Raw genomic sequence first — 1153433 nt, forward strand, 5'->3', positions numbered from 1 at the left:
GCGTCACTCACAGTGAGCACAGTGAGTACCTGGATCCTCATTCTGCCTCCCTCTTGTATCCTGGGAGTGAGGCCAGTGGCCCTACAAAAAGTACTCAACCAAACTGGGGGACCAGGGGACTCTGTACATATATTTTGCTATGATTAAGATGTGGTTTGTGGTGCAGAATTTCGTGTTCTGGAAGCTTGAATCCCAACATGTGGTATTAGAGTAGCAGAAACATTATTAAGTGGAGCATGATGGCAGATGATTAGATCATAAGGTCAATTATCTAGGGTTTTGGGGAGTAGATTTGAGAGGTTTTTTTTCTCTTACATGACTGGATTAGGTTTCTTAGAAGTGAGTTGTTATGAAGCAGGGCTACACAAGCATTGGCCCTTAATGGCCCTTTTTTTGTTTCTCTAACATGTTAGGATGTAGCCAGGGGACCCTTGTCAGCATGTTCATGGACCTCCAGCTACCAGAATTATGTATGTATCAAACATCCACTTTACTTGATAAGCTACTAAGATTATAGTAACAGGAAACAGACTAAGACATATTCTCCAGGAGGCAGCAAGCAGAGCAGAAAGAGTAGTTGTGGGCTGTGAAACAGAAAATGTCTGGCACCAGGGTAGAAATCTCTTCCACAAAAATTCTAAAACTAAAAGTTTGGACCACTGGTTTTAAATGTTATCTCTCATTTGACACCTAAATTAATGTTATTAAGTCCTAAATTTATACCTCAAGCCAGACTTCTCCTTAAAGTATGGATTTGTATCTTAAACTGCCTACTTAATCACTTCATTTGAATGACTGACATTTCGAACATAAAATGTTGAGGACATAATTCTTAATGTTTTTACCCCCAAATGTGTGGCTCCTCAGTCTTTCCATAATTAGCAAGAACTCTGCTGGTTTCCCTACTGTTCCAGTTAAAAGTTAAAAAGTCAGCATTGACTTCTCATTCTCTCACTACACTTATTTATAATAGCCTCAAACTATATCTTAGGTCATTCTTTCTATTTTCTTTTGTTGTGTTTGTGTGTGAGTTTGGGGGTAGGAGAGGAAGATAATAGAGAAACAAAAAATGTTCTAGAGTCCAGGTATCTGCCTCTAGACATGACAACGGATCATATTTGGATTAAGTGTTAAGAATTATACCAGAGTACTGTGAAGGGGGCTTGAGGGCTGGCATGCAGATTGGAAGGATAGAAGAAGGTTGTAGACCTTGGTCCAGCACATTCTTTTGATACTTTGAGTCTGTTGGAAGCAGTCCTTGATACAACTTATCTTAGTTAGGATTTCTTTTGCTATGAAGAGATACCATGACCATGCCAACTCTTACAAAAGAAAATATTTAATTGAGACTGGCTTACAGTTCAGAGATTTAGTTCATTATCATCACAGTGAGACATTTGGCAGCATGAGAAGGAGCTCAGAGTTCTACATCTTGATCTGCAGGCAATAGGAAGTGAACTGTGTGACACTATACATAGCTTGAGCATAGGAGACCTCAAAGCCCACCCTCACAGTGTCACATTTCTTTCAACAAATCTACACCTACTCCAACAAGAGCACACCTCCCTATGAGCTTATGGAGGTCAATCACATTTAAATTACAACATATGCATTTAAGTGCAAACAACATTTTAGAAAGTTAGACATCTTTGATAGAGGCATAGGTGAAGTGAGACAGGGAAGCTACAGTGCCAGTAAAGGGTGCATGAACATGCAACCTCCCACTTGGGTGACTGAAGTGAATCCCATCCAGAAGTTCAGGAAAGTAGACAAAACACACACCTTAATCATGCCAGCCAAGTTCAGCACCATTGTTCAAGGACTGGTCTCAGGGATCAATTAAAAACAAATAAAACATAGGGCCACATTTGAATTCTTTTTACTCACAACAGTGGAAATAAAGGTGTTTTAACATGGAAATCTCATCTGGTTCACATTCAATTTTTAATTTTTTTTTTTCTGACTGTGGTGCAACAAGCCAATGGTAGAAAAACAAGAGCTGACATGGTGGAAATAAGATACTTTAAACGTGTAATTTGTTTAGTAAACTAAGGTGAGCTAGAAATGGGGTGACCTAATAGCCAAATGTAATGACAGACTTTGAAGTCTTATACATGCTTAAGTTTTGTTCAGTGTGACACTGAGTCCACTTCCTGTTGCCTCCTGATCAAGAAAAAGCCAGTACCATGTCAACCTGCATGCTGCCATGCTCCCCACCATGATGATAATGGACCAACCTCTTAACTATAAGCTGCCGCCTCAATTAAATGTTTTCCTTATAAGAGTTGCTGTGATGGGGCTGGAAAGTTGGCTCAGTGGGTAAGAGTGCTGGCTGCTCCCCCAAAGGACCCAGGTTCAATCCCCAGCACCCATGAGGCAACTCACAACTGTCTATAGCTCCTGTTCCAGGGGATCCAACACCCTCACGCAGACATGCATGCAGGCAAAACACCAATGCACATAAAATACAAATAAGTGAATTATTAAAAAATTTTTTTTAAATTACTATGGTCATGGTGTATCTTCCCAGCAATAGAAACCCTAACTAAGACACCCTCTGAGAATCTCTCAAAAAAAGAAAGATATAGATGGTGCCTGAGGAATGACAACCAACATTGACCTGACCTCCACGCATACTTATGTACCCACACAAATACACACACCATGTCTCTGTGTCTGTCTGTCTGTCTGTCTGTCTATCTATCTATCTATGTATGTATCTATCTATCTATCTATCTATCTATCTATCTATCCTTCCATCCTTCTATCTATGTATCTATCTTTGTCTCTCTCTCCATGTGTATCTGATGTCTTTGTTCTAAATCCTTCAATCAAGGCTACATATTGTGGTTAAATAAGGATCAGGATAAACAAATAGGCCAAACAGATGTTTATTCAGGGAAAAATAACTTACAACCTAGACAGATGAATATCAGCAAGTTCCACCGGATGCTCTCCTGTCCAAGTCCCACCAGCAAGAGAGCTTTCCTTGGCTCTTCCTCAGACCTCCTTCCACAGGTCACTTCCACCCATGGCTCCACCCCCCAATGGGCGTGGTCAGTGCCACAGAAGGAGACAAAGTAAATATCTCACTATAATTCCCCTTTTAGTCTAAAGAAAAGATTTAGGCTTGATACAAAACTATATACAAAACAGTGACTAACAAGTGTGCTCTAAGAAAAGGAAAATCAAGAACAAAATGACCTACATATCTAGTCCTAGGGTGAAGGCATAACGGAGTTTACAATAGAGTTGTCCTAAGCTGGAAAACCTAAGTCTAGTACCTAATATATCTAACTAGGAAGAGAGAATAATAGTTGTGATAGTTTAATCTTCAACCTCATCAAGACCTAAGAAGGAAAATAATGATACTAGGGTAGACAGGAATTGCGGATGGGCAACTTCCAAAAGGTGCAGCAAGGACAGAAACAGCAAGCCACCTGGACAGTCACCCTAGGTCTCATAGCAACGTTGGTACACCCAGTTTTGGCTAAGGCCAAGAGAACTTGACAGAACACAAAAACAGCAGGGAGGTAGAATGGCTGTCTTACCCTGACTTGCCAAGGTCCAGCAGTCTTCTATATTTGTCTCCTGCAAGCACATAGGACTGCATGTCCAAATCAGTGGTCAAGGTGGGGGCAGTTCTTTGCCCAACAGGCCATTAGCTGAGGCAAGAATGAACTCCAGCAGGAGCAACAACAGTGTCCAACATATTTTCGGGAAAGTGCACGGTGCTGTCAGGAGCAACAGTGTCTCATGTCAACGGAGTACTAATATTAAAACATTTAAATGTCATGTTCTGCACGTCTATGAAGTGACTGAAGATTAAGCATCTATATCTGACTAATCTCATAGGTACAGGAAAACATGAGTGAAGATAATCTGTAATACTCAGGAACTTAGCTAAAAAACTGAGTGAAAATTCCCTGAGTAAAGCAGGAACAAATACTTAAACAATATAACTATATACATATACATACATATAAATCTAAAATAGAGGTAGAGTAGAAATGTCAAGACAAGAGGTAGAATTATAAAGGGCAGCATGATAAATATCCCAAATTGTATCAATATACAAAATGTCTTGAATACAAGAAAAGTATACATACATAGACTATGGCAAGAATAAATGTGCATAAATTGTATCAATATACGAAATGTCTTGAACATAAGTAAAAGTATACATACATAGAATATGGTAAAAATAATGTGCATAAAACATCATAAGTGGAAAGATTTCACACAATATAACAAAATATAAACTTAATTTTACATAGTTTACCATATATAAGAACATATAACAATGTAAGCTGTAAAATACTATCTTACTCTTACTCAAATTCACAAGAAAATAGGCTAATCTACCTATATCCCATCTAAACCATACCTTTCCCAACCATTCCCTATTCCTGTCTAAAAGATAAACCCGAGTGTAAGCGTCACCTTCCATACCCAACCCTAAATAACTAAAACCAACCCAAAGAAGATGACTATTATCCCAAAATTACAAGGGTAGGGAAAGAGGGCGTCGTTATCTTAAGGTTACTTCCTGCTGAAATGGGATGATGATTGCTCCAATGGATCCTGTAGAAAGAAAATTTTTAGCAACCAAATTTCTCAACAGAATTGGCTGTGACATACGTAGTTAGTCACTGTGTGGCAGAAAATGCTTGACTGTAGTTTTATTTGAAACTCTGGTCAGGGTGTAATAAGAAGGTGCACCATTACAGCTAGCTAGTCATGAGTTGTCTCGAGCAAAACAGTCTCAAACTGGTTTTAGGGTGATGTTTGTAGTCCAGATGCATCAGGTTGAGTCAAGTGGAAACGATGACGTGGGGTCCCATCTTCTTTCTGGAGAGTTTCTGTTGTTAGGAATTGTTACTATTCCTTGTGGAAAACTTAAACATCAATATTAAAGTAAAATTTTCAAGTTTTAAGGTATGCATTAGGGAAAGACAACAATAAGCATTAAAATGTATGTGAGAAAATTAGGATTTCAGAGAGAAAATTGCGTATAAGAAATGAGTCCCCAGATTTTGTTTTCTTCTGCCTTACACCAATTGGCTTCTTGATTTAAGGCAGAAACCATGAATTTAATCTTAACAACATGCTTGAATTTAGAGAAGGAAAGCCAAATCCAACTCCAAAGCCAGCATTGGTTTACATGAATTGGGACTTCAGGAATACTAGATAGTAGAGAGAAATAGATTTCTGTATAGAAATAGTTTACTACAATTAAATATTTTTACCATATATCAGATTCTGCTTTAGCAAGAGAGTGTTCCCTGGCTCTTCCTCAGACCTCCTTCCACAGGTCACTTCCTTCCATGGCTCCACCCCCCAATGGGCGTGGTCAGTGCCACAGAAGGAGACAAAGTGAATATCTCACTACAGCTACATTTAGGCAATAGTGCCATGTCACTGAGTATGGATTTGGGGAAAGATATGCATGTGTGCTTTCCAGACTATGAGGCCCCTCTGGTATATGTTGGAAATTTACAAAAAAAAAAAAAATAAAGCAAGTTTGAAGAACTAACTGCCACAAATCAAATGACAGGGGTCCCGAAGGGAAAGAGACTGGCTGTCTAGTTCCTGGAATATTGGAGTTACTGGTATCAAACCAGGGTCATATATATAATGGGGACTTTGAAGAGAGAGAGAAAACCTCCAATTCCAGAGGACAAAGGGTGTATCTGGATTTTGTACATTCTCAGGTGTGTGGGTGAGCTCCCTACCATCGGATCTAGCTGGCCTACCCTATGTGCCTCGGCACTGGACAAAGTAAGGTTATATTTCACAGTTCTCTGGCTGATCACAGCTGCCAGGGAGAAGGAGATTGCAGGGCTGCAGCTTTATCAACTCCATACTCTTGTTGAGTTTCATCCTTTTTTGCTGTATGTTTCTGAGTGCTAAGACTGAAAGAATGTTATGGTTAAAGATGTAACCCACCATGCCCAGCTGGTTGCATATTCTTACTAATAACAATCCTTTCAGCTTATAGTTGCAAAATATTTGTAGTTAGCTTTTGTACTATGCATATACTACTATGGTCATATACTTTCTCTTGCCATTGGAAACAAAATATCTTTAAGCAAGAGAAACCCATTTGCTCTATTAGCTCGCCACTATCCTCACCTACAACGTGTCACTCAATTTATTCTGGAGGAAAAGGATCAGCCCCACCAACTCCTTGCCTCCTTGTGATTTATTATTAGAATTCAACTCAATCCCTGGCCTCTCTGCAGGAATATCTCAAAGCCTTCACTTCATTTTTTGTGTGGAGTAAAATTAAATAAGGCAATCAGTAAATCCATGTAACTGTTTACATGCAAATTGCAACTTGTCAGAACTCATCCTCATTCTCAATAGAGGGAATGAGAATGGAGGTCAGTGTCAATGCCAGCACATTGGCTTTGAGTACAATTCCTCTCTCCCCAGGATACTGCTGTCAACAAATGTCATGAACCAAGGCAAGCTGTCAGTGTCAATCATATGCTAAATAGTAAAGCCTAGCTCTTTCGTTTTTTAATAGAACTAGATGTTTTATTATTTTTGCTCATATTGTGTGTTTGGGGTGGGGTATTGAAATACATGGTCAGTTTGGGCAGGAGTATATTTAACAAAGTCAAGGAAGCACTCCAAAGAGAGACTGAAGTGAGCTGCCCTATAAGGGTTCCGGGGTTTTCAATATTTATGAGGCAGGTGGAATATTGATGAAGTGAGATCACAGTTTCTCCCTTCCAAATCATGGTAGACCAGATGTCTGTTTTAGGTTGTTAGTTCTCATGCTCCTCTGGAGAAGTCCATGAGCAGAGGAACACATGCCCTGGCAATTTGGTTTTCACTATAACATAAGTGAGACTGAGCTACATCCTCAAATAGGTTTAGCTTTCTGGGTTGCTTCCAGTTAAGTCCTTTTTGAGAATGTTCAAATCCCATGTTCTAATGATTGTCAGCTAAGACATTTTTAGGTTTAGATTGGTTTATATTACTTTTATATGTATGGGTATTTTGCCTGAATGTATGTGTGCACACCTTGTGTACAATGCTTGAGGATGTCTCTAGCTTCTGACAGGGCCTGATCCCCTGGAAATGGAGTTACAAAAGCTTGTGAACCACCATGTGGGTGCTGTCTATGAAACCCACATCTTCAGAAAAAGCAACAAGCATTCATAACCACAGAGCCATTTCTCCAGCCCTGGCATTTTGTCATTTATTTTAAGGATTTATTTATTTTTATTTTATGTGTATAGATGTGTACCACGTGTGCATCTGATGTCCATGGAGGCTAGAAGAAAACATTGGATCTCCTGGAAGAACAGACAATTGTGACCTGCCTGTGGGTGCTGGGAACTGAAGCCAGGTCCTGAATCATCATTCCATCATTCCACCCCTTGGTTTGTTTTGTTTTGTTTTGTTTGTAGCTGAGGTTTTGCAATGCAAACTGAGGCCCAGGATTTTCAATAGACTGGCAGGATAAACAAGCCAGAAATAGTCCTTGGGCTGCCCATAGGACCTCCTGCTTCCTGTTCCCCAACTAATGTCTGTCCTTTACCTAGCATTCATGCATGAATTGAAGATTTTAAACAACCTCTGGTTTTTGTGTGCATCTGTCCAGTCTATAATCTAATCCTTCAATGGCAGCAAATACTGACTGAATTTAGCAACTTTTTAATTTCTGTGACAAAGTAACATGGGCAAAGGCCCCTGAAGGAAGAGTTTATTTTGGCTTATGATTCCAGGATGCTAGATGTCCCTTATGGAAGAAAAGCATGACAGCAGGGAGCAGAGTGTAAACTGGAAATGGAGCAAGGCTATAAACTCACAATCCACCCCAGTGATGGACTTCCTCCAGCAGGCCTCCATGCCTGTAATCCCCCCAAACAGCTCCATCAACTGGTGACCAAACCAAGAGGTCAAATGCATGGGCTTAGGGGGGGACATTTCTCATTCAAGCCGTCACGCTGACACATGGTGCCAAGCAGCCACGAGTGTCCTCCAGCAAGGGCTCCTGAGAGACATATTCTCTTTTATCAGAGCCAGGAGAATTGGTGCATCTTGAGTTTGCAAAACTGGGTGAAATGCAAGGGCTGTAAGAATACAAGTAAGCATGGAATTGGGAGGGAGACAGGGTGAGGGCCCTAGAGCGCATTGGAGGGAAGTAGTGGTGGGTGCATGTGATCCACATGCATTGAAGCCTTCAAATAGTGAAAAGTATTATTACATTTTTTTTAAAGAAACAGATAGGAGAAACAGGAGCTGGGGAGATGAGAGAGAGAGAGAGCAAGCTGAATTCCCTAACACCAAAACAAAGCAAAACACAGCATGAGGTCCTCTGTGATGATGGATGTAGCCATTAAGGTTGTGGTGCTTTGTTAAAAGCAAAAATCCAAAAAGCAAGTAAGGGAAGGAAAGGAGCTTCACAATCCTCTTTGAGTTCCCTAAAGTTCCTTGTCTGGGAAGACTCAGTAAAAGAACAAGGGAGTCACCATCTTCTGCTCGCCACCCAGAAATGTGTCCCCCCCCCTCCACATCTTTCATGAACATCATTCAAATGCATATTTTTTATGCATATTATAAAGTAAGTTGTCACTTCTTTTGTGTTTTGATAGATGTTTCCTGGTGTTTAACTCCCAAGTACTTCTTTTCATACATTTGAAATGTTGTAATTTCCTAGAGACTCAAGGTAGCTTAAAAAAAAAAACAACTCACCAGTTTCTCCTTGATCATCACCTGATTGCTGAAGAAGAGTGACCCCCCCCAGGAACTGAACGGTCCCGTGATTGTGATTGATGCTGGAAGTGACACACGATATGCTTTGCTTAAGCTCCCTTATCACGGTCAACACTTTTGGACCGGTGGCTGAGGTTGAAGTGGTTGGTAAGGAGGGTACATTGACAGTGTTTCTTTGAAAGCGCTCAAAGCCTGTATCTGTTGTGGTTTTGCAAGAGGAAAAGTAATTCCCATAATCACGGCTCTTATCGTTTTATAAAGTATTTTCATATCCTTTTTTTTCATTAGGATTTACTAGCAGCCTTAGGTTGAGATTATGTTTATTTACTCTGGAAAAAAAAAATTGAGGTCAAGTGCCTCACCCAGTTTACACAAAGCTTGCGTCTACAGTAAATATCACAGACACAGCAGGTCCCATATTGTGTGATATATGACAGACAGCAGCAAGTGAGCCAGACTCCCTCCGCCCAACCCTTTTTCTTTCACTTCATGTTTTCTGGGCCTCCCTCCCTCCCTCCCTCCACCTGGTCCAGGCTGTGGTGGGTTAACAGTCCTAATTTACTTTCTGCTTGGGTTGATAAAACTCTTCAACAAAATGAAACCTCAGGGGCCTCATAAGGAAACAGAGAGAGGAAGGCAGGTTCACCAGAGGATGTAAACCGTGGAGATGATCACAAAGTGCGGTGCGTGAGGTTAACCAGAAATCTCTGAGCTATGAAGCCGAAAAGATGGAGGCAGTATAGGAGAGCTGCGAAGAAAGTCACGATAAAGGAAACCCCAGATTTCAGACTATTATTTCACCTGCTTGTTGGGTCTTTGGATAAATGAGCCACTATGTGCCTCAGCATGGTAGATCATATGAACTAGGGGAGAGCCATTGCTTTCTCTCAGCATCAGTCAGTCTCTGTCTCCTCTCTTTCCGTGTGTGTGTGTGTGTGTGTGTGTGTGTGTGTGTGTGTGTGTGTGGAACACACACACACATTTAGGATTGTCCAATAAAATATAAATAAAAGTTGGGCTTCAGAGTTTTTAAAATCTAAGTAACTTGTAAGCAACACATGGGACATACGTATACTAGAAATCTCTTCATTGCTCCGATGTGCAGTTTAATTGAATGCATTGTATTTTATTTGTTGTGTCTATCTACTCTAACCTAATTAGACGTCAGATCAAGCTTCCGATAGTGAATGTGATCCAAATGAAGCGGAGGAGACTGAGAGCATCCTCTACTGTTGTGCTGACCTTTATCGGAATGGCCATCTTCTTGTGTTCAGACCCACATGTTTGTTGCAAATGAGTATTGGTGCTGTAGTTATTCCAAGTTCACACTTCAGGTAATGGTCCCTCCCTATCTGTAGATTCTGGGAAGAGTTTTCAAGCAGATGTATTTTGGAATTTATTCTCCTCTTCCCCAAATTACGGAAATGTTCAACTCCTTCTGCTATCATCAAGATAACTTCCTGTGCTAAGGTAGCAAACATCTCTAGTTAAAACCCAAAGTGAATTCAATGTCCATCTCTTGAAGGACCAAAGAGCACCTGCTTGTGTAGGAAGTCATTATCGTCATTACCAAGGTCTCCCTGTAAATCCTACACTTTGAATTTGTATACTTTCCTTCCTTGCAGTGAGTTTATTTCAGAGAGTCCATATCAAATGGATCGAGTTCAGATTTAATAAATGGCAGGAGGAAAGAAAAAACAGTTCCCTAAACTACATCAGTTACATTTCCATCTGCTTTATTCAATGCTCTCTTCTCTGGAGAGCTATGAAATTAGCCCCACTGAGGCAGTAAACCATCTCAGATAGTGTGTGGAACAAAACTCCTATTCCCACACCCAGTCTCAAACGTGACCCTAATAATAGCCCCCATAGTCCACATTAAAAGCTAAAAGAGTGTGACAGCTTTGTGTGCTATTGAATATAGTTTGTCACACACACCTAGAGGTTTAAAAAATGCCACTGAATGTGTGAAATTTTGATTTCCTAAATCTAATCTTCCTCAAGTTTTTAGTTAAGATGAAATTCACACAGTGTTCAGGGTAGGGGCGGTGAGTGTGTTCCAGATGGGGAGCATCCTTTGTGTCTTCCAGATGTTTCCGTGGCTCCATTCCTGCTACCCACTGAGCTGTTGTCCCCATTCCCTCCTGCTCTGCAGTCACCAATCTGATCCCTATTGCTGTGAACCTACCCAACATGCTATTCCACATAAATGGAAGCCTCTGCCATCTTTTGCCAAGTTCATTTTATGCAGCCTGATGTGCTAGTAGGACATCCATTTTGTAGTACAAATCATCACTAAACACTTCATTGCTTTTTTAGCTGAATAATTCCTTCCTTAAATTTTTTTAAGCTTCCATTTGTAAATCTTATTTTATTTCCAAGACAACCAAAAATGTAATGTTTTTATATTTTATTTTTGAGACAGTATCATATATCCTAGTCTGGACTTGAACTCCTCACTGTATAGCCAAGTATTTCTGTTTGTTTGCTTTCTGAGACAAGGTTTCTCTGTATAAGTCCTGGTTGTCCTGGAACTTGATCTGTAGGCCAGACTGGCCTCGAACTCACAGAGATTGGCCTGCTTCTGGCTCCCAAGTACTGGGATTAAAGGTGTGCACCACCACAACCACCAACTAGTGACCTTGAACAACTTCTTCTTCTTCTTCTTCTTCTTCTTCTTCTTCTTCTTCTTCTTCTTCTTCTTCTTCTTCTTCTTCTTCTTCTTCTCCTTTTTTTGAGATGGCAGGGTTTCTCTGTATTGCTTTGGAGCCAGTCCTGGAACTAACTATAGAGTAGGCTGCCCTTGAATCACAGAGATCTGCCTGCCTTTGCCTCCCAAGTGCTGGGATTAAAGGTGTGTTTCTTGTTTAACAAGATATGTTTCTTGCTTAACAAAAATGGAAGCTGCTGCTAAGGACAAGACTCGGAGAGAAGCCCTTGTGGTATCTGAGGCACCCCACTCCAACCTCCAGAACTTTCCTTCCCCTTATACACACCAGAAGCAGATTCTTCCCTCTGTGCTGAATAGACAGCACACTTTGCTCTTGGTGGGAAAGAGTTGGAAGTGGAAGGAGATGGTACTATGGGTCAGCCATGGCTGAGTTCACTTTGAGGATCAATTGCTGCTACCACCACCTGTATATAAACCGCTGAAGGTAGTTGGGGAGTTAATTCTTTCCTTATGGAAAGCCCTTTAGGTGTATGGACAGACTAGAGCTGGCTGGCGGTGGTAGAGAGATGGTGGGTGGCTAGATGACATTGCTGTCAAGGTTTCCTAGGCCAGACCATGTAAATAGCTCTCCTTAGCAAGGATGCCTTGAGAAGAACAACTACTGATCTAGACTTTAATTGCAGCAGCTAGGTGAACAGAAGGCTCAGAGCCAAGATCAGTGTGGGAATGTAGTTAGGAGTTAAGTGAGGAAAAAACAGCCTGGGCCATACAGTGCGAAGCTCCCAAAGAATGTGCTGGTATCCAACAGAAATCACTGGAGACTCATGAGGCAACCTATCCACCACTCTCCGTCTTCCCTTTCCTCGCACTTTTATTTTCCGAGAGGACTTCTGTTGTCGTTCTTTGCTTTCTATTGCTATGGTAAACATCAGGGCCAAAAGCAACGTGGACAGGAAAACCTTACAGTTCAGCGTCAAGGGAAGGAAGCCAAGGTCGAAGCTCAAGCAAAGACCGCCAAGGAACACTGCTTACTGGATTGTTCCACGTGGCTCATTCTGCCTGTTTCCCCATACCAACAGTGGCACTGTCCACACTAAGCTGGGGCTTCCTGTAACAATCATCAATCAAAAAAAACTGTCCCCACAGAACTGCCTACAGGCCAGTCTGATGGAGGTGCTTTCTAAATTGATTCTCCCTCTTCCCAGATGGCCCTAGCTTGTGTCAACTTGACAAAAACAAATCAAAACAACCCGCATGAATCCCAGGAACCCCTGATTTCTTCCCCCCGCCCCCACTATCCAGAGAGGCCCATTGTCAGCCATCTCAATGCAGAGCCTACCAGGCTTCTGCTCCTGAGCCCTGCGGGCAGTAATCTTCATGGGACCTATAAGGACCTCTGTAGCTAACTGTTTATCCTGTCTGACACTGCCCTGGGTAGTTTTAAATTATTGTGGTCAGCACAGTAGCCTTCAAATGTACCATATCCTGCAGCAATTGGATGGCTCAGTGACTAAGATGGCTTGCTGCCACGCCAGGAGGATCTAAACTCAAAAACTCCTGCCCCCCTGTAACCCTAGAACTAGAACCCCAGAGAAGGAGGGGGAAAGACACAGGATTGTCACTGGGGTTTAGTGGCTGCCAGCCTAGTAAGATAGGTTGCAGTGAGATGCCCTGATTGAAGAAAGTAAGTCAGAGAGTGACATAGAACAGGGTATCATGTTTTCCTCTGACCCCTGCCCATGCACCTACACTACAAACGCAAACTCACATACTCACACTCATACCCACTCACACGCGCTTACAGCCACACCCACTCACGCATTCATGCACACACACTGTCTCATTCAAACACGCATTCTCACACACTCACATTCATACCTCATACTCACCCACCCACTTATACCCACACATACACTCATACACATGCACTCTCACAGTCACACACACACATCAATATGCACACATTCACACCTGTATCACACACCCTCACACACAAGTAAGGACCTAGCCTTACTTTTCCTTTGACAAATGGAAGAACGGAAGCATAGAGCGATCAAGTTGCTCATCAATGTCACCACCAGCCATTATGTGTTGGAAACAAGATTCCCCACAAGACTGCCTGACTTTAGTGTTCTTACTTATGTGGAGTTTTGTTTGCTTGGTACTGGGGGAACTTGGACCTTGAGCCCAACACATGACACACTAGGCAAGATCTCTAACCCTGAACTATAGTCCCATTTCTGGGGCCCAGATTCTTAATTTAGTTCATTTATTCTAGCTCTTAAACTTGAGATTCTTCTTTAAACTTTTTTATTGATCATTTGTGAATTTCACATCATGAACGCCAATCCCACTGATCTCCTCAACCCTCCATATCTTCCCTTTGCCCTTGCAACCTCCCCTCTCCCCTCAAAAATTCTCAAGGTGGAGGCTGTGTCGTGTTACAATGTGTCACACAGCACACCTTTTTGCCCGAACAGCTTTACTTGCAATGCTGGTTGCAATGAGTCATTGAACCGGCTCGAGATGCTTCTGCTGCACCATCAATACTAGACTCTCACTGGGACCCCTCTCAGATAATCCTATTGTCCTGAGTCGTGGAGCTCCTGAATCTTTGGTCCTGTAAGACCTGCCCCTTAACGTACTCCAGTAATTCACACATCAGGTAAATGTTGGGGTGGACCAACTCAAAGCCCTTCATCCGGGCCTGGGTGGTAGCTGAGGTGGTCAGCCTGCCTGCTGTCTTTCACCAGAGTCACCAGGGCCAGCTCTATTGTGCTGCCCAGGCGAGGGGTGGGGACCACTCTCCCAAGTGCTGCAGCCTGCCTGCAAGGGAAACTTGAGACTCTTTACATCAAAGTTGACCTTAATGTTTGTTTGTTTGTTTGTTTGCTGTAGTAGAAATAAAGAACAGGGCAGTATTCATGTTAGGGAAACACTCTACCACTGAACCACAACCCCAGCCCCAAAGTTGCCTGTTTGCACACATCTGCAGAGTTCCATGTTGCTTTTGCAAATCTGAGAAAAGGTGGTTTGTGTGTGTTTGTGTGTGTGTGTGTGTATGCGAGTGTGTGAGTGCGTGCGTGCGCGCGCGCATACCTTATTGGTTAGTATTGGGCAATTCTTAGAGACAATGCTGTCTTTTTCTGCTCTTGATGTTTCTTGTGAATCAGGTAAGAAGCCTGTGTGCTGCTTCTTGTCTGGTGACTCAACAACCACAGGAAAAGCAGGGGAAGGATTTAAGACAGACAAGACTCGCCCCTCCCCCCCCCCCCCCCCACGGGAAGGTCTTAGCTCTCACTTGGATTCAGGCACACTTCCTGGAGAGGAAGATGAACAGGCCAGGAGCACCTGACAAACAGAAACGCCCACTCCAGCCCTGTGTGTGCTGTGTGCTTTATGCTGCACTCTCTCCTGGGATAACTGCGATACCATGGAGCTGATGCCTGCTCGTGTTTGCTTTCCAACCCAGAAAAACAAAACATTTTGCCACAGGATCCTGGGAGGACGCAGTAGAGTAAAAGTGGTTTAAGGTGTAAGGCAAAATAACAGATGCTATTAAGGGCCCTCAAAGCATCCTTTAGCACTACTGCGTATAGACTGCCTTTGCGAAGGAGTGCTTACAATGGGAAATGTTTATTATTATAATGGAGTACTCAATTATTTACTCCGATGAGAGGTGGAGGGGTTTCTAAATTCATTGTATTAATTTAGAGTTGAGAAGAATGATTACAAATATAGGCCACCTATGGATGCTGCATAATATGGATGATATACTGTGGTCATAATGGGGATGTGATGCATCTTATTTATATAGTCTCTAGCTACAAAGAGTATATTAGGTTTTTTTGCAGCCAAGGCTCAGAAGCCTAAAACAAACAAGATTAAAATCAGCAATAAAGCAGATCAGAAGAAGCCAGTGAAACTCAGCAATAAATTTGATGCAAAACCAGTGTGATCTGCCTAAGGCCTTTTAGAATTTGCTTCAGGCTATCGCTTCTGTTTGCTTATTTTAGTGATATGGGGGGAGAGGGGGTGGGGTTGATGCCTGTGAAGGAGAGGGCAAGGCAGACCAATGCTAATATTATCGGGAAGGACAGACTTTCTGTGGCCCAAACATCTTTGTGAAAACTGTACACGTGTGTGTGTGTGTGTGTGTGTGTGTGTGTGTGTGTGTGAGAGAGAGAGAGAGAGAGAGAGAGAGAGAGAGAGAGAGAGAGAGAGAGAAAGAGAGAGAGAGGGCATTTCCCCACAGTCATCTACTCCAGCTCAACTTACAGTCATACTAGAGCTAAGAAATTCTTCCTCTGTGTAACTCCATCTATTTCCCCCTGCTTTCTCCATTGCTGCTTTTTGTTTTCCTAGGCTGGTGGTCCTTATGCACAGATCTCAGGGTCACCCCAAAACCACCACAGAGTCCGTACTCGTATGTAAAAGCAAAGAGCCTTTATTCAAGCTGGAGCTTGGACTCTGTCTGTCCCATGAATCAGTTGAGAACAGAGAGAGCCCAACCCTGGTGGAGTAGGATTTTTATCATAGCAGAGGTTGGAGTGTGGGATTTCTAAGGTTCAGGACCCCTGATTGGCTGACATTTGTCTAGGGATGTCTTGGTGAAAGGGAATAGATGGGTGTATGTTAAGATAAGGGATATCAGGTGATCCTATCTACAATGGTTGGAATGTAAGGAATTTCCCTAGGAACTTTAGGTATTTTTCTCCTTGTATAGTCCCTTTCTGGTGTTATGCCAAGTTCGTGAGACCCCAAAAAGGCCACCAAGGAGCCGATTCACTGATGCAAATACATAAGGTTTATTGTTAAGTTACAAGCCTTGGCATGGACCCTGTCCTGCAACTGGCACAGCAGCTTCAGGAACAGGATGCCTGGCCTCATTTGCAAGGGGTTAATAAAGGAAAAAAAAAATTGCTGGCAGGGTGGTACATGCTTTGGCTGTTCAGGATTGGATAAGAGTAGGTGACTTTTGGATTCACTGACGTGGGGATTAGGGGAATTTCAAAATTGTTCCTAACAGTTGCCCACAAGGACAGTGTGGTGTGAGGATGTTATTTACCAAAATTAGTCATTGTCTGACCACCCGGATGGGGTCACTTTGACTGGGGTGGGGACAGTTCCTGCGCTCCTTGGAACTGCCATGCAGGGAATTTCTCAAGATGGCTTTTTTTTTTTTTTTTTTTTTTTTTTTTGAGGATGGAGTTAACTTTACCTTGCTCTCCCACCTGAGTGGTACCCAGGTGGTTTCTCCTGGAGTCAGGTGTTGCCCCAGGGTAAATGGAAATGTCAGGCCTACTTCCTGGTTGGTCTCCACTGAGCCTTGGCAAGGGAGCATCTCAGCCAACTGGCAGATGTGTACCAAATTGCCCTGGGCCCCACAACTCTCAACTTCCAATTTTCTTTCATGACTCCTCGTAACCCTCAAATTCTGTCATCCTGGACAGAAATAAGCATATTGAGATCCAGTTCTGCTCAAGGCACAGCCTTCTGTCACTGACTCAGGACTGGAGAATCTGTACTTAGGAGGGGTAATGGGGTTCTTTGGGCTCCGTTGTCTCAGTTATCTGCTCAGAACACATGGCCAACCTTACTCTCTTGGGCCCTGTGTTTAGCTTTGGTACAATCCACATTGCGTATATGGTGGCCATTCCAGAGCTATGATCCCTGTAGTGTTGTAGGAATTTAGCAGAGTTGCTGTATCTGGAGTAGTCATTAGAACGAATATGTTTTCTAGAAGTACTTTGACCTTGAAGAATCATTGTGGTAAACAGTAAAGAATCTCTGGGAAAATAGTGATTGTTTTCCGTGGTGTGTATAATTGTTTTTTTTTTTTTTTTTTGAAAGGGCATCGCATGGCTTTGGTTACAAGATGCCTCTGGCACACTGGAGTCTCTTAGACTATTATGTATTGCAAATGATACACAATAAAGGACTAAAGGGCATGTGAAGCTTTCTTTTAGAGACTCATGTAGATTAGATTTGGGACCTTGGCATGAGGAAATGCTTTACACAAAAACAACTTAATGTAACAATCAATAAATAGACCTTCGCACAGCTGTTCAGGATTCAGTCCATCAGGGAGACTGGACCTTCCTGATGCCCCACAGGCCTTAAAATTTCATCTTGGAATGACTTCTTTCTTCAACCAACCCACACAACACAGAACACCCCAACACTCTGGGATCAAACAAAGCCATGCTTAAAGCTCCTGCTTAGAGCTGCACTATGATACTTTCTATTTAACACCACCAGACACCTCCCTTTTCTTTATGTCAGTGACTCTAGCTGTCATTATTTAAACATTTCACATACACAGGGTAGTAGCACCAAAATGCAGTCATGCACAATCCTTGTGATAATTCCCAACTTGCATGGTAGTCAATATCTTCATATTTTCTTATTTTTGTTCAAGGTCTGTGTCATAGGTATATGTTCACCTACCAAAAAATAGACATTTTATATAAACCACAAATTCTTCCTAACTTTCTTGACACCTTATTTTGAAAATGTTCAAACATTGAAATAGACAATGAAAAAAAAATAGTATATTTTCTTCAAGACTTATTTATTTAACAATTTAACAAATATTTGGCCACATTTGCTCTGTATATTTATAAAAACATTAATTTTTAAGATGCTTTAAAAATAAGCTTTAGAAGCCATGACATTTTACCTGTAAATATGTTACAATTTTCATGACAACCAACATGTTTTTCCTATATCATCATAGCACCATGTAACACTTAAGAAAAATAACAATATACATTCTGTATTTAAAACTCCCTGGTGCCAGATGGTCGAGGCACTCACCTTTAATCCCAGGACTCAGGAGGCAGAGACAGGTGCATCTCTGTGAGTTTGAGACCAGCCTGTCTACAAGAGTTAGTTCCAGGATAGGATCCAAAACTACACAGGAAAAACCCTGTCTCAAAAATACCAAAAAAGAAAAACCAAAAATAAAATAAAATAAAATTCCCTGGTTATGCTAAGCAATATCTATTGCCTATCTGGTAGTCACAAAGTCACTGCAAGCCCATGTGGCTGTTCAGACTTGCTCATTTACTATGCCCACCCCATGGCTCATGGAAAAGTCAGGGGAGATCACAGGCCCCAGGGATGAGTCTACTGCTGCTTTTCAATTTTTAATTTTTGAGAATTTCATGCACTAGTACTGTATTCCCCATCATTTCTGCCTGCCCTCCCCTCCATCTCCTCCTGGGTCCTTCTCACTCCTCATATCCATGATCTTGAATTATTTACACACACACACACACACACACACACACACACACACACACCACACTATGAGTCCATTTACTGTTTCTTGAGGACTACAGTGCACCACATCTTGTGGGCATGACAGGACTGTTGCACTCAAGAACTCACAAGAGTTGTGCTTTCCTGCACAAGACATTAACAAGATTATTCCAGCGTGAAGAGAGGAAGGGCTCATAACTCACCCATCCCTAACAGATCTGTTGACAGTTGATGGCTTCTGAGAGGCAGTTGGGTTTTGTTTTTTTTTTTTAAGGGTGTGACCCCACCTCCCGGTAGGTTGAGCACATTTTAGTTTCTAGTGTGTGGCACCACATCCATGAGTATCTAGCCATCACAAATTAGAGTGGATGGGTTCCTTTAAAAAAAAAAAAAAAGATAACACAAATTTGGGAGGGGTGAGAGTTATATCTAGGAAGAGTTGGGAGAAGTGAACAGTGAAATACAACCTGAATATTAATTCTTGAAGAATTAATAGTGTGTGTGTGCGCGCGCCTCCGCACGTGTGACAATTACTTCTACCTGGAAAGAGTTGAGAGGGACTAAAGGTAACTATGTAAAAATACTTAGAACAGGATGTAGCTTGGTGGTAGAGTGCATGGCTCTGGTTTCAATTCCGACTGAAGCCACTGAGCCACAACAAAATCCTCACAACAGGACATAGTAAGGCTACCAGACACTTGTTAGGGGAAGAGCAGGAGTCACCGCCGGGCCATATCCGTAGACCCTGGAATCAGAACTGGACCTACATTTTGTTGCTGCATGTCAGCGGAGCTATAGCTGGAGCAATTGTTAATACTGAAACGCTATTCACTGTCATAACAGCCATTGCCTGAAGCTCCCACAATGCACTGCCCTTCTCACATCCTCATAGGAACACTGCAGCGCCTAAAATCTTCATCCCTGCAATTAGAGATGCCTTTTAAGACTAAAGCTCAAATGCCTGTTATAATTGGCTAGCATTGGTGTCATATCATTCTTAACCTTTACCTCACCCTTAAATTAGAAGAAAGAAAGCCTTGAATAGCACATTCCACATTACTACTCTAGGTCTACTTTAATTGCTTATCTTAACTGGGATTTCCTTAAGCTTTCAAGTCTTCTGATATTTTATGATAGATTTAGGATTAGTCACTTTTACTATTTCAGGTATTATGTCTGGTTATTCTTAAAAGTGTCTGATATTCTGCATTTTATTATATTCATACTTAATCTATCATATCATATCCTATATAAGACTCACGTATGAGTCATATTCATGCTAACCTGGGGCTCCTGAGATAGCTCATTTAGAGAATCTACTACCTAGGTTGATGACTTGAGTGCAAACTCCAGAGCCTACAGCTTAGAAGGAGAGAACCAGCTCCCAGAAATGGTCCTCTGCCATCCACATGTCCATTATAGCACGTGCATACATGAACACTCAGTAAGCAAATACACACATAGATAAAATATAATAAAATATTAAATTATATTAACCTATCATAATGAGTCATGTATGCATATGACTTCATACAAGATAAATGTGTTTATATATGTATCATATTTGCAAATTAGAACATATTTATCACACAAAGAACCCAACTTTCAGTGCTCAGGAAAACCATATTTATTAGTTTATAAATATTGGCATTGAATAGATAACAGGTGTTAGTGACTATTTTTCTTTAGTAGTTTGTAAATTAAGCACACAAATTCCACAAACCTAAAAATAGTAGTGTGTCAGCTATTTTGTATTACTCAGTGTGCATAGGTAAGAAGGGTTGCTTCCTAGAAAAAAATGATAATCAAAGAATATGATGAAATAGTTAGCATTAATTCCATTACATCTGAGAAGTTTTAGACTTTAAAGCAACAGACTCTTGTGTGAATTCTGAGGGACATCATCAGAAATGCCTGCGAAATGCTGGAAGACATTTTTAAGGTTTAATTTACTTTTATGTTTTTCATTATGTGTGTCTGTGTCTGTGTGTATGTGAGTGTGGTTGTCCACAGAGGCCAGTAGAGGGTGCTGCGTCCTCTATAGCTGGAGTTAAAGGCAGCAGTGAACTGTTCAACTGGAGTGCTGAGCACCAAACTCAGATCTTTTGTGACATCAGCAACTACAATGAAATAGGACCAATAAAGGCAAGTCAGTTCTAGGACACTAATCGATGAAACTATCTAAGTAGATATTTTCACCTTTCTGCAGAACCAATTCAACTCAATTAGCTCTGCTCTTGTAAATTCTATTTCTATATCCCCTCCCCACACAAGCAAACAAGTCGTAAGTTCATCGTTAGGATGTTTCACTAAACAATTCTTTCATCTATTCAGATTTATTATATTTAGTTACTGTCTGAAAACAAGAGTAGCAGTAGACTGTTTAATGGGACATATTTTTATTATTTGTCGTTTAAAGTGTATAAAGTAACTAGTTACCATTTATCACATACCTAAACTAAATCTTAGAAAATATGTTAATGGTGGTTATGTCTGAGTGTTGTACACTAGACTTATTTTATTCAATGTGTTGCTCTATATTGCTTTTTCTATAACAAGTATTATTTTTATAATCTTAAATCTTAGTTTAAGACATGGAGACACTCCGTGATCAGTGAGGGGACAATGAGGATTGTTTTTGATTTGCCTCTTTATGCTCATGCCTACCTCCCTCTGTCTGACTCTCCATAATTATTTTCTTGGCATTGACTCTTTTTTCTTTTTCTTTTCTTTTCTTTCTTTTGTGTTTTCCCCTAGGCTTTCACTACATAGTCTGTCCAGTTGGCCTCAAACTCACCATTCCTCAATCTATCTCAGCCTCCCAAGTGCTGATACCACAGGCATTCACTTAGTTTTTGTTTAGTATTCTCCCGTTTTCTCTCCCCCATTTTGCTCCTTGTTTGTTCTGGGTACTAAGGGCATGGAAAGACTCTGAGGGTGCTCAGGGCTAGAGGAGCTATGCTGGATCCACCAGTTCACACAGAGCATTTAATCCACACACGAGCTGGGCTCCCCGGTGCCCCTGCATTCTCTGCATACCCACAGGGCAGTGCCATAGCTAAGAAAAGTATCTCTGTGGTAGGTAAAGACCCTCCTGAGGGAGCTAAAGCTACATGGTACTCCTGTGGTTGGAGTCATTGCAAAAGAAGTGTGATTTTAGGTGCTTGAACTTCTTGAAACATCAAGACTTGAAATCTTGGAACCACCAGCTACATTGTTTCACTGTTTTAGTACAAGCTGATCCTCTACCTACCACCCTATCATCACTGATGAGCCAACTTAGGGACAAACATAAGACTCAAATAAGCAAAGAAAAATGCAACAGACTTTTCTCTACAGTAAACAGAATTTTATAGGCTAAGCAAATGACTTATTGCATTTGACTCATTGTGCTGGTTAGGTGTTTTTTTTTTTTTTTTTTTTTTGTCAGCTTGACACTAATTAAAGGCATTTGGGAAAATCAATTAAGAAAATGCCTCCATCAGATTAGCCTCTAGGCAAGTCAGTGGGAACATTTTCTTAATTAATGATTGGTTTGCAAGGGCCCAGCACACTGTAGGCAGGGTAGGCAATGCCCTCTCTGGGCAGGTGGGACTGGGTGCTATGAGGAAGTAGGCTGAATGTGAGCCTCAGGAACAAGCCAACATGTAGGCTCCTCCACAACCTTTGGTCCTGCTCTTGTCTTGAGATGGACTTCCGGTCACGTGGACTAGAGGCCATTAGGCTAAATAAAGCCTTTCTTCCTCCAGGTGCTCTTGGCCATGGTGTTAACCACAGCAATAGAAACCAAACCAGAACATTCATAAATGTGAGATTTTTTTTTTTTTTTTAAAAAGCTCTGGTTACAGTAATTTGCTGTGTAGACCAATAGACCAGGCTGACCTCGAACTCACATTGATTATGCGCCTCTGCCTGTTGAGTGCTGTGATTGAGTGCTGAGATTAAAAGCACGTGCCACTACCTCCTGACCATTGTTTTATTTATTTATTTTTTTTATTATTATTATGGTTTTGGGGGTTTTAAATGTGAGATTTTAAAACTCAACACAGACTTGTACACAGCAAAGATCATTCCTGATTCTGTTTCATTGTTCCTCTTAATGTTACATACTAAAGTGAGTTATAATCGGTAAATCAATCAAAAATGATATATAGTTTTGCTATGACTCCCAAAGGCGACATAAGTTTGAATTAATTTGTTGAAAGGATGTAGTATTTTTAAAAACTGTTAAAGGAAACACTATGTTTAAAGCATTTATCTTTAGTTTGATGACTGTAGTGACGTTTACCAGCCTCTCTGGTGTAATTTTTCTTAAAATTAAGTGGTTTTGAAAGTGCTCAGGCTTAGCCCCGTAGTTTATTAAAGCAGAATAGAAGATGCTTCGATTCAACAAGTACTGTGTTTGTTTACTGAAAACCTGCTCTGTGCAAAGGATTGGGTATGAAAAAAAAAAACTGTTTTAATACTCATGAGCAAGACCAAAGGGAATGTGCGCATGCTCTTTAACAAGCAGATGTCCGGTTATAGACAGCACTCACTGAAAATTAAGACCGCTGCGGCGTGAGGTGCATGGTGACTGTGAGCATCTACGCCCGGGAGGGCTGACCTTTGGCCTTGAAGAACAAGCAGAAGGAGTGGATTAAAGTCTCACAACAAGCGTGCAGAGTAAGTAGCCACGTTTTAACGGCTGTAGACTCCGTGGTCAGAAACATGTTGAGAGGAGCAGAAGCCCATGAGAAGAAAGGCAGCAGAAGCAAACACAGTTTTCTGAACTTGTTTAGAGAGTTGGGTATAACAAGAGTAATCAGTCAGGAAGCTGGAAAAATAATTTGCAGCTGTTTCTCTGGTGAGCAGTTTGGGAAACAGTGCTGTAGGCAAAGTGGTCCTTGGGGTTCTTAATGCAGGGCAGAAACTTCCCCCGACACTTCAGAAGCGAGGGGAGTATACTGTAATGAAGTTGGTAACAGACACTGGAGGAAGCAATTAGAAGAATCTAGAAAAGATGGCGAGGTCCTGGTCCAGGCATGTGAAGGCCACGGGGAGTGGGGAATGTGGAGAAACACTGTGTGCGAGCAGGGTGTGATGCCGCATATCTACAATTCCAGTACTAGAAAGGCTGAGGCAGAGGTTCGCGCCACCAGTGTCAGCCTGAGCTATGTGGTACGGCTGTTTCAAAACCTCTGTTGTGCTCCCCGAAGAAGTGCGTGTATAGAGATGGGTAAAAGCGAGTGACTAATTGAATTGGATCTTCGTGGAAAGACTCAAGGTTTGTTTTTGACGTAAAGTTCATGACATTCGAAAATATGAGGTTTGATAACTTTCACAATAGTATGCAACCATGAACACCATGTAAGCGATTGTCAGGTCCAAAAGAAACCCAAGCCAAATGGCTAACCATGGAGCCTATTTAACTTACCAAAACGCACATTGGACACCAGGCTCAGCAAGTCCCTGTTACAGAGTCCTGGCTCTTCTCAGCACTGTTTGCCCTCTCTCTGCTTCTACCCTAAATCTCTGCAGCCCCTGAGCATCGCTTCCCTAACCCCAGCTTCTGACTCCTATGTAACACAGCCATTTAGACCATACATTCTCTTCATCTTCTTGGTCTCTTGACCCTCTCTCTTCTCTTCCTCCCTATTACCCACTTTCTCCCTTCTTCTGGCCATGTTCACTCTGGACTCCTGTAAATGCCTCTGGCTGTTTTCTCTTCTGCATCTACAATAAAAACCTTCTCAACCATATGTAGGAGCAGTCATGAGCTCTTTTTTATTCAGCAATCACTCCCATACTCTCTTCATCCTCACCCCTGACAACCACAAATATACTTCATCTCTATTCCCTTCATGGTACTTCATATAAAAGAAATCATATAACAGGTGACCTTTCATATTTAGCTTCTTTCCCTTTCCTTGATGGTTTTGATATTCAACCTGTTTGCACTTGATTTCTTTACATAACAAGATAATATCCCATTGTATGGACATACCACATTTTGTTTATCCATGCATTTATTGTTTATCTATTTATTGACTCTTTTGGCTTTTGTGCTAAGTGCTACTATGAGCATTCACATGCCAATTTTTGTTTGAGCATCAGTTTCTAATTTTTAAGGGAAGATACTAAGCAATGGGATTGCTTGGTTATAAGGTGATTTATATGTATCATTTTGAAAAGTCACCAAATGGTTTTCCACAGTGGCTGTATTGTTTTGTATACTCACCAGTGACTTGCTGAAGTTGCATCTCTCCACATACATGCCCAAGTTTGTTTTCTTTTAAAAGGTGACAGCCAATGCAGGCAGTGTAAAGTATTATCTCAGGCCTGTGGGAGCACTCATCTCATAAAAGCCTGGTAACCCAAGGTCAGTCCTTGGAATTCACATCTGAAGATCCAGATGCAGTTACCACATCCATGATCTCAGCATCTCCATGGTGAGGTGATGGGAGATGTCATTCTGTAAATATGTTTCTCTTATTGGTTAACGAATAAAGTACTGTTGGCCAATAGGAAAGGACGATAGGAGGGACTAGGAGACGAGGAGGAAAGAGGAAGTAGTAGGGAGGAGTCAACATGGAGAGACTGGAGAGAGCAGAACTGCCGGCCCCCTCTCTCCGGTAAGATGAGACCACGTGGAAGTACTTAGATGAATAGAAGTGGGTTAATAATTAAGACAGAGCTAGCCGATAAGAAACTAGTAAGTGGCCAACAGCATTTATATCGAATATAATGTCTCTGTGCATTATTTGGGGCTGGTGCGGCGGTGGGACCAGATCGGCAGGAAAAACCTTACTCGTAACAGTGAGCTGTGAGACAAAGGTGGCAAGATAATCCAGACGTCTGCAGCACAGCAGAAAGAAGAGGGGTCCTGCCTCATGAGTAAGAGGGAAGAGAGAACCCATAGGACTGCCACACTCACACTGTGCATGTGTGCATGTGTGCATGCGTGCATGCACGCATGCACGCACACACAATAGTAGTAATAAAACATAAGATTAAAAATGTTTCTTGTTTTGATTTTCACTTACTAGGTGGATGACACCAAGTATCTTTTCATATGGTTATTTATCATTTATGTATTTATTTTTGAAAAATGAAGATTCAGTTTCATTCATTTTTTAAAATTGGATTACTAATTTTGTTACTGAGTTGTAATAGTTCTTTATATTTTCTGAATATTAGAACATTATGAAGTATGTGATTACAAATAATTCTTTCCCATGCTATAGTTTTCCCATTTCCTTCTATGGATCTTTTTCTTCCTTTTAAAAAATATTTTATTTTTGAGACAGGGCTTTTCTGTGCAGCCCTGGCTGTCCTGAATCTCACTCTGTAGACCAGGCTGCCCTCAAACTCAAAGAGATCTGCCTGCCTTTGCCTCTGCCTCCTGAGTGAAGGGATTAAAGGGTGTACTATCACCTTGCAGAAGTAAATTATTAAGTGTGGTATTGGAGTCCAACCCCATGGCTTTTTGCCTGCATACTATACATTCGAGCTCCCTCATTTGATAGACTTTTGAACCACTTGCTGAAATATGAAACACAATTGAGAAAATGGAGGAGATTCAAGACAAGGGGAAACATAAGTTTACTTTGAGGTATGATTGGGAACACCCAGAGGTATTTGACTCTATGTAGTGCCTGGAGCATGTAATACATTCAGTATTTCTCTCTCTCTCTCTCTCTCTGTGTGTGTGTGTGTGTGTGTGTGTATGCATGTGTGTGTATGCATGTGTATGTATGCATGTGTATGTATATGTAGGGGGTTACATATATGTGTTTATGTGCATGATTACAGATATGCACGTGTCATATTGCATGTGTGGAGGTCATAGGACAACCCTCCATGTCAATCATTTTCTGTACTTTGTTGTTAACTTCTGTGTACATTGCATTGGCTGGCCTGGGAGCTTCCAGGATTCTCGAGTCTCTATCTGTCACTTTAACGGCGTGCCGGGACTTTGGAGATGTGGCACAAAGCCTGGCTTTACATGGGTTCTGGAGGTCGGAATTCTGGTCCTCACACTTATACACCAATCACTTTACTCATCGAGCCATTTCTCCGGCCCGTCAGGACTTCTTGAATGATGAGTCCAGGAGAGGAACTGGGAGAATATTGCTACTTGGATAGCCAGAAGACAGGGTCATGCTCCAGAGAAACCAAGGTTACTCCTCTCTTCTTCAAACAAAATCAAATCAAACATACTATTCCTAACCAATTTCCAGAAACCAAACCATACTCAGAAAACCAGATCAACATGGATTCTAATAGAGGCCACAATGAACCAGGCACTGAGTATGAGCAATACAATTTACTGGTAAGAATTATAGCCTATTGTGATCTACTTATAAAATTTTCCTCTAAATAGACCATAATATGTATATATCTTCAGCTAAGCCACGCTTATGCAAGATTTATTTATGCCACAGTAATTGAAAAAGCTGGTATAAAATTTAAATCCTAAATAAAATAAGACAGTTGCTTTTTTCATGAGGAACATATCATTGACTTTTCCTTTTTAATATAATCTCGATCCTAGACCTTGATTTGCTCAGCATGCCTGAGGTGCATATTTTATATCTTAGCTGACTTGGCTCTCGTACAGAGGCAGTGCTGACTGGGGCACACAATAGCTCCTTTTCTAGAGTTCTGTCCCGTTAGCTGGTATCAAGAGACACGTGTTTTCTAATCTCCCAGGCCTGTGTCTGCTGCTCTGTAGACACCAAGGCCTGGGAAATTTTTATGAATCTCAGGGAAGCCATTCGGCTGCTGAGCTGGCCTCATTCACACATTTCATTTATCTGCAATAATAAGAATATCAATACTCTGGATTTATATGGAGCTGCTCATCCAAAGAGGTCAAAGCATTTTCATTTAATTGGATGTCCCCATGGTTTTAAGAGCCTCTGGGTATATTATAAATGCAATAATAAAACAGTCTGCCCTGGTTTACAAAATAATAGACAACATATAGCAAGACATGGCATGTGTTGTGTTTTTGAACCTCATTGTATAAACTTAGGCAGGGTCTAGCTGTGGGCTTTGGGGTCTTTTCTGAGATTGTTTGTATGCCTGTTCACCTTATGACACCACTTTCACCAATAAATCACTTATTCAAGACCAGTTGTCTCCTTGAACTCTATTCAGTTTCATTTTGTGCCTTAGTTTGTGTGTCTCCTTCTCTTTCCCCTCCTCTTTCCTCCTCTTCCTCTCCTTTTTCTGGAATGTAACTCTCTATTCTACTTTTTAAAATACTTAGTTTTAATTATGTTATGTGGTAGTTTGAAAGAAAATGGCTCCCAAAGGGAGTGGCATTATTAGGAGGCGTGGCCTTGTTGGAGGGACTGTGTCACTGTGGAGACAGACTTTGTTGTTTTCTATGCTCAAGATACTGCCCAATGTCATAGTCCGCTGCCTTCTGATCAAGATGTGGCCAGCAACATCTCTGCCTGTATGCTACCATGCTCCCTGCCATGATGATAGTGGAGTGAACCCCTGAAGCTGTAAGTGATCCACCTCTTAGAAGGGTTGCCATGGTCATGGTGTCTGTTCACAGCAATAGAAACCCTAACTACAGCTCTCTCTCTCTCTCTCTCTCTCTCTCTCTCTCTCTCTCTCTCTCTCTGTGTGTGTGTGTGTGTGTGTGTGTAGGTGCCCATGTTTTCTGGCTATTTTTATGTCAAGTTGACATAAGCTATAGTTAAATGAAAAGAGAAAACCTCAATTAAGAAAATGCTTCCATAAAATTGTGCTGTAGCAAAGCCTGTAGGGCATTTTACTAATTAGCAATTGATGTGGGAGGGTCCAGTCCATTGTTGGTGAGTCTATTCCTGGGCTTGTGGTCCTGGGTTCTTTAAGAAAGTAGGCTGTTTCTGGTGGTATTGGTACACGCCTTTAATCCAAGCACTCAAAAGGCAGAGCAGACCATCTTTTGAGTTTCAGGACATCCTGGTCTACAGAGGGAGTGCCAGGACAGCCAGTGCTACACAAAGAAACCAAACTAAACCAAACCAAATCACCTCAATAAAAGCAAGCAAGCAGGTTGGGAAAGCTATGGGAAGCAAGCCAGTAAGCAGCATTCTTCTATGGCCTCCTGCCTCCATGTTCCTGCCCTGTCTGATTCTTTTTCATTGAAAAATCTGTAGCAGTTTGTGTGTGTGTGTGTGTGTGTGTGTGTGTGTGTGTGTGTGTGTGTGTGTGTTTATTCAGTACATTCTTTGGATTATGTTCATCTCCAAATCCTTACCACATATTCATGTCACCATCCCTACATAGAAGAATCTCTTATATGTTGAGAAATATTATTTGGTTCTAAGCCTGTTGACTTTGGGAGTCTATGTTAAAGGCTGATAGTTATAAGAGAGTAGATCTACTAATCCTTCTAAAAATTGGAAAAAAAATTCCCACATTCTAGTACAAGCTTGGAGTTATCTTCAAGACAACCAAGAATAGAAACAATGTCAAAGACTATATTTATTACTAGAAGATGAAAGGTATATGGGGTTAAGTTTTTCTAAAGTGTGATATGAAACAGGATAATTAGAACACTTTCTTGAGGGTTTAATTTGGTGTGTGATAATTCAATTATCACCTAATTACAGTTCTTGTATGTGATAAAAGCAGTCCATCATTTTTGACACTTATCCAATTCTTGCTTTTTAAAATGCATTTGCTTATTTCCATTTAAAGTTTATAGGACCCATAGGAAAGGAAAAATTATCCAAATAATTGTGTCTTTTTTCTTGTTGTTTGTTTTGAGAGAGGGTTTCTTTGTGTAACTCTGGCTCTCCTGGAACACTGTAGACCAGGCTGGCCTTCAACTCATAGAGATCTACCTGCCTCTGCCTCCAGAGTTCAGGGATTAAAGGCCTGGCTCCATATTATTGTGTCTTTAAATATCCTCACATTGCTGCCCAAGACATACTTTAGGCACTTTGAAGGCATGATTATAAGTAAAGTCGTGTTATTACCTGTCTAACAGATATGAAAACTGAGTCCAGAATGGCTTATGCCTCTTTTCAAAAAAAAAAAAAAAAAAAAAAAAAAAAAAAAAAAAAAGGGTAGAGTCAATTGAGACCTTGGATTAAATCTAGGGAGTCCTACAACACAAATGCATACTTTAAAATACATACCACATAAACTACCTTTTCATCATCTTAAATGTGCTAACAGTGGGCTTAATAGATTCAAAAGTTGTGCAAGGGTAAACACTGAAACTGTGTAGTATTTTATGCTTTCTATTATAAAGTATAGTGTTATATACTTTCTATTATAAAGTCACCCATCCCCCAACTCACTAATTTGCTTTTTGTCTCTGTGAATTTACCCATTCTGGGTGTTTCATTTTATTCCTTTATTTATTTCTTTGTTTGTTCATTCATTCAATCACATTTTTATTTATTATTTTGAGTATGTGTGTGTGTTTGCATACGCATACGTGTGTGTGCACGAATTGCTGTGTGTGCTTGAAACATAGTTTAGCCCTGGCTGTCCTGGAACTCAATCTATAGACTAGGTTGGCCTTGAATTTAGAGATCCACCTGTCTCTGCCTCCCCAGTGCTGGGATTAAAGGCGTGAGCCACCACTGCTTGGCTAAGATATTTCATATAAATGGACTCCTCAGTTTTTGTGTCTGGCTTCTTTCGCTTGGCACAGTGTTTGCAGGAGAATTAATGTTGTAGCATGTGCCAATACTTCACCCCTTTCTGTGGCTTTGGTGTATTCAATGGGCAGTCTGTTTTTGTTTATACCACAATCACACATCTCATATTATACCAAATATATCACTATTGTCAAGAAAGCTTTTATGAATGCTACGTACATGTTATTTTTAAACATGTAATTCTCTTGGGTATTATTTGTGAAAGAAACAGCCACTTCTACACTGACTGAAACAGTTCCTATTCTCAGCAACATTGTTCTGATTTCTTTATGTATTTGCCAGCATTCACTTTTCATTTTTGGGCTGGGTACAGTGGGCCATGCCCTTAATCTCAGCACAAGCCGGTGGATCTGTGTGAGCTTGTGACCAGCAGGGTGCTCGGAAGGAGCTGCTCCCTCAGGTTGTTCTCTGGCTCCCACGTGTGTTCCACCATCAAATATGTGACCTAATGCAAAACATAATTCAAGAAAAGTAGTCAGCTGAGTGAGTCTGAAGTGACAGCTATTACTGTTTTAATTTTCATTTCACTAATAATAATGTTGATCATTTACATGTCCTTTGGAGCTTTTGAAAAGAGCAGATATATAACTTACAAATATCTAATAAATTCCTATTTTTAATATACATCTTCCTTTTATTGCTTTTGCTTTTGTTGTCATATCTAAAAATCTGAGATTATAAAGATTTACCTCCATATTTTCTTCCAAAAGTTTTAAATAATAAATTTAGGACTTTGATACATTTTGAGTTAGTTTTTATGTGAGGTAGGGGTCCACTTCATTTTTTTTTCATGTTTATATCTAGTGTTCTATTGTCATTTACTGAAAACACTACTCTCCCTATCATACTTGAAATATCCATATTTCAAAAATGATAATAAAAATATAAGTTTGAATGATATTGGAAACCTTGTCATGGAGAGATGGCTCAGTGAATAAGAGCATTTGCTATTCTTCAACAGGTCCTGAGTTCAATTCCCAGCAACTACATGGTGGCTCACAGCTATTTATGATGGACTCTGATGCCCTGTCCTGTCATATAGGCATACATGCAAACAGAGCACTCACATGAATAAATAAACAAGTCTTATTAAAAAAAAAAACAAAAGAGCACTTGCTGATTTAGCAGAATACCTGGGTTTGCTTCCTAGTGCTTTCAACCTTGTTTATCTCCAGTTCCAGGCCATTTGACGCCCTCTTCTGGCCTCTGCAAGCGCCAGGCCGTCCCCTGCAAGCGCCAGGGCACACACAAGTATGCATACACATACACATGCATGCAGGCAAACAATTCTACACAAAGGGAAACACATAAATCTTAAAAATAGAAAAAACAGCCTATAGACATGTGGGGTTATGTCTGGATTCTCAGCTGCAGCTCAATTATGTGTCTCCTCTTAGGTTAGCTCTTCTCTTTGATTGCTCTAGCTTTTTGGTGTGGTTTTAAACCAGAAAAAGCAAATACTCTATATCATTCTTGTGTGTTTGTGTGTATGATGTCCTGAGGTTAACCAAGGCGTCTTCCTCAGTTTATCCATCTCGTTGGTTTCAGAGTCAGGGCCTTTTCACTGACCCTGTAGCGTGCCATTTTGGCTAGGCTGACTGGTCAGTGAGCACCTGGGATCCTCCTGTCTCTGCATCCTTAGTCCTGAGGTCGTTGAGCCTATTTCATTGTGTCTGGTCTTGTACTTGAGTTCTGGGTATAAAATTCAGGTCCTTATACTTTCGGGCTACCTGCTTTACTAACCCAGCTATTTCCCCAGCCCTCCATAAATTTATTTTCTTTCCCAAGACTGCTTAGGCTATTCATGGGTTTTTATGTTTACATGAATTTTAGTGTCAACTATTCTATTGCTGAAAAACTTCATGCACATAGAAATTCCTTTATTTTTTCTCCAGTAATATTTTGTACTTCTCACATATACATATTTGAATTTCCTGCTTAAATCCTGTTTTATGCTTTTTGCTTCTGTTGAGTTGTAATTATTCAGCTAATTTCTTTCTTCTTGTCTTTTCCTTCCTGCCTTCCTGCCTTCCTCCCTTCCTGCCTTCCTGCCTTCCTGCCTTCCTTGCCTTTGACAGGGTCTCTCTACATAGTCCTGAATGTCCTGGAACTATATGTAGAGCAGGCTGGTCTGGAACTCATAGACATCTACCCCCTGCTAGTGTAGTTACAGACTGTTGTGAGGTACAATGAAGGTGCTGGGAAATGAACCTGGGTCTGTTACCTTTTTTTTTTTCAGAAAAACATGCATCACGCAAAAGTGAACTTACACATAAGACAAAGTGCTGAAAAATTCAGTCTTAGCAAATACCCAAGAAAAGTCTGTGCCTATAACATTTTGCATTTGGCTGATAAAAGACAGTATTTCAATATATATTTTTCCACACTCAATCTAACTACACGTATCTGCATATCCATTTTGATATCATTAGATACATTAAATTAAAAAATTGTAAAGTTATAAAAGGGAGTAAACTGAAAAACAAATGAGGTCTTAAGAGATCTAAAGAAGTCACCCATTAGGAGACTTGAAGAAGTTGCCATTGGCTTATTGTCAGGGCATGCCCAGGACTCGCAGAACTACGTTTCCCAGAGTGCTCAGAGCGAACAGGCGCCCTGGCCTCCGGCTGAGCATCAGTCCCGCCTTCTCACTCCAGTGATTGGTCCCTTCACTTCCGCGCCTTCTCGGTTCTCTCCTGCCATTGGCGGACGTTCCTCCGCGTCCCCGGTCCTGTCAAGCACCTGCCTCTCGCTCCCGTACCAAGATGGCGGCAGAAGCAGCTGGTGGGAAATTCAGGAGCACAGTCAGCAAAAGCAAAGACCCCTCGGGGCTGCTCATCTCGGTGATCAGGTGAGGGAGGCAGGAGGCAGGGTGAGGACGGGGCAGCGGCTCGCCCTCCGCGGAGGAAGGGAGAGGCGTCGGTCGGGCCCCGCCCGCCGGCCCTTCCCTTCCCTTGCCCCTGGCCTCCCCAGCCCCTCCCCAGGGCCCGTGGTCCGGCGGGGCGGCCGGCCCCCACGATTCAAGGAGAGGAGCCCGCCCTCAGTCTTCTCCCCGGGGCTGGTGCTCGCCCGGGGCCCCGGCTCTGAGGCGGCTCGCAGGCTGCACGCTGAGCGGTCCGCTGTGGCCCGGGCTTCTGGGGGCCAGGGCCAAGTCTGCTGTCACCAGTTGCCAGGTGCCCCACTCTGTGACACAGGTTTCCACCACCTGTGAATAGCCACAGCTATCCCAAGAACCGATCCCAGGTTCCGCAGGGAGCTGGTTAGGACTGGATGTTGAAATGACACATGTGTTCTTATTTGTATTCGCTTTCTTCTTCCAGTTTGTACCCCCTCCCCCAGAGTCATTCCAAAGCAGAATTTTAAAATGCCCTCTATGTTGGCCTCTTCCTGAAATATTAGGGTGAAGAGTGGGGTTGGTAGACAATATACAGGTCTATTTAAACAAACAAACAGTTTAAAACGTTGAATAAACTTAAACCAGCCTCAATAAAATGCATTATGACACACATGTTATTGTCATTCGAATTTCGCCCCACATATTTTCATGGAACAAACATCCCTTGTTTCCCCCACTTATCCTTCACTTTGATTTGAGTTCTTAATCTAATGACTTGATCATTCTCCTTCAATGGTCCTGGTGACTTTTTTTTTTTTTTTAACACCCAGGACCCACCATAATCTGGTAGGTTCCAAGCCCTTGAAAGAAGGGATAAATCAAGCCTTAAATCAAACTTAAGGGACTGACCTGTCTATGGGTTTCATGTCCGACACAGTAGTTTAGGAGAATGGCCTGTTAAATTGCTATCAATTTTATTTTACAAACGAGAGGATAGAACTTCCTGTAAAAATAATACACTTCATAGGTCATGAGGAGAAAAAGCCTTGTAGTCTTTAACAGTAAGCAGCACAGATGTGTACCCTGATATTAAAACCTCAGTCAAATTATTTATAATAGCCCCTCCGGATTTTCTTTAAAATTCTAGTATGAATGGAATCTTTTTCTGAACTCATTTTTTTCCCCTGCCCGGTATTGAACACTCACATAAACAATAGATATTTGCTTGAGTATGGTGCCTGGCATTTATTTAGTACTTAGGAAATATTTGATGAGTGAGTGAATGGATGCCCAGAGGTTTGCAAAGACAATTCAGATACAGTATTACTCCTGAGGAGCATATATTCTACTTGTGAGATAAAGGTGCATAAAGAGTATGAAATGGACTTGGAGAAAGATGGAATGTTACAGAAATTGAGAATTTATGGAGGGAGTGGTCACTTCCAGCAGAAGTGGAGAGAGTTAGGGAAAGTGACAGCTGTAAACAAATGTCCCACCCTCCTTGTGCTTCTGATTCTGTAGGCTTTGCCTGTCAGATTTCTTAAGTGGCAGTTAGATTTGCCCTCAATATGTGACATTTAAAAACTGAAAAAGACTTGAAGCTCTTGACTGATTCTGATGTGGAGACAGATGTACATTTGCTTGGAGGGACAACTCTTTGTCATCTTTGGGGGCATCACCCACTGCTAGGTAGGTAGTGTACTGCCTTGTTTTGTATTGAGTTATGGTCTCATGCAGCCCAGTCTGCTGGCTTCAAACTCATTATGTAAATGGGAGTAACCTTGAACTCTTGCATCTGCCAAGTGCAGGTGTCAAAGGTGTACATCACAACACCTGGACTTAATTGGTTAGCACCCCCTCCCCCCCACAGGGTTTCTCTGTATAACAGCTCTGGCTGTCCTGGGACTCACTTTGTAGACCAGGCTGGCCTTGAACTCACAGAGATCCACCTGCCTCTGCCTCTGCCTCCTGAGTGCTGGGGCTAAAGACGTGTACCACCACCACCCGGCCTGTTATCTATCTCTTCAGCCAATCTATATCTCCTTCACTTTTTCACCATGATTTTTGCCCAGGCATCCTTTCCTTGACTTCTGTTGAGAAGCACTGCTCTAATTTTGATTCCTGACCCAGATTACATGGGTACGCTTGAATGACATGTTTCCTTTACTGTGCTTTTTACACTCATGCGTTAAGGTATCCAGACCTATCATTCTGGGCAAGTTTAGTAAGACTGGGGTTTATGTTCTGAACTAGATGTTTCTGGTGCTGTTTGGGTTTCAGCATTTCTTTGGACACAGAAACATTTGGCTTTGGAATGAGGGAGGATGTTGCCAATCTCTGTTGGTGTTTCCTGCTTTTCTTTTGTGCTTAACTCAGTGGTATACATTTCCTAAACAGTGCACAGGAGGAGAATGGTAGTATAACTTTGGTGTTGGCATTTGGGGTGAGAGACGGGCCCTGACTGGAAAACCAGGACAGGACTGTGCACTTCTTATTAGTGGCTGTGTGTCATTCTGGCTTCTGCTTTTCAGCTCTGTCCCGTTTGTGTCCTTCATGCTGCTCCTCTCGAACATCCTATTCATTATTCTCAGATCTTCCCTTGCTGTCCTTAACATTTTTCAAATTCTCTTGAAAGACTAGACCTTTTCTGGTTGCTTTGGCAACAAGCTTCACAAAGGAAAACCCATTTTGGGTTTGTGTCTATAAAGGCTGAATATTACTGTAAGGGTACTTGGTACATGCTAGCTCTTTCATGTTGCCCAAGACCTGTCATTTTGACACAAAATTAAGTTAGTGACAGAATCCACTGTCTTTTAAACAGTTTGATTGTTTCATCTTTTTTTTTTTTTTTTAAATCACTGAGCAGTTGTTTTTCTTGTTTTGGAATGTTTAAAAATTTCCTTCAGTTCTCTTCCCCGAATGTGTAAAAACACCATTTCTACACTAGGTTATATGGTGTAACATTTCTTTTGCTTTTAATATGATTTTATTTATTTATTTATTTATTTATTTATTTATTTATTTATTTATAGATAAGGTCTTACTATAAAGCTCTGGCTGGTCTGGACTTGCTATGTAGACCAGGTTGGCCTTGAACTCAGAGATCTATTGGCCTCTGCTTCCCAAGTGCTGGGATTAAAGATGTTAGCCACCATACCTTGCTAAAATGGTATTCTTAATAGATGAGAAGAACATTTCTTTTCTTTATTTTTTTTACTATTCATTATTATTTTTCTTACTTTACATATCGATTCCAGTTCCCTCACCCTCCCATTCTCTTATTTCCTCCTCCCATCCCATTCCCTACCCACTCCATAGGGAGGGTGAGGACTTCCAGGAGAGATCATCAAAATCTGTCAAGTTATTTGGAGTGGGGCCTAGGCCCTCCCTCGTGTGTCTAGGTTAGGGGAGTATCCCTCCGTGGGGAATGTGTTCCCAAAGTACTTTCATGCACCAGGGATGCATCCTGGTTCCATTGTCAGAGATCCCTTAGACTGCCCAGGCCTTCTAAATTTGGTTCAGTGTTTAGTTGTAGGTGTCTGCTTCTGTTTCCATCAGCTACTAGATGAAGGCAGTAGGATGGCATATAAGTTAGTTATTAATCTCATTATCAGGGAAGGGCATTTAAGGTAGCCTCTCCACTATTGCTCAGATTGTTAGTTGGGGTCATCCTTGTAGGTCTCTGGACATTTCTCTAGTGTCAGTTTTCCCTTTAAACCTATAATGGCTCCCTCTATTATGGTATCTCTTTTCTTGCTCTTGTCTATTTATCCCTGACTCAGTCCTCCTGGTCTCTCATGTTCTCATCAACCCTCCTCCCCTTCTCTTTCTCCTAACTTCCGCTCCACTCACTGCCCCCACCCACCCAATATGCTCAGGAGACCTTGTCCCTTTCCCCTTCTGTGGGGGACCATGTATGTCTCTCTTAGGGTCCTCCTAATTTCCTAGCTTCTCTGGCATGTGAATTGTAGGCTGGTGATCCTTTGCTCTATGTCTAAAATCCATATATGAGTGAGTACATACCATGTTCCTCTTTTTTGCGACTGGGTTACCTCAGGATGGTTTCTTCAAGTTCCATCCGTTTGCCTTCGAATTTCAAGATGCCATTGTTTGTTGTTTTCTACTGAGTAGTATTACATTGTGTAAATGTGCCACATTTTCTCCATCCATTCTTCAGTTGCTTCCAGGTTCTCATTATTACAAATAATGCTGCTATGAACATAGTAGAACAGATGTCTTTGTTGAATGGATGTGGATCATTTGGGTATATGTCTAAGAGTGGGATTGCTGGGTTCTGTGGTAGACTAATTCCCATTTTCCTGAGGAACCGCCATTCTGATCTCCAAAATGGCTGTACGAGTTTGCACTCCCACCAGCAGTGGAGGAGTGTTCCCCTTTCTCCACATCCTCTCCAGTATAAACTGTCACTTGTGTTTTTGATTTTAGCCATTTTGACAGGAGTAAGATGGTATCTCAGTTGTTTTGAATTTTGCGTTTCCCTGATGGCTAAGGATGTTAAGAACTTTCTTAAGTGTCTTTCAGCCATTTTGGATTCCTCTATTGTGAATTCTCTATTCAGTTTTGTACCCCACTTTTTAATAGGATTATTTGGTGTTTTGGTGACTAGCTTCTTGAGTTCTTTGTGTATTTTGGAGATCAGCCTTCTGTCAGATGTGGGGTTGGTGAAGATCTTTTCCCACTCTGTGGGCTGCCGTTTTGTCTTGTCAACTGTGTCTTTTGCCTTACAGAATCGAGAAGAGCATTTCTTGTCGTGGATTCTTTTTGGTATTGAGTTAAACTGCAGATAAGGTCTAATGTAAGGAATGAGCTAGTGTGCACAAAGGAAATGCCCTGGTCTCATTGCTGTTTACTCTTTTTGTTTCTGTATGAATTTTTGAGACAGGGCTGCATGTAGTTCACACTGGCCTTGAACTTGTTATGTAGGCACAGCTAATCTTGCACTTCTGGTTCTTGTGACTCCACCTCCTGACACTGGGAGTATAGGTCTTCTCTATCATAGCCAGTTCTCATTGCCATTTTCTACCCTGGTAGTCACTGATTAGATAATGACTCAGTGTTTTGCTGGTATCAGAGTTCGTCATTGACAATTTAAAATGAAAAAATAGAAATGTAGTGCAGTTGTGGTCTTTTTTTGTTTGTTTGCTTGCTTGTTTGTTTTTGTTTTTGAGACAGCTTTGGTTTGTATAGCCCTGGCTGTCCTGGAACTCACTGTGTAGATCGGGCTGGCCTTGAATTCACAGAGATCCACCTGCCTCTGCTTCCCGTGTCCTGGGAGTAAAGGAGTGTGCCACCAACAATTTGGCTGTGCAATTGCAATCTTATATTTGATGGAAAGAGACTTAGAAGATATGTAAATTTAAATATTTTAACTGAATAAACACATTTCACGACAGTCAGGTGTGTAATGGTCCACTCTTGTGTCTGTTTAGAAGTCCTCAGGTCTTCGAGGAAGGGTTTTGGTGAGGAGGGATAATGCTTGTGATTTGGTCTTTTGGAGACTGCCACTAACTGTGTAGATTTTGGGTTTAAGTCACCACTGGTCTTTTACAGCAGTGCTAATTGGGTGGACAGAGTTCAGTTTGGACAGTTCAAACACACACACACACACACACACACCCATATCTTCCTTCTTTTTTACTGATTACCCCACTTCAACCTTTTGTTTGGTGTGAAGTTGTAGTTGTGAAATAAGGAAGATGGCATTTCAGAGATGTTATTTTATTTTTGTGAGTTCTTGTCAGATTTTTAATTGGGAAATGTGTCTACCACTTACTGTTAGGTGATTTGCTTTCCAATTAAACATTGACTATGCCTTTTTTGTACATCAGCCTGCGAATAGCCACTTTAATTGGGGAGACAGACTCTGGTTGTGACTTAAGGAGACCTTATTGAAACATTGGAGCGGAGCTTTTGCAGACAGGCTGGTTACAGATGTCAAGGAGTTTGAAGGCAGTTGGAGGCTCACATTTTCATCAACTTTTATGTCTTCACAGAAGTTGGAATTTCAAAAACATAGAAAATCCTTTATTCTGGGCTCCTGTTAAATTCCTTCTTTCCTCTGTAGAGGATATTTTGGTCAGCCCATAGTTAATTCAAAGTAAAGTTTGTTGAGGGGTCCAGGCTTTGATCTGGGCTTTGAACAGAGGCCTTTGAGGTTTGTGACAGTTTGTGGCAGGGAAAGCTTGGCCACTCTGGTTCGAGCTGGGTTGCAAGAGTTGAGTTAGGCATAGATACTGTTCCTAGAACCATCTTTCTTCATCTGAGCTCACCTCAAAAATAGTCTTTAGGTTTCTTACTCTTTGTTTCCCTCAGTGATCTGATGCAGTGCTGTTTGCAAGTCACTATCAGAATAAACAGTGTCAGGACTGGAGCTCAGTTGGTAGAGTGCTTGCCTAGCACAAAGCCCTGGGTTAGAGCCCCAGCATAAGGAATACATGAGACTCCGTTTGGAAACAGAACAAACACTAATCTTTCAGGAGGTTCTGGGACAGCTGATAATGCCATTTTTGATGTATATGCAGAATTAATATATTGAACCGAGTTGTGCTGGCTAGATTTATGTCAACTTGACGTAAACTATAGTCATCTGAGGGAGGAGGAAACCTCGATTGAGGAAATGCCTCTATGAGACTGGGCTGTAGGCAAGCCTGTGGAGTATTTTCTTAATTAGTGATTGATGGGGAAGAGCCCAGCCAATTGTGGTTGGTGCCATCCCTGGGCTGGTGGTTCTCTGTTCTATAAGAAAGCAGGTTGAGCAAGCCACAAGGAACAAGCCAGTAAGCAGCATCCCTCCATGGCCTCTGCATTAACTCTAGACTCTAGGTTTCTGCCCTGTTTGAATTCCTGTACTGACTTCCTTCAGTGATAGATCACAATGTCGAAGTATAAGCCCAATAAACCCTTTCCTCCCCAATGTGCTGTTTGGTCATGGTGTTGCTGAAGTAGCAATCCTAGCTAAGTCGTGAGTCTTTTTCCTAAAGCCTCAGGAGTCATTGTTAATGTCAGAATTTCTTGAAAGCTTCGAGCATTGTAGTTTTATTTTTCTGTGATACCATCAAGTTTTTCAATCCATGCCCTTATAGATATGTCTGGTTACAGTCTTGGACGAGAGGTTCAGTATGTGGCTTAGGGTAGATAAGAAGAACTTAATTAGTTTTGTAACTTGAAATCACTCAGCTTCCCCACTGTCCCCCTTCCCTCCCCATCTTTCTTGCTCATTTATGAAACAGGATGTTTAGAAGACTTGGAATGGTTTTGGGGGAACATGAAATGAGGCAAGACATGAAAGTGCCTTGTACAAGCTGAAACAGGGGCATGCTTAATTCTTCATTTCTAGTGTCGGCAGTGTCTTTGACTAGAAACTCGAGCTTTACTAAATTTGAGAGTATCTGCCTGGTATGCCTTAGGCCATGGGTCCAGTCCATTGCACAACAAACAGATAAATTAATTCACAGCTGGAGACCAAACCCAGGACCTTGTACATGGGACCAACTCATCACACAGCAAAGCAAAGCAAAGCAAACAAACAAACAAACGAATAGATTCAGAGTTGGGGGCCAAACCCAGGACTTTGTGCTTGCTCGACAGGTCCCTATCGTGTATCTCATTAACCCTTTCTTCTGAGACCCTCCCTGAAACTTAAAGATGTATACACTGCTGCCCTTCATTTTACAGACAGAGCTCTCTTATTGTTTTGCTACTTGCAGTAGTAGTGTTGTAAGTTGCCGGTCTGGCGTTTAATGTGGTCAACAGGTTTTCTCTGGGCAGGCTTTACACGCTTTTAGAACTAGTTAGTGAGTTTTTGCCAGTCTTTTGCAGTGGTAAGTTCTGCTTTCTTTTGCAGTCTGAGTCTGATGCTGTTTACATTTTGTTAACTGCTTTCAAGCTCTGAAATGAGTTACAACCTTGATCCTTTTAATTGTAGCCAGTCTTTTTATGTACTAGGGATTCAGCCTTGAAAACAGTTGGAACTTACAATTTAATACAAAGTAATAAAATAATATTTTGTGTTACCGTAGATAGTGTTGATATAAACAGTTACACATTTTCAAGTTTTTTTTATGGAAAGTTTTTCTGAATTGTATGTTACTATAAGCTAGAAAAAGTAAAGTAGGACATAAGTCAAAAGATCTTATTTGTTTTTCATTTAAATTAGTGCCTTTGATAAAAAAAAAAAAAAAAAAAAAAAAAAAAAACACAGCTCTCATCTTAAAGAGAATCCGAAATAGTTTATTCCGCAGTCATTTTGAGGGACCATGGCCAGGGAACACAGATTTAGGTATTCCCAGATTCCATGTTTCAGAGTGGGAGCAGTTTTATAGTTTTATGGAACAAAGTCATAAAATTCAAGAGAAGTTTAAAATACACAGTAGGTGCATCAGAGAGGCAGTTTCAGCAAGATGGGGGAGGCTTTTTTATAAGCCCAACACACTATTTGATGAAGTTCTTAGCTTTTGGTTGGTGGACACTATTGGTCTGCTAAGTCAGTAGATTTCAAAGTTTTTAATTTTTTTTATTATTATTATTAGTTACAGAATGTTAGTTCTTACACAGAGGTGGGCACGGAAGGCCTGTTTTAGGGGCTAATGCTAGCCAGCCCAAGACAAGGTATTTAGTCTCTGGTTGTACAACATTCCAGTCTCTATGTATCATTGCATTTTTAATCAGTCAGTCAGTCTTTGAAGACATAATTTATTTCCAGGAATTGTCATTCACATTATTTTATATCTAAAAATCAACCTTGAAAGCATTAGGAATGCATTGTCTCAGGCACTGCATGACCCCTCTGACATGAATTTGCATTTTTATAATTATACAGATGACCTGAAAAGCATGGTAAAGTTTGAATAGCCCTTCAGTATACTTCATTGGGGAAATAAGATATAAGAAACAAATTCAAATTGTTCCTTTTTTTAAAGTTGAGATAATGATAGAGCTTTCTTTGCTTTTCTTCTTTTCAGTGAATATGCTTTTTCAAAAAGAATATTACTCAAGGTGGAGAGATGACTCAGCAGTCAGGAGTACATATTGGGCAGCTCCGAACTGCCTGTAACTTTAGTGCTGCAGGTATCAGGTGCCTCTGGTCTCCATAGGCAGTGAATTCACGTATATGAGTACACAAACACACACATACACACACACACACACACACACACAGACACACACACAGACATATACACACAGACACACACACACATAGGCACACACACAGACACAGACATACACACACAGACACAGACATACACACACAAACACAGGCATACACAGACACAGACACACACACACAAACACACACATACACACACACACACAGACACATACACACACACACTCTCACACATACACAATTAAAAAGAAAATACATCTTCAGAGTTAAAAAAAAAAAGCATTGCTGTTAAGATGTTCATTTGTATAACGAGATATATACAAGTACAAATCATGCCTGGGATTTTGCTAATGTAGCTGGGGACTACAGGGTTAGAACCAGTTCAGGAATAGGTGAGGCCAGGTTGGAATGTGGCACTATCTCTTAAAGGTAGATTTTTTTTTTTGACAAGTTTAACTTTTGTATGTGGTCAAAAACTTCCATGAAAAATGTATATGTGGGTGCTGGAGACAAAGTGTTTATTTAACAGATCGGTAAGTCACAGTGATGGTGTATGATGTCTTTAAATCAGTGCTTCTCAACCTGTGGGTCTTGTCTCCTTTGGGGTTTACCAACCCTTTCACAAGGGTCACATATGATGATATTTCCCACATATCAGACATTTGTATACATTATGATTCATAGAAGTAGCAAAATTATAATGATAAAGTAGCAATTAAAGTAATTTTATGGTTGGGGGGTCACTACAATACGAGGAACTGTATTAAAGCATTAGGAAGATTGAGAATCTCTAATTTAGATTTTATCATTTCTCCATGATACCTGTATTCTACAGCCTCATGGATGCTTGCATTTAAGAAGCCCCCCACCCCAATTCCCAGTATGTATTTGACGACATAATATCTGTCAGAATCTTTTAAGCTCGCTGTGAGGAACTCACCAGTGAGGATCTCTATAGACAGTGCTTTCCGAGGGATGCTGGACTTTATAAGGAAGTGGGAGAGAGATAGAGTTTTAAGTTGACTTTGTCAGCCTTAAGCTCAGTTTTATTCCTGAATCGGGTGATTGTACTTAATTTTAGATAATGGCCTTCTTTGTTGCCTAAGCAATTTATAGCTTTTGGTCTCCAGTACTGTTGAGCATAACTGAGTTAATTGCACTATTGAAGCACTATAGGCACACGTGTTGGGTGTAGTAATTGGCTCTAAGTGCTGTCTGAAGCCAGACACTAGTGAGTTTTCAACTGATGTTAAAGCAGACATTGTTTACTGTCACTTGAGGCTATACAAGTCTCTCTGTGCTGTTAAGGGATGTTCATATGCATGAGAAAACTTTTTCAGAGGGACTTGTCATTGTGAATTGCTATCAGGATGGGATTATCCTGTATTTTGTAGGCTCTAATAAGCTATAATTAAGAACCAAGGCATCACAATGTATAACTGAATAGAATAAAATCCGATTTGAAAGCGAGGTGTCAATTTGCTTCTACTTTGAGTAAAGTGTATCTTGTGTGATTATGTAGTGATACATATCTCTAGCATTTCTTTAATGTGTGATCCTTTATTCAATCCCAGATTCTTGATGAGGGCCTCTCATTTTGAAGATTCCCTGGAAGCAGTTACAGATGATTCATGTCTAGGAAGGGTAGCGGTGCCCTGCTTTGCATCCTCAGGGTCTTTGCTCCCTCACGGCTTTGGGGTTTTCTCCACTCATGTCTAGAGCTGTTGTCCGTAGTTCCCTTGCTGGCTGTACGTGTATTTTGATGTCAGCCATGTATGGGATTATTTGGGTTCTTTTTTTTTTTTTTTCTGGAAAGAAAACGTGACTGTAGTACTTTGAAACAAGTTCTGGGTAGAACTGATAATATAACGGAGCAGTGTGGGAAGAAGACATGATTGACATTGGAAGGGTCATATCAGCTCTAGACATTTGTGGGATCACTAACAGAAAGGGATATTTTCCTCTGAAAAGACCAGTTATGGAGCAAGTCTTGGAAACTAGTCCACCTTCAAGCCCTTTTCTTGTCTTGTGCTCTGGTGGTGGGGAGAAGGTATTCCTGGTGGTGGGGTTGAGGTTCTTGATGATTAGAGACACAGGGACCTTGCAGCATCTGGCTAATGTCCTAGACCCACATGGACTACTTCTCAGAAAGGGGGTAATGGGGGTTACTTGATTCCTTTTTTGATGGTGCTGAGGAGTAATTTTTGGAGATGTACTTGTAATTAGTTTTCTTAGTTGCTTGAAGGGATTTCTATTAATTGATATATATCTATATATGTATATATAGATATATATATGAATGATTTATTCATTCTATATATATATATATATATATAGCTATTCAGTGTTCTGCCTGCATGCTTGCCTTCATGACACAAGAGGGCATCAGATCCCATTATAGATGGTTGTGAGCCACCATGTGGTTGCTGGGAATTAAACTCAGGACCTCTAGAAGAGCAGCCAGTGTGCTCTTAACCCCTGAGCCATCTCTTCAGCCCTGTTGTTTTCTTAGTCTTTATTATTTTTAGAAGAGAGACCAGTGTAGGCTAACAAGGAATGCCCTTACTAGACAGGTAAGCCCATTATCAGCTTTCAGAAAACATGGCACAGTTCTAACTCATTCTGGAGGAGTCACTGAAATTTAGGTGTATAATGTTGTTTCTTGTAACAAGTGTACTAGCCATCGTGGATTGCATTAGTTGTAGCTAATTCTTTATGTATATTCGTCAAGAACTGTATGTTGTTTATGCAGATTGATAACATTTGCCTTGAGAATTAAACAACCAAGTTGAGTCTGGCGGTGCACATCCTTATTGTGTGGACTTGAGCAGCTAGAGCAGGAAATTAGGAATTCTCTGTGTCACCTGACTATATAGAGAGACCCTTTCTCAGACCAAACCAAATCCAAATCACCAACAACAATCTTCCTCCCCTGCAACTCTACACTCCAAACCCCAGATAAACTAACAGAAACAGAGAGTGAATGAGAATTTAAGCAACTGAAATAATATTTGCCTCTGCCTTCTAAGGCAGTGAGTGTAGCTTTCTGCTTAAGTGGCCATCACAACACACCTGTAGAAATGTTCCTTCTCACCCCTCTGGATACCAAGAGTTCAAGGTTGTTGGCAAAGCCTCTCTTCTTGGCATATAGATGGCCACCTCCTTTCTCTGTCCCCTTGGGGACCTTCCCTCTGATTGTGTGGACAGGATTCCTTCCTGTCTCCCACTAATTCTCATGAGAACAGTACTCCTAGCTGAGGGTTTCCTGATCTTGCTGAACTTCATCATCTCCTTGGTTTGCTTTCTCTAAACCTGGTCCAGGCAGAGAATTGTGATGTCATCATAAAAAGAAAAAAAGCATTTGTGGGGATGTACAGTTCAGTTTATAACTGAGCTAGGTCCCTTCATCACCATGTGGAAGTACTCTAAGCTTGCAGAGCAGGGGTCTGTCATCTGTTGACAGGTAACCTTGAGCCTCACACATGAGTGATTGCTGTTGCATCATTTGGCACTAACTGTCATGCTGTCCTGTGATGTTTACCACCAGTTTGGCATCAATACAGATACCAATATGTGTGCTCTACTGTATTAATGATTTGCTAAATCATTTGCTCAAATGATCTGACTCACCTAGTTCTATAACTTCTCTAAATTCTCTTTAGATTAGAATGAAAAATTCATTGGGAGGCTATATACTTGCATCTTATCCATTGTTTTTCAAAGTATGGAGTTCATTTTTTTTTATTCTGCTCCTGAAGAGATGTTGATGTAGAGCTTGTTACCTTGTTTTCAGAAAATTGTTGAGGACATCTTTCACTATCTTGTAGCATGTCTCCTGTATTGTTTTAAATGAAAATTTGGCTCGTCTAAAGGAGTTTCTTTTAGAAATTGAGAATTAGAATGTTTTAAAAAGATTATTTACTGTGTTCAACCTGTATGTATGCCTGCACCCCAGAAGAGGGCACCAGATCTCATTATAGATGGTTGTGAGCCACCATGTGGTTGCTGGCAATTGAACTTAGGACCTCTGGAAGAGCAGCCAGTGCTCTTAACTGCTGAGCCATCTCTCCAGCCCGAGAATCAGAAATTTTTGCTTTGGCTGCTTGGAAGCGCAAGTGTAGATTAGTGCAGGGGTCTTAGCCCAGCCATGGAAAGTTGAGCTGGGTCTGAGGAAAGACATCTCTGATATTTGTTTTTTGAAAGAGAGGAGATATAATTAAAATGAAACTAGTGTAGATGTGGTTACTGTCTGGTACCACTAATCACTGACTGATAAGTCACCACCACCCCTAAGTAGTGGCTTCAATGATCACCCAGAGAAAAAGTCCACAGATCTGTGTCTGGAATGGCTCCTCACCTCCTCTCCTGTCACAGTGATCTCCTTGCTGGCTCCTTTCCGTAACAGTTTGAATTTGTCCTTCATGGCCCATGCATCTTGTGTCCTCCCTGGAACAGCTTCCCCACAGAGGGTGTCTTCATAGACGTGCTATCCATATGCCTCATTTTTATGCCCTTTGCTAGAGGAGGCCGTTTTCATCTCTGCTGTACCACAGCTCCCGCTTCCCGCACGTGCTTCTCTACCTACCTATTTTAAGGCTTGCCCCTCCACACTGAAGTGTTAGCCTCTTGAGGGAGGGCTGGTTTAGTTACCGCTGTGTGTCTAATCACTTAGAACTGGCTGGTAAGGACGGGCGGGTGCTTAATAAACACAGTTGAATGAATGAGTGAATTGGGCTGGCTTACGGGAGCTATTGCTTTCCTTTCCAGGGTTTTATGAGCATGCATGACCTCCGGTGAGACGATTCCACTGCGCTTGTCCCAGGCAGAGAGCTGTCCTGCATGACCTTCCACCTCTTGCTTCTTGCTGCTGCTCATTATGTCGCTGTCACTAAACATTTAATGTGCCAGGCACTGTGAGACTCTAGAGAGCAGGTCTTACCTAGTTTCATAATAGATCCATAGGAACTTTGGGGTGGGGAGGCTTGAGGGGATGGCCTAACAATGGTGAGGATTCATAGATTTTTTTTTTTTTTGTTTTTAAATTTTGGTTTTAATGCTGTGAGTCTGCATTTCCATTCTACTTTATATTTTGCGCAGCACATCCCCCTCACCCCCCACTTCTTTGGTCCTTAAAACATCCTGGAGAGGCAGGTGTCCTTACTCCTTTGTCTGTTTTACAAGGAAAACACACACCCAGAGAGGTTGAGGACCTCACTGGGGTTATAGAGGTTATTTGTCTTTGTTCACTAAGAATTTCGGTTTCCAAGCCAGGGCCTCACTGTGTAGCTCAGGCTGACCTCAAGACATAATGCTCCGGCCTTAGTTTCGAAGTGTCTGGAATTAGAAGACAATGCTGGCTTGTCCCACTGCAAAGCCCTATTTGCGTTTGCAGATACTTCTTATGGTTTTGTTTTCTTGCTTTGTTTTTGAGATGGCCTCCTATAACCCAGGTTGGCCACAGATTCACTTTGTAGCTGAGGTTGGCTTCAACTCTGATTCTCCTGTCGCCACCTCATTAAGTGTTGAGATTACCCATACCTTGCTCAGTTTATAAACTTGTGTATTCTACATTTCTTTTTTTACTTTTACACCATTTCCCTCTATGGTAGCCCTGGCTGTTGTGGAACTCTGTATGTATACCAGGATAGCCTTGCATTCACAAAGATCCGCCTGCCTCTGCCTTCTGAGTGTTGGTGCTTAAGATGTGCACTGCTACACCCAGATAATATCTTCAATTTCTTTGCACAAGTAAGTATTATGGCGAAAGAAGAGTGAACTTTTCTGTGCACTGTTGTGGACTGAACCCAGGACCCTGCACACGCTGGGCAAGTGCTGTCCCACCGAACTCCTTCTGCAAACTCTGAGTGCCTCTGTGTGACATGCCTGCTGACTGTCCCAAGAAGGGTTTGGTGTGTTTCCATCGGCAGTCTAGATTTGGTTGTTTAGTTCTTTCTCTTTTCCTCTGTCTTTGATTGCAAGTTCTAGCTTCGGTGAGTGATGGGCTGTCTTGTGAGTGACCAGATAGTCGTAGGTATGCTTTCCCTTCTGTTTGCGCTTCCTTTGATCTTTTACAGCAAGAGCATTGACTTTTATGCTCTTGTATCTGTCTGGACTCCATTTCTCTACTAAAGTCCATAGTGAGCAGTATTTCTCCATGGAAGGAGTTGCTGATGGTGAGTGCATATTTTCCTTTCACGGCATTTGTCTGGCAACTGAAAGACTGAAGCTGCTGTTTAAAAGACGAAAAGAAATGAAACCAAGGAATTCCATTTCCAGTCTCTGGATCTTTATTCTATGTTTTAATGCTTGTCTGTGGGACTCAGTGGGAGCTGGTGGCTTGTGAATCCACTGGCATCATCTACCATCCTTGTTCCTGCTAGAAGGATTTGCTGGACCTTTAGCTTGTTAGGTAAACACATCCCTTCCTGGAGATTAATTAGTCTTGGTTAGAGATGTAATTCATCATGTAAAATACCAGAGCTGTCATAGTGAAAAATTCTTAGTGATCCAGTAACGTCTCTGTATCCATTGTCACTGCAGTCTAGCTTACCCTTTTGTGTTCCAGTGTGTAAAATTAGTAGTTTGTAAATTAGAATCAAGATTTACATGAAATAGGGGCAAAATCTAAAGAGTGGTTGTGTAATTGAATGCATTTTGGAGTGTCTTCCTAATTCATTGTCCTTTGCTTCTGCCTTTTTGTATTTAAAAATATTTTTGTCAGGTCCAGCAGCGTTTCTTAAAAAGAAAAAAGCTGGGTGGCTGTGGCACACACCTTTAATCCCAGCATGTAGTGGGCAGAGGCAGGCAGATCTCTGTGAGTTCTGGGTCACTCTGTAGAGAGTGAGTTCCAGAACTGTGTTGAACCCTACCTTTTCCCCTCCTGCCCCTGGTTGGGGGGCAGGGGAAGAAATACTGGTGAGCTGTCACATGATTAGAGTGAAGTCCTCAGTTTGGGTTTGAGGCAGGAAAAATAGCTATTACTATGTATGGTGGAAAGAAGCTGGGCTTTCGTGTCAAGTGTATTCAGCTTTAATTTCAGCTCAAATTCCATTAGCTTCGTGCATGTGTGCAAATACTCCCATCTGTGGGCCTCTGTTCATGTATCAGATAAAGGGTCGTGATACTGTCAAGTTCACTGTACTATGTTAACGCTATCACAGACAGTGCTTACTGTGTGCCCACTGCATTGCTTCTGTTTGTACTCTAGGCCTCACATGCTCAAAACACAGGGCAATGGGTGACGTATACATTTCTGGGCTTAGTATTAACATTTCACACGTGAAATATGTCTCATCAGCAATGACTGCCCTCCAGGTCATAGATCATTTTCTCACTGAAACTTCATTGTGGTGGTGATGCTCGGGTATGAACACTTGGGGGGGGGGCAGAGGCAGGGGGACCATAAAGGTCAGTCTTGGCTACATGGTGATTGGTAGGCTAGCTTGAGCAGGCTAGCAAGCCCCTGTCTTAGAAAATGAAAACAAACAAAGAAAATAACCCTCAAAACAAACAAAGACAAAACCTGAGAAGAACAAAAATGTAGTTTAGAATGATTGTGCCTATATTGTGATACCTGATATCTCTTCGTTTTGAAATAGCCTTCAAAACCTTATACCTTTTGACATTGACATGGTGGCACATGCAGACTTCCATTCTGTGAAACTGGGCAGTAGGTATGTTGGAATATGGAGCTCAATCTGTGTAGAGTTCAGAGATGGATTATAATTACTCTGCAGTTGTTTAAAGCCTAATCCGTAAGCAGACTGACTTGGGTTTTCAGTTCTTCTAGGATCTCTTATTCTAATTGTGTGAGGTGGGCAAATTAATCGCTTCAAAGCTCAGCTGCTTCTAGTGTGGAAAGGAAGATAACAGCAGGCCCCAGAGGAGTGGACACATATTGGACAAAGTGCTAAATAAAGCTGTTTTTTTTTTTTTAAACATGTGTGATTCTCTCTAAAATTTAGAGGTCTTCATTATTTTTATTACCTTTACTGCCTTTCCCTTTGCTAATTAAAAATACTGTAACAATTTGTATTTTTAGAGTTTTATGTATTTGAGTAAAGACTAGCTGTCATTCATCTCAGGTTACTTCAAAAGGAAGAGGATGAACTTTTAGTGTGAGTCAAACTTGGCACAGGATACTTCTTCTATAAATATTTCCTTTGGAAATGAAAATAGGAGAAAAGATCCCCTGTGGACTCCATTTACTTCTAATCTTTGTTTTAGTAACCCTTTCTCTTTCCTAAGTAACTCCTAATGATCCAGTAATGCATTGTGGTGACAGCTCATGCCGGAGAAGGTGTCCTCCCTGGGCCTGACATTTTCCTTAATGGTAATTGTGACTAGTCAAGGTAAACAGTGTGAGATGTTTGGCATGTTTCCTTCCACAAATGGCAGTGTGTATGTATGTGAGGGGGAAGGAGAATGTGGAAGGTACTGTGAAAATGGCAGGCTCATACTGTATAGCACTATAGAAGTGATGGAGTGAACTATCTAGAAACTCTTACCAATGGCTCAGTTGATGAATCGAAGGCTCTTTAGATTGCTCTTTAGATTAACATCCTGGAAGGTTTCAGATTTAAAGAGCAAAGTTATATATCATAAAAACAACAGAGAGACATGCTAAGATACTCAGAACCAAATATTGAGGGTGATTTTTGTGTTTCTCCCTTTGAGATTTACTTTAGTAAATACTTGCCTGTCCTCTACCCGAATCGGAACTCGTCTGGTTTAGGTTTACAGATGAGGGAATAGGGTCTGGCCTGGTACTGCCCTTCATAGCTCCCAGGACTGTTTCATTTCATGCAACACTTGATCTCTTGGCATCCCTAACACATTTACAGAATTCATTTTGGAAGGTACATTGAAGTCACAGACAGGCCTCTTGAATTTCCCTCTAAATTGAAAAAGAAGTTTTATATATTGTGTGGCTCATGAATTAAGACCCCTTGCTTTGAGTGACAGTTTGGAGAAGTATTTTGCTTGAAAGTATCTGGAAGTGGGTACGTGATTGATTTGCTGACAGACCATCTCTGAAAGCAGTTCTAATGATGGACTTATAATTGATTGCATCCATCATTGAGAGCCTAAAATACCCCCCTCCCTAAATTAAAAAAGATAAATGAAATAAACTAGGCTGAATGTATAAGCTGACAAATCCAAGGGAATTTAATGAAACTCTAAATTACCACAGGGAGCAGATAAGAGAAAAAGGTTTCTTTATTATAATACTAAATTAAAAAAAATTATCCAAGAAAGATAATGGAGGAAACAAAGATCCGTGGCCCATGTATCAAACTGAGTTATTGAAAGATTTTTTAATAAGTGTACCTATCTCATTGTCTGGTTATTGTTGATTCCTATCAATCTTGTTGGTGCTGTTTGAAGAATAGTGAATGCAGGCTCTGTCTTGTAGTGCAGCCTTAGGTTATTGCTGTTGTAACAGATTTTAGAATTAATATGACCTTATCCCCAGGCTACTGGGGGCTCTGTTCCTATTTCAGACCATTCACATGAGCTCTTTAGAAGGTGGTTCATTGTTGACAGAATTTTATTTTTTTTTTCTTTTGTTTTTTTGAGACAGGATTTCTCTGTGTAGCTTTGGAGCCTGTCCTGGCACTAGCTCTGTAGACCAGGCTGGCCTCAAACTCACAGAGATCTGCCTACCCCTGCCTCTGTCTCCCGAGTGCTGGGACTAAAGGCGTGCGCCACCACCACCACATGGCTGGTGAGAGAAATTTTATCCCTTAGTACACTTCAGCTATATATGAAAGAAAGCTACCCAGAAGTGACTTAAACAACGATATTTATTATCTTCCTTAGCAAGAAGTCTTGAGGGGTGGGCCACTTCTGGGACGACTCCATGTGTCGGTGTCCTGGGCTGGAGAAGGGACCTCTCTCTAGATGTTCTGTAGGTTTTGTTAGCCAGAGTTGTAAGAAGAATAGACCTGTTAGAAATTACCATAATTCTTACAAATCCAGAGCTGCCCAGCTTCCCTCATATCCATGCTATTTGTGCAGATTATTATAATTTCAGGGTCAAGAGGATAGATGAAGGGTGGATTCTGTGACTAGGCATCCTGTGCATGTACTTAGGTGGGTGGTGGAATCAGCCTTGAAGGTTACTTAGTATCTTCTGGTGCCTCATGTCATTTCCTTGTTTGTAGTATGAATGTGCTGGTGTATTGACTGGATACTGTTCTTCTGATTGTTGCTTTGAAGTTTGACATGATAAACTATCTTCACCAGGACTCTGTCTATTAGTGATGATGTTGAGGATAGAGAAAACGAGAAAGGTCGCCTTGAAGAAGCCTATGAGAAGTGTGACCGTGACCTGGATGAATTGATCGTTCAACACTACACAGAACTGACAACGGCCATTCGCACTTACCAGAGCATCACAGAGCGTATCACTAACTCCCGGAATAAAATCAAGCAGGTGAGCCTCCTTTGCTCCTGTCTGGCAATGGTCACCTTCTTTTGCAGGTGTGGTTTGCAGCTGTGCCACATAGTGCCTAATGGCCCTTGACCAGTGATTCATAAAGAGAGTTTGTAGAATTTTGAAAACCTATTGTGTTGTGAGTACCCTGCCTTTAGTGCCTGAAGGACAAAGTGAATTTATAAGATGTGCTTTTGTATTTGGACAAGGGGATGATCTGCAAGATAAAATAAAACAAAATAAAAGCCTGTATACCATCATATTAAATTTTTATAGTTCTTAGCTATGTATTTTTATATTGTGTATGTAATATGCACATATGTGTGCATTATGTGTGTGTATGTATCTGTGTGTCTGTGTATGGAGGTCAGAGGTCAGAATTGGGTATCTTCTATTATTAGTTTCTACCTGTTTTTTTTTTTTTTTTTTTTTTTTTGAGACAGGATGTCACTGTATCTGAAGCTCCCTGATTCAGCTACACTGGCCTCCCAGCAAACTTTATAGCTTTACTTGTCTTTGTTTATCTGGCATGTGCTACCATGCCTAGCTTTTATGTAGCTGCTAGAGACCTGAACTCAGGTAGCCATGCTTGTGCAATGGTTACTGCCCACTGAGCCATTTCCTGAGCCCCAAACGCTGTGCATTTGGAGAATCACTCCTTTAATACTTTTTTGTACTGTTCTTTAATAAGTAACAGTAATTGTTACCTGTATTGGATACCGACTTTTTGTTGTTGTTGTTGTTGTTGCCAGGGCACGATTGCTTCTGTTATCTCAACAGATTTAGAATGTGAACTCAGGGCTCCCAGACTCTAAAGGCCTTATTGTCAGTCCACCACCCCCCTCCAGTAGATTTTCAAGCAGTGCCTTTCACCCTTAAAAGATAAGTATGAGACATTCAGACATGCTGAATACCAACAGGCCCAGAAATCTCTGCTTATGTAATGTTGGGGTGAGGACTACAGAGCAACATGCTTGGCCTCCTTTTTTTTGGCAGTTGCATCTCAAGCACCTCAGGGAGATCATGTCCTGTGCAGATTGTGGTTTGGAATTTGCTATCTGTGAGATGTGGAGGACTCCCTAGCTTGTTCCAGTCTAGGAATGGCCGTGCTAATGTGTTTCTTTCTTGTCCTTCAGACCTTTTAGTATAATTTTGTAAGCAGTGCATAAATTATACTGATCAGACACTGCGGATGTGAGTTCAGCCTCTTAGAGTCCAGCTCTGGAGCCAGTAAGCTCTTAACCTCTTCTGAAGCATCCTCTTTGTATTTTAAAAATAGCTGGCTGATTTTGAAAGGAATACTATAATTCTTTGCCTTTAGATGTGGTAGTTTCCTCCTATGGATTTATCTGTGATATCTGTAAAATTGGATTAAGCTATAGATGAGTTGCTCTTATGTAAAACAAACTCTAGTCCATTTTGACCCAATATAGTAAGCTCAAGAGAGGCCAGGAAATGAATGTCTGGTACTGCTGACCTTCTCTGGCTTTACTTGTGTAATCACAGGAAGGGTGAGGGACCTCTGATTGTTTTGGCTGACTGGAAGGATTTTGTCCTGATCTCCAGGGAGGTGCCAGCAGTGATTACTCTGGTCCTACCACACAGCATCCATACAATAGCATCATGGTTGGCAACAGAATGAGTCTGCTTGTTTTTGGTGTTGAAAACAGGGCCTTATCTTGAGAGTCTTGCATTTTATAGAAGCCACACACTATTCTATTTACCATTCTTACTTTCTGTATACTGAAGTCAGCGTGAAAGAAAGAAAACAAAAGAAGCCTTTATTATGCCAGTTTGCCAAGAAAGTAAATATCACCTGATTCAATGTTAGGACTTAGTGCCAGTGTTTGAACAAGAAGTACAGGGCAAAAGCTTTGCAAAAAAACACTTTAACAATTGATTAATAAGCAAGGAAAAATGCTGGAAAATGAAAGTAAATTTGTGTTCCATATTTTGATAATTTTGCACCATAAGCATCCATTTTTTTTTTAAATGACCAAAGAAGCAGTGCTGTTTCTTCATTCATCTTTCCATGCCATTTTTGTTTTTAACTGCACTTCAGGCTATATACCAGGGTTAGGTAGATATTTGTCGCTGGTGAAAATGTGAATGAGACAGCCACCATCAGGCTGCATTATTCTAGAGCCACACAGGAAGTTGGGAATACTCAGACCTGACTTGACGTTTTCCTTCTGTTCTCGAGGATTGAGAACATTCATAAGTCTCTTGAGTTCATGCCATGCTGTTGCTTCTGTTTTAGGTACTGGTGGATATAAAAAGTGGAAGACACCAGTCCCTGTCCTCATGGAGTATACATAAAGATAGGATAGAAACAAAAACAACGAGATTATGCCAGTGTTTGTTTAGTCTCTTTATCTCAAGTGTCTGCCTTGTGCAGAGATTGGAATTCTCTGGAGCACAGAAGTGAAAGGTTTCTATCCAGAGATTTTAAGTTTTACACTCCAGTCAGACCACGTGGTAATAAAAGAAAAATACAAGCAAGGAAATGACTAGGGGTTTGCCCTTTTAACAAGGTTGGTCAGGGAAGGCTCGTATCTGAGCAGGAAGAGGAAAAGAGTGTTAGCTGACCCTGAGGAAGGAGGGATAGCAGATGCAGTGACCTTGGGGCAGCAAGATCACTGGCGAGGTGAGAGCCAAGTGAGGGACCAGAGAGCGATCGGAGACAAGCCAGGAGCTGGTGAGTGAGGTGTGGCTAAGGGGACTTGCTGCCGTAGGGTCTGGCAGGTCATTAGAAGGACTCCAATTTTAGTGAATGTACTGATGTACACTTGACTCATATATATGAAGATTTTGCAGTATGTACTATGAATAATTTTAGCCTTTTTGAAGTGGTAAGATTTTGAACATAGTAACAACATAATGTGGCTAACATTTAAAGGCGTACTGTATCTGATGATGTAGGAATATATTTTAAGGTGGAACAAGTCAGCCTTCCAGCATCGCCTTCCACTTTGAGATCACTTCCATATATCCATTTAGGTATATTTTTAGAATCTATGTCCTTCAGAATAAATACATGCTGATCGGTTTGATTTTGATTTTCTTCTCAAGTGGTTTTGAAAATTTTACATTAACCAAGTCCATTTGTTAGTTTTTTATACATTAAAAAAAAAATAATCATTGTAACTTCCAAGAAGCAGCCTTCGGATATTCCTAACATTTTGTTCAGTACATTTAGGTTTACTAATAAGCCCCAAGTAAAATAATGGAAATGTACATAGCACTGTTAGTTCTTACATGACTTAAGTATATCAAAATATATAAATTTAACTTTCATGCAGGCCAACTGTTCATTTGTCCATTTTACTGTTTGTTGAAATCTCTCCTACATATTCTTTACTTGGCTCACATGGCATATTAACCTGAGGTCAAGATGAGGAGAGATGACTGAGCTGAATGTCTTTACTAAAACTATAATAAATATTGTCAAAGTTGAAAAAAATAATCATTGTAAATGAAATACCGTATATGACCAATCAGGTCAAGTCCTGTGGATAATAAACAAAATCCTTGAGTAATCCTGTTATTGTTGAAGACACTGTAAAATTGACCAAAACAAGATGCCTAAGAATCCATGGGTTCTGCTAGTCTCATGGCGACTGTTACAAAGGCATTGACATTGATGGGTATTAATTGATACAGATCAAACTCATACCATGCATGCCATGCTTTGTTGATGTTTCTCCATGGTATGAGGGGGAGATGATGTGAGTTCAGTACAGATTTCTTAAAACAGATTAAGTAGTCAGTCTGATGCCTGTCATAGAAGGAGGGTAGGCTAAGCAGAACATGCACTTGGCTTTCTTGTGTACATAAGACACAACGTTTTACTTTTTATTGGCTGTTTTCTTGGTTTTAGATCCCCTACTAAATATCTGCTTTTCTTGCATATAAACTAGAAATAACTATGAATAATTATTCAAGTGATGTTGCTAGGGGCCCCATTATTCAGGAATGTCACATTCATTACTTAACATTTACCCCAAATGACTTTTGGCTTTTATATGAAACTATACCTTGAAAGGTAGAATTAAGATGAAGAATGGCCTTAATTAATACAAAGAATGTCATAGGAGAACAGCATACTTTTTGTAAGATGTTATTTACAGACTAAATGTTAGTGAAAATTCTTAACTATTTGTATAACAAAGGGATGACAAACCTCAGGTTTCCAGAAATGGACATACTAAACAGTGGCTAGTAGCAAGAGTTGTAACGTAAGTGCAGAACAGTAGTCCTAAGTGCATTATTGTAGTTGTAGGAACCTTGAGGAAGTCTTGCCATAAAGTTCAAGGGTTTCTTGATCTGTGCCTGCATCCAGCAGCTGAAAAGGAAGGTATTGCCCTTGGAATGAATTGAAGGGAGCTTTTCAGAGAATTTTAAGCCTGAGAACGGAAGTTAAAAAAAAAAAAAAAAAAACTAAAGGGGAAGCATGAAAAATAAAAATGTGAGGGTAACTTAAACATGGCTGTTGTTTCTCAAGTTTATTCTTTCAATAAACTTCCTATAAACTCTATAGGACAAACTCAGTTGGACCCTTCTCACGGCCATGTGTGTGTGAGAGCTTAGATGTAGATTTCCTTCTCACAGTCACACGTGTGTGAGAGCTTAGATGTAGATTTCCTTCTCACAGTCACATGTGTGTGAGAGCTTAGATGTAGATTTCCTTCTCACGGTCACATGTGTGTAAGAGCGCTTAGATGTAGATTTCCTTCTCACGGTCACATGTGTGTGAGAGCTTAGATGTAGATTTCCTTCTCACAGTCACATGTGTGTGAGAGCTTAGATGTGGATTTCCTTCTCACAGTCACATGTGTGAGCGCTAGATGTAGATTTCCTCCCCCGGCATGTGTGTGAGAGCTTAGATGTAGATTTCCTTCTCACGGTCACATGTGTGTAAGAGCGCTTAGATGTAGATTTCCTTCTCACAGTCACATGTGTGTGAGAGGGCTTAGATGTAGATTTCCTTCTCACGGTCACATGTGTGTGAGAGGGCTTAGATGTAGATTTCCTTCCACTGCCACAGAAGGGATAGAATAATATTCTGTATTTGTAAACTAAGTGATACTGATATACTGGTGTTTAGTGACCGTTCCTTGCTCAAGAGAGAACTTGTCAGGTTCTCTCTGGCCCATAGGTGCCCTGAGACATTTGCACAGGCACTGTGCTTTATTAGGGTGTTAACACCGTCAGAGGAATTCTTTCTTTATTTCTGTTGGTTTGAATTCATTACTTTTCTGCTTTCGTGTGTTGAAGATTATGGCCTTCCTGTCTTTCTCTGGACAGCTATCTACCAGCCCCTCTTAAGTGTGTTTCTGCTATTTCTCTTACAAAAGCTGAGGCAGGTTTGTATGTTTTTAAAGCCCAAGTTAGTTTTCCTCATTCCTTTGTCCCTAAGTTGGGTTACAAAAATTACTTCTCTGCCACCTGTATCATCTCACATCTCTTTTTTCAGTAGCCTCTTGAGCCCTGTTTTTATTCTCTTCTTTCTTCTGGCCTCTAATCAGAGTGGCTTACAGTTGTGTATAGTGAGCCTGAAGTTCTTGGTGCTGCTGAACACATGATTTAGAGCAAATGTCAAGTTACCTGTAATTCTGAGGAGGCAAAGCATGATACCGTGCTTTTAACAACTCGGCTTTCCATGGGCTTGTTTATGAATGAAGCAGGGTAATATAATTTTTCAATATTAATTATCCCTATAAGTGAGACATAACAGAATGAGAATACTGTCATCACATTTATAAAAATAGATATGGATTTGAGAAATAAATGTTTATGTGAGTTTGGTACCTTCTTGACAGAGTTCCTGTTTCACACCCCCAATTAAAAAGACATTATTTAAACTTACTGATAAATAAAAATTATGTACAATCATGGATGTACCATGGTATTTTGGAATTTGAACACGTTGTGGAATGGTAACATCAAGTTAATATGTACATCACCTTAGATAGATACCATTTCTCTGTAGTAAAACCATTACAGTATTTCTTAGCAATTTTCAAGAAAAAACACATTGCTATTAACTTCAATCAGCGTGTTGTATAACTCATATCTTGAATTTGCTCCTGTTACTAATTAAGAATTTGTATGCTATGGGTAACATCTCTTCAGCCTCATCCTCTGGTAACTGTCATTTTCTTCTCTTCTGAGTTTGGCTTTTGTCACATGTGAGTTCATGTGCTATTTATTCTCTTTGTATGCTTGGCTTCTTTCTCTCAGCATGGTGCCTTCCAGTTTCAACCGTGCTGTTGTAAATGTCAGGATTTCCTTCCCTTTAGAAGATGAGTCATAATTTTTTTTTTTTTTTGGTCATCCTTCCTTCAAGTGTTGCTTTATTTGAAATGATTTGATATTATTTTGGGGGAGAGGATGGGGATGGCCATGCCTCACCCTGTTGACAGTTTGGATCATATAGGTGTACATGGCTGTCAGAATGCACCAAGTCTACACCGGAGTTGTAGTCACCTCAGGGGAAATAGAGACAGAACGAAATAAATGTTGAGCTCCAAATAGAAGCATATGCTAGGGCTGTCACCAGTGTTTGGAAGTACTTATGTGATTTGCAGATGATAGTGAATTTAAAAATGTCCCCATAAAAACTTAAGTGAGGCAGCACGTGCTTGAGTCTTAGTACTTGGGAGAAGGAGGCAGTAGGGTTACCAGGACAAGGCCAGTGAGTTTGAGCCAGCCTGAGCTACATGAGACTGTATTGTTTTTTTAAAAATTCTTTTTCCATGTTTGAAACATTGAGAATTTTATAGGGTAAAAAATAGAAACTTTTGGCTGGGTGGTGGTGGCACATGCCTTTAATCCCAGCCCTCGGGAGGCAGAGGCAGGTGGATTTCTGTGAGTTCAAGGCCAGCCTGGTCTACAAGAGCTAGTTCCAGGACAGCCTCCAAAGCCACAGAGGAACCCTGTCTCGAAAAACCAAAAAAAAAAAAAAAAAAAAAATAGAAACCTTTATGATGTGATTGTGTTTACTGTCAATCTCCAAATCCCCGTTCCCCTTTCTTCCAAAAGTTTGAGATTGCCTATTTAATATCAAATTTACTAGATGATGCTGAAAATGGGAGGCAAAAAAAAAAAAAAAAAAAAAAAAAAAAGCTGTCATGTGTCTTTCAGATTATCTCTACATGTGTTTACTTTTTTTTCAAGACTCAGTCTAATTTTATTGTGGCCTTTTGGGAAGAGCATTGAGATCCTTGGTTGTAAACTGGCTGGAGGTCTGTAGCTGTAAACATGGGTCCTGTGGCCTTCAGCTGCAAGGAGGATGGGGAAGGAATGCTCGTACTAGACTCCCATCCTGATCATTCCCATGTTGAGATGGCCCCACCTTTATATGGTGCTTCATATTTTCAGAGTTCCTAATATCCATTGTAATTACTCGTATGTTCACTCAAAGGTATGCTAGAAGTAGTTTTCTCATTTCATGGGGGAGCAGATAGAAACACAGGGAGGTAGTGAGGCATCCAAGTGACCTGAATCAGGGTTAGAATTTAGCAAGGGGACCAACCAAAGGGAATAAGTGGGAGGGAATTAGGGACTGTTACACCAACAAGACCAATGAGGAATACTCACCAGGGTAGTGGTTTAGGTTGGCAAGACTTTGAATTGACTCAAGGTCCAATATGTTTTATTATAGGTAAAAGAGAATCTACTCTCCTGCAAGATGCTGTTGCACTGCAAACGGGATGAGCTTCGTAAACTGTGGATTGAAGGAATTGAGCATAAGCATGTACTGAACCTGCTGGATGAAATTGAGAACATTAAACAAGTGCCTCAAAAACTGGAACAGTGCATGGCCAGCAAGCACTACCTTAGTGCCACCGACATGCTGGTAAGAGCAGCCTGTGCAAAGGCTCACTCCTGCAAAGATATTGAAGCTCTCTTCTCCCTGCCTTTGGGATTCTCAAGCACTTGCAGGGGAACCCTAGCTAGTTCTCTTCCTGCAGGGTTTGAAATGTTAGATGGTTATTATGTATATATTTTCTGCCCTTTGGAAAGAAATCAGTCCGGGAATTGTGCTGAAATGTAATGAGAGATTGCTTTTTTAGCTTCAGAGGATGATCATGAATCTCATTTTAGAGGATGAAATCTATGTGACATAGACTTGAAGATTTGTAAAGTTAGGTGTTCCATAAAGGTTTGAAGTCATGTTTTGATTGATTATAGCTTTGTTTTGTTTCTTTTACCTGGTGAGGAAGAAAATGACTTCTTTGATACCAATCTTACAAGCACCTTTACAGTGCTGGATGCTCTGTGACCTGGCCTTTACTATCTCAGTCTATGGTGTTCTGAATTAATGGAAGTTCCTAGAGGGTGCAATTCGTGGTGAATGTTAAGCCAGACTTTAATCCCTCTTGGTCCTGACTTTTCTAGGACTGGTGGCTTTTATGGAGGACTGTCCTATCTTCTTGCTCATTTACACACAAATATATCCACTTTCATCTCTGTAGAAGTCTACAGAGGTTCTCAACAGCAGCTATGCTAGATATGAGGATTTTCTCTTACCTACAATGGGGCAAGTTCTTTATCTTTGTTTTACAAATTATATTGGTGATAACACTGATGAACTCGGTGGGACTTTGATGAAATAATTCCATTAAGAATCTTGCTGGGATTAAAGGAGTTTGAGCTCCATCTTGAAAATAAAAACAAACAACCCCCACCCCCACATTTTTTTTTTTTTTTTTTTTTTTTTTTTGCTGGAAAGGACTAAGAGAGACACACATGGATCCACCTAAGAAGGGGAAACAGACAAGATTTTCTTAGTAGCAGCGGAGGGAGGGTAGAGGGAGGGAAGGGAGTCGGGAGAATAGGAGGGAACTGGATGGTTGAGTTGGGGGAAGGACAGAGAGCGAGGGCAAGGAAAGAGTTATCTTGATAGAGGGAGTCATTGTGGCATCATTGAGAAACCAGGCACTCGGGAAATTCCCAGAAACACACACCGATGACCCCAGATAAAACCCTAAGTAATGGTGGAGAGGGTGCCTGAACTGGCCTTTCCCTGTAATCAGATTGAGGACTACTGTGTTGTCATCATAGAATCTTCATCCAGTAACTGATGAAAACAGATGCAGAGATCCACCACTAACCACTGGGTCAAGCTCCCAGAGTCCAGTCAAAGAGAGGGAGGAGCAATAATATGAGCAAAGGGATCAAGACCAGGATGGGGATGCCCGCAGAAACAGCTGACCCAAGCTAGTGGGAGCTCACTGACTTTGGACTTTCAGCTGGGGAACCTGCGTAGGACTGAACTAGGCCCCCTGAATGCAGGTGGCAGTGAGTGGCCTGGCCAGTTTGTGGGGCTACTGGCAGTGGGACCAGGATCTATCCCTAATGAATGCATGAACTGGCTTTTTGGAGCCCATTTCTTATGAAGAGATACCTTGCTCAGCCTAGACACCGGGGAGGGCCTTGGTCCTGCCTCAGTGTGGTGGTGATGGGACAGACTTCGTTGACTCCTTTACCCTCTCTGAGGAACAAATGGGGATGGAGTGGAGTAAGGAGAAAGTGGGGGAGCAGGAGGAGGGGAGGGAGGGGGAACTGGAATTAGTATATTATTATTATTATTATTATTATTATTATTATTATTATTATTATTTTTGCTGGAGTGGGAGGAGGGGAGGGAAGGGAGCTAGGAATTTTGCTGGAAGCTGATCACAAGGCTAAAGCAAGAAGACCACAAATCCAAGCCCACCTAGGCTTCGGAATGAGTGTGGGACAGTCTTGACAAGTTTAAGCATTTGTCTCAAGAAACTGGAATAGATGGCATTCGGTGGTGGCACATGCCTTTAGTCCCAGCACTCTGGAGGCAGAGGCAGACAGATCTCTCTAAGTTCAAAGCTGGTCTGGGCTACAGAGTTAGTTCTATGATAGCCAGGGCTGTCAAGACTGTCTTAAACTCATTCTGTAGCCTTAGTGGTCATTGGACATGTGGTCTTTTTGATTCAGCCTGTGATCAGCCAGGATCGCAGTCCTGCACAACCAGGCCCAGCTTGTTTCCAGCATCTTATCAGAATGACATCTAAGTTCATAATGACTGGGCTGTCCAACAGCAAAACATTACTTTTCAGCATTAGTGTTGATTTATGCATCGTTTTGCTAAATTATCAAGATTTAGCAATTAGAATAAATAAGCTTATATATTTGTGGAACATATACAGTTTTTTTTATCATTGAGTCATTGTTTTGATGTGTGTCTGCTTTTAATTAAATGACATGTATTAGATTGAGTTGTTAGGGTTTATTTAGGTTAATTAAATTCATTTTAGGATTTCAGAATGTTCTTTTATGGCCCTATTACTTATGGGCTAATTTATTTATTTAAAAGCTTAAAATGAGTATTGCCCTTCTCTTCACTAATTTTTGCTTAGGTCTTAATTAAATAAGTTCATCAAATTATTTGTTGTAATTTATAGAAATTAAACTATAGTTTCTCCTTGATGTAACAAACACCTGAGATAAATCAGCTTTTAAGAAGGATTAGGTTTATTTTGGTTTATAGTTTAAGGCATTTCAGTTCATGGTTGTTTGGTATTTCACCATCTTGGGAGTATGTCGTAGAGGAGGTTACTCACTTCATGGCGACTATGAAGCAAAAAGAGACAGAAGGGACTAGGGTCCTTTAAATTTATGCCTCCAATGGCCTATTTTCCTAAGGATGCTACCTCCTCAAGGTTCCACAACTCCCAATAGTGCTGCAGACTGGGGACCACATCCTTAACACATGGCTCTTTGGGAAACATTTGTGTTGAAAACAAAAAAAGTGGACTCATGTAAACAGTCTGCTAAAAGGACAGAGGCATGCTTGGAAAGCCGTCTCTGAGTTCTGTTGTATGTCTTCATTGTTTTCTTCTAGACCCATGTCAACTTGACACATATGTGGAGTGACTGTGTAAGAACCCCAATTGAAGAATGGTCTAGATCAGATTGTCCTGCCTTTATGTTTGGAGGCATATTCTTACTGCTATTTGATGTAGTGGGGCTGTCCCACCATAAGGTGAAATTGAGGTGCTGGCCAGTGAGCCTTCCTCCATTGGTTTCTGTTTCAAGTTTCTGCCTTGGTCTCCCTTGATGGACTATAGCCTACTAGCTACCATGAGTCCTTTTCTCCCCAAGTTATTTTTAGTTGTGGTGTTTGTCATAGCAACAGAAAGCAATCCAGGACAGTTGGGCTAAAGTATATGGGGATAGAGTTAGGTGTTTGTATTTTGGTGGGAGACAGCAAGGGGTATAGGCTGTAGACATCATCTATCCAGTTGCAGAAGGGAACAACCTATTTATTTATTATTGTTTTACTAATTAATATAAGTCTAAGACCTATGCTGAGCCTGATGGTTGTAGTGTTCATCAGTTCTAGCTAAAATCTTTGTGTTTGGGATGATGTAACACGAAAAGTAAAAGTCCTACCACAAGCTTCAAGCTGAAGGGCAAAAAAGCGAAGTAACAGGCCACTAGCTCTTGCTGCTACCTCAGGCTGATCCTGCTGCCTGTCCTTAGCGTAGCTGGAGAATCCTGAAACTTCAGTGTCTTCTTGTCCTCAATGCGGCTGGAGAATGAATCCCTCCTATCCTCAGTGTGCCTGGAGAAAAAATGCTTGATACTGAGATCTTGCTCCTGTATACCCCCCTAATGCTGGGATTAAAGGCGTGCAATCCCAGGTTGTGAGATCATCTTTGTGTGAGTTGTTTCTCTTCAGGACTGGATCAATCTTGTGTAGATCTGAGTGGCCTTGGACTCACAGAGATCCGTCTACATTTTAATGCTTAGTCCTAGGATTAAAGGTGTGTACCACCACCTCCTAGCTTCTGGCTGCTGGGATTAAAGGCATGTTCGGACTTCTATGGCTTGTGGCTGACTTTGCTTTCTGAAACTTCAAGCAAACTTTAATAAATCATAAATAATATATCACCACACCCTCTCCCACAAGGTCAGTGAGTAAGATACATTGTTTCTTTCCCTTCATTTATAGTTGTTTTTGTAGTTTGGATTCTAATCCTTTGTCTGCTATATTAGTTGCAAATAGCGTCTTTGAGTAGGTGTTTATTTTTTACTTTGTTCATGGTAATGTCTCTTAAAACATTTTTAATGCAAAATATCTTAACATTGTTTACTTAAGATAAATGATTTTAAGAAAAATTTCTATTCTGTTGTCTTAAGAGAATTTTAAATTTTGTTCTTTCCTCCATAAGCAGTCCATTCTTACTTACACAGGGTTCTACTTTTACTTTTGCTCTTTGTATCCAGTTGGCTCTGTTTATTGAATCCTTCTACTGATTTATAATGCTATTGTTCACATTCCAAATTTTCACATATGTATGTATTTTCAGGCTTTTTTTTATTTGTTCAGTTGTTCTTGCCTGTACGAAGATAATGGCCTTTTAATTACTGTAACTTTGTAATATAGCTTGAGAGGAGGAGAAAATGGTCCTTCATTTTGTTTAAGATTGCTTATACTCCTTTTGTCCTCTCTTCTTCCATGGTAAATCTGTCAAATTTCACAAAAAGAATGAACAGATTTCATTGACTTTAAGGGATTTGTGTGTTAGCAATCTCATCTTCATATCCGTGAATGTGTGCTTATTCTTTTGATAATGCTTAGCAATATATTCCTTACAAGTATTACATATATCCATTAAACTTAATGTATCACCTATGTTCTGAGGCTTTAAAAATGATAGCTTTTATTAATTATAGTGTCTAATTATTTGATTTATATAAAGGTAAGGTATATATCTCTTTGACATTTATCATTTAAAATATTTTCTGTTTTTTGAAATTAAAATATAATTGTATCATGTGCCTTCCTCCCTTTTCTCCCTGTAGCCCTTTCCATACACACACACACACACACACACACACACACACACACATATATATTCCTTCGTATGGCAGTACCACTTGCTTAATCTTTATAATGTTTCTTGTATGCATATGATTTCAGGGCTGACCACTTGGCATGGGACAACCAAATTGGGGGCTTTTCCCTAGGGAGGATTATTTCTCCCACTCTCTACGTTCCTTAGTTGCCAAGGGTTAAGGGCCCCTGTGAGTTTCCCCTTCTGTTAACATGTCTGTTGGAGTCATCTTTGTTCAGATCCTATTTAGGGAGCCATGTTGGTGAGACTTCATGGGTGTAGCTTTTCTAGCATTTCTAAGAGATATAATCTCTTCCTATTCTTCTGGCTCTTATAATCTTTCTGCCCGCTTACACTATAATCTCTAAGCCTTAGGTACAGAAGTGGTATTGTAGATGTTTCAGTTGGGACTAGTCTCCACATAGTTTTCTACACTTTGATGTTGCAATTTTCTATAAAGATCTCAATCTATTTTTGTGCATCAAAAGATATAAATTACATTAGAATTTACTTCAAAAGTAATTTCTCTTCTTTTACCAAGTGAGTCCAGAGATGGAACATAGGTTTCAGGTTTGCCTTTATCTGTTGAGCCATTTTGTTGGCTTGCTTTTTTTTTTTTTTTAATTGACTATGTATTTTCCTGGAGTGATTCCCAATATTATCTTCTTGGAATTGGCTTAAATTTACTCAGCTTTCTGAGTATCTCAGATACTACAGGCCTGTCTTACTTTTTCATAAGCTACATGATTTCATTCATATAACCGCTTTTATTTATGAAGTTTATCATTGACTGTGGAGTTTATATCTTACCTATCTGTGCTCCATACCTACCACAGCCACATTCATAGAGTCGAGTTAGCAAATCATTAGCCAGCTGGGTAACTATATGAAAGACTTCATTACACAGAGGAAATGACTTTCTTAAAGATATTTCTTTCCCAGGAGCTATGCTTTATTTCCTCTGTTTGGTGAATTTATTTTTAATTTTGACAAGATACTTTGATTTCTTTTGTAATATTTAAATTAGCAAAAACAGTTTTATTAGAGCTAATATGATTATATACATACTTTGTTTAGATATTTTAAGTATGAGAAATGAACCAATTCCTTTCATTCTTACAGCTTGGATAGATGGGTTTCTGGTGTCATTACTATTTTTATATGTGAGGTAATTTGCTTGATTTAGAAAGTTGGTGCACCTAAATGTACAGCTATTTGTCCATTCTGTCCACAAGAGGTTGGACATATTCTTCAATAGTCTTGTGTATATATGTCTGTAGTATAACGTCAGCAACTACTCTTTTACTGGACCTCATATGAAAAACAATTGCATTTCTTTTCTCTGTGGCTATGTGCTGTTACAAGTAAAATCTACTCAAAGACTCTCCAGGGTCCAAATGGAAATTGGCACTAAAATGCATCAGAGGAAAGTAAAGACAAAACCATCCAGTCTTTCAAGCCCCACTGAGTTCCTTGGATTTGTTTGACACAAGACTTTGCATTTTCATTTTAAGGCAGGTGCGGGTATAGATATGTAGTAATTTGATCCCTTCACAGTATAGGTTAATAAACCCAGAGTAAATAAATCTTTGGTGACCGATGACTCTTGCCACCTCCTGCTATTCCTGCTTTAAATTTGACCTGTCTTATAGCTGTAGACTTAGCTTCTAGGTGGAATTGTATTTCTTCTTTTGATATGCTAACCAGAATATTGCATGAAATAATTAAATTGTCATGACAGGTAATGTCTGCAAGTAGGGCCAGCCTTTTGTTTCCTTCTTTAAGGTAAACAGTTGCTGTTGGCTAATGAAAAGCTAAAAATGATCCAACAAGAAGCCACACAGAAATCAGAGGCTTGATTAATATTGTAGCCTGTAGCTTTGTGATATGTATGGTTTAAATTAGACCTTTGCGGTATTGTGCTGGGTTGGTGCAAGCACATTAATGACATAATTTCTGGTTGCTGCATCACATCTCTGCAGTCTGTCCTTTGTATTCCACTCACATTAATTGAAGTAATTTTGCCAGTGAAGCGTGTTTCAAACCTCTGCATTTAAATTGAAATTTTAATTCCCTTATTGTCTTGAAAAGACGGCTGAAGATGCCTTGTTACAGGTTTCATTATCACTCAAAACACTCCAGCTGCTGGTTTTAATGTACAATGACTGATTAATTCTGGAAACAATTATTAATATAAGAATAGCAGCTTCTTCCCAGTGGCATGAGTAACCAGGAAGGTATTTCATGAGAGTTAATATTTTTATAAACTTTTTCTCCCAGGGAGAATTTGTGTGTAGAAGTCTGCATCATATGAAAATTACAGGGAGCACTTTTTAAACCACTTACACAAGTTCTGATTTATCAGCCATAGAAGTCAATTCATAATTGCATTCAATCAGTAGAAACCAAGCCAGTGTGAGTCGTTTAGAAGCACTTTAGCTGACAGTCACACAAGGCTTGTGACTAAAATAAATTTTCATTTCTAAGCCTGTTTGAGATTATAGAGATTTTGAATGTCTTTTTAATCATTTTGTCTTTATTTTTATGCATTTACAAAAAGAAACCATAGCTTCATAGTCAGATGAGGATTATTATGATAATTATAATAACATATTTACATAGTTGTCTTTTCCCCAGAGGATCCTGGGATGCTTTTCCGTGAGCATTGTGTAATGGAGTTATTTTACTGATACTTTGAAAATATGGCCCTATCTGTGTTAAAGAAAGTAAGGCAGCAATTTAATTGAGTAGTTTCTAGAATCCTTTAATACAAGTATTGTAATGTTTTCAGTTCATATGATTCTTTGAAGGTGTTTGCTGCTATTGAGGACTGTGTGTGCCAGCATGGAAGACCTAGACTTGAATCCTAGCTCTGACTCCTAACAGCATCATGACTTGTGGCCAGTCATTTACGTTTATTGAACGCTCGAGTTAAGGATGCTATATAGCTCTGAAGTTTATTGAAAGATAGCACAGTGCACAGTTCTTTAAATGTTGAAAGTTACTCAGTTTTTAAATTGGTAGTATAGGAAAGAGTATGGTACAATCTCAAAATTCATTCTAAAGGTGGACTTATTTTGAGTTGGTAATAAGTTGAAGTAGGGCTAGGTTAAGCATTTTATTCACCTTCTTTTTAGTCAACTTGTATGTTACCTGAATGCAAGACTAGCTTATTATTTTAATTGTATGTTTGTATTGAGTGTGATCATTTGAAACATTTATATAGTGGGGATAATTAACATTTCTATCTCCTTGGACATTTTTTTTGGGGGGGATTTACTAATAGCTGAATGGTTGTACATATCTATGAGATGTAATGTGATTTCAGTACATGCTTACCATATGTACTGAGCAAATAAGGTTCTCTCACTTTCTCTTATTTAGGAAGAAACATTACTTGACTTAGCTCTCATGTCAGCAAATGCTGAAGTGTTTGATTGAGTTAAATTCCCCTTCAAGATGAGGCACTTTGGTGTATTATTTAACTTCTCTCAGCCATCTCCCCCTCCTGCAGTTGGAATGATACTAGCATCCGTCTCTTGGGCCTGCTGTGAGCTTTAGAAGAGAAATCCTCTGTAAATGTGCTTGTCCCATGGCCTTACATCCTAACCGCTAAAGTACAGTACACAGACATGGTAGTGATCATTATTTGCAACCCAGTGTTTTTCTATAAGATACAGACATACTAAAAAAGCAGAAAACTTATTTTAAATTTAATCCTACTTTTCTTACCATGACATTGTTTTTTAGAGCCTTTGGTCCCTGCATGTAGTGGGTTAATTTGAACTTCAGTCGTCTCTTTGTGCTTTAGAAGCACTGTTTACTTCTGACTGTATTCCGATGATGTCCAATTTCCTCTTCCTTCCTTTCTTTCCAGACTCTAGTAATCACAGTTTTATGGTCAGCTTAACATTTTGGCATGTATATGGAGGGAACATGCACTTTTTCTGTATTTGATTCATGTTATCCTCTTGTTCCATCCATTTTCTGTAATGATAGAATATTAGCTTTGAATAATATTTCATTGTGTACATCTAAGCTATCATGAATAGTACAACAATAAACAAGAGTATTTAGCCATCTCCTTTTTGTGTATTGATGCCATTTGCTTTTGATACTCCACAGTGGACTAACCAGATCTGAGGGCAGATTCCTTTCCTTTCCTTTCCTTTCCTTTCCTTTCCTTTCCTTTCCTTTCCTTTCCTTTCCTTTCCTTTCCTTTCCTTTCCTTTCCTTTCCTCCCCTTTCCTCCTCTCTTCTCTCCTCTCCTCCCCTCCCCTCCCCTTCCCTCTCCTCCCTCCCTCCCTCCCTTCCCCCTTCCTTCCTCCCTCCCTCCCTCCCTTCCCCCTTCCTTCCTTCCTTCCTTCCTTCCTTCCCTTCTTTCGAGAGAGGGTTTCACTCATTAGCCCATGGTGCTCAGGAACTCAGTGTGCTGGACTTTGGACAGTTTGACTGTAATATCCCATGGTGTGGACCTGAGGCCATGTCTTTTGGCCTCTTGTTCCGGTGTCCACATCAGGCAATTTTCAGCTGTTACTGCACTCAGTAGCTTTTCTTGCCTTCCCCCATTTCTTTTCTTTCAAGTACTCTAGAAACTTGTTTTGCTTTATTTTTAAAGTTCTATGTTTTTTCTTATGCTTGATATAGTCTACTGTTGAGACTTTCAACTGAATTTATATATATATATATGTATATATATGTATATTTATTATTTTTTCTTATTTTACATATTAATCCCAGTTCCCTCTCCCTCCCTCAACTGAATTTTTAAATCTTGTTTATTATGGTTGTTTTTTCAAAGATTTCTGTTTGATTCTCTGCAAGATTTCTTTCTGATGAATCTGTCACTTACCATGAATTGTTTTTCTAAGTTTGGTCAACTATTTGTATCCTTTTAATTCTCACTGATTTTCTTTATACTCATAAAAAAGTAGGCATTTCCTCAGCATCTGTTCTTTGGGATTTGTTGATAGAGAGTTTTTTTTTTTTTTTTTTTTTTTTTTTTTAAGGGATCTGCTACTTTGTCTTTTCATATTAGCTATGATCCTAAATGGGTATTTTCACATTTGTTAGATCACTTCTGTTTTCTGCTCCTATTGTAAATAGCTTTCTTCAAATTTTATGTTGGGGTATTTGGTTGGCTTTGGTGCTAGTAGGACACCATAATGTAATCTCTGTACAGCTCTTTTGGCTGTAGCTCATGGCTTCAAATGCAGTGAGTGTGCTTAACAGGTTAGACAGACCCACTATCTGGAGAGGCTGTGTTGGGTGGTGCTCTCAGTAGTTGTGGCCACTCCAGTGGTGGAAGTGATGTTTTGTGAGTGTGCTAATGTTTCTTCTGTCACTGCTAGGGCAGCCCCTCTCTTGTCGCCAGTTGGCACAGTAGGGATGGGGCTCTGCAGCACTTTGCTCTCAGATCCAATGATGATGCAGGGCCAAGAGTGGCTGGCTATTGGTGGGGTTGGTGATGGGAGCACAAAGCATTCTGTATCAGCTATAGTGCTGGTGCCAGGGAGTTGGCCACCAGGGATAGGACACCTACCATCGGCGGTGGCATGACTAGCTTCTATTTTCTAGTTTAAGGCATTTTTAAGGAAGCAGTTCTAGTATTCCTTAACACATGCACAGATGGATGTCAAGATCTAAAGTTCTGTGCCACATTTCTGGGATTTGGCGTGGGTGGAATTCAAGTTCTTTATCATTAATTCCTCATTCAGTCTACATCAAATATATGTTCATAGGAGATTCAGTAATTGTGTTATTGTAAGCGGTAGGTAACTAAATATGCCAACCTGTTTGATGTTACGATTACATATAAACTGGTTTCAGGATTGGAAATGGCTTATTAATAGTATTAATTTGAGTGTTAGCTGCTTTTAGCTATTCTTTCTGGTTAAATTTCAGGAGTGATGAACCACAGAGGCTGTTCTTATTTGTGCCAGTGAAACTGTCATTAGCAGGATGTACTTATTTTCTCTTCCTTATGGATTGGAAGGAGGTGGTCATGCATTGACTCTCAGATGATTAATGGACAAATAACAGAACCAGGCAAATGTAAATCCATTTCCCCTGGCTTCAGAGTTTTGTTTCTACTGTCACTCTGGGAAGGCTCTTGATGTGCAAGCATTGTAGATATCAGGAAATGGACATGTAGTGGGCTTATGGGCATCAACCTCAAAGCAGCTCAGTGACTGCACAAACACTCCAAAATTCTTTATGGGTTTATCCACAGCACAATAAAAACATGTCAGTGATAATCATTGCGAAGGCCCAGTGTTTCTAATTTCAATATAAACTTTTGATGCTAACATTCTATATTCATTTGTCAGGAAATAAAGAATATGGCACAAATTGAATAAAAGATTAGAATATTTTAAATTAAAAATTTTATTTTATATGTGTTAGTGTTTTGCCTTCATGTATGTCTTTGTACCTCGTGTGTCTGTGATGCTTGTAGAGGCCAATAAAGGACATCAGATCCCCTGTAACTGGAATTATGGATGGTGATGCTGTTATTGGTCACTTATGTTGTTGGCATGGTTGTTTGTGAAGGTGGCTTTAACCTTGGAAGGCATGTGCTAGCAGGGTGAGAGATGGGAAGCGTGTTCATATTGTGATCAGTACAGTGGGAGACATGCAGAAAGAAAGGAATACTAGGGAGGGTGAGGGCAGGATTAATTTGCCTTGTTATTTTGGGGTAATCTTCAGAGGCTGCTTTTAGCCACGTTTGAAAGTCCTCATTTCCTCAAACATCTGTCTGATAAGTTAGGAAAAGATAAAAACAAAGTTACCAAACTAATGAATAGCTTTGTGGTAGCTGCAGTTTATTTTTTATTATACATTAAAAATGCAGAGCTTTGTAATAACCAATTTTTTTTCCTTCTGCTCAAACATATTTTTATTTCTATTTGGCTTTGATGGCTAGCGTTTATAAAAATTAGATGGTTGCTAGGTATCTTCATCTTTGCTTCTTTTTAAATCTGCCATTCATTTACTTCTTTTATTTTTAAAATCAATAGAAATTCTGTTTCATTGCGTGACCTCTTATGAGGTTTAACAATCTTCATTTATCTTGTCTGGAGTGGTTATTCCTAAATTGTGAATTGGAGGATCTCCCCAGAATTCTAAAGTCTAGGCCACAACCCAGACTGATGAAATTGAAATCTCTGGCAGTAGGCCGCTGGCTTTGGTCATTTTTGACAGTGTCCAAGTAATGACAGTTAATAGCCAAATTTGGATTCTTGATATAGGGTTTAGCTTGTACTGTGGAATGAAGCAGGACTCATTGTCCTTGCCTTTATTTAGTGCCAACTCAAATATTAGTAGTTGTAAATCAAGTATTTGTGTAAGACTATAAGGATGGTTTTACATTTATGTGGAAATGTTTGAAGCTGCTTTGTTGCCATCCCCTATTGTGGATTGGAAATAGCTGATGAGCGTTTGGCTTCTGTTCTGATGTTATAGGCAGATTATATGTTTTAAAAGAGTTTAGTGGAATGGTTAAGCTGGGTGATTTCCTACCTTTGGACTATGTACTCTAGACTCTATTCTTGCTCGAGTACCTCTTGCATCTTTACTGTTGGTCGGACTTACTGCATGGCTTTAATGGATTGAAATTGGGTTACAACTTTGTCAATTGACACATAGTGACAAAGTGATAACAAAAAGGGTTTCAATCTAAGCTGTAAGTCTGCCTCAGCAAGTCACCGGTGCTTTCAGCCTGGAGAGGTGGGTCCCTTTCTGTCCCTGATTGTAGTGCCGTTATCCATAAAATGGTAAATATCATTGAATTGTGGGGATAAAGATGAAACATTGCATGCAAGGTGTGCACTGTCCAACGTAAAGCAGTATAAAGGTTTAAAATGCTATAGGAGCCGCCATTGTCATAATTATTACCAAGTTCAAAGTGAAAACAACAGATAGTAGTCCTGGACTTGCTTACACTGAGCAAGCAGCATTTCTGTTCTGATCCCAGTGTCACTATGTGTCAGTTTAAATGATGGCAACCTGGGTTGTTGACAGACATATGTGTCCCAACTTGATTATGGTCTGAGAATGCTTAGTAATTTTTACTTACCTTGACAGGTTAGAATTAACTTGTTACAAAGTCTGTTTTCTCTGAGGTTCATCCTGCTTCTAATTAGTTGTGTTTCCCTAGCTGTTAATACTAACTGCCCTGTTTCCTTTGTGGAATATTCAGAATGCTTGTTAGTAGTGGGCTGGGGAGACTGCTCAGCATTTCCAGTGGCTTTAGAGGCACATGCAGAATATGCATGAAATGGTCTTTATTAAACGTGAGTTTGAAGAGATGCTTTGAGAACTCATAGGAAAGGTATCTAAAACTTTTTCTTGTCCCACAATAACAAATAAGATGCTAGGTAAGTGACAATGATTGGGACACTTGTTAGAACAGAGTGTCTTTCATAGTGTTCTCCTGCTTGAGTGGAAGCTTACATTGAATACTCTTCAGAGAATGCTGGTGAGAACTGAGAATTGAAAGGAACACGGGATCCCAATGAGGGAGCCCTCTGCCCCCAGCTTTCCTGTAAGTAGTTTACAGTTCTCTTTCCTGTTCTCAAACCCCAGGACAAATGGCTGACTGAAGAGGTATCAAAACATACCAAAGTAGATGCCAAATCGCCCCTGCATCCCCCAGCCTCCCTGCATTTTAGAGCCCTCCTGACTGGCATACCTTGTCCTTACCCTGAGCTTCTCTAGCCCAGGAGCTGGGCTGCCCTCCCCTTAGCTGCAGTTCCCTATATTCTCCAACCAGTTTGGTTTCTGGGTCCTTTTCATCTACTCTCTTGGCCAGTCTCTTAGCCCAAGCCACCTCTCTTGGTGTGTGGCTCCTTTCCTGCTCTCTCCCACCCTCTTTCCTCATGTGGTCCAGCTCTGGTCGTGTTCACTTTGGACTCTCAGATGGATGTCCCTGCCTCTTGATGTGCTCTTCCTTTGTCCACAACGAACTTCTCCATGGAGCATGCGTGTCTTTCTCGTTTCTTCTTTTCCATTCGATAAGGTGTTAAATGTAGTTTAATCAGGAAAGTAAGGCTTTTATATATTTATTTGTGAGGCTTTTTAGAATAAATAAGACTCTTAATTTGGTTTTCTGCCTCAGAACCCCTGGATTGGAATTCTGCTTGTAGAATTGTATGTTAAGGAAGATTTTTCAGCTATTCTGTATCCAGGAGCACCTGCAACTATGTTTACATGAATATAGCTATTTATCACAGTAAGATTTGTGATAGTAAGACATTTTCAGTGAGTTAGAGATAGGAATTTATTTCATTTGTGATATACTCAGTGTGAACTGGTATGATAGCACAACCCATTCCTAGATTTTTATTATGTGCTAGTGTTCCTACATTATTACAAAATGAACAAAAAAGATGCTTAAGAACATCTGATGAAGTTCTCCTTTTGATTTTTTGTGTCTTTCAAGTTCCGTTGATTAAACATTTATTACTTTATGAGTGTGGAAGAAAAATAAAGCTTAAGAAAACAATACCACTCCCTCCCCCGATAAAAGCAAGATAGGCACCTAGTTAACTTTTAAAGATCTCATGTAGTAGACGTTCGTGCGTGCCATCTCTCAGCTAATGTTATTCTGTGAAGTCTGGGCTGATGGAATGTCTTAGGAGACCCAGTTGGCCCTACTTCAAGACAGAATAAAGGAAGAAAACTGTGCTTTAATGAAATGTGGGCATTATCTGTTGCTGAGCACATGATGATAGAGGGACAGAAAGGAAACAATAACTTAGAAGGAGCGCTTGTCTAAACAACGTTTAGGGATAGCTTAATAAGAGTCTTGTTTGTAAGGTAGCGATGTGGCGAGATCTCTGATGAAACTCCATTTCCCATTTGGTCTTTTTGGACTTTTGTTTTCTGACATAGATTTGAAGAGAGTCTAAAGAAGAAATTCACAGATGGCCTTTTATTTGCCCATACATTATCTTACAGGCCCTCCTTCCTTTATTCACTTATCAATAACTTCATGTTATTTGCTTTATTCTGTAAATTCCATTATCTGTCAGGCAGTCTATTGCATTAAGCCCTGAGTACCCAATATCACCTCATTTACTTGAGGTGTGCTTGACCTCAGCCCTTCCTCTCTCTTTGTTAATGCACCAACAAGCTCTGATATCTCTCAGGAGCATTATCATTTGGTTGTTAGCTCAACTAATAACAACCCTTCATTTGAGCTGATGAAGGCTCATTAAATAAACACATGCAATAACTCTGCCAGTAATGAAAGGAGAGTAGAGCTAGACGGCGCCCTGTTTGTAATGGTGAGAGCATGCAGAGTCTGCATCGTAGATACTGGGCTTCCCAGGGAGGTGGGCCCTGAATAGGTCAGATCAATGTGTGCTATCTATCAGGCTGCTTTAAGAATGGGCTGTTTTGATTGTCTGACCTGATCACTGTTGATTAGCATACAGGCTGAGGACTTAGGGGGAAAAGATGTTCTTGCTCCAGGCACTTGGCCTTGCTCTGTGGTGCCTCTATCTTGGGAAGTCTGTCTTAAGTAGCAGACTGTCAATAGCCCTGAGGCCTTCAGACATTGGCAAACTAAAAAAAAAAAAAAAACTAAGGAATCAGACATTGCTTATCCCATAGACTCTAAAACCTCCCAGGAACCTCATTATTGCTCTGTGCCTTGAGTGGACTCCTTTTAGTCTCCTTACATACCCCACACTCTCCTATCCCCACCCCCACCATTTTCTTTATGGAGTAGTTCTTGTGAATAAGATCTGTGTCATGCTATAGACAAAGGTTGAGTGGGTGAGGGCATTGAATTTATATCAGCAACTGGGATTTACTTTTTATACTTCATCTCTCTTACTTATGGTGCTATAGTCTATTAGTAAAGATAGTCCTAATTCATCTGATACAATTAAATACAGAGAGTCATGATGTGTGTATGTGTGTGTGTGTGTGTGTGTGTTTAGTCAAGTGGGACTTATTAAGGAAAGATTTTAGTGCAGATTTTAGGAAGAGGATGCTCCTCAGAGTTATTATAGGACACAGTATTTTATAGTAGTGCTAGGATGTCCAACATACATCAAAGCTTTCAGACTTGCTCCTGAAATTATTAAGTTTATGAGAACAAAATAATAACAGAATGACTTTCTGAACAAATGTATTTACTTAGTTATAAATGGGCTTATTTATTCCTGACTACACATGCTTTGGCAAACACAAGCCTACTCAAGGAGGCCAAAGACTAGACATTTTCAAGGTTATCAAAATTGTTTCAAAACCATTGGTTCACTAACCAGGGAAGTGTCTCTCATGCCTGTAAACAGGTGGTAGCTGGATAGGTGGCTAAGCAAAAGGATCCTTTTTTTGTGTGTAAAGTTGGTATGCTCCTGTGCAAGACCATGGTTTTCAGTGAGTCTTTATAGTCTGTTTTTCAATCTTTGTTCCACATGAGTGAGGTTTCCTCCATTTTGGCCTCTATGCTCTGTTAGAGTCTGGTGTAAATGATTTAATTGTGGGAGAAACTTTTTTAAAAAATTTAATCAAAAGTAGTTAGCGCTGACAAGGACTCCTATTTCCTGAAACTGCTTCTCCCTGGTCATGGACGAGCTACTCACTTCAGATTGTGAAGTCCAGCTCCCACCAGTGGGGTGATCCATGGCCCATTTAGGGCTAATAGACAGAGGACTTCTCGGCCCTTGGTGTGCTTGCTAGACTGGTTTGCGTTCTAGTACACCCCTTTTTCAAAAACAATTGCTTTCCACATTACTTTTGCTTTGTTTGTGTGTATCTTTGTGGAACAGCAAGATTTTTCTTTGTTTCTACCATAAAAAACGTCTGGTGATTTTCACAAGTTGAAACAAGCTAAATAGCTAATATAATATTTGATCATTAGGACTTGTGAAAGCAGTAATATCTGAAACGGTTGTCTTTAGAGCTTTGTTCAGTTGCTTTTCTTAGTTACTGTTTGATTGATATATATTAAGATTTTCAAACTAACAGCAGTAAAATAGAGCATTTGAAAATAGATGTAGGATTCTAGGTCTCATGCTTGCTTAGAGGTCTGAATGGGGCATCTCCACAGGGAGGCCAGGAGGTAGGTGTCTCTGGCCCTCTACAGCTAGATGAACACTGGGGAGTAAGGGTCCACCTAGGGGAGCGAGGGTAAAGTTTCCTGCTGCTTTTCTTCTCTTTTGGCTGGGATCTTCATTTCTTTTCAAAAGAGTGCCTAATAACATTTACCCCTGAGAATCTTCACCCAAATTAAAAAAAAAAAAAAAAAAATTCCTTTCTGGCATTTCTTTAATGAAGTAGTTGCTAAGAATGGCCAACTTCAAAGTGTTCCTTACTATGTTTCTACTGGCTGGGTAGTAGTGGCACACGCCTTAATCCCAGCACTTAGGAGGCAAAGGCAGTTGGGTCTCTGTGAGTTTGAAGCTAGTTTGGTCTACAGAGAAAGTTCCAGGACAGATTCCAAAGCCACACAGAGAAACCCTGTCTCGAAAGGAAGAAAGAAAGAAACAAAAAAAGTAAACCCAAAAAACGAAGTAAATAAATAAAATGTTTCTACTGATACGTTTCCACTGATTTACAACAGAGTACAAAAATTAGATTTTTTTTTTTTTTTGGTAACTTAAAAGTTTAAGGATTACTGAAGTCAGACAATTAACTATGAAGTAATAATCTCTAATTCCTGATGCTAACATCAACTTGAGAAATAAAGATGTAGAAAGAAACAAATGGCCATGGCAGTTCTTGGTTAATGGGTACCTGAAAGGAAAAACTCCCAGAGTCCTGAATAAGTTGAATAGAGTCTTTATTAACTTTCAGCAGGACTGTCCCAAGCAGATTATCAGGAAGGAGCCTCTGCCAGTTGGTGTTAGTTTTTAAGGTCAAACCTACAATTGTGACATACACAGAAAGTTTACAGAAGCAGAGAGATAGCAGAGTCACATTGTATAGGAATTTAGGCCTGATGTAGAGACCAGTTTTACCAAAGATAATTCTAGCATTTAAAGTACTCTTAGTAATATTTTCATGAGATGGCATGACTGTAGTTCAGTAACACTACATCCTCATTGCAAAGATCTTACTTTTTTTTAGACATAGATGTCACCACTAGACAAAAACTTTTGAACCTTTGATTTGGTAATTGTACATTTGGGCTGTGTTAGGTAAGTTGACCATGCTCCTGTGCTAGGCCATGCATCTAAGAACATTTGAGTCATTGATTATGGGGAGGGAATGGAAAGGGTACAGTATTGGGTAGGAAGGGAAACGGGGTATATTTGGGATGAGCTCAAAGAAGAAGGGTGAATGTGATGAAAAATTGTACGAAAATCTCCAGGAAATATTTAAAATGTTTCCTGCTAGTGGTATCCTACAGTATTTATTTAAAAAATATGTATGTTAGAAAAATTCAAGTTTTTTTCATTGACTCTTCTCATTATGTAGTAATCTAACTTTAAGGAATGATGTGGTGTGTTGGAGAATGCTAGGAGTTTATTTAAGATCACTTGATTATGAATATACACGATTGGTCTGTGAAGTGATGCTTAGATATTTGGTAATTATCCACATTCTGAATGTTGTCTGTCTAGTTTTACAATTTTAATATGTATTTGTGACATTATTCAGTGTTGACCTCCATACTTATGGACCTGATTTTAATAATTCTAACCTCCCGAAGCCAGCTTGTTTTTGTATCTTCTAGTATGGAAGTACCTTAAGTCCCTGTTACTGTTTCATTGGTATGTTATTTGATAAGTGATCCGAGTCAACCCACTCCCTCATAGGCCCATATCCTTAAGACCAGCAGCCTGTGGCACACTCTTGGGTAGTAGAAACATCAGTTGGTAGGACTTAAAGAAATACATTAGATGATGGGATGAGATGCTCTGGAAGGGAACATTGGCTTCTTGGCTTTGTAAGGTGAGCCGGTGACTTCTTTCATATGTACCTGCCATGTGTATGGTGCCCAGAGCAATAGGATTTGGTCAAGGACTGAAACCTGAAACCATGAGCCAAAATAAAAATTTACTCCTTGCAGGTTCCTTATTTCAGGTGTTTTATCCCTTTGATGGGAAAATGGACTGACTTACCAAGTGAACTAATCTGTAAAATGACCATTTTCCACATATTACAAAGCTTGCTTGACTTTTATAGAAATAAGAGACTGTCTTAGTTACAGTTGTATTGCTGTGGTGAAACACCATGACCAAGGCTAATTATAATAAAAGGAAGCTTTGACTGGGGGCTTGCTTGTAGTTTCAGACTTCATGATTATCATGACAGGGATTGGGGTGATAGGTAGGTAAGCACTATGTTTGAGCAGTAGCTGAGAGCTCACAACTGAGAGAGAAAGACTGGGTCTGGTGTGCACTTTTGAAACCTCAAAGCCCTAACTAACCCCAATAAATGCATCTTCTCCAACAAGGCCTCACTTTCTAGTCCTTCCCAACAGTCCCACTACCTGGGAACCAAGCATTTAAACATAAGGGCCCATGGGCCATTCTCATTCAAAGTATCACATTCTAATCCCTGGCCCCCATGGGCCAGTAGTGATATAATACAAAAATACATTCAGTTAAACTTCAAAAGTCTCCATGGTCTTTCATTTTCAACACTGTTTCAAAAGTTCAAAGTTTCCTCTGAGACTTAAAGCAATCTCACAGGGCAAGAACAATTTGCATTCTTCCAACATACCATGGCACCTAATGCACATTATCATCCCAACAAAGGAGGAAAGGGGGCATAGAGAAGAGATGCTGCTCAGAAGCAAGGCTGAAATCCAGCAGGACAACCTCCAGATTCTTAGGTGGGTTCCTCCAGGCTCCCACTCCCTCAGGCTTTATTGATGGTAATACTACTATCTTCCCCATTAAGCCCTGCTTAAAGCATCCAGCTGCTTTCCCAGTCCAGAGCCCCCAAACTTCCATATTCCAACAAACAGCAGTATGGTCAGATCTGTCCCAGCCATACCCCAGAATAGCAGGAAGCATGGCAGCAGGCAGTCGTCATGCATGGCATTGCAGACATCATACATCTGCAAGTTTCTGGCAGAGAGTGAGATTGAGCCTGATGTTGACTTTTGGAACCTCAAAGCCCAGCTCCAATAACACACCTCCTTCCACAGAGCCACACCTACTAATCCTTCCTAAGCAGTGTCACTGACACAGGAGACCAAGCATTCAAACATGAGCCTATGGGGACATTCTCATTCAGATCACCACAGAGGCTCTCTATTGTCCTTTATGTCGAGGGTTTTAAAGTTTGAAGTTCTATGACTACCTTTGCTATTGTGTATAAAATTATATTTGGCTTCAAAGAAACAGTCCGAAAGCTTCTTTAAATTACCACAATGGTATGGTAAAGAACCCTTGCTCAAATCCTGTATTATAACACCATGCAAATCTACTCTGAAGTTTCTGTATCCTTTGAATAAGTAGGTACTGTTAAAAATAATTTCTGTGAACACTGTTTACCAGTAATGGTGTTGTTCTACCTGAAGTTTAATTGTTTCTGATTGAGTGTCTTTGGAAGGTGCCATCGTGGTGTAATTTTGTATGTGGGATATTAATTAAATCCCTTTTTCCCAATTCCTACAAGCAAGTCAAGTGTGGATGTGCAGTGGGTAGTTTTTAAGCTTAAATATTTTGGCTGGGTTTAATTACCTTAAGGGATAAGGCTATATGATGGGCCAGTGGTTTTCCAAATCATTTTTTATTTTCTGGATCTAGATGTCACCGAAGGTTAATGCATCCTCTTTTCTTCACTAGAGACTTGAGTTAAAATCCATTTTAGGGCATGAGTATAAATGAATTTGTTGTTGTTTTTCCTCCTTGGGGACACTTTGGTCATTTTACGAGTCTGCCTTTCCATTTGGAATTACTGGCAGCTTGCACAGGGCCCAGGGGCTGTCGGAGCAGGGGTGGTTGCAAGTCTGTGAAAATGAATGGGCAGGCTTCAGAGGGCAGAGCTGGCCCAGGGCTTGTCAATCTTCCACTCCTTGATTCTCTCCTGCTTTAACTTAAGAAAACTTATTTGCTACTGACATTTGATTATAGCACATCACAAAACAAGTGATGTGTTGATGGGTACACCATTGCACTTTATTATTGTTATTTTGGGCTGGTTTGTATTTGACAGCCACTCTCTGGATTTGTTGTTTGCAAACTCCCAGATGACTTCTTAAACCATTTCATGACTTTTATTAACTGTTGCTGTTATATGCATGATGTAGTTTTTAGGGTCGTTTTTACATCCATAATCAGGTTTAATGATGTCACCCAGTTGTAAATGGCGCTATTATTGCCTTTAACTATATCTATCTGAAATATTGAGATGCATAACCCCAGTTGGGAATAGCCATAGACCTTAGTTCCTCAGGAAGCTGGTGTGTTCTTCCTCTTCAGGCTTAGCTTGCAGTTACCATTTTTTTTTTTCCCGTCCTCATCTTCCTCTTCCCCCTTTTAGCCTTGAAGTTCCCTTCTTCGTCTTTTCCCCTACTCCTGCGTAATAATACAGAGTGTGCCCTTCACCTTTTCCCTTTCAAAATATAAAAGAGCATTATCAAATAGAGAAATAATTGAACTTACACAAAGAAATGAGATCATACCACATGTGCTCCTACCCGCCTCACAGATATCACTTCCATTTTCACAGTCAGTCACTTTTGATTCCCTGTCTTTCAGCTTCTCTGTCTATTGTTGGTATTCCTGTATGATTTGACTCACTCAGTTCTTGTCTTTAAAATCTCTTAAGCCATCTCAAGAGCACCTCCTTTGTACGTTATCTTCAGTTCCCCATTTTGGTCCCTTCTTTAATTAGATTGGGTCAGGCTATCAAGAGGTCATGATCGCTACTTCCCACCTGTAGTAAGCATGCTAAAATGCATTTGCCTCCATATGCATGTGAATATGAGAAAAATGAGAGACAGCTTGGTTCTTTATGGATACATAGGTGACCTTGGCCAGTAGAACTTTGTCTGGCTCATGATCACCATGAGAGTAAGCTGATAAAATGTTCATGCAATGTACCTTGACTTAGTCTTAAAGAGTAAGTTTTATTAAAAGTTGATTTAAGCCAGTGTGGTTGTTCAGTGCTAGGGAGCCTGAGGCAAGAGGATTGTGAGTTTGAGGCCACCTAGGGGGTCACATAGTGACATCCTGTCTCAAAGCAAGCAGCCCAAACTAAAACACTCCTTTCAAAAGAAGTTGATCTGAACCATCAGCATTTGAGAGTCTAGTGAAAATATGAATTGATACAGTTATTTTACATATGTCCTTGGACAAGCAATGTGCATGGGAGTATATAGTACCCAGAGCCTACATGCCTTTTGTGTATTCTTTTGTCAGGGTTGGCTTTTATTTTTCTCCTTTGTTCTATTTATCTTAGCCAAACCTTAAGGGCCATACTAGGTTAATCCACACGATATGCTGCAGAGTCAGATACTGCACACAGTTCTCAGTCACTCCCGTGTTTTCTTACGGATGGTGTGGCAGGGCTCTTCAGCTGTACTTACATGGTTTTCTCTGCAGGTGTCAGCGGTAGAGTCTCTGGAGGGCCCACTGCTCCAGGTGGAAGGACTCAGTGACCTCAGGCTGGAGCTTCACAGCAAGAAGATGAACCTGCACTTGGTTCTCATAGAAGAACTGCACCGGCACCTGTACATCAAATCCACTAGTCGAGTCGTGCAGCGTAACAAAGAAAAAGGCAAGATGAGGTAGGTTAAGGAGCCTCTCTACCATGCTGACTTATGGCAGTGACAGCATTTGAACAAATATTCTTTGTATTCCAGAATATTGAGATTCATTTCCCTATCCTGTATTGTACTATCTCTAAACTCATAGATGATTTTATAATAGCAAATATGCTATGTTCAGAGAGGCTAACATCAAAATTTGTTCATTCATCCATTGTATGTTTGTTCCGGTCCTCGTCTGTAAGGGTATGCAAGAAGTATCTCCTGTGGGCCTATTACATATGGATCAGAGACACTCTTGTGCTCTCAGAAGGAGATGAAAGAGAACTTCTTAAATTGAACAGTGAGGTCAGCAATGATAGAACAAATACAGTAATATAGGAACTGAAGTGTCGAGATTTACGAGGATCTCCTCAGCTTTAACAAATTCATTCTGAATAGCTCAAGAGAGGTTTAAAGAAAAAAAATTTGCTTTGATTCCTTGACTGTAGCACAACCCTGCACTTAACAGTTTAGGCATGTGCAAGAAAGCCATTAATTTAGTGTAGACCTGGTGTATAGTAAGGCTGGATCTCAAGATAGTAGATCTTTAGAGTTATATGTGACGGGTGTCCTTCTGGTATTCCTGGAAGGAAATGTAAGATCTTTTCAGAAGGTCTTTCAGGCACTACCTGCTGAAATACAGACATTTTTGCTTTTTCATCCAGCTTTATACTAGGAGAACATTGGAATAGTGCATGCTGGGAATGAAGTCTTTAAAATCCTGTGCTGTTTGAACAACAACAGCAAAAACAGGGCTTTATTCATTAACCAATATGAGAAACATATTTACAGAATGACATCACGGACCCTGTCTCAAGAATGAAATGACATATCCCCTGTCCCACAAAAAGGGGAACTTCCTTATCCCCCCACAAAACTCCATATACCTTTAATCCTCATCACAAAGAGCATGGTTGAATGAATTATGTATTTGTTCCATATAACACAGTGGCTTAAAATGGGCGAGAAAGATCTCTGTATGCTCAATTGAAAACAGCATTGTTATATGAGCATGTGTGTCTTTAACATACTGGCATAAATGTATGTCGTGTATGTAGTTATATAGAAAGCTCCGAGAAGGGTTATGTACAACATTCATTATTGTGGATTATTGTGGGGCGTGAAGAACATTCCCCCCACCCCCGAAACAGGGTTTCTTTTCGTAGCTGTGCCTGTCTTGGAACTCATTCTGTAGACCAGGCAGGCGATGAACTCACAGAGATATGCCTGCCTCTACCTCCTGAGTGCTGGGATTAAAGGTGTGTGCTACCAATGCATGGCTTGACCTTACTTTGTGCATTCTGAGAATGGCTGTACTGGTAAAGGAGGACACTGCAGACCCTGTGGGTTTGGTATCCATGGTTGTGTGCAAGTGTGTGAAGAATGCTTTGTATTCTTTTGTATTATTGGCTTTCTGTCTTGTCCTTTTTTACCTTTTCCTGTTATATATCCATTTATTTTTATCTTTGAGTTCTCTTTTTATTTTCTCTTTTCTTAGACATAAATAGCTTAGCTTCATTCTATTTTATATTACTGTATCTTCACCCTTGACCTGTCATTTGAGGGCATGGCTCTTTTTTACCCCCTCACTATGTTCTGTGTTCTAAACCATTCACTGTTCTTTCTGTATTTTTAGAGAGATTTCAGAACTATATGGAATTATTATGCCAGTGATTCCTGTTTCATTGTTTGGTTAAGATGTTTTACTCAGGGAATGTTATCTTTGAAGGCTGTTTGCACCTTGGTTTGATTTAACCAACTTTTATAAAGATTTGCTCTATGACAGACACTGTATCTGCCATTCTGGTTATAGAAGTGATGCATTAGTTATTAGATTCATAGTGTAATGCTTTATTCATTTCCATCACTCTTTGACAATAAAATCAACCAAATAAGCCGGACCTGTAAAGTTTGTAAATAATTGAACCTGTATATTGCTAATCCAAGGATTAGCAATTACTAATCTATGGAACAGAAATATGTTGTAATTAAAGACAAATATTTTATAAGCTAGAGGATTTCTAACTGTTGTTTTAAGAAAAATGAGAGAACAGTTTTCATGGATTTAAACATCAAATAAGTTGGGTAGTCAGTTGTGGCCAGAAAGTCCTTGGATAAATTATAGTGGCAGTGGGATTTGGGTAAGTTGTGATGGCAGTGGGATTTGGTTGTGGTGTAGCATAAGTTGCTGCACAGTTTTCCCATCTTGCATCATGTTGTTTATTATGTAACCAAACCCACATCACTCACAACACACATTGATATGTAGCAGTTGATGTGTTGTAGATGATTCTGAATGGATTAAAAATAATTTATCATTATTATTTTAAAAATAATTCCATATTTCTTTCAAAATATAACAATTCAGAGCATTCTTGCTAATTTGAAATTTCAAGAGAACAGTCTTGTTTGGTTTTCTAAAGTAACTCTGAGAGAGTCAAAGACCTTTGAGGGAATTAATTAATACCTTTTCAATTTTGTCTCTGATGCATGGTGAGAGGAGTCCTTTTCTCTCTTTTGAAATGAAAGCTAAGGTCCATTTAATGTCATATGCTGTAATAGCATATACCTCTCTGCTCAGCTTCAGTTATGTAGTCAGTAAATGAGTAGGTCTGGAAACTGCCTCTGGATTTCCTGAAACCGAGTCTTTCCGTAGATATGCAAGAGAAAGTTGGAGAGGTGGCACAGAGGTTAGGGGCACTCACTGCCCTTCTAGATGATGCTAAGATCTGACACCCTCACACAACATACACGGCAGTAGAACACCAATGCAGTTAAAATAAAAATTAATTATTAAAAAAATCCAAGAGAACTTGGGCATAGTGGCACACTGTCTCAAATATTAAAGACAGAAAAAGAAAAAAAAAAAAAAATGAAGTCCAAGATAAAATGTAGAAATCCTTTCCAGAGTTCTTTGCTCTTGAGTTAGTGCTCACAGGGGAGAAAATTAAGGCCTAAGGGAAGGTGTGTGTGTGTGTGTGTGTGTGTGTGTGTGTGTGTGTGTTTGTGTGACAGAGGGAAGGGTTGGGGAAGGGAGGGAGAGGGAGAAAACACTATGTCTAAATGGAGTTTTTTAGTAAATTGATTTTCTAAAGTTTGGTTGGCATTTGAGAATCCTTCTGTCTTTGATTTTGAAGTTGGGCAGCTCTGTTTTTAAAGGTAGCAAGTCATTTATGACCCTGTGTTTCTCAGGGGTTGTTAGGTTTATCCTGAGAAAGTAATTGTAAATTATGTTCTAAAGTGAATCCCATGTCAGCTGTGTTGAGAGAGGTAACACAGTAATACTCTCAGTGTGTACATACCAGCATCCATGCACAAAGCACTACCTGTACTATTTATTTTTAGAAATGGCAGGCTGTATTCCAGCTATACATATGCCTCTGTTTTCCTGCTTATTGATATTTTTATTTATCCCACTATATAAATAACTCCCACAGATCTTTAAATATTTATAATGTATGTATATATAATTTTCCTGTCATTTCAAGTTGAAATTAACTTTTTCAAAATTGCTCAGTAGCACTGTATTCCTCAGTGATTTCCCTGTCCTGCGGCCTGCACATCAGGGGACTAGGGAGGGATGCAGACCTCATTTTCTGGTTGGGATTAAAATATGGGTAGACAAGTTAGTTAAGAGTAAAAAATTGGGAATACAAAGAAATGTGGTGATACATGAGTATAATTCAGTGCTTTAGAGGCTAAGCTATAGTAGGACCTTGTTTTAAAAAAAAATCAAAACACTGAAAAACAGATCATTAGATATACAGCCTGCTGGACTTACTCAGGGTGATATTGGGTAATTAGAAACTTGATGTTCTATATTCATAGACAAGAATTAATTTGAAATAACTATGCTAATTCATTTCCTATTACCTATATACCTGAGTTGAGTTGCCCATTAGCTGGGAGTAATGGTGTCTATTAGAATCTGTGATGTTTGGTTTACCTGAGTCACACTGTTATCATCAGTACTCAGCAACCACTAACATATTACAGAAAGTATCCAGGTAATTGTCCCCCCTCACCTTGGTTAGTGGAAAGGGAGAAATTAACGACTGCTGTAATATCTTCAAGTCCTATGTAATGGATTGATCATATGTCATTATCATTGAATAAAACTAGTATTATTAGTTTTGCTCTTTCTTTGATTATTTTACCCTTTAATAAAGCTTTTTTCAAATGTGTCTGAAATATTATTTTCTTTTTCTTAGTTAAAAATGTAGGAGCTCAGAGACAAGATTATTGTATAGTAGGAGATGGTTCCAGAAGGATCATGGGAAGAGAGTGGGGAAATATTACAATGAACAGGGTCTAGATCAGTGATTCTCAACCTGAGTGTTGCGAATTCTGGTGGCATGGGTGGGTGGGGCATCAAATGACCCTTTCCCTTGGGTCACATATCAGATATTCACATTATTCATAACAGCCACCATGAAGTAGCAATGAAAACAATTATATGATTGGGGTACCACATCATGAGAAACTGTATTAAAGGGTTGCAACAGTAGGACGATTGAGAACCACTAGTCTAGATGTTGTTCCCAGTTGGGTTTGTCCCTCCATCCTGTCTGAAGTCTTTCCAGGGGGCTGTGTTGGAACAAAGTGAGAACTGAAGTTTGTATGCTTGGATTGGACTTAGAGAAATTTCTGAAGTCCAGGCTGTGTGGCTATAGGATTGTTTCCTATGACTAGGGTCCAAGCTGCACTTGCCTTGACATTGCCCAGATACTTGTAAATTAAGATGTTAACCTTGAAAATGTAATTGACATTTATAATCTTTATTTTTTTTCTAATTTATTTTATGTGCATTGGAGTTTGCCTGCATGCATGTCTGTGTAAGGGTGTTAAAGCTCCTGGAACTGGAGTTATAGACAGTTGTGAGCTACCAGGTGGGTGCTGGCAATTGAACTTGGGTTCTCTGGAAGGGCATCCAGTGCTCTTAACCCCTGAGCCATCTCTCCAGCCCTCCCCATTATTTATACTCATTATGTCATGTGTGATCAATTTGTTTATTTTAGTGACTTTAAATTATATGATGAGGGCCTAGACTTTAATTGAAACAATAATGTTAAGTCTATTTCAAAAATTATTTGTCAGTCTTTATAATGATTCTTGACTTGTCAAAAGTTATGAGTTTATTTTAAAGAAAACAAAAAGGAGTAAATTCCTGAAAAATAAGTGAAAAAAATGAACATGAATAACACAGTTTAAGTGAGGGTATAGTACTTATCATGCCATGATGTTCCTTGATGTTTATTTACTTGTAAGCGATTTTCACCATAGGTACAAAGGAGGTCAGGGTAATTGCTTGGCATCATTTTATTGTAAGATAGTTGTCTTCCTATTTGTGTCAAACACTTGGGACTCTTGGACATTTTTAAACTTCCAGCTGTGGTGACTGCTGCATTGCCAATGTACATTTGAGGTCTTTGAAGCCACAGTGTAGAGAGGTGGGCACTAAATGGGACTTCAGTTGGTTTTGGAAAAAATGGTTAACTTCTGCTTGCTTTCCCTACAGTTCTCATGGCAAAGATGCCTCTCCTGGACCTCTGATTGATGTTACAAACATCTCTACCCCACGCAAATTCCTTGATGCCACTCAGTATTCTGCTGCTGGCAGTTCCAGTGGTAAGTTATTTTTTATTATGTGCTACAGTCTTAGTATACTAGAAAGCCTAGGCAAAGACCTTTGGGAACCCGTGATGTGCTCTTTGGGACCCTCACAGGAAATAGATATAGAACCATTGGTTGGACCTTTTGCATTATAGAGGGTGAAAGCTGGCAGCCAACTGCCCTGCCTACAGATTCCAGCTGTGAATGCATTTATTTCAGTGGTACTGTTCAGTTTTCTAAACTTGCATTGGCATGCTCTTTGGTAAGATGTGTGCTTTGCTTTTTGGTTATACTCTATATTGCTTCTGTTAATATCAGATGGCAGAAAAATAGAAATGAGACCAAGCCATATATTGTGATCTAGACAGACAAGCTTCCTTTATTGGAACTTGAGTCAAGCTGATCAGCATGAGCCAAAGAGAACTGACATTGATCAGAGGTGACCAGGCCTGTTGTTTGAACAAAGGAAGCATCAGGCTTTTGTTGGCTTCAACGATAGAATAAAGTTCGGTAATTCTCCATGAGCACAGTTTCAAAGATGTTTCCTTTCTTTTACACAAGCATTTTGGCCTCGAGGTTTCCAGGCTGACAGACAGATATTTACTCCACTGCTCAGCCCTCCTGTTGCTGACAATTTCTTTTTTGTTTTTGTTGTGTCTTTTTTAAGGCAGGATTTTTCTGTGTAGTCTAAGCTGGACTCAAACTTAGAATCCTTCTGTATGTGCTACTGTGCCTGTTGATGGTGCCATGGGCTGCCTAAAGAGCACAGAGTTAGGATTAAACACACACTAGCTTCAAGGGCTTATAGGCCAAATAATGTGTAGTGTTGTCTTGGGCAAGACAGCAGCATCAAATATTCCATCACGTACAGAGCTGAGTAGAGTGTGGCTCAAATACTCAGGCAGCGGAAGGGCAAGCACAATATGGAGACACAGTTGCCAGGCTGCAGGCTGTAGTCGGTCATGGTAGTCTTCATGTATCTGCAATGTGACCTCTAACCCACATGTTAGAAGTGAAAGTAATCAGAGGGTTTAATCTCTTTGATGATAACCTCTCCCAACCATTGCTATTTGTATCCATTTGAACCCTTCTAGTTTGAGCTTGGCTGCTGTGTCCTTACTTTTGTTTACTTATGACATGATCTGGTGTTTTGTGGCAAAAATGTTGAATGTATGCTTTTAATGAGAAAGTTAGGGGCTTTGTCTCCTGAGGTGGCTCCTGTCTGCCTCCCTATGGGCTTTTACTCTATTGTTAGATGGGTTACATTTCATCTCTAGTCCAAAAGAGCTTCTGACTATAGAACTGGTGCCTGGCGACATGGCTCCTTCTGTACTTTCCACTGGCCTCACCATTTCCAAATGCACCCATGCCAGTGTTCAGAAGTAATTTATTTATTTATTTTGAGCAACCTAGTATTCTTTGAATAAGATAAAGGAGTGCCATTTCCTTGTATGTTTAAGGTTGGCATGAGAAGACTTAATTTTGATTCTGAATGTAAAGTTTTAGAAGGTTCTTCTGGAGTGGCTCAAAAGGCTTTTTTGTAGAGTTAAGTGGCCCCACAGCTTTGGGGCCACTGTATATGGAGGTTTCTGTGCCTTCATACCATTGGCTGGGCAGAAGAGGAGTGGATGATTTCTGCGGGCTTTGCAGGTACTTTCAGGTGGCAGCCAAAGCCCTCAAAGCCTTTAATTTAAAAGATAGTGATGCGTGTTGTTACCTTTGGATACATATTAGTTTATTGCTATTGAGGGTTAAGCCTAGGGCATGCCCCATGCCAGAGAAGTACTCCATTGCTGTGCTCTAAACTCTCTTTTTACTTTTTTATTTCTGAGACAAGGCCTTGCTAACTTGGATAGACAGGCTTTGAACTCACTCTGCACCTCAGGGTGATTGCTTTTCTGAACCTCTTGCCTGATACAGTGTTTCTTTTCTTTGAGCTTTTGATACTTCTGTAAGGGATTGGAGAGTCCAGAAGTATAAAATAAGTATACACATTTACTTTTGATCTGTATTTTACTTACCTTTTTTTGAAATTGCCAGTTAGTATATGTTTATATTTTTAAGTAAACCATCCTGTTTAGCCTGTTTATATTAATTTATGTCAATGTTGTTGAGTCATTGTCCAATTGAAATAACAAATTTTAATTGTTTATAACAAAATTACAGGTCAGCTTTGTAAAATGAAAGTGCTGTATACATTTGAAATAAGATTTAAGTGCCAACTTGTTACATTTATTATTTTTAATAAGACAGCTTTTACTTTCTAATGGACACTTTAGTCTGTCAGGTCCTGGAATTAACAATGTCATGTAGTGGAATTCATGTTCCCATAGTGACTTTCATTATTATTAGAAAACTCTGGAAGACCCTCATGCTATCTTAAGTAGAGCAAGATCATTGTAGAAACCACATTTAGAGATGTGTGCAAGTCTTCCACTTTAGAAGGGTTTATTTCCTTGACTGTTTTGGATACTGTTGATTTTATGACTTTCCTGGGTGTGATTGAAAAAGACTGTTACCAGTAGGTTTTCCTGCAGGTCTGGTCCCACCGCCACGCCAGCCCCAATTAACGCATTGAGACTCTGTATTTGATATAATGCTGTTGGCCAGTTACTTGTTTCTTATCGGTTAGCACTGTCTTAATTATTAACCCATTTCTATTAATCTAAGTACTTCCATGTGGTCTTATCTTACGAGAGAGTGGCTGGCGTTCTGCTCTCTCAGTCCACCATCTTGGAACTCTACATGCTGACTCTTCCTTACTACTTCCTCGAATCCTCCTTGTCTCCTTGTCCTGCCTATCTTGCTTTCCTATTGGCCATCAGTGCTTTATTCATTAACCAGTATGAGAGACATATATACAGAATGACATCTTCCATCAAAAGACAGTAAAGTTATGTTATAATATTGATTCATGTTAGTAACCACCTAATTTAAGAAGTGTTTATTGCTTTCTAGGTGGGAAGTAATGTTTGAAGTGCTTTACTTGAATTAACTGAGATGGGTATTATTAGTAGCTTCATTTACATGCAGGAAAACTGAGGCACAGCAAGGTTAATGATTGTCTTTAATCTACATAGCTGATTAAGAAGCAACCTGGATTTTGATGCTGGAGCTGAGTTCTAGAGTCTATTTTTTAAATTAGTTTGCTGTTGTTGCAAATAAACAAGCTGTGCATTGTGTGTTCATTTTCTGTTTACAAACATGGCTTACCCAAAATAGATATATTAATTATCTTAAAGTTTTGTAGTTTAGGAGATAATGGTATGGTTCAGCAGGTAAAGCGCCTGCTGTATAAGCATGAAGATCTGAGTTTGGATCCTGAACATCCACGTAAAAGCTGGGTACAGCAGCATGTGCCTGTATCTCCAGAGTGGGAGGAAGGGGTGAGGAGACTGTTAGATGCCAGGGGCCACTAGCTAGTAAGTCTATCCAAAAATAGAAGGCTGCGTGTTTAATTGTAGCCTCTGCCATAAAAAAATAAGGTGGCAAGCCAAAGAAGATGACATCTGATATTCTGATGTCAACCTCTACCTTCCATGTGCACAAGCATGAATGTATGTGAATGCCTGCCTACAACACACACACACACACACACACACACACACACACACACACACACCCTATCATGAAGCTGATTATCATGGTAAATCTTAGCACTCAGGAGGATCAGGAGTTCAAGGTAAGCCCAGGCTACATAAGACTCATAGGAAAATCAAAATCAAAATAATACAAGTCTCGCTGTGCCCAAGTCAAAGTATTTACAGGGCCGTACTTCTTATTGAAGGCTCTGGGGACTCCTTTTCCTCACCCTTACTAGGTTCTGGAGGCTTCCACCTTACATGACCATCTTTTTCTTCTTGCCCAAAAGCAACAGTGTTGCTAGGGGACAGTCTTCCTGTCTGCTCTGACCCATATTCCTGCCTTGACTCTTCCAATAGAACTGAGCCCGTCTGGGTATTCAGGCTAATCTCGATATCTCAAAGTCTTCAACACTACTGATACCTGTCTGAGAGTCTCCTGTGTCATGCAAGGTGATCTACTCACCGGCCTTGTGGCTTAGGCATGGATATTTTGGGAATCTGTCATTCTGCTTACCATACTCTGAAGAGCTGATTTTCTGTCTTAAGTTATCTTTAGAAACCCATGTGTGAAAAATTTGATTTTTTTTGGAATTATATGGTGAAATCTTTTTAACTCATTGCCATTCTAGACCTTAGGACTCTATTAATATGAATCACATTATTAAAAGAGATTGTCCAAGCAAAGAAGATACACATTATGGAGAGAGTACATAACATGTTACTAAGTACATATAAAAGCTTGGGGCTCATGAAATATACCATAATAAAGGACAGAAATTTTGTCTAATTCTTGGTACTGAACAGCAAGTCTTTCACATCTATTTGTGGAGTACTCTGCAAGTCAGCCGAGAAAGTAATAGACATTTTCAGCAGGGAATTTAACATGGGCTCTTAAAGCTCCCCTCTCATCTTGTGAAACAGTAGGATTGAGGGTGTAATCCATTAGAATTGACACTTTTATAGAGGAAGTTCCAGTAGGGAATCCCCAGGCAGAACGGATTTCCCATTGGGGTGCCATAAATTAAGGTTGGAGGTGATTCTTGAGAATGTTCAGGTTATTATTAATTAAATGAGAACTCTGATTGCTTGTGAACGCATTGGTTTGCAGATGCCTTGTTTTAGAGGTGCAATTGTGACTTTCCTCTGAGAAGTTTCCTATCATCGTTTGTAAGTGATGCTGTGCAGACTGAATTTTGTGGCTCTGGATACAACAGTGCTATGAGGTTGTTTGAGAGCAGCTTCTATTGTCATTACTGTTATGATTGTCATCTTTATATTCATTATACTTAAACACATTTAAGAAAAGTTATTTGGAATTATGTGTGTGTGTTAGCTAACTAAAGTACTCATTTATAAATTGCAAATTGAAGCACAGGTTAGTAGAAGCAAGTAACGTTAAAAGATAAATAATTGGAATTTGCATTGCTTTTTTACTAAATATTACTCAGGTTGTAAGTGGCGTAATAAAGAATAGGGTAGATTAATAAGAACTGAATGAAAGAAGAGTTTATACCTAAAACATTGGCACTTGTCTGTTGATCAGTAAATCAGTAAAGGGAAAACATGAGCATGCCTTTTTCTTGAGGGAAATCTCATGCTAGTAATATATAGAAAAACATTATTTAATCAGTTATTATTTAAAAAATGGTTTCACAGATACAGAAAGTGATTCCATTGAGAGCTAATGCTTGGTTCTCGTACATCCAGATTCCATGGCTGGAACTTGGCCTCATTCTGGTTCTAGTCTTGTGTAGGGGGGATGCATTTTGCAAGCCTCTGTCCTGTCATTGCAGTATGTAATATATAGGAAAACTAATGTCTCATTTAGATGTAGTAATTCATGTAAAGACTTAGAAAGTTTGGAAGAACAGCCGGCAATTGTAGTAAAAATGTTGGTTTAACTCTTTTGAACTCCCAGGATGTCTGGGAGCCTTTGGAAGCTTTGACTGGGCAAGCGCTTCCAGGCATTTATTTCATTTTTGGCTTCTTGATTCATTTTATTCATGTCTTGGTGGGCTACTAAGATCATGACTGTAGCAAAAGTGGACTCTTTACTACTTTCTTTTTTGATATAACACAGGTCAAGTAATAAAACTTAAAAAAGAACACAGATTAAATGTTTTTTTCTTATTGCTGCTGTTTTCTTAGTGTACATTTTATTTCATATAATCTTACCTGAGACTTAGTATTTATTTTAAGAATCAGAGAGTTGACATTTAAGTGATTCTCTCAACATGAAGTGGGAATTGTATGTTCCAACATAAGTGTTCTGGCTTACCAAAATAGCTGGACTCTTTTCAAATTACTTCTGACCTTAGTGAATGAAATGAGGAAATGACAGCTCCTAAGTATGGTTGAGGAGCAGGTTTTTATTGTACATGTAAGAGAATAAACGTGACCAGCGTAATGAATGGTGCCATGAAAGGGGGGAGAGAGCGTTAGGGGTGGAGATATTTCACCTCCTTGGGTACATTTATTCATATTTCCCTTCTGCTCTTATTGAATATTGTAACCTTTTCTGATTTCTTTTTTAGTATGTTTATTATTGGTATGTAAGATCTAGAGAAGTTTGTTTGTTGACTTTGCATCCTGCTACTTTGCTGAAAGTTTAAGATATGAGGATTTTCTTGTGGAATCTTAGGCTCTTGTAAGTGTAGGATGGTGTGGTCTGTACCCAGGAATACTTTTGCTTCTTCCTTTCCTCTCTGTATCTGTCCTTCCATCTCTGCCCTTGACTGAAGAGACGAAGCATTGATTCGAGTATGCATGGGACATGTGTTCTTATTTTAGGGGGCTTGTTTTTATTTTTTTCCCCATTTAGTATAATGTTCGCTGTAGGTTTGCCATGTCTTGCTTTTACTGTGATGAGGTATGATTCTTCTATTCCTAGTTTCTTTACAGCTTTCATCATGTAGTGGTGTTACTTTGCCAAAGCTTTTCTTGCATGTTTTGAGGAAATCATGTGATTTCTGTCCTCAGATCTCTTTAAATGCTTATTATACTTACTGGTTTGCACATGTTAAAACCATCTTTTCATCCCTTGGACAAAATCAACTTGGTTATAATATATACTTTTGAATATGTTCTTGATTTTTGATAATGTAAGATTTTCATTGAGAAATGTTGTATCTGTGTTTATCAGAGAAATAGTCCATTTTTTGTTTTTATTTTTATGTTTATCTGATATTGTTGTGGGGTAATACTGACCTTATAGTATGAGTTCCAGGAGTATTCCTTCCCTCTGCTTTTGTAATAGGATACTTTAAAGAACGTTCTCGATAGTTCTTTCACGTCGTTGAGCTGTGAATTCTGAGTTTTTCTTGAAACTATTACTACTGTAATCTCATTGTCAGTTACCAGCCTGTTGTTTTTTCTCCTTTCTTAGTTTTTGCTGGTTGTAATTATCCATGAGTTTATTTATTTCTTCTATGTCCCCTTCCCTTTGCAAATTTGGGTTTCAAAGGATTCCATAATCATTTTCTGGATTTCATTGATATCTGTGGTAATGTCCCCAGTTTGCTGCTAATTATATTCCTTTGAGATCTTTCTTTCTTTGGTTATCTGGCTAAGGGCTTGTTAGTCTTATTTACCTTCTCATGACTAACTCATTGCTTCACTGCTTCTCAGTGCAGCTTCCTTAGCCTCCTTTCCTCATTTTTGCCCTGTTCTTTATTTTTTTCTGTCTGTTTCAGGCTTGGTTTATTCTTGTGTTTCTAAAACTTTGAAGTGTGTTTTTTGGTTTTTGTTTTGTTTTCTATCTTCATTTTTTAAAAAATGTAACATCACATAGATTGTTCTCTTAGAAGTAACTGCCTTTCATGTATCTCAAAGGATTTGAAAAGTTATGGTTTTGTTTTCAGTTGATTCTAGGACTTTAAAAATTTCTTCTCTGATTTTAGTGACTCATGATTTTTCAAGAATGAATTAATTAATCCCCATGTGTTTAGGTAGTTTTTCTTGTAATTAAATTGTAACTTCTTCCACTGTGGTCAGATAAGATACAAGAATTTATTTTGTGTTTGTTCCTAATGCTTTTTGTGACTCATACTGTGTTTTGTGTTGGAAAAATGTCTATAGACTTCTGACTCGAATATGTTTTCCCAAAGCTGTTCAATGGAAAGAACTGTAGATATCTGTTAAGTACATTTGATCTGTGATGGTGTTTAGGGCTGAAATGTCTTTGTATGTTCTACCCAAAGATGATAATTTTGTATTGAATCTCCTGCTATTATTACATATGGATACATCTGATTTCTTATGTCAGTAATATTTATTATGTAAAATTAAGTTCACCAACATTTGGTAACATTGGGTGCTAGAGAAAGTCATGCTTGTGTGGACATGATTCTAATATGTCACTATTAGTAGGATTTTTTAAAATTATTAAGTGTGTGTATGTGGCTTTATAAATGTGTATGTGCACACCTGTTCCTGTGGGCACAGACCATGATGTTGATGTTGCGTTTCCTCTGTTGTTGTATATCTTATTCCCTTGAGACAAGGTTTCTCATGGTGCCTGGCACTCACCATTATTTATTTATTTATTTCCACTAGATCAACCACAGCCCAGGATATCTTCTCCATCCACACACCCACATTCCAGTGCTGGGATTAAAGCACGGCAGCTACTCCTAGCTTTTTGTGGAGATGGTGGGGACCCAAACTCAAGTCTTCATATTGGCTCAGCAAACATTATACCCCTGAGCCATCTCCCCACACCCCTGTTTTAATGACTCATTTCCTATTTATATTGGCTATAAAATTGTATTTTAAAAATTGTGTTATATCTTTAAAAGTCTTTTAGATGTTAAGCTTAATCTTTTCATACCTACTATGTATGCCATAGAGATATATTTACCACCATCCATTTTCTTTATTATTTCAAATACATCATTGATTTCAAGATAATTCTTGACAGCAGCCTTAAAAAGTAATTTGCGAATCCATATTCTAGACAAAGCTAGAAAGCACTCTAAGTATAATGTGTATATGTGTACATATATAAAAATACAAATACATACATGTACAGATATGTATCCATTAATGTCTTTATGGCTACACACACTTATGTTTATGTAAAACATGAGTTCAATTCCAACTGAAGTGAACCCACAGCAATTCTAGCTCTTCCTTTCTTTAAATCTATAACAGTGTGGTACCTAGTTTACATTCTGTTGTTGTTGTTATTGTCTTTAGTTTTTTGAGACAGGGCTTTCTGTGTAACAGCTCTGGCTATCCTAGAACTCACTTAGTACACCAGACTGGCTTTGAATTCTCAGATCCACCTGCCTCTATCTTCCAAGTGCTGGGATTTGAAGGCATGTGCCACCAGCCAGTATCTTTGTTTACATTTTAATTATTTATGTAATAATATTTACATAAATTAAATCCAGAACAATAGTAAAAATCAAGTGAAAAACAGGTTTATTAACTTTAGAATTTTAAGAATTTTTATTTTATATTATATGGCTTAGAATATGTATACTTTTCAATTTTTGTCTTATTTCCTTAATATATTTTTTTTATGTAATATATTTGGATGGTGTTTATCTCACTCCCAACTCCTCCCAGGTCCTCCACTTCCCTATCCACTCAGTTATTATGTTCATTCTTTCCTTTTTTTCCTCTCTCCAAACAAAACTAAAAACCAAGAGCAACCTACAAAAACAAAGACAAAAATCAAAACAATCATAAGACCAATAAGACCAAACAAACAAACAAACAAACAAACAAACAAACAAAAAAACCAAAGCAAAACTAAACAAGAAGTTCACACACACACACACATACACACAAGCATGGAGTTCATTTTGTGTGCTGTGCCCTGGAGTGTGGTTGATATACCCAGTGACACACTGTTAGAGAAAACTGACTTTCCATTTCCTAGAAGGTCTCAGTTGCAGCTAACCTTTTGGTTAGGGTTGGGAGCCTGTATTCACTCGCCTCCTCAGTGCTGGGTCACTGCCTGGCTTGAACCTGTGTAGGTCCTATGCGTGCTGCCGCATTCTCTGAGTCACGTGTGCATCAGATCTGGTTGTGTGTGTAGTACTTACTTTATTTTGAGTCATCTATCACCTCAGATTCTTAAAATCTTTTAGCCTCTTCTGCATAGATCTCTGACCCTTGGAGGCTGGGGTGGGGTGGGGGAGCTTGATTAAAACATTCCATTTAGGACTGAGTGTTCCATAGATTTTCATTCTCTATACATTGCTGTTTCTGTGTTAATTTCGATTGTCTGCATGGTGTTGGTTTAGTGAAGCATGCTGGATATAGCAGCATGTCATATGGAGTCTCTTCTATTGTGTACTATATGGCTTAGAGTATGTATTATTATTCTGTTGGTGTGATAAAACACTATGACTAATGAAACTTACAAAAGTAAGGGTTTTGGGGCTTACAGTTCCAGAGGTACGAGAGTCTATCATTATCACAGTGGGGAAATGTGGCTCAGGTAGGCATGGTGGCTATTATACTGTGAGCTTATATATTGAGCCATAAGCAGGAGACAGCAAACTTGAAATGGCACTAGCCTTGATGCTGTCAAAGCTGGCCTCCAGTGACAGACTTCCTCCAGCTAAGTCAGACCTCCGGAGCCTACTTAATAGCGCCATCAACTGAGCCCAGTGTGCATACTTGAGCCCAGGAGGAGCATTCTCATCCAAACTCCCACATGTGTATTTGCAAAACACCTGAGTTACTTTTCATTTCACTTCTGTTGCTTTAGATCATGGTTACTCGTTACCTTTTGTTTATTTTAGAGTCACATGACCTATATTGTAGACACCACAACTGTACAGAAAGCGCTCAGGCAGGTATGTCTTCTTGATCACTGTCTCTTACGCAGCTGCTAGTCTCTGTTCATTTTCCACCATGTTCATTTCTCATTCATTCTGTGTTTATTTTTGCATAAACAATCAGATAAATTTATCTTTTCTTCCAGAAGGTAGACTTTTCTCTTATAGTTTGATGTTTTCACTTCTTATCTTTTGGAAATTACTCTAAATATGAAGCAAGGAAAATCTGCATGTCTGTTTTCATATTGTTGGTAGTGTTTTGTTCCAGGAAATTTAAAAGGGAAGCTCAATCTCAAGTTAAATCTGTATGCAGGGTGTTTTTGTTTTAAAGCTTTAAATATTTTACATTCTGCTAAAAGTCAAATGAAATTTGCCATCATCACTATCTGTTAGTTCAGTGGTGTTATGTATATTTTCTCTAGAAAAACTTTCAGAACTGAAAGTCTGTACCTATTGAGCAACAGCTCTCTCTTCCTCTCCTCCCCACTTAACTCCCAGCAGCTAGCTAGCCCTAGCAGCGAGTTCGTCGTTGCCGTGAATTTGTCTGTTCTGTACACCGCATACCAGTGGAATCACAGTGCTTGTCCTTTGTCACTAGCTAGTTTTCCTCAGCATGATCTTTTAAGGTAAGCACATGTAACGTGTGTCAGAATATCCATCCTCCTCAGGGCTCAACACTGTTGCATTGCTCAGATGCTGTTTGCTGTTTGTCCTCTCCTCTGTTGATGGACACTTGGGTTGCTTCTACCTCATGGCTGTTGTAGCAGTGTTGTGCTGTAAGTAACTTCTTTACCACACCCCTGTTTAGATCTTTTGGATTTGTGTCCAGAAGTAGACTTGCTGGATCATATGGTGACTCTGTTTTTAGGTCTTTGACGAATAGTCTCACTGATGTCTCTGCAGTTACACTTTCTTATGTTCTTACCAGCAATGCATATGGGCTGTTTCTTCACACTTGTCATTTTCTTTTTTCTTTTCTGATAGTAGACATCTTAATTGGTCTGAGGTTATAGCTGGTTGTAGTTTTAATTGGCATTTCCCTGGTGATTAGTGATGTTGAACATCTTTTTATGTGTATTGCCTATTTCTCTGTTATCTTTGTAAAATGTTTACTCATGTCCTTTGTAATTGGGTTGTTAGTTCTCCTATTGGCAAACTGTAGGGATTTCTTCCTTTAGATATTAACTCTTCTTCAGCTATCTGAATATCAAGTACTCTCTTGTGTTTGAAGAATAGGTTGCCTTGACTATGTTGGTTGTGTCCATTGTAGACCTTCATTCAAGTTTTGATGAACTTACATTTGTTTTTCCTTTTTTTGGCCTGTGCTTTTAGTGTCATGTGTAGAGAATCCTTGTTACATACAGGCTTTTGCTCTGTTTTCATCTATGACTTACATTGTGTTAGATCTTATGCTTAAGGCTCTGGTCTTTTTAGAGTAACTTTCTGTGTGTAGTGTCAGGTAAGGGCTAGTGTCCACCTGTAGTTTAGGAGACATGTGGAATCATGCATTAGCAGAATAGTGCCAGGCTGCCTTCCCATCACCAGTGTGTGGGGCTTGTTTCCCAACAGGTTTTCTAACATAACATCTGCCATGTTTTCCCCTGTTTAATCTAATAGATGGTAAAGAGTAGTTTGAGCATTGGGCCTCAAGTCACCTCCTGCCTCAGCCTTCTGAGTAGCTTGGACCACAGGACCCTGTTGTTGTAATCTGCTAGATTTTCTTTTTAATTTTTAGTTTTAGCTAGGTATGTTTTACAGTTGATTATTTTGGATACATTTTCCCAGATATCCAAAAGTTAAAAAAAGAAAAAAGATTAAAAAAAGAAAAAAATTTGTGGTAAAATCTTGGTTTGTAATTTTATATAATAAGCCCGTTTTAGTGTTTGTTTCTTTCTCATGCTAATATTATTTTTTTTGTGCCTTATTTCCTGTTCCTGTTAATCTATTTTCTCTTTGATCTTTTAAATCTTGCTTTCTTACATTTTACCTACACTTTTCTCTATTTTCTGAATAATTTTTCTGAAATATCTTTTCAATTTTCTCATGGTTTTTTTTTTTTTTGTTTTGTTTTTTTTTTTTTTAATTTTCAAGCCAGAGTTTCTCTGTGGCTTTGGAGCCTGTTCTGGAACTCACTCTGTAGAACAGTCTGGCCTCAAACTCACAGAGATCCACCTGCCTCTGCCTCCCCAGTGCTGGAATTAAAGGCGTGCACCACCATGCCTGGCTCTCATGGATATTTTATACTTAAAAAAAAAAAAAAATGTATGAGATAACTGTATTTTCATTTTACTTTTTCCCTAACTTTGGTCACTTTTTACATCTTCCAATATTTTATTCATGTCTATGTTTAGATTTTAAATTTATGGAAAAAGGTAGCTTTACATATCTTCAAATTTTTATTCAAATATATTGTTTACATCTAGGGTGCTGCCTTCTAGTTTTCTTGTATTTCATGTTTTTTCTTGCATTAATGCGTATTAATGTTTGTTGGGTTTTCTGAATTGTTCATGATGTTTTCCCTGTTGTTTTTGTGGTACAGGAGTTCTTTAAAGACTTGTCAATTTATTCACTCCTCTGTTTTAGTATAACAAAGTCCAGATATGATTATGGATTTAAAACATTGTCTTGGTGGTGGGGAAAGGTTTATACTGTCTGAATGGGTGTGAGAACCCATTAAATTTTTAAAATTATCTCTTAACTGTCCATTATCCAAAAGGCATTTCTCTTTCTTCCCTATTTCCCTTCTCTAATAAGCTGTGTTTTAAAATCTGTTCTTTTGGATTCTTTTGGATTATAGTCAATGCACTAGTCAACTTGGGTAATTTTACAACTGTATGCAGAGGCTGCCTTTTATGATGATGACTGCAATGATGTTGTATCATCTTTAATATCGTGAATTCTTTTCATTATAGTTATTTACCCTCTCGTTTTGCCAGCTCCAAAACCTGTGGCAAGGTCTGTGAGATGGCTCAGGTAAAGCTTTGTACTTGTGGCCAAAGATCACAGCCTGGATGGATTTAGTTCCTGGAGCCCATATTAAAGTGGAAGGAGATAAGAGATTCTACAGAGTTGTTCCCCTGACTTTCACATTGCCATGGAAGGTTTGTGTCCCTAGTGTCACACACCCACATGCATAAACACCGACTGTGGCAATCTGAAGGCAGGGCTCAGCATGAGATGCCACTTTCTAGGAATATTATTTTTAGTAGCAGTTGTTTTGAATTTGGAGCAATTCCTCTTTTCAAGCTATCTATCATCTGTCTATCTATTCTGTGTACTTATTGATGGATTCTGTGTGGGTTGTTTATTCTTATTTTCCTGTAGAGTTATTGTAAAAAATACCAAGGGATGGGGGACCTAACAGACATATTGCTGATCTGGCTGTTCACAAAGCTGCAAGTTTTCAATGTATAACTTTTTAATATTCTTTTTATTGAGTTTTGATATCATACTGTTGTGCCCAGATTATGGAGTTCCCCTCAAAATCAACAAGGAGACCAAGTCCAGTATGTAAGAGCAAAGATCCTTTATTCAAGTTCAAACTCGGACTCTCTGTGTGTTCAAAGAATTGGAACGATCAGCAGTCTGGAGCTCAGTTGTGGTGGGGTTTTTTTTAACCATAGCACAGGTTGGGGTGAGGGATTTCTAAGGTTTGGAACCCCTGACTGGCTGACATTTGTCTAGCAGTGACTTGGTAAAAGGGGATTGGTTGTGTGTTGGGCTAAGGGACATTAGGTGATCCTATCTACAATGGTTGCAATGTTAGGAATTTCCTTTTGACCATTTGTTACTTTACTTTTGGATGGTCCGTTCCTTGGTTGTACCTGTGTGGTCTCAGTTTGTGGTCTTTCCCTGGAGTCAGTTGTTGCTTTAGGGTAAATTGAAAACTCTGGCCTACAAGAGCTTTGGCATGGCAGCATTGTAGGGAAGTGGCAGGTATGTACCAAATTGCCCTGGGCCCTACTGAAGGGACCATACCCTCACCCAGCCCCCTGCTTTAGCAGCCATAATGCTGCAGAAAAGACTCAGCAAGACAAAGGCCCCTGACTCAGCAACATGTGCTGAACTTCGACATTTCCCTTCCTCACTAGGAAGCCAGATACCTTCCATGTAGCAAGGAACCATTTAGTAGTTAGCGGTCAGGCTCTGGATGTGCTTTATGGCAACAGTGACTTGTAGAGCATAGCAACTGCCCTGGGAGGGTCTATAGACCATAGCAACTAGTTGACCAGTCAACACAGGACAGGTTGTCCAATTCTGGAAGTGCACCAATCCCGAAGATGTTGTGGACCTTTCTCCCCCCCCCCCCCCCCCAGCACTCCACTTGCTCTGCCCCAATTAATTTCCTGCCAGTTTCTTGCTTCGGGGCCTTTAGAATTTGGGCACAACACCTACAATACTACTTTATTTAATATTTAATTTATACACAAGTCCATGCAGTTGACAATAAAGTTTGTACTTTACAGATAGAAGCATAGAGTTCATGGAAGATTAAATGACTTGAGCGAGATCACATACCTGGAAAGTATTGAGATAATCAAAACTAGAATATATGGCTATTTGCTCTTATTCTTTTCACTGTGTCCTGCCGTTTGCCCAAATGATTGAACTTAAACTGTATGGGCAATGGATTGCAATCCAGCACATTTTAGTGATTATAACTGTGTACTGTGAGTTATTTCATTCATCTGTCCTTACACCTCCCTTTATCCTGTATGCCAGTTTTATTTTAGCACCCTCTGTGATTGTTATTTCTGGATCTTCAAAGGTCCTTGCTCTAAATGAGTTAATGAATATCAAGCTCTATCCCATGATAAAAGGATTCAGTAGGTATTTTTCTGTTTTGTTTTAAAAATACTTCCTACCATTGCTTTAAACAAATTTGCCATCTTTCCCTCTTGGCCAACACTGCTAGTCCTGTGTGTACACTGTGCACACATAATGCTTTCAGGTCATCAGGGTAGGGCCCTCGTCTGTGAATTGATGCCCTAGTTCTGTCTACCTCCCTTTTTTGGCAGCCTCTTTTCTGGAGTGGGTGTTTTATTGTCTGTAGGTTTCTCTAAGGTAATCTAATGTGCACCTTAGGGGTTCTTAGCTAACATTTTTGAAGTACCTTAATCAGGAATCTACACTCCAGGGGTAGTTAGTTAACATTTGAAAGACCCTAATCAAGATTCTGTTCTCCAGGGGTGACCAGTGCTTCAGTTACTGTCCTCTGCACCAGTGGGGGCATTAATTAGAACCACACACTGAAGAAGTCATTTTTCTACTGGCCAAAGGAATGATATCCAAGATATATATTTCATCAAGAATTTCCACAGAGACAAGAATGAAGGATGAGATTTGGAGGAGAGCCAGTTGCTTTCTAGCTGAAGTAGGAGCTTGGTTTGCTCCCAGGCTTGAGGCACCCCTAGCCAATGGATTTCTCCTGCCAGTTAGCACAGATGGACCAATCCAACTTTCCTGTCTTTTTCCATCAGGAGATCACAGGCTCCACACCCTGCCTCCGTGCTTTCTTCACGCTTCTTGTCTTCAGCAAAGTTACTCTCTGTTTTGAACCAAACTATTTCCTTTCAGTTTCAGGAATTATGTGTAATTATGTAATAAGCAGTAATATGAATTATAGTGTGATTTTGAGGCACATAAATTATTTTTTAGTGATTTTTCTTACTGTTTTCAAGAATATTGTCAGTATTGCCAGGTTCCCATCTGTGCTATAGCGTTGTAGATAGGTAATTTGTTTGATATTTTAGTGGTCTAATTAGGCTTGACAACTTTTTCAAAGGCTCCTTAATTTTCTTACTTGTTTTATTTTTTGAGATGATGTAATTATATCATCTCCCCTTTCCTTCCTCCCCTCCCAACCCTCTTTTTTCTCTTTCTAATCCACTTCTCTCTTTCTAATGGCCACTTTTTAAAATTAATTGTTGTTATAAAGGCTCCTCTTTATATTCAGTTCTGCTCGATACTGGCAAGCAGTTCTTTTCTTACAAAGAGCTAATATTGGTTAAATATAGCATGTAAATCAAATTACGTAGCTTGAACTCATTTACTGTGTATTAACTTTGTACAGTTTGTATATTATGCACAGTATAATGAATGACATCTGTCAAGAGTTCCTAGTAAACACTGCCATTTTACCATACCCTAATTCACATGTATAAACAGTAGTGCTAAATGGTATGATATGGCGTATTCAACAGTGAATTAAAGGCCTTGTCTTCTGCAGTTTTTTGAAGTGTGTGGTAAGCCATGGTACAAACTGCTGATTTTACCTAACAAATACTGAAGAAAGAATGCAGCCATGGGCTGATGGTCTAGATTGTTTTCTACATTCATCTGCAGAGTCATTAAACAAAAAGTTTTTAGCTTCATGAATAGGTTAATCACCTTGTTTACTTGTTAGTTTTTTTGTTCAGTTTCTATGGGAATTTCTAGGTGGTCTTCATTTTGTGTACTGTCATGCCTGGGTCTTACTTTCCATTTTTTAAAAATGTGCTGTCTGTGATACGGGTATGCATATAAGTGGCTCTAAGCCATGTAACTGGAGGCATAGTTTATATGAATGTGGAAGTCTATTGCTTGAAATGGTCTTAGCTATTTTCTCCTTAATCCTTTCATCAGTCCAGTCAGGTGAGATCCTCCTTCCAAGCTTATCCTCAGCTACCTTTGTCTGTGTCCACCATCTGTATAAATAAAAGCAGTGTGTCTAATAATAAATACTTGGAGCCAGCCAGAGTGTAGGACAAATAAGGCAAGAGTCATCCCCATTCTTTTGTTTTGTTTTTCAAGCCAGGCTTTCTCTGTATTTCTTTGGAGCCTGTCCTGGAACTAGCTCTGTATATCAGGCTGGCCTCAGACTCACAGAGATCCTCCTGCTTCTGCCTCCCCAGTGCTGGGATTAAAGGTGTTAATATATTTCTAGCTTTAAAATGTCTAATATCTATATACTGGGTATCCCCTATAGCAATTCAAGTGCTTGGGGATGATGTGGACATCAGGAGTTTGGAAAGATGCCCAGGTATGTTCTGATCGATATGTGAAGCCTTACTGAATTTCAGGTGAATTAGTTTTGAACATTTTTTTTTCTGGTAATGCTATCTGACTGTGTAGATGTTTGTGAATATCACACTCGTCATTTTGATTATATTAGTCTTTTACATTGCCTTTTAGTTTTTAGCTGATGTAAGTGAAATAGATAATACAAATCAATTAATATTGGATCTGTGTGTTTATGCTCTAGGAGATTTTAGGAGACAACAAAAGTTAAGTTTTTAAACAGATGTGCTGTTTGTGGCTGTGGCATTTCATTATTCAAATCTTGTTTATGTGTTGCTTTTTAATGAGTCAGCTCTCATAGTAGTGAGCATATAAGTAGCTCTGTGCCCTGCCATTGCAGGCCATATTTGCCTTAGATTATATTTACCTTATCATCAGTCACCCTGGGCAGGGAGCTGTGATGACTAGGTGGCTCTTTGTATGTGTCCTGTTTGTGACTCATAGGTGTGCTTTAACAAAGAGCATTTGAACAGGAGGATTTCCATTACTTTTCTTCCTGTAGTTCAGCTTCATTCCCCCCCTGCTCCATGTTGGACTGGTGGCTCCCTGCTGCCACTTCTCTTGCCTTGCTGTGGGGTTGGATTTGCTAGATAGAGTATTTCTGTGGCCTGAGGGATCCTACTTCTTCATGTATAAAACAAAACCAGGAACTGAAATGTATAGTTTTCATAATATTACATTTGAAAGTATTGATGGTCTTTAAAAAACTTGTCTTCAGATTTTAATCTTTTGAGTTCTACTTCTAGTTTCATTAGTATTAAACATTATTCTTATTGAGTACTGTGTCATTAAACATATTCTATTGTGCAGAATGCCACATGAATATGGTCTCCCTGTCTGACTTTCTGGGAGCCTAGTGAGTCTATTAAGGCATCATGGATACATATATAGAGGATTTATTAATAGGAAAGATCTCCCATAAGTAATTTGGAAGTATCTTGCATGTTACTAAAAATACCTTTGGTTCATATTTAAGTGTATGTTTTATGTTAAAATATACACATCACTAAGCTTACATTTTAGTCAATTAAAATGTATAGATCAGTAGTTTTAAGTCCATTTACAGTGTGTGTAGACAGTTCTCCCATCCACCTGCATATCTATTTTCATCTTGTAAAACTCAAACTCAGTACTACTCCTTGCCCCCGAAAAACAACTGTCTACTCTGTTTCTAGGAATTTGACCCCCTAAGTAACTCATTGCATTTCGAATCTTAAGCATTTGTCTTTGTGACAGTCTCATTTCACTTAGCGTGGTGTATTCACGATTCATCCCTGTTGCAGTGTGTCAGGCTTCCTTAGTTTTAAATTGGAGTGACATGCTACTGTTTATATAGATCACGTTTTACTATTCTGTTTCATGTGTTGGTGAGTACCTGGGTTGCTTCTAAATGCTGCCACTATAATAATGAATGTGGTGAATAATGAACCATTATGGGTATATAGATACGTAGTTGAGAAATATGTTTCATAATAGGTACTGGTTTGTAGAGTTCTTGTGCTGTCTTTGTCTGGCTTTGGTATCTAGGACTTACAGGCATTTTCAGAGATATCTAACTTGTTACACAAATGCTAGAACACAGACTCCAGTCCTTATGTTTGTTGAGCCATCTCTCCAGCCCTAATACGGCTTTTGCCACATAGTTTTAGTAGAGACAAAAATCTCAGATCATCAGCTAATCCTCCCTACCTACTGACAGGGGTTAAGGACTAATGTTTGAGGCTCTTTCCCCCCTTTTAAGAACAGATGGTTTGGATAAAGGCTATAGTATAAAGACCTATAGGAATATTTGGCATATAATATAACTTGTCAGAAGGTTTTCATTGATATAACAAAGGTCTGTGAAAGATAATAACTCCCACCCCCACACACAAGGCAGCCTCTCTGTCTCACTCACTTTTATAAGCAAGGTATCATTATTTTTGCTAGCCTGGCTGGAATTTGCTATCTAGCCCACACTCACTTTGAAATTTAGTTCCTATGCTTGAGCCCCTCAGTAGCTGGGATTGCATGGTGTGGGTTACCATGCTAAGCACATATATGTTGGAAGGAAAATGGGTTTTCTTGGTAGTTATCCACTACTTCTTCACTATTATATCTTTCCTCTAACTCTTCTCATATGTTTATGTTGTCTTACATATATTTTTTTATTTGTTGTAGTTATGTACTTTGCCCCCTTGTATTCATACCATCTTTTATTCTCTCTGTTTGTTGCTTATAACTAATAGTAGTTGAAACTGGGGTTTGAGTCTTTAGAGTTCTCCGGACACACCATTGTCTGGCATTTTAGAGATCGTGTGTACTTAATTTGTCAATGGACTTGCGTCAAAATATATGTGTAAAACTGGGATTCTCATCTTCCTATATAATTGCTTGTACATTTTATTAGTAACCAATTAGTTTGCTTTAGAGGCTGCTGAATATTACTATGCAACTTAATTTAATAGAAAATTCCTTTGCTTCCTTTAAGGGGATAATCAAAGCAGTGATCTTTATAAGTGTGCCGTGCTGTTGAATTAATGTGGAAACTGGGTTTCATGTCTCTGGTGTGCTTTTCTTTCACAGCGAGGGAGATGAACCTGCAAGACATCAAGGAGGACTTGGAGTGTGATCCGGAGGAGAACAGCACTCTTTTCATGGGAATTCTTATCCAGGGACTGGCCAGGCTGAAGAAGATCCCTGAGACAGTTAAAGCCATCAAAGAGCGCTTGGAACAGGAACTAAAGCAGATTGTGAAGAGGTCAACCACTCAGGTGGCAGACAGTGGCTATCAGAGGGGAGAGAGCCTCACTGTGGACAACCAGCCAAGGTAGTGTGGTGTTAGCTTCTTTTTTTCTTGTATCTAGGGTGGGGAATGCATAACTTATCTTGAGGTGGTATTATTTTATTGAATACTATATTCCGTATATACTCAGGCCAGGCATTGCCTGTCTTGCTTTGATTTGTTGGGAAAATTTAGGCTTATTGTCCATATCTACAGACATTGAATGAGAGATACAAATCTGTTTGTAATGAAGAGTGTTTATTATCACACATGTTAAGTTAGTAAACCAACGGCAAGGAATGGAGCAGTTGTTGAACAAGTGTTAGTTACCAAGCTGTTTTTGAGATAATTTGTGTGTATTATTTCATTTAGTTTTCACTGCAACTCTGTAAGCTAGTTATGAGTGTCTGAATCTTATTACAAGAACTGAGACTCAGAGATGCTATTAGTGAAAGCTTATGTTTGGAGGCTGGCTAGTCTTGGAATTGAGTACATGGCCACTTGATTCCGAAGTCTATGGTCTTTCCCCGTCTGTGTTTTCTTCTTCATCATGTCATGCTGTTTGTGAATAGAAAAATGTCAGAAATTTCTACATTCCCTCAAAACAATAAGTGGGATCTGAATGTGAAAGCTTTTTTTTTTTATATATATATAGGATAACATGGCAATTATATTCAGATCCCAAGAGGTGGCTATTATACCCTGGGCAAACAGGTTTGTCAGGTCATATTTTGGGGAATAGCAGTATTTGAAATTAGGAGTTAGTTAAAATGATCTCTTCATTCTTCTTTCCTTCACCTCTACCCTCCTCCCCGACACACACCAGGACTTAAGGCTACAGTAGCACGGGAGAGAAAAACACCAGTGGATATTTCAGTTTGTTTGGAGCATAGAAGGCAGTGGATAGGAGGTGGTACTTATAATCTCAGTGCTCAGAAGTCTGAGGCAGGAGGGGACAGAGTATCAAGGGAAAAAAAAAAAAAGTCATATGAGAAAAAAGTAATGTTTTCATGTGAATGAATGTACATGGGAGATGGTAATGCATAAAGGTTCTTACTTTTCTTAATATGCTACTAAGGATATTCTGCTGTTTTTACTTTACACACATTTTTAAAAATAGACACTAAGCAGAAATAAGGAGAAAGAATGCTAACTTGCCCTAAACTGTCTCAGACGTATTTTAATATTTTGGAAATGCTAAGTCTTCTATCCATATTTTTGACTTTTTGTACATCTAAACAACACTGATGTTGACTTAAAAATCCTTCAAAAATAATTCTCTCATGAAATTCTTTCAAAAGTACTATAATTGGTAAAGGAACAACAAAAAAGCTTCAAATTACTAACTACTTATCTAGCATTACCAAATGCTTCAAAACAGATGGTTGACCAACGTGGGTTTTGGAAAACAGATGTGACAGTATTGGAGCTCCTTAGATGAGGTTAATGGTTATAATGGTTATAATGCTTAGTAAGAACGTCATGCACATGCATCTGTATAGCAGTGTGTGTGTTTATGATTGATGCCTTCTTCAGTGCTCATGTGGTTCATCACTCATGTCGCCATGCGGAGATTCAGAATTGAACTTTGCTTTTCTTCTTTCTTTGCTGGGTGCCTGGATTTCTGTAAAGACCTTTTGACTCTTTGCTAATGAATACTCTAAAATTCTGCTTTGCTATTTGCTCTGATGTTGCAAGTGCCCAGATGAATAGACTGAACTTTCATAGGGAAATAACATTACTGTAATATATACTGAAAATAAAGCAAAGGGCACAGATCAATAACTTTCCTGCAGCTCTCATTATAGTTGCCCTAAAAGCATAGTGTCTTTCAAAGGATTTTGACCTCTTTCTCTTCTATTGCCTCAGCTGTTTCCAGAATTCAGGAGTGGAGATTACATCAGTAGAAGCAGAAAGTCAGCTCTTTGCCCCAGGAAATTCTAAATGGTTTTCTGTGAAGAATGAGTCAGCAGCAGAGTTTTTGTTTGTTTGTTTGTTTTCTTCTTCTTCTTCTTCTTCTTCTTCTTCTTCTTCTTCTTCTTCTTCTTCTTCTTCTTCTTCTTCTTCTTCTTCTTCTTCTTCTTCTTCTTCTCCTCTCTCTTTTCTTCTATTTTTGTTATTTTAAAGGTTTTTCTTTCTTTTTGTTTTGGTAGGCAGGGCACATTGGGTACTAAGAAGCAAACAAATGATTCATGTTCCACTTTCTTTTTTCCTGTATAACACAGTTCCATGTTATAAAAGCCAGAATCTACATATTTTTGGCCAGAATCCTTTATTATGAAATAAAACATTAAAGAGGAAATAATCGCTTGGGGGTAAACCATATTATTAGATCAAAAACGAAATTCTTGGACTGGTTTTCCAAATAACTGACAATTCTGAGCTGACCTCTGGAAGCTAGTTTTTGATAGTTATACGGTGCCTTAAAACTCCTTAAGAATTAATTCGCTTAAGTTAATCACAGTTATTCAAAAACGATGAGCATTGTTGCTTCCTTTAGAAAGGATATTATCAAGTTACTCCTTGAGGCATGCATGATGCTTATGTGTTGAAACTTTCCAGAGATATTAGTGACATCTGTTTCAGAGGGAAGTAAAACCACAGTGGCATTATTAGTGCCATCATTATTGTTATTTTACTATCTCAAGACTGTTATTGCTGAAGATAGAAGAATCTGTTTTCCTTAAGCAAAATTGGAATATAGGCAAAATCCTCCTCCATTCCCAACATGCATATTCTCTGGCTAACCCTAATGAAATATATTATTCTAAAACATTTATATGCAAATGCACATCTGAGGCAAGGCATCGATACTGTAAGTTTCCCTGGAAGTTTCATTGTTCATCTCCATCTTGTTAAATATACTGTGGTTGTGATGCATTGCAGGCCTGTTTCCATTTGTCTTATGCAAAGCGAGTTAATGTTGTGTGGTATTTTGCTGGAAATGGAGACGGAATGAGGCTGTTAAACTCTATCTTGTTTTAATTTATACAAAGCCAGAGTACTTTCTTCATCAGCTTACAAAAATCATTTTGATGACCTACTTTTTATTTTTTATTTTCTAAATTTTGCATTTATTTATATTCATAGAGAAATATTTTATCTTTTTTGGTTCTTTCATTACCAGTAGTGTTTATAAACTTTTCATTAGTGGCAAAGGGAAATGCTCAGCAACCAGTAGGCTGCTCTTACTGACTTGGTCAGTGTTAACTCATGGTGACAGGTGCCTTGCCAACCTAGTACAGTCATTTGCTGTTTATTGTTCCCCTCAAAGCAAGACAGTGTCTTCAACTTCAGATGACAGTGTGGCCACAGCCTCTATAGTTTAGAACCAACTTCTTCAAGTTTTTCTCCCTTATTGCTGATTATTCCCAAAAATCTAGCCAGTGAAGTTTTCATATCATTACTGTATGGAAGAAGTCAGAAGAAATTCTATAGTATTTCACAAATGCCAAAAGTAAGAGGAAGACATTGAAGGAAAAATGTCCTCATAGGTATTGAATCTTGTTAAGAATAGAGAAGTAAGCTAGAGGATGTAGGTAGTGGTGATTGGATTGTATATGACAGCTACTCTATTTGGTGTCTATCTGAAGGCAAAAGCTCATTGCAGACAGATGAGAAGGCCTGCTACACTGTAAACTTTTGACCTGGAAGAGGACAGGGAGAATTGGATGTGGTTGAAGCTTTTATGGGGTATGGATCATTTATAATATAGATCCAAAAGGCTTTGTTTTTATTTTTATTTTATTTTTAGTTTTGGTTTTTTTGAGGCAGGGATCTGTGTGGTTTTGGAGGCTGTCCTGGAACTATCTATTTTAGACCAGGCTGGTCTTGAACTCACAGAGCTCCGCCTGCCTCTGCCTCTCAAGTGTTGGGATTAAAGGTGTGTACCATCTCCACCCAGCTAAGGCTTTGTTTTCTAAAGAAAATTTTATTATATATATCTTTATGTTTCTATTTGGTTACTTATCTCATTTTTTGATTGCACCTAGAATAAAAGAGAAGAAAAAACTAATTTGCCTCATTTGGTCCATAATTTTATATTCTCATAAAGTACCCACTAGGCTCACAGTAGTGTTGAATGGAAGAATGAATCCTACGTAGAGTGAATATTTGCTGTGGACCAGGCAAACAGTCAGACATGACACTGTCCTCAAGGAGTTTAAGGGGGAAGAAAGGTACCCTAAATCAGTACATTGTTGCAAACTATAATAAAGGTGTATAATAAAGCCTGTGTTTAGGTATGTATCAGGAAATGGCTCGTATCACTGATATTTTTGAAGTCAAGTAAGGCAGCATTTACTGTTATACTTGTTGTAGTTGTCAAGCTCATTCATTTGATAGCACCAGCTAGTTTTTCTAGTTGTGCAATCAGCACGATATTAACATCTCAAATGTGAGAAGGAAAAGAACCAGACCCTTGCCTCACCATTTTCACAGTTTATGCTGACCCCAGTGGCTTATTGCATTTTGATGAATACTGCCAAGTGTACTTTTCTTAGAGATGCACATTTTCATGTTATGGATAATGTTTTAAGGTTGTATATTCCTTTGCCAATTCATTATATTGTCAGATACTTTTATATTTGCCAATCTGAGAGGTGAAAAGTGACGTAACTACTTTGGCTTGGGTTTGTTTTTTCTTATTATGAGTGAGAGTACAACTTTTATTTGTATAACAATGAGTTAATGCTGTCTGGATTATGTCTTGATGTAGTGTCTCAAAATAAGCTGATATGAGAGTAGGTGCACAACACAAAGTCAGATGAAGGAGAATTACTGAATACAGGTCCTGGTTCATTATCTTGTTACTTTCAATTTTTTGATGGTTTTTCTGTACACATACAGAGGGCACACTGATTACACACAGCTAAGCGAGTAAAGATTTTTGTTTATTATTATTATTATTTGGTCTGTCCTGGAACTCGCTTTGTAGGCCAGGCTGGCTGTGAACTCTCATAGAGATCTGCCTGTCTGTGCCTCCCAAGTGGTGGGACTAAGAGTGTGTGCCACCCACCACTGCCCTGCTTGTGACTAACAGTTTTTAAACAGAGTAGATATTCTAGAGACGGGATCTTGCTACTCAGAAATGGTGCCCAGATTTAAAACTCTTGAATCATTTCTCCAATAGTGTAGCTATTATTTTAGACTTGTAGTTGACAGTGTAGCTGACGTCACAGGCAGGGAACCACAGATGTGTGAGGACTACTGTGTGCGCATGGTTCTGAAGGAGGGCCACATACCGTAAATCAGATCTTACTTATTGTGCTGGGTCATAATGTGCCATTCACTTCTTTCAGTTCTTCCCGCTATGTGTCTGTCCTGCAATTGATTGGCAGGGTAGCACTGTGCTTGTTGAATAATTCTAACACTGATCATTACCCACTTTATAGTTACGGTTCTTTTCAAGGTTAATTATCATCTCATTTCCCATCACCTCCCCCATCTCCTGTCTCTCAGACTTTGAAGACTATATAGCATGTCAAAAATGCATTGGATTATAACTATAAAGTTTGAAGTGTATACTTTTACAATATTTTTAAAATCTGGGATCTGGAACTCTGTAGGAGGACCTACTGATTTAAAAGGGCATGTTCATAAAGTGGTTTTATCTATGAGGAAGTCAAAAGGCTCATATCCCAAGGTTAACTTCATAGTACAAGTGCAATATTGTGGAAAGAGAAAAATGGAATTTCTTTTAGACCTGTGGCTGGAATTAGGCACGTGTTTCCTTTCCAAGTAATGCATTTCCTTTTTAGCTCTTCTTTCTTAGTTAGGTGCTCTTTTTCTCGGTGTCTAAAATTCAGGCCTTGGTAGAAATTTGTCACTTTATTTTGCAGAAGATTCATTTGTGAGCAGCTTTGAAGCAAGGTCAGGCATTTGTCCTTGCGGCTTCTTGTAGCCATTCCCAGGCACTGCATGTAGCACCTGGACATGCTTGGAATCAGGAAAGGCCTCGGTGTGATTTAGATGAAGAGTTAATTCAAATCAAAGCAAGCGGGAAGCAAGTAAATTTAACTTCAGTGATTATGATTCCATTTGATTGAATCTCTACTTTTGATTACACGTATCAGTGAGAACACGCTTTAAGTACACCCAGCTATTACATATTGAAGGGTATGAAGAATGAACCAGGGACATAGTGAAGAAACTCCACCATTCTTGAGCGAGCATGTGTCACTCATGACTGTGCTATTTGTTCTTAAACACATGAAAGGAAATAGTTGTTTTGAGTGTGGGACTTATGTTAACTAACATGGCTAATTCATTACCACGGACGATCCTAAGTCTCTGTACTTTTAGTAAGGCTTAAATAAATTACTAGCAGCTCTTTAACAGATGGAGTGAGTTAGTAATGTCATTGTGTTTACAGTTACTTTGTAAGCATGAAGTTGGGTAGCTGTCTTTCTGGTTGTACATTGTCCTTTGCTTTTAGTCTCTAGAAAAATGGCTTGTGATTGATTGGGCTGGAGTTACTTCTCAATAATAAATTTCTTAAAGCTATTCTTGCTATCTCTCTTGTATATCAGGTTTAAATTAGAGATTGGACCAGTTAAGGGAATAATGTTTAATAATAATAATAAAGGAATAAGGCACTTTCTTTCATGGATTGATGATTGTTGTATCTTTACTTCATTGTCACCCTTCATGCTGCATCAAAGCCACCTCACAAACACACACATGGACAGGAACACACTCTTATCAATGGAGAATTTCCTCTTGGTGATGAGTAGGATCAATGCAGGTGTGAACAGAACCCCTCATTTACAGTTCAGACTCTCTGGAGCCCTTTGTCAGGTCTAGTGAGTTTGTAAGGCGGGGGTTCACTTTGTGTTTGTAGTGCGGTTTAGGATCATGTCTAACACGGTGAACATGTAAATAGGTATAATAAAGAGACAAAGAAGAGCATTTTAACAGGAAGTGGGTGTGCGGAAACTGGGATGTGGGTGCAGAGCCATAGGTCTCTGTCTGATGACTCTGAGGTTGTTTGTAAAGCAGGCTGCCTTCTGGCACCCCACCTAAGTGAGCCTCACAACTGGCTTCATCACAGGAGGGATATTATTACTAATCCACTCCAGATTTGTTCAAAGAAATGTAAAATCTGAAGTAATTCGACAGTTCAGAAAGCTCCCTGGTGGTGGTGGATTTAAGATTAGAAGTGGCCTCTTTCAATGAGTATCCCATTCTCTTGCTGCATGCCCCCTGCATTGTGCTCGGTGGCAGGACTCTGAGAGGTCGCTGAACTTGTTCAGGAGTGGGATCAGCAGCCACACAGGGAATGGGTCCTAGGTATCTCAAAAATTCCTCAAGTGACCTTGTACGTTTGTACACTGTGAGTCACATACAAACTCGCACTAAGAAACCTGAAACCTTAAGATATGTTATCACACAGCAGAAGGTTTATATAAGGGTAACAGTTTTTAATGTTCCGCTGTTATGAAATACTGTTTTTGGAATAGGGAGGATGCCTTTAGAAGAGTGATGTTGATATTTCAATCGAAAAGGAAGAAGGACTGGACCTATATTCTAATTTTGGTCACTAACTTGCCACCCGTTAGAGTTAGTTCATTGTAGAAGCCTGATTTGACAAGGAGGGAAGGATAGGAAAGAACTGACTAGAGCCAGGGCCATTCACTGCTACTCTTGACTGTGTGTTGTTAATAGTGTTCTCCCGTTCTTTTCATAGTGCAGATGGAGAATTAGTCAGCATTCTTCAAATAGTGTCTTTTTTTAAAACATGAAATATTAAGTGGCAAAAAAGCAACTGTGCCTCTTCAAAGTCTCTTTTAGATAACCTTGGAGATTAAATGGAGGCTGTGTCCTGTTTAAAATGGAAGATACCAGCTCCCCAGAGCTTATTAAGGAAGTGTTTCTGTGAAGTACAGGCTGGCAAAGCTAAGACCATCTTGATTTGATGCAGTTGATGACTGATTTGTTTTGATGTTCATAGAAAACATTAACCAAGTCTAGTACTTTCTTAACTTCTAGGGTGTAGCAGTAGGGAGTAAATATCCTTTGTCTGCCAGTGGGAAAGTTCAGGACCCTGATATTAAGGTCTCAGCAGATAAGTAGTGGAACAGAACCAATTTTTCTGCATTGTGTATCTACATTGTAACCAAGTAAGGCAGCTTCTTGGCTGCCGACCTGAGTTTTCTAGCCAAATGACTATATCCAAGGTTCCTGGGATGTTAAATTTAGATTCAGATAGTCTTATCTCACCTTAAATATTGAACAGTTTTCACAGCTTGGTGGAATGCCTTTGCACCATGGTTCTTGTTGTCAGGAATAAGCTCCCTGACAGTTCTTCTTAGTCTTTTGCACAGTGATAATTGATGCTGGGAACCACAGGGAAGTTCCAGATAGGAAGTTAGGAGAAACACTGGGAGGGTGAATGTTTTACCTACATGTTTAGAAGAAGGCTGGTTTTTTGTTTGTTTGTATGTTTGTTTGTTTGTTTTTGTAAATATTTTATTTTAGCTTTTTGAGAAAGGGTTTTTCTACATAATCCCAGGTGTCCTGAAACTCAGCATGCAGACTAAGCTGGCCTCAAACTCACAGAGATACTTCTGCCTCTGCCTCTGCCTTCTGAGTTCTGGGATTGAAGGCATGTACTACCACCCAGCAGAAGGCTGCTTTTAAGACCTGCAGGCAGTTGGATATATGTATAAGAGGGAATGCTTGACATTTTTCTGATGTTTTTTGTTTAAAGTACATTGTATTGCAGTATTAGTCAAGTTAGTTTCGAATGCATATCTTTCAGCTTACAGAATTGTATTTCCTATGTTCTCATGTTTTGGTTGATAAAGTTATATTTTGAGAACATGATTTAGTGATGACAACTGTATTATGGGGTTCTAAAGTTAGGAGATCATAACATATAACATTCGTTTCTTTTGTTGTTTTGTGTTTTTTTTCAAGACAGGATTTCTCTGTAGCTTTGGAGCCTGTCTTATAGCCCAGGCTGGCCTTGAATTCACAGAGATCCACCTGCCTCTGCCTCCCGATTGCTGGGATTAAAGGTGTGCACCACCACCTCCTGTCTGTAACACTCATTTTTGTACCAATCATTGTAATCTGCCTCTTCGCACTCCTATTTGGGGGACTTCATTCCTTCATTCAACAATAGCCCTTTACCAACTGCTGGATATTATGACAACTACTCGTTTGCAGCCAAAAATCAGGAGCATTGAGTTAATAGTTTAGAAGACAAGAGCAGGATTGGGGGGAAATATCCTAGTTTGAGAACTGTTCTCATAATTCTGAGATGACACATTTTAGGGGGTGGCAGGGTTAACAGTGACAGTGGACTGAAAAGACTCACCCTTATAGTACTGAAAAGACTACTTAGACATGAAGAAGAGGAAGTGAAGGTTGTCCCTCAGGGCAACTGTGAGTACTGATGTGACAGGGAGAAGCAGGTTTGGGGGAGGATATGATGACTTCCATTTATGCCATATTAAATCATAGATAGGTGCTCCCTCACAAGACTGATCCAGGAAGTATGCCGGCAAGTCCTTGCAGATGCCAGTGAAGTCGCTGTGATGTGTGTGCTTTCTAAGAGAGACCTGAGGGTGGAGGAGAATTCATGGCCGCTATGGAAGAAGCTTTTGGATGGAGAGGAAAGCAGCAGCCTTGGAATGTGAGGCCAGTGGAAGACTGGAGCAGGGAGTGGCCAGTGGAAGCAACCGCTGCAGCTCCTTGAGCCAAGGCGTCTATATACCCTCTGCAGTAACCAGAGCACACAGCCTACTGCTACTCTAGCATGGAGGTCTTTTAGTATCTGAGCTGCAATGAAATCCTTTGTGCAGCAAGGAGGCAGAGGCAGAGCAGGTAGTTCTCATGGCACTCTTGCCAGCCTTGGCTCCCTAGAATTGTAGTTCAAATCTTTCTCTGAGCAGTACTGATAAATTATTTCCCCCCTTTCCCTGGAAAGAAACATTAGAGTAAATAATTTCCTTTGTTCTATGAGCTTTAGACCACTCATAAAGAGGGGGTCAGAGGGTGAAATGAGATAATCAAACAGAACCTTTAATGCCATTTCTGGCATGGCATAAAGAGTAAAGAGAGGCTGTCACCATATTTGTCATGTGTATGTCAGCACCAATATCATCCTTATTTCTCAAGGATTTCATATCTCTGGACAGCATTTGCTGCCTGCCACAAATTGAAGGAAGATCCCAGATTGGTATCTTAAATCTTCCACTTTGGATAGGTCCAGTCCTACATTGTTCATTCTTTTCCTCATTTTCTCATGATTTTAGATGCCCAACACTTTGACTGTTTTCTCCATCCTGGACTTTGGGCCATGTGTTAACAGGGAGGTATGGCTACAAAGAAGCACTAAATAGGGCTCTGTCTTCATTTCTTGCCCAGGGGTTTACCTAGGAGGCTACATATTCTGTGTGTGTGTGAGAGAGAGAGAGAGAGAGAGAGAGAGAGAGAGAGAGAGAGAGAGAGAGAAGAGAGAGAGAGGAGAGAGAGAGAGAGAGAGAGAGAGAGAGAGAGAGAGAGAGAGAGAGATCTTGAACTTCTTTATCATTTTTGTTTGGAAAGACTGCAGGAACACAAAGGAATGAGAGACCTAGCTTTTATTACGTCATTCTTCTTTTGGCCATGTGACAGAGACCAAATTCTACTAACTTAATCATTTTGCAGGTAGGGAATTTTGATTGAGGAACCTGAGTGAAAGTCTCATGGCTGTTCTGTAGTTAGCTGGTATTTAAATCTAGCATTCTCATGTGAGTATTCGACCCTGGTGCTTAGACCCTTTGCCATCCTGCCCCTTCATTCATAATTACTTTCATGATGTTCTACAGACATAGTTGAGTTCTAATTTACATGTCTAGGAAAATAAACTGTGAAGCTTTTTTTTTTTTTTTTTTTTTTTCCTGACTAGGGAAATTGTAGTTAATTGAAATGTAAACCTCCATGCTTCAGTGACCTCTCCTTGAGGAGTTGGGTTTAGTAAGAGGAGTTAACTTAATCATCCTGTCTGCCACATTGTCTATTCTATCTGTGGTGGAGTCTAGAGATCCAAACTGCACTTGTGCAGCTGAGCTCACTGCAATATGTTTTATCTCTTCTAAACGTTTGCAGTCAGAGGGGCGCGGAGAGTGATTTTGTTGGGGCTTTGTTAGTGCTGCTTTCATCCCAAGTATGTTTTTCCAATCTTGTGTGGCTAGTGGAGAGTGCATGTGGGCATTAACAGCGTGTTTATTTCTCGTAGCTTTAAATTGGGCAGACTAGCACAGACTCTTCTTTTGTTCATTGGTGGAAACATCCTCTTATTGTTAAAGTTTCCCTGTTCTAAGGAAAGTGCACGCCGGTGAGAAATGTGCTTTACTTCTGAGCCATGTACTCTGGAGTTCACCTTACCCTGCTGTCCTAAAAGCCAGGGTGGGGTGGGGGTGGGTAGGGGCTGTAGGAAGTTGTAAATTTCTTTTTCCTTTATCTGATTTCTCTATAACCCTTGACTTTGCTGATAATTCTCTCCTCTTTTGTCTTCCAGAAATGTCTGTGGTCTCCTTCCTCTCTGGCATCTTCCCAATCCCCTCTTTTCAAAGTTCCTTTCCCAGAGTGTTGGCGTGTCCCTCCCTTGCTATCTAATCCTCCTAAGTGTCTCTGCCTCATGGCACCTTTCAAATAACCCTCCAAATACTTAAGTTTTTTGATTTTTACATTTCTAGCATGTGCTTGTTTCCTGAGCTCCTGACTAGCATCTCAGGAACCCGTTAAGCTTACTATGTCTAGAGCCAACCCAACAGTTTTCCTTCTAAATGTCTACCTTCATTTTAATCTCCCTACCTCTAGTTCTCTTTCCTCCTTCTCCATCCATCTCCTTTCCTCTCTTCTCTCTCAGAAGAAAATAAAGCATCATTGGTGTTACTCAAGCCACAGCCCCAGACTAAGGAATTGGGAGCCCTTTGCTTTCTTTATTACTGTTCAGTTACCTCAGCTTGCTCTGTCTGTATTCTAATTTGACCATCAAGGCATCTCTCTGAGGCTTCTAGATCAGGTAGCAATTCTTGGCTTTACAGTTGGAGACTTTTGGAGGAGTTGATTTTTTTCATTGTGGATTTATTTTATTCTTATCTGTTTGGTATTCTAGTTACAAGTTCTATGAAGCTGTGGTTTATAGTTTTTGTTTCTAATTTTGTGGGTCGACTTTTCCCTTTCTTGGTGATATCGCTTGAAATACAAAAAACAAACAAAAAGTTGTGTTTTCTCTTGTAGCTGCAGGTCTGTTACTATTTACATATGTAAAGCATAGCTGAACTTCGCTCCACTGAGGGGATTCATAGCTCCAAGTAGGTAGAGCTGCCAGTAGAGCCTTCAGGAGTCTGGTCCATCCCTCCTTCCAGTAATACTCCACCTCTCTTCTTTGGAGCTGTGATGCCCATAATATGACAGCAGTCCTTGAGCCTACAGAAGTGGCTGAAGCTGGCGCTTTGTCAGCATCCATTTTGTTAAAGGCTGCTATTTCCTCAAAGTAAAAAGAGACTGAATCTGATCTTTCACCTCATTTCTCTAGTGGGTCTTTTCTAACAGAGCCCTGCTTCTGCCCATTCATCTGCTCTGGTACCTGGCAGATAAGATGCACAGCTGTGGAGGGCAGTGGTCTTGGAGATTATCCCTCTACTTAGTGTAGCTGGTTCCCTTCCCATGCTTCTGCACCCTTGCTAGTTCATAGTTCTGAACCCAGAACTGGAGTGCTGGACCGGTGTCTTTCAGACTACTGGATGTCATTGGTTAATATGTTTTCAAACGCCATTAAGTTTAACATGGCTATTAAATTTCTTTTTGTCAGAAAGGACATTGGGTGATATAACCCCTATCATAACAGAAACAATAACAGAAATATAACAACCCTGGGTTCATTATTAAGAGAATGGAAAGAAAAACTGTTATTTAAAGTCAATATATTGCTTTAATGTTTCTTATTATGCTATCTCTGAAAAATACATATTGTTTACAGACTCATACTGGAGCCGTAGTCTAATATACTTACCAGCAATTTAAAGTAGAAATTGGCCCACTTCAGTTGGCCTATTATTTTCTGTGTATGATCTCAGTTACAAGCTTTATATCAATTATTTCTTAACACTGAAGTAACTGTTTTGGCCCTTGTGCTTAGTTAGCTAAGTCTTCTTTCTGCTGGTATTTGTATGACTTTCCAAAACAGAAAAATGTGGCATATGTGGATAAAAATCTGAGCTGATGTTGAGAAGATAAAGTTATCTTTCAAAAGGTAACATGGCTCCTTTTTACCTACTCAATGTGTAATTTCTAGATTATGCAAGTCTACTGCAGGCTGGGAGCACTACATAAATTCTATTGATTCTCTCATTGAAATTGCAATGTCAAATAGATATTAGAGTTTTATCATAGTATAGTTATGGGCTGTCACATTGGCTCATTAATTACAACAATTGTGCAATAAAAAAGACACAGGAATAGATAATGCGCTGTGCGTTTTTGTGAGATTATAGTTGTGGCCCCTTCTTATGTCAGTGAAGTCTTGTTAATTGATACTGCCATAATGCACCGTGTCTTTGCTGTTCTCCTTTGAGGTTGGCTTATCAGTCTGTTCAGGATCTTGGAACTGAGAAACATACAATGAGGCTCACATTTCAGGGTTTTTAAATACTCTTTCCTGACATTCAGTTTATTCAGCAAGTATTTGTTAAATGTGTTCTAAGTGCTCTTGAGTATAGAAATAGGTAATGTAGAATCTACTGTGAAAAAGTAATAATATGGAGAGGGGAGGCAGAGCACCTGTGTAAAGGTAAATGTGACCCATACATGTTAGGCTACATATGTAAGCCACATGTGGTAAGTTCCTTAAAACTAGGTTGAACTACTCTTCAAGTTGAGAGGAGGAAGTAATTCTAAGCCTAAGTGATCAGTGAAGGTATAAAGCCTAATGGTAGAGGAATGCCTTTGTATCATGATAGAAAGCTCTGGGCTTTCTTAAACACACATCTGTATTCTAGAATGGCAGTGACAAATACGTAGCTAAATGCACTGGCTTGGAAATCAACTTTTGTTCTCAGACCAGCTGCCTTGCAACCTTATTTTGTGTCCTTGAGTGTATAGTATTGATGTAATAATATGTGTCCAGCATATCGCACTATGGTAAATGAGATAATGTGGATGCATAAGCTGCTCCCTACAGTGAAAGTCAGATTGCTTAGCAGGTGTCTAATTTTTTTTTCCCAGATACCTTAAGCCATGCATTTGAATGATAGCAAGCACAGTTTCCCATGACTAACAGGATTAGTGTCCTTACCAAAGCACTCTGGTTATTGCCAGGGAATAGTATATTTTGTGTGGCGTCTGAACTGCCTTCTAAAAAATTTGCCAGAATACATTGGAGATTACCTATATGAATACAGAGTAGTTGTGATTCTGTAATCTCAAATATGCTAAAAAGGAACTGTGTTTGTTAGGCTGCCAGTGTAGGGACTTTATAATGGATTTATAAATTCTTAAGTCATCTTCATTTAGTGACAGTGATATGGGACTAGATAGATTTGGAAGATTACTTAGATTGTGTAGCTGTTGGAAATCACATCTGTTGGAATATGCTGTGTACACAGTGATGTGCTTTTCACTGAAGTTGGTATTTTTTTTTCTTGCAGGCCAGTGTAAACCATTTGTGTGTGACTGCATGCCTTTCTGTAAATGTTGTTTGTTTTTCCACAGGTTACTTCTAGAACTGCTGGAGCTGTTGTTTGACAAGTTTAATGCTGTAGCCACCGCACACTCTGTGGTGCTGGGGTACCTGCAGGATTCTGTTGGGACCCAACCGACTCAGCAGGAAGACATTAAATTATACGATATGGCAGATGTGTGGGTGAAGATCCAAGATGTGCTGCAGGTGAGGGCTTTGTGCAAAGGCTGCCATCTGATTGGGGACAACAGTGAAGAGTAATAGCAAACACTGTCCTAAATTATTACCTTAGGAAGCACAAATTGGATGAGCAAGCGTTCAGTGAAAGGGGATGCTATCTTTAAAAATATTTCTAATAAACTTTTATTATTGTTATTATTTTTTGTATTAGTATTTGGTCAAACTTTAAAAAAAAAAAAGAGCTGATTCTCAGTGTGTAGCAATCAAAGGTAAGTACTACCAGATTTCTTTACCTGATTGAAATTAGTCATATGTTTAGCTGTCTATTAACCTGGGGGGGTTAATAGAGGAAGATCATGGGTTTGAGGCCATTCTGGGGTTTATAGAGAGTTCATTGCTGGCCATGACTATGGATTGAGATCCTATTTCAAAAGAAAGAGAACAAGGGGTGGGGGAGGAGAGAGAGAGAATACACATTCAACGTTTTAAAGCTTGTTTATGAACACAGCTGAGCTTAATTTTACTGACTGTTTTCTTACCGTCACTTTTTCCATGCATTGGGTGAAATGACAGGACAGGAACTTATTCTGAGAGATGAAAATAAATCTGTGGGATGGAAATGTATCACTTTTTTCATTTGTTGAAGATGGAAGGAATTTCATTACTGTTTGATATGATACTGCTGACATGGCATTTAGAAAGTGCATTATGTTTTTCTCTTTGCCAGCAAGATATATTTGATTTGTCCAGATGAAAATTAGAAGTGAAATTAAGAGTTAGCTGAAACAAGTTTGACATAGCTAAGTAGAAATGGTAATATCTACTTAATATTAAAAGAGGTAAGTACATGTAGAGAATTGAAAAATGTAACTGTTGGAATGAAATCACTTGCACAGAAAATAGGAATGTTTGCAATGATAAATAAATCATGAATGCAAATTGTAGTCATTTTTGAGAATATATGCACGCTTCTGGTAGATTGAATAAGATTGATTCTTAGTAACTCATTTTCTAGACTTATTTTTGGGAGTGAGGTACAATGAATTTGCTCTACTTTTTCTGGATTCCTTTTACTGATATGTCAATTACTGTGTACCTATAGTAAGTACTTGAGAAATGTGTATATTGGATTAAATATCTTTGTGGTTTGGGGCTGGTTATTTAACACTTTCAATCCTGGTTTTGCTTATCTGCCACATAGAAATGAAATGTGGTTTACAAAATAACATGATAAAGCAATTTCAAATATTGTTGGCCTTATAGTTATGGCCATATTGAAATTGTCTTTTATAGTAAACAGCTGTAACCCTGAATGGACTCAGGTAATACAGTTAGTTAGCAGAGAACAGATGAGTTAGTTCCACCTTCTTCTTTCCTTAGGAACATAGCCCTTGTAGTCCCCCCCTGAATAGAGCTGACAGGTTTAAATTCTTTTCTAAAGTAAGATAAGAGAATCCAGATTCTCAACAATGATATATACTCAAAAGGTCTGACATGCACTAATAATACTTGTGTAAAAGTCTGAGAGCATGACTTACAAGCAGGACAAAAATGGACAGAAATTAGTACCTGAAATGAAAACATCACCAGACAGAGGAAGTTTGAATTGTATAATATAGAGAAGATCAGTGAACTTCATCATAGATTAATGTAATTCATCCAAACCAAAGCACAGAGTAACAATAAACCAAAACCAAAAATGGTTAAAGCCACTAGTCTCCCTGGCGTAGTTTCTCCCAGTCTAAGAAATATGTGGTGCAGTGGTAGAGGGCGAAGAGACAAATTAGGGCAGAAGAAAAATTGTTGAAAAGTATAGACCCATAGATGAAGAAGTCCATCTAATTCCAAGCAAGAATAATGCAAAGAAAATCAACACTAGATATGTTATCAGTTTCCTGAAAAACAAAGGACAAAAATCATAAAACAGCCTGAGAGAAAAGGACATATCACCCATAGGGGGACAAGTGATAAATATCATTACTGACTTGCCTCAGAGTCAGCATAAACCAGAAACCAATGAATGTCATTTTGAAATGCTAGGAAAAAAAAACCACTGTCAATCTAGAATATTGTGTCGACTGCATGTGAAGATAAAACAGATGTTTTCAAATGAATTAAAACTGAAATAATTGAGACCTACACTTAAGAAATGTAGAGAGTTTTTAAGCTGAAGGAAAGTGATACCAAATGCTTAACTACAAGAAAAAAATAGGTGGTCAGTGGTGAAGTACCATTTTCCTCATTTGTTGATTTGTTTATTTTTTGATGGAGTTTCATTTATGTCTAAAGCAAAACTAATAACCGTATGTCATTATTTTATAAAATATGGGAGTAATTATATAACAGTAATTTCAGAAAGATTATATTTCTGGTAAACAAATCTGTGTTTGTCATAAGTTTCTTATATTTTTTCTTGTGAGCCTATCCTTTAACATCTGAGCCGTCTCTCTAGCCTTTGGCGTAAGTTTCTTATGGCATATGTGAAGATGTATAATATTTAGGATAAATTATGATAAGTTCAGAATTCATAATTTAATCCCTAGGGCACTAAAACAGTAGAATGAATATACAGATAAAAAACTTGCCAGAGGAGATAAAATTGATCACTGAATAATTGATTATTTAAGTGAAATCAGGAAAGGGAGAAAAAAGAACAAAGGAGAAAGAAAAGATAAAGAACAAAGCCAAGATGATATGGCTTAGACACAAATAGAAAGGAAGATGCTAACTATATAATTATATTAAATATAAATTACTAAACTTCCCAATTAAATAACAGAGATCATACTGGATTAAAGACAAACAAAAACAAGTCTCAGACATTCAAATCTCAATAGATGTATCTTATTTTTATTATGTTTTAAACTTTTAAATATGTTTTAAGTTTTAGGAAAGAATAATAATACTAAAAGATTATCCACATACCTCTTTGTTGAAATTTGCCTTTTGTTAAGCTTTTATTATTTTACTAGTTGTTCTCATGTATAACACACACACATACACGCACTTCTTTGAAAAACATCAATTTATGTAATCTGTATATATTCTAGTTTTATCATGTGAGCCAATAACGTAGCTGTTTAATTTTATTTAGATCAGTTGTTCAGAATAAGACATTTAAATATGACATTTCCATACACAATTACAAGTTTTCTATTCCTGAAGTAGATGATGGGTTCTGTCTTTTCATAGTTCCCAACAATAGTAAAATGATTCTAATTCTGCAGGCCTGGAGAGATGGCTCAGCTGTTAAAGGCAAAGCTCACAACCAAAAAACAAACAGCAACAACAACAACAACAAAATGGTCATAACAAATGAAGTAACTTCAATTCCATTAGACATTAATATATGGAATATATAAATTACTATGATATGAATTCATGGCTTATTAAGTGAGTTAATCCTCCCATATCTTAAAAGGGATGATTTGGAGAATTCTATGATAGTGAGATATTTTAGCAGATTTAATGGAATATAATTGTATGCTGTTATGTTCACTTATTTAAAAATACAGGTTTTATTGCTTCTCAGCCTGTTGGCTAAGGTCAAGTTATGGAAAACCCTTAGCATCTTCTAGGTGATTTGTGAATTATCTAGTTTAATGGTTTATGAATGCCCATCAGATTCACTTAGGATTGACTTACCTTCACCTATACTCTTTGAGTGAGAATCACTGTGGATGATATTGATTCTGTGCCTTTTAGCTGCTGAGTTTATATATTCATTTAATCTGTTTGTGTGATCATTAATTCAGTATATTGACTACCAAAATGCTTTCGAACCAGTAGCACCAGCAATACTCAGAAGTATGTTTTTATGCTTTTGAGTTCCTGAACTAGAGACTTTGAGAAAAGGGTGGGATCTTTGCTTAGGCACTATTGAATCTTTGGGGGTTTTGATTGAATTATAACAAGGTGAAGGAAGGTTAGCCAGGTAGCAGTGAAAAGCGCTGAAATGATTACTGGGAGGCTGTACATAAGGCAGAAAAACTATTTTGGAGGACAGTGACTTATATTACTTAAGATATATTGTATAATACTATATTTGGAGGCCTGTGGCTTATATTGGTTAAGATAAGGCCTAATAGTGAAATAAATATAAGCTTTGATGGTAGACAATGCTAAAAGAATACAAAGATGAAAGAAAGAATATGTAAGCTTTTTGATCCTGACATGGTTGACCTGTCAGTTTCAGTTTCATTGGGTTATTTATTTTAATGGTAGATTAATGGTTAATTGTTGGGACTAACTATCTAATAAATACTAGGATGTAAAGATGATCACATGGTAGTGTATGGAGTCTGGTAAAGTTAGAGACAGCCTCCAATAGTGTACATTGTACAGTATGAATGACCATTTACAAGCATAAGAGAGCCCTGGTTGGGAAATGCCTGGCTGCATGGCAGATTTAGGACAAAGAAGAGTTTTCATGTAGAGTTTTATTCTTGGAAGAGTGATCTTTAGGTTAAAAATTACTGTTGAAGCTGAAATAATTGAAACTAGCAGACATCTGCATTTAAGCATGAATGACAGTAAGATGACATGATGAATTGAGTTATAAGTGTTTAAAGTTCAATTTTCAGTGTTTCTTTGGATGGAAAATACTTCTTGCTAAAATTTTTTTTAAAAATATATATTTAAAAACACTAATTGGAGAAGGTAGTTCTTGGCTTTTGAAGGCATCCATAGTGGCTTTCTGCTGGAACTCAGGTTCCCCTGCATTGTCTCAGCACATGTGTGTCTGGAGACACACACTGAGCAGACAAGGCCATAGCTATCCCAGTGACAAGGTGTGAGCACCGTGACCACACACTGTTGCACTCCTTTGTGGCTTTGCACTCTTTTGAAACTGTGATAATAGAAATACATGTTTTTGTTCTTCTGAGCGGCAGCAGAACCTTCTAAAATGCCACCCACTTGGTGACATGCCTGTCATACCCATGGCTGCACATTGTCAAGTGTGTACGACTGGGGTTCACTAAAAACACAAAAGTATTCAGTTCTTACAAATTTTGTGTAACACAGGAAATAAGAGGTCATTTTGAGTAGTCTCATCCTCCCAGCTGTATGATTCTGGAAAGATGCAATTTTTAAATACTCGATTTCAAAACAAAACTGTCCATTTAGCCGTTGTTGGCTGAAATGTGTAATTTCTTGATGTACTTAGCAGTGTCTACAGATTGAGGCAGAGGATCCCCAGTACTCTGTTTACCATTAACAGTCACTCCTGGAACAAGCCGTTACTTCTCTAATATCTTGTCGCCATTTTCGAGAGAATGTAAAAATCATTTTACTTTGGTAACTGCTGCATTAATGTTTAAATAGTGATAAAATTAACCTCATGGAGAGAAGGAGAGAGAGCTTGGAGTTTGCTGTCAGGGAAAAATACCCATGAAATTATTGGTACTGATCATGACCTAGAGGAAGTTTTCAAGAAGACACACTATTTCTATTTTGAATGTAGGGCTGAAAGTAGGTTATTCTTAGGTTTTGTTGCATTTAGTGTTTTAGTTAACTGAGGATTCCCATCCTTAAAGTGAAACCAGCCTTTGAATGTATTTCAGCCACACAGCTTATGAGCAACATCTTCAGACATAGTGTTTTTTCATTTCCCAGACTTAAAAGTTTTAGCTATTTCAAATAATGGTGTGAGGCTGTCAGCGACTGGTTCCCCAGGAAGGTGCTCCAACCCCCCTCCCCCAGAGTTTTGTTCTCTTTGCAATGGATAAAATGGAGCACTACAAGTAGAATTCAGTTAGCCTTTGAACTGAATTCAGTTCACACACTTTCCTCTGAATTACTCTCACTTTGAATAGCACCAAGCCCCTCCCTATTCTATGTCTTGTTTATCACTAATTATTATAGCAGAAAGGATGAGCAGTCAAGGAGATGACTCAGGACCTAGTGCAGATGTGGCAGATACCCAAGGAAAAGTGCCAGGATATCCAGTGCTCAGTGAAGCCTGGCATAAATGGGGACAGTTAATATACTGAGCCAGACTTCAGAAACTGGCTGGGGGATACCTGGAGGTAGTAGATGGGGTAGTGAATCTGTTCTTGAATTTCTGGATACCTCCGAAGGCCTGATTGTGTGTTGGTTTGTAGGACTACAGGAAGAAATAACATTTTTTGGTGGATACTCCTGCCTTCCTTTTCAGGGGATTTGGTGAAGATATTTCTTCTAACATTTCATATAAAAATAATTTCAGGTTGAGCGGTGGTGGCGCACACCTTTAGTCCCATCAGTCGGAAGGCAGAGACAGGAGGATCTCTGTGAGTTCCAGGCCATCCTGGTCTATTGATTGAGTTCCAAGACAGCCTGCAAAGCTCCATATAGAGAAATCCTGTTTCAACCCCCCCCTAAAAAAAATTCAGGAGATGGGTGGCGGTGTTGCATGCCTTTAATCCCAGCACTAGGGAGGAGGAGACAGGTGGATCTCTTGAGTTTTAGGCCAGCCTGTTCTACAGAGTGTGTTCCAGGACAGGTCTAATGCTATCCAGAGAAACCCTGTCTAGAAAACAAAACAAAACAAAACAATTTTTTTTTTTTTTTTTTTTTTTTTTTTTTTTTTAGAAATAACTGTGATCAAGAATAGTTGAGGACAGTTTCTGATACCATGGAACATTTCTCAGTATGAACACAAATGTTGGAAAGGACCATAGAAGGATGACTTCAGAGTAGGTTAAGGTAGTTGTATTGATCGCTAAGGTGGGAATTGGCACATTTTAACATGGAGGTGAATATATATCTGAATAGACTGTGGGATCTGGGGACATGGTGTATTGTTGTTGTTAGTTTATCCTTAATGAAAGTATTATTACTATTACTACTAACCAACAAAACAAACCGAAGTTAGAACAGAATGATTTTGGATTCCTTGGAGAGCTTTGGACAGTTTTGGATTTGGCTCTTTAAATACTAGTGCTATTATTGGTTCTCTGTTTCTAAATTACGAAAAAAAATTTAAACATGTTCACCATAATATAATAGATTTCCATGCACCCATTATCCAGCTTCACAGTTATCAGTTTATGTTGCTTTCTTTCCTGGCTATATTCTTTCCCCTATTTTGAAACAGTCTTACAGATAATGCTTTTTTTTTTTTTTCTGTTTTCTGTTTTAATATGTATCTCTAAAAGATAGCCATCTTTTTATAAAAATGTAACCATGGGTAAAACCAGAATTTCCTTATTAGGTATTCAGTAATGTTTACATTTTCAGTTGTTGATGTGTGGTAACTATATGCTTTTCCATTTGTGTGATGCTAGATCCAAATGAAGTTGCAATGTTGTAATTTATTGAATTTTTTTTAGACTTTCAGTCTATACATTCTCCTTCTATTCTATTTTATTTATTTATCCCCTTATATTTATCAGTGAAACTTGATCATTCAGTCTGCAGAATTTCAGATATCTTGGCTTTTGTTGATTGATTAGTGTATTTACTATTTTCTTTTGCCTTATAACTTGAAGGTAAAGGCTTGATCAGACTTAAATGGATTTGAGGTATCAGGATTATTTCATAGATGGTGGTAGACACTCTTCTTTTTTTGTTAAAGGACTAATATGCTCAAAGTAATATTTTCTGGATGATTAGTTTGGCAATAATGTTCAGTGTGAATTGGCGGAGAAGGAAATGGATGCAGAGATACCAATTAGAAGGCAGGTTTAGTCAGTGTGTTGTCGAGAAAGGCTGGGCAGTAAAAAGAAAGGAGATAGAGTTTAGAGAGTTTTTTTGAAAAATGAACAGCTTTCCAAAACCTTTTTACATGACTCTTACACATGTAAGAAGCTCTCCAAGTCAGGGTGACTGAGAATTAGGGTGAGAAAGATTGTGGTTTATCCTTGTTAAAGTTGAGGTATTGGAAGATGTACATAAAGAATGGTTACAAGCATCTTGATTGGAGATAGGAAGCTAGGATAAGAGACCAACAGGTCTGTCTACCTGGGGCTAGTAGCTGAGATGAGACAGAAGGACAGGTTAGAATGGAAAGGGTGAGTGTGTCCTACTTGCCTCAAGTAGCTTGTAGATTGAGCTCTCTTTTGGTTTTCATATAGGTACATTCTGAAGTACTCTTTTGTGTTACATGCTTGTTTCATAGGGACTGATATAGAACATGGATGCAAATTCTGCTTAGGTTATGGGTGGTGCCTTTTGGAAACTGGTGTTTTCTTTGGGTATCTAGTCTGACCCCTTTTGGAGGTTGCTGGATTGTTAAGTGAGCCTGGCAGTGCTAACAAGACAGTACTTATGAGACACTGTGTTTGGGGGACTGGTTATCCTTTCCTGGTGCTCTTCATCTTGGAGTTCCTGTGCTCACTTGCCTGACCTTCCTATCTCTGAGTACGTAATGGTGAGAACACAGGTTTCTTGATTTTCCTCTCTTGGTTCATTAAGAACTATAATCATGGGAAATGCCATCATTAAAGGGATTCTAATACATTCTCCCAAAGTCCTTCTTAAATTGCCTGATAGTGTCTGCTCACTTCTCTGTCTTTAAATGTCTTTTGCCATCAAATCTACATATATAATTCAAAGCTTAAAGAAGGGTGATCCTTCTTTATAAATGTGTTCAAATCTGTCTTTATTTTTTATCCTTGCTAAGATTATGTAGAAAATATTATGACATTTAATTTTCTTCTTATGTCACTCTTGGCTTCTCATAATTATTTGTTGTTAATTTCAAAGAATTGTTCATCTAAGAGCATCAAATACAGTCACTGGAAGGTTTTATATGTTTTTGAAAATATGAAGTGAACAGCCACAGAAGCCATGCTTTTGATGATTGGGAAGATCAGGGCTGCGGCAGAAGAAGTACAGCAGATGATGAAGGCTTAGCACCAAGTAGCCAGCCTCATGGGGGTGGGGGGTTGTGATGAACAACATCTCTTAGATAAGTGTTAGCAGCGTGATATGGCAGTGAAAAAGGCCAGCACTATTTCTGGCTGTGAGGCACCAAACAACATGTCATCGCTGAGCTGAGCTGATCATCCCTTCCCTCCAGTCCTCAGGAAGCGGCATCTGGAGGCTGCTTCGAGCACCAGGCACATGTGTCCCAGGAAGATAGGCAAATGGGCGGGAGTCCCAGACTCGCCATCGGTGGTAACTGAGGACTTCAGATGGGGCATGTTTTGCTGCTTTTCAGAAGATGTGGCACATTTGGGGACGAGTTTGGTATTGAAAAGTATTAACCCTTTCAGAGTTTAGGGAGATGCTGGTGGATAGTGTCACTGTAAAGTTGTTCATAGGGAGTTTTGACTTCTCACTAGTTGGAATGTATTTAATATAGTTCACTTATAGAGGGTACACACATACTTTCACAGACAGCAAATTATAAAACAGGGGCTCATTTATGGCCAGCTCTGTTCTGGTCAGGAGATCGTCAGTATTGACCATGATGGGTAGGATGATAAGAGGGGCACAAAATGACAAGTGACATAGGTCTGGCACTTTAAACTTGTGAAATTAGGGAACAAATAGTTCTTTGTAGTAATCTTTACAAATTCAGGTATGAAATGGAGCAATTATTTACTCCTCATAGTAGGGCAAATGTGTACAGCATAAAGGAGTTAAGAACTGCAGAATGAGGTGGAGTGTGGGGTGCATTTCTGCAGTGAAACTCTTGGGCCTTAGGACATCCTCCTGGGAAAGTGCACTTGAATTTTGTTGGCCTTTTGGTTTTTGCACAACTGAATGTGTCATAGGGAAATAGGTTGAATGTTCCTGTAGCCCCTTTCACTTAACTTTTCTCTGAATCTCTGTTACTTCTTTACCTGTTAGGAAGAATTACCACATCTTATTTTCATACATTCAGGCATATCTAGATGGGCTTAAAAACATGAAGGTTCACTGATGTTGGGCTGGCCTGGCAGCTTTTCCTCTGATTTTTATGGAGTGACTCCCCCCATGTAGACATAGCTTAGGTCCCCACTGAAGGTGGCTAAGTTTAGTAGACCGGGTGGTATGTATTAGGCCTGAGTCTTTTTCAAAGATACCTCCTAGCCGAGTGGGGACTACCAGCCAGCCTCCCGGAAGTGCTTTGGGATCCAAAGAACGTTGGAGGTAGGTGATTGGTACCTTTATTTTCTTTCAGGAGAAAAGGTTTTAAGCAGACTGTGTGCCCTTAGACTCTGTGGAAGTGTGGTCTTGTGCCTTCCCGGGCTCCTTCCGTGTGGTGCTGCATGCCATGCATTCCCGCCTGCCTGTAATAATAGTAGTGTCTATCAAAGAAGGAAACCGACAGTGCAAACTCAACTTTAGTTTCACTGCTTGTACTTCGTTTCTTTGTAGTAAACTGATCTAGTTGTTGAACATTGTATTCACAACTCAGTGTTCTGTATCTCCACAGTGCATAGTCAGCTGACAGGCCTACCTGTACTTGACATAGTACAATTGTGTTCCCATCAAATCGTTCCTCCCTCGGTTTCACCAATATAACGCTGCCTTCCTTTTGCTTGTCCTGTGCATGGATCCTACTGTCTTTCCCTCACCCCTAAGCATCTTTTCTCATATGATGCAACCCTCTGCTTTTTATCAGAACCATTCCTTTCCTTTCAGGAACTCTATGAACTTTTGCTGTAAGCAGTGTGCTCATTTGACCTATGTATATTTCCTTTCCTTTAAGCAAATTTAATTAGGTTAAAGGTTGTCTCCTTCACTCAGAACCATGATCGTTTTATATCTTTTAGTCTCTCAGTGCTTATGTTGAATGGTTTCATGTCAACTTGGCACAGGCTAAAGTCATCTGAGAGGAGGGAGCTTTAATTAAGAAAATGCTTCCTTAAGACCAGATTGTAGGCAGGCCTGCAAGGTATTTCCTTATTGAATGTCTGAGGGGAAAGGGCCCTTGTGGGCGGTGCTATCCATCCCTGGGCTAGTTATCCTGGGTTCTATAAGAAAGCAGGCTGAGCAATCCCTGAGAGCAGGCCAGCTCCCCTCCATGACTTCTGTTCAGTTCCTGCCTTTTTTGAGTTCCTTTCCTGATGAACAGTGATTTAGAAGCGTGAGCCAAATAAACCCTTTTCTCCTCAACTTGCCTTTTGGTCATAGTGTCTTTTCACAATAGAAACACTATCTAAGAGAAGTGGTTATCAGGGTAGTCTTGCTATGACAGACTTGACCATTGTTTGTGGTGGAAGGATTGTGGAAGGATTTTAGAAGTTTGGGCGAGAAAAGCTGTTGAGTGTTGAGAGCTTCAGTGAGCTTATTCTTTAGAAACTTGGAAGATAAGCATGTTGAGAGGGTACAGACTGTAGAGGCCTGGCTTGTGAGGTTTCAGAGGGAAGCACACACTCTTACTGCTATTTGTGTGGAGAATTTGTGGGGTCCGGGCAGCTGGGGCCGAAGAATCAGCTGTGATTAACAAAAGACCAGAACCACTAAAGTAAAGGTATAGCTTTGCCAGGACAATGGATGCTGGTCAGCTGTCATTAAAGCAGTTCACCATTTGAGAGAAGAGAATATAATTTTTGATTGTTTCTCCACCTGAGTTTGACATAGGCAGGTTGTTATGTGCAATATGCACCTACTAAGTACTTACGTGGTGAATGAGTAGTAGCTGCTCAACACTTATCTATGATTGGTTTGTTGATTTACTACAAATTGTATTTTTATTTCCCTTAAATCCATGTGATCAGCTCTAGTTTTTAACATGATGGCATTGAGAGGTCGTAGCTTTTGTGAAGGAATTAGGTGTTTGAGAGTAGAGCAGATTCCATACAAGAATGGAATCAGTGCCCTTTCACAGGCCTAAGAGAGCTCCCTCTGCCATGTGGTACCACAGCTAGAATGTGACTGGCTGTGGACCAGAAAGCGGGCCTTCACAAAATACCAGATTTCCTGGTGCTTTGCTCTTAGATTTTCCAGCTTCCAAAACTGTGATGGAATCTATTTCTTTTCGTTTTCTTCTTTTTTAATTTAGGGTTTTTGAGAAAGGGTTTCTTTTTGTGTCCATGGCTATCCTGGATCTCATTCTGTAGCCCAAGCTGGCCTTGAACTCAGAGATTGGCCTGTCTCTGCCTCCCAAGTGCTGGCATTTCTATTGTTTATGAACTACCCAGTATATAGTATTTCGTTATAATATCCCAAAATAAGGATAAGATTGAGTTATAAGTGCATTTCAAATGTGATGAACTTTGTAGATTTAAAAATATGGATCAAAGAATCATAAAACTAAAAGTGTAATGTGCTCTAGGGAACTAGTTCTTTCTGCTTTCTCTAGACTATACTGACTTAAATCCTTCCAAGAAGACCCTGGTGCGGCAGGCAGCCTGACTTTTGGACTGTTATAGGATTGTTACCGTGATACTCACTCTTGGGTAGCATCATTTTCATTATGATTATGACAACATATTTGGAAAGATGGTGAAACATTTGGTAGTAAGTTAGGCTAAAATAACTGTCCAAGATTTTCCTTTATTCTTTAGAGAAAGACATTTAAAATTCTGATTTTCTTACTATAAAAATTTTCTTTAATTCTTGCTGTAAGTGAAATCTCTTGTACTAAATTAAATCCATTTCTTTCAGCTTTTTGTTTACCTTCTCTAGCACTTGCTGTCTCTTTAGAACCCTTGGGGACTCTATTCTTCAGTTCTTTGGAGTAAATGTTAATTACTCAGAGCATGCATTTCACAGGAGTCACAGTTACTGCTGAGTGGTGTGGAAGTGTTCTGAGTATGGTTTGCAAGGGTTTTGTGGTCCTCTGAGTGGTCAGATGCTATTAAAATGTAAGGCTTTTTATTTTAAGTCCTGGCTAACTGTACAGAGCCATGCTAACATCATCAATGGTTCTTTCGCATAGTCACAAGAATTAAACAAAAAGTCATATTAATTTTCAGCTCCATTAGAGATGCTGGAATCAAAAGGATGTTTGCCAAATGGGAAGGGACTAAATTGGTAAGAGAAGGAAATTTTAATTTCAAGCTTCAAGTGAATGTTACAAATGATGTAGCATAAAAATCCTCCGCTGAAGGTGTTCATTCTAACTACTAACACTGCGGAGACAGGCAGAAGAAAACCAAATTGTTAGTGTATGAGACTAAAATTGTGAGAATTGGGTCACTTTATAGTGACTTCTTTCTAAGGCTGCAATTTAAAGCTGTCTGGCTAGCCTTTGGGAATTAGTAATGTTGCCCCTGTTGTTGTGTTATTCAGCGTTTCTTGTTGCTTTGACAAAAGACCTAGCAGAACTAACCTGAGGTGAGGGAGGGCCATTTTGGTTCACAGTTTCAGATGGTGCAGTCTGCTGTGACGAGAAGACATGGCACCCAGCGAAGGCCTAGTTTGTGTCCGTAGAACTTTCAACATGGCTTATTCACATTTTGGTTGTTGGATCAGGAAGCAGAGAGCATGGTTGCAAGTTATTCTGGTATAGCTTTCAGAGGCCTGCCTGATGTGACTCACATCTCCATCCATGCCACTGGGTACCACCACCTACCAAATTCCACAACCTCCCTAGACATTGCCAACAGCTGGGCATCAGGAATTCAAACATGAACCTGTGTGTCTGTTTGAACTGGAATCCTAATAGTCTCTATGTTTGCATTGTTACTGTTCATTCACCTGTTTTCCTTACTTGGCACCTGTTGAAGATGATGAAAATCCCTTATGCTTGTAGATGGACCAAGGGTAAACTTCCTGAACAGCAACAGGGCCATTTAAAGCACTTACATTAGGAAAAGTCTGTGTTTAAAATATAAAAGGGTATTGTAATTTTCTAGCACCCATATGTAAGCATCACCTCATGTATGTAAAGCGGTTCATCAGAGATCATTATCAGGGGCAGGGTGATGAAGAAAGGAATATGCAGTGCAGAGCATGAGAAAAATTCTCATCTTTTGTGTTATTCTCTTGGTTTCCTTTCTTCTGTATCTCCCCTCACTCATGGCTTCTGGAATAGAGATAGGGACAGACATGGCATAACAGGGGATTGGAACCCCAGGACAGGAGCTTTGAAATTACTAAAACCAGATTTGGGTTCTTTGAAACTCTATAGAGATAGCTTAGTGCTTCCATTAGAATAAGAAAAAACAGGAAACCTCCCTCTATATGAAACACACACACACACACACACACACACACACACACACACACACACACACACACACACGCTATTTAGAAACGGAGAGGCCATCTTTTCATTTTGCCTGCATTTCTGTGGGGACTTAATCTCACAGTGAATCATTTGGGATTTTTAAGAAGGAATTTGTATTAATACTGTACTGTGTGGGAAAGAGTAGGACAATTAAAACTTGATCTTTAGGCATTGTTTTTCTCTCCCTCCCTCCTCTGTCCCTCCTCACCTCAGTCCCTCCCTGCTTCCCTCCCTCCCTCCCTGCTGCTTCCCTTCTTCTCTCCCTCCCTCCTTTCCCCTGACTCCCTCCCTCCCTCCCTCCTTCCCCTGACCCACACCTTCTTTTCTATCATACTTGCACATGAACATATGATGCTTTTCCCTTAATTGTTTTTGTTACCCTTCAATGACTATGGGAGAAATTCATTCTTGTGCCTTACTATGAAAAATTGTCAAGGTTCCATCAGGAATGACTTTTGACAGACAGGTGGTTTTCAAAGTGTTAATTCCCAGGCCAGCAGCATCTGCATCATTTGGAAACGAGTTAGAAATGTAAATGTTCACATTCTGTCCCAGACTACTGGCAGAGAATCTTATGGAGGCTGGGGCTCTGCAATCTGTGTTGAACAATCTGTGGCTGGAGGACACAGAATTCAACAGTAGACTGGAGTAAAGAAATGCTAGTGTTATTTCAGAAAATTTCACCCAGGCTTATGGTAGTGAATGTGACCTGATTTATTAAGCTCCACATGCAGTATTTCTTTCCCAACCCTTCTGGGAACTTGCTATTTATTCCTTTGTTCCAATGGTGACAGTGTATCCAAGCACAGATGATTGGTAGGCAGCTGAGCCAGTCTTAGAGTCTTTATACAATTTTGAAGTCAGTTCGATTTACTACTGTTGAACAGGAATATTTGGAGAAGAATGAATGGTTTTAATTGGTTATTCTTGAGACTTTAGAACTCGGTTTCTAACCAAGTAAGAAGGCTTCTTAGAGGTCAAGCCAGAAGATGTTTCGAAGTACAACTCACTTGTTCCCAGCTCTGCCCCAATCTCCTTTTCATCTAGCCAACCTAATAGCTTCTTTCTCTCTGAACCGCCTTCCTTCTGTGGGTCTTGATTCCCCAGATGACTTTATCTTCACAGCAGCATGCCACCTATTCTATAGCCAGGCTGTCTGTGTCACACTGAAAAGCAAGCCCAGAAGAGTGACTTTCAAGGTCATTATCCCCTTCAGTGCAAGAGCTGTAATTTGGCTCTATTATATTGCTACTGCAAGACTGCAGATTTGCTGCCATCCTTTAAATTTATTTTCCTGTTTATTTTCAGGACAGGGTCTCACTATGCAGCTGAGGATGGTCTAGGAATAGCCTGGGATGCAATTCTTCTACTTCCATCCCCTGGTTCTGGGATTATAGGCACTCACCACTACATTCTGCTTGCCATCCCCTTTCAGTGTGAACCAACTGGGATTGCTCACTCTTCCCCCTGTGTTATGTTTAACAATCACTGCAAGCCCAGGCATGAAACACTGTTTTGATTTTCACCTTTCCCCTTAACAGTCCTGGTTCTATCTATCTCAGGACTTAATTCAATCTGGGGCTATCCTAGAGCTCATCTAGCTATTTTTTTTTTTTTTTTTTTTTTTTTTTTTTTTACCAAGTCTGTAGGCAGCAGCCTTCTCTTCCTTCTTCCTTTTCTTCCTCTTCACCCTCCTTCTTTTGTCTTCTTTTAAAAATTTTACAAACAATTTTGTTTTCTTTTCCTTAGCTGAATTACTGTTCCTGTGTGTCTGTGTGTCTGTGTGTGGTGTCTGTGTTTGTAAGTGTGAGTGTCAAGTCTAACGCTCAGTGTTGGGCATCTTCCTCTATGTCTGTCCACCTTGTTTGTTGACACAGTTTCTCACTGAACCTGAAGCTTGTCATTTCTTCTAGACTGGCTGGCTCCTGGGGATCTACTTGTTTGTGTCTCCTCGACACTGGGGTTAAAGATACACAGTGCCATGGCCGGCTTTCACACTTACATAACAAGTACTCGCACCCAGTAAGCCTTCTGTGTCATTTCATAGTAGCTACTCAGCATCCAGTGAAATATTTAGGTTCTTCTCTTTGCAGAAGTCTCCAAGCTTGTTCTATATGTTCATCTATGTTGTGGTATTGATGGTTTTCTCATTTCCTCTGAATATTTGTACTTGTCATTCCGTTGGTGCTGGTGTCATTTCCTGTTTTCTGAATTTGTTTTCATTAATAAAATAATTTTGAAAATAATAGCTAATATTTAATTGTGGTTAATACTTCACATATATTAACCTACATAATCCCCACATCAATAATGCCATTTGTGTTATTCACATTTGATATACATTCTTTAAGTAGTTTTTAGTGACTTGCCAAGCCATTTAGTGTTGATGCTGATATTGAAAATTAGCTCTTGGGGTTCATTTAGATAGTTGACCAGAACACTGTATTGTCTCCCTGGTTTTCTTTTTCTTCTTTCCATGCATATACACATACATACATATATTTTTTTAATTATGCTGATATTTAGACATAGTTTCATTGTATAGATGTAGCTTAAAACATTCTACTGCTTTTATAACTCAGAGTATCGAATTGCAAATTCCTCCAAACAAAAACATGGTCAGACTATCACAGCAGTACCCCAGTCCCGGGTATGAACTTCTGTCTTCATTAGGGTTGCTGTTGCAGTGAAGAGACATCATGACCATGACAACTCATAGAGAAAACATTTCATTGGGTGACTTGTTTACAGTTTCAGAGGTTCAGTCCAGTATCATGATGGGGATCAGAGTGGCTTGGTTGCAGACAGGATGCTAAGGTAGTAGCAGAGATCCAACTTCTTCCAGGCTGCAGGAAGTTGACTGAGACACTGGGCAATATCCTGAGTATAGGAAACCTCAAAGTCCCCCTCCCCCCGTTGACACACTTCCTCCAACAAGGCCATACCCACTTTAACAAAGCCATGCCTTCTAATAGTGCTACTCCCTATGAGAACATAGGGTCCAATTGCATTCAAACTACCACAGTCATTTATCATTATCATTATCATTACCTTTTCTTGGTGTAGTAATTCCTATTGGTCTGTCATCCAAGTAGTAAAGAGGCCCAACACAGCATCTCTTGGGAAAACAGAGGAGACTGAACATGTTGAGGATGGGATGGGCGTGGCTTTCATTTCTTCTGATATATCAAACAACACCTTTTAGTCTAGGATCTTTGCTTTGTTTTCAGTGTTAAATATTGAACCAAGAGCCATGTTCGAATCAGGCAGGTGATGTTTCCCTGAGTTGTGTCTGTGCACTCAGACTGGGATCCTGTGGTCCTTTCTACATATAGTAAATGTTCTTCTTTCATCATGTTCCTCATTGGGTTTTCTTGTTTTTTTTTTTTTTTTTTTTTTTTTTTTTTTCAAGGCTAGACTTTTAGTACAAGTACATGGGGAGGAGAAAATCTTTAATAACATTTCCTTTTCAAATTCTTCCTGATATTCTTTAATTAAGCCAGTTTTACAGAGAGAGCTGAAATCAGAATTTGTCTTGCCCTATTTGGTATATTTTAGTAAATTCCACTTCTCCACTGAATTTTAAAAGATCAAAGAAAACTGGATTTACCTTTAGTTCCTTTCATGAAACCCTAACTAGGTGACTTGATTTCCAATTGGAAATATTTACATATATTTGGGTGGATGTCTTGTGACTTAATTAGTTTCTGGAAATTGATTAGCAAATGTAAAGTGATGTTTAAGTGCTTATTATCTTTTAATTACATTTTATAAATGCTAAGACATAAATAGCTCACCATTATTATCGTTCTTTAGAATTGTATATTACCTACATTTCTAAAGTGCATTATTGATGTAAATTAGCCAGTCCTCCTAGAATTCCTTTAACTTAAAGCAGTATTATCCATGAAATATTTCCATTTTCAACTTATAACTAACATTTTTCTTTCAGTCTAACTTCAGCTTGTTAAAAGGGTGAAGTCATTTTAGAACCATAGAAGGCAAACAAATATTCCTCAGTCCTCTTGAACGTAGAACAGGGTGTTAATCACCCTCTTAATTAGAATACACCGCTATTAGTTTTTTAGTCTTACAAAAGTCTGCATATTCTAGATATTTATTTTCCTGAACTGAGGTTACAAATAAATGAACACATATCTCAGGAAACAACGTAAATACCAGCCTCTTGAAGCTTTTTCCTTTTTCTACATTACAGATATGAATACAGGGATTTTGGTCATGACAAGCTTTTATACTCAGACATTGCTTCCCTTACAGAAGTTACTTCTATACATTTCAAAAAACGTTATCTCAGTATTTTAAAAAGTAGGACTGAATGTTTACATTCAGAGATGCATACAAGTTAATTTTTATTAGTAGTTGTAGGGTTTCTATTGCTGTGAAGAGACACCATGACCATGGCAACTCTTACAAAGGAAAACATTTAATTGTAGAGACTTGCTTAGAGTTTAGAGGTTTAGTCCATTATTGTCATGTTGAGAAGCAAGACATCATTCAGGCATCTGTGGTGCAAGAGAAGGAGTTGAGAGTTCTTATATCTTGATTCACAGGCAACAGCAAGTGGTCTGTCTCACTGGGGTGGCTTGAGCATATATAAGACCTCAAAGCTCACGTCTACCATGGTATTCTCTCTCTAACAGAACCACACCTACCCAACAAGGTCACACCTCCTAATAGTGCCACTCCCTTTGGGTGCCATTTTGTTTCAAACTACCACAGTAGTGATTAGATAAGATATGATGGAGGGCATCATGGGAGAGAAGTTGGGTCCTTTTGCATATACTACATATGGAGTTGGGATTAGAGTTAGACTATCTATTCATAATGGGGGACAGAAACAGAGGACTAGGACTGAGCATAGAGTAGTAATGGAGTAGTGGAGCATGAGAGATGGTAATTTTTTTGATATTATAATATTCTTATACAATTTCTCTTTCAAAATTTCCCATATACCCCTCCTTGTTCTTTTTCAAATTCATGGCCTCATTTTTCATTAGTTGTTATTATATAAATATATGTATATATTTGTACATATATATTCCTAAATATAATCTTCTCATCCCCTATACTGTTACTTAATATATGTATGTTTTCAGTGCTGAACTTTTGGTACTAGGTAATCAATTTGTGTGCTCATCCCTGGAAAGGACTATTTTTACCATTGTTAGCATTCCTTAATTGCCTGTAGTTCTTTGTGTAGGGTTGAGGCATTGTGGCCTTTTTCCTGTCTTCTTTGTATATCAATTTATTTTGTACTTATGCAGTTCTTGTTTATGCGTTTTTGCTGGTGAGACTTTATTTTGTGGTTTCTGAGGTTACTAGGAGTCGCAGTCTCACTGTAATTTATCTGATCATCTGGCTCTTCCATTCTTATGCTCCCTCATCTACAATATTTCCAGAATCTAAAGTTCAGGAGTATTTCTTAGGTGTATCCATTTGGACTAGGCTCCACAACTTTGGATTTTGTTTGGTTGTCCTTTTTGTATACTAGTCTCTGTCTTTTGCAATGAGAAATTTCCTTGGTGAGCCAGGAAGACTACACTTACCTGTGGATATAAGGACAAGTATTTACATTGTTGCCTGTTATAGTAAATTGATGATTGTCAGTTTTCCTTCAAGGTACTTGACTTCACTAGCACTGAATAGTTGGCTCAATTTCCAACACCAGGGGTGGTTTTCATCTTGTTGAGTGGATCTTAAGTCTAAGTAGGAAGCTGTTGGTTGCTACCAAGGTATGTGTGCCATTATTGCATCCTTGGAGTTTTGGACTCCTTTGGAATTAGTTGTTATGATTCATAGACATTGTAGCTTGGTAGGACTGTTGGTTGCTTTACCCCTTTGCAATAAGCTCTATGCTTTGAGAGTCTCTTGTGCAGTTCCGACCAACAATTCAAAAGAGGAATTCTCATGTCTGGCATTGGGGTTTTTTTAGATAATCCTTGGGTATTGGAGGGAACACTGTTAGTCCAGATAAGAAAAGTTCATTTAAATGGACTTGGTTATATAAAATAAATAAAAAAAAAAGAAAGAAAAGTTCATTTAAACTATGTATGTATATTCATGCACAGATTTTTGTATCTTACATGATTTACATATATAGTTAATAGCATGTTAATTATAGTCAAAATTATTCCTAAATATTCCTAATGGCCTTTTTAGACATTCTTATTGTTATTTTACACTTGCCCTTCCTTCCATATCTTCCTCTCCCTTCCTTGATCAGATCACTTGTACCCCACTATTTCTCCTTCTTTATTTAGCTCCCTCCCTTATCCTGAGAGGTACCTGTCCCCCATGGAGATGTTTCAATGGAATAAGGATAGAGGGTTGGTATAAGGCCAGTATTACTATTCAGATGTGTAAGAGGTATGGTAAAGCAACTGTTTAAGGATCTTGGTTGTCAGTTATATAACGATTCATAGGAAATACCTTTTTTTTTTTTTTCACAATTTCTATGTTGGAGACAGTATTCATTACTTTAATATGTATTTTGAGTTTATTCTCAAGACAAGAAGGCCTAGTGCAGAGCTTAGTGACTCTGAATATGTGTTGAGCATGGGGGAAAATGGAGAGGGAGAGCTAGTGTGAGTACATGCAAAAGTGGGGGTGTAGAATGTTGTGGTCTATCAGGTGTAATATGAACATTTAGTGTAGACTTATCTTAATACTTGTATATTTGGGTACTTGAAGGCATTGCCCTAGAGCAGTGGTTTGCAACCTTCCTAATGCTGTGACCCTTTCATACATTTCCTCATGTTATGATGACCTCTAAACCATAAAATTATTTTTGTTGCTCTTCCATAACTGTAATTTTGCTACTGTTATGAATCATAATATTATTATCTGTATGCAACCCCTGTGTAAGGGTCTTTCCATCCCAAGTGGGTAACAACCCATAGGATAGAGAGTTTTAATGGTCTTCATTATTCTGTATATATTCTATTAGAATTCGCAATAATAGTGGCTCATGCTTTTAATCCCATCTCTTGTGAAGCAGAGTCCGGCAGATCTCTGAGTTCAAGGCCACCTGGTCTACAGAGCAAGTTGAAGGACAGCCAGAGCTACACAGAGAAAACCTATCTTGAACAACAAAAAACAAAAAATCACCACCACCACCACCACCAAGAAAATAATTCACAATACTAAAATGAGTATTTAATTAATGTATATTTACTAAGAACCTAAAATGTAACAAAAAACAAAAAACCACCACCACTACCACCATGAAAAGAATTCACAATACTAAAATGAGTATTTAGTTGATATATATTTACTAAGAACCTAGTATTATGTCTGTGGATATGTGCACTTGAGTGTAGGTGTCTAAGGCCAGAGGCATTAAGAAGTTACAGATTGTTTTGAACTGCCACACATGGCTGTTGCAAACCAAACTCTGGTCCTTTGCAAGATCAGTAAGCAATAAGCACTAGTAACTGCAGATCCATCTTTTCATCATCTGAAAGTATTTTCCTCCTCCTCCCTTCTTCTTCCTCCTCCCTCTTCCTTCTTCCTCTTCCTCTTCTTCCTTCTTCTTTTCCTTCTTCTTCCTTCTTTTTCCTCTTCCTTCCTTCTTCTTCCTCTTCTTCTTCCTTCTTCTTTCTTCTTCTTCCTTCTTCTCTCTTGTTCCTCCTTCTTCCTTCTTCTTCTTTCTTCTTCCTCGTCCTTCTGCTTCTTCCTTTCTCCTCTGTCTTTGTCCCTAGAAAGTTTTGCTTTTGATGATAATATGATAATGCCAGATATGTGAGTTTAAATTGTAGTTCCTCTTTGACTCTTTCTCTGTGTTCCAGACTCCTCCACCCATCTCTTCACTTTAGCACTTTAAGCACAAAAGTGAGATTTCTTGAGGAAATCAACTTTGGCTCCTCTCTTCCAGTTTTAGTGTTTCTTGGACATTAATAACTACCCAAGATTCTTCTGGTGTCTCCTTCCCCTATGTACTTTCTCTTAAATGTCTTCTCTTGCTTTGTGCTACCTAGTGGTTTAATAGAATGAATGAGGAGATGGGCATAGAGATACCTGTAATGGATGGATGGGGAGGTTAATTCTGGAAAGTGAATTGTGTAATAAGAGATGGATGTCCAAGAAACAGAAGCAGAGAAATGAAACGTGGAGCCTGAAAGTAGAATAAACAAACACAAAGTACAAGACCTGAAAGTGGTCATAGGACTGTCTATAGCCAGAAATTTCTCCTTGAAGTCAAGTTGCTCAACTCTTAATTAAGTTATGTAGGAGGCAGCAAAAAGAATTGAAATGTCTTTCCAGTTTTGTTTTCCATCAGAAGAGTAGTTGATATAGTTTTTATAAGCACTCTGCTTTGTGACTAGGAATTGTTCACCACCACTGTTCATACACATATTGTTTCTTGATATAATGGGCTATATGCTATTATTTTTTGTCAGTCTAGAGAGATTAAGCTTCTGTATAGCTGTTTCTGTCCCAATATTTCTTCCAATCAGGTGTCGGTTTCCCTTTCCTTTCTATTTAGCCAGGTGTGGTTTCTCTGTGGTTTTAGGGTCTTCTAATAGAGGGTAAAATATCAGCATAAACCTTTGTCTTCGAAGATTCACCATAAAGATACCAGTAATTTTGTACAATGACTCTTGTTGACTTTATTCAGACTTTGAGTTTTGCTTCTTCATCCTTTTAATCTTATTTTTTTAAAATGTGTTTATTTTAATAGATGTGCTATTTTGAAGTTGGAGTATTAATTATCCTTTTAATGCAATTTACTATCCAAAAGCACATTAACTGTGTTTTCTCTTAAGAACTATGGTGACATATTTTCACTTGACAAAGGGAGTGGGCAGAAAAGTAGCTAATAAAATAGTTGTTTTAGATGAGTACATAATTAAGAGCTTTGCAAAGCTCCCTTGGGAAAGTAGGGATGACTTAAAAGTATGTAAGCTGTCAGTTGTGCTAATCATCAAATGTGTAGTGGCATTGATTTTTTTCTTTGTGAAAATATTTAAAGGAAGGATAAACCATAGTTTTAAGTTTTTTTCCTTCTATTTTATCAGATATGGGAGCTCTTGCATTACTTTTTTGGGGCATGCATATTCTCTCTACATAGGTCTTGTTGTGCTGGCACTCACTATATAGACCAGGCTGAGTTGAACTCAGATATCCGCCTGTCTCTTATTTCCTAGTATGTGATTAAATGTGTATGACACCATGCGTGGTTCAGCAGTACTTTTTGATGAACACTAGTTACCACTTAATGCCTGTATGTGTTGCTTTGTTTGTGTTACAATAAGAAACACTGCTGAGTTTCTCTTTTAGTCAAGTATAAGGTCAGGTATGTATGCATTTTTGTTTCATCCACAGAGAGTGGGTTGCTGGCAAGTTCCTTTGGTGGTTCTCAGGACCTCCCAAGTCTATAAATCTCTGGGGTCTTCTTCAAATGTAGATGCTTGTTCAGTATTTTTCAGGTATGGCTAGAGGACTTTATTTCTAACCGGTGATACCAGTGCTTCGACAACATTTCCCCCCACAATTTTAAATTGTTTTATTTAAGGCATTGTACTTCTAGTCATTGTACAATGCTTATAATGCACAGCGTTATTTCCTCTCCCGGTGTGCACGTTCCTGTTCAAGTAGTTAAAATGCTCTGTAGTTTACTGTAGCAGCTCAACTTTACCAGTGCCATTGAACTTGCTAAATTTGGGTCCTTTAAATATTCTAAATCTTTTCCTGTGGAACAATACCACATCTCTCCTTGGACTGACATAATTAACCTTTTCCATGGTGGGCCCTGAAAAAGCACCACCTGAGGGAGGAGATCCACAACCAGGGAAGCCCCCCGGCATTCCTTATGCAATTCCCCAGCACTCTGGTAAAGCTTGATAATGCTGGGGTTGCAATCTTTCTCCAGTTCTTTCTGCTGAAGTTCAAATTCTTTATCTGCAGTGTGATTCTTATCCAGCCAACTGATGATTTCATTACACTTTCTAGAATCTTCACTTCATCCTTATCATTGATCTTGCCTTGAAGTTTATTATTTTCAATTGTTCCTGCAATGTTGAGTGCAGAGGACTCCGGTGAATTCTTGGATGATACTTTTGTTTCCCTTGTCTCATCTTCACCTTTGTACTTCCTAGCATCCTGGACCATGCACGCAGTATTCTGCATGTTCCCGCAGCCCGTCAGTGGTGATGGTGACCTTGTTCTCCTCTCCTGTATCCTTATCTACAGCAGAAACCCTGAGGGTGCCATTGGCATCAGTGTTCAACATGTCTTAAACCCGAGGAACATCTTAGGGTGCTGGAATGTATGCCTGTGAGTTCAAACTTTTCCAGGAGGGTTATCTTTAGTCAAGGGTATTTCACCTTCATTATATGTGAGCGAGCACATTTGGCTGATTGTGAGAGTAAGTAGTGAAGGTCTGTGTCTGCTGGGTCTGAGTGATAGTATTATGCTTGATGAGGACAGAGGTGATTCTGCCAGTGGTTTCAGTATAAAGGGAAGAAAGAGTGATAGTCAAAAGCAGTAAATCCTGAACATGTTCAGACTTGTCTTCAGAGAATGGCTGTGTGGACAGCTGCACCATAAGCCTTGGTTTCATTAAGGTTAATGCTCATATTCAGTTATTTACTATTGAAGAAATTTTGCAGCAATTTTTGAATCTTGGGGCTTCTAGTAGAGCCACACTAGGACAATAATCTCCGATCTATGACTTGTGTAGTTTGACATCTTGAAGGACCTTTTCTACAGGATCTACAGTGCCCTAAAACAGGGTAGCATTCAATTCTTCAAACTGAGCTTGGGTATACTTAGTCCGTTCATAAGCAGGGGCATCTGTCTTGATCTAACTGATGTCTTTTTTTGTGCTGGCATTTAAACTCAGCAATAAAATGGTTAACCATCCACTTGTCAAAGTCTTCTCTATCCAAGTGGGTATCTTCTGCTGTAGATTTGACCTCAAAAATTCTGTCCTCAATAGTAAGGGCTGACATATTAAAATTGCCACTTCCAAATAAAAATTGAGCACATTTCTTTAAGCTCCAACCTTCTTATCTAATCCATAAGCGATAGTAGCAGTGGTGTTTTTATTGATTCTAAGTACATCTTTTGTTGCCTGCTGCAGAGGGTCACTGAAGTAAGCTGCCACTGTGACCACAGCATTGACAATATAGTTTCCTTTATCTTTGTTAGAACCCTAGGGAACACCTTTTCTGGGTAGAAAATTTTGATCATCCTTTTTTATTCTACTTAGACCCTTAGGCTGCTTACATCATTCACTGGTATGAAGGTCCAGTGCTCTATAACAGCACCATCATACCTACACCTGATCAGGCACATGTTCATCATCAGAAATTGTCTTGGTGGTGTTCATCACAACTTGAAACTTTGCAGCATTGCCAATGACTCGTTTTGGTATCAGTAAAAGCAACATGGCTTGGTGTGATTAGGTTACTCTAGTCACTGGCCATTATTTCTTCTTTTCCATGCTGGGAAGACCCCTTTCCCCACTGCCACACACCAATAGATGGTGCCAAGGTCAGTGCCAAATGCAGGTTCTATAGACATGATTATTTGCACATAGGCCTGTCTATGCTGGTGATAAGAACATACATCCCCGACAGCTGCCATTGCATTCAGTGGGCTTGATCACATGTTTAATATGACTAGCAAGATTTTAATGCCTGTTTGTAGAACAATAAGCAAAGTCCTGTTATTCATAGGAAATGTGCATATGTTTTTGTTTCCTATTCCATAGCATGGAGGTTTTGGGACCTGTTTGGGGTCAAGATTCCTACCTCTTTAGTGTCTCAATTTATTTTCCATTGTATTTTAGGAAGAACTATTATTAGCATGCAAATTCTGAGTTTTTCTTGTTATCAGTGCTGGTAGAAATGAATTAGGCTAGGTAGTGTATTAGTAAGTCATTAGAATGATAACCGCTTGTTTAACTTAGTGATGAGTACTAAACCAATTGCAATCTCACGTTGAGCGCCCTATGCTTTTGACAGTTCTGCTCTGAGTCCCAAATGTAGCACATCAGTCACTGAAATCTTACGCTTTTGCTTTCAAACCTCAAAAGACCTTCTTACCTCTTTCTTTCTCCATGGCCACAGCTTAAGTTTAGGTAACCCTTTTCTCTCTACATCACTGATCATCCCATTCATAGATGTAGCCCTTATGACTTATTCTTCAAATTGTATCCAGGGCTATCTTTTAAAATGACAAATCCTTTCTTAACATTGAACCTTTAGGTTGAGTTTAAAATCCTTGGCATGGCAGAAAGACTCTTTTCACATCTCACTTCTTTCCTCAGGTTATCAGATTCTCCCAAGATATGGTACATTCCACTGTAGTACTTTTGTTCAATCTTCTGAGTTAGTTGCTTGTATTACTGTTGTGACCAAATAGCTGACAAACAACAATTTCAGGAAAGAGTGTTTATTTTGGCTTACAGTTAGAGGACCTATGTCTATTCACATCCATTCATGGCAGCAGGAGGCTAGCTGATCTTGTTTCCTCTAGTTGGGAGCAGAGATGGTAAAAGCTGCTGCTCAGCTAGCTCTTTCTTTTTATTCATTTAAGGACCTCAGCCCATGGAGTGGTTCTGCCCACAGTTGGGGGGGGGTCTTCCTTTGTCGGTTACCCTCCCCTAGAAAATCCCTCAGACAAGGTCAGTAGCTTCAAGTCCTTAATGAGTCTTGATCCTATCAAGGTGAGAATCTGGTTATTATCATCACATCCTATTTTCCTGGGCAAGTTTCATTTGTTTTGTCATTTCTCAGCTTTGATATCAAGTTTTCTAGAAAGTATTTCGTAAACACCCTGAGAAGGGATTCGTACCCTTGTTGTGGAGTTCCCTAAATTTTTGTTTGGCACTTTTTACCTCATGTGGTTGTTATCTGTTCTTGGATTGACAGGGAACCTCTGGGTCAAGACTGAGTTCTTGTGCATCCCTTTTGTAGATCCTGGCCTGCAGATATATTGACTGTACCATAGACTGAATGTGGTAGATATGTTTAAAACTTAGGTACTTAACTTTGGGTAAAAAAGTATCAGCAATGTTTCTGAGGCTATAAAAACTTTATGTTAAGTTCATACACCATTTTGCAATCAAGTTTTAATGATGTACAAACAGCAAATGTCAATAAAATAAAATTTGTAAATTTGTTTCAGTATGTAGGCAATGAGCCATATTAAATATGGAGGAGGGAAAAGATCTGTAATAGTAATCATAAGATTAATAATAAATATTTGAGTGAAGATGGAGAGCTTTGCAAATTTTGAAATACAAATTTTTTCTGTTTTCAGATTATAATAAAATTAGATAAGTATATCTCATAAATATTTACATTATAATTTTATAAAATGTTATTTTGTTTGAATTGTATAGCTAGTGCACTATCTCAGGTTTTATCTGGATTATAGTTTAGAGCTGGAAAAATGAACTTGGGACCCCAAATAGACTCTGATTCCAAATCGCTGCTATTTTATAGACTACTTTGTACTGTCTCCATGGGTTGACTATGATATACTTTCTATGGCATTCTTGAGAGCACAGTTTGGAAACCACTTTAAAAGATTTAAGTTCAGAGGGCTAATGTGTGAGTTGTGTGCTTCGATATGAGAATTTATAGTACTTGTTAAGTTACCTATTGTTCCTTAATTCTTAAAAATACTAGAAGCATGACTTTACTCTTAATGTTTCCTAGAATTCTAATTTAAGCTATAGAGAAAGACATTGAAATTTTTTTCTTTGGTACTTTCTCATCACCTCTTATAATTTCACTGTTATATTTTTATAGTGTAAAGTGTGAAGTGTTTATGACAAGAACAACTAGGGAAAGAAATATGTGGGGGACATATCAACTGATAAAATACAATTCTCATAGTTCACTTTACCTGTTTGTGTCTGCTTATATAGAAACTCTTCATTTAGGTCAACAATCACTTGCATTGACAATACCAGTGGATAAGAAATAAACTGTGACTGGAAAACATGAAATGCTATTTAAGTGTAGCTGATATGTTTAGAATGTCCCTGTGCATAGCTTGGATAGAGGGTGATAGATAGCCACCCATATCTTCTAGAACCAGTGTCCAGTGTTTGCAGTGTGTGGAATGACCCTCACACTCAGTAAGAAAAGCTCTCCTTGTCTCTACACAGGACTTGCTTACTCCTGTTCTATTTCCTTGATTGAACTTTAGTAGCCTTCCCTCAGCTCTCTTCCAAGTTGGCTTTGATGTTGGGTGACTTTGATCCTTCATGCCCATCTCTGGTGAGTCTAGTTTAGCAAAAATCTTGCTATGCCAGTTTAGGGAGAGTGACTTCACATTTGACATCTGATCAGATGCCTCATCCTTACCTTTAATGTGTAATAATGTGTAAGTCTTTCACCTTTTTTTTTTTCTTTTTTTGGGCAAGAATTGTGCTGTTTGTTTGATAAACATCCCTTCCCCACCGTTGTGTTTCCTGTGTATGTTTTTCTTATGGCTCATTGGCTGTGAATCACCAGCTTCTTTGGTAGATATGGAATTAGGTCCATTCTCTGATACAGAAGTAGTCTTGAATAAAGATTTCTTTGCTATTTTAACCAGTGTCAGAATACTTTTTTTCTTTTAACAGATTCATATCAGGAAAACGAATTTGAATAATCAAGACTCTTTCGACATGAAGGTTACAGGCATTGTGAGTTAAGGGGTATCAGCCATGTGAAAATATGTCATATTTAATTAAGCTAAAAAAGAACAGCAGTCAGGCTTTGTTCATATTTTACTATTAAATGGCAGAGCTTGGGTTTTAACTCAAATTAGTCTTACAACAAAGTTCATATACTTCATTGGAATATTACATTACTTCCTACATTCTGCCATGTGTAAGTTCAGTATATTTGCATAGTATAGTGATTCGAGCTGTGGGTTATGCCCTGTAGGACTAGTTGAAGATAATTGAATGTGTATCAGTGATTCTTTGCACTTACCTTTGTATATTTCAATATTCACCTGTTTCTGTAAGAAAAAGATCTTTTGGAACCTCTGCAGGTATTCTGTGTTGGGACTGTCTCATGCCAAAGGTTTTCTTGTTAGAGAAATCTGAAGTGATTGTATAAAAAGAGAAATGTAATCAAAATCACATAAAGTTCCCAGTTTATTGTAAAGCTAAATCATCTTACACACATGCTAAGCCTCTGCATTCCTCATAAGGGATTATACCAGAAAGTAGCTGATTTATACATATTTAGCTAAAGTATAGTAACATAATGATCAAGTTTTACCACCACATTATTGATTCCCCCCCACCTCCGAAAACTACCATTTTGTTGACTTACTAAAACGAGAGAAGTTTTAGGCATGTTAGGTTTCCTCTTTAGCTCTAACGCACCTCTACAATTTCCACAACAGAAATGGGAGAAAAGACCCATGTGTAGAGTTTGCCCTGCATACTATGACAGAGCACAGTTTTAAAGCTGCTTTAAATGTGGCGTTGACTGACTGGTGAGGAGAGATGAGCTCAAGGCCTACTTTCTGTGCTGCCCTTCACATGGTTCAAGGTGCTGACCCGCATAGGTTTTCCTCAGTACTTTGGAAATTGCTGCCTCAGAGAGGCGTTGACTTTATGCTCTCCTCATCCTTACCCTTGCCTAACTTTTCCAGCTGTGAGTATGGGAACAATTGGCCTTATTCCGCCAGTTGGCAGGGCGTGGTTGCTCAGTTTCAGCCTTCTTGCTTTTCTCTACCTTTTAATTGCCTCAGGGAGCTGGTATTCTGAAGAAGAGCGTTCCTATTGGATAGCTTGGCAAGTGTTGGAAGTTCTTTCCTTCTCAGTTCTGAGGCAGTCAGCCACCCTTGCAGGGCTGTGCAGGGGGTGTGTGTAGGTGAGGTAAAGGAGTGGAGAGACCGTAGTCTGAGAGAGGCCTGGTGTCGGTGGACATAAAAGACTCATCCATTTACTTGATTCCTTATTGTTAATAACCTTCTCATATGATTCTCTTGAGGCAGTGTTCGGATATTGTATATGATGTGACAAATAAGAAAGAGGCTCGCCATGAAGATTCTCGGGATTTTCTTTGGGGAGGGGAGCCTAAGAAATTCTAGTTAAACATGAGGCAGCTGGTCCCACTGCAGTGCATCAGGAAACTGAAAAGTACTGGTACTGTGCTGCTTCCCTTACTTGTCCCTTTTATTTCCAGTGTAGGACCCAAGTTCATGGGTGCTGTCACCACATTCAGGACCCTCCTTATTTTCCCCTGTCATCAGACAGTCAGTCTGTCCTGCTGAGCCCATACCCAGTGAACGTACTTTTGAAATGGTTTTATGTCTGTGAGCATTACATGGTTAGCCAGTGGGACTAACAATAATGTGCTGGGCATTTGTTTTGTAATATCCCAGAGCCTCCTTTTCAGGAATTACATCTTAAAAGATAAGAAAGAAGGCAGGGAAGAAAGAATAATATTAGAGAAAAAGCATTAGGGGAATTAGCATTGTGCGTAAGGGTGTGAAACGAACTGGGAGACTGAAGTATCTATGTGTATGTACCCCCCCCCCGCACACCCCACAGCCCCCGTGTATATGACTGTAAGGCACACACAGAGAGACATCTCCTACTTAATTTTCTATTGGAGGTGTGATGATCAATTGTCATTGTCAAATTGACTGGATGCTCTAGGGGATAATATTCTCCTGGGCATCTCTTATGAAGGTGTGTTCAGAGAGATTTAACCAAGGAAGGACAGTCCACCCTGAATGTGGTGACACCACCCAGGGACTTGGGTCCTAGACTGGAAATAAAGGAACCAACCCAGTTCCCGTGCTTGTCAGTTTCTGATGCATTGCAGTGGGACCTGCTGCCTCAGGCTTCTGCTACCACACTTGCTGCCGTGTGTCCCCTCCATGATGGAATGCACCCTCAAACTGTGAGCCATACGAATCCTTCCTTCCTAAAGTTGCTTTTGTCACAAAAATGAGGGAAGCAGTTGGTTCACACAGTCCCTAGAAATGATACCAAAATTTATTATTTTGAAAATTTACTAAGAATCAATAAATATAGAGGATTTAAATTGTGCTAGATGCCCCCCCCTCTGATCTTACTGTATTCTGGTTTCAGACATGTGCTGCATTGGATAGAGCTGTGGTCTTAACATGCTAAACTTAACCAACCAGTACCTTTGTCTTAGTTTACTTCTGTTAATTTTTGACAATAATCTGTATTCAGCATTATTGCTAGATGTCATATAAGTACTTTTTTTCCTGTATTGAGCTTTTGATTATATATCCTCTTCGAAACCACTATCTATGTAACGTGTTCTGTTATCATTTTATTGTCTTCAGAAGCAGAGCGAGGATTTTTATCGTGTAGTAGAAGTGCTGTTTGTCATTTGTGTACTCTGTAGGCATTTCCCATTGTGTGTGCGTTTCCTGACTTCTGCCAGCACTTTTAGTTCATCCTTACACCTACAGAATTCTATCCAGATCTTCTCACAGATCGTCTCTATAGATTTAATGCTTCAGGGTTCATCAGCAGCAAAAGCAGAACACTTTCAAGAAAGTATTTTGAATAAAAATCTCAGGACTCAGGGAAGGCTCCCCCAGGTGCACATTATGATCAGATTACGAGGGACTTCTCCTCAAGGTCAGAGAGTGTGCTGGTTTTAGGAAGACTCTGTCACACGGTTAGATCTTACAGTTTATGTGGATCCTATGTTGCTTTGTTTGTACCGAAGTTCTTGAATGCTTGTGCACTCCTGTGTCTTTTCCTTTGTCTTTTAAAAATCATGTAGTATATGAAAGTGATTTTTTCCTTGATTTTTGAGTAACTTTTTTTTTCCTTTTTAATGATGTAATTTAATTCTAAACTTGGTCTTTGAAAGAAAACAGTGGGACCCTGGGCCCTAGAGTGAGTCTTCAGGGTCTGGAGAGATGGCTTAGCAGTTAGGAATGCTTTCTACTCCTGCACAGGACTGCAATCTGTCCCTAGTGTCCATGTCAGGATGCTCACAACTGCTTGTAACTCCAGCTCCAGAAAGATCTGATGCTTCTAGCCTCTAAAGGCACCTAAAGTCACGTGTATATCCCTCACTCACACATAGTTAAAAATATTAAGTCTAAAAATTAAATTAATTAAATAATAACTTGTTAGTGAATTTGTTTGGAGGGTGAGGCTTTTGAGAGGTTGTTACTTGACATCCCTCTCAAGTATTCTTGTTTTTCAGTTGTCTTTTGAAATCTGAGCCTCGGAGAAGGGTTTAGATTATTCAGAATTTCTGGTGTGTATCTACAAACACCTTCAGAATTCAGCCTTAAAATTAGGTCAATATTTTGTTGGCTAGCATTGGATGGTAAAAGTATATTGTATTCTGGGCAGAATGGTTCATGTCTATAATCCCAGAACCTGGTGGTGGAGAAAGGAGGATCAGGAAGGAGTTCAAGGTCATCTTGGCTTGCATATGAAGTTTAGACCTCAATATCTCTGTGTTTGCTTTCTTTTTGTCTTCCTTCCTTCCTTCCTCCCTCCCTTCTTTCCTCCTTCCCTCCCTCCCTCCCTCCCTCCTTCCCTCCCTCCCTCTTCTTTCCTCCCCTCCCTTCTTTCCAAAGTAAAGGAGCATCAACTAGAAAGAATGCTTTCCAGAGTCATCAGCATTTGAGGGGAGAGGTAAATTTTAAGTGTTTTTTCCATGAAAGCTAGATCCCAACTACTTTATGGTTATGCTGCTGCCTTTGGCAAAGAGGTGGCTTGATGGAGAAATAATAGGCAAGGACTCTATCTCATTCTTAGGGGTCCTGAAGACATTGCCGTTACCTTGTATACCTTTAATAATAACGTTATTCAGGGTTGAAGTGTGGCCAGTAGGAGAGGGTTTATGTGTGTGCTCTTAAAAGGAGGGTGATTGGCGTTTTAATCAATGCTAGTGTGCAGAACCTTTGTGTGAGTGCCTGTTTCCAGCCTTTCACTTTCCATGTTCAAAGGTTCAGCACCAATTCAGAGGGGAGAGCTCCACCTACTGAAAACCCCTTTCAAAATGCTCCCTTCTGTTGACTCCAGTGATTTTCCTTTTGCACAGCTCATTGAATTTTCTTCTGATTTATCAGCTTCAATGAAGATTATGCTGAAACTGGTAATTTGATCATTTGAAACACCACTTCCTTGTCATTTTGCTTAGTGTTTAAATCCAAAGGAGTTACCAGTGAGTCATCTTAATTCAGTCTATTAAATAGTGATGTCTTGTTGTGCTCTGTATAAATGAAAAGACTATTAATAGGGAATAGTAGATGTTCTGTCTATGATCATCCTTAGCTCCTCCTTCTAACATATTTACACACTTACATTTTACTTGTAATGTCACAATGAAGATAGTGGGTTTTGTCATATTTGGGCTTGATTTTCAGCTTTCCATCTTGGAAGTCTTGTGTAAGGGAGCCAATTTTGTAAACTTGAGTTTTCCCTGGGGACATGTGGCCTCTGCTTGCCATTTTGGACATGGTTAGAAGGGTAGTAGAGTCTTTGATGAGTTTTAAGTGAGAGATCATTCTTTTAGCTGTGAGTTCCCCAGAGACTGCCAAATCTAGAGAGGACCACATTGCTCTGTTTTGGTTTGCTTGGTATTAGCTAATCAACAGGGGAATAGAAAGCAGGGTACCATAGACAATTCTGTCTGTTGAATGAACTTTCCCTGAAGAGACCAACAAATACCTACTCTTGTCGGATTTGGCACCAGTGACAGATCAAAGAAACAATTCCACTCAAATCTAGCTTAATTGGAGTTATAGTAGCATGGGTGAGATGTTACTTATAGGAGCATGAACAACTTAAACCAGCTATACCGCTGTCTCTGAAGCAAACTTTAACTGTCTATATGTTGTTAGTGAGGAACAGGGCCTTGTGAGCTCCACTCTTCCTTTGTCAACCATTAATGGGCCCAGCCTTCTGCAAGTCTTGTGTGAATAGTCACTGGTGGTGTGAATTAAAGAGCGCATTGGCCATGTCATGCTCAAAGAACAGTGTTGGTTTAACACCGTCCAACTCTGAAGAGCCATAGGTACATGAGAATATGGTAGGAAAGAAATGCATAAGCAATACACAAAAAGTACAGGCACCAAGGAAAAGACTTACACGTTAATACATATTATAAATATCTTCAATGTAACAAAAATAAAAGCTAAATGAAAAGATAGACCATAGACTAAGAGTATATATTTGCAACTCTTGTAAGAAACTGAAGATAAATAAGCAAATCTTGAAAGATGTCATATAAATCAATGACAGAAAGACAAAGTACTTTGTATAAAACAGGTAAAGAATATGACTAGGCAATTCACAAGGGGAAGAAGATTGAATGGCCAATTATGAAAGTTGCTCACCCTCACTAACAGGGAAATGAAAATCTAAACCCCGGTGAGATTCCATTTTACACCTATTGATTGTCATAACTTAATAAGCTTGATAACACCAAGTGTTGGCAAGGATAAGAAGAAACAGGAACTCTTGTATATCACTGTTGGGAATAAATTACTCCAATCTTTAGAGTAGGCGTTCTGAAAATATCTGGTAAAGTTGAAAATGCACAGATTTGGAAATTCCTATTCTGCTTTTATGTGTTAGCCTAGAAAATTGTCAACAAGAATGGAAACAAAGAGAACATGTGCAAGGGTGTTCATTTTTAACAATTCTTCATATAGAAAAAAATTAGAGGAATTGATAAGTGGGGTATAATTTTCTACCATACAATGCAAGAGTTAAAAATAAGATGTTCACATGGGTCAATCTGAGAAACATGAAGTCAGGGAAGTAAAGGATGCTGATGCTGTAGAGCAGTGTATAGTATATGTGAGGTAATTTGACTTGTTTTATTGAGATGTAATTCTTTTATAATTTACCAGTTCAAAAATTCAATGGCTTTTAATATATTTCACAAAATCGTATCTGTGTCACAACACTGTTGTTACTTTTTGCTGTGTAGGGGATTGAACTCAGAATCTATGCATTTGAGGCAAGTACTGCACAAATGGAGATCATTCCCACAATTGGTCTATTTTGAACAATCCCTTTAAGTGAAGTCAAGTACTCTGTAGTCTTCTCTGATTGGTTTCTTTCCAGCAGATAATATTTTCAAGGTACATCAGTGTTGCAGTATGTACACAAGAGCCTAAATTTTCCTTATTGCTAGAGAGAGTCTTGTAAACACACCTACCACTTTGCACTTACCCATTAATCTGTGGTGAATTTTGAGTACTTTTCATTGGCTAACTATGAACAGTAATATTTCTGTCAATGTTCTTATACAAGTTTTGTGTGGGTATAAATTTCTCTCTCTCTTTCTCTCACTCTCACTCTCTCTCCTCTCTCTCTCTCTCTCTCTCTCTCTCTCTCTCTCTCTCACACACACACACACACACACACACACACACACACACACACACACACTTATTCGTAAGTTATTGATACTATGTGTTGGAATAGCCAAGCTACGTGCTTTAACTGCTCCATGAGTAGCATTTGAGGCTTCCTATTTCTTGTGTCCTCTCTGATATTTGCTGTTGAGTACTGTACTGTTTCACTGAGGCTTACATAGCAGTTTCACTGTGGCTAATGGTGTTGGTTGTCATTTTTATATGCTTATTGATTATGTATAGATTTCTAAAGAATAAAAACATTGGTATGTTTTTCTGGGTGTATAATTAGCATATAAAATGAGATAAAGTACTGTTATTTCACTTCTTAGAAAGGTGTGAAGTGAAGCAAAATAATGTAATAGCTTTATTATAATTGTAATGTTAGATACATAGGTGGTGTACTGTTTCCTATTTAAGTGTGTTAAAAGCATACATATACACAGGATGCCAGCTACCTAAATATTTGAAGGTGATATTGTGAGCATAGGAACATCTTTTTCTTTTTCTGGAGAAGGAAAACAGAAGATCTATAAAAATGTCTTGGTACTGGCTTTCATTTTGGTGAGAGATGACATACAAGAAGTAAAATTGTTAAATAATTTTAGTTGGAGGATTATTATTAGCAGCATACCAAATGAAACTATTCTTATTTGGTTCAAGAGGAGGAGAAGATATTTTCTTACTGAATATAAGCCATAAAACTTTGTATTTGGCCAGAAGGTTGTGGCTCATGTCCTTAATCCAAGCATTTGGGAGGCAGAGGCATGTGGGTCTTTGTAAGTTTGAGGCACATTTGTTCTACAGAGTGAGTTCCATGACACACAGATCAACCCCATCTCAAAGAAAGACAAACAAAACAAAAAATAACAACAACCCTAAAGTAAAAACCCAAACAACAAGAACAAAAAGCTTTTGTATTTGATAATGAAGCATTGTTAGCCTTCTGAAGTTATATTTTAGAAGTTAGATTCAAATTCAAATTGTAGAGTATTTGTATTAAATAGGTGGCCTGTGAGAGAATTCAACACTGTGATATAAGACACATTAGTGCCTTGTCAATGAACTGCTGGAGAGAAATAGTGCAGTAGGTTGAAAGGAAATATGGACCCAAGAACCTTGTCTCCTGCATCCAGTGTGGAGATGCACTTGACCATCATCAATAAGAACAAATTGAATTTCAAAGTGGAGCACTGTGACCTGGATGTGATTTAGAACATAGAGCAGTGACTTTCTTACTCACATCTTCTCAAGTGTCCTTTGTTTAAAACATCATATAATTTGCATACATGGCTGCTTCTCTTTCTAGCTCTTATGATTCTTCGAATGAAGCAAATAGCTTATTTAGTCATCTTTGTACCACTGCCAACTGAGGACATTGCATATAGTATATTCATAAATAACAAACTTAATTTAAAAAGAAACTCTATTCAGCAGCCCGATACTCTATGAGGATGAAAACCATGAAGAACATGGAAAGATTAAGTTCAGTAGTGTGCACATTGTCTCTCACAATACCTAATTCATCAAAATTTCCTTATAGTTCCCTTTGCTACCAGTATCTGAGAAGAGGTGATAAGAAAGCATTCCAGTTGACTCAAGGATTGCAGAAAGGAGGCAACTCTATAACTTTTAAAGAGGGAAGGATGACTCTATACTTGCAGCGAGGCATGCTCAAGTGATGTTGGTGTAGAGTGTGAACTGAAGAGATGAGTAGTGAAGGTTCTCATATTGTAATGAGGAGGAGGACAAAGAGAGTTGAAAGAAGGAGGTAGAGAAAGGATGAGGATGAGGACCCAGTGGTGATACAAGTAGCAATTGTTGAAATAAAGGGAAGGGTGTAGAGAACATTTGGCAGTTGTGTGGAGGAATGCAGAAACAAAAGGCCAATGAACCAGTAGCATGGAAAGTTGCTTAATTTAAATGGGAACTTTGTTGAGGCCTTTTGGGAATTTTGTACTTTGGAAGCTATGATTGAAGAAGAGCATGCCAAGTTTATACTCTAGAGAAAGGAACACAAACAGCCACAAAGGGAAGATTTGATGGTTTCATAACTTGTTCCTTTAATCTATTTGAACAGTTCTCAGATGGGTAAATAAATGGTTTTTCTAATTGTTTTCATAGAGGAAAGGACTCTGGCTAAAACTTGAAGTAATATAGAGAGATCCCTAACCAGTATAAAGAACTTGTTAATAACTAGACCAATCTAAAGTTGGTACCTACTGTTTTGAGGGAGGGATGGGGTTTCATGTTAGTGGGAGGATTCAATGAAGAGGCCAGAATGTAGAGGCCAAACCATGTGCTGCCTAAAAGCCTTTAAGTGCTCAAGGTGATATAGAGCTTTATAATCAGAGCACTGATGGGGAATATAGTGACTAGATAAGTCCAGGCAGATTAGACATCATTTGTAGCCAGAAAAGATCCAAGCATTTTGGACAAGGGAATGTTTTACACCACATCCTTTCCTCCTATGTTTCTAGCTTTGTGTGTGCTCTTAGGTTGACAAACAGGTCTCAGAATTGCTGTGATTCTCAACCAGTCTATCTCAACAGTTCCATTAGGCTTCATGTGTTTTTACTCATTTAAAATTTCACTCAGAGCGAATCAGTATAATTGACTTTTAGAAATAGAGTCCTAAATTTATTGGCAGATAAGCATGTGAAACAGTTTTTTTTTTTTTTAAGTGTTTTTGTTCTCTCTGACTTTAGTCATTAGTTGTATTTTGTATAGTAAGTACTGGCTTTATTATAAAAAAAAGTAAGACTGTACTTAATTTTTGTTGAACGATAATTTCTCTGTAACTTTCATCAACTCCCCTCACATTGCTACTTTATTCTTCCAGAAAGAACAAAGAATAGTTTTGAAAGCTTTTCTCATCCTTTGCAGAAAATATCAGACCAGACATATCAAGATGTTTTGGGCAAGGGGCAGCATTGTATATTGTGTTCTTTATTGACCCAGTGCATGAAATACTTAGTTTACAGAGTGTAATCTTTTTTTTTTTTTTTTTAAGACAGTGTTTCTCTGTGTAACAGCTATGGCTGTCCTGGAACTCACTTTGTATACCAGGCTGCCCTTGAACTCACAGTGATCTGCCTCTGCATTCTGAGTGCTCAGATTAAAGGCATGTGCCACACTGCCTGGCTCAGGGACACAGCTCTATAAACTGTAATCTTATACGATTCTGTACATTAATACCCATGAATTTAGTGTTGCTTACTATAGCCTTTCTCTCCTCATTTATATGAGAAAGGTGTGGAACTGTAGCATGGTCCCTGATATTAGTTACTCTTCAACAAAGGCAATTTATTTAAAAAAAAAATCATTTAATTGGGGCTTGCTCACAGTTTCAGAGGGCAAATCTATGACCATCATGGCATGGCAGCCGGCAGGCAGGTATGGTACTGGAGCAATAGCTGGGAACTTTCCTCTGATCCATAAGTATGAGGTAGATACACATATGTATGTATGTATGTAGTATGTATGTAGTATGTATGTATGTATGTAGTATGTATGTATGTAGTATGTATGTATGTATATATGTATGTATGTATGTATGCTTATATATACACACATAGGTATATGTGTGTGCATATATGTGTGTGTATGTATGTGTACATATGAGAGTGAGAGAATGAGCTAACTGGGAATGTCATGGTTTTTTGAAACCTCAGAGACTCCCAGTGACACACTTCTCCAACTAGGCCATAGCTCCTAACCCTTTCCAAACAGTTCCACCAGCTGTCAATCAAGCCTTTTGGGGGTGGGCATTCTCCTTCAAACCACTATTGTTTGTTAAGAGCAGGTTTTCCCAGCAGCCTGGAGCCACCACTGTCTTGTCCCTCTGCAGTGCCAGCCCCAATTAACACACAGAGAGATGCTGTATTAGGTATAATGCTGTTGGTTTGTTACTTGTTTCTTATTGGCTAGCTCTGTCTTAAATATTAACCCATTTTTATTAATGTAATATTTCTACGTGGTCTTATATTACCAGGGAGAGGGCCCGAACCTCTGTTCTCTCAAGTCTGTACATGCTGACTCCTCCCTACTTCTTTCTCTCTCCTTCTAGTCTGCTCGTCCTGCCTATCTTGCTTTCCTTTTGGCCAACAGTGCTTTATTCATTAACCAATAAGAGAAACATATTTACAGAATGACATCTCCCATCAATTGTTTACTAAATTGTCTGCTGATTTTAGAGAACAGGGAATCATTGCTCTCAGAATTACCTTTATCATGTTCTTCTAATATATTACTGTATTAAAAGCATAACCTTCACGAAAAATAATGTGTCAGAACCTACTGGACTGTCTAAATTTTGTTCAGATTGCTGAAGGCTGGAAAAGAAACCAAATGGTGATTACATTGAGTATCTTGGAGTGGGGCCACAGTCTTTAAGGGGCTATGCCAGAGTCTCAGGTTTAAACATTTGTCAATTTATAGGACTCATTTCATGGGGTTTTTTGGCTTTCCTTCCATGGTTTCTGTACTTTCTCTTGTTTTGGTGTATAATATTAAGAATCACATTTGTCATTGATTCTTTAGGGATAAAATCTATTATAATTGACCAGCTATTTTCTAACAAACTTTTTCTTGTATTGAGACAGCATTTCATGTATGTACCTTAGGGTGGCTTCTATTATATAGGGTTAGGTAAAGAACTCATAGATGGTAAATTTGTAGAATTTCACAATGGAGCTCTAAGGATGACAAGTAACTTGAGGAAAGGGTCATCTTTGACTGCTTTGAGATCAGAAAATGGCTCAGTGTAATACTGTAAATAAACTCCAGCAGTGTTGTATAGCAGTGAAAGGGATAGGTTGCTCATGAGCATACTCACTCCTAGAGGCCTGTCTACTCTCCAGTTCCTTGCTTGCTTTTCCTAGTTTTGGCTACTTTTTTTTTTTTTTTTTTTGACATTTTTTTTTTTTTGTTTAAGCTATTTTAAGTTGTTTTTTTACTTTCAACTAGATAGCTGAAATGAAAATCAATACATATAGTACTTAGCATCTTTTTAAAAAAATCTCTTAAATACTCATTAATTTCCCCCCTAATGTCTACTAATTTGTTTTTAAAGGCCAATTATATTCTTTCACTTATTGAACAGTCATAGTGTATATTTTCAGGTTGCTTTGGAGATGCGGAAATGAAGAAATATAGTCCTTGCACCCAAGTTGTTTTACATTTACCCAAGGGAAAGTACATGTAAGTGACCACCTTTAATGTCAGAGTAAAGAAGAAACTAAGTCTGTAATTGATGAGATCTTTAACCTATGCTCAGTATACTTACTCAAGGACATTAAAGTTTTTATTTTCTTTTGTCCTTGACCATTCTTTAGTTCCTCACTTTCTTTTGAAACTAGCACTTTTGCATGTGCTTCTGAACATTGCAAATATACTTGTCAGTTGCATCCTGTAGTTCTTTCCTTATGGAAGTGATTGCAGAGAATTGCAACAATACAGGCAGATTTGAAACAGATAAACAAGCCATGCATGGTGGTGTGCAGCTTTAATCCCAGTACTCAGGATGCAGAGGTATGTGAATTTCTATGAGTTCGAGGCCAGCCCGGCCTATAAAGCAAGTTGCAGGACAGTCAGAGTTGTTATACAGAGAAACCTTGTCTTGAAAACAGAAAACAAGCAAAACCCCAAACAAAAACAAACGAACGAACAATAAAATCCATAGACTTCGATTCATTTTTTTAAAGTTGATCAAGAATTCATATTGAGATGAGTAAGATATCCTTACCTATTCATGATTTGAATGCTTATTTCTGTTTTTAACCCTGACCTTTGAAGAAGTTTGTGTTGTTTCTTACTGTCTAGTGTCATGCACAGAAAGGATGCATACATTCTTTGCATTATATAATAAAAGTCATACCTTCCTATAAGTGTGTTGTGTTTCCTATATCTCACATGACATAGTAAAATAGAATTGTTGCTTAGATGGAAACCAGTCACATCTGTTACCTGGAGAGGATTAATTTTAGGGCCATATTTTCTTAGCCTGGAGGTTATGTAGGTTACAGGTTTTACTGGCTCCTGCAACTCTTCAGAATGACCCAGTTCAGACTGACATTCAACTCTCAGAGAGCTGAGTGAAATGGGCATTTGGTAAAAAATCCCTTGTGGATTTATGGAGCAATTAATTTTTTCCTAGGAATCTCATTCGTTTTAATAATAGAGTATAGTTAGAATTTTTTTGGGGGGGGAAAGTAAAGATTTATGTTACTGCTAAGGAAAATATAGAACATACTTATATTTTATAAAATAATGAAACAGTCTTGATTGTAAAGTATCATTAGAGAAAGTAATAGAATTAAGTACTAATCCATGGGTAGGGCAAATAATTTTGTTTTCTAGAGTTCCTCTAGGCATTAACTTTAGAAACCTTACAATATGGTGAAATTAGCATTGGCATAGCTATTGCATCCCATCATCTTCTCAATCCACGGTCCTAGCTTTCTCCTCTCAGATCTCTGCACATTGGGTGTTTGTTGGGTGTAAGTTATGAACATGCACACATGTGAACATTTTAAGGCCACCATGTCCTGGTTATAAACTCATTGACTCATCTATGAAATTGCATTATCACAATGTGCTCTGTTCTTAGTGCTGTCCTAGGCCATAAAAGATGCCTAGTAATTGTTGAATGAATGAATATTTAATTTAGTCACACTGTCTTCTCTCCTACCAACTCTCCTGAGAAGGCAGGCTGGAAATATAGTCACCTTACTTGTAGGATCTCAGAATCCTTTATGTTGGGTATAACTTTAGGCACTATGATTATAGTAATATAACAACAACAGTAATAATACTATTATTACCTTTAAACTGAAACAAACTGAGGTGTATGTAGGTTGGTGAGCACGCAGAAAACATTAAAGTAGTTCTCAAGGTTTTCATCTAAGTCAGTGGTGACCAAAAGTCCACAAAGGGAGCAATGAATGTTTTCTTGGAGCCTGAGTGCAGGGGAGGGGAGACACTGTGCTGGTGTTCTGTGGGGGAAGGCATATCCGCTACAGGACTGTATGCAGAGGAGACATTGAAGGCAGTGAGTTTAGGAAGACGGGAGCTGCAGGGATGGAGGAAGATGGCAGAGTTACAGGAAGAAGGATTGTGAAATTGGGAGCTGGGATATCAGCATCCTCTGCCCTGCAGCTCTCTCTGTCTTGTTTGTGACACCTTTGGCACTGAGTGTGTCACTGGCACACCATGCCTGACTAGATAGGAGAAGTGTTCACAGAATTCAGCCTTGCCAGCTGCATGTAACCCTTTGATAGGCTGATGTCACTCCTCAGTTGAGTTATGTCCCTGAGTGCCACAGTGAGAGCCTTATGTTTTGTCTGCAGATGGCTCTGAGTCTGCCAAGTGAAGAACAAGATAAATATTTTCTTACAATATGAAAGGAAGAATTAAACAGTTATTGTTTAGAAATCAAGCTGATAAGCATTTTACATTGTCTGAGGCACCAAAAATAAGCAAATTAATTACATGCAAATAACTGTTGCTTGTGAAGTGTGAGATAATAATAGTATCTGTTTAAATGTTTATGGCAAGTTTATTTACATGGCACAGTTTTCTGCTAATTGTCCCATGGAAAATAATAACTATTGGTTTCTTTTTGTCTTCTACTCCTACATAGATTGGAAACTCATTCCGTTTCTCTACCTTTGTCGTGCCAAAAGCAATTGTAAAGATTGTGAATGGCGATGAAAAGATATTTGATGTAGGAATTTTCTGCCTTAAACCCATGGTTGCCATCAGTACCTCTGTATAACACGTGGGTTCATTTTGATGAAGGTTGACACTCATAGTTCATCTGGAGTGACTTTCTGTTGACTTTTTTATGAACATCTTTTGATGTCAGCTTCTCGGAAAGCTGCAGACAGCTCCCTCTCTTAAGGTAAAATAGACAGCTGGAAAGTTTATGTAGCCATTGTGATCCCCAGGTGATGAACAACTGAACTCTGTTTTCAGGGAAGGCCTGGCATTTGTTGAACCCAAGATGACGTAGGCACCAAACACTCTGCTGTGACATTCCCATTTTATTGTGTGTATCTCTTCCTGGAATTATGTTAGAGACAATGAGGTCTTCTGATTTTTGAGATAGTAAGTTCTTCTGGGTCATTAACTTAGATTATATGTCAGATTCTCCAAAGGCTAGGAACCATTGTAGTTGTGAAGGGAAGAAATTGTTTTTATCCACAATTTTCCAACACAAGTTTCTAAGCTGGGTTAACTGTTAGTCTTCCTACATAGGGTGTACACTATTTGATTTATTTGCAGCATTTTGCTAAGGGTAAGGGATTTAGCTTACCTTTATGCTATGCATTTCATCAGTAACCCTGACACTTACAGAATTATTTTGAAAACATTATGGAATGGAGGACACTACGATTAATCATGTTTTATTAACAAATCAAGACTTGGAATGGAAATGGACTTCTGCTTTAATTTTTTTTTTTTTTTTTTTTTTTTTTTTTTTTTGGATATAGCCAGAATTTTAACCCAGAAGAGGAAAACAGGACATTTATGTCTTGGTTTGTTTCATCTCATCTCTAACATAGTGATTTTCTTTAGTTGAATCATCTAACCATAGACATTAATGTTTTGCCTCTGGGTATCTTTTTTGCCAGTCCTCCCCCATTGATTGCCATGTGTAAATTAGTATTCTGGACTCTGGGGGTCAAGTATTTCCTTAATGTATTTTCAAGGAGCAAGTGTAGCTTCTGTTCCATTGTCTTTCCTTTCAGATTGAAGTTCCCAGGTAGAGAAATTCTAATTCCTGCAATAATTCTGTTTAAGAGAAGGAGAAAGTCAGCTGGCAGATTTTGAGGCGAGAATCTATTTTCTTATTATAGAAAAAGATGAGAGACATAACTACCTTGTGTTTTCATTATTTGCTTTCAGTATGTGATGCTTTCAAGAGTTTGAGAAATAGGGTATTTAACTTCTCAACTTATGACTGATAGGATCATAGTAAAAGTGCTCCAGTCTAATGGAAGCTTAAAACGCAGCCCTCAGAATTGCTGGATTGCACTTGACAGTGATTTGTGTGTCTATGGATTATTAAACTTCAGCATAGAGAATGTCCTGATGTAAAAATTCTGTTTTATTCTCTCGGTCTGATGGGAGGAGCAGTCATACTTTCTATTGTCTTATGTGGTAGATTAAGCTCCAGTCAAGGCCAACAAAACTGAGCTCCAAAGAATTCCTCCTTCTGTAGACTTTTCAACCAGAATTTGTAACATGTCCTTTGCCCTTGACCTTGTTCTCTATTGATGGCTAAGTGTTGTTTGTTGCTTCAGCAGGCATAAGCACAAGTTACAGTTGATATGTGTCCCTTGGAATGACCAACGTCAGAGGGTACAGTGATCGCTTTGTGCACTATCTTATTGTATTTATTAACTGAGTCCTGATCATTTCTTTAAATAACGTTGGAGTTTATGCAGCTTTCATTAGTTATGCACAAACTTAGTGGTCAGAAATTCATAGGATTTAGAAATCAGGAAATTTAGATTCCATAGTTAGGGCTTAAAGACTTAACCTAATTTTCAAGTCCCTTTCCTTGGTTTCTATATTAGTATTTGTGTCTTAGTCTCTGTTCTATTGCTATGAAGAGACACCACGAATGTAGCAACTCTTATAAAGAAAACATTGAATTGGGAGCTTGCTTGTAATTTTGGAGGGTTAGTCCATTATCACCCTGGTGGGGAACATGGCAGTATGCAGGCAGACATGATACAGTTTGAGAGCTACATCTTGAACCATAGTCAGCGGACATAGAGAAAATAGCTTGGCTTGGTGTTTTGAAACCTCAGAGTCACACACTTCCTCCAAAAAGGCCAGACCTGTTCCAATAAGGACATACCTCCTAATCCTTTTAATCATTTCAAGTAGTTCCAGTCTCTGGTGACTAAGCATTCAAATATATGAGCATTGGGGGCCATTCTTATTCAGAGCACCACAGTTTGTCTTGTTGTTATTCTCCTTTCTGTTTGTTCCACAAGCACTTATTGGTAATTCTTGTATTTATTTGGTTGTGTTCTAGAGCACAGTTGTACTCAATAGTATTTTCATAAGATTACTTCCAGTGAGTTTTACATAGAGTCCTACATTTTTGTGTTTTATCATTTCTCTTTTCTTGCTTAAAAGCTACATTATGAACATTTCTAGATAGTTATAACTTAATTGCTTTTTTTGTAATGTGTCAAAATATGTCTGAAGGTGGATTTATGCCCTGGAAAAGCTGGAGGAGCAGGGAGAGATGAATGAAGAGTGTGTATTAAGGTGATTAACTGAGTTGGAAAGACACCAACAAAGGAATATTGGGAAGGATAATGACTTAATAAGTGCAAGAGTATTGAAACAATAGAGTCTTAGGTTATTAGGGAAAGAATTGACAGAAACATGGATTTTCATGCTGTGTGGTAATCAATTTAATGATGTTTGCCTTGGACCTAAAAATAATGAACCAAGAATAAGACTTCTTTGCAATAATAACCTGAACATTATTTAAAATATTTTTTTCCAGGTAATCATCTGCTTTCTGTTTCCATGCAACATTTCCTTGTTTTTGCTAAGTTAATTTATTTTATTGTGTATTAGAACCAGTATTTTCTGCAACTTTAAATAATTTCAAATCAAATAATTAAGATACAATTTGCCTTCAATAAAATCTATCCCTTTGGAAGATAGTATTAATATCTTTTAATATGCACATAAAGTTGAACAGTCATCCACACTTTCTGAAAACAGAATGTGTTTGTCATTCAGAAAGGAAGCTGGTCATTAGCTGTCAGTCACCATCATCAGTGTCTCCCATTCCCCTTTTCCTCAACCCGTGGCAACCACCAATTTCCTTTTTTCTCAATGGATCCATCTTTTTTGGACACTTTGTGTAAATGAAATCGTTCATTCCCTGGCCATTGTGTTGTTCTTTCACATAGTATAATGTATTCAAGGGTTCTCATCTTATAGCCTATCTCAGTTCCAATATTCTTACTGCTTCTTATGTCCTCCTTTTTATTAGTTCTTTGAGAATATCATACAATGTGTTTTAATCATCTTTACCCCTCTCCTCACTCTCCCACATTCTTTACCCATCCAAATTGATACTTTCTTTTAATTTTTGAGCATTAAGTATAGTTTGTGCTGTACATACACTCTTGTATGTACAACCTTCACTGGAGGGTACTCTACCCATTAGAACCTGCACCTTTAAACAAACTGACTTTTTCTTCTAGTAACTATTAAGTTCTATTTTCTCTTTATCTGAAGTGAAACTTTATGCTTATCTCCCTTCTCTATGCTCGTATTATGTTTGGCCTGAGCCTGCTCAGGTTTTGTGCGTACTAGATCAATTGCTATGAATTCATTTTTGCATGTGTTCTGTTGTGTTCAGAAACTACTGTTTCCTTGTAGTATCTACTACCTATGGGTCTACAGTCTTTCCATTTCTTCTGCTGCCATGATCTCTGAGCCTTGGGAGAAGGCGATGTGGTAGATGCTTCTTTTGGTGCATGCATTCTCCAGTTCCTTACTCTCTCCACTGTGATTAGTTGTGGGTCTTTGTGTTAATTGCCATCCATTGCAAAAGGAAGTTTCTCTGGTGAGGACTGTCTGATTCATCAGTTTATGGGTATAGCAATAACTCATTAGGAGCTGGGTTACTATGTCCATTTCGCAGTATAATAGTAGTAGGTTCTGACCTAGGGATTGAGACATGTCTAGCCACAGGTTCTTGTCACTGGTAACAATGCCAGGTATGAGTTTCAGTTCATGGAGTAGTTCTTAAGTCCAACTGGAAAATGGTGGTTACTCCAATGATATTTTTGCTACGATTGGACTAGTGGACATATCTTGCCAGGTGTGTTATTCTAACTCATAGGACTCACAGCTGAGTAAGATTGTTGATTCCTTTCATTCTCCTGTATTGTACATAGCATCCCCAGTACTAAAATCTTGGCATTAGTGATGAAGCTTCCATGTCAGTAGCAGCTTGAATTTTCCAGTCTTCTTGGGCTCCAGGAAATGGAATTTTCAGCAATATGGGCTTACTGCCACATTGCGGAGGATAACCGAGAGCCTATAATATTTTGTGGGGTGGGTAGATCTATGGAACCCCACTTGTCAAAAACTCCCAAGGAAGTAACTCTTCTTTATTTGTTGTCCTATGGTGTCTAGTAGGTGCCCTGTTGCCCTGATAGAGGGTAATTCCATTTAAACCCTTTATATGTGCTTAACTTACCCTTTTGTATGTTTTTACTCATTTAGTATGTGTGTGCTTGTGTGCACACGTGCACAGTGTATATGCCATGGTACTTGAGGTCAGAGGACAGCTTGCAGGAATTGGTTCTTTTAGGTCTGGATTCTGGGGTTAAGCTCAGATTGTCAGGCTTGTTGGTGATTGCCTTTACCTACTGAGTTATTTCTTAGAATCTGTATTTAACCTTTTGGAAAAAAATACCTGTTTCTGAAATTAGCCCTAATATTTTACATTCTCTCCATTTTGAGCATGTTAGTTGAAATTGGCCAGACAGACTGCAGAAAAATTAAATTTCTAACTAGTTTCTTTAGACATACATCATCTATGGTAGATGTGTGGTATGTGAAGCTTTGGGAAGAATTTTAGAGCTGATAGATTCTCATGGCTCCATCTTTCTATTGTAATAAAAGATCTGTGGGTCTTGTTCATTTTGTTTACTACTTATCTGTTTAGAGCAGTAGCTTAAATAGGAGATGACTAGTACATGTTTCTCAAGGAATGATTCTAATCACTCTGCCCCCTCCCCTTATAAGGGGAAATTATGCCTAGAGAGTTGAGGTGACAACCCGAAAGTCACACAGGGACTAAAGGGGAAAGCAAAATTCAACAGTGTGCTCCTGACTTCCTTGCGGTTTTCAGTCAATGTCATTCTCCAATTCCCTTCTTGTCCCGAGTACAGTGGCCTTTGCTGACCCTGTACAGGCCTTTCTGGTTGCTTTCGAGCTGTGTTTTGAGGGCTTATTGACATTTAATGAGTGTTTTTGTTCTTGTGAAGTCATTTACATGTTTACTGCTGAGTCCAGAAACATGAAAGGAGAGAAACATTTAAATAACTGCATTTTATCTAAGAAAGATATATTACAGTGGCCATCAATAAATGGATAACCCCCGGAGCTACCAAGATTGTTCGATTGTAGATCACAATAAATTTGTGCCTTCCCTGGTGAGTCACGTGCTTTAAATAATTCTCAACTCATTATCTGAAAGAAAGGCAGGTCAATCCAAGTTTGTTCTTTACTACAGCCCTTTTTCCATACTCTGTTCTTGCAGAGTACCATGTGTGTAAATTAACTGTCGTATAGTATAAGTGAGCATTGCTTATCCTGTTTGAAAGCAGTGTTGCATGTTAAGTCGAGTTTTGTGCTTGAAGGATAGGTTTGTAGACTGGATGTGCAGTGAGGTTCAGATCATTGTGTAAAGGTGGTACTGGAAATCAGGAGCCTTGGCGGACAAGGAGCACATATCTCAGTTACTCTTTTACAAAGGTTTTATAGGATATGAAAGAAATAGGGATTCTTATAACTGTAGTTAAAACTTATTTTGAGGGTATGGAAAATTTCCATTTTGTTTGATAACTTTTGACTAGCCAGTAATATGTGGTATCAAAGTAATAGACTTCAAAGTTTCTTAAATTCTGGTTATATTTTTCCAAATTTGTGGGATACTACTTAAAGAGGATCATAAATCTATTTATATCATAATTGTAGCCTTCATCTATTCCATCTGTGTAATATGTAGGTTGACTGTGGGTGAATATAAGAGAAGTATTATTTTCCTTCAGGTATGAAATAAAGTACCATTGGAAAGTTAGCATGGTGTTATAAGGAAAATATTCCCATGGGCTGTTATTTAGATTTAAGTTCAAAGTCTGCCTCTATGATTTCTTGTCTAAATCACATAAATTACCCTATTTGTAAAATGTAAGTAATCTCTGCTTCTTGGCAATTTTGGTGAGATGATATATGGGACACATAGTGAATATTCAGTAGTTGGCAGCGAACTATGAACACCAAGACTCATTTGAAATCAATCTCTCCCTCTCTCTCTCTCTCTTACACACACACACACACACACACACACACACACACACACACACACATTTCAAATAGTATCTGGTTTTGTGGTTGACAAGTTAAGTCACAATTGTTTGTTGGTAGTCAGAGCATTTAAACGTTATTATAGCTGTTTGTTTGTAGTTGCTGTAAATGTGCTTGTTCAGAGCTGTCTGTGCTCTCCCAGTTTCTGCCAGTGCTACTACTATTGCTTGTATTATCCACGTTGAAAACCTTGGCACAATCTTTCTTACTTCTAATCTCTTTGTAATTTTGCTGCCTAATGGTTATTCCTATGCAGAACTAATATTGCATAAAATATTATATTGATGCTGCTATTGGACAGATAGTTTTGGAAGTCCATGGATCCAAATACTAGCTAATATAATCACTCTGATCATTCTGTTTCTGCAGTTAATTGTCTTTTATTTGTCATGTTTCTGACTTAGAAATTAAGCATACTTATAATTTTACAGTTATTTTTCCTATTTAATGTCTATTTTCTAATGGTACTATAAAGGGAAAACTTATATAGTAAGGTCTTATAGTTTTCTTTCCCCTTCCCTTAACCTAGCTGATACACTGAAGATTGGAAGTCTTTGAATACCAGGGTGTGAGGTGTGACCCACTTGCCATCCCTCTATAGCCCTGTATGTGATGTATTCAGCAGATCATCACCCGTCTTTCACTGTTCTGGGAGCATTACAAGTCCTTGCTCCTGATACTGCTACTGCTTTTTTTTTTTTTTTTTTTTTTTTTTTTTTTGTATTTTGAGACACGTTTCTTTGTTTAGCTTTGTAGACCATGCTAGCCTTGAACTCACAGATCCACCTGCCTCTGCCTCCTGAGTGCTGGGATTAAAGGCATGTGCCACCACCTCCTGACTTGACAATGGGTTTTGACATGTGACTTCCTATGAACAATGACCTGTTAATGGATTTGCCCCAGCAAAAAGCTGGAAATATGCCTTATGCTTTTGGATTTGCCCTTTTGAGCTTCTGTCAGTTGTCACCAGTTAGCATGCTCTGAAGTAGCTGCTAATTGATGGTGATGAAAGACCAGTGCTGGCTCTCTTCTGTAGCTTTATACCAAGTCCCCCTCAGCCCACCTACAGCCAGATCCTAGGTAACCAGTGTATTTATGACCAAGAAGGAAAGGCATATTATTGTATGCTGCTGAACTGTAGTTTTTACTCTGTGTTGTTGTGGCTGTAGCTAAGGGGTACAAGAGGATGCTGTGTTATAGATTTTTCCTTGGGTACTGATTTCAGAGCATTGGCTTTCTGTGTAGAATCAGGCCCTTTACCATTGCATAGCACCAGCCTGTCACACAACCAACTAGCATCAATTTTGCTGTTCAGGATGGAAATCTGTCACAAGGGGTGCAAACAGTACAGATCTGGAAGAAGTTCTGGTTGACACTGGCTGCCTGTCCTTGGAAATTGTTTATAGGATATTATGCTACTGGCTCCCTTTTTTGTTGGATATAATTGTAGTTTCTTAGTGGTAAAAAGGGAATTGAATCCATATAGTCTCTTTAATTATGGAGAGCCTATTAAATTTCCATTTTGTTTTTAGAAGTAAACATAAAGGAAGCTGGAGGAGGTCAAGCACCTTTTTAAAATAATGATTGTCTTGGGCTAATTCCTTCACTGTGCCTATAGCATCATTAGATGCCAACCCAATCAAAACTGATTGGACAGGGAATGCTGGGGTGCCAGGGACCTCCCTAAAGCAAAGGACTCAGAAACCTGGCCTTTGTTTAACCTGCTTACTCTCAGCATTACTTTTATTTATTTTCCTTTAAGCTGGAGGAGGGGTGATGACAATATTTCAGTGGATATTGTAATGCGGTCTTCAAAATAGAACCCTGAAAGGGAGAAACGACACACTGTGAACGCTGGATTTTCGTAGTGCTTCTTTTCTTGCACACATAGTCTTGGTCTTTCCCTTTGCTCTGAGCTCCCCCCTCTGGCATTCACAGCATATTTCCTTTTCTGTACTGGCAAACTTCAAAGCTTTCCCAAGTTATTTTGTAAATGTTCTAGACTGTATAGTGACAGTAGGGTTGCTTTTGTTTTCTGGAGAGCAGGGTAGAATAGACTAGAGAGGCAGAGGAACAGCCCACAGCATTTACTAACTTTGAATCAGTGCGGAGTAAAGTAAAAAACCCAGTGCATCATTTATGTTGCTTAAGAATACTTTGAGCTTGGTGACCATTTTTCTGTCCTTGTGTGCCAAGTCTCTTGTGAGATTATAGACAGATCCATCTGGCTCTTTGCTTTTGTAATTAAATCTTTATCATTATCCTTCTCTCTCTCTCTCTCTCTCTCTCTCTCTCTCTCTCTCTCTCTCTCTCTCCCTTTCCTTCTCCCTCTCTCTGTCTCTTTCCCTCCCTCCCCCACCTCTCTCTCTCTCTCTCTCTCTCTCTCTCTCTCTCTCTCTCTCTCTCTGTGTGTGTGTGTCTTTGTCTCTGCCTGTCTGTTTTACTCTCTGGGGGTTGGATACTTATTTTAAGTAAATTCCTGCTATGTCATATTTTCTTTAAAAAGAAGATGGCTAATGTCCAGTTTTGTTGTTGTGCTTTTTATTAACATTACTGTTTTACATTCTGTGTTTCAGTGTAACTTAAATTTCCAGAAAACAGAATTGTATCTTTTAAGTGTAAACATTATAACAATGAAAAATTGTGTACTATGCATTTGATCCTTTTGTCATAATATACTGAGAACATTCAGATTTTCTTTTTTCTATTTATTTATTATTTTATTGAAGATAAACTTTTTCATTCAATATATTCTGATCACTATTTCCCTTCCCTCATCTCCTCCCAAATCCTCCCACTCCCTATGCATCCAAATTCATGCTTCTCCCTCTCACTATTTAGGAAATAAACAGGTAAATAAAAAAAAAAAAAAAGAAAACCAATTAAGCCAGAATAAAGAAAATACAGTACAAAGAAAAAGCAAGAGAAACACAGATACAGACGTGTACAGACACAGACACACACACATAAAGGTGTGATCAGAAAACATTCCATACTATCAACTACTTGGGTTGCTATCCATGAACTATGTACCACATATAAATTTGCCCATGAGTTGTTCTTTGACTTCTATTATTCTGAATGGTCCAGACTGCAAGGTAAATTAGTACCTGCCAGCGGGAGAACTCATTTCAAAACCATTATTGTAAAGTTCTATTTTTAGTCCTTTCTACCTATATTTGAATTAGTTAAATATTTGGTGCTCCATGTATATCTATTTTTGGGAAACAATACTCTAGTTTCTTATTAATTTCCAGAACTGCCTGGATTATGTATGTAGTTACTGTTCTCGCTTTGTAATGCTATCTCAACTTTGTGGAATGGATAAGCAGATGAGCATACTTAATTTTTCTGTTGCTGTGATAAAATATTCTAACAAATTCAAATTAATGGGAAAAGGTTTTATTTTTTTTTTATGTTTTATATGAGGATATAGTCCACCATGGCAGCAGGAGCTTGAGACAAATGGGTCATAATTGATGCATTGTCAGGAAGCAAAGGAAGATGATTGCTAGTATTCAGCTTACTTTCTTCTTTCTATTCAGTTCAGAAACATAGCTCATGGAATGGTACCATCCATAGTTAGGGTGGGTATTCTGAATTCAATTAATCTAATCTAGATAATCCTTCATAAGCACTTCGAAGCTTTCTCCTAGATAATTCTAGATTGTGTCAAGTCGACAGGTTCAATCATCACAGTGAGCAGTGATGCTTTTGACTCTGAGGCATGTGCTGCCCCCCCCTTCTTTAGTCAGATATTTGGTTACAGTGTTTTATACTTAATTATTTCTTATTGATCTTTTATTACCCTCGTTAGGTACTATGGGGCATTAGAATTATCTTAGTAGGTATAATTCTTTTGTTATTTCGCAGGTAGAATTACCCACAGAAGTGACTCAGGAGACTGTTGCTCTTGTGTCTTTCATTGTGTTTATTCCATGTTTTTCAAGATAGGGTGGCTGGCTGTGCTCGCAATTCTCCCATCTTAGCCTCTCAGATACTGTGATTACAGGTATGTACCACTGCAGTAGGTGTCTTGAGTATTTCTAAAAGAAGTTTGTGCCTCTTCCCCAGCATCTGTTTAAATTGACAGAAGATGTACTGAGTCAACTTTACAATGCCATAGCCTTCATTGTACTTATTTACTGTTTTAGCTGGTTGTCAACCATTCATCCACCTGAGCTTCGGTCTCTAAATGATAAGGTTCTGGAATGTGATTCAAGATGTGTTTTTTTTAGACTAGAGCTGTTATTATTTATACAAATGGTGCTATATATGTCACATGCCTTTCCTTTACATTAGTGGTGTGTGTGTGTGTGTGTGTGTGTGTGCGCGCGTGCGTGCGTGCGCGCGCGCACACATAGCTTTTAGTTTGCTTTGATTGGATGTGTAGTTAGTAATTCATATTATGTTGAACACGCTATGGTCTGTTAAAAAAATGAAATTCCTCTCATGTATACTTAGTAAATTTTCATGTAGAAATGCAACATGTAGTTGTTTCAGCTTATGTTTTATGTTTTTAATTACTTCAGAACTGCTTAGGGTCTTCCCCCACTAGCTTAATGTTAATCTCCTGGCATCATATGCCTCAATGTAAATTAGTCTATTCCCACTGTTTATATAATGAAGATAAATTATTGACAGATATTTGAGTGTTTTGACTGTTAATGGATTGTATTGGAATGTGAGGTGCTTTATTACTTTATTAGGCCAAATAACCATTACAGGAAAGGTACTTCTTAGAGTTCTGTGTCTATAACTTTGCGTGTTCTTTAAATACTCAGTAATTTATTTTAAAACAAAATACTGAAAATACTTGTCCAAGTTTATATTGTATATTGCACTTTTTGCTATTTTTAAAAATACCTTAATTATTCTATTATCAGTGTCTTTAGGTCTTTAGGGGTTTCGTTCTAATTTATTTGTTTTAAAATTATCTATCAGATGTGTAAGAACTTTGCCCTTTGCCATTATGCTATTTATGAAATAAAACAATTCCTCCCTGTGTTGCATTTGTGTCGGCGCTCCCCCCCCCCCCCTGCACGCATGCAGAGAAGCCATAGACGTTTGGTGGCATTCCCATTGCAGTGCCCCGTGTTTTCTGAGTTCTGTCTGGGATCATGGACTCCTTTCTCCGGAGTCTGCTGACGAGTGTAAGAAGCATGCCTCTAGGCTCATGCAGCTCACAGTTTGGGTGAGGGTAACCCTGATTTCACTCCTAACTTCCAGCATTTCTCTTTCTAACTATGTTAAGACCGATAGGCTCTTTCATTTCCCCCCCATCACTCAGATTTTGTTTTCCCATTTTCCTCTGGTATTTCCGTAATGAGTTTAAATGAGTCCTCAAGTGTGTGAGTTGAGTTCTCTTGAGACACTCAGCTTCCCATCACCAGGCCTGCTGATTGGTGTGAGTTCAGTTTTGTCAAATCCTCCACATCTGCTTTTTGTCAGTCGCTATTTTTGCAAAGTCTTCATTCTCTCTAATTATACAAATATGTCGGCTTCATTTTTCTTGTCAAAGACAAATTAGAAAGAATTAGTTTCTGAACTAGTTTAGTCTTCATTAACTCTGTGCCCTACTCTGTTTTTAGCAGCATTTTTCTTTTCCTAGTCCCCCTCCTTGATAATTTTAAAAGCTTGTCTCCTCATGTCTGACTTACTTGAGAAGCATGAATTAATTTGCTACCTCTGACTCTTTTCTCTAAGTTTTAGCTGATTGTGAGAAGATACTTTTTCACTTTTCTCCATATTTAGTTCAGATCTATCTCTGTCTGTGGTATTTGAAGAGTCATTTGTGAAACTACATTAGGTGTTTCTTGTTCATTATCATTTGTCCCAAGAGAAATTTAATCCTGCGTGTGTTAATTATTTAATTATCCTAATGATGTCTCACATGGTACCCTGGCCTCTTGCACAGTGATAGAATTATCCTTCATTCCAATGCTCCTCAGAGTTCTTGATTCTTTAGTGTTTATGCATTTATATTTAAATGCTTTTTACATTTACATAGTTTAGAATTAACTTTCTGCATTTCCCTTTTTTACCTACTACCTAGGTTTTGTGGCTTCTTTCTCCATTTCCCTGGGTTGCGCATATGTCTATTTTTGTTTGTGATATTTACACCTTTTCATTGTATACAGTGCAGTGTCTTTCGCTAATGTGCTCTGGCTTTCAGATTTTAATAATGGCCATGATATGAACCTGGGATAGTGCAAGTCCATGATATTGGGTACTAGCTTCTAGAGATTCACATTCATTTGGTTAGTCAAGAGCCTTGATAGCTTCACTGTTAACCCAAGACATTTGGATAATTATAACACCAACCATACCATGGCATATTGCTACTGCCTGCTCACTGGTTTTCTGCCCAGCCTCCTTTGCTTTCTTTCTGTACAACTGCCTGAGCTTCTTTCTTGTATACTCTTTCATAAATTCCTCTATAATAGGTATATCTGTAAGATATCATATTAGATATTCAGAATATCACATTGTGCAGAGTTTTCAGGGTTTAGGTCTTGCAACACTTCATAATACCTTGAGTTGTCATGTCTTCAACTCAAAAATTCCATTGATTTTTTGGCAAGTACCAGCGACTCAATGGCATTGAGTCAGTGCCTTACTATTTTTCTGTGGTGCTGATGACCCATAAAGGCTGGCACTAGGGGCTTTGACTTTGGTTGTGGTTCTAACCTGCCTTTGTCTGTTTGCTTCCTTTGTTGGAAGAGCACACTTATGCTGTACTATACATGGTGATTTCAGTCAGTGAGTTTAAGTTGCCACCTCTACCACCAAGGCCTTAATGTCAAGTTTAGAAGAAATCTACCATAATTAGTGAAATCTGATATATTAGCTCCTTCACAGCTTTAAGGATGTTAAAATATAAAACAACATGCATTGTATGACCTATGAAACTCAGTGCATACATTTGTGTTTGTGTTATATTTATGTGAATGTTGTACCACACAGAGCTGCCTTCTGATTACTGACACATGGGACTGGGAACAAAATCTCACCTCACGTCTCACAGAAGAGTTTCTTCTCACTCTCTTGCTCCCTCTCCTCTGTATTCAGGAGTGTGCACATGTGTGAGTGTGAGTGTGAATGTGAGTATGCTGATCCGGATGTTAGTGCTTGTGTGGTGTCCAGAGAGTTATTTAGGTTATCTCCCTCACTTGTTCTATTGATTTCCATGTTGGGTTTTTAGACAGGGTCTGTTAGTAAAATGTGAAACCTACTCTGTGGATAAACTGGCTTGCCAGTGAGAATCCCATGGATCACCTTTCTGTAGTTCCCCAACTCTGGGGTTATAGATATTAATTACCCTGATATCCAGCTTATATGTGGGTCTTGAGGATCCAAACTTGAGGTTTATGTGTTTGTATAGCAAGCACTTCACCCATTGAGTCACCTCCCATGCTCTAGTCAGGGTTTATTAAATGATTTAAAAAAAAAAACAAAAAAAAACTAAGATTCAGGAAGGTAGAATATATCAGTCTCTCAGCCTGATAACCCTTCTTGTACTTTCCCTGGACTTCCCACTCACCCTCTGAGTCATGGAATGTGTAAATCTTTGCAACGTCACTGTCACTAGTGGGACCATAATTCAGTGGAACTCCTCATCTACTACTGTATTCTGGCATCTCAGAGAAACAAAGTGTGGATTAGTAAGCAAGTTTAGTGATGAAGTGTCAGGCACCTACTAACACTCCTTAATACCACTACATGCATGTCGACTATTTCCAAATCATTCTAAGCCTTGAATGAGTAACTTCAGCTACATTTTTACCTTTTCAGGAATTATAGCCTCCAAGTCCTATTATTTCTCTTCAGATTTTCATGTGGTTTATGGGAAGAGGATAACATATCTAGAGAGCAGAAAGAAAGCAGTACAACTCTACAAACCAGTATTCTTCCTATTGGCTTTTCCATATCCTTCTACTTTTAACCTTGGAATTACCTTCTCTTGCTACATCTGGTCATCAGTGTTCATGATGCATATTGAGGTTTTACTGGGAGATTTTGGTAGAAATCTTCTATTATAAAAGTTGAAACTTTAACAGCTTGTGTAAATGCCAAATAAATGATATGGACTGTAAACATCAGAGGAATTAAAACAAAGAGTGTTCAAGTTTATGGAAAATACTTCAGAAAGGAGTGGGTTTTGTATACACTGAAGCACGTCAGTTCTGAAGAAGGGGTATTAAAATAGATTGTGGTAAGCAAGAGTACACTAGTGGATGGGGGAGTATCAAAGGGCCAGAAGAGAAGGCATGCATGTGTGCCAGGAAGTCTGTTTGAGACTTATGGAGGACCCAGAATCCCTACCTAAAGTTATTTTCAGTTTTATTTGAAAGAGCAATTGTTTTCCAGCATCTTGAAGAACAGTGGGACCAACACTGGCTAATGTTACTAAATCTTTGTACTTGTTATATGCATGTACAGAAACATGCAAGGACCAATTCAGCATGCCCACTGGTGCTCCTTCACGAGACAGGATCCTTGAGCAGAGGGGAAGAGAAGGGTGTGCTGTTGACCAAATTCTCTTCCACAGGCTATTCATAGATTGCTGTGTGAAAGGAAAAGAATTTGAACTCACATCCCTGTTGATTAATAAGGATTGACCACTGACAAGGCTTGTCCTAGCACTGGGGAAACATGGGAAGTTATTGTTGTTATTGGTGTATGTGTGGTGTGTGTGTGTGTGTGTGTGTGTGTTCCATTCATTTCATTGTCTACTGTTTTTAAACTTCCTTTAAGATAGGAGATTACTATCTTAGAATGGATATACTGGTCATAGTTTTTGTGATGAAGTGGAATGTAATAAAACTGAAAACTTATTTAAAAGCTTTTCTTGAAAATTGTAGTATGAAATGGGGAAGGACAGTTGAAGGACAGTGAAAGGAAGGGCTATTTATTAGAGAGACTATGTCAGGATAATTTATTCATTGCATAAGCTTTTCCTGGAATATATTATACTATGGAGGATTTAAAGTTATAAAACTCCAGTGTTATGTTTTAAGTTGTAGTGGAGGCTTGCAAATAGTGATGGAATATTTTCTTGATGATGACAGTAGGTCAAAGAACCAGGGAAACAGGATGGAAGGATGGAAGGATTCCTTAGTTTAGGGGGAGTGATGAAGTGGTCAGAAGATACTTCAGAGTGTTGTTATTTTTCCTATTTCTAAACTGAAGAAAAGAATCTAGGAGAGTGATTTATTTACAATACAGGAGGAGAGATTATTAAGAAAGTGAGTAGGACAGGAAGAAGTAGTTGAATTTTCCCAAGTAGGAGAAGATGGTGAATTTGAAGATTGTCTTCACATAGAAAGGGGGAAAAAAACAAAACAAAACAAAACAAAACAAAACAAAACAAAACAAAACAAAACATACCTGAGTAATCATGCTGTGTTACTGACAGGGCTTTGTCACAGTTTGGAACAACCACCACCACCACCACCACCACCACAACCACCAAAAAGAGATGGCATTATTTAAAGGCATTGGAGTTTGAGGTAGTGAGAGTCTAGTGGGGTTTGATAATGTTAGCACACACTTTCCATGCCCTTAAACAAAAAGGAATGTATCCATTTCTGTTTATGTTGCTTTGCTCACACAGATGCAAAACAATTTGGGGAGAATAGGGATTATTTTGATTTATAGGTTACAATGGTCATCAGGGGAGGATCGTAAGGTAGGAATCTGGAGGCAGAAAGTGAACCAGAGGTTATAGAGGGAGACTGCTTAGTGGCTGGTTTTCCTATACAACTCAGGACCACCTTCCTGTAGTGGGATGGATCCTCCCACATCAGTCATTTTTCAAGAAATGCCCCACAGACACAACTTGATGGAAGCAATTCCTTGAGGGCCCTTCTTCTCAGGTAACTTTAGTTTGTGTCATGTTAACCAAACCAAACAAAATAATAAAGAAACAATAGCAAGAAACCTGGATCAGTAAGGCCAGTAGTGATAATGCCTGTGTGGTGCACAATACCTATCTTTGGGGCTCCAGGGTTTTGTGACGACATGCATTGAGAAACAAGGAATGGGACATCATTCCATTTAGTTGCCTATGGTATTGACTTGACAGATGCTGTGGACTCACATTTCCTACTGTATTTTTGTGTTTTCTGAGATTTCAGGCATTGATATCACTGTGGAGCCTCTTCCTAGCACACGGGATATATGTAATATTAGAAGCCAAGCTGTTATTTTCAGCTGAGGAGTGAGGAGAACCCAGAAGGGCCCTGAACCATAGGCTAAATGGACAATAGAAACAAGCCTATTAATAAACCTCTAATATATAGCAAACAGTGTGAAAATTTCCCATCTTTGTTAATCAAAGAGCAGCTCAGTTCAGTACCCTTCAATGAACCGGAAAGCAAGCCTAAAAGGTAAAACATGATATGTGAAACTCATAGTAGTTTCCCATGTTTATCATCACTCATTTTATGCTAGAAATTCAAATTTATATGTCACTTCCTGTCTATAGTCAGTAGGATATAGAACCCGGTGGATATTCTCTAACCACCTCTTTGTTTCTGTTGGTCTGTAAATCATGCTGCCTGCTCATTCTGTCCATGGTGATATCAGTAAGTGGTATTAATTAGTGAAGTTTACTCATATTCTTGACTTGATAATGGCATAGATTAAGCATAGTACCTGTAGGGTAAAAGGGCCAAGGAAAGAAACCTTGACCCTGACTTGGCCGTGAAACACGGCCAAGGAAAGAACTCCCTGACCCTGAGTTGACCCTGAGAATAGAGCTGAGGAAAGAACATCCTGAGCCTGATTTGACCCTAAGCCCCAAGATCAGGACCAAGAAACAGAATCCACAAATCCATGAGTTTGCCTCAAGATCAGGTCACAGAATCCCAACAGTCTTTGAGCTTGCCCCAGAGTCTAACCATAGAGTCTTACCAATCCTTAAACTTGCTCTGAGATCGGGCCACAAAAATCCCACTAATCCCAGGCCACGTGGTAAACTCTGCCCCTTACTCTTGAAACCCTTTATAAAGCCTGTCTTCTGCTCAGTTATCTTTTGCTTCTCTCCTGAGCAGAAGTAGCCACCTTCCTGGGGTTTTTCCTCCCCATAAATCCCTTGTATGAGGTTTGTTTTGCCATGTGACTTTGTGGAATTCCTTGGCTCCCAGTACCTGTCAGAGCAGAGCTGTAACACTTCCAGAATAGAAGCTTCCTCTTCAGAGTGTAACTCCTACAGTACCTAAAGCTCCTAAGGCCACGGTCTTATTTCTTTCATATCTCCAGCAAGCTCAGCTACCTGGGTCAGTGACTTGGAGTCTTCCATGAAAAGTACGAACTGTCTAAGGTGATCTTGTAGTCATACGATGCTGCCATAAAGAAAGCTAGGGTGAACCATAACCCTTATTTGTGGACATTGCCTAAATGACAGGCGTGAGCTCCTGTGTGGTTTAGGGAATTATGAAGACCTTGTCTTTTCTTGTGTCTTGAGATCTGGGGCTAAAAGTTGAGCTTTGAGCCCAAGTTGAGCTTTGAACCCAGTCTTCTTAAGAGAATGGTCTTCAGAGCTTAGTCTTGTGTACAACATGGCTATTGGTTCCTCTTGAAGGGTTCTTCAGGAGAAGGCAAAGTGTAAAGTCAGGCTGGCTGACCAAAGGTGTTTTCAGTTCAAGGGATGGGGACCTTACATTAGAGTCAGGAGCCTGAAGATATTCAGGCTTTCTTGTTCTTTACTCTGTTTGCATTTAGACACATACTTAATTATTTGGAGAACAGTATTTTTTAATATCTTACTTTGTACCAGTGATTTTCTATGTTTGGGCCATGGTGATGATATCTTTCATGAAGTTTATATTCTAGTTGAAAGGTGGAGACCGTGAGTTCATACAGAAATTAGTGTGAATTCCCTTTCCCAAATCTATGAAGAAGTTAAATTTGCTGGAGAGCATTGTAGAAGAACAAATGATTGTTTGGTTTGTTTAGGAGATGTCTTTTTAAAACTGGGATGATTATCAGTCTGTCTTTGAAGAGATGTTGTCTGATTTAAGTCCTGAGTGATGAGGAGTAAGACATTACAGCTGGGACAAGGAAGACTGGAGTTGGGGCTGGTAATTTGGTAACAGTGGGGTGTGACCAAAACACAGTTTGGTGTGCTTGTGACAGATGATGAGACACAGAGCTAGGTGAGAGAGGAGAGGTCTGGGTTGACAAAATGAAAAATGTTGTTGGACAGACTGTTTTTTTTTAGTTCTCTGGAGTAGATCATATCTTAAGCTCACACTTTTGGGGTCCTCTTATTAATGATGTCTAGTTGCTGAGAGATCAACTGTATATGGGTTTTTATTAAGAGCTGGGGATCAAACTCAGGGTATAGTGCATGTTAAGTCAGTGCATCATCACCTAGTTCTAAAATGCTTACTTGAATAGAAATGTGACCTACCCCTTTGTATGCCAGTTTATAAATGTAGGTTGAAAGTGAAGAGTTAGAAGGGAGATACTACGCTTGACTTGATAGTGGAGCTTCTAAAACGCTATGGATCCAGTATCAAGTGTGGAGAACTTCTGGTTAGGGAGGCCTAGGTGCTCCCCAAAATGATCATGGTCTTTTCTTTCTTCTCGCTTGCCCACCAGAGTCAATTGATGGCATGACATAGCCATTGCAACTATGATATCATAGTATGTGTGTTTGCCTTTAGTGAGCCTGCACATGATTGGGCCTGTTATCTGCCAGTCTTGTATCAGTGAGGGGCACAGAAGGTCTGTTTCTGCTAAACCATTGGCTCCTGGTGGATTCTGGAGGGATAGCTGTTACTGTCTTTACTTGTAGACCTTCTTTTGAGCTACCCCGCACATAACTGACAAAGAATAAATTCAATAAAAGTTATTTATTTTTTATCAAATAGGCCTTTAGGGGACGTTAGTGTGACTTTGCCTATGTATGTATGTGTATATATATATATTTTTTTTCTTCCATGTTCCTGGACCTTATGTTTATTGATTTATAAATTCCTTCTATCCTATACTTTATGGCTAAAAGACTACGTTTTTCAGCTTATATCCTGTCAAGTTGAAATTTTGTAAACTCATTATAGAATTTACTCAAGTGTATATACATGGATCTTCAGGATCCCCCCCCCCCCATTTCTCTTTCAGTAAATACTGTGTTTGAAAAGATTGCTTCAACATGTGTAATGTGCTCTACAGTTAAGATATGTTTGAACTTCCAAAGCCCTGTGTGGTTGCTCTACTTGTTTTCTTTGCAGGTGTGTGAGAGGAGGCTTGGGCATACAGAGTGATGGTATAGACAATACAACTGAAACTGTTGGTGGTTTTAGAATCCATGGGTTTATTAGCTAGATCTCTTCTATCACCTCAGTGTGTTGTAGCCTTGTTTATACATAAGTTAGAATCATGTTGGCTAACAAACTAAAACAAAAACGAACAAAAATCATGCCGTTGTTCTAGGGATTCAGGCATTATGCTGGTCTGGCCATGTCACCAGGGTCTACCCAGGGTTCCATGATTGTGTGGTCTCCAAACAGGTGCAAAGGTGCCCTTTCAAAGAAAGACAGACCCCCCACCCCCACCCCATGGCTCTTTCTGATCTCTTCTTTTTCTGACTCTTTGCCTGGGGCAGACAGGATCTTCCATCCCCCTCTTCTTTTCTGTCCTATCTGTCTCTGAATCTCTACCTATTTTCTCATTCCTTCCCCTCTCTCCCCTTAACAATAAAACTACTCAACTCACTTAAGTTCTGTCTGGCATGTTTGTCCCTCTGCCTTGGTCAGCCTAGCCTGCAGCATTGAATTTTCCAAGGTCCTCCTCAAGTTTTATCATAACAGTTGTCTCATTCTAGAGGCTTGGAAAATGATATTTACAAACAAAATAAAAATTCTTTCCAGATAATTATGATGTGTGGGGTCATTGTGAGATTCTACCCTCTGCCATGCTACTGTCTATGGAGTTTCATTAATTCTGAGGGATTATTGAGCCAGCTAGACACTGTCCTGGGTAATGAGCTGGGTAAGGAGACCCCCTACCCCATTTTTTGGCAAAGTCTGAAAAGGAGTGTTTATTCAAAAGAATGAACTTTTAACATTTTCAGGAAAATGAATGGACTTGGAGATCATCATGTTAGTCAGATAAGACAGAACAACAAGCATCATGCATGTTCTTTCATGTGAAATCAAGATCCAAGCAATATATGTGTGGGTATGCATACATAGGATACAAAACCAGAAGAGGGACTGTGTACTTATTTTAATAATTTACTCTTTTTGCTTCATAAATGTAGTTAAATGCTTATTATAGAAGTGTTTGGAAAATAGAACTTTGAAAAACATCCAGAACTCTACACTCCTGGGATATTTTTATGGTTTACTTTATTGTTTATTTACTTTAAAATACTGGATTCCTCTCCTACTTACTTTGAAGCACTTTTAATACAGGTCCAGTCACAGAACAGAGAAGAATTAATTAAAATCTAATGATTCAGATAGTTTAGTATGAGATTTGAAGATGTGAAAAATTATTTCTTAAGTTACCAAGGTAAACCAAGAAATACCTAAATTACAACTTCTGCTTACTATGTTACTCTTTTAGAGAAAGAGAAAAAAACATAAAACAAAAAACCTATGCACTTTTCATTTCCTAAGTCAGAACTGCTTCACCAAATGTGTTTAAAATGGCTGAGCTGCTGTCAGTATGTGGTAGAAAGAATGCTAGTGGTGATGTCTAAAGTACTTTGTTGTGGCTCAGCTCCTAAGCAGGGGGACCAGGAAGAGGTGCAGCTCATGGGTTGTAGAGCCCTACTGAGTGCCTCAGCACATGACAACCAGTTTGATCACTAACACCGGGCGGGGGAAAGTCAGCATTGGATCTCATGTTTCATTACTTTTCTCCTTAAAGTTGGAATTTCTACTCCTCCTCAGGAGTCTGGAGGAGTAGAATTGTGCTGCTAACCTCTGAAACTGGTGCCTCTGGCCATAGCTCCTCAGGTCTTTTTCATATTCAATCAGAGTTAAATGAGATTATATGCCTTAGGGTGTGTCACCCTGAATTTAGGTGGATCCTGGTTTAATGATTCCTGTTCTTTTAAGTTGATGGGGATTTGATTATTGAGACAGGAACACTCAAGAAGGATGCTATTTGATAGCAGAGGTGGAATGTGAAATACTATTTCCATAGGTCAAGGGATGCCAAGCATCTCTGGCAATTCCCAGCAACAGGACTATTCACAGACCCGCCCTCCCCAAGAGGGCCAGAGGCCATGGAATAGTCAAGAAGCTGACATCTCCCAGAGCCACTGATAACATGGCTCCACTGATACCTTGATTTCAGATATGCAGCTTCATGGAGTCACTCAGTGGACTTTGTTCTGCCAGTTGGGGGAGTCTAATAGACTGCTCTAAACATGGACTTCTTGTTTTCTGGTCTCTAAAATGTGAGGGTTTATTTTATTTCTAGAGCACCCTCTTTTTCCTTTTAAAACTCTGTACACATTGTTTCAGAGTTTTCTGCCCTTTAGTGTTCTAGAAACCATGCAGCTCTCCAGACTTTTATTTCTTTTTTAAAATAAGGTCTTTATTCTGCTTCTCTTCTACTTCTGCTGTGTGAGGTTGGTTAAAAAAATGTTATTAGCAAAGGGTCATTCATTGACCTGTCTACTCTAAATATCAAATACAGCAAACTCTTCTGTTTTATTCTTAACATTTCCCCTCCAATAAAGATTTTCTCATTCATTTATATTCTCTGTCCTTTTCCTCCCCCTCTTCCTCCCTCTTTTTCTGTTTCTGTAATTTTAGGCTAAAACCCTGTTCTTAAAGTCTTCCTATTTACCGTGCATTTTCAGTCTTATTGTGCTTCCCATGCTCCTTGGAAAGCATGTCTGAAAATTTCCTGTGCCTCTGATTTTATTTCATGTGATATCAGTTATTACCAACCCGTACCTTTATTGTGATTTTTCTTTCCTGTTACAGCGTTTTGTTTTGTTTTCCTGGCAGTCGTTTTTAGCTTGCCCTGGTTCCTTTAATCTTACACCAATGACTTTCTCTCAGGCACTGCTCCCTTGAAAGGCTGCTCTGACTGTTGTAAGAAAGCCACCTGCTTCATGTGCTGCTGTGGCTGTCAGGGTTTGCTGAGCATTTCCTGCTTCTAGTTTGTTGCTGTGCCCCTTTTCTCTTTTCGTGTTCACTCTGTTTCACAGAGTGACGACTCTATCCAGACCCATTGTTTGCCCACTGTTGGAAAAAGAGGACCACTTCTCAGCCTGTTGCCTAAATACCCAGGTGATAATTAAATAATTTATATCCCAAGTTTTATGAGTATACAGAGAAAAACAAGAGTATTCAACTAAAAGTCAGTTTTTATGATTGCTTTGTCTTTATCCATGGTATGTTGTATTGTCAGAGTTCTTCTGTACTCTTCTGCTGTCTAGTAACGTCTTTAGTTTGAACTGATGCTCTAATGGACACGGTGCAATTGTTGCTTGGATGAGGAGGAAAGTGAGCTGAGGGGTGGCAGTGGCCTCTCAAGCCAGCATCAACATTGTCCACAGTGTTGTTCAGCATTGCTTCTTTGGGTACAAAAAAAAAAAAAAAAAAAAAAAAAAAAAAGAGGGGGAGGCGTTCTGTACCTTTTCTACAGAAGCAGGTGGCTTTCCCTTGGAACAGCATCATTAAATCATTACGTTAAGCGTTAAGTCTGTTCCATCAGCCTTGGACTTAGTGGGGATTCATTAAACATTCTGGCAGTGGCTGTGTTTGGATCTAGATTTTGGCATTGTGAGTTGTTTTTATGTCTTTCATTTATAAGTCTTTTAATGGGTGTGTGGGTGAGATTGTGGGGTACTACTCATTAGATTACATCTTAACATTTAAATTTCTCTCATTTCTACTTATAGATTGCCTATTAAGTTGTTAGAGGAATATTGTCTTTTATCTTACTTTATCTACAAATGGGATTTTAAATTTAAGTATATGTGGTAATCTTTTTTGTATTAATGTAAGAGAAATTATATTCTTGAATTATTTTTGTATTTCATAGGCTCATGAAGTTTAATATTTTCACTTTTCTGTTTACTTATTTATATATGGTCTACTCCTTCATTCTAGAAATTAAATATTTAAAATTAAAATTGTGATTTTGCATGTATGTATATATTTATTTTGTCTGCATGTATGGCTGTGCACCATGTGTGTACCTGGTGCCCACAATGGCCAGAAGAGGCCATTAGATTTCCTGAAGCTGGTGTTACATATGGTTGTGAGCAATCAAGTAAGTCCTGAGAGTGAAGCCTGGAACTTTTGGAAGAGCAGCTGAAATATCTCCTCAGCTGGTAGGCATGACTTATACACTGGACCAGATAACAACTTTTAAGGAAAGTTGGAGATTTCAGTGTTAGAATGGTTACTTAGCTCTCATTTGAGTCTCAGCCCACTTTAAAAAAAAGATAAGAATTTAGACTCATCATCTAAACTACTGTCCTAGGAACAGATGAAATGTTCCTCTGACCCTCATGTCTGTTCAGTACGATGCCAGCATGGTGCTAATTTCTAGTTTGTTGTTAGTCTAGACTTGCTCAGTTTATAATTCACTGGTAGATGGATGGATAGAGGTCAGTTGTTTTGAGTGAAATGGCAACAGTATGCTATGACAGATACAGAGATGTACTATTTGGCTATTACCTTTCTTAATAAAATTTTTGATGGGGCAAAAATCCATGCACCTTATGGTCTAAATCACTGCTTAGTAGTGTTGATGTTTTTAATAGTATGGTTGCCTTCTGCCTTCCTCATTGAGAGGAGTTGAGGTTCTGTTCATCATCCTGTTTGCTGATTAGTTTTTCTGATGAAAGGAATGCAGGAGAAGCAAAAGAAAGATGGAAAACATTGGAAGAGTTGTAATACATGATCCTCACATCAGTAATATCTATTAGCATTTATCTCATGTGTATATTTAAGAAGATGATTATTGTTAGGTAGTTTAGGTAGTAAGAGAATTTGTGCCTTAGGATATAGTAATAGGGGGATGGTTCTGTGTTGACAATAAGCAGTAAGTTCGAGTAAAAATCTGATAACTAGACTGGAACAATGTTATAGCCCGGGCTTTCTAGAAAACACCAGAATCTTCCACCTTCAGCATCCTTTGCCATCTTCATATCTCCACTCAACCTTTAGTTTTCTGCCCATCTTTTATGTTCAGAATTACCAGGCTTCTCTATAAGTTATTTTTTACTAAGTTGTTTTGATTCTTCCCTATTGTGGACTGTTGACAACAGTTGACAGTAAGGATTGTACCCTGTGGATACATGCTATTAGTAGTAATGACAAAATGTTACAAAAGTGAACTACTAACCTGTATGTTTACTATGAGAGAATGAGCAATATGTGGACATTTGAAATACACATCCCTTTAAAATTCTGTCATGTGAGGTTAGTTGTTCAGTTCCATGGTCCATTTCTATTTTCCCCTCCGTTAAAGTGTCTTATAATGGCATCACCAATCATTCATCAATCTCCTTTCAGCTATGTAACGTCTGCCTGTGTCCACCCTCTGTCAGTCTGTAGGCTTATCATGACATATATACATGGGAAGGAGCGTTACCTCTTCTGGAAGGAGAATAAGCTATAAATATGAACGAGGCTTTAAAAGAGCCTAGGATAAATCACTAAGAAAAATCTGTAGTCAACCATGAGACTATAAAAATCATTGTGAATTATAAATAATGCACCAAGGTTACAGAAATCATTTTATGTGAAAGCGAATGTATATTTTCACTTGCTACAGTAAGGCTCAGTGAATTTAATATTATTGGTTGACTAGATTATATGTGGAATACCATATAGTAGAAATTTGCATAGTAAAAGTTCTGGGAGATAATTGATAATATGGAGCATGATAATATGATGCTTACTAGCTAGTGGAGATTGCATTTAGTCTGCATTGCTGTGAAGTATCAAAATAAATCTCTGTCACTTGCTGATTGTAACTTTATACATACATATATATATATGTGTGTGTGTATATATACACATATATATATATATTTGTGTGTGTATATATGTAAGTCATATATATATACATACATACACATATACATATATATATATATATGCATATATATACACACACACACACATAATAAATTTTTTTCTGGCAAGGTGTATTTTGTATAGTTTGGGTAGCCTACAAACTTACTGTGTAGCCAGCCTCAAATGTGTGATCTTTCTTCCTCACACTCAAAGTTCTGTGCTTGTAGGTGTATGCAGACATACCTGGGTTCCTCTTTCTTACTTCTCTTGGTTAATAGTATGCAGATTTTAAACTCTTTGAAAATCCGAGTCTGTATTAAAAGTTTCAAACCGTCTTCTTTGATTTAAAGTCATTTCCCCACTCAAATTAGTGATGACTTTATGGCACTTAACATATAAAGAACCCAAATGGTTTCCTTAAGCATTTCTTATCTTTCCCCATTGTATCTATTTAACTAATATTTTCTTGGGAAATTAATCATAAATAGATATTTATCACCTCTTAAGCATGTTGCAAAGAGAATAGTCTTTATATTTGTCTTGGATCACAACCATGCCATTCTTTGCTGAAGAAAGTTTTTCTTGTAGTGTAAAACTTTAATAAAAATAGTTATGTGGTAAGTATTAAGTTTATTTGGAAAGCAAGATGATTTCCCCTATTAAAGTACTTTTTTCATGACATTCAGATTGTACAACTTCAGTTAATACAGGTGATACTGCACACGTTTAGGACACAGTATTTTTTCTTAGGTAGCTTCCCAGCTGAGATCAAACTAATTCCTTTTTAACAGCATTGGCATTTCAAAACAATGTATGATTAAGTTCAGAGTTCTATAATTCAGACTGTTTTAAAATGTCAATTTTAAAGACAACCAGAGTAGGCCACTGTTACACTTCTACTGTTACTCACTTATAATCACTGCAAAGTCTCTGAATATTCAGTTTCTAAGAGATTGGGAAATATTGTTTCAAACTGGAATTTTCCCCACACTTAAACAACCATTTTATTTATTTTTTTATTGCATTTTAAGTTCATGTTTTTTTTAGTACTCCCCCCACCCTGCTTTTTTGGGAAGCTGAATGTTATGAAAGATAAAATCCTTGCTTTAGAGCAGAACATATATGTGATATATAGGAAACTGTAATTTTAGTTTCCAAATATGTACCTGTAGAACATTTTTAAATACAGTGAGTTCTGGGCTATGTTGAGAGCTATTCCAGAGCTGAGGAATCTGAAAATTGCAGTGGTAGATACAGAAGTGAGTTGTTTCTCTTGGCTATGGCTGAATTAGTGGTTGTCTGATTAGATAAGTGCTGACTCTCACTTTCCAATTGCATGTGAGATATATAAAATTGGAAGCTCACAAAAATATCAGTGCTATTTTGACTTAAAAACCAGATGATTTATCTATAGTAATAGTGGTGCGTTAAACATTAAAAGTAACAATTTTATGCAGTGTAAAGTAGTTTAGCTGTTAGCTTGGCCCTCATATACCACTTCATAAGCTGCTATTATTTTTAAATTAGAGACTTGAAGATCTGAATAGATTTAGCCTCTGAGAATATTCTTATAGGAAATAAATTATGGGGCTAGTCTGTTTCATTTTCGTCTTTGTCTAAGTCACAATGTCCTTGGGTTATACATCCTATACCCAATTGAGGAACATTCTGTCTTCATCCATGAGCCCTTATTCAAAGAGAGTTTTACCAAAATAAAGTAAATGTAAAGGAAGTGGGCACTATCCCTAGCTCTGCATTGTCTAACTTATGCTTGTGTTAAGTTATGAAAACCGAATTATAGAATCATCACATTTAAATGGCTTACCAGGCTCTACTGCAACCAACAAAATGTAGTTAGAAAAGTTTTTCATTAATGTTTAATGGATTCAGAAGGAAGAATAATTGTACCAAAGCCAACAAGTTAGCTAATAACTATCTACATAGTGTGACACTATGCCCCCCTTAGATCTGATAAAATGTTGCCTTTTGGAGTACAGAATCATAGTTTACATTCATATGGTCAGATCATCAGGCGGGTTTAGAAGGGGGGAGGGCTTCAAATGAGTACAGGATAGGCACCTGTACTTTAGAATCTGTTGGATGTGTCAGAAAACTCAGGTGGTTGTATGAATGATGCTCCACTAGCTCCTCTAAATGGTATAGGCAGTTGTTTTGAACTGAATAGTAGATGTGACTTTCCAAATTCATATAGCTTACATTTGGGCAACAGCTGGTGCTACTGTGAAGCCAGATAGATTAGAGCCCAAGATGAAGCATGTAATAGGTGGTTTGTAGGTCTTAATCAACTCCACCTAGCATATATGTAGCCAGTCGAAGTGCCTAGCTCTTAGAAAACATCCCTTGAATACTGTTTCTACTAATAAATGGAATTACGGTAATAAACCACAGAAAACAGAGAATAGAGATAAGGTCCGAGACAATGGCTGTAATCAGCTGAAGGATAGTACTTTTGGGTGTGTTGTTGCATGATTAGTTGTGTAAGTGAACAGAGAAACAAAATGCCCTAATTCCTTAGAATAGAAGAGCCCCATAGAGTGGCAAGAACTTCTTCATTTGTGTGAGCTCATGACCTAGTATGCTCCCTTGCATACCTTGCATATATGTTGCACAATGAACAGAAATACAGGGAAAGGTTGATATTTTTGTTGGGCCATGAAAGGAGAGTGAATTTGACTTAGATGAAATGAAATTTGTTGTTGTTGTTGTTGTTATTGTGAACTAACTTGATTGGTGAGACAACAACTTGCCAGTCTGATTACAGGCCTGTTTTACCTATTGTAGTGATGATTGATTATTAAGAGGTTGTTTTAAAAGACCAATTCCTGGAAAACTTATATCCCCTCCTCCTTTATTTCCCTCTCTCCCTTCTTTCCTTAATGGAAAACCTGTCCTGATTATATATTTTGTTGGGTAACCCTGGTTTCATAGAAAAAGGTTCCAGACTTGTAGATTTCATCTACACAAAACTATTGTTAGCATCCCTCCCACCCCTACCCCCCCCCCCCCCGCCGCCACACACACTAGACTTTGATGTATGGGAGAGGAGCAGAGGATCTTTTGGCCTCATGATGCTTCTCTACGGAGAGATTCTGTCTGTAGAGTAATCTCCAACTTTGATCCACTGCTATTCTAGTTGCTGTTGTTTGAAAAGGACCTACTTATGGTTTATGTGGCAGCCTAGAGCATGCGTACATGTTCTTCTACATAGAACTTATATTGAGCTGGGCCCTTCTGTCAGTGAATTGCATCTCAAAGCTGTATTGACATTTGTGGGATTGAATCATCAAACACAAAACTCCTCAAGGCTTTTCTCTGGAAGAGAGACCTTACTATTAAAGTGGGTGCATCTCATTGTTCTTGAGCTGTAACCAAAGACTCTGTTAAGGATACCTCTAGTCTAGTATAGACATTTTGTGAAATGGTAGTCATCGAAGAATTATTCTCTTCCCCAGTTTCTGGTTTCGTTGTTGTTTTATATGTTTGTTTGTTTTTAGATCCTCTCTTAACTATATAATCTTGCCCTTACATAACCATGCCAGTACTTTGTCATTTAGGGATTTCTCTAAAACTTGAGTGCTTTGTTTTGTTCTTGGCAGATTAAATCATAATACCAGAAATAGGGATACCAGAAAGACTTCTAATGGGAGCGATAGCGGTAACTCCAACAACATTGCTAAGAACTCAAACTTTGCAAAAACAAACAAACAAACAAACAAGGCAGTGTTATGGGTGTTTTTGTTGAGCAAATACAGAATTTTTCTCAAAATTTTAGAAATGCAAGGGGAGAATTTGAAGTATAATTAGGGACAGTAGGGGTTCTGAGGCTTGTTTTTTTCTTCATAATGTTTACCTGGATTAAGGAATATTTATTTTTCCTGGCCAGATAGTATAATGCAAATATTTTATGAATGTGTGAGTCCTGTAGTTATTTTGTCTGGAGCAAAATCTTTTCATCTCACTATTGCGTCAGCAGTTGTTATACGTGCTTTCTCTTTAGGTGGAGAATTGAGAACTGGAGAGGAAATATTAGAGATAAGGTGAGCATCTAGCCTGGGGCTTAGGATTCTGTTTATCCTATTGCAGAACATAGGCCCTCAGAAATTCTGTGAAGTACACTCCAAAGACATGGTTTTGCTTTCAACTGAGATGACACTATAATTGATCAAATGTATTCTTTTTAAGAATCATAAATTCTTACTGGAGTTTGAGGGGGTGTCATGTTCATTTGTCAACATGTCACTCCAGGGACACAGGTGCAGTGAATTTATAGGGAAGCACCTCATGTTTCTCCCAAGCCACATAAATATGAAACAGAATTGATTGAAAAACTATGGCTTTGGATTATGTCTCAGATGGAGAGCAATTAAGATCTTTCTAGATGGTATTTCCTTGTGATTCTCAGGTTTCCTTTTAGAATAGGTGAAGATCAGGTGTGAGAGGACAGCACAGAATTTGGAGACTTGCAGATTTCTTCTCAGGAAGGAAAACTACAGCATTTCTTCTCTGGCAGAGAGAATATTCCACATTTTAGTCAAGTGCACGATTAACTTTGACATTTGGAAATAGAACTTCTTACAAAAATAAGCATGGTAGTTTTGCATGTTTAATTAAGATGTTTAGTTCTTGTCAAGGCTGGTATCTCCCTCCCCTTGTGAAGGGCAATATATTCTCAACTTCTGAAATTTCAGAGACCTGTACTTAACCTTTAATCGTCATTCCATTTACATGGAAATCTGATTAACAACTTTTAAAGTTCATGAGCTCCTGGTAAATGCAATTAAGACCTTTTTGGGGTTTGTTATTAAGAGCTGGCATTTAAAGAAGACTAAGATCTGGCTACTGTTGCTGTCTTCTCTATAGCAGGATGTCTTAAGCAATTAGCAGAGAACATGAGGTACATGAATTGTAGTGTATTACTTTCACGTTAACATGGTTGGTATTTAAGTAGTTTGCTATCTTTTCCTTCTTTCTGACTTGCTTTCTAGTATAAGCTTATTACAGAGTGGGAGATCGGTACCAAGGCTAATTAGGGGAGGTGCGGTACTCTGCAGAAGCATGAATGCTGGGCACAGCCCCTCTTCTATGTAGCATTCTTAGCTCCTGTTTACAAACATACCATCTCACACTGTTAGGATCACGTTCATCATCCTCCATCGAGTTTATACCATTTCACCACCGGGCACATCATTGGAAAAGTAATTCAAGTATATAAGTGTCGTCAAAACTCATGTATTTTAGATGTTGCTCTTGAGTTATAGGTTTAGGAGGAAAGATTGGTATAGACGCATGTAACTTATTTATAGCCTGAGATATGCGGTGATGCAAACAGGTTAGGAGGCAAGTAACTCAAAGTTGGAAGGGTTAAATTGGCTCCTGTGTTGTCTATGAAGCACAGTTTATTTTTACTCTCCTTAGTAACAAAGTTTGGCTCCCTTTGATGAATGCATGCAATTAACAAGGTACTTTATGTGTGTGGAGGCACTGGTTTTTTGTATTTAGAGATGATAGGCAAAATAATGAGTTCAGATTTAAAAAGAAGCAAAGTAACAATATATTGCATATAACTACTGTCAAAGAATACTGGAACCTTCATATATTTTTATGAAGTATTTGAGTGAAATAGAGTTAGATGAGAAGACAAATCTAAAATAATCAAATTTTACAGCAGAATTATCAGCTCTCCATTTTGGGATCCTAGAGTTTTTTGTATACTATAAACTAATTTAAACCATCAATGTAGCACATTTGATTAACATTTTAATCATCATCAACTTCACTTGTAGCAGGTAAATGAAATAATTTAGTTTTATGCTTTGAATAAACACACAACTTCAGTAGGAATGGAATACAACTGTAACAGACATATTACAGATGGAAAATTTTATATTAAAGGTCTAATCTTGAAAATGTAAGCAAACATGAAGTTTAGAAGTGAGTGATTCCATTTGGATCATAAGTTATAAAGAATTTAAGAGGGATATTTGAGCTTTATGTGGAATTCTGGTAATACAGGGCTTTGGGCAAAGTACCCTCTCACATCAGGTTATATAAGGAGGTTAAATATCTGGTTGTTCATGGTTAAATGCCAGGTCTGAAAAAACACCTGTGGTGGTTGCTGCCAACCCTGGAAGAGTGTGAAGGTACAGAAGAGGTTTTGTGCACAAGGTGGAACCTGACTGGTTTTTACAGGAGTAGAAGGCTATAGCCACCAGTAAGAAATTCCTTAGCAACTTGATTCTGGATGTGCCAACTGAGGTTTTCTTTGTGGACTGCTTAAAGAAGGGGGTCCCTTTATATATCTCTGTACCAAGGTGCTATATCCTTATTGTCTTCAAACTTCATTACCTTCCAGTCTTTAACAGCATTTCTCTCAAACCCCAATAGGCCATTACTAACCATAGTTTCTAGCATTCCGTAGATACAAAGTAAATGTTAATTGAATCTGGGTCTGTGCCTGTTACTTCTGAGATTTCATTTTGAATGAATTATAAGTAATTTTTAATGTGTATCAATAGTCACATGTTACAGATAACCAATATGAAAGAGTCTTAGTAACTAAACTGCTAATTGAAAATGCTGGGTCTTGGGCACTTAATTGAATAAACTGTCTCTAGAGAGCATTTTGGCTCTTTTCCAAGATGCATTAACTCTTTGGGGTCATTAGGGTAGCACTTATCGCACTGAAGCAGAAATTTAATAAATGGTACTCCCGTGATGTGAGTAAATTAATGTACCTGAGAAAGCCTGAAGTTTCACCATGGGTGCTGTAGCTGTACCCCAGGGAGCTCATCTGTGAATGTGGAACACCAATGAGGAGCTGCCCTTTAGATTATATTACTTTCAATTTAGGTAACCTACTAGCAAGCAGCTACACTGCCTATGATGCCAGGTCTCAAATGAAAACTTTGGCTTGAACTCAGAGGGAAGGCTAAAAAACCCATCAAAATAAAACAAAACTAAACAAACAAGACATAAAAGAAAGGAAACAAGCCCCTGTAGGAAAAAGCTGTGGAGAAACTCCAGCTGCTGCATAGGTTTTAACTGGAGTGAGATAGTTGGGTCCATAGTGAAGATAGACAGTAATGTCCTGGAAGGCAGGACTCATGACTTGTCTATTTAGTCATTTTATTGAGATTTAATATCTCAGGTTATCCATCTATACAATGTAAACACATACATATAAAATATGAATAAGTGTGTACATATATGCCTGAAATAGGAACTAGGTAAATAAAAAGTTTTTTAAACATGCAATTTTCTTGAATATTTCATTTCTTCACCATATGCCATATAGAAAAAGGCCGGATTGCCTCTTTTTGGAACACCTTCCATTTGGCTGTGACGGTATTGTTGTGTATTACTAATCTGACTACTGTCCAACATGCCATGCTTACATTTAATAGCAAGATAGATACAGGTAATTGTCATTGTAAGATCAAGGAGAAGTTAAGTAAAAAGATCACTGCACAAGGAACACTGAAAAGAAAATGGAGATAATACCACCTCAAGAAGCCACACATATGGAAAGGTGTCTTTTCCTTGCATGTGTAGTCATATTAATTCTAAGCTTAAAATTTCCATATTTACTTTTAGAAAATTTCCCATATTTACTTTTAGAAAATTTCCCATAGGCAATATACTAAATAAATAAGATTAAAAAATGACTGAGGAGTTCATTGAGGATGATATTACCAGTGTTTAAGCAAATTTTTATGATAATATTTTTATTTAAATTTGAAACAAACTTGTTTTACACGTCAATCCCTATTCCCTTACCCTCTCCTCCTCCCCTGCCCCACCAACCCCCATCCCATCTCCTTTCTGCTCCCCAGGGAGGGCAAGGCCTTCCATGGGGATCTTCAAAGTCTGTCATATCATTTGGAGCAGGGCCCAAGCCCTCCCCCATGTGTCTAGGCTGAGAGAGTATCCCTCTATGTGGAATGGGCTCCCAAAGTCCATTCCTATACTAATAAATACTGACACACTACCAGAGGCCCCATAGACTGCCCAGTCCTCCTAACTGACACCCACATTCAGGGGGTCTGGGTGGGTCCTATGCTGGTTTTCCGGCTATCAGGCTGGGATCCATGAGCTCCCACTTGTTCAGGTCAGCTGTCTCTGTGGCTTTCTCCAGCCTGGTCTTGACCCGTTTGCTCATCACTCCTCCCTCTCTGCAACTGTATTCCTGGAGTTTGGCTCAGTGTTTAGCTGTAGGTATCTCCTGCTTCCATCAGCTACTGGTAAAATGGAAATTTGGATTTATGGGTACGTGCTTAAAGTAGGTATATGCAATTTAGAATATACAGTTCGTTGCCTACCAAGAATTATCATGTAATTTTATAGTTTTAGTAGTTTATTTTACTTTTTGATGCTTGGGATTGAACACAATGCCAGTGTGTGCTGTACTCCATGCTACTAGTTATATTTTACTTTTAGGCATCTGATATTTATGTGAAGATTTTGAATGAGAAGACTTTACTTACCCACTTCAGTCACATTTCAAGCAGTTTATGAATAGGGACTTTTATAGCTGTTCTTTTTTGAGACATTCAAAAATCTACCTTTCCAGATTTTGTTATCAGAAGAAAATGTTACTTGATTTAAAAGCAATTTAGTTTTTAGCTAGTTAATGTGCAGCACAATGTTTATATTTATTTATGCATATACATACATGCACAAACACAATTGGGCAAACTAATGCCATAGCCATTTAGCCTGTGGTTCAGATCATTCCTGTCCCTTTTACATTTTACTTGTCTTACAGATTTGTGTACACTGTGGATTCCTTCTTCGGAGATTGTTCTCAACTCACAATACCTTTGAGTCTATATATTATCATTTTTTTATAACACCTACATTCAATATATGAACAGTATTTTTGTCCCTGTAGTAGAAATACAGAAATATAATGCTTTAAGAACCATATGAATTAAGGGCTAACAGTATTAGGGAATTTTTGGTGACTACTTACTTAACAATGGTGCTTTTGGGGTTCAGAAAAGGGAACAGCTGTCTGAGAGTGTCTGAACAGAACACACTGGCATTACTCTTGTTTATGAGAGCCAGGGTAGTATACACTAGGGTTCTAGAAATGCTAAGGTACATATATACTCCGGGAAATGCTGAAGTATGTAGATTTGATTGTAACACTTGATTGCTGGGAGGGGGAATAAAGTACAGTTGAAAGGAAATATATTTGGAAGCCTGATTGTTGGATGATCTGTCTGTGATGTTTGGAAGTACTGGGATAATAAGGGGAGCAGAGAATTGAGTGAGGAAAACTACTTGGATGAACTAAGCTGTCCTAGGGACAGGGATGGGTATACACATAAAGAGGTTGGACAGACCCTTTAATAGGTGAGAGCATGTGAGACTGCATCAAAAGACAGTTCTTAAGGGCAGGAATTGTGCTTGTTGATGTATCTATCCAATGGGACTGGGCACCACTAAATCTCTTGTTCCCTACATTTTGATCAGTTATATCAGTTATGGCTTTCTGTAATGATCCACATTTGTTTCAAGGACAAATGTCCATGATTAGAGATTAGATCTATACTTGTGGGGAAAAGGGATACATATTTAGAATGTAGTTAGGGATTTTGCTTGTTTAGTAAAGTAGTGGTTGTAGGTTTTCATCTGAGATCCATGACTTACTAGCTCTGTTTAGTTGGCTGGTTCTCATTACCAGCCCCAAGATCACACACACACACACACACACACACACACACACACACACACACACACACACACACACACACACACGTTCTCATTACCAGCCCCAAGATCACACACATACACACACAAACACACAGGTTCTCATTACCAGCCCCAAGATCTCTCTCTCTCTCTCTTTCTCCCTCTCTCTCTCTCACATACACACACACAGAGAATATGAATATACATTTTTATATATACACACATATATACACACAGCTAATATATTGATTCAAGTGCTTATGTTTTTAGATTAGGAATATATATATTGCTATATCATATTAAAATTCATATAGAGATCAAGGGGGTACCTAGTAGATGTTGGAATAATGTGGACCTTGGGAGTCCAATTTTCCCCTACTCCATGTTACAGTGAAAGCCTCAGTGTAGTGGGAAAGTTTCTTATTTGAGGCTTACTAGACTTTTTTATCCGTGGGGAAAAATAAACAAGCACATGTTTTTCCACTGGCAATCCAAGGACACCTGGAGAAATGACCTTATATATGTGTCTCTTGGCATATCCAGGTATTGTCTCTAGTGCCAACAAGACTGCTTTGAATTTGCTCTGAATTCTAAGGTTAGCCTGGCTGTATAAAAGGCTGTCTTTGTGACTGACAAGTATCTTTGTTAATCAAAATTATGCAGTCTAAGTATCATCTTTTTGATTATCCAGAGTTATATTTGTACCCCACAAGTATAAAACACACAAGCAAAGGACTGTGGAAATAACCCTACAGCTGTTCTTACTAGGACACTAAGTAAAGGCACTCAACAGTGTTATGGACAGAAACAACAAGTCATTCATTGTCAATAACCCTACCTACTTTGGTAAATAGGACTCTCCCAAAATGTCTGGTGACTTGGCTTTGCCAAGTAGCTCCCCCAAAATGTCTAGTGGGTAGACTTAGTAAACACCAGTTGTCACTGCTGGACATTACTACAGCATGCTTCAGTGGAGGAAGGAAATGGAAGGGTGAAAATGATTTAATTACATTTTAATTAAACATTATTAAATCAGCCCTGTATTTAAACCCAGAGGCAGCTAAGGGTTAAAAAAAAATCTGTAAAAATGAAAAGGCAACAGTAGGAATAGCTGTTTGTATCTGAAAATGATTTACGTTTTAGCAAAGTTGATTTTGTCAGTGAAATATGACTGTACTAGTAATGTCAAACATACGCTCATACACATGAGAATATAATTTGTGAGAGACTTCAGCAGTAAACCATATTATAGCAAAGGAAACAATAGATACGTAGGCTACTTTTAAAACTTTGGAACCTAAAGGCAAAAACGAATTAAAGATTATAGATATCACATAATGACCAAAGGTAAATTTTGTTGAGAAGATGGAAGAAGGGTCTGTTTGTAGATAGAGATAACTAGGGGAGAGAAATAGCCCAAGGAACAGAGCTGCAAGGCAATAATTCAGGGGTGTTACTGGTATGGAGAAAAAGAACACCAATCTTAAGATACCTGAGTTTGGGGATGTCTGATAGTTATACCTCCTTGATCAGTGATTTGTCATGCAGGCCAGTTATTGAATCCTGGGACATTAAGGGTCTTACAAGAATTACTTGGTTTAGTGTAGCTTTGTTTTAGCAGGAGACATTCTCTATTACATTGGTATTAAGGGCAAATCCTGATTGACATAGTGAGTTGGTAAAAAACCTTCCTATGCTTGCATCACTTTAAATTATTTTTGAGTTTTCTCTCTTTCTTTTGATCACAGATAGCTGAGTATCTTACTAACAGTTATCTTAACCCACAGCACGATCAAGTTCCTCACTTGAGCTGTTCATAGAGATTCAATCCAGTGTCTTCCTGATAATGATAGTTGAGTGATGTTTATCAGAAGTGAGTTTTTGTTACTATCTTATTTTATGGACTTGCTGGATAATATCCAGTGGTCTCATAGGAAAAGCATTTTCCCTTTCTGCTAGAATATTTTATAGTCTTCCTGTACAATTTTTATCATGAGAAGCTATTACTACCTGTAGGGCTGTTCTTACAAAAAACTTGAATGTGCAGCACTGTGGAGCATCCTGGCCCAGAACACACGGTTTGGAGTCGTTCAAATTAGGTTGAAATTGGGCCATTTGAAATTTTACTTCTTTAAGTACAAAATAGAAATCCAGATTCATAGATTTGAGACTTTAAAGAATGATAATGTTTAAAAAATGGTGGTGCACGCCTTTAATCTCAGGACATGGGAGGCAGAGGCATGTGGATTCAAGGCCAGCTTGGTATACGAAGCTACACAGAGAAACCCTGTTTCAAAAAAACAAACCAAACCAACCAACCAACCAACCAACCAACCAAACAAACAAACAAAAAATTTCTGATGTTTAAGTATTGAGTAGTTTGTATTTATTTATGGAAGAGGTTTAATCACTTTTAGTCTTACTACATAAGGTCCATAGGCTTCAGAAATGCTTTTTTGATGATGATATTTAAAATAGAGTTTAATGTTCAGTGAGTGAGTCAATAGTCAGATGAGACCTTGAGTCTCAGAAAAACAATTCCTTGAGCTCATGAGCAGTTTTTCTATGCTAGAATTGAAAATTAAGTTTAACTGCTTTAGCTTTATTAGGTATTCTTAGGAACTATTGTGCTTTCTGTTCCAAATCAATCTGTCTGTCTGTCTGTCTATCTATCTATCTATCTATCTATCTATCTATCTATCTATCTATCTATCTATCATTTTTGAGGCAGGGTTTCTCTGTGTAACAGCACTGGCTGTCCTGGAACTAGCTTTGTAGACCAGGCTGGTCTCAAGCTCACAGAAATCTACCTGTCTCTGCTTACCAAGTACTAACTACCACTGCCTGGCTAACAAATTTGTATTTTTAAATTCAGTTTAGAATTCAGTTAGCCATAGTTGATGTAGCACAGGCTCCAATCTGTGTGGCTCTCCAGTGAATTTTATAAGGAGTACCTGTTGGAAGTGTTGATCACAAAACCAGTTGCTCTTTTCCTCTTTCAGAAATGCATAGCTGTCCTAGTGAGTTTCTGAAGTTTGGGATCTTCTCCCTTCTTACCCACTTTATAGGCCTTCCTTGATGAGCTTGCTGGCATGCTTGTCTATAGTGCTGGCATTGTGAAGGGTCAATTGTGGACTCTGGCATTAGTCCACCAGGGACTACTTTACAGCTCATGAACCTCTCTGGACCTCACAACCTAATATATTTAATTGATTAGTACCTTGTCTAGAGCACAGTAAGCTCTTAGTAAATATGAGGCCATTGCGGTTTATGCTGCTGTTCTTTGGAATAATGAGGATTAAATGCTGAGTAAAGAGGAATTTTGACTAATTCACTCAGCATGCTACCTGGCATGTTGCAATGCTTACAATGTCCTGTTTCTTGTAAATTGCTAACAAGTATAAGATTTTATAGCTGTAATAAAGCTTTCCTTACATATCTGACTAGAAGAATTAATATCTGTTAATATATTCTGAAAGTCTGGGATGGGGTTTTAGAATTATATTTGTGTAATAGCACATGTGTAAATTCAACTGCTCATCTAATTGTACAGATGCTGTTGACTGAGTACTTGGATATGAAAAACACACGGACTGCATCAGAACCATCAGCTCAACTAAGCTATGCCAGCACTGGACGAGAGTTCGCAGCCTTTTTTGCCAAGAAGAAACCACAAAGGCCAAAGAATTCCCTTTTCAAGTAAGTATCAGGATATCACAGAGAGAGGATAGATAGCAAGCTGTGAATAGTCAGCTTCTATATCATCTACAGACATACATTTTCTAGCAGAAGCTGCCTTGAAGCAGTTTGTAGGAAATGAACATATCCTGTTTTGTTTCCTGTTGCCTTCTGTCAGGTAGAGTGGCTGTTTTGGAATGACTGTTGAACTATATAACTCTGAGTTTATCTTTTAAACTTGTTTCTGGAGAGTTTCATACAAAATTAAGGAAAGTGAAAAGTCCCAGGTGTTTCTGGAGAATTTTATAGGAAATGAAATATGTCATCCCTGAAAAATCCCAAGTGCAATAAATAATTGTTAATAAAGTTATGCAGCTCTCCCTAGCTAAGCAGTACTGGGCCTTATGTGGTTTGGTCCTTAATAAAGCAGCCATCCCCAAGTCCTAACTTTTTCCTCAGTTACCATATTAGTGAACTCTATCTACCATGCTGTGTGTTCAGAGTATGTGTTTCTTGGTAACAAGAATTAGCATGTACAAGTTAGGACTGATGTTGATAATGCTAATGGATGGTGCTGATGGGATGCTTTCTATGTACAGATGCTACACACGAAGTGAGCTTATCAAATGGTTCCGACTAAGCAGTTTCATTTGATAGTAACACAGTTTCAGCAACTGTAGCAGCAGTGCCATGTCTTTGTTCCTTACTTAGTGGTATACATATAAACGTCCTCACAAACAAGAGCTAATATACGAGAGGAATGAAGTAAGCGATGTGAAGTCGCCGCTAGCAAGTGGTAGTGAGGACACAAACAAGAAGGCTGTCACTCTTGAGTTCAGTCCTTGTGGACAATGAAAAGCCGCAACTCACTGTAAATCACTGTAGCCTCTAGAGGCAGCATTTTTTTGTTTTCTTTTGCAGAGATAGATGCTCAAAAAAGGACATTAAAAATAACACTCGGACTGTACTTGCCAAGGGCCAGTGTGCTTGTGGCCTGAGTTTAACCATATCCATATTCTGTCCACATACCTGAATTTGAGTGATGAACTCAAAACACCATTTTATTTGGATAAAGGAAAACAAATGAAAAGAAACAAGCATATTCTACATATTTTATTTATTTCATATTTTACATAGTTTTTAAACTTTTGAAATTTGATTAATCTTTGAACTTGATTATGAACCATAAACATAACTTCAAAAGGCATAAAGTATAGACCTATATTATATGCATACGTGTGTATGTATGAATGTGTGTGTGTGTATGGATTTGTGTGTGTGTGTATGGATATGTGTGTGTATTTGTGTTATGTATGTGTGTATGAATGTGGTGTGTGTGGATGTGTGTGTATGAATGTGTGTGTATATGTGTTATGTATGTGTGTGTAAATGTGTAAGGAGTAACATTTTCCCCCAGCCTGGCTGGTCTTGTCTCGCTGCTGTGCCAGCCCCAATTAACACACCGAGACTCTGTATTTGATATAATGCTGTTGGCCAGGTACTAGTTTCTTATAGGCTAGCTCTGTCCTAAGTATTAACCCATTTCTGTTAAATATAAGTACTTCCACATGCCCTAATCTTACCGGGAAATGGGCAGGCATCTCATCTTCCCAGTCTCTCCATGCTGACTCCTCCTTCCTACTTCCTCTCTCCTCCTTGTCTCCTAGTTCCTCCTATCTTGCTTTCCTGTTGGCCAACAGTGCTTTATTCATTAACCAGTGTGAGAAACATATTTACAGAATGACATAAATGTGTGTGTGTATGAATGTGTGTGGTGTGTGTGTGTTTGTGTGTATGTATGAATGTGTGTGGTGTGTGTATGAATATTTGTGTGTGTATATATGAATGTGTGGTGTGTGTATGAATATTTGTGTGTGTATGCATGAATGTGTGTGGTGTGTCTGTGTGATGTGATGTGTGTGTGTGTGTGTGTGTGTGTGTGTGTGTGTGTGTGTGTGTGTGTACCACCTCCCCATGCTAAAGTCATTTCAGTGCCTTTCTTTCTTTTTGGCCTTGAACTCTTGTTTTGGGTGTATATTGTGTTAGTTTTCTTATGCCATTCAACCTGTTTCTTTCTCTTCCCCTTCCCAGTCCCTCCTTCTTTGAAAGCTACATTTACTCTTTGCTCTATATACCTTTTCTTTTTGCGATAAACAATACCAAAAGCAAATTTGGGAGGAAGGGGATTATTTGGCTTCAACTCCACATTAGTTCATTATTGAGGAAGTTAGGGTAGAAAATGAAGCCGGAACTATGGAAGAACAGGACAACACTGCTTACTGATTTCTTCTCTCCTTCTGGGTTCCTTACACAACTTTTTAATACAGTGCAGGCCTACTTGGCTAGGCATGGTAACACCCACAGTGGGCTTGACCCTCTTACTAATTAGCATTCAAGAAAATGTGCCAAATGCCCATATTTGATCAAGGCTCTTCCCAGGTTTATGTCTTATTGACAATAACATTCTGTCTGCCCAGGTTTATGTCTTATTGATAATGAAAAGTAACCAGTATACTCTTCCTATCTTACTGCAGAAAGCAGGCTTCAGGGTTTTAACATGTCATACTCTTAACCGTCACTGTCTTCAGCCTCAGACCATACAAACACATTCAGTCTTTTAGCATTGGCTAAATTGTGGTATAGGGGTGGAAGGGTGGGAGTGGGTGGGTGGAAAATCCCCTAATTGTAAGAAATGAAAAAGTTAATGTAAATAATTGTTTTACATTTATTATTGTTGGTTAGTAATAAAACTCCTCCTTGTGCCAGAACTGGACAGTTATACACATCTGCTCACTTTTAGAGTGCTTCCACTGTCAATTAGCCATACAGGCCCAAGTAGGTGTCACTTCTGAGCATGCCTCAGTGCCTTTGGCTATAAAATAAGGAGGTGAAACTGAAGAATCTCTCAAGCCTCTTTTAGTATAGAATTATCTCAGTCTGTGACTTGTTGTGAGCATAAAGAGAATTCATGAATAGCAAGTCTATCAAGTCATAAAGGACTCAGATTGTGGAGAGCTGTAATCTGTTTCTAGCGAATCTGTGAAGGACTTTATTACCCTCCTTAATTGCCCTTAGCCAAGGTTAATTGTGTTTAAGTTCCCTCTTACTGTACATCGCATGCTTCTTTATTCTTTGCTTGAGAGTTTGTTTTTTCCTTTGCCATTTTGGATCAATAGCTGTCAGCATGCTTTTTGGAGGTCAGTGGCTTCTTTTCTGCACTTGACTGGCAGGTGGCACTTTTTAAGTACTGTACACTTTGCCTTCCTTCCGGCTCTTTGTGCTTCTCAGTTCCTGGTAGGGTGTAGAAAGTGGATGAAGGAAACGAAGTGTTTCCTTCACAGGCTGATACTCGTCTTGGTATTCATCTTCCTTGTAAGGAGTGGATAAGAGAGATATGATTAAGAAAACGATGCTCCTTTCTTGTTGCCAGTCACTGAGCCCCTGGACCCTGTTGCTCTCTCCCTATGTTATTGACCCTTTAGTGGCTAAATTCTTAGAAGGATTCTTTCTTTTGTCAGCTTCTTATCCTGGCTTTGAAAGTCTAAGATTTAAAAAAGAATCTGTTACTCATCAAAGGATTTGCTATTTGATATAGTCCTAATTTTATTTCATTTTATTCTTACCTGTAAGCTGTTCTTTATGACTAATTTGCTTTGTGTTCCTTATTTTAGCTTTTATAGACCTCTTCTTTTCCACAAGTTTGTTTCCCATCTTTGAATAATTCCTGCAAAATATTTTATATGGTGCAATTGGCTGGCCAAAAACTAGCAGCCATTTGGAAACAGTCTTTTTAGAATATTTAGAAAGAGATCAATAATGCCTTGCTTTTTTTTATCATTTTAAAATTTATTTTACATATCAACCACAATTTCCCTTCCCTCAATTCCTCTTACTTCCTCCCCTCACCACTTCCTGCCCCCCCCACCTCCTCTGTCTCCACTTAGATGGGGTAAGGCCTCCCATGGGAGTCAAGAAAGCATAGCGCACGAAAGGCCTGCTATTTTGATGTCACTGATCATTTGTAGAATATCCCATGCACTCGTCTTTTAACTCAGAACTTGAGGAAGAGAACTGCTCTGAGGAGCCAGTATGTCTGCTGAGGCAGCCGGTACTCAATGATGGCTTTTGATTTGGATAATAGCATAATAAGAATGACTTTTTAGGATGTACTTGTAGCTGTGTATCTAGGTATTCTGGCAACAATGACAACAATGATGGTAATGATGGTCTGAATGTAAAAGGAAGTTGAGATAGTTCAGGATTATTCTTTGTGACATGGGCAGTGAGGACAAGGGTTAAATGCTACTGTAGAGGAACAGTAGCAGGAATATTGCTAATAAACAAAGGATTGGGTAGCTGTCTCTGGTTTTTTTCATGGTGTAGCCAAAAAAAAAAAAGAGCCATAATTATAATTACTATACACCAGGAAATGTTTTGCCTACCAGAATACAATAGAATAGATGGTTTTGGGAATACACAGTTAGATGCCATTTATGTGGTTTAACCATGTGGTACTGTGTGTTGCACTGTAGGTTTGAATCATCCTCCCATGCTATCAGCATGAGTGCCTATCTGCGAGAACAGAGAAGGGAACTCTATAGTCGGAGTGGGGAACTTCAAGGTAAGTGATTGGACTTCTCTAGAAAAGTCAATGTGTGTAGCATGTGAGTTTGTGTTCTACATTCACACAATTCTTCTTAGGTAATAAATTTTAACAGATTGGTAATCCCGTCTCAGTATTATTCCCTAACACTTGCTGTCAAGCTTCTAATACTAATACTGTGCCTACACAGGATGCATTGCCATTGAGGTAGGAATTCTAAACAGATGAGATGAAGCCTCTTTGAGTCCAGTCACAGTTAAGGAGGATGCTAGTTTTTTATGGTGGCCACTGTGGTTTGCATTTGCTTATTGTTTTTGAAGCCTTCTGGAATATGGCAAGTGGAAGGGGACAGCTCAGCCTTTGTCATGTAAAGAGCACATGGATGCTTCTGGATAGCATGGTTTAAGCATTGTAAATTGACACATAGGCTACTTGGATCCTTTTTGTGGTTACTAAAGAGTTTTATTTTGCAGAGAAAAATACTTTGAAAATAAATTATAAGTAAAAGAAAAATAGAGGTGATGACATTTCCTTTAGTGAGCAAAAATAGATACTATCTTAGATTTCTGTTAGCGTTTCTTTTGCTTGGAAGAGATACCATGACCATGGTAACCCTTATAACGGAAAACATTTAATTGGGGCTGGCTTACAGTTCAGAGAGTTAGTTCGTTATCATCATTGTGGAAGCATGGAGGTGCACAGGCAGATATAGTGCTGAGAAGGAGCTGAGGGTTATACATCTGGATCAGCAGGCAGCCAGAAGAGAGCGAGTGATACTGGGCCTGGCTTGAGCATCTGAAACCCCCAGCTCACCCTCAGTGATACACCTATTTCAACAAGGTCACACCTCCTGATTCCTGTAAGGTAGTGCCATTCCCTAATGACCAAGCATGCATATATCAAATATATGATCCTATGGGGAGGCATTTCTATTTGAACTACCAAACTAACCATGGTAAATGTACTCTATGAAGAAAGATTTGTCAGAGTCTCCTAAGCATTTTGGGTATTGGTAGAAACAGAAGTCAAATTCAAAGAAATTTATGATGGAACCTTAATGTCCAGGTAAGATAGTGAGATATGTGTATAAATGCATATATGCACATTCTTCCCACCATATCTGTACATTCTTTATGAAATTGTATCTGTACTGAACATGTACATGGCTCTACTGTCATGGCCTAAATGCTACAATAGGGCAGGTTTTTCTATGATATATTAGGTATTAAAAAATAAAGATGAATAGTCGATATTTGTAAGTCTTGTGTAGGTCTTATATTTTGTTGTAAGAGATTTGAACATCTGTGGGTATTGCTTTCCCTGGGGATGACCATACACATACCCTAAACAGACACCTCAACAACAGCATGGGGACATATGTACTAGGCAGATAACATGAATAGAATTGCTAGAGGAGTTAAGAGAACAGAATGGTTACTTTAGAACTCTGGACTTTAAGAGAGATGGATGGAAGACATTTTCAGTCTTTGATGCATGCACTTAACTACTTTAATTATTCTGCTGTGACTAGCTGCATGGTTACTTAGCTGGTCAGACTCATCATAGGTCTTCCTTAGAACACTAGGTAGTAACCAGTGAACCTTTCTGGGTTTTAAGACTATTGCGTAGTCATCCCACCTTCACCTCTATTTCTAACCTGGTAACTTGTAATTTTTTCAAAAACCTTGCTGTCTTCTACCATATTTCACCACAGTAATTGTTCTGTGTACTAATCGGAAATAAAAGCCTTAAAATATGTTCTCTTTGTTACAATGAGATTGGCATAGCAACATTTACTTATTATTAAGGTGTTATGTATCCTGATATGCTTCTTGGAGTATAAGGTAGGTAGGACTGAGAACAAAAGCAGGGGGTGGAGGACAGTGCTGGCACCATGTCTGGAATGGAGCTGCTTCTCAGGGGAAGCATTGCTACAATGTGGAATGGCATAGTACACATGGGTTTGCAGGGGATGGGATCCTATATAAGGCTGCTCCTTTGGGATACAGCAGGTTATGAGAGCTAGTCTAGCATCCATTCTATAGTCCTACTATTTTGTTGTGTTTACTTAATACTTTAAATTTGCCCCCATACTTTTTCTGCATCTGCCTTACTCTTAGAATAGTAACAAAGTGTCCCTCCAAAGTTAGTTCCCTATCATTTCATTTTTTAAAAGAATGAATAAATATTTCAGAGAATGGTTTTGGGTTACTCCAAAATTGAGTAGAAATTGTAGATCATGTGTGGGATCTCTGTCCTCAGCACAGTCTCCTCTGCAAATACCATCCCTGCTCCTTAACAGTAATCCCTGGGGCAGCAATGCACCTATCTATCATTCAGGTTTAAATGTTATTTGTCAGTATTAGTATTATCAGTGACTTGTGCCACATGCTATTTCTTAGACACTAAGACTAGTGAGACCTCCGTTCCGTGTTAAGGCCTTGTGGAATGCTTTCTCAGTTGCCCTTTGTGGTCCATGATCTCTTGAGAAACAGAATATCTGGCAATGCTTATTAGCTAGTTCTGGGCCTAGATGTCTACATACAAAATCGCGCTCCCCACTACCTCCTTGCTTTTGTTTTTAATTCTTAATGGTGATAGAAATAATACCTGCTGTGAAGAGGCTGTGAAAATTTGGCTTGATTCAGTTCTCTCTTTGCAATACACACAGAGATTCTATTTTTCCTGTGTCACCTTTATTAGGCTAAGTTTGACTTGATTTCTGAGTCAACCTTAGTTGTTTCTTATTCATTCTAGTGAACTTCCTGGCCTTCTGTTCTACTCATCCATGTGCTTCAGACACATACACATTCTCTTCTCAGGTGGTGGCCCTGCTGTTTGATGCTTCTCTGTCACATCTCTCTTTTGTGTTCTCTTTGTCAGCATATCCCATGCTATACCACGAGCCAGTGCTTATTTGCAAGTGTTTACGACAATGCTGTAAGCCCGCGAGTGACATGCCATCTATTTCTGGTGTTTCTTGCAGTGCTTGTTAGGGCAGCTGTACCCTAACCACTGATTGACTGTGGCAGAATGGGCAAGGCCAGGTAAGGTGTGAGCTAGGATAGAGAGGTCACTGTGGTAGGAGAAGAACCCTAGCAGGAGGGGTGGCCATTGACAGTCTTTGTCTTTTGGGTAGGTTTAAATGTCCTCTAAGTTTAAGGGGGAGGGACCAGGCATGAGCTTTTGTTCTCTGTAGTTTACCTTGCACATAAGCTTTATTAAGTAGAAAAGTTGTTCTTGAGCTGCCAGGCCCCGGAGGAAATTTCTGTATGTAAGTAGTGGGGAAAAAAAAAAATAAGTTACAAGATAGGAACTGGAAAAACCACTATAATCTAACTTTCCCATCCTTTAAAACTGAACAGTGTGCAATTGCACCATTCTTGTGTCAAGAAGGAAATTAAAGATTTCCTAGAATTCAATGAGAATGAAGACATGACACACCCGAATTTATGGGACACTTTGAAAGCAGTGCTAGAGGAAAGTTCATTGCACTAAGTGCCCATATGAAGAAAACGGAGAAGAGTCACATTGGAGAATTAGTAGTGCTACTGAAAGCCCAAGAACAAAAAGAAGCAAACATACCCTGGAGGAGTAGACGCCAGGAAATAATCAATTTGAGGACTGAAATCAATAATGTAAAAATTAGGAAAACAATACAAAGAATCAATTGATCAAAGAGTTGGTTTTTTGAGAAAATCAACAAGGTAGACAAACCTTTATCCAATCTAACCAACAAGCAGAGAGAGAACATGCAAATCAACAAAATGAGAAACGAAAAGGGGGATGTAACAATGGACATTGAGGAAATCCAGAGAATTTTCAGGTTATACTTTGAAAACCTATACTCTACAAAATTAAAAAATTCAAAGGAAATGGACAAATTTCTGTATAGCTATCACTTACTAAAATTAAATACAGAACAGATAAGCCACTTAAATAGAACTATAATCCCTAATGAAATAGAAAGAGTCATCAAAAGCCTCCCAGAAAAAAAAAACAAAAACCCAAAAACAAACAAACAAACCCAGGGCCAGATGGCTTCTGTGCAGAATTCTATCAGAAATTCAAAAACGAGCTAATAACAATACTCCTCAAATTGTTCCACACAATAGAAGCAGTAGGTTCATTACCAAACTCTTTACGAGGCTATAATTACCTTGGTACCCAAGCCACACAAATACATAACTAAGAAAGATAACTACAGACAAATATCCCTCATGAACATTGATGCAAAAATACTCAATAAAATATTGGCAAATAGAATCCAAGAAAACATCAGTGAAATCATCCACCATGACCAAGTATGCATCATCCCAGAGATGCAGGGATGCTTCAACATACGGAAATCTATCAATGTGATCCACCATATAAACAACTGAAAAAGAAAAACCACATGATTATCTCCCTAGATGCTGAAAAAGCCTTTGACAAAATTCAAGACCCTTTCATGATAAAGGTCTTGGAGAGATCAGGGATAACAAAACATACGTAACCATAATAAAAGCAATATACAGTAAACCAACAGTCAACAACAAACTGAATGGAGAGAAGCTTAAGGCTATTCCTCTAAAATCAGGAACAAGACAAGGCTGCCCACTCTCTCCATATGTCTTCAGTATTGTGCTTGTAGTTCTAGCTAGAGCAGTAAGACAACAAAAGGAGATCAAGGGGAAAGGAAGAAGTCAGACTGTCTCTATTTGCAGATGATATGATAGTTTACGTAAGTGACCTGAAAAACTCTACCAGGGAGCTCCTACAGCTGATAAACACCTTCAGCAAAGTGGCAGGATACAAGATTAACTCAAATAAATCAATAGCCCTATTATATACAGACAATAAGAGAAAGAAATCAGAGAAACATCACTCTTTACAGTGGCCACAAACAACATAAAGTATCTTGGGGGGTAACTCTTACCAAACAAGTGAAAAACCTATATAGCAAGTACTTTGTGTGTTTAAAGAAAGAAATTAAAGAAAATACTAGAAAATGGAAAGATCTCCCATGCTCTTGGATAGGTAGGATCAACATAATAATAATAATGGCAAATTTCGCAAAAGCAATCTACAGATTCAATGCAATCTTCATCAAAATCCCAGCACAATTCTTCACAGACCTTGAATGAACAATACTCAACTTTATATGGAAAAACAAAAAACCCAAGATAGCCAAAACAAGCCTATACAATAATGGAACTTCAGGAGGCTTCACCGTCCCTGACTTCAAGCTGTACTATAGAGCTATAGTCCTGAAAACAGCTTGGTAATGGCCCAAAAATAGAGAGGTAGACCAATGGAATCAAATAGAAAATCCTGATAATAACCCGCATATCTATGGAAACCTGATTTTTGACAAAACATCTAAAATTATACAATGGAAGGAGGAAGACATCTTCAATAAATGGTGCTGGCATAATTGGATGATGTTGTGTAGAAGACTGCAGATAGACCCATGCCTATTGCCATGCACAAAACTCAAGTCCAAATGGATCAAAGACCTCAGCATAAATCCAGCCACACTGAACCTTTTAGAAGTGGGAGGTACCCTTGAACAAATTGGTACAGGAGACAGTTTCCTGAATATAACACTAGTAGCACAGACACTGAGATCGACAATTAAATGGGACTTCCCGAAACTGAGAAGCTTCTATAAGGCAAAAGACATAGTCAACAAGACAAAATGGCAGCCCACAGATTGGGAAAAGATCTTCACCAGCATCACATCTGACAGAGGACTGATCTCCAAAATATACAAAGAACTCAAGAAACTAGTCACCAAAACACAAAATAACTTTGTTAAATAATGGGGTACAGAACTGAATAGAGAATTTTCCATAGAAGAATCCAAAATGGCTGAAAGACACTTAAGAAAATGTTCAATATCCTTAGCCATCAGGGAAATGCAAATCAAAACAACTCTGAGATACCATCTTACTCCTGTCAGAATGGCTAAAATTAGAAACAGCAATGACAGATTGATAACAAACTTACATTCCATCATAGAGCCCTCATCTAGTAGCTGATGGAAACAGAAGCAGACACCCACAGCTAAACACTGAGCCCAACTCCTGGAATCTAGTTGTAGAGAGGGAGGAGTGCTAAGAAAAGGGGACAAGACCAGGCTACAAAAATCCACAGACAGCTGACCTGAACAAGGAGGAGCTCATGGACCCCAGTATGGACCCTGGAAACCAGCATTGTACTGACTCAGACCCCTCTGAACATGGGTCTCAGTTAGAAGGCCTGGACAGTCTAAGGGACCTCTGACAGTGGAACCTGATGTATCCCTGGTGCATGAAAGGACTTTGGGAGCACATTCGGGCCTAGACCCTACTCCAAATGACTTGACAGATTTTGATGATCCCTCCTGGACAGCCTCATCCTCCCTGTGGAGTGGTGGTCGGGGAGGACTGGGATGGGAGTGTGGTCAGGGGGTATGGGAGGGAGGGAGAGGGAACTGGGATCGATATGTAAAATACAAAAAAATAATAAATATATATGTTAAAAAAGAAAGAAAGAAAGAGAAATCCTAATTGAATAGTTCAGCCAAATCCTAAGAGACTGGCCAAGAGTTCTGTCTCTTCTGTTAAGGCTTTTCCTTCCAGTGGTTTGGTTCATGGGGTCAGCTCCTCATTCTCTTATAGGGGAGCAGCAAAGAAAGCAACTGTAATGGCGGTCAAAGTGACATTAAAAAGCTCAAGTTTTACAAAGTTAAGTTCTTGCCAACATGTTTGATTTATCATGCAATTACAAATGTTACTCAGACTAACAGTGCACTAGGGGGAAAATGAATTTAAAAATGAGATTTCTTTGGTACTATCAGCCCATCTCGTTGGCTCTTACTGTTATGGTACAGATGGTTCATTATATAGCCTGCCGTTGGCAGTCGGGACTGAAGATGTGGAGGTGCTGCTTCATAGTGTGTGCTATACCAGGTGGGCTCTAACTTGCGCATGTCTGTGTGTGCTTCCTGTTGTTCTGAGCCTCTCTATTGCTTCATTGTACTGCTTGTACAGCATTGCTATAGGTAAAGATGGATCTCAGTTTTAGTGAACATTTAACTTGAATATAGCTTTTTTAAAAACATGTTAATGTGCAGGACAGTATAATCGATGAACACATTACCTTTTGAGGGCTGAGAAAATCAAAATACTGCTACTCATGAGCAAATAGAGTAATTTAATCACTTCACCTGTGCCGCATTTTCTGACAGAACCAATACAGCTCTTAAAATTCCGGCTATACATGTAGCTGCTAGGACTATTAAGTTAGAAGTTTATGCTGTGGTCAAGTTAGAATAATATCTGTTTAAATTAAAGTAATGCTTGAGGTATGAGCGCCGAGGGATGGTTGCTTCTGCTTCATGATTCTTATGCTCTCACCTTTAGCCCATTTCAGTGATGTTCCTTCCGGTCACAGGAACTTCTTCTGCATTTTGTAACTTGTTCTTTCAGCTGCTGTTTGCCATTTTGACTCCTCTCGCTTTTATGAGGGTTTTCAAGAACTTGATATCTTAGTGTTTGGACCTGAGATCCCTTCTCTGTGCACTCTATAACTCTCCCGAATTTCTATCAATCCAGTGAAGGCTTTGCCTTTACCTTTGTCTAGGAATGGCAGACCTCTACATCTGTGTTTACAGTTCCCTGGTCTTTATCCTCCTGCCCATCATCCTGTAATTATTGAGCACAACATTAAAACATTTCTGCCAAGATCCTCTTCTTCAGCATGTCTTGTTTACTTTTAACTTGTTAGTTTATACCCACTTCCACCCAGATTTCAAATCTCACTATTTATTGGTACATTTCAATGCCCAGGATAAAGTTGTGGTCAAATTAGGCTTTTTAAAATATAGGATGAGAACTTGTGATATGGAACATGTATTTGCACTGACAAACATACACAATTTTGTGTGTGTGCTTTTTTTTTATATTCTGACTAAAGATATGTACACATTATAATGAAGAAAGTCTTTATTTCCTTGTTAGTAGGCATAAGTTAACCTATCTGAGAAATTCTAATAAAAGGTTTAATAAACCATAGTCAAAATTCTGTGATTTGTCTTCCCTTTGTCTTCAAGGTAATAAGACTCATGAAGGTGGGCCTGAGCAGTGGTGGCAGAAGCCTTTAATCCCAGCACTTGGGAGTCAGAGGCAGGTGGATTTCTGTGAGACCAACCTGGTCTACAGAGCTAGTTCCAGAACAGGTTCCAAAACTACACAGCGATGCTCTGCCTCAGAAAAACAAAAACAAAACACACACACACACACACACACACACACACACACACACACACACACACACACAGAGAGAGAGAGAGAGAGAGAGAGAGAGAGAGAGAGAGAGAGAGAGAGAGAGAGAGAGGGAGGAGGGGGGAGAGAGAGACACATAAATGGGTAGAGTTTACTAATGGCCATTGATTCAAGTAGAAATGTATACTGTTTTGATTATTTTCCTTTCTGTCTTTGGCCTGCTTGGCTTCCTATTTGTGCTCAGTGATCTTACCTTTTGAGTGCCAGCTTTATTCCTGTCAACTTAATGAGTGGCTAAAGCTGTGACATTAAAATACTCTGCAAAGCTCCAATTATTGGAGAGCTGGCTTTCCTACAAAGCTTTGCTCTACATAGTAAATATGGAAGTACTGGCATCAGGGAAAACTGGGGTCTTTGACCTGAACTTCCTTTGTGTGTGTGTGTGAGTGTGTGTGTGTGTGTGTGTGTGTGTGTGTGTGTGTCTGTTTGTTTGTTAATCTCTGAGGGGTTGTTGATAACTGGCATTGTGAATGTTTAATAACATTGTATATTATTTATATGTAATTAATGTATTCTAGTTGCCTTGCTTTCAGGTAAGACAGCCTTGGACATCCCGGTAGTCTCTGAAGCTGCACTGCTCTATTGTGGAGCAGTTAGGAAGATGTCATTTATGTGCACCTTTTCAGGGACATTTGGGATGGAGTGCAGTATGGTAGTTAGTGCAGTGATTTCATACTCATACCACACATTTGTTCTACATTCTTAAACACAAAATGCACTTGTAGAACTTCATATCCTGAAATTTGATTAGGGATTTCTTTGCAGTCTTTTAACTTTTACTTAATGACTTTTCTAATAACAGTAACAATATGCAGAGCACATGAAAAGAAGTACTTCTTCTTTTGAGAATTGCATATAATTATTTAAAAATAACTTTAATCTTTTATATTATCTTTTCTGTTTTACCCTGTAATATACTATAAAATGGATTCCCTTTTGTATATTTATATCTTTGATTTTAAAAAGAATAATTATAACTTACTTATTATGAGATTTGTCAAATAATAAACTTTTAATAGTTTTTATAAATGATAATTTCTTCTAAGAAGTAATAAATATACTTTATGTTATGAATAGAGTTAATGCATTTTGTGAAGTCATTTAAGAAAACATTTTATTCTAAATTTTTATTAGGATTATCTACTGTGTTAACCTCTATGTATGACATAGAAAATTGTTTTATTTAAAAGTGCTTGGCAGTTTTAAATTTAATTCCTGAAATCAATTCTTTTGAGAGACCTTGGTTTCATATGGGAGTGGGATAGGCTGGTTGTTACAAGCAGTTTTCCCACCAGCCTGGCCCCACAGCTGTGCCAGCCCCAAATAACACAGAGACGCTGTATTAGATAGAAAGCTGTTGCCTGTTGCTAGCGTTTCTTATTGGCTAGCTCTGTCTTAAATATTAACCCATTTCTATCTAAGTATTTCCATGTGGTCTTGGCTTACTACAGAGAGGGTCCAGACCTTTTACTCCTCTTGGTCCTACATTTCGAATCTCCTCCTACGTTTCTCTCCCTGAATCCTCTTTATCTCCTAGTCCCACCCATCTTGCTTTCCTGTTTGCCAACAGTGCTTTACCCATTAACCAATAAGAGAAACATATTTACTGAATGACATCTCCCATCAGCTGGTGATCACTGTTAGTTGAACCATGTGTAGGAGATTGTAATTCTTGAGAAATGAATCTAGAAAGTATAAGACAGTCATCACAAAGATAACAACACACTTATTATAAGAACTTGTTATAAAAGCCTAACTTTAAAAACATTCCATTGTATTTATTCTTCATTGAATTATGTGAGAAGTAGAGATAATGTTAATGTATCTGAGTTTAAAGTCATACAAGTGCATTTATACCATACTTCAATGGTCTTTTTTTTTTTTTTTTTTAAAAAGCAATTATATAAAAAAATAATAAATTCTTATGTGATCTTGCAGTATGACTTTTTAAAAGATGACAAAAACAACTACTTTAAGTTTCTTAGGTATTATTTTTGGTGTTGAATGGGCTATATATAGCCCATATTGGCCTTGATTCTCAGATTGTTTTGTTTCTGCTGCCTGCAGCTTGGGTTAGAGGTGTGCACCATCTAATGCCTGCCTTCATCTCCTAGAGTTAACTCGTTTATTTAGTGCTTTTCATGGCAAGGTGAACATTTTTAGAAAACATAAAAGACCATAACCACTATGACAAATTGTGAACACAATATTACTAGAAACTCACAAGACTGGTCAATAGGAAGCTTATGGTTGTCTGATAGGACACAAGCCATAGAACCATTTTACATTTTCAACATGAGGTTTATATAAGGGAGAAGTTATCTTATAAAATAACCTATTTCAACATTCAGAAGAAATTGATGTTAGCATGCAGGTACTTCTGTGTCTAGAAAATAAAATAGGAGAATTTTGTCTTAGAAAGTATTTCAGAAATCACTGGCTAGTGCTTTCCAGGATTAATTTTCGGTGTAGAACCCTTCTCTTGTTTAAGTGTGTTCCCAGCATTTAGAATAGAAAATAAGTTAAAGTGGGCGTAGTCTGATAAGAAGGTCTTGGGTTCCCTAGCACACCTGACTCTGCCCTCACCAGCCCTGCCCTTCCTCTTCCTCGGTCTGGCTTCCTGGAAGACCGTCATCAGCCTTATACTCTTTCAGAAGCAGACAAATCTCCATACCCTTGGAGATTTCATACAACAGAGAAACTACATTATAGTTTGGTAAAAGACAGATGAATCAACAAACGTGGTGAGCTAATTGATTATCTATATTGAAAAAGAGAAAGTAAAATTGCATTTGTTCCCCATTGTGTTTAAAAAATAAAAATTTCCTGGATTGAGAATCCAAATGTGAAAAGTAAAATGTCTTGTGAAGACTGCTCATAGCAGTGTTGTTTGACAGGAAAAACCTAGAAATGGCTGTCATGCTCATAAACGGGAGGGTGGTTACATATAAAGTACAATAGACTTATACATCAGAGTGATGTGTAGTGATGAAAATGAATGAACTATTGTACATTGAATCAGTTAAAATCAACCACATAAGAAAACCTGTCTCTGTTTCTGTCTTTCATACAAATACAAATATCTAAAGAGATACATAATTAAATTTGGATTACATCAGAAGTGGGGAGAACTACAGAGTGGCCTTTTCAAAAGAAAATGTTCAGAGGCTAACCTAAGGAGCAGCATCAGAGAAACTCAGGAAAGTTCTCCACGGAGCAAATGAAGCTTCTCTAATAAGAGTCTTGCTGTTTTCTTATTCTTGTTTAAAATGGTCAAATATCACAGTATACTATTTTATGTTATATTACTCATATAAAGTACAAAAATAAGCAATTAATTAAAAAAGTATCTTTTAAGGCTCCAAAACAGCACCATATATCTAGTTTGATTTTGATTTTCCCATGGAGAAATCTAGACCAAATCTAGAGTTTCCTAAAAATAGGAGGATTTTTTTTTTTTTTTAAATAGCCTGTTTCATCCTATTGAAACCTCATTTCCCCCACACATCCGGGACATTTTCCTGAGTTCTTAGAAGTTAAGTAGACAGTTTGTGTTAGTTCGTGTCTTCCTGACTTTGTCTCCCTGTTGCTCCACTGTGTCACGGTTGCCAAACCTTAGCTGGAGTCATCAGCCAGACTTCGTTTGTCCCTTATGCTTTCTGTACCGATGTCTTTATTGATCTTGTACAACGTTGTGATAAGTTTGCTTGTGTCAGGCACTTCCCTATTCCCTCAAGATACAAAACTGAGTCCAACTAGTTTTGTTTTTGACATGCAAAAGAAAAGAAAGATACTGTAAGGAACAGACCCTGACATTTCACAGCCAGCATTGCTTTCCCTTGGTTCTGTTCTCACACAGTTCCTGAATTTTATGTAATCAAAGGGTTACATAGAATATAAGAATTCCAAACATTGCCTGCAGCCAAGCATGGGCATATGATTTATTTCTTGACAGTAAGGTGTGAGGGAAAGCTACAGGTCATACATGGAAGAGAAGGAACAGCCTCTCTCCCTCTCCCAGCCCAGCATGTATGTGAAAACATATTTACACTGGAATGCGGGGAGGAGCTTCTTAGATAATGCAGTCAAGACAGTACTTGAAGGATCATAGAGCTAAAAAGTAGAAAGAGCCAAGGTCTCTCTCTCATCCCCTGGAGTGCCACACCTTTGAGGATTTACTGGGCCAGAGCTACCATCCCACCCCAGAGAGGATAAATTCTGTCTTAAATCTCTAGTGTTTTTTTTTTTTTTCCTTTATTATTACTTCCCACTTAGACCCTACTCAAGTTCTCATTTGAACAAATACGGGCAGCATTGTGACACACGGGATGGAGTTGTGTGTATGTGCATGCAAGTGCTTGAGAAGGCTGAGAGCCTTTTTTGTGGAAGTCTTTTCAGATGGGAAAGACTGTTGGACACAGCATGAAGGGGTGGCAGGGTTGATGCTGGTCTCTCCTGATCTGGGATGCACAACATGACTCAGTCTTTTCTATAATTAGAGAGTGCTGTTTATATATAGAGATTTATACTCATTCCAGTTTGTTACTCTGGGGAAACATGATGCAGAGGACACCCAAGTAGTTGCCACTGTTGACCCTAATATCCACGAGATTAAGAAACAGTTTTGGAGAGGTGATGATAGGAAGATAAAGGTCATTAGCATATGAACAACTGCTAATTGTAATCACACACTGAATTTTTTGACTATCATTGAAGTTTTGTAGCTATACAAAGTTATAAAGTTCCATATAGGAAAAGTAACACTTATATGCAACTATTATATTGTCTTGTGAGATTGTGTATGATAGATGAGGCTGGGCTGGAAATACTGGGAGGGGCCATATCATGAGATCAGCCCAACCCATTTCTAAAGCACCTTGATGTAAAAACAGAATGTTCAGTTAGGTTGCAAGTAGTGGTGGCAGCTTGGTCCTATGTAGAGATTTCAGAATTCTTTGTGTTCACATCTGATTTCCAGCTTGTGACTGTGTTGTGAATGAAAATATACATCAAGTTACTTTTGGCTTCCCCACAAATTTAAACTCAAAAAGCCATATTACAGTAATATATAATAGTATGTATGAATGGTACATGAATATTGTAATAGTCATAATATAGGATGTTCATTCCTAGAATTGTGATGACATCTACTGAATTGCAGCCAGTTCATTTGCATATTCATGCCCACTTAGCTCAAATAAGTCCCTGTTTGTTTGCACATTAATGCCTGGTTTCTGCATCAGTTAACTAATTTACATATTCCTGTTCAGTTTGTTAGTGATGTTCATGTGTAGAACATTGGCGTACCTCTGTGCTTTGAGTGGCTCGGGGAATGTTATGGCTTAATGGAGGAGCACCTATTTCTTATTATACGTTAGCTGTGTGGGACCAGTTGTTTTATATTTCTAAGGTCTAGACTGCTTACTTATTTTTGATATGATACTAACAACACTTACCTGCCCATTTCTAGGGGTTGTATCAGTTGGCACATTGATAATAACAAGGTAGCATCAATGTCTTTGGCTCCACCCAGGGAGCCGCTACTCCTGCTTGAGGAGGTGTATGTGGGAGGTGCCTGTGGAGGGCACACATGCAAATAGTCACAGTTCTAAGGAGTGTCACAACGTCTTCAGACTTACAGAGGAGAAGGGATGTAATGTATTTTGGGAAGATTGTAGATATTAGAAAGGAAGAACTCTGCTCCTGAATTGGGAAATGAGTTAACCAGCTGACGAAGGGAGTGTAACTAAGTCTAGTTAACCAGCTGCACTGTGGAGAGGATATACCCAAGTGCACAGATGTGGGAGACTCCCCTGCAATTGTAGGTGTTTTGTTATGATTGAAGCAAGTGTGTGCAGAAGGTTGGACCTAGGAAAGGAAACAGACGAGTAGACTTTAAAAGACCTGGTAGAGTATAATAAAACATTTGGATTTCCTTTTCTGTGGGAGGGTAATAGTGTCAATGTGTGGAGACTCAAGTGAGTGCAGTCAAAGTGGCGACCCTGACAAGGTCATGCTTCTACAAGACTGACCTAGCTTCTTAAGACAAGGGGGATGCGGTTCAGAAGCTAATTTGGAAATGCAATCAGTTAGACATGTTATATTTTTTGTTGTGTTTGAGCATAAGATACACATTTTGACTCATTACCAGGTTTCCAATCTGGTGACTTGGTTAGATATGATGTCAGATGTTAAGCAAGGAAATGCAAATAAGGTTGAAGTTCTCCTTAAATTTTTATTTATGGATTTATTTACTAATTGTATGTACGTGTATATGCATTCATTTATGAGTATATGTGTGTATGTATGTCTGTATACACATGTGTCCATACATATGTAAATGTGTGTTTATGCCACAGGATGCATGTAATTGAGTGGACAACTTTTAGGAGTTGGTTTCCCCCTTCCTCCACTTAGGTATTTGTGTCTGGGGAGGTAGGTACAGTGTACTGAGTGCAGGTTCTCAGGTTTGGCAGCAAGTGGCCCTTCCTTATTGAGTCATCTTGTTGGCCTGAGGAGAGAGGGTGTTATGTGGTGTTATGTTAGTGTGAAGATAGCTAATGTTTCTCAGTTTGTTTAGAGCTATCTACTCTGATTACTAGTCTTTTACTCCAGCTTCAAATGTTAGGCTTTTAGCAGTTTGTGTTTACCTACCACCATTTTCACTCCCAAGTCCAAAGTATTGGAGTTTGGCTATAATCTTGCCCTCCTTTTATTTTAAAATTGCAAATACTATTCTATTCTTTGTAAGTTTTAATTGATCCCTTGTTTGCAGGATTGATTTTAATCTCTGAACTATCTATCTTTTCAAATTTGTTCCTAGATATGTTCTTCGTTATTGTTAAAATCTACTAACCAATATCTTTTCAGAAAATCTTGTGCATGTTAGTTATCTAATTTTCTTATTTGAAAAAGAGTAAAATTATTCCTGCAAAGTTTGTTCATCTGAAAAGTTCCAAGTTCTTGGATTTTAAATTATTTGTTGTCTGTCTGCTCCTTAAATCAGCATCTTATAACTAGTCAGAGACCAAGAGAGTAGTTTCTGGATCAGGCTTACTCCATGGGTGATGTGCAAATTATCTTTTCTGTATGTTGCTTCATTTTCTATAAAATCAAGTTAGGGCCATGGAAGAAATATTTTGAAATTGTTTTAAAACAACATAAAATTTCCAAAAAGGATATGTGTATATTATCAAGAGTTTCTCATAAAGTATCATAGATAAATGGGTGGATGGATGGCGGATAGGTAGGATAGATAGGTAGGTAGGTAGATAGATAGATAGATAGATAGATAGATAGATAGATAGATAGATATGGGATGCAGGAGTAGCTTAAGTTCTGGTTGTGATTATAGGAAAAGAATTGGGAGTTCCAGAGACTAGAGCATAAGGGCATGAATGTCCTGGCTCAAGTAGAAATGGCCCCTTGATCCTGTTTCTCACTGTTCTGCTATGGTCTTCTGTAAAATTGATGGCACCTTGGTTAGGAAGTTTTCCTTTTCCTAGTCCAGGGATTCACATTGTAATTTCTTACAAAACTACTCTCAAAGAAACTCATAGAAATAATATTTTAGCAGTCATCTGTCTACATGAGTATTTCTGTACATTAAAGTTATCATTCCTGAGTCAGGCAGGAACCTGAGATAGAAGTTTTATATAGCTAACCTGAGATATAAGTTTGTATTTGGCTTGGAAGGCGAGCAAAATGGACATTATTCCTTTCAACATGGTTGCTGAAGGAAGACTGATAGAAGCAAAATTGTTAATGGGTCAAACCATTCACTGAATTAGGCTATCTATACTGTGTAGACCCTGGAACTCTTGAGGGCCAGTAATTCCAACTGTTCTTAAACAGTTGGAGTAGTAGATGTTTAGTTTTAACAGTTATTTAGGAACTGAAATCACGAGTGATTTCAATCATGTCTAAAACTAATTTGATCAACTTAGTAGATATAGTGTCTGTAATGGAAATGATTTTGGTGTGACTTATGGGATTGATTCCCATCTTTCTCACATGTAAGTCAGTATGGTTTTATTTCTTCTTCTAACTTCCAGAATATGTATGTATGTATATGTATACACACACACACAAACACACACACACACACACACACACACACACACACACACACACACACACATACACTCGCGTGCATGCGCACAAAGCCCAAGGGGAAGAGTTAGCTTAGCTTATTTTAAATACCTTATGTTTTCTATATTTTAAATATTTTCTGAATAGGCTCAAATTATATTTGTAGTATTTTATACTTTCAAATAAATACTTGCAAATAACTTATAAGTAATAATTTAAACAGGGTTTTTGTCTGTAGTAAGTGTACCATTTATATGCTAAATGCTTTCTGTTCTTACTGCTTTCCTCTTAAACTTTTCTTTGTTGCTATCATCATCATCATTATATTTTACTTTATATTGAGAGGAAACTATTCACATTAAAACCTTTAATGTGAACTTATATGTTCAGCTTACTTCCTTGAAACTATCAGCCAGAGAGAGGGATTTCTAGTGCTTCTTCTTGTCAGATCAATCCCAACTATCAAAATATTCCTGAGTTGCTTTTTCTAATGTTGTCTTTTTGTTTTTCCTTTTCCCTTCCTCAGTAGTGAAATAATGTCTCTCTGTACTTCATTTGTAAAAGGTCCTTGGGATTTATTTGTTGTTACATACATTAATTCATTTTATTATAATGTACTTTTTTATTCTATGACTGCAGTAGAATTCATTCTCATTTTAATAATTTTTTTTTTTTAGTACTTCCAACCAGAACTCTCAGCTTATTCTACTAAAGAGAGCTTTGTACATTGTATTTATTTCTCTTCAGTACCTTCAGGGCTAGAACTGCTGAGTCATGAATAGGCATTGTTTAGGTTTAGGTTTAACAGTTACTAACAGGTGTTTTATAGCTGTAGACATTTATCAGACATTGTATGCAAATTCCCATTCTACATTTTCCATGCAGGGTGATTTTATTTGTAGTGAGTGTGCTGTCTCCCTTACTGCTAGGATTTTTTTTTTAAAGGATCTAAGCTCTCTCTTATATTACTCTTTCTCATCCCATTTTGACATAGAGTTATTTACTTTTCAGACTGCATATGAATTCACTGATTTACAGTATATCTTTTTTTTTTGTAGTAAATAATTTTTTGTTCTTAGAGGAAGTCCTAATTGTGTATGTGTAGGTTTTTTTCCCCAGCATTCTTCATTAGTCCCATTTATTGTTGGTGTTTGTCTGTTTGCATTTTTATTTGAGCTAGCATCATGCTATACAGCCCTGCTTGGTTGGACAAACTTTCTTGCTAGTTATCTGTTGCTATTTTTTCTTGTCTTGGCAGGTCCTGATGCCACTTCAGCCCCAAATATATACAGAGGTGCTATATTAGTTATAAACTGTTGGCTGATGGCTAGGGCTTCTTGGTTTAATTGGGTTAAACTCTGGTTTAATTATTAACCCATTTTTATTAATCTATGTAATTCTATGTGGTCTTGGCTTACTGGAGAATGCCTGGACTTGTTGTTACATGGTGACTGTCCCTGCCTACCTTTCCCAGAATTTTCCTTGTCTCCACACCATCTATCTACCTGCCTTTATTTGTCTAATAGTGTTTTATTTATCAACCAATAAGAGAAACATATATATAGAGGGACATCATCCATCAGGTATCACCTGATGTTAAAGTCAATGGCATTTTCTTTCATCTCTCTTTATCATTGCTTGCTCAGTAGCATACAATTTTGAATTTTTTTCTCTAATGCATACATTCCATAAATATCTCTTCTGTTGGTAGGCAAACCCATGCCCTTGTGTGATTCCTCCCCATGTGTCGGTTGGAATCTGTTACTTTGATAAATTGTCAGTCCTGTGATTATCATATATTATATAGTAATAGTTTGTGTGAGGGTTGTAATATGATTCAGAATTAAATATTCAGATATAAATAAATAAATAAAAATTACATGTATGTGACTGGTTTTGATTTCAGAGACAATTGAGATTCCTGTTTTGGATTCATAGTCAGTCTTCTTAATAAAATAATTTTTAAAGGACTTTGAGGGAAGCTCCAGCACATTTCTACTACCATCTAGAAGGAAAACAACAGTGCAAGCAAGCTGTAAATCCCAGTCTCCTCTAGCATGAGGGGGAAATGGATGAAAAGTTATACTTTCATATTGGCTGTGGCATCAAGACAAACAGTAAAAAAAGCCAGTGTGTCAAGGAGAGCATAGCCTATAGTAACTGTTGACATTCCTAGATGAAGTCAAATCATCTACTCTAGGCGTGTGTGACATGCTTCTTTATTTCTGTCTCATGATTTTGACTGTCCCTGGATAATTGCATGACTTAGTGTTTGTTCCTGTCACTGATGAGTAATGCTGTGTTGTGTGGGCATGCCACACACTGTTTAATCCCTTCAGCAGATGCACATTGATTGTGCTCCCAGGGTCTCGACCCTGTGAAGCGTATGTCACAAGGTTTTGTGTGGGACAAGCATGTTTGAATTCATTAGGAACATAGAGAAGTAGGGGTTCTGGGTCATATATGTTACTGCTTTTGCTTAACTGTTTAAGATACTGCCAGTTTTCCAAAGTGAGTGTATTTTTTATTCCCACCTCCAATGTATGCCAAAACTTGATATTGTCAGTCCTTTCAGTTGAGACATTCAAGTGAGCATCTATCTAGTGGAAGCATTGTAGTAGTGTTCCATTTTTAATGTAACGTCTTACTGATGTACAATGCTATAGAAATGTCAGTTTGAGCCTTCTGTTTCCAAATTAAAGTTGACTACTAATTTTTTTTTTGGTCTGTATAATTAGCTCTTTGGAATAAATTGTATATACCTTATTACTTTTTACAAATATAAATCTACGTATCTATAGTATAAGCTCCTAGAAAAGCTACTTGTAAATTTATTTTTACGTTAAAAATCATGTTTATTAAAACACCAAATGTGCAGAGAGTAAAATGCTTTTCAGAAACCACAGAGCATCTCTTTTATATTGCTTAAAAATAATACGATTGTGGGGAAAATGAAAAAGATGTACTACAGGACAATTTAGAAACAGCTGAGGTTGCTGCAATTACATCAACCTAAATTAGAAGTATGCTTATGGATCTAGAATTCATTTTATTTCACCGTTAAATGAAAAATAACAATTATACATATCTATATAGTTATATGGCTCATCATAATATTTTGGTATATTTGTAATGTGTAGTAATTAGTTAAACCAATAAATAAGTATATGAACAAACAGGAAAATAAAACCCAAAACCAAAAACACCTTTTTCTGTGTATTTGTCTAGTTCCAGAATCTTCTGAGGAGGTCCTGTTAGGAAACTAAGATTCCAGTTGTTGCTCTGCAGTAACTATGGGACTCATGAAAATTGTTGCTAATTAAGACTTTCCATATTTGAACACTACCATGGCAGTAACTGGTACCTTACACTGCAAACTGTATATTAAAATTTACAGAATGCAAGCCCCAATTCAAGGAAAAATGAAGTTATGTATAGGTGACTTGTTCCATTTGAATTAATGATTGGGCTGCTGGTGTAGACCAGCTGTGTTCTCTGATGACAAAAACGAGTCTTGACATTTTGGGTAATGAAAATTCAGTTCAGCACCTCAGTTGAGCACCTCCTACAGATATGTATGATAATATATTGTCAGTCAGAAGCAGATGGAAGGGAAGCACAAACCTTGTCTTATTAAAAATCGTGTGACACGTGGCCACTGCCTGATGTGTGCTCTCTAGGGGGAAAGTGTCAGGGGAAACCCTCATAAAATGATAGGAATAACTGTTTTGTGGAAGGAAAGTGGAAAGATTTTACTTTGGTCCATGGCCCTCTTTGACAGTTGCCTTTGTTCCTGAGTTCTAGTGTCAGGATTTGTTTTCCTAGGTCTGGGGTAAGGCATGGACGCCCGGGAAAGGAGACTCCCTCTTTTGGCTTGACAGTATTAATGCAGTCGTCTAGTTCATACCTTGTAAGCCCACTTATTATTTCCTCTGCATGTGTTTCTCTAGTTTAGCGGATTAGCTGCACCGTCTCTTCAAAGGCTATCCAATCAAGGAGGGGTTATTAAAACCAGGGCTATTTATGACTGAGAATTAATTAGAGAAGCATTTTCATGCAAAACATCCAATTTTTTGATTAGCAGTGGAGCAGGGCCGCAATTAGCACTCTAGGAAGCTTAAGTTTCCAGCTTTTTGATTCTCAGGAAATGAGATTATCAAACCAGGGTCAGACACTTGACAGCAAAGCGGGAGGGGTAGGAGTGTGAAATTATATCTAAAAAAGATCTTTGATTTTCATTCTGCGATTGCTGTTCAGGCCATAGAAAATTCCAAGGAGGGCAAAGCGAAGAAAATGTGCAAGTCCAGGGGCTGCAACGTCAGGCTCCTCAGTGGGCTGCTTGCTGTGCAGGCGTCTGCTGTAAATGTCTGTGCAGAGAATGGGCAGATGCAAACCAATGGTTTTTGTTCTTTTGTTATTACTCATTATTTAATCCTCCTTTCATAAGTTTCTTTTGGTATTCAGAACCTGAACAATTATCTAAAATGTTTACGTGCATTGGAGGGAGGCCAGTTTCTTTTTTTTCCTATTAGAAAGTGACACTTGATTTATTTTTAAATGATGGCTTGCTATTTAAGTTTTTTTTTCTTTTCTTTTTTTCCCCTTTTTTTGGGGGGTGTTTTTAATTTCTTCAAATTACTTCTCAAGTGAGTCATAGTTTAAGAGGTGAGCTATGTCAGGCCACACATAGATTACCACTTATTGATTAGTGACCTTTGTCAAGCTAGATGCCTGAGATAGGCCTGCTGAAAACGGGGCACATTCTGTCATTAATGTAACTGGTTTTTCCCAGGGTGGTGCAGCATATTGAAATTGCATTTGTTCTAGAAAATATTTGTCACCCTCTGTCTTCTTAACATAGACTTCTAATTTTAGGTGGGAAATAGAGGAACATTGTATCTTTTGTCATAGCAAAGTGTGCTATATGTCTCTTTAATCATTAGGTTCTGAGCTCTTCAAAGCAGCACAGTTCCTTATTTGCTACTTCGGTACTCAGCCATCTCTTCATTGATGCACATCCTCTGTAAATAGTTGCATGTGCTCTTTTGGATTGCCTGTGTAGTCATCCCAGGGCCTCACTGATATTCGAGTCTAAGTTGGAGCAGCTCTGTAGAGATCCTTCCTGGGTCTGGTGGGGAAGGCGTGGCCCTGTGTCATCCTGGCCTTGTTTTCTATGTGCAAACAAAGGAACTATTGTGAGCCTCTTTAGTTCTTCTTAAAAACTAGCTTTATAAGCACATCCTCGACCATGTTGGCCATGACATACAGATTTTATACAGTCAGAGCTTTCTACTGCTTCAGTTTTCTCCCTCAAACACCTCTGGTTTAGACGCACGATTTGTCGATATAATCTGTCACTTTTGCAGTCCCGCTGTTGACTCTCAGGTGTGTGTGCCATTCCTGCTCACTCAGCTCTTGCCTTTTGTTGATGAAAAGTATCTATCACTGGCTGGGTGGAAACTGGCTGCTATTTAATCTTGTGGAAGAAGAAGAAATGCCAGCCAGAGACCAAAGAGTAGAAATAGATATTGTTGGATTTATAGCTATCGGGTTCAGTGCTCATGTTTGGACATGTTGATGAGTATTTGCTTTTTAGTGTTCCATAATATATTTGTTCAAAGGGTGTACAGTTTTACAGTTACGGCTATTTTCTTTGTTGCATAATGATTGTACATTTCTACTTATGTAACAGAGAGAGGGGAGAATGAAAGAGAGAGCAAGAGAGAGAGAACTTACATGGATGAATTAGAAAGTTTTAATGTTTGTGAATATTGCCAGGGTAAAGATTACCATGTCCACCTTCTGGAAGCCTGTAACATCCTGCCTATCTGTTGGATTGTGGATGAGAGGGAAGCGTATTGCTTTCATTAGGCTTGCAAAATGCTGTCATTATTTGGGGATTGTGAACACACATAAACAAACATATTTAAATTTAATTTTCTACATTGAGTGTTATTATCTATAGAAGAAAATAATAAAATAAATAAAATGTAAGATAAGATCAATTTAAGAACTTACTAACTTTAGATAACATTACTTTTAAAGTAAGCAGAAACAATGGGGTTTATTAAAGTTCCTGAAAATTTAATCAAAATGGTATAATTAATAAATATGAATCATTTGTAAGGAAAGAATAAATTGTTACTTAGTGAAGTAGGAAAGCTTGGGTAGTGTAAGCTTTTTTCCTTAATATGAAGTTTTTAAAAACTACAGGTTGTCATAGCTTATTCTATTAGTTAATTAAGGAACTTGATTTGATTTAAGATGCTTATAGTTAATTCACTGAATATCACATGCTGTTCCCTGTGGTGATGTTGTGGTATTGGCTGCTGCCCTGGCAGCGCTCTGCTTTGTCTGATGCACTGGATGTGTAGGGTATATGGTGATGGATGATTGATGTGCATGAAGACTGCTTCAAAACATAGTAGTGATGAGTATAAAGGAATGTTTTCACTTCCCAGATTCATATAATTAACATTTAATAATGGTAGGTTCACGTATGCTTGTGATTATGTAAATCTGTATAGATTTAGCTATTTTGTCATTAGTTATACAGATATTAATGGGATCTGTTGACTTGGACTCCTGATAGTCTCTTTAGTCTTAACTTGCCGTTGACATCCTAGTATTGACAAGGTGTCCTCCTCTAGTGAAGACAGTGCGAGGATGAAGAAGCTAATTTTCTTAGGGGTATGATCAGTCTAATTGATGGTATTAGACATTTGTTAGCACATAGAGAGTTTATAGGCCAGGGAGGCTGACTCCAGAGTTCCGAGCAATAGGTTGGTAGTGATTTACAGTGTTTAGAATAGATGATCAGTCTGTGCTGATGTGGGTTTGTTGAGCTCTTAAAGGAGGAGTAAGTGGAAAAAGAAACCGTAAAACTAACTAGAGAGAATAATGGAAATGAGCACTATTTGCTTGGAAATGATACAGATCTGAGGAGTGTCCATCATCTTCAGGGTAAGGGCAGGCAGTCAGAACCATCCACCACTGTTTAATAACTTATCTAAGTGTGTTCTTCCTGTTTCCAGAGTTCACAGACACATTTTCCTCTTTCTTTCCTTGCTTAGCTGCCTGTTTTGATAGCTATTCCCTTCTTTTTGCATATCTTATGTACAAAATTTCACTTTATTTTTATGGATTTGAAGTCTATTGTTGGTTGTCAGTTCATGCATTAGAATTATATACTTTTGCAGCTGTTACCAAAATGATAAGAGGAAATATTGTGTGTGGGTTTTTTTTTGTTGTTGTTGTTGTTGTTTTGTTTTGTGTTTTGTTATGAAATGGGCCAGAACTATGGAAACTTTTCTAAAACAACACTAAGAATCTCGGTCTGTATCTTATAAGCTTCTTTAAGCTCCACCCTTCTAATGATAGCACCTAGGAAAAGAATGAGAGCCTATTCTTATTTTGACTTAAGGATTAGCTAAGACTTAGCCTATGGTAGTGTTTTCACATTTCTCTCTAAATGCTTGATGGTATAATATGAAAAGTTTGATGTTCTGTAGCTTGATTCCCTTAAATAATTCATACATACTGCGTACATACATAACCCCCCCAAAAGAAACAAAAACAAGGTTAGTGATACTAAGTAGCCTTTCTGACCCCCCACATTCCTCTGTGGGTGCTTTCATTGCTATGATTTTGTGATTGCGTTCAGAGTAATTGTGTTAACCATTGCTGGGGTCTCTTGATCACTCACTATGTACTTGTTGCCCATCAGCAGCATCTAAAAGAGTATGCAGGAACTATTTCTTTCCAATTGGTAATGTCATCGCAGTATATAAATGTATTCAAATGAACTACTTCACCTACATGTCTTTCAAATGGAACAACGAAACACATGCTCAGCAAGTATTTTATTTTATTTTGTTTTATTTTATTTTTGTTCATTGTTTTTTGAGACAGTGTCTCATTGTGTAGCCCTGGCTGTTCTGAATCTTACTACTCAGACAAGACTTGCCTCAAATCAGAGATTCACCTGCCTCTGCCTTCTGAGAACTGGGATTAAAGGCATGCGCCACCACACCCGGTTTAAGAAAGTTTTTCAAAATTACCATTTCTAGAGTGACTGGCTTATTGAAATGTAATATGTTGTTGATGACAGAGTATTTTAGAATACCTAAATACATTATGGATATATTTCTTGGTACCGATGCCTGATAGATTTATGTTTTAGGTAAAAGGATGTGGTATCAGTAAAGTTAATAGAATGTATCCATATACATTTTTAAAGTTTGAATAAGTCTCAGTGACATAGAATCCCTTCAGAACACTGTGTTCTATATCCTCCCATGGAACTAGGACTGACTGATCTTTTGAGATAGTCTAGTCCAGTGGTTCTAAGACTTTATTCTTTGACTGGACATGATGGTACGTGTCGGTGATATTGTCGCTGGGGAGGTAGAGATAGTCTCAGAAGTCCAGAGCCAGCTTCTGCTACCTAGTGAGTTCAGGGCCACTCTGGGCTATGTGAGATACTGTCTCAAAATGCAACAAAACAACAACAGAAACTACTGTCTGAAGCACTTGCAGCCAAAGTGTAGTATTGCATAAGTGCAGATACAGTGTTTCAGGGCAAATGCTATGAGACTTTGCTTATGAGGATTCCCAGTCTTCTGAAAGCTGTATGTGATGTGGATCAAGGTCTTCATTTTTGTGTTTGGATTCTTCACATACTTCAACTTGTGCTATTTTTATTATGATAGAGTAAGGTCTGGAGAGATGGCCCAGCAGTTAAAAGCACTGACTGCTCTTCCAGAGGACCCAGGTTCAATTTCCAGCAGCCACATGGCTGCTCACTACTATCTGTAGTTCCAAGATCTGATATCCTCACATAGACATACATGTCAGGCAAAACACCAATGCAAATAAGATAAAAATAAACAACTTAAGATGTCACAATGAACTTGTGGGTATTCCTTAACAGTATATATCTAGAAGGGGCTAACATAATCCTATTTGATATTCAGTAGAGTCCTTACTTTCCAAAAAAAACATTTATCAGCCTGCGTTATTTACAAAAGTGTAGGGCTTTGTCTCTTTCCTTTTATCTTTGTCCTTGATTGTGATTGGCATCCTATCAGTTTTACAATTGTAAACACTTAACTTTCAGGATTCCCCTACTTGATAAGAATATCTTTGATTGTTGTCCAGCAAAAAAGGGATGACATTCACAGTATGTACTGAGACAGCGTTCTTTAACATTAGAAGAACTTCAGATACCTATACAGCTCATTAAAGGGCTGGAGAGATGGGTCAGCGGTTAAAACCACTGACTGCTCTTCCAAGGGACCTGGGTCAATTTGCCAGCACTCACATGGCAGCAATCAACTGTCTGAACTCCAAGATCTGACACCCTCACACAGACATATGTCAGACAAAACTCCAATGCACATAAAATGAAAATCATTAAGTTTTTAAAAAGCTCATTAAAACCTGGACTTGTACACCTCATTGCCCATATCCTTTTGCTTTGTAGGTCTGTGTATTAGCATTTCTAACTACTTTGTGAAGTTGCTGCCTTGATTTAGGGAATACACTTTGAGGATCTATATACTACATCTTAGAGTAAAATGAAGGAAGGTGGTAACCGTCAGGATAAGCATGCTGCCTCTAACTATTTTGCTTCCTTCTTAACACTGTAGCACTTAGAAAGTATCCAATATCCCTGGAGAGTATTGACTCTAGTAGAATAATGCATGTGCATTAACAGATTATGAACAGCACACCCTTTCCCCTGGGCCCACAGCAATTTGAAAAGATATGTTCCCAATAAATGACTTAAAACTTGTAGCCATAGTAACAAATTAACAATTACCAGGCTCTGTAATTGAATGTTTGTACAGCTCTCCTTCATTTGAGTTTTATTCATGAATCACAAAAGTGGAGATGAAGAATGTTCAGTATAAGGAGTGAAGGACTAGTTTCTAAACTGTTATTCAACAGAAATTTCAGACTACTTTTAGATCAAGAGCTAGGAGTGAGTTTAGATGCTTACAAAGCATACCTTATTCTTGACAATAAAATCATTTTACAAATATCATCTTTGCAGTAGATGTTTAGTTGAACTTTATTGTCGTTTTTTAAATCCAGGCTTTTTTTTTTTTTTTCTTTGTCTAAGCAATTTTAGCAACCTTTCCCATATGGTCATTTACCAGCATCACTCCAGCATCAAACAAATAGTTCTAGTAGATTCTGAACTGCTGTGAATAAAAGACACTGAATAAAGATTGATGAAGGGTACTAGGGGTTGGAAAGGGAGCAGAGGTAAGAAAATGACTTCTAAGGACTGAATCAGGAAAGAGGTTGGGGTGGATAAGGGGAAAGTGAGTTAGGTTGGTCTGAATGATATCCTTCAGCATTGTCTGGCTAGTCACATGGCTTAGAAGTCACTTTTTTTTTAGGGCTCTAGTACATTGAATTTAATAATTCTCATAGTCAGAGGTAGAAGAAGATAAAAGCTATGAAAAGTTCAGCACATCTTCTTGATGTTATTATATCATCAAAGTTTTTATGTATTTTTCAGAAATGTTTTCTCGATCATTACAAGTTTTAATCTTCTTCAACAGACTATTTCAAACATAACTTTTTATTATTAAGCCCAAGTATTCATTATAAAGTTTAAGCAGCATAATAAACTAAGATTTAAAATAAATTAAGATAGTAACTGTTAAACTGATTGGATAAAAGCAAATCTCTGGGGCCCTCGAGTGAAAGGTGCTGTGAACTGGGCACAGTAATGGGGGTGTCTTGTCTGTAAGAGAAATCGAGGTTGTGTTTGAGCCAACCCTTTTCTTCCTTTGTATATTGCTGTCCTCAATGAATGTATGTGGGTAATTTTCTTTGGTGAACAAAGAACATTCTGATTGCTTCTGTTGCTGCTCCCAGTTCAGTCTTCATTATCAGGATGAAAAGTTAAGATTGTTTATTCCTGTATTAAACTATAACTCAGACTATATTGCTTTTCAAAGAATTAGTTCTTCGGAGGTTTTTGTTTTTGTTTTTGTTTTTTTTTTTTGGACAGTCTTCTGTTACTGGTTTTAAGTTTCATACTGGTGATAGAATAAAACTAGATGAACAGTTCTTCTTTTAGCATTCTTAACTATAATAACTACTGAATTACTTGAGGATGCGCTGTGGCCAGATAGCATTGAAAAAAAAAAAAATCTGTTTTCTAGTCCTGAAAGTTACGTCACCAGTAACTACTCTGTCAGTAACTTGTACAACTGTTAAAAGACAGATGCCCCACCCCCCCACCAGAAATCTCTAAGGAACATGGCAGTTACATCTCTCTCTCTCTCTCTCTCTTTTTTTTTTTTTCCAGTTTTTCACCATTAGCAACGCAATGAATTTACTCCCTTGCACAGAATTATTGACAGTGACTTCGGTCTCACCACTTTGAATAGAAAATTTATTTACTTCTATTTAATTCACTTCCTATGTTAATTCACACCATGTATAGATCTTTGCATTGATCCACTGCTCAGTGGTAGCATACTATCTGTGCATCCCAAGCCTTCAGTATTGGCTCTTTTAATCACTGCAAGTTTCAGCAACTATCTAAACACCACAACGTTTGGAGGGGCTGTTTGTGTTGTTTCCTTACCTTGCTTCATTGTACTCCTTGTCAAGAATCAAATGCATTGAGATTCCGAATACACACCTTATATCATTTAATGTTTTTAAAGATAGTCACTGAGTTGCATCACCATGATCACTACATTTTATTAAATCATTTTTGTTAATCTCCATTTGTTAGTCACCATTTAACAGTAACTCCCTATTTCCTCACAAGTCCTGTAATCCCAGATGGCTACAATCTTCGTAGACTTAGCTTGTCTGGACATTTCACCTAATAGAACCCTTCAGTATGAGATCTTGAGACTTGCATCTTTCACTAACTGCAAGGCTTTTGCTTATGATAGCATTTAATGATACTTTCTTGCCTTTTAATGACAAATAATATTCTATTGTATGGACACATTGTTTATCATTCTACTACTTTGCATGGGGTATGCCCTTATGAGTGGTTTGTATCCTCAGTGAGACTCCCTAATTTTTAATTTTTAGTGGTTATCAGTTGGACATAGCTCCTGAGTTAGTGATGGGGCATGTGTCCACTTCTCTTAGTGTTAAGACTCCATCTAGTGTAGTCCTCTGTGGGCCCTGTGCAAGCTGTCACAGTGTACATCAGTCTAGTGTTTGCATGGCTTTGATTCTTTGGTGTCCTTCAGTCTTTCTGGATCTCACAATCTTTCTATCTTGTTTTTTGCAGAGTTACCTGAGCCCTGAGGGTAGGGGTTTGATGGAGACATCCCACTTAGGACAGAGTATTCCAAGATTTCTTGTTCTCTACACATTGTCTGACTATGTGTCTCTGTATTTATTCATATCTACTATAAGAGGAAGCTTCTCTGATGATGACTGAACAAAGCACTGATCTATGAGTATTGCAGAATGTTGTTAAGAGTCATTTTATTTCTATGTTCCTTAAGCAGAACAGTAATAGTTGGGTTTTCCTCTATGTTCCTGGCTTATCTAGCCTCATGTTCTTGGCGACCTGAGAGGTATCAGGGATGTGTTCCAGTTTATGGAATGAACTTTAAATCCTATCAGATTTGATTTGTTATTACTACAAGGTCTGTTCCACTATTGTACTAGTGCATATTGTAGGCATGTCATCATTGTAGATTAAAGGGCACCTTCCAGCCCCATGAACACTAATCTATAGCAGTGAAGGCTCTAGGTAAGGACTAGCTCAACTTCTTCTGTTTTCAGTGAGTTGTGGAGGTATTTCCTTCAGGTATATCTTTAGCCTTTCCATCCATTTATGGAAAGCAACCAATAGCCTGGGTTGTTTAGGGGTTCCCATGGGGCTACTTTGGCCCACACTGGGTTAGATATAACCCATTCCCAGTGTAGCTATGTTATATTTCCATGGTTGACACATTTCTTTTTTATTTCATAACAGTTGTATCATTTTAAAAATTTGCCTCATTTTGGGTAGTGTGTGTGTGTGTGTGTGTGTGTGTGTGTGTGTGTGTGTACTGTCATTTGCTGAAGCCTTTCACAACTTTTGCGTCCTATACTCATTTATCTTCTTGATTCCCTCTTTTTTTTCCTTCCCCACTAATCTCTTTCCCCTTTGTCCCTTTCGCATATTGTCCCCTCCATACGATCAGGCTCGGCTAGTGTGATGTTCCTGAGCTTCCTTTGTTCTTTGTCTTATTTAGACATGAAAGTCAGTCGGTTGTGTGCTTGAGATTACACTAGAGTGGTGGGAACACACTCTGGATGCAGGCCAGCGGCTGTTGATGATGATGTATAAAATAGAGGTGCTGTGTGGGATATTGATCCTTCAAGGCTTTAAGTGCACATTACATCATCTGCCTGGTGAACCAAGCCAGTGTGAAACTGTCCAGTGAAGATGACAGTGTTTGCACATGCTCAACCTGACATTTAAATGAACCATCCTTCCACTTTTGGGTTGAGCACAGTTCTCTGCTTATTTCAACAGTACTTTCCTGAGAATTTCTGAGATTTTGCTTGATTTATTCCTTTGTGCCAGTTGTAATTAATTTTTTATGTTTGTAATTTCATCTGCCTGTCATGCAGAAGAAGAAAATTTCCTCATTGCAGATAGTGTTGTTATGTTTGTTAAAAACTTTGCTTTAAAAAACAAAGATGTGCTGTGTCACAGTCTGAGTTTGTTTATATACTTTTTTCTATAGATTTTTGAATTCCTTATGCCCATGTGTATTTTAAGTATAATGGGAATAAACATAACACTAGAATCACACCCAAGGACACATCCCAATGTACTTATGATTAGTGATTATTCACATTCTGTATCCTATATACTATTTCTGTAACTTTATAACAATAATGGTGTGGGTTCACTTTAATTAAAACTGGATGTAATTAGTTTATCTCATGACCCTTATTGATTAAAACCAATGTCAGTAAATGTGTTTCCTCAAGGCTAATATTCCCACCCCCTTTTTGTTATTAAGAGGTAAAAATGAAGTTTACTACATTCACAATCATTCTAATGGCTTAATTCTTAATTCATGAAGCTAGTGAAGTTCTTTAAAGTCCTTCTACAGCTAACACAGCAACAAAGCTCTACAGTGCAGGTGTAGGCCACCATTAGTGAGACTTGTGACTTTAGTGTGCACTGAGTCTTGTGGAGGTGCCTAATAATGTGTCATTTGTTTGAATTCCAGTTATAGCTTAGTAGTAATTTTTCTCTATTACAGACATTACCCATAATGAATTTCAGGAAAAACACAAGAATAGCTTCTTCGGCTTGTAGACAAAGACAGTAATATGATGGAGTGATCAAATACAAATGCTTCTTTAATTTATTTTACCAAGACATTTATTCATGTTTTATTTATAAGGCAATTGAAGTCATTTATTTTGTATGGAATTCTTACTCTTCTGAATAACAAATAATATATTACCATATATACCACATTGTATGGGGGAATGATGAAAGCCTTACTTGAAAATAAAAGTTTAATATTTTGGGCTCATTGGGCACAATTATAGTGGTACTATCTTTTTTTCAATGGAATCGTAATTCCATGCGCAGATTTTTCAAAACCAGATGGCATGTAGCACAGAAGAATGTGGAAATAGTAGGTGTTTGTTACAAGAGGGATGGTGTGTGTTGTTTTTGATCTTTTGCTTCTTTTGGCATTTTTGGCCTTTTTGAGGGGCCTACCCCCAGCTCCTAAATAAATCACACACAGAGGCTTATTGTTGGTTACTAATGTCTACCTTTGCTTGGGTTATTTCCAGCCAGCTTTTTTAATTTGAAATTATCCCGACTACTTTTCCCCTTTAGGTTTTTATCTTTCTCTTCTGTAAGTCTTACTTTCCTTCTTACTCCATGTCTGGGTGGCTGCCCCCGATGCCCTTCTCTCCATGTTCTTTAGCTGCGTGTTTCTCCTGTTTATACTCTGCCTATCTGCCTCACCTCTCCTTGCTCCTGCCTCTGTCTTTGGTAGACCTTCAGGTGTTTTATACAAGCAAAGACTCATAGCTTCACTAGTTAAACAAACACAGCATAAACAAAAGTCACACACCTTCAAATGTTGTTCTCCAACAGAGAGAATTGTGCTTTCCTCACCCCGCCCAGCTACAGAACATTTCTAAATATGAAGAATTCTTATTAGACACCCCACTTTCACCCCCATCCCTTGCACCTCTACCGTCTTTAAATATGCATAAGTTGAACTGGTTTTCCTGTGGGGCATTCCTGCCCATGAGTCTTGGATATGGCCATGCAAAGGCTACTAGGTTTGTTCTTTACTCTTTAAGTTCTGATCTATATGAAGGGATTTGGAGGATATCATTAATCTGGCATTTTAGGTTAAGTCAGGGTGAATGTTTGCCTTGTATTTCCTGCTTCCAGAGACTAGAAAGGCATAAGCCAAATCTGGTTACTACCTTAACTTATCTTCAGTTAAAATTCTAGCCAATGGGTGTAATGTTCCACAGTGTCCCATATGCTGTAGAGCAGTTTAAAGAAATCAGATCAGATAGAAAGGTTAAAAGTTCAGAATGTCATGAAATAATGACCTTGGCCTGTTAAAACAGACTCTACACTTTGAAGTTCAGTAAGCATTTGAATATGTTAATAGATAGCTCCATGTATGTTGGTTTTGGTAGACTCATGTAACAGAAACCCTGAGGTCAGAATTTCCTGTCTTGCTTTTTCAGAGAATGTTTGTACATATTTTAGGGGCTCAGTCATGAAGTATAAGCTGAAATCTAAAGGATATACCTTTAGAATCTTCCTGAATGGTTCCATTCAGTAATGAATTCCTTCTTAGCATTTTGCCAGTGAGGTTTACAAACCACTATTTTGAGAATATGTCTTACATATAAGACAAAATTGCCCAAATATGTTTGAAAAATTATAACATACTGGTTTGAAATTGGTTCATTATCCTTTTGGTATTTCACAAAGTTACTTTGTTGTCATTCAAATCCTTTCTGAATACATAAAGACATTTGGACTTTTGACATCTTTGTTGTGACATCAACTGACTTGACCTGTCTTGCATGTGTCATCTCCTAATTCCAGCTACTCACAGTGAAGGCTGTGGTTTTTGACGTGTATCCTGGTGTCCTGTCAGTGGTGCCTTGGTAGGTGTCTAGTCTGAGAATGATGTGACTTCTGACAGTGGCATTGAACTGCCTTCTACTTCTCCTCAACAACTGTCCTGGTCGTCTGTAACATCTAAGGTTAAACCAGTTGTTGGAAATCAATCCCATAGAGACCAAATAGTTCACCTTAGCCTGATGGGAGATGTCATTCTGTAAATATGTTTCTCTCATTGGTTAATGAATAAAGCACTGTTGGCCAATAGGAAAGGAAGATAGGCGGGACTAGGAGACAAGAGGAAAGAGGAAGTAGTAAGGAGGAGTCAGCATGGGGAGACTGGAGAGAGTAGAACCGCTGGCTCCCTCTCTCCGGTAAGATGAGACCACATGTAAGTACTTAGAGTAATAGAAATAGGTTAATAATTAAGAGAGAGCTAGCCAATAAGAAACTAGTAACTGGCCAATAGCATTATATCTAATACAGAGTCTCTGTGTGTTATTTGGGGTTGGCGCCGCAGTGAGACCAAGCTGGCGGAAAACCTACTCGTAACATTAGACCTTCAGTATTACTGGGTTTTTTTTCCTTTTTTTTCTGGGGAGAACAGTAACCTCATGATTCTTCTTAAGTACTCTGTAGTTTCAGCACAATGCGTATCTTGGAAAATACCTCTTTATAATGAGTTTTATGCCTAGTTTTCTGTTAATTTCTTTGTAATCTTTTTATCATTTTTTCTAAAGCAAGATTGTGAGTCATGGAGTACTCCTCAAAATAATGTTGTTAACTGTACTAAGGAATATGTCATACAGCAAGAACTACCTTTATTGAAAAAATTATAATAAATAATAAAATATAACATCAAGACTAATAATCATATAAATGTAAATCATTACAAGTGTAACATTAAGGATATTTCCAACACTGTTATAAATTTTTTTGTGATTTCTATTCAGGACAAAGTTATGGGATGTACTAATTTTTATGGTTGTTTATGATAGAAAAATTGTTTCTTTCCTTTCCTTTTATTTATTTATTTATTTATTTATTTTTTGAGACAGGGTTTCTCTGTGTAGCTTTGTAGAACAGGCTGGCCTTGGTCTTGAACTCACAGAGATTTGTCTGCCTCTGCTTCCCGAGTGCTGGGAATAAAAGCGTGTGCCACCACTGCCCAGCTGTAAAATAATTTTTTCGAAGACCAGTTCTATCCATGTGCCTCAGATGAAAAAGCAGCCTTCCTTAAACAAACAAACAAACAAACAAACAAAAATAAAAACAAAAACAAAAAACCTGTGCCTGTCTGATCCATACTTCCTTTGAGCTGCTCTTCGAGGGTGAGACACTTCCTTAGTTATTGTTCCTGAAGGGCGGGATTCCTGACATTGGCAGAAATGGTTTATGGTGCCTCAGTATCTTTCATGACTTCTTCCTGTAATGACACATAGTTGGTGTATTATTTTTCCATTCCCCTAATAACTGGCTAATTTGCCACTGATGAGACTAGAACATGATTGTCCCCCAGCCTGTTGAGAAGTTCTTATTTCTATGAGATTGGATAGATTAGAGCATAAATGACATGTTCATTAGTAATCCTTAGTCTTCCTTCCAATTTATTTAGTTAAAATGAACACATTTCTAAATGTTGGCCAGTTCTCTCCAAGTTTATGCCATGCTTGGAGTTTGCTTATGATGTAGGATTAGTAATTTGAGATGAGTCAAATCATTAGAGGAGTTAGAAAAAATATGGCTGACAAAGTGTTCGGACTTACTCAAATTCTGAATGACCATTTAATAATTCTAGTCAGATAGGCCTCATAGAATTACTGAAAGTCAGGGGATTCTGGGAACAATATGTACAATTGGATTAGTTGTTCCCAACCTAAACTTGTTACACAATATTTTCAATTAACTGAAAAATAGAGCCAATGCATTTATCTGAACAAAAGATGAGAGGTGAACATGTGCCCAAGTTAGACTGGAAGAAAATTAAATTTTTGATTTTATATATCAAAGCCTCAGCAGATACATGATTTAGTATTTACCCTGCCCCTTTGGCTCTGGAGACCACAAAGTTTTTGTATATATATTTTTTGCTACAGTGAACTCTGTTGTTCTGAATGGCTGGGAATTGAGTGTAGCTCATTAAAAAAGGAGGCCTTATCCAAGCCTCCCCTGGCAACCTGAAGAGTATTGAGTGTGTTCTGCTTCCCAGATCTAAAGTATTCATTTCCTTACCACCTAATGTTCTGAACTTACTGAGAAACTCTGTGGGTCCCATTGCCTCTTTGGATGATGTATACAGTTTATACCAGCTGTTCTGCCTTTACCCTTCTTGCCTTCTCCTTTGGCTTTTTGTTATGTTTATGGCTTATTATTAAAAAAAAAAAAAAGCCCACTGTAATTAGAGCATACCATTTGTTTGGGTAACTCTAGGGTATCAAGAACAGATTTTCACAATAAATCCCCAGCATTGAGATGGTCTGTTCCAGTGCTGCTGTTGTTTAAGGTGGTTCTTGATGCTTGCATTTAAGTTTTTACGTCAGAAGATTATTCATGTTGCTTCATTTGATTGGAATGGTAAACTATCACCCCATTTTGCATGCAAATCACAAATCATCTGAAACATCCAACATGCAATTAGTAGATTGTTGGTCAGCAACTCAAGCTCTGTCATTACAGCTCTATCATCTCTTCCTAGTATATATGCACCCTCTTAGTAGATTGCATAAATTCAGACATCTATACTCTTTTTTTGCGTGGCTTTGCTGTTTATGTGCTTAATTATTTATTCAGAATTTTAAAAAAGACAGAGAGGTCATGCTAATAGCATCACTTCTGGATATTCAGACTTCCACTTAGGCCATCATGTTTGTGTTTAAAACTTGTTCAGTATGTTCACAGGAATTGGGCAAGAATGTCCAGAAAGATTTACCTTGAGCTTCCTTTAGAATTGGGCACAGGAAAGTGTCACACTGAGCTTTCATCCATGCTGAGAATGCAGTACGTGCTGGACTCATGTGCACATTCTTCCATTTAACCCTGCTGGAGGTGTTAGAATGAACATGGAAAATTGTGTTCAGAAGAATTTCCTCAGTGTCACATAGCTCACAAGTACTCAGTTATGCTGGAGATAAGATCTGAGTTCAATGCACAGGTTCTCAGTTACTGCTTCTAAGAACTGAGATGGTGTGCCACAGCAGTATAGCAAAGGAGAATGAAATTATTCTGGACATTTTACTGTCCATAAACCTTTAAAAAAAGGACTTTGTGTAGTATATATTGATCCAAGAATGTACTGTGATTTCTGAATCATTCATTAAGTACAAATGGAAGGACTTGTTAGTTTCAAGAAAGAAAGCAGGAAGTTGAGGTCCAGAAAGGTTGGAGGATCCTTTTGTCTTGTTAAGGGTAGAGGGAGCTTGGGAAATCTGATTTGCTTTGCATTCCAATACCACAGTGCAGAAAGAGCTGTACATTGTTAACTGCATGACCTTGAGTGTGACAGAAGGTGTTACACTTACCCCTCCCCATTAAAGCATTTCTAAGGCATTTGACATTTCTGACATTATAGATGCCAGGTGTAGTAGACACCAATGACATTGAACATGTGAATGGAGTGATAAACACTTCTTGTGGTACACATACATGCAGATTTTCTGAGTGGGTTTTTTTTTTGGGGTGTGTGTGTGTGTCTGTGTGTGTTTGTTTAGCAAAGACAAACTATAGAACAATATTAGGTTTTTAGAGAAGAAACATTTTCAGTAAAAGAAAAAAAAAAAACCCCCCCAAAAAAAATCTAAAACAGGATATCTCCTTCTATTTAATAGCAATAGTAAGTAAGTGTTGATGACAACACAGGAAAAAACACGATATTCACCCCAGTTGCTCCGACCCCCCCAAAACACCCCCCCAACAGTCCCTCATCTGTTCCATCCCCCCTTATTGCTCCGCTCTTGTATACCAAGAGTACATAGGGCCAGGGACGGGGGAGGGGTAGCCAGGAGCAGGCACCAACCAGGACTAACGAAGAAAAATCCCCCCAGCAACCAAGCGCTCAACCCAGGAGGAGGTGGCTTGAGAACTCCTCCCCTTCATGTGGTCAGGGGTACAGCTGTGTCAGTCAGGGCGCCCAGATTTAGTGTTCCCCCTTTTTAGGTTTGCCTTTAAATCTTGTGTATTTCTCTCAGTATGTTCTTTGAACCTGGGAAGGGGCGATGCTGATGCCGTACTTATGTTTGGGCATCACTGATGGTATTTTTTATGAGATGATAACTTTAATCTTATTTTATTGACTAAAAATGTACTTACAAGGTATTTAGTCAATTCTTGGACCATATTTTATAGAATCTAAACATTCAGGTTGAAGATCACCATGCATTTGGTGTTAGTTTTGATATAATGGACGTTTTATTTTTATGTTTTGAATTTATAAAATCGTTCACTTGATTTCTATCAGTAGTTGTATTAACTGAATTTATTGTCTCTTTTTGAATACTGACTAGTAGGTTAAACTGAACAAGGAGACAAACACATATTATAATGAAATTCAGAAAGGTTTAACTATAGTCAGGAACTGTGACACTACCATTTCTTTTAGAGAAATATCAGGTTTGAGAGCAAATGTATCAAACGTGGGATCCAAAGTTTATCAGGAAAAAGGCACTTAACAAACATGTTGTGAGTGACAGCAGTCCTTTTGAGTTGCAGTTGAGAATGTAGTTGTTCTTTTCCTTTGCATTCTTCCTGACTTTTAGTAATAGGAAAGCTGTGAAAGAAGTGAGTTGCTATTGAATTACTTTTAGAAAATAGTTTTGGGGACTAGAGGCCGTGTGTACCCATAAGTAGCAAACACATTTTTATTTCTAGTTTTTGGGAGCACCTAGAATCTTTAGAAAAATATTAAGGACCTTTCCTTTCTCCATCATTCTGTGGCCTGCCATATTTAGTAGTTGTGAAGAATAAAAAAGGATGAGCTGAGAATGGCGTGACTTAGGATCACTTATTTGTGTGTAAACTCTTAGGAAATGCCTGCCCAGTGGCTTTCCCACTGTGCTTAATTTCAGCAGAGAGAGTGTGCCCTGAGAGGTGGTGCTTAGTTTCATAGCTGGTTATTTGATTATTTTACCTCCCTAGTGTTGAGTGCTTTTATATGTGGCCATGTGGTAGTGACTAAATGGCAGAAAACAAATTGTGAGGCATAATGAAAATGCTAGTCTAGGAAAACAGACAGTGACATGGGTTTCTTCTAGAAAGTGGGATTCGGCTCATGTCTAAAATTAGCCACATCTGACCTTCTGTTCGGAAGGCATATTGTGTTTGAAACTTAGCCATAAGCAGGACAAAACCCAAAACTATTTACTCCAATATGAATTTGTTTGTAGACTCCAGCAATTGACTTATTTAGTGGTAATAAGGTAATTCAGATAATTTCAGAAAATTTACTTTCAAGAAGGAACTCTAATAAAGGACAATTTAGACAATTATATTATGCATGAGAAATGGCTATTTGCTAGGAAGGGAGAAAGGTGACTAATGGTGGTTAGAGCATAAAGCTAGAGATCCTTCCTGAATGTAGTTTCTTCTCTGAGATTTAAGGATGAAAATTACATGGATGGAGCATGACCCAGAAACGGGCCTGTCAGTGATTGCCACTGGGAGTAATTGAAGATTTGCCTGTGTTGATTGACTTTTGGTATCTGATTACAGACACTCTGAGAAGCACATCTTGCCCTTTTATCATCTTTGTTACCTCTTCTCAGAACTGCTGAGAAAATGTGTCTTGCTTATCTATAGATTCTTAGATCCTCAGAAAGCCTTATCTATTTCTCTTGAATGTTTGCCAGGAGAATATTTCAGTCAGTGTCATTACTAACATACAACATCTGAATTCAACTTTACTAAAATCTGGAGACAAATTTTTGACACATGTATACTTAACTGTATTCTTTATAAAACCTGACCATGAAATGTTTGAAATCCTTCATGATCGTGGGGCAGACTGTTGTAGCTTTGGGTTGTATGTACATTTACTAATGCCTCTTTGGCACAGATTAGTATTTAGGGAAACCCATCTTTAAGAATACATTTCAATACTATCAACAGAGAGTTTGAAAGCTGTCTTGTTTGTATTTATTTGTCTATTTAGTTTTTATGTGCATATATATGCAGGTGCATGCATTCCACTGTGTACTTGTGGAGGTCAGAGGACAAATTACAGGGGTTGGTTCTCTCTTACTATGTGGGTTCCAGTGACCACACTCAGACAGGCCCTCAAGTTTGGCAGCAAGGCATGAATCCTTACTGAGCCATCTTGTTTTATTTAAGTACTTTATTGGGGAAGGGGGTTTGGGATCTACAGCAATGTGTCAATCATTAATGGCATTGGGTTAGTCACTTATTAACGGTACATAATTGCTTTTGTAGCTTGTGGTTTGTATCACCCAAGTCAGTTGGCTCACAGTTGCATGCAGTTCCAGCTTTAGGGGATATGACATGCACTTTTAACTGCTTTGGTGATGCCCGCATATATCTCCATCTACCTATGCATAATTGAAGTACTACTGAATTTATTTATTTGTGTGTGTGTTTGTGTGCATGTCCACATGCACATATACGTGCTCACTATAGCTCATGAGTGCATTGGCCATTGTCTTCCATTGTGTGGGCTCTGGGGATACTATTCAGGTTCAGTCTCCAGTGGCAGGCATTTTACGCTGCTATAGCTAAGGCTTTAATTTTAATTTTTAGTGCATGTTAGGTAGTGAGAAGTGCATGTGACATTTCAGAGTATCCTTCCTAGATGACTCAGGTTAGAGAATTTTCTTCAGGTCAGACAAGTACATGATTTGTTTCTTGTGTACCCTTTGTTTTCACAATCAAACCACAGTTTCCACCTATGATATTTTGTTTCATTCAGCACTTTGGTTCTGTGTTTTCATGTTTTTAGTACCATTTCTGATTTTGTACAAGATTTGATTTGTGACTACATTCATTTAAATGATGTCACAATGAAATGTATATTTGCTTAGATTCATGTCTTACCAATAAACGTGTGATTTCAGTGTTTGCACCCCATTTCAGACACACATGTTGGCTGCGGTTTGCAAAGCCCTTCCATTTTATCCTAGGTCAGAGAACTTAAGCTAATTTTAATCAACCTCGAGCTGTCATTCTTGCTCATCAATGTCACATTAGCATCATTCCTGTTCATCACTGTCACATTAGCAACAAATCTGAACTTGCTGATTAGCAAAGTGGATGGAAATCACAGCTCCGTGTGTGTCCAAATAACTACTCATCAGCAAGGCTTGTGCTGGGGTCTGATCGTTTAATGCAGACCGTAATCAGGGGCTGAGAAATGTTTCCTTTGCAGTTTAACCTAGTAGTATTGAATTACATTAATATGTACACACACACACACACACACACACACACACACACACACACACACACACTCTGAAGCAGCATTATGTTCAAAGTCAATCAGATCCAATCAAACAAAGGAAGAAAATAAATAGACTTTGAATATGGCTTCTCTTGTATTTTAATTCCATGGATTCAAGTAGCTTATTTGTCTTTGGTCTCATTGAGTCACCCATCTGGCTGAAGAACTACTTGATTAATAATGCATATCTTTGTGCATATGTTCTGAAAAAGTGTGGAGTTAATGGGACAGATTTTATGTCTAGATCTGACAGTATCCCAAATGGTATCAGTTGTTTCTCAGTTTTATGTGTTTAAGTGCATAAGAGTCATTTTTTTTTTTTTGAGAGGTAATAACTGCACCCATTATGCACTGCCTTGCCTGGAGTATACGAACAACTATGTATATTCTTTGGAAACAGTCCTTTTGTGTTTTCACTCAGCCATTAGTTATATAGTGATTGTTCACTAGAAAACCAAATGTCTTTGTGGCTCTTGATCTTTGATAACAGTTCTATAGAACCTCATTTTGGATGGGTTAGATAATTATGATAATATTTCTGTAGTGATTTACTTAGCATGGATGTTTATAGTCATACCAGCATGGTCACAGCCAGTTGAATGACCCCTGACTTGGCGTAGGATAAAAGAAACTTGGCTGTTCTGTAGAACACCTAAATTGGTATCTGCGGTCCCTGAAGGACTTACAGCCTTCCCATTCAGAACAAGTGCATCGTTTGCAATCAGGGTACTGCCGGTATTTATTGCATTTAAAAAGTAGTGTCCATTATTTCATAGGATTTTATTTTTAAAAATTTAAAGTGTAAAATTTCCTTTACACTCATTATTTACTTGTTTTTATTTATCTGTGTATTATTTCTTTGTATGTGTTTGCATTTGCAGATGTGAATGTCAGAGGACAACCTGTGGAAGTCAGTTCTCTCCTGCTACCATATAGGTTCTCAGGATCAAACTCAGGCTTGGCAAGTGCTATTATTTGTAGAGTATGCTTCATTCTATAACAAATAAAGCTTGCTTGAAGTTCAAATTGTATAGCAAATCCACTAGTTAGCTGTAGATGATAGGCAGTGGTGGCCACACCTTTAATCCCGATACTCCAGAGACAGAGGAAGAGAGATCTCTGTGAATTCAAGGCCACCCTGTGATACATGAGATTGAATCTGTCTAAAAGAGAAACAGAGCTCACACAAAGGTGATCCAGGCAGTTGGGATCAAATGCCTTTAATCTTGGTCCTAGGGATGTAGAGACAGGAATGTGTAGATTAAGGAATGTAAGGCTGGAGGAGACAGGAGCTGAGGGCAGTCTGAGCAGCAGTCAGTCTGAGGGTACAGTCTGATTATTCATAGGGACAGGCTCTCCCCTTTAGTCTGAGCATTGGTAGAGGTTAAGAACTCTAGCAGCTGGCTGCTCTGCTTCTCTGATCCTTTAGATTTTATCCCTTGATAAGATGACTCCAAGTTTTTATTATTAAGACCAAAGAGAATTCATGTTACAGTAGAGCCAAGGATACATCTTTTCTTATAGACTTTTAAGATTTTATTTTACATAATTTTAGTCTTGGAATCATTTTTTTCTTTCCTCCATATATGTTCATTTTCTTTTCCAAATCTAACAGTGCACAATCAAGTATTGCCAGCACACTTCTCTGGTGTAAACTCTGAATAAAAATTCATTTTCTTCCAGGATTTTTGGTTACTGTCCTATCATTTCTTTCTTGTATGGCTCAGATTAATACACCACTAACACTTTCTGTTTCTTTTGTGGCTTGTGCTATCTGTCCCTACATCCCTTTTCCTTCTGTCCGGAGGTTAGTGAGGTAATGGGGGCTGGGAACAAAGCCCTTAATTTGGATTCTCACTGTTCCACCTGTGAGCTCTGTTGATGTTTGTTTCCAGTTGTGCTGTACTGGCCTTAGTAAGAGAGTTATCTAGGTTATTGTGGGAACTGTATTGCTGGACAGCCAATTGGTGTGCTCTTCCCTTAGGAAGACTTTTAACATGTGGTTGTGGATTTCTGAGTTTTCCCCTGTCTGTGTTAAGACATCTGTTGGCATCTTTTTCATGTATTACAGTGTGTGTGTGTGTGTATGTGTGTGTGTGCACATGCGTGTGTGTTCCCATGCATTGGTGTTTCCAAGGTATTTTTGTTTGTTTTATTAGGTTTTATGTTCTGTGTTAACATCGTAATAGTTATTGGTACTCCAGAGATCCACTCTACTTGGAAGTTTGCTTTGAGTGCCCTGGTCATTTGCACTAGACAAACAGGCTGTCTGTATTGCTTTCAGCAAAGTGTTACAGATGACCATTTCCATTGCTCCTGTTCCCCTCATAAATGTTATCAACTGCAGTATCTGTTTCACCTAGGCCTTTGTCTCCTTGTGAGTCCAATCTCCAGGAGCCTGCCAGAATTTTTATACTTGTTGAAGGAACTTGTTGAAGGTCGGTGTCGGTGCAAACACCACATCTCCCAATACTTTTCAGTTTTATTTGCCATGTACAGTTGTTCCAGTCAGGTGCTGGTATGGGGGTTTCCAACCGGAAACAAAGACAGTTTCTTTCCTAGTGTTTGACTACGTGTAAGGTCTCCTCCTTGTCTGAGGTGGGTGGGTTGATCTGCCATCAGGTACATACTGGATAGTAGGAAGTGGCAGGACCAATGCTGGGCCGGCCCCTGGGAAAGCTGTGTGCTGTGATTTGCTCTGTTGTTTATCAGCCAGAAATTTGTCACATGGCCAAACCTGTGCACAGGGAACCTTCTTTTGGTCTGCCTCATCCATCCGCATGTGTGAAGAATGGATACTCAGAGAATCACTAGCAGCATGTACCCAGAGAGCTTTTGTGAGGCGTGCTGTGTCCCTGAATCAAGTATCAGGAAGTCAAATGCTTTTCTCTGCCACCTTTTCTGGGATCTCCTTTCCTTATTGTTTCACACTTTACAAACTTTCAGTATTTCTGGGAATGGACAGAGTTCCACTTGTACTCTTTTTTTTTTTTTTTTTTGTTTATTTTCTTGCCAAGAGATGTGTCTCTTGTGTTCAGAGTCATCTGCCGCTGTTTTACTGGGACACACTAGTCAGTGGTTGGGCTCAGCGTGCAGAGTTAGGATGCTATAGAATGTTTTTCTTGAATATTTCTCTGAATCTAGCCCAGCGTATGGGCAGACTTTAATATTGGTCTCACCCAGAAGAGATAGGGTGCAGCTCCCTAGAATATGTTAATCCTGCACCCGTGGAGGGTGCTCCATGGTTTGTGTCAGCCCCTAGAGCCTAGGGTGGATGCTCATCTGACCAGACCTTCCTGAAGTTGTGGACAGTCTTATGTATAAAGCAAAACAACCAATACTCTTGTTTTATTTATGTTTTTTGAATAAATTCGTTACCTCTTCAGTGGTGCCACAGGAGCCTTCCCAGCTTCTTGCATATACTTTTTCATACTGGAAAGATATGTGAGGGCTGCACACTGTTTCCACTGTGAGGGAAAAGGCAGCTAGACCAGACGTTGGGAGGTTGGGCTAAGGCGACTTAATTAATAAGCAGCAGGAGGGTCTTAAACTCAACCCCTTTTTCACTTTGGTAAGCAAGATGGGAAATAGAAGTTTTCTTTTGTTTGTTTGTTTGTTTTTTTTTTTCCCAACCTGTCTTTGATAATGGGTTTTTGAAATTCTCATGCAGTTTTAGTAGGGACCTATCTTTTTCCATGTAAGAGGCTATTTTACCATAATGTTGAACTAGTGTAATGTTTTTGTTTTATTTTCCTGTTTCCTACTTAAGGTTTTTTTCCTTTTAATATCTGAACAAGTATCTTCTCTAGCCTTAAAATCCTTTACGCGTAGTCCATTTTTCTTTACTTCTGTGATTGAATTTGTAACATATAATGTTGTAGCCATCTGTGGTAGTCCCTTTTTGAGGGTTCAGCCTATAGTAACCCATGGGGCTTCAGTGGCATTCAGACACCTTGCCTGATTCCCTCGTTAGGGGGAAGCGTGGATTGAGAAAGGCCAGGTAAAGTTGCTGAGAAGATAGAGACACAGACTAGAGTCAGAAGGGCAATCTGGTGAGTACTGACTGCCTCCAGGTTTATTCTTCAACATTCTTAAATACCCCCACCCCAAAGGGGAAAATGGCAGAAGACTTCTTTATCAAGATACAAGGAAGGAACAGACTTTCTTCTTTAATTCTCCAAACATTTGGTAACCATGCCTTAGACCAGATCTCTTTATCTGGCCTGGAGGGTTAAGAGTAACCACAACTTAGATCAAGCCTCTTGCTATTTAGTTAAAAGAATAAAAATGTAAGAAATAAATTAAAAATAACCAAACATGACCTTTTCTTCATGCAGGTATTATATGATTCTAAAGTAATGTTATATTCCTGAAGACCATGTATAAACATTTATGTAGTCTAGCTAATTCGAAGAATGAATGTTTTAGGGGAAGGTAGACTGTGAAAGTAATGTGTTAGTAGATAAATCTCATGGAATGCTATGTGATTCTTTTAACTATTCTGTAACTTGGTGGTGGTGGTGTGTGTGTGTGTGTGTGTGTGTGTGTGTGTGTGTGTGTGTGTGTCTGTCTGTCTGTCTGTGTCTGTGTGTCTGTGTCTGTGTGTCTCTGTGTATGTACTATCTGCACTAGCAACCTTTAAAACCTGAGAGGAGTGGATAGCTATTTCCTGTTGGTAGTGTTGAGCACTGGGGAAGGAAAGCATTAGGTAAACATTAGGCATTTTTTGTCATTACTATTGCCATTACTTGTTATCATTTATGTAGCGCCTGCTTCACTAATGCAGTTGCTTAGAGAAGCTTCAATTTTACTCCAAATGGCTACTTTTTTGTCATTATATAATCTGTGGTAAACCACATCCCATGTAAACATTGTTACTGGGTTTTTTTTTCCTTGAAATTCCAGCCCTCAGATAGTATTTCTGCTCCAATTGTCCATGAACCCTGTAATGGATGTTTCTTAAGACATACCATAAAGGTATCCAGGAAAAGAAAACAAAACAAAAAAAAAAAAAAAAAAAAAAAAAAAAAAAACTTTATAACTCCAGCTGATTCCCCCTCATAGTTCTCATTACTTGAGAGCACTGTTAAGAGAATATTACCATGTTTTCTATGTGTGGCTTCCTTTTTACACCCAGTTTCTAAGTTGCTGTGTTGCATTTTATTCATGTTCACATTCACAACATATTCTATGCTCTTTGAATTTCTGAATGCATGTTTTTCAGAGTTTTGAGTTTCTTTTTCTGACATTACTAGTAGTTGTCTGTTTGCATGTTACACAGCAATGACTTGGCATGATAGAATTTACTTGTTCATTTGCAAAGCTAATAGCATCCCATAATAAAATAAGGGCATTTTTACCCAGGCATGTTTATTATTTTGGTATTAATTTCTCATAAATAAAAACCCCATGAAATATTTTGTTTTGAAATTTGGACTCTTTTGATGTGAGATATTTTTATAGAAAGAATCAAAGCACTTTGTGCTAGCTAATTCTCTTCTTCTGATATTATTAGCAATTTTATTTTTTAATTCTGGGAACATGAAAGGTTTCACATTAGAAGATAGTAGTAAGCAACATTGGTGGCCATCACCTGAGTGCTCATATCTGTATGAAATAATTCTTGAACCTGGATGTTTTTATTCATTCTCATTTATTATTAAATATTCATATTTTTCTTAGTTCTGATTAATTTTAGTCATAATGTACTTTTTCATATTGTAATTTTTTCTTCCAATTTTTACAATCCATTTAAGAATTTTTGCAGTACATAGATTAGCTATCAGTGCCTGACAATCTGTGTCTATAGAGCCTGTATTAGGGCTCTCTAGTGGGACAGGCCAACAGTGTGAATGCATTTTAAAGGAGGAATTATTATATGGCTTTTATGATATGGTCTGGCTAGTCCAACAGTCACTTATTCACACTGTAGAGGCTGAGAAGCCCTTAGCTGTGCAGTGTATGGCTCTGATTCCCTCAGTAGTTCTGACCTATCATCAAATGCCTGGAGGATTCCTAAGAGCCACTAGTCTTTAGTTCATGATGTAACCTGAAGAGATGGTAGTCTATTAGTGAGGGGACACAGTGACAGCAACAGAAGAGATGACACGGACTTCCCAGTGAGAGTGAAAGCAAGCAGAGAGAATTAAAGTTTCTCTTTTGGACTTCCTTTTACTTGAGCCGCCATTGGAAGGTGCTGCCTACATCTAGGGTGGGCCTTCCCCATTGGGAGTCCCTGATCAAGAAAACCCATTACAGGAGCCCTGCAGCTTTCCTCATAGTTACTTCGTTAGCATTCTCCTGTTAATGGACTTTTAGGCTTGTTTCATTTCCTTCTGATTTACAAGAGTGTAAAAGTATCTCTATGATAGCATATGGAATGGTTTGTTGGCTATATATGTAGTTTTGTTTGTTTGTTTGTATTTTGAGACAGGGTTTCTCAGTGTACCTTTGGAGCCTGCCCTCAAACTCACTCTGTAGGCCAAGCTGGCCTCAAACTCACAGAGACTCAGTCTGCCTCTGCCTCCCAAGTGCTGGGATTAAAGGTGAGGGCCACCAGTGCCATGCTAATGGTGGTTATATTTGTGTATCTTAGGAGCCTGTAAATTAATTTCCACAATAGCTGTATTAGTTTGCACTCCTGAAAGCAGTGAATAAGGGTTCCTTTCCCCTCCTCCATCCACATTGTCACCAGGGATTGTTATCAGAGTTCCTGATGCTAGCCAGTATCACTTTGGTGAGTTAACAATATCTTCAAAGTACTTTTAATAGTGGTGAGTTGACTATGATATTGAGTACTTTAAAAATACCCATTGATCATTTTCTTTTTCTATAAAAATGCATTTTAAAAGTATCTTGAAGATTGGTTTTGACTCCCTGGGGAGAGCTGACCCTGCACCTTGCCCAGGCAGTACAGTAAAGCTGGCCCCGGTGCCGGTGGTGTGTGTGCCAGTGAGCCAGACCCAAGAGCTGAGAGCAGAACTGGCCCTGCCCCTTACTACCTGCTGCAGTGGGCTAGCTGGCTGGAACACTGCTGCAGAGCTGGCCCTGGTGGGGCCAAGGAGGGAAAGCTGGCAGGCTGACCAATCCCGCTACCTACCCAGGCCCAAAACTAGCCCTATGAGTTGGCCCACCCCCACATCCACCTCATCTGTGAACTGCTAGAGCATCTGAAGGGGCTGGTCCTGCAGTTCCAAACCTACAGGATCACTGTGGCACAAGGCAATAATAGGTTATCCAAGTGAGGGTCCATACTGAGGGTGTAGCAGAAGCCAGAGGCCTCAAGACCAGACCAATGACTCTGAGAAGTAAAGATGTGTGGACTAAAGGTATGGCTTGCGCTGTCACACTGAAGCTTCTGTCCTGAGAGTTTTTTTTTTTTTCTTTCTAGTTTTCTATGTTATTTTTAATTTTTTGGTGGGGTGGGGTGGGGAAATTGCAAGGACACAGGGCATATTGTATATGAAGGGAAGGAGATATGAAATCCACAAAGAATCAGTTAAAAAACAATGTTTAAAAAGGGGTTTTTTGTTTGTTTTGTTTTGGTTTTTTTTTTTGGACTCAATATTGGCTGAGCTTGGTGGCTTCTGGTTGCAATACCACAATTCAGAAAGCTAAGGCAAGATGATCATGAGTTTGAGAACAGTATAGGCAACATAATAAGACTTTGTTTCCCCTTTCCCCAAAGTAACAAACTAAACAAAACAAAATCAAAATAAGAAAAGAAGGAAGGGAAAAGAAACAAAAGAAGACAAAAGGAAGGTGTCTTTGGAAAATGCCAATTTAAGCGTTCTAACAAATGCATTGGGGCAGATTTAATGGATGGCATTGAATTCTGTATTTCATAATCAGGGCCAGTTTTATTTTCTTTTATGTACTTAGAAAAAAATATTCCTTACAAAATCCTTGATGGATTCAGAATTAAACTTTGCACATTATGTTACTGTTGTTGAGTGGTTACACTGGAGGGATGGTGGTGATGGAAATAAGATGACCCCTACTCTATGACATAAGTAAACCAGATCGGGGATATCGGTAAATATCAACTTATGGTTGGCTTTGCAATGTGTTTTCTGAAAAGAATGGTAGAGAATTTATATTTTTTGATATGATTTTGAAGGTGATTAGAGATTGTTTTCATTATCCTTCAAAAATTACTTTGTCAGTTGATTATCCTGGCATTGTTTTCATAGTTTAGGATTTCCCTTCAGTGCCACTTTAAAGAAAAAAGCTATTAATGTAAAATTATCTTTGAATTTCAGATTACCTGAAATAGCTATGCTAGTTAAATTAGTTGTGTGCATCCCACCCAATCCATTCTCAGGTGGTATTTCCCCGTACAGAGGTTTGGAGAACTTTCCTGCCTTCTTATGCTGTAGGCACATTCCTTTCCTGGTTTTACCTCACTCTAAATGCCATTTCTGCTTGAGTTGCTTAAACAGCTCCTGTCTTGCAGGCACTAAGCTCATATATTACTTATTAACTGTTCCTTGATTATCCTTACACTATCTTTTCTCCACTCACAATAATCTCAGTTCCTTTAGGCTTTGTTTTTATATTTCTTTGTGTAGGTTTATTGCTTTTAGTGGCTTCTTCTAGATCTTCAGAAGATCATGAATTTAACCTACTGCTAGAATGTGCTTGCCATTATCCTCTGTATCAGTCAAGCTCTGAGACCCTCAAACTGAAGCCTCTTTGGGAACATTTATTACTTGTTCAAATATGGCCATAAAAATCGACTTTGCAATCATCTTGAGTCCTCCTGCCAGGGCTGTGAGTGACAGAAACTAATCTCATCTGCTGGCTAGCATTTTAAAAATGATAAATGGACCCTAAGTCTTTAGTTAGCCTGTAAATGAAATTAAGTTTATTTTATTCCTCAGAGAAATAGCATTACTTAGAAAATTTTGAATTATACCTTTCTGAACAAAGTTAAATAGCAAAGGCTAGGGGCTACATTTTGATGATTATTATATGTGTCTTTTTTTTTTTTTTTGTGACTTGGCTTTTATCAAACCAAATAATGGTTCTTTGAGAAAATCAAAGTGTTAAGAACTCAGCATATATTTCCTGAGTAGAACAAAAGATTCCTCATCATCTGTGCTTGCTCTTCACTTAAAGCTCCTACCCAGGTAGAATGCATAATACATGTTCAAAGTAAATTTTGCCAGATATTTGTGCTTTGATTTGTCTGTTTCAGATCTAAAATAAAATTCAAAATCTTGAAATCACAGCATGTTTTAGATACTGTCTTCATTGTTTTATCTGCCGTCCTTCTAGTTATCTAATCATTTGAAGATCAAGTTAAATTGAAATCCAGTACAATTCCTGCCAGGAAGTGACTTTCCTAGTAACTTCCACCATTCATTTATTTTCTCAGTGGGACACTGATTTACCTTCCTCTCTGTGTGATTTTCATGTCTTTGTTTTGAAATTGTCTTTTCTCTGTCAGTTAGGATCAAGGACATTAGAACCCACTTGAGCAACTGTTACCACAAATTAAATTAGGTCACTTCACACTGGCTAATGTCTTTTTCTTCTGCATTTTAACCGATACAGCAGAACCCCAACTTGGCCACTTTTTTCTGTCCTTTATTGCTGATATCAAGGACCTCATTAACTACTTTGTTAGATGCTGTTTTGTCAAAAGTAAGGTTTCACTAAATCAAGGGTATTAAAGACTAAGTTTTTAGGTTGTGTTTCTAATGGAACAAGTTATTGATGCCCTGGTTTGATTGGCTGTGGGGAAAACATTGTCTTCAGTGTGTAGATTGCTTTCCTTCTAATTCTTAGCATGCTCAAGAACTCTTTGTGTCTTGACCATGAATAATACAGAGGGAAGGCTTCAGTGAATAAGAGTATTTACCTCACTCCCTTCTCTTTCCCTCCCTCTTTCCCTCCCTCCCTCCCTCTCTCCCTCATTCTTGAAATTGCTCGATAGCAGATACTGGTCTTGAATGCTTGACCATCCTGTGTCCAGCTCCCAAGTGCTGGGGTTGCAGGCATGTTCATATGCCCCACATTTTATTTTATTTTGAATTTGTAAAAGTAAAAGTAAAATGTAAATTGTATTTGCCATTGATGAACAGGCTATCTATTTTTTCCCTAAATACTCATATAGGAGCAATTCTTCTCCTCACTCTCTTCATGTTCAAGATTTGATATTTAAAAATATCTGGTAATGGCTGTCTTGCAGTGGCTCTCTAGTAACTGCTCTCCAATTCCTCTTTTTGCATCTACTATAGATAGCCTTGTTTACATTTTCTTCATCACTTATGGCTATTTTTACTATTAAAGAAACTTAGTGATCACTTTATTGGACTTCTTTTTTTTTCTAAGTGCTTGAGTTTTGTTTGCATAATTTCCCTAGGTTATTTTCCTGTTCATGTTTTTATGTTCTTACGTCCCTCTCACTTTCTTCTTCTGATCTTGTATGTACTTTAATTCACCTAACTGTTATCACTGTGTTTCTGTTCACACAGTATTTTAACCGAGGACACCTCAAGGCATCTTGACAGAGGCCTTATTGAATTCTGGAATATGTAGGTTAGGTAGGCATGGATTTCTATTACAGAATGACACAGTAACCTTTTCTGCCTTCTAAAATGGCTTTTAAAAATGTATTTTAATGTTTTACGTGTATGAGTGTTTTTCCAGAAAATTACATTAGGTTTGCTCCAACTGGTGTTAGAAATGGTTGTAAACTGACGTGTGGGTGCTGGGATCTGAACCCAGGTCCTCTGCAAGAACAGCCATTGCTCTTAACCACAGAGCCATCTCTCCAGCCCCCAACATGACATTTAATCTTGGGTTCACTGTTCACATAAAAATATGGTTCAGTGTTAAAATTCATATTTCTCTGTATCATTTCTGTTCTTTGTTATTTATTTGTTTGCTTCTTTTCCCTAGTCACAAAAAATATGAAGTCAGCAGAGTCTGTTTTTCAATTGGCCATTTTTTTTTTTTTTTTTTTTTTTTTTTTTATGAACCAAAACCTCTGTTAAGCGTGGATTTAGGCATTTTCTATTAAATTAAAGCTATACTATTATTGTTATGGAACATTCATTAGATATCAAATAATATTACACCGAGGCAAGAGGTGTTTTTCATAATTTATATTTAATAGATAAGCACTGGAGGATAGACAGCACATCTACTCTGTGTCCTGCTGGGATATCGTAACCAAACAGAATACCAGTGACATAGCAGATGCTCCCTGGAGAAGCATCACTAGTTCTTTCATAATGGTTCCCAAATACAAGGCCCCAGTTTTGCTTGCTTTTTATACATCTATGGCAATTATTCACTGTAACAACTCATTTTTCTATAGGAAGTGATACATTTTAGTTCTGGCTCTTATGTTGAGATTATACAAGTTTTCTCTGAGAATATCTAGACTAATGGTGTCTTGCCTTTCCTCAAGAGAGTCAGCTTTTGTTTATTACTATCAAACAAATATTAGTATAGGCTCATTATATCCCCCCCCTTTTTTTTATTACCAGTTTGCTTCAAGTATGAAGATGATTCTGCATCTTCTGGGTAGGTCTTACCTACTCAGTAAATGTCTCCAACGTGGAGCTGAAGATGAAATTCTGTCTGTGGAGAGAAGCTTTACTCTTGCAGAGTCAGAGCCTCTCTTCCCAACTGCCTTCCTTACAATTCTCTAGTGGCCTAGATAGTGCCCACCCACTCTTAGCCATTGCATGTGATGTATTCTTGTCTTCACTAGTCCTGTCTCTCTGGTTAGTTCCCGACTATGTAGCATGTCAACTGAATGGTGCTCCCTGATGACTTTGTAAGAAGTTGTGTTCTTTCCTTTTCCTCTGCCTCTTACTGCACAAGACCCTCAATGTGGGGTAAAATTGTGTTACCTACTCTACACTTACATAGCTTCCATGAATTGTACCATTGTATTATCACTCATTTGTCATTTGATTTTTGTTTGCTATCGGCAAGGTTTTCCTCCCAAGGGAACTTTCTTCAAGTTGGTTTTTATTTTTTTCCTGGCCTAGAGTATAGAGAAATCATGTTATATAAATTGAGTTGTCTAAAAAATTGTTTATACATTTATTTATTTTTCTATTTTTTAGCCATAAATTATCCTTATTGGCTGACTGTGTCTAGGTGTAGGGTATGTTATACGAGGGTTGAAATGTGTTCTAGAGCACAAAGCTTTGCTCTGAAGTTGCCATCCAGGGTTCTGTCACATGCTGAGGCATTGCCAGAGCATATGGCTCTCCATACGGTATCTCCTTGGGGTAACACCACCTGTAATCTTGCTGGTTTTCATTCATTTTAATTTGTCCAGGAGGTAAGCAAACTAAACCTGGATGTGAAAATAACATGCCTGTGTTAAAATGCTGAAATTTGGGATGAGTTACTGTTATTACAGTAATTACCAAGAAAAAAAAAATCATTAAACGAACATTAGTCAGATAGCAGTGTGTGGTTCTATTGCCCCATTAACAGCGGGGAGCAGTGTATCCATTTCTCACTTGCAGTGAGGAGAGGAAAATTGTTGTATTTTATTGTGTCTTCATGTGAAGGTGGAGTTAGATCATTTTTGACATTTTAAAAAGTAATAATAGTAAGATTTAAATATGTTTTCATGGTTCAGAAGTAATGGTGTTGTGAATGGCATTTGGCATTTTGATTGAATATAAAGAGTAATAAAATGGTAGTATAGTGGCTGCATGATATTGAAGATGTTTTATGTTGTTAAGGAACTTTGATTTCACAAGCAAGAAAGAAAAAGTTAGGGTTCTGTTAACCATGAATTCAGGCCTCATAAAAATGTGTCTGTAAACTTGGTTTATGTGTCAGCTGGCACTCTTTCCCATTGCATCTTAAATGTTTTAGATTCTCTCCAAAGCAGTTGTTTTAATAGACAGGGCAGAAATCATTGATGTTGTCTTTGTGTTACTGCTGTCATGTAAAAACAAAAGAGTACTTCATGCTCACCATCAATGCTGCTTTTACATTTATTTATTGTCTCTCTCTCCTACTGTGTGTGTGTGTGTGTGTGTGTGTGTGTGTGCTCGCGCGCGTGCGTGCATGTGTGTGTGTGGTGTGTGTGTGTGTGTGTGTGTGTGTGTTTGTATGCCATTCACAGTGAGTATGTGGAAGACAGAGGACATCTTGCAGGAGTTATTTCTCTCTCTCCTATCATGTGGGTTCTGGGGATAAAACCCAGGTACTCAGGCTTGACTACAAGAACCTTTACTTATTGCCCATCTCCCAGCCCCATTTGAGACTTTTAACTTGGATGTTTTATTGATACTCAACATACTCAACATGCTGGGGAAATAGAAACAAAATTATTACATTATTGATGCCTGAAACACTTTTGAAGGCCATGTGTTCAATGGTATCTACCCAAAGAAGTAAATGGCAGAGTGGACAATTCATGTAGGCTTCTTATTACTGGGACTCTTTGGAGATTGGAATGAAGGTAACAGAGCAATGGAGAAAGTTTGATCCATGTACACTAAGTTACAATTACATAGTAGAAAGAAGTTCTCTTGCATGGTAGAGTTATTGTAAATAATGTTAATGTAGTGTACTGTTTTGAAAACCTTGAAGAAAACATTTGAATATTTTATTAAGAAATGATAAATATTGAGAAATAGATATGGTTACTCTTAATTGAACATTGTATAATATATATATATATATATACACACATATATATGTATTAAAATCTGTGGGATCATATATGTATATATATCAATCAAAGGAGGTAACAGGGAGGGATGGCCTCCCCAGTGGTTAAAGTAAGGCTATGTGGATGCATCTTCAGCTGTGCTGATAGTACCTGGCACAGGATAGCTCACACTACTGAACATTGTACTGTCTTAACAATAAGAAATTATGTCTGTCATACTTAAAGGTGTTCACAACTAAGGTGCATCCTGCTACTCATATTTATTGTTATGCTCATTACTCAAACTTTTATAAAACCTTTACTTAAAATGCAAGTGAATTAATAAAGAAGCAAAAGATATATTTTTGATGTCTGTTTCACCTTTTTTTTGTGTAGTTGAAAACTCAATTGTGTCTCCATGCACTGAGGTCTGGGTTGACCTTTGTCTTTTGCCAGTGGATCTGTGATATTAGGCAAGTTGTAACATCTCAGGCATTGATTCTATCCTATTATATGCCTTAAATTTAGAAGATGTTCAGGACTCAAACAAGACAATTGACATAGAGTACTTCATGCTATTTACTAGATGTGTTAAGGTAGCATGTCACAGTTTATTTGTATATTATTTTTTTGCTCTCACTGCCCTAACTCAGACCTTGCTCCCTCAAATTGGATTCTGCCTGAGTTATCCTAAATGAATTCTCGTGTCTTTTCCTGAACTTGTTGAATATTCCTGCAATAGCTCAACTTTTCTTTTTCAGACTTGTATGGTGCAACCTATCTGCTTTCCAGCCCTTATTCTCTCCATGTGGTTACTTCCCATGTGGCTCCAGCTACTCCTTGCTTGTCTTTCTCTTTGTTCTTGCCAGTGGCTTGCTTTTATGTGTGCTGTAATATCTATAATCTTCAAGCCCATATAACCTCTCCTTGTCTCTGCTCAATAAAACTTGATGCACCTATCTTTCAAGACTGATGCCAAGCATCACTTTGGCCTTTACTTTTCTTCCATGTGCCAATTTTTCTTGTATAGAATTAGATAGTAAGATCTAGCAATGCAAGGTCTTTTCCAGGAGAGAGACTGTTGCCCACTTTGATTTTCTGGTATGAGGCAATCCAGGTTTTATTTTGCTGCTGAAGTAGTTAACACTCTGGTAGATGTTTACCTCTCAAGTTTTCTGTCACCGCTCATACCATGCATCCAGTTTCTATTTCCTCTCTTCAGTGAGTGTGTTCTGTGGTGTTTGGACATTTTTTTTTTTTTTAAACTTGGAAGTAGATTTTATATAGTCCTTCCAACTCATTATTTTTTATAATATGGTAGCTAACAATTTCAAACATCTTACATAATATCCTTATGAAATAGCTCATTTAGAGGATTGTAGGGATGAACTACCTTAAAAGTGAAGAATTCTGCTTCACACTATTATATAAATTTAACTACTTGCATGATCAACTTTTCATACCTTAATCTGGACTTTCCTCATGTTAGGTGGCTATATCATATAAAAAGGGAATTGAAAATGTTACTTTCCAAGTATATTCTGAAAATAGAAAATTTCCATAGATTATAATTTATAGATTAAAGTTTTCAATACTTTGTTACAATAATTTGGTAATTTTATATTTTCTCTAAAATATTTTATTGATTATATAATTTGAATACCAATTTTGTCATATATCAGGATTCTTACGAGATGTCAACAGAAATGTCTTTTTATATTTTTAGTTTCTGAGCTATGTATACTGAAAATTTCTAGAACTATTCTATCTGTTCTAAAATGCATTGATCTCTGGTGGTGTTTTGCTTGGACCTGACCATCTTCTCGCCAGTACTGACATAATGCCTGTGCCTACATGCTGGATCTGTGCTTTGAAATGCAGCAAAGTTGCCTTTTCTATTTAACAAAAACACTATTAACTACTTTTCTGGTTGCTGTGTCCCAGCACCTGATGGAAGCATCCAAGGGATAGCAGTGATTTGTTTTGCCCTTAGTTTGTGAGGATTCAGTCCATCTTGGTGTGGAGTAGGTCACTGGTGGCAGCTCCATGCAGTAGGAGCATCTGCTGAGGACTGTTCACATCTAAAGTGGCCACACAGCAGGGAGAGTTAATGCCAGAGCACACCTCTTTCCTTCTCTATCCTTGTTTACCCCAAACCATGGTGTGGATTTCCTCTGTCTTCACAGATACATCCAGAAGTATGCCTCATTAATGCCTTAGGCATTTCTCTTGCCAGTCAAATTGTCAATCAAAATAAACCATCACAATTAGAAACTTGACTGCCCGTTATAGGCCTCACTTCAGGGTTTAGGTTTTTGTGGCCATTGCCATTTCTTCCTCAACTTCATACTTGATCCTCTTCTTCTCTAAGCCTGCTGCTGTCAGCTTCTGTTATGGCATTTTCTGCCTGTGCTGCCCCCAGCTTTCCACCCATCTGACCACCAGCTTTAATGCCTTTTCTTTCCTATTCCTGTAGCTTCTAATGTAGCAACCTTCATCACTTAGTATTATAATCATCTGTGCACTATGTCTGTCCTCACCAGTTCTCAAAGGCAAGAGAATTACATCATACTGATTTTGTATAACCCTGTGGTTTGCACATTACATGTAGTAGATGTTTGTCGATTTCAAAGATGGATTAATTATCATACCATTTTTCATTGTTAGCTTCTCTTAGTATAGCAGCATATCATTAAGTCTCTACAAAATTCCAAGATTCCTCTGGAGAGAAAATAGTTGTGTTAGCAGTACATTAGAAATTATTGGAAAAATTGAATCTTGCCTATAATTCCCCTTGGGGTATGGATTAATCCTCTACTACAGATTAGCCTGAGTAAGTAATTTATCTACATTATAATGAACAAGTATTTATTGAGTACCCATCAGCCTAAGGGAGTATACTAGACTTGACTATTCTTTATATAGACTGAGGGATTGCAATGGCACACTAGTGGTAATTAAATTGCTAGTCACTGAGTATATGGACATTAAGGGAATGGTTCTACATTTGCCTGTGTTAACTATTTTACCATATTTCATGGTTCCTCTTCAACAAATTTGATGACTATATTCTAATTTCAGCTGTCCTTTTTAGTGTAATACCTGTATATCTTTGTTTGTATTTTATTCATTCAACACAACTGAAAGGCACTGGCCATCTTTCTCTGTGAGCTTAGGCTTATATTTAGAATCTCTTGGTTATTTGAAATATATAGACATTATAAAAACATAGACTCAGAACCAGCTTGCATGGGCTTACATTTTGACTTTACTCCTCTAGGAATGTGATTAACATGCTTACTTTAGTGTCTCTGCTATTTCATATTGTGCACAATAAAGATGCTGATGCTACCTCCCTCATAGAATATTTAGTATTAAATGATATAATGAGAATCTTACCCATGGTTGTTAGGTTTCTTAATATATTTAATATAGAACTTCATTTGAAACACCAATTACAGTTGGCATATACCTAATAACAAACACAAAGAACTAAATGTTTAATTTTCCCAAAATTTGAATTTTACCCTTATAAGCACATAAAGTTCAGCTTTTTGTGAGAGAAACATCCATCTGTATTGATTTACTTATATATTTGTTTGAAATAGGGCTGTGCATTACTTAGATTGTAATCACTTTAGGTGTGTTTTTACTGGCTTCATTTTTCTGTCAGTTGTTGCTCAGTAGTTAAGTTGTTGCATTGCAGCTTGGTACTGTCCTCTTTAATTTTTCACCAGATATGTTCTTAATGTATTCGTGAACCTTTAATGAAATCCAGTCTTGCTGAATCACTAAACCTGCTTTGTACTAGCAGACTCTTTACTGGGACCTGACGGATCATCTCTCCAGTGCCTCCAGACGTCCTGGCTCTCTAATTCTTCTCCATAACGAGTTTTGTGCTGCATGATAAAATATTCATGTTAAAATAGGTTCTAAACTAATTATCTTCAGCCAGCAGTTGCCACTGCAGCCATTTGCTGTTAGCTTGGCTCAAGTTAATGGCTTGTAGTTCAGTACAAATAGTCCCTGTTGGCTGTTTCCAGATACTGATTCTTATCTTAAATCAAAATTTCCATAGATACTGGTGTTCATTTTTGTTTTAAGAGATTTCTTGTCCTGCTTTTGCCATCCTATTTAGGTTGGTTCTTGTGTTCATATTTTTGTAGCTTGGCTCCATCTTCAAACTCTGTGTCATTTTCTAAATTCATAACTCTGTCACTGTTGAGAGGAAAAACATCAATTTCACCTCTGTATTTCATGGGATATACCTTGACTATCAGGTTTTTAAAGAAACAAAATTAAAGCACCACATTAAAGATAGGACCTGGTATCAATACATTAGAGAAACCTACCTCACTGAATTGTGATAGATATGATAGATATGGAACACTTTAGGAGGGATTATGTATCTGAGCATACCAAGGGAACACTTTCCTGGTGGTGTTAGTAGAAATGTTAAACTAACGACTCAGGGTGGGCGGGCTCAAGAGCGGAGGAATAAAGATTACATCTCAGGAGGAGTGTGTAAGGTCAGAGAGGGCCAGGTGAGGCAAGCTGGAGGCAGGTTAAGGAGACTGCCTGATTGCCAAGGCTCTTGAGATGACCTAAACCCATTCTTGCTTTTTCTTTAACTGGATCACTGAAGGAGAAGAGAGGAAAAGGATGGCTGGGGTGAGAGGGAGGGGAAGAAAGGGGATAAGCAGGGAGTTTGGGAAGAGAATGAGGTAGATGTTGCAGTTGTAGGTAATGGGGGGGGGTTCTTTTAGAATTGACTGTCACCTCTTCTGTGATGAAGCTGAGCTCTTGAGTAAAGAATGACTTCTTGGGATGTTGGCCACAGAGCAAATATCTGGCTCTTCCAAGTGGGAGCTGCAGCTTTATTCAGACAGCTATGTTCAGGATGGTCATTCCTCAGTGTTAAATACCATCTAGTCCACTATCTATAACTGCCATCTCTGCTGAAACACATCTACCAACAATGGGATGTGCGATATACATTCTGTTAATGGCCGAGGAATTTCATTGGTTTAGGGTTAGTGATTTAATTTCAAAATAAGCCTAAAAATAAACCATTATTTTCAATTACTAGAATGATTACATTGAAACTGTGAGGGCTTTTTAGTTTGTTGAGGTACAAGTGTATGGTGAATAAAACACAGGATTTTAGGGAATTCTGAATAGTAAGAAAACTCTCCCTGCCCCCATCTGCCTGAATCCAGTGGTTCTTTCCATTGTGCTTAAAACAGTGTTTTCACTTTAATCATCACTTTTGACCTGTGTCACATGTTTGCTAATTCACCTGCTTCCTTTCCTTGATCAGTGTATAACTTGTTGAAATATTCCTGTTGAAGACCTTCTTTCGAGGACGCTTTCTCCCCTATTTTCAGTTAAAAAACAAAGCAGCTACAAATGTAGATTCTAGGAAATATGTAAAAGGAAAATTTCAAAAAACTGAAAATTGTGGAATCCTATTGTACTTAGAAATTAGAAGATTTTCATGTAGACTGTGTTGTTATTTTCAGGCTGTGTAGCCATAATCAACTTCTTTAATTAAGTGCACAAATAATACTTTAAGTTCATGCATTCCTTTAGGCACTATGGAGACCTATGTACCAAATATTGACTAATGTAATGTAATGGGAAATCAAATTTAAATTGTCCTCTTGATGCAGAACAGTAAATTTGAAAATTACAAATATATATATCCTGCATATTCTGTAAATTTCTTCCTCATTCCCTCTTACACACACACACACACACACACACACACTCATAGGCATACAGGCACACACAACACACACAGTCGAGCACACACACAGGCACATACACACAGAGACACACACAAGCACACACATGCGCACACTCTCAGGCATACAGGCACATACAGTCGAGGACACATATAGACACACACACTGTTTGTTTTGGTTGTTGTCTAGGCTATGATGATGCCCATTGAAGGGTCACAAATTTTATTGACAGAAGATAGGACCCTGATGATCAGCATGTCTGAGAGTGAGCTATTTAAAATACCTAATAGGTTTCAGTTCATTTAGAAGGGGAGCTGATAACTGCCTTTGAGCAGAAAGCCTGGAACCTCAAAGGCAGGACATTTTGTGGCCTGGTTACCTCCCGAGCATCATCCGACAACTACTCCAGTGTCCTTCCTAAGGCTAAGGGACAAAGAAGGGGAAGTACATGGCAATATCAAGTAACTATACACAATACTTTTTGGATCAAGATTTTAAGGATTTAAACCTTAACTCCAGGCTTTAGACTTGCAGTTTAGTTTTCATTTGGCTTATATTTCACCTTCTTTTTTTCTGTTTTTTTATTTTTAATTTTTTTATTTGTTCATCATTTTCATGTACTTTTTGGTTTGCATATAACTATGTATAGTGTGGATGCTCTTTCTTCTGGGTGGCAAAGTGTTTTTAATTCGTGCCTTATTTTTTAAACTTGCTTGACTGTTATTGTGCAAATGTGTGGTATTTTATGTTGTTATTGTGCTTTTACCTTTAGATTTTTAAAGTTTTATTCAGCTAAGCCTCCCCCTATCTATTTTTTAAAATAAAGTTTTTGCTCTAGAATCCATAGTTTAACTCTTCTGTTATTATTCCATTTACATATCTAATCCACACGGAATTTACTTTTGTATAATGGAGGAGCTAGAACTTGAAGTTCACTTTAAAAAAATAATAATCAGTGTCTTAAATTCTATTTGTGGGGAATTAATGCCATTTTCCTGTAATTTGAAATCTGTAGTAAATTTCAACTATGCATATTTACTATGTAGTGTTTGTTAATTTCAGGTGAAATTGAGCTTTGGAGAAACGGGGGTGAGGAGCTTTTCTTCCTCAGCATCACCGAAAGGGAACGTAGTGGCTGGGCCTCTGCAACAGCCACAGACAGGGCTTAGATATGGCGGACCCCTTCTGCTCACACTCCATTTCCTCTCCATCTATCGTGCCTGCCTCCTCTTTTCTCACTGTGGACTGTCCTCTGGACTCTGCTGAGCCTCTCGTCTGCTCTGCCCACCATGGCCACTGGACTAGACCCTCACCTTTGGCCCATTGTACCCTGGCATTGCAGCTATGGGAGGGCATAAGCCAGACCTGAGCAGGGTGCTGTGGGCCAGGGTTAACCACTCCTGTGTGTGGTGATCATGGTTAACTGGGTCTCTTAGTTCAGTGCTGGGCCAGTTACTGTGGAGAGAGGGTTCCTTTTGTTTCTGTTTTACATTCCTTCTTTGTCCCTTGTTTTGTGTTGGAGAGTTTGCAAAACTGTTTGTCAAGGACTTTCTTTTCCTTATTTTTTATATTATTACTATTATTCCTTTAAAACATTATTGCCTGGGCTGTATTCTTTCAGATGAAATTTAGAATGAACATGTCAAGTTCCATTATATGGCCCATGCTTTTTATGGGAATAGATTGAATTCATAGCTTTATAAGTGTTAAATTGGCTTTCATCTTTTGAGACTCATTTTCCAGAATCATGGTATGGTTTTCTTCTTTAAAATACTCTGGTAGCAGATACTAAGGTGGCTGAGTTATTGTCAGTTGTATATCCTTTACTGATCTCTGCTTAATCAAATAGATCTTAATGGAAAATATGGAAAACAGGTGAGCCAAAGACACCACCGAAGACTCTCCACAGTGCTGCCTGCCATTGGTGGGTAACAGTGTAACACAGGGTGCGGTCCTGGTACTTCGTGGACTTGAAACATCAAGGCTACACAAAAATGGCATTTGTGAGTGCGTGCACTTGTGTGTAGCAGCCACGGATAGCAGTTTGCATTGTGTGACTCGTCATTGGGAGTCTTTCTCTGGTGGTGAGATGATGGGTGCTGCAGGGGGGCTAGGTCACTTTTATGTTTGAGCGGAAAGGGTAGGCATGCGTCATGACAGTGGCCTTGGTCACTGAAAGGAAGGCTTTCTTCAGACAGACAGCTTCGCTTCCCTCTGTTCACATGAGCACTTCTCTTGAGGCGCATGTTGACCGGCATCTAGCTTTTTAGTCTGTATTCGGCGAAGTGGGCTCGGGGTGGCCTTTGAGTTTCACCCAGTACCGTCAGCCTTTGCAAAGTGTTCAAGCTGAGTTTCAATTGGCGCTTTTTCTGTGCTTTAATTATTGCTCCATTTTTTCCTACAGAAAGATTCTATTGTTCATATTTACTAGCCATTGTGTTCAGCGCAGAAAAGGGTCCCACAAATTAGAAATAACTTCTTTGATGATGTGGTCATTTTTCTGTTCCACCCCGATAGTGTTGGAGTTTGGTTGCCTTGGCCACCCCTCTTTTCACTGGACTGTTGGCTTTGTATGAGTCTGACATGAGGAAGTAATGGAGCTTCTCTGCAGGTTCTTTTAGTATTTTAGTCAATCCTGTCCTGTATTGTTGCCACTCATGCCAACACTTGGTCCCAGCTCTGAAGATGGGGCTCTCTGGGCCGTAGCCTGACCTCGATTATATTTTGAGGCTGCAATGACTCCTAGATTCTGCATTGCTCTAGTCCTTGCTTTTCCTGCCTCCCTAAATTTCATTCCTCTGGCACTTCCAGACCTGTCATTTTCATTAGGTCTCATTGCTTCAGCAGTTATGGGATACCCTTGACAAATAGAGTTCTTTCATAAGAAAGAATTTTATCCAGAAAAAGTATTCTCGGTATCATAACACTGGCTGTTTTCACAAGTGTTCGAAGAGCTGGAAAATTGCAATTAGTTTCGGCTAAGCACAGCTGAAATATTCTCATTTTGTACTAGGGCAACAAATTCAAAGAAAGATTGAGGGCATTGAGTCATTGTAGTTTCTGATGATACAACTCGTACATTATGGGGTCCATGTATCACTCTGGGACCTTGTTAGGTATGGAATCCAAAGTAAAATACTGTTTAACATCTCCTTAGTAATCTTCATGCCTCTTAATAAGAGCTTTTAATTTGTGGTCCCAAAGTCATCACAATTTTTGTATTGCTATCCCTCCTGTGACCAAACCAAATACTTTCCTAATTAATTTTAATAATGGGAATTCTCATTAGTAATGCAGCTGGATGCTGGGGTAGATTGTGGTGGCACTTAAAATTGTGAAAACTTAATGAAATTGTTTTGAACATTTCAAATTTTACATGGTTATTTCATACTAAGTAGGAACAATGTGGTCAGCATTTGGGCGGTTGTGTGCTAATGTTTACAACATTATATTTCATTTGTTTGATTTGGACTGATATGTTGTCCCAGTCTGGCATTATTGGTCATTTTTAATGGCTACATTTTAATGGCATATTAAATTAAAAGTACTGAAGGTTAGAAGGAAGAGAGTTGGTGTATTTTAATTATTGAAGTATCCTCAATGGAAACAATTAACTCTCAAGAAGTGTATGCTTAAAAATCTGAATCAAAATTAGTCAAATTAGTTTCTCTCATGAACAGCTGTAAAGCATTGAGTTTAATTGACTTGCAGCTGCTAGTGACAGAGATCTTTAGTTTTATCCCTCTCTTTCTCCTCCATCTTCACATTTCACTTAATTTCCTCTTTCCTACTGTTGCTCAGGTCAGATGCAGTTGCTTGTGTCGACCAATTAAGAAATTTGAGATGTTTTTAAGAACCAAAAGTATGCTTATCTATTAAAGTCTTTTTCTCCAAGCACCTGTGAACAGTGGAATTTAATGTGACTCAGCTGCAGCTGAGTTCCAAGTAGCTCTAGCGGGACAGAGCTGATACATTATCTCTTTCTGTTTTGTTTTGATCAAATGTTTCATAAAATTACATGGCATTATTTAGTTGGAAAAATTTAGATGGGTCCCAGAATAGATGAAGTCCTTAGAAAACAAGACCATAAAACACTTTTGACATGAATTTCAAATTGGGTGAAATTAGAAATTTGTTTCTATGAAATTGCTAGGAATTAAATTACACATGGAAGCCAATCTCTTTTGACATTACCACATTGTCTGGCTACAACTTTCTCCTGAGTTATTTGTGTGTGTGTGTGTGTGTGTGTGTGTGTGTGTGTGTGTGTTTGAGCTAGAGTGCATGCGATCACTTGTGCATGCTTTGCTGTTGCTGTTGTTGCCTAATAAGTCACTCTAGTGAAAACTGTATATGATGAGATTGTTTTATGAAACTCTGGATTGAGTTTGTTGGCAAAGAGCAGTTGCTTCAACAGAATTCTTGGATTTGGCTTACCTAGCTGCAGGTCAAAATCAAAATCCAATTTCTTGCTTTGTTTCTGTACTTAATTTTAATAAGAAATTAAGTATATGTACAGATGTATTATTGTAGTTTACTAAATGCAGAGACAACATAAAAATGGTTGTTGGTCTCATAGTTGTTATGAACACATAGCACATGTTTTAGCTTATATTAAACACTTAAATATTGGGTAAAATAGGTTGAGGATTTAATGAAATAACCTCCTCTAAGTGGCTAAGGTCTTAATACATTGTCAGCAAACTTGATGGATTTTTTTTTTTTTTTTTTAGAAAGTATCAGTAACTCCTAGTAGGCTGGAAGATTGGCATATGTCCTTGTTTATTTGATCTGATGTCCACTACTATTATGTTAGCTCCATAATAGCACAGGCTGTTTTAGTTTTGCTGCTTTATCCTTGTCGACAGTAATGGGTCCCTTTCCTGTAATTTACAGACCAAATGAAGGATGCCTGCTGTTGGCAGATACTCCAGTGAACTAAGTTTACATGATTTGTTGGTTATGGATATACTGATATTGTAAAGTTGTGTTCCATCTGGTATAGATAGCATTTTAGAGTTTAATAGGTCACAGACCTAAGTATGAAGAATCATAGAAAACATAGAGGAAAGTGGAAAGGTTTTTATGAATTCATTATTGTCTTTATGAAAGAATAAAGTGATTTAATTCTACCCCCCCTTTGTCTTTTAACCTTTGGTATGCTATACTGCCTAAGATAACTTTATTATTTTTAAAGTCAATTTAAATATGTAATATGTTTACATGCTTCAGAATTAAGAAGTATAAAATGTTTCTATGGTGACAATTTCTTTCCAAGACACTCCCTGTTAATCTTTCTCTCAGGCAACTCCAAGCCTTAGTTTCTAGTAACCTGTAAGATTCTGTGCATATTTAAGCCAATTGTGCATTTTCCATTTAGATGTTGTATTAGCCGTGTTTGGCACTGATATGATAACATCCAGAGAGAGGAGCCATTTAAGTGTGTGTGTGTGTTGGGGGGGGGGAGTCATTTTGGCTTACATCTGGAGAAGACATGCCCCCTCATGCTGCAGAAACGATGGTGGCAGGAACTGGAGGCCCCTTGCATCCTCAATCAGGAAGCAACACTGATTTCAGACTTAACCAACACTAATTCTGTTTTGAAACAATGTTTTAAGCCTGGCAGTTGTGGTACACACCTTTGAGCCTAGCACTCAGGAGGCAGAGTCAGGTGGATCTCTGTGAATTAGAGACTAGTCTGGTCTACAAGAGCTTGTGCCAGGATAGGCTCCAAAGCAATACAGAGAAACCCTGTCTGGAAAAACAAAAAAAACAAACAAACAAAAAAAAATGTTTTATTTCAGTTTGAATTTGTATTTTCCTTTGTTGTGATACTGACCTGTTCATATATCTAAGTGCCCTTTCTCTTACCTCTCTTTTATTTTTATTTTAAATAAATTGAAATGCCTTTTCTCTTGCTGGTTTGTAGAGAATTAAGCACACTGATATCTCTGTCTCCCTTTTCACATTTGTACACTGACCATTTGTTAAAATAATGCAAGTTGATAATGTGTTAAGCAAATTTCTATAAAAGTGGGGTCTTAGCTCTTTAGAGTGCTGAGTATATGGACTGAGAAGATTAACTGACAGTGTAAGCCACATACATAAGGGCTGTCTGATTTTTTTTATTAAATGAATTCATAGGATAGACTATGGAAATTATATTAATAACTAGTTTTTCTTGCATTTTGATCAGTCATTAGTTGGATATATTTATAGACAAAAACACAAAATCTACATAGCTTGGATTACTAAAAAGGTGACAGAAAATTCTCACATGATATTGGTGAAGAAGGTTAATTGTTTGTAGAATAGATAACATGTGCATCAAATCCAGGTAAGTTGAATCCTAAGTTAGTACACAAGACAGTAAAAACAATAGACAGAATGCCTAGAGGAAATAATTCATATGAAAATACTTTGATTTTGGAAAAAAAAGTTGATTGTTTTAGGTTTGAAATATTCAAAAATGAGAGTACTATTCAAGAGTACCAGCAAATAGTTTAATCTTTTTCATCATTCCTGGAGTTTTTAGTTTTGCGGCAGATTTTGAGCACATCTAATGGCCTGTATCTCTGCCTCAACCATATCTCTGTGTGTTGGAATTTCTCATTGACTTTATGCATACGGTTTTCTTCCCCATTCACAAGGGATTTTTATAAAAGAATACCAAGATGCAATAAAATATCAAATACTTGCCTCATTGCTCCTGTGATGGACGTGCTGGTCAAGTTGAGGCATATGCTTGCAGGAAATGCCTCTTTGCATTATCTGGGCATATGTGATAGTATATGGTATAGAAGAATAAATCTAAAAGTGTCATTTTAAAATGTGTAATAGGTATCACTATTTGATTCATGCATTTAGAAAGAGATTTTCTTTGTTAGTGAGTCATTGGATGGTAATAAACAATGATGGGCAGAATCTAATGCACCAGGACTTATGATGGAGACTTCAAGCGACAGTAGGTATTAGAGAGAGCCTGCACTGATGTAAATGTCCCTTTTTGTTACTTAGAGGTATAACAGCCTAACCAGTTTGTTGTTTGTTTTTATGTCTTTTTTACTCATATTCTCATGCGTAATCCTTTCTAAATTTCTTCCCCACATTTTCATCAACTCAAACAGTAAGTGTGAATAACAGCTGTCCATAATTAAGTAGGTTACAACATGAACTTTGCTGGAAAAGAAACCTAGACTTGAGGAATCAATAGTTTAGGGGAAAAAAAAAGCTATAGATTCATTCAATGTAAAAATAGCAATAAATCAAGAATAATAAACATCTGAGTTGCTAGGATAATCACTTTGCTTTGAACGAAGGAATAATAAAAAAAATTATAATTTCTCTGAGCTGTGTGAAATAATTCTAAATTTGGACATGTCCAGAAGAAACAATAAATAAATAAATAAATAAAAATAAATAAATAAATAAAAAGAAGAAATATGTAAGAGAAATTTCTCCTGACACACAAATATCAATTTAGTAAAATAAAAAATTAACCTTTTTGTGGTTAAAGTTATGGATGTTTCTAAGAAATAGAAATTTTATTTTTAAGTAAATTCTAATTTCTTAAGCCTAAGACTGAACTATGTATATGGAAAAGTGAATTGATATTTTCTAAAACCATTATTTTTGATTTTTTTATATAGATGTCTCCCACTTTTTGGCAGCGCTAATAGCTTCTGTGGTTTAGTTATATGATAAAGGTCTTAGGTTATGTAAATATTTGAAACTAAAACAGACAAAAGAAAGTGCCCATATTGAACTGTGATAACACATGAGCAGTGAGTGTGGTCTTGGGTTTAGTTCATACAGTGAGTTTGAAGTTACCAGAATCATAAAGTAACTAGAAACTTAAAAACAACTAGGACATACATGATACTCCAGGTTTTATATATAAATTTTGATATCTTTGAGGGAATTTCTAGAGAAATGCAAGTTCCACCCTGAATGTGGACAGCAGCATCTCATGGGCTAGGGTCCCAGATAGATTAAAAAAAAAAAAAAAAAAGTCAGAACAAGTAAGACACTGGGAAGTCTTCCAGCATCCATCTCTATGCTTCCTTACTGTGGATGCAAAGTAACCAACTACTTCATCTTCCTCCCACTGTGCCTTTCCTGTGATTAGTTAATAAAACCTCCAACACATTAACATAGAGCATTTTGATAATCCTTAGACTCCACCTCTTATTTCTCAGGTACCTCTGTCTACCTTCATGTGGCCCCACCCCCCCACAGTCTTTTTTTCCATGTTCATGTACCGGGACTGTCTCAGTTACCATGGGTATGGAACTGTCCATTGGATCTTGATATCTTGATGGTCTCATCAGCCAAATCCTGTCCTCTTTTTTTTTTTTTTTTTTTTTTTAAGATAGGGTTTCTCCATGTAACAGCCCTGGCTATTCTGGAACTCACTCGGTAGATCAGGCTATCCTTGAAATCACAGAGATCCACCTGCCTCTGCCTCCCGAGTGCTAGGATTAAATGTGTGTACCACCACTGCCCAGCTAAACCATTTCCTCTTTAAATTGCTTTTGAAGATTATTTTGTAGTAATAATGGAAGAAATGCATATAGTGCCCAAACCTCAAATTTGGAGGTATGAAATAATTATTGATAAAGGCACGTGGGAACCGTAGTTTCTGGGTACAAGTCCATAAACCATAGATACACTCAGTAAAGGGAGGAATGGCCAACTCAGTACCACTATATGGATAGGATAGAGTGTTGTGTATACATTATACATGTGCATTTGTTAGTATATGCATAGATAAGCACTTAGTTTTATGTTATCAGTATAGACTTTATGTATGTATAATATCTATATACAGATATTTAAATATATGTCCTTTGCTAGAGCATGCCCTTCTTGTGAGCAGGCATTTCCAGAATTCTAGCTCTGGAATACACATGGATTTTGCTTTTGAGATGGCTATTTTCCCCCAGGAAAAATTAAAATTATGGTGCTTTGCACATGTGCAGAGAGTCTATTTGTCCGGCTATCCATTCTCCTGCCACTGACAGCTGCCTTGATCTGGGGATGGTATGCATTTCATCAGTCAGTAAATGCATGGAAGATGGAACTCAGGCTCAGCATACTCACTGTGTCTCAGTTCCGTCACTCCTTTTTGCTGCTCTCATGCTGGCTACTCTGCTCTCTTGTTATTATCTTTCTCCTCATTATGAATATGCCTTTGCCTTTTGCACCTGTACGTATTGAACACTCGCTACAGAGATGCTCTTTGGTGAAAAGTTGGGCGCCTCATTAGAATTTAAATTACATTTTTTATTTTCAGTGATGGTTACAGATTGGTTATAAAAACACTTGTTGGAAAAGGATATTGGCTTAAAAATGATAGCATTTATGAAATGGATTGCTTTCTCTATATTGAATATATCTGTAATGGTCTGACTATTATCTATATTGAAGAAAGTTCCCCCAAAATCAAACAATTATGATGTATGCATCTGTTAATACAAAAGAAGTGTGCTTACTTTCTATCTAAGTACATCTTAAAATGATTTTTCTTTGCCCAGTGAAGTCGATATGTATGTGTTTTGGTGTTTCTTTTGATTTATGTTTTGTTAGTTCCTAGGTTCACTGCTACTACATTGTTCAAGTAATATCAGTTTTAACTCAGTATATTGTAAACCTAATGCTTCTGTCTCCTAGTGCTGATCCATTCTGTAGACTCCAGTGAACATTTGCATAGTGTGATAGCAACAGTGGCCATGAGTTCTTAGTTGTGGATAGAAAGCAATAGTCAACCATAATGGGCACCTGAGAGACACTGGTTTGTGATTTGTAAATCATTACTTCAGAAGAGTCCCCCTACAATTTAAACATGTCCTGTCACATATATAATACTGCTTCAGATGTTGAAAACACTGATTATTTACTCAATTGAAACAGTTTCCTTGATTTAAAATTTCTGTTTTTGTGGTGGAATGTGGTAATAGAATGCCTGTAGTGAGGGCTAAATTCAATACGTTCCTTGTCCTATGATACCAATTCTGGTAGTAAATAGGCTATTTTGTGGAATGAACCATGTAATAAATACAATGTCATAAAACTGGTATAAATCATAATAGAACATTTCTCCTTTCACGTTGCATTGATATGAATGGTTTCCAATTAAAAATATTTTAGTATATATTTATATCAGTCTTCTGATTTTTTTTTCCTACCTGATTTCCTTTCTTTACTGTCAAGTTTATCTCAAATGAACTTCGCTTGGTCCCATAAGGGCAGTCTGTTTTTCCATTCCTTAGTTCTGATTTATTTTTGGCAGGAGGACTGGATGTGGTTGACAGATCATATCTGAAAGGGGCTTTGGTAATTGCTCGCACTGTTCAGCGACTGTGCTGCTGAACAGATGGGCACAGCAAACACTGAACATGTTCTGGACCTCCGCATCCTTCTTCAGCTCGTGAGCAGGGAGCACAGCCAGAATTTTCCTTATTGTCTATTAGCAAACTTAGAAAGAATCACTTGGATTCTCTTATCATTTTTGACTCATAACTATCTCATGCTTGTGGCTGCGTTCTCTCCTACCTCTTATACTGCCTCCCTTCTTGTATGCTCTTTGGAATAAAGAAAATTCTCAAGATGTTAGTGCATGCTGTCATGAATGGGTGCCAACAGTTCTTACAGACTTGTTAAAAGATTTATTTTTTGCACAAGAATTACACATATGGCCTGGAATGATAATATTAGGATCTGTGTTTGTTGAGATAATTGGCAGATCACACCTCAAGAAAGTGATTGGCTGGCTTGTCTATTTCATTTTAATGTGTTGTTTCCATCACAGTCCTGTTCCCATTATGGACTACACTACTACATGTTAAAAACTGTCATTTAACCCATTTGTTAGGGGGCATCTGTTAGTTGAGTTTGAATTGTTTAAAACATTTTCTTATATTAATGATTTGGCTGGCCAATTTAGTAGCAGCCATCAAAATCAAAATGAACAAAGCTGGGAGATCCCAGATAATGGCAGATCTGCAAAGCTGGCTTTCCATGGGAGAAGCAGCTATCACCCAGGTCAAGCTAAGGGAGTGTGAGCAGAAACATGGGACACCAGATGTGACAAATGGAATTGTGACACCATCTCAGTGAAGATTCACCATCCACATAGTGACAGAGGGCAGTAGACTCTGTTGGATGGTAACTGTGCTATTAGGTCTTTCTAGTCAGTTGCCTTTCAGCATGCAGCTAGTCTGAATAGAAGTACTTGAGATTTAGGGGAAAGGTGTTCATCTCTTCACTTTACTTATGACAGATGAGAAAATGGCAAATAAAACACTCACAGTTTATAAATATTCATTTAATATTTATGTAAATACCAACTTTTATAGTGATATATGTTTATGGTCTAATAAAGCTTGCATGGAGATCAAGATGCAAATCTCGCCACAGCCATTGAGGCCAGACCATGGTGGCACACCCCTTTAGTCCTAGGACTCAGGAGACAAAGGCAGATGGATCTCTGTGAGTTCAAGGGCACCAAGGGCTATATGAGAGTGAATCAGTATAAAAGGGATACTAGAGCTCACGCCTTTAATACCAGCCCTTGAGAGGAATGTAAGACAGGAACATAGTCTCAGAGCTAACTTTCAATCTCAGGGCAATTAGTCTCCAGCCATGTTGAGACAATTAGTTTCCAATCACATTGAGCATAGGATTGTCCCAGCCTTGGTAGAGGTAAGAGCTTTCTGGTAGCTTGGCTGCTTTGTTTCTCTGATCTTCAGCTTGAACCCCAATGTCTGGCTCGGGGGTTTTATTATTCATGCTACATTCTTTTCGGAGACAGGGTCTTTCTACATACCCCTTGCTGTTCAAGAACTAGCTAAGTAGACCATTCTGGCTTTGAACTCACAGAGATTCACTGCTTCTGCTACCCTTGTGCTTGGATTAGAGGTCTGCACCACCAAGTCTTGCAATATCAGCACTTGTAAACAGTTTTTTTTAAACACCCAATTTTTACTGTGATGAATATGGACATTTATTTATGCTTACAGATGATGCTAAGATTAAGTCAGTTGTTTCCCTTTACTTTCAAGTTTGTATGTGAAAGAATATGGCCATGCTTGGATGTGTGCTTTCATGTCTGAATGCAAGGAAGAAGAGGCTTCTGCACTTTGGGCATAAAAGCCTAGATTTGGCAGTCCTTTTCAGGAGGTGGTGTGTGGTCGTGAGTGGGTCACAAAAATGACGGAGCAGGACAGTGTTCCACCTACGTCCCGTGTGGGTCATCTATAACATTAGAGATTAGGGAAAGAGAAAGTGTTGTCTCTACTTCATGTATTCACTAGATATTTTAATGATAGCAAATAAATGATAAAGTGTCTGTATTTTCTCCTTTTCTTAATAACATTCTTTATGGAAAACTCTAAAATTGTCACATTTTGTGTTCCCTGGATCATTCTGTTAGTTATCACAGTCATTATTATTACATTAAAAGATCTCTTAAAATAATGGTTAATTCATTTTCAACAAGAAACAACTGAGGCCCAAGAAGGTTCGGGAATCTGTGCCTCAGTGTCCAGGTCAAGCGAGGCCCTGGAGAAGAAGCAGTTCCTGCTTTCTTCCTGAATAATCTTTGTTGTCCTCATGCTGCCTCCTGAAAGCCCCTCTGTCTGGAAGGGTTGCCTGGGGAGGGTGGTAAGTATGCACTATACAGTGGAATTCAGCATTTGCTATCAATGTTTCCATACATGTTTTAATAGTGTAATTATAGAACTCCATAAACCATATATTTTTACAAGTTCCATACATATTTATTGAATGATTCAATTAACCTGGTAGTTTGGTACTACATATGCAATATTTATGACTTACAACAAGAAAGTTAAAATCAAAAAAGAAACCAAGATGGAGCCATCTGTCTATTTGGAAGGCCCTTGTTGCATAATGAAACACCAACACAGTTGTACAATTGAACACAAGTCAATGTTCATAATCAGAGGCAGATCACTTGGCAGAAGTAAGACATTTTTCAGAATATTATGGGTGCTCATTTTATCATTTTATCAACCCTAATTTGAAGTTGCAGATTTTCCAACTATATATATATATATATATATATACACACACACACACACACACACACACACACACATACACATATATATATGTTTAAAGTTATTATCATTGTTCAAATTATATTTATTTTGTATAATGGGAATAACACCCAAGATTATAAGAAAAGTGGGTTTTTATTTTTGCATTGTCCTTTGGCCTCATATTCCCCCCCCCCCTTTTTTTTTAATGGGTTTCACTTCTTAAATACTAGGAGGATTTTCATTATTTACCTGTAGCTTTATTTTAATAGTTAAAAGGAGAGTCTGTATTCTGTTTGCTGCAGAACTGTGATTTCAGATCTCAGGTTACTGATTATTGATCAGTTATAGATCCACCTTCTTCCTCGTATGCATATATGCATTGAATCTTAGGATATCTATTTTTATATCTCAAATCAGTAATATCTATTTCTTACTGACTTTTCACCATGGCATTTCTTATTGCCATTTCTAACTCGAAATTATAGTCCCTTTTGCCCATTATGAAATATATATAACTTTGACATGGTTATGTTTTTTTGATAGCTCTTTGAATTAGTAGGTTATTTGTCCTATTGCATAAAAACGAGTTGTTTCACCTCAGGGAACTATCAACTTGCTTGCATAAATGTATTTGTGATTGAAAATTGATGTAATACATTATTAGTTTCATAAAACTGTTGGTCTTACTGTCAAAGTTAACATTGTTTGAATTAGATCTGGAATTTCCCATGGCCCTAAAAGAACAAGCAAAGAAACAAATGTTTAATAGCACTACATTTTGCCTGTTCTCTTGGGCTTGCAGTGAAGAACAGGTATTGGGGTGGTGTTGAAATTAGTTTGGGTGCCTGAAAAAATAAAATTCAACTCTTTGAGATATCTAGGCCGAAACGACTTTGCAATACCACAGTTACTTTGCTCCTATCAGAGAAGATGCTGCTTGTGTTCAATAGCTCTTGTTAACCTGAAAAGCTCTAGGATTCCATTAATAATGAATAGACCCCAAAATGTGCCAATGTTTTTATAATGTAGATGAACGTAAGATGTCATGTCAGGACTGGAATTTGCATACCAGAATAATTAAGTTATCTTGTTCTTTAAAGAAATAAATGGCTATGAATATTCATGGTCAATTAAAATATTAATGGTATACTGATACTTCAGTTTTAGGTCTCTAGTCATCCATAAAGAGTTTCATTTAAACTTGATTAACAGTGAAGAGATACTTCAGAACACAGTATAATATATTGGCTTTTTGTCTCTGAAATGAAAATGTAGTACCTGACATGAGTAAATAATTTATTTATGCAGTGCACCATTTCTTTTGTGAAGAAAAGTTTCTTTTTTAGTATAGAGTAAGGTGTGGGTACAGGCCAAATGTCTTTGAATTCTAAAGTACTTCTCTTCAACTGTAGTTGAAGTAGTCATTTTTTTCTAATAGTCTCTTTCTCTACTAGTTTATTTTCATTTCCTTCCTCCTTCCTTCCTTCCTCCTTCCTTCCTTCCTTCCTTCCTTCTTCAGTAACTCCCGGTCTTTCTTCCCTCCCTTCCTCCTTCCCTTATGTTACATCCTCATGTCTAATTTAACTTCGTAAAATTGTGGTAAACTATGTATAATACAAAATATGGCATCTTTCCCATTTTAAGGTGTATTGTAGTGTAATTTAAACTGCATTTATGTTATTGTCCAGCTATTACCATCTCCTGTCTCTGGAATTCTTTATGTCTTTGCTAGTCCAATTGTATGCATTTAGTCTTAACCTACTTCACTCCTCTTTGTAGGCCCTGGCAACCAACATTCTTTCTGTCTCTATGAATTTGTGTTTCTAGGTTTCACATACACAATACAAACAATATATATGTTTCTAGGACTGGCATTATTTTGTCACAATTGAGAGAAAATAGACCTAGCTCATACTGCTGCCTTCCACATCCTGAGGAGTTCCCCTTGAATTTTAGGGACCCAGATTTAGTCTAAACAGTGGTTTGTTGCTTCAAAGTAGACAAGCATTTCAGAACTATCAAGAGTAATGAAGCAGAATCAAATATTTTTATTAAAAATAAGTAGGAGATGCTTAAACATGAGGGTTAAGGAGAAAGGGAGGCATGCATAAAGAAAGACATAGCCAGTATGAATACACTTCTGTTTGTCTGGAGGGGTAAGTTACAACTGTGCTTTCAGTTATAAATGTGGGAGGTTATTCAATATGTAGCAAGCAAAAATAAGAGAACAGATACTAAACAGCAAATAGATAGCAGAACAACTTTAAATTGGATACTTTCAGTATCCAGAAGAAACACTAGAGGAAGCCCCATTGAGACCACCAGCTACAGTTCCTGATTCAGAGTTCTGTGTGGATCATATGTTCCCTTGGGGAGTCTTCTATATAAAGCAAACAGACAGACATAAGAATAAAAAATCATAATAAATAACAGGTAGATAATAAAACATGATCAAATGCATCAGAAATGACTGGAGAAAGAAATGCTGCTAAAACAGTCATGGTCAAGTTCTTGCCAGATTTCCCTGCAGAGTTGAGCTGTCTCAGCTTGGAAAAGTTTTCATGGATTAGGTTCTTTTCTTCCTTCCTTCCCTCCTTCCTTCCTTCCTTCCTTCCTTCCTTCCTTCCTTCCTTCCTTCCTTTCTTCCTTTCTTCCTTTCTTCCTTTCCCTCTTTATTTCTCTCCCTCCTGCTCCAGGTTCCTGCCATGTTTGAGTTGCTGCCTTGACTCCCTTTGATGATGGACGGTGCTTTGGAACTATAAGCTGAAATAAATCATTTCCTCCTCAGATTTCTTTTGATAATGCATTTTGTCACAGCACTAGATGTGGTAACTATGACACATAGAGTCATAGTTACTTGAGTGGTATTGAAGGTTGTGTAGCAGAAGCAATGTGCACTGATTCTCACATAATGGGTAGGGGTTCGCTTGAGACACTGGAAGAGAATCTGAAGAAAAGGGATTCCTGCATATATAGTTTTAAAGGAATGTAAGAGGCTGTTGCTTCTAGAGCAGCCTTCAGTGGTATGTCTTTGAGGAGAAAGAAGGGAAAAGAATTTGGAAGAAATATAGGGGAAAGGTATGATTTTGAAAGGCTCAAGATGTCATAGAAAGAATATTATTACTGTCTTAAAGGCATTGGTAGACTTTGAATAGCGGTGGCAGAGAAAGGGAGACATGAAGAAATGAGTGATTTTATTATTTATTTAGTTAGTTCTGGTGTTTGGAGGCAGGGGTTTCTTTGTACGTTTGGAGCCTGTCCTGGAACTCATTCTGCAGGCCCGACAGGCCTTTAAGTCATAGATCCATCCGCCTGCCTCTGCCTCCCACGTGCTGGGATTAAAGGCGTGCTCCACCAGTGCCCGGCCGGGTGAAGATCTTCAGCAGAGCTTTGTCAGGGTCAGAATTTTGCAAGAGTTTTAAGAATCTGTTTGGAAAGCAAGGGCAATGGGACATGACGCCTGAAGATGATGTTATTGCTCTTGTTTCTCTTGGTCGTGGTAAATGGTGTCTGAACTGCATGGTGGCTGTGCCTGGGAGGAAGTTGTGGGGTGGCAGGGCAGCTGAGTTTAGTATGATCCTGCCTGGATGGTGGAGGGTCTTTCTTTGGAGATGATGGCTGAAATTCAAAGAAGAGGAGTTGACATTGAAACTTGTTATATTTGGGGCCTGTGAGATAATCAGGTAGAATCTAAAGCTAGGGTGAGTGATCTGGACCAAACATGGATTATAGGGTATCATTAGTATTCAGCTGGCACTTGGCAAGCTGCTAGTGAGACCATTCTAGGGAAGTGTGAGAAAAACAAATAATTGAGATTAAAACACCAGGGTCATTAACATGTTGGTGATGCTAGATGAGGAGGAGGCCATGTCTGAAGTCACACCATATCATCTGGGAACTTCTTTTCCACCCTCCTTGTTCTATCACCCCAGGGTCCCTCTGTAGAATCTAACTTCGGAGGTTCTCTTTGGTGGGATCTTTGATGTGTTTGTCAACAATTTTTTCTTATAATAGCTGACAAATATGCTTTCTTGTGTTATCAACTTGTGTCACTGTATTTTAAGCATTTTAAATCATGGGTTATTTTTTTCCAATTTATGTGTTGTCTTAATGTTTTTCCATACTTTTATCTGTTAAATATATCAGTATATATCGGTGTTTCAAATAACTTTACATATGACAAAAGTTGTACACAAAACAAAACAAAACATTTGAAACTGCTCATATATGATGATGCAGCATTCACGATTTCAATATATACTTTTGAATGTAAGTCTCATTATAAATCACAAAATTACTTCTAGCATGAAGCCCAGTTCAAGATTTATATGTTTATGTAACATCTAGAAAGATGACATATATATTAATATTATATATTGAAGTGCCCTAGGTATAGAAATTAAAGGATAAAAGGGAAACTAATTATCAAAAGGAAGAGTAGGAGTTTTAGGTAGATTGTATGGTAATAGTGTCACTGATATCCTTTCTCTTAAGAAACTGAGGGACACAGGAAGTCCTCTTATTTCTCCATCTGACCTACTGTTCTTTTCCTTGTTGTGAATGCTTCACTTGCTTTCCCTTTAGCTCTTTTATGGGCTCCTTGATCTGAGGAACAATTTTTATTAGCTCTGTATTGCTCATTCTGTTTTTTTTTTTTTTTTTTTTTTTTTTTTTTTTTTTTTTTTTTTTTTTTTTTTTTTTTGAAGTAGAAATATATCAATGGCAAGGCATTCAGACTGTATCAAAATACACAGTTGGAAATGGTGGAAAGGTCAAGGCCTTCATATTTAATAGGAAGTTGTTAGAATTCTTTGGGAGCTAAATATTTAGTTCTTGTCTCTTCAAAATCTTATTTGCTCAGAATTTCATGATTTGAAAATGGGACCCTGAAAGACTGTTGGTAGTTGCCAGTGTCAGCTGAAACTAATTGTTCTGTGGTGATTTTGAGTGATCGAAGTCCTGCCGTTGAGTTTCAGGATGGAAAGTCTTCACTAAGTGTGGCATTAGTTAGGGTTCCTGTGCCAGAAGCTGACCCTGCACTAGAGTAGCCTTCGTAGGACAGTGTCATCAGCCACCTTCATTCACATGGTTTGACTTTCTCAGAAGGGGTTTGCATGCTACACTAAACAAATGTAGTGTAGTAAAAGGTGTGAGTTTAACATCGTTTATACCCATCAACAAAATCAGATGGATTCAATACACAGCAGTTCAGTGTGTTGCCTAGATCTTTTGAGATCCCAGCACTCAAATCAGAAACAGCTTAGATATTAAGATCCCATTTACTCTTAAGTTATTTGTCCCCCCCCAAAAAAAAAGAAAAACAAAGAAGTGTTAAATTTTCTGCATTGATGACACAAAAGCTGTGCTCTTGCTATTTCTTTTATATTGAACTTTGAGGAAAGAGAACCTGCACCAAATACTCCACTCTGATTAGTTGTAGCAGTTAGTTCTCGTTCTATCCCCCTAGGAAAGGTTTTAAACTATAATTCCATCACACTAAAATAATGGTGCTTGAGCTCTAACCAAAGTTTGCGTTTGTTTTTCCCTTGGGGATTTGACATTTTCTGTTTCATGACATGTTTGCCTTTGTTAGACTCACTTCTTTGTATTCTTGCCCCATTTTCGTCCCCCAGGGGAAATGGTGTGTTTTATCTACTGGAAAGCAGGAATGTGTCTGTCATGGACAAGCCATTTATTTGTTTAAATAAATAAATCCAACTATAGTGTAAAAGCCCAATATTTGGGAACTGGGCCATGTGGCAGCATTTAGATTCATGACATCAAGGTCCTAAGTTCATTCCAAGAACAAAAAAATTAAATATCATGTACACAAAATGAATGATTACCTTTTCCCCTACCTTCTTCTGTGGCCTTTCCTGTTGTATTGTTTAAAAATCTTAAATGGCATCCTAAAAGTAGATACAGTGTTTGTTTCCATATTTGTGGTTTGCTTGCTTATGGTTTTATATTTGGGGAATAGTAATTTACTGACTATTAGTACACTATTAACATACTATTGTTTTTCTTTATCTCTATGTGAAATCAGTTGACCTTAAAAAAGTGAAGATGTAATAGATTATGACATCATTTTTAGCTATTTTGGTATCACTTAAGTTTAAATATACATACAGGTTTTCCTCAGCAACTCTGCATCTTTCCTTTTGTTTTTAGCCCTGAGAGTCTGTGTGAAAATTTAGTTCTAGTATGAAATTGTTAATGATCCTATCTAACCTTTCTTGGGGGAAGTGAATCATTTTAGTTCTCACACCATGGGCCTAAATATAATGGATCCCACTGGATTATAAAATGTGACCGTGGAGTTTCAGTGTTTGAATGAATACAGGTCTGAGAATTGGCTCATCTAATTTCAAAGGTCCTCTGCTATGGCCGTAAAGCAGAGACAAATAGGCACACAGCAGTGGTAGATTTTGTAATCCTGAAAGTGTACTGGGAGCCCGTTACAGATAACTAGTACTTGAACTTTTGCCTTTCAGAACTCTGATGTTCTCTTCCTATGATTTTTTTTTTTGGATCAAAGCATTACAAGGTCTAGATTTGAGTCTTCAATTGCAGCTTGTAAAGTGTGTTCTTTGAGCCCTGTGGTGCATTCTCAAATGGCTACACTGGGGACCTTCTGGAGATACCTTGCTACTAAATTGGGAGATACTGTTCAAATTAAAGATATTTTAAAAAACAGCAAAATGTTTGTTTTTCTCCTAGTGCTCCTCTCAATCATTGTTTGTTGTAAAGCCCAAGAGAGGAGAAATGCTGTGAGCCCTCATCACTTACAGCTGCAGTCAGCTGTGGACCTGATGTTTGTCTCCTTTCTACAAATGACACAGGAGAATGAATCACATGTGGGCAAGAAGAGATTTGTCAACCTAAGAGTGGCACTGATACTTTATTGTGCTGCTGGTGGACCTTGACATTTCTTCATTCATTTTCAATATCTAGTGTCTCTGATCTGAAATTAATTCTAGTAACCCTTACCCAGCAGGCATAACCTTCAGAGCCTGAGATAATCCAACTATAGATCTATAAGCCATAGGCCATCTTACTCCCTGCATCACTAGGATGTGTAATTATCAGTGGGGATTGGTTTGTTTGGGGGACACTCCACTGAGAACAGCTGAGGGAGTCTGTTGTATCTGTGTGGTTAATGACCATGTTAGGACTTCCTGATGAAACCTCTCAAGCCATTGGAGTCTCCTTGGCATCTAGGCTGCTTTTCCACCCACCTTCACCACACATAGAGAGGTTGCTTGCTATACCCTTTCATGTTGCTCTTTGAGTGTATTTCTGAGTTAGATGGTGATCATATTTTGAGCAAAAATGATGAAATGTCATTTAAAGCAATCCATTACCTATTTTATTAAGCAAATAAAAACATAAGGTTTGTGCAGTGTTTTAATTAAATATTAGAATGATAATATGTGCATTCTAATTTCAAGTCAAAGTCTACATTTTATGTTGTTACATAAGTACATAGTAAAGTTTGATAGCTTAAAAATGTATTTGGTGACACCTAGCTGTACATTAGATAAAAATACTGTTCTCCAAAGAAGAGCTGTAGTATATTAACTTTGAGCTGTAGTATATTAACAATGCAGGTATCTTAGTGTGTGTTGTGGGTGTAACTGAAGCAAACCTATCCCAGCCTCAACTGCGTGGGATTTCAGGATGTGAGTTTTTAGAACTGTTAACAGAGGACCAGCTTGGTGCAGGATATATGCTGCTTCCCTTGAATTTTGACTCTTTTGAGAGGAGAGTCTGAAGTCTTAATGGTTTTTTATGCAAATAATAATTGTGGGCTGAAATGGGTGTAAGAAAGCAACGGCGTGGATGAGAAACAAGGCACAGAAGAGGAATTTAGAGAGCAGTTCCTTTTTTTCCTTTCTGCAATTATTCTTGGATTCTTAGCACATGCCAGACAGCATTTCAGACATGAGGGATAAGCAGCGAGTGAACAGAAGAGTTCTGTTTTGATGCAGCCACCATTTGTTTTTGTAGAATCTGGTAGACACAGAGCAAGTAAGCAGATTGGGTTGTGGGAAGAACAAATGAGAAACATGAGTCAGTGGAAGGGTTTGCTTCTTGGCTTTTTACCAGGGTGCCAAAATGCTTGAGGAAAACCACTTTAAGAAAAATACACTCATGTGGACTGGTGGTTTCAGAGCGTACAGGGACCAACTTTGTCCAGCTCGTCTTGGTCTCTGACTTGCCCTTTTGGTTATTCTCGGCTGGTCTTTGTGCATGCCGGATGTAGCATTAGTGTTGCCCGCTGCCTCCGCTTCCTTGCTTTGCGCTAGCCTTCTCTTCCTGTAGAGTTCTCTTTACACGCCACCCATTTCTTCTTGTTTGTCTTCTGTTTCATTTCTTTCTCACATCCCACACGGTTTTGATTATACATTTGTTGGTTAAATGAATTTGGACTTCTTTTCATTTAATTACAATAGAAAATGGTATTTGATTATTTTATTTTCTATTGTAAAAATAAAATATCCTGAGAAGCATTGGGAGAGATATGGCTGTTTTCTGATGTGAAACGTGACTATGTTTGTTTTCATCTTGTGAAAAAGCAGTAAGTTGCCAACTATTTCTTAAAAAGATGGAAAGTTTGCTTTGAAAAATCTTTATAGTGGAGCTGCTAATACATAAATTAGATTTTTATTTTATTTTTGTATCCATTCTTCAGTATATTCTTTTTCCATAATTCAACTAAATGTTTTGTTAATATTGGTTGTTTTGAGCTTGTTAAGACTGATTCCATGGTAGAATTCATCCCTTTTTCCATCGAGTGGAATAAGAGTCAAAATAAGAGTAATAATTTTCTACAAGTAGGTAAGTTTGTAGTTATCTGCTCTGTTAAGGACTTCCATTTTCCAAGTGCAATGATGATTTTTCACCTTGACTCTCAGATGCTTATCAACATGTAAAGCATGATAGATTTCACCATATGCATTGGAAAGCTCGGTGGCATTAAAGGACCACCTCTTTGGATCTTTTTCCACATCTCATTAGCTTCAGCTGTAGGACTTGGTCTAGGTGTAGCTTTACGTAGGCGAGTGGGGTAGTCTCTCCTTGAGGACTTGTGTTGCTGTCCAGAATCATGACTCTTCAGAGAAGAATGCATGGTAAGCAATCTGAATTTTGGGTAGGTAGGCAGTTTCCCCCTTATGTTTGTGTTCTCTAGTGTATGTGAAATATTCTTTGTTCTATCAGACAAGTCATCTTTATCAAGGTTGCTAGTAGTGCTGTGTCAGTTGGGCTTCTTAGAGTACCCTTTCACCAGTTGGATTAGGTTTTCCTTCAAGAGGTAAACACCAATGGCCTGTGCTGCAGTGGGTTTCCCCATACTTGAAAGAATGATTGTGGTTCAAAGCTCATGTGATGGTCTTGCTATACCACATTCTTATGCATTCAGTCTCTTTCCAACTCATGCCACCTATAGGAATTTGAGGTGGCTGCTTCTATCCATGATTTAAAGTGATGACCATGGATGTCACAGAAGCTTTTGAATGGTAGAAAGGACAAAACAGGAATGGCACGAAGTTACTATTTTCAGGGACATTCTAAAATGGAACCACACTACATTGTTTATGTTCCACTGTCCAATCCCAGGCAGGCCACATATGCAGTTGTGACTCCAGATGTTCAGTCAGCAGTGAAAGGGGAATAATTATTGTTTGCAAGTAACAATCTCTTCTCCACCTTCCCACTTTAATCACTGGCAAATTATGTTACCAGACAGATGATCAGTTACTTAATACTTGAAATTTATTTATCTCCACTTGCTCTTTTGAAAGCTATAACATTAATAACAGAATAATGCCCAGTGTTAAGAGACTCCGTGTGGCTGTCTGCCTCACATTGTAGCCACGTGTCACATGATATTATTGACTTCTTGAAATGTGGCTAATGTAACTGATTAATAGGATTTTAAAATCTGCTTAGCTTACATTAAAACACTTGGTTGAGTCTGAAAGTTTATTATTATTCTTGTTTCTGGATCAATTTTAGCATGTGACTAATTTTTAAACTAAATTTTATGAAATTTAAAACAAATGAGTACTTCTGATGAACATTTAACATCTGAACCTATGTCTGCTTTAAATGTAAAGTGGAAATTGTTTTTAAACGGTAACTATAAGAAAATAAATTCACATTTTTAGTCTGTACCTACACTACATGATTTGATCCTTATATGTTAAAGACGATACTCAGTAATAGAATTAATTTTACTTCATTTTCTGCTTTTATTCAGCTACTGAAAAGTTTAAATTATGTGTAGAGTTTACATTGTAATTTTGCTTAGGAAAGCTTCACTTTTTAACAGAGAACTTGGCCTCTTAGCATCTTTCATTTCTGAGGCAGCAACAGTTTTAAAAATGAATGAAGCTTGCTTTTATGTTTTTGTCACATTGTCTTGTATACTGTTTTCCCTTTTAAATTTCTCTTTCGAGAGACTTTTCTCTTCCTTTGTCATGATACTCTCTCAGACTTCTCCTTAACCTTCACTGGCCTCAAGTAGAGTTGGAGCTTAATTGCTGTTTGAATGGTGATCATATGGTTTAATGTTCATGTTATATATTTCAGTGAATGTGTTACAACCGTCTTTGATGATGAATTTATATTAGACGTTTCGACATTAACTTCTACAGCTGCCATGTATACTGGTTCATTCATTCTATGATTAACAAAAACAAAATCTGTTCTTGAAGCTGTATGGAGTGTGTTGTGTTCAAAACATAAAATGCTTAATTTTTGTTGTTTTTGTGTCTGTGATGAGGAATCCAAGGGAAAGGATAATTTTTATTCTGTATAGTACAAATTCATGTCTAAGTTGACATTATTGCCCTGAATAGCACACAAGTAAATTAGAGAACAGTTATGAGCCCATGACTTTTGTGATCTTCATATAGTACGTGGAGCCTCTACCATTTCCATTATTAGATACTAATTGGATTTTGTTCACAAGCTCCCCTTTTGCCTTCTTGTTTCCATTATGAAGGCACCAGTAGCAGTTGCTTTACTTTGACTCTTGCAGTGCTCCAGGAGGCTGTGACTGTAAAGGCAGTTTGGATGCGCAGTACCAGCGTTCTTGTAAAGGCTTGCGTTTATAGGCTTCTTTCCTCGGTGAACGGAGAGGGTAGTGTTTACCACTTTCCCATGTGCCAGTATGGAAACACATGGTATTAATTTCACTAAGGAAAGCAGCATTAATTTTTGGAGTTTAAAGGGGAGGCAAGTAAATATTAAAATAGTTTAGAAAATATCTCAGCATTTTCCTTCACATATGCATCTCCGATGTTCTAAGACTTGTAACTCAAGAAAATAAAAAGTTCTATCAAAGAAGAAAGAAGAAATGTTAGAATTTTGTGATGATTTTCCCTTCATATTTTCTTGGGCAGAAAAACGTCTTTAAGCACCATTGTCGTAGCTTTCTAACACTAGAAAGTTCTGTCTGAAAGGTATGGTTAGCCATACCCACCCAGCTATGCATACATCGTGATGGAAAATACATAATTAGGTCACGCTTAGAAGCAAGCATTAGAGAGCATGCTTGATGTGGGTCAGTTATCCTGGGAATAACCACCTAAAATTGTTCTGGGTTGAGTTCATAGAAATATAAAAATGTACAGTTCATTGCTTTCCTTTGCCCTGTTTATATATTGTTTTTCTAAAGTTGAAAATTGTAGCCAAGCAGTGGTAGCTCATGCCTTTAATTTTAGAACTGGGGCGACAGAGGCAGGAGGATCTCTGAGTTTGAGGCTAACCTGGTCTACAGAGTAAGTTCCAGAGGGCCAGCGCTACACAGAGAAACTCTGTCTCTAAAAACAATCAAACAAAACAAAACAAATACTATAACAACAGCAGCAACGATCATAAAATGAATTTAATGGGTTATTTTGCACTGTTCTTTTCTCCTCAATCCCTCTGTGGTTGAGGTGGCTCTGTTAGAGGTAAATTGATTCCAAATCCCCCTTTAAACTCCTGGAAGTGCTGAGCTTTATGATTGCTAGTGCCTTGGCTTGGGACACTTATTTAGAGCAGTGGCATTTCCATTAGAAGGAGCTGCTCCATTTTTAGTGGAAAGATGAGGTGAAGTATCTGTCATCTGTGTTCATTTTTGAAGAACCTCTCCTCCATGTTTTCTGTTTTCTTTAAAAATCAAGAGTATTTCCTTTCTAATCCAATTGTTTGTAAATCTCACTGAGCTCTTACACATGGAGCCCCGTGTTCTTTTTATTCCGTGGTAGGAATCCATACAAATGAACAAAGCACCTTCATATAGCCTAGCCTCTCATTTGTCCTCCTGTCTCTTTTGTTCTTGCTAGCTGAGGGGGTAGAAAAGCCCCGTGAGTGTGGAGCCCCACAGTGCTCTTCCCCCTCCTTCATGATGCAGAACTGCTCCACTGTGTTCTCTGTGTTGAAACAGTTGAGGCAGCTGCTTTGTTTTAAGGTGTCGTCATGCCCTGTGCTGTTCTACCAGGACCCTACCTAAAATAGAACTAATGGCGGAGTTAAGTCAAGCTGCCTAGCTTCCTGAACATCTGTGATTTATTTATGTGTACTGCCAGTCAAGACCTGGCACTGAAAATGGTCTGTCCCGAATTTTGGTTTAGAAGAAAGTCTCCATACCATCCTCTGAGGCCCAGGGCAATTCAATCTAGATCCTGCACCTGCCCACACAGCTGGCTACCAGTTTTATGGGTTCTCATTTTCCAGTATGTTTGTTGACAGCATAGCCTTGTTTTTGTGACTCCATGCCTAAATGTGTGTGGGGGGGGTGATGTGTATGTACATGGATATCTATCTGTGTAATTGAATGCAGTCACATTCCTCTATTCAGAGGTGGTATTTGGAATCATAAACAAATTTGTATCTATTGAATGTGTATGTATGTGTACATATAAATGATATGTACAGCTCTTGGAGCTTTGCTAAATTGGATGCAGCATGATGCTGACACACTGACTCTTATGAAATTGGTTTTCATTAAAGTCTGCAGGTTGTTCTTGTACTGGCAATGGCTTTGATTAAGCACTGTATTAGGGTCATATCCTGGAATAACAGCATTTTGAAATCCCTGGCTGTTTGTGAAAGAATTGTGATTAAAGTTCTGGCTGTTTTCCCGTGATTACTGATGTCTGCTGAGGCTTGGGTTTCTGGTTGTTATTGGGATTGAGTTGTGTGGCAGCCCCTTGTGCTTTCTTGCCAATATCAGTGACATTCTCCAGGGGGAAGTGATTTTGCATTGAAATGTGAGAACTAAAAGCTGTAACAAAATTAACACGGGGTCCAGTGTTTCTGATGTGACTACAGAGCTAGAATGGGAATGGTTCCTAAAGCCTAATTCATCTGTGATTGAATTTCAGACCAAACAAAGCTGCCATGATGAGAAGGGAGAGAAATTCATCTCAGAGAGATTATGGATGGACAGGCTGAGGAGTTCGATACATCAGGGCAAAGTCTAGGGGATCATCAATTTCACTTTCAGCTGGGCTTTTCTTCTGGAGAGGCATGGTCTCTCCTGAAACCCTGGTGTCAGGATGTTCCCTTTGCTTGCATTTCCTATGTCTAAGAAAGGAGGGGGTGCGCATGCATGGGTGCCTTTGTGTGTGCGTGCCTTTGTGCATGTGTGCTTTTTTTTGTGTGTGTGTGTGTGTGTGTGTGTGTGTGTGTGTGTGTGTGTGTGTGTTGGAGGGCTTGTTCTGTAAGTTGGGAATTATTATAGAATTAAGACTGCCTTAAGAAATATTGACTATCCACTGGTACTCCACATATATTCCACATCAAATAAAATTGCTGATTTCTAAATAATCTTTTTCCTAGTTGCTACTTAATTAAAAAAACATAATTTTGTTATTTAACTATCTAATCTTATGTATTTGGACTTTTTTTGCAATGATTAGCAATGATTATTTCATTTCTATCCTTGTGTGTTATAAAGTCTTGGGTGTAATACCAGGACTTTGTTATCTCACTGTATCGTGTACAAAATCGATTTGCATGTTTATCTGGAATGATGTAGAGTATACCTTTTGTCCTTTGCAAAAGGTAATTTTAAAATTCAACTGCAGTACTATGTGAACCCTGAAATTATTGAAGTTATTTTTCCTTGGGAGAGTTTTAAATTAAAAATTGAATTCCTAATGCAGTCTGCCTGCTCCAGTACCATGTTTACACTGACATCTGGGATGGTTTTTAAGATGAACAATGGGCTTCTGGTCCTACATCTGAATTTTGTTCATGTCATTAAATTTACTGCAGGAAAAAAAATGCTGAAGAATAGTAGGCACATACACATGTATAGATTTTAGGGATTGATTTGTTAGCTCTGAAGCAGGTGTTTTCTGAGTATCCACAGTTGTCAGGAACTGTTAGATGCTTCCGACATAGAAACAAACATCTTATTATTTTTATTTTATTTTGAATTTTTACTGAGGCAAAATTTACAAACGATGATCTTCACAATCTTATAGACCTGTGCAGCTACCACTACTATCCAATCGTTGGCTGTGTTGTTCCTTATAAAAGACACACCCCTATCCATTAGTAGTGACTTTCTGTCCCTCCCTCCCTTGTCCACAGGAACAACCAATCTATTTTCTGTCTCTGTGGATTTGCCTAATGTGAGCATTAAGTGTAAGTGGGATCATACACTATGTGGCCTCTGTGTCTTTTTTTTTTTTTTTTTTTTTTTTTTTTTGCCACTTAGCATAATGTTTTAAAGATTTGTCCTTACATTAATGTGAATCAAAACTTTAGTGTCCTCCCCCTCTCCCCCCCCCCCCGAGGTAAGTGTGAATGTTGAAGCAGGAAGTAGACAAAGAGGACTATGTTTGAAATTTTTTTTTTTTTTGATGTAGAAAATTACATTAGTAGATTTTTGGATTTCAGTGCAACTTCTAAGTAGGCACTTGGACATGCTGATGTGGGGTTTAAACTGCAAAGTCATTATCATATAGATGGTATTTAAAGTCAACAAGGTTAAAAGAAGTCTTCTATAGAGCACAGATGGAGCAGGGGAGGGTTAAAAGGTTGAGTCTGGAGCACTTAAAACAGAGGACTAGAAAAATGAATGGGGCATAAGAGTCTTGAAAAGGGTTTGCATCTTAGGGATGCTGAAACAACGTAAGGTCCTGGAAGCTAAATGGGGGAAGTGTATCAAGGAGGAATCAGTTAACTGTGACAATTAATGCTACTATTAGTAGCATTGTCCTACCTTTATCAGGAGGGTGAGACCCCAGAGCTGTCCATGTCTATGATTTTTGATTGCTTACATCTTTAACAGACATAGTTCCATAGTCTGTTTCGTCTCGTCAGCCATTTTTTTTTTAATTTATTCCAGTTGCCTGGAACTGCCTACTTGTATTTTTGCTTTCTGTAAGTCTAATACCTGAAATTATTAACTTACAAAGAAGAAATTTCATTTTTTTTCTCATTCTTTTAGCAATTCAAATGCATGGTTAGATGGGCTCAATGCTTTTATTCCTTCAGATAGGGATTTTATATGTTAGTATTAGGGAGCATGTCATAAAACAAACTGATCACTTCATGTCCCAGAAAGAGGGAGTGTCAGGGAGAGGCAGAGTAGATGGAGAGGGGCAGGCAAGCCAGTGTCTCAAGTTCCCTCTGAGAACATGTCTCTAGTTATCTATGGACCTCTCACTAGCTGCCACCTCTTCAAGGTTCTTTTTTTCTCCTATTTGTACCATTTTGTGGCCCAAGTGTTCCATAATGGGCCTCTGGAGGATTGTGGTTTAAGGCTGAAGATACAGCTCAGTGTGGTATGCACCCTACTCTGGGAGGCCATGGATTTCACCTCTGGAACTACTGTATAAACAAGAAAGTAGCCAAATATCTGAGCTATAGTACCATTCACTCAACATTTTCACATCCCTTGTCCATCCCCAGTGTTGCTCTTCATCTATCCTTCATCCCATCCTGCTTATCTTGCATCAGCACTATAAATCCTTTTATTCTAAACATCATCATTGAATAGTCCTTTAAAATTTATGAACAACTGAAAATGACTCCATCCCACCCATGCGATTCTACTGCTCTTGTTCCTGCTTTAAATACATTAATTAGGCTTCCTCTGTTCAAGCCTGGTCTTTTAAAAAACTGTGAATTTTAAGTGCTTTTTGTAGTTGAAAAAATATCAACACCTGTGTCTAACAAGCTGACCAAATGATAAAGTAAAAAAAAATTGGACCTCAGACTTTGTGGGCAGCCAGTGAAAGTAAAAGGCATACTGTAGCTTTCTGAAGTGGTTAAGATGGGAGCAACTAGTGAATCAGGTTTTGAAACATAACTTGTGGCAATTCATGTGGTATTTGGATTTTCAAGAAGATAGTACTGGGAGTTAAAATGGCCTAGGCCTCGTAAAAGGGACACTGTACCCAAGTAATGTCAGCATATCAGAATTTAAATTCATCTGCCAGCATTGAACTTAGAAATTTAGTAAGTAAATAATTATAGTGTGTTCAAAGAAGCTTCCAGATTCCCATGCAGTTGTGCCTGAGTGACCATTGTCCCCACACTAGCATGAGCACTTTTGATGACACTGACAACACTTCCTTTTGGTTCTGCTTTCAGAAGACCAGACACCAATCCTTTTGTAAACTTCTCATAGCAGAATTATTTGTTATAGCCAGAACCTGGAAGCAACCTAGATGTCCCTCAACTGAAGAATGGATGGAGAAAATGTGGGCCATTTACACAATGATCTACTGTCAGCGGAACTCATTCTGTAGTTCAGGCTGGCCTCGAACTCAGAGATATGCATGGATCTGCCTCCCAAGTGCTTGGCTGAAAGACATGGTGGTGTGCCTCTACTACACAGCCTGAAAATTGATTTTATCAAGTCATTTTGTATTGCTGTTTACTGTTTTTTTGAGGTTAGAAAAGAATTTAATCCTCCACAATGATAGTTAAGTGATCTTAATTTTTGAGCTATTTCTTCAGATCCCAATTTTTTCTTAGGGGAAATTAAGAAAATAAACAGTAAGAAAATTTGTTTTTTAAAGACACAATATGATTCCACTTGAAGATGTGCAGAATTTCATGCTAGAATTTCCTGGAGTTTGTTTTTCACTGATCCATGGGTTTTAGTTTGATCTATACACATTTATCTGCATTTGCGACTGACTGGTGAGTGAATTGGGGATGTTATGGAAGAACTTTCCCTTGAGACAACAGGAGGATGTTTTCAATGACTATCATTCCAGTTCCACAGAGGTTCAGAGATTACTAAGAAATGTCTAAATAGATAATGTGTGTGTGTGTGTGTGTTTGAGTGTGTATACATACATACATACATACATACATACATAAATCCTTGAGCACTTAGAAATTTATGCTTTTTCTTGGAAGCTGCAGATAAATAGATTTTGAAATATTTTTATGGTCTGTTGTGAAGAAGGTAACACATTCAATTGCTCTCCAAAACTCTGACAATGAACATGAATTAAATATTAAAATCTGAGATGTGTAACCCTAGCTAGGCTAAGCAATGATTTGTTTTGTGCCCAGCAGTTACATCTTTTTCCATTTATACTAAATGCAAACTTTGTCTTCAGCATGCTGCTTATTTGAGGAGCTTCTGTAGGCATCAGTTAAATCTGGTGTCATCCCCAGGCAACTCTTATTATGCCTCATGCTTCAGAGTACAGACTCTTACGTCACTCTAGCATGGCTTTCTGCTTTGCCTGAGTCATGGCTCAGTGGGTATATGGTGTTGGCCATCCTAAGTCAGGCCTGTACCTGAAGGTTGCTGCTTTTATAGGAGTCCAGTTGATACTGCACATAATGGTGACCTGCGTGTCTGTAGGGTCATTCTCTTTCGGTCTTCGTTTACTCCACATTGAACATTTTCCATGCTTGAATGTGCCCCGCGTCTTCCCACACATCCCTGCCTGCCTAGAGCACTTCCCCCACTATTCTAGCCAAATACTCAGCATCCTTCAGTACTCTGAATAAATCATTTTCAGGGATGAAAGAAAGCATCTCCACTGGCCTCAAAATAAACTCTAGTAAATTACAAAGAACGATTACAGCTTCATGATCTTTTTATTTCCTTGTATCCACCATAGTGTATGGCATACAGCCAGATTTCTAGTAATTGTTAAATAGTTAAACATTTTGCCTATCCCCTATAATTATTGGTTAATTTTACTCATTTTCTTAAAGAGTATTTCATGACACAGGAGAAAACTAAGTATCACTGGGAGGAAAACGGGAACTGACAACTATAAGCACATGCCCTCCGTGTTTTGGATGGTCCTTGAGTTGTGAGGTGGTGTAGTGATGGGATTTGGTAGTTATTCCCTGTGTATCTGGTCCACTCACATACCACGATGGCTATGCTTCTGGAACGTAGGTCTAGGGAATTTAGTTGTTGACATATGGAAATAGTTGTTTAGGAGAAACTGAATTTAATTTTCAATGAAAGTTACCTGTATTGCATTGCTGGCAGATTTGGTAAGAGAATGCATGAAGTATCATAGAAAGCAATGACAAGATTTCAGACACAGCAACAAAATGCTGAATTCCTGTCACCCCAGTGTGCTGCTGTGTAGGGTAAGTCACATTTCACAAGGAATCTTTTGAATGTTAGCTTGTTCTGATGTTTAGTTTGACACTTTCCTTGGCTCTATTTCTAGAGATGTGCATGATTGTTGAGATGAAAATGTTTGCACTAAAGCTGTATCCCATGGACCATTAGCTTCTGGGCTGAAGTTGCCTGTGTGACTCTGCACAGCTTTTTGTTGGTAACCTATGTCCTCCTCAGGCAAATCGACATGTATTTAGTTCTTTTGTGCATTCTCTTTTAATAAAATCCATTTCTGTATTTTAGACTTTTGAAAAACAGCATTTAAAAAGCAGAATAACCAATTTAAAAAGAAATTCAAAGGAAAACTGTTTTCAGGAAGAGATTGTAATTTAATGGGATGTTTTTAGAAGATATTTGTAAGTAGCTCCTCTGTTCTGTGATTGTGACACTATTTTGAACAGACAAATGGAGTATTTCTTGAATAACAATATCTGAAATTCCATATTATATACTATTTGGCCAATCTGTTCTCTTATACTATAGATAATGGCTATATTATGGAGGAGCAATGTCATTTTTTTTTTCCTCTGTGAAACAACTGTATCTTCACATTCCTCCTTTGTCCTTTCTATAAGCCTGTTTTATTTGTTTGCATGTTTTAGAGTGGCTTTGTAATTTCTACAATTTCTATGTTTTGTCTATTTCCTAGTCATAATATGAACTCATTGAAGTCTTTAATCGTCTATATCCCTTGTGGAATTTACCACAGGTACACTCCTAACCACAAAGATGCTGAATTACTGACATAAATGCAATGAAATTGATTTTTTTTCTTATTAAACTTACTTCCTCTGAAATTACTGATTGTAGTGATTATTTTTTAACATCCAGAAGCTTAGTTTAGAATGAATAACTGATAAATATTTTTGGATACATTTATACAAACCTGTCAGCATTTTTGCCTGTTTTGTTTTTCTCTGTCAGGGAATTCTTATAATAAATGTAGGAGGAACTTAAGATATATCCCATAAAGGAAATGGAGTATAGTCATAGTTAATAATCATAAATTGATTTCATAAAATTATCATCTCTAAATGGTAGTGACCTTTTTTCCTGTAGCACCCCAAATATCCTACAACACACACAGATTATTCTCGTATAAACTGTCAACAAAATGACTACATATGGTGTTTCAATGATTATAATATTTGGAATAAGTTTCTTCTGGACAACAATGGTACTTTATTGTTTTATGTAGTTTTAGAAAAAAGCAGTTAACCAACCTAATTATAATGGAAATTCTAAAATCTATGAAATCAAAATTCTGCTAGAAGCTTTTTAAAGAGCACACGGTATTGCTATTTTATTTTATTGTACAGAGATTGAACAACTCAGACTCAGTAAGCAGATTGTCACAGAATTATTTGTTAGAAATGATAAGAGGAGACCTTCATTCTCTTGATGGGTTATATTATAATATCTTAGCTTATATCTTACTATGTGTTGATGTTGTATTTCTGCATATCCCATTAACAAATAATGTTTGAGTCAAATGCTGAATTTTATGCTCTATTTATTTATTATTTTTCTTAAAATGGTCAGAATAATTATTGTAGTTTACTTGGATAATTGGTCAAAACAAGCCCGGCAATAGGACCCTGAGAAGACTGAAGGGGCTTACACAGGGGTAGTTTCATTCTGGGTACAGTTATGTGTAGACTGTGGCAAGGACAGAGTCTTTCACAGCTTCTGTTCCAGCAGGATGACTGGCATTCAGTAATGTCTGAGTGAATGTTCTATTGCTCTGAACAGACACTGATCACAGCATCCCTTTTAAAGGAAAGCATTTTCAGTGGTTTAGTTGATGGTCATCATGGAGGGGAACATTGTGGCATGCAGGAAGACACAGTGTTGGAGAAGTAGCTGAGATTTCTGCATCCAGATGTGCAGGCAGAAAGAAGAAAGAACCACTGGGCCTAGCTTGGGCTTTTGAAACTTCAAAGCACTCCTCCCCTGCAATTGACACACTTCCTCCAACAAGGCCTCACCTCCTAATCCTTCTTGGTATTGCCACTCCCAGATGACTAAGTATTCAAATATATGAGTTTGTGGGACTGTGTTTGTATTCAAACAATTAACTTTGGGGAGGGGGCAAAAAAAAAAAAAAAAACTCAAAAAACCCAGGATCAAACTTTAAATATACATTACATTTACTTGATGAGTTAACAAGGCAGGATTAGTGCAAACACTACTCAGAGAGAAGCTCTGGAAAGGCATGCTGCTGCTGCTTTGTATCTTAGAGTACCCTAGGAGACAGGGAGAGAGAAGCTGATAGAGGGAGGAAGAAAGGGTTGGAGAGGAGATGAGTACCCCACTTAACTTGCAAAGTCAAGAAACCAAGAAAAATGCCCAGAATGTACTTACTTTGGCAATCTCAGGGTAAACAGCATGAAGTATTTCAAGATTCCAGGTCCTCCTACTGTCTTTGCACCTCTCCTGAGATGAGAAAATTATCACTGAGGTGATGAAGAAGAAAAATATTCCCTAGAGTATTTATGATTAAACCTGCCTGCCTGCCTGTCTGTTTGTCCATTTGTCCGTTAGTCTCTTGGTCCATCCATCCATCCCTCTCTCTTTTGCCTTCCCTCTCCCCTCCTTCTTCCCTCCCTTCCCCTTCCCTTCATCCCTCCTTTCTTTCCTTTCCTTCCCTCCCTCTCCCCGTGTGTGTGTGTGTGTGTGTGTCTGTGTGTGTGTGTGTCTGTGTGTCTGTGTGTGTGTGTGTCTGTGTGTGTGTGTGTGTCTGTGTGTGTGTCTGTGTGTGTGTGTGTCTATGTGTCTGTCTGTGTGTGTGTGTGTGTGTGTGTCTGTGTGTGTGTGTCTGTGTGTGTGTGTGTCTATGTGTCTCTGTGTGTGTGTGTGTGTGTGTGTGTGTGTGTGTCTGTGTGTCTGTATCTCTGAGTGATCAGAGAAATCTTTCAAATGTATGTTTAGTTTAAGTGTTTTTTAGGTAGTTATTTCTCTTTGGTGGAGAAGCTGGCATGCCTGGGTGTTTTTGGTACATGTTTTCTGACTGGGGCTTGAAGAATTGCTACCTATAAATTTCTGTGGGAGATATGTACGACCCTCTAAACCTCAAGTACATGACTTGCACACAGGGGAGAATAACCCGATTCAATTGAGGTGAAAGGCAAAAACAAAACTCCAAGGCTCCAAACATCAGGCTTCTTTTTTATTGTGATTTCAATTGATAATCTACCTTCTTATGGGAGAGCATTCTGCCCTCTTGGCTCTTACATTCTTAGTTTTATGTCTTACTCATTTTAATTGTCATATAGTAACCCCAATCTATATGTGTATAATTATCAGTATTTATTTGTATATGTAAGGTCATTTAACCCATTGTTTTATGTTAAAATGTTGAGTTGAACATTTCATTCTGCGATGAATGGCTCTGTTGTCATACCTCAAGTTCTCCTACATTACTAGTTTTTGTTGAGTCTGAGTGCAGATTCCTGGAATAGGCATGTAACCACATGAAAAGTAAAACATTTGAACATTACTATGAGCTTTACAATAACCACAAATAGTCACATGGAAAATAAAAATTTCAGGATAAATATATTGTTTCAGATAAATGCTGACTTGATAACATGGGAAAATTTTCTCAGTGGATGGTAGAACTTAGACTTCATATGTTTATTGTAACACATTGCTCAAAACTTCAAAATTACACACTTTAACCCTCTCTCCATGCTTGTTGTCACTATTAGAATTATATAGATAATGGTATGTGTATGTATGTTGGGGGTTACTGCTGCACTGCACTTTTTCATGGTGAAAGAGTCTGCTTATTTTTCATTTTAATTATGTGTGTTCGTGTTCATCTGTGTGTGGATGCACATGGGGGTATGCACACATGTGTGTGCATAGATGTTTGTATGTGAGCGCCAGTAAAGAACACTACCCCCCCACACACACACACACTGTGCATCTGGCGCCTCATACTTATACAGCAGACATTTTACCAACTGAGTTGTTTCCCTAGGTCCAAGGCTGATTTAATGCCAGGAAATTTCTGAGATTTGCTATCAACAGTGACTAGAATGCTGACTTGCTAATTAAACATAGTAACTGTAGGTTTGCTGGTAAAGTTACTTAAAGCCACCTGTCCCTCTGTGATGCAGATGCTTCCAGTGAGCTGTGAAACAATCCTTTCTGTCCTGGTGCCAGCACTGATTTTCTTTGTCAGGCAGCTCAATGGTGCTGTTGTGCAACTGTATTTTGGCTAAATTTTTCAAAGAGCCCACCATGTACTTTCTTCTCTTAGTCATTTTGGGACACTGTCCTGTTAATTTTTCAAATTAATCCCCTTCCAACTTAGAGAGTAAGCAGTTGTAAGCATGTCTCTGACTATTAAGCCAATAAAAATATTTTCCAGCACAAAATCTTCAAGTGAACTGGAATTCGTGCAGCTCTCATTCCCAATAAACTACACCATAGAGACCTTCAAAGACAGAGTAAGAGTGATGGACACAGTCTGTTTTCAGCTTGTTGGTTCTCAGGATCATAGAACTCCGATCTGGTCTGCAGCCGTCTTTAGCAGACTGCAGTCAGCCAAACATACATGGAGGTTGGCAATGATGACCTTGGCCTGTCAAATCAGGGCACCTCATTGCACTCTGCCCTCTTCACATCTTGCTGTATTTCAGTAAGAATTCCTGAGAAAACAGTAAAATAAACCACAATCCAAAATTTGGAAGACAAGAGAAACCCTGTTTTTGTCATAGCTGACAAAACGGTGTTTATACTTAGTTAAAACACTATAGACAAAACATATAGTTTCTCACTTTTGACAGTTCCAAAATGCTGCTGGGGTTCATCATCATCAGTTGTACTTTATAGTGCTTCAATGGTGACAGGTTGGAGTTGGCTTATGTGGGAAGGGATTCTAGGGGAGAACAAGTTACTGATATTTCCCTTTTCTAACTTTAACTGCTTCCATCTCTTACCACCATGTGCCTGGACCTTTCTGTTACTAGTTGTTTGAAAGCAGGGAAAAAATTAATAATTGAAATATAGTATTAATATACTGGTTCTTTTGAAAATAGTCTGCACATTTCTTTAAAGGTTAAACATACTCTCATAGTTAATCTCATAGTACTTGGGAGGCAGCAGCAGGGGGATCTCTGTGAGTTTGAGGCTAGACTGGTCTACAGAGTGCGTTCCAGGACAGCTGGTAACAATCTAGAACTAATACATTCTAAATAACAAATAAGAGAGTGGGAGGGAAAGGGATCGATGCAACCTCCTTGTGAAGCCTTAAAGTGAATTGGAAGATAATGTTTCTAAGATAGATATGTCCCCCCCAAAGATGGTCAACAAATGCTACTTATTTTTAAGGTCTGTCTTGCATTACAAATCAAAAGAAGAAATGCATGGGCAACAGGGAGGGCAGGGCAAGGGGAGAGATATAGGGAAGAGGAGGGTTAGGGGGAGGGGGTTAAGGGTTATTGTGGGGAGGGTGCTGGAGGGAAGGGGCAAGTTAGAAGGTACACTACACCTTAATTATCTTCCTAACAATCAATTAAGAAATTGGGAAGTATGGAATGCCATGGAAAGGAAAATGAATCAACATATTTTAAAGTTAATGAGCCTACATCCTGACCACCAGTAAAGTGGTCATTGAGAGGCAGGAGAAATGGCTCAGGAATAAACAGTATGTCTTTTGCAGAGGACATAATTGTGATTTCCTGCAACCATATCAAGCAGCTTATAACCGCTTGTAACGCCATCTCAGGGAATCCAGTGGCCTCTTCAGGCTCCATCTCTACTCACATGTGTACCCCCCCCCCAAGCACACAGACTCCTTCACGTCCACATAATTAAAAAGTGTAAACAAGACATTTTTAAAAACAGTCACTCAGGGCTCTTCCAGGAACAATGTCAGGAGGATCTAGATGTGGCAGGTACTGGATGCTTTGGGAATGGAAAATAAAATGACCCTACTCTACAAAAGAGTGAGCCACTTACCAAATGATCTCCAGTCACTGTGTGTCTTTAAGTGTCTCGTCAATAAGGCACAAGGGAACTTCAATTGACCATCTTTGAGGAACACTTTGGTCTTAGTGTCATTATGCACCAACTCACTTGATTTTAAAGCTACATAGGGAGATTGCATTGATCCATTTTCCTCATTCTTTTAACTAATTTTAATGATCTTGAATCTATTAAATACATTTGAGTGGCCAGTAGGGCACAACCAGGTCAGAGGCCTCATGCCTGAAGCTAAATAACTCAGTTGCTAATCAAACATTGGGTTTCATTTACATAGTATGTTCTTAGTGTTGTAGCATACATTGGCACTCCATTGTTATTTATGGCCGAATACCAGTCTATTTTACGTGCATGGTTCATTTAATTTGTGCCAATATTCACCAACTGATCAGCGATCTCCACTTTGCAGCTATTATGAAAGATGAAGATCTGAATATTCCCACACATGTACCTGCACCATTTATAACTTTTCAGACTTTATCTGGTTCTACATTATCTCTTTTCCCTGAGATCTTAAAAGTGCACAACTGTAAGGGATGGCTCGTGAGAGAGGAGCACGGATTCTGTTAGCATGTATGAGGAAGCTGAGACATAAGATGCTCTCTGGGCTTTATTCAGGAAAGTAGAGGTGTGGTGTGCTGAGCCCGAATCAAAGCAATGGAGGGCTATTGAGTTTCTTTATTTTAAAAAGAGAAATAGGAAAAGAAAATAAGCAAACAACAACAACAAAATTTGACCCTTTGAAAGACACTGTTACTTCTTGTCTTCTACCTTTATGCACTTTGCAATCCAGAGAGCCACTTGGGAGGCTGCAGTAAGGGCTTATCACACATATTCCCTGTTGGCTGTCTGGAAAGATGGTCTAGGTCTTGCTTTGGGGGCTGTGTTAGAGAGGAAAACGGTATTTCTAACCTCACTCGGATAATTAAATGTGCTTCTACCAAGTACACTGCCTGTGTGGTCATTTCCTAGAAAGAAAATATGATTTCTCTTGAGTTCATTTGTATCTTTAATCAAAGAGAATTTTTAGTTATTAAAAAATGCATAAGTGTATCATTTCACCACAAAACTGGGCTCAATGCTCTATATTTTGGAATTTTTCTGTATCACCACTGCCTTATTCAACAACTGAGTCCCTGTGAAGAGTAAATGATGGTAATTAAACAGGTTGTGGGATTTATATGTATTTTAAAAAATGCTTAAGATACACCTGACTGAAGATTCAGTCCTGAGCCTAGCATGTGCATCCTTGAGCAGACCCTGTACCTTTGTTTCCCCATCAGAAGGGTACATTTCCTAATTCCTGTGTTCCTAATAATATCTTGTGGATATTTTTAGAGTTAAGAGAGGGGGTTTTTGTGAAGTCTAGCAGACTTTCCTTTTTAAGGTAGCTATTTAATGACTTTGTATCTCTTTTCCATCCCTGTGCCTTCTTTATTTATCCATTCCTAAGGAAACAGTATCTGCCTTGATTGCAACAGGGGAGGAAATCAAGAACTTTTGTATGTGTGCAATGGAATCTTGGCAAGGCTTTTGTTCAACTTGTGCTGGAATAAGTAGCTAATTTCTATTAGGGATGGTGTTTTCTAGGAATATTTTAATTCACTTAACTTTTCAGTTCTTTCTTAAAACCTGAAGTTCTGACTGAGCATATTTCTTCAAAAATACATCTGCCATTTACTCATAGATAGCTCATAGTCATAATTCACTTGTTCTAGAGGTGATGTTCTTTTTATTTTGTTAACAGATGTATTCAGTCAAAAATGTTTATTATGTTCTAGAAACTACTCCATAGAGCCAGTGCCACCCTAATTATTAAAACAGTGTTTGTGTTGAAGCTAATATCCTTAGCTACAAGTTGAGTCCCAATGTAATGCTGTCTTTGATATTTATTTATTTATTTAGCCTAGCTTTTCTTCCCTGTTTGAAACTCACCCTTTAACAGAACAGTACTACTACCAGCCCTCATTCTCTTGCTTTACTGTATAGTAAAGCATTTGTGAGTATGGTAATTTGCTATTATTTTGTCTTTGATTCTTGACCACACCCCATGGCCATGTCCAGGCCAATTTAGAGGTTGAAGTGTGGTAGTCCCACCAGACTGAGTTTTCAGGGCACATCATGCTTTAGAAGTAGATTTATGTAGCCAGGTGGTGGTGGCACCTCTACTCAGAGGCAGAGGCAGACAGATCCTTCTTAAGTTCAAGGCCAGCCTTGTCTACAACTCAAGTTCCAAGATATCCAGGACTGTTGCACAAAGAAACCCCATCTCAAAAACCAAAACCAACCAACCAAACAAAAAAACACCAAAGAATATACCTATGCTGAAGAACTTAGTCTGTAAAACTGCCTCTGCTAAGGTGATATAGAGTTCAGAAAACTCAGGCCACTCAGTTGCCTAGATCCAGTTAAACATGTTCTTTATTGATGCAATTAGAAATTCCATATTTGTTATTCGGTATGACTTTTCTAAAGTCAGGTATTTGTTGTAAAATACTGTGTCTTCACTGCTGTGTTTTGCAAAATTGAAAACCCATTTTATACCCAGGACACATTCAAAATGCTGCTTTCTGTAACCTAATGGAAGTCACTATTTTAATGTAAGTACTAGAACAAGGTGTTTGTTCACAGTACTAGCATGTATACATTTGATAGTGATTATTTTAACTGAAAAATTAGGAGTTGACAGAAGCTATTTCACCTTGTAACACTGTAAGTGTTCCTAACAGTTTCCTTATTCTGTCACTGCAGTGTCACTGTCCCCCAGATGAACTCACAGGGATGTCTTATTCATTGGTTACAAATCTATTTGTTGAACTCATTAATGACATTGACTCTTACTGTTGCCAAAAGTAATACAGAAACACTTTTGAAAAAGTCAAACCTTTTTCTTCATTTATGTTCTAGTGGTGTGTTATGAGATTCTCTGTTTCTCTCTCTCTCTCTCTCTCTCTCTCTCTCTCTCTCTTTCTCTTGCACACACACACACACACACACACACACACACACACACACACACACACTCCTTACCTATTGATAGTCCCAAAACGAAAAGTGGGCTGCTTCATTGGGATGTGTGTCCTGGGTATCAAGCACTGTGCTAAATGCCCTTGTGTATAGTTTCTCACCTAGACAATTAGCACATTATGTTTGAAGGAACTGACCATAGTTCCTATTTTATAAATGGACTAGCTTAAGCACCAATTATTTATTTAATTTATCATATTCACACTATTAATAAACCAGATCTGTGATCTGATTACAGATTTACTGATGCTGCCCATCTTACCATGTTCATCTCAATGAGATTTGTTTGCATTTTTCCCCGAGGTGTTTGTTTTCTCTTTCTGTTTTAGTCATTACGATGACTGCATTCATTATTAGTGACAACAAATCTTAGTTGGAAAGAGTCAAGGAGTGGGTAAATTTAGCAGCCAATTTCTCCACCTGAGTTCTAAAGGTAGGGACTAGTGTGTGAGTGCTAAAATGCTGTCATATGGAAGTTGTTAGGTGGCCTTGGGTTTGTTGGCAGTCATCTAGGGAGAGCTTGTCAAACCGTTCTCCTCCGTGCAAAAAGCGGGAAACATTACTGGGGCATTCTTCCATTTTTTTTGTGCTCTACAGCTTACTTGTAATCCTCCTGTCAATTTCTTTTTCATTCCAACCATCCATCATCATTCGGCATTTTCTCTGGTGCCCATCACCAGGCCTTCCCAGCTGAGATTAGCCTGCAAGCATAATGAATGAAGGCGAGAGTTGTCCCTGTCTGGTCAGTTCATGTTTCAGAGTTTGAGCAGCTTGCTCCTTAATGGTCTTGACAGCAGTTCCCAGGCTGCTGGGCTGAATGGAGGCGCATGTGAAGAAAGGTGAGCTCTATTTCTCACCCGGAATCCTGAAATGCCAAGGGTCCATTGAGAGTACATTTTGGTGGTAGTCACTCTGAGACTGTGGTCTTTGATCCAGGCCTTTCTTCAGCTTCATTTTCAAAATTAGTCCTTCAGGATGCTACTTCTTTTTAATTTTTAAAATGAATAATTCAGTACCTTTGCCAGTTTTGTGCTATTATAACAGAAAAATCACAGACTGAGTTGTCTGTAATGAACGGAAATTCAATGGTATATAGATCTAGAGGGTTGGAAGGTGAAATTGAGGGGGAACAATTGACTATTTTTGTTTATCATACCATTGATAGAAGACAGAGGAAGGGTGAGAGAGAAAAGGGGCTCAAGTTTCTATAGTCATCCCTGTCCTAGGATGTTTGCTTGAATCCATGCATAGACACCCTCATGACAAAATTCCCAGATTCCAATACTGATGGTGTTTGTGGATCACTTTCATACCACAGCGTTTAGTACCTTAGATATAGACGTCTGCTTTATCAGATCCAGTGACGGTCACAGAAGCATGGAGCTGAAGGAACACGTAAGGTTCTTATAGGGAGAATTTTGCTGAGGTTAAAGTAGACAGAACAGAGTCTTTTTCAGTGTTAACAGCAGCACATCACATGAATCCATCATTTCCCCCAGCTTGAGGAGTTTTATGTGGTGGAACTGTGGCTAAGTTTGGAACTTCATGCCCTGTCTTCCTCCCTTCATTGCCACAGCCTCATCTCTCCCACTGACATTTCTAGTGGTTTCTGTTTTCATAGTTGGTATTGTTACTTTTTTTATATATATTGGCTCTATTCATTGCTATAAACATACATTAAATATTCTAACTACCAGTAAGGCTTTGGGAGGACAAAGCAAATTGTTTACTTATGCTAGGCTTTGACAATTGGCAGTATATTTTCACATACACTTTCCCATCTAATTTTAATATTATTTCGTCCGCTTAGGTCTCCATTTTTTTTTTCCCATTCATACAGCAGATGCATGCCTGCTTCATCTCTTTTCATAGTGATAAGTTATGGAAGCTTAAATGAAGTCATATAATGTTGATAAAAGTGACATACGTTAAGGTATATCTGAATTGTTTTATATAAAATTACTTTTAATGGAGTTGTGGGTTTTGGGAAATGGAGTTGGCTATTTTAGGTTGGATATTGTACTTAATGGATTGGCAGAGGAAATGTGTATCCAGAAGTGAGCCCAGTATAGACCAGACACACAGGCCAGGTGGACGCACACTGTATAAAGTGTATGCGAGGAAGTAGCTGACTGCCTCTTGGTTATTCTACTCTAAATTTAACTATGGACTCCTTAAAATCAAAGCACTTGATACTTTGAATAATCATTAAAAGTCACCTATCTTATGTCAGTTTGAGGTAGTACTCACCCTGGATAGAATTGTGGTTTTTTTTTTTTTTTTTTAAATCCATCTCATATAAAGGTTTTTTGTTTTGTTTATGTATGCTGTTCCTGGGGTACAGAATATAACCCTATTTCTCCTGTACATGACCTTGGCGATTCTGCTGTGATTTGGTTTTTTGTTCTTGAAAGGAAAATTGTTGATGAAGAAGATAAATCTATTCTTTGTTTCACTTCTCTCTTTGTAGATGTTCAATATGATCTTTTGAGGAAGAGGTTTGTTAAAGGAGTAGTTTTTTCCAAGCTCTATCTATTTACGTGCTTATCTGCTTTGTTTCTGTGTATTCATTAAACCCAGGGTCTTGCTCATGCAGAGCACATTATTATAGCTGAGCTGTACCCTAGTCGTTGAGTTGGTCTTGATGCTTCCATTTCAGTTGCAAAACTTAACAAGGCGTCAGTAATGTTCATGTCATTGTGTTGGGGTGCAGGCCATTCATTTAAAGGAAGAGCTTTACATGTCATTGCATTTTGTTAGAAATTCAGAACTGTGCTCTGTTGGTTTGGAGGAAACAACAGGTCCAAACAGTATCTGTCTAAATGTCTCTGGGAAGTGTTGATGATTCTGAATGTAGATTGCTGAAGCTTCATATGGTTTTATCAGTTTCTTAGATGCTGTGGAGACTACAAAGGTAGATAATAAAACAGTTTTGTTTGTGTCTGATACATTCAAAGAATTCTAACCATAAGGAGAGAGAAAGATATGTAAATGTAGGATGCTATGGTTTTGAAGAAACTCACCAATATCATTGTTTTCTTTTTTCTTTTCTTTTTTTTTTTTTTTTTTTTGTGCTAGAATTCTAAATCACTTGAGAAATAACATCAGGTAAATGAAAAGTATAGTACCAGTTGTACACTAAAAATACTGACACTGAAGAACATAACCTAGCTTAGGGTAGAGTTGCTAGTTGAACATGGGAGGTGGATATATTTACCCATCTAATAGAAGGTGTTAGACCACTTACTCCTCCCCCTTTTTTGATAGTGAGGACCTTTTTAGGTAAACTTTCCTCCCTCCCTGTATTGAAACAAAGGTCTTGCATGTGTTCCGCAGTTTTTCTATGCTTGAATTATATCCATAGCCTTACCAACATAAACCAAACTACATTTACCACCTGGAGATGCCATGGTTTTTCAAATGGAATACTGGGGCTTCTCAGGCCCATATATGCCCCCTTAATTTTTGCCAGTTAAAAGAATTCATTTCTCTTAGTGTAGATAAAAGTGGAGAGAAGATAGAGATTAAAGCAGTTGAATTATTAAAAACAAAGCAAAAAAAAAAAAAAAAAAACCCTCCCAACTTCTGAAGTTATATGCAGCTTTGTATATTCTAAACTCAGCAACTAAATCTGCAAGATTGTAATGGTAAATTGTTTCTGCTTCAGAGCATGTGAACTTGGCAGTTACTTCCTGCACTTTGACCTTTTGATGTTTCAGCTAATTACCAATTAAGAACCAATTAAGGAAAGAATTTAAGTCCTGGTTTCCATTGCAAAACCTGCTTTAAGTCTTGTGATAGCATCAAGTAAGCAACAATTTTTATATTTTGCCAAATATGTATTAGCAGCTTGAGATAAAATCCTGCATACAATGTGGCACACCCTTTTTATACAATTATATTCTTGATAATGTAAGGTGGCACTTAATTGGAAAACATGTATATTGCCAGCTCTGAACCAGTGATTTCAAGGGTTGGACTGTGTATAGTATATGGTTTTAAGAATTTCTTGATGAGGTTTTTAAAAATTTTGCGTGTGTGAGTATTACTTCCACATATTCTGTAGGCTACCTGTGTTTACTATGTCCTAGATGGCCAGACGAGAACATTGGATCCTTTGGAATTGGAGTTGCAAATGGTTTTGAGTTCTCATGTGTGTAAGGAATACAGTTTTCCTCCTGCCGCTGCGCCAGCCCCAATTAACACACTGAGACTCTGTATTTGATATTATTCTGTTGGCCCATTACTAGTTTTTTATCGGCTAGCTCTGTCTTAGTTATTAACCCATTTCTATGTATTTCCACGTCGTCTCCTTACCGGGGAGTAGGGCAGGTGTCTGGTCTCCCCGGTCTCTCCATGCTAACTGACTCCTTCCTCCTTCCTATTTCCTCCTTGTCTCCTAGTCCCTCCTATCTTCCTTTCCTATTGGCCAACAATGCTTTATTCATTAACCAGTATGAGAAACATATACAGAATGACATCTCCCATCACATGTGGGTGCTAGGGACAGAATCCAGGTCCTAGAAAAGGGTACCAGTGTTCTCAACCACTGAGCCACTTTTTTCCCTAAGTTTATTTTTCTTGTATTTACTTATTAAATATACTCAACGTATTTATGAAACTATGTATTTAAATAGCCAAGTAAGCTTTCTACTATGATAAAATGAAGATCACAATAAATTAATATTTTAATGACTAGGATTCTTTCTCCTAGTGTTACATAAAATGATAACGTGTCTTTCAATCCCTGTGCTTTTTGTCTCAATAGGATTTATGTACATTTTACAATCTGGGGTTCTTTAAGTGTAACTACTTCTTTCTCTGTTTACCCTACTGTCCAAAGAAGACCTTGCTGACTAGTGATAAATGTTTCAGCCTCAACTATACTGTTATCTTGAGTCATTACTTTACATATATCATTGATTCTTCTTGGACTTTCATTTTTCTCTTTGTTGGGTAATTATGCCATAGATTGTTGAACAGAAAGATTGGATCATATCATTTGCAATAACATAAATACTGTGGGTAACTTACATGGCAGCCCTTGTGACAATAGAACATCCACACAGATAAGCTTGGTTGTCTTAACTGTAAAACTTCTAACTAGCTAAATCTCGGTTTTCATTTTTCTGTGAAGGAGGTCCCGATGACAACTTAATTGAAGGTGGAGGAACAAAATTTGTCTGCAAACCTGGAGCCAGAAATATCACTGTTATATTCCATCCATTACTGAGGTAAGTCATCCCCTGTGATGTACTTACCCATGATCATATTCTCATTATTTATGCTGATGTGCTGAGTGCCAATAGTTCAGCCAGCACTGAGTCAAATCATTAGCAATAAGAAACTTGTTTCATTTTGTAAGGTTTCACAGTGAAACTTAGTCAATAGAACAGATAATGTCAGCCAAGCCGCTCCCTGTTCTCAGGAGTAATAGCTCACAGACACATTAATTTGATTTTCTTTACTTTCTTCTTTAGTCCTGCCCATCTTCTTCCTCCCTCTTCTTTTTTGGATTGATCTCAGTGGTTGGCAAGCCAAGGCTCACTGGGGACATGGAGCCTGCCATCTGTTTTCATAAACACACATTTGTTGCCCACAGTCTTGCTCATGTGTCCATGTGTAGCTTTATTCTGCCTCTCACCCACCACAGAGACCGAGCATCACATCGTAACTCGTGGCCTGCAAGCCTGCGAGTTTTTTCTGTAGTTCTCCACAAGAAAAACAAATTACTGACCCAAGCTCTTTCTCACTCATTTACACTAATTACTCCTTCAGTATCTTTTGAGAATTACCAAGTCCCTGAACAGATGTGATTTATAGAAACCTGAAAGATATTAAGAGTAAAATATATGGCTTTTGTTTCTCAGAAGATGATTTGGTGGTGAGCAGAATAAAATCTGTTATATTGTTCACTTCTTGATTATACTATATTGTAGCAAAGAAAAATTCATGATGCTTAAGTACTTTGAAACAGGTACTTTTCTGGAAGGATTAGTAGTTACAAACTTGCTATACAATTAATGATTTCTAGAAATCTGTGTCCATGACAGAGTTAAAACTGTTTATAAAATTATGAAAAGCTGAGATGTTACAGATTCTGTGATTTATTAAATTGTTTTTGAAAATACAGAAAGAACAAACATTGTACATATTAAGAGGTAACGTGATGTTTTCATACATAGAAGAACCTGATACTACCATGGTAAATATCTTAGACATTTATCACTTTTTGGCAAAACCTCCAGGTTCTTACCAGGGAGGGCTGCAAACACATTGTCTGCAGCCCTTCCTACTGCAGAACTGCATCCCAGTGGCCACTCATAGTCTAGCTTTAGCCCATCCCCTCTTTCCCTACTTAACCTGTCCTCTGTTAACCAACATTCCACTCTGAAGCTGTATGAGATGAACGTTTAGATTCCACAACAGTGAGATCGTGCAGTTTGGTTGGTGTTGTCACCAATGACAGCATTGAATAGTATCCCATTGTGTACATGCACACTCCTATAGAGTCATCAACTGAAGGTCACTCGGCTATTTCCACCTTTCTTTTCGGTATGCACCCAGCATGGGATTGCTGGATCATATGAAGATAGTTCTGTTCTTAAGTTAACATTATTTTACTGTATACTTAAAATGCTTGTTAAGGGAAATTTAATATCTTATGTTTACTGCAGTTTATAGAAGGAACTTTGTAATTATACAATACTGCTTTTCCCTGTAAAACCATTATATCCTTACTGTATTTATGTTTGAAGTAACACAAACCCTTTATAAGGTGTAGCTCTGAATAATATTTTAACCCTCTAAAACTTTTGCTGCAAGTAAATTCACTTAGGAATCATGGGGTTAAGAAAAATAAGACAATTTAATTGGTTGATACATATTATATATATTACATATAATAGGTCAATTATGATCTAAACTTCTGTACTTAACAATGTTGTCCATATATGCGGGGACTTTGGTAATTCATTTAGTGCATGTTCTGCAATTACAATTGATTTTTTTCTGAGTGCCATTAATTTCTAAGAAAACAGGAGTGTGCCTGAATCCTTATAGACCTCGTCTAATGTTTCTTAGTTGTTCCACAGTGTGAATTGAGTCCTTGTGTACACATTTATTTCCAGTATGGAAGGAAAAAGCTTTTTAATGCTTTCTAAAAATCATGATTCCCTCTTCTCTTACCCATCCCATTTGTATTTTAATTCCAAACTTTGTTATTGTTGACAAGAACTGAAGGTTTGTCACATGAAATAATTCACCATTAGTTATTTCTTTGTGTATCTCTTAATGTCAGTAACAAGAATATTGTGTGGCTTGCAAGGTGAGTTAATTCTCTGTTAAGCATGTGACAAGGACAAGCTTTACGTTAGCCTTTATCTTGCTCCATAAATGCATGTTGAGTTTCATTACAATCTAATAATGGACGAGTAGACCTTCAAATGGCTAAGCCCATTGGCTGTTACCTTCCACCATTTTCTTAGTGTCCATTATTTCTTCTTAAGTTTGGAAATTAAAATTTGTAGTTGGGAGAACCAACACATGTATAGTTTATTCCACACATTGATTTCCATCATGAGTTAACTCATTACAAGTAGCTATAGTAATAGACTATTATGTTATTATATTATTTGTTATGCTATATTATATCAATATTAATAGACTTCAAACCTATGTTCTTATTAAAAGAAAATATGGCAGGATGAGACAGGCTAAATAGAAGACTGGAAAGATGTCGTGGGGAGTAGGAGACTTGGGATTTAAAGTGAAAACCACAACATGGTATGTAGGCTCATGTCTAGGCTATTCCGTTATGTTTTGTCACCAATTATTTCCTGGACCCTGCTCCTGTGTGAGGTGAAAGGGAACAAGATTAGATCACATTCTTGTCTACAAGGTGCTTACTGGGTAACTTGCTTGATAGGAGACAGAAGTTGGCAAGTCCAGGCACAGCAGTTATTGGGAAGGCTGCGAATCAATGGAATCGTTTAAACCTGTCAGTGAGCATATGCATGTAGGGTCTCTCTTGAACCAGTATGAGAATTCTTAGAATCACATATCCTATTGCCCATGGGTCACCATCTTCCTCCTGCTATTCTGGATAGATTCTCTTTAGATGAAGTATCTCATATTCCTGACTCATCTCAAAATTTTTATTTTTGTTTATAGCTTACATCATAATTATGGGGTACAGAAGTAACTTTCCTCACAATGACATTCATCACGAGTTCATTAAGGACAACTAATATTGGTGGTAATAGACTGTGTGAGCTTCCTTGTATCTTTTACTGAGCTCAGATATTTTCCTTGCCGGGAGACAGATTTTCCTCTGGTATTTCCCCGTGTCCAGCATCAGTGGTGCTCTGTCTTCCAGAAACTTTGCATATAGCTTTGTACACTTCATTTATGAAGAAAGCACTTTGGTAATTTCTGTTGGGCTGGCACTGCATCCTTCTGTGCCTGGGGCTTTTTTATATTGGAAACTGGGTGCCCTTCTGAGAGCACTGCAGAGATGATTCCCGTTATTGTGTTTGATGTATTCCCAGAAGTCATGTGTACTTCCCTCTCATCAAATTATTCTACAAGGTCTTCCATTCTGGTAACCTTGTAGTCTTATTTTCCTCCTCTCCTCATAACCAGGGCAGCCTTATCACTAGGAAATCACATTGGCTGTTGGAGGCAAATGTACTGGCTTCAGTTGTTCACCCCATTAACTCGCTTGGCCCTTTTATGTTTATTTAATATCTTTCCTTACTGTTTTCTTTTGGTCAATCTTGTATCTTAAAAAAGATGGGATAGCATCATCTTGCCCGCTTTACTCTTAGAGTACCAAGGAATTGTAAGCAATTGAAGCCCAGTGAAAGAAAACTTGCAACAAGAACAGCTCATTTCATTGATTTTTCTGCCTGTTGAGCTAAATGAGAAACAGCATATTGAAACAAAATTTGTATTGGCCAAATTACAGTGAGTTTTAGCTCTTCTTTATTTCTGCATTTTAATATTTATGACTGTGATTGGGCAATGCCTTTATATTTCAGGAATCTGAGGGCCTTATACTTGAAAAATTAAAAGTTCAAATGATAAGTGAATTTTACAGTGTGTTATTGGCTGGGTGTTTTTTTTAAGAAAGTCTGAACTGGCAAGGTCTTTGTGAGAGCTGTTAATCAGACATGATGATGTAGTAAGAGAAGCAGCCTGAGTGTCTGAGGGAAGAACCCTGGCCAGGAGAAATGCGATGAGAAGGGAAAGGTGGCTCCAACATAAAAGGGCTTGCTGGAAGCCAGGGTGGGCTCTCCAGTGGCCCCTGTTGGAGCATGTGAATTGGCCACTTCCACTCAAAGTAGTTAGAATATACATGCTTTCCTTTTGCTTGAATAAAGAGGGCAGTATATTTACACACACACACACACACACACACACCCCAAAAAAAAAAAAAAAAAAAAAAAAAAAAGAACACTACCTTTGTAATTCCCCAAAGCATAGGAAGTAAAGAGAAAGCCTGGTAATACTTGGTAATACTGGCATTCAGGAAACATATTAGGCCCCTTACTGGATCTGAAGTGTAGAAGAACCCTTTCTAAGGACAAGATTAGTATAGCTTAGTGTAGTTAGTATAGGTTCATATAGTTTACTGCAGCGGAAATGATACATCCCCCTCCTACCAATGATATGTCTAGAAGTAGAATATGAATTTGATGCAGCTCATTTTTATTATATTCTCTCCAGTGTTGTTTGGCAAATGATGTGTGGTGAAGATCGGAATGTCAGGAAGATTCTTCCTGTGTGCGATTGCTGATTCAGTGTATTGTTTTCCACGGAAGCAATGAATGGTCTGGCGGCCTTCATTACAGAAGTCCTGCCTTGTTTTTGTTTTTTTTGTAGTAGGATTTTCATGCTAATCTTAGAGAATAACCACAGAAGAGTGACTTCACTGGCAAATTACCTGTTAGCCTAAACCTAGTCTAGCACAAAGGATCTGTTTTGGAAATGCTTCCAAGATCATGAGCCTTTCTAATGGAAACCTTGCTTTAAAACCTTCCTTATTCAACTCCTTTCCCTGCTTGCTATTGGAGTTCCCTCTTATGTTCAGAAAGCGTGTAATAACTCCTTCCCCGAGGGGAACAGTACAAAAGAGGGGACAGGCATGGCCTTCTGTAGTCAGGGTAAGAGCACAGTGAGTGCATCCCTACGGTACATGCTCCGGTCCTCGGTGGGAAGCTAGAAAGTGATTTTTGCACCAAACAAAAATGAAAATGACATCATTAGAACGATTGAAAGCGGGGACAAAGGTGGCAGTGGTGGAGCATGCCATTGATCCCAGCACTGCCAGAGTCAGGTGGATCTCAGAGCTCGAGACCAAATAAGTAAATAAGTAATTCTGCATATGAAGACAATCGAAGCTCTTCTTCATGCACTGAACTAGTTTTCCATGTTTGTTAGCTTGTGATATGTCACAGTCACTGTGCCTCCTGAGATTTAGTTCCCTGTGGCCTCTTTTGGTATAGCTCGTATTGCTGTAAGCCATTGATGCTCTCTGGTTGTGTCAGGAATGCTCAGGGTGTGAGTATCTGGGAAGCCTCTTTTCCATTTGTCTCTGTGCAGTATGGTGGGAAAATATTAAAACATAGAAATAAGAATCGTAATGAACATTGCAATAATAGCAGCCCTGGACGCATTCTTCGGAATGTTATTAGAAACCTGAAACCTGCTGGATAGGTTAGATAGAGGCTCCTTGAACCCAGAAATGTATGTGAGTGAGTGAGTTTCTTTCTTATTTCAATCCTTTTAGGAAAATAAAAAGACACCAACATCTTCTTCTGCGCTGCCACTCCCCTGCCATACAAGTGTTAATTTATTACCTTTTCTTTCATATATGATTTGATTAATATGTAAACTCCTCCTTCCCTTTCCCCTTCATCTTTCTTTTGGAGCAGGACCTCCCATATAGCGCATAGTGTCCTCAAATCTGGGTGTCATCTTTCTCTACCTCCTAAGTGCTGCACTTAGAGGCCTTGCATCCCCACTCCTGGCTGACATGTCGATTTTCAGGGTTCATCTCTGCCTTTCAGTGGGACTTGGCTATATTTACAGTGAACTGAATTTAAGCACATTTAAAAATACACACACAGACACACACACGTTATAATAAATTTAAAAATATTAACACGTGTATATGTTGCTTCATTCACTTCTTGCTTAACCCCCCTACTAGAACTTATTGTTTGTCTGGGACTATCCATGACGTTTTCTGGAACTTTCGTTCTTAATTAGAGTATTGTAGTGATTTGAGTACAAAGGACGCCCATAGTGAGGAAGTCCACCTTTTTCATCACTGCTGGATTTCCTCACCTTTAGCAAGTTATTTGCCTTTGACTATTGTGCAGGCAGTTCCTTTTCTAACCCATATCTAGCCTTGACCCTTAGCACTGGTTGTCCATATTTTAGAAATAAAAATCGCACCTTCTTGTTAAATAGAAGCTGGTTGCCTAGAAGACTCTTGTTCCTATTCCCTCATGTATTCAGTGTCAGTGACTTATTCCCTCTGCTTCCCCTTCTGTGTCTGGGCCCCCTCTCCCTCTTGCCATCGCTGTAGTCCTTAGCTTCCCCACCACTTCCCATTACACCAGATCTGACCGTTCTTGCCCATCCCCTTCAGCTCTGAGGGGGACTCATGATGCCTCCCTGCTTCTCCTGACTTCATGTCCTGCCCACTTAGTCTGAGTTGTTGGTGTAAATCATCACTCCTGGCACTCAAACTATACACCGAGCTCTCATACCCATCTCTCGGTCTAGACCCACAACCCATTTCCTTATCTGGGTCCCTCATGCCATAGTCTATTCATTAGTTGAAAATTGACCTTCCTATCAGGAGAAAGTGGAGACGTGTAATTGTGGGTGATATTTGGAAAGACAGCAGAATAGTGATGAAAATAAAGTTGGGTTATATTCAGATGCAAAATTGGAAGTCTGGCTGGGAGATGAAAAGGGGAAAATCAAAGAGTAGAACCTGCACTAAAATAGTGTAAACCAGATAAGCTATCGATAGTCATGACTGAGGTCATAGATTATATGAAGATGAATACATTTTGAATTTTATGATGGCAATGGAAATCCTTCAGAAAAAAAAAATGCTTGATGTCAAACACAAAGATGTTGCCAAGGCAGCAAAAGTAGCAGTTGAGTAGGTAAGGGCATCAAGTAGGAGGAGAGAAGAAAGCACACCATCAGAGAAATCCTGAGGCATGTTTAGCTATAAGCTTTACTCACATAAGGCTATCTCTTTTGAGGGGAGTTGGCGAGACAAATTACAAGACATTACACCACCATTTGTGCTGAAATAGTAATAAATTAACTACTTTCCCTGTTGCTGTCCTAAGAATATTTGACAAACTCAAGGAAAGCAAGGATGGGTTTATTTGGGCTCATAGTCTGAGAGTATAGTCCCTGGCAGGGAGGTCATGGTGGCTGAGAAATTTGAGACAGTTGGACCATTGTATCCACATGTAATGAAGTAAGGGAAATGGATGCTAGAACTTAGCTTACTTCTTTCTTTTTATTCAGTGTAGGACACCAGATGATGATGATAATGATGATGATGGTGATTATTATTATTATTATATTATTATTATTATTAAAAACATATAGACCATTGGGAATTTGAATTTTCCAACCTCAATTGAACTAATATAGATAATTCCTCACTGGCATGTCCAGAAGTTGATCTAATCTAGATAACACCTCCCAGATGGGCCAGGAGTCTTGTCTCCTAGGTGACTCTCTATTATTTTAATTGATATAAATGTTAATGTATTAACATTAATGTTTATGTATTAATAACTGTTAATATTTAATGTATTAATCTTTACAAGTAGATAGGTATGGTTTTATTAACATAAAGTCATGCATTTAACATTTATTAAATAATGATTAAAGGCAGAATGTGTAGCAGATCAAATTTTGCTCACAATATGTAAAACTTCATAAAGGTATGAAATTTATTATTTCATGCATTCTTAAATATCTTTTACACTTGGTAATAAATGTCTGATGATAATCTGTATTTCCTGTTATTCTTTCTCTCCTCCTCCTAATTCCCCTTTCTCTGTGACTGTAAGGATCTGACCATAGGACCTTAAACATGTTAAGCAAACTGTCTACACTGAGATACATCCCAGCTGCTCCCATATTTTTATCATTCATTACAATTAACACATGTTTTTAGAATTAACAAAGACAAAAGGGAGAAGCTTACTTCTAAGGCCATGATTTTCTAGCATTATCACAAGAATGTTGATACTTTAAGATATTTGTAATACCAAAGACTAGCTAATGTATACATAGCATTTTACAGATTACATCCAAGCATTTTGTCATGTTTGGTGATCATATCAATCCTCAGATGTAATTTGACAAGGCCTAATTTCATGGCTGGGGCTGTATATCCAGCATTGGGGTTTTAGTTTTGGAAGCCGAACACCAGTCAGTGGATCTGGTTTTGAAAACTGTTCTTTCTATCATGTGGAGATTTGAGTCCATGGCATTAAGGGTTTTGCTCAGTTATCTGAGCCTCCTGCGTCTTTTTAGGCTCCTGTCTGTAAGTCTGTGGTGTCTTTTTACTCAGTATAGGCGCAGTCATGTCAAAGACAAGATCCCAAGAGTGTTGTCTTTAGCCTCACTTTTCATTTTACTTCCTCGCTTCCTGGAACCACCCTTCGCCACTGGAAGGTCGTCAGCAGCCATCTTTGCCCACCCTCTGTTCCGCTCTCCATCTCATTCCTTTCCCTCTCCTTTTGCCTGGTAAATGAGTTTACTCCCTTAAGCACCATGTTCTCAGGAGAACTTTCTAGTACTTCTTTCCATCTTCGCTTTCTTTCACTGTCCCCTCTCTCTGCCCTCTGTCCCTAACCCAGCACGTGTGTGCAGGTGTGTCTGCTCATGTTCCTCGCTTATGAAGCATTTCTTTGGGCCAGGTGTTAGTAGTTTCTGCATAGCTAGATCTCTGCTGATGTGAAGCAATACTACTTTCTCAATAAATACTTGGGGAATGAGTTTGGTGAATTCAGCAATGTGAATTTTTCCTTAAGAGAAACACTTTAGTTTTCTTCATCAGAACCAGAGTGAAATGGGTGCAGACATTTGTTTCTCTGGTGCCCGCACAGGTCATGGGTCACGGGATCATCCTATGTACCTTCTGGTCAGTCATTGCCTTCTGACACACATTGCCTTGCAGATATCTTCCTGTGATAGCTCTTGATACTTCAATGGATAAACTGCAAGTATATATTTCTAATTGTGCTTTCTGGTGGAGTTACTCAGGGAAGATGAATTCTTACCCAGGTCTTGGAAATAAATATGAGGGTGGGACCAAGGCAGTGAGTCACTTCTTTTGCTGTTGTCCTGCTTTATGTTTGCTGCCAGGCTGCCTGTGTGTGATTTAAGATGATAGTGTGTAAACTCCTTAAGGTAGACTGTTAATTTCCCATGACAGCCTATGAAGCTTCCCTCCCCCTTCCTTTTCTTACACCCAGGCACACATATCAGAGTAACTGCTTGTGCGACATTTGTTTAACGTCATCTGGCAGTAAAAGTGCCCTAGCAAGTCGGTCAGATTTCATGTTTGCAAACAGACTTCCACCTTACTGAAAATCAAAAGGCTCAAGAATTTTATTTAGCTATGTGTTCTCCTCCTGGAGCTAAAACCTTATAGGCGTTGATGGCAAAGGGACTCTGGACCTTCTGCTTGGTGTTTTTTAGCATTTTGAAGAAGGCTTGCCTGACCATTTTTAAATCTGCCAAGCAAGTTATGTGAATTCTGTAGTTTTGTGCAGTACAAGGTTATCTTTGAAATATTAGTTATTATGTGGCATTCTGTTTTGTGTTTCCTTCTTTCTCTGAAAAAGCAAAGTATAAGCTTCTCCAAGTGGCCTGGCCTTGATAGTGATAAAATGTCCTTTCTTTTGATTCCTCCCGTTCTTCTAGACTCCTTTTACTAACACACTCCCACTCTCTGCACAGTGGGACTTGGGTGAAATGTATGTTTGTGGGCCATCCGTATTTCAGATACTGTTTCATGTGGTGGATGACAAAACCGAGGGTGAGACCAGCTGCACTTTCATATGTAATTAATAATCACAGCTCTGAAGACGTTTGCATTCGGTTAGAACATAGCCAGTGGCATGTCCACTGCAGAGAGCAGAAAGGGGAAGTAGATGCATTTATAATGCAATCAGTGTACGCCTCTATAATTTATGGTTATTAGCGTATCCTAAGAGACCCTGATATTCGAATATCTGTAAGATAGCACAAAGTCTTTCCCAAACAAACATGGCAGAATTATTTGAGGGAGCAAATCAAGACAGTAGGCATGGTCCTTAATGGATCAACAATGCATATGCTCATTATCACAGTAAACTCTGGGAAAACCATCACTGAATCCACAGGGAGGCTGGTGGTTATTGATGCAATCCTGGTGATTTGGCTTGTTTTGCTCACATCTAATTTATCATCATGTTTGAAACAATGCAACATTGAATTTCTTCAAGGTTAATATTGTTTCCTACTTGTTGCTAGATGTAGTAATAAGTATTAATTTTGATTATGTTATGCTGTATAAAAGAAAATATATAGAACTTTAGATTTTATACTATACATAAAATAAATAGTTGTCTTCAAACATTGTTAATCTATGGTATTATAATTTGTATTTGTCGTGTTTCAATCACATCACACGAAGAAGATAGCTAAAATACTTGAGCCCTAGGGATATGCCCACTCATGCTGTAAATATATCCAAAGCATCACCTCATTTCACCTTTCTGAATCTCCCTGTGTCCATACTATTATCTTCCCCACCCTGTATCTGAAGGACCGGAATCCAAGAGGGAGGGAATAGACTCGAGATTATACTACTGGAAATGTAGCAGCTGAGATGCCAGTCTTTGTCAAAGGCCCCAGAGCGCTGAGTCCCACATCTTTCTTTGTAGTGCAGTCCTGTACCTCCAACACCATAGACTGAGGAGGCATCTCAGGAGCCTGTACTCTTTGGTGACATAGAAGACGTGTTGGAAATAGTTCATAAATGCAGTTCTGTTGGGTTAGAAAAAGTGATATTTCTATTAAACAACTAAGATGAGAATATATATCATGTCCAGTTCTGAATCACAGGGACAGTGCAAACCAGGTCAAGGTCCTATCTGTAGATATGGTGTTCATGGTACTCCAGGCTATTGATTGTGCCTGCCTCTTCATTTGCCCTCTGAAAGAAAAGAAAATCTACAAATTTTTGAGCCATTTTAGAAGGAAGTGTTATAGTCTAACTGGTTAGTTTGTGTATAATATTTTATATACCTTGAGGATGTTTACTATATAAACTCATTTGTGATAAAAGTTCTAGACAATTAAAAATAAAACTTATTTAAAAGAAAATTTTCTATTCAGATTACAGCTATCTCTATGTCAGAAAAGAGACTTCTAAATATTTTAGAGTGTGGTGTTGAGATGGAGAACTTATAACATGAATAGTAGAAATGCAGAGACAGACATTGGGGTTAAAGCTGAAGACGAGAGAAGCAAAATACCCAGTCCCCTAGAGCATTCTCACCTATACCTCAGAGTGAAAGGGTGACCCTGTCTCCAGGAACCCTCAAATTTCACTGAACGCACTGAGCTCCTGCCTTCCATTCTTCTCTAGTGCTGGGGTTAAAGATGTGAGCTCTGTTTCTCTTTAGACTGATGCACTCTCACATAGCCCAGGGTGGCCTTGAACTCACAGAGATCCATCTGCCTCTGTCTCAGAGTGCTGGGATTAAAGGTGTGCACTACCACCACCCAACTTCTATGGCTAAACAGTGTGGCTGCTGGGATTAAAGGTATGTGCCACCACTGCCTGGCCTCTATGGCTGTGGCTAGCTTTGTATTCTGATCTCCCGGAAAGCTTTATTAGATCATCAACAACATATTACCACAATTGATGGCTCAGTGGTTAAGACAATGTACTTCTCTTTCACAGCTCTGGTTTGATTTCCAACACACACATAAGGTTCTTCGCATCCATCTGTTATGCCAACTCCATAGAAATCCAAATCTTCATACCTCTGTGGGCACCTGCTCTCATGTGCACACACCTACATACACACTCACTCACTCAATCACTCACACACACACACACACACACACACAGAAAAATAATAATAAAATATAATATTTTTATCTAATTTATTTTGTTTCTTAGGATATAGTGAAATGAATATGTTGACAGGTGGATTATTTCCATCTTTAGCCTTATCTTCAGAGGAGCATAAGAATCTATATGTATGCATGTCATGACATTATTATTTTCATTTTGATGGTATTTTGTCTTCTGTGGACATAGCTTCAACAGTGTACTACGTGTTGGACCAGAAGTTGACTGCAATGCAACTTCAGGGAGGAAGAGCGCTGCTTTTAGTGCCAATAATGTGTTTACATTGTTGAAAAGTAGATACTATGTTTTCATAGTCTCTGTTAAGTGTTGTGACTTAATTAGTCAGGAACATTTTTCTCCAAAGACCAATTACCATAATAAAAATACTTCTCTACATGTTTTCCTGTCATTGATAAAAATGTCCCCTGTATCCAGATAGCTGTTTATTTGTGAAATTGTATTTCAGAGGTGCTTTTCTTTAAGGATACTCAAGTTCTGTGCAGTGTTTGTTTCATTATACATCTGTGTACCAGTACCATGGGGTATTTGTCTTCTAGAACTTTTGATGGCCTCTGGCAGGTTGACATCATAAACATCTTTTCTAATCTTTCCTCTCTGTGTCTTCAACTCTGCAAACATCCCCTCACTCCTTCTAAATTCTCCAAAGCTCAGCAAATACCTTTGTCTGCTTAGCTGAATCATCTCTGCTCAATTGCTGAATTTCTTTCCGTTTTGACAGATAAGAGAAAGTAAGCCAGGCTTTATAAACCTTTTTCTGTGTTGACACTTTTCCAAACAACTACCTGGTTCTGAAATGCTCAGTGAACAAAACTGAAATATTTGAGAACTGTGCTGTCTGTCCACAGCTATTTATTGTTCTGTTAAGATGATGTCAGAGTAGAGTCCAGGACAGTGGAAGTCAGTGTTGGAGGCATTTGAGTTCTTTTGGTCCAGGCTGATTAGACCTGAGAAAGTATTAGGCATTAAGAGGTATAAATGGGAAGACTAGAATGGTGGTGCTCATGTATAATGCCAGCACTTGAGATAAAAATGTCAAACTCATTTTCATATATGGTGATGTCAAGGCCAGCTTAGGATGCACAAGACCTTGTCTCAGAAAACAAGCAACATTAACAACAAAAATGTTGAGGAAATAGAGGTAGCCATCCCCCAGATAACATGTTCTCCTGATGCTTTGGATTTAATAGAATAGTTTCTAAGTAATAGGTCCCCTTAGGGTTAAATGAAGAGCTACACTGGGTGGTCACTGTCATTAAAGCACTGACTCTTAGCTTTGTGAATAAATAATTATTTATGAAAATATTGTATGAAGGAGAGAGCACTTAAGCAGGAGGGCGTGGCTCAAATCCCCTAAGTTATCCTAAGTGCCTAGCATTGTTTGAGCTGTCAGATTTAGGAGTTCCACCAATCTTAGCTTTTATTTCGATTTTGTTCACTAGGCTTCTCCAAACCTAGGTTCCTTCATCTGCACTATAGGAATAATATCTGTGTTTGTGTTGTTGGCAGGAGAATCTGAGCCACTTTACTACTCTAATTACATTGAGGCTTGAGATCATGAATAATACTTGCACAGGTTCTATAGACTGAAAGTAGGTGGTTACTGTTATCTGTGCAGGCGTGTGTGTGTGTGTGTGTGTGTGTGTGTGTGCGTGCGCGCGCGCACACATGAGCTTATGCTTATGGATAATGCAACAGGAGAGAAAGGTAGGAAAAATCTGCTCCTCTCCTTTTGCCCCCTCACAGGGCTCAGCCCTTCTCTTCCTTTCTTCTTCTTGTTTCTCTGAGCTTCTTCATGGAAACATAATTGGATTTATTACCTCAACAAGATGCTTATAGGAAATAGAAAAAAGCTTTTGCATGTGAATCACTAAGAACTGAACTTCAAGCTTTTGTGACAAGGAAATATTTGGGGAATTTTTCCATAATAATGCATAAAGCATACTACTTTTCTTTTATTGAAGAAATTATGAAGATCAGATATTGGGGAAAACAGTAAATTACATCTTTAGATTATATCTAATATGTAAATGGTGTAATGTGAATTATTATTTTGAAATCTCAAATGCCAACAAGATATTGTAACCCTCTCAAATAAAGAAAAAGCTCTAGTAGAATAATAAACGACCTTCATTAATTAAAATAGTGTATATAAAATGGTAGCATAACACCCAATGTCGACACTTGTGTTAGATTACTTGTGAGAGCTATAGCAGAGCCCTTTGGGATTAAAATAGGGAAACGAAACAAAGCAGCTATTGTTCAGTCATTTTTGTTTTTGTTTCTGCAGCAGGGTTTCTCTGTGAACTCACTCAGCAGACCAGGCTGGCCTTGAACTCACATAGATCTGCCTGCATCAGCCTCTCAAGTGCTAGGATTAAAAGTGTGCGTCGATACCATCGGGCCACCTGTTCAGTCTTAAACAAAATTTCTTAAAACACACACACACACACACACACACACACACACACACACACACACACACACACACACAGGGCTGGGTTTATGTAGTGAGCCCTGAGTTGCTCTGTATGATTTGTGCTAGGAAATGAGCACCACTGAAGAACAAGAAGGAGAAAAATGAAGTGGCTCATTCAGTAAGTGCTTGCTCCATCACACACATAAACCAGGCAGGGAGGGCTGCAGCCCTAACCTCAGTGCTGAGCAGGCAGAGCCCTGGGGATGCCTGCCCCTCATTGGCCAGTCAGTTTAGGTTCAGTGGAAGGTTGTGACACAAAAGCTGAGATGGAAAATGATAGCAGACATCCAGTGTCAACCTCAGGTCTCCACATGCATGTGCATACATGCTAACATGCACACACACACACGCCTCCCTCAGAAATGGTCAATTACTATAGTGTAGCTTTAGAGCAGTTTATTTATAGATGGCTGTCTGAATTTTATTCTTGGTGGCCAGGTTTAAGAACTAAGTCAAGACTTGAAATGGGAATTAGAAGAGTCTTTCGGGTAGCAGAAGGCATTTGGGGGTGAAACTCTCTCATGTCATTTAACACGTGCCGTGAAGATGTGCAGACAGCCAGGGAGAGCATGGGGTGTGGCAGATAGGGTTTCTGTGTTGCTCTCAATCTCCTAAGGTAAAGTGGCATTTTTTTTCTGCTGAGTGAGATATGATTTTAAAATGGAATGAAGGAAGGGAGAGACAGAAAGGGAGAGAGAGAGAGGGAGGAAGAAAGGAAGGAAGGAAGGAAAGAAGGAAAGAAAGTTACCATAAGTGCCTAGAGGTAGTTACTGGTCCCTCTTGGTTTCTTAGTTTAATGATAATGAATTACAAGGAGCACGGCTTTTCCTGCTTCTAATTAATGCATAACCCAAGCAGAAACTGGCAGTCTCAACTACAGGGAATAATAAAATCTTAATAATAAAATAGCAATAAAATCTTAGAGTCTGCTGCTGGCAAAGAAAATTGAAAACTGAAACAACAAAATCTTAGCACAGAACAGTTTTTAGACATGGGTGTTTAAAGCAGTGGGAGATCAGGTATTGGTAAATATAACCCAATCCCCTTGATGCATGTAACTGAGTACAATACGGTACTCGCATTATACTGAAGGGCATCATTAAGCTTCCATGATAAATTGCAGCTAGGAGTAGGAATGATCTCCAGTTTCCCAAGGACAGCATTTTTGGAAGTTTGCTCTAAGTTTCTTCTAGTGAGAGTTACACTATTATGTTAGGTATCTTTGTGGATTTGGCCTTAATTACATAGGTGTTCACTATTGGAAGATGATCAACTTGGTTATTGAGGGTCTGTGGAAAAATTTGGAACTAAAAGGTATGGATTCTCTATCTGCATATATTAGTTTTGCTTTAATTTGAGGATAACCTAGAATTTAAGAGCCTCCTGCTTTAGCTTCCAGATTGCTGAGATTACGGACATGTTCTAGCACACATGCCTATTTTTTATATATTTTATTTTAATACTCTACATTCATTTGCGCTTTTAGAATACATCAACTCACGGTCTTTGCTTTTAGGAAATTTTACAGTTGCAGGAAAACTGATGCATGCTAAGACTCACACAGAATCAGCGTTACTGTGAACCTGCGGTGTAACCGTGTGCTTTGGAAAGACTTAATTTCCTTGCTTATTTTCTTGTTGCCTTACACACAAATATTTACTGAGCACCCATCAAATACAAATCCTATGCTAGCCAGAAGGAATCCAACAGACAGGAATTACACTTCAAGCTCTCACAGTGCCAACAGATTAGTGGGAGCAAAGCAATTGTGAAGACGACAGTAACACACACAAAGAATGGGAGACTGTAGTGGCCTAATTCAGCCCTTGAGAGAAACCCTTCTATAGTAGGATTCACCTAGGCTGAAATTAGGAAGATCCATACTGAAAAGAGAGAGCCAGAGGCAAGGCCAGGTTTGTTTGGAGTCTCTAAGAATATAAGGTACACTAGCCTTCCAGTTTGGGCACATTGGCCATTAGATTTTTATTTCTTCCCTGTACTTGGAAGGTAGGAGCAAGTGATATATAAGCTTCTTTGCCCATAAATTTGTAGCGTCTTTGAGAATCACACCAGGTTATAATTTAAGTGTGCTGTGACAAGATAAGGGGTTGAGGTCAGCTGTCTTTGACTGCCCCTACTGAGCTTCCTCAGTCTTGTATACTGTTTTCCCCAACTCTCAAAGTAGGGTACCCTCAGCCCTTGGAGTGTTAAACACATACACCCTGGTTGAACCATAATCTTGAGATCATTACTTTGGACTAATCCTGCAAATTTCTACAGATTTGTTACGATAGTAAGACAGCCTACATGCATTTTAGAAGTATTAGCCATGACAGAATTGTAGGAATGTGAGCTGCATACATGATCACCCAGAGGGATTTCCTGAGGGAGGTCAGACTCAAATAAGAAACAGAATACAGGTTGGTCCAAAAGGCATTTTTCTGTTCAAGAAGTGGCAACTATGAAGATAAGGGTTATGTAATTATCCTCAAATGTAGGTTATGTGGAGAGATTTGACCAGTGAAAATAGTACAAATAAAATTATATAGGAAAGGAATGATGGTGTAGCTTACTTTCAGCTAAAAGAAAATAGAATAAAAAGTAGAGTCATCATTGATCCAGTGAGAATGCAAAGGAGCCTTCTTTAGAGTTAGTGTGAGAAGAAAGGGACCTTGGCAGGGTTGCTTTCTCTCAGACATCTCTGTGCTGTCTGTCCTGGCATAGGAAAAGTACCCCAATTCATTGGCTACTGACTAACCCAAGTTTCTAGAGCCATGGGCCATGCTGCACTAACTTTATACTGTTATTTGAATTTTTAATTTCTTTTTAATAAAAGCAAATTATTATTTTAGTTGTCAAAGTGTTTTCCAAGAACCTCTATATCAAAGTCAATATACAAAACTACTTACAAAATGAAATATTAGCCTTTTTGTGTGTGCATTGGTCTCCCGTTGACTGAGAATCCATGGGGAGGGTGTGGGCATTAGCGTTTGGACAGACTCCAGGGAATTCCTGTGCACTTGAAATTAGCCTCAGGTGACTCCTCCCACTGGCCTCTGTGTTGGTCCACCACAAAGAAAGGGTATTCCCTTCTCTTCTTTTCTCCAGTGTTCTATAGCTCTGAATCCAGAATGAGAGTGTTTATTCAGAAAAAGTGTGTGTTGATTTCACAGATAAAGCAAGCCTGGAGATCAGAGTACGGGGCTAGCCACACTAGTCACCTATACACCTTTAATCCCATCACTCAGGAGACAGAGGTAGGTATATCTCTGTTAGTTCAAGGACACCCTAAGCTACATGAGAGTAAATCAGTCTAAAAGAGAAACAGAGCTCACACCTTTAACCCCAGCATTAGGGAGGTGGAGATCAAGTGGTATGGCTGAGCAGATAAAGGAATATAAGGCAGGAGGAGATGGGAAGGCACTGCAGTCTAGGCAGTCTAAGGAGATGCAGAGGACATGATCGACCCTTTGGTCTGAGCATTGGTAGAAGTGAGAACTCTATAGTGAATGGCCGCTTTGCTTCTGTGATCTTCAGCTTTAACCACAATATCTGTCTCTGGGTTTTTATTATTCATGCTACAAAAGTGATTTCCTATTTGGTAGCCTCATTTACATGAATTCTCTTCCTCTATATACTTTTTTTTTCTCAGTAACATCTATTTTTCTGGAACTCAAAAAGTAGGTACTGTCTGCCAGGAGTTTGCTATGATGTGGTTACCAATACAAGTTCCCGTCCGTCTCACAGGCTTTGGTCCTGCCCTTAAGTAGTCTATTTAGGATTCCTAACTAGAATGTTACTAACAAGGAAAACAAACAAACAAACAAACAAAAAAAACAAAACTGAAAGCTCCCTAATGTTTTCACTAATATTATACAGCCTTGAATTGATTGCTTCCCTTCTCCCTAAAAGCATAGCCTGTGTGACCCTGATTTAGAGTGGCTTAATCAATAGACTACAGGATGACTAATTTGTTACCACACATTTCTTATTGAGTATTTTCCAAGTAACTTTGAATAGTGAGAAGCAGCCAGCTCTGATTCTGGATGACTGGAACGTGAGGGCACAGTTGGAGCTGCCTGCCTGTGTGCTACAATACTTTAACAAGAAGGAGGAGGAGGAAAGAGAGGATGCTGAGGAGGATGTGTCTATTATGGAAGCTGTTCCTTGATCTACACTGTTTGTTTTGTTAGTTTTGTTTTTGTATGACAACTCTATAAGACATTAAAAAGGACTTATTTTCTATGACATGGGTAACATGCATGTCTACTCTACATGGGCTGCATGTGGTCAGTGGTTGGTATAAATGTGGATCAATATCAGTTTGTAAATGCAGTTAATTAAAATATTGAGGGTTTTTTTTTTTTTGTTTGTTTGTTTTTTTTTTTTTTTTTTTTTACTTTTTTGGCACTTAATTCCAAGCTTCTTGAGTTTGAACTTCATAGATAACAGTATCTTCACACAACATCAGAAGGTTGGACATGCTTGAGAGTAAAACATTGCAAGTATAAAAATGCATCTAATTGTAAAAATACTGAACCTATATGTCCAGTTTGTCTTTCTCCTTGGCTTTAAAAAACAAAAAACCTTTTACAAATTATTAATTCACATGTATTTTATTCTATAAAATGATGAAATATTTGACCATTTCATTTATGTATGCCATCTACTTTGTTCATATTCATGCTTTCATGGATTATAGACTATATAATAAGTGTTTTATTTACATTAGAGAATAGGGTATAATGAATGTACACAAAAGGAGATACTGCCTTCCTACAAGTCTACTCAGCATGGAGTGAGGAAGCTGGCATTTACTGATTTGCATTTGGTGACAACTCCTTTTCATGAATTGTCCTATTTCATTTTTCATAATGATCACAGATAACAGTGTTTGTACTCTTAGTATGTGCTTTTCTTTGTGTTGCTCCTGATTTTTTTTTAAAGGACAATTAGACAGGTGATATCTGTTTTTTAAATCATTTTAATTTTTAGGTTTTTGAGATACCATCTCATGTAGCCCATGTTGGCTTCTAAGTTATTACATGAACAAGAATGGGCTTGAACTTGTGATCCTATGTCCTCTCTTTTCAAAGTGCTGAGGTTATGGGCTTTCTTGCCATGCCTGGCTTTTTGAGCGTTTTATTTATATCAGTGTGCCACAGGTGGGAGACAGCCCCTGGAAATGCTTTGTCAGTTGCTGTAGGTTACAGAAGCAGTGATTGACAGATTCAAACCCCAATCCTCATGATATTTAAATCAGGTTCTCAGTTCCTGTGGTCGTCTGCAAGGTGTTGCTTCAAACCCTTGAACCAACTCATTCTCAGACCATGGTCGCATGCAGTGAGGTAGCAAAGAGCAGCTGAGGAAAGTAGTTGTGGAAACTAATGCACGGAGAAGGGAGTAATAGCAACTAGGTGGATGTCTAAAAACAATGAGAGAAACACGATAGCAAGGGATGTGTGTCTTTGGAGATTTTGACAGGAGTGATTTTAAAGTGAGAGATTCATTATGCCTGAGTGTACCACACATTTTGAAGCTTTGGATTCATTTACTTACTCCATAATTATTTTTGGCTATCACTTAAGACCAATTTAAGAGCGTACTTTGGTAGTCTAGACTAATAGATCTGAATATGTGTTCCCTCATAAGTTAGAACGCATGTGCATTTCTCCTGGCTTTGTTGTATCTCTCCTCCTCTAAAGCGCGCAGAGTACAGTATGAAATAAAGAGCTATACAGTGTGATATCTGCCTTTCTGAGAGTAGCCTTGCTGAGAATAATGCCAGAAGTAGACAGGCAGTGACAGTGGGTAACCAGGGAAATTTCTTAGTGGGGTACCTTGAAAACATAGTTTTCCACGCTTTATAATGTACTCAAAACATTTCACAGACTTGCTCAACTGGCATAATGATATATGATGATGGGGGATAAACCTGTTAATATCTTACACACACACACACACACACACACACACACACACACACACACACACACACACACACGCGCACACATGCACACACACACACACACACACTTGAAGGGCAAACAGTTACTTAGTTTTGCATTTAACTAAACCCACCTGTGGTTTTTCTCTGCTTCCTCCTTGAAAGACTTTCTTCTCATTGGCTCCCAAAGGAACCTGCCCTTCCAGTTTTCCTCAGACCTCCCTGGCACATCTTGAATCCTCCCCCTCATCTGCCTGGCTTCTCATGATGTGGGGCCTGGCTTCTGTTCTTGGCTACCTGCTCATTTCCTACCCACATTTGTGTCCTTGGTAGCCTCATCCAATCTCAGGGCTTTAAAGGCCATGTCTGTATGACGACTCCCACATTTTTGCCTTTACCTGGAATACTTACTGAACTTTTGGCTTTGATGACCTTTTGCTTTCTTGTCTTTTCTATTGGTTTGTCACCTAGGAGTCTCTAAAGTATCCCAAGGTCAGTTCTGCTCTCTATGTTCGGTATTTGCTGTCCTTTATTCAGTACCCACCCCTGCCGCCACACACACACACACACACACACACACACACACACACACACACACACACACACACACACCGTTTATGTCAGTGACTAAGCCAAGCTTTCTGATGTCACGCCTGTTTACTCAGCTCCGAGGCAGCCCTTTGGAAAATGTGTGCTATGGGCTTTCAAGATTGTCCAGGACTTTCCTGACTACTGCTTAGGTGTAAACTGCCACCCTTGTTTGCATGGGTCTTTTAATTAGACTCTGGTCTTTTGCTATAGTCCTCACTCCTTTTTAGACTGAATGACTTTTTTTGTAAAAAAAAAAAAAAAAAAAATTCAATCCCATTTTAAGAATTTTATGGCTGAATATTCTCCAGTAGCAATTCATGCAGGGTAAAAATTGTTATTTTTTAAAGTGGTTTCCTGTTCTGCCAGGGTATTTTCTACAGCTTTCTCTCTGTAGATCACTCCCCTCCAGCTAATGATGTTCTCTTTAGCTTTTAAGTTCTGTGCATCTACCAGGCATCCACCTAACTTGTTTCCCTTACATCTTCATGGTTTTCTCGAATGTTGCCTTCCTGGTTATCCTGGCCATCCCATTAGTACCCGTCCACATGCTCTGCTTGTCCTCCCACTGTGCTTGTTACTGTCTACACCTCGGTTTTTATTTGCCTTTTCATCGCTCTCTATGAAGAGGTAGGGATTTTAAAGGATTTTGTTTACTCTTATTTTCTAAAACTCGTCATCATGACTGACATGTAATGGGTCATCTGTTTTTGTTTAATGAATGAACTTGCACACCCAAGTTGTCGAGCTGCACTAGATAAGTGCTATTCCTTTAGTCTGCGAATTGATTTTCTCTGTTGATGTCTCTGCTGGGATCGTAAGGTGGAGATTTTTTTCCCCTCCGTACAGAGATGCCTCTGATACCCAGATCTTCATCTCCATGGACAAGCATTTCCTGTCAGAGTAGGACAAGAGAAAAAAGTACATATTACTATCTCCTATTGCGTAGAGTCCCTTTGGACCAGAATGGCTTCAAAATGCTATTCCGCAAAGGTTAAGGAGTCTGAATCCCTTTATAGTATCCCTCTGCTCCTGCTGTATTCGCTGAAGATAGATCTGTGCCTAGTTCACCAAAAAGAACAGACAACTGCATTAATCCTTGTACTGATGAAACTAAAGGCCTGAGACAAATTGGGCATCTATAGGCTGAGGTACCATGCATGGTGGAGATTTTCCTGTTTTTGGTAAGGTAAAGAAAAAAGGTAGAATCGAAACCATTTGGAGATATGTAAAGAAACAACCTCCAGGTGTTTCTTCGTTCAAGGTGGTTTTTATGGTATCTCTTTGGTTTTCCTTTCTTCTTTTCTTTTGGATTTCAAAGTATAAGAATCTTGGTTAAAGCACTGCATGGACACCTGTGATTATCAGGGGTGTGGGAGTTTCTGCTATACTAATTACAAATGCAATGTGGTGTTATTTCTAGTAGCAAGCTAGTTTCATTCCTCTCCCTTCCTGTTTCATAAGGGCTGTCATTCAAATAATTAGAGTTTTCAGTTGCTTGCTGTCTTAGCATTCATACTAGTGGCCCTCAACATTTTCTCTTTTTTTATATTCATTTATTTGGATTTGGACATGTGGCTGCATGGCACATATGTGAAGATCAGAAGACAACTTAAGGGAGTTGCTTTTCTTTTTCTATCATGTGATTTCCAGGGATGTAACTCAAGTTATATGGCAAGTTCCTTTACCCACTGAATTTTCTTGCTGACTTCATTATCACAGTGATGTAGATTTCATAGGGTTACATAAGAGCAAGCAAGAGGTTTGTGTCTAGTGTTATAGCGCCTTTTATTGCTCTCCACTGTATGTGTGTATTATCTATCTATCTTTCTATCATCCATCCATCCATCCATCCATCCATCCATCCATCCAACTATCATCTATAGCATACTAATTGTCTAGGTTGTCTATCCAGTAATTTCCAAAGACTCCCTGCTCACTGCACTAGGACTTCAGACCTGTCTTCTTCCTGACTTTTGCATAGGTGCCTGGAATCTAAAGTCAAGCCAGGTGCTCAGCCAGGGTGCCCTTTACCCATCTGCTATCTCCCCAACCTGTTTTCCTCACTCTCCCGTGAGAAGTCTTTCACTTTCCCATTTGACCCTCATGTTGTTAGTTGGATGGTCTTGGTTTGTCAACATTTTCAATTGCAGATTGTCTGGTGAGAACATAGAGATGCATTTCATACACTGCTTACACATTTAAATTGTCAGTGCTGATACCAATATTAATCTCAGGCCAGCTGATTTCTAAAATTCCTTTCACCTGTAGACCTGAATTATTTTTAGGGCCTTGAGCAGTACGATGTACTAGGTTCTATAAATTTAGAATGTGTGCATTTCTAAAACATGGGGTTCCCAAGAGCTGATTGTGAAATAGTAAGTAATCACAAGTAACTAAGGACTTTAAAAACTCAATTATGGACTCTGGTTTGTCCCCTAGACACTGTTCTTAGTGTTTGCTTCTCACAGTATTCACAGTATTGTGACTTGATATTCACAATATATTTTGCTCTTCAGCAAGATTATTTGGCAGAACATTTCCTTCCTCTCTTTGGAACCTCCCTGGATTATATATAAGAATATGGCCTCTCCCTTTATGAGTATATAAAGTCCTACTCTGATATGTTTCTATAAATCTGATTTTATTGCCATTTTCCACAGTAATGTATGATAATCCTGCCAGAATCCTCACCTTTGTTTATCATGTTCCAGCTCTACCCTTGAGTAAGAAGGCTACCTCTAACACCTGCCCAAGAACAAAGGGTTACATTATCAACTTTAAGTTCACAGCTTTGCTATGTAGTCTCTTAAATTTTATGTTCTAGGGATTCATTTATTTTTAAAAAACAGTTTTATTCCTATTTCCAGTACCAGTGCATTTCCTTCAGTTTCCTACATGCATGACTTTTATAGCCCAGTATAAAGTAGAATGCTCTGCCATATTGATTTAATGGTATGTTTCAATAAATTTTCCCATTACCGGGCTTGCTCTAAACCAGGCAGCCAAAGGGAAAACAGACAGATGTGCTGGTTAACTAATTTTAAGAGAGAAAAATTCCATTTTCCCCATCCTTTAATGTCAGAGCTGTCCTGCCAGTGACCTGATACTGAGATGTATTGGGTTCCCCTGACATCTGTTACAGGAAGCAGTGACCTGACCTTTGAAAAATTTTATTAACATTTATAAATTTGTTTTACTGTATTATGTTACAAGCAATGGTTTTTCTTGAGGATGGATTGAGGTGACTGGTGTGCAGACCTATACGGCTGCCATATATTATCTGATGGACACTTTGTAGCCTGCATAGGCCCTGGCCTCTTCTCCTTCCTCCCCTCCTATTTTTGAGGGTTCTGATACTAGGGATGCAAGCATTTCATCTTTTTCTTTAAAACTGTTTCCAAACAGCAGGAGCCATTAATGTCAGCCTTTGCTTAGCATAGGTCTGGCTGCTGCTTGATAAACACTGGGACATAAGGATTCCTTCATTGTTTCTCTTAGTGCCTGATGTGTCCCAGGAGCCATGGCAGTCCTCAGGGCTGTAAAGGGTTATGGTTGTCTGTAAAGAATGGTGGCTGATTGTCACCATCCTCACTGTCAAGTGCCTTGTCAGTGAGTGGGTTAGGAAACTGTGATATACAATTAAGTCCCTAATCAAAGACAGCTCCCTGCCCAGTTCTAGGTTTACAGCCCATTCTGTTTTCCTTCCTGACTTCCCCTGTTCTTTTACAATTTCTAAAACTGCCTTATATCTTGGCATTTACAGCTACATGATTTATATAACCTTGAAAGTAGAAATTATGACTCAGAGAACATTAGAAAGTCTTTATTAATGCAAATTAGTGGAACTTAACAGTATACAGTTTTGTTGCCTTAGCAGTTTTCATCTTTCTGCTCATACTCAGGAAGTTGAGAAGTCTGTAGTTTTATACATGGGCAACTCTCCTGTGGTAGCACACAGGAGCCAGGACCTGGCTGCCTTTCTGACCTTGTTCTCGCAATAGCAGTTGTGAACTGTGATGATGATTGACACTCCCATCCATCATTTTGCCTTTTTCCAGATGCTTCTTAAATTAAGACTTGCAACTCCTCAGTGAGTATAGACTGCTGTTTTATTCTACAGTCAATATTTGTTTATTTTATAGACAGGGAAATTGAGGCATTGAGAACCTAAGTGGCTAGATAATAAGTTACAGATACTTCTGGGAAATATTAGCTAATGTCTATTGAGCCCCCGTGGAGCAAATTTTCATGAGTTTTGTTCAATATATTTTGTTTTTGGCTTTCCTGTTATTCTTGTAGAATGTATTTCATGGAACTTATTGCTATGAATTTAGTCTTTTGTATTCATGGGAAACTATTGGTTTTTGTTTTGTTTGTTTGTTTTTGGGAATTTCATATACTATTGCAGTTTTTTCATGTATTAAACATTTTGCAGTTACTATGCAAGACTTAACTATATGAACATTGGTCACATTTCCAGGTTTAGCTACTCCATCTAAACGACTCTAACAAAACAAAAATACTGTCATGTATCAATTGTTGTGTCATTACCAGAAAGGACAATTAAGAAGTGGTTCTCATAACTCTATTCGTGGTCATGCTTTTCAGTGATAACAGGAAGAATACATAATGTTTAATTTATGTCCATTATGAAACCAGGGCTTTTTGTGTTGGGGATCTCTGTGGGACCTTGAACACAGCAGGTGCTCTGGGAGTGTCTGTAGTCAGATACAGGGGCAGGTTTTCTGAGCTTGAGCGAGCAGCATCTGCTGGCTTGCTGCTCTCAGTGCACCCTTGGAGGAATGCTGGTATCGCACTGTCACTTGCCAGTCAGTCCTGGAGAAGGGGGGGGCGGACAATGCAGCTTTCCCAGATCTGCTGTTGAAGGTTGCATCTCGTCAGTCTTTGAAGACGCTCTGGTCAGCAGTCTGAAGGAGAAGCAGGCAACCCCCCCCCCCCCCCCGCACCCTTTCATAGCCACTCTGGGGAATATCTGTCTAGAGGCAAGGCAAACTCCTCAGGAATCGATAGTCATCCATTCTGTGCCCTTATATTCATTTCAAGTGTTGTTGGAGACCAAGGGGAAGAGATCTTGTGATTTACTTAGGGTACTAGAACAAGTTAGGGGAGCCTGCCAAACCCAAGTCTCTCGATTCTCCTTCACATCATACTCTTTCTCAGCTGATACCTGCCTAGAAGTTTGCTATTGCAGAACAAGGATTATGGGTGGGACAGCTCTGATAGAAAGGGCCTTTGCAATCAGACAGGACAGAAATGGTCCATATGGTCAAATGGCCTTTGAGATCTTTCAAACCAGTATCAGAATCAGCCATCTTTCCTTGTCTGTAGTTGCTCATTTGATTCCTTACCATGAGGTGTGTGGTGTTTGCACAAGAGCCAAGTTGTGTTTGAAGCACTACTGGGCCTTTTTTCCCACTCTCCCTGACACATACAAAGTGACTTGGGGTTAAAATCTGATATACTCCAGCTTCCCTGTGTAGGGTTTCCTGAATTGTTTTAAATGTCCAGAGAAGTACAATAGATATACTCAGGAAAATAAAAACCATTAAAAGTATGGGTCAAAGGATATAGATGGAGTTTTTTTCCTCATGCTGGTCCTACAGCCATTTAGGCCCAAATAAACACACAGAAGCTTATATTAATTATAAACTGTTTGGCCAATGGTTCAGGCTTATTATTGGCTAGCTCTCTCTTAATTATTAACCAATTTCTACTGACCTATGTATTTCCATTTGGTCTTGGCTTACTGTAGCATGCTCAGTGTCCTATCTTCCCAGTAGCTACATGGCGACTCCTGGCGACTCCTCTCTGCCTTCCTCTTCCCAGCATACTTCTAGTCTGGTAGCCCTGCCTATACCTACTGCCTGGCTACTGGCCAGTCATCATTTATTAAACCAGCAAGAGAAACATATATTCACAAAACACAAAAGGACATTCCCCCATCAATAGGAAGGCCTTGCTTTTTTCTTAATGGTTTCTGTTGTTCCTTTGTTACTGTTATAAGAATAAAGGCTGGAGAAAGGGTGGGGGAGGTGGTGGGGTCCCGGGTGTGGGTCCCAGGTCAGTGGGGTCCCAAGGTAAGGGACCCCATGGGAGAACATAGCAGGTTGCATAGCCAGCCGGCGAGGGTGACCGAGGAGGCGCGAGGGAATAACAGACAGACAGAGCTTAAATGAGGAGTTTATTTAGAAAGAGGAGTGAGGGAGAAGGGAAGAGACATAGAGGCACTGGGAACAGAAGAGGAGAGAGAGGGGGAGAGAAGAAGAGAGGGGTACCTGATGGCCAACAGAAAGCAGGAGAGAGGGGGGGCATGTTTGCTTTAAAAGGGAGTCACATAAGGAGTGACCTGACTGACATAGGGATGCCATGGCCATGCATGCCCTGCCCATCATCAGGGGGTGGGGTCAGCAGAATGCTGGTTTCCAACACTTTCCCCAAAACATGTAAGTCAACGAGAAATACATCCTTAAATTGTAGATTATTCTGGTTGTTCACTGTCTTTACCAAACAGCCTGTTTGGGGAAGCTTTTCTGCAATGGTACCCTGTTCTGTCATTACAATGTGTCTTCATATTGTGACTAGATTATAGAAAACTCATATACCCAGATCATCTGTGAATCAGGTTTTTGGAACTCAGAATGCATTTGCTCATGTAAATAATTTCATTTTGCTTGGTTCAAACCTTCTTAGGGTGACTCTAGTGTTTCTCGCTGTAACTTCCTCAGTCAGTTATAATGAAGTATGTGTCCTAGGAGTGGATTGCCAGTTTGACTTAAGATTCTAGGCACACTTTTCTTCCTAGTGAGACCTGAGGTCAGAAGAGCATTCAGTGTTAGACTGTGGCAAACAGAGGGGCCTTAGCGGTCATCTCATCCAGCCTTCTGCATGTCCGGGAACGTTATCAACAGCTGGTGTAGAAGGTTCTGTGAGGCGGGGAGGTATGGAATCTCCAGGGCCGCAGCAGTGAGAAGATGGTCTGTGGCCTGAGTGTGATGGATTTCTCTGGAGTGGGCTTGGGAAGAAGAGATAGTGACAGGAGCCGGAGGGCAGGCGTGAGTATTCAAGGACATTCTTCCTCGACAAGACATCAGTGTTGGCTCTCATTTTTAAGCCTTTTACCCTCACCTTTCTCCCTCCAACTGTTTGGCTGCAGAGTGTAATGCTGAAAACAGTAATGATGGGGTGTCGCCGTCAGTGGATGAGGAAAGGAGCTTCTGGGGAGTCTGTCTGGGGAGTGTGTAAAGGGGATGAGGTTGCCTGGATGCAGGGTGAGGCATAGAGGGGGGCAGGGCAGTGCCTGGTAGAATATGCCTGCGCCTGTGTGTCTGTAGCAAACAGTGATAATGCCAGAGTTCAGTTGAGTACCCATCTGCATTGCATTTCAGTGAATGGTGGAAGGGAAACTGCTTTTCCAATGAACCCAAATTTGTAATTTAGCGACAATTCCCAGAAAGTTTCATGGAAACTGGACTTGAGAAACAAAACACCATTCAAACCCTGCATTGAATGAAGGGCCTGCCAAGAGCCCATGAGGGGCTGTGGAGCATGCACAAGAAGATGCCTCCACTTACACCGAGTCTTGCAAATCTTTTGCTTCATTGCCAGTGGGATGCGTTTGTGTTGGTTTGGAACAGGGGAGAATGGTTCTAAAGAGGAAGTTGGAGAGCTTAAAGAAGAATCCTTCAGAGTCCTCTGGGAACAATACCTGGAGCCCCCTGTTCACTTAGAGCCTCCGAAGGCTTCATGAGACAATGTATTCATTTCTGAGGAAAACTTTGAAAAGTCTCTGAAGGCCCCCCCTCCCCTGTTTACTTTTTCATGCAAACATTGTATTTTTCACATATTTTCTTTTTTAAAAATTTCATTGTGTGTGCATGCATGCGTGTGTGTGTGTGTATGTGTGTGTGTGTGTGCACGTGTGTGCGTGCATGCATGTGTGTTGTCTGTGATGTGTAGGGCTAGGTTTACACATGTCATAGCATGTGTGTATACAGATGATAGCTTTGTGAGGTTGGCTCTATTCTTGTACCTTAGCGTGTGTTCTAGAGAACAAACTCTTGTCGAGTCTGGCAGAGCAAGCCCCTGTACCCAGTAAGACACATTCCTGGCTCACCGGCCCCTTATTTAGCACTGCACTGTGGTTATATAGGAAGCTTTTTTTGGTAAGACTCAGGTTTCCGGCGAAATGTTTCTAGAATTTCTGGGGAATAGTTATTTTGACTTTTGGTAGTACAAATTCACAATTGGTGCGGTGTGAACCCTGAAGGTGTGAAGTAGCAGATGTGGCCTTGTTTTTCTTGTGAAGTTAAAGTGCTTGGTTCAGAGTCTGACAACTACATTTCTGATGTGAAGATTACCCCTGTTATCTGTGAGCTATATTACGAAGTCTTTGCATCCCCATTTAGGCTAAAATTGTGGCCTTCACAGCTTGCTGACTTCGGGCAAGTACTTTAGTCATGCCAGTGTCCTTCCTCATCTGTATTGAGGGCCAGCTAACTGCAGTGTCCTTAGCATTTAGTCATGTGGTCCATGTTCAAGGTCCTGCCATTTACTAGATGCCCAATCAGTGTTTGCTTTGTTTTAGTTGCTTTGGGTAACACTTTCTTTGCCTGTTGCTAACAAGCAGGCAAAGGTGTTATAGCAGCAGTCTGCCTGGAGGGTATTTGTGATGTTGCAGAGCTATGAAGAATGTCCTGAAGACTTACTTTGCCTGTATGTCAAGATCATGAGCCTTCATAATTTCCTGTTTAGATCCTTTGTTCTATCTTCCTGTCTCACATCTTAGCATTGTATGACAAGAAATTGCCAGGGGTGTTTGCTTCACTCTTTATCTCTGTGGTTGTGCACAGAAGGTCACAGATCAAGGTAGTTCCAGCTGCTATTTTGAGTTTACAGAGCTGGAGAACATTCCTGTATATTCTGTCCAGGCATGTTCATGGACATTTTGTTTCTGTTTGATAGGTACTTACATGGCTATTATTGTGAGCAAGCAATGAAAAGCATAAAGTCTGTTTTTTTCCAAAAGAGAATCTTTTTCTAGTAAGAAACGAAAGTAGTGAACAGATGCCATGTGCTTTCGGTTTTTAAATACTATAAAAGAAGACTGGGTAGGGAGGAGCAAATAGGTGCTGACTTAGGCAGGGTGCTCAGAGCAGGTCGGTGCTCAGAGCAGGTCGGTGCTCAGAGCAGGCCTGTGCTCAAGGAATCCCATCAGTGAAGCTCGGGAGATGTCCTGGCTGTGAGAGAGAGAGGAAGCAGAGGAAGCAGAGGCCTAAAGCTGTGGGACTAGAATTGAGATCAGTGAGAAGGAGGAGTGTGTGTGAAAGATGACATCAGAGAGATGTTAGGGGCAGCGTTGTCCAACATCCTTCATGGTGGTACAGACTTGGTATTTTATCCTGAATTGGAAGGCTCTTTTGAGGGATTTGAGCTATTTCAAAGGAATGTTTCATTCTGCGTTCTTTCTTTCTCATTCTTTTAAAAGATTGCTTTGGCTATCTTATGAGAAATATATCACAGGGAAGTAAAAGTACTAATAAGAAAAGAAAGCCATTGTGATAATGCTACGCGAGGCAGGTCTCAACTTGGTTCTTCTATTCTGGGTGAATTATGAACATTTCTCAGTAGTCCTGACAGGACTGTGAGAAAACCAGAGGTCAGTGTAAGCTTTTCCCTATGAGCAACTGGAAGAATCCAGGTGTGACCAAAAGAGATAAGGAAGACCCTGGAATAATCAGGTCCTGAGTTCAGCTTGGGGCATTTGTAGCTAGTGTACTTGTGGAGTAGTTATTTTGTTTGAATACATAACAGTCATTTGAGTGGTTTCATATATTTGCTGTCTCATAGGACAACCATTTGCCATGTTTTAACTTTGGAACATGGCAGATTTGCTATTGCAACTGAGGAACTGATTTTTTTTTTTAATTTCTTTTTCTTAATTTGAAAACAATCTTATTTTACTTATTAATCCCAGTTCCCTCTCCCTCCTATCCCTTCATGCCCCCCCACCAAAGTCTTCCCTCCTCCCGACCCAACCCTGTCCACTCCCTAAGGAGGGTGAGGCCTTTTATGGGGGATTATCAAAGTCTGTTATCAAAGCCTAAGCCCTCCCCCATGTATCTAGGAAGAGAGTATCCCTCCATGGGGAATGGGCTGCCAAAGTCCATTTGTGCACTGAGGATAAGTACTGGTTCCACTGTCAGAAGTCCCATAGACTTCCCAGGCCTCCTACCTGATACCCACATTCAGAAGGCTTGGTTCTGTCCAATGCTGGGTCCCCAGTTTTACAGCTAGGGTCATGTGCTCCCACTTGGTCAGGTCAGCTGTTGCTGTGGGTGTCTCCAGCATGGTCTTGACCCCTTTGCTCAACATTCCTTGCTCTCTGCAACTGGATTGAGGAACTGATTATATATTTGTGTGTGTGTGTGTGTGTGTGTGTGTGTGTGTGTGTGTGTGTGTGTGTGTGTATTCATTGCTCTGTTCATTTCTCCTTTTATTCCTCTCTTTTGAAAACTCTTTCCTTGGTTTCTTTATGTAACTTGACTCAGCCTCTTACTCAACAGCATGAATACATCCTTGCCTTGTTTGCTCAGGCCCTGATAAGTTTGATTGTATGTTTCTCTTTAGTCCCCATCTCTGACTTCTTTCTTTGCACCAGGTACAGCCTTACCTCTTTTCCATGTCTGGTGGGTTGTTTCTCATGACCCCAGACTTACTACATTTTCCGTGGGGAGCAATGTTAAAGCCAAGGGGACAAGCATGCTTTTACCTTGCCAATTTTAATGCATTGGTTATAATTCCCATGACAATTCATGTTGGTATGATTTTGAGGTAGCTCAGTGACATTCTTTGAACTCCTTTTCTTCGTGTGAGCTATGTACACGTCACGATGGTAAATAGTGCAGCTGACATACAGAACGCCTTCTCATTCCTGTGGTTGACAGTACTGTCAAGTGTCCAGTGTGTTGGTACAGGGAGGTGTGCAGAGGAGCAGCTGCTGGGGTAGGACAGAGCCTGACCCTGAAGACCCATAGTGACTTTCTGTATGGAGTACAAGGGAGGCAGAGAATCAGTGTCACGCTTCAGCTTCCCCGAGCTTAAATCTGCCATGGAAAAAATGCAGTTGTACCTTGCCTCAAATGATTAAAAGGCACATGAAAGCATGGGGAAAGAAAATCCCAATGGGCTGGTGGCCAGAAAATCTCAGACAATCAAAAGCTATAACAAAAGCAATTGCTTATAACTCTAGAAACTACAAATGGAAATGAGTGAGGATTATGTGTAATACAAAAGATGAATGCACACACATTCCCTGCCCAGTGGGCATTTCATATAAGACAAGGCGATTAAGGCAGTATGTACAGTAATTAAGTCTTAGACAGGGGCAGGGCTGCTGGATTCTTCGTGCACTTCATGCATTTAGTTCATTTTGAGTTCTTCTGCAAGGATAATTATATTACTTTAAGATATGAAGTTTTACAACTGAGCTGTATGGATTCACTGATTATTAAATGAATTTTGTGTATTTAACCTTGTAATTCACTTATAAGCCATGTATGTGCCTTGAAGGGAATGTGTGTCTTTTAACGTTTCTCTGTGTTAACCCAGCTGCCTTCCTTTACTGCTGCCATATTACAATGGTTGTTTTCTGCATTTTTATGAAGGGCCTATTAGCAGCTTATGCTTGATTTAAAGACCTTATCCACTGAATGAATATAGTTCATCCCGATGAATGAATTTAGTATTTTAATATTATTTGTTTACTCCACACCATAAAATATAATATAATAATAATTAATGAGTCCCTTGGGCTTATTGTAAAACTTAGTGATCTTCCTCTCAGCGGGAAGATGAATACAATTTGAGTGGAGAAATAATGATCAAAATTCACCACGCACACTGGGATGCCATTTATATACCTGAATCTAATAAAGGCAGAATTATAGTGCTTAATGTCATGCTTAGCACTGGCATCTGAATGTAATGAGACTCAGAGATGGGAAAGACCCAGTCATAGAAGTAGGATCATAGGTTACATCACCTTCAAATTGGCAAGACAAATAAGATAATGTTCTCAATAGTGTGTAATCCTTAATATCCTGTAATGTGTAAGTGTTAGGTTAGTGCTTTTTACCCACAGAAAAACCATCAGCCTTTTGTATTTTGTTTCAGGAACAAAATTACTTCAAAATCCCCTCATTACTAATTCCATTTGGAATTTTCAAGATGACTGCCAGATACCTCTATATACACTGCCTACAAACTAGAGTCTCAGAGTGGCACCCAGAACAGCTCCACTCTCTTAGTACAAACACAGAGTCATTGCTGAGTGTTCAGCATTCTCAGATAATGGGGCTGAAAGGTGGCTCATCAGCTAAGAACACATGCTACTCTTGCAGAGGACCCACGTTTGGTTCTGAGAGGCTGTGACAGATTTTCTCATGTGTCATCTTATGCATACACCAAAAAGAGAACAAAATTGTCACCCACTCCAAGATAAAATAAAGCCCTCAGTGTCACTTTGGTTTGTTTGCACTAGACAACTGCTGTGGCTTTAGCTTCTGCTTTGACTTTTTCCTCATCATAGATCTCAGCTTCCATTGTGTCCTTTAATCGTACAGATATTTTTAAGTTCCCACTGATGGCATACATCTTGATAAACATTCTCAAAGTTAGAGTAATTGGTCATTTCTGCTTTCTTTAAATTCAGTGGCCATCAAACCACAGCTGCTCTTAAATCTTTTGTTTTCTGGTGTACTTAATATGATGGACTCTGTTGGTGTTAAGCAGAAGGATATGATGTAGATAGATATATTTGAGAGCACACACTATCATAGTGTCGCCTAGTGAATTAGGATATTTATGACATTTATAATTATTATTATTATTATTATTATTATTATTATTATTATTATTATTGAGGCAGGGTTTCTCTGTGGCTTCGGAACTTGTCCTGGAACTAGCTCTGTAGTCCAGTCTGGCCTCAAACTCACAGATTCGCCTGCCTCTGCCTCCCCAAGTGCTGGGATCAAAGGTGTGCGCCTCCAACGTCCTGCCATTTATAATTATTTCATATTGTTTTATTTATAATATGATCAGCAGTGTACTATAGTTTAAAAATACATCTTAACTTTTCCTGTTTTATACTGTGTCTCAGTTTCTCTCCTGTATTTGTTGAAGTTAATAGCAAGCTATTAAAACACTTAGAATTTGATGATATGTCATGTATATCTTAGTAAAGCTGTTATGTGTATACATAAATTTAAAAGGCCCTATCAATGCTATATACTGAAGGCACAAGTCCCCTTCTTCAGTTGGACTGAGTCCATGTAGAACAGATCTTTTGGGTCACTTAGCTGCTTCATGGATTGGCTGCCACATACTAATTCCAGTTCTAAAACATGGAGAAATCTTAGTTAACTAATTGAAACACTCATTTGGATAAGAACCGAAGCAGGGTTCAGTAATTCTCAATTTCCCACTCTGCTTGCAAAACACAATGTAAGTATGGAATTACCCTCTTCACAGCTTATTACCCTGTGTGTTCACTCACAAGGAAATAATTTAATGCAATTTACTCCCAACTGTTTTCCTCATGCTGACCCCATTATTAAAGTAACTAAATTCTCAAGGTTATATTTATTTCAAAATTATTTAATTTCCTTACAAGTCATAAATTTTTTCACACCTGAAATCAGTGTGTGTGTGTCTGTGTCTGTGTGTCTATTTGTCTGTCCGTCCACCATCTGTCTGTCCATCTGTCTTTGTTTCATTATGAAATGTCTACATTATGTTACCAATAGATGTCTTTGTAGCTTCTACCTCTGTTTTTGCCTGGTTCTTTCCTGCTTGTTTTGAAATCTGAGGTCATGGAGCACTGTGGAGTAAGGAGGAAATGAATTGTGCTCCAGAGGGGGGAAGGGACATGTACATGCTACATTGTTAATGTAAATGTCTTTGGGAAAGCACCTTATTTTCACACTTACAAGGGCTTCAGCTTTATTCCAATATTTGGGTGGTGGGAGTGCTTGCTGCTTCCAACGTGCTCTGCCTCGGAAGAGCAGGCTCATGTCCATCCACCTGCTTTACCCATAGTCCTCAAGCTTCTTGACTGGAAGTTTTTCTCAGAGAATGAACAATCATGGTGACAGTGAATGACCCATTTTGAAAATTGTTAAACAATTTTATTTTCAGAAATTTACAAAGCTGTTTGATTTATTTTTTCATCTTTATTGCCATCATGCATTTTAAGTTTTCCCCAAAGTACTTTTTAAGAAAATATAGTGCTTTAAGTTTTCCTTTTCAAACTGGTTATGGCCAGCTTCTTTCCCTCCATGCTTTAATGCTCTGGTGGCCTTAGGAAGTTTTGTTCAGTGTTGCAGCTCCACTGCAGCTGCAAGAGCAGAGCCTTGGTGTGATGTCTACTTCTCACCCTGTCCTAGGGTGGCCTGGAGAATACTTGCAGCTGTGGTGATATGTTGCTTGTACAAGTAAAGCCTGTCTGAAGGTCAGAGAATGGAGCTTGCCACTAGCTAACCACAGAGGCCTGGAGGTCTGTACAGGAAGTGAGATGTCTGGGTGGAAACAGGAAGTGAGAGGTCTTCTGTGGTTAGCTAGTGACAAGCTCCATTCTCTGACCTTCAGACAGGTGTTATTTGAATAAGCAAGATATCACCGCATTTAGCTTCACTTAAATCTCACTTTTCCATATAGAATGGTACAGGTGTTACATTAACTATAACCCTTTATAATCAACTGACTGTGGCAGGCACTATATGAGGTAGGCCTTGGTGCACCTAGATTTTTCTTTCCTTTATTGTCCAGGATTGGAAAGATAAAAGGGTTGTTTTGTTGTTGTTGTTTTTAAAATTGGTCATGGAGGTGCATGCTTGCAATCTCTTCAGGTGAGAAGCTAAGCAAGGGTCTGCCATGCATTTGAGGCCAGCCTAGTTCTTTCCTGCTTGTTTTGAAATCTGAGGTCATGGAGCAGTGTGGAGTAAGGAGGAAGTGAATTGTGCCATGCCAACAAGCCACACAGCCCCCCCCCAAAATAAAAAAGCCACTCAGTGATAAAGGTAGGTGATGACATAGGAGAATAAAATTAGCTTTTTTTTTTATCTATCTGTGATCAAAGCATGAAGAGTGAGTAGAGCTAAAATTTCTACCTGGTGGAACTATACCATCTTTGTATTATACATTCCTTTCTTGTGCTTAGATTGATGGAATGTCTTCCATGATTTTTGTTGATTTTATTTGATAAATGTGTAAGCTTTCTTCTTTCCAAGGTGTAACCTCTGTTCTGTATAATCCCAATGCATGTGAATCAGAGGCTAAAACTCTGGTTTTTATGTGGGTAACAAGATGTTTGTGTATCATTCTAGACAAGAGAGTGATGGATGGTTTTGATATCAAATTCTGAACTGAAATAAATTTTGCCTCCAATTGAGAGAAAATAGTATTAACATAAGTCTCTACCAGCCAGTTCACATATATATACCTTTTATTTTCTTGGTCTGTCTTCTCTCTTACATAAGACTGAAAAAAAATCTCATATTTTTTTCCTAATTTGAATTAACAATATAGTTAATTTTCTTTAATACCTAAAATAAATACTATAGACCACACTTTGTAAGTGTTTGGTCTAATGCCTTCCTCACCTTCTGTAAATCTCCAGGAAAGAAGGAAACATCTCCCCCCCCAACACCCCAGGTTGTGGAATGAACATAAGCCGGTTGCTTTTTCAGTTCTCAGAGATGTCCCAGGAATACTCTCTCTTCTGATTTCATTTTCCTACAAGAACTCCTGCCCCTCTTGTAAGAAAGGTGATTCCAGCTGAATTCCTAGTAAGAAACAAATCAGTTTTCAAAGAATAATTTTGCTAGGGCCTAAGGAGCAAATCAGCTTTCAGACACTCCAAAGGTAGTTATTTAAATACATTTAAGCCCCTAATCGCTGATGCCTTTGATGAACTTTCCCCCTTCAGATACATCAAAGGAAGTAAAGAGAGTGGAGAGAGCCATTAGGAAGTCGTTGTGATAAACACCTGCATTGATCTCCTTCTCTCTCCTTGTCCTAAGCTATTTAGGTGGGCTTTTGATGAAAATCAAATTCCTCCATACCATTTAATAGGAATTCAAATAATTTTTAAAAAGGCAAGCACCATACTCTTTATTTAAGATTTCTGGGAACCCAGGCAGTACTGTGCCTGCCCACTTTTGGCTGTGACTTTCAAGTTGAACCTTTTTGATGGTAAATAGCCTCTTGCTTATGCCTGTGTGTTTTGGCTTAAAAAAAAAAAAAAATCAATCTCTGAGAAAATGGGCTTCCATCTTCCTTTCAGCCCTGTCTCCTTTGATGATTGATGTTAATTCAGTAAGTTGCTGACCCAAGAAAAAAAGAATTGTTTGTGCTGTTGTTTTGAATAAATAAACTTACAAAGAATCAATGGCTGTAGCTTAGAGAATTAGGTGGTAGAGAGCCTTAGTCTCTCTTGTCGTGTTTCTCATGTAAATAAAGCAGGTAAAGGGCAGGGAGATTCCTTTTCCAGAGACTCAGAGTTGCTCAAGGGGAATGATTTGTTTTAATTTAAAAAATAAATGTTCTCTCTGTATGTAAGGTGAGAAATATTTGTGTTTATGACAAAACAGATGTATTCTTGCCTAATAATTCAAAACTGGTAGTAAAACTCTAGTTTGTATATTTATTGGACTTCATCTTACATTCCATAGTGTTTGATGAGGATTCAGTTTTCTGTGTCTATAGAAAAGTTATAGCTGTAATCTGCTAAATATAAACATTTACATCAGTAACTGTAAAATTTTTGGATTGCAACAATATTTATTGACTGATAAAAAGAGTAATTTTGCTTTTCTGAGTTGCCATTTTCCTTATGTAAAACCAGTGTTATGATCATGGAGTAAAGGGTTATTCTTAAAGCAAAAAACAAACAAACAGAAAAATCCTAACCAACTATATGTAGTATGTGAATAACTGAGTTCTTGGCCTTGGACATGAAATGTACAGGTCTAATAGAAATCCAAGTTAATTGAAAGTATGAAGGCAGCCTTGATTTTTATTACCTTTTATTTTGGTCCCACTTATTCAGCACTGTCTAATAAAGACTGTGTCTCCCTTTCTTTCCTACTTGATCAACAGTTTAGTCAAACCAGCATGCATTTGTGTTAATAATACATGGAGAGTCAGAATTTAGCATTGACCTTATAGATCATTGTTTTGTAAGTTACAAACAGCCTTACAAAAGTAGGAAATATTAGAGTCAGGATCAGTGTTATGTATCTGTAGTCCCAGCTCCTTGGTAGCTGATGTAATAGTAAGTTCTCTAGACCCCAGAGTCGCAATGAGCCTGGCTAATACCTTCTTTGAATAAAAAAGTAAAGAGATTAAGTAAATTGTGGCATTTCCAGTCACTGAGTCACCTTCCTTTCATTGAAATAGGTATAATAAAACTTCATATGGCAAAGGCAAAGATTAAAGAAGTTTTCTACATATGAAGCCCATGGATATTGAATGGAAATATCACATAGCTTTTTACCATTATTCTGAGTTATGGTTTAATGGGCTAGTATCTATGTAAGTTTTAGTAGCAAGACAAATACATATGCTTTGAGCAAATGTGAGGTGTCAGAAATGACATGATCTCTAGTTCTATGAAATATTTATTAATAAGCAATAATATAGCAAATAATGTAATCTGGGCTTGTTTCAGAATTTTCTACTATTTTTCCATGTTCATCTAAAGAACATTTCTATTAGAATTTGGGGAGAAATTGTGACTAAGGATCAGTGCCTCTAGTGATCTGATACAACTAAGCATGCATGCTCTGGCTGACACAGATATAAAGAGGAGGAATAACACACCAGTTCATACCTATGTAGGCACACTCAAGCTCCCACCAATGCAGGACTATGCCAGCTCATACCAATGTAGTGACACACAAGCTCATACCAATGTCATAACACACCAGCTCATACCAATGTAATAATATACCAGCTCAAATTAATGTAGTAACACACCAACTTACACCAATGTAGTCTCACACCAGTGCAGTAACACACCAGCTCACACCAATGTAGGAACATGCTAGCTCATATGGAACACACCAGCTCATACCACTGTAGTGACATGGCAACTTACGTTATGGAATATTTATGTGAAGGTGTGTTACCTTTGTTTCAGGATCTCTGCAGTACTGATTAGAACACCCAGCATCTAGTTGCTTTTACAGGGAGAGTTAGGTGGTTAGTCTAAGATGCATCAGCAATACCTTTGATTTAGAAATGTAATGGCATCAACACTTGACTGTCTCCTAGCTTTGTCCTTCCACAGTCTACTCTGTAGTTTACATTTTGTCTGTAGTAAAGTGGATTATTAAGAATGGGTAAGTGTTGACCTTTATGTCTCAATTAGTTGTGCATTCAGGGAAATCTCCAAAAACAAGAGAAAAAAAAAAAAATGGAAGTGTTGTGATGGTCAAATGAAATGTTACATATAAAATACTTTTAAAGTAAACCTAAGTTGGAGAAACACTATAAGACTTGTTGTCTTAGGGTTACAATTGTTGTGATGGAATAGCATGACCGAAGGCAACTTGGGGAGGAAAGACTTCGTTTCACTCACAGTTCCATATAACAAACGGCTCATCATCAAACGCAGTGAGGGCAGGAAACCATGCAGGACTTGTATCTGGAGGCAGGAGCTGATGCAGAGATCATGGGGGAGTGCTACTTACGGTCTTGCTCTTCATGGCTTGCTCAGCCTGCCTTCATCAGAGCCAAGACGGTTATTCTATAACTTTCTCTGTTTTCCACTGAAACAGTCTGTAAATCCTAGAATTTTCTAACCTCCCCATGAAGTAGTATATCAAACTTGGATGTGAGTGGTGTGTCCTCTCAGTGCTTAGAAGGAAGGGACATCTTTATTCCCCAAGACAACCACAGCAATATTTGAACAAAAAGGCCTTGCTCAGTCTCCCCACCCCAGTTTTTATTTTGAAGCCATGCCTGCCTTGTCCAGTAAGTACTCCCTGCATCTATCCTTTTCTTGGTCAAATAGTAGAAATATAAGCAGATTTCCCTGTTCCTTGTGTTTTCTCTTTGGATGGTTCTCATGCAACCTAAAACTCATTTGAAATGCATTTGTTTGTTTCATTTGTTGATAATTATTTTGTTATCGAGGCCCCAGGCTCCAACCTAGTTATAGATGAGAACTGTTGACCCTCCTATAACATGGTGAATCACCTCTCACAAATACAATACACTGAGAAAGCAAAGTTAATTTTAAAAAGCAGTAGCAGGAGCTGGGGAGATGGCTTAGGTCTTCCAGAGGACCCGAGTTTAATTCCCAGCACTAAGGATCACAACCACCTGTGACTCCAAGTCTGGGATATCTGATGCCCTCCTCTGGCCTCTGCAAGCACTGCATTTGTGTCGTGCAGACATACATGCAGGCAAAATAGCCAAACATAAAATAAAATTGAATGCTTTCCTTAGGAATTATTAAAAAGAAGCACAAGAGACCCCACTTCACGGGTGTTCTAAGTTCATGCCCATAGTAGTAATGTGTGAATTGATACCATGGATGCCCTCATGTGAATATGAGAGGAAGTCACACCTGTGCAGGTCTTTTCAAAAATTCAGAACTGGGAACATAAGAGAAACCAAATTTTCATTTAAACTCTTCAAAAGCTTCTTATCAATGGAAGATGAAGGACTGTGAGGTGGAAATATATTGGAGGCGACTAAGGAGATGTGACAGCTAAGTGTGGTCTCAAAGATTGTGTCCTGCAACAGAAAGTAAACAATAGTGGAACTGAGTAGTAAAAATAATAGTAATGATACACCCATACTAATTTGAGTTCTTGTAAAGGTATTATGCTTAAATAAGCAAAAGCATCTACAAAGACTTCCACACTTTATTTGCAAGCATGCAATTATTTCAAAATATTTTTAAAAGTTCTCTGTTGTACAAGTATATAACAACATCTTGCAAAAGAAATGGTATGTTGCATATTATATTCAGTTCTATATAATTGTGATCATTATGTATCCTGTGTAGTCAAGGATCTAAGTGAAGGAGCTTTGAGTCCCAACATCAAGTGTGAGCATGTTGTATCATATTTTGCCTTTAATTTGATGTTCTTTTAAAACCACATTTCCATTTACCATGAAGAAATCATATAAGAATGATCAAAGTAGAGGATTAATAAAATACATAAACATGCAGATTTGACAAATGGTAATATTGAAGAAAATCAAATCGGTTTAGAATGATAAAGACATGTGAAAACATCCACACTATGGGACCATGTAATGCTTGTCGACTGATATGTTTTTATCACTCTCTTAAGAATATTCCACATATTAATTTATTGGATCTTTGCAACTATTTACAGCCTCTCAGTCACTGGCCTAGAGAAGAAAGCCTTAACTCTTGCATTATAGAAGCCATCAATTTTTACGTTAGTTTCAAGTACCCACTCTGACAAGTTCCTAGCCCTTGTAGCACTTAGGTGGCTTGTGGTATAGTATCTGAGAGGGGCATACCTGAATAATTTCACAAGCCATATACCTCATGCTTATACAATAATAGTATCATTGCTGGCACTTCTATATCAGGAGTAAATAGTTGCTAAGACCTTTTTACAACAACACAGGGCTTCATGTTCTCAGCTGGGTCCCAGACACATTGTAAATTTTCAAGGTATGAAAGGAAGAAAATTGGTACAAATATGGCAAAAGGATGTATGGATTTTATCTCTTGTGCAGAGAACACCATGAAATGTTTTTCTTTAAACAACTTGATGTTCATAAACAAGTTCATGTAAAAGACCTCATTTCCCATCTGAATGTGGTGAGCAATGTCTTTGAATGTCATCTCTTCTCGCTTATCATTGTCCCTGCCTTTCTTTGTGGGGCCTGGCTGCTCTGTCCTTCCCTGTGTGTTTACATTACATGGCTCATTCCAGCTGACACATTCTGTTAGTGTTATCAGACAGATTAGAAGGAGTAAAATCACTATGACTGTTGTTTCTCATTCTTCCAGGTCAACAAGCTTGCTTTCAAAGATAGAAATCCTTGATTGCTCTGCTTGGGGCAGAATTGATCAATATCATCTGTGGTTTATTCTACATTGAACTTTTTAATTTAACTCACTGTGTACTGATTTCGAATGAGTTCTAGGTCATATCTTGGGCTTGTGTGTGTGTGTGTGTGTGTGTGTGTGTGTGTGTGTGTGTGTATTAAAACAACTGTCAAGAGTCTGGCAATAGCAGAATGAGTGGTGTATAATTCTATTATCTTAGCTATTATAACCAATATTTCTAGTTTTGACACTTGAAAATATGTTGTGATAGTTAATCATTCACTGATCATTAATTTTTAAGTTTAAAATGAAAATAATTTCAGTAAAATTTGCATTTAAAAACACTGCACCAGTGCACTTTATGAAGTCTCCAGGCAGTGCATGATTTCTCCAGTTTTGAGACACTCAGAAAAATGCAAGAAAAGGAACTTTGTGCATTTTATTGAAATAGTTGTCATTTTTATAAGTTATGTTATATATTATGTAAAATATGAAAATAAATATATTCTCAATACATTTAAATATACAATATTATATGGAAACAAAATTCCTAGAAAATAGGAGTTTCCATTTTAAAAGGACTAGCAGGTTGAGCACATGTGTGCACACATTAGTTTATATTTGGTTAGCAATTTATCCTGTATAGATAAGAAAGCCACAGAAGGATATTTACTGCCTACAGATTTATTATTGTTATGACAAAATTACATACAGTGTTACCCACTTAGTTGTGACACTTGTACTTCAACAAGCTCTATCAAGTATTCCTGAGAACACCTGTGAGATTCCTAAGCATGGTCCAGGTGAATCTGGGTGTGATACCATGCATTTTCCAGATGAAAGTTACAATATCTGTCCTTTATAGCTGAAAATAATATTTAAAATATTAGAAAGTCTTTTAGATTCCAGTAGTTTTAACATGCAAACATAGTAATGGTTTGATTCTATAATGTACATTTAAAGACTGAGTCATAATTCAAAATGACCATTCTTAATTTAATTACCAATGATTAGTGAGTTAAAGAGTCCCTAATTACCTTAACTTTAAAAAAAAAATGAATATAGTCATCTCTCATAAAATACATGCCAATCACAGTTTCCTCTCCCGCCAATCTTCCTTGTTCCCTGCCCCCTCTTCCCCAGATCCATGTCCCATCTGTTTTCTCTTCAGGCTCCAAGGCATGGCAGCCAAACAGGACAAAACAAGATACAATAAAACTGGGCAAAAGCCCTCATATTGTGGCTAGACAAGGCAACCGACTAAGAGGATAAGAGTCTCCAGCAGGAAAGAGTCACCGATACACCCCCTCCCACTGTTGAGTCCCATAAAAACACCAAACTGACAGCTTATAACTAAGTGCAGACTGGTGCAGACCCAGGCTAGCCGCATGCTTGCCATCTCAGTCTCTGTGAGTCCATATGAGACCCGCTTAGTTGATTTGGTGTTTCATATTTTCATGCTGTCCTCCATTCCCTCTGCCTCCTGCAGTTTTCCCTCTCCTGCTTCCTCCGTGTTCTCAATGCCTGAGGGGAGGGACCAGATGAAAACCTTCAGTTTAGACTCTGTCTTTGAATAATGTCTGGCTGTGGGTCTGTGTAACCACCCTTCTTCTGCTGAAGAAAGCCTCTCTCATGATGACTGGACAAGCCACTGATGTATGAGAGTAGCAGACTATCTAGCATCAGGAATCATTTCATTGACTTTTGTTGGTGGTGCCCATCATATTTGGTTATGCCCTAGGTCTCTTGGCTATCCAGTCTCTGGTTCCTGGTCATCCAAGCAGAGTAGGACATGTCCTCCATCTAGTGGTATGAGCCTCAAAGTTAAATCACTCTCACAAATTCTGTTGCATCATTGCCCCAGAGCCTCCTAAGGTATCTGGCAGCACCTCCTAAGCCAGCAGCTCAATCAAATATAACCCATTTCTATCACTGGAAGCCTTGCGTGGCTACAAAAGATGGCCAGCTCAGACTGTGTGTCCTCCATTACTGGTAGTCCTCACTAGGGTCATCCTTGGAGATTCCAGGAATCCACACCATGCCTCAAATGCTCCCCCATTCCAGCTGTCTCTCCCCACACTCCCTCCATCTCTCTCCTCCCTCTCATCCCTCCCACTTCTGTCCCTATCAGCCCCCAGTCCACCCACAGAGTCTATTTTATTTCTCTTTCTCAGGGAGATCTGTGCTTTTCCCTATAGCTAAACATATGGAACAGAGAAAAAGAAAACATTAAAAGCTGCAAAGTAAAAAGATAAGTAACATATAAAGACAGACCTATTAGAATCATACCTGATTTCTCAAGGGAGACTCTAAAAGCAAGAAGGACCCTGCACGTTTTTGTTTTTGTTTTTATCATGTGTGATACTTTTGAAAATATTTATGGTCTTAAGATCTTTTCATTGCTGGAATATAGCAATAAATATTCTGCTACATTTTGTCAAGGTGTTATGTTTTATTTGTCAGATCCATGGAAATAAAAGAGAGAAGGAAACCCTCATAAGTTATACTAGTTGACCTTGATTTTTGCTATGACCAAGTAAAGAAAGGAAGGCGCTCTTTGTTTTGGTACACAGCTTGAGGGTGCTCAGCATTGTGTCAGAGAAGTCATGGCAGCTTGGCCTTCACTAAGACTTGAATCCCCAGTTGGAAAGCCGAGAGAGAGGAGCCCTGGTGTTGCCCTTTCCTTTTGTCCTTGTCTGCAGCCCAGGACCCCAGCCAGTTGCTGCTAGTCCCACCCACGTTTATGTGGGTCTTCCCTTCTCAGTTAAGTAGTCTAGAAAATGCCCTGCAGACATGCACAGCGGCTTGTTTCCTAGGTGATCCTTAAAGTCAGTATTCACCATGGTAAGGAGTTGTGAATTAAATAAAGGGTGGTATGGAGACTTGGTAAAGAAAGGTGAGGGACGAAATAGCTGCTGTTTGTAAACATCAGGAAGCAGAGTTTGTTAATTGCTACTATACACATTCTTTCCAGTGGATTTTTTTTTTTTTTTTTAGATGAAGATGGAGTTTTGGAGACTTAACTAGATTTTAGAATCTTGTCAGTGAAGCTTTTTTCAATCTTTTATCGAATATTTTCAAATAGTAGAAACTCATTGAGTTGTATAAAGTGCTAAGATCTGCATGGGACACAGTAAGGACATGTTTAAAATGCAGAGAAACAAAACAGCGATAGTAAATGAAATCTCAGCAGGGAGAGCAGAGTGACTGTTAGGGTGCTCATCCCTCGCCCAGTGCCGATTCCATTCCAGTAGCTCTCCTGCTTCCTGTTCTCTTCCTTGTGGCAACATTCTTCCTCTTTTTAGCAATTAAGTTTTCTTTTAAAAGCGATATACTTATCATGATATTCGTAGCCTTTCTCTATACCATGTTCCTTCAGTCCTTGTCTTAAAACAGTTACTTTATTTCCATCCCAGCTTACTAAGAGTGTAAATAAGACCTCGACTTCTAGCCATTTGGTTGACTGATGCTGGGTGTCTCCTCTCACCTTTCCAGCAGCTTGATGAGATGGAACCATGCTGCTGGAAGCCTTACAACTGATTACCTGTGTACAGACTGTTCATCAAGTATTTTTATAATGTAGCCCTTTGATCTCCTATGCCTAGCATGTCCAGTTAGCAAAGTGACTTCCCTTTCTTGTACTGTGACCAACTGATACACAACTAGGTTCTTGGATTTTTGATAGTCTGCAAGAGGTAAATATGCTGAGTGTGAGGATTGACCTGCGCCTATGTGCTTATTTATCTGCTTGAGTTCTAAAGTTTTGTGTTACTCCCTGTTCCTCTGTTGCCTTTTAGCATCATCATTCGGCAACTTAAGGAAATGATTATCCCTCCGAGAATTGAATCACTTTCACATAAAATATTCACTCTTAAAACATAATGCGTGCAGTTGATCATTATTTTTGCTTGACTAGAACTGTTTATTCCTTGCTAGCAACAGGAAATAACTCTGTTGGCTAGCTGTGTTTACTTAGCCTGTATATTTGCATTGAATCCTACAATGCCATTGCAGAAATATAGTGGAAGGTGTATATACAGGCATGTGCAGAACTTTGTTTTTAAACATAGAATTACAGGACATCTGTTTTTGTCGTCAGACCTTTTAAAAATAGCTGGTCTCAATTGGAACTATTTAGCATCAGTTTATATGCCATTGAACTCTGTAGTGATTCAGGCATCCTGTAATGCACGTATAAATGTCATGAAATTGCTGTGTAACTTTATAGGGAATGTCACCTGGGCCAGGAAGGAGACAGCAGTAAATTTTAAAATAAGATTAATTGAAACAGCTGTCCTTGCTATTAAATCAGTTGAAATGGAATTCTCTGTGTAGGATTACACTGTTCATAACAGTTAACACATTGTGTGCATATCTACCTACATTTTGCTTTTATCAGTCATATGTTTCATTAAACAATAAAAAAAATCTATTTAAAAAAAAGGGGGGGATATAAACACCGAACAAAGGTTGCAGCAAAATTTAGTAGTTAAGGTTTTTACTTCAGTTCCCAGTGGGTTTGTGATTTGACTGTACATTAGGGATGACAGAATGGTTATGATTATTGTTCCTTTGGGATTGATCAGAAAAGACATAGCACCCTTTTGTCTTAGTTATTAGGGTTTCTCTGGTGTCAGTAACGTAGATGCTCAAAGATATAAATATTTTTTAATGTTGCTAAAAAGGTAATTTGTATGTCTTAGAAAAGTAAGGCTATCACCAGATATGTTGGCACCCACCTGTAATTCCAGTACTTGGAAAGCAAAAAAGGATTCAGGGGAGATTGACTCAAATTTGGAGTGAAGATCTCTACTTTAGTTTCCCTGGAAAGAGGAAAGGCCAGTTTTAAAAATGGTGGTTGGTCTGGGGATATTGCTCAGTGCTGGAACGTTTTGCTGGTTCACATGACGTTCTGGCCTCCATCCTCAACCTGCTAAAGTCCGTCCACCCAAAGCTCTGCTGAGCTCTTGTTGAATGTTACTATCCGCAGGAGCTGGTAACATCATACCCACAGGCCCCACATCATCATGCTCTCTCCCTTCTTCTTCTCCTTATGTAGATACAGCTGAGCTCTGTGCACTCAGGATCTTCTCTGCTTTTAGCTTTTTCCTAAGAACACAACCTTTGTTCTCAACAGACAATTGTATTGGTTTGTTATTGCGATTGCACAGAAAATAAGTTAGAAACTCGGTCCTTTATACCATTAAGCAAAGAAAAGAGGGATTGGGCTCAAAGGAGCAATAAGTTTTGAGGAAATTATTAGAAATATGGAGGAAACTAATGGACAATAAGGACTATTTTGGTAGGGTATATTTACTCAAATATCCAAGCTCCTTCCTGGCTGTAAGTTGCGTGTTCTTCTGGCCATATGTAGTACATGCTTATAATTCTACATATTGGAGACAACGGCTAAAAGATGTTGAGTTCAAGGCCACTCCAGGCAACATAGCAAGACCCTATATAAAAAGAAAAATAGTACAAGAGATCCCTTTCACCAAGACAAGTTCCTTTTTGTGCTTTCAGGATTGTAAGAGGAGGGAAGATCTTCTAATTCTTATTTGTCTTGTGCCACAGTCACATGTGTTATCTTCTTCACCCACAAAATAATTATGTTGGCTTATAGTGACATAATTAATTATTTTAATATTTCTGAAATACAAAATTAATGGTAAAGTTAAATGAGGATATTGGTAAAGCCCTTGGTTCAATCTCCAGAACCTTTTTTTTATAATTTAGAGAAGTCAATTTTGATGTTAGTATCACCATTAGAGACTATGTCCTTGAGTTTCCTGGTATCTGCACAAGGTGGATTTAGATAGCTCTGTTATCCCTTTTATCCAGAATACAAAACAAGATATGTTCTAAAAATAGCGGTTATTCCTGAAATTAGAATAGCTTCTAGAGGTTTTATGAAAATGACACTTTGCAGTGTAGTGACGAGCATCTCCAGCACTGCGGCAATGCTGCAGCATAGCAGAGTGTACAGAATACCAATGAAAGTGTTGGCTGACGTCTGCTGTGCATGGAATATACTAGGTGTGCAGGGCATGGGACAGTGGGCCATGCACGCATGATCCATGACTAAACACGATGGGGATGCACACGTAGTGAACAAATTAAACAAATAATAGAGAATGGGAGAACATAATGGATTTGCCAGGGAGTTGTGGAGGAAAGGATGCAAAGTACAGCCACACAGGAGAGTGGAGAGGCAGTCTCCACAACATAGAGGAGAGATAAGGTTGAATTTGGGGAATGACACTTTTAAAATGGTCAGGAACTTGGCACATTTGAGTCAAAGGAAAGCAGCTGGTTGCAGTAAGATATCACAAAATTGGGCTGAAGAGATGGCTCAGCCGTTAAAGGCTAGGCTCACAACCAAAAACATAAGATATCACAAAATCTCCATACCTTTGCATTTGTTCTGCTATTTTGTGGCTTATATTTCAACACCATATTGAGAGAGCATCTCATCTCTGTCGTCAGGCAGATAGAGGGATGTAATGGCAGTTCTAGTTCAAATGTAGACTTTGAAAGCTCTGGACGGCTATAGGGTATGTATGTCTCTATGAGCTTTAACCAAAAAAAAAAAAAAAAGTGACCTTAGAATCCATAAACCAACATATAAAAAAATCTAAATAAAGCTAATACTTAATTACTTAATAAAGTATTTCCACAGAGTCTAGCTGGTAGCAGAATTTACTGCAACACCTCACAAGCATCACCTGCCCTCATCTCCATTTCAGCATTCAACACTGTAAAATTGTGTTTGTACTGGACATGCACAGCACTTTTTCCTCATCATTTCTGTGGTGCCCCTGCTACAATCTGTCTCACTAATCAGGCGAAGGCCTAGAGATAAAAATAAACAAGACAGCAGGTCGTGCAACTGGAATGCAGCTTATTGAGGGGAAGGGGCAGGCTTGTATACTGACTCACAGCTTGGTGGAAAACAATCAAGGGTCAAGCGTGCAAGTTCTTGGGCTTAGTTCCTCCCCAGAAGATGTTGTTAGCAAATGAAGAAGAGTACCAAAAACTACTTTGGGGCAAGATGTTCCAGCCAGCAGCTCAGGCTTGCCCAAGGTGCCTCAGGGGTCCCTGCAGGACAATATAACAGTACAATATAACAATATAATCAGTACAATATAACAATGATTTTCTTAGCATTTATATTAGTTGTATTTAGTATTGGAAGAAATTTATAAAGGGAGAGAATGTGTGTAGGGTATATGCAAATATTATGTAGCATTTAATATAAGATGGTGAATCCATAAATGATAGCATCTTTGGGAAATTCTCAAAACAGATTGCCCTATATACTGAGAGACAACTATAATTTCAAAATATGTACATGATGAGTTGGATCATATCACTGTGTAAAATGGTTTTATTCTGCCTTTTCAAACTATGAACTGAATATTTTCCCTTTCACAGTATCACAGTCTTCCTTTGCATAAACTTGTATTCTTTTTGCCTCTACCCCTTGAGTTCAGATTAATGAGATATGTAATATTTACCTTCTGTCCTTACAGACTCAGTAAAATTCTCATTGAGTGGAAAGATGAAACTAGTTCCTGATTTGTTGGCAAACACTCCCACTCTACATAGACTTGAGTAATCCCACTCCCGACCCCCACCCCATTTGCCAAGTATGAGAAATGGAGAATATGTGTGTTTTTAAAGTCAGCAGTTTTTGTGCATCGCAAATGTGGAATTCAGAGCACTGTGACTCAAGCCCGAGGTGGTGACCATTGTGTGCTCTTGCACTGTTTTGGCCAACAGCATCCCCCCCCCCACTTGTGAGAATGAGCAGTGTCTCTGAACGGTACTGTGTATAAAAGTACAGGCCCATGCCACATGGTAGTGCTGGGCTAGGTGCTTTCAGTGCACCCTTGTATTTGGTTTGAACCACAACCCTGTGGTGCCAGCCTTGCTGATGCTTGTTGTAAGTAGGGAGGTGAGTATTTGGAGAAATTAGACAGCAGTTTCTAATGCACAGAAACTCGACCAGATTTAAAGTGGGACAGTCTGATTCCAGAGCCACTCCTTTCCCTGATCACCATATGAATTTTAATCATGAGAAAGAACTGGTATGATGCTATCTGCATTCTAGGCACTGACGATAGAAAAGAAGCCATTCGTTGTAGGTCTAGAATTCATGTTCCCTCATAGAGTTGAACAAAAAAGGTTTTGTTTTGTCTCTCCTCCCCCCACCCCCCGTAAACAGAAGAGGAATGAGTTTAGAAAGAAACTGATAGGTCCTAAGGGACGACTCGGAGAGAAGGCTGCCTTTGAGCTAGGCTCAGTGAGAATGCCAAGTTTGTGCAAACTTTCCAGGGCTGAAGTAATGATGCTTGGCAGGAAGTGTACAGTGTGTCCCTGGACCAGCCTCCTGGGGGACCTGTAGAAATGTAGGGAACCATCTCACCTGGACCTGTGGAAGCAGCTCCCAGAGTGCCCTTCTCAGCCTTGACAATTGTTCCCCACTGTATTCAAATCAAACAGCTATTATAAATGCCCCAACAGTGGAAAATAATTATTTATTTCAAGAACCAGAATATTATGGTAGTATGTCAATTGCTTTCCCTTTCTCCCAAAGAAACAGAGTTATTTATCATATCTAGGTTGTCTACCACTGCCTAACCATATTTGCAAAGGGAATAGTTAAAAATTAGTTGCGTTGACATTTATTTTCAATAGTGCTGCACTGGCTTCAATGGTCTTATGCACGCTAGTGAAATGCTCTGTACATTGCTCCTCCTCTTTATTCTTAGGAAAAGATTAGACCTTGAGGGCACTGACTCCTCATTTCCCCTCACTCTTTAGCTCTTAGGAATTGAATTCCTTCTGATTATCCTCTCAGTTTGGAGAAACAATATCATTCAATGACGAGTTGTCATAATAAAATCATGCACTGTTTGCCAACAACTTGGTGAGACTATGCCATTAATAGTTTAAATTGGTCGGTGTTGATAATTGTGGCAGAGGTAGCAACCTTACTGGTAATCATCATTAAGTGACGTGTGCTGTGCTCTCAGCATTTTACGAGTTGCAAATGGAATTTGAGAAGCATCTAAGGTATACTCCTCTTAACACTGATATAATAGTAAATTCTATAATAGTAAAAACATCTCCATCCATGTATTACATGTGATATGGCTGTTCTGGGGCATTATATAAAACAATACCGTTACATTACATGATGATTGACATATAAATATGGTCTGCATGTAAGAGACCATTCCTGTGCACATGCATGGACACACATGTGTATGCATGTGGTTCCCTCCACTGAAGGGTAGGAAACCTAGCAGCAGCCACACTCTCAATAAAGGATGATTCTCCCTCACCCCACAACTATGTGCTCTCAATTGCTCCTCAGTAATGAGTGTAGCTTGGAGATCATCTACCTATTGGTGCAAAGATTTTGTCTGGCTTGATCTTGTATAGGCTGTGTGTGGGTAACCACAGATACTATAGACGGATGTATGTAAAATCATATCATGTCCAGAAGACAGCATCTTATATCACTATTCTCCACCCTCTGGCTCTTGTATTCTTTGCACGTCTTTTTTCAGCAATGTTTGCTGAGTCGTGGTGGTGGTGGGTTTAATGTAGATGTCCCATTTAGGGCTCAGGGGCTGTTTTCATTGATTCTCAAGCCGATAAATATATATATATTATGCACATACAGTCCCCCCCCAAACACATTTACTGATCAGTATCATTTAAAGAATAACATTATAAATTTGGAACACTGATTTTTTTTTTTATTTTTCTTTAGGTTTGGGCTTTATTGTTAACATTTAAGTATTACAATGCACTGATTTGTTCAGCTGTCTCAAAACAGCACAGTAATCCCACTATTACTTCTCGATGCTTTCCTTGTTGGGCTTGTTACAGTTTGGTGTGGTTTTGTTCATGTGGCACCCACCCTTATTAAACAGTGGAGCGGCAATGCCTTATTTGTTAGGTATTTGACAAAGCCTCAGCTAAACACAGGACTAGAATTAAATATATCACAATTTTCCAGAACACATTGTTCTTAGACTTAGGCTTCCCTGTGGTGATTATGATACTGTAGGGTAAGGTTTGGGATATATTTACTAAATATTTATTTTGACTTAATAAATAATAAATATATATATTATTTCACCCAGTGGCAGGGAGTGTACCAGAGCAAATGATTTCACATTACATTGCTGAGTGATAGATTTATTGTGACCCTTGGAAAACTGAAGTATGAGGAAGTAAATAGCTTGCTGAAGCCATACAGATTGCTCCTTACATTTCGTCTGACACTGTGGTCATTTGTTTCAATCCTGTATACTTTTCAATAAACTACCATTGCCAAACTGTCTTCCACCGGAGGTTATTATTCTCACAAAATGGAACTGGACTCATGGCCTAGCTAGGGAAGATGGATTTGAGGAAAACATTGACTAATAAAAGTTACAAGGTTGGAGTTTTCTCCAGTTTGTTTTTGTTGCTCAGCTCTAAGACTCCTTAATTAAAGTGTGCTAAAATGCATATTGTCAGGGTGATTAACATAGAGTATTTTTCTGCACTTGTATGTCAACAAAACTCTTCTTTAAATTTACTCTGATTTTTCTCGGAGGATCATCTTTATGTAAATACAAAATTCAGAAAAGACTGTTGTCTGTTTTGTAGGATGTTGACCCAAATTCTTTATGCCAAAGTCATCTTTACCTTGCATGAAAACAAAAGCAATTGAAATAATAGTGCTTGTGGGTTCTCTTTGGAATCTGCCTCTGATTTACTCCATAGGTTTTGACAAATTCCAAAATTTCTTGAATTTGTTCCCACTCATTCATTAGTAAAGGGTACCAGGGGAGATCTATCATCAGTTACACAATTGCCACCTAGATGCAGTGCCTGGGTCAGTTGCATGCAGCCTCCCTGGTTGTTGGTTCAGCCTCTGTGAGCTCCTGTGATCCTCGGTTAGTTGATTCTGTGTGGTTTCTTGTGATGTCCTTGATGACCCCTCTGGCTTCTACAATCCTTTCTCCCTCTTTTCAGCAGGGTTCCTGTTCTCAGCCTAATGTTTAATTGTGTTTCTGCATCTGTTTCTACCAATTGCTTGATGAAGCATCTCTGCTGACTACTAGGCAAGGGACTGTGTATAAGTATAGCAGAATAATCAAAGCTGACTTTGTTCTTGGGTTTTTCAAGACAGAATTATTCCGTGTAGTCCTGGCTGTCCTGGAACTCACAGACCAGACTGGCTTCAAACTCACAGAGATCTGCCTCCCAAGTGCTGGAATTAAAGGGCTGTGCCACCACTGACTGGTGAATGTGATCAAATCTTAAGCTTCCTCTGAATTCAAGTTTAATTATGAAGGGGCATTTTGAACAGTTATGTTTTGTTTGAGATAGGAACTCAGATAACAGGAATGCTTGCTGCTCTTGCAGAGGACCCTGGTTCAGGTCTAGGCATCTATATCTGTCACCTACAACTCCAGTGTCTGGGTATCCACATCCCTTTCTGGTCTCTATGGGTATATGCAGCAGTTAGAGAGGTAATCAGATACACATATGTACATACAAATTTTGAAAGGAATTTTTAAGAAAGGAATCACTTTATAGCATGTTCTTGGGCCTGGTGTAATAAACAGAAGTAGTGGGTTTGAGTATCAGAATACAGAGATTACATCAATGAATGCAACTGTGATCTTGAATTTGTAGGTATTCCACTGTCTTAGTTAGGGTTTCTGTTGCTGTGGCTAAACACCATGACCAAAAGCAAGTTGTGGAGGAAAGGGTTTATTCAGCTCACGCGTCCACAGCACTGTTCACCATAGAAGGAAGACAGGACAGGACCTCTTAACAGGGCGTGATCCCAGAGGCAGGAACTGATGCAGAGGCAATGGAGGGGCGCTGGTTACTGGCTTGCTCAGCTGCCTTCTTGTGGAACCCAGGGCCACCGGTCTAAGGATGGCAATACATACGATGAGCTGGGCCCTCCCCCATTGGTCACTAATTAAGGAAACACCTGACAGCTGGATCTTATTGAAGCATTTTCTTAATTGAGGCTCCTTCTCTGATGACTACAGCTTGTGTCAAGTTGACCTAAAACCAGCCTGTATATTTACCAAAAGGTTAAAAATTCCTAGAGAGGCTTTATTGCCAATTTGCATTTCCTCTTGAGTAATTTAAAGTAAACAGTACTCCTAGACTTTAGAAATTTCAAACAGATGTGGTTAAAACCATAGATTGCATAGTTCAGCATCTGGGACATGATGATCTAAATTAGCTGATTTAATTGGACTTTTGCCATTAAATGCCAATGACCCTTTCCTCCAATAGTTTGAATTAATATCACTTTTATGGCTTCTGTGTACATGTACAAGTCTGACTCTGTGGTACACACTATACTTTTGTACCATTTTCTTAGAGTCAGCATACATTATTAATGTGGGAATCAAGCAGTTAAGCAGTTTGAAGCATGGGCCTGCTTTGACCTTATGGGGACTTATAAACTAGATTTGTCAATGCCATTGCACCCTACAGAGGAAATATACACACCCACATGTGCAGATCTATGTTCATATTTACCTCTTGTACACCAAAACCGCTAAGTCCTCATCAGAAATTGCTTTGGGTTGACTAATATATATTCACATAGGCATTCTCCAATAGAATTTTAATAGGAGCTTCACTTGTCAGTTTTGTTTCCAATGACAATATTTGTGGCACATTTTACAAATTATAGATGAAAGAGATATTTTACTTCATTAAACACTTCTAAAATATTATTCCTTTAACCCATTGCTAATGTAAAAAATTATTTAAGATGGTGTGTTTCTCAATACTAAGCCTCTGAAATCCATTATGTATTATGCACAGAATACAAACATCCCAATTGTGTCTACTCCCATGTGAAGGTATGAGTAATCACTTATGGCTTGTGGTTACTTCTATTGGATGGGGTAAGGTAGATAATTGTCAGTACAGTTGGGAACAGTGTAAGAATTGTTAGAATAATAAAATGGTGATTAAACCATAGAATATTTGGCAGCCTCTCCAATAATTACTGCTTCTTTAGTATAGAAAGTAAAATTGAAACATAAAATAGAAAAATAACACAGCCATTCAAATATTAATGGCATAAGAATATATACCCAAATAATTTCTTAGTTTGTTGACAGAAACTGTAGTTTTCAAATTCAAAATAGGTAGAAGAACTAGAGAATGTTCCAGGATGTGTTGATTCCTTCTTAGACTGGAAACAAATAGCCTGCCTGTCAGGTTCCTGGAAGCCTGCTGGTTAGAAGCCCACCTTAGCCTTATAGATTTTACCCACTTTATAGGCATAGGTTAGAGTGGATGCTGTGACTAAACTTCATCTGAATAGTCAGGATTAATTTGCCCAATTAATATGAATGTGACATAAGATTATGATGTCTTTGTAATTCAGACTGCTATTGCAAACTGCATTAGGCTGAGAAACAAATATTTCCTGAAACTCTGGAGACCTGAAGGCTCAGATCTTGGATCCAGCATAGTTGGTTTCTGGTGAGGGCCCATTTCCTGGGTCACACATTTATTTCTCCTTATGAGTTCCTAGGGAAGGAGGATGAAGAGAAGAAAAAAGATCTAAAGGATGAGAGGAAAATGCTTGCCAGGCTGTCTCCTACGGAATCGCCACGTTGATGACCACCTATACAGGTCTGAAACTTTACCTGATAATACATAAAGTTTGGGGTCAGATGTTCCACCTGTGCATTGACTGAGGAGATGCAAACATGCAGCCTACCAGTGCTCGGATACCTCAGGCTTCACTGTCTCTAGCCCAGTAAATCAGGGTTGTGCCATGTTTGTGTATGCTTACATTGAATCTTTCCTTGTCTCTTTTATTTAAATAAAAAAAAAAAAAGAAAAGAAAAGAAATAGTGTGGATGGTCCATTGGATGCCAAGATTTTCACTGAACACATAGGAATTGCTAGGAGCACTGGAGGATTTGTATGGAAACTTTTTACTGGTAAAAAAGTAAAACCATATAGTTATGATAAGTTGAGAAAATGATGTTATTTTATTTTCCATGTTTTATCATGGGGCATGGGAGGGCACTACAGTACACACAGAGGATGGATTGTGTGAAAAGATTCTCCCCTTCTGCTTTGTGGGTTCTGGGGACCAAACTCTGGTCACTAGGCTTGACTGTAAACACCCTTACCCATAGAGTATCTCATTGGCCCCAATGGAAATGCCTTTTGGGGTCATTTTATACTATCATTTACTTAGTTTACTGGACTGAAGGTTAGAACCAAGGGCCCTAATAGCCATTCTGGATGAGCACTCTGCCTTTGTGAAGGGGCTTTACTAGTCTTATCTGTATTTCAGTTTTATTATCTGTGCTGCTGGTACAAATATAAAGCATGTTAAATAGGAACAAAGAAATCAATATTTCCTGTTTGAAATAGATTTTCCAATTTTTTTAATCTTTTATTTTTACATGTTGTCATGCTGTGGCGCTAACAGATGGCTTCTTCAAACTAGGCAGGGCTCAACCACTGAGCTACTCCTCTATCCCTGGAAGTGCTCATTTCAGAAATACATTTGATAATGATATCAAATTTGCTTCTAATGAATTTGAGATCCTGCCATTTGAAATCCTACACATAGTGGCATGGGCTATAACTTAGATATGCAATAATGCAGGTACCTATTCTTTTATTCTTGGTGGTTTATATTATTTATAAAGTCCCAAAGTGTATCTAGTGAGAGCCATTAGATTTAGAGAAGTTTTAAAGTTGGTCGAGACTCTGATGTTGTGCTGACTGGACTTAGAAGTACTGACATTTTTACAAAGTGGCATAATCTGTGACCACTTAGGATGAGGAGAATAAGACAAGTATGAGGTCAGTGGGGAATAAGTGGATTCTGCATAAGTGACTCTCTCAGTAAACAAAAGTAAATGAAGAGTCAGAGACTTCCATGCCGATAAGGCCTTGTTGCACGTGCACTCTGCATTTTAGGAAAGATCAAACATTCTAGCTGGTGGGTGGGATTTCTAAGTTTCAAATACCCCCTGTGAAACTCACATTGAAGTTAGAGTTGAGGGTCAGTGCAATGGCATAGTGCATGCTTAGCATACATTAAGGTGTACACTAAGTTCATCCACAACAAACAGTAACCAAACATGAAGACTCTGAGTTTTGGCAAGTTGCTTAAAGTTATATAGCTTCAAACTCATCAAGAATATGCATTAAATCTGAGCCATTTTTTTTAAATCTGTCTTTCCCACCTCCATAACATAATTTTTAAAAATACAAAACAAGCAAAATTCTTAGCCAGTTTGACCTTGTGATCCCCCATGGCTCAACTACCTCTTGTGGCCACAAGCTTTATAAAAATACGTTACCAAGGGTAGAGTTTAATGAGGTTGGAAAATGCTGGCTCATTTTTGTCTCTTTGATTTTGTTTTCTAGAGCAGTCATTTTGTAGCATTGGGTTTGGTTGTGCTGACAAAAGAGATTGGATCTGATATGATTATTGTGGTCTCAGTATAAAACTTCTTTCCCTCAATATAAGCATGAGGTGTCGCCATGGATGCCTCTTCAGGGAAGTGACTCTGAGGAACAATTGCCTCTTTAATTGTGCTATCCATGGAGCAGTAGAGCATGGGTGATTATAATCGGGCAGTGTCTGCAAAGGCTGACGTAGGCAGAGATGCTATAGAAATGTATAGATTTTCTGGGAAAGTGCAATACAGGAGCTATTATCAGGAAGGAATAAAAGGTTCTTTTAGGTGGAAATCAGAACGGAATCAAGACAGCTGCATGTATTACCAGTCAGCTGTGGTGAACCATTCTGTAAGCTGATTATTACAGGTTAGGGTTTTAGATACCATACTTTTTTTTTTTTATCAAATTAATGTTTGTGAGACAAACATGGTATGTACTCACTCATATATGGATGCTAGACATAGAGCAAAGGATCACCAGCCTACAATCCATACCTCCAGAGAAGCTAGGAAACAAGCAGGACCCTAAGAGAGACTTCATGGTCCCCTGAAGAAGGAGAAAGAGGCAAGGTCTCCTGAGCACATTGGGAGCACGGGAGGAGGGGAGAGGGAGTTAGGAGAAAGAGAAGGGGAGAAAAGGAGGGGAGAGGAGAACATGAGAGAACAGGAAGATTGAGTCAGGGGATAGAATAGAGGAGACCAAGAAAGCAGATACTTTAATAGAAGGAGCCATTATAAATTTAAAGAGAAATCTGGCACTAGGGTTATGTTCAGAGGTATACTAGGATGACCCCAATTAATAATCTAAGCAATAGGGGAGAGGCTACCTTAATTGCCCTTTCCCTGTGAGATTGATGGCTACCTTATACGCCATCCTAGAGCCTTCATCCAGTACCTGATGGAAACAGAAGCAGAGACACACAGCTAAACACTGAGCTAAACTCTTGGAATCCGTTTGTAGAGAGGGAGGAATGATGAGCAAAGGGGTTAAGACCATGCTGGAGAAACCCACAGAAACTGCTGACCTGAACAAGGGGGAGCTCACTGACCCCAGACTGACAGCTTGGGAACCAGCATAGGACGTAAGCAGCCCCCCTGCACATGGGTGTCTTTTAGGAGACCTGGGCAATCTATGGGACCCCTGGTAATGGAACAACATTTATACCTAGTGCACAATTGGACATTGGGAGCCCATTCCCCACAGAGGGATACTCTGTCAGCCTAGACATATGGGGGAGTGGCTAGGCCCTGCCCCAAATGATGTGACAGACTTTGATGATCCCCCATAGAAGGCCTGACTCTTTCTATGGAACAGACGAGGGATGGGATGGGGGTTGGAGGGGGGCATGGGAGAATGAGAGGGAGAGGAAACTGGTATTGATATAAGACTATTTTTAATTTAAATAAGGTTTATGTTGATCTGGTCCTACAGAAAGTAGCATAGTCATAGTTAAAATGTGTTTGGCCAAACCTCAGACTAAGTAGCTATAGTTTAAATCTCTTCTTCACTGACTGCTGTGAGTTTAGCATTAGGATTTTCTTGACAGACATCGCTTATAATCTATCTTCTATTTATGCTTTGAGTGCTATGTAGTTGGCAATTTTGAAGCCTGTGGCTGAATAAGTACATTTTCAGCTAGCTATGAAATCTTAGTAAAAATAAGTTCTCTCTCACTGTCTCAGCCTTTTTCTCTGTAAAGTAAGAATAGAAAAATAATTTACTTGATAGGATTATCAAGCAAAGTGTGTGTTTTTGGGAGAAAGAAGTATTAGAGCTCAAACCCGAGGTCTTCACATGCCAAATACATGCGGTATCAAGAATGTATCTCCCAGCCCCAAGCATTGCTAAGCTTTTTTTTTGTTTTGTTTTGTTTTTTTGAGTGAGAACATGGTAAGCGTTACATGTCTTAGCTGCACTGCTGTTATTATCATTACTGTTGTCGCTGCTCATGCCATCCCATAGGTATTGATTGATAACTCCATAACAAAGTGCTCACCAATACCCTCTCAGCATCAGACATCTCATAGAAGAGAGCATTTTTTTAGATTCTTCACACTTGCCAATGAATGTTGTATAAATTTTATCAGGCATAAAAGGACTTACACATTTAGTAATATATCCATGGCAATGATTGGACTTTTAGAAGAGAACATTTGGGAGGAATCGGTGGTAGTCTGGGTGGTCTATTGCAGGGTGGATGAGCCTTGAGATGGGTCCCCTCCTCTCCATCTGCATCTGCATTAGACCTTCCAGGATTTTCCCATTATCTTGCCTCTGACTCACAGCCCTGAGGTCGTGCACCATTTGTGACTCATGTTGAATATTTGAGATTCACTGGGAATTCACTATATGATGAAAGGGTTCAGACATGGAAAACAGTTGGGACAGGGACTGCAGATGTCCCAGCTGTTTTTCTTGTGCAGTCCGAGACAAGGCAACTCTTCTGGGCAGCTGCTGCCGGTCTTTTCCCTTTGTTTTGCTTTCATGTGGTCACCGTATCTTTCTTCTCTTTCTCTATGGAGTAACCCTGAACTAGAAAACCATGCCTTGTTATCAGGCTTCCTTCAACAGTGAGCAAAAACAGAGAAAAACGAAGGCAAAGCAAAAGCCATCAGTACCGGCTGCAGGTATTTTCAGGCATTTTAGAAAGCGAATGAGCGGAGAGATAAATTAAAGCTGCTGCTGGTAGTGCGGAGGTCCGGGGTGAGGGGAGACTTATGCCACTCTGCCTGCATGGAAGAAGAGCAATAGTAAATGAACTGTATCATTTTTTACTGACTTGTTCTGTCAGTGATTGAGGCATTTCAGCATACAACCAGGAAAATAATAGGTTACTTTCACAATGGTAGAAGTTTAACAAATGCTCAATCACTCAGCCTGCATCAGCGCTGTCATTGGTGAGAGCTTTGCCGTACGATATTGATGCCTTGCTTCTTTCTTATTGCCGTATTCTTTGCAGATTCAATCTGTCTGCAATGGGCCACTAAACATTTCAATTTGCTACCTGTAGAGCAGGATTGCAATGCTGAGACTGAAATGAGAGAGAAATAGATTTTGTGGAACTCAAGAGAGAGAGAGAGAGAGAGAGAGAGAGAGAGAGTTTCATGGATTTTTATACAAGGATGCACAAACTGAAACCCTCTGATAAGATACACACGATCACTTTTGAGTGTCTCATGAAAGTACATGGTATTAAGCAATTCAGGTATATTTATAGGGAAAATAGACTCAGCTGGATACTGATAAGACCCCCTACATTTAGAGGAACTCAAACTCTGTCAGCCCGGGCACACCTACCTATAGTTAGGGCCATGATAATAGCCTTGCATACTTGTATAACTATGCTTACTTGGGTGTTCTGCAGTGAGCTGAGCTAGCAAAGAATGGGAGAAAGTTAAAATTATTTTCTAGCCATACCCTAGCATTTAGTCTTTGCACAGCAGCAGCCATTTGGGAGATCTCTTAGCTGGAGACGGGATTCATTTCCTATGGGATCCTCTTGTTGTCATTCCCTGACTATAGTTCTGTAACTAACCATAGATCTCACATCCGAACCTTCATCCCTGTTTGCCTGTGTGTGTTCTGTTGGCATGTGTTACCCTGAGACCAGAGGAGGCCTTGATTCCCTTCCACTAAATAGAATATCCTTGGACATGGAGGTCGATCACATTCAGGCTCCATTCACACTTCTAGTACAATGTCAAAACTAGCTAGACTCTTTCTGGAAGTTATATGCTTTCTATTAGTAACCCCCAACTATAAAATTGTTTTGTGACTACTTCATAATTGTAACTTTGCTACTGTTATGAACCATAATGTAAATATCTGTGTTTTCTCATGGTCTTAGGTGACCCCTGTGAAAAGGTCATTCTTCTCCCAAAAGGGTCATGACCCACAGGCATGCCTTAGTGTTTGAGTTTCCTTCTTACCCACAGTGTGGGCTTATTACATATATTCCTAAAGCATTTGCTTAGAACACAGGTATTTATTAACTCCTTACTGTTGTTTGTTTGTTTATAGTTAGGAGCTCATATAGTCCAGGATGGATTTTGAATTCATTATGTAGCCAAAGATGATATTGAGCTCCCTGATCCTCTTGCCTCCACTTGGGGAAATGCTGGAATTATAGGAGTGTGCTATCACAGGTGGCTTTATGCAGTGCTAGGGGTCAAACCCAGGACTATGTACCTGATAGTCAAGCATTCTAACTGAGCTGTCCCCCCCAACTCCCAGCATTTAGTTTCTTCCTATCAGTATACTGCACCCTCAGCAATTACACTGCCCTCTGGTCAGGCACTTTGTTTGTATGAGGGCCATTTGTGTTATCTTAAACACCAGCTTTCCATACCACTTTCTGCTTCGTTGATAGCAGCATTTCAATGTACACCCTGATCTCTACCTTTGATTCCATGGTTCCTCAGATTGACTTGTTGGCTGATTTCTGTTCCCATCTTGTTGACATCACCACTCACTGCTCTCATCCTTGTTTATTCTAATTTCCGGCATCTAGTCCAGCCACTCTCTCCTCCTGTCTGTTTCCATCTCTTGACCTCTGTCTGTGTGTCCTCAACTGCTGTCTCTACCCCCTCAGTAGTTACTGTTTTATGTGTTTGCTTGGTTGTCTTTGCATGTTTTAGAGACAGCATCTTGATGTGTTGCTCAGACTGACAGAATTTACCATGTGATCCAGGCTGGCCTTGAACTTCTGGCAGCCCTCCTGCCCCTTTGTCCAAGCATGAGACCATAAAGTTGACTTCTCATGCTTAATCCCATTCTGACTGCAGAAAGTATATTTCTTCATCATTATTATTCTTGTTCCGATGGGAAAATCATTTATAGGCAGTGCTGAGTCATCAAAGCAATTAGCTTCACCTCAGGAGTGTGACGAGGACACTTTGCCACAATCAAGAAACTGTTTCTACACTCTTTAAAAAGATTAATATCAGTAGTCTTAGCACTCAGGAGACTGGACAAAAGCACTGCAAGGCTGCAGCCACCTGGACTACACAAGAAGATCTTGTCTATGAAACTCAATGAGCATTTTCAATTCTGGGAGATTCTGTTCTACAATGCTAACCTCAAGACACTTGTTACAACCTGGTATGCTTTGAATATTCTTCTGGAGGGTATACTCAATGATGTGGTAATTCGGTGAACAAATATAAGTTTTGTTGTGTGCAGAACACTGTGGAGTGGGGAAGTTGACAGGAAATTCTGTATTCAAAGAGTTTTCAATATTGTAATGGAAACAAACTGAAAAACCTAATGCAAAACTTGTTATGGAGCTCATGGGAGAATGTCTTGGGCAAAAGTAATCTATTCACACATACAGATTTACAAAAAATCTTGAAGGCAAAGAACACTGCTTTTGAATGATCTAGAAAAATCCCTTCTGTTTACAAAGTAACAGCTCTTTCCATTTGACCTCATCAGTTATACTGAAAGACTTAAAATGATTTTATTACAGGTCTGGCCTCCAAAAAAAGAAACATAAATACAAATATACAAAATGGAAGAGCTAACCTGTAAAGGTTCTTGTGTATAAGCCTCACTTGTTATTAGTAGTTAAAAACAAAACAAAACTTCAGAAGTGTTTCTTTGATTGATTATAGTTCACACTAGTGCTGTGTTATTTGAATGTAGATATAAATAAAGAAACATGAGCTTCATTTATCCTTTCTATGTCAAGCTAAAAACTACCTCATTCCCTTTGATGTTTCCCATAGGTTTAAAATTGGCACTTAAGGCCAAAAAACAAACAAACAAACAAACAAACAAACAAAGAGAAATACTAAGAATCCACACAAAGATAAATTGTTAGAAATTTAAAATGTTGCTGTTGTTTCATATGGTTTTTTGGTGGCTTCTAAAAATAGACCAATAATAAAATCATGAAAAACTTCTAAGTATTTCAAGTTTGGTATGTAGTAGGAAAACTTGGAATCTTGGTGAAGTTTACAGTTTTACAAGTAACCAGGATCCTTCCCCCATGAATTACTTAGTAACTGAGGACCTGTGTGATCTCCTTCACTTGGTTGTAGAAAACTCCTTTTTTCTAGTGTTCTACATCAAGACCACACTAAATGTTGATTCCCAGCTTTTCTACTCTCGTTTTCTCTCTTTTTCCCTCCCCTCTCCGCCTGTCTTCCTCCTCTCTCTATCTCTATGTCTGTCTCCCTCTGTCTCTCTTTGTGTATTGTGTATCTCAGTGTTTCTCAACTGCTTGTGAAGTCTCTTGTGATTCACTCCATTTCACTGTGTTTCCACATAATCTTGTTAGAATACATTGTTTATATTCATTCATCTTACCAGCCATTATAAATGCTCAGTCACTAGTTTAAACTTGCCTTCAGCCAGCTCTTACAACTTAAATTAACCCATTTCTATTAATCTGTGTGCTGCCCTGAGGCTCATTTACTCCATGAATGAACTTCTCATGTTGCTACGTTAGCATGTGGCTCTTTACACCTCTGACTCCTTCCCAGCACGCTCTCTGCCCCCAAAATCCTGCCTAGCTCTTGGCCAGTCAAGTTTTAATTAGTGGTGAGAGGAACGCATGTTCTCATTGTACTGAAGGATTATTCCACAACAATTCATCCTATTGAGTGTTTTGAGAGCATTTTATGACAAAGCAATATTTTGTAAATTCAGTGCACAAAAAGGTTCTTGGTATGTTTAGTGTTTATAAGTTTCTAGTGAGTAGACATACACACACCCAGGTGCTTGGGGGATATTAAGGGCCTATTTAAATGGTGACTTTTGTTTACTACATGATAATGGCCTTTAATACATAGTTATATAATTTACCTAGAGAAAATTGAAATTACAATTTCAATGGGATTGGAATATATGTCTGTGAAAACAGTACTTTAATAAGAGAATAGGATATATCTTGGTGGTTTACTTTACTTATAGACTAAGAGTCAGGAACTCCTCTAAAGAGAGAATGATACTTTAGCTTAGTTTTGTATAAAGGGTTAAGACTCATGCTGAACGGCACTGGAGTATATATAGGTAGTGATTGTGTTCGTTGGTATCCATCAAAGTCTCCATTCCCCAAATATTAGCAATAAAACCAATTGTACCATCTTACCCAGAAGGAATTAAGAAATAGGCTATGCTCATGCCAGGAAAAATGTACAGCTAAGTTGTCAAGGAAAGAGAAAACATCATTTCTCTAATTCTCATGTCATCACACATAGAGGTGCAGTGGGCTTGGACTCTGCTGAATCCACCATTTAGACACAGATTCCTTTGCTGTTCTAACCTGCCATAGGGCAAGAATGAGAAAGAATCACTGTCTCTGGGTCCCAGGAGCCTACAGAATGTATCTGAGAATGTTGGCTGACAAGACACCTCTAAAGATTGGGGAGTTGTCTTCCCCCTTCAAAAAGAAGGCGTCACCTCTGGTGGTAGTTGATGGGGAAGGCAGTGGTTCTCGTGCCCCAGCCAATATTTCTGGTGAGCTCTACTGTCACCACCAGATAGCCTTTCTTCTTGTACTAGCAGGGCCAAGAATTTGGACCTGAGAAGTATATATCTCAATTGCGTTACCAGTTTTCCCATCGCTGGTTATGTTACTTTTGGCCCCTTACACTTCCCAAATATAAATTGAAGTAATATTGATTTATTCTCTGCAGAAGTGTAGTGAGGGTTAGATACGCATTTAGCATATTATTAATATTTAGTGAATGTTATCTGAAAAGAAAATTAGCCCCCAAAAATGTAAAGATGAGAAAACTTATGTATGTCTATGTCTCTGAATAGGCTAGCCACATAAGACAAAGGTAAGTTCTGGAGAGAATTGGGTTTAACGTATTATTATATGAGACTTTTACTGTAGCACTATAGATTCATGCTCCAGTCCACTTGGAGTCTTGAAGATTTTCATGTCAAACTGTGATATCTTTTGGACATTTTCATGATAATGTGCTAGTAGGTAAAAGGTAAATCATATACATTTAAGGGCAAAGAAACCAAAAAGTAAGAAGATCTTTTATGCTAAAAGAAGTTTATTTTCCAGGAAGCTGTAGACTTGGGTTGTCTGACCTTGGATGTCATTCAGTCTGTCTTCAGCCTTCAACTCTTCATTTACAGGCTCAGTGTTCATCAGAACTTGTTCATCGGCTTCTCTCCTTTACTGTAGGCATGGTTTGAGGCTGAGCATTGTAAGAACAAAGAAATCAATATAAATTATTTTTAATAGGACATATTGACAAGTACAAACAACAAGTACAACAAGATTTCTCTGAAGTATGTGTGATTTCTCATTTAATTGAATTATAACAACACATCCCCTTTTCAAGATGTAATGATTGCTTTTAAAGTAGGGTGTCAAAGTTCCATAAGTATTAGAAATGTTTTGTTTAGCATTCTATTCTCCTACCCTGTCAAGCATAGTGCTTCCAAGAAACTGATTGCTGCCCAGAAAATGGATGGATGGCTGAGTGGATGGATGGATGGATGGATGGATGGATGGATGGATGGATGGATGACAGGCAGGGGCATAGAGAGCAGTATGGATCAGTGGATGATGGATAGATAGGTATATGGATGAATGGGTGGGTGAATGGATGGATAGAAACATGCAAAGGAGATAAGAATTAGTGGACTTCTAGCCTCTAGTCTTGTAACTAATTAGGTGTGATTGTCTACTATGTCTTTTGCCATCACCACAGTGGACCGAGGAGCACTGGGCAAGGCCTGATTTTTGTTTTGGTTTGTCTTTTTGTATCTTTAATCCTACACTCAGTGCCTAGAATAGTTTTTCCTTAATAGACTTGAGTGAATCTATTCCCACAGTACAGTTAAACACCAGGTTTTACAATAGTCTTTCACTACTACACAAGGAATATACTAGGTTTCCTACTCCTGTCCTATTTACTTTTTGTTTAAATAGCCAAGTGAAAGTACTGTACAAGTAGAATAATATTTTGCTTACATTGTTGATGATACATATGCATTCCACTGTTGGGTTTTGCAACTAGTAATATTCTCATCAGTGGGAAATACAAGACCAATGCAGAAAACGAATATTCTACCAAAGGGATAATACATGACTTTAGACTGGCTTGTCTGTCAATCTTAGCATGGTACCATGAAAGCAATGGATTATTAATCTGGCCCAGATGTAATCTGAGAATTTAAGAAAATTTTTATTTAAAATAGAACTGCTTATCATTTCCCATAGCCAGTGTCGGATAGTAGTGTGATTCTGAGATGGAAGTTTAGTTCTATTTCTTTTGCTTCTGTGTCCAATTAAGGGGAAAGAGAACTTGAAATTCAGAAAACTCATTCTCTCTGTCACTAAATTAATGACTGTTCAGTGAAGATGGGAAAGCATAGAGCTGCATTTCCATTTTTTTCATTAAGACTAAGAAAAACATCAGTATTTTGCACATTTATCAGCAGTAGTGTTTCCTTGCAATATACTCTTTTCCATACTCATAGGAGCTTATTATGATGAAAAATGTGTTGACAAAATCATCAAACATAATTTTGGAGTGTTTTGAGCTTTCCTAGGATCTATGGGGGAAGAACCAAGAATCAAAACTGGTAATTGGAATCATTAATATGATACAGAACCTCTTCTAATTCATAGGCAGTGTGTTATAGCAAGAAAAAGAAGTTGGGACATGAAGGGGTCATGTTCCTCTTACTAATAGTGTTGCTAAGCATTTAAAAAGACAGATTTGATTGTGGTTTAGGCCAAAGTAAGATTTTTGTATGTAAAACACAGATATAGTATGAACTTTTGCAGTCAATCACAGTCATTAGGAATTTCCGTGACCTGCTAGTAAGTTAGGTATCTCTTTTAAATGCAATTGCTGGGTAGATTTAGAGGATTGGTTGTTCAGAGAAAGGTCCCCATGTTTCTCTTGGTTTTCTTCTTGACTCATTAGTATGCTTATATTAAGAGCTGTTTTCACAAGGAGAATTCTCTTGTATTTTTAAGGTCTTGAAAGAAAAAAAAAAGAATCACATACTTTCTATCATAAAACAATATATTCCCTCTGTTGCAGAGGTGGAGCTCGTTTGCTTTTGAAACCCATGATCCATGATAAAAACAAAAAACAAAAAACAAAACAAACAAACAACAACAACAACAACAAAAAACGTAGCTTTTTCAGATCTCAGTTTCTGCCTTTGCAGGACTGCCAGTGCGTGTTCAACCAGGAGCTCATCTTGCAGCTTGGTGGAGACTTCAATGCTGAGAACCAGTACACAGGAGAGATGATGCTGGCTATGACTACTGCTAAAGATGATGTAATGTCTTTAGTCTCCAGCCTTTGTTTGCTGCTTTACTTCTGCCAGCATCTGTGAGCCGATCGATGACTTTTACTATTTGCTTGCAGATAGAGTAAAATTTGAGACTTTCACATTTCCCCCTGTAAGTCAAATTTAACACTCTGACTTTAAATAAAACACAGAGGAAGGTCTATATGGGATGCATCTGGGACATAGAAGAGGAAGTTAAAAACTGAAGGGCCTAAATGAGTTGTTTCTTGTTAAGACCTTATTTGAAGCTAAAATGTCTCAAAATTATTCTTTCATTGTAGCGAAATATTGGAAATCTTTTGATAGTAAGAATTTGAGACATAAAGTGAAGCAAACTGTTTTCTCATGTTCATACAGCTGTTTTGTCCAAGAGTACATTTTTTTAGATGATATGATCTTACAATTTTTTTTTCTGACTACTTATTCTTATCTCTGACTTAGGCAGCACACATCCTAAAAATTGGAAGGATACAGAGCATATTAGCATGGCCCCTGCCCAAGGGTACATTTTTTTTTTTTTTTGTCACCCTTGCATTTGTCTAGAATTCTGGGGCGATCCCAGAGACTCTTTAAAAGGAGAAAGCAGTTCAGGTTTTCCATTAAGAAAACTTGGGGCACAGCAATGTACCCTTTCTACAGGATGCTAAAGAGGATGCTATAAGCTGTGCTGGCTAGTGTGTGTGGCTGTAATCAGTTTGGAAACTGTTGAACCCACAGGCCTTGGGTGTCACGGAACCTATACAGCGAGTCAAAGAGATAGCTGTTCAATACTTCAGCTTGGATTCCAGGCATTTTAAAGGTCACCATTAATTTTTACTCAAGTATTTAAATGTCTTCTGTGAAAATCAATGTAAACTTTTACTACCATTCAAAATGCAAACTGTCCTAAAGTGTTACAGTTTTACATGAGCAGGCCTTTGAATTATATCCTTAGTACATAAATTTAGCTCTTAAGACTGGATTGTTGTCATGTGATTATAGATAGTATCAGACAGGAAAGAGAAAATTTGCGTGAGTCTGAAATTGTCCACATTTCTTATTTCAAGTGTTCTTAATTTTTTCTAGTTTGGTAGGCATCTCACAAATTTTCTTTTATTTATGTGCTTCAGAAAATTACAATTCTTTTATTTATGAGGGTAACTTTTAAGTTGACTGTTTCTGTTTACATTTCTAATTGTAATTACTTACATATTCTTTAAGTCATATGTTAGAGATTTGTTAGATGAACGCTATAAGGTGAGCAACTATATTTGTACCGCTCTCTTGCTCACTAAGTAGCTGTTTTGAGGCTCTTGGCAAAAGTGAGTACTATGGAGGGAAGAAAAGAAAGGAGAAGAGTTCCTGTGATGTCCCTGAAGTGGGTTGTGCGACAGATGGCTCTGGGCCAGTTTCTGCTAGACCTCAAACCATTGTACTCAGTGCTCTTTGTATATTTTGCTTTACTCATTCATGGATAGAATTGATTAGACAAGCTGAGTGACATCATTCCAAACAACAGTGCTAGTATCTTTTTCTGTAGAAGAGATCAGAAAGTATGGTTATACCTCTTATGCTGCACCGAGACCATCTTCTTCGTTTTCTAAGTAGTTTTATCCCCATGGTGACATTCTCTATTCTGAGTGAAACCCTGAGTTACATAAAGAGAAAGAACCTTAGATGAGATTGATAGGCATGGCCATATAAATTATTGGTTTCAAAAATAAGATTGTTAAAAATTTCAGAGGTGATAGATTAAGTTTTGAGTTTCCTTTTTTGCCATCAGGTTTTGGCATTGAGTTGCTGTGTCAGGTCTAATTTTAAAGCACTTATACCCTTTCATATCAGCTAACTCAAGGTATAGGTCATACCTTGAGTGGAGAAGTTGAGAAGCTGCACCTTACCTTTCCAACTCCAGTGTTAACTAAAAAGAGATCTCCATCAAGCCGAGATTTGTGGAAGGAAATGACACAACTTTCAACCCAGGCTTGGCAGCTGGGTCAGTGAGACACACTGCAAGGGAAAACTTACATCTTATTTCTTCTGCTTCCCTTTGTAGGGACTTCCTTTTTAATTATCCATTCATTCGTGTTTCTCATTTGGCAAACATTTTTAAAGTACCTCCTCTGTAAATAATAGTACTCTAGGTGTGGGGGTTTTGCCACTGGACAACACTCAAAAACTACTGCAGTTTTAGAACTTACACTCTACTGAGAAACACATATACTAACAATACCATTATCTCTTATTTAAATAATATGGCCCAAAATACAGAAAATGATATAAAGTGTCATTTCTATAGATGAAGTTTGCTAATGAATTAATGAAAGGATCTCTGGAGATAGAAATAAACACAAGTCAAAGGAAATAGAAGACGGATTGGAGAAGGTATTTGTAGACGGATACTCTAAAAAGAGGTAACCAGTGTAGTGTGCCCTAAGGAATCATGTATTTGGAGGAACTGATAAGATCAGACTAGTAAGTGTAGAGAAAGAAAGTAGGCATGTCAGATCAGTGGTTGGAAGTGGACATGGCTAATGGCCATGTGGTAGGTCACAGCAAAGAAATGGACATTGAATTAAAATAGAAACCTTTAGAGGGTTTAGAGAAATAAAGGAATATGGTCTGGCAGGTTTTAAAGCAATGCTAGATAACAGAATTGCCTGTAGTGATAGAAATATTCTAAAATCAACCATGCCCAATAAGGCAGCCGCTGATACCTTTATGGATCACTGGAAATGTAATTAATGATCCTAAAAGGTAAAGACTTTAACTCAATACAATTTAAATTTAAATAGCATCATTTAGGTAATGACCAGCAGTGGCTGCTTTGTGAAGAATGCATGTAAGGAGATAGAGACACAGGCAGGGACAATGATAATTATTGTAGTCATCCCCATTAAAGCTTAGCAAATATTTTCTTTTTCTTTGCAAAGGTTTAGATGGTAGATTAATTTAGGCTTTGCATGTGTCTAAGTTAGGGTTTCTATTGCTGGGAAGAGGAATCGAAACCACTGCAACTCTTATAAAGAAAAACATTTAACTGGGGCTGGCTTATATTTTCAACGGTTTAGTCCATTATTGTCATGGCAGGAAACATAGCAGCATGCAGACAGACATGCTGGAGAAGGAACTGAGAGTTCTAAGTCTTGATCTTCATACAGCAGGAAGCAAACTGTCACACTGGGCATGGCTTGAGCACATGAGAGCTCAAGCCCACCACAGTGAAACCTTTCCCCCAAAAGGCCATACTTCCTCTTCGTGCCACTCCCTGTGGGCCCCACATTCAAATGCTGAATCTCTGGGGACAACACCTACTTATACCACCACAGCATGTCATGTAGCCTCTCTCAAAGCTTCTCATGTGCATGCAGACAATATTTAAATGAGCTATGGCAGGTGCTTTTCAAGAGAACATTTGTCAATTACAGCACATAGGGACTCGACAGCCTTGCAACTGAATTCTTTGTTCTTGATCTATATCGAATACTCTCTATTTGAAATGTCTTTTCTCTTTCAGCCCCTATTGAAATGCTGCCCATTTATTCTGAGCCTATTCAAACGTCTTTTCTTTTTGATACATTGTCTTTTTTCTAGAAAATTTTTTAACTACCTTGCAACCTTAGATGGCTCCACTGCCATGAATGCCATTTTTATTTGATCCCAGTTGCTAATTCAATGTACATGGTTATTTTATACACTTACTAACATGTGCATACATATTAGTAGACTATTGTGAGCATTGAGGGTGGTATAGAGCAGACTTGTTTTTATATACCTGTTCTTCCAAATACTATTAATTGCTTGTGTTTTTCTAAGTAACTTAAATTTTTGTAGGCTTCATTTCTTTACCTACAATGTCAGGTAAACAAGGTTTCATGAAAATTGGATAACAGAGTTATAATAAGTTTATTTTTTGAGATTGCTGTGGATCAGGTCAAAGCAAAAAAAAATCAGTGTAAACAATTTAACAAGCAACTTGTACAGGAAAACTCAAAGATCATTGCTTTTGTCCATATTTTTGTTTACCGTAATGCTACTTACTTACCTTTGCATGTACTTTTCCTTAAATTATTTAGATTGAGACACATAAGTGCTCAGCCTTATGCCTTCACTACAGCGTTGCGCTCTACATTTCCTGCTGAACTCCCTTTAAAGCATCGCCACTTGGTAACTGCAGGTTAGCTTCTGATTCTTTCTTTGTCCCCAAATGCTACATTATTTTGGCTCAACAGATACAAAATGAGAAGGGACTGCAGCCAAAGTCAATATTTATAACATTTTCATTAGACCTGGAAACGTCATTGAAAAACTTACAGGAGTGCATCAGGTGGGAAAGTTGCCTGGGGTGCTGAGCCTCCTATTAATGGCTTTGTGAAGCTTGGACTGGGAGGGTTACATGGGGTGCTAAACTCCCTGATGTTGGCTTTGTGAACCTCCAGCAAGACACACAGTTGTTCTTTCGTGAAAGGGACTGCTGGGAAGTTGCCTTGAGAAGAATACTTCTGTGACAATATGATTTTATTGAGTCTTTCCATTGATGTTGTCACATAGTGTTTACTGAAGGCAGCCTTTTATTTCAAAACTGTAGATAGCACTGTGAGGTGTAGACTGTCTCAGACCTTTTGTTGAACATAGTAAATCAATCAAAGAATACCTTTCCTTGTTACATTTAGACTGGAATTTCCTGTTTCACTTGGGAAACTTTTGTATTTATTGGTAATTTATCTTGATATTTACTGTAAACATTCCTTGTTTTATTGACATATCATTATTTGTGATATGTGTTATGTTTAGTGGCTGGCTGCTTTGCTTCTCTGATCTTCATCTTGAACCAGTATTTGTCTCTGGGTCTTCATTATCCATGCTATAGAATTCTGTGCATATTTATCAATGGCTCTGGTCTCAGCATGATGGCCTAATATTCAAATCCTGCAAGGTACTTTTTATAAGACTGAGAAAATATTAATACATGGAGGATAACTGCCAGGTAAATGCTTCCGTAGCAGGGAGAGGCAGGACCATGGGATCAGCCTCTTCCTTCAGGGAGCAGTGCAGAGTGCACTGTGTGTTCCTTGTGGCCAGAGGGTATCAAAACAGGAAGGGACTGTTTCCTTGGAATCACATAACTCCTTAGGTCCTGAGGAAGCTAGTAAGACTTCCTTAAGCATTTTGGTATATTTCATTTTTAGTTAGATACACATTTTTCTTGGCATTCTATTTCAGTGAGACTTTTGATAATTTCCATACTCATGTTTTAGATGTCAATATAAAAAAGAATAGCAGTCATAGTCAACATTATGAGTTATTTTCTCAATGTGCCCATGTGTGGAGACAGCTTCCTCCCTCACTATAGAATACTAAGAAAGCTTCATTTGCTAAGTCTAAATTTCTAAATTTCTTGGTCCAAGGAAAAAGATTAATTAAATCTTAATTTGGAAGCCTCCCAAAGCAATATATAAAGTAATTGGCCTTTACAAATGAAATGTTGCAGTGTGGAGACAGTAGCCTTGGATGCAGTGATTACCGCATCCAAGGTGAAGGGAATAAAAGCTGTAGTCTTTGGAGCAAATAACAGCATGGACCTAGTTTTGTTTTATTCTAACATTTGCACAGTTCTAACAATCACAAAGAAAGGTTTGATAAAAACAGGCAAACAAAGACAGCATCTAGCTAGAGAAGCCTCTTGGGTACCCTGCTTCTTAGTGACTGACATAGGTCAGATGAGTGATACTCAATAGTGACAGCATCAGAATCTCATTGGGTGGATTGAAATTATATTTTCTTCTTAAAAGTCCTAGAAGTATTTTGGAGGATCCTTAACTTAGTGGTGTTGGGATGAAATGTCTGTGATTATCCCTTAATGGCATGTCTTGCTTTGCCGCTATCCCTTTTAAATTGATGGGCTGTAGGATGACATTGGTGATGAATCCGGGTATTCACTGAGCATGGGTGCAGAAAAACCAATGGTATTTTGAAAGAATCAGAGTCAACTTGGTGAATAGCAAGCTGCTTCAGACTGAGCACATCCCAAATTTTTTTTATTGGGTTTATGTTTGGATATGTTTATAATGACATTTTTCTTCCATCTCTTTGCTTTCCTCTGCTATTTGCTGAAGTTTTGTTGTACAGCAAAGAAAAATACAAGCCCTGCCCTCATGGACATGTGATATTGTAATGTGTTTTTTAAGTAGCATCTACAGATGCCGCCATGGAAATCTATGATTCTTAGAAATAGGTGTTTTGTTGAGTCATCTCTTCTCCAGTTGTGTGTGGATTAACCTATAGCTACTAGAATGGGGATCTTTATTCATTTTATGGAATTCTATGGGATATATGGGGGTAAGTACTGCAATTTGTTATCCTTCATTTCACTTCATGAGACCACTTAAAAGACCTTATAAACCAGATCTAGATGTGTAGTTGGAAATAAAAGTTTTAGGTTTTCTGATTACTTTAAGTATGAGTCATATTTAAATAGAAAAGCAGCACATTTAATATAGTTCCTCAAGTCCATTAAATATTGTTCTATATAATTTACCATTTGCAGAACAATGTTAATCAGACCTTGTTAAGGTTTAAAACATTTAATGATTTTTTATTATTGTGATAAAAATGGACAAAAACAAAAAACAAAAACCTCTCACACTGACTTATACAAGCATAAAGCTTGCAATATGGTAGAAAATAAGGATAAAACAGTAATCAGGTTCACCACTTTGAAAACTTCCTGGTTCAACCAGGCCGTGGTGGTACACGTCTTTAATCCGAGAACTTGGGAGGCCGAGGCCAGCCTGGTCTACGGAATGAGTTCCAGGGCAGACAGAGCTACACAGAGAAACCTGTCTCGAAAAACAGACAAGCAAAAAAATTCCTGATCAGAGAGTTAGCATGGAATCTAGCAGGAACCCTTAATTTGATTCCTTGCTCAAGCACATACCCTTGTTACTTAGGAAGTTGTTACATTTAGTTGTTGTTGTTACATCTAGTTTAGAAGGGATGTATCAAAAGTCTGTTTTGATTTGTTTTTTAAACTCAAGAGATGTTTTAAGACACCCAAGAATTAAATATGGTATTGTATTCTGTAGACGAAAGTGAACCTTACAGACATTAATATATGTATATATTATTTATGTCAGTTACTAGAATTTTTGTTGTTAATGACTTTCCTTGTTAAGATATTTAAATATAATTCTTAGAATAAAAAAGGAACCAAGTTAACAATGTTTTAACAGGGCTATTTTGCCAACTCCATAATTGACATTCTGTCACAGCTCAGACTTTATTTCATTTCTGCTCAACTCAATATATGGATTTTTATACAAACCATTTACCAAGCACTAGACAATAGTGCCTGTGGCAGATCAAACTTAGACAGTTAAGTTGCTTGTTGTCCACAGGAGAGTCTCATTGTATTCAGGACAGCTTCCCGTTAACAGCCTAGGATAAGAGTCGGTGACACTTAAAAACTCAAATTATTGATGAGAACATCCCAAGTACTAAAAAGACTTTAAAATTAAACCTTTTAAGCTCATGCAGTCATTATCACATTAAGCAGGAGATGGTGATGGGTCATAAATTGGTTTTCCATTTTATTTAAACAGGATCTGGCAGAATATAAATGGAATCATTGAAGTTCACTTATCTCGTGGTAATTCTTCACTTTTTTTCAATATGAGTATGAGGTTGAAATTGGAGATGATCTCTGATTATTTCTGTTAGACTGTTTATTGGAAAATTGCTTATAGAGGGGTTTTCCTGATTTCTCTTCATATTGGGATGTCTTCCAGAAACCCAGGGATTCCTTGACATTCTCATTTTCCTGTAATGGTTTCATGAAACTCTGAAATTTTAGAGATTTAACAAATCATGATTCATACTTTATTGTCAGTATTTCCTAAAGGTCCTAGTTTGGTATTAAACAACTATTTTAAAACCATTCCTACCTCAAACTTCTGATCAAATATTTGGCGTTCTTCAGTCCATGTAGATGCTGTAAAAGTTTGCTTCAAGCAACCCATATCCTTTTTTTGTTGTTGTTGTTGTTAAATAGCTGGCATCTGACTTGGATCCATTTTTCATAAACCTCCTCCGGATCATTCTCAAGTTTCTCCAAGTTGTTTCCATGTGTTTACTTTCTGATCTCTTCTCATAAGGACATCTGCTCAGTTACTTTGGAGTTGTTAACTGGCTTAAGTCAGATGAAATCTTGTGTGGGTCAGTTTTTGGTTTTGTTTTGTTTTCTTACCTATAACGGTGTTTAGAGTTCATAATGGCAGGGACTACATGGGAGCAAGCAGCTGGGTCCTTATATTCAGTCGTATTTGCCATCTTTCACTCTGCTGGGTGGAATGTGCAGTCCTGTCATTGTAGGAAAAGTGTTCTCTACTATGTTGCATTCACAGCTCCTGCTGTTTTCACCCATACGTCATGCTATATTCCATGGGTCTGGTCTATGGGATCCAGATTATGAGCTTGGTTTGCTATTGCATCTTGGTAGTACCCTTCTACATTTTTATTCCCAGCAGAAGGTAATATCACTAAATTTGCCCCCAGATCCAGCAGATGTTTCATTTTGTTTTTTTCCAATTTATTAATTCAGTGTTTGAGACAGAGATTTTGTTGCTTCCTGCTTGTAGTTCTTCTGTTTCTTCTTCTTCTCTCCTGGGTTTTTATAAGACTTACATCGTCTTCCATGGGAAGCTTAAGTTCCCATTTATGCTCTTGATTTCATGCTCTCCCTGCTCTATTATTTCCCTTTTTAAATCCAAACTTCTGTGTTCTCCTATGTTTTTGTTTCCTTTATCTATCATAGCATAGCTTTTTTTCATAGCTATCAGCTTCCTCCTTCTCTACCTCCCCTGAAGAAACTTTCCCTTCACTTGCAGTCTGCTAAGGCAACGCCTTCTTTTACTGTACTGTAAGTTTATCTGAAAAGTACACTGGGCTCCTTCTCCTCATTGTATTACCCAGTGACTCCAATCTCTTTTTGGAACATTCCTGCTTTATTGTCTTGTGTACGCTTTAGCCCTGGCTGCATTTGAATAGAAGTTTCTGTGAAATCTACTGATTCCTTGAAACTGTCATGATAACTTGTGATTTAACTGATGCAATGAGCATGCTTGTTGATCATTTTAAAACTCTTTCAGAGGGTTACGATATGCAGCTTGGGCAGAGAACCATTGCACCATCACTGCAGTTAGCCCCTGGCTGTTAATTCCAACTTTTCTGTGCCCTTCTGCCTGTATTGGTTTTTAGGGAATGTGAAAACCATTTTCAGATTTCCCCACCTTTCTCAATTCCCGTTTTCTCAGTCCTCTCTTAGCTCCCCTTCATTTCCTGTACCTGAGTTACTGTCTGCCCATATGACAGCAGTGTGTCAACGCATATGTATTATCTAGATGGGTGATCTTATTTTCTTGTTTAGATACTAACAGCCTGCTTTCTGTTCACAACCAGCATCACCATTGCTAACTGCCCGTAGACATCCTTCCTTCATGTGCCCTTGAAACTCATGTCAAGATGAGCCTGCTATTTTGCTAAAATTTTCCCTGCTAGCTTCTGCCTTCCCAGTAGTCTACACTGTATCCATCTTACTTACCTTCAACTTTATCTTCGTTTTTATCAACATTAGTTATTACCTAAAAACTATATATCCTCTCTTAGAAATCACTTTTTAATTTGCTACTCTTTTCCTATTTCCATAGTCATTAGTCTTTTTTGACCTGCATATGGACAATTGTAGTAGCTTGCTTGCTGGTCATTACTGGATCCTACACAGTGCTGTCATCTTGGTTTTGACGCACAGCTTCAATCCTTTTACTATCCTTTAAAACATTCCAAGGCTCCTCATTGACCATAACCAATTATAGACATTTAGCATGAAATTGAAGACATGTGATTGAAGACTCCTGCCCAGCATTTCTTCCTCAGAGCTGTCATGTCTCAGTTAAATAGGGCTGCTGCCTGTTGGTCCCCAGCCTCGAGTCTTATGGCCTGTTTTTCCCCTCAAGTTTATAAACAGGGAGGCTTCTGCCATACATGTCCCAGCTTGTATAGACCCCTGTCAAGTTACTTACTTCTGAATTCAGCATGGAACCACCAGCTTGAGGTTTCTACTTTCTTGTATCTCACCTAACCAGTGTGGTATGTACTTCTTAGAAGATGGCTGTAGCTGATTATTATCTGTACACTTTGTGTCTTAAGTTTTCCTTGAAAATACTGAAGGTCTGGCTAGTGTTTCCTTGGTAGTTTTATCTGTACGTGTGTGTGTGTGTGTGTGTGTGTGTGTGTGTGTGTGTGTGTGTGTGTATGCGTGCGCGTGCGCACACACCTGTGTCTGTGCATGGTGATAGTATTCTGCTCTACTCTGTTCTGGTCTGGAACAACTTCCATGTTGTTCTTCTAGGCCCAAGTTTATATGTCTAGCTTGGACCTTCTGTGAAAAATGCCATCTAATCTTTGAATTAATGACAAAATAAATGTCCTAGGAAGTTGAGCCTATTTACTTTTTTTTTTTTCAGTTTTACTTGCTTTCAGTGTCCATCAGTTGTTAATTCCAAATTTTCCTCCTGCTATATTGAAAGAAATAAAAATTTCTCATCAGTAGCAAACACAATGCCAGTCTGTTTGAGACTATTAATGATTTACTTATAATGCCAGCAGACATAAGAAGGCTGGAGAAATTAAATGTACAGCATCATTACCTTTCTGGTAGGCATTGTTGGAAATGGCATTTTCAGAGATGAAGAAAATCCCTTTAGGAGAATGAGCTCTCCACAAGAGTCTGGCTAATATGTAACTATTTGTGCTGCTTTCCACAAGGCATTCTTTGGAGTTCACTATTGTAGTTAGACAGATGCTCTGCTGTATCTCTCATTGTGAATCTTTTACAGAGACAGTTTTAGACTTTGGTTTTTGTTTTTATTTTAGTTAGTTAAACATTATTTTTAGAGAATATGATTTAAAATGTTCATTAAAGTAATAATTATTAGGCATTCTCAGAACTATTTGTTACTGACCACTCCAAGGCTGCTGGGCATAAGAGCCTGAGTACCATGTGACCCAGCATGCCCAGAAATTCCCTCCAATGCCAAAATCCATGCCATTGGAATTGTTCCGTTTTAGAGAAACTAAAATGAATATGCTCTAGATGCATGTTTTATGCAGGAGGCATTTAATAAAATAGTTGGCTTGTTTCGATAGTTTGTAGCTGTGGGAGAGAAGGAAACTAACTGGTCCAACAGAGATTGGAGGAGAACTGAGATCCCAAAGTGTAAAATGAGCTGTGAAGTGTAATATAAATGCAAATCCCTTCCGTGGTCTAAGACCTGACTCTGCACTGCCTTCCCTTCCGCCTGCTATGGTGAAAGACTGTTTTTCCTTTCAGGGCAAGAAAGTCTTCTGCTGAAAAGCCAGGCTCTGCTTTCTCAATACTACTTGGCTTTCCTTCTGTGTCCCTTGAATATTAAATGTAAAGTATTCTACTGCTATCTTGAAAGAAATGGTGTTTCTCGATGTTTTTAAGCAATAGTGTCAATGTATTTGAGCCTGTTAGTGGCTCGTTTATAATGTCAGCTGGTGTATGAAAGCTAGAATCATGTACGTGCACGTTTGTATACAATATGAGGCTGGTTATAGTAGCTTCACCTTAGTCAGCTATGAATCAGGTCAAACACCTTCTGTAAGCTTGTCCATCTCAAAGCAGCCAGAGGCTAGACTGTGTAGGTCATCCCACCAGGAAGGAGAAAATGATAAAAAGCTTAGTGAGAACAAGGTGATGTGGGACTCTGAGCAAGAATTTCTGCCTGTTGTCACTGGATCCTCCCAAATGATACAAGTGCAGCCGAAACTGATGCCACCATTAGAGAGCTAGACATACGTGTGGCAGAGGGGTCACGCCCTGGAAAGTCAGAGCAGATACAAGAGTGACAGCTTCAGCGAAGGCGCTGAAACAGCAATTAGTGACCACATCAAGCTGTCCCACTACCACCGTTCATGTCTCAGAAGCGTTCCCTCCTATCCCATTCTGTCTTAAACACACAGGGAAGGCTCCTGTCCTGGCTGAGTCTGACACGGACAGAGACAGAGAAGAACACACATTAGCCTGACCCAGTTGCACATCACAAGCTACTACAAAAACAGAGCCTTCTATGTCCTTTCTTTTTCTGTTCAAAAAGCTAATAGTGTATAGGCCAAACTTTGTCAGCACCCTCGCAATATAGAAACAGCAATATTGCAGCTGCAGGTAGCATATATAATTGTTTCATTAATACCACTGTACAGCTGACTCATTGTATTTAAGGGTAAAGAAGTCTAATAAGGAGTGGTGATAGTGAATACATGAAGATGTTAGGGAAATTTCTTTCAAAGTTTCATCATCAATTTATTACATTGATTGTATAGTAACACTTCACTTTTTAATGTAGTTGGTCCTCATAAATTATCTCTGGCAATGAGGGAGATTCTGTTGAGTGTATTATTAGGTAACAATCCTTGCTACCCTCATGAATGTGAGAAGTAAATGTTTCTGAGGATATAATTTTAGACCTGACAGCAAGGGATTGGTATGCATTGCCATGTACACCAAGTAGTAAGTGGGCACAGGACCCTTTGAGAACTCTAGGACTTTGAATTTTTCAGTTCTTCATTCATGCTATAGAGGAGGGTCTGTGGTTATTAGCATCTGCATTAATAGCAAACTTTGGCTCTTAAACTTCAGATTCTTGATTCATTATTACCTGACAAAAGAGTGGCCAGCATGGCTATCATACATCATCAGTTTAGTTCACTGCCATCAAGAATAGTGCCACTGTGGTGTGTTGGCTGACCAAAAAAAAAAAACCCTGCAAACTTTGAAGACTTGTTTATTGTCTGTCATCACATATATATCATTTGACTTTCCTATAATAAACAGTAAAAAAAAAAAAAAACAGGTTGGGAAAATGTTTCATCAGGTTGCTTTTTCTCTGACAATTCTTTTCTGTCTTACATAAACCTTATAAACCTTTAAGAAACCTCCTTCCTCATCCTCCTTTATAATTGCTTACATTTCATCTTATCTGCAGAGATTTTACCTATGTGATGTAATAATGTCCCTGTCAGATTGTAGGCACTACTTATCTTAGTTCTGATAACCTTGTTAGCTGAGTAAGTACATACCGTCACCTTTGTATTCAAGTTGAAGGATGAAGACACTCAGACATTCAGTTGAAGGTGCAGGACTTGCCTGGGTCTGTTGGTTGCCCACCTGCATCCATAGGCATCCTTTCTCCTAGCATTCAGATTGTACCATGGTTGAGGTTGTACTCCTTGCATGCTGACGTACTTGGGAAAAGGGCCTGATTTTTACCCCCTCAGGGTTCTTCACGATTCATCTTAAAGGACTGTCAGTGCCAATGCTGCTGAGGGACATGTATAAATGATGTAGTTCTGATCAGCAAATGTGAGTAAGAAGTTTGCTACAGTCCTTACAGAAAGAGCTTTTGTCTGATTAAATGATGACATGAAGAATTAGTACAGTTCATTCCCATTAATAGTGCCATTTGTCCATGTACTGAGTAGAACTGTGCCTTTGATTTTGGGAATCAAAATAGGGCAATCGTGTGATGATAATGAAAAATAGTGAAAGGAACCTGATATGTCGTCCATGAGGTAAGTAAGTCACTCTGAAGCAGCCCTGCCTTTGGAACCCGTCATGTTCAGTCAGCCTGTAGTCCACACCCTGACTTGGTACTGAGGAAGCTTCATGTGTCCCTTTCATGTGTCTTTGTAGATTGTTCCTGTGTCTTCTCTTACAGTGTCTGAGGATAAGTTAGGTTCCTCCTAGTATCTTCACTCTTGAGAGATTTGGGAGACAGTATGGGTGAAGGCAGTCTTTGTGGTTCAGTTGTTTTGTTGGTAAGTATAGGGATGAGAGGTTTGCCATAGCACTGCAGGTCAATCATTAACCTTGTCAAAGAAATCATGATAGTCTTGGCAACCTCCCAGCCCTCGCCTGGCTGACTGTGACAGGGGTGGTAGTTTGTGTCAATAATAGATCACTGTTGACGCTTTCTTTAGAATTATTCCTTAGAAACGCAGCTGACCCCCTTTCCCACCAATGCTTCCTTTATTATTGTGAGGAGCATATTTCCTATATTAAATCACTTCTAAATAAAACAAGTAAAGTGCTTCCTTTTGCCTGCTTAACACTTTTTTGGGGGGGGTGAATTTTACAATACTTCAGGCAGAAATAATCCTAGTTAAGACAATTCTTATTACTTGAACCAAGTTATTTGACAGAAAGCCAAACCTCTCTCCACGATACTATAACTATAAAGTCAATAAGAGCTGAGTATTTTTATTTCAGGAAGATGTCTTTCTACTTGTTATTTTCTTTTCTTTTCCCTTCCCTTTGACTTCTAAATCATTCTGGTACCTCCTTCCCGCCACACACATACTTCTCATCCGCCCCTTGTCTTCTAAGCACAAGTCTATTCTTTTTAACCTTTCTTTCTTCCTTTCTTCCTTTCTTCCTTTCTTCCTTCCTTCCTTCCTTCCTTCCTTCCTTCCTTTCTTTCTTTTTTTTTAGAATTTCATGGATGAGTACTATATTTAGATCATTTATGTCTCTCCCCCTGACCCTTCAATTCCTCCCATGCTCCTTAGCTCCTTCTCAGGATCAGTGCTGCTTGGATATACATGTGTTTCGAGCTGATTCCCACTCTCTTTGCAGCCAGCCATTGATTTCCTGTAAGTATTCATATAGGGGCATGGCCCTGTGAAATCTTTGCTGGCATGTTGTCAACTAGTGGTGGTAATTAGTCAAGCCTTATTTGGGCAACCATATTGTTGATATTTAGTGGGTGTAGCTTTTCTGTCCTGTCTACGAGACACTTTCTACCACAGGTGTCCTGAGCCTCTGGTTCTTTACAGTCTTTCTGCCCTCTGGTCTATGTTCTCTGAGTCTTGGGTGTAGGGGTTGCAGTACAGATGTATCAACTACAGCTGGGTGTCCCAACTCCACAGACACTTATACTCTGCCTTTTCACCAGTTGTAGCTTCCATATGCTGCACAAAGAAGTTTCCTTGTGAAAACAACACTCACCTGTTATTTTAAGTATTTATAATATAATTAGAAATTCTATTAATTTAGGGAAATGGCTATAATAGATTTTTCCTCCAGCCATGAGTAGTTGGCTAGGTTTATGGTACAATGAATAAGTTTACTCCTCTTGAGTGGGTTTTATATTCAATTAGACTGCTGTTAGTTATTTTCCAAGATACTATTGCCACTATTGAACTATTGGGGGTATCTTGCCAATGCTATGAGGAAAGAAATTGGAAAATGGGGAGGGCAGTGCTCTTAATTGGGGTACACAGAGAGAGGGTATTATAGATGGAGAGAGAAGGGATAAATAATATTAAGGATGTGTTTGAAAAAGCAGTAGGGAAACATTTATAAACTTAAAAATTCATACCTACACACATACACATATTTTTTTAGTGAAGTCATACCATATGGGGTGATAATGCTCCCTCAATAACCATAGACCCTCTAAAATATGAGTGCCAGACATTAGAAACCTTCCTTCCAGGTTGTTGGTCAACAAAGGTTAAAAAAAAAAATCCTCAAACAATATAGACTATTGCCATTGCTCTTGGTAGCCTCCCAGAACTTGAAAGTAAATCCCTATTGCTGTAGACACCACACACTGTGGACACAGTATTGGATAGAACGGAACTGGGACTGACCTGGAAGCCTTCTTAGCGTTCCTAATACCAGAAGAAGGTGCTGTGTAAGCTGCAAAGCAAAGGAAGCAATCAGTAGTCATGCACACCTGGGAACCATGGCATATCTACTCTGACCAATACTGGCTTCTATTTCTCCTTCTCTTTCTTTTCCTCTTCCTCTTTTTCTTCCTCTTCCTCTTTCTCTTTCTCTCCCTTTGTGAAGTCTCAGTTGACCTAAACTTCCTAGGGCCTGTCTGTATCCACTGCTAACTTCCTGCTTTCCTAAAAGCCTTTTCAATTATTCATTAAAACACAGCTCCAACATGACTGAAAAGTGATATTCCTTTTTTAGTACATAGCATATTGTACTGACATAATTATTGTCGATATCACCTCATATCATAGTTACTTGTTTTTCTACATTAGGCCTTTGTAGAAAGAAAGCCCAGATTATGCCTGCCTTTGTGCCCACCATCTGGGCCATTGTGGCATACCAGAACAATTTCCTGAATGACCCGGAAGGAACTATTTCTTCAATGCATGCTTGTGTAGAGCATGGTATTATACTTCCAGATCTGGTCATTGAAAATCCTAGGATGTTCTTCAACTTTCATTTCTGAACCTTAAGTATTATACAAGGTACCTCAAACATTATTTCTCTAAATCCTCTTTGAAATCCGTATCATGAACACCCATGGCATTATTTGATTCTGTTCTAATCAGTTGTTCACACTGTAGCATGAGTTTGTTTCTCAGTGCTGCCTAGAGAATTGCAATTGCTGATCTGATGGGTGATAGCCGTATGCCTATGACTAGGGACTTACATTGATTCCTTCAGGGATTGGTGAAGTTATTTTAATATAAATCAGTTTATTTCTCGCTAAATGTCCCACTGTCTGTAGAACTATCACTTTGTAATGGATGCACCTTTGTTATTAATGTAGCTTTGTTGTTATTTTAAGATGCTTGTTGTCCTTCTCCATCTCTGCTGTGGCTGTCTTTAGCCTTCAATTTTTCGTCATGGTTTTGCCTAATGATTCTTTTCATTAGTTTTCTTCTCTTAGTTTTCTTCTCTATCCATTCTCTTAGAGCTTTATCCATGCTTACATTTTGCTTAATTAACAGTTTAGCAGCTGTATTTGAAGCTCATTCAGCATTGCTAATAGTTCCTACTTGATTTCTTCCCACAGTTTCTGAGGAAGATAAAGTAAAACAGAACACAACATGACTGGGGTCATCTTGACTGTGTTTGCTCATAGTGAACAAGATACACTGTAATAGCAATTTAAGATGACTGACAATGTGTTATTTCTGTTAAAGAAAACTTTTTTTTTTTAAATGAGAGTTTACAGTATGTTAGAAATATCATTTGAAAGCAAAATTTATACCCTAAAGCAAGAAACCTATTTTCTCCAAGATTTAAAAAAAAAAATGAAAGAAAGAAAAAAGAAGCAAAGAAAGAAAGAAAAAGCCAAAACCTGTTAAAGCAGTTGTCAGTGATATATGAATATCTATGTAAACACCCACTGTTACACAGTTGTTTAAGTTGAGGCTTTACATAAAGTAGCATTTGAAAAAGGCTCTTTGCCACTCAAAACAGTGGCACCTCATCCCCCTGAAGTTGCAGACCTGGGCGTTCTAGAGTTAGGATGCTGAGAAATATGGGAGTCATTATTTTAAAATCAAAAGAGGAACAAAGAACTTGGAGTAGTTTTCCCTTTTCCCAGCTGCCCTCTGGTGGCAACGCTGCTGAAGAGAGGCCAGCCTGAGCTTTGGCTGTGCATGTGTGTTTCCCTAAAAGAGGCAGAGTATTGGGCATCCTTATTACATTCTGCTTCTCAGCGGCATCTGTTCTTATCATAGCAGCTCCAGGCTCTGCCCGCTCAGTCAATACTTGCATATTAGCAGGAGACAATCGATAGAAAAATTAAAAAGGAAAGTCAAGGTAATTAGGCTAAAGCTGCTGCTTATGAGTTTTCAATAATTGCTTTAGCTTCCTCTTGTTTCCTCTCCTCCAGAAAAATAGGGCCTGATTGAAGGACTGGGTCGCATTTGACTGAGGACATGTCAGAATTACACAAAGGCAGGCAGGAAATAAAATTAAGCTGTATTTGTTTTAGAGCAGTAAAGGGGGCTTTGCGTGATGGCGGGGGAAGAATAGGCGTTGATTTCAGTGTTCCCATTAGCAGCTGTGCGATTGTGGGTACCTGCTTCATGCCATCAGTTTCTGCACCCCAGCAGAAGCCCACTCAAAAGCACCACGGCATGCCATGTATTTCAGCTCCAGAGGAAGACAGGAGATGAATTCCTCCCAGCGGCATCCAGATCCTTCTGGAAATTTAATTCTGTCTTTTACAAAACTGTGAACTATGTAAAAATCTTCTGGTTCCGTGCCGTACTTGAGCATTGTCCTCTGCTGACAATTGACAAGGGTGCTGGCCCACTTAAGAACACATTATGAGTGAATGCTATGTGCTAGAACAGGGAGCCAGGCCTTGGTTTCAACCTGTACCAGCGTTTCTGTGCCCTGTCTGGAAATACACCCTCTGAACAGAGGCACCCAGTGTCTTATTGTTGCGTGTTAGGTTGGCATCTGCCTTCCTGGGGAAGGAAATACCAAAGGAGCCCCTCTTTGGAAGTGATAAATCTAATGAAAAGGGATATTTTGGTTAGAGAGATATTTCATGTTTTATATCCATTTACAGTCTCCATATGCACTATTTCTGTCAGCATAAAGTACTTTCTAAACTTTATAACCAAATTATGTACTTACATCATTTCATTCACTGTTGATACATAGCTGTTAAACATCTGCCAGATACATATTTCTTGAAGGAAAAAAACTGTAGAAGAGAAATAGAACTTGATAAATATACAGTAAAAATTGAGATGGAAAGAATGTTATGTAGAGGTATTTATTGAGCACCTGCTATGTCTAAAGGATGTAGAAGAACCTACTGGCAGAAAAAATAGTGAATTCTCACTACCTTCCCCAAGTCTCCCTTCTCTCCCTCCCACGTTTATCAATCAGAAGTGAGTGTACTACATGTGTTTGGTTTCAAGATCATCTGATTTTAAAGCTCCTAAACCTTTTATAAATTTTATTTAAATTTGAAACAATTCTATCTTACGTATCAATCCCCATTCCCTCTCCTTTCCATCTTCCCATGCCCCCATCCTATTCCCCATCCACTCCTAAGGGAGAGTGAGGCCTTCCTTTAATAAAGGATCATCAAAATCTGTCAAGTCATTTGGGGTCAGGGCCTAGGCCCTCCCCTGTGTATCTAGGCTAAAAGAGTGTCCCTCCATGGGAAATGTGCTCCCAAAGTCCATTCCTGCACTAGGGATACATCCTGGTTCCACTGCCAGAGGTCCTATAGACTGCCCAGACCTCCTAACTGAGACCCAAGTTCAGGGGAGCTGGTTTGGTCCTGTGTTGGTTCCCCAGCTGCCAGACTGGGGTCTATGAGCTCCCACTTGCTCAGGTCAGCTGTTTCTGTGGGTTTTCCCAGCACGGTCTACATTTTTTTTTTTTTTAAACTCAAACTTTTTTTTTTTTTTTTTTAAAGGACTCTAGGGTAGTGGTTCTCAATGTTCTTAATGCTGTGATGCTTGAATAACTGTTCCTCGTGTTGTGGTGATTCCCCAGCCATCAAACTAGTTTTGTTGCTACTTCATAACATAGTGTTGTTACTGTTATAAATTGTAATATAAATGTCTGATACGCAGGATATCTGATGTGTGACCCCCAAAGGGGTCATGACCCAGAGGTTGAGAACCATGGCTCTAGGGTTTGATGTAATGTGTAAAGCCACTCTTCACTCAGCAAGTTCAAATGTAATTGCTGATAGGGATGCACAGTGGGTGTGGAAAGGTAAGAAGAGTTACAAATCGAGCCAGGCTTCTTGAGAGCTGTTATATTTATTTGCCTTCTGTGATTTCACAACTTCTTGAGTCTGTGTCTGTAATTTATTACATGTAGAACTTCTAACATGGGAAATCTGCCATGGTAGGATATATAAGTTTGGTATTAGTGTAGAGCTGTGCCAGGGCTTTCAGAAGACGCCTGCTTCTCATGCAACCTTTGGTTGAGGCCAGGGAATATTCAACTACTTTTATCAGCTTCCTCATTCCCCTTGGCTCCATCTCTTGGTCCTTTTCATCCTTCCAGGGAGTCCCCAGTCATGTCACTCATGTTGCATTACCCTCGTTATGATCTCTTCTTTTGTAGTTACTACTGTTGTTTTTAAACAGGGGCTTCTTGTGTAGCCTCTGCTGGATCTGTAATTAACAATCCCCCCCACCTCAGCCTCCCCTGCCAAGCTCCAAAGAGACAAAAGATTGTTATTTTGGGGGCGGGGGAGTATAAATGTGGAATCCAGAAGAAAACTTTTAAGAGTCTTCATCTTCCACCTTGTTAGTTGAGGGTCTGTCTGTGCTGTGAATTCCAGGCAACCTGGCCTTGAGCCTCTAGCCAACTCTGCTTCCATCATTCATCTGCAGGGGTGGGGGGTCGGGGGCAGAGGGTTAGGATTGCATATGTGAGCTCCCACCTCTGGCTTTTTATGTGGCATGGGACTCAGGTTGTCAGGCATGTTTCACAAGTACTTTTACCTGTGAGCGATCTCTCTGGTAAATGGAAAACTCTGGAAAGCTCTTTTTCTCTCCTGTCTTTGATCCAAAGGAAGATTTAACCCCCCCCCCACCTTTTCCTCCTATATTTATTGCTTCCATCATAGCTCCAAACATTTGTCTTTAGTGTTTCTATATAAACCTGGGTGTACTAAGTACAAAATAACCATGGTGGATTAGTATGCCACCCTTATGTAGATGTAATTATATACTAATAACGTTGACTCAGGTTTAACTGCCTGCTTTGACTTGCAGGATGCTGGATTTTTTTTTTCTTTTCCTTTCTCTCTAACTTAAAATATTTTAGCTATGCTTTTACAATAACTCTATAACCTTCTTTAAGTTATTCAAATTTACTGTTTAGTTTTTATTTAAGAATAAGAGGCATTAAGAAATGTATGTCCATGAAGCATGCATAATGATACAGAAATATGAATGAGAAAGCTTTATATGAAACAAAGATGTATGCAATGACATGTAATTTCAGGTATAAAATGCAGCTAAAATGTCTTTAAAGGCCCAGAATAAAATGACCATTATATTGTGGTTTGTTTAGAAACTTCTCTTGCTGTCTTTTCTTAATATGAGGTACTTACTACAGTGTACAATTATTTTGTTGTTCTTTTTACTTTGACTTTGGTGATCTGTGTCTTTATATCCCATGTCTACTATCAAATGCTTAGCACTGGGGAGCCTTTCAGTAAATATTTGTTGAATGAATATGTTTACTTTGTTGTTTCCTGTGTCTTCCAATGTCGTTAGTAGAACGTGGCTGATATAATAGATGGATGGGGATGCTGTTTTTAGGCACTGCCTTAGTCTTCCTGAAGGCATGTTACTGCTTTTATGTTCAAAGTCAGGCATCAAAAAATAAGGGCTCCTCACATTATACATTTGCTTGACATGTCCCTTTCAACACATAACGTGGTTGTATGTGTATACATGTGTGTGTACGTGCATGTGTGTATGTCTGTGTTTAATCCATTTAGTAAAATGGGTAGGTTAATTTCTCAAGTTTAACTCATGAAAGGCTTCTCTTTTGGTTGTGGGAATTCAAAGTTTCAAGGAACATAGAAAGTTTTAGCTATTTTCTAGTTAAATTTTACTTCCAAGAGTTATTGTACATAACAGTGTATTATTCTGGCACTCAATTCTAAACTGTAGCCTGGTTAATGAATGTACAAGTGTCTTTAGTGATTCATTAACATCAATTTTTAAAATTCCATACTAGTATGTTTTCTGCTTACTAAGCAACAAAGTATCTCATCAGAGACTCGGTTATCTGTCAGTCAGCCATGAAGGCACACACTGGATTCTCTCAGCCAGGCCGGCTTTCCAGGAAGCTTGGCCTTGGCACTCTATATGGAGTTGCACACAATTCTCTGGTAGCTTGAATTTAAAAAGAGGCCTCCGCACATCAGAGTTGTAACAACCCACACAACTCTCCAAGGAGGATTTGAACCGAATGCAGGAGTCTTTGCATCCTCTGCTAGAAAATTTCCAAGTCCAAAAGACAAACCCATCTTTCCACATGGCCCTTCATTCAACTATCACCCTGGCAGCAAGACATTTTGTAATATGATTACAAGTCAGTGCTGAGTTCTTCCTCTTCTGATGAGAGTCTTCCTGAAGTACTTGGAAGAAAGCAAAATCAAGGGAGATGAGAAGAAGTAAGTTAAGAAAAGATAAAGATCAGAAGGGCAGGGTTACCCTGGGGATGTCATGATTGAGGCGTGCGGTACCAGCATCGAGCAGCACTCAGGAAGTGATGTTCCAGTGACAGGCATGCACGAGAGTCTCCCGTGGGCAACTTGTTGCCCCAGAGGCCTGAAACTTCCACTCTTGGAGCCCTTATGTCAGGTTACTGGTGATTCTGTTTTCTGAAACACTGTTATTATTTCATGTTAAGGCCTATTTATTTATTTTTATGTACGATGGGAATGAATTGCAGTGGATACACCTGAAAGCGGTCACTTCTGTAAGTAGAGTCCAGAATAAGGACAACTGCAAGCCTAGTGTACAAAATGGTGTACACTGTGTTGCTCTCATAGCAGGGTGATTAACAGGACTGTGTGATTTCACAAAGGAACCACAATCAGCACATTTGAAGTGTAAGAACTCCGTCAGGGTTAGTAGTTTCATCATTAGAGCACACTAGAGCTATACTCAGGAATTGGCGTGCTGTGGTGGTGAAATAATTTATGAATTGGCTCTGAAATTCACAAACATTGTGGTGTATGTTAGTAAATTCTCATGTGTGCATTACTGGGGTCAAAAGTAAGTGCGATTTGAGCTGTTCAATGTCAGACTGAGCATAACCCTGACTCCCTACAGCTCCCTGCTCTCTCACCCTCCGCCTTAACATAACTGCTCCTACTCCAGGGCAGTGGTTCCAGTCTATATGATTCAGCAAGAAAAGCCAAGAGTAAGGGAAAACACTAATTATGTTCCTGCCTACTAGCCACTACATAATTGCAACATGCACCCTCTGAAAATTGGCTCTTCTGATGTAGAATGACTCATTTACTATTTATTTCTTGTTCTACTGGAAAAGCACAATCTATAGAATCTGGGATAGGAGGCCAGTAGATACTCTCTTGCTGTGGGTGTGTCTTAACCCCTCCTTCCTGTAGTCCAGCCGTCTCTGCAGATCTGGGGAGCGCTGACATGTGTTCCTGGAAGCCCTGCATCACTCACAAATGCTTCTTTCTCACATCAGTTATTGAGCTATCATCTTTTTTTCCTGGCTTTGAATCTCCGCTTAAAGAGTAAACACGGGTTATATAATGAAACCATTGGTATTTTTACCAAAATATTACTACTGAGAATTACATAGGTTTGAAGAAAGATACCACCTTAGGAATTATAACTGCTTTCAATTAATACTTATCAGTCTTCTAGGGAGATATGATGAGATAGGACAGATTTCAGGCAGGGGAAGTGAAGTTTTCCAATGAGTGGGCTCCATGATGTCCCAGGTAAGGAGATAAGGAGGTTGTGTTAGTCAGCGTTCTCTAGAGAAACAGAACTTACAGCATATATATATATATATATTATATATATATATATGTATATATACATATGTAATATATATTATAGATATATGGAATTTATTAGAATGTTTTACAGGCTGTGGTCCAGCTCTTCCAACAATGACTATCAAGTGATGGTAGATCCAAGAATCTAGTAGTTGTCAGTCTTTGTGGCTAGATGTCTCAGCTGGTCTTCAGTATATGCTAGGACCCTGAAAAACTAGCCTCTAATGGCAGTGAAGGGATGGACTTCCCAGTGAGAGCAAGCAGGCAGAGAGAGCAGGCTTCCTTCTCCCAGGTCCTTTATACAGGCTGCCAGCAGAAGGGGCGGCCAGATTGAAGGTGGATCCTCCCACCTCATAGATCCAGATTAGAGGTGGGTCTTCCCACTTCAAATGATTTAATTAAGAAAAAAAAATCCCTCAAAGGTGTGCCCAGCCAGTTGTGCTTTAGTTAATTTTAGATGTAATCTAGTTAACAACCAATAATAGCCATCACAGGAGGCATTTGAGAATTTCATTGGGCATTCCATGGAAGTGCCTTTGGAACCCAACATGTTGTTGTGTCTATAGTTAAAATTTACTATAGTAATAAATATTGTAAGGAATAGTCATACGTCATAAGTAGCATGGGAATAGGTGGCTTCTAAAGAAGCACATGTGCAGGGTTCCTTGTGTGTCCTCTCACCCTTGAGAGGACCACCCAGAGCATATGTATCCCCCAGGGACAAACATTCAATAACATGAATGAGAGATTCATTGTCCAAGGTCAATAACTTGTCACTGGGTCATAAGCACCCTGTGATGAGCATTTACTGAGTTCCAGTCTCCCAGAAGGAAAGCACAAATAACTGACACACCATGGGGCATAAAAAATGGATAATTCACTTCCAATACCCAAGTTGCAAAATCCCAGGCAGAGACAACCCTACAGCCTCTAATTCAGATTCCTCCTCCAGTCTGTCAATCCTTTCTACAGGAAGCTTCTTGGCTTGAGTTACTTACCAGCCCTCTGAAAGGCAGCATGGTAGAACAGGTCTGGAGCCAGACCCAGGGCTTCACCTCAGGTTTCTGTTCTCATTAGATCAATGCTGAGTCTTTGCATTAGTGTCTGCTTCACTGCAGTAGTGAACTTAAGAGAGCATCATTAGCTGGGAAGCTGGATCAGGGGATTCTGGTCCTATGCTGCAGTTTTCGGTGAAAGTCCCTGTTCACACTTTGAGACTACTTTTTCAGTGGAGAACAGAGAGATGGTAGGAAGGGACAGCTCTCCCATTAGTGGACTGCTTTGTGGTGGAATCAAGTCTGTAGACCCTGATGGATGGTGACCTGTGCTTTAAAACTCTGTAAATAATCAGATAGACGCTGAAACTGTGATTTGACTCATTCCGTGTTGTAAGTAAATCCACCCTGGTCAAACCCTGAACATGATTAAATACAATTTGCTGTTTTGATGTGAAACCATGCTTGATTCCTTTTCAAAGCTACACTCCTCCTTTTGTAGGATATTGAGATTCAGTTAGGTTACAAAGAACCTTTCCCTTCTTTGTTGGCCTTCCTAAAGTTTTTTTTTGTTTTTTGTTGTTTTTGTTTTTGTTTTTAATCATTGTATTCGGTGTCATTAGTAGAAGGCAGATAAGTGCCTGAGACTAAGATGAAATTACTGGAAGTATATACAAGTGATGGACAGCTACAGAACTGATGTGATTTTGCAGAGAAGATGCATTATCTACTAACATTACTTGGAGATCCAGATGCCATGCCTTCTGATTTTCCGTGATACCTGCTTCGTATTGTTTCTTCCCCTGTGGCCAAATCCTGGAATTCCTTGCACTAATAGTAGGACATGATCATTGAAACTTTATATTTCAACATATTCAGAGCCTAATATGTTGAAGAATTGTTGGCCAAAAACACTTTTCTAAGAATTATGTTGAACTCAAGGTCTTCAGAAGTAGTAGTCTCCTTCTGGAGTTCCATCACTTCTCCTGGATGAGGACTTAGCAAATCTAGGACTCTGGTGCCTTCTGTACTATGCATCTGTGTTATCTATTACCCAAAATGCTTAGGGCCAGAACTGTTTTTGATTCAGAACTTTTGGGTATACCTATCTTAAAGATAAGACACAAGTTTGAGTGTAGAATTAATGAGCATTTCATATATACCTTCTCCTTACAGAGTTAATATGCAAGATTTTAGGTAATATGTGCTAGAAACTAACTTATGATATATCACTCAGCATTTGTCACTGTAGCAAAACACCTGAGGTTGCTAACTTTATAAAAAGATTCATTTAGTTGAAAAGATGTGGATTCCTTCCAGACTAATGTGGTTTGATCACGCCAGACCGCCTGAAACAGAGTACAAGCTGATCCTACATCCAAAACAGCTGGACAAAACAGCCCTACAGACTACAGCCAGGATATCTGAATCTTCTTCGAATCCCCCAAGACAGCGCCCCTTACCAGCAGGAAGTAGTTTGTAAAGAACGAAGCCCAAATTCCCAAATATTGTGTATAAATGTTTGTTTTCATTTAATTGGACTGTTATATAAAATTAAATAAAATTTTAAAAAAAGATTAATTTAGTTGACAATTTGGAGATATCAAGACACAATGTTTGCATCTCCTATTTGAAAAGACCTTTCTTGATTCTTTCAAATCCTGGTGGATTCCCAAAGTAGGTGCTCCTTTAGGAATGGAGGCTCTCATCTCAAACAAGAAGCTAGTCTCAATTTATTACTAGTCTCTCAGGAAAAATACCATGTAAGATCCATATGAATCCCCAAGGGTCACTAATTGGAACCTACCTATCAAAGGATCACAACAGCACAACACCAACAACCTGGGTAGCAACACATGAACATGAGAGAGAGACTACCAAATGCTTAAACCAGTTCTTGGTATCAAATTTTCCACTTGTGGCATCACATTGGCATGCAGAATTTTGTAATATGGTAATTTTGTGGAGTCATTATAAATCCAGACAATTGGAGCCCTTAGTGCTATGAGGAATCCAGCTTTAAAATCATGATCAAAATGGTACCTGAAGGGTGAGCGTTGATGGTGTATGGAACTCTTCCAATGTCAAGATTTAAGAGGACCCACTTTGAGGGCACACACTTTTCTAAAAAGAAAAATCAGACTATTTGGACAGAAGTTGTTAGTAATTTAGCTTCATGCTTATTTTGGCAGAAAGTACTAATTCTGTGAATTGGTTTATAGAATCTTTTGAATGTCTTGTTTTATAAAAAGCCCTCAAAAATATTTGGAAGTCCAGCATATTTGATGAACACAAAGCCACCTTTAATTGCTTCCATGAAGCTGTGGCCTGTCTGTCTCTGTCCCTGAGACAGTGACATGTATTTGCATTTCTCTCATAGTTACTTGTAATTGCCCTAATGTTTACCATTTCCAGTGTTACAATGAAATCATTTGAGATTCCAGTCACATTTCTAAGCAGATGTACCAAATTATAGCTTAAGACTTCTGCTAGAAATATGAAGTTCCAATTAGTAAATTATCTGGGGTGGGATAGGTTAGCAAGGAAGGACCTGAGAAAACGCATAGCCCAAAATAGTTTGATATGTCCTTGTTACCATTGCACCCACCAAGCTTGTCTCATCAGCATGTATGATGTGGTTTTCCTTGGTTTCTCTGGCTGAATTCAGTCAGGAAAGCAGAAGTTAGATGGAAGATGTGTGTAAGCAGATGAGTTTATGTAGAGCAGTGTTGTGACTTGGGTGTTTGTGACTTGTCTGCTTCTATCTAAACCACAGCTTCATGTGCAGATCTTGCCATATGGGCTTTTACAGGCCTCCTCAAGCAAATCTGTAATAGACTTAGTTTCCACTTCTTCCTAGAGTCCTTGAAACTGTCCTCTTACATACTGTTCCTCTCTCTTAAAGTAACTATTGCATCCTGGGAAGTTTCCAGTTTATTTTAAGACCAACATCTAAAATCTTTCACCAGTTAGACTTCCTTTTCTTAGAGGAACATTTGTGTTTCTTCAACACTCATATATTTAATTTTTAGTTGCTCTATGAGGGAGGCTGTGTGGTCTAAAGGAAATAACATGTGTGGTAAAATATTACCAGGTTTGCTCACTGCTATTCTTGTTGCTAACTAACTTCAGAGATTTGGTGTTCTCAATATAAAGTGAGACCAGTGGAACTCATCTCTCAAGGACATTGTTTTCTTCATTTCCTCATCTCCCCTTCATGTATTGAAGTGTTATCTTAGTTTTAAGCCCAGTGCCACCACCAGGCTATGATAAGAGGCAGAGGCATAGTCTATGCCATCATGAACCCCATACTCCACTAAGGAAAAGGCAAGGTAAATAAGTAATTACAAAATGGCCTCTGTTTAAAATAGGAAGAACATGACGTAGGAGTAAAACAAGCATGACAGATTGAAAGGCAGTACTTCTCAAATAGTCCCATAAGCAGCTTGACCTAGCAAATAAACGTCCTGAATGTCCTCACAGAGGATGTGGACAGACAGGGTGTCCACAAATAGTGTTTACCAGAGTCTCACTTTCTTAGTTCTTTTCAACCTTTAAAAACAAGTTGCCTCCGTCACCTTTTACCCATATAGGTTCCCATATCTCATGTCAGGTTTTGTTTGCTCCATCTACTGTGGTGGAGTCAGACACTTTGTCATCATTTCTGAGATTTGGTCTGGCCAGTTGTCTAACACTGTTACTTTTATGTCTTTCCTGTAGAATAGTCAGGCTGTTTTTCTCTACCATTTTACCCATCTCTTTCAAAAATCAAATACCTTAATCTCTTTAGAATGGGCTTTATTTATCAAATAAATAAATTCATTCTTTATAAATATAGCATACTTTCATCTTTTGGGAATATAAGAGCCATTCTTGCCTAGGACCAACACTTTAGTTCTCATTGTAGTTGTTTGTTCTTTGATTCTACCATCCTACTGTGGTCCCTGAGGTAGGAAATCAAATGTGTTTACTTCTATATCACAAAACATGATTCATAACCAATGCTTGCTAGGATGCTATTTAAGGGAAGGAGTACACAAAAGAACTTCAGGATTAAGCCTGTGCTATTATCTAAGCAACAAACAAAAACTCTGGAAGTGAACTACGTAGCTGTCTAATCCATACAGCCTATTAGAGTTAATGTTAACAGATACAGTTCAGGCACTGAGTGACCTCCAGCTAGGAACAGCTAAGAAAGTCTCCATGAATATTATCCCACAGATGCTAAATCTGAAAGAATGGCAAGAATTTCTCCAGATGAATGGGAAGGAAATATATTGCAGCCTGAGGAGTCAGGATGCAGAAAGCAAAAAGATGGCAAGCTCTAACATGTTTGCAGAATTACAAGTTGCTTGGGGCACCTACTGAATATTTAGCACAATTGAGAGACATGAACATCACTCTGGGGCAGGTCAAAGATTAAGCCTGAAGGTCTATTTTATATAGGGGTGTAACTTGGGCTTTAAATTGGGGAGTATTGCATGGTTTACATCAGAGAGATTTAATAGGATTTGAACTTGAAATGTGTATGGGAAAGAAGAGATGCTTTATCTCTTACAGTGTGCCAGGGAAAAGCTTATGCTGCTTATTGTGGTGACTTGAGTAAGAATGGCTCTCATAAGCTCATATATTTGCATAATTAGTCACCAGATGATGCACTGTTTCTGAAGGATTAAGAGATGTAGCATTGTTAAAGTAAGTTTGCCCTTGTAGCTGGGGGTGGAGGGTTGAGGTTTCAAAAGCCCATGCCTGGCCCAGTGTCTCTGTCTCTCTGTACCTCCTCCCCCTCTCTCTCTGACTGCTGATCAGAATGTAGCTCTTAGTTACTTGTCCAACCCCACACCTGCCTCCCACCATGTTCCCCTCCATAAATGACAGTGGACTAACCCTCTGATGCTGTAAACAAGCCCCAGTTAAAAGCTTGGTTCATGTTGTCTCTTCACAGCAATCGAACAGTAACTATTTACTATTTCATCTTCACAGTAATGTGTTGGTGGTGCAGGGGTTTATTTTAAATAGGATAAAAACCAATGACACAGAGAACAGTTTATTATAACAGTCTGAGAAATGGTAAGGTCTTTAGGCAAGAGTCTGACTAAGTCAGGTGTTAGAATTCTTGCCAGCAGTATTCACAGGTCTTACAAGCTTTTGCCAATGAAGGAGATAGAATATGCCCAGATGAGCCTAAAGTTTTGCCCTGGGCAGAGCCTGCCTTTGAAATAAACAAAGTAAAAACAGGAACAGGTTTAAGGAGAAGGCATTCAGCTCAGGTTTGAACTTCTGGCCTTTGCAATGCTGAAGGAAGTTCCAGAAGGAATGCATGAGCAGATTGGGAATAGCTGTCATGAGCTTAGAAGAGAATCAGTGGAAGTTATAGGTATTTGGGTGCTGGTTGAAACTGGCAGGTATTGTGAGGTAGTTCCTTAGACAATGCAGGGACTCTTAAAGTGGAATAGAAAGTCTTATAGCCAGCCAGCAGCTGCATGAAGACCACACTCAAATCATGCCTCCTGGGCCTTTACCATTTTTTTGTCTTTTAAAGCACAAAACCACAACCTGGGTTGACACACTCAGTTAACAAAAACAGTTAGCCAGGTTTTACTGGTTTCAGCTAACCTCCAGAACCTAACCTTTATAGACATGGGAATGTATTGCCCATGACCACAGGCAGGTTGTAATGGTTTCCTTTCTATGGTGATGAAGGGGTCCGTGTGCCCTCAAGAGAACTTGGTCCTGCAACTTCACCAAACACAATGGTACTTACCTGGCTCCTAGCAACTCCGGGAAACTTCAGCCCGAAAGGCATAGATCAGAGCCCCCTTTCGTGATCAGTGGACCCACAGTCCCAGTTGTATATTCCTAGAAGAGAAGGGAACCATACCCCCATTACCCTCTAGATGCAATATTTTATAGACATCTATCATGGAAGGTGGGTTGCGCCTCAGTGGATAGACTTTCTATGCATACCTCAACCCTGGTCTTTTTAAATTTTCATGGCGTATGAGGCCTTTCCCATGGGGTGACAAAGTAGACAGACTTGGACAACCATAATTATAGGACCTGTATCATTCTTTAGGGGGTTGGAAGACCTGGTGATGACCCATGTGTAATTGTAGCCTTCTTTAGTTGGGGGTGGTGCATCCATGGAGTGGCACCAGCAGCCTTGACAGTCCTGTGAATGGTCAGGAACACAGGGTATGGGCCTTCCCCTATTGGCTCCAGGCTTTAGTCGGAATCCTCAAAGCAACACAAGGTTGCCAGGCTGGAATTGTGGGCACGCTGAGACACATGCAAGGGCAGCCTCTTGAACCATCTGATGACTGTACTCTGGGTCTGTGTAAGGACTTGAGGGGTGGATGATGGTTCTGTTCGAAGTGACCAGTAAGACAGTTATTGAGAATGTTTAAAGGAGTTATAGAAAAATAACAGCATCACCTGTGCTCTGGATTCTCCAAACAGGAACAGTCCGCGTCTTCTTTCTGATCCCATTACTGTGTCTGCAGCCCCTGTGGGCTTCTTATACTGTTGCTCAGATTTTCACATTTTCCCAATAGAGTCTTAACTGTAGCCCTGGCTGGCTTTGACTTCTCAGCAGTCAGCTTGCTTCTGCCCTCCCAGTGCTGGGGTTCCAAGCATGATCCACCAGTGCCCAACCTCAGGTGGTCTTGTTTTTCTTTTTATGTCTTGGATCCAACAGGAATGTTTGCTTTGAGCAGTATGCCCTCCCTTCTCTGAGGTCCTTCTTCGATCTTTGTCATTTAAGAATCTTACTAGATCCATTACCTGTATTTAATTACCTGTCAAATCATTGGTGGAACTGTGCAACACCAGTGGAATTGGGTAAAAACAAAGCATTTTAGCCCAATGGGAAAGCATCTTTTATTTTTATCCTAATTTTCCCCTCAAATATAATTTTATAATTCTTCATGTACTGTTGTGTTCCTTATATCCCTTGTGTGTCATTGTTTTCATATTCTTACTTAATTTTATGATTATATTTTTCATTTAAAATATGGCTACCTATAGAAAATAACCTACTATCAGTATCTTAATAAGCCACAGTATTTTTTACCTGTATATAATTAAAGGCAGAGGGTGGAAATGTTTAAATGACTAGTAAGATAAAGGTTACATTTTCACAAAAATTCCTTCAGATTCACTTAGCCATTCTGAACTTTGACTTTCTTTCCTTGGAGTGAGGGCATTGAGGCTGATTATGAATGTCTCTCAAGGACTTTTAAGCTCTAAAAAGAATGTGACCATGACCTTCTGCATGTAATATATTTAAAAAGTATAGATAGTTCCTTAACTTTTGGTTTTGTACATGCTATTAAGAACATGGAAAGAGCTTTGGATCCTCTCCATTTAAAAATGTCCCCATGCATAAGCATGCAGAGTATTACATTCACTGCAATCGTGGGGTCAAGAGTCCTGCCCTAGCCATAGGGAAGAAACATTATGGAAATCAAGATACAGTTATTTCTTAGATGAGGGTTTATATGGGTTGTACTCTAGTATTGTAATGCCAAGAAAGTGGGAAATGGGAAGCTATCTGAAAAGTATATGTAAAACACACTGGAAAGCTACTTAAAATACTGACTTGGATTTAAAATTTAAATTTAAAGTATTTGTGTCTTGTTTGAGAGCATTTTATTTAGGATCTCTGTGTCACCAAAGATAATGTCTCTTGCAGTTAAGCAGAAATGCTAAACTAGGGTTTCTAGAATGAGAAAGAGAAAATGGACAAGCCCACACCTTGCTGACTGACTCATACAAACGTGTTAAAAGACTAAATAGGCTTGTTGTTCCACTGTCTGTCTTTTATAAATCTGACTTCCCCTTGTTGCAGGTTCCATATGTCAGTAGACAAACAAGTGCTAACATTCTCTTGGTTCTCATGACATCACCACTCTTAAGAACTGTCCCTTTATAGGTAGAGACGGTGGTTCATCTTTTAAAATGCAATCAGAGTGAGGAGATGATAGGAGGTCGAATATAAGTTCCATTTATGGCTCTAGTTAAATTACCCCAATTTTTCCCCCCTGAAGTAAAAAGGAGTAGGTGTGGGACAGCCTGGGAAAAAGTCAAAGGTAAGACTGTGTTTGTCCTGTGGCTAATGAAGTTTAAAGAAGTGTCACGGGGAGCCTTCCGCTCTGGAAAAGTGCAGGTTTATGTAAGAGAAGGCTATCAGCTGGATCCTTTCTGAGGGGATTATTAAGGCAAGACTCCTTGGTAGAGTCTGCTGAGAGAGATGCAGAAATTCCAGGGAACCTTAACTTTGATTGAATTATGTTTAAAAATAAGTAACAATAGCATGAAGTGCCCAATAGCTTTTTTCCTTTTTCATTATCTGTGGAAAATTCTTTTATCTTAACATTCTTGTAATACTTGGACAAACACAGTGCACTTATATATCGGAGTCCAGCTAAATGTTTATTTACTGAGTGACAACTCCAAGTTTGGTTGTGGATGTGTGCCCCTTAAGTCCCAAATCCTATGTGGTTACTAGCATGGCTCTATGTGTCTTCAGGTTGATTAACTTATCCAATCTTCCCAAAAGCCCCATCAAGTTAGGTACTATTATTATCCCCGTCCAGTTTGAAAATAAAGGGGAGACTGAGTCATAAAGTTGGTATTTAACTTGCCTATATTGTCACTGAAAGTAATTGGCTTCCTGGGATTTGTACAGGCTCCAGTGCCTGCTTACTTACCCTAAGGTGAAATAAGGAATTCATTCATGGCTAATGCTATTTTTGCTACATCAAGAGAACTCTGCATTAATAAGTTGTATAGCAGACTTCTTTTTTGATACTTCTAGTAATCTGACCTAATCAGAAAGTCACAACATTAGAATAATCAACAAAAAAATACACAGGTATTTTTCAATGCCTGTGATATACCATGTACAAGGCATCCAAAAGTAACGTTCTAGCCCGTCGTTGGTCTCTGGGAAGCATTCTGTTTGGTGGAAATAGCCACAGAAACCAAGAGGTCTACTCAAGTCATGTGCAGCTGTGCTTATGTGTTAAGGGTGTAGTTCCCAGGTGATGGTGCATTGGGAGCTGGAGAAACCTTTACTGAGGTAAGGATTAATGGAAAGAAATTAGATTATAAAGGGTGTGTCATTGATTGGGATATTGGTTCACTGGAGCCTGCCTTCCACGCTACTCTCTCAGTCTTTAAGTTTTTATTTTATTTTAGAATGTATTGTTTTATGTGAGATATGAAAAGATGTCCTAAGAAGAAGAAGAAAAGTTCTAAAACCAAATGAACATGTTAAACATAGTCAAATCTATAACTGATCTTTTTATAGCTCATGACTTTTTAGGATAATAAATATTATAAGTGACAGACAGACCTTAGGAGTTTTGATTGTTTTGTTTTGTTTTGTTTTTTAATGGGGCACTTCCCAGATTTCTATGAAAGTAGTCTAAAGAGAGAGAAAGAGACAGATAGACACAGAGAGACAAAGACAGAGAGACAGACAGAGTGTAGTAATGAATTAAGTAAGATACTTTCTTTGAAAAATCCTTTAAATTCAAGTGTATCAGGAAAGCTAATAGTGAGATTGTCATGATGTCTGACAAAGACATCTGTATCTGTACTGAGTATTTCCTATGTCTCAGGAATACATCTGGAAGTGTTTGGTATGCATTATCTGATTTAAGTGCTGGACACTTAGAAACTCTCTTGAAGATGGAGTTTTCTCTTCTGCCCAGTCCTGTGGCCCTTTAGTCCCAAATAAATACACTGAGACTCATATTAATTATAAATTGTTTGGCTAATGGCTCAGGCTTCTTATTGGCTCACTGTCTCTTAATTACTAACCATTTCTATTAAACTGTGTATTGCTGCAAGGCTGTGGCTTACCCATAATCCAGCATATTGTTCCTTTGGCAACTCTGCATTTCTTCCTGCAGCATTCACCTAATATAGTAGCCCTGCCTATACTGCCTACCTGGCTACTGGCCAATCAGCATTTATTCATCAACCAATAAAAGAAATACATGCATACAACATAAAGAAGGATATCCCCATCACTCTCATTTTACAAATAAACTGATCTGGGCCGCAGAAGAATTCCTAACTTTATCAGCGACACACTTAGTAAGTGGCAAAGCTCAGTTATGTGACTCCATTGCCACTCACTACCATGTTTGCTATCACTGGATATAAAGCTGTCATCATATACTTACAGTGAAAAATAACTTTCTGAGTCTTACCTGCATCACAGCAAACTGTAGGAGGAGTCCTCGTACCATGCTGCTCAGAAGGAAATTGCAGAAAGGAGAATGACTTATCTGTCCTTGGTGGCTGTGGAATGTACACACCTGTGTGCCTGCACATGTGCAGTGTGTGTGTGTGTGTGTGTGTGTGTGTGTGTGTGTGTGTCCCTGTGCATGTGTGTAGTTTAAGAAAGAACACATAGGAAGAATAAAGTGAGAAGTGCGTAGACTGCTCTATCTGGTTGATCAGCAGTCTTTAGTATAAGAGCTAAGGCATAGGGAAACAGAAAACAGAAGGACCATGGTGCAGGTTAGAATCTTGCTTCTCTAAGTCAGCACGGAATAGCCAACAAAGTGACAGGACCAGTCAAAATCCTTTCCAAGTAAAGCCTACAGCAGGTAAAGTGTGCTTGCAGGGCACTATTAGGACGCACAGTTCTGTGGAGGAGTCTTCTCCATGAAACCCACAGTAAATCTGCACATCACATTTAGGTATCAAAACATGCCTATCTAACAAAGGCAGACAGAATATCTGTCTGTTTTCATTTAGGACGTTGATTGTCAATGTGACAGGATCTAGAATCACGTTGGAAACACATCCCATGAGGGGTTTTTCAGATGAAGTTAACTACTATGGGAACCCTACGTGTGACAAGAGGACAAAAAGGAAGCTACCAGAGCACAGGGTACCCTGTCTCTCTGCTCCCTGAGCCAGCGCAGTCACACTCCTACTGACCATGCCTTTTCCAAGATGGCCTGTGCCCTCAAACTGTGAGCCACAGTAAATCCTTACCTCTTCAAGGTGCTTTGCCAGGTATTTCCTCAAAATAAGAAGGGAATTAACTAATATAGTTCCTCTAGTGAAGAAAGTAACCCTTTAAAACATTTCTACCTACACAGATTGTGCTGTGGTTTTTGTAAAAATTAAATAAATAAATAGATAAATAAATAAATAAATGGAACCACATTTGAGTATAATGTTAAGCTCTTCAACACAGAAATTTTTAAATATTAAATTTTTAAACGATTTCAAAATGTCTTGGCTTAGGGGCTGGGATGTTGATGGACAGAGAATGTTCACTCCTGGAATAAGAAGCAGGTGAGGGAGTGTGCTGTCTTCAGTGCAGGGCTGTCCTGTCACGAAATCTGAGCATTCTTGGGCTCTCCCTCCACCTGACATGACCCTCCCCTGAGTGTCTGGCCCTGTGCTTTTGCTGTCCTGTTAACAGAGTCTCAAGTCACTTCTGCCTGGTTTGAGCGTGTATTATTCTGGGCTGCACTTAGGAAGCGCATTATTAACAAAACCAGGTCCAAGATCTCCAATATTTTTCCTATCCTACAAACTGTTCTTCCCTGAAAATTACAGGTGAATATCCTACAGTGTAGGTAATGTCCTCGGCCAGCTTTATAAAGGCTCTTTATCGCAGTAGCAGGAAATTCTAATGGAAACATCCTCAAAGAAAACGGTCTTACTTCAAGAAATAACAGCAAATGTCCAGCAAAGTAGACACATCATCTGTTGACCTTTTCTGTCATCATAATTTGACCTGTAATGCAAAGCTTTACAATTAAATGTACAAATAGAACAACAGATTCATTACCCTGAACTAAAGCTAGTGTCGATTCAGTCTGTTGATAGTAAGTGAGCAAACAATTACACTAAGAATTTAGCATTAACAGTAAACCTAGTGGGGCTCCAAACCTCCCTAATTAAGAAGTCTTAAAGGGAGATTAACATCCTCTATTGATGTTTACTTCTGAAATTTAGAACAAAACAGTGTAAGTAGAAGATACCCCAAGGAACATTTTGGAGAAATCCCAACAATTGCATACAGCAACACAGATGAAATGATTTAATTAGCAGGGATAACAGTATTCTTCTAAAGCGTGTGAAGCAGACTCATGAAACTCATAAAAAGCTGTGTATTTTCTTTCTTATGTGAGAGTTTAAGAGTGCTTAAGAGCCTACTTTGGAAGATTTGCTGAGTTTCCCTTGACAACACTGTGCTATTGTTAGAGTTACAAGGAAAGGAGAATGTCAGTAGAATTCTCTAATTGTCCTTGTCTTTGTAGAATTTAGAACTGGGAAGATACCACAGAGCCTTCCATCATTACTAGAGAGGGAGCAGATTCAGGGCTGGGCTTTGGCTAGGTAACAGCACTCACGTTCCCCTGGAGCAGCCTGAAAAGGTGGAGAGAGGCGCTGTGGTGCTCTCTGTACACTCCATCCCCATTTGTTGTATGGTCAGGGTTTGTTGTCGTTAAGTGCAGTGGACTTTCCTGATTATTCTAATAGCTAAGGAAAATGGCTTCACCAGGCGACTTTGTTCATTTTTAAGCATGCTCCTAGGTAACTTTCTAACAAAACTAATTATAAGATTATATATATATATATTGGGCCCATATCTCTCCCTGCCCTCATGTGGAGCAAATAGTCAATTTGGGCTGGGTTTGCTATTAAAATACTTCTCCTCTTTCCTCAAGTGAGACTTCCCTGAAGTAGTGTTCCAGAAGGGAATGAGAAAGGGCAGAGAATAGATTTGTGGATGCCCCTTGCTGCTTTGCTGGGCTTTAGCTCTCTAATCATTCCTGTCTATGTACACACTTACTGTTAGGAGCCTAGGGTCATTCACTTATAGGAGAAGTTAAGCTCTGATTGTGACCAGAGACGGCACTCAGACTACTGATGTGTGTTTTGTCCTTTTTTCATATATGTATGTAAAGTGGCTCACATTGACACACTTTCTGAATCCTCAAACTCAATTTAGGCCTTTAAGTTTGAATACTATAAAATTACTAGTTTACAAGTATATTTTACTATAATGCATATAAACTAAAAAATAAACCACATGAGAGTATATATGCTTTTAAATGTCATTGTAACTAATATATAAGAAGTTCAGGAACTGAAGGGGTTACTAAGAACAGAAATTTAAATAAGAAATAATTTCCTTACCTTTGCCAGAGTGTTAACCCATACATAGTCTTTGTACTCTATTGGTAGCAACAATGGTTAATACAGACAGTGAATATGAAAATATTTTAAGTCAGTGTTTTTCATATATAGATATTTATACCAAGGTAATGTGAAATTTGCATGAATATTTTTGTGCAAATATGTTCATCACAGTTTGTTTATAACTGCAGAAAAATTGGAAACAGACTATGTAGCAATAAGGAGATTATCAGTTAATCATAATACATCCATATGTGGCGTTATGTAATAATTATATGTCTACCTAAATTTTTTATGATACTGGAGAATGTCTTTGTGAAAAAAATGAACAGTTTCAGAATATTATGTATTATGATCATAATTGTAATATAAAACTATTTATAATAATAGAAAATATAAAAAATATACCAAAATGTTGACACTGTATTGATTTTGAGCAAGAAAAAAAATTATTTGTAATCCTGCCTCTGCCTCCTTCAGCAATTCCTACAAGCATGCACCCTACATGGGGAAGGGCCTAGGCCCTGCCCCAAATGTGATAGACTTTGATGATCCCCATAGAAGACCGTACCCTCCCTGGGGAGTGGGACAAGGGGGTGGGGCCAGGGGAGGATGGGAGGGTGGGAGGGAGAAGGAACAGGGGGTGATATGTAAGATTAGATTGTTTCTAATTTAAATTTTGAAAATATTTGTATGTTTCATTTGTTATTTTATTAGTATATCTAAACAAACATTACATTACTAATATATATATATATATATTAAGACTTATTAAAGTTTATTATTTATCATGTGGGAGAATATCTTAAATCCTTGTTTGTTGGACACCAGTGTACACATTCAGTTTTCCTCCTGACTAAAATTTGTCTTATTCACAAAGAAGCATGTCCATGTATATCTCTAAGTTCCCAAGTAGTGCTAATGCTTGAGAATATAGAAAAGATTCTCTGTCTCAGAAGAATTACTTGTCCTATGACTTCTCATCTTGACTCATATAAATTGACTTAGGAATTACAGGGAAGACTAAATGCAGTGTTAAAGGAAATGGACTAACAAGGTCCCAGGCAGACAACTTACCTTAATGTTCATTTTATTTTCCCTTCTCTCTCCCTCCCACATCTCTATATAGTTTGCTAATATTTGATGGAAATGAAAATAGTATTTTGACTAGAGTTGGTAAAGTTTTCCATTAGCTACCCAAAATTTCACAATATTTCACAGTATTTCTTGTATCTAAGATGCCAGCCAGTCTATCAAGTCAGAATGTGAAGGCCAGACAGAAAGCCTCAAGGATGTTGCATCAAAGTATCTCTAAGTCAGAGGATACTCTGTCTTTGCCCTTGATAAAGGTTCTAGTCGGTGTGAGATGACAGGAGTTAGCATAGGTCTATAATAGTTTTCTGTGGTGAGTGTGCCATTGGAAATTGTTTGGTGTGAAGCTCCTTTGAAAACTTGCTTGTCATGGCATTGCCGATTTCCTGTAAAATAGTCAGGAAATAAACTTTATATTTCTTGTGTGTACTATGGCCCTTTAATTTTCAACTTAGTAATATTTGTAATTGTGAGAAGGTTAATAATTTCAACTACAGGGTGATTTCTAGATAAGGTGTTTTAGCATTAGCTAATATAGCTAGATGTTCCAAGTACTCATCAAGCTAATGTTAATCTAAAGAGTAACAATGTCTATTATTGCTCAAGTGTACATTCATTTGTTCTTTCTGTGGCATCAGAGAGGTGTCCAGAAGACAAAATTTCAAAAAGACTTGTTTTTAAGCTGTGGTCTGGCCTTTCACTAGCTACATGATTCAAAATAAGCAGGTCATTGAACCTTCCCATTTCTAAGTTCCCCCGGAACGGTGTACAGATGCACATTTGGCAGCAGCTACTATAGGTCTAGCCATCAGCTGAAGTAGAAATGAAATGTGAGGAAGAATTTTAAATAGGACAACTAGGCCTGCATAGCAATCGAATTTTCCTACTATCTTGGTTATATTGTTTGCATTAATATGTTTTCTTCATAATGTGCTAACTTGTTTAGGAAGCATTCATGGTTGTCCATTGGATGCAGATAGCCCCATAGGCTTTTATGCTTGAATACCTGGTCACCAACTTGGTGGAACTGTTTGGAAAGCATGAGGAATTATGGCCCTTGTTGGAGGAGATGTGTCACAGAGGTGGGCTTTGAGATTGCAAAAGACTGGCACCATTCCCAGTATTCTCAATGTCTTTTTCCTGCTTTTAGATCAACATGTAAACTACCAGCTGTTCTGGCATGCATGCCTTTGTGCTGCTATCATAGACTCTAGCCCTCTGATACCACAAGCCCAGTTAAGTGCTTTCACTTGTAAGTTGCCCTGGGCTCAGTCTTAGCACAGCAGTGTAAACCTAACTAACAGTATAACTGAATATTCTTGATTTCAGAGCTTTGACTTAAATGGAATTGGTCTCTGATGCATATGGTCATGGCCCACCTGCCTTTTGATTGAATACTCTGGTTTTGCCGTAATCCATATGACACATTATAAAATTTAAAGAGCCAAATAGTTGCTTTATAAGTGCATATTATATCATATTTTCAAGTAGATTATTCATATTTTCAAAACACAAGTTTAATGAAGTGGTGATAACAGGGATAGATTCAGGAAAACAAATTGAGATGTATTTTAATGCACAAATCCTTCGTTGATTGATCAATGAAACTATCAGTTTTTGCATATATAGACAATATAAATGAAATGTACTTTTTAACATTTTTTTGTGTGGCACATGCCATTTTTATATTAAAATTTATTTTGTTATACTTTAGAAATGACCAAATTATATTTTTGTTTTCTCTACATTAGTCTCCTTCTTTTACATCATAATATCTTCTCTAAGGAAGGTGTCAGATTAACCCATCTTTCTTTCTTTTATATTACAAAGAGACTAGCATCAAATGTGTGACCTCTATTGTCATCTTTCTTTTGGGTCGGGGGTTCAAGACAGGGTTTCTCTGTGGTATAGCTCTCGCTGTCCTGGAACCTGCTTTGAAAATTACACTGGCCTCACACTCACCAAGATCCACCTGCCTCTGCCTCCTGAGGGCTGGGATTAAATGTACTGCCCAGTTTGACTCAACTTTATTTACTTATTTTGTTTGTTTGTTTTGTTTTTTGAGACAGGGTTTCTCTGTGGCTTTGGAAACTGTCCTGGAACTAGCTCTTGTAGACGAGGCTGGCCATCAACTCACAGAGATCTGCCTGCCTCTGCCTCCCGAGTGCTGAGACTAAAGGCATGTACTACCAACCTCCACCTTGACTCAACTTTATACATGGTGGTATTATAAGCATATACCATAATACCTGGATCAAGAGTAGTTATTTTACAGTTTTACCTATGAATTATAATTCTGTCCTTTGGGTAGTCTGCCTATGTCTTAACTCTTTACAGACTCACAATGACATAAGATTTCTGAGTGACTTGTTTTTCTTTACATTGTTTTCTACAAGGAGATTAAGTAAAACCAATCTCTCCAATATAGAGACACAGCCCCTTATACTTGAATTGAGCATGAAGGCCAATGACTTCCAGTTAGGGCTAAACAAACAAATGAGTTCATCACACTTTGACCACGAGTTATTACTGACAAAGCTTAGTGCTGCCTCTGGTACTCCCTGGTCAGTAGGAGTTCATTTACATGATTCCTTTACTTGAATGTGGCTTTTAGAAGGCTTGCATTTAGAATTCCTGTGCTTATTAAAAAAAATAAAAGGAGATATAGCTTTATAATTACTATGTAAGAACTATAAAGTGGGAAAGAATACATTGGCAAGCCATATTACAATTACTTTGTCATGCATCTGGTTATGTTGGCATATTTGTTTAATTAAATTCCCTTCTAATTATAACTGTATGTACTTGTGTTAATTATTATTTGCTTAACATAGGCAATAGCATAATTCTTCAAAATAAAGCAACTCACTTTCTATTTAAATTAAATTCTAATTTAATATGCTTCCTAAAATAATAGTAGTGACATTTCATTAGAACAGTAGTTGAAGAATATTTATCTACCTTAATGAAGTCTGGACTGGTTAAAATTCAACAGAGTTGTTTTAATATCAGGTAGTAAGGGGGAATCTTAAAAACTGAAGAGTAAAACAGTTATTGTTATTATACCATCAGCTACTCCTACACATGGTTCAGTTACCCTTGAAGAAGAACTTACTTTTCCTTTGTAAATATCCTGCTTGCCCACTGCAGAAAAGGGAGGGTGTCAGTGCTTTGGAATGAATTTCTAGACTGGCAAATGGTGTTTACCCCTAATACATTCAGATGCTGTCTATCACATGGTTGTGACCACATCCTTGGTGTGTGCAGGCAATCTCTCGGTTGTAAATACTTCATTAATTTTAAAAGTGAATTTCCAGTGGGGTTGAGTCTTTTCCATTTTTGTGATCTCTGTCCCTTCTCAGATTCAAAATTCTTATACTTCTATATGAACCTCATTCCTCTATCCTTTGTCAGACATTAAGGAGTTAAAACAAACAAAACAATAAACAAAAGTCTTCCACAAATACTGGGAAATTAGGAACTTTTACCACATAACTGCCTTCCATCCTATTTTTGAGACAGAATCATGTGTATAGCCCAGGCTGGCTTCAACCTAAGACCTTTCTGGCTTATCCCCTAGAGTGTCGGGATGTACCACCATACCTAACTAGCTTTCCTTTTTGTGGGACAGGCCTGATTGTCATCTCAGTTTGTTTGATAGTTAGGTTTTGTTTTGTTGTTGTTGTTTCAGCTTAATTAAAAATAGCTTTGTCTTTCTAAAAAGAGCTAAAAAAAAAATGTTTAAGTCACTCTTCCTACCTACTCTCTGTATTTATACTAGAAACTTCCTTTGCCATCTGAAGACCATGATCTTTGGTCCAGAGAGAATTGAGTTTCAAATATACCTCTTGAGGTAAATTGCTAATTACTTAAGCTTCTGAATTCTTATTATGAGGCACATCTGTGATAAAGACAGAGAAATGGTCAAATGTACTAACACATATAAAGTTTCTAGTTCACAACAGCCATCCATTATATGTATAGTGGTAGGACATTTGTCATATTCTAAATGTACTGTGTGTACACAGCTGAATTTCTGTTGTCATATCCTCCCATCTGTTTCAAGAGACAAATATTTTAACAGATAAAACAGGATATGCCAAAATCAGTGCCTTTCAAGCTTTTATAGCAGTAGGAGATATTTTCTATTGTTACATAAATCCATATGAGATTTATGTGAAACAGAGAGATATAATTTCTGTCCTTGAAACATAAGAGCCATTTGTGTCCTTCCGAATCATATAGTCTGAGATCCATAATTTAAAAGCTACTGAAATAATTTTGAATTCGTTCACAGTGGATGTCCATGATATGCCAGGTATAGTGTTGGTACTTGAGATGATAATATATTATGACATAGCCCTCAACCTCAAAGAGTTTCTATCTAGTCAAATAACAAGCTCTTCCAACTCAGAGACTTGGGAACTCTAGATTGAATTAAAGACATCAATAGTTGTACAACAGTATGTTTGGCTAGGTAGGATATATAACTACATAAGAGCTATAGAGCTGTGTTGATCCATAGACCAATCCAGGAAGAATTTCTTTAATGATAGCTTCAACAGTTTGAGTCTTGGTAATTGAGAATGGGAAGGAACTCTTGGTGGACCTATAAAGGATGAAGGAAGAAGACTTGGAGGCTGGATTGAAAACAATAAACATTGCTCAATATATTGATCCTATTAAGAGGGACAGACAGAACTGGGGAGTTGAAAATAGAATGAAAATGAATCAGTTATCAAACATTGTGGAAGCTTAGTGGTAAGATTTGGTTCTGTAGCTTTTAATCAAGAAAAAAATGTATGTATATTAAAACATTATTGTACATCTGGAATATATACCCATGTCAACTGTAATAGGCAAGCTACACACTTTAATGACAGATCCCTAGGGTTTAAAACATACTGCTGAGTCTATTCATCTACAATACCTGCTATAGTCATGGTACCTAAAACAGTTAAGTTCTTGCTTTTACCAAAAATACCTTAATTAGGAAAATGGAGTACTACGGTGTTTTCTGGGGGGAAAAAATCCTTCTTATTAACCAAAAATTATACCTATCTCATAGGAGAATAGTGTCTGTTAGCTGTATAATCACATTTTAATTAAGCTCTTAAAATGTGATACCTGAATTTGGGACACATGTCCAGTTCAGTGGACATGTGCTTGACAACTAACTGTCTAAGATGAAAGAAAAAAGTCACGGCTCTTCTCAGAGAGCCATAGTCTAGTGAAAGTAGGTGGGTAAGAAGGGAACGTGACGGTATTGTAGCAAGTGCTACAAAGAAATATAAAGAGGTTATAGAACCAGAAAGTGAATGTCATAATAGAGGTGATGACACTGGATGCTAATCTGTGAGGATGAGCTGGGAATGGGTAAAATCTTGTGTGTGTGTGTGTGTGTGTGTGTGTGTGTGTGTGTGTGTTTTTCTAGAGTGTCCATCAGATATATTAGAGATATACCATACTCAAGGCTGTGTGAATATGCAGGAGAAAGTTGTTAGACTTCTGAACATTACCTTCCATTTTTTACGTTTAACGATTACCACAAAAGCTTGAGAGAATTTAAATGAAAATACACATGAAAATACTTGGTGTACTGACTGTTTAAAAGTATATTGGTTTCTTTTTTAATGTTGACAACTACTGGAGCCATTTATGAAGGTGGCCATATTTTGGTATTTGGCAGCAGCTGTACTTAGCCATATAAAATGGAAGGTTTTATTCCCTGTTAATGCACCTTTTTCTCCAAGACTTTAAGCAGGACATGCATTTGATCCATCAAATCTCTTTGTCCTCAGGTTGTGTCTGGTTTTTATTACAATTTCCAAGTTTGTCTGCACACATTTATGCCTTGAGCCATGTAGTTCATAGAGGGACCCATGATTTATTCTGATAATCTCCTTTATTAGCAACTGTGAAAGAACTATCATTTATTTAAGGAACAAAACCATTACTGGAGAGAAACTTGTGGTTATTTTTCTAATGAGGAAGCAAATCTCTAAACAAAGGCCACCAATCTTGTTTCCTACACAAGTGAAGATAACAGTATTGAGGTAGGTTGGAACTTTTCTTTTATTCTTTATATCATGAAGATTTTCTATCCAAAGAAGGCAATATTCGTTCAGAATTTCCTTCCGTGGTTGAATAATTATTAGCAGTGGCTACAGGGAGCCTCACACTTTGCTTTTATTTGCTATTCTTTTCCATAACAGAATCATATTTCATGTGGTTACTACAAGGCCCTTTGTTTCACTGGCCTCAGCTTCTATGTTTTAAACATGCTCACCTTTGCCAAGATGAAACATTAACAAAATAACCAAATTATACACCAGAAAAGATTAAGTCACTGCTTTGACAAACAGTTAAATCAGTAAGTGCCACATTCTGTGTGTGTGTGTGGGGGGGGTAGATTCCATCTTCATTTCCCCTTTAGATGTTTCAATCAGGTCACATCATAAATGTTTCTCTAATCCTTTTATAATCAGCGTATTTGTTTGCTATTAATTTTCTCATTTAATTTATGCCAATGCCCCAGGGTAATATCCTATTCGTCTATAAGGAAACTAAGAGTTGAAGAGTCAAATACAGTTCTTGCTATCCTGAACTGACAGGGCAGGAACTCACACCCACGACTGTTGATTCCAAAGTAAATGCTCTGAGCTACCATGGTAAACCCCATCTCTTTGATCCTTCTGTGTTCTTGGAAAGTAGAACTTCCAGTTGGTAGTTCTCACTGTCACAATATTTAGTGACTCATTACTAAATGTTGTAGTAAATATTAAAAGGAAGTTATAAGCAATTCAGAGTTAATGAACATTTATGCAGCAAGTATGGGTTTGTGAATAATTGTTATACATTTACAAATATATGTATATACATATATGTACATACACATACATTCATACACACACACACACACACACGTTTGTAAAGCTGAGAGCAGTTGTTAGAAACCTTACGTCTTGTTGCTAAAGCTTACATAGTTATAAGCCTGTGGGTATAACTGATGGGTAGAATACTTGTATAGCAAAATCAAGACTCTGGGTTGGAACCCTAGCACTGAGGGAAACAAAACAATTATATGTGATCATTTGCCCATAATTTCCTACTCTAAAAATGTAAAGAAATGAACATTGTTAGTGTTTGCAAGACTAGCACTAATAGCTGACCTGAGCTGATAAGCAGCTATATGTAACATGTATTTGTGCTTCCTAAAATATTTATGCATGAATTTGATTATAAGAGACTCCTCCCAATTCATCTCAAGCTGTTACAGAATAGATAGAAAATGCCTTGCATAACATTTTGAAGATTTGAACTTTGAATTTTGAACTATGAATTTCATAAAAGGGATTATGAGCCTGTGGAGTGAGCAGATATAGTTACCCAGAGAAGAAAAAAATATATAGTACCCTTTCTCTCAGTGAGTTCAAGACTCATAGCAGATAGGTGCTGAGTATCCGGTGGAACTGAGGTCAAGGGTCAGGACAGATGGATCTTAAGAAACTGACTTCTAAGACCACCAAGGCAATGTGACTACTCTGCACTCCGTCGTGGAGATCTTCATATGCATCTGGCCAGGTCTTTCTTCAGCCAGGTGCTGAGGGGGACTGGGAAGGTCTTAAGCATCACAGTCACCTAATCCCATTTCTGCTTTAAAGACTTTTCTCTCCTTACAGTAAGCATGTTTAGAAATGACGATTCAGACCGAGGCAGTAGCAATAGGGAAAGGAAGAGAGGAGGAAGGTTCCTGATAAAGAAATCTACAGGACTGGAGATATTGCTCAGGACTTAAGAGGGCCACGCCTCCACTCTTAACACTCATATTAGCACCTGCAAGCACACATGCACATATGTGCACACACACATGAAAATAAAATCATTTCAAAAACAAAGTCTATAAAGTCAACCTCAGGTTTTCTAATATTACAATTTCTACTCTTTAGTGTATTTCTTTTTTATACTTTTATCCCCTTACTGGAAAATCAATGTCTTCATCAGCATATTTAGCATGACGCCCTGATGCATGCTTATTGCTGATTAAATGCTGCTTCAAAGGTGTAGAGACATGAGGGCAAATAAACAAGTTTGTCCACTTTGTTATTCATTTAGCAATTCTATTCACACAACCTGTTAGCTTTTTAACCCTCAAGTCACCTCTCTGTACCACACAAGACATTAGATAAATATGTAAGATCGAATATGCAGCCCAGAGTTTGACTTTCAATGTAGAAATCACTTACCAGTACTCTGACAAACAGATATAAATATTCACTATATAAACAGATAAATAGGTTACTATGAAAGCAAGTAACCATGTTTGACTGTGAAAGTTTAACAGCTTCACTTTCTTTCTGGTAATTGCACAAGGGACCTACCTACCAACATTTTATTTGTGTGCTTGTTTGTTTATTCATAATGCATGCAGTGTTCTGTCTGTATGTATGCCTGCAGGCCAGAAGAGGGCACGAGATCTCATTACAGATAGTTGTAAATCACCATGTGGTTGCTGGGAATTGAACCCAGGACCAATGGAAGAGCAGCCAGTGCTCTTAACCTCTGAGCAATCTCTCCAGTCCCAATATTTTCTAGTCTTCCTAATCAAAGCTAAAGCTTCAATAACAATTGGAACTGACTTTTCCATAAGTCTAGGTTTTTATCTTTAGACCCTCAGTGCTGTGATTGTTCTGTACCCATCTGACTTCTCCTGTGGAGGGAAGATGGGAACAAATATATATATATATATATATCTTGAAGAAAATCTGAATTTCAGTGTCTGACAATTTTATACTTTCTCTGTTTGTTCTAGGGCCTACTATTTTCTTAATGAATACTCATTGGTTAATTACTTTAGTCTGTTAGATGAACAGGCCCATAACCAACAGTGGCCGTATATCTAACTACAAAAATGTACCATGACATTTTCAATTGTGTTCTGTTTAATTCTATCCTTCCACAATGATTGTAGCCCAAGATCTAAAAACATTGCTCCGGTCTTTTTTTTTTTTTTTTTTTACCACTAACACTAATTTGATTGATAATTATTTTTTCCTAATCCCAGAATTCATAAATGGTTATAGATGTCCATTGTACCCACCCTACAGTGGCATGGATAGGAGTTACCATGAATATGCTATTTGTTGCATCTCATACTATTTCTTTCAGCTGACACTCTTTGGTCTTGCTTCATTCAGCCCCATTTGCTAATGTTGCTTGCTTGGTTGCAGAATGCTGTGGATGTATGTGAGAAGTTGATGAGTAATCTTGTGAATGGAAAAGAAGTGAGGAAAATTACTTACTTTCTATGTTGATTCAGGCCCCATTTCATCTTAACCCCCTAGTTAGAGTACATCAGTAATGATACTGTCTCTGCAGCTCATTCCTAAATAAAATTAATTGGAAACTAGATAGCTTCCTAATAACTATGCTTGTTTTTGCATAATAGAAGGAGAAAAGGATTAAATTCTTTGTTCTAATTAATAGGAATGAAAACAGAATTGCAATCTTGTGGTGTGGCAAAATGAGAGAAAATAAGGCTTGTAAGTAATTTTCATGGTTGTTTAGGAATAATTGTTTCATTATTGAGTTAATAGTTTTTACAAACAGCTTCCATTTCCATATCATATTTCTGCAGCCACTCTTTATTGAGATTGCCAAGGCAGAAGATGACAAGAAGTTGTTTTAAATCCATCACTTGTCTAAAAAAAATGAGCTCCCAAATAGTTAGGGGAGGGGATATAGCAGTAAAGAATGAGGTGTAAGAGAAAAATAAGGGTCAGATGGAAATTACTTGATTAATAAGACAACAAAATTCATTCACCAGCTTGTTTCAAAGGAGACTCTTATTATTCTGGAAAGAAATTAGACATCAGATCCCTCATAGGCCCCAGGCTCTGACATGTGTTTTATAATGACAGTTAATTAGATACTGTCTGCAGCAATCATAGGCTGTCATTTCTAATACATTTCTGGGAAGTTGAAGGACAGGAGAAGTCACCCCCTCCCCTCCTTCCCCCTTCCCATAACTAAAATCGGTTGCCAAAATTAACTATGAATATATGAGGCATGAGTTCAACAATTATGCAGCCGTTGTGCACATTTATGTCTTCTATTTAGTATGTGCCCTGCATCCCAGGCTATGCCAGACATGCATTTTGCAGCCTTGGAAATGTTTAGGAAAGTCTCACACAGCAGTCTCTAATACCTGGAGGACACCACTGTTGGTGAAACTTCAGCATTAGACCACAGACCCTTCAGTATTGAAGTCGAGCCACTAGGTCGCTCTCTGTATTAAAACAGAATTTGTAGCACACTAATTGAGGTTAGTTCTTCTTGTGATTAGAACAATCTTAAATTGGGATAGTCCCTGTTGTAGATGTTATCCTAGGTTTTCCATGCCCTCTGTTCCAAACATCATTCTAACAAGACCATAAAGTATAATTTTAAGAAAACTAAGCCATGAAATAAAATTTTTGTTTGTGGGAGCTTAAAATCTTACATTGTCAAAATGGTAAGGGTTCATAGAAATTATCTAGTCCAATTCATTTATTTTACAAAGACATTTGAGATCCAAAGAGCCAATGTTATTGGCTAAGATCCTGCGGTGAGATGAATGTCTATTGTCTTGAGTTGTGAACTAGGTATTCTTTCCCCTAGGAAACACTGCCTCCTGGCTTTTTATTCTGGTAACTGAACTATTCCTGGGGCTGTGCTTCTGAGCTTGAATCAGTCTGTAAAATGGACCTAGGAATAACACAAGACCTCCTAGACCTGCCATGAAGGTTAAGTGGAGAAGCTACTCACAGTCTTCTCCAGGACTCCAAGCAAAGTTGTACTGTCCTCATTGCCTTTATCACTCCATCAGCATTTGTAAGTGCATGACTAAGGGCACATACAGAGGCTCCTGTTCCCCTTCTGGCTGTAAACCATACTCTTTACAGGCTGCTCACTGGCCTTCTATGTTTTAATTTAGAGACATGTTTCATTCAAGATATATGCGGGAATGCAAACTTTTTCTACATAAGATGCCATAAGTGCTTTCTCTGGAGGGGTAGCTTCCAAATAGAGCAAAGAGTTGCCCAGAGTGTGTTTTTGTAGACTCCTGTTCTCCACCCATTTCTGCCTGTGATTCTACCAAACAAGTTAAAATTAAAAAGGCCTCATACAGCATAACTATTTCAGGGTCTGTCAAGCATGCTTGCTGAGTTACCCATTTGCATCGGCTTTATTTTATGGTGGTTCTCTGTGGGGTTTGAAGGAGAGTGGCTCCTTTGATTGAGGGCTTAGTGCTCCACTGGTGGGACTGTTTGGGAAGGATTGGAAGGTGTGGCCATATTTGAGGAGGTATGTCACTGAGTGTGGGCTTTGAGGTGTCAAAAGCCTATGACTTTCCCATCCACCTCTCTGCCTTGTGCTTGTGGATAAATGTAAGCTCTCAGTGATTGCTCTGGTGGCCTGCCAGCCTGCCTGTCTGGTTACCTACTGCCATGCTTTCCACCATGATAGTTATGGGCTCACCCTCTGAAACTGTAAGCCACATTAAATGCTTTCTTCTTTCTATAAGTTTCGATGGTCATGGTACTTTATCACATCAATAGAAGTAACTAAGACATCATCTTCTCATACCTACCACCCATGTTTATATCAGGGTACTTCCTCTTATGTCTGGTGTCCTTGTGATTAAAGGTACATACTTTCAAACATGTATCTAGGATTAAAGATAGAGTATCTAGAATCAAGTGATTAATCACAGGGCAAAAGAGATTGCTATTACAAAGCATGTTAAGTCAGGTACATAGCCGTATTATGTGATTACACAATGAACTAACCAATCAGACCTGTACCAGGAAGGATATTAGATTGTGAACCATTAGCATTCTTGAAATTCCAGCCTGATATCTTGATTAAATCCACAGGCATGGCAGAGAGTTCACATAACAAAGTCCCTGTGTTGCTATAATGATTCTCTTTCTTTCTCATTGAATGCAGCTTTCATACCAATTGTGGACTTAAAATATTTCTGAAGACATTAAAAAAAATGCACCAGTAGAAAGAGAATTATATTTAACAAAATTCTTTGGAATTGACCCAGAAGCATTCCCACTGAGTGCTAGCTCTCACTAGTCCCCAGTAGCACTATGTAAGCTGCCTAGGGGGAGCAATAAATAGGCCTGTGTAGCTATAAAGTCTACGAATGACAACAAGGACTGGCCCAAAGTAGATAAACACAGAGGTGCAATGGCAGCGCTTTTATTTTAGAGGTAACTAATGGCTTTCTAACTGAACTTCAGCCTTACTCAATAGGAGGGAATTCATGTCTTATACTGTAAACCTGACCATCTTCCTATGGCTGGAGAGATCATAGAGCTTACAGGAAAACCTTCTAAACCAGTATCATTTTTAGCTGTGTTCTAAGTTCTCTTTATAAACACAGATAAATTTAGCTGTCATGCCTCTTCAAAGAAGCTTCTTTTGTACTAGATTGATGCTACTGGATAGCCACAGTTGTTGAAAATTCAGAGAGTGAGTGACTGTGTGTTTCCCAGTCCCATTTTAGTTCTTACGCCTAATGCTCAGGTACCACCAGATAAGGGAGTCAAACAGATAGTAAGAAACAGAAGACCAAGACACCTATTGTTAGATAGTATCTTCTAGACATGACTGGAAAGCTGCATCTGTGAAATCTCGACATCATTTCCAGAACAAAGCCTGCATTTGGCCAAATCAGTTGACATGCCAACATAAATGAGAGAAATTTCACAAGGTCCCAACCCTTAGATGAAGAATTATAAGCAATCAGTGGCTTCTGAGAGAAGGTGATAACCAACACTAGAGAGAATCAATAGGGGTGTGTGTGTTACAGTAATGATTAAAGATAAATGAGGTCATGAGTTTGAAAGAGAGTAAGGATGCTACAGAAAGAGTTGGAGTGGGAAAGGATAGGTATAAATGAAAAAAAAAAATGCATGTGCATGGAATTCCCCCCAAATTTAAATTAAACACATGCTTTTAAAAAGAAACCACTCGCAGATAATAAGATAAGTTAAAATTAGTTCAGACAGAATCTGGAACATGATAAATTTCCTACATTATTGATAACCAGTGGCATAGTGACCCTTGATGTTAAGCTAAAAACTTGAGGACATTTAACTTCTTTTTTATTTGTTTTTAGGGGAAAAAAGATAAAATAGCTACTTTGTTCACACTAAACTCTTCTTGCTTTATTTTTGCATAACGTAGTATGTGATTCTTAACTTATAGACATCAGTGAGTTCATATTTCCACTGGGTAAAGAGTTATGTGTTTTTAGGTAAACAGCTAAGCTGTAAGAAGTTCATCCTGGTACCAGTTTCAGAGATCACTGGAGATGATGTAAAAAATTAACAGTGTCAATTCAAAGCCTATGGTCATTTTTCCCCAAGGATCCTCATCATCCACTCAGCTTTCCTCTTATTAGTTGAGTAAATAAAGATAAAACATTAATTAACCTGAAGAAATTCTTTTGCCTCTAATAGTGACCTATATACAAGGCAGTTGAAAGGAGCAATGTCTTTATCCTGGGGATCAAGATCTAGGGGTTCTAAAGTTTTAGAGCCAAAGTTGTGGCAATTTTCAAAAATTGTATGTAAATATTTTGTATGACAATATTATTGGTTTGTCATGTCAGAAATAAGGAATGGTATCTTGCTAATGTATTACTATACAATGCCACACATCAAGGGTTCTTGTGTCTGTGCTCTGTAGTATGCTTGCCTTTCATGTTAAAAGAGTAGAAATCAACATGGAGGAAATACACGTTAGCCATGTAATGGTTGATCATTTGTAGGCTCTAGCATGAAGAATGATTTCAAACCACATGTCAGGCCATTCAGTACAGCAGTCAATTTGATGGTCCCCATAGGGTGATATGCAAATTCAGAGTGTTTTTAATTTAGGTACATAATACAGCATCATCCTTACATTCATGTCTTGTAGCTAATTATCCTTAATAAAGTTAGACAGGAGGTTAAATTAATTTTATTTGCCAAACATGCAGTAGGTGGATCCAGCAGAATATGTAAATTACACTGCTGTTATCTGAATCTTTTTCTCCCTGTAACTTTCCTGTAGGCTTTGTTCAGTAGAAGGGAGTATGGCGTGGCTAGCTTTTATTGTTATTGGTGACATGAGTCATCTGGAAGGAGAAACCTTAGTTGAAAAGATGTTTGTACCAGTGTGTCCTGTAGGCAAGTCTGTAAGGTATTTTCTTGATCAGTGATTGATGTGTGAGGGTCCAGCCATTGTGGGTAGTACTACCACTAGACAGATGGACCACGGTTATAAATTTTTTAAAAAATATCTATGACCCATGGAAGCCATGGAGAGCAAGCCAGTGAGCAGCCTTCCAATATCAAGTCTGCTTCAGTACCTGTCCTATAAAACAAACCCTTTCTTCCCCAAGTTTATTTTGATCGTGGTATTTATCACAGTATTAAAGCACACTAATACGCTATGTTACTATGTGCCACTGTAAGGAAATATCTAAGGCAGATAAAAGAGAATAAGGTTGTTTGGGCTTTCCCTTTTAGAGGTTCCATTCCAGGTCCCAACTGCTCCATTTGCTTTGGGTCTCAAGTACAGTGAAGGTACGCATTGGAGCATTTTACTTGCATTATAAGATGGGGGAACAAAGAGATAAAAGAAAAGACTGGATTCCAGAATCACCTGTGAGCTCATGATACTAGGGACTACCTCCCAGGCTGGAGCACTCTAGACATATGGACAGGAGATTCTCACCCAAACCATAACGCATGTATAAAGCATCAATATGACTATAGACAAATGAAACCTTTCTTTTTTATGTCTTCTGCAAAGTATCCTTAATCCAACAGACCTTTTCCTTCTGTGGTCCTTTGTAGCTCCTCCTCCTCGTGTACATACATGGCAAGATGGATATGATGCCATAATGCCTCAAACATTATCTATTGACCATTTTGAATTTTCTGAAAAGCAGTTGAGGTTTTCTGTTCTTGGAACTAAGACAAGTATTTCTAGGCCATAGAGAGCCAGGCTTGGTGCTAATGGAAAATAAAAGCAGTCAGTTTTTAAGTATATCTACTTTATTTTGGCACCGAGTCTCAGTAGACCAACTATCTTTGGACACCTTTGATTATTTTAATTGAGAAAATATGTTCCCATCATGAAAGTAGGCAAAACAAGGTGAATGTCTATTCCTAGTGGACTTAAAAGTCAAAGCAAGGAAGGAATTCAAGTTACCATATTTAAGAGTGGGTTAGCCACCCAAAATGGAGGAGTTTTGGTTTCTTTTTTCTACTGTGTTTTTCCTAGTAGACAGTCTGTTTTCTACATCTGCCCGTTGGCAAGAAGAATACAAGTGGTAATGTTTCTGCGTTGCTGTTCAATTAAACAGCAGGGCAGTATGTGCTTCAAGGCCTGCCCCTCCTCTCTTCTCACACTGCTGGCTTCAGTGACATGATTTGTACGTTAGTTTCAGTTCTGCATTCATTCACCATGCAGTCTTCTTTCAGCAACTAATTGAACATCTTGTCTCTTGTTGCAGACATTTGGCACATGTTGCCCCAAGCCCAATTGCTTTATGTGGCAAAAGGGACCATCAAAGGAGGCTAATTGACCCTTTTGTGAATGAAGGACTTCAAAATGTGAATGATGAATCAGGGTCCATTATGAATGTGGACATGATTCATTTATTCCTCTCACTAGTTTTTAATGTATGAAAAATTCAACTCATGTTTAATTTGTGTCCTCTTAAATCATCAACATATTATTTTTTAAGAGTTATCAAATGTTCAAGAGCTCACATTTGGCTTGGAACAACCCTATTCATATGCCAAATAATTTGGAACAAGTTCAGGAAACTATTGATTTGGGTGTTCAATGGTGTCCTTTAAAAACGCCAGTTTTCTGTGTTTCTTGATTGGACCCTATGATCTTGTCCCCAGCTTCAATCCTGCCCTGCTGATTCCTTTATGTCTAACAATGCTTACCTATTATTCACTATGATGTTATGAACATGAAACAAAGCTGTCCTATAGCAAAAAGACTCCTGTAGCTTTCTGAAAAGTAGCTACAATAGAAGTAAAATCATAAAACAAAAAAAAGAGGAGCTTAAATCTTTTCTAAATACAAGACTACCCCCAAGGAGCAAGAAAATAACTTTTTAATCGATATTTTCAGATGTTATTTTTTAAGTATTTTTTTGTTGTTTTTATAGTTGAATATTTAGTAAGATGGGATTATAGGTTCTACTTGGTGAGTTTTATCAAGATCTTTAATAATTCTTGTTCTCTATCAAGGAACATTCTTTCAGCTTGATATTTACCAAAATATGTATTGAAATGAAAACCCATATAGACGTCATTTTGTCTGCTACTCTTTTGCTTGTGGTATATGTAAATAACTGAATCATTTGAATTTTAATTCTCTAGATACATTTGCAGAAGGTATTTTCAAGAAACCTTATTGCTGATTCTTCTATTTAGATCCAGTGGAGAGTGACTATGTGTAGTAAACACTTCCTGTTGATGGTCCTGAGAAGTTGTTTTTCAGCTGCTAAAAAGTGATTTCATTCTCAGTGTTTTTCTTCCAAATAGAGAGGTGGCCCCGTATTAAGATTGCTGTCTGGGGCCAGACTGGTGGCATACATAAACAGATTGGTGAATTTGAAGCAAGTCTCATCCTAATTAGTGTGTCCCAGGCCAGCCAGGACTCTACCCTGTCTGAAACAAAAACATAACAAAACCAGAAAAATCCCTGATGGAATCAGGGTCACCTTATTTGGAATTGTAATAGAAGCCAGTGACCAGTGTAGATAAGGTATGATAGCAAGAATTGGGAATACAGTCTTCAAACCAGACTTAGCTGCAGATCATGGTCAGTCACCCATTAGCTGTGTAAGCTCCAGAAGGTTCTGAGACTGATATTCCCTATTTTGTATATGGCTTGATAACATTAGAGCCATATTTTGTAAGGATTAAGTTTATTAGTACATGTGATGTTATTAGAAGAGTCTATGGCATGTGTATAATAAAATATATCATACATATGTACATCTTATTTACACATGACTTATTTCCATAGGCAAGTAAAATGTTTGTTTTGGCATTATACCCAGCCCAAGTAGTATTCTGTTCTTTCTGAATTTCACCATTCCTATAGTTTGGTGCTGTTTGCAGCCTGGGCCTCTAATAGTTTTTACTCTCTAGCATATATTTAATAATTAAAAGTCACTATGAAAGGTGACAAGCTGTACTTGATTGATGGGCATAGCACACACGTTCTCCCAAATATTTACATTTTAGCCTGGATTATAGTGTAATTAAGACAAAATAAAACAGTGAAAATGATAGTTTTGACACTAGTTTCAATCTATGCCACTTTATCTCTTTGTTTTGGTCATAGAGGTAAATTAATAAGCGGTCTAAGGGACCTCAGACAGTGGAACCAGGATGTATTCCTGGTGCACAAAAGGACCTTGCGGACACATCCCCCATGGATGGATACTGCTTTAACCTAGAGACAGAAGAGAAGTCCTAGTCCCTACTTCAAATGACTTGACAGATTTACATGACCCTACCTGGATGGCATCACCCTACATGTGGAATTGGGGTGGGGAGATGGGAGGGGTGCATGAGAGGGGGCAGAGAGGATAAGAGGGAAGGAGGGAAGGAGAGAGAGGGAACTGGGATCGACATGTAAAATAAAATAATAATAATAATGAAACTCAAAAGGAAACTAAGTTCCTCATGAACTCATTATGTTAAATGGGACTTGGCCAGCTCTTTGTGGACCTTGCCTCTTTCCAGAGTGCAAGCAAAGTCATCATGCTGTAACCACTTAGTGTCTCCCCTGTTGTTCATTCAGGTTAGTTATCAGAGCATAGCCAAGGTTTCAGGCAGTTTTCCCATTCGTGATGTCACAAGGCAGAAACAATACTCAAGCAATAACTGTTTTATCTAATCCCTGAGTAACATGGCTTCTTCTAGGTTGGGATGATCTTCTCCTTTAATTGAATTCTACTAAAATGCTATCAGGGTTTCTTTCCCTTCTCATGTAGCCCCATATGGGTGCATCCTAAGTAAGTTGTTACAGTGTTAAATTAAGATTTCATTGTCAGGCTCCATCCTTTAATAAGTATGATAGGATTTGGCCTCCTCTGTATCTTCAAGTAAGCAACCTTTTAACATCTTATGATCTCTCCACTGCTGAGAAGATTTGACGCACTGGACGAGTGAGGAAGCATCACAGTATATTGATATGTCTGAGTGTAATCTACCCATCCAAGCACCTGAGTAGTGGGATGCAGAATGACCATCAGATGGTACGTTTTTACTGTGCAGTTTTATTGAAAAGATAATTTTGTCTAGGTAGGCCACCAGTTTGTTTTCATACACTAAAAGTTAGGCCTACTTGCTCTCTTCATTGTGGAAACGAGAAATTAAATACACTGTATTTCATGTCCTTCTCCGTAAAAAGGAGGTTTGTTTTCTTTTTAATGACTTTCTCAATACTACTAACTCTTATTTATGTTGCATGGTAAATAAAAAATGTGGATTTATGGTACTATAAAATGCAAAGTGCAGAGAAACAGGAGACTGAAGGAACAATCCAATACTCAGGAAACACAACTCTGGAAACTGCCCAGATCAGCCCAGCTTTTGGATCTTCTGGGAAGGTCTAAGTGCTGACTTGTGGATGTTTGGGTCAGAGAACTGATCCCCTGAGTTTGCTGGAGAGAAGTTGGTGTGTTTGGGCAGAAATTGGGAAAGCAGATAATTAAATGATAGGGAAGTGTTAGAACTAGTAGTCACTAACAGTGCTTAACAGCTAGCTGTGTTTTCATTTCCAATGATCAAGGAATACCCTAATACTTACAATTTATACTCAACATACTTTGCAAAGTCACAGGTTTTTCACATTTGAAATGTTTCTTTCCTTATTTACTTTCTAAGAATCTTTTGAAATTCCATTTTGATCATATAATTTGACAGTATCACCACAGCAGTAATATTTTGTTTTGTTGTTTTGAATCTAGAAAGGGAAACACCAACAATATGAGAGGCCCCAGCTATGTGTCAGAGTGAGATCTGGTTATTAAACAGGCTGCACATATTTTAGTTGACTTTATTAATAGAAACAGCCTCTTTACTGAAGCTTGAAAACACCCACAGATTTGCCAGAAGTCTATCAAAATAATTTTTTTGTACAAATAAATCTTGGATATTGTCTCCTTTTGTTTCATGGCATTCTACTGTCATAAGAAATCCCAGATTGGGGGGAGTGCTTCAATTTCTGTATACTTGCCATATGCTGCAGTCCTTGGCGAGGAGCATCTAAGGAAATCATTGCCTGTTAGGAGACCTCTAATGATCTACAGCCAGAGGCAGTCAGTCCTGTACCCCATAGCAGATTCTCTTCTTTGGAGATCTGTGGGGAGCATCCATAGTGACAACAACACACATTAGCATGGTGATTCATTTTTAAACTGAAAGTTAATCTTTCAATGTTGAATATACTAAAGGGAGCTCTTGCTGTAAGCTGAGCTTGGTTTTGACTGTGCCCAGACCTGGGCAGATGACCTTTTATTACTCTAGAAGTGCAGAGCCAAAGCCACCCAGACAATAGTCGAATACCCTTGCTATGATCCCACCGTGCTTTGATTCTAAAACTGTTGTCAATGTTTCAATAGTATACCTTTTTCTATAGTAGAAATATACATCATCAGGAAGCAAGACCCTGAGGACATTTATGGCTTGGTGAGTAAAATGCTTTGCCACAGAAATGGGAGGACCTGAGTTCAGATCTGCAGAGCCCTCACAAAAGGCAGACATGATAACGCATGTCTGTAATCCTAGCCATCCTATGAATGATTGGACTAGGAGGCATGAAAGTTCCCACAAGCTTGCTGGCCACTATGCTGGCTTATTTTATGTTCACATAACACAGGCTAGAGTCATCTGAGAGGAGGGAACTCCATTTGAGAAAGTATCTTCATAAGACTGGGTTGCAGGAATGTCCTTAGGGCTTTTTCTTAATTAGGAATTCATGGGGGAGGACCCAGCCCATTGTGGGTAGGGTGATTCCTGGTCTTGTAGTCCTGTGTTCTATAAGAAAGCAGGCTGAGCATCCATGGGGAGCAAGGAAACTAGTAAGCATCACTCCTCCATGGCCCTTGTATCAGCTCCCGCCTCCAGGTTCCTGCCCTTTTTAAATTCTTGCCCTGACTTTCTTAAGTGATGTACTATGATGCAGAAATATAAGCCAAATAAATCCCTTGCTCCCCAAGTCACTCTTGGCCATGGTGTTTCTTCACAGCATGATGACAGAAATTGGTACCAGACTAGTGGGGTATTGCTGTGGCAGACCTGGCCATGTTGGTTTGGGGAGGATTGTAGAAGGACTTTGGAACTTGTGCTAGAAAAGCCATTGAGTGTTGAGAGTTCCAGTGAGCTTATTCTTTAGAAGCTTGGAAGAATGTTGAGACAGTGTAGATGGTAGAGGCCTGGCGTGTGAAGTTTCAGAGGGATGCACAGACTCTTCTGCCAATTGTGTGCAGAATCTGTAGTATGTGGGTGGCTGAGCTGCAGAATCAGCTGTGAGTAACAAAACCAGAATTGCTTGGACAATTGATTCTGGACATCAGGGGCTGAAGAATCCTGTGATTAAGAGGCCAACATCATTGAGGTGAGGTCTTCTAGAAGTGTTTTCTCACAGTCGGCACATGCAAGCAGTGTTCAGAGGAGGCCACAGTTGTACCTTTTGCTGGCAGCCAAACCTGGTCACATGTAAGGTGGCACTGGTTTTGAAGGCATGAAGGTCACATGTAAGGTGGCACTGGTTTTGAAGGCATGAAGGAGTCATGAAAAGCATCTGAGGCTGTGTGATGTCAGGAGAGGCCTTGGGGAAGGTATAGAATAGTGGAAGCCCCAGGATTAAAGGGGTCATGGTGAAAAGTTGAGGCTTGGCACCATGAAGAGTCCTGGAGTAGCTATTGGTGAAGTGCTGCCCAGTTGCAGTAAGAGACTGCAGCATTTTGGAGATGTCTGTGCCATGGCAGGACCACCAAGCACAGAAGCAGCTGTGGGGTGGAACCAGGCACAGTCTGGAAGACAACTGTGTGTGCTGCAGAGGGCAGAGCTGGGGAATGACCCCAGTCCCCTTAGTAGAATCCAGAAGATTGTCAGTGGATCAATCCCAGGACATTGATACTGAGTTCTTTACACTATTAGAGGTTTGGTTTTGCTTTGTTCACATTGTGACTGTGCCTTCATTCTTCCCTCTTGAAGTAAAGTCTTTGGCTTATTTTTTATTTTACAGGAGCCCACAGTTGAGATACTGAATTTTTTAAAGAAAGATTTTGGAATTTAAAAGAGACTTTGTATTTTTACAGAAACTGAACTTTTGAAAAGTATTTGAATTCATAAACACTGTAAGACTTTCAAGCTTGTAATGTTTTATATTTATGATATTTATTAATCTGAAATCTTGGGGATGAACCAAAGGGAGGTTGTAAAAAATATTGTATGTCAAGTTGACAAGGATACCAGTAAGCAGCATCCTTCCATGGCCTCTGCATCTGCTCCTGAGTCCAGGTTCCTGCCCTGTTGAGTTTCTGCCCTGTTCAGTGATGGACTATGATGTGGAAGTGTAAGTTAAATAAACTCTTTCCTCCCCAGATTGCTTTTGGTCATGGTGTTTCATCATAGCATTAGTAGCCCTAACTAGGACAGCCACCTAGCCTGGCATATGATGAGACACAGAGAGAGACAGAGAAAAAGACAGAGAGACAGAGAGATACAGACACAGACACACAGAGAGAGAAATACACAGAGCCAGAAAGAGACGCAGAGACAAAGAGAGATAGTTAGAGACACATTGACCTTGTCTCAAAACAAGGTATAAGGCTAGGAAAGACACCCAAGGTTGCCACACAGAGACCATAGCAGATGCATCCATTGTATATATGTTGTAGAATATTATTTTAACTAGGCAAAGATATATTGCATTTGTTTTTGCTGTGGAATATTACTTTAACTGTATAAACATGTGCTACTTTTGTTTATGCTGCATTTGTTTAATTGTGAAAAGATACATTACATCTGTTTTATCTTGCCTGCCCAAGGTGCCTAATTGGTCTAATAAAAAGCTAAGTCGCCAATAGCTAGTCTGGGGAGGGATAGGCAAGGCTGGCAGGCAGGGAGAATAAATAGGAGGAGAAATCCAGGCTGGGAAGAGAGAAGAAATGTACAAAAAAAAGAGGAAGAGAGAACAAGGGAAACACATCAGGCCAGAAGCCAGATAGCCATCCGCCAGCCAGTCATAGAGACAGCAAGAAAGTAAAAAAAGGAGAAAAAAGGAGGGAAAAAAAACACAAGGCAAAAAATAAATAAAGAGAAACAGGTTACGTTAAAAGAACTAGCCAGAAATGTGAATACGCTAGGCCAACCACTCAAAACTAATAGTAAGTCTCTGTCATGATTTGGGAGCTGGTTGGTGGCCTAAAAGAAAAAGCTTGTTTCATACATATGAGCACGAATACCCTCACACACACATATACACACAAACATTTCAGCAGGAGGAGAGACAAAGGAGACTTGACATGAAGGTGGAATTCAAAGTCCAGGGATAATGCTGTTGGAGACTAGAACTTTCATGAGCTCCTCCAGATGGTCTGGTTTTGGTGCTATCCTGTTAGTCCATTAAGCATAAGATCACATCAGATCTCAGATCTCATGGTGTTTCTAGATTCCCCATTATTTCAAACTGCCTTTTTTTGATATTCCATACTCTAAAGATAGTCATCATAATATTAATGCAGCTGGAGTTGGTAGATCTGAGCTTAGAGTCTGTCTTTGTCCCATACAACCTCTATCATCTATTTCCTTGAGGATGTCACTTCCTGTCTGTGGGTTTCTTTGTCTGCAGAATGCAAGAACTAGACTAGCAATGGCCATAGATTCTTTTCATTTCAAAACTTCACTGATCAGTATTTAGTCTAAATCTTGATGGTGCAGCACTCAAAATTCATATACTCAAAACTTTCTGGGAACTTAATTTATCTGCAGAGAATCTGCCTTCTTTACCTGAGTTTCCATGAGGCTCATCCTTGATTCATCATGGTCATTGGATTGGAAAGGTGGGGGGGGGGGGGAACCTCTGAGCTGAAATTCCCAACTCTGTTCTTGGCTTGCTCACAGGCCTTATGTCTTTGGGCATGTTGTCTGACTTATCTTTAGTTCCACCAGCTGCAAAACACAAATAACACTTCCTTCCAGACAAGCTGTGTGATGAATGACAGCACAGAAAGCCTTGTTGTGTCAGCAGCAACCTATTCTGATTTTAATTATGACCTTGTGGTTTCTGTTTTCCTATTAAAGCTGTGCTTTTGTGGTCCTAGCTTTAGAGATGTTTTCCTACCTGCTTGTTTTAGGGATGAAGACAGCCACGTTGGCTCAGCAACAGAAGACTGCCCAGTGTCATGACCTGAGTTGTAGTGTTTTCTGCAACCAGTGTCTCTTAAGCTTTTGTTAAAATCACCTTAACTTCTGTAGCTCAGAGGAATTCCATCAATCCCGACTGCTAGTTCTTTGTCAAAATGCTACATTAGGAAATAAAATGTTTCTGCATATCTAGGTTTCCTAAAATAAATGTAACCTCTAAGGGTATGCAAGCATTCTAGAATTCATGCTAGTTAGATGCTTGGGCCTCTGGGCTTACAAGTAAGCAAATATTCTTCCTTGGTTTTATAAAACTGTTGTATTATTTCAGATCACACACATGCACCCATTCTTGGGCCCTTAAGGGCATTAACATTAATCAAAGTGATGCAAAATTCAATTAGAAATTATCTGATGCTCCCTGTATGTTGATTTCACTATGCAAGGAGCCTTTTCTGCAGTAATCTGCCTGAACAGATGAAACTCAGTTCAGGCAGGGAGAAAGATATCAGAGGAGAAGTTTCAAATGAGGACAGAAAAAAATGATCCCAACATAGGAGCCCTCTTCGCAGCATCACCCTTAGCAGAAGTGGAGCCTAGGGCAAGTCACATTATAGTAGTTCTAAAATATTTTAAATGAATGCCAAGGATGACTTCTATCTTAGTTCCTAGAACTAGAGTAAACAACTACAATTGAACATGCAGGGAGAGACTGGTGATATAAAGGCTGATGGTATTATACAGAATATAAAGAGACAAAATAAGGTGTTAGAGACCTATTTCATGGCTTAAAGGTCATAGCGCTAATGGATTCTATCCTGGTCACCAGCCTGAGGCATGGGAAAGAATCATGTCCAAGTGGAAAGGCTTAAATATCAAGACAGGCCAGGGTTTGAATTCAAGCTGGGTCATTCAATTCCCTAGTGGCTTCAACAAATTACTGTACTTCACCTTTAAAATAAGAATAATGTGACTGGGCCTTGTGATACCTGTCTGTAATCCCAACACTGAGAAGGCTAGAATGGGAGGAAACCAAGTTTAAGGGAATCCTGGACTACATACAAATATACAAACAAGTACACATGCATAGAAAACTGATTATCAGTGTCACAGGGGTTTTATGAAGACCAGAAATGACACACATGTATTCATTCTTATGTTACTTAATAGAGCATTCAGTAAATGATTTTTTTACTATTTGTTTGTTTGATTGTTTAGTTAATGTGTATGGGTATATTGTCTGTGTACCTTGTATGTACAGTGCCTGTGGAGGCCAGAAGGGGGTGTTTGATCCTTTAGAACTGAAACTATTGGCAGTGTTGAAGCATCATGTGGGTGCTAGGAATCATGAAGCATCTGTTCATTTGTCATATTATTTGCTTTGCTTTCTTTGAACAACCTCTGTGATAAATTCTTCATTCCTCCATCCTTATGTTCCTACCCAGTGGAAGAGTAGTCAGTTCTCCTAACCACTGAGACACCTCAGCACACACCCCACTGTCCTTAGTGACTTTCAAAAACGTCCTAGAACACATCTTTTACCATGTATATGAAACTTTACTTATCTTGAAAACTTTATCCTTTTGGCTACTTCCTAATATTTGGAACTTTTAGGATATCTATGTGTTCATTGTCTCTTTAAATCTTATTGCTGCATAGAGTATCAGGCCTACTATGATTGGACACATGAGTAGACTAGTATTTGATTGTAATTGATTGATGGCAGGGCATAAACACACGTAGAACGTGGCCCTTATATTTGAAGCACTACTGTGTATGGCAGGCATCATTATCACAAGGCATGGCTCTGGCCTTCAGACTGTTTTTGATTCCTATTGAGGTAACTGCTCTTATGAGCAATGAATGTACTTGATTCCTGGTGACAGAGGGCCCAAAATGTTCATCTCAATCATCATGCCAAATGGTTCATCAATCCTTATGACCTTGTACTCTTGATGTACTCTTGATAGATTGAGGTAGCATTATATATAAAGTGAACATGATCTAGTGAACTGTGAAGAGGTTGCTTTATAAACTATAAAAGTTTTGTAAGAAGGAAGGTGATGGGAGATGTCATTCTGTAAATATGTTTCTCTTATTGGTTAATGAATAAAGCACTGTTGGCCAATAGGAAAGCAAGATAGGTGGGACTAGGAGGCTTCAGGAAGGAGTAGGGAGGAGATTCAAGACGGAGGACAGAGAGAGAACAACGGTCCCTCTCTCCAGTAAGATAAGACCACATGGAAATACTTAGATTAATAGAAATTGGTTAATATTTAAGACAGAGCTAGCCAATAAGAAATGTTAATAACAGGCCAACAGCTTTGTATCTACTACAGTGTCTCGGTGTGTTATTTGGGGCTGGCTCGACGGTGAGACCAGACCTGCAGAAAAACCTACTCTTAACAGGAAGGTTCTGGCTTTGAAAACTTAACAGCTGGCTTTGTTACTTCTTCTCTTATTATAATATGCCAGAAGTACCTGTGTTCAAAATCAGTTAGTAGGCTGGGGCTGAGATACTCTTAGTTTTTGATAGATTATTTTATGTAGTTTAATTTCTCAAGTATTTGCTTGATGACCTAAAAAGGAAATTTGCATAGTACATGAAATATCTATTTGCCATGTTATTTGGTTTGCTTTCTTTGGACAATCTCTGAATGTGATAAATTTTTCACACCTCCATTTTATGTTCCTATATAATAGAAGCCAGTCATTTAAAAGCATTTTATTCCATTTTCTATGATAATTACATATTAATAATTTCAGTCAATACAATGTGTAGTTATGCCACTTAGGTTTTTTTTTTTCCTTAAAGTACTTTCTTATTTGATTAACTCCTAGCCTCCTCTGCTCCCTTCATCTTCCAGTCATCATCACCTCACGAGGCAAAGGTCAAGTGGAAGTACTCATAATAGTGCATGGCAGGCACTGAACTCTAGTGGCTAAGATTTCAAGGGACCACTAAAGGGACATAAAAAATGCACCTTTGATATCTTAATTTGATCACTCTAATTGAGAAAATACACCTTAATAATTACTTAGTGTGTCTGATCATTCATTTGCTTTCCAATTTGGGCCCCTAGTCAATGCCTCTCTGAGTTTTATTTCCACTTAATGAGATGACATATGGAGAATTCCAGTCATCAGTATTCAGGTAATGGGATGGAGGCTTTCACCTGGGTTTTTCCCCCTCCTCCTCCTCTTGTGTAGTCCATTCTTCTTGTGTGTGGCAGTGCTGGCGGCTTCCACCAGGGAGCTGACAACAAGAGTCTAGTTACAATGATGCTTTGAGATTTGTTCTGAGTCTGTAATTAAATGACATCACTGAGTCTCAAATGCATCTGCTGTGAAAGTCAGAAGGCTAAATTATCCCATTAAGGAGAGAAAAGTGTCACTTAGTGTTAAAAGATCCCAAGTTCAGTATGCTGCAGAGTTGCTTCAGGAAAGCTGTTAAGAGCCAGTTGAGCATGGAACATAGTGGGAAGACTGGGAGGCTGGAAGGCCATGTGGTTCAGAGCAAGCTGTGCAAGAATCACAGCTGCACCCAGGCTAACTTCTTAACAAAGAAGCTGGTAAAAAAAAAAAAAAAAAAAAAAAAAAAATGCCTTTTGCTTTTCCAAATGCAGTTAACTGCTTGGCTGCTGGTTTTTATGCTCTCGGCTGTGCTATTTCAGGCATTCCAGAAAATCTCTACAGCACATGACCTCACAATCAGTCTCCATCAGCTGACTAACTTCATTTAGTCACGGGATATTGTGGCACACACCCATTGACACCTCCTGGATTCCTGTTTCAGAGCAAATGGAGTTCTCAAAATTAAGATCTTCGTTGACTATCCCCAAACTGACACCTCTCTTAGAATAATAGCTTCAGATTATTCAGACCAATGTGGCTAAGTGAATAATATCTAGACTTAATGTTACTGTTTATATGTTCTTTCAGTTACCCTTTGAAAAACTGCTTTAAAATATAAAAATAAGACTAATAATGCAACTGTCCTAGCAAGTCTTAGCTGTCTTGGTAATTATTTTCTTTTCACTTCTATATAATTGAGAAATATTTTCTATTGTTTTATTTTTCTTTTTATGTGTGTTTGGCTTACTACACTTCTTCATAGTTACTCTCTCATGACTCTTACAGGGATGGAGTTTGGTTAGACAAGAGGGGCCATGGTTTACTTGTATGCAGATGGCTCCATATTCCCTTTCCTTCTGAAGCCCTTATTCATGTTCTCAAAATTCACTGGCTTCTTGTGTCCTTAGCACTTGAAATGCCATTGTTCTTAGTTGGTAAACTGAGTTTAAAATAATAGGTGGAAAGGGGAAGGAAGTAGGAACCTGTTTTAAACTTCCAGTGTTCCTTTAGAAAAACTTCAAGGTCTTAGTTTATATCCCAAGTTCTTGCTGATGTTCCAGATATGTCAGTAGAGGGTTGTTTTCACTGCACACAAAGGGAATGGTGGGCTGGTAAGTAGCCAGGAAGTAGACTTGTGCCTGGTATGTATGAGGTCCTAGGTTCGGTCCTCAGGACAGAAAGAAAGGAAATATTAAAAGGGGAAACCGATGTTTTAGAAGGATACTGTAATATCTCTTGGACTCTAACCCTTTAAAAGAACAATCTACAACAGCTCCAGGGACCTCATAAGAAGACCCTGTGGCTTTACCAGCCCTAGTTATCAACTCCTAAGCTATGGGCCTCACTTTGGCCAGCTATTTTAAGACACTATACAAATCAATGGAGCAACAGTAAAGCCATGCATCAAAATAAATGGCTTCAAAGAGTGTACTCTTCTGGGGCTAATGGGTCCTCCTTTGAGAAGAGAACTAAGAATATCACCTCAAAAGCATATGCATTGTTGGAACTAGAATTGGGTAAGAACTTAGCAAGAATTTAGTACAATATGTACTGGGTTCAAGTCATTTTTAGTTCAAGTACAACTAGAAATATAACAATTCTCATAGCGTCTTCAGAACATGCGAAGTGTGGAACACTGGTCCTAAACAGCCAGTGACCATTCACAAGGTCTAGACTCTACCAGGTTGCATTTTGCTGGCTTTCATTCAGTATTTATTTGCCACTTTTTCTCTGGTCAACAAAAAGCCACACAGCATTCAGCAGTGATGACGTTAATCAGACTGCCCATTTAAATGGAGTGTGTGTGTGTGTGTGTGTGTGTGTCTGTGTGTCTGTGTGCCTGTGTATATGTGCCTGTGTATATGTGTCTGTGTACATGTGTACACACACATGCACATGTGCATGCAGGAAAGAAATAGAGTTAATGGATTTGACAGTTGGAGTGGATTAGGGGAAGTGATGGAGGAAGGAAAGGGAAGAAGATAGATAATGTAATTATATTTTAAATTCAAAAAGAAGAAAGGGAAAAGGTATTCCCTATATGGGCATGCAACTGGAGAAGAAAATCTAAAGGAAGAGAGACTGACACACATTTTTGTCCCACCAGAAGGTATTACTTGACTAATATGTATTCAGTACCCGTTCTACTTAGAGTATTGAGATAAAATTGTGAAAACTAAAGATGCAGAACCAGATCCTGCATTTTTATAACATAAGCAGACACTGGAGGAGTTATTATACAGTTATACTTTAAGATTGTATGTAAATTCCAGATGATCATGGAATGAATGCAAAGTGTTTTAGGCATAAAAGATAGAGGCTTTTATGAATATCAGCAGTAATGATAAGTGACTCTTGATCACTTTTGGTCTGTTACTATATTGAGCAATTTTTAGGGGTTAAGTCATTTAATCCCTCACCATATAGGTCGTGTAAATTTTTAGATAAAGGCATAAAACTGTTGTCCTTATCATCTTGGACAATTACAGCAAACTAGCATGTATTGAATGGCTTGTACTACATTTCTGGAGTTAGGGAGTTTGAAGTCGGAGATGAGAGTGTCACCTGGTTCTGCTGAATGCTCATCCTGGCACAAAGATTGCTGCTTTTGGTGTGTCTTCCTATGGGGACTCTGGGAGGGAGCAATAACCATCCTCCTGGGGTCTGTTCTTATTAAGACACGTATCCCATCTTTATGACCCCATTAAATTTAATTAGTTCCAAATGATATACCTAATGCCATCAGAATAGGAGTTTGAGTCAGGCATAGTGGTATTGGAAAATCTAACTGGCAGGTTCCAAACAGTTCTGGTTTCTTGTTTGCCTAGATGCACTTGGTCAAGTTAGCAAACTCTATGCCCACTCCTGCATTTGTTCAGATTATATCATCACTAAAACTGCATTCTGATTGCAGGTCTGCTAGTTAGACTAGGTCTGTCCATCTCGGAGATGTGTTATTTTGGTATCAGTGATGTTGTTTTAAACAATGTGTTATTAAAAATAGCAATAAACTGCATGTAAGTTGGGGGCTTTAACTATCACAAATACACAAAGAACTTACTTCTAACTCTTCAGAGATCTTGATGTGATCAACATATTTATCATCTGTTTAAACATTGAAGGACTTCTACTTTGGATGGTGAGGTCTCCATCCAGTGGACCACATAATTAGCTGAAACGTGTATTTCCATGTAACAGTCCTGATGCCATTAGTGTTGGGCAGCTCCCGAGGGAAGCAGAATCTGCATCTAGCCCTGAAAATAATCACCATAACTCAGCCTGATATTCCCTGTGGCATAAAAGTTGGTTCACTTTGAGATGCACAGTGAGCCAGAGGTTGCTGAGTGAACTGCCCTTCCCACAGATGGAGGAGAAACAGGCTTTTAGGAGTGATAGAACATGCAGTAGACTGTAGACAGGACAAGAATTTGATGAATTGATTTTCCCTGGAAATGTCTGAGATGTCTTCACCTGAGATTGCCTAATAGTCCTAAAGCTTTAAGCTGCTAATGAGAGTCTCTGTCCATCCCACTGGGGGCACTTATGTGTTGCTTAGCACTGAGAAGGATAGAGCAAATGATGCAAAAACATGATTCAATTTCCTGGAATTGTGGGGGTGATTCCTGTAATACCTTAAATGGCTCCAAATTGATAGAATTTAGACAGCTGGTAAAAACTGGCTCTGACACAGTTCACATGTTAATCCTATGTTGTACAATTTATGTTTTATGAGTGGCCAAATGAATTAAGTTGGAGATAAATTATCTTTGCAGATTTTTCCTGTAATTCATCTGTCCCAAGGCTAGGCATCTTCTTCTGTGAGATTTACAAGTTTGTAACTAAAAGGAGTATGTCCTGACAAAATCTTTCTTCAGCTCCACAAAGGAAGAAAGGCCTTCCATGTTATGATCTGCAGGTAGCATTTCTGGCTGCAGACTGCCAAAGACACTGGGGAACTTGCCTGTCAAATAAACAGAAAACATTCATTCGCAAACATGTGGTCTCAATAGCTTTCACAAGCATTAAACTCGCTTAGAAAATAATTAGTAATCAAAAAAAAAAAACATTTAAAAGTCAACTCTCTAAAGCAAAGACAGCGATGTACATTACATCAATTGAACTATCAGTTTAAATATCTACTTTAGTTGTAGACATAATTAGGTTTTAGTGAAAGAAGACATTGTGTAGATTGGAGAATGTGGAATGTTTTAATCATTAAAGCATCATTTTTATTAGAGCTGGGAATTACAAACTCTATTGACCTTTGGATCTTCTCTTCACTGTGACCTGTGCCTTGCATCACTGTAGAATTAGTGGGACCCCAACAGCTGATCTCATTCAGCAGTTGCCCACTGAGGACACATAGGTCCTAGAGGTCTGCCAAGGCTTTGGTAAAATGCACAGGTTATTTTCAATATATTGCTAAAAAAGAAATACTCTGAGCATGTTGCTGTCAAATACCAAGAACTGTGTTTATAATTTTCACTGGAGGTCTATCCATTCAGGGTATAATTTGTTGTATGGTCCCGGGTAGACCAGTTTACATATGTATACCTAAGGTCTCACAAATACAGTGTCACTTGGGATTGGAACTTTAATATTTGTTATTGGTTAGTTGGATAAATGGGGACAGGGTAAAACAATTAGCATTTCTTTTGATCTTTATATAAATGAGATAATTTTCTTATTTAATAAATGCAAAACATTTTGAAACAAAGTCTGTATGAGAGTGAAATGGTTAAATAAATGATTGGTTTAAGAACTAGTTTGGGCAGTTGCAAACTATGCTAGGTAAATGCCTAGTTTCAAGAAGACAGTGGGACAGTACTAAAACCAGCATTTGAATCCAGACCTACTGGGTCCATCATCTTCTCACCAAAAGTATATTTTCTAAAATGCGCCTAGTTCTTGAGATGTGTAATCCTTTGTGTGTGTGTGTGTGTGTGTGTGTGTGTGTGTGTGTGTGTGTGTGTGTGTGTGTAGCATGCACATCTTAACTGTTCATGGAGATGCCAGAAGTTGCCCTCCACCAAGTGAAAGAGTGTGTGTGTGTGTGTGTGTGTGTGTGTGTGTGTGTGTGTGTATTTGGGAGAGAGCCATATATGTGCAGGTACAGTCACCTATGTGTGCATATGTGGAGAGGTGCCATATTTTTTGAGACAGAATGTCATCATTAAACTGGAATTCATAGTTTCAGCTAGTCTAGTCATATAAGCTCTGTCGAGTCCCTTGTCTCTGCCTACATTCCCCAGCAGTGGGTTACAGATATATGTTGCCATTTCCCACTTTTTCATGAGAACTACGGGTCTTAACTCAAGTCCTCGGGTTTATACAGCAAGCCCTTTTCTAAAATTCCTAAGATTGAAAAATCAAGCATCCATAGATCTAAATAAAACTAACTTACTTTTATGTCTGCAGGTATAAAAACATGATTCAAAATGAGGATAAGACTCTAAGGGAATTTTATGCTTTAGAGGAAATCATAGGTGAGGATTATAACTACTTTGAGGTCTGATAACAGCTGTGAATGGATCCTGGAGAAATAATTGTGTGCTCAAACCCATGCAGTATGACCACAGCATCCGGCAAGTTGCGGACCCATAGATAAAAGGCCCTAGTGTAGGGGCCTGCCACCCTTCCCTTTGTTTCCCTCCTGGTTTTGCTACCCTGTGAGGAGTGAAACAGTCTGTACTGTTTCATCATGTAGTGTCCCAGAAGGTACTTTCCACATTGGCCATAGAAGCTGATTGTTTGCTTATTTTCCACGAAGATATTTCTTTTTAGAAAATATGGAAAATAAAAATGCCGTTGTAAAAGAAAATTGTTCACAAAGAGCAAAAATCTGAATTACCATGCCATGATGAAGCTGTAAGTGGAGCTGTTGTAAAATATGCATTTTTACCCTCGAATAGAAATGGAACTGTAAAAACCAAGATGATGTTAACATTGTGAAAAGTCTATGAAAGTAGTGCACATTCAGTGTTTTTCTAAAGGAGGCATCAAATAGTAGCAGGGAGCAGTCCGTCAGCCCGCTGTGGATTGTTGGAGAGGATCTGGAGGCTCTGAGTAGAGAACCAGATAGTGAGTCGTCTTCCCAAGTTGCCCTTCTTGCCTCTAGACCATCCATGGGATTATTCTTTACTGCAATTAAGAGCAAAGGAGGTTAGCAAATGACAACACTTGGTGAAAATGGGCCTTAATGTAAAACAAACTTGTTTCAAATTTAAATTTATAAAAAGGGAAAAGAAAATAATATCTTCAAAGGGAAGCCTATGTAGGAAGCTTTGAAGTATTTTCACCTCTTATTTTTCTCTCATGGAGTCTTTAATCCTAGTGATTTGGGGAGAAGACCAGACACAATAATGCTCTGTTTTTCCTGACTATGTTTGTCGAGTGTTTCGTGTAACTTTTAAACTGTAGGTCTCAAATGCGCAACTCCACATGAACTTTCAGCTCCATAACAATGCCAGGTCCACAAGCATTTGGAAAGCTCCCCACCCTGTACCCTCCCTGTGTGGCGAGAAGCTGAGTGAAGGACCCTGAGAAATGGAAAGTGACGCCATCCCCTCCTCATGTGTCTAGCCTATTGTTGTGTTACTTTTTTGTTTCCAATTTCAACATTTGAAATATTTGAATTCTCCATGAGTTTTCTAATGTTTTTGACCCATAGATAAAAAACAAACAAACAAAAAACATGGCTTTAAAGCAGTCTTATCATAGACATTGAGGAGACTTAAGTAATTAGTGTAGTCTTTCTATCTTCGTTGTTCAAATTTAGTCACAACATAAACATTTCTTTCCCTAAAAGATAAAATACTCGCACAGCCCTCTGGCCACCCAGCCCCATGGCCATGAGCAGGGAAGCTCCCTGGTCCCCCCTGTGAGCTGGGAACAGAGCCTGACGCATTGACACATTAACTGAATTTCTGCTCTTTGTGAAACATCAAAATGAAATCACTCTTCAGTTAGTACCTGAAAGGTAGTTCTTTCGATTCCATTATTTTAGGCTGCATTTCTTTCGGCTCAGGTGACTTCCCTCCTTACTATCAGTTCCTTGGAAAGGATGCAGACTGCTTCTGATAGCCCTCGTGAATCTCAACCCAGGGCTCTCGCTCACTTTCTCTTCCATAGCTGTACCCATTGTGTCCAGAGTGGACACCTTGCAATCTAAGCACTCTCTGTCAATGTTTCAACTCTTCACTCTGTGTGTGCTTTCTTAAATGTCAGACTGAAAAGACCATATTCAGAACTCCATTCCTTAAACTTAGATATTTCACAAACAAGTTCATATATAACCATTGATGAATAAACTGTTATCTTCAATGAATAAGGAATAAAGACACTTAGAAAGAAAGGACAATAGTTAATGGGTTTGCTTTTCCCTCTAACTACAGCCATGAAAATGCAATCGTCATTAAAGGGCTATAAAGTTGTCTGCTTTAGTGGTTCAGCACACTAATGGCTCCCTGCTTTTAGTGCTGTTTTAGTATGTTGACCCCCTGTTCCCTGCAGCTGGGAGTTTATTAGTCATTCTGGCCTTTGGGAACGAATATTCATAATAAGATAGTAGTGGTGATTCAGGTCTCCTTCGCAGCCCCAAGGGAATTACTCTTAGCACCTGGGAAAGGTGGAATGAAAAGTTCTAATTGCACCAGTGCCCCGTATTGAACCATGGATGTGAAGCTACACTCAAACTATCTTGTGAGTAAGCTGAGGCTCAGAGCTGCAGTTTTAGGTAGTGCGACTCACAATGGAACATAAGCCATAGTCTACCGATGTCGTACGTTCTTCATATAAGTTTGTTTTTTAATTCTTGAAGTTATATCCTGGAATGATATGAAATGCCATGCATTTAGCTAAAATGTGGTCATGATAATGAGACCTCAGTGACAGAGCTAGGAAGAGTATGTGAGGGGTAGAAGTGTGGCTCTGTTAAAAGTAATTTCCTAACTACATCATACATTTCCGCTCTCAACTCTCACCATCATTATAAACAACTTCTGAGAAACACCCTTAAGTTTATTAACAGGGAATTTGTGGAACACCTGCTTTATGCAGACAGTTCCAGGAGATAGACTGACATATGGAAGACATATGTTGCTTCTCTTCCTAATTGTAAGTATTACGTGATAACCTTATTGAAAATTATAGTGATTATATTTTAATAGACTATAAACATCCAATCATCTAGCTTTAAGAGATTGTAGTTAAATTCCATTTCACCTTTCTCCGTAGGTAGCTTATTTTAGTGAGTGTTTTACTCTTTTCATTTCTTAATGAGATAAGGTATAAAGAGACATTTGTTTTACTTTTCCAAAGGGACATTACTTGAACCTCTAGGTAACTTTCTGGTTTTGTTGTTGTTGTTGTTGTTGTTGTTTGTTTTTTTTTTTTCTGAAATACATAGTAATCAGGCTGGTGAAGGAAAGACTGTAGTAAACCATGGCCAAAGAGCCACCACCCAAGGCTGCTGCAGTGGGTTCTCAGTAGACTCAAGGATGAACTACATGGCTTTGCCCACTGGAGGCATGAGGCTGACCCAACATTGGGTTAACAAGATTATGTTTAGTGATCTATGACTTTGGTTTTATTTCGAAGTCTTCTGATTTTATACATGGACTGTTACCCTAGTTATGTGCCTAGGAAGCTAATTATTCAGTCATAGGGCAATGAAAGACCCTGCCATCTGTCTGCTGATTTAATAGAGTGTCAGAATATCCCAAATAGGACATAATTGCATTGACAGACACAAAAGCAGTTATTTGACTGTTATTATCTTATTGGGGGGGGTGAGCAGGCAAAGAAGCATACACTGTAACAAAACTAATCTGATGTTGTCTGTTATTCCTGGAATACATCACCCTTCACACAGAATACATGGGCCTTGAAACCCCTGAGTGGCATAGGAATATTTGGAGATCTCCATTCTCAGAATTCATTTCTGTATTCTTGTTACAAATCATTATAATGCAATCTAATAAAACACAGTTTGCATAAAGATGGGGCCCATTTATAAAGCTGTCACCCCAGCCACTCTATTAATAGAGCTATTTTAAAGATTTATTGTGAGCATATGTTCCTTTTTGCAGAGGGGCAGATTGAGAGCTGCAGGATTTGAACATGCTAGAATGTGCTACTGTTGATAACTTGGGGGAAACAGAAGATGTTCTGTGCAAGAAATGTCTTTCTTCCTTTTCAGGTGTAACTGAGATAGTCATGGTAAGTCATTAAGGAAGGGTTGACGAGGTCAGTGGTCATGCTCCTTAACTACTTTTTTTTTTTTTCTGTCACATATTGTGCTTTTATTTCTCGATACCACTGAAGATTTAAGGTCACGTGGCTCAGCAAAATGTCAGCCTTAGGAAGCATAGCTGGTTATGAACTTTCTCCTTCAAACATCTGTGGTTAGATCTGCTGACAGCCAAGTAGTAGAGATTTGATGTCTCTGAAGTCAGTAACAGGTTCAAGGGACATTGTGACCCTCCTTGTTACATCATGGAGTTTCTTGCCCTCAGATCACATGAAGGGTCCAGTTAGCTTATATGTATTCAACAAAACTCTAAAGAGCTCCTGGAGCGTGCCAAGTACCTTCCTAGGTCCTAGATATATTGTTGGAAATTGGTCAGAGTTGTCCTCTTGGTGTTTACATTCCACTGAGACAAATGGAAAGGACACAGACAAACTCATGTGTGTGGTATTGGATTGTGACAACTATGAAGAAAAAGAAGGGGAGGTTTGTTTGTTTTGGTTTGTTTGTTTGTTTTTGTTTATTGATGCCACACCTTCTCTAAGCTTCTTAAGAAGCTGACTGTTGTGAGATAGTGAGCCTTGTGACTGTCTGGTAATAGTCCCCATCTTGTCCATTGTTCACAAGTTAGGGGTACTTGATAGTAGGCATGAAAAGCTGTTGTAAGCCACAAACAGTCCATAAGCAGAGCACTGCAGAACTCCACCAGTGTAAATTGAGTCACTGTTTGTTCTTGAAGAAATTCTTCTCTGAGGAAACAAACAACTCAAAGCAGTGGTTCTCAACCTGTGGGCCATGAACACCATGGAGGATGCATATCAGATATTTAAATTACTATTCATAACAGTAGCAAAATTACAGTTATGAAGTAGCAACAAAATAACTTTATGGATGGGATCACCACAATATGAGGAACTTTATTTATTAATTATTAAGAAATTAACTTAGTACTTCATAAATTAAATTGTGACAGCCTTAGGAAGGCTGAGAACCACTTACAGGCATTACTTTTATGTTATAAATAGTCTATTAACTGAATTAGAAGATTTACAAATGAACAAAATTAATTTGTACAAGTATTAATATAATGATTACTGTGATGAGATTTATATGTATTGCATGAATATAAGGCAATGTCATCACACATACATCACTGACAACCTTACAATAATCCCTCAAGGCACATATTATTTCCCCATTTATAGATTAGATCCTGGTCAGGGAGATTATGTCATTAACTATGGGCAGATCTGGAGCCCTAGGTCTGTCTGACCCTAAACCTTATGCTGTTTTATATACTGCATTCCCCCCAAAACGTCTTACCTCTGACTTCTTAATATGAGGGATAGATTGTGTAAGGAACCCTGAGAAATATAAAAATTACAATGCAATTCACAGAACTGAAAATACACTAGGAAGAGATCATTGCATGAGAAATAGCAGAGGATCATGAAAGATGAGGTGTAAACACGTAATTGCATTCCTTGGCCTGTGAAAGCTAGGGGAGAGACAGAGATTAATATAGACTGCAGATAGTAACCCTGAGCCTGAGCATTTGAGACACAGTTAGAAACATCATCTCTGGGTCTTAGGATCTACCCTTGTTATAACCCAGGAAAATGGCTTGGTGAGTTGGAGATAGTAATGCGGCTTGACTTCTCTCCAGCTTCCTCTCCTTTGGTTAAGCCCCAGGTGAAATGTTCACCTTGTGAAAATAGCATCATGTCACATAAAATAAAGGGGCATTTTAAAACACTGCATCACACTGTCACACTCAGAGCACACTCATGATAGTGACATCATGAAAGGCCAGCAGGAGCTGATTCTGACTAGGTGCCTGGGTTTGTGTCTCCTCTCCTCCTGGGACATGTCACAAGCCGAGTGTCTCCCTGCGCTTACATTGTCCCTCCTCAGTCCCTGTATCACTGGAAGGAAATGTCCACTGAATGAGTAGGATCATTAACAAGTCCAGGATGAAACAAATGTAAATTTTCATGAAATAACAACAAAGGAGCATCCTGCTGAAATGTGGGGATAAAGTGGCCCAGATCATTGGTGGAAGGGGGCAGAGATGGGTGGAGGTCAGCAGGAGAGACTTTGAGAGATAGGTGTACTAGAAGTAGAAGCCACTCTGCAATAACATTGATAGAGATCCAGGTAAAGAACATATGTAAAGGAACTGAGGACAGTTCAAGAGATAGGGCTTATGTGGAGGTCAACTCTGTTGTCTTTCCATTAACTTGATCGCTTTTTACATTGGGACCTTTGCACATTCTTTTTCTTCTTTCTTTCTTTCTTTCTTTTTTTTTTTTTTTTTTTTTTTTTTTTTTTTTGCTTCCTTTTGGTTTACACTTACTACTGAATCCATTCATGCCAAATGAAAATTTTGGTGTAGCACTGCCATTTGTTGGCAGGATTAATTTAGGTGACTAAAGTGAAAGGAACTCAAAAACGTTTTAAAAATAAAAGATAGTATTATTTTTATTACCTAGGTGCATCCCTTTTTGATTCTCTCAGATCATACTTGAGTTAGTTAGACTTATATCATGTTAGTATATTTGCAAAAAGTACTGTATAGCATCCCTCGGTGCATTTTAATGGCAGCAGCCTCTAGAGAATTAATTGGCCAAAAGAAAAGAGCCTCTTCCTTCTCAGTACCAAGACCTAGAATAGTCATTGTGTTTTGTGGATTTTTGTTTTGTTTTTGCTTGTTTGTTTGTTTTTTATGATGCTTTTTAGTGAAAGATTTGCAGTCCCAGGAATATAGGTGTCCTTGTTTTGTCTCAGAGATAATCTCTCTGTTGCCCTCACAAGTCTGTGGGGAGTGACAGTCACTTCACCACCATGTTTCAGTACTGACTTCCCAGGCCTCTGCTGATCATGTTTCCTTCCTATTATTTCCAAAATCCAAATAATTTTAGATTTGATAGCCAAAAAGAAGTTCATTCATGGAATCATTTATAAAACTCCCTGGTCATTGTTTTCGAAGTTCAGTGTGACACCTCATTGCAACTTTTTCCCAGTGTTAGGTCATGGCAGGCAAGCAAGCATCTTCTGTTCTCTGATAACAATAGTACAAAGCATCAGTCAGTCATGCATAACTTCACACATCTAAGAGCAACATATGAAAATTTTAAGATCATATTCTGCTTTTGTTCCCTTCTAGCATTTTAACATCCACAAATTGTCATGGGGGAAAGGATGGCTCAGGCATACTGTTGAAGTTGATTAAGCCTATCTTATTCCAGCTGAGTGAAAGGATTGTTGCATGGCAACTGGCCAAGAATCACAGCCTACATGACACATAGTGGACACTTTAGCATGGTGAGGGCAAATGAAGGAGGCATGGCATGGTGGCTAAGGCGATTTGAGGGCATGAAGGCAAGTTTCCTTCCACACATCACTGTTTTCTTAACAACCCTGTTCATTCTGAGCTACCCAAGGGGAGTGATGCGCTCCTATGGGGCATGGAAACGTTAGGAACGTTTTCTCTTCTCACTGGCTATGGGTGAGATGCTGTTCACCCCTCCCCACTACTGTTCTCTTGTTGGTTGGGCACATTATATTTGCTGTTTATGAATAATCAATAAGCCCATTCCACTTCTACACTACTGCAAACCCAGCTAACAAGAAGCAAAAATCTGTTTCAGCAGCCGTATTGTTTATAATTTCCGAAGGCTTTTAGAACATAGAGACTCAGAAATATGAATTAATAAGAGCTTGCACAAATGAATTTAGATCTCATGTCTAAGATGGGTACAGAGATACAAGTATAAAATGCAAAACAGCAAATCACACAACTAATAACAAATAAATGTCTATTTCTTCACATATGTGTATCTAAAGCTAACCCTGAGTAGTTGCTTTACATTGTGTGCATCTTCAGAGGTTGCCTAACTTCTCCCTTTATGTAGGAGGATTTTAGTGAGCTGCTGACACACAGTGCTTGGCTCAGTGGGAAACACAGTGATAAACTGAAGCCACATCCTTCCCTCAAAGAGCCTAGTGTCCAGAAGGGTCAGGACAGACGTGTGCCCATGACTTAGAGAGTGGTCCCAACCATTGAGCCTCTGCTGTGTAATCCGTAGTGCTTTTCCCTGGAGGCTGATGAGGTGAGGGTAGTTTTCCTTCATTACAACCCACAGTAGGAAGTTTTTAAACTCATTAACAGGACACTGGCATATGTGTGTAAAATAAAAATGTATGCGTTTTAAATTACACATAATTGGCACATGGCAATTTGTCCTGGATAACTGCAGTATACTACAGTGCTTCCTGCCCCATTCCAGTACCCTTGTGCTCGCTCCCCTGTTTTGTTCCGTTCCCATACTGTTTACAAGCCTTCAGCTGGATTTTATTTTAATTGTTTGAGTTCTGCACACCTTGAGCCTGAGCTCTCAAAAAGCAGGTTTCCTGTCTGCTCACAGTAAACAAGAGATAAAGGTGCTCTCAAATCTCACAACCGATTTCTGGTCCAACCTGATGGATGGCATTGCTTGCCACAGGTTCCTTCTAACCCTGACCTGGAGAAATAAGAAAAAAAACCCAGCATCTCATTCTGCCTCCTCTACTGAGGTGAATAGAACCCAGATAATGAATTATGTATAATTGAGAAATTATGCACATAGTATAACCATCTACCACCCTCAACTTCCAATACATTTCATCTCACTAATGGCCTCTTTTTATTCAGCGTGCTGAGGATTTTTCTGAAACCCTGACTTAAGGAACGAAATCTACCTTCAATTATTTATGGTTTAAATTAATGCAAATAAGACTCCCTGGCTTGCTGTGCTGATACTCATTAATAAATATTTCACTGGGTATTAGGAAGATTCAGATTAACTAAACGAGGCCCCTTTTCAATATAAACAAAGGCCCTTGTGTTTTTTCACCACTGTGCAGGCCCAGTTCTTTTGTGTGGCTTTCATTATACTAAATGAGTGTTAGGTGGGTGCATCTACAGGGCTGTGGACCCGTGGGAACCAGAGTCAGTGGGGACTCTGCAGTGAAATAATCCTCTAGTTAAACCAAATTTAATCTCATTAGCAGGGTAATTGTGCTGTTAGGGGAAATGGTCGTCCAGGTTAAAGAGAAGCCCACATGTTCTAATTACTCTTTTGCTTCTGCCATTGGAAAATTCAACACTGGGCTGAGGCAAAAGGAGCAGATTCAGAGGCTGGAATGTTAGTGATGTCCACATCCCTCACACTTTGCAGACCTGTGCAAAGCAGTGTTGTCATGCTGTGCATGTCCTTGGATCTTTGCTCTAAAAATCAATGCCAAGAGTACAGGATCTTGATACACTGTACCTTTTATGGATGTATTTTGCCCTCGGAGCAGCAAGGTTTATACATCAGACCTCTAAGGACTTAGTAGTTCAGACAAGAAAAAAAATTTAATATGATCAAAATATCTGTAACTGATGAAAAATGTCATTTCAATTTTTTTAATATTGAGGGATTTTTCTAAAATAACTTAATCAGGGAGCAAGTTTCATAGCCCTCTGTGTTTCTACCTATAGCATGTTTAGGATGTGATAAAGAAGAAACAATCACAGGCTACTTAGACGCTGGAACTGGGTTCAAGACATAATCTTAAAGCGTGATAACCATGTGAACTTCAGAAAATTGCTCATCTTATTTGAACTGCGGCGTGTCATGTGTAAAATGGAAATGATTATCAATGCCAAAATAGCCCTAAAGCAGAATAAGATTAAGTTTTGTAAAAGTCTACAATAAGAACTGATAAACACTGTATATATGGAAGGTAATCATTTCTGCCTGCCTCGGAGGACCTGGCATCTCTTGCTCCTAGAGTACGATGCAGTCATCTCAACAAGTGGTAGTTGAGTTAAATAGTTAGGAGTTGGGGAGTTCTGCCATCAAGCTTGCAATTGTTACCAGGATCTACTATGAGTGATTATTGCCAAGGATTTTTCTAAATCAATGAAATGCTTACTGCTGCATTCTTTTAAAAAGAGAAAGCTTTTAAAAAGAGAAAGATGTATCAACTACTTCTTGTTCAAGAACAGCTTATCCTATCAGTTTTAAAACAAAGTATGTTCTTGGGCAGTGACATAAAAACACTTCATGGTATTAATAAGTACGAATGCCATTATACATATTGTCTGGAAAATGCATGTGGTACAGTAGGATGAGAAGATGATCATGGCTGAGTTGTGATAATCAAATATTCAAATAAAACAGGATAAATGTAGAAGAATTTAAAGCTGCAGACTCAACTCAATCAGTACTGTGTGTTGGCCCATGCTGTAATTGTTTGCTGGGGATCACACATTATTTTGCAGATAATTTTTTCTTAGATTGCTGCACATTCAGATTGGCAGTTAATCAAGTAATAATAAAATGGAATGGATAAGACATAATCTAAACTAAGATCATGGAACAAGGTTAGCTGCCAAATAGGCTCATTAGAGATAATTCAAACTGAGCTTTCCAAGGCGTTTATGTACTAAGCATAATAAAATCCATCCTGTTGAGGAACACTGAACGAGAACCAAGTAGCCCGTCTGCCTCGTCCAGTGATATATTATGTAATTTTTAACTTTAAATTACTTGAGAATTTCAAATGTGTATAGCATGTCTTTCGATCAGATCTAATCCCATTCCCTCCCTTCAGCTGTTCCCATCCCGACTACCACTCTTCCTCCCGAACTTCATATGTCCTCTTCTTTACCCATTGTAGCTGCTTGGTGATGCCAGTACGTGCATGGGAGCAGTATGTGCATAGGTGCAGTGCATGCATAGACGCAGTATGTCCATGGGTATCGTAGAGACAACCACTGCAGCATGAGCATCTTTTGGGGCTACATCCTGGTGACAACTGCCTCTTTCCCCACCAGTAGCCATCCATTGCTAGCAGCTCCTTGGGGAGCCAGGGATAGGACTGTACATACCCTGCCCCACCCTTGATAGAATTTGAGCGGTTTGATCTCATGACTGTCTTGTCTCGTGCATTCAGCCACAGCTGTGAGTTAGTGTGTGCATCAGCCTTGCTGCAACAGGTGCACACATCTTTATTATTATTTTTTTTTTTGACAAGTGACCAATTTCAAGAATTTCTATTACTGGTACCTGAGTGGTATTAAGATCTGGCTAGATTCTCTGAGCTGCACATGAGAGAGCAAGACTAGGTTTTAATATGCCGATAATTTGTCTTTTACTGCCTCATTTTGAAACATTTAACATAATACATGCATCATCTGTTTTACAACCTCCTGTATTTCTTGTACCACCTCAATTCTTTTATCATCTTGTTTATCCAACCATTTTTATCTGTAAAACAGAACATTAAAATAGCTTATGGATAGTGAGCACTTCACAAAGTCATGACCCTTAATAAAGAACACTAAGTATAATAATCATAATAATAATACAATACTATTATTTATTCAAATGTTTATTAACTATGAGTACTACTTAATTAACTTGGATTCTTCAGGTATGACTCAGAGGTGTATAGAACACATTTATGGCTCTGAAGGAGCTTCATTGTGATATCAGGAAGTAAAGAATAGGTAGAAAGATGACTAATGTTGTGAAGTAATGAACTGAAGTAGTTACTTTATGACTGAAGTCAAGGAAATTAGCGGTCACAGGAAATTCCATGCTTTGAATTGGTCCTTAACCAAAGGCTACCTTGAGATAAATGACAGTTTTGTAAATCTCCAGTCTAGCTGCTCTGCCACAGCTTAGTGCACTCAAGGTGCGCTAAAAATGCTACATGAGAAAAGGCACTAGGTTTACTTTTGTGCAGATTATACACGGGATATCTATCTACCAAGTACCAGACGGCCTACAGTGAATAGGAATGCCCCTCTTTATAGAAAGTTCTACCTGGTGAGGTGCAGTCCCCTCGCCGGGAATGGTATGTGGATGTAGTGAGCAACAGAACAGCCAACATAGACATAATAGAGAAATGAAGTCTAAGCTTTGACCGTGTGTGCAGTATTCAGGAAACAGTGAAGGGAGTATGCTCAGGTAAATGGCCAGGCCTGCACAACAGCCTGGGAGCAAGGGAGAACAGGGCTCATTTATAACCTTGTAAGTTCCTCTTATGACAAATTGAAGGAAGCAAGGTTTAGAAAAAAAAAAAAAAAAAAACAGCAAAACCAGTTAGGAGATTGTACCGGGGAAGCCAGGGAAATAAATCCACTTCTGTTAGCTTCTCACCATTTAACTGCATCACCTCATTTAATTAGAACCCGAATTGAGTTGTGAATGTTAGGAATGGAGACACAGGAATGTCTGCCTGAGCTTCAACCTTGATCTAGTTGAGTTAGCTCCCTCAGTGCCAAATGGTATGTAAATGAAACCCATGGAACCTGATTCATTCACTGTGCTTGCTTTAGCACCTTCAGCCATGGGCAGCACGATATGCATGCTCCACATATACTGCCAAATAAATGAAGTGGTGAACCATTGGGTATGTCAGGGTACGGAAAACACGTCCCTAAATCTGGAAGGTTCTTGCATGAATATCAAGGTTAGGTAAAACTGATAGATTATTTTTAGGCTTGACCGAAGGTGATTGTGGTAATAATGGTATAAATATGGGGATCATAGGAGAGAACTGAAAAACAATGGCAACTCTGCAGTGAAGAGTTCCAGGTGAGACATGATTTGAATTATCAGGAGGATATCCAGTTGAAAGTACCTAACAGGTGATTGGAAGTGCAGGTCAGGGACCAACAGTTTAAACTGAAAATAAGATTTTCTTGTCTTAAAAGCTTGGGTGCATGTCTTTAATCCCAGCACTTGGGAGGCAGAGGTAGGAAGAGGCCAGCCTGGTCTACAGAACAGCCAAGACTGTAACACAGAAAAACCCTATCTAAACGCAAAAAAAAAAAAAAAACAAACCAAAAACAAACAAACAAACAAACAAAAAACAAAAACAAAAAACCCAAAAATATGTACTATATTTTAATATATATTCTTGATGTATTAAAATACTTTATTGGGATAATATAATCCTTTCTTTCTACTCATTACCACTCACTTTAGACTTAAGTATGGACTTATGTCTACTGATAGCCCACCTCAAGTATCCGACCTGAGAATTAGTTGTGTTAGAAGAATATGTTAGAATAGGCTTAAGTCTGGCATGGTCTCTGGAACCATGCTGTCCAAGGTCAAATCTAGCCCCATAACTTACCAGCTGTTTGATCTTGAGAAAGTATCCTAATGTGTGATGCCAGTCAGTTCTGCTCCCAAATGGCAGTTGTGCATGTGTTCTCCTTTGCAGCATTGTAAGGACTGTGAGACCCCAAGGACGGTGATCCCACATGGCATGCCTTTGTGTGTGGCATCTCAGTGCCATTCTGTGCAAAATGGAGACTATAACAGTGCAGTCCTCCAAGGATGCCTTTGAAAGTTGCATTGACAAATCCTTTGAGCAAACTATGGTAAGGGTTCTGTGGCTGTGAGCAGTGGTGAATACAGTTCCTACTTTAGCACCAGGAACAGCATGAGCCTATTCTGCATTTATTTGTGTTAGCATATCTGAAGGCCTCACTGCTCTCCAGCCTGGAAGAGAGTGCATCAGCTCTGCCACACTCTCATCTCCAGGCCACACGGTAGGCTGCTTCTCCTAAATTTTTCTTGGAATTTTTTGACAGTTTAATCTTTTATATGATAACATAAAAAGGTATTTAACTGTGAGAAAAGTAAGTTGAAGCAATAAACAGAATTCAACCCAATCAGAATAGGAAAATTGTCATCTTGCCTTTGGGTTTGGTTCAATAGCTCATATTATTGACTTACTTATTTGCATCTTGAGGGTTAAAGAAAGATTGTTTTATATTAAGGGTTAGAGTTTAACTCTCTTCAATTGCTAAATTATACGCTTAAAAGTTTTAACAGCTGTCATTTTAAAGAGGCTTACTTCATTTTTCCTAAAGTGCTTTTCAGTCTGGAGGGAGCACTTAAACATAGTCTCAAATCATTTGCAATACACTCATGGCAAGACTTTTGAAAGTTAAATTTGTTTGTAAGCCTGCAGAGTCCAAATTTCATAGGTAATATTCTTTTCTTTTGTTACTTCATGATTTTTACCTCGTTTCTCCTCAAGTCCCAGGCATGAATGTCACTCATTACAAATAAGAGCACCCAAACCCCTTCTGATTTCATTAGTTCAGCCAATTGTCTCCCGGGGGCACGAACCTGAGGACACAATTGGGCTCTTCAATGATGAGCTTATTTTGTACTTTTCCCCAGAAAGTCCTTCTATACAAAAGGCACAGATCATACTTAGACTCAGCATGAACAATTACAGACTATTGAGGGAGAGTCTCTCCCCGATGTGCCAACAGCTCACTCCCATGAATTAAGAGGCAAATGTGCTCCAATGTGCATTAACCTTTATGGATTTTTCTTCAGTATTCATGTTCCACTGATTTATGCTTTTAAATGTGCCTGTTGCTGCTGTTTCTGAATGAGTCCCTTGTAAATCATTTCGAAACGATCTTTTTTTCAACCCAGATAATACAAGTAAGTTAACTATATCTCAGATCAATTCTGCTAAGGGTTCTTCACTCCTTTGCCTAAGTTGTCTTCCATTTTGCTAGGCCTTAAATGCCAGTGTGAGAAGTATCAAGTAAACTCAAAACAAGTCTTAAAGAAGCCACATGTGCTGTGTCACCTCTTTGTATGGAGCAAGTTGTTTCCAGCACTTCTCATGATGGCCTTACTTGGATTATATTCCAAAGTCTCATCTATCTGTGTATAACTGACTGCTCTCAGTTTTTTGTAAAATGAGTAGCTTGTTTGTGGGAATAGTGTGATAGTGTCTTTGACTTTATACAGATTCTAGGTTGATTTCTTTTTCCCAGACAAATAAGCACACCTGGGGTTTTTGAACAGTGTCCTGAAATAAGTCTACTTCTTGCATCTATTTTCATTCAGATGAATAAAGGTCTTGGTGTAATATCCACAGCAGGTGTAGACCCTCTGTGCTTGATGGTATGTCCCTCAGGTCCCAGCCACAACTCTTAGCTGAACTGGAAGTGAAAATGATGCTTTACAATAAAATGTAACGTGTGATAAGGAGGTTAGGGATTCGGGATGCTTGAGTAAAATTTTAATTAGTTTGTAAGTTCCCTAGATAGGAACCACATCAAGGTAAAAAAAAAAAAAATAATTGAAAATTCTTGGTGAAATGTAAGCTGTGGGTGATCATTTGTGTCTTCTGGAGAACAAATAACTTGCTGCCACAAAATGTCAGTTTAAAAAATATAGGTATTATGTATGCATAGACTTTTAAAATTCCCCTCAATGATGCTATGAAATAAAAATATCCAGTTGAGTATTTACAAATACATAACTATAAATACTACTTTTAAACTCGCTGTGAAAATCAGTATGTGCTCCATTGTCTGCTTTATGGCTTATGCTGTTTTAGAACTTTTGGTTGAAGAGGCTTCTTTGGAGAACAGTCTTCAAACTCCTGTAAGTAGATACTCCACACACCACATCATGCAGATCTGTCCTTTGATCCCCATCATCTCCCTCCCATGCACAGGTGCACCCGTAGTTTGTGCTTGCCTGCCCATCATTCATGGTTCTGGGGAATCCTTAGCTGACAACGCTTCTGGAGATTAGATAATACTGCTTTCACAGGGTTCCATCTGTGGTCTAGCTTAACTCAGAAGAGGTTTCATTCCTAATGGGACTCTGACAGGATCAAATATTCAGGGTTTTCTTGTTCCCATAGTGCTAATGAGGAGCCTCGATGGATAGATCAGCAAAACAAATAAATAAAAAAACAAAAAACAGGCAACACATTGTAGGGAGAACAGGATATAAAATATAAACTTCCCCATGAAAAATATCAGGAGCTCCTTAAACTATTTATACTTGTTAGAATATCTTACCAGAAGCAGAATGAAGATGTTCATGGGGTTTATCTGTAATAAAACCTGGATTAATGTTCCTTAACAGATGTTTGAGTTAATAGCATGCTCATTAGCATGACAGACGGAATTTTTGATTCTCTGTGAATGAGGAAGGGAAGGTGGTATGAGCAGCCATATTGCTCAAAAGGAAGGCAGAGTTAAACTGACAGACTCACTGAAAGTTCTTTCACAAGAGGACCCAATTGACACTGGAGTGGTAGGGATGAGGGATCAAGTTTATTTCTCGTTTTAATCGTTCATTGGGACCTCTAATCCAAACTCTTAGCAGGGGGTATGGTCATGGGAAAACTTTTGCCAGGCAAATAGTATCATAGTTCCAAGAAGTGTGGGTTGATATCAAAATGTGTTCCTTTGTTCTGTGATTTTTTTTTTCAATATATTTTTCCCAAGACTCTGCTCTGTGCCCATGCAGGCACTTGGGAAACGCTTAACACTTTGCTTTTGACCACATGGAGATTTTGGTCGTCCCTGAACCTTTTGTTTGTTTCTTTTTGTTTCTGAAGGATTCGAGTCTAAATCTAGAGATTGCCACTAGAGTCCCACTAGAGATTCTCCATCCTCACTCAGTCTTGCGCTGTGGGAACACTGCTATTAGAGTAGCTGCCACGCTTACTGCACTTGCTGCATGTTATTCTCTGTCCATTTTGTGTGAGTAGGTGGTGTCATCATCACAGTTGTCCTTCCTGTCACAGTTGACAGTGAGCAAAATTCAGCTCTCAAGCAGGTAAAAGCAGTCTTTCTGTGTTATGCACCCATGTATTTGCATATTTTTAATTTTTAAAACATTATGTGTGTTCAATTCTATTAATCAACATACCTGTTTTTTATGCCAATACCATTCAGTTATTATTACTATAGCTCTGTAGCACAGCTTGAAACCAGAGATGGCGATACTTCCGGAAGTTTTTCTTTATTGTACTGGATTGATTTAGCTATCCTGGGATTTTTGTTTTTCCATATGAAGCTGAGACTTGTTCTTTCAAAGTCTGCAAAGAATTATGTTGGAATTTTAATGGGGATCCAACTGAACCTGTTGATTGCTTTAGGTAAAATGGTCCTTTTTACTATGTTAATCCTGCTGATCCATGAGCATGGGAGATCGTTCCGGCTTCTGATACCTTCTTCTTTGAAGTCCACTTTCTTTGAAATTCACTTGCTTGGTTAGGGTTGCTCCACTAGATATTTTTTAGTGTTAGTGGCTACTGTGAAGGGTGTTGTTTTCCTGATTTCTTTCTTGGTCCGTTTGTCATTTGTGTATAGGAGGGCAACTGATGTTTTTGAGTTAGTCTTGTATCCAGCTCCTTCACTGAAGATGTTTCTCAACTGTCAGGATTCCGTGGTAGAATTTTGGGGTTACTTACGTATATTATCATATAATCTGCAAGTAATGATACTTTGACATTTTCCTTTCCAATTTGTGTCCCTTTGATCTTCAGTTGTCTTATTGCTCTATCTAGAACTTCAGGTGCTACATTGAAGAGCTATGGAGAGTGGACAGCCTTGTCTTGTTCCTGATTTTACTGGAATTGCTTTACACAGCTCTGCACGAGGTCCTTGTCGTGTGTGCTATACTTGCTTATCGTGGGGGTTTGTGGGACTCCTAACAATGGGAGTCGGGGTGGTTCTCACTCTTTTGCCTGAATTTGGGAGCCTTTTTCTCCTGTTATGCCTCCGTGGGTTGGTATCCCAAGGAGGCCTGCTCTTTCTGAAGGGAAGTAGAGGAACAGTAGATCTTGAGGGGATGACACCTGGAAGAGTGGAGGGAGGGAGGCTGGAGTGGAGATGGATTGAATGAGAGAAGAATAATAAGAAGAAAAAAGAGGGGAAAATATATGTTAATGTAACATGATGTAGAATAGCTAACCCAAACAATATATGTATGATTACCATTCACACATTTGCTGTATTTTGTGGTAAAATTACTTAAATCTATTTTGTGTGCTTTCCATGTATACATTTATTAACTGAAATATCTACCTTGTACAATAGATCTTAGATTATTTTTCATCTCTAGCTGTACTTGGCGTCCTTTAATGAGAATATTCCTACCACCATCTCCCACCCTGTTAACTACCATCCTTCCCATTTTCTGACTTTAAAACATTCTTAATTTTCCTTTCATTCTCCCATGTTTCATGCTTTCTGTGGAGATCCCTCACAGCTCTGAACGCATATTTGAAAACATGTTGAGTAGATCCCCTCAAGTTAAAGATGACATCATCAACCTGGATGTGTCATTGGAGATGGATGTTGTGTGCTCTAAGGAATGAATGGTTTGTATTCAAACGACATGGCTCACTGAAAGTGATGGGGGCCTCTCCGCCAGTGCTGCTTGAGGCCATCTCATGTTTTAGGGACATCAAAGACAAATAAGTACATGACTAGAGAAAGACAATGTGGATGATTTAATGGTTCTGTCTCTCTGAGAACAGGCTGACGAGTAAAAAAATTTGTTAGATGATAAAGATTTTGATTAGCAAATCTAAGTACTTTTGCTCAGAAAACACTAGTTCCACTAACGGAAACAAATGGGATTCAGGGGAAAGGAGTTTCCACATCTGTTCCATAGAATATAATAACAATAGTTTTCTTTTGGATGCTGACCAAAGGGACCAGGGAGCATCTGAGTAGCCGTACCTCTGCAAGTTCCATGGAATCATAAGGGATCAGAGGGGCAGTGTGTGGAATTGTGAGGTCTTAAAATTATGACTGTAGCTAACTGTTTTGTCTTGCATTTTCCCTGCCTTCTCCCTCTCACCATCTCTGTAAAGTTTGATGATGTTTACTTTGACTTCCTTTCCTATGTTGAAATCAGTTGAGAAGTTTTGTGGAAAGGGAGGAAGGGAGACAGGAAGCAATCAGAGACAAACATTTAGATTTTCTGTAGTATGTTAAGCAACAAAACTTACGAAACTTATTTAAATATGATCTAACTAGAAAATATCTTGTGAAGTGTAGTCTGTTGTATGTAGGCAATTTTTAAATATTCCAATTTAATTTTAATCTAGTAGCTAGCCTTTATGTTTGTAATATTTTTAAACATTTAAAAAAATAAAAATAACCATTGGAAATTCTCATTCCCTCTCCCAGACTTCAGCTCCATTCTGTATCCTTCAGATACCTGTTGGGGTTTTGTGAGACTACAAGTTAAAGCGTGCAGTGAGACTATGCAGTTCTTATATAGAGGCTAATGTGGTAAAACTACCAGATATACATTGATATTCACTCCATTTCTCTTTTTTCTTTACTAACCTTGTAACCATGTAGCCAAAGCTTTCACATCTGGAGGGCATTCCAGTCTGTAGTGTACCACAGTTCGTTTATTTTCTCCTAAATCGTGGTTATTTCCTACCTTTAGCCTTTGGAAATATTTCCCAGAAGTGGGGTTTCTGGGTGGGAAGGAAGTCCAGGCAGAGGTTTGAATAATATTGCCACATGCCCTTCCTTTCTGCTGTGGCCCCTTTCCTCCTGCCAGCGCTCTATAAAGAAGCCTCCTCCACTACACTCACACTAATACATCATCTTTTCACACCTTGCAGTTTGGCCTATAATAGGTTCAAAAATCGGAATGTCAGGGTGCTTTACTCTGCCTTTGTCTTACTATGAAATTGAGATTTTTCTTATATCTTGTAAATATATGTGGAAATGAAAAGCAAGGAAACTAAGGTCTAAAATGTGTTCAGTAGCTAGAACCTTGCGAAATGGTTAAATTGCTTTATTTCCTTTAGAAATATTAAAATGTATTTGGGTGGTGCTTACTGGCTTCATATTGTGTACATTGTGGGTCCATGTGAGTATCTTTCTGTGCTTGGCAAACTTGTCCTTCTGCCTATTAGTCAGTTGTGATCATTTTATCCTTCTTTTCTCATTGCTATAAAATACCTCCAGGAGTTCCCAGCATCACTTCCTGTGACCCATCCCCCTTCATCCTTGCTCTTCCTCCTATTACAGCCAATTTCTAGGGTTATATTAAGAAACTTTTTTGGTTACATGTTTTTGAAATGGCAGTGTCAAAATTGTCACGGTCATTTATTTCTCCCAGAAGATATTTACACTCAGTCCATGTCTCAATTCTGGTACCACCTCATTTACTTTTGTCCCTGTATTTTATCTGTATTAGCCAATTACTTTGGTATCTGCTTTTTATAAAATGCCATGTGCCCTTTACACTTGGTGACAAGGAGACAACATAAGCACATACTTGGTTGTCTGTACATGAACTGAATAGACAAAGCACAATGGCCTGGAAATAGACTGGAAAGGAATATTTGTTCACTGACCACAATGCCCAGCAGCCTCTTATACACATAATTCTGAAGGGATAATATCATAGTTTGACTTTATGTAATTACACTGAATCAATGTTGTTGGGAACTGATGTCATTTAACAAATATATATATATATATATATATATATATATATATATATATATATCCATTGAAAGCAAGGCTACCCCTACAGAAAAGTGCAAAACAATAATATATATTTATCTCCTAGTTAGGACAGCTGTTAATATTCTGGTATATAGACATTGGGTATTTTAATACAAGACATAAAACATTTAACACAAAATATAAAGTTGAAATTCTTTGTCATCCAGCTCCTATTCTCAGTATCATTGTAAATAAAAGAATATCTTTTTTGCCCCACACATTATATATAAGCAACTTCAAAGAGAAATATGCAGTATTTGTGGGTGTCCTCTTATTGTGCCATATAATTTTGTTTTCTATTTATCATACTTTTCCTTTGACTCTTATAGTCTTATTTCTTTTTAGAATTAATCAAAGTATTCTGTTCTACCCCAAATAGAAGTCATGCTTTTCTGTTCCATTCTATTTCATTTAATTAGTGAAATAACTTATTTTTAAAAAATGAAACTTGTATTGAGATGGAATGATGACCTTGCTATCTCCATGGAAACAGCATAAGCACACAGATACTGATGTGTATGAAGTCATATTTATATTTTTCTGATCTGTATAACCACCTTGTTATCTTGTTTATCTTCCAGATTTATTCAGGAGATTGAGTATGCCTTAGGACTTGGCCCTGACAAACAGTGTCCCCTTCGAGAGTTTCTCACCGTGTACATCAAAAACATCTTCCTCAGTCAGGTCTTGACTGAGATCAACAAGGAGATTGAAGGAGTCACCAAAACGGCAGACCCCTTGAAGATCCTAGCCAATGCAGACACCATGAAAGTTCTGGGGGTGCAGAGGCCTCTTCTACAGGTAATAAGAAGACTCCTTCCTAATTTTTAATATGTGTTATGTACGTATATTTGTATGTATGCATGCATGTATATAGATATAGATATAGATAAAGATATAGGTTTGTGTGTGCGTGCATGCGTGCTTGCGTGTGTGTGTGTGTGTGTGTGTGTGTGTGTGTGTGTGTGTGTGTGCCACTTGTGAGCCAGGTACCTGCAGAGACCAGCAGGTCTCAAATGGTTGTGAGCCACATGACGTGGGTGCTAGGAATCCAACCCAGGTCCCCCAGAAAGCCAGCCAGTGTTCTTAATCACTAAGCTGTCTCTCCAGGCCCCAAATTACAGTTCTTAATCACCATTTTCTAATGACTTGGCAAGAGTCATACCTTTAGAAAAGAAGAATTACCATCTGGTTATCTTTTCAACAGAGACAAAACAAAAGGAAATAAATGAAGTAGACACTGGGGAAATTTAGATCTGATACAGTTTGGATAATGAAAATTCCCAAGATCATGAAAGGAATAAAAAAGTTTTGATTTGACTATGGAAGGTGATGGATCTCATTGATATTCATGCTGCTCTTTTTGTTGCTTGTCTAAATTATGTCCTTAAAAGAATTGGTTTTCCATTGGTGACTGCATCCCAGAGTAGGAGGGATCAACAGGAAGGGAAGTAGCAAACTCAGTCACAGGGGAAGCCAGTTCCCCAAACCAATGTTAGGTGGTTAATGTAAATAACGGCTAGCTTAGAGGGTCTGAACCCAGGAAACTGGCTGTTAAAAGTCAGATCATTCAATTCAAGCAATGATCTTGTTAATATTGAACACTTGACCTTTAATTATCCAACAATAGATATTTTTGTTTCATAGCCCTGTAGTAGATATTTTGTATACATTTTAGCTTATGACATGATGATAAATAGAAAATGAAAAAATCATGGGTTTGAGTTATGGATATACCTTATATTAATCTTGCTTTAAGAAGAGCAAAATTGGGGTGTGGTAGCTCACACTATCGATTCCAGCAGACGCAGGTGGATATCTGTGACTTTGAAGCTAGCCTGGTTCACATGATGAGTTTCAGACCATCCAGGGGCTACATAGTATGACTCCATCTCAAGAAAAGAGCAGTGAGCACAAAGCATTGTTCCATAAATTACACAGTATGAAGGGCTCCCGGTGTAGTAGACCTGAGCTCTTCAACAGAACTGTGTATGTCGAAGCGTTATACTTGCTTCAGTTAGCTTTGCAGCTGTGCTACCTAACTTGGTATATCTGTGTACCTAGTTAGAGTTTAGGGATGTGCTAGAAGTTCCTCAGCAGGGTGTCTAGTTTTATACAGACTCTGTATGATAAAGAAGAGATGCGGTTGGGTGTTGGTGGAGTACACCTTTAATCTCAGCACTCAGGAGGCACAGGCAGGTGAATCTCTGTGAGTTCGAGGCCAGCCTGGTCTACCCAGCTAGTTCCAGGACAGGCTCCAAAGCTACATAGAGAACCCCTGTCTGGAAAAACCAAAAACCAAAACAAACAATCCAGCAGAGGTAAACTAGAAGCATCGTAGGGAAAATTGCTCATGTGTACTGTCTGGTATAGCCAGGTATGCTCTTGCTGAGGGGGATGCACTAAGACAGGTGTACAGAGAGGGGGCGCCAAAGCTGTGTGCACACGGTCCACTGTCCCTTTTGGATTACTGTTCCACTGATAATACCTTTTCCCTGAATCTTAGTATGTCACACCACCTGGAAGGAAGGGTTTTATTGCTGCTACCTAACCAGGTCCCCTTTTTCTGATTTTCCCCGTCCTTCCCTTTCTCTTCTCCGTATATTTTCAGTGCTGAGGTCAATCCCTATGTACTGTACCCCTGAGACCATCTTGTCAAGGGACTTTTGACTGTGTCCTTCTGGGTGGGATCCCCATCAGGGCCCCAAAGACCAGAGAAAAAAGAGGCTGAACTGTTTCTTCCTCCCTACTTGAAATGATGAAGCTTCCTCAAATGCTGGGTCTCCTGCTCTCTCTGTGCTCTGACTACAGTTTCTTCTCTTCACTCTCTGAGTGAAACTACTCTATTAGTAGCCTCTATATCCTCAACGCCCCTAGTTCCTATTCTCACCCCGACCATGCTTCTGTAAGTTATCTATTTCTTCATTTGAATTTCCTATATGGCACACTCCCAATATCTCCATTGACCATTCCTTTGGTATTATCTGCATGTGTGCATGTGTGCATGCATGCATGCATGCTTGCTTGCTTGCTTGCTTGCTTGCTTGCTTTAACTTCAAATTGAACTCAGGACCTTATACATGAAAGGCCAACATTCTACCACTGAACTACACTCCTAAGCCCAACACTGGGTTTTTCCTTCTTAGCATTTATTACAGATATAGTTACCACTTTTGCTAACTTGTCTCCTATCATTTCCCACTAGGAGGTAAGTTCCTAAAGCCTAGCACAGTGTTGTCAGCAGGAAGTACTCATACATGTTACCAAATGTGTAAGTGGGTCAGTAGATAAATAAACTCAATGAATAAATTCAAAATGGAAAAAAAAACTAATTCAGTGACTATGATTTGTCTATGAATTTCTTTTCCATATGGAACCCACCCAGTATCTATTGTTCTGAAATGCCATACTATATGATACGAGCAGCTTTATCATATATCATATACTGAGTTTAAGGCAAGGACAGGGAGAGTAGCAAACACAGGTTGAGAGTTAAGTCTGGTCCTTGTTGGGCCATGCACTGCCCACTAAGTGTCACCTCTAGGCAGTCCATGGTGTGCATATCAGATCACTCTAATACTGTGTCTCATCATTTTGTATTAGTAGCTCTCTTTTGTCCTTTAAATCAATACTCCATCTGAGCTAGGTATGAGTTCTTCTCCTTTACCTGTGATCTTTTTTACCTTGTCAAGACATAGTTCCACATAAATGAGTAAATCTTAAGACCAAAACCATTCCAGCAAATAACATCCAACAGTATGCTCACAGCTAAAATACCTGCTTTGTTTTATGGTTATAGCCTTGCCTTCTTTTGTACATTAAAATTGTATCTATGAAGATGCAAAGTTCTGAGGGGTATGGCCATTTAATCTGTCTACTGTTCTCTGATATACAAGGTTTCCATCCTGAAAGATTCTCTCTATACCAATTCTAACACAATTTCCCATGCTAAAATTTCGGTGTTCCTTAAACGCATCTCCATGTCTACCTTATATTTTTATTTCTAGCAAATTGCAGGTGTCTAATCCGAGAAAATGTGGTGGGTAGCTCTTAAAAATATTAACTGAGCACTCGGGAGGCAGAGGCAGGCGGATCTTTGTGAGTTGGAGGCAAGCCTGGTCTACAGAGTGAGTACCAGGACAGGCTCCAAAGCTACACAGAAAAAATCCTGTCTCAAAAAAAAAAAAAAAAAAAAAAAAAAAAAATTAACTGAGAATGTAAGACCCTAAGAAGGGAGCTGGGGGCAGCTTGTAAGGGAGACGCAGGTGGGGAAGGTGCTCAGTTACACGAAGCTTAAAAAACGGTCCCTCGGCTATGCTGTCAGGTCACAGAGCAGAGCAGAGCACATGCTCTTCCCCTGAGGCAGCAACTATGTCATCAGCCCAGATGGGTCCTCCAGGGAGGAGGAAGGAGACGTGACTACTTGCTGTGTTCATTCATTTGATGATGGGAAGATGAAATGTGTGTTGTCCTGTGAGGAGAACCCCGGATCTGTCTTTGCTGCCCACACCCAACATGTCGTCTGAGCAGCCCAGGCACCCTGTCATAGGACACATATCTAGGAATACTAGCGTGCACTTGCACTGATGAGTTTGCTTGTTGTGGCAAATTCCATGGTGAGAAGAAAGGAGGTTAATAGGAAGAAAAAGCAAGCCCCACTTTATGGGCAAAAAATGCTGTGAGAGAAGAGGTCCTCAAATGACAATACAGCAGGGGAAGAAGTAATGACAGAAGTGACGTCAGTAATGATAGCCGCCACATTAGCAGTGCTGACTAGGAGTCAGACGCTCTCCTGAGTGCTTTACGTGGACCGGCTTCTTTGTATGACAAGAACTTCGTTGTCTTATGAAAAGAACTGAAAACAATGGAATTAAATTACCAGCCCAGAGTCTTCTGACTAGCAAAGGGAAGGCTAGTTCACACCCAGCAAGTCTTGTCCTGAGCCCTGTGTTCTACCATAGTTTGCAAATCACCCTCAGAGGATTGTGGTTGTTTGCAAGCTACCTGATAATCTTTGTGACATCAGACACAGATTTGAGAATGAACCTTTAGACACCTTAATTTCTTCTTAGTACTTTGACATTGTCTGTGAATCTAATAAATTGAAACGTATGTCTCATGTATTTCTAGGTCTTGAATTTCTTTTTCTGATAACTCATTTTTATTGTATCTCATAAAAGCATATATTCATAACAGATTGTGGGGATGCTGGGCTATTGCCATAGTTAGAGGAGCATTGCTCCAGATCCTTTCCTGTCCCATACTGCCTCCCAGAGAGTAAAGGAAGGACCATCTGCTTCAGTCCTAACACGTTTACAACAGAGTGTGTATTGGTTACCATTGGTTCTCTCCAAAATCTCTAGTTCCAGTATAGCCCTAGAATAACTAGAACATCTGATAATAGTCATATAAGTACTCTTTATTTTTGTGAATGTGTCTGTGTGTGTGCACGTGCACGTGCATGCCTGTGCACATACCATGGCACCTATGTGGAAATCAGAGGGCAGAGTCCATTCTCCCCTCCTACCATATCTGTCCTGAAGATCAAACGGCTCATGCGACTTGGTAGCAAGTGCCTTTTCCCTCTGAGCCATCTTGCTAGTCCCAGTGTTCAATATCTAAGAAATGGATGAGTCAATGAGTGGATGAAAATACACTTTCCTTACTACATGGACATATGTGACCATGCTTTCCCATCATGGCACACAATTTCTGGTCTTGAGTTGCAAAACCTACACATTGCTAAATTAGAATGTCATGGTTCTTTTACGCCTTGTGATCCACTGTAAGGACAGAATTGGGTGTGACCCACCTAGCCTTCAGAGAGGTTTCCTTTATCACTACTTTTTCTCCAAAATATCCTTAACTCTTGCAATGTCAAATTTGTTAATTCAAGCTAAACTATGGAAGTCTTTTCAGAAAAACTTCTCTTCTGTCCTGAGCCATATTGGATGTGGAGCTTTGAAGCTCTGTGCTCAGCATTTGATGTGGAATTGTTTGAGGTGGACATTGAGGTGGTTCAGAGCTTTTCATTCCATAGTATGGTGGTTTGAATGTAATTGTATCCCATAACCTTCTAGGGGGTAGCATTATCAGGAAGTGTGGCTTTGTTGGATTGGGTGTGGCCTTGTTAGAGGAAGTGTGTCACTGTAGAGGCGGGCTTTGAGGTCTCATATATGCTCAAGTCATACCCAGTGTAGAACCCTCAGCTCCTTCTCCAGCACCATGTCAGCCTGCACACCACCGTGACCCACCATGATTACAATGGACTGAACCTATGAAACTGTAAGCCAGCCCCAGTTCATTGTTTTCCTTTATAGGAGTTGCCATGGTCCTGGTGTCTCTTCATAGCAATAGGAACCCGATTAAGAAGCACAGACATACAGAAAGAAATTGAGCTCTGGTTCACTTTGGTTTTCACATGCATTGTTGTTTGGTAGTTTACATATCCTTTGATGTTTATATGATTGTTTTTTAAATGACAATACCAAAGGTGTATGTTTTTTATTCCTTGCCCATGAAACTGTTGAATGGACAACCATCTGAACAGTGGTCAATTAAGTTTCCTCTCCTTCCCCATTGGTGAATCTTTACCGTTATTGCTAGCTGGAGAGCTGCCTTCAGATGGGGGCATCAGACCTGACTCAGCCTACACTTAGATGGTGTCATCATCTGATATGCCTGTGGACTTGTGTTTGAGAATCAATGCCCTAGACTAGTACAGCACAATTGTGTGACCCATAGCCTGGAGTGTTGCCATCACCTTGGAACTTGTGAGAACTGGTTTCCTGAACTTCATACCTGGATTGAAATAGCCCTGCATATGTCTTTTATATAACCTGAAGTTGAGGAAGCATTCTTTTAGGGTCATCATGCCCAGCTTGAGGGTAAGGAATTCCAAGACCTAGTGCTGTGAGCATTTAACTTTGTGGTGAGCAACAGTAGTCACGTTAAAAAGTATTCTACCTTGTTTCATGCTGCCCCAGACATTGCAAAAACAATATTTGCCATGGTGGTGGAAGCTGTTTCCTAGTCTAGCACATTGCAGAATTTTGCAGAGTGCTTTCCCAAGACAGGAGCCCACGTTTTCTGGCCCAGGCAGGGCAATGTGAGACAGAGGCAGCTTCCTTAATGCTCAGGCTCAGGCTCAAATTTCTTATCACTAGAGGAACAAACATAAGCTGTGTGAGTAAGAGTGAGCCGTCTTGAAACGTTTAAACCATATTCTATTTTCCTCACTGCCCTAGCATTTGCCAGAGTCACTTCTGAGAAGTGACATAGCTACAGTCTGCCTGCAAACACTAAGCTCGCACCTCCTCCTCAGCCAGCCACACTTCCCACTTCCACCTGCTGGCTTAGATGATGGTTCTCAGGAACACGGCCCATTAAAGTCCCCCAAGAATCTCCCAGGAAGCACCGCTGCCCACACTCCATCAGTTGGCCAGGAGTGAGGGACTCCCAGCAAGATACCCAGGCATTCAGCCAGAATTGGTGCACTTCTGTGAAGATTGCTGCTTTGGATCAGTTATGTCTGTGACAGGGAGAACCTGAAGTTATCGCTCAGGGATTAATCATTAATCATGTCAGGTCTGAAACAGGGTGCCTGCTCAGTTTTATATTGGCAATAAGCTTTGGAATCCCATACAAGTGGATTCCAGCCACGTCACTTGATAGCCTCTTCACTGTGACCAAATCATTTAGCCTCTCTATATCCATTTCTTTCTCTGGAAAATAGAAACTATGACTCTTTTGGCCTCGGAACATGATAATGGTTAAGTGGATAGGGACTGTAGAGCACGCCCTCTTCTACTTGCTCCTACCACTGTGGCTGTGTCTCCGCATAGAGAGCTCTAAGGCAGTACCTGCGTGCTCCGAGCTCTCACCTCAAAAGCTGCCTGACCTACATCACTGGCTGTTGAGCATCCTGCCGTCTGTCTGGGTGTCCAGGTTGCTTTCCTCTCCCCACCATCCTGTGTTCACTCTCAACACCCAACTAGCCACTCTTCTAGCTCCCCTCTGCCTGGCCTGACAGCATGCAAGAGCAGGAAGCTGTAGCTGCACCATGTGCCGGTCCATGGAGCCCTGCTGCTGGCCAGAGAAAATCAGTAGCAGGTGTTTCCGACACTTAGAGTCAGTGGATTGCTTTCCTAGGGGAGCCAAAGCAAGTTAACACAATTTCGGTGGCTTAAAACAAAAGAGGTTTATCCTGTGGGGCCAACAAGTTGGCTCAGTGGGTAAAGGTGTTTGCTACCAAGCCTGACACCCTGAGTTCAATCTCTAGGACCCAGAGGAAAGAAGTCATCCTTAGGCCTCTATGTAAGTAAGCACTGTAGTGTACGTATGTGTGCACGTGTGTACATACACACTAAATAAACTTTTTTAATAGTTTCCTCTTTCACTGTTATTGGTGCCAGAAGCTGCAATTCCTCCAAGGCTCTAGACGGGATCCTTTCTAGAGGCTGTTGCTATTCTAGCTCTAAAGGCATAATTCCAGTCTCTGCCTCCCTCTGTCTACCATTTGTCTGATTACCACATGGACACTTTCAGTAGAGTTACAGCCTACCCTAACCTAATGTTATATGTTTCCATTCCAAACTTTAACTTCATCTGCGAAAAACCCGTTTCCAAGTTGAGTCACATTCTGAAGCTGCATGTAGGAGATAACGGGCTGGGAAGCACAGGGTTCACTCCTCTACCTATCCATGGGAACCAGCATGCACCCAGGAGAGTGTGCGTTCTAGGAGTCAACAGGGTTCCAAAGGAAAGTTATTGATAGGGGCGTGATTGCAGGAATCACACTGCAGTGGACACAGCTGCTTACCGTACAGCTATTTGCTGGAGATAATTACTGATGCCCAAACTTATTATCTTCCCAGCTAAGCCAAAACACTGCCAGTAACCTTTTCTGTTTTCCCAAGGAGATAAGCATAGCACCAAGAGCACACTGTTTTCATCAGATCAGATTATGTTAATATGAAGAATGTTGCCTTTGAGTGGCATTCACATCCCAGCCAAGCTTTGCTGTTCTGCTACTCCACTCTGGTTCAGAGCAGACTCAGCTTTATTAGTGTAAATAGATTAGTCCCATTTAAAGTCTGCTGGAAGTCATCATGAAAATCATTAAGTTGAAAAGAGAGCTGATCAATTGATACCCCCTCTCCTCAAACTCTTAGAGATGATGGTTCTAATGCTCTCGTTGTGGAAAACTGGTTTTTACAAACAAAGCTTCTTGGGATCCATTCTCATTCTCTGGAGTGCATCTGTACTTGAACGCTCACCACTCTAAGTTTTTGTTTCCTTTGAATTGTATTCCTAAGTGCTGACTGTCCTTTTCCCAACAAGCAAGAGCCTCAACCAGCAATGTGTGGCTGTTTTAGACTTTCTCCTGGGAGATGGAGTACTGGGAAGTACCTTTGTTCTTGCCTTTGTTTGGATTGTCACTGTAGTACTTGTGTTGGTAATGGAGACTTGCAATCTCATTGCCTTCACCTGTGTCCTCATTTCTTTTTTAATCAAGTTGTGCTTTCTCTATACTGTTGTTCCTATTACTGGTTTAGATCTTTTTAATTTTTATATAATTTCTGTTCTGATTCTTCAGAACTATCTTAGGAAGTAACTGCTGCTACTGAATTTCCTCATGGTAAAGTTGGAAAAGCATGAAAAGTCTGGTGTTCCTATGAATGACAAGTCCCATTGAATACCGTCCCTGGGTTCCCTTCCCTCATCTGTAGGATGAGAAGGACCCTTGCCCAAGACATGGAGGGAAGTACAGTGAGTATGGTGTGTCCAGCAGAGCTCAGAAAGCCTCTACAAACTGAAATATTTCACAATGGGTATTATTGGTTCACTTAACTACATATCCATTCATTCTGCTATGCATCAAAGAGACTTGTGCTTATACTATATCTGCAGAAATATCTCTATTAAATGAAAAGCTTACTTATTGTGCCAATTACTTTTCTCCTCTCTGCTAGTAATACCTGAAGGAAGCAACATGAAGGGGAATAGATGTACTTTGGCTCATGATGAGAGTCCATCATGGTGAAGAACGCATAGTGAGGCTGCTGGCTATATAGTTTTGGCAGTCAGGAAGCAGCAAGACCAGAGGCAAAACCCGCCTCTCACCTTCAAGGCTTACCCCTGCCAAAATGGCAGAAATGTTTCATAACCTCATAGGGGACACTTCCCTTCCAGCATAGTACTAGTCCATTCAAGTGGATTTTTTTTCCATACATGATTAAATCATCAACATGAGAACTTAATATTTAAGAAACTACTGTGTGGATAATTTATGAAAATATTTAATCACCTAAAAGCTCAAAACATGTCCCCTGAACTTGTATATATTCCCCAGTCAAAATTCTACCATTATTATTTTCCTGTACTGGTTTTGTAGCATAGGTGAACCTTCACATTCTAATTTCTCTTCAGCTATTCCAGAAATGCATCCCTAACCACTTAGCGTTGACCTGGTGCTACTCACAGGACTTACTTTAAAAATGGGAATGTCTTGTTGCCATAGTGCGTGAGACCACAGTTGCTTTCTTTGGAGCACTCAGTTGTTAGAAGTACTCATCCAAAAGTTTCCTTTAAATATTGACATATGAAACAGACTGGCCCAGATTAGTTTGTAAGTAGGAACTTTATTAGTATCACACAAGGGAACTTGTTTTTATCAGCATTAATGAAGAAGACTGGCATGAATGGGAAATGATTTTTATGTACAGGCAGACCAAACACACTATATGTCTTAGATATTTGGTCTCATCTCCGAAGGATAAAAGAATACATTATTGTCTGGTTTTCTTAGTGAAGTTTTTGGATAATGGGTCTTCTTTAAGAATCTTCCAGCAAAATGATAAGAAAATATAACTATATTTAAACTAACTTCTAGAGATAGTTAGGTTTTGGGAGTAATACAAAGGGGCTAGGAGTAAACATTAATTTTTGTTTTGTTGTTTTGTTTTTCCTATTGTCTAGCACACAAATATGTATTTAGCCCTATATATTTTATAGGGATCCTTAATTATCTCAAATTTTCGTTTTATGAGACTGGTCCCATAGGTCATAGAATCCTTTAAAAGTAGAAGTAGAAACAGCAAGCTAGAAGGTTTTGTCATGAGGGACTCTGAATGGGAAAGTAATCACAGCCAATGACACCTGCTACCAGCTTTTCTCGATGCTCAGAGCTGAGCATCAAGCTGTTTGAAAATGACATCAATATAGGGGTAAGCCTTAGGCTTTAAGCTGGGGCTCTGAATTTACTTTCTATCACGAGGAACGGTAGGTGTGCTGATGGCCAGCTTAGTTTGTCACCTGGGGGTGACAAACTTACCATGCATCAAGCCACATTTGAGATAAATATTTTGAAACATTGAGTGGCTGCTGTCCATTTTGATCTTTCCTCAACCCACTACTTTGTGGATAAGCAGGAGAGAAGGTAATGACTAACGACAGATCTGCTGACAGGGACTGAGTTACATTAACACTCTGTCACTCAGATCTTTAGAGGGCTGCCTTTGCCTGAAATATATTTGACTTTATGTGTTAACAAAGGCATCTTCAGATTTATTTCTTTTCCTTAAATGTTAGAGAAGAGGAAGAGCATCTCATGAACAGACACTAAGAAGAGAGAAAGGCTGGCTTCACAGCCCAAGCAAATGATAGTTATCATTCTTAGGAGGGAATTGCTGATCTGGAGAGATTACTGGTAGGAGCCAGATGAGTATAGACAGAGAACTGCTGTACTTAGGGAATTTTCGAGGTTCTTATCCTAAGTAATCTTTGCCCTGTCTGTATGTTGCCACTTTGGCTTGGAAAGTTCTAGTGAGAAAGTGAAGAGAAAGACACAAGACTGTCTCGGCCTCTAAGTTAAATGGCCCTTTAAAGATTAACCATTCAAGGAAAGCAGCTGTTTTTCTTCATGCTTCTCAAGGTTCCTGAAGTGCTCAATTCATCTGCACTTAATCTTGGTGTGGGCATCTACAAAGGGCTGGGGAAATCTGGTATACCACCTGTAACAAGAATGACAGGGTTCTGTCCAGTAATTCCCCTATGTTAAAAGCTATTGAAACTAAATAGAGATATTTATTAAACCCTTGCTCTGTGTGAAATGTATGGTCTCATCTCTGAATGGCTTGGGACAAGGTGAATAGGGATAGAAGGAGGAGGTCTGTTAATTAGGCACTCTGAATCTGTCACACTCACAAATCCAGGAAGAATAGAGGACAGTATATAACTGACACCATCTATGCTTGTCCAGAAGCCAGGCACTGTCTGTGGTGAGAAGAGGCACTGGGGCTTTAGGAATCTAGAGAAATGTTGGGTAAGAAGGATCTGGTGTGTGCTGGATGTGCAGGAGCAGACGGGAGAGAGTGTCCCAGTGATGTGAAAGGAAACACTGATTGAGGTGCACAGTGGGAGGAGACTGGGAAACAAGGTTAGACAGACAGACAGACAGACAGGCCAGTGGCCATCTCAGGCTGCCCGCAAGGCCTACTTCCTGTTGTTGTCTGACATGGGAACATGAGAGGTTTTAAAGAACTCAATGGGTGGTCCCTTAGGAAGAATGCCACTTGCCATCTACAGATACAGTGGAGGACAGAGCCCTGGTATCACAGAGGCAACTGATGTAGGGACCTAGTCCTACTGCCTGAACAGGAGACTCTGCTGTAAGTGTTTTGTTTTTTCCTAGGCTAAAGCACTGAGTAATGACCTCACATCTACCATGGGCTGGGGGGGGGGGGGGGGGATCACAGAAAGATGAGATAGGTAAGCCCAGGCTCAGTAGTTGAGGTTATTGTTTTGATTGATTGTCATAATTGGCCAAACAAACCCAACAAACTGATTTCCTGAAATAAACATTAGGCTGGGAATCTGTCAGCTTTTGGATCCCGTGCCACAAAGGCCTCAACAGGCTAGGGATCTCCTCTGTACCCACAGCAGCAGCCATATTTGTTAAAAGATTAAGCTGTACATTTTTCATTCATTCTTTTTAGACACAAGCCCTGGCAATTGGAAGTCTTGCTCTGGGGAATAGACAAACCACAGCTAGCTCATTAACAGGTTATCTATGTCATTGTGTCCTTTTTGAACTATAAATATTAGAAATAGAGTCTTTTGAGAAGAAAAATTCATCTAGGCTTCTATTTGGTTTCTCTTTCTTTGTCTTCCCCATTTTTATCTTCTTTTAACCCTGGTGGTTACAGCTATTCCCATGATGGATGGTCCTATCTCTAGAGTCCAGAATACCATGAGTATTCACTTGCAAATATGTATAAATTCAAATCCAGATAACTGCACTTAAATGAGCCGTTCTCTACCTCTGTTCATTGGGTGCACAGCACCTCTCTTTGCCTGATTTCAACTACAAGAGCTTAATTGCTTTCCTCCCTTTTTTTCCATGAAGCATTTCTGAATTTGCTGTCCTCTTGGCTATTCCAAGGTCAACCCTGCCTATCAGGTACTCGCAGAAGTGCTTTGATGACCTTGTTTGCCGTGTGCCCCAGGCTTCCAATGCTTTACCACAGGAAGCAGCCTGAATAGATTAAGGGCTGGACTGTTTGCTAATTTCTTGCCTCTTGAACTAAAGTACCCGTTTCTTTCATCCTTTCAAATTTTGACATAGACCAGTAGAAACCTTCAACACATAGTAGGAACACGGTTAATGAATAAAATAGAACTGCCAGCAGCTTGGCCAAGTGGTGTACAAAAGCAGACTCACATTGTTTGTCACGAGAAGCAGCATTATGTTTTAAAATAAACTTTCCTTTTTTGGAATTTGTCTCATTTACAGAAAAGTAGCAAGGGCAGTACAACAGCTCTCCTGACGTTCCTTGCTGTCCCCATTTAGTGGCCATGATAGTTTAGTTTTTATTTTTGAATGTTTTATTTTTTCAGTTGTTAGTACTCTAAGCATATTACTCCCACGCTCCTCCCCCTGCTTTTCTTGTCCCCTGGTGGTTCACTTTCATCCCTTAGACACCTCTTTCATGTCATATCTGCACACATGATTACTGTATAGCATCTAGGAACCCCAGATGGGAAAATGAATGCAGTATTTGTCTTTCTGGGACTGGTTTACGTCACTTTAATGTGGTTATCTCCAGTTGCATCTATTTTCCTACAAATGACAATCTTCTTTATGACTGTAAACATTCATTTTTGTGCATATACACCACATCTTACAAACCCATTCCTCTGTTGCTGGGGACCTCCTTTGGTTCCATAACTTAGCTGTTGGGAATCGTGCTGCAGTAAACATTGATTGCAAGCATCTTGGTGCTATGTTGATTTAAAGAAAAGTCTCAGGTATGTCCTGTAACATGACCTGTTACTGTTGATGGGAAACCTTGACTGCTGGTCTGAGGCAGTGTCTGTGAGGTTTTTCTGCTCTCAGGTTTCTATGCCATCCCAGTATTTTCATACTCCACACACTAGCTGAGATCCCATGATTTCCTACCTTAATTTTTTTTTGACCTTACATGCATTAACATTTAATCTTTGTTTTGTAAACTTTTATACATCTAACAAATGCATAGTGGCAGGTATCTACCATTTAGAAAGGAACTAGCCAATTAGAAGGGCAGTAATGAAAGGAGGCAAAGTTATCAGAGAAAAATCATTCATTCTTACCGGCCAGACAAGAGATTCATTAGCAAAAGAGATCAGAAGCTTTGATATACAGAACATAAATAAATTAAGGATTTTATTTTTCATGAGCAAAATATGAAAGATAAGTTGTAATTTGCACAATCATTATTTTGGTCATTGAGATTTTTTTTAATTAGTCCCTATGTTGCTATTTTTTTAATCCTGTATGTGTGAATATAAAGCTCATATACTTGCTTAAAATGTATTTTTAAATATTTATGTGATCAGTTATGTATTTATAATGCCTACTTTTCTGTATTAAATCTAATTGTTGCTTAAAAATTATTTTTAAGTGACTGGCTTGAGAGCTATTTTTATTCTTTTTCAACTAGTTAAATCTAGGTAGAAACTAAGCTAATTGGCTCATGAAACTATTGACTAGATTTACCTCGTGAGTATTAACCAAATCAGGTCTTGTGCCTGTGAAGAAGCAATCAATTTCTCTACAGCCAGCCTAGCAACTGCAGATGTTTCAAGCAATACTGCGGTGGGTTGGGGGCGGGTACCTCTCTCAGTTATTTTATTCTTTCTTTTAAGACCCGGACTTAAGAGTCACAGGCAGACTTACTGCTATGGTAAAAATATAATAGATCAGACAGGCAATGTTGTGACCTCAACCATATACATGAGACAGGCCATTTCCTTTTATAAGTATGTAATATATAATATTCTGTAAATTATTTTTACATATAATTAGTCCGATTTGTGAGTTTCCCCAGCACAGTTTGGTATATACTTATATAAAGACTTGACTTTAGTAGAATGTTTAAGGCTAGAATGTGCCTTAGAAAGTAATTCATCTGCATCACTGGAACCAGGTTCTACAGTGAAGGCCTTGTCTAAAGTGGCATCTAGAAATGACAGCTCTGATAGAGAATCTAGGTTCCCCTCCTTCTGGCTCGGGTGTCTGTGTAGTCTACTTGTAGTACTATCTTAAGACATGTTGCTGTTGTTTGGTGAGTGGGTTGCTTATCGTAGATCTGAACCGTGCTGGAACTTTTCCTGTAAAATTAGTGTTTTCTTCAGTTGCACTTTCCGAAAAGTAACATCTGTGGCTCCCCCCACCTCCATCCCCATTTACAATGACTTTGCCTTTGGATCCTTTCTCTAGGCAGAGCACGTTTCATGCCAAAACCAAATAACAAGCATCTCTCTCCTAATTTATGGTTTTCAAATTTCTACAGTGTGTTTTTTTCCTCCTTGCTGTCCAGAATGCTGTCTGAAAAGTCACAATGATTTAAATAATTGATGGCTACTTTATGAAATTGTCAGAATGGATCCATCCTCCAGCCTCCCCCAACCACAAGTCCTCAAGCTGCTAATCCTTTTATGTTGCATGGGGTTTTTTTTTCTTCCTGGTTTCATTTAGATAATTATATTATTCACCCTGAAATATAATTGCTGTTACACTGTGGGGGAGGAGGGGGCAGAGTAGGGTGGTAGCTGCCTGCTGTTGGCGTCTGCAGGTTATAAAATGTCTGTTACACTCTAGCCTCTAATTTCTTTGCCATCCCACCTTTTAAAGATTTAATTATACCTGTGTAAAAGCATAATTTGAAATCTGACTTCTGATTCTTTTAAAAGATAAAAGAGATATTAATTCATTGTTAAACATGAACAGGCTTAGCACAATAGAAGAAACTTTTAGACTGAAAATCAGGGATTTGTAATACATTGAGTAAACAATTTCTGAATGCCTACTGTGTGCCAAGACTTGGAAGGAGCAGACAGCTGGAAGGGTAGAAAGGCCTCTGTCCTTTAGGAATGTGTTTCCTAAATGGTGATTGGCTGCCAACATGTGGCATGGCATGGAGCAGTGTCCCTGACTTCTCTGAGCCTCAAATCCTTGTCTCCACATAGTAGTGACGTTGCAAGTGCACTCCCACCTGGGAATCACAGTAGATCATAAAGGAGCAACCACTTTCTTCTTTATCAGATTTAATTGAAAAGGTAAGACACTAAAAGGTATAAAGTTGCTGTGACAAGAAGTTGGTTCACCGTGTCTACAATCAAAGACTGTCCAGTCTGAAAACACTCCCTACAATCGAGTCTGGTAGCCAAAAGCAGGGTGAGTCAGGGGACAGAAAATGGCATTGTCTGAACAAGTTATACTTCTTATCAGAGTAGAAATAACCTTCTGTGTCAAATTATTGCATGGCATCTCTTTTGATAGCTCACAAAGCTGTTTTTCCAGTAATAATTGTGGATCTGATGTATGCTTTTCATAAGTCTAACTTTCCACCCATTGGTTAGATTGGAAGATCATAAACTGATTTTTATCCTCCATATATTTATTGTTCTTGTCTCTTTGTGGGGCATTCGACTTCTAGGTGTCCAGATTTAACTCAAAAACAGAAAATATGAAGATGTTAAATGTAAATAAACACAGTGGCAGAGCAGGGTTTATAGCATGGTTCATCCCTGTCGTCCTTATACATTGGCTAATGTAAGCCCCAAATGACAGTAAATCGCCTGTTACAAATGAAATACAAATAGCACATGATAGAATAGAGATTTAAAGTGGATTTTATAGTGTGTTTGTTTTCAAGGAGCGTTTGCCTTATTAGAGAAGCTATTTTCCTGTTACGGAGAAAATGGAGTATTTAAAAAGGAAATGAATATGACAATCAAATGGACTTGGTTGAAATTAGCAAATCTGTCTCTTAGTTGCTTGTTTTTATACTGGAGAAAGTGATGTGGAGCTGAGATCCGATTTCAGTAGTAATAGTTCTTTTATATATATATAAAAAAAATCCACCTGAGTTAATGAAGTTTGCACATACATGCCCCATCTTCCCTGGTGGATGTAAGGAGTCTCTCCCCTACATAACAACACGAGTATTTCCTCTGGCTTGCCATCTCTTTTGCTTTCTATTCAAAGGACCCTGTTCTCTGTTGTCATCTAGTAATAAGCCCCTCTTTTGGTGGAGAATTATCTTCATCTTTAGGACTGTGCTCCTTGGGTCAATACTGTTAAATGTTAAATATCTTGTTCATCACAGAGGGCGGTATCTTCTTAATGTGCCCATCTGATCCATTCAGTCTACATGAGTCATTTTGCTCTTCATCTTGAGTGAAATGTTCAGATGATGCTGATGTATCTGATCTATTAATCTAGTAGCAAGTCTAGATCAGAGCTGAGTACACTTTTTCTACAAAACGCTCAACAGTAAATATGAGCCACGTGATTCTGGCCATCTCTGTTTGAATAACTGAACTATTATGGTATAAAAGCAAGCATAGACAGTGTGCAAATGAATGCATACAGCTGTAAAACTTTATTTACAAAAAAAATAAATAAATACAGCAGCATGATTTGGCTGCAGGTTGTTTTGCCAACCCAGCTTTAGACAGTTTGTTGGAAATGATTCATTTCTGTTGTTTTAATTTAAAAGTTTCCACCCAAGTGCTCACCTAGGGCATTTTTATAATGTTTGCACATGTGTAGAATGAATGGCTAGTGGCTAATTTATGCTTTGCCTAAGTAGTGCAGAGAAAAAAATCTAAAATTAATAAACTATCTCCACCTTCTAGAAGACTTAGAATATGGTGAGAATAATAATATGTTAGCACTCTTGAGTGCCAGCATTTTGAAAAATAATCCATTCTTTTTTTTTTTTTTTTTTTTTTTTTTTTGGCAAACACTGGTTTACGGTTATACACAGTTCTGAGCGTGCCTCTCTCCGATCTCTGACTTCCTCCTGCTTATGTGCAGTTCTTTCTTCACACCCCTCGCCATATCACTTGGCAGTGATCCATATTTGGGTAATGAGATAGTTTGTTGTGCCTGAAGAAAATGATTTAAGATGTTTTTTAATAAGTTAGCAGGAGCAAGTGTTGAAATTGCTATAATGAGATAATGACAGCGCAGCACACTGCTTTGAAGATTGTACTCTGGTGACAACACAGACTCTTAATAAATTTTCCCCTGAAGTTTCCTTGGCAGGCTTATTCAGCACTTGTCTGTTTGCCGCCAATAATAGGAAGTGGTCACTGAGGTGGAGGCCAGTGGAGAAGACCAAGCAGACGTTCACTAGGCAGGGTTACTGAGCTTTAGAATGTCAGCCACAGAATACTTGTGCCAATAGTCAAATCCTATACTGAGAAGTACTTTCTGGAAATTAAAATACAGAATTCTGAATCTCAGACCGGTATACTAAATCTGCCCTTTCAATGTGCCTGTTCCTATAAGTCACATGAACTTTGTTTCTTTGATCTATTTTAAGTGATTTAAAAAAAAAAAAAAACAAAAACAAAAACCTGAGAAACATTTGGCTTTTTAAATATATTTTTACTTACTATTTGAGAATTGTATACAGTATATTTTAATCAACCCCACACCCCACACCCTCTTACTGTCCCCTACCATTCCCGCACCATATTTGGAAGCTATCTAACCCTCTGCACTGTAGCCAATACGTATCTTGTGTGCATACTCAAAATACAATATAGTCAGTGTATGACACTAGAGCAACAGAGATGAAGACAGAATCCTGCCCTCAGCTTTAGTGTTTATCAAAGAGAAGACACACTAGTGAGTCAGCATTATATCCACCATGATGTACATTTATACAAGGCACCTTGGGAGCTTGCAGGTCATTCACAAAAGGTTTTAAATGAGAGATAATTTAATGAATCTAGAAAGGTCGCTGGTATCTAGCATGTTGCTGGTAGAGGAAGAGGCCTTGAGAAAGGTATAGCAGCCTAGCTCATCAAGGATGACAGATGCATTGTCCTTTATACCTAGAGGGGACTGCTATGTAGTGATGAACATGAATGTACAAATGATATACATTTTTGCATTTTTAATGAATATTTTTGTTCTTAGTTCATAAGCTAGGTTCCTGCTAAACTGGTATTAAACTAGCCTGAAATTCATGATCCTTTTACCTCAACCAGAATGCTGGGATTGCAAGCATACTCCATTATAGTCAGCTATTGTGTATGCTCTTCACAAGACAAGACACAAAGAATATGTAATTCAGGGTTTTATTTATGATATGCCAAGTTATCCTTTGGAGTTTGAAGATGTATGTTTTACGGAATAAAGAATAAAACAGGGTTACTGCAGTGGTTATCTTGGGTGGGAGGTGAGACAGTTTTGAATAGAACAGGGAAGTACTTTGGATTCTAGAATTTTTCTTTTCAGGTTTAGTTTCTATTCAATGTCTCCTTCATGATTATTTACTAAGATATTCATTCATAATATAAAAATTTTGCTAACATATACGTTAGTCTCTTTTCTGCTACTGTAACAAAATAATTTATAGAGAGGTTTAGTTGACTCATAGTAGTCCTATGTGTTTGGTCTCTCCTGAGGGCCTCATGGTAGATGGCTTCAGGACGGCAAAAGTGTCTGTTGAAGAAGTCACTGAATAAGACAGAAAAGAGATAGTCAGGGAGTCAGGCTTGCCACATTTTATGACAGTCTGTTCCTGTAGGAATGAACTGGAGTACCACCAGAACTCCATTAATCTATTCCAGGAGAGATGCCTCCAGTAACCCAGGTACTTTCCCCAGCTCCTCCCATAAAAGAGTCCACCCTCTTTGACTGATGCCAAGATTCTAGTTCATAAATTTTGGGGTGACATATTCAGTATGTTTCCAAACCGTACCAGTATGTGTACGTGTGTGTATGCACACGTGTGTGTAAATGTAATAAAAATAGAGTTAAAGAAGAGACATTTTTGAAATAAGTATAAGGAGTGGGGTTTTTATTATTTTACATACCAATCCCAGTTCCTCTCCCCTGCTCCCACTCCTCCCACCCCCCTACACTCCTCAAAGAGGGTAAGGCCTCCCATGGAGAGTCAACAAAGTCTGTCACGTCATCTTTGCATATCTCTCTCCCATTGCCCTTAGCTTCCATTCCTTCTTCCAAGACCCCTTTTAACACTCGTGTCTTTTTGTTTTGTCTGGTGACACACTGAATTTAATCCGGCCTGTCTGTATGACCATGGGTTTGGAACTTTCCACTGGAGCCTGATAGGATCTGTTCTCCAGAATCTACCCATAGCCAATGGCGAGTAAGGTGGTTATGGTTCTGTGAATCCCTCCCAGATCCACTGGTCCAGTATCTGTGATGTTAAGTAGCTTGCAAAGTAGTAGGTTTCCATGTGGCTTTTTCAGACCACTTTCATTTTGATTAGACATTCCCCAAAACATTATCTTGATATTTAATTGAGATGCATGTCTATAAGTAGCCTCTACATCATGGACACTTCAGTTCTGAGTTCTGTTGATGAGGGTTTCTCTGTGTTTGAAATAAAGAAATCCTGTTATCTATTTAGAGAGGTGATATGAAGGCAAGCTCTAACTCGGTAGGTATGCTTTATGACATTTTTGCATAGTAGCTACAGTTGTATGGTCCATGAACCATAGTCTTGTCTTACAACAAATGAACTACTGGGAACATGTTGTGGAGTTGAAATGCTTGAGCATCCAGTGTAGGCCAACTAGAAAAGAGAAAGCCAAATTCAAAGTAAAATTTCTGTCCTCTTCCTGACTTGTGGACTAGTCTGAGCCCAACCAAACTGCCTGGTATCTATTTCTCTTGGAAAATCAAAAATATTGACCCATGGTTCAGTGACAGAAATACTTTATACTTGTCACACTTCCAGTTTATAGCTCCTGCCACGCCCTAATTTTCCTCCTGGAATTATAGAACCATTTAACACCTAGCCATGGTGATTCCTTATCATTGAACCGGTTGCATCTTCCTTGCTCTCAAGCTTCATTTGAATTGAACCCCATACATCATGTGCTTACACTGGGCTAAAGCAATCCATCTGATTACTTTAACAAATCACAGTTTCATCTTACAATCATATCATGAACACTATCATCTGGCTCCGTTACGGTAGTGTTAGAGCCCTGGTAGCATACTCTCCTTTTGGAGGGTTGGGGAATGAAGTGTTTCTGGTTGACTGGTGTAACTTTTCTGTCTTAAAAGGCAATAAATAATATAAAATGCCAGCATTGGTTCTCTCTAATAAACCAACAAGCCTGGCAATGACCGTAATAACTACCATCTCCTCCTGACTCTACAACCATGCACACCCATGTGTGCCCATACCCATACAGGACATCTTTCATTCATACCTCCAAAATGGCAAAATCACATTTACATCTATAAAGTTGGTCTTTAATCAAGCAAAGAAATAGGAGATGATGTGAAAGGGAATTTGAGAAAGGGCAATGCAAGTAGCAAGCGAGGAGTGGGATTTCATAAAATCCATTTCTACCTCTGTCAGTTGCTTGCTTCATCGCCTTGGGCTTTCGTTCAGGCTTTTAAGTCTTTAGCCCAGTCTTTTGGCTCAGTTCCTTTCCTTCAGTTTCTTTAAAACTCTAGGAAAAAAACTAAAAGAAATCACAGGCTAATCTGAAGGTATACAAGTACCTGCTAACCTCAGCCCTTTACCACCCTTAATTCAGCTCTGTGTTGGTAACATGCTTCCCATGCTTGACACCATGCCTTTGAGACTCTCTTTCTGCTAGCCAATAAGTAGTTATCTCACCTGTGTTCTACATAAAAAAAAAAGAGAGTCCATACTTTTATTCCTGAAATCACAGAGATCCAGTCAAGAAAGGCAATGTGGGGTGGTGCACGTGTCAGCAAACTGATTTGCCTTTGTGAACCATAACAGTCTGTCTTGTGCCTACAAGAAATTCTCAACCGAAGTTTGATTGGCTGGTTCGTAAATTTATGGTGCTGTAAAAGGGATACACATTAAGTAGAAACTATACTTCTGATTCTGAATTTTGATCTTTCCTGGGTTAGTACATACACTCCAGGCTTCTGGGGATGGCAGGCTTGAGAGGTGCATCTCAGGTCCCACACTGCCATGCAGTTGTGAGGGTGATCACCTGAAGTCCGTAGGGCTGTGTTCCTAAGTTCTGTTGGACATCAGGTTAGGTGAAACAGTAAATTCATTTTTCACTTACATTGAGTCTATCAGGATACAACCCCACCAGCAACTGGTGGTCATCTGTATAATCAGGTTTGCTCATACCATAAGTAACTAAACTCAGTTGTCCATCAGTTTTCTAGAAAATAAAAATTAGATAATAAGAGTAGGTAGCATGGTCCATTGGTCATAGTTTATTAACTAACACAATGGCAAGAATCTGTATATTGAGCTGGGATTTAATCATCATAACTTGATCTTAAATGGACCTCATCAATTTTATATTTATTTGCAAAGTTTATATATAGAGTTGCTTTGCTTTTGTGTCCTGTATACAGTTTAATAGGATAATTTACGTGAATGAAAAACTTCATGAATATAGCCTTTCTTCCTAGTATTATTAATATTATTCTCCGAAGAACCGAGAGTTAGAATGCATTTATGACTTTCTAAAATTTTGCCAGAATACCTTAGAATTTATGAATTGGGAGCAAGGTCCCCCACAAGCTCTGAGTTAGGCTACACCTGAACATATCCATAGGGATGTGCTTACAGCTGGAAACCTTAGCAGTGTGTTGCTTATCAGAAGGGGGCACTATGGACCCCTTCTGCCTGAGGGCATGGCTTTAGGAAGAGCTCAGGGGAAACATTCCTTACATGGGCATTTAGTTGGCATCTCTTTTATCTAAGCCTTCCCAAGAGTTTAAACTTGCCAAGGATATGGTACACTCAAGTTTTGTACTAACACTCCCCAGTTAACACCAGAGATCTTCCATGCTAACTTGTCCTGTGAGGAAGAACTATGGGTTACAGCTGCACCTGAAAAGCAGTGGTGTACCATGCATAGTGAAGGTCTTCTAATTGCTCTGTCATTGTCCCTAAAGTATATGTGCCAATTTGTTGACAACTTATGCTTTTACAACTCTTCCCACCTACCTGAAATACCCTTTATTCTGCCCCCCGCCTATCATGCCCTACCCACAAACACATCTCAGCTCTCCTCTGGGATCTGATGTATATGTGTTCTTATTCTAACAATACCAGCTTCTGAAATATCTTTTAAAGGTGATGGTTTGATCATTTTATTGTCTCTTATTACACACACACTCTTAACTCCCCAGTGAGATTGTAAATTATCTGAAATCCAAGACTATTTCTAATCCAAATCTGTCTCCATCTCATGTACATCATTCAGTACATGTTGTTACACAAAGGTGTGTTTAAACAAGAGCAAAGATGCTTTTGGTATCAGAAAGTCTCCCTGAAGCCAAGAATACAAGCCTTGTTTGGTGCTTCTGCCTTGTATTTGGAGGTCTCCTATGCCTTAATCTAGAGATTTGAGTATAGTTCATATTCATTCATGTTCTGGTTAATATAAACAACCAACTTTCTAGGAAAGAATTAGAATGAGGGGGGATTTTATTAGGCTCATATCTGTAGTGTTTGCTAATTGCCATGGTATATCTTTTCATACATGGCCAGTTATTAGTGTGATATGATATCTTAGGAACTCAAAGTAGCATCGGTTATGTGGAATTTCCCTCATGTAGGTACAATAGGCATAAATCACCCTCAGAACGCATAAAGTAGGACAATATGAAATAACTGGGAAGTAGCTTTTGAGAGTCACTGTAATTTTCATTAAATGTATCTAATTGTACATTTACATTATACAAATTTTAATGACAGATGACTTACTAAAGACTTTAAAAGTGTAACAGTGAACCCTTATGCACTGATAGGACATATTCCTAGCACATCACTGTTTATTGTCAAGTTTATTATAGTGGGTTATTTGTTTGCCTCCTTCCACAAGTTACAAGCTTTCCAAAGGAAGAGGACTGTCTTTGCTCATCTAGCATTGCATCTTTGAAACCAAACACAGATATTCAAGTATTTATTGACTGAAGAAATCAGCCCATTTTTTTTTCATTCTTACCAAATTAATACAACCAAAAAACAAAGGAAAATGGTTTCTTTTTCTTAAAAAAAAAAAAATCCACCTTATTTTCTTCCTCTTAGTTGCCTTTAACGATATACTAGAATTGTTCATCCCGAAGCACTTCAGTGCATGAAATATTAATGTTTTCAATATCTTGCAACTAAGTACATGTGAGTTATTCATGGGCATAGTGTTCAGAGAAATAACTCTTAATGTAAATATGTTCAGGAACTATTTTTCAGCATAATGTCAATTTTTTGAGCTACTTGTTTTCTTTTAACCCAACAAAGCATTGCCAGTCCCTGTGATATATAGATTATTTGCTTGGATGAAACTGCAGAAAATGTAAGCCCTTTTATGGATACCATATCTCTCATACCTTCAGCCTCAAGCTTTGCCACTGATTGGAATGCAGAAATAGAATTCTCAGCGCTTTTTCACTTTAGGGCATTCTAAGGAAAAAGGAATACTGTTCTCACAGTCTAGGCTAACCTTTCACAGAATGAGTTTCGTGAGCTCCAATCCTGAAGGTTGTTAATGGGCACTGTGTGAAAACTGGTTCCAAGGTCAAAATAAGTTTGGGAAGACATTATTTCCACGTGAAATGGGTTCTTTGCAGTAGCACATAACAGAGGAGATACAGTAAATACTATTTCCCAAATGAAATATTCTTCCATAAGAGATTGCAGACCAAATGTTCCAAGGAGTTCTGTGGGAAATGGTACGTTCATTATGAACTGACTTGTAAAATCATAGAGTGCTTAGGAATGAGAATATGGAGGGTCCCTGCTTACTTTCCCTGCCCACACACCCATGTCATAGTGCATCTCCTGTGGCTCCGGGCAGCTCTGCTGGAAAAAGCTTTGTAGGAAATTGCCTTCCCACCTTCAGACAGCAAGCAAACAAGTAAAAAACCCTTCCAGGTGAACCAGAGTTCTCTTTGCAGTCACTGTCCCTTCCTGTTTCACTGTTTGAAATGTCTGCAAAGTAAGTGGGCTTTCTTTCCAACCAGATTGTTGTTGCCTGTTCCTATTTTCTTCTTTGGGCTAAGTGTAGCTAATTCAGTCCCTCCTCCAAGAAGGAGGTTCCTAAAATTCTCATGATCCTGATTATTCTCCCCTTGAGGGTGTCCAGGGTCTCTCTGAAAATGAGGTACTAGACTTCAATGCAGTGCAATGACCTTTCCATGCTCAGATGTTTAACCTTGTGTTCAACAAACACACTGGAGCCACTGTTTCTATCTAGGGCATGATTCTAGGTGCGGACAATAGAGAAGACAGGTAACACCGAGAACAATAGTTGGGAATAGGTGACTAATTCGGGGTTAGTGGTGAGAGAAGACTTCTTAGAGGTGCAATTTCAGGGTTCCCTGAAACAAGGTGTTAGTGAGGATGTAACGGGTCACAGAGAAGGGGCCAGGACAGGGTCAGTGGTGGAAGCCCTGTCCATATAAAAGGAGCTTAAATAGGAGGTAAAGGGAATGGGAAAGCAACTTGAGAATTCACAGAGGAAGTTGACTACTTGCTACTGGTAACTGTGGCTCCGCTCAGTATGGATTTTAAACATTGTGGATTCTGTTGGAAGATTATTAAGCACAAGACTGGACTGGCATTATTTTCCAAAAAGTAATTCTAGTTAATTTGACTTTCCCATACATCATCATGTTAACACCATACTATTATAAATCTAGATCAGATTATTTGGTTGCTACACTGCTTTTCACAAAAACCTGGTCAAATGTCTAATTCAAACTGATTGTTATTTTTCTTATGATAGTGATTTGAACCTATATCTCTTAAATTTCATAATTCTGGTCTTAATGTCTATTGGGATAGTGTGTAACAAATAGTATGTATCTTTATTCAATGTTACCAACAGAATTTCAGTACCTGTCATCTCTAATGACTTTAGCTTTTAGGAATATTCCTTTAAGTTTAAAAGAATCCATTGAACATACCTGACATCATGGATTGTTACCCATCATGTTTACTTCAAAATAACTAAAGACATATAGAGTACTCAATCTATTAATTCTGAAGGAAAATTAAATGTCACCTATGCTATCATGTAATGGATTTTTAGATGAAATTTCCTTTTCTAAATTCTCATAATACAAGAAACTACCGGAATGTAGTCAGTAATTTCTAGAATGTGTACTTGCCCCATTGTAAAGCTAAGCACTGCTCTCCCTTGTTTTGTGTTTGTGACAGAAATTGGGCTACAAGGAAAAATGAAGAATGTATAAAGCATTCTTTCTCAGGGCAGCATCTTCTGCCTCTTTGTGTACAAGCCTGCATTGGTTCATCCATAGTCAGTTTACTGAGCATTCTTCCAGTGACAGTTAACAAAGATGTGCTAAACACACACGCACACACTCACACATGAAATAAGACAATTGAGTGTCTCTCCTCTTAAGAATCTCTTGGAGAGCGGGTGGAAATGAGATGGGTTTAGTTACTGGAAGCTGGATGTAGTCAATTGTCTGTCCTTTTGCTCCCAATGTTCAAAATCTAGTAAGTGGCTCTAGCCTATGGTGGGAAAATCAGAGTTAAGGTACAATTGGCTGTGGCTTAGAAATGAAGGTCATATAAGGCTTCTTTAAAATAACACCATTCCTTAGCTTGACTCGGGGTAACTAGGAACTTCTTCACAAGCAGGAACACTTGCTTCATTAAGCTAGCTGGGCTCTGCTGCCATCCTCCTTGATTTCGCCCCTTGGTTTACCTGTAACCACCATTGTTCTATACTGAAAGAGAATACCACTTTTCCCTACTCTCTGAGTTGCTCAACACTGGGTTGAGGGATATCTGACCCCAGCCTCAAGCACCTTGTGTGATACCAGTCTCCAGGTATGTTGCTTCAGCTTAGCAAACTCTTGAACCTGGTGTGTATTGTTGTGCCTCCAGTGGCACAGTGATCTTGTTTTAAGGGCAATTGCCACTTCTTCTGGCCAGGTTAAGCATGGGAAGCACAGCTGGTCCATATTAGCTAAACATTGTGTTCCAGGCGTGTCTTTGAGCAGGATTCTAGCAGTTCACAGGCTCTGGTGGGCTCAAGATGTTGACTGTGTTTGCACTCATCTTCCCAGAAGTAGTTCATTTCACTTCTAAGGAAATGGGGTACATGGAGGAAATTGCCTTGACCAGGAGCTAGGTTACTACCTCATCAGAGAGTCAGTGGTCCTAATTGGCTCCAAGAAATGTCCTCATGTAACTTTGTACTGACCACTCAGCTTTCTGTTTCTCGGGATGAAGTAAAGGAAATGCTGTGAAGGCAGGCTCTGGGTACCAGAGGAGGGCAGTGATGTCCAGAGGAGAGCATTGTGTCCACTGCTCACATGCCTGCCCTTTCCAGTTGGCCTTCAGCATCTACGTGTTTGTCTTCAGCATTCTCCTCAACTCAGCTCAACTGTGAAAAGGCATGTACACAAAGAGGTTGGGGGTGGGGGGGGCTAATCCTGTCTCTCACTTGCTGTGAGGCTAAAAGGGGTGTGGGAGGAAGGAAGTTTACATGAGGTCTGACAGTCTTACTGATCATTGCTGATAAAAACTGGCAAAGAGAAAGGTAATCGGAGCCTGGGGAATTCAGTTCACTCCTTTAATCCACTCAGCAGATATTTTATTTTAAAACACAAGTGCAGCCATCAGCAAAATCGAGAGGCTGTATGGGACCCCGAGGCACTTTCAACTTTGGAGCCCTCTAAACTCCCACCCCTATCTCCCTTCAAATGGTCCCTCACAGCCATCTCTTCTACTAGGTGCATCCCCCCTCACTGTCTCTTGCCTTTACTCCCTAGAAACCAATTAAAAGAAGAGGAAGAATTTGCCTTTTGGCATTAATTAAAGAAAGAAGATGCCTTTCTGATCTAGACCCACAGCTAGAGATTTGTGTAGTATATCATCCCTACTACTTACTTAGAATTCTCTTATCCGCTCCACGCCTTTTCTCAGTTGAGGAAGTAGTAGGACAGGGCTTGCTGATTATCATGTCATTCAGGCTTCCTCCTTCCCTAATGTACTGCCAAACAGTACCTACCAGCAAAGAATAGTGGGCAGTTTCTCGTGCATGGCCTAGCCCAGGCATTTGATGCAAACCCTTGTCTGCCTGAAAGTGCTCCCTCAAACTCCCTGTGCCACCAGCCTTCCTAGAATAATCCAGCAAGTTTCAACCAGAAAACTAGCTTAGTTCCACCTGCAAATTCCAGCTGTCCCACACTACAGCAGATACCCTAGAAGACTTCTTTTAATAAGATATGAGAGTAAAATAAACAGCCATGACCACTGCCTGTGTTCCGCTTACACACAAGTAAGATTGATTCTTTACCTCAGTTCCCAAGCAAGAGCACAGCTTCATCTGGAGATGAGTGACTTCCATTGAGGAATCACTTCATTCCTTCATCTTACCCGGAGTGCCCAAGCTACAATGTGAAAGCATTGTTGACTTATTAGAGGATGACACACAACTCTGAAAAGCATAGCGTGTATCCTTTTCTTTGGGACAAGGGTAGAAGCAATTATTGATAGTGCTTTGAATTCACGAAATCACGACCAAATTATAACAGTTATTCATAGCTTTTATGTCGACCTGTGAAGAGTGAATTGGAGAGAAGCATCGATTTAAATCTGGTACCTGCTAGCAAGCTGTTGGCACTGTCACTTCTAACCATGTAAATAAACAGGGTTCTTCCTTCAATTCTAAGCCTCTGTTTTCTTACCTGTAATCTGGCCTCTTTATCTCAAAAGCTGTAAGAAAGATTAAATGACCTGAAATGTGTAAAAGCACTTTGTAAGGTACAATCCTACCTGAATATTAACTTTAAGAAACTAACCCATGCTGTTAAGGAGGCCTGGACTTTGAAATTAAATGTGGGACCACTTCCTAGAAATGGCCCTGTCTTTGTGACCTTTCACAGGAAGCTCAACTCCCTTGAACCTTAATTTCCATATCTGTGAGATGAAAAATTACTACATTGACCCTTAGGGCACCAGTATGGGGATTATTGAATATATATGAAACTGTGTGTGTGTGTGTATGAATATACGTGTGTATATATATATATTCACATATTACATGTATGTGTGTACATTTGTATATTTACATTATTTAACATATGTTTTAAGTTATTAGTACAGTGAAAAGAAAGTATATGCTGTATGCATGCCTTTTTAGGGAGTTGCAAAAGAGCATTCCAGCGGTGTGACTTGGAGGGCAAGCTCCCTGGGCCTCGTTTACTGACAATGTAATAACACCTTTTTTGTGATTGCTCATTTACTTCTTATTTACTCTAGATTCCTTGATTACTTCATGTGCAGCGTCTAGTGACATACTACAAGTAGTAGGCCCTCAGGAAGTCTGTGGAATGAATGCATGCCTTGTTTCTTCTGCCATTATCTTTTTCCTGTGGTACTTCATTTCTATCATTTACATTTATAAAAAGGACAATAAACTGGGAGACAATGGCCAGTGAGGAAAGTCCTCAAAATTACTCTCATTCTGCATCTTTGAGCTTCGTGATGGCTTTCAATTCGATTGACCTTATAGATTCTCACTTAAAGCCAGAAATACTGTGCATGTTTGTGCTATTACACTGGCACTAAGCACATGAGTGGCTCTGAGTAGGGCACCTGAATACCTTTTACAATTACACATATGTGAGCTCCGTGGGGGTATGGTACGTAGCTGGGAAATTGGATTCCTAGGTGGTACTCAACCACTAGCATCAGAAAGTTTCCTAAACTTTCACCATCTTAGGCCAAACTCATAATATTTAGACATTTCCAAATTAGTCAAAATAATGTCTTAGACATCTTTTATGCTTCATCTGTTTTGAACATGAAATGACATTTTCTAACTTGCTCTCCAATCCCAGGATGCATTTCAGATTTGAAACCCTCCTACTCCAGCAGATCTTTGTTGCCATCTCTGGCAACCTCTGGGTACTTGATTTTTTTTTCTTTCCAAAGTTTGTAGAACTCTACCCTGGGGCACCCTTTTTCCCCCTCACTATTCCTTTCTTAACTGAGTTAAATCTGCAGCCATTATGTGTGCAGTCATTTTTTTCCCATGTAGCCGTGAAAGGCAAATGGTACCACAGCTCCTGCTACACTTGAAGTACATGTCCCAGAGCTAGTGAGCCTGAGCATCAATCTTCAGAGCCACCTGGCCTCTGGTAAACTTTTGTTTTATGTGCGGCTGTGTTTGGGGGAGCTTTGCTCCCTCTATTCCTACCATCTCACCCAGAGAGCTTTTCTGAATATGACAGCTATCTAAAGACGAATTATCTCCTTGCAAAGTTAATTTCTGTTTCTCAGCAGGGAGCCATTGGCCCCGCTGGGCTTGAAAGTGCTGCTGTTTGGTTAATGGATGAGCATCTTTTGGATGCTGGTACCCACACTGGAACTGCTTCGGTGCCTGGCTTCCCATTTGTTTTAATTTCCTACATGCAGCTGGTGTTAGGAGACCTAAATGGGTTTATTCACGGGATAGTGGCTTGGAGTCATTAGCACAGGAAAGGAATGAACCTGAAGAAGAGGACCAGTGCGATGCTTTCCTGCCATCCTTGATTGGCTGGGAGCAGTTTGAGCAGTTGCTTAGCTCTTTAAGAAAGTGAAATCACAAAGTCCTTCTAGAACAAATGGCCTAATGTAATAGGCTCATTGCTGACTTCCAGGAATTGGAAAATAATGGCTTTTTTTTTCTTTTATGTTTTCAATATACAAATTTTGAAGAATTAAGATGCTGATTAAAATTGTCCTGGAACTTTTAAATGTAATTAATGATCAGTATCAGGGAGCTATAAAATGCAGAAATGCTGTACAGAAGATAGTTTTCTATGTCCTTGCCAGGATGCAAACTACGAAACTCCTTATGATGCATCTGTAATTTCTCTATTTGATTATGGCATTGCCATTTGATGTTAAACATGGTGATCGTTCCCATGTTCAATACAATTCTGATTTTTTTTTTGAGCGGTTGGGGGTAGAATTCTGAAGGAACAGACCACCATCAGTATGATTTATCGTCATAAAATGTTCAAAGTCTATATGCAAAAGCCCATGTTTCCTTGAGAGGATCCCAACTCTAAGCTGTTGACTGTGTGTCAGAAACATGGCCCAGAGTTTCTGTGCTGGGGGAACATCTGGCTACACAGACTGGCTAATGTTGGACAGCTTGCTTTCTCATTCCAAGCTTCATTTTCCACAGTGTTCCTACACTCAATACAGTCATGCCAAGAGAGCACCAGAGAGCTCCAAACTACAAGTTCCAAGACAGGGAGTGAGAAGGCCAGGACCCCCAGTCCTACAAAGTGCCATGTCACAATGGAAAACTTTGGCATGAGTTCATTTTGCAGTTTGTGGGAGGAAAAAGGGAGCCATGAAAACTGCTTTATTTGAACAAATATGTTGGGCATGTATCTTAATGCTTTCTGCCTTGGCTTTTGTACCAAGGACATAAAATCACAGGGTTGTTGATGAACTGCTGAAGATTAGATAGAATTCCATGCGGAGGGCCAAGGCACAGAAGTACTAAGTAGATGTGACTGCTTTTTTCTTGACTTCCAGTTTTCAGACAAAAAAGAATTCATTCTTCAATTTAGAACCATGAAACAGTGTGCCCTGTTATATATACAAAATATTTTATTTATATGTTGTGACAGTTTCGTCCCAGAGCTTGGGCTGGCCTTGAACTTACAATGTAGCCCAAGCTAGCCTCAAGCTTGCAATCTTCTACCCTCAGCTTCTCAACTACTGACATTGTAGATGTTGCACAGCTGTGTCCAGGCAGTATTTGAAACCTTTAAAATCAGAATTCAAGATCTCATGAGCCAGCTCCATGCATTGTTTGCACACCATTAATATGTATGAGGGAGAGCCTTGGTAACTCAGACTAATTCTACTGTCCTCTGTTCACTTAGATTCTGATTGGTAGATCCCTCACTTCTCACTACTGAGAATCCCCTTTCATCCATCCCCAAATCAACAGTGTTTCTCTCTCAACTGCCACCACCCAAACTAGCAGTTCTCACAAAAGCTACCCCGTGGATCATGTTTAAAAATGGAAGCTTCTGGAATGGGGATTCTGATCTCCAGCTGTGGAATGTTAACCCAAAGCCCACAGCCTTAACAAGTACCTACTGACTTAAAGGGCAGGTGTGCTAGATGTCAAGAGAAAAGAGGGAAAAGAATTACAGTTGGGATTGCCAGGGGATTTTTCTGCAGTCCTATATTAGGTCAAGCTCATTTTCTTCTGATGATTAGAACACTTAAGACAAGGTATTTGGTCACAGTTGCTTATACATATAGCTTTGTAAATGTTCTTGTCAACACATAGCATGCACCAGCACTGATTTGTATGATTCAGGGTTTTACTTCATCTTAAAAAAAAAAAAAGTAGTTATTAAGAAGGGCTTTATTGCTAGGGCACTTTATTATTCCTTGCATTGATTGATTGACTCAAGTACTAATTGCAACAGACAGGGTGCCCTTTAGTTAAGCTCACTCATTGCTTCCAGCTGTGAAAATCATACATGGCTGGCTGGCTTCTAAGGTTTTTAGGGATATGCACAAGAAGTCAGAATTGCCCTTTAAATTTATGTATATATGCATGTGAATTCTCTCTCTCTGTCTGTCTGTCTCTCTCTCTCGTGTGTGTGTGGGTGTGTGTGTAGACATGCACACATATATATGTGTGTGTTTCTGAGGTGTTGAGGATTAAATCTAGTACCTCACACATACCATGCAAGGGATTTTTACCTCTGGGACACGTCCTCAGTCGCACATATATTTGTTTTGAAAAATTAAGTAGGCATTGGAGAAAGTGTTTGTGATTTATCTACATCTTATTAACATGTGCTGAAATTCTAGCAGGGCAAAGATATTTAAGTGAAAGCGTTTGTTGCCTTTAATCCCAGCTCAAAAGGCAAAGGTGGGCAGATCTCTGTGAGTTCGAAGCCAATCTACAGCTACAATGAGAAACCCTTTCTTGAAAAATAAAAACAAATAATAGTAAATGAATGAAAGAAAGAAGGAAAGAGAGAGAAAGAAAGGAAGGAAGAATGAAAGAAAGTAAGGAAGAAAGAAAGAAAGAAAGAAAGGGAAAAAAGAAGAAAGAAACTTAACATCTAAAGCAAGGTTTATCAGGCTGAGAGTCTGAGTAGCTGCAAAGATCCATGCGTCTGAATAATTTGGCAACCCAGATAATAGTTTTGTAGTTTGTATATTCATTTCATTTAAACATTTTGCCAAGAAAAATGAAGGCTGTGTTAGAGGATCCCATGTAGTCTGAAATAGCTTTGCTATTTGGATAAACTCCCAGCTTTCCTGCACTGTGCTAGTCGCTGACGTTGAAGCAATCCACAGTTTACTGTAATATATTGACCAAACAGTAATGTGAGCAACCAGATTTCAAAAAAAAAAAAAAAAAAAAAAAAGGTGCGCTATTGCTTTCTCCATACATCTGGCGAGAGGAATAGTATGTGCCATTCTCTCATGTTCACTCTGGTTGTGTTCTCTTCATACTCTCAACATTACCAGGTGACACTTGGATGAACCCTGGCCATGTGTCTGGCCGTGTCTAATAGCTATGTGGCTGTGATGAAACACCATAAATTAGCATGGCAAGGTCAATTATCTGTTCAGATGTTCTGAAGGTTTAGATTAGGCCATTTGATTTGTAATGTGCAGTTTGATAATATCAATGAGTATTCATTAGAATGGCATTTAAAAATCTAGCTTTTGTGTATTGTGTGCATCACACCCTCATAATATAGGCTCTTTCTTCTATTTTACATAGAAGGGAACTATATTATTTATATACATGTCAAAACTAATAAATGGAAGATCGGAATCTAGTGTCCATCTGCTCTCTGAGTCTATGTTGTTTTTAGTCTTTAGTACTCACTCCCTTGGATCAAAAAGACTTCAAGGGTTCTTATTAATTTATAAAGTTTATAAAACTTTATAGGAATCATTACATCATTACTAACTCCCAAACTTTCCCAATAAGTGTTCATTTTTATCATTTCCCAAATATCAGTCTGTTGCATGTGAGTAAATAATACATTTCCAAATCATGCCCTTATCTCCTTAAGATGCTGTGCACTCATGTTAGGAAACAGAGGTTCGTGTCATGATAATCTGTAATTGTAGGATAAGAGGTAGCTCTGCTAAGCAAATTATGTGTACCAGATATGGGACAGATACTTTCATGCTCACTCTGGGTCTAGATAGACTCCCATGTTATGAGGGGGAAACAGGAATTAGGTCAGAGGATCGGGTTCCTCAGAGCAGGAGTCCTGAGAGCAGAAATCTAAGGCATGGACAGCATATTCCCGTGAGCCTGAGAATACTCAATGGCCATGGACATGTAGTCAGAAGTCCTCTCCAGTGCTTGAAGCTCATCCCTGGCTCCCTTTCGTGTCTTTTTTTTTTTTTTTTCTTTTTAAACCCAGACCAGTTCCTCCTCTGTCCATACCTATTCTGTCTTCTGATGGAGAGGTGTGTCCTTAACGGAGGCAGCTGTTGAATTGGAAGAACTACCAGAAGCTCTTTTCCTCCTACTTGTGTTATACTTCCAAGAATAACTGGTTGCTGACTCTGTCACGGGTGCTCTGAAACATACAGAAGTGAGCAGGACACAGTTTGCTTCCAGGAAAGTTAGATTTTCCCACAGGGACATCGACAGTGCATCTATTTCACAAATCCACCTGCACTGGAGTCTTCATGCTATTTGCTGCATACAAGATTTCTTGATGGAGAAGATAATGCTGCTTTCAAAAACTAGTTTGGCTTTATATATATATAATATATATATATATATATATATATTATATATATATATTTTATGTGTGTATATATATATACACATTATGTGTGTGTATATATATATATATATATACATTATGTGTGTACATATGTATGTATAATTTTATAAAATAGATGCTTTCAAGTTGCATAACAGGTGGTTATAAACCTATGAACCAAAACCCTTCTACTTTGCCCATGGGCCCTTAATCAGGTCTGTGTGTTCTATAAAACTTTGGCTTTCTACTTTTCAGGTTTACTTTTTTCCCATAAATGCAAACCACATGCTCTGCCACTGAGATATTCTCAAGCCCTGGCTTCACGCTGTTTTTAGAAGCAGTATATTTGTAATTTAGCATCTGAAAGCATTAAGAATCTACTGATATTTATTATTCAAAGAATTAAGATTTAATAGCTATATAAAGTCATGAAATTACTTGCATAACAATTCTGCAGTCATTGAAATGGGTGCAAACTCCTGCCTGCAGAAGTCACCTCTGCTTTGTCACTGAATGGTTAAGAATGTAGAAAATATGTGTTGTACCCTTTGAGGTGCAGATGGGATGAGATGATGAGGAACAGACAAGAATTTGAGCAGGAGTCTGCTCTTCTGCACAGCTGTGGAATGGGACAGACGATGGCCAGAGATGATGTTGGTGGGAAGGCCATGCTGGTAAGAGTGTTATCTTGTTACTAGTGAGGGCTTCTCAGACATGCATGCTGCACAGTGGCAGCTGGTTAGTCTAGACAGTGCACTTCCTTCTTCTACTGATTCTCTGATGCTCTGACAGGCACCCTCCTATTAATTTTTTATCTGCTTTTCCCATTCCAAAGTATAACTCATTTATATTCATCTCTAGATCTGAGAGCTTGTATTCTCTGAAGATTTGAAGGCTCTCCTCTCTCTTAGTCTTTATTGAAGAGTAATTTACAAATCCAAATTGTATATAGTTAAGGTGTGCAATCTGATGATTTGTACACATTGTGAAATGATTACTACAGTCAACCTAATTGGTGCATCCATCTCCTCAGCACTTACGTTTGAAGCTTAGTTTTGAGCTTTACAAGAATCATGTGGTGTCTACTGAAGAAAGAAATGTACAGGCTCTGCACCAAAGCAGATTCTGTCCGTCATAGCTTTTTGCCGAGAGGTTCATTTGCAAGTCCCTTTGGATGATTTGAAAACATCTGGTTCTGCTTACCTCTAAATTTCTCTAGTAGGCCAACCAATTTCACCCAAAGCCTTTGTCTTCAAAGAGTTGTGGAGTTTTCAAGTGCCATACCATGTATTATAATTTGTCCCTATACAATCACACACCTCTTCATATCTGACACCCAGCATTGTGAAGGCACTATAGAAGATTCCTCTCCCCAGTCTGTGCATGTCCAGGTTGCAGGAGTCAATTCTGAGTAACTAAGCCAATGGGCCCAAGTTCTGGAACTGCCACGTATAAACTGTGTAACCGTGGGCACATTACCTAACCTTTCTTTACCTCAGTTTTCTGTTTTATACAATTGTAATAGCAGTACCTTCTTTGTGACTAATTAAGTAAATTCAATTGCAATTTTTTTAATTGTTATTCCTAAATTGACAGTCAGTTATCAGTAAATATTCAGTAATATTGTCATTGCCTTCCTTTCAACCTTTTCAAAGCTTAAAGCACTTTCTTTCCTTTACACTGAGGGAAGCCCCAACTCCACTTCCTCTCCCAGGGGCCTGGCTGCTAGATTGTTCTGCATTGAAAGAAGGAAGCTGTTCCTCTTTTCCTGGAGATCCAAAGACTTGATTAGTTTTCACATGGGTAAGGAAGGAGATGCTCTGTGTCTCTCTCTCACATGCAAGTTTCCTATAGCAGTTAGAACAGAATTTTTTGTCAGAGGGTCTGGCCACATAATGCTCTAGATGGTATGACCTGAGTGATAGCAGTGGGAAACCCTCCTTGCTTCCTTAAGAGAAGTCCTCGGTGCCTCACCAATGATTGTCCATATGAAAAAAGAACCAATGCTTTTGGAACAGTGCTGAGCACACGTGTGTTGATTAATTTCATTAAATGGAAATTTTATCTTGTGTCCTGCAGAGAGAGAGAGAAAGTGTGTGTGTGTGTGTGTGTGTGTGTGTGTGTGTGTGTGTGTGTGTGTGTGTGTGTTATCTACTACTATATGGTTCTAAGGAGTGCTTAAGACATTTTACTTCATGACTTTTTCTCTTGAATTTGCATGCTTTTATTTTCATAAATTTAGTAACCAAATTACCAATGGCATTGAAGTCATGCTTCTATGTAGTTCTTTATTCTGGAAGATGCTCTCTGTGCTTCAATGTGAAAAAACTGATTTATCCTCCTGATTGCACTTTATAGCTTGGGGCTGAGGTCATAGACCTGCCAAGATCTGCCTGGGTTGTTTGTTCTGGAAGCCTCCAATGTGCACATCTTCTGTCTCTCCTTTATAACCTCTACAGAGGTGCTCTGCCCTGTTGTCTGGATATGAGAGGCATGGATGCCAGCCTCCCAGAAAACAATGGGAAGAGGGTCAGGGAAGGCTGGGGATTTTACACCTACTTCCATATTTCTCGCAGTACCCATGCTTTTTCTTATGCTGTCCCTGGCCCAAGTCCTGTGTGATGGGGGGAAATTAGGTTGCTTCTAATCTTTCCCTATTTTAGGATTCTATTTTCTTAAGTCTATTAGGAACATGCCCACCAATCTGCTTTTCAGGTCCCAAAATCCAGTATTCTTTGTTTTCTCACCCCTATTCTTACATGTTTCTGTCATAGGAAAAAAGATAACTTTCTTAATGTTATTTGGGGATGGGTGTGGGAAGAAATGGTATGTATATTTAGACTCCTTTACCTGTCAGCAAATTAATCCCCCATATACATATCTCTTTCCTGCTACCTATGTTCTTTCTCTAAAGACCTTGCCCTCTCTATCCCAACAGCTGATGAAGAGCAGTATGGAAAACCTACCCCGTTTTTCCTTCCTACTTAGACTTGGGAAGTCTCACTTTTGTAAAGGCACTTCCTAACAGCTCATCTGTAATACTAATGTGTGCCAAGCCACAATGAATGGTGTACATAATTCCATCCTTTCTATCATCTTCTAGTGGACTAAAACTGGATTGTGCCATCTCTTCAGGTCAGGGCTTGGCCTAATATTTAGTAATTTCAGGTGCAATGTGATATAATAAAAAGACAAAGCTTGGCATAGGAAAGCCTGAGAGCTGCTACAAGCCCCGGCTGGGCTGCAGCATTCCTTTGAATGCTGAATTTAGCCATTCAGCAGCTCCCGACTTCATCATTAAACTGAGGTATGTGAGTGTCATATGACCAGGAATATGTGGCCCTACCTCACCTAACCACATAAGGTGGCTTAGTTGGTACAGTGCTTCTTCTTGCAAGCAGGAAGACCTAAGTTTGGATCTCAGGAGCCACATAACAATCCAGATACAGCAGCAAGTACCTATACTGTCAGTGCAGGAGAAGTAGAGAAAGAAAGATCCTAGTAGCTTTCTAGTTGGCCAGGCAAACCTAGTCAGTAAGCTTCAGGTTCCTTAAGAGACCATATGTTAAAAGTAAAAAAAGTCAGATAGTGACTGAAGAAGACACTGTTCATCTGTGGCCTCCACGTGCACAGATGCACATGCATGTACTTTCACTAACACACACACACCTCCTCCTCCTCCTCTATTACATCTTCTTAGTACCATGGTGCTTCCTTGGTGGTAGATGCTTAAGAAATACTAAATGTTCCTTCTAGAAAAAGAAATTAGTAGGAGTTTTCCTTTACACATGGCTATTTTATTTCTTTGCCACCATGCTAGAACATATCAAGTATGGCAGGAATATAGACTCTCTTTTCTAAACTATAGTGCTATGGCAGAAAATTCCTACTCTCCAGTGTGAGGGCATCACGGGGTCCCCTGCATCTGTGCTTCCTCTGTGAAGTTAACAAAGTGACAACTGTGCTAACTAAGCTTGCCACTTAGGTTCTAGAAGCTGCCTGGTCATCCACCTAAGGCTCTCTGCTGTGTAGAGTTGCCAGTTATAATTATATGTTCAGGTATCAATTAGCAAAACAGCCCATTATTTGGCAGTTTAGAATTAATGAGGTGGCCCTTGCCCTAATCTTTCAGTCCGGCACACATTTGGTAAGTGCTTCATACATACATTCTGTACAGTGGAGTACTTAGCTCACTGTATCTTTCTTGGTGGACTCATTTCCAAATAGAAGTTTAAGCAACAAAAGAAATAGGCAGAATTTTCTCCATTAAGAAGACCCCCGCCCCCTGCATTTAACTCCCCACAGCTCTTCATACTCAATGGTACAAGTCTGAAAGACTTCATGAAACAGGAGTCTACTGAATGCAAGAAATCTTTCCTGATTATGATGGTGCTGACCCCTGGGCTTGACTTGGGGTTGTTAATAAATTCAGCAGACTGTCTATTCTTAATGTGGCTAATTGCCTTTTGTGCTTTTCTTTAGTCTATCTCAGAGCTTTCCATGTAAGTTTGTCAGCACTGTGCCCACATTTTGCATAAATGACCTTCATTAAATTTTGTAATCATTTTTCTTTTTACATGGTTTTATGATTTTGACTCACTCTAAATATGATGAACTACCCTCCAAATCTGTTCTCTGTGATGGCTAGTTTTCATCATTTACTTGGTTGGATTAATAAAACCTAAGGAGGGGACATGGGTGATATTTGTTGGAATAAAGAGAAGGGGGTAAATTATGTATTTATCATTTAATTAAAAATGTTTAAAGAATAAGAAAACTTGGACTATTAGTGAAGTAAATCTTTGGGCCATCTCTGAGGCTGTTTCCAAAGAGAATTAACAAAGGGCTGAAGAACTGCCTGGAATGTATACAACACCATGTCTTGGGCTGCAGTCCTTGACTGGCTTAAAAGGGAAAGAAATGAGACAAGCAGTTGAGCATGGGAATTTGTATTTTCTGTGGAATCCCAGACCCACTGAGATGTGAGCAAGCATTATCATAGTCCTGCCACCACACTCTATTCAGTGTATCAACTATGCCCCTTCAAACCTTGAGCCAAATAAACCTCTCCTCTTTGAGTTGCTTCTTGAAGAAAGTGACTAGTACAGGATATATTCGAGTCATACTTGTGGGTCCCCAAGATCTGGATCTAAAATCCTCAGAGCTGATTAATAAAGAAAGCTATTAGAAAACATGAAATCCTTGGCATCAAGAGCAATGATAGTAAATGTGAATTAATCAGGTTCCAATTATTCTAGTAAAGCATACTAATAACTATGTTCTTGAAGAATTCTGCATCTCCTGTTGCTTCCAACCCAATCACTACATGTGAATTTGTTCCCAGCTCTAAGTTCAGTGATGTTATGTTGGCTATTTAAAATCAACTATATTAGAATAGCTTACATAACCAAAACCATGGAACACAAGTTAGGACTCTTGCATGTCTAGGAGACCCAGCTGTCAAATGGCTATAAGCATACAATCAGCCATGCTTGTCTCTGCCTCTGAACTTTCGCCACCCCAGTTACCATTTCCCTTCAAGATGGCAAAATTTTCTATCCAAGATAGTCATATCTATCTTACATTTCTTTGGCACTCAACTCTAGTGAGCATTAGGCCCAGAGTTTGCTATGAATCTGGCTCCCTTCCTTTTTATCCCCCATGAATCGATCATCCATTCCTCCATATCTAGCTCCCATCACTTCTACCAACTGCTCCAGATTCCTTGCCTTGTAGTAGCTAAGAGCAAGGGCATTGGAGATAGACTAACTAAAAGACTTTGCATCTGGCCCCACGCTCACTAGTTGTTACCTTGGCTTCTTACTGAATCTTTTGTGTCTCAGTTTAAATTATCTTTATAGCAATCAGTTATTATGAGGTATAAGTTAATTTGCAAAACATCTAGAAAAATTCCAACAGTGCAGTAAGTGATGTGTACATATTTGTTTAATGAGATAAGTAGTCATAAGCTGGGCATGACGGCTCACACATAACAGCCTAGGATTTGAGATCATGAGTTCAAGGCCAATCTAGACTATATAGCGAGACTTTGTCTCAAATAACATAAATAAATAAAGACTTGATAGTTGTTCTCCTGCCTACCAGCTTACTGTGTAGTAAAAGTCAAGGACAATATTATGACACATGTGTAAATAAATCAAAGAAGAGGCAAAATGGCCTGAGGTTGTATCAGAATAATAGCTACAGGGAGCTAGTGGAAAAGTAAATGAACTAAAATCAAGAAGTTGTAGCCATTACTAAGACGAAAAACAGTTACATTTCAGAATACCTTGAAAAAAAATCAAAATTTATAATAACTTCAACATTTTCTTTCAAATATGTGTGCCTGGGAAATAAAGACTATTTTGCCCTCAATCCCCACTTTAGGCATTGAATTCAGAGAGCCCCACGTTTGCTAGGCAAGCCCTGTGTTGCCCAGCTGCACTCTAAGCCCAAAAGGAACATTTCTCAGACTGCTTAGAGAATTCCCATTTTGATTTCAGCAATTAAATCAATTTTAGTCTTTACTAAAAGAAGAAATTCAGTTGTCACAAATTTAAGGTACTTAGTCTAAATCAAATGTTCATTGAACAAACGCCATGGAGACAGAGTGCAAGATGGGAGTCTGTGTCTATGAAAAAAGCAAGCCCAGAAGCCAAAGTACTCATTTGTCTGGCCATCTGGAAATCTCCAGTGATCTAGGTTCTTAATTTTACCCTCATTCTTAGAATAAAATAGAAACAATAAAAGAAGAAAATGGGCAGCAAGGGCATTCTACTTTTCATTTAAAAAATAATTCAAGTGATAACAGGAGCAGAGAGTTTAAAAGAAAAAAATGAAAGACCATTATAATGGTTTGAATGCTCAGTCTTTATTTTGCTATGGATTCTATTGTTTCCAACTACATGGGAACCATGGTAATTTTATGAATCATTAGAATTTTCCTTCCAAATTATATGTACATGTTCTCAAAGTGGCTCCTCCTAAGTACTGCACAGTAAAAGGCTGCTGAACAATCTCATTTAATGCATTTGAATTTTGTGCTAATGTTGTATTTTTAAATATTTGTACTTAGCAAAGCAAAGATAAAATAACGGCAGCTGAATCTTTGTACATTTTACTTTTCCTACTTTTGAAATTATATGCATGTATTTCTGTTCTCATCTATAGTCTAGTGAAGAGATAGGAAATATGAGGCTCTAGTTTAGCATCATAGTGGCTTAATAGTCCCACCCAAAGTCCAGAACACTCAGCCCACATTTGAACTTTGTTCTTAGGCATATGTCTCATCAAATACAGTGTCTGCAGTGTTTATTACCGATGCCTAGTACCTTACTCCTAAGAGTAATGGCCCCCAAGGCCAGTTCATTCACCCTGGCCCTTCAATCCAAGCCACAGAAAATAAAAGTAAGGTCAGTGAAGTGAGGAGGGGGTCAGGCGGGGAGAGAAAGTTTGAGTGATTTTATTTCCATGGGCAAAATTATTCTTCCTATTTGGAGCATTAAAACATTCCCACTGTTAAATGATATTATTATAGATTTTATGTTGTTTCAAGACTTTTGGAAAGGATTTTACTTAATAAAATAAAAAGCTAGCTACAAAGTGAGTTCCAAGACAACCCAACCAGAACTACACCGAGAAACCCTGTCTTTAAACAACTGAGGAAAAAAAAAAAAAAGCCGATTTCTGCTCATCCGGCCCTTTCCCTGACTAGTGAAACCCCACTGTTAGAACTGTACATTCTAAACACTGGCTGTACCCTCCCAGGGCTGTAGGTGCCTCCTTTGTGAAGACTGTCTTAGAAGGGGACACTTGAAACAATATTCTGGTTTCTAACCACTTACCATTCTTACTAGCGATAGAAAAGCTGCCTCCCTAGGCAGTGTGTAGGTGGTTCTATTACTGTTCTTTTCACACTAGCTTTGGCAGGACGCCCTGGAGTTTAGTTCATTGGAATGCATCATGGGGATTTCCAAGCTCATTCTGGTCCATTTCCTCACAAATAATGTGCTTCAGTAGCTAAAACCTAAGAAATGAAGTGTGGATCCTGTGGGCCTAAAACTTAGAAGGTAACCTAAAAATAAGCTTATAATACAGGGAGTGCGCTGGAGATGTCATCTTGGATAATAATGAATGTCCTATTCCTTGCAAATGAAGAACGGGACAGAGACTAACTCAACTCTCCAACGTCAGTCAGCAAGAAAACATGTTGGGAGCGCAGCTCTCCTATTGGCCAGTCTTTTAGTTTTGAGGGCGGGTGTGTACATTCTGACTTGTTCAACTTGGAAAGGTCGTGTAAATAGTTGTTTGTTCCTGGAATGAGCTAGAATGCTGGGTTTACAACTGCCACTGTGGTGTTGTGTGTTTGTTTGTTTGTTTTTAATGAGAAACAATTTTAGAAGTCATTAGTTCTCAGATGTTTTCACTCCCGGTATGAATCATTTCTGAGTTGTAGTCTACCCTTGAACAAATTTCCCCTTGTGTGGATGCTTGCATGCTTGCTCGCATGCTCTCTCCCCTGAACAGGTCCATATGTTCCATTTTACTGGGAGCCAAGCTTCCTACTCCTTTTCCTCCTCAGAGGGCTCCAGATCTTACCTCAGAGGTGCCTGAGTAAGCCAGGCTGAAAGACTTTGTAGCGAAGCTTGTCAGCATAATTGATTATTATATGGTATGAGCCATCAAAGACAGGTGAGCCTGCATAAAGTGGAACAAATATGTGCATGGTGGTGCATGTCCCATTGAGTCCACCCACTCTGCCTCCTCTGACATGTTGATTTATACATTTGCAACTCGTCCCTAATGAATCATGTCCCATTGTTAAGTCACTGGAACCTCCTGCTGAGTACCAACCTCTGCTAACACAAGAACAGTAAAAGGTCTGCTCTGAATTCCTGGGTCTCTTGGTTGGCCCTTCAGAAATGGTTGATGATGTGCAATCTTTTAAAAAGACAAATTAATCACATAAAATGCTTGAGTAATACTGCTACCTCAAGAAACAAGCCCCTGTGATTATAGACAGTGTCTAGTCAGAGTGGCCTGAGAATGTAAAAAATGTAAAGAAAGCAAGCATGTCCCAGCACCTTTGGTGGCAGCTTGGTGTTCTGGCCTCCCCTGCAAACCTTCTAAGTGTTATGTCTCATCCTGTAAACTGCTTCGAGTGTTAGACTTGCTATAAAATAAGGACGCTAATGACTGTTCTGCTTTCTCACAATCTGTTAGCATCCTGACTGAGATATTTACAGCATTCACTGTTCTCAGCAATGGGAGAGGAGTTGGAAAGAAATGTCTGGTAGCCAAACATTAGGCTGAGCTCTGGGAATCTTGCTGAAGAGAGGGAGGAAGGATTGTAGGAGCCAGAGGAGTCAAAGACACCACAAGAAAACCCACAGAATCAACTTATTTGGGCTCATAGGGTCTCACAGAGACTGAACCACCAGTCAGGGAGCCTGCATGGAACTGACCTAGGCCCCTCTGTCTACACCTGATATGTGGTATAGCTTGGTCTTCCTGTGGGACCTAACAGTAGGGACGGGAGATGTCTCTGACTGTTTTACTAGCTTTTGGAACCCTATTCCTCACACTGGGTCACTCTGCCCAGCCTTAATGCCAGGGGAGGTGCTTAGTCTTACGGCAAGTGCCATGCTTTGTTGGCATCCCTGGGAGGCCTGCCCCTTCTAAATAGAAATGGAGGAAGAGTGGACAGGAGGGACTGGAAGGAGGGGAGCGAATAGAAACTAGTTGGGATGTAAATAAATAAATAGTTTTTAAGAAAGAAAAAAGTAGTGGTAACGTTGATAGTAGACCATGGAAAATTATGCTAAGACCCACTTTGAAGTAGAAGCTATAGTCCTGTGCCCATTGAGGTCGAAGCTATAGTCATCTAGTCTGTCTTTTCATCTTGGCTGTCAGTTCCTGGTGAATTGTAAGTGGTTTGGGGAAAATAAGAAGAGAGAAGAGGGCTTAAGGGAGGACTTCTTGGCTAGTAGTGTTGAAGGTTCTCGCCTCCAGAAGGCTGGTCAAGCACAACATTGTACTGATCAGCCTTCCTGTCTATCCTGTGCACCTGCTGAGCTCCATCCATAACACATCCATTTCTAGTGACTAGCTCTCTTCCCTCTCCTTATACAGTGTCCATAGCTTTCTGAAGACCTGACTTCACCAAATCCATCACTATAACAATTCTGAATGTCATAGAAACCTTCCACCAGCAGTCATCAGTTATTTTGACCTTGCTGAGCATTGCACTATAGACTACCTAAGATACTAGCACATTATTTACAGTTTACTAGAAACAACAAAAACAGAAACTAGCAGATGAGCTGTGGAGTCAGGCTGCTTGAGTTCAAATACTGGTTGAAACTATGTGTTTGTATACCTTGTTAAGTCTTGAGTTTATTTCATTTGTAAAACCGAATGTGAGTATGTCTCAGTATGCACCTTGATGGTGCCTAATTAAGATTTATCATTGAGTTAATAAGATAATACTTATAATATGTATAGAATTCATTATAATCTCCTGGATTGTTTCGAATTTTTCTTAAAGCGTTAAACCTCAAAAACATAGGAAATATCTCTGTGTGTGTGTGTGTGTGTGTGTGTGTATGTGTGTGTGAACTGTATGAGTATTGGATGGTGAAAGATAGTTTGCTTATCTTACAATCCCTGTTTTTATCTTAACATAAATTCTGCTTTGTAGTTCTTTATATAATAAAAGAAAAAAAGTAGTAGTTTTGGGTATTTAAATTTTGACACTCAAAACACTAAGGGTCATAATTAGTCTTCCAGGATCTCTTTATTCTCTATAAATTTGTCTGGACTATTTACTTTCAAGTCTTTATACTTTTATGTTGCTGCTTTTTTTTTTTCCTTTTGATTAACTTAGCTTTTAAAACACAATATTTGTTATGTTGAGGAAATTAACAGGGAAACTTTCGAAATATGTTTGTTTCCACTGTAGAATGTGGGCAGTGTTCAGCAATGCAGAGTGTGGAGGCAAACTCCAGAAGATGCTGTTGGGTGGAGGATGCCCTCTAGGTTCTTTCCTTGAGAGTAACTGCCTAGCTGTGTAAGGTCAGGTGCTCTTACTAATACTCTTGCTAAGCATTCTTTTTTTCTTACTTATCTCTTTTGGAGTTTGTTGGTGTTGTATTTTTGGCGTGAAAAATGTTGTTGCAGTACATATTTTATTATAATGATATTTTATTGAAGATCTTTATCCCCAAGTTAAAAAAAAAAAAATTCCTTCAGTAGCATGTGAAGACTAAGCTATCAGAAGTGGCCAAGGTTGCCCTGTTGTCATTTCCTAAGAAGAGTTCATGTAAAATAATTATTCAAGAGGCCTCAGGTTGTTACTTGAAGGAGGAAAAAATGCAGTGTCGTATAGTGAGTTTTATATCTATTTAACAGAGAAAGCAAGATTGCCAGGCAGCTTCTAATATACTACATCCCTGCAGATCATCCCACAAAAGAAAATTATACTGATAGACAAGAATAATGAAACATGATGTCCATCATTTCCTTAAAAAAAAAAAAAAAAAAAAAAAAAAACTAACGTAAAACTCGGTGTTTCTTTTCTCTCTTACTCTCTCACTTTGATCATGAAGTCAAGGTTATGGCACAGATTTAAATTATTCCAAATATCATGATGAATTTTCCAAATGCTTTCTAAATCAAATCTGTGGCCTAACCCTGTAGTCCATCCCAGGTGATTTTGTTGTTGTTGTTTACAGAAATTACAGCATACTTATAGTGTTACATGTTCATGCTCTGGAACAGTTGCATTTGTGAAACATCTACGAGAAGTTAGGAAGAGCATCTGTAATTAAGGAATTATGTTTAGAAAATCCAACTGCAGCTAGTCCCTGAGCCCACTGTTTATCAAAAGAGATCAACCCTAAAGGTAATAAATGACAGGCACATTTCTTCATCATAGGGACCACTGAATAGGACTATATAGAGCATGTCAGCCAGGGCAAGCAAAACTCTGTTTGATGACATCCTTATCCCTTTCTCCCAGTGTTAAATCCCACATCCTAAAAAAGTAACTCAGGGTCAATTGTAGCTGTAACACTGAGCTGGAGAAGCCAGGCGGAAGTAATAGCACTTTTGCGGAGGTTGAGGATAAAGGACAGCTCTAAGCCTCTTCTTTTTCCTGTCCCATAAAATCTATTCCATTGTCAACTCTATCTACCTCATCAGTTCCGCTCTTTGTTCCTGGAAGTTTGTGTCTGCTGTTTTCAGCTGAGACTGGAGTGCCAGCTCACTTTTGACATTTCTGGTGAAAATTTTACAAAGAAAGTCCTTGAGAAGAGTTACCTGTTCTCCCACTGACACTTTATTGTAGCCTAAAAATCCCCCTCCAGCTCCATATTTAGAGTCAAGGGTCTAAGCGATTGGGAACCAGCCTGACAGGAGAGCATTTCCATAGCATTCTTGGGTGTAAGAACTGTAGACAGGAGCTTCATATTCTAGAACAAGTCATTAAGGCTCCTCTTCCCATGATTCATCAATCAGTATAATATGCAGAGGTCACAAGTGTAAGCTAATCTGCCAGTGTTTTGTCCTCTCTTCTCCTATGGCTATCCCACTTATAAATGAGAAGGAAGAATTCAACAAAGAGTCATCTCTGTATATGTTTGTCCTCAGAAAGAATGAGTGTAACCAGAGACATCTACAGAATTCAGGACCGGCTTCCCAGGACCGAGATCCTGGGAAAGAAGCTATTGGTAGCACCATGGATGCTTCAAACAACATGGTGACTCACATATATCTTCCTAGCAAATCTCTCAGAAAACTGTAAAGGACAGTGCTCAGCTCGTGGTGTAACTACAGCACTGTTCCTATTTCTTCATGTTGTTGATTTTCTTCTTTAGAGACAGAAACTTTGCTTAATGAGCTGCACAAATTTGCTGATGCTGCTGGGTCTCCTGAGTTAGTTCTTCAGTGTCGTGTTAGATTGAAACTCTTGACGTGCTCTGAAGTTCACAGTATTCTGACCTGTTTCAGGATTTCAATAAACATCCATAATTAGGTTGGTAATTTATTCTTTCTGATGTTTCAGATCATCTCACAGGTTTTACTTTGGACTTTAAAATATTGTAAATTACTCATATATTTTGCCAGCCCTCTTAATATTTGTCATGTTTCTCTGTGTGTGTGTGTGTGTGTGTGTGTGAGTGTGTGCCTGTGTGTGAGTGAGTGTGTGTGTGTAAGTGTGTGTATATGAGAGAGTGTGTGTGTGTGGGAGAGAGAGAAAGAGAGACATGGCTCATGCATACCATTATACTCATGTTAAAGTCAGACAGACAACTTGTTAGAGTTTGTTCTCTTATTCTACCATTTGAGTCTTGATGGTTGATCTCAGCTTATCAAGTCTAATGGCAAAGAGTGAGCCATCTCCTTAGCCCCCTTTATTTTCCTTTTCTAACTACAGAATTATACTGGTTTTCAGATCTAGAATTTGGATGCCAAGCTGTAGTGCCTCATACATGACGCTATTATTCCCCAGATATAAGAGACCACACACACACACACACACACACACACCAGCCTATCTGGCAGTCAGTCCTTCCAGAAGCTGGTTCTTCTTATTAAACCAAGTCTTTCTGTCCAGACTCCCCTCAGGAATTTCCTTCTCCAGCCATATAGTTCCTCTTTGCTACACAAGAACAGCTCATCTCTCACTCCCAGCCTATGCCTACACTTTTTCTCTTACCTAAAATATCTCTATCCCTCTAAGCATCCAAACCTCACCTACCCTCTAGACCCAAGTTCGCGTTCACCCTGTTGCCTACATTGTCTTTATCCATGTTTCTATCTATTCTGAATCCGTCTTCTGGTTCCTGTTATAGTCAGATTATCAGTCACAGAAAGAAAAGACTGTCCTTTACAAAGAACATAACTTACAGAAAGTACTGCTAATGCTTATGCATGGTTTTTGTGCATCTGTCTCTTTTCTAACATGTAGATCTTTCTATTTTGCTGACTTCAAGTGATTTGAGGAGGAAGAGGGGGAGGGGGAGAAACGTAGGAGATATTCTTCCAAGGACTGATGCTCAGCTCTTGTTGATGTCTTTCTGCTACCTGTGTTCCTTTACATTTCAAGGAGGAATTGATTACCTGCCCATAAGATTTCACTAATATGAAGGATATCACAAATATTTCATAAGAAAAAAGCCTCAATAAAAAGCCATCTATCTGGCCTTACAGGAAACATGAAGTACAGACATTGCTCAACATCAGTGATCCCTTCACCAAAATGCTTACTTATATGTGATTGATAATTTATGTCATATATTCTCAAAGTTTCTAATAAAAATTTTGTGTTTATTTTTTGTGTGTCTGGGGGAATGGCATACAAGTGCATGGCATGCCTGTGGAGATGAGAGGCTGATTTGTTTATTCTTTTTTCCATCCTTTGCATTCTAGGAATCAAACTTGGATCATCCAACTGAGCCATTGCACTGTCTCCTTCTCCGAGGTCTTAATGAGCAAATAAGCTTGAATTACTTACATGAATTTTAAAGGAATCTAATATTTTTTCTGAGTCCCCAAAAATCTGATTGATTGATTGTTTGTTTGTTTGTTTATTTGTCTAAGCCGATTATAAATCCTGCTCAATTCTTCAGCCTGATGAAGGGGCTTTTGAATGCTTTTCTTTGGCTATACTAGAGATACCTTCATCTTTCTAAAAAAATGAAAGTTTTTGAAACCCACTTCCTGTTCTAAGTGGGTCATCAGGTGGTTAGTGGCATCAAACTAGATGCATTTTTATTTTGCATCTTCTTGTTAGAAAATAAATATTCAAAATGTTCATGAAAGATTTGGCTTCTGACTGCCTCTCATCCTGTTTCCAGACACATCCACTCCCCTTTCCCATCACAAAGGACACTCCTGTCCCTTGATTCCCATTCTAGGTCATCCTTGTAGATTTGTGGGAGTTTCCTTTGAACCAGGTTCTGCCTGACCCCAAAATGCATTCTCCGTCAAGATGTCTCTTGAGTCCATTGATATTAAGAGATTTTTAAATCGTATTTTATTTATTTATTTTGGTTTTTTTCAAGACAGAGTTTCTCTGTATTGTTTTGAAGTCTGTCCTGAAACTCGCTCTGTAGACCAGTAACTCACAGATATTAATGACCAGCGATTGTTAATTCCTGTTATTTTTTGGTGGTAGAGGGTGTGTGTGTGTGTGTGTGTGTGTGTGTGTGTGTGTGTGTGTGTGTGTGTGTTTCCTTTGTTTGGGTTTTGCTGGTGTGAGATTATCTATTCCCTGTGTTTTTATGGGTGCAGCTAAATTCCTTAGGTTGGAATTTTCCTTCTACTACCTTATGTAGTACTATATTTGTGGATAAGTATTGTTTACATTTGGTTTTATCATGAAATACCATGTTTTCTCTGTCTGTGATGAATGAAGTGTTGCTGGGTGTAGTAGTCTGGGCTGGCATCCGTGGTCTCTTCATGTCTGCATGACATCTGTCTGGGCTTTTCTGGCTTTTAGAGTCTCCATTGAAAAGTCAGGAGTAATTCTTATAGGTTTGCCTTTATATGTTAGTTGGCCTTTTTCCCTTGCAGCTCTTAATATTCTTTCTTTGATCTGTGTATTTAGTGTTTTGATTATTATGTGACATACATAGACTTTATTTTCTGATACAATCTGTTTGGTGTTCTGCAAGCTTCTTGTACCTCTGTAGGCATAGCCTATGGGAAAGTTTTCTTCTGTGATTTTGTTGAATATATTTTCTGTGCCTTTGAGTTGGGATTATTCTCCTTCTATTCCTATTATTCTTAGGTTTGGTCTATTCATGGCATCCCAGATGTCCTGGATGTTTTGTATTAGGAATCTTCTAGGTAACATTTTCTTTGACTGATGACTCTATTTCATCTATTATATCTTTGGTGCCTGAGATTCTTTCTTCCATCTATTATATTCTGTTGTTGATGATGCTTGCATCTGTAGTTCCTGTTCGATTACCTAGATTTTCCATTTCCAGAATTCCAATGGTTTGTGTTTTCCATATTGTTTCTATTTCAATTTTTAGGTCTTGAACCATTTTCTTCACTTGCTTATTGTTTTCTTTGCATTCTTTAAGGGATTCATTGATTTCTTCCAATTTTTTGTTTGTCTTTTCCTTGATATCTTTAAGGGGGTTTTTCATTTCCTTATAATGCTCTCTATCATCTTCATAAGCTTATTTTTAAGTTATTTTCTTGTGCTTTGGCTGTGTGGAATATTTTGGTCTTCCTATTTTAGGATCCCTGGGTTCTGGTGGTACCATATTGTCCTTTCTGTTATTTAATGCACTCTTACATTGGCATTTAGGCATCTGGATTTGGGATGATTAGAGATCTTGGTATTAATTACTGCATTTGGGATGATTAGAGGTCTTGGTATTAATTACTGCATTTGTCTTTGTTGGATGTGTGTTTTGTTCCTTTGTTTTCTGTTAACTATCATCTTCTGTCCTAAATGGCCAAGGATTCTTGTGACTGGCAAGTCTTCAGGTCCAGTAAGGTATCTCTCTTGAGGTTTCCAGGGCCTTGGGTGCCTAGATCCAGCCTGGTCTCCTGTAAAACCAAAGTCTTCTTCTGCAGTAGTAGACCAGAATATGGAGCCCAGCAGAGGGAGTGCTGCTCTTCTGATTGATGTGGGTTGTCACTGTGCCTTTAGAATCTGCTCTTCTTCCAACTGGTGTGGGCTGTACCTGGGTCTATGTAGTCTACTGTTTTCCTAGCTGGTGTAGGTTATACCTGTGCCTCTGGAGTCTTCTGAAATTGCAGAGAAGGGCTGGCTGTGGGGAGGATAATGATGTAGGTGGGGTTGTGTGGCAGAGTGGCCCTTGGGGGGACAGAATCTAGTGTGTGTGGGGTCCAGCTAGAAGGCTGGTCACTCACCCACTTGAGGGCAGCCATCTTAAATGCAAAGGATGTCAGTGCTTTTATTTATGCAAATATTTCTAGCACCCAAGCCACTATTGCTGTTATTCTAGCTGATCTCATTAATGAATACTTTTGAGAGAGAGAGAGAAAGAGAGAGAGAGAATTTGTCCTCCACCCCCATTATATTATGTATTATATTACTTCATTGAATAAAATTTATCGATAACCTATGATTTGTTAGCTATATGGCCCAGTGTTAATGATATGAAGGAATTGTCCTTGGCTTCATTTAAAAAAATTACAGTGTAGTGGATGTGACAGCCAAGTGAACCAGCGGTTACCAGATCCCATTTAGACCCTAGGCTGAAATTGTTCATCCAGGGAGTTCTCGTGATACAGAAGAGAAAGGACACTGAAAGTAAAGAGGGCAACTCCTGTGGTGATGTGGGAAGAAAGGGATTCATGGTTCACGACATGGGAAGAGTATTGTGGAAAGAAAGATCTAGGGGGTCTGAAGGCACGGAGGCAGGAGTTAGTTGGATACAAGCATGGGATGCATGACTGTGGTTAAGCAAAGAATGAGCATGCTCCCTGGAAGTGGAGAGAAGCATAGGCAGGCTGAAGAGTCCAAACTAAGCAGGTTTGTAGTATAAGAAAGGAAATGAATGCATGGGGGAAAGAACCCTAAAATTCTCCCTCTGTGTGTTCAAGCATGTTATAGGGCCTCCCTGTCAGCAAACACTATAACCAAAGAGCTGGGAAGAGTAATTTTAAGTCAATCTAAAACTGTATTCTACAAATACATTTTCAGTTTTCAGCAGGTGTAATGGGATAAACTATGACACATGTTTTTTTTGCATTGTAAGGGATTTTGTGAAGTCCATTAATTAGAAATAAGATTGCATACTATAGTCATCCCCTAAAGATTCATGATAGCTTTAGTATTATGAAGACTTTCAAGTCTTCCAGCAAAGAAACAACATCAGTTTTCTTTATCTGTTTCCCAAAGCTTTTGCACATGGATCCCATTTTCTATAATAGTAATATTAGTATCGTTTTATGGAGCCCAATTTTTGCAACAATAGTCTTGGTCTCAAAAACCAATCATCTCCATTCATAATCTTTGTTTATTTATTTGTACAGTGATGAGGATCAATTCTGGGACCACCTTCATGCTGGCAAGTGCTCTACCATTGAGTTACACCTTAACTCTACATATGTTTTTCCACTGCTGTGGGATTAAATTGCTGGTTCTTGCGTACCCACTTCCATTTTTGGAATGTTCTTGCATCCCTGTAATAAACTAAAGTTGTTTATTTTTTTGTAGCTGTTTTTCATCGAATTTTTCATTGCATTCATTGCTGGGTTTTTTTTTTTTTGGGTTTTTTTTTTTGTTGTTGTTGTTGTTGTTGTTGTTTTGGTTTTGTTTTTGGTCACACTCAGACTTCATTACCTGCTAATAAGTTATAAGAAATGTGAACTTAGTTGTTCCTAAACAAATATAAATCATTCCAAACGTGTTTAGTGGGAGTTATAATGAATAAAATCACTTTTACTTATTATGAAGTCCTTACACTCACAGTGGCAAACTTCTAAATTAATATTGAGCCAGTAAACCAGTGGTGATGCTGAAAAAAAAAATCAAACAAATAAAAACAGAATTGACCTTGTTAAAATAATGTTTCCAGCATTTATCTGTCAGAGCCACTGATTTGGAAATTGTTGTAACTTCTTGAAAAGATGAACTTTTTTTTCCATAAAAGTACCTATCACTGTGCAAAGTGCAGTTTCATTTTCCTTGAAGAGAACACAGTGATTGATTATCCAGAGTGCTGTGGTGACAAGGTAAACCAGCCAAAGAGCTGGGAAATTGTATAGAATCATAGAGCATCACAGAGGTGTGATGTCAAGCACCGCCATCGGAATTAAATCGTGCCTTTCTAGTTAGTCTGTGCTGGTGCTTCATGCTCACCCCCAAAACCTTGACCTCCAGAGACTATTCAGTCATCCCCTCTCCAAATTCTGTCAGCTCCATTCTTATAACCCCAAATCACTGTGGTAGAAACGGAACAAACCTCCCTCACCAAAAGAGATTGCAAAATGCAGGTGCCTGTTTTGCATATCCCTTGCCTATGTGACCTTCAGTGAGACGTTTTTTACATTTTCTACATGAGCACCCCTTCAGTAGTTCTGAAGATCCTGACATGTGATGAGCAAGTGGAAGGAGGTGTGGGAGATGAGCAGAAAGAAAAGGGACACAATGGTCACTTCTAAGAAGCTGATAATCTAGTTGGGATACCTGCAAAAGCTTGAGAACTGTTACACACTAATACAGCCAGTGCCTAAGCACCAATGCACAAACTGAGTACATGACCAATAAAGGAGCAATCAAATTACCCTTGTTATTAGTGGACTAAATTAAGTCAGAGTAAAGGAAGGGCTACACAAGCTACCCCAGAACTGATTACCAGTTGTGTAATTGAGGATAGAGCCAGGCCTTCTCCTAATGATCAGAGTAATCTCTCCATGTTCATCTTGCAGTGCTTTAGAATTGAAGCAGCTCTGTGAGGATTGCTGAGCTACTCTGCTTTACTAAATTGCTGTCCACATTGTATAGGATGTCCTGTGTTCTGGATTGGGATGAGGATTTTAGATGCTTAACTTGGGGACATGTAGCTGGGCAGGATCAATTCCTGTCAGTCACACACAAATACAGAGGAGGGGGATTATAGACCAGGGTGAAGCTGCAGTGCTTTAATCTCAAAATCAATACAGAGAAGGAAGAGGAGCTTGTGAGGGCTCTATAGACACTGTAATTTGGTTTCCTGTGAGATTTGCTTTACATAGTACAATGCTCCTTTCTTCCTTCCTTCTGATTATTTCCGTAGAACTGGGGAGGGGAGAGGAAGGTATAGTGGGCAGAAGCCTAGAGCACCAAATCATCTCACATAAGCATACACTGTAACTCATAATTTCATAAGCATACACTGTAACTCATAATTCAGGCGAATCCCCCACTGTACATGCTGTTATCTGTTCTTTTTATTTAGGGAAACAAACTATCTAAAATCCTGATCCTATTGTGTATCTTTAAGAAAAGCAAAATGCCATTGATTCCTCCTAAGTCACTGTGAAACCGGAAAAACATTTCTAATATTTCCTTTATGTCTAAGTGTTCTGTAGCCTGTATAATTTTATTTAGACCAAAGGATTCCAGACTGCTAAGCATGTGATTAATATTTACTTCAGTGCATTCTATTCTTTTTGAAAGAGACATGAAATAGTTATTTAAACAACTCAGGTGTTTTTAATCAAAGATTCAGAGTTTATTGAATGTTCCTCTATTCAAAAGTAACTCTAATTTGTTGCATAATACCGTAGCTTTAAGATGGTCTTGTTATTTTTCTCTTTGGAAGTTCTTGGGTTCAATTTTAAAGTCTTGGTCTGTGTAGGCCCTTCCTTCTTCTCCAGTGCTGACAATAATGGCTTTGTTTGGCTCTGCACTTGCCCTCATGGACCCATGAGGGCAGTCCGCCTGCTGCTCGGGGCGTGTCCTCAGAGGAGACTGGAGTCAGTCAGCACCATTCTCCTCTCCTGGGCTACAGCATGCCTTGAGCAGTTTAGCTTTACCACCGTGTGCTGCCTCAGCATAGGGCCCAAACAATCCAAACAATGTAGTGTCCACACTACAGTCTGCTCCACGAATCGGGCAAAGGTCTAGAGATTGAAATAAGAGGCCAGACAGCAGGTCATTTGTTCAATAGCAACATCAGAGTGCCCAATGCTGTTTATTGAGGAGAAGGAGCCGGCTGATATACTGACTCACAGCACAGTGGAAACAATCAGGAGTCAAGCGTGCAAGTTCTGGAGCTTAGCTCCTCCCCAGCAGGTGTGTGTTAGCAAATGAAGAGGGGTACCAAGAGCTACTCTGGTGCAAGATGTTCCAGCTAAAACTGTAGAATGTTCCAGACAACAGCTCAGGCTTGCTCAAATTGCCTCAGGGGTCCATGCAGGGCCTTAGTAAGTTATGGATTGAAACCTCCAAACTGTGAGCCAGGTAGCCTTTCTCGAGGGAAGATTTCTTGATTGTTACAGTAACAAAAATAAATATGAAATACTGTGAACTTGTGAAAGAATAATTGGATATGAACAAAATTCAGGGCCAGTATTAAATCAGAATGAGACAAAAATGAGTAGAGCCTGGAGCCATTGCTTTTTTGTTTGGTTGTTCTCATCCTGTTGACTATTGTTTTCGCTGACAGTAATTATAGGGGCAGAAAGGGTTAAATAAGCTAAAGCAAGTAGAGTGCCTAGTGTGCCTGTGCTTATAAGAACCCTTCGAACATTTATGATAGCCATGACCATTATGTGACTTTCAAGTGATTCAAAATATGCTGCCAACACCCTGCAAGCTGTAAGCTATAACCCAAACATTACTTGTTCTTCTTAATCCATTGATAGTTTATAAATTTAAACCAAATAGGTTTGGTTTCTTTGTGTTGCTTGTAGTGGGCCTTTACTCTCTAAGCAGAGCTGATAAATAAGGCTTCCACTGACCATGAATGCTTTTAAAACCCATAGAGGTTCCAGTAGTGGCAGTGGAAGCCTATAATCTCAGCCCTTGGGAAATGAAGGCAAAAAAAAAAAAAAAAAAATACAGAATTTAATCCATTCTGAGCTGTATTAGGAGTTCAAGGCCTACCAGAGCTTAGTAGCAAAGCCCAGTCTTAAAACAGCAAGGAGGCTAGATGGTGGTGGTGCACGCCTTTAGTCTTAGCATTTGGGAGACAAAGGCAAGTGGGTTTCTGTGAGTTTGGGGTCAGCCTGATCTACAGATGGAGTTCCAAGACAGCCAGAGCAACACAGAGAAACCCTGTCTCAAAAAACAAAAGCACAAACCAGCAAGGAAAGAATGGGGATGTAGCTTAGGGATAGAGTGCACAGTCCTGGTTTCCACCCTCCACCCCATCCCACCCCACCCCCGGCACTATTTTAAACAATAAAAAACAGATACAGAGACATCTTGTGGGTTCCATGAAGTCCACAAAACCTTTGGAAAATCCCTATTCTGCGCCATTCTTGGGAACAGAACTTTCAGGTCTTTGAAAAGCTCTCATTGTGTGACATGCGTGTTTGGTTGTTGCTTTTAATCATGTTTTTAAGTGCCACAACCTACAGGAAGCTCAAGCACCTTAAGCGATCACACCCTTTCAGTTGGTCCTGCGTATTATTTCCAAACAGAAATCTCATGAGTTTCTGTGTCCTCTCTTTTTTGTTCATTTCCAGAGCACCATCATTGTAGAGAAGACAGTGCAAGACCTCATGAACCTGATGCATGACCTGAGTGCATATTCGGATCAGTTCCTCAACATGGTGTGTGTGAAGCTCCAGGAGTACAAGGACACCTGCTCTGCAGCCTACAGGTAGAGCTCTGGTGGCAAAGCCAGCTCGGCGTGGAGCCTGCTGGGGCTGGCAACACTGCCTTCCTTGCCTCCTTTCCTGAGCTTGTCAGCAGGCCTGACAAGGAGAGACAGGCTGTTAGGTCCCCGCACAGTCACACTGACCAAGGGAACAAAAACAACAAGTGAGCGGAGACCCTTAAGATGGCTGTAAAGGCTCAGCTCCAGGTCAGCCCTGGTTTTCATAGAAACCTAGAATAGAAGTGTGACATCCTCACCGAAACCTCAGGTCTTGATTAGCCCCCTTGGTGAGAGAAAAGGTCCTGATAATAGTGTGATTGAAAACCCCTAATACTCTAGTATATAACGACTTTCTCGTTCTTAAGAATACATTCCTACTGACATTGATGCGGAGCCCTCCTACTATCAGAGAGGGACAATTAAACCTGTTTCAGCATTAGTGGAAGGGAGGAAAACAGAGTTATGGACTTGATTGTTAGTTAGACCTCAGATTTTCTTTTCTCTGGGTTTATCAAATTATCTGGTGTTCATAGAAAGACCATAGCATTTCACATAGTAAACTAATGATAGGAACAAGTTATGGCCTGGCTGACAAGTCTTGAAACCATTACAGAAAAAGAGAATGTACAATAAGATGTTAAATTGCATGTGATACCTAATTAAGGATAGACAGGGACAGCACAGTGAATAGTCACAATCTGTGTGAACACACGAGGAGATAGGGACAGGGGTGGTTTTGCAGGAGGTGACACGCTAGACAGATGACACTCACGGAAGTGGAGAGAGTCATCAAAGCATTGCCGTAAAGGAGAGGGCTCTAACACAATGGCCCTGCATTTGGGGGACAATCAGGGTTCCCTAAGTGGGAAATGGTAGGAGACAATGTTACCTAGGAAGCGTGGCACCAACCAACCCAGGGTCTGAGAAGACAAGATTTGGACATGTGGATGCTCTGAGAGTCTTTCTTCTGAGTCAGGAAGCAAAGTTGAAAAGAACTAATCTGAAAGAATTATATACATGAATGCAAACCTCCCTCATTCCAGCTGGAAGCATTATTTATCCATTGTCTCAGCTCAATTAAATTTTAAAAAGCCATAATCTCATTGAGTTGTGCTCCCAACAATATTTACCTTTTGTATTCATCAAACTGTCAACATAATAGGTTAAAGTCATCCCTAGTAATATTTTTATATTCAGTTAGAAACCAAATAATTATCATGGTAATTCAAAAATATTAAAACTTATTCTTGTGGTAACAGAAAATGTAAATTCCTATTTTAAAACTTGAGTTTATACAAATTTTCTTTGCCAAAAATTACAACATTATAAGCAAATGTTTCAAGCTAAAAATGTACTCCATTGCAGTAAAACTTAGTGAAAAAATAAAATGTAACTGGTATTCAAGAAAAAAGGAAAAAGGGTCCATAAGAAGAGCATTTATTATGTATTATAAATATACTATGGGAGAGTTCAAATCCCTGTGAGATTGAGATTCAATTAACTGCATTTGTTACTTTTTACTTGAAAAGTAGTAATTGAATCTACTTAGGAGACAATGAGATATTTCTGTTCCTAGACTTTAAGAACATTTAAAACAGTGATTTTTTTTTTACAAATGTATTTATGATATGTCACAAGTCCTGAGTTTTGCAAGTATTTAAATTCATACCCAAAACAACTACATGTCAGCTTTAATATGCAGAGAGAATATAGTTTTTACAAATTATTTTCGTGGGATTACAAATTGTCAAACTCACTGACCTAACATAATTGAATGAAATTGGATCTTCTGGCCCATCCCATGGGTGTTCTGTTTTCAAGTGTTTTAAAATAAATTCCAAAATGGTTGTACCAATATGTCACCTACCAAATAAGAATTTAAGAATGTTTTAAACATTGAAACATCCATTTTAAGTAGTGACAACATTTTAAAATTAGACCTTAATACCACTGTGTGATTTTATTTTATGTTTATATGGAACCACCATTAAATTTAAATTTTTAAAATAGGCATATATCTAATTACGGGCACCAACTAATTTTTCACCAATAATTATGATGAATATTACTTATAATTAAACTATAATAAATAATATAATAAATAATTAAACTATAATAAAATATTTGGCTCTTGAGTCTAAACTCTACTGATAAGCAGAATTTGTTAAGTGTTGTTGCATTAATTATTTTGACAGAAAAGTTTTAAGTTCCTAGAGCTTGGCACCTATTCGTTATTTTCTTTCTAGGTGTGAAGTGATTGGAAGCCATTGTGTATTAGTCAGGTTTGTGTTACTATAATGCAATCATTTGGACAATTAACCCACATAGTAAATGGCTCCCTTCTGGTGGATCCAGTCCAAGACACCATGGTCTCATTGTTGTGAGCCTCTGACAAAGGATTTCCTATCAGAGCAGAAGTGCCCAGTGAAGCCAACAATTTGCATCATGAACCAAGAAGCAGAGAAACATCCAGAGACCAGGGTGCCACAATTCCTTTTGAGAACACATACTCAAAGTCCAGTCAGTCCTTTTTATTAAACTAAAATCATTTTTATTACTTATGTGTTTGGGAAGATAGTTATTGTAGTTCATTGTGGGGGTTTTTTGTTCATTTGTTTTGTTTTGTTGGGTTTTTTGTTGTTGTTTTGTTTTGTTTTGTCTGTTTGTTTTGTTTTTGAGACAGGGTTTCTCTGTATTGTTTTGGAACCTGTCCTGGAACTAACCCTGTAGATCAGACTGGCCTCAAACTCACAGAGATCCACCTGCCTCTGCCTCCTGAGTGCAGGGATTAAAAGTGTGTGCCACTAATGCCCCGGCAGGGATTTACTTTTAATGTTGTTTTCTCCCCTAGACTGGACATCACCCTGTCACCCTTCTCCATTGTTATTAGCCTGATAGTATCTATCTTAAAAAGGACTCCCCTGAGCCTGGCTGATTTCCAGGTGTGCTTGCTCTGCATAATAGACCAGCACCATCACGTGCCTCCTTTAGGAGCCAAGATTTAAACCCAGTTCTTTTTGTATCCTGTCACTGCATTGGGTAGAGCTTCACTAAGCATCCAACCAAGACTCTCCTTGACTCCCCTGTGTGTGAAGAGTTAACCTAGTCCACAGACTCTACCTTTAAGGATGCTTACAGCCTCCAAGACTCCCCCTGACCCCCCTGTGTGTGAAGAGTTAACCTAGTCCACAGACTCTACCTTTAAGGATGCTTACAGCCTCGGGAAAGGAGAGAAAGTAGGATGTGACAAAGAAACAGTGTATATACAGACAGCATCAAGTTGTGAGAGGAAACACAGTAAAACAGAGAAAATACAGTCATAGGAATGCAAGAGTAAGGCCAGCAGGAGAGGATGCCAGAAGGATGAGAACTGGTTTGATGAGGAATGAGGATGATTGGGGCAGGGAAGCTTAAGAAGAGTAGGATGGATCTGTGGCAACATGGGGGGGGGGGGTTAGGAGATGTAGGACAGGAAGAGCAAGGGCATGAGTGTGGGTGACTTGAGGGGCTCTGGAGGGTAAGCCGGGCTGTGGAGGGTAGGCTCTGGGACTCCTGTTTCAGAGTTAGGCAGTAAGGAGCCAGGGTAGGTGTGAAGCAGGGGGACCAGGTACAGAGAGGAGCTCTGTGGAGGTGGGGGGGGGGCGGTAGGAGAATGCTTGTTAGGGATGAGGTGAGGAAAATGGAGAGGAAGGATACTGAAGAGGTGGCATTTTGTGATTGGCTGGAGAGGGTAGCAGAGGGTTTAGGGGGAACAACGGTGAAAGCATCTTTTTCTTTGCAATTTGTGGTGACTTTTAAACATAGATTCAAGATCTCACACTCACCCATTGAATGTAGTGTTATTTTTAACTCCTCATCTGGGCCTATTGAGATATTTTCGAATCCTCATTCTGTCATCAAAACTTCTGAGCTATTCCTCTAAGTTCCATGTCTCCCTTCAGCTTAGTTTCTTTATAGGAAAACATTCAACAAAACAGTTTAAGTTGAAAATATAGGGGTGCTCGTGGCCATCCATGCCAGGTGACCATGTATGTATTGTACGGTATTTCTAGATGGAACCCAGCTTTGGCTCGGAAGCGGGCCCTACAGCCAGTGTCAATACCAGCTTTTTGCGTACTTGTTGTATGGCCTTGGATAGCACTCAGCCTCTCTACCCTAACTTCCCTTTCCAAAAAAAAAAAAAAGTGGTGTTCCAGAAATGCCAGCCTTTTATACCTGTTTTTAGCCAAATGAGATGTCACCCAAATTATGTGCCTGTGATCTCGGTGGATGGTGGTTGGTGGTGGTGGTGTCCTTTACCACTGCTCACGACAGCCTATCTTTGTAGCATCTGCTGTTCTTCCAGAAACATTTTTCTTGTTGGTGCTTCTTGCCTGACAGTTTGCGTTTAGTTTTAGAGGCAGGCGTGGAACTTACTGTATAGCCTAGGCTAGCCATGAACTCAAGATTGTCCTGCTTCAGCCCCGGAAGTACTAGAATTGTAAGCATATGCCACTGTGCACTTCTAAGTCTGAACCTCTTTAAAAAAAAAAAAAAATTAACTCAACTACAGTTTCTCCTCCCTCCTCCCCTCCCAGTCCTTCCTCCCATCCACTCCTCCTCTGCTCTGCTATCCCATAGACATCAGCAGAGCATGGCATATCAAGTTGCAGTACGACTAAGCCTCCCCTTGTATTAAGACTGGGCAAGGTGACCCAGTGTGAGAAATGGGGTCCGAAAAGCTAGTAAAGGAGTCGGAGACAGCCTCTGCTCCCACTGTTAGGAGTCCCACAAGAAGACCAAGCTACACACTGTCACATATATGCAGAGTGCCCAGGTCAGTCCCATGCAGGCTTCTGGTTGTTGGTTCAGTCTCTGTGAGACCCTATAATTCTGTGGGTTTTCTTGTGGTGTCCTTGACCCCTCTCGCTTCTACATTCCTTTCTCCCCCTCTTCTGCAGACTTCCCAGAACTCCGCCTAATGTTTGGCTGTGGGTCTGCATCTTTCCATCAGTTGCTAGATGAAGCCTCTCTGATGACAATTAGGCTAGGCACAGAGATTGCCAGCTCAGGCTACATATCTGCTATTGCTAGGAGTCCTAGCTGGGGTCATCCTTGTAGATTCCTGGGAGATTCCCTTGTGCCAGGTTTTTTACCTGACCCCAAAATGCCTCCCCACCTTGTTTCCAGTAGTCTCTTTTAGTACTCTCCCCTCCTGCCCCCACAACCTGACCACTCATGTCCCCATTCCCACCTGCCCTCAGTCCCCTCGCAAAATCTCTTCATTTCCCCATCCCAGGTAGATACGGGCACCCCCCCCCACCATGAACTATAACTAATCTCCACTTACGAGTGAATACATACCATGTTTGTCTTTCTTGGTCTTAGTTACCTCACTCAAGATGATTTTTTCTAGTTCCATCCATTTGCCTTCACATTTCATGGTGTCCTTGTTTTTAACAGCTGGGTAATACTCCACTGTATAAATGTACCACCTTTTCTTTATCCATTCCTCAGCTGAGGGACATCTAGGTTGTTTGCAGGTTCCAAGCCTCAACCTCTTAATGCTCTCCCTTCAGCATCTTCCCAAGAAGTATGTGCAAACCCAGTGAGGATTGTGTCTGTGTGTCACCATAGTCCTCTTACCTTTTACTTTTACGTTCTGAGTAAATTTCCATTGAGGAGGAAAATATTGCAGATCTGGGAACAACTAGACAGCTGGTCATATAATGAATAGGTAAAACACCTGCCATTCACACTTAAGTCTGCTCCTGAGCCAAAGCCAGGCTCCCAGCTAGAAACAGTGTAACACGTACATGTTCACCTGGCAAGGATGGCCCAAGAGGCATCCCCTAATTTTTATCCTAAGCTGTTCTGTTGAATGTTTTCCTATAAAAAATTAAATTTGAAATTTCTAGTAGACATTTACATGGACAGGTGGCTGTTGGAAACACTCATCAAAAGGAAAAAGCTCTGGCCTGATGGATATTTACCAACCAGCAGCATGTGTTAGGAATGGCATTTGAAGCGGTGGTACTTGATGAAACCTCAGCTTGGCATGAATATTGCTAACTATGGTACAGATAACAAAAAGGTAGACCCTCGATGTTTGCAAAATGAGTAATAACTGTCAGAGGGGACAGAGAAGCAACAATCAATGGCACAGGAAAATCTAAAGAATGTAATGTGGGGGCCAAGCAGGCGGATGAAGCAGATTCGGCTTTTAGGCCTCATCCATGCATGGACTGGGCAGAGTCTTTCCCAAGGTGGGTCTCTGGTGACCATCACAAAAGCCGTGCCTGTGGAGTATTAGGGTGCAAGCCAGAATGGCATGGATGAGGAAGGAAATATTGGTATAGAAATTATAAATATAGGCTAAGCATGTATTTATAATTAGTACAGAGGGGAACAAGAATATGGTAGCAGCTAAAGAACTGGACATTTGTTATATTTGATGTCAGTTTCCAAAGAGTAAAACATACATATCTATATTTAGAAAACATTTAGTAGAGAGAGAAGATTGTTAGTATGTGAAACAAAGGGAGACTATGAAGTTGTGTTGGGGACAGGTAGGTAAGGGTGAGATGTCATGCAAAGATAGTGATTGGTTTTAAACAGAAATGACTAATGAGAATAGTTTCATTCTCTGTGGACTCTTTTGTGGATAGGATTTCAATTATTTCTCTGTATTTATATTTCAAAGGAAACCTGTGTTTACCATCTCCTATTTATTGTATTTATTAATTGTTCAGGAAAGTATGCACATATGCACATACCGTGGTATCATATCATGATCACTGGACAACTTGAGGGAGTCAGTTATTTCCTTCAATTGTGTGAGTGCCCAAGCTGGAACTCAGGTGTGCTTGTTAGTTTTATGTCAGTTTGACACAAGCTAAAGTCATCTGAAAGGAGGAACCCTCAATTAAGAAAATGCCTGCAGCTGGGCATGGTGGTGCACACCTTTAATCCCAGCACTCAGGAAGCAGAGGCAGATGGATCTCAGTGAGTTCGAGGCCAGCCTGGTCTACAAAGCAAGATCCAGGACAGCCAGGGCTGTTACACCGAGAAAACCCATCTCAAGACAGGGGATGGGGGTGGGGGGTGAGAATGCCTCCATAAGGTTGGGCCTATAGGGCATCTTTTAAATTAGTTATTGATGGGAGAAGGCCTAGCCAATTGCAGGTGGGGTCATCCCTGGGCTGGTGGTCATGGGTTCTATAAGAAAGCAAACCTAGCAAGCCATAGGAAGCAAGCCTCTGCATCAGTTTCTGCCTCCAGGTTCCTGACCTGTTTGATTCCTGTCCTTGTTTCCATCAATGATGGACTTCAATGTGAAAGTGTAAGCCAAATAAACCCTTTCTATCCCAACTTACTTTTTGGTCATGGTGTTTCATCACAGCAGTAGAAACCCTAACTAAGACATTATGTCATCATTCTTGGTAGCAAGCATTTACCTAGTGAGCCCATGTGCTATGTTTTTTGAAACACAGCCATTGTTTTAGGTCCTTGACCTATGGTACTTTAGAAATGATCTTGATTCTTTTATCTAAGAGACTGAACCACCTTGGAAACTCTCTCTCTCTCTCTCTCTCTCTCTCTCTCTCACACACACACACACACACACACACACACACACACACACACACACACAGTCAACGTCTCCAGAATGATGTCCACTTAATGTTTCCAACTGTCATGTTATTCCAAACAAGATTATCTGGGAGTGCTGTACATGGCTGCTGAATTATGGGTCTAGCTTAAATTCATCTCTGGGTTGGAAAAAACAAATCTGTAAAGCTTTCACAGCAAATAAGTAGAAAACCATCTCTCTTCTTGTCTTACAGCAGTTCATGGTCTTGTGTGTACATTCTCCACACACAACCCCACGGTGCTTGTTTCTGTGACTTAATTGGTTTTTCCAGGTTTAGGGAAAATGTGTTTTCTTCTTGTATGACTCTGAAGATGCAAAGCGTCCTTACTTCCTCTCTTGCAGTCTGTTGCCCTCCCCCGAGTTGGCACCTGCTGGGGAGTAATTAGGGCAGTCCTAATTTGGACAACCAAATCCTGATTACAGTGAGAGGAAAAACAGGAAATGTTCTAGTTTTGCTGCCAGCAAATGACTGACTTAAATAGAAAGCCATGTACAATTCAAATGATCAAAAATGATGTAACACTAGGGAGTGGGTGGGGAGGAAGCAGCGAGGCTTTGCAATCTGCCTTTCTCCACTGGGTTCTCGGCAGATCTCTTGGAGCTGTCAAATCCCCAAGCTCACAATGCCCTCTGCTGAGAATCACTTTGTCTTCTGAGTCTGCTAGGAGAACCTGAGCAGACATTTGGATTTAAAGATCTGGGGAAAGTTCAGGGCATCTCGCCTGTGTGAGCAGAGCACTCTGGAGAGAAAGACTGTTCTGGAATGATATCATGGTACATGCTTAGGATACAGATTTTCCCTGAAAGGCAAATGAGGACTGGAAGTGTTGTCCTTAATTAGTCACACCCCTTGGAACTTCAAGGACGCTCAGTTGTGAGTTCTGAATGTACCATGTTCCCAATCAAGCAGTCTGTCTGCACCTCCAAGCCAAATGCTTCTCTCCCTATGCTTGTCCTCTTTGCCCAGAGATTCGTCTGCTAAAGTGTGAAGATACCATGCAGCAGGACATACTTGCAAGCTAAGTATTACACTCAGTGGAATTGCTGTAGAGTACTTGACTACATTCAAAGGGCCCTGGATTTGATTCCAGAGTAGTAAGGGGGCACACTTGATAAACTATGATGACAAGGAATGGGTCCCACTTAGGGCTGATTCATGTTTGTTGGATGAATGAGGAAGCTTCTGCTGAACTGAATGGGAATGACTTGCAGTGACACAGAAGGCATAAATGGATGCATTAGGGAAAGTGAGGACATTAAAACAGGATGTGTGGATAGGCAGGAAAGAAGAGTTTTGGAATTTTCCCATTTGGGGTCAAAGAGAACTATCTAACTTGTATGGGGTGAGATGGACAAGATGGTGTAAGTGGAGTTATGAACGACCCCATTGTGTTCACTAGCAGAAGCTGGATGTTCATGGATGCCTTCAAACTCAGGAAATGTTTCAATATCCTTGCATAACCAGAGGCACCTTCTGTTTAGCACCAAGAACAGAGTTGAGCTAGCCTTGAACATGTGCCAACCTAATAAACTGTAAACACGAGAGAAATCAAAGTCATGAGCCAGAGGAACTCCTCTGCAAAGACCCACGCTGCTCTAACTCTCCTTTGCCTAAGAAGACTGTTTTTTCCCACCTTGTTGGTTCACTCTGCACTGACATGTGGTGTGTTAATTACTTTTCTGCTGCTGTGATAAAATACCATGACCAAAACAACTTATAAAAGACTGTATTTCATTATGCTTACAGTTCCAAAGCATTGGAGTCCATGATAACAGAACAAAGGCATTATGGCAGCAGCAGCTGGCATCTCACATCTCAACCCAAAAGTAGGAGGCAGAGAGGTTACACAGGGAATGGCACGATTCACAGGCGGTCCATGTGACACACCTCCTTCCACAAGGCCACACCTCCTAATCCTTAGCAAATAGTTATACCACTGTGGACTAAGTATCCAAACAAATGAGCCTGTGGGGTCCATTATCATTTAAACCACCACACATCGTTTTATTAAATATAAAATATGTACATATGATTGTTATAAAATATGTAGTTTGTAGCTCATAGAAAGCATGTGTTAGGTGAGCTTTGGTAATATGTTTCTGAAGTTGTTGCATTAGCAACGTGTATTTCTGAATGTGTTAATTTGACCAGTTATTGGTATGTATGCATGTATGTATGTATTCTTTTCATAACATTATTCTCCAATGGTGGGTTCATATCAAAGTGGTTGGGGGAAGTTTTAACGCATTAGATTTCCCACAGTTGGTCCACTAAACATTAGGCCTATGCAGTGGTGCTTTTAGAAGTGATTGTCATGCGTGTTACTGTCCAAACTCTCAGCTCAGCTTCTGGAAGGAAGTTGTTGTAACTTTTTGCATTTAATTATCTCTAGAAACTAGCATAACACTTCTCTATAACCTGGGCACTCATGGGTATTGATGAGATGAACCCCTTCACTTTACTTTCCATGCCAGCTGCTCTCTTGGCCCCAAACAGTTGTTACAGATGTTGCTCCCTAACCATGTGCCCAAGTTCGGTAGGAAGCAGTGAACTTTGTTTCTCCTGTCTGGTGCCCTACTGAGATCAGATAGGAGCCTATTGAAGTAGCCTTGGTGCCTGTACTGAGTGGGAATATATACTCAGTGAAGTGCGTAGTCACAGTGCAGAGGACTTTATAAGTCATTAGCTTATCTAGTCACTCACAAAGATTCCATTAAATTGGATTCTCCTTACCTTACCCATGAAAAAAACAGAGGTTCAGAAAGGTTACTAGTGTGGGGAAGGGCAGAATGTGGAAGACGTAGTGTGTGCATTAGAAGCTAACTATGTCTGACTTTAAAGCCCAAATAAAAAGCCATGGAATTAAAGAAGTAATGGGAAACCTAGAAATGTTTCAGGAGGCTTAGAGGAAGTACACAATAATAAGGAGGCCATGCTCCAGTAGACCATGGCTTGGCTTAGATCTACCCAGTCAGCTGACCTAGGGCAGATTCTCTAACCTCCATGCCCAAGTGTTTCATCTACCATATGGAAATGACAAACCTACCACACAGGATTGTTGTGTCAAGAATGAATATGGCTGGAGAGATGACTCAGTGAGCAGAATTCTAGCATAGAGAATTGCATATGGACCCAACAACCAAGTAAAAGGTCAGGCATGGCCAGACATACATCTGTAACCCCAGTACTAAGAAAGAGGGAAGCAGAGATAGGAAGTTCTCTAGGTCTTGATGTTGGCTTAGATCCAGGTTCAATAAGAAACCTTGTCTCACTCTAGAGAGTGAGAGAGCAGGTCTTCGTGAGAATACATAACAGGCATGCATCCTCATAAGCAAAAAATGAGCATATACCACACTAAACACTTCACACACACACACACACACATATATATATATGTATATATATACACACACATATATATATACATATATATACACACACACACAAATACCATTCACACATGCCGCACTTGCATATACATACACACAGAGACATGAATATATATATATAACACACACATATGCATGCATACATATACCACACATACATACAAACATAGCATATTCAAACATGCATACCACACTCACACCTACCACAGACACATACTACAAACACACTGAGACATGCATTCATACACACACACACATATATATACATACATATATACAAACACATACATATAGACATAAATACCACACTCATATACATACACACAAAGAAATACAGTTGTACACAAAACACACATATGTATATGCATACATACATGCATACAAACATACAGGATGCCTTCATGCATATATACCACAGACACACATACATACAATCATACATACAAAGTATACCATGCTGGCACACATACACACATGTATACACACAATAAAAAAAAACTTTAGCATGTATAATGAACTTAGAACAGAGCCTAGACTTTAATAACTACTCTGTTAGATGTTTACTTAGCATTTTTAATATTTGCTGATGTCACAGGGAGGATATTTTTATGCCTTCTGTTGTATCCCTAGTATTTATAGTGCAAATATGTCATCCCAATATTCAATCTGTTACTTTATTTATTCAGCAATAATTGAGGCCATAATAGCAAAGACAGGCAAGGGCATTATATGAAAAGAAAACTGCAGGCCAACCTTTTCAACAAACAGATACCAAATTTCTTAACAAAGTACCAACAAATCCAATTCAGTAGCACAGTAAGAGGATCATTCCCTGTGATCAAGGGGGATTTATCCCTGGAATGCAGAAACACATCCAGCATCCACAAATCAATAAATGTGATGCATCCTATTAACAGAGTAGAGGACAAGAGCTGTGTGATTGTCTCATTAGATGCAAAGAAAATGTTTGACAAAACTCGGTGTTCTTTCGTGAGGAAAATAGAACAAATGTGCTGTGGAGGGTATACACCTTAACAAAGTTAAAGCCAGCAACTGATAGATGATATCATCTAAAGATCCTACCAATACAAACAACTAGGACTAATAAAAGAATACAGTAGAGTTGTGGAGAACAGAAGTTAATCCCACTTGCATACACTGAGAATAAGCATAATAAAAGTAAATCAGGAGTACAGTCCATTTACAAAGACTACAAAGAATACTTAGGAATAAATATAAATAAAAACCTATGAACTGAACACTATAAATGTACTATTATGGATGAAAGGAATAGAAAAAGACACAAAAAGTGGAGTAATAATCCATGTTTATGGAAAGTTTCATATTATAAAAATAGCAAAATGGCCATACTACCCAAAATAAGGTACAGATTCAACACTTCAACACAATGTCTTTCAGAATTCCTCTGTGTGTGTGGGGGGGGGGGTGGGCATGCACACTCGTGAATTGTTTGTTGGTATATGCAAGTAAGTATGTGGATTCGTGCAGCCATGCATGCATGAACAGGATGTGCCACATGCATCTTTGTTTATCTTTCTCCACCTATTTCCTGAAGACAAGGTCTCTGCTCAACCTGAAACTCACCACTCTGACTACTCTGGTTAACCAGCAAGTCCCTAGACATTTCCGTCCTCCTGTCTTGGTGTCCACGGGTATGCACAACCGTGTCTGACCGTGTTTTTATGAGTGCTGGGGGCTCAGACTTGTTTGCAGAACAAGCACTTTTACCCATGGAGCCGTCTCCCCTGCCCCTACTATATACTTTTATAGAAATATTTTTAAACATCAAATTCATGTGGAACTACAAAAGTGAAATCCAAAATAGCCAAGACAGCTTCCTGCTAAAGGAACAAAACTGGAAACATCACACTACCTGTTTTCAACCTATGCTACAAATTGATAGTAATTAAAACACCACACTGCTGACATAAAAAAACAGACTCACTGACCAGAAGAGTAGAACTGAGAGCCCAGAAATGCACTCATGCATGTGCAGTTAATTGAGTTTTGACAGAAGTGCCAAGAATTCATATTGGGAGGAGGCGACTGCGTTCAGCTGCAGTGTCGGGAAAGCGTACATAGGAGAGCAGGTGCACTATCTTTCAAAATATAGGCAAGTGTAGTTAATGCCTTCACATGAAACCCGAAGCTACAAAGAGAGTACACACTACAGCTCCATAGCGTTGCTATAGCAAAGCTTGCTGGGGTTTTTGTTGTTGTTGGCTTTTTTGGTTTTTTGTTTTATTTTGTTTTTTTGCTTTGACCTTCAATATAGGGAAACTGAAAAAAAAATAGATTAATGGGAAGAATGCATTTACTAAAGTTATACATTTTATTAGTAGTTAGTAGAAAACCATGTGAGAAACTTAGCTCCATACAAACAAACAAATAAGCAAAACACAACAACAACACTTTCATTAACAGTGGATGAATTGTGTGAGGGTTTAACTTGAGTATAAACTTATCTTATTTGAATCCTGCACCACTAACAACAGAACAAAACAAAAAGTAAAAACTACTAAGAGACCTGAATAAAAATTTCTCTAAAGAAGATGTATAAATAGACAACAGATGTATTTAGAAAAGCTGTGCATTACCAATTATTTAATAAGCACTAATTGTAAAATAACAGTATATTGCCACACAGCTGTCACTAAGGCTTGTTACCAAAAAGATGAAAATTAGCTGCTGCAGGGGTAGAGAGAAGGTATCACCTATACATTGTTGCTAAGAGTGTGACTTAGTGTTGTCACTGGGGAAAAATCAAAAAGGGTCTCCCTCAAAAAAACTGCAGATAAAATTATATCCAGGTGTTTACGCCCCAAATTAAGCTAGTATGTCAAAAAGATGTCTGCAGTCCCTTGTTCACTAAAACACTGTTTACATAGCCAAATTATGGACTCAACCCAACTGTCCATCAACAGATGGATGGATAAAGAAAATGTGACGCATATCCACAAGGTGTTTCTATTTAGCTTTTTAAAAAGAAATTTGTCATCTCTGACAACACAGATGGAATAGGAGAATGCCATGCTAAGTACAATAAGGCACACAGAGAGATGTCCTCACATCTATGAGAAGAGGGTGGGGTGGTGGCTACCAGAGGGTTGGAGGAGGGGAAGCTAGAGTGATGATGGCAAGTGGTACAAAGCCTCAATGAGATGAAAAAGCAAGACTTCCCCCGTCTCACCGAAATGTATTGCGAAGTGTGGGGGAACTAGTAAATAATTATAACTCAGAGTCATTAAGACTAAGTTTGAAATGTTGGCCTCAGAAAAATGACGTGTCTCGATGGGGGATATGTTAGTGTTCTTCATGTTATATTCATAAATCATAGTCACTTTGTACTCTATGAATGTGCGCAATTATAATTTGTCAGTTTATAATGTAAAAGAATTGGCTATGCAGTGGCTTACTGAGGGCTAAACTTGGAGAAGTGAACCTTTTAGGCAAGTTCTTGCAATCATGGCGTTTTCATTCCAATGGGAGGACACAGATAATGATCAAGTGACAAAGAAGAAAGTGGGCTTCAGCAATAAGAGTGATCTCGTTTTGCAAAACAAGTTTCCAGGTAGGAGCAAGAAGATCTCACTGAGGCTGTGAGGCTTGGAACTGACTGCAGGGTGGGAGAGAAGGCTGTGGGGAAGTAGGAAGGCGTTCCAGGCAGAGACAGGCAGTGTGAAACAGCAGTAGTCTTCTCTGGCTACACAGTAGAACGATGTGAGCACTCTTGTGCCCAGTCCCAGGCCCAGCTTCTGACCATGAACCTGATAGATATATTTAAAGGTGTGTGTGTGTGTGTGTGTGTGTGTGTGTGTGTGTGTGTGTGTGTGTGTGTGTGTGTGTGTGTGTTTCAATGTATAACCCTTAAAAAAAGATCTTAAAACCAGAGCTTTGGATTTCAGCCTAAGTGCAAGGAGAAGACAGTTTAAAAGGGGCTACCTATGTGTCTTTCTATAAACATTTTAAAGATATTCAAACATCAATGGGTTTAAATTTGTTTACCAAAGGAAAAGTCTGAACACTGGCGGTTGAAGCATACTTCACTTAATTATTGTTCCACTGCCTGTGATCCAGCTTAATTCTTTTTCTTAAAAAGTCAGAAAAAAAGTCAATTATGAAAGCACCATGCAAACCTACCTTTCTAAGATGATCATTAAATCATCTCCAAGAGTTACTTTGTGCAAACACTGAAATTCAAGTTCCTACCCCCTTCTTTCCTAGAGTCCTCTTAACTATGCAATTTTGCCACATGCTTACTAGGTTGTGTCTTGAGAAGAAGTATACACCCTGTGTTGGCTAGTTTTGCATCAACTAGACACCAAGCTAGAGATATCAGAGAGGAGTGAGCCTCCACTGAGAAAATGCTTCCATACGATCCAACTGTAAGCTAGCCTAGAGGGCGCCCAGCCCACTGTGAGCGGGACTAGCCCTGAGCTGGTGGTCCTGGGTTCAATAAGAAACAAGCCATGGGAAGCAAGCAAAGTAAACACAGCCTCTGCATCCGCCCTGCCTCCAGGTTCCTGCCCACACTGCTTCTGATGATGGACTGTGATATGGAACTGGGAGTGAGTGAAATACACCCTTTCCTTCCCAGTTTGCTTTTGGTCATTGAGTTTCATCACAGAAGTAGTAACATTAACTAAGACACAAACACCTACAGCTCTGTGACAAGCCTAAAGACCTATTGGCATTTCTATCTCTTTTCTTAAGTATTATGGTCAGTTTCCTGCTTCTCTTCTTTCAGCTCATTGTGTGTTTTCTTTGACACTTTGATGTGCGTGTGTAATGCACACTGATCATTCCACCCCCTGTCCTCCCCCATCCCCATCCACTACTCCCCTATCCCGAAAATTGCTTGCTCACATTCATGTCTGTTTGTTTTGTTTACTGACCCACTGAGTTTAACCAGGTCCGTGTTACCATGGACTTGGGGCTATCCAGTAGCACCTGGCAGGCTCAGCAGTGGATACCCAAGTGACAACAGCGACTCAGTGACTCCCACTCCTACAGAATCTATAGATAGCCGGTGTTTTAGAACTGTTGGTTTTGTCTGGTTTTTTAACTCTTCCTGGATCCCTAGCTATCGTTATTGCTTGGTTGAAGGGTGTTGCACTCTAGTTTGGTTTGCTGCATTCAGTCATTGCTCGTCTATGAACTGGACTAGCACAGCAGCTTCATTTAAGCTAGCTAGCCTTGTCCTCGGTTCATTTGTCTAACTTGGCTTCTAGTTTTTGAAGTGTCTGGAAGATTCAGCCTGGGAAAGTAAGCATCATGCCCTGGCTGTCACAAAACAGTTGAATCCAATTAGCCCCACCTGCCCCTGGTTGTTTACTTAATGAAAGCCCGGGCACCCCAGCTGTGCCTGGGGACTGCAAACACTTGCACACACTGAATGTTCCAGTGCGCAAGAAATGTACATCTGAGCCAGTTGATACCAGCAGATGTTTTTGGAATGAAATCCAGTCAGCCATGTCTTGAGGGAAGACTCTTCTCATGGTAACCCATCACCTGTTTGAAGAGACACCCTCCCTTCCTCTCCCCTCTGGGAAGGGCACACGTACTTATACAGATGGCTGTGTCAGTTGCCTATTGCGCTGTGAATTACTTGATAGATCATGGTTCTGGTTGGAATGATTAACCCCATTCCTCTTACAGAATAATTGTTGGGATCGCTGGGGTCCTTTTTTGAAGCTGGTTAGATATGTCCTGGAATTTTATAACCCACCTGATTTGTTTCATTTCAAAATGAAAAACTAATAAGGCAGTTGCCATTTGAATGAAGAATTTCCTATAGGGTAATTGTTTCCTACTGGATGTCAGTATTTCAGGTTAGGTACTTAGAATTGCTTTTTAGCTTTATCTTTATTCTAATATGAATTAATATACTCTATTGAGAGCAGTGTAAATTAACATTTGGATTAATTAAGATTACCATTCCTTAATAAAATGATAACAGGTAGTAATATAGCAAAGCAGTGTTTTTAAGAGACCTCAGTAAATAATCTGGGTACCTTTAACACAGTGAATATCTTAGGTCTTGTGTCTTTTGTTCCACAAAATACTAAAATAGAAGGTTGTAGCCACACCCCTCCAAAATGTATAATGCCATCGCACAGGTGTAGATGCAGTCACTTTCCTTGGACAGGCTTGGGATTTGAGAGTGGGGAAAGTGAGTTTGGCTTGGGCTTCTAACTTTGCAAAGTCCCATTGACTATCATGTGGCTCTGAAGGGAACTGAACCGCTCAGACAAGGTTCTTGATGTGTATGACATTGAAATTTACTTTACAACTAGGTTACCCGCATTACAAAATATTATTCTTTAATTTTTTGGAAACCATTTAAAAGTGACAACCTTTAAGTGGCTTCTAGGGCATAAAAAGACAACTGTCGGGCAGGTGGAACCCACGGGCCAACTGCGTTGTGTAGAATGAAATGCTAAGAGGTCGGCGATCCATATAAAAGGGAAGGTTTTTTGAGGTCGGGGATCCATATAAAAGGGAAGGTTTTGCTTTGTGTCTTTTCCAAGGAGAGAAGTCATTGTACGCTGCCATGGTCAACAAACTCCTGAAAGAGAAAGCAGGTTTTGAGGAGGCTTTCCACACAGTAGACCACCTAGGAGGGAGTGGGCACAGGGCAAGGCTGGTCAACAATTGCTCCTTGGTTCGTTTGTTTTCTGTGTGGGGACTTTTCTTCTGTTGAGTTTTCAGAGGGAGACACATGGTCCTTATTCCTGACTTCTGATCTTAGTGATGTAGAAAGGCATAGAATAATCCTGTGCATTGGCTGAAAACCACCAACTTACTGACAGGGAAAGGGAACCCAGTGAAACGGCCTCAGATTAATGAGTTATCTAGACTAGAGCAAGATGTCTTATTTTTATTATTTGTTCAGTTTTTACACACCTTCCACCTATCAGATATCATGCTAGGTACTAAGATTAAAAAAAAAAAAAAAAGCTGGCAAGAAGTTAACTATCCTCAGAGCACGCATTCATTTTGTGATCCTAGTTTGTTTTAAAACAAAACAAGCATCAGTACGGGGAGAGAGATCTGTAACCCTGGCATGCAGTTTGATCACCTGAAAAAATTAAAGCTTACATCCGCCATGCGATCCCGCACACAGGTCCTGATTCGTTTTGTCTTGGATATGGCCTGGGCATACAGTTTGGGTTTTGTTTTGTTTTTTTTTAAGAACTCCCCTACGTGATTCTAGTGTACAATCAAGGCGAACCTCTAGCACAAGGAGAGCTGGACACAAAAAGATGCACAGAGCAATAGCATGGAAGGAACCAAGGCAGCCTCTAGTGAGTAAAAAATGTACAGAGCATTTCAGAGCATGCCTCTTTGCAGCTTTGGAACTACCCTTCTAGATAGGACTACAGCCACCATGCCAGCCTGCATAGGGGAGTGAGCAGGGACAAAGGCGGTACCACAGAACAGGTAGATGCTCACATGTTGCCGTCTGGATCTGAAGAGGGAACTAGCATTGTATTTTAATTTATAGAGATGACCCCGCTGGCGTAGTAAGCTCAACTAATGGTCTCATAACTCCAGGCAAGAAGCCCAGTTACTGAGTCATTGCCAAGTCCACATGAGAAATGATTAGGGCCTAAATGCCAATTAGTGGCCATGAATCTGGACAGGAAATGACTGTTCATAAGATATTAAAGATGTGGAATTAACAGGATGTGGTCACTGTTGGTGATTAAGAAGACTGTCTTCCTGATTGGGTTACAGAATGACTAGAATAGGGATGCCAGGTATCTGATAGGAAAGAGAGACGTGGAAATCTTTTGATTTGTTCACTTTGAAATATCGGTGGAAGTGTCCACTAAGAATTCTCTAGTTAACCTTCCAAATGTAGGAACGAGAGTGAGAAGTGATGCTTCCCTGAGATGTGACAAAGGAGTCCACAGTCTGTCACAAGCTTGCCCGAGTGCGAAATGCACAGGCCTCAGGGACTCAGCATGTAAGGCGTGAGCACAGGAAAGCAGCTGGCATTTTGGCTCCCAAATGGGTTCAGGCAGTAATCGAACCAGGAGGAAATGATGTAAGAGGAAAAAGCAGATGTAGAAAAGAAAAGGGAAAATGAGAATTAGAAGCTTCAGAACAGTCAAAAGAGCCTTAAGATATACCTCATGCCAATAGAGTGGATGGGTCAACATCCAGGGAATGCTGGCTTAAGACTAAATTTCAACTCCCTGTCAAAACGTGGAGAGAATAGAGTTAGGAAGCCCTTTCTCTCCTCCTAACATACAAAATAGACAAAAATCTTTAGTTTTAAAAGTATTTCTAATTGGTAATCAAACTCAAAAGAAATCTATTCTCCATATTCCCAGAATGAAAAGGGAATTAAAAATCAAAGGAAGGAACAAGTAAATGCTGTGGCTGAGAAGCCCAAGAAGGTGTTACACTACAGGTACAGGCTACACACACACACACACACACACACACACACACACACACAAAAAAAAAAAAAAAAGACAGTTCAACCTGCAACACAAAAAGCTGGAGAAGTTTTACAAGGGATGGTTTCATCCATGAGTGCAACCAGGAAACTTAGATGCTGAGCCAGTCATTTGACTGAGAGAAGGACTTTGGAAGAGAGGATCTCTGGGTCAGGGAAGAAAATCATGTATGCATCATTTATACAGAAAATAACAGAGACAAGGGAAATGCATTGTAGAGAGACATATGTGAAATATAGGAAGAAAGAGCAGGGATAAGCTGGGTTCCCAAGAGCCCAAGTAGAAGGATAACTAGAAACAAAGGAAGATGAAATGTATTTGAATGTACCTGCTGAAGAGAGAAACTCGAGTGTTTAATGTGCCCTCCATTCTCTGTCAGATATAAAGGCTACAGAGGTGAGCATTGGGGATCTACTAAAGAAATGTTTCAAATGGCCACCAAGTTAAATATGGAGAAGGAGCTGATCGGAGATACATTTTTTTTTTTTCATATTGTCAAAGAATATTCAGGGCTTGCCTTCAGTGGGATGTTATAAATCTGAGGTGGTATCGAGCGATAAGATTTGTAAGTATAAGTTTATGAGTGAGGTTGAAGAAAAATAAAAGGGACTGAAGGGAGAAACAAGAATAAGAGGTGCCCATGGGAGTGGCCAGGAAAAGAAGACTGCTTCCTCTCTCTCTGACCGCAGTTTTTATCGGAAAACCCTGCTTGAAGTGAGCTAGGAAAATTCTAGCAATCACCCATAGTTCTCCTAGTCTAGCTTATTTTAACAGAACCGGGGCAGTATTGTTGCTGTATGAAACCATGGAACCTTTGGTCAGGCTGCACCAAGTCTAGGTTTATTGACCTCACCTGTTCTGATTGAGGCTGACTGAATTATCTATTGGCAAGGCGCTGTTCTTATAGGTACATATGCACCATTTATGCTTCACTGAAAATGGGTGCTGTATCTCAGAGTGATTCTTAGCAATGAAAGGTATCCTTGCCTGTGATGTGAGAAGCCTCCAGAGGCTGGAGACTTGATCATCATCTGAAGAATGTCACTTCTGTCAGGAAGAACTGCTGATGCAAATTTTTAGACCCTTAAAATCAAGTATGGTGGCAGAAATGTTGAGTAGGAAGAGAGGGTTTTTTTTTTTCTTTTTTAATTAAGCTGAAATTGAACATTTAAGGTGACTTTTCAGGTACATTCTAGTAAGGGCAGCATTAATAGTGAACCCATGGGCCCTATTAAAGGACTAGAAGCCTGTCAACTCTAGGTCACTAGCCAAAGCCCAGTGGAGTTAGCTATAATCAAAGGTTTTCCCTGCCTGACATTTGAGGCACAGGCTTTGCTTTGAATAAAGGGATGTTTTCCCATCATTCAAAAGCTACCTTCACATAGAACTAATTGGTAGTTTAAACCAAAAAGTCAGAGAACAGGCTATTGTAACACTTATGATATCACAACACTTACTGTCACCTTTCAGGAACCACTGTTTTGTCATTGAAATAGCATTTTAAAAATATGATTGCCCTACTTTCTTCTTTTTTTTTTTGAAGAGTTCTTGAAAGATCCAACCCAAACTTTCTCCTAAATTTGTGTTCCACATAAGATATTAACAATTATAAGATGGGCAGTCAATAACATCAGCTTATGATTATTCAACATATTGGAAACTGAATGAAGCCTGGGAGTGGCGTGGCATTTCCCAGCATTGTGAACCATGAGCCATAAATAGATATCGCTGCTTCTGACACAGGTGGTGCACTGTGTTAAGAGAGATGGGCATAACATCTTTTCCTACAGCAAAAGCAAAAGAAAACATTCACTGTAGACGATGCTAATGTGTCCATTTCTTTGTGGCCATTTTCAGAGGCATTGTACAGTCAGAAGAGAAACTTGTCATCAGTGCATCTTGGGCAAAAGACGATGACATCAGCAGACTCTTGAAATCGTTGCCAAACTGGACTAACATGGCTCAGCCCAAACAGCTGAGGCCCAAGAGGGAAGAGGAAGAAGACTTCATAAGGTAAGCGTCTACTTTCTAAGCTACATTAGACAGAGGTGGGGAGCCCCATGTGTTCATCACATCCTTCCTCAAAGCAAATAGTGATTGATGATTCTAAAGATGAAACAGAACTTGAAAAATCTGTTTCCCTCCTCACACACCTCCTTTCCCATGCAAGCACACCTTGGGCACAACTGACAACAAGGAGCGGTGAACCCAATCTAAGCATTGCCAAGTTGGGATAAAATGTCTCAGGTTATATATAGAAATAATATAGTCATTTGTTCATTCATTCATTCATTCATTCATTCATTCATCCATTCATTCAGCAAAGCTCTACTGACCCTGTTCCTTGACAAACTGAGAGTAAAATACAGTTCAACAGAGTATGTCATGGCACTACAAACACGTTCTCTAATTTCCATGTTCATTCACACAGACTGTATTGTCTTCCTCTTGGTTTTAACAAAAGTAAAATCTCTCCTCTAACTTTTTCATTCAACATTTTTCTTTGTACAATTTATTTACTTAAACCATGGAATCTGATGAAGCTGCACATTTTCCTACGTCTGGCTTGCAACAGTAAACTTTTCACTTACATCATCATTGAACTGTGTAAATAGATCAATGATGGCAACGGTGCATTATCATGTTAAAATTAGCTTCATTCTTATTATCTTTTGTTTACCTGGGTGAAAAAAAAATAGATGGTACAATGATATAAAAAGCACTTTTAAAAATTAGAGACCAGGGGCTGGGAAAGGGAGGAGTATCTGAAATCTTAGCACTCAGGAGATGGAGTCAAGAGGGTCAGGAATTCATGTATTTACCTATCACCGTATTGTGAGTTCCAAACTGTCCTGACCATTTGAGACCCAGAGTCACAAAGAAAAACAAGGAAGAAGCAGCAAAGACCAAAAATTAAAATAAATAAATAAATAAAAAAGCAATAGCTATTGTCTTACTTTCAGTTTATGATGAAACAATAGGCTCATCTCTGTCACTCAGAATGTAGATTGAAACTGTAGATAATGTGGCTTAAATGAGAATTTCCCCCATACACTCAGGTGGTGGAACTGTTTGGCGTTTAGGAGGTGCAGCCTAGGAGCAGGCTTTGAGAGTCATGGACTTGTTCCACCTCCAGCTCATTCTCTCTGCTTTGTTTTTTGTGGTTGACAATGTGATCTCTAAGCTCCCTCTTACTGCCCTCTGCTGCCATTATTAATTCTCCCTGTAGAACCATTAATAGCTTTTCTGTATAGCAATAATAGGTTTCTCTGCCCCACACAGTAAGCCAGATCAAGCTGAACTGAAAAAGTAAATGAACAGGTTTATTGGAGCAAAGCAACCTCTGGGTGAGTCCTCCAGTCCCAGAGATCAAGGCCAGAGGAGTTATGTGCCCAAAATAAAGCAGGGAGCTTTTATAGCCCATAGATTAGGGGTGATGACATACCATACTCTGGGTTTGTGCCCAAGTATGTATGGTCAAAAGCTGAGCACTTTAGGTGGGGACTTGGGCTGCTAGAAACTTAAGGGGAGGAGCTGCCATAGCCACCAAGAATGTAGAACTGGTCTTTTGGGCACCTTTTCTTTGTTGGAGATTCTCTAAGAGAATGGGTTTGGAGAGAGAGATAGGGCTTCTCAGACCTTACAGGATCAAGCTGGAGGTCCCAACCATAACCAAAATAAACTCTCCTGTCCATGGTATTTTATCATAGCAACAGAAAGCAACTAATAAAAAACAGACACCCACACTCACACATACCATATACATACAATACACAGAGAGAGGTGGGGGGAAGGAGAGAGGAGAGGGGGAGAGAATGCTTAAAATAAATGTCTTTAAACAATCATGAAATAGAGTAGGCCTAGAAGTTTGCATCCTCACAGTGGTCTATCAGAGTTCCTGTTGGTTTGTGTGTCATCAGGAATGAGTGTCTTCCATCTCTTGATGGTAGCCATTCCAGTATGGGTGTTGAGATAAGTTGATGTCATTTAGTATGCATGGCTCTCATGGGTGATACTGAGCAATTTCCTGTGTATTTTTATAAATTTAGTGGCCTTCGTGGTGGGTGTGTGTCTGTGTGTATGTCTCTGTGTGTGTGTCTGTGTGTGTGTGTGTGTGTGTGTGTGTGTGTTTCAGATCTACTGCTTAATTTTAATTATGTGGGGGGGGGCGTTTCCTAGTGATTTATAGGAGTGATTTGTATCCCTGGTTGCTATTCCTTTCTTATAGATAAACCAGTATTCTCCCACTTGACAGATTGCCTTTCTACTTATTCATTGGGTCTTTCACTCTCTATAGACTGTCTATAGTAAATAAATATAGTTTATTTATTGTTTGTTTTATGGATTGGGCATTTTTTTAGACCATTTGCTTATACAAAAGTCAGAGAGGAATGTTCTTGGAAACTTCGATGTAGTGGTTCCCCGGCATCTGAAAACAAAAACAAAAACCTTAATTTTTAATTATATTCTTCTGTAACCTAACTTTTTCTCAACTGAGATTATGTTCTTATGACTTTAATAGTAGTAAATATCCTCATATCTACCACCACAAGAGATAATGAATGATTGAAGGATTGATTAGCACTGAAGTAGATATATATAACTAACTGACCTTAATACAGAAAGCAAGCCCCAAGGTGCTATGCTTTCTCAGAATTGCTGTGCAATCATCATTTTACTGCATTCTCAAGAGGTCTGAGTAAGCACATTCCTACTCCTCCTTATAACTGTTCTCATTTAACTGTATGTATTAACCTCAGTAGTTGAATTACAAGCGATTTCTGGATGATAATTTCTTTTGCACCAATATTTCAAATGATCCTGTGTCGTCTTATTGTTCATCAGTTTATTTTTATGTAAGAACTTCATTGTAATATATGCTTGCAAAAGATTGTTAATCAGCTGTGTTAGTTATCTTCTGTAACTCAAGGTAAAAGATTGTTAATCAGCTGTACTAGTTGTCTTCTATAACTCAAGGTAAAAGATTGTTAATCACCTGTATTAGTTATCTTCTGTAGCTCAAGTTAAAAGATTGTTAATCAGCTGTACTAGTTGTCTTCTGTAACTCGAGGTAAAAGATTGTTAATCAGCTGTACTAGTTGTCTTCTGTAACTCGAGGCAAAAGGAAACAGTTCTATCCAGAAAAGAGATGCTGAACCAGGAATACAGCCTCTCTCTGACACTGCCTTGGATTTAAAAGAGCTGGAATTAAGGATCCAACTTTCTGTACTCTTGTTTTGATCATTCAATTAGACTATTCTTCATATTAAACTCAAAGGAAAAGCCAGTCACATAAATATTTCCCCATTTTTGGTCTCAATGAAGTATATATGATTATGTCCATCTAACTAGATCAAAACATCAAATTCCCCTAGTGTCCTTCAAAGATCTACCATTAAAGTCAGCCTCATTCCAGTCATCATAGTTTAGTTTTGCTTGTCCTCATATCATTTCATAAATTTGACCATAGTATCTGGCTTATTTTACTGATTTATGCCTGAGATGTTTGATCATGTTTTTTCATATGAACAGGGTTTGAAAAACATCATAAGAGAATAAATTTTTGCTGGGTGGTAGTGGCACATGTGTTTAACTCAGTGCTCCAGAGGCAAAGGCAGGGGAATCTATGAGTTCAAGACCAACGTGGTCTACAAAGTGAGTTCCAGGATGGCCAAGGCTAAACAATGAAACCTGTCTTGTAAAACCAGAAAAAGAGAGAGAGAGAGAGAGAGAGAGAGAGAGAGAGAGAGAGAGAGAGAGAGAGAGAGAGAGAGAATGAGTGAAGTTTTCATTTTCATTTTCTTTAGATGTGATTGGTTCTTTCCTTTTAACCTGTATCTAGATTAGAAGTTGAAACCAAGTAAGTAGGAGAGAGACCCTTCACTGATACTCCAGTGTGGCAGAGTTGACAGAGGGCTTGATTCAGCACATTAAAGTACCATACAGCACTACATGAGCCAAAAGACTAGAAAGTCACCCTTCTCCTATAATTAGTTTTTAAAGCTCAGAAGACTATTTAGTGAACAGATGAATATAGATCCAGTGCCCTTTTCAATGAATAGAGGCTATCTATGCTCTCTTCATTATTAAACGAGTCCTTTTCTAGTCTTGTTTTTTAACTAAAAAATAAAATGTATTATTTCCTGGTTTAGCTTTGAATAGGAGAAAAAAAAATAACTAGGTCGAGCAAGGGCTGTAATAGGAATAAAAAAGCTATTGCCCTTTTGTTCCCAAAGAAGCTAAAAGCAGGCTCCCAAGCCCATTGTCTTTGGACCTGTGTGTGTGTGTGTGTGTGTAATATATATATATATATATATATATATATATATATATATATATATATATGTATGTATGTATGTATATTATATAGTTGGGGAGATCATAAGAAGATCCCTAAAACCTGGTACTCTTTTTACTTATGGCCCCTGAATTTTAAAGAATAAGAATCATTTCTCTAGAGCCAGCTCTGGAAACTTTTAAGTTTGATTGGCAGACGAGAATCTGAGTCTTCAAGTGATAAAGGCCAAACAATAAGTTTGAAACCTACAGATTAGTCTTGAATTATAGCAGACTGATGGCAAATGATAAAAAGTAATTATCTAGGCCAGCATTTTAATGAAAAGTAAGAATTGTCAGTGCCCAGCAGTGTGTGGTACATTATTAGTCTCTGTTAGCATCTCCATTCAGCAAATGAGGAAACTGAGAGAAAGAAACTTCTTCCTGTACACAGGCATTGAGTGACAGAGCTGGAGTTTAGACCTAGGTAGTCTAGCCTGCAGAGCCACCACACTGTGGTCAGCCAGGCTAAAACTGGACTTTTTATATGCCCCTTCACTGTCACTGATTATCATAATCCTGACTGACAGACAGCATGAAGGCACTTTGACTCTACGCTTTTTATTATTGTGGTTTTTAAATTTATTGCTTTTTTGTGTATTCTCTCCATCCCATTAGCAAGTGTTCAAATAGCATGTGCCCAGATGTGTCTGGGAGGAGCAGTGTGTTCCAGTGCCTTATTTTAAAACTGTTTCTCTCCTTTCACTCTCTATTCAAAGCAAAGAAGATAGAAATGATCATTGTCAGGGAGGGAAGGAGGGTCCAAAAGAGAAAAGATTGATAGGATTAATTGCTTAAGTGTGGGGGAGAGGATGCTGAGGCTCTGAAAAGGAAAGAGGCTAAGGGGAGCTGTGGCTTTTGTATTTTTAGAACGGAGTTGTCCTGACGGCAATCTTAACACCTCATCGCAGTATCAGATGACTGGCACATTCATTGTCAGGGCTTTTTATTGTATGAAGCTTTGGAGGTAGGATGCTTACACAGCAAGAAAATATTGTTTCAGTGCTCAGTGGTTGATTATAGTGATCTCTAACCCTGTCTCATCTTGAGCTTACACTGTCTGCTTAATTTAAAGGCTCAGAGCAGAAGCAGAGCAGGCTGGCCCTTTTGGCCCCTTCTGTAGATTCTCCTCAGAGCAAAGTTTATACTTGACAAATGTTAAATGAATGAAACGGACTTAATAAAACAAAGTAAGCAGCACACAGTATAAAGCTGGGGGATGCCACCAACAGGGAATAGTAGTCCCCCGGGGCTACTGAGCTCTGGGCCCCAGCCCTACCTGCCACTATGTGGCCCACCTTTTTTCTTCACTTCCTTCTTATCCCTAGTAAGTTTCTTCATGTAGCTCAGTCGAGACAATGATGAAAGAAGCAGAAACCTAGCAAGGCTAGAAATATGTTCAGATATAGAAATGGTATGAACAAAGTAGAACATTAACAATTCTCTGAGAAGTTGCATTGAAATTTAAAAGGGCCCCAACATAAAGTAAGCAACAGCTATAGAAAGGACTCAGCAAACTGCAGCTGCCGGAAATCGCTAGCTAGATAAATCTGAAAGAGCACAGAGGTGGTATGGTGGGCAAAGACTTGAGCTATCTCTATCAAATTGTTCTGCAGAATGCACACGCTTATCTCACTATCCCTGGATGCTTAATATGACTTTTAAAATGCAATTAGGAAAAGAAAGATGAATCAGACTCATGAATATATTAAGTTAAGTGCAAGGGTAGAAAATGCTGTGCTATTTTTTTCCCCCCTTTGTCCCTCAATTAAACAAGGTGAAGGTCATGGATAGATGTGGGACATTGTCAAACAAGGCAGAGTGAGAAGTGGACTTAAGTCTCAAAATTAAACAAAAGAGATAGGCCATTAGCCAGAAACTCAGCTACAAGTACATCAGTGTTCAAGATGATTGAATTCAGCGTTTTATTCTTATATCAAAACTCTTATTAGCAACAAATGGGCAGCAAATGAAAACTAAAATAAAATCTTCCATGTAGGTTGTAAAATGTTAGTCTTCCTAGATAGTTATTTGAGAATTATTATATTAATATCATTTTTAAAGTACTAATTAATTATGTTTTTATTTAATTTCAGATCATGGAATTATTGAATACTTTCCATTTATGTGTTAAACATTATTTCTCTTCCTCTCATTTGAAGTCTTAATAAAAGACTTTAAAATCTGTCCTCCTGATGTAGTCCATCTTGGTCCTTGAAGTTGAGGCGGTCACTTCAAGCCATCATGATGGTATGTAGGATGCCTGATGGAGTCTGAGCAGCGGGCCAGGCAGGGCTGAGCAATCTAGAATTGTTTTCTCTCCCAGTCTGCCATGCTTTCAGTCCTCCGTATTGACCGTCCCCAGCGTTCTTGGTGTGGCCCTAGCCATCCCACTGTCTGTCCCTTCTTTCCCTCCTCTGCCGGCCCTGCTCGGCTTTCTAGATTCAGCTCTGGGGTCAACACAGCCTGTCTCTTTCATAAGTCCTCTCCTCTCCCCTCACCTCCTATGAGCCTCCATTTCCTACCTGGCTAGACGGAGAGTCCAGAAAGGTGTCACAGGTGTGAGTAGTGAGCAGTCAGCATGTCACAGGTGTGTGCAGTGAGCAGTGAGCAGTCAGTCAGGTGTCACAGGTGTGAGCAGTGAGCAATCAATCAGGTGTCACAGGTGTGAGCAGTGAGCAGTCAGTCAGGTGTCACAGGTATGTGCAGTGAGCAGTGAGCAGTCAGTCAGGTGTCACAGGTGTGAGCAGTGAGCAGTCAGTCAGGTGTCACAGGTGTGTGCAGTGAGCAGTCAGTCAGGTGTCACAGGTGTGTGCAGTGAGCAGTCAGGTGTCACAGGTGTGTGCAGTGAACAGACAGTCAGGTGTCACAGGTGTGTGCAGTGAGCAGTCAGGTGTCACAGGTGTGTGCAGTGAGCAGTCAGGTGTCACAGGTGTGTGCAGTGAACAGACAGTCAGGTGTCACAGGTGTGTGCAGTGAGCAGTCAGGTGTCACAGGTGTGTGCAGTGAGCAGACAGTCAGGTGTCACAGGTGTGTGCAGTGAGCAGACAGTCAGGTGTCACAGGTGTGTGCAGTGAGCAGTCAGTCAGGGTGTCACAGGTGTGTGCAGTGAGCAGACAGATAGTCAGGGTGTCACAGGTGTGTGCAGTGAGCAGACAGTCAGCGTGTCACAGGTGTGTGCAGTGAGCAGACAGATAGTCAGGGTGTCACAGGTGTGAGCAGTGAGCAGTCAGTCAGGGTGTCACAGGTGTGTGCAGTGAGCAGACAGATAGTCAGGGTGTCACAGGTGTGAGCAGTGAGCAGACAGATAGTCAGGGTGTCACAGGTGTGTGCAGTGAGCAGACAGTCAGGTGTCACAGGTGTGTGCAGTGAGCAGACAGTCAGCGTGTCACAGGTGTGTGCAGTGAGCAGTCAGTCAGGGTGTCACAGGTGTGTGCAGTGAGCAGACAGATAGTCAGGTGTCACAGGTGTGTGCAGTGAGCAGACAGTCAGGTGTCACAGGTGTGTGCAGTGAGCAGACAGTCAGCGTGTCACAGGTGTGTGCAGTGAGCAGACAGATAGTCAGGGTGTCACAGGTGTGTGCAGTGAGCAGACAGTCAGCGTGTCACAGGTGTGTGCAGTGAGCAGACAGTCAGGTGTCACAGGTGTGTGCAGTGAGCAGACAGTCAGCGTGTCACAGGTGTGAGCAGTGAGCAGACAGTCAGGTGTCACAGGTGTGTGCAGTGAGCAGTCAGTCAGGTGTCACAGGTGTGTGCAGTGAGCAGACAGTCAGGTGTCACAGGTGTGTGCAGTGAGCAGACAGATAGTCAGGGTGTCACAGGTGTGTGCAGTGAGCAGACAGATAGTCAGGGTGTCACAGGTGTGTGCAGTGAGCAGACAGATAGTCAGCGTGTCACAGGTGTGAGCAGTGAGCAGACAGATAGTCAGGGTGTCACAGGTGTGTGCAGTGAGCAGACAGATAGTCAGGGTGTCACAGGTGTGTGCAGTGAGCAGACAGTCAGCGTGTCACAGGTGTGTGCAGTGAGCAGACAGTCAGCGTGTCACAGGTGTGTGCAGTGAGCAGTCAGTCAGGGTGTCACAGGTGTGTGCAGTGAGCAGACAGTCAGGTGTCACAGGTGTGTGCAGTGAGCAGACAGTCAGCGTGTCACAGGTGTGTGCAGTGAGCAGACAGATAGTCAGCGTGTCACAGGTGTGTGCAGTGAGCAGACAGTCAGCGTGTCACAGGTGTGTGCAGTGAGCAGACAGTCAGGGTGTCACAGGTGTGTGCAGTGAGCAGACAGACAGTCAGCGTGTCACAGGTGTGTGCAGTGAGCAGACAGTCAGGGTGTCACAGGTGTGTGCAGTGAGCAGACAGTCAGGTGTCACAGGTGTGTGCAGTGAGCAGACAGTCAGGTGTCACAGGTGTGAGCAGTGAGCAGTCAGGTGTCACAGGTGTGTGCAGTGAGCAGACAGTCAGGTGTCACAGGTGTGTGCAGTGAGCAGACAGTCAGCGTGTCACAGGTGTGTGCAGTGAGCAGACAGTCAGCGTGTCACAGGTGTGTGCAGTGAGCAGTCAGGTGTCACAGGTGTGTGCAGTGAGCAGACAGATAGTCAGCGTGTCACAGGTGTGTGCAGTGAGCAGACAGATAGTCAGGGTGTCACAGGTGTGTGCAGTGAGCAGACAGATAGTCAGGGTGTCACAGGTGTGTGCAGTGAGCAGTCAGGTGTCACAGGTGTGAGCAGTGAGCAGACAGTCAGGTGTCACAGGTGTGAGTAACGTGGAAAAATAAGGATGAGGAAAATACATGTGCTGAATGGATGTTTATTCAGGCAGAAATAACTTACAACAGAGACAGGTGAACATCTCCAGTCCCAAGGATGCCTCTGGATGCCCTCTGTCTCCATCCAGGAATTGAGAGAGCTCTGGGGACCCTAACCCCAGGCCTAGTTCCCATCCCCCAATGGGTGTGGTCGTGCAACAGGTGCTGAGAGCATGAATATCTCCCTACATGTGAGCAGTGAGCAGAAGTCAGAGATCTGAACAATGAGTAAACTCTTTCTAGTGTGGTGACTGGTGTTCTTGGAGAAGTGTTTGAAACACCCAAAAACCAAAACTCAAACACTTTAGGGGGGAAGGAGGTATAATTAGGACCCAACCATGTCAGAATAAAATATCTAAAATCAGCACAGTAACATAAACAGTTTCAAAAGATTGTTTAGTGAGAAATATAATCACTGAAGAATTTGGAGAAATAAATTTTGAAACATTATGCGTGAGTTTTTCTGGGATACAGAACTAAAGCTGAGGAGAGGTGGGACAATGAATAGGTTTGTCACATTGTGATAGGTTATCTAGCCATAGTCATCATTTCTTTATATTAAAATGTTTACCAGCTTATTTTCCTATACACCCTCAGTTATTTTTACTGTTTACTACTAGTTCACTGATTCTCTACAAATCACTCACCCTAATAATCTTTTCCTTCAAGAAGAAATCTTCATCTTACTCCATGTTTACTTTTCTCCCAGTTTTATGACGGCACCCTATTTTCTCTGTGCTGTCTCACACAGCCACACATATTCCATCTCTTTGTCTTTTCCCACCTTCTTCATCCCATCTCTCCCTGTATTCTGAATGCTACCAGAGTACTGGACCCTTAGTGGGCCTTGCTTCCGGTCAGTTTGTAAGCATCTCTGCTAAGCAAAGATGTGAGTTCTTCCAAGGGAAACTGTGACAACCAGAGGAAAAATCACAAACAACTGTGGATACAATGGGACCCTCCGAGGAGGGTGTGCAGTGCTCTGAATCATCAGCTTTTAAACCTGTACTCGCTTTCTGTAGCTGAAAGCCAAGGTACATCATGCCCAACTCACACCAAGTGATTAATGGTTATTTTAATTCTATACTGACAAAGTTCTGAAGCTATTGCTATCTGTATGAGTGAGTGATGTAGTTTCTCCTGGCAGAAAACCCACACGACCATGTGGGTTCCTATAGCTAAAGAAACAAGATGGAGTCTACTGCTTACACCTAGTGTTGACTCTCATCCATGAAGGAAACACTGTGGCCAGGCTTGGAGTGCTTAGCTTAGAAACAAATGTTTAAAACTCATGAATGCCCTTGTATTGCAACTTGAGCCAGTGCGGTAAAGTATGAATGATCCCTAATTCACACTGTTCCCAGTTGGTACTTGTTTATTAGGACTTGGGTCAGTTTTCATGGAAGTTTTCTGTCTTCTCATGGATGTATCCATGTACTTGGATGCTTGGTACCAAAAGAGAGATACAGAACATATGGAGTAAAGCCTGAGATGAGCCTGTGATCCTGCCCAACTCTGCCCGCTCTTCAAATACTTCCATTCATGGGTAAACCAACATATGTGCCCACAACATATAGGCTGGGTGTTTGGAGTCTTTTTTCCAGTGATTGTAGGTATATTATTTATTCTTTTAATCTAGCATATTAGAGGAGAACAGGGGTGAGGCACTTAAAAGGTGATTTCAGAAAAAACTAATGCAGCTCAGATAGAGTGCACAGAATAACAGCATGATCATGTACACTTGCAACTCAGGAGTTAGAGGCAGAAAGGTTGGCTACACAGCAAGTTTGAGGCTAACAGGGGACACATAAACGTCTGTCTTAAAAGGAGAAGGAACACACACACACACAAAGTATCAAATACTCAGATGAAGCCACCAGGAGATCTGAGATCTGATTGCAGTATGGGGCTATACCTGATAATACTCTGCCGTGCTGGAGGATTTTACCGCAAGCATAGAGTGTAGGAGCTCTAATTATCTCACAATTGTGAGACAATAGGTGTGTTTAATATTTTAAATATGTAATAAAAATTTTGAAAGCTTTTTAATGAAAAAACCTAGAAGAACGGATAAAGTATTCTTTGTGTCCCATGTGTAGATTATAGTAAACTAGACACACCTACAGAAGTAAGTGGTCTCATATATTGTGGCTGTTTTGTTCAACCTTGAACTTAGGGCTCTAGGTTCCGTGTGTTTACAGTTATAGCACATTGTAAAGACATATTACTAATGCATTAGAAGGACCTTCTTTGTAAAGTCATCTCATTTTTTAAATTGGTTGACTCTTTGATGATAACCATCTTCCACTGAAGTCTCCAGTTCAACACTTATGAAAACAAACTAACAGAATAGGTTTTAGAACCATCCAGTTCCAAAATCCTTCACACTGATGGCAGAGGTGTGTGTTTCTGACCAGTCTTTAGTGTGACCATCACTTTCTCGTTTTTTGGTTGAGTGGCACATTAAACTGTTAAAGAAAGGTTTGTTGGAAACTCAGATTTGCCTTCGTCCATTACTTGTTATCCAGCCATTCAGAGAGTGGGAAGTATGGGAATCTCCAGGGGTACAGTACAAAGACCCCTGATGTAACAGTTTGCACTGTTTTACATTTGCAATGGGAAATGTGGTCACGTAGCACACTTTGTAATCCCAGCACTTGGATGTGGAGGTTGTTCCACCCAGGTATGAGGTCAGGCCAGCATTATCTTCATAGCCTATTCCAGGCCAGCCAAGGTTACACAGTGACACCCACTTTCAAAAAATAAAAGCTGGAAATTAACCAGAAATGTAAAACGTGACTCTTCAATCTGTTACATATATTGTTAGTAATATAGGCCAAAGAACAAAAGTTGCACTGCTGGGGGAGAAAATAGCAGCTTAAAATAAAACTAATTACAGACAATTTTAAAAGAATTTCTTGTGTAGAAATTCTGCAGGAATGAGTCAAATAGGAATAGGGATTTTCAACATAATGCATCTCCTGTAATAATGCACTTGAACTTATCACAGAGTTACCTGCCTTGACCTGTGATTAAAATCTCAGCCTCTCATCGGGAACCAGCTCTTTGAACTTGGTGTTTTGCTGCCAGCTTATTTGCTCCATAAAAGGTGCAGCTTTTGTGTCCTCTGGATAGTGAGCCCACGTGATGGTGAGGCTGCCCCTAGACAGTTAACAGCTGGACCTTTGCCCCAGGACTTAGTAGCCCTGGCCTTTTTCCTTCTGGAAAAGCTCAGTCGGGTACAATGGTTTCTCTATGTTCGTCCCCAGTGAGAACACAACACACAAACCATCCCAACATGCTTGTACATGGAAAGAAGGAAAAACTGAAGGGAGAAAAATGTGTGTGCATGCCTTCATGGATCGAACTTGTCAAAACATTTCACATTTTGTTTTGTTTTCTTTAATTTCTCGGTCTGAAAGGAGAAGGGCAGAAACTCTGTAAAATTCTGTTTACTTTAGTAATATTGTTGAGATTTTTAATTCAGGACATCAACTTCTCACTATTTCTAAAAGTTCAGCACTTTGGTTAGAAACAGATCTCTAGCAAGGGTTTCCTCTAGGAAGCATGCGACTTCTGCTTCTAGGAGCTCTTTGGGTTGGGGTAGAGGAGACACTTTGAAAACTGTAGCAATTGCCTTCTGTGCCTTACATCTTAATTTTTCCTTTTGGTTGCTGCTCTTTGACAGCCAAAACCAAAGATCAATGATGCGCTCTCTCTCTCTCTCTCTCTCTCTCTCTCTCTCTCTCTCTCTCTCTCTCTCTCTCTCTCTCTCTCCTCCCTCCCTCCCTTCCTTCCTCTTGCTCCACAGTCAGGGAAGTATCTCCTCTGCTGAGGGCTCTGTAGCTAGGTGTGGTGTTTCACATAATGCAGCAAAATCTGTCTCGCTCGTGGTCTTCGGCTTCTTAATCTCATCTGTCTCATCTGTAAATTTCCTTGTCCTCCTTTTCATGGGGGGGGGAGGGGTGCTGTGATAAATACCATGACCAAAAGCAATTTGGAGGAAAGGGTCTCTTTTCTCTTACAACATCCAGGATTAAGTTCATCACTGAGGGAAGTCAGGACAGAAGCCTGGGGGCAGAAACTGCAGCAGAGGCCAGGGATGAGCAGGGCTTGCTGGCTTGATCTCCAGGGCTTGCCTAGGCATGCTTCTTATACCTCCCAGGACCATCTGCCCAGAGGTGTGCTACCCACAGTGAGCTGGGCCCTTCCACATCAGCCATTAATCAAGAAAATCTTCCCAAGCACACAGACTTACAGGCTGCTACAGACATTTTCTCAAAGAAGTTCCCTTTCCCAGGTGACCCTTATGTTAGATTGACCAAAAAAAAAAAAAAAAAAAACCAACAACAACAGCAACACAAAACAGCACATTCTGTTTCCATTTCAATTAACATAGTCTCCGGTCCTGAAATTAGGACGTGGGCATCTTTCATGGCCATTATTCATTCAGACATATAGCCTACCGTCATACTTCCCTGTTCATCCTCCCGCAAGTGTGACCTCTATCATTTTAAGTCTGCAGTCCAGTCAGGAGTCACACATCAAGTTTCCACGGTCCTTCCAGGCTCCTCAGCTCCTAGTGTTCATGCCGTGGGTTCCTTGGGTAAGCATCCAAGCCACAGGTCCAGTAGAGGTCTGTATTTATGTAACAGTTACTGTCTCCTACTTGATATTTAGGCTTCCCACTGCGTCGCCTCACCTGAAGCCTGGCTGTGCTGTGCCTGGCAGCCACTGAGTCACGTTGATGGCTAGCAGGTTTCGCCTGTGGAAAGATGCTCTTACTGCCCTTGGTTATTAATTAGGAGGGACCACCAAAGACCCAGAGGTCTTCTGCCTTTGTAAAAGCCATTCACCAGTAGTGTGTACAGCCATGGATGACTTTAGTCTGAAACCACCGAGAGTCTTCTGTGAGGAGCATGCTCTCTGCTGCCCTTTTCCCTTCTTCCCCTTTCTCACACACCCACTGTGTTGTAGGCTTGCGGTATTTTTAATTCATTACGTTATAACCAGGACGGCCTCTCTTTTGTGTTCTCCTGAAATACATGTAAATACAGTGAGTTTTGACAAATTCTCCCTCTCCTCCTCTCTCTCCCCCCTCTCTCCTTCCCTCTCTCTCCTTATCTCTGCTCTCCCCACCTCTCTCTCACATACATATGCACAGATAACTTATACTCCAATGAATATGTAAAACTCTTCCATTCCTCCAAGAAAGAGTCCTTGCCCCTTTCCTTATTGGAGCCATTCACAGTTCTGATACTTCCACCGTAGATTGTCTTTGCCTGTTGTAGAATTTCATAGACTCATGCTGAGCACACTCTTCTGCATCTCCTTTCTCTTGTCCCACTGGCTTGAGCCATTTTTTGTCAGAACACTGTCCAGGAATGGAGTCACGTGAGGGGAATTCTGAACGCTTGTGAGAACTCCAGGAAAACAAGAGTCTTGTGACCTCAGTGTCTTCCAAACACAGAATTGTTCTTGAAAACTATGTTCATGCTCCTCCCAGGAGCATGGATAGGAATGAGTAGCAGATAGGAATGAGTTACTTCAGATTCCTCGTTACTGCTTGGTGTTATTATTCAATTATACATCTGTGGAAAAATACGTTTTTTTTTTTTGTTTTGTTTTTTTGTTTTGTTTTGTTTTGTTTTTTTTTTTTTTTGCCTTGTGTTATTTTTCCTGTGATTGTACACAGCTTAAACTTACGAGAACTGTATTCATGTGATCTTTCTTAACCCTCAGAGTAAAAATTGTCTGAGGCTCTGAATAAACCTGGCTATCGCATGAGACTTCGTCTGCCTCCTTTCTCCAAGACCCTACCGCCTCTAGAGTAGTAACAGTTGTTCTCATTGGTAATGTATATTTATAGTTGAGCTGTATTCTGTTCTATGTGTGTAGTATCGTTTCCCCCCACACTTACATTAACGGTCATTTGAGTTGCATGCAGTCTCACTCCCTCATAACTAAGTCTGATGCTGCCTTGCTCATTAATTCTTGTAAAAATATCTTGGTCTCCATATGCCTTTATTCTTTTGAATAGCCACATGGAAGGAGAGTGGCTGGACCGCAGGATCAGTACTGTTTAAGATTATATGCATTTCTAGGAGCCCTCGTTGCTTCCCTTGTCAGCGTTTTGTCTTTTTTTTTTTTTTTTTAATGTGCTTCCGGAATTTACGTAAAACTAGTAGTTTTTCCTTAAACGTGTGGTGGAATTCTATAGTGAAGCCATCTGCTCTTTTTTCCTTTTGAAAACCTTTAGTTACTATTTTGGTCTCTTCAATGTGCATGCATATGTGTATATTTATAGATCCTATTATTTCCGAATCACTTTTGTAAATTAGACATTTCAGGGAATGTATTCATCTCTTTTATCGAAGTTACTGAGGTCAAGGACCCAAGACAGATTTGAATATCCCCATGTGTCCCTCTACCATAGGATCTGTGGTAGTGGCCTCCATTTAGTTTTTGACAGTAGTAGTACGTGTCCCCTCATTTTTTTAATTCATCAGTTTATTTAGGGCAAAGCTGCCCCTCTCTTTCCAGAAAAATGAAGATAGTTCACACTTTTGGCTTTGTGAGCCACATGGTTTCATTTTCATCTGCTTTCCTCTGCTTTTTTAGTATGAATACAGCCATAGTACATAGCACACAGATAATGAGAGCAGCTGTTTCCAGTAACACTTCATTTAAGTATACAGGCAGTGGGTGTGATTCCACTGTAGACATTAATCAGCAAGGTTTGATTACATCAATTTATGAATAATTGAGGTTTTGATTTTATTAATTTTTTACAATGAACCTTTTTTTGTTGTTCCATTAACTTTACTAATTAGATGTTTCATTTCTCTAACTCTTACTTTCTGTTAACTTTAGATTAGTTTACTCTTTGTATAGCTCTGTAAGACAGCACCTAAGGGTGAGAGCTGGCATCACTGATCCTGTCTTCTCCTTTCTGATGTAAGGGTTTACAGTTTACATTCCTCTCTAAGTTCTGCGTTAGCCATGTCCTACAAATGTTGACATACTGTGTTTTCCTTATCATTTAGTTCAAAGAATTTTCTCTTCCCCTTGTGATCCCTTTGTAAGCTGAGACTGCTTGGAAGGATGGGCCTTAAATTTCAGCTGTGTGGCAATATCCCAGATACATTTTGGTACTGGTTTGTAATGTGATTCTTGTATGGTCAGATGATACATTACAAAGTGAATTCAGTTCTTTTAGATCTATTGTAGTTGTTATAATGGGCCAGAGTGTCATCTGTCTCCATCACTAGTTACAATCATATCTGCCTGCGCTGTCAGCTGGGACGGCTACTTCCTTGCTTTTCTTCTCTCGGACATCAGTTGGTTGCCTGTTGTTCAGCGTCTGAACAGCTGTATAATTATTTCTCAGATTGTGGTTGGCACATGGTTGGAGAGCTAATTCAATACCATTTCCCCTTTTTATAGCTAAAGCAAAGTCATTATTATTTTTACTCTTTTGAGGGAGGGGTCTCAAATTATCTGAAATATAGACAAGGGAATATTGTTTTCTTCTGACATGGCCCCATTAATCTTTAATCACCACAAAATATCCTAAGCCTGTCTCTGTAGAGAATTCTGGTTCCATTTACTGAGTGTGACTTTTTATTTGGAAACCAAACTCTGAGCACTGGCTGTGCTCATTGCTACAAGGTGGCTTTGAATCCATGATGCAATGTAAGACAGGACTTGCATGGAGGCAAATTTGCTGTAAATTCCTGCTTTAAAAAAATAATAAAAATAAAAACTCTGTAATAACAAGACAAACCAGTTCTCTAAAGAACATAATATAGCTGGTTAACAGGGACACCAAAAGATCATTAGCTGACTGGAAAATACAAATCAAACTATGCCACCATGATTTTAAAGGGTAGAAGATAATAACAAAAGTTGACAAGGATATAGAGTATTGAATCCTTAACCATTCCCTCAGTGGTTAAAGGTTACATTATTGTGCAGTCCAGCTGGTCCACTTTTAGATGCATGCACCAAGACAAGTGAAGACAAATCTACACAAAATGTATACAGCATAGCTACACATGCTGATGCAGGCCTATAGTCCCAGCCACTCTGGAAACTGAGGTAGAAGAAGCTCTAAAGCTATACACACTGTTTTTCACAGCATCACAATAATTACTTAAAGTTGAAAACCACCCACAGATGTCCAGCCACATGTTGAATAGATGAATGTGATATGTCAGATGATATATCCTTATTTGCTAATATAAAAGTATTAAAGTAATGCTATATCCTTGAACATGGATGAAAGGAAACAGTGACCCTGCACATGAGTAGAAATTACACATGAATCTCCAAAATGAGAAAATCCATAGAGATAGAAAGTAAATTCTTCATTACTTAAAGATGGAGTGAGTGTGGAAGTTAAAGTGTACAGAACACCACAAATCACTAAGTCTAGTGTTCTGCGTCCAGTAAACAAGCTGATTTAATGGCACAAGGGGGCAAGCAGGCATCCCATCCACCCATACCTTCTCTGAGCTATGGTGATTTTCTGGCTATTACCCCTGAACGAGTAGAATCCCAGAAGCCCTGTTATCTCTTGAACAGGAAAAAATACAATAAAAAGAATAGTCTCTAGCAAAATGGAAGAAGGAAAAGCTGCTGGTGTTTCCCCACATATGACTGCCATGTCCCTTTCCCAGTTCTGACTCTGGATACTGAATAGCCTCATCTAGCCAGTCAAAAGTACTGTGTGTGTGGGTGGGTGGCAGGCAGACAGACAGACAGAGACACAGGGAGAAAGACCAGGTACATGTATGTGCATGTGGAAGCTACCTGTAGACATCAAGCATCTTCCCGAATTGTGCCCCACCTTCTTTTTAGAGACAGGGTCTCACAGACCTTGCCAGTCCAGGTACACTGTCTAGACAGCAAACCCCATGGATGTCCCTGTCTGTGCCTCCACAGCTCTAAGGTACACAGGTATGTGTTGCTCTACATTACTCCCCCCTCCCAAACAGCCTTCTGTGGCTTTTGAAGCCTGTTCTGGAACTAGCTCTGTAGACCAGGCTGGCCTTGAACTCTCAGAGATCTGCGGCCTCTGCCTCCCTACTGCTAGTATTAAAGGCCCAGCTCCTACCTACGTTCTTTTTCTGGATGCTGGAGATCTGAACTCAGGTCCTCATGCCTGCACAGCATGCTCTTTACTGGCTTAGCCATCTCTTCGGCCCCCACTCTGACGTTTTTTTTTTAATTAGTGGAAGAACAATGGGTGAAGAGAAGAAATGGGAAATTACTGTAACCATTGAAAGAAGAGACAGACATCTAGAGAGAATTAATTATTTACTAAAATAAGAACTACCTCTTCACATGATGGTATATCAGCAAACACATGGGTGAAAATTGTTGAAGCTTAAACTTGGAGAAAAATAATATTGTAATCAAGGTAACTGCCCAGTTCTATTACTTTCTATGTGTGAGTGTTTGGTGAAGGTGATTTTAGAAAAACAATTTTTGAAAACCTGATTAAAGAACCATCAGTAATATTATATCCCCATCATTTTTTATAAGAACGCTTTGAAAGACTGAAGACTGAGCTGTTGTAAAGATCAAAAGAGTTATCATTGTCACATCTTAAAAGAAGCAATCAGTGGTTTTAGGAATCTAGGCAAGTGACCGGGCCTCCTACAACTTTCGTTGGTTTATACTCTGCGAGATAAGACCTCAGTGATCATTACATTAACATGTTTCAGTTTCTTTGCCTAAACAACAGAATCGCCCAATCACTGTGCCAAATAATCTAATTAATTCTCAGTAGCATTAATATAGACATCTGTATTGAATCTTACATAAATCCCAGCACAACCTGGGAAACCCTGTTATAAGCAGTTTTCCCGCCAGCCTGGTCTCACTGCCGCATCAGCCCCAAATAACATACAGAGACGCTGTATTAGATATAAAGCTGTTGGCCTGTTACTAGTGTTTCTTATTGGCTAGCTCTGTCTTAAACATTAACCAATTTCTATTAATCTGAGTATTTCCATGTGGTCTTATCTTACCAGAGAGAGGGTCCAGACCTCTGCTCTCTCAAGTCTCTACATGTTGAATCTCCTCCTATATCTCCCCAAATCCTCCTTGTCTCCTAGTCGCGCCTATCTTGCTTTCTTATTGGCCAACAGGGCTTATTCATTAACCAAGAAGAGAAACATATTTACAAAATAACATCTCCCATCAAAACTCACTTCAGGTATTTATCTCACAGTGAACTTCATGCAGGATTGGCTCTGAGTACCACACAGGGGATGCTAATGTTACCCACAGTAATGGTTAGAATCCATTATTTCCACACTACTTGATAGCTGAGAGGCCAGAGCAGGGCACAAGGTAGTAGAACCCAAGGAAGCTAGGGCACAGTAGTGTAGAACAAGCCCTAGCTACAAGACAAGGAATGCAGAGCAGATACAGTGCTTCCCCTTTCCCTTTGCCCTTCAGTTTTCTGCCAAGACCTCTGATTTCAGAATCCGGGAATCCTGAAAAAGTGAGAAAGGGTTGTATTCCCCTTTCCTATTATAGATCAGAACCACAAAAAAAAAAAAAAAAAAAAAAAAAAAGGAAGAAAGGAATGACAGGTCTTAGAAGGGTCCACTCTCTGATACTCATTCTTTTTTTTTTTTCTTTCGTTCTGTGTGTGTGTGTGTGTGTGTGTGTGTGTGTGTGTGTGTGTGTGTGCATACATTTTATTTTCTAGGTCAGTTTTAAGTGCACCTCCTGCTCATGTGTGTATACAGCCTCCTTTTATCAACACCCCTCACCAGACAGACTGCCCATGTTTGAGTTAGGGAAACTGTATTAATACATAGTTTACTTTAGGGTTCAATCTTGATGGTGTGTGTTCTTGAACAAATGTGAAATAACATGTAGCCATCATTTTAACATGCAGAGCATTTATTTTCTGTGTTTTTGCCTGCTTTGCCATAGCTTTGTTCTCTGGAATGTTAAATATGGTGACCATAGAGAACGCAGCCTGCCAGATTGGCTCCTTTTACTGATGTGTCCTTGCAGGTTCCCTGTGCCTTTTCTTGATTTGTGCTTTGTGTTTGGGTAAGTGTGCCCTAAAATTCCATGTTGAAGGCCCAGCCCCTAGCTTTGTAGTAAGGTGGTGGACACTGACATGGTAGGCCTAATGGGAGGCCTTCAGGTGACGGGTATGCCCATGAAGGAGAGTGTGGGCCTGCCGTCTAACCCTCCCACTTGGTTCCTGTCTAGGTGGATGGTTTTGCCTGAGATTATGATTACAGGGTGCCATAGGCCAAAACCAATGAGGCTGACTTCTCATAGACTAAAACCTCAAAAACTAAACCATACTAAGTCTCTTATCTTAACATGTTGACTATCTTAGGGACTTGGACCAGTGACTGCTGACCATCACGACTCAGTGGCTCTCTTCTGTAAACATTATATAATATTGAATAGTATACATTCACCCAGTGAAGGACATTCTGGTTGCTTTCCACTTTCAGTTTTTATGGTTAAGCTACTAGAAATATCCATGTATGTGCTTTTGTGTGGATATAACATTTTGGTTAAATCAGGAGTGTATTTTTGGGTCATATTATTTAGTTTAATACAGTTTGTAAGAGAGCACTGAGATGTCTTTCACTGTTGCTGTAACACTTAGGTTTCCAGTGCTGGAGAGATGGCTCAGTGGTTAAGAGCATTGACTGCTCTTCCAGAGATCCTCAGTTCGATTCCCAGCAACCACATGGAGACTCACAACCATCTATAATGAGATCTGGTGCCCTTTCCAGGCATGTAGGCAGACATGCAGGCAAAACACTGTATACATAATAAATAAACCTTTAAAAAAAAAATTAGGTTTCCACCAACAATGAGAGTTGCTGTTGTTTCCCATACTATGATGGCTACTTTTGTCAACTGATATGTGTAGAATCACCTAAAAGTCTTTTTTAAACTTCCTTTTTATTTATTCCTTGTGTCTTTTACATCATGAATCTCTATTCCATTCATTTATCCATCCCTTCATATCTGCCTTCACAAATAAAATGTACCCCCCCCACAAATAAAATGAAATAAAACTTAAGAGTAAAAAAAGAAAAAAATCTTGTCATGAAAGCTCTAATCTGGCACAGTGAGTCACGGAGTAAACCCTTTTGTCCATGTATCTTTACTCGCAAGTGTTCATTGCGGAGTCCTTGGTCTGGTTCGAGGCCTCTGTCTTCGGCTACACTATCGATGCTGGGCCCTCCCTGGAACTCTTCTTGGATATCATGTTGTTGCTCTATGTTGTGGAGATCCTGCAGCTTTGGGTCTGCAAGACCGGCCCCTTCACATGCTCCATGCTCCAGCAGATCTTAGCTGGGGTGGATGTTGGTGTGGGCTCTCCCACCTGCCACAGATGGTGAGGGATTGGGGTGTATCTCTCCCCCATCTACCCCACCATGTGACAGATGAGAGGCAGCATCAGATCTTCCATGCTTATGTTCTTGGGGTCAGTTCACCCCATCCCCATCAACAGGGTCAGCTACACTGTGCTGCCCAGACGAAGTGCAGGGCCCACTTTCCCAAGTGCTGCAGCGGGTAAAAGGAGGGTCAGCTCCCTCCACAGCTGGAGGCAGTAGAGACAAGAGAGGAGGGCATGTTTCTCTCAACCCCACCACCACACCACAGATGAGGGAGGCGGTACGAGCCCTCCGGGCTCGCTCTCCTGTGCTCCTGTCTACAGGGTCACATCTGTGCTGCCCAGGCACAAGGCACAGGGCCTGTTCTCCCAAGAGCCGCAGCTGGTGAGTGGTTGGGTCAGGTCCTCCACCTGCTGCAGGCATTGAGGGGAGAGGGCATCTTTCCTCACCCATACCATCACATGGCAGAGGAGAGGGCCATGACCTGCTTGTCCATGACCTGCTTGTCAATTCTCATTCCATCGGCGCCAGCTCACCAATGCCCCTGTGCTGCCCAGGTGAGGTGTAGAACACTCTCTCCTGAGTGCTTCAGCCAGTGAAGGGCAGAAACTTTTCTCCACAGGGAGGGGTGGGGCCAATGATGTGCAGTCCTTCCCTCTCTTCCTATCAGAAGCCATAGATACCAACACAGCTACATCAGGGCCTGAACGCAGACATTATCCCTTGGCAGTATCCCAGGCCCAAGCATCACAATGGCTCTGGGTAGCAATCAGGCTACCCTCCTCAGCCCACTCCTCACTGCTTTCACCTCTTCAGATATGGCTCTCTACAGGAAATAAGCCCCCCCTCTCCAGCCCCCATACCATACATTTGCTCACCATAATAGTGCCCATCTGCCCAGCATCACAAGGCATCAGGCAGGCCCATGTTTTCCCCTCAGCGCCTGGGTCTCCTGTCTCACTCACTCTGTCATGGCTCTGGGCAGAACCGGACACTCATTCTTAATCACATCTTATACTTAAATCTTAGAAGCCCTGCTTCTACTCAGTACAGAGTAACTACTCATCATGCAAAGCCATTCTTTGCTTTTCTGCAAAAGAAGTCTCTTGAGTCATTACATTCATTTCAAGTATGGGGTCTTCACAACCCTCTGCCATACCCATAAAGATGGTTATTATTTAAAAACAAAGAAACACAAATTTAGCGAGGCTGTAGGGAGACTGGAACCCTTGTACAGATACTCAACATTAATAAAATAGCAGATGAAGTAAAAGCAAAAACAATCCTGGTTGCTGCCTGTCTTGGCATGCAAAGATGCCACAGCTGTGTGTCCACCCTGCCAACAAGACACCAGGAGGAAGGGTCCTGTACTGCAGCCACCTGCCCCATGTTGCCCTTGCCTGTTGGCTTGTACCTCAGCTGGCCAGATTGCTCTCCTGTTCTTTTCTAGCCTTTGTTCCTTAGAGACCTGAATTGCTAATGACCCTGCCTGTTTCTGGGTACCATTACTTTACCATGCTGTTTACTGTGAACATGAAATTACTAAGAGCACTGCTATGGATCTAGATGATCCTGTCCATCCTATTGCATTGAGACAACTTACTTTCTCCCTGGAAAATCAGGTCACTCCTCCTAGGCATCCAAGTAACTCTGTCAGTTGGTTCAGTCATGTGCAAAGTTCGAAGCAGCCTGATGACAAGCTCTCCTTCCAACCAAAAACAGCCACTGTTGTGTCTTCCAGCAGAAGCATTCCTTCCTGGGTTCCTCCAGGTTGCCTCTGCCCAAAGCTCAAGGGGAAAGGGGAAAAGTTACCCCATGAGTAACATTACTAATGAGAATAGAGACCCTTTATACTTTTAATCCTGTATCCCCAGACTCAGCTTGTTGGTAAGGGATACAGTGTGATTGGTCTTGGGGTCAGGTATTCCAGCACACCAGCAATATCAGTAGTTTCCCAACTGGTGAGAGCTGAATTCTGCCCAGGCCACCTCACTGCTCTGCATTGCCAGCCCCATCAGGGTGATTGAGTGTATGGCTGGAGGAGGGGAGGCCTGGAGTCTGCACAGTCCCAATATTGTTAAACAAGATACAGGGACTATGTGGACCTAACAGAAGGGCTGGAACACATCTTTCAGGCTAGGAAGGCGACCCCATGCCCCAGGTGCCTGTTACACATGAAACTGGCAGGCCAGGAAGGAAGGAGTCTCTGCATAGCCACTGTGTGGCCTTTGCTCTTCCCTCTCCTCACTCTGGCACAATGGTGTGGGCTCCAGGATCAGGAGGCCATTACCTCCTAGCCGAACTTAGCACTAGGAAACAGCAGTAAAAGATCAGGGAACGGGCACAGGAAAAGAGATGAAAATGGGTGTGTGTCATGTCTGATACAGCCCAGATCATCAAATCCATCACTTTTGAAATCATTTATGATGTTTCTTTCATAACTCCATGTAGCCTGCTGAAAACGCAGATTTTTTTTTCTCTTCCTTTTAGTAGATAACAGAATTATTTAAGTTCTAAATGGAGACAATTTTGTGCATCCTTTGCAAAATTCTTTGAAATGAATTCTTGTCAGATAGACTTCCTTAAAGATTATAATTGTGTGGTAAAAATTAAGTTAAACAGATTTAACACTCTTGGCAAAATTCTCTTAAATGAATCCTTGTCAGATCAAGGTCTTTAAAGTATGGTAAAATATAAGCTTAAGAAGCTTACCACACTTCTTCAGTTTCATGAGCTGTGTGAGCTTATTGGCCAGCTGGCTATGAAGGGACTCTTTCCTAGAGATCAGTTCTTTAAAGATAGGAGTTGTGAGTTCTCCTATCTGTCCCTGGCTACACATCATGTCATCTCTGCACAATGATGAGGGAGGACCTGTTACTACCAAGTTATCTGTTACCTCACCTTCTCAACACAATTGTTCTGTTGCCTGTGCATTCAAAAGTATATCTTCATTAAATAATATATTTTCAAAATAAGATAATTAATGTGAAATTCTTACTTTAAAGGAGCAATAATTCTCATGCAGATGTCAATAACCAATATTTTAGCTGTGAAGTATTTCCAGAAACATTAGTTATGTCCATCAAACTGGAGGTACAACTCAAGGCCAACCACAAGCTAACCACTCTCCTCCTAATTTTGTTCTACTATCTGTGATTCCTGTGTCCTCCTGTCTCCTTTCCTGGGATACTTAGATTACACTGTATGCTGTGCAATTTTTTGTTTGACCCAACTGCATATCATCAGTAAAAATAAGCTACACCAAACATTTTCTATGATATTAAGAGTTCTCTGCTGAATAATTTCTAATGACTCTATTGTGTAGATATGGTACAATTTAATAAATCATAGGGTTCAGAAAATAAATCTGCAGTCAGGCTACTTTAGCCATTCCACTAAGATTATTGTAACACATAAAAATCTTCCACCAGGCTCTTTCACTCATACACAAATCCTCAAAGGAACGATTTTGTATGTGAAATGGTTATAGCTGTCAATCAGTTATTCTCCATGTCATGGTTTCTATGTGTCTTCCAGGTTGTTAGGGGGTGATTATGGGTTCCTGTCAAATGAGATGTCTACTATATATTCAACATGAGGCAGTTTGTGTTTTTCTAAGTCTATTGCTCTCCTGTCTGTCTGAGGGGGTTAAGCAAATCTCAGTGATCCAGAGGGAAGAGGACCAGCATCCAGTGCTGGAAGCATGCTCAGACATGCCTGGGGCACATAGACCTGCACACATGGATTAGACTTCTGCATAAATACGCTTGTCTTGATGGCCACATTCCACCCCGAGTTAGACCTGCATGCATAAAAATGGCTCCGAGCCTGGCTTTCAAAGCTCTTTGTCTCCCCTGTTGCTTTTTAACCACCTAGCTCAGAGACAATTTTTGTGTTATATCTGTCAAAGATGATTAAGGGACTGGAAATTTGATTTGTAAGGACATATTAAGAAAAGTAAATATTTGCAACCTGGCCCAAGGGAAGATATGATAGATGTTTTCTGGCCTCGATCATGAAGAAGACTTAGTTTTGCTTTTCCCAGTAACTAGATTTTAGGGACAGAATATAGAGGAAGATTTCTGAGGATGATCTCATTTATGCTGATTAGATGATCATGTCAGTTAAAAATTGCATTTAGCAGCCACTAGCAAAGTAGAGATAAACGCAGCTTAAACAAAGAGGCCTTCATTTTCTCTTCTCTGACTTGAGGCCTAGAAGCGTATTGTCTGGCGCTGGTGTGGTACCTGTGATGTCACAGTATGCTTGAACCATCTTACCTTTAGACTCCATTGTTCCTAGCCGTGACTTCTACTTTCTAAGTCTTCTGATGTTTGAGAAGAGTCCCTATGCTATGGCCGCATGCCAGAAAGGGAGTAGGCAGAATTAGTCCTTATCCACCACGATCACTCCAGAGAGCTTCCTCCTACACAGCTCTGACTGCATATCACATGGCACTCAGGACCACATTTGCAAGTGAACAGTGAAATTTAGTGAGATTGTTTGTTTCATTGTTTTGACATTGGGCACACTTTCAACCATAATAATGTGAAGGTGGGACTCAAATAATGAGTACTAGCTAGGAGAGCAGTGATTTCTGTCACAGTAACTCACCTCTAGAGTAACTGTAGTACTAGAAGGTTCCATTTGTAATACTACCCCTAGAGACTTAGTTCCCACTGCTCACACTCTTACCTGTTTAAGTGCATTTATCAACACATAGCCTTCTCAATGGCCCTAAGAAAATAATAGCTAAAATGTTATGATTTCTATTAGATCCCAAGCACTGTGTTATGCACTTAAATATTCCTGGGCAGGGGATGAGAACAGAGGAAACACAATTCACTACAAGTTGCTGGTGGTGAAACTGGGGAATGGCCATAGAATTTGTTCAGTGACTACTGATATTTTCCCAATGAAAAGTTTTCAAAGTCACCTCACCTAATCCTCACTTTACTACAGAAGTCAGTACCATTGCCAGCAGATGCACCCCCCCCCCCGGGAAGTCTGGCATCCCACCTTCAGTTGCCAAGCTTCACACCTGGGTTTCCCAACTTAGAAGCCGGAGCACAATTTTTACCCAAATATCACTTGGAAACAAGTTCAGTGTGTGCCATTTAGGAGTCAATCACCTCAATATCTTTTCTCAGATCACCGGTAGAGTTTGTCAACACACCCAGATTTCATATGAATGTCCAGTGTGCTTTATTGCCGCTTTAGGCACAACTTATCCAAATCATCCAATCACCTATAACTTTTCCGTTTAAGAACATAACCCTCTGTCAAAATGAAATTAATCTTGAGCAAAGGCTTAGTGTCAGACATCTTTAATAGCACTTAATTCAAAGCATGGTTTCTGTCATGGTGCACACTTGCCCTATTGCTGGATCTTAAGTGCCTGTATGTCCATTAAGAGTCTTCTTTATTGTATTTTATGTTGCTATTCACTATTTACTCAAAGCTTAAGCTGTAGTTTTGCACTTAAATGGAGCCCTCACATCCGTTCACTAAGGTGGACTTAGGAAAGGCCCCAGGCACCTCTTTCAACCTCTTCGGATGTCAGCTCTGCATACCCATCATATAAACCTCACTCCTAGTCATCACTTCTCAGTTTTGCAGCAGTCTGTCCCCTCCCCCCCCTCTCTCCCACCACTCTCTCCCCCCTTAGAAGAAAAAATTTGTGAAAATAGAGCAGTTCATTTCCCAAAAGTCATCCCTGCCGTGTCGGGGCATGTGGTCTCCAGAGTTCCTTTAGCACACCATGCAACTTCCTCCCACCCCAAGAACATTTGAAGATAGTCAGCTCTGTCACAACATAGATTACTGCTTATATTTTAGTTTCTTCGTTTTCTTTTTAAAATAAATGAATGAAACATGTCCCCAGTCTTCCCCAAGCAGTAAATGAACTATGACTTTGATTTGTTTTTCAGGGCAGCTTTTGGCAAAGAATCTGAAGTTCTAATTGGGAACCTTGGTGACAAACTGATTCCTCCACAAGACATCCTCCGTGATGTCAGCGACCTCAAAGCCTTGGCCAACATGCATGAAAGCCTGGAATGGCTGGCCGGCCGAACAAAGTCAGCATTTGCCAACCTCTCTACATCCCAGAGTAAGTGCCTAGGAGGGTGGCAACTGCTGGCTGATTGCAGAGTACTTCCATTCAGAATGTGAGTGAGTGTGCTTGTCATCTAAGGGAGCATTCTCCAGGTTGTCAGAGCCCTGTGTGTTCACACTGCGTCTCTCTTACTTTGAGATTCTGGGGAAGAACTCATCTCAGATTCCTTCTGTGGAGTAGGAGAAGCCAAAACAGCTCATGTCATCATACTAAACCCTAGAAACACAACACACTCTAAAATGGAAACACTGAGTCTCAAGAACAGAAAGCAATTCCTTTTGTCTTCTTTCAGCAACTTCTCTTAGAGCCTGAGTGCATGGCTACATTCATCCTCTAACTAGATAAAAGCTAATAAAAAGTATCTAAAAAGAGAACAATAGAAGTGATTTAAATAGAAAATAGAGGTAATAAGTATGACAGTTATTCAGGAAAAGAGGAAAATGAGGATTAACAGATATAGGTTTCTAAGAAATTGAGGATTAAGGTAGGAAATAAAAATGAGAACCCTTCAATCAAGGACCAGTTGTTTAAAGATAATAATTAGAAAACTTTAAGGCACATAAACTTTAATTGCTATAAAATAAATGCCTTTTATAAAGATTTATTTTACATATATGTAGTTTTCCGGCATTTGTGTATATTTACTCTGTGTGTGCCTAGTACCTTTGAAGCCCAAAAGAAGGTGTGGGGTCTCCTAGGTCTGTAGTTATAGGTGGCTATGAGTCCCCATATAGGTGTTGGGAACAGAAGCCAGCCCAGACCCTCTGCAAGAGCATTAAGTGCCGGGCTATCACTCTAGCCACCAATAAATGCTTTTTAGAAAGCATTAATTCATCATGAATGTTCTAGAATGTGTAGTGTAGAGGAGAGGTGCAGGAAAGAAAGCAAGTCTAGATGTGTAAGTGGAGGGGAAGAGGCAAAATAAGGAAAAACAAGCTCTTGGCAGGAAGAGAGCAGGCAGATTATCTCTGTCCTGTTAGGGCTAGCAATCAGATGGTCATTAGGAAGAAACTGCCCATGTTTACTGTGACAGTAAACTTTGGAATCAGTTACTTATTATCAGTGTCCTTTGAGATGTTATTATTATTATTATTATTATTATTATTATTATTATTATTATTTTTTGAGTAACCACAATTGCAGCCTAGAAATGGAAAAGGAGTGGATGGAATTCACAGGGATAAATTGTTCTGTGAAACACAGGCCCATAGCCAGAGGCTGTGAGATCCCTTGAAGGCTCATTGCTTGTGCCCTCTAGTGCTGATCATGTCCCCTTCTGACAGCTGCTGCGGAGCAGAAGGGGGAGGCCAGCAGAAGCAGTGTGCAGGTAGTAGTTATGTCATGTGCTTTGACCTTCTCTTGAAAAGTATGCTTTTCACTTCTACTTTTATTTTAAAATGTTGTTTTATCTAATTACACAATTATACATGTTTAGTCTCAGAAATTTGTACAAATAGAAAATGTACCTTTGGGGGTAGTTTGGGCCCGGTATTACATTTGAGCAGTCTGCATACAGAGCTGTCTGTGAAAGGCCAGTCCACTTCACAACCCTGTTATCAGAGTTCTGCCGCATGTAGCCACTGGAAAATCTAATATTTTATAATGCATTTCTTATTTTGGATGGCATACCATGATGCTAGATTTCTAGCTTGTCCCTTCCCCAGAGGGTTTCACAAGACAAAACAGTTTGCAGCTAGCCACTGAGTGATTCAGACAAGCTAAGCTAACTTGATACCAACTGTTTTCTAAAGGAGAAAGATGCTCTCCAAGTTACACTTAACTTTGTAATTGCTCAATTTAGCTGTTGTGTTCATGTCACTGAGAGTACCAGGAGAGATGATGTCTAATTCATGCCTTTAATCATCTCTGTTATTCTGACAAAGATCTCATCTGCTACGCCCATTAGTGCTGTGTCTGGTGTGCTCAGTTCATTTTATAATACAAGTTGCACCCTCTCAGCTTCTTTCAGGGTGATTATTCCACCCAGTGAGTGATTTAACTAACTGTCAGCATTTTTAAGATCAGTTCAAGACCCAAGTGAACTGTAATCACTACTTCTGGTATTTGCTAAAACAAAACACCAAGCAAACCTGATTTATCTTGCTAGCAGTCAGCCCCACTTGCCAGGTCTGTGAATTCCCGGAAAGATGCCCATTGGTTTGTCATCTGAACAAAGAAGAAGATTCTGTTATTGGCCTACTTTGATTGTTCCATGTCAATGTGACTCTATGCCAGTGAGTGTCTAAAACAGAACAGCTCTCTATTATTGTTTGGAAAAGTGGACCCAAAGATTACATCATCTTAAGTATTTCCAAGCCAAGAGGGCAGAAAGCATGAAGATGATGTCTGGCAACATCAGGCTTATTTCTTGTTCCACACCCTGGTAACTCTTTGCCATGGTAAATGCCATGTTGCATTAAACTCACATTACCACTATAATGGACTAGAGATAGCTGGCAAAAAGCCATTTTCATATTAAACGTCTCTTCAGTCAAACACAACAGGGTCCTCAACCACCAGGAACACATTATGACCTCCTGAGAAAATTATCATCTATTGGTGGCAAAGTATGGTTGGTCACATATTGTCCAGGAGATCAGAGTGAATTCCCAAGGGTGATTTTTTTCTGTATCTTTTAATATTTTCCTAAGTGTCACTGTCTTCTTTGCACGCAAAGTGGTCCCCTCCATCTTCTCACGATACTGACTGGAGACAGCATTGCTTTTACCTTGGGACTTCCACAGTCCATGGTTGCCATTCCAACTCCTGAGGATGTTCTCCCCTCAAACTTCTCTGCAGCTGTTCCCTTCCCAACTGTTTTTCAGTCGGACAATAGAGAGATAACTCATTAATAAAGAGATCTTGCTGCTCTTGCAGAGGACCTGAGTTCAGTTCCCAGCACCCACATCAAGCAGCTCACAAGTGCCTGTACCTCCAGCTCCAGGAGATCCCACATCCTCTTCTGGTGCCTGTGTGTGTGCATGAGTGCATGTGTGTGTGTGCATGTGTATTGTGTGCGTGCATGCGTGCATGCTTGCGTGTGTGTATGTGTATGTGTGTGTGAGAGAGAGAGAGAGAGAGAGCACATGAATGTGGCACAGCATGTGTATGGAGCTTGCAGAAGTCAGTTTTCTCTTTGTACCATGTGAGTTCTGGTGATCTAACTCAAGTCATCAGGTTTGTTGACAAGCCAGCTGAGCATGAGTATCCGTGGTGGGCATTTGTACAGATTTCCTACCACTTACCACTCTATTGACTTTTTGCTTTTCAGTTTAACTTTAATGCAGTCCCAGTTGTCTGGTTTTGCCTTGATCTCCTGTTGAAAAAATTGTACTTTCTGCAGTGTGATTACCATCTTTGTTGAAATTTGTTTGATTGTAAACTCATGACTTTATTTCTCCACTCTCCATATGGATGTGTCAGTTTCAGAAAGTAGATACACAGACCTGAAGGAGATTTTGGGACATGTTCTGCCCAGGTTGCTTTCTCACAGACTGCCTGCATTCTATTCTGAATTAGATCTTGTTCAAATCTCTAAGATTAAGGTTCTATAGCTTCTGTGGTTACATATAGCTCTGTGCTACGTAAGCTAAATTACTAGTTAGGAGGCCATATTTTTCTCTTAAGGCTATATGCCTTAGTCCTTTATTCATGTGTTATGTTCTATTCAAAAATTCAGTGTTCAATATTTTCTCTTTAAAATGTATCTAAAGAACTGGAGATGTAGTAGACAAGTTGCCTAGCATGCACAAAACCCAGGTTCAATCCCCGGCACTCCATAAAATAGGAATTTTAACACTGACCTATAATCCCAAAATTCCGGAGTTAGAGGCAGAAGGATCAGAAGTTCAAGGTCATCTTTAGTTACTTAGTTTTGACCATCATTTTCTTCTTATGCCTCAACAACATTTCTATGCCTTAGGTACATGGAATTATTGCATATGACTCTTTTGAAATTCATCTGAGCTGTAGTCAGTATTAATGTGCCACCCTTTATTTTGTTTTACAGAAATTTTTTTAATTGAGAAACTCTGCCTAGTTACGCCATGTAATGTATTGTACACATTTCACTGCACCACACGGTATCCACTAGCCAATGTGGTTGTTTTAATTCAGTTAAAATGGCATTTTCTCTCTCTGCCCACTTGACTCTCGTCAGCTCATTCTATTGATTGTTGCTGTGGCTCGTCGTCCCACGCACTGATGTTTTTAACAGTGACAGGCCATATACTCTGCCCTTGCAGCATACTAAAAAATGTCTTCATGATTGTCTCGAAACCTGAATAACAATTTCACTGTTCATCCCCTAAATCACGTATGCACCCCAACAGAGATGCGTGTTGTGGGCCCTCTATTTTCTAAGCTAGTTTTTTTTTTTCCTGTTGATGTTTTCTATAGGTGCTAAGAGAAGGGGTGAGTGATCACATAGTCTCCGGAAACATGATGAAAACACCTTGAGTATGCCTCTCTACCCCACATCTATGAAAGGTTCCAGTGTATTGACTTGGCTACAACAGCAGTAGAGCTTATCAGACACATTTCTCATGGGAATCCTCTCGATGCAAGGTGCTCATGGGCCTCACAGTCAGTGCTATAGTGCTGTGATTTCCTTAATGGTCCATGTTTCTCCCTTCCTTGTCAGGCACAGATGTTCCACAGCTGCAAGGACTTATTCATGACAAATTTGTACAACCCCAGGTGACTTCTCCTGTAATCTAATTATTCCGCTATTCAGTTGTTTGGTTCTTTTAACGTTGAAGTCAGCCTATCAATATAAGATGGCCCACATTCCCTCTTTGTTTTCTTAAACCTTGGTTGTACTACTGACTCCTTTCCTTCCCTCAAGCTCATCTCACAGTTGTCAAGGAGGCCAGGCAGTCAGACACCACAGTCATGCTAACAGAGCCATCATGGAGCTCTTAAGTCAGTTTTTATCAAAGTACCAAAAAAAAAAAAAAAGGTTTCGTATTTTTAGACTTCAGATTTCAAAAACAGCACAGAGAACCCCCCCATACGCCTCATTCCCAGATGCCTTCATTGTTAACATCTTCCATTAAGATAGACTATTTGTCTTGACTAATGAGCCAATCCTGATACATGGCTATTAACTAAAGTCTAGAGTTAAAGTTTTCTTAGTTTTGGTCTAGTGTTCTTCTGCTGTCCTGGGAGCCTGTCTAGGATATCATAGTACATTTAGCCATCATGTCTCCTTTGGTGCGTGAAGACTGATGGTTTCCCACACTTCCCTTGTGATTATTCATTGTTTTCAATTATTGCTTGAGAATGTCATCCATTTATGTAGTGTTTTTTTGATCAAATTCCTCCTACTCCCCACCCAGCCAGTTTCTCTGGTTTTTTGTTTAGGTTTGGGGATTTTTCCATATATATCACCTTCTAATCATAGCAGAGGCCTTTGAGAAGTCACTTTCCAGCTCTTGATGGCCTTGGCATATTGAGGGGTGGTGCTGGCTGGATAGATATATATGTATGTATGTATGTATGTATGTATGTATATATATATATATATATATATATATATATATATATATAGAGAGAGAGAGAGAGAGAGAGAGAGAGAATGTCCTTAAGTGTGGGTCTATCTAATCTTTTCTTGATTAGTCTGGGCATAAGGAATTTGGAAACGAAGAATACCTCATGTCTTGCCATTCTCTTCCCATGAATTGTTTGTGTTATCACCATACCTTAAATAGATACTGTTTTCAAATTAATTTCCATGCCACCAATTCATTTAATCTTTTCTAGATAGCGCCTTCTGAATTCCAGATTAACTCTCTACTTTCCCACCACAAAGTGGCTTTCCCCATTTAATTTTTCTAGTGACCTTTAAATGTATATGTAATGAACGTGTCTGTGATGAGCCAATGTTTAGCCAAGTTGAATATATTCAAGACTAGCTATCCCAGTTGAAATAACGATGTGATTGATGCAGATCTTAAGTGGTGGCTCCGAAAGGTCTCCATGAAGGAGGGGCTGGGCTTTGTGCTTCATTGGGGCCTCACTGATACTTAGTTGTCTTGGGTATTGCCAGCATTTGATGAACTCATACAAATGTATTATTTAAACCAAAGCCATGTTGGGGTCTCTTCACTAAGATAGACATTTTTAATGCATTGTCATTTGATTTTAATGTGGAGAGTTGAATTAAAATCTACTTCCAAACAAACATTTTGTGGTAGCACTTCTCACACTTGACTGCATGCATGCTTTAATCAGTAGGAGAACGAGGCCCTGCTCCAGAAGTCCTCAGTGCAAGGGACAAGGTGTGCCTGAGCGTTGTGCCGAACCCCAAGCCAGTCCAGTTAAGCTAAGACCTACAGTTGTCCAGAGGTGTCTAACAACCTCAGCTCATAATATATGAATTGAATCTGCTTTTAAATAGCAGGCAGTCAAGGTTGAGAACCACTGACTTAGAGCCCCTGAACATGTCTTCCTCCATTTAAATAGCTGTGTGTGTGTGTGTGTGTGTGTGTGTGTGTGTGTGTGTGTGTGTGTGTATGTGTGTGTGTGAATGAAATGTTTTAGAGCAGGTTTGCTGGTTCTGCTATTAGAGGCATGGTGTTGATAGGACCCTACTTTGTGGAAGGGAGCGCCAGCCACAGAGATAAGGTACTTGCATGTGTAACAGAGTCAGCAAGTGACTCATTCTGACCTATCAGTTAGTGGCCTGACTGTTGCCCAAAATGATTGAAATGTTGTTTTTATACTTCTAAAGGTACTAAAAGAGAACAGAAGATTTCTCCTAACACAAATGGCTTGCACTGCAAAGCCTATTGAATGCATATAGAATCAGGTACCAGCCAAATTCTATCATTGAAAATGTAGATAGAAGTAATAACAGATGGTCAACCATACCTACATGTCAACATGGCTTCATGGCATTCCAGAACATGTTCATATGTTCCCTACTATGTGCTTCAATGCTTTCTAAAGTGGAATCTGCATTCTTTCATACAAGAACTCACTATCTTGGTTTGTTTGTGTCCTGGTGGCAAACAAAAGTGAGGTGCAATTCTCCCAGCCAATCTTCTGCCATGACACATATGAGGATAAAAGTGTCCCAGAGCTTTGCTTTTGGTAAACCATTAAGCCAGAACTCCCCTCATCCTAATTGCATCTGATTCTTTTCAATTAGAACTCTCTGTGTGGTTATTTCTTCCTTGCTTCAGTATTTACAAGTTTCAAATATTTGTACACTGTTATCAGACATCCCACCTCGGTCTGCTGAGCCTGCCCCTGTGTGTTTAGATTCTTTAATTATCTTCCTGTACTTAGGTTTTCTAGTCCCTTCATCATTTTCTGGTGTTAGTCGCTGTCATTTCCTAAAATGAATTGATTCTATGTCTCCATGTCTATCATTCTTCTTTTATTGATGATATTTTCCAAGTCATTGTTTAATTTCATGGTCATGCTGTTTACTAAGAAAATTAAATTAGCATTGGTGACATATTTCCCTCAAGAGTTTCCCACCCCCTGGCCATCTCTGAGTGTATTTGGGGCTTCTCAATGAACATTGCTTATACTTCTGTATGAACTTTTCTTTCATTAAAATAAAATCTAATGCAATTCCATGTTATACCGACTTAACAACTAATCATGTTTTGTTGAGGCAAAAACACCAACTGATAACTTTTGCTCATTTTCAGCCTTAACTGAACTGTGTTGATTTTTACAAATGCATTGAAATTCATAACAAGAAAAGAACGGTGTGGGAGCTGCTGTGGTCAGGGTGTTTGGTTGGTAGGACTCTGCCTGCTGACATTAGGAGTGGAGATGATGCTTTCCCTGGATGCCAAAGGAATAATGGGCTGCGATCTGCTGCTCATTGGTATGTGCCATGGCTGTGCATTAATGCCAAGCTTCAGGAGTACCCTGGGGACTTCTCATGTTCCTTTTTGTTTCAAGTAATCCTACATGCTAATGCATAAGGGCTACTCCCCTTTGGAGACATTCCTACTATGAGTATATCCCAAATTATGGTTACTTTTGCCTATCCCCACATAGCTTGCTTCTAGTTGATATAGAACGTGTCCTGCTTCTCTTCTTTGTCCTGAAGACCTAAGCTAGTTCTCTGTGTCAGTCTGGTGATATTTTGTAATGTTCTTTGTCTTGTGCCAAGTCCTGATTGGGGAACAGAGCCTCCTCCCACTCTGTAAGGAGGCAGTTATCAATTGCAGAGCCAGAGGAGGCTAGTGCTGTGGGCGTTCCAATATAATTACGCAGTTCTAAGTATCTGCCCATAAAGAGTTATGTGGCTATTTCCTTGAAAGTGCCAACATTTGTATCCATAAGGGAAATATTTTATTAAAATATGATAATATCATGGATGCTTAAGTGTGGTGGCTGGAAGCTTCCAGCTGAATGATTGCATCTGCAAACAAAACTATAAAATGGAAACGGGGAGAATAAATATAAATGAAAATCTTTGGCAAAGATGGGCGGCAGAAGTTGGAAAATAAGAGTTTTAAATGGCATGCTGAAGTTGTAGGCCCAGACTATGAAAAGGGTGCAAATATCCCCTGGCTAAGGCAGCGCCCTCCCGAATAGTGAGGAAGGGTGGCTACTGTGGTGGTACAGCTTAAATGATAAATCTGAAGGGACCAGTTTGGCTGCCAAATGGTCCAGGTGTTACAGTGAGGAACAGTAAAGCCAGGACCTGAAGGCACTCATGGTACTGTTAAATCCCAGCTCCTGTGGGTGATGTGGGTGCTTTAAAACTGGAGATGAGCCTAAGAACCACTGTGAATCTGTGACTTAATGAACTCCACTGGAGGAAGACATGCCTTTTAATTTTCTTCACCTTTGACACAAAGCCACTGTTAGAAAATGTATTATATGAAGAGAGATGAATCTTGATAGGGATAAGGGGTAGAACTGCATGATTTTGTGCAGGAAATCCTCATCACTGGGTAGACCTTAATTTAGAAAAATATTCTAAATTTAAACAGACTTCAAAAAGCTTATGTATTCATCAGTGGTACACACAGAACTTTTCTGGCCTGCCAGAGGAGTGCACGTGTGAATGTGTGTCATCTAACAGCCCCAAAGGATGGCATGATGACATTGGTGACACTCCACGGTTAGAGTACAGTCCATAGTTTCAAAGACCTTCATAGACATTAATTCTTAATCGCACATCCCTGCCTCCAGCTATAGTTAACAGGCCAGCTTTTATTCTCTTCATTTAACAAAGTACTATCATGGAGCGTAGAAGTTTGGCCATTTGCCCAAGGTCAGAATAAGAAGAAGGAGGAGGAGAAGGTGACTAAATCTGTTTTCAGAGTGTAACATGATGTCTAGAAGTCACCCGTGCTAGGGTGCCTCCAAACCCAGGCCGTTCTCAAGCTGCCCCCCACATAATCACAGCAACAGGGTGAAGCGCTGCTGAGTCTGTGACCTGCCAGCATGGCATGGCAAGCACTGAAAGGGAGAGGGGAGGAAACAGTCCTGGCATCCCTGCACCAGCTTTTAAGGTGGGGCACTGTGGCTGGCTACGCCCCCAGAGGACCAGTTTTGAAAGACTCTTCTGTCATGTATTCAAGGAAAGTTTCTTTTACTAACTAGCTTAAAGCCAACAGTGTAATTTACATTATAAATGATACAGACAAATGTCAAAGACCTCCATGTTCCTTTGAGGGAAAGGAATGTGTCGGGTGTGAGTCTCCAAGGCACCCTGTTGCTTGTTAATAGTGGTTAACTCTGGCCTTTAAACTCTGGTCGTGGAGTGCTGAGTGGATTTGACTGAGTTTTTACCTAACAACTTAATTCAATTTTTATGAAAGCAGGGATAATGGGGACTTTGCTAGAAAGCCGATGAAAAGCCCAAGTGCTTCTTAGAAACCAGACTATCTGATCTGATCCTTGGGAGAAGCAGAACCCTGCAAATGTCAGAGAGATGCTACATGCCAGAAAACCCCTTTGGACAAATTCATCTGAAGAAGGTGCTATTTGTAGGTGACTTTTCGAGCAAGTCTGTCAAAAGCTTCTTCTGCAGATAAAAATTGAATAACCTTTCACTGTGGCTGTGCCCCAATTATCACTCATTTAAAACAGTCCGTCTAATAGAGCGTTTTATCACGCTGGACAGTCTCTGCAGTGTTCATTATTTAGTGTTTGCTAAGCTGACAGCTCTTCCTCTGCACTTTCCTTATCTCCGCTGCTTCAGAATTGGATTTTATATTTCTAAACCAGCCAGATATGACAAGTCATTTTCTTTCCTCTTGTCTTAAAAAAAAAAAAATGCAAACTTGATTTCTTTTTTTCCCCCAACAATCACCACTTAGAGATTAAAGTTATTGGAAGTGCCTGCATTAACTAACTGGGGACATATGGGGAAGGACTGTTGCATTTTAATTGCAGTCGGGTTTCCCTCCTCCCCCCTCTTGTTTTTTAGCGTGTGCATACCTCTTTAACCCCCCTCCCCCCCCCCCCACACACACACACACACACTTCCCTTGCTGCTAAAGCACACAGTGGGGGTGTGAGGGTAAAGATGAGGGTATTGCAAAGCCTGATGTGCTTAGAAGACAAGGCAAGGAAGGTATTATCGGAATTATTATATTATAGAAGCTCCAAGTGGTGCTGATAAGCAATGTAAGTGGATCTCTGTAAACATGGACGGTCTCCAGATGAGAGAGAAGGTTCCTGAAAGGAAGATGATAAAGTCATTAGCTGACACCCAGGAGGAGACGCCCATTCAAACAGCATTGCCTCCTTTCCATGTGCAGCTCATTACTGACAATGTTAACTATTTTCATTCTGAGAAGTTAGGCCATCTATGGTTCTGGAAGAGTTGTTTTTAATGCAGCCATCTACTTTACCTGACCTGGAGCCAGACCTAGAACACATACTTTTAGGTGTTTGTATTTTATTCAGGGTTTTGTCCTGAGCTCTTTCCAGCTGAGGCTAAATGAGGCTGAATCCCTTCTCTTCTAGTGAGAACACCCTAGGATAATGGGCCAGAATAAAACAGTCACATCTGCCTCTGCTGGGCACTATGTCCTGGGCCCCCTAACAACCTGTCCATTGCAAGATAGTCCCTCACATTTTTAGAGAAATAATAAATTAAGTTTGATGGCAGGTACAGTTACATCTTCTCAAAAAGACTGAGAAAAAGAAAAAACCATTTTAATTTCAAGTTTTATAAATCTTATGAACAAAATAAAAATGACTTTGTAGTCTTCCTTCATATACTGATAATAAGAACTTTGGGAATTGGCTTTATAAGAAAAATATTTGCTCAAACTCTATTCAGAGGCAGGGGGTGCTTAGGGCTCCTCCAAGTCTGCTCCCAGACGGAAGTACAATTAAACCACCACCTATCATTTGGTCAAAGGCACCACAAGCCAATTAATGCATTCGCTCAGGCCAGCAGCCGTGTACATTTTCACAGAAATCTTGGAAGTGTGCTGGAGAAACACCCCCACGAGAGTCCTGCATATGCTGCTCTATCAGCCTCTCTGGAAAGCAGAGCCTGGGTCACCCACAGACAGATGGCTGCCATAAGCATCCCTGTTGGCCAGAACACCCCCCACACACCTGCTGTCATTTTCTTAAACACCGCGCCCCGATTTTCTCTTCATTGACCCAGCACTGCCCATGAATCACTGGAGGGAGCTCAGCACCTACTTCCGTACCTCCCTGCCTGGCTCACACTTCATTACCAGCATATCCCAACAGATGAAGTGGGCAAAGTACTCACCACTGCTAAAAGTGTCATCTGTCCTCTAAAGCCCTGGTGGGATTGCATGGAGGATCAAGCCAACTAATGTATGCACAACACCTGTCCCAGTGCCTAGCAAACAGTGAACACAGTGGACGGCAATGTCTGTCTTCTTCTGCCTCCTACTGAAGCTCCCTTCCTCCGGAGACCATTTTAGTTCTGGCTTTCCCACTGTACTGCCAATGCTTGCCCACAGTGTCCTGAGAGAAATGCCCCAGTCTGGATCCTGTTTTTCTGTCCCTTACCCTCCTCGTTGAAGGCTGAGCCATTCTGCTTGCTAACTGGACTTCACTGTCAAGGGATCTTTGATGCATTGCATTTGAAATTAGATTTTTGAGCTCTGTAAGTTTAACAACTTTCCAAATTCCATGTGGCCTGGGGACTCGGGCATGTGGGAGATGATATTTATTCATAACTACAGTAAGTGGAGCTTGATGTTACAACCCTAATGCTCAGGAGTAACTTTGTAAACTTTGTCTTCAGTGTATCAAGCCATATGAACTGAAGATGCTGCTATAAAAATAATGTGCCCTGTACTTCCGGAGCCCCTCATTGCTCTAGAGCTCTGAGTGTGTAACATCGAGGGGTTTTATCTGCATTGGAGTAAGCTTACATCAGCACTGTAGTTAAAACATACCCACACTTCAGCTGGGCCTGACTCACAAGAGTGGCAGGTGATGCAGCTCCCTGCTGACGACCCCTTCTCTGCAGCATGCCAGGTCATAAAAACGCTTGAAGTTCCAAGAGTTCAGATTCTGCTCCCCTTTTAGGGACATTGCTTTTCATTGTTACTATTTCAGCTACTTCAATGGGCAGTTTGAGGGCATTAAGTACATTGCAACTGTACAAGTTGTTGTACAAACATCACCATCATCTGTTTACAGAACTAGGTATCTATTATAAAGTGTTCCTTCTTGAGGATGAATAGAAGCACAGATGATTGTTGGTCAGTGAAGCTACCCTACATGATACTGCAGTGACGGGAATCTGTGTGCAAGACACAGAACATCCAGAATCCTAGTGCTCGCAGGTTCATGGGTTGGGAGAAATGTATTCCTGTACCGCCACATGTTCACCCACCCCTGTGGGAAGGCAGAGAGCAGGGGTTATATACGAACACTATTTTCTGCTCAGTTTTGCTATGAATCTGAAATTGCCCTAAAACTATGGTTTAATGGTTTTTCTTTTTTAAAACATGTTTGAGAAGCCAGAGAGGTGGCTCAGAGGTTAAGAGCCCTGACAGTTCTTCAGAGGACCTGGGTTGGATTCCTAGCACCCATACAGCATAGCAGCACACAACTGTCTGTAACTCCAATTCTAAGGTATCTTCTCAGGTTCTCCTGACCTTCAAGGGCACCAGGCCCACAAATGGTACACAGACTTACATGTAGGCAAAATACCCATAAAAGTTTAAATAAAAAAAAATTTAAAGCTCTCGGTAAAATTTTGTATTTCCCACAGTTTAAAAAAGTAAATACATTAAAATATACATATATAAAAATAATCAAATGTCAATGTTGATATTCCATTGAATTTCATGAAGAAAAGTTTGGTGGTGTAAGTCAATATTTCTACACACACACACACACACACACTTCTATTAAATAAGAAGGTGAAGGCATTTGGGAGTCAGATGGATTAATTGGAGGAAAAGGAAGGAAGTTAATGATATATTTCAATTTTAAAAAATTAAAAAGGAAGAAAGGTAAGAAAAAATTGTTTTTTCTTTTTCAGTCCCTAACTATTCCACTTCCTGTCTCTAGAAATGCAACTGGTTTTGTTACTCTCTGCAAGTGGAATTATATAGATTTTTTTCCTTTTCCTTTTGTGAATGGCTTATTTCATTCTCCATGAGACTTAAAGATCCATCCGTATGTGATATGTGTCAGAATATCATTGTTTTGGAGGCTGTATAATAGTCTATGGTATGATATGCCATCTTTTGCTTTTCCATTCATCCACCACTGGACACTTTGGTTGCTTACACCTTTTGGCTATTGTCAATAGTGCTATAAATGGGGTATGTGAACATCCAAGTTTCTGCTTTGAGTTCTTTTGGGTATGTAACAGAAACGGTATACTTCATGTGCCTCTGCTTACTTCGCAGCTCCCTTAGGCTTCATGCCTTCTGAAGAAAAGCTTAGTATTTTTCTTATAAATGAAAGAAATAATAGTGTTTCTACATTCCCAGATCTATATGCTCCATGCATTTTCCCTGAACTATGGCCTGTAGGGTTCGGTACTCAGTTCATAAGTAGTGGAATGTGTATTGGTGCACATTTTACTCACATCAAGCTTTATGCCTCATAACCTCTGTTCCCTTCAAGTAAATAATTATTCTTTGACTCCTCCTGTAACAAAAGTGGAAGTAAAAACTCCTGGATGATGCCTTCATTTTTCACCTCTAAAAAATTCAATATTTGCAATTAAACTTTAAATTTTCTGTTTCATTATCAGTATGGACTAGATAGCTCCTAAGAATATGTGAAGTAATAATACATTAGGCTATAGAAACAAAACATGAGAATATTGCTTATATATGCTTTAAAAACTAAAATAATGAAAAATTATATAAACCACTGGTTTTAATATTAGAAATTGCATAGGATCTTCATTTAGGCCATATATCAAATGCGGTTATTAAGTATCTTGAGAGAAAAAAGGCCTAAAGATTCTGAAAGAAATGGGCTAGCTATGGCATCCTTTGCCTGTTTGTTGTTGTTGTTTTCCTTTTGGGAAAGTGTCTCGTGAACTAGATTTCCAAATTTTATGTATGTTTGTTGGGTTGACTTTGAGATTATAATACAATTATATAGCTTCCCCTTCCCTTTCCTCCAGACCTTCCTATATAATCCTTCTTGTTCTCCTTCAAATTCATGGCCTCTTTTCCCACTAATTGTTGATTTACACCTACATGTATTTTTATATACCTACATATTCCTATATATAACCTGTTGAATCCATATAATGTGACTTGTACATATGTTTTGGGGGCTGACCATTTGGTCCTGAACAACCAGTCCGTGTGTTCTTCCCTGGAGAAGACTGTCTCTCTGCTCCCAGCTTTCCTCAGTTGTTTTTGGTTCTTTATATAGGGTTGAGGTGCTGTAGGCCATCCCTTTTGGTATGTTCATTAGTGTTGTCCTTGTTCATCTCAACATTCCAGTGGTCATGTTTGTGAGACTTTATGTGTATAGCTTCTAAGCCTAACAGGAGATGATCTTGTACTTAGTAGGGCTCTTTGCAAATTTTCTGTGTTTCTCACCAGTAATAACAGGCAAATCAAATAGTTGAAAACTGGCCAAGAACTTTAATGAGTCAAAGGCATTACCTGAAACATAATTCTTATCTAAAGTCCCTAATATGAGCCTTGCTTGTTCTAAGTGTATGCATGCCTTGAGCCATTGGCTAGTGTGATTTAAAACTCTCATGGTTGGGAAGATATTTAAGAACTTGATTTACCTCATATTTAACTTGTCTAGATAATTTCTAGTAAGGGTGTATATTCATAACAACAAATATACATAAATTGTAAATGACTACATGTATACTCACTCATGATTCAGACTTCAAAATCACTTCTGTTGGGATCTGTAGTGATCCCCTCAAAGCTGCTAAGGAGTGGGGTAACAGCACTGCCCTACCCCACCCCACCCTACATACATACACACACACACAAAAAAAAACGGTGTCTCTACCTAGCACTGGCTGTCCTGGAGCTTACTATATAAATCAGGATGGCCTTAAGCTCATAGAGATCCTTACTCCACCTCCTGAATGCTGGGATTAAGGCATGCTGTACCACGCCCATTACTGCCATTATTTCTGATGATCTTACTGTTTGGATTTTTTATTACATGAGATCTGTGAATTGTCTCAGAAAATATGACATATTTAGAACATAACTTCCAGTGAGTGGAAGAGGACAGAAGGCCATTGGGTAGGTAAGGATGGTTCTACAAGAAGCAGAGGATAGTAAGCATACTTCCAGTGTGGGAGCTCTCTGTCAGCTTTAGTCATTGCGGAGTGAAGCATGACAGGCCAAAAAACAAGCAAAGGTGTCATTGTAGTATGTGGGAGCCCACGATTTCAGTTGTTTGTCTGCAAAGCAAAGATTGACCAGAGTTCAGTGACCCTCCTGACCACTTTTTATCTCCAAAGATTCTCAGACAGCTGGGTTCAGTGGCCACCTCAGCTGGGGGCTACCTCACACCTCCTCTCCTTTGGTCTTCCATCCTGGGAAAATTCCATGAAGGCAAAGGCAGAATCTGGGACTCCTAAGCCCAGGTTCTTGAATTTGTTCAACCTAACCTCAGCCATATCCTGTCAGCCATCAAGTCTGGAGAGTCAAGAGACAGGGAAAGATTGTTTCTTAGTAGAGAAATTGCACAGAATTGTAACTATATGTTCCACTCCACTAGGAAATGATAAGGAAAACCATGTTTCTTATCTATAGTTAATCAGTTTCACCCATGCAGACAATGTGTTTTCTATCCATTTCCTCCTTATTTAAAAAACAACTACATCTTTGAACTGATAGTACGCCATACTTGTGTTTTCTCCCAATATGAAGACTATGGAGAGTAAATGGACTATTAAAATTGTGCCTCCTTTTAGTATTTCTTTGTGGTGTATTTAAAATAGTCTTCATAGCCTTGATCTAGAATTGTTTTAAATACTATAGTATTTCCCTAAAGCCAGGGTTTTTCTTGCTTTCTTAACTAGATACTAACATGTAGCATGTCTTACTGAAAGGATTGCTCATAGAGTTTTTTCCACCTAACTCTCTTTTAAATAATTTTATTTTTAAAAAGAATAATTTTATGTACTGTTAAAAGTCTCAGTGACCCTGAACAGATTGGGAAAGATGGGCTGAATATTAACAGGCCAATAACACTAATATATACTAGACATTTTCAAATAAGCATGCATTAATTTAAAACATCTACCATAACTTTCAAGTCCTTAATTTTGAATAACTGTAGTCTTTATTCTTTAATTAATTCCTGGTAGAAAAACATAACTTAAACTAAATTAGCATTTTTCTTATATAGGTCCCAAGAGTTCAAAGTATTCTGGATTTTAGATTAGAAAGTCAAGATTCCTAAATGTTAATGAGGTGTTTGCTGTGTCCTCTACGTGGATGATGGATTATCCCATGACTTCCTGTGTAGGCTAACCCTCTCCTAAGGCTTCACATACATCATGGAACAGCAGAAGTCCTATCAGGAGCGTGTGCTGGCTTCAGCCAAACTGCTCCAAACACCTGACTGACTGAGAAGTGCTTCTACTTCATGGATTTCAAAAGCCTAGGCAGCTGTTTGGCTAGAATTAATTAAGGGCCAATTACCCATATTGCAATCCACTAGGTTTCCAGCTTTCTGAAGGGAAGTAGACATGTGAGCCACCCGCCAAACAAGCCACTGTCCCCAGATTGTCCCAGCTACGACTCCTTTTTCTTACCAGTGCTCACAACCGCTCAGATTGTATACCAGTGGCATCAGACAGCAATCAGGGCCGACCTGAATGTATTCCGTGGAACCTTCTGCACTGATATTGATCTCAGTGCTAACAAGGTCAGTGTGAGTGTCACTGACTCCAACAAAACAGCTCGTGATGTAACCCTGGAAGATGGAGGTAGTCAGCAAACGTCCCATCAGACTGAACTCTGTTAGCAGTTGCTGCCAGGAAGAGAGAGCCTGCTGTTCTTGCTCCCATTTGCAGAGCTGTCTCCAAAATCAAATGGACCTTTTCCTGATTCTCCCCAAATCTGCCATTTCTCTGTGCATGACACATAATAAGACTAACAATACTGATTATAGCATAAAAAGGTTCTTTTCTAGTTACCCGTTTATCTCCTAGGGTTAAATTCCCATCATACGTTAGTCATTTAACTTCACTGTTTGCTGCAATATATTTGATTATATTTCTGATTTTTCTTTGGAGATTTTATTTATTAAATGTTCTCCCTCTTGTCTTCCACCTTCATTTGTCTTCCTTATACAATTTTTTACTTCAGAAAAGTAGGGTTTGGCATAGCAAAGTATGTTGAAAGAAGAAATAAAGAGGAACCTTAAAACAAGATTTGTCTGAACATATCTTTGGGCGATGCATAACCTCAGGGTTTCTCCGCACTTGACCTAACTGAGCCATTATTTGTATCAAAACCATAGTAGAGGCCTAGTGGGGGGTGATTTAGTCAGGATAACCTTTGCTGTGCAATATGAGGGCCTGAGTTCAATTCTCAGTACCCAGGTAAAAAGCCAGGCATAGTAGTACCAGCCTGCAATCCCATTGCTGTGGAGGCAGAGACAGAAGGGTCCCTTGGGCTTGCCCGCTAGCCATTGTATACATTCTGTAATCTCCAGAGCCAATGAGCAACTCTGTCTCAAAGCATAAGGTAGGTTTTTGCATGTCCACCCTCTAGAAGAGAAGGGAGTACGTCTACCTGATGCTGATGATGGTGTCATCCTTTGCTAACATCAGAACCCAGCTTCTTCGGTCTTCCAGCATGTACCTAAATGTGAGTGGCTCTCTAGGAGTCCCCCAGGCCTCCAGCACCAGATTAGGACTGTGCAGCTACCTAGCATCATGATCTGAGCAGCTACCATGTTCTATGCCTCTTCGGCATTCAAATGGTGTGGTTTCACTCATCAGTGCATATTGTGTGAGGCAGACTAAATAATCCCCTTTACTAATGAAAAATATAAGGTAGAGAGTAATTGAGGAACAAACCCAATATCAGCTCTGGCCCCGACATGGGCGCTCGCACGTGTGTGTGTGTGTGTGCGCACACACACACACACACACACACACACAGAGAGAGAGAGAGAGAGAGAGAGAGAGAGAGAGAGAGAGAGAAACACTCAAGATTAAGTCTATAACGCTGATTGAGTAGAAATCCCGTAAATCATGGCTGAAGTTAGGCAGTTTGTACCGATGATGACTATTTAGACCTGCCTTTGTCCCCTTATGGCCTAGCATCTGAGTAAATTACTTCAGGAAAGAGACTAAGAAAATCTACACATCCCCCAAAGAGGGTATAGCAGCCAAAGACACTAATGTTGGTAGTTCTCCAATAAAGAGAGCATGCCACAAGAACAGAACAGAGGGAGGGAACAGATTGGGCGTGGCATGGAGAGGAGCAGCAGAGGGGACAGAGACTAGCAGGGGTGGGCAGAGGGATGGGGGATGGAGATGTGGAGGAGACCCTGCAAAAACAAGGCATATGTATGAAAATGCCATCAGAGCCAATTCACGTTTATTTACCTATTTATGCATGTGCAGATACACACATGTATCATGGCATATATGTGGCAGTTCTTCTGCCATGTGGCTTCTGGGACTCAAACTAGGTAATCGTGGCTTAGTAGTGAGTACCCTTACCCACTAAAAATAAAATCTCACCACCCCTAAAAAGAGCATCTTAAAAATAAAAAGAGACCTGGCAGGTCACCAACAAGGATGACTACAGTCCATCAGCTCTACCCCCTTAAACATAGAACTTTTAAATATGGCAGTCAACCAGGACAGTATATATCTGTGAAGACTGCATAATATAAATTAAAAAACGGCCAAGTCAAGGAGAAATAGTAACCTAGAGGAAATGTGAATTATCCAGAAAGTATGGAGAGGATCTTGGAAAATATATGGTTAGAAATTAGTAAAAACATCACATCCATGAAACAAGATCAATATGCAGTACGATAAGAAAATGTCTAGAATATAAGAAACATTAGAGATAACACTTAATGAAAATGAAATTAGAAAGATTAGAAAAATAAAAATGAAAAAAATGTAAGAAAATAGGGAAGGAAGAACAGAAGACTCTAGGGACAGCACAAGATCATTGACAAGTAAATGGCAGGACCACAGACAGAAAGAAGAGGGAAGGAATACAAGTCATTCAGAAATGTCTGGAATCTTCCTAACGTGGGAAATACAGAATTTCCAAGAAAAATGGCCAAATAGAAACAAAAACATTCTCACCAACATCGTCCTCTCAACATTGCAGAACACTCAAAATAAAGAGAAAAATATGTTTAGGAGTCTAGGAAAAGTTATTTCCAGCTTAGCATTGTATATCCAATCATACCAACACAGTGTGTGAGAAGGTGCAGGTATTCCTACAAAGTCTCAGAAAACTGGTATACCATGTAAAGCCAAGGTTTAGCTATAGGAAAGGGAGATTCTAGAATCCTCAGAGAGCTCCTCAGAATGGAGATAAACAGCACTCCCATTGGCTCAGGAAGAGCATAGCACCTCTGGATAGTTCTGCTGGGACCCTCTGGGTGTCGATGTGTTGAAAGTTGAAAGGAGAACGGTTCTATCTGGGAAGAGCTTGAGGTTGAATGACCCCTCCGTACCCAAAACACTTAAAAAAAAATAAAATAAAATAAAATCAGTCATCAAAGATGCCTGTGGCCAAATCCCCAGAACCTAGGACTCTGCTCTGCTCACTTTAAAATAAGGAGATTATCCCAGATCATGCGTATGAGTCCTGTGTCTTCACGAGTGGGAGATGGGAGGAGGTTAGTGGGGTGCACAGTGAGAGACTCCACACTGCCTGCTTTGAAGATGAAGGGAAAGGCCGTAGGGAGACTAAGGTGACAGGGCATAACGGGCATTCGCTCCAGGGCCTCTGGCACCTGCTTAGGATGGGAAGAGCCATGCGGGATTTCAGCTTGCCACTGCAGCACGGTGGTGAGGTACTAAGAGCATGAGCGCTTGTCGCGGCAGCGGCAGCGGCAGCAGCATAGCAGTAAGTAAATATCCATGCCTCCGTTTTTCCAGAAAGCAAAAATAAGGTTCAAAGATAAAACAACTTTTCTAAGAGATGAGATAGAAGGCACCAAATCCAGGGCTGGGACCTAGAGCCGTTTCCCAACCTAGAGTTTTGACTACCGTTGTGACTGCCATTTCCTAAGGAGCAGCCAGGGTGGGACGGGCTGTGCCTTCTTGTCTGAGCTTTACAGTAGCCTGCAAGGTATGCGATGTTTCTCAGAGGAGGAAATGGAGGAGGGTAAGAGTGATGGAGAGCCCAGTGCCTGTACCCTTCCTCTCAGCTCACTGTGTCTCCTAAAGACCCCTCACTAGGGGTTACCACAGCCAGGGTCCCCGGCTTACCTGGAACCTTATGTTCCTGAAAGTGGATGGAAGTATCACATCAAGGAACCAAAAATGACCACTCTAAACGAAAAGCCATACACTTACCCTCTCATTGGTAGCGCAGCTGTTTCCTGAGAAATGGTACAGGAACCTAAAGCCTTCCGTCAGAACGAACTATGCAGCCCCCCATGGCTGTCCTTCCTGGACTTTGATAGCTGGTCTCAATAGCAAAATTTATTCAGAGAGGACTGCAGTCCCAATTTGACACTAGTCATAGCAGACGGGTGCTGCTGTGACCTTCTGTTCCCCCGGTGATGTCTGTGAGGAACCAAGCTGAAACATTTAAAAGATCAGGCTCTTATTTTCTGACTTTATACATACTCTCAATCTCACACAAACAACTTGTATCAGGCAAGTCAGACATTTACATCTGGGCAAAACTGAGTGTCACCACACGTGCTTATGCTACATCGATGTAATGCTCTAGAGGCTTCTAGAAGCATGAACCAAGCCATTTATGCTCCATAGAAGCAGATTATACCATTTGAAATCCTCAATAAAAATGCAGTCTCATATCCTACAGATGGGTGTCATTTAATTATAATACGTATTTAAAATGCAAAGGGCTACATTAATTCTGTACTATGGTTGAGATTTTAATTGCACTCAAGTTAGGAAATTCTGAGTTAATGTTCCCCTGGCATCTCCCATCAGCCTCTTAGAACAGATGTATTGTGATATGAAGAGGATTTCAATATGTTTTCACACGCTGTACATACAGGGATGCCTCTGCAACACAGGGGTGACAGGCATTGCAGTGACAGGGAGTGGATTCCACGTAGAGTGTGCACAGCATCCCATGCCTGTCGTTCAAGGCTCTTCCACTTGACGAGGTGGCTCTGGCCAACCCCTCACTGCAGCGGCGGCTCCTCTCACTCCCAAACAGCGTGTTTTACAGGGAGGTTCTCCCGGGGGGGGGGGGGGGGACTTCTACTTTTGTAGGACATTAGGGGGAAGTGACCACGCTCAAAGTGTTCAGAACTTTGATACAATTCAGGAATAAGGAAAAAAGTCCACGTGCTATTAATGTATTTCAGAGCGCATACTTAATGTTTGAGAAAGGCTAATCAACCTACAAGGAAACCATCAGCTTCTCTTAAGAGCAGTTGTGATACATTGAAGTAAAGATGTATGTTTGTATTTCACAATGGAACAGCAGAACTGTGAACCCTTAGGAACTGATCTTCTCTATATACTGGAAATAGCCCAAGGGCAAAAGAAATGTCATCACCGAGGATGTTTCTGACAAGCAAGGCCAGCAGCGAAGGCAACGTGACAGCACAGTAAATGGGAGGACCCGCACCCGCAGGACGAGCACAGTGCAGAAGATGGGGGAGGGGGGATTCTGTACTTAAGTGCATGACATTACAGTGTCAAGAAAGGCAGGGTGAGAGCTCCCATGGAGGGAGCGGCGAAGATACAGTTGGCACTAAACAAGAAAAGATGCTGCCCCTTCCTTTGTTCCTGGCCTTGCCATTCAGTTTGCTCTGTGCCCAGGACTGTGCACAACATGAGTGATTGGGCAGGGGGGTTACAATGCCGGAGATTCATAGAGAACACTAACAGAAACAGAGGCTTGTCCACTGTCCACTCCAGGGTTCATAGCCTAGCCGAGCTGTTGTCTGCATAGGTGTGAGTTCAATTAATTCAGGCCTCTTTTTTTTCCCTTTATATTTAGTTAGCTTAGGAAATATTAAGTGTTCTAGAGAAGAAGAAAGGGGTATGGGTAGTTCACATTGAAGGGATGGATATTAAGAATGTAAGTGTAGAAACAGGAACTTGTCTTTTTCTTTAATGACTGCCAAGTTTCTGTCAAGTACTTATTGTTGCAAAACACGTAGTATAAATTGAACAACTCTAACCAGTTTTTAAAAAGTGGATGTGTGTCTTGCCTGAATGTATGTGCACCAGGTGTGTTCATGGTGCCCATGGAGGTCAGGAAAAGGCATGAGGTCCCCTGGAACTGGAGCTACAGATGGTCATGGGCCGCCATTTGCTTCTGAGCCATCTTTCCAACCCCTGACTTTTAACACTGTTAACACACTTACCAGTAATATTCCCTATACTCACAATGTGTGTAACTACCTCCACTATCCCCAAGACTCGTATTCTTGTAAGACCCAAACTGCCATATCCGTTAGCCAATGATGTCCATACCCTTCTTCCCTGGTCTCTGACAGCCACCATTCTTTTTGTCCTCATAAAAAGTTTTACTACTCTTAAATATTTCTCTTTTTGTTTTGTTTTTATGATAATATTTTTTGAAACAAGCATGTTTTATATGTCAGTCCCAGTTCCCATACCCTCCCATCCTCCCCTGCCCCACCCCCACCCCCACCCCCATCCCATTTCCCTTCTGTTCCCCAGGGAGGATGAGACCTTTCATGAGGGATCTTCAAACTCTGTCATATCATTTGGAGCACTGCCCATGTGTCTAGGCTGAGAGAGTGTCCCTCTTTGTAGAATGGGCTCCCAAAGCACATTTGTGTACTAGGGATAAATACTGATCTATTACTAAAGGCCCCATAGACTGCCCAGTCCTCCTAACTAACACCCACATTCAGGGAGTCTGGGTCGGTCCTATGCTTGTTTCCCGGCTGTCGGTCTGGGGTCCATGAAATCTGCCTTGTTCAAGTCAGCTGATTCTGTGGGTTTCTTCAGCCTGGTCTTGATTCCTTTGCTCATCACTCCTCCCTCTCTGCAACTGGATTCCAGGAGTTCCACTCAGTGCTTAGCTGTGGGTGTCTGCTTCTGTTTCCACCAGCTACTGGATGAAGCCTCTAGGATTGCAAAGAAGGTAGTCATCAATCTCAATATCGGGGAAGGGCATTTAAGGTAGCCTCTCCACTATTGCTTAGATTGTTTGTTGGGGGTCATCCTTGTAGGTTTCTGTACATTTCCCTAGAGCCAGATTTCTCTTTAAACCTATATTTTGGTATCTCTATTATGGTATCTCTTTTCTTGTTCTCTTCTATTTTCTCCTGACTCAATCTTCCTGCTCCCTCATGTCCTCCTCTCCCCTCCTCTTCTCCCCTTCTCTTTCTCCTAACTCCCTCTCCCCTCCCCCATGCTCCCAATTTGCTCAGGAGATCTTGTCCCATTCCCCTTCTCAGGGGGACCATATATGTCTCTCTTAGGGTCCTCCTTGTTTCCTAGCTTCTCTGGCAGTATGGATGGATTATAGGATGGTGATCCTTTGCTCTATGTCTAAAATCCATATATGAGTGAGTACATACCATGCTTGTCTTTTTGTGACTGGGTTACTTCACTCAGGATGGTTTCTTCTGGTTCGATCCATTTGCCTGCAAATTTCAAGATCCCATTTTTTTTTTTTCCCACTGCGTAGTACCAGGAACTTGTCTTATATATTTTATGAGAATGTTTTTATTATGAATGTATGCCCTTGTGAAATCTTTTTAATTAAAATCTGCAAGGCTAATAAGAGGTGATATATGAGAAAGAGCTTCAGGTTCTTAGGAAAATGGGCAGTACATAAATCTTTGGGGAAGAAAATAAATCTCAAACTCTCTTAGAAAAGTCAGCAAAGGAACCAATCATAGAACTGAGACCTCTGCCACCCTGCCCAGATCTTTATGCCAGACTTACAACTATATATACATATATGTATGTAAATACACATATAGATAGATATATATGTTTTCAAGCTTAGCTTCATCAGCCTTGTAGCCTGTGCTTCCGTGGTTTTAGATCAAGAGTAGAGTGAACTGTCTCCATCATGAGAGTCTGGTTGCTTGACCACCATCCCCAGAACCATCTTCCTTTTTTTTTTTTTTTGTTTTGTTTTGTTTTGTTTTGTTTTTTTGTTTTGAATCTGATGCCTTTTCTGCAGACCTTGAAATAATTGACTTCTGCATCATAATGAACATCTTCCAGATAAAGGGCCCATGGGAAGCTGCCTAAGGTTGAAAAAAAGCATCTAAATGTAACTGTACAGTTCTGTCTAAAGTGCAGGAGGAGTACTAGACCCCAAACACTGAAACACAGTTATGTGCATAAACCTAGGCTTAACGATCTAAATCTGCAGGGTAGAGAGGGTATAGAAGATCTCAACAGATTGGGGAAACTCTGATATGCCAAGAAATATGTAAAACTCAACTAGGAAGAGACTGCCTTCTCTTTATTGTTATGAAAGGCTAACAGACCTCCAGAATTGTTCATTTGGTTTGGTTTTGATGTTTCGCTCTTCCACACAGGATATGGCTATGTTGCCCTGGTTGGGCTGGGACCCTCAATGTAGACCAAGCTTCCAAACTATGGATTCTCCTACCTCTTTTTTGAGTGCAGGGATTACAGGTGTGTACCATCACACCTAGCTAACTTGTTAGGGTTTTTGTTGTTGTTGTTTTGAAGAATGGGGCAGAATTTTTATTCCCAACTCATACCTGGGCCATTATGTTGGCAGAATGGATGGATGGGTGGTTGTATTCCTATGAAGGATTTTTTTCTTTTCTATGAAATAAACTAATTTATAAGAAAATGGTGGATTTTGGATTTTGTTAAAGCAAGATGTTTGCAGAGACTTGTAGAAAACAACCCTCTTTTAAAGGAATGATTGTGTCCTTAAAAGTGCTAATTTCCAAGTGAAATTTATGCCTTCTGCAGAGCCAGTGAGGAGTACCCCAGGCAGCTGGAAGAAGACAATTCATTACCGGTTCGTGTACACGCTCCATGAAGGACATTAATTCACAGAATGAAAAACTAATCGAGTGTTTAGCTGGCCCTTTATCACTGGTGGCGGTCTGTACCAGCTCTGTCCTTGGTGTTTACTGAGCTGATGGGGCTGTGGGCAGACCTGCTTATCACATCTCATCTCAAATGAGTTTGCGACTTTCTGAGCTTCACTGGACATTCCTGTTTTCTTCCTCCAGACCAGCCATCCAGGGTGCCAAGGAAGCCATGAAGGGACTGGACCCATTTCTAATTCCCCACTCTTTCTCCTTGACTTCTTGATGCATCTTAGCCAAACCCCTCTAGCCCTACACGTTATAGTAGCCATAGAGCCACCGAGTAATTAGAAAGCTAGGTCTTTTCCTCCCATGTGCCAGATGATAACCCTGAAAGCATGAGTGGTCCTGTGATCTGACAGTCCTGGTGCTGGAAAAGAGAGCTTGCCTGGCTTGATTCTCCCCTGCTCTGTACTTCCCATTGTGTCTGCACCCCCTCCCTGTGGACATGTGGTCTATCTGCTGTGTTACTGTTTCTGGGATGCTATCATCGTTGTTCCCCAGAGATGAGTACATTTGGAAACATAATGTGGTAGTCTCTATTTCAGAGGGCTGCTCTCTACAGTTTTATATTTAAATAAGTACCTCTTAGACAAACACTTAAAATGCAGAATCTCAGAGATGCTCTCTGTCTACTTGGGAGTTTTTGTTGTTATTTTAGTTCCGTGTTGTAAGTTATTTGAGTTGTAGATAATGTGGGAAATGCTAAAAGTGATCCTACTTGGAAGAATTTGCTTTTCCTCCGTTTGCCTTTCGCCTGACTTGTCTGTTGTGCTTTTCTGGCTGTGCCTGTTGTTGTCCCACACCATGGAGATCCTGCTGTTTTGGATCTTTAGGTTTGCTCCCTAGTTATCATTGTTTTTAACTGTAGGGGAGTATGACCCTGAGGAGTGAGATAACTTAGCTAGGACTGGTAGCCATTGAAATATTGAGCAGAATCTGATGCTATTCCTTGTTCCTCCATAGCCCGTATGTTAAATAGCATACTACTGGCGTGTCATCCAGAGAAAACTTTGGTGTGAACAAATAGAAAATCTTAACTGAAACCTGAGAGGAAAGATGTGTCCCCATAGAAGAGTGCAAAGCACGCGCCCAGAATGTGCTGTGAGGCACAGGTACAGTGTCAGGGAAGCGAGAGCTCCAAGGAGCCCAGCAGCCATCTTGTCGCCGAGGACAGAAGGTGCAGTGTGCGGCTGCCCTCACGCACAGAGCAGGGGATGGAGAGGCCGCCAGCATGCTGTGCCAATACACAGCCAGACCACTTCTCTTGTTCTGTCCGCTATAGAAAAGGGAGTGTTCATCAGATGTAAGAGCAGGGCGGGCTGTGGCGAGAAACATTCCTAGGGGATGGATGTATTCGATGGCATCTGGCTGCTTTAAAGGTGACCTCAAATTTAAGAGTGTTAAGGAAATTTGCTAAAGTTGAACATGGTCGAGTATGGAAAATATTGTACAACATATATCCCTGTTCTCAGCACAATGAAAGAACTCGAAAAACTATAAACTCCTCTGAGCGCAGTGATTAGATGGTGATCCCTGCAGCCAGTGAGCTTGAGAGGCGTAGAAAAGCTGGTAATGGTCACCAGAGCCAGCGTGGTGCACGAAAAGCCAGCATGGTCACCGAGGCCACTGAAGGAGACCAGATGGGACTTAACAGGAAGGAGCGAGGGCCGAGTCCAGCCACATATTTTTCATTTCAGCTTGTATGTCCTTTACAATATCAACTCATTCTCTCTCTAAAAACAAACATCTGCTTAGTCCCCCAGCAGAGGAAGCTTTGAGAATTTGGATGTAGGTTGAACACCACTAATCTGACACCCCTAAAACGTCAAAGGGATCGACAGCCTGATTGGCAAGCAGTTCCAGACATTGGGGCATTTCAGATTTTCAGAAGGCTGTCCAGCCAGTAAAACAAGCAAATGTTCCAGAATCCCTACAAATCTGAAATCAAAACACTTTTGGCCCCAAGTGTTTTGGAAAGGGTACTCACCTCTATTCACAGTTTAAAGGTGAGTATTCCAATGAATGAGCATTGCTAAGCTTGTCTGCTTCAGTAAGTCATTCATTTTAATGCCCAGTGTTTAACCCATTTGCTTCTGGGTTGGTGTGTAAGCCATGAACCCAAGAAACTGTAGTGTCCCCTGTGTCCTCAAGGACAAGCAGTTTGACTGGAAGATGCAATCAATATTGCAGGAAACCCTTTACAAAACTACTACAAGCAGGTCCATGGAGTGACCTTGAAATTTACTTAGGTTAGGTCTGCCTCTTGGGGAAGTGGTATGTAACACTCGCATATTTTCATAGGGTGTCACATACCATGTGACAGTTTAGCACATGTATACAAGCACTTGCATCCAGTCAGGGTAATATGTCCCACCTCCTTTACTTCTTTTTGGCACTTCTCTCTGGCCTCTCCAGATCTCATAAAATACATAATAGGCTGTCATGAAATCTAGTCATTCCCCTTGGCATGAGCACTGGATGCCATTGTCCACCCTTCCTCTGGCACCTTAGCCCCCATCCCACTCTCTAGTAACTACTATTTGATGTTCAGGCTGACCCTTTTAGTTCCCATGTATCAGAGAAAGCATGTGGCCTTCCTGTGTCTGGCTTATTTCACTTAACATCTTTTAGTTCCATTCATTTTGCTGCAGAGGACAGGATGTCCTTCTTGTGACTGAGCAAACCCTGAGTGGGCAGAGAAAGTCAGCAAAAGACCCATTCAACCAGCATGCTGCGTCCTCAAACTAAAAATATGTCTTCATTTATTTGAGATTCAAATGCCTCATTTCTGGACACGTATCCAAAGGCAAGGAAGTCAGCAGATTAGAGCTGCACTTGTAATTTCTGGACACGTATCCAAAGGCAAGGAAGTCAGCAGATTAGAGCTGCACTTGTAATTTCTGGACACGTATCCAAAGGCAAGGAAGTCAGCAGATTAGAGCTGCACTTGTACAGCTGCTGGCAGCAGTATTCGTAGTCGAAATACAGTGTCAACCTAGCTGTCCACCTTCATCTTCAGCTGGTGTGTATTTAGAAATAGTAGAGAAACTTTGGGTATAATCATCTAGAAAACCTGAAAGCAAAGTGTCTCTGTTAATACTTTTTTGAAGGAAAGGCTGAATATTTTTTTTTTTGCAAAGAAATGCTGCGATGTGTCATTGGACATAAGAGTAATTCATAATTTGTGAGTGTGAAGTAAATACAGAAAAGAGTAAGAAAAAGCTGTAGCAAAGGGAGATTGTGTAACTAAAATATTGAAGGAAAAGAAGAAAACAGGTCCCTTATTTCTGATACCTATTATTTATGTTCTGCCTCTCCTCCTCAGCCTGTGACAGTTGGCCCTAATTTAACTGTTCATTTTACACGCACGCACACACGCACACACATGCACACCTCGCTTTGGCTGACAACATGAAAAGCACAGTAGAAACCTGCTTGCTTGTGCCCAGAGTCTTCCTTTTCAAGGCTCCTGGCTTGGAAATACTTGATGTTTTTGTTTGTTAGCAGCAGTATTGTCCTTCTGTGTCCTAACAGGATTAAGCAGTGAGGAGCCATGGGAATAGAGACCCCTGGAGCACACTCTCAGGAAACCTAGCTTCAGGCATTCCATAAAAGGGGAAGCCTAAGAAGCTTCCCCCCCCCCCTTCGAGACAAGATTCCATGTGTTCCAAACTGGCCTAAAACTTACCATGTAGCCAGAGATAACTCTCCTGCCTCTGTGTGCCAAGTGCTGGAATTGCAGGCATGTGCCACACTGACTACTGCATGTCAAACCTGTGACTTGGTGTGTGATCAGCAAGCACTGTACTTTCACTCCCAGAATTCTTAGTGACCCTTCATCCCACTCTTTGCTGTTCCAAACTTTGTCACGGTTCACAAATATCTCGCAAGCAGAAGGTTATCTTCATTCATCAAAGCATAGTGAATTATAGGAAAAGCAGCTTGGCTATTTCAAGCAAGAAAAAATTAGATGTTTTAAAAATTGCTGAGAGCGCTTAGAAAACAGTTGGGAGGAAGCAAAAAGCCAGGAAAGTAGATGTCATCTTTCAGGAAATCAGGAAATGCAACCCAGAGTTCCGCCTACCTAGAGCTAGGAAGCAGCTGTTTGCAGTGGGAGCTGCTGCAAGCTTCTTTTCTGCCAGCTGCCAAAGTGTCTCTTGTTGGCCCTGCAAGAGGAAAACGATATTCTCCTTTTCTTTATGCTCTACACATCTTTGAGGAGCATATTCAGTGGCAGAACCCAAATCCCAAACCCTACTGGCAAGAGGTTAGAAAATGCCCTTATGTTTCCAGGAAAGCAGTTGGGGACTGTGCCATGGTGGCAGCAGACAAACATGCAAGGGTATTCCCCCTCTTCACTTTCTTCAGTATGTTCAGTCTAGGACAGTGTGATGGGAAACATGCAGAATCCAAAAAAGCAAATAGAATAGCCAGCCAGACTTGGAGCTGGGCAGGTGATTTAGTCAGCAAAGGACCTGTCACACAAGCATGTGGACCTGAATTTAGATTCCCCAGCAGCCACCTAAAAATAAACAAATAAATCTGGCCGTGTGTGGTTGTGCATGCCCATAACTGTTGTGCTTGGGGGAGAGGATCATGGGAGGCAAAGATCCCCAGAGCTCTTGGTATATAACCAGGCTAGCCAAACAGTGAGTGCCAGGTTCAGTGAAAGAGTTCCCTCAAAAGTTAAGGCGAAAGGGATCAAAAGGGATTGACAGTGACTTTGGGCCTGGACATGGACTTTCTGTGTGTGTGTATACATGCATACGGACACACATACACTTCTAGACTCCCTTGATAAATACATGAAAAGAATCTCCCCAGTAACTCCATGCATTAAACCTTAATAGAAGATGTGACTTATCATTGTCTTCACGTGCACATTAGATCATTTACAACCCAGTTTCTGTCTGCAGTTGAAAATAACACAGTTTCTGTCATTCCAGGGTTAAAATTGCACAGGTGTCAATAGTGGCTGTTTAGATTCCTATGCTTTACCACACAGTCTCACCCGTGGGTATGCCTTTCCCCTTCTTGATGTGATTGGGCAGAAGAGAGGTGCCTGTGGTCATGAAGTAAATGCTGCACACATGATCTGCTGGTCCTGCTTAAGGCTGACATCCTTGTATTTATGAGAGAGACCACCTTCCCAAGGAATAACCCTGAGGATTGTTAGCCCCATCTCTGCCTAGGATGTTGCCAAATGTCACTCCTTGCCTACCCTCAAACCCCGTGCCTCATGCTTGCTTCTCTCCCACTGACGTGGCAATTCCAGGGACACTGCCCTCCACTTCTTATCAGATGGAAAGACGGTTCGGCTCTGCCACCATCAGTCCCCTTCTCCCTATGTCACCGTTGTCGTGGTTTTGTAATTAGGATCAAAAGGTCATGACGCTATGCAGTACAGATGTCTTACGATATCTGTGTCCCTTTCTTTCTGACCATCACCACCCCTGTGAACGAATAAGTGCTGGGTCCTCAGAGTTTTTAACAGAGATGGGGGTGCCTAGTGGGAGGCTTAACAGCAATAACTTACATTTACTTACTAAGCATTTCCTAATGCACTTGTCATTGTTTCAAGTGCTGCTGTGTTTTTAAATCTCACTGAATCTTTCTCATGACTGAAAAAAAAATCAACACCCTTGTTCACAAGTTTAACTGCTTTGTCCAGTTAAATCAGAATTTAACCCCTGCTTTCTGAGCCATTGCAGAAGATACGGTAACTATTCTCCCCTGACCCTCACTGCATAGTGCTGCACACCTTTAATCCCAGCACTTGGGAAGCAGCGGCAGGAGGATCTCCGTGAGTTCGAGACCACACTGACTTACATAGTGAGCTCCTGGTCAGCCAGGGCTACCGAGAGACACTCTGAAGAAGGAACAAAGGAAAGTAAAACCCACTCAGCTATTGTTTGAGAAAATTCGATTTTGAGAGATTATCTTTTTTTAAGATGAATTTATTATTGCCAGGCAGTGGTGGCGCACACCTTTAATCACTGCACTCGGGAGGCAGAGGCAGGCAGATTTCTTGCGTTCAAGGCCAGCCTGACCCACAGAGTGAATTCTGGGATAGCCAGAAATACACAGAGAAACCCTGTCTCAAAAACAAACAAACAAACAAAAAAACAACAAATTTTTTTTTCTGTGTATGAGTGTTTTCCATGAACATGTTTCTGTACCACTTACATGCCTAGTGCCTGTGGAGACCAAAGGAAGGCATTGAAAATGGTTGTGAGCCACCATGTGAGTGCTGGGAATTGAACCATGGTCCTCTTGAAGAACAACCATTTAACCACTGGGCCATCTCTCCAGCCCTTTGAGAATATCTTGTAATTATACAAACTAGCTGGTGAGCAACTGCATCTTCATGAAGGATTTGAAAACAGATTGGTAATATTTTAGTTTTTAAGAAAGTTGATTGTGGAGATGTATACATGAACAGGGAATTATTCTATGGGTGATATGGAAATGAATATAAGGACAATGCTTATGTATGACTAGTGTATAAAGACGGAAGTGGGGTCATATATTATTAACTGTCAAAAGACATTAGTCCATGTGTGTATAGCCAGCACATTTGACACATGAGAGATTGAAGGGCAGTATACAGCTGTAATCTTTACCATGTGCTAGAGAGGTAGCCACACTTGTTGTCACTGAAGAAAATAGAGCAAGATTAATACCTGTGAGTTTTTCTCTGTGTATTCAGGTTAATTCTCTCTGCATGCCTGACCTCCAAGACGCAGCTGAGGAGCCCCTGACAGTACATAGCTAGTCACAGTGATGTCACACATCTCTGTCTTCCATAAACTAGGTGTCTACATATTGTCCTGATGGTAGGAAAGGATCTGGGGAGCAAGTTTCTAGGCTTCTGGCTGGCTCTTCCCTGAAGTCAGTCATTCTGAGGTTTTAGCTTGAAAAGTAAAGCTGGCCAAATGGTTCATTGCATACATAACTCTAGAGGGTGTCTTTCTAGCCACTGTATCTTTGTTAGGTAATATTAGTGACAGGAATGCAACTGTCATGACTAATCACTGTGCAGCCACACTGTCCAGACTTGTGAATTTCTTATTTAATGATCAGCATCCTGTGATGCTGGTGACTGGTGAAGAATCTGTTATGCCATTACACATATACCTGAAATTCTCAAAAAATAAAGAAAATTATCTCTTAATCTGTAATGGAGATGGTGATCCAAATAATACATGAGACAGTGAGAATTTGAGCTCATCTTTCTGAGGACATCTCATTCAGTATACTTGACACTTTCTTGTTCCAGGAACTGTGTTATTTACTGGGGACACCAAGATAAAAATGAGATTGTTCCTACTGCCAATCAAGAAAGTAAAGATTATCTCCTATTTCAGGCCCAATTTATGAGCAAACTGGTTGCCTGGAAGGAAACTCATGGAAGGGGGAACTGGGAAGCATTCGATTGAGGAGGACCCACTGTGGGCTATCAGGCGGCTTACTTCATTTTGTCCCCATTTGTAGAGCTTGCCATCTGGTCTGTGTATTGGGGAAACATACTTACCGTTGTTTTCTGTTTCACCATTTGCAAATGAGCCCAATGTTCTAATTTGCACAGTGAATTGACCATGCCCTAAGGCTCTTTGGAAGATTTGTAGGTGATAAGCTTTAAGAATCCTGTTTGACCCTTTGGTCTGCAAAGGTGTCCTGCCTGCAAGTATGCTAGTGTAATGGTGAAACACAGCTGTGGGGATCAACAACCAATGCCACTAGATGGAACCCATACCTGACACTGCTTGGGTGACCAAGGTCATGAGACTAGTTAGCCCAGGGACCTAGTGTAAAACCAAGTACTGCTGTCCTTAAAAATAATATAAAATGACTCCTAATGACATTCTAATATACTCACAAATCCTCCTGCAGCAGAGGGGAACAAACAGAGACCCATAGCCAGATATTATTCAGAGAATGAGAGACCTTGGAACACCACCCTAAATGGGATGTCTCAATCAAATTCCTCTTCTCAGGGCTCAGGGAACTCTGTGGAAGAGGGGGCTGAAAGAACGTAAGAAACAGAGGGACAGAAGACACCAGGCGCCAGGCGGTGGTGGCGCACACCTTGAATCCCAGTACTCGGGAGACAGAGGCAGGCGGATTTTTGTGAGTATGAGGTTGGCCTGGTCTACGGAGTGAGTTCCAGGACAGCCAGGATACACAAAGAAACTCTATCTTGAAAAACTAAAAGAAAAAGATTAAAAGAAGAAGAAGAGGAAGAGGAGGAGGAGAAGGAGGAGGAGGAGGAAGGAAGGAAGGAAGAAGGAAGAAGAAAGAAGAAAGAAAGAAGAAGAAGAAGGAAGAAGAAGAAGGAAGAATGAGGAGGAGGACACCAGTCAAACAAGGCCTTATAAACACAGTTAGACTGACATACATATGAACTCATAGAGACTGAGTGTGCACAGAGCCTGCATGGGTCTGTACCACATGGGGTCATGGGCTCCTAGAGCTAAAAGAAGTGTACACATGCCCACAACTGTAACCCAGAGCCTATGTCCAACTGATAACCACTTGTAAATGAAAATTTAGTTTTCTCCAAGGGAGTCTCACTGGGCAAACAAACTACTTTCAAGGGTAGGCTGCTTTCCCAACAGGAGATGGCAAACAGAAAACAAACTCAACAGCAACATTGGAGGCTCCTTGTCTCATAATGTCGTGTCGGGGCTTTTTGCTTCATTTTGTTTTTCGTTTTTATTTTATTATACACACACACATATATGTATATCACATACACACACCCTACAGGTCCTTCACATATATATATTTTGCTTTTAGTTCAGTGTTCTTGTGGAATTCCTAAGTATGTGAACAAGTAGGTTTCTGAGTCTATATCTGTTTCATGTACCTTTTCTCTGACTTTTTCCTTTTGTTTGTTTTATCTTATTATCTCTAGAAGCCTGTTTTCTAATGAGAGACAGAAAGGGGATGGATCTAGATGGGAGGGGAGGTGGAGAGGAACTGAGAGGAAGAGATAGGAAACCATAATTAGGGTATTTTATGTAAGATTGAAGCTATATTCAATAAATCCAATATAGAGAAAATGTCTATGTAGTAATAACATAGGGAAAGTTACAATGTAATAAGTTGATGGGCTCCTTCTTGCCCTAGTATGTCAATGGCATAATTTGGTTGACCAGATATCCGCAGAAGTAGACTGAGAAAATGCTGACTGATATATGGTGGCTGAGTTCATATAAAATAGTACTCCAGGTCTTGGCTCCTATGTATCATTTTCTTGTTAATGACAGAAAGCAACATCTTTCATTTCAATCTTAGGCTTTATCCTTATACTTGAAGGGCAGTTGTCCTGGGTGAGTTTTGTCAAGTTGACACAAATCCAGACCTATAAGAGTAGAAAGGATGTTAATTAAGAAAATAGTCTTGTCATCTTGCCCTGTGAGCAAGTCGTGGGACATTTACTTACTTAATGATTAATATATGCAGGCCCAGCCCATTATAGATGGTGCCAACCCTGGGTAGGTAGTCCCTGTGATATATAAGAAAGCAGGTTAAGTCAATAAGCAGCCCTTCTCTATGACTGCTGTTCAGTTCCTGCCTCCTGGTTCCTGCCTTGACTTCCCTCCGTGATAGAATGTGACTTAGGACTTGGAAGCTGAAATAAACCCTTTTATTCCCCCCAACCAGGAATCCTATTTGAACAAAGACAAATGCTTTCTCTCTGCCATTTAATATTTTTTGCCTCAAAAATTACCTTAAAACTTAAACCTGTCCCTGTTTTACCTAACACTTTAGGATGCTCTGTGATTTGGGGTTTTATGCAGTCATGGACGTAATGTAGCTCTAGTATTAAGCATTCAGTATGACCAGAGCTGTTCCTTAGCTCCCCCCATTTCTCTTTCATATCTGCAGAAGCCAGATTGGCCTCACCACATGCCATTTTAGTAGATGATGAGGTTTTCATTTTTCTTTTTCTTTTTTCTTTCTTTCTTTCTTTCTTTTTTTTTTTTTTTTCAGCACGCCTCCAGGAAGATTATTTAGAATAAAAGGGGGGGGGGGAATCAATCTTAATGTTTCACCCAGGGCTGAAAGAGGCTGAGGTCTGTACTGTCAATCACATGCTATAAACATCATGTGTCCACACTGGTTTTCACTATATACAGATAGCACCCTGAAGCTAACTGCTCAGGGGACCGAGAGCTTGCTCAGACTTGTAACCATCAAGCAGCATTTTATGAGTATTGAATACACAGCCTCTCTACAGAGCCTTGCCATGTGCAGTTTGTACTGTGGACTCAGAGTTGGCCTCTTATCCCATGGTAGCCTAGGGGGACAACGATCCATTTTTTAAGTTGGCTCTTATTTTTGCTTTACTCTTCAGAAGGCCTCACATGAGTCACCTTTGTTCTGTCTGTGTGAAGTAATTCTTCATTCAGATGCTCACACTCCTGGAACTTCAGTTTTCTTCCCAGACTAATGAACTGTTAGGAAGACGTGAGGTTAAGAGCACTGTAAAAATACAGATTTTTAAAATGGATATAAAACTCTTTGGTTTGTCCTTAACTTGAAGGTTAAATTCAGAAAGTATTATTGGCAGTCTGCTGGATATAAACAGGAGCTATATATTGTGAATGATGCCAAGAAGAAAGGGTTAATGTATTTATTGTCACATATTAAGCATTTCCTGGGGATTTACAAGTGGATAAAGTACAAAATGAAATAGGCCACGTACACAGAAGAGAAACACATTATGGAGCTCAATGCCACTTTCCTTCATGTGCTCCACATAGCAGCTCTCAAAGTCATGTGTGTAAGAAAATAAAGCTTAGAATTTGTGGTGATTCATATTGTCAGTTTGTGAATCACCTGGGCGGGGGTCCCTAATAATGTCTGTGAGGGATTATCTTGACTCCATTCATCGAGGGGTGAAGACCAACTCACTGTGGGTAGCGCCATACCCCAGGCAGGGATTTTTGACTGCATGAGAGTAGGAAAGGGGAACTGAGCACTGGCCTGCATGCATTCATCAATTGCTCTCTGCTCTTGCCTGTGGATATCCGTGTTGTGCTTCAAGTTCCCAGAGCTCTCTGTGTCCAGAAGTCCTGCCTGTACCTGCTGCCTGGCTATTAGCCATTTAGCTTTTTATTAAACCAGTCACGGTGGAACATCTTCACACAATGTAGGACTATTCCACAACAATTTTTTTTTTTAAATAATCCCTTCAGTTTGCCTAGTTCTCCCATGAGAGTGGACCAAAGAGACCTCCTATCTGCAGCGGCCTTTGAGTTGCTATGACAAAGCACCTGAGAGAAGCAACTTGTGGGTGGAAAGATGTATTTGACTCATAGCTTCAGAGCATCCTCCGTCCATCATGACAGGGTAAGATGGAGTTCAGGTAAGGGAGAGTGTGTAACAGAGACGCCTCCCATTACAGCAGACCAAGAAGAAAACTGGAGGCAAGGGCCAAGGCTGTGCCTGCCTCTAATGACCAGCTTCTACCAGCCAGGCCCTAGGCCTGGGGGTTCTGCACCTCCCGAAATAGCATCACCCACTGGGAAAAAAGCATTCCAAACATGAGGCTGTAAAGGACATTTCTTATTCAAACTAATGAACTGCCAAGAGTTGGCCTGCTCTTCATTAGGACAGCTGTATTTCTAGAATTGCTTACAAGCGTGTCTGTGTGTGCAAGATGATCTGAACAGTGGGGACATGCCCCCATTCTTTTGAAGTCAAAATTCTGTTGGTTAAAGAACATGCAAGCCCACACATTGGTTTCAGGATCAATTGACTTTGCTAACTTTTAAAGTGACTTGTGAGTTGTGTTTTCAGGAAATGAGCTTCTTCTTTTGAAACAGGAAGATGAGAGGACTTAACGTGCATATACCTTAGCTTTGTCCTTATTCAGAATCATAACTCAAGAACTCAAAACTAGGTTATCCAAGCCTAGTATGGGGGTGCACATCGATTAATCTTGTTCTTGGAAGGTGGCAGCAGGAACATCAGCTCAAGGCCTTCTTCAGCTCCACAGCAAGTACCCAATTCAAAGACAAGATCCTGTCTCAAAAAGCACCCCTCAAAGAGAAAAGAAACACCAAAAATCTAGAGAATAGTTTTTTTTTAGACAGTGAGGAAAGAACAATAAGTGAGCTTAATGAGCTAAGAACAGTGGTGCATACCTGTAATCCAAGCACTCAGGAGACAGGTCAGGAAGATTACTAGGGCAAGTTGAGGTCAGCTTGGGCTACATGTGAACTCCAGCTATCTAGGGCTACTTACCAAGACCTTATCTGAAAGGAAGGGAGGGAGGGAGGAGTAAGTCATTAGTTAATAAGATAAATGAGTGATAATAGTGGCAGAATCTAAGGTCTATTGGGAAAATACATGTTTATCAGAAAAGAGTAATCCTGAAGTTATTAAGAGGGCTGGCAATAGCTCAGTATGTAAAGTTCTTGTTTCACAAGTATGAAAGTCAGAAGTCAGTCTCCAGAACTCATATAAAAATGTTAAGCAATCTAATTCTGCAGGGGAGGGGCCAGGAGGAGCCCTGGGGCTCACTGGCCAAGCAAGCCAGTCTAATCAGTGAGCTCCAAGCCAAAGAGAGACTCTGGGTCGATAGCATTCCAGGAGATGACACTCAGGGTTGTTCTCTGGATACCATATATGCACACACATGTACATGCATGCATAAAAAAATGTTACCAAGAAATTTGCTTTTAGAATAGAGTAAAATGCACCTTAAAAAAAGTTGAAGCTAGATGGACAAGAGATACTTGATCCGGTAAAGATCACTTGCTTAGTTCAGATGCCAAGAAGCCCAGTAAATAACTAGACCACTTAGCAGTTATAAAATGTCTACAGTGCCCAGAGCATGGGTGTGGAGGAAGATAAGCTTGAATGTGTTTGCAAGTATTCCAAGGGCATAGATAAGAATATGGTAGCGGTGTAGAGGTTATAGAGACAGTGGATGGAGCTGGGAATAACTGACATTTTAAAATCCACCATCAGTACTGGGCTCAGTAGTAGCATATTACATAGGACAGGAAAGAAACTAGCTAGATGGAGGGCTTCTGTCACTCTCTCCACTGACACTGTGAGCTCCATGACTTCTTAATTCCACACACCTCAGCCTGGTAACACCATCAAAGGATCTCAGAATTATTTACAAGGCCTAATAACATATCACTTTCAGAGCAAGGAAGATGTAATTGCCACAATTTTCTAAATAGGAAAACTGAAGATTGGAAATGAAGTAATTTGATCTCAGGTGAGAGCAGTGATCATTATGTGGTGGCTGTCATCTCTGTACACATAAGAATAGGATTCAGAAATAATTACTCTACCAAAATTTGATCTCCTAAAATGAGAAGTCTCCTGAGATCATTCTTCAGTGTCTCTCTCTAGCCTCTAAAAGATTTGAATTTACAGGGTTAACCTTTCTTTTCCTGCCATCATAACTATTTCTCCCTTTTCAATTTATCACTTTCCTGACAGCTGATAGCGGCCTAAGCTAATACTGTAACAATTTTAGATAATATTGCAGATGTACAATGACATCCTCATAAGAATCAATTAAAGAAGTCACAGTAAGTTGCCATTGGAAGTGTAGCAGCTGCATCCTTGAAAACAGATGCTCTTCTGGGTGTGAATGAGTCCAATTTTGACTAATTTTAAGACCTAAACAGATTTCAGTCTGGTTAATATTGGGCTGTGGAGCCACTTGAGACATCCTAATGCCCTCGACTGATTGCTTCTCCATGACAGTTAGTGTGTTGGCTTTCCTTGAGAGATACTGGGTATTTGACAAGCCAAGGATTTTATGTCAATAGAAAAAAGAGGGCCCAAATCTCTGTTGTAGCAAGAGGGACTGACTAGTTCTAACACTAAAAAGGCTTCAAGAAGCAACACTGTCTATAGGGAAAGTTCATGAGCTATAGGAATTATGTAGAATTGAATTCAACTTCGTTTCTATAAGATTTCTGAACAGCGCAGAAAACCAGCTGTAACAAATGACTTACCTTTACCCACTCTCCTTATATTGTACCCAGAACACTGAGAAGCAAGACAGCATTGGTCAGTTGTCCTTTCTTTTTCTGATCTTTACAATCGGTTATTATGTGCATTCTTTGTTGTGTTATGCTAGTTAATTACAATCACTAGTGCAGTTTAACTAAAAGGGCATTGTTGACTTATATAATACCTCTGGTTATTCTCCTGACTTTCATTATGGAAAATGTATGATTACATTAGTGATGTGGTTGAGAGACAAACATAAATAATCAGTGAATGGGATGTGGTTACTGCTCGACTAGAGTTGGATGGGGAGAAATACAGACAGCTGAATGAGAAATTTTGAAAAGAGGGTAAAAACCATCACAACTATTGAGAAATAGAACCTCGTGATAGAATTAAGAGATTTGCTTTAAAGTGTGGCAGTCAAAAGGTAAGGTTTGGGGAAGAGATGAATTGAAGAAGAGAAATGGTGCGCATTTATGAAAACCTGAAATACTTTGCTAGACAAACTATAGAGAGCTGGGGTTACAGCCTAGTGCATGGTGAAGCATCTGCCTGGCATGGAAAGCTCTAGGTTTGATACCCAGCACTGAAAAGACTGCAGCCATGAAAAGCTTGGCTGAGTAACCCCTGGCTTGGTCACACAAGCACTAGAAACTGTAAAGACATTAGCATCACTATACTTAATTTGTGTAATTAGCTCTAAACTGCTTCGTGTTTTGTTAGATTTGAGAAGTCAAGCATGAAGCAGACCTCAGTTAGAAGATCCATGGAAAAGAGAAGGCTAGAGCAAGAAAGAAGTCAGTTGATAGAGAAGAGAGAAAATAAATATTGGGAAAATATTTTGGTAACTAGAATAAGCAAAAGCTGGTCATTAGTGGAAAAGAAAAAGTCAAAGATAATATAATTCAGATTTTACTGGGAGGAAGGCAATTTAAATAAAATTTTCAAGGAACAATAATGTGTTTAGTTTTGAGATGCCTTTGGAACTTACACAAGTAGAGAGGTTTTTATAAAGAGTTCAATAAAGTTTTTAAAGCCATGAATTTATGAATTCACAAATAATCCAAGTGTCGGAAATGGATGAACTCACCCACACTCAGTCCCAGGCAAGCCTAGCAGTTGTAGGTAGGCTGAAGGGAGAGGATGCAGCAACGGGAATGCCAGCGAGGTTGAAGAGTGTTCAGAAGAACATGATGTGATATCAGCCAAAGCAGATGTAATTTCAAGAAGTAAATGGCCAGTGATGCTCCATGTAGCAGAAAGCTTGGATGGCATTAGCATCGAAAAGCGTCCCATGAATTTGGAAATTTGAATTTCATAGAGTGATATCAGAATAATTTTGAATAAAGTAGTGAAAGTAGAAATCAGATGGGGCACACTGAGGACTTGATAGCAGGCAGGACTGTGGAGAAAGCAGCTATTGAAAGTTCCCACATGAAAGGGAAGGTTACTGAGAAAGGGCAGCTGGCTGGCAAAAGGGCTGAGAAATGGCACTGTTTTAATTAAAAAATAATTATACCATGTATTTTGATCATATTTTCCCTCTTCTCGAACTCCTCCCAGATTGTCCCCACCTCCCTACCCACACAACTCTGTTCTCTGAGTGCCCCAAAATCATGCCCTCTCCCGAACATTGTCCGATTATGGGTGCTGTGTTAGCAGCGTTCACCTGCAGCAAGGAGAAGCTTTTCTGAGGGATGAGTGAGCACCGGTCTGTGGGATTAGAAGTCATTTTATTTTTTATTTTATTTTACAGAATAAGAGCCTTAGGTTTTCTTCTACACCCATGGCCTATCTAATCTCAGGTTCTTGGCCACTTTGGAAGTGTCAGCTATGCAGGTATGGGTTCCATCTCAGGAAGTAGGCCTTAAATCAGTCAGAAAATGGTTGGTTACTGCTGTAATGTTCATGTTGCTGATGTTCATGTTGCTGATGTACCAGTATATCTTGGTTCCAGTTTGCTGGGTTTGAAATATTGATAATTACCTTTCTCCTCCAGTAGCATGCAGAGAACCTTCGAGCATCATGGACACTAGTCTGTAGGGGTGAAGCTTCTAGTTGTGAAATTAGATCTAGTTTTTAGATTAGAATCAAGAACTTCCTATTGGCAATGCTCTGCTCCTCCTTGTTTGTTGTTTTTGTGGCAGTGGGTTGTAACCCTGGCCCAGGGCTAAGGGAGCCTTAAGGCAGATAGAACAAAAGGAGACTTGCACTTGCTGGTGAAAGGGACCCTCAGGCCTCAGCTCTGCAGTCCATGCTGAGAGCCGGCAGAGGGGAAAGGGGGGCAGTTTCTGAGTTGAGGCTGAGCAGCTGGTGTAATGCAAACAAGCAAGCACAGGAGAAGGCGGAAAGGAAAGCTTGTGAGCTGGTTATGTTGTCAGGACTTATAAATCTGGGCACAAGACCCTCCTTATCATCAGCGAGCTATTATTCCTTTGCAGGGCTTAGAGAGAGTTTGTTTTCCTGCTAGGGAAGAAGTCTGAAGACGGTGCTGGCGCTGGCGCTGGCGCTGGCCTGTAGTTAATAATACCTGCACCTATCTGATTCCTGTCTTGTCCTTTCCAAGTGAGGAAGAGGCAGAGAATGGGAGAAAGGAGTGGTACCAGCCTAGGCCCTCTCCTTTTATCAGAAAAAAATCAGTAGTCTCTGAGGGACTCCACACAACTCTACTGGAAGATTTACCAGACTGTGACACAAGGCTATCTCTTTCCATAACCCAGGGGCTTATAATCCGTATGCTGGAGTAAAGATGGGAGATGAAATTGCCCTGTCCATTGTCTCAGCAAAGAAGCTGTCTGTATTTGAGAGCACAAGGTTCATCTTTTTCCTCTTAGACCCATGGATTTACTAGAGAAAGCCCCGGTAACCTCAGCATGAGGGTGAGCTAGAAATCTTAAAAGATGCGTGCTTGTATATAGTGGTCACATTATAGCTGATCGGGTATCAACCTTCCCCGGGGATAGAACAGCTGCTAGAGTGCATGTCTTAAAGAAGTGATCAATTACTAACATTTTAAAAGTTCAGTACACGTGGGGCTGTAGCAGAGTGGAGAGCAGCCTCTAAGATACATAATCACTTCGTCTCTAGAAGGGTGTGTGTGTGTGTGTGTGGGTGTGTAGGTGTGTGAGGTGAGTGGGTGGCTAAGTATAGTGTGTGGTGTGATATGAAGGTCTATGGTGTGGTATTTTGTGGGGGTGTTATGAGTGTATGGGGTGTTACGGGTGGGGGGGTATGAGTATGTGGGGGTTATGGGTGTGGGGGGGTTAGGATTGTGGGGGGTGTTAAGAGTGTAGGGGGATTAGGAGTGGGGGCTAGGAGTGAGGGTTAGGAGTGGGGGTTAGGAGTGGGGGGTTAGGAGTGGGGGTTAGGAGTGGGGGGGTTAGGAGTGGGGGTTAGGAGTGGGGGGTTAGGAGTGGGGGTTAGGAGTGGGGGTTAGGAGTGGGGGTTAGGAGTGGGGGTTAGGAGTGGGGGGGTTAGGAGTGGGGGGGTTAGGAGTGGGGGGGTTAGGAGTGGGGGGGTTAGGAGTGGGGGTTAGGAGTGGGGGTTAGGAGTGGGGGTTAGGAGAGGGGGGGGTTAGGAGTGGGGGTTAGGAGTGGGGGTTAGGAGTGGGGGTTAGGAGTGGGGGTTAGGAGTGGGGGATTAGGAGTGGGGGGTTAGGAGTGGGGGTTAGGAGTGGGGGTTAGGAGTGGGGGGGTTAGGAGTGGGGGTTAGGAGTGGGGGTTAGGAGTGGGGGTTAGGAGGGGGGTTAGGAGTGGGGGTTAGGAGTGGGGGTTAGGAGTGGAGGGGTTAGGAGTGGGGGGTTAGGAGTGGGGGGTTAGGAGTGGGGGTTAGGAGAGGGGGTTAGGAGTGGGGGGGTTAGGAGTGGGGGGTTAGGAGGGGGGTTAGGAGGGGGGGTTAGGAGTGGGGGTTAGGAGAGGGGGTTAGGAGTGGGGGTTAGGAGTGGGGGTTAGGAGTGGGGGGGTTAGGAGTGGGGGGTTAGGAGTGGGGGGTTAGGAGTGGGGGTTAGGAGTGGGGGTTAGGAGTGGGAGGTAAGGAGTGGGGGTTAGGAGTGGGGGTTAGGAGTGGGGGTTAGGAGTGGGGGGTTAGGAGTGGGGGGGTTAGGAGGGGGGGTTAGGAGGGGGGGTTAGGAGGGGGGGTTAGGAGTGGGGGTTAGGAGAGGGGGTTAGGAGTGGGGGGGTTAGGGAGAGGGGGGGTTAGGAGGGGGGGTTAGGAGGGGGGGTTAGGAGTGGGGGTTAGGAGAGGGGGTTAGGAGTGGGGGGGTTAGGAGGGGGGGTTAGGAGTGGGGGTTAGGAGTGGGGGTTAGGAGTGGGGGTGGGGATGTTATGAGTGTGTGGGGGATGGGTGTCCAGTAATCTCATTTCTTAACTGCAAACAGAATCTATCAACACTGTCACTTGACATTTAAGAGGCAGTTAATTGTTCTGTGCTATCTTTGCCATGCTCAGCATTTCTTTGCTCTATATTCCTTCTTATTTAAGAAAACTTTGTAAACTTCAGGAAGCTCTCAGGAATTTACAGGCAGCCATTTCAGGGAAGCTCTAGATGTAAGTTATCGTGTTACTTTAATATTATGCCATAGCCTTACTGTACCTTACAGTCAGACACAATCTATAGCTCTCCATTATTCCATGCTGCTCCTACCATGGCCACTGCCAGCTTCATGTGGCAGCTGAGCCTGCCATCTGCTTATTCTGGTTTGGGTTTTGGTTCTGTTGTATTAATTTTTGCTTCTGACAGTTTGGGAGTGGTCAGTTTCCACATGGTGAAGTTATTTGTTTATATAATAAAAGAAGGATGCCTAGCTTTTTAATGGATTTTACCCAAAATATTTTTGGTAGTATTTGGTCAGTTATAGTATTTGGGAGCTTGAAACCATGAGTACAATGTCAGAGTAATCCCTGCCTGTTCTCATTGATGTGTATAGATAATTCTGTGAACCAGAGTTTATGTCACATGCAAAATGAATTCAGAGTTTTAAAAGCCCTAAAGTGCTCTGGAATATTATAATAATGTTACTTAAAGTTGCTTTCATCTAGCCTGCTGCATGAAACGTTATGATGGCAGTGATGTTGCCTTGCCATAAAGCAACATGAATAACATTAACATTTGAGAGGAAACGCAGTGTCTTACGTCCACTCTCCAACATATCGAGTCTGTGAATAGCTAGGATAGTTTGGGGATTGTTAGAATTTTAAATCTCCATTACTATATTCTCCCTACACATCAGTTCCCTTGAATAACTCACTTGTTTCTGCTCATGGGATGTTGTTTTAATTCTTAGGAATATGGATCCAAAAGAAACTGTAGCCTTAAAAGTAACATGCCTGATAACATGCCTGGTCCTCACTTGGGCTTGGTAGTAAGGAAAAAGATATAACCCTCATAGACTATACTTGGGCAGGTGGTGATTCCTTCCCTTTAAAGTGAGTTAGTGATGTTTCAGTGGGTCGTATGGTAGGCTCCACACCCACAGATCCCTTCTGCAAAGGACTAGTGTCCCCCAGCAGGGAAAAAGCTTCTCTGACAAGGATGCAAAACTGTGCAGGTGACTGGAACCTGAACTTTGATATGTTTCTGGCTGTAATTATTAAGATTTAACTTAGACAGTTAAAAGACTAAGGAAGAGTAACGGCTGTTTATGTTTCTGACTGAGATGAATACTGAGAAAGCTTCGTGTGTTAATATTGTATTTTTCCTATGTCAACCCATTTACCACTATGTGACACAGTTGTCCCTTTTACACAAAAGACTAAGAAGAAGTATTTGAATAGATTGGCTCTTGCTCCTTGCTAGAGACAGGAATAAGTACAACAGTTGAGAGCTAAAAGAAGTCTTGACTAGAGTGGCCAAAGTTGTGTTGGTGACCTCCAACAACTATGAGATGCTTAAGCAGATAAAGCTCCCACTGCAGCTGTTCAGTGTTTTCTTAAGGAATCTAGTTAAGTGTTTTGATATTTCATTTAATAGTCATCTATGTATACAATGTTTTAGATCAAATCTATTCTCCAAGTCTTCTCTTATCCTCCCCACCACTCTTCCCTGCCAACTTCATGTGCACTCGCCTTTCTTTTTAAGTTTTTTAATACCCTTAGTCCACTTAGTACTGCCTGTATGTGTTAGATGGAGAACCGTGGACAGGAGAATGAGTAGCTGCTCAGACTCCTCCTGCAGAACCCATCAGATGCCAGCGGCTCTTCAGATACAGGTGGACCTGGGTGAGCTCCTCCACACCCATTCTAGAATTTTGGCAACTCATGGGCACACAGTGCGTATGTGCAACTGTTCTGCCACATCAGCAAACACTGTTCTACTGCAGGCATCACCCCCTCTGATTCCTACAGTCTTCAATGAGCCGCAAACCTTTCCAGAAAAGGATGTGATAAAGAGGTCGCATTTTGACACTGCTTGGGCAGTTGTTGACTGCCTGTTTCTGGAGTTGTGGTGTCCTAGCAGATCCTGTGGCAGGCCCCAAGTCCAAGGATCCTTCTTCCAGAAGACCCAAGTTCTCTGGCAAAGAACAGAGAAGCAATACTGACATTTAGAACTGAGCACTCCACAGACTCTATGCATGTTGGCCAGTGTGGGTCTTTGTATTCATTACCATCTACTGCAAAATGAAGCTTCTATGAAGAGGGTTGAACAGGGAATCAGTTTATGAGTATAAAGATTAGAAACTTAAGGATGCATATTACTATGTTGATTATCAGGACAACAGTATCTTTTTATGCCCATGACTGAGCCAGTCAAAGATTTGCTACTAGGAGTAAAGCCCATCTTGTGGGGTGGGCTTTAATTCCAAGCAGAAAGTAGTTGGTTACTCCATGATACTCCTGCCATATATTTTGCCAGGCATTATTATAGCTTATAAGGTTCACTGAGTGAGACTGTTGATGACTTTTCTCATTTCATAACATGCACAAAACCTTCCAGCACTATGAGTTGTGGCTGTATGGATGAAACTCCCAGGTCATTATCAGCTTGTTTTATTTCATGTCCTATAACTCAGATACACAGTCTCTTCAGAAGTAGGGTATTATCATCAAGTAATCAAGAGCAATGACAATTGCCTGTAATGTTTGGCAACATATACAAGACTATATTGACCAACAAATCAAAAGGAGGTAACTAATACCTGGATGGGACTGGCCTTTTTATTATTTTATAGCCTATAGTGTCTGAAGGAGGTGTTGACCCGTGTGTGTGTGTGTGTGTGTGTGTGTGTGTGTGTGTGTGAGAGAGAGAGAGAGAGAGAGAGAGAGAGAGAGAGAGTTTCTGAATTAGTAAGTTTATATATGCTGTTTTCAAAGGACTTTGGTGTTAACCTCCCCCATACTCCCTTCTCTATCCTCGCCTCCTACCCTAGCCCCTCCTGTTCCATTATTCCTCTTCCAAACTTCACATTACTCACATTCTATTGTCCTTTCTCTGAAATCCCCTTATGGCCGCTTGTTAGTTTCCCAATTTCTGTGGGTTCTCCAATTTAAACATGCATACCTAAAGATTCAAAGCTAACACCTGCATATGAGCAGAAACATATGACATGTGTTGTTCTAGATCTGGGTTTCCTCACTCAGGGTGGTTATTGCCATTAAAGCACAATTCCATTATCTCATCATCCATTTGTTAGACATCAGAGTGATTCTATTTCCTGGATTCTGCAAATAAAGCAGCTACGAATGTGGATCCACAAGTATCTCTGTAGTAAGATATGAAGTCCTTTGGAAAGTTAGAGAAAGGGGCCTGTCATAGGTTATTTGTGAATTAAAGAGGCATACAACCCACCACCACCTCCCTCTTTCTCATCCCTCAGATCTAATAAAATGATGGCTTTTTGTCTCTCCTCTTCTTCCAGTGCTGTCTCCTGCTCAGGAGAGCCATGTGAACATGGACCTTCCGCCAGTGTCCGAACAGATCATGCAAACACTGAGTGAACTTGCCAAGTCCTTCCAGGATATGGCTGACCGCTGCCTGCTTGTCTTGCATCTAGAAGTGAGGTACGACCCAACTAAGCACAGGAAATTGTGGTACCAGGGCCCCCTCTGGCATGAGTCAGGAACGGTCTCTGGGTGCGTGGAGTGCCACCATAATTTGCAGTTTTTACAGTTGATGCTGTCCACTTTGTATGGTGAGCATGATGCTTAGCAGTATTCACTGTTCTTAAAGGAGGTGAGCATATGCTGGACTCACATATGTGAGTGTGGTGACTCGAGATGTGTGACCTGTGATGCAACCTGGATTTACATGTGCTCACCAACCATGTAGGTGATCTGAGGGTTGGCTAGCTGGTTATTTTTGCAAAGCTTCAGTTTCCTCTTAAAATGAAAATAGCAGTTTCTACCTTAAATTTTATGAAGGAAAACCTTGAATATTTTCTACCATGTCTGTCACGTATTAAGTCAAAATGTATAACCCTTATCATCATTGATATTTTTGCAAATCAAAAAGGATGTTATATCCAAAAACCACAAAGCCCTCCTTCAACAAACGTAAAATCCGATCAAGGAGATTAAGGAAAAGAATGATCCAAGAGTAGGGTTTTAAGGATGCTGTGTCCCTTCCCCTGCATCAGGAAGACACTGGCCATGCAGATGTTTACAGTACAGTTGTAAATGAGAGGGATAAGCAGAACATCTCCCCTTGTCCCCTCATTGTTGAGCAGTTTAACTGGCATCTTTTTGGGTTTTCAAGGCAGGGGTTCTCTGTGTAGATTTGTAGACCAGGCTGGCCTCAAACTCACAGAAATCTGCCTGCCTCTGCCTCCCAAGTGCTGGGATTAAAAGCAGGTGACACAAGCACCCGACTTTATCAGTCATCTTTGTACCAAACAGTGCTTTAAACATTGGGATATAGCTAGCGATGAGCTAAATATTCCAGGTCCCCATACCTTCCAGTCATGGATAAGGCAAAAAAGTATTTTCAGATAATCATAGCTAAAAGATAAAATGATATGATCAGAGGCTCAGAGGGTTGAGTCACTTGCCACCACGTCTGATGACCTGAGTACAATCCTCGGAACCCACATGGTGAAAGGAGAAGATTGACTCTCAAAAGTTGTCCTCTGACCTGCACACGTGCTAGCTCATGGATGTGCTCACACACATAAATTAATTGATGGTTTCAAATAATAATACCCTGCTGTTATTGTTTAGAAACATGAACTACAAATGCAAGCCACATAAGTCATATAAAGTTGCTGTACAGATTGAGCATCCTTAACCCAGAAACTCAAACCTGGAATAGCATGCTCTCACTTGAGAGCATTTCATATGCCTTGGGTTTAGGATTTTTGGCAATGAGAAAAAAGACTCACAGAAAACCACCTGTTCAGAGCGTTAGAATTTATGCATGCAAAAGCTATGAACACCAGTGAACAAATACTGAAGATGGGAGCATTAGCTATACCTTTGTCTGTGGCCACACCACCCTAGATGTGCCTGTTCTCACCCAACTAAAGCAAAACATACTGAGAGAGCAGAAAGAAAGGTCAGAGGTGTGGGCTAGAGGATGCAGAAAACAAGGACTCGGAGTGTTCACTCTGAGGAGGCCATCTAAGATCTAGATAGCAATGCCAGCTACATTGATGAACATAGGCTTCTGAAACCACAAGATCAGGAAGCCTACTGTGGTGTGTAGTGCATTTTCTTCTGTGTTTTTTTTTTGGGGGGGGGGAACAGTATTAAAGTTGATTAAATATTTTTTTTCATTTGTAGTTTCTATAACGTCTATGTTTTAAAAATATAAAATGAGTTTGGTTCATAGTGAAGACTTTGAACTCTTTAGATTCCAGTTAAAACTTGGATGGCTTTGAGGCATGCTAACGTCACTTCCTTTTTATGTCTCTTGCTTTTGGCATTCTTCCGTTTCCGCCAGTGAGCTACCTCTCTGTGCTGCTTGTTAGCACCCTGAGAGTGGAGCAGAAGGAGGAGCCTGCAGGTTTGGGAGCTCTTGTGCTCAGCATTCATTATTCCTGAGCTTATTTCTTACATTAACTTGTCCAGAAATAAAGCATCTCGCTGTTTTCTGATTCGTTTTACGATAATCTTTAGATTATTTTCTATTTCTTTTCAAGCTGATAATGAAATAAAGTAGGCATTTTCAATGAATAGATAAACACGGTGGACATATGAGGAAGAAAGGGGGAAAAAAAGGAAAACCCAGTAATATTTTGAGGCTGCTGTTACCCTGGGGTGCAAAGCAAAAGAAAAGAACAGCAAATTAATTACTCTCACAACTGCTAGAATTTATGCTATTGATTGTGCAGTCTCAGGACATGTTCTACATTCAGAATCAGTGACTTGTGCGTGGTTAATTCCAGGCGGGATATTTTCAGCACGTTTGAGTAAGATCTTTGAAATCCTTAACCTCTGTCCTGTCTTTTTTATGTTTGTACGTCTTAGCGTTACTATTCTTATAATGGCAAACATGCTTTGTCAACTTTTTTTTTTTTAAAAAAAAAATCACACAATTGTGATATTCATGTCCATGCCTCCTTCAGTAATAATGTAAAAAACAGGAAAGGGTAAATTTAGCCTCAGTTTTAGTGTAGAGAATTATTTTTCCTATAGATTGAGAAACTAAGCATAGTTTTTCTAAATTCATTTTTCTTTACTTTCTTCTTATAACCTGGTTCCAATATTCCCTTTGTTTTTTATGAATGTGTCTACATTTTGTCCATATTCCTAATGTATGGTTCACAAAACAGATTTCTCCATGCATGACTGAGATGGTGAATGCCAATACACTCTGTTCTGTCGTTTCACAATGCCAATAGAGGTAGGGGGAACAGTGGTGAGGATATAAAATAAAACAGACGTCATGCTAATCGTCACGTTGGTAGGGAGTTGGTGTTATACCAAAAGCAACTGCCAGATACTGTGGAGACCCTTAGCGCAAGGTTGTGGAAGAGACTACTCTCTCTTCCAGTGTGTCCTGTTCACTGTTATAAATGGTCCCAGAAATTGAGCCAGTCATGATCCCTATATGATTTCTTCCTAAGAATGAACTGGCCTTAAACCAAACCCAAATTTAAAATAAATAAATAAACTAAGTTTTGTTTTGTTCTGAAAGCCAGTGAGTTGGTTTACAAATTGAATTTTCACGTGATCATCCACTTGCAAGCCAACCATGTGCTTCTGCAAGTACAGAGGGTGTATCAATTGTTTCTCCATTGGTGATAAAATGCCATGACCGAAAGCATCTTATGTAAGGAGAGTTTGGTTCAGCTTACAGTTCCAGTCTGTCATGGCCAGAAAGGCATGGCAGCAGGAACAGGAAGCGGAGAGATCACACCTCATCTACACATAGGAACAGAAAAATAAAAGAAGTGGGGAGGAGGCTAGAACCCTAAGACCCACCCCTAGTAACCAGACTTTCTCCAGCAAGTGTCAACCCCCTAAAGATTCCATAACCTCCCCAAGTAGCACCACCAACTGGGGACCAAGCCCGTGTGTGATGTTGCTCATTCAAACCACCAAGAGGGTGTGGGAACAACCTCATCCATATTCTGAAAATTCTCTAATACTTATTTCATCCCTGTCCTGTTGTGAAAGGGTTACAACAGAGGTGCTGTCCAGGGGCTGGCATGATGAAAAGTAATGCTGGCACTTACAGCCATGAAAACGCTGCACTAGGATCCAAAGAAAAATGAAAGCCATGGGAAATGTATTAATGGCTTGTGCTAGCAAAACTCCAGAAGAACTTCAAATGCCAAACTCCGTCTTACTCCCAAAATATCTTTATATCCAAAGCCCATATTTTTTTTCAACACTGTTAAAGTTCAAAGCAAAAAAAGAAACAACAAAAAAAAAAAGTTCTCAAATTCAGCAGGTTCTGTGTTGAAGAACCCATCCAAAGAGCATTTGACATTTTACCCATGACATTGTAGGTTACATTTAACCACCATGTACTATCTTTCCACAATTTGAGCCAGAAAGCAGATGACACCCCTCCCCCAAAGAAATGAAAGAGATGGTGAGACCATTAAAACTTGTTGAGGGTTGTTTTTCATATTTGAACTTTAGAAAAAGAAAATTAAGTTGCCAAGAATGTCACCTTTATCAGCTGATTTCCCTTACCATCAGGGGGGCTCTAAGTGGGTTCAACAGCAACTGCCTGTCACCGATGGGACCCTAAGTGTGCACTTTCTGAAAATCAACCATCCTGCTGTGCAATCAGCAGTGTTTGCAGAGAACCTTAATGCCAAAGTCAGGCGAAGGTCAGCAACCACACACCAGAACCCAGAGAAAAATAAAACTGTTGAATTTGATATTCACCGGTGACAGTGTTTTCCGATCATTTGGGAAAAATAAAATAGTACCCAACAGTGGTTGTGTCTCCTCTCTGCCTCCAACTGTGGGATCCCGTGACCCTCCGGTGTTGCAGAGTCTTCTGACACCTGTTTCTTCTGTCGGTCTCCATGTTCTGCCATCAGTCTACCCCTTCTCTGTGCCAAAGCTAGTATTCGATTTGATTGTTTTCCTGGTTACAGTTCTCTTGGGACTGGAGAAATGGCTTATTGATAATAGTGTGTACAAAGGACCCAGGTTCCTTAGATGGCCTCGAAAGCCCAGGACAACATTTTACTGCCCATGTCCCTACGCCCACGTCATGTCTCTCTCCTCTGATCTGCATGGAACAAAAGGGACCTCTCACTATTGGTCAGAGCCACTGCCCACGTGGAACATCATTCCTTTCAGCATGGTCTTCCTATGGTGTGTGTCTGTGCTTCACAACTGTAAGCCTACTTTAAAAATACTTCAGTATAGATGCTTGTATTTCAGCTAATGCTACTTCGATTTAATTTCTGCAAGGTAGTGATTAATTCCCTAGTCAAGATTCCTCCTCCCAGATGAGTCATCTTTCATTAAGTCGGGAAGATCACACTGGAGATGGCCTATGGCCAGAGCCTTTAGTTGAATCTTGATCAAAACTGTTCACTTTGCCAATTAACTCAGGGATGTCAGATTGAACTTTTTATTGGTGACATTACTTATTAATTAGCAGCTGTGAGGATATGCACATATCAGTAAACATGAACTACAGTCGTTTTATATTTGTATTTCCGTATATGAAAAATTCTGAGGATATTGCTTGAGACAAGTGCTCACTGGTATGAGCACTTGTATACACAGGAGGCCTTGAGTTTGAATTACTAGAAACCATGTAAGATAAAAACTAGATGTGGCTGTGAGTACCTGTAACCCCATTGGGGGCAGAGGGGAAAGGTAGGCTGACCCTTTGATCTTATCGGGGACAAAACAGCCCAATAGCTTCCAGTTCAGTGAGAGACCCTGCCTCAAGATAAAAAGTAGAGAGCAGTAGAGGGAAGACTCGTGGTGCCTTTTTCTTGGTTGTACTCTGTTGTCACCTGGACAACATCTAGTGTCAATGCTTGTCTCGGGTGCTAATTGACGTAGAAGGAGTCAGCCCTCTGTAGACAGCACTGTGTCACCGTAGATGAATGGAAGTAACCATACAAAAAGAGCCCAATATCATTACTCTTTAGAAAGATGGACATTAAAACCACTATGAGATACTATAATGCATCTACATGGGCCAAAAAAACAAACCAAAAAAAAAAACCCAAATTCTTTTTAACTGGCACACTGAGTGCTAGTGAGAATACAGAAATACTAGAACACTCGTGTGTTGCACAGCCCATTAACACAGTAGTTTGTTTCTTCCAAAGCTGGAGGTACCCTTAGCCTCTGACTCAGTGAAGCCTACTTCTATGTAATTGCTTAAGAGAAATGAAAATGTATATTTACACAAAGCTGGAAGCAACTCAAAAAAAAAAAATGGGTTGTTTGTTTCAGCTTACAGTTTGGAGGGATATATAGTCTGTCTTGAACAGGAAGGCATGGGTCACACTGTATCTATAGCCCGGAAACATAGTGACAGATGGAGAGTGGTACCCAGTGGCTTCCTTCCTTTCCCCTTCTTATTCAGCCTGGAACACGAGTACATGGAATGGTACCACATATATTCTCCTCTTCTCAGTTAAACTTGTCTGAAAATACCCTCAAATTTCTACTCAGAGGTATATCTGCTAGTCAAGTTGAGAATGAAAAACTGTAGTTATGGATGGTTGTGAGCCAGTGTGTAGGTGCTGGGAACTGAGCTCAGATCCTCTGTGGAAGTCACAGGTGTTCATAACCACTGAGCCATCTCTCTAGCCCATTCTTTTAGGCATTATTATTATTCTGCCCCAATAACCTTTGGAGTCTTCAATGCTGCAAAAACTGTCTTACAGCTCCAGGTTCTAGCATAGTTTCTAGCAATTTTAAACACCTTCAGTGAGTGACTTAGTCACATAATAAAGTAGCAATGATTATTATAATACTAGTGACAGTTGCCAGTTCTTACTGTGTGTGTCCTTCACATCTTGGCCCTTTGAGCCAAGAGTTATTAGTGTGCCCATTTCAAGGGAAATTGAGGCATAGAAAGACTCCAGTATCTTTCCTGAAGTTATATGTTAAAGCTGTACATGTCAAAACTAGGAAACAAACATCAGTGGTCTCCCACAGTAGCATAGCACTGAGGATGGGAATTCAGCCTCTCATTGTCATCTTTTGAGAGACACCCCTGGCACCTACTGTGCACACAGTCTTGGCATTGCAAGAATAGCACAAGTCACAATTTCTTATCAAAAGTGTATGTATTAAATGGGCGAACCTCTTAGATGCCTGCTTGCTTCAAATCACTCAGCTGTCCAGCTAAGACGGCCTTTTGGTTATTAAAAAGGGACTACTGGGGGGTGTAAAAGTGCACAAGGCCACAGCTGCTTCAGCTGCTTGGATGCTCTTTCCCAAGCAGACCCCTGTCTTCGTGGAGAATGTTCATTTTCATTTGTCCCTCCCATCCCTCCCTCTCTCTCTCCCTCTCTCTCTCTCTCAGGGTTCATTGTTTCCACTATCTCATCCCCCTGGCAAAGGAGGGGAATTATGCCATCGTTGCCAATGTGGAAAGTATGGACTATGACCCGCTGGTGGTCAAGCTCAACAAAGACATCAGTGCCATGGAAGAGGCCATGAGCGCCAGCCTTCAGCAGCACAAGTTCCAATACATCTTTGAAGGTCAGAGCTTGCTTCTTGTACCCGGGAGCATGGGAGGGAAGAAGGGTGAAGGTGTTCATGAATGGCTATATTACAGACACTTAACACCTCTAAGGGAAAGTTGTTCAGTGGTGTGTTTGGCTTAGAACTGCTGTGCCTAGCTTCATGTATGAGTAAATAGATAGAGGTGTCACCGCTCCTGGCCAATCGGAGATTTTTATCTAAGATAATGCAGATGTCTGTCTTCCGTCTACCTAGACATGTATGCCACTGAGATTTGGGCAGATGTATAGAATGGTCTACAAATTAACTTGAGAAGAGCTCATTTAAAGACAGGTAGGAGAGAAAGCGAAAAGGTTCACACATATGCAGACAGTGAGTCAGGAACTCTGGGAAATCTGTCTCTGGTCCTTAGTACCTGGAAGGGGAAGTCTCTCACAGAATGCATTACTCCCTGAAGTGAACAGACTCCCTGCTCTGCAGTAACTTAGGGCGGCTGCTTCCATTAATGCCCTCTATCAGCCGCCTCCATCAACCTGAGGATATTTGCCCTCAAACGTTTAGAAAATATGGTGCAAACCAAATGATTCTTGATGCTGAATTCTACCATAGGAACTTTTCTCTATAATACAGTACACAAAATAATTAAGCCTTAAAGAGAAGAGGCTTATTTTCCTATTTGTGACCAAGAGGCCCATGGCTTTTAAGTGAGTTAGAATAGGTAAGGAGGCCAGAAGGCAGAGGCCAAGAGCTAACGGCAGAGCTGCTGACCTTGTGGCCAGAGTGTTGAATAAAGAGACCAGTAGCTAACAGCAGCCCCTACTAGGCCTCAATCCTAAAGGTCCCACCTCCTCCAAGAATGCCCACAAGAAGGAGGCCCTTAGCACAGACCCTCTGGTACACAGTCCTCCAACGTGGCCCTTCAGGGTCATCGTTCATTTTGTCTTTTAAAGTATGGGCCAGGGTGTCTTCGCACAGAATAGGACACTTAGGTACATTGTCAGAGCTGAAGGGATGGCTCAGTGGCTAAGAGCACTGGCTGCACATCTCGCGGCCACTCCCACATGGTGGCTCACAACCACCTGCTAGTGTAGTCTCATGGAATCTGATGCCCTCTTCTGGTGTGAAGATGTCCATGCAGACAAAACAACCATATACATAAAGTACATAAATGGATGAATCTTTTGTTTAAAGGAGTACATTATCTAAAAAATGTGACAAGCTACAGACTAAAAGATGTTTGGTGCGTGGCCATTGCTGGCTTTATGAGAACATTGTTACCATAGCAGCTTTGCAACCCTTGTCCCAGAATAGTTGAATCCCGTTTTACCATGAAATTTTAAAATTAGAGTCATGGAGATAGACGTGTTCTGAAGGAGATTGTACCCCAAAATGCAAGTAGTTATGACGTGAGCCAGTGGCTAGTGTTGTGACGTTGAGAGTGGCTGTAGAATCATATGCAACCTCAAGCCTCTGTCCGTCAGAGCCTGTCACTGTTGCCACACAGAGCTTTCTCTTTCCTTCTGGTGTCATTCTTCCATGCCCTGTGGAAGAGCACATTCTTCTTCATGTGCCTGAATTTATTTAATGATATTTTAAGTTATTAATATTTTATGCCTTAAAATCAGACATACCCCCTCATCACCTACACTTTCTATACCAGGGTAGACCAGACTTCAACTTGAAAAGATTTTTCTAGCTAAAATAACAGATCCATGTTATGTTTCTTTTCCTCTGAGCCCAAATCTCTTTCTTCACTGTAAATAGCACAAGTCTGTGGTCTTAAAGAAATACTGGTTGAGAACAGCTAAAGCTGTGGCGTCTACCTCGGCCAGCAAGGAAACACTACCATGACTCTTCTTCAAGCAGTTTATTCAGGAACCTTGTACATCAGCTTCCGCCTCCCCCAGCCCCAGCAAGCCCTTAAATGGTCGCTCAGTGCCCAATCAGCTCATGCCACCTGGCAATCCCGGATAGGCCACAGAAGGAGGAAGTGCACCAGATCCATCAAGCACTTCCAAATAAGGCTTGTTTACAGCTAAGCTCGGACTACCTGGCATCCAGCCAGGCACCATCTTGGGGCTGTGGCTTCCCACATAAAGCAAGAGAGAATGTCCTGTCTTTGGTCTCTTCTACTTTGACCTCAGCTGAGGAGAAACTCATTGTGAAGCTAGAGTAAGACATTGAACCTGAGATGTGCACTGTTCACTGATCTAAGTCTAGTTGCCATGAGGGTACTGAGACTCTAGGAAAGGAAGATAACAGTAACAGTTTACTACCTAGGGTGGCTCTAGAGTTCTGAGGAAAATGCCCTACTAGAAGCTAAGTCTTCAAAAATGGGGCAATCTGAGTGAAGAAACATTTAAAATTAAATCTACCTCTTAAAGGTGTGACCTATAACTGCATTATGTTGTATTGAACGATCCATCATTCCTCAGCCTAAGTATTGCTATCCAAAAGGAGTCCTGGGGCTAGAAAGATAGGCCAACCATTAAAGGCTAGATTCACAACCAAAAAGACAAAATGAATCCTTGTAGTTTTTTTTTTATTTCCTCTTTTGCCCTCTGCCAAATTTCATAAACTATAAAGCAGTTCCTAAAGGCTGGAAATTTGGCTCGGTTGGTAGAGTATTTGGCCTAGTGTACACAAAAAGCCTTAAATCAACCCTAAGCATTATATAAACCCACCCAGCATGCTAAGACATGCCTGTAATCCCAGCACGTGAGAGGTGGAGGCAGGAAGGTCAGGTCTGAGACCAGTCCCTAATGTGTGAGATCCTGTCTCAAAAAAAAATATGTATACTGTGTTACAAATTCACCCTATAGCCAATGCTGAAATCCTTTAGCATTGTTTCCAGGAGCCCATATTTTATCTATTGATTTTTTTTAAATATCAGCATTGTTGTTTGTTTACAGTCCAGGTCCTTTATTTCTTTTTGCACATTAGGCCATAAGTACATTTGCAGTGGGCTCCAGCAGCTCGGGTTCCACTCTGTTAGTTCTCACAAAGTGAGCTTCTCTGGCTGAAACAGGCCAGTGCCTTCACCCGCTTCAGGAAGCTGTCTCTGCTCTTAGAGTGCTCCACGTTAATTCTCTTGGCAAAAGTCTTGCTGCCTTTAACTTGCCTGTTCACCATGATGGCCGTGGCCTGCTGGGTGACACTGTAGGAAATTCTTCTAGTTTTGCTGTGGTAACACTTATGGGACGTTCTTTTTTTAACAGTGTATATTCCCTTGGTGTGTACAGTACCCCCTTTGTAGATGTGTTTGTGTGTGGCCAAAGGAACAACTCCATGTTACCTAAAAGGGTTAGGGTCTTCCTCTTTCCCTGTGTGTTTGTCATTTCGGCGAATTGCTGGAAGACAGCTAATGTGATGGAAAGCTAAAGAGTAGCATTATTGCTCATAATGGTCATCTTAGGACTGACTTGTTTTTATATATGTAGGCTCCCAGTTATGTTCAGAGACAAATACGTACCTTCCTCTGTTTCATGAGTAGGAGAGACCAAACAGATCTCTCCAAATATCCACACATATAGTACAGTTCCTTCGTGTGTCCGTAGCTTATAGCGCCCTGATGGACACCTTTATGGATGGTGGCTTCAGGTGAGTATGAAGGGCTTGGTTGTGAATATACCAAATTTACCTGACTATATTAAGTTTCCCATTGCAACTACTAAAACAATGTAGAAATATTATAAAATTATTACAAGTTTAGCTGTTGCAACTGAGATATATGTTTTCTTGAGTCGTTTAAACCTTTGGGGGATGAAAAAGAGCAATCCTATGTATAAGTTTAAGCCAGATGCCACTAATATATTTTTCTTGTCTCCTCACTACACTGTGCTAACCCCTCAGGTCTGGGACACCTCATCTCCTGCATCCTCATTAATGGGGCCCAGTACTTCCGGCGCATCAGTGAGTCTGGCATCAAGAAAATGTGTAGAAACATTTTTGTTCTTCAGCAGAATTTGACCAACATCACTATGTCACGGGAGGCAGACCTGGACTTTGCAAGGTATAAGGAAATATCGGGCTAGGTTTCTTACACTGAAGCTCACTGCCTGTAATGGGCTGCTCATTGCTAAAAGACTTGTTTTTAAAAAAGAAAAAAAAATGTGGCTGGGGAAATATTTTAGCAGTTAAAGTATGTGTGCAAGCAGGAGGACCAGAGTTCAAATCCTCAGAATCCAAGTATATGTCATGTGAGTGGGTATAGCAGACCCCCTTAATTCCAGCCTTGGAAGGAAAAGACTAGGATTTCCCAGACCAAGACCTGGGTTTGGTTCATGATAAAGTAGAAAAATGACAGGAAGCTGTCTGACATCAGCATCAGACCTCCACATGTAAGCACACACATCCATTTAAACAAGTATACTCATATACATTCCTATCACACACACACACACACACACACACACACACACACACACACGAGAAAAAGAAAAGAAGGCAATATCCTTAAGTGACAGAGATAGTAAGTCTACAAAACTCTAGTCAAAGTTTAACAACCCTCTGGACCGTAGTTTTCCCACTGCTTAACCTAAATTCTACTTTTAAACGTTTTTCACTTTTATTTACTTGATGACGGAGGTGGGGAAGAGCGGGATGGGGGAGCATGTGCATAGAGTGTGTGTGAAGATAACGCAGAGTGCAACATGTGGTTTTCTCCCTGCACCATGTAGAGTCTAGGATTGACATCGGCCATCAATCTTGGTGACAAGTACTCTTACCTGCTGAACTGTGTCACTGGCCTCATACTTGAGTTTTTCATGCTATTAAGAATTGATGATTTATTTTTTTCTGAGTAAAAGAGTAGTATATGCATATTCCACAAGATATATAAGTTGATAAACCTTTGGCCTAGAGACAGTGATATCTGGCCTACCCCTCCTGGCTTTGAGCACATGCTTGTTGAGTACATACATGTACACATACACAGTACAAAAGTATGTGACTTTTCACACAAACATATGCATAAGATTTCTCTTTTTTACAAAATTGTGACTATGCTAATGTAACTTTAAATGTATTCATTGCATTTTCCCATATCAATAATAATCTTTGAAAACAGGATTTTTTTTCAAATACTAATGCTTCTAGGAAATATTACTTTCAACAAGTGCGCAAATCCATGATTGCACATTAACGGAAACTTGTCTTCTAATCACTTTGGATGTTAGCATTTTTGCATTTTGTTTCTCGAATGGTAAACAAGTGCTGAAGTTAGCTTTGCATGTGCCTGTTGTGACCTTGCTTCTACAGTTGAAACCTGTCCAGTTTTCTCCCAACTGGGACGGGAGTCATTACCCTTTTTCTTCTCAAGGTTTGCTTGTCCCAATTCATAGTGTTCTCCTTTAAGAGACTTTTTTAAATGGTAGGGTTAAAATGATTTTGCTTCATTTGGTCTCCATATTGTATATTAAATAATCCAACCCTCTGTGCTTTACTGACAACTGTGTTGTAGAATGTGGATGACAGTATATTAGCAACTCCTCCCACCCTCCCGCCATGCTCTGTTACTTACAGATAGGTCAGTCCGCAAAATTCACTTTCAAAGCCCTTTTAGCTAGGAAAATTTTTGTTTTTAATAATCTAGAATGTTTCTACTTATTTGTCACTGCTTTCTTTCCATTTGAATCTTAGATTCCTCTAGAAGTTCAGGGAACATTGAAACGGGTTTTGAGTATTTAAGAGTACCATATGACTTTGACAGTGGTAAAGACATTTGTACTGGGGGCTCTTTGCTTTGAAAGTGACCCGCATAGATTCCTTTTTAGCTTTCGTTGTATTTCGATCTATTTGTTGTATTGCTACCCATTTGCTTCTCTGTCCCTCTCTTCCTCTGTATTTTTCCTACTGTTTGCAGGAAAGTGTGTGTGTGTGTGTGTGTGTGTGTGTGTGTGTGTGTGTGTGTGTGTGACTAAATTCCATGTTTTAGGATAAATTTGGTGGAAAGCCTTCCTTGTTGAGATTAGGGAAACCAGGTGTGACTGAATGCTGCATCTATTTGGCCGCTCTTAGGGGAAATGATCTCATTATTGAATTAGTCTATCCATAATAACATTGACAAGGGGAAGTTAAGAACATGGAGGCCTGAGGGATACAAAGAGCCATTACTAATTCTCTGAGGAATATAATTCCTAAATTCAATCATCCTTTTTTAAATGATTTTTTTTTATTTAGCTGAAATAAGTAAATTAACACAGTTCTTGGCAGACAGTATGGGGCCCAAACACATACTGAAAAAACAGTGTCTGCGTCGGGAAGCATTGAGATTGGCATCAGTGGGCCATGTCCCAGTGAAGGGTTTCTGCAGGGTATAATCTAATGGCAGCATGGCCATGCCTTTCACAGTTGGATTTCTGAACTATGTCCAAGGAGTAGGTAAAAGGTGAACGTGATCACCAGGGATGGGTGTGTCTCGTGTTACCCGTATTCTGTAATGGATTGCACAGGCTGGTGTGACCATATAACATGGATTCTGCACTCCAGATGGTTCAGAGAGCACCTTTCTTACTCAATGGGAAGTTTCACATTGTTTCCTCAGTGCTTGGAACACAGTCAGTGGTCACTAGATGTGGTGGGAAAGTAAGTAGACGCCACATCAAGGCTAATGAAGAATTTGTAAGATGACCAGTGAGGGTCTCTGCCCTGAAAGTTGTAATCAATAAATATAGCCACCTTTCTACCCACTCATAAGGAACCAAGAATATCTCTCAATTTTATAAGGCAGGATATATTACCAAAAGTAGTAATGTAGCTTTGCTAGTCCATGATCTCTTTCTTATTTTTGTTCTCGTTCTCATGTGAACATATTTTATTGCCTTATTTTCCCCTCCTTTTTTGAGGTAGGGGTTGATTTTCTGAAATGGGCTCTATCAATTCTGCCAAATTTGAGGCAATGTAAAATAAATGCCAAAATAGCCAGAATTAATGGATTGCAACAGTGTGCCTTGGCACTCCTCAAGCAGTGTCTAATCAAGCATGGACAACAGCATCTGTATTTCCAGTGACTCTCTATAGAAATGTTACCTTCTAATAAGTAATTAATCACCAGTCACCATGTGTCAGGAAACTGACTTGTCTAGAAGTTGTACAGCACATGTAGTTTTTTTCACATGTAGTTTTTTTTTTTTTTTTTTTTTTTTAACTGCCTCTGCCTTCTTGGCCAATCACAAATATAGAATCTTTCTGTACTAAAGAATTAAGGGTGTGGAATGAGTCCACTTCTGTTGATCTCCTGCCTGAAGCATAGCTGTCTATCTCTCTATACACACTGCACTTAATCTCTGCTAGGGAAGATTAGCTGAGCAGAGAATCAAGACATCTTGGACACTACCAGGATTACTGAGAGCTCCCTCCTCCATGGTGATGATCACGTAAATTTTGCTGTAGTTTAAGACCAAAGAGAATTCATGCTATAGTTTGACTCTTTATCCCACTGTTAATTTGAGGAATCCAAAAAATCTTCTGCCAAGAAAATCATAGAAAATTAACTGAAAAGTTTTTGGCACCTCTCTCTCTCTCTCTCTCTCTCTCTCTCTCTGTGTGTGTGTGTGTGTGTGTGTGTGTGTGTGTGTGTGTGTGTGTTTGAAGATGTTGACCAGAGGCTTGAAATACCTTGATTTGTATTCCTTCATCTTTCCTATGTTATTTGTCTAAAGTAGAAGCCAGCCTCAGGTAAAGTAGGTTTCTCTTACTTTGTAGTAGCTTAGATATGATTAGAGCAAACGAAAATGTAACCAGAATGTCTGTACTATGATATAGAAAAAGCCAAATTGGCAGCCTTTCATTTATCAACATCAACTTGCATGAATCATGTCCACAAATATGTGGCTTTGATAACATGTAAAGAAATTGGTACTTTACCTCTGTGATCTTTCCCCAAGCCTATGTTACATTCAAATCACAAGAAAGACATCATGGGGTAGCCATAAAATACTTGACTGGCACTCCTCTGTGGCATCGAAGTCATTAGAAACAAACTGAACAAAGAAAAGTTGGTGAAGCTCTCTCAGCCATGAGGAGCCCAGGAAACATGACCGTTAAATGTGTCGTATCCTGGGAGGGGCCCTAGAATAGAAAGAGCATGCAGTAAAAAACAAAGGAAGTCTGGGTGAAGTTGGGTTGTAGTTAATGATGATACATTAATATTGGTTCATTAGTTGTGATAAATGTGCCATGCTAATATAAGATGTTATTAGTAGGAATAATGAATATAAGTCACTTGGGAACTCTATACTAACTTCTCAACTTTTTGTGACTCAAACTATTTTAAATAATAGTCTATTAAATTGTCAAAGGCATGTATGCCGTGAAGATCTACAAGTGGATGGTGTATGTTGAGCATGCAAAGATGCTCAGTATCATTTGTTACTAGGGAAATGAAAACCAAGCGACATTGAGATGCCACTCATACCCACAGGCTTGCAACAGTTAAAGAAGTAGAAGAAAAAGAAAGACTTGAAAAGAGCTGGCTCTTTGGTTAAAAGCGCTGGCTGCTCTTCCAGGGGATCCAGGTTCAATTCCCAACATCCACAGGGTGGCTCACAACCATCTGTAAGTTCAGTTCCAGGCAATCCAGTGCCTTCTTCTGGCCTCTATGGGCAGTGCACACTTAAGGTACAGACTTACATGCAAGCAAGCACTCATATATGTAAAATAAAAATAAATGTTTTTCCAAGTGTTGACAAGGAAATAGAAAAACTAGAAGTCTCATTTGTGCTAACTGGGGGTTGGGGAGGGGAGGTAGAGTAGCTCTGAAAAACACTTATCCCTTCAAAAGGGTTATCATATGACTCAACAATTCTATGCAAGAGAAATGAAATCTACATTTCTACCCACATTTCATAGTAATGTTATTCATAATTAACTGATGGAAAATGAAATGTGAGTCCATAAAGCAGATACGATTTGGCCATAATATGAGATGAAATACAGAAACATAATACATGATGAACCTTTAAACATGAGGCTAAACTAAATAAGCTGGTCATGAATAGCTAGCTACATTGTGTGTGACTATGTGAAATGCCCAAATTGGCAAATCTGTAGAGCTAGCAATCACTCACTGTTTGGAGGTTGTGAGGAAATGAAGATGTGGACTCAGGGTTTCTTTGGGGAATGACTTCCATGTCCTAAAATGGAATCTGCAGGTGGTTGTACAGCCCTGAGAATATATTAAATGACCTTGAATTCTATACTTCAAATACGGAAGATGTATAGTAGCTGAATTATATTGCTGTGAGTTTTAAAAGTCCCAAATGATTTGACAATAGAAAATGAGTAACTCAGGCTTTATACTCACATTAATAAAGAACTTTGTCAAGGAAATGTCCTATGCATTTTTGTGTTTCCCTAATTATCCTGAGAGGTGAACAATAAAGGAAGAACTTATAAGGAAGTGATGCTTAATTTTAATAGTGAAATTATCCAGGGTTGTGGAAAGAGCCATTCAAGCAGAAAGTGAGAAACAGTGAAAGATGAGGCCTGGAGGGCATGCGCTCTCCTTTGAGTAAACTGTGGCTTCTACTCTCTTGCCTACAACTCAAAACATACCGCCCCCCCCATCATTCCCCTTGCCCTAAGTTATTTCTTATTGTAAACCTAACGTATTTTATATCTGCTTCTCCATATCTTGTCTACCCCAGTAGAATGGCCCTTCCATAGGCAAGGCCTCACCCCAGAACCTACCCTAGGTAAATGTCCTCAATTGGAAAGTGATTGCTGAAAGCTTGGGGCTGGCTGGAATGAAAACAGATATGGGGAGTGTGAAGGAGTTAAACAAACTAGCTGGGCTTAAGGAATGGTTGAGTGGTGAAGGCAGAGACCAGGGTTTCAAGGGTGACCCCGGGGAGTCTGACATGGACACAGCATCAGCAAGTAAGATAAGGCACGATGGGAAGACTGGGCTTGATGTAGGAAAAGTCACCAGTGCCAGCATGAGTGTAGGATGCCTGTAGGGCTGTGCAGCAGAAATGTCTCAGACACAACCAGGAGTTTAGCAGACAGAGTGGGACTAAACAAACAGGCCTGGGGAAGCATCCACATGGAGCCATCCAAAGCTCACAGAGAAGAGAAACAGAGCTGCTGTCTGAGGATGGGAAAGAAGGGGCACCGGGAAAGAACAGGAAAGGGAGGGTCCACAAGACAAGGCAGGAAGAGGATGTTGCTAGTGCCTGCATAGAAACTGCATAGAAAGAAGTGCTACTTTCCCCATCAGTCCCCATCAGTGGGCATAGCTCCTCTCAATGAAGGCAAGTGGTATCTCATTTTAAGTCATCCGCATCCCCTGTGAAATCACCTACCCAGAATCTTAAAGTAACAGAAAGATAGGAGGCCAGTCCAGAAACTAAACATGCTAAGTGGAACCCTTGCTTTGCCCTTGACCTTTGTACCCTTGGGAAGTCCAGGAATGATGTCTGGCATGGCTGAGAATATTGAGTTCCTCCTGAGGATGTTGAGTAGGGGCTCTTATGTGTGTGTGTGTGTGTGTGTTTTCTACAGGCGTGTTACAGAGGGCCATTACTGTGGAAGGTTGTTAAGTTTTCCTGTCTGTAGTGACCAGGGCATAGATTGCTAGAGAATTAGCAATGACATGCTGCCACCTACTGGAAACACCCACAGCCATCAGGACAGACCTGTGATCAGAAGGGCTCTGTCCCTGAAGTGACTTGAGTGGCTGAAAACAGTGACTGCTCCCCCTTTCAGAGTGTGTTCTCTTTGCTTGGGCAAAAGAGAAATTTTGTTTCCCAGAGAGGATGAAAATATTCCCCCCATCCCTTTCACCAGTTTTAACCAGGTTTATCCTGCCCACAGTCATAGCTTCCTTCCCGATTCCAGCCTCTTGCAAACCTCCCTTTAGTGCTCCATTTGGCCACTAGCCCTTTGGATTTGTGGTCAAAAAGTGAGGCTAGTCTTCTGCCAGAAATTCTCTTATAATAATAATGACCTCCAAGAGTTCTGAATTTGCTTTAATCCAGTAGTGATAAAAAGCTAGTCCTGACTCATAGCAGCCAGGAAAAGCTGGTAAAAGATGAGCTTTTACTGCCTGGTATAATATACCTATTAATGAAATTCAGTAATAAAACAAAAATGTGTATGATTTGATTTCTGAGAGTGTTTTCTTAAGGATCGTCTTTAAGTATATTTAAATAGTGTAACTTTTCTTGAATTTAACCTCCTTTCGACTTGTGACTCCCATTCTGCCTGTATTACTTTCTTCTGGCCTTGCCTTTCTAAGTGTATTAAAGTAGATTCCATACTTTGCAGCAACTAATTGGACTCTAATTAAGGGTTTAATTGGGGCGCTTTGAGTGCAGGAGAGCTTGCCTCCACAGAGCCTGTGTGTCCTCCACAGAGCACCTGAGAACAATGAACACTCATAAGCTTCCCAGAAAAATGCCTGTCTGTAATTAAAGTTTGAGTTCTCCCAGACATGCCTCTTGAGTGAAGGCCTTGATTAAATAAGATTTCCTTAAGTTATCAGTTCTGTTCATGATAACCTACAGCCAGTTTGTAACTTGGGGTTCCTCAAGATTACTGGCAGACAGGGACAGTCTCTCCATTGTAGCTTACTTGCTGAAACTGGCATTGCTCAGAGATGAGCATAGATGGCAGATGTTGTTATTATGCAATAAAGATCTCAAGGAATAGAAATGACTTGTCCAAAAGTCTCTCATCAGATTATGCTATTTATATGTCTGTCGGTGCCTCTGTAGTCTCCTTGCTTAAGAAACTAAATTAGCCCTCCACTGAGGGCTGTGTTTCTGCCAGGAAAGGGCAGAGTTACACTGTTCTATGATCGTTTATTAACTCTAGTAGAATTCTTACTAAAAAAAAAAAAAAAAAAAAAAAAAACCTGGAAGCTGACCCCTTTCTTGTTATCTGATAAAGATGTAGTGTTGAAATGTACATGCTTGAAATTCAGAGGCACAGACCAAGGACCTGAGGTCAGTCCCCAGAACACATATAAAAATAGCCTGTGTGGTGGCCCATACTTGTAATCCCTGTGTTGAGGAGGCGGAGACAGATTCCTGAGGTTAAGTCCGGCCTCGCTTTCTTATGAGTTCCATTTTTCTCAGAAAGAAGCTGGATGAGGCCCCAGGAATGAGTGCCAGGATTGCTGTCTGGTGCAGACACCCTCTGCACCTCTGCCCCCCTCTTAGCCCGCCCCCTTTCCTGATCTGGAAAGACCAAACCCAAATGCTGAAAGGAAGCCACATAGCCATGGGGAACAGTACAGCTTTTTTGTTGTTATTGTTGTTGTTGTTTTTCCAGACAGGGTTTCTCTGTATTGTTTTGAAGCCTGTCCTGGAACTCTCTCTGTAGACCAGGCTGACCTCAAACTCAAGAGATCCGCCTGCCTCTGCCTCCTGAATACTGGGATTAAAGGCTTATGCCACCAACACCCGGCTGAACTGCTCTCAAATCTTCTATAATGTGTCTGCCCATATTAGTCACTCTTTGTAATCTAGCTTTTTCTAAGTTTCTGTGTTCTGGAATTAATGTTTTATGTGCTCAATTTTCACTTTTTTCTATATTTTAATATTTTACTGCTCTCGATTTTATTAGCATATTCTCTGTCCTCACATAACCATAAAGTTCTTGTGAGTAGTCACCAGGATTGTATTTGCCATTTATTATGTAATTTATTTTCTCGTCTTTATAATAGGCTCACATAAATGGAAAGTGTTGATAAACATGTCTGGGTTTGAAAATGTTTTAGCATACACAAATTTAAAATTGTTTCAGATAGCATCCATCAATAAATATAAATAAGTTGCCAAGAAATCATTTTTATACCTAGCCTTACAGACCTGTGATAATAAATTGCTTTCTCTAAAACAAGGGCAGCTCCTAAAAGACAAGTGGATTTGGTGTAAATTATCTTCAAGGCTGAATTTGTTATTTTCGTGTATGATAATAAAGATACACTACTGTGGTAGAGTGAGGGTGCTTATTATTATTGCTGAGCTTGGGATATGCACTGAAGGAAATGCTTTCTCCATGTTGGCTCTTTGAGATTGTGTGTGTAGCTGTGTTTGGTTTTGTTTTGTTTTTTTTTTTATCACATTTTATATATAAAAAGGGAAACATTTAAGAGGTTAAGTAAATTCCCAGTTCCTATAATAATAGATATAGGAAAACACTTAGGTCACTGGACTTCAAAATGCTCCATGTGAGGTTAAGGCTATCATTTTGATAAACATTGGGTCTCTGTTTTATATAGCATCAATTTTCAGTTAGACTATTAACATGCCATTATAGTCTTTTCCTTTATTTTTTAATTATGATTTCCCCATTCATTTTTATGGAGTTCTGCTGGTTAGATATTTTTATTAATATTCATGTTACATAGATGATAGATAGATAGATAGATAGATAGATAGATAGATAGATAGATAGAGTGTAAATGGAAATCTGAGTGCATTTGATGTTGCTCATAAGTATATGTTTCTAGAGTTGACAACTTGGTGTTAGATACCCAGATGCTGATCCTTGGAGAAGATTAATGCCCCCCATGTCCCTGTCACTAACTGCCTGTGCTCTTCATCTAGAAGTAGGGCCCTTGTGACAGCTCCCCCATCCACATCGCATATCACATGGTGCCCAGGTCTTGTTTAGGCTCCATATTGTTGATATATTAAGGGTGTGGCATCCCTCCCTTTAGAAAAGACAGCCTTCCAGCAGACATTCTAGTCCTCTGGCCTGTGCATCTTTCTGTCCCCTCTTCCATGAAGTTTTCTGAGCCTTGTGTGGGGGTTGTAGTGTAGATGTGTAAGCTAGGACTGGGCACCCCACCGTCATATGCTCTGTACATTTTGATCAATTATAGCTTGTTGTAATGGTCTCCATGTGCTGCAAAAAGAAATTGTTTGATAAGGGATGAGCGCTATATGTATCTGTAGATATAGAACTAAGCATGTATAATGCAGTTAGAAATTATACTGGTAACTTTAAATAGCTTTACTTAACAGTTTAAAGAGAGTTCTGCGGATTCTTCCCACCCTGGCCTGTCTTACAGGGTTAGTCTTGCTCAACCTTTCTGTATTGTCGCCCCAAACACCTCATGGAGGAGCACTTGCTTACTCCCCTAGACCATGCCTCGGAGCCATAGCACACATATAAATGTTGTGAATATAAAAGTTATGAGCACAGTTAAGGCTGGTTAGGCTAAGTGAGCTATTATAAACCCTCGGTCAGTATAGTAAATGCATTTGCATCTTACAGTATTTGCAGCTTACAATTGATGCATGGGAACATAACTCCATCACAAGAAAAGATGTGTCTATTTTATTTGTCTAGTGAATGAGCAGAAAATTTAGCCCTTAATCATTATTTGAATGTGAGTGATCTCCACTTTTTTTGACTGAAGTTTTCCCATCTATACAATGAATTTGACTGGAAGATCACCTGTCATATGATAGAGTACCAGAGATGGGATTCAGAGGGGGGTGGTCTGCTTCTACCTCTAGTTCTTGAAAGAGGTTATCAAAGAAAAGCAACCCACTCTGATCTGTTTCCATAACAAAATTGAAGATGTCTGAGAGGTGCAATTCTCCACTGGCTCTCCAGCTAATGTGTGTGTGAGTGAGTGAGTGAGTGAGTGGTGAGTGAGTGAGTGAGTGAGTGAGTGAGTGAGTGATTGAGTGAATGAACGAACGAACGAGGAAGGAAGTTCTGTAGGCCCGTGTCTTTCTATAGTCAAAATCATGCTTGTAGTGATTGCTCAGCATACCAGCAGAAGAGCAAGACAGAAACAACAGAAGCTAGCTATTGCCTGTGCATGACCTATAAAGGTCTTAGTAGGCTCCAAACAGTAATTGACAAAATAAACATGTGGGTACTCAAAAACATAAATGTCACATCCACCGAAGCTCTTCATCTGCTGTGCCAGGCTCTTCCAGTTGACGGAAAGGTTTCATTTTTATCAGCCATTGCCCTCTTTCCCCCGAGGCGCTCTTAATCTTTGTGTTCTAACCTTTAAAGACACAGGCTTCAGTTGCTGCTGTAATGATTTCTGTTGCCTGGCATCTGCATGTTCAGATTCCTCCAAAGAACCGTGCCTTCTATTTCCCTCAACTGCAGATGGAGTGAAGTGAGAGAAACCCAAGCAGGGGTAGGAGAGGCCAGCGCTTGATTGACTTTCCCTCTCTTGATACCCGGAGTCGGGAGGAAGGATCAATGGCCCCAACTTTTGTGCAGTCCTGAGCGTCTCGTTCTCCTTTAGGCAATCTGTCTCACAGAGAAGCTGATTAAATATTTTGGAGGTATTGGGGGTGGAGGAGGAGGGAGCTGGGGATTTTTAGTGGCTAGAGCCTTTTATTGACAACATTAAAGGCTTCATGATATATTCGACCAGAAATTAATTACAGCCCAGTTCCCCATTTCTCCCTTAAGCGACAGTCTTCTGTTGATGTGTGCTGCTGTGAAAGTAATAATAGGTTTCAAATGTTTGTGAAAAACATAAAGTAATTACTTGCTGTGGTAAATCAGTCATCTGAAGCCTCTCAGGTTCTCTCTGCTCCATGGATGTGGCAGGCCTGTCTGTTTTCTTTTGTTAACTTTAATTATGGGGTAGAAGAATTTTTTTTTTCAGAAATTTGGATTTTTTCCCCCCGTTTCTTGGTTTTCTGAGTTCTCCAGGGACATAAGTATTGAAATGATAATGACATACAAATAGCATTTGAACAAGAGAAGCATATGTCTGCCAGGGAGCTGATGGCCTTAGGTAAAAGCTCTGTAGCTATTGGCTACCAGCTATTGGCCAGCTCCCCTAATGAGCCTCCCTGAGGTTCACCTGGTGCTGTGCGGAAGGGTGAACCGGTTCTCAGGATTCCACAGCTTTCTTCCCACCAGAGACACATGCTGAAATAGTGGCTCTTACGCCACAGCCTAGAATCATTCTTCTGCCATTTTAAATGAAAAGTAATGCAGTTTTCCAACAGTTCGTGCAGCCTCTTCCTTCCGGCCCCTTCCTTCCACTAAGGACTACTCAGATCAACCCAGAAAATACTGTCCTCTCTGCTCGCCTGGGCCAATAGGGAAAGATCCCTTTTACCAACTGTTCACAGGGGATGTCACCAGGCAGGTTGGTTGTGGGGAGTTCACACTAACCAACACAATGCAGTAGCTCACGGTGGCATCCTGCTGCTTGCCCTAGAGTTGGCCAGCCCCTAATAGTGAGAGCTCATATTCACATGTCTTCTCAGTGGAGCTTCGTGTTACGATTCCCTGTCCTGTCTAATCTGCGCTGTCCTTTCCTCAGAGTGATTGCTAAGTCCTAACTTCAGAGGTCTGCCTTATCTTCTAGACCATGCCTCCCCTTTCTTAAAATTTCTTTGAATTATTATTTATGTTCAGACCCAAACATGACAATGTGGGACTCTGAACGCATGAAACAGAAAGTACTGGGCCTTGATGAGGCTTGAACCCACTACCTCTACAGAGTCACTTGTGCCATCCCTGAGCAAGCCATAGAGCTCTCCAGGTTTGCCATAGAGGGGATTAAATGAAGGCGTAATGGTAGAAGGCATGGCTAGTTATCTTTGCATGGGCTCCAGGTTGGATATCCTGAGCTCAGCCTGATAGAGTTAGACCTTTGTCAAGACTCTTTCCGTTTCATGGAATAGAAACCTACTTCAAAGTCTCTTAAGCCAAAAGGGGAAAAAAAATGTACTAAATCATAAAACTGAGACTTACAAGAAATAGTTGGTTTTAGCCTTGCTTTTATCCCGGGATTCTAACTGTATTAGCCAGACCCCTCTTCTTCCTGCGACTCTTGCGTTTATTTAAATCTACTTATCTGCACCACATAGTCTGTATCCCCATGGTGGCAAAATAGTAGCTGAAATACATATGACACGCATAGCTGAAACTTCAAATAGTTACCTTCTCTCTTCCAAAGGGATGGGGCAAATCTTTTTCCTCTACGTGTCCTTTTCTGAACAAGTTGCTGTCGTCAGGAGGGTTGTACACAGTGACGTGACGGACCGTCCAAGTTCCTGCCCATACATATCTGAGGTGGAGATCTGATTAGCCTACCCTGGACCTCATGGAACATGCTTCAAAGATAAGGTTCAGTCACCCAATCAAGAGGGGCGATCCTGGGCACACAGGAAGGAGGCACGATGCTATACCCAGTAGCGGTTTGCTCCATGGATACAGTTTAATCAGGAAATGACACTAAAGCACAAACTGAGTTTATGGCGTCAAAGAAGGCAGATACTTCAAAACAGACACATTATAGAGAGGCATTTTTTTTCTTATTTTTCTGTTTTTATTTTACAGTTTCTTTATCGAATTTTTGGCAATTTCCACCCCAATTCTGCTCCCCTCTCTGCTGCAATGCTACCCCCAGGGGGAAAAAAATTTAAACTCAAACCAAACAGCAACAAAAAGCCTCTTCATTCCTCCATCTTTCTGGCCTCTCCAATACTTCATTTGTTCTGGTGACATTGGGAGCCTTGGTGTGTCCTCCAGTGTAGCCTTTGTCCAACCAGCTTTACTTTCAAATGTTTGTTGCACTGAGTTAAGTTATTGGTCTGGTTCAAGACCTCTGTTTCTGGGAGACCATCACCTGATCTTCACCAAAACTACTCTCAGATCCCACAGGAGTCCTACAGATCCTGTGACATCGTTCCACAAGACCCTTCACGAGCTCCAACAGGTCCTAGATGGGGTACATGTTAGGGTGGGCCAACCACAGGCCCGGCGATAGTTCTGAGTGGTCAAGCAAGTGTTGGTGCCGACTCCTCTATGCCCATGTTATCAGGGTCAGTTTTTCCTCCCCTCCCCGTGTCATGAGGGGTAGGGTTAGGGTAGGGGAGCTCTCTCCTGAGCACTGGGGCCAGGCATTTGAGGGAAAGTAAGAGGTTGCTGGGTACACTATTCAGAGTAGATTCAAGTAATTCAGGGACAGGGAGAAGCTTGTTTTAAACTGGACTTTGAAAGTTAAGACTGAAAAGAGGGTAAAATAGAGGGAAAATGCAATGGGAGCTTCCCGGTGTCCTGTCAGCAATACCTTCCCTGCAGCTGGGAGCCCTGACTGCTCCGGATGCACACAAAGCAAAAGCCTGTCTTTTCCTATTATGCACTGCCTTCTCCTGATGCCATCAAAACAGGGTTTGCTGAGTGTAATTTGGGGGTCTCTTTATCTGCCTTCCTACCACTAGCTAGACCTGTAAGAAAATCAAGAGTTGGTTGACTGTGGTGTGTTACCCAGTATTGTTTCAGATTCAGTCCAAGAAACATAGAATTAACCCTGATTTGACAAGTGAGTATTTGAGGGTTTGAGAGGCTCATACAAAAATAAAGTGTTTGAGGTGATTGCTGTCAAGGAAAAGCCTTTTTCAGAAGTATATTCATTCTTGTCCTGTCACTTTGACTAACAACATACACTTAAATTACCAGAAATAATAGTTTCCTGTGGTATATCCTTCCTGTGAAGCTGAAGGCTGCCAGGAATAGGAATTCTTTTAACACCTCTCCTGAGTTAAGGAAGTGAAATGGCTGACTCCCCTCTCCCCCTCCTCTCCCTTGTCTCCTTCCCTCCTCCCCTTTCTTCCCCCTTCTCCATCAAAAGGGCTTCCCCCTACTCTTCCTGCACTTATCTTATACTGAATGTATTCTAGTACAGTGAGTGTGTGACTCTCTTTCTTCTAGAGTACCTTTTTCTTCTGTGAAACTGCTTTCATGGCTTAGGAACAGTTTGTCTCCTTTCAAGAAAGTATTTTTTTTTTACTCATTTATGTTTGTATGTATTTGTGTGTGGGGGGGGTGTGGGGGGTTGTTTTACCTGTTTATGTTTGTATGCCACATGCATGCCTGGTATCTGAAAAGGGTAAAAGAAGGTGCTAGATCCTATGGAACTCTAGTTACAAGCAACCATGTGGGTGCTGGGAATTGAATATAAATTTTGCAGAAGAATGACCAGTGCTCTTAACTGCTGAGCTATCTCTCCAGCTCCTTAGTTTGTCCCCTTTCGGTGAGGATCATTTGCCTTGCTGTGGCAGGGGGACTCTGGTGAGTTACTCCCATCGTGAAATGGAAAAAATAATCTTAAATTCCATTTAGAAACACAAAACATCCAAAATAGCCAAACAACCCAGAACAATAAAAGAACTGCTGAAAGTATCATCATCCCTGGTTTTAAGTTATACTACAGAGCTATAATAATAAAAACAGCATGGTGGGTATGGGAAAGGGAAGTGTTTATTTTCTGCTGACGGGAGTGCACACTGGTGTGGCCAGTGGTTCATTTTCCCCTCCTATTCAGTCTGGGACTCCAGGGTGTGGGTTGGTACTGCCAACATTCAGGATGGTGTGCTGGACTAGCAGGTTATTTATTAATGACAGGATCCTCAGAGAAAGAGCCAGGATGTCAGAAAGATAAGAAGATAGGTGAATTTGGAATCAGGAGGTCTTATGTAAGCTATATCTTATACCAAGCAAGTTTATTGAGAACTACAGCATCTTATATACTATTTCCAGGGGAGAAATAGGACAAAGTCAGCAGAAACTAGCTATCAATGTTGCATAAGGGAAACATGGTATCTCAAGAGCATTATGGAGTGAGCACACAGTCCGGGACTGATAACTATAGCCCTGTACAGTGGGAAGAGTTGGCTTCTCAGGATCTGAAGCCACAGCTTCCCCCAAGGCCCTGGCCACAGGTCTTCAGAGTCAATCAGTCCAGCCCTCACCAGATGGCTTTCTTCCTTGGAGGTATACCCTTATAGACACAACCAGAGGTGTGTCTCCTCAGTAACTATAAATCCAATCAAGTTGATAATGAAGATTAAACACCATGGGTTCCTAAGAATGTCACAGGAACCACCAACTGTCATGTGAGCCTTCCCTGGTACTAGACTAGTTTGCTTTCATACAACCAGAAAGTCCTGCATGGTGATAATCACGAGTTCTGTTTCCTCTCTACACATACCCCATCCTTGTTACTGAGCAGTGTATGCAGGTTGTTAGTTTTATTAGCTTTTCATACTGTTATGGCCCTGTTCTCTCTCAGGTTCTAAATATCTGCTCAGCCTTCATCAATTTGAGTCTTTTCCCCTCGAAGGCAATTAACATTGAAACTGTAGCACAATTAATTACTATCTAAATCCCACTAAGCTATCAGTCAAAACAAATATAAAAAAATAAGAATTCCTTTTCAGGAAAATAAAGTCAAGTCTTGAGCAGAGCATGGAGCTCTCTCAAATTAGCCTGGCTTGATTCTGTAGGTGCTGCCCATGAGAACATGAGTGTCGTCACTTATCTAGGCAGGTGAAACCTGGTGCTTGTCTGCTGTCTCCAGTGACAGTTCCTTCCCAGGATGGATAGGTTCTGGTCCTGAGCCTCAGAATTCATGATCATAATGTAGAATTGGCCCCCATTAAATGCCAGGATAAAGGGAGAATCTATGCATCTCTGATCAGTTCAAAGAAGAGCTGAGGTTTATCTGCAAATTCTTACTTTCTCTCTTGTCTAATGTAGACACCTTTGACTGCCACAAAAGATTATTCTATGTTGGTCAATCTAATGTATAGATATGAGAGGGTCTTGAGGCCCCTTCAGCAGTGTTTCAGATGACTAGAGGGAAGCAGACCCCCATGGCCACGTGCTATACACAGTAGTTTTGTTACTACACTAAGGGAAAGACATTGCCTAGATCAAGGTTTCCTCTATTGGGTAACCATTTTCTGTGAAGAGATAGTGTAAGCTCATCATAGAAAGTGTGTTCACTCTGTACAGAAAGCCTCACTGGTAGAGCCTGTTGAATTTACCTGTTTTCAGGTTTTTACCTCTTGGGAACCATCTACCATTAGGAGTATCTCAACATAAATTTGCCAAGTTATGTCAGTTATTTCAGCATCTGAAGCAATTCCTGGAGAATTCACTTGTTTAGAGTGCATAGGACAGGTCAGCTAGGGGTCAGTCATTCCATTTATATAACTGTCTATTGAAGGTGTACGAAATTCACTTTATTCTTAGAGTTAGAAAGACAAATCTATGGTCCCTACTTGTCCACAGTAAGCAGTGATGTGAGCGTGTAGATTCCTAAGAATAAAGCGGAGCAAATGCAGCTCACAAGATTCACTCTGGGTTTGTGCCCAAGAGAAATGGAAGCACATTTCCATGCAGAAAAATCTGCACACACACACTTAGAGCTGCACTCTTCACAGTAGCCAAAATGTGAGAGCAAGCCTTATGTCCATCCATGGTACGTAGACTTTGAAGTGTGACATAGCCATACAACACAACAGTATATGGAGTTGGTAAGATTGACACACTAATGGCTTCTGTATGTACATGGAGGAATTATGAAATGTTATTCTACATGAATAAAAACAAAGACTACATCTCCAGCTGTCAAAAGACCAGAATACCCTTGTCTGTCATTTTTCCGAGGAGGCAGCTATCTGTCTCTCTGACTCTATCACTTTCTCTTCTCTCTTCCCTTCATTTACTCCCTTACCTTCCCCCAATAAACTTTCCACAGGGGAAAAGAAAAGACCAGAGTAGGGGAAAAAAAAATGTAAGAGACAGAAAGTAAAGTAATGTTGGCATAGGCTGGTTGGGAAATGGAGGCAGGGTGGTGGTAGCTGAAGGATACAGGATTTCTTTTTAGGAAAATAAAAATGTAAAATTTCCTGTGGTGATGAGTCCACACATTTTAAATATGTAATCTGCTGGTGAATTGGACACCTGAGATGGGGAGTTGTGCATTAGGAGGATTCTATCTCAACAAAGCTGTTTACCTGGGGAAAATAAGAGGAACAGAAATAGAGGGTAGCGAGGGACTATTCTCTCCCACTGCCGCTCTGCAGGGAGAGTCAGAGGCGGCATCTGAGCGGTACAAACTTGCGCAGTTGAGGCAAGTCAGGCAAAGTCTGGAAATAAGGGAATCCTTTTCTACCTGGTAAGTCAGTACTATTATTAAGAATTACTTTCTGAGCGAACTAAGACAGAGCAGTTTACAGCTAAAGGAAGAGTGAGTTGTGCTTGGGAGAGTGAGTGGTCCAGTTCAAAATGACAGGCAGCTCCAAGGGGCTGGAAGAGCATCTTGCACCAGAACTGGGAAAAGTATTTGCAAATGGAGGACTTCTCCCTATGCCAGCAGATGCATAGAGTTAAAGCGGCTGAAGAAGTGGGCAGAGTTCCTTTGTTTTGTATGTGCAAATGATTTGGTGTTGTGTTTTCACTTTGCTGAATCTCTCCATTGTGTCATTTTAATAAGTCAATGGTAAATTTATAGGCATGATATGAAATGTCCCATGTGTGATTGCCCTAGCAACCACAACCATCAGGAAATATGAATTACGACTCTTCATTGCCACCTGATGACAATGAAGAACTCCTCCCTGTCTCCTAGAGACAAGTTAGCTGTCCCATAGGTGGGGCTGGGGAGGGCGACACGGAGTTGTAAACAGTGGCTCTCTATAACGTCTCCTGGCTTTGAAATCAGAATCGGCTCCTTGACGGAGCATCTTTTAAACTGTTCAAGTCTTCTGTAACCACATCACCTGGAAAGCAATATCCTATATATGGAAAGCAATTTTGCTTTATTACATTAAGGCTTTAGTGTGTGTGCTGCCTGTATCTGTCAGCACTTTCTCCTGTGGCTGCAGCTGCTGTCACTGTCCAGTGGCTGTGTCTCAGTATCTGTGGCTCCCAGCTTGATCTCCCTGTTTGTGGCTGTCATCACCATCACATACAAGCTGTCGCCCCTGCCACCATCTTCCTGCTGCTAATGGGACTGACTGGCACCTCTCCATGCCACATCAAGGTGCAGATGTTGTCACCCTGCCAGGCTCAGAGCCATCTGACACCCTTTCCTGGCACTGTTTGTTATCACCTTCCCAGCAATGCTGCCAGCTGAGACCAGCCTAGCCTGAGCTGGCCAGCCATTTGATGGAAGGACTGTGCTGGTCACCTTTGTACCTGTGCGGGCTGGGAGCTCTCAATGAGGCCCCACCTCGGGACTTACAGAATTCTGCATGTTTAGGAATTACCATAGCAGATCCCAACAGTTTCTTTGTTGGTTTCTGAAATAAAAAGCTATTCTGTATAGCTTCAATGGCCTCTTTCTCCTCCTCCCAGTGTGCCCACTCAGGTACCAGTGTCAGTTGGGAAATATGTGACAGCTGGCATGGCAGAGCACACCTTCAACCCCAGCTCTTGGGGGGCCAGAGGCCGGCGGTGGAGTTCCAGGCCAGCCTGGTCTACACAGTGAGTTCCAGGACAGCCAGAGATGCATAGTGAGACGCTGTCTTGAAGAGAGAGAGTTAGTGACAGATGTCTCACATCATCTTTGACACTTCTAACAATGCCTATGAGGCCTAAATTAATGGTGTGTATAGTATGGCAGACTCTGGGGAGAACCAAACAGAAGTGAATCCATAAGTGACAACAAGTAGGAAGTGTCTACTTACGAACCAAAGATACAGACAGATTCTGGGAAGCCAGAAGAAGATGGGACGGCCTTAGTACTCAGAGCAATGATGCAGTGTGCAGAAAGTTCAAGGTTCATCATCAACAGGCAAAAAGAAAAGCAGAAAGAAACTAAAACTCAAAGAGTCAGTGGAAAGTAGTAAGACTGTCTTCTTCCCCTCTGAAGTGTTAGAAAATGTACTTGAGAGATCCATGTTAAGAAATACACAGGGAGCATCAAGACTTCTGGTAGGGAGGTCAGCGTTCCAGAATAAAGCCCTCCTGATCCAAAACTGAAGGGAAAAATGGCCAGACAGTTGGGATCCCATCGGTTCCCCAGATAACCCTACCTGTTGGCACCTTCCACTTCATTCACATCCCCCTCCCAAGCACAGGAGCATCTTGGTCCAGTGGCTTTTTAGACACATGGACCTTGCTATACTTAGTGGCTGAGGAGCTGACAATTCAGAATCCCAGTAAAGGGCAACAGAAAATGAAGGGAAGGTGAATTCCTAGGAAACAGTGGAAATGCCTTTCTAACCCGGAAGGTCCCAAGTCTTCTATTAAGGATATTCCGTTGCCTGGAGCTGTGACTGGAAAACTAGCCTCATGAATTTTCAGAATGCCAGAAGTAAAAAACAGCCACTAAAAGCCCCCAAAAGACACAAAAAAGGTCAGATCGCATCAGAGTTGTGATTAAAAAGTGCTAAGTGCCAGGAGATAATGGAGCAGTCTTCCAGCTCTCAGAAAGACTTGTTGACCCTGGAGCTGTTCTGCACAGCAGCCTATTCTGGGCCAAGGTGGGCCCTTCCAGAAGTATAAGGAGCTGGGAAGCATCTCACATTCTTCTCCTAAATAACTAAGAATCAAAGGTGTGTTCAAGCAAAGCAAGGAAGTAAAAATAAAAATCGAAGAGGGAGAAGAGGGAGAGAAGGAGGAGGAGAAAGGGAGGAGGGAGAGGAGAAAGGAAATAGTGAGGAGAAAACGTATGGCGCCCTCTCCGGGAAATAGTGAAAACAGAGTCGCGAAGCAATTCGGAGAAGAGCCCACACAAGTTGGAAAAGAAAGGTACAGTTCCCTTGTGAAAGTTCTCTAGGGAGGGGAAGACTCAAGAAAATAGATAACATTGCTAAGGGGCTAAAAAAAGAAGCAAGGTGTGATAAATATCAGTAGTATTAAAAAAAGAAAAAGAAAGAAAAATATATTGAAAATGTTCAAAGGAAAAAAACTAGCCAATTCATACAAAACAGCTTTTCGGAATGATTGTGTCTGGGAGGCTTGGGGATTGTGTCTGGCCATGGAGGAATGCAGTCCTTACCTTGTACCTTGCAGCACTAGGCAGCGTGTATGTACATGGTGGCATCAATCCTTGTGTTTTTCATGAATCTTCATGCAGACAAGGCCAGGAGAACCTGCTGTGCCTGTGGGACAGTGCAGTGTTTTCCTTCATGCAGCAAATGGAGTAAAGAGAAAACAGGAGTGAAAGACGTGGGAGGCAGAGAGGCTGGTGTCGGCGGTAGCTCACCTTAAACTTAGATTGAATAGGTAAGATTGGGGGAAAGTTTGGGCAGTTAAATTTCAAAGAATAGCATCTTCACACTAACCCTTGAAATCCTAAGAGAGCTCAGTGTCATAGCCAAGCCAGGTCTTTCTCATCTTCTAAGAAGCTTCCTTTACATTGTTTTTTCATTGTATTTTTATTTGATCTGAATGTATGATTCACATAAAATCTATATCTGTGCACCTTGTGTGTAGAAGCCTTCAGAGGCCAGAAGAAGTTATCCCATTCTCCTGGACTAGAATTACAAATGGTTGTAAGACTGAACATGGGTGCTAGGAATCAAATCCAGGTCCTCTGCATCTCTCCAGCCCCTATTAGGATGCTTTTTACTGCATGTAGTAGAAACCCTGACTTGAAACTTTTTTCAAGCCCATCTCACTGTGCTGCACAGATGCTGGACTGCAGGGGATGTGAAAGCCTACTTAAGTCTCGTACCCGTGTCTGCAGTTACATACATACACATGTGACTGAAACATGCATTTCAGAAGTAGATATTTCCTCTCCTATAATTTGGAGTCTCAAAGTAGGCTGGCTTGAAGGCCTTCTAACTCTTGTCCTGTTGATGTCATTAAGGAACCAGGTTCATGCCATCTTTCTGCTCTTCCTCCTTCTGGAAGAGCCTTCATCACAGAAGCCCAAGTGTCAAAAACCATCTCATGCAAGAAGAGTGTTTCCTTTTCTGTGTTTTATTTTTGCCAACAGGGAAACATTTTCTAGCAGTCCTTCAGCTGATTTCCTGTGACTCTCACTGGTCAGAGTTTCATCACATGCACACCCCAGTCTTCCACGGGGAGAAATGGCAGATGCCTTCTCAAAGCCAGTCCTCAGTAGACTGGATTTGGTGGGAAGTCCCTGGAAACAGCAGTGTGTAGCTCAGCATGACTACAAGATCTACAGGAGTTGTCTATTAATCTCAGGCTCCTTAACTGACCAGTGCTTGTGCCAGTAGAGTCTCTCAAACATTGTTGTCTGTTATCCTTGCACTCAATCATGGAACAAACTCAGAATAAAAAGGTCATGGTCAGTGTCAACTCAGGATCCTCAGAACTTCTGAGTGATTTTTTTTCCTTTGAGTGACCATCTGTATATAATTCATATGTGTCAAATGATCCTCCTTCAGCTTGTCTGTAATCTATCAGTTTTGTATGCTATATAGATGTTATAAAGATAGATTGTTTTGGCTCCACAGAGCTGGTGGTGCCCCTGCATGTGCTAGCAGCTGCATAACCGCCAGAAATTTCTTAAGCTTTGGATGTTTACTTCCCTTCTCCATAACACTGTGAGGGTTAAAACTGCAGTAGAAAACAGTAGAAGGGGCTGGAGAGAGTACTGTGTGCTCTTCCAAAGAACCCACATTCTAGTGCCAGCACCCAGAGGGTTGCAAGCGGGCTGTAACTCCAGTTCCAGGGGACATGGAGCTCTCTTCTGGCCACCATGAGCACTGCACAAGCATGGTGCCCAGACCAGACATGCAGGTAAAACACTCACATAATAATAAAAATTTTAGATGTCTTTATGAAAACAGTACAGACACAGAGGAGGTGGCTCACTGTCCAGCCTCCTTCCTACTGTAATGGGCAGGGGGATACCTAGCCCTTGGTCCCCTAGTTTCTGTATTCTTTATAGAAGGCTGATATTATTGGAAAGTGAGTCAAATTAGGGGCAATGCAAAGGAATTTAACTCTCATTGAAGCATGAATATAGCAACAAGAAGAGAGATGAAAAGCAGGAAAGATAAAAACCAAAGGGAGAAGACACCAGTGCTTTTGAGTATGTTTCTCAATCAAAGAGCAGGCTGCTCTCGCTGCGGGCCCTGAGCTGGATCCTGCCGAGCCCCACTGAAGGGGCTTCAGTGGGACGGCCTCCCCCCAGAAGGAGATCAGGGCAACTTTATTTCTTCACTGAAACACTTTGAATTATAAAAAGAAATCAGATGATCAAAAGGTGTGAGATGGTGGATAAAATGTGTTCTAGGATTCTAATTCAATAATCATTGATTCTCTAGCATTCTCTCCTGGCAGAGAGGTACAGAGGAGTCCAAATTAGCATCTTTGCTATTCACAACATCCATTAGTAGAAACGAGGGCTTGCGTTGGTTTCTGCATTCTTCTTACCTCACCAAGGCCAAGAGACTGAGCAGCGGCCCTGCAGCTCTGGTACCTGCAGCTTTAGGAAGGTCGCCGCTAACATTTAGGCACAGTTCTGAAGTGGATTGTCCCATCCCTCCTCAGAGCATTCCTGGTGTCTTCACTGCATATCTTCAAATGAGAAGAGCCAGGTTCCGTCTGTAGAACAAAAGCGCCACTGCACAACCAACGGAGCAGGGTGTCCTGACTCTCCTGCTCAGGATTCCTCTGATTCAGAATCAAGGGGATTCTTCTCTAAATTCCTAGAAGGAAGAGGTGACCCACCTCTCCTCGGTCTGCCTCAAAGGTCCGGTAGGAATGGGATTCAGTGCAGGTGGGTCTCTTTACATAGCTACACAATGGAGCAGATGTCCCATCTCCTGAGGCAGAGAAGCCCAACTGAGCAGTCACAGTATTGATTGGAGAGGGATTAGCTTACCTGGCAGGTGAGGGCTGTTGGCATCCAGCAGAGACCAGGCAAACTGGCCCTGTTGAACTGCCAGGGCAGATTTAGGATTTTAACGTGCAGTCCAATGGGCTCAGGACCAGGACTTCTCCCATGGTAAGAGCCAGTGAGCACAGTAACAGTTTTACTCTTTTATTGGTTCCAGGGATCTGTTAGGGAGTACAGAAAAAAACTATTTCCCCAAGTGTTGTACTGATACTCTGGGCACCTCTGTCTACATGCCTTCTCTTTAAGAGCCCCTGTATGTAGTCGGGTATTGGGAGCTGTTGGTCCCTCTGGTTTGTCTAACATCCTTTGAATTGCCTTAAGGTGCCAAGCTAAGTTATGTGGATAAGTTAATATCTTTGAGAAATCATCGGTGGCATGTGAGTTTTATTCTCTCTGAGCTCCTTCTGACTTTGCATCTCTCTTCCCAGATCCTTCTCTTCCCAGGTCCTGGCCTTATAGCTGACACCCACCTGTTTGTAGATTTCCTCTGCTTCCTGCACCGTATTTCTCTGCTGTACTCCATACCCCACCCATACCCCAAGGACCCTCACTCCCCAGGTGGTGGTGTGAAGGCCAGACCTAGCAGACAGGAGTAGCACAGGCAGATCAGTGACTGAATCTGCTCTCCCTCTGTGCATCGGCTCCTCCACAGTAATGAGTAGCTCCTCCATGACTGTAGTTGTGGGTAAAAACAAAACCTTTCTAGGGCTTCACCATGTCTACATATGTGAGCGCTGAGAGACGTGATGATTGCACCCAGCAGACACATGAAAGTGTCTGTTCCATTGCCCCCATGTTCTTTCTTCCCTTATCTTCCTGGGGAAGGTCTGCCCATCTTTACATTTTTTACCGTCTTTTGTTTCCTTCTGGTCTAGATAAAAAGAAAATTTCAGACGATTGAGAAATAGATGAGTAAACAACATAAGGCCTAGATAGCAGATAGGAAGATGGGTCTGGGGAGATCATTTAGCTAATAAAGTGCTTGCCTTAAAAACATAGGGACCTGAATTTGATTCCAGAGTCTATGTAAAAATACTGGCATGGTGGAGTGTTCTTATAATGGTAGAGTCAAGAAGGTGGTAGAGACAGGTGTGTCCTTAAGGATTTCCAGACCATGAAGACAATGTGTCTCAAAGAAAAGAAAGAAAGAAAGAAAGAAAGCAAAACAAAAACAAACAACAACAACAAAACAAAAAACAAAAAAACAGAAAAAGTCAAAAGCCAAAATGCCTAAAAAGCACTCACTGAAGGTTGTCTCCTGGCTTACAAGTGTACATATGTGCACACACACTTGATACAGGAATGCACACACATACAGAGACACAAAAAGATCAGATAGAAAAATGGGCTATAAACATTTAGCTATGGTGTGTATTGTGTAGGAAGATGAATATTTAGATGTGGGTGGTGGTTGAAATATAAAACCTGCAGACCTTAGAGTGCACAGTAGAGCTTCAGGGCTCCATAACACCTGGTGATCTAAAGAGAATCTCTAGTATACATGTGAATTCTCTTCTGACAAGATAGTTGTGCTTTTAGAAATTTTTCAAATGATGCTGTGGGTTTCTAAATCCCTTCTCTTTGGCCCTCTGTGTTTACTCTCATTCTTGTCTTTGAATCAAACAGCTAGGGATCAGGGCATGCAGTCACAAGCATGCTAAAGTAATGCAACCTTCCAGACCTGGTAGCGTGCCCTGCCGCCACGGTCCCCCATCCGAGTCCTCCATTTAGCTGATCGTCCCTCTGCAGCCTTCCACATACCAGAGGTGCAGTAGCAGAAGGCAAGGTCTCTCATTCCATGAAGGGTTTAGGCCAAGAAGAGCTCAAGGCCTTCTCTGCATAAACAAGTCTCCCATTGCCAAGACCCTGGCTGCTTCGGAGAGGAGTCTCGCTAACTCCTGCTCGATCGTCATCCTTACACAGTCCTAGCTGTTCCTCCTCCAGGTCTTACTGATAGAACACAGGCTTATCCACTTGGATTCTGCCTCTCTTTAAAAGCAGCTTCAAAGTCTGCCAGAGCTGAACCGAGTTCCAACCCCAGCCTTTCGGCCACACAAGTCGCTAGCATCCTCTGGGCTGTCCTGCACTCTTCTCTTTCTCCCTCTCGGTCCTCATTTCCATCCCTGTGTTACCGCTGCTGCCTCCACTGCTCTGTTGTATCTAGAATAATGTGTCCATCTTTTCAGCTGAGGTTCATGCTTCCATTCTCTTCCTGTCAGCCATCGTTTTGAATGAGGTTGGGATAATCATCCCCCTATCTCTTCAATTAACTTTTTGCTCAATCCTTAGGGTACCGTGTTTATAAACACTGTTCCCAGCCCATACTTTTCATAGTTGACCAGATGGCTTCTGCTCTCATTATTCATCCTGGAATCTCCTGTTCCCACTGAGTTCATAGTCCCTTTTGTCAGGATTCAGGCATCACGCTGGCCTGCCCTTGTCACCTGGCAAATGCACTCAGGCAGTGCCCTGGTCAGCCCAGGATTCCATGAGTACTAGTCTGCACGCAGGTACAAAGGACCCCTTTAAAAGTCAGGACACACACACACATTCTGCTGTTCCCTTGGGACAGATAGGACTTTTCCTGTCTCCCTCTTCCCATCTGTCCTCTGTCTCTGTGTCTCTTTACCTCTTTTGTCTTCCCCTTCCAACCCCTCCCCTTTCTAATAAAAGCCTGGCATGTTTGTCGCGTGTGGACCCCCCCACCCCCGCCTTGGTCATCCTCCCCACCATGGTCCAACCACCAAGCCTTTGTTCTACCTGGTCTACTTAATCTTAAACCTCCACCCTGGAAGTCCCTACTGTCCTCTAAAATGATTGACCATTTCTATGTTCTCTGAAGTCATTAACACAATACTTGCAGCTCCCATAATGCTTGCCTTTGACTTACAGTGGGTATTTACTAAATAATCATTTCAACGATAAGTTAGACTCCAATAGTGACAAATGTCTATCTTGGGGAAAGAGCCTAACAATAAAGGCAGAGTCATCACAGCACACATTATTACTAACGGGTAGCGATTCTGAGGGCAATAAAACTCACTCATAATATTGTCAGTACTTGTATATGTCAAGCAAGCAAAAGACATAAGCATGTTTGAGGCTAATGCTTCTAAGATGCAGGCAGTTTGAGATGGAACCTCAGCATAGTACCATTGTTGATCAAATTACATGGTTCATGCAGTTGGCCCCTTAATTGGGTAGTTACTTGCCATAGATTGCAGGAGGCCACTCTTTGCTACACCGTTCAAGGCAGTGACATGAGCTGCTGTGTGCCATTACCTTTGTAAAGCAGAAGCATGTTTCCTTGTCCTTCCCAGCCTGACAGTAAATGCCACCCAGTTGGAATGTCTCCCTCCACCTATGATTATGCCATCAGATGTCTGCGGATGCTTGCATTCTCTTGGTGCTAAGGGAGAATTTTGCCATTGTGATTGTTATCCATGAAGGACAACATAAACTGCTTTAGTCAGCAAAAATGTGTTCTCTTTACTTGCTATGTGTTGAATTTCTCATTCTTCCTTAGACCCAGCCGTCACTTTTCAGCTCTTCAGTTTATATATGGGTTGAAAAAAACCTCACCCAATATTTTTAACAAAATAGCAGAAAGTTTAGATTTTTTTTTTTTTACTGTATGCAGTAAAAATGCATATGTGTGTGGCTTATTTGCAAATGTGGGCATTAATAACCGATATTTAAATAGGCTAGATTAGCAATTTTACTGATATATTTCAGAGATTTTTTCCAATAATTTGCACACTCAAAATCAATTTAAATACCACATGTAAATTGAATTTAATTTTTTGATATAAAATTGTAGTTATCAGCTTGAACCATTAAATTTACTGTTTAATATATGCTTTCCAGCTCACTTGGTTAGAATTTCATTGCTCCTTATCTATATAAATTTAATTAGGCTTGATATCATCAGTATATTATAGAACTAATTAAAGATTTAGATAAGTGCTGAGGGGGCTTATTGAGAACTCCATAAAGTTCCATTTGGAAAATGAGATATTCCTGCTCTAGTCATTGAGAGAAGGGAAACGGCAAGAAAAGTAGCTCTTGCGGTATTTCTGAAAAATTATTTAACTGGATTTAATGGACTTACTCTATTCTTTGAAGAGCTTTTTAATTACTCTGTATCTCTGTGTAGTCCAACAACAGCTACAGTCTTTCTTTAAAGGATTTAAACTCCTCATCTCCCTCTCTCCCTTGAGCCAGCTGTCTGTGGGCATACATGAGTGTGTGTGTGTGTGTGTGTGTGTGTGTGTGTGTGTGTGTGTGTGTGTGTGTGTACACTGATGGGCATAATCGTGCACCAAATTGTGGTCACAGAGACCATGGGGTATTTACTGGAGAGTCTGTCAGTTCCCACAAGTAGAATAAAACAGAAAGTTTAGAGTGCATCTGCCATAAACATGGTAAGAACAGAGAACAATAAGCACCCGAGCCCAGCCCTGGGAGAAGATGAAAAACCCTGGGCAAAGCTTGGGTGTCCACTTAGAGATTCTGCTATTCTGGGTGAGTCATTTTGTAGAAACCACTTTTGAATTTCCCTGTATCTGCATCCCTGCAATAGAGTAGAAAGCAGATTAGTTTAAAAGACTGTGATTTCCACTAAGAGCTTTGTGTCTTCATTACAAAGCACAATAAAGCTTTTTATTACAATGAAGCTGCCATTACATCCAATTGAATATACACTGAAATAAAACTGCATCACCCACATTTCCCAGCACGTTCTGTGCCTTTGTCAAAGCTCTGTGTGCATGCGTGCGTGCGTACGTGCCTGTGTGTGTGTGTGTGTGTGTGTGTGTGTGTGTGTGTGTGTGTGTATCAAATGAGTGACACAGTGCATACTAGAAAAATAAAGTAAAAGAACAAATAACAAATGGGGGCCATCTGCAACCCATTGCACTGTCATTTAGTACAGAGGCCCCAGGGGAATCTGGGGAAGCAGATAAATTGCGGGGAGCTAGCTTGGTATAATGGAAGGTTACAGGCTTCAGGCTCAGGAGATGCAGATGTAAGCCCAGCCTCGAGCTGACGAGCTGTGTGACCCAGGGCCTCATCTCCTCATCTTTCTCTGCATAAATTGAATTTCCTGGAAAATGGAAATAATATTAATAATGCTGCCCCTTTTTCCTTCTCCTGCCTGCCCTCCTGTGGATTACAGTGGTTTTAGATGCCATCTCTTGTAGCCTAATCCGTTCAGGTCTCCAGAAATGGAAACTGAGGCACACTGGGATTGAGCAGTGATATCACAATCACCAATTAGTAGTAGTGGGACAAGAACTGAAAGAGACACATCAGGAATGTCAACACTGGAATGTGACAGAGCAGACAGACTTCATCCTAAGGCTACGCTGGCTGCACTAGCTGGGAGCGTCTGCCCTCCAGCAACTCTTCCGAATACATTCCCCACAGTTTTCCTGCCCAACTGGTTTACAAATATTCACACACACCCAGCCTGAGAAATGTTCTGCAGAAACATTTGGGTCATAAACTAATGTTTGTTTCACCACATGTGAAATGTTTCCTCTCTGAAAACATTAGAAATGTTTGCCAGTAACCCAGACTCCCAGCAGAAACATCAGACTGAAATGAAGATACACTCAGACATGCAAGGCATAACTGCCTCCTGCTGACCCCTGAGAGACATGTGGCATTGCCCAGCACCACCTTAAACTGGCACTCTTTGACTTGAAACCAGAGAAGGTGCAGGGAGTGGTGCTATGGCTTTGAATGAGTGAGTGAGTCTTCTCCTCTGGCTGGGAATGTAGAGTCTTTGATGAGAAGGAGATGTGTATAATCCCAGCACTCGGGAGGCAGAGGCAGACGGATCTCTGTGAGTTCGAGGCCAGCCTGTTCTATAGATCTGTTGCCTCCTCCTTTTCTCCTCACATTCCCCACCATGAGTTCTTGAAATGATGGTGATGGAGCCTGGGCCCATCCTGTAGTCAACAACTTGAAGTCTAGGCAGAGTAGGTCCAATTCTAAGGCTATTTCTGACCGGTGGATAACTTCCAATGACTCTTCCTGCAGCTGGTTGAAAAACAATGGAAAAGAGGTTCAAAGGAAGGTGGTTAGTGTTTTTGCTCCAGAAGCCTCTGTCTCTACCTTCTTCCCCTGTAGTTTTCTCCCTGGCATGGAGGTCATACGAGCAATATGTATGTGACAGGAAGGCTGCATACATCCTGCTTTGGACGTCCCTACTGGTCCTGATGAAGTTCTGTATACTTTCTTCAAGCCCTACAGACTAAGACTGATTGTGAAGACCTCACATGCACAGGAAATGAGATGCTTTCAGCTCTGCTCTTTCCACCATCTTTGGTTGTATTTGAGAAAAACTAGATCCTGCATCCAAGTTGGTCTGTTGCCTTTTGAATGACTTCTTTTCTTTTTAGGGATCAGCAAGTATTCTCTTTAAAAATCTGTATCCTCGGTACTAGAGAGATGGCTCAGCAGCTGAGAGCATGTCCTGCTCTTTTGAGGACCTGGGTTCAGTTCCCAGTAACATCAAATGGCTCTCAACCACCTATGATTTCAGTCCAGGGAGCTCTGTGCCCTGTTTTGGCCTCAGCAGGGTTACAAAGCACAATAAAGCTTTTTTATTACAATGAAGCTGCCATTACATCCAATTGAATATACACTGAAATAAAGCTGCATCACTCACATTTCCCAGCACATGATACACACACATACGTGCAGACATAACCCAGGCATAACATTTTTAACATTTTAAATCTGTAACCCCTGCGACTTCAGACAGCTCTATTCCCCACCTCAGCTCAACTATAGAGACTTAGTGAGTGCTGGCTGGAAGCAGGGGTCTGAAGGTTATCTATGCAAAAGGCCAGGCAACTACAAGATGTGTCTCTGTGATAACACAGCACCACACTCCTGCTGATAGGTGTGCACACTCTGCATAGTGCCTTACCGCTTCCCACAGGGCTGCCACAGAGGTGGCCTAGGTTCTCCTGATGGGTAAGCAGTTGTTATCTCGATGGCCCGGTGGAGTCAGGCTAGCATGTTGTTATGCAATCAAAATTATGTATTGAAAAGGAGAATTGGGTCTCATGCTGGTGACCAGGTGACCTTAGGCAGGTAGTTGGCCCTTATGAGTCTCTTCGAAGTCAGGTGTGCCTGTAAAGAGTACAGCAGGAGTAATTGTCAGATGTTAATTGCTCCCTTAATTAATGTCCTTCCTAATTATGATCATTAATGCAATCATTACTGAATCTTTGCCTCCATTATGTTTCTATTACTCTTGCAATTATACACAGAGAACTGTCCCAATTCACACTCGTTTTTCTAGTAAGGGTTATCCATTATTTACTATAAAGTCTTCTTGAGAACAACAGTGAGCAAGGCTACCAGTCACTTAACCTACAGCCCTGTGGAGTCCTGAGAAATGGCTTTCAGGCATTTCAGGGGCACTTAGTGAAAGTGTTCCCACGTCTGTCAGTTTGGGAGATCTTTGCTGCAATTACTAAAGGGAAGCCCTAAGCTGCACCGGTGTCCTGATTAATGGGTGACTCCTCGCAGCAGTACTGGCTGAGGACTAATGTCTTCTGTGTACTTAAGTCAGGGTTGTAGTTCATAAAATTTGCATTTTTGTAATAGCTTTATTGAGTAATAATTTACATGCCATAAATATTAACCCTTTTAAAGTGTATAGTTCACTGGTTTTTAGTGTAGCCAGAGTTGTGCAGCCATCATCACTAGCTAATTTTAGAATATTTTCATTGCCCCACAAAGAAGCCCTGTATCCATTAGCAATCACTCTGCATTCCTCTGCAAGCCCTACCCCTGGCAACCACTAATTACTTTCTGTCTCCTCTGGATGTATCATACAAATGGAATTATGCAGTAAGTGGTCTTTTACAGCTAGCTTCTTTCAATTAACATTAAAGTTGCAGTCTGAAACTGACTGAGTTAAAATGTGTGTGTGGGGGGGTCCACCCTAACACCTGCCCTCTCCCCTCTCTTTCCTTCCTGTTTTTTGTTATTGTTTTTTTGGGGGCGGGGCGTATAGGGAGTAAGAAGCTAATGCAGTTTTTGTTCCTATTGTAGATTTTGCACAGTTGGAGGTGGATCAGGGCCTCCTGTGTGCTGGGCAAGCATTCTAACCCTGAATCACTTCCCACCCGTGTGTTTGGGTTTTTGGTTGGTTGTGGGTTTGTGGTTTTTGTTGGTTGGTTGGTTGCTCTTTTGGTTTTTGTTTGTTTTGTTTTATGGAGGAGGGGTGGGTGTTGTTTTGTTTGGAAGCAATGCCTCTTGATATAAACCAGGCTGGCCTTGAACTTACAGTGAAGCCAAGGATGACCTTGAACTCCTAATTCTTCTGCTGTCATCTTCCCATATGCTATGTGCCATAATGTTCGGCATCAAGTTTGCTTGTTGTTGGGGATTTTGTGTTTGCTTTGTTGGTTGGTTGTTGTTGCTGTTGGGCGCTAAGGATTGACTCATTGGCCTCCTGTGTGCTAAGCGGGCTTTCCACCTACTGTACCCCCAGCCCCTGAGAACATGTTTTTATTGAAACATAACATACATGCACAGACTGCAGAAATCTGAAGTATACAGCTTGGGTGTATCTTAGAATGTGAATGTCTCCTCATGAACATCGTCAGGCGCTAAATACCTAATTACCCCCAAAGGCACCCTTTCAGCCCCGTCCTGGGTATCCCAAACCAGGCATTTTCTATTTTGCTCAGTGTTCTCCTGGTTTGTTCATTGTAGAAACCAGTCAAGCCCATGCAGGCTTGGAGTAAGCCCTCCTCCCCGGCCCTTCCCGCCTGGGTTTCCGCCTTTGGTTGCCATTGGTTCCCAGGCACACATAACTTCCGTCCTGGATCAGGTACTGTGTGTGCCAAGGAGAACCCCAGGCAGGTAGCCCTGTAGCCCTGTGCCGGCCTCTCTGCAGCCCCTTCACCGGCCTTATCACCAGGTTATTTTTAAATCCCATACAAATTGTGTTAGAGTCCATGCCTAGCTTGCTCTTCACAAACAGTAAGTCATTCCTTAAAGGAAATAAGATTTGATTTTAAAAATTCTTTTTTAGTCTTTGAAAAACTAAAATTGAGTGTGTCCTGAATGAAAAGATATAAAAAGTGAAGGACGTGACTCCTCCTAGGTATGGTGGTGGAGAAGGGAGCGTAGCCAGTGGCAGGGACATCTGGGAGAGTCCAGAGTGGACGTGACCCTGAGCCATGTAGGAGAGGGGGACGGGAGAGGAGCTGCCATCCAAGAGGGGCAGCCAGGACCAAGCCACCAGCCGAGAGAGTGACATAACCAAAGTGACTGGATTGTACCGAGAAGGGCCACTGGGGGAAGGGGAGCCCAGCCCCTGGGCTGGAGGAGTTTAGGGTAGGGGACAGGATAGGCCAGCCATGTCTTGTGACAGGTAGGGACTGAAGGAATGTGAGGAGAACCTGGCAGCCAGGTTCACTGTAGGGGTTGGATAGGCACCTCAGCCATCTGCGCCAGGGTTTGAGACTGAGCATGTCCCAGAGGTAGGGGTTAGCATTAAGCAGGTAAATAGAGGCATAGAGTTTGCTCAGACTTCCTCATAGTTGTCCTCTTTCTATAGAAGAAATGCACATGCTGTATAAAGTCCCTCCCATCAAAGGCCTTTTCTTCATATACAGACTTAGGAGACTCAACAAAAGAATCCTAGTATTAGTCTTTTTGTATAGAAGGCCTTTTTTAAAAAATTGTCATTCTGTTTCTCAAATAAGTATTCTCAACCCCATGACTCTTTTGTTTGTTTTGTTTTCCAGGACAGGGTGTCTCTGTGTAGCTTTCCTGGAGCCTGTCCTGGAATGTGCTCTGTAAATCAGGCTAGTCTTGAACTCACAAAGATCCACCTGCCTCTAGTTCCTAAGTGCTGGAATTAAAGGCATGAGCCACCACTGCCTGGCCCCCGTGACACTTAAGAAATATTTTCCTGGAGTTAATCTTATCCAACCCATGTTCTTAATCATCTCAGCCCATGGTACTGTTTCTCTTCCCGAGAAGAAGAAAAGAAACTGTAGAAAGATTAACAAGTTGTCCAAAGCCAGATAAACCAAGGCTACCAGTGACCTCAACCAATGTACTACTCCAGGTCTCTGTATACACATACACTGAAAGATGGAAAGAGATGTAGTAACATGTATGTTGACAGAATGAGGCAGACGAGAGGGGACATCTGGACAGAAACTGGCCTAAATCTTTTCATTGATGCCCCCCCCCGCCCCTTTGCTCCCATTGTGGGTGCTCTCTCACAGGGCACGCTGAGAATGGGGCTGTAAGATGCATCGGAGAAAGGGCGCCATTGTTTCTGGGCCCTAAAACTGGCCCTTGTTTTTATGGCGCTGGCCTCCCCACCATCCATGGCCACACTGATTTCCCAAGGCTGCTCTCACTTCCCTCCAATCTTTGAAGTAGAGGTTAGAATCCCTCCTGCCATGGCCTTGTGGGCCTTTCTAAGATGGACCTCCTTTTGTTGTGACTCTAAATTCTCTAGCATCCGTTATGCATTTCTCCTCCTTTGTGGCCACTCACAGCCCTGTCCAGGTTACTAACATTTGCTCTTTCCAGTGCTCCCTTACCTTGCTGCACATTAAGGAAGGCATTGAGGAAGATGGGTTGTAACGCCAGTGTCCTCCATATTCAATAGACGCATCCTCCTCTACAGTTGTCGACTTGCATTTATCGCTACCCTTTGTTGGGCTTCCTGCCTGGTCCTGCCATGGGAAGCCATTCAGAATGAATTCATTTTACTAGTTACACTTTTTAGACTCACTGTATCAAACAGTTTGCTGACAGCCAAATATGTATCACCCACAGTGGTCTTTCACCCACCCAATGCACAGTTCCCACAGCTATCCATCACGTTTGTCAGAGTCTCCGGGTCTTTAATTAAGCCCTGCTGGATACTGTACATACTTCCATTAGCCCCCTCTTTACTCCATTACTTTCCTAATTGACATCCATCCTGAGTCACATGTCCTTGGATCTCAGGTGGCCCATTTTGTAGCTTTGGTTTATTTAGTTTTTTCTCTCCTTCATAAATAACCTAAGCGTTTAGTTAATACACCCTCAAGTGTTTGCTATTGGGACCTGCTGATTTGCATATGCTTACACTTCTCAAATAATTGTAGATTTCAGAGGGGGCTGGGTCTCCTCTAATAACTCTGAACTCTCCTCTTCCTCTCTCTGTCTCTCCCTCCCTCCCTCCCTCTCTCTCTCCCTCTCTCCCTCCCTCTCTCTCTCCCTCCCTCCCTCCCCCCTCCCTCTCTCCCTCTCTCTCTCTCTCTCTCTCTCTCTCTCATGTGTGTGTTTTAGATACTCATAAAAGTCAGAACTACTGATCCACTTGCCTCTACCTCCCAAATGGGAGATTACAGGTATGTATTACAGGTATGTGCCACCATTCCCAGCCGCCAACCTTTTTATTTTTTCATGAGACCTTTTAATCATGAAATGGAAGGACTTTGTTTCAACAAAGTGGAGAACTCCCCTAACAATTTTGACAAGTGTTCAGATTTCTAAATAGAAATGAGAGGCTGAGTGAGTGAGTGAGTGTAAGAGTCCAGCAAGTAGTAGCTGAGTGGCATCAGGAGAGCGCTAATGGGTTGCAGCAGACCGCCGCATCACCCTCACCCAGCCTGTCTTGACAGTCGTGAGGTGGGGTGGAATTGCCACAGCTGTCATCTGCTGTAATCAAGCCATTACCTCTGTCTCTCCAGCACAAGGCTCTAATGAGGGTGGCTTCTCAGCAAAGCCACGAGAGCCCATGCAATTCCACAATCTTTCTTCCCAAATAGTTCCAGGCAGGCAGACTCTCCACATTATAAATGCAGAACAAGCTTGCTGTGCATAGCCCAGCAGTATAGCCTTGCCTAGAATGCATAAGAGGCTCTGGATTCAACCCCGAACACTATAGTAGATAGGTAAGTAGATGGACAAATGGAGGGATGGGCAGACGGGTGGGGAGATGCAGAAACTATAAGCTCATTAGCTCATTCACTTCTCCATCCCATCCTTATCATTAATCGTTACTTTGCTGCAAGCCCCGGATTTTTGTCTCCTATCTATGGCCCTCTAACCCTCTAACTCTCCTATCATCTCCTACAAATCAGTACATGAGAAATGGCCCAGGCTAACAGGTAAACTAGCAAGCACTGACATGACTTCTGCCATGGATACCTTTGACATAGCCCTAGAATAGATGATATTTTTAAAGAGCAAATAAAAGAAGCATCTTGAAGCCAACGGCCATGCCTTCTATGTGAAGCTGTTGTTTGTAGTATACCTAGACTTCTTGGTGTTGGTAACAAGGTCGGTTCTCCCTTTGAAGCAGCACTTTGCTTTCTCTTTTGAAAAGTTGGTGCTTCCATGCTTTATTTAAAGATGGAAAAAGCCATGGGGCCTCAGAATTACTTTTCAGCTTACACCAGCAGTTGCCTCGAGATTTCTAGTCTATGAAATATAGGTAATATACAATTTAAGATTTTTCTTACTAATTAGTAAGTAATCTGTAGCTTTGTGACTGCCAGAGGGCAATATGCTATGTGCCTTTTTTCAACCTGTGATATTAGACAAATTATTTTTTAAAATTGAAAACTCTCCAAAGTGCTCTCCGATAAGCTATTTTAATTGAAAAGACTCTGAACTGCTATTCCACCCATTGCAGCTCTTCCTAACCCAGGCTCACCTTTTGATAATCAAAAGAGCGTTTACAGAAGTATGAGACAAACACAATTATGAAAGTAAAATGAAGGACCTAAATAAAAAATCACAGAACAAGAGGGTAATTCTATTCACTCTTTCATATTTCATTATTTGATAACATCAGATGATGAATCCATCAGAATTGCTTTGGCAAGTGCAAACAGAAATGGTCCTCGTCAATATTTATTAAAACCTTCAGAATGGGAGAAGGGCTTGAGCTGACTTCTTAATGCAGTAAATAATTATTCATATAAAGTGGCTTTGACCAAAGGCAGTGCCAGGCCAAAGAGACATAGCTTTAACTGTAGTAAATTTGAAATACAGAGTGTCCTCTAGCCCTGGTGTAGGAACCCTAATGTAAGAAATCGTCTGGTGTAGTGAAGAGTGACATGGGCGGGAGCCCTTAAGTTGCTGGAGTGCGCATCTCAGCCTTAGATGTATAAACCCAGGGTGTACTCCAAAGGTGGGGTGAGTGAACACAAAGCTGCTGGCCGCCAGGATGGGGACACTCTGTCCCATCTCAGTGACCGTTACAGGAGGGTTGCTGCCATCGCAGCAATGAGGGCAACTGGAGAGATAAAGCCCTGACCGCAGCTGCCCATGGGAAGTGCGGAGACTAGGTACACTCCTGACAGGAGGGCTAGCACAGCTGGTGTGAACTGGTGTCTCCAGGGTGACAGGAGGGGTTAGCACAGCTGGTGTGACCTTCTGGTGTCTCCAGGGTGACAGGAGGGCTAGCACAGCTGGTGTGAACTGATGTCTCCAGGGTGACAGGAGGGGTTAGCACAGCTGGTGTGACCTTCTGATGTCTCCAGGGTGACAGGAGGGCTAGCACAGCTGGTGTGAACTGATGTCTCCAAGGTGACAGGAGGGGTTAGCACAGCTGGTGTGACCTTCTGGTGTCTCCAGGGTGACAGGAGGGCTAGCACAGCTGGTGTGAACTGGTGTCTCCAGGGTGACAGGAGGGGTTAGCACAGCTGGTGTGACCTTCTGATGTCTCCAGGGTGACAGGAGGGCTAGCACAGCTAGTGTGACCTTCTGATGTCTCCAGGGTGACAGGAGGGGTTAGCACAGCTGGTGTGAACTTCTGATGTCTCCAGGGTGACAGGAGGGCTAGCACAGCTGGTGTGAACTTCTGATGTCTCCAGGGTGACAGGAGGGTTAGCACAGCTGGTGTGAACTTCTGATGTCTCCAGGGTGACAGGAGGGTTAGCACAGCTGGTGTGAACTTCTGATGTCTCCAGGGTGACAGGAGGGCTAGCACAGCTGGTGTGAACTGCTGTCTCCAGGGTGACAGGAGGGTTAGCACAGCTGGTGTGAACTGATGTCTCCAGGGGAGGCACCCCACAATTGTGAATGTATGGGGGGTCTCAGAAGAAGCTGACAAGTAATTGCTTGTCTGCCCTGCCCCAGCTTTGGAGGGGGCAAGTGGGGGGTGTTTACCTTTGGAGGGTGGAGCAGGTAGGGTGGGGTGTTTACTTTTGGAGGGGGCAGGTAGGGTGGGGTGTTTACCTTTGGAGGGGGCAGGTGGGGTGGGGTGTTTACCTTTGGAGGGTGGCCAGGTGGGGTGGGGTGTCCAGCTTTGGAGGGGGCAGGTGGGGTGGGGTGTACAGCTTTGGAGGGGGCAGGTGGGGTGGGGTGTCAGCTTCGGGCACCACACTTCAGGAAGTACCGTACCACTTTAAATATTGACAATGGGGTGAACAAAGAAAATGAGTAAAGGAACCAGCAAAAAGACAAAGCAAATTTTGCAAACACAAAATTCCAAATTGTACCTACCTCTGGAATGATTTTCTACTGTCTTCAGCAGAGAGAATATGGGCAAAGTCTTTTCTATAATCTATTCTATAGCAGCATGCCCCAAACAAAAACCTGGGTAATCTGTTGAGAATATTAAAGCCCATCCCAACATAAAATTCTCATCTAAACCTGCCATTAACTGCATGAAACTTATTTAGCTTTTCTCATTCCTGAAATGAGACTTTGCTGCATTTCAAATTAAAATTTTCAATCATGTCTGTAATAAAGTCTAAGCTCTTTGAAGAAGACGACAAATAAGGACAATTATATTATATTTTAATACACTAATGTATTCTTCTGATACACAGGATTATCATCTGCTTTATTATTGGTCTGGAAAGTATCCGGGCCAAGATTACACTTGTTGAGAGTATTTGCAGCTCAACTGCTAATGCCCTTGCCTACCATTGCTTGGCAACAGTTAGCATCAGTGAGCCCGATGGCAGCTCCATGATGTGAAAGGACCAAGCGGGGGCTTTGTACCAGTGTAAAAGCCAAAAATGCTACCAGTGCTCAAAGAGCGCCTGCTGTAGCCTAGGTTTTTCACAGGGGAAGCAACCTTTGTCTGGTTGCTGAGTGAGTCTCCCAACGGTAGGAGGCTCCACCCAGGTATGGGATACTTATCTGATTTATGGTTTAGTCGGTTCCTTTCTCTTCTTTCTTTCCATTTCTGTATTTGTTATTGTAGTTACTATTAAGGAGGCAGAGAAACCAAAGTCCAGTGTTTCACCTTCTCATTTAGTTATGCTTTACTACTGGGTCTATATTAAAGTGCCTGGAATACTGCAGTTGCAGGTTCAACACCCCTAGTCTGAAATCTGAAACCTAATCTTTTGAGTACTAAGCTGATGCCACAAGTGGAAAATTCCACCTCCAACCTTGTACAAGGGGTTGCGGTCAAAATGTGTCCTCACTAAAATATTGCACAAAACTGCCTTCCACAAGAGCCAGCTTTTCGCTGTTATAATGAATGAAATAGTTGGGGCAAGTTACTAATGAGAACAAGAACTTCATTTTACAAATGCAAATTTGCTGTGCCTGCATCATCTCTAGTAAAGACTCCCACAGATCCGTCATTCTGACAGCAAGTTCACATGGAAACAAGAGATCGCACTGCAATGCAGAAAAGTAAGAACAACTCGGAGGTCAGGCCTGGCTTTTGTGAGGACGGTGTTGTTAAACAGCAATACAGCCGGGACCCAAGAACCTGACTCTTAAAGAGCCCACCATTTCCACATCTGCCATCTTGAGGACAAAGCCTGCTTACACAGGAGCCTTCTGAGAGATTTTTGGGCCATAAGGCACACCATAGCAGAAGTGTGGGAAACATGTTAATTTAGACTCAAGTCTCATTACCGTGGTATCTCACTCTGTATGTCCATATAGTCCCCAAACTGAAATCACCTGAGGCAAAACGTTTCTGATTCTAAATATTTAGAAAAGCAGTACCCAATATGCACACACACTCAGCCAGTGTGCACGTGGAGATCAAAGGACGACTGGTAAAAACCAGTTGTTTCTTTCCACCATAGGGGTCCCAGGAATTCTTGTCAGCAAGCAGCTTTCCCCCTACTGACCCATCTCACCAGCCCCACCTAAAAATACCCTGTCAATGCTCTTAGGTTCAGGTCAGCTTTTCATACCATGATCTCATTGTTTCTTCTGTAACAGCCTGTTAGGCATATTCACCATACTTTCCCTATTCACGCCTTCAGTGACAGACACTGTCACCAATTCTATATCTTGGCTATTATGACTACTGCTGCAGTTAAGAAGAAAGTCCAAGCAACTCTTTGATGTAATGAGTTTATTTCCTGTGGGTACAGAGCCCAGAGTGGGACTGCTGGGTCCTAGGAAAGTTCTGTGTGTTTTAAAAACTCTGGGTGTCTACTGTCTTCCACAATGGCTGTACTAATTTCTATCTCCACCAGTGTGTGAGAATTCCCCTTTCTAAAGCACCACACCGAAAACTCATGATGATGTGTCTCCTAAAAGGAAGAAATAAATCAGAAAGGCAACCAACCTTTAAAAAGGATGCTTACCCCATCCATTACCACCTCAGACAGACAAACTGGGAAAAATAAAGTAGGTAATAAAATGAAAAACTCCTGAGTTCAGTGTTGAGGTTTGGAGGCCTGAATTCCAGATCCACATAGAGCTAATCGTCTGCAACTGTGAGGTTTGTACACAAGGGTGAATTGTCACAGTGCAGACTCTCTCCACATCAGCAGAAGACACAGCTGGAGTGAGTTAGTCTGAGAATTTTATCCAGCTATACAGAAGCATGGCCAAATGTAATTAGCTATACAGGCACTATTTACAGCTAGTACTTTTCCTTTTTATACTTCCAAATATCTATATTACCTTAGCTTTGGAGGCCTTTTAGGTCTTAAAATCCTTTCTTTTGAGACCTAGAAAAATCACTGGTGTTCCACAGCTGACTTGCTTCTGTGTACAGTGTGAATTGTGATACTGTTTCAGAAGGTTGAATACACAGATGTATCTACAAATTAAACATTGTTAATATTACTACAATAAATCCAGCTCCAAAACACAGCAGGAGCCCACAGCTGTTTACATTTAGCCATCTTTATGCACAGGTTCTTATCCATAGAGTCTGCCTTCTGTGGTTTTAGCCAATGAAAGAATAAAAGTATTCAGGAAAAAGATATGTGCAGACTTGTTATCATTATTCTCACAACACTGTATTATAGCAACTGCTTACAGTGCTGAGTGCATAATCTAGACAGGATTTTAAAATGTATTGAAGAGCCAGGCATGGTGGCACACACTTTTAATCCCAGCACTGGAGAGGCAGGGACAGGTGGATCTCTGAGTTCAAGGCCAGCCCAGTCTACAGAGTGAGTTCCAGGCCTGCCGGGGCTACATAGTGAGACCCTGCCCCAAATATTAAAATGTACAGGAGGACTGTATAACTTTTATGTAAATACCATGTTATATTATAGAGAGAATGTGGCCTAGGGGTACTGGCACTAATGCCCCCATATGAGATGCCCAAGGTAACTATGTAAAAGCCATTCAGAAATGAACCTTGTACTCTGAATTCCACAAATGAAAAAGGGCAGATGGTGGAAGACTACGCAGGGATTTAGGCCAGCCCCCGGCAGGGCCCTGCTGTCTGTCCCCTGCACACACCTGCTGGGAAAGGCTGTAGGCACAGGAAAAATTGCTGTGGGTGGAATAGACGGCCTGGGGTGGAGCATTCTACCCCGGTTTACCTATGGGAGACCATAACCTTTTGCAGCAACCTGAAGTCACAGTGGAGACATGGACTGAGCATGCCGGAGTGGGAGGTGGACAGGTATGGACTAAAGCCCTTCCTGATCCTTGTGAGTTAAACGTATAAAACACTTTTAGAGGGAAGTCGGAAGAGTCCTAACGTTAAAAGCAAACGTTAGGTTGAGGCAGTTTGTATACATACACGCCTGACTGCATGCACCGAAAATGTTGTGGCTTCGCAACTGAGCTGGATGCCAAAACAGTCTTCCTCCCACGCATCCCTTTGGGCCATGATGCCTTAGCCCAGCATCAGAAAAGTCATTCATACACCCTGTCTACTCATGACACTTTGGGAAGTGGAGCCAAAAGGCACACAGCACAGGGCAAGAGGAATCATGGGAAGGCACACACTTGGTCACAGAATGTTCCAGTCAGCGGGATGATGCCAAACGCCTTTGGTCCAGATAGGCTATGTGGTCCACAGCTAGCAGCTGACCTCTGAATGTTAAGGGGTCCTGAGCTGGAAAACACCCACTGCACGTGTGTCCACTAATGCCACCCAGGCAGCCACATCCAACGCCACCTGCTGTAAGCTGGGGTCCCTTGGAAGCTAAGGCTGCTGTTTTAAAGCTTGATGACAAAAACATGCTTTTATTTCCTTGAAGTCACAGTACGTACCCATCAATTATTTATTCCTGTTGGGTTACGTTATTTCATTTCAATCTGTCAGTGTTTATCATGGAAGCTCATTTTACCTGCATAGTTTGGGGTGTTTTCCCACTTTCTCTTTAGGGCATCTTGTAGCACCTTCCCACCTCGGGGTCACTTGTTCTGCCCATTTATTAGTCTTCGCTACTGGGTAAGGTAGCTTTCTGAAAGATAAATGAACCTCATTCTGTCTTTAAATATTTATGTTTCCTTATGCTCTAATATATCATCGTGGTTATAGGGGAATTTTCCCCTAACTATGGAAAATAGGCCATCAGTTACCTGTCAATTTTGTTTAATAACTCGGCTTTGCGATTCGGGCGCACTGTTCATCAGAGGCTCTTGAGAACTCCTTTAGCCTCCCCATTGCCTTCAGAGTGTCATGCTGGGATTTATAAAGGTCATCAAGGCACAGAGGGTAATGAAACATTAAGTACGTTAGTGGTGTGCCCTTCGTCACTCATCACGCTGGAAGATCCAGGACGAGAGATCGTGGCATCTTTGTCTTATTTGCTTCCAGGTGGGATGGCTGTCTCTGTAGAAAACCAGTCTCCCTGGAAACAATTCATCAGCTGCTTCAAAAGAAATCCAATTTCATCTGGGCTGATGGGCTCAGCATGGCTTTTTAAGATAAATGATGAAAATATCAATATCACAATGCAAAGAACTCCAATTCTTTTGGCTTAATCTCGGAGAAAAGTATCATAAACGATTTACTGCCTCAGTAGCAGAACCTAGAGGTCCTGGGCACCCTGAAGGTGGGAGTGGCTTGGAACCTTTGACAGTTGCGGTACCGAGGTGTGAGGGTTCTGTACTCCACACTCCTCATGACCCCCAGGTAGTTCTGAGTGAAGCACTCCGAAGTTTAGAAACATCTAGGCTAGAAAGTCTAGGCTTCAGAGAGCCCTAAGGTCTAACTCCATTCGATAAGTCTAAATTTGTACATGTCTTCCTCCCCTTGGGCAGTTTTAAAATGGATATTTTCAGGAAGTTCCCTAAACCGACATCTTTTTCTCACGCCTGTGCATCTAAGGGAAACAGAACCATATAGCATGGGTCCTTAATTCACAAAATAAGGAAAGGGTCAGGGAGGAAGTTAACTATGTGCCACAGCAGACACAGCCAGTCTATAACCCTCATAAGCACGCAGCTAGTGTCCTGCCTCCTCCAGCTAGCTCTCGCAGTTTCCACAGCCTACCAAAGCAATGCCAGCAGCTCTGGATAAAGTGTTCAAATATAGGAAGCTGTAGGAACATTCCACAGTCATGCTATAGCAGGTTTCATGAGGCTGAAATAAGTCCTCATTTAAAACTACAACAAAGCACTAATCCTCAGGAGGCCCTCCACATGACCGTGCCAGACTATGCTCCCGAGACACTCGTGAAGTTGCCCATCTGAAATAAGCAGGGTCATCCCTCCCCCTTCTTAGTATATTCGAGGGCATCATTTCTCCTGTTCTAATGGAATATCAACTGAAAAGAAAGGCCAGTGGGGTTACCAGAACTACTCCTGACTCCTGACTACACCCCCATTGAAAAAGCAATCGTAAAGCTCCTGAAATATATTCCCATACCCAAGGATGCTCCCTTCCTCCATAAATGGGAGGTTGGGGGGGTGCTTTAGTTTGGTTTTTGGTTTTTCTTTCCCTGAGATATTCTTGATGAAGAAGAAGCAAACTCAAGGACCTGAGTGTAGGAACCAAGTTCCCGAGCCAGCAGTTCAGATGTGTAGGATTTTTTACTGTCCTAGTCTCTTCATCACACTCTGCTTTCTTCTAGTCCCTCAACCTTGGTAAAGCTTTCATGGCAGGAAGGAAGGAGGTGACCCACACCTTGGAAGCCTCTTCTGTCCCTTTACTGATAGGCTGGGCACACGAAGCTGCCCTAATACTACCATTACTGTTATTGTGTTCCTGTTACCATCGCTGTTACAAGAGTTCATCTTGATGAAAAACCACATTCTACATGCTTTATATGAATTGACTAATTCTTCCAATATCCTGAAGAGGTAGGCAGCAGTTATTATCCCGTCTCAAGGAGAAGAAAGCTATATTTTCCAAGAATCTCCGATAATAAGATGATGAGTGAGTGACTAAGAGGTTGAGTGGGACAGAATGCGCCTGCCAGGAAGTCAGTAGCTGTTTGTGAAATAAGTAAACATATTCGCATACAGTTAACAGTGTGGGCATGCCCCCAGCCACCATGCTGCCGGAGCAAACACTCACCAAGCTTCTGTCTTGCTTCCGTAGGCAGTACTACGAGATGCTCTACAACACAGCTGACGAGCTCTTGAACCTGGTGGTGGACCAGGGGGTGAAGTACACAGAGCTGGAGTATATCCATGCCCTGACCCTGCTACACCGCAGCCAGACTGGCGTGGGGGACCAGACCATCCAGAACACCAGGCTGCAGAGGCTCAAGGAGATCATCTGTGAGCAGGCTGCCATCAAGCAAGCCACCAAGGACAAGAAAATAACCACTGTCTAATGGTGTGCACCACAGTGGGTGTGTATGTGCGGGGGAGGGGGGGTTCAGGGGGGTCACTCAGTGCAGCCACGGGTTCTGGCGTGAGCTGACTTGCTCTTGCCTACACTGATGCTTAGTGGATAGAAGGTGCATCATTTCCTCCTTAGTTCTGCTTTTCTATATGAACGTTAAGGAAGTTTGCAGTACAGAATGTTTGGCCTAAGGACTACTTTAGGGATGAGGGTGGGGCAGGAAGGAGGGCACGTGAATAGAGGAAAGCTGTCTGCTACCTGAGTTTAGGACCATCCTGAAACTACTTAATGTGGTCTATGGCATAAGCAGGGGGCTTTTTTTTTTCTCTCTCTCTCTCTTGTTTGTCAGTTAATAGTTGGTGAGAGTGTGTACATTACTTTGTCTCCGTTGCCAAAATTAAACAAAAGGCTTCTCAGCTGGCTTCCTTACCAAAACCAGATCTCCTCGGGGCTGGGGAGAAAGCAGCCCTTCATCCCCTGCGAGCGGTGGGAGTGTTATAGCTTGTACACGGGTCGCTGGTTGGTTTAATATCCTTTTTGTTCTATTCCTTCCATATTAAAATCAAGTCAGGGCTGGAGGGGTGGCTCAGCATTTAAGAGCACCAGCTGTCCTTCCGGAGGGTCAGAGTTCAATTCTCAACACCCGTACATGAAGCCCACAGTCTTCTGTAACTTCAGTCCCTGCTGACCTGATGTGCTCTTCTGGCTCAACAGGTACCTCGAGTGTGTGGTACACAGACACTCATGCAGGCACAAACACTTATACACATAAAGTAAGAAAGAAATCAAGTCACAAAACCAGTGCTAAAACAGGCGGAGGAAAGGTGATCCCCACCCCCCACCCCCCATGATGACCCTGTAAATAAGCTCTGGCTGCAGAGCTCCCCACCTCACACTTCAGTGAGGGTAAGTTTTGCGGGGCATCCTCATGTTCCTATGCACACTGCACTAGTCAGTTCTGTTCTGGGACTCAGGAAAGGAAGGGCAAGCCTATCGTGACAGGGAAGCCATGACAACTGGAGCGTTTGGAGCCGGGGAAGGGCAGTGAATGCTTGTGTTTGGGTAACCCTCCCCTTTCTATGCAGCCTGGGACCTCAGCCCATAGAGTGGGCCTTCACACCTCAGTTGATACGATTGAAATTCACAGACAAGTCTTGCCCTCATTGGTCTTGCCGCTGCTGTAATAAACCATGAACCAAAACTAACACCCATCAAGTACACAGACGCACAAAAGTAAGAATAGTGTTTAAAGAATTTGACTGTGGAAAAGTAAAGCAGTTAGCATTACAGTAAAAATTCAGAGAAGAATAAAGCAATACTAGTATTTTAATATTAAGCAATATAGCTCAGGTCTGCTCAACTAAAAGCAAGGAAGATGGGACATTTTTCCTGGGTGCCTACCAGTGAGACAGGGTTTCTCTGTGTAATAGCTCTGGCTGTCATGAAGTTACTCTGTAGACCAGGATGGCCTCAGACTCAGAGACCTGTCTGGGATTAAAAGCATGCATCACCATGCCTGCCTGCTAAGCCTCTTTTGAACTGCCCTTTCCTAATATGGGTGCCTGAAATACTCATGGCAATATGGATCTTGACAATACCTCAGGCTCCCATATCCTCTCACTACTCAAGGGTCATAGGTCACAGGAGGCATCAGTGTACTGGAAAGAGCCAGAAGGGCTGGGACTATTCCAGGTCACTCTTAGACCCCTGGGGGCGAACTATCACATCTGTTTGCAACAACTTTGGTTTGGATGGGAATAACCAAAAAATTAAAAACTGTTTTGAGAAGCTTAAATGTTGTTTGTTATTTTCCTCATAGTCTTCATTCAGCAAACGTTTCCTGGGATCCTAACACGTGGCAAGTGTGATACACTTGGGCCATGTCTTAGGGTTTCTATTGATGTGAAGAGACACCATGACCAAGACAACTCTTATAAAGGAAAACATCTAATTGGTGGTTTATAACCTCTGAGGTTTAGTACATTACTCTCATGATGGAACAGCGCAGCGTGCAGGCGGACATGGTGCTGGAGAGATAGCAAGAGTTTTACACCGGCAACAGGAAGTGGACTGAGCCACTGGGCGTGGCTTGAGCAAATTTGAGAACTCAAAGGTCACCACCACAGTGACACACTTCCTCCAACAAGGCCATACTCACTCTAACAAGGCCACGCCTCCTAATTGTACCACTCCTTTGAGGGGCCATTTTCTTTCAAGCCACCCCAGGCCAGACACACAGACAGAGGACACCTGTGCATTAGATGCATACCTAAAACTGAGCCTGAAACCAGGTCAAGCAGTGAGGCAAGAAGCCAGCAGGCAGCTGCGGAATGGCTTTCTAGCACCTTCTGAGAAGAAGGAGGTCTACACATCAGTGTCTAGAACCCTGACAGGGAAGAGGTTGAACGCGCACAGGAGACAGTCGTGGGAAAGCCCAGTGCCTCCTCACACAGCGTTCCTGTGAGTCTACCGAGAAGTCAGGGTGTCAGCAGGGCAGAGAGCTGTGGGAGCGAACCTCTTTTGTTTGGACGCGTCTCTGTAGTGACTGTGGCGTCTGGACTCACACCTTTGCCTTCTCCTTTCCTTCCTGACAGTGCTGAGGGTGTGGGATGGTTTTCCCAGGTGTGGAAAGGGACAGGAACGCGGCTTGAGAGTAACAGTGGGCTCAGTGACAGCCAGCGGCCTCCAGGCAGAGGAGCTGCCGCAGAGAGCATGTGCAAGGGTGGATCCCCACTTTGCTACAACAGAGGCAGCCCGGAAATGCCAGTTCTACACAGCAAAATTGGTGTATTTATTCTGCAGACAGCCAAGACCAATGACACATTCAGTAGCTGGTTGCGTGGATCCAGAGGGATGGCAGAGATACCTCAGAATCTGCCACCACTGGGAACACACTGAAGGTTTCTACATGGTACGGCCCCACTCCAGGCATGTTTTATGAGAAGGATTCTGTGTCGTTCACAGCCATTACTAGAAAGTACCAGAGCACAGATACACATACAACCACTCCTAAAAAGTGCTGTTGTCAGTAAAAGACAAAAATACTAACAAGCCTCAGCAGGAGGACACTGAAAGCAAAGCTCACCATTTTCTCTGAAATGTGGGACAAATGAGGCAGACCTATGACTAGTCCACATAGCCACCCCGAGACTCCCCTTCTACAGACTCAAACGTGGGGCAGAGATATTCCTAAAATATCAAATGCTACTGAGGATGTGGGCTGAAGGAAACCTGTACACACTGCTGGCAGGAATGTAAACTGTCCACCACCATGAGATCGCTTCCAGGGCTCCTAAAATAGTAAAACTAGATGGGTGACTCTGTCTCTGGTCCCTTGCCCTGCCCACCCTTTCCACACCCAGAAGCAGCAGCCACACACTTCCCCAGGTTTGCTCTGCTCATCAAAGAGCCTTCTTTTCTAAAGCAGACAGAGGCTGCCACATAGATTTCACATCTGGTCAAAGTGTGGCTGTGAGGTGCCCAGCCCCAGCTGGGTTAGCTGCAGCACAACCCCTCCACCTAAGGCTTCAGGGACACTGTAGAAGAGGGGACAGGAAAAGTGTAAGGACCAGGGTGGCTGCTGCAAGACGATGTTTTCCAGACATAAGATGCTGCACCTGTGCATTCTGCCTACACAAGACCTACATAATGACGCCAGCAGTTGACATGCCACCATGCATGAAGGGAAAATTCACAGGTCCTTCCACCTCATAAAGAACCCCAAGTGGTCAATGGCTACCAAGAGGGGGAGAATGAGACTTCTCTAGGCTTTATTCATTCACAAGTAGTCAGCCCTAAAGTACATGTACATACAAACAGAAGTAAACATGGGAGGCGTTAGATGGGGGAGGGATGGAGATGATGTAAATACAGTATGCTCATTTATGAAAGTCTCAAAACGTTAAAACATTTTAGAAATTCAAAAAGTGAAAACAGATCTACCACATGGCCCAGCTACACTGCTCCTGGGTGCTTACCTGAAGGACTCAAGTCCACATGTCACAGCGATATTTGCACAGCCATGTTTACTGCTCACAACAGCTAAGTATGGAACCAGCCCAGGTACCCAATGACAGGAACGGGTAAAGGAGCTGTGCTGTAGATACAGATGTATGTAGGCTATAGATGCCCCATATGATTGTCTTCTCACTGCAAAGAACAGAGTTATCATTTGCAGGAAAATGGGTGCAACGGGAGATGATCGTAGGAAGCAGATTAAGCCAGTCTCAGACAAAACTTCGTTGCCATGTCAGCTGCTGTTGCCATGCAGGTCTCGTGCAGGCAGACACATTGTGTGGTTTCCAGACCTTATATAGGTATATAGAACGGTGTGCGTATATATGACATGGGAACAATGGATACTAACAGGAGGGTACAGGGGTAAGATGGGAGGGTAGAGGGTTCTGGGAAAAAACATGTTCTGTGTACATATATGCGAGTACCATGTACAAGTAATATATGCAATGAATGTTTAAAAACAAATGTTAGTGGATGAAAGAAGGATTAATACACACATTAATGAAAGAGGAAATATTTCCTTTTTAATTGCAAAATTTGGAGTTCAGTGGTTAAGAGGATTTGTTGCTTTGTGTTGTCAGAAGGTTCACCACCGCCTTTAACTCCAGCTCCAGGACATCCCACACCCTGCCTGGCCTCTGTAGACAACCTGCATGCAGACATACAGACATACACACACACACACACACACACACACACACACACACACACACACACACACACAAATAAAACCTTTTTTTAAAAAAGGTAAATGTGAGTGCATCCATAAACTTTGATGTCCACAGAACCCTGGAGCAGTCCCCTGCATGAGAACTTCTCTGTCTATGGTCCAGCATGGTCCAGCACCCTGGATTAGAAGAACCCCTGGACCAAGAAGGGTCTTGAGACAAACAGGAAATATAGCCATGAAGGACAGCTGGTAGATTGTCACCCAGCTCTCTGGAGAGTATCTCCACAAGCTGAAACATTTCCCAGGGAGAGTGCCTTTTACCATGGTCACCTTCTCTACAGAACTTGACATGTCTTCTCATTTACCCTCACCACAACCCCACACCATGGATATTCTTTCCTTCCTGTGCCCAATGTAGAAACCACCAGAAGACTTTCTTCCAACCTAGCCATGTTAGAGTAAATTCTCTGAAAAAGAACCAACCCAGCGGCTGGGCATGATGCATCACAAGCCAAGACATCTGGTACATCTTTCTCCTGTGCGCTTCACTCCCCAAATAGCCTGTTCTATTCCATTTCTCCCAAGGCATCCAACCCACTGCAGAACTTTGTCTTTACTCCTGCTTCACAATGGGGTCTTTTGTTATTGGTTTGGTTTGGTTTTTGGAGACAGGGTTCCCTCTGTGTAAAGTAACACTGGCTGTTATGGAACTTGCTCTGTAGACCAAACTGGTCTCAAACTCAGAGATCCACCTGCCTGTGCCTCCCAAATGCTGGGATTAAAGGCCTGGCTCACAATGGGGTCTTTTAATCTCGTTGCCCAACTAGAATTCTCTCCCTCTTCCAACTGATAACAGCCTGGAGACTTGGCAAGGGTCTGTTATGCAGCCTCTTGCCCGTGAAGACTTGTTTGCAAGTCTGAAGAGACTTCACTGGAAGTCCCAGTCCCTCTCCAGGACTGCACTCTCGCCTGAATGTTTGCAGAGCCTGGCAGTCATTATTATATATTTCAAATAGCTTGGAAAGGAAAGCCTCGACACAAAGAAGTTACAGCTCAGGTGACACGGGATCCCTACAGTGGCACCAGAGAGTCCTTGTGGTGTGATCTGTGTTTTCACTGTCCTCTTACAGCTCTCGCTGTGGTCCTGACTTCTCTAACGTGCACACTCAGTACTATAACACTAGCCTTTCCTTTAGGAAGCCATGGAGTCAGACTGAGAACTGAACTTTGTTCAGCCTGACTCCCTGTTTCCAGCTAAGTTGTGTGACGCTTTGGAAGCTCAGACTGTCGCTTTCAGTGTGCCATCCCTCACCAGCACAGCCTGGCAGTGCACTCGCCTCAGCAACTCCCGATGGAACAAAATATCCCTGCCCCACGGGCCCTGTGAACGGACCAGGGCCATTGTAGTCAGGATTCTTGCTCTGAGACATAGCAACAGCTGCCTCCCCAGGCCCCGTGCACAAAAACAGGACAAGGAACGAAACAGGCCAGACTCCAGCCCCAGGGTTCAGCAAGACTGAGCTGGAGTCATTCCATCCAGGCCAAATGTGAGCAGAGACCGAATGATGGCTAGCCTTCCACAGGTGATGGGAACAAGGAGTGTTCTGGTCAAGAAAGTTTGGGTTGAAAAGCAGAGCGTGCGTTGGAATGCACACCTGAGAGCAGCTGTCTTCACGTGGCATGGATGTAAAACAAATTGGGCATAATTTGGAGGGAGGGTAATGAGGTTCCGAGAATGAGGAAACATAAAGAACAGCTACGCTCCGCAGAGGTCTCAACCCTGTCCTAATTAGACACAGTTGTTATAAGAAGTGCATAATTAATAAGCATGTGACCAGATGTGGGATACAACAGAGTTCTTTTCCTGGCATGTACGTGGTAATGAACTGTGCAAGGCTGCAAGGAGTTGTCCTGCCTTGGAAGGCCTGCCTGGAATTTTGAAGAGGTGTATACACCGCGCAGGTTTACACCTGGAAACAAGTAATCGGATTCCAACTGGGCCGGGGTAATGAGATGGAGCTAATTACCAAGAGTGTAATGAGATGCGAGAGTCGCTGGCGATAAGCTGGAAATCTCTCTGAAATTGAACCAAGATGCAAACAGCAGAAAGGACATCTGTGAACAGAATGAGGTGTGATGGGGAAGAAATGTGTGTGACCTGAGAGGTTATTGGAACGTCCCTAGCTAAAGACATGTCTGTGATGAAAAATACTGTCCGGGTGTTCACACCTGGAGCTGGAGTCCCTGGGATCCCAAGGATTCAATGACCTATAAAAACCACATACGAATGTGTAAATGTATTACAGCTTGTGTGTGCATAGACAGCTTTAAAACAATAATAAGACAAAGCTGGGCACTTGTAGGTAAATGGAGTTCTCATCATCCAGGATCCCTTGTAGAAGGGCCTCAGATGTCTGCTAACCGTACAGATGTTCCAGGAGGAACCCAGCTCCGCATAGAAAAAGCAAGGTGATTTCTTTTCTTTCTTTCTTCCTTCCTTCCTTCCTTCTTTCCTTCCTTCCTTCCTTCCTTTCTTTCTTTCTTTCTTTCTTTCTTTTTCAAGGATTTACTTGCTGTGAGAGATCAGGAAACCATTACTAGCTGGCTTCTGTTGTTTATATTTTGTGGTTGATTGCTAGTGCATTATGGGAGACACCATTTCTTGAACATTTAACGTGTGCAGTATGTGTTAGATGCTTCACCACACTATCCCACTGATCTCCACACGAACCCTGTGAGAGTCATTACCGTCCCCACTTCACTGGGAACATGGGGACTTAGGTCAAGGACTGTGCCTGAGACCCAGCAAGGAGACTTGCTCTGCTTGGCACCAAGGCTCAAATTGGGAGCCTCCCATCTTCTCTCTTCCGAGCCAACACTTCCGTCTAGTGTGGCAAAGAGAGAGTGCTTCAGCAACTCTGAGCACCAGTGACAATCTCTGGCAATCTGGCTCTTCCCGCCCCTCTGCCCTCTCTATGGCCCCCAGAGGGAGGCACTAGAGGGCTTAATTTGAGAAGCCATTTCCCCATCTCTGCCTCTCTCTGGGTCTAGCTGTTTATAAATAACAGGAGACCAGTACATCTACAAAGGGGGGTGGGTACAATCTGAGAAACAAAAACCTCCAAAGGACTAGGGGCTGAAGTAGCTGTTGAAAATGACTTGTACTCCATCCAACGGCAGCGGCCGCCATCATGGTTCTCGAGGCATGGCTCTTCAGCTGTATGGGGGAGAAAAACAACCTTTTCTCTCTCTACCCATGGAGGCTCCTTGGCTGTGGCATCTGTGTCAAAAGGTACATGAAAGCATACAGCTGTATTCCGGCTTTGTAAGGAAAGCACGAGGACCTTTGTAGAAAAAGGTGAGCAGAGAGGTTTGGCAGTTTGTTCTGTCCTGTTCTATAGAGGTGCTGTGTGTAGAGTTCTAGTCACAGGGTTAACAGGCATATCTTCATCAGAGTGGCTGTGTCCATGGCAACAGACTCTTATGATGGGATCTGTTAAGTGGGCTGGAAGGTCAATGGACCATTCCAGGGGGAGTCCAGCCTTTCCTTCCTACACCTCCATGCACTGTGTGTAATTCTGCCCCTATTGTTTGTGGCCTCTTGGTCTTTGGAGGTGGCAGAGTACATAGTGTATGAATGTTAACTGAAGGGTGATGTGTCCAGCTGTCCAGCTGTAAGAAAGTTATCTCTCATTCATGATGGGGTGAGACGTTTTGGTGTGCAGCTACTTTGGGGTCCCCCACACTTCTGTTAGGAACCCCTCAGCCATGCCCTGTAAGAAAGCCCGATAAACTGTTTCCACAACTTGGACTTTGGTAGATGCTACTTTGGATTGTAGCTGGCACCCTGTCTAAGAAGGGAAGATATACTTGTTCACATTGTCCCAGCGAATACTGGACAAGGGGCGTGGCTCACTTGTTCCCCCTCCTTGCTGCACTCCTCCATCTTCAGAAATATGGAAGCTCCAAATCTCCAGGCACAGGGAAGGTTCCTCTCAGAGGAGGTCTGGGATGCCTCTTCTGGGGAAGAAGGTGGGGACATGCTAAGAACAGAAAGGACAGGATGACCTTCCTTGTTAGGGTTTCTCAGATTCTATAACCTTCTCTCTTCCAGGAACCAATTTGGGTCAGTATGTCCCGGGTCATCTTTTACAAGGTTCCCTTATCTGTGACATGGGATGGTTCCACAGAGAGCGCCTGGTCAGCAACAATGCTGTGTGAAGTGTTCACTGACAGACATGTAATAAATATCATGTGTCTATTGTGTATGTGTGTGTGCGCGTGAGTGACACCGACAATATTGTTACTACCATGCTTATTTCTGGGAGAGCCTTAGACACACCTGAGAAGACTCGCTCATTTCTGGTGGCTAACCATTGCAGCCACTTCCCGTTAGAAAGGCAGAGGGCCCTCGGACGCCTATTATGTCTCAATGTCTGAAACTGGAAGAGCTAGGCCAGGCCAGACCAGACCCATAGGAATGTCCTGATTTTTGTTATGTGATTGTTCAACCCCACCCTTCTTCCAGACAGGACAACTGCCTCAGGTCACTGACTCTTCGCACCTTCTTCCTTTAATTTGTCAGTGAGAGTTGGTGTCTCAGTTCCAGCCATTGTATTTCCATAGATCGCATAGATCTCAGGGCTTCGCTTCCCAGGAGGGGCCAGGCCTCATCTACACCGAGGAAAGTCCTGATCGAGATTGCTACCAAGTTCTCAAACTGCTCTGTGAAATAGGGATGAGGAACATGTCAGGTTCTTTTGTGTTTTTAATTTCCCTAAATCAAATCTCTCTCCAAGCTCTGAGCCACCACTTAGCCTTGTCAGCAGAAGGCCACATGCAGTCATATGTCTTTCTGCAGGGGCTGGGAGGCTTTCCCTCCTTGCCTTTGTGTCAACACCCAGTTGCAGAAGAGGATCGGGAAGGGTGAAGACAATGCCATCCTCTTCAGTCACCCCTGTCCTTCTGTGATGCTGGAGGCCCTCTCTAGTACCCTCAGGTCCTCTCTAGTGTCCCCAGGTGTCATCTGCCACCTCCAAGCCCCAGTGTCCAGCCTTCACAGGCTTCTCCGTGAGCCTCAAGGCAGGCCCAGGTGGAAAAACATGGCTGCCACAGCTTCCGGTCTGTGTTCTCAGCCTCAGGAATCCACAGCTCTTCACTCAGTGGTGCTTCCTTCCTTCCTCCTCTCCGCGGATGACATCTCATTCCTTTTCTACTGCTGGGGAGCCAAGGGTCCTTCCTCTTGGCCTAACCCTTCTTAACTATAGCCTGCTGAGAGAAATTATCCAAATGGTGCTCGCTCCTCCCTCCTGCCCACCTGCCCTTTTTCTGCTCTGAGAAAAGAAGCTTGTTAAAGGGGCTCTGGATATGAGGCACACCTGGACTTCAAAAACAATCCCCCCCAAAAAATCTTCAGGTGTCAGGAGAAGGGGATTCGGCTCTCATTGCGATTAAAGGTAAGAGAGAGATGTATCACTATCAAGTTGAGTAATTAAAAAAAAAAAAAAGGTCTTCCTCTTGAAGTAGATTAGACAGTGATGGAGCTCATATTTGAATTCCCCATGACTCTCCATGTGTCTTCTGTCTGTTGTCTGTCTGCTGTGTGTGTGTGTGAAGTCTGCCCCTAACAAAAGGCTTTGCTGTATTTATTGAATAGCACAGAAAACACAGTAGGGGAAAGGAATACATTTTGTTCTATAAAGATTTATAACTGAGTTTTATAAGGAAAAAGTGCCTTTATTAACCCAGAATGACAGTCAAAATGGCAACCAGGTACTATCTACCTGTATCCACATGTTCCTTCCAATAGTTATGGTATATATATTTAAGTTTGCTTTCAAACTATTAGCTACTCTCAGCAAATGATTACCACAACACACACACACACACACACACACACACACACACACACACACACACACACAGACAGTACTAAGGGGTATGGCAGAATACACGATTTAAGATTAAGATTAAAGCTATGTATATCAGGATTTCTCTTTTTTGAGCCACCAACCAGCTCCCGACCCATGACCTGGAGACTTCTTGTTAATTATGAGTGTTCGGGCTAGCTTAGGCTCATTTCTGGCTCGCTCTTTGAACTTGAATTAACCCGTTTCTGTTTACCTTTTGCCTCAAGGCTTTTTACCTTCTTTCTGTATATCTTACTTTCTCTGCTTCTCATGTCTGCTTACTGGTAGCTGCCTGGCTGCCTCCATCACCTCCCCTGCCCCATGTCTCCCTCATTCTCTCCTCTCTTCTATCATTCCTCTTTCAAGCCTAATTTCTCCTCCTATGTATTCTCCATGCCTATCCTTTCTCCTGCCTAGCTATTAGACCAAACTTATTCTCTATGCCTATCCTTTCTCCTGCCTCGCTATTAGACCAAACGGGCGCTTTAAAGGGAAAACAGATGCAATACATCTTTACATAATTAAACATGAATCTTTACATTGTTAAACAAATGTAACACACCTTTATTCAGCTAAAGTATCCCCCCAGCATAAACAAATGTAACACATCTTTGCCCAGTTAAAATAATATTCCACAACAGCTATGCATGTAGCTTAGGTTGTAAGAGCTGCATGGGAATTATGGGTATAGTATGATTGGTTACATTGTTCTCTTAAAGCAGGTTAAATTAAACAGACCGAGTACACAGTAGGACAGCAGACTGACTACACAGATTTAAATGATCTCAAGGTACATTATTAACTTGGGGGTTGCAAGGTCTGGCAAAGGTTCAGCCTCTGAAAGCAAGAACTTTTGCAGAAAAAGATGCTCCCTGGGGAGGTAGCCTTCCCCAGGAAAGAGCACACCAATGGCTGCCCAGGGCTAAGTGGTCAGCCCTGAAAACATACATAGAGGTAGCATTATACGGCCTGAACAGGTTAATGCAGTAACAATTAGTGGGAAAAAAAGAGTCCATAAATTTCAAGGAGAGTGGGGAGGAGTATATGGGAGGGTTTGGAGGGAGGGAAAGGAAGGGGGAAATGTAATTAAATTATAATCTCAAAAAATAAACACGGAGGGAGGGGAATGCTTCCATAGAGAATGGCTTTTATTTCTTAGTCTGTCGTTTTTTTTTTCATTATTATGGAAACCTATTCACTTCATGACAGTCAGGAAGACACACACACACACACAGAGAGAGAGAGAGAGAGAGAGAGCGCGCACATGACACCAGGGTATCCTCCAATAACAAAGCCCCAGTACCCTACCTAACCTCCTGCATAAAGGCCCACCTCTTCAGGGTTTCTACCACCTTCCAACAGTGCCAAGCTGAAGACCAAGCCTCTAATGGAAGGGACTTTGAGGGACATTTCTGACCAAGCTGTCCAGTACACAACCCTGCTGTGGGCATAAACGTTGGACTGACTTAAACAACTTGTGTCCCAACCATCAAACTTCTTGGAGCAGCAAATGCCAAGGTCCAAGAGAAGGACATGGACTCAGTGATTGAGCCAGGTCTAGCATCCAGGGCTCTTATCCTTGACACCCTAGGGACGATGCATTTGGGGACCCTGAATGTACCTTATGGTTAGGTTAAAAGAAGGAAACCAGAAGGCAAGGCCCCATCCATCTCATAGAAAGAATAACACCATGGGTCAACCAGGGAATACTGTAGCCAGCATCCCAATGCAAGGTCACTTGTGTGGACTGGGCTAAACCCTTGAGAAATCCAGCAATCAGAGCGATGGCTGTAGGTGACTACTAGCCAAATACAACTTAATGGAAGTGCCTGTGACTAGACCATGGTATTGAAAAGGATGTAGGGTTGGGCATCAGTTGAGGTGCATGAGATGGAGAGATACGCTTTGACAGGCCCACAGTTTACCGTAACTGTCACTCCCCAGTACAAGGGGCTCAGCAGAATGAACTTGTGAAAGCTCAAGAGAGAAAGCCCCTGGCTCGGTTTGTTCTGTGCCTGCCATAACAGAATCCCAGAGACCAGGTAATTTATAGGGAGCAAGCATGTGTTTCTCACAGTTTTGGCAGCCGAGAAAGCCAAAACTGAGGGGCTAGCATCTGGCAAAAGTCATCTTGCCCTGTTTCACCATGGAGGGAAGCAGAAAGGCAATAGCTGAGAAAAACTAGGCATGATGGCTTATGTTTGTAATCCCAGCACTCAGGAGGCTGAGATAAAAGGAGCATCACAAATTCAAGTCCAGCCTGGGCTACACAGCAAGTTCCAGGTCAGCCTACACTAAAGTAAAACCCTGCACTTAAAAACAACAAGTGAGAGAGAAAGAGATTGGGATTTTCTTATAGAAACTGCCTCGAAAGCGAATACCTAAGAACTAAGGGAATGGGTGCTTCTCCCAGGCAAGGAGACAGGTCCTGATGTAATCCCTGAGGACAGAAAACCAGGACCCCTTTGCTCAAAGATGGGAGACGATGGCCGGCTCAGCTTAGAGAGAGAATTTACCCTTGCTGCCCTTTTCTCTCAGAGCTCTCAACAGACTGGGCAGAGCCCTCCCAAAATGGTGAGGGTGGATCCCCTCTGGGCGTGAATTGCTACTCTTCAGATGGACCCAGAAACAATGTTTATCAGCTACCCAGGCCTCCCTTATCCCAGTCAATTAACATTACAAACAGTGACCCTGCACCCCCTCCTTGGTTCACAGGTCCTTTCTTCCTCTGCCTCCTTGTTTTATTTTTAGCTCAGTTGGTGTTTGTAAGCCCATATACATAGGTCTGCGGTCAGTATTTTGAATTATTCATAGGAACTCTTCTATACAAACCCAATATATAATTTTAAAAACCTGCTATCTATAATAAGTAGTTGCCGCCAAAGCCTGGAGGCCCCAACAAGAGGCCGTACATCTCTACTCCTCGTTCTAATCTGGCAGGAGCAGCCCCTGGTTTTGTATTGCATGCCTCCATTATTCACCATGCAATGCTGTTCCTCAGAGTTGAGTTTTTTATCCTCCAGGAACCAGGAGCTCATTCATCAACCATGAAAGTCCTGCTAGAAAACTCCATCTTCTGGCTTTCTACTCTCCTCCCAAAAAGCTGTGACTTCCTTACTTCTCCGATATCCCAATGGAAGTAATTGTTCCTGCAATTTAAACAAGATCTAAACCCACCACTTTTTAATGAGAAGACATAAGCTATAGGGCTGCTAATGTGACCAGCTATTAAAAGAAAGCTCCAGGTGGTAGCTCTCCACCCTGAAAGGGCTTGGGGCTGGCTAATTTGTTATACAAGCATCTGCACGGGCGTGGTAGACATTATCAGGGACTGTACTTGTATTAGCCGTCAGCATGTTCTTGTATATTCTTCACTTCTGTGGTTTCTGGATGCAGGCAGGCTCTGTCCAGCAGACACTCATAATGGCCACTCACTTTCCCTGACCCCACTCAGAGTTCAGAAGGGAAGGCCTCCAATTTGCTCCACAGCCCAAGCCTCCAGGAAGGACTGTGCATGGCATCCATGCGTCCTCTGCTGGCTAACTATCGTTACCATCTGCCCTTGAGGAGAGGTGGGAGATATGTCTGTTCTCCACAGCTTTACCTGCAGTAGTAAGCTACAAAGTGAGCAAGCCACAGGCAACACGTCAGCAGACAAGTACACGGGTCACCTTTCAAAGTGTTATAAGCCTGGAAAGTCTCCAGACTGTCCCCGCCCCTCTGACCAACATGTTATTGGAACATGACTCCAAAGCAAACAAAAAGATATTCTGGCAGCAGTTTCAAATCCACCTCCTAGGCAGATCAGTCACTGGACTGGTCCCTCAGTTCTGGGAGATCAGGGTCCTGGGGTACAGCTGCATCACTCCCAGTGAATTTATTTTCAACTTCATTCCAAAAAGAAAAAAAACAAAAACAAAAAACAAAGCCCATAAAACCTTACTTGGCAACTGCATATCTTAAACACACTTCATACTTACTTATAACTCATCTGTCTTACTAACCTTTGGATGTTATTTCTGGAGAAACTGTCCATGCCCACTCTGGAAGAGAGAGTTCTAGAAGACACTCTTTTCTTAGGAAGTTGCCAGCCTGGGCTGATTGGCTCCTCACTAGTATCCCCACCCTTCAGTTCCTCTACTAATCCTTACCTTCCTGGTTGTGGATGCTTGTTTGCACTGTGCCCTTGGGAACCACTGTTCAGATTTGCAAAGTAGGATGTCATGTTGGATCCCAGCCTGTCTCACAGCACAAGGATGAGGGCAGGTTTCTCCAGAAACAAGGCTGTACCTTGTCTCTGTGGCCTCTGATGCTCCTCCAACCCACTGTGTTCTCCAGTCACAACACTCTCTCTCTCTCTCTCTCTCTCTCTCTCTCTCTCTCTCTCTCTCAAATATGGAAGGCTGATCAAAAGAGCTTGTGAACTTGAGGTGCTATATTCTTTGTGATTTAATAAAGCTTGCCTGAGGGTTCAGAATACAAAACTAGCCACAAGTCATAGAGCCAGGCAATGGTGATAAACACCTTTAATCCCAGCAGCCATAGTAGCTAAGGTAGCCATAGAGGTAGGTGGTTGTGGCACACATCTTTAATTCCAGGACTCAGAAGGCCGGCAGAGGGATCTCTGTTAATTGATCGAGCCTTAAAGAGAAACAGCTCACGCAAAGATGATCTCAGCACTTGAGATCACATGCCTTTAGCCCCAGCACTAGGGAGGTATAAAAGGTAGAAGTAAAGGGTCTTATGTGGAGATCTAGTTTCCAGACAAGGAGAACCTTTGTCTCTGAGGATTCGTGGAGAGAACATTGCAATTTGATGCTTCTTGGAGCCAGGATCACCCTTTCAGTCTGAAGTAGAGGGAAGAGCTAGTGGCTGGCTGCTTTGCTTCTGGCCATTATCTTGAACCCCAATATTTGTCTCTAGGTTTTTTTTTTAATGTTACATGAACTAGTTCATGTATCTTGGGTATAAATTCCTCTACTGCCCCAGAAAGAAAGAAAGAAAGAAAGAAAGAAAGAAAGAAAGAAAGAAAGAAAGGGTGGGAGGGAGGGAAGGGGAAAGAGACAGAGAGAGAGCAAGAGAGAGAGAAGGAGGGAAGGAGGAAAGAAAAAGAGAGAAGGAGGGAGGGAGGGAGGGAAGGAGGGAGGGAAGGAGGGCGGAGGATAACTCCTGCTGCCGTGCAGACAGGTTCCCTTTCCAAAGGCGCTGAGCTTTGCACTCATCACAACAATGCCTTGGCGTCCATCTAGCTTGTGCTATTAATAGCCAGGCCGCAACACCAGTCCTCAGCTTATTAATAATGCATGGAGACTCCTGACTGCGTTAAGATACAAATGTCGCTCATCTGCATGATTAGCTCTTAGCTTCCTGATTAGAAAGCTTCGTCCCATCACAAGCCTTCCCTTTCTGGATGAATAGCTTTTTAAAGGTACATCTCAAACTCAAGTGAAAAAGACAGTCAACAGATAAACAACAAAGGCCCCTTATTTTCTTTGTGGAATGAGAATAAAAAGGGAGAGGGAGTGTGTGTGTTTGAGGTTTTCCTGTTTGTTTTTTAAGTTAAGTTCTACGCGGGGACACTTGGATACGTGCAAGGTATAAAGTCGGAGACAGACGCAAGGGCTTGTAGGTAACAATATTTAATGAATTTGAAATCTGCACTCTGGGAAACCACTAAGTGATTGTGAGCAAGAGCTGAGCATGAGGTTTTGCCTTAGAAATGTGACCCTGGGAAGGAGAACTCACAATGACAGTGGATATCAGGAAGACTGGAGAGGTCATAGGGTTAAGACTGAGGCCTTGGCGGGGAAGGAAAGTGCACGCAGGGATGTCCTGAAACATGGCCACTCCTTCACCATCTTTGTGGCTCTCTACTTGGATTTCACCCTCTAAATGAGTCCTTATTTGACCACCTGCTTAGAACGGCAGGGCCTTCCCCGTCTTAGCCCTTTCTTCTCTGTACCCTCGGGTCTTATGTCGGTCACCGGCACGTGGTAGAAGGCCAATAACTGTTGAGAATGACTTGTGGAGAGGAACCAATGGGCAGGATGCAATCCCTGGTTGGACAGGAAAAGGTGAGTGGAAGGATGTGGTAAAGGGCAGAGGGGGCTGTCCAGGTGTTTGTTTGCTTCCCTGTTGCTGTGATAAAATACCCAAAGAGACTTACAGGGGGAGAGTTTACCACACCAGAGGAAGAATCCATGAACATGGCAGCAGGTGGCTGAAGCACGGGAGAGCCCATCTCCTACCACACACAGAAAGCAGAGAGAGCCAGCTGTAAGTGGGTGAGCCTGTAAACTCCCAAATCCCACATCAAAGGGATGCATTTCCTGCCAACCAGGCACCATGTCCTATGAGTTCCATAACGTTACCCAACAGCACCACCGCCTGGAGTCCAAGCGCTCAAATACATGAGCCTGTGGAGGGCGTTTCTCCTTCAGACCACCACAGTCACATTTCCAGGCAGAGTAACTGGGTGGAGGGTCATTGGTAAGACAGGAAGCCACACAGAAGGGAGACAGCAGTGTGGGGGGGGGGGAAGAAACCGGAGCCACCCCCCCACCCCCCCACCCCCCTCCCATGTACAGCAAAAGATGCAGGGAGGCTGGAGGAGGCTTTGGGGCTGCAGAAAGAGATTTGGCCAGGCTCCATGGACTTTATTCTTTCAAATAATATTTATTGTGTTGTTAATTTTGTCCAGACACTGCCAGGCACAATGGACATAAAGATGAGCAATCTGAAGAACTCATGCAGGGAGATAATATCCATAAAATCGCAATTACTGCCACTTTTGATGATGATAGCCTGCCTCACTGAGTGAGCGGGAGGCACGCACCCTGCACCCTCATAGATTGTGCGGGCAGCTTGGAATTGCTAGCACCTTTTCTGGAATATGATTTGGTAGTGTGCATGTGTGAAGGTTAGACTGTTGCCCATCACGTAGACTATGACCCAGCATTCCCCTTTCTAGATACTGACTTGGTGGTCACGCATACAAGGTTTTCTGTCCACAGAGAAAACAACAGAGTTTCCTACTTGAGTGTGACAAGCTTGCACACCCAACTCAATTCTAGGGGGACCTTTTTATAATATAGGGAACAGTGTCTGCTCTGAGCCCTTGTCCATGACTAGGGCACATCCTCACAGAAGGCCGCTGGCTTCCTTGTTCCTGTCAGTATCTCTGTGTAACTCAAGACATTGTATCTTAAAATGATATATTACCATATATTATATACGAGATATTACTATGTATTATATATAATTATGCATAATATTGTATGTTACATGGTATATTATATAGATATATTATAATTATACCCCATCATTCTAATGGTCAGAACTTTAACAAGATGTAGCTAGATGGTCCTATCTACCCCCTGTGACACCCACCGGAGCCCCTAATGCTACTGAGTTGGTACTTGGCCCAGTGTGGAGTACCCAGGATGTTTTTCTCACAAACCTCACATCTTGGTGGGTGCCAATCTCAAGCTGAAGCTCTTCACCCTCCCCCATGTGTGTGGGGGGGTGGGTAGATCCCATGGCATCTCCAGATGATCTCTTCAGCACATTCCAGAAAGAATTGAACTTCTTACATAATACCTCAGGACTCTTAAGAAATCAAAACCAAAATGGAAGTCCTTGTAAAACCTTATAAAGACTAGCCCTAAAAATAGCATAGCATCACTTGGCTATATTCGAAAGGTCAAAAAAATAATAAGGTAGTGAATTGTCTCACCTCTCTGTAGGAGGATGTCAAGGAATTTGTCTGTGCTCATACATACATGCACACATAAAAATGAAAGTGTTTTTAAAGAGATGGAGAATGATAGAGGAAGACACGTGGTGTTCACATGTACATCCATAGGTGAACTACACACACACACACACACACACATACGCACACACGCACACATGCACACACACGGACAGAGAGAGACCAGGAAAAAGAAAGTGTGTATTGACTTGTTTTGCTGAGAAAACAAGTATGATGTTTTATACTCACTGGAGAGGCGATGTGCATTGATAGCTCCTCAAAATGTACATTCCATAGAGTTTTCCCTGAGGTGACCTGTCATAGCTCCCTGGAAAAGTCCCTCTCATAAGATGTCATTTGACCTCACTCAACTTTGGGGGTCAGAAACAATCGATAGAAATGTTTTGACCCGGTAGCTGTCTGAGACTGCAATAGCCAGAGGAACAAGAGCTAGAGAGAACACTAAAAGGAAGTCCTCAGGAAGCAGGTGTGAAGGGTCAGCTCTGAAAAGCTCCAACATGTGGCGGGTGCTGCAGGAGTCCATGGGCATATACAGAATTGGGTGTGCTCTGAAGAGACTCAGCTGGAAATGCCTCACGCGCAGGAAGCTAGGACTTTCTGGGGTAAAGTGTCACCCAATATACAAGCCTTTGGGAAAGACACAAGACTTGATGACTCAGCAGTCTGAGGAAGCCACCCTTCACTTGGTCAGCTGAGCAAGGGGTTCAGTCAGGGTGAGGGTAGTTAACTTACAGAATTCATATGGAAAGGTTACTTGACAACAGCGATAACATCAAAAAATAGCAGCATTCAGGGTGTATCATTTTTGTTTTGTTTTGTTTTGTTTTTATTTTGTCTGTCATGTGAGAGTGACAGTAATTTACTTTTCCACAAACATGAAGCCACTTTCCCTGTCAAAGCTTCCATGAGCTTCACCAGAGTATACCAATGGTGCTATTACAGCAACCAGTCAGTATTTCTCTCATAGGCATTCTTTTTTATTTTATTATTTTATTTTATATAACAAAGTCCAATTAAATGAAAACAAACATCTATACACAATATTTGGGCATTTGGGTGTCGTTCTTTCCAAACTACTTCCTGCTGGTAAGGGGCGCTGTCATGGGGGATTCGAAGAAGATGCAGAAATCCTGGCTGTAGTCTGCAAGGCTGCTTTGTCTAGCTGTTTTGAATGTAGGATCAGCTTGTACTCTGTTTCAGGCGGTCTGGCGTGATCAAACCACTTTAGTCTGGAAGGAATCCACATCTTTTCATTTTCTGTGGAAACAAAAATAGAAATCCTTTTCCCCAGTAACTTGTCCTTCAACTTAAATTTTGGAGTCAACGCATTTTTTTTTAATTTAATTTATTATTTTACATGTTGATCCCAGTTCCCTCTTCCTCCCTCCCTCCTTCCCTCCCTTTTACCCTCTCTGTCCTCTCACATGCCCTCTAACCACCCTCCCCTCCCATCCCCCCACCCCGATTCCATATGTAGGGGAATGCCATCCAGTTGGGGTCATGTAGATCTGACAGGTCCTGTGAAGTAGGGACTAGGGCTTCTCTCCTGTCTCTAGATTAAGGCAGTTATCCCTCCATGGGGGACATGTTCGCAAAGTCCTTTTTTGCACCAGGGATACATCCTGGCTCCACTGTCTGAGGTCTTTTAGATGCTCAGTCCTTCTGGCTGAGAGGGTGTATCATTTTCATATGCAGATTTTCAATGGCTGGGCATGGATTTCTTTTTAGGACAGTAAAACATTCTGGAGGTAGGTCGTGGCAATATTGTACCATCTATGTACACTGAAATCCATCACATTATACATTAAAGTGTGGAGAGTGGGCTGGGGGGATGGCTCAGTGGGTAAGATCACTTGCTGTACAAGCCTGATGACCTGAGTTCGGTCCTAGGAATCCGTGGTGGAAGGAGAGAATGGACTTCCACAAGTTACGAGCGTAATCCTTCAGCTGTACACACATCACATACCTACACGCTCAATAATAGTGATAAAATGGAAAAAATGTAAATGTAATCACCTAGTGTAAACATGTTTGAGAAATAAAGGAATCCATGCCTACCAGATTAAAACAAAGCTCAAGATTGGCATCTCATCAGATAGAGAATGCCAACACCAAGCTAGAACTTGTTTAAAAGGTAGAATTTAAAATGGAGTTCAGATTCCTTCCCCTTTTATTGCTTGCAGCCCACAGCTCCATTCTCCTGGAATGTGCCAGAGATGACAGAATAGGACCAGAGTTGGCTATCACGGTTACTATGGTTACTGCTTGCTGCCTCCTAGTTCACCCTCCTTGGAGAAGCTGGCACATGCATAAGACCCTGAAGTAGACCTTATGGAGAAGGCGCTCTGAAAAGGGACTGGCCTCCTGCCAGGAACCAGCAAGTAACTGAATGAAGCCTCCTGCCCATAGCCAGTTAAGTGGTTCACCTTGGACACAGGTCCTACAGTCCAGTCTAGCCCTAGAGGACATCAGGGGGACTGCTCAGGTAGAGCCACCCACTCCTTCTACACTTGGCTCTCCACCCTCAGAAGCTGTGCTTCTCAGGAAGTCGTGTTTGTTTGTCCTGAAGAGCCAGACCTTGGAATGATTTGTTATGCAGAAATCATAACTAATACAAGCTAAGAGGGAAAAATCCTCTAGACAATCAAAGGACAGAATTAAATAGGAAAACATTATCACACTGCTAATTGTGTTTTAATGCAAGGAGGAATTTCACCCCCTCCCAGTGGCTCACAGTGGAATACTTACCATTTTAAAGTACTTTGATACTTGTCACCTGGAGATTTCGGCAGAAGACAGATGACAACAGACTGGAGATGATGAATGTGGTTTTCTTCTGTGCCACCTGGAGGAACTTTTCTAGAGATGCCCTCTGAGTTCACAGTTACTCACTGTTTGATATCACCTCCAATGTCTGTTTTCCAGAAAGATTGAGTCCATAGATGTGGAAGGCCAGCCTTCAACGTGACATGTGACGTTGTCACAGTAACACCAGTCTCAAAATTAACAAATTAAAATAAATATAAATAGCAATCAAAGACAACAGAAAAGTAGGACAGTTGCAGCAAATGGAAACTTAGTCTCATGAAATCCAGGGGAAAAAGACATTGCAGTCCCTTGCCACCAGAAGTGAGTTTGTGGGTCACAGCAGAACCTGGGGGTGCATTCTTTTGATTGTTTGTTTGTTTTTTCAAGACAGGGTTTCTCAGTGGCTTTGGAGCCTGTCCTGGAACTAGCTCTGTAGACTAGGCTGGCCTTGAACTCACAGAGTTCGGCCTGCCTCTGCCTCCCCAGTGCTGGAACTAAAGACGTACGCCGGGCATTCTTTATGAGCCACCTAAGCTAGCTTTGGTTATCGACCTGCAGGCTTAGACTATATCCCCACCCCCATCTCTGTCATCTCAGTGCTTTCATTAGAAGCACTGTACAATCAGCTGAAGATTCCTTAACATGGGTGGGAGAAATGGCCAGGGCCAGGTGACCCTGGAAGGTGGATGTGAGGAAGCCAGGGCCCTCCTCCTCGGACAGGACAACTACAAGGCTCACTGTTGTCCACAGGGGCTGCCTTGCAGTGCCCTAAAGTTAAGCTGTGAGTTAAGCAGTCTCCTGGACTCATCTCACTGGAAGATGGAGAGCTGCTTTTGACTCATAGACTTTCCCAGCTGAGAGTGGACCAAAACAACTAAATCCCAAGACTTCTTACCCATCAACTGGGGATCCTCCTCCACACCTATGTGGGACAGAAACACCCTAGCTGCCAGACCAGCATTTTTGATCCATAAGCCACACCCCGCTACACACACACACACACACACACACACACACACACACACACACACACACACTTTGCCTCAGCCTTTCTGGGGAGATCCATTAAGATACCATGGGCGTTTGCAGAGTTATTTGAGGTGTAGATTTGTGATGATACCAATTGACCATCTCAGTCATAAATGTTTCTAAAAGATACAATCTGAGCTGGCACAGCACTACCGAGAAAACCGATCAGTTTTCTCCAACATTTCAATGACTGCTGGATTCTCCAATCCCGATGCCTTGAGAACTGGAATCGAACTGGAATCCGGAGAAGGGAGTGTTCACACAGGACTGAGGCAAACATGGAAGGACAGACAGCACCTGACATTCTCCTCAGCTCAGGTCCCTGCTTAATTCTGCAGGCTGGGTGTCAGGCAGCGAAGGATGAGCAGTCTGCACTAGAATTAGACCTGCTGTGATGTTAATGAAGGACCGCCGGTGGGCTCGCTGGAAGGCAATTTAGATCTACATAATTAGGACTTAATCCCTCACCCTGTGACATCAAAAAGGTCTCTACCGAGCGAGCGAGTGCACACTGCCTGGTTTCGTGTGCCACAAAGAGTACAGCTGTGCGCTCCTGTTCCCTTTTGTGTGTCGCGCTCACATTGGCCATGATAGCTTTATTAAATGGTGTGACCCGACCTAGTTCTTGCACACGGGGCACTAGCTCCTAATCATAACTGCAGCGCAGCTGAGTGGGCTGTGAAAGCAAGCTGGAGCGTCGTCTAAAACATCAGATGAGCTGCTGTGGATGGGGAAGGAAGGTGGACAGGGATGGGGATGGCTCCAGCAAGCCCAGCCCTTTGCAGGGGAGCAATGGGAGGCAGTCAGAGATCAAGGAGTCCACAAGGATGTCAATAGAATTTAGTGCTAGCTCGTGGGACAAGTGTCATGGCGGAAAATGGCCTTGCACACACACACAGCAGGTTCCAAGGCCAAGGAGAATTCATGTTGAAGCAGTGACGCTGCTTACTGTCCTCTGCCCTCGAAGAGAGAGCAGGCGCTGGCTGTGAATATTGGAGGCCTTCTGGGCAAGCTCAGCATTCCCTTCAGATATCAGTTTAAACATCACAAATGTCTGGACCGGGTGGCATGCCAAGGTTGTTCCTAGAGATTTTAGGATTACAGCCCAGGCTCTAGCACCACTAACACAAGGCCGGCTTAGCCACTCATCTCCACATGCCAGTTGAAGAGATGAATGAAGGCATAAGGCAGTATGCACACATTGGGAAAAGAACCAAATGAAGCAACCCAGTGGCCCCCCACGTCTTCTGGGTACCGAGATGAGCTGTAGGCTGAAACACAGGGAAGAGCTGTGCAAACGCATAACCAAATAGGTCCTGGTCAAGGCATGGTCCTGCCCATCACTGACCCCATTGTCTCAACCCCACTCTCACCTGCAAGGTGGCCGGTCCAGTGTGTTGCCACTCCAGCTGTCACCCAGGGCATCTTTGCACTGTAATTGCTCATGATGCAGCCTTATTTTCTTGGGTAATTGTCCTCATCCGGAGGGGAGGCAGCCTGTTCTGGGAGGGAGGCTTTCCTGGAATTCAAGGTGACTTAAGAGGAAGGACTAAGGACTACACTTTATCTGTGTACCTTCAGCCAAAGCACAGACATAAAATACAGGTAGAGATGTCATGCTGGGCTTTGATCCTGTCTGTCTCAGTTCTCTTGCTGTTCAGTAGAAGCAGCTGCTTCTGAGTGCTGATTTCAGGGTTTTCTGTTATGAAACATGGAAGTGTTGTGAGGTCACAGGTATTAGGGGAGCAATAGAGATTATGTTCAAGCTTGGAGTGGGGAGGTATGGAAAGGGCCAGGGATGTTTTCACAAGTGCTTGGCCAAAAGCAGGGTGCTGTGGGTTCAACTGCACCTGCTAAGGTTTGCATCCTGAAATGATAGCCCCTTGGTACTCAGCACATCCTTTAAGGAAGGTCAGCTTGATGGGACTGACGATCATCATAGAAACAAAGCCAAGGGCAGCCCCTGGGGGATTCTCTAGGTTGGGTTAATTGAGATGGCAAGACCCACCCTAAATGTGAGTTGCAGTCTTCCAGGGGCTGGAGTGAGGCTGAATGAAATGAAGAGAGCTGATCAGCAGTAACATCGTCACCTTCTGGTTCCTGGCTGCTTCCTGTTCCCGCCTCCACACACCCCCAGCCAAGAATGGATCTTAACCTCACACTGAGCCAAATAAACCCTTCCTTCTTTACATTGCCCTTGTCCGGTATTTTGACATAGCCATAAGAAAGTAGCTAATACCTCAGAACATGGTCTCATGGTCTACACTGGATAATGCGGCAGTGTGGATTGAGAGCTTGCGTCCCCCAGCTATGGCGTCTTGGATTCTGAGGGAAAGGTGGAGCAACGAAGCCACTCTTACTTGCCCCTCACCCTCTGCTCTGCAACAGGCTGTGAAACACAGGGAGGCCACTCTTTACCTTCTCTTCAAAGACCTCAATGAGACAGGTGTCCTACCTCATGCTGGGGGGAGGAGCTTCAGACATATCGGATGTCTAGAAGAATCTATACAAGCAGGCCCTGCTGAGTTTCCCCCACACCCCAGTTTGTTATCCTCAGATCTTATTCTTGTCTTCATGCCGTAGCTCTGCACAATGGTCCACAAATATTTACACATATACATTTCCCCATCCAGGTATGGAGGCGCTCCTGTCACATAAACATAAGTGATGCAAGCTTCATTGTGGTGATACAATGTTTACGATCTAACTAGATCCGTTTGCAGAGCCAGCCACACTAGCTAGCTATAGACACTATGCAGCGGTGGCACACACTTTTAATCCCAGGACTCAGGATTAAAAGGTAGAGCAGATCTCTGTTACATGAGTTTGAATCAGTCTAAAAGAGTAACAGAGATCACACCCTGAATCCCAGCACTAGAGAGGTATAAAAGATAAGAGCAGGGTCTTCAGTAGCCAGTCTCAGGAGTCTCCAGCCACCCTGAGGAGACTCAGCAGTCTGAGGCTTGGTGAGAGCTGCAGAGACAGGATCAGCCCTTTCAGCCTGAGGTAGAGGTAAGAGGTAGTGGCTTGGCTGCTTTGCTTTTCTGATCATTGTTTGAAGCTTGAGTCCCAATATCTGTCTCTGGGTCTTTTATTTATCCTGATGCACTTAATATATTTGCTAAATTTTTACATATGTACTTTCAAATCATTTTTGAGAGCTTCACATGCCTTCTATGGGTTTTGGTCGTATTCACTCCTCAGACCCCCCAAGTTCACCCCCATTGCTCATTATCCCCTCCCAACTTGAAGTTGATGTGGAGAAGTTGGAATGTCACAGGTCCAGAAGCTAGCAACTGCATCTGGGGCTGGCTTAAGCTAGGAATAAATAGCCATTCTTTGCCCACCTCTGTGTTGGAGCTAACATCCTTTTGGGATCTACTGACTTAGCAGACCACTGGCTTTCCTAACCCAAAAGCTAAAACACCATCAGATAGAATATCGGGCCTATAGAAAAACCTCCCCCATGTTGCTGTAACAACCTCTCTGATGTTCCCACCGATGTATTTTAAGCTTCCCTTGGTTTATGACTTTCTTAGTTCTGTAAAACTATGAAACCGCTTCCACAATGGAACATGGGATCTGGGATACCCCAAGTCTGTTCCTGGGCCATGCTCACTCAAATGGCCCCTCTGACTCCCTTTACAGTAAGAGAGAGAGTTGTGCTTTTCATGTTGACAGACTCAGCAAGAGTTTGCAAGCAAGGTACAAGAGGGAGGGTTAGCTCAGTTTCATGCAGTGTTCTGAGCTTGAAGATGAGAACATGGGCAGGGTCAGCTTTAACAAAGGCGGGCACCATGGGGTCTTTTGCATACATGGACATGGAGGTGTCTGTTAGGCCTCATCAGAGGAGTCCTGTGAGCGGCTGGACTTGAACAAAAATGCAGCATCATTTGTCTCAGAGCAAAGCGAGATGGAAAACGAAGTTCTGCTCTACAGGGAAAGAAATGAAATGGGAAGAGATGCTCTGTTGGCCTGTGTCACTCAAGCCATGCAAATGTGTGGTTTCCCTGTTATTTCAAATACTGCTGACAAGAACAGGAGACAGAAACTAGCCAGGCAGTCCCCAAATTAAACAGCTTCTCCTTGGCTAAAAGCTAGAAATGCCCCTGATGCTGTCTTAGTTCTGTCCTTAGAGAAAGCCAGAGATGCCAGAAAGGCTTAAGCCCAAATGTCCCTAGGAGGCCTGCAGGAGGCCAGGGATGCCAGAGGTCCTCTGGGTTTCTCCTTATCCTGCCCCCCCCCCACACACACACATGTGGAAGCTGTATGCCAGGATGGACCAAAACTGAGAGGAGATGCCTACACATCCTGGATTGTGCAGTTCATGCCCTTCCCCATACGTCACTCTGGTTGTATAGTACCCTAGAACAGCCTAGCAGTTCAATGACATCAATTTCCAGGGCCCCTGTGGGACTACACAGGTGCTCTCTGCTTTCTTACTCTTAGTCACCCGTCACAGATCTACGAGGGTCTCTAAACCCATCTTCTCGTTATCTGTAAATTCCATTCTTCGAAACCATGGGACAAGAACCAGGAGGCTACTGACCCAGGGAAAGCCCTGCAGTGACCATGGGCGTCCAGTGTCTAAACCGAGGTACAGCAGCTCACCTGATGCAAGAGGAAAATCCCACTGAGCATGAGACACTGTTTTCCCATCAGCGCTATCAGCAAAGAAAAGGCCAAGTCACTTGCAAACACTGGACCTTGACTTTTAACGAACTGTCTGTCTCTCTGGAAGGATAAAAGTATACAAAAAGGGTTGTTTGTCCTGAAAAGCCTCGACCCCAAAGTAAAAGCAGTGTCTCCAGCAGGTGATCCACAGAGCCACTGACCCCCAGTGGAAGCGGACTTGGAGAGTTCTGAGTTGAAAGCAGCCCCTGGCTTCTTTGGAGAGTTAATTAGCTGAGCTCTGGGCCAGAGAGGAAGCTGAATCTTCAAAGCGTTTTTAATTGATGCAACTGGAGGGAGGACAAAAGCCTCCTGCAGACCTTGGATGCTTTTAGCTCCGGCATCCCTTCTCTAAGGCAGCCTTGGGTAAGTGAGGCAGCGAAGGGCCCTAGATTATCACCAACTCAGACCCCACCACAACCGACGAGGTGCTCAAGTGTTCCTGTAGCCAGGTCCTGGTGAATCATATGGACCCCATGTCACTAACACTTGACAGGCCAAACAACTCACTGTTTCAGAGCAATCCAACGAAACAGAATGGGAACCGTGTGTGACTTGAAATATTCTAGTAGCTCCGTTCAAAAGGTAAAAAGAAACTGAAATTACGTTTAACTGTATTTATTTGGCTTAATATATACAAAGTCTTAATGTTTCAATACGAAGCTTTAAATGATTGAGACTTTTTTTTAACCCCTAAAGTTTTTTGGTATTGTCTTCATAACCCAGGATATATTTTATTCCTAAAGTGTGTGTGTCAGTCATATTAATCACATTTTGGGTAGTCAGTGGTTATGAGTAGCCAGTAGCCACCTACTACATAATGTGGAACTTTAGTCTTGTGTTAAACTAACACTGAAGACCCATTAAGAGAAACCTGTGGCTTCCCAGCTGCAAAAATGTAATCCACCTTTGGGTGGAAACATGCCATTGTCTTCCATGAAACTTGATCGCGTTGGGTCTGTCAGTTGCTTGGCCAAGGGTCACCTTAAGCTGTGTTAAAGTGGTGGAGGGAATAATTAGGTCTTTAATGAGATACTGCGCTTTTCCTTCCCAGAATTCCCACCTCCCTAGACTAGTCTCTATGAGCTGTCACAGTTCTGTTGGGTTTACTTAACTTTTTCTTTTTCTTCTTTTTTGTCTCTTTCTTTTGGATGCTGGCCAGAGCCTAAGTATAATTGTTCTGGTACTTTTAGCCCCTTTCCTCTTTCTCTCAAACTCCTCTCCCCCAAGTACCTGCTGGCCTTTGCTCTTCATCTACTCCGTCCTCGTCTTCTTCCATCCATCCATCCATTCATCCATCCATCCATCCATCCATCCATCCTCCTAGCAGTTGCTGAGATTACAGCTTGCCTGCCTTGTTTTGTTTTATTTTTTATGCTACAGAAAGAGTATTTCCTGGCACTTCCTTGTGAATCCACTCTTAAAGTCTTTTATTAAGTATCTTAGGGTTTCTATTGCTGTGAAAGGACACCATGACCATGGCAACTCTTAGAAGGAAAACATATAATTGGGTGGCTCACTTAGAGTTTCAGAGGTTCAGTTCATTATCATCATGACAGGGAGCCTGGTGGTGTGCAGGCAGACATGGGTGCTGGAGAAATAGCTCAGAGTCCTACATCTTACAGGCAATAGGAAGTCAACTGAGACACTGGGTGGTATATTGAGCATAGGAGACCTCAAAGCCCGCCCCCACAGTGACACTTCCCCCAACAAGGTCACACCCATTCCAACAAAGTGACATCTCTTTATTACTCCCTATGCGATTACGGGAACCAATTACATTTAAACTACAATATTATGGAAACTAAGAATGCCAAGAGGGGACCGTGATTCTCCCATAACAGTGACACAGGAACTCAGGCCATGTGTCCCAGGCTTCCAGTACAGCAAGTGATGTGTACTTACCAGTTCTCTAGTTAAGGGGTTCAGCCTCACCTTCAAAATGGGTGATACTTTTGCTTCTAATGAAGATTTTCAACGCAATGAACTTACCAGAGTTTGCCTGAGCAAAGACTGACTCACAAATCAAGGAAAGAAGAGTGTAGCAGTGTTCCCAGGTCTAAAGGGCAGATAAAGGATTCACACAGATGTTCTAGGAAAGGGAAGCAAAGGAGGCGGCTGCATCTGCATGGCTGACAGAGCAGGCTGTGAGAGTCAGGCTGGCAGAGCAGAGTCTCGGTTCTGCTTCCGTAAGGGATCCAGTGAACATCATGCTGGCAGTGATGAGCGCGGGGCACAGGGGCAAAGGTATTTACCAGACTACAATTGATATAAAATGCTTAATAGAGAATAGACAACGGATGGGCGCACAGCAAGCAAATTCACAGAGATGATCACACCCCTGAGAGGGAATTGAGATCCTTTTAGGGCAGTTACCTGACTCCTAGGCCAATTGTGGGGAGTCATATTTGAATAGATGAGAGGTGGGTAATATATTGTTGGGTAGTAAACTTTATAATATCATTTGTCTTTTCTTTAAACTGGAAATTTGGGGTGAGCATCAGGGGTTGGGGTGAGGTACCAGGGGTCATTAGGAATTATACTCTAATTGTTTATGTGGAGTATCACAAGACACTGGGTCAGGCTCTAAGCAGTGGGGGTCCCATTGTTAGAAAGTGGGGCACTTTACCTTTATTTGCCTATCTATCTATCATCTGTCTATCTATTTATATGTCTATCTATATATCTATCATCTATCTATCACCTACCATCTGTCTATCTATATATCTATCATCCATCTATCTATCTTCTGTCTATCATCTATCTATGATCTATCTATTTATCATCTATCATCTATCTATCTTCTGTCTATCATCTATCTATGATCTATCTATTTATCATATATCATCTATCTAGCTATCATCTATCTATCTATCATCTGTCTATCATCTATCTATGATCTATCTATTTATCATCTATCATCTATCTATCTATCATCTGTCTATCATCTATCATCTATCTATCATCTATCTATCTATCATCTATCTATCTATCTATCATCTGTCTATCATCTATCTATCTTGACCTTTGTCTCCAAAGGGGTTGTTTTTCTTGCCATTGTCATTTCTCTAAGGGAGCCATCTGGCACCCATGAGATGAGGCTCCCTCTAGGGTACACTCTCCCGATCATGAGTGGTTTTGTGGGGAGGGATCCCATCATGAGCTGTCCTATGAAGTACACTGTTGCTTGTCAGGGAGATGTTCATTGACCAGTCCATCATTTATGGAATCCAAGGTCACTGCAGAAAAGAATGATTCCGACAAGAAAAAGGGGGGTGGGGGGCAAAAACAAGAGTCCAAGAGAGACAAAATAGAATGTGCTAGTATTGTGTTTTGAATGAGAATGCCCCACAGGCTCACAAACATGATGCTTGGTGCTCAGCTGGTGGAAATGTTTGGAAGGATTAGAAGGTGTGGCCTTGTTGGAGGAGGTGTGAAAGTGAGGGTGGGCTTTGGGGTTTCAAAAGCTTCATGCCGCTCTGGGGGTGCCCTCCCTGCTTCCTGTGAGCTCACAGTTACCGCCCCAGCACTGAGCCTGCCTCTCTGCTGCTCTCCACCACGACGGACTCCTTTGCCACTGTACCTGTAGCCCCAAATAAGCCCTCCTTTCTATAAGTTGCCTAGGCCGAGGTGTTTGTATCACAGCTGGGCTGCTAAGCAGTGATGTTGTCCCATGAGGTGTGAGGCTGTCATACGTGAGGACCTCGGTTTGGTTTGCAGCGTAGAAAGCACAAAAGGGAAGGAAGGAGAGGAAAGATGGTGGAGATAGGATCACTGGGTAAGGGCGTGGCAACAGCTGCTTTGCCTTCTCTCCAGCCGCTTTGACCTCAGCTGGTTGAAGACGCAGCCCTGCTTTATGCGTTCTCTCCCTTTTCTCTAACTTATTAGAGTGCGTGTATAGCCCACGCATGACTTGCGCTCACGTTTCTATCATGTGCTGTCCTTATACCGTCAGCACCACACACCTTTGTGTATAGTAGGCACAGGACAGCTTTTGATGAGTTGAATGGCAAAAACCTGGGGTACCGTGTAAAAGGATTAAGAACCACAAAGAACACAGACCATGGACAAATGTATTGGCATTTGAAAGAGGGGAGTCAGGAAGGGTACCGAAAAGGGCCAAACTGGGAGAAGTGTGGGCAGGATGCAGTTCATAGACCCACAAAGAGACCCTGGGATGTCTGACACCAATATGATCTCATTTTCACACTAGAGAGCCTGAGTACAGGATGACTGCCCTTTGTTGACAGAAACCTATTTGATCTCACAAAAAAAAAAAAAAAAAAAAAAAAAAAAAAAAAAAATCAGGGGGGAGAGAAGTTTCCTGTGGCTCTCTTGGAAATCACTCTGCATTTCACAGAGGAAGCTCTCCAGATTACAAATGAGAGATGAATAGGAAGTGATTAACTGTCCCAGAGTAGGAAAAAGGAAGCCAAAATAGCTTAAGGAAACATTGCACCATTGCAAATGTCCAAAGGCAGCTACCACCCAGGGAAATGGAAGACACAAGCCAGCCTTTGGGCTAAGCAAAGCAGCATTTTCAGAATTCCAGGCTGCCTCCTGTGGATCCCAAACCCATCCTGTGACCAAGAAGGTTGGTGATCATAGGGAACGTAAAAGCTACATTCCTAAACCAGAGGGAGGAAATGCGCCTTTGAGGACCACACACGCACGCATGTACACACGCAAACTCTTACACTGGGGAAACCTTCCCATCCCAAACTTGTAGTATAATTTCTCCTGAGCTTCCTTGGCAAACCTCAAAACTCTGTGAGCCACAAAGCACAGGTTGCTGATGAATAAGCACATCCCTCCTTCAGAGAAAACAAAATGAAGAGTCAGTCACAGCAAATGAACGGGGAGAGTTTAGTGTCCACAAGCCTGCGAGAAGAAAGGCAGGATAGAGAGATTGTTCAGCAGCCAAGTGTCCTTGTGTAAACACAAGGTTCTGAGTTCAAATCTTAGCACCTATGTGACATCAGGAGCACCTGTAACCCCAGTGCTGTGGGCTTACAGAGAAGAGTCAAGTGACCCTCCTGGTCACCAGCCTTGCTCCAGGCCCTGTGAGAGATCCCGTCTCAAAGGAAGAAGGCAGAGAGTCGTAGCCAGACACCTGATGGACTTCCACCTGCAAATGTAGGCTTTAGCCTTTGCATCTCTAGTTCGGCATTCCTGCATAAATGTTAACCCTTTGGGACCTATTGTTTTAGGGACTATGTAACAAAGTGGACCAGTAGGATAACATCTCTGATGTATTTTCAGGGAAAACCACATTAAATAATTTACAGTTCCATAAAGGGATAAACTTTTTGTGACAGTGACAAATACCTGACATAACTTGAAAGAGGAAGGTGTTGTTTTGGCTCACGTTTTTTGAAAATTCAGTCCATGGTCCTTAGAGTCATGGTGAGGCAGGGTGCATGGTGGTAGGAGGTATTTATCCTGGGTGGATGGGGGATAAAGACTGATCATTTAGATAAGATAGATGTGTGTGTGTGTGTGTGTGTGTGTGTGTGTGTGTGTGTGTGTGTGTGTGTATTATAGGTACATTTTTTTTTGAAGCACAGTCTCACTATGTAGCCTTGACTTAACTTACCTGGAAATCACTATGTAGACCAGACAAGCCTTGAATTCATAGAGACCCACCTGCTTGGATTAAAGGCATGTGTTACCACACCAGTCAAAATGTATGTGTGTGTGTGTATGTATGTATGTATGTATGTATGTACATACATATTTATATATGTGGCTGTTTTGCTTTCATATATGTCCATGTACCATGTGTATGCCTAATGCCTGTGGAAGTCAGAAAAGATCATTGGTTCCCCTGAGACTGGAATTACATATGGCTACAAGCCACTATGTAGGTACTGGGAATTGAAGCCTCTGGAAAAGCAGCCAGAGCTCTTAACCATTGAGCCATTTTTCTAGCCTATATATATATATATTAGGTAGATATATTAGGTATCTATATTAGGTAGATAGTAGGCAAAATAATAATAATAATAATAATAATAATAATAATGATAATATATACAAGATGCAGCCAGCAAGCATATTCTCCCATTGACCTACTTTCTCTAGCTAAGCTTCTAGAGATTCTTGAACTTCTCAGAATAATGCCACAATCTGTAGACCAAGCCTCAATGGATGATCATTCTAACAGGAGGTATTTTATACTGAAAATCATAAAACATGGAGTCCACAAAGAAAGCTGATAGAATGAGTTATCTGTCCACAAATACTGCAGAAAAGACAAGCCAGGCCAGCAGATGAGAGTCTCCAAAAGGGAACACTGCACACCCCTTCTCACCCCAGGGTTCCACTTAATCCACTGGGCTAAGGTTCAAGAGCTTCAAACTGCTATCTAGCTAAACAGGGCCTCCTCTGCTTCCCTCCAGCATGCAGCACGTTGCATGGCAGAGCTTGCCCGCCTCTACAGACCATCCAGATGCAGTTCCGTCCCTCCTGCCAGACCGCCTAGCCGAGCACGCCTCTCCTTATTTATTTTGTCTTCCCGGGCAACATTTCAGGAATCTAGAAGCTTCCGTTCCATATAGCAGTTACAGGGTGACACAGTACACACTTCCCAACTTAATGTGACCCCTTTTAGTGCTGCGATGAAGTCACAAGATGTCCATGTACTTCTGACTTTAAGGATTGACTGCAAAGTTAGTAGAGCTGCTCTGAGGAGCCATGAGGAAGGCAAGAGGAGGCCGTGCTGTAGTGCACATTTCTTTTTTAAGGGGCTGCCACATTCTGGCTAAGTCACCCCTCCCCTGCCCCAGACTGTGCCAATGGCTGTCTCTTAAACTCTTGTGCTTTGAGAAGGGGTCCCTCCTCTACTGTTCTAGTCAAGCCGCTCAGACTACTTCCATTTTCCCTTGCCCTGCAAACTAGCTTCATGTAGTTTTCTAATACGCCTGAGTTTGAGCAGTGGAGGCCATCCTGCTTCCGTATTCCCACACATTCGCTGTACGGTAAAATCTCCTTACCTTCGGGGCTTTGGTTTCTGGATGTTTGGGTTCAGAACTGTAGCTAAGACAATCACAGTTCTGACTCTGTTGCCTGTCACTCAATTAAAATGCTCATGTGCTTTGGCCTCCATGAATAAGCCAGTGGACCTGCTTAACAATGAATATATCCAGCGGCTGTTTTTATTATCTGTAATCAGGCACTAAGTGGGTGGCTAGTCCTGGTGACGCCCATCGTAGGTCAGCACTTGTTTGGGAGGCAGGGGTGGGTGGATGGAAGGTGGGTGTGGGTGTTACATGTCATGGTAGTTGTGCTGCGAACCCAAGTCCGGTGCCCTGTAAGAGAAGAGAGACATCTTTTCCATCATTCATCTCTGTGTTCATTGACTGGTGTCAAAAGAGCCTGGCAAAATCAAAGCAGGTCCTCAGTGACATGGGGCCTTGGGAAAGAATGGGGACCTTGCTGGTGAGGCACCTGCTGCTGAGCTTGACAACCTGAGTTTGTTCAGTCCCTGCGACCCACATAGTTAGAGGACAGAACTTACTCCTGACAGTTGCCCTTTGACCTCCACACCAGCACTGTGACAAGATAATGGATCTCTTTCAAGCGGGCCGTGGAGGTGCAAGCCTCTGACCCCAGGACCTGGGAGGCAAAGGCAGGTGGAGCCACATGAGTTTGAGGCTAGCGGGCTCACCTAGTGAGTTCCAGGCCAGCCAGGGTGACAATAGTGAGACCTTGTCTCAAAAGACAAAACAAAAATTGTGAATGGAGACTTAGCTGGGGGCAGTAGGTGGAGGGGGTGTCTCAGTCAGCTACATGGGTAATTTAGAAGGATAAAGACCCTTGCACCCACATAAAAGATGGACATGGTAGCACACATCTGTAACCCTAGCACTGGGGAGAGGGGAAGGTGTCAAAGGTCTCAATGGCCAGGCAGCATAGCCAGCTGGAGGATAAGGGTTCAGAAGACATGATGGGAACAACACACACACACACACACACACACACACACACACACAGAGAGAGAGAGAGAGAGAGAGAGAGAGAGAGAGAGAGAGAGAGAGAGAGATGAAATGGTCAAACTGCAATGTCATGGATTGACATTGGATCATGTAGTAAAGTTTGTAGCTCTACTAGATGATTTTATACCTGAATGGGCTATTAGGATGTGAGTTTATAACTGGTCTATTAGGGTGCAGAGCCTAGTTGGGGGATGTAGATGACTAGGGACTTTGATGCCCACTCCCCTGAGTTTTCTGGTTTCAATCAGATGATCTGCCTCTGACGCCTTCTTCAAGCGTCAGGCTCTAAGTAGTGGATCTTGTCAACCACCAACTAAAAGCCCTGTGAAACTGATCCACTGCTCCCGCCCCCAAGTATGGAGAGAGAGCCTGAAGCTCTCTGATTGAGGGTCTTAGGGCATGCATAGAAAATCCATCGGACATGGGGACAGGCTTTTGGGCAAGGGGCAGCTGTTACAATGGCCATCTGGGGTAAAAGATGGCTAGTTGGAGAGCTGTCTCCATTCTAGTGTCCCATGGGCACATCTGTGATTGTTAACGTTTCTTGATTCTTAACTGATCCACTGTTGGTGGTACCATTCCTGGGCAGGTGGGCTTGAGATGTATAAGAAAGGTAGCTGAGTGTGAGCCTTAAAACAAGCCAGTAATCAGCCAGGTCAAGCCACTGCCATGAGTTCCTACCGTGGCTTCCCTGGATAATGGACAGGTTTGCTCTATCAAACTCCTTCCTCTCCAGGTTGCTTTTGACCATGCTATTTATCAGTCAAGAGAATAGAAAACCAGAGCACATATCATTTCCCCAAGTAAGTTCCCAAAGCAAACTAATGTGTCAATAATACCCTCAGGGTAATATCTACAGCCCATGGAGAGCTAAATGGACTTGACTTTGGTCTCACATGACTCCAATAATCTTCCTTTTCAAAGTTCAGGGTCCTTTTCTTGATATCTGACCCAGCCCATGCTCATGCTGGCTGGGTCCAGGGCACTCTGGTGGTACCAGCAGAGGTGGAGGTCTGGATGCTGGCCTCTGCTGGTACTTCTGGTTTGGCTCTGTTGTTTGCTCTTTGAGGCAGTCTCAATATGCAGCCCAGGCAGGCCTTTATTTTGCCACCCTCTTGCTCTACCCACCTCCCCTTTGAGTGGTTTTATTGGCATGTACCACCTCCTCTTGCTCCTTCTGGCTGCCTCTCGTCTGTTGTGTAACCCCGGGGAAACAGCATTGCCGAGTTAGCTCACACTGCCCAGATGACAAACCTGCACCGCAGAACATTCTTGTCTTTGCCCATCTTCTTTCTGCTTGTCTAGGCAGTTCAGATGACAGCCTCTTCACAATAATGGCAGGCTTTTGGGTGGGGATAGTTGTAAAACAATACAGGTCTCCTTCCCTCTTTGCTCAGAAAAACTAATGTCTTCTGTGGTCAAAAGAAAATTAGTTGCAGCTGAAAGTGGAATTTTAATGACACCAAAGCCTAATTGTTATGCAGCTTCAACTTAAAATCCTACCTCCTCTCCACAAGCTCCCATTAATTCACCAGCGAAGTCATGTGACTGCTCCTGAACCCTCTGCCATCTAATTCTCTGCCTGCGAAGCTTTATTGCCACGGTGAAAAACACTTTGTCTTTTTATTTTCATTTAAAAAAAAAAAAACAAGCGTAATGAAAATATAAAATGTTGTTTAGGATTTATCTAAGGCATGGTGGCAGCCCCTTTGAGAAATGGTCAGAATGGTGGATAGGAATCACATTCAAAAGCCTTCTCTTACTTTAAATCATCATCAGAGTAAGGAGGAGCTGATTGGTTAGGGATATGATCATTATATTTTAAACTAGGATTCATATCTCTTAATTTTTCTTAAAGAATTAATAGTTTTGGAGAGGTCAATATCCCGAACATAGTGGATTATTTTTACCTGTGGTGGGTAACTCTGGCTGTCAACTTGGTTGGATTAGAAATGCCTAGTACATTAAGGACCTACGTCGTGGGGCTGGAGACATGGCTCAGTGGTTAAGAGCATTGGCTGCTCTTCCAAAGGACCTGGGTTCGGTTCCCAGCACACACATGGTAGCTCACAACTCTAGTCCCAGGGGTCCCAGGAGATATGACCCCTCTTCTGGCCTCCACAGGAACTGCACACAAGCATGCACACACACACACACACACACACACACACACACACACGTTTCAAAAGGAGCTACAGTATTGGGTGTGTCTGTGAGGATATTTCCAGAGATGATTTACTGAAGGGCTGAGACCTGCACCCTGCAATGCTAGTCCTTGCTGCTTTTGCTAGCTAGGTATTTGATAGCTGCAGAAAACTAAGTTGCTAATACGCCTTCTGAGGTCTGAACTCAGCTGTGTGACTGAGCCGCTGCTGGAGACGGTGAGGTTGTTCATGAACGGGGAAAGCCACTGCATCGTATGACTGAATCAGCAATGCGGAGAGCTGCTGGGTGCGGCAGGTGCTGCAATTCCATCTCCAGGCATGCTCGGGAGTCAGCCCTGTGGCTTAAGGTTCTGGACGTGTCTTATACAATGATTTAATTCAAACTTTATGTTAGACTAACTTAGTCACACTGATCAATAACCGAGGTGGCCCTGAGTGTAAATGGGGTTTGCTCAATTAGTTAGCTCACATGCACCAGAGAGACATGAACCAGGAGATGGTACAGTCCCTTTGAGAAGGCTGACTAAAGGAATCAGGCAGTCCAAGATTGAGGCCATCTTCCCCTGCGGTTTCTGATGTGAGGGGCAGTTTCTTGTGCTCACAGCACCAGGGGGACCCAGAATGTTAAACACACAGGGTTGTCTCTGCAAATCGAGTTTGGGCCACCTGTTATTGCTGGAAGAGGACATGGTTAATAGCCTGGGGGACCTTTGCTCTATCTGTGTAGCCAAGACCACACTGGATCCTCCCCCAGACCTCTATCATGAGTTTGTCAATCGAAAGAACCCGTCTTTATGGAAGACGTTTCGTGTACTTTACAAAGAGTGTTGATGTAGTCACAGCTTAAGCTTTATTGTGCTAACAGATTGAGTCAATTATCATCAGGAAAAGTTTCACCAAATTGTGCTGTGCTTAACATATGCCTAAAATAACTACCCAGGGTCAAACTGAAAGTCTGAACCAGTTACTTAGTTGTGTTGAACTGAACTATGTTCTTGCTTCTCTCTGATCCTTACTTTGCTGGCCATAGTGACTGCAGATATGGCCCATTCTGATATGGCAAACAATGTAATGTGACCTAGCCATGGGTTTGCCTCTCATGCCTCAGTTATGAGCAAATTTCCATGCCTATGTGGTATATGAACAATGATTAAAACCTCACTCTCCCCAACTCCAACGCCACTTGGTGCTGGGGTTTGAGCCAGGGCATGCTGGAGAAATACTGCCCTTGGAAGCTACACTCCAATCTGATGCTTAATGTCCAAGAAGGCTGTTCGCCATTTTTCATTGCATTAGAGCTCTGATAGTATAAAATCTTAATACTAGTCAGGTTGTAATAAGTACCTTAATCAGTGCTCGCCAGGGCCTCTCACTCAAGGAAAAGCATTAGATATGGGAGATGGCCTTTTGTCACTCAGTACAGTAAAAAAGGAAAACATTGGTATTTCCCATTCTTTAACTTCTCCTTTGGTACTTTCCCCTATGCAAAGACATACTAGAAGAGACAGAAAGAGAGAGAGGGGAAAAAAAGAAGAGAAAGGATAAAATAAAAAGGAAAATGGGATGGAGGGATGGCTGAGCTCAGCCAAGCAGCTACCACGGCTGAGGACCAGGGTTTGAGCCCAGGGTCCACATTTGGAACGAGAGAACGCTCATACAAAATGTGCTCTCACCTCCACACTGTGTCACGGGAGGCACATGTGTACACACATACACATGGATAATTCATAAAAAATGTGGGAGAAGAAGAGCAAGAGAATGAGGAGGAGGAGGAGACTGCTGGCCTCTGTCACTAAACCTGCAACTTCAAAGCAGGATGTCAAGTACCAAGGTGAATATCTCTTTGGACTAATTACTTCCCCTGGCTCCCTTCAAATAACATGTTTATGTTCACTTACCATTCCTATCAAGCAGGGCCTGGCAGGAAGCATTAGGCTCACTCAGAATTCTGTAGAGAATTTGACTATTAAGCTAAGGTTGCTGACAGGTGTTGTTTAATGGCAAAACAAAACTAACATATGGTCCAGAATGAATAAAGAAAACTATGACATATACATGCATACATACATACAGACATATGTAATAAGTACATACAGTCAGAGAAACCTGCCATTTACAATACCATAAGTGAATCTGGAGTAAGTGAATAAGCCAGACACAGAAAGATGAATCATGTACAATCTCATATGTTGACCTTCAAAATCAAATTAAACTAACAGAACACAGGGCAGTTTTCATGGGCTTGGGGAGAGGTCACAGTATAGTTTCAGGCAAGATGAATAAGTTCTAGCATTCTGACATATAGTGCAGTAGTCTTAGTTAACAAAACTGTATTGCATACTTACATTTGCAGTTTAAGAGGGTAGAGCTTAGTTGTTGCGCGTGCACGCGCGCGCGCGCACACACACACACACACACACACACACACACACACAGGAATGGGGAGGAGGGAGAGAGGAAGGAAAGAAGATAAAGGAAAGTAACTATCAGAAGTGGTGGGTGTGTTAATAAGCTTGACTGTGGGGATCATTTCACAATGGACACTTACATTGTCTGACAATATGTATGGCTGAGCTATATATAATTGTCAGTTATGTAAGTGTGAAACTGGATTTTTAAAATAAAGACAAAGAAAAGCTTTATGTCATTGGATTTGGCAATTTTCTGAATATGACATTAAAAACAGATAAAGTAAAAGTAGACTATGGGAGGAATACTGCCATCCCAGAAAAAACACTATTCCACCTCAAAAGATGTAGTTAATAGGTAAAAACAAAGCCCATTATCTGGAAGATAATGCAAACCAAAGCTCTGATAAGAGTTAGTATACAGAATATATAAAGAACCCCTAAAACTTAAAAAAAAAAAGTCAAATTTAAGAATGGGAAGGATTTGAAAAGACACTTTGCCAAAAAATACATACATACATACATACATACACACATATATATATCTTTACAATAAGCATATAAAATTGTAAATCAGTAACCATTAAGGAAATTAGATCAAAGTTACAATTCAATACAGCTTCATACTTACTAGGATTGCCACAAGCAAAATAGAAAATAATAAGCATTGATGAAGATGTTAAAAATTCTTAAAAACTTGAGTCTTGAGAGATGGCTTCGTAGTTAAGAGTATTCGATGGTCTTGCAGAGAATCTAAATTCAATTCCCAGCACCCAAATGATGGCTCATGACTATCCACATCTCAAGCTCCAGGAGATCTGGTGCCCTCTTCTGAACTCCAAGCACACACGTGGTGCTCAGACATGCGAACTAAACACTCTTGCACATAAAATAAATTTTAAAACATTGGAAATCTTGTGCAGTTTGGTTGGGAGTGCACTCTTGTAATTACATGTGGGCTAGCAATTACACTTCTGAGTTTGTGCTGCACAGCACTGGAAGCAGGATCTTGAAGAACTCTTGGCAAACCCATCTTCATAGCACTGCTTACCTAGTATTCTGCTCTTTTCCCAAGAAGTAGAAGCAATTTATGATAGTTTGAATGAGAAACATCCCCTGTGGAGTCATGTATTGAACATGCAGCCCCCATTTGATGATGCTCTTTGGGGAGGATGGAGTACTCCAGTGTTACTGGAGGAAGTGCATCACTAGGGGTGGGCTTTGAGTTGACTCTCTCTGCTCTGTGCTCTTAGTTGAGCATGGGAGGTCTCCGCTCCGTATTTGGCAGCTGTGCCCCATGCACCATGATTGAGGCGTCTAATCACATTGTATCCACATATAGTCAAGAAGCAGAGAGAGATTAATGTTTGTGTTTAGCTCTCTTTCTCCCGTTTATTCATTTCAGAACCCAACCCACAGAATGGTACCATTCACAATTAGGGTGGGTCTTCCCACCTCAGTTATCTGAATCCAGATAATCACCTACAGACAGACCCAGAGGATTGTCTTTTCGGTGAGTCTAGATCCTGTTGAGTTGACCACACAGACCATCACAATTCCTAAACTCCCAGAGGCAGAAAATAGAATGAAGACAACTGAAATGTTACTTACCCGGTGTAGAGCTTCAGCTTGGGAAGATCAAAGGGTTCAGGACATGGTTGGTGCTGATGGTGGCACAGAGGTGCAAATGCATGGATGACTTGGAAGTGTATACTTGAAGATGCTCAAATGACAAATACCACGTTTTTAAAGCATGCTACGAATAGCTACTTAATATAGGAAGAGGTAAAATTCAATTTCACCAAAAATTATTTTTATTTAGAATTTTGAAGAGGCCATAAATTACTTCCTGAATAAATTCAGTCATGGTGGACTCTTGAGTACTTTTATTTGGCCAGGAACAAAAATCAAACCACGCCAAGGAGAGTTGCTAGAGGCAATCTCAATAATTAATGAACTTTGAAAAATACCCTAAGCCTCTAGTTATTTATAAGGAAAAGATTATGCATACACAGAGCTTTTTGTGTCTGCACATCTCTTTATAAATCAGATAAATAATTCAAACACAAATTTTTCCCACTTGGGTATCTAAGGGCAATGAAGGGCCATGGCTAGGCTTCTGTATTATTCTGATGGTTGTGGATTTTTGTTCCCTGGAAACGTATGCTGGCAATGAAATGTCTTGTGACTCACCAAAGACCCTACGGCACAGCCCAGGGTCAGGCATCTCTCCATATCATCCATTTTCTCTTTGAAATTCTAATGTGTAATTCGGAGGGAAAAGAAATTCCAGGCTGCCTGTTTTCTGTTGTACGTTTCCATGCAAGCATGGTGCTTTTAAGATTTGTTTTTATTTATGTGGATGTGTCTGCATGCAGGTGCTTGTGGAAGCCAGAGAGGGTGTTGGATTCCCTGGAGCCGGAGGTAAAAGGCAGCTGTGGGCTCTCCAGTATGGGTCCTGAGAACTGAACTTGTGTCCTCAGGTAGAACAGTAGCCACTCTTGACACCTCTCCAATCCAAGCATGGTCTTATTGTTATTGATGCTACGAGCATCCTTGTTATGATATGAATATAAATGTGCTCTCACCCACACACATGACACCAGGCTAATGTTTGAATGCTTGGTCCTGAATAGTGGCAAGATTTGGGGATGTTCTAGTAATTTTAGTAGGTGAGATTTAGCTGGATAAACTAGGTCACTGGGGATAGGTTTTTTTTTTTTGGGGGGGGGTAACTTGTACCTGGCCCCTTTCTGTCTCATTTTCCTTTTGGCCATGAAGCTGCATGCTCTTTTCTACCACACAGTTTTGCCCCATCACATTCCTGCCACCAAGTGCATGGGGCCAAACAACCAAACAACTGAAAACATGAACCTAAACATGTAATTCTTCCTTTAAGTTTTTTCTCTTGGGTACTTCGGTCGTAATGATGATAATGGTAACTGATACAGTCCTAGACCTTTGATATTTATAGTGGTTTGCATCTTCATAAACCTGAGGGAAAGCAGGGATGTTGTGCACGCTGTGATGCGTGAAATGGCAGGTATCCAGGCAAAGCATCCACGAGCCTAGCTGGTAGGCAAGGAGGGTCACTAGACCAACAGTGATGACGTCACGTTCTTTCCCTTGCATAGATTCTGTCATTTATTGAGAGCTCCACTTGCTGGGACAGTTATTTTTATGTTTTGGCTGAGCCATGGGGGGTCACAGATATTTGATCAAACATGTTTCGGTGTGAATCTGTGAGGGTGTTGCAGGACGGGATAAACTTATGGAGTGGTGGGCTGTGTAACACAGACTGCCTTCTTCAACATGAGGGCTTTTTCAATGACCTGAATACCTAAATGGGACAAGAGGCCTGAGGAGGAGGAAATTTCTTCTGCCGCCTACTTGAGCTGGGACTTTGATTTGTCCCTATTCTTAAATTTATACCCTCAGTAGTCTTGGTCCTCAGGCCTTCAAATACTCCAAGTGTTTCCGTTGTTCCCTGGGTCTCCAGCTTGTTGCCTGCAGGCTGCGGACTTCAAAGGCTTCACAACTGCAGAAGCTAACTTCTCATTTTACCTATTAACACATTTGCATATCTGTGTCTTTCACATGCATACATGTGGGGGGATGGGGAGGTAGGGGGTGGGTGTGTGTGACATGCATATTATCCATTCTGTTTTTCTGAAGAACCTCAACTACCAATACATTCACTTGAGAAGATGGATAGTCTTTTTTATAGTTGATTAGCAAAGATCAATTCAGTAAGGAAGGTAGTACCTATAGCATCAAAGGCTAGTATGGGATCAGTCACTTCAGTGAGACTTATAAAATTAAGGGTTTAACCTCAGTCTTTCAGATGGGACAGTGAACAATCGAAGCTCTGTTTGTATGAGGTAATTTCTGATGCCTGTCAAACCCCCCAGAGCTCAGTGGCTTACAAACACTTGTGTGTCACCGTGAATCTTTGAGTTGTCCGCAACATCTGTCCCTTTGGGTCATTTTGAGCCATAAATCTGGACTGACTGGCAAGTCTTCTGATACCAGATGATCCAGACTGCCCATGTTCACATATTGGTTGATGGAAGGCCAGTGGCTAAGACCATGGAGTATTAGGCCCAGTATGGCTATCTAGTCACTATCCCAAGTGTTGCCACAGGATAGTCACAGTGTCCACAGGAAAGAACAGCCCGATGGCCAAGCATGTTCAAGTCTCTGCCGGTGTCACATTTGCTGCAGTTCTTCACTTGGCCAATGCAAACGACAAGGCTAAGTTCAGAGGCCAACGCCATCGTGGCAGGGAAGCATGCCTTGGGGTCAATGAAAGCTGCAATGAAATCTCCAGCCACCATCAGAGAGCAGGAGAGGCCCCTCCTCTTCCTTATAAGAGATCATGTCTGCACACAGAAATCACGCCCTAACACTGATCTGCCAAAACTATTGACAGAATGAATTCCCACAACACCTTTAAAACCCAGAAACAGTACCCCCCCACACACCCACAGTTCCCTTGAGTTCAGAGTGTTCCAGACTCTACAGCCTGAAGAAGTACCACTTTTCCTAATGCACAATGGGGGAAAGAGAGCCGTATGTGGAGGGGAAGGAGATACGCATTCTTTGCTTTGCTCTCTTTCTACATTTAGGCAGCAGAGGACCCACCTTGCCTTCTCCACATCTTCGACGAGGTAAGGTCTCACTTAGAGTGCTGGCTCCGGGAAGGAGAAGACACCAGCTGCATTCAGACAGCACTGAGGGAAAGCGGGCAAGCAGCCAAGGCCAGGGTTAGCAAACTCTTCCCTCTGAACTTAGCCTTGTCATTTGCATTGGCCAAGTGAAGATTCTCTGACAACAGCTTCCTGCCCTAGGGGCCTCCTTGACAGAGTTATACCCATTATGCTGTCACCCTTTCGTGTTTTCATTTCTCCAAGTAAGGATCCAGAGCTAACAGAGAAGGCCCTGTGTTGCCAGCTGACCATAGCCTACTGCCTTGGTCTAGCCCAAGACTTCCCAGGCCTTGGCATCTTTACTCATACACACACGCACGAATGCACACACACACAAGCACACACACATAAACACACGCACACACACACACAAGCACTTGAGCAGCCCCCTCCCGTCTCTTACAGTTCTGGTTTATAGGAAGCTGTGGATACATGGATGCAATTACTGGTGTTTTATACTAACTGAAAGAGTTTCAGCAAAACACACTCTTCCCTCACATCCTACCCTGTGCTCAGTGTTGTTCTCTTTACCTGGTATCTTGGGGCTGCTGTTGCTGTAGTAAAACCCTGTAACTAAAAGCAAGTTGGGAAGAAAAGGGTTGATTTCAGCTTACAGGTCTCCGGTCTCACTCCATCACTGAGGAAGTCAGGGCAGGAACCAGACAGGAACTGAAGCAGAGGCCTTGGAGGGACACTACTTACTGGCTTGCTCAGCCTGCAGCAATTCAGGACCACTTGCCCTGGAGTGACACCCTCCCTCATGGGATGGGCCCTCCCACATCAATCCTTAACCAAGACATCACCAGACTTGCCCATGGGCCAGTCTTAGGCATTTTCTCAATGAAGATCCTCTCTTCCCAGAAATGTCCAGGCTTGTGTCAAGTCAATTCCAAAACAAGGCATCAAGTAATATAGTTCCAGTTTGGTAGACACATTGGTGAACACCGAGCAGTCCAAGTTTTGGCAGTCGGGGGAAAATTGCTGCCCCTGGAAGACCATCACTTAGCTCTGTAGAAGGAGTTGGTTTTCAGATATTTTGGTTCCTTATGAGTCTAATGTGCTCTGAGTTCACATGAAAGAGTGATTCTTTAGTCATAGTGGAAAGCCTCGACTATAAGGTTTCCTTTGTTTTGTTGTTTTTAGAGAGTGAGACGTGGTTTCTCTGTGTAACTGTCCTGGAACTGGCAGGCCTGGAACTCACAGAGATCTGCCTCCTGAGTGATGGAATGAAAGGCATGAACCACTACTGCCCGGCTGTAAAGTTTCTATGATGAGTCTTCCAGCGAAGTTTTCTTTCGCCTCCCTCCCTCCCTCCCCCTCCCTCCCTCCCTCCCTCCCTCCCTCTCTCCCTTCCTTCCTTTCTTCCTTCCTTCTCCTTTTTTTGATTACTTTTTTACATCTGCAAAAAGTTCTAGCTTAAGGTAGACTGTAGACTGTGGAGATGGTCACTCTACATCTACACACACACACACACACACACACACACACACACACACACACACAGGCACACAAGCATGCAGGCAAGGCAAGCCACCCTTAGACCAGTTATTGAACTTCCTTGAGCTTCAATGGCCCCACCCACCAGGTGATTTTAAAGGCAGATGTGAACATGAAGAAATAAAGAGACCAAATGCATGGCACTATTACATGCCAAAGGCTAGGTTTTATTGTGTTGTAGGGAATTAACCAGTTTTGTCTCTGTAAGAAATATTAAATATGAGTCTTTTCTATCAAGTACTTGTGTTTAGGACAAGGAATTCAGATCTTTTATCTCCCCCCACCCAGTAAGACTTTTATGCAAATGTTTTAATAATCCCACCTAATAAAACCTTTGTTCACACAAAGACCCTCTCCACAACCTCAGATTAAAGTCATTGGCCCCCATACACCTTCCTTGATCTTGCTGTGATTCTTTCAAAACTGCCCAGCCTTGGGAGGCTGAAGTCAGATCTTAGCCAATGGGGAAAAGACACAGCACCTGAGTTAGAATAAACAAACACATCTCTACTTCCTGTCTCTGTGTCTGTGCGTTTGTTCCGTCTAGTTCACTCTCCTGAACAAGAGTAAAGTTTTACCCTGTTGAAACACTTCAATTGAAGTGATGGTCTTTGTCTTTGGAACCTCAAACATTTCTAACAGTAGATTTAGCAAACTTATTTCCAAATTCCTTCTCTTATGGACCCTGAATGCAGCTGCCATCTTTAGCATTCCCTTACTGATTGACGTGAACAGTATCTTTCCTTGTGTTTTACTCTAGTGTTTGCATAACAAGCATGTTTTTCATGTTTTGGATTATTCCTTGACAGATCCCAAATCTGCAATAAGACACTTTTCTCAGCAGATTGCCATTGGCAAAGTTCTCTCTATTACAAATGCCAGTTAAGTCATTGGAAACACACATAGGATTTGTTTGCATTATTATAATTTCTGCAAGGCGAGAACAAACAGTCTAGTCTTCCTAGTTAGGTGGAGCTGGACCCTAATGCAATGAGGTTGGAGAAAAATCCCCTGTCAGAATATGTACCTACTAGAAAAAGGAATAAGAAGCAAGGCAAGTCTAGCAGAGAGATACTTTGTTTCCTTTCCAGTTATGAGCAGCAAGATAATGAAGGGAGGTAATTCTGAAAGCTTTATGTCAGTTTTAATGGTCCCTCAAGCACTAAAACAGCTAATAGTCAATGGATAGTGTCCATAAGGGTTTTTCTTCTTCTTCTCCCCTGACAACCATCAGCAGGATCGTTTTATATTTGTAACTGCTGTCACTGAAGCGTGGAGAAAAGACCCTGCAAGGCCAGAGAATGAGGACAACGTCCCTGTGAGGATCTCTATTGTCATCATTGTATAGCAATAATAGTTACCACAAGGGTGTGTGTGTGTGTGTGTGTGTGTGTGTGTGTGTGTGTGTGTGTGTGTAGCTTAAGGCTATAGGATTTGGGTTTCATAAAATTACACTAGCATAAAACCATGCTCTGTAATCCTGCAAGGAGAATATTTTATAAAATGTAAAGAGAACTATTCAACAGGATGAAAATAATTACCAATGCAGGTCACCTGACTAATACAGTTATTTATGGGATGCTAACAGCTCTTCGGAGGCTTCAGATATGCTGTCAGTGGGATTCACTCTTCCCTCCCACGATTAATGCCCCCCCCCCCAGGACCAGGCTTAGAGTTGGCCAGGAATGTAAATTAACCGCAAATGAGCTTTCAGAAGTCTTTTGGTAGTTCCTCTTCATTATCCACAATGAAAGGGAAAGGAGAGGAGTCAGGGCTTCTAAGTCATACCCTCAGCATCTCCCACCTCGCTGTGCATAGCGCTAAATTTCAGCTTTACTAGCTTACCCACTGGCAGAATTAGGGATGCCAAACCCTTCCTGTACTGGCTAGTCTAGTTTTATGTCAACTTGACACAAGTTAGAGTCATCAGAGAGGAAGGCGCCTCCATTGAGGAAAGGCGTTTTCTCACTAAGAGAGGACCCAGCCCCTAGTGGGTGGTGCCACCCCTGGGCTGGCAGTCCTGGGTTGTATAAGAAAGCAGGCTGAGCAAGCCATGGGGAGCAAGCCAGTAAGCAGACCTCTCTCCATGGTCTCTGCTCCAGCTCCTGCCTCTAGAATCCTACGGTTTGAGTTCCTGTCCTGACTCTCCAGTGATGAAAAGCAATATGGAAGTATAAGCCAAATAAAACCTTCCTTCCTTTCCCAACTTGTCTTTTGGTCATGGTGTTTTGTCGCATCAATAGAAATCCTAACTAGACACTTCCAAAGTTCGATGGTGTGGATGAAGCAAGACTGGGGATGCTTGTGTGAATGTTATCAAATGTGAGGTGAACAAGTTCTAAAACAGATCGTTGGAGACAAAGGAAAGGGGTTGGAAAGGGGGGTGAAAAACACAAGCAAAAAGGAACACACTAGCGACTGAACCATCTGAGGAGAGGAAAAATAAAGGAAGCAGCAGGGGAAAGTACTGCAAAAGTGACTGCCCACAGAGACCCCCTCGACAGCCTGAGCGAGCACCGAGAGATGAAACTACAACCCCCAGAAATCTTAGCGGCGTCCTTGGCCGGACGTCGGTCTCCTAGGCAACGCGTGTAAACAAGATGGCAGCCTACGAAAAAAATCTCTCCAAAGGGAAAGCATCCTCTCTCCAGGGAGGCTTGGGCGCTTCTCGCGCTGTAATCCAGGCAATACTGGCGCTCGCAGCAAAACATCGTCGGACACCATGGCCTCCTTTTCCCATGGGACAGAGGACGAAAGGGACTTTCAAAAGCGCCTCCTCCTACCTCCTCCAACAGCTCATCCACCGATCTCAGGAGATGGAACAGCAGGGCGAAGAGGAGTCCGAAGAGTCCGAGGAGTCAGAAATGATGATGAATTTGGAGGTGTGCCTTGTCCCGCTCCCACCCGCATCCTCACTCCAGTCCCCGGCTCCCTGCAGCTGCCAAGCCTGGCTGCCTCAGATGCAGCTTGCTTCTGCCCCTCTGCTGTCCCCGGCTCAGTCCACTCCTTTCAGCCAGGTGCCCCTTCCCCAGACAGCCTTTCTTCGCTGCTCATTTCTGTTCTCCCAGTCCTGCTGTTCTTCACCTCCTGTCTGGGGGGCGAGGTGGTGGGGAGCAGAAACCCTCCAAACCCTACCTTCTTTTCATGGTTTCTTAGGTATCAGATTACATACTGCCATTATGGGGGGGAAATGTGTATTTGCGTGGAGGTTATGGGTTTAATGCTTTCAAAATTACCCCTTGACAACGTTACTACCTTAGTATCAAGAGGCAAGAGTTGGTTTTTGATATTCCCATCATGTCTCTTCAAACTGAAGTACTCTGCAGGCTTCTCAGTTGTGGGCTCATCTTCCTCCTTCCTCCAGGGTGAAAAATAGCTTTTTTTTGGGGGGGGGGAGATAATCTAAATGCTCTCTCAAAGACCAAATAACTTACAAGTATGTGGGTATGTGTCTGTTAGAGCACTCAGCACACCTCCTGGCCAAGAAGGGAACCATGGCATGTTCAAGAGAGTCAGCTCACTCTCACTCACCAGAGTATGGGGTTATGGGAGTGTTCCTGTTTTCTACTCACCTAATGCCACTTCTCTTTAACGCTTGACTCTGTCCCCACACACTGTCCTCCCTTACCCTCTGTTCCTTTCCCCTTTGCCGCTGCTTCTTTCTCGTGGCTTCTAATGATTCCTTTCCAAAAGCATACATTGATTTGCTCCCCTCTCATACAGAGTTAGGCTTTTCTCTTTGTTTTAGCTACTCAGAATCAATATTTCTCTTAATTTCAGCTTTTACCTTTATATCGGATCCCCTTTCTTTCCTTTTCCTCCAGCATATAAATTGCTTCAGCTTCTTCGCGTGTGCCTGTCATTTCCTACCTTCTCCTCACTCCTGGTCACTGGCCAAGCTCCTTTTCTGGTTTGTCTTATTTCCCATCCTTCCCCGTCTAACCTTCCGTTACTCTAATTCTGCTCTCCTTGGACCCTTTTGCCCGCTCTGACTATTAGGCCGACTTTCCCCCCACCCTCATCCCTCATTTCGTATTTCTTTTTATATTTCTCTCTTTGGGGTCTAGTTACATTCTAATTTTGCTTGAAGTTGATGCAGAAGTGTGCCGGACATGGTTTGCCTACCTGCACTGGGAGACAGAGATGGGAAGGTTGTCATGAGTTAGAGGTCCCCTGGTTTACCTAGACATTAGCTAGGAACCTTGATGAGAGAACCACACAATGAGATACTGCCTTAGAATATAATAATAATAATAATGATGATGATGATGACGAATAAAAAACTCAAACAAACAAAAAGCCATTATTTATTTTATTCTCCCTTTGTTGGTTAATTTTGCTTCCTCCGGCTCATGACTACCATAAACGGTAGCAGTGTTTTTGCTCCTTTGAAATGTTTGTATGGTTTCCACCACCTTCTACCCCAGAGGGATTCACAAATGAACCACCAGCATACTTTATGATTCTAATTAGCAGAGGCTCCTTGAGTATGGGTTCATTAGTGCCATCGTTAATGTGTCTTTCAGCACGTCATTAACAAGGCATAGAAGGGGCCGTTCAACTGGGTAGTCCTTGCTGGTTTAGGGAATATGTTGAGAAAAAGTTCATCACTTATTCCAGTTACATTTTAAATATTGATACTGGCTTTGCATGGTATTTGCTTAAGTTTTAAAATGTGGAATGAACTGCAAAGTTATAAAAAGTGTATGTTCATGTTGAATGGTTTATTTCCTACATCTTTCCCTGATTACCGGTAACAATTGGGTAGTCATAACCAACTATGCAGCTAGCTTCAAACTCCAGAATGAATTTAAGGGAAGCAGTTGAGGCCAGCTGCTTGGAGTACTCCCTTTAGGATGAAAGACTTGTGGATGAGACCTGGGTTAGCCTCTTGTTAGTAGCAAGATTTTGAAAAAGTTCCTTAGCTCGTCTAAAACTCAAAATACCAGTTTGGTAGTCTTCCTTTTCTCATAGGGTAATTAAATGATGTCCTATATGTAAAATGTTTAGCATAGGACTGGAGGGAGGGCTTTGCAGGTTAAAGACACTTGATGCCAAGCCTCATGATCTGAGTTCAAGCCCTTTGACACCTTGATGGAAGAAGAGACTTGTCTGCCCAGATTTGTCCTATGACTTCCAGACATGGGCTATGCTGTGTGTGCATGTGCACAAACACACATACAAATAAAAATTTAATAAATTTTTAAATATAGTCCTGATACTATAATAGTAACTCACATTTTTAACTGCTACCTGTAACTCATTAAGTGATTTTAGCCTTACTGTACAAACATTTATGGAGTGATTGCTTAATAAAAAGCATGCTTTGACCCCAAATTTGGCACAGGAAAACCACCCTTTGCCAGTAACTCAAGGTGAGCAATCACGCCTATTCACTGGGATAGTTATAGACTTCAAATTTAGTTTACACCCAGTTTCGAACCAGGGACCTTCTGAATGTTAGTTAAACGTGATAACCACTATACTACAGAAACCCATGACTTTAAATTTAGTAAGAGACTAAAGTTTTCAACATAATAATATCTGGTAGGTAGAGTAGATTCTTAGAAGTTATAGATGTAATAAATAATAGCAGCAGTTACAATAGAAGATGAAAGCAGGAAGACATGCATAGTCCCTGCTCTCAGAATGACATGGGTAAGTCAAGCAGCTAGCACCTAAAGTGTCACATAGCTGCACTCAGGAGTTACAGGTAAGAGCACAAAAGGCGGCTGAGATGGGGCTAGGTTGTAGAGGGCTCTGCTCTGTGCAGAGGGACACACACATGGCATTTTAAGCGGTTCTGTGCTGAGCAAGTGAATTTGGATAAGAGGATAGTAGGGTTCTAGAAATCTCTATAGGGGAGCAGGAAGAGTGGGACTGCTTGGGAATACAAAGTAGGTTAAAGAGGGGCTTATTGTGTGGAGCGTTGCCATGGGGATCTGAGAAAATGCTGGCAGTTGTGCCCACCCTGATGTCCATAGTTATGGTTACAAACAGGCCCTTCCTGCTAGAATATGTAAGGAGGATTGGGGTGAGGTCAGACGACCTGCAGAGCTCTAGGTGGGGGTTAGGGAGGATGGCAGGTTTGCCTCTACCCAATTACCTCCTGGGGTTTACATAGGACACCGGCACTTTATGTACAAGCATGGATATCTTCCCTGCTTGTGAGCAGTGTAACAGCTATGGAACACTGGCACATCATACATGAATTAAAGCAATTGATGTGTTTCAGGCACTGTGCCAAGATATATATATATATATATATATATATATATATATGTGTGTGTGTATGTGTATGTGTGTATGTGTGTATGTGTGTATGTATATATACATATTATACATATATATGTATGTATGTATATATATATATATATTTTTTTTTCATTCTCCTTAAAACATTGAAAGAAGGGATAGGAGAGAAATGATGACCTTCCCAATCTTCTAGCTGTCATAGCTGAACCTATGAAACAAAGTAACAATGGACAGACTAACATAGATGAGGGGTATAGGTATATTGATTTTGAATATTGCATGCATTAGGGATATCATAGGAAAAGATTTTTAAAAAAACTATTACAGGCTGGGTGATAGTGGTGCATGCCTTTAATCCCAGCACTTGGGAGGCTGAGGCAGGTGAATCTCTGAGTTTGAGGCTAGCCTGTTCTACAAAGTAAGTTCCAGGACAGCCAGAGCTACACAGAGAAACCATTTTTGGGGAAAAATACCCCCCCCAAAACAAAACTAAAAAGAAGATTTTATTATTTTTCTGTAGTGGTCTCCATCTTTGCAAACAGAAGTTTCCTTGGTGAGGGGTAAAGACTGCATTATCTGTGAGTGTAAGGACAGATGTTTATAGATTGTCGTTAGGGGATATGCTGGGTTAGTAAATTGGTGGTTGTAGATTTTCCTCCAATAACCACAATTTCACTAGCACTGAGTAGTTAGAATTCCAGTGGGGCTGCAGAGATGGCTCAGAGCACCCAGAGGACCTGGGTTTGATTTCTAGCACCTACATTGTGGTTCATAACCCTATGTGTAACTCTAGTCCCAGGGCATCCAAAGACCTTTGTTGACTTCCACAGGTACCAGGTATGTATGTGGTACACAGACATACATGCAGATAAACATCCATCAGTTAAAAATAAATAAGTAAACAGGCAGACAGGTAGGTAGATAGATAGATAGATAGGTAGATAGATAGGTAGGTAGGTAGGCAGGTAGACAGATAAACTATTACAGGTCCTGCAGAAACGATTCAGCAGATAGAGCACTGTTGTTCATGTAGAGGACCCTGGTTTGGTTTCTAGCACCCAATTGGTGGCTCAAAACCACCCATAACTTGTGTTCCAGAGCTTCCAACACCCTCTTCTCTTCTCCTTCGGTACTGGATGCATGTGGTGCACATACATATGTACAAGCTACACATAAAATAAATACATGTTTTAAAAAATCTATTACAACTATTTATTCATGTGTGTGCCACATATATGGAGATCAGAGAGCAAGTTGGAATTTGCTGTCTTCTTCTGCCATGTGGGTTCTGGTGACTAAACCCAAGTTCTCAGGGCTGGAGGCAAGTGCCTCCTGCTGACCTGGAAACATTTTTATGTGCGATTTGAGAGCTTACACATCATGTTAACAGGGGAAGGGTAGAGGGAATGTAGGCCACTTTGGGGGGGGAATGCTTTTATGGAAAGATACGAGAGCTCTTAGAATAGATGGGAGCTATGAGCGTGTGTGACAAAGCTCGCTCACTGTGGTGTCGGCCTCTCTTCACTCCTGTGGTAAGGGTCAATCTCCTCCAGTTGATGAAACTCCTGGGGAGGGGATTTATAACAGTCGAGTTCCTTTTGAAGGATCTGCCTCTCTGTAGATAAAAGCAGTTCAGAGAAAGCCTCCCCTTGCATTTTCTGTGTTTTTTTTTTTTTTTCCAAGTGCCTTCAGCTCAAAACAATCAATATCCCCAAAGCAGCCTACTTTGGAGGAATGGTGTGTCTAGACCGCCTTTAAAGAAAAACATACTTTCTGTTTAAAGGTAAAAGAATGAGGCTCGGAGAAAGCTTTACCTCCCCCCCAAGTCACGTGGCAGAGGTGGGATTCAAACTCACTATCTCCATGTGGGCCATATTCCCTGGGGAGAAAGACTCTTAGAGCAACGTGAGTCTTCATAGTTATGTCCTCAGGACCAACAACCCAGACAGCATTCTTGGTTCCTGGGTTAGTAAAGAACTAAAGAGCAGATGCTTTCCCATCGCAGTTTACATGAGCATCATGGTTAAGTACGGTATGTATCAGTGTGGCTGTCGTGATGAGCGTGTTTTCTGCCATCATGCTGATGTCAGTGTCCATGTTGGCCATTATACAGATCAAGGCGGTGGCCATGCAACATAGACTGCTATGAGGTCTATTCTCTCTGCCATTACTGGGGAAGTGCCATGCCCATCCATTGGCTGTAGGCCAAGGGCAAGCTTCCTCATGGAAGCCACTGCCACTCGTTAAATCATCTTGTAGATTAGATGAATATGACAAAAGTAGATACTAGAAAGCGAACTGAGGACTTGATTTGTTCAGCAGGAATACCAGTTTTCGAGGCATTATTGTCTTCATTTGATGTAACCATCCTTAGAGGTGTGGGCAAACAGCCCAATGCAGAATCACCTTGGGCGCAGACAGCTTGAGTTTTCACTCCATCTCTGTCACATGCTGTCATGTCATTCTGAGCAAGGTCACCTCCAAGCCTTAGTTACTTCATCTGTAAAATGGGGATGGGAGTGCCTACTCCAGGGCTGTCAGAAGCATCGGCAGTTTGAGAGCAGAGCTCTTACATGGGGCTGCTAGAACGGGTGTTCCTATGGCCACTGTGTTCTCTCAGCATCGAATACCACATGCAAGTGACCCCCTGAAAACTCAGTGGCAGCAAGACATGACTTTGATGGGCATTTACTTAACTGTGTATAGTATGTGATGTCTTCCGTTCAGCCTTTTCTCTGGGAGCCGGAAAGGACAAAGTAGATGGCTGCCTTTCTAATGCGAGTTCTTCGTCCACCATTTGCTTTTTGCAGGAGGAGTTTGATGGGGTCCTGAGAGAGGAGGCTGTAGCCGAAGCACTCAGCGATTTGGGATGGTCAGGCCGTGGGACAGAGCAGGTCTACCTCAACCTAAATTTATCAGTGAGTATGACAGGGCCATTGCAGGCTGGCAACAAGGACAGACCTTTTCATTTTCTTTGGTACTCTTGACTCGTAGTGGCCCTAAACCTCAGGGCCTCATGTTTGATGGAGATTAGTGACTTGAGATGAACAAATAAATGTTAGACTTCAGAGAGCCGCATCCTTCCGAGCATCAGTTCCCCACATTCCTTTGTTTTCCATTCTCTTTGCACCCTCTTTCATCCTAAGTAGTCTATATTATAGTAATCAATGCTTTCTTCAGGAAGTTGAACTTGGATTTGTAAGACCAATCAAAAACATCCTAAGAGTTTTGCTTAACTTTCTGAGTCCCAGGGTACCAAGTATTCTGATACCAATTTTCTCCTTACATCGAGAAATAAGTAGCTTTGGGCATATTTCTTTTCATAAAGATACCCTATCATTAGAACAAAAGAATCTGCTGATATTCTTCAGTCTTCAAGTTTTCAATCTCCATCCTGAAGTAGCACAGAATCTTGGCTCAGCTTTGGCCTTGAGGGGTGTAAGAGCTGACCACCCACAGTTCAGCTTCTCTGCTGTTGCTCATAGCCCTAGGAAAATATTTTAACTCTTTTGTTTCCATTAAAGGAAGGAAGGAAGGAAGGAAGGGAGAGAGGGAGGGAGGGAGGGAGGAAGGAAGGGAGGGAGGAAGAAGGAAGGAAGGAAGAAGGAAGGAAGAAAGAAGGAAGGAAGATAGGAATTAAGGGAAGGAGGAGGAAGGAAGGAGGAAGGAAGGAAGGAGACATGGGGGGGTTAGGGAGCTGTCTCAGTGGGTCAGATGCTTGCTGTGCAAGTGTGAAGGCTGGGGTTCGAATCCCATGCATGCTGCCATGGCAGCCTTGTCTAGATGAACAAGTAAGAACCGAGTTCTGTGAGAGAGGCTGCTTCAGTATAGGAGGTGAAGGGCGATTGAAGAAGACACCTCCACAGCTCATGTACACACATGCATGTGCACCGCTTACACACATGTGTACCCACACTCATACAGATATGCACTCTACACATACTTTTATTTTAAAAGCACATTGAAATTTTACTATCGCTCACTCCTGACTGGGCTAATGCATTGCTAGGGTGTCCTGTCTTGGATTTGTACTAGTAAAATACCCAAGGACTACTGAGATGTGGCCACCTGTGCTGGCTTCATAGTATGTCCTGCGGGGTCAGCACACCAAGGCCATCATGCTTTTCCATCACTGGCAGAGTCTAACGTTCGGTGGATGTCATAGGCGCTCAGGTGTGACGTGTGGAGTTCCCTGTACACGCAGCATTGCGTCAGACACTGAGACGGTGTAATTCCAGCAGCCAGTACAGACTCATGAAGATCCATTTCAACCAATAGTCCATTTATGGATGTAGTGCTGTGCCTTAAGTTGATCTGCCAAAAAAGCAATCCTTTAAATCTTATTTCAGCCGGAGGGATGGAGTTTAACTTATTTTGCCACTGACCTCCTTCCTGTTGAGATGTTATGTGCTGAATTACTTGGCCTCAATAAACTGTCTCACTGAATACACTTTCTGGTTCACTGACTCCTCCCCCCCATCTCACTTATGCTACACATAATAATAATAGCGGTTATTATTATTTACTTGACTTTCTCTAATTACTTGTGCATATATCTTCTCCCCTGCCAAAGTCCTAAATTCTTAAAGGCAAAGTAAAGCCCGGCCCCTCCCCTGCTTTCTCATCAAGCACAATGATACACACACACAGTAGGCACTCAGAGCCGATATGTCTCATGTAACAGCCTACGTAAAACAGACATCACTGCCCTACAAGAGAACTTGCTAGCAAATGACTCTTATTAGTCATCTTTGGCTGTGTTTACTGCCACTAGTAGAAATCTTTATTCCATGGGATCAAATCCCCTCCTAACTCCACTTGAGCTCCCATGAGTACCATTTTCTGGCATGAATTCTGGACACAGCCTCAGCAGAGTTGGAGACTGCATCTCTCAAGCTGCTCTGTGACTTCAGGTTTGGCCATACATCTCTCTGTTTTCCCCAGTCTGCCCTGCAGCTGTGGATCTGTTGGGATCACTGTGAAAGAGCTTTGCAGCTTGTGTTGTTAACGATCTCCTGGTGGCCTGTGACATCTTCCTGAAACTTCGTTTAAACTCTCAGCCCTGGCTTTTCTTTGGTTAGAGGAAAACGTGGTCTTTATTGCTGTTTTATTTTAGACGGCCCTACTCGTGAACGCTGCTGCCATTTACCTTTTTATGTGGTGAGTTCTTGCTGCTAACACTGATTTCTTAGGGTAATAATTCTTTTCTTCTTTTTGATATAGGGTCAGCTTCAGACTCATGGAGATTCACTTGCCTCTGCCTTGATTAAAATGACGTGCTACCATGCCCAACTGATTTCTTCTGAAGGAATACCTTCTTCTTTGTCTCCTCCTCCTTCTCCTTCTTCTTCTCCTGCTCCTTCTCCTCCTCCCCTCCTCCTCCTTTTTCTCCTCCTCCTGCTCCTCCTCCTCCCCCTTCTTATTGTGGTGGCTCTATAGCCCATTTTGAGATCCCATTAGTAGCAGGCCTTAGATTTTATTCTCTTGCTTTTACACTTTGGGAAGAAACTCTGGCTTTCTTTCCATCAGCGTCGTTTCTAGAATTTGCAGGAAGGCAACACTGTAAATGCCATATTAAAGCCCTTCCCCTTTTCTCCCTCTCAGCACTGTGATTTAGTCGACATCAGCATTCTGTGTGGCTATGTTCACCTACAGAAGTTGAATCTTTCTGCAAACAAAATCGAAGGTACGTGATTGTCAGCCGAGTGGATTGATCACTGAAATAGTGCAAAAATGTACAGGCTACAGAATTTAATGTGGTTTAATAATACTGAGCTTGATATAAGTGATTTGTAGATCAATTTACATATTGACTTACTGCTTTCTGTGGAGAGAGAGACAGAACAAGAGTGTGGGGGGGGGCGGGGACAATGATCCACAAATGACGAGAAGACAGGTTGATCTTCAGTGTTCTGACACAGTTGGGGTGCACCCAGGGAGCCCCACAGGGGTTGTTATCCCTTTGATACTCACACCCTTTTCTTCAGCTAGTTATTTAGCTCAGAAGAACCGGCTTTCCCCCACCCTCTCATGGACATTTTATGTTGCTTTTACACTAACATTTTCATCCTGGCTAGCTCCTTCTATTATTGTTTAAGTACCAAGACTTCAGGTGTCAACCCTGCTCCCCATCGCCGTGTATTTAGCTGACCCTTTTGACCACACCATCTGAAATTATTTGCATTTGTCATGACACCTTCCTTCTTCACACTTAAAGAACATGTCCTGCAATCATCATCATCATATTTTCTTTAAAGACTGGTCCTTGTTTTGGATTTTCTGATCTTATTTGATGTAAATACTTATCTCTGGCCTTCTTTCTCCACTGAGTGTCTTTCTGCTTGCTTCTTTTACCTGCCTTCAAGGAGACCTTAATTCTACTGATAATAGTCTCTCAATTTCATTTTCCAATTCCCCTCATCTGACTCTAATAATTAAAATTCATTCCTTGAGTGCAGGCAAGCACTGTATCTTACCCAAATACCACTGATGGAGAGCCGGTTACATTGTTTTTCCTATTTTTTTTATAAACCTATTTTAGAAAATTGCAAACATGAGCAGAGAAAATTCCGGAATGAATACTGAGGCTCAGCAGTAATAGGCAGGGGGCCAGTCTTGTTCTATCTGCACCCCTGCCCTGACCCTCTTCCTCCAAGTTACTTTAAAGCAAACCTCAGATCATGTGATGACCCAGCCACCAGGAAGGCATTTAAGCCGGCACTGGCAGGAATGCTCGGCCCACCCCACACCTACAAGGTTGATTGTGTTCTGCCCACCTCACAGCTCTGAGATTGATTGTTCACTCTTACTGAATAAGAAAGTGCAGCCTCATGGGAGGCTCTGACGATGCTCAGTGCCAACAGCAAGCAAAGACTTAGCTTCGTAGCCTGCCACTCAAGGTACTCTCTGTGCACAGCGCCCTCTCTACACAGACCACTCCTCCTGGGTCCTCCATGACAAATTCATCAGGAGTCAGAGCCTGCTGTGTGTTGGTATGGCAGTATGTTTTTCTTTGGGGAGGATGTCAGCCTTAAGGGTATCCCGAGTTAGCCACATTTAAACTTTCAACAGAACCACTGTGTGTAGTTGGGGGCCCGTACAGACTGCTGAATCACACCCTCAGAGGTTCTGACTAAGTAGAACCGGGGTAAAGGCTGAGAATTTACATTTGCAGTAAGCTGATGCTGCTGGTCCAGAACCTTTGGTGTAGACATAAGGTGCTTTTGCCATCTGGTGGACTAAGAGGTTACTACACCAAGGAGGACCGACATGTAAGTTAGCAACCAAGGGACTGTCTCTGTCACAGTGATTTTTAAAAAAACGTTAGCTATGTAGACCACTTCTAGCAGCCATGTACCTGAGTACAGAACAGGCAGATGCAGGGCTGATAGGTATAGACTGCTAAGCATTCGATGCCCCCATAGGTTTTGTCCTTGATTGACCCATGGATTTTTTTTTTTTTTTTTTTTTTTTTTTACCAAAAATGTTACCATCCCAATGCACCACCTCTCTGAGAGATGTTCACAGCTAAGATACTGTGTAACACAGAGACCTGGAGCAGAAGTTGGTGGGCATTATCTGGCTTCAGAGAGCGTTGATCTGGCATGCTAATTACTCTTCTGTTTCTGTGATAGACGTCTATGACCAAGGCAATATAGAAGAAAGAGCGTATTTGGGTTTGTAGTTCCCGAGGGTTAGACTGCGTAGAGGTAACAGCATGGCAGCAGGCAGGGTGGCTGGAGCTGGAAGCTGAGAATGAACGGGGAGCAGTGTGTGGGTTTCCAAACCCCAGAGCCCGCCCCCAGTGACACACTTCATACAGCAAGACATACCTCTCAAGCCTGCCCAAGCATCTCCACCAGCTGGGGACCAAGCCCGCAGGGTCTATCCCTCATTCAAAGCATCACAAAAACACACCATCTCACACTGCCAGCCCGTGCAGCCCAAGACGCAGCTGGTGTGCCACCCTCTCCCCCTCTGCATTTGCCTGTGCCCCTTGGCCTGGCCTGGCCTTGCCTGTCATCGGCATGGCTGTCCTGGTTCTCTGTGTCCCCCAGAACGAGAGAGCAAGGAGTGCTACCACCAAACCACTGCAGGTGGTGAAATGAATTGCTCACACCAACAAGGCCAGAACCCCTACCGTGGATTCTTTCATTTTCTGGTGCCTGCCCAGTGTGCGTCTGCTGCCAAGAGAGGTGGACAGTGGCGAACGCTACGTCACAATCCCAGTTCACGTGTGACTCCATTCGTGGCCTCCATTAGCACAGTGTTTTACTTAGCACCAAGTCTGGGGCTATCTGCTTGGGGTAAAATGCAGAACTCAGATGTTACTCTCAAGCCAACCCAGAGTCAAAGCACAAGTCACAGATCTAAGTCACCTCAAATAATTAACGGGATTTAGGATTAAGTCCACCTAAAACGAAATTGAATTAGCAACAGAGGGTGGTATTTCCAGTCTTCTGAAAAGACCCAATTCAGTTATTAGGAGCCAATTAGGAGCATCCTTTAGCTTCGCATCCTTCCCTGTAAGGCTGGTGATGTTTGAAGCCCTTAGGGGTGAGCAGATTGTGGGGAGATGAGTGCAGGAGTCCCCAGCCATTGGTTACTTGGACATCCCAGAAATACCGGAGCTGGGAGAAGTGGCTAAGCCCTGGGGAAGAAAGAGAGATTATTGGCTCATAGAGAATTTTACACATTTTTAAAATGACTGTTTAAGTCAGCTTGTAATGTGTCAGGTACTGTTATGACGAATAAGAACGAAGTGTGTTTTGTGGTTCTTGTACCCCTCAGCTCCCTCATCTCCTCCTACATCCTCATTTCCTCGTCCTACACCTTTAAAATAGTTCACATATCACTAATTTGTATTAATTTGACCCAGCTGAAACATTTGAGATGGGCTTGCTTAAAAATTGGGCACACTTAAAAATTATTCTGACATGGGTGGGGTGTGGTAGCACCTTTAATCCCAGCACTCGGGAGGCAGCCACAGGTGAATCTCTGTAAGTTCTAGGCTGGCCTGGTCTACAAAGTGAGTTCCAGGCCAACCAGGGCTGTGCAGTGTGATCCTGCCTAGAAAGAAATACGTGTTCTGATGTAAGGTACTTAATGACTTTTTCTAGTAGCTTGTTGATTTATCTTTTCTGCCCCCAGATTTGTCTTGTGTGAGCCACATGCCTTATCTTCTAGAACTAAATGCTTCCCAGAACAAGCTGACTACCTTTTTCAACTTCAAGCCACCCCAAAATCTCCAGGTATACTTATCAATACACTAATCACACACGGTAAGCGGTTGCCATGGTGCTTATACAAGCAAGAGAGAATTAATGAAGAGAAGTCAGAGGGGACAAGGTGTAGAACTTACAGTGCGGGTGTCTAAATTGAAATGCAGACAGGTGTGTCACTGAGATGTGCCACCACCGTACAGCCCTTGCGAGATCTTTGCTGAAACCTCACATTCAAAGCACATTTACCTGCTTCCTTCTGTCCTCTTGGCCATATTTTATTTCAGTGGCCATTGCGTCTCTTTAGTTACAGTAGTACACTTCTATCTGAAACAGCGATAACACATTTCCTCGGGGCAAACATTGTCCCCTTCCTTACCCAACCTTTGCTTTTTAAGGAAATAAGACTTTTATTATTAGTGAGCTGGCTCTGCCCAGATAGTAACTGTGGGTCAGCGATGCAGGTTCAGTGCTGGTGTCTGGTAGCTTTTGTTAGCCAGCAGCCTGCAGGTTGCACCCTCTGCTGTTGAGCTCCTGGGAGCCTTGTGTATCTGACGCTTGCGTAGGCTCTTGTGTAGCTTGGGAAGTTGGACCTTCACAGCCTTTGGCGATAGCTTAGCAGTGTCCAGTAAGGTCCGAGTAGCAGGATCCCTTCCGGCCTCTGACGGTGACTAGTGCTAGAGTTCCAGGGCCTTCAGTATCTGACTCTGGGCCCTACAGGCTCAGCAGCTCTGCGGAGCTCTTCAGTGACAGTGGGCCGCGCTCAGCATGCTGTCTTCTCTAGTTTCTCTGTCACTCTGCCCCTGCTCTTGTCATCCTCTCCCACCTCTCAGCTGCCTCTTCAGCGATGGAGGAGCCAGACGCCTTGCCGCCTCTTGTAACTTGGCTCGTTGGCTGCACAGCTGCTGTAGCCACTGCCCCTTTGATGCTTCCATTGCCACGGGAGCGCTGCTCCTTGCTTTACTTCATGTCACCAGCTCTCCCCACACTACTACAGGAGCCGAAGCCAAAAGTGGCCCCAGAGAAGCCTTTTGTGGGGCCTGCTGCCCTTAAAAACAATGGCAGGAAATGGTCTCTCAGGCAGCTTACAGCCAGGAAGCGGAACCTCCTGCTTCCATAACCAGAGAAGGGGTGCTGGACCAGTCCCAGCTCACCTTGCACATACGTGAAGGTGTGTGTTTGCACCAACAAACAGCCTTTCTATTTTCCCATCAGGCAGGTCATCAGGGTCGTCAGGGAAGTGGGCCCCCACGTACCTTCCTGGACGGTTGCAAACCATCTAGAGTTCACAGAGACTTTGTGAGCAAAGACAAAACAAAACAAAACAAAACAGCCCTGGCAGAGGCTGCGCCTTCAGGAACTAGAGCATCCAGTTGTGACTATCAGGAAGTCTTCGCAAGGCCTCTATGGGACGCTTAAAGTGGCCGGTGCTGACCTAAGGGTGGGATGGCTGGCCAGATGCTTAACATTTATTTTGCTGGAGGTGGTCAGGGTGTCAAGGGAGAGTCTAACACCCGCCAGTTAGGGGATCAGATTGTCCTGTCCCCGACATCTTCTTTATAGGAAAACAACTCCCAGAAGGAATGCTTAAAATGAGAATTTAAAGATCTTATGGTTGACAGGAACATGACTTCTAAGAGAGGTTAACAGTGGCGAACACCCGCCCAGCAACCTACACCTCCACGCCCACTTCCTGCCCCATCCTACGCCTCCACGCTCACTTCCTGCCCCATCCTACGCCTCCATGCTCACATCCTGCACTTGTTTTAAGCATGCTCTTTGAAAGCAGGAACGAGACACTTGTGCATCGCGGAGCAGGTTGATATGCGAGTGACATTTCTCCTGCTCCCAGGGGTGCCCAGGCTACCTGTGGTTCTTGGAGAAATGAGATTCTGAGCTGGCAGTTTGGCAGGAGGCGTGCCCTCTGGTGGCTATGGGAGCTGTGCTTTGCGAGCCCCCAAGAGTGCTGGCACCTAGACCCCATCTCTGGAATCACTTAGGGAAACTTAGAGACTTACTATGGCCTAGGCCCCATTGCCAGAGATTCTGAGTTAAGTGGATCAAGGGAAGTCCTGGACTTTGGACTTGTTAAAGGGCTCCTAGATAGCCCTACGATCTTTAATACATTTGAGAACCATTGCCCCAGAACATGGGATAAGCTTCCTTCAGTGGGACACAAATATTTAACAAAAACAGAAGACCTTGCGATGAGTTCATTTTTAGCCCATCATTGTTATATAAAAGCAAAAAGGTAAATGTTAAATTGCGTTCACCATGCTGTGTTGGGCTGTTTTCATACCATGTGTTTTACATATTCACTACACACGTAGACCTAAGTTTCTGTTGAGATCTGTGTCACTGAAACAGGGCTTCATGTAGCCATTGCTGCTGCTCAAGGTGGCTTGCGCCGTTCCTTCCCAGGGGTTTTCAGCTTGTGTCTCACAGACCACGCAGACACCGTAACAGACTTGACCAGTCGTTTCCTCTTGCTTTACACTGTTTTCTAGGATTTGCTGTAGGAAAGCATTGTCTTGATGAGTTTGACGAGTGCCGTCACTGTTTTAAAGGGCACAAGAGGGACTGTGTGTATTCAGGGTCTTCTGGACAGCCTTCTGGAGTGAGATTACAGCCTCCTCCTCTAGTGCTGAATATAGAGCTTTAAAAATCTCCAGTTTTCTTGCCTCTTTCAAAAAAGATTTTTTTTTTTTGTTTTCCTAGTAGATGAATTAAGCAAAGCTCTTTATTAATTAGTCAGTCTGGTTTTAGTCTCCTTCTAGACTAGGGTCAATAGATGTTGCTGGAAAAGCCTATCTAAATGAGTCAAATTTGAGAAAGAATATGATGGTAGTTTGGATGTACTTGGCCCCCATAATCTCACAGGGAATGGCACTGTTAGGAGGTGTGGCCTTGTTGGAGGAAGTGTGTCACTGTAGGGGCGGGCTCTGAAGTTTCCTATGCTCAGGATACTGCTTAATGTCTCAGTCGACTTCCTGTGCCTGCGAGATGCAGCACTCTGAGCCCCGGCACCACGTCTGCCTGCACGCCGCCAGGCTCCCCATCATGATGGCAGTGGACTGAACCTCTGGAACTGTGAGGCAGCCACCCTCAATTAAGAGGGTGTAAGAGCTGCAGTGGTCCTGGTGTCTCTCCACAGCAATAGAAAGCCCCACTCTAAGACATACAATTGAAGCCTGAGGGATGAATAAGGACTGTTCTGGCAGTTAGGGGCAGCGTGTGAGACTGTTTGTGGAACAGAAAAATGGGATATGCACGTAAGTGAAGTGGATATGCTCCACTGGATATTAGGGAAAATGGGAAACACGGTGATGTGGGTGTTAGGGAAGTAAATCTGGGAGGGCAATCAAGGAAATTTAAAATACGAGCTGAAAATTCAAGAGTAGGTGGGGCGTGGTGGCACACCTTTAATCCCAGCACTCGAGAGGCAGAGGCAGGCTGATCTCTGCAGGTTTGAAGCCAGTCTGATCTACAAGAAGTTCAGGCCAGCCAGGGCCATATAGTGCAGGAGTCCCTGGAGGAAAGGGGACGGAATGGGAAGGAAAGCTGCATCTTTTTGGGCCACAGAGAAGACTTCTTGGTTCTCTCTCAAGGGGTTGACAATAGTGTCCTGGTTAGAAAAGGCAAAGAGAGATGCCTGGTTTGGCTGTAATGCATCTACAGCAAGCAATTGTAAGTCTACATCCAGAAACACACTTTTTTTTCCTTTTGCCATTAAACACTAGTGAACTTGTAACATACTGTTCTCTTTTTATCACCAGAAGGTGGATTTTTCCAACAACCAAATTTCTGAAATGGGTGACCTGTCGGCATACCACACTCTCACTCAACTGATTTTGGACAGTATCCTTTGAATGTGTGAAGGGGAGGCCGTGGCGACGTGACCCTTTGGAGAGGGTGTTGCAGACTACACAAAGTGGCATCAGATAAGTGATATCACTGACGTGTGTGGCTCATGTAACTGAATAAGAATCAACAGTCAGATGGGCGTGGGTGGCACACGCCTTTAGTCCCAGCACTCGGGAGGCAGAGACAGAGGCAAGTGGATCTCTGTGAGTTCAAGGCCAGCCTGGTCTACAGAGCTAGTTCCAGGACAGGCTCCAAAGCAATACAGAGAAACCCTATCTGGATAAACCAAAAAAAAAAAAAAAAAAAAAAAAAAAAAAAAAATCAGTAGTCATAAAATGAGGAAGGATGTTTGTTTACCAAGGACCAATTCTATAGCCAAAGCTTGCCATGGGCTTCTCACCACCACAGAGAAGGATGATCTTTGACATGAATGTCAAGTTGGTTCTTGATTCTAGAACTAGGGAAGTTCTGTTAAATGAGCATGCATCTTAAAATTTACTTAAACTTTTGTCTTATTTTATACAAACTCAGATTCTGAAAAATCTAGATTTGTCATGAGGAAAACTCGTAGTTATTTTATTGAGGAGTTCCTTCTGCTTCCTAGAATGCAAGGCATTCTAGTATGTTAGTTATTTCTTTTGTTGGGGGATCAAACCTGGGATCTCACCCATGCTTGAGAAGTGTTCTACCACAGACCTCTATCCCCAGCTAAAATGCATTTAACTAAAAACAGAAGAGAAGCCCGGTTTTGGATGTGCTTTCGGGAACATGCATGTACGCATTGAGTGAACTGTGTTCCCATGCAGACAGAATGCAGACTTCAACTCGTGGAATCTAAAAGGTTAACTGAAGATCTGTGCATCTAATGAGCTTGAATCTCTTTTTTACACCAGAGACTGGTGTTCTCTGGGCAATAAGAGAGCCTGGCCTTCTGTTGCTCAGCAAGCATCCTTCTCCGTCTCTTGAGAATTTGGGGGGCAGAACGGAGCATGAGTTGATTGCCCCGGAGTGTCTCATTCCAGGGATGAGGCAGCAGCTTGTTGGTAATAAGTCTGAGATTGCAGAGGCGGTGACCCTGAAGATGGGCTTTGCAGAGGAAGGACTGTGCTCATGTGGGATGCTAGAACGCATCCCACTTCCTTTAAAACTCACCCATGAAAATGACCAGTGAGTGACCTGTTAGACAGTGCTCACCAATAGAGACATCGGATAACGAGTTAGACGAAATGTTTTTATGGCAAATCAGAGGCATGCAGAAACGCACCTTCCTATAGCGCCTTGGCTTCGTGCTTGACCATGGTGTGTAATGAATGTTGAGAGACAGATAGAAACACACACACACACACACACACACACACACACACAGAGATAGATAGAGAGAGAGAGAGAGAGAGAGAGAGAGAGACAGACAGACAGACAGACAGACAGACAGACAGACAGAGAGACAGAGAGACAGAGGAGAGAGAGAGAACTCAGAAGCCACCTGGCTTGGAAATCCACTCATCTCTGGCTCGTTGAAGAGTACTTCCAGAAGGATCTATCTGAACCACATATCTGGACAATTTGAGTGCATGTTAAAGCTAAGAAGCTGGCTATACCCTAAAACCCTGCCTGTCAGGGGGTCAGCATGCAGAGGCCCTGCCTGCGCCTCACGGTACCCAGAGAACAGAGGAGCTGGGTATGGAGAACGTTCCTGTGGAAAGCTACCTCACTGTGCAGCCCAGACTGTCAAAGAAAGCAGCTCTCACATATTGTAGACTCAAAATAATGGATTCATTTTTAAAAGCATTTCTATCATGAGGGTTTTAATTTTTTAAGAATAAATTTAGCTTTCCATGTACAAAAGTAAAATATTAGAACTTTGTGAATGTCAAAAATGCAGTGATATCATAAAGAAAGGAATTAGGTTTTCTTCATTTAATGTGCACATTAGCTGTAATAATTAAGTCTTATTACTGACATATAAAGAAAGTAATTATTATATCAAGATTAATGGAAATTCAGAATGTGGGCATATAGAGTATATTATAGCATCTTTACCTATGTTTGAAAAACTACAGAGACAAATAGCCAAAACAAACTGCTCTTCTTGAGCTATTCGTGAAGTAAAATTATAAATAGTTTAATATTAGAAACATTACAGATAGAATTAACACTAACAATTTCAGGAAAATAAGTCTTTTTTCCCCCTAAAGAAACTGAAGTGATATATAAAATGTAATGAAATCCAACACTCTTTAAAATTTTTTATTACATTTATAATTTATCCTGTATGCATACATGTTTGTGGGTGCACACAGGACAGTGTCCACATGGAGGTCCGAGGACAACTTTTGGAAGTTAGTTTTCTCTTTCTACCATGTGGGTCCCAGGGTTCCAACTCAGACCATCTCGTTTGGTGCTAGGTAGGTGCCTTTAGGCATCTTTCCAGCTCCCAAATTCTGTACTCTTTCACAATACAACTAAGAAGACTAGCAAGAAAGAGTTCTCTCTGAGTATGTGCTCTACAAAAGTATTTTAAGCACAGTAATCTAAAAAACGCCAGCTGCTGGGAAGCACCCATAACAAGACGATCTCTTTGGAACTTGTCTGTGCTTATGACATTGGCTCAACCGCTTTGAGAAGACAGCTTTGAGTTCTCCCATAAGGGTGAGTGTCTGCACTCACCATGGCCTCTCCTGACACTTCTGACTTCTGCAGTTAATCACATGTACCCAAAGGCCGCAGAGAAGCGTTTATTGCAGTGTTGGCTATAATGACAAAATTGGAAACACACCAATTGCTCATCAATAAGAGCAGGAGTAAATAAATTATTTTATTATCAGGTAACAGCCAATGACATAGGCATGAAGATGGTTGCAATAGAGATGAATATTAAGGTTTTTAGGCTTTATTTTATGTTTGTGAATGTTCTGCTTATATGTATGTATGTATGTGCACTTCATGCATGCCTGGTGCTTGGGGAGGTCAGAAGAGGACATCAGGTCCCCTGGAACTAGAGAATAGATGTTTGTAAGCCTTCATGTGAGTGCTGGGAATTGAACCTGGGTCCTCTGCAAGAACAGTTTTAACCAATGAACCATCTCTTGATCCCAGAGATGAACTTTAATAAAAATAAACATAACCTAGGTACAAAGGGGAAAGGGACAACCCAGCATAGTATTTTTAAGAAGCAGACACAAAGATTGAACAGGAGGTGTGTGTGTGTGTAACTGAAGCTCAGAGTCTCATACATAATAGGCGCTACAATAAAGCCAAATTCCTAGCTCCCATAGATGTCAAAAAGAAAATATAAGCTTGATAGTTTGTTCGAAGAATTAAAAACTGAAATTCCTTTCATTTACTTTTATTTATGTGTATGTGTGAATGCATGTGTGTCCATACATGCTTGCTTCTCTGTATGTTCACCTCATGTGTGCAGTGTCCACAGAGGCCAGAAGAGCAGGTGTTGTAACCCCCAGAACTGGAGTTACAGGAAGTTGTGAGCTGTCTAATGTGGGTGCTGGAAACCAAACTCAGGTCCTCTGCAAGAGCAGTACATATTTTTAGCCACTAAACCATCTCTGCAGGCCCAAACTGTAGAAACTCTTATTTGAGTAATTTGAAAATAAATCAATTATGCTTGTAATATAAAATGATTATAGTAGATTATATTAATATCTTTAACTATATTGTTAACTATATGGTATCAATTATTTTTAGTTTGTCATATTAGATTATTTCATCCTTTCCTGTGTAGGTAATTGATACTTAATTGATAATCATCCTAAATTAGGAGGTGAGAAACTTAGTCAAGTTTAAATTGATTTATTTATTATTAAGTAAAGATGTAGTTTATTCTTTACCTTTCAAGTGTTGATGGGTAGTTAATAAATTAAAAACATGATTCATAGAATTTAAAATCTTAGACAGTGTTTTAGAGGCCATCCAGTGTTAATTATGTATTTTATGGTAAAGAAACCGGAGATCCAGGGAAGGTCAGCTCCTAGGTGGAGCTCCTGGTGAATTTGGTATGCCCACTCAGCTGTCCACCTAGCGATTACTACTTTTAATAACACTGCCGCTTAAGCCATATGCGTGTTTCATTCCTTCTTGAGACTCACTCCTGTGGCAGACACCACTTTTTAAGGTGGTAGAGCTCTCTCAGGATTGGTTGTGACTAAAACCATCGCTGTGACTGTCCACTGAGAGAGGCCTGGCGGATATCGGCCTTACTTCTCAGTGACTGTTTTCTGTACACCCAAACCATATTTTATGATTGTAGACAAATGAATAAGAGCAAATGCTGAACTAGTGAATAATTCATGCCAAGCGTTTATGACCTGCTGACAGCATCGCTGGAATGTAAAAATATATCGTTGGCTTCCCCAGGCCCCAGCCGTAAAGTTATGCTTAAGTGCCACAGGGTTCCTTCACTTGGTTTCCATAACAATCTAAAATTCCACTGTAAATGATTTATTCACAAAAATGGTAAAACTTCAGAGCCGGAAAGCAGCGTGCAGATTTTGAGTTCTCAGAGCCTTTCTCCTGATAGCTCTCTTTTAATATTATAATGCACCTAAGAGGATTAATCCAGGAAGCTAATTCATCATAATAGTTTAGTGATTTATCAGATTGTACCTCTTCTTATCAGAAACTCCCAAGACCTCAGAAAGAACGTGAAATAATAATGTTAGGAGGAAGGGCAAGAAGCACTCCATGAAGAATCTTCACAGAAGGAGATTAGAAGGAGATTAGAGAGATGAAGGCATCTGTCTGGCAAGTGTGGCTAGATGGGACCTCGAGCTGCTCACGGCCCAGTCATGTGTGCTGATTATAACCAGCACCAGCAGTGACGTATAATGTGACTGTTGGGAGAAGCACGGTGATGTACAGACTGTGGTCGTTCCTGGGAAGTGCATTCCAGTACTCCTCAGATGCCCAAGCAATGGATGCTCAAATCTCTTGTATATAATGAGGTAGATGCTGTGCCAGATGTTATCATGCTGTGTTGTTAGGGAGTAACGACAAGGGAAAAGTCTATATGACTTCCATGCAGTTGAATGCTTTTGTTGCATCAAGTGTTTTCATCATGTGGTTGATTGGCTCAATGAAAGGGCATGGGATCTGTGCGGATGCCGGGCCGGCGTATCCTTTACTTGTGAGCCCAAGTAACTTATGGTGCCTGAAAGTCCTTCAATGTTAAGGGGAATGAGACTTGGGAGGTGGGAGGAGATGGTAGGGAGTAAGCAGCATTCTGAACAAGGATGCTAACTGGACTCCTTATTCTTTACATGCCACCTCGAGCAACCACAGCGGGGTCTGCTGGATCCCGGGCTGTGGTTACAGTGAGAGGCACTGCGTTGCGTTTCTCCTCCTTTCTCTCCTCCGAGTCCTCATTTCAGAAAGCTTGATGCATAGTGGTGACAGGTAGAGAGGAAGCTGGAGGCACCAGGGGAATTGAGGCAGCCTCTGGGGTCTCAGAAACAAGCTCCCAATCCCTGTTTGTCACTGTCACTGTTAGGACTGGCGACTGCTTCCATCAGCTGCCAACTGCATCCGTTCATTTCGGAGCATCTTCTTCGTGGTTGGAATAGTGTCCAGGACACAATTGTTCCTGAAGCAGGACTTAAACGCTTTGTTCTCTCTGACACTGAACAGATGGCTATTTGAAGTTTTCATGGCTTAATCTTTGTTGCCAAAGATTGCTTGCCACAGAGATAGTTCATACACGGCTGTGTGAGATAATTTAATCTCTTGTTTCCCATATTTCATGTTCATCTTTCATGATAGCCCATATGTACAAAGAGCTGGCCTTTGTCTATTTCCAAGACCATTGTTTAGCCAGCCTAGAGGAAATGGGATCTGAAAGACAGTGTTTGTGAGTAAGTATCTGTTTGTATGGTTGTTTTGGCAGAGACTTTACTCATAGGAGATTTGAAATGGGAAACTGACCACCATAAAACTGTGTTTCTGCCCACGGGTGGAATCTGGAATCAGTAAGAGAAACCTAGAAATTTCTGCTACATTTGGTAATGTACCGTTGTCTGGTTTTCTTATTTATCTCTCTCCCTAGTCCAGCTCTTTTGGATTCAATCCCAGCCTTGAGTCATCTGTTTCCATGCTAAGAGAGTAGATATGATTCCTTGGCTCCATGTGATTATATTATATTATAGTGATGATATGAGAGCCTTATAGTCGTGAAGAATAGCTCATTCAGACCCCTTTTTAAAACAAACTTGTTCTTGAACTATTTTATGCATGTATGTAATGCATCCTGGCTATTGCCCCCACCCTCTCTCGTTTCCGTTCGTCTCCTCCCAGTACTCTCCCTTCCCTGCAAGTCCCTTTCTGACATCCACGTCTTTTTGTTTGTGACTCACCTGGTTTAAGAAGGACTGTCTGTGCAGTTATGGGTTTAAAACTAGTGGCTCACCAGTGAGTACACAGTTCACTGAAAACAGTGGCCGCCCCCCGAATGTATCAGTAGCCAGTAGTCTAAGAGAGAAGAGTAGGTCTCAATGAGCTCATTCTTCATCTTGACTGTTGACAAGGCTAGCCTTGCGCAGTCTAGTGCATTGTAAGGTGTGATTATAATGGCTGTGTCTACCCCTGCAGCCCTTCCCCCGTCTTCCAACTCTCACTTTCTCCAACCCTTCTGCACTTACTCAGCACTAGAGGGGCAGTGTAAATGTCCTTTTGAGGGCTGTGCATTCAACCATCACTCCCTTTCAGCACCTGGGCAGCCGAGTCTCTGTTCACCATCAGTCACGACAAAGAGGAGCTTCTCTTACTGAGATGACATTTGCATTCGTTTTGGGGCATACATGTAAATATTTTGAAGGAAGTTTGGTTCCATGTCAATGTAGCCAAACAACAGTAGTTAAGTTCCCCCTGGAGCCCATAGTCTCCCCAGCCCCGGGTTTTCGATCAAATGTGCAGTACCAGGTGTGAATTCTGTCCTGGGAAGTGCACCTCAAATACAGACACAATTGATTACTCCCATTATCCTCGTGCCATTATTGCTCCAGGATCACACCCAATTTTTATTTCTTTTTCCCTATGACTAGCCTCACGCTAATTTGGTGTTATCCCCATGTTACAAATGCAAAATCTGATAGTGAAGGGTTGTGTAAGCCAGGTAGGGCTTTTGCGTTTATCCTATTAAAACATCTTAAAAATTTACTTATGTGTGTGTATATATTCGTGCGTGCGTGTGTGTGTGTGTGTGTGTGTGTGTGTGTGTGTGTGTGTGTGTGTGTACATGAGTACAGATCCCACTGAAGGCCTGGAGGGCGCGTCACATTTCCTGGGATTGGCGTTACAGATGACTGTGAACTGTTTGATATGGTTGCTGGCATCCAGACTCAGGTCATCTGCAAAAGCAATACACACTCTTAACCCGTAAGCCACCGCTTCAGCCCCCTCTATGAGATTTTTTTTTTTTTTTTTTTTTAAATTAGAGAGGACAGCCAATCAACTTTTCAAAACAATTAACCTGAATTTAGCATGGAAGGGACTTGAGGGCAGGAAGTAATGGTTATTAAAGGAACCCACTGATGGTAAAAGTGAGGTGAGTAGGCAACTGAGTGACTCCAAGGGACACCCAAAGACACGTTTAAAGCATCAACGCTGGGTCTTGGGAACTAGTTGGGCGGTTTGAGGACAGAGATGGCTCAGCTGAACACTCGGCTTTGGAATTGCTGTTTGGACCGACTGCAAGCCTGGAACACAAGACAAATTTTAAAAATGTGATTGGTGAGAACAGAAACAGCAGATGGTGATATTAGAGCAGGCTTCTAGCTTCCTGTATTTGCATGGGAAAAAGAGAAGCCAATACACATGGGAAGAAAGGGCTGATCACCCATGAGAAGTTGTTGGTCTCCAAGCCACCCATTTGCTGTTGAGACATCTCCAAGGTGATAAAGCCCCTTTCACATGCCTCTGGAGGGTGACCCTGCCTCCCAGATTGCTGTGTGAGGGGAGTTGCCCATGGAGATCATTAACTATCCCAGAGAAGTACCGCCTGCCTGGGAGTCACGTGTGGACACAGATGCTATGCCTTAAAAGTTTTATACAAGTGGTGTTTTATCCTGTATGAAAAACATATAAGGTTTAGGGCTCTTCCAATATGGGGCATATAATATTCTTTTATTTAAACTCTTGTCTGATGTTTCTAGTGATAGATTTTGTTTTATACCTTAATTTTTTTTTTTTTGGTGTGTGTGTATGTGTGTGTGTTTAATCTTTTTAAAAACTTTGAATAACATTTTCCTTAAACATAGTTGTCATATACAGACAATGAGATAGGAGAAATCAATGGGATAGAGAATTGCATCTGCCTGACCCACCTGAGCCTGGCTGGCAACAAGATCACAACGATCAATGGCTTGGGAACCTTACCCATCAAAGTGCTTTGTTTGGTGAGTGCAACAAGACGAGACTTTTTTTTTTTTTTTTGTAGAAGTAGTGGTTACTGTTTAAGAAGTGTATGAATTATGACCACTTAGGGTTTTTTCTCAGCTCCTTATAGTGTCTGGTATGCATACCTGCTCCTGTGTGTGTGAGATCAATAGTCCATGTTCCAGTAAAGCCAGTTTCATATTTGGTATGCAAACGAGAAAACTGTAGACGGTGGATCTCCTGGTCTGTGAAAGAAGGTAGTTTTACATACTATGTGTTTCACTGGTGAAAATAATATTTGAGCATAGGAAGCATGCTTGCTGCTGCTCACACTTTAGTATTTCCCAGGCACTGAACTCACGCGGCCCATCTATACAAATGCATGCCAGTCTCCCAATCTGGAAGTCCCAAGTCATGCTGAGAATTCATGCATAGTTCAATCAGAAAGATTCCATCAGATTGCCATTTCCCAAGGAAAGTAAGCGCCTTTTTAAGCCCTGTGACATGTCAAGGGACCACATCTCAAATCAAAGATGAGACTGTTTGCAAACAAGCCAATAGGACCCTATGTAACCCAAAAACGCACATGGTATTTATAAATCGACAGTACGGGCTACTAGCATGTGCCAGAGTGCTAATGCTGTGTATATACAGGGTTCTTGCTTACTCTTCCCCTCCCTCCTAGCCTTAGATGGCTCTCTGGGCCTTTATTAAACCCACCCGAGGGTGGGCAGGTTTGTATCTTACTGATGTTTATGTCTCTCTCACATGTGTACATTTTTTAATTTAAAAATTAGTTTCCATTTTGTCTTTGGGTGTTTTGCCTGCATGACTGTTTAAGTACGACTTTCCTACCCTGTTCTCAGGGAGTCAAGGCAATGTCATAGGACCCCCTAGGACTGGAGTTAGAGTTGTGAGCCACCATGTGGGAACTGGGAAGCAAGCCTGGAAAAACAGCCCTGCTCTTAACTGCTGAGTCGTCTCTCTGGCCTGCTGTGCACACTTTTTACACACGCACAGATTCTTTATTTAACACAGCCACTGAAGTTTGGCTCTGTGATTGTGTTCCTTCCTCTTAAAGTTCAAAATACTTTCTGAAGACCTTCTAGCCCTCCATGGAATCCAGAGAAGGTGGGCGGGGGGGGGGGCTGCAGAGAAAGGATTCAGGGGGCCACGCGAGAGTTTACGTTTTCTGAGCTTAAGGAGTGACAATTATTATTAAAAACGGCGCATTTCACTTTCATTTGCTGTTTCATTAGTCACATAACCCTCCCTGGCAGTATTATTCTTGCTATTTTTTTTTTTTCCTGGCAATAAATTAGATAGGTTGTTCTGCTCCCTGTTCCCAGCACCCAAATGGGGGCCAGGAAACACAGAGTAGGCTGTTACTCATTTTCACTGAAATTCTGGGGTTTCGAAAGTTGCCTTTTCCAAATTTTAATAAAATTTATAAGCAAAATGGTACACATTTGCTTCAGCAGTTTTTTTATTGACTTTACTTTTAATTCACGGAGTCAGAAAAACCATTTGATTTATCTAGTGACAAGAATTCAGTTTATAATATAGTGACGATAACAAACCATCTCCCAATACTTTGCCTTCATCTTTTGTGGGCAAGGGAACCTCCCGGCTTGGCCACGGTCCCTTCTGTCCTTCTTAGAACACAGTGATAATGCACGGCAAAGCTTGAACTTCCCCTTGTTGGAGTAAAAGCCAGCTCGGTTTCCCCCGACAGACTGGTTGATGAGGATTGTTTCCTAATTTAATTTACTTCCAACAATTTACTTCTCAAAGTGTTTTTTCCGCTACTCACTACAAGGCTGGAGGAAGGGTATGCAGAAACTTCTTCATGTCCACACCCAGGAGCGAGCCTTTGGGTTCCCAGTGCAGGACAAAGGCCCTATATCAGGGCTTTCAATCAGAAATGCTGTGATTCTCAGCTTCTCTTAGTCTCCTCTCTTTCACAACCACAGGCTGGCTAATTAAACTTTTCTATGCCCTGCTCTGCTCAGACCATCTACCACTTTGAAAGCCATCAGAGACACTGAAGAATAGAACATCTGTCCTCCGTACAGAAAGTGCGTCTCAGTCTTTTGGGGGAAAGTGTATTGTATATAAATTTGATATGTGGGCCATGTCTGAATGGGAGATTGAGCCCTCATTTCAATACATTAAATTGATATGGATAGGATGGCGAGCGCAGCACGGTCCCTTTCCTATTACTTTTCATTTTTTATAACTTTTTTGAACTTTGAACAGGAAAATTTGATTTCACTTTGGCAAATAAGGTTATGAGGGTTTTTTTTTCTTTTTTATTACATTTTTTCAAACATATAGAAGTAAAAAGAATAGTATAATAAGCCCTCATGGGCTATATCCCACCTTTAAAGATTATTAACATTCTATTATGATATTTTAAGGGGTTATAGAATTATACTAGTGAGCACAAATCTGGTTCATTATTGAAATGAAATTTTATAAAAAATAGGATCAAAGTGAGTTTCTTGCTATTCTATGTGCCAATAAACATTTCCAGTGAAAATATTCAGATGAAAGGGGATACAGTAATTTAAATTTTCAGTTCTTAAGTCGATATTGAAAGTTCTGATTTTTTTTTTTTTTTTTTTTTTTTTTTTTTTGAGACAGAGTCCTCTATGTAGTCCTGGCTGTTCTAAACTCACTATGTACAGTCTGGGCTTGAACTTTCAGAGATCTACCTGCCTCTGCATCACCATATCTGGCCTGAAAGTTTTGAATGTTATAAGGATAAGTAAAGCATATTATTAACTGAAAATTTGAACTTATTCTATTCCTTAAGGAAAAAGAGCCAAGGACTGGAGTATGTTTGGAAATACTCAAAAATGAAAATTATTGCTATTACTGCTATTGCTATGAGTATGTGGGGTCTGAGAAGGAGGACTATCATTTGAGTATGGGTAACTTCCTCCTGTTCTCATTGTCTGAGAGATGCTTATATATGAATTACTGAAAAAATAAGCTTGATTATCATTGTATAGTAAGCTACCCGGTTGTAATGGCATTGGGGGAATAACTATAGTTGTTAGCTAACAGTTCTGCACCCTGTCCTGGGTTGGGAGGGGGCTGTTCCTTCTGATGGGTTTGCTGACATATTGGTTGGGTGAGGTTGACTCATATGGGATGCTTTGATGGCTAGATTTTCTATTAGTCTCAGAGTACTGACTCATAGGTATCAGCCTGTCAGTCTGCGCTTTAGTCTCAGGGTATTTTCCCATGTGATTTCTGCTTGTATGGAAGACTTGTCCATAGTAGAATGGCCGGAATTCTCACATGGTATCTTAGAGCTCCTAGGACCTGAAAGTAGGAATGGCTTGGTCATATCTTACAGGACATATTTCTGTCATACTCTGGTTAAGGGAGGTTTTATAGGCTTAAAGAGGAGGTACTACCCAGACTCTGCCAACTCAACTATCCCTGCAGACTTTGTGAGATGATGTCACTTCAGAATGTTTCTAGAAACAAAGTGTATGAGGGAGTCACGGTATTGGCTTACCGTGATGGCGCTAAAAGCGTGCGTTCAGGCCATGACTGGTATTTAGGTCTCGGGTGTGTGTCTTAGTGGCTTTTCCAGTTGCTCGCATTGACAAACTACTGTGGCAAAAGCAACTTAAGTGGGGAAGGGTCTCTTCAACTCACAGTGCTGAGTCACAATCCATCCTAGCAGGGCAATCACAGCGGCAGGAGCCACAGAGAACATGTCTGAGGGACTCACATACGTCACAGAAGAGCAATGTATTAGAGCACGCGTGTGAGCGTTCAACTCTCATTCTTATTGTACATTTCAGAGTTCTCGGCCAGGGGGTGGTACCCACAGTGGGTGGGGCTTCCCACCCCAATCATTATAATCCATCCCAGGGATGCCCACCCATCTCACCAATCCTTTGTTGAGAATCCCTTCTCAGACAGCATGTTTGTACTAAAGCTTAATGGGAAAAAAAGAGGCCATGGATTTTCAAGAGAACAAGGAGGGTTATATGGGAAGGTTTGGAGGGAAGGAAGGGAAGAGGGAAAGGACATAATTATAACCTCAAAAAATAAATGAAGTAGTTTGAAAAGTCAAAGGACTAACATCATAGCACGCACCATGAAGAGCGTCTATTACTTAATGTTTGACTTTCCTAGCGCTGACTGAAAAGTTGAACGTGGAGATGAAAATATTAAAAATACTCATGAAAACATGATACCCTGTCCTTTCATCTTCAGTATGTGAGTGGGGTGGGGGTGGAAACGGGGATGGGGGAAGAACAACTTACTGTTTTGTTTTTGATTTTGAAGAAACTGGGGCCCATGTCCAAATACGAAGATTTCCCACTCTGTACCTTTCTTGCACATTGCTTTCCAACACAAACTATTGTATCCATTGTAGAGCAACAACCAGATTGAGACCATCACAGGTCTGGAGGATCTGAAAGCCTTGCAGAAGCTGGATCTGTCCTACAATAAGATCAGTAGCCTCCAGGGCTTGGAGAACCACGACCTCCTGGAAGTGATCAACCTAGAGGATAACAAGGTGGGTAATGCAGGGCGTGGCTCCTGTGGCTCTGGGAAGTGAGCACCCTGGCCAGTCGGCACAAAGACCTTGTATTGGCTTCTCAAAGATGACATGGAATGCCCTCTTAGGACCACCGTTCTAGCAAACTTTCGGGGACAGTTCTTAGAGTATGACTTTATGAATTCTTAATCACAGGGTTTCAAAGGTTCAAGCTGTCATCGTGTGTGTAATTTTCTAAAGTCACTGCGTTCATGCAACATTCTCTGTAGGAAGAAAGTATCCAGAATATTCAAAATGTCCAAGCAAGAAGAGATGAGAGAATATCCATAGGCTGATGTCTCCTCTTGTTTACACTCAGAGAAAAGTGATTGTTGGTGGGAGAGACTTGGGGGAGATGATGCTGGGAAGGGTTCAGCGTTTCAGTTAGAGGCTAGGCAGAGGGATGCATTCAAAGATCTATTTAGTACCACTAACTGGAGTTAACAATACAGTAGGGATTTCTTTTTGGGGGAGGGGTGGATGTTAAGACAGGGTCTCGGGTAGTCTAAGTTGGCCTTGAACTTGCTGTGTAGCCAAGGGTCCTCCTGTCTCTACCTCCAAAGTGCTAGAATTTATAGCCACAAGCCACCACTAGTTAGCAACTGTGGTCTTGAAAAATGCTGAGAATGAGTTTTTAATGTTCTTACCACAAAGATGATAATCTTTAGGAAATAATACATTATTAACTATATTTAGCTTTTCTAATATATATATATATATATAATGGTGTATATGTTAAATGTAAATATATACAGTTGCATCTGTAATTTAATAAATGTAAATGCCACAGGAAAGGCTTACCCATAAAAATTAAGCAAAATAAAGAGACATGGAAGTGATTCTTTACATCCTGCTGGTAACAACAGCGTCTCTTCAGTAGGTCGGGGAATGAATTTGTTTGCATGACTGGCTTAATGTATGTTTTACTTTCGAAATGATATTCATATTCATTCTCTGTGTGTCTGTCTCTCTGTCCACCCCCCACTCCCCCACCTCACCCCCCCCATCCCCGTCTCTGGTTCTTGACACTGAACCCAGAACCTTTGGGATGCTCTACCACTGAGCTATATTTTGAACCCTCCCAAATTAATTTACTTAATCCTTCTTCCCCCCTTTCTTCCTCCCTTCCTCCCTTTCTTCCTTTCTTCCTTCCATCCTCCCTCCCTCCTCTCTCCTTACCTCCCTCACTTTTCTCCCTCCCTTCCTTCTTTTTTCTTTCTCTACTCCCTGCTCCTTTTCATCCTTCCTTCCTTACACAGTACTGGGGCCTCTCATATGGTGCCCACAAACCCTGGCTGAGTTATATTCCAAGGAACTTTCCTGGACGTTTATATCATTCATTAGGCTGTAAGCAAATGGACACAAGTCAGGCATTATGATCTGTGACTAAGCACAGTCTTAACCTTAGGCAAGGTGTCGGTTTTCACCTCACTTGGTCTGTTTGCTGAGTTGCTAGTGACTTCACACCAGGTAATGGATTCTACTAGATGACCTTGGTCCATGTATCTTGTGTCACAGGAAGACAGTACACTCTCTGTTCCAAATGGCTTTCATGTCCTTGTTATGAACTTGCCATTGAAGACTGACTTAAGTAATACTTTGTGCTTAAAATGGTTCTCATATTTAAATGGGGGATGATGAAAGGTAGAATATGCCCATTAAATGCCAACTCAGTACATCAAATCATTTAAAAGAAGAAGTAATAGCAATATGGATAACAAGTTGTACTAGATGAGAACCTTGGGTGGGGGTAATACCTAAGAACATGAGGCCTGGCTGTGCCATGGGTGTAATGCAAAGTTACTAGCACTAATAAAAGGAAAAAGGAGAAACAGAAAATGTTAACTCTAATAATACATATTATTTAACGAGGTATCTCTGAAACGCATTTTTAGCACATAACCTACATGTGAAGTTATTATTGAGTTGTTTTGCCACCTATTGTTTTACAATGGCCTTTTGGGTGTTTATGTTGTAGTTGGGAAAACATCTCACTTCATTTAGTCAGAATGACAGTCTAGAATCATCTTCCGCATAGTGTACCACTCCCTAGCTTTTCAAGTCACTTTCCAAACTGCATTGGAAGAAGGTGAAGAGAAAGAGGTATGTTCAAATGAAGAAAGGCATTCATAATTTTCAAGTGTTAGAGACTGTTTTGTAAAAAGTGGCCGCATGCCCTACAGGGGACTCCTTTGGCAAATCAGTTTTTGGCAGAAGTACAATTTCCTAGTTCCCTACTGGGCATGTTGGAAGCAACCTACAGGCCTTTGAAATGCTATATGAACCATCTAAAGGCCCTAAGGGATTTCTTTAGAATAGTTAAGAATTTTTTGATTCAGGGATGAAAAATATGTTTGTAAAGGGAGCACCTAGGTTTGCTGCTTCATCTGTGATTAAATTTGATGTTAGAAATACTGTTTTCTTGGTAGCAATTTAATCAGTGTTACTTCTGTGTATATGCTTGTCCATGCCTGCCCTTTGCCAATGTTTACTGTCTGCTGATTAGGGGGTGGGAGGGTCTCTGCCATCTTCTATTTCACAATCCCTGTGACATTCTAAATCACACTTAAATATCACTTAAAATTGACCCCAACTTTTAACTCTACTACAGTCTCCACCCTCCCTGCCAGCAGTGGGATGTTTGTCCGGGGTAACTCAGGGAATGCTAGGCTACTTCTGAATCTTGATGCTATACCTCCGAGTTTTTGTGTGTGTATCGGGAAGTGGCTGTTTTTCGAGACAGTTTTTCTGTGTATCCCTGGCTGTTCTGGAACTTGCTTTGTAGACTAAGCTTGCCTCAAACTCATAGATCCACCTGCTGCTGGGATTAAAGGTGTGTGCCACCATGCTGGGTTTATGCCTTAGAATTTATTATCAGTCTTTCTTGTGCACTTTTGTAAGGAGTAACACTCTGATACTCATAAAACAGCAGGCGTAAGGGAAGAACTTCAGTTCTAGGTAACCACAGCACTCTGGACATTCTCCCTTGATGTGGATGGAGGTGGCAACAGCTAAGCATTGTTTTTGCAATGCTCTAGATGGGGTGTGTTCCATAGTGAAGGGTTTCTTGCTTTCGTTGTTCAGAAATACACTCTTAATTTTTTTTAGACAGTCCTTCAAAAATCACTTATTATCATTAAGTAAGTGACAGTCTCCTGAAGCAAACAATGAGTAAACACACACACACATCCGTGTACACATGTACACATGCACACACAGAACAAGTTTACAAACCCATAATGGGACAACTTAAATATCAAGGAACATATCACAAAAATATGACTTCCACTAATGGCAATACACTCCTGTTAATGTCTCAAGCAATGGAATGACATCACCCTAACCTTCTTGGATCCTGGTTCATACTTTTGTCTGTTGTGAGAGTTGATGCCAAGTGAACTTGATCTCTCTATGGAATTATATTTATTAAACTTGAAAAGCAGAACATTGGGTACACGATCTTGGCGGCTCCTGTGTTATGCAGGGACCGACCCTGAATCAGAGATAGGCAGGGCTGGGTTATTGGAGATGTTGGAGTGATCTCATCGTGGTTATACTCAGTCTCCATTCTACTCCTGCCATTGGATACAAGCAAGAAGGAGGCACCATTGGAGGCTGTGGTCTCTACATCCCAAAGTGCCAGCCAAGGCTAGGTAGCCTGAGCCGCTATCCAGACCCAAAGATATGGACATGGGAACTGTCCATGGTTTTGTGCAGATGTTAAGGGTATTCACTTGTAGCCTTAGGTGCTTAAGCTGCTTCTTCAGTCCTTTTTGAGCTTTCACGTCAAGACTAATATGACTTCCCCTTTAGTCATGGCCTTTACTTAATGCCTACTCCATAATGGCCTGCTTCTTGTTAACCTACTCAGTAGAGCTGGAGTGAGCCTGCTGACGTCACGGCCTTGACTTGACTGAGGACATTAGGCCAGCAGTGGAGGAAAGAAGACCTGGTATGGTCAGTTCACATAACTTAGGGCAGAGACCAGTGGGCTTAGGGGTGAGCATGGGGCCTTGTGCTCTCTGGATAGTGATTTAGAGGGCAAAAATGTCATCGTTTTCTTTCTGTCTCCTTGAGGGGCTCCAGACAGCTAGCCTCTCCTCCACACTGCTTTTCATCATTAGTATGTATTGCTGCCCAAGTGCTGTGGAGTAATCCTTCTGTACACTGGGAAAATGTTAATAAAAAGCTGATTGGCCGATAGGTAGGATTGGGGGGGCAGAGAGAATTCTGGGAGGAAGAAGTCTGAGGATTCAGGAGTCAGCCATGGAAGAAGCCACATGGGAGGTGGTATAAACAAGCTTGGGGCAGCACATAGATTAATAGAAATGGATTCATCTAATTGTAAGAGCTGGCTGAAGACAAGCCCAAACTATCAGCCAAGCATTTATATTTAATGTCAAGTCTCTGTGCATCTACTGGGGAGCTATCGGTCCTGACCAAAAACAAAAACAAAAAAACTCTCCCTAGACCCAAGATTATAGCATGTCAGTTTTAGACTTCATATCTTGAAGAGTTATTTTCCTTCCCTCTAGGACAGTTGTTCTCAACTTGTGGGTCACAACTCCTTTGAGAGTCAATTGACCTTTTCACAGGGGAGTCTGAGAGTTATTTCTAACTCTGATCTCTTGTCATTTCTGATTTTTATGTTTAAATGCATTTTCCTTATCTTAATTTAAAAAATATTCTCATGATTTTTTATTTTAAGTTATGGATTTTTTTCATTATTTAATCTTTAATCTAACTAGGACTTGTGTGTGAGGGGGGAGTGTGCAATAGACATTGAATTCCCATATAGAAAACAAATAGTTCCAATATTTTAAAAATCTGATTTAATAGCATAAGATAATCTATTAATGGATATGTCAGGATTTATTGAATTATTTACTTATTGAAATTTGTTGTGTTTACAACTTGCTATTAAAATAATGTTGAAGTATATATCCTCACACATAAATCTATCGTTACATGCATTTTTTATTATTTCCTTATGATGGATCTTTGGAAATGTCATTACTGGGAATGGATGTCATAAAGCTTGTTGATTTCTTTTTTGAACATTCATGCTTATTCCTCCCACTGCAGTTATAAAGTTAGGATAAGTTATTATAGGCCTATCTGGCTACTCATTTGTCAATACAATCATTTAAAAATTGCCAACCTGGAAATGAAAACTAGTTTTTGTATATTGTTCTTTATACATTTCTTTGACTATTAATGTGGTTAAACACTTTTGTTGAATTTTATTTCCTTTTTAAAAATTATCACTGCTCCTATTAGCCATCATTTTTTATGACAGTTGTAATTTGCTTCTTATTGTATGTAAGGTATTTTAGCTACATATTTAAAATAATGTATAGATTATGTTGACATTTTCTGTAGAATATTCTTCTATTGTTTTTATCTTTTTGCAAAATCTTTCCCCATTCTGGATCTGGTAGATGCTTATCATAAACTATTTTCCCCTGTATCTTTTTACTATTTTCAACTCTTTTTTTTTCCTTCTTCACCATAAAAAAAAAAGAAAAAGAAAAAAAAAACTTATAAGAGTGGGTGACTTTCATAACTCACTCTCATCTTTTTTGGGCATTTTTTTTTTTTTATGTGCATGGATGTTTTGCCCCCACATATGTATGTGTACCATATGCATGCAGTGTCACTGAGACCAGAAGAGGGAGTCAGATGCCCTGGGACTGGAGATACACACGTGAGCTGCCATGTGGCTGCTGGAATTGAATCCGGGTCTCCCGGAAGAGCAGCCAGTGTTCTTAATCACGTCTCTCTCTCCAGCTCCTTCACTGTTGTTTCTGTTTTGAGATAGCTTCTCACTAGACAGCACTAGCTGGCCTGAAACTCACCATATAGATCAAGCTGGCCTTGAAATCACAGAGGTCTGGCTGCCTCCGCCTTCTAAGAGCTGGGATTAAAGTCATGTGTCAGCACACTTAGATACCTTCAACTGTTTTTTTAATATAATTTATTTTTTTGAATTTCATTTTATATTCCAACCATAGTTCTCCCTTCCACCCCTCCTTCCATCCTTTCTTGACTCCTCCCAGGCCACCCCTCACCCCTGACCACTCCTCACGGTAAGGGCTCCCATGAGGAGTCAACAGAATCTGGCACATTAAGTTGGGGCAGGCCAAGCCCCTCTCCCATGCATTAAGGTCGAGCATGGCATTCCACCATACGGAATGAGCTCCAACAAACTAGATCATACACCAGGGATAGATCCAGGACCCCTCAGGTAGTCCAAACTTCACAACTGTCTCCCACTATAATATAGAGGGCCTAGTTCAGTCCCCTGGAGTCTCCATAGCGGTCAGTCTAGAGTTCATGAGTTTTTACGAGCTTGGTTCAGCTGTCTGTAGACTTTTCCATCATGATCTTGATCTCTCTTGTTCATGTAATCTCTCCTCCCTTTCTGACTGGATTCCTGGAGTTCAGCCTGGTACTTGGTTGTGGATCTTTGCATCTGGTTCCATCAATTACTGGATGAAGGCTCTGTGATGATACTTGGGGTACACCAGTTCGGGCATCCTCTCTACTATTTCTAGGAGGTTTTGTGGATTCTTAGGAATTAGCCCAGCACCAGGTTTCTCCTTAAGCCCATAGTGGCTCTCTCTATGGAGATATCTCTTCCGTTGCTCTTCTATTCCGCCCCCCACACATCCTGTTCCCTCTTGTTCTCATCCCCCCTCCCCATACTCCTCCACTGCTGGTGGGAGTGCAGACTTATACAGCCACTTTGGAAATGAGTTTGGCTGTTTCTCAGAAAATTGGGAATCTACCTCAAGACCCAGTGATAGCACTCTTGAGCATATACCACAAGGACATTTGCTCAACTAGATGCCTCTCCACTGAAGAATGGATAAAGAAAATGTGGTACATTTACAAAATGGAGTATTACTCAGTGTGGGAAACAATGACATCATGAAATTTGTAGGCAAATGGAAGGAACTAGAAAGAACCAACCTGAGTGAGGTAATGCTGACTCAGGAAGATAAACAGATAAACATGGTATGTATTTGCTCATAAGTGGATATTAGATGTAACGCAAAGGATAACCAGATTACAAGCCACAGCTCCAGAGAAGCGAGGTAACAAAGAGGACTCTAAGAGAGACACAGATCACCCTAGGAAGATCCCCTGGGTAAATTGGAGGCGGGGAGGGGGAAGATCAGTGCCTTCAACTCTTAATTAATAGTTTAGAAAGATTTAAATTCATATTTCCCATGCTAAAAAGTCCCCCATAATGTTTTTTTGCTGAATTTTTATGCCTTATTTTATGCCTTATTATTTCACCTGTTGATTTTTATTTCAGTAATACATTTATTGTTATCATCATCCTTTAGTTTCTCCATCCCCCAGTTTGAAAATGTTGCTTTCCTGTGCAAATTCTTATGTACGAAGCAGTGGAAAACACTTTAAACCATTGTATCTATAGTTTCCTAAGGACAGAGCACATGCCTGCCGCTCTCTCTCCCCCCTCTCTCTCCCTACTCTCTCTCTCTCTTTTCTCTCTCTCTCTCTCTCCCTCTCACTACACATTATCACTTTTTAAAGGCCTACACAGTGATGCTTCAAGAACATGGCTGAGAAACAAATGGCAAAAACAGAAAAAAAAAAATAGCAAGACTTCTCAGGGTTAGAGGGTGGCTACCAGGGTCCAAGTACGTTAGTGGGCTGAAGTTTTCGACTTTCGGTGATTTGGGGCACTGTGATTCCTACACTTGCGATAGAAGGCTGCTGTTATACAGTCTTGGGTCTGTGGCCCTGGCCGGGGGGTGGGGGAGTGGGGGGGACTGTGAGTGTGACTTCCGCTGTGACGTGAGTCTGTGAGGAGGGGCACGCGTTCCAAACAGCCAGCAGAACTGCGTGCTACTTGTTTGACAGGAACCCTGTCCCATGCTGGTCTCCTATTTCTGCCCTCACCCTACCCTTGGAAGGGTTGGGAAGAATGGTACGTCCTCTGTGTTTGGTTCAAAGATGTCTTGACCATGACACCTTGTCCGTAACCCATCTATAGTACATGATTATTCTAGTCCTGGCATTTGGGACGCATCAAGACCTTTCTGTGTCAATTACCACACATATTAACTATTTTCTAAAATGAGTACATAGTGTTCCCACTCTAGGACAATGTTATAAGAGATGTAATCACATACTGATGGATAAGATTCTTAGGAAATTAGAAATGTCTTTACTGTTAGAGTTAGGCTGAATAGTCTCATATGTAATTTTTGCCCGTGTGATGATCTCTGTAACATAAGTCCGCTGGAGTGGGATGGCTGGGTACATGTAACTCACGGAACGAGGTGTGCTTTCCACACTCAGCAGCAGTGACTGCAGGGTACATACGGCCAGGCCTTGTCCGTGAGACGTGACAGCTGCAGGAACCAGCTCCCTCTTAATGTTTGTGTTAAGTGCAGGAGCAAGAGCTGTGTGCTACACAGACATCAAGCCCATTGCTCAAAACTGCTGATGGAAAAATACAAACCAAGTTTACCTTCCCGAAAAAAGTCAGTGTAACAGCAACTGATTTATTTTTATTATAAATGGTTCACCTGTCAGTCTAAAGGATAATTTCATTATCTTACTTTTGGATAAAGCTAATACAATAGCTTGCCACTTCTCTAGGTAGATTAATTTGGGGAGAGGCACTGTATGTTGCAACTTTGGAGTTGGCCTTTCTGATTAACATTATTAGAAATGGCATCCTATGAACGTGATATGTGTGTCTTACCACCCCCGACTTAGTTTTGGGTTTATTTGCATTTTGGTGTCACTTGTGTTTGGATAACTCAGAAATTATCTGTGAACCTGTTGGTAAGAATGTTTTAATGAAACATTCAGAATGTTGTGAGAAATACTAATTTATTACAATATCCACTATCTGTACCTGCAATAAGATTGTAATTGTTTATTATAGAAATTTTAAGTAAGCCTATACTTGTCATTATTGCCGTAGACATGGAAGACTGCCTTAACCCAGGCTGTACCCCTGGCTAAATAAAGCCACACCTCCACCTGGAGAATCAGTTCCTTTTTTTTTTTTTTTTTTTTTTTTTCAATTGTAAACTAGAACCTAGGCATCGAAGTTCTTAGTCAGCAGGTGGACATTCATCACAAATAGATCATACAGCCAGGGGTGGGGTAGTGAACACCTTTAATTCTAGCTCTTGGGAGGCAGAGCCAGGAGGATCTCTGTGAGTTCAAGGCCAAGCTGGTCTATATAATGGTGTTGCATGAAAAATAAATGACCAGAGACAGATACTGGGGTTCAAACTGAAGATCAGGAAAGCAAAGCAGCCAAGCTACCAGGGAGCTCTTACCTCTAACAGGGCTGGGGTGCTCCTGTTCTCAATGTGGCTGGAGAATAAATGCTCCTATCCTCAGTGTGGCTGGAGAATGAATGCCTTATACTAAGACCTTGCTGCGATTAAAAGCATGGGATCCCAGGTGCTGAGATCATCTTTGTGCAAGCTGTTTCCCTTTAGGACTGGATCAAGCTTGTGTAGATCTGGGTGGCCTTGGACTCACAGAGATCCATCTACCTCTTAATCCTGAGCACCACCTCCTAGCTTCTGGATGCTGGGATTAAAGGTGTGTGCCTGGCTTCTATGGCTTGTGGCTGACTTTGCTTTCTGAATCTTCAGGCAAGCTTTAGTAAATCATAAATGATATATCACTGTATAACGCAGGTTCAAGGCCAGCTAGGGTTACATAGAGAGACCCTGGCTCAAAACAAACACACAAATCGTATCATTTCTGCTGTAAAGTAATTCTTATGGGAAAGGCATAGAGTTGCATATCTCCCACAGTAAGAAGGTTTAGCCAGTCACAGACATGGCAGAGAGAAGGAACTGGCTCAGGAGTGAAGTCAGAGCTTGGAGGGCTGCAATGAGGCAGCTGTTCAGTTTCTCTTACTTCCCATGCTATTTTAGTCCTACTTAAAATCGATATGGAGAGGGAGATTACTGTTCTCCAGCCCACGGGGATGGGAGAAAATGGGGCCCTGCGTGCTCACACCTACTGAAGTTGTGCAGTAATTTCCTGTGCTCTGCAATGGCTTTGGAGCATTCTCATCAAAAAGCTGGATGCTCAACCGGACACGTTTGAAATAAATTAGATTTAAAGGAGCCAATCATATTGGCTCCTATTATATTGCGTTCCCTATTGTCTTTGCCAGCTGTCTGTTGATAATAAATTTATTTTTGATCAAATAGATTGAGGAGCTGAGTGAAATAGAATACATTGAAAATCTTCCTATCCTTCGAGTCCTCAATCTGCTAAAGAATCCAATCCAGGTGAGAGTTTATTTTTGTCAGAAGTGGGATGGGGAAAGGAGCAGGGACCAGTCTTGGAATTCTTGTCCAGCCTGTGCTCTTGATAAGGGGCATCAGGGATGTGAATGCAGCTCCTCCACCCCCACCTCTCTGAAAATAATTGGAACAGCTACATGAACTAACATTCCAAACAGCTTGCTTTTGGAGAGGATAGGAGCCTGATTGTCTTTCATGGTCAACACACTGTCAACTGCCCCAGGTCCAGGAAAGCCTGCACTTGAAAGTCTCTTACCTGGTCCTTTAAGAAGCATCTTACACCAACAAACAAACAAACAAACAAACAAGCCCCTCAGTTACCACTCTAAAGCCAGGCAACCCCAACAGCTGGCAGGGAGTAAAGAGGAATTTGTTCATAAGCCAGTAACATTTTATTATTGTAAGGCAAGTTCATAATGAATGATCCCAAGTGATACGAAAGAACACAATAAATAATAAGCCCGCGATGAATTAATAAGAAATAGTCAAATGTCATTACTTTCAGTAATGAAACTCTGGCATTAGAAGAGGAAAGTTTGGTGTCGTAGATGAGATGCCCCCCTCTTCAAGGCTCAGCATCTGCCCCAGAGGATAATCCTGCCACCCTGCTTATCTCATGGGGAGATTAGGGAGATTGAACATTTGAAGAGCTTTATAAATTTTAGGACACATTCTGCACCTTGGTTGTTAATTTAAGGGGGCTGGTGAGCATGAAAATGCAGATCGCTGTGTGTGTGTGTGTGTGTGTGTGTGTGTGTGTGTGTGTGTGTGTGTAGGGGGACCAGGGTCATGGCAGCAGGTTTTGAAAGGCCCAGACAGAATAGAAAGTCCCCGAAAAGGGGCTGGTGTTTGCTGACCCGGGGAAGAGGAAAAGCCACTGAATAGTCCTCTTGTTTTTAATAGAACAAATCCGACTACTGGTTCTTTGTAATATTTATGCTGCTGCGCCTGACAGAATTAGATCAGCAGAAGATTAAAGTGGAAGAAAAGGTATGTAATCATGCTGCTTCATGTCTTTTCTGGTTAATGTGCTCACAAAAGGCATGTTGCTTGCAGCAGGACTAGTGTGACCAGTCCCGGGGAAGCGCAGTATGCAAATCCATTCTTTATTCAGGAGCCACTTCCTGGTGCTAGGATTTGTCAGCTGAGGCCCCTGTTAGGCTGGCTCCCAACATGTGCAGAGACAGGAGTTCCCAGGGTACAATGGGAAGTCTGGCAGTGAGGAGCACTGGTGCCCACTCCACTGCTGCTGTCCATGCCCGGCCGGCGTGGCTGATAGCAGTATGCATAGCTTCCCCACCTGATCGCAGAGTCCGAAATTCCATCTATGTTATTTTGAAAATGAACAATGAAATGGAGCGTGTCATTTGATGTAATCTAAAGGTGTTCAAGTCACTACTCTGATAGTGTAGCTTCTTTACTTTGGCTCTTTACAATGGTCCCGCAATGGTCCCGCTAATCCGAACAGTTCTTGACTGGCCAGCACCTCCCTCCCTCCCTCCATCCCTCCATTCCTCCATCCCTCCCTTCCTTCCACCCTCCCTCCCTCCATTCCTCCCTCCATCCCTCCCTTCCTCCCTCCCCCCTCCCCCATCCCTCCCTCCATCCCTCCCTCTTCCTCCCTCCATCCCTCCCTTCCTTCCTCCCCCCTCCCCCATCCCTCCCTCCATCCCTCCCTCCATCCCTCCCCCTCCCTCTCTCCCTCCCTCCCTCTCCCCTCCCTCTCTCCCTCCCCCCTCCCTCCCTCCATCCCTCCCACAGCTGTGGCAGGCATAGCTGCTAATGACAAGCTTCTTATACCAGATCCAATTTGAGATGGGAATGAAAACAAGGTATAGAGAGGTAGGCACACACATTCTACCCCATAAATGCCTTTCTGCAGCCCGCACCAAAAATAGTTCCAGATGCTTCTTCCCCATCCTTAGTTCCACACTCCCAGCCACAGGGTATGGGCCCCTTTTCACATTTTACAAGTAGAATTAAAATGGAAGTCACCAGTAAATAAAGGGATAATGTTATTTAGGAGGTCCGTGAAGAGAGGCCTCTACACAAAGGGAAGAGCCTGTGTCCGTGGCTGGAGAAAGCCAGGGTAAGGAGGAACAGGTCTGGGAGAGAGTGAGGACAGTCCTGGGCAAGGAGATGTCAGAAAACAGTTCTCTGCTGTCCACTCCGTGGCATCTTGAGCAGTACACTGCATTCCGTCTTCTCATTCTAGCAGTTTGATTGTTTATTGTATTAACATTCACGGAGTACTTCAGACTTTTTTCTTTCGCTCCTCCCAAACCAGGGAATATAAAGAAAAAGAGGACCAAAGGCTGTACTCTGCTTTTCACAGTCACTGTCACTATTGGCATTTTAGCAAAGCTAGAGTTGACGGAAAGGCTGAGTGAGGGCAAGGCTGGGGGTTGTGTGACTTGCCAATCTAGGTGGCAGAGCTAGGACATTCACTACAGACAGCCCTTGTGTTCCTTCGGGAAGCAAACATGTCTCCTTTTTCCTTTCTCTTTACTTCCGGAAAAGGTTACTGCAGTGAATAAGTATGACCCTCCCCCTGAAGTGGTCGCTGCCCGAGATCACATGACCCATGTTGTCAACAGCATGTCACAGCCACAGAGGATCTTTGACAGGTATTTATTAGGGCCCCTACAGGTGGAACTCTGCAGTGAGCAAGAAAGAGACAGGATTGTTGTTCTCTGTCTCTCTCTCTCTCTCTCTCTCTCTCTCTCTCTCACTCTCTCTCCCTCACTCCCTCGCTCCCTCCCTCCCTCCCTCCCTCCTTCCCTCCCTCCCTCCCTCCCTCCCATGTGATGCACTTTCTCTATAGAAGCTGTCTTCTCAGGGCTAGAGAGATGATTCACAGGTTTAAAGCACTGGCTGCTCTTCCACAGGACCCGGGTTCAATTCCTAGACCCACATGTCAGCTCACAACTGTCTGTAACTCCAGTCCCAAGGGATCTGACACCCTCTTCTGGCTTCCACGAATACCAAGCACACACATGGTACACGGACTGGACTACAGACCACATGTAGGCAAAACACTTGTGCACATGAAATAGTCAGGGGTGAGGGGCCGAGCCTCCCACCGTGGCCTGTCATCATGCTCTCGAGTGTCCTTTCACTTTGCTGACTTTCCCAGACATAATGGCGGTCTGACTGGGTCCACTGGGTCCCTTGTATCCCAGCTTGGCAGTGATTCTCAAGTCAAAGGTGTACGTATGCTCTTCTTCTGAGGGCAGAAACACACAGAGCTTGAACCCATCAACAGAAAACGTGTGTCCCTTGTGAACACACAGATCACTTTTCTTGTTGCTTTGACGATGAAGTGCTTTGGGGGTCCATCAAAAGTGGCGCAGGAGTAGAGGGACAGGCTTTGACTTAGGGTTTGAGAGGGCACGCCCCGTCACTGGGAGGCAGAGTCGAAGCAGGGACAATTGCCAAGAAGAGCTGCAGAGGGAACTTTCTTACGTCCGGGCACATCAGGAAGTGGGGCTGACAATGCAGTTAGCTTCCTCCTTCCTCCATATCTATAGACAGTCAGTCCTGGGTGGCAGCCGTGGTGGTTTGAATGAGACATGGCCCCTGTGGGCACACGGATTTGAACACCTGTCCTCAGCTGGGGGTGCTGTTTAGGAAAAGTTATGGAACTGTTGAGGGGTACAGCCTTGCTGGGGAAGGGTCTTGAGAATAAGATGCAATCTCTGAGCATCCTTCTCCAGCTGCTTGCTGCCCCCCTCTCCCCCTGCCATCATGACTCTTCCTCTAGAACAATGAGCCCCAAGTAAACGTCCCCTGTCATTAGTTGCTTTGGGTCATGATATTTTATCACAGCAAAAAGTAACTAACACAGTGCCACACACATGGGTCATATTCCCGCCAGTTAATCTGTCTGGAAAAACCCCTCAAAAAAAATGCACCCAAAGGTGTGTGGTGTGCCTGGCTAATTTCACCCAGACAGGCTGGCAGGCACAATGAACCGTCATGCCATCCGTCCGTTGTAAGCCAGTCCTTAACTGTCAGCTCATGCTAAATACTCCTGCCAGCGAGCCCTCTATGAGGTCAGATTTTTTAGGAGAGTACCTAGAAGGAAGCCAAGCTCACCTCAGAGAAACCTGAGAGTCTCTGCTGAGCCTGCCATCAACACAGCCTTGCCTGGCTATGCACATGAATCTAGTCTCTCACCTCCAGCTCCCGAGACAGATTTACCATCCTTTCTCCATTTCTCTTTAAACAGTCTGTCAGAGCAGATGGCCATTTATGCCATAAGTATAACATAGAAATCTATCAATACCCACAGGCATTTTAAAAATACTTGTAAAGCTCTTGGATATACGCGCTTGTGGCTTCCCACAAGAGAGCAGAATGTCTTATTTCACAGCCCCGGACACGGTTTTTACATACAATGTAGTCATGTTGACACTGACGGTTTAACATGTCTATGAGAGCCCTCCGGGTGAGATGATCTAGCCTTCCGTTGTGTGCATCAAGGAAAAGTACATTTGACTGAAGAGAAGGTCTCTTCCCTGATTTGTAATGTCGCTCGCTGCTTGTTCGATGCTTTAGGATGTATTTATGTAAGAACATGTGTCAAAGACATCAGTAGTAGCGTTTGATAAACATGTATTTCTTGGTCACATCTGGCTGCCAGAAAAACAAGGGCAGAGGTCCAGTAGGTGTAGATTGTGGTTCACAGCTCTCCATCAGTGGCTGCCAGGAAGGCCAGCCATTGCCCTTCCGGCTGCATAGGACACAGCGGCCCCTGGCAGCTGAAGGAAGGCACTAGTGGTTTGGACATGTGGCCTGTCAACTGTATATTTCATTGTTGGAAAATCAGTGTCCCTCTTTTTGGGGATTCACATGCAGCTGTAGGAAATGGTATACACAGACTGTGTACCTTTCTAGCATAGTCCACAATGGTGGCACCCAGGACAAGGGTTAGGCAAGTACCAAAGCCAGGAGACTGGCCCAGAAGCTGTCCGTGTCAGTCACCAGGATTCTCTAGCCCCTCGGGGTCTTCTGTGTTCTCAGCCCTGTCTGGGTCTGCCAAGTTTCAACAGGAGTCTGCCATCCGAGCACCACACTCAAGATGCTTCATCCCAGGCCTCCCTGTGGTGCTCCCAGATAATCTGTGGCTCCTCTATCCCTCCCTCCCTTCCTCATCTTCTCTCATCCCTGGAAGCCATGGATCCACCCCCATCTCATAAATATTGTCACTTCAAGAGTGTGATGTACAGAATTCACACAGGGTAAATAACCCTAAGACTCTCAACTTCCCAGCTCATGCAGGCTACCTTCTTGGAAATTCATCCTTGGAGGGGGGGCTGAATCTTTTTTTTTTTATTGGTAAGCAATATTCCAGGGCATAGGTGTCAGCATTAATTTAATCATTCACATGTGAATGGTATTTAGGCTGATTTTACATATCGATCTCAGGTCCCTCTCCCTCCCTATTCCCCCTCCCATCCCTCTCCCATCTCACCCCCCCCCCCCACTCCACATGTTGGGTGATGCCTTCCAGGAGGGATCATCACAATCTGTCAAGTCATTTGGAGTAGGGTCTAGGTCCTCCCTCCTGCCTCTAGGTTAAGGGACTATCCCTCCATGGGGGAGGTGCTCCCAAAGTCCTTTTGTGCACCAGGAATACATCCTGGTTCCACTATCAGAGGTCCCTTAGACTGCCCGGGCCTTCTGAGACCCATGGTCAGGGGTTCTGAGTTGGTCCTATCCTGGTTTCCCAGCTATCAGTCTGGGGTCCATGAGCTCCCCCTTGTTCAGGTCAGCTGTATCTGTTTATCCCATCCTAGAGCCATCTAGTAGCTGATGGAAGCAGAAGCAGACACCCACAGCTAAACATTGAGCTGAACTCCTGGAATCCAGTTGCAGAGAGGGAGGAATGATAAGAAAATGGGGTCAAGACCAGGCTACAATCATTTTTGTTTTAAGCATGGGGTCTCTCTATGTAACTCTGGCTGGCCTGGATATGCTAAGTTGTCCAAGCCAGCCTTGAACTCACAGAGAGAGTTTCCTGCCTCTGTCTCCCGAGGACTGGGATTAAAGGATTGTGCCACTATGGCAGGCAATACTTTTATTCTTTAGTCTTCCAGTCTAGAGTCACATACCAGCCCTTCCTTTCCTTTGAACAAGTCAAACTGCCTTGCTTTGCTCTACCTTGTGTTAAACAAGGAATGATAGAAACAGCCTCCTTCACTCTGTGGTAATTATGCTGCAAGGGACATGGAGAACTTGTAGATCAGTGCCTTGCGTTTGGTATGGTAACGGCCACTGTGCTCTAAGGCAGTGGATAGGGATGCTGAGCACCGACCTCAGAACTCACTCACTTCGCTCATTGGTGAATTCCAGAGGAAGAAACACCTTAGCAACCAGGGTCTCAAGTGTCCTTGCATGTTTTCCCTTTAGAAAAACTTGGTAAAGTAAATTGAGAGAAATTTGCATTGTACCTTTATCTTTGAATGGGAGGTTATGTTTTATTTTTTGTTGTATATGTGCGTGTGCCTGAGTGTGCATGAGTGCATCATGTGTGTGTAAGTGCCTGTGAAGGTCAGAAGAGGATATCAGAGTCCCCTGGAGTTGGAGTTATAGTTGGCTGTGAGCTGCTAGATGTGGGTGCTGGGAATCCAACCTGGGTCTTCTTAGGAGAGCAATAAGTGCCCTTAGTCCCTTGTGTCTCTAGCCCCAGATGTTGCCTTTGGTATATTATAACCCTGTTTCTGGAGAACGGAGCCATCCTTCTGCTTGCCTGCATTCAGCAGGCACTGTTAAGTATATCTGTGATGTAGAAAACTTGAGCGGGTGGCTAACACGCAGCATCTCTGCTGGATCTTGTTGCAGCACTCTGCCCAGTCTGGATGCCCCTTATCCCATGCTGATTTTAACTGGTCCTGCAGCTTGTGGCAAACGCGAACTCGCCCACCGCCTCTGCAGACAGTTTAATACTTACTTCAGATACGGGTAAGTTTGCCTGTTGGTGTGTAAGTCTTGGAGAGTCTTCAGCCTTGTGGGGGACATCAGTAGTTTCTTTCTACAAAGTTCTCAGATGTTGTTAGCTCTGTCTGCTTTAAGCAAATTCTTACACAGATGTAACAATTTATTTAAGTTACATGTAAAAGCTAGAAACGGCAAGTAAAGTGAACATTAGGTAGATAAGTCCTCAGACATGCCAACCACCATATTGCTACAATTAGATTGGTAGGAATACCTTCTCTTGCCTGATCTGGAATCTTGTTTCACCTGCCATTCTAAATAATACAGTACAAATTATAGAACTTATCAGTTAGCGAAAAGAAACATTTGTCTTTGCCAAGAGCAGTAGTAAATATATCTCAGTGACCAGCTGACCAGCCAAACACATAAACAAGCAGGGCACACTCATTCCTCTACAAACCTTTCCCATGCAGGTTCTCCTAGCTTCTTTGCCATTTATTGAACTGTAATCTACATAGGGTTTTATATTTAATCCTTCAAATGTTTAAATTAATGCAATGCCAACTCAAATCACTCTGAAAGATCTGAAAATCCTGATCTTAATTGAGCACAGTGGTGTTTGAAGGAAGTGTCCTTCTAAGGTCTGGCTGTTGTGTGATGAGGAGAGGTGAACAGATGTCTACTGGTCCCAGGTAGGGAATCTATGGCAGACCAAGGTAGTGATTCCGCTAGAGACCTATTTATAGAACTGATGGGTTTATTGAGGTTATCAACAGTAGTGTGGGCAGTGAAAGGCAGCGACATCACCATCTCTACAGTCCATCTCAGCTTAGGCCAGATGGAGGTGTGGGGGGAGCAGGGCGGGTGGGGCAGTTGGGTGGGTGAGGGGGAGCATGCTCACGAATGGCGTGTCTGGTACTTCCTGGGGATGTACTCCCGGAGTCTGAAGGCACTTACTTCCCTTCAGAACTCCCTGAGTCTTAATGGAATCCTTCAGTTAGGAGGGGATTGCTAGACAACAGTGCAGCCTCTGGAGGTGCACTGCTAATGCCACCTGCTGGGCTGTCTTCCAGGGACAGTCAGTCCCCAGCAGGGCTTGGGACACTTGCTGGCTGGCAGCTCTGGAGTCCTGTGTCTCCTCTCCAGAGGCACATAGCAGCAGGGACAGGGTAGCACAAGTCTTTCCTATCCCTTCCCTCAGTGGCTCAACAAGCTCAAGGGTTCCCATATCAAAATAAATGAATATATGTATGTATGTACATACATACATACATACATACATACATACATATTTCTCAGATGGACACACACACACACGGAATATATCTGAGAAAACCAGCCCATTAGACAGACTTAGAGGTGTTTTAGAAGTTTCTGGAAATCACATTTAGAATTGAACTGTCTGGTCTGTTTCTTCTTCGATCCTTCCATGTGGCAAAGGAATTACTTTGAAATAGTGGTGTCTGCCAGTGGAGTTGAAGATGTAACCACAAAGTAGCATAGGCCTGTAAGAAAAATGAGTTCCTAACGCTGTTACAGAAAAAGTCCCCTCCTACAGCTGTGTATGTTCAAACAATGCGAATGGCATCTTTAAAAGGCCCATTTATTTAGATGCTTAAAATTGCAACTCACTATAGAATGTAAATATTACAAAGTAACAAAAATAAGCTCAAAGTTAATGCTAGCATTAAAAAGCTTAGTGCCATTATGTCCACCTGGGGAAACCCAGCCTGCTTTCAGAGATAAGCTGAGTGCAGTGAGTAGAAGGTCAAACTAGAGTGGTAGGGTGTATGCTGACCATTGTGCTAAAATTTGCAACATTTTAGCAAACCAAACCAACTCAACCTAGGGAACCAGGGCTTTCTCTTATTGCTGCCATGTCTGTAGCGGCATCTGGCAAATAGTCGGTGGCCTGGTCCAAGGTGTGCTTGGTCTGATATGTTTTTCAAAATGCTTATTGACTTACCATCAATATTTGTAATTAAGTCTGCTCATATGTTCTTATCCGGCTGAGTTACTCATCGCCACCCACTCCCGTATGTCCCTTATTAAAATGCTTACCCATCCCGATTCTATTGGTTTCATCAGGGTCCTTTTTTCCTGGCTTGTCTAAGCCAGGAAGAGGAGTGGCCACATCAGCCTTGCTCACCAGTGAGCCCTTGCTGTCTAACATATGACCAGGTGCTTCATACATGTGTAACAAACATTTGTTAAATGACTGGCAGACTGACTGAACAAACGGTCAGCCAGGTTAATTTCCACGTGTGCAAATGTAGTTGAAATGGCAGGTGCCAGGCAGTGCAGATGGCTTTCCTGATGGGTCTGTGGAGAAGCGGATGTGTGGACGAATGAACTCATTCAGCAAGTATTGCTTGAGTTGCTCCCCTGTTGTAGACCCTGGTGATACAGTGAGAGAGACCGCTGCGGCCCCTTCCTTGTGCGGTGTGTAACAATGTGCTGTGTAGATCTGTGCGCGGTGTGAGGTGGTAAAGCAAGCCCCTCAGAATGGACGCTGTGCCTGCACTGCTGATGCTGCCACTGGGATTCGGCTCTCCTGCCTGGAGTTGGTGATGAGTATCCATTGCCACCAACGGCTCCTGCCACCGTCCCCCTCCCTCAGAGGCTCAGAAGCGGGTCCACCCACTGTACCTCGGCATCCCCATGGAGGCAGAGAGCCAGTGGCAAGTCATTCTAAGAATTCTGCCCTAGACTATGTCCTCAGATCACAAAGATGGGCATTAGATAGCCAGTGGCTTCATCCATCTAGAAGACTAAGATAGTGTGTCATTACACAAAGTCACTTTCTGATTAAAACTATAGAGAAACGTCTTCAGGGACAACCCGTCGCTCTCGGTTAGAGAGGGTTTTGCTTGTTTGTTTTTTTAAATGCTCCTTATCCCACATTGATCATAGGTTTTTAATTAAATGGAAGAAGCCATGGATACAGTCTCATTGTACGACATTTTCCTGGCTATTTATTCGGCCCTTCTCTCTCCCTCCTATTTATTTTATTTTTCTTTAAAAATGACATTCACCAAGATCAAGACATTCAATGTCATTCTCACATGCTAAGTTGCATGTACAGAGGTATGGATAAACATAATTCTGCTATGTAACGAACAGTGGTAGGGCTGAGGCATTCTACTGTGACTGGGCATTGGTTTCACTATTTCTTCTTGGCATAGAAATCAGCCAGATGTCCTTTCTTTACCTGTGTTAGTAGTGGCTACTGAGAGATAAAAGTTACTGCCTTCCAAGTCTATTTCTTTATTTGGTTTATTGAGAGGGGTTTGTCTGTGAAGCTATGGCTGTCCTGGAACTCGCTCTGTAGACCAGGCTGGGCTTGAACTCACAGAGATCCACCTGCCTTTGCCTCCTGAGTGCTAGGATTAAGGGTGTGCACATCCACCACCACCTGACTGTCTATTTATTTCTAACTCCATATTGTCATACAAGCCAGAGAGTTCCTGGAAAAGCATTGGATGAAGGAGGTCCCACCAAACTAGACCATCTTCCAGTTTTAAGGCCAGTTACATGACCTGAAGCACTTCATTTCTCCCCCACCTCTGTTTTATAATAATCTCCACTGTCACCGGGACTTTCATGGCTACACATTGTGAGAAGTCATAACAATGTGGCATACTACCTTGTGCTTGAATCATGGGTACGCGGCCAAACTCTGCCTAAATATTGCTACAGGACTTGCTGTCCTGCTCATGGTTTCCAGAGACAACCTAGTCCAGAACCGAGGTTCTAAATCTGTGTGTGTGAGTCACACCCACATGGCCAACCTCCTTAGACACCTGCTCACTCTTTGTTCTTGGACATCTTTCCATCCTGTCATCTTGCCCTAGGTACTTTAGAACACCAATATTAGGGATGGCCATCCAAATCCCTTTCCTTCCTGACAGTGTCCTTTCCATGGGCATGAATTGTTAGGGGCTTTGGTGAGAGCTCGCTCTGGAATGCCAAAGCTCCCTTAGTCCTTTGTCATCAGACATGAAGTCCCTAGCTTAGTCATTTTGGTGGTAAAGAGAAACGAACAGGGAGTGTGGCTCCCATTATAAGCCATGATATCATTACGTATTACGATTTCATTATGTAATTAGTGAGTAATAAAGTCATAGAAATATGCGGGGGCGGGGGGGACGGCGATGCTGAAGGGGAGGGCCCAGAGAAATCCATTTCTGTTAAATTCGATGCTGCTGTTCCTAACTGAGCTTAGTGAAACGATGCTTTTACCGTGAAGTATTTCCCTATCGGGATGTTCACAGTCGGGCAGCATAGACACAGTGGAGGTTTCTGTGTGTAAAATTGGGTGACAGATTGAAAAGACCACAGGTCATCTTGGGTCCTTTTTAATAGAAGGTCCCACAGCCGTCACCAGTCCTCATGCCCATTCTCCACATGACTGGAGCCATCTCTTCGTTTACCTGTCCACATGTTTCAAATTGTGTCTTTGTTTAGTCCCCTTCTAGAGATTCTTCAAAACTCCCTGCCACTCAATCCCTTTGTTGGGAAATGTAAATTCAGTGTAGCGTGTAAAGATTTTGCTGAGGGTGTGCAGCCATGGATACCAGACCACAGATTTATCTCCTCTGACTGTCAGGGACACCAACAGACAGCAGGGCCCAGGTCTCTTGGCACAGGGAGAAATGCCAATGTGTTCCAATAACAAAACAAATGTCACCATGTTTTGAATGTACTCCATTTCTGGTGTCTACACTGTAAACGCAACATTGAGACCTGAAATTTTCCAGCTACAGTGAGTTCTTGATTATAACATAAAGGAAACCATTGTATGAATTTTAAATCTGTGTTTTTGACTTTGTAATGTGGAGGCCACTTAATTGGTATGTCGTTATAGAAGTTGACTGGAGTTGTCCTGGCATGGCTGCTTAGTTCCATGTAAATCACTGTGTTCAGTTTGTCATCTGTAAAATAAGAAATAATATCTGCTCTGTGGGTTTTTTTGGGGGGGTAAATGATTTAGCATGTCAAGCATCTATCGATTCACATCTCCTACTTTAGAACTTTTACATAATCCAAGATCCACTCTTATCACCAGAACTTAATATTGGGAAAGTGGAAGAATGTATTTGGCTTTTCCTCTTTTTTTTTTGGGGGGGGGCTCCACCCAGCTTCCAGATAAAGACACAAAGACTTATTCTTAGTTACAAATGCCTTGCCTTAGTTTGGTTTATTTCTAGCCAGCTTTCTAACTCAATTATCCTGTTTCTCTTTAGCTATGTTTTGCCTCTGGTCTTCTTGCCTTTCTTCATTCTGTACATCTTTCTTTCCTTCTTACTCCATGGCTGGCTGGGGGGGGGGCTGGCCCCTGGCTTCTCCCTCTCTATCCTTTTATTCTTCCTTCTCGTGCCTAGATTTCCCCTCCTATTTATTCTCTCTGCTTGTCAGCCTCTGCTCTCCTCTCTCCGGCCTAGCTATTGGCCATTCAGCTCTGTATTAGGCCAGTCAGCTGCCTTAGGCAGGCAAGGGAATCAAATGCAGCACATCTCTACATCATTAAACACACACCCTTAAAGTAATACGCAGCGTGACCTTGGACTGACCGCTTCCTTAGTCACCTTTATTTATAATGGTAGGCTTTGTGGCTGTTACCACTTCACACCTTTTACTTTCCCCTGATGTCACAATGAATTCAACAAATGCCATGCCTGCTCTGTGCAGTGACAAAGTAGGGGACAAAGATTTCCCCAGATACACATTGCGCTGGGAAGACAGGAAAAACTACGAAAGGAGGTTTCAGAGTGTGTGTGTGTGTGTGTGTGTGTGTGTGTGTGTGTGTGTGTGTGTGTGTGTACTAAGCAATGCTGCCTCAAGACAGTGGATAGACAAAGCCTCTCTGGTTAAGAATTCATTCACCACTTGAACCATGTGTTCCCACAGAGGCTCATGTATAAGTCTAGTACAAAGCCACAGGCCAGGGAGAATGAGGGAGAGATGGACCCCGAACAAGCACTCGAGAATTGGTGTTGGCTGAGTTGTGGGAGTATAAAGACCTGCGAGCTACACCAAAGGACCCAAAGGACGTTAGGAGAAGCCTGGGGAAGTTACCACTGAAACCTAGTCCTGAGAAACAAGTGGCCATGTAGAAAGAGGAGGAGAGCCGGCAGGACATGCTCATAGATCAGAGAGAACATGAAAGCAGCTGGGTGAGCACGGGTCCCGGGATGCTCCTCAAACTGTCATCATGTACTGGCAGAGGGGGTGATTCAGAAGGCGGTAAATAATGTAAGGAAAAATTGGGTATTGATGAGCCAAAATGTGTATAGTCCTCAGAGATGATAGTGATTGACTATGTCTAAGACTTCTAAGGTACACCGTTTTCCCAATTACTTTATGACTTTATGACTTATGATCGGCATTCTCTGTTTCTGTGGCTCCAGGGCCTGCCACACCACGAGACCGCCATACTTCGGTGAAGGGGATCGGGTTGATTATCACTTTATCTCTCAAGAAGTTTTTGATGAAATGCTGAGCATGGTAAGGCCGCTGCCTGCTATTTTCTCCCTTTTCTTAATCACAGAAGAAATCCATGTTCTCTGTCAGAAATAGGAGGAAATGGTGATGCCTGAGAAGGTAAAGAGTGAATGTTGTTCACTTTCTAAGTCTGGTTCAATTTGAAAGTTTTCTGCACCTCGATGAGCTCATCGTTGAGGATGGCACAATCCCCTTGGCTCCACGTGCATTTTCTTTAGCCCCGTTTCCTCTTTGCCTCCACGTGGAAGGGAATGCTCACAACTGAGTGTGTTTTACCAGTAGTAAGTACACACCAATGCAATACAGACCCAGCCCGACTTCCTTACCCTGAAAGTGCGTCTCTGATCGCCATAACTCCTAGCAAATATGTGCCCCTTACTTTTTCTTCACATGAACCTTAGTTTTGTTTACATCATCACAGTCCTTCCTTCCACCAAGTGGAGCGCGCACCTCTTCATCCTCCTATGTAGCTTACTGAGGACCAGTCTTCATGCCGTGGGTGGTCAGCATTCAGCCCAGAGTACTACAACTCCTCACTCTCCTTTTCTCTTCTCTGTTTTTACCCCAAAACAATGGACCTGGCTTAAACCTCCAGGGTACATATCATGGAACATTTAAGCTTAGGCTGTGCAATTACATTAGCTCAATTTTGGGCAGCCAACTCTACCATGGTGCGTGTTCTCAGGGCTCATCTTGTATTCACAGAAACACAAGTGAGCGAGTCCCATACTCCCTAGGCAGCTCTCCGTATAATCCTGTCAAAAGGATGTCTTGAACATCGTGTGTCTTCTCATAGGACTGTATTTGGACAGGTCTGCTTGATTTATTAAGAGTTTCCTGGAAATTTGTATTTCTAAAAGCCTTTAAAAGAGATTTGAGATATCTCTGCATAGTACTACGAAGACTTTCTTCAGCACCCTAGGATGGAAGCCCCCAGCACCCCCCACCCTCTCCATCTCAATATGGATGTTAATTTCCTTTTCTTTAGAGTGTGACACTGTTTCATGAAGAGACCCTTCACTGTCATCCTTCTGCACACCAGCTGCCCAGACAGCCTGGCTCTCCTGCCAGACACTCTGGCCTGTCCACCCCACATACTTTCTGCGAGCAGCCACACCTAGCTGCTAGATGGAGAAAGCATATGGACCTCCACCCTCTCTCATGTTGACAATGTCTGTTCAACCAACACTTCCTCCAACCAACAGATCATTCCCCCTACCAATCCCCAGATAGGTACCAGCCCTCTCTAGAGGAACAATGCTTACTCATTTTACTGCAGAAGCCCTCCCTCTCCTGAAATGAAACCACTGGAGGATTTGGTTGTGTGATCATTGCTACTTATTAGGGAACCCACATGTTCTAGAAAATGAAGGGAGTGAACCTGCCAGAGCTGGCGGAATTGCATCATCTCAATGCTTAATAAATTGGCTGAATGGGATCTCTTGTATATTGTATATTGTATATTGTACACACAATGCAAAGTCTCTTCCAATCATGCAAGCTTCCAGAAAGTGTTTATGAGATCCACAGAGGAAGTAAACAAACAAAGGGATCTGAAAAGTGATTCAGATACGCATACAGTTTGGAAACAGGGCTCACAATCGAGTATGAGAGTTCTCTGGAGAAACAGAACATTTGTGTGTGACCTTTCTGTTCTGTATAAGCCTTAAAGGGATTGGATGCAGTCCGCCCACACCCCAGGACAGTCTGCTGCTTCCAGCTTCACTGATTTCACTGTTAATCTCACCCCCAAATATTCTCCAATTTGACCCATGAACTTAACCATCACATATGGTAAATAAGCTAAAACATGAAAGGCAAGCCATAGCTGTATTGTCAACATGCATAGGTGCACATGTTTAAATACATGCATACGTAGGGAAAAAGAGTCAGAATATTTTTTTCAAAGAATAATAAAGCAATTATGACATCAAAAGAGTTAAAAACTAAGGGCAAATGTTGTTGGGTTTTTATCTTTGATTGGGATGATTTTCTTTATTCCCGCCTGCCTGCCCCCCACCCCCCGCCAGCACAAACATTCCCCAGAAACCCATCAACCCAAAAGGCATCCTGTGTCTCCTGCCTAACATCCCTCTGGCAGATAGCCAGTCTGTCATCTATACATATCTCCAGAACATCTGGAGCCAGGAGGGTAGCAAGAGGCTTTAGGCTGCGGCTGCGGCTGCGGCTGTGGCTGCTGCTGTTAAGGATGACAGTATTAGACTCCTAACCACTTGCTGTTTTTAATGGTGTTCCTGCCATTTAACAGGTTTGGATGCATCCCTGAGCATTATTTATTTTAAAGTCATGCGTTTCAGAAGACACATTTACCAAGGTCAACCACATTTTTATTCTTTCTACTGTAATCTGCTTCCCAGTTTAGGTTATATCTAATGGTTAATAAATAGTTAAAGAAAAGTCACAATTTGAAGGGTATATTTTTACCTACATTTTCTTTTCTTTTTTGCAAGGGAATACAGTTATAACAGGAAGGGAGCCTCCAGAATATGCAGAGAGGGTAGTATTTATAGTTAAATGGCTCTAGGCTGTGTAACAATTCTGTTGTCTAACATTGGGGACAGTTTCAATCAAAAGCCATCTTTATGAGGAAAACCAGGCTGAATCGATTTTTCCAAACTTTTAGGATGCCCACAGCATTCAGGATTACCCATTCCTCGTGGCTTACCTTGAAATGCAAGGAGTTTAGACTGGGATCCTTTTCTGGAGCCCTGGGATGCTGGCGTAACTGCAGGAAAGGGCAAGCCATTGGCTTTCCTCCCTTGACAATGGAGGTTTGTGATGTGGACTTGGCAGGAAATAGGTAAACAAGCACCATGGTCTGTTCTTCCAGAAGCTTCTGCCCATAACCTTCCTCAAATATTTTGTCAATAGATTATTTCAATAAACCTTATTTTCATCGGGAAGAATTATGAATAACCCCCATCAGAGTTTGATGTTCTGAGATTCCCATCACCATTGTGCCATTCTGATGTATTTACTAACTCTTTTTAATCTGTATGGAATCAGATGAAAGTAAGACATCAAGTGATTTTATCATCACATTACAGCACCTGTTATGTGCAAATCTTTGTACTTTTCTAATTTCAGGGGAAGTTTATTCTAACATTTAATTATGGTAACCACAATTACGGATTAAACAGGGATACTGTAGAAGGTATTGCAAGAGACGGATTAGCAAGCTGCATCCATATGGAAATAGAAGTAAGTATTTTTCATCCATCTGTGAATACATGTGCTCTCGTGTGTGTGTGTGTGTGTGTGTGTGTGTGTGTGTGTGTGTGTGTGTGTGTGTGTGTTGCATGTCTGAAGTTGAGGTTACAATATCTGGATTACATACTGCTAGACACAAGAGAAATGCTACAAAAGCGTGAAGTATTAAGTTTATTGTCCGTGTAGGGGAGGGAGGTAAGACCTGTGAAAGTTAAGTGACAAGATTTAGATTACAGCTCCGTTCAAGACTTATTGTCTCTTGTTTCCTCAGCAACGCATCCCTTTCTTACCGCATCACGTCTTCCTTTATACGAAGTGGGTACAGGCGTGGGCGGCCCCCTGTCCCCTCAGGACTGTGTCAGCCTGAGCGATCACCCTGTCCCTTCATTCTTCACAGGGGCTGTCGTTTGGCACTGGTTGCTCTCTGGACGCAATGTTTTCACACTTTTGCAAGTTAGACTTGCAGGGTTCAGACTTTTGTCCCTCCCCCATGCCCCACTTATCACAACCAACCTTCTCAAATTAGAATGGACAGACAATTTTCCAAAATTGTGAGCCAGAGGAAACCCATGAATTTCCTACTCACTTGTTGGAGAAATGAGCATGTAACTCAGCTAAATAAATCAGGTCTTCAGTGATGGCTGATTTTTTAAAAATGACTTTTACTAAGCAAATACTAAATATTATAACCAGACAAAATAAATTTAATTAAAACAACCATAAAACAAAACTTGACAAGGCAGTTCTTTCCTGCTCACTGAGCATCAGCTTCATTTCCCTCTGCAACACCACAGAGGGGCCACAGTGGCACCTTTTGGCTTCCCGTATTGGTTAACTGTTCCCCGCCTTTAATGAAGCTGGGCACACTTGTTCAACTCTTCAACTTCCTGCATCGTTACCCATTCCTATCTTTTTGCAGTTGGCTGCATCTGGATCTTTAAGAGAAGTCTCCTTTATTTCTCTGTATAGTTTTAAAGATGGATTCTAAAAACTGTCTGCCTTGGACAGAGCAAACAGAAACTAATGTGTGTTTGAGTGCGGCAGTGTTCCATCTCTGCATGCCCACCTTTTTCCAGCTCGGCAGCTTCCTGAGTGATGCCTCCTTTTTTCTTCCTGAGAATTTACTACTCTTTATCTCCAGGTGGTCAAGTCTATAAACTGTTTTATTCCCCTGCTTCTCCCCAGCTGAGGTATTCCCCGCCCCCACCCTCACCCCCCACCCCAGGCTGCCCTTGTCACCAACTAGTCCAGAAATTGTTTTAAAAGCAGCCTGTATTTCTTCCACACTGAATCGTTAAAGCAAAAATTCTGAACCTGAGTTAAACTGATGTCAAGAGAGCTGCGACAGAAGGGATTTTACCAGTCTGCCTGGAACAGCTCTCAGGCTTCACCTAGGAGGAAGCTTCTGCCCTGAGCGTTTGAGGGATGTACAGAGTCCCTAGGAACAAAGGAGCCCAAGTCACAACCCAGTCCTCCCAGTTTCCAGCACACCACTTCATCCTGTGGTCACTTGGTAGCAGGCTGTGCTGACTCTGGCCTAGACCCTCTGGAAGGAGGCTACAAGATGTGGAAGCACAATGATTTTGGCAGTTATTGCAACCAGCCTTTAAAATTTTGCATCTGCAAAGGGAGGAAATGTTGGAGGCAGAAGCACCGGCCCCTAGATGGTGGGGGCCAGTACTTTAACAAACCATAAAAGCAAGGTGGCTCCCATGGTTCCAGCAGCAGCCACAGCGATGGCGACGACGATGGTGGCGGCAGGAGAGTCTAATTACTGCCAGGAGACAAAACTTAGCAGGAGAACGAGACGCAGAGAAGAGAAAAGGAAGCTACAGGTGACTAGATGTGTGAACTCAGCCGAGGACAGTGGTAGCAAGGTGTAGCTGCTACAGAGAAGATGTGTTTTAGATAACACTTATGTTTGGCAACCCCTTCCCCAACTCCCCCAAGCTCAAGGACTATATTTGTGACTGCAGTAGTCTGATTACGATGCTAAAATTATCTCTGTCTCTCTCTGTACCTCTCTCTCTTCTCTCTCTCTTTTTCTCCCCCCCCCCAGATACATATATCTGGGTTGCTGGTTTAGAAACAAGAATGGTACTGAGCCTTTTTCCCTGGGAGTATCTCTATCTTCTAGTGCTTCAAGGATGCCTATTGAAATATGGAATTGAATTACTTTTTGATAATAAAATGGCAGCACTGCCATGAATATCCCTATTTTATGTCTGGTAATCTTCTATATCTAATAGCCATATTCATTAGGACAATTAATTTGAGGACAACCAGGTGGAATGAATTGTAATGGTTCCTGTAATAGTTTAATATTTGATAAAGAGAGAAAAGTATCCAACCTTGAAATATTTATAGGAAAATAGCAGCTGATTCTACAGATAAATATACATTCTTCAAAGTGATAACTGTGCACTATCCGAGTTGTCACGGTCCACGGTGATGTTCACAGTGGGTGGCGCATCTGACTTACCTTTTCTGTAAACACCCAGGGCGTAAGAAGTTTGAAATTTTCCTATTTCGAGCCTCGCTATGTCTTGGTGGTGCCCATGGACAAGGAAAAATACGAAGGATACTTGCGGAGGAAGGGCTTATTTAGTCGAGCAGAAATTGAATTCGCCATCTCTAGGGTGGATGTTTATGTCAAAATTAACCGGAAATTTCCAGGATATTTTGATGCAGTCATCAATGCAGGTCAGTAATGCCCAGCCAATTTTATTTATTTTTTAAATATGTTTTCATGTTTGAAGTATGCAATCACTGCTTTTCCAATTTATGTCATGGAAAGGAAACGCTTAGGAGACAGAGATATTCAGGGTAATTAGAAGCTGCAGAACGCTGCAGAAACAGGTTAGAACCTATGAGATCCAGTTCCCCACTGTTTCCATCAGAGGGTTAAATTGTATCAGTCCACAGAGTTGTGACTAATAGGGTTGGTATAAGATGGGCCACATAGATTCCTTCCCCTGAGGACATTGTGAGAACAAAGATGGATAATATCTCATTTGAAATGTATGTTTAAACTTCTAAAGTCATATGAAGCTCAGGTAATTTTATCATAATCTACTTCTACAAGGATATGCAATTACTGAAAATATTGGAATTTGAAAGTATCTGGGTAAAACAAATATTTTTCAAAAACTACCTTAGAATAAAACACACCATTTTTTTTACCCAGATATTATCAAATTTTATCACCACAAAGAAATAGTGAATGTTTGAGGAGAAGGATATGATAATTACCCAAATGTGATCATAAATACAAGAGGCAGGTCAAAACAAAACAAAAAAAAATTATCAAATAAAAAAGGCCACTGATTTGGAGCAGAAGCCAGAGAAAGATATATTATTGAAACGTGGAATTTTCTGTGTGTTTTTAATTATATTGTTTTGTACCTCCATGAAGGAATGGTAAATACTGTACATAGATAAGGAGATACCCAGGCTTGGTGAGGTGCCTCAACCAATAGGGGCACCTGCACATGGACCTGAGTGTAGAAGGAGAGAACTAGCTGTTTTTATTTTTCTGTTTTTTTGAGACAGGGTTTCTCCGTGTAGCCTTGGCTGTCCTAAACTCACTCTGTAGACCAAGCTGGCCTCGAACTCAGAGATCTGCCTGCCTCTGCCTCCCGAATGCTGGGATTAAAGGCATGCTCCACTACACCCAGTGAGAACTGACTTCTCTAAATTGTCATCTGACTGCCGTATGCATCTCCTCTAACAAATAAATAAACACAGTAATTAAAAAGGTTGTTGGTGGTGGTGGTACATGCCTTATAGTCCCAGCACTCAGGAGGTGCAGGCAGGCAGATCTCTGTGAGTCCAGGGCCAGCCTGGTCTACACAGAGAGTTCCAGGACAAACAGGACTACACAGTGTGACCGTGTCTCAAATAAACAAATAAATAATTTCCTAACAGCCTTTTGGTGAGATCCTGGATAGAATGGGGGACTTTAAGCCATATGATGCTTCAGGTATTCAACTATAATGCAAATGACAATTTTATGTGGTTCACTTCATTGTTTTATTCAAACCTTTAAATTTGTTACTGTATTGCATATCCAAATTGGTTTTATACAGATGTGCATAGTTAATGCTTAACCCAGCAGATTAGGGCGACACAACAGGGCTGGAAAGTCAGTGCCACGGGACTGAGATTAAGGTGTCAGCTGAGCCAAGGTCTCCCGTGAAGGCTCTTATTGGCAGAGTGCGTTTCCTTGGGGTGTGAGCCTGAGCCCCCATTCTTGCCTGGCTGCCTCTTGAAGGCTGTGCACTGTCCCCAAGGCTGCTCTCCGGTGTCTTCTGTACTGTGCTAGCCCTCTTCTAGACAGCAAGGAGCGAGGTGAATCCTCTCTGTGCTTTGAGCCTCTGACTTTTATTTTGTCAGCGGCTGGACAAAGCTGTCCCTCTGCGGATGCGATTTGAGTGAACCCCTTGGGTAGCCCCCTCCACAGTATCCTGCACCACCGTGTCATTAGAGTAACCTTAATTAGACCTGCATATATATCCCTTTTGTATATGATGTGATATAATCATGAGCATGAACGCTCGCTCTTCACCTCCATAGGTCCTGCCCACCCGGGGCAGGGGGGGAGGTGTCCCTAGAATCTTGTAGAACTGCACCTGCCATAACAGTAACAAAATGAAGTGCAGTCACTGACCATTGAACACTGGCTGTGTTTTGCCGTGATCCTGGTATGTTAAAATGTTCTCTTGTTTATCGTAGATGATCTGGACGTAGCCTACAAAAAGCTAAGTGAGCTCATCCGAGAATACCTGGGGCTGACTGAGGAAGTTGCTAAGGGCTTGGCTCCAACTACAGGTACTAGCCTATCTCCTTTGTACCAAGTTTATTCTCCATGGAAAATCAGACAGCTCTGTTGTTACGTGGGTCCTCATTAGCTAGGCTAAAGCTGGCTCACACTATTTAATTCCGACTTTTTTTCTGGGATGTAGGAATCAGCCCATTGGATCTGTAACTCTGCTCCTCTCCATGTCTATAGTGGGACACTCCCCCTACCCCCCACCCCAGGGACACACTAGACAGTGCCTTGGAAGTGGACAGTAGGTAAGAGTTGGTCTCGTGGTTCAGAACTCAGCATTCCAGAAGTCTGTTTCCTTGTGGAACTGGAGCTTTGTACCTATCAAGTATATATTAGTTCAAGAGTTTTAGGGTGAAAGCTTTCTTACTCTTTCTTTGAACTGTCTGTCCTGAAAATGTTGCATTGTAAAGAATGCTCACTGCCCAGAACACGTGATCGGGGAGGGCGGGGGGGGGTAGCCCTGCTGTCTGGGCTTCAGTTTCTCGTCCTGAAGAATAGATGCTATACATCCCTCCTACCTCATGGATCCCGAGGGACATCTGAGAGCCTTCCCTTGGAACCTAGGAATTCTAAGCTTAGAATTTTAGGACATGACTGTTTTGAGATGCATTTGAAATGCTCGCCCCTCTAATTTGCCTCATACCCATTAGGATGGCTACTTACTAAAAAGTGTAGGGAGGAATTAGAACTTGTGCTAAAAGGAATATAAAATGTTGCAGTAAATGCCCTTAAGTCACTGAAAGCGAGATCTTGAGGAAAGAGTTAGACTCCCTCCCTATTCATAGCAGTGCCAATCACATTAGCCAAAAGATGAAGCAACCAGAGTCCAGTGATGGTGAATGGATGAATGGACGAATGGACCAAGAGTGTGTTGTATACGGTCTTTGATGTTATTTCACGTTTAGAAACCCTCAAAGGCAGTGTGGTGAATGAAATTGGCTGGTCAGAACAGAACACTACTGCACAATTACATTCCTACGAGCAGTCAAATGACGGAACAGAGAGAAGACGGAAGTGTGATGAGTAGAGGCTAAGTGGGGAATAGAGTATCATTGTTTAATGGGTAGAGCTTAAGAGTCCAGAAGGCGAAATGAGTTCTGGAGATGAACAGTGATGATTGCACAGCAGTGTTGATGGACGTAATGCACTGACGAGTACTCTCAACGTGGTGAGAACGGCAAATTTATGTTTGCTACAACAATAGTCTTGTCTAAAGGCCCCTCAGTGACTGAACTCCAGTCACACGGACATATTTGCATTGCAGACTGTTAACCCAAGATTGTTGCTGCTCTGTAGATGCCCTGGAGCTTGGTGGTCCAGATAGGGTCTATTTGCCTGGCAGACTGAGGAGGGAGGCTGGGCCATGACTTGAGAGAGTTCAAACACTCAAGCTCACTGTGCCATTTGCATTTTTGAACACTCTTCCTAGGTCAATTCGTCTGTGTATTTTGGACTGAGTACCAGTAGACTCACAGACACTAGCTGACTTTCTTACCACGTGTATCTCATATGTTAAAGTAACTAAGGGATAGCAAGGCAAACCAGAAAATACTCGAAATAGGCTGTCGAAACAGGCTGCAATGCAGTGTGCCTTGCGAGCTTCTGGCCTCCATGGAGCTTTCTCTTGAGAAAATATGGCTCCCTTTGCTTTAATTCTTTGCTAGCCAAGCAACCCTGTGATCTTTAATTTGGTCCTCCGGGTGGCTCTGGCCCCTGTGGGGGCTGTACCTTACGTGAGAACACAGTGCCCTGCTCCCCGAACCTGACCCATCTCCCGCTGTAAATTAATAAATTGGTGTGCTGGCTTTTACATCAGCCTCTTGGGGATTTTGGATAAACACCGAGTCCTCTGAACAACTGAAAAGTAACTGTGTAAACTGTGCCTGTATCCGTGTGATGCTTCTGAATATCCGGGCAATGAGCAAGACCTAGCACAACAGGCAACAGCTGGGGTCTCCATCACGATATTCTGTGGCTCTTCTTATTTCTACAGTGATCAGGACACCGACTACAGTGCTGCTGTTTGGCAAATTAATAGGCAAGACTCCCACGTTAAAGTTATATAATAAAACCTTACTTATTTGGAATAATTAGCTTAGGCCTATCTGATTCAGTGAAGGCTGTAAATTATAGAATTTATAAAAATGTTATAACTCTCAGAAACATTTACCTATCGAAACTGAAGCATCTAGTTATTGAATAATGGAATTCTAGCTTGAAAAGTAAGATGGATCGCAATCAGTCATCAGATCTATATCATCAACAGAACTGTATTTTCTAAAAAGGTTTAATATTCTGAAAAAGAATGTGTTTCCTTAAGGCAAAAACCTTATCTCGTGTTTACAGTCAATTTGCAGAGGGAGTTATTTTTTTCAGTTGATAATTAAAGATAAACTCCCACTTCCGTGGCATTGCATAGATCAGACAGTATTCAAGTGAGTATATTTGAAATTCTAATGAATGTAGTCACTATTAATAAGCTTTTAGGGTATCTCTAGTGGCCCAAGGAGTCACGTTAGTGGCTTCTGTGGCTTCTGGGATTGTTAACTCCTTGCCAAGGGTGAAGGTCACCTGGTTAAAGGGGCAATACAGGTGAATGGGGCCTGTTCTGGTTTCCTTTCTGCTATGGTGGTGAATTGGCATGACAAAGAGCAATTGGGACAAAGGGTTTCACAACTTCAGGTGACAGTTCATCACTATGCAACAGTCAAGCATCTAGTCACTTCCCAACCCCAGTCAAGAGCGAAGAGAACAGAACGCACACATACTTACTTGCTAGTGCCAAGTGTGATTCCCCTGTCCTTATGTAGTTCAGGAATCCCTGCCTAGGGAGTGGGGTCACCCACAGTGAGCTGAGTTTTTGTCACAGTTAACATACAGTCACCCCACAGATGTGCCCACAGGTCAACCCAATGTATGCCATTCTTCTTGGAGTTTCTCTTCCCAGGAAAGTCTAGGTTTTGTGTCAAATTGACAAAAGTAGTCATCATTGGGCACAGGCATAATTGCCTCCCCCTGAAACTGTAAAGACTCCCTGAGAAGGGGCCTGTCCCCTGCAGAAGTACCATCCTGGGTTTAGCTTGGGGCCTTGCATCTCTACCTCTGCGTCGAAGTAAGTTATTCTGATCTTTTTTTTTTCTATGATGTATATGTGAGGTGTGTGTGTGTGTGTGTGTGTGTGTGTGTGTGTGTATAATACATGTCATATTCTATGACAGGATATATCCTAGAAATTAAAACAAACATCTTAGTATAGAGGATTTAAAAAGTAATTAAAATGTCCAAGGAGAGAAAATGAAATAAACATTTAAGATTTCATGAGACATTAGTCTGAACAATTGGATAACAGGATGGGTATCTGAAGCCTTACTTTTCTGTCTTAAATCTAGCTATGAAATTGTAAAATCATCGTTTCCTTAAAACATAAAAGAAGACTGCATGTAATGTTGCGGTGCACTACCCAAGTCTGGCTTGGAGAGCTGGGGCTTTCCCCAGATGGATTAAGAGTGTCTGTATGTTGAGCTTCAGTACAAACAAAGATCTTACACCAATAGCATCATCTTTCCAAAAGAGATAATCCTGTGTCAGTGAAACCTAAAGACGGTTCCCAAATATTTGAAGTAATAATATACGGCTTCATCTCTAGTAATCATAAGATGCTTATTTGTCCCTGGGAACACAATGATAATGTCCACGTAACAATGAGGATGACACAGAATGCTGGAAGAGCCCATGGCTGTCTGCTCTTAGGGTAGCATCCACCCTCCTAAGCTTAGAACTGTGAACCGTCTCAGGACAGGCTGGTTGAATTTCACTGAATGCATGCACAAATGACTTTAGGTATTCAGTGCTGAGAAGCTCCCATGGCTTTAGAGGTGTCGTTGATTTTAAATGCCTACCAATTAAGTATGGCACTGTCTTATTTTTTTCCAGAGCAATGTAGGAAGTATTTGTTTCCAAAGCATGAAGTTAACAGTACAGTTTCTATGACATAAGGAGAAACTCACTTGATTTGCAACTCATGGAAGGGTATGTTCACCTTCAGTCTCTGTAGAGCAGTTCTCGACCTCCCTAAAGCTGTGATCCTTTAAATACAGTTCCTCATGTTGAGGTGACCTCCAAACAGAAAAGTATTTCATTGCTACTTCATAACTGTAATTTGCTACTGTTATGAATCATAATGCAAATGCCCGTGTTTTCCAACGGTCTTGGGCGAGCCTGTGAAAGGGTCATTTGAGAAAAAGGATCGTGACCCACAGGTTGAGAACTGCTGCTATAGGTCCTGTGTCTCTCTCTGCCACTGCTTCTAGCCAGGCTTGAAGAAAGTGGAACTAATGAGCAGCCTTGAGTTCTTGCCATAAAGGTTATGAAATGAAATCATATTTTCCCTCATTCTGATTAATGATAAAGGGAAAATGGACCAATTTGCTAGCCCATAAAGAGGTGCTTTTATCTTCTAGTAAAGAGCATGGTGTCATTTAACCAGATTTCTTAAACTGTTAAATCATCAAAGTAGGAAAAGAAAACCTGTGTGTCTGCCCATAAAGATAAAAGGAGAGTGCCGTCGGCGTTGAGTTTCACTGTCTTTTTGCTTTGCTTTTCAATTGTATACATGCATTGCATGCATCATACCAGCATATATAATTTGTCTTTTTTATGCTTTAGAATTTTTTGCATTTATTTACTGGTGTGTGTGTGTGTGTGTGTGTGTGTGTGTGTGTGTGTGTGACAGCATGTGTGTGAAGATTAAAGGGCAACTTGTGGGAAGTGATTGTCCCCTTCTGCCATGTGGGTTCCAGGGATCAAACACAGGTCATCGATCTTGGCCACAAGCAAGGGCTTTAACCACTGAGCCATCTTGCCAGCCCTAGTTTGCCATTTTAATCACCTTAAGTGTGAAATTCAGTGCCCTCAACCACATTCTCAGCATTGTGTAACCATCACTACCACCAGTTTCCAAAGTTTTTCACCGTCTCTAACAGAAACTCCGTACTTACTAGGTAGTCATACCCCGCCCCTGGTAACCTCTGATCTACTTTCTGGTCTCTGCAAATTTGCCCATTCTGATTAGCTTCACTTTTCAATTTAACATTCTTTCTTGCCTAAAGTTGTGTTTTAGTCTCCGTCTGTGGTAAATTTGGTGATAAAAGCGATGACCAGAGGGTACCATTAGAAATCTTACCACGGAGGTAAGCCCACAGGTCCCTTCCACTCTCAGGGGGCATCTGGTTTAACTGGACACAAAAGAGGACCAGACTGCTGGCGAACCTAGAGCAGCACATACCCACCCTTCCTTGGGGGAGGGGACAGTGGTCGGGGACACATTTGCTGCTAGAGATGGACCACCAAAGTCTCTCCCAAGTTAAACTCAGACTAGTTTCGTCTAAGTTGTTCCAGACTGATGGGTCACCCACGACCACTGCATGGTTCAGAGATGTGCCATCTGGGCTGGTTTAAGATGGTGTTTAGGTCACCAGAAGCACGCCAAGGCTTCTGTCATTTATAAGCAAGTGCTGGGTGGGGTGACTGTGTCCGGAAGACTGGGGGAAGCGGGCTCTCTCTGTGGTACCACAATTGGCAGTGGCCTCTGGGAGATGTAGGGTGATAGTGGGGTTGAGGATTGAAGCTTGGAAGCCATGCCTTCCCTCCTTCCATCCCTTACTTACTGAGTTCCTGCTGGATGCTGAGCCTCGAGGGTGTGAGTAAACAGACTCCTCTCAGCACCACAGTTTATGTCTTAACCGTTCAACAGCAAAAAATTTGGAAAAAATCTCTTTGCCATCCACAGATCCGAACTTGGTTTTGAGCGAATGTCTGGATGCTTACTCATTAATGCTCATCTTTTCAGTTCACTAGGAACGGTCCTCACTTCGATCAAATTGGAGAATTGTGGCTACCCCATCTCTACAAGGAGAAGGGAAGATCTACCTGTGTTTTTCTTTTAAAGGTTTTGTGCAACACCAAGGGGAACGGGGATTTTGTAGATTATTTCTAGCAGTAGCTAACTTCTCTTTATATTAAAGCAGGAGGTCCCTCTAGCAAGAAGACCATCTCTGGGGTCCCAGCACACCTGGTCCCCTCCCCCAGGCGCTTAGCAAGACTGCAAGCAAATGACCAAAACCCAGAAGCTCCCCCGGAAGTGCAGACTCATGCAAAGAGCGACAGTCAGGACCCAGGCCTCCTACAGAGCCAAGAGTCAACAGAGGAGGGACAGCTCCCTAGGAAGGATCCTTCTCCCAGCAGCCAACTGGATCCACCTCAGACCAAGGAAGGGGATGGTCAGCCAGCCGACCTTCCTCCAAAGATAACCACTGAGATGGAGGGGCCTGAAGAAGAGCCTGGGCCCCATGAGCTAAAAGCAGAAGGCCAGTCTTCTACCATTGCATCTCAAGAGCCACCTCAGCAACCTGACCCTCCTCTCCCACCCAGCCCTCAACCAGACCAGGATACGGAATCCAGAGAGATCAAAGGAGCCCCTAGCAACCCACCCCTCCCTGAACCGGCTGAAGCTGGACCTGACCCAGCTTCCCTCAGTCCTCAGGGAATGCAGGATGAGGGAACTGAGCCAGCCAACCCTGTGCCCAGCAGTTCCCCTCACAATCCTCCAGAAGACCCTCCCCCTTCTGATGTAGTGAGGCCCACTGGGGACCCTCAACCACCTCTGCAGGAGGGAACCCCCAAAGCAGAAGTTGTGCGGGCCAGTACTCCTTACCCAGAAATTCCACCTTCCCAAAACCCATCCACGAACTCAAAACATAGCCAGGTCAGGGAACAGCCAGTGGCCTTGCTTCCTAGGAGCCGGCTGGCCCCTACCAGGTTGCCCCAGCCCCAGACCCTGGCACCTCTCCAGAGCAGGAGACCCACACCCAAGCTTCTCTCTCCCAGCAGGGAAGAGGCTTTGGGGACAAGCTCCGATCAGACCCCAGCTGCCTCTCCAAGGTCTCTCCCAACTCAGGGTGACCCCAATAAGCTTCCTCTCATCAGCCCTCCCGAGTCCAAACCACCCTCAAACCCAAGCCCTAACGCAGCCCATAGTCCACAGCAAGCCCCTGCTGGAAAAGCCAAAGAGGTGAAACTCCCTCTAATTAGCCCCCCAGCCGAGGAACAAGCCCAGCAGCACTCCCCCAACCCTCCCCAGGAAGAGGAGACACCCACAGTCCATCTCCCACACATTCCTGCTCCCCCCGTGGAACCTCGGCTGCCTCAGAACACTGGGCCAAGGCCAGCTTCGAAGCTTGCAAAGGGAAGAAAAACTCCCAAAGTAGGCCATGCCTCCAGCAAGAAGATTCCAGATCTGCAGGCTTCCCCTCACAGCCAAGAGGCTGCTAAGCAGAAGGATGCTAGGAAGAAACATCTCAGGCAGAGAGAGACAGCTAAAGGGTCCCCACACCCGAGAAGGATACCAGCCAGAAAGTCTCAGACAGCCCAGCAGTCGGAATCCCACAGCAAGCCAACTCCTAAGAGTGTGTCTGATCTCCCTGACACCAGGTCCCCTCTGAGCCACACAGAAGTAGTGCCAGCAGACCCCCAGGACCAGGAGGAGAAAACCCGCAAAGCACACAATTCCGGAAAGAAGGACTTGGCTCAGTCTGTAGGTGTGTCCCCAAATGGAGAAATGTCTGATGGGTTAGCTCAAGAAAAGGAACTGGTCCTCGGTGAAAATCACCCAATCCAAGAAGCTCAGCCTCCACAGCCCCCTGCCAAGTCAGCGCATAGGGAACAGGCTCAAAAAAAGGAAAGGTCTCAGAAGAGAGGGGTCTCTGGAAATCCTCCGGAGCAGGAGATTGCAGCCCCTAGCCAGCTGCGGGCCAAAGAGACACAAGCTCTTAAAGACACCACTGAGCTCAGACAGGGCTATGCCCAGAGGCACAGCATCCGTATGTCTAAGCAGCAATCCAAAGAAAAACGAACTCGAAAAAATGGGGATGCACCACAGAACAGAAGCCCTGCTGCTCCTCAGAATCAAGCCTCAGAGGAGGGGCCAGGCAGCCGGACAGGAAGACTGAGAGCCAGGGGCAGCCAGAGCATCAAAGTGTAAGCGCCAGTTCCTGAGAAGCTGCAGCCCCGGGAAGTTATGCTGTTCCTGAGAAGCTGCAGCCCGGGAAGTTATGCTGTTAGGCAAGGAGGTGTGCCACTGCCTCCTTCTACACCACCAGTCAGTGCCTGGCTTTGGGGCATCCCAGAAGTCTTTGTAGCTCTGTTCCCTTGTGGTAGCAACAGGGGGAGACAGCTGGCCTGTTGCTGGTGTCATGGGGGGGGGGGCTCTTGTGTTCAGCTGTGACTTTCAATAGGAAGTATGGCTGAAGAAGGGCAGCTTATCATAATGTTTTGTTCTCTTCATTAGGAAGATTCACTTCTAGATTAGAAAATTTCTTCATGCTTTTTTGCATTATTGGAGGGGCCTGCAAGGAAAAAAAAATGCTGCAAAAAGAAACCTTGCAGTTTTTGGAGACTGCCAGCCTGTGTTTAACTCACGGGGGACACATCTCTCTCTGCAAGCCAGACACTGGCCAGGCCAAGTCCTGGAGGTCTGAATTGGCATGTTTTTGTCTGTACATTTTAACATGAGTATCTTCCTCCTGCCTTTGAATAGGAACCTCATGGTCCATTATTTTTTCATTATGCCAAAGCGTCTGGTTGAATTTGTAGGGGTAAGATTCAGAGGGATCAGTTTTTCTTTTGTCTCTCCATATCATTCTGTTGTATTCCTGGCAATGACTAAGGGACAGCCAGACCCAGCCTACTGGAAATCTATTAGAAGGAAGTATGTGTGCATCTCCCACAACCAAACGGTGGGAAGGATCAGGGTGCAGCAGGCTCTCAGTGACGAAAGGGGCCAGCCATTGAACATCACCAAGGTTCTTGTCTGGGACTACCACCACACCTCACCCCTGTCGTTCTCCATGTGGGCTCCATTCTTTGAACTACAAATGGGCGTGTGCCGTTCTCGCAGCCCAGCAGGAACACGCCCACCCACAACTCTCACGACACATCTGGCGGCATCTCTCACCATTGCTATAAAGGGATTCATCGAAATCATCCTTATCCCGAGATTACAAAGAAAACTCCAAAGAAAGAAAGGCTGATTGCTACTTGGATCAAGCATTCTTTTAGAGCAGTCAGCTCTGGCCTGGGCATGGTTACCACTACCCATAACCCACTGGGTTCGCTGCTCCATGTGGAGACCTTTTCCGGGAAGGAGGAGGATAATTGCAGTCAAGACCATCAGCCCACGATCCCACTCTTTAAAACAAGAAAATAATCATTAAGTGCTTAGTGTGTGTACAGGCAAGCTATGTTTGATATCCTGTATTTCAGTATATAACCAATGACTAATGCCTGTGTTTTACCTTATGCAAAAGGTATGTGCTCACAGGCCTGCATGAATAACAAAGGTTATCTCTAGTGCAATAGAGGTTACTGATATTTTTAAAATCAGGGATGTAGAGCGTGAACAAGAATCTTCTCATAACTATGAAATAGTAGTAGGTATTCTCTGATTTATCTCCCTTATCCAGGATAAAAGTTATTGGATGCTGTTGAAGTAATTTATGTTCATTAAGTGAAATCATCATCAAGATGGCTTTCTTGAGCATTTTCTATGTCTCAGACAAAGTAAGGGTTGCTAGGTATTTCATAAGATGTTGCTGACACTCCAGGGAACTCTGATAAAACGGTCCATTACTACACCATGTAATTAGGGTACCTGGAGATCCCAAAGCAGACTTAGCTGTATTTGGCATCCCACAGATAAGAAAACCTATTCATTTAATTTTCTAGGCTGTATGTAGTAAGGGCACTCACTCACTGAGTGTTGAGGAAGGGCACTGAGTTCCGCCTGCTAGAACCGTACCAGGAAACACTCCAAAGAGAAGTTCATCCTTCAGCTGAGACTTCAGGGCTGCAGAGTTGGTCAATGGATAGATGCAGAAGGGCATGCTCCCTGTTGTCTAAACACACAGGCAGGATCAGCTGGTGTCTCCTAAGGACCCAGCTGCCAGGTGAACTATAGGCCTATCTAATCTGTCCCATGAGTAGGAGCTTTGGAAGCTTTGCTTAAATTTGTACTTTAGGGATAAAGTTGAGGAAGACGATACTAGAAACAGAATGACAGGCACACCATGGTGGGAGTTAGGACAGGGCTAGGTAAGGGGTGGTCCAATCCGGTTGGTATTTAGCTTGGCTAAGAGGGAAGATGATTATGAAAGCAAGCAAGCAAAGGATCTCCTCTACTTTTTTTTTTTTTTTTTTTTTTTTTTTTTTTGAAAGGGGTTCACTATGTAGCCTTGGCTGGACTAGGACTTGCTATGCAGACCAAGTTGGCTTTGAATTCACAGGGATCCACCTGTCTCTGCCTCCTGAATGTTTGGATTAAAGGCATACACTGTGATGCCCAGCACACCACACCTTTTCTATATAAGGAGTTTGGGGTGCTTTTGTGGGCCAGAGCCTCGTCTGAGAAGCAGACCCTGGAACCACATTGGGTATCCTCTTTGGCTGCTGTTTTGGAGGCCTTTGGAGCTGCATATTTCCTTAGTGTTTGAGTGGGATGCATTAAGCAAGTTTCCCTCTGCTGTGGAGGAGGGCTCTAACCCTGGAATTCATAACAATAAGAGGGTTTATTCTTTATGGTTTTCTGTGGTCTGAAGTTTTATGCCACTGCTGGACATTTTGAAAAGAGGCAGGCGATGTCTCTGGAGAGGGGCTTTTACTGCTAGTATTGGTTACCTTACCACAGGGGAAAGCTTTAGTTTTCCAGTGCAGAGCATGAATATATGAAATGACCACTCTCCATCTACACCAACAAGCAAAGCTCATATTGCTTCTGCCGGGGGTTTGTCACTAAGTGATCAAAAGAGAGAAGAGAGAGAGAGGAGAAAGAGAGAGAGAGAGAAAGAGAGAGAGAGCTATGGTGGACTTTAAAAGCCACCTTCTTAAGCAAGCCTGGTGTTCAGTATCCAAATTGACAAGAGGCTCCATCAGGTGTAAGAACCTTCACATACATAAAGAGCTGAGTTCCAAAAGACAGAGAAGGCACTATCAAGCAACTCACAATGTCAAATAAACATGTCAGAAACAATTTAGCCTCACTGTCAGTTAAAATAGAACAGACTTTTTCTGATACCAAATTTTTTGATACCAGATATAACACAGATTAAGACCTATTTCAGTGAAGTGTTAGTGTCAACAGTAGGAAGCACATTGGATGCCTTTTCTGGGGAATGGTTTCCTACTTCCTGTCAAAGAGTTGCAGTTTACAGACCTTTAATCTGATCACTTAGATCCAAGAATTATCACAAGGAAATGTATGTGAGAATGTTCATATCAAATTTTATAACGAAGCTTAGAAATACTCCATGTAATGGAATTTTTGAAATACATTTATAACACAGCCATCTGCTAGAGACATCTGCCTTATGTTGCCCTTATAGTAATGTAGAAGCTTTACTTGGAAGACAATGTTCATTACACACAAGGAAAAAAAGAATTTGGTTAAGGAGGTCCAGTCAGTGTGGCTCTCATGTTAGCTCTGGGATGCTAGATTGTGACTAGTTATTCTTTTTTTCTCTCATTTGTGTTTTTGGTATTTTCTAAACTTCTGCAGTGAGTTCATGTTTATTCTGAAAAGGGAAATAGAATTAATGCACTTGTAAACATGTCCGCCTGCACACGCCCCACACCCAATTTGAAGGACTGCTGTGTCTAGTTGGTCTATTCCAATTTGACATAATAAAGGACTTTCTGGGAGTCAACTGTGTCTTTCAGAAAAGCAGAACAGGCTCCTCCAGACATCAGATGTGTCACCTTACAAAAGAGCCTCCGTGTGTTTGGTGACTTTGTAGAGTTTATGGAACGGAAGTTTCTCTTTATGATTTATGATCCACTTATAACAACTGGTCTACTTGTTGGTTATGAAGAATGTAGTTGCCTTTTCCATTAAGTAGCATGCTATTGTAGTAGAAAATGGAACGTTCCTAGTATTCATTAGCTCACTGACTTAAAATATTTTTGAGCAAGCTTCATAGGTAGAAGTGTGTTTCACAGTACCATGGCCCAGTAAACACATCTACATATAGGAAATAAAATATCACAAGGCACCTTTCATAGGCGATGCACTCACATCTTCTACTGTGCTAAGTTTAAATTTATAAATGCAGGTTGTAGCTTACTAAATAAATTTTACAATGTAGTTTGCACTCTGCAGTGTGAAAAGCTATGATCTGAGTCTTCTGGACTTCAAACTTGTCTTGTTCTAGGGCTTACTTGTCAGGTCACCTATTTTCTCTATCTGCCTTCAGGTTGGTTGGATAGGCTAGCTCAGTTTATACTGAACTCTTCTCTGAGAGCAGCATCTGGTGTATTGGCCGTTAAGTCTTTTGTTAATTTTTGGCCTCAGCCTGAGTATACCCAAACTACATAGCTATAATAGCGCTTATATAAAGCTTAAAAAAACACTTTTAGAACACTCTTGATCAGTGGTAATATGACCAGTAAGTAATTAGCCAACTCCCTTGCACTTAGCTCCATGGCAACCCTGTAAACAACACTGTTACAATATAGGAGCCCCCAAATTCCACTTGTAGTGCTGATATGGTGTGTAGCACAGTATGAACATAAGTGAGTTTACATGCATGGTAGGGTTTGAAGACTAACTTCAGTAATAACTTTCCTGGGTTGACTAGGCATCCAAAGAAGAGCGCAAATGCCTGCCCCTCTTTCTGTGTGTTGATGGTAGGTAATGTTAGCAGAGTAGATCTCTTAAAGCTGACTATGGGATGACCATCACGGGCAGCAAAAACTGAAGACCTTCTGTTAATGATTGTAACCATAGAAAGTCTTGATTAGAAATAATGCTGAATGTCAAAATAATCCTTGGAAACTCAGTCTAGTTGGGAATAAATGAATGAGCATACAGAAAGTTCCCAGAATAATGTCTGGCCCCGTGGTAGGTACTGAGATGAGCCTTTGTTAACACTAACATGTAAACAGCAAAATAAGACTAGGACAGTGTGTCCTATTTAAACAAACAGAAGTGTTTGTTAAATGACATTGTCTTCTCTGAAAATCCCTTTATGATTTCAGCCTTAACAAAATTAAGGAGCTTAAACAAAATTAGAATGATATTAAAAAAAGCAATGGTAGTTTAGCATAATATCTCTAAGCTAGAGGGCTTCTTCAATAGGCAGTCACAGGCAGCCTGCAGGAGACCAAGGAGAGACATCAAATCTGAGCTGATGGTGAATTTCTTTGTGACACAAACATCAAACACTTAGGATAACAGTTGGCATGTAGTACGTGCTCAGTAAGTGCTATCTGTCCTTCTTATTGTTATCTCATTGTCACTAGAGATCAAGCATATTCTACAGGGTAGACAGCACATACTGTCACTTTATGTGTCTGGGTAACAAACAGGCACATTAATTTGTTTTCTCTTTGTGCTGGGTTGAGACAAAGTCTGGCTTTTACTTCTGGATCTACCAACCCTCAGTTTCCAAGACCAAAGCTAAACATCCAAGGGAAGAAAATCGGAGAACCCTTTGCTGGGGGCAGTTGCTCATGAGGCTGAATTACTGCCAGGTGCTCCAGCATGTGCCTGGGGCCCCACTACCCAGGAGGCCGAGGGAAGAAGGTCTCTTAAATCAAGAGAAACTAGCAAACAAGGGGCTCTGTTTTGGCGGGTGGCGGTGTGGCGCATCAGTAATATTTATCCAAACATATTGGTCAAAGTAGGGGAAACTTTAGGCCCGTGCTAAAGCTCGCTGCAGGTTTCTGTCCCCTCCTGCCTACCACTGCCAGCCCTCCTTGCTCCAACTTTCTTATATGATGCAGATCTTATAGAACGAGCTTCCACTCCTGACATTTGCTCCTCTCTGCAATCTATCTCCCAAAGCCACAACTAGCAATTTCATGACAGGTTCTTAATTTTGTAAAAAGTCCCGACATTGTCATATGTTTTAACTGGAATGTTCTGGAGCTGGTGCCTGAATGCTGGCTTGGTAGTTGAGCTCCACTGAAGACATTAGAAAATACAAAGTCTGGAAGGAAGGTTTTGAACTTCATTTTCTCTGTATATGAATTTATTTTGTTTTTTATTTATTTATTTATTTTTATAATTTTATTTTCACATGAGTTCTTTTTTCCCTGGTATGGAATCTGTTTCTGTTTCTGTTATCCCTCTGATTGGGCACCGAAGAACAGAGCATCTCACTGTTCCAGGAGTTTAGCAGATGCTTTCATTTTGCCATAGAAAGATGAACATTATTACTCTATTTCATTGGACTTAGGAGATAGCTTTCTGTGTAGCATCCTATTTTGCTATGGAAAATTATCATGGATATTATATGAAATGATTTTTCTGCTTGCTGTTGTTCCTTTCTTAGAACACAAACAGACATGCTGTTTTGAGATGCAATTCTGTCTTGGAAGAATAGCTTCTCTTGGTACCTTAAGCTTTGTGAAAATCCTCCCTGATGAACTCATTGTTTTTCTTCACTTTCCACCACAAATTGTGTAACTATTTTATCAGAAATAAATATTTTACATTCTATAGCACATTTTTGTGTTCTAAGTTGCCTTAAGCCTTTTTTCATGGCTGTGTATTTTATGATGCATATTTATATTTCCTGTAGGGGGTTAAGGAAACTTACTCATGGATACGTATTAATCGTGGCAGGAATAAATTACTCTTAATTAAAAAGAAAAGTGCATGTTTCTAGAGCCATCTTTTCATGGGAGAAAGAAAAGAATGCGTTTGAAGTCATCGGGCACAGAAAACTTTCTCCTTCCTGAAAACTGGAGCCTATTTCCCAAGTCATCCATCCATTCCAGAGACTGTTTCTTTCAAAGAGAGAAAAATGAGTGGGAATACAATTCCTTTGCAAAATTTTATCTAAGTATCCACATACTTTCCTATTTGAAAAAACGATCAACCTTACGAGTATGGACAGTGGTCACATGATACTCTACGCAAGTAGTCTTACTACCATATAAAAATTGGTTATTAAAATGGGCTTTGACTTTCCATGTTATTCACAGCCTGGCTACTACATGGCAATTTAACTAGTACTTCCCGCCCTGGATGTTTTCCTGTGATAGCGCATCCTTAACATTGATTATTTTCTCCTTTCCTGTGTGTGAATTAGCCTGCTGCCTGTATGGTACAATATTAAACATGTACATGGTTTGTTCCTAGTGTGTTGTCACCATCACATTTGCTGCTTTGATTGGATTCTGTGCTTATTCTTTTAGAATGCATTGTCCAAATAGTATTTAAGTCATTGGACTTCAAAGGAATGTGTCTAAATACAAGGTGCAAGCCATTTGGGAATTCATTCCAGTTGTTCTGTACCCTTTTGCATTCATTCTCCTGTGTCTGGTAATGACACTATCCATAAAGCAACTTTAAAATCCGCCACGCTTCATTAAACTCGCTTACGATTCATTGTAGGCATTTAAATAAATTTAACTGGCCTATATAATGAAGAGCTCGTGACTTTTGTGGACTATAAAGTAGTTTACATGCTTTTTAAGCATTGCTTCAAGGTACACCTAAATATAGAGACTTTGACTTAAGATGACACTCAGGAAGTTTAAGGCAGTGTGTTGGAACATGGGTAATTCTGTCGGGTTTTAGCTGAGAAGGGAGATCTTTTGTCTTCTGCAGTAGTCTTAAGACATTAGAAAAATATATTTAAAATGGTATGAATTGCTAGTCCATATCACTAAAGTGATGGCATTCTAATGCAGTTTAAGTAATATAAACACATTATCTGTGCTTCGAATAATGTGTTGCTAGCTAGTAAGACATTAAGCTGTGGGAATTACAGTTGCACTATACCATCAGATTGAGTGTCCCTTTGTTATACCATAGTGTCAAAGGCTTTTGTCTTAGGAAGCTAGAAAAAGGGGTCCACACTAAAACCATATTTTGAATTAGCTTATATATAATATATTTCTATAGAAAAGATCAAGTAGTTAAGAGAATATATGTACGCATACCTGTTATATATCATCTCCTTCCTGCTTTGTTTTGTTTTGTTGGTTTTTTGAGACAGGTTTTCTCTGTGGCTTTGGAGCCTGTCCTGGAACTTTCTCTGTAGACCAGGCTGGCCTCCAACTCAGAGAGATCCACCTGCCTCTGCCTCCCTCCCAAGTTCTGGGACTAAAGGCGTGTGCCACCAATGCCCAGCTATATATGATCTTCTCTATGACAATTACTTCAATGAAGATGGTCTCCAGATTTTATGTTTAAAATATTTTTATTAATTCTTTGAGAATCTCATACACTGTACTTTGATCATATTCACCTCCCTTCCCCTAACAACTCTTGCCAGATACACACCCTCTTCCATACCCACCCAACTCTGTGTCCTCATTAGTTTTTACTCTTGGGCATGTGGTCATCTGCTGGAACACAGTCAACCAACCAGGGATCACCCCCCACCCCCCAAAAATAATCCCTTTCACTCCTAGCATCTACCCGTTGCAATAGCTCCTCAGCTTGTGCCTGGACCTTCTTGCCTATCTCCACTTCCTTTCTGGATTTTGGCTGTCCTAAACTTGTAGATGCCATCACAGATGCTGTGAGTTCTGCCCTCTCGTGTCTGGAAAACACTGTTTTTGTTTCGGTCACTACAGTCTTTCCACAGTGATTCCTGAGCGTCGGGAAGAGTGAGTGTGATGTGGGAGATACGATAGTCTCTTATTCACTATGTCTTGACTGGTTGTGGGTCTCTGACCTTTGAGGGATGCACTGGTGTATAATGATAAATCGCCTGGAGTCAGCTTACAACTATGCCCACTAAACAAAGTCAAGTCATAAGTTCTGCCCTGCCCTGAGATCTGTCTAGCCCCAGGTCCTGATAACATTACCAGGTATGGATTCTATCTTAAAGAGCAGGCCTAAATCCAACCAGAAACAGGTTGGTTAGTCCCATGACATTTGTGCCACTATTGTATCAGTGGGTGTACCCGGCCAGGTCACTCATTACTGTAGTTCTCAGGGTTCACAGCTGGTTGCATTGGCAAAACACCGTACAACACTGTAAAAACTCGTCAGCAGCAATGAAGCTGCCAGGTCAGCAACAGCTTGATTTCTCTGTTTCTGACTTATGTTTGTGGTTTCTTCAGCAAGGATCTTACTGCTAAGTTCTAGAGGGTAACCAAAAACAAGAGCAACAGCCTTTAACATTTGGGGATCTATGGGGCCCCTCTGGTAACAACCCCAGAAGGGCTAACCCATTCCTGACACTAACCCTTTTTTTTTTTAAATTAGCCAACAATTTCTGTTAGTGGATGAAAAGGTAATAAAAGTATGGAGCATTTATATTTACATATTAAATTTTTATTTTATTTTATTTATTCAATTTGATCAGATTCACTTTGTTCTAGTCAACAGAACAAGTATTTTATGGGCAAAGAAAAGAAGCATGGGTTACACCTCCTCCATTACCCATCTTCTTAGCTACAGTGAATTTGGGGGGGGGTGCTACATAGTGTGTGTGTGCACGTATGTGCGTGTGTGCGCGCATGCAGAGGTTGACCTGCCTGTGATCCCATAACCAGCACTGGGGTTACAGACCTGCTTCCACACAGACTTTTAAGTGGACACCAGGGAACCATACTCAGATTTTCATGCATCTGTAGCAGACACTGACTCTCTCCAGCCTTAGCAGTGAATTCTATTTTTTATTGAAAATAGACTTTACATACTATATAGTCTGAATATGGTTTCCCTCCCAGATCCCGCCCATCTCCCCACCCACCCAAGTTTGCACCCTTTCTTTCTCTCATTAGAAAACAAACGGACACCTAAAAATAGTAAAAACAAACAAACCAGAATAAGACAAAACAAATGAGCCAAAGAAAAAGCACATGAAACACATACAGATGCAGAGACAGACACATTTACACACACACAAATCCCGTAAAAATGCAAAATTGGAAACCAAGTAATATATAATAGAATATGTAAGCAACAGACCTGTAAAGAAAAGAAAAAAAAAAAGGCTAACACAAAGCATTATGAAACAAAACACTAACAAAAACAAAATCCCTCTAAAACTACCACTGAGTTCATTTGTGTTGGCATCTACTGCTGGGCGTGCGGCCCACCCATACATGTGATTTGTATGCCCAATGAGACTCTATTGGAGAAAACTAATTTTTCCTTTATGAGTAGTTGTCAGTTGGAGATGGCTCCTGGGTTAGGAATGCAGGCATGTGTCCACGCTCCATCATAGCTCAGAGGGCCCGTCAGGCCCAGACCCACGCAGCCCTGTGTATGCTGACAGTTTCTGTGAATTCATATGTGCATCCTCCATTCCATCTGGCTCTCACGGTCTTTCTGCCTCCACTTCCTCAGAGTTCCCTGAAATCCGAGGGGAGGGGTTCCATAGAAACCCATTTATGACAGAGGTCTCACAATCTCTGCAATTGCCCAGTTGTGGGTCTCTGTGGCCATTCCCATCTACCCTGGCACTGAATTCTTAATGCTAATACTCAGGATAATTATGCTTCTGGCTCTTTATATAAAACTGATTTCCCTACCTAGTGTTCACCACCCACCCCTCAAGGTTATTGGGTGTTTTATCTGTTTATCTTTATTTTTCCCCTTTGTTTATTTTTTTTCTTGTTTTACATATTGATCCCAGTTCCCTCTCCCTCCCATGTCTCCTGACCCTCCTCCCATCCCATCCCCCGCCCACCACTCCACAGGGAGGGTGATGCCTTCCAGGAGGGATCATCAAAATCTGTCAAGTCATTTGGAGTAGGGTCTAGGCCCTCCCTCCTGCCTCTAGGTTAAGGGAGTATCCCTCCATGGGGAATGTGCTCCCAAAGTCCTTTCTTGCATCAGGGATACATCCTGGTTCCACTGTCTGAGGTCCCTTAGACTGCCCAGGCCTTCTAACTGAGACCCACGTTCAGGGGGTCTGAGTCGGTCCAATGCTGGTCTGGGGGTCCATTAGCTCCTCCTTGTTCAGGTCAGCTGTCTCTGTGGGTTTCTGTAGCCTGGTCTTGCCCCCATTTTCTTATCACTCCTCCCTCTCTGCAACTGAATTCCAGGAGTTCGACTCAATGTTTAGCTGTGGGTGTCTGCTTCTTGTTTCCATCAGCTAGCTACTAGATGAGGCCTTTAGGATGGCATATAAGTTAGTTATCAATCTCATTATCAGGGAAGGTCATTTAAGGTAGACTCTCCACTATTGCTCAGATTGTTAGTTGGGGTCATCCTTGTAGGTCTCTGGATATTTCAACGGCTGCTCTATTATGGTATCTCCCCCCCCCCTTTTTTTCTCTCGTCTATTCCTCCCCTAACTTAGTCTTCCTAGCCCGACATGCTCCCCTCTCCTCCCCTTCTCTTTCTCCTTGTATGACTCTCTTAGGGTCCTCTTTGTATCCTAGTCTCTTTGGCGGTGTGAATTGTAGGCTGGTGATCCTTTGCTCTATGTCTAACATCCATATGAGTGAGTACGTACCATGTTCCTCTTTTTGTGACTGGGTTACCCCCAGCAATCTCTTACAGAGAATTTCCGGGGACTTCTTTTGACCACCATACCATCTCTTTCTGTCTCTTTACCTGCCCTCATTGTATTTATTACCTCACATTTTAAAATGTGTTATGTGTCTGTCTCCAGATTTCATATATTCCTCACAGGTCAAGGAGTTTCTGTTTATTGCTTTATCTCCAATATCCAGAGCTACATCCACTACATGGTAGGTGCTCAATAAATATGCATTGAATCGATATTATCAAGAAGATGTAACAAAGGATGGTCCCACCTACAGTTCCTTTTGATCAGTTTGGTTGTGATAAGTATGGCTTCTTTAATGTTCCTCTCTCGAGATTCCTCCTTACCTAGAATTCCTGGGATACGGGCTCGATCATCTGCTGCACGTGACTCTGCTTTGAAGACAGGTGTTGCAATGTGGAATTCTAGACTCTCCAGCCAGGATTACTGTGCAGCAGCATTGGTTTGGGATCAGCACAGTTTGTTTCAAGTTCATGTTCAGTCCCAGCATACAGCACAGCACAGAAGAAAAGAGGTCACTCTTCTGTCATTACCCCGCCCGGCCCCACCTCACCCCTGTACCTCACCTCTCTCCTCCTCACAAAGCCCAGCCTGGCCTTAAGTTCTCTTTTAGCTGAGGCTGGCTTCTGACCCTCCTATCTCTCCCTCCTATATGCTGGAATTACAAGTAGATGCCACCACGCCCAGCTGATGAGAGCTGGGGATTGCACCCAAGGCTTTGTGCATGTTAAGTTATCACTCTAAGAATGAGCCTTGAGGTCTCATGTTTTTGTAGGCTTTTTATCTTCCGGCCAATGAGGCTCTGTGTTACAAAGTTCTTCTGTCTGTGGGCTGAGTTCCAAACACATCATCACAGTTTCTCACCTGATCCAAGAGCCCAGGCCTTGCCTCTCAAGCTCAGAGACCTTGCCTTCCATCTTAGTTCAGGGGCACAAGCTTTAGTCCCTGGTACCTCTGACTTCTTGGCATCTATTCCCATTTCTGGCTTCACATCTTCACCTAGAAGTTCTTCTTTCCTGATTCTGTTTTGCATGTATTATTAAAAGCAAAACATATTTCTGTGATACATTGAAACTTCCTTTTGTCTTTGGATGGAGTGGGGGGAGGTATTCCCCATACCTGCTCAATCAAGCATAGTCACTAAAGATTCATGGGGAAGTCATTTATTTTAACACTTTATAAACAATGCTCTGAAATGCTTGATGCTTCCGCACTTCTTAAAGGTATGTAAACCCAGGACCTATGTGCTCGAGCAAGGCTACAAATGTATATTCTACACTTCTGCATAGTCTGATGTTTTGAGGAAAGGCTCAGTGTTAATTATGAATGAATGATTCTTGTTCCATTGAACTTTAAAGCTTCTTAGAATTGCATGTTTTAATTTTCTCTTATGCTTTTTGGAGACTTTTGTCAAATGACATGTGGTTATAAGGGTGACTTTAAATATTAAAATCTGGTTTTTTGTTTGTTTGTTTACATGTTTTACATTAATGCTAATCCCAAGCCTGCTCTGAGCACTGGTTACCTTCCCAGTGTGGTGCCCCTTGGATGCTATAGGCTGACTTATCAGTGTTATCAGTACCGTAAGATGCATCTCATGTATTTTCAAGTTGGAATATACAAACTTTAAGTGTACAGTTTCATATGTTTGGACAAATAGGAAACATTGCTATCACATCAGAAAACATACTCTGTACTTTACTTTTCATTTACAAATTTACCTTTCCCTCACCAGATATGAAGACATCTTACCTGAAATCTGAAGGCTTTCCCAGAAAGTCCACTGTCTCAACTACAAGTGAACTCTTGGATCCTACAGACAGAAACTACTATACCAAATTATGGGCCAAACTTTCATCCAAAAAATCACCTGTGGTAAGGGCAAGGCAGGTGGGGTAAAATGGTTATAGAAACTTACTCTGTCCCAGATAAAAAGGGGCCAGACATGGTGGCACAGACCTTTACTCCAAGCACTCAGGAAGCAAAGACAGATGGGTCTCTCTTGAGTGTGGGTCCAGCCAGGACTGCATACAGATATAGATAGATAGATAGATAGAGAGAGAGAGAGAGAGAGAGAGAGAGAGAGAGAGAGAGAGAGAAGGGTTTAGAATTTGGAGATTAAGTTTTCCCAGACTCTTCTTTTACATCTATGGGCTGAAGACAGAATTCCTTCTCCCCAATCTCTAGGAACAGCTGCTGTATCGAAAATTGAATTTTCAATGTAAGTTTTTTAGTATCTTTCTCTAAGGCTCCCAGCAAAGACACTACCATTCAACTCTTCTGTTTTGCAATAGAAAAACACCGCAATAAAACAACACAGTAAAATGTATATTTCAAGGGTCGAGTTGCTCGGGGTTGGGATGTGGTATGAGTATCTGGGAGCTGAAGCTGAAAAACAAGTCTGCTACAGAGCGTGTTTCGTGGTGTTTCAATGAGGCCTTTAATGTCATCCCAACTCAGCCCTCTGGGAATGTCCAGAAATCAGCCCATGTAGGAGTGTGTAATAGGCAATAAGGCCTGTGTTCAGAGTAGGTTGTACTCATTTCCATAAGTGATAATTTTTTATGTGATGATCTGGGAATGTAGAGTTTTGTTTTGTTTTAATTGCTTTTTCAGAATATACCTAATTTCTAGTTGTCAACTCCAGGCCAGCCTGTTCAAAGCAAGTTATACCACCACCTACCGTAGTCAGAACCATGGCCAGTGGTCAAAAGAGTCAGCAGACCAAGTCTTTGTGCATTCTTCTGTAAGGAGTGACAATTGTGGGGACCTCTTTCACTGCCTGTGGACAGGCCTGCCTCTCTCACCCACTCACTAATTGCACCCTCCCACATCCCTGTGAACTTCCCCCTAGTTCTCCAGTTCATATGGCTGAAGGTGAAGAGTATAGTGAGCCTGTCGGACTCCTCGGGCTTCTCAGGCCTTCCAGACTCAGCAATTCCCCATTCCAAGGGCTCTTAGAGGCAAAAGGATGTGCGTGAGCTCCTAAACATCTGTAAATAATATGAACTGGTGCCGTGGGGCTTGAGTGCAGGGAAGTCTTTCAACCAAAGCCAACCAAATCTAGAATTTTCCCCACCCACCAGGATTTATGAGAACTCAAACTTCAGCTATCAGAAATGGCACCTGGAATTTAAAAAACTTTTTAAAAATAATATTATTTGGGTTGGGTGTGGGGGCACAGGCCTTTAATCCTAGCACTCAAGAGGCAGAGGCAGGAGGATCTCTGAGTTTGGGGCCAGCCTGGTCTACAGAACGAGTTCCAGGACAGCCAGAGCTACACAGAGAGACCCTGTCTCAAATAAACAACAACAACATAATAATTTAATAAAGGAAGTAAATGTCCTCTATAAAAACTTTAAGATGGTAGAAAAAATAGGTTTAAAAGATCCTAGAAAATGGAAATGCCTCCCATGGCCATGAACTGGCAAAAATTAATACCGTGGAAATGACTATATTACAGAAAGCAATCTCTACATGATATGGAATTTTCATCAGAATTCAGTGATGTTCTTTGCAGAACTAGAAAAAGAATCCAAAATTGGTATGGAAGCAGAAAGACCCTGAAGAGCCAAAGCAATATTCAGGAGAAGGAGCAAGGCCGGAGACATCACAGCGACCCATCTCAGGGTACACACTAGGGAGCTATGGTAACAAAACAACATGGCTCACACAAACAGACATGTAAACCAATGGGATAGAATGATGGGCTGGGTGTTCCCATGGGAAAGGATGGGACTGGTGAGCTGGTATGTGGCTCAGTTGCTAGAGTGCTTGCCTCCAGCAGCACATGTCTAAAACCCAATACTCGGGAGGCTGGGGTAGGAAGATCAGAAGTTCAAAGTCCTCTCAGTGGCAGGGTGAATTCAGGGCCAGCCAGGACTACACGACACCCCGGGAAAGAAACTAGACCCCCGTGCTTCATTCACCCTGCACAAAACACCAAGATTCTAACTGAGTGACGAAATCTCAACATAAGAGCTGGAGTCTGGAACTTCTAGATGCACAGGGGGAAAGCTCCAGGTGGAGGCAGGGACCACGCTGGCACAGGAAACAGCCCCAGAGTCTGTGCGTAGGACTGCATGGAGTGAAAGCCTTGACACGGCAAAGGAAACCATTATATCCCGCAGAACAGAGGCAGTCACAGGGTGGGGAACAGTCTTTGTCAGCTGGGTATCACTGATAGCTGCAGCCGATCTTAGTCAAAAGGCTAGTAAGCAATGCGATTATTACCTGGGGTCTGTTTTTTAAAACTCCAAAGGTTAAGTACACGCAAAAGCAACCCATCCAGTCAGTGAATGGAATAATGAAATAAACAGGCAGTTCTCAAAGGAAAAAAAAAAATGCACATGGCCAAAGCATATTTGAAATAGTGTTCCACATCCTTTGTTTAGAGGAATGCAGATTAAAACTGCTCTGAAATTCTCTCTGTCCAAATCAGAATGGCTAGTGTCAAGAAAAAAACAAAAAACAAAACAAAACAAAAAATCCAATAAATTCTGCCAAGGAAGAGGATGGATAGTTGCCATACATGCCAGTAGGAATGTAAACTAGGGCAGGCTCTATAGAGGCAACAAATACAGTTTTTGAAACCTCCAAAATTTACTGTGACTATACTTACAATCTCCGTTGTACAAGAAAATCAATTCAAAAAGTGGGGATCAAGAAGTATAAATAGAAATTCTGAAACCTTGGACAGAGAGCAGTAACTGAAATTAGTACCCAATTAGATACAGCTGAGTATAGAATTAATATACAGGAAAACCAGTAAGAAAAATTATTAGACAATATGAAAAAAATACAGCAAAAGGGAAGATGCATAAAGCTAACATGAGAAGCCCCAGCCATGTTACTGGATCCTAAATGGAGAGCCAAGAGCTAGAACACAAGCCACACTTGTAGAGGTAAGGGATAAATCCTTCAATCTGATGGAAGGAAATCATCAAGCTATACAATGGAAAACTAAAAACTGATCCTGTGCACATGCCAGCTCTCGTCAAATCTGTAGATCTGAAGCAAGCCGGACAAGAATTCCCACAACTCTTTATGAAACTTGACAAGCTGATCTTAACATTTCTATGGAAATTCTGGCATTATTGCAGAGCTAAAAGAACAGGCTGAACGAGGGCCCTGAGACAAACTTCTGCATGTGTGGGACTGACCTAGGAAGGATGGCGGCCCTGGTGAGCAGGAGGAAGATAGGGCCTTTGCGTAGAATTAGCTGCACACAAAAGGGTATTAAATTTTTTTAGGGGGGTTAAATTTAAACCCAGCCTTACACCATGTGAAAAACCTAAGGGGCATAATATGTAAACATGAAAACCCAAACAATACTTCTAAAATATAATGTAAGAGAAACTTTTATGACTACAACATGGTGCATATTTTATTAAATGTAAATACAAACAGTGCTAACTACAAAACAATTCGGAAACACCGAATTACATTAAAATTAAGCACTTCTGATCAGGGGAAATGGCTCTGGCACTAAGCCTGGGGACCCGAGTTCAATAAGTGGGACCCATATGATAGAAGGAGGGGACTAACTCCTGAAAGTTGTTCCTTGAGTGCCACGTGTACCACATACATACATACACATACATACTAAATAAATAAAGATAATAAAAATTTAAATTAAGAACTTCCGTCAATAAAAGTGACACTAATTTTTAAAAAGGCAAACCACACAGAGATACTTGTGAGGTATAAGTGACAGGATATTTGTATCCACAATATATAAAGAGCTCTTACAGGTAACTAAGGACAAAGCAGGTAACACACAGGAAACTCTTACAAAGAAACCCCCGCCCCGTGACCAATGTTATTATGACAGGTGCATATCACCGTGAGAGACAGTGGAAGCTATAATTATAATGAGTCATTCATAAGAATAAACTAAAAGTTCTAAAATTATAAGACAGACTCTTAACACATAATAGTGGAAATTCTTAGGCAGCTGAGGGGAAGTTAAACAGTGTGTGTGGATAGCGGTTGGACATATTTACTAATGTTGAACATGCACGTGCCCTATGCTTCAGTTACGACATTCCTGAACATGTACCCAATAGAAAAGAGAGGCACGCCCCACCAGACCAAAAGTACAGGAGTATTTTACAATAGCATCAGTCACAGTGGCCTTATACTGGAAATCCAGAAGTGTAAATGTTACATACATAATGAACCATGAACCATGTACAGCAATGTACACACTTGGATTTAAGCATGTTTGAAAGACACTGACCTCTTGCCGTTTTAACCCATGTCAGAATTCAAATACCCTCACCTTTGGCCAGCGATGAGCTCTCTCAGTTGCCTCTCTGAAACAGAGCCTTTGAAGCCACCTTGACACTGGAAAGCATGACCAGCTATTCCATGCTCTTGTGTTTTACCCGGAGCAGACCTGATCCCGCGGTTGGAACGTGAACTGTTCCCCATAGGTTGTTTGAATACTTGCCCCCCCCCCAAGCTGGTGGTAACTGTTAGGGAAAGTTGTGGAACCTTTGTGAGGTGAGCCCTTGTTGAAGGAGGTGGGTCACTCACTGGTGCGCTTCCCGACTGAGGATGTGACATGACTGGCCAGCCCCTACTCCTGCCCCATCCCTTCTCTGCCTGCAGTCATGTCTTTCCCTGCCGTGATGGAACCAAATAGACCCTTTCTCCCTCGTGTCTGCTTTTCTGGAGAATTCTGTCACAGCCACAGAGAGGTAACTAAGAGAACTCGGAGCTGTTTTTACACTAAACAGCCATGGCTAAGTGAGAGGTTGCAGTCCATCAACACATTGTGGTCATTAGGGATGGTTGTTGCTATTGGAGTGGCCGTTACTTCTGGACTTCTTTTTAGGGGGAAAGACACTCGGGACCAAACGCAGGGCAGTGTTCATGCTGGGCAAGCTTCTACCGCTGGGCTATAGTCTTGTCCTTTGGCCAGATAAAATATTCCGTGAGTTCAACCTGATATTTCTAATTAAAATTCAGGGCCTCGTGAGCTTTGCTTTTTCTATTACACCTTTATCTTCCTTCCACACTGAGAATCCTTCCCAAAGGCTTCTCAACGACCTAGGCAATGATAGGATTATGATAGCCTGTTAAATTACTCTTCTGCCTTATCCCACATCATGAGAACAGCCTCTGAATAGCAATACTAATACAACCAGCCTCTGTTAGGGAAACTGAAATGTGGTTTTTAGATTTCATTTTCCCTTTTTCTTTGAGAATTTCATAGAAAGCATTTGATCATATTCACCCCTCCTCCTCCCTGATCCTTCTCCACTTCCCTACCCAGCTAACTTTGTGTTCCTTGTTTATTCTTCAAACCTCATTAAGTACAATTGGAGCTGCCCATACATTCTTGGATGTGTGGTCTTCCCTGGGGGGGGATTGTCAACCCACCATGAGCCACACCCCTGAAGACTCTCCCTCTCTCAGCAGCTGTCAGCTAGAGGGATCTTCTCAGCCAGGAGTGAGCCATTTTCATGTTCCATTATGTTATTTATGGCTGTGCGACAGCTACACATTGTTATTCTGTATTCTCCTTTTATAACAACTCTGAAATATGCATATGCCTAAGACTTCATTAGATATAGCTCAGTCTCTGGCTTTTGTATGAATCATTCTGTATACAGACTGAGCCACTGAAACAATTCCCTGAGTTCTTGTGGACTGCTATCAGTCTGTTCTGCTCTGAGGCACTATATTCAAATTATGGTTTTCCTCGTTTATTTTTGTCTCGTGTTATTAGCATTTGTATGTTGGATCTTCACATCTGAAATATTTGTCCTTTTCTTGCAAATCCTTTGACCTCTTTCTTTTGGAATTTAGTTTCTTTTTTTTTTTTTTTTTTTTTTCCTTCATTCACTTTCTAGTTCTCTGAAGCTATTCTCAATCTCTCTCTCTCTCTCTCGTTCTTCCCTCCCTCCGTCCCTCCCTCCCTCCCTCCGTCCCTCCCTCCTTCCCTCTTTCTGTAATCATTCATGCATTTCTTCTGGTTTAGTTGTTTCTGTAGTGATCTTGTCCTTGTATTTCCAGTTCACTCCTGAGTCCTGCCATGTTTGTGGGTTTTAATTACAATGGATTCGTTCTTTAATGCTCTGTGTCTTATTCCCCTGTCTTTGTGTTCACTTTGAAGCACTAGATGACAGGTTTTATCTGATTTGTCTGAAGGGAAAGTGTTCATCTTTTTCCCCCCTTGGGATAACTACACATGAAATTCGACGAGATACTTCTTGTTGCTCGGCTACATGAAGTTAGTTTTCTCAGAGTCTCTGAAGTGACCGCGGTTCCTCAAACAACTCTAAAATATATGGCAGTTCCCTTCCCGAGGTCTGCTGGAAGTGTCTGCTACCTGATTTACCTGAGTCTAGAACTTCCTTTTTTTCTCTGTTTATGCTGTCCTATTAAGTTTGTATTCCATGCTCCTCAGCTTCTCTTGATGTGTGTGACGGTTTGAATGAGACCCCTCACCCCAGCATCCACAGGCATCTGAATATGTGGCCCTCAATCGACCCCTCTGTGGTTTTGGTTTTGGCATTTGGCTCCTAGTTTTTTAATTCTTTGACACTCCCATACAAGGCTATGATAAATTTTAATAGTTTTCACTCTCCCTACCCCCCACATCCCTCACCCTTCCCCCACTGAAGCCTTCCTTCTTCCTAACAAGAGTGTCCCCCATCCCCGTGAACCCTCGGTGTGTGGCCCACTGAGTGTAACTGAGTGTAATTAGAGTTGCTCCTGTGACTGCAGGCAGGAAGTTATGGTTGCTGTGTATTTTTATATGGAGGCCGTAGAGATCCAAAATTTACCTTGGGACTTAAAGAGTGCGGAGCGGTTAGTGCAAAGACCGACTGCCTAGCATGCGAGCCTGGGATTTTTATCCCCTGAACCTCAGTACAAAAACAAAACTAAAACCCATGTTGGCATTCCACCAGGAGGAGTCATCTGCCTAGTTACGACATAATTTAAGTCCGGCCTCAAATTATCAAAGTAAGAAAAAGAGCATAAGAGATGCCACAGCAGTTAATGCTTGAGCATAGAGTGATTCAGGGAGAAATTTACGTGACATTGAATAATGACAAGAAAGAAGGCAGCGAGGCTCCTTCTGGAAGGCGCAGTGGCTAAGGGCATGAGCTGCACTAGGCTATGGGACCAAGCTCAGTCCCTGGAATTGTTGGGGTACTGAAGGGGAGACAGTTGTGTAGGATTCACACAGATCAGTGCATCCCTGGGCTCCAGAAAAGTCAGACAGTAATTAACACAGAGACCCCGCAACTGGACTACTTGCAGAGAGTGAGACGGACCACTCAGTCCTCAAGGGGATGGATGTCTTCCCAAACCCGTACGAAAAGTTGTGAGAGCCAGTGGCGGGAGATGAGCACAAAGAAACAGCGAGTTCCAGACACAACAGGACTGGTGCCCATATGAACTCACCGTGGCAGCACACACAAGGCCCACACAGGTTCAAGGCAGACAAAATCCCAGCACGGAGAAGGGGACGCGGACAAGAAGCGCCACCCCGACCAAGAAGCTATTCGCCGTCAATACCTGCTGGGAAACGGTTCACTGTATATCAACCACACTCAGGGCAGGCCCCAGGCCCAGGAGTATCTGAATTGGCCAATGCAAAATGCACTCCATGTTTTTTGTGTGTGCTTCCTTTTATGTTTTTTGCATTTTTGTTTGTTTGTTTTTGTTTTGATGTTTTTCATTTCTGTAGTATTTTGAGGGAGATAAAAAACCATGGAGCTGGATGGATAGGGAGGTGTGGGAGCTGGGAGAAGATGAAGGAGGGAAAATAATATGATCAGAATATATCATATAAAAAATTTTAAATAAAATATATTAAACGAGAACCGACTCCACAAAGTCTTTGAACTCCTACACGTATACTGTGGCATCATCTCATGGCATGTACATATGGAACAGCAATAATTTAAAACATAAATAGTAAACAATTGTAAAGACAAAATTTTCCCACCTGAGGCAGTGGGAGAGCTGGCCCTGAGGTTAGAAGGGCAAAAGCTGCCCGTGCCTGCCCGCTGCCAGCTACAACCTTCGGGAGAGCCAGGCCCTGCAGCTCGCCTGGGCAGCACATTAGGGCCAGTCCTGTTGGCAGCGGTGTGGGTGAGCCAGCCCCGAAGATGTAAGGGAGAATTGTCCCATTAGTCATCTGTCATGTGGCAGCATGGGCAAGAGAGAAATGTGCCCTCCCAGCCGTCAAAGCCTGAGGTTCGTAGGAAAGCTGGTCCCTAGGGTCACAAGAGCGGGCGATAGTCCTGCCCCTCGTCTGCTGCAGCACTCAGGAGAGTGGCCCTTAAGCCAGGCCAAGCAGCACAGCAGAGCTGGCCCTGAAGGTGTGGAAGAGCGAAGAGCAGACTCTGAGGATTTGAAAGCAGGAGAACTGGCCCCGCCCCCTGCTCCTTGCTGCAAAGGATGAACCAGCCAGGGCAATGCTGGAGAGCGCCCCCTGGTGGCGAGGACCGGGGAGAGCTGCTGGGCTGACCAACCCTACAGCAGCCCAAGCCCAGAACCAGGTTGGCCCACCCTGGGGATATATGGGTGAACTGCTGGAGTGTACAGACCCAGAGCTACAGGATCTCCACAACACAGGGTAACCAAGAGGAGTCCCAGTGAGGGCATCCATAGTGTAGAAGTCTCAAACCAGACCAAGGACTCTGCAATGAACACTTGCAAGTGAAAAATTGACAAAAGGGTTTACTGCATGACTCACTATGCCACACTACAGCTTCCATGACCAGATTTACCCCCTAGTCTTTTCTTTTCTTTTTCTCTTATATTTCATGGGGTGGGGAGGGGCAGTGCTGTAAAGGCAGAGGGCCGATAGTCAGGGATGGGAAATTAATGGGATCGAGATGTATGACATGAAAGACACAAAGAATAAATAAAAAGTTTTTTTTTCTTTTTAACTGTCATATTGTGGGCTTGGATGTGGCTAAGTTGGTAGAGTGCTTGCCTAGCATGCAGAAAGCCCTGGGTTTTTATCCCTAACAGGGCATGAAATGGGCACAGAGGCACACACCTATAAGCCCAGCGTTGAGAGCTAGAAGAAGGATCTGAAGAAGTTCAACGTCATCTCTCACTACATAGTGAGTTTGGGGCCAGGCTAAAATACATGACTTCCTGTCTCAATAAATAAATAAAAAGCAAAATTACAAATTAAAGGCCTCGACATCATTACTGGTCAAATAAAATTTCCCTATTAAATTTTAGTGTCTGGAAAATATTTGGTTTATTTATAAAATTTGTTTTTATCTTTCCACGAAATAAATATCAATTGTTTTTTATGCCTGCCTGTTCTACCTGCCCCCCTCATGTGTTTGGAAATCTCTAGTAAGGAAAAAAAAACGATTATGGCAATTTTGATCATCTGACATCTTTCTCACATTAATTTTCTTATCATGTATCTTGCCTAGGAAAAAGAGTCTCTCCAAAGACAGCATGAGACAGCCCGACAGGCACTCATGGGAAAGACGCCCCCTGGTCACACGCTTCTCTTTCAAAGGTAGTGATTTATCACACTGGTTAATGCCTGAGAGATCTCAGATTGATGTTCCAGTGTCTACGTATGCCAAATGAACCCTCAGTCACCAATTTAGGCAGAGACCTCTGCACCTAAATGGTGCTTGTGGTTCAGTAGTAAACTCTGGTGTACATCTTCATTTATATATTATTGTTTTAAGAGGCACACTATGCCTATAGCTACTAGAATTGATGTGTTTTTTTCTGACTGAAAGCAAAATGGTATTTCTAGTAGTGTTTGAATATAAGCCTGTACCAAGGCTGTTCATGACTGAAGGTTAATTACATCCTGTTGAGTTCCCTGTACTTGTCTGTCACCACTGTCCAAACAATGGTAATTATTTGTGGGGTCATTTGTTCAGTGTCTCCTTTCCATTCTAAGCCATAAATCCCAGAAGTGTGGGGACCATGGTGTCTTTATTAATCCATGAATTTTTGGGTATAAAATGTTTTACTTAGTGCCTGTCATATACTGAGGATGTCACAGATATTATTGGATGTGACAGTTATTGTTATATTAATTACTATGTATTAAAAGGCATACTCATCCTTTTTAGGTTTTACTCAAAACAGCCAGATCATGGAATGGTTATATATTTCTTGTCATTTTCTCATTAATGTCATGGGTTTCAGTGTTCTGAATTCTCCGTTCTATGTGACCTTTTAGTATATTTGAGTAATGATCACGTCTTGGCCTTTGGGCTGAAGTCAAGTGTAGAATGTTTGAGTAATGAAATGGAGACGTCCCAGGTTTTATAAAATTGCTAAGATCAATAACCAAATCTCAAATACAGCATTCAAAAATGCTTTTCAGTAAAGTTGAGAATGCAAAGACCCAGGAAGCTGAATCTCAAAAGCCATTTGAAGTTTTCTCTCTGGTGCCACGTTTGTCTGTGATACATGTTGGGAACCTTTAGTCAGTATGAATGAAATGAAATTTTTGTCTACTTTCTATAACATCAAAGAAAGCATAGTTAGTCTTCTCCACATTAGGCTATCTTTGGGTGGCCCAATGCAAAATATAAGACTGTGTGATATCTACAAAATTCTGCTGGGGTTTGAGCAGATGGTATCTAGAAGATAGTGTCCTGCACTGCATCTGAATCCAAGGCCTATGTGAGCACTGAGTAGCAGATTCCATGCCTCTTCACACCCATGATGAGATCCACATGGACCATCACAGGCAGATGGATGCTGGAAACTTATGTGCATTTCAGTGGAATTTGGTTGCTGTGTAATAGCATCTCTAGCAAGGCCAAGGTGAATGCAGCAGGGTTTATGCCTAGTTAATGATTATTTCTTCTTGCAAGGCAATTGAGGGAGCAGGCCTATAAATCTTACACATTTGAATAAATGTGTAAGTATTTCATAGCTGGTATTTAATTCAGAATATAATGTTAGAATTTTCAGAAATGTTTTACTTGGGGGTCACTTCAAAGAATTAGATTATAAATGAAATAGGGAAACATCTATTTCAATTTTTCTAGCAATTGGTATATTGCTCTATGGTTAGACTAAAATGGACTAGGGTTTTAATGGAGTACACACACTTTGCAAGAGAGGTAATTTGCCATTATCAGTAGTTTCATGGATAAGGAATGTTTCCTACAATATGTGTGTGTGTGTGTATGTTTCATCTTCAAGTTAGGCTGCAATGATGCAACCATCTAGGGCAAGTCCTGAGGCAAGTGATTGCAAGTAGATCTATTGGCATCTGTAGCTCCCTGGATTACAATGGCCAGTATTTAGCTTTTTCACGTGTGTATACTTGATAGCAATATGAAATTCTTCCTGCTTTCAGGGGTCCAGTACCAATACCTACTGCCAGTGGCCTACAATATTTTACAACATTAGAGGAAATACAGAAGAGTTTTGAGATCTGCGAAGATCATACTAAAACATACCCTGAAATGAGGTTAGTTGCACAGAAAGAGTTATTTCCTTCAGGTTTGTTAAAATCGTGGTTTTCATCAGTAAGCTTCAGAGAAATTCTGAAACTGCGCGTCGGGTCCACCCCTCACCGTGATGCATGAGGAGCAGAGCCAGCAGTGAGCCCGTGGCACTGTGGGAAGGTCCTTGCCCTCTGAGGGAGTGACACAGCAAGGCAGGTCAGGTGGAGCTATCCCATCCAGCGGCAGATAAAACAAAGACATGACAGTATCGACAAAGTTTCTGCCTGCAGCCATTCAGCTCCAAGTAAACACACAGAGGCTCATATTAATTATAAACTGCTTGACTTATTGCTCAGGCTTATAGCTAACAAACTCTTACCCCTTAAATTAACCTGTAATTCATTTTTATTAATTTATTATTTTTTTCTTATTTTACATATCGATCCCAGTTCCTTCTCCCTCCCTTCCGTGCTCCCCCATCCCCTCCCATCCCATTTCCCCCAGCCCCGCACTGCACAGGGAGGGTGATGCCTTCCAGGAGGGGTCATCTAAATCTGTCAAGTCATTTGGAGTATGGTGTAGGCCCTCCCTCCTGCCTCTAGGTTAAGGGAGTATCCCTCCATGGGGAATGTGCTCCCAAAGTCCTTTTGTGCACCAGGGATACATCCTGGTTCCACTGTCTGAGGTCCCTTAGACTGCCCAGGCCTCCTAACTGAGACCCATGTTCAGGGGGTCTGAGTTGGTCCAATGCTGGTTTCCTAGCTATCATTCTGGGGGCCCATTAGCTCCTCCTTGTTCAGGTCAGCTGTCTCTGTGGGTTTCTGTAACCTGGTTTTGTCCTCCCTCTCTGCATCTGGATTCCAGTTCAGCTCAGTGTTTAGCTGAGGGTGTCTGCTTCTGTTTCCATCAGCTACTAGATGAGGGCTCCATGATGGTGGATAGGTTAGTCATCAATCTCATTATCAGGAAAGGACATTTAAGGGCTCAGATAGTTGGGGTCATCCATGTAGGTCCCTGGACATTTCTCTATAGTCAGTTTTCTCTTCAAACCTATAATGGCTCCCCCCCCCTTTTTTTAATCTCGTCTACCCTGACTCAATCTTCCTAGTCCCACATGCTTTCCTCTCCTCCTCTTCTCTTTCTCCTAGCTCCCTCTCCACTCACTGCCCCCCCCCCCACAATATGCTCAGGAGATCGTGTTCCTTTCTCCTGCTGTGAGGGGCCTTGTATTAATCTCTTAGGTTCCTCCTTGTGTCCTAGCTTCTCTGGCGTTAACCTATAGTTCTTATCTGTGTGTAGCCTCCTGGCTTGGTACCTTTTCTCAGTAAGGCGTCCTCGGCTAGCTTCCTCTGCCTCTGGCTGGGCCCACTCTCTGCCTTCCTCTTCCCGGAACTCTCTGGTAGCCCCGCCCCACACTTCCTACCTGCCTACTGGACAATCAGCATTTTACTAAACCAACATGAGTGACAGACCTTTACCGTATACAAGAGCATCACCCCACATCATGACAGTGTTGCAAACATCCCTTCCAGTAGAACAGAGGGTGACAGCCTGCAATCTCATCCTGTTGGGACTCAGCTGTGACCTTGACTCCTGGCTTACCTTTGTCCCTGTCCAGTATTTAATGAAATTCTCTTGGTTTCCACCGGTTCTCAAGTCATCCAATAGCTTTTCAATAGCACCCACTTTAATATCAAAGTGAGCCACATCGGTACCTGTCATTTGCAATTAATATCTCTGAGTGATAGCTGACATTTAAAAGGCCATTGCAAGGTCCTATTATTCTAATATGGCAAAAGGCAGGACAAATGCTGCATACAACGGGTGGCTTAAATTTTTATTTAGAGAGGGCTAAGGACATGGCTTAGTGGGCAAAAGACTTGTCACACAAGCATGAGGGCCTGAATGTGGACCTCTAGCGCCCAAAACTGGGCACAGCAGCACACACCTGTAATTCCACAGCTGAGGAGACACAGACAAAGGAGTCCCTGGCATTGTGGGCCAGGCAGTCTTGCTGGATAAGTTTGGTGAGAGAGCCCTGCCCCCACCCCCAAATAAAACAAAATGTCGAGGAACGATTGAAGAAGACATCGAGTGTTAACGGCAACCTCTGGCCTACACACACACACACACACACACACACACACACGCACGCACGCACGCACACACACACACACACACACACACACACACACTTTTAAAAAGAATTTAAATGCCATTAAAGGCTGGCAAGATGGCTTAGCAGGCAAGGCACTTGTTGTGCAAGCCCTGATGACCTGAGTTTGATCCTCAGAACCCACAGAAAGGTGGGGCGTGTGAAGCAAGTCAACAAGTTGTCCTCTGGCTTCCACGTGTGCTCTGTGGCTCATGCATGAACACACATGTGCTCTCTCTCACACACCCTCCTAAAAAATGAAATTGAATGCCACTAAAATGTTGAAGATGTGAAAAAATATAGGAGTCAGAAAAAAGTTTTGATTACTTATGAACATTTAAGATTAGCACGTAGTTTATACAAAGTGATTTGAAAAAATACTAAAGTTATACGCCATTTACAGAGGAAGTGGGCTTGGGGGGTAATAAACACATCGGAGGAATAGTGTTCAATCGTGCTTGCAATTGGAAAGCGGTTTCAGGTAATGGATCAATCCTTGCTTGCAGAGTTAACAAAGCCCCTTATTAATTATTTTTAAAGCAGAGCAGAGAAAGATGTCGTGAAAGGGCCGGCCTAGATTTTTTTTTTAGGGGGAAATCTGCAGCGTTTTGGAAATCATCTTGGAATCGTCTTCGTTTGCCTCTTTGTTCCTGTGGTAACACCGTGACAAAAAACATAGGAAGAAAAGGGCTTATTTCAACTTCCACATCCAGGTGCCTGTGGCTGAAGGAAGTCAGGACAGGAACCTGGCCACAGGCGCTGAAGCAGAAGCCACTGGGGGGGCACTGCTTACAGCTGTCCTCCCCAGGGCTGGCTCAGCTCAGGACCGCGCAGTCCAAGGATGGCCCTCCCACATCAGTCACAGATAGAGAGCTTGCCCCCATACACATGCCACATATCAATCTGATGGAGACAAATTGTGGTTTCCCCTTCACAGGTGATTCTAATGTGTTGAACTAACCAGCACGGGCACTTACATCAGAGTCCTAAAAACGGTACTTACTATGGGGCCATTTATTTCACTTGTGGGAATTAATAATGTCTCAGTCTACTGAGGCTGCTACAACAAAACTCTATGGGCCGATACTACATAGAAACATAAATGTATTTCTCATACCCCTGTACCCATTTGAACATACATGCATATGTGTGTGCATGCACACACACACACACACTTGTTTCTAAGCTCCTAGGCATAGGATCTATGCTTGCTCATCTTGTTTTACATACCCACAGCTACATCCAAGCTTTACTCTTTGTAGGTCGTGTGTTCTGTTTGCACTTGGATAAGGAGTTTTTGCTCTTACATACAGTACTTAGCATACATTCAGCCAGGTCACCTGCTGCAGATACTGTTTAGAACTAGGTCAATAGCGGTACATTTGTTAAACTACTGACCTTACTTGACAAAAGTCATGGGTGTGAATTTTATGAGTTTAGGAGTTTTGAATCTCGAATCACTTTCATTTTTCATGTTTTCCCTAGCAAGGATCCCTATATTTCTATGAAATATTCTACAATATCCCACCCTTGTCCGTGGGCCAAAGAAATTCCTTATGTCCAGCACCCAGAGGGAGGGGTTTCTTCACGCCCAGGATCAGCAGCAAGTGACAACGAAGTAGATCGTGCCTTGAAAGGTATGTGTTGTCCTACGTGAGGTTTATACATACTTCCATAATGACGACTCCCACTCTTGTGCTCTTCCCAATGATTGGAAAGCAAATGACTGTTTCAAATCAGAAGCTCCTTACGGTTTGTGCCCCACTGTTGCAGATGGTAAACAAAGCTCCAAATAGTTGGAAGCTCACCTTTGGTCACTTAGCACCTTAGAGGGTCTGGGCCAGAAAACACGCCCTCTTGGGGTTATCTGTGGTGACTCCATCTAGTAAAAATGAAGGGAAGCACACAGGGTTTCAAACTGCTGTCCAGTCTCCTGTGTAAGAGAGCGCTGGTTGACAGAATTCGGATGGGTTAGTGTTGAAGAATGCCCTCACTTTTACTAGGAAGGAAGGGACCATGTACAGCACCAGGAGCTTTTTCTGCCTGGGGACTGAAAGAGAATGCTCTTCCTGAACCCCTGCTCATGAATGACTGGAGGATCTCAAAAGAAGCTAGAGGTCACAGTTTGCCCTGGCCAGGAGAACACAGTGGGTCATGTTACCTAAAGGAAGGAACAACTAAGGCAGGGACCTGCCAATCAAAAGTAGACATCTTCGTCTCTGAGTCCACAGGGAGGAGAGGGAAGACTAGGCTGGCTGATTGCTCCTTCTCCTCTCTTCTCACCTCTGTCTCCTACCTGTCCCTTTTCCAACTCCATGACTTTGCTTGGTTTTGTCACACATTTAGTTTAGCCAGAGCCATTTGTGTGAAGAAGGACTTGGAGCTATCCACTGGAGCCTGGTGGAGTCACCAGTAGGGTCCACGATTGAAGGCAGTGACTCTCCCTTTCCTTGGTTGTGTTAGTAGGAAGTAGTTCCAAATCTTTAAAAGAATTAAAACAAATAAAAGTGTAAAAAACCAATTGTGGTAGATGCTGTGTCTCACATGCATGATGCCCCAATTTAACCCCCCAGTACTGCCTCCTCCTCCCAAAAGCTTCTAGCCCCTGGGCAAGTCTACACAAGCTAACCCTGTGTGCATGAGATGGCTGGCCTCCTACCTGATCTTAGGATGGTAATTATTGCTGATCTTTTGTGGTGAAGAAATTTTAAACTGATTGTCTTGGTGTACCAAGCCATTAACAGCATGTATTGTCTTTTCCAGTGCTGCCCAAACCAACATCTTTGCCAGAAAGAGTACTTGCCCTGCACAAAAGATACTCTGCAGCTCCAATAAGTTCCCCTGGTTCCAACACCAAACCTACCCTTCCTCCAATTCCACACAACCACAGATAGACCAGCACCATTGACATCTGATCGAAACATGAAAAATGGAAACCTTGTTCTAATGACGTCTAATCCTTCCATCTTTTATAGCCATGGATCTCAGCTATTTCTCATGCTACGAACTTATGACCAAAGAAAAATTCTAAATCTCTCAATCAGCTTATATTGTAATTACCTAGATCATCTTTAATTTGTTGTTTTGTTTGTTTGTTTGCAATGTTAGTTATTCTTGACTTTGAAAAATGTCATTTGAGTTTTTCTCTTCTCACAACTGATTTCCCCAGCTGCTTTGTGTTCTGAGATCTAAGATACTCAAATCTCCCAATACAGTGTGACCTTTGGATATATCGAACTGTGATTGTATGGTTCATATTTTCAGGACTATGATGGTGCACTCAAAATATTAAGGCTTTCTTATTGTAATTATGAAAACATGGTAAAACACCATTTAACTTATGGCCAACATGTATCAATTGCATCTCTCAAAGACAATTAATTAATATAATTTGGGGAGCTCTTTAGTACTACTCAGGAATAAAACATATAATTCTTTTATTTCACCCACCCATAATAATTATGTACTGCTTGTTATTAGACATATTTTCAAAAACTTTCATTATTCTTGTGATTTCACTCCATGGTTTTGCAGCTTAATAATATTGAGTACTTGAAGCTGGTATTCAGTTAACATGTACCCATAAGGCTGTCCTCACTATGAACATATGGAAACACATCCTTCTGGACTGGCAAGGGGTCTTTTTGTCATGCATTGATGACCAGTGCATCCAAGACCCTGTGCATAGTACCATGGTTATTGTTGACTATTTTCATTATCTACTGACATCCCCATCTTAAAACATTAGCCCTGCCAATAAACTTCTCTATAACAGAAACTCAGCTTCAACATGAGCTATTGATTCCCCACTATCATCATCATCATCACCACCACCATCATCATCCTCAATATAATCATCCTCATAATCAATATCATCCTCATTATCATGTTCATCATCATCATCCTCACTATCATCATCATTTTATCATCATCACCATCATTATCATCATCCTCACCACCAAAACCATCATCACTATCATTGCCATAAATATCATCATCATGATCACTATCATCATCATTACTGTAATCACTATCATTATCATCATAGTGAAGACGAGGATGATGATAGTGAGGATGAGGATGGTAGTGAGGATGATGATGATAGTGATGATGGTAGTGATAGTGATGATATTGAGAATGAATGATGATGGTGAGGATGGTGATGATGATAGTGATGATGATGAAGATGATGATGGTGATGAGGATGAGGATGATGGTGAGGTGATGGTGATGATGATGAGGATGATGATGAGGAGGAGGATGATGATTATGGTGAGATGATGGTGAAGATGGTGGTGATGATGATTATTAGGATGATGATAATGGTAAAGATGAGGATGATGGTGGGGTGATGATGGTGATGATAGTGAGGATTAATTATAAAACTATTGGTTGGTGGCTTGGGTTTCTCTGTGTAACTTTTGCCTGTCCTGGAATTAACTCTATATATCAGGTTTGCTTTGAAGTTACAGAGATCTGTTTGCCTCTGCCTCCCAAGTGGTGGAATTAAAGGCCTGTGCTACCACACCCAACTACTCTCTTTTCTTTATTTTATTTTATTTTATATAACAAAGTCCAATTAAATGAAAACAAACATTTATACACAATATTTGGGAATTTGGGCGTCGTTCTTTTCAAACTACTTCCTGCTGGTAAGGAGCGCTGTCATGGGGGATTTGAAGAAGATTCAGATATCCTGGCTGTAGTCTGTAGGGCTGTTTTGTCCAGCTGTTTTGAATGTAGGATCACCTTGTACTATGTTTCAGGCGGTCTGGCGTGATCAAACCACATTAGTCGGAAGGAATCTACATCTTTTCATTTTCTGTGGAAACAAAAATAGAAATCCTTTTCCCCAGTAACTCCAACTTAAATTTTGGAGTCAAAGCATTTTTTTTAAATTTAATTTATTATTTTACATGTCAATCCCAGTTCCCTCTTCCTCCCTCCCTCCCTCCATCCCCCACCCCTCCCTCCCTCCCTCCCCCCACCACTCCCTCCCTCCCTCCCTTTTACCCTCTCTGCCCTCTCACATGCACTCTTCCTTTTATTTTTTTTAAACCACTTTATTCTGTTTCTTTTTTCTCTCCCAAGCCTATGTTTATTTTAATGTAAACCTTTAGAGGTTTTTCTTTATCTGAATCTGTCTTTACTGTAAATCTTTATCTTTTTGTGGCCACGAGTCTTTTATTTGCTAAACAACATTGCTAAAATGAAAGCCACAGCTGTATTAGCCGCCGTCTATCAAAGATGGTGGTGGCAGGGAGAAAGGGGAGTATGTTTGCCCCCAGAACTGAGAGCTGTGCTCACTGCCTTGGTCTATGCTACCATTGAGCAGCATCCTGCCTGCTTGGAGATGTGGTCACTGCCATTGCCAGTTCTCATACTCTCATACACACCATTAAGTTGTTAGCAGGGCTTCTTAAAAGCCTTGTGGTTTTTTGCCACTATGCTGAGTCAGGAAACCTCCCTTAAAGGAGCTGTGCAAGTCTCTGCTTGTCTCTAGCAAAACAGAGTCCAACTAAGAAAAATGTTATTACTAAGAAGATTTGTTTGTCTCTGTTTTGTTTTATTTTATTTTTTATTTTTTTTATTTATTTATTTATTTTGTTAAGCTTTAAGTGGAAGCTCTTAGTGTCCACATTACAGGCACCATTTTGTTACGAGCAGTTTTCCTGCCAGCCTGGTTCCACAGCTGCATCAGCCCCAACTAATACACAGAGACACTGTATTAGATATAAAGCTGTTGGCTTGTTACTAGCATTTCTTACTGGCTAGCTCTGTCTTAAATATTATCTCATTTCTATCAATCTAAGTATTTCCACGTGGTCTTATCTTACCAGAGGGAGGGTCCAGAGTTCTTCTCAAGTCCCTACATCTTGAATTTCCTCCCTACTACTCCCTGAATCCTCCTTGTCTCCTAGTCCCTCCTCTCTTGCTTTCCTATTGGCCAATAGTGCTTTATTCATTAACCAATACAAGAAACATATTTACAAAATGGCATCTTTCATCAGCTTGCTCTGGCTTCTCAAGGTGCATCCCTAGTCAGCACTGTTTCACTTAGCACTGGACTTCTTGCTGTTGTGAAACTTGATAACTGCAGATGATGTTACAGCCATTTTCACTGGGGCTAAATAAAGGAGAGTAACTCCTGTCTGGCAGCACCAATCTAATCACAAAGGTAGAACCTTGTCCATCTCATCACGCCTCAGTTGGTTCCAGCTCCTAACACTGCTGCATCAGGAGCCAAGTTCCCAGCATGTGTTAAATAAGATAACCTCATGCCAAAAACTTAAACCCTAATGTGAGGGAAGCTTAATCTTACTCCTTAGTCCACTCATAACTATTGAAGTCCATCTGAGGTTTCTCCCTTTCTAGCTCTTCATTTTGAATTAAAGCCAGCTTCCAAGAAGCTATAGTTGTTCAAAACACAGGGAGGTATCATCTGTCTCCTGAATCTGTCTCTGTTGGATATATCTTGCTTGCTAGTCCATCCCCACAACCTCGTTATTTCTACCATTTCAGGTCAATTGTACCCATCCTCCTTTTAAGGCACTTTTAGTTTCCTTCATAAAAGTACATAATAAGCCAAACGTTCCCTGTTCTGGGGTTGGTCTCAGCTGCCCTTTGCCTTGACACTCCTTGACTAGTTCCCACCAGACGGAAGATGCTTTAGTTGCTAGGTGGTCCTGCTGTTTGGTAGAGCTATAGGGTGGGAGTCCACCTGTGTGAATGCCCCCATTCTCTATGCTCTGCATCTAAATGGGTTGTCTCTGCCCCTGAAGCTATGCCTCTGGCTCCATGGTGCCAAACTTGGTCTATGCATCAGATTTTCCATAACATGAAAAACATCAATGCCCAGACTCTCTCTCAAGCCAATTAAATAAAGGTGTCTGGGGACGGAGGCTCTGGCTTCTCATTTGTTAAGTCTCCAGAGAAAATTCTAGTGTGTAGCCAGGTTTGGGAGTCATTTCTCCAGAGTTTAGAGGGGGTTTTCTAGAATGGTTTTTACTAAGATATTTTTGCCTTCGGTAACTTAAGAGCAGCCTCTCACCACACAACATAATTATTTTATCATATTGCTATAGTATTTGAAGACATGTTGTCTTACTGAATAGGCTTACTAATTTTTTTTTTTAAATGAGTGTGACTATTTACCTGCATGTATGTCTGAGCCCCATGTGAATGCAGTACCTTCGGAGACCAAAAGAGGGTGTCAAATTCCCCTGGGGCTGGAGTTAGAGATGGCTGTAGACAACCACGTGGACGGTAGGAACTGGAGCCAGGTTCTCTGGAATTGCAGCCAGGGTTCTTATCCACTGAGTCATCTTTCCAGCCCCTAGAGTTACTATTTTTATACACTTATTTTTATTCTATTTAGTCAATCCACTGGTTCACATCCTTGTTGTTTCTATTCTAAGATGTTAGAGTTTTCTCCTACAGTTCTTGTGACCTAGTCTATTACATATTATTTATGTAGTCCTTATTTGTTATGCACATCCATTTGTTACACCAATCCACTGTTATAGTCTGTATGTACTTTAAATAGACTTTTATGTCTTGTTTTCTTCTGTGGTATTCGCTTTGGTGTGTTCATGAATTCTGATTTCTGGAAACAATACTCAGTGTTCAAGAGAGCTCTCTGTGGTCAACTATACAGAGATGCCTGTCTTGTTCATATGGCAGCCATTTGTTTAGAGGGACTAATTGAGCCCTTGACTGTGACAAGTTTGACTGAGGAACTTAGCTTGTAATTAGTGTAAATGAAAATACTATAGGAGATTGATAACTACCGTGTTGAAAATCCTAATAGCAGAAATTCATAATTTCACTCTTTAGGTCCCTACAGCTACTTTCAGAATTTTTTTTGGGGGGGTGGTGCAGATTATGAGTAAATAAAATTGCTTTTAAAAATAGTTACATTTTAAAATATTTATCAATTTCATGTGCTATTTCCTTGAAGACTCAAAAAACAAAAGAAAAAATCAGTGGAATTGAAAAAAATCTAGAATGTAAAATATTGCTATTTCTACTAATTAGGTTTTATTAATTGTGCTATTTAAATGGCCAGATAATATCCTTTATTTTTTAATCAATTTGCTCTAGAATACATGATAACAGTATTTAGGGCTTCATTATAATTATGTTTCTGTCTCTTTCATGTATAAAATAGTTTTTGTTACATCAATTTTGATGTCACGTTAATCAGTCCATAAATACTCAGAGCTATTGTTCTGAGTCCACAGATGTCATTGTGTTTTAGTATCAAAGGACCCTTTTGTTCTGTGTTCTAGTGGATGGTTTTGCTTTGAACTTCTCTTTGGGGACAGCTCCACTCACCTCTCCTTTTAATCTGAGTCTTTGATTGCAATTTCATTTGTCTGTGTTTCTTGAACCAAACCCAAGTCTGGCTTTTACTTCAATTATGGAACAATACTGTTTTTTATTTAATTCTATCAGGTGTGTTTGAGACTGCTAGAGCTGTGATTTTGTTGGTGATGGTGTGCTGGTTTAGCTTGATGAGTTCCTCCTTTGCCGTACAGATTGCTCCTTTCACCTACAGTTATTTATGGCACATTTTCACTGCCCTGCTATTCGTCAAGCAAATTAAAATACCTGTATTTCTTCTTCACAGTCCTAGAATTATACAATTAATTAAGAGTTATAGGCTCTGTATGGTGGTATAATCTTATCGACTGGGAGGCTAACAAAGGACGACTATGGAGTTGAGACTAGCCTAGGCTACATAAAGACTTCAAGGCTGGTCTGTATCACGCAGAGAGATCTTGTTTCAAATCAAAACCCAAGAGCTGGGGATATAGTTAAGTGGTAGCGTGCTTGCTTATCATGTACAAGGCACTGGGTTTGATCCATGATAGAAAAAAAAGGACATAGATTTACTATTTTCCCAAATAAGCCTTTAATACCTGTCTTATATTAATGTTTCATTAAACCTGAAAATTTCAGGGAGAAAGACCAAATTCACAGTGGTCCACTGGAAGCAGGCTTTATTTGGGGGTGCACCCGGGACCGGCCAGTCCCAGATGCCGCTCCCTAGTTCAGGGTTGCAGGGAGCAGCCCCTCCTGGCCTCTTGAAGTCCTTTCATAGGTGATAAAAGGTGCTCACAGGGGCAAGAGTGGGCTGCTAGACATTGTTAGAAAAGCACAATGAAAGGGAGGGACAAGGGTGAGGATATGTGAATGCAGGTTGAAAACCACGCTTTGCCCTTTACATCAGATCTAAGAAACAGGAACTTTTCCTTAATTCTCAACAGAAACCCTAAGTTGCAAGGACTTGACACAGGACATACAGTAATTTATTCTTTAACTACGAACAGAAACCTTAACCTTCACAGGACAAACAGGAACTTACTCTTAACTGTCTTAACTTGCAAGGCATATCGTTCCTATTTTGGCCTCACAATTTGTATTGCTTTATATTTAATACCTGTATTGTTTTATTCCTCTCTGAATTTTTCAGTAATTCCAGTGGTTTTTAATTTTTTTTTTAATGTTCATTGGTGTTTGCAGGCACATATATGTCAGGGTGTCAGAAACCCTGGAACTGGACTTGTAGACAGTCATGAGATGCCACAGTGGGTGCTGGGAATTGAACCCAGGCCTTGAAAGAGCAGCCAGTGCTCTTAGCTGCTGAGTCATTTCTCCAGCCCCTCGGTGTTTACTATAATACTAATCATTGTACTTTCTCGTTGTCAAATTCTTTTAAAACTATTTTATTTTTTATGTGTCTATGTATGTGGTGTGTGTGTGTGTGTCTGTTTGAATGTGTGTGTGTGGTGTGTGTATGTGTATGTATGTGTGTGCATGCATGTGTGTGTGTGTATATGTGTGTGTATGTTTGAGTGTGGGTGTGGTGTATGTGGTGTGTCTGTGTGTATGTTGTGGTGTGTATGTGTGTATGTATGTGTGTGTGTGTGGTGTGTATGTGTGTATGTGTGTGTGTGTATGTTGTGGTGTGTATGTGTGTATGTATGTGTGTGTGTGTGGTGTGTATGTGTGTATGTATGTGTGTGTGTGTGGTGTGTGTGTGTGTGTGTGGTGTGTGTGTGTGTGGTGTGTATGTGTGTATGTATGTGTGTGTGTATGTGTGTATGTATGTGGTGTGTCTGTGTGTATGTTGTGGTGTGCATGTGTGTATGTATGTATGTGTGTATATGTATGTGTGTGTGTATGTATGTATGTGTGTGTGTATGTGTGTATGTGTGTGTGTGTGTGTGGTGTGTATGTGTGTATGTATGTGTGTGTGTGGTGTGTATGTGTGTATGTATGTGTGTGTGTGTATGTGTGTATGTATGTGTGTGTGTGTATGTTGTGGTGTGTATGTGTGTATGTATGTGTGTATGTATGTGTGTGTGTATGTGCGTATGTGTGTGTGTATGTGTGTGTGTGTGTGGTGTGTCTGTGTGTGTGGTGTGTTGTTGTGTGTATGTATGTATGTGTGTGTTGTTGTGTGTATGTATGTATGTGTGTGTGTATGTGTGTATGTATGTATGTGTGTGTGTATGTGTGTATGTATGTGTGTGTATGTGTGTATGTATGTGTGTGTGTATGTGTGTATGTATGTGTGTGTATGTGTGTATGTATGTGTGTGTGTATGTGTGTATGTATGTGTGTGTGTGTGTGGTGTGTATGTGTGTATGTATGTGTGTGTGGTGTGTATGTGTGTATGTATGTATGTGTGTGTATGTGTGTATGTATGTGTGTGTGTGGTGTCTGTGTGTATGTGTGTATGTATGTGTGTATGTATGTGTGTGTGTATGTGTGTGTGTATGTGTGTATGTATGTGTGTGTGTGTATGTTGTGGTGTGTATGTGTGTATGTATGTGTGTGTGTATGTGTGTATGTGTGTATGTATGTATGTGTGTGTATGTGTGTGTGTGTGGTGTGTGTGTATGTGTGTATGTGTGTGTGTGTGTGGTGTGTATGTGTGTATGTATGTGTGTGTATGTGTGTATGTATGTGTGTGTATGTATGTGTGTATGTGTGTGTGTATGTATGTATGTGTGTGTGTGTGGTGTGTCTGTGTGTATGTATGTGTGTGTGTGTATGTATGTATGTATGTGTGTGGTGTGTATGTGTGTATGTATGTATGTGTGTGTATGTGTGTATGTATGTGTGTGTGTGGTGTCTGTGTGTATGTGTGTGTGTGTATGTGTGTATGTATGTGTGTGTGTATGTATGTGTGTGTGTATGTATGTGTGTGTGTATGTATGTGTGTATGTGTGTATGTATGTGTGTATGTAAGTGTGTATGTGTGTGTGTGTGTGGTGTCTGTGTGTATGTGTGTGTGTTGATGTCAGATATCTTCATGAGTCACTCTCCACCATACTTTTTTTCAACTACAATTTTTTTCCCTTTCTTGGCATCGCTCTGACTGTCCTGGAACTTACTCTGTAGACCAGACTAGCCTTGAATGCAGAGCTTCACCTGCCTCTGCTTCCCTAGAACAGAGACTAAAGGTGTGCTCCACCATGCCTGGCTCCCACTGGCCTTTTTGAGACAGAGTCTCATTGAACCTAGCTGCCCCACTAGCTGGGCAGCACGGCCCAGGGTCCTCCTGTTCCACCTCCCCAATGCTGAGATCACAGACATGTACCAGCGTGCCAGTACCAGGATTTTACATGGCGCCGGGGATCTTGACATGGGTCCTTCTTCTTTCTTGGTAAGTGCACTTGTCCTACTAAGCCTTCATAGTCTACAACTAGAGCAGAGAGTGAAGAAAGACAGGCATTTCAGAACTTTTTTCTTTTCTTTTTTACACAATGGGATTTTATTTAGCTGTAAAGAAAAACGAAATTACAAAATTCACAAGTAAGTGGATGGTGCTAGAAGCAATCATCCTGAAAGATGAACATCAGAAAGACAGGCATCACGTCTCCTCTCGTACGTGGAAGCTAGCTTTGATTCTTCAGATATGTGTGTTTAAGTATCCATAGGAGCTAAGAAAATAGTAAGGAGTCATGTATGGGGGGGGGGGAGGCAAGATTTCAAGGAACGGGGGATAGAACACAGGTGGTATGAAGTGGGAAAGGGAATAAGGAATCCTTGAGTGGGGTAGGGCACTGGAGGCCAGGTGTGGTGGCTTGAATCAGAATGGCCACCATAGGCTCACTGAATGCTTGGTCATCAGGGAGTGACACTACTTGAGAGAGATTAGGAGGTGTGGCTTGTAGGAGTGGGTGTGGTCTTACTGGAGTAAGTGTGCCACTGAGGATGGGCTTTGCATTTTCAAAAGCCCAAGCCAGTTCCAGGGTCTCTTTCATCCTGCCGCCTGTGGACCTGGATGTAGAATAACAGCAACTCTTACAAAAGTGAACAGTTACTTAGGACTTGCTTACCATTTCAGAGGTTTAGTCCATTGTCATCACAGTGGGGAACTTGGTGGCATGTAGGTAGACACGCTAGTAGAGAAAAAGCTGAACCCGTAACTATTAATCTAAGTATTTCCATGTGCTCTTAACTTATTGAAGAAAGCTCCAGCATGTTACTCCTCCAGTGGCTACATGGCGTCTCTCCCCTGAATTCTCCTCATATCATAGCTCCACGTCTACTTTCCACCTGGATACTGGCCAATCGGTGTTTTATTCATCAACCAATAAGAGAAGGACATCCCCCATCACCCATCACTCATGGATAGGATGGACAGGCATTCACATGCTGCCATGTGACTCTAGAAACCCATGCTCCAATTTCTAGAAAGGACTGAATTTTCATAGTTCATAAAGATATATGCATGTGTAGATGTCCTCACCTGCCATCTTCCAGAAGGGTCTAGGCACTTACACAGGCAAATTCAGTTTAATCAAAGAAGCTATTACAAAGAGGAACATTGATAGCTTCCGGTGACCTAAGATAGAATCTGAAAGTGGTTGTAGAAGCAACACTGCTTCTACAAAGATGACCAAGAACAATTTGAGGCATTTCCCTCCCTGTTCTCCCAAAGCAGGCATTGAAAGAACGTGTGTAGCTTGGGCATCCCAGAGGTTCTGAACAGGCAAAGCCATTGATCGTGTCCCGAGTGTAGACTGCATAATAAAAACATCTTCCCTCTCACCTCCACCAAGGCCATTACTAGAGAGGCTGTGTCTGAGTATGCAGTGATGCGATGATGTGCTATGTGCAACTGTTGTCAGATTCCTGAGTTCAAATCCCGAACCAGGCAAATTTGATTTAGACAGTCTCCTTGGCTCTTTGTTTCTTCAATTGTTAGACTGAGGCATGAGGATTGATGGATATATCATTCGATAGAACCAGGGCTTGGGGAAAGATTTGGGGGAATGTAATGAATCAAATTAAACAACAGCAGGTAGGCCTCCAGCTTCAAGTCCCAACCCTCTATGGCTGGGTCTTGAAAGAGAATTAATAATCAAGTGGTATGAAATGGAAAGGGGGGGGGGTTAAAAGTATTTCCCTGCTGATTCTAAGAGACACATTTGTCACAGTTTAATATCTGTAAAAATCGGGGCATATTTTAAATCTGACAGCATGCCATGGTTGAACTGATGGCATTGTTTTTCTTTCTTGGTAGAATATAAAATGATTGTATATATTATAAGATCCTAGATTTGATACCATATGGTGGGGAGAGATATCCCAAGGAGCCATCTGTCCCTCAGAGGCAGCTGAGATGTGTTAGTAGGGTACCCTACTGAGAGATGTCCCCTTCACTGGTATGAGTGCATCTGGAGGCCAGATGTTGTCATTGAGGTCTCCTTCGATAATGCACTATCATCATTTTCAGACAGTCTCTCACTCAACCTGGTGTTAACTGGGCACAGTTACTCCACCTCTGGCAGGTGTGGGACTACAGGGGCATGCCATTTGGGGTTTTACACAGGTCATGCGGTCTGAATCCAGATCCTTATGCTTGCACGCAAGGCACCTTACTCACTGAACCATGTCTTTAACTCCTAGCCCATTGGCTTTGTGTGTAATAAAAACTCAAACACAGAGGAGGGCAGATTATGAATAGCCAGCTGCTTCGCCTCAGTTTGGTGGAAAACAAACAAACAAACAAAAACTATGTCTATTTTCAAGAGAAACTTATACCCCATTCCTCCCAGAATGTTTAAGAAAAGCATTTTCCAGGTAACAGACTGTCATTATATTATTATATTATTATAATTGGTTTGGGGAGGAGCTATCCGGAAGCTTTGAAACAGTCAGCTAGAGAGATGTGGGAGTACTTCGTATCCATGGAACCTGGGGATGCTGAGGAGGAGAGAGACCCAGGTAGCCTCTGTTGTTTGAGTGATCCTGCACCCTGTTTCGCTTGGGGCTATCCCAGATGAGCCTGTTGTGCCAGCAAAATTGTTAACAAGGTCCCATCTGGCTCTTGAAACGGGTAGAGAAGAATTTATATCACTTTTCTCACAGCTCATATGGGGCCACATTTTGTTCACAAGTGTGAGATAGTAAACAATTTTTCACAATGATAAAAGTTTGAATCAATAAGATAGTTGAGGATTGAAAAGCAAGAACTTCAAACCAAGAGGTAAAGAGTAAAAATCCTCAATGGGGAAAAAATATTTCCAAATGTAGAAAATTTGGGGAAAAATATAATATCACAGAGTAGAAAATTTCCAAATGATAGATAGGTAAAAACATTAACTTCCCAAGTTCAAAATTAGTATTTTTAAAGAATTGCATCAAGACATGTAATCATAAATCTTAAAGGGAAGAATAGCCCTTAACATTAAACAGTTCACATTTATGAATGAATGAATATACATGAAAAAGAAAGACCAAAATAAAACAAGGAAACCCCAAGGACATACAGCTCTACCTAACAAGCATTTGCTACCCGTTTACCTGTGCATAATATTTCCCTAGCAAAAACAGACCAAAACCTGGAAGGCAAACGGGAAGGCTTGGAAACCAGGCCTTAGCTGAGACAGAGAACAGCAACAACTCAGAGAAGGCCTCAGATAGACACAGCGCAGGGCCCAAGGCAGCTCCCAGGGACTATCCTCCTGCCCTAAACCACGCCAGGCCTGCTAGACACCTCACCCCTTAACCAAGTCATCTGGTGACAGGACGGATGGGACACTGCCTGTGTATCTGAGAACGCACACAGCATGTTTATGGTTTTAATGCTTTTTATGAAAGATGCTCATGGGTGAAAACTCTTCCCGAAAGTTGTGATTAATGAACACCAAGCGGTGCTCAGCCATATTGCTAGCACGGGGAGCTGTATAGGAAGATGATGAAATGGACACCCGAAGAACATCTACCCCATACCATAATGAGCTCAGCAACAGACAGCATTCAGAGCACAAGCAGCAGTCTTATTAAATGGGAACTATGAAACATGAGCGCAACGTGATCCACTAATTAGAATGCCTCCATCAACTCCAAGTGGCTCGATTAGGGTCACATGCAGCTTGCACTCAGGAAGGAGAGCGGTCTGCAGTTTTTATATTTTCTCTTATTTATTGACATGCAAACCACATTGGGTTTTTTTATTAACCCAGGCAGTTGTTGGCGTGAGAGATTAGTTCAGCCATTTGATGAGGTGAATTCCACAGCATGTTAAATTAGAATCCCAGCCACTAAAGCCCCAAATCTAATTTTCACCCTAGTTTATAAGGTTCTCTTGAAAACTCTATTATCCTAATGCATGTTTCTAATGCCTCAACTCCCAGAAGACACTACTTCCTACCGATTGTCAAGCCAAAAATACTCTCAATTGCCACAGTAAAATATTTAAATTTTATATTTACTGGGTCATTGAACTTAGGTGCAGCTATCTAATCGATTTTCTCTGAAACTGCAGTAGTTATAAATCATAGCAAAATTCCCGAGCTAGCTGGGAGGTTTACACAATACAGACTTTACTCAGGCCACTAAGTTACCGAAAGAGTAACTGTGGGTTAGGGATGTAGCTGGATAGAATGTGTGACTGGCATGTATACAGCTCAGGATTCGAACCCCTGCACCACATGAACCAGAGGTGGTGGGCCACACCTGTAATCCCAGCACTGGGGGAATGGAGTCAGGTGGGTGAGTTGGGTGGGATACTTGAGACCCTGTCTTTAAAGTGGGGGCTGGAGAGATGGCTGGGAGGTAAGAACGTTTGTTTCTCTTATTCTCAGCACCTGCATGGCAGCCCATAACTACCCTTAACTCCAGGTCCAGGGAATCCAACACCCTTTTCTGACCCCTGCAGGAAACCAGGAACACATGTGGTGTGCATACATACATGAAGGCAAAACGCACACACATGAAATAAAATCAAAGTTCTGGAATCACAGATGTGTACTACCGCACACGGTTTTCTCAAAAAAAAAAAAAAAAAGAAAGAAAGAAAGAAAGAAAAAAGAAAAAAGGAAGAAAAGAAAGGAAGGAAGGAAGAAAAAGAAAAAGGAAAAAAGAAGAGATAAAAAAGAAAAAAAAAAACACCAACAAACAATCATATTTGCTTTGTCTAGGAAAAATCTATAAAGACTGTCAATACAAAATATGGTTTAGAAATGAGGGGGAAAATAAAGACAGAAAGGGGAAGCTAACCTCTGGTGAGTGGGTTGGCTTACTTCATTGTACAGTGCTGGTAAATTGAATACCCCCTCACCCAGACAACTGTGGGGATCACTCCCTTTTCAGGCTTGGCTCCCACCTCCCTGGCTCAGATCTTCTCTGATCAATTTATTTATGACCTGTCCAGAGACCCGCCACTATCCCACCTCATACCCTCTCCACCTCATCGTCTCCGGACCACTTTTCATCACCTCCCACGTATTTTCATTACTGGTCTTGTAAAGTGACTTTCCCCTCACTAACATGAAGCCCAGGAAGGCGGAGACTTTGAGTTTCCACAGAGGTATGGCTTAATGCTGTCAAGTTTCAAGCTTTAGGAAAATGCTGTCATTCTTCTGAGATTGCATTTTCAGACTCTCGATTAAGATTCTGGTGTTCAGTTTTGTTGATAGATGAAATTACAGTTACCTCATTACTTTTCCGGTTTTTGTCGTTGTTGGCTTTTTTCTCATGTTCCTGCTGATGCTTTCCAGCTTTGCATTTTCAAAACCAGCAGCTTGGGGCTGGAGAGATGGCAAAGCAGTTGGAGCACTAACTGTTCTCAAAGAAGACACCTAGCACCTAGGTGAGGTGGCTCACAACCACCTGTCACAACAGCTCCAGGGGAATCTGATGCCTTGTTCTGACCTCCACAGGCATCTGTATTTATGTGTGTGCAAGTGTGCATGTGCACACGTGCATGCACACACACACACACAGGTACACATACAATTTAAATAAGTAAAATTAAAATAAGAGGCTCAATTATGAACAGTAAGTTTTGATGGGGAATATTCTTCTGTATATATGTTTCTCTTATTGGTTAATGAATAAAACACTGATTGGCCAAACAAGAAGTGATGTAGCTGGGCAGAGTCAGGATATAATCAGTGACGAACAGGAATTCCCTCTCTCCTCTGTGGAGACACTAAAGACCATGTGGAAATACATGGATTAGTAGTTATGGGTTAATAATTAAGACAGAGCTAGCCAATAAAAAACCCAAGCCAATGGCCAACAGTTTCATAAGTAATATAGCATCTGTGTGTTCATTTGGGGCTCAAGGGCCAAGGGACCTGCGAGGCCAGAAAACTCATGCTAACAGAGTTTTCTGTCTAAAAAAGTGTCAGACTATTGTCCAACAGCATTATCAGAATTGCAAAGAGCCTTTGCAAATACAAATCCTTGTTCATACTTGTATGTTCTGGGTTTTCAATTTCAGCCAATATGAGACACATAATGTGCTATACGGCTCTGATTTCTGTACACATCTCCCTGTTACTGAGAATGAGTGTCCTTTCATGTTTTCTGACCACTGAATTTTTTTTTATTCTGTGAAATATATCTTATGAAATTTTGCTCATCTTTTCTAAACACTTTTTCTTAAAAATGAAATATTATTTCTGTGTATTTGTTTATTATTTGTTGGTTTTAAGAGTTCTGTATAGACTGGTACAGTACATGAATATGTTGTCCTCACTTTACCCTACTTTCTCTACCATCTTGCACTTCTCACCAGACTTGGAACAGGAGGGAAACCCATCACATTATACAGGAACCCCAGGAGGCTCTTTGTACTCCTAATTGCACCATTCCTAAAGTTCTTTTCTTAAATAACTCGCCGGAACAAATAAATAGACGGCCCTTTGGCGTGTGAATTATTCCCTTTCATTTGTGAATTGGGGAGTGAAATAATTGTTTTCTATTTCTCTCTTTAAGAACCATTTGGAGTCAATTCAGTTTCTTATTCCTCAATGACCTTAACTAAGTGAACGTAATGCTCAGTTTATGGGCGCTCTGACAGCTGCTGCATTTCTCAGTACACTCTGGCGCCATTTGTTTGTGGGACTCATGTGCCTAAATGGCATGATGAGCAGCAAAGCTTGCCTTTTGTTCTTCCTTTTTCCCTCTGACAGCCTCAATTCTGCATGAATTTAACTCTGAATTTACAAAAACTCTTGTTCTCAGATTGCGAGTCTAGTGATAAATCCTGTGAGATCAAGGGACTCTGCTGGTTTTATTGGTCACTACCCTCCTCATGCCCTGCACTTTGTGTATAGTGGGTTGCCCATTAATTAGTTGAGGAATTAATTATGTGACATATATGAAGGGCCCAGACCCTCACCCAGCTCCTTGCTTTGGCTGGGCTGCAGAAAAGACCCAGCAAGATGTAGGCCCCTGACTCAGCATGTGCTGAGCCCCTGACCTTGCTGGACCCTGCCCTAAACACTAGAAAGCAACCAAAAGATCCCCTCCATGTGGTAAAGAACTAATCAGAAGTTAGCTGCCGGGTTCTGGATGTGCTTTACTGATAATAGTGGAATGCAGCGTTTAGCAACTGCCCTGGGAGGGCCTCTAGGCATAGCAACCTTTCTGCAGCTGCGGCTAACCAATCACCTCAGGACAGGTTGCCCCAGTTCAGAGGTGCACCAATCCTGAGACTGTGCAACTAGCAGACCCCAGACACTCCCCTGTTCTAACACAATATGTTTCCTGCTCCACTGATGCTTGGGGTCCCTCCTCACCCATGTGTTGAACCTATGGAGGACCGGAGTTGATTTGTAAAGTAAAAAGACTCTGCTTTTGCATTGGATCTGGTCTCTTGGTGGTTTGGGGGGTTCAGAGTCTGGGCACAACTGTATAGACCCACAAAATGTTGGACCCGTGTCTTTAAAAATCTGAAAATCTTCATACTTTGTGGACCAGGGCATCCATTTCAAGGGATATTTTCTAAGAAAGAAATCTGATCAATGCAGATGCATTTATAATGAAGATTTTCATGGGATTCTCATGATAAGGATTGGAGATGTTATGTGAATGGATTTACTTAAGTGACCATGAAACACCCCCATTCTAGATAGTCACACTCATTAAAACTCCTGGTTCTAAGAATATAACAAGTATATACAAAGCAATAAAATAGCTCAAAACTATATATTTAATCAGATTCTGTTAGCAAGTGGTATATAGGTAGAGAAAAGAGCTAGAAAGAAAGCTGGGTGCTGGTTCCACTGAGCACGAGTCTGCCTTTGCCGTCTCACAATGTTCTCCACTGAAAGTGTTGTGCCCAGACTCTGAACTCCCAAAACTACCATTTCCCCCTCTACAGTCACACAGGCATGCTCACACTTTTTATTTGCCATGAACCAACCGTCCAGCCTCTGTGGAAATCTCTTATGAGAACATGAATTTTCTGATAACTCACAACCCCACCGATGTTACTCTCAACAACGCTGCTCTCACAGAGGAATTTAAGAAGTATGGAGCGACAACTTTGGTTCGAGTTTGTGATGCTAAATATGATAAAGCTCCAGTTGAAAAAGCGGGAATCCACGTTCTAGATTGGCTATTTGATGATGGAGCTCCACCCCCTAATCAAATAGTTGATGATTGGCTAAACCTGTTAACAACCACATTTCGTGTGGCAGGGTCCCTGTGCCAGTTGCTCTTGCATTGATTGAATGTGGAATGAAGTATGAAGATGTTGTTCAGTTTATAAGCAAAAAAAAAAAAAAAAAAAAAAAAAAAAACAGAAGAAGGGGAGCATACAATTCCAAACAGCTGCTTTACTTGGAGAAATACCGACCTACAGACAGATGCCATTAGGCTTCAGAGATACCAATGGGCATTGCTGTGCTCAGTAGAAGTACGGAAATGTTGACTGGGTCGTGGCATTAGAGGGAACTCTTGGTACCTGGAAATGTGAATCTGGAATTTTACCTGTATCATCAAAGTAGTGATGGATTCAGTGCTGTTCAACTCCCAATGATTGAGAAGAAAGCAAACAATAAAGAAATCCCTCTATAATGTGGAGAAAATGTTTAAGAAAAGAAAACAAACAAACAAATAACACCAAGAGACCAGATCCAATGCAAAAGCAGAGTTGTTTTAATTTACCGGTTAACTCAGGTCCTCCATCCATCTGACACCGCAGGTGGAGTAGGAGGGATCCCGAGCAGCAGTGGAGCAGCAGTGGGGCAGGAAACATATTGGGGTAGAGCAGGGAAAGTGGCTGGGGGTCCGCTAGTTGCATGGCCACAGTCTCAGGATTGGTGCACCTCTGGGCTGGAGGAACCTGTCCTGTGTTGATTGGTCAGCCGCAGCTGCAGACAGGATGCTGTACCTGGAGGCCCTCCCAGGGCAGTTGCTAAGCCTTGCATTCCACCCAGAGCCTGCCAGCTAACTTCTGATTGGTTCCTCACCACATGGAAGCTATCTGGCTGTAGATTCCTTGTGGGAACCCACACAATTCGCCATTACAAGATGGCGCCGAGGATTGTTGTAAACAACCCTGTTTTTGGCACATGCCCTCCTCGAGTCTGCCTGGCAACAGCTATGCACCAATCCCAGACTGACTGGTGTCCTTTCAGGAAGGAACGCCCATCCTGCCTAGATATAAGCCGCTCCCTTCCTTGCTTGCGTGCCCCTCACCTCCAGCTCTCCCTCAATCAAGAAGCACTTCAATAAAGTGTGATCAGAGAAGGATCCTCGTGTCGGTGGTCTTCTTCCCCTGCGGGTCAGGGGCGCGCCACAATTCCTAGTGATTAGGGCAAGGTCAGGGGCTCAGCACATGCTGCTGAGTCAGAGGTCTGCTGCTTGCTAGGTCTTTTCTGTTATGGCTGCCAAAGCAGGGAGCCGGGTGAGGGTCTGGACCCTTCAAAAGCACTTTGTTTGGCTTTAACTCCTCCACTTCAAGCCCTTGTGCTCCTCTGGTGAAAGAGTTTCTACACTGGAAAATTCTAGGAGTAACAACACCTAGGGAGAAAGCCAAGGCCATGTGTTGAGGGGCAGTTCCTTGAGCTGCTGGGTCACAAAGCTTCAAGGTACCCCAATAATCAAGAAAGGACAGAACCCTTCATTCATCTTGTGACCGGCACATTATTTGGCTCCCCAGCCCTGCTTAAAGGAGATAAAGGAGCTGTGGCAAAGACAGAGTGTGACAATATCACCACCCTGGCAGATTGGGGGGTAGTTTTCTCAATCAGTTTCCCCCTGTCAATTACAAGTGTCATTTCTGTCATAATCCAACACTCATACACATCACACTCACACTTCGGGTGAGGAGTGTGATTTTTGAGCACCAATAACAAAGTCAGACTTCCCAAAGACTTTAGGGACAAATTCCAAATGACACAACAAATGTCTGACCCTCATTAAGACTAGAAGCCTTTCATTTCCCAGAAGATGACAGCAGTGTTAATCTTACTGATGATGCAAACCAGTTTTCTGTTACCATCAGCTGCCTTTGATTTTTCTGTTACCCCTAAGAGCCATTCCCAGTTATATATTCTATTGGGTATGACTGACTCTCTTTACATAACTAACAACTGTATGCTGAGGGTAACGGTGAGGGAAAACTCTACAAGGAAGAGGTGGTCTTAATTCATCTCATGCCTCCTACAGGAAGACAAGGTCTTCTGCACCAAATGCAGACGATGTGATGGGGATTTGCACAGGGCCTTTACAAAAAAAAAATTTACTAGCAAACTCGGGTGTGTATTATTGTAAACTGCTGCATACCATGTGATTATAAGATTAAGAAGTGAATTGCTAATCTTGTCAGTCCAACTGTTGTCTCCCTTGATAAGATTTGTGTTATTACACTTCGGGTGATCAAAGAGTGTAATTGGCTGTTGACACTGATTGAAGGAAGAAGGCATGCCTTCCATTTTTTAAAAAAGAGAATTAATTATCTTGGTAAGGGAGGTAACAATTCCAACAACAGTTCTCACAGCTGCAAAACAGAAGTGAACTGTCAGGGTGTTTTCATCTCTCTCTTTCCCACCTGTTTTTCTCCTTTTGATAACATCTTTTCCAAGATTTAACACATTTACCAAGAAGGGGAGAGGGAATCTGGGAAGCCTTCAAAAGAGAAAGACAAAAAAAATTAGCTTTTGGAATTTGCAGCAAAACCGGCACAAATGTACGTGCGTGGCATTTGCATGTGTTAATGTCTAAGGAAGACATCATAGGCAGATGGAGGTAGCTAAATCTCCTTATGCCATTCAAGTCATATTAAACCAGTAACAGACATCTGAAACTGACCATATGTCAGCCAAAGAAAAAGAATCCAGGCACGTTGATATGTCCTGGTTACCTAAATCCTTTTAACATAAGCAGTGTAAAATCAATGAAAACTTACATCCTACAAGATATGGAATATGTTTCAACTGCAGCCTATAGACTAGACCTTTTCATCCAGAGGTGGAAAACAAGGGGAAGTCAAAGCTCCTCCTTGTTATCCCAGTAACACACATGGAACACTTTATGTCTGTCCGTGCCTACAAGTTGAAGGGCTTCTAGCTTAAAGTTGTCATCCCAAAGAAACAAGTCATGGGTGAGCCACAGAATGCAACAAAGGTTCATTTGCTGAGGGAACTGAGCCTCTTGTCAGAGGCACTGGCTTTTTTTTAACCACTGAAACAAAGGGGTGGATAATTGAGCAGCAGTCTAGGGAAGGCCGGCTTCCTATCCCATCATGAAGATGGGAATATTCGAAACTGGAGGCATTCCTTAGGGAACTTCACGGCACTCCCAGGTCCAGAACTAAAAGCGAATGAAGACTCCTCCTCTGCTCTAAGCAGGAGCCAGGGCAGACTCTTCAAGAGTGGAGGGTTGGGTCATTCCACAAGATTGAGACCCATGACAATGGAGGAGCTCACTGGCAGTAAAACCAGTGAGTGGAATAAGAGTGTCATTGGCACTAGTGATGGCCGCAGGAAGAGCTGCCTAAACAGAGACTCAGAAGCACACATTTTATTCCTCACACTCTAATTACTATTATAGACACTTAGCAAATTGATTTTATTTTCACAATGCATACCCCACTCCCCCAGTAAACCAATAGCCAACATCAAACTAAATGGAGAACAAGACAAGGCTGCTCACTCTCTCCATATCTCTTCAATATTGTACTTGAAGGTCTAGCAGAGCAATAAGACAACAAAAGGAGATCAAGGGGATACAAATTGGAAAGGAAGAAGTCAAACTTTCATTATTTGCAGATGATATAATAGTTTACATAAGTGACCCAAAAAACTCTATCAGAGAACTCCTACAGCAAATAAATACCTTCAGCAAAGTGGCAGGATGCAAGATTGACTTAAAAAAAAAAATCAGTAGCCCTATTATATACAGACGATAAATGAGCTGAGAAAGAAATCAGAGAAACATCACCCTTTACAATAGCCACAAACAGCATAAAATATCTTGGCAACGCTAACCCAACAAGTAAAAGACCTGTATAGCAAGAACTTTGAGTCTTTAAAGAAATAAATTAACGAAGATACCAGAAAATGAAAAGATCTCCCATGCTCTTGGATAGGTAGGATCAATACAGTAAAAATGGCAATCTTGCCAAAAGCAAGATTCAATGCAATCCCCATTAAAATCCCAGCACAGTTATTCACAGACCCTGAAAGGATAATAATCAATTATATATGGAAAAACTAAAGACCCAAGATAAACAAAACAACCTGTTCAATAAAGGGACCTCCAGGGGCATCACCATCCCCGACTTTAAGCTCTACTATAGAGCTATAACCCTGAAAACAGCTTGGTATTGGAACAGAACTAGATAGGTAGACCAATGGAATCAAATTGAAAATCCTGATATTAACCCCACACCTATAAACACCTGATTTTTTTTTTAACAAAACAGCTAAAATTATACAATGGAAGGAGGAAAGCATCTTCAACAAATGGTGCTGGCACAACTGGATGATAGTGTGTAGAAAACTGCAGATAGACCCACGTCTATTGCCATGCACAAGACTTAAATCCAACTCTGAGATACCATCTTACTCCTGTCAGAATGGCTAAAATCAAAAGCACTAATGACAGTTTATGCTGAAGAGGTTGTGGAGAAAGGGGAACACTTCTCCACTGCTGGTGGGAGTGCAAACTTGTACATCCACTTTGGAAATCAGCATGGTGGCTCCTCAGGAAAATGGGAATCAGTCTACCACAAGATCCAGGATTTCTACTCTTAGGCATATACCGAAAAGATGCACATTCATACAAGGATATCTGTTCAACTATGTTCATAGCAGCATTATTTGTAATAGCCAGAACCTGGAAGCAACCTAGATAAAGGAAGTAACCTTTATCCTTTTTTTTTTTTTTTAACTGAAAAAGTGGATAAAGAAAATGTGGTACATTTACACAATGGAGTACTATTCAGCAGAAAAAAAAAAAACAATGGAATCTTGAAATTCGAAGGCAAATGGATGGAATTATAAGAAACCATCCTGAGCAGGGTAACCCAGCCACAAAAAAAGATGAACATGGTATGTACTCACTCATATATGGATTTTAAACACAAAGGATCACCAGCCTACAATCTATACAGCCAGAAAAGCTAGGAAACAAGGAGAACCCTAAGAGAGACATACATGGTCCCCTGGAGAAGGGGAAAGGAACCAGATATCATGATCAAACTGGGAGCAGGTGCGGAGGGGAGAGGGAATTAGGAGAAAGAGAAGGGGAGAAGAGGATGGGAAAGGAGGACATGAGGGAGCAGGAAGATTGAGCAGGGGAAGAATAGAGGAGAGCAAGAAAAGAGATAACATAATAGAGGGGGCCATTATAGGTTTAAAAAGAAATCTGGCACTAGGGAAATGTCCAGAGAGCTACAAGGATGACCCCAATTAACAATCTAAGCAATAGTGGAGAGGCTACCTTAAATGCCTTCCCTGATAATGAGATTGATGTCTACCTTATACACCACCCTAGAGCCTTCATCCACTAGCTGATGAAAGCAGAAGCAGACACCCACAGCTAAACAGAGCTGAACTCCTTTGCAGAGAGGGAGGAGTGATGAGCAAAGGTCAAGACCAGGCTGGAGAAACCCACAGAATCAGCTGACCTGAACAAGGGGGAGCTAATGAACCCCAGACTGATAGCTGGGAAACCAGCATAAGACCGACCCAGACCCCCTGAACATGGGGCTCAGTTAGGAAGCCTGGGCAGTCTATGGTACCTCTGACAATGGAACCAGGATGTTCCCTAGTGCAAGAATGGACTTCGGGAGCCCATTCCCCATGGAGGGATACTCCCTTTGCCTAGAGACACAAGAGAGGGCCTAGGCCCTACCCCAAATGACTTGGCAGACTTTGATGATCCCTCATGAAAGGCCTCACCCTCCCTGGGGAGTGGATCGGAGATGGGATTGGGGGGGGGGGGTCCTGTGGGGAGTATGGGAGGGAGGGAGAGGAAAATGGGATTGATATGTAAAGTAAGAAAAAAATATTAAAAAAAAAAAAAGCCCCTCTTGAGCTAACTCCTTTCTGAGGGTGACCTTCACAATAAGCTAACACTTGTCCCTGGGCCCCACTTTTTAAGGTCCAGTACATTAGTGATCTGTCACTGCAATAAAACACCTGGGAATAAACACTTAGGGGAAGAAACACTTACTTGGCCCCTGGCTTGCAGCTGTCAGCCTGGGGTTGCTGGCTCTCATCACCATGCCAGAGGGGAGCCAAACACCAGGGTGGAGAGAGCAGAGCCATTGACTTCACAGTGGCTAGGAGGCAGCTGGGGAGACTTTGAAGGCATGCCCTCAGTGACTGGCTTCTTCCAAACCAGGCCACACTCTCCAGTGGCTATTATTTCCTAATATCACCATCAGATTATGAGTCTATCATTGTGTTAGGTCCATTGATTAGGTCAGAGCCCTTATTTTCTAATGAATCCCCCAAAACCTTACCTCTGAACAATAACTTGGGGACAAAACCTTCAACAAAAAACTTTTGGATAGACATGTCAATCCAAACCATAGTCTACCACCTCAATGTTACCACACTAGGGAGCAAAATCCCAGCGTGTGAAACTTTGTGGGGACATAGCTAAGCAAAAGCAGCATAATAGGCTGACATGCTGCTAATTAATTGGGTCTAAAGGTTAAGAATCATCACTCAGGCATTCTCTACAGCGATGAAGGCTGCGGTATCACAGGTGGGAAGTTCAACCTTATTTCTCTATCTGATCTCTTCCTGTCTCAGAGAACATGGAATTCTTGGAGTCTGAGTTTTCCAATCCTTCCCAGCAGAATTCTTGGATTACTTCCTCTGATAACGTGATGCCAACTGTCATCAGTTTCTAGAATCTAGAATCACCTCTGGATAAGCCTGTGGGGGGTTATTTTGTCTGTACTGAGGTGAGTACTCCTGCCCACCGTGGGTGGCACTGTTCCCTGGCTGTGTCCAGGACTGCAGATGTAGAGAAAGCAACGTGCATTCCTGGCTCTGTTTTCCACCACAGGTGTGAGCAGTGTCTCCAAGCTCCTCCCACTGTGACTTCTGCGTTATGACAGGGGCTACAGCCTGCAACTTGGAGACAAAATAAGCTCCCATACGTTGCTTTCATCAGGGTACTTAATCACAGAAGCAGGAAAATGAAGACAAGCAGGAACTCCTAAGATCTGGGCGGCGGGACGAAGCAGAAGCCATTGGACTGCTCTCCGGTGTTTGCAGTACACCTTCTGCTGCTGTGCTATTTTACAGCAATTTCTGCCATTTTCTTTGACAACTTCCTGGGGAGGTCACACCAGCCCTGACCGCACCCCCCCCCCATCCTTGTAAAGGATAAACTGTCGGATTAAGAGACTAAACTGGGTTCCTGTTCCATACAGCTCAATATAATCCTGACGCAATTTCTATCAAAGGGATGGCAGTTTTCATTTCCTGAGAGAATTGTATATGCAAATGCTTCTGCAGATGCAAATGTTTTCTACAGCTAGGACTGTGCAATACTCTAACACTAATTCTCATTTAAATAGAGGGTATGAGGCGACCTAGTGGATAATGGGTAATGCATTAAACTTCATCAGTGCCAAGGACTCTGAATCACGTAAAGTGAAAACTTCTGTAATGATTCTTGTAGAATGGCTGAAGATCCGTTATCTAAGTATAATTCGGGATGGCACTTGGCCAGGTAGATGAGATAACCTAATTAAGAAGCTTTCTGGGACAGAACTGGGAGAAATGAACAGTTAACACATACATTAAACAATCTGCAAACTACAGAGACTTAAGCAAATCATTGTGAAAGCTGTGATTTGATTATGCTGTGCTATACATCTGATAGTGCACCAGGAAAAATAAGTACATTCTGGTGTGAACACCGAGGAACCAGTCTTGTGACAAGATTTCTGTGGTTTTGTTTTCTTGTTTGTGCTGAAGAACAGGGCATGAGCTCTGGGAGAATAAAATCGGAGTCGCGGCAAAACTAATATGATAAGAACACAGAGCTGGCCGAGGTTCACTGATGGCATTTAGCACAGGGAGATTTATACCAGCGAGTAGAGGCAGATAGCAATCTCAGTCCTGGAACTTTAGAGGCAGCACAGTACAGAGAACACAGTTTCTGGAGTCTAACAGCTCCAACCGCTGAAATAAGTTAGGTGTTCTTGGTACCTCGGTCTCCTGGATTGCCAAACAAAACTAATCTTTTTTTTTTTTTTTTTTTTTTTCCTTACACTGCTGGTTTCCCATGGGGATTGCATTATATAAATAGAAATCAAATGTTAGAGGTTCTGGGAAACCCACCCGGATGTGTTTGTGCAATCCACTTCACTGACTGTAATACATTCCAGTAATTATCATCATAAGCTTCCTTGGCTCCAGAGCACACTTGTGCTTCAGAGTCATGTGCAATAACAGAGCCATATGCTAGGTCTTTGAAGTGCTGCTTAAGAAACAATCATACATTAAAATAACTTCATTTTAATGATGAGATGACTACATTCATTTGCAGATAAAGAACATCACTAAAAGGTTTGGCTGTTGAAAAATGCTGCATAACCACGCGTTTGCTTTTCCTGGTAGAGATTCCATGACATGAACAGGAAACTCAGTGGTATGCTCTCATTTTTGATGGGTTCTTGAATGCTCACGTAAGAAAGGGGGCACAGGAAATGGATCCTTGTGACAGACCTAAGTGCTGGCAACTCTTCTCCGTGAATGGCATCTGGGGCAGAGATCCACTTGAAGGTGTGTAACTATTTTGTTGCGGCATCAGAGTCACGGGGCAGCGTAGAGAAAAGCACTCTGCTCACGCAAACTCACAGGTGGCTTAAGAGTTGAAGCAAAATGTAATTTACCATCTCGACAGGTCTGTCTCTCCTCAAGCTTGAGGTTCAGAACATTGTAGAGTTCAACAGGTCATACCTGCGTGACTTCAGTGTGCAGGGAGAGGCTTCAGAGGCCATTCCAGCACAAAACTAGAGCTCGGGACTACTTACAATCCCCAGCTCTGCCTGACAACCCATGAAATAGCTGTCAGGAGGAGGGATTTGAACTCTGTTTCCACATACATGCTAGGGTTTGAATTCTTTGTCTCTAGCACCACGGTGCTTTTATGTTTGCACATACATGCTACTGCAGAGCGTGACTACCAACAGACTGAACTGTAAGCTGCTTGGAGCATGGGGACTTGTGTCAAGATTTCATGGAAAAGGATGTAGTGTATGGAGAAAGGGGGCTCGTCACACAAAATGGTAAACATCAATATACTGGAGAGATTTGCTGCAGACACTGTCACAGTCTTCTAGGACCCCAAAGCTAGGCCAATCTATTTTAAATTTGTGAAGCAGAAATCAGGCAGTAGCCCAGGAAGGGGTCTTTTACTGATCCAGCTGCAAGGAGGCATCCGCTGCCAAGAGCAGCCCGCAGTGGAATGTCCCGCCACCACACAAGGTAAAAAAAAAAAACGAGAGCCCTCTTGAAAGCACACATGCGCCCCTGAAGGCAATGGTGATTGGACGCACCTGCAGGGATTTACCACTTTTATTAAGAAACAATGGTTGCAAATCCAAGATAAAAACCAGATGTCTGATGGGTTTTCTTCAGGGGTGAAAAATGGCTCTTTATAAGAAATGACAGTAAAAAGACACATTCAGTGTGGCAAATCGTTTTATTCAAAGAGCCCTCCCTTTCCTCCTTAACTGCTCAAATATCTCATAAGGCTGGGAGTGGTGTCTGATATTTACACAGCTCAAAATCTGAATACTCACTAATGTCTTCTGGCTGTTCTGCACACATGGCAACGACGGACTCCCTCCTTCTCCGATCTTTGTCCTTAAAATGTAACACTCATCGAAGGGCTCAGAGGCTGAATGAATAAAATCCTCATGACCATAATTTGTTACCTTTCAAATCATCCTTTTTGGGATGCTGAGGCCATTCTCTGGAAAGAAGGCAAATAGCACGTAAACGCTCACCGTTGCGAGCAAAGCACACAGGCTTTCTTGTGTTGCTGGGGAATAATTGCTGCCTCTCACTTTGCTTGAGGAGTGTACCTTACACCAGAAAAGACGTAATATAACTCGATCTGTCAAAGATGCCATTGCAGTCTTCCCCTCAAATATGGGTTCGAGTGCAGACCAGGCCTTTTCTATCTCTGGCTCCTCGGCTGCTTGCCTCTTGCAGGTGATTTCTGTAGGCAAAGCTTGGGGCAGATATCGGTGATACTCAATGTAGACAAATACACCACGCAGCTCTCCAGGAAGCAGCCGGCAACCCTGACGTCGGGGGCTGTGAGATGGGAGTGTGGCAGTCACCAGGAAGCCACTTCAAACCCTTAGGAGTCTTAACGACCTCCTGGAGAGCTTCTTCCTGAACATCAATTGTACCTGGCAATATGCACAAGTCTCTTTGCCCCTACCTTAACCAGGTGTCAAGCTAGCTAAAAGCTGGGTAGTATTCTACAGCCACCTCCAATAATTGCTCCCCATTCCTTTTCACATTGGAGTCACTGGGCTATGTCCCCTTCCCTGGCTTTCTTGCCAGCCGGCGGCTCACGAGAACTGGGAATAGCTGTAAGGAACCATTATAAAGAGGGAGGGCGAGGCCTTGGCAAGCATCCCTTTTCTCCTTTTCTCATATAACACATGTCAGACACTATGCCAGGAGCTGGCAGTTCAGAAATGAATTATGCATGCTCTCCAGCCCCTTCCATCCCTGGAATGTCTACAGAAAGGAAACTTCTAGAAAGAGAGAACACACCATAAAGTTGAGAGCTATCAGTCTCCCACCCCAGCTCTGGTCATTACAAATATATCCCAAGGCTTAAATATGTCCTTAAATGTTGCTCATCCTTATTTCCGAACTTCACACCAATTAACAGTAACAATGACCACATTTCATCTGTATTGGAAGTTCTCTCTACATTATCGTGAACTCCCACAGGCAAGATCCAGTCAACAGCTTTCGGCAGGAAGCCCCTGAGACCAAACAGGAGCAGAATTCTTCTTAATTCTATCTACTTCTAGCCATAGAGAGAATCTTAGTTCCACGTGTTTACAACGTGTTTATCTGCTCAGGTTCATTAAAACTGGTTCTCCAGTGACATGTCTGCCCCCCACAGCTAATTCACTGATTTACAATTATCCCAGACTTCATATTTCTCTTTCCCCATCTTGAGGCTAAAAAGGATCAATTAAGAAGGGGCAGGTAGCAGGGACAGTTCCTCTGCCCCTGGGCTGAGCTGGAAAAGAATATGCAGACAGTTTGGGACAAGCTTCCTTGGTCACACTCCTTTAAGCACTCTGCCCAGCGTTCCCATCCCTACGCTCTTACTAGCAATGCTTACAGAACACTAAGCACAACATGCTGGGCAAACATAAGTACCTACAAAACTCCTACAACATATCAAGAGCCCCAAAGAATAGACAGTACAGCAAGAATGACAGGTGTTGCTCAGTAAGGAGTAACACCAGCGAACGCGGGTACAGTAAAGGAACAGGGGAGTCATGAAGAACAAAGGCCCAGGAAACCAAAGCCTGACCAGGAAGGGAGGAGGAGGGGCATAGGAAATGAGAGCCCTGGGACCTACCCTGTACTCCTCCTAGGGCCCCAGCCACCCTGGCAGGGAACTGCAGGGCTGGGCTTTGGTCATGGGAAGGAAGAAGGGGAAGGAAACAAAGCAAAACCCACCACGTACTGAACTATAAATGTATCTAGCGTGTTAATGGTTGTTTTAGTGGGATGGAAAGAAAATCAAAGAATCCACAATATGTATGGGACCCAGGGTCTGATCCTCCGCACTCCAAGAACAAAGTTCAAAAACTGAAACTACATTTCTAGTAAAGAGATGAAGGTATCGTTTACAACACTGGCTAAAGGACACACAGGTAATAAATAGGACCCAGGCATCCAGTCCTCTCTCGCTACCTCAACAAATGCACCTGACAGGCTATTCCATGGGCACAGAGAAACAGTACAAATCATATTTGATTTTTGCTCTAGCGTACGGTTTTTTTTGTTTTGTTTTGATTTTTTACATGTCTTTAAGCTCTACTTTGAGTCAAACTACACACTGTTTCAGAAGCTGGAAGAACAAAGATGTTTAGTGGACATTCCTGTACAATCAGTAGCGGCCTTGATAAAATAGCTTATTGCCCTTTTAATATTTTTACAATCCGCATGAGGAAAAAAAAAATCAGGCAAGAGGAATAACTTTTTTTAAAGAACAATTTTATGGATGGGTTTGGAGATAATCCTAGTACGCAAATGAAACTAGTGTAGGAAAGACAAAAACACCATATTGTTCTCCCCTGTGTGGGTCCTACTTCGTGTAGACGTGAAAACACGGCTGTATATGTGATCTGAAGGTAGAGGCTGAACTGCCCAGAGGAACAAAGGGGCGGAGAGGCGGGCAGCAGGGAGGACGAGGGGTGAGCGTGGCGGAGTGCTCAGTTGTGTGAACTTGTGAACATGTCCCACCACAGGGCCACGTGCTATGAAGACATACAACGGAAATTAAAACAAAACCTTTAGAAAAGCAATTTCACAAAACTGCCTCTTAAAAGCATTTTCTTCTATCTAACGGGAGTGTGGGAGGAAGCAGGCTGGGCCCTTCGTGTGCTGTTCCCACAGGTGCAAGTTTTATTGTGTGAGCGCTCTGAGCTCTTACTTGTCCCTACATCTCCCTTAATAAAACTCGCCAAGTATTCGTACTAAGAGAGTTACACATTCCGGAACCCTAGCAGCTCCAGTTAAATCCTGTCTGTATCAGCCAGTCTCAGGTAACTACCAACTGTGGTACTTCTCGCCAGTATAGATTGGAAAGTGCTGGGTGGCTGAAGGTTCTATCCTGGTAGGAACAATCAGAACAGAGCCTCAAGAGCCCCTAGGGGCAGGTTCTTCTGTTGAACAGGAAGGAAAAAGTACTTTTTATCCCAGCTTTGTAAGAGGACATTTAACACTTGGTATTTATAGCAACACTGGTCCAAGCGGCCCCACATATTTCAAAGCAGCTAAGGAGCTTGTGGGCCTGCGGATGGGTTCACATCTAATTTAGCATCTTTGAGAATAGGGCATCAGCACTGAGAAGTTGTCAGTGGCCAGAATGACTATCAGTCTGCAAACCAGGGGACCTAGGTGGAGAAACAGTACCTGTGTTTAATTTAACAAAAAAAAGCAAGGCAGCTTGAACTGCCTTCCCCAGGGACCCAGAGGATTAGGGCACTTCATTCTACTGCTGATGTTCAGCCCCATCAAAGAGTATCTTCAGACAGTGGAAGAGAACTAAAGTGAGCCCAGGAGACATGGAGAGCGCAGTCTGCACACAGCAAAAGGATGAAAGGCCTTTGTCTATACGCAACAGAAACCTCGAGCTTAGCTGTTTGCGGAGAAGTAGATAGCTAGGTGAGGTTAATGAGGGTCTGGGGCTAAGGGGAACTAAAACAACACGGACATCCATTCTTTTCGATCACATACACCCCAGCCGAGGGCACATATAAGCACGCACACATGTGCTATCTGACAGGGTTACTCATTCTCAGGATTATCCATGACAGGAAAATCAGACCTCCAGAACGATCAGCAGGAAAGAGGTGTGTTTCTGTACGTAAACATGTTCTGCCCACATGCAACCTCATACCCACACCCATCAAGAACAGTCTGGTATCTATGGGAAGACAAGACCTCACTCTGTGGTAGAGGGATCTGACCTGATTTATACATCGCATTCACACCTACGCATCCATTGACTCACTGGTGACTTGACAGGCGACAGCTCTCAGAGTGCCACGATTACGGGGCATATCCGAAACCTACATGATTGTGTGCCTGGCTTCACAGGGGCAACGGTGTCTCAGGGTGCTGGGCCACACTCCCATCCCCATGCGGGAGATGATGGAGGTCTCCCTCCTTCTCAGTCCACTCTTAATCTTTCTTCCTTCCTAACTGCCACGAGCGATGCAGGGCTGCTCTAAGCCCAGAAAGCGGCAGGTGAAAGACGCATGTGATCCTTCCTTGCACTGATTAAAAACATAAATGAAATGTGGGAAGGGTTCCCCGATATCTGCTCCGGCATCGCCAGCACTCAGCTCATGCATCACCAGGGTTCTGCCTTTCCCAGCACACTGGAGGGAGTTCAGCATCATCGTCCCTGGGGTCTAATTTTTCACATGTCCGCTGGGTCACCCAGTGTCTGACTGTGCCTGGGACACTGGAGGTACCCCAGAGTGCTGAAGTGTGGAGGGGTGACGGGAGAAAAGAGGTGCATAGCCACAGGAGGGCGATGGCTGTCACAACACAAAAAAATCATCAGTGGCAACAAGGGCATGGCCTTATCCAAGACCACGCACGGGTAGAAAACTAGTAGCTCTGAGGAATCCGACAAGTGAGGCTCTGCTGTCCTGGCACACCGACAGAAAAGCAAATGCAGAGACTAGCCAACAGTCTGCCGGTAGCCCTGTTTGTGGTGTTTATTCTGTCTCAGGGATGTCTATGCGGCGTCTACAAACGCGGCCTGGGTGGCCAGGAAAGAGCAGATGGGTCCCATTCTTCAGAGGTTCAATACTGTGGTAAGTCCGCAGCGCCAGATCCGCCCAGAGGCCTCTATCTACCGTGCCACGCTGCTCTGTCTGTCCCAGGCAGACCTCAGTCCTTCTTGTCGTCCTTCAGCAGCTGACTCCTCGAGGTCCCTAGGTTTTTCCACACCTCTGAGTACATTAAAGTCCCAATGAAGACAAACAAGGTGCCCAGACAGTGCCACAGAGTGAACGGGTTCTGGAAGTACAAGATGGAAAAGATGAGGCTCACAAACTTCCGCAGAGTCACAACCAGTGTGACGGTGAGGGAGGTGCACTCTGTTGTGAGGATGAACACTCCCCGGATGCACACGTATCTGGAGGAGTGGTTAAGGCTGTTCTCTGCAAATGCTGGGGGCAGGAGGAGGGAGGAGCATTAGGCGCGATTCCTGCCTTCACACGAAGCTCCGCTCTCAGGGCCCTCCTCGGCAGAACGTCTGAGAGATTCCAGCTCTGCCATCCCTAAGGTTTCCATTGCAGGTTACAATGCCACACGGTCACGAAGCTGATCCTACTCACCTCTACCCTGTCTTGTCCTCAGGCCTTCCATCCTCCCCTTCAGAGTAGAGCTGAATAGGGAATCTATGTGGTGCTTTCAGAAGGAGGCAGTCAACCCCAATCCGCTTCAATACTTTAAAGACATCACAACTTTTATAATGGCAAGATGCTTCTATTAAAACAATTACTTTTAAGTGAGTCTTAATTTGAAGTTTGCTTCAGAATGTTGCAGTGACTTGTAACAGTCATGAAATAATAAAGAGTATCCTAGGATACCAGGGACCTTGTCGAAATTCCAGATCATTTCCTCTCATGACATGACTAGCTCTAACCAATCCGTGGATTAGTCCTGTTTCCTCTGCGGGTGACCTACCTGACCTGCACCATTAGTCTCTTACCCTTCCTCAAGGGAGCTTCATGGAAGGGTCTACCCATCTCCAGCTCACTATCGAGGAAGTCAAGGCAAACCCCAAACTTGTGTCCTCTATATTGTTAGAATGAACACTGCTCTGCCAAAGCATCACAGAGTCACAAATAAAAGGGCACACAAAAGGATACTGAGTCACAACGTTCATGAGAAGGTAGAACCACATGATGGGCATAGCCACTCGGATGCCTGGGACTTGATAGAGTTCTGCACAGGGGAAGAGAGGGAGCAATCACGCCAGTGTGAACAGTTACACTTTTCATCTTTTGAATGAGGTTACATAGGAAAAACAGTAACAGGCACAGGGGCATTATTTCCCTTAAAAAAAAAAAAAAAAAAAAAAGTTGGCCCATCCATGACTTTATTTACCTTGATTCCACTCTATACTAACTACGGTATTAATAGTGAGAAATGGTGCTTTGGGAGTCAGGGCCTTGTGGATTCTCTCCCATACTACCTACTCCTGTAACACATTTTTAGGCCAAATGACAGACACAACACAGCACAAAATGATTTACTACCTATGGTGTGGGCAACATAAAGCCTTGATTTAAAAAAAGGGCTTTCTTCCTTTTTATTATTATTTATTTACTTACTTTTACATTCCAATCCCAGTTGTCCCTCCTCCAAAAAGAGTTTTCTTATGTGCTCACCTACCTGTGTGACATTCCTGGATGATCACATTGTCCACGTGAGCTCTTTCAAGGCAACTGACTATTATCAATTTACCAAGTAGCACTCTAAGAAGCAACAGCTTACCTTCATATATTCTTTTATATTCCTTTTTTAATTTTATTTTGCTTGTAATTACTTTATCTTTTTTATTTAATCTGTAGCTAGGAAATGAGCCATGTCATCATTTTGCTCCCTAGTGCTTGGAGCCAGGCAGTTTAGCTCCGTGAGCAGCTCTGCCTTTCACAGCAGAGGACAGACAAGGAGACAGAGCCTGCCACCCAACTTCAAGGGCTCCGGTGCCAGGTGAGAGTTGGGGCTACCTGTCTGCATTCTCAAAGCGTGTAACACTCCACGTTCAAACGCAAACATACAATTCCAAAGGAGACGAGGAGAGGGGAAGGCATTCTTATTTGCAGGGAATGGGAAAAGAGCACAGAAACGCCCTTGTTGCTCCAAGTACGGACAAACAGCCCCACCTAGACACCTGGAAGGTGCAAAAGTCCGATAAACACGAGATAAAGCCGAGGCTGCCACATGACGGCAAACTTACCAGACTTATTGAACAGGATGACATGATCATAAATATCAGAAGCCAAGAAGATGAAACCAGGAAGCGGAAGGGCGTGCTGTGGGAAGAAATGGGTCACACACTGGTAAGTGCAAAGCCATTACAGCAGTTAGGGTACCTTTACAATCGCCTGCAGCTGCCCAGTAAGCAAGCCAGCCCCTCTAAGGCAAATGCGCCAGCGCCTTTGTGCGCTTGACATCATGTGGCATGACGTCTTAGGGAGCTGATGATCACCAATGAGAAAGAAAACCAAGCAAGCAGGGTCTTCCCCTCAATGAGGGAAAGCGGACTTCGCCCGAAAAGGACTGGCTCCATGCTGGATTTGAGAGTCACGAGGACCGCACAGACTGCACAGAATTCAGGGACTAGTACAAGGAGAGATTTGAAGGCAAGCTGAGGTCAAGGGAAAACAAATGATGTGAGGCTCAAGAGGAAGGCTTGACAACTGCCACACACCTCACTGCAGCAGTACAATGCGAGATCATGTCATGTGCCCATTGCAAAGCTGTCACTATGCTTGGCATTGTTCTCAATGAAAGATACCAGCCAGGGGCTGCAGAGATGGCTCTGCAGTTAAGAGCACCGGCTGCCCTTCCAGAGGTCCTGAGTTCAATTGCCAGCAACTACATGGTGGCTCACAATCATCTGTAATGAGATCTGGTGCCCTCTTCTGGTATACAAGCATACATGCAGGCTGAACACTATATATAATAAGTCTTAAAACACACACACACACACACACACACACACACACACACACACACACACACACACACACAAATGCTTACGTTTTTTAAAATCCCCAGCCACAAACTCTAGCTCCAAGTGAATGTGTCAAACTGCCTGTCCGGATCAGTTGCACACAGAGGGAACTCCCCCCCCCCATGGCCTTGGGGGGCAGTTCTCGGGGCATATTTCAATAGCAATAAAGGAGGGATGGAGGAAAGTTATAGGACGGAGTGCTGGCACCCTTTAAAATGAAGACACTCGCTCGACAAGCACTTGCAGTGAACTAAACTATTCTGTGAGTGAAGCCCCCTGGGGAACTCAGGCCCTGAATCCCCATCTCCCAAGCTGTCCCGCTGACGTCCACACTCCTGGCTTCCTGCCTTGGGACTAATTTTCTCTTTCTGGATTTCCATATTAATTTTAACCATTTTACCTGTAGGAACTTTGCAGGCCTTGTCTCCTTGTTCCTTAAATGTTTTATTTGGTTGCTCATTCAGCTCAGATGACTGACTGTCACACAAAATGCACATTATCCCCCTGCCCAAACTACCTCAGTGTACTGGTCTCCAGGCCAGTTACTAACAAAAACACAAGCTGTCAATAATATTAGGATGCCATTCGGCATAACATATCATAAGTCGGAAATTTTCACCTTCCCAGGGCTCAAAAAGTTACTTACATTATAAAATAATGCCTCCTTGGAGTGTTTCCCAAACTGTTTGTATAGAGTCTCTTGGAATATGCCCATCCTTGCTGACATCAGCAGGGCAAAGGTCAGGGCTCCAATGCCTAAAGAACAGGATCAGGTTACAAAGGCCTTTTGGCCTATTTTCTTAAGGCGACAGTATTATTTATAGTTCTATAACTACCACACTAGGACATGCACATTTCAAAACCACAATGCTGCCATGAAAGCCTCTCTAGCTTCCCCTTTCCATGCCCTTACGCATGTTTCTAAATGCTAAAACAGAAGAGTGTCCACACCTTCTCTACCTTGTTTTTCTCACGAGGTTCTTCTGGACCTTCCCTTTATGTGCTTTATTGAATGTGTTTTCAAAGTGTGACTTAGGGTCCAAACATCACCCTATCACGTGGTTGCACCGCACTTATATGTCTTGCAATGAGACTAGTTAGATTTCAAGTAAATACTTAAAATGTTAATTATTTCCTTAGGGTAATTTTTCATAAATGGAACTGCTGAGTCAAACGTTAAAAAAAAAATGAAGACCTTTAAAAAGCTCAATACACAATATTTTTTTTGAAAAGGGCAATCGATTATACTCTGCCAACAGCTTTTATGAAAATGGCTGTTACTACCCTCACAGCAACGACAGTGGCATTTGCCACCATGCCAATAGGGTAAGTCACAAACGAAAAGTCATTGTACTTGGTTTTCTTTGATTACTAGCTGACGAGGGTATAAGATTACTGGACATTAATTTTTCCCTATAAATTTGTTTGCTCACATCTTTGAGAATTTTCCCATTGGGGTACGTATTTTCCCAATAGTGCAGAGACCTTTTCTATAAAGAACAGCAGCTAAAGGGTTAACGTCCAAAGCCAAGATGAGGACACAGGCTTTGGTGCCACTTTCTTCCAGCCAATCAGTGTGGTGCCACCCCTGTTACTACTGCAAACATTTCCCCTCCAAACCCAAGTGAGGATGAGGCCTTGCAGGAGCTGTCTAATTAATTCCACACAGAGATACTTGTATTTTTAAAATTCTCACGAGAGTTGATTCGGGAACTCTGCCATATGGAGCACAGTTAACTTAAGAAGAAAATAGACGCCCTGTGTCCCTGGGAAACTCAGAGTCAAGAGTTCTAAGTCACCTTTCTTTTGCAGGTACTTCTACTCAATGGACTGGCCAATAGGAAGCAGAAGACTCCCTACGTAGTGTTCCTAAAGAGAATGACAGACCTCTCTATGCCAGTGACAACCTTGGGAAACATGGACCCACGAAACACACGGTGCCAAAAATGTGAACACTGGCCTTTTAATTTTTTGAACACTAGGATTCAGAGACATAATGGTCCCAGGTGCCACTCTCCTCCTTGGCATAATTTGTTTAGTCTAAAGTTCTTGCCAAGAAGCATGTCCCACAGGAGAAAACTCAGCAAACAAAAGTGCAGAGGTAATTAGCTTTTTGTAACTCTGTACTTGCCTAGTAACCACCATGCAAATGCCTGGAATCCATCCTTCTCACTCAAGCCGGACTGGGAAGTCTAGGAAATAAGAAAATATACTAGGTACGGAGGCCAGAACCGCAAACAACGTCTGAGACGCCAGGGGAATATTTATGCTGTCCACTTCCTTCCGCTCTTCTTTCAGAGGTCGGTTCCTGTGTTACATTAGCACTCTGATTCTTTTATTAATAGGTAATGGAGCCTGGTGACAAGTAGTGAATACAAATGACTGAAAGCTGATTCTTACCACCTGCTTTGCTGACATGAAAGTGCAAATAAATATCCCTGCAGACACCAGGGCGATGGAGGTATACTTGAATACACTGTATCTGAAAAACAAGGACAAGAGCAGCTTAGGAAAGGGGACAGCATCTAATGGGACTTGCAGCCGGGTAGTATGCGATTCAAATGCAAACCTCTACAATATCCTCATCGTGTTGACCAGTAGGCTGTTTTATCAGAAACTGAGAAGGTAAACAAAACCAGAAAACAGACATACACACACCAGGTGTCACGTGACATTGCATTCTGCTCTCCAGAAACCAATGCAGCCTGCACACTCTTCACCTGTACCTGTGGCTGTTCCAATCCTAAGAGCCCAGAATTATGTCTTAACGCACACACACACACACACACCCCATTCAAGAGGAATGGCAAGAGTCAAAACTTGGGGAATAATGTCCATTCTCCAGGGAAGGTATTTTCTTAAAAAACAATCTGAATAACGTAAATGATTTTGCTAAATGTCGGCACAGTTGGATAAAGGGAGGAATATGTAGTTTGTAGAGCCAAGGGCAGCATAATGGTGACATTTCCCATTAACTAAAATGGTATCATTATGATCCTCCTCAGAGTCTTGGTAATCAAGGGAAAGGCCCCAGGAAGGATGAAAAGAAATTAAACTTGCAGAATGAATCATTATTACTTTTCTACCCAAGGACACTGTATCCTTTGGCGACAATACCTCATCAGAGTTGGTCTGACTGGCTGAGGAGCTGACAGGGATGCAGGAGAGCCCCACTACAGAGAAGTGGGGTACTGCGGTAGAGGGGGCTGGCTGGGAAGAAGAGGGGCTCGGCCTCAGCAGGAGTGGGGGAAGGACAAGGGGGCTTGGGGATGAATACAATCAAAATACATTCTGTATGTATGCATGTGTGTATGGCATTATCATAAGGCACATAGTTAACTGTATATGGTTAACAGAAGCTAATAAAACCTTACATAGCAAAAGTTCAGTCTAACAACACCAAGTTGAAGTAGTTTAAAATTTAAGCCAAAATCATGGTTAAGAAAAATATAGATGTGGTCTTTAAATTCTCAAAGGGCTGTGTTCAAAAAAATAAGAAGGTAGACTTGGGTCAGAGCTTGGCAGCAGGACATTTTCCTAGCATGGACAAGGCCCTGAGTTTGACGGCCAGCGTCATGGAGGGAGGGATGGGTGTAGGATGAATACATGTAGAGAAGTTAGAGAAATTCCTGCTCAGTTGATAGTCAAAGGCTCAGACCCAAGGCAACAGATTCCAAGTAAACTTTTAAGGGAAACAGGTGTTGAAAAGAGCCACTGACAGCTGAGGTTGCATCAGGAGATTATAATTCACACACACACACACACACACACACACACACACACGCACGCACGCACGCACGCACGCACGCACGCGCGCAAGCTCATTCCTGTTATGAACCAAATCAAAGCTTAGGAAGGAACAACCCAGGTCTCCAAGGTGCAGTCTAGGTATCAAGTATAGTCTTTATCTTAAACAAAACACCTGGCCATTTAAATGTCTGCACAAAGGCTGTAGCGAGGGCTGACAGGAAGCTAGACTTAACCTGGGGCTCCAAGGCCTCCAGAGATAAAAGGACACATGATACGGAGCCTAGCAAGATAGGACAGTTGTCCTTGTTTGGATACAGGCTTTAGCCCTTAAAAACTGTAGGCTCTAGTCAAGCAGTGTGGTACTGCACGCCTTTAATCCCAGCACTTAAGATACAGAGGCCAGCCCGGTCTACATATCCAGTTCCAGGCCAGCCAGGGCTACAGTGAGACTCTATCTCAAAAAAACAATCTCAAAAACAAAACCCCTTTAGGTTTCCTCTCCGAATTGGCAGATTCTTCCCAAGCCCAGAGAGCCCTTGTGCTGAGACCAGGAACTGGACGACCAAGAACTGGACAACCGAAAACATGGCATCACTTACACAATGTTGGTCTCATCAATGAAGATGGCCTTCCCCCTGAGAAATCTTGTAGACTCCCTGCTGTCTTCCCCTCAAGTGAGGGATGGGCTCTATGAGAAGCATCCCAGCTGCGCCCACCATTTCCCACTCCAATCCTACCACACTCCTGGCATCAGTACACAGAACCTTCTGCTCCTCCTTAGTGTCTATCTGGGCCTTTACCAGAGACTCTCTTATCATATAAAGTTACTCCCGTTTATTACAGTACACTGATGAGTTCCTCATGTGTGCTGGATATGCATGTAAAATACAGTGGTAACAAGAGCCGTTTGGTCCCACAGGAAGCCACAAGGAGAGCCTTTGTCCTGGTCAGCTGCCTGGGGAAAGCCATCATTACCCATGATTCTGAGAGAAAGAATACAGGAAAAGGCTCATGAGCTAGAGCAGCCTTTTACCACTGAGAAAAGAAAGGTAGCCAGACACAGAGGCCACCTGAAATATCATTTCCACATAGAACATGAAGGCGTGCTGTTACCTTTTCTTCAAAATGATAATTCCTAGAATCATGTTGGCAATCAGAGAGCCCTGTAAAAGAAGACAAGGATGAGGATGAAAAGCTACCAAGGAAAAGAGCAGAGGCCAATAAAAACAAACCTGTTGTGAAAAATAATAAAATCAGTGCAAGGTACAATGGGGGGAAATGATCTGTTCTCATTAATAAAAGCTATGACCATACTTTGGACCTACTTCCATCAAATCCCCCACCATTTAGTGTATACAGCTTCTAGTGAGCTTTGTGCTGCCTCCATCCTTAATGGACGAAGTCATGCAGGGACCCTCCCTCATCTCTAGAAGGTGTCAATCAACCAACAAGAGTTTATGGAAGTGCTATGTGACAGCGCCTTGGAGGTCACCCGATAGTTACAATTATCTTATGCAAGTCCCCGTAGGAAGAGGACACTGAACCTCACAAAAATCTCAGGCAACAGGGTGAAGTCACTCCCATCACACCCAGTGTGCAGCATGCTGCAACTCCGCCCGCATGTTCCCATTCCCCCCTCTTCTGGGGACAGTCTGCTCCTGTTTACGCAGCAACCACGGGAAGAGCTCATCATACACAAAGTAATGAAGAAAATGGGTAATCATATTGAGAGTGGCATGACAAGCCTGTAAACCTAGCACTCGGGGACGCTGAGGTAGAGGTGGGGAAGGTTCCAAGCCAGCCTGGGCTGCAAAGCAAAGCACTGCAAGGTGGGGGGAAGGGTTAAAACAAAGGCTTCAGTAGTCAGTATGAGCTCAAAATCAGCCAGAGGAAGAAAACAGGAAACAAATCTATTTCCCAGAGAGATTTTAATTTTATTTTTATTAGCCACATATTAGACCTGAGATAAATAAAAGTTAGCCATTCACTTCCCACCTCCCCAGGTCTCTTTTTCTGCCTTACACAGCACATGAACGTTATCCTGTTCAAAGACTCCATGCAAGCCCATCTGTATGCCCCAGACTCGACTGCCCCGTGCTTGGTCTGCCCATTTCACCGTGCTGTTCCGAGGACATGCGTGCGTGTGAGCTGGCACTTACTGATCTGAATATCATATGCAGGGGCATGGCGATGTTCAGATTCAGGGCATAGTTGTTCATCACGCTGACAGTAAAGAACATGGTTACCATGACGGCATAGTACCTGCAGTGGGAGAGAACAGCATCACACGAGCCCACTTCCCCAAGAAATGTTCACACAGAGGAAATACATACACGCGGTTTAAAAGACACCTGGCTTCCTTGATCTCTGCTGAGAGAGTATACAGAACCATCATCACATAAAGTCAAATACTAAGGACATATACGAATATGTCACCAAGTCAGACTAGCATGGGGAAAGTCTGAATTACTGAATATGTTTAGGGAAACACCTGAATATTTTTCAGCAGACGTACTAGGCTTTACAAACATCACCTAATCCATAGTAAGAGATTTTAAGTGGACAGATAATCCTTTTTTAATGTATTAGTTCTTTGTATATACTTTTCACAGGCCTCTGGAGAATCTGAAAATGGTTAATTACCTTAATTATGTCCTGTATATATTTATACAATATTATTTTTCTTAATTTTGAAAAAAAAAAAAAAACAGATGCCAAAGATTTGCTAAGTCAAGCTCATGTTCAGCCTAGCCACTGTAGAAACTACTCCACACGGTAAATCAGAAGACTCTAAAATAATGAGGATATTCTTTGATTTCTATAGACTTATACTTACAATCAGAGTCTTCCTTCCTTTTTTTTTTTTGGGAGGGGGGCTGGAACTCGATAGATAGATAAGGGTGGTCTTTAACTCTCAGAGAATCACCTGCCTCTGCCTCCTGAGTGCTGGGATTAAAGGCGTGTGCCCCAACACCCAGCTGCCTCTGAGTGATTATTCCATAAATAGCTGTGGGGGCCCATGAATGGGAGAGAAACATGTCTAGGGGGGCCAGACAGACAGAGGAAAACAGTCAATGACAGAAGGCAGCAAGAGAACACTGACAAGGATGAGCCTGGGCACGTGGGGGACATTCACATGGGAATGTCACTCCCATAGAAACTGAGTGACACCATTTGCCAAGGGGAGGAACTTCTATCTCATCTCCGTCATGAGAAATGTCATATTTGGCCCTGTGTGTGAAGATACTTAGGGCAAACCTGGACTGATGGACCCAAGTCTGGCTGGCATTAACAATTTTTTCTTAGCTTGTCAATCATTTTCTTTTACCTGAAGCGATATTCACGCAACATAAAATTAACCATTTGTGAACAAACAACTCAGTGGCATTTAGTAGTCTGCTATGCTGTATACCCACTGCTTTTTTATTTCCAAAAGCCAGTTGTTTTTAACAGGATGCTTAATGATAGCACTCTTAGCATAATCAATAACTCTGCCAACACATAGGACGAATACATAACTATTAGAAATCTGTGGTCACCCTAGTCCTTCTGACCCTGTATTATACACATGTGCCCTCACTGCCATCGCAGTTACTTTAAATGTCCTGGGCAGGAATTTTATTCTAAAAATAGGTTTCTACAGCATAACAATGTAATTCATAAAACTAATGACTCCGCTGTTACCCATAACATAAACTTGAGAAACATGTGCCTCACACTTTTTTGTCCAGGTGCCACTGTTTTCGGTTTCAAAGGACTCAACAAGACCTCACTGCGTCATACCTTAGTGGGATAGCTGGTGGCTTCCTTCCCAAGTCAGCTTCAAAAAGGAAGCCTTCCACAGCAATAAATAAGAACTGTGCGAACGTCACGATGTTCCCACATCCTGGGTGCTCCCTGTACAGTTAAGAGCGAGAGGAAAAAGACAAGGCTCAGACTCAGATAAAGCGCACTGCAACCTGTTATAGTCATGGCACCAAAATAATAACGATTTCTGCAGTCACTGTCCTTCCTCACCTTGGCTCTCGCTCGCCATGGATCACACGCTTTGACACTGTGCATCACAGGGGATGCACAGCTCTGCTCTGTCAGGGTTCCCTAGAGCAGCAGGCCCTCCCTGCATGAGAATTCCTCTCATTGTTACAGTACATGAGATGGCTATCCCGGTAAGCGGCAGGAAATTCCCTAGTAAACTCACATACATCCCCCCATTACCCAAAAGGTCTCTAGTCAAGGACAGACACATGCTGGAATTCACCTGGAATGTTCATCTATTTCTACTGGTCGGAAGTTACTGGTCACATGAGGATAGGGGTGTGACTTTAGACACTGTCTAAATAGTTCTGGGGTCGGAGAGGAGGCTTGCCCTTTTAATCGGGCACAGATACATATCTGTACACAAATCAACATAACTGTGTATTTGCAAGGGTGATTAAGACAAACTGTCAAAACAGGTTCTAGGGCTGGAACAGTAAGCAAAGGATGATTGAAAAATACTGCTCTCCCACACGGTAGTTGTCCACAAACTTTATCATTGTTCTTCAGTGCATTAGCCAGTCAAGAGATATTCCTGCAATTCAACAGATCCTCATCGGTGCTCTACAGAAGGGCCAGGAGTCTTCCACAGTGACTATTAGGAACACATGCCATAGCATGAATGTTATTTCTGACATCCCTCTTGAGGCATTCTGAAATGCTGACAGTTTTCTAGAACCACCCCCCTCCCCAGTTCTGTTCCATAGCTGAAGACATCACAAGTGAGCATCAAAATCTCCCTAAAACTGCTATCACCAGCTTCAGGGTCTGTCTTTTCAACTTAACCAGAGACACCCACCTGACCCCACAGAACAGGCTTTGTAAAGCCGTTTCAGATTAATACTATTGATACAATGCTATTTATCAAAGCCAACTCTATTCTCTACCGGTGCTGTGAATACGAAACACTAATGGCAAGGCACACAGTTAGGCACCGGGCCTGGAACATGCTAGGTGTCTTAGTTAGGGTTACTATTGCTGCAATGAAGCAGCGAGACCAAAGCTACTTGGGAGGAAAGGGTTTGTTTGCTTACGCTTCCACGCCACTGTCCAGCACTGAGGAAGTCAGGACAGGAACTCAAGCAGGGCAGGAACCTGGGGGCAGGGGCTGCTGCAGAGGCCATGGAGGGTGCTGCTTACTGGCTTGCTCCCCGGGGCCTTCTTTCTTATAGAACCCAGGACCACCAGGCCAGGGGAGGCTCCACCCACAATGGGCCAGGCCCTCTGCCATCGCCATCAATCACTAATTAAGAAAACGCCCACAGAGGCTTGCCTAGAGCCCGATCTTATGGAGGCATTTTCTCAACTGAAGCTCCCTCCTCTCAGATGACTCTAGTGTGTGTCATCTTGACACACAAAACCAGCAAGCACTCTGCCACTGAGCTATATACCCCCAGTGCAAATCTTTTTCTTTTACATATCGATCCCAGTTCCCTCTCCCTCCCTCCCTCTTTCCCTGCCTCACATGCACCTCACCACCCTCCCCTCCCATTCCCCCCACTCCACATGTAGGGTGATGCCATCCAAGAGGGGTCATCTAAATCTGTCAAGTCATTTGAAGTAGGGTCTAGGACTTCTCTCCTGTCTCTAGGTTAAGGCAGTTATCCCTCCATGGGGGATGTGTTAGCAAGGTCCTTTCGTGCACCAGGAATAAATCCTGGCTCCACTGTCTGAGGTCCCTTAGACTGCTCAGTCCTTCTAGCTAAGACCCATGATCAGGGGGTCTGAGTCAGTCCCATGCTGGCTTCCCAGCTATCAGTCTGGGGGCCCGTTAGCTCCTCCCTGTTCAGGTCAGCTGTCTCTATGTGTTTCTGCAGCGCGGTCTTGTCCTCCCTCTCTGCATCTGGATTCTAGTTTGATTCAGTGTTTAGTTATGGGTGTTTGCTTCTGTTTCCACCAGGTACTAGGTGAGGGCTTCATGTCCATGCAACAAAGACATGTGCTCAAATAGCAGCATTATTTGTAATAGCAAGAGCCTGGAAGCCACCTAGATGCCCCTCAACTGAAGAATGGATACAAAAGATGTGGCACATCTACACAATGGAATACTACTCTGCAGAAAAAAACAATGCAATCTTGAAATTCACAGGCATGTGGATGGAAGTTGAAGAAACCATCCTGAATGAGGTAACCCAGTCACAAAAAGAGTAACATGGTATGTACTCACTCATATATGGATTTTAGACACAGAACAAAGGATCACCAGCCTATAATTCACACCACCAGAGGAACTAGGATACAAGGTGGATCCTAAGAGATTCATATAAGATCCCTCACAGAAGGGGGAAGGGACAAGTCCTCCAGAGCACAGGGGAGTGGGGGGGCAGTGAATGGAGAGGGAACTAGGGGAAAGAGGGAGGAGAGGAAAGCATGTGGGACTAGGAAGGTTAGGAAGGTTGAGTCAGGGGAGGAACAGAAGACAGGAGAGAGAGAAAGAGACAGAGAGAGAGAGAGAGAGAGAGAGAGAGAGAGAGAGAATGAACATAAAAGAGGGAGCCATTATAGGTTTGAAGAGAAAACTGAACCTAAAGAAAGGTCTAGAGACCTACAAGACTCCAACTGAGCAACCGTGGAAAGGCAACCATAAATGCCCTTCCCTGATAATGAGATCAACAACTAACTTACCCAGTGCAAATCTTTAAATGCACCCCTCATGCACAGAGATAGCTAAGGAATACAGCACTCTGCAAGAACGAAGCTTGCCACCTCTAACAGACCCAGTGCTGTACTTAACCTCTGCTGCCCGTGAAGGCTTCTTGAAGCCTACCGCTCTAGATGCAGTCTAACAATTTGTCTTTCTTGGTTTCAAGGGACAAGGCTAAACTTTGTAGGAATCCATAAACAATTGTGTAGGCCATTCATCTCATTCAAGAATCTAATTAAAACCATTAGTCAACACAAGAGCGCAGAACTTTAACTCTAGACGGTTCCCAGCACAGTGCTAGTCAACTCTGTCCTGGCTGGTCTTCAGGAACCCATGGATCAGGCTGGGCGTGGCAGTGCGGGCTTGTAAGTCTAGCATTATGAGTGGGTGAGGCAGTATTTAGTGAGACTTTGCTTCAAAAGTAAAAGGGGGATAAAAGTATAGGCGCTAGCTAGGGACATAGCTTACTGGCAATACAGAATACTTGCCCAGTGTGCAGGAAGCACTGAGTTCAAGCTCCACTTCTGTGAATGAATGAATCAGTGAATGAATGAATGAACAAAGAAGCTCCTGGAGAGGTTCACCTTCCCAGGACTGACCTCACTGTCTTGGGTTGGGACCCTGGGAATCTATGCTCTCAAAGGCCCCCATTCCATCCTAGTGGGAAAAGGGCGTGCCTGTGCTGCATTCAAGCGTGTGTGTGTGTGTGTGTGTGTGTGTGTGTGTGTGTGTGTGTGTGTGTGTGTGTTAGCTCATGGTGACAAAGAGTTGAGAATGGTGGTGTTGCACACGGTTTCCACTGACATGCAAGAGCGCCTTTGTCGCTGACGGTGTGGTGTGGAAGCTAATCAACTTCTAAATCCACTTTTCTCTAGTCTAAGAACAGTGAGTGCTTATCTCCCTGGTGAACAGGTCCCAGAGGGAGAGCACCCAACACAGTGCCTGCCCCACGATGGCAAGGCAACCAGAACCAGGGTGATGGCTAGCCCAGGCTCCTAGAACTCAGAGGTCTTCGTCTAACGATAGCTGTCCTTCCCCTGCCTCCCTGTGTGTGTATGTGCATGGATATAGGTGCACATGTATGCATGTATGTGTTGTACATGTGTGCGTGTAGATCTTCACATGTGTGGGGGTACACGTGTGTACATGCACACATGGAAGCATGGGGTGCCAAGGTCGATGTCCAGAATCATCCTTAACGGTTCTTCTGCCTCATTCACTAAGGCAGGCTCTCCCAGTCAAGGCCAGAGCGCACAGAGACAGCCAGCCTGCTCTGGGGTTCACCTGTGGCTGCCTTTCCAGGCTGGAATTAGAGGCATTTTATGTGAGTCGTGGGGATCTGAACTCTGCTCTTCACTCTTACACAACAAGCACCTTAACCAGTGAGGTCTCTCCTCAGCCCGACAGTTATCCTTCTGAACAATCACACTGGACACTTTCCTTTATAAGATGAAAACGATATACGTGGCCGCGAAAACTGCGTGAGAAAACATGCATCAAGAGGCAAGCACCGGGCCGGAGGATCAGCACTTCTCTGGGTTTCCCTTCCTCTTTCTACCAACAGCCTGGGCCGAAGCTCTCACAGGGTGGCTACTGGGAAGCCACTCTGCAGAGAATCCGGAGTTCCTGGTGGGAATGACCGGGATCTGTGCCCTCAAGAGAAGGGAAAACACACGGGAGCCAAGCATGAACTACAGGCAGCGAGAACCCAGTCCATCGTGAAATGTTCACAAGGTGGGCCGCGCCCCTTTCATCTGGGCACGCCCACACAGGGCCCCGCCCCTTTCATCTGGGCACGCCCACACAGGGTCTGGCCTTCACTCAAGCAAGTCGGTGAGGGTGGGGAGGCGTCACTTTAAGCAAATGTGCTCTAGGATATTAGCATTGGTGTAAAAGATTTTAAAATTTTGCAAATTTACAATGGTATCCTTCAGGTGATCTTTGCTATTTCTCCTTTATGAATACATATTTTATCACTAAAGACATGGAGACGACATGGTACTCCATGGCAAATGAGTGGGTTTGTGTATCAACAATACTATTATTAGCCAACCATTACCACCATCTAATTTTAGGACACCCCAAAAGACGTCCCATGAGGAATCACTTTTCCATTCTCCCTCATCAGGACCTTTAATAATTTTATTCTTTTTGTCTTTCCATAGCATGTGTAAGCCTCCCTGTGCAATCCCATGACCCTACGACCAATGTTCATTTAAGGTAATACAGAGAGCATTTTAGGGACCCGCTGCTGTCATGGCTTGCGGGGGTGTTCTTTGAACTGGAATAATTCACTTTAAAGCTTCAATAAAAATGTGAAATGCCTTCCCTGGATCTTTCCTTCTCTTTATTTCTTAGCATTTACAGCCATCAACTGCAGACAGCTTCTCTTGCTTGGGATTTTCTTGGCAAAAACCCAAATTTCAACCTTAAAAAAAAAAATCAACTTTGAAGAGAATGAATCTCGGGCAGATGGTTCACACCTCGTTTTTTTTCCTGGACATAAAACTTCCTTATTTAGTTCAATGTCATGTCCTAGATGGGGAAAAAAAAAATAGTCTTTCAGATTGTTACCCTGACACACAATGTCTTGTCTGCATTATTTAATTCTGTGTGTGTATGTATGTATATACAGCACATACATAGATCATGCATGGGTATCATGTTTTGAAGGTTGACCAGAAGCACCTTGAGAGCGGAATCAAGATCTCACTTATTGCTATGCTACTGTTCCTTCAATGCACAGGGTGTGCGTTTTATTACTGATCCCAACCAGAGGTCTACAAAAGTCAGTAAGAAGAACCTAAATTTGTTTTCCAATTGGGGGTAAATGGCTCAACACTCCCTTCTTTCAACAAGTCATCTCAACCTTTGTATTTAGAGTGACACCTAAGGGCTCCAAGAAAGCCATTTAAAAATTACGATTTCTGCTCTATAATGAGATTTTTATGGTAATTCCTCAAGATTAAAGCTACAGATGTCAAGAAGGAACTTTAAAGACCCTCTGGTCTAACCAGGTCCAATTTTACTGCTCTATAATGGGAAGGTGTGATGCAAATCGGGAATAAGAGGCCATCAGTCTAATTAATGTACTACACATTGCATTAATAATCTCACTTCCTTACCACTGCAGGGCACATCAAAATGCAGATTTACAAAAAAAAAAAAAAAAAAAAAAAAAAGGAACTTGGATTCTTAAAATTCTAAATGAAAGTTCCTATAAGGAATGAAAAAACTTCACAAAGATAAGATAATTTACCCATAAGTAAACACATCACAAAACAAGCAAACAAACAAAACAAAAACAAAAACAAACAAAACAAAAACAAGGTATGCCTGTGCTGCACTGAAACAAAGTTGTAAGGGAGAGGGGGAAGCCGCCATCTTACTCAACCCTTCAGAACCCATGGGGATGAAGGAGCTCACACACACACACACACACACATGCCCCTTTAATGGGTGAAACCAAGTACTTTAGCCAAGAGCTCACAAGCTAGCACACACAGGCTTCCTTCACTTAATTTAATGGCATGTCCAACGCAATTATCCGACTTTGTTTCTATAGCCAGCCTGAATTTATCACCTTTCTATTTAAACATATATTAAATATACATACATACATACATACATACATAAAAATTCCAAAGTCTCCTTCCCTTGAAGTGTGTCATGCTTATAGCCAGCAACTTTCTGTTTTCATTTCATATTCCTTACCACTCCTGAGACAAATAATCTTCATCCACACTCCACATAACAAAACTGCAGGCTCTTTAACAGCAAAAATCAATCCACACAGAGTTGACCGTAAGTGAACTGCTTGCTTCAAAAGAATTTAAACCAACAGCACCAAATAAAATACATTCCTACCAGACTTCTCACTATGGGCCACTCAAACTAACAAATGAAAGGGAATGGGACATGGTACTGAGCTAGGAGCTTAGACAGACATCTTAGACACCATTTCTTGCTCTGCTCTTTGCAAGCAGTGAAAAGGCCGCCCAACTTTGCCTCTGTTTCACTCTCAGCCAAACAATGTAACTCTTGAAGCTCAGAGCTGTTTAGACAGTCAATGGACACAGTATACAGATTTAGAAACACGTAGTTACTACTGAGCCGACTTGTTACTGAACTGCCTGGAAAGGGGGCCCAGAGAAGTTAAGGGACTGGAAAAGGCTGCATAGCCAGAGGTTAACGGGGCCAAATCTGAAGTGACTAACTTGAGCTGTTTAGTCTTAAGCGTTTTCCACTCCACCTCCTCTCATCTCTAACTTCTGCCCACTGAACTTTGCACATTATTACCCAACATTATTTGTAAGACACCACCATAAAGCCAACCCTTTGGGAAAGTGTCATAGTCATCCTCCAAAGTGCACGCTTCTCAATTAAAGACTGCACTATGCTAAATGCTCAGGGACCATGGGGACAGCCCAATAGTTATCCACATCACTCACACGCGAGTTGGATAAAGTCTCAATCATCTCTGCCATCAATGTGAGCAAATCTTTTGCAGACTATGCTTGCAAACGAAACTTTCTTTGCAACGTGTACAAAACTGGACTGCTTTGCACGTGAGAAGGCTTTGCTCCGCACAGGCACGTGTCATTCACTAACTGGACGGAGAAAAGAGCTAGAATTAGATCAAAAGTAGGGAGAGGGTGGTTTGGTGGAGGAACTCGCTCTACCGCAAGCTCCTTGAGACCTTGGTTCAGTCAAGTGAAAAATAAGTCTCCAAGATTCAAATCCCCAAAGTGTGGCTTTGAAGTGACGACAGCAGCACCCTGGGCGTCCCTGTCACTTGGATGCTAAGAGATGGAGCAGTACCCAGTGCTGCAGAGTAGCAGGCAGCGCGGGTACCCAGTGCAGTGGAGTGGGGAGGTGGACAAGGCAAGGAGCCCGGGATCAGCCCTGGGAGCCCGGGCGCGGCCCGCGAGGGTCACTCACCGGGCCAGCAGCTCTAGGAAGATCACATTACTGCAGCAGCCTGCGAACACCAGGCCCACCGCGAAGGCCGGGCGCATGGCCGATGCAGGGCTCAGGGTGCGAGCGCGCAGAGCGCCCTTCCAGATCGCTACCCTGGGAAGCCCTCACTGAACATCACCACCGCCCGCTGTTCGTTGCCCGGGGGCTGTCTCAGTCCACTCTTCTTCCGTGGCTGCCACCGACGCAGCCAGCCCAAGAGCTGTAGTTCTCAGTCATCCCCGGTCCCATTCATCTGAGGGGGCGTCCTAGGGCTGGCCAGACTACAAGTCCCAGAATACCACGCGCCTTTACGGCAGGAGTGGGGGGGAAAAACCGGCAAGTTTCCCCGTAGGCTCGCGTGATCGAATGCTGCGGGGCTTTCTGGGAAATGGAGTTCCCGTACCACAAAGGTGGAAGCGAGAATCCAAGGAAGTAGCTGGTGGGATCTGGAGTTACAGACCTGTTACCGCTCATTAGAGTGTTCTAGCACCAGAAACAACTTTCCTGAAACTGAGACAATGTAGACATTTCTCTAAACCGATTCCCAGGGAAATGCTGCAACCAAAAGTTTTGAGGGAGAGCCTTGGCTTACACTGGCTGCTTAGGGCATCAGCACCCCACTCTCACTGCAGGGGAAGATGGGCCCCTCTTATTGGTTGTTGTAGAAAACGCTAATTCTGTAAGTGTATTGCTTTCTGTTATGATTTGTGTGGCGGCAACGAGCACATATTGTCTGGTTCTGACATTTTGCCAACGTAAGGTGCTCACTAAATACTGAATTTAGGGCATTCATTTCACCATAGTTCTTGTTTCTGTTCTCCTTTTTAGACAGCCGTTCACAACTTCAGAACTCGTTGGCATTACCTGGGGTGCTTACTGAAAATACAGAGCTCGGGACCATTCACAAGAACTATGATCCACAAAGTCTGAAGCCGGGTCCTGTCACCAGCACTAGAGCATGCACCCAGGAGGATTCTGATACAGTCTCTAGGTCACAAGTTGGGAAAACCATTGGCAAGTATGTTGTGAATCTTGAGGGAAATGTCAGATTGTTTATGTCTCATGGGAAATAAAAAAACAAAAAAACTCGTCCTCCTCCTAATTTGCCTCCCATCACGTGCTGGCTGAAATTAGTCATAAGAAGTGGCGTGGCTCTGAGCAGAAATACTAATACTGCATAACAGAAGTAGGGAATTGGACTGGATTGTTAATGCATTGCTAGATATGCATGGTGTACACATACTATACAAACACAGAACGCAAAAGCGCCGGCTGTGTACATAATTAGCTGTCACCATGCATTCTTTCTATTGCTGTTGGATAAAAATAAACACCAAGAAGCTCTGTAACAAATGCCATGAGATTTCAGCTGGGAGAGGAGGGGGAAGCTTTCACTTAAATGTTGGCGTGAGTAGGTTTGTTTGTGTATGGGATGTTTCCAGTTTCTAGTTATTATGAATAAATGTTCAATGGACATGGTTGAGCAAGTGTCCTTGTGATAAGATGTAGCAACCTTTGAGTGTGTGCCCAAGACTAGTATACCTGGATCTTGAGGTAGATCAATTCCCAGTTTTCTCAGGAACAGCCATATTGATTTCCAAAGTGTCTGTACAAGTTTTCATGCCCATCAGTGGAGGAGTGTTCCCCTTGCTCTGCATCCTTGGCAGTATGGGCTACCACTTGTGTTTTTAATCTTAGCCATTTTGAGAGGTATAAGATGTGTGGTGATATATTGCTTGTACAAATAAAGCCTGTCTGAAGGTTAGAGAATGGAGCTTGCCACTAGCTAACCATGCCACAAGCTAACCATAGAGGCCTGGAGGTCTGTACAGACAGGCAGGACGTGAGCTAGCTGGGTGGAAACAGGATATAAGCAGGGAGAAACAGAACACTGCTTTCTTGTCTGCTGAGACTCAAAGGAGGTTACGTTGGTGGCTTGCTTCTTTTCTCTGATCTTTAAGCATTTTCCTCTATATCTGACTATCGGTTTTTATTATCTAGACCAATTAAGAACTCCATTTACAAAGATGGAATCTCAAAGTAGTTTTGAGATATTGCATTTCCCTGGTGACTAAAGATGTTAAACATTTCTTCAAGTGTTTCCCAGCCATTTGAGATTCCTCTGTTGAGAATTTTCTGTTTAGATCTGTACCCCATTTTTTAATCTGGATTGTTTGGTTGGTTGATGTGTAGTTTCTTGAGTCTTCAGATATAGTTCGGATATTAGCCTTCTGTGGGGACAGTGAAAATCTTTCCCCATTGTGTAGGCCACTGTTTTGCCCTATTGATGGTGTCTTCTCAGTGTCTTGATGCCCCGTTTATTGACTGTTGTTCTTAGTGCCTGCACTATCAGGGTTCTGTGCCACCTGGGCCAATGAGTTCAAGGCTATTCTCCTCTTTCTCTCCTATTAGGCTCACTATATCTGGATTTATGTTGAGGTCTTTGACCCACTTGGACTTGAGTTTCATGCAGGGTGATAGCTCTGAATCAATTTGCATTCTTCTGTATGCTAGGATCCAGTTATGCCAGCACCATTTGTTGAAATGCTTTCTTTTTTTCCACTGTATATTTATGGCTTCTATAAAAAACAAACAAAAAAAAAAAATAAAACAACAGATGTCCGTAGGTGTAAAGTATTGTGTTGGAATTTTGATGGGGATTTCATTGAATCTATAGATTGCTTTTATTAAGAAAGCCATTTTTACTATGTAAACTCTACCAATTCATGAGCATGGGAGATTTTTTTTTCCATTTTCTGATATCTTCTTCAATGTCTTTCTTCAGTAACTTGAAGATTTTTCATACACCACTACTTGCTTGGAATTACCCCCCCCCAAGATATTTTATATTATTTGTAGTTGAACATTTTCTGTCCTGCCAGCAAGCTCCCAAATAACAACAGAGAGACTTCTTATTAATTAAGAAACCTAAGCCGAAAGCTTTAGCTTAGGCTTGTTCCTAACTAGCTCTTACAACTGAAATTAACCCATTTTTATCTAGCTACTTTTTGTCTCATTTACTGCCAATGCTGCTTCTCTGGTGACTTCCCCTTCTTCCCATTGTTTTCTCTGCCCCCAAAATCCTGCCTAGCTGTTGGGCAATCAGCTTTTTATTATCCAATCTAAGTGACCCATATTCACAGTATACAAAAAAAAAAAAAAAAAAAAAAAAAAAAAAAAGTGTATAGAAGGGCTACAGATTTTTTTTTTTAGTTAATCTTGTATCCAGCCTTGTATCCAGCCACTTCACTAATGGTGTTTGTCATCTGTAGGAGTCCCCTAGCAGAATTTTTGGTGTTACTTATGTATACTATCATATCATCTGCAAATAATGATACTTTCACTTTTTATTTCCAATTTGTAATCCCTTGATCTCCTTCAATTGTCATATTGCTTCCTCTAGATCTTCAATTACTACATTGAATAAATATGGAGAGAGTACACAGCCTTGTCTTATTCCTGATTTTAATGGAATTGCTTTGAGTTTTTCTCCATGTTGGCTATTGGTGTGTTGTAATTTTCCTTACTGTATTTAGGTATGTTCCTTATATCCATAATATCTCCAAGAGTTTCATCATGAAGGGGGTTGATTTTTGTCAAAGACTTTTTGGCACCTAATGAGATGATCGTGTGGTTTGGTTTATGTGGTGATTTACATTGACTGATTTTTGTATGTTGAGCCATCCCTGCATCTCTGGGATGAAGCCTACTTGATCATGGTGGATGATTTCCTTGATGTGTTCTTGGATACAGTTTGTAAGTATTTTATTAAGTATTTTTTGCATCTGTGTTCATGAGGGAAGTTAGTCTGCAATTCTCTTTGATATCAGGAAGACTGTGGCTTCTTTAAAAAAAAAATCAGTGTTCCTTCTGTTTCTATTTTGTGGAATAGTTTGAGGAGCATTGATATTATTAGCTCTTCTTTGAAAGTATGGTAGAATTCTGTGCAAAAAAATATAACTGCCTGACCCTGATTTATTATTATTATTATTAGTAGTAGTAGTAGTAGTAGTTGTTGTTTTTGTTGGGAGAATTTTAATGACTGCTTCTATTTACTAGGGCCTAGAGATCTATTTTTAATTGTTTATCTGATCTTGATTTAACTTTGGTAAGTGGTATCGATCAAGCACATTATCCATTTCTTGTAGATTTTGCAATTTTGTGAAGTATAGGTTTTTAAAGTATGACCTCATTATTCTTTGGATTTTCTTGGTATCTGTGGTTATAGTTTCCCTTTTTATTTTTGATTATGTTAATTTAAATATTCTCTCTCTGACTTTTAGTTAGTTTGGTTCTGCCTCAAAGGATGTGACAGAATTTGATGATCTCCAGTGGGAGACTTCACCCTCTCTAAGGAGTGGATTGGGGGGGGAGAGAGGAGAGAGGGGAACTGGGATTGGTTTGTAAAACAAAAAAAGATTGTTTTAATAAAAATGATTTAAGTTGCCATGGTCGGGTGTCTCTTCACAGCAACAGGAACCCTAACTAAGACACTATTCAAGTTGCCCAGTAACATGTAATGAAGTACACCAAAATGTACTGATTTGAAGTATAAAACAAAACAGAAATCAAGCAACCAATCAAAACATCATTGTTTTCTCTCTCACAACTCTGCTTACTGACCGTACATACCCACTCAGCATCCAGATGCGCTGCTCTCTGGGGTTTCTCATACAGCTGCAGCCAGATGTTGGCATGACCAGAATCGTGCTGAGTCTTGACTAGGTTGATACCCAAGATGACCCCACCATGAGTTTCTCCGGTGCCAGCTGCTTCCCCTTAGAGCAGTGATTCTTAGCTTTCCTAATGCTGCAACCCTTTAACACAGTTCCTCATGTGGTGGTGACCCCAACCATAAAATTATTTTTATTGCCTCTTCATAACTGTAAGTTAGCTACTGTTATGAATTGCAATGTAAATTTTTTTTTGAGATAGGGGTTTGTCAAAGGTATCAAGGCTCACAGGTTGACAAGCACTGCCTTAAGAACAAGCATTCTAAGAGACTCCTGAAGACAAACAATGCTTCAGAAGTCATAGAGTGTCACCAGCATAAGCTACAAGGTTCCAAACCCAGGCTCACTATGGGAGAGGACTAATAAAGGGGTCAAGGCACACCGGCACTGCACACTAGAAAGTTTTGAAAACAACCTTGTATGCACGGAAGTTCTACAGCTGGGTGGGGAGAAGAGACCTGTAAGGGACGAGTACTTAACTTTCCCAACACATATAAAACAAAATGTTCTTAAAACTGTGAGCCAAAAGAAACTCCTCCTCCTGTAAGTTTCTTCTGTCAAATATTTTGCCATGGCAAAAAAAAAAAAAAAAAAAAAAAAAAGCAATGGACACAGAGAATTGGTACAAAAGAACAGGCCATCGCTGAGATGATGAACACGTGGGTCTCACGTCTTTGGAACTGCTTTGAAAGAGGATGTGGGAGAGCAAGGAGCTACAGGCCAGAGAAACCCTGAACACTATAAACAGAGACCAAACGGCCATGCTGTCGGGTGCTTAGAAGACCAAAATGAAGAAAGAGGCCCAGCTCATGGGGATTTAGAGGGAGTAAGGACAGTATCAGGGACTGGGCTAGAGTTCATTCGGGCCAGGAATCTGGTTGCATTGTGCCTGTGTCCTGAGACTGAGTATGGCTGAGTTGCAAAGTGGTAGACTAACGTGTGTGTGTGTGTGTGTGTGTGTGTGTGTGTGTGTGTGTGTGTGTAAAATTTCAAGACAGGATAGCATTTCAGCTGTATCTTAGTTCCTGAGCACCACTCTTGTGGGAGCTCACCGCTCACTGTCTTAATAAAAGACACAAAAAGTGTGTTTTTCAACGAATGCATGAGTGAGTTTTAACAAGCAGATGGAGTGGGTATGGAAATAGCTGTAATTGATAAAGGTATTAACCAAATAAGAAGCTTAGTACTCTCCACTGGGACAAGAGAAATATGCCCTGAGGGTAAGCCCTCACCCATAGGAGGCTACAACTCATGAAAATACCAAACCAGTTGAAACGAGAGAACCTGAACTAAAAATACTACCGAAGGGATTTTTCTGCTCAAAAACAGTGTTTTCTCAGATTCAGCCACCCACCAAGGCGCACAGTGGCCACTACAGCTGGGACAGAAGAGGACACACTACGTCGTAAGCTGCCAGCAGAACTTGGCATCATCACCCCCTCTGTGGTACACTTTTGAAAGTATGAAAGATGTAAGAGTGAAGGGGGTCATGCAAGCTTATACCCAGGTTCTAGAAAGTCTGAGGCAAGGCAATGGTTGTTAGAGTCATATTCCCCGCAAGTAGGACCCAAGAGGTCATCGCTTGATGCTGGAGAGGTGAGGAATAAATTGAACTGGCGCTCCCAAGATGTTGGAGATGCTAGGACAGTAAGATATCCACAGGGGAATGTTACAGGCATAGGATGGCGGTGACGAAAATCTGTTTCCCTCCTTGGGAGGCTTGCATAGCACCTTCTTGGCTCTGTGTCTGAAGTGCATGATGTTTTCTTTGACAATAAAGACTGATGTCCATCTCTAGGGAGCAACCAAGAGCATAGAAACAGTCTATAATGTTTTGAGAGTCTCTTGGATAACCCTGACTAACAATTCAAACGATGCTGTCTCATGCCATATTTTTTTTTTGAGGGGGGTTGGTTTTTTGAGACAGGGATTCTCTGTATAGCCCTGGTTGTCCTGGAATTCACTCTGTTGACCAAGCTGGCCTTGAACTCAGAGATCTGCCTGTCTCTGCCGCCCAAGGGCTGAGATTAAAATTGTGTGCCACCACCACCCTGCTGAGTAACAACATCTTAAATACCAATCAGGCTCAACAGATTTGCACTCCACCTCTTACACACACACACACCCACACACACCCACACACACACACACACACACACACAGAGGAAAAGGCCCAGACACTGTGGGAGCATTCATCATCTTTTCCATAGTGATGTCAGCGGGGAGAAGTGTCAAGGATGTTAAAAAAAAAAAAAATCCACTCCTCGTCCCAGCCACTCAGACATATTTTGAATCATTTATAAAATCCACTTAGGCAAGTTGTTGACAAAGAATTAAGTAAGATGACTCCTGTGGGATGTTGCTTGATAAGCCTCAAGTTGACAACCCTACAGAGATCTGTCATTTAGAATTTTTTTTTCCAGAACATGTTTTCCATCTCATATCTATCATATGAGGATGCTTTTCTCATCTCTACTTCACATAAATCTTGGGGTACTTGGAGCTGTTCACAGGACAGCACACTATAAATATCACTCCGGCTTTATTTTATAAAGTTGAAATCATCTCGTTATGCGCTTCAGAAGCCGTACTCACGCAATGCCCTGGTGGCCCGATGACTTTCATTTCTTCAAAGGCATTTATTCATCTGTCGGGTTTTCTTTTCCAACTACTACAGGTAAGGAACAGAGTTTTGGATAAGGAGGGTGTCTTTTTGCAAGGTGTGGTGGCACACAACTTTAATTCTAGCCCTCAGGAGACAGAGGCAGGTGGATCTCCGTGAATCAAGGCCAGGCTGGTCTACAGAGTGACCCAGCTAGCCAGAGCTACACAGAAACTTTGTCTCAAAAGAAAAAGAAATGAAAGAAGGGAGAAAGGAAGGAGAGGAGGGAGGGAAGGAGGGAAGAAGGGAAAAAGAAAGGGAGAAAGGAAGAGAGAGAGAAAGGAAGGAAGGAAGGGAGAGGGAGAGAGAGAGGGAGGGAGGGAGGAAGGAAGGGGAGAGGAGAGGAGAGAAAGCTTCTTAACCAGGGTGCCAAGGCAGGGGTTGTGTCCTGGCAACCTCTTACTTTTGACCTCTGTGAATTTGATTACTGTAGCAGATTAAATAAAAACCCCAGAGATAGATATTGGGGTTCAAGCTTCAAGCAGAAGACCAGAAAAGCAAAGCACCCAGCTACTTGCTCTTACCTCTACCTCAGCTCAGACCAACAATAATATCCTCAGACTGCTCCTGACTTCCCGGCTCTTCAAGTTCAGTCAGACTGCTATGCTCGCCTCAACGTGGCTAGAGACTCACTCTCAGAATGAATGCCCGCTCTGAGACCCTGTTCCTGTCTTACATACCTCCCTAATGCTGGGATTAAAGGCATGCGATTCCAGGTGCTGAAGTCACCTTTGTGTGAGGCGTTTCTTTTAGGACTGAATCAATTTCATGTAGTCACCATGACCTTGAACTAACAGAGATCTTTCTATCTCTTAATCCTGAGTCCTGGAATGAAAGGTGTACCACCACTGCCTGATCACTATAGCTTGAGGCTGGCTTTGCTTTCTCAATCCTCAAGCAAGCTTTAATAAACCATAAATAATGTATCACCACAGATTACTCACACAAACAGGATCTCACACAGAGTTCATCTTCCAATGTCTGGTTTATTTCACTGCCATAATGTCCTTGGAGGTACATTCATGCTGATGGTTGAGCCACAATAGTATTCTGCTTTGTATACGTAAATGTGTACTTACCCATTTATCCACTGCTATGGTTTAGATTTATTCCCAAAGGATGGGGTACTGGGAGTTTGGTCCTAGTGTGGTGATACTGAGAGGTAGTTGAACTTAGCGGAGATGTTTATATCTTGTAAGGGGATTAATGTGTTATGAGCACTTTCCCACCATCCTGGTCCCTCTGCCACATCAGCCCCAAATAACACTCAGAGACACTGTATTAATTATAATGCAGTTGGCCAATGTCTAGAGCTTTTTATTGGCTAGCTCTGTCTTAATTATTGACCCATAATTACTAATAAATGTATTTCTACATTGTCTTACCTTACCAAGAACACCCGATTAATGCTTTTCTCTAAGGTCGTATTCTTACTCTTATGGGAGGTCACATGGGAACCACCCGTCAGAAAGCGAGTCACCAATTTTGTATGCTACTGGTTCCCTTCATGCTTTCCTTGCATGTGTTCACACAACAAAGAGGCTTCGAGGGGAAGCTGGAACCAGGCTTTTTGGATCCTCCAGGCACCAGAATCACGAGTCAAATGCGTTTATTATTTTACTTACAAGGTACCCGGACCAGAGGTATTTTGTTATAGTAGCAGGTAAGGGTCTAATGCAGTCCATTGATGGACAACTGAGTTGCATCTGCCACTTGGCTGTTGTGATTCATGTTTGGAACATGGATGTAAAGATATTACTTCCAGACTCTGCTTTCAATTGTCAAGGAGTCCCTGAATCGTGTGGTCATACTATGTGCATTTTTTTTTTTTTTTTGAGGAACTTCCATATTGTTTCCACAGCTTCTTTACTGTTTATTGAGTGCAAGGATTCCAATTTTTCCAAATATTAGTAGTTTTTTATTCTTACTATTGCTTATCATTGTCTAAATTATGGTGTTATTGCTGCAAAAAAAAAAACAAAAAAAACCAAAAACCAAAAAACAAAAAAAACCCGTGACCGAAAGGGCTCAGATGGCTCTGTGCGCCAGCTCTTCTGACTGCAACACACTCTTGGACCGCTCCCGTCTGCAGCTGCCCTTGGCAGGCATCACGCAGCTCTGGCATCTCTAAAATCTTGGGGTCTCCAACGTAATCTAGGCTTCCCTTTCATAGCTTCACATGGTGGCCTCTCGGGGCCTCTACTCAGAGACCACCCCCTGCCACACGCCTGGCCTCAGTGGCTCTCCTCAAGCATGGAGGAAGATGTCACAACCTCTGCACTCATGTAACCTTCATGACTGTAAAAGTGCAGCCATATGGACAACACTGCTGAATTGGCTGCCCACTTGGGATGCAGCCAGGCCTCTTGGAATCACCTTTGCAGGAGCTTTCATTTGTTGATGCTTCTTAGGATTGGAAAACTCTCAGACCTTTTCTTTCCACAGATCAGGAGTTTACCTGAGAGGGATTTTGCCCTGAGGGCACACCTGCCTTTATCCCAATTCCAGTCACGGCGCCTCTCCTCCATCTCCTCGTTATTCTCAGCTGGAGCTGTGGTTCCGGCGTTAGATTTCCTGGTGTTCTTTTTCTCTTTAAACTGTGTATTTCAGAAATACAACCTCTCCTCCACTGGACTCTTTTTTTCATAGTAGAACTGCATAAAAGTGATGACTGAAATAACCATGCCACAGAGACAGTATTAGGTGGGCTGTCTCCAAACCTTTGCTAAATAAAGTAGTCCACTGCTTTTCAATTTAACCTCAGGCAAGTTCTCAGGAAGAGGGTAGAAAGAAGCCAAACTATCACAATGGTCTGCATCCCATTGCTAACATTGTTCTCCTCTGAAACTTCTAGAGCTGGGCTTCCAAGGTCCACACTGAGCCCAGTCTTTGAGCTGTCTTCCAAGCTCCTGCTAGAATGGCCTGTTACACCCCACTTACACACTCAACCCTTTTCCACATTCCTCTGAAAAAGAAACCCAGCATGGTCAGGCCTGTCACAGCAACAGCCACTTCCTGCCACCAACGTCTGTGCTAATTTGTTTTCCACTGCTGCGGTAAAACACCACAACCAAGGCAACTTGTAAAATAGAGTTTAATTGGGTGTGTGACTTTAAATGGTTAGACTCCATAATGGCAGAGCAAAGGTATGGCAACATGGACAGCTGAGAGCTCCCATCTTCATCTACAAGCAAGAGACAGAGAATGCATCAAACACCTCCTCTAACAAGGCCACTCCCCATAACCCTTTCCAAACTGCTCCTCCCTGCTGCTCCCACAGCCACGCCAGCCCCAAATACCACACAGAGACGCTGTGTTAGATACAATGCTGTTAGCCTGTTACTATCATTTCTTATTAGCTAGCGCTGTCTTAATTTTAACCCACTTCTATTAATCTAAGTATTTCCGCGTGATCTCATCTTACCGGAGAGAGGCCCGACATTCTTCTCTCTCAGTCCTCCATCTTGAATCTCCTCCCTACTACTTCCTCTCTCCTCCTTGTCTCCTAGTCCCGCCTATCTTGCTTTCCTATTGACCAACAGTGCTTTATTCATTACCCAATATGAGAAACATATTTACAGAATGACATCTCCCATCAACCAAGTCTCCAAACATGTGAGCTTCAAACACTGAAATCATCAGTCAAGAAAGTGCAACACAACCTTGTCTATAGGCACATCTGATGGGAACACTTTCTCAAGTTTTCAAAATGACTTTAGCTTATGTCAAATTGACATAAAGCTGGTCAGCACAACCATGTCTTTGGGTAGTCACCCTAACGCAGTGGTTCTTAACCAGTGGGTCATGACCCCTTTGAGATATCCTGCACATCAGATATTTAAATTATGATTATAATAGTAACAAAATTACAGTTATGATGTAGCAATGAAGTAATTTTAAGGTTGGGGGTCACCACAACATGGTGAACTGTATTAAAGGGTCACAGCACTAGGAAGGTTGAAAACCACTGCTCTAGACTATTCCTTACAAAGCCCCCTCCCCATCCTCCACCTGCCCCAGTCTCAGACACTCTTTGTTATGCTCTGGCAACAAGCAATTCCTTAGATTTCGTCAATGGCCGCAGTATTAGGAAGGTTGAGGACCACTGTTCTAAGGTGTGTGAGATGAATTCTGTTCAGATTTTGACCAGAATTTATTTAATGATTAGGAGGGTTAAGCATCTTTTTATTTACTTATGAGTCAAGCATATATCACATACAGGAATATCTGTTCAAATTTTCCTTTGACTTCACAGTGAGAGGCAGGTAAAGGACAAACACTGAGGCTTCTTAAGGCTGGTGGTCCCTGACCTCTGATTAGTTTCTAAACAGCAGGTCCAGGAGAGCAGTGGTCATCTCCAAGCACCTTCCGTTGACACCTGCGCTATGTGTTAGATAACCTTTCCCTTTCGTGTGGATGACCCTGTTTACTTTTGCCCTTTGAAAATTTGTTTACAACCTCACAGCCAAAAGTCCAAAAGTCATAAAAGACACTAGGTTAAAATCGGGTGCCCTTCCCTTGAACCCAGTAACTCAGCCACCCTGCCACTGTGCCTTGTGCTTTCTCCCACTAGCAAGCAGACAGAGATACTTTGTTACACAATATTTTTTTCTTTAATATATCTTGGAAACTGCCCACATCAGCCTGGTGTTGTTGTGGTCACTGTTGCTGTCTTCTCCGTGTTGTTGTTGTTGTTTGTGTGTTTGTTTTTAGACAGTGTCTTGCTATGCAGTCTTGGGCTGGCACTTGCTATGGAGACCAGGCTCGAACCTGCAGCAATTCTCCTGCTAAGCCTCCCACCTCTCTCCCCTGAGGGCTGGGATGGCACAATGAACCACCACACCCGACCACGTGTTTCTCTTAACACCCTTAGTGCTCCATTTAGAATGCCACATCTTCAACTCAAGTGCTCTCCTGTTCTTGGATGTTGAGGCTGTCCAATACTTCGCTGTAACGAATGGCACTGTGTTGAATATCGCTGTATTCTTGAACAAACTAAGTGGGTATGTCACCAGAAATTTGGGGGAACTGCAACTTGGCCTTCAAACAATACCAGGAGAGTCAGGGTCCCTTCTTGATGTTCCAGTCTCACTAATGAATGAGACTCAAATGGATGCTTGAGCACAATTCATTAGAGTTTAAAAGAAAAATCTTGGGGCAGGCAAGACTCTCACAGCTGCACGCTAGAGACTGGGGAGTAGCATGGAAAAGAGAAGAAGAAAAACAACAACATAAACCATGGTGGGAGGGGAGAGGAGGGGAGGAGAGGGAAGGGGGGGGGAGGGGGGGGGGGGGGGGGGGGGGGGGGAGGGGAGGGGAGGAGGGAGGGAGGAGAGGGGAGGAGAGGGAAGGGGAGAGGAGGGGAGGAGTGGGGAGGGGAGTAGTAAAAATATTGTAAGGAAGCCAGGAATCCCAGGGGAAGCACTCTTGGGCTCTGGCCAGCATCCAAAAGAAGACAGAAGAGAAGAAAAATGACTCCTGTAGGTAGGAGTCAGGGGAGCTGGAGCAGGAGTGGGAGGCAGATCTTCCAGAGCCTCATGAAGGCTCACAGGGCCTCCTCTAGGACAAACTCCTGGGAAGAAAATGTATGTTGTCTAAGTTGAACACCCCTCCTAGGAGTGTTCCTACCCTCCTAGATTAACTGAGAAAAGACCATGTCTCCACCTCGAGACCATTTATTATTATTATTATTATAACTTAGTGATGAAACCAAATGAAGTGAATTGTCTGACTTGCATTTGTACCTAATGCAAGCATTAATAACATTAACTCTCCTCTCCCTCAGTCGGTGTGTGTGTGTGTGTGTGTGTGTGCTTGCTCGTACATGTGTGGTATACAATGGCTGTGTGAATTCAGGCAGGCATTTACCATGGAGAGCAGAGGACAACCCCAAGTGTCAGTGTCTAGCTTCCACCTTGTTTGATGTAGTCTCTCTTGTCCCCTTTCTGTAGCCAGGTTAGTTGGCACACCAGCTTTAGTGACTTCTGTCTCTGCCTCTCGTCCCTCAGTAGGGGGATGCTGGAGTATGCATTACCTCTTCTGGGCTCTGGACATTGGAACTCATGCTTGCATGCATGGTAAGCACTTTACCCGCAGAACTATCTTCCCAGACCAGTGATAACACTCGAAGTCTCCCAAGGCCAAGCATAGTTCTAGATGTTTTACACAACAAGACAGGTGTGGTGGCTCACACCTTTAATCCCATCATTCGAGAGGCAGAGGCAGGCAGATCTCTGTGAGTTTGAGGCTAGCCTGATCTCCAGATCAATCATGTTCTGGGAGTGTTAGAGCTACACAGAGAACAGCTACACAGGTTTTCTAGAACAACCATAGATAGATAGATAGATAGATAGATAGATAGATAGATAGATAGATACATGGGTAGATAGAGAGATAGATACATGGGTAGATAGATAGACAGATACAAAGATAGATAGATACATGGATAGATAGATAGATAGATACATAGATAGATAGATAGATAGATAGATAGATAGATAGATAGATAGATACATGGGTTGATAGATACAGATACATGGATAGATAGATAGATAGATAGATAGATAGATACATGGATAGATACATAGATACATAGATACATGGATAGATAGATACATGGGTTGATAGATACAGATACATGGATAGATAGATACATAGATAGATAGATAGATAGATAGATAGATAGATAGATACATGGATAGATAGATACATGGATAGATACATGAATAGATAGATAGATACATGGATGGATAGATAGATAGATACATGGATAGATGGATGGATAGATAGATAGATAGGCAGACAGACAGATAGATACATGAGTAGATAGATAGACAGATACATGGATAGATAGATAGATAGATAGATAGATAGATAGATAGATAGATAGATAGATCTATCTTTGGGCTGGAAGAGTTGGCTCTGTGGTTAAGACCTCTTGTCACTTTTGCAGAGGACCAGGTTTCAATCCTCAGAACCCACATGGCAGCCCTATGACTTCTGGAAAAACATCCATACAAACAAAATACTGAAACAAATATTTAAAAATTATTTTAAAAATTAAAGCCAGCCAAGCAATAGTTTAATATTTATGCACAACAAAAACATTACACATTATATACCATGAAAAGAGTGAATACCAGTAGGAAACGGGTCATATGAAGTAGAAAGAATTTTCAGATAAGGAATCCATTTTGAACTGAAATGCATTGTATGGAGATCATCATGAACGACACTCATGCAGTCCCTTGCTTGCTCAAGTCCACTGAGCACAGATGAGTGCTCAGAGTACTCAGCACGGAGACTTTGAACCTCCATTATTACTAACCTGTTGAGTCCCAGGCCACAGTCCCCCATTCCTCCAGGAATCCTTCCTTGCAGGCCGTCACTGATTCACGCTCCGCCACTGCCCTCTAGTGACTGGTCTTCACCCAGCCTAGCATTTACCTGAATCGTTTTCTTACCACCTCTTAAGCTCTGTGAGGACAAGGATGACATTTTGTCCCTCTGTGTGCCCAGTTTCCAGCAGAAGTGCCTAAATGAGATATGAACACATAAACAATTGTAGAGTGAGTGGATCGGTAACCAAAAAGCAAAGGGGATGGTTGGATTTCTAGGTTCCGTTGCTGAGTTCTAACCCTTTTATTTTTGGCTTGTCTCATATTGTTGCTGTGTTTATGTTCAGCCTCTTGGCCTCTGGCCATTGTTCTTTTCTCTGTCTCTGCAGCCAGAGCTCCAAAATAAGTGAGGAGCAGAGGTCTCCATGACTGGTGATACTCTTTCTGGCAGGTAGTTTAGGAATCTGGAGGCACATTTTCTTTCCCTCTCGGCTCTTGCACTCTGAATTGAGTTGTCACTCAGCTGGTTTCTACTGCTGTTTTGTATGTCTGTGAACTTCATGAGAAGTCTGGCTATGCGGCCAGCACCAGGATAGGAAATATGGGCGTGCCTCCCAATGCTGCACAGGGAAAGAGCCTAATGCACCTGGCAGAGGTGTGGAGCCCTTGTGCCAGGCCTTCTACTCAGCTCACATTACCTAGGGAGACATTATTCATGCGTCACATCAATTTGATGGATGAGGAAAAGGAGGCTTAGAGAGATTAACAGCTTCCCAGAGTGGCAGCACGTTGTGAAACCTTTGAAGAGCTAAATGGGTTTGATTCCAGAGGCCACCTTCGTGATGGTTCCAATTGCCGACCCAAGAGGCCCTTGGCTTCATCAGTGAGATTGTCATCCATGGACCTGGCAAGACTTCTCACTGCAGTCCAACTTATGGCCTGGCCCCTGTTCCCTCTCTCCTAGTCCCCATCTGTGACAACTCATTCCTGTCCCGGGGCCTTGGTACCGTCTCAGCCTGGTATACTCTTCCAAGAGGTATATCCGTGGCTTCCTCTTCGTTCTTTTAATTCTGCGATCACCGTGTTCTCCAAGGAAGGTCTTTACTGAGCAATGGTCCTTTTTTAAAAATTTTTATTCATTTTTATTTTTCTGTGTATGAATGTTTGGGCAACATGTTAAGCGGAACATGTGTGCAGTGCCTGTGGAGGCCAGAAGAGGGCGTCAGGTCTCTTGAGTTGTGAGCTGCCATATGCATACTGGGAATCCAACCCAGATCCTCTGCAAGAGCAGCAAATGCTCTTAGCCCAATGAGCTATTTCTCCAGCGCCGATATCTTTACAAATTTAGTTCTTATTGATAGTCTCTTCCATTTGATAGTAGATACCAGGATGCCAGTGATTTTTGGATGCCGCCATTGTGCCTAGACCATGCCTGGTGCTAGTACATTCCTTTATTGTATGTCAGAATTCTCTGTTGGACAGCGGGCTGGTGCTTGGCACTGTTGTCAGACATTATACCTTGTGGTCTCATATATTACTACCGGGATGGGGGGGGCAGAGTAATACAGGATTGTACAAAGGGGATAAGGAAATCTAGTTTTGAATAACACTCCGGGCAGGCAGAAGCTGAGCCAGGGTCTGAACCACACAGCCTGGCTTGACTTTTCTTACCGAGCCGTGTTTCCAGAGATCTTTGTGGCTAATAGTCTCTCTTCCGGTTTTTTTTTTTTTTTTTTTTTTTTTTTTGCACTGACGGCATTTTGATAAGTTCTTGCAGAGGGTGAAGACACCGGACACAGGGCTTTTCAGCACGACCTCTCAAGGGTCAGGACAGGACACTACCTAACCCCAAGCGGGAAGCATTTCATCAGGGATCTGATGTCGGATCTCTTAATTTGGCGGATAGCTTATCAGAAATAAGTGACCTCGGGTGCAGTGGTAACTGCGTGTCCCAGCCCACTTTCTGGACACGGGAAGCGGAAACCCTCCCACAGGTTTTGGCTGATGTGTCATCAGGGTTTTGTTATTCACATACGGTGTTTGTAACTTGCTGTCTTGCGCGATTTGCTTGCTGGAGGTTACACCGCAGCGCTCCGGACAGGGACCAGCATTCCCAGGCCTTTTGGTGGAAGCTGCTCCTCATGGCAGGGATGCCAACAGGCACCTGGCAAACCCACCTTGTCCTCCCTCCCTCCTGTTCTTTGAGGGAGGGCAGAGGAAAGCAGTTCTCCACAAATGAAAAGAACTCAGAATTAATATCGACTCTGACTCCCACGAGGCATCGATGTGGTGGTCGGGATTTTTATTAAAAATGAAAATTTGTGGAGACTAGAAGGCTTCGCGGAGACGGGGGAGCAGGGGAAGGGGCGGAGAAGGGGAGATGGTGAGTGATCAGAGGTATGAAGTTTCAGCTAGAATAAAAAGATAAGTTTTAGTGGTCTATTGTAGTGCCTGTTAATAATTCTGGAATTATTGTGCATTTCAAATTGGCTGAAAGAATAAAAACTTAATATTCTCATCATAAAAAAGTGATAAAGTGTTTCAGATACTAGACACCCAGCCTACTCTAATCTGATAGGTAGGTATACATGTACAAAAGTATCACACCATACCCCATAAATTTGTGCAATGCTGATAGCCCGTTAAATATTAAATTGGGAAAATAGTGAAGCGATGGCTATGCTAATTAGTTTGATTGACCACATCCACCTGGACTATAAGGTGTGCTATCAAGGCTGTTGTTTCTTTCCGTTTTCTTCTTTGTATTGATTTTTTCCCTTCTTCTTTTGCCATGGAATATAATAATACAGGAAGCATTGGATAAAATGAAAAACACTCAGTTTCCCATCACTGGGAGGGGACGGTCTGTTTTTGATGCTATTGTTATTCCTCTCTGGGTGTTTGTTGCTCAGTTTTGATTGGCTCCATGCGGCCTTACTTCACACTCAGCAGGTGGGACGAGGCAGTGAGCCCAGGCTGCTCTCCGTAAAGAGTAGCCATACTGGACATGCCAGAGCATGACCCTTCTCTAGTTCTTTGTCCCAACTCCCAAAGCAGGTAGAAGGTTTAGAAGATCACCGGTGGTGCTAATTAGTAAAAACCACAGTTGCTTAGGGGAGCAGACCTTCCCCCTGTTCATTGACAACAGCTGCTTTCCCCAGCTCCATAGTCCATCCCTGTCTATCTTGTTCTGGGCATCGACAATCAGCTTTCTGGCTTTTGGGTGGGTTTGGCATATAGAAGGAGTGAGCTGAGAGGTTAAAGGGCAGAATGAGAGCTCAGCGACTTTATTCCCTGCTGCCTGAACTGAGGCTATGGTTGTGGCGATGGCTGCCATCGATCTACCTCCAGACATAATTCCCAGTGGAAGGCTCCACCTCAACCGATGTCACTCATGGCAGAATCATGATTTTTCCTTTTGTTCTTTGTCCCTTTGGGCCTAGGGTTGGGACTTACTTCCTACCGTTGCTTGTTTCCCGACGTGTCATTATTTTTGAGTTGACTCTCCTAACTGTGGTCACATTTTCTTAGACGTCTCCTACATAATGCTGTTAAGAAACAGTTACCTAATCACGGTAGGTAAGAGAGGAAAGGGGCTCATGGGTGAAAACTACAAGTTGTTCACACAGTGTAATAGATGTTAGAGCTAAAAGGTAATGCTTGGGTTAAAAAGATGAGGCCTGGATCACTGGGAGTGATAACAAAAGGGGTTAGTAGTTGAATATGAGATAACCAAGTTAGATAACAGCAGGAAGAACAGGCCTGTGGGTAAACAACTGAAGCTGCTAATGACAGGTTAAACCATAAATAAGAATGGCTTCCACTGAGTCTGTACCTGCCTCAGGGAAGAAGTCGCAGATGCCCCACAGACCAGGAGCTAGCAACAAGCAACACCACAACACAACACAGCACCACCACCCTGAAGCTCTGTAACCCTGAAGCTCTGTAGGCTGAAGCTCTGTAGGCTGAAGCTCTGTAGGCTGAAGCTCTGTAACCCTGAAGCTCTGTAGGCTGAACTGCCTCCCGTGGTAGAGCTACACTCGGATCCCGGATAGCGAAGAATGCTTGGTGTGGTTCACAGCCCTTGAGATATCTACAAAATCAGGGGTGGTAGCCCTGGCCACGTGACAACCACAAGTCAAGGCTGGCTGTCAGGCTGGAGTCAGAGGTGGACGGACAGAGGGAGGCTCCTCCTCCTCCTGAATATGTGGGCAACACACAGACGTACAGTTAAACCAGTTAAACCAGAATATCATTCACAGACCATGTGGCCATCCCTTGGCTTAGGCCAGGATAGCCCACAGAATTAACTGACCTCCATAGCAACCACCCAGCCAGCCTTTGCCTAGTTTCTGTTGTTGGACTATAAAACCCCCAGACAGAAGAAATTAATTTTTCTACTCTCAAGAGTTTCTCTAACTTTTTCTTTCTTTCTTCTTCTTATTTTTTTTTTTTTTTCATATTCTTTCTTTTCTGTAGAACTCTTAATAAAAACCTGCTCCCACTTGGACTACTCCCACAAGGACCTGCATCTTTAATTTCATTTCAGGGAGACAAAGGATTTGTTGCCACTGTTCCACATTAATCACGGTGACCTTAAGGGCCCAGAGTCTTAGGTCCTTAAGGGTCCAGCATCTTAGGTCCTTGGGGCATGCACTCCTGGGCCGTGAAAGGTTCACAGATATGTGTAAACTCAAACACACACTTTGCACAAGCCACCGTCCCCCATGCCGATGTTATTAAGCAAATCAGGTATCAGCTCATGAACTATGATGCCACAAAGGACTGGTTCGTAGCTCAGCCCTGACATTTACTGGGAGACATCGGCTCAAGCGTTAGAATCCTTGAAACCAAATCCAGGTTCTCTGTTGTTTTTCTTGTTTTGCTTGAGTCAGAATCTCGTGTAGCCCAGGCTAGCCTCAAATTCACAATGTAGCTGAAGATTACCTGGAAGTCCTGGTCCTCCTGTCTCCACCTTGAATTGCTGGGATTACAGGTGTGCCTGTGGGCATGTGAGTGTGTGCACGCGCGTGCGTGTGTGAGTATGCATGTGTGATCATGCCCTGAAGTGTCTTTATTCATAATGGACGTAGCATCCCACCTCCCTCCCAGATTTGTAGCAAGGGATAAATGAGATGATGCAAAGAGTTTCACACGAGCATGCTGAGGGCCTCACGTCTGTTCACTCTCTAAGTTCACTCTGCTCAGCGGTGGGGATAGAAAGGTTTGGAAGACACAGGCTTTCGGCTCAAGAATCTCAGAGGCGATGTGGGAAACAGACAGCTTTGCTGCTGTGGTTTGTATGTGAAATGCCTCCCATAGGCTTGTGTGTTTGAAAACTTGGCCTCTACCTGGCAGAGCAGTTTTGCAGGTTAAAGAATCTTTAAAGGTCTTGATTGAGGAAGTGAGTCAGTGGTGGGAGGGGCTTTGATGCTTGCTAGCTCTACTTCCTGTCCACACTGCTCCCGAATGCAGATTGCAACGCCACTAGTCATGTTACACACCTGCTTCATGGCTTCTCCTCAGTGATGGATCGTGTCCACTCTTAAACCGAAGCCAAAATAAACGTTTCCTCCCTTAAGTTGCTGCTTTTTCATGTGTGTGTGTGTGTGTGTGTGTGTGTGTTGGATACATATATGTGTGCACGCGTGTGTACACATTTACCTGTGCATGAGCATGTGTGACTGTGGAGGCTAGAGGGTGAGGTCAGTCTCTTCACTGAATGCTTTCCACTTCCTCTTGCTGACCTTACCAGCTAGACTAGTCTAGCTAGACAGCTTGCTCCAGGGACTGCTTTTGCCTTCCAAGCACTGAGATCACAGGTGAGCAGCCATGCCTACCTGACTTTTATGCTGATGCTGGGGATCTGAACTCCAGTTCCTACAGTTTCACAAGAGCCGTCTCCCTAACCCTCAGGGGCTTCTCATTGGGTACTTCATCTTCGCAACAAGAAAAGCAACACATATGACTGTTGAGATCTTCCTCACCCTCCATTTGGGACTCCAATATAGCTTGTACCTTGCAGGATGCTCCTTCTCAAAATATCTGTGAGTCCCGCCTGGGCCCATAGCAGACCCCTTCATTATTACCACAGCCCCATTGTTATCCAGTCAGGTGACAGTATCCCTACTCTGCTGGAGGTGACTTGTGCCCTATTTCAAGTTTATCACTTCAGGTCACCCAGCGCCATTGGCTTGGCGGGCAAGATGCAGGGTAAAATGGCAGGACTGTAGAATGCCCTCCGCCTTCCACGTGTCTCACTGACCTGGCTGCTTGGCTGTCATGGAGCACCGGAAGATCTCCATGCTTATTGGCATTCCATAGGAGCCTGAGTGACAATACCGAGCTGATGGAAGGGTCTTATGCATCACGAATACGAATATCATTATTCAAATCACTCTGGTAGATGTTGAAGATAAAAGGAAATGTTTTATTTTGTGTTCATTAGGCACTGGAGGGTACGTTGCCCCTGGCTGCCGACTCATTATGCCTGTTATGGTTAATGGGAGTTAAACTCCAATATCACATCAAGGGGGAGAAATGGTCCCACAAGTATTTGGAATTTTTTTCCCTCCAAATTGCAGATCAAAGCTGGGTTATGAACTTCTATGCTGTCTTGCTAATGGATTAGACTAAAAACATTCTTTGAATTTTCCCCATATGCTGACGTTCTCTGTGTGAGGATGATTATAGGAACTCCACGAGCCCGGGCGATTGCAAGGTCTACCAGTCTGTTGCCAGTGTGAGTTTGCCTTGCAGGGGAGAAACCCAGCAAAGCCTAAACGCCTGCTCGTAGTCAGGGGTCTGAGCATGCCTTCTCACCTATATTTGACAAAACAGAGGCATGGGTGGCTAAGTGACCTATCAAATGGCATAGCTAATAGGAGCACCAGGTGACAGGCCCAGGGCTGTTTTGTTCAGAAGAACGCCAGTACACTGTTTGGGGCTCCCTCCCAAATGTCTCTACAACAACACACTGTTGTGGATAAGGCTGGAGTGGGCATTTAATAAGGGCAGTGTGGTGTCTAGAATGAGAATCATTTCCCTAGGCTCATATGTTTGAGGGCTTGGGCACCAGTTGCTGGAACTGTTTGGGAAGGATTAGGAGTTATGGCTTTGATGGAGGAGGTGTGTCATCGGGGGTGGGCTTTGAGGTTTCAAAAGCTCACACTGGGCCCAGTTAGTCCTTTTCTGCCTCCTGGCTTGTGGATCCCATGTAAGGTCTCAGCTACTGTCCCAGAGCCACGCCTGCCTGCCTGCCGCCAGGCCCCCCACCACAGTGGCCATGGACTCGCCCTTTGAAACTGGAAGCTCCCGTTCAACACTTTCTTCTATAAGTTGCCTTGGTCATGGTGTCTCTTCACAGCAACAGAAAAGTCACCAAGACAGGTAAACACTGAGCTGGCAAAATTGCCAGGGACTGATTCAAACTCCTTCATGCTACGCGCTCGGTGTAGTTTTCTCCTTTCTTAAAACTGCTAATGAGAAAATGGTTTCATTCCAGGTCCCTGTGGGTGAGGGGCTAGGAAAGTGCCCCTTTTTGTGACAATGGTCTCTCTCTCACACACACACACACACACACACACACACACACACACACACACACACACGGAAAGGAGGAAATAAAAGGCAGATGAGAGAGAGCAGTTTGAGAGCCTGTCACTCAAAAGGCTGAGCTCATGACCAACCTGTGCTACATAGCAAGACTGTCTCAAAAATGATACAAGTGGAGAGAGAGAGAGAGAGAGAGAGAGAGAGAGAGAGAGAGAGAGAGAGAGAGAGAGAATAGGTTGTTGGTTATGACCTCAGCATGGTGAGAGGTTCCACTTTGACTATTAACTGGCTGCTTTTTATTTTTAACGTGTGTGTGTGTGTGTGTGTGTGTGTGTGTGTGTGTGTGTGTGTGTGTTCATGTGCATACACACACCCCTGCCATAGCTTTCATATTGAAATCAGACGGCAACCTGTGGGAGTCAGCTCTTCTACCATGTGGGTTCCGGGCATTGAATTCAGGTCATCAAACCTAGCTGCAAGTGCCTTAACCTGCTGAGCTATCTTGCCAACCCTGTTATTTCACTGTGAAGGAGACGTCTAGTTCTAGAAGGAGAGAAACCCTGGGAAGCTGAAACCCACACATGTAACACCAAACCGACATGGTCTCCTGTGTGGCATTCAGCATGTGTGCCCTTAGACCAACTTGTTAGAGGGATGACACTTGATCATGCAGGTACATAATCTACACCATCACACGAGATAGAAAGAGCGATGGCTTGGGTACACTGCTTGTCACTGAAGATGGAGGAGGGAATTAATCCCTTCCCTCTGTTGGCCACCTTTTCCTGCAACAATTCCGCTGTCTAAACAGGATGCAGCCTGGCTTCGTCTCCTCCTCCCAGACCCATTCGCTGGGCCTCAGTAATCTCTGCTGTTCTTTGTGCTGTCGGCAGTTTGGCTCTGTCTGCAGTGAAATGTGGGGCCCAGGAGGAAACAGGAATGGATCTTCTCAGCAATACTCGATGACTCTGCCGAGATCCCACCTGGAAGATGCTCTCCGCTCAGAGCTCCTAATTACCAGCCAGGAACAGACAAATGGGCCGAGTGTTTGGGGGGAAAGCAGCGAGAGTGATGGAGAAAGACAACTTGATTTATGGAGAGAGATTAAAGGAGCCGCACAGTTGGAGCTCAGCAAAAGATGATGGGATGGAACTGGGGGACCATCTCCTGGTATCTGAAGGCTGCAAACAGTCAGCAGACTGAGAGTTATTTCGGTTAGAGCGGAGAAACATAACAAAGAGTGATGAAAAGAAATTTATGATAATAATAGACTGTAATTTTATACCTATTCCCAAACCAAGGGACCTCAAAAACATTTTATGGCTAAGTATAATACACGCACTACAACAGGGCGTGTTGAGGCTGTAAAGTGGCTGGTAATTTAGCAAAAGCCTTTGAAAGAAATAATATTTAAGGAGAAGGTAATGGGCACTCTTCGTGGAAAGGGCAGGGACCTGGCTTTTGTTTTGTCTGCTGCCCCCTCCCAGGCGTGGTACAGATGGAGAAGGGCATCGCTTTATATTTCCTGAAGCACACACGGTTCAACCGTCTTTAAAAAGAGGAAGAGGAGGAGGAGATCTCTACAGATCAGAGCAAAGCTTGGAAGGCTGCCACAGCAAAGCTCTTAACCCAGTGCCAGGTTCCCCGCTGGCTGACTTCGGCAGTTTGGGCTGCTAAGGAAATGTGCTGTAGCCTGAACGGCGTGTGAACAACACAAAGGCGCCCTCTCCACGCTAGAGGCTGGGACCTGAGGAGCGAGGTGCTGGTAGAGTAGGTGTCTTGTAGAAGCTTGCTGTCACACGGAGGAAGGGGCCAGGTGCCCTCTCTAGCCTCTGCCCTCCTGATAGGCTCACTTTCCTTTTACTTATTTATGCACACATGCCTGAGGAGGCCAGAAGACAGCACTGGGTCTCTGGAGAGGCTGGAGTTACAGGTGGTTGTGAGCCACCCAGCATGGGAACTAGAAAGCACGTTTTAGCCTTCTGCAGCGGTGCACAGGCTAGTTTTTATTGCTAATCTGTCACAACCTAGAGGAAGGTGGAACCTCAACTGAGGAATTGCCTAGCTCAGATTGGCCTGTGGGATGTCTGGGGCAGTCTTGATTGATGTTTAGTGTAGGAGGGCTCAGCCCACTGTGGACCGTATCATCCCTAGGCAGGTGGTCTAGGCCTATAGAAGAGAGATAGCTAAGCATAAGCCAGTGAGTGAGTGGGCCAGTAAGCAGCATTCCTCCATGGTTTCTGTTGCAGCTTCTGCTTGAGTTCCTGCTCTTACTTCCTCAATGATGTACTGTGATGTAGACACGTGAGCCAAATAAGCCCTTTCCTCCCCAGGCTGCTTTTGTTTGTTTGTTTTTCCAGACAGGGTTTCTTTGTGTAACAGCCCTGGCTGTCCTGGAACTCACTCTGTAGTCCAGGCTGGCCTTGAACTTACAGAGTTCCACCTGCCTTTGCCTCCCCAGTGCTGGGATTAAAGGTGTGCGCCACCACTGCCCGACCCCAGGTTGCTTTTAACCTTGATATTATCACAGCCACAGACACCAAACTAGAACAAGGCTGGATGATCTCTCCAGCCCCTTCTAGCCTGTTTCATAAAACACTCTTCTCATTCTTGAGAGCTCAGACCTCACCGCTCAGCTCTTTTGAAGACATTTACTTTTAATTTAAGACAGTCTATGTCTGTGTGGGGATATGTACGCTGAGTGCTGGTACCCAAGGAGGCCAGCAGAGAGTCCTGGATCCTCTGGAGCTGGGGTTTCAAGCAGTTGTGAGCCACTCAACCAGGGTTTGGGGAGTCGACCTTGGATCTTCTGCGGGAGCAGTATATCTTCTTAACTACCGAGCCATCTCTCCAGCCCCTCCATTTACCTCTTCATACCATCACCTCCAGGACTGGAATTCCACATTAGCATTCAGGCTGAATTGCTTCGAGAGTAGAGAAGATGGGAACCTCTTTGGGCCCCTACCCGAGGAGGCAGATCTTCATCCTTTTTCTCATAATGGGACTGAGAGACAGATGAGCCTTTGCTTTGTGCACTGCCCTCAGCCTGGACCGCTCCTTCCTCAGATGCTGCTCAAATGCCAGGCTGCTTGTTGCTTGTGGGTTTGTGCATAGAGTCTAGGGCTCTGTGTGTGTGTGGCAATCACTTTACCACTGAGTGCCTTCTGTCTCATCCTGCCAGAAGGAACTATACCTGGACACCCTGCCTGAAACATCCTGACCATCATCCCATCCCTCTCCCACTACTGAGCCCCACACAGCTGGGGTGCTGGAACCCTGACAGAGACTCCAAGACAGAGAAGAAAGGACAGACACACACAGGAAAGCTGGGATCCAGTGGGGACAGGGCTACTTCCAGCAACAGCAACCTTGAATTTCAGTGTTGCTGTTTTTATGTGGTTTCTTTTGTTTTGTTTTGCAAAGCACAGGGGCAGAGTTAGCTAGCCTCAGTAGGATGTCAGTCCATGAGCATCCCAGGCTGTAAACATCCAGGAAGACACCGAAGCCACTAATTTTCCTACAGACTGGTTACCATCTCCCTCTCAGACTCCCAAAAAAGAGCTTTGCCATCTTCTTGAGCCATATCCAAGGGAGGTTTTGCCACTCTGGTGCGGTTAAGGCACAGGAGCACTTGGCGTGGCCGGGCCTATTTCAACAGTACACACTCACTCACGGCTTCTCAGGGCTTTCTCCACTCCATACACCCCAGCCCCTACTTTGTTTGCTTTTAAAAGATCGTTTATTTTTGTCAATTCTTTAAAGATTTCACATCCCCACTCATTTCCCAACTCTTCCATGTCTGCCTTCTACCCTTGCAACATCCCCTTAAAGAAAACTAAAAAAAAAAAAAAAAAAAAAAAAAAAAAAAACAAAAAAACAAAAACAAAAACAAAAACCTTCACTGATCCCTCTAGGCTCGATCTGTTCCCCTATCAATCACAGCCTTCTCTCACACCCGTCACAGCTGTTTCTGTCTCCAGTTCCTCTGTGCTGTGTCACACAATGTACCCTTTCGCCCAAACAGCTTTACTTGCAAGCGTTCATTGCAACAACTCATGGGTCTGCTCCACGGCTTCTGGCTGATGTTACACCATCAACACTGGACCCTCCTCAAGAATCCTCAGATATTCCAAGTCATGGAAATCCTCAGCTGTGGTCCTGCCGGAGCAGCCCTTCCCCTGCTCCAGCAGCTCATAGGTGGGGTAGATGGGGTGGACCAGCTGAAAACCTTGGAGGTGGGCCTGGGTGGTAGGTGAGTTGGTCAGCCCATAAGTTCTTTCGTGAAGAAATCACTGGGGCCAGCTCTCCCACCCTGCTCAGGTGAGGGGCGGAGCCAGCTCTCCTGCCTGTGCCCACCAGAGAGAGCAAGGCAGGGCCAGCTCAGTACTTCCCTAGGACACCAGCATGACTTCAGGTGTCAGCCCAGACCAACATCTGCATGGCTGTTGGTGGTAACATGGGCCATCAACACAGACCCCCAGGTGTGGTAGGACCATAGACCCAGACATGGCCCTGGTCAGCAGCATCACCATGACCTCAGGTGGCATCAGGCTGTCCCTAGCCACCCTTGTGTCACCAGTTCGCCTTTCTCCACAGGGCACAAATCAATTTCTCGCCCCTCTCTCACCTCATAATTGCTCATTGTAGTGGCACCTGCCCAAGGCAGCAGGCGGGCCTTTGGCTGTGTTCTGCCCCCCTGCCTATTTTGTTGGTTTTTTTAAAGAGTTGTTTCCACTATCTAAAATCATTATGTTGTTGAATTATTACATTCCTTTCTGTCTATTCTGGTTTGAATGCAAACTCCTTAAGGATAGAAAATTTATATGTTCTGTTCAGTATCCTCATCGCTTCCTGGACACTGATAGTATATGCAAATATTAGCAAAGTAAATTTACTTTTTTTCAAATAGGGAAGACTTACAGATTGCAAGTGTGGTTTGTGTCTTCAGCATATTATTTCTCTCTCTCTCTCTCTCTCTCTCTCTCTCTCTCTCTCTGTATGTGTGTGTGCATTCCCACATGCTTATGGAATGCACCTGTGTATGGGGGTGTATGTGCATATGTGTGGGGAAAAAATCTGGAGGCCAAAGCTGTCGTTCCTTATGTTTTGATCACTATGTATGTTTTGAGCCTGGGGTGGGATCTCCCTCACGGGCCTGTAACTCTTCAAGTAGACTAGGCAAGCACCAGGGGCCCACCAGCCTCTATTTCTCGACTGCTGGGATTACACTTGTATGTCACCTTGCCCAGGTTTTTTAAACATGGGTTTGAGAGGTTAAATTTTAACAACTGAGACATCTTCTCAGCCTCTGGAGCATGTTTTCAACCTCTGTATTCTTACCCTTACCACAACCCTGGAGTATGAGCTTGTTCTTCTCTCTAATTCTTAAGAGCTAAAAACGGAGACACAAGATTACAACAGGAGAAAAACAGACATGGCAGGAGCCAGGTTGGCATGCAGAGTTCCAGAGACCTTTTGGCAATTTCCTGTCAGCATCCACGTTTTCCATCTATAAGCACCTTGCCTTCAGCACTGCATGGACCCCTAGAAAGCCATGAGCAGACTATAGAGTAAAATCTTCACGCAGAACTGGGTAAGCGTAGAAAGCAATGATCTCATCCCAGGGACTCTAGGATGCTGGGTCAATTCCCACTGGCCACTAATCATAGGTACCCGGAGTCTCTGGCCCTGTTTGTCTGCTAAATATATACCTCACTTGGCTTTGTGCTTTGTTGTTGGAAGTAGTTGAGAGGGGAGAAGAGGTGCTTTGCTGCTGTGCTTTCTCTGCCTTCCATCTGGTTAAGATTCTTAATGGCCACACACGTGGCTGGTAATGCCTTTTCCAACCCAAGTTTTCAACGATTATCTTCAACTTATAACTTGCCAGCATAGAAAGAGAACTGGAAGGTTTCTCCTCTAGCTTCCTGATTGGCTGGCATCGACATCAGTTTTTACTTTTCTCATTAAATAGTATGCCAGACAGTAGTACTGGGACCTGGAAGAGGCAGGCATAGTCCTTGGCTAGAGGCCCCATAAGAACACTTTTGCAGGAGATTTGTAAAGCTGAAGCGCGGGAGTGACAATTGTCCTGGAAATGAGGTCATGATGTGCTTGATCCTTGTAGGAGGGGCCGCAATGGTGGACAACGGTGGCCTGGATGGATCAAAACAGAAGCAGTGCCTTCAGAGACATTTCAAAGGTTGAGTGATGGAGAAAGCATTTAGGGCCAGGGAGATAGGGTCAGTGAAGTTGTTCCCATGCAAGCAAGGAACAGAGTTCCAGAAGAACCTACATTGAAAAACAGGCAGGCACAGTGGTAATCTCAGCATTGGAGAGACAGAGACAGGGGGATCTCTGGCATTTATTGCCAGACATTCTACCAAATCAGTGAGCACCAGGTTCAGGGAGAGATCTTATCTAAAAAACTGCAGTTGAAAGCAATTAAGTAAGATACCACACAACAAACCTCTGGCACACACACACACTTACACACGCACACACATATACACATAAACACATGCACACAACACACACAAACACACGCACACTTAAGCATGCACACACACACACACACACACACACACACACACACACGAACACTTGCACAAACACACAGGGAATGGAGTTCCCATTTGCATCCAAAGTTGAGGCTTTGCTTTATTTTTACAGCACTGCTCCAGCCTGCAGACTCCTTCACAGAACTAAGAGCAGCAAAAGAAATTGTCAACGAACCAGCCAACCTCCAGTGACAGTGATTCCCTTTCTCTGAACCCCTGGCTCCATGGTTCCTTTTGGACCCAGATGGCCTTTGAGAAGGTCAAATGAGAAATGCAAGAAAGGGGCCCATTTGGAAGCCTTTGTTTTACTTACTGGTGTTGGCATCTGGACCAGGTGTCTCCAGGTTCTTGGCCTCTTATTCAAGGAACTGAAGTAAAGATTCATACAGACTTGCAAATGTAACCCAGAGAATTTTATTCAAAGAAAAGTGATAGGATGGTCAGATACACTACCAAGAGTGGCTGCACGCTACACAAGTGAAATACCTCGATTATTTGGGGGTTTTCTTTTATTGGGTTAAATATAAGGGGGAGTTTGGTTGTTTAAGAGCAGAGTTTGGGTGGTTCCCGATTTTGATGGACCAACACGGGATCAACTCATTACCCAGAGTTAGGGGTGAGGGCACATGGGTGGAGTTAGGAGGGAGGGGATTTACTTCTTTTGCTTTCCTTTGTCAAAGAAAAGATCCAGCTACAACACATTTATAATTGGCATCTAACTGGCGTCTACTTGAAGTACCCTGAGGAGCCCAGTAGAGGAGTTTGATGCTGTAGACAGGACCGAGGACAATGGGAACAGAATGCAGAGTAAACTGGTTTTCATTGCTGTTTTCCTCCTGGGAATTAGGCCTGGGATTTTATCCTCTGCCCCACATAAGCTAGGCTCTTTATGATTTGGTTGCTGTGAATTTTCTTTTCTTTTTTCTTTTTCTTTCTTTTTTTTTTTTTTTTTTTTTTTTTTGTGATTATGTCTGTTTTGTTCTTCATCTGCCCCATCTCCACATTCAGTGTAGTTAGCACCTGACATGAGTGATTCCATTCTGGTTTGGTCTGGGCTGTTGGGGCCTCATGCAAGAAGCCAGTTCAAAACAATAGCCAGGCGCCTACACATCCCATTTTACATATCCTAGGTTTTATGAGAAATTCTAAATGGTTGATCATCTTGGCTTGGATGATCAGATACCCAGTGGGCAATCCACAGAGCAGATGGGTAACAGGAGACCCTCTTCCTTTCTTGCTACCTTTGTTTGTTTTATTCTTGCTAACTTTGTTTGTTTATTGGGTCTTTCACTTGGCATGCAGTGTTCCTGTTTGACTGCACAATCAGCCATTATGATTTGACCTTTGTCTCTGCTTTGGTGGACAGTCTTCAGCTATCCTGGGACTAGGCCAAGGGGAGACCACTTCTTCTTAGCAGAAGGATTATATCTGACTAATACATCTGACATAATGCTCATTTTTTTCCTCTCTGCTCTGAACATGCCCAGGAAATAAAGCCTCAGATAGAAAGGCATAGATTTTTAAGCAATGGATTGTGATTGAGTTGGTGTATATGTGACTCTTTTTCTATGAAAATGATTATTAATTTAATTCAAATTTTTCATATTCCTGCATGTATGTCTGTTTGTGTACCACTTGTGTTCCTGCTGTCCAAAGAGGACGTTAGATACCCTGGAACTGGAGTTCCATGTGGGTGCTGGGAATTGAACCCAGGTCCTCTACAAGAGCAACAAGTGCTCTAAACTACTGAGCCATCTCTCCAGTCCCCTTAATTTTATTTTTAATTAACAGTAATTATATGTATAGAGGTACTATGTTACAGTTCAGTGTGTGTTTACATAGTGAACTTGTTTGCATAGCCATCATGTCATATACTATATCATATATTTGTACTGAAAATGTTTCATGGGAGAGGAGAGATCTCTATTGAACATTAGTTTAGGATAGTGTAATTTGTCAATAGGAATAATTTGGGATTTTATTTTAATAGAAAACCCTAAAATGGGAAGAATTGTGTGAAGTTAGGAGGAAAATAAATATGGTAGCAGGAGGTGGATCTGGCATTGAACTCTGACTCTGTTGCTGGTGAATTGATGAAATTCATGCAAGCTGTTGAGTCTTCAGCACTTGAGTCTTCCTCTCTTCAACCCTGAAAAGTCGCTAAAATTACCCACATAGACACCTGGCAGGGAAGGCTCTTAGCACGACCAAAAACCATGCTGGCTGTACCTGCCTGATACTCCTTTCAGATGCCAGATCAAAGCCTGAGGGATGCAAGATTGTATGGCCTCATGGAATGCCTGGGATGCTGTTCACTACACACCAAGCTCACTTTGAACCCATGTCTTCGAATGCTATGTCCCTTCTCATAGATGCAGGGTGACTTTGGGGAGCCACCCAGGCTTTGGAGTGAGAACCAAGCTGAGCATAAGACCCTCACTACACATAGCTCTTCTATGTCTCTACTGGTTGTGAGCCCCTCCTGAGTTCCCAGATAGAGAAAACATGGAAATGTGTAGTGTTCTTCATTATGCTCAGAGTTCCTGCCAAGTCCACACTCACACGTGATGGGGGTGAGAAGACAGGCTCGGGAACATGGAAATGCATGTCATTCATCTCCCTTCTTTCCATCTGGGTGGTACCCTGAGCAGTTAACCCCCTGCACCTTCAGCACCCACTTTCACCCAGAAGGAGAAAACTCAGCCACTTCCTCTCTCTTGCTTCTTTCATCAGCCATTTAGATTCTCCCACAGATTTCCCCCTTAAACTCAGGGGATCTGTTGTCGTCATCATCATCATCATCAAATACAAGTGGGGGAAATTCACATCCCTTCAACCAAGCTAATCCTTCAAAATAAAGACAGATGCCTACATGGCTTAGAAACAACCAGAGCTGGGCAGAGACAATAGTTCAGTTGGTAAAGTACTTGCCGGGCAAGCATGAGACCTGAGTTCAGATCCCAAGAATCTGCATAAAAACCCATTATAATGCTTGTTTATAGCCATGGTCATATGCTACGAGCAGTTTTCCCACCAGCTTGGTCTCAGAGCTGCGTCAGCCCCAAATAAAACACAGAGACACTGTATTAGATACAAAGCTGTTGGCCTGTTACTAGCGTTTCTTATTGGCTAGCTCTGTCTTAAATATTAACCCATTTCTATTAATCTTAGTGTTTCCACATGGTTCTTATTGGAGAGAGGGGCCAGACCTCTTCCTCTCAAGTCCCTACATCTTGACTCTCCTCTCCTACATCTCCCAGAATCCTCCTTGTCTCCTAGTCCCGCCTATCTTCCCTTCCTATTTGCCAACAGTGCTTCATTCATTAACCAATAAGAGAAACATATTTACAGAATGGCATCTCCCATTATACTGAACCATTGCAGAGACAATGGTTCAGCTGGTAAAGTGCTTGCCGTGCAAGCATGAGACCGGAGTTCAGATCCAAAGAACCTGAAACACAACCAGTTATAGTGCTTGACTATGGCCTTGGTCGTCGCTATTTTATGTCAATGACACAAGCTAGAGTTATCTGAAAGGAGGGAAGTTCAGTTGAGAAAATGCCTCCATAAGACCTGGCTATAAAGCATTTTCTTAATTCATGGAGGAGGGCCTGGCCCACTGTGGGTGGTGCCACCCCTGGGGAGCATGCCAGTAAGCAGTGCCGCCCTATGGTCTCAGCACCAGCTCCTGCCTCCAGACCCCTGCTGTGCTTCAGTCCCTGTCCCGACATCCTCCAATTATGGACTGTGATCTGGATGTGTAAACCAAAAACCCTTTCCTGCTCAACCTGCTTTTTGGTCATGGCATTTTGTTGCAGTGGTAGAAACCCTAACTAAGACAACCGCAGTGCTGTGGGAGTGGGGGACAAGCGGATCCTTGAGTTTCACTGGCCAGTCAGCCTAGTCCATCAGTGAGCTTCAAAGTTCAGTGAGAAATCAACCTGTCTTGAAGAACAAGATTGAGGTAACCAAGGAAGACACCCAAGATCTACCTGGGACCTCCACATGCCCATGTACACACACGCCTGCATGCACACACCCCTACCCCGAAAACAAAACCCAAATGAAACAAGAAACCAACCCAGAGTGCTCTTTATAGAGGCTTCTTGGCGGCAGGAATTTGGAGCAGGCTGTGCTACAGGGAATTGAGAGTCTGAGGCAGAGTTAGAGATAACGTAAGGAATGTACAGCTAGAGTCATCGTACGGAGTGAGTTTAGCAGAGGGAGAAGAGCACTGGGAATGGTGGATAGCCCCATTCGTCTCGGTTGTATACCCCAGAGCCATTAAAACAGGAGACGTCTTTCCAGAGCCCCCAGAGGAAGTCTGAAACTACAGATGGTACCAGACCCGTGTATTTCCTCTTCCCTGTACTCGCTCGCTCTGATGGAGCTTAATATGTGTGTTAGGCGCCACAAAAGATTAGTGACAATAATTACAATAAAACGGAACAAACAGAAGACATATTAGAACATAAGGGAGACTAAGGGGAGAAAAGGGGTCAATTGGAAGGGAAAAGAAGAACAGGGGAGGACAGTGTGTGTGGGAGATAAATAAGAACACAGTATGATCACATGTGAAGAGGGCATGTTGAAGTCCATTACTCTGTGTGTTAACTTAAGAATTTATTTAAAAGAATAAAAGCTAAAATAGAAACATTATAACAGCATTCCATAATAAAAGTTACATGAGTCTGTACCTTCTTCCTCAAATATCTTAATGTGCTTTCATGTTCATCAAACACTTTGCAGCCTCTCCCCAGCCTGTCCGATCTGCTGGTGTCGTTGCTCTTGAACTTGTGTTCGTTTTGGTTAAAATGGGGTTCCTGGAACACAAGGATGGTGATAATCCAACCGAGATGGCTTCTAATGGGCCTGGGTGACTAACGGGCAGGTAGTTCACCCAGTGTGGATACACTGGAAAAAGGACAGTTCACGCCAAGGAGGGGCAGAAGCAGGGTGGCTCAGGATTTCATCTTGCTATTCAGAGTAACATGCTGTTTAAAGCCCATGAACTGCTTATCTCTGGAACTTTCTCTATTTAGCGTTTTTTTGGTCTGCAGTTGACTGTAACAAAATCCAGAAATAGAAGCCACAATAAGAGAGAGGCTATGGAATGTCTTCTCTGCCTCCTAATGATGCTCTCAGAGGAGATATTTGTCCTCAAGCTTTCCGAGGCATGCCTTAAACAAAACAGCCCAGCTAAATTTAGGGTCCATTTAACATGCACTGGACACTGATGGAACACATTACGTTCACCCATCAAGCCTTAGCAACTGTCTTACATTTAGTCCACAGAATAACTTGGGGCTCAGGAAGGGTGGGTGATGTGAGGGAGTGATGCTGGGGCTTGGAAGATGCTCAGGTCTGTCTAGGTACAGAGACCAGATTCTCACTGACGTTTCTGAAGCTCCCTCCTGCCTTTGGGAGGCAGCTGTACTCCCCCACTGTCCCGCTAATGACACAGTCTGGTTTGGGGAGTTTCCTTCTAGTGGGGAATGCATACACCGTTGTTGCTAGTGCACACCGTCTACTGCTGCTGAACATGACGGTGAGATAATACTCTGGTTTTTACATTCAGAAGGCTTCCCAGGGACATAGTTGTGTCTCCATCCAGCAAAGAGTTCTAGGGTTAATCATTTCTCTGGAGACCTTAAGCACCCCAGAGGAATTCTCTCATATACTCAAGATGTGGAGCCATGAACACAAGCTAACACATTCAGCAAATCTGCAAATGTAAGACAGAGTCGCGCGTGAGAACAGATGCAGGGGCATCACTCAGGGTCACACATAAAAGGACATCAGATTCCTAGATTTGAGTGTGTACTCCAAAGAACATTGCAGATAACTTTTGATAGATTTACAGAGACACAGTGGGGAGGATGGGTGTGGCCCACCACGGCACAACTGCACTCATGTTCCTGGAGCCAGAGGGCAGAGTCAGGGAAAGATGAATAGTAGAAACGACACTGGAAGTCATTTTGAAAAGTCACCTAATCCGTCCCCCTCAATCATCTGAAGCAGCTTCATTTCATTTTGAAAGACACCTCCCACCCCAGGGAAAGACATTGTGCACCCTCTCTTTTGGTGGAGTCATTGCCATGTTAACAGCTCTCACTGGCTAGAAGCTGAATTCTTGTAATTCATCACCCGCCGAGGCGAACACCAGCTGATGGGCTCTATCTATTTACCAAGAATTTATGCCTCTACCTCTTCCAAAATGGCCATGAGGAAATCTGCTGATAGGGTTGGTGGAGAGTTTAGGAAGAAGAGAGAGTTAAGTGCTGCGCACTACACTGCCCTAAAGAAAGACTAGAGATGATGGTGTGTGTGTGTGTGTGTGTGTGTGTGTGTGTGTGTAGTCCAGGAAGCGCTGTTCAGTTGCCTTCTGTCCAGAGAGAGACAGAAGAAAGTGGAAAGGGCAGATCTGATCCAGAAGCAGCTGGGCTACAGGTCCGCAGTATGACATTCTACATAGGGAACTTGAGCAAAAATGACTGTTCTTCCGAAGCTAGATGGGCACATGGTGCACAAAAAGATAGGGCCTCCTGAAGGCAGAGGAAAGGGGACCTACCTACCAGATAAATGGAGACTTTGCAGAAGTTGGGGAGGGGATTCCTGAGCCAGAAGCGGGTGTAGAGAGGAAGAAGAGGAGGCTCACTGTCGGGCAGAAAAGGGGCCTGTCTTTTGAGGAAATAGTCTCATCCGTCTTTTCCAGGTGCTGTGCTGACCTTCAAGACCTCACTACAGCTGACAGGCTGGAGGAAAAGGCACATGTTGAACACAGCTCAGTTAACACAGGGGAAGTAGGCTTAAGCGAGGTAGGAGCAGTCTAGGCTGTGAAGACATGGTGTGGGTGATTTGCAGGCTAGAAAATCCCTCCTCATCATTAAAAGGAAGATTGTTCTAATCATGGCGCTGCTGTTATTGCTGTTATTACTGCTACTAACTCGACGTAATTAAACTGGGATCTGAGGTGCTGTAAGAAGACTAAATTCCAGGCTAGACACTCATCACGTGTGGAGAAGCAGTTTGCTCAGTGAGAGCCAGAAAACAAAAGAGGGAAGGAAACAGGACTGAGGGCTCCTCCTTGTGTCCCATTGTGTCCCCAGAACCTTAGTGGGACAATTAGGGCTTAGAAGGGTGCATGGATAGTCAGACAGGCAGATGGGTAAATGATGGATGGCTGTGCTGACAGATATTGGAGTAAAAGGGTTACTGGAAATGTAAAACAAAGGAGTTGGAAAAAGAAAGCAACTATGGGTCCTGGCCAGCCTCGCATGTCCATGTAAGCAGGTCTTGGCTCCCTGTTGGGTGGTAATGTTTGTCCCAGCACCTGGTTCCCCCTATTTCCTGGATACCTGGTCCCACCTATCATCTTGTGGCTCCTAGTTGAGGTTTCTGTGCCTGGACTGTGAACACCGGCGCTGTCCAGGCACACTCTTGGCCATGTTTATGTTTCACTTTGGACTCTAACCTGGATGAGCTCATAATTCTTTCTCATTCTTTTAGAGATTTATTTTATGTTTGTTTAGTGGTGTGTGTGTGCGCGCGCACACACTACTTTTGTGTGGGTGCCCGCAGAGGCCAGAAGAGTACTTCAGACCACCCAAGCTGGAGTTCCAGACAGTTCTGAGCTGCCCGATGTTGGGACTGGGGATTGAGCTTGTGTCTTCGAGGAGAGCAGTGAGCACTCGTAATGGCTAGACCATCTCTTAGGCCTCTTTCACATCATTAGAAAACAACTCTCTTTGTCCTGGTGAGAGTCCCATTTACAGTTCCCCCTCCCCCAAGCTCTAGATGTCTTCTTATCCACTCTGCTTTGGAGTCTCAGATAAGGATGAAACAACACTTCCAAGCAGAGCCTTCTCCGGCACATTCTCACCCACTTTCTGCTTCCTGAACCACATTCCAGCCTCAAAGAAGACCACACCGACCCCTGTCTAGGATGTCCTCGTCCCTTCCTTTGAATGACCAACCCCTACTCTTTCTTCAGGCTTCATTCTAAATGGTACTCCACAAGGAAGGGTCCCCAATCAACAAGACACCCCATACGCTGTTGTTCAACTGCCTGTAAGTTGCCATGCTATCTTCTCTTGTGCTGTGGTCAGATTTCAGTGTCTTCTTTGGATAGAATCTTCCAATTCCAACTCAACTATCATTCCATAAGGGGAGATGATGTGTGTGTAAGTGTGTTTCTCCAACACAGGGTCTCAACTCTGTACACCGGGATGGCCTCAGACTACTCACAGAGATTCACCTGCCTTTACCTCAAGTGCTGGGATTGAAGGTGTGTTCCATCACACCCAGTGGTTATATTATTTTTGTTAAGTTATTATTGTCTGGACTCTAGAACTGAGAATAGATGAACTGTTCTCTTATGATCATTGACAAGTTACTTGGAGTGGTGGGGAAGAGTCTCCTGCCAAAAAGAACAGAGTAAAGAAGAAGAGAAATCCTCATTGTGGGAGACACAGACCAGAGACTAGAAAATGACAGACAATAATAGACATAGAGACAGAGTCCCAAAGGGTTTAACACACCTCTGCCCACTCAGAGGCCTCATCTAATTCCCCTCTGGCTTGGGCTAGATCAAATACATTTCCATGGTTTGAAACCAACATGGTCTGATTGGAGATGGAGACTGAATTTGGAAGCAATCCTCCTGCAGTCTGAACAGCAGATGTGCCCCCTGAATAAGTGCTCGCTGTTGTTTGACACGGTGTTAAATCTCAGGGACCTAGCTGTGTGCTCTCTTCATGCCTATCCAGTTCCTCACTCTCTGTCAGAGTCTTTGGAAGGAGTATCTGGTCTCCCTCCTCTTAAGCTGTTTTCATGATGAAATGTGACTACGAGTTACAAGGAAGGCCCCGGTTCTGACCACCCAACATACCTGCCATTTGCCACAGAACCAAACACAAGTCCCGGAGGCCCCTTTCTTTCTCTGCAGTGGCAGGTCTCTGGCAGAAGCTGTCCAGGACAGTGATGGATCCCTGTTGTTTCTTTTGAAGGACAGAGCCCAGCTAATGCAGCACATCTGTCCTGAAAAATGATGCATTTCTAGGCTCTGGGCTTCCAGGGTATGCGATTTCTGAAGGGTAAACACAGCCTTAAAGAGGAGAAAAATTGTTCTGTTTAACTATGCAGAGAATTCCCAGCAGTTCCTTTAATTTGGTTTTCTGAATAGGACACATTTGCATTCACTGACTTGTGGCTTTTTAGAATAGCAAATGCACCTCTCTGTTCTCTATGTTTCATTAAATGACTAGATAGTCTCCAAGCTATGCTAACATTAGCCAGTACCCCTGAGATTCGGAAGCCCATCGATCCAGCTATCTTGTTTCCTTTTCTCTGCTCTTCCTCCACCGTTGTTTTTCCGCTGTAAATTCCTTTTTGCAGTGTGAGGACAAGGTCTCAGAAATTGCATATCTGAATGTGTGTGCGCGCATGGGCATGTATGTTCAATATGCACACATTCAGATAGGAAAGGAAGTACCTGTCTTGTTTAGGATGGAAACAATGTTGTTTTTGTCTAAACCTAAACTTAAGAAAGGGAAAAATGGATATTTTTGTTACTTTATAAAACAGCAAACTAATCTCAATATAGTTTGTTATACAATGGCAGATAATGTTAAAAACTGAGTAACTAGCCAGGCATGGTGGCTTTAATCCCAGTACTCATGAGGCAGAAGCAGGCAGCTCTATGAGTTTGAGACCAGCCTGGTCTACAGAGGGAGTTCCAAGACAGCCAGAGCTATGCAGAGAAACCCTGTCTCAAGAAACCAAACAAAAACTCCAAACAAAGATCCAAAACATAATAGCTAATAATATAAACAAATATAATTTTAAATATTGACATATTAACCATGTTGTGCTTATTGATAATGGCACCTGTTCCGCCATCTGTCAAAGAATAAAAACAGTTCTAAGCAAGAGGCTTTGCTATTTGCATGGGCATGTGCCCTTTAGACCCTGCTTCCAGCCTGCATGATGGGGGCTGAGACCAACTCTATGGCTCACTTCCCAGAGAACTCCTGTGAGTGAGCAGACAGGAAAGTATTGCGGTAAATAAGGGTCAGGATAAACAAATAGGCCGAATAGATGTTTATTCAGTGAGAAATAACTTACAACCTAGACAGATGAACACCAGGAAATTCAACCCGATCCTCTCCTGTCCGAGTCACGCCAGAAAGAGAGCGCCTTCCTGGCCCCCTCCGACCTCCTTCCTCAGGTCACCTCCGCCCATCGCTCCACCCCCCAATGGGCGTGGTCAGTGCTACAGAAGGACTACCTCACTACAGGAAAGAGTCTCCATACCCTAGTAGACAGGCCAAGATGTCTAAGTGGATTCAACATAGCTCTGTGATTGGATGTTTTATCGGTTAAAACTTCTTCCAGCTGTAAGTAAAACGGTCTAGGAACTACTGATTGGGAACAAAACTAACACAAAGATTGAAAGAATTGAACCACTTTCTAAGAACTCTGAAATTGAAGGAATTCTCTAAAACCAGAGTAACACTTAAGAAATAATCCTGCTATGTGTTAAAATTAGTAGCACGCAAGGCTTGTATACCACATTGTACTTTCACTCACATTGTTTTGCTTTGTTTTGGTCCTGTAATTGAGCGTGTTTAGGTGGACTTACCTCTGGGGTTAAGTTGGGGAGAACTAATCTGAGAGTTAGTATTTCTGGCTTTAACTCACAGTTTCCTACCTTCTTGGTCAAGTTTCAGCATTTCCATTCCTGTTTTTTGGGAAATCTCTACCTCACCTGGCTATTGTAAGTATTTGTTGATATGATGTGTGAAAAAATGGTTTATGAGCTATGAACCATGAAGATCCCACATTTTCCCCTAGGCTCTTAGCAACAGTGTTCAGCAAAGGATGATCAAAATTGTGATAAATCAGAAATGGTTTAACTGCCAGCAATAAAGCTTGCTAAGCAAATTGCGCTACATCCACAGGACAGAACTCTCTGCAAACATGAAAAAAACTGATGACATCTATCTATTGGCATGGACAGTTGGCCTGGATGCATTAGTGGGCAAACGTACATTTTTTCCACAGTAAGACAATGTTAGTGTATACATTAAAAAGATGTCTAGAATATTTTGAATAAAATGTGCCTTGTTCTAGAATAATATGTATTACTAATGAAATATATACAACACAGGAAGCGTGGCTTGGAATTTAAATGCACCTAATTTTCAAAAGGTAATGGAAATTCCTTCTGCCTTGTATAGGGTAATCCTTTCCTGTCCATCACAAGCACCAGGTACTCTATAACAAAAGACAGGCCACTAAGTACAAAGCATCACATATTTATGTGATCACAGTTTTATGTGACACAGAAGACTTCAGACTGAAGACCCAAGGACCCAAGGTGAACCATCCATTTCATGTTTCAGGTCAATGGACCATGAACAACTGTACTGAAATATGATTGCACCAAAAGGCAGTGGGAGTGGAAAGCAGCTCTGAGTGTCTATGGTCCCGTTGGCAGCTCTGTTACTGTATTCCTTCTTCTGGGCGTGGGTGGGTCTCCTTTGGAAATGGGTGTGGGCTTCATGGCTGATGCTGGAAAGAGAGAATTCTAGTTTCCATGACCTGTCAAGGGAAGGGAAAAGTTGGTTTCCGTGGCTTATTGGGGGCAGGATAAGGGCTGAGAGACAAGGAAAAAGGAGTCAGAAAGAAATGTTGTGTCAGAGGTCTTCACTCTGGGGTGTAATGCCCAAGTCCTCACACCTAAACAATTTGGTGGCCACCAAGGGACAGGGGCAGCCAAGGATGATGAGGCAAGATGCTTCATGGAAGAATCATTGCTGAAGACCTCCTCGTCTTGGCTTGCTTGATTGCACATCGTTGCATTTCTCTGAGGCCAGAACTCAGAACTGGGAAGATATGTACCTGTCTCCTGCCTCCAGCTCCTTCTTCCATCAGGACCAAAGAGATGCCCAGTGCCCCAGAACCCATTTCAACTATGGAAGCTAGAAAGACAAGTTTTGGATAAGTTTCAAATGGACTTAGACACATTAGAAACATCTCAACCTCCTGCTCACTGGCATTGACATCGAAAGAACGTGTCTAACTGGCAAGATAAAACTCCTTTGGTATAACTTCATGACACTTGTTGGCATACACATATCTATAATGCATTTTCCTATAACTTGGTTTCCAATTATTACCCCACTTCCCCTTGCTATTTATCACCTTTTCCTCTAATTATACATGATGTCATAGTTAGGGCTTCTATACCTGTGATAAGACACCAGAATCAAAAAGCAACTTGGAGAGGTAAGGGTTCATTTCATGTTACACCTTATAGTCCATCCTCCAGGGAAGTCTGGGCAGGAACCTGGAGACAGGAACTGATGCAGAGACCATAGAGAGGTGCTACTTACTGGCTTGCTCGGCCTGCCTTCTTATAGAACCCAGGACCACCAGCCCAGGGCTGGCACCACCTACAATGGGCTGGGCTCTCCCACATCAAACATTAAATTCCCTACAGACTTGCTTCAGGCCAGTCTTATGGATGCATATTCTCAGTTGAGAGTCCCTCTTCCCAAATGACTCTAGCTTGAGTCAAGTTGACATAAATCTCACCAGGACGGACACAAGTCTAATGGGCAAAAGTAACAGACATGGTGTCAGGTCTTGAGGAAGTGAGTATAAAAACAAATCAAAGCATCTCTATTCTCAAGCGTTCATGGAGAAGACACCCATACAAGCAACTCATTATGACACTAAGTAAAAGCAAGACAGATGCTAAGTCAATGCTGTGAGCCTCAGAAATGATACAAAATAAGATCTTCGATCTCAGACCATATCGAGGTCTAAAGAATACTTTGGTCCCTGCACAGTAACAGAATACTCACATCAGTGGGGAGAGAAAGCCAAAATATCTAACACCAGAGAAATGCCAATTTTTGTGCATATACCCACAATGTATTCCTTTATAAATCTTAAATTTGTATTTCATATTTATAAATCTGAAATGCTGTGACCCCTTTCAGGTACATGCCATCAGTACTCTTTAGCAAATAGCTTTTGTAAAATTCGCTAGAATTGGGGTGTCAATGGGTCCTTCCTATCAGACTACAGTAAGCCACATTTCTTGTTCATTACAAAGAGCACTGTGGAGGGGACCTTAAGTTGGACTCTTTTGAATTGCTGACATTGATGTAGAGCCCTTTCCTATTTATGGTGTGACACCTCTCAATGATGAAGTGTAATTATGAAAATGTTTACCTATCAGTTCTTTTCTGTCTGTTTTTGTTTGTTTGTTCGTTTGTTTCTAGATAAGGACTCACTGTGTAACCCAGGTTAGCCTGAAACTGATATCATCTTGGCCAAGCCCTTTCAAGTGCTGGGACTACAGGCATGTGTACCATTCAATATCTACATCAGGGTTCTTCTGTGGGACATAGGAACTGTTGTAAAAATGGGACTGTCCCTCTATGAGGGTTTCAATAATGCAATTCAAACCCATCTTCTCTCCTGTCTCAGTAGTGGAAATGTCACCCCATCCTGAATGATACCTGGAGGTGACATTTCAGTTCTCTTGAGTGGCTCAGGGAATATGGCTGATCCTGGCTGTTTTCTCTGGAAGCAGATGCTGAGGTAAGGTCTGGACTTCCAATGGTTACTCGATATCCATACTTCTGCAAACAAGAACTTGACAGAGAAAGACGCTGGCTTCACACTGTCCAGTCTACTCGGGCAAGATGTGGAGCCAGCACTCCCTTCCCCTGCCTGGCTCAGTCAGCAGATGTAGGCTGCTCAGAGAATCCACATCTGTCTCCAGCCAGGTTGACTCTGAAGTTGCCAGCAGTGGGACCTGTCAGTTAATCACCTCCCACAGCTGGGCTGCAAAGCCTTCCTTTGTGGCAAATCTTTGTGTGTCCTACAGGAACTAATGTGAGAAGCCTTGGAGACCTGCTGCCCAAGCCCATGGAGCTTGCAGTCTTTCACAAGCACCGTCTATAACTGTAGTATTGACTTCCACAGATACACCTGAACCCAGAACCTGTTCACTTGTTCCAGCGTGTGTTGCAACCAGAACCTTCCACGATTACCCAGGCCAATGACCATAAGATTGTATTTCTAAGGGCTGGGGCAATGACTTGGTGGTTAAGATCACTGGCTGTGTTCTAAAGGACCCAAGTTTCATCCACGGTACCCACACAGTACTAATACCATCTGTAACCTCAGTTTCGGAGAATTCAATGTCCTGCTACTACATAAATGTGGTTCATGGACAAATATCTAGACAAAATATCCTAAGCACATAAAATATCTTTAAAACAGCATGTTTCTGATGGGTGTTGGTGGTGCACGCCTTTAATCCCAGCACTAGGGAGGCAGAGGCAGGCAGATCTCTGTGAGTTCGAAGCCAGCCTGGTCTACAGAGCGAGTTTCAGAAAAGGCTCCAAAGCTACAGAGAAACCCTGTCGTGGGGCGGGGGGGGGGGAGGGAGAGAAAACCAAAAAAAAAAAAAAAAACCCAAACAAAACAAAAATACAAACAAACAAAAAACCCATTATTTCTGGAACTGTTAAGGAGAATTCCAATGATTTCATTTCTTTTACAACTGTCAATCTCTTCTGATTGCTTTCAAACTCCTTTTTGCACATGAATGGAGGGACTCAAGAACATCCATTCCATCTTTCACATGACAAGGGATTTTCTCAAGGAATCTGCCCAATAGGAGATACTATAATTATCACATACTCAGTCATATAATACGTGCAGATTTAACACTCAGCATTGTTATGAAACTTGCATTATGTACCTGTTTGCATGGTATAAGAGACAACGTTGGGTCTTATGGTGTGAAGGGCACATGCAATTATTCTCTTCCAAGTACCCAGATACATATTCATGAAAAAATGTGTGGGTAATTATTATTATTAAATGACTCTTGCAGTGGTGGCACAATGGTAATGGTAAATATCGCGATGCCACACTCTCCCCCATATCAGCATCTGAGCTGACTCCTCTGGTGGGTGGTCCTTTCATTTCTCTGAGAGTTTCCATTGGATAGTGGGGCATTAAAGGCAAACTAACCCTGTCAGATGATGACCCCTGGACTCAAGTACACAAATGAGAGCAGACAGGCTGTTAAGAGAGCCACATGGCTGACTTCCTACCGGTGCTGTTGACAAAGAGGAGAGCAGAGATCCCACCTTTGGAGGACTGCCTGAGCAGTCGTTATCTTGATATGATCTGCTTCATAAAAAGATTATTGATTTCCCCCAATTTCATTGTCACCAAGTGTATAGTATTTATGCTGCGGAGTGATGTTTCTATTTGGATCTGCTCTTTTCCTGTTTTAAAACAGCAAGTTGATACAGTCACTGAAATTAATAGAAGCATCTCCCAATAGCATGTGTGTAAACTCAATGTGACAGACCAAGGCTTTCAGATTTACGTTGGACATCTGACCCTCGGTGGCCTGCTGGTAGACATTTGCACAGCTTCCTGTGGCCTCCTTAGGTTGTACAGCCAATAGGTGCCAGACAATTTTTGCACTCGGACAGGAATAGTCCCAGGATGCTCTGTGCTCTGTTCTCGCATTCAAAGTGACACGTCCAGGGATTCATTAGAGATTATTAGGCATTGATTGTGGAAACTTAAATAACAACAACACTTTATTTAGTTTCCCTGCTTCCCAAGAGTTTAAAGAGTTTTAAATAACTTCAGCTGCAGTGTTGAGCTGAGAAGTCTGTGTGGTAAGAATGATGCATTTTCAATGCATACCCTTACATTTTGGAGAAAGGAACACATTCTGTTCACCTTAAGCACAGTTCCTCGTTCTTAGAGATGGCATTCCTACCTGAGCTGTTTTGACCTGGACCTGACATTTTCCTCATCTCCAGCAGTGATCAGGGGCTGTGTGATGGTTTGAATGAAAATCGCCCCCATGGGTCAAGATGGAGAGTCTGGAGAAAGCAGAACTGCCAGTTCCTCTGCTCTTGGTAAGACCACGTGGAAGGCGGGCAGAAAAACCATACTCCCTTCCAAATGGCGCCCACGTGGCTAATACGAACTTCCACTTAAAATTTAACAAAAGCTTAAAAAAGGGTTTTAGAAACAAAAGAACAGAGACAAGAAAGGTTTCTTGGTAGCATTTTTCTTGGTTGAACTCTGCTTTGCGAGAGACAAGCAGATATTTGCGCGGCTCCTTTAAGGGAAGATTCCTGACTCAGCATAAGCGGCAAAAAACCGCACAGCTTTTAAATAACTCTGCTAACAATTTATTGTTGTGTATCAGAGCTGGCAATGGCAGTGACCACATCTCCAAGCCGGCAGCATGCTTGGAGATGGCAGCACAGACCAAGGTGGTGAGCACAGCTTTCAGTGCTGGCGGTAAAAGTACCCGCCGCCACCATCTTTGATAAACTGCCGCTGACACAGCTATGATTTTTATTTTAGCAATGTTGTTGTTTACCAGATAAAAGACTCTTGGCCAGACAAAGATAAAGATTTACAGTAAAGACAGATTCACATTAAGTAAAAGCAAAAGGTTTACAGTGTGTTTGAAAATATACGAAGACATAGGGAAAAAAAAATAAAATGGTTTTAAAAATACAGGGAGGAGCTGGATGTGGTGCCACATGCCTTTAATCCCAGCACTCAGGAGACAAAGGCAAGCAGATCTCTGTGATTTCAAAGTTAACCTGGTATGTAGAGTAAATTCCAGGACAGATAAGAGTTACACAGAGAAACCCTGTCTCAAAAAAAATAGAAGTAGAAAAAATAGAGTAGTAAAAAGGCCACATAAAGATGGGAAGCACAAAAACAATGTGGATACTATATGCTGTTCTGTTATCTTTATATCGTTTGACTGCTGAGGAAACAACTGTTAAAGGAAATACTGCTGGATTAATTCAATTTATATATTTAAAAAATTTTTTGACTCAAAATTTTAAGTTCAAGGACAAGTTACTGGGGAAAAGGATTTCTATTTTTGTTTCCACAGAAAATGAAAAGCTGTGGATTCCTTCCAGACTAATGTGGTTTGATCAAGCCAGACCCCCTGAACAGAGTCGCTGGTGATCCAACATTCAAAACAGCTTGAACAAGGCAGTCTTGCAGACTACAACCAGGATTTCTGCATCTTCTTAGAATCCCCCATGACAGCTCCCCCTATCAGCAGGAAGTAGTTTGGAAAGAACGATGCTCAAATTCCCAAATATTGTTTATAAATGTTTGTTTTCATTTAAATCTGGTTGGTTATAAATGGTTAATGATCACAGCCAAATATTTTTAAAGGTAAAAAGGGGATTATGGTATAGATATGAATACTTTGTTTTGGAATGGATTTTCATTTGTTGATACAATTTAAGCTCTATCTTATGATGTGTATATTTCTCCTTTTGTTTAGGTATTGTGTTTTTATAGCTCATTTAGAAATGTAATGTATAATTTAATGCAGATTGTAGATAGTTACCTATAATAGTCAAAACTTATAGTTAAGTTAGTAAGGTTTTCTAGATATACAGACATGTATTTGAGATGGATAGGCATTCTTCAAACCTTTCAAAGGCCTGAAGAATATGGCATTTAAAATGGTTTAGGATTTTCTTGACAGTGAGACATAATTGCTCTTGGCAATACCACCTGTACCAGAAAGGAAGATGGAAGGTGGACATCGAAGAAATGCGTTACGGAGTTTGCTTTCAATGTGGCAAGACTAGCCATTTGGACGGGATACTGCTCTTGTCTGGACTGTTTGACTTTGTGCTATATAAACTGGACATGCAGGACCCACAGAGAAGTGACTGCTGATTCAAGATGGACGTTGCTGCAGAGTTCCTGCTTCATGGAAGAGTCTGCCAGACAGTCTGCAGGACACATAGAAAAATGACTGACAAACTGCCAATACAAGAAGACAGTTTAAAATTTCCTGCTTTGCTGAAGAGTCTGCCAGACACACTATGGGCTGAAGATGGAAGATTACAGAAGAACTTCAAGTGGACTGACAAAGCAAGATGTCTCTGTCATTTCTAGAGTTTATATACCATCCTTCTGTGGTCTTTGAAGGAGTTGAAGACAGATAGTTATGGTTATAGTTTTCCTTAGTTAGGCTTAAAGATAAGTTACATATAGGACTTTAGACTCACAAATATAGGATATGATAAAATATTTTCTTAAATCTTGCTAAATATTTATGGACTAAATATTGTTAACTGTGATTCTTATTTGATAACTGTTATGTGATGTATTTTGCCATGTTGAGGTTAAAACCCTTCTTTTTATTTTAGACAGAAAAGAGGAGATGATAGGAGATGCCATTATGTATATATGTTTCTCATGCTGGTTATTGAAGAAAGCACTGTTGGCCAATAGGAAAGGAAGATAGGAGGGACTAGGAGACAAGGAGGAAAGAGGAAGGAGTAAGGAGGAGTCAGGATGGAGAGTCTGGAGAAAGCAGAATGTGGGCCGGCTCCCCGGTAAGAGAAATACATAGATCAGCAGAAATAGGTTAATACTTAAGACAGAGTTAGCCGATAAGAAACTAGTACCTGGCCAACAGAATTATATCTAAAAAAAAAAAAAGAAAAAAGAAAAAAAGAAAATGGCCCCCATGTGCTCATAGGAAGCAGCACTATTAGGAGGTGTGGCCTTGTTGGAGGAAATGATCACTGAGGGTAGGCTTATGAGTTCTCAGATACTCAAGCTAGGTCCCACGTGGCACTCACTTCCTGGGGCCTGCTGATGCAGGTGTAGAACGCTCAGCTCCTTCTCCAGTACCACATCCGCCTGCACGTCACCATCCTTCCTGTCCTGATGATAATGGACTAAACCTCTGAAACTGTAAGCCAGCCCCAATTAGATATGTTCCTTTATAAGAGTTGCTGGGGTCATGGAGTCTCTTAACAGCTATAGAAACCCTAACCAAGACAGGCTGCAATCTGACTAAATGACTCCCAAACAGTTTCGCTTAGAAACATCCTAACTATGGTCAGCTTTACTTCCTTCTACAGAGTTCATTGGAGATACCTCAGGAGACACTCACTCTGGATGTGTCCCTGAAAGGAAGCCCATGACAAGTGCCTCACGCTTCAGTCACATTGCATTGGAGTGTGCTTAGTATAACAACTTTTTCTGAACTAGACTCAGTGTCGGGCCTTTGGCATGTGAGACATCTTGTAATGTCAGGGCAAGGGTCCCAGAAGACTGTCCTCTACCACACATATGTGCACAGTGGAGAATTTCTATTATCACAACCGAGGTCTGGACTTTGTTCCAGCTCCTTGGGAAGGAACCTCTGAACCCTAGGGATTTCCCCCAGGGATCACATTGTCATTGTTATTTACAGGGAGCCCCTTGGATCACACTGAATAATATATGCTAACCAGGCAACTCCGGGCATAGCCAACCATGTGATGAGAAGACAGAGCCGTGAACACATGTGTGTAATGATTCAATCAAGCATGCTATGGTACGAAGCCTCCCAAACGATAGACTTTGAAGCTTGTCCAGGCTTCCTGGAATGACAGTATTCTGCTCATGACGTCCCACTTCAATGACAACAGGGCAATGTGTCCCTGAAGACAGAGGAACTTCCATTTGGGAACCTTCAGATTTTCCCATTGCTTCCTCTGGTTGGTTCTGATCAATACTTTATCTCCATGATGAATACAGTGCTTTCCTGAGTTTCTAAAGTTATCCTGGGGACCTGTTAAAAGCTGAGGTGTGTTTAGAGGAAATCTTAAACTTGCAGTTGATGTGAGAAGTTTGGGGCAGACTTGGCAGGCTGGAAAGGCTCTGCCCTTAACCATGTGTTGGCCTCTCTCCCGGTAGGGTGTTTGTATTCCTTCATCAGGGCTGCCAGAACAGTATTCCACAGACGGGGAAGCCTATACACAGATTTATCCCCTCATTGTTCTGGCGGCTGAAGTCTGAGGTCAGTGTGCCAGCATGGCTCAGGTCTGGTCCCTTCCTGGTTGGCAGATGGCCCCACGCTCTCATTGTCTACTCATTCTGCTATGCAGACTGTGTGCTGTGGGCCACGGCTCTGAGGTTCAGAGAAGTCAAACACCAGAGAAGTTTCCAGTGTAACTTTTGAGGGCTAACATAGGGCTGCCAGTTTTTTTTTTTTTTTTTTTTTAAAGGCATTAAATTAAAAGTGTTAGTTTATCTCTCACAATCATCAACCCTCCATAAAGGGACATTTTAATGCCCCAATCAGCAAGAAGCGAATCATCCAGGCATAAACAAAGAGTTGCCCAGGTTGACCTCATCTTTCATTATCTGGTTGTAACTGCAAACATTTCCTCATGGGGGAAAAGAAAGGTGAAACATTCATGTTAAAATTGACTCACTCAAGTTCACAAGTTGGTTTTGTAGCCCGGGGCGAGCAACATGCGATGATCCAGTCCCTCAGTAGTAAGACAAGAACTGGAAAGCTTGCCTTTAGAACCACAGATGAGGCGGTCCGTGTGTGAATCAGGTTGAGAATTGTTAGGGGACAAGCAGAGGTCACATCTAGACTCTGCCCTGCCGCCCAATGGTGTCCCTCTTTCTATCAAGAACTTTTTTTGTGTAATTTTCCTCGCTCACTAGCGCTGATGAGGATCTACAGCCTGGGCTACTGTTGAGGAAGGCACAGAGTGGCAGTTAATGTTGACTCTAACTTGATAGGATCTAGGATCACCTAGGAGACAGGCCTCTGTGCCGTCCGAGAGGGATTATCTAGAATAGGTTAACTGGGATGGGGAAATCCAACCGGGATACCCTCAGCACCATTGCCTGGGCAGGGTCCAGGAATATAGTAAAAGAAAAAGGCAAGCATCTCTTCCTGTTTCCAGGCTGGGGATGCGATGCCACTGGCTGTGCCCAGCTCCTTTCCACCATGACGACTCTCCCACCACGATGGGCTTGCCCCTTGAACTGTGCGTCTGACTAAACCAATAAACACTTCCTTCTGGGGGCTGTTTTTGTCAGGTATTTTACCACAGGAATGAGGCAATGATTAATACATACACAATGAGCTATGAGTTATGGTGGTGGTTTTAATGAAAATGGCCCCGAAGGCCCATAGGGAGTGGCACTATCAGGCGGTGTGGTGTTGTTGGAAGAAAAGTGTCACTGTGGGTGGGCCTTGAGGTCTCGGATGCTCAAGCCAGGCCCCATGTGTAGCAGGCTTTCTGGGGGGGGGGCACCAACCAGCTCCTAAATCATGACCTGGAGACTTCTTGTGAGTTCTGAGTGCTCGGCCTTAGCTTTTATATTTAATCTTTCTCTTCATCTATGTTTTGCCTGAAGGCCTTTTAGCTTTTTTTCTTTCTTTCTGTACATCTTGCTCTCCTGTTGTCTCCGTGGCTGGTGGACAGCAGCCTGGCTTCTGGCCCTGGGTGTGTCCCTTTCTTTCCCTCTTGTTCTCTCTTTTCCTTCTTGAGCCTAGCTTTCTCCTCCTACTTATTCTCTCTCCCGGTCAGCCCCACCCATCCCCTCTCCTGCCCAGCTATTGACTGTTCAGCTTTTTTCTATTAGAACAATCAGGTGCCCTAGGCAGGCAAGGTGAGCCGCATCACATCTTTACTTAATTAAATAAATGCAGAACAGACAAATGTAACACACCTTTACACAGTTAAATATTCCACAGCACTCATGGCTCAGCTACCATGTCTGCCTAAATGCTGGCCGCGCTTCCCGCCATGATGAAAATGAAGACTTGCTCTTCCCAGCAAGGGGAACCCTAACAGAGACAGTTAGCTTGAATCAGTGGCCTGCCTGCACTTTTGGAATTCCTTCCTGAACTGGAGGTTACTGTCAGTGTCCCAAGACTTTTTTTTCCCATCATAGATCCTAGCCTCCCCTTTGCACTCAGCTGGACCCCTGAAACAGGCCACAAGCCACCCTAAAAGAAGGAGAACCCAGCCCTGGAGAGCTGGGCCTGCCTTACTCGCTGTCATGGCCCTGCTCCTGGGTCCCTTAGCTTGGATTCCTGCTCCCTTCATCATGTCTCCATCTTCTGCTCTGCTTCCTTTCACTTCAGGGGACCCGTAAGTCCTCTTCATTTCCTGGATTCTGTGCTCTCCTGGACCTTGGCTTTTGGCTGCATCCCGATAACCAGAAGTGCAGCGAAACTTCCAGTCCCCATCTTGACAGCCCTCAGCAGCCTAGAGACTCTGCTCCTTGTCTGAGGATGGGGACTCGAGCAGGCAGGGCTACCTGTTCAGGACCCTCTCCAGCAGGGACGCGATGGCTGGAGGGACACGATGGCTGGAGCAAAGCTCAGAACCCAGAGAGAGGCCTCAGAGTCCAGCAGGCTCAGGAGCAATTGGGCTTAGGTGCTAAATTCCTCCTACCCTGGGCCCGGTTGGCACCTGGCACCTTTCCTGCAGCTGCATCTTCTTTCTCCCTGTGGCTCACTCCTCCTGGGTTCTCAGTAGCAGATGCAAGCCCCTCCTTTCGGCTTGTTCCTTAGGGGGCGCTGGAGTTTGCAAAGCACCCCTGCCCTGTCCCCCTCCTCCCTCCTTTATCTTCCTCTCACACTTCTTGGGCCCCAGACATTCCCTCTCTCTCCCTTTTGAAGTCCACCATTCTCCCAAGGACCTTTGGCTTTCTCACATTAATGTGGTCTTAATGCCCGAAAAAGCTGGGGGTGTCCCAGGGAAGCTGGAGGCTGTGTGGGCCTTCAAGTCTCCCCTGCTGCTTGGCTCAACTTCATAGTCTCTCCTCACCCAGCTGTCTGGCAGTGATTAACATTCATCGGACACCCACCCTGTGGGGGTGTTCTGTGGCCAAACATCAAAACACACCCACCCCTCACACTGAGTCCCACTGAGCCTGTCACATGCAGGTGAGTCAGACTGTGGAACTTTGCAGTCCAGTTCCCCGGGTGAGTTATCTGGACAAAGAAAGGACAGAGCTCTACATGTAGGATGAGCGGCACGGCACAATCTACTACAAGAAATGGAGGCAAGTGGTAAGGAGCCCCTTCCGGCTCTCTCCTAACGGCAAAGGCAGCCAACAACGTGGCTTCTAAAACAGCCAAACTTAGGTTCCAAACTCCAGCTCTGCTGGTTATGAAGGCTGGGCCTGGAAGTGGGGAAGGCTGGTGATTTAATCTTCCAGAGTCAGCCCTCTCCTCTATAAAACAGTGACGGTGATACTAAGGTCATGGCAGACTGAAATGGTCCTGCTGGATTTCTCACAACCCTCTCTCGGCGAGCCACTGCCATCTGGTGGAATTAGTGAGCCACTGCCATCTGGTGGAATTAGAGAGAAACAAAGGAGGGAAAAGCCGCTCTCAAAGTAGGTTTTTAAGAAGGCTTGCCTTATAAATTCAGCATGATCAATATACTGAATAATAAGAATCATTAAGATGGAAGGAATAGGAAATCCAATAGATGTGGGACCATGGAGACATTCTGTTTAAGGTAAGTAGCCCAGTCAGAACACAGACACGATGAACCATTTGCAAAGCCGATGCAGCGACACACATCTGTAGTCCTGTGGTGAGACAGGATGTGGAGAAGGAACAGTCACCAGCTAGCCTAGAGTAGGCCACACAGTAGGGATGAGAGAGCTCGTTTCATCGAGGAGGAGGAGAGAACCCACTCCTGAAAGCTGTTCCCTGGCTGCCACACACGTGCAACAGCAGGTGCATGCTTACACTCACACATGCACACACACCATATACCCACATGCACACACACACACACACACATCAACATCACACACACATCACACACATATACATCCCACACACATGACATGCATGCATATCACACATACACGCACACACATCATATGCATACACAGACAACAGTACGATTTTTTTAAACTTACAACAAGTGTTTAAAGAAAACCCACAGAGACAGAAATGGGAGTTATTAAGCAGAATTTTTGGTTAATTACTTCACCTTGTCATAAACGCTGCACAAGTAGGCATTGTATGGGGACACTTCTTGGTCTGAAGTATAAATAGAAGGAGAAAAGAGGAGGAGGGAGAGGAGGGAGAGGAGGAACAGGAGCAACGAAAGAACAAGGAGAGGAGGGTTGCCACCCAGCCGCTCAGCCACCCAGCCACCCGGCCACCCGGCCGCCCAGCCTCCCAGCCATATGACCAGCCACAGAATAAGAAGGAAAGTAAAATGTACAGCAGTAAGAAAGATAACAGCCCAGAGGGAAAAGGTAGACAGGATAAGTTAAGAAAAGCTGGCTAGAAACAAAACAAGCGAAGGCGGGGCATTAATAACCAGGAATAAACCTCCGTGTGATTTATTTGGGGGCTGGGGGGCTGGGTGGCCAAAAGACAAAAGAGTAAAAAATTTCAAACAACACAAGGCTTCGTGATCTTCAGCTCCAACCTGGGTGTCATCAAGTTTAGTTTTGTTTCTCCCGCCATCTGAAAGTGGAGCTCAGCTATGGAAAGCTGCAATTTGGGGCTGAACCACTAGAGGGCCCTGTAGGTAAAGAAAGCTGAGGATGGCAGGGTGGTGGTGCCGGCCTTTAATCCCAGTTCTATGAGAGGCAGATGCAGGTGGACTGCTGTGAGTTTAAAGCCAGCCTGGTCTACAGAGTGAGTTTCACAAGTTCCAGGATGCCTAGGGCTACACAGAGAAGCCCCGTCTCAAAAAAAAAAAAAGGAGAGATTTAAAGAGATGCTTTAAAAGATGAAGGTTCACACGGCTGAAAAGCACTGGGTACCCCAGTGCCATCTTACCCCCACAGCCATGCTGGCATCAAGGGAGACTGCTTCCATACACTCTTCATCGCAGAGACTGTCTTTATGGGACACCTGCTCACCTTCAAGTGTAATCTTGAGATCCATTATCAACTTTACCCAACTGAAATGCAAATGCTCCATCTAAAATCCCTTAGAACTCACCTCCATGATGCTGAGCTTTTTGATGCTCCAAATGCATGGAGCCATGGCTCTATTGGCACAAAGAATTCTCTTTCACTCCTGACCGGGCTTCTTTCAAGGTTTATTATTTACTTTATTAGACCTGGGGTTCCAGATGCACTGTAGATGTGCTGGTGAGCTAACCCAGCATGTGCAGTGCAGAATGTGGGTGGAAAACCATTCAGCAGCCTGCATTGCAGCGGGGTGCAAGGTCAGTTAGACCCGAATGCGTGTTGTGGTTTAAGTTCATGTCTCAGTGATGGGTCTTCATGTCAGAGGTGAGGCGGCACAATTGTGGGATTTCGTAATCATGTCTTTCCAACCTATCAATCATGACCAGGATGCTTTAATGGAAATCAATAGTCTAAAGATGGCCCCTAACTTTTCCCCAGCCAGTGGCTTACAGCATACCCGATTCTCTCTGTAGCATCTTTTTCTCAGCTAATGCAGTCCTGCTCCCGGACACACATGCACACATCCTGCATGCAGAGCCTGGAAAATGCCTTACTATGCTAGTTCTTTAAATTTGGGAAGTATATATTGATCATTTGCCAAGTAGTAGAACACACTAAGCACTGTCAGGCATCAACATGAAAAAGGGTTCCTCAATTGATCCTTAGGGAAAAAGACTCTCAAGTTCAGAGACCGGCATCCACCCACGCCACCGTGCAAAACCAATACATAAACAGTTGCAGTGTTGTGTGGCACTGAATACCATGGTAGGCTCTAGGCAGTCAGAGAGGCTGGGCACAATAGAGGTGCTCTCTTCACACGGGTTTGAACTAAGTCAGCCCCAGGTTGGGGTGGTGGTTAAGCAGGATGAACATCTGTCAGGGCCACAATCCAGAGCTGATGTCTTCTCTCTGCCTCCTTTTGGAGTGAGGTTATGGGCCTGACCTCTGCCAGCCCAAGATGCCTTATTAGAATAAGGTAAGCACTCTGCAGGGTTGTGGTAAATCGCAAACGGGACTGGCAATCTGTCTGCATCTGCCTGTCTCCACCTCGACTGACGGGAGCGCATGCCTGTCTTCTAGGTCATCTCTGTGTGCACCGATGCGGCGCCTCACTTTCTTGGGTCTGGCTCTGACCCTAGAACCTGGCGATGTGGACAGTACCTGTGGGTACCTCTGCCCTTTAGCCTCTGGTTGGGCTCAATCAACCGGAGGACTCTGCAAGAGACTGCGGAGAGTGTGAAAAGAGAGAGCTGGACTGGTTTCCTAGCTCCTTTAATTTCTGCCACGGTGTGTTTCTCTGCTAAGGCCACAGCTCTTGGCTAGCAGCCATCTGCCCGGAGAGCTAGAGCCCCATCAGTCGCGTGAGCCACTGTATCTCCCCATCACTGAGATCCTACCTTGCTGGTTTCCTAGGACTCTGGCCACACCCATCCACATGGGCATTCTCTATGGACACCCCATGTGCCCCATGTGTCCCATGTGTCCCGCGGTGATTCTGATTGACAGCAAATATAAGTTGCTATATTCAGATTTCCTCCGCGAAGAACCTGTAATGGTTCCCTGTTGTTTAATAAAGGCCAAGAACAAATTCATTTCAATAACGTGTAAAAAAAAAATTCAATTGAGGAAATAAATCCACATTATGTGACTTATAGATCACCATGCTACTGCTCCCAGCAACCATGTGCGCACTGGGAATGCGGAGCCTGGGATTGGACATCAGGCTCCTTCGGAGTGGCACCTGGATACTGGTTCTTTGGTTTCATTTCAATCATTTGCTTCCAGCCAGCCAATTCTGGACCATGCTTCCTGCTCTTGTTCCTCATCTCTGTCTCAATCTTTTCCTGTCTCTCTTGAAACCCATAGGTGAACACGGAAGAGAGAAGCCAGCCTTGTGAGGAAAATTAGCAGGGGAAAGGACCACAACATTTTGTGACTGCTATCCAACGGTTGACTGGGCAGTGGCAGATGACTCGTGTGGCGTATCCGAAGCCAGAGTGGCAAGGAGGGTGGGAGAGAGGCACGCCCCAGAGTCCACTTATCCAGGCTTGGAGGCTGCTTGACTTTCACACCTGCCCCCTTTCTTCCAAATGAAAGCTCGGTAATTAAGTGTCCATTCCTTATGACCTGAAGGCGAACAAGATGTGCCACACTGTGTTGCTAGCTTTCTTATCTCTGTGACAGAATGCCGGAGAGAGACATTCAAGGGAGGAAGGATTTATTTTTGGCTCATGGTTGAAGAGTATCCATCACTATACATGGTGGGAGCTTGGCTACATTGTGTTACCTGACTAGGGGACCGAGAGCTGGAGCCAGAAGTTGTGCAGATCATAACTCTCAAGACCCGTTCCTAATAACAGGCTGTTGCCAGCCAGGCTTCCTGCCCCAAAGACTCCAGGCTTCCTAAAACAGCATCACAACTGGGAATCAAGTGTTCAAATACAAGAGCCTATGGGGGACATTTTACAGTAAAACCGTGGTATACACCCGTGGGGACTTAGTGAGGTTTAGAAGGTTGCAACTAGTGGTATCACAGAAAATGGTACTAGTAGATTTAGCTTCCAGACAAATTACAGTCAAGGACGGTAGTAAAGGAAAGGACTGGCACGAGTCTGTCCTGCCCCTCGCCAGCTGCCTCAACAGCACCACCGCTGGGTGCCTTCTCCTCTGGGGAAAGGGCTGAGGAGCAATGTTATTTCCCAGAGCTGCACCTTGGCTGTAGCCCACAGCAGGAACTATTTCTTTTTCTTTTTAAAGGGCCAGGACTGCTGCTCATGTTTTCATTTAATCGTTTCAAGAGAAGCCACATAAAATTACCTGATTATATTTTTTAAAGACGTATTATTATAATGTGTTATCATGATTTGTATTTTCCATTATTTTTGGAATATATATGTATATGTATATGTATGTATGTATGTATGTATGCACTCACACACCCCATCAAGCCCTTTCTTACCCCCTTTCTAAGGACTATTGTTCCCAAGTCCTTTGCTAGATGCTCTACTTCAAGGACGACCAGAAATCCTGCCTTACCCCTGATAGTTTTCCCTTATCACTGAGTAAGTATGCTTGAAACCCTTTATCTGACTTTTGTACACATGGAGGAATGAGTATCCCATTTAGCCCTGTCTTTTGCCCTCCACAGAGGTGCCCAATGCCTACTGCCATGCTTTGTATGCACACAGCTTTCTTTTGGGAGCCAACAAGTTGGCTTGGCAGGTAAAGGCACTTGCTGTGCGAGCCTGACAACTTGAGTTCCACCCTGGAACCCAAGTAAAGGCAGGGGAGGGTAGACTTCCCAAAGTTGTCCTTCAACCTCCACCAGTCTGCTGCGGCACACATGTGTCCCCGGTCCACAAATAATATCAAAGTTTTAAGAATTTTTCATATCTGTGAATAGAATTAGGAAATTAGAAGTTGGAGAGGAGCTCAGAAATGCATTAGGACCATACACCTCAATTTCCAGGTGAAAAATGGACCCAGAAAGAAAGGAACACAATCATATAAAACTTGCCCTAGAATCCAAGTCATTTGCTGTCCTATTTTGTAATCTTCCACTGGACTGTAGCTCAAGAGCTGGCTGGCTCTGAGGTATTTTTACCACACGTTAGCTTAGAGGGTAAAAGGAGAGGAGAGCAGATCATGGAGTGATGAGTCATCCTGGGCCAGTCTCTGAGGAGTCTAGAATATGCTAGGAGCTCTACCCCTGAGAAGATACAGGACTGGGGAGGGTACTGATTCACCGATGTGAATAAACAAATATGTTTCCCCTTAGAATCTGGAGTGCAAGTATGGAAAGTGGCTGGGACCCTTGGATCCAATATGCACTGATGATCCAAGAACATGGGATGTCCTGCTTAAACTTTGCACATGCCTGCTCTTTGAATGAGTTTGATGAGGGCCGTGTCTCTTTCCTCTCCCCAGGGTTGCCCACTAACCAGAGTCTCACATGTATGGCTTTGACATTCTTGCCATCTCTATGAATTACAGCATTGTATTTTAGTAGAAAAGGTTCTCTAAGAAAGTGAAAACTTCTCATAGGTCAACAAATGAGTACCTCTGGGCTACTTCCACTGGTTCATCTAGAACACAGCAGAAAATTAAAGACTTGAAGCACACATTGCTCTGTGTTCATTCAGCATACATCTATTCATTATTTACCATATGCCAGGCCTGCATCACAGGGGATCAGCTAGAAGCCAGACCTGCATCTATTGGGATGCAGTCAGAAGCCAGACCTGCATTGCTGGGGATGCAATCAGAAGCCAGACCTGCATTGCTGGGGATGAAGTCAGAAGCCAGACCTACATACATTGCTGGGGATGCATTTAGAAGCCAGACCTACATTGCTGGGGATGCAGTCAGAAGCCAGACCTGCATTGCTGGGGATGCAGTCAGAAGCCAGACCTAAATACATTGCTGGGGATGCATTTAGAAGCCAGACCTACATTGCTGGGGATGCAGTCAGAAGCCAGACCTGCATTGCTGGGGATGCAGTCAGAAGCCAGACCTGCATTACTTGGGATGCAGTTAGAAGTCAGAACTGCATCGCTGGGGAGGCGGTCTCAAACTAGACCTTCATCACAGGGGATGCCACCAGAATGGCACAGTTACACTGACAAGGAGCTTCATAGCTAGTGGAAAGACAGCCTGTGATAGAGTGTCACAGTAGAAGGGTGGCCATCACAGAATAAAGTGTGTCTACTCTTGAGGTAAGCACAGTACCAAGGTCAAACTTTGAAGACATTCCCTCAAAAGCATCCTATCAAGGACCTGTGGGAGTTAATAATTAGAGGTGGGATATAGTGAGGAAGACGATGAAGAGGCAAATATAAAGAAAGATGTTTTATGATGTAGGTATTGCTATATTTTATTTAATACCTTGTGTGATGAGTGTGTCTTTATATTGCCACCAAAGTTTTTATTTGAAATAAGAATATTTTGCCGATGATGTATAGCAATAGGATTGTGCATGGTATTTTCTGCTGGGTCCCTTTTGATCGCCCACTAGTCCATTATACAGTTGGTAAAATATTTTGACAATCACCCTTGGTAAATAATTTGTATTACCAGAAGTTTCATTTCTAAATGGGCATCTTCTTGTAGTTATAGCTGAAAAGTCATGGGTTCTAATGCTGACTTTTTTTTAACCTATTGGGTGGCTATTTTCATCTTTCTAAGACTCATTTAAGAAATTAGAATTGAAAAGTTCCTAACTCAGAATCCATGCTTGTGGAAACAAAGTAAGGCCAAACCTGTGGCCCCAAGGAACATTGTGCCCTCACCTTTCTCTACAGATACACCAAAGGTGTCACATCCCTGGCTGGTGTCTAGTTTGTCACAGGATCTCCAAGTAGACCTCAGCCTAATGAATTCATAGCATAACCGTTAAGACTATACATTTCAGGCTGCCAATGTTTCTGATAACTGTTTCCCTAAAAATTGCTGGATCCTTCATTGTTTTCCACGGATAAAGACCTCCTGATGTGGAACTTTCTTCGGGTGGCTGTCCACTAACATCTTGACCAGCACACCTACAGGCATGAACATCTTCCATTGTTTCTAATGGGGCATATGCCGCATCTGAAAAATTCATGAAAAAGGAACTTCCCTGGGATTTTCCATGAAGTTGAACCAAAGCTACTCTTGGTTCTTTCCCAACAGAGCCAACTTGCCTAGTGAGGGATTTACACTGGAAGAGAGATGTGCATACGGAAACTTGTGATGACCAAATCCACTCTCATTGAGGATAAGAACTCACTAATGCTCCAGCTCAAATCTCCAAGAGTCAGATGTTAAGCTACACAGGACACTTTTCTGTAACTGGTGATTTGTGCTCACAATCATTTTCTAAGTGCACTTGGTGTTTATTAAGAGAAATTAGCGTGTAAACTTTGATACTGTTGAATCAAAGCTACAACACAGGTTTACACACAGTTTCCCACAGTGGACACAGGATGGAAATCAGAAGATGCAGGAAAGAGAAGACATTTTCTGGCCATAAGGAAGGGTGCCCTGGGTGTTGTGTAATAGATATTTCTGAGTTCTCAGGAACAGGGTTTGTTCCCCACCCCCAGTTCCAGAAATATGGAAAACCAAGTCAAAGACTGATGCATGAGTCACAGCAGTGTGACACAAAGTTCCGTGCTGATTTTCAGGTGCCCATAAATTCCATTCTCTGCATCACTAAACACTGACCAGACTCGACCTAGACTTGCCCAACACCCTGTGTACACAGAGGTACTGGCCTTCTGCACCTGACTGACCTCAGTGATCTCTGAGCACTGGGTATTTCCATCATGAAGAGGCTGCATGATGCGCAGGGACCCAGTGCCCTTCCATGCCTCAAACCAAATCACTTCTGGAGTGTTAGATCCCTAGTCTGTAGGCCTGTAGCCTGGAAATTCAGAAAGGGTTTGTCACACCGAAGGGGAGGCAATTGAAGTGTGTGCCTCGGAAGCAGAAGATCTGGCTACCCATCTCACAACTGAGGAAGAAGGCAGATAACCTGAACCCAGCTCAGAAATGTGACGGCACAGTGCAGTTGTGGGGATTCTGTTCCATCAGCCCCGGAAGAGGGGCTAGAATTAATTCCATGTTTCAGAAAAATGTGGGCATTGTTATCAATAACAAGGAAAAAAGTCATTTTTCTATTTTTACATGCCTAGCAATTATTGGGGCCAGGGAGAGGTACAAGGCACGATGTCTTCCTGGGGAAGCTGGGCTTTTGCAGGTAGAAAAAGGAATTTAAAATGCAAGATGGATCCTGCAAAGTGCCAAGTAAATGATTTAAGGGGTAATTGCCTTGGGATTGAAAGAAAGGAAAATAATCAAGACTTCTCTAACCACCCACTCCCAACACTGTGTGACCAACTTCCTGTGGAGGAGAAGATATTTATTACAAACATGATAGAGCTGTCAGAAATCTAAGAAATCAATTACATAAATTGTGAAGTATAGGGCACAATTGCATTTTTTTCTGCAAGAGCATAAAACTTACCATTTTTCATTAAAATAGAAAACATGAACTCATCATGACTTCCTGCGAGAGCCCCCACCCTACCCCCATCATGTCCCCATTTTAATTGTGCTGCCTCTGTGGAAGTGATTTTGCCACTAAGACTTTGGCATCTGAGGCATCTGTGAAATGACTGGTCAGCTGAAGGTGGATTTCATCTCATCTTCCCATGAAGCATTGCCCTGCTCTTTTATTTAGTGAGGTGGTACGGTAGGGAAAAAATGGCCAAGGGGGGGGGGGGATGGGAAGCAGATGCCATGACACAGCCAGGAATTTGCAAACACTTTGTCTTTGCATCCTGAAGACTTGGGCAGGGAGAAATGCTAGAACACACTTGTTGGAGTGGGAAATTGTTGTAAAAGATATGGAGGCTGGGCTAGGCAGAACATCTGGGGAAAGCCAGGGTAGCAGGGTGGCTTGGACAGAAATTTCTCTGTAAGGGCTATCTATGGATAAATTGGGTTTAGGGTAGTGAATGACATTATTATTTCAAACATTGTTGCAGTTTCAAAAGTCATGCTGCCTTGGGTTGAAAGTTCTCAGAAGCAAACCTTGAGTACTGAACTGGGTACCCATGGTGATTATAGGAAGGATGCTTAGTAAATGGGAAAGTGAAATGGAGACAAGAAGGTGAACAAACGTGGTGAATGTGAGGCTTGTCACGGGCAGCTAGGTCTCAGTTCCCCTGGGGCTATTTGAGAGCTATGAGGGTTATTCCATAAGTATAGGAAGTCAGGGTTTGAACTCACCCGACTTGATCTCCTGTGGCCCTGTAAGTTACTCATGAGGGTTTAACACCCTCACACTTTGGTGCTTTGACCCCACCAATTAGCTAAGTGTGAGTGGCTGAGGGCGGAGATCCATCACCTCTATGGGAACTACTCATAATGCCTTAGGGTTGCCAAATGTGATTGAGGATAGATGGGTGGCCAACATCACCTTCTACTCCATAACCTCTTGCTTTCCAAGAAGAGTCTAAGGAAGTTATTGGATGCCTCCCTCTCTATCTTTTTGAGCCTTCTCAGCTGGCTCTAATCCTTATAATTAGGAATTGGGTGAAGGTGGGACTCACAGGCCGCTTTCATCTTTCAGCCGCTTACTTAGTTAGAAATAACCAGTTATAGAATTTCAGCTGATTGAGGAACATGCTTTGACAGAGATGGTCACCAACCCAGAGTCTCGATAACAAGTTCCTTCTAAAACTTGGCTAGCAGGTAGGTTACTCTGCCCCATGGAACGGGGGGTTTTGTCTCTGAGTACACACAGCTGCTTTGTTTTCTACAAGACTGAAACCAGGAGTTTTCCTTCTGTCGTCATTTTTAATTGTCATACCTGTATGTGACAGCAACCTTGGTCGTTATGTTAGTGTTGTCATCACTTTCACAAAACACCCGACACAACTTAAATGACTCTTAGCTTTAGAGGTTTTATACCAAAATCCCGGATCTGTTGATTCTGGGCCTGTGGTGAGGGATTGTGATGCGAGCAAGCTTCTTCATGCCATGGTGGACAGGAAGCAGAGAGAAAATAATCCATATACAGCCTTCAAGCCTGAGCTGGAGAGATGACTCCCGTTAAAGGCTAGGCTCACAGAAACAGCCAAGCCTTACCCCAGTGACAGACCCCCCCTCACCTGAGTCCTTACCTCCTGACATTTCTAAAAACTTTCTAAAATAACCACCAGCCAGGGAAACAAGCACTGGACACATAAGCCTGTGGTGGTGGTTGGTGGGGAGGGGGGGGAATTCATATTCTAACCACAGTGAACACCACATCTATGCATAGATGGCAAGGGAAAAAAAGGTTTAAAAATATGAATCTCAGAATCCTCTTTGGTAAATCACACTTTCTCTGGCAAGGGCAGCAAAAGAGCCCAAATGAACACAGAAACCACCAGCACGGCATGGAGAAATCCTCTTATGATGGGGGATGGCCTTCGGCATATATGTTTCTCTTATCGGGTTGATGAATAGAACACTGATTGGCCACCATAGAAAGCATAGGCAGGGCCACCAGACCAGGAGAAGGCTGGGGAGAGGAAGGCAGAGAGAGAGGCTGCCAAGAGACACCATGCTGCCCATGGAGTAACATGCTGGGTTACGGGTAAGCCACAGCCTCGTGGCAATATATGGATTAATAATTAAGACAGAGCTAGCCAATAAGAAGCCTGAGCCATCAACCAAACATTTTATAGGTAATACAAGTCTTTGTGTGTTTATTTGGGGCAGAGCAGCTGTGGGACCGGGTGGGACAGAAAACTCCATCTTCAATCTCACATCTCAAATTATGAGACTGTTAATGCTTGACACACGCAGTCTTCTTTACAGATGGTCACAGCACAGAGAGGAGGTGAGAGGGACAACACAAGGGGAAGTGGCCCGAGGCCACGGCCTAAGCGTCTTGTCCTGTCCGTATTTAGGTCTGAAGAGTAGAAGACAGAGACTTTCAGGAAATACGAGTCTCTAGGAACTGATTTTTCTCTCCCTCATACAACATTTCTGTTCCCATAGATTATTTTTACGCTGAGTTTGGGGTCTCTGAGGGAATGACAAATCTGGTAGGAACCAGAATAACAGAAACCATAAATCTGGAAGGAGCCAGGGGGTCACCTTGCTCAGCCTCACGTTGCTAGGCAGAGGTAACTATGACTGAAAAAGCCTGCAAGAGCTACGATTCTGTGGACTTTTTCGATATCCCAGCTTGCACATTTTAACCTCTCCAACACGGCAGCCCCTTCCATCAACTGTGGGCCTCCATGCTGAATTTTAATTCCATGCTTTGTATTCTGTGCTCAGTGGCTCACTGAGAACAGCTGGGTACCATGGAGGCTGCACTCTGTGGTTGTGAATCATCTGTCTGCTCAACACCATGTGGTCCTGCCCTTCCTGAACGGAGTCACTGCCCTGCCAGGAAGTGACCAAGATGGAAAGAGGAGTTCTCTACAGTGGGAAGGGAAGATGGCAAGTTGTATCTCTGTATTTTTTTTTAAATCATGTTTATCAACGAGTTACAATGTTTCTGTATCTCTACAAGCTAGAATGAGGATGTGGCAACCACAAGGCTTGGATATGGCTCAACCTTTGGAAGTTCAAGTGCTTGTGGCTTTGTCCACAGAGTAGCAGTGTGGAGACAGTAGAATCTTTACAACCCAGATCTAAAGCTGAATATGGGTGGCACGTGCCCATAATCCTAGCGTTTGTGTGACTGCGGCAAGAAAGTTGCGAGTTTGAGGCTACATAGAAGACCTTGTCTTGGAAGGAAGGGAAAGAGGAACACACCACACACACACACACACACACACACACACACACAGAGAGAGAGAGAGAGAGAGAGAGAGAGAGAGAGAGAGACAGGGAGACAGAGACAGAGAGAGAGACAATGAATGGTAGTCTTGTGGAGAATAACTAGGCCATGGAGTCTCTGCCCTCCCCAAGGGTTGATGACGCTGGATGGCTCAGGAATGGTAGGAAGAGATTAAATCCAGCCATTGGGTTGGCAGAAAGTCTGTGCACAGTTGGTCGGTCTCTTTCTGCTTTTCCTCTATGTTAGGACACACTCAAGGGATGCTGGTCCACGGATCTTTCAGTCACCAGATTTGTGAGCCAAATAAACCACTTTACTTTTAGCTGACAAGCATCAAACATTTTGTTATGTTAACTACGGCAGTCAACGACTCATCTTCAGCTATGTAAACCCAGCTTTGCAAGTCAAGCAGAGCCACGGGGCAGAAGAAAGTGTGTGGCACAGAGCTTTCCTCCACAGTGGCCCTGGCTCTGAGGGAGAGACAAACCTCAGGCTTTCATCCGCTTCACACGAGGCCCCCTGGGTCTTCACACAGTGGCTGGTACCCAACCTGGCCAGATGGGGGACTTTCCAATACAGATGTCTTCACTTTTTTCTTCCCATATCAGGCTAGACGTGATGAATGAATACCATTCACACCTCAGCTACTTTCTTGGAAGACTCTGATTTTTAAGACACCTCCCAAGCATGATGGTGGTGGTGCTTGCCTTTAGTCCCAGCACTTGGGAGGCAGAGACAGGCCGATCTCTGTGAGTTCGAGGCCAGCCTGGTCTACAAAAATACACAGAGAAACCCTGTCTTGAAAACACAACAACAAAAACAGGATACCTCCCCTCAGTTTGGTGGTAAAATAAGGCCTAGTTTCCCTGAGCTCTAGAGTTTATTCACTGGCAGCCCTGGTTGGAAGCCAGGGTAATCTAGGATGGGGACTATCCACCCACACTACTTGCCCACAAGGCCAAAACACTCATGTTCTCTCCTACATTAGTAGTCACAGTGATGAAATGAGAGAGGGAACTCTACTACCAGTCATTGAGAATAGTGAGTCAGGGGAGGAAAGGTAGCTTAGGAAATCGCTCACCACACAAACATGATGACCTGTGTCCAATGCCTACACCTACGTGAAAGCTGAATGTGGCACATGCAGCTATAATCCCAGCTCTGGGGAGGTGGAGATAGGAAGATCCCTGAGGCTCATTGGCTGCACAGCCTAACCAAAGTGGGGAGCTCCAGGTTCAATGAGAGACTATCTCAAAACAATAAGATGAAGAGCAACTGAGGAAGACATCTGACATGTGCCTCTACACACCCACACACACCCACACACACACACCCACACACACACACTCACACACCCACACTCACATACATACACCCATACCCACACACACACACACACACACACTCACACACCCACACCCACACACTCACACACCCATACACACCCACACCCACACACACACACTCACACACACTCTCACACCCACCCACACACACACCCACACACACTCACACAAACACACACTCATACACCCACCCACACACATACATACACCCATACCCACACACACACACACACTCACACACTCACACAAACACACACTCATACACACCCACACACGCACACAAACACACACTCATACACCCACCCACACACACTCACACACACACCCACACAAACACACACTCATACACCCACCCACACACACTCACACACACACACACAAACACACACTCATACACCCACACACACACATACACCCATACCCACACACACACTCACACACACCCACACACATACATGCACCCATACCCACACACACTCACACACACCCACACACACTCACACACACACTCACACAAACACACACTCATACACCCTCACACAAACACACACTCATACACCCACACACACACATACATACACCCATACCCACACACACTCACCCACCCACCCACACACACACACCTGTACACACACATGAACACGGTAGGTTATTCACCACTGTATGTCCATTGAATCCACGTTTTCCCTTGACAGATTTCCCCCTTCAGAGAAAGAGGAAGGCACTGAGCAGCAAGGCCTGACTGTCCTGCTCTCTACCAAGTTTTCATTTGGGTTCTACATTGCTACTTTCCCAACATCACAGGCCAGTGTACACAGGGTCTCACTCTCATTGCTAGTTTCCTAGAGAAAGACCAGGAAATGCAGCTCCAGCTCCCAAGGTCCCAACATCTCTTCTGAACCCCCTTTTAGGGAATACCTGCCTGTGTTCCCTTTCAGGGAACATGTTTGGTGTAACCCCCCCCCCCAGAGTCCTCCTCCTTGGTGAGTGACTACAGATGGTCCCATTGCTCTCTGAGATTCAGGCCTAATGTGGAGGCATGTGCAGGGCTTTCCCTTTCTAAGACATGTACCAAGGCAGGGCCATCTTATAGTGTAGCACCCAGAGCCCTTCTTAGGGACTGGAGTGTTGGTGGTCTCAACTCTTTACTTGCTGTCTGTTCCATGGGGCATTTACTACCAACAACAGGGTCCTTCTGAAGGCCAGGACCCAAAAATCTCACCGCAATTAAGTACATGAAGAAAGGAAGAAAACGAAACCATCTCTTAAAAAGAATAACAAAACCCAGTGTGAGACCAAGCAGCAAGAGAGTCCTGAGGAGAAGCTCCTCCACTGAGAAAATGGGGAATTTAGCCTCTTACATTTCCTAAGCACCTCTTCCTCCAACTGGGGGCTCAGGAGTAAGCTTTTGAACAAATCAGTTATTCTTTTGAAGGGTTGGCCGGGCAGGTTTTGGAGAGAAGATGCTGAGCCCCCCGAGAGAGGTTAAGTAGTAACCGGATGAGGATGAGGCAGCACCAGTGCTTACGGTCTTGTTCTCAACATGAGGAGACTGAGCAGTGAGAATGACATCTCAGCTGGAATGGCCCCTGGCTGTGCTTGTTACCGCCCCAGGACAGCTCGCAGTATCTTCCTCCCCTTTCCCAAATGTTCTGATCCCAGGAAGTGAGATCATCGTGTACCTGCCCTTTGTGCCATTTACCGAAGCGTAAAGATACTGTTCTTGTTTGCAGTTTCCCCTGTAAGCAGAGCTGCAGGAGACGTCAGTGTGAATCATCTTTAGGGGGAAGATCCTAGGAAGGAGAGAGTGGGGTGTGCAGGGAGAAAAGGAAATAAGGGTGGGTCATAGCACTGAGCATATCTGTGGGAAGCCGGGGCTCTATTTCTCTTGGCACCCTCTAGCGACCTTTGTTTACATTTCTGCTTATATTTCTTATACACACACAGAAATGATTCCCTGAGCACATATCCTCTAACTTCTGCCCATCTTTGGTTAAGGATCACCCACAAGAATCTTGAACCCCCCTGCTGCACTTCCAGGCTGGATGAGACTGGATCCTGAGGAAGAAAGCTGAAGCCCAGAGGCAGGCGCTTGTGATAGGAGCCACAGAGTCAATATGTCAGAACGTTCACCGTTGCTGTGGCTGAAATCAGGAAGACGAAGGCTGAGGGAGTGGCCCCTGTACCAAAATGCAGGTGTCTGTTATTAACTGCTTGCTGCTGCGACAGATTACCTAGTCTACCACAGTGGGGGAAATAGGACAGTGGGGACAGAGGGCAGCTGATCACCCTGTGTCCACAGTCAGGAAGCAAGCGGAGAGAGGTGAATGCCAGTGCCCAGCTCACTTTCTCCCTTTACTGTAGTCTCTGATAAACTCCAACCCGGGAGGTGCTGTGCTCACATTCAGGGTGGCTTCTCCTCCCTCAGCTAAACCTCTCTAGAAACTTCTTCTCAAATGTGCCCAATAGTGTGTCTCTCGGGTGACTCTGTCACGTTTCCAGTCAAGATTAACCATCACCGAGTCTGCCTCACAATTCTTGGAAGAGCCTGGAGTCATGGAAATGATGACGTAAGAAGCAGGAATGACAGTGAGTGAGTGAGTGAATGCAGGAGAGCTTAAGGGAGGGCAGAATTTCAGTGGCAGATGGTGGGAGGAATCTTTGGTTGTCAGCTAGGGGTCTCATCCAAGAAAGAGCCCCAGATCTGAAGTGGGGAGATTAAGTCTTAGGCCCCAGCTCTGAAGGATCTAGCTGCAGCATCTAGGACTGTTACTTGACCCTTCTGTAAGCAGAGCAAGTAATTCTGTCTCCTGCACATGCATCGCATGGTATACGGAAGCTCACCTGAGCTAAGGTGCACAAAGGGCTCTGTAAACTGTGATGTGCTAAGCACAGGGGAATTGCTATTGCTAATATAAATGGTGAGGTAAGTCCTACTTGGACTATAAATCTCATATCTCTCCCTTCAATAAAACCAACACAGAACTTCCATTTCTAATAAACAATCCAATTTTAACCTACACCATGACAGTGCCCTTTATGCAGGGTTCAGCTTACTTCCATTATTTACCTTCACTTATCCTTTGTTAAACTGCTTTAAACAGGCTTGTTTCATCCTCTTAGACATTGCTACTGGGAGCAGAGGGTGGTGGTATTCATATGAAGACCAAGTTGGCAATAATTATCAGAATGATAATTTGCCCGTTGGACCAGCAAAACCACTTCTGAGAATTTATTCTTCTGATTGTCTGAACACATAAAATATTTAGCTATGAAATTGTTTATTGCAGCATTGTTTGCAATGGCAGAAGAGTGGAAATGTTTACAATAATGTATTTGCTGAATAATCCATAGTGCAGTGACACAATGCAACCCCACACAGTTGTTATGACAACAAAACCCAGCCAGACTGTTTGTGTTCTAATATAGAAGGAGTCCTAGATATCTTATTAGATGATAAAAAGCATGGTTTATAACACTCTATGGAATGTATCCTTTGTATCTGGAAAAGGACATAAATACATAAGAAAATGATAAGTATCAGTAAGAGCTGGTGCTGGGGAGTAGAGTGAGCAGAGAGGTCAAGATTGATCCTGCTCAGTGTGACTTTTTGTTTACCCATCCCAAAATACCAATAGAAATGGGGGAAAACAAAAACAAGCTTGTTCCTAGGATTCTTTTTGTCAAATGAAAGCTGGACACCAGGGCTAGGAGACAGAAGCAGTCTGAGCTGTGGTGAACAAAAGCAACCTGAGGAGAAAAGGGTTCATTTCAGCTCCTAACTCTGGGAAGCCAGGACAGGAACCTGGCGGCAGGAGCCTGGCGGCAGGAACGGAAGCAGAGCGCACAGAGGAACACTGCTTCCTGGCTTGCTCCTCATGGCTTGCTCAACCTACCTTTGTCATACAACCAGGACCACCCGCCAAGAGGTGGCACCACCTACAATGGGCTGGGTACTCCCACATTAGTCACTAACTAAGAAAATGCCCACAAGCTTGCCTGCGGGCCAATCTTATGGAGGCGTTTCCTCAACTGAGTGTGTCCCTTCTTAGATAACTCTAGCCTGTGACAAGTTGACAAAAAAATAAAAGTAGCCCATACAGAAGCTGACCTGGTTTACCAGACGACTGATGGCAGAACTGAAAGTCTAGCAACAATGGGCTGGGGGGGGGATGGGCTCATAACTACCACGTGACTCCGATAATTAGGATCCTAGAAACCGGTAACTCCAAAGTGACGAGTACCATATACAAAGACGGAGGAGAGAGATGTTATTGTCACAGTGTTAATATGATTGCTTACCAGGAAGTTTTATACATCAGCATTCCTTCCTTGCCCAAGTTTCCAGTGGAATGTCCAACACTGTGAATAAACCTTAACTGTATCTAGTTTGTCATGTTTCTGCACATACAAACCTATGAAGGCTTAACATACAAAACTATGAAGGCACAACAAGAAATTAATAACATTTAGTAACAAGTTATAATCACAATATGCTATAATAGAAGTGGTCTCTCTCTCTTTCTGAATGAGGGTTACTTGACAATAAGCACCACAGTATTGCAATGGTCTGTTAAGTGCAGAAACTACTAAGGGATAAAGCGAGAGCAGCTTGTAAAGAATTGGTCTGTTGACAAAAGAATGATCCACATCCCTGGTGGAAACAGAAAGGTGGAACAAAATTCCACAGTATATAATTTAAAACTTAAGAATGATTTCTTTTAATAATTCTTCATTTAGCAGTTTGGGGGCTTGGTAAAATGTAGGTACTTAAAATCATGGGAAGCTAAACCTTGCCAAAAGAGGAACTCCTGAGCTAGAGAGATGGCCCAGAGATTACAAGTGTGCATTGTGTTCTTACAGAGGACCTGAGTTTGATTCCCACTCATAACGTTAGCTTCAGGGAATCCAGTGCCTTCTTTTGGCCTTGAAGGTCACTGTACTTACACACACACACACACACACACACACACACACACACACACACACACACGATTTTTAAAATGTTAATGAGTGATCCCTGTGATTTATCAAATGAAATCATCCTAACGAAACTGTAATGTATTAATATCGCCTTTATTTTATAGATGAGAGAGCTAATGCCTTGCCCATGACCACTAAACAAGTTTACAGTGCTCCTGAGATTCAAAACCAGGTCAGATTGGATTGAGAGAGAAAAAAGGAAAAAGATTAGATGCAAACTCTATTTCCTCACTAATCTGTATGTTAAAAGAGGTTTCGTGAGCACCCATCAGAAGCAATGTCCAGCGGATGGAGTTTCTCGGATATAGACTAGAAGGCTTTTTGAGTCTATGCCAGTTTCTTGCCGGTGTTCCATCAAAGCAGCGGCATGTCTAGAAGAGGTGGAGGCGGGCCCCTTCCTAGCTTCTCTCCTGATTGGACAATAAGGAAGAAGTACACTCCGGGTTACTGATCAGCGGTGCAGATAACCTAACGGACATGGGACCCTGTGTGCTGTAGATGACGATCAATCTTCTAGACAGGAGCAAAAGGAGCTCAGATGGGACTGAGGCGCAGGCAGAAGAATTGCCCCCTTCCCGTCACCCTCACAGCAACTTCCCTTTGGAAGAGTTAGAGGATTCTGCCTGTGTTAAAGGAGACACAGAACAGTGGCCCACTGGGATCTCTGCCCCTGCAGCTCAAGGCAGACTTGGACCACCAGTAAAAGGAAAATGCTCAGTGTGAGCCCTTGCGATGCTCACGTTGTTACTAGAGTAGCCCCCAGCCTGTCCCAGGGGGTCCACTGTGAGCATTTAGCTTGCTTGTGGGCCGTCACCCTTTGCAGGACAGTTGAGTCTTTTCTGTTGTCCCTGCCACCATCCTTGGCTGCCATCAGAACCTGGCCCTTTCAGCCTTCCAATGTATACTGAAGACCAGGAATCCGCCGTGCCTTCAGTGCCAGACGTGAACAATTGAGACGTTGAGCCTCCCGTCCTGAGCAGCTTGCTGGGCTCCCAGCCTCTCCAGCGTGCAGACAGCTGGACTACCCAGACTATATTGTGTGAGCCAGTCTAAGAAATCCCCATGTAATACATGGCCATTATGTCAGTTCTGTTTCTCTAGAAAACAAGACTAACATGCCTTCCTTAAATATTGATCACAAACCAGTCCTTTTCATAAATTCTTTCCAACTCCAGCTGATTCTTGTCTTTTCCCCCATTGAGTTCCTCCTTTACAGTAAAGCACGTTTTGCAATTGTGTTCCTTACCTGTGTTAAGCTGTTTTGTCCAAATGAGAAAGAGTCCTTAGAGAAGGTGTGACTGGTGCTTCATTTCTATCTCATGGCATCCTTTCCAGTCAGCAAAGGCTAAGTCCCATGCTTTATTGTTGTACTGTGAGCTCAGCACAGATGGAGCTTTAAACACTTTGACCCTTCTGACATGTTTGTCCATGATGTGTTTATTTTCACACTCAGGAGAGTGAGAAAAGTCACCCAGGAACCAGTGACTTCCACTAAGGAACAGGACTCGGAGTTGAGCTTTGTACCAGGGTGTTAGCTTGCTTCTCATGATTCAAATCTATGTACCTGCTTAGAAGATCATTGCATTGGTTGCTTCTGCTGCCATGTCAAAACCATGGCCAGAAAGCAACTTGAAGAAGAAAGGGTTGGTTTTGACTTACATTTCCAGAGTGATAAATCATGAGGGTGGGGAGGTATGGCTATAGGTGGTCAGAGCAGGGATCTGGCTGATCATCCATTTTCACCCACACAGAGAGCAAAGAAAGAGGGTGGAGGATGACGGGGGGGGGGGGAGGGTTACAAAGCCCATCCCAGTGATGGACTTCATCCAGCAAGGTTCCATGACCTAAAGGGGTCATAACTTCCCCAAACAGTGTCACCAACTGGGGACAGAGCGGTCAAGTACATGAGCCTGTGGGGAAAGTTTTTCATCCAAACTGCCACAACAGTGTTCTTAGGGATGCATTCCAGAATGCATGCTGGAAGTGAAAAACAATTGTTCGGCATCTTGAACAACAGAGTTTCCAGTGCATATGCTCTTAGGGACACACCACCATACACTGTGTGTGTGTGTGTGTGTGTGTGTGTGTGTGTGTTGTGTGTGTGTGTATGCACATATGCACTGGACCATCTTCATTTTTTTTTTTAAGCATGGAAAGGAAGAAACATTGATGGTCATATGCCTCTTTCTCTTTATGGTCAGTAAAATTCATTTGTTGACCAGTCAGCTTCAACAACATCTGGAGGCAAGCACCATTGAACAGAGAGAAGAAAAGTGGTCTCTGGGTGAATCAAGGCAGTGACACTGCACTTTATGCACCAAGCCCTAGACAAGCCTCTGGACACTGTCTACTTATGTTGTGTGTAAGTGTGTGACGGGAATTAACACATAATTCTATGTCCCAACTTTATTGCTGAGGTCCATAATGAGTCAGTATAATTAAGCACCATTTGCCTGGATAGTTAGTTCAGGTGTCTAAATCTGTCACAATAAAGTATGTGATGTTAAACATGTTTGGATTAGAACCTTCTGGAGCCAATGCCAATGCAGACAGCTATATTAATCACATGGGAGGTTATCTTATTTGAGATTTTCTATGCACCTCTGAGTTACAGTGTTTCATCCATCAAGGGCTTGCTGAAGACATCTGTAAACTTTGATTTATTGCACTGTTCCTGGTGCAGAATTAAATAGCATTATACTCAAATATATTGGCTTAATTGACAGGTAGAGATTTAATCCTGTTAATTATCTAGCATGCTTGAAAGTTTCTATTAACCCTTGCTGAATCAGTAGGATCCAGAAGTGTCTCAGCGCCTATCTGGGGTCCTGATAAGTCCATCCTTCCATGGAAAGTGTATTCTCGTCGTTCTCATGCCCTGTGTGAGCATGGCTATCCCGGGACACGCCCATCACCTGGAGTGGTCTCCTTTCTGACTCTGTGGACCTCACTTCCTACTCAATGACCTCAGGTGCTTTGGAGTTAGGTGTGCTCCATGTTTAAGGTTTAGATGTGGTTGTTTTCTGAACTGGCATGCGTGAGGTTGTTGATTGACTTACCTCACTTTAAACTTTTATATGCAGGAAATTTCCTGAGCTACAAAAAAAAAAAAAAAAAAAAAAAAAATGTGCAAAAGACCTGGCATCAGTTATAACCATGAAGGTTTTCACAAGTGTATAAGATGCTTATTAGTGACAATCTGTCATAATTATACAGAAAATATTAGGCAGTCAAACTTTCTCATCCTAGAACCAATACCTCAGGCAAAAGACACTAATGTGGATGTTTCAAACACTGTGGCAACAGAGTGTAAGAAACATGTGTGAAGCAAATTTTTCTGAAGCTTTTCAATTTACCCCTCAAAAAGTAGTCATGTTCTCCATCCATGTACACGAGAGGATCGAACTCACAGAGTCATCTTCTAAGCTTCTCAACTTCTTGGGTCCTCTCTGCTTCTGGTCACTCTGGTAGATGCTGAAGATGTAGAATCATAGGACAACTCAACTTGCCTGCCCCCTTGAGATTACTATGGTGGGTAGCAATCACAGAAGTTTCTGAAGAGGGATACAGCAACCCAGAGTGGACGTAATGATCTGTTAAAACTCAGGAAGGAAGGGACTATATAATTTAGGTTTTCACAAGTGATTAACAATTACTCAATGGTATTTCAGACAAAATGGCACCATGTCCAAAGCCACAGAAGAATCACGGGAGTCCATAGTAGTTGTCTGTGTAGTTAGATGAAAAGCAAGAGGTAACTAACTGGGATTGGTTAGGCCTGTGCTTAAGAAGAAGGCCTTGTGGGCAAGATGGGGTGCTTTGGATGGTAGTTAGGAACCAGTAGAAAATTCTGGAGTGGGGAGATAGCAAGTAAAGGTACTTGGTTGCCAAACCTGCTGACCTGAGTTCATTCCCCTGGACCCACTTGGTAAAAGGAGAGAACCAACTCTCACATGTTGTCCTCTGCCCTACACACACACACACACACACACACACACACACACACTTACACACATACATACACATTTACACACATACATGTTTACACACATTTACACACATACATGTTTACACACATACACACACATACACATTTACACACACCATGGCCCACTGGTCCATGTTTGCACATGTGCATACACACAGACACAAATACATAAATAAAGTAAAATAAAGGAATTCCAAACAGAAGAGTTAATGGCTGTATTTCCTGTAAGTCCATCCAACAGTTTATCCATAGGAGACTTGTCGATGTGTTTCTAAACAGGACCAACTTATAAATAAAAGAAAATCTTTTTCTCACACTTGAAGAATACTTTGGAGACTGTGAAAATTATGTCATTTATAAACCCTTTCTATTTTATATGATTTCATGCTTTCAAAGAAGATGCAAGAAATACAAAGGACTTCCATATACCTGTCACCTAGATTCACCAAGTTTTAAGTTACTGACATTTTGATCCATTTGCTCAACTCTACCTATTTACACACACACACACACACACACATACACACACACACATTTGATTATTGAACTGTTTAGGAATAATATGCAGACATGATACCTTTATTCATATGCATAAATATTCCAACACCTATTTCCTAAGAATGAGATAGTAAATACTAACACACACTGTGATCTAATCCAACTCTGCTAATTGGGCTAATCACTAATTGTAATAGTTCTAAAAACCCTGACCAAAAAAAAAAAAAAAAAAACCAAAACAAAACACTAGATTGGGTTCTGTGTAAATATCTTTCATCAGCAAATTATCACTGTGGCCAAGATTAACTGTCATAGCCCTCATCTTTTTTCTTTCTTTCTTTTTTTTTTTTTTTTTTAACCAAAAATGGAAGTATAGAAATGTTAAAGTTCTCTTGAAATTTTGGGCATTAATTGATGTACATTTGAGAAATGGAGACGGAAAGGGCTTAGTCACTGTGGGAAAGGAGATTGTGTTTCACGGGCCATGCTAAGCAACCCCAGGAAGCCAGGGAATAGTGGAGACAAGGTCTCCTCTGCCCAGAAAAGACAAGTGTGAAAGGCTTAATGGAAGGAAGAGAGGAAGGATGGAAGCCATACCCACACTGACCTGTGACGTCAAATTCAGAGCCTGGAAGGGAACCTGCCCAGCACCTACCTGGCCAGGGAATAAGACCCACCCCTCTTACACCCTGTATTCTACCTGGCCCCCCCCACAAAAAAAAAAAAACAGAAAGAAATTCTCAGAGAAAGGGCTTATCGAGCTGCAGATCTCAGGAGTAAGGGGACATATTTGGAGGGTAATTTGACATTGCTAGTGCTTTGCAAGGAGTCAAGTTTTCCACAATACAACCAGAGAACAGTGAGCAAAGGAATGGCCACGGAGCTGGAGAGGACAGGAAGGCACTGCACAAGAAATAAAAAGGCGAGTTTTCAGAGACGCACTTTGGTGCCAGTGGTGACAGAAAGCAGGCTGTGGGGACAGGCTCGGTGATGGGGCAGATTTCTGCCAAATGTAACAGGCTTCTTTGTTCAGACACAATCAATAGAAATTGATAGCAGCGCAATCACCCGGACGCAGACAACCCTCTCGGGCGTTGATGAAGTAGACACACAAATGAGTGCAGGAGAGTGTTAATGAACAGACTGCTTCAGAGCTGGTCACTGTAAATGGTTCTCATCACGACTCCGTGGAGCATTAGAGAGGCCCAGGGAGAGCCTCAATCAAGGCAGAGGATGGAAAGTAGGATATGGACTGAAAAACAAGGCAGAGTGTTCAGGCCCCATTCTGGCTTTCAAACAGAATCTGGGTTTTCCAATCTGTTCAATGTGAGTGTTTACCCAGCTGCCTTCTATGCCTATTGCAAGTGAGTGTTTGTGAAGCTTAATCACTGTGGTTGGCACACAAGCGATCATCGGTAGCTGGCTGTTGGTGTTAGCATGATACCTCCTATTTTGGTCACATTTCCTGTGGCCTCTCTAACCCAGATGACAAAAGTTAAAAGACATAAATGTGTAAACACTCAATATGTAAACAAGAACAAGACACCTTAAATAATGAACCAAACTGATATGACAGTAATTATACAATAAGTGGGAATGGATCAAGCAAACAACCACAGCCAGTGGATAATAAGAGGCAGCCAAAGCGGTGTTATTAGGTAAACTCATAGAGGTAAACACTCTTTATATCTGGAGTAGGGGATGACATAAGAATAATACAAGTCTCAGGAAAGTAGAAGTAATGAAATGGCAGAGGCAATGGCAGGAATGAATGCTTTAAAGGAAGCAGAAAAATAGCACAATTCACTGCCTCTAACGTGATGTTTTAAAAAGATACAGACCACACTGCCACAGTTCTAGAGCATAAGACTGAACACCGGAGGAAAAAAATGTTAATTCTTTCCAAAGTAGTTTGTTCAGTTTTCAAAACCCAATCAGTATTCTGATAGGACAAGGTTGGTTTTTGGGGGGATGGGGGTGAGGCGATCAGCAATATAATTATAAGGCTAAGAACTCTGGAGATATTCTAATAATATTAAATTTGTCTGAGCAGTCTAGATGCAGAAGGAAAGCCATTTTGAGAGCAGACAGACATCACTATGAAAAGAGCCTTCTGCACCCTGACACCTTCTGGAAACACTAATTGCCATCAGCCTGGGAGTCGCACCTACCCACCCTCAGCTTGAGATATTTTTACCTCTTTCATGCACAGTCCTGTAAATCAAATAACAGGAATACACGCTGCGAATAAATGGCTCTCGTGGTCCTGCATATGAGCTCAGGAGAACAGTGAACGTCTAAGCCAAAAATAAGCTTGACTCTTAGGCACGTAGGATCGCGTGCGTTTATTGAGCTGTTACTTATTTCAAAAATAGCTCTTTTAACCATCAAGGGAATTTGGTGTGCATGCGTCACTCACTACATCTGCTTTCTAGATTTTTCAGTCCCTAGGTTTTTGTCTTTTTTCAGGTTTGGACGTGGAAAAGGTCGTGTTTGGATTTTGACTTTGCAGGTCAAGGACAAAGTCCTTTATCACCTATAAACAGCTTCTAAGGATAGCTGCTAGAATTTATAAAAATGAGTTCACTTTATAAATGAGATGTAAAAATAAAATAGCTTTCCTCCCTTTGATGTCTGAAGTTTGGATGATGGGAAATTAGGCTCAAAGGGACTATGGTTGGGAACGGTTGTGGCCAGTATGCCCCAGGTGAACACAGTATACAAAGCTCCCATGGACCACGTAGAAGAGTGGACATGAGCAAGAAAGAGGGAAGAACAAGATGCGGGGCGTGGTTGTTTGAATAAGAACGGTCCTCATAGGCTCTTAGGGAGTGGCAGGGATTAGGAGGTGTGGCTTTATTGGAGGAAATGTGTCACTGGGGATGGGCTTTGGGATTTCAAAATTCTTAAGCCAGACCCAGCCTCTCTCTCCTTCTCCCTCTCCCTCTCCCTCTCCCTCCCTCCCCCCCCTCTCTCTCTCTCTCTCTCACACACACACACACACATACACACACACGTAAATCCAGGTGTAGAGCTCTCAATTACCTCTCTAGCACTGTGTCTGCCTGCTTGCCTGCATACTTCCCACCGTGATGATAATCGACTGTAAGCCAACCCCAATTAAACATTTTCCTTTATGAGAGCTGCTGTGGTCATGGTGTCTCTTCACGGCAACAGAACATTGACTAAGACAGAGGCGGAGGGACAAAGAGGAGTCAGGACTGATTACATAAACTCATGCTGTAACCAGGCTGTGGATTAAGGAAATACACTTTGAAATCAAGAGGAGAAGGTTCCTAGTCCCATCTGCCCTCTTTAACAGCAGTCCCATGCTGGCGAGTCCCTTGGACATTATGGTATCTAGTTTCTTCATCTCATTATGCAGATCTTGTTAGTAGCCAATATTACATAGTATAAGAATGTGTAATCAATGCAAGTCTATGGTTCCCACGAAATAGGCATGGCAGGATTTGTGTAAGTACAGGGACCCTAGAAGGAGGTAGAGACATTTTTTTTTAACTCAGTATGCTTATGAAGCAGAGACAATGTAAGAATTAAAATATTTAAGATTTCTGGGGCAGGAAAGATGACTCAGTGGTTAAGAGTACTTACTGCTCTTGCATAGGACCCAGGTTCAATTCCCAGTACCCACATGGCAGCTCACAACCATCTGTAGCCCCAGTTCCAGGGGATTCGGTGCCTTTTTCTGGCCTCTGAAGATGCTTCATACACATCATGCACACTCATGCACTCAGCCAAACAATGATACACATAGAATGAAAATAATGAAATTGTTTAAAGTTTCATAGTCCGTGGCATGAAGGAGAGCTGCAGATATCAAAGCAGTAAACCCAGGGAAGAGCTCACAGAGGAGCAAATCCACAGAAGCCTCAAAGTGTTGAGAATTGAAAGTGTACAATGGATGATCCAGGGAAATGCTTGTATTTTAGTTCGGGGAGGAAGGAAGACATTGAAGCTGCAGAACCTGGCCTGCAGCATTGAGAAGCTGACTGGATCCCCAGTCCCACCCGCTAAGGAAGCAGCTGCAGCCCTTGGGATGAGAAGGCAAGCATGAGACCAGGGATCGTTTTACCTTGTTGGAAGTAAGGCAGGATGCAGGGTTCTTAGACAACCCTGGATTCTGGGGAGAGATGGACACACAGACAGGTGTTCATGAAAGCTGCTGGAATCCAAAAGAATCACCACCATTCACACAAACTTTTCTTCCCTCTTTATGTTTATTTTCACGAAGAACATTGTGGGGAAACAAATTAGTATTGATACCCTGTAAAGCTAACGACAGCACAGAACTCTTAACTCTCACTAGACTCCTTATTTTTCTCAATGTGGGGCTCATCTATTTACAACTTAAAGAGATTAGAAGGGTATTGATGGCAAACCGAGTGTGGTCAGTAGCTCCCACGTTGTAAAAATGATTAAATGATTTAGCAGGCTGTGCAGGTGCTGGCTTGCTCTGAGATTTATAGGAACTGGACTTAAAACCTTTCAGAAGCTTCTAGTGCAACTGACTCAGGGTACAAAGTGAAGTTGCCTGCAAGCTCTGGGCATGGTGGAGGCATGAAGTTGCTATGAGAGTCTGGGAGTGTCCTGATCTGTTTCTGCTCTTTCTGGATTTGCAAAAGAGCCTTTGTTACACTGTCTCCATATCCTCCTCTAGATGGAGAGGAAGGGAAGAGGAAGAATAATCCAGAAGGAAAGAGAAGGCCAGGTTAGCCAAGTTCTCTTTCCTTCATACTTCGAAATCTATTCTTTGATAACCTTGAGCAAGACTCTGGGGGTTATAGAAGAACATTGACAGAGCATATGTGTAGATGGCTGCTCATTAGTTAGAGAGAACTAACACAGATCCTCAGTAGTTCACCCTGCCATAGCCCTTTCTAGAAAGTAGAGGGCTGTTCATCTTTCATAAAGCCAAATTCCCTCTACTGCATTAAGATGCCCAGGAGGTGAGGGGGTCCCACGGGAACATGCATAGCAGTTCGCTTGGCTAGTTCATTGGATAGTGGCAGATAGAGCCAACTCCAAAGGGATCATGCAAGCTTGGACTCCACCTGGGTCACCACTGTGGCTGACACCAGCTGATGTATGACTTGAGTAAGAGAGTGGACATGTGGCACTTCTGAAGCCTCTGGCAGCCTTCCCCACCACAGCACAGCTGCTGGGATGATGTGGTAGGTGCTTGCGTTCTCAGAGCCCTGCAGAGACAATGATGAAAAGCTCTCTGGGATTCATGGGGCTCTTTTATTTCTCAATTCAGCCATGAGGTCTGGGCCAGGAAGTGTCTCTGTGACAGACACCTTACTGTCCTCAGCTGTAGTTCCCAGGTACAACGAGCTAAAAAGGAAGAATGTGGCTTCTTAAGAGCTGGTACAAACATTTATCTTATGAGGAAATCTCTCTCTCTCTCTCTCTCTCTCTCTCTCTCTCTCTCTCTCTCTCTCTGAAAAAGCCTTGTTAAACTCACAGGTATCAATGACTTTGAAGGATGGCAATTCTATGCTGCCAACACTTCTGAGAAAGAGCCAAGGTTATTCTGTATAGGAGTAGAATAAACTTTATTTATTTATGCCTTTGTTTCATCTCAGAGTACAGACTAAGAATCTAGTGAGCTGGCAGGAGAGGGGGGCCACGTGTCATGTTTTTCATCTCCAAAGATGTCACTTAATGCTTGATTTGATTGGATATGTTTTTAATACAGAAGCTTGTTATCAACCGAGGCTGGCCTTAAACTTGGGGCCTTCCAGCTTCAGCCTCCTAAGCACTGAAATTCCAGGGTTGCAATAGCACGCCCAGTTTAGGAATTAGTGATTGGGGGGTGGGGGGAAAAACCTTTGTGCTTCAGCTGACCATGACAAGAAATGGTTGTTGTAGACATAAAAAGAAATAGGGCAGGGAATCCAGTGTCTGTGAACCAGCCTGCATGGTGTACTTAGTTTCTGTTTTATTAGGAGCCCAGGATGAGCTTGCACAGGTCTGTGGCCAGCTGGAGAATAGGAATTGCTCAGAAACTACTGTGAGTGGGAGGGACAATGGCCTGAAGGGTCCTTCCTCTGGTATCTGTAACATTGCTGTTCTCTCTTCAACAAGGGCCTTCTCTGAACTCATGAGAGGGTGTGCTAGAATTTTTAGTGAAGCTTCTCCAACTGTTTCAAAGTCTCCTGTAAGTCTCACAACATCCGTGTTGGCTGTGGACACCTATCTACTCATTTCTAAAGGAAAGGTCAGTTCTGGGGGTTGGCAAGGTGGCTCGGCTGGAAGAGTGCTAGCTGCCAAGCTTAGTGACCCGAGTTTAATCGATCCCTGGGACTCGCATGGCGGAAGGAGGGAACCAATGCCCACAAGCTGTTCTTTGAACTTTGCATGTGTTCCGTATCATACATGGGGCGGCAGTGGGGTCCTTAAAGCCTGGGTGATCAGGTCCTAGCAATTGTCCCAACAGGCTTCGTTCCTGGAGACTCTCAGTCTGCTCACAGGCTGCTTCCCCCACCGCTGAGTAGAAAGTCCTCCTTCAGGTCACGAGATCTTGATAGCCTCCTTTAAGGAAGAGTCGGTATTCAGTGTACCATGAGCTGGTAGAGACTGCCCATCAGATCTTCCGATGTGTAGGAGATCCCCTCTGAGATCAGTCCTGGGCATGTCTACGGGTCATTAACTGGTGGAGCTGAAGACTCCTGATGCATAAACGCTGGCCCATTGGGCACTGCACGTTGTGACAGGGGTTGGGGGTAGGCAAGGCAGTGACTTATGCTTTCTGCTACTGGTGCATCTTGACGGCCATTTTAATTAGCGTTCCCACGGCTCCTGGACCTTTGGTCTTTGAGTTTGTCCTCATGACTACACCCACTCACCCACACATAATCTCATTCTAATGAACTCAGGAGACATCAAACTCACCCACTGTATCGATGCCTCATTAAGATGGACATCTCCTGCTAAGGCAGGACAGAAGGGCCGTGTTGTCATTTATCCATGCTCTTAATTGCTCAAGCACAATTTCCACAGTGTTGTGGTGGTTGGTGAACAGAAGTCAAGGCTTTTTTTTTTTTTTAAACAAGAAGGGATGTTTTCCAGCTTCCAGAAGAAGCCACTAAAGCAGAGAAGGCTGTGACAGGTTTTGAATGTAATCTTAGGTTCCTGTTAAATTAGGCACTTTTTCCCAAACATATTGCTGGTATTTGGAATGCATTTATAAATATTTATGGGCGTAATGGGTGGGGGTGATGCCCAAGGGGGAGCAGTTGGGACTTGAAGGGACAGCCAGTTAGCTGGAGATGCAAACCGTTTGTGGAGTGCTGCAGAAATGGCCAGACTTGTGAATTGCTCCGAAACTAATGGCAACAATGGCAATTTAGTGGCATAGAATTTCTGCATGCATACTTGAAGGAAGGTGGGCTGGGGAGGTACAGGGAAAACTGCTGCCTGGACTGTGGCAACTCCTGAGATGTGGGCTAGTATGTCAACTGAGGGGCCGAGACAGAAGATGGAGATGGGTAACACAGAATGAAGGGAAGGATGAAGGGCTGTATATACATGAAGGAGTTTGTTCCCATTCTTCCACGGTACAGAGATGGCCACGTAAGACTCCTGGGATCCGAAGTCTGGACTCCTCCCCTATGAGGGCACCTCTGGAAGGGAATGTTGGGGTGGACAGGGAGGGATTGTTTGTAGAGCTTCTTAGCCAGAGAACTGGAAACAGTTTGGGAACTCTGAACAACTGACACCGATGAGCACTTGAGATTTTCTTCCTATAATTCCTGGTAACTAGGCTGATGCTACTCACCACAGTTTCTGTTGAACTGCCTCCTCTGAATCTATAGAGCTTCATCTGGTGGGAAACAGGTACCACTCAAATTGGGTGTTCAGGGCTGGGAACTTCACTGTGCTACTGCTGAGCACAGGGGAAGATGCTGATGGGGTCTGGGTAGGGGAAGAGGACCACTCAGGAAGTAGACCGTGGAAATGGACATTGACCTCTGCCCCCTCCCCTCATTCCATTGCCTGTTGGTTCTCACTGGCCTACACTAACCAGCAGCCACACGCTTTGGGGTGTAGCAAGCCCCACACCATTAAGGCAAACAGCAGCCTTGGAGATGCAGGGAACTGACTGTACTGTCTTGACTCCAAAGGGTGGAAATAAGGATGCAATTTGTACTTCATTAGTACTTGGACTCCAACCCAGGACCTTGTGTGTTCTAAGAGAGCACTCCACCACTGAGCTTCATCCATATTTCTCCTTTTACACTTTATTTTCAGGAAAGTTTTTGTTAAGCTGTCTAGGATAGCCTGTCACTACCTTAGTAGCCCAGTTAGGCTTCGACCTTTGGGTGCTTCTGCTTCAGCCTCCCAGCCACTGGAATTACAGGTCTGCACTGTCAGGCCTGACTTTCAGACAGAGCTTTTTCTTCTTTTAGAATCTGGCTTTTCAACTGTGTGGCTCAGACTTAGCCTGCTCATGGAGGAGCATCTGCTTTCCTTAGAGTCAACTGCTGGTAAATGGGAAACATGCCTACCATATACCTTTGTGCCAGCATTTGGACTGGTGTGTGATTAAACAGTGGTCACCACTGTGCCAGCTTGACCTCTAAGATGAATCCCTCCAGTCCCTGTGGACAGCAGTAGGACTACACTGAGGTTCAATGTCACCGCTGCAGGCGTTGACTGAGCTGATCCTCGAAACCATGAGGTGAAATCACCATCATCTATAATTTACGCACGCCGCAGTGGAGGCTCAGAGAGGTGCTTGCCCAAGGGCACAGGGCTGGAAAATTGTAGAAGCAAGCATGACTCAGATCCCAAACTTCTGATCTCAACTCTAGAGAGTTCTTAGGTTGTTAGTACAACATTTTAAAATCCCATCATGAATTCACATGATTCTAGAGGTTTGCTTAAAAAGAATAAAGCAGCAGACTGGGTGAGAAGGACCACTCATATCTGCATAGTTGGTGTGGAAGATTCATATTTTCTCCATGAGTATGAACATAGGGATAGACACAATGGGATGGGCTCCCAGTCTCATGGCCTGGTAGGCAGTGGGCTGTCTCCTAAAGCAGGGTTTTCTCCTGCTCTCTGCTTTTGAAGGGCACCATTTGCCAAGGAGTAGAGGGTGTTAAAACGGGGGTGTGGGATTTATGTGGGGCTACACTGAGCCTCAGTCACAGCAGGGAACTGACATTCAGGACTAACACGAAATGGTTGAGCACCGACTTTGAGGACAAACTGTCCAGTTTTGACTTCCTCTCTGTTTCCCAGCCATGTGGTTTTTATCAAGCCGATTAGCTGTATCTCACCTTCACCATCAGGAAACAGCACAGTGGTGCCCATTTGGAGAGCTGAATGGACAATGAAAGCACACAGGAGAACTTTGTAAGCATCAGTGGAGTGATGGCCACGCAACTCTACGACAGAGTGCACTTCTAGCTGCCTGTGGTTTCTTTTCTTTGTCTTAAAATGGTAGAGGAGAAAATAATAGGCAAATCCTTGTTCATTCAACCAATCACCAATTCCCAAATCTCAGTATCCCAATTGTTTTGTTGATGGTCAAAAACTGAGACCTTTATGGAAATTAAGAGATGGTTGGGCAGTTAAGAGCACTTGTTGCCAAGGACCTGAGTTTGGTTCCCAGCACCCACATCTGGCAGCTTACAACTGCCTGCAAATCCAGCTCCAGAGGATCCAACACGCTTCTTCTGGCTTCTGAGAGCACTCAAACACATGTATGCACAGACACACACACACACACACACACACACACACACACACGAATAAAATATAAAATAAATATATTTTTAAAGCTGAATACCTTTGACAACAAAGAACACCGCTACCTTGGGAGGGCTTGGTTTTAAGAAAATCATCAGATCTCAGCATTTACTAGAACACAGAGCTTTAGGGAATCAAGGAAGGTCATAAGCTGTCTCCACAAACCCTGGCACACCCTGTCTGTCTCTCTCTTGCTCTCTCACTCTGCTCCCCAACAAACAATTACACAGAGTAAACCAACTTCTGCAACAGAGAATACTGTAGCATCGTTTGTTCTCTTAGGATCAACCATGAGCCTTGCAGGACACACAGCCCCTGGCATTCCATGGAGGGGTGCTAAGGTTAGCCAGCATTACCCGTGGGCTACCTTCTCCACACTCCCCTCTTCTGCCCTCCAGTTCTCTTTACCTCTTTCAGATATTTAATGGTGTCTATAGTCTTGGCCACACATCTACAATAAGTAGACAGAAACTGTAGGTTCCTAAGTACATATATTTACCCACATGTGCCAGGATATCCATATTTATTACAAGTATTATCACCATGGATCAACACGCTGGTATGAAAGGAGTTGTAGACAGGGCAAGCTCAACATAATAACAGGTCTACACTTCAAAAAGACGAGGCGATACTTTTGTATCGCCTGGGGGAACTTGTAAGGTCTGGTTAAAGCCTCATTCTTCTGTCATGGTATGTTGACAAGGAGCACGTCTGAGGCAGCCCTAGTGTCAGTACACTTCCATCGTGAGTGTGACCTCCAGTCTGTGGCTTCTTCGCTGGATTCCCTGTAAGCCATGCAGTCCATGAGTTCATATGAAGGAAACATGGGCTGGGCACAAGGACACAGCTACTCTTCCTTAGCATCCACTGTGTGACTACTTTTAGCCTCCTGACCTTACACACACAGATGTAGCCCCAGGCGACAGGATGGACTGAGTCTTTCTATTCAGCCCCAAACTTCAGCATAATCATCTTCTTCCATCTCCTCCCTCTCCTCCTGCTCTCCATCTCCTCCCTCTCCTCCTCTCCATCTCCTCCCTCTCCTCCTGCTCTCCATCTCCTCCCTCTCCTCCTGCTCTCCATATCCTCCCTCTCCTCCTTCTCTCCCTCTCCTCCCTCTCCTCCTGCTCTCCATCTCCTCCCTCTCCTCCTCTCCATCTCCTCCCTCTCCTCCTCTCCATCTCCTCCCTCTCCTCCTCTCCATCTCATCCTTCTCTCCATCTCCTCCTCCTCTCCATGTCCTCCCTCTCTTCCTCCTCTCCTCCTCTCCATATCCTCCCTCTCCTCCTGCTCTCCATCTCCTCCCTCTCCTCTTCTCCATCTCCTCCCTCTCCTCCTCCTCTCCATCTCCTCCCTCTACTCCTCCTCTCCACCTCCTCCCTCTCCTCCTCTCCATCTCCTCCCTCTCCTCCTCTCCATCTCCTCCCTCTCCTCCTCTCCATCTCCTCCCTCTCCTCCTCTCCATCTCCTCCCTCCACTCCTCCTCTCCATCTCCTCCCTCTCTTCCTCCTCTCCATCTCCTCCCTCTCTTCCTCCTCTCCTCCTCTCCATCTCCTCCCTCTCCTCCTCTCCATCTCCTCCCTCCCCTCCTGCTCTCCATCTCCTCCCTCCCCTCCTGCTCTCCATCTCCTCCCTCTCCTCCTCCTCTCCATCTCCTCCCGCTCCTCCTTCTCTCCCTCTCCTCCTCCTCTCCATGTCCTCCCTCTCTTCCTCCTCTCCTCCTCTCCATCTCCTCCCTCTCTTCTTCCCTTGTCCCATCATCTTCTTTCCCTCTCCTTTTCCCCTCCTCCTTCTCTTAGCCCTTCTTTTCCCCCTCTTCCTCCTCCCCCTCATTCTCTTCATCCTCCTTATTTTGAGGAGTTCTATGCCTGTAACTGGTAACCTCCCCTTCCCTGAGCTTCCCAAATGCTGGGATCCATCTGTGTGCCACTGTTTGCCTGGCTCAGCAGACCTGCTTGTTCTTCCTTCCCACTGTATTGTTGTGTGTCCCCAATGGGGACCGTGTATCCTCTCTGGGGACCTCAGCTTCACAGTGCCTACCTACAGACTCGTCCTATCACAGAAGTGAAGGCGCGGCAGATGAGAGAGAGAGAGAGAGAGAGAGAGAGAGAGAGAGAGAGAGAGAGAGAGAGATTGAGAGAGAGAGAGTTCAAGGGTGTAGTAGCATTTGCAAGGGGTCTGTGGCAGAAGAATGCAGGAGTTACTTGGGCAACTAATTTCTTCACAATTCTTCACAAAGCGTTCGGTTAGGAAAATAGCTCATTCACAAGCATAAGGACCCACAATCAGTCCCTAGACCACAGTGTCACACACTTGCAATCCCAATGGTTAGAAGGCAGAGAGACATAGATCCCTGAGACTCATCAGCCAGCTAGCCTAACCTACTTAGCAAGTTCTGGGCCAATAAGAAACACAGTCTCAAAATATAACAACAACATCAATAATAATAATAGTAAGGTGGTTATTTTCTAAAGAATTGCACCTGAAGTTGCCTTTTGGCCACGCGTTCCCACACAGCACTGGTTTCTGTAGGAGCAGGCCTGATTCCTGCAATACTCCCCCACTATATTGTGCTAACCACACTGTAGCTTCTTTTGTGACTGAATGAGCACAAAGGAAACTCAAGGAGCCTTACTAAAGGTTCAGGGCACTTTCTCAGAGGAGAGAGCACTGAGTAGAGATGACAGAAGGCAGGGGTGAGGGGAGGGGAGTGAGGGGTAGGGTGTCACTATGAGACAGGCCGGGAGGGGTGCAATGGACCTCTGAGGACCTTTGAAGAACCACAGTGCTGGGACAGAGCAGAACAGGGGCGAGGCTGGCGCTAAGGGGGAGGCTGGAAGGTGAAGGAGAAGTGTGCCCTCTGGCTGGGGCTCAGGCAGCGTCTGGGCAGCGGAGGGCCCTCTACTGTAGGTGTGGGGAGGAGGACCAGGCGAAGGACCACTGGGGAGGAGAATGGAGCACAGCTGAGGAGTGAGGGATGACTCGTATTGCGTGGGAAATAAGATTCTGGAACACAATATACGTTGATTGATGTTTATTCGGGGGGGGGTCACTTACACCTGAAACAAATGACCGCCGCTTGTTCCCACTCCAAGGATGCTCCCCCCACCATGCTCTCTGCAACCCGACCAGGAAGTAAGAAGGCAAGCAGGGATCCATCCGGGACCCCAGACCTCGACCCCACATGTCACGTCCGCGCCTGACCCTACGCCCCCAATGGGCGTGGTCAGTTCAACAGGCGCGGGCGGGGTCGATACCTCACTACAGACTTGACTGGTTTCAAGACTGTGAGGGGCAAGTGATGAGGACACTGCCGGCTGGACGCTCAGCGGCCCCGCCCACCAGGGAGGGACATGGAGAGAAGTTAGGTGTAGAGTGCGGACGGACGCAGTGTCAGAGAGGCTGTGTTAGTTACTTTTGTTTAACAAAGAGGGCCAACAGAAGCCACTCGAGGGAGGAATGATTTATTTTGGCTCACAGTTTCAGAGCATCTCAGTCCATCATGGTGGGCAGGGCATAGCCAGGCCCACAGGTGGGAGGGAGTTCATGACTCAGGCTCCATCCATGGTGAGCCAGAGGTCACACCAAGTAGGCCTGGGCTATTATTAGCAGTGATCCACTTCCAGCAAGTACAGCTTCACCCTCCTAAAGGCCCCGTGGCCAAACCAGCAGCAGCTGCTGCTGCAACCAGCAATCAGGATGTGGGTTGGTGAGGCAACATTTCAGATTTAAACCATCACAGGGTCATGATGAGTTTTGTGGTTGGTACCACAGGGTCTGACAACACTAGTCTCCTCTGGCCTAGGGTTAAGGAATTCCAGTTAGTAGTATAGGGCAGAATACAAGAATGGATACGTACTGTCCTGCCTTGGGATAGGTTCCAGTCTACTCAGGGATCCGATACACGTGCTGATTGTGTACTTCTCAGGGTGCACACAGAATGGGATTGAAATCCCGAGACAGAGAGGAGAGAGGAGATGGATCTCTAGAAACGGCTCTGCAGGGGGCAGCACCATAGGCTTTTCATAGCTTGTATCTCTGACAGCCGGAAAGGGCAACCATCTGCATTGTTAAACCTCAGAAAGCTGGTCCTTTAAATTCCAAATTCCATGGTGATTTTAGAAACAGGATTCCTGCATGGAGGCTTTTTGAAAGTCTAAATAAATGACACTCATTGGTCCCCCTTGTCTGCACATTAATCTTCTCCAAGGCTGGAGCGTGTTAATCAGCCCGGCTCTCTCTTGGAATTGCCTTCTCTCTGGTAAGTACTGCAAGCCTGAGTGCCTCCCATTGATTCTGTGCACCTGTCCTGTCCTCACCAGCATGGAAGGTCCACGCTTATCCCTCTCTCAGAGCCTTTTCTACAGCAGGGGGACCCCTAACATCTTTTAGCTCCCTAAAACTTTCATGATGTCGCTCTCTCTTCTCCAAGCCCCTCCCCCTCAGAAACCTTGTTTGAGCCCTGTCTTTACCCTGGGGCTTATTTACAATTAGCCTAATAACCAATTAGAGAACAGGGTAATTTGGTGGTGTTTGGTTAGCCAGCTTCAAACTAGATGCTTGGATGATATTCTAGAAGTGGTCCAGACAACACACCTGACCTTCCTTCCCTCTTCCTCCTAGCGATGCTAGTGTGCCTTGAGCTTGCAGGTGTTTTGGTACAAAGAACAACTTCTCGGTGGCTCTAGAACTCCCCAGAAGGCACATTTCTAACTGTTGTTGACCCGACTGATTCCAGTTTGTTCTGAGTCCATCGTGTTTCCTGTGAGCCCCAGATTTTGCTGGATGGACTTTATCCCCTCTACAAAGAACCATAAGTTCTCCATCTTTACTTGCACTCCAGGGATTTGGGTACCAGGTTGCAAGGGTCTCTACCTTACACTGTTCTTATGTTAATATAGCATGCTTTAGACTGTGCACATTTTAAGAGCATTTGCATAGGCTGTGAAGTTCAAGGCCAAGGGGAGGCATCCAGTGAGGACCCTCTTGTTATGCACAGCAGAGGACATCATACAGATGGGAGTGGGTATGGAAACCAGATAGCCTATTTCTAGGAGTCCGCCATTGCAATAATCAATCTCCTCATTAACAGTCCTAATCCAGCACCCCCAGGACCCCATCACCACCTAAAGTTCCCACTTCTTGAGACTGTCATGATAGCAATCAAGTTTCAACATGGGTTTTGCTGGGGACTTCACATCAGAGCAACACGCTCTGAGTTGGCTGGCTTGTAAGGTATGATTTCAGGAAAACCGGAGCAGGACTGACCCAAGAGTTCCCAGGCGATGCTATGCCTGGTGAGGGGAGGAGCCTGCTGGCAGGGCTGTGGCTTTTCAAAGGAACCCGCTAAGCTTTGGTGGTGGGTGCAGCTACGCGCCCATGCTTTCCCACAGTGCCTTAGCTAAACACAAACCTAGAAAGGGTGTTTTGTGTCTTAACTGGCCAAATAGATCAGCTCAGGATGAAAACCCCACGTTATCTCAGCACTAAGAAAATCCTGGATACCTACTGGTTATTTCTCTCCTCCTAGCCAGCGGGGTTTCTGCAGGACTAGAGAGAGGCTGCTAGATCTCAGAAAAGCTGGCCATGTCTATGGGAGTTAAGGACATGGCAGTGTTCCCTTCTCAAGATCTGTCACTTCTTTGTTCAGGACAGGATGGACAGACTTCATTAAAGCTGTGTGGACTTTAATACCACACAGCTATTAAAACGCCCTGGGAAACAGACCTTTAAGTTACCCCGGGCCTTTAGTATCAGGGAGTGATTCTTTGAAACATTCAACCTTGGGGAGCACTCCTTGAACATGAGAAAGGGAGGACTCTGCATTAGGAGGAGGTGTAGGTGTTCTTTCTCTGATTCCCTGACTTTACTGTCAGGCCAGGCATGCTTGAATGGGTGTGAGCGATGACATTTGAGGTTCTTTGTCTCTTAGCTGACTTTCCAAGTGAGGGGCATGTTTGAAAGGTCACTTGACCTATGAACAGTTCTGGTTCTCAGAGGCAGGGAAAGTGCTGGACTGGAAACAAGCATCACCAGGGTAGGTCCTAGGAGGCAGAAATCAGTGTGATCTCCAGGAGATGCTATACCTCGGGAGAGGCACAGTGCTACTCTATTCTTGGACTTGTTGAACTACTGGGAACCAAGGTCCACATCCAATTGCCACTGCCCTCATAGAGTGAGTAGATCAAACGGCACAAGGCAGGGGGAGTTATTGGAACAAAAAAACCAAAACACGAATAGCCCAGTTGGTGTGACGTTAGCTACCGGTTAGACATGCTTCAGATTCTCTAGCCTTGGTATAGGATAGAAAGAGTTGTGCCCATGCAGAAGTTTACATGCAGAAACCTCATTAAGTAATGTGTTCAGGGATGACACCTTTATAAAACATGGGTACTGTGATCTGTATGAGGCACACAGATCTGGGCAAAGTGACAAGTTGAATACAAGACTGTTTCTGTTGGTCATTATTCTTCTCTTCTGTACATGCACGCAAATGCCATGGTGCTTGTGTGGAAGTCAGAAGGCAGAATTCAACTCTCTCCTTCCATCATGAGGGTTCCAGAGGTTACATGTAGATCACCAGGCTTGGAGGCAAGTCCTTTTCCCCTCTGAGCCACATTGCCAGCCATCTATTGGCTATTACAGTTAATTTTGTAGAGTGAATTTTAAGAACATAAAGAGAGTGCTAGAATCTGGGAGAGCACCTGTACAGACAGAGAAGCTAGCAGAGCAGTATTTGGGACCCGACAGAGGAAGTGCTATATCTGGATGCCGCCTCCAGGAAGCCTTAAGTGCGACTTTTCCTGTGTCTAGAGCAAGAAAGGAAGAGTTTGGCTGCCCGTACACAAGAGAGGTAGCAGAAATGAACACAGACACCAGGATTATGCCATCAGCTAGGTGGAATGAAGGCCCTCCGTTCACAGACCAGCTGCTTTGCAGCAGCAGACATTTCTCTGAGGAGTGTGTCTGGGCCCCTTAGTTTGCAGAACAGAGAGCTTTCAAACCACATTGTCAGAGACTGACATTGTCAGAGTCCTCAGAATCATACGGAAGACAAGGTTACCGTTGTCGCTAAACCTGTTACTTTTTCCTGGTCCCAGTTCTCACGGCCTTGCCTCTAATTTGTCAAGGACTCACTTCACCTCTGGGGTAACTGGAAGATGCTGCTTATAACTAAACATCTGGCTTGGAGATGTGGGATCCTTTCAACTTCTGGGAGCTTAGCATGTCACTGTCCCTGCAGACCAGCAACCATTTACCATGAAATTATTTGAGGGTGTCATAGGTTGATCCCCTTAGAGATCAGAACATAGGAGCCTTACTAAGAACAATATCTAGAAAGGACCGATAACACAGGTTCAGGCAAAGAGACAAATTAAGCAGCAGAGTTCTGGGGACAACTACCTGTCATTGAGATCTGAGAAGGTAGGGGTTGAGGCCTGGGGCAGTTTGGGCTGAAGGCAACGCCCAGGCTCAACTGAGAGCCATGAGTACTCTTAGTACCTTGGTTGATATTGATTGCCAATTTGTCAGGACCTAAAACCATTTAGGAGACGAATCTTTGGGCATAGCTGTGATGGATTTTCTAGAGTGGGTTAATGGAGATGGGAAGGTCCATACTATATGTGGGTGGAACCATTACTAGGCTGAGACTCCAGGGTAAATGGGAGAAGGCAAGGTAAGCATCAGCATCCATCTCTCCATCCCTCTTGACCACAGGTGCAATGTGACCAGCTGCCTCATTCTTGCCATCATACCTTCATGATGCATCATATTGGACTCATACATCACGATAGACTGTTCCCTTAAACTGTGGAGCAAAACAAATCCTCCCTTCCTAGATTGTTTTTGTAACGTATTTTTATTTTCACAGTAGCAAGAAAGAAACTAATATTCTGGGAGAATGAGTCTCTCGGTTGCAGAGAATGAAGGCCCAAGCAGACGTCACATATCCTCTTCTGGAGATGTTGCACACCACCCTTACAGACAGTAGGCACGCTCTCCTGCAGGACAGCCTTGATGGGGGAACAGAAAACTTGGATACATGAAGTGAAGAGCTTGTCCAGGTGACATTATCCGTGTCCCTATGTGAATTAGTGCCTCAGCCAGTGATGCATCCCAGAAGCCTGAGGGAGAACTCTGCTTGTCTCCGGCAGTGCTGGAGGGATGGCGAATTTATTCCACACTGCTGTTTATTTGGATTCCGCTACACTCTTCCGTGGCATTTAATTGTCATGGACATCATGTAGCAAGAGGCAGCTGAGAGATGGAAATGAGCTCCCAATTTGTCTTTGGAAAAATTTTCTCCATTATGAGCCTAGAAAGATTAAAGGGATAATAACACCTTATACCCATATCATGCTTTCCTTCCAGCAAAGACCTTTCATATGCACATTATCTTATTTGAGCCTTGCCACAGTCATGTGGGATAGTTATAATTGGAATTATTATTCATTTTATGGGTAAAATAACCCTATAACTATGGAAACGTATGCCTTCTCCTTACTCACTTTTATTTGTATTTTTTTTATTAACCAATATCCTTTTCACTGTACCAGAATTCAAGAAAGGGATTGGCCCAGCAGGTAGGAGTACATACTGGTCTTGCAGAGGACCTTGGCGAGGTTCCCAGTCCGGATATACAGCAGAGCACAATCTCCTGACCCCAGCCCCAGGGGGATTCTCCACCACCTCTGGCCCTGCCATGGGCACCTTCACACACTCATGCACGCACGCACGTGCGTGCACACACACACACACACACACACACACACACACACACCAATAAAGTAAGTTTTTAAAGATTTGGAGGTCTGATGAGATGGCTTAGCAGTTAAGAGCACTTACAGCTCTTGTATGGGATCTAGAGTTAGTTCCTAGCACTCAGCAGCTCACAACTGTCTATGACTCAAATCCCAGGGTATCTGATGCCTTTCTCTGTCTGCCTCTGTGGGCTCCCATATAGACTCATACAAGAGCATGCGCATACACATAAATGAGATAAATAAATAAATAAACACACATTTTCTTGAAATCCAAGAAGGGCAAATGAAGCCTAACGGCAACCAGAGAATTCCCATTTTTATAGACAACCCTGTATATGAAAGAACATCTTCTTCCCATCTCTGAATTCACAATGCTAGAGTTAAGTAAGACACTGACATTAAACTGCCACCAAGTGGAAGCACACAGAAACTGTCCACTTCCATGCAGCTTGTATGGGGCAAAAACAAAAAAACAAAAAAAAAAAAAAAGTAAACTAAAATCATAGTTTGTGTGCAGCTAGCAACCCAGTGGGGGCCTATCAACTAGGCACAAGACTAATATACACTAGGGAGAAATGGTCGTGTTTAAGAAGGTCCAGAGGAGGCCCGGTTGCAGCAGGCTTTCCCAGCTGGGACACTGTGAGAGCCTGTCCCTAAGGAGTAACATCCCCTCAAGCATGTGGAGAAATATCAGTGTGACCCCTGGGCCTAACATTAATCGTGAGCCTACCGGGCTCCATGGGACTGAGCTAGAATGAGGCCGGAGCATTCACTGTGTTGCTGACATCCAGATCAGGATTTAGCTCCCAGGTTGCTCTTTTGATGCCAACCACCGGAACAGCCCGTGGCAGCCTGTTCTTCCCCTGCTCTGCTTTGTAAGGGTGTGTTGTGCTCAGAACACTTGCATTGGATTTGATAGGACTGGATTAGAATAATGTCTGCTGGCAGCTCTCCTTCAAGGAGGGAAACTCCAGCTGGGCTCTCCAGGGATCTTGGGGAGTACTGAAAAGGCACTCCGAGGAGCCAGCAGCTGTGTTCAGCTTGGCGTCTACACACAGGTGATACACAGGCTGCACCCAAGGGAATGAGGTGGTTCTTTTCATAGTTGCCTATTTGTCTTTTGCTTTTGTTCTACCATTATTCTTCTCCTGGGGAAGAATTATTAATAGGATTAATAAATGAAAAATATAAGGAACGTTAATATTAAAACATAGGTTTTCCAGGAGTGCAATTAATCACTGGCTTTGGAAGGCTGAGTCATGTGATTTCATCTGTCACGTGGCCACTTTCCTTCCTGCTAAGCAGGAGGCAATGCTTTACAGACGTCTGGGGCTCTTCGGGGTCATCACATTTAGGGGCACAGATGAAGGAGGAGGTACCGAGCCTGGGAGCTTAAATAAACTCCGCAGCACCAATGGCACTTGACAGGGTCTTCTGGCCTGCTCTGGCCTGGGGAAAGCTGACAATTGAAGGTACATGCTAAAAAGTTTTTTGTTTGGGGTTTTTGGCTTTCGAGACAGAGTTCCTCTGTGTAGCCCTTGCTGTCCTGGAACTCACTCTGTAGACCAGGCTGGCCTCGAACTCAGAGATCTTGCCTGCCTATGCTTCCCAAGTGCTGGGATTAAAGACAGGTGCTACTACAACAGCTTGTTTCTGAACTTTAAAGTGAAATTTCTTGAGAAAGAGATCTTTTACAAATTTTTGAATTGGCTGGAGAGATGCCTAAACTCTAAGTAATCATTTGAAAATGTGGGGTTAGGATTTGAAAAGTGTGGGGGTTGGAGAGGGAGGAGGTGATAATTTCAGATAAATGTGACAGGCCCTTATGCAATAATTTTGGATGAATGGGGTATGTTTCCAGCCTTGACTATTCTGAGGAAGTATTTGCCAGTTGAGTTAATGTATGTTCTGTTGGGGAGAATCCATCCTTGCAGCATCCTATGGTGTAGCAGAGATGCTCTGGATAACAGTTAAGATCTCAAGTCCTAGCTCTGAGTCTACCATCTCCATGACCATGGGCAGGCTATTTATCATTTTGCCCTTCTGTTTTCTTATTGATCAAATGAGAAGACAAGTGATCTGTCTCCAGAGTTGCTCAATATTTCATGAATGAGTCTATCTGGGAATGGAAACTTTATGAAGGACTCCAGTGCTAATGCCTTCTTGGGCATCCCCTGAAGTGTGATGGAAGCATACTCGGCGATGCCCTTCCTGTGGACCATTCTTCATCCAAGAGGGAACTTGGGGAGCTAAGGAGCATCATCAGGATCCTGCACTTTCCCAAAGGAGGGCAGCCAGATGTACCTTTACCAACAGTGCTGGAGAGCTAAGAAATCCAAAGACACTGCTAGACACTGCCAACTACATGCCACTTCTGGTCTCTCCATCTTTCTCATGCCTTACCTTGTTAACACTCGCCTCTTCACAAATTTCTGTTTAGAGAAAATCTCTATAGGACAGAGGAATACTAGAAGGAACTGGTCTTGAGACCCAACCAAGAAACCAAAATGTAAAAGGTTGAAAGCAAAAGAGGGGAAGCCGGTCCACCACTTCAGGATGCACAGGAGAGGAAGCCAGACACCACTTCCTTCATGGTGAGCAGGAGAGGAAGCCAGCCCATCTCTTCACAGTAAGTAGGAGAGGGAAGCCAACCCACCTCTTCAGGGTGGTGGAGAGATATAGATATAAAGTTGAGGGTGGGCTAAAAGTAGAAGATTCCAGAGGGGCATGATATCAGCTATAGGGACCAGACTTCCCTAAGAGATTTTCTGTTTTGTTTTGTTTTTTTCTAGAGGACCCAAAAAGAGATATGAAATCGTGAGCACCGATCTGCTATTGCTGTTGAAGAGGTCAAATGTGGCTGGGGCTGTATTCCTCCAAAAAAGGAGTCAAGTCCCTCAGAACCCACATATATCAGAAATGAGCTCATATCCTCCATCCATCCATGTATCCATCTGTCCGTCTGTCCATCCATCCACCCACCCACCTATCCTTAAAGCAGTTGCTGAGAGTGTGCTGTGTGGCTGCATCCTCACAGATCCAACAGGAAGCAACAGGCTTGAAGCTCCCTGCCCCTAGAGGGTCTAAGTTCTACCGGAAGAGATGGACACTCCATAGCTAAAAGACACATCTTATCCCAGGATGAAACCAGCCTTCTCGACATGCTCCAGCACTTTGCTATGCTCTGCTCGCCTCTCAACACTCTTCACCACTTGTTTCTGTCTCTTCAGTTGGCTAGTGCATGGAGAACAAACCACTGGAGAAAATGAGTGGCAACTAGGGAGGGCTCTCTGGTTGTTTTAGTCCTCCTGGCCAGACACACCAGCAGGGGCAGCTGGTGGCAGCAGAGAAGATAAAACAAGTTCACATCCTAGAAATGTTTTGAAGGTGAAGCTGCCAGTCCTCGCTCACTGGTGAGTTAGCTTTGGATTGTAAGAGGAGCAAGGCGTGGCTCCAGTGCTGGAACAGGGCAGCTAGGCAGATGAAGCCATTCGACAACCATCCATTCTTTGCATCAGATGAAGCCGGAGAAGCAGCATTTCAGGAGGAGGCAGAGCCAGCATGTGAGGCCTAGGGTGACTTAAGCCTCCAAGGTGAGATGCTATGTGGCAGGCTAAAGTCCTAGGATTGTACAAGGAGGCTCCTAAGTGATATAAATGCTCACTCTGGGGCATAGAGGAGATTTTAATTTCTAAGCTTTCTGGACACACTCACCTGAGTTAAAAAGCCGATGTGCCTGTGTGTACAGGCTACGGATTGGCACACTCCACTTTGTGGACAGATGTCTGAATTTCTGAGATAGAGGTATCTATAGAGAGTTGATCCATTCTGACTTAAGGCTCCACCCAAACTCTAAAAGTACAGAATCTCTCACTTCAAAGCAATTCTAACCAGATATTCCTGCTGCAGAAGAGCCCAGGACATATGCACAGACCCCTATCCAGGGCATATGCTCTGCCTGCCGACTGTGGGGACATTTCTAGCTTGCGGTGTCCCTCCATGATCCCCAGCTTCCCTCTGCTGTGACCTCACCGCTCAAATGGAGGAGCTCTCCTCTGCCATCTCTCTTACATGTCTACAGTCACTAAGCCATCTTCCTATTTTGTCCTTGACTGTGCCTGTGGCTCCTTCCTAGGTTCTGGAGTCACCCCACTCCCCGACACACACCACACGGCCTGTTATTTCTTGCCCCTCAAGGAGTCTGGCTTGATCTTAGTGGACTACCTTTCATGGATAAAATTTCCACTTCTGCCCGAGGAGACAACAGTCATTTCCCAAGATTTTCAGTGGTAATCTGTCAGGTGATAATAAAACACAAAATTCAGTATTCTGTAGAGAGTTCTACTGACTCCCTGATGGACAAAATACAAAGACAGAGGCTCTTGAAGCTTCCTTGTAGGAAGGTAGCCTTTTCTTCATGCAAGCCCATAACCCCAACTATTCAACCACATGTGGGTTCTTCATCCCTGCCAGTGGTTCTCATGTGGGTTGCAACCCCTTTGGGGAGCAAACGAACCTTTCCCAGGTTTTACCTAAGACCACCAGAAAGCACAGATAGTTGCAAAATTAAAGTTTCAAAGTAGCAATAGAAATAATTTTATGGTCAGGGTCACCACAACATGAGGAACTGTATTATCAAAGGGTCACAGCATTAGGAAGATTGAGAACCACGGATCTCTGAGCTTACATCAATCTTATATTTGGTCCCATCGGAGACTTTTCAGCCCTGAACATTCTAATGGCCTCGTAACCATTCCTTACGCCCATGGAAATGTTTCAGAAAGTATATCAGTGATCTGGTCTGAGTGTGTAGCAACATGAAGAGTCAACTAGAAGAAAAAAAAGTCTCAGAATTAGAGGGATCTTTTCCTTGTATGCAAAACACAAGTGGGAATTCCTAATTGGCACTATGTTGATGTCTAGTTGGTGCTCAAATTTAAAAGCCATTATAGTAGTGATACAAAATTTTACTTAATCAGGAGACAGAGAGAGAGAGAGAGAGAGAGAGAGAGAGAGAGAGAGAGAGAGAGAGAGAGAGAGAGAATACACCCTGTAGTGCAGACTGGCATTCCTAAAGAGAATCTTACAGTGAGGATGAGGATGTCCTGGGAAAATGGACAGAAACATTTAATTGAGGCAGTACTTCCAAGCTGTGGTCAGGGTTACATAACAGAGCTTCCATGTTTTACTTGCTGAGGCTTACACAAGGCTTCTGGATACACCTTCATTGTGCTGGCTGTCCTCAGGGTTACTCCCTCCTCCACACTGGATACAAATGGAGATGCAGTCCTGTGCTGGACCCTTTGTTCCCATCTTTGGCCATCCTTGGGAGTCTGGGTTTGCTCTGCAAAGGTCTGGGTAAAAGTCTTCACTCTAACTGTCATGGCCAAGGGTGACTGACAGCTGGTAATGGTTGCAACCATGCCCTCTTTTTCCATATAAGAGTTTCCCCTTATGGGCTGTATTTCCGTGTTTTCTTTCTCTTTATTTGTAGATCATCCTTCTGTCCATTGTTTTATTGTTATGTCTTAATCATTTTATGTGTCTATACAATTCATCATGATTCTCCTCATTTCCCTCTGGCATGCCCTTAGCTTTCCTTGTGAACCCTTCTTCTCTCTATCTTATTACCCAGTAACTACACCAATAGAGGAAATGCCACAACACCCTCTAAAAATTGTCAGCAGTTATTAGTTCCTGGGGAAGGGATGATTTCATGAGTACCCCCTCAATCCATGGTGGAAAGCTGAAGGGCCCAGTCTTTCGTGGTTGCAACAGCTGTCACATCTAGACAGAAGTACTTCATGACACTCTTGCCTACCCTCTGACTCCTAAATTACCTCTGTCTATTATAGTCTGTGGCTTTGGAGGAAAGACGGTGGTATAGATGCCCTCTTGGGAGCTGAGAACACTTCAGGTTTCATCCTCAGAACTTGGACCAGCTACACGTCTCTGCATTAACCACCACCCTCTGCAGACTGTTTCTGTAATCTATTAAAATCAACATTATCCAGGAGTGAAGGGTTGCTGTAAACACCACATGAGCTCCATGAACTAGGAAGCCATGCCTCCAATAACTCTAGTACTTTCTGGATTTCTATCTTATGTCCATATATATTAAAGTGGGTTGTCAACTTGGCCTCAGCCTTTTGTGGACAGGAAAGGGCTATGGTCATCAATCAGTATTTTACTACCTAGTTGATTAACTTCCTCTCAGACTCTGTTGCTAGTTATACTACTAATTAGTTAGTGTCCTTAAGTTAGTCAAATAGTTTTTCTGACTCTCAGTTCCATTAAAATGACTTGTTGTGTGTGTGTGTGTGTGTTTGTGTGTCTGTGTGTGTATGTGTGTGTTTTGTTTTGTTTCTTTGGAAACAAGGACTCAAGTAGCCCTGGCTAGCGTCAAACTCACCATATAGCTGAGGATGATCTTGAACCCTTATCCTCCTGATTTCAACTCACAAGTTCTGGATCATATTGCCATGTCTGGATACAATTAATAATCTTAATGGTCTCTTCCAACATTAAATTACTATGAAATATCTTTTCCTATCATTTTTTTTTAAACTAGCCTTAGAAGTCCTGGTACCTTTGACTTGATCAATGCCCTCACTGTCCATGACATGGAGTTCAAGTAAAGTCAGTTAAAAAAAAAAAAAAAAAAAAAAAAAAAAAGAATGTTAGTAACTTTGCAGAGAGTCAAGGATGGAGATTACATGGAAATGACGGCTCAATTCTCCAGCCAAACAACTCATATGAATGGGCTAATGGTAGCCTTTGATTGCCCAAGTCAATTAATAGTTTTGTTGTGGGATATTTGTATATTATGTGAAGATGTATTGTTGTGATTGATGTCATAAAAAGCTGAATGGCCAATAGGTAGGCAGGATGTATAGGCAGGACTTCCGGGGACAGAGAGAACTCTGGGAAGAAGAAGGGCGGAGTCACCAGCCAGACTCAGAGGAAGCGGGATGAGCAGTACAGGGAGACGAGGCACCGCGCGCCGCGTGGCAGGACGTAAATTAATATAAATGGGTTGATTTAAGTTATAAGAGCTAGTTGAGAAGAAGTCCGAGCTAAGACTGAGGTTTCCTAACTGCTAAGTCTCCATGCTGTTATTTATGAGCTGGTAATCCAGACGAGAAAGTACTGCTACAGACATTAAAGAGGCCCGAGAAACGTGTTCTCTTGCCTTGCTCGAGAAAATCCATGGGTGGAAGATTAGAAATCTAGAAGTCAAGAGAAGTTGTTGTCATTGTTTCTATTCTTTCTCCTACTTTTAGAAAATAAGAACCTGAGGGGGCTCATTCAGCAGGGTCTGGTGGCTTCGCTCGCCACTGGAGAGCCATCCGGGTCCTTTTCCTCTAACTTCCTCTCAGTCTCCATGGCTTCGCCCTTCTGAAACTGCCGCTCTTTCAGCACTTACTGGGGTTTATGATAGGAAACTCAGCTCACAAGGAAGGCTACGAAAGGGCTCTTGGTGGCACAGTGAATAGATTAACACAATTCTGTTATGTGACGTAGAAACAAAAGATGAGACAAAGTGAGGAACGGATGACAGCCTGAAGAAGCTCTTCCCAATACACACCACACACACACCACACACACACACCCCACACACACCACACACACACCACACACACAGATACACACACACCACGCCACACACACACATACACACACAGACACACACCATACCACACACACACCACACATACCACACACACACACATACACACACACCACACCCCACACACATACACACACACCACACACACACACACCACACACACACCACACACACTCACACACACCCCCCCCACACACACACCACACACAGATACACACACACCATACCACACACACACATACACAAACAGATACACATACACACACACCACACACACATACACCACACACAACACACACATGCGCACACACACCACATACACAGATACACACACCACACCACACACACACAGACACACAGACACACATACACACACACCACACACACATACACCACACACAACACACACATGCGCACACATACCACATACACACCACATACATACACCACATATACACACACACCACACACACACATACACACAAACATACACACACACCACACACACATACACACAAACATACACACACACCACACACACACACCACACACACATACACACACATACAATACACACATGCACACTCACACCACATATACCACACACATACACACACCACACATACACACATATATATACACACATACATACATACACACCACACACACATACATACACACACACATACACACACACCACACACACACACCACACACACACACCACATACATACACACACACCATACACCATAGACACATACACACACCACACATACCACACATACACACACAAGTAATAAACTATATTACAAAAGTAACTGGTTGCATAAACAGGATTGATATGGGTGCTCCCCCCATTCGATAGCTTCAACATCTACCTCTCCTAGTGTTTCTCAGAAATTCTCCTTCACTCCTTGCCCTGGCCCTGCAAAGTTAAGCATGTCCCTAAATGACATTGTGCAATTTCTAAACTTAGCCCTCTTGAGTTCTATTTGTGTACTTATAACTTCTCTATTCTGGGACTCTGTCCTGCCTGTGCCCTCACTAAGCTTAAGCAGGCCTTTGTGTATTTTGTGTGTAGTGTGTGGCTTCAGCTGAATGCCCCTAGTGACTTTGGAGTCACAGCAGAAGTCTGCGCATGTAAGACGGACAGTAGATGTCCTTAGGAAGCGGAAGAATTATGTTTCTAAGCCCAGGAGGCCTTCACTCTGGATTTGCTAAAATTCTATTTTTACTTCATTGATTTTAGCTGCAGCTGGGACTAGGTTTGCCCATTCATTTAAAAATCCTTCATTTCCCTTCCTTTCCTTTATGTTTTTCTCTGTTCTGCCCTTGAAAGTGGAAGTGAATTATGCCGTGTCTACTGCGAGGCTCTCAGAGCCTTCCTTCCTGGGCACAGACAGATGCCATAGCACGGGCTGGCCTGCCCTGGGAGAATCACTAGGAATCAGCTTTGCTGAGAACACTGGCCCCTGACCGGCACTGTCTGCAAAGAGAATGCAGTGGGGACTCTCTCTGGGCTACACTGTCCCCGGACTTGGACATTTCTGTCCTGAATAAATGATTGTGGTAAGAATTAAATGAGAGAGCTGGAGATGGCTGAACACTTGAGAGCGCTTGCTTCTCTTGTGGATTGACACAGGCTCACAGGATCGGTTCATAGCACCTGTGTGCCGGCTCACAGCTGATTGCTACTCCAGCTCCTCTGGGCCCAGCAACCTTTTGGGGCCTCCATGAGCACCAGGTATCCTCGTGGTGCACGCTCAGAGATGCGGGCAGAACACAGGAAGTAAAATAAAGCAAATAAATCAACCTTTTAAAAAAGGTTTTTTTTTTTTCTTTTGTTGTTTGTTTGTTTGTTTTGGTTTGGTTTGCTTTATTTTAAATGAGTTGGTTATGAAATGGTTTGCACCGACAGGCTAGTAGCAAATTGTATACCTCTCCTTCCATTGTGTGAATAATCTCTGCATTAGAGCTGGAAAGAAAGCAGGCAAGCGACTTCCTGTAACTGAGAGATTATCAGGCTCTCCCGACTTGATTGTCGTTTATCCTCACCCTTGTTCATGCCTAAAAACCAATACAAAAAAAAAAAAACGATCCCCAAAATCCACAGTGAGAGCGAGAGGCTATCCAGCCTTCTATTGCAGACAACCTGATCTTCATTGTGTCACTGACTGTCTAAATGTTACAGAGGATGAAAAGCAGATCAAAACGAAATTCACACTGAACCAGCATCGAAAAAAGTCAGAACTTCCACCCGACCCCCCTTAACACCAAACAAAGTAGAGCAATGCTGCCCCCAAGGGTTCATTCTTTGAATGACAGCTTTAACTGTGGTTTTTCACGAACCTGATCCAAGCCCCTTGTCATGAAAGCATAGGGTTCTTGGAACCACATAGCAGAAATAAAGCATCAAAGTACTGTGCTGATAATAGTAACAAGCAAGACAGTGGGGGGCAGTGGCAAAAGTTAATCAGAGAGGGGGGAAGAGAGAGAGAGAGAGAGAGAGAGAGAGAGAGAGAGAGAGAGAGAGAGCACCTTTAGTGACGCAGGACATGTTTTGAAAATGTTTTTGTGCTACCCCCACATCAGAATCTCTGGAGAGCTCAGTAAGGATGCAAGGATGCAGACGGGGGGGAGGGGATGGGGAGTCTGTGCTGTTTGTTAAAGGGTACCCTAGTCTCAGGCAGTGTAAGTTTGGGCGCAGGAGTGACCCGAAGCCAGTGCATGAGCCAGCTGTGAAGTGTCATTGACTGACTTGCTGTATAAAATGAGAACGTTAGATCAACACTCAGGGGGGAGGAGTGACCATGTCTAAACCAGGCAGAATTCTGAAGAGAAGGGAGTTTAAGGTGGAACCCTGAAGGGGAAGAGAGGCTTGAGGTGGCAGGAAAAGACCCTTCACAGTCACTTAAAGCTGGAGGGACCATTATGAATATGAATTATACCCAGATGTGGCCTTGTGATTCCAGCCCTTGAGAGTTGAACTGAGTCATGTGACTTCACAAGTAAGACCCCTTGGCCCAAGTGGGCTCCACTCATCCCCAGAGAAGGTACAGGGGATGCCTGTCCCTGGTGTTTGCTTTCTTCCCAGGCCAGCGGGGTGCCAGGCAGACTACACTCGCATATTTGATGACCGCAGTGAGTGGAAGATGAGTAAATGTGTACGTGTCTCCCTTGCTTAATTTGTCTATGTGCATTGGTTTCGCATCATCTCATCGCCACCAATGCTGCTTTTAGTATTACTAATGTGCCCTGTGCCTTCCTTCTAATGGGCTCCCTTCGGCCCCTTCCTGGGAGCGGGTCACAGCCCCGCGTGATCGCAGTCATTTCCTGTCAAGTGTGGCAGGTGAGGAGCCACAATGGAGTGGGAACCTCAGGGTGCCCTGCACACTGCTCAGGTGGAGTCGTGGTGTCCAGTGTGGACCTGCTGGTGCATGGGAAATGGAGAAACAAATCATGTTTTCCATTGGTGACATCTGACTCTTCCTATGATCAGATACTCCCTCAGCGGCCTATCTCAAGACACAATGTGGCATCCTGAATATGAGTATTTCCTAATCAGATACAACCTCTAATAACCCCTAAACCATAGATAATAGTGGCATATAAGAAAATCATTAGGAAGTGGTATTTTTGAGTATGTATTGACTATTTGAATATAGTGTTGAATTTTAAAATGAATGAGTTTTAATATTTTAAAGCAAATCGGGCTTTTTGCAGGTTTCCCACAATCAGCTCTCATGAGCTGGTGGGACTAATTCTGGTGTCCCATCATCCTGAGCCAGTAATTATTCTGCCATTAACCTGAGGCTAAAGATAGAAGCCATGAGAAATCTTGGGGAAGAGGCCATTGATGGGGTTGATGAGCATAGCACTCATTTCTGGGTTCTCAGGCTACCACTGGGTGACAACTGAGCTTCGGCCTTGCTTGAGACCTGGCCTGTGCTCTGTTTTGGTTCAGGCTTGCCCTGGCCTCTCTGAGTGCCCTTGCAGCTACAGTACCGCCCAGCCAGTACAGTCCTGGACCCAGGGGAAGTGTATTCACTTAATATTGATTGTTGAAAGGATCAGATGGAGAGAAGGCTGTGTCCAAGGCCTGGCTTCATGATGCCATTACTAGGTTGTCCAGCTTTGGAGTCTCTGGGCTTTGGTTTCCTCATCTGTAGGAGGAAGGACTTGAGACATATGAACCTGAAGTCTCTGCCCATGTTCCTGTTCCAGCATTGGCCCAGCCATCTCATCCTCAAGATCGGGCCTCCCCATTGTGCAAAGGCTCTTAAGGCCTTCTGAATGGCAGAAGAGGCTCTAATGCATGGAAAACTTTCCTGGGAGCCCAAGTGTCCACTCATGGCAGGAGTCCAGCAGCATGGATAGAATATCCTGGAAATTCCACAGAGGGGAGCATCTGTGCCAGCAGGCTGGAGAAGCCCTGGGGACCTCAGCCTTGAATTGCTTAGGAAACACGTCAGGGAAAGTTCCAGCCAAGTCCTTTCCCATCTCTCAAGGGAGATTTCTGTGGGATAGGAAGTCACAAGGAGAAAGGGTAGCATGAATGTTATTTTTAAATGGCAAATTTTACCATAGGAGAATTACATTTCATCCTATAAAAGCAAGTGAATATTTAACAAATCGAGAATTGAAAGGGGGCTCTTAGGGATGGAGGGGGGTGAAAGAATGTTCTAGAAGTCCCTATACTTAGTCTTAATAGAAAGTTTTCCCTTTGGAATTAGAATTGTAACCATGTGTTTCTCTATCCCCTGACCCAACCTATTAGATGATCAGCGCTCCAGTGAAACTCAGCCACCCCGTTCTAGAAGACGAGCAAGACAGGGAGGAGAGGAAGTCCACCCTTGTCCAAAGTGAAGGAAAGTGGGCAAGGAGAGAGGGATCCCAGTGGCTCTTACTCCAGGCCTCCCAGAACGTCTTTCCACAGCTCCTGGCTTTTTGAGGCAGTGCCTGGCAGGGCTCTGAACCCCTTCCTCCAACAACTGAGAGCCTCTGTGGAAAAATCCCCTTTCCCTTTTGTTGAGCTGGGGCTGAGATGGAAGTTTCCATGAGGATTTTTCCTCAGGACCCAAAGTGGGTGACAAATAAGCACAAGGTCCTTAGAAAATTTCCCATGTCCAGCAGAGTGTATATCTCCACGGGGAGGGAAGCGCAGAGCCAAGTTAGAGGGAAAGCCTAGTAGGGTCGCAGTTGATGATGACCCCTCCTCTGTCTTTCCCCTGACACCTTTGGGCCAGGAAAAGAATCCAGCCCTAGACCTTCCCTTCAAGGCTTGGGCTGTCAGAGATGAGTCTTGAAGGGTGTCTTTTCCAGAGGGTGTCTGCACAGCTTTTGCTGTTGATACTAGCCAAGTAGGTTTTAGAATCGTAGAGGGACAGAGCTCGCCAACATCATGGCTACCTCTGGTCCAGCTTTTCCCGCCTGCCCATTTTCCTTCCAATGAAGACATTTAGAGTCTCTTGCACCCATGATGCTGGGCTGGTAGGCACTTGTGTGTGGCCTCTTGACTGGCCCTAGGCACAAGGCATCTTAGAAACCAGGCCAGATAAGCCTTCCGGTGGCTTTTCATGGACTGGAGCTTCTGAGCAGACTCTCTTGGGTTAGAGGGTCAGGCCTACTCATAACTTGGCCAACTGAGCCAGGCTTCTGGGAGGCAAGTCGAGGCAGCCCACAGCATCTTGCCTTTGTGTGCTCACTGGCATCCTTGAGGAAATTGTAGGTGGTGTGTTGGCTAATGAGTTTTGGATGGGGCTGGTCCAGAAGAGACAGGACCTAGAAGTCTCAGAGCTGGCTGGCTCTAACAAGCATAAATCTGGAAGGCCACCCCAAGGCCTGAGTTTTTGTCAGGCAGGAATTATAGAGCAGCTAAGACTTTACTGACATTATAACCTCAGGCCTCTGAGCCCAGACCTGTTCAACCTGCAGGAGGGGCTCCAGTTTTCATGAAGTTCCCAGATTCACATGAATCTCTTTTGCCCTGTTATCTCTGGTAATGGTGACTCAGTCCTGGAAGTCACTTACTAACTGCACTTCTCAAGCCTTAGCAGGCCTGGGCCGGATGAGACACCATAATCACCAAGGCCTCTGCCCAAAGATCTCAGGACAAACCTCATAGGTCATCCAGGCAGCATTAGCCCTGTGGAGATGGGGTGAGTGTGTTCACTTTTTCTGTGAAACTGCTACTCGGAGGCTCAGAGGCCAGCTTTTTTTATCTCTCTCTGTCTCTCTCTGTCTCTGTCTCTCTCTGTCTCTGTCTCTCTCTCTCTCTCTCACACACACACACACACACACACACACACACACCATTTTTTCTTTTTTTCAGTATTGGTATCCCAGAAAAACTGGGCCCAAGCTATTGAGTGTCCCCCTGTACCCTTGGTTGGGTTGAGCCCAGTAAGTCAAACACAAAATGTCCTGTGGTTTCTTCCAGAGCCCTTTTCTTAACTGGACTCTATCTAAGGCCACCTAGTCTTCAAGACCTCTTTTTCCCCTTTGTACTTGAACTGTAGTGGGGGTTTGGATCCTCTTTTCCCTCGGCATTGCTTAGATTATGTGGGGTTTCCTTTTTCTCCCTCATCTACTTGGTGGATTCAAATAGATTCATAAGACAGGAACAGGGCTCAACTGGACAGATGGTGGCACACAGGTCCCCTCAGAGTGAGGAGTGATGTCCAGAAGAGGCTGCTGGTCCAGGCATCCGAGAGTCTTCAGAGCAGGGCTAGGGACAGAGTCAGGAGCAGTGAGGTTTGTCTTCCCCCAGGAGTGTCGGGCCCTATTCAAATGTACCTCGTTGAGATAGCCCAGTGCCTACTTCATTTTCACGCCTTAGGTCATTAATATTGCTTGGGATTGGTTTAAGATGGGATTGTTCATGACAAAAAAAAAAAAAAAAAAAAAAAAGCAAACAAATGAGGGTTAGCCAACTCCCATAGATCATAGTTATAAGAATGTCTTTTGGAGATGCCCTTTCTTTAAAACAACAGGCCTGGACAGGCTCGGCAGAGCCAAGACATCAGAGGGAAACATGGGAACTGGTGAGACCCGGCTCTGACAGGCCGCTGTAGGAGCAGCCCCGCGAAGGAGGCCTATCCCCCTGTGGTGGTCCATGACTGTAGGCAGCTGCTGTTCACAGACTTGCTTGCTTCAAGAGATTTGGCCCAACGGAGCTGAGCAGGACCTGCCTCTGGGATAGACCAAGACGGCCTAGCAGGAGATGTGGTTCCTCTGGGTCAAAGGTCAAAGAAACAACTGGAACAAATCAGTTCTCCTAGCTCCCCTTAGCACTGCCCTGGAGCTTACCTCAGGTCCTCGGTTTGTAAAACAGTTAATGCCACACCTTCTATCAGTACAGAGCTTCCTCTATCCTGCTATGCCTCCTCTGAGGCTCTTCCTGAGCTTTAGCCAGTGCCCAGGATGTTGGTGACATTCTTTATGTTTTAAAAATGATCCCATGAGCACTCCAAGCCCAGAGAACGTGCTCCTGAGGCCTGAGCTCTGAGACAACAGGGTATCAGTCAGACTTTCTGTTACTAAGACAAAATACTGGGCAAAAAGAACATAAAAGAAGGAAGACTTATTTTGGTGCATGGTTTCAGAGGTTTCACTGTGGTCCGCTGGCTTCATGGCTACGGGCCTGAGATGAGGCTGAATGTCATGTGGTATTCTTGTGCCATCGCATAGTGGCTTACGGCAGACAGGACGGAACAAAATGCATCTTTCCAGGGCTTGTGCCCAGTGAGTACTTCCTCCAGAGGGACCCCGCATCCTCCATTTTCACACTTCCAAATGACGCCCACCGCCATGTTAGCAATCATCAAAGGATTCATCCACTGATTAGAGCAGAGGCCTGTGAATCCAGTCACTTCCCACAGTTCACCAGCTGTCAGCCAAGCTCCCAGCTCCGAGCCTGTTGTGAGTGTGGTGGGGTTGCCTATTCAAATCATAGCAGGCAGAACGAAGGGGCATCCTCAGATGGGAGACAGAGGAGGGGCAGGGCTTTAGGTCAAAGGGACCATGAGTCAAGCTGTGACCTGGAGGACACACACAGTGAGGTCCACTGCCTCTGCCACGGCCATCTGCAGGAGAGTTTGGTCCTGGAGTGACCACCTCGCTGTATTCCTCCACCATTACTGTAGAGGAGCAGGAGAAGGGCAGAGAATGGCTGTAGTGAAATGGACCGAGGAGAAGCCGTTAGCCTACCTGATGCTCTCAAAGTGGAGCCACGCCTACCTCTTGCTCCCTGTCGGGCAGTGTGCTAGGCAGCTCGAGGGCTGAATCGGTCCTCATAATAACCGTTTTTTGTACAGATACTTTTGCTTCCTTCTTTTACATGCTGGCACTGGAGGACAGAGAGGTTAAGTCTCTTCCCCAAGGCTCTACCAGCAAAAGGTAGCCTAAGATTCCATCAGGAGTGTGAAGGCTCAGAAAGGAAGTTTCTCTCTAGTTTCGTCACCAGACCTCTCGTACCTATAAGGTGAATCACAGAAACCAGAATTCTTTCTGTAAGCTTCTCTCCTGCGGACCTCCAACCATGGGTTCTGCCCAGAGAACACTCTGCCAATCATAACCCCAGTCCCTTAACCCCCACCTCAAGTCCCAGGCAGCCAAACTCTACCCTATAGAGTAAAAAGCCCAAGATCGGGCCACAAAATCCCACAAATCCCAAGCTGGACATCTCCCATCACCAGGCCACCTTGGAAAACTACACACACACACACACACACACACACACACACACACACACACACACACACGCCACCCAAGAAACCCTATAGAAAGCCTGCCTACAGCTCTGTTCTTTCCTGATTCTCGCTGCAGCAGATGAAGCCACCTTCCTCTGTGTGTGTGTGTGTGTGTGTGTGTGTGTGTGTGTGTGTGTGTTTTCCCCCAGTAAATCTTTGATGCTGGGAAGATGGGGAAAAACAGAGCTAGAGAAGATAATGTGTGGTGTTAGAGATGTTTGGAGGTCTGTCCTAGGCAATTTGATATGAAAAGCTAGAGCATGAAAAGCAGTTTTGGCTGGGCAGACAGAACCATGAGAAAATATATAGGGGGATAATTTGTACTTGTATGCAATTTTTCTTGTGTCTTCTTCAGTATATGACCTTTACACACAGGCTGCCCTAGAAGCCAAATGTCTGGGAAGAGACTGGGGCTTGTTACTGGAGAATTGCTTAGTAAAAGGCCAAGTTGATATTCACTTTTGACATTTAAAGAATGAGTGGACAATACTCTTCTGGCTAAGACACGATCCTGAGAGATAATTTGCTAAACTCCATTGCCTTTCTGTCCATCAGTTGCTCAAGAAAAGCAAGGCCCTCTAGTGTCCTTAAGGCTGAAGTGAGAAGGAGAAGAGTGTAATCAGGCGCGAGGGAGGTCAACGTGAAAACACAATCCAAACGGGATAGGAGACAGTTTATTCTGGAGCCGAATAAGAGTGACCACAACCTCGGAGCACAGCTGTAGGATACTCCCAGATTCAACGCTCCGATGTAGTTTTCATGAAGTCCTTACGGCAACAGGACAAAAAATAGTCTTAACTTAAGGTACTTTTCAAATACCCTGGTGGAAACACTAGGAGCGTGGGCTAAAGAAAATGGGGAAGAAATGTCTGCTATGCCTCAGATGCTGTCTGATTATACTCTTAGCCTTTTGGCTGGTGGAAACTTTCCAAAAAGTTGAGCCTGTTGGTTATCTGTTGGTCTCAAGGATGTTAGGGTAGACACAAGGTGTCTATTATAGCAGCTAAAGGCAGCCCCAAGATAATCTGTGATTGCATTCTGGACCCACAGCATTCGGTCCTCCCGCAATCCCTGAGTCAGTTAGTTAACCTTGTGGAGGGTTCTGTGGAAGACAGGGGTCTTTTTAGGCACTTGCATTCCCAGGGAAGTAGAATAAGGCCCGGCCCCTTTAAGACAGAAAGGGAACTTGGAGGATGGGGCACAAGAGGCAGAGAATTCTTCTGTTAGTGACACTCAAGATGGGGCTCGATCAGCTAAGAGTCTCACTTGGCCCACAAAAGCCTGTCTGAGCCCAGGCTAGACAGATATAGGTTTATGGACAAGGTCTATAAAATGACAGTGAGGAGGCTGAGAAATTCCTTCAGTCTGGAGAGCAAGGCCTCCAGAGGGCTCATCTATGATACTCAAGACTAGGAGCCTCTTCCAGGGGAGCCAAGCTTTGCTATCTGAAGAGGCTGAACATTTCAATCTAAGAAAGACTCATATGTCTAAGGAACTTTCAATGTTATCCAACCTGATTAAACTCTACAGACTGTAGGCTTTATTAATTTAATTTAGACTTAATGCATATCTGTTTTGTTCGCATGCATGTCTGTGTACAACATGCATGCCTGATACCCATGCAGCTCAGAAGAGGCCATTGGAGCCCCTGGAGCCAGAGCAGCAGATGTTGTGAGTCACCACACAGGTGCTGGGAATTGAACCCAGGTCCTCTGGAAGAGCAGCCAATGTTCTTAACTGTGGCGCCATCTCTCCAGCTCCCTTATGTAAAATTTTACTTTTAACATTGCATATGTGAGAGGTAGTCCTTTGAGTTTCATGGTGGATCTGCCTTGGTAAGAGTAGAAGATGGAGGGGGTTGGTGCGGGGATTTTTGACTTAGCTAGGGATTGTGGGGGCAGGGCAAAAGTCAAGGAGCAGGAACTCCAGGAGCAAGACTGGAGATGTGGTTCAGGACGCCAGGGGATAGGTTTAGGAAAACAACAACAATACAATCTCATGTTACCAGAGAAAGGGGTGACAGAGATGGATTAAGAACCTTTTGATTGACAACTAGGGGCCTGGGCTCATCTTGCCCTACCTTTCATAAATGGGTGCAATAGATTAAAAACACTGTCATCCCGAAGTAAGAAAAATGTGACTTTATAAACGAAGGTCAAAGGGAAGTTGGAGTCACGTTACGCCTAATTCCCGAAGCTTTGTCAGCATAATTTCTTGTTGATCCAATTTTAGTACTATATTTCTACTCACTGACCAAAAAATTATGTTCAAAACAGTGACAATTAAAAAAAAATAAGATATTCATTTTCCACAGCCCTAGGTCTAATACTTTTGTGACTTTTAAGTGGCTGCAATTGACACATATTGCATTATATTTTATATTCTGAAAATGGCCACAAGCCACCTGCCCGGCACGCTCTTCCGGAAGCCTGTCACTCTCCAGCATAGAGTAGTGGTACTTTTCATTCACCTTAGCCACCGGATGATCTAGGCGATTTCCCCTGAAGAGAGGTGAAAAGCCTGTATAACTGTCAAGACTGGGTTACACTAGCTTAATCAGTTTCTGCCTGGCTCTCTTGAGACTTCTGCCCTTGGAGCCCAGCCCTGAAGTCCTGAGAAAGCCCTAGCCTCTTACAGTCCCCTGGCCAACAGTCAGCCAAGGTCTCAGCTGAGATCAGTGTCACAAACAGGGAACAGGTCCCCGCTGAAGCTTCCAGTAGTTCTGGGCTAGCTAAGCTTCACAGTCCCAGACAAGCCTATCGAACCGCTTACTCTGCTGGAATCCCTGACCTGCAGTAAACGGCTGTTTCATGCCACCAAGTTTTAAGATCATTTCTTAAACAGCCATGGTAGCTGGTGCACACACAGGGTTTTGCTTTCATAACTTTTGCATTGATTAGCACAAACATTTCCTCATGTTGCTGGGTAGTCGTCTTAATTCCTCAATTGTGTAACAAAATATTTTGAGTTGATATAGTGTGTTTATTTAAATATTGCGCTATTCTTGGCTATTTAGAAGACTTCTCATCTCTCAGTATTTAACTGCCGATAGAAAAAAAGTTGTGTGTAGAGATGATTCTCTTTTACTGGATTGCTTCACTGGGACAAATTCCCAGAAGTAGAATTACATTTGGGTATAAACGTTTGCATGGCATCCCAAATGGAGCACCAATTACTACTTATCAAATATACCAATAGATTCTGCCATCAATTAAGCATGGCAATATCAGTATATCAAATCATTCAAATTTGTTCTGAATTGAAGTACAGCTCATGCACACACACACACACACACACACACACACACACACACACGCATGCACGCACGCATGCACACACCCATACCTGCATTAGTGCCACACCTCTACAATATTGTCACTAGTGTTAGACACCCTCATCTGTATTGCTAATTTAATCAACAGAAATTGTATTTTATCATTGTTTACAAAGGACCATATTTATTTTTTTGGAGTTGCTTTCCACCCTATCTGAAGTGTCTGCGTGTATTCTATCTATATCTAATAATATATTTTCAGAACCCTTTAAAATCATTGCTTTTAGCCAGACATGGTGGCACATGCCTTTAATACCGGTACTTAGTCAGAGGCAGGGAGATCTCTTTGAGTTCAAGGCTAAACTGATCTACACAGTGAAACCCAGTCTAAAAATAAATAGTAAATGCCCCCCTTTTTTTTATTTTTAAGCTGCAAGTCACAATCAGTTATTAGGCTGTGCATTATTGTGGTGAACATATCTCCCTTCTAATTAGGAGACTATGGAATGGATTAAGTGCTTCCCAACTAGTATTACAGAGAAGATTAGTATAGTATAGCATAGAAATACTAAAGTAGGGGTGTGTGTGTGTGTGTGTGTGTGTGTGTGTGTGTGAACTGCCTGTAACTCCAGCCCCAGGGGACAGGAGTGGGCTGGCCTCCTTGTTTGTGTCCCCATACTCACAGGCATAGACTGACACGCAGAATCACAATACATGTAATTAAAGATAGTAAAAATAAATCTTTTAAAAATATTCTTTGGGCAGGGAGATGTTTCAAGACAGGGTTTCTCTGTGTAGCAGTCCTGGCTATCCTGGAACTCACTCTGTAGACCAGACTGGCTATGAACTCATAGAGATCCAGCTGTCCCTGCCTCCCAAGTGCTGGGATTAAAGGTATGCACCACCACTTCCTGGCTAGAAAAAATATTCTTAGCACAACAAAACTATGTTTAAAGCATCAGCCTTAGGCTGGCACGATGGCTCCATGGGTAAAAACACTTTACCACCAAACTTGACAACCTGAGTTCCACCCCTGGGACCCTCACAGTGGAAGGAGAGAACTGACCCCTGCAAACTGTGCATGCACATACTAAAATGTTTTGAAAGGTTTAAAATATCAGCTCTCTAACTGGCATTTATTGCCCTTTTCCTCGTGTGATAAAAAAATTATAACTTCCATTTTAGTTTTCCAGGATGTTTTTTCTTCTGTCCTTTGGTGGGGGTTGTGGTTCAGCACCAGCAGACCTAAATCATGGTGGGGTGTTCCATCCTCCTGGGTTTCTCTAGGTCAACTCCTGACTGCTTTGCTATGAACAGCGCAGCTCACACAGTGACACAGCTTGACATAGAGTCGAAGACATTTGCCTCAGATTATGTCCCTGATAGCAGCGGCCTCTGCAATGTTCCAAATGGCAAACTTCTAAATGGCTTTGTCCTTGGGCGCACACGGGCACAGTTCATGCAGCGAATTGGCCGCACATGGCCGCGGCCCTTTTGGCGCTACCATTGCTACTTTATTTTATTTTTTGGTCATCTTAGAGCCAAGACCCAAAATAGTCCACTTTTCCATTTTGATGCAAATGTTTTTACAGCCTGCGACTTCCCTTTTTATATTGAATTATCTCTCTTTTGCATTGCTTCAATTTTTTCATGAAGCAAACCCAGTCATCCCTTCTAATGTCTTATTTCCATTGAAAGCAAAAATTCATCTTGTTTCTACCAAGGTGATAAATGATCCGCCCTGTGTTTTGTCAACTCAGTTCTTAGCAATGCGTCCCCTCAACGCTCTCCCAATACCCCTTGAGCTAGAAATTCAGATCAGCTCAGCAAAATGCAAACGAAGAGCTGTGGCGCAAATGTTATTATGGAGCCAGTGAATAGAGCCTGTGGGGATTGTGAGAGCCAGCGTCCCACTCTGCACTTCCAGTCATCAGTCTCTGTGGCATCAGCAAAATGGTTGGTAGCGCAAATGCTGAGTAAGCAAATATTGCAACAACCCAGAGATGACTACAGCGGGAGCTGGGGAGGAAGCCAGGTTGTAAATCTCAGGACCCACGGAAAAGGCACCAGAGTTGAGTTCTGGCACAAAGTCATCACAGCAGAGAGTGCTGATATGACAGTGACCATTATTCTCACTTCATAGACGAGAAAATTGCAGGGCAAAGGCTCTGTGACTTGTCCAAGGTCAACAGGCTAATCGGTGTCTGGACTTTGAACCTAAGCCACTGGTCCCTGTGCCTCTGCCATGGGAACCAAAGGCAGCTGAAGGAAGGGGGCTGAATCCTGGAGGCAGAGCTGCTCACAGCACGGTAAGGGGATGCTCGGACTGCTCTGTGGGAACCGTTCACAGTACCTCTTCCACTCTGTCATCTCGGATGAAGAAAGTCCCTACTGAGGCTAAGACTGGGGTTTTGTATTCCATCCGTGATTCTCCTGGATTCTGGTCAGATCATGACAATTCAAAGGTAGAGTAGAGATGGGGACTCAGGCCCGCAGCTGGGCATATGGTCTCTTTCTCACTTGTGAAGAGGGGACAATCCTACCCTTGGCCTCCTGGGGTCATTGTGAGACACAGCCTGACCCACAGCGAGTGGTATTCCTGTACTTGTGATCCTATGCTATGATCATTTCTTCTGAACTGATGTTTCCAACCTAGATCTGTCGCTATGCTTGGGTTCTAGGGGATGATCTAGCTCAACCTTTGTGTATTTAGGTGGGGTGAGGTTTAATTTGGGTCCTTGTAGGTCACCTTTGACCTCCTGCATTCTATATGTGCTTCCTGAGTTTTAGAATGCATGCTAGCTGAGTGGGATGGCCAGAGGTCCCTGTTCACTCCTGCTATCTCGAACAATTATTGTTGGTGCCCTCCTTTCTTAGTTCAAAATGCCCTCACTGCAAAGATAAGCCAGCCATGTGGCCAGTCTATTTGGAGAGCAACAACCCTCTCTGCCTGTGGTTACTGCTACATTATGGGAGCTTGGCCAAAGGCCCACAGCCTCTGAGGACAGTGGCTTTGATGTGTTTTTATGTGAGGTCTCCCCTTTAATCATCCGAGAAATCCTATGGAGACTAAGAATAATTGTTGTTGGTTTGTTTTTTGAAACAGGGTTTCTCTGTGTAGCCCTGGCTGTCCTGGAACTCACTCTGTAGACCAGGCTGGTCTTGAACTCACAGAGATTTGTCTGCCTCTGCTTCCTGGGTGCTGGAATTAAAGGTGTGTGCCACCACTGCCCAACCAAGAATAATATCTTAAGTGTGTAAAATTAAAAGCACACAATTACAAAGGAATTACATCATTTTGAAAGTTTGTTACTAAAATCTTGATATAAATACACAGTGCAGTAATAAATATGCTTTTATAATTGATCAAAATAGCAGGTCTGGTGACAAGCTTAATAACCATTGTAATTCAAAGCAATGATGGGCATCAGTGATACTTTAAGGGATTTGTAACAGCAGCACACGTAGAAACAACTCTTTCTCTCCTTCACTCCTTCATATGGTTGCTTTTTCTTTTTATTTTTTAAATCAAGGCTATTGTGGCCAAAAGATAAAGGTGTTACAAAACAGGATGGTTTTGTTAAAGTCTGCTCTCACCCTTATATTAGCTACTTCTCGGCTGCTGTGATAAAACACCACGACAAAAAGCACATGACCAACAAACACACGAAAGGAGTTTATTACAGTTCTAGAAGGGTAAGAGCCATCATGGCTGCAAAGCATGGAGCCAAGTGGCAGTTGAACAGGAAGCTGAGCGCTCACATCTTGAACCACAAGGATATGCAGAGAGTAAAATGGAGTCCACAAACTCTCAAAGCCTACCTCCAGCAAGGCTGCAGCTCCTGTGACTCCCAAAGAGTATCACCAGCTGGGGACCAAGTGTTCACAAGCCTGAACCTATGGAGGGCGACTGTCATTTAAACTACCACACTCCTCTAAACAGGTAAGACTGTGAAGGAGACAGAGACTGGGAACCCTTGGGTAGGTGACAATGATGCCATTGGAGGAGGGGGGGGGCTATTTTGTAATCAAATGCACCCAGCAAAAGGGAGAGCCCACAGGTAAAGTTTTTTTTTTTTTTATGAGCCTCAGTTTTCCATTTTGGAAATGGGTGAACTCAGACCATAGCTGAGATTTCAGGGGGTCTGATCCAAATCCAAAAGTGATCCCCTAACCCAGTGGTGGGAATTTGGGTCCACGGAACAATGTATGAGTGTCTTGTGGAATTCAGAGTCTTACAAGGTGGAGTAGAAGCTCCAGTATGGGTAGGAACTCAGAAAGGAAGGGGGACCCCAGGAGTAAGGCAAAGAGCCCAGTGAAGAGGGAGGAACTATCAGAACCCATGAGAACCCCAGAGTATGTAAGGCTGGCAAGAGAAAATGGGAACAGCAGACACACGGTGGTGTGTGTGTGTGTGTGTGTGTGTGTGTGTGTGTGTGCGCGCGCGCGCGCGTGCGTGCGTGCATGCGTGCGTGCGTGCGTGCGTGCGTGTGTGTGTGTGTGTGTGTGTGTGAGTGAGTGACCTGGGCATCTCTGAAGAGGTAGGGCGTGGATAGAAGACTTAGTGACAGAACAGGCACCAGAAGAGGGAATGCCCAAAAGATTACAGACTTTTATCTTACAGGATTCTTCAGGGATGCCCTAGAGTAAAGATCATATAACAGGGTTGTTAGCGACTGTGACTTCATTAGCGAAAAGGTCACACGATCTTTTCCTTTCTTCCTTCCTTCCTTTCTTTCTTTTTTTTTACATTCAGCATCAAATCTCTTTTTCCTCCATCCAGTGTTGACAGACTTATTGCATTCTATCCAGTTTCAAAACCACGGCACGAGTGTAAGCCAAGCAGAAGGAAGGCAAAGTGCCCGGGAATCAAAGGAAAGGGGACTAGAATGGTCATGTACTTGGCTTCTGGGCACAAGAAATGAATGAAGGGGGAGATGACGTTTGGGGTCATTAGCATGTGGACTGATGGGAATGGCAAGGCATGATCGGCCTGGCATATGTCTATCAGGGGTGACCCGTGCAGCATATGCCTTAGGGATCACATATTTCTGTTAATGGCTTGAGCAGTGGTGTTACTGGGAAGGATCTCTCCCTGTCCACAATCACTAAGAGAACAGTGTTGCTCCACAGTTAGCCAGAAGAGGGAGGCATACACCATGCTATAAGCTTAGGAGGCTAGGAAGTGGGGTGTATGGCTGGAAACTTCTTTTGGTTTACATCATCGCATGAACCGGAGGAGCAAGGCTCCCCTCTGCCTCTGCTTGGCTTGAATTTACAGTCTTCTAAAGGGCACCTAGCCCTGGCACTTGAGTTAAGGCCAATTAGAGCATAGAGAGAGGCATTGCCTGGTGAGCTCTGATCAAACAGGCAGGCCAGGGAGAAGATGGGAACCGGCAGGTTGTGTATTCTACCCTATCCAGGAGGAATCTCACCCTGCAAATGGGAAGAGTCGATGCTGGGCTAAGGGAAACTTCAGTGGTACATGGTGGAGGCCACGTGTTTCTTCTCTAAGCCCTTCCTGTTGTCTATTTCTTCACCTGCCTTCTTGTTATCAGGAATATCACCTCCCCTTTGCACATAGTCCTGAAGTCCATCAGAGGTCAATAGTGGGAATGCTGTCTTGACACCATCAAGTTCTCCTGCCCTCTGTTGCCATTTATCAGTTACTGCCCGAAGACAAGAGTCTGCGGAGGTTTTGAACCAGTCCCCTACAGGCACACAAAGAATTCCACTGGGAGGTACAAATCTACTGTAAGGGAGAAAGGTAAGAAGTCATAGACACGGAGAGCCCAGCCTGTCTCTTTTACCTTTCTCCAGAGCAATCCAGGAAGTGAGATGCTCTTAAACAGAGTGTAGGAAAGCCGGGCATGAAATAGGCAACTTCATCATCTTCATAGAACTGTTTCCAAAGGAAAGTGCCGCCATCTCCCGAACAATTCCTAAGGAACCAGTGCTAAATCTGCCTGCTAGAGACAGTAATTTTTTTCCTATGGCCCTGAGCAAGCAGAAGAAAGCTGACCACATAACTAGGCCCGTAATATGCAACACTTACTGGATATTACCCAATGCAGGAAGGAAGCAGAGTCCTAAGACATCCACTTTTGCTCTTTGTGGAAGATTTTTTTTTCTTTTTTCTTAAACTTTTTGACAACAATCAGAATCTGAGCCCAGCATGATGGCTCGGTGGTAAAGGTATTTGCCTCCAAGCCTGATGACCTGAGTTCAATCCCCGGGATCCACGCTGTCAAAGAAGAGAAGCAGAATTGACTCTCCCAAGATATCTGTGACCACTGCTGGGTGTGGTGGTGCACACCTGTAATCCCAGCACTCGGGAGGCAGAGACAGGTGAGTCTCTGAGTTTCAGGCCAGCCTCATTTATACAGCCAGTTCACAACTGTCAGGGCCACACACAGAGAATCAGTTTCAAAACAGAAAGAAAACAAAAAGAATCAGAATGCCCTTAATGAGACGGTGTGTAATTGAAGTGGCCAAGAAGGACTTTAGGTCTGGTGAGGTGGGGATGGGAGGGGAGAACACACACACACACACACACACACACACACACACACACACACATCCCATTTTCCTTACTGTCCCCTCCCCCAGTCCAGAGAGGAGACTTCAGGCTTCCTTGTGGCTCCCCACAGACAGCGCACAGCTGACCACTGGGAGTGTCCAAAACGAAGTCCAGACCAAGAGAACAGCAGTATAGGCAAGTGTCTTAGTTTCTTTTCCTGTTGCTGTGACAAAATACTGCAACCTAAGGAGGAAAGGATTTGCTATAGCTCACAGTTCTGGGTTATAGCTTATCACCTTGGAACAGGATCTTATGGCTGCATTGCATCCACAGTCAGAAGGGCCCAGTGAATGCTTGCATGCATGCCACCTGCTGCTCAGCCTCTCTACACTTTCACAGCCCGGGATCCCCTGCAGGGAATGGTGCTACCCACAGTGAGTAGGGCTTCCTACATCATTTAATAAACAAGGCAACCACACACACACACACACACATACACACGTACACGAAGCCTTTCTCCTGGGTGATTCTAGTCTCAGCACTCAACTCTTCCGGTAGCAGTGACCTATGGAAAAAAGAATTCTTCTGAGCTAAAGCCTGTAGGCTAAGCTCAAGGCTTACCTAGACTAGACCAGCTGGCTGCCCTTCACATACCCATTTAACCTCTCCTCTACAGAGTCTTGCACCATTGATAATCTTTACAAAGACCAGCGTTCCAAACCTGCTGAGTCATGCTAACTGGGAGGGAAGCCACCTATTTCTCTTGTTTGCCCAGGTCCAGGCCAATAAGCCATTGCCAAAGGACTACACAGTGAAGTGGCCTTGCAGCCACCCTATAATCTGGACATCCACCCCATTTCCGACCTCATCCTATGCTCCTGCCCAGGACCTCTCCACTGTACTGTACAGGCCCCTGTGCCTCTCCTGTGGGAATCAAGGACAGATGGAGGTCTATTCTATTCCTGTGGTGTGGGTCTCATTCTCTGATCCCTTTTTACTTATAGTCCAAATTCATCAAAACTTATCTGACCCCTGGGCAGGGCCCCAAGGTTGGCCTTCCCTTCCCTGAATTCCAGCTACCTGCAAGATTAGGGCCCTGATAGTTCAAAATCTATTGCTTCATCTCTGACCACCTCGCTCACATCCTCATACCATTGGAGTCACTTCTACCTTATGGAAAATTATGCTTGTCATTTGTGAACGAGCAAACTAGGAAAAGCCAGAGAGAAAACGGGTTTAAAAAGACAATTCTGTTAAGAAGGACTTGCTTGCTTTCTTCCTTCTGCTTAGTGACATGCGACTGGCCTCTCCAAATTTTCTGAGTCGAGGGTTAAGAAAGCATCAATCGTCATATAACGAGCTTCAGTGTGATTCAGGGAAAGGCCACAGGATTAGGAGGTGGCACTGTTGACAAGCTGTAAGACTAAGTTCATCTGTAAAGCGAGACTCAAGATAACATGAATGTCATAAGACTGGTATAAGGACAAGCAAAATCAAGCAACAGCTAATTACTATTAAAAATGGGCTAATAAAATAGACAAGAAATGTCTTTGAAAGTGTTAAGCATCCTTAGCAGTTAGGAAAGTGCACATTACAATGCTCTGAGGTTTCATCTGACTCCAGTGAGAACGGCTAGGACCAAGAACAGAACCAACAAACGCTGGCCCCTTGTCGGGAAAGGGAAGCCCTAGTCACTGTTGGTGGGATTGCAAACAGGCACAGCCTCTATAGAAGACCATGTAGAGAATCCTCAAAAGCTAAACGCAGATCTACCATCGACCCTGTGACACCACTCCTTGGCATGAAACCAAAGGGTTGGCTGTCCTACTACAGAGATACTCGCTCAGTTGTGTTCATTGCCAACAAGAGCTAGGAAATGGGAATAACTTAAATGGCATTCAAGACAGGAATAGACTAAGAAAAGGTGGTCCATATATACAATAGGATTCTATTTATTGGTAAAGAAAAATGAAATTATGAGATTCGCAGGCACATGGATGGAACGAGAGACTACTACTGTCCTGAGTAAGGTGGCCCCCATCCCACCCCCAGAAAGAAACACCTTATGTTCTCTCTTACTCGGTTCCTTGCTCTGAATCTTTAGATTTGGATATATAACCCGAAGTGATTGAGGCAGACAGAAAAATAGAAAAGGAGCTTGGGGGCAAAGGGCAGAGTGAGTTCTAGAGAGGGGCAGAGTAGGATAGAAGGTGCCATGAAGGGGCGGGGATGGGGATTATGAGGGAAGGACTTTACCTGGGAAAGGGGAAAGTAGGGTAGTATAGTCAGAGAGGGAGAGGCACAAATAACACAAAAGATGTTTGAAAAACGGGAAACATTTTATAAGCTTACTCTAAAATACATTAGATAGAAGGGCAGTGGTAGCTCACGCCTTTAATCCCAGCACTCGGGAGACAGAGGCAGGTGGATCTCTGAGTTTGAGGCCAGCCTGGTCTACAGAGTTCCTGGACAGGCTCCAAAGCTACATAGAGAAACCCTGTCTTTAGATATATACGTATGTATGTATGTATGTATGTATGTATGTATGTATGTATGTATGTATACATATACATACACACACATACATATATATATTAGATGATGGATGGATATAGATAGATAGATAGATAGATAGATAGATAGATAGATAGATAGATGATTTAAATAGTTATGCCACATAGGGTGCTCACCCCAAGACCACAGACTAACAAAATCCCCCTGCCAGTTTAGGAACCCTCCCTTTGACCTCCCTTTGAGTTGTTGGTTGGGAGAGCCCTGAGACTCAAATAATATAGGCTATTGCTGTTGCCCTTGGTTGCCCCGAGGACTTATTATAAAGTATACATATAATAGTATCTAGATTCTTTGTATAACATTATAAAAAGAAGCAAATGGAGAAATGGTTCAGTAGGTAAAGTGCTTGTTGTGCAAACATAGGGACTAGATTCAGATCCCCAGGAGCCATGTCAAAATCAAGACATAGCAATACATCCGTGTAACCCCAGGACTGGATGTAGTGTGTGGATGTTGACAGGCAGCCCCCGCCCACAGTGCTGGCCAGTCTAGCTAAATCAATGAGTCCCAGGTTTCTGAGGACCCCATCTCAAAAACTAATGTGGAGAATATTCAAAGAAAACACCAGATGATAACTTCTGTCTACACACACACACACACACACACACACACACACACACACACACATGCATGAGCACACACACACGCATACCACATGAACATTGAAAAGAATCACAGATGGTTTCAGGACCCAGGTTAAGAAATCAGTACCACCTCAGAGGGTTCTTGTATCCTCCCTCGTAACAAGACTGAGCATGGATGTTAAAGAAAGTATTACCTTGTTCTTTCATATAGTTTTATGAACAAAAATAGTTTCAAAATCTGTTATCCAGTTTGCCTATTTACAACCTTTATATAAATGGAATTTTAATGTCTAATTTTACTTACTATCTTTCCTAGAATTTTATTTTTCTTTAGATTCACTAATACAGAAGCATATGGCTATTGTTTGCACAAAGTGAGGCTATCCCATGATAGACAGATGTTGATAATGCCATAAATGTTCTTTACCATGCCAGACATGTTCTCCTTTTCCTTATTTACAAAAATATTTTTTTATCATAAAACTATTTTCATTTCATCTGACATCTTTCTGGTGTGTGTGTGTGTGTGTGTGTGTGTGTGTGTGTGTGTATGTGTGTGTGGTGTCTTTCATCTGGAGATTTGCACTACTTTGCAGCAGTAAACCAATAATGAATCTCCGAGATAAAACTGTGTTCATCATTTTATACATTATTCAATATTGGCTTTTTGTTGCTGTTTGTTTTTTTTTTATTGTTTTGTGTCTTTTTGTTTGTTTGTTTTTGTGTGTAGCCCTGCTGTCCTGGAACTCACTGGATAGGCCAGGCTGGAGCTGGCCTTAAACTCACAGAGATCAGCCTGCCTCTGTCTCCCAGATTAAAGCTAGGATTAAAGGCATGTGCCACCATTGCCGGGTATCAAAATTTTTGTTCAGAATGTTTGTCTTTGGTGAGATTAGTCTGTGATTTTTATTCCCCCTTTCTTGAAGTGTTCCACTGATTTTAGTATGAAAGATGTGTTGCTGTATCAAATGGGTTTGGTTTACAAACCTCCCCTCTTACTCTGTGCAACTGTTAGTTCTGTCCTTAGTTGGAAAAGTCTGGATAAGGTCGCCCTGTAGGCATGACAGTGGGAGCTTGCCTTGATTGTTAAGTGATTGTGGGAAGACCCATCCCACTCTGGGCAGCACCAATTCGTAGGCAGGGGATCTTGGCATGTGTAGTAGGAGAGAGATGGAGCTGCAGCAAACAATCATGTATGAGTTTATTTCTCATCTGCTTGACTATGGATGCAATGTGACTACTGGCTGTTTGAAGCTTGTGCCTTGAAGTGTTGTTACGTACTTCTATAAAGCCATTGGTTGTGGGATTTTGGGGGATGCTGGAGATTAAACCCAGGACCTTTCACGTGCTAGGCAAGTGCTGTACCACTGAGATACATCCATAGCACAGGGATTCAACTTATGGGAAGATTTTAAAGCTACCATTCAGCTTCTTTCATGGATATGAGACTAGGAGTTTCCCTAACACATTGTCTGCACAGCAAAGGTTCTGACAGATCATTTCTTTATATTCATGCATATGTTTTATAATTTATATTAGGAGGTAGTTAGGGAAGTTAGACTCAGCTTAGGAGCCAGAAGGCTATCTGGAAAGCTCAGCTCCACCATTTTGCAGCTATATGACTTTGGGCTGGTGGTTTACCTTGACCCTAGAGCTTCATCTGCAAAAGGGATAAAAACTTCATATCACAATCAGGGGGTTTAGTAATTAACATATGTTAAGCTCATAAGTAAAGAGTAGGAGCCATTGCTAGTATTTACTGTCAACTCTAATATTTTTTGTTTGTTTGTTCTTTTGTTTTTGTTTTTGTTTTGCAATACAGAGTTTCTCTGTGTAACAGGCCTATCTTTCCTGGACCTTGCTCTGTAGTCCAGGCTGGCCTCAGTGCTGGGATTAATGGCTAGCACCACCATGTCCTGCCTTTCAACCCTTAATTCTTGACTTGATTGTATATTTGTTTGAAAATTTCCAAATGCATTTAGGATAATAGAGGACAGTTTCTGGAAAATTTTGCTACAACTTTATAGGCTCACATAAAGGTAGCCAGAGAATATGCATGTAATATCAATTTTTGGAAGCGTGTCAAGGCATTTTGGCTTAACATAGTACTGACTTACATAAACGTGTTATCTATATTTAGAAATGCGTTATCCAAGAATAAGGCTAGTAAAGATGCCATTCAGTTCTACAGTCTGAGAAAATTTTTATCTGCCTAATGTAAGGAATGTATATGGCTACCCTTAAAGCAGATGAGTATTCTAATCTTCTGTTCACAATGACCACTTTCTAAGTGTTTTTAAAGTTTTTTTCTTATGCAGCATCCTATTTTAGAATTTATAGAAAATATGTGAAGACAGTATAGCCAGTTGCCAAATACTTCACACCTACTTTCCTTTACTGCCCATTGGCTTGAGCTAACTAGAGAGCCAGTATCGATGAACTCATTAGCTGAGGTCTAGGTTGATTCAGATTGCCCTAATTTTCACCTGATGCTCATTTCCCATCTGAGCACCTCATCTACATTTAGTCAACACTTTGCCTGGGGCTGTTCTCAGCTGTTACTTATTTTAATGACTGACAGATTTGAAGAGAACTGGCCATGTGTTTTATAGAGTATCCCTGCTGTTGTCTGGCTGGTCTGTTTTGTTGTTGTTGTTATTATCAATAGGGTTTTTGTTTGGGGGAAGAATAGGCTGAGTGTGCTGGATAATTTTTTGTCAATTTGACACAAGCTAGAGTCCTCAGAGGAGGGAGCCTCAACTGGGGAAATGCCTCCCTCCATAAGATCAGGCTGTAGGCAGGACAAAGGGCATTTTCTTAGTGATTGATGGAGAAGGGCCCAGCCCATTGTGAGTGGTGCCACCCTTTGGGTGGCAGTCATAGGATCTGTAAGGAAGCAGGCTGGGCACACCATAAGGAGCAAGCCAGTAAGCAGCACTTTCCCAGGCCTCTGCATCAGCCCGTTTCCAGAGCCCTGTCCTGACTTCCTTCCATGATGGACAGTGGTGTGGAAGCACAAGCCAAATACACCCTTTCCACCCAGCGTTGCTTTGGTCATGGTGTTTCATCAGAGCAATAGCAACCCTAACAGTGAGTCTCAACCTATCAGATTCAGTTCATATCAGCAACATGACCCGCCACTGTATTCGACTGATTTGTGATAACATTGTATACATGTGTAATCTACTGTGATGCAGCATCAGATCTCCTGGAGCTGCAGTTACAGGCAGTTGAGAGCCATCTGATGTAGGTGCTGGGAACTGAGCCCAGGTACTCTGAAAGAGCCGTACATGCTCTTAATCGCTGAGCCATCTCTCCAGCCTCTGTGATTTTTATTTTAATCTAATCTAATATTATGATGCAATGTAGTAGACAAGAATCCGGAGGTCCGGATTCTGGGCCCATTTTACATTAGACTGTTAATGAGCTTTGGTCAGTCACCTCCCTGATCCTCAGGGATTTTGTTTGCTTTTTTGTTTGGTTCTAATTTGAACATACTTTTTTTTTTTTTTTTTTTTTAATACTGTGTAGTACATGTGTATCATTGCCTCGAAGCAATATGTACTTTTTAGGTTTAAGTTTTGGTAGCTGCTGACCTTTAAGATTGTGTGGAGATGGTGCTGTGTGACCTCTGGGTGGCATCATGAAGGGCATTGTGGCTTCCGTGTTATGTTGAGGTCACTTATTCAGGGAAAGTCAGCCACGATGTGGGGACACTCCAGTAACTTTGGGGAAAGGATCACGTAGTGAATGAGTGAGGGCCTTGCCTGTCCCCAGTACTGACATATTGAGACCACCTTGAAATTCAGTGCCAGCCAAGAATCTTACAATCATATGCCTCAGACATCCATGACCAATGACAGACTCTGGTGTATATCCTCCTAGAACTCCAGATACCAGCAATTCAGTGAAAAGAAATTTGTGTTTGTTATAAACCCTAATGGCATGTGCCTTTAATCCCAGCACTTTCGAGGCAGAGGCAGGTGCGTCTCTTTGAGTTCAAGACCAGCCTGATCATCTACAAGAGCTAGTTGCAGGACAGGCTCCAGAGCCACACAGAGAAACCATGTCTTGAAAAGCCAAAGAAAGAAACAAAACGAAACCGTGTTACAGGGCCTTCCTGGGGAAGCATGGGAAAGGGTGCTGCTGGCTCCATGCCCAGGTTCCTCCCCGACTTGAACCACAATAGCTTAGCTTTATCTGCACTTTATACACTGAAGGTCCAGGCAGAATTTTTCAGAATAAAGTCTGCCGCCACAAAAATAAAACTGAAAACAAAGGTTTGGAGAAATACCAGATTAGATGTTCTCTATAATTCTTACTATCTCTCATGTCCTATGATTGCCCTCCACTATTTTTATGAAACAACCCTTATAAAAACAAAAATCAAAAAACCGTCATGGGAAACCTTGTTTTTTTCAGTGCTCATTCCTTATGCCATTAAATAAAATTCTAGAGATAAAAAATAAGTTTACCAGGAGTTGCCCCTTTCTGTGGATGAGTTTGACAGAGCTTAGCACCACAGATATGGTGCTGTTTCTGCAGAAGCAGCGAGCCCTTCCTGGGCATAGCTATGCAGGGACTCATGGGTTTGCTTGTCATGCGTAGTTATGATAATGATATGAATATCAGGAATAACAGCTGACATGTTTATTAGATTTTGCCTGTGTGCATGCAGATGGAGGTCAGAGGACAACTTGTCCACCACGAATGACCCAGAGGTCAAATTCAAGTTACCAAGCTTGGTAGCAAGTACCTTGCTTGACCTGTTAAGCCCTTTCCCTGGCCTGGATGCCATGTTTGACGGCCGTGTGCCCGATGTCTTAGACGGGTTTAATATTCATGACATCATTCAATCCTTATGTCTACTGTAAGATTTTTATAGACCAGGGAGACAAAGGCTGATAGGTTAAGTGATTTTCCAGTCTGAACAAGGGAAGCTGTAGTTACAGAACCCTTGGCCTCGAAGACTATGCCCGCCAGAAGTGAACAAGCTCCTCTTGGGGTTTGAAATACACTGGGGGTTCAGCTTCTCTTTTATTTACTGACAGTGCTTTTAGTCTGAAAACGAAACCTCTTTCTAGTGATTGTCCCTAAGTTTTCCAGTGTCTGGGCAATTCTTAACGACCTGGAGTTAGAAGTGGGGATTAGCCAGCTAACAATCTGTCCTGTTACACTACAGATAGTAATGTAACATTGGCAGTTAGACCTACTCCAGCAGGGGACCTGGACCCCTGCGGTGCTAGGAACAGGGCTCAGACCAAGGGTCACACAGTAGCTGTGCAGGTGGAGCTCATGTTTGGAGGTTCAGAGCCCGATTCCTTCTCTGGAGAGGCCTAGCAACTGCTGGAGCCCAGCTCCTTTAAGGAGTGCCATAAATACCGGTAACAAACACGTAAAGCAGTCCCTGGACAAGGCCAGCTGGATCTGTAACCATGCTGCAAATGAAGCCAGGAACAGAGCCACCTGAAGCCTCAGGTCCCATGGTGCATCCTGTCTCTCTCTGCCTTGGGTCAACTGAACCCTGGATGAGGAAATGCTACCATAGAAGCCAGCAAGAGCACAAGGGCCCCAAAACCTCCTCAGTAACCTCAGAGAGTTCACCACATTCAGCTGATGTCAGCTCCTCGTGCCTTTCTTCTGTCTAGGTGATGGGCTTCACCAATGCCTTGTTTCCCTCCGGTAGAGCCGCATTTTCTTTTTGATCTTCCTAGGGAGGATGATCGATCACCCAAGTAAAATGTGATGGCATCCAGGGGCTTTGTGCCCTAGCAGAAAGGCCTGGCTGCAGTGACGATCGCCCAGAAAATTTGTACACTCTAATCCCTGGGGATAACCTGGCAAGACTGCTCAGTCTCCACATACAAGGTCCTGACACCCTGTCTAAGATCACCATGTCACCAGGTAGACAGAATGTAGCCAGAAAGACACCCAGCACCCTAACACTGGGTGGTAAAGTGCGAGGGTGAGGGTCCTCATTTTGTCCCCAGCTCACCAGCCTGTGCCGGGATACTCAGGGAGGGCAGGCTGGGAGCAGGGCAAAAAGGGTCTAAAGTTTCACAGAGCAAGATCAAAATGAAACACCATCAAATTCACAAAAGCAATTTTTATTTGAAGCAAAGTCTGACCCAAAGGTCTACAGTTTTGAGCACTCAAAACTTAACTGTTAGTGGCACTGCTTGGACTACAGATCTTGCCTCTCTTTGGTTTGAAAGAGAATGTTAAACATACTTCACCTGGGTAAGAAGAAAGACCAAGAAAGGCTGAAGAAAACCCTTCAGCTACTGATAATGCTCTCCAGAGACTACGTCACACTAACAAACCCTCATTGTCTGATCTTCAAGGTTCCACCCGTGCAGAGGGACACAGGTCACACTACAGCTGCAGGGACAGACGAAGCAAGAACAGGTGCAAGCTTCGTGGGGGAGAGTAAGCTCCCCAAGCTTCAGACTTCTGCGTGGAAGGGGTAATCCTTGTGTTTAACACAGCTGTCAGAAAAGAACACATGTACCGTACAAGTCAGCCACTTTCAAAGACTGTGTTCGCTTAGTCATTCAGTGTGTGTATGTAACTGTGGGTGTGCACGCTACAGGTCTCATGTGGGGGTCAAAGGACAGCTTGTGTGAGCCTTAAGGATAAAGCTCAGTTCACCAGGATTGGTTGCAAATGCTTTATACACCGAACCATCTTGCCAGCTCTCAAGGAAAAGATTTTGACTGTGATAAGTCACCACACTGAGAAAAGATGTGATCATGAGTTGAGTCTCAGAGACAACAAGCCAGTCTTAAGTCTGATCATACACACAGCTGAGATAGCGCCTCAGCCTGTAGGCTCCTCTTGTCTGGTGATGTCGGGAACCGGGTGCATGTGCAGACTGCACTAGGCCTGGAGGCACCCTGAACAGCAAGACCTGACTTTTACCTCCTAGTAACTCAAACTAGCTGGCAGGATCATTGGAGCACCTTATCATCTTTCTGTCATTTTAAAAAGACAGGGCCTGGTGTAGTCAGGCTGGCCTGCAATCACACCAGGAGCTTGAACTTCAGATCTTTCTGCCTCCAAGCCCCAAGTGCTGAGATTATAGGCATGTGACACCACACCCAGCTCATCTTATCGCCTTGAATGAATGCAGAGAAAAAGAGCAGAGATAATGAGGCAACAGAAGGGCTAAAACGCTATATAAAGTTGAAGCCCAAAGGGCAAATCACACAGCAATGGCTTCCAAGATAGAGGAAAGGGCATTTCTTTGTTATTTGGAGCAAACTGAGCAGCTGCTGGGGATTTGCTGCAGGAACCAGGGGAGTGCCTGGCATGTAGCCAAGACTCACAGTAGGGCCATCAGCTTAATCGGCTTATTCCAGGCAAAGCGCGCGCGCGCGCGCACACGCGCACACACACACACACACACACACACACACACACACACACACACGAAAAAATAAACTTAAAAAAAAAAAACAGTAAATTCTGCAATGCAAGTCAGAGACAATATCATAAAATGCCAGATGGCTCCTGCTCTCTGGAGTTGGAAGAAGGGAGGGTAAATAAGATTTTTAAAAAGGCTGTTAAGTTATTCCTCAGAAAATGCACATGTTTTTTGTTAATGTCGTCTGAAGTAGTCCTTCCTCTCTAGAACTTCTGAGCAGTGGTTCTCAACCTTCTTAATGTTGCGACCCTATAACACAGTTCCTCATGTTATTGTGACCTCCAACCATAAAATTATTTCGTTGCTACTTCATAATTGTAATTTTGCCTCTGTTATCAATCATACTGTAACTATTAGATGCTCGTGATACCGGTATGTAACCCTGTGAAGGGGTTGTCTGCCCCACAGGTTGAGAACTGCTGCTCTAAGGAGAAGGGCATTGTTCTGTTTCTGGATAGCCCTGGAAGGTGCAAGGGAGGCAAGCGGGTATGAAGGGTCAGCTGGGAAGCACAGGGTTTGTCTGTCCCAGAATCTGCCATGTACACCAGCAACGGCAGGGGAAATGCAAGGCTGAGGGACTACTACAGGTTCCAAGAACTGAATGGATGCCACAGGCAGGTGGTTCACATGTCTCTAACCCATTAGATCCAAAATAACAACAAAAAGATCCCCATGTTAAAAGGCTAAGTGTCATTAACATAATATTAGGAAGGGTCCTGGTTGGGACTCCTGGGCTGGCTGTTTATGGCCTACTTTGAACGTGAGGCCCCCTGTGACAGCAAAATGCAAACAGGTAATCTCAGCCTGAATCAGACTTCACTGCCTAAGACACACATGGTGCTAGCGGCCATAGCCACCGTGTAAACACTGAGCCATGCAGAAGCAAGAGAGAGCAATAGCCAAAGAGTGTGAGTGAGAATCAAGGCTTGTAAGAAAAAGGGGCATGAGAGCCATCTGGGACACAGAGGCTGCTTTTTTTTTAAAAAAATTAATTAATTTTGCATACTTATTTATTTATGTATATGAGTGCTCTATCTGCATGTAACTTTATGACTTTATGCCAGAAGACAGCATCAGATCCCACTTATAGATGTTTGTGAGCCAACTTGTGGGTGCTGGGAATTGAACCCGGGTCCTCTGGAAGAGCAGACAGTGCGCTTAACCTCTGAGCATCTCCAGAGATTACTTCTTAAAGCAAACACGTTCCCGGGGGCTTGGAGTCCAAGCCCCACTTCAGAGGGAAGGCAAGGCACTCAGAGTCACGGGGCCTTTTCATGTCAGAGCTGAGGCTAGCTGAGCCCAGCAACAGGCTTGTCCACAGACTCTTTCTCTAGGCATTAAGTCAATTAAGTGACATGCAAGCTATTCTAGGAAGGTGGGCACAGATTTGTCGTAGGATCATCCGAGGTCAGAAAAGCAACTAAAATGTGTAAGCTGGGCCCCCGTGCTCTAGCAGGAGGGAGAGACAGACACCGGACAGACATTGGACAGCTGTCCTCCCCAGTTTTCACTATGCTCCTGGTCTGCACAGATTAGAAGACAAGGTCTGTGTGGAAGCAGGGTGGGCTGCAGGAGGGCCCTCCAGGGCCTGGAGAGATGCCTTACTCTAGACTACCTGGTGGTGTCACACACAGTGACCGACTCACTCACCTCATCAAGGCACACACCCTCCAGTTCCTGTTGTAGCTCAGGAGAGTGGTCATATCCTCCTTGCTCAGCTCGAAGTCAAAGACCTGACAGACACGAGAGGAACAAAATGAGCTCTGCAGTCGAAGCAGAGACCACACCAACAAGTTCCAGATGGCTCCCACTGCCCGGAGTGCAGCCGGCAATGTCCATTCATTCTTGTCCCACTACATTCTGTGGTGATGAGTGCCAGGGGGAATTTAATGAGGAACCTGCTGCCTCCATTCACCAGCAAGTAGAGGAAGGAGGCGCTTCAACAGTGGGAACCTCCAATAGTCAACGCCGTGCTGCGCGAGATGAAACAAAGCCTTCAGGCTGCCCACAGGCACCAGCAATGCATTGCAGCCGGGCACGGAAGGGTGCTGCCTTGTGGAGCTACTGTGGGAGACGGCCTAAGGATACCTAAGGTTTCGACATTCAGAGCAGAAAGACAGACTGGGATAATGGCATCACTTCCATGAAGACAAAAGAATACAGGAATATGTAACGGGCCCCCAGACCTTAGCACAACTGACTCCATGACGGAAGCACCATTCAGGCTAAGACAACACAACCAGCCAAAATGAAGCCTAATCCATCAAAGTCCATAGCTCTGGAAAAGCTAACCTTGTTTTTCTGGCTTCTATAGTTCTGCTTCCTGCTAACTATTCCTGTTAACTAAAGTATGTCAACCTAGGGTGTAATTTTGTGCTTAAAACCTCACCCTGAGAAAGGCTTGGGGCTACAATGGGATTCCAAACACCTAATGTACCATGGGCTGGCTAATAAAGACTTTCTATTTGCTTAAACCCATGTCTGAATGGTCTTCTCTGGTGGAGAACACAGAAAGGTACTTAGGGTACAAGGTGGGCACGTAGACAATTAGGCAGGATGGCCTTTGGCAGCACTGGGGTTTGGAAATTGACCTACATCCAGACAAACCATTCCGCTTGGCTCCTGATGACAGAAGGTGCATTTGACAAGACTCTGCTACATATTCTTGTGATTACAGCCATGGAAAAAAAACATGCAAAGCATGCACGTAAGATGAAATGACCAAAAGCAAAATCACCAGGTTAGTATTTTGAGATTTGCCATCTACCTTTTCTAATACTTTAGAAATGAAATATGAGGTGAGGGACAAACCCATTTCAAGCAGGACAGGCCTTTCTTCCCACATCTTTACAGTTAAGTGGCATGGTCATGGTCTAGGACGAGGCAGGATTAGCTGCTTATTGCATCATCAGAGCCACCCTAACCATGGCCCCTCTATAGGCGACAATATGCATGGGGCTGACTACTGAAGAGCACTTCCTAGATGCTGCCACACTTTGAACCAGATCTCAGCAGTGACCCTTTGCTTAGAGAAGACAGGCTCATGGGACACCAGGACCATCCTGGAGTAGCTCTTCTCCAGCTGTTAGGGGAGGGGAGGCCTGAATGCCCACACTCCTGGTGTCCAGACATTCCTGAGCCCTGTTCACGACTACTTCGGCACTTTACAGGGCCAGCGGGTCAGCAGACGCCCTGAAAGGCCCTAGCAGTCCGCAGTCACCAGTAACTAGCATAGCAGCATTTCCCCGAGCTTACCATGGAACAGGCACTGTGACATGCTGTGCGCTTATCAGCAACCTGAGCTTCACAATAGCTCTCAAAATAGGCATTATTTGACTCTGAGTGCAGTCAAGTGACTTGCTCAAAATCACACAGCTGGGGATGGCTGAGGAACCCAAGAACCCCACCCTCACACACCACAGTGGAAAGTCAGGTCTGCCAGCGGGACCTTACCTTCAGGTTCTCAGCAATTCGTGCAGGCGTCACAGACTTGGGGATCACCACCAAGTTCCTTTGTATAGGGAACCGGATCAGCACCTGTGGGCCCAGAGGCGCTGAGTGTGTGCACAGATACCAGGTACTCTGTTATCACCTCAGTCTACAACTGCACAGGCAGAGAGGTTCAGAGACCTCTAGGGTTGAATCAATGTCCAAAGCTGACTCTGGAGTCCTGCTCTATCGGTGACTCCAGGCATGTCACAAAGCCACGGTAAGCACTGCCTGGGATTCACACTACCTACGGGAGTAAGAGAGCCTCTCCCACAATGCAGATAGTAAGAGCTCTTCTGTTTGTACAGGGATGAGCTTTCACAAACACTAGCAAATGCTGGGCCTATGTCTGAGCTACCCATAAAGGCAGCAGGCACATGGCAATTAATCCATGTAAGACCAGACCTGTGCCCTTAATACTGCATTCTAGAACTCCAAACCACACTTCCAGAGAGGGCTTCATGGGCTCAGCTCCCTCCACAACCGACTGACAGGGACCACCGGGAGTACAGTTCGGGCAACAGTCTCAAGGACCTGGAAGCAGCCATACCTGAGCTGTGGTTTTGTTGTACTTGGATGCAATTGCCTTAATCCTGGGATCCTCCAGGAGAGAAGGGTCTTCAGGCTTGGCCCTGGGACAGAGAGGTGGTGAGGTCATTACGGCCACTCAAGGCAGCTGGCCACCCTAGCCCTGACTCTCCCTGAGACTTCTGGGTGGTTGACCAGGCTCCTGGACTGAGGATGGGTCATGATCCACCTGCTGACCTTCAGAAAAGAGTGTTCATCTTGCTTACAGAAACATCAGCCTCCCAGGAAGCCCAGAGGCCCCAGAGAAGGTCTGCAGGGCAGCACGGATGCACTCTCCGTGACAGTCAATCATTCCTTCTAGTCAATTCTGAGTTCCCATAGTGACCCTCTGGCAGCTCACCAGGGCCTGTCAGGAGAGCCAAGAGGACTGTACGCAGTTACCACAATGCCTTTGGAGTGGCAGTACTCAATCAGCTTCTCCTGAGTTAGGTACGGGTGGCACTCAATCTGCAACACACACAGGAGGGTTGACTGTGACAGCGGACAAGTTAATGCGATGTGGACAAATCCCTTCTCTCCCCACACAATCTGCCTCCCGGATAAGCTGTGACAACTCGAAATTTCCCAGCTGGTGACCTTCACATTGAGAACAATGATTCTATTACCAGTGATCTATGGCCGCAAGCCTTTAAGGCACTCCCTGGCCTTGGCCACTTGCCACCCTGATAAAAGCCCCGTCTCACTAGCTGCCCACTGCTGGAGTCAGAAGCCACATCTTTGCTGCCTAGCCTCAAATCCTATCCCTGCAAAGTCTCCACTCCCAGACGAGCTTGTCTGTCATGATAAATCAGATCACAGGATTGCCTCAGGTAAGAGCATCCTCCTGGGGGGAGGCCTACCTGATTAACAGCAGGCTTATATTTTAAGCCGGGTTTGTTTAAGATTCTCTCAATCTGAAGAGGGTTGAAGTTGGAGACGCCAATGGATTTCACCAAACCTTCATCCACAAGCTGCTCCATGGCCTAAAAAGAAAAGAGCGGTCTTCCTGATGCTAAGTGAATCCCAGGATGACAAGGATAGATGCATGCCTGTGTGCAGGAGCAGTCTGTGCCCTCCCCATTCACGGTCAGCACCTTCTGCCTCTCAGAAGCTGAGAGGACATGAAAGCTAGACAGATAACCATGGAGACAGGACGATGTATTTATATACGGCAAGAGGTGGCGGAGCTGACCACACACACGTGCCTCACATGCAAGACTAGGATATCAGCAATAAATAAATAAGGGAGGATCTCAGCCAGAGTCCTCTTACCGTCCAAGTGTCCACAAAATCAGTGTCGCTGGGAATCACATTTCCTGATGCATCCAGTGGGAAATAATCAGGCCCAGGCTGTTATTAACAATAAAAACACACACAGACAAAATGATCGGTACCAGTTCTTCACAGACCTATTTTAATCTTGCAGCATTACAAACACAGTGGAAGATAGTGAGAGGCAGATCTGGCAGCCAGGATGAAAAGGAAACCAGAAAGTGGCCGAGGGAGGTCCTTGTCATGACTGGGGCTCAGAGGCTAACAGATGGAGACTAGACTCGCCCATGTCTGAGACCCACCTTGCCATGGGAAGAGTGAATGGATAGGGAAGGAGCTCAAGGCTGGGAAACTCAGGGGCCCACGCCTCTCTCAGCTGCCTCTTCAGGCCTATAAAACTGTCACCCTGCCCATCTCTCACTGGCTTGTCATTCAAACGAACAAACAAACAAACAAAAACAAAGGGTGGAAATCAAGTCCCTGGGCCCAAGAGAGCACAGTGGGCTAAAACAGATCTGAAGAAAAAACCTACACCCTTTCAATATGGGTAACCGTGCAGAAAACAAGCCAGGGGCTAGAGGCAGGAAACGTACTGAATGAGTCCACGGTGCAAAGAACCGGGTTGTGACATGCACTTACACATTGAGAATGACATGCAATGGAGGCACAAACACTTATGTGTGAGCATTGGGTGCAAATGCCCCGAGGAGGAAGGGCATGGGGCTGACTGCTTCTGCAGCTGTGTGCAATGCGGACGACAGTAACCACATTAGCCGTGCTCATCACCAGTTTTAAATTCCACAAACACCCAGTGAAAACAGTGGTATTCCCCATACTCCAAAGGTGCATTCAGACGCTGTGGGAGAGGCACGGGGCTGGTTTCTAATATGTTATGGGCGACGCTACACTGATGCTGGTCCAAGGCCCACACCTCTAGCAGCAGAGAGTCGACCACCCACGGTATTCTAATAAGGAAGACCAGACCACACCTGAGCCTCGGGGACTGGATCGCAGCTGGGCCTCTTACCTTGAACCCTGTTGGCCAGTGAATGAGGTAGAGGTCCAGGTAGTCCAGCTGAAGGTCGCTGAGCGTCTTCTGGAAAGCTCCTTTCACCATGCTCTTGTCGTGGAACGTGCACCACAGCTGAATCCAGGAAAGGTACATCTTACCCCTGCTGCGCAAATGCCTCTTCCCGGCTGGGAGGCACGCAGCTCCAAGGCAGAGCACACACCTCCTCTCCCCCATAACCATGAGGCTAGCAGTGGCTGGAGAGTTCCCAGTTCACACTGTGGACCCCAACTTTCGAAAGGCAAGGGGGAGGGTCAGGACAAGGGCACCCCACAAAAACCAAACATGGCACAAGTCTAGAATGGACAGGCCAACTAACTACAGGACTGGGAGGTGCTAAACACACATTCTTCATCTACTTTCCTGCCAAGCTGGTCCACATGGAGCCAGCCTCACATTACAGTCTGGGTTCCTCTGTGCAGCCACAGCCTCTAGCTAAAAATACAGGCCGGCAGTGAAACCCAGTCTGTAAATGGGAGCTAAGTCTGTCCCTGAAGAAACTCCTTAAAAAGGGAGTCAGCCCCCAACAGGTCTCATCAGTACAGGGCTCTCTAATCGCTAGGCCCAACAGAGAGATAACCAGGCGGCCAAGCACCAGGCCCGCTGTGGGCTTGAGCTGGACCTGGGAGAATCACCCACACAGCGCTAACTGCCATCATGGTTAAGTGTGGTTCCCATGGCGAAGTGTGAATCGGACCCCAGGATTCTCGCAGGTCGCTTACCTTGCTGACAATGAAGAGCTCCTGGCGCTTCACTACCTGCGCCTTGAGCTTCTCCTGGAGGGCAATGCCCACCTCCTTCTCATTCTGGTACACCTGGGCGCAGTCAATGTGGCGGTACCCAATGTCAATGGCAGCCTTCACGGCCTCAGTCACCTGGCCAGGAGGGGACTGGAAGGAAAAGAGATTAAAAATCAGAACCAGATAGGACAGAGTGGAGCCAGAGCCAAGGAAGAAGAGTAAACCGGTGGTGCTGGGTCAGGTTCTTCCTCTGCCATCACATTTGTGTGGCGGCATGCCACTCAGTCCCAGACGGGACCAAGGTGCAATGGCATGTTTCTTCACCTTAGCAGAACCCGACAGCCACTTGCCAGCAGCACAGATTGCTCGAAGCCTGGGACACAGGTGTGACCCCATCAACTCTGGGGACAGAGGCTTGAGAGTTCTGAGGTTTAGGCCGGACTGGGCTATGCAATGAGGCCGGTTTCAAAAAACATAAAAAAATCCCCCACTAGCTGAAATCTTGGGCACCATTTCATTTAAACAGCGAGGACATTTCTCACACAGCAAGAGCTAACTGCTGCTGACTCAGTGGATGAGAACCCAGTCTAGGAGGTGGACACGGAAAGATGACCCCGCAGAGGTATTAGCAGACAGAAGTTGAGTGGAAAGGAAGGCAGAGCCTGCAGAGCCCTGAGCCCACCGGCCTGTGCCCGCCCCCTCCAGCGGCTCTCAATGAGTGTTCACGAACTCCTGGCTGCTCCTGCCTAGACTGGAGAGCTGAACAAGGCACTGTGGGACACCACTGAGGAGCACAGCGCATTCCTCTGGAGAGCTGGGACAGAAGCAAATGGAAAGGAAAACTCCCAGGGCCTCCAGCAGCTGCCAACATCTATGTTGTCTGGAGCCCAGTGAACAAAACAGTCTGGGGAGAAAATAAACATGGAATACCAGAACAAGCTCTCCACCAGCACCTGGGGCAGTGGTATTCCCTCACCCAGCAGGGGAGGAGTCTGCCTGCCTGGGGAGAGGCCACACCATTCCCCATTCTGAGGTGGTGCCAGCTGCCTTTATCCTTTAGACTGTTGGCACCCTCTCGTTTCCTTGTAGAAGGCCCTAAAGTGCACCTGTGGCTTTTCCATACTTCCGAGGCTGAAGGAACTATTTCGGCAGATGCAGGAGGACCCCCCCCCCCCACCGTGGGCTCTCTGGGGCATCCAGACACAGCTGTGGCTGATATTAGCTGGGAGGGAAAGCACTTCCCTGCCTGAGAGGGGCCTGGTGAGCTGGAGCTCTGCCTCAGGGCACATGCTGAACTTCTAATTTCTGCCAGGATTTATGACACTTCCCGTTGATTCTTCTCTTAGAGGGCCTTCTGCTGGCCATGTAGGGAGCCTGCTTAGGGCTTGGAAGCACCTGGCTTTGGATAGAGCGCTGGGAGCAAGATCCAGGATGGGCAAACAAACGTCTGCCAATTCCAAACGGGATTCCAAGTGTGAATCACGTGGCTATCATGGGTACAGCCAGTGAGGCCCCACCCCTAGCATAACTTGGTCTTTCTGTTCCTCAGAGCTAGAGTGCAGACTGCATTAATCAAGGTTGGCAGACAACCTTGTGTGATGTTTTCATGGGAAGACGAAGACGGATAAAGGCTGGAAGTCCCAAGAGGCCAGGGAGAAAGCCTGCTTCCCCACACAGAACCCTGGCAGCTTAGTAAGCAGACTTACATCTGCCACACTCACAAGTCTCTGACAGAAAACCCACAGAGAGGTCACAGTGGGCCACCTTTCATGCCCTGCCCTACCCAATGAGCACCTTCCATCGCTGCTGAAGATGAAACCAGCCTCGCTTGTTTTGACTGTCTAAGTACATTGTACAGCTCAGTAACTTAAACAGTAATTCCAAGAGATAAAGACTGAGCCCTCATGAATGACTCCCTCCCCAGCCTTATCACGCTGAAAACCTAGAACCGGGTTTGGCAACAAGACTAATAAGATGTGCTCTACGGTAACAAATCAATAAACCTGCCCTGATTTTAAGACACGGCTCCACCCAACAGAGATGTGGATCCAGCACCGGGCCCTCCACAGGATTTGACTATTTTTGATCCTGAAGATGGGCGAGGTTGAGGTGTGGACTGGGCACTGGCGGGCAACCAGGAAACCAGACTCCGATTTTAAGGGCCACAGCACTTCTTGCTGACTCCAGACTGCCGATGGAAGCTTGCTTTAACTCAGAGAGTGGTGGGAAGAATCTTGCATAAGTTTTTCCCAGGGACAGGTACTATCCCAAAGAGGCAAAAATCAGACTTGAAAAGAAACCCTGTCACAGCTCGAGAATGGCACATGACCCTCCGATGGGGCTACAGGGCATCTGGCTGGGGTACAATGAGAGGGTGTTACCTGGAGAGTCTGAGAACAGAGCTGTCCCTCTACTCCTAACAGCACTCCCAGGCTCCTCGTGGCAGCGACAAAGGCCACGTCCTTACGAAGAGTGTCAATTAGGTCAAAAATTACCAGTAACAGGACTCTGGTCTGTATCAGGGGTTAGCTCTGGCTTAAAGGCCTCCCAGTCACACAATACTATGGGAGTACTTACTCTCCCGTGGGAAGGCAACCAGTCAGGAAGAAATTAAGTAAGGATGTGTCCCGACTCCCTGAAATCCTGGCCTCTGAGGAGAAAGGCGCTATGAAGGTCCTAAAGGGAACGGTGGGTCGCAGACTACCAGAGTCCTGCTGTTGGTCTGTTGGGTACCGCAGAGCCACTGTCATTGCTCCATGAGAACAGGTAAACTGCATCCGAGTGCCCTCTCCTGCGGTCGTCACAGTCACAGTGATTATATTACCGTTTGTCTTCTATAAAGGAACACCCACACATACGAAAGTGAAAGTATTAGGTTGGTATTCTTGTTTAAAAAGGGAAATCTGCAAGTCCTCCCTAACCTCGTCTCTTTTATTTCTACCCTTCTTCCCCTCAACACTTTCCTAAACCAAGCCCTCACCTGGCCCCCAGAAACACACGCGGGCATTTTCTCTACCTAGTTTCCTCTCTAGTGGATTTCTTCACCTTAAACCTAACACTTGACTTCTGGATCCAATCTTCCAGCCAGGCACTGTGGGAAGTGACAGGAATATCTGTGAAGAGGCTAGCATGACTTAAACACACAGATGCATGTCCATTTAAACAAGCACCCAGCTCTCTGGGGGGCTGTTGCATGCTCTCCAGCAACCCAAACTTGCAAACTTTTAACTCCTTACGTATCTGAGAATTGATCTGCAAATGCTGGCCCGTGGAATGGTTTTCTAAAGTTATGACCATATGTAGAAATGGGATAGGATTAGTTATCAGTACACACAACCCATATTGTGGGTCAGGTCTTCCTTCCAAAACTTCTACTGTAGCTACATGTGCCTATGTGTGCTGTGTCCTGCAGATCCACTGACCACAGCAACCATCTTTCTCTTCTTTCTAATTAATGCACGGAATTCAACCTGGTATGGCTGTAATCCAATCACACCTTTAAAGTTACTGGCGGCCCTCTGGAAACACAAGCTACACGTGCTGATCTACCGGCCTAGAAACAGGCTCAGAGAAAGACAGGTCTACCCTGTTTCGTATTCACCATATACGCTACCCATTTTTAACTGTAATGCGGATACAAACGGACTCTGTCGAGTTTCAGGCTATTCGAGCTCAACCCTGCTGTGCTGAGGTTTGGGGGCTGTGCCACCTGAGGCCACAGGAATTCTCAGAGGACTTCCACACCCGTTACCAGCTGCGCCCAGTGCCTTCGGGGACAGACAAGCAGGCGAGCTCCTGGCAAACCCTCGCCTCCTAATTTAATCATCTCCGGCCCATGGGCCCAACTGGCTCATTCCCGAGAGGGCGACATCCGGGCCAAGTGAGGGCGAGCCATACGTGAGGCTGGGGCGCCACGGGGGCCTGACGGCAAAGCTTGGGGCTCGGCTCTGTCCCTGTCGCCGGGGTCCCCGTGGGTGTGTCTCCACCTGGGGCGCCCACGCGGCCTGGCGCTGCTCGCCCGAGGCGCACGACAGGCCCCGCCACTCGAGCCCCGCTCGGCGCAGGCCGCTCGGGGTCACCCACGCGGGTGGCCGGCCGCGCCCCTCAGTGTACCCACCTTCCAGGTGCCCAGGCCCAGGGTGGGCATCTTGGCGCCGCTGTTGAGCTCCAGATGGCTGGCCATGGCTGTTGCACGTTACGCACCAAAACCGGCAGCTGTGCAGCCCCGGCTCGGGCGCGCACCTTTAAATAGACCCAGCGTCCTGCAGAAAGGGAGCCTACGATTGGTGCACGGCTGAGCAAAGGCGCCTTCTGATTGGTCGCCACCGCGGTCCATGTGGGGTCAGCGAGGATGCTTCTCCCGCAAGGTCCTAGCGGCACGGAATTCTCCAGCTGCTTTGCCTGCGCCCCACGTGGCAGAGCGTGTTTGCCTACTGTTTGTAGTACCAGAATGTGAATCTTTTGGAAATAAGCCGCATCCTAAAGAGACTGGGAAGGAGTTTTGGTTTCATTTTAGAGCCCAGAAGAAGACGTTTTTGTGTCTTTTCCAATCCCTGGATGAAACTTTTCTGGAATCCCACACTCCTTGTTTTCAATCTGATGGAGCAGATAGGCTACAGGTGTATTTAAGTGCGCTTTTTCCCCCTTTCTTAGATCAAAATGTTTATAACCGGTTTTGCAGAGTACCACAAAATTCACCCTATCCTTTTGTGCAGCTTCCTACCGCCAGCGGTGTCTATACACACTTGATTTGGTTCAACAAGCCTCGAAATAAAATCCATTAACCGTTGAAGTTAATGGATAACCTCATAAGCTTGATTCAAGACACACAAAATGACTCTTTAAAGTAAGACTGATGAACTGGCAGGTCCCAGTAGAGTAAGCTGGCCAAACTCTGCAAGAAAAGCAAATGGGGGGGGGGGGGGGAATCCCACAGAAAGAAAAATTCACTCTCACAGTGCAATGATTCCGAATTAGGAGGCACCAAATAAATTGACCAGTTGTACTAGGTAGAAATACAGACTCTTCCTAAGATAATCCAAGTTGCTCCAAGACCTGTGGAGGCAGTTTTGGTACTATTCCAACACCCATCTGGGTGATGCTCTATTTCATCCCAGTCTCCTTCAGCTGGGTCATGCTCGGTTGCCCACTCGTCCCCTGGTCATGCAATGTAGCAACTTCATCTGCTGAGTCATGAGTCAGGAACCCCACCTCTCCAAGTCCCATTCTGGTGATTTTCCAGTCAGTGCCCTCTTAAAAAGTGACACTCCTCCACAACCATCCCAGGGAAAATTTATAAAGAACAGATACTTTTCCACTTGAATTTTATAAAAGAAAAAAAAAGCTGTTGGCATGGGGAAATTCTGATGTAATTTTTCCCTAAATAATTTTCCCTAAATAATGGAATTTGAGTTTGAATGTAACGCTTGGTGGGGACTTGGTTTGTAGGATAGCAGATGGCTTGGCCCACCACTTGTCTCCTGTTAAGCCCCTCTTGGCATTCAGAATGCTCTGCCAGTTGAACCTCTTGGATCCAAACACATGAGCTGATGTCTAATGAAGCCATATACCTGCTCTCTTTACTCATCATTAAGAAAATTAAGTCAAAAAGGACCGAGATGTTGTAGTTAGCCTGGTAGTGAGGTCCTGTCTCAAAAGATAAAGAGGACAATGCTACCACCACAACAAAGCATGTATCTTTCATGACAGTATATATATGTATGTATGTATGTATGTATGTATATTTGATATATATAAATATATATCAAAGGGTCATCACCAGTTATGGGAATGCACTATGTTCTAAAAGCTTTGTTATTGTGAAATAAACTAAATATAACATTCGATTGTCTAAAACTCCGTATCTTGCCTGGACTCCTCAAATGTGGAAAGACACACCTGTGGAATTCTCCTAGCAACCATAGTGCCAAAGTTGAGGCACACATTACAATAGTCTCCTGATGATGGCTGTTGCCTCCATAATCTTTGTTAAATGTATTGTGCGGGCATCAAATTCTTCCTCAAAGGAGAATATGGCCAGACGTGATAGTGCAGGCCTTTACTTGGGAGACAGAGGAGTGGATCTCCTCAAGCTCCAGAGAAAAGCCCTGAAAGAGAACCTCTCTGTAAACTTTCTAATTTAACTTACCATACTCTGACACACTCCCACCACCCTAGGAATTATCTCCTGGGGAGAACTCAAGGGAACACAAACAGACCAGAGGGCAGGATGGGGGGAGGCAGAGAGGGGAAGAGAGAGAGAAAAAGCAGCAAGCTATACTGTAGGTATAGGTGTGAATTTTCACGAGAGAAGTGAGTCCTGCCTGAGATTTTATTCCCAGAACACAACCCAACCCTACACAGACTTCTGTGCACATGCACACAAAAACCAACGCAATGTACATAGAGTCCATCTGCAAATGTCCAACAATGACAAGAGATTGAGTTCAGCATTACATGGAAAGACAGTATAGACACAAAAAAGAGTCTACTTGAACTTTAGCTGCCGCAGATGCCCAGAGTATAAAGCTCCTGTTTCTTCCAGTTTCCTCTCCCTCCTCTCCTCCTGCTCCCCCACCCCCAACACTCTGTCTCCACTTGGATGGGTAAGTTCTTCCATGGGAATCAACAAAGCATAAAAATTTGAGTTTCTTGTGTTAGTATCCACAGTCCTGTCTTCAATCTGATACAACTCTGGGAACATACTAAAAAGCCATCGTATACGCTTAAAAGATGAATTATGATGTGTGTGAATTATACCTCAATCAAGCAGCTATAAATAAACTAGCCAAGGCTGCACGTTGCACAGCTCACGGAGGCTGGTGGAGATGAGCTGTTGGGAGAATCCCTTCTGCACTTCTCAGTACCCCTGGTACGGTGCTCTCCAGTGACTGCTTATTGTTCCGACGCCAGTCTTCAGAGCTTGTCCCAGGAGAACCAAAGGGAGGGAGGGTCTCTCCTAGTTTGCTTTCTGGTGCTGTGATAAACACTGACCAGAACCACCTGGAGGCAGAAAGAGATTATTTGGTGTACAGGTGCCTGGCACAGTCTATCAGTTTGAGAGTTCAGGGAAGGAGCTCAAGCAGGAGCAGAGGCAATGGCTTGCTTCCCATGACTTGTTCAGCTAGCTTCCTTGCATAACACAGGACCACTTACCTAGGGATGTCATCACCCACAGTGGGTTTGACCCTCTCACTTCAACTGTCAATCAAGAAAATGCTCTACAGATATGCCCACGGGCCAATTTGATGGAGGCATTTTCCCTGTTGAGACTCTCTCTTCCCAACTAACTCTAGTTTGTGTCACGTTGACAAAAAACTAACCAGCACATAAGATCAAAAACATCAATGACAGCTTATGCTGGAGAGAATGCAGAAAAAAGGGGAACATCCAACAATATGCAGGCAAATGGACAGAACTAGGGAAAACCATCCTGAGTGAGGTAACCTAGAACCAGAAAGACAAATATAGTGTGTACTTACTCGTAAGTGCATACCAGACATAAAGCAAAAGATACCTAGCCTACAATCTGATGGGAAATGTCATTCTGTATATGTTTCTCATACTGGTTAATAATAAAGCACTGTTGGCCAATAGGAAAGGAAGAAAGGAAGGACTAGGAGACAAGGAGGAAATAGGAAGTAGTAAGGAGGAGCCAAGATGGAGAGTCAGGAGAGAGCTGGACGCCAGCCGCCTCCCCGGTAAGAGAAGGCCATGTGAAAATACATAGATCAGCAGAAATGGGTTAATAATTAAGACAGAGCTAGCCGATAAGAAACAAGTAACCGGGCCAACAGCATAGTATCAAAAAAAAAAAAAAAAAAAAAAAAAAAAAAAAAATCCACAACTCCAGAGAAGCTTGAACCCTCTTCCAGAAACAGAAGGATGCAGAAATCCACAACTAACCAATGGGCCAAGCTCCTGGAGTACAATTGAAGTGAGGGAGGAGAGATAATATGAACAAAGGAGTCAAGACCATGATGGGGAAACCCACAGAATCAGCTGACCCCAGCTAGTGAGAGATCACTGACTCAGGTCTGACAAATGGGGAACCTGCATAAAACCAAACTAGACTCCCTGAATATATATGACAATGGTGTGGCTGGGACAACATATGAGGCCACACAGTGGGTCCAAGGTCTAACTCTAATGCACAAACTGACTTAGTGGAACCCGTCTATATTGAGAGGTACCTTACTCAGTCTAGACACAGGGGTGTGGGGGTGGAGAGGTGTCTTGGTCCTGCCTCAATGAGATGATGGGACAGACTTACTAGACTTCCTAGGGGAGGCCCTACCTTCTTGAGAAGCAGATGGGAAGTGGGGAGGGGGTAAGTGTGGGGGAGCAGGAGGAGAGGCGGGAGGGGGAACTGGGATTGGAACGTGAAAAATAAATTAATTTTAAAAACCAGGTCAAGATAAAACAAAACAAACTAACCAGCACACTTTGCCTATCCACAATGATATGATAAAGTGTCACCATGTGTGTTAGGAAGCAGAGGCACCTGGGATATGGAAAGGATCAGGAGTCTCTTCCACAATGACAACTACTGAGCTCCTGGCATACTTCAAGCATTGAGTTAAGCACTATACAAATGCAACCTAAAGGTAATGCTATTGCCAATTGTAATACCAGCAGTGATAATAGCTACTATCCATTGTGCTGAGAATGTCTCCAACACTATTCCGGGAGCATTGTGTACACACTTTCATTTTGTCTTTGTCTTTATTGTATGAGTACAGATACTACTAACACACGTTACATATAACGGAACAGGAGAATCAAGAAGGGAGACGAATTACTAATGTCTTAGTAAATGTAAATGCATGCTTACAGTTTGAACCCAAGGAATTTGACTATAGAACCTGTAGTGTCTAGTATTAATTTTTAGTTTGGTAGCATTGAGAATCACCTGTTAGATGGGCCTCAGGGCATGCCAGCGTGTGTGTGTGTGGGGTACTATTCTTGATTATATTAGTTGTTTCGGGGAGGCCCATCAGCTGTAGGTGGGACCATCCCCTAGGCAGGGATGCTGGGTGCACAGGATAGACAGAGCTCTGAGCATCATCCTCTACTTTCTGGTTGTGTATATGATGTGGCTAGCTGCTTCCGGCTCCTGCTGCCTTGATTTCCATGCTATGGTGGGCTCTAACTGTCAAACCTTTTTCTCCTTAAGTTGCTTTTATGAGAGTATTTTATCAAGAAAGAAAAAAGGCAAACTGAGACCGAACTCAAGCTCTCAACTACTATAGCAGGGACTTTCAATTTGTTAAAGCATGATTCACAGTAAGAATGAAATCTCATAGCACCATACATATATGCAAATATATGAATGCATATATGTGTATGTATATATATATGCATACATACATTATATATATGGTAAAGAGACCTTAAGAGGGGCTGGAGAGATGGCTTAGTGGTTAAAAGCACTGACTACTCTTCCAGACAACTGAGTTCAATTCCCAGCACCTGCGTGGTGACTCACAACCATCTGTCGCCTCTGCTCCTTGGGATCCCATGCCCTCTTCTGGCTTCACTGGGAACTGCACTTATACATCCAGGCAAACGTCATACACATAAAATAAAAATAAATAAAACATCAAACTTTAGGAGGTACATAACATTTGTCATCCTTTTTGTGTGGTTTATTCTTTACATCTGTGCTACATTCTGGTCTGTTTTCTTTCTGTCTGTCTGTCTGTCTGCCTTTCTGTGCAGAGCTCTAATTCATTCAGATCATGAAATGTCATAGTCCACCAAAGAACTACTGCCCACAGTTGGAAAATCTTTGCTTCCTTTCACTTCAGGGTTCACATGGAGTTGTACAGCAAGACAGCTGTAACTCGAGAGGCAAGATGACAATTCCAGGAATGGTATGAGGTGTCCACCATGGGCTCAGGTCTTGAACACTTGGTGTCTTGCTTGTGGAGCTAACCTGAAGGAAGCAGACCTTTAGGAGGTGAGGCCCTTGGAGATTATTCCTGCCCAGGGTTCTGGTTTGCTCTCTGTGCTGGCTGTTTGTCAACTTGACACGAGCCAGCGCCATCTGAGGAGAGGGGACTTCGACTGAGAAAATGCCCCCATCAGATTAGCCTATGGACATGATTGAGGGACATTTTCTTGATTAGCGACATAATACACATGTTGCCTCACAACCATTTTATTACATACTTATTTAAAAAATACTATTTTTATTTATGTGTATGAGTGTTTTGTTTGTAGTATGTATGCTTATCTTGTTTTTGCCTGGCACCCTCAGGAGACAAAAGAGGGTACTAGATCCCCTGGAATTGGAGTTATAGATGGATTGTGAGCTACCATGTAAGTGCTGGGAACCAAACCTAGGTCTTCTACAGGTGCAGCTAGTGCTCTTAACCGCTGAGACACTTCTAGCTTCCCTTTTGGCCTCTAGAGGTAGCAGACATACATGTAGTACATAGACACACATTCAGGTAAAAAACCCATACACACAAAATTTAAACAAATTGTTCAAAAATACACTTTTGATGAATGTACACTTAGTTTGAAGGTTGAGCACAGCGAGGTACATTTGGAGGAAGGGGAATACCAGACAGAATAGCATAAAGAGACCCAAAGCAGTGCAAAAATAGGTAGTGAGTGAGAAAACCACCTGTGGACACTGGGTGCCTGCACTGGAGGCAGCTAATGTGACCTGAAGCTTGAGGAAATCTCCTGACCCCGTGCCCCCTTTATTAGCTCCCTCCTAACACTTTCTGTTCCCCAGATGCTTTGGGAACAGAGCACCAAAGAAGTTCTATTCTGAGCAGAGGAATAAGAAACTCTGGATTGCTGGAAGAGCACATTGGAAAGACAAATGGCAGAGAAGGAGGCTTCTAGGGAAAATCACTCCCAGGATCTTCGTATAGATTCTTTTCTTAAAAATGACTGCATTTACTATACAGGGATGGGGAGTGTGATGATACATGCATGGAAAACACAGGACAATTTGCAGAAGTTTGTTCTTCGTCACTCAGGTCATTAGGTTTGGCAGCCAATGTCTTTACCTACTGAGATGCCTCCTTGATCCCATATAGGTTCTATTTTGTTTTGTTTTATTTTTAAGACAATGACTGAATATTTTTTATTCATATGTACATGTATGTTTATGTGTAATGATAAAAATAGAATCGTACATCATAAACTTGAGAAATATTTGGAATATGGTAAATAATAGAAGGAGGAAAGGAGGAGCAATGATTTAAATGCACTGCTCATTTATGAAATTATTAAAATTAGTAGATAAATGAAGAAAAAGCTGAAATTATTTCTTCTCACCACATATATTACTAAGAACATCTAATTATGTTCTTTCATGTTGTAGTATTCATTGATGATTTTGCAGATGGATTGTGTACTACTTAGGACAAACTAGTGATTGACTTAGCAGAATAACTAGAAAGGTCAGGTGACTCACAACCATCTGTACTCTAGCTCCAAGGGATTTGATATCCGTTTCTGACCTCCACAGTCAACACCCCTTACATATCCATAAATAAAAAATAGGATAAATTAAAGTAAAGGAGAATTGCACACATACTAGATGATACAAAACTTACAATGTCTGAAAATAATTCAAAAGACGAGGTTAACAGGCTAGAAACAAGACTAAGAGCATAGGAAGATGGGTGAGTAGGATGGCTCCAGATGCTGGGGAACACTGAATGGTGCAGTATGTAGCAGAAGCTTGGAAGAAAAGCACAAGCGTTTATTTGAAATGGGAGTACAAGAGAAAATCAGTGCAGTCACTGGAATACAAGCACTGAGAGTTTTCAAGATTGGGGCTTGAGAAATAGCTCCGTGGCTAAGAGTACTAGCTGCTCTTTAAAAAGTCTCAAGTTCAATTCTCAGCACCCACATCACGGCTCATAAACTTCTGCATCCCAGGCCCTCTTCTGGCATGGCTTTTTGTTCATTTTTATTTAGTTATGGGAAAAAATGCATGAAAGAGAAGTAATGACAGTGGGAGCAGTAAGTTGCTGACCAGACATGTTTCCATGACACATGGTTTGCTTTCCTGTTTGTTGCTGAGCTGTTAGCTAAAGCTCACTGGGCCTGTGTACTTGGCTCTTCTTGAATATGGATGTCTCTTCCAAATCCTCATTGTGCATTGAAACTCAAGTGATTACAAGAGCAAACAAGAAACGACTCCCCACAGCAAGGGAAAACCCTTGTCTCACGGGGCAGGATCTTCTGCCTTAGTCCTGAGCAGACCTGGGAAGGAAAGCAGGAGGACAAGAGGAAGGAAGAGCAGCTGTATATGTGCCCAGTTACACAGAAGCATGGAGGGGCTTCTCACCGATGGGTTAAGTAGCCTGCGTGTGAGGTGGGAGGGCATACACTAGGGAACTATCAGAATTTGTGTGTGCATATACCTAGAAATGAATAACTCTGGTGTCTGAATGAAATTCTCCAGACCATGAGCATATACCTAGAAATGAATAACTCTGGTGTCTGAATGAAATTCTCCAGACCATGACTGCAAAGTAAGTGATCTGGACAGTCTGAACTTTTATTAGAAATGTGCAACCTCCCAGCTGATAGAGAAAACTGTGGCCATCCTGTCTGTCCTCTCCAGGGAGTTACCCTGGGGCAAATTTGATGATGCGATGTGTATGTGACAAGAGAATTTGATGAAATGGGCCGCCACACATGGTCCTGTAATTAATGCTTGTTTTCTAACAGGAAACCAAGAATCCTGAGTTCTGGGAGCTGCATTTGCATTAAGTGCTTCTCTGCACTTCTAGTGCATTGTGGAAACTGTCAGAGCAAAAATGAACTCTCTTGTATCAAGGCCTAACAGAAGTCTAGGGAGTCAGGCCCATCTGGAGGAGAAACCTCAAGCATATATGCTTGATACAGTACATTGCAAGTTCCCCATAACTGTCTTCCAACGTCCTGCCTCACCCAGAACAAAGCAAACAAACCATAGCCTATGAGCCACACTCTCACTGAGAGATCCCGCTTAAAGAGGGGGGGGGAGGAAAAGGAGTGTAAGAGACTGGGAGAAAGTGAAGAAGGAAAGAGAGAAAGGGAGGGAGGGAGGGAGGGAGGGAAGGGGGGAGGGAGGGAGGGAGGGAGAGAGGAAGAGTGCATGTCTGGAGTTGTGCATTCTGACTGGAGGCCATGCTGTACCTCAGTGGCAGCAGCAGAGGGTGCACTTCCCACACTCTCCGAAGTGGCCTCACTACAATTTGAATATCTAAATGTTTCCTATTTCTAATAAACCTGCTTATGGCATTTTCTAATAGTTACCTGGCAAGATTGGGTTCCAGAACCCCAGCAGATGCTCAAGTCTCTTATGGGGAAAAAAAAGCCACTAAAACTGTACCCCCTCAGGTACTTTAATCAGCTTAGAATGCTTGACAAAAAGCAAACGCTGTGTAAAAAGCCGTTTCACTGTGCCTTAGGGGCTGATGAAATGTGGGAAAGCATTCACATGTTACTAGAGACATGCTTTCCTCCAGTTTAAAAAAACTGAGACAGGGTCTCACTATGTAGCGCTCCGTTTAGTTTGGGAACTCATTATGTAGATCAGACTGGCAGGAAACTCCACCTGCCTCTGCTTCCCACACATTAGGACTAAGGGCAAGCACCACCACATGCAGCTCAATGTTTTTGATTCAAGATTGACTGACTTCATTGACTGATTCCAACTACAACCAGTCATCATGTGTGTGAACCCTTCACAGCAAAGGGTGACAAGCAAGAGCACATTGTGTGTCAGAGGAGACTCAAATGGCAGTAGGAAGATGTAACTGCATACTGTGAGGAAGCCACTGGAGAGGATATGCACACATGACAGACAGTAGGTGGTTAATGTGTCCTAGCTGTGTGTAGAGTAGAAGTAACTGGATGTAGGAAGAGTCTTGATGACTGTCACTTGGGTGACTGGAAAGATGGCTTGAGGTTAAAAGCACTGACTACCTTCCCAGAGGACCTGGGTTCAATTCCCAGCACCCACATGGCAGCTCACAACTGTAATCCCAGTCCCTGACGTCCTCTTCTGACCTTTCAGTAGGTGTGCACGTGATGGACAGACATACATGCAGGCAAAACACTCATGTACATAAAAAGAAAATGAAAAAGAAACCATTAGCTTTTGTTCTGTAGGTAAAGAGGCCCCATTAGAACAGTTTTCATCTCAGCTTGCAAACTTTACAATTACTTTGATGCTAGGATCTGCAAGGATCAGGGATTTGTCCTGACTGATATGATGAGTAAAGACAGACACACAGACATATGTACTGGGGAAGCTGAGGTTGGGTGGCCCTTGTGCTCTGGAGACGCAGCAAGCTTGAAGTTTACTTCATTTATTTTATATATCTGATTAGAGGAGGTGGTTTTACTGTAGTCAGCTGACCAAGGAGTAGATCTATGGTATACACTGAAGAATCGGGTCTGTGGTGTACACTGAAGAAGGAGGCAGCTTTAACTAGTCTCAGCAGGTGCCTATAGGGAAACAGTGCCAGGTGGCTGTCATCCAGGAGGAAGCTGTGATTGACAGTTTCTATATATACTGGTCAATCCTTTGAAAACACTTGTACTTGGACCAGAGAAAGGCATTCCCATGGACCTGAAGCTCTGGGGTTCCAACAATGGCTATGTGAGTGTCATCGATATACATGCACTCAGTACGTAATCTGCTCCCCACGCTTGCATAGCAACATGGACATTAATTGTATGAGCCTATGCTTGCTCTGATAAAGGAGATGCCAGAGTAGAGAATTAAGTATTTATTATTCCACTAAGACTCAACTTGGGCCTGGAGAGATGGATCAATAGTTAAGAGAACTGGCTGTTCTTTCAAAAGACCCAGGTTCAGTTCTCTGTATCCCTAAGGCTCAGAACTGTCCGCAATTCAGTTCCAGGGGATTTAACACCCTCATCTGTCCTCTGTGGGCAGCAGCAGGCATGCACATGGTGCACATACATGCAGACCAACATTTATATAATAAACTTTTATAAAACACTGGAGACATGGTGGAAAAGTGTAGGTTTCTAAGAACAAAATGTCCTCATGATTCTAGGGTAGGTGCAGGGACCTCTGACTCTTTTGAGAGACCCTTGAATTGCTGGACCTTTGGCATTAGAAGGGATGCTCAGATGTGAGTCTCGATCCTGGAAGGTAAACTGCAAAGGCTTTGGAGTTGTGTCCAGTTAACTCTTGGCATTGCCTTGCAGCACTGTCCCAACCTGGACAAAGAAAGTCAAGACAGCAGACCCTGGGTCACTTAACAAAACAAAACCAATGCACAGCATTACCTCTCAATGCTGCTTAGCAGAGTGGCTCCCTTACCCTCCTAGTTAGCTAGGCCAACCCATGCTCACGGGTATGGAGTTAAGACCAAGCCCTAAGTGCAAGAGGCATAAAACAGAAAATACACTCATTTTTCTAAGTAGAAATTTATTTGGTCAAATGACAATGTATAAAGTGAATTTGAACAGTAACACTGTACTCAGACATACACCTTCAATAGAAAGTAAATGTTAATGAAAACGGCACCTAAAAAGTTTCCTGCAATGTGTCTTCGTAAAGCATTCATGAAATTCAGTTTGAAACTAGCTCAAAGGTTTACCAGAAAATCTATAAATAGTTTCCTTACATTATAATACCTACACGATGTCATCACACCCAAGGCATTTCGAGCAGCTGTGAAATAAAAACAATGCTCTGTCAGTGACTGGGTTGTCCTATAAGTAGCAGAGCTAGAGCAGAGCTATAAAATCCTGGAGACTTCACAGAATAGGTGTGAATTCCAATCATTCTGGTTTGGTGACAGACAAGTAGGAAACCAGGGAAGGAAACGGAAAAGCAAACAGGCATAGCAGGGTCAAAGGTCTCCATAGAGCAGTTGTAGAAATGACCTAAAAAATGGATTTCAATAAAAACTGAACCCTAAGAGCGGCACCCTGGAGTTTTGTGGGGCAACCAAGCCCTAAAGGCATGACTGGGAGGCTAAGAGCCACCACCTTCTAGCTTGGGACCTTTCTTGGAGGATATGCTTCTACCTAAGCACACTGGGGACATAGAAGTATGCAGGTCCCAACAGCTTTTCCTAAAGGCTTTTACAGCATCAAAATGCATGTTTAGGACCTTAATGGGAGCAGGAAGCAGAAGCTGATGGCTCTGCGCCAGATTTAAAAAAAAAAAAAAAAAACCAACATTAAAAAACAAAAACTTCTGACACACAGGGACTAGCTGAGGACATGTAGTACCCAACTGATGACAGGGAGAAATGGAACTTCAGAATGAACTAGAAAGGTAGCATAGTGACCATTATGACTACTATATGATACAGGAATAGAACTGTGGATCTGTATTATATCTGTGCTCCCTGTTTTATAAATATAAATGTTCTGAGGGCTTTCAAAATATTCTACATGACAAATACATTTTGGTATAAGTACTATGTTAGGTCATACAACTGACTTGTTCTTACATTTAAACATAGATCAGGGATACAGATAAAATTTCTGCAAAGCATTTTTCTGAACACTGATCTCAGAGCTAACTGAAATGCTAGAAGCAGAGAGAGACTGGCACAAGCATTCTTTAATCTATTCACGTATGCTTTGCACAGAAATACACTTGCTCATCTGTATAAGTGAATCTAAAGTTGTTCATAGACCTAACACTCTGAGCTTGTCTTGTTTTCTTCTCTGCTCTCCTATAGTCAAGACTACATGGGAGGGTAATTCAATGACTTAGGGCTCCTGTTCTCAGAGTCTCTTTGAAGGTATGTCTTTAAAAATAGTTTCAAGTTTCTTATTCAGACTAAGTGGCTCTCTGAAGAGTCCTCACCATGAGATTATGATCTTGGTTATCAGTGACACTGATACATACACATTTCCATGGGAAGAGTAAATGTTTCTAAATTACCCACCTTTAACAGTGTGCTTTTGAAACAGTTTCCTTCCCAGAACTCCAGATACCTCAATTAGATGCAAGATAATCAGTAGAGGTCACCTTTTCTACCACCTAGGATTGAAAAGTCTGTGGGGTCACCATACATGAAGACTGTGGCCACGGTGGAATCTGATACTCCTGTCTTTGTAGAGGGTGTCATTATGTGTGGGTGAGCTAAGTGTTTTCATGGAAACTGAGATCCACACTATCACATCTGCCATGAGCTACTGGAGAAAGTGTCCCCTGGTTGACAGCCACAGCCTTGAAGCCAAGACTGATTTACCACTGTCTTCGTTTTTCAAGAATTAAGAGCTTGCTCAGTGAAGCCATTCTGCCTTTTCATTTAACTTAGTTCGTCCCCCTTCCCCAAAGAAGATTCACTCAGAACTTTTCATGACTGAGGCTGGCTCACGTTAGATTCAGTAGGTAAAGCAAACATGTGAGTAGCACAGCCAACCAGTGGCCTTGGCTGAGTGGCCTGTGTGCCATTACCAGATGAACTGAGTGATTTGGTCAAAGCCAAGTTGGTTGCCCACCCCTAAGATTGTGACTGATAAGAAAGAAGACACATAGCAAGGCCCTCTTAGCATGGCCAGGTTAGATGCCTATGGTCTCAGGTGAGTACCTGGCTCCTCCACTATGCTCTTACCGGCCTTTGAAACATTAGTCTGTTGTTTTGAGACAAAGTCTCACTAGGTAACCCCAGGTGGACTTCAAACTCTGTCCTCATGTCTCAGTGTCCCAAGTGCGGGCATTACAGGTGTGAGCCACTGTGTCTGGCTCAGCACATCTGCTGCTAGAGGAGCAATTTGGGGGTCACAAAAACACACTGAAGGGCAAAGTTGACTTTCAGCATGGTACTTGCTCAGACCATTTCCCATTACTTCTTCTAACACTAGGCCTTTCCCACATCTGAGCATGTGGCCAAGATGTCTCCAAATCACAAGGCAGAAAGTTGAGTTTAGCTGCAAGTTGGTACTGAGATCCGAAATGCTTACACTCACTGCAGGTACTGCTGGTCCAGATTTCAGTGTCACTGATAATGACAGGGATAAGGGTCATTGAAGGACATTCAGATGAGCAGGCCGGCGGGCGGGCGAAGGGCGGCTGCAAGGACGGCGCGGAGTGCGGCGCGCGCCAAGTCGCGCTCGGGTCCCTTACCTGCGCGGGCGGCGCGCGCAAACTTTGGAACGGCGGCTGTGGGGAGCGAACGCTCGACGGGCTCGCGGAGCTCGACCCGGGCCAGTTCTCAGCTCGCGGCCGCTTTGACTAAAATAGGCATCGCGTTGGCCGGCTGGGGTTGCCCCGCGGTGGAGCCCCGCGCCCCGCAGACCCGCGCCCTTTCTTTCCTTTTTTTTTTTTTTTTTTTTTTTTTCTTTCTTTCTGTTTTTGTTTTTGAAGAGAGGGTTTCTCTGTATTGCTTTGGAGCCTGGGAGCCTGCCCTGGAACTAGCTCTGTAGATCAGGCTGGCCTCGAACTCACAGATAACCACCTGCCTCTGCCTCCTGAGGGCTGGGATTAAAGGTGTGTGCCACCAACACCTGGCTTTGTATTTCAGTTTCTTATCAAAGATATATGAATGTTGACTATAAAATTCTAAACAAGAACTGTGGCTGTGGTAATAAATTTGGCTCCCACACCTCTCTTTTGTTTTGTTTTTAAAGGATGATCTCATGTAGCCCCAGTTGGCCTCTGAGTCATTAGACAGCTGAAGATGACCTTGACCTTCTGCCCCTCCTGCTAGGTCAATAGGAATGTGCATTCTATCACAGTCTGCCATTGTATATATCGTTTAAAAAGTTATTTGCATCTTTATTATTATTTTTATTTTATGTGTATGGGTGTTTTAACTGTATGTGTGTCAACTCACCACATATATGCCTGGTATCCATGGAGGCCAGAAGAAGGGACCCGATCTCCTGGAACTGGAGTTTCAGGCAATTGTGGGCTGACCTGTGGGTCCTGGGAGCCAGGTCCTCTGGAAGAGTAAGCAGGGTTCTTAACCACTGAGCCATCTCTCCAGCTCCTACCATTTTTGATGCTCTTATCGGACATGAGTTGGTCATATATACATGAGTTTACCTCTCTGTTGTGTTCAATAGCCTACATGTCTGTTTTATGCCAAAGAATTTTGATTACTGTTACTTTGTAACATAATTTGAAATCCTCAAGTAAGATGCTTCTAGCTTTGTTCTTTCTCAGGACTGTTTGGGGGTTTTCATGGTTCCCTATACATATTCAATGTTTTTGTGTATTTCTGTGTAAATTCTATTGGGATTTTGGTATAAGTTCATTTAAATTGATACTATACTTTGGGTAGTGTGGAAGTCTGAATGTACTTGACCCCTGTAAGCTCATAGGTATTAGGAGAATTTTGCCTATAAGCTTGTAGTATATGGATATTTGTATTGAATATATTTTTTTCAATTTATAATTTGTTGAGTTTTGATCATAAAAGAATGCTGAGTTTTAGTAAATTGTTCCCACATCAATTAAAATGATGGTTTTGGTTTTTGTTCTTGTTTGCTTTGTTTTTTGAAGTTCATTCTGTCAATGTGAGATATCATATTAGCCAATTTTCATGTTAAGCCATCCTTGCCTTCCAGGGATGAATCTCACTTGATTTCTTCTTTAAAGTGACAAAAAGGAACTTTGTTCAAAAGCAAAGTGATGGCACCATCAGATTTAGAATACTTACCAAGGACATAAAAGGGGGCTTGTTGTTGTGGTTGTTGAGTTGGTCTTCTTATTCACATTCTTGCTTGGGTCTTGGTTGTGGGTTTCTAGGAATAGATTCTTTTCTATGCTGTTCAGTTTTGGGCATATAATATTTCACAGTACTCTCTTTTGATACTTTATAGTTGTGTGGGACTGGTTGTATACTTCACATATATTGGGGGTGTTAATAGTGCACTTTCTTTTATCACAGAATAATATTCCATTATGTGACTGCATCACAGTTTATTAATCCAATGACCATTTTAAAGGCATTTTGGTTTCTTCCTGTTTTGGGTGGTTTGTATATGGATAAACATTCATATGTAATTTTTCTTCAGAGGGTGGCTTTGAGACAGAGTCTATCTCCCTACAGAGCTCTTGCTGGAACTCACTGTGTATGCCAGGGTGGCCCTAAACTCACAGAGATCCTTCTGTCTCTGCTCTCAAGTGCTGGAATTAAAGGGGTGTACCACTATGCCCAGCTTCATCTGTAAATTTTTATATGAATGTGTCTTAAGCCCATCTGAGTAATACTGTAGGTTCTTTGGTAAGATTATCTTTGGCTTTGTAAGAAACTGCCAAACTGCCTTCCAAAATGAATGCACCACGTTTCCATCCCACAAGAACTGAATGGATGTTTCCATTGCTCCACTGCTTTGCTGTATTTGTTATCATCTGTTATTTCCATTTTAGCCACCAATAGTGTACCTGTTGCTTTTTAAATGAACTATTATGGTGGACTTATGTAAGATAACCAAATAGCATATGCGCTGGACAGATGTTATTTGATGGGATTAGAGAACAGGAAACAAGGATGTAAATGCTCATGCTATTGTGATCCAACCCCTAGAGTCTAAAAATGGCCAAGTTGATGGCCAAGTACTTATAATACTAAGCCCCATAAAAAGTTGAACTATAATTGGTGCATTAGGCAAGACTTTGCTGAGAGACATTGTCTCTGAAAAAAACATGCTGTACAGCTAAAAGTTTAAAAAGCAACTGAGAAACTTCAAGGATGATGAGTTATGAAGGCAATTGAGACCTGGAGCTTTGAAATTAGCAGATGGGTTTGAGCAATGGTTTTATATTTAATAAGCAAAATATAATTTTAAAATTTGAGCTTCAGTTTAGTTGTCTGTAAAACCTGGGGGAAGCACATGGTTAACTGGATTATTTGAACTTTAGAGACTATTTTTTTTATGCATATAGAGTATTTTTTTATTTAATTTTATATAACAAAGTCCAATTAAATGAAAACAAACATTTATACACAATATTTGGGGATTTGGGGGGTGTTTTTTTCTAAATTCTCTCCGGGGGGGGGGGGGGGGGGGGGGGGGGGGGGGAGGAGAAAGAGTTGTGGTGGTTGGTGTGGGGGGGGGGGGTTGGGTGGGGTGGTGGGGGGGTTGGGGGTTCTGTTTTTTTTTTTGTGGTGGGGTGGTGGTGTTATAATATGTGGGGAAGGGAAAGTAATTTTTTTTTTTTTTTTTTTAAAAAAAAAAAAAAAATATATTTTTTTTTTTTTTTTTTTTTTTTTTTTTTTTTTTAATTTTGTTTTTTTTTTTTTTTTTTTTTTTTTGTTTTGTTTTTTTTTTTTTTTTTTTTTTTTATTTTACATGTCGATCCCAGTTCCCTCTCCCTCCCTCCCTCCCTCCCCCCAAGCCCTCCTTCCCTCCTTCTCTCCCTTTTGCCCTCTCTACCCTCTCCCATGCACTCTAAACACCCTCCCCTCCCAACCCCCCACCACAATACAATATGTAGGGGAATGCCATCCAGTTGGGGTCATGTAGATCTGACAGGTCCTGTGAAGTAGGGACTAGGGCTTCTCTCCTATCTCTAGAATAAGGCAGTTATCCCTCCATGGGGGATATGTTTGCAAAGTCCTTTTGTGCACCAGGGATACATCCTGGCTCCACTGTCTGAGGTCTCTTAGGCTGCTCAGACCTTCTGGCTGAGACCCATATTCAGGGGGGTCCGAGTCAGACCCCTGTTGGCTTCCCAGCTATCAGTCTAGTGGCCCTTAGCTCCTCCTTGTTCAGGTAAGCTGTCTCTATGTACTTCTACCGCATGGTCTTGTCCTCTCCATCTGCTTCTGGGTTCTAGTTTGACTCAGTGTTTATGTATGGGTGTTTGCTCCTGTTTTCAACAGGCATTAGTTGAGGACTCCATGGAGAAGTTAGTTGTTGATCTCACTCTCCGGGAAGGGCATTTATGATAGCCTTTCCACGGAAGCTGAGATTGTTAGTTGGGAGCAGTCTTGTAGTTCCCTCGACCTTTCTTTGTGTTCAACTTTATCTTCAAACCAATATTGGCTCCCTCTTTTATGTTCTCTCTCTCTGTCTCTGTCTCTCTCTCTCTTTCCTATTTTCCATTCCTAACCAGGCTCAATCCTCCTGGTCGCACATGCCTTCCTCTCCTCCCTCTCATTTTCTCCTACTTCTCTCTCCATTAGCTGTCCTCCCCCACTATACCTGAGGTCTGGGGGACTTGTCCCTTCCCAGTTCTGTGAGGGACTTTATATGAATCTCTTAGAATACAACTTGTATCCTAGTTCCTCTGGTGATGTGAATTATAGGCTGGTGATCATTTGATCTAGGTCTAAAATCCATATATGAGTGAGTACATACTGTGTTCCTCTTTTTGTGACTGGGTTACCTCATTCAGGATGGTTTCTTCAAGTGCCATCCACTTGCCTGCGAATTTCAAGATACCATTATTTTTTTCTGCAGAGTAGTATTCCATTGTGTAGATGTGCCACATCTTCATTAACCATTCTTCAATTGAAGGGCATCTAGGTTGCTTCCAGGTTCTTGCTATTACAAATAGTGCTGCTATGAACATAGTTGAACAGATGTCTTTGTTGCATTGATGTGAATCCTTTGGGTATATGCCTAAGAGGGGGATTGCCGGGTCCTGTGGTAAACTAATTCCCATTTTCCTGAGGAACCGCCATACTGATCTCCAAAGTGGCTGTATGAGTTTGCACTCCCACCAGCAGTGGAGGAGTGTTCCACTTTCTCCACATCCTCTCCAACATAAGTCATCACTGGTGTTTCTAATTTTAGCCATTCTGGCAGGGGTAAGATGGTATCTCAAAGTTGTTTTGATTTGCATTTCCCTGATAGCTAAGGATGTGGAGCATTTTCTTAAGTGTCTTTCAGCCTTTTTGATTTCCTCCATTGAGAATTCTTTCTTCAGTTCTGTACCCCATTTTTTAATAGGGTTATTTGGTGTTTTGTTGACTAGTTTCTTGAGTTCTTTGTATATTTTGGAGATCAGCCCTTTGTCGGATATAGGATTAGTGAAAATCTTTTCCCAGTCAGTGGGCTGCCGTTTGGTCTTGTCAACTGTGTCCTTTGCCTTACAGAAGCTTCTAAGTTTGAAGAGGTCCCATTTATTAATTGTTTCTTTCAGTGTCTGTGCCCCTGGAGTTATGTTCAAGAAGCGGTCTCCTATACCAATTTGTTCAAGGGTACCTCCTACTTTCTCTTCTAAGAGGTTCAATGTGGCTGGATTGATGTTGAGGTCTTTGATCCATTTGGACTTGAGTTTTGTGCATGGCGACAGACATGGGTCTATCTGCAGTCTTCTACACACCCTCATCCAATTGTGCCAACACCATTTGTTGAAGATGCTGTCTTTGCCCCATTGTATAATTTTAGCTGTTTTGTCGAAAATCAGGTGTTCATAGGTGCGTGGATTAATATCAGGATTTTCAATTCGATTCCATTGGTCTACCTGTCTATTTTTATGCCAATACCAGGCTGTTTTCAGAACTATAGTTCTGTAGTAGAGCTTAAAGTCAGGAATGGTGATGCCTCCTGATGTTCTTTTATTGTATAGGGTTGTTTTGGCTATCCTGGGTCTTTTGTTTTTCCATATAAAGTTGATTATTATCCTTTCAAGGTCGGTGAAGAATTGTGGTGGGATTTTAATGGGGATTGCATTGAATCTGTAGATTGCTTTTGGTAAGATTGCCATTTTTACTATGTTTATCCTACCTATCCAAGAGCATGGGAGGTCTTTCCATTTTCTGGTATCTTCTTTAATTTCTTTCTTTAGAGTCACAAAGTTCTTATTATATAGATCTTTTACTTGTTTGGTAAGCGTTACACCAAGATACTTTATGTTGCTTGTGGCTATTGTAAAGGGTGATGTTTCTCTGATTTCTTTCTCTGCCTCTTTGTCGTCTGAAAAAAATAGGGCTACTGATTTTTTTGAGTTTATCTTGTATCCTGCTAGTTTGCTGAAGGTGTTTATCAGCTGTAGGAGTTCCCTGGTAGAGTTTATTGGGTCGCTTATGTAAACTATCATATCATCTGCAAATAGAGACAGTTTGACTTCTTCCTTTCCAATTTGGATGCCCTTGATCTCCTTTTGTTGTCTTATAGCATTAGCTAGAACTTCTAGTACGATATTGAAGAGATATGGAGAGAGAGGACAGCCTTGTCTTGTTCCTGATTTTAGAGGAATTGGCTTAAGTTTCTCTCCATTCAGTTTGATGTTGGCAGTTGGTTTGCTGTATATTGCTCTTATTATGTTTAGGTATGTTCCTGTTATCCCTGACCTCTCTAATACCTTTATCATGAAAGGGTGTTGAATTTTATCGAAGGCTTTTTCTGCATCTAGGGAGATAATCATATGGTTTTTCTTTTTCCGTTTGTTTATATGGTGGATCACGTTGATAGATTTTCGTATGTTAAACCATCCCTGCAATCCAGGTATGAAGCCTACTTGATCATGGTGGATGATTTCTCTGATGTATTTTTGAATTCGGTTTGCCATTATTTTATTGAGTATTTTTGCATCGATGTTCATCAGGGATATTGGTCTGTAGTTTTCTTTCTTAGTTGTGTCTTTGTGAGGTTTGGGTACCAAAGTTATTGTGGCCTCATAAAAAGAGATTGGCAATAAACCTTCTGTTTCTATCTTGTGGAACAGTTTGAGGAGTAGTGGTATTAGTTCTTCCTTGAATGTCTGGTAGAATTCTGCACTGAATCCATCTGGCCCTGGACTTTTTTTCGTTGGAAGGCCTTCGATGACTGCTTCTATTTCATTTCGGGTTATAGGTCTATTTAAGTTGTTTGTCTGTTCTTGATTTAATTTTGGTAAGTGATAGTTATCCAGAAACTTGTCCATTTCCTTTGAATTTTCAATTTTTGTGGAATACAGATTTTCGAAGTATGACCTGAAAATTGTCTGGATTTCCTCTGTGTCTGTTGTTATGTTCCCCATTTCGTTTCTGATTTTGTTAATTTGCATGTTCTGTCTCTGCTTTTTCGTTAATTTGGATAAAGGTTTATCAATCTTGTTGATTTTCTCAAAAAACCAACTCTTTGTTGCATTGATTTTTTGTATTGTTTTCCTGGTTTCTATTTTGTTGATTTCAGCCCTCAAGTTGATTATTTCCTGGCGTCTGCTCCTGCGGGGTGAATTGCGCTTCTCTCTGTTCTAAGGTTTTCAGTTGCGCTGTTAATTCATTTATGTGACTATCCTCTGTTTTCTTCATATGGGCACTTAGTGCAATGAACTTCCCTCGTAGCACTGCTTTCAAGGTGTCCCATAAGTTCGGGTATGTTGTATCCTCATTCTCGTTGAATATTAGAAAGTCTTTAATTTCTTTCTTTATTTCTTCTTTGACCCAGGAGTGGTGCAATTGCACATTGTTAAGTTTCCATGAGTTTGCAGGTTTTCTGCTATTTGTATTGTTGTTGAATTCCAATTTTAAAGCATGGTGGTCCGATAAGATACAGGGGACTATTTCTATTCTCTTGTATCTGTTGAGGTTTGTTATGTCTCCTAGTATGTGGTCGATTTTAGAGAAGGTTCCATGTGGAGCAGAGAAGAAGGTATATTCTTTTGTCTTTGGATGGAATGTTCTATAGATGTCTGTTAGCCCCAGTTGAGACATAACTTCTGTTAATTCTTTTGTTTCTTTGTTGAGTTTCTGATTTGTGGTCCTGTCTAGTGTTGAGAGTGGTGTATTGAAGTCTCCCACTATAAGTGTGTGAGGTTTTATATGAGCTTTGAGTTTTAGTAGTGTTTCTTTTACGAATGTGGGTGACTTTGTATTAGGGGCATAGATGTTCAGAATTGAGACTTTGTGTTGATGGATTTCTCCTGAGATGAATATGAAATGACCGTCTTCATCTCTTTTGACTAGTTTTGGTTTGAAGTCTAGCTTGTTAGATATTAGGATAGCTACGCCTGCTTGCTTCTTATTTCCATTTGATTGGAAAATCTTTTCCCAACCCTTTACCCTGAGGTAATGTCTATCTTTGGAGCTAAGATGTGTTTCTTGTATGCAGCAGAAGGATGGATTCTGTCTTCGTATCCATTCTGTTAATCTGTGTCTTTTTATAGGTGAGTTAAGACCATTAATGTTGAGGGTGAGTAAGGACCATTGATTGTTGATGGTTGTTTGATTTAGGTTTGTTGTTGGCAGTGGTATTGTGAATATATTTGTTCTGCTTCACCCTAGGTTTCTGGTGTAGTTGGATTATCTGTTGCCTACATTTTTGTGGGCGTAGTTACCTTCCTTGGGTTGGAATTTTCCTTCCAATACTTTCTGTAGGGCTGGATTTGTAGATACATATTGGGAAAATCTGGTTTTGTCTTTGAATATTTTGTTCTCCCCATCTATATTGACTGAGAGTTTGGTGGGATAAAGTAGCCTGGGGGGCCCCCCCGGTTCCCTTAAAACTTTTAAAAAATCTATCCCCGGCCCCCCGGCCTGGGGGGGTTTCTTGGGGAGGGGTGGGTTAAATTTTTATGGGCCCTCTTTTTAACTTTTCCTTTTCTTTTCCCTCCCCTTCTTAAAAATTTTTTTTTTTTTTTTTTTGTTTTTTTTTTTTTTTTTAATATATGGCGTTGTTTTTTTTTTTTTCCCCCCCCTTTTTTTTGTGTTTGTTTTCTTTTTTTTTTCTTCTTGGCCTTCTCTTTTTTTTAAATTTTATATCTTTTTTTTTTTTTTTTTTTATTTTTTTTTTTCTCTTCTCTGCCCTCCTCCCCCTCCCCTCTCTTTTTTTTTTTTTTTTTTTTTTTTTTTTTTTTCTTTGGGGCCCGTTTCCTGGATATTGTGTGTTAAGGATTTGTTGGATTTATGGTTTTCTTTGGTCGATGAATCTATTTCTTCTAGTTTATCTTCTGCGCCTGAGATTCTCTCTTCCATCTCTTGAATTCTATTGGTTATGCTTGTGTCCGTGGTTTCCGATTTTTTGCCCAGCTTTTCAATTTCCAGCTTTCCTTCCATTTGTGTTGCCTTTATTTTCTCAATTTCGGTTTTCAAATCTTGAACCGTTTCCTTCACCTGGTTAATTGTTTTTTCTTGGCTTTCTGTACTTTCCTTAAGGAATTTGTTCATTTCTTCCACTTTTTTGTTTGTTTTTTCCTCTATTTCTTTAAGGGATTTTCTCATATCTTCTTTGAGGGCCTCTATCATTTTTATGATGGTGATTTTTAAGTCGTACCCTTCTGCTTCCTCTGCTTTGTTGTTGTGTTCCATTCTAGTTGGTGTAGATTCCCTAGATTCTGGTGGTGTCATGTTTGTCTTTCTGTTGTTAGGTGTTCTCTTGTATTGCCTTCTTCCCATAGTTTCTTCCTGTAGGTGTTGGTGGTGTCTCTTCCCTCTCTCTATGGTCCTTCCCAGATGGGCTTATGTGGATCAAAGATTCAATGTCTGTATCTCTGTGTGGTCCAAGCTCTCTAGGAGGCTTCTCTCTGGCCAATAGCCTCTGGCCAATAGCCGGCAGAAGAGGACGAGGGCTGGACTGGAACTTGAGAAGGTTTTGCAGGGTAGTGGGATCTCACTGGAAACTGGCGCTCTCCAGCTGAGACCTCGTTCTTTGGCAGGGGCCCGGATTTGTGGGTCAAGGATCTTGCCTGCAGGAACTCCAAGTGGACCCGCAGAGATAGGCGGATCTCTGGGAGGGGCCTGGGACTCCAGCAGAGGACTGGAGGCGGGGTCAGGGACCAAGCCGGTGGAAATTACAGGTGGTCCCAAGTGGATAGTCAGGTCTCCTTTGTTCGGAGTTGCTCCGAGAGGTCTCCGAAGTAGGGTGGACTGTTGGCTCCACCCTCTGTCCCAGTGCTCAACCAGAGCGGCAGGACCGTAGGTGGGGTAGGGCACAGGGTGGGGGGGGGGGTAGGCTGGAGGTTGGGATGGGTGGGGGTGTATCAGAGCTCCAAGGGTGCTCTCAAAGGGGACCGGAGACAGGAGCAGCAGGATCAGGGGCCAATCCAGGGAGTTCAGGCGGGGGGAGGGGGGAAAAGAGGTTGAAGGGGACAGGCAGCCCCGATTGGGCCCAGACTCACCTCTGGCCAATAGCCGGCAGAAGAGGACGAGGGCTGGGCTGGAACTTGAGAAGGTTTTGCAGGGTAGTGGGATCTCACTGGAAACTGGCGCTCTCCAGCTGAGACCTCGTTCTTTGGCCTAGAGACTATATTTTAAGATGGTTTACATGTAGGTTTTGTTTGACTGATGATATATCCAATCCCTCTCCTGCCTGCTTCACAGTGGTCAAAATTCCCTATCCTGAAGAAATAAACTGCCAGTGATCACATGAACTAGATACTGGACATTATATCTTTCATCTCTGTGCCTTTCTCATACAGGCAGAACATATATAGCACACACAACATATGTCAAATGAAACTTCTTATAGACTGCAAGGCTCTGGTGCACTCTAAAATTTCCAGTGATTTGGGATTTCCCTGGATTAGCCAGAAATTAGATATTGGCTTCAAAGGAAAACTCATAAAATACACAACAGTAGAGATTGTGAGAACCTGGGCAACTGGCAGAGTTGTTACAGTAATTTGCTGTCTTGTGGGTTTGTAGCAGTACAGTAACTAGAATGTCATTAGAGGGATGATGGTCCCTATCTCTCTACTCACATAGCTTCCTTCTAGAGCAGAAGTGATAGCTGTGACTTATTGGTTTTAAATATTAATAATAGCAAAAAACAAAAAACCTGATGAAGCATTACATAGGACATCATAAGCCTTTAGGAAATTATTTCAGAAGGATGGAATTCTTTATAAACAATGAGGCAAAACAGGCCCTTTTGTAAAGCTTAAGTTTAAAAAGGAAGATCAGAGAAGTAGCTATGAATTGCACTCCACTCACAAAGAAGACTCTGATGCACAGAAGCATGGGGGATGGTAAAAACAAAGTTATTCTGAGGCTCAGGCAGATGACACCCTCCCCGAAGGACAGAGGACAGGTGCAAAGCTCTGGACAAGCCAGTGACAACTTCTGTGTCTTTTATTCTTTTCACCGGGGTCCTAGGGAATTATGTGCGCGTGTACACACACACACACACACACACACACACACACACACACACACCCTTAAGCCATCTGATGAATCCAAAGTGCTTGTACTTTCAGAAAAGAGAGATGAAGTAACCATTTAATCCCCGAGGAGGACACTTGTAGAGGCACTGTTCTTTCCCAGCATGTAAGCATTGTGTTCATAAGGGACATGAGGTATTTAGTTGTCAGAAATAAGGATAATGGATAATTGTGGAAAAACATTTCTTTGAAATTCTTAGTAATAATTCTTAATTGGATGGATTGGTAAGTATTTAATAGGAAGTGAAGCCACACTCAGGGCTTAATCTGTGTCTGCTGAAGGCAGGACTTAGAAACATGTCTCATGAATTAATTATCCCAAAAGATGATTTTGGAGGCAAATGTGTAGCCTGATAATAGCCAGCCAAGTAATTGACATAAGGCTAGAAACAAATCCCAAAGCAGCACATCAGAAAGATGGAAAAATGGTGGAAGTGGTGACTCTACCATCCAGCACTGACTGATGGATAGACCGGAGCCCTGGAGTTCCCCAGGGAAATGAATTATTTAAATCCAAATCTTTATTATTATTACTATTCAAATTACTAGTAAATTCATGAAAATAAGACACTTCTCAAGCTTAATGCCTATATAAAGCCTAATAAAATATTTATGAGCCACATACCAGCAGTTTTATCATTTAGCATTAAAAAAAAGGCAAACACAACGAAACATTTCTTTAATCTCAGTTCAAACATATTTGGTCCAATTTAGAGCTTCACAGAATGGTTACAATGATATTTCGTTTGAAAACTACAGAGAACCTCATGCACTTCCACAGAAGAATAGGAATGCTTGCACTTCGAAGGGGAGGTTTGAGAGCATCTGAGTGTGGGAAGACAACACAGGAAAAGTTTCTAACCCAAAACAAGACTATTCTTAGGCACTGGGACTGCTACTGTGACTTTTAAAAGCTATTCTTTATATCAGCTACACTACTTAGTGTAAGAATGAATGTATTATGAGTTAAGAAATTGGCATCTGAAAGCAACAGAACATTTAAATATGCCAGGAAATCCCACAGATGTTTTGAAGTTTTTAAGTGATTTGGTTTAATGAATAACATTTCTAATGCCTAGAAAATTGGGCTAGGGAATGGGAAAATATAGTGGAAAACATGGCTACTAATCACTGGGCATCGGTGCTTATGTTACTAATGACTTGGCATGTTGGCATATGTTTCCCATTTGCCATTTTTTAATATTTTAACATCTTAGAAGTTTTAGTTAACATACAAAATGGATTTCACTATGACATTTTCATTACATATGTACATAAACATATAGTTTTACATTTATAATAACCATGCTATCATTATTATTCTTTGCCTTTCCTCCCCACTTGGTGATTGAAAAACTGAGTGTACTTGCAATCGAAGAAATAATACATATTTTTCCATTGAAGAAATAGCACATAGTTTTAAAAAAATATGTTTTAAAACTTAAATTGTTGTGAATGAGAAAAATAGAATAAAAACCAACATGTCAACAGAAATAGCTTATGATAGTGGAATTGCTATTTTATATTCTTCCATTCAACTTGCTTATAATACAGTCATAATATTTTCTAATACAAGGAGTTAAATAACTAATGGCACTTAATTTCCATCCACATTGGGTCATTTTATTAGAATTATGGTACCTGCCCATTGACACCCACTCCTCTGCCCACCCAGTATTCTCCACCCCTACCTTCCTCTCCTCCACTGTGACATCTGGGTGACTAGTGACAAAACAGGAGCAATATGATAAAGGAGGAAGGGGCCAGGAAGGGATAAAGGTTTAACCCAAGATTCCTTCAGAATCCACTCATTTATTCATGCATTCATTAATTCACCTTGAGTGGACATGTGGTAGGAAATGCCTAAAGTCAGTCTGCAGGTGTGGAGGAATGCAGATCTCTGCATGTGAGAGCCAGTGGGGGGCCTCACACCGCACTCCAGGGACTCCAGTCCAGATGACCAGAAACCAGATCCAAGGGGCCTAGGGATAGATAAACAATCCTGAACACCTCGATCAAGGGAGGAACAAATACAGGTATTCATTACAGACAGGTGTTGAAAATGGATGCTTCTTTTCTTTTTGTCTTTTATTCAATTTTGGTTTTTCAAGACAGGGTTTCTCTGTGTACCTCTGGCTGTCCTGGAACTTGCAAGAGCCAGTGTTTTCTGCTCTCACGGGGGTGAGGGTGTGAGCTGCAGGATGAGGGCTGCAGCAGATTAGAAGAAAAGCAGTACCAATGGCACAGGCAGGGTTAGTGTCTTCTCAGTTCACTTTTTAAAATAAGAATTTAGTGAGAATTTTCTCTGTATTAGACACTAAATTAGGGATAAGTTTTCGCCAGAAAAATTTACTTATACGTAAAATAGCATAGAAGCTGGTTTAATATGACATTAGAGGAGCTCCCCCAAATTATTCGTTTTTTAGGGAAAAAATACAACAAGCAATTACACTATTTAATTATCATTTAAAACAGAAAAATTTGCACAATTCTCCATTGCCTGTTTCTGTTTGAAAACATTAATTGGGAGGCCATTAGGCAGAGAGTGTGTCAATATCCTGAGTTCCTTATTGTCAAATCAAAGGCCATTGTACACAATGCAACCTAAACAGAAACCACCAGCTAACAGCTAGTAGGGACTTCCCATTGAAATCCTGTATCTTTTCCATTTGTCTTGTCCACCTCTCTCAGCCTTGCTCCCTGGGAAGTGATGAACTGCTTACCTAGTCTGGAGATGCTCAAATTCCCTTCAGAAATTTTAGTGTGCCTATGTTTACTTTTCAGTATTTCCAACACAAAACATCTCTAAGCAAATCAGTACTCAGGATTTCAAGAACTACTTGAGAGCTATGCATCTAGAATAAGTATTGTTCAAACTACCAACAATATCAGTAAGGGGGTAAATGGCATTTTCACAGGCCTTCTGTCTTACTTAATGATGAAACTGTTTCTGGTACCGAATAGTGGAAATCAGAGTGGGAAAAGGTTTGGCGCAAGAGTGGGTACGATTGCTTTTCTTCCTTTACACAGATAGTTGGCAAAGCTGCTGTCATGTGCCAGGTACTGCTCTTGGAAGGGTTAGGGAGGAAATTAAGGGAGGTTCCTTTCTCAGGAGCACAGACGTGAAGTGTGTACATTGGGCAAACTTTTACCTCAAGGAAATCAGCGTCCATCTCTGTTATACCCTGTCCTTTGGAAACCCCTTGCACCACACCAAGACTAACTGTCCTATCTTGGATCCCTCACCAGTTTCTACTTAAAAAGCTCCAGCTTACTGTATTGAGCCTGAGCATTACTCCAGAGAACAGTAGGGAATGAGAACCACTGGAAACCCTGAATGAGTTTTTCTCTGCGAAGACAGTGATGAGTGGAATGCAAAGGGTAAGATGAGGGAGGCTTCTTAGAAAGCACGAGCTGTGGAAGTATCTGAAGTGAAAGTGAACCATCCCAAATTTGCAGGACTGGGTCGTGCTCTTTTATCCCACAGACGGATAGCCAATCCCGTAGCATTCTAATTGCAGACCAGTTTGAGGGGGAGTTAGCTGCTTCAGAACAAAGGCCTCTGCCTGGCGAATGTTCCTTGACAAGCACAGGCAAACTCAGAAAATGTACAATTATCATGCTGGCATTGACTTTTTCTTCAGGTCAGATTGCGGACATTTTAATCCTGTCTAAATCAGGGAAACAGTACTATGGAGAATGCAAGGACGGGAAGAATTTGGCTCAATACTACCATTTGCTGAGTTTCAGACTCTCTAACCTATACACTGAAACAAGAGTCTTCAAAGGAGCAAGCAAATGGAATTACATGTACTTTTGTGGACATTTTGTCAGTCTTCAATATAGATAGTAGGCTTTTAAGGTAATCAACGCATGATAATAAAACTTAAATTATGTTCAGATCATGATACACACACACACACACACACACACACACACACACAAATATACAGTCTGTTGTTAAAATGATGGTGGTATGGTAGGATAATATGGCCCTGGCCCTGGCCATTATGTCCCTGGCCCTGGCCCTGGCCATTATGGCCCTGCCCTGGCCCTGGCCATTATGGCCCTGGCCCTTATGGCCCTGGCCCTTATGACCCTGGACCTTATGGCCCTGGAGCTGGCCCTGGACCTGGCCCTGGCCTCATGAATCTGTTGGCCTATTACTAGTGTTTCTCATTGGCTAGCTCTCTCTTATATATTAACCCATTTCTATCAATCTAAGTATATCCACGTGGTCTTATCTTAATGGAGACAGGTTCCGATGCTCTGCTCTCTCAGTCTTACATTTTGAGTCTCCTACTACCTATCCCCAATCTTCTTTATCTCTTAGTCCCACCTAATTTTATAAACATATAAAGTTGCAGAAAGCATCTAGCAATTCTTTAGTGGTGGCACATGCTTAACCAACAGCTGAAAAAGATGAACAAATAAACCAGGTGTGTTGATTCATGCTTTAATCCTAGAACTCAGGAGGCAGAGGCACTTAGACCTTTGTGAGTCCTAAGCCAACCTGGTCTACATAGAAAATCCCAGAACACTCTACCCACCAGTAACAGAACATGTACTTTTCCTAAGCTAACATAGTACCAAGTAGTCAGCGCTAATACGTATATATGAGCAATGCTGAGTGGACTCAGCAGGTTGTATTTAAGTATTAATTGTATGTGTGTGTGTGTGTGTGTGTGTGTGTGTGTGTGATACAAAATTCAGATGACTGAAATTATAACAAGTCTCTTTTGATCACAATGACATGAATCCTCTATGAATCAAAAGCAGAAAAAAAAAAAAAAACCCTAGAAAAATCTGAAAATATGTTGAAATCATATACTGTTGAACAACCGAAGGGTCGAAGAAGAAACAAAAAGACGATTTAGAAAACACTTTAAAACAAACAAAAAAGTAAGCATAACACACTGTCTTAGTCAGATTCTTGTTGTGGTGATAAACAAGACCAAACGCAACTAGGGAGGGAGGGTAAGAGTCTGTCATGAAGGGAAGTCAGGGCAAGAACCTGAAGGTGGGGACTAAAGCAGGGCCATGGAGGGCGCTACATCCTGGCTTGTGCCCTGTGTCTTCTTCAGCCTGCCTTTTTATACCACCCAGGACTGGGGAGGGGGGGACCCCGGCCGCCATGGGCTGGGCCTTCCACATTAATCATTAATCAAGACATTGCATTAGAGTTTACTCACAGATCGACCCCACGGCGGCATTACGGCCCCGGTCATTACGGCCCCGGCCATCTGGCCCTGGCCATGCAGTCTGCCATAACAATAATAAACCAAACCTCTGAACCTGTAATTAAATAAAACCATCCGTAATTAAATGTTTTCCTTTAGAAGAGTTGGCATAGTTATGGCATGGATCCACAGCAATAAAACCCTAAGACAATACACCAAGCTCCATGTTGGTAGAGCCACATATCATCTTTTTCTTTTCTCTTCTTCCTTTATTTCTTTTTGTTTTTATTTGTGTGTGTGTGTGTGTGTGTGTGTGTGTGTGTGTTTGAGACAGGGTTAGTCTGTATTGCTTTAGAGCCTGTCCTGCAACTAGCTCTGTAGACTAGTTTGGGCTCAAACTCACAGAGATCTGCCTGCCTCTGCCTCCCCAGTGCTGGGAGTAAAGGTGTGGGCCATCAATGCCCGGCCTAGCCACATATCATCTTACAAAAAAAGAAAGTATGGTTTGGGGGGGAGGAGTACAAAATTTTTCAGCAAAGATGTTCATTCTGAAGTAGGTACCACCAGGACAGTGAGCTTGAGGAGGGAAGCAGACAGAGGAAACAGACTTAAAATGGTGGCAGGACCTTGCCAGGCAGGGATGTCGGGGTGGGGGTGGGGGGGTGGGGTGTTACTATGCAGGACAGCCGCTTTGCACCGTGCTCTCCATTACAGCCACTGTGGTGTGAACATGGTGTGGTACCCAATGTCAATGGCTGCCTCCTGTCCCCCTCATCCCTTGTTTGTACGCATTTTTTATCCTTAGCAAGTCAGAGTGATGCTTCCCACAGACTAATAGAACACATATGACCTTGGGTGCATTCATTCCACAAGACTCTGCACCTCCCCTAAACATTACATCTTCCGGGCCCTCTGGAGGAATCTGGAACACCCTGTTCCTGTGTAAGAAGAGCCTGCCATCTTACTGTGGATTGCTCAGGGCCAAACAAAAGTTGCAAATATTGAGTTACAGAAAGGAAGGTCACAGCTCAGATTCCCTGTGCATGCCACAAGTGTTCCTAGATTATCTGAAGAACCTGTTATTTTAAAGGCAGACGCCATCACACTGCATTTTTAAAAATAAGTTTCTATTTACTGTGAGAGTTTAGTGGCTCTGTTTCCTAGAATCTGACCTTCCCCAACCCATGACCTTGATTTGTTTTTGAGAATACCCTGACCCTCGCTGCCCGTCGATGACCCTCCTTTGACCCTTGATGACCCTTCCCTGTACCCTCCTGATAACATGGTAAGTGATCACATGCTGATTTTTTAAATAATTTTTTTTTTAAATTTCATTATTGTCCCATTGTCTCCCTTCTGTAAAACTCTTGATTTTACTCCTTTAAAGGAGCCCAAGAGATGGGCAGGGGCTGCTCTCTTTAACCCGACTTAGGAAGCAGTTGCTGGTCAGCTCTTTGATGCACCCCAAGAAAATCAGAATTGCTTCAAATTTAGCTCAAATTATGGAAGTAGTCTTATACTTGCCATTGGGATTAACATATCCTCATCCAATTTTGTTTGTTTGTTTGTTTGTTTGTTTGTTTTGTTTTTCAAGACAGGATTTCTCTATATTGTTTTGGAGCCTGTCCTGGAACTAGCTCTGTAGACCAGGCTGGTCTCAAACCCAATTATTATTATTATTTTTCTCATCCAATGTTGACTGTTGCAAACACTAAGAACATTTCTCTGAACTTCTCTTAAGTTCACTAGGAACTTAAGTTCGGCTTGATTATAAGAGATGAGTGATCTTGTGCTGACCCAAATTGGTTATGTTCTGAGGATCGATGGCCAGTAGCAGTGCACAACAATGGAGCCACCCATCACCCACCATCGCTAGTGTCCTGCCAGTGTCAACAATATCAACCATTGCTGTGTCTTTGTACTGCGGGACCCCACTGCTGTCACCATGATCACAATATTGATGGTATTGAATTGCATATTTCATCTGAATTTCGGATTTCCAGATGGGAAAATTCAGAAGGAAACATACGAAGGGACCAACATCCTGGCGTTGTGGGTCATGCTCAGTGTACTCTTCCCGATATAACCTTTATAGATGTAATGATACAGCAGAACAGCACTCCACCGATCCAAACTTCTCCACTTATTCTGTCCCAAAAATTCAGCTCAGACTCAGTGGTAGAACATTCAGACAGAGAAGATGAAGAAGGAGAAGGAGGAGGAGATGGAAACGGGGGGGGGGGGGCACGACGGGACGACGATGACGACGACGACGACTTAGATCAGCATCCCAAGGGAAGAACGCTTAAGGTGAACAATGCAAAAGAGAATCTTAGCGATGCACAAAGAAGGTTTTATTCAGAACCATTGCAAAAGGGTACAGGGACACAGAGCAAGATTCTACCAGTAGGGAAGAGAGTAAAGCCTCGACTCTGCAAAGGGAAGCCCAGGAGCCGGTCAGTATTGGCGAATGGAAAATTACTGAGGAGGCGGCCACTGGCTCAACTGATCTAACAGGATTCTTAGGGGAGGGTACTCAGCCCTGACCCCTAGGGGGTGGTGGAGAGTGAAGGCGAACAGAGACTGAGAACAAGGAGTTCTGACTGAACTGACTTCCCAGAGCTCTTTGCCAAACTGGGTTCTCAAGGAAGTTCTCAGACAGATGTGACAGGCACTCAGAAGCCTGGCCAGTTTGGCCAAGCAAAGAATCTTTGTCTACTTTTTTGGGGTGGGGGTGGGGCGGTTGGGGGTTAGGGAGCAGAGAATCCACAGGGCCTGCTGGGTTTGGGAGATCTGAAGAGTCCCAGGGAGCAGCAGGAAGGCCCCGGGGATAGGTAACAGTGTGAGATCGCGCAGTTGATAGCACAGAGAACACCAGAAAGTTCCTAGGTAGGCCGAGCAAATGCAGAGGGAAGGGGGGCAGGAAACAGACAGGGTCGGGGAGGGGAAGGAGGGAGAGGCTGAGGTAGGGGGGCTGGTGACTAAAGACAGTGAGCGCCAGGTTTAGGGGAAGGAGAGCTAGAGAATGCACACATCTCAGGGAGATCCAATGTCCGGAGTCCACAGCTTATTTCTATCTGTGGCATGTCTCTCCTGGCCTGGAAAAGAGGAAGGACAAAGCCTTGCGGCGTGGGGAGGGGGACCACGGCACCCTGCTGGATTGCCTGCCTCTGCCACTTGTTTCCTGGAGCTGTGGCGCCCTCTGCTGGTAGACCGCAGTTGTTCCACCGCAAGGTTGCTGTTGATCAGCCCAAGTCATCCCCTGGCTCCTAAGCAAGCCTGTCTTCCCAAAGGACCCACAAATGCACCGGCAAGAACCATAGAGATCCCTGGGATGCCTCTTACACCACAACTCAGGCGATACTCCAAATCCCTTAGCTGCACGATACAGCCCCCAGAAGGCATTCACGGCATTCAACGACCACACAAGATACACCTGCTTGATGTCGACAACAAGCTAACAGCACTTCCCCTAGAACCGGAGGATTTGAACTGGGAGGCATGTCATTCTGGGCAAAAGTCCCTTCTCTGAGATTGAGCCCTCAGAGAAGAACCCTCAAACAGGCTTCATGTCACAACCGGAAAGTGCTGTCATTTCTTCTCTTTCAAACGGCTAGCTAACAAATACAATAAAGAGAACCATCGTTTTATACTGAAAAGTCACATATTCACACATATATGGACGTCTTGGTCCAGTGGTCATTGTCTCAGCCATCACCCAAAGGCAAATATAGCTGAACGGTTGGGGTTGGAAGCACTTTGTCGGGGCTCGGAGTCCCCTGCAAAACAGATGTCAGGATTGGAGCCACACCAGGGGTTTCTCTCTCTTGAACCCTGAAACCAGCCAGAACGTTCTTCTGTGTTGCTACAGGGTATCGGGGTAAGAGAAAATGGGGATCAGGAACAGAGGCTTGTGGGTATCTGGCATCTAGAGGGGAGGATGGTCATGCCTAGCCCCACAAACTCTTTGTGAACAGGAATCACCTAGGAATGTCATAACTGTCAGATTCTGCCCTGCTTTTCTGACACACTCCCGGATGCCACCTTGGGTGCCAGCTTAGGTCTATCTCTGAGCCTAGCCTTGAGTTCCAGACTGTGTTCTAAATGGTTAATTTCCTGTGGCATAGGACAGAGTTCAGTCTCTGTCCCCAAGTATGATCCCAGGGGATGCTTCATGTTAAGGGCTAGACAAGCCAGCTGTGTGGTCTCTGCTGCCCTCTGCTGGTTCCAACTTACATTCACACAATAGGGCCCCCACCCACACCCATCCTGATGAAGAGTGGAGTATTCAGATCACTTTGAGGAGACTTCCCTGGCTGTTTGTTCTCAGCAAGGAAAGTGGGAGGCAAGATTTTCTCCTGTAATCTGGGAGATCCCTTTGTAAAATCCTTTAGATGCCCACATGTCCTGAGTTTTTTTTTTTTTTTTTGGTGTTTTTTGTTTGTTTCTGTTTTGTTTTCTTTGTTTTTTTGGGGGGTGGGATTTCTCTCTGGTTTTTGGAGCCTGTCCTGGAACTTGCTCTGTAGACCAGGCTGGCCTCAAACTCACAGAGATCAACCCACCTCTGCCTCCCAAGTGCTGGGATTAAACACGTGTGCCACCAATGCCCGGCACGTCCTGACTTTTGTCACAGATTACTATTAGAGAAAGTTCTGGAGACCAAGCCGTGGGTCTGGTTTGGCATTTGTGATCTTTAGAGTTTTGGTTTTTTTTTTTTTTTTTTTTTTTTTTTTTTAATCCTCAAGATAGACAAGAAAGAATATGTAAACTGAAATAATATTCCAAGTTTTCTGATATTCGGCCCCTTGTCCTTGAGAACACCACTTTTACAGAGAAGCCCAGGAGGCTAAGCACAGGCTCATACCGACAGCAGAAAAATCCCAAGTCTCAGCATACACCTAGCGCCGGTGACTCCTAGGTCAATGCCAAAGCTGCGTTGTTCCATGTTAGGAAGTGTGAAGCTGTGAGACACAAAGTTACATTTTAAGTTTTAATTCCTATGCCGAGGAGATCCAGGAAACAAAAATGATCCAGGAAACAAAAATGCCTCTGACCTTCAAGCCCCTTGCCCGAGGACAGATGATAAATCCTGAAATGCCGGAGGCTGTTGTTTATGGGTGATAACAAGCCACATGTTTTCACTTCCCTAAACAAGTTTGCTTGACCATCTGCACCAGATGTGCACGATCACATAAGCAGGATGTTCACAAGCTGGAGGAACATCAGGATGTGTGCTTGCCTCTGACTGGATCTGGTGGGAAACACAATAAATTATGGGTTTTCATTTTTTTTTTTCCTTTTTCTTTTAAGCAATCTGGGGGAGGAACAGGTCCATTTAAGCTTACAGTTTATAGTCCATCATGGAGGGAAGTATGGGCAGGAATTCAAGGCAGGAGGAACCGGGAGACAGGAACTGTAGCAGAGGTCACTGGGTTTTCCTTCTTAAGATGCTGCAAATTGTGATTCGGGGCCATTTCCCTACCACCTGGGTATGGACCTGGCCAGAGCCCATTCACCTGGCCAGTTCTTAATTAAAACTTGATTCAAACTTGACTTTAAGCTGTGGTAGTGGTTTTATGCTCAGATTGGTGGGATTAACAAGGCTCCTTCAAGACCAGGGTGGGTAGGTGACTTCAGAGTATCACCTCACCCTCCAAGTCATCAGTTTGGCAAAAGCAGCTTTCTTTCATGTCAGCAGGAGAGGACCACAGACAGCCATTACCACTGTTCTTAAATTCGACTGCCCTGGAGTGTGGCTTGCTCCAAGCCGAGTTGCCAAAGACAGAGCTGGTAAGGTCACCAACAAACCCTAGAACTAGGAATTTCGGCTCCAGTCCTCTCCCCTAAAGATCACTATGGCAAACAAGCATGGAAGCCACACAGAGCAGAGGCACCACGGGTGTAAGCAATCAAAGCAGCATCCTTCCTGTGTCATAGCAGAGAGCAAAAGACCAACTCTGCTCTGTCCTTTGCCACCTCTCCTCCTTCTGGATACTGCCAAAAGCGTCCCTTCCAGTTAGGCCACTCACTGAATGGGTGGAGTGGCGGAGCCTAGGCAAGACTGTGGATAAACCATCCCCGTGGAGGTCAGTCCTGGTGATGTCACTAAGACAAGACAGCACCTCACCTGATGGGCAGTGATGGGTGCTCACTTGCTGGTCTACACTAAGCTTGGGGACAACTGCACCCTCTTGGACCACAACATGCAGAGCTCTGCCTACAAAGTAGCATCATCCAGCCTTTCCTGCTCCAGCTTGCCCAGAAACAAAACTGCCACAGATCCATCCACTAATCAGCCATCAAGGTGCTCATAAAGGCCCAGACACTTTCAATAGCGAGAGAAGGGTTTCTTTAGATGCAAATGGACAGCCTAGTCACCTAAGAATCCCATGCTGTCTTCCTGCTTACTTTGCAGCGATTTTGCAGTTTGCTAATCTGTAGCTGCCTGTGCTTTGTGTAATGCATCTGAGGAGGGATTAAGGGCTGGCATCAGTCTCTAGTTAAACAACGCTAATCTTCCTTAGTCTATTTTACCCCTCAAAGATAATACAGTACAGGATCTTTATCCAATTTCCTCTGAATTCCATCATTGATATCAACATTTAAAGTTCTTATTAGATTTGCATCGTTAACATTAATGTAGATACTTACACGTTAATCTTAGCTAATCTTCCCATATTATAGCAATCATTTCTTAGCATACATGATTACAATATAAATCAAATGCAATTACAGAATAATTTGCCAGCCCCTCCTACAAATCCACATAGCAGTGTCTTATGGGTGATGCACCCAATCACCACACATTTAATGGCTTCAGATTATTCTGTTATTGCACAGGTTTCTAAGTCAAAAGTCTAATGTGGTTCTCCTGGGTCAAGCAGGGAGTGTCACCCAGCGGTAGAGCAAGCTTGCAAAGCCCTGACTCAAACTCAAGCACCAAAAGAGGAGGAAGTTAGAAGGCAGATGGCCCGGGCCACATTCTCTTTGGATGCTTAGGGAAGGTCTTTTGCTTCTGGGGGCCACCCACCTGCATTCCTTGGCCTGTACACCTCTACCTGCACCACTAGTGATGTTCTGGTCTAGCCTCCAGCTGTTTCCTAAAGAATATATGACATGGGGCTGGAAATACAGCTCATTTGGTAGATTGCTTTCCTAGCGCGCATAAAACCCCAGGATCAACCGATAGCGTGGCACAAAACAGGAAGTGGTGGTGCATGTCTAATCCCCGTATTTAGGAGGCGGAGGCAGGAACACTGGAAATTCAAGGTCATCCAGTGCTGCAGAGAAAGTTTGAGGCTAGCCTGGGCTATATGAGACCTGCCTCAACAATAAATAAATAATGCTATCGGTTTTGAGTTTCTTAAGGAGGAGCATCCTAATAAAACCCAAGTTTTTAACCAGCATTGCATACAGAGCCTGTAATCTAGCATGTGATTGACATTCCAAGGCCTCAATAGCCTATGTGTGCAGGAGAGGTCGCATTACCACTAACAACTGCAGAAGCTATGTCTATCTAAAAGCAACCAGGGCCCCAAATGTTCCCCCCCATGGGGGTGCCTCTTGGCTCTCTTGCCCTAACCAATCTCTCCTGCCCAGGCTGGCTGTAGAAAGACAGGGACTGCGTCCTAGCACAGAGTGTAACCTGGTCGTTGTTCTAGAAACTTAATAAGCAGAGCCCTGTGTTACACATTATTTCAAGGCAGGGACAACTTGGAAAGTGGGCCGGTATCTTCTGAGGGAGCAGTTTCATTACTAAAAGCCTCATTAGCGTTGAAACAATACATCTCCCATGCATTTAGCAGATACATGAATGCCTTGATCATTACCACATGTAATGTGGGCTCCTCCCTCCAACTGACCAAGCTATTGCAAGCAGCCAGGACAAATGTCCCCTGCAAATGAGGGATATAAGTGAAGGGCCAAAGGCTAATATTAATAAAATTTTAAAAACTTGGGCCCCAAGTCTATCCAGAGAAAGGGAACTTCTAAGGGTAAAGGAAAATTTAACTCCTTAAATCAGGAGTGCCATGGCTGGCACCTGAGCCCCCTCTCAGAGAAGGGGAGGTGACTGCCCACCATTTATGTCAACATCCCTATGCTGCTAACTGCTGGTCATAAAGGTCCCCTGATGGTTGTAAAGATCCCTCAGCCCAGGGGATTACTGACAGACCCTGTGACCCTGTAACCCAGTAACCCCATGCCCTATCTTATCTTATCTTATTCAAATGTATCTTGCTTAAAATACATAGTTACTGGCTTTACTCTGTACTTGTATGACCTTAAGTAACCATGGGAACTCTGGAATTTGTGGCCTTCAACCTCATGGTCTTCCCCTTTAAAAGCTTCCCTTTATGGCTGGTTGACATCTCATCTCCACCTCACCACCACCACACCCACTGTGGAGTGAGATCCAAGCTGGCCAGCTTGAACAATAAAGAGAAACCTTTGCATCAGACGGAATTGTCTGGTTCCTTGGGTTGGTCTGGGGCTCTTCGAACCTGGCACAACAATAGTAATGTCTGACGGCATTGTCTGTTTGCGCCATTTCATCCGTTTTGGTGGTCTCCAGTTGCTCACAACATCCCGGTGGAAGCACCTCCAACTGGTTCTCAGTCCTGCCAGAGTCGCCATTAACACCATCACATAGTTTTGCCATCTTATAACTGCCTTTCTTTCCCACATTTTCCTTAGTGATATATAATATTTGTAACCACCTGTTGTTGTTTTTGTTTATGTAAGCACAAGTTTAAAAGCTCATTATAAATATAATTGGTCAAATCTCAAATGAAAGAGAGGAAGAATATCACTAAAGAAATGATTAACAGGGAAATTTGTTGTTCACACTCTTCCAGAAGTTAGATGAGTAAAACTTAAAAAGATAAAAAAAGACAGAAAACAGACACTTCCAAAACGCTAGTCTTGCCCCAAGCCCCTCCCTCTCTGCCTTCTGCCTTTCTCTCCCCTGAAACCCTGCCCATCTGTCTCTTAACTAGCACCTCTGCTGCTGACTTTTGTAGCCATCAACAGTTGTCTCAAAATCATGCGAGCCTCCTCTTTTTGCCTCTGAAAACATCTACATACTTTGCCCTCCTGCAATCCCTCCAGGGTCCACGATTTTCCACCCAGCGTCCAGTCCCAAAAATTTAGCAGTGATATCTTGAAGGACCTTTCGCCCCTTGTTATTTAGGTTCATAACCCTCTAAGGAGCACTCACAAAGTAATTCACCCTGCACCAGGGACACTTCCTATCAGGCTATGAGTAGTCTTCATTCACTCTTTTCAATTTACAGACCTGGCTAAACTTCCTATTCAGTGACTGTCCCTGGGTGTGGCTGCTTGCTCATGCAGTAAGAACCTGCCTCTTCATCCAGGACATAAAGCCTCCACCAGCCTCCTTATCCAGCACGTGGACCTCTGCTCTCTCAGGGAGTTTTCAACAGCAACCATGGCCACCTTCGTGGAGCTCAGTACCAAAGCCAAGATGCCCATCGTGGGCCTGGGCACCTGGCAGGTGAGTGTGCCGTCTTGGGAGACCCGCTGCCTTCCAGAAGGGTCTTGGCATTTCCTTCTCTTTCCACAGCATCAGCTGAGGGTTTGGAATCCTAGAGCCAGGACCTGAACTGCATTTGTACTTTTGCAATGCCTCAGGCCTCATAGCTCTGACAGGCTTTTCCCAGCCATGATGGTAACTTCTCTAATAAATGGCAGGTTTCAAGCGGTCCCTGGACTTTAAGAAAAAAGGCAGTTACTCTCCTAGCAAGCTTCTGAACTTACAAAACACCCAATATTTTATAACTCTTGACTGTCTTTAGGTTTTTTTGTTTGTTTGTTTTCTTGTTGAGTCATTCAAAGGCAGGAGGACACTGGGCTCCAAATGACCAATCTTTTCTTGCTGCCCATGGGGAAGGACTCCATCTGCAGTATCTGGCCTGGAGCCTATGTGAAAGGCAGAGTCTCAAACCCAAGTCCAGGCTACTGAACTGGCCCCTACCCTTTACCAAGGCTCAACCTGGTTCCGGTGCACCTTAAACTCGAAGCGCCAAGAAGACGAAGACCACAGAGGCCACACAGAACCTGGCCTCAGGTCCTGTTTGGGAGTCTCACTCTCTGGACCGAATGCCTCCAGGCCCATCCCACTTCCCAGCCAAGCATATTCCCCAGCCTCTGTTGAGACAAGCCTGACCCATAGCTCTAACTCTGCCTTTGTATTTCCCTTGGTGGTAATATCACAGTGGCCAGCTTGTTTCCAGTAGTTCTTTGTTTAATTTCTGGAGACAGGGAGTTTAGGTTACCCTAGAATTAACCCTGTAGTTTAGGTTGATCTAAAACTTGCAATTCTCCTGCCTCAGCCCCACAGGCATTACTACAGGCATGAGTCACCTCCAGGAGCTGTTTTTGGAATCCACTCTCCTGTCCTGGTGGCTTCGCCACTGTCTCTGTCTCTTACTCTTTGTACCTGTCCTTTGATCAGCTTGTGGGACAGAGGTAGCATGCCTCTTTGTTTCAGCCCTGGGTTGAAATCTTACTTGAATTTGCTCCATAATAGAAATTTCACTCTCTACCAAGCTGACAAGCATTCTTATCAAAAGTAACTCTCAGAAATTCAAAATTAGAGCTGGACAAGGAAGCTGTTTTCAAGGGAATTGTTTTTAAGATAAGGAGGTGGTATTAAGTGGAGCCTGCTATTATCTATAGCAACTTAGGCAGCTATGGAATGGGGTGGGGGTGAGGGATCCAGGTATTTCTGAACTGCTAGAGGCCATTCCTTATCCCAGGGAAGCAGACCTTTATCTCTGTGGTGCTTTTCTATGTTTGATACTTAACCAAGATGTTTCTAGGGTTGGTGAGAAAGGAAGAGTCTTTTTTGTTGTTGTTGTTTGGTTTGATTTTCTTTGGTTAATTGAGGGCTTTTTTTTGTATCTACACTTAATTTGGGGGGCAATTGTGTACCCCAGGCTGGTCTCAAACTCACAATCCCCCTGCCTCTTACTTTCCAAATGCTTGGATTACACATGGGTTGCCACACATACAGTGGCTTGGCTTTTGTTGTTTTGCTTTGTCTTTAAAGCTTATTGCTTTTCATCCATTTACACTGTTGTGTGACAGAGTCTGAATTTATCATATGACCAATGTATTTAACATGGTCTGGGGCTGGAATCCTTCTGGGTATCTTTAGAGTTGAGATTGGCTTTTAGCAAGTTGCCTGTGGGAGCCTCTGTCACCTCAGAGACAAGAGATCCTTTAAGATCCCCTGAATTGATGAGAACTGACTGTTAGCTAAGAGTGAATTTGGGGTGGGAAAACATTACTGTTCACTTTTACTTCCCCTTTGAAACATTAGTTTTCTTCCCCAGTGTCCCCCAGCAATGCTATGGTTTCCAGAAGCTGGGTTGTGTGGAGCCTGTTGAGGAAGGTCTTGGCATAAGAGCATTCAATGGCCTTTTCTGTTGCCTTTTAGTCTCCCCCAGGCAAAGTCAAGGAAGCTGTGAAGGTGGCCATTGATGCTGGATATCGACACATTGACTGCGCATATGTGTATTACAATGAGCATGAAGTAGGGGAAGCCATCCAAGAGAAGATCAGAGAGAAGGCTGTGAATCGGGAGGACCTCTTCATCGTCAGCAAGGTACGATGGCCAGCTTGGTGGACAGTACTTGAAAGCAGGTGAAAGTATCTACTCCACACCATCATTCTCCCAACCTTCTTCCTTGGTTTTGTTATATCTGTGGGTGTGAATAGCCACACTCCAAGTCAGTACTGATAAGGGTCTGCTGTTGGCCTGCCCTCCTATGCTAGCTTTCCCATGACAAGATGCTGAGGTTCCAGTGTTCTTCACTGCCATGCTTTCTGTCAGTGGGATCCTTACACCTAGTCAGAAGCTACGGGGCAACATCAAGGGTCTTGGGGCTAGAGATGGCATGGAGGTTAAGAGTACTTGCTGCCCCTTCAGAGGAACATAAATACGTTGGTCCCCAATACCTACATCAGGTGGCTTATAACTCCTGTAACTCAATAACTCAAGCTCTCTTCTGGCCTCTACACCCACCCACTCACATATATGTGTACATACACGCATGCACATAAGTAATAAATAAAATAAAACTTTTAAAAAAAGGGATGGGTTCTGTGCCACACCACTCAGTACTGTGTCCTCGGTGGCTATGTAGAGAGAGCTTTTTTTTTTTTTTTAGAATTATAAAATGCTGTTTAAAAGAGTGGGAGGGGGAGTCGGAATGTGAGGTTGTTGATTGGGTATAACTAGCTGGGATACTCTGCTACCCTCTTGGAAATGTCATCTGATATGACTCACTGTATAGTGAGGTGGGCCACCTAAACTGTGATGAACCATTCGGGCCTGGTGCTTGGGGCATATGGGACCATACCCGAGTAGCATCAGAGTGCTAAGTGATCTAAGAAGCACACAGAGTGCTGTAAGCCTGAAAAAAGAAATCACCCTCAACACGTAGGAAATAAGTGACTCATTGAGCCTAGGAAGCTCTAATATCAGATCATGTATGTTAACTAGCCAACTTACTTAAATATAAATAGCTGCCGACCTAGGGGTTAGATCAGACTATAAATCGAAGAGCAGTGAGGATGAGCACAGTGTGGCCCTTTCTCTCCAATTCCTAATGTTTCCTTGTCCCACGCACCCTGCAGTTGTGGCCTACCTACTTTGAGAGGAAACTGCTAAAGGAAGTCTTCCAGAAGACCCTCACGGACCTGAAACTAGACTATCTGGACCTCTACCTTATTCACTGGCCTCAGGGACTTCAGGTAAAGGGGAGTAGGGGAGAAGCCTGTCAGCTTTCTGTTAAGTCCATGTCCAGTGATGCCCTTTCAAAAGATGTCTTGGACTATTTATCCTTGCGTATTGACTTTCAGCATTTGACACTTTTGCCAAGCAAATCATGCCTAAGGAGTAGCAAAGCCCAAGTAGGACGGCGTTGGGAAGTATTAAATCTCTGCTAAAACAAAACAAAACAAACACCAAAAGCAAAACAACAACAAACAAAAAAACCCACTGCCCAGGCAGGGCCCAGAGCCAGTCTTTTGCTTGCTGCTGAGAGGCTGGAGAGATGTGGGTTACCCAGTATGCTCTCCTCGTTCATGCATAGCTGGGCTGATGGTAACCCTCCGGGCTCTGAGCTTCTGCAGTCAGGGACAGGATCTGGTTACAGGCTTCAGCAAACTCTGCCATTCAGATCTAGCTCTTGCCTAGTGACCCTGAAGTTAAAATTTCCTCCAGGTCTATGAGGGTCTGGGTACGCTGCACTCATTTCCATGGTGGTGGAAATTCCCGAGAGAGTCTTGGACATAGAGTAGTAGATTTGGGAACCAGCCAAGCCTTGTCTGTAACTTAGGATTTACCTACCACAGAAGGTTGGGATAGAGATGCCACTGAAGCTTGATGTCTGCAGGGGTGTCCTTCCAGAGCCTAACCAAAGGCTAAGCAGGTGTGGGCATTTGGTAATTCACTGTCCTGGAGCCTTGCTTTATAGGAACAGGTACAGCCAAAGAACATTCTGTTTTGTATTTACAGCCCGGAAAGGAGTTATTCCCCAAAGATGATCAAGGCAACATCCTCACCAGCAAAATAACATTCTTGGATGCCTGGGAGGTAAGTTCCCAGCTTCGAGTGTGCAGTAGAGACTTTGTCGTGTGGTGTGAAAAGGCCCACGTGCCTTGTGTGTAATTCTCTCTCTTTTCCTAGAGCTCTTACTCCTTCCTTACCATGTTTGGATTTGGGGGTTCATCTGGCATCATCTACTTGTTTTTGGTTTTGAGATGGTTCCACAGAATATTGCTGGCTAGCCTGGAAACTCACAGAGATCCATTGGCCTCTGCCTGTCAGGTTTTGGGATGAAATCATTTGTTTTTGAGGTGACTATTAGGATCTCAGTGGAGACAGGAAATACAGATGTTCCTCAGTTTGTGGTAAACATGTGCTGTTTTGAAAGTAAGGGCAGGGGCTTGGTACAGGGATGCTGCCTTGATTTGCATGTTAGCTGAGCATCCCAGGGAAAAGTATTATTGTTATTATTAATTGTGGGTTTCAAGACAGGGTTTCTCTGTGCAGCCCTGAGTGTCCTAGAACTCACTTGACACCTGCCTACCTGTCCCTTCCAGTGCTGGAGTTGAAAGTGTGCACCACCATTCCCAGCTAGCCTCGGGAAAAGAGTGAACGCCTTCAAGCCTGTTGACTCTTATATATTGTGAGAAGGCCAGTGGTACAGTGTTTGCTTCCCAAGCAGAAGAATCCAGAACCCACACAAAGCCAGGTGTGGAAGCACATGTGGCAAGATGGGAGGGAGAGACAGGAGAGTCCCCAGATCTCCAGCCAGCTAGCATGGTACACACAGAGATGAAAGACAAAGAGACCCTGTCTCACAGAAGGTGAAAGTTGAGGAACAACACACGAGGTTGTCCTTGGACCTTGACACCCTTGCCATGGCATGTGTTCCTGCACACGCATGCATAAGCATGCACACACTCACATGATACATCCTACTGATCTCTGTCCTTCAGGCTGTGATAAGGATGAAGAGAGCTAACAGGCAGTGCTTCATCACGGTGCATTAGTTACCACGCCTGTGAGGGAATGTTACTTTCCCTGTGTACAAGTGATGAAGCCAGTAGCCTGGAGATCAGGGACATCGTCAAGTTACACAACACGGGTGTGACACAATTAAGATTAGATTCGGTTCTGTCTGACTCAAAAGTTCAGTTACCAAAGCCTTTAGCACAGTGCTTGACAGTCAGAAAAAAATAACATGCGCCTTGATTTTTAAAACCAAACAATTCATTCTATCGGCTGTGTTCTTTTGGAGAGCCTAGACAACACTTGATGTGCATAGTGAATGTTCAAGTCTTATGTGAGCCATGGATGCTTTCCTCTAAAAAATCTTCCTGGCCACTGTATCCTCTGGCCACGTCAACAGAGGAAGAAGCAAGCAACCCACTCATAAACAAGCATTGGCACAGATTCCAAGAACTGGAGCGCTGCTTGTCCAGCAGCCCTGAGTTTGTGTTGTGTGTCTCCCTACTTCAAAATGACTTACGCTGGTCTTCCTAAGGGGGGGAGGGGGACCCAATGGAAGTCTTTTGTGGTTATTCTATCCAAAAGTGTTCAACCATCAGCACAGCACTGTTACAACTTTGACCTTTAGATGGAGGGTAGCAAGAAAAGTTGGAGAGCAAAGCATGTGACATGAAGAGAGAGAGAAGCAGAGCAGCTGTCCCTTTCTAACAGCAAGACCAGCAGCCCTGGGGTTGTAGAACGCTGTGTTCTGACCATAGTACGGCTATTGCTTTCTTGTAATCAGAGCAGTCTCATGTAAACGCAAGACACTCACAAGACGGGAGCCACTAACATTCCCTGGTGGAATTGGGGGGGTGGGGGGAAAGAGGGTTCATGGGGGTCCTGAGGTAGGCCAGCAGGGGCTCAGGAGCAGCCTAAGAGTCAGCACACAGGGCCCTTCCTCTTGCATGTGGCTATGTAAGAGATTCACAGTTGCTAGGAAGATATTTTCCTCGGTGGTGTGGCAGCCCCGAAGTTGCCCCTGCTTCTTTCTATAGGTAGCTCCTCACTCATGGTCCTGGGAGAAACCCAGTTAAATTATTTGTTTTACCAGCTTAGATTTGGGTGGTAAACCCAAAGGACTTTTGTCGCTTGGCCAGCTGATGGCAGCTTATCTGGGATGAAGGGAGTTTATGTTCTCCTGGAAAAGTTAACACAACACCTAGTGATGTATTTGAAAGGAATTATTCTCCACAAGTAAATCATTGATTTCATCTGCTAGCAACAGAAATCTGGTTTCGAGAAAGTCTAGGGCAAAATCTAGAGGTTGTGGATTTAGTTCGGTGGTGAGGTCTTACCTCCTAAGCACAAGGCCTTGGGTCCAGTTGCCAACACAGTAGGAAAGTAAAATTCAAAAACCTGACTGTATTTCTGTAGTGGATCTTGAAGATTTTCTTCAGGCTTCCTGACCTGGATGGGAAAAGGAAGAATTAAAGTCCTCTAAGATGACCATCAACAATAAAGAGCCACCTAGTCTGATTGATGGCTTAATGAACAATATAATGGTTTTACATGCGTGGAGTCAACAATAACGAGGCCTTTGGCAAAACTTCCAAGACAGCCTAAGATTTCAGTATACATTTTTGCATTGAAATGAGTGTAATAACTTGGCATGATAGCTTGTCACACATGACCATGTAAATAATTTAGTAATACTTCATGGTGAGATGTGGAGACTACCCAAGTTCTGGTTCTTACAGTGAACTAACTATGGCACTAACTATGATGATTCTGTGGTAGTCAGATACCTAAGGGTATCTCCCTCATTTGCTTATCACTATGTCCTGTGGCTGAATCCAGTAATTATTGCTACAAGGATGTAAGTAGACAAGCTGCAGGCTCCGCTTAGAGAGCAGCAGGCTTAACCATGGAGCAGTTCTTTGGAACAACAACTGATCCAATAGACCCCTCATTGAAATCCAGAAAAGTGTAGGAGAAACTGATGTGAAGAAGGCAAGGCAAATCATATATGCAAACCAACGTTAACTTCTACACAAACACATTTAAATGGTCTCATTCCACTGTGGGGAGTTCTGGTCTCATCAGTGCTAAACAGTCCTGCCTAGCAAAGCCCTTCCTTGATCACCCTGTTGGCTCTCAACATTGTAGGCTAAATTCACCAGGGAGTTTTGAACTTCCTAAATCCTGTGCTGCATCCCAGAGGAAGACAGTAAGAAGCCAGGAGTGGTCTGGAATGTTCCCCAACTTACTTACTTTTCTCTTTCCTTCCTTTTTTCCTTCCTTCCACTCCTCTTACATTAGAACTAAACCCGAGCCATCTTAGGCTGTAGTCCTCCTACAGCCATCTAAACAATGCTCTTCACTGGAACAGGTCATGGAGGAACTGGTGGATGAAGGATTAGTGAAAGCTCTGGGCGTCTCCAACTTCAACCACTTCCAGATTGAAAGGCTCCTGAACAAGCCTGGATTGAAACATAAGCCAGTGACCAACCAGGTAAGTTTTGCAAAGGGGTCCTGCTCTATGGCTGCTTCAACACCAGGAGGTAAGTTCCATACGCTCTACTGAGTCTCATCTCTGAGGTCTGTCTGTGTTCAGGATGAGTACCAAGGTGGGAGGTAGACCTCGGGTCTGGTCTACAGCGCATCTCTCAGTGGGTTGTGTTCGGCCTGTGTGTTGGTCTTTTTCTAGAGTTGCCTCAGGAAGGTCGACTTCCCTAACGATGGATGTGACAGAGGTGTTTTCTCTTCCAGGTCGAGTGTCACCCATACCTCACTCAGGAAAAACTGATCCAGTACTGTCACTCCAAGGGAATCACTGTCACAGCCTACTGCCCCCTGGGCTCCCCAGCTAGGCCTTGGTGAGGCTTCAGAGTGGTGACTTTCTTTTATCATTCTTAAACTTAGTGTTTAAACAGGTATGAATTTCTTATGCACTGGAAAAAAATGTGTCTATAGCAATATATCTGACACGCCCAAAAAGGATTATGGGATAGGCACAATGCTTTAACAAAAGACAGGGTGTCTTACCTCTTAAGAGTGCTCCATGCTAGATCATGCTTACAAATTTCTGGGTTCCAGAGCCCATGGGTGGACCACAGGGAAGGCCTGTTCTGCAGCTGGAGAAGGCTGTGGTGCTTGGCCTTGATGCTGTCATGGAAGTGGGGTTCACTCTCATGTAACAGCCCTGGCGATTTGTTCACTCCAGCTATCTTTATGCCTTCAGGGCCAAACCAGAAGACCCTTCACTCCTAGAGGACCCCAAGATCAAAGAGATAGCTGCAGAGCACAAGAAAACCTCAGCCCAGGTAAAATATGGCTCCTCTTCCTGTTTAATCTTGCAATCCTGTCTGTTTGTTTGTGTTTTAAGACAGGGTTTCTCTGTGTGGCCCTGGCTGACCTAGAACTCACTTTGTAGTCCCGGCTGGCCTTGAACTCAGATCTTCCAGCCTCTGCCTCCTGCCTTAATTAAAGGCATATGTTTTGTTTTGTTTTCAATAGTCTTGTTTTATTCTTTATGTTGCCTTCTTTTAATCCCTTGAGGAGGATGGCATGGCTGTATCAAATGAGGGGTTCATCAGCCTCCTGCCAAGTCCCCAGTCCTAAGTAGAGAAATCATGGTGTTGCTTTCAGGATTAAGGGAGATAAAGAAGCCACAGGGAGGAGCTGTAAAGATGGCCTTTGTGTTAGTTACTTTTCTCTGGCTGCGATAAGATGCCATGACCAAGGCAAGTCAGAGAAGAAAAGGGTTTCCATGGGACTGCCGGTTCTGGAAGGGTAGGCATGGAGCATGGCAGCAGTTGGGCAGGCCCTGGGCTGGAGCTCACATCTCAACCCACAAAAAGATGAGAGCACACTGGGGCTGACATAAGTCTTGAATCCTGAAGCCTTCAGTGACATAGGTTCTCCAACAAGGGCACGCCCAATCCTTCCCAAACCGTCCCACTAACTGGGGACCCAGCGTTCTATCACATGCACCCGAGGGGCCGTTCTCAATTAAACCATCATTCTCCTTCACTTTTGTGCACAGGTTCTGATTCGGTTCCACATCCAGAGGAATGTGGTGGTCATCCCCAAGTCTGTGACACCTGCACGCATACTTGAGAACTTTCAGGTGAGGTCCTGGCCTGATGGTCTGCCATGTATGTGTGGGAGGGCTCTCGGTGGCTTCTCATCCCATCCTGCAGCGTTAGGGATGCCCCTAAATTCTCATCATCTTGTGAACTCTTGTGCCTGGGAGACGGCCTCAACAGAGCTGAGATGAATCACCACTGAGCCACATTGGCTCAGGGCAGGGCCAGAGAGGCCCAGTCAGCTCTGAGCACAGGTGTGCCTTGCGCACAGTGACGAGGCTTGATTTCCCATTAGCACTTGGATCAAGGGCTATAGACTATTCTACCCAAGCGCAGACTTCTCCTGGCCTTCACAGCAACCTTTTAGCTGGAGAACAGGTATGGATTGGACTTGAAGAAATGTCCTTCTGCAAAGAAGCATGTGTTCTTGAAAGGAAAGGATGCCTGTGGTCTCAGCCATCTCCTTGCTAAGGAGTGTTGGGACTCAAAACCTTCCAGGTCTTTGACTTCCAGCTGAGTGACCAGGAGATGGCCACTATCCTCAGCTTCAACAGAAACTGGAGGGCCTGCCTGCTGCCTGAGTAAGTGGAGTGAGGTTATTATGTGAGCTTTCTAAAGTTGTAGAGGGTTAACTGGAAGGGTTGGAAGACATCCAGGATAACTTTTTATATTCAAGTACTATTTTATGGAAATTGTGGAAATGTAAAGGTTGAGTCACTGGAAGTCATGCATGCTAATTACTGCTGATTCTGTGAGTTTTCCACATAGAGCTAGAGTTTTAACAAAGAGCACGTTGTTCTGTAGTTGTCCCCCCCCCTTTGGGGGGTCTGCCACCCAATCCCAAATAAATACATGGAGGCTTATTCTTATTTATGGATGTCCAGCCTTGGCTTGTTTCTAGCCAGCTTTTCTAACTTAAATTATCCCATTTCTTTTTGCCTCTGACTTTCTTTTTTTTTTTTTTTTTTTTAACATTTCTTTATTCTATATATCTTTCTTTCCATCTAACTACATGGCTGGCTGTGTAACTGTGTGGCTGGGGTGACTGTGTGGCTGTGTGGCTGGCTGGCTGTGTGGCTGGGGTGACTGTGTGGCTGTGTGGCTGGCTGGCTGTGTGGCTGGGGTGGCTGTGTGGCTGGGGTCACTGTGTGGCTGTGTGGCTGGCTGGGTGGCTGTGTGGCTGGGGTGGCTGTGTGGCTGGGTGGCTGTGTGGCTGGGGTGGCTGTGTGGCTGGGGTGACTGTGTGGCTGTGTGGCTGGGGTGGCTGGACCCTGGTGTCCTCCCTCCTCGCCTCCTTTTCTTGCTCCTCTCTCTCTTCCCTAGATTTCTCCTCCTATTTATTCTCTCTGCCTGCCAGCCCTGTCTATTTCTCTCTCTCCTGCCTCACCATTGGCCATTCAGCTCTTTATTAGACCAATCAGGTGTTTTAGGCAGACAAAAGTAACACAGTTTTACAAAGTTAAACACATGCAAAATAAGAGAATATGACCCGGGGCCAGCCTGGTCTACAGAGTGAGTTCCAGGACAGCCAGGACTGCTTGACAGAGAAACCCTGTCTTGAAACACCCCCCCCCCTCAAAAAAAAATTAGAATGCAACATATCTTTGCATCATTAAACAAAGATTCCACAGCATGAAAGAATGCGACCCATCTTAAGCTAGTATTCCACAAGCCTTTGCGGGAGGCAGAAGCATTTCCCCATTCACTCGGTCTCTTAATGGCTTATCTGCAACGCGATGCATGCCAGCAAGTTCCAGGTGTTTGGCATATCGCACTATACAGGCCTCATGTTTCCCAGTCTTGTATTCTAGCAACATCTGAGGTTACTCTAAGTGTATATGTCAGACAGTAACCGATGCTACAGGGAAAAGGTGTGGGAAGTGGTGCATCCTGGTGGGCTAGCTTTACATGTGATGATCCAGGGCGGCTTTGCTGATGCATCAAGTCACAGTTAGAAGAAGCGAAGGAAGCACCACGTGCTATTAGGAGAACACCTTTCTTAGCAATCACAGCCCTGAGGTAGGGAATTTAGGGCACTCGAATAAGGAGGCCAGTGAAGCTGCAGTAGATGCGTAAGGGCTACTTCGGGAAGAGGTGAACTAACTCAAAGACAACCTTGAAGCTAAGGGCATGCAGGTGGTACAGACCACGGGACTTTGACTTTAGAGTGAAAAGCACTTGGAAGCCAGAGGGGCTGCGAGCAGAACCTGGTGTGATGGGACATGTCTGAAAAGTTCCACGCCGACTTCTGCATCGAGAGACCACAGGCAGCCTACTATAATAACCCAGGGAAGAGAGGTCAATAATCAGACCTGGCTTCCGATAGAAGAAAATAGACGATTGACTTTGCCAAAAAAAAAAAAAAATATGGTTTTGCTTGCTTGGTTTTGGTTTTGCATGAGCAATTCAAGGACAGAATTGTCATTTAGAAGTGAAGGTTTTAGCTTGAGACATGTTTGTGATGGTGCCTACTGGTCATCAAATAGGCAATGTGAGATAGTTAAGTGAGTAGAGGTAATAGATTGGTCAATTCAGGGGTAAACCCAGCTGCCTTGTAATTGAAACTTCAGTCATTCAATAGCTGTGAAGTCTCGAATGGATTTGTAACTTTGCCAATTCTGATTCCGTATCTGCAGAGTAGGAATGATAATACCAAATATAGCAAATATCCATGGAATACAAGTTTAGGATTTATCAGAGATCCTAGCTCATGGCTTATCTTACCTTGTTTAATACAACAACCATTATAACAACCAATCTGTGGATCCCATCAATGTTTCCTACTTTTCTGTAATATGCAATGAACTCTAACAGTATTTGTGAGGCCCATATAAGAGTGTCTGGACTGGGGAAGGGGCTCAGTTGAGAGCATGTTTATCTGTATGCATGAATGCTTGACTTGGATCCCCAGTAGCACACAAAACCAGGGTTCTTCATACATATATATATATATTTATATATTTATTTTTAGGAGATCAAGGAGGGGTGTATGGGAGATTTTGGAGGGAGGAAAGGAGGGGGAGAATGATCATATTATAATTTCAACACATAAAAGAAATAATTAAGAAAATAAATAAAACTTGGCCCAGTGGCCCATGCCTCTAATCACAGTCCTATGCAGGGGTCATAAGTTCAAACTTGTTCACTACATAGAGTTCAGCCATCCTAGGGTACATGGGACCCTGTTTAAAAAATACTAATAGAAGGCACTAACATTTTCTCCATGCTTGTCAGCTGCAGTATAGTAAACATGGAAGAATATCCCTACGATGCGGAATATTGAAGCTTCCCTCTTCCTGAGTGGCCATTTGAGCCAAGCCTCCCTGACACCATGCTCCAGGCAACGCTGTACTTAACTCCTCATGCTAGCCCAGGGCAGTCTGTGTTCAAGGAAATGTGACTCTGAGAAGCGAATGGGCAACTGATTTGATTTGATGGAATGTTTGTCAAAAATCAGGAACTCTGGTAACAATGAAGGACATAAGAATAGAACAATAAAAACCACATTAACAAACATATCCAACATATTCTGTTGTGAATTTTGAATGAGTGACTTGTTGGGTCCAACTCTTACCCTTCACATTTTACATAGTATGAAATGGAGATGTGGCCAAGCCAAGAACTGGATTGCTTGAAGTCCCTGAGTAGGAAGTGGCTAAAAGTAAGATTCAAAGGAAGGTGCTCTCAGGGAGAGCGCTAGGCAATCTGATGCTCCCATCCTCCCAAGCCTTCTTTCCTCTTCTGTTTCCCTGTGGCTTTCTTGGCACTTTCTTCCCCAACCTTGTGCTCATTGACTCCCCTACTTTTTCTGGCTGCTGGCTTTAGAGTTTCTTCTTCAGAAGTACTGACATCTTTCTGACTTCTGATGATGCTCTTATGAAGAAACATGCCATCATCGTCATCATCATTGTTATGTTGTTTTGAGGCAGAGTCTCACTATGTAGCCTTGACTGTCCAAGAACTACATAGACCAGACTGACCTCAATCGTATAGAGATCTACCTGTCTCTGCCTCCCCAGTGCTGGGAAGGCATGCATCACTACCATCCAGCTCCATCTGAACACATTTACATTTCATTTTTTTCCTTCAGTAGCTTGTCTGCTTTTGTATTAATTGGTTCTTCTGGCTCTCTGGACTCGTAGTGTTCTATGTACAGTGTAGATTGGTAAAGGTTGACAACTTTCCAGCAACATTTGTCCCAAGGAAGATAGTTAGAATCTATGGCCTTCACTAAATGATCCCTTCCCTTGAGTGTAGGGAGACCCTGTGAATACGATGAGATTACAACATATTTGATGAAACAAGGATTGAGGTGGATGTAACTGTCTTAAAGCTGCTGAGTTTTAGATAGGAAATCCTTAGGGAAGGTATGACTTATCTGTGTCACTTTTGTTCTCAAGACAATCACTTGTGCGGAATGTGACAGAGAATAAGAGAAATGATAGGGTAAGCCATAATTCCTTTTCATTTCAGTAATCCAGACTCACCAATAACAGGGCTTGTTAGTAGACTGGGTGCATATCCAAAATCAAGATAAAAGCTCACTGAGTCTGTGCAGTATATCCACTGCTCTGCTGAGAACAATACTCATTTCAGGTGTGTGCTCCTAAATAAGGGTTTCACAGTATGTGACCCTGAGCTTGAGTTAAAGGCTTTATATTGATACTTTAAACAGGTGTTGCAAAACAGTAGAGGCATACTCATAATGAACCATCTTAATGCCTCTTGACTTAAAATGATACGGAATAGCAAACAAAAACAGAACCCACGAACAAGGAAAGAGGCCACAGCAAAAGGGAGAAGGGGGCATGCTTTTTATGACCAGCAGCTCATTTTCCCTGTGCTTTGAGGGCTGATTGCGTTTGCATTTTCCAGCTGTGGGCAAATCGCATCTCAGTTCTGAGACAGATTTCCTATTGTAAAAAAAAAAAAAGTCTACAGCTGTGAAAAGTTACAAAAATGAAAGTATACCCTATAGAACTGGATGGAAATGAGAAAGAACGCTTGGTTTTCAATACACTGATCTAGCAATACAGACACAAATACTTGTCCAACTATAGACCACACACGTACCATTTTCCACTAAGAAACTAGAGTGTTGAGAAAAGCCAAGGCTACGAGGCTTCGAGTTTAAGATCAGCAAATGATAGCCCTGGTGCTAGGACACAGAAGCCAGCTCAAATAGAGCATATACACAGATACTGACATTAGTCAGCAACAATCTAGTGAATGGAATGAAATCCAGGAGAATACATGGGCACACATAAACAATAAAGAAACAAGAAAGCCTCTTCAAATATGTTGTCACCCAATCCATCCACAAGAGATGATTGAGAGGAAAAGCCATGTTGTAACAACCATATTACCCTTAATCCATTCAAGAAACATCAGGAAATGTTTAAGTTAGTAAGTAAATATTGGCCTTTTCACATATTAGTTACTTATTAAATTTTTTTCCTGTTTACACAGAACCCTGGCTGTCTATTTGTAGACTAGGCTGGCCTTCAACTCATAGATCTGCCTGCCTCAGCCTCCAAGTGCTGGGATTAAGGCGTGCGACATCACTGCCCAGCAATTCTTGCCTACTTAACCACTAATGGAAGAAGCAGCCTTAGGGGGGACAAGTCTGACTTTGGAGTGGGTGTGGCTCTTAAGCTGCCACTTCCAAAAGCCATCTTCATCACTGAGAACTTGGCTGAGATCGCATGCCACCCTTGTTATATCCGTGATGTCATTCTGACCCGGTTTTCGTGGCTTTACTTTCCTGTCTGTAAGAGCTGCATCTCACAGGGGAGCTCATGAGGATCTAATTTTCCCCACAAGACTAGCCCTTCCTCTAAGGATCACCTTTCTGGGGGTGGACTGCAAAAGGACATTACTGATGACCAGCTGGCATTCACTCCCAGCACTGAGGAGCTGAAGGCAGGAAGTTGCAGCAAGAACTAGGATGGTTCTGGCAACCTAGTGACTCTCTCGATCTTTCCGTCTCTGTCTCTCTCTTCCTTCTAGTACACACACATACATGCACATGTACAAAGGTGCCACACACACATCACTCACGTGGTCTGCAGAACACAAGGCCTGTCATGTGTCCACTCACAAGTACGGAGACAGGGGAGGGTCCTGTAAGTTGAAAGTCATGGCTCCTCTGAATATTAATATTTCTACAGCTTCCAAAGTAAGCTCCCCCCTCTGCCTGCTTCAGAGGTGCTACAGCTCCAGAGAGACTCCTTCTCTAATGACAAATTGCAGCAGTTCCTAAAGGCCCTGGGTCTCTCCAGTGACAGGGAAAAGTGACCTCTGGAAGAGGAACCTTCCCCCATCTTCTCCCCCGGTTCCATCATGAAGGCACAGCATCTCTCTCAGCTTGGCTTCATCTCTCTATGAACGGACAGCACTGGGAATCCAGCCTCTCTGTGGTAGCTCTCAGGCTCTGGAGTCTTGTGACTTCACGCCTTTCTCCCAGGAAGCTGGAAGCCAAGTTCTGGGACAAGCATGCAAACACTGGCTTCATAATTATCATCATCCCTTAAGAATTCACCGGACAGGGAGTGAACATTCGCAGCTGCATGCTCTCCCAGCTCTGAGGAGGCGATGGGTTTGCTTTGGCCCAGTGGAGGCCTGCCCTGCTTCAGCATGGGTGAGCCTGGGCTGGCAGCCGAGGATGTATCTAACTACAAGGGGGAGTGCGATTGTGGACTTTAGGCTGTAGAAGAGAGGATGGGGCTGGTTCAGGAGCTGCAGCCTGGGTCAGCCAGCCTGGAGTTAGGGGTTAAGATGTAACCAAGTTCTTCCAGGTCTTCAGCATCAATCTAGCTAAGAGAGGCTTAGGAAATCCTGTGTTTATAACAGCCTCTCTCATGTGCTTTTGTTAACCCCAATGCCAAGAATAAGACCTCTACCACAATGTGAGCCAAATTTGAAGCAAGCTTGATTTTTATTGGGGTGCACTCAAGAGCTGGCCAGCTACTGCCTCTTAAATCAGGTTAAAGAGAGTAGCCCCGAATTCATTTCTTGAACCCCTTTTAAAGAGTAAAATCGTGAATTTTACAGAAGGGAAGCAATGGGGCAATAAGGAAACTAAAAATATATATACCATGTGGTTACCCACCATGTGATTAGGGAGGGGTCATTGAGTGTCATCGAGGCACAGGGTATTCTCTAGTCTAACACTCTCCCAACTGAGCTATTTTGGCTGGCACAGGCTATTCTCAAAAAAAAAAAAAAAACCAAAACAAAAACAAAAACAAAAAAAACAAAAAAACAAACAAAAAAAAAAAAAAAAAAAAACAAAACAAAAAAAAAAAAAAAAAAAAAAAAAAAAAAAACCAAAAAAACAAAGCCATGGGTTGGGGAAGGCCAGGTTTCCGGAAATAGCAACTCAACTCTCACAGTAAACAAAAGCTTATTTTGAAAAACACAGCATCATGGCTCCTGCCTTCACAATGGAGTCAGGGAGGTTCCTTACTGTCTTCCATACATCTCAATTCTGTACACAGAAGCCAGCAAATGGAACCCAGCTGGCTACATTCGTTACTTTTCTGTTGCTTCCATAAGACGTCATGGCCAAAGCAGCTTAAAGAACATTTCTTTTGGGCTCACAGTTCCGTATTGGTAATACTGAGGCTGCAGTGAGGCTGGTGGCTAGAGAGACAGAAAGACAGAGGGACAGACAGACAGAGACAGGAACATAGAAAGAGGAAAGAGAGAGTAAGCCACGTGTAGGCTAGGATTTTTTATCCTAAAGCCTGCTCTCAATGTTATATCTCCTTCAGCAAGGCAGTACCATTTAAACCTCCTCAAACAGCACCACTAATTCGAGTCTGAGTATTCAGATAATTGGGACTATGGAGGGCATCCCATTCCAATCACCACACTGGCATATGCCTATGTCATCCCCAGTAAGTACAGCTAATGGAAAAAGCTGAAGCCCATTAATATCAATTGTATTGATTTAATTTGTTAGTGGGCTGTTTTAGTAATATAACGTTAAGCTGACAGAGTAAAGTACTGAAATCAATTAAAGCAATTAAAGATGTTGACGTCTGTGGGCCAGTACTGTACTGGCTGGTTTTGTGTGTCAACTTGACACAAGCTAGAGTCATCAGAGGAAGGAGCCTCAGCTGAGAAAATGCCTCTGTGAGATCCAACAGTAGGCTTTTTCTCAATTAGTGATCCATGGAGGAGGGCACAGCCCATAGTAGGTGACACTGTCCCTGGGTAGGTGGTCCTGGGTTCTATGAGAAAGCAGGTTGTGAAAGCCATGGGAAGCAAGCCAGTAAACAGCACCCCTTCATGGCCTCGCCATCTGCTCCTGCCTCCAGGTTCCTGCCGGGCTCCAGGGCTTGAGTTCCTGTCCTCACTTCCTTCGGTAATGGAGAGTGATATGGAAGTGTAAGCCTGTTACGATCAGTTTTTCCCACCAGCCTGGTCCCACTGCCTCACCAGCCCCAAATAACACACAGAGATGCTTATTAGATATAAAGCTGTTGGCCAGTTACTAGCATTTCTTATTGGCTAGCTCTGTCTTAAATATTAACCCATTTCTATTAATCTAAGTGTTTCCACGTGGTCTTATCTTACCAGAGAGAGGGTCAAGACCTTTTCTCTCAAATCTCTACATCTTGAATCTCTTCCCTACTACATCTCCCAGAATCCTTCTTCTCTCCTAGTCCCGCCTATCTTGCCTTCCTATTGGCCAACAGTGCTTTATTCACTAACCGATAAGAGAAACATATTTACAAAATGACATCTCCCATCATAAACCAAATAAACCCTTTCCTCTCCAACTTGTTTTTTGGTCATAGTGTTTTTGTCTTAGCAATAGCAACCCTAACTAAGACAGTTTCTTTAAGTTAATTCTGGTGGCTTTAAAGAGCCATGAAAAGCTGAGTCTTACAGAATCTTAACACATTGATAGGATTGTTCTGATACCAAGATCTAGTTTGTAGTACTTCAAATTTAAAATTATATTTCAAAATTTTCATTTTTGATACTCTAATCAGGAATATCCTCGGATATAATCCATTACAATCTATTTAGAGAAAAGCTTATCACTACGATAAAATTCTAAATGATGTTGATCCATTATGCTGGCTCTATATGTGTATCTGCTAGTTTTACATGGTGCTACTGGCAGGTAGGAAGCTTTTGAAAATTGAGCTAGAAGTGTTGGCACAGGATTGAGGCAGAATTGCCCCAATTTTGAGGCTACCTAAACTATATAGTGGACATGAGGTAGTCAGGATTAATTAAGACTTTGTCTCAAAAAACAAACCAAAAAGGCTAGCGAGAAGCATAGTTGGTAAGGTGTTTGCTGCCAAGTCTGAGGACCCGAGTTCAATTCCTGAGACCCACCTGGGAGAGGAGAGAATAATCCCCACAGGTTGTTCTATGACTACACACCAGCTGTGGCAGGCACACACCCATACATGTGAGTATGCATGCACACAAATAAATAAACAAACAAAAGAAGGTATTCTTTAAAAGCAAAACAAATAGAATTGTGCGGACTTAAATGTCAGAAGATTAATAGTAACCGTGGAGCACACAGACATATGCCTGCTAGCCAGTGAGTGGCTTTTCTGTCTATAGTGCTGAAGGAAGACCTAGCAAACTCACTTGCATGATTCCCTTTTGTCAGTGTGTGGTACCTGCCATAGAAGTCACTCCTGATCTTACTTCTGAACTTGGCAGAATCAAATGGCTATGTATTTTGGCTCCATAGTCAGAAAATATTGATGAAATGTCTGACTCTATGAATCATAAGTCTGTGGGGTAGGACTCTGTTAGCTGAAATGTAAAGGTACAGAAAACCACAGTATAATGTGATTGTGAGCTTTTCAGTGAACAGTGTGAAAGCACCATCTTAGGGGAACTCTGTAGAAATGTCTTCCCACACCTCTTCCTGTGATTTAGGGAAAACTTCAGTCTCCAGCATTTCTAGCTCATCTTCCAGAGGAGTGAATAGATCCAGAGAATGAAACCTTCTAGTTATTTCCCATTGGAAAAGGGTGGATGTCTTCCTCATCCAACTCTGTCAATATGCCCAGATGTTGGAGCCCAGCTTGCTCTATCTGCAGTAGAGAGTGGCTTCAAAGGAGGCAGGGAAGACGGCTCCAGCACTTCAGGGAGGAGAGGCCATGGGTCATTCGTGTGCAGGGGTTGCTGAAGTCTGGTAAAGAGGTTTTGGGGAGCACAGAAGATGAAAACTTGCCTCTGCAAGGCCACAAGGAGCCAAACAGAAAAGAAGGAAGAGTTGCACAACCTTGATTCACTTGTGAGGGTTTTTAGAGTCGATTCGAATGCACAGGAGTTTGTAACTTTCTGCACAACACCTCTGCCCAGGATAGAGGCAAGGATGAAGGCAAGACTTCAACCACAGGGGAATAGCCATTCAGCTGAGAGCAAAGGGGGATGGATGGAGGCTTGGTATCACAAAGGTGGTTCTTAAACAAAAAAAAAAAAAAAAAAAAAAATCCAGAGTCATTGGGCAAGAGCTGTATGGGAAGACCACCCTTATGAATATGTGTGAATGTGAATGGTTACAATGAAGAGAGAACACCTACCACTATCCCTCCCCCCCCCCCCCACCAAGTTGCTTGCATGTGTCTGCTTCACTGACTTACCTTATAAAGGGTTCCGCATCTTCTTGATCTCAGCTCGATGGTCTCATGGCTGTTGTTTCTTTTGTTCTTGGCTTCCCACCATCCTCTGTCAACCATGATACAGCTTCCCAGACTCAAGATGGTCACCTAACTCTACTGATCTGCCTACCACCTCTTACCAGGTCCTGAGACTGTGAGCACATGTATTTCCCCTTTTCTTATTCTTATTTTTTAACCTCTTTTGAGACAAACCCTGGTTGTGATTATCTAGCATTGAAAAGTATTCAGGAGACTGAGTGGGGTAGGAGGATTTTAAGGTTTAGGCATGGGCTTTACACAATGAGCTCCGGAATAGAAAGACCTTTAATTTAAAAAGAAGATTAACAAATAAGAGGAAAATGAAGAGCTGTGGTGAAGAGGGAACACTTACCAATGGTTGTCTGTATTGTCCTCTTGTCCAATTCCACTGTAAAAGCACGATGGACTAGCTAATGAAAACTCATGTTAACATGAAAGTTAACTTATAAAACACACCACTTGAATGTTGTAGACAGAGTTTCAGTTCTTCCAAAGCAGATGTTTTAGTTGCTTATTCTAACTTTCCATAAGGCTCATTATTAATATGGGGATGATATGAATGAATAAGACAAAGGTAAAAGATGGAAGTGTCTTCCATGGAGTTGCCTTTCAAGCCTCTCAGTTTGGCCAACCTGTTCTGTCCTAGATGACTCTCATGTTAGTGTGCTGTCCTGAGGTCCATGGCTCTTCTCATCACCTTTCTCCAGAGCCTTTGAGGCACTATAGCTGCAATGTATTCTATAGCTTCTCTCTCTCTCTCTCTCTCTCTCTCTCTCTCTCTCTCTCTCTCTCTCACACACACACACACACACACACACACACACACACACATACCACATCAGAAGCTCTACACATACCTCCCGATCCCCTGTGCCTAGAACTGCCCCCCCAGCCTGGATCTGACATGAACTTCTAGAAGGCAGGAACTCCATCCAAGCGTAGACACGGTGGCTGGCACTTGACAGATACTGAAACAACGAAAGTGAGAAACATGATGAGCAGGGAAAACTGAGAACCTAGAGAGAAGGGCAGAGATGCATACAAGCACTTTTACTCTGAGCTTGTGTGTTACGAGTAAGTTTTTTCCCCCCGCCGCCGGTCCCACAGCCATGCCAGCCCCAATTAACACACCGAGACTCTGTATTAAATATAACGCTGTTGGCCAGTTACTTGTTTCTTATCAGCTAGCTCTGTCTTAAGTATTGACCCATTTCTATTAATCTAAGTACTTTCACATGGTCTCATCTTACCGTCCTGTTCTCTCCAGACTCTCCATGCTGACTCCTCCTTACTACTGGGATCTGCTTGTCCCCCAGAGTTATGATTAAGTCACTTGCCTTGTGAAGTCAAAACAGCAAAACTAGACTCCATAGAATGCCCCAATTAGTCTGGAGGGAACCCGGGGTGGAGGGTGGGGGCAGAGGGTGGGGGCAGAGGATGGGAGTTGGAGGGGGAGTGGAGAGGAGCAAGTGCTAGCACAGTGTCACATGGTACCATTGTTCTAGAAGGTCCATCAAGCAGACTGCTACAATTCTTCATATTTCCAAGGTAGGACCAGGCATCTTCCAAGTGGGCAGTTTCTGTAACAAACGCTGTCTTATTTTTGTGGTGGCTCTTTCTCTCTTTTGTATCTGTCCTGGAACATGCTAGGTAGAACAGTGACCCTAGAACTCATAGAGACCCACTCGCCTCTGCCTCCCAAGTGCTAGGATTAAAGGTGTGGGTCATTTTGGCTTTGGGTGTAGCGCCCACGCTACAATCTGTTCCACGAATCGGGTGAAGGCCTAGAGATTGAAATAAAGACAAGACAGCGGGTCATTCGTTCAATGGCAAAGTCGGAACGCCAAATGCCGAATGCCGTTTATTGAGGGGCAAGAACGGGCTTAAATACCGACTTATAGCACAGTGGAAAATTACAGGAATTTTTTGGCTTAGCTCCTCCTTGTGTTGTCACGAGGTGTGTGCCACAAGATGTGTTGCACGAGGTGTGTGTCACAAGATGTGTTGTCACCAGGTGTGGTATCAAAACAGGAAGAGTACCAACAACAGCCTTGGGGCAAGGAGTTCCCGCCAACAGCTTCAGGCTAGCTCAAGGTGCCTTAGGGTCCTACATTTGGGAATGTTAACATAGGACCCTGTCATTCTTCATCGTTCCTATGCTCCCGCCCACCAGGAATAAAAGTGTGCTGTGATAATAAGATTTTCATGAATAATATTGATAGAATTAATATAACATTGATAGATGAAAGGCAAAATATATAATATGTATTCTCCAATGATATGATTATTCTCCTTATTTGGAGAATAATCTATTACCACTGGAATATTAAAGGGGATAAAATATAAGATCACAACATCTGGCTCATCTATTTTATTTAAAATATTATGTATATCATATGTGTATATATTGATCAGGCCAGGGAAAAGGACATGCTTCTTAAAAGTACAAACTAGGAATATATTGGTAAGTCTGTGAAAGCAGAAAACGCCTATCAAAGCTCTTAGTAAACCTTTGGAGGTTGGTTAAAAGTACACTCCCAGCTTCTTTCCAATAGCTACCTCCAAGAAGCAGAGTCTTTCTCTCTCTCTCTCTCTCTCTCTCTCTCTCTCTCTCTCTCTCTCTCTCTAGTCTTTGACTTCCCTGCTGGTCTGTTTTGACCAGAACAATGTAGCATAAGTAATACTGCATACTTCCCATGGGTAGAACCACTAGAATGCCATTGCTTGTGACTGTGTGAGTTAGCCTAAGAGGATGAGAGCATACTGAAGGGACAAGACCCTCACCTGGTCCCCTGCTTTAGCAGCCATGGCAGTCTGCAGCAAAGACTCAGCAAGATGTACTTGCCTGTCCTTCCCCGACCTCCTAGTCACCAGGAGGTTAGATACCCTCCATGTGGCAAGGAACCAATCAGAAGTTAGCTGGCGGGCTCTGGGCATGCTTTAGAGTGTTTTATGGTAAAAGTGTAACAGTGATGTGCAGAGCATAGCAACCGCCCTGGGAGGGTCTATATGCCATAGCAACCAGTTAACCAATCAATACAGGACAGGCCGCCCAAGCCTGGAAGTGCATCAATCCTGAGACTGTTGCGTAGACATTCCCCTTACACACCCCCATAAATTCCCTGCCTCGAGGGTCCTTCTCACTCCACCAGCCATGAGGAACAAATGGACAAAGGACCCCCAGTTAAGGCAGTTAACATGTTAAACAGTAAAAGACTCTGCTTTTGTATCAGAATGGGTCTCTTGGTGATTTGGGAGTTCCCAATCTACATTTGCAATCCTCCTCAGAAATCAAGAAAGAGCATCCTATTACAACTATTATACCCCTGGCCGAGAAATTTCCAGCTAGGAAGGACTTCTCTCTTCTCTACAAATGAATATCACATTTTCCAATTTTACTATAAGCATCTTCATGTCGTGGGATAAACAATAGTAGCTTTTATTGAAAATAACTTACTCCTCAGTTTTCCTAAGGACATCATGCCTTTATTCTTAGGATATTTAGTTATGTTCTTTTTTCCTTACCAGGAAGTCAGAGGATTCACCTGATGCAAGACAGGGCTTTTGAGGACATTTTGAAACAAACATGCTTGGGTTTGAAGTGGGAAGGCCAGTTCTCATTTCCAGAGCCAGCTTCTCGGTGAGTTTAAGCAGCCTGTGACAACTCGCCAGTATAACTTATACTTTAAAGGCACTTGCTTCTCTATAAACCATACCCATGGTTTACACTGGACAGAGAATGTGTTGCAGAGTCCAGTGACAACCGCCTGGACCCAAGGCACCTGTCTCCCTTGTCCAAATGAATCTTACTTGCTGGACTACCTGTTGGGAATGGGGAATGACAAAAGGTAGAAAGAATTTTCTTCCCTTCTAGAGATGGAACACTTGATCCAAATGGTCACCCTCTGACAGGTGCATGACAGTCTACACCCACGATCAAGCAGGATAAAGCCGACAGAGGTATCTTCCTTTAAAAGCATGTAATTCAAGATTCTCGATGCCTAGTCCTGGGGTGGCCAACTGTTCAGAATCAGTTTGTGTGTGTCTGCAAATGGAGGCAGATAACCCAATGAAACTTTCTAAATACCCTCCTTCCTATAAAGACATCTTGTTGACTAATTGTACCCCTACAGATGGAGTATCCTTTGTTCCTCTAAACGGGGTCTAGGAGGCTCTGGTTAAGCCCCCTAGAGAGTCCCTAGGGTATGGAGAACATGTCTTCAAAGAAGGTAAGGTAGGTTTATAGCCTGGGATCTTCTGGAATTACAGGAGGGGGATCAGAGGTTTAAAAAACAAAACAAAAAACAAAAAAGCAAAAACCAAAACAAGGGTAGGTGTAAAGTGGGGAGGGATCTTTGGTTTCTAAACAAGACTCATTCATACACAAAGCTGAGCATAACAGGGTCTATTTGCATATCCTGGTTAAGTCAGGGTGACCCAAGAGACAGATTGTATAGATTTACCTCTAAACTACATATTTGTCAATTACAGCCTGTGCAAATGCTCTTATGTTAGAGGTTCAGAGTTCTCAAGTAAGGAGTCCAGTGACACTGGAGCTGAATGAGTGAGGTGTCATATCATTTCACCGCAGGAGACTCGTAACCCTGTGTACTAACAGCACAGAATATATTGAAGCCATCTCCTTTCTTTGCTTCCTCATAGTCAAACTATTCTCAAAAACTACGTGTTTAAAATTCCCTCACTGCCGTACATCCAGGCTAATAAGGGAAGCTGTGTTATACCACCAGTGTAAAATATCCAACAAACAACAGAACCATTTACCCCATCACCATTGGAGCTGGATTTCAGCAATGCCTGGTCTTTCGTGTGTGGACTCCGATATAGACACCATCTGTTTTCAGTGGCTCGAGGAGACTGCTGTAGCCAAGAATCCCATCAATGCTGATTTGAGTGAAACAGAAGCTGTTCCAGGAAATGTAGATAAGAGAGATGGTTCCCAGGTTAGCAGAAGAAAAGAAAAGAAAGGATGAGTAGAAGCCTTGGAAAGTCACTTATTTAGAGGCCAGCATGGGGCCTTGAGAAGGAGAAAGAAGGAAGGGCCACACGGCGTCCAGGCATACCAGGACTCAGAGTACACAGACCCCTTCTTATCACTCTTGCTGAGATCAGAGAGCTACTTGAGAAAAAAATGCATGAAAATAAATTCTGTGGCAGCATTACAAAACAGAGGGGTAAGTTTGCCAAGCAAACATTTTACTAGCTGTTCTTGAATATTTGTTAAAGTGTGTGGAGATGTGTTGCTATGATTGGTGTAATAAAAAGCTGGACTACCAATAGGTAGACAGGAGAGACAGGCAGGACTACCAGGCAGAGAGAGGAAAAGGAATCTAGACATGCAGGAGATAGCAGGAAACAGGAGGTGCAAGATGAAAGAGAGGTAAACCACATGTAGATGAAATAGAAATGGGTTAATTTAAGTTATAAGAACTAGTTAGGAAGAAGCCTAAGGTATAGGCTGAACTCTCTTAATTAGTAAGTCTCTTGCTGGTGGGACAGAGAAAGACATGTTACATAATATGGTTTCCAATATGGTGGCACATATTTCCACATAGGAAATAAATGTTCCAAACACACAAACATGTAGCCAGATATAGCGTCCTAGTCCACAATCTTTTAGGAAGGCCACAGTGTACAGAGACACAGCTTTAGCTGCTGCCTGTGGGCTTGAGCCAGCCAGTGTCATGTGCTGAGCCATGTGGTGGATTTAAGACTTGGCTCACATAGTCATAGAAGGCTGCAGGTGTGTAGTAAAGCGGCCCAGACTGAGAAAAATCTTTAAACAGGTATAGTAAAAACTGGGTATAGACAGTCATAGAAAAAAAGTAGTTTAAAAATAATAAAACCTTTAAAGAAAGAGCAAAGTAATGTAAAAGAGAAAAGCCACATGAAGACAGGAAATACACAGGGACTCTGGATCCTGTATGGTGCTTTGATGACTGTGAATTTTTTGAATGCTGAGGAGTGAAGGGCAGCTGCTGAGAGACATTGGACTGTGGAAGGGACTGCTGAATTAAACCAGCCTAGATACTTTAGAAGTGCCTTGGCTCCAAGATAGAAGTTGGGGAATGTGTTGCATTGAAGGGGAGGTTGTACCTTTGTTCCCACAGGAAAAAAAATTATGATTCTCAACAAAATTAATAAATATCACATTTGATTGAAAGAGATATCCTGAAAATCTTGGCTACAGACACGAAGAAAGAAACTAGAAAAGACTACAGGACAGGTGGCATATGCTGATCCCTCTACATGGGAACAGCTCTGAGACTGGATGGGGATATGATAAATCTTGTTGTCTACAGAGTTGATTTATAAAGTTGACAGATGCCTTTTACCTGCTCAAATGTAAAACAAAATCATACATACTGCACATTCCATACTTGTGCTAAGGAAGATATGTACGTTACCTTTAAAACTTGGTGTGTTTTCTGTACAAAAGGACGAGATACCAATGAAGATAAATAGCTCAGGTGGTCCAACCTCTCAGAAGGCCTCTGATGCAGTTTCTTCAAAATTCTACATCCAAAACAACTTCAAAGCTGCTAGCTGAGATGGTCCAGCTTCCAGGAGCAGAGGTGTCTCACTATCATGAAAAGACTTATGTTATCAAAACATTTTAAATGCCATATTCTGTAGGTCATTGAAGTATTTAAAGAACATCTATTTTAAAATATTTCTGTTTGACCTTGAAAACATACCTAGCATGACTATAACTTTGTTATAGATGACCAACTACTAACAAGTCTTTCTTTATTTTCCTTAATTGCTTTCAAGGACTTAAACTTTGCACTTAAAATGAGCCACATAGGTATACTATCTTAAATGAGAGTAGAAACATACATGCAGTATAACAAAAATGACCTCAAATTTGTATTAATATACAAAAAACATAAAAATAAAAATTCTGATATTAGTGGTTGTTCAAAAGTAGACTCAACAATCTATCCTTTTATCCCATCATTCTATACTCTGTCCTCCAATATCACCCTTCAGAAGGAGATTCCTGAATTTAATCCCTGAATTTATGTAGCTTTTTCCCTGACCATGACCAATAACAACTGTAACCAACTCCCCTAAATAATGACAAACATCTATAACCCACCACATGACCAAAAGTCACCTACCCCACCACTTGGAAATGTGGATATCATCTTCTCTAGACTGCTTTCTGTTGTTTGGGGACCCTGATAAAATTTGGATAGTGATCAAGTCCTGGGAAAGCTAGCTGTATTATTATTTTTGTTTGTTAGTTTAGTATCTGTGTGATAGGAAAGTATAGATCTTATCTGAAGTCTTAGCTAGCACCAGTTTACTTAAAAAAAAAAAAAAAAAGGATGATGTGCATCAAAGAACCTCTATATGGAGTTTGCTTTCAATATGGCAAAGCTATCCAATTGGGCTAGATACTGCTCTTGCCTTGATTTCTGACAGTATGTTGTCTAAACTGGGCAAACCAGACATAAAAGAAGGCAACTGCCAAACTTTGCCAAGACAAGGTAAGACAGTCCTTCAAAATTTCTGCTTCACAGAAAAGTGTGTTAGATATTCTAGGCCTGTACGCTGAAGATGAATGCCCCAACATTGTAGAGGATCCCTTAGGTGAATGTCCAGGCAGTCAGCTGTCTCTGCCATTCCTGTAGTTTTAGAAGTTGTTTATTTTGCATGTCCTGTTTATTCAGGTTCTGTAAGGAGTACAGGTTTTTCCGCCTGCCGCCACTGACCTCCTTCCACAGGTCACTTCCGCCCATCGCTCCACCCCCAAATGGGCATGGTCAGTGCCACAGAAGGACTATCTCACTACAGGGTACTATTACATCCTTCTTGGATCTTTGATGGGGTTGAAGATGAGATAATTATTCTTACAGTTTTCCTTATTACAAAATTCAGAAAAATAAACTTAAATAAGAGTAAAGTTTATAGGGTTGAGAAACATAAAAACTTAACTTTATTAAAAAGGCACTGATATGATAGATAATATTGTACTTTTTCTGAATTTGAAAAATACAAATAGAGTAGACATTGTGAATGTAATTCTTACCTGATAATTTTTCTTACGGTATATAGTTTTACTATGTTAGAGTTAAAACCTTTCCTTTTTATTTAGACAAAGGGGGTAAATGTTGTGGGATATTTGTACACTGTGTGAAGATGTATTTGCTGTAATTGGTGTAATAAAAAGCTGACTGGCCAATAGCTAGGCAGGAGGTATAGCTGGGATTTCTGGGGAGAGAAATGAAAGGAGGAGGAATCTATGTATACAGGAGAAGCCAGGGAAACAGGAGGTGCGAGATGGAAGAGAGGAAATGCCACATTATAGAATGCAGATTAATGTAAATGGGTTAATTTAAGTTATAAGAGCTAGTTAGAACAAGCTTAAGCTATAGGCCAAGTGTTCATAATTAATAAGTCTCTTTGTCATTGTTTGGGAGCTGGCTGGTGGGACACAGAAAAGATTTGTAACAACTACCTGGGCTATAGCTCTACTCCCTGAAGTTGAGATGTTAACATAAAATGCAATCACAGCCTGTAATGGCTAATATTGTCAACTAGAGCATCTGGGTTAAATGAAGAGACGCACCTCTGGCATGCCTGTGATAAGTTATATAGAGTACCTTAATTAGGGTTAAAAGACCCACTCTAACTGGATGGCATCATTCAATGGGTTGGGGCCCTAGCTAGCTGAATACAAACATTCAATTCTTTTTGCTCCTCGAGTTTGGAAGCAATGTGATCAGCTGCCTGAAATTCCCACCTTGTGTCTTCCCTGCATGATGGACAGTATTCCCTCAAACTGTGAGCCAAAATAAGCCCTTCTTCCCTTAAGGTGTTTCTGCCAGACATTTTGTAATAGCAATAAGAAACGTTACTATATTGTTAGTTTTCACTAACTTTTTTCTTCTAGACTTTGGACTCTTAACCAAGTAAATTTTATCATCAGATTGTTTTTTGAAAAAAATAGACAAGGTTCTTTAAAATATAAACCAAGAGTATATTGGCAAATTCATGAAGCTAGAAGTATATAAACAAAGACTTTATTGAACACTCTAAGTTTGATTAAAAGCAGCAACAGCTTATTTAAATAAAATCCACCAAGAAGTGAGTCTCTTTCTAATCCTCAACTTTGTGCTGTTTCGGCAACATCTTTTACCAAGAGAATGTGGAGGAAGTGATACTGCACATATCTGATGAACAGAGCCCTTGGAATTCTATTATTTCACAACTATGAATAAGTCCAAGCCAGCCTCCCAGAAGATAGAATAAAACACTTAGGAAAAGGAACCCCAGCCTTTTCTGAAATCCCAATTCAACCAACTAAAGCAAAACCCAAGAGGGACCTAACTGGTACCACGTACCAAACAATTCCAGCTCAAACCTTGAACCCATAAAACTCAAGCCAATGGTTGTTGTTACAATGAACTGACACCTTACCCTGAAGTTGCTAACTGATTACTCCCAACTACCCAATAACATAATTTTTGCTAACTCATATTTCTTGGCTAAAGAAAAAATATGAGCAAGAATGATACACCTGTCTTTACATTGTGACTCACAGAAGATTTCCACACTATAACATTTGCAGTGTCACGCCACCCAATGTGCACAGGGAATAGATTCAAGAGACTTTGTACTGTACTCTGGTGCCATAAATTGTGATATATGTGTGTATTATTAATGTTGAAGTAAATCATTTAATGATATATTATGATGAGGGTTAAGGTTTTCTACCTATGGGTGTAAAAACATCGTGTCAACACACGTCCATAAACAGTGTAATCAATCACACACCATCTGGGAATTAAAATCTGCTTCAAGATCTAACCCGAGTCAACTTATTAACAAATGAGATATTAACAAATATTAACAAATATATAAAAGGCAAAAAGAAGCATAAAAGAATAGAAAGAAACACATCACCTATGTGTCAGCCCCAAATAATGTCATACCCTGGCAACACCTACATTTCTTTCATGGGTTGATGACCACCCAAGTGTTATAACTAATTCAAGTCCAGACAGGACTTGTCCATTACTAAGCTGAATGCAGAATTGCAAACCTTAAAATCATGATTCTATTGTTCCCCTCTCCTCTGGATCTCTTTTCACACAGGAAACAACCAATAGGCCAGGGAAATCCCTTTGTTTTCTTTCTCCTAGTAACTGAGTTCCTATCTTCTTCAAGGAAGTCTAGCTTTCCAACATTCATCTACACTAAACTTGCTGACTCACTGTGATTAAACAGAAAAATTTCCATACTTTAGTCAAAAGTTCACAAACATGGATGAAACAGTCTGTGTTCCTCCAGAGGTAAGTGGAGAAGCAAAATACGGTATAATCGGGCTAGAGAGATGGCTCTGTGGTCAAGAGTGCTTTCTGCTCTTCCAGAGGACCCAAGCTCAGCTATCAACACTCATGTCTATAGTCTTACAACAACCTGAAACTCTAGCTCCAGGGTATTGGGATGCCTACTTCTGGCCTCTGCAGGTACTCACCCATAAATAAAAATAAAATAAAATATAAATATGATACAGAACATCAGTGGAATAATAATCTCAAGAAAATGACTTGTAAATTAAAATTCTGCCAGGCGTAATGGTGCATGCCTTTAACCCCAGCACTTGAGAGGCAGAGGCAGGTGAATATCTGTGAATCTGAGGCCAGTCTTGTCTATGAAGTGAGTTCCAGGACAGACAAGGCTATGAAGAGAGATCCTGTCTTGAAAATAAATTCCCTTTTGCTTCTTGATATATAAAATCAAGGAGCTACTCTTTGAATAATCTGAAATTTAAGTTTCATCATAGATCAACTGTGATGGCTATTTTAATATTTCAAAGAGAGTTTTAATATCTTAGTTACTTACTATTTAAATTGTAATATTTTTAAGGGATAGTCTCAAGATTACCAAACTTCTGGAGGTCAGGCTGGTCTACAAAGTGAGTTCTGGGGTAATTAGAGCTACATAGAAAGACTTTATCTCCGATAACAATAACAACAATAAAGTTTTTTTTAAGCTTCTGATTGAAAATTAAGAAATCCTACTTTTATCTTAGAATAACCTTTCTGGAGTCTGAAGAATTTACATGACTATTCTTTCTTCTAGAGTCAGATTCTCTCATCCCTGAACTGAATGAGGTGTCAGAGCATGGCCTGCCTATCTAGGGTTCTTTGTTAGATGCAGTGAGTTGATGTTATTAGATTTTGAAGGCTTGTAGTGTCTGGGATCTGCATGATGCTTTCAAGGATCTTAGGAAGCTTAAACTGTTTTCTGAAACTATGGTACTATTTTCTTCTACTCTTATTTTCCCAGAAGTGCATAATGGAGTTTCTTGTCAGAGCCAGGAGGAAGGCCACAAATTCAAGGCAATCTGATGTACCAAGTGAGTTCCGGCTATCCAGTTACCCACCACTGTTGCATTTAGAAATAGACAAAGGCACAGCTTGCCTCCCGGCTTTGTCTGATGAGCTCCCCAGAACCTCACTTGCTAGCCTCATCCCAGTTATGCTCCAGGCCCACAGCTCTTCCACTAGCCTTCCCTGGTAAGCCAACCCTCACCAAAGAAGCTTCTTTTTGTAGCAGGTGGAACTTGCTACAAGTTATCAGAACGCAGAGAACAACTGAGAATTGGGTGCCAACCCCAGATGATACATCTACAACTCAACCCATACCGCTAAAGCTCAGGGAAGATCTCAGAAGATGAGGTGGAAAGATTAAGAGTCTGCTGCAAGATGGTGTCTTCCAGACATGGCATGGAAGCTGTGCCCTTGAAATCTCAGCAACATGGTTGTTTAAACAGGACTTGTATAATGATGCCACCAGTCAGCATGCCAGCCTGAATGGGGAACTCTCTCAGAGCCTTACCCCTTAGATGAAATGGTACAGGAAATCAATGGCTGCTGAGAAAGGGAGAATCAGTCTCCTCCAGGGAAAAGCCCTCTAATAGATTATCCAGTCCCAAGTGGTCAGTCCTAAACACACATATGTATGAGCAACACTAAGTGGATGCAGTGGGATTATGTGTGTGTGTGTGTGTTTGTGTGTGTGTACATACACATATACATATGTATACATATTTAAAGAAAGGTCATGAATTTGAGAGGAAATGGGGATGGGAGAAGTTGGAGAGGGGAGAAAGGACGGTTGAGAATGACATAAATACAGTACTCAGGTGAAATTCTCAAAAAAAAAAAAACAAGTTAAGAATAAACGGAGGTGGGGGAATCCAGTTCCAGCAGTCTTTAATAGAACCATATATCCAGACGTTAATACACAATGCTCTTCCAAAGGACTGGAGTTCAGTTCCCAGCGCTCAAATGAGGCAGCTCACCATCACCTGTAACTCCAGCTCTGGCTCCTTCAGCCACTTGTACCCATGTGAGCCTATCCCAACCTATGCACACAGATAAATTTATTAAGAAATAGCATACATTAACGGTTTTGTAAAAATGCAAACTAATGTCACCCAGCCTGAGTTTTTGTTTTGGAAAACATTGACATTTTATGTGAAAATTGTACATGTAGTGGTCTTCAGAGTCTCGGCAACATTGGGCCACCATGATATATATATATATATATATACATACATATATATATATATATATATATTTTAATGCTCTATGTTGGGGACCCAAGTGTCCTATTTGTACCTTCACATCATCACTAATGTCTCACACATCTTTCTTCTTCTTTACTTTTTAAACATACTGACTTATGGGACACAGAGTGAACTTTTTCCAGTCCTAGAGATTAAAGTTAGGTCCTTTGCTGTTGTGTGACACAACTTTTCCTGGGGGAATGCAGCACACACATCTATCTTCCCAACCCCACTTAGGGAACTCACGAAAGACCAAAGTACAGATACCACCAGAGTCCAGTTTGGCCAACCAGAGAGTTTTAGTGGGGTTACTTACAAAGAGTATGGGTGAGGAGTGACTTACAGTATCAGAAATGACTCAAAGACGGTTGCACCACAAAAGCCCACCTTAGCACAGGTGACAGCTCACAAGGTTGGGAACCTGGAGCGCACTGCACAGCCTGCAGGCTAGAGCATCCTTTCCTGTGTCTCTGTTGGTCTAAACCTCTTCCAGGAAGCTCTGCTGCTTTCTGCTTCTTCTAGGAAGCTGTTCTGGCTTCTTTGCAGCTTGGCTTCTCTGGGAGTCTTCTTGGCAGCTCTGTTCCTATTGCTAACTCTGTCAGGGTAAGGGCTAGTGAACCTGCTTTTGAGTTGTTGCCGGTTGTTGTTGTTTGTTTGTTTGTTTTTAAGCTTCCTTGCTTAAGGATGTCCTTGCAGGATGGAATGTTTCAGTCTCAGAGGAGGAAGCTCTAAAACAATATCCCTTTGCCAGGCTAGTCCTTTAAGGCTGAGCTTCTGCGACTTTTCCAAAATGATTTAAAGATTTTTGAGACAAGTCGTCACTACATTGCCACACTCAGCCTGCAGCTGACTTTCTCTGCAGTCCAGTGTGGCCTTGAACTTCATTCTTTTGAGGAAGTGACTAGCTCAGGCCAGCCTTGGACTGCCTAGTAACCAAAAATGACCTTGGCGTTTTAACCCTCCTGCATCACCCTTTTAAGTACATGGCATCATAGGTATTATCCATCACGAGTCTTTTGCTTTTCTGCTGTAATGCCAGGGTCATTCTCATTAACCAGTGGTCAGGCCACACAGTGCTTACTCAAGTAGAACACCACTGACCAGTGCTCTCTGGATTGGAAGGGGAAGCATGACCATGAGCCTTTCTAAGCAATGTCCTTAGTGAGTTTATCAGTTGGAGCATGATGCAGCTCTCTTCTGAGTTCTTAAAGAGAAGCTCCCAACAACTGAGTCCTAAGAGTTACCTTTGTTTATGGATAAAATACATTTATTTAAATTTGCAATGAGCTTGTTTTACAAATCCCAGTTCCTTATCCTTTCCCTCCTCCCCATCCCTACTGCCAACCCTCATCCCATCCCCTTTCTGCTCCCTAGGGAGAGTGAGACCTTCCATGGTGAATCTTCAAAGTCTGTCATATCATATGGAGCAGGGTCCAGGCCCTCCCCGTATGTCTAGGCTGAGAGAGCATCCCTTTATGTGGGATGGGCTCCCAGAGTGCATTCGTATACTGGGGATAAATACTGATCCACTGCCAGAGGTCCCAGAGGCTGCCCAGTCCTCCTACCACTCATGTGCAGGGGATCTGGGTCAGTCCTATGTTGGTTTCAGCTATCAGACTGGAGCTGCTCTCTCGTCCCAAGCCTCTGCAAGGCACAGAAGTCCGTACCCACTTGTTCACTCTAGCTCTCAACAATTTTATCTTTCTTTTATTTACTAGTTCTGATCTACACCTTTCCCCCAAGGGAGCTGCTGAGCAGCCCACATTGTCAGCCATCTGGACATGCCAGGATGGAGGATATGGAGGGATGACACACACTGATAACACCAGCATATATATGACAGTTTGGAGGATCTTTAGTTGCCAAGCTGAGAACATAGCAATTTCCAGAGTGGAACACGCAGTAAGATCCAGATTTTAAAAATAAGTAAGTGAAAGATAATAATTAAAAAAGAATTGTGGTGTAGAGAGGACATACATTCACAAGTTTCTGAATTGTCGTCTCTTACCCAATTTCACCACAATGCAAAGCAAGCTACCTAATGGAGAATTGTGTTGCCACAGCAGAGAACTTATAAAATACTTCGCCGAATGAAATAAGCAGATTTTCAGTCCTTTCAAAGCTGATGTTTTAGCCCTTTAATCTAACCCCCTCAAATCAATTTGGGGCTACAATAAATATGACAAATACATACTATAAGTATTCAGGCATTATGCTGGCCTGCCCATCACCTGACAGAATACACTGGGGAAGGTGCCCTGGTCAGCCCAGGTGCAAAGGACCCCTTTAAAAGAAAGACCCCCGCCTACTTATGCTCTATTTCCTGCTATTCCCCTGGGGGCAAACACGACTTTTCCTGTCTCCCTCTTCTCTTCCCTCTCTCTCTGTCTCATTGTCTCTTTACTCCCCTAATAAAACTTCTCACTAAGCTCTGTCTGCCAGTCATGTTTGTCATGTATCCCCCCCCCCCCATGGAATGCACCAAGGTTTCCCACATGCTTTACTGTAACACACACTGCCCCAAGTGAGCCTCACGAGTTCTTCACCATATCCACCACCCCACTGGGTATCCAGACTACCACAGCCTCCTTCACGGTCTAGCCTGGTGAGCACGCTGACCTCCTTACATACTCCTTTCCCACATCCAGCACTCCACTCTAGCCTGGCTTCAGTCTTCGCTCCAGAGCAGCTCTACGCTTGGGCCAGGAACCTTCCCCCCATCTCCCAAACCACAGGACCTTCCCATGTCACATCCAACCTTTTCAATCAGACCTATCTACCCCATACTCCTGGCCTGAACCAGGAGACACATCCTACATGACAGCCTCTGTTCACCAGGCTCCATCGCATCTAAGCCATTTCCTGCCTTGAGTTGTAGCTGACTTTAATCGGGTCAGGACTGGTCTGTCACTAAACTGAATCTAAAACTTCAGCATCTGCTGTTGCCTTCCCCTCTGGATCTCATCTCTCACAGGAAACAGCCAACAGGCAAAAGAGGCTATTTTTTTTTTTTTTTTTTTTTCTTTCACCCACAAAGCTAAAGTTCCTGTTTACATTAAGGACATCTAGCTTTCTAGCACTCAACTACACAGAATTTGCTGACTCATGGTGAGCCAGCAGAGAAAATATGTTACTCAAAGTCCACAAGCGCTGAGGAAACTTCTTTGCCTTTCTAGAGGTAAGTGAACAAACACACACTGGGCTCACGCAGACAACGGGACAGCAGGTAGATAGAGCTTGAAGGGAAGGAACCTTGCCTGGATTCCATGGCACAGGAGAGGGCGGCCGAGGCTGGGGACAAACACCCAGGCAGACAGAGCTTAGCGAGGAGTTTTATTAGAAAGGGCAGGCGGGGGAGGGGAGGAAAGAGAAAAGAGGGAAAGAGACACAGAGATATAAAGAGAGGACAGAAGAGAAGAGGGAGACAGGAAAAGTCCTGGCTGCCCCAGGAGAACGGAGGGGAAGAGAGGAGAGCAGAAACAGAGAGGGCAGAAGGGGGGGGGGGGTCTTGTTTTTTCTTTCTTTCTTTCTTTTTTTAAGAACTCATACAATTGGGACTGAACAGTGGTAGGGATGGGTACAGAAGGCATCGGAGGGCTGGGAACGGGGAGCAGACTCGATCAAAACAAATTATGTGCATGTACAGATTTCTCAAGCAATAATTAATAAATAAATAAATAAATAAATAAATAAATAAATAAAGCCAGGTGGTGGTGGTGCACACCTTTAGCCCCAGCACTCAGGAGGCAGAGGCCGGTGGATCTCTGTGAATTCAAGGCCAGCTTGATCTACACATTGAATTCCAGGACAGCTAGGGCTGTTATACAGAGAAACTCTGTCTTGCAAAACCAAAATCCAAACCAAAACAACAACAACAACAAACAAACAAACAATAAAACAAAAATGAAGCATGACCCGTGCTTAGAATCCCAGAACTCAGAGGCTAGAGGCAGGAAGGTCAGCAGATAAAAGTCCAACCTTGGCTACATAGTGAGTTAGAGGACTGGCATCCACATTTCTCATGAAGAGGCGGGGGAGGGGTGGAGGTGGGAATTGGGGGGTGGGGGACTGGGGAAGAGTAGAGTAGGGGGCAGCTAAGATGGCAGGTGCTTGAGGAGTAGGCACAAATCCCCAAGCTTGATTATTAGTACCCTTAGGTCTCAAATGGCTGAGGTGCCTATTTAACATACATACCAAAGCAGACCAGGCCACCGGGTTCTCCCAGCATCCCTCGGTCACTAACCGTTACAGGATATGGGTGGCCTACCTCCTCCCCCCCCCCCCCACACACTCTCGCCCTGCTCTCTACCTCCACTCTCCAGCCCAGAGGTTGGACTGCCCTCCCCCCTTCCCTAAATAACCCAACCATTGTGGTTCCCTGGCCTTTCCATCCCCCCTTTACCCTCTGTCTCCTCTCCCCCCCTCCCCCATCTTCTCACATGGCTCCGGGTCATGTCCACTCAGGACTCTCCCTGATGTCCCTGCTTCTTACTATGCTCTCCCTTTTAGCTACAATAAACCTTCTCCTCCACCATACCTAGGAGCAGTCACATCCCTGTCCCTTTTATTTTATTTTTTCAATCGTCTGGGAGTGCCATAAGTGAGTTCCCTCCCCAGGAACCTGGCCCCTGGGAACCAAGCTGCTGGCCTGACTCCACTCCTAAGGTATGGAGGAGGGGTCATTTGTTTCTGCTGGCTTTTGCCGGCCACAGAATTGGATTCTTGAGCCTGCTTCTTTTTCCTTAGCTAATGGCCCACCTCTCCCGGCATACTCAGTAGGTAGCCTCTCTCTGGCTCCTGGCTCCCTTTGGGGCACCCGCCACGTGGGCGTATTCCTGCTACACCTTCTGGGGCCACACCACTTGGGCAATTATACTTACTGAGACACTTGGTTCTCCTACTGGGACCCTCTCTTTTCCTAAAGCCTCTCACAGTGCACCTCCACAGCTGTTTCCTCCTCTGCCTGTTCTAACCACTTGCCTCTCCCCCTCTCCAGGCAAAGAGTCCCTACAGAGCGCGCTGCTTTCCTAGTGAAAGCCGCACCCCCGCCAATGTGCCAGGAAGCTTCCTCTCACTTGATTGGCCCCTATCACATGGAAAGGGACGCCTCTCCTCTGTGATTTCTCCCGGACTGGAAAGCCCAGGATGGAAATTCTTGTCACACTTTGTGGGAGAAGCTAGGGAAGTGAGGCTGAGGAGCCATGCCAGGGCTGCCAAGGGCTTCCCACCCGCCCGCTCAGGGGCCAGCCACAGCAGCAGGCACCCTGCGGGGCAACCTGAGAAAGTCACCAGTCCTCAGCCATGGCCGTGGTAGGACTGAAACCCTGTGGCCCTGGAACCTCTTAGGGCTCACTGATAAGTCAGAGCCTCACCTGTGGAGCAGAATAAACAGGCCTGGAAAACGGAGAGGGAGGAGGGAGTAGCAAAGGATCCAGGGCAACAAGCCATCAGTTAGTTCATTGTGCCTGAAACAGAAAGAAATGGCTTTCTCTCCAGTAAACAGGCCAGGGGCTGTTGACATTATGGGGTATGGCTGTGGTTTCTTGCAAAGGGAGTGGGAATGCCTGGCCTCTGCTCAGAGGATTACAGCAGCCTGGTCTCTGTGGAGAACTATTGCATGGGTGGTAACTGTCCACCAACATGCCAGTAATGAAAAGGAGTCTTGAAATGAGCTTGGCAAAACGCTCCGTGACCCTGTTGGGAACGGGCAAAAGTCACGCTTCAGACTCCATTTTACTTGTAGGGTGAAACAAAGTTCAGGTTCCCAAGCCCTAGGGCAGCTGGGAACTTTCCGTAGCTGACCCACCTCCTCTCTAAACCATAGACATACTCATTATGCATCTTTAGCTCTCTAGAAATGAAATGGCTGTTCCTAATGACAGAAGGGACAAATGAATCTGATTGGTTGCACTAGGTTTCCACATCACCCCCCCAAATGCCCCTCAGTTCCAATCCTCTCTCCTGGTACTATTCCCTTCACCCATGTGTGCATAATCCCCCATTCTCATCCTCACGAGCATCCAGTATACCCACAAAATCTATTCTAGTTTTCCTTCCCAGGAAGATGTATGTATTTCCCCGTGGGCCCTCCTTGTTTCTTAGCCTCTCTGGGCCTGTGGATTGTAGCATGATTATCCTTTACTCAACAGATAATGTCTACTTATGACTGAGTACCTACCATGTTTGTGTTTCTGGGTGCAGGTTACCTCATTCAGGATGATTTTTTTCTAGTTCCATCCATTTGCCTGCAATTTTATGATGTCACTGTTTCTTTTTCTTTCTTTCTTTCCCTTTTTAAAAATTGTTGTTTTGTTCTTTGTTTTTTGAAGACAGGGTTTCTTTGTGGCTTTGGAGCCAGTCCTGGAACTTGCTCTTATAGACCAGGCTGGCCTCTAACTCACAGAGATCCACCTGCATCTGCTGAGATTAAAGGGGTGCGCCACCACCGCCCAGCTTGACGTCATTGTTTCTAATAGCTGAGTAATATTCCATTGCATAAATGTACCACATTTTCTTTATCCATTCCTCTGTTGAGGGACATCTAGGTTGTTTCCAGTTTCTGGCTATTACAAATAATGCTGCAATGAACATAACTGAGCAAGGGTCCTTGTGGTAGGATGGAGTGTCCTTTGGGTGTATATCCAAGAGTGGTCTTGAGATAGATGGATTCCCAATTTTTGCTCACAGAAAATTTTGCTCACAATCAGGCAGAATTGCATGAATACAAATTAGATCACTGACATTTGCAGAACCACATCCTGACACAAAGGCTACCATGACCTTACATAAAAAAAAAAAAAAAAAAAAAAAAAAAAAAAGAAAGAAAGAAAGAAAGAAAGAAAAGAAAACACACACACAAACCAAGAAAGACCTTTTTACTAGGTCATATGCCAGTTTATAGCCCCTTGTTTATTATTCTGTGGCCAACCACAGTTGTTTCAAAATAGTTATGTTAAGATGTCTCAGTTTGCCTTGACATTTTCCCTTGCCTCAAACTGCTTGAATACCCACTCAGTTCACTAGAGTTATATCCACTCCCATGGCAATATCTCTTTGCAAATAAACTTCCCATTTATTTATTTGGGTGAACCTTTTACCCTTGTTACTTAGGTTCACAAACCTCTGAGATACACTCCCACACTAAATCAGGCATTTTCCACCAAGGATACTTTGAACTGTGAGGAGTTTTACCTTTGTTCACACCAGTCAGTCCTTTAAAAATTGAAATGGCCTTCCTGTTCTAATGCTCCAATACTGGCTACTTGCCAGTGCAGTAAGAGCCCGCCTCCTTATCCAGGACATAAAACCTCCCCCAGCAGGCAGGCATTCATCTGCTCTCTCTCAGAAAAGTCTCTGCAGGAGCCATGGCTACGTTTGTGGAGCTCAGTACCAAAGCCAAGATGCCCATTGTGGGCCTGGGCACCTGGAAGGTGAGTGCATGGTCTTGGGGGTGGGCTTGGCATGTTCCCCTTCATTGCATAGCATCTGTGTTGGGTCTGGAAGCCCAGAGCTGTCACCCAATTCTTTCATTTGGAGCTTATTTGGATTGCAAATTTCCTCTTAGAACTTTGAGCCTTTCCCAGAATTGGCTGGCAACTATCAGGCTTCAAGCTGGTACTATACTTTGGGAAGAAAATGGTTTTCGGGGTAGATATTTTCTCAGAGATCTTTTCCTTGGGACACAGAGGCTCTCTGTTGGATTGTTACTGGCTGAGTGACAGAGAGGAGAGAGTTCTGAACTGCTCATAATACAAGACTCTATGCAGGCATCCCAGTGGTTGGGGGCTTGGGGATAGGCAGTCTCAAACCCCAGCCCAGGCTACTGAACCGGAACCTACTCTTCTCCAAGACTCCATGTGACTCCCTGACACAGTAAAATCTGAGCAGCCTGAGGACTACAGAGCCTGGGCCAGGAGGGGCATCAGCTCAGGTTCTGTCCTGACTGTGTTAATCTCTCCTGGCAAGTTGTTCCATGACCCATCCCAGTGTCCAGTGAAGTCAGTTTCTCAGCCTCTCTTGGGACAAGGCTGACATCTTGTAGCTGCTCCCTTCTGACTTCGCCCTTAGTGATAACACTACAATAGCCAGCTCAGTTTACAGGAGCTGTTTTTAATTTAGAGTTTGATTTCTCGAGACAGGGTTTCATCCTGTAACCTAAACTGGCCCCAAAGAAACTTGGGGTAACCCTCCTGCCTCAGCTTTTTGGATGCTGGGATTATAGATATAAACCTTCATCCCTGGATCATGAGCTATTTGGGAACCCTTCTCTCCTGACTCAGACTTATCTCCAGTCCTCCTCCTCTGTTTCTGTTTTCTTCTTCACACAGATCCCTCTTTGGTTTGGTGCTAGATTGAAATCTCCCCTAGAACAGCAAGACTTGCAAATAAATTACAAATTTCACATTCCATCACGGTAACAAATAATCACGAACCTCCAGGGAATCTACTTGCCCTGAATAAATTTAGAAGAGATGAACATTCAGAATTTCACAAGCGTTGTAAATATTGTGAGGGAGTTGTTTTCAAAGGGAGGAGATGGTGCTGTGGAATAATCCTTCTGTTCATGGTAAGGATGGGTTCCTTTCATTGTTAATTAAAAAAAAAAATGAGTGGCCAATGGCTAGGCAGGTTTAGGGGCAGAGAGAATGCTGGGAGGAAGAATTGAAATGGCTTAATTCAAGTTGCAAGAGCTGGCTGTAAAAAAGTCTCAACTATCAGCCCAGATTTATAATTAGTAATAAGTTTCTGTGTGATTGTCTGGGAGCAGCTAGTGGGATAGAAACCTCTGTCTGTAAGATGGTGCAGCTGTAGGACTCTGCCTATCAGTGAACATGCAGGAGGGTGGGGCTTTGAACCTGGACCCCAGTGCTTTTGAGTTTCTGGCTATACCCGTGATGGTATAACTGATCTCTCCTTTATGTGCATCTCAAAGTCTGATACTTACAAAGAATTTTCAGATTTTTTGATCGGTGCTATTTTTATTGTTTGAGAGTCTTATGTGGCCCAAGTTGGGCCCAACTCATTACGTGGCAAAGACTGGCCTTGAACTCCTGATTCCTCTACCTCCCAAATGTTAAGGTTACAAACATGGGCCCCCACATCCAGCAGGATGATGCTTTGTTTTGAATGAGAGGGCAGTGTGCCCCAATCTGGCCTCAGAGTCATTACCCTCTGCCTCCGTGCCTCTCGTGGTGGGATTACAGGCACCCAACACTGCGTGAGTGCCCAGTGCTTGTTTTCCTCTGCCAGTGTCTGGCTTGGCTAGGTTAGATCAGAAAGTGATATTTCTAATGTTCCCTTTTCTCCCTTTGTCTTCTTTTTCTTATCAGTGGTGGGAAATTGAATATTATAAAGTTTCCTATCTGTTCCTTTTCTGAAGCATTAAGTAAGTATTGGTTACATCAACCCAGCCTTACTAAGTGCTAGGTGATATGCTAAAAAGTTCAGTCTTATGGCAAACAAACAACACAAACGTCTCAAGAGGCAGGCCCAATACTGTTGTTGTAATTTGTTGTCGAGGTTTTTAGAAGCTGAGCAATCTGCTCAGCCGTATACTGTATCATGGCAGAGCAGACTAGTTTGCAATGACTATTTTGAGGTCCTTCGAACAGTCTGGAGTCTGAAAATCCTTCTTGGTCCCTTCAGAATGTAGTTTTCAGCCTGGCCTTCAACAAGTTGCAAGGGGAGCCATCCATCACTCTCAGAAACTGGAGATCAGTCTGGATTAGCAGACAACTAACAGTTAACTGGAATAGGACATGGGTGATAATCATTACAATGACATGTGTATTAAGAGAGTGATGAAACCCATCACTTGTATGGTAACCTAAAAAATGAAATGCCCACTTGGAATTAAGACCCCAGCAAGGGTGTGGATTTGAGAATATGGACTATGTGGACCCTCTAAGAGGCAACGGGCCTTGGGACTATCTGTCTTTTCCATTGTCTTTCAGTCTCCACCAGGCAAAGTCAAGGAAGCTGTGAAGGCCGCCATCGATGCTGGTTATCGCCACATTGACTGTGCCTACGCCTATCAGAATGAGAGTGAAGTAGGGGAAGCCATCCAAGAGAAGATCAGAGACAGGACTGTGAAGTGGGAGGACCTCTTCATCGTCAGCAAGGTACGAAGGCTCGATGGCCAGCTTGGCGGGCAGGACTTCAAAGCAGGCGAAAGCTGGGTGTGGCCAGCTTCAAGAGCTTATCAGCTGTTCCTCTGCACCTGCTTGACTCCTAACCCTTTCCCCTCTGTCTTATACTATCTCTATACAGACTTTCACACACAGACACGCCCGCTGTTGGAGTGGTCACACCTGTATATACTCATTGTCACTCTTCACGGGGCCTCACCAGCCTGGGGATAAGGAAGTAAATACTAAAAGGGCCCGCTGCACCTAATGGCATCCTAATGCTTGAATTTTAAGAACCACCCAAAAACTCCTGCCCTCTGAGATGTGAGAGCCAAGGAAAGGCATAGCACAGGAAGACAAAATTTTAGTCAGTGGCCGGCCAACTGTGTTAAACGACCAAAGAAACAAAGAGAATACCAAGGGCATGGAAGACTTAGGAAACGGTCTTGACTTGATGAGAGCTGGTGACCTATTTGTTCAGTTTCACACGAGGAACGGACAGCTGGAGTGACTGTTTCACAGAGCACAGGGGACTTGGGCTCCAGGTTCTCCCCATATCCTTCAGGCCCTACCTGTTACAGAGTATGGCTGGCACACCCTGTCCTCTACCCTGAACTCTCCAGCCCAGGGGCTGGGCTGCCCTTGCCCCAGAGGCTCTTCCCATATAATGCAGACATTTTGGTTACCTGCCCCTATTTGAACCTTTGGTCTCCAGGCTGCTGCGCCTCCTTCCTCCTCTTCCTTCACCCTCCTCCCAGTGCCCAGCTCAGCCTGGTCATGTCCACTCTCTCTCAGATGTCCCTCCTCTATCTATTCTTTCCCTTTTATCTACAATAAACTTCCTCCTCCATCATACCTAAGAGTAGTCCGTCCTTTGCTTGCTTTCTTTCTTATTTATTTATTTTTCATTCACCACTGGATTGCATTTCTTAGCTAATTTCATTGTAAGTGAATGACCTGTCCCAGGATTTAGAAACCACGAAAGGGGAAGAGTGACTGTGGTGTGTGTGGCCCTTTTCCTCCAAATTCCCCCTTTTTTTAAAAAAAAAAAAATTAATTTTTATTTAAATTAAAAAGTACCTTATTTTACATACCAATCCTTCCCATTTTACCATTCCCCCAACAATCCCCCCATCCCACTCCCATCCACTCTCAGGGAGAATGAGACCTCACATTCTGGATCATCAAAGTGTGTCACATCATTTGGGGGCAGGGCCTAGGCCCTCCCTCATGTATCTAGGCTGAGACAGTATCCCTCCATGGGGAACGGGCTCGCAAAGTCCATTCGTGCACCAGGGATAAATACTGGTCCCACTGCCAGAGGCCCCATAGACTGCCCAGGCCAACCACCTCCAAATTCCTAATGCCCTCTTATCACACCCTACAGCTGTGGCCCACCTTCTTTGAGAAAAGCCTGGTGAAGAAATGCTTCCAGAAAACCCTCTCGGATCTGAAACTGGACTATCTGGACCTGTATCTAGTTCACTGGCCACAGGGGTTCCAGGTTAGAGCTGCTCTTTGCCTCATCTCTACTTTCTGGGAGTTGCCACAAAAACAACTATTGAGCCAAGACTGTGACACTTGGCAGGGACCAAGTAGGAGATCTTTTTTATTTATTGATTTTCTGGGCATGGGTGCTTTGGCTACATGTATGTATGTGCACCAGGTCCCTGAGTCCTGGAGCTATGGATGGTTGTAAACCACCATGTGGGTGCTGGGAACCCAACCCAGGTCCTCTGCAAGAGCAATACGTACTCTTTTTTTTTTTTTCCTGCTGAGCCATCTCTCTAGTTCCCAGAAGATCTTGAGCAGAGCAGAGGGGGAAAAAGAGCCTGGTGTGGAGTGGAGACTGGGGCAACAGGTGGTACTTGCTCAGCCTCATGCTGGGTTTTATGCAACTGTGTTTGAAGAAACAGCAATTTCTGCTAGCTCAGATAGATTGCAGTCATCTCCCTGTTGACTCCATGCTCAGGAGTGCCCTGGGTAAGATGTCTTGGGATACTCTTGCATAAGTCCCTGTAAATCAAAATATGCCAGGGGAGTGACCTCCACAATATGGTGGTAATGTCAGTTAGGCAGTCTACCCCAAAGAAGCGCTCTACAGTGTCTAGGGCTCTGCTTCCAAGAGTTGGAGGGATGTGCCCTCATGAACAGCTACGGTGACAGTGGCATGGTCTCCAACACTCAAGCCTTCTGAAGGTGGCGAAGTCAAAAGCTGACTCCTCATTTCTCCCAGATAACCATACTCTCCTGATAGAACTTTTGTCTAGCAACGTTGAAATTAAAATTCCTCCAAGTTTATACTGGTTAATTTCTAAGGTGATAATGATGACTTTTATAATATACTAATGGATCTGGAGGCCAGAAATAGGGGGCTCACATCCCATGGTAGATTGGTACAGAAATTGATTGAGGGTTACTGTTTTTATGTGAGCGTTCCAGAGTTTGAGCAAATGCTATGCAGACATGGGCATTTCCTAATGCACTGTCCTGAGACATCTCTTCACAGGTATCTAAATGCAGATTCCAGTGAGCTTTTTGTTTTTTATTTACAGGCTGGGAATGAGATATTCCCCACAGATAGTAAAGGCAAACCTCTCATGAGTAAATCCACATTCTTGGATGCCTGGGAGGTAGGTTCTAACTTGTTTCAAGGGTGTTCGGAGCTAATGTCTTCTGTCAGGTCACCTTGAGACTTCATGCTGGTGTGAAAAGACTCTAGTGCTTTGTATACAACTTCAGGACCATTATTCTCCCATGTCCCCCGCCCCTTTAATGTGTGTGCAGAGGTATTTGGAAAGTCAGAGGACAGAAGTAGGTTGATTCCTTCTAGCAAGCAGGTTCCAGGGATAAAGTACAAACCTCGGGGAACAGAATCCAAAAGAGGGGAAGAGTAATAAATGAGTGTAAGGAGGGCAAGATGGGCCATACAACCTACCCAAACTTGACCCAGGACACAGAAGACCATTCACCGTACCTCCCTGCCCACTGGACTTTCTTGTCTCATCAATATTCAGCTGCCCTGACTAGTAAAATCTGTCCTCATCCATGCATGACTAGTAAAATCTGTCCTCACCCATGCATGCTGTGGTCTTCAACTCTGTCTACTAAATCTCCAGGAAGAGTTCCGGGAAATCTTGAGAAGCCAGGGGGTGAAACCCACACATCCATTTCCTTTATCGCCTTCAGAAGGTGCAAGGAGCAGCCAAAGACGAGACACCATGTGTCAGCTGAGCACACCCTGCTTGTCCCTGCCTCTAAGCCCTTGCTCCTCCTTCCCCCAACCTGTTCATGTTTTCTCTACCTTCCTTCATGTTGTTTTGTTCTCAGGCCCAATTTAACAGTCCCCTGGGATCAGAGAATCTCATCCTTACCCTCCTCATCCCTGTGCTATCTGAACTGTCAAACAAGCTGTGGTAGCGTAGCCCTGAGGCTGATGGCTCAGGGACTGAAACCCTAGTACATGAACGGGGCTGTTAGAACCCCAAGCAGGAAGTAACACACTGTATATGTTTCCATTCTGGAAACAGAGTATACACAAGAACTTAGACTGAAGGGTTTGTAAATTCACGTTTAATGTGTTTCAGATCAGATAATTAGCTTTGAGAAGTTTAAAACAAGCTTATTGTATTTAGGTAATAAAGAAACCCTAGATCCTCAGGTTGATGCAACAGGGTTGGACAAATCACCAGTGGTACAGACGTCAGGCCACCCATGTCTAGACTGGATGTCACAGCCCATTTATCTGCAAGGTTTCCTTACTGCACACTTGTAATCACAGCTAGCTATGTTAGAGGCTGAGGCAGGATAATCAAATCCTGCCTGGACTGCGGAGTAAGTTCAAGGCCAGCCTGTCTAACTTAGAGAGAGCCTACCCCAAAATCGAAAAGTGAAAAGGGTATAGAAACTAGAGATGCAGCTCAGTGGCAGACACTTCTCTAACACAGGAGGGGCCACCGACTCAGCCCCTAACACCACAACATAAAATAGCCACCATTCCTTTCCTCACATCGTGGGCCATTTCCTGGATAACCCATGTCACTCTGTTTCGGTCACTCTGGCCTAAGAGCAGATAGCAAATAAAACCTCCACTTTCCTTTCTTGGTTACTTACACTGATCTGGGGAGGGCTAGAAGGGCTAGAACCAGCCAGGAGTACACCACAGTCTAGCTGGAAATTTCCTTTAGTCCTTCACTTAACCTTGCCATGCAGGAGCCATTCCTGGTATCCAAGGACTCAGCCAAACCAGCATCCCTGTATCCTCCTACAACCATCTAACCAGTATCCCTTCCTGTGACAGGGCATGGAGGAACTGGTGGACGAGGGGCTGGTGAGAGCCCTGGGTGTCTCCAACTTCAACCACCTGCAGATCGAAAGGCTCCTGAACAAGCCCGGACTCAAGCATAAGCCAGCGGTTAACCAGGTAAGTTGGCTTAGGTGAAGGCCCCCGCTCTGGGACTGCCTCACCTTGGGAGGCAATGTCCATACTCTCTACTGAGCCTCGTCTCTGAGGTCTGTGTTCAGGATGCGCAAGCAGATGGGAGGCAGATTGGGTCCAATTCGCGTAGTCTGTCAATGATTTGTGTTTGGCCTTTGTTTGTTTGTGTTTTCTTGTGTGGAAGAGTTCTTTTGAGCCACTCAGAAAGCAGGCCTACTTCCCCAGTGACGGATGGAGGTGTTTTCTCTTGCAGATCGAGTGTCACCCATACCTAACCCAGGAGAAACTGATCCAGTACTGTCACTCCATGGGCATTGGCATCACAGCTTACAGCCCCCTGGGCTCTCCAGACAGACCTTAGTAAGGCCTCAGAGCGGTGGCTCCTTCTTTTATCACTTAAAATTAGCATTTCACAACTTATCACTATTAGTATACATTTTCAAGGCAGGAGGCAAAACGTTATCAATGGCAATGTGTCTGGCAACCTAATTGAGACAGTAAAAATGTTACTGTGTCTGGTCCCCTGGAATACTCCACTTTCTGCCATCCAGCCATGGGGCTAAAACTCTAGAGCCTATGCATGAACCCAGGGGAAAGACACAAAATTTGCAGTCACCCCACCTGCCCTGCAGAGGAAAAAGCCTGCAATGCCCACCTTGACTCTGAGCTGGAACCGATACTCGCTGACGATGCTGCTCACTGACATGGAGCTGTCCATGGTGGTTTTCACTCCAGTCATATTTCTTCCTCTAGTGCCAAGCCAGACGACCCTGTAGTACTGGAGATTCCCAAGATCAAGGAGATTGCTGCAAAGCACAAGAAAACAGTAGCTCAGGTAACATGAAGTGTTTTTTTTTTTTTTCCTTTTAACCACAAGCCAATTTATTGTAGTCATGTATTTAACTGTTGCTTGCTTTTAATCCCTTGGAGAGGGACAAAGGGGGATAATGAGCCCATTGGAAGTTCCGGAAACTAATTCCAGTATCGGTGAAGCAAGGACGGCCTCTGTCCATCAGCTTCCTGCCAAGCTCTCAGGTTTTGGGTTCAGGTTCCAATTGTATAGGGTCTCAGCCTACAACAGGCCATCCTCCTCATTCCTAACTAGGAAAATCATAGCGTGTTGTTTCCTGAATCGAGGGACATAGGAAGGGAACTGGCAAATGTCCCTCCCTGATACTGAGGTAGGTGCCTGGTTAGTATTAATTGTTGTAAAGCCATAGGGATCTACTTAGTTGTCATTTCACCCGAAGGAGGTGCTCCTGTAGGAAAATGGACACATGCCTCTCCTTCGTCCTCTACAGGTTCTGATTCGGTTCCACATCCAGAGGGATGTGGTGGTCATCCCCAAGTCTGTGACGCCCTCCCGCATACTTGAGAACTTTCAGGTGAGGCGTGGTCAATCAGCTGATAGTTTTCAGATGGCAGGAGGGTCTCATCCCATTCCATCATTGCCAGCATGTCTTCCCTTGTTCCAATACTTTTATCAACTCCTAGGCCAGAGAGCTGCACGGTCACCAGTGGGTCACAGATGGATGGGCAGCCACCAACAAAGCCCAGTCAGGACTGGTCACAGCTCTGCCTTTCACCACTGAGCCTGCCACTGCAAACCATTGAGTACATAGGTCATATGCCAGTCACTGCACACATTTAGTAGATATGAAGTCTGGACTTGAAAAACTGTCCTTCTGAGATGCTTTTCAGGGGTCCAGATTATTGTGCCCATCTAGCACACCTACAAGCCAAAACTCTAACCTCTTAGATAGAACACCACATTCTATAAGCAACTCACTCTCAATTTAGAGAGTAGTGTGTTTGCAATGGGCTTGTCAGGGGAAATGTCTAGAACCTCACATCCCACTAACACTTTCCTTGCTAAGGATGTTTTTGGACTCTGGCCTTTCTAGGTCTTTGACTTCCAGTTGAGTGATGAGGAGATGGCTGCCATTCTCAGCTTCAACAGAAACTGGAGGGCCTGTGGCTTGTTTGCGTAAGTGCCACCAGGCTAAGTAGGAGGCTGACTGGGACTTTATCTAAGGTTGTAAAGGGTTAGTGGGAAGGACAGGGGGCATGGGGAGAGGGGTTATCATATGACTTTTGTCTTCATATGCTATTTATGGCAGTTGTGAAGAATTAACATTTGAGTCCTGGGGAATCGATAAGAAGAATAGAGACATTGTTGTTTGATGCTCATTTTCTGAATCTTACACACAGAGCTGGGGTTTTTAAAGGGATGATTTGTCACTACTATGTGGGAGTCAGAAGTTCTCATCCTCTTCCTCATCACTCAGTAACTGACTGCAGTATCCTATGGTCAGGAATGGTCTAGATATTCCAAGATATCACACTACAAACTTCCTGTTTCCAGTCTTAAATTCCACTATGTATGTCAGAAGGTAACAAATATCATAGAGAAAAATGAACAGGAAGTAATGAGCCTTGTGTGATAAATACTTTAACACATGATTATCTAGGGGAGACTTTGTTAATAAAATGCTAGTTGAAGAGGGTGAAAGGCGAGTAACACAGGCATTTAGGGAAATAGCAGAATTAGCATTTTGACAGTCATAGCAACCATAGCAAATGTCCTGATGTAACAGGTTCAGAGCCCTAGATGCAATTGAGACTATGGCACAATGACTAAGTAAGAAAAAAGGAAGCTTTAGACAACTTAGGTTCTGGTCATACAGGTAATATAGAGTATGGACAGGGTTTCTTGGTCTGAAGGATGGATAAGCCATGAGGGAAGTTTGACCATAGGCTGGCATGATCTGATATCCTTTACAAGACTCACAGTGACTTTTGCATTGAGAGATTTAAAACAACCCATGCAAAAGATGAGTGATTGGACCCAGACCATGATGTCAAGGAGGAAATGTGAAAGCTCACAATCTAGATAAATGGGACACACGGTCAATTACATTTGCCTATATATATGTATATATGTGTATATATATGTTTGTATATTATATGTATATATGTGTATATATGTATGCATATATATGTATATATGTGTATGTATGTATGTATGTATATATATATATACATATATAGTTTAATGTTGAATATGTTTTTCTCTGTTTTGTTTTTGCTTGAGCACTTGAGTACAGAATTAGCATCTTGGGAAAGTCAAGGTTTTGAGATGTGTTTATTACACCAGTTGGGTATCAACTAGGAGTATGGGGGGAGCTAGTGGATTTGGTAGACTCAGAAGGCAATCTAGCTGGGTCCTAATCCAGTCTCTACTACTCATTCACTAGAGATGAGGCTTGGGGTAGTTTTGGTAATACCACATAAAGAGTCACCTTCTTTATCCACAAAGTGAGAGGACAGTATTAATTACAGCAAGCATTCACTGAAAGTCGTTTAGAGATAGCAGATACTCTAAGCCCCGTGCTTCTCTTAATCTTATTTCCTGTTCATAGCATATCTGTCAATTTGAGCAGTATTTCCCACCTCACAACAATGTGAGACAACAGTTCTGAGTCCCTGGGCCGTGTGGCAGCTTGCTTATGACCCTTCATTATGACAGTCTACTGGTGGCCATGTCATTGATTGTTTGTGGGCCCCTCCTTCCTTAATACGCCTCTCATCCTTTGGGAGAAGGTCATGTCGTGTGTCCCCCACCCCCATACCATGTGCCCACAGTTGTGCTGGGGAAGAGATTGAAGTGTACAGGGTTAGCTGAGCATGCTAGATGAGAAGACCTCCGAACATATATTTGCCTCCGTGGACTTCTGACCTTGATGTTTGCTATTGCAGTGCTAGTAACGAACCGGACTATCCTTTCCACGAGGAATACTGAAGTTGATTCACTTGACGAGATGGCCTGGTGGATCCCATCTTCGCTGTGTGAAACTCACTCCCCCCAGTCCTGTTTTAGCCAAGTGCGTCTAACAGCAACTTGGATGTAGGCCCTGATCAAACCATGCCGAGTTTACATCCGAGTGTTAAACCAGGAGCAGACGGTCACAGGGAAAGGTGCCTGGGAGAGACGAAGGACAATGGCTTTCACCCGGGAGGTCTGACCAAATCTTGGTTAAACACCAGGGACTCTGGTAACACTGAAGACTCACAGAAGATACAATAAAAGTCATAACACTGAGTCTTGCCGTATGTTGTTTATAGCTGTGGTAACCACCATGACCAAAAGCAACTAGAGGAGGGTGTGTTTGTCTTAGATGTTTCAGTCCACTCCATCATGGAAGGAAGTCATGGCCGAAACGGAAGCAAGAATGGGAAGGCAGGAACCGAAGCGCTGAGCACGGAGGTGTGCTGTGCACCCCTGGCTTGCTCCTTGGCTTCTTCAGCCTGCTTTCTTACACAGCCCAGCACCACCTGCCCAGGGGTGGCAGTGCCCAGAGGCCTGGGTCTCCCACACCAATCAATGTGCACAGGCCAGCTGATGCAGGCAGTTCCTCAACTGAGGTTCCGTCTTCCAATCTCAGTCCCCTTTGTGTCCAGTTGACAAAACTAACCAGCAGTCGCCAAAGTGCCCAGCGCAGTTTGACATGTGTTGTGAGTGAGTGAACTAACTGCATCGGAAAAATCTCATAATCCCCATTTTACAGAAGAGCACATAGAGGCATCAGGGAGCCAAGAACTTGATGAGGGCCACAGGTAGTAGGTGGCTGAACCAACCTTCAAAGGAAGGTGTTCTCATCAAGAGAGCTCAAGGCAATATGATGCTCTCCCCTCCTCCTCCTCCCAATCCTTCTGGCACCTTCCCTCTACTTCCCCTGTGACTTTCTCAATTTTTTTCCCTCCTGTTCTTTTCCCACCTTGTGTGTAATATGTCCTCATGCCAGAGTCAGAGATGCCAGGAGCCTGAGAAATCCACAAAGGTGACTCTGTTCTTGGTCTTACAAACCTAACACAGCTCACATCTTGCAACATTTGGCCTAAGTGCTTTCAAAAGGAAAGGAAGGAAGGGGGAGGAAGGAAATGGCTCAAGAACTAAGTGGTATGACTAGTATGAACAAAATGTCCCTGGAAAGTGTCACATCTTCAGCTGAACCGTCTGCAAAGCCAGTTAAGGGATTTGCATTTCCATGACGTTAAAGATGGGAATGCTGAAAAGTCCAGTGCCAAATTCCCTCTAGCCGTGTTTGGTAGTGTTCATAGCCTTTTGGTACCTACCCCATATGTGTCCAGGATATTGTAGACAAGCAGCAGAAATCGGGTGTAGAAGGGCTCACATGCTTTTACAAAAACACAAGTACAGAAAAGGTAGCATGTTAACAAAGAGAAGAGGGGCTTTTTAGGACAGAGTAGACCTCCAGCAGCTCTGTGGAGCTGGATGTGCCATACTTGAGAGAGCCCAATAGAAACACACAGAACAATCTCAGCCTCCCAGTCCTTCTATCCCACTAACTTCGGAAAGCTCTCTTCCTGTTGTTTGGTGTGGAGAAACCTACCCGCTGCTATGGTACATGCTCATTTCACAGCTTAGTGATAAAACGTTAATCCCAAGTGGTAAACATTGATCCCAAAAGAAAGATCCTTTCTACCGCATTGCCACCCTGCAAACAGTCAAACAGACAGGTATTTCACTACAAAGCTCATAAGCAAGTTTGCAACAGAAACCAACAGAGCTGGGATTCATTTCTTCCTGTGCCACTGTATACTGTGAGTCTGTTCTGGATTGTAGACACTGACCCATCCATTTGAAATGGATGGACATGGATAGGTAGGTATGTTTCTTGCATGACAAAGTGAATAGTAAACTAGTTTCTGTGGTAACCCTAATGTCAACATGTAGTGATATATTTTTTATGATCATTAAAGTTTGACTGAGGATTCAGAAAAGCAAAGTCAGCCACAAGCCTTAGAAGCCAGGCACACACCTTTAATCCCAGCAGCCAGAAGCTAGGAGGTGGTGGTATAAACCTTTAATTCTAGGATTCTGGATTAAGAGATAGATGGATCTCTGTGAGTCCAAGACCACCCAGATCTACACAAGAGTGAATCAGTCTAAAGGAGAATTATGGCTCACACCTTTAATCCCAACATTGGGAGAGTAGATAAGACAGAAGCCAGGTCTCAGAGAGGCATTCATTCTCCAGCCACACTGAGGAGAGGCAGCAGTTTGAGGCTTGGTGAAGAGCTCGTGCATGAGCCAACCCTTTCATCCTGAGCTAGAGCTGAGAGCTAGAGGCCAGCTGCTTTGCTTTTCTGATATTCAGCTCCAAGTTTGGACTGCAACATCAGTCTATTTTTCCTGCTACATCAACAACTTTGTCCCATCCAAAGACCTTAGGTCGTCATGCCAAGCTTGCCCTCCATGTAGAAAGGTCAGGTATATTTCTGGTACTTTCTCCTTTACCTCGTGCACTGTTAAAGAGGGCTCACAAGAAAGAACTTACAGCTTCTCTGTGTGTAAACAGTTATTGTCCAGCCCAAACCCAGAAAATTTCAAGTCATAGCAGGTATCTCAGAAGTGGCTTAAAGTGGGTTTTTCTTATTTGCCCTAATGCCTAACCTCCCTGTGTTCCTCCACTGTCGGATAATACAGGATGGATTTTAGTTTTTAAATTATTATTTTCATGCAGGGTCATCTTTCTTTTCATATCCCACTCTGATATGCCATGACTCACTGTCATTTTAATTCAGTTGTGCTAAGTGGAGGTTTTAAGAAGTGTGTGTGTGTGTGTCCTTTCCCCCCACCCCCGCTCCGTGGTCCTTTACTTAGTCAGTGGTGGCATGCATCAACTGGAAATACAGATTCTCTGCAGAGCTCCTGAAGCCAAGCTAGAGTCAGCACTGAGACAGGGAAGCACACAGGTTCCCAGCAAAGCTGCTGTCTCCTAAGTAAGACTGGAGCCTGCAGAGAGAGAGGCTGGAGGTTGGCTTTTTTCTCTCTTTAGTGTCTGCTGGTGACCTCCAGCGGCCAAGGGACTGAAGTCCAAGAAGCCTCTCTCCAGGGTCCTGGTGGGCACGTCTCTACCTGGGCTACCACCTTGCTGCAGCCAGATTTAATAGCTCTCCACTCCCACCCCACAATTGTGCTCACCTGGGAGCCTGAGCCTGCCTGGGGCACTGGGCCTGTTAGCACACCTACCTTCCTGGTGCCCAGGCCCAGAGTCGGTGGCATCCTGAGTCTGAGTTCACAAACACACCAGCAACTGAAGCAAGTCTTTAAACAGCCTGTTTCAGAAAGAACGCCTGTGATTGGCCCATGGCTGAGTGAAAACGCCTTCTAATTGGTCACCGATGAGCTCCTCCACCTAGGCAGAGTTCAGGGAGCTGGGTTCCCATGCCTGCAACCCAACTGCCTTTGCTTAAGAGAACTGAGGTAGCTGGGCATCCAGGAAACAGTTGTAACACTTGTAGGCTTTCACATGGAACCTCGCTGCTGAGGAGAGTTCTAATCTGTTCTATTTGTCACTCCTCCTGTGATCTGTTTTTCTTGTTTAAGATTGTTTATCCTAAATTAACGATAAAGTGTCTCCCATTTGAGCACTTTGCTGTCTGCCCACTTTGTTCTTGGGGAGGGCAAGACAAGAACCTGGTAGGAGACAGGAGATGGCCTCTTCCAACCACATCAGTTGCCTTCTACAGAAATCTTGGCAAGCCACCTGAGATGCTATCCTTCTCTAAACAAATGGGACATAGCACAGACCATGGGGTTCCGAATCTCCAATAGACTTTTTGTTATCATGTGAATATAAATATCCCCCAAGAGGCTCCTGAGTTGAACTTGGCATTGACAGGTGGTGTAAATCTTTGAAGATCGTGTCCAGTTGAAGGAAGTAGGTAATTAGGATTATGCTCTAGGAAGCTGTACCTTCGTAAGGCTTCTTCCCATTTTTTCCCCCTTCCTGGTCACTATGTAAGAGCCTTCTGTCCATGCTTCTACAACCATGGTATTCTGCTTCACTCTGGCCAATACAGTAGAGACAGGAATCCATGGATGGAAAACTCTGGACCCATCAGCCAACATATGGGCTTTCTACTTCTACTTTCTTTGAATTATTTATTGAGTCACGGTCCTGATGCAGGGTTTTTGGCAGTGACAAGACCCATCTTGTCCAATTGAACTTGACCTAGAGTTGTAAGATGCCTGACGTCCAGTCATGAAGGTCCCATTTGCAAGAGCGGCTCTGTGTTTGTTCTGTTATGGCAATAAGAGTTAAATATAGGGGCTGTCCTGGGAATATGCCAAGTGGAAGCAGGCTGTGTCATGGATTATCATAGGAGACTGGGTGATGGCTCAGCAACTAGGAGCTGCAGCTGCTCTTCCAGAGGACCCAGGTTTGATTCCCTGCACTCACGTGACAGCTGTAACAAACATCTTTAACTCCAGCTCCAGGTGATCCAAAGCCCTCCTCAGGGCTGCACACACACAGGAAACAGACATACACGAGGGCAAACACCCACACACATAAAACAAATAAACCTCTTTAATTTTTTAAAAGAATTATCACAGAAGAGTGAGAAATTAAGGAAAAGCGAGAGAAACTCCCAAGAGGAGGGGTTCCCAACAGACGTGGATATCCTTCATCCAAAGCCTTCATAGGGCAGTGTAATCATGATTGCCCTTTCATGCATCATTTCCTCTAATGCAGGCAATTGCAACAGACTTACATGTATGGAGAGCAGGAGCTGGACAAAGCCCTGAAGGAATCTCTACTGAGCTGGTCAATTCTCTGGGCTAACATGGGCAAAGCCAATGGAGGCTCTACATGGTTTATGCATGACATCATTACCCAACCAGGGACATAGCCATGCAATGTTCATGTGCTACTTGTCAAGTTAGGGTTGAAGTGTCCCTCCCACGATGCCCCCCATTCATCTCTGACTCTAGCTTTAACCTGGACTGTCTGTTGGCTGTTGATCCCTTGGCAAGTGTCACTGCATTCTGACCTTGCAGGTTCCTTGGTGTCATTGACTTTCCTGAGCTTTCTTGGTCTTCACTTTCTGGGATTGACTCCTAGCTTTGCCATCGCAGAGTGTTACCTATCTCTGTCACCATGGCGTAGCTTCAGTCTTTCATGGTTACCTCATGTTTAGCTCCTTGTCTTCTGGTTGGTCTGGAGACATCTCTTAGATGGGCGTTTCTTGTCAGTAGCCATCTTTACTTACAGTTAAGTAGTTGCATTAGAAACAAGAATATATGAAGGGGTAATAGTATCTTCAAAAAATATAATGTTCATAGTTTAAATGATAATACACACACACACACACACACACACACACCAATAGTGAGACTTCTTTCCTGCCTGTTTCTACATGATCTTTTTTCTCCTTTGCTAAGTTGAAACGGGAATGTTAAAAGGGATAAAATGGGACCACAGATCACAAACTCTCACATTATTCTTTATCTGAATTCTTTATTCTCAACATAGAATGTGTTCCTAACGAAGTAAAGCTAATTATTTATACATATTTACCTGAGAGGCATAAAGACAAGTTTCTTAAAAATACAAGCCAAGAGTGAATTTGTGAATTCCTGGGGCTATTATTGCTAAGTTTTAGAAAATACCTAAGCAAAAAAGAAAGACCCCTGTTGAACCTTCTGGGTTTTTACTTTAAAGTCATCATGCCCCCCCCATTTTTAACAGTAAGTCCCTCCCATCAAGAAATGGGATATCTCTGATGCTCAGCTCTCCTACTGTCCTGGTGACCCTGTGAATAAGCCCAATCAGGGCAAGCTTAGACCCCTTGGGAAGAGGGGTTCCGGCATCCCCTGACATTCCAGCCTACCCAAACATGACAGCGAGGCCAGATGCCACCAAGTGCAGTGGAGACAAACAGACCAGCCAGTTCCAGCTCTATGTGGCCATCAGCAAACAAATGTTTGCTGACGCTGAGCTGACTTCTCACACAGAAATAGGTGACTAATTAATCCCCATTTCCTGACTAAGGTTTCTACTCTGACTCAGTTTTCCTGGTTCCAGAATAAACCTGACCAGGATAAATGCCCTTGTCTTTACTCCATGCACCACAAAGGATTTCTGAATTTCACAATGCTTGTCTCATCACTCACTATGCAAGGACATAGATTCAGGAGGCTTTGCACTGCAGTCTGGTGGCCATTTGATTATGAGATATTTGTATATGATTAATGTTGATGTAATAATTTAATAAAGGACTAATGATGTGCTTTAAGATTTCCCAACTGTAGCTACAAAATATTGTGCCTTTTAGCTCCCATGAATGTCATTGAAAGACCCCCACTATGCTTAATGCCTGTTTGAGCTGCTCTCATTAATTGCCAAGGTCAAGTTATGAGAAAAGTACAGGAGGGAACCAGGTGCTGCTCTCATCCAATGCCAACCAGATATCTGTGGTCTGCAGCTTGGACCAAAGCAAGGTCAGCAGGATGGTATCCGGGATGCTGAGAGAGTCATAACTGAATTCTTTGTATTCTTTGTGCCCAACCCGAATAACCAACTGTCCTTGGTTAACTACAACTGCTACATTTAGATGACACAATGAAATCCCTGTAACCATGCTTCTGCTTCTGTAAGCCTGCTTCTTGCCACCCCAACCCTATATAAACTGCCTGAGTTTTAACCTCCGCACGCTCAGTCCTCAGAAAGACTGAAGCATCCACAGGTACCTGTGTAAACAATAAATAACCTCTTGCACTTGCATCCAGGGGTCTGGTCTCATCTCTTGGGGGCAAGGAAGGGCCTTCCCCCCTGACAGGCTCCAAACTCTTGGGGTCTCTTGGGGGTCTTTCAGCATCATCATACACCATCTAGAGGTTAAATTCTATGTCGAGATCCAACCAAAATCAACTTACAAATGAACCAGAATGTGTAAATGGCTAGAAAACAAAAGAAAGGAGAGAGAGAGAGAGGGGGAGAGAGAGAGAGAGAGAGAGAGAGAGAGAGAGAGAGACTTTATTCAGTGCTGTAGCTACTGGTAAGATGCTCATCCTTTGGAAAATCATCTCCCACCCCTGCTCATCCAGGCAAACACAGTGGGCCAAAATAGGTCAAAAACTAAGAAAATGGGCGGGAGAGATGGTTCAGCTGTTAAGAGCATTGTGGCTGCTCTTCCAGAGATCCTGAGTTCAATTCCCAACAACCACATGATAGCTCACAACCATCTTTAGCAGGATCTGATGCCCTCCCTCTTCTGGTGTAGGTATACATGCAAATAGAGCACTCACATACATAAATTAAATAAACAAGTCTAAACAAAAGAAGCAGAAAGACAAGAGAGTAAGAAGAGATGATGATAAAGAGGCAAACTCATCAAAATACATTATACATACATATGAAATTATTTTTTAAAAAAATTAACAAGAAGCTGGAGATGCCTCAACAGTTAAGAGCTGTAGATGTTCTGGAGAAGTTGGGTTTGGTTCCTAGCACCCACAAGGTGGTTCACAACCAACTCTCTGTTTTTCCAGTTCCAGGGGATCTGACCCTATCTCTAGCCTCCTCAGGCACCAGATACAGACATACATGCAGGCAAATTAGCCATACACATAAAGTAAAATAATAGAAAAACAAGATAAATAAGAATACATAGAAATGTCTCACTGTGTGTCAACTCAAAACACCGTTCATGGTAGCAAGGCCTATATCCTTACCATGGCTACTGGCTACAAATGTTATTTATACTAGACTCCAATCATGTCAAGTCTTCTCCACCCCTAAACTGAATCTGGAATTGTAATCTTTAAAACTAAGACACTACTGCTCTTATCTCCTCTGGATCTCATCTCACAAAGTAAACACCCTGTTGTGCCCAAACTCTGAACTCCCAAAACCACCAAGAGACCAGATTCGATGCAAAAGCCAAGAGTCTTCTTTTATTTATGAGCTAACTCAGGTCCTCCATCCATCTGACACAGTAGGTAGAGTAGAAGGGACCCAAAGCAACAGTAGGACAAAGCATATATTGGGGATAGAGCAGGGGACGGGGTGGGGGGGGGGTCTGCTAGTTGCATAGCAACAGTCTCAGGACTGGTGCACCTCTGGGCTGGAGGAACCTGTCCTGAGTTGATTGGTCAGCTGCAGCTGCAGAAAGGTTGCTATGCCTAGAGGCCCTCCCAGGGCAGTTGCTAAGTCCTGCAATACCCTGTTGTCAGTAAAGCACATCCAGAGCCCGCCAGCTAACTTCTGATTGGTTCCTTACCACATGAAGGGTATATGGCTTCCTAGTCATTAGGGCGAGGTCAGGGACTCAGCACATGCTGAGTCAGGGGCCTATATCTTTCTGGGTCTTTTCTACAGCCTGTCATGGCTACCAAAGAAGGGGGCTGGGTGAGGGTCTGGGCCCTTCACCCTCAACTGGCAAAAGAGACGCACTCCCCCCAATGACTGTGTTCCTGTCTACATTAAGAAAGTCTAGGTTTCCAAAGCCAGCTAGGCTGAGTTTGCTGACTTAATGTGAGCCAACAGAAAAGGTGTAAGGCTTCATTCGCGTAAGTCTGAAAACGGAAGAAACTCTGTGCCTTTCCAGAGGGAAATGGACACCACGTTAGCTGTGGTGCCTGCAGACAATGGAATAGGAATTCCAAGAAAATAGAACTGAGCACAGAAGAGTCCAGAGTGCACATGGCAGAGTTATGGGTCCCCTTCCAGAAAGGCTTCTGATTCCAGCTGTGGGCCGCATTAGGAAAAGAAAAAAATTACAAAGGTAGGAGATGGAGCCAGGAGGGGTCCATGTCTACACTTCCCGTACTCAGAAGGTGGAGGCAGAAGGATGAGAGGATCAAGGCCAACTTTGGGTGTATTGTGAATTCCAAGAATGGCTTGGCTACAGCTTCAAACTGAAACTTAATAAGGTTATATTTGAAATTGACTCAAAAGGAGACTCGGGAACAATTTTATTAGAGTCGGAGAGAGAAAAACATGAGGGCAGGCAAGCTATAAGTACTGGCAGCTACTGGAAGGAGGGAGATGAGGAGGACCGGAGAAAGCCATGCCGTTTAAACGTTTAAACTGGTCATGGACTTATCAGGCACCTGAAGTGCGGGGGTCGGGGCGAGAGTCTTCAGAGAAACACTGAGAAAGTTGAAAGCTCCAGAGAAACTGTGTTTGGGCTTTGAAGAAATATCTGGAAAGGGGGATTTTAAAAACAAAAGGAAAAAGTAGAAACACGCTTAGGGCCAGGACACGGATCTGGTTTCCGAGGGCATCTGACTCCAAGTTCTCGTGACCTAGGACAGAGGATGGCACCAGGAACACAAGATCAGAAATAGAAACGGAGACACTTTGCTAAGAAAGAATAATCTTCCAAAAAAACGGGAGTAGGATAGTGAGCAAAGAGAGCGAAGCAGAGTGTGGAGACAGGGTGTATATCCCTGTAAAGAACACTTCCATGTACCCACCCAGGTTTGTCTATCGTGCCTTTTCTCTGCATGCTCTGCTCAGTACAAGAAGCCGGGTGAGGAAGGACTTCAGGCTCCCTCTGCAGATTGGCTTCTCCGTAAGCTAACCTTGATGCTTCAGTTTGTAGTCCCACTCTTCCGTATGCTCAAAGCCCTGGATTTGATCCCTAGCACTGCCTACACTTAGTGTGATAACTTTAATACCAGCTCTTAAAGGGGGAGTGTAGGAGGATCAGGAGTTCAAGGTTATCCTCCCCTTTATAGTGAGTTTGAGATTAGCCTGGGTGAATGAGACTCCAGGTAGGAAATAGAACGTTGTCATCATGGATCAGTTAGAAGGAGTAACAGGTGAAGAATGGAGCAAAGGGAGTGGGAATATTCGGAGACTGTAAGAGTGGGTACACGTTACTAGACAATTGTCAATGATCATAGGACAGACATGACAAAGCGTGGTCCCAAAGGCCAACAGTGGACTTCTAACTTACAATACTGAGTACTTTCTGTAAACCCTAAACAGACTTTCAGAACAAAGTCACAGACCGCATGCACACACACACAGAGAGACACAGACACACACACACACACACACACACACACACACACACACAGCCACCTCTCATGGTATGAAATGAATGAGCCTGGCCAGGTGCTCTATAGTAGCACAAGCCTGTAATTTCAGGACTTGCAAGACCAAGTGGGGGAAGATAGTCTGAGGTCAGGAATTAGATGTCAATTTAGATCAAGTTGTAGAATTTTGACTCCAGAAAATGTGGGAGAGGAGAATGGAGGAGCTATGTCTCCTGGGAATGGCCAAGTTTATAGTCCACATTTCCACAGAGCCCAATGGGGACAGAGACTAAAGTCCAGGAGACTCAGGGATCCATGAAAATTCTACAAATTTTAATTTTTTTTAAACTCAGAAGAAAAACCTGAGCATAATGCTAATAATGAGTACAACAACAAACCACTTTTTCTATCAATATGCTCTTAAAATAGTCCTAACTTTTCAAATGTAGGAGGGAGCTGACACATCTGGGATTACCATAACAGAACACCTGATCAAATGTAGGAAAGAACAGGGGTTACCTAAACAGAATACTTGAGTTAATTTTTGGGGGGGGGGGGGGGAAAGGCTTATTTTATCTCATAATCTTGGAAGTTTCTATCCATGGCCAATTGGTCCATCATTTCAGCTTGTGGGCAAGTTTCTCACCTCATGGAGGTTATGAGGTAAAAAAAGAAAAAAAGACTAGAGGTGGTTTGAAAGAAAATGGCCTCCATAGGCCCATAGGGAGTGGCATTATTAGGAGGTGTGGTCTTGGAGTAGGCGGGGCTTGTTGGAGGAGGTATGTCACTAGGGGGTGGACTTTAGGGTCTCAAATCAGTTCACTTCCTGCTGCCTGTGGATTAAGGCATAGAACTTTCAGCTCCTTCTCCAGCACCATGTCTGCCTGCACACCGCTATGTTTCCCACCATGAGGACAATGGACTAAACCTCTCAACTGTAAGCCACCTAATTAAGTGGTTTCCTTCATAACAGTTGCTTGTCTTTTCCGTTGTATAATACTAAAAAGTTCACATCATCCCAGCACCATAGCAGTGTGTTTACAAAAGCAGAAAGCAGGAACACTATTATCCTATTCTTATCTACCTATATGCCACTAGGCATCCCAAGGCAAAGATGGCCCTTAAAGGATGTCTGGTACCATACTGAGTTTCTTTAACCATCACAGGGAAGTTACATGTAAATTATTACACAGGTCTGAGCACATTTCTATCTACCATATGCACTGTTAAACTAGTTTTAACAGTGTTTTCAAGTCTAAAGTTCAAAATCTCTTTTGAGATTACTAATTGTAATTCCCCTATAAAATTAAAAAACCAGATAACATACTTCCAACATACAATGGCACAGGATATACATTACCATTCCAAAACATAGGGAAGGGAGTGTAGCACAGAGAGGAAATACTGGACCAAAGCAAGATGAAAATCCAGCTGTGAAAATGTCAAACTCTGCCTCTCTGTGTCTGATGTCAAAGCGTTCTTCAGATCTCCAGCTCCATTCAGCTTTGCTGACTGTAATGTGTTTCCTTCTCTTGAGCTGGTTCCAACCCCATTGGCAGCTTTCCTTGGCAGGTTCCATGGCCCTGGCATCTCCAGCAATCCAGGCTTCCCCTTCACTGTTCCATGCAATGGCTCCTCTAGGCCTCCATGCAGAGACACAGCTACCACATGCCCTGCCTCAGTGGCTTTCCTTAGTCATAGGGGTAGATTCCATACACCCTTTCTTCTATCCTTGACTCTAAAGCCAGAACCACGTGGCCAATGCTGCTGTTAGCTGGGGCTGGAACATGCCCCCCCCCTTTGTTCAACTACATCTTCACCAGCTTTCTGTTTTCTGTGGTTTCCTTTACTGCCTAAGCTTGACTGTCCTGGAACTTGCTCTGTAGATCATGCAAACTCAGAGACCTGCCAGCCCTGGCCTTCTTAGTGCTGGGGTTAAAGGCGTGTGCAACCACACCTGGCTCTAAGCTCTTCTTTAATTCGTTCTCATAAGTTGGAAACTTAGCGGGGTGGGATCTTGCCCCGAGGTCACCATTCCCTTTATTCCATCTCTTAATTTGTTTATCTCCTTAAACACAAGACTTCATTCCATTCCACTTCCTAGTGCTCTTTCTTCTCCTCAAATTGTACTTTGTGTATTTTCCTTTGCTCAGCTTGCTCCTTTTCATTATAAATCCTTATAAGCATGAACACTAGTAACCACATGACAAAGTCTACACTAGGTTGTTTTGAGATTTCCTCTGACCAGGAATTAATCCAAATTTCTTTACTTTAGTCTCATTGTGGGGGGGGGGGGCTGGAGAGTTTGGCCTTGTGGATAAAAACTTGCTGTGCAAATGGGATCACCAAAGTTCAAGTCTCCAGACCACAAAAGCTGAGACACCTGTAACCTTGTACTCCTATGATGAAACAGGAAACAGAGCCTGGGAGAAGAGAATCTTCAGAAACTAGGCAACTTCATATACCTTGAAACATTGCTTATTCATACTAGAAAGCAAGCACTTAAGAATTTTCAGAACAATACCATAAATAATCATAAAGTCTAACCTTTTATTAAACCATTTATTAAAATGACCCTTTATCAATGTACAGAGTGTCTGTTGCGCACGTATAACATGGGCAGGTAGACAAAGCACATACATGTGTAAAGACTAGAGGAAGACAGCACTGGGCAATGGCATCTTGAGTGATGGTAATACAAATGATTTATGGTCTCATACCTACATTCGTCTTTATTTTTCATCCTTTCTTTGTTGAGTACACAACATCTCATAATAACTAAAGATTTTTTAAAGTAGGTATTAAAATAATTTTAGTACTAAACAGTCCTGGCCAAATGGTTAGCAGGTAATTTCTCACTTTGTGAGAACGTTTACCACAATCTTAGAGCGATTAGACAAGTACAGAGTAAATCATGGGCACTCCTGGAATCATAGGCTTGCATGGAAGTGAACATTACCTTACATAAAGTCTTTCTGCTGGGATACCTGTCCAAGTGTCTGTTTGATCTCAGACAGCCAGCCCCTTTTTATTGATTCATGTGTCCCATGATAGTTGGTTTCAAAATAATTTGTGTAGGCTTCCTCATTTTGTCTTTGGGAGGTTGCCCTTGCTACAGACTTCTTAGGGCTCACACAGTTCACTACTGCATGCCTCCTCTTGTGGAAATGCCCCTTCTCAAATAATCTAACCAGTTCATCCTGGGAGAGCCTACATCCTACCTTATTTTTGGTTTGCAAACTTGACCGTGGCAATCAAAACCTAATTACTGCATTCTGTATCAGGGAGAGTTGGCACTGGGTAGTGTTTAATCTTCGTTCGCATTACCCAATCTGACAAAAGACTGAAATAAAACTTTGTTGTGGTGCCAGACCCAGGCTTGTGGCTGCCTGCCCACACTGGAAGAGCTGGACTCCTGATCCAGGACATAAAAGCACTGCTTGCCTCCTTAACCTGGGCACAGGTGTGTGTCTACTCACTTAGAACTGTTTCTGTAGCAACCATGGCCACCTTCGTGGGGCTCAGTACCAAAGCCAAGATGCCCATCGTGGGCCTGGGCACCTGGAAGGTGAGTGCACGGTCTTGGGCCACCTGCTCCCTTCAAAGGCCATTTTGGCATTTCTTCTTCTTTGTACATCATCTGCCCAGGGTCTTGAAGTCCATAGCCAGAGGCTTTTCTTTCTCAGGGGTTTCTCAGTACAAAATCTACTAGAGTGGATTTTGTAAAAATGATGATAGCTTCTATAGCAAGTATCAAGTGGATGTTATATGTAAAGCAGAAAATGGTTTCTGGGCAATTCCTCTCTTGGCAAGATTTTTCTTGGGACTCAGAAACTTCCTGCATTTTCTAAGTCTTTGATGTTACTTTGTTTCTGGTTGAGTGACTGAGAGAGAGGGTAAAAATTCTGAAATGACCCAGATCCCTTTGCTACCCTCGGAGAACTCCATCTGCAGTATCTGGCTTGGGAGCCTGTGTGAAAGGCAGAGTCTCAGATGCCAGTCTGGGCTTCTGAACTGGCCTCTGCCCTTTACCAAGACTCTACGTGGTTTTGGTATACAGTAAAAGCTGAGCACTGGAACCACAGAAAGCGTGGTTTGGCGGCACAGTTTCTGCCTGGCTATGTTAATCTGTCCTGGCAAAATGTTCTGAGTCCATTCTATTGCCCAGGGAAGCCGATTTCCCAGCCGTCTTTGAGACAAGCCTGACATTGTTCCATCTAGTAATTCGGCCTCTTTCCCCTCAGTGATTACATGACATTAGCCAGCGTTTCCCCACGACCTGTGCTTGGTTTTGGTTCCTTGAAACAGGGTAACACTCTGTTACCTTGAACTTGGAGCAATCCTTCTGCTTCAGCCTCCCTAGCGCTGAGATCACAGGCAGAAGCCACACTGTTTGTCGGGAGCTGGTTCTAAAGTCCTTCTGCTCTCCCGTCCCCCAAGGCTCAACTCCTACAGCTTCCTGTTCTCTGTCCATTCTTATACCCAGTTAGGACTTCTTTTTCTTTCAACACTGGGTTGAAACCTTACCAGAATAGCAAGATTTGCTCCAAAGCACAATTTCTCCTCCATCAACACAGTAAACAATCACTTGCAGAGCTCCAGGGAATCTATTTACCTGGAAAAATCAGCAGAGGTGAACTTTCAGAATTCCAACAGTGATGTAGAGAAGACTTACTAGATTCCTTTTCAGGATGAGGAGCCGGTGCTGGTGGGAAGGACAGTGTGCCCATCAGTGCGTGTGCAGGAGGGTGGGGCTTGGGCCTGGACCCCAGTGCCTCTGGGTGGCCGGCAGCGATCCTTGCCTCCATGATGGCATACCTGCTGATCTCTGCTACAGATGCCTCTCTGCGCTTGACAACCACAGAAAGAGTTTCTAGATTTTTGTGAGAGATGAAATGGTTTTTATTTGTCTGGGCTTGTTTTGTTGTTTTGAGACGGTCTCACAGAGCTCAAGCTGGCTTCCAATCATGGTGTGGCTGACCCTGGCTTTGAACTCCTGATCTTCCTGCCTCCAAAATGTGGATTTCATAACTATAAGCCAACACACGTTATATTTGGAGTTCTCTCTGTCTCTCTTCCTCTCTCTCTCTCTCTCGTGTGTGTGTGTGTGTGTGTGTGTGTGTGTGTGTGTGCGCGTGTGCGTGAGAGTGTGCATGTGTGATGTGCAGACCTCAAATTCATGCACTTCCTGCCTCTGCCTCCCTTGTGCTGGGACTCAGGCAAGCAGTACTATAGTCTGCTCCTGAGAGATGACTCAAAAGTTTTTATTTTCCCAAAGTACAATCTGGATGCTAGGTGAGATCAGACCATGGTATTTCCATGTGGCCTTTTCTCTTGTTCTAGTTTCTTCTTCTTCTCTTTTTTTAATCCGTGAAAAAGAATGTCCATTTACTCTTTCATTTTATGAAACAGTGATTCTCCAATGATTGCACCTCCTGAATCTTATAGTCAGGTGGTTGATAAAATCTTTACTGCAAGCAAGCAACATAAGGTGCCGGCTGTTACTATTCCCATTTGTCAATCACAATTTAGAGAGACTGGGAAATCTGTTCCGCCTCATACTGACACATGGTATCAGATTAGCTTGTAGTGATTGTAGTGATCATTTTTGAGGTTCGGGGTCTGAAAACTCCTCTTTGTCACTTCAGGGGTCAGGGAGTGGCAATTTTGGAGCCATCTATCACTGCCAGAACCTAGAGACCCTTCAAAATCAGCCTAGATTAGAGGGGGAAAGTAACAATTTATTACTAGAATGAAACATGGGATGATGTTCATGACAATGACATGTGTATGAAGATGGCATGATGAAACCCATCACTTCATATGCTAACCTAAAATAATTAGTTCAGTTCACTTTTTCTTTTCCTTTGAAACGTTCCCCAGCGTCCCCAGTGTCCACTTGGAAACGGAACCCCAGTGAGGCTGTGGTTTGGGGAATCTGGTCCATATAGAACCTTTAAGAGGAGGCCTCCGGTGCCTCTGATGGGCCTTGTCTTGTCTTTCAGTCTCCCCCAAGCAAAGTCAAGGAAGCTGTGAAGGCGGCCATTGATGCTGGATATCGCCACATTGACTGTGCCTATCTGTATGAGAACGAGAATGAGGTGGGAGACGGGATCAGAGAGAAGCTCCAGGAGAAGGCTGTGAAGCGGGAGGACCTCTTCATTGTCAGCAAGGTACAGTGACACGCTTGGTGACTGTGTCTCCAAGGCCGGTGGAAGATCTGGACCACACCAAGAGCCCTGTCCATCTTTCTTAGGTGGCTGAATTTCTCCTAATACCCTTCTCCTTTGTTATCATTGTATGTAAATGTCCACACTCCAAGGCAGTACTGGAAGAAGATGCTGCTGGCCCCCAACCCTTGTTGTTTTTCCTGTGGTGGGAACGGCTCCAACGAGTCTCTCAGTACCGTTGGCCTCTCTGTCTTCTCTTAGTTGGGTCCATTTGCTAAGTGGTAGGCAGAGGCTAGGGGGTACATGCAGGCTGCATTCCAGCCCACACTGCCTGGTGTGGCTCTGGCCCTGTGGTTTTTGCTTTGTTTTGTTTTTCTTCAGACATGGGCATTTTGGAAATGGTGGGCGCATTACTTATTGTGAACAGGAATCTCTTTATTCCAGATCAGTAAAGGGTGAACGGTAAAATATTATTAAAAAAAGAAGGGAGTGGGTATGTGAGGAGTTATAGGCTTTTTATTAGATGTAATTCATCAAAAGAGTCTAGTTCCAGGTTCTTGGGAACTGTGCAATAAGTAGACCCTCTGTGGCGAGTGGTCGCATCTGGATAAACTTGTATTTCATCACTTTGGGCCCAACAGGCTTCAGGTCGTGGGGGTACAAAAAGGGACAGCTCCTCAAGAGCATCAGAATGCTTGAAATGTAAGGACTAGTCACATGCTTGCCCCTTCTGGGAGGTGACAGCCAAGGAAAGAAATACTACAGGAACAAACATATTTAACCAAAGGCCAGATGTGCTTCAAGAAACAAGAGTACAGAGCATGGACGAACACATATGCACACCGTGGACTTACTGAATGTTGGTGGCCTACTAACTTTACTATAAACGGATGGCCTTTCCTGGGGTTAGGTCAGCTGCAAATCTCAAAGCAGGGTGACTCGAGTGGCCCTTTCTTTTCCCAGCCCTAACGCCCCGCCCACCCCGCCCACTCCGCCCACCCTTGTCACCTGCAGCTGTGGCCCACCTTCTTTGAGAAAAGCCTGGTGAAGAAAGCCTTTCAGAAAACGCTTACAGATCTGAAACTGGACTATCTGGACCTGTATCTAGTTCACTGGCCGCAGGGATTCCAGGTTAGAGCTGCTCTTTGCCCCATCTGTAGCACCAGTAGCTGAGCCTTAGCTGGGGGCGGGGGGGGGGGAGGGGGAGGGAAAACGGAGGCAGGCTCTCTTACACAGAGGACTCTGGCCCCAAAGGGAGTCTGGGTCAACAAGCCGCGCACGGGGATGGCACATGCTCAGGTTTGGCTTTAATTTTATTTTAGAGAAACTATGATTCCTGTCAGCCCAGATAAATATGACTGGCCTGTCACCTTCCCATTGGCTCCATGCCCATGGTCGACTCTCCGGGAATCTCATAGGATGGTCTAGCATAGCGTTCTTAGGGCTCCACACTCCTGCTACCCCCTAGTGCACTCATGGGTTGGCTGCCTATTGATGGTGGGAGGCAGTCAACCCACCCTGGAAAACTGCCAAATGCAATGCTGGGAACCTCCTCCTGCCTGCTCTCAAGAGCCTGGAGGAAGTGGAATTCTTAGTCTTTTCCCTTCAAGACCAGCTACGGTGTTGGTGGCATGATACCCCAAAGTCAGTCTTTACTCAGGTTGTGACAATAGATGCTGTCTACTGCTATACCCGTTCTTTTTAATGTTGCCTAATTGCCCTGAAATTAAAATCCCCTCCAAGTTTATATTGGTTTTGGTATGTTGGGTTAATTTTCATGGTGATAATGATGGCTCCTGCAATATCTTAACCGGGTTGTAAAGCCAAGCCAGCCGTGTCAGAAATAAAGGATTTCCATGTTGTGGTAGACTGAGCAGAGATAGGCCTGAGGCTGTCTTGAAGTGTGTTCTCCAGAGCTTGACCAGATGTCATGCAGGTGTGGGGGTTTGTTACTGCTCTCTCCTGAGACTTCTCTCCACAGGAACGGTTATCTACAAGCAGATTCCAATGGGTTTGTCGTTTTGCATTACAGCCAGGGAAGGAGTTTTTCCCCACAGATGATAAAGGCAACATTCTCACCAGTAAATACACATTCCTGGATGCTTGGGAGGTAGGTTTTAGTTTCTTTAAAGTGCGCTCAGAGAGAAAAATTTGTCAGATGCCCATTGTGTCTATCCTGGGATAACAGCCCATGTGCCTTGTATGGGATGCCATCACTGAACTCTCCAATTCTCTCATTACACTTTACTCATCACTAAATGGATTGAGGTTCCTTATGACACTATTTGCACTGAGATCTAAGTGAAGCAGGAGATACAGTGTATCACAATTTGATAGAAACATGCTGTAACGGAAACAGAGGGATGGGCTGGGAACTTGGAATAATTGGGCAACCTGGAGTAAAAATTTAACTCCTGTAGGTCTCAGTGTCTTTGTCATTAAAAAAGAATCATAAAACATAATAACGATGCATATCACTAGGGTGTAACAAGGATTAAAATAGCTAATTGCAGAAATGTAATCAAAGAGCTCAATGGTCATTAGCTTCCCCATGTTGCTTCCCCATGTACAGATGATAAAATCCTAACCTAGATGATTGGTAAGTTGTCATGTTATACAGAAAGCATGTGACACGATCATGACTGGATTCAGATCTGTGTGATCCAAGCCCAGCAGGCTTGGAACATCCTGCTTGGCAGTAAATACAAGAGCACACATCAGAAAACACACTGGCCTGCTTTTTAGATCAACTGAGGCCTTGACTTGCATAATCATGTAAAAACAAATTAAAGTATGATTGTTTTTCTCTAATAACTTTTACCACTGTATGAGTTAGGTTATCATTGCTATGATGAAATACCATGACCAAGGCAGCTTGCACTTCCAAAGCACTGTTCATCACCGGGGAAAGTCAGGACAGGAACTCAAGCAGGGCAGGAACCTGGAGGCAGGAGCTGATGCAGAGACCATGGAGGGTGCTGCTTACTGGCTTGCTATCCTGGACTTGCTCTACCTGCTTTCTCATAAAACCTGCCCAGGGATGTCACCACCCACCATGGGCTGGGCCCTCCCTCGTCAGTCACTAATTAAGAAAATGCTCTACAGGCTTGCCCACAGCCCAATCTTATGGAGGCATTCTCTCAGCTGAGGTTCCCTCCTCTCTGATGACTTTAGTTTGTATCAAGTTGACATAAAACTACCCAGTACATTTACTATCCTCTTGCAAATGCTTAAAAGGTAGGGCAAATCGAATGGACAAGTCGTAAACGGTTAGAAAAAACAGACTCCGAGAATTAGCATCCTGTTTGTCAGGCACTCCTGAGTTGTCTTATGCTCCAGACTTTAGGAAACTTGCCTTCTTTGGAGAGATTGGAATTGATAAAACAAACTGAAATGTGACTTGTGCATGGTCTGCCCCAAAGTGCTTATCTACTAGCACAGCCACTTTGAGCTTTAACTGGTCACGGTATGAAAATGTAGAGAGCAAACCCCATGTGACAGCCGAGGGTGAAGGCAGGAAAGCAGGCCACCCTGTCTGCCCAGTGGTAAGACTGGAAACCCTGGTGTGGAGGAACACTGTCCTGGGGGCTTGGCTTGCTTGCTGTTGTGAAGTTAGGCTGTGATTACCTGCACTGGATGTTCACAAATTGCTAGGGAATGAGTCTTTTTTCTTTGTGGGTATAGTCACTCCTAACTTGACCATGCTTCTTAAATCCAATTAAACGCACTCTTTCAAGAACTAGACTTCAGAAAAATTGTTTCTTTGGTCTGTTTATCGTTGTTACCCCATCTGGGGTGAATAGATGTTTGTTCATCTATTTAATGATAGTTAACACAACACCTGGACATGTATTTAAAGGACTTATCCTTGGCAAGTGAATCATTAAATTTGCCCACTAGTAACATAACATCTGTTACAAGGAATTTGGAAGGATGGGGGACTGGAGGCTGGAAGGTTAGCTCTGGTAGATTGCTTGTAGAGCAGGTACAAGGCCCTGGGTTTAAATAAACAAAGGCATTCTTTTTAACACTTGAGTTTATATGGATGGGTCTTCAACACTGGATGAGGCTTCTGGTGTTAGATGTGAAAGGAAAAACAATTAAACCCCAAACTACAACAATAGGGAGGTTCTATATTACCTCACTTGATCTTATGTACACAGAATCAACAATGTTTTAATGTGTGCACTGACACAGAGTTCCTGATTTCCTTGCTCATTTTGCATTGAGCTAAGGGTACTAAGAGGGTACCTAGATAAGATGGCAACTGTATATATTGATGAAAACATGGCCTCTTAAATATCTTAATACTCTATTGTTCGTTTTGTCATACTGAAATGGGAATTCTGCCATAGTATCTTACACTGGGGCTAATTTGCTGTCTTGTTAATAAATTCAAGGCTGATTCCTACATAAAAACTTCACAGAGATTAAAAAAAAAAAAAAAAGATACTATCCTGCTCTGATTTGATTTTGCCAGGATTGAATATGCCTGGATAGGGTAGTTTCATGGACCCATAACCAATCCAATAGAGAGTTCATCAGCCACAATCTATAACAGAGGAAGGGAAGAGAGTATAAAGAAGGGAAGATAGATCATACACACAAGCCAAACCTGACCCAGGTCACAGAGTAGCACTTATCTTATTTCTCACTGGGAAGGTGCTGGGACCTTCAGATCTCATCAATGCTAAACTGTCTTGCCTAGTGAAGTCTCCCTTACTGAAGGGCTTCTAACCTGGTATGGTAAAGTCTGAAGAGGGCATTTTGAATACCCTAATGTCTATGCTGCATCCCAAAGGAAATCCCTGGGAGTGGAGTCTAGATACCTGTAGCATAACAAATAAAAGACCCAGAGACTTCAAACTGAAGATCAGAAAAGCAAAGCAGCTGGGCACTAACTCGCACTCTGAGACTGAATTATGATCCTGGCTCAACCAAAGTGTTTTCCTCTGTGTGGCTGGAGAATACCGAGACTTTAATGTCTTCCTATCCTTAGTGTGGCTGGAGAATGAATGCCAGCTCTGAGACCCTGTCCTGCCTTAAATACATCTCATGAGTCCTGGGATTAAAGGCATGTAATCCCAAGTGCTAAGATCATCTTTGTGTGAGCTGTTTCTCTTTAGGACTGGGTATATTTCTTGTGGCTCAGCATGGCCTTGAACTAAGAGATCCATCTACCTCTTAATCCTGAGTCCTTGGATTTTAAGGTGTGTACCACCACTGCCTGATCACCATAGCTGACTTTACTTTCCCAATCCTCAAAGCTTTAATAAATCACCACAGAAGACACCCATTTCTTTTAGAGCCTTCAGAAGGTCCAAGGTGCAGCCAAGATTGAGAAACGATAGAAAAGATGTCAGCTGAACACAACCTGCTCATCCTTATCTCTATGTTTTGCTTTTCCTTCCCCCAAATCTGCTCATGATTTTATCACCTTTCCTTGTGTTATTTTTCTATGCCCAGTTTGAACTCTACTCCTAGTGTGTGTGTGTGTGTGTCCGGGATCCTGTGGATTCTTTCCTTCCTTCCTTGGTCCTTGAAGCAATGTCAACTGTCAACTAAGCTGAGGTAGCTTCAGCACTGAGGCAGCTGGCTCACGGAGGGGATACCCCAGAACTTTAATTAGAATCTCAAGTGGGCTGGGTGTGGTGGCATATCCCTTTAATCCCAGGACTCCAGAGGTTGAATCCTACAAGTTCAAGGCCAACCTGGTCTACAAAATGAGACTCTGTGGGAAAAAAAGAACCTCAAGCAGAAAGCACATTGCTTACTTTTTTTTTTTTAAGATGGGGTTTCTCTGTGGCTTTGGAGGCTGTTCTGGAACTAGCTCTTGTACACCAGGCTGGTCTCGAACTCACAGAGATCCTCCTGCTCTGTCTCCCGAGTGCTGGGATTAAAGGTGTGTGCCACCCCTACCCAGCTCATTGCTTACTTTTACACTCTAGAAACTCCCAACAGGGATGTACAATAAACGAAATATCATTGCGTGTTCAATTTGGGTTGCCATAAGCTCTTTATAGGCAAAAAATAATAAACCCTAGGTCTTTGAGGTTGAAGCATTTTTTGTAGGACAAGCTGTGAATGGGACAACTTTCAGCCAGAATTCAGTTCTAGGTCAGGGTCTCTTACCAGGCCCAGTATATCTGCCTGGCATTCCCCACTGCACATCAAGCTGTGGTTTTCAAGGAAGAAAAATCTTAGAGCCTAGACTAACAGCCAGTCCTGATGATCAGGAATATAACCCTAGACAAGCTGGAGACAGAGGCAGGAGGATCACAAGTTCAAATCCTGGCTGAAGACTACAGAGTAAGTTTTCCGGGACGGAAACACTGTGACCATTTACAACTCTCAGGTCCACCTTTATTGCTGAGGGAAGTCAGGGCAGGAACCTGGAGGCAGGAATGGATGCAGAAGTCACAGAGTGTGCTGCTTACCTGTTTACCCAGCCTGCTTTCTTATTTTCCCTAGGGCCATCTGCCCAGGTCTCACACCCCCAACAGTGGGCTGGACCTCCCTCCCACATCAGTCACTAATTAAGAAAATGCCCTACAGACTTGCCCATAGGCAAATCTTAGAGAGACGAGTTTTTTAATTGAGTTTCTTTTCCCACATAACTCTAGCTTTTGTCAAGCTGACAGCTTTTGTCAAGCTAGCCATCACAAAGGTTTGGACAGAGAATGCATCACGGAAAAGTGCCGGCTCAGGACCCCCAAGATCAAGTTCTCAAACCATGTTCTCAGCACAAAGGAGATTTATTTGCTCTGAGGGACACAGGGCAGGGATTAAGAGACAAAGACAGAAGATAGAGGACAGGGGTATTTGTCAGGGTGTGTGTGCGTGTGTGTATGAGAGAGAGAGAGAGAGAGAGAGAGAGAGAGGGAGAGAGGAAGCACTGCTTCTGGATAGCAGTTTATAAAGGTCCAAGGGAGACCCCGTGTTAGGATGAAGTGTTTAATTTTAGTTGGGCATGTTAATTAAGGGAGCCAACAGGGCTTTTGATTGCTGGGCCTTGCTAATTAGCTTCAGGAAGAGGAAGGGCCCAAATAAAGGAATAGACCTTGGTGGCTAGCTTTACGAATATAATCTAATGGTTTCTAGCAAGGCAGAGGGAATGAGAGTAAAGGGCAAGGCCTTCCAGAACCATGCTGGCCACATGAGCTGGCCAGAGTCCCTTCAATCATGACATTTAAAAATGGGCCAGGAATATAGCTCAGTGGTAGCCTATTTAGTATTTAGTGTTTAAGAGGTCCTAGGTTTAATAACCCTCAATAGCAGAAAATAACTAATTTTAAAAGATATCCCACAGAAGCCATGCCATTGCACAGACTAGCGCCTTCTCCATGAATGACCCGGGTTTGGATGCACACAGAGCAGAAAACATTCAAAGCTTTCGCATATTTCACATTATTTGAGCTTGGGCAGTAGGGCTTGAAACAGCCAGAGGTACCTTGGATCAAAAGTTGCCTTCAGTGCTTTGGCCAAACTTGCAATAGTGGATTCATTGCAAAGTATCCTGTACCATTGTAAAGCTGAGCCAGCATCCCTGATTCCTCCTACAACCATCTAACCAGTATCCCTTCCTGTGACAGGTCATGGAGGAACTGGTGGACCAGGGGCTGGTGAGAGCCCTGGGCATCTCCAACTTCAACCACCTGCAGATTGAAAGGCTCCTGAACAAGCCTGGACTCAAGCATAAGCCAGTGACCAACCAGGTAAGTTCGCTTTGGTGAAAGAGTACCATTCACGACTGCTTCCACATTCGAGGACCAATGGACTGAGCTGTCTTTCAGGGATCAGCATCGAGGGGGGACATAGACCTCGGGTCTGGTCTACAGTGCATCTATCAGTGGGTAGTATTAGGCCTGTGTGTTGGTCTTTTCCTAGAGTTGCCTCTGAGCCACTCAGGAAGGCCAACTTCCCTAGCGATGGATGTGACAGAGGTGCTTTCTCTTCCAGGTCGAGTGTCACCCATACCTCACTCAGGAAAAACTGATCCAGTACTGTCACTCCAAGGGAATCACTGTCACAGCCTACTGCCCCCTGGGCTCCCCAGCTAGGCCTTGGTGAGGCTTCAGAGTGGTGACTTTCTATCACCCGAAATCCACCTTTCATAATTGGTTAATATTGCTATGAATTTCTAAGGCACCTGGGGGGGGGAAAATGTGTCTAGAGTAATGTGTTTGACCAGAGGACTGGTACATGGCTTGTGTGACAGGGGTTGTGGGAGGAAGAGAGGGAAAAGGGAGAGAGATTCAGTAAGAGAGAGAGAGAGAGAGAGAGAGAGAGAGAGAGAGAGAGAGAGAGAGCACATCTGATGCTCCATTTCTGCCGGGTCTCACATTGGTAAAGCTCCTGATCCCACGGACAGGTCCATGGGAAAGATAAAACTTTTCAGGTCCTTCTGGTTGCCTTACCAATGGGAAAGGCTGTGATGTTCATCTTTGACACTATCCTGGCAGTGACATTCACTGTGATTATATTCACTCCAGCTATCTTTCTGCATTTAGGGCCATGCCGGGGGACCCGTCACTCCTAGAGGACCCCCGAATTAAGGAGATAGCTGCAAAGCACAACAAAACCCCAGCCCAGGTAAAACACTGTTGTCCAGTTGACCCCTCCTTCCCCTCCGTTCTCCAGCAACCCTTCTTCCTACTCTTGCTTTATTGTGTCGCCTGCTTTTAATCCTTTGGAGAAGAACTGGGAAACGTGAGTCTGTTGGGATGCCCAGGAAATACATCTGGGATCAGCGAAGCCAGGACTGCCTGTATCCATCAGCTTCTTCTTCTCATGTACCCAGGCCACGCCACGCCATGGGAGCATGTCTTTGGGTCTGGGTGCTAACTGTGCTGGGTCTTGGCCTTTCGAACACTAATTTCTCCATTCCTAACCAGGGGAATCGTGGTATTGTTTCCAGGACCAAGGGCTTGAGGGCAGAGCTGTAATAGCCACAGATGCATCTCCCTTACCCTTGGAGATGCTCCTAAGTGGACACCTGTTATCCCCCTCAATGTGCACAGGTTCTGATTCGCTTCCACATCCAGAGGAATGTGGCTGTCATCCCCAAGTCTGAGACACCGGCACGTATACGTGAGAACCTTCAGGTAATATCCGAGATGGTCATCTGCTATTCTTTAGTGAGTAGGAGACAGGGACCTTGCCCTTAACTTTCTCATTCCATCCCATTTTGCCAGTGTGCCCTTTCCTCTACTGTCCTCCTTGTGAACTCTTGTCCCAGGGAGCTGGCCTCAAAAAATGTGATGGCTATTCTTGGTTGTTGACTTGGCTACATCAGGATGAACTACAATCCAGAAATGGAGGGCATGCCTGTGAGAGATTATTTTTGCTTGCTGTGAAGTGGTGAATCCACTTGTAGTCCGGACCTTTGAGTCAGGAAGACACATGCCTTTGATTTGGATCTTGAGACAGGAAGACACTAATTTGGGTCACCCCTTCTGTTGGAAGCCTATATAAAGACATGGAAGAAGCAAGCTTTTTCTCTTCACCTGCTTGCTCTCACCTTGCTAGCATATCCATTTCTTTGCTGGCATTGGAGCTTTCTTCTTTAGGATTCCAGCATATACTGAAGACCAGCTGAGACATCTAGCCTTGTGAACTAAGCAACTACTGGATCCTCGGGCTTTCTGTTCACAACGAGCTCCAATGAAATGTTTTCATTATTAAGAGTAGCCATGGTCATGGGTGTCCCCTCACAGTAATAGAACACAAACTAAGGCAACAGAATTGAGATGAATCACCATTTAGCAAAGATAGGTAGAAGGCAGGGACTAGAAACAGCAGCTTTTAGTATTGCAAATAGCCCTGCTTATCATTGAGCTCTTAGATCATGGGCCATAGCCTGTCTTACCCATGCATAGCCTGTTCTGGCCTACACAACCCGCCTGCTTGCAAAGAGGAATGGGTTAAATTTGAAGACATACCTCCTAAAAGATTACTATCTAGTTGTCCCTCAGGGATCACAGTCTCTGTCCACTAAGCATAGCTGCAAACCCAGTCTCCCTCCTTTTGAAGTACTAAACCCTATAAACAATCCAGTCTTAATTTAGAGAACGGTTTGTACGCAATGTGGGCCTAACGGGAGGAACAGTAGACCTCAGGTCTCACCAGCACTTTACTTGCTAATGATGTTTTTGGAACTCTTGCTTCTCTAGGTCTTTGACTTCAAGTTGAGTAATGACGAGATGGCCACCATTCTCAGCTTCAACAGAAACTGGAGGGCCTGTTCCTTACCTATGTAAGTAGTGTTGGGTTCAGGGGGATGCTCAGGAGTTTTACTAAAATTGTGCAGGGTCAGCTCAAGAGAATAACGAGGCAGGCAGGATGACTATTTTCAGGCAGTTGTGAAAAATTAAAACTTGAGGAAAGACACTGCGTCCCAAACTTTGCAAATAGAGAAAAGGCATGCTATTCCACTATACAACACAAGGCTAGTTGTTGAAGAAACACCATATACAAATGATGTAGAGGGGGAAAAAGTATGACAAAGGGCATAAGAATTAATGGGTCCTGCTAGAGCTTATACGTTCTTCACGTGTGATGACCCAGGAGCAGTTTTGCTGAATAGAATAGGATTGGTGCTGAGAGCAGCAGGTGCAACTCACCAGGTGTGTATGGGGTGAAAGGTAAAGTGCTTGAGTAAGGAGGGCTAATGAAGCCAGAACCAAATAGGCGAAGGCTATTGCAGGAAGAAATAAGGTTAGCGACAGCCTTGGGCTAAGGGCACACAGGTGGTATAGAGTGTGGGAAGGACTTTGACTTTAGCTATTCGGGAGCTGGGAAGCCAGGAGAGGATTTTGTGAGGTTTGTATACCTCACAGGTTGGAATGACAAAGTGACTTTTTGCACTTAGAAATTACAGGGAGACTAGTAGAATAATCTAGGGAAGCGATTATAGTCATTGGACCCGCTTCTTAGTGGGTGATAGGCGAAATTAGGGAGATTGAATTCTGGATAAATGGGAAAACAGAGCAAATTGAATTTGCTAACAAAACAACAATAACCAATCAAATGTGGGATTTGTTGGCTTGGCTTTGTTATTGCTTGAGCAACTCAAGAGCAGAATTGTCACTTACGGTAGCCATGAGTTTGAGAAATGCTTATGATACCTATTGGGCACTGAATAGGGAATGCCAGATGGAGTAGGATTTATGGGTGCAAGCCATTGGTTGATAATAAGCTTCAGCTTGCTGGCTTCCAATCCAAACTCTGTCACTTACTCATTTTCTGTGAAGCATCAGGTAGATTTGGTAACCTCACCAAATTGTTTTCTTATATTTACAGAGTAGTGATGATAGTACAAATAACAGAAAACGTACACTGAATTTTAGGATCCTAAACTCTTTGCTTATATTATTATTTTACTTAACACAACAAATCTGTCAATGTCACCATGATTCCCCACTTTACAACGATGTGGGAATGAACCAAAACAGGATTTGTGAGGGTCTTGGCTGTGTGCCAGGTTTCTAGTGAGCTATCATTATGACATTATTCTAAGGACTTGGCCACATTTCCCCTCAAATGCTCATTTGAGGGAAGGCCATAGTATGGGTCCCCTTTTGTGTTCCCATGGTCCTGTGGGAGAGGAGGCTAAGAGAACAGAAAGGTTGTTGAGTGCATCACATAATAATGCCTATGAGATAACATATGTGTCCTTTGTGGAACACTGTCTTCTGTGTGCATTTTGCTGCAGGACAACTAATGCGGAGGACTACCCTTTCCATGTGAACTACTGAAGCATCATCCCCTGATGAGGGTTCTTTCTTCAATGATGTGCAAAGTCCTCCTGAGATGTTTTTAAGCCAAGGCTGTTTAGTATATCATATCATATCAAGCAGGTCTTGATGTTGGCCAACTCAAGGCAATGTTGTGTTCAAATCCTCATTGTTCAACCAGGAGCAGACTACTTCAGAGAAATGTGACTCAACGAAGTGAACAGTACTCTCTTGCATATGATTTGATGTGCTTGCCAAACGCCAGGGGCTATGATAATGCTGAAGGCACAAAGATGAAATAATAAAAGCAGTTAACAGTGACCAACATGTCCAACACAGTTTGAAGTGTTCACTGAATCCAGATCTTACCATTCACATTTCACTTGGCAAATAATAGAGGCATGGAGAGGCCAAGACTTGCTCACAGTCACCCAGGTAGTAAGTGGCTAAACCAAATATCAAAGGCAGGTGTTCTCAGGGACAGCTCAAGCCATTGTGTTGCTTTCTTCCACCCGTATCCTCTCTTGTTCCCTCCCTTTGTCCTTTCCCTGTGACCTTCTCAATGATTGTTGCTTTCCCATCTTGACTTTAATGTGTCAGCATGCTCGTGGTGGCCAAGCCTATGAAACCCGCAGATACCACTGTGGAAAACAAGTGGGTCTGGAAGTGAAAATACCATTGACTTCTGTCTTAGTTAGGGTTTCTATTGCTGTGAAGAGACACCGTGACCACGGCAACTCTTATAAGGTAAATATTTAATTGGGGCTGGCTTTCCGTTTCAGAGGTTTTGTCCATTGTTGTAATGAAGAGAAGCAGGGCAGTGTGTAGGCAGATGTGGTGTTGGAGAAGGAGCCAAGAGTTCTACAGCAGGCAGTAGGAAGGGAAACTAAGCCAGTAGGCCTGGCTTGAGCTTCTAAGACCTCAAAGTTTACCCATCCTCTAACAAAGGAACATACCTGCTCCAACAAAGCTACACCTACTCCAGCAAGGCCACACCTCCTAACGGTGCCACTCCCATTAGGCCTATGGGTTCCAGGTTCTCTGGCAGGAAAGGCTGTGGATGAGCCAGTCCTCTTGGTCCCTCCTTGGGGCTGAGCAGGATGGAGAGTGCCGACGACCCAGACCCCCCTCCTACTCACCAGAGAGAATCACACTGAGTCCTGAGTCTTGTCAAAGCATCTGGCATGAGCTTATATAGCATTGAGAAAGAGGGTGGGACCTCAGGATGGGGTGAGGTGTAACGGCCAATAATATTTCACCAGGTAGATTTTCTGCCCTGCCTTTCCCCATGAAGTGTATGATGGTTGGGGACAGGTGGTCACCTATATTTCCAGGTCTCCTAGTTGGATGGCTTCCTCTGGGATCGCTCAGTAGGGGCCTCTGTAAGGAGGTTGAAGATCTGCAGAAAGAAAAGCAGCTGTCTTCTTGAGTGGTATTTCAGTAGAAGTAACATTTTCCCACTTAATCCCAGCTTGAAAGAAAGTCATTGATTCTGAGTGCTGCCAGTTGACATCACTTCTGGGGGTAGAGAATCCCCCTTCCTCCTGTATCCTCCCATCTCTAGGCTTTGTGGTCTCTCCCTGCTGCTGCCAACCTTGGAATTACCTCCTACTCTTTTGTTTGATGTCCCAGCTCTTCCACCAAGGCTGCAGAAGGGTGGAGCATGCTTTTGAGGCTTTAATGTATTCTACATTGGCTCTCCCTGATGTCTGGACATTGCTGGAATACCTGTGGCTCTTTGCTTTGTAGCTGCTGGACTCATTTCTCCCTCTGCCTTCCCATGTTGTTCTGATTCCAGCCATTGGATTCATGACCTACCTTCACCCAGCATGCCCTAACTCTAGTTGCAAGGATCCTTTCTTTGAATGAATCTCATTCTGAGGTCTAGGCAGACACAGACTTTTGGTAAAACTCTTTACATATTGTCTGAAGTATTACAATGACCTTATTTGAGTGCCCCATGCTTCTTAAAGTGTATTTGTGTACCTTTTTTTTTTTTTTAAATAATCATTTATCTTTACATTCATTTGTTACTCACTCAGAGAGGATAAGGTTACCCTGGAGCTGGAGTTACAGCCAGTTGGAAGCCATTATGTAGATGCTGGGAATTGAACTGGAGTCCTCTAGAAGGGCATCCAGTACTCTTAACCACTAAGCCATCTCTATAGCCCTGTACTTCTTTTTATTTTCAGTACATCCCAGTATATTCAACTCAGTCAGTAATACAGAAGTGGAATGTGTTAGCAGATTAAGTGCATATCTAGAATAGGGATGAAAACACTTGTTAACTTTTTTTGGTGTTTCCATTGTTCTAGAAAAAGAAAACACATTTGCAGGGATGAGCTTCAAATTATGCAATTCTGCATATGAGTTAAATGTTTATTATACTTATATATTTAATATAATTGTTCCATAATAAAAGAGGCATACTACAATTAAATAATATTATGTAGTAATAGATACATGCCAGGACCCACCATAGTCTAAAGAACTATTGATGGCTACTGAGGGAGATGTGGCTCCTGGCCATGCTCACATGGATGGTCCCACACTCATGTACATGTAGGCAATGCTAATTAGATTCAGCAGATTGAACAACAACAACAAAAAGTAGAAGATGGAGTTGGAATTATGGACATAGGTAGTTGTGTAACTGTAGATATATCCCTGCCAATTGCATTAAGAGAAGCTAAAATGTTGAGGGACTGGGGTCGGGGGATTTCTGTGAGTTTGAGGCAAGCCTGAGCTTCACAGTGAGTTCTGGGCCAACTGGGACTATATAGTGAGAGCCTTTGTCAAAGGGGGAAAAGAAGAGGAGGAGGAAGAGGAAAAAGGAGGATGTGGAAAGAAACTAGAATTACATTGGGAAGTAGCTGTTCTAGGGTTGATGCAGGGAAAGATAACCTTCAATAGCTTTTTTTTAGCCAGACAGTAGGGGATCATTGAGCAGATGATGATGTCCACTAACGGTACAAAACCCAACCCAACAGAGCATTCAGACTGATGGCACTAGTCGATAATAACTCTTGAATAACATGAGATTCATAATAACCCACTAAAATGGGGAAAAAATGAGAACAGAAAACCCTCCTCTGAGTATTTTGTTACCCAATCGGTATAGAGGAGACAACAGTTATAAAAGCCCCATGTTGATAACCATAATTAGCAATTAATCACTCAACAGCAGAGGATGAACTAGTAAGCAAATGTTTGGTGACCAAGTGAATGTTTGCCTGCCACTTATTAGTTGCCTATACTTCTTCCTTATGTAATTACTAAAGGAAAACAACAGAGGAATCTGATAGAGACCACATACTAGTTTTCTGTTGATACGTATTAAATCATCACGAACTTGATAGCTTGAAATAACATGCATTAATGGTATCTAACTTCTGTAGATCAGACATGAGGCAGATTTAGCTGTGTTTTCTTAATCTCCTAAACTAAAACCAAAGTCCCAGCCAGGCTGGATTCTTATCTGGAGTCTTTTGAGTAAGGGATTCCACCTTGCAATCTCACTCAAGTTATTGGTAGGGTTTGGTTCCTTACATTTGTGGGACCTTGGATCCCTGTTCCCTGCAGGCTGTCATCTGGGGATATGCACCAACCCTGGCTCTGGTCTTTACTGAGATAAATCTGAAGCTCCTTGGAGGTGACGCCCAACCACACTTAAATTTTGTTTTTGTTTTGTTTTGTTTTTACTTCTGCAACTGGCCAGACAAAACGCTGTTTTTAAAGAGGAAATTTGTTTAGATCAGGCCTTCCTGGGTAGCTGTCCCTTCCCCTAGTAAGAATGCAGTCATGGATGTGAGGTCATAGGGCCACCTTACAGCTCTGCTCCTCATGCTGTGGTAGTCAACCAAATAATCAATTCAACATTGCTGGTAACAGGGCAAACTGAAATCATAGACGACAACGATTCAGGAAGAAGAGCTGGCTTTAGGTTTGTGCCAGGAGAAACCTGCAGCTCAGTCACCTGCAATCTTTAAAATCAGGAAAGACGGACAAGGAACGTGGAGCCATCACAGATTCAAAGAAAACACACACACACACACACACACACACACACACACACACACACACACAGAGAGAGACACGGAAAACGGATGTGTAAAGGTGGTGTATGATTCCAGCTGGGTCTCTTCCCTATGAAGGACATTGTTGCAGCAACTGTAAAACCCCAATGGATGAAAGGACAATAAGGGATTAAGATCAGCATCCTCCTTGCAATACAGGTGGTGTATTGACAGGTGCCAGTCCTGTGCAAGAATTCCACAGCGAAGTAGCCAAAGGCAACAGTGTATCACGTCTTCAAATTACATTCAAATTACTCAGTAAAAAGTACTATTGCTATTGTTATCTGAGGATTGTTTCTGAAATTATCTTTAGGGGTGGGAAAGGAATCATTAATAATCAAAGTAAACAACAAAGACAAAGTACATTTCAGCTGAATTGAGATGGAAAAAAAATAATGCATTTTGGGGACTGAGGCTGTAGCTTGGAGGTAGAGCACTTACTTGCCTTGTACACATGAACTCTGGATTCCACCCACAGTACAGCAAAACACAAAACAATAACAAAATCCATTTTGCTTTATGTCAAAAATAAATTTTTTTTTAAATCACTGAGATCTTTCTCCCGTGGAAAAAGTGAACAAAATGTGCTGTCTTTCCTATCAGAAGGTTAAAGAAGACAAAACTCCACACAAAATTACTGTGTCCTGGCATGGCTCCAGGGACTTGACTGGTGGAATGAAGAAATGACAGACACATGGATATATGGACACAGGAAAGCTGGGACTGGGGTTCTGGGCTCTCTGATGGAGAGACCAAAGCACCCAGGAAGCTTAGCATGTTTATTATATACAGTTGAACAGTGAGGCAGGGCTACTGTATACAGCTGAAGAAGGAGGCTGGTTATTACATAAAGATAAGTGAGAGACAGGGTTTACAGTAAACTGCTGGATCAAAGAGAAAGGTCTAGCTAACCTCAGTAGGAGCCATCTCTGCAGAGGCCACACTCTTCATGCTGCAAATATCCAGGAGGAGAAAGCTGTGACGGACATTTTCTGTATACACTAACAGCATTGGCAAATCAGACCCCAAAAGAAGGCTTTCCATTTTCTCCTGAGTCTGTGGCTGTGATCCTGCATGTGGACCCCACTTACTCAGGGCTCCCTCTGGTTCCACAAAGCTCCATTTAGAAACATTATGAAGCATTTTAAACTCCTCTACTGTCAGCTCTTCTCCCAGTGAAAATACACGCCCAAGTCTAATTTTCCCCCAGAAACTGCTCTGTATTTGCCTAACCTCCCGGGTTATGAAGCCCTTCAGGCAGGCTCTTTTGGACCTCACACCCTCTATTATCCGATGAGTTGCAGCAGTTCCTAAAGGCCCTGGGTCTCTCCAATGACAGGGAAAAGTGACTTCTGGAAGAGGAACCTTCCCCCATCTTCCCCCCCCCCCCGATTCCATCATGAAGGCACAGCATCTCTCTCAGCTTGGCTTTATCTCTCTATGAACGGACAGCACTAGGAATCCAGCCTCTCTGTGGTAGCTCTCAGGCTCTGGAGTCTTGTGACTTCACGCCTTTCTCCCAGGAAGCTGGAAGCCAAGTTCTGGGACAAGCATGCAAACACTGGCTTCATAATTATCATCATCCCTTAAGAATTCACCGGACAGGGAGTGAACATTCGCAGCTGCATGCTCTCCCAGCTCTGAGGAGGCGATGGGTTTGCTTTGGCCCAGTGGAGGCCTGCCCTGCTTCAGCGTGGGTGAGCCTGGGCTGGCAGCCGAGGATGTATCTAACTACAAGGGCGAGTGCGACTGTGGACTTTAGGCTGTAGAAGAGAGGATGGGGCTGGTTCAGGAGCTGCAGCCTGGGTCAGCCAGCCTGGAATCAGGGGCTCTCAAGGATAGGAATGCTTAGAGAAACCAAGTGCCTCTATCTTCAACACCACAGTCTTGCTAGTGCTCCAACACTGCTAGTTACTAGAACTCATTCCCACGATAGGATGTAATGCTTTGTCTAGAAAGGTCTTTTGTGATTTTCTTTACTCCCTGTGCATCTCAGTTTTGTGTGCAGTAACAGCACAGAACGGGTTCTCCAAGATCTCAGAAAAGCTCAACAGACCTCCAAATACCGAATCTAGCTTGGTACATGGGTAAACAGTGTCTTGGAACTTTTAAGGGAGATTTCCTGTTTTACAATCTTATGCCTATCCATTGTTCCGCAGACATGCAATGAAAACTGAAAATCACAAGAGTCATGGGAAAAGACATTTGCAGTGAGCAAAGGCTTACCCAAACAAAACCCAGTAGTTCTGTGCTCCCTTGGCAACCAAACTCCTTCTTCTTCTGTATATGTTACACTTAAATAAAAAAAAAAATATCACCAACTACCCAGGTATGGTAGTTCAGGCCTATAATTGTAGGAGTCAGAAGGCTGGTGCAGGCTGTTTTGAATTGGCTACCTAGCAACTTCCAAGACAGTCTCAGTTATGTACAGATTTTCTGAAGGCTAAAACAAATCTTAGTCAATGGGCAGGGTTGAGATTCATCTAATCAACTTATTGATCTATGAATGAACTTTATTATTAGCTAACTGATTAATATTGAGTTGAACAATGACATTAGTGACAAACAATTCACACAACTGAAAATGGCTGTCTTTAAGTTAGCATTGATAGCTTTAAGAGAGACAGAAAGCTCAGACTGAATCTTGCAAGGTGCTACATTGGTAGGATTCTTCTGAGACTGAAGTCCAGTGTGCTTCTTTAATAATTTAAATTTTTATTTTTGAAAATTCACTTCGTTAGTCAACTGAGAAATGATCTTGGAGATAATCTATTATAATCTAGTTCACAAAAAAACTGATAAATATATATCACTGTCCAGAAAGATATACCACTTAAGTAAACTGAAACATATGTTTATTTGCTGTTTATACTTCATCCTTGCAATAGATAGGAAACTTCTGAAACTGTTTGAATACTAGAACCATAAGTATAATTAAAGAAAAAAAAAGGCTGAGTCACCTACTTCCTGAACCGATAAGTTCTGGTTGCATTATTGTTTTCAATACTTGTTACTACTCATAAAACCACCTCCCTGTCAACACATTGAGGTAGCTAAGCTTACCTGCTGGAGACGCTACTTACACAAAAACCTCTTGTAACAATACCCCTGGAACCTTACCTTCACCTGCATGCCCTATGCATACAGACCCCTCTTGTGACAATGCACTTAGCAGCCTGCTGGTAACCTAGGACTTCCACCTGCACACACACACCCAATTCCAAACAACTGAGAAAGTTTCTCCTCCTTTTAATGGCCACCAAAGACAGGAAGATTCAGTCATACTCCAAGTATACCATAGCATGGAGGGACCATGCATCCTGAACTAATTTCAGGTGTGTACACAGTAACACAAATTGTATCTTCTGAGTCAACTTTTAGGAAGAGCCCTGCATTTACCATCTTCGGCTTATGCATCATTAGGATGTATATACAATTAAAACTGGATGCACATAGAAGAGACTTGTCCAGTGAGAGAAGGCTTACATAATACACGCTTGCCAATCAAAGCAGAGAACCACAACAACTTCCCCCTTAGCAACAAACTTCCCCCTTCTCTCGGATCCCATAAAAGCGCGAACATTACCAGGGGGTTCCTGTTCTTCCTCACTCTTCCCGCTCTTGACAACATACGTCTGCCTCAGTGCAGCACCCTCTCACATTTACATAAAGTTGTCTGCTACCTTTTCAGTCTGTGTGTGCCTTTATTGCATTCTTGAATAAGACACCAAGAAACAGGAAACACGTGGTCTGGATGCGACCACCAGCAGAGGCCATGAACCTTAGCTCTAATGGCTGCAAGTAGTTAGTAAATGACAGACTGTATGAATCGGGAGTCATTGGGATAGGATACTGTTGGCTGGAATTTGGAGGACTGGCATGTATCTTATGTTTGTGGATTCTTCCACGAATAGTTAAAAAACACTCTTTTTTCAGGTGAACTTTTTGAGGCTCACTTCTTCCCATTATTTAGGAAAAACCTCTGGCAACCAGCCTTTAACTTATCTTTAAGAGTAGTAAACTGATTCAGAGAACCAGCCTTTTATTATTAATAGCATCATCATAATCATAATCATCATCATCATCATTTCCCATTGAAGAGCATGCCTGCCCAGATGTGTGAGCAGCTCCTACATCGTTTAAAGTATCAGGGTTTCAGAAGAAGGGAGGGTGAGCAGAAGACCCATCCCTGTAGGGAGCGCAGAATGTCTATCAACTGCTGTGGCCTCTTGGCAAGGGGTTTTCAGAGTGTAGGGGGTCATGCTAAACTGTTGCTATGACACTGGAGGAGGTCCTAAAGAAGAGGATAATTGTGCAACCTTGATGTCACTGGCGAGGATAAAATTCAGGGGTTTAGAGTCAGGCCAATACACAGACTTTTGTAAGTTTCTGCAGTAGCACCTGGCTGCCCAGCGTTCTGCTACTGTCGACTTGGAGCACTGGGGATTAGCCGTGCAGCAGAGAGTAAAGGGCTCCTGGATGCCATTGGCAACAAGAAAGTGACAATCTGGTAGGATCATCGGGCAGGTAACATGTCAAAATAGAGACAAGACTACCTTCACAGATAGGTGTGATTGGTTACCAACAGTGAACTGAGACACCTGTCATCTGCCACCGCTTGGATGTACTCAACAGTTCCCACTTGTGTGGAAATCAAGCCCTTCTTGTCCTCTGCCAATTGGTTTACGGTCTTGTAGTCTCAAACCTTTGAGGGATTTTTGCTTGTTTGGTTGGCTGGCTGGTTGGTTTTTGATCTCCCTGCATTTTCAAACCTTGGTTGTTTGTGTTTGGTTTTGTTTCTATGGGGTTTCCTTAGGCAAAGCAAGCTGATCTCAAATTCCCAGGTGTATGTGATCCTCCTGCCTCAGCTACTGGAATGTTGGGAACTAAAGATATGCTCAGTTTTTAAGTTTAATTAAACTAGCATCCTTTCCAACTTTGGGCTCCCTTACGAATATTAATTACGCCACTAGAAGCCCAGGGACTTGGACAGCTTGGTTAGGATTCTGCTGCCACCTAATGGCCCTTAGCCACTTCCAGTCTCCATCTGTCCATAGAATGCAGGCTAGGAAGCAGTCAAGGGGCACTTGAGAGAGTTGGAAGATTTGAATATTAGCACCCAAAATGTCTGGATCTCACCATGAGGGAAAGAAAAAAAAATTATTTTGTATAAGAGATAAAAATGTAATATTTTTGATAGTGCTCTTGACAATAGAGGATAATTAATATCAAAGGAGTAGCTATGGTTGCATATAGACAAAGACCAAAGAAGGTCCTTAAATTTGAAGGCCAAAGAATTTATAATAGCCCATGCATTCCTCACTCAGGTGTGTTTGTTTTTATGATCCCTGTTTCAATGCTACTGTTTAAATCTACACTGCCCATTTCATTGTTCATGCCAAGTTGGTCAAACTGACTTGGATGTCTGAAATTGGTGGTGAGTGTAAGGCTACATACAGTAAAGATGACGACTTTGAACTAGGTAGTTTAACTTTTAAATAAGACAGTTTCAAATACTTGTTTTCTGTTTTTGTTTGTTTGTTTGTTAAGCCAAGCAGCTATTTTCAGTCTTTGAAAGGCTGTCCCCATGTATCTCCGTTGGGTAATTTCCGGCACCTGGCACTCCAGTGGCTGGTACATGAAGGACAGGAAAAGACTTAGGTGTTTCTGTGTACTTGCTGCCTAAAGTTGACACGTACACTTAGCGATGTCCTTCTCACCTTCACTAAGAAATTTCTCCACACAAGACTTCCAGGATTTCAAGGATCCTGAATCCAAGGTTCACGTACTCCAGACCATGAGGGTTCCCCGAAATCATATGGAGAAATGTTCTCATTCTCTTTCACCCACTTTAAAAAAGCAATGTGTTTTTAAAAAGGATTGTGTCCCATGAATATAGTGCCCTTACTTTGGGCAATGGGGCTTGCTTTGATCCTAGGCAAATGCCTGTGTCTTCCCAAGCCTGTCCTCCCCTCTGAGCTCATGAGTTGTTACTGAGAGCTACTCTTCCTCTGGCTTCTCTTAAATTTGGAACTGATAAATATTTGCTTCCTGGCTACCTTGTTCTTGACCTTGTGAGTCTTTGGTCAGCCTGGAGGAATTCCTTTCTTTACTTCCCAAAGGCAAGATGATTCGTAGAGACTTCTTTCATGCCGTGGACTATATTTCTGCCAACTGTGAGTGTCAGTGGGCGTGAGAAACAAATGCAGCACCACAGTGTTGCCTAGCAGCCCAGGAGTTCTTCCAGAGACTTCTATTCACATGAAGCTACAGAACTTTAAAGTCAACCCATTGATACTGGTTCCACTTGATACTGCCCCATTGTCAAGACCTCTAACTCAAAACTTCCCTTAGCTCCCCAAATCTGTATTTCTTAAACCTAATAATGCCCCAACTCTCCTTTTGGCCAGTACAAAGGATGAGCCGGTAGAAAGCAGAGTTGCGTTCTATTGAGAGCTTGGGGCTGGAGATGCAGCTCAGTTGGTTACTGTTTGCCTAGTGCGGTGCTCTTGCCTGGCTCCAGGGACAGCCCTAACTGTGGACAGCGAGGCAATGGTGAAATGATAACACACACAGACACACAGAGAAATGGTTCCAGGTGGACTGGGCTCTCTGCTGGAGACACCTCGGCCCCCCAGAAGCTCGGGTGTTTATTATATACGGCTGAACAAGGAGGCTTACATCTGGATCAAGGAGGCAGGTTTGACTAATCTCAGTAGGGGCAGTCTTGGTAGGGAGCAGAATTCAGGCTGTAAATGTCTGGGAGGAGTGGAAGGATAAAGCTGTGGTGGGCATTTTCTGTGTGCACCCGAAAGGAAGGCTTTTCCATTTCCCTGTGAGCCTCAGGCAGGGGAGAGGGGTGAAGCTTTGCTGGGTTTAAGGCTCGGGTCCTTGACATGACTGTACCCATGTCAACAGCACACATTCACTCAGGACTTAACTCACTCGGGGCTTCCTCCACTCCTCATATGAATTCCTGGATTTGATCCCCAGTACTTCATAAACTGGGTATGTGGAACATGCCTGTAATCCCAATGTTCAGGAAGCAGAAGCAGGAATATCAGAAGTTCAGAGTTATCTTCAGCTACACGGCCTGTGTAGCTTGTGCCAGCCTGGGTTAAAGACCCGGCTGGGAAAGAAAGAAAAGGAGTTGTAATATGGGTTCAAGCAAAGGCCTTAATAGAGGGGTGTTTAGGGGAAGGACACTCTAAATGTGCAGGTGGGCTTCTCGCATTTGATGGTTATGTGTCTTCACACACACACACACACATTCACACAAGTGCACACACAATTTTGTGGCTTCTGA

At 41.7% G+C, this 1153433-nt stretch overlaps 6 protein-coding genes and 1 pseudogene across 8 annotated transcripts; 5 read left to right on the forward strand and 2 right to left on the reverse strand.

Moving 5' to 3' along the window:
• Positions 1 to 33045: 33045 nt before the first annotated feature.
• Positions 33046 to 684846, forward strand: Exoc4 (exocyst complex component 4). The gene is made up of 18 exons (XM_051175863.1): positions 33046 to 33181; positions 52542 to 52731; positions 60398 to 60592; positions 83135 to 83319; positions 88859 to 88968; positions 108956 to 109199; positions 123861 to 124035; positions 205889 to 206034; positions 210546 to 210634; positions 315811 to 315907; positions 475418 to 475637; positions 532306 to 532442; positions 553812 to 553967; positions 581418 to 581596; positions 629106 to 629247; positions 636149 to 636327; positions 640162 to 640321; positions 684594 to 684846. Exons 1-18 carry the CDS (start codon positions 33096 to 33098, stop codon positions 684829 to 684831), a joined length of 2928 nt encoding a protein of 975 aa, XP_051031820.1. The 5' UTR covers positions 33046 to 33095; the 3' UTR covers positions 684832 to 684846.
• Positions 684847 to 733096: 48250 nt separating this feature from the next.
• Positions 733097 to 802656, forward strand: Lrguk (leucine rich repeats and guanylate kinase domain containing). Its single transcript, XM_051175889.1, has 16 exons — positions 733097 to 733378; positions 739562 to 739669; positions 742356 to 742437; positions 745902 to 746002; positions 749749 to 749830; positions 758114 to 758238; positions 762624 to 762767; positions 773018 to 773098; positions 774017 to 774103; positions 775634 to 775740; positions 779960 to 780079; positions 786463 to 786559; positions 789665 to 789778; positions 792289 to 792490; positions 794522 to 794617; positions 800645 to 802656. The coding sequence occupies exons 1-16, from the start codon at positions 733097 to 733099 to the stop codon at positions 802654 to 802656; spliced, it is 3840 nt and encodes a 1279-aa protein (XP_051031846.1).
• A 46775-nt stretch (positions 802657 to 849431) lies between these two features.
• Positions 849432 to 849906, forward strand: LOC127215429 (protein tyrosine phosphatase type IVA 2-like; annotated as a pseudogene).
• A 9249-nt stretch (positions 849907 to 859155) lies between these two features.
• Positions 859156 to 882663, reverse strand: Slc35b4 (solute carrier family 35 member B4). The gene is made up of 10 exons (XM_051175875.1): positions 882378 to 882663; positions 874541 to 874654; positions 872917 to 873019; positions 871871 to 871920; positions 869408 to 869489; positions 869139 to 869199; positions 867654 to 867763; positions 866228 to 866303; positions 865134 to 865209; positions 859156 to 864394 (listed from the first exon to the last, which is right to left on the reverse strand). Exons 1-10 carry the CDS (start codon positions 882452 to 882454, stop codon positions 864148 to 864150), a joined length of 996 nt encoding a protein of 331 aa, XP_051031832.1. The 5' UTR covers positions 882455 to 882663; the 3' UTR covers positions 859156 to 864147.
• Positions 882664 to 1011157: 128494 nt separating this feature from the next.
• On the reverse strand, positions 1011158 to 1023911 carry Akr1b1 (aldo-keto reductase family 1 member B). Its single transcript, XM_051175876.1, has 10 exons — positions 1023752 to 1023911; positions 1019617 to 1019784; positions 1018853 to 1018969; positions 1017826 to 1017903; positions 1017414 to 1017536; positions 1016915 to 1017021; positions 1016537 to 1016618; positions 1015951 to 1016034; positions 1014148 to 1014230; positions 1011158 to 1011559 (listed from the first exon to the last, which is right to left on the reverse strand). The coding sequence occupies exons 1-10, from the start codon at positions 1023815 to 1023817 to the stop codon at positions 1011517 to 1011519; spliced, it is 951 nt and encodes a 316-aa protein (XP_051031833.1). The 5' UTR covers positions 1023818 to 1023911; the 3' UTR covers positions 1011158 to 1011516.
• Positions 1023912 to 1063225: 39314 nt separating this feature from the next.
• Positions 1063226 to 1114390, forward strand: LOC127215421 (aldo-keto reductase family 1 member B7). 3 transcript variants are annotated; one of them, XM_051175880.1, is made up of 10 exons: positions 1063226 to 1063330; positions 1065278 to 1065445; positions 1107238 to 1107354; positions 1108406 to 1108483; positions 1110151 to 1110273; positions 1110542 to 1110648; positions 1111042 to 1111123; positions 1111590 to 1111673; positions 1112193 to 1112275; positions 1114048 to 1114390. In XM_051175880.1, exons 1-10 carry the CDS (start codon positions 1063265 to 1063267, stop codon positions 1114088 to 1114090), a joined length of 951 nt encoding a protein of 316 aa, XP_051031837.1. In that variant the 5' UTR covers positions 1063226 to 1063264; the 3' UTR covers positions 1114091 to 1114390. The 3 variants fall into 3 exon arrangements, with proteins under 3 accessions (XP_051031837.1, XP_051031836.1, XP_051031835.1); XM_051175879.1 differs by lacking the exon at positions 1065278 to 1065445 and adding an exon at positions 1105677 to 1105844 and having other exon boundaries at positions 1063235 to 1063330; XM_051175878.1 differs by lacking the exons at positions 1063226 to 1063330; positions 1065278 to 1065445 and adding exons at positions 1102989 to 1103153; positions 1105677 to 1105844.
• A 13258-nt stretch (positions 1114391 to 1127648) lies between these two features.
• On the forward strand, positions 1127649 to 1142363 carry LOC127215422 (aldose reductase-related protein 2). The gene is made up of 10 exons (XM_051175881.1): positions 1127649 to 1127714; positions 1130152 to 1130319; positions 1131331 to 1131447; positions 1132349 to 1132426; positions 1137909 to 1138031; positions 1138276 to 1138382; positions 1138827 to 1138908; positions 1139337 to 1139420; positions 1140489 to 1140571; positions 1142030 to 1142363. The coding sequence occupies exons 1-10, from the start codon at positions 1127649 to 1127651 to the stop codon at positions 1142070 to 1142072; spliced, it is 951 nt and encodes a 316-aa protein (XP_051031838.1). The 3' UTR covers positions 1142073 to 1142363.
• Positions 1142364 to 1153433: the final 11070 nt, after the last annotated feature.

This window comes from Phodopus roborovskii, unplaced genomic scaffold (genome assembly GCF_943737965.1).
Source record: "Phodopus roborovskii unplaced genomic scaffold, PHOROB, whole genome shotgun sequence".
NCBI lineage: Eukaryota > Metazoa > Chordata > Mammalia > Rodentia > Cricetidae > Phodopus > Phodopus roborovskii.

Bases quoted from the DNA above. Each gene is read 5' to 3' on its own strand.
- LOC127215422 (XM_051175881.1), top strand. From the start codon at position 1,127,649: ATGGCCACCTTCGTGGGGCTCAGTACCAAAGCCAAGATGCCCATCGTG. The intron at 1,131,448-1,132,348 runs GTTAGAGCTGCT...TTTGCATTACAG, and splicing joins ACTGGCCGCAGGGATTCCAG to CCAGGGAAGGAGTTTTTCCC. The intron at 1,138,032-1,138,275 runs GTAAGTTCGCTT...TTTCTCTTCCAG, and splicing joins ATAAGCCAGTGACCAACCAG to GTCGAGTGTCACCCATACCT.
- Exoc4 (XM_051175863.1), top strand. From the start codon at position 33,096: ATGGCGGCAGAAGCAGCTGGTGGGAAATTCAGGAGCACAGTCAGCAAA. The intron at 629,248-636,148 runs GTACGACCCAAC...TCTCTCTCTCAG, and splicing joins GTCTTGCATCTAGAAGTGAG to GGTTCATTGTTTCCACTATC. The intron at 636,328-640,161 runs GTCAGAGCTTGC...CTAACCCCTCAG, and splicing joins GTTCCAATACATCTTTGAAG to GTCTGGGACACCTCATCTCC.
- Lrguk (XM_051175889.1), top strand. From the start codon at position 733,097: ATGGCAGCCTACGAAAAAAATCTCTCCAAAGGGAAAGCATCCTCTCTC. The intron at 786,560-789,664 runs GTAAGGCCGCTG...TTCTAATTTCAG, and splicing joins TTGATGAAATGCTGAGCATG to GGGAAGTTTATTCTAACATT. The intron at 792,491-794,521 runs GTCAGTAATGCC...TGTTTATCGTAG, and splicing joins TGATGCAGTCATCAATGCAG to ATGATCTGGACGTAGCCTAC.
- Slc35b4 (XM_051175875.1), bottom strand. From the start codon at position 882,454: ATGCGCCCGGCCTTCGCGGTGGGCCTGGTGTTCGCAGGCTGCTGCAGT. The intron at 866,304-867,653 runs GTAAGTAACTTT...TTCTTCCCACAG, and splicing joins AGGAGGCATTATTTTATAAT to CACGCCCTTCCGCTTCCTGG. The intron at 865,210-866,227 runs GTAAGTTTGCCG...TCCCCTGTGCAG, and splicing joins CATCCTGTTCAATAAGTCTG to AACTCTATCAAGTCCCAGGC.
- Akr1b1 (XM_051175876.1), bottom strand. From the start codon at position 1,023,817: ATGGCCAGCCATCTGGAGCTCAACAGCGGCGCCAAGATGCCCACCCTG. The intron at 1,019,785-1,023,751 runs GTGGGTACACTG...TTTTCCTTCCAG, and splicing joins TGGGCCTGGGCACCTGGAAG to TCCCCTCCTGGCCAGGTGAC. The intron at 1,017,904-1,018,852 runs GTAAGAGGCCCA...TGTTAATAACAG, and splicing joins ACTGGCCAACAGGGTTCAAG to CCTGGGCCTGATTATTTCCC.
- LOC127215421 (XM_051175880.1), top strand. From the start codon at position 1,063,265: ATGGCCACCTTCGTGGAGCTCAGTACCAAAGCCAAGATGCCCATCGTG. The intron at 1,111,124-1,111,589 runs GTAACATGAAGT...CGTCCTCTACAG, and splicing joins ACAAGAAAACAGTAGCTCAG to GTTCTGATTCGGTTCCACAT. The intron at 1,112,276-1,114,047 runs GTAAGTGCCACC...TTGCTATTGCAG, and splicing joins AGGGCCTGTGGCTTGTTTGC to TGCTAGTAACGAACCGGACT.